Raw genomic sequence first — 1,153,433 nt, 5'->3', positions numbered from 1 at the left:
GCCTCACCACTCCAGTTACTTCTTTACCGTGAGCTGCAAAGAGGCACTTCCTGTTGTTTGGCAGGTGCCTACACTTTGTCCCACAGGACATGTTTGGCCAGGCTGGTTACAGGAAGGAAGAAAGAAGAAATTGATCTGTCCAGTTTTCTCCTGCCTCCTTTTGGCCGTGAATCAGCTTCCTGGCATGCCAAACAGTGACATATATGTCCTTTGGCAGCCTCTTGGGAAGTTAGGTATTCTTTCTAGGGTGGCATTTCCCCAAATCTAGAAGAGATAGAAGAAGCCAGAGACTGCAGGCATCAAGTGGTTGCTTTTAGTAGATGGGCTACCTGAGTCTGCATGCATACATGGGCTGCATCGGAGACAAATTGGGTAAACAGTGGAAGTTTCCAGAATGGGTATGGCTGAGAGACTCAGAAGAAGCCCCTAAGTCTTAGGCAGGTGACTTTCCATCTTGCCATCCAATTCACTTCTCATCTTACACAGCTTTCATCATGAATTCCTCTGCTTTCCCAAATTATGGTGTATCTGGTCCAAATGTCTTCTATACGGGCGATATGCTTACCACTCAAGCATAGCACAACATGTCTAAAACCAAATCCATGTAATACTTTTCTGTGAAAACAGTTCCCTTTCCAGCTCTTCTCCGTTTCTTTTCATGGGCAACACCAATACTTATAGTGATTCAGGTTGAGACTTTAGAGTTATCTCCAATTCCATCCTTCCTTCTTCGTATAGGCAGGGTCTATAATATAAACATATCAGCAACTCCCCAGAACTGACATGGATACTCTCTAGCACGAATGGCACACTCAGTGAGGCATGAATCAAATGACTGGGGATATCTTTGCTTTTTTAGTTCACGGCTGTATTTGTGTAAGAAAAGCTACTTACTGGTGAGGAAGGAGGACAGGAAATAGGAAATAAACCAGGTACAGTTTTGCAACAAAGCAGTCCCATCCAATACAGTTAGAAACTTTTGCTAGGAGGTTGGGACTTTCGGATCCCGTGGGTCTCCATTGCTTCTTGCTGCTGTCATGACGTCACCAGCCACTGTGGTTGGAACTATAGGCATATAGGGACATGAAGCAGGTGGTCTTCAAAGGAGAGTTTTTAACACAAGACACTAGGTATATTAATTTGTCATAATTAGCTGCTTTTGAGGGAAGAATCTTAGAGGTACTTGCGTTGATGACCTCTGACCTTCATTTTAGCGCTGAGGTCTTAAATCTTGCTAAGTTCTTGCTAGGTAATTTCTGTCTTCTCTGACAAAGCAGGAAACAAGTTCTAGGAGGAAGCCAAGCATGTTTTTCCCAAGGCTCACCTTCTGTTTCGCCTTTCATGTAGAGGATTAATGGCATTTTAGAAGATTATGGGAGTAAGAGATGTAGGCATTTGGAATTTTATGAGAAAGATCATATTGGATTTGGGAGTTTGGAAGTTTTAGGTATGTGGAAAATGGTGAGAAAATCTGTCACCTTCAAGGTGGGGCTCTCCATTCAAACCGTCACAACCTACTACTAGGGAACCCAGTCTGAGGGAGTTCCTTTATATCACTACTGAATCTCCCCTATACAAAAAAAAATTGCCTTTAGTGAAAAAACAAAATTAGACTCCAGAAGTGATATTTTGCCAACAACATCTCTAATGGCCTTTTCATCTCCCTGATGAACTCACTCTAGCCATGGAAATTCTAATTTTCTCTCTTGGGTCAGCTTCAGAAATGTGTTTACTTGCATGCTTCAAATGGACTTATCAACTAATGACCCAAGAAATGATTTTTGTGGGGAGGCTGTCTTTAAATATGTCTTGCTCTGATTTTAATGATCAGGGCATTTTAGGGTTAGGTTTACACCACAGTTTTTCTATGTAATATATTCGCTTCCCATTAAAATCTAATTTTCTCTACCAGGAAGGTGTTAGGCTTCTGATCTCTCATGGAAATTGTACTTTGCATGAGCATTACCTCATCCAAATGTATGTTCCCAGTGAACCTGTCATCAAGTGGACTCGATGTCTTAATTTTTTCCTTTTGTAGCAAGATGCTTAACTGGTTACTTATGTGGGACTTGTTAGTGAAATCAGGGGAGTTAAGAGAATAAAAAATGTATGATAATTATAAGCATGAGAACTGAGCACACATGTTACTGTAGCATCAGATGTTGAGATTTGAGGGCAAGCCAAGTTGTTTCTTCAGAATCAAAATGAGGGTAGTTGTATTCAATTCATTTGTTCACTCTGTGGACCAAATCCATGAACTCTTAAGTTAAAAGATAACTGTGTTAATGGGTTTTGTTCTCAAGGATGCTACGACATAGCTATGGTTTGTCTATTCATTCAGCAAACAGTTTCTGAGGATGTTTTGTCTACTGAGGTAGTCACTGGAGATACAGTGGTACATGGTACAAATCCCTTAAAGTACTGAATATGGAATCTAGTATAAAGTAACAAGGTGTGAATGAGGAGCAGATAGTGTATAGTGGGTATTCCCAGGATATGGTATCTGTGTGAACATGAATGGGAACTAGGACTTCATGAATGAGGTAGTATTTTCTCTGGGTCTTGAAGGATGGCCAGGATTAGAAATGTAGGGATGCTAAGGATTATTGTCCTCCAGAGAGGACACATCATAACTGAGGATCCCTCCAGCGTTAATGTTTTCTATTTATTCCAAGCTCAGGTGACTCAGAATGGATCCTCAGAATTGTGACAAATGAAGTCAGTGGTATAGTTTCTCTAATAAGGAGTCAGAAGGACCTTAGAAAAGATCCACCCCCAGGAGAGTCTATGGAATCATATAGGTGTGTCGTAGTAGGCTGTGTTTTCTTAAAATTTCCACCCACTCACTAGCTAAATACTCATGGACTTATATTCACAGGCTTGAGAAAAACTCTGGAAGCCTTTCACGCAGAACTGGGTAAAATAAAAGCTACCTTCTACTGCATCTATGTTCTTTAGGAAGCAAGTTAGTCTCCATTATCAGATAGTTCTGAGAGAGAATCTGAAATGTGACATCTTGCTCAGCAGAAGATAATGATATTTTTGCTTACATTTTCCATGTGCCTTCAATTCTGTTTCAGTTGTCTTAATTTACTGTCTGGGTACTTTAACCAACTAGGTTTCAAAGTGACATGTAACTGCCCTAAATTAGATGCACCACTTATGTAGCGTTAAATTTGCATTAACATTTCCTCTGCAACTCTTTGAGGTCAAATGATTTCATATCTATCTATCTATCATCTATCTATCTATCTATCATCTATCTATCTATCTATCTATCTATCTATCTATCTATCTATCTTTTTTTACTTAGTAGAATTGTAGTGTCCCTATGTAGATAGGGAACCACAAATATTGGCTGGTATTGAACAAGAATAGTAGGGATCTGAAGGTTCTCCTCTAAGGGCTCAAATGTCATGAAGTAGATGCAGAAAATAAATGTTTCTCCCAGGGCTCAGGCAAAAGGGGGGAGATAGATCTATCTATCTATCTATCTATCTATCTATCTATCTATCTATCTATCTATTTTTACCCTTGATGTGAATGTATTATAATCGTAAAAAGTGCTTGTAATATACAAATCAATATATTTGGCTTGCTTCACCTACTACCTTCTCACTTTTCTCTATAGAGTTAATCGTTCTCCATGTTTTGAAGTTCACTAGTTTGACATTATTTTTAAAAATATTTTATTTATTTGAGAGAGAGAGCTGGAGCTTGCACAAGGCCAGTGGTGGGGCAGAAGGAGAAGCAGACTTCCCACCGAGCAGGGAGCCTGACACAGGACTTGATCCCAGGACCCTGAGATCATGACACTTAACCAACTGAACCACTCAAGTGACCCATGGTTTGGCATCTTATATATATTTATATCTATGTACATTAACAAAACTTATTCTATAAAATATAAATGCTTAATATTTGAATGGATATAATTAAACAGAAAAATACATGTCTAAACTATATATATAGGGTATACAAATAACAATACTGTCGAAACTGTGGACCCAACAGCCAGCTTCAGAAGTAGGACATTACTGGTAGTTTAGAAACTACCTTCTTGTCCTCACAACTACATTCTTTTCCCTAGCTCCCGATGGTTATCACGCTCTGAAAATTTTCTATAAATCATTCATAAGCTTTGCTTTATAATTTTAAAACATACATTTCTAGCCCTGAAAGTATCTTAAAATTTTATACGGTTTCAGACATTGTAGTGGTGGAGACATGTTTTCTAAATGTACTAGAAGCTTGCATTTCGTGAAGCAGCCATACTTCCACCAGCAGCAATGGTAGGAGCAGCCAGCATAAGCTCTTCCCACACTCTCTTCAGAATTATGAGGCAGATGCCATTTCTTTTCCTTTGGTAAATGTCTGGCTCCACTGGGAAGTCAAGATCGATGCCACCCAAGTTGGTTTCTACTGCGAGGAATGTGAGGACATTATCCTTCATCTATAGGACATCAAGTATTTCAGACATTGGGAAACTTTCCCTTTCAGTTATGACAGGAACCTGGGACAATGTGGTATGGACCCCTGTCTCGGTAGATTGAAAGGGTCATACTTTTTTGTGTCTTTCCTTTTTTTTTTTCTTCCCCTTCACTTCTGAAGAATCAACTGTTGACCTGGTCAAAGCTTTATATTGTACATATGTTTGTTAATTCGCTAATTTGTGCACATATCTTTATTTTTTTCTTCATTATATTTGGGAGGTGGACTCTGTTTTCTACATCTTAAGCTGAATATCTTGCTGAGTAAGCATGAGAAAAATGGGCAGAAGTAATATAAGTCACTCTCGTCTTGTCCCTTACGATGTCACGAAAGTTCTTCCTTCCCTCTCATTACATTTCAACCATTAAATGCAGAGGACCCTGAGACTCAGTAGGATTCCAGGGGCTGTAAAGATGAAAATGCCACAAAACAGATGCCGTCATAATCCCCAAATCTTTGGTTGGTGACTGTGACGTAAGGAGAAACAGATTTCTGCTATGTTAAGTTACTGAGGCTTTCTGATTTTCCCGATTTGTCACCCTGACCTAGTATGGCCTGAGGCGTAGTGTTGTTTTAGTGTTCTGCGTTCGCAATGACATTGTGTCTGTTTAATCCAGGAATTACTGACAAACTATATTAAAATATTCCACTCTGTGGATTTTGTAAATTTCTGCTTGTATTTCTGTGATTTTTCCTTTTTAGATATTACATTTCTATTGTCTTTTTATATTTTATATTATATATTTTTATATATATTATATATAATATAAAGTTTTATATATTATAATTTATTATGTTATATTATAATAAATAATAATATAATCTTTATTATATTATAAAATATTATATATTATAATAGTTTATATTATTAGGTGTATTAATAGGTATAAATTTAAAATGGTTTTATTTTCACAATAAATTTAATCTTCTATCATTATAGAGTGACTTCTTTTTCTATTAATGGTCTTTGCCTTAGACTCTGTTTTGTTTGATTTAAATATAGTTATTCCCACTTTATTTGGTCATATCTTTTTCTGTATCTTTTCCATATCTTCTCTATATATATTTATCTTTTCCCTATCTTTTTCTATGCTTGAACTTCTATTCACTCCATACTTGATATCTTTTAGGTATGTCTGTTCAGCATGTAGATGCATTTAAAAAATCCGGTCAACTATTTTTGTCTAAATGATTCATTTATTTACATTTACTGTGGTTTCAGATAAATTATTATTTATTTATCATAACTTAAGTTTTCTTTGTGAGTCTTTCTCTTTTCCTGAGTTTTTAAAACCCCCTTAATGTCTTTAAGAATAGATTAAATGTGTCTTCTCACTAAATTTTTGAAATATCTGGGAGTTTGAAAACCATGTTAGTCTTCTTCTACCAATAATACATCCTTCAGAATTTTCTTTAAGGAAGTTCTCTGAGAAGTAAATGCTCTCAGGTTTTAGTTTTTTTTTTTTTTTTTTTTAAAGATTTTAGTTATTTATTTGACAGAGATCACAATTAGGCAGAGAGGCAGGAAGAGAGAGAGAGGAGGAAGCAGGCTCCCCGCTGAACAGAGAGCTCGATGTGGGGCTCTATCCCAGGACCCTGAGATCATGACCTGAGCTGAAGGTAGACAGTTAACCATCTGAGCCACCCAGGCGCCCCATTGTTTTTTATTTGTTTGTTTGTTTTTTTAATAATTCTCTTAATCTTATCAGTGTTTTAAGGTATACTTTTTACTGGGAACACAATTCTACACTGAAGCTTCTGCTTGCAGGAATTTATGGGTTAGATTGTAACAGACCAATTTTCTCTCTAAGAATAACTAAGAAATCTAAGTAAGAATGGAAAAAATAAAACTTGTAAATACCAATGATTCTAAATTGACATTTGTTTTTTGTCAACCCTATGAAGTTATTATTTTATTCTTTTCCAACTTTCACTATTGCTTTTGAGATATCAGTCGTCAACATACTTGTTATTCATTTGAAGATAATCTGTATTCTCCGGCTGGTTTTTTAAAAAAGATTTGTTTATTTATTGTAGAGTGAGAGAAAGAATGAGGGGGAGGGGCAGAGGGAGAGGACGAGGGGGAGAAGGAATCCAAGCAGACTCTGTGCTGAGCCTGGAGCCAAACTTGGAGATCAATCTCACGACCCTGAGATCACGACCTGAGCCAAAAGTCGAGTCAGATACTCAACCGACTGTGCCATCCAGGTGCCCCTTCTCTGGCTGATTTTAAGATTTTATCTTTGACTTTACATAGTTTTGCTCTGGTGTGCTGAGATGTGGCTTTCATTTTATTTTTCTTACTTGAGGTTCATTAGTCTTCCTATAGCTATTCACTAATGATTACTTGTGGTGTAAATATCCTTCCTATCCATTATTCTTTCAAACGCTTCTTCTGTTTAATTTTCTATATCCTTTTCCATTTATATTTAAATGGATGCTGGTTGGATCTTCCTACTTATTCTCCATGTCTCTTAATAATTTTGTTGTATTTTCCTTTTATTTGTAAGTGTTATATTCTAGAAAATTTTAGGTAAACATTTTGGTTAATTCATTTCATTTTTGGCTATGTCTAATACCTCATATATAAAATGAAATATTTTATATAAATTATATTAGTTTTTTTCTAAAGAAGTATTATGTTATTTTTCAAGATAGGTTCTACCATTTTTAATTATCTCTTGTACTCTATATTAAACCCCACATTTTATTTTTTTAAACATACTAAGCATATTTGTTATGTTTTTAATCAATAATTGTAGTACCTGAGGTCTTTGTGGGTCTCTGTAACCTTGTAGTAGGCTGAATTGTGTCTCTCTCGCCTACCCAACGCCCCTTAAAAATGTGCTTCCTGGAACCTCAGGTCTGATCTTATCTGGAAATAGGGTATTTGAGTATGTAATTACTTAGATGAGGTAAAACTGGAGTAGGGTGGAATCTTCTCTTACCTGAAGGAACATCTTCTCATAATAAAGATCTAGGAATAGTGAGTTGTGCTAGAGGAAAAAAAAAATCATCAATAGTTAGTGTTCTCTTGGTTCTTTTTCATTACTAAGAAAAATCTTGTACGAATCTTTTTCTTTCAGAATTAAAAAAAAAAGTAACGAGAACCCAGAGATTTTCATTGTGGTGCTGCTCACTTAGGACCAGCCTGAAAGCAGCAATCTCATTTCATGTCTGGAGTTTAACCAGTAGTTTAGCTTGGCCAGTTGAGCCAAAACCTTGAAGCAAGGGGTGGAGCACTATGAAAAAAGTTAAATTTAATCTCTGGAGTTCCAACCTCTTCATGTTCCTGTGGATCAGAATTAAAGTGTGCTTTGAAATAAATTCCAACATGAGTAAAGTGAATGAATGAGCATTGGACTGAATGATGTTATTTTTAGAAAGTGGTTTTTTCTTCCTGTTGTCTCCTTGTGGATTTCAGTGGGTAAAGCAATGACAGAAACCTTGTATGTTGTCATGGGACATAATCACTTCTACATGTCCCACCTCTTCAAATCTGTTTTGATACTCTGAGAATAATCCTAGATGTGGTATATGAATAAAGAATAAAGTCCTGGGTTGGATGATAGTATCTTAATTCAAAGATAGATTATTTAACTCTATCCAGACTGATATCAAATTGGGAAAGAAACTGTCTTTTGAGTTATGTGTTCTATATTAAGATGAGATTTTTTCCCCCCTTTCCTTTAAGGGCTCACTTCATGATGTGATCATATAGCATAGTTATGTACAATAGTTCAATTTATATAAAACACCACTTTATGTAATGAGGTTAATCAAGAAAGAAATTATTCAGTTATACTGATCAACTAATATACATGAAGAATATTTTAAAAGATAATGGAATAAAAAAATCAACTTGTAAGACTCTTGGAAATTCATTCATTCATTCAATCAATCTATCATTCATATAATTACTCAAAAATCCTTCGTGCTGAAAATGGACCTGTACTAGATGCAGGAAAAGAGGTTGGAGAAGAGATAATGTACAAATTAATTAAGTAAATAGACTGTCACATAGCATTCATTAATTTGGAGGAAAATAAATATGAGGAGGAAGATGGAAAGTCAAGGAGTATATTGTAATTTTTAAAGGAATTGCCAATGAGAGTGTGAAGGTGCCAACTGAGCTAACATCTAATGAAGGGAAGACATATTCAAGTGAACTTGTTGAGGAGGGATAAAGATTTGTAAATCTGAATTACAGGGGAGAGGCCTGGGCTGGAGAGAACTCACACAAGTATGTTTGGAGAAACTTATTGGAGTATACTTTGTTTTTTTAAGAATTTCATATTTATTTACAGAGGATACTGGAACTCTAGACCAGCAATATAAAATTTTCAGTTTACTCTGAAGCTCTTTCTCTACCAGTCTCTGTTTGCTCTAGACGTGGTTCTAGTAATTTAGCCAAGGGCTTTGATCACAGGCCATTCAGACATATTGGGGTAAGTGTGCCCTCAGGTATTAAGTGTACGACTGTGTTGTGGCTTGAGGTATAGTCTACATTTTGCAATCTTGGAAACAATGTGTTGTGCTCTGGTCCACCTCCAATGTCAGGAACCTGAAGGAGGGCACTATATTAACCTGCTACTTCTGAATGTCCATATACAAAATAAAAGGATTAGACTAAATGGCTTTTCAAAAGACTTTTTATTCTCACATTCCATGATTCTATGGTATTTACCTTGATGTGGAATGTTTGCCCAATTCAGCAGTTGTTAAATCTGGAATATATTGCCTAATTCAGTAGATTTTCCATATAGAATTTTCTTTGCTCCTGTTCGAAATTGTTCTTCTTTGTGTGCTTTACTCACAGGTCTGCTCTCATTGAGAAAAGTTATTTACAAATTTGACTCTGGACTGAGGGAAAAAAGAATGCTATATGAGATAACCTTAGAATATTTTAATAAGGTGCTTATGAGATTTTTTCCGTTTTTTTCCCCCCATACTTAAAGCAGAATTAATACAAATCTAACCTATTTTTGGATCCTGGACAATCACTTAATTCAGAGAGATTTTAGGCTTTTGATATCTTAAAAAGAAATGTTATCTTCTGGCTTATTGTAGTTTTCTTTACCATCATCGAGTCATGTTAGGTCATGTTAAGTCCTTACAAGACCATTATCCTTTGCTTTGTTCTATTTCTCCAATACCTGATCACTTTCCAAGTTGACTTGTCTGTCATTCAAAAAGTGATATGTACACTTGCTTGGCTTCAGAAGTGTCATTTGTTTAATTCGTTTCTGGTTATTGCTTTTCTTTAAAGTGGTGTAATTAATAAATCCACTGAATAATAAGATTCTTCCCTCTTTAAAGTGTAGTACCCGTCACCGATTGAATCTGGAAAAGCAAAGTTTAGGAAAACATAACAGACTCAATTAGTATTATGGTGGCCAGCCACATGATTTAAAGCCACTCAGGAAGTTTATATTCCAGGAAGGGTTGAGAACAAAAGCAAAATGTCTCTTAAAACATTAATGAAAGTAGGAAGCTTATTTAATAGGTTGGCACATAGTGAGCACTCGGTAAGTACTAGTTGATTGAAATAAATAACACTTTATATACATTTAAAAAAAAATCCACTCTGATAAAAAGTGCCAGGGAAAACTTTTAAGAAATTATATATGTAGCTTGTGACTGTATTTTGGTAGAAGGGTGTGATTACAATTTATTTAAAACTGTGTGTTCCCATAGCATTTGTGGTGGTGGCTCCCGGAACCCATTTCCTCCAGAATAAACTGAGACGTGGAACAAACCAGGTGAACTCTCAAAACCTGGCACACTGAGACAGGAAGATGGAGATACGTCAGCTTTAAGACTGTAAATCAATCTCTTTGGATTTTGCAACCCAAACAGACCTGAAACCAGAAGAATAAGGACATGAGCGAGGACGTTGCAGAATCACTGTGTTATGACCTGAAATAGGAGCAAACTGTAAGGAGCGAGTACTCTGAGATATGAAGGCACCATAAGATGAAGGTCATGATGACAAAAATGAGAACTAGTATTTGCTAATTACATATTACATACTAATAAGAACTAGTATTTGCTAACTACTTATTATATACCAAGCACTCAGTTAAACGTTTCCCATAGATTATATCGTTTAATTCTCACAACGAATTTATTTGGAAGTTACCATCATTATGATAACGTTTTCTTTCTTTTTTTCCTTTTTCTTTCTTTTATTTGTTGTGAAGGGATTTGTATGAGGTGGTGACAGCTGCTACAATAATCTAGTGAAAGCAGAGAATCAGGGAGTGGGAGAAGAGAAGGAAGGACAAACCTAGATATAGGTCTGTTTCCCTCTTTTCAATAAAGTTGAAAATATAAGCAGAGAAGTGGTAGAGTTGGGAGAAGAATACATGTAATATGATTCCAGAATCCACATGTACATCCAATACAGGGAAGTTGGCGACATAAGGAAGAGCTCTGAAAAACTAAAAAGAAAAAAAAAAAAGCAAGAGGGGAATTCATTTTTATGAATTAACACTTGCATTAGAGGCCATAAAGAAGGAATTGATGATGTTAAACATTTGAATCCGTGATTGGAGGGCTCTTTGAAACCGTTACCACAAAGCAAACAGATATAACACGAAGGGGACTTGAGGCTAGATGCAGAGGGAAGATGGTGGACATCCACCTGAGAGTTTGAGGTAGTTCTGAGGAACAAATCACAAATGTGGCAGGATATAATGAAAGATATACTTGAAGCAGACTTTTATGTTTAAGTGTAAAAACACCTAGAGATGCAAATCAAAAGGACTACTGAATTCCAGGAAAAACAGTCACTGAAGGCAGACCTCTTCCTGCTTTTGCAACATTGTGCGGCAACATGGATTTAAAAATAAATAGATAAATAAAAATCTCTTACAAGCACCTTGGTATAAAACTCAGGCTGACAACTAAATTTACCGCTTCCAACAGGGACTACCAGAGAGCCATGGGAACAATCGCTACAGTCAGTCATGTGGGAATGAAACAGAGAAACGCTGTCTAATACTCATAGGCTCAAAAAATATAATAGCTGGACCCTCTTGAAAAATTACTTGAAGACATACTTCAGGACACAAGACATCTGTAGATTGTCCCCAGTGAATGCAGTACTGAAATGTGGTCAATCACCCTGTAGCATATAAGTAGTATGGATGGAGGTTCCATGTGCCACAGGTCACATGCCTGACGGATGTCTGGAGCCAAGTTAGCTTTGGCTATTAAGCTTGGAAGAAAATATTCTTCTTTTGAAATATTTGCTACTCCCTCTTTTGTGTTTCATATTTTTTTTCTTCTTCATCTAACTGAATTGGAACTTTCACTGGAGTTTCCTTCAACCTTGCAATTTTTTCAAACCATTTGGATGTTAACATCTCAAATAACAGTGAGATTCCCAATAGTTAACTTCCTAGTAACCTTCTCAAAGGTAATTTCTCCAAAGTCATTGGAATTGCTCCACTTTCAGCAGAAATCTTTCCTTTCAGTGATATTTACATAATATAAAAATTTGCTGTTTTATGCAGAAATATTTTTCAAGTGGACCAATTTTTATTCCTTTCTCTAAAATACTTACATAAAGAATTTATCATTTTAACGAAGTGTGCCAGTGTATCTGCCTTTCCCAGAAATGCTGAAAAGGATTTGTTAAAAACGATGCACTCTCATTTCAATCCTACTTTATATCCCCAAAGTTTGTAAAACATAATGACTGGGTGGAGGGCAGCGGCAGAAAAGGCCAAACATTTCTGAGATCTTTATGTAGATCTGGAGTGCCTTGAAGCTCTGGAGGATTAAACATAGCAAATTCTGGAATAAAAAGCAACCACATTTTCTGCATATTTTTCAATAATATCTCAGTTTCTATTATTTCCGTGAACTCTTTCTCTATATTTCTTTCCTTATACTATCTTTGCCATAAATAGCTTTTTCCTCCTTCTTATGTGTCTTAAAGGAAGTGTCTGGTTTTATACTTCACTGGTAAATGTTAAATTTCTCCTCTGTGGTATTTCTCTTGACCTCACATCTATTTTCCTTCTCTCCTCAAGTATGATCCCAAGTAGAAGCAGCTAACAGAAACACTACAACAGTTATTTGATGCTTTTAACAAGGCCACCCTCAAATAATCCCAAGGCAATTAATTTATGATGTTATGCAGTTTGTTTACACATATGCCAAAAGGCAAAACTGAAGTAACATATGAAGGTCTTTCTGAGAAACTGGAAGTGTTTATTTTTAAATACTTGCTCAATTGTCCATGAAAGTAATAAATTGATGCCAGTTGTTTTGATGTTGTTGTTGTTTTTTAAAGACCAGAACCTAAATATTATTACTGGTTGTAGGAATCCTAAGATTTGAACAGCCCTGGGACTTGAAATTGATACTGAAGTTTTTTGCTTTCAAGAGGAAGAATAAGATAGGACCTAAATTCATAGACTTGGGAGCCAAACTGCCTGGGTTTGAGTCAATCTTTTCTTCTTTCTAGCTGTGTAGGCATTAATTTACTATCTTGTTCCTTTTCTCAATTATAAAATGAAGATAATAATAGCATCTATTTCATGGTTAATTGAGTAACATATTTAGAAGCATTCTTGGCACATGTTATATGTGTTCAATATTGTTAATTTCTAAGTTATTGTTTTTAAAATTTGGATTTCCCTAGGTGGCCCCTTATCTTACATAGAGATGTATGGAATAGTATTCATACTGGATGTTTCTTTCATAAGAATGAGGTAAAAAATTAAATTTTCTACTCAGAACATGTATCTATTTAATAACTTCTGTACTAAAGTTTCTTTTTCCTTTTATGATCACACTATGCTTTGGTTAGAAGTATCTGGAAACTTAGCAAATGTGTGTCTTCTTACTAAAACTTTTTTTTAAAGTTAAGGTAATGACAATTATTTACGTAAGGATAGAGACTACTTTCACCTACAAAATCTAGCAAAAGTGGAAAAGAAAAAGAGAGGAAACAGAAATTTGGGAAAAAATGGAGGTAGGTCTTAAAGAAAATAGAGCTGAAAATTTCTCCATCAGTGGTCCCTCCTTTGTTCATTCAACGAACGTTTTTAAAACACTGCTTAGGGAAATGAATTATAAACACTATTTCCAGTGCTTACAATGTCTTTTGCTGAATAACAACTCCTCGTGGTAAATGTTGCTGTGACGTCTAGCACACTCCACCAGTGTAAGTTTTGCTAAGGATAGGAGTCAAGCTGAAATAATGGTTTAATCCAGAGGGTAGTTCTTCAGATCGGGATTTTATGAAATCTCCAGCAGAAGTTGTTGAGAGTGATGAAACCTAAAGTCTACATTAAAAATGACATAAACTTTAATGGCATCATAATAGTTAATACTTTGTCATATTAGCTAAATACTCAGTAATTATTGCTTGTTTACAATAATTGTATGCATTTAGTTCATTTACAGGCATTTAAATAGAAACTCAGAAAGGAGAAGATGCTTTTCTGGGGTCATTTGGCCAGTCAGTGGCCTCAGAGAGGTCTTACCTGACCATCATATCTAAAGCACATCCCAATCAGGCCCAACCCTCCATGACAATTTGCCCTGCTATATACCCTTCAATTATAATCTTCATTTATTTATTCATTTGTTATTTGCTTTTATATCCCTAACTAATAAGCTAAATTTTTTAAAATAAATACATATTTAATAACTACTTTATACAATCCTTTAAATAATCCCACATCACAATAATTATTTTATTTTTTTTTTTTTATTTTTTTATTTTTTATTTTTTTTTTTTATTTTTTTTTTAAAGATTTTTTTTTAAATTTATTTATTTGACAGAGAGAGATCACAAGTAGACGGAGAGGCAGCCAGAGAGAGAGAGAGAGGGAAGCAGGCTCTCCGCTGAGCAGAGAGCCCGATGCGGGACTCGATCCCAGGACTCTGAGATCATGACCTGAGCCGAAGGCAGTGGCTTAACCCACTGAGCCACCCAGGCGCCCACAATAATTATTTTAATATTATTTTCTTTTTACAAATAAAGAAATAGAAACAGGTGGGTGAAAACAGAAGAAGACCCAAAGACCTTATAGGATAAGGATAATCCAAATAAACTTTGGATTCAAAGTTAGTTTTATTTTTATCCAAATAAATAACCTTGGATATAAATAAACTTTGGATTCAAAGGTAGTTTTATTTTTACCCAAAGCCCATGCACTTTCTTATATACACACTAATAGTCTCTCCCCAGAACACCCTTGAAACTAAGCTAGTAAAATACAATACTGGTAAATAAGAAAGATAAAATCATTAGTTTAAGAATTAGTTAAAACAGGGGCTCCTGGGTGGCTCTGTGGGTTGAAGCCTCTGCCTTCAGCTCAGGTCATGATCCCAGGGTCCTGGGATAGAGCCGCATTGGGCTCTCTGCTTAGCAGGGAGCCTGCTTCCTCCTCTTTCCTCTCTGCTTACCTCTCTGCCTACTCGTGATCTCTCCCTGTCAAATAAATAAATAAAATCTTAAAAAAAAAAAAAAAGAATTAGTTAAAACATTGAAAGAGCAGAAAGGAGTGGATACTGTTTAAAAAGTGTCATTTCTGCTTGGCTGTCAGGTCAGTCTTGTGCCTTGGGCTGCATCAAAACCAGTAATTGATGCCATCTTGTGATTTGTGCTCCTTGTTTCAAAATTGAACGTAGGAATAGAAAATTTGAGATATAGTAAGACTAACAGATTAGGAAATTCCTATTGAAAAGATAGTTGTTTGCTCACAGTTTCCAAGAGGCGTGCAATTCTAGCGAGGGCTAACTGGGAAAGTGTTAGGGTTGGTTGCAGGGTCCAGGGTCCAGGGAGCAGGAGACCTATGGAGAAGAATCTTTATTGTGTTTTCTGTGGTAAGAAAGACAAATCAGAGTAAGCAGGTTTAAGACTGGATAATTTGAGTAATTTCAACACACTCTAGAGTACAGGGCCTGTCCCTAGTTGTCTGGTGTGTGACCCTGGTGATTAGAGTGGATGCATAGTGGCCCAGAGTGTGAGAATCCAGTAAACAAGATGGTTTAGGTGGGCGCTCCAGATTGATTTGCTTTTGAAAAGCACACTCAAGGGCAAGTAGTTTACTGTCTCTAGGAATTAGCTAACCCTGGAAGGGATAGTCCCTCTAGGGTCAGCAAGGCCCCAGATGTTAAAGTATCAGAATACAGAGAATAGATACGGTTAATACAATCCTCAGCTGTGCTTCTGAGATATTGGTTATAGAAAAACTGCGGAGATCACATTTCTCATCCATCTGGGTTGTGCCTGTTCTCTTGAATCAAATGACAGATTTATCTTCAATCAATTGTTTCTTATCCATTTCATATAGTTTGCATTATATAGAATAGAGGCAAAAGTATGTGTATATTTTAACTTCCTGATCTTTATCTTCTAGGAGATATGTACCTATCTATGTCTGTCTGTCTATCTATCTATCTATCTAATATAGATATAGACATTTAAACGTAACAAAATGGTTCTCAGTTGGGTATAGTTCTGTTCCCCAGGAGGACAATTGGCAATGGCTGGAGACACTTCTGGTTTTTACAACTGAGGGGAATGCTAGTGGATAGAGACCAAGGATACTGCCAAACCACCTACAATGCACAGAATAACCCTAACAACAAGTATTTCTCTGTCAGTAGTGCTGAGGCTGAGAAACCCTGTTATAATATAGTAATTATGAATTCACGTCCTATTTTCTCACCTTCTCAGCTTGCGAAGACAGAAATTTGGAAGCTGTTTCTGTTATACCAATAAAGAATATAGCATAAATTGAGAAACGAGTCAGGTTTCTGATTTTTCCCTGGATGTCCACATCCTTCCTGCTCCTTGCCTGGTTCTAGAGACAGAAATCAGCCCTGTGTAGATCTAGAACTCGGATTACTATGTGTCAGGTCTGTGTTACAACTGCTAGATTACTTAGAAAGAACCTTCAAATTTGTTTATATACCTGCTGAAAAAGAATGAGAAAAAGCGGTCATTATTTGGAAATACTAACCTATTCCACCTTCAGTGAATGAATCTTTGCTGAGTGAGAACTATGAGTCTGATAAACTCAGAACATTGGGAAGTGCGGATGTTGTTTATTTTATCTGAAGCTTTCTTTTCAGTAACATTCAGGTTGAATTAAAGATGGCATCATTAGTGTTGCTCTCTAGTCTCTTTCCATAGGGCATTCAAATAGAGGTTAAAAAGTAAAACCCAGAGATCAATAAGAACAAGAAAAAGAAATTATATCAATAGAGGGAAAGTGGAATTCGTGAAAGAGAAGGGATGCCAGAGTTTGGAAACTCCAGCAAAACAAAACAACAACTGTATGGGTCTACATCTTCCAGATAACACCTGTGAGCCCAAGAATCATAACGCCCAGCAGTCTAGGGCCCTGAGAGTTTTTCAATCCAGAGCACTGAGGAATTTTTTTCCTTCTGAGAAGCCTGTGTCTCCAAATTCACAAAGCAAGACAATGAGAAAATTATATGCGTGTGTGTTCGTATGTGTGTGTATAATTTTATAATACGATCTGTTTTGAAAAGCTGTATAAACTTATATAAAAAGTATAAATCAGGGAAACCTGGGTGGCTTGGTGAGCTAAGCATTTGTCTTCTGCTTACGTCATGATCCCAGTGTCCTGGGATCAAGTCCTGCATGGGGCTCCTTGCTCAGCAGGGAGTCTGCTTCTCCCTATCCCTCTCCCTCTGCCTCCTGCTCCCACTGCTTGTGCTCTCTCTCTGTTAAATAAATAAAATCTTTTAAAAAGTGTAAATCATTTGAATGTTTCAGTTCTCACATTTATAAAATAATATAAATCTTGACATACTTGAATATTTTTATAAGCGGATTGTATGGATACATTTGTGGATTTCTTCCACATATGGATTGACTGAGATGGAAATAACATGGATCATATTTATAAAAGGAAGCTGTGATTTTTATACCTGTAAAGCTTTTTCAGACACAGATTGCTGGGCCCCACCCCCAAATTTTCTGATTGAGTAGGTCTGGGGTAGGACCTGAGAATTCACATTCCTAACAAGATGTTGCTGGTGCATGACCCCATTTTGCAAACCAGTGGTTGGTAAATTTAATGACTCCCCTCCATGAGGTCATTTTACTGCAAACCTGGCCCATATGGATTATTATTCTCATTTTATACAGTGGACACAGAGGCTCAGAGGATTAAGTAGATTACCCAAGCTCACCTAAATGATGTGACAGGAAAGGGCAACAGGGAATTCTCTTCTGATACCAGGTTTCTGGTATTCCTTCTTTGATAGATGAGGTTATTCTATCATACTATTTGATCATGCTTTATTTTGGAGGGAAGAGTTTTGCTCTATGTATTATTTCCTCCACTGTTTACAGTAGGTGCTATATTTATGTCTGATCTAAGCGGTTTCATTATTTCTTCATTCATGAATGAGACATTGTCTGCAAATTGAATACAAGTCTTAAATATATAATAATACACAGAAGCCAAGTTTCGGAGAGGGCATGGATGACATTTTTATTGCTTATTTTAGACACAGTGGTATTGGCCTGGTGTCACAAGTTCAATAGTATGACACTGTCTTTATTACTAGCTATGGACTTGGATTCCAGAGATTGAAGCAAAAGAAATTTGGAGGTTGGAAGTGAATTGACTTTTATTTAATGTTAATGAAATAAGCAGGACACTTTAAAAAAATATATTATTCATTTATTTATTTCACAGACAGAGATCACAAGTAGGCAGAGAGGGTTGGGCAGGGAGCAAGCTCCCTGCTGAGCAGAAAGCCCGATGTAGGGCTCGATCCCAGGACCCTGAGATCATGACCTGAGCTGAAGGCAGAGTCTTAATCCACTGAGCCACACAGGTGCTCAAGCTGGACACTTACTAAGCTCATTATTTCACTTGTTTTCAATAAGGAGGACAGAGGGAAATTAAGACTACAGCAAGATATGGATGTGTAGGCAAATTAAAGCATCCTTCATGAAAAATAAAGGCCTTAATGAACAAAGATGAATTTTGGGATTTCTAATATGCTAGTATATTATACTTCAGATTCAAATTGGGTAGCAATGGATCCATGCCTTTTGCAATATTATCTTGTGATACAAAATTATGCCAGTTGATAACTCCTGTTTTCAGAGTTTGGGAGCTCTACATCTTTCAAGTCTATAGTTTTAAAGTTTTTAAAAAAATTTATACACACACACACACATATATATATATATATATATATATATATATATATATACATGTACTTATATGCATATATATAATATATATGTGTTCAGATTTATTTCCAGGCACTCTGCCTACTTTTGTTCTGGTCTTTCCATTTTTTTCTTTCTTTTTCCCTCCTTCATTGCCCAAGTCCAACACAAACGGTTCCCTTTCAACACACAGTTCTGCTCATAATTTAAGATGGAAATAAGGCTAGAAAGGCATTTTCTCATGCTATTTCTAGGACACCTCAAATTCAGCTTTGCCTGTGGGGCAATTCCTATGGAAAACCCAACCCAAAGTTTCTGGAAAAACCTAACCAGTGTCTTCAGCAAAAGAAGTTTTAGATTCCACGGCCCGTTTGCCATCTTCTCCAGTGAATAACAAATTGGCTGGACTGTATTGCCATGACAAGACTATCATAGCAGTAAATTTTATGGAATAACTCAACCATAATTACAAAGAAAAACCAACATAGCAATAAAGCAATTTTAAAGAGTATTTCTCATCTAGACCAAATTTTCTATTCTCGGAAAATGGTCATCCTAAACCCAAGAAGGGTCAGCATACAGGAGGCAAACAACTAGACCGCTGATGTGTTCTTTAAAAAGCACCTCTCTTCACATGAGGGCTCGAATTTTAGGCTGTAAAAATGCATCCTCAAATTTTATGAGAACAAAGGGTTTCTAGAGTTGTGACAGCATAGAATGTGTTCTCACAAGAGTATCTTCCTGTTCCATAAATGTATGATTGTTATTTATATGCAAGGTCTCTGCTTGCCTTGCAAAAGTTTGTAGTTTGAGGATAAATGCTGAAAGCACAGGGCTCACCATTAAAGCTGAATGTTAGTTTCCAAACAGCTTAACTTGTCCTCTTTTTGTTCTAATGGGGCAGTAAGTATGCTGGTCTCCCCCACCCCCATCATTGGTATGTCCAAATTTCAGGACTAATTGCTTCAAAAAATAATCTATCACTTTTTAAATGTCTTTAACCACTTTTCCTCTTTATTATTCTGGTAACACTTTATTAAATACCTCTTTTGTGTATAGTTCACTTTGTTTAAAATTTTTCATCATACCACTGAAGCTTTAAGTTGAAATTTCTTTGTCTCCATTAACTTTAAAATAAATTCACAATGTCTTCTTGATGCAATAGTCATTGGTTGTTTTGACTTGGTACATCATTGTATATTAAAAAAATGTTATATCCATTTTAAAAAAAAGTCTGCATTTTCATAAGTTCTACCACAGAGCTCTGATGGAGATGTAGAGGTGAATATTTTGTCCTTGCAGCAAGAAAACCCAAAGTAAACTCGAACCCTATGTGCTCTTCTGGTGCTTTGTTATTACCTGGACTTCTGCAAGGAAAAAGCAAAGGTCTGTCTTGAGTTGGAACCTAAACTCTTTGTCCCAATCTCCAAACTTCTCTGGCATTGAGGGCCCCAGGTTAGAAAAGTAGAACAAGCAATATAGCTTAGTGGTTAAGGGCATGGTTTATAGTGCCAGATAGAAAATTTGGTTCAAATCCATGTTTTTTTGCTCCTTAGCTATGTGACACTTGGGTTCTTATTTGCACTCAGTTGCTTAATTTTTTTCCTCCGAATATTTTTATTTATTATTTTGAGAGAGAGAGAGAGAGAGAGAGAGAGGGAGATTGAGATCAAGAGTGGGTACAGGGGCAGAAGGAGAGGGAGAAAGAGAATTTTAAGTAGACTCAAGACACGGTAGGAGACCGACGTGGGGCTTGATTTCAGGGCTTCGAGATCGTGACCGGAACTGAAACTGAGTCAGATGCCCAGGTGCCCCTTAGTTGCTTTACTTTTAAAAATGGGATTATATTGGGGCACCTGTGTGGCTCAGTCAGTTGGTTGAGCTTCCACCTTTGGCTCAGGTCATGATCTCAGGGTTCTGGGATCGAGCCCAGTATTGGGTTCCCTTCTCAGCGGGTAGCCTGCTTCTTCCTTTCCACAACTCTTTGCTCTCCCTCGCTATCTCTGTCTCTCTGTCTCTCTCTCAAATAAGTAAAAAAATAAAATCTCTTAAAAAATGGGATCATATAATTTCCTAGTCAAAGTATTCTTATGAACATTAACAAGCAAAAATGGGTAAAACATCAGGCCTAATGACTGGCATAGAACAAGAATTTCATATAGAATAGCTCTCGTTGTGTGTAAGTTACCTGATTCAGTGGCAGTATTGTTTTAATTTATATTATTAACATCTGTTGTGGTCAGAACCATTCTAGCATTACCCTACTTCTTCCTTTCCATATTTATTTCTCCAGGCTTCTGATGTATTTCTTCCATGACTCAATTTGACAAGTAACTAATTTGATGATGGCTAGGGAGAAAGGCAGTCTCTAAGTCCTCCCAGAATACATGGCTTTTCTGCAGAATTGGTTCCTACTTTGTTTTCAAGGAACCCTGAAGGGAAAGTTGGGTTTTGACATCCAAGTAGGAAGAGTTTAGGAGACAGATTAGCTTCAGCGCATGCCTATTAGTATGTAAATGACACTGCTGCTCTCACAGCCCAGGCTCCATATACAAAGAAATCGCTGAGCAGTCCTGCCAATTTGTTGACCTAACTATTCTTTGGGCAGAAGCCTGCACTTTGCTCAATTTAGGGGATACATAGTTTGCAGGCCAGAAGAAAATTTCAGGGCACAAAATATTAAAGGAACTTTGCCGTTATCCTGAGTGTGTCCCATAAATTTCTGAACACTGCATGGGGATGAAAAATGGGCAGACTGGTGACGGGGAAAGTGGAGAGATGTGATTCTGGCTCTCCTCAAACCTCTCTGACTCTTAGGCCCCCAATTCTTCTCCTTGCTCCTTCAATGCTGAAATTTCCAGGGTTCCTTCCTCACACTAGCTCTCTTCTCACTACACACACTCTTGACTGATCTCCTCGACTCTTGGAGTCTCCATGACCACTTGCATCTCCCTCTCAGACATTACCCTGACACTCATATTCTTAGTTCTGGCTGCTGGATGGGTGTTTTCTTCTATGAATTTTGTGGGCTGCTCAATTTCTGTGCATGTCAAAATTAATCTTTTGTGGAAACCAACTCAACCAGTTCTTCTCCCTGTCATTGGCAGAATCTCTTACTGTCCACCTTGTACCCAGCTTAGAAATCTGGGAGTCATCTCTGGGTCCTTCCTTCCCTTCAGCACCCATACCCATTAGGATCTGACAGTTTTACTTCTGACTCATTTCTTCAATCTGTCTCTTCCAACCTGTATCCTAACCATTCAATGGATATTGATATTGTTATTACTATTACTAATTAATTTATTTTTACACTCTTGGCAGTAGACTTCTAGCTAGATCTATCTTCCATACAGCTTCCAGAGTGGTGGTTCTGAAATGTAAATCTGACCATGTTTCTCCCAGTCACAAGATAGAGTTCCAAACTTTAAGGTGACATAAAAAGCCTTTCATGATCTGGCAGTGACTGGACACTCACTGTGCAAACTTGATACAGTGAGAGGCATCCCCCTATATGGAGAGGCAGATGGATCCCTGCAGTTGGCGGATGACCTCATTCTCTACCTCCTTTTCTGTTGTTGTTGTTGTTTTGGGTTTTTGTCCTTAGCCTTTTATGCTGTTCCTCACCTTTCTCCCTGCCTAGCTCCTATACATCCTCCAAATATTGGGTGAGAGTATCATTTCTCCCCAAAGGCCTCATTGAACTGATTTCCCATTTAGGTTGGATTTATCACCATGTGGGTTCTCCAGAAGAAGACCCCGAGAGGAGAATTCATGTGGAAATATTAAGAAAACTTCCCAGGAATTACCAACAAGGGTAGTGAGGAAGTGAGACCAGGAAGAGAAAAGAAGAAGACAGATAAAGCTGTGTTATCATCCAAAGTCCCCACTAAGGGTAACTTTGACTCAGGTTCACAGGGGCATTCTGAAAGAGCATATGTAACATCACAGAGTTGTCTTGATTGGCCTGAGGGAGAACTAGTTGCTAAGGGTTCTTCTCCAGAAGAATGTAAATTCTCAGGTATTTTAAGCACTATGTGTAAATCACCAAGCAAGGGTTGCCTGTTATTAGTCAAAGTACATTCCAAGAGAGTGTGCATAAAAATGGAAAAGGGATCAAGGAGTAGAGATGGAGCATCTGCTCTTGGATTCCATTTTGATGGTCCTACAATATCATGCTATCCAAAAAGTGAGGTTTATTTAGCTTCCTGCAGCGAGAGGAATGCACTGCAGAGGAACTTCTGTGCATCTCAGTGATACAGGGTGGGGCGGGGGGAGCCCCACAGGGTCAGGCTTATGCTATAGGATTCTCTGGAGGGATGAGGGAAGTGGCCATCAAATTTCTATTGATGTTGTCAAGGGTTGGAGCAGCCCAGCAGATGGTTGTCTCCGTGGTCTTTGTGCAAGAAGCAAGAAGAGTGAAGTGGTGCTTTGGATGTCATTGGGGGAAGCAACAGTTGACTCAGAAGAAGGTGTTAGTCATTGTGCAGCTACCATGTGTCATTCAAGAAATGTCATTCTAGACATGTCATAGTAGAAATATTGTTCTCGGTTGGCCTTGGCCTTGCTTAATTGGAAATACTATTGAGATTCCATTAGGAAACATCATAGTTCAGTTACTAGCAGGACTGACTTTCACTTTCTCATTAATCATCACCATCATGAGATAGTCCATAAATCCTACCATATAGGCAAGATCAAACAAATAACACATTACTTACTTTCACGGGTTTATACTTTAAAATAATTTCTCCTAAAACAGAGATACAGACAAGCTTACAATATATCACAGTTACTTTGTTGGGTGGGTGTAGATACAATGTTCCCGTTTGTATTTGAAGTATCATCATGAGATTTTGGGCAGAGGGCTGGGGCTGATGATCTTCTTGATGTAACAGCCTGGTACTCACTTAATGCACAGCTGTGCTTTCTTGGAGGTGGGGAGGGTGTAAGGGCATGCAAACCAAATGTTTCTTCTTTTAACATGGGCCAGATTTCCAAAGTGACTCTTACTTGCTCAGTCAAACTCAATGATCAGTTAAAGTCCCTGCACAAAACAGATGGCACGGTAAAACTGAGTAATTTCAAGAGAGTGTAATAAAGGGGTCATTTAAAAAGATGTGGGGAGGGTACAGGAAAATCACATAGGTGATCTAGGACACAGCAGACTGAGTGGAAAGGGCAATATAACAAGAAAGTGACCTTCGTTCAAGGGATTCTGTAAGGTGGGTAGATTCTCCTCTGAAAAACCCAAGAGAAAAATGCCTAGACTTCATTCTCCATATCCTACTGGTGTTCCACTGACTGACATAGTTGGAAGGCAGGGAGCAGGGAGCTTTTTGATAAAGTACATAAAAATCAACCTCCTGGGACGCAGAATAGGGTGGTTTAGAGTGGAAAGTGAATCTGAAGGGGGCAGATGGAAGGAATCTGGCACAGCTCATCAAGAAGTCTCTGAATTTGCTGTCGTGTGAATTGTCACACTTATGTCAACATAGAAGACTATGAACCAAATTAACTCAGGGGAAGGACTGAAGTGAATAGCAATGTTTTCTAGGTGTGCGTGTGTGTGTGTGTTTTAAATATTTTGTTTATTTACTTGACAGACAGAGATCACAAGTAGGCAGAGGCAGGCAGAGAGAGAGAGGGGGAAGCAGGCTTCCCGCTGAGCAGAGAGCCCGATGCGGGGCTCGATCCCAGGACCCTGGGATCATGACCTGAGCTGAAAGCAGAGGCTTTAACCCACTGAGCGACCCAGGCGCCCCTGAATAGCAGTGTTTTGGAACCTGCTGCATTTGACCATAAATTATTCTTCTGAAGATTACTGGAATGGCTTTTACCAGATTGCAATGTCTCCAATTACAGGTAAAATAATAGATGTTGTGAAAAAAGAAACTTGGATTGCAGTCATCTGTGAAGATATCTTCCATCAACTTATCTCTGAAGTATTTGTACTTGGATCATTTTACAGTAGTGTATGAATCTGCTAGAGGATTGTTCTGCAGGTAATTCACGTATAGACTTGTTTAAAAATTTTCTATAAACCCAGTATCTGGGTAGAATTAAGACCCCTATAAAAAGCAAAGAAAGAGACTTGGGCATCATGTATAGAATTTAAAGAATGTAGTTTTGAACTGAAAAACAATCTGTTCTACTTGGATGGAAAAATGATTGAGTAAAAAACACTTAGCAGTTATCTCATGGGCAGGTTTTACTATCAAGGTCTCAGAAGTAGTTGAGAATAGAGAGAGGGTGTTTTTTGGGAGCACGGTGGGAAATACTTCTGAACTGCTTTTCAGGGAAAGATCAGTGGCAAATAAATTAGGTGAAAAAAATCAGAGAGGATGCATCTACCTAAGCAAGGCCGTCTATATTAATATCTACATTATTTCCTTCTTTATAGAGCAAAAGAGTAAAGATTATAATGTTGAAATATGGTGATATGATAAATATAAAATGACTCAGGCATAAGGTCCTTTAGGGGAATGGAAACTCTTCAAAGTTTGAACAGGAAAAGTTGTTGAATTTTTATGAAATGGATAAGATTAAATGCATACATGTGAAACAGCACTTCTAGGGAAAATATTTTTTCCTGATTATAGGTATGAAAGAAAAGATTGGAACGTTTAGTCTAGAGATGCTAAGAATAAAGAGGAAAAATAAATGTGAGAAAAAATAAGGAAACTGGTAAATAAATATCACTACAAATTCAATGGTACATTTAGACATTTAGATCTTCTTTTTAGAAATATGTGGCACATGAAATATATTTAGGAGGCATGACCAAAGCATAGAAAACCTTTCAATAACAGTCACCCACCTCAGCCCCTGAACGTCTGTGTGCCCTAGGGCAAATTTCTGTATCTGCATCTGCCTTATGCCAGTTCCTCATCTGTGAAGGATAGAGTAGAGGTAGTTTACCTTGAAAGGTTTTTCTAATACTAAGTACACACTACACTAAAAATTTTAGCCTTGTATGATATCACAGACCCTAACCCTTATTTGTTTATTTAATGAGGTGTAACGCACAAGTAGTCAGTTTGTATGTGTACATTTCTTACATGCAGAGCTCAGTAACTTTTTATATGCCTCAGTAATCACCACCCAAATCAAGATAGACTATTTCCAGCACCCGAGAAGGTTCCTTTCTGTCCTTTCCCAGTCAATATCCTTTTGCTTAAAGGTAGACACCTAATGTGATATCTACTTCAGTAGATTAAATTTGCCTGTTTTTGAACTTCATATGTACAGAATCATACAGTGTTGATTTACTTTTTATCTTTTTAAGAGATTTATTTATTTGTTTTAGAGAGAGAAAATGAGAGAGAGAGAGAGAGCGAGTGCGCAAATGGGGGAGGGGCAGAGGGAAAGAGATACTCTTTAGCAGACTCCCTGCTGAGCGTAGAACTTGATGTGGGCTTCATCTTCTGACTCTGAGATCATGAACTGAGCCAAAATCAAGAGTCGGACATGACTGAGCCACCCAGGCACCACAAATCTTACAATATTTAAAATATCATTATTTAACTTAGCTATTAGTGTTCTTCAAAATAAATAATCTTAACGTTAATTGATGTTAATCACCTCCGTATGGTGCTATACAACTTTATGTGTTCTCTGTGGTTTATGCAGCTTAGGTGACTCATGTAATTTTACTTAATGTGCCAAAGCTACTTGGGTAATCTTCTTCCAGGTGGCAATATCCTTCCATCTCAACTATCACTGCCCAATTGTCATGCAATTTCAGAATCTAGTGCAAGTCCACCGTCTTTGTGAAGCTTTTTCATAATAACTATTCCAGTCCACATTACTGCTCTGTTTTTTTGATCTCTGTGTAGTTCTTAGACCATAATACTTAGCATAGATATTAATCATACAGTGCTTCATATTATTTAGCTGTTCCACATATTTGTAATGTCTGCTTTCTAAAAAATTGTGTGTGCCAACGAAAAGAGTTTCATTTATTATTATTTTTTTTAAATCCCAGAATAATGTAAATACCATTGAATAAAAATGGTTGAAAGTATGCATATGTGAGTTATTCTCTCTGTTATATAATCACCAGAAAAGAATGTGGGCTCTACAGTCAGACAGCCTGATTTGTACTGAGGCTCCTATTTATAAGCAGTGGGCTCATGGGCAATTTATCTAACTAACTCTTTTAAGCTTTAATTTTACCATCTCTAAAATAGAAGTCATGGCAGAATTTATATATGCGTAGGTGCTCAGAACTTTTTATTTTGCCTCAGATTTTCAATCTTCTATTCTATTGCAAAACCATTCTTTGTATGTGGTTGGATCACATTTCATTAACATTGTTCTTAGAATTGAGCTAGTGAATTGTGTTTGAATGATTGGCCCTCAGAAAAGAATTTCAGAGTAACCCATTGAGATGATCAATTCAAAAAACAACTCTCTTTCCCATTTAGACCCTTATCTGTTGGTTTTAATCCATGTTACTAGATGGAATTGTCTGCATTCTGATGTAGCATTTACCAGGCTCCTAAGAGGTACCAGCGCTATGATAGGGCATTGTGTGTGTTGGGGGGTGGGTGTCATTGCTGTGTTAGGTTTTTAGGAGATGACTTAAGTACTGAGTAACAAGTTAATGGGGATGATATAAAATATCACTATCTGAATAACTAGAGTTGTTTTTTTCTAAAAGTGTTTTGTAGCAAAACCTTTGAAACTAATGAAACTAGAAGTAAAGTATTAGAAAAATGTTAAACTATATATATTTCCAAGTGACTTTCCGCTATGTTTAAACTCCAGGAAATGAGATATTTATTTGTATCCAAAACTTTAGGAATGAGTACATAATTTGGTTGAACAGTTTCTAGAGGAAAATTAGGCCAACATATATTACAAATTACTGAAAGGCTATTCTTTTGAGGATTATGATTGAAATGAATGATATTCTTCATTATATATATCCTACATATATTCTAAAAGTATTAAGATCATCTTATTTTATTTCATTTTTTAAAAGAGATTGTATTTATTTATTTGACACACACACACACACACATAAACACACACAGAGTACAAGCAGAGGAAGCAGCAGAGGCAGAGAGAGAACATTCTCTGCTGAGTAAAGAGCCCGATGTGGGGCTCAATCCCAGGATCCTGGGATCATAACCAGAGCTGAAGGCAGATGCTTAACTGACTGAGCCATCAGGTACCCCAAGCCTTGAAATGCAGGGGTTGGAAAAGATGGAGCACATCACCACACAATAACGTGGTCACAATATGGGGTACAAATCCGTGCTGTGGATCTTTTCCTGACTCAGCCTCATGCTCAAGTGAGCATATCATTAAAAAGAACAATAACAACAAACAAAACAACAAAAACAATAAAAGAACTTTTCATGGACTCCCAGATGAATGTGGCTTTCCTTCCATATTAGAACTAATTGAATTCTGACATAATACTCCCTTCCTCTCCTTTGTTCCAATTCTTTGGTATTTATATAGCAATTTTGGTCATATTTTGGTAATGATGTAGATTTATGGAGGATTATAACAGATGATTCATACAAAATCTTTTTTTTTTTTTCATTTCTGGAATCCTCTTGGCATGACTTCCAAAACTCAGCCACTAATAGAACATAAATATAGAGTGGCTATGTTTCTATTTCTAGAGAAAAGAGTAGTAACTATAAGTACTAAAGACGAGGGGGTGGTTGGATTTTGGTACTTCCAAATCGGCAAAACATACTCATTTGCAACTTTTTAGGGTCATGTTCATTCTGTGTTTATCTTGGTGCTTTGTAATAACATGGCTGGCCTTTGGCAGCTCTGTTTGTATATACATTCTATATTTTTTCTTCATATTTTTGGAGAGATTCATTTGGGTTCCAGGAACATTCTGGGAAGTTTAGGACTGAACAGGTGTAGAGCAAATATGTAAAACTTCTAGATGTTATTTTTGTTAAACCTGATGACAAAATCGTAACACCTCTTTTCCCAAGACATCTAGTGCTTGGTGCCCAGTATATTCACTAGGTAACATGCTATTAAAATTGCAATTGGACTTCATTTTGATATTCTCTCAGTGGAAATAAATCTTTAATTTTTAAGGGAAAGGAGAACCTGTCCCAGTACGTGAAACTGTATAGAAAAAAAAAAAGAGACTACATCAACCCAAATATGTAACTTCAAATTTGTCATTTAAAATTGTTTATTTTTAATCTAAACTTGAAAACAACCAATGCCCAGCTTCCTTCATGCTTGGAAAGGGAAATCAATTCACTTTTTTTTTTTTTTTTTTAAAGTACGATTTATAATCCTTTCAACATTCACCAAATCTTTACTGAGGATCTGCTAGGTACAAGATCTTTGTTGAGGCCCAGGGATTCAGTAGAACAGATACAGATCCTGGTTTGGCCTCCGAGAGCTTATAAAAGACAGTTACATATTTCTTTATCTTGCAATGCAATTTATATTCTCACATATGACCAGCTTTTTCAATATAATATGTGTACATATATATATTCTTAAGTATATGACATAAATGATAACGGATTCATTTGAGTATGTAGTGACTCAATATATTATGCTTAGCTTTTTTTATTGAGGTAAATTGACATATAATGTATTGGCTTCAGGTATACAACATAATGATTTGATATTTGTATATATTACAAAATGATCACCACAATAAGTCTAGTTAACATCCATCACCACCCATAGTTACAAAAAGTTTTTTTCTTGTTATGAGAACTTTTAAGATTTATTATATTAGCAACTTTCAAATAAGCAATACAGTGTTATTAATTATAGTCACATGCTATACATTACATTCCCATGACTTCTTTATTTTATAATTGAAACTTTATTCTTATATTTTTTATTTTTTAAATTGTTCAAAAAATTTTTTTGTATTTGTTTGGGATAGAGACAGAGAGCAAGTAAGACAGAGAACATGAGTTGGGGAGGGGCAGAATGAGAGGGAGAAGTGGGCTCTCTCCACTGAGCAAGGAGCCAGTTTCGGGGATTGATCCCAGGACCCTGGGATCATGACCTGAGCGAAGGGCAGATGCTTAACTGACTGAGCTACCCTGGTGACTGTATAACTGGAACTTTATTCCTTTTGACCACCATCACCCATTTTGCTCCTCCCTTCCCACTTCTGCCAACCACTCTGTTCTCTGTATTTATAAACTTTTTTTTTTTTTTAAATTTGTTTTCACATATAAGTGAGATGGTACAGTATTTGTCTTTCCTTTCTCTGGCTGACTTATGTCACTTAGCATAATACCAAGAGATCCATTCGTGTTTTTGCAAATGGCAAGATTGCCTCCTTTTTATGGCTGAATAATATTCCATTCCATATAGCTCACATATGTATCTCCCCTCACACCAGTCAGAATGGCTAAAATTAAAATTTATCTATTCACCTATGAATAGACATTCATGTTTTTCCATATCTTGGCTATTGTAAATAATGCTGCACCGTACATGGGAATACATATATCTTTTCAAGTTAGCATTTTCATATTCTTCATTTAAATACCCAGAAGTGGAATTGTTAGATCAGATGATGATTCTATTTTTAATTTTTTGAGGGACCTCTAAACCGTTTTCCACAATGGCTGCACCAGTTTATGTTCCCACCAACAGTGCACACAAGTTCCCTTTCCTCTATATCCTTGATAATTCTTGTTATTTCTTGTCTTATTGATGACAACCATTCTAATAGGAATAGGTGATATCTTATTGTGGTTTTGATCTGCATTTCCCTGATGAAAAGTGATATTGAATATCTTTTCATACATTTTTTGGCCATTTGTATATCTACTTTGGAAAAATGTCTATTCAGAACTTCTACCTATTTTTCTTTTTAAAATTTCTTTTAAAGTTTTTTTTTTTTTTTTAATTTATTTGCGAGAGAGAGCGAGAGAGAGAGAGAGAGCGCACAAGCAGGTAGAGCTGCCGGCAGAGAGAGAAGCAGATTCCCTGTTGAGCAAAGAGCCTGATGCTGGACTAGATCCCAGGATTTGGGATCATGACCTGAGCCAAAGCTTAGACACTTAACTGACTGAGCTACCCAGGCATACCCCTCTGCCATTTTTAATTGGATTGTGTTATGCCTTGATTTTACGACATGCTTCTTTATTAACTCCCCAGTTATTGATCATTTACATTTTATCACTATCAAATAAAGGCACAACTAATTATTAAATAATGCTATCTATAAATATTCATAAATGAGACAGAATGTGTATACAAATTGTATTTGAAGCCACATATTATAATCAAAAGTGGCCTCTAAAATGATAATTAATATAGCTGGCATTTGCATTTACGCAGGACATTTATAGAAGTTACATTTATCAAGTTAAGCATATTTATAGCACATGTGGATGCTGGATAATTAAAATAACCTCTGCACAGGAATTTATTTTAGAAACTGACATAGGGAAATATTTTAACTTCCATATGCTTTGAGTAATTGTGTTTAAATATATTTTTCTTCTCAGAAGTAGTTATTTCACTTATTTTTAAGGAGAATTCAATACACTTAAATTTGTCCTTTTTCCAGATGTATTAAGGAACTAGTAGATACTGTGACTCTGAGCTGAGGCTTTATTCCCAGCCCAAAAATGTTTAATCATTTTTGTATAATATTGATTGAGTTGGCTTAGGTTAGATGTTATGTTCTCTCATTTCCGTGCCTCCTTTTGAAAAGATAATGAGTGCTGTATTTTATGTATATATACTGTGGTAGGCTATGTGATGCACCATCCCCCTACTTTGCCTCCCGCAGATCCCTCTTCTGGATTACAGAAATTATTTTCTCAGTGGTAGGAGTGCTGTTAGAAGAAGGTCATCAGGTATCAGCCCTCTTTGGGATCGTATCAGATTCCCTGCCCTGAGTGGCCCACATCCAATGGCTGGTCAGCATATAGTATGAAGGCCTAGTGGTCTCTGAAGGGCTTTCCAGCCCCACAGCTCCCTGTGGGGCTGGCTGAGGCTGCTGGGGGACACTGGGATTTGCAGTGCAGCTCAGCTTCTCTGCTACCTACGCTTTCTTCCACAGGTGTTGATTCCAAGAGCTTTCCCACACAAACCTCCATCTCCAAGGGGTGAAATATGCCCATTGAATACTCAGGAGTCAATGTCTTGCTGACATTGCAAATTGAGAGTGAATTCTAGCAGCTATTACTACACAGAAATGTATCCTGACTACTTAATCGATGTAAATGTTAATGAAGATAGAGTATCTTGATTTTATTAATAGTTTCTGATGCTCTAAAACAATCAGCTTCTTAATCACAGATAGCTAGTAATAAATTAAGAGCAGAGGAACAATATGGCAAATAACTGAACACACCAGAAAAATTAAAAAAAAAAAAGTCCATAGTAGTCACATTTTTCTTTTGTCAAATCTTAGTGCTATTTTGACCTGCAGATTGAGCAGGCTGTGGTCTGATTTTAAACAAAGGAAAAGATGAAACAGACGCTTGTTAATCATACTGGAACTTCTAAAACAGCTGTTGCTATGGGAGATATTGTCCCAGTATTTCTTTTGAATTTTACATGAGGACATTTACTCCCTCTTTGGCATTGCAAATTACAGGAGTGATTTAGGTAGTTCTAAAACGCATAACTTCCTTTCCCTATTTGAATGCACAGCTTTGCTGTTTTGGCATCGGTTGGAAGGTAATGCCTTTTCAGCAAAGCAAGGGAAACTCTCTGAACTATAATTGCTCACTGAAAACGTGTTTTATTATTAGTACAATTTCTCAAGAAAGCTGTAAAGAATAGAAACTGTGCTTAGGGAGTTAATGAAACAATACCGTTGTTTCCTCAGCCAGTTTTTCCAGGTGCGGCATCTGCCCCTCTCAAACAAAATCTCTAGTTTCGGCCTAGACTAACCCCGGCGCATGTATCAGTGGTCAGACCCAGAGAAGTGGGGGCTCATCCAAGAGAAACAAGATTAAAAATTCGGCAAAAGACAGAAATCTGGACGTGCACCAAGCAACTTTTCATCAGCATGTCTGTCCTGGAGGAAACATTTTCCAGTGGCCTCCTTCCTTTTTCTTTAGAAATGAGCTCAACGGCAGTGTTCCCAGGCACTCGAACAAACGGTTGGCTTTAGGCACAGAGAAGCATTAATAAATGACGCTGTTCGTTAAAGGTATCTTCGCTGCCCTGCCCCCTCAAGTCAAAGTCAAACCCAGCTAAAAGCCAATTCGAGCACAAATTTCTCTGCAGTCCACACGGGGACTCCACGTGATTCTCCTAATGGCACGGGATTTGGGTCAGGCGGAGAGGGGAGATGTGGCAGGCAGAAAGAACACTATTAGAGATGCTGACCTCTGCTAGAGAAATGGCAGAGTTTCCGGGACTCATTAACTGCTGCCTCTCGTTCATTTATTTTCCACTTAGGCTCCCTCCAGCTCCAGCTGTGGATGCAGAAGCCCCGAAGGCCACCGGAGCAGGCCTGGTGCCAGCAGAGGGCGCATCCCCAGCCCGAAGCCAAGGAGGCTTCCTTCCACCTGGCCACAGGAAATGCGCGGCTGCGGGTCGGGCTGCAAGGCTTGACCTCCCTCTGATGTTCTACAGCTTTAGCCGGTAAACTGCCCCTATGAGGCAGGTACATGTGGAAGTCAGAGACACTGAAAACACACAGGGTTCAAGTGTTTTGCACCACGAGGTGTTTACAAGAAAAGGAAAGCCTGGTGAGTCATCCCTCTATTTTTAAATGGTAGCTACTAAGAATGTGTATGTGCACGTTGCCACACTATGCATTTAAACCCACCAAACATTAAATGTGAATGTGTTCAGAGGATGACGTGGGAACAGAATGCTACTTACCAAAGAACTGTAACAGAGTGATTTCAAAAAGCTCATGAGGAGGTGGGGAATTCGATATTTTGCTTGAGCTGTTTGGTTTTTATCCACCTGGGTAGCGGTGGGGTGAGGAGGGCAGGCTGTTCAGTATTTAGAAGGAAGCAAGGCACATGAAGGTCACCATCATCCCTAATGCAGAATTACAGCAAACCCTGTCCAAGTGGCAGCTGGTCCATAGGCTGTGTTGCAGGCTGTAGCCTTAAATAAGGGAAAGGAAGCAGGACTTAAGGAGGGCAGAGGATGAGAACAGAAGTGATGCTGGTGGAGAACGCCAGAACAGCCATACTGTTCTAATGCTCTGCCAACTCCCCTTCCAATAGGGGTGCTACACAGATTACTTTAAAGTGGTGTCAAACCACATTTCTGCAGAGTCCTTCAACTTGGTGTCATCAGCAAACCAGATGAGCACACCTTCTGTGCATCCCTTGAAGTGATGTAAATACTGATCAGAAGGGGACCTGTTGGTATGTGTCTGGGAATCTTCCACTAGGGTGACACCGTTTCATTAATCAGTATTCCTCAACATAGTAAACAAAATGTAAGTCCTGCTAATTGCCTTCATTCAACTCGCATTTCTTATGTTGTCTATGGGACCGAGACTTACCAAGTGATTTGCTAAAGACAGACACACCTTGCTATTTTTTTTTTCCTCTGAGACAGAAGAGTATAGTGATTAAGCACAGACTTTCAAGCTAGCCCACCTGGGTTTGAGACTTGGCTCAACTATGTACTATTAGTTGTATGTCTCTGAGCAAGTTCACTTAACTTCTCTGTGCCTGTAAGTTTCCTTATCAGTAAAATGGAATAATAATAATGTGTGGGTTCCTGTGAGGATGAAATGAGTTAGTGACAAGTATGTATGCCCAGAACAGTGCTGAGCCCATACTCACTGCTGACCAAGTGTTGGCCTTGGCTGCCATCATCGGTCATCACCACTGGGCCACCCACCCCAGACAAATGGTGAGCCTGTTGACTGTTGGTATTAACCTGTGTTGATAGCCACCCATCACTGTTCACTCCCCAGTGCACAGAAAATCAAGGTTTAAAAATCAGTTCTAGAATTTTCCTGCAATTTATCCCTGGTGAGGCATCCCTTCTGTATAATACAGTTTATGTGGGCTAGGAAATACTCCATGGGTATAAAATATATAGTGAATATTAGATATCTAAATGATGTGTTCTCCCCAGAATAGCATGTATTCTGCTGAAAGTGGTTTTTTTCTACCAGTAGCTGGAGTTGTCATACTTGGGGAAAAGCGAGTGGCTTTGCCACATTACTGTACGTCCCCAAATAGGTTATTTAACCTCCCTGAGCCCCAGGTTTTCATTTTTTTTTCTTATTATGAAATTGGAATGAGAATACACATTTCATATATTCATTTATTCAGAGGCAGTGTATTGAATAACTGGTATATGTCTTGCATAATCTAGATTTTAAAAGTTGAGCCTAATGTGGATAAAACAAAGTCTTTGCTGTGACAATAAGCAGACAAAAACATCTAATATATTAAGTGATAAAAAATGCTGTAAGAACATAAAACAGAATAAGGAGCTGTCCCTGAGCAAAGGACAGCAGGTGTGATAGCTTTTCTACTGGTGACTATTCCTATATTTGAAAATTTTCCAGTCGGAACTGAGAGGTGAGGAAATCTCGTAAAACTATCTGCAGGCCCATGAGGCTCTTCTCCAGGGGTCTCCTTTTTGGAGCTCCCTTACCATGGCTTTCAATAGGCTGGAGGCCAGGGCAAGGGGGGCTTTCGGAGGACAGTGGCTCGCCCCCATGTGAGAAACACAGATGATAATGTCCTGAGGAGAAGGGCGTTTGCTCATGTTCATGGCTTCAGTATCTCTTCACGAGAAAAGAAGATAATGATATTTGTAATTATTTCAGCAATGAGTTATTTGCTCCAAAATCACTCAAAATACACTTAACACTGGAAGTGGAAGGTTTTCCCATTGTCACCCTGGGACTCCTTAGGGGACGCATCAGCAGTTCATGGTATTACCTTTATTGGTACCCCGGAGAACTTTCTCCAGAGAAATCTGTGTGCCGGTGGGCCTTTCCACCTCCTGTAGCTTAGAAGGAGCGCCGTGCTACCAGTGACTGTGGCCACTGAAAGTTATTTCTGGGCTATTTGAAGTGCCTTATAAAAGCTCCAGGACACTCGGCAATCTCTGCACAGCATATGTGGTCTGACTGTGGAAGCCGTTGTTCATCTGGCAAGACCCTGTGCAGCACAGTTGGACTGGTTCCTCGAGAAGTGTCAGCAAGGCGCCATAAGGATTGGGAGGCTGAGCTCTGGTCAGAACTTGTATGTTTTTAGGATCTCTAGGACTTCAAATTGCCCGTGACTGGTACCGCAGACCCCTAGCTGACCGTTCCTCCCAGTGTCCTTGCGGCATTTCCATCCTTTTGCTGGGCCCTTACTCTTTTCCAGCTGAAGTGCTCTCCATGTGTAAATCAAAAGTGAAAGTTGGACAGGGAGATTGGACCCGAATTAAGGTCTGTTTTCTTTATTTTCCTTCTCAAATGGAGTTGTCTGAATTTCAAATCATGTCAGTTTGCTTACTCTGGCTGAATTTCTTATTTCTTTGGTTGATTAGTTCTTGATATTAGACCATGGTTTGTCCTAATATTGTGTTCAATTATTTCCAAAGAAACCTTTGGAAATAATTTATTAGGTTTTCAGGGAATATTCTGGGTTTCCCCTTCCAATCTCTGAGCCTTGTCAGTATTGTCCAAAACCTGGATGTCCAAACAGGCCTCCCGTGTAGTACGTTCCCCTGGCTTTACCCCATCAATGTGTTCTACGGAACAGATGCTAGGTTTTTAGATTCGAACTAACACTGATACTAAAGCCCACACTGACATCCTATTTCTCATAAACATTCAAATTTCTGGATGAATTATAGAAAATAATTTTTGTGGATTTTATAAATTGTAAAGTTCTCTTGGGTGAAGGAAATGTGTTACAATGCTCTGAATTTCTCCTTAAATTTGAGCAGTATTTTAAGAAGTCATCTCCCCTGCCAGGCTACCTACTCGGGGTTGGTACTGCTTTGTAAGTGCTTTCCATTTGGACTTTCCAAACTGCGAGTGGGTTGAGGAAGAACAAACAGTCATCATTTGTTCTCCTCTAGGATTAGATTACACGATAGTTGCTAAGGTGATGTTCTACACAGAGTATGCACTTTCCTCTGTAAACACAGGTTTTAAAACCTCCACAGATATACCCTGGGTCAGACAGGTCAAAAATTTGTGGTGTTAGTTTCTCATAAAAAGGCACAGGCAAGCTCGTGGGTGATGATAGGAATGTAAACAGTGAAGCAGAACTCCTACCAGTGATAATCAGAAAAAAAAAAAAAAAAGACTTAACCGATGCCTAGCAGCCAAGGTACAAAATGGCAAAGCTAAGTGGAAAATGCCTCAGGAGGCACATTATATGGACCAGTGCGTACTGGGACACTGTTTGCTTCTCTCTAGTGACTTTTCCATTAACACTATGAAATATTTATAACTCACCCCATTTCTTTTCAGAATTGTCAGTTCATTCCAGGCAGTACTTAATCGTTTGGAGCTTAGTACCTGGTTCTTCTGTTTGTGTTCTGAGAGAGAAAGAATGCTCTGATTTTGGTCTCAGCAATGCCTCTCCTGGTAGGCTGTTCTTAACTCAAATATTAGGTGGTGAGAGATGCAAAATGGGCGACAGGGGTGGCAGGTGATTTCCTTTCCTTTTTTTTCTGGAGCGGCTACAGTGAAGATGGGATTAACCAGTAACACTTGTGCAAGGCATTGCTAGCTTCTCTCATGGTGGAAAGGTGCTTCTGAAAGTCGGGGACAGAGAAGAATTGTATGGCCACATCTGCTCCTGGTTAAACTTCCCTTAATTCCAACCTGAGCAGCCTTGGTACTCTCTTCCTTTTTGCACTCAGAAAAATCTTCTTTCTCACAAATGTTTAATCTGCAAACTTCGTAGGTCTTTCAAACACTACAGAGTCCAGCACAAAGGGCCTCACCTCTAGCAGCACCTACCACCCAAAGGCCTCAGGGGCTGCTTGTAGAGGGTTACCTGACAAGATCAAACAAACGGATTGAGAAACAGCTTTTTGAAACCTACCCTGCTCTTAAAAAGATTGTAACAAGATGACAAGTAAAATCCCCAAGAAGCTTTGTTTAAATTACTTGAACCATTTATAATCTCTAAGAAAGTTACTAAAGTGAATTTTCACTCCATTTCTCTCTCTCCCACCTTCTTCTCAAATTCCCTCATTTAATTTCTTCTCATAATTGGAGAAATGAGCAATTTTCCAATTCTGTTAGAATGTGTGTGAGATGATAAAGAGAAAAAAAGTTAATCAAATGGAAGAATTTGTGGAGGGATATTAGGTTCAGAAATAAATTATTTCAACATGTGAGGTTTTTATCGGGCTGCCAAAGAAAATCCATGCAGTAGGTCACAAGAATAGAATCAGTAGCGGGTAGGCTTAAGTTTCTTGGTTTAGAAAAACTTAAGATGGGTATTCGGATATTACATTTTCTAAGAAGTTGGGTGGTTAGGAGTAGGGTATGTACTTATGATTATAAATTCAGAAAATAGATTTTGGCGAACTTGATTAGAAGTGAATATAATATTGGGAGAAGGGGGGTAGGGTTATGGACATTGGGGGGGGGTGTGCTTTGGTGAGTGCTGTGGGGTGTGTGGACCTGGCGATTCACGGACCTGTACCCCTGGGGATAAAAATATATGTTTATAAAAAATATAAAATTTTTTATAAAAAATAAAAAATTAAAAAAAAAAGAAGTGAGGGACGCCTGGGTGGCTCAGTTGGTTAAGCAGCTGCCTTCGGCTCAGGTCATGATCCCAGTGTCCTGGGATCGAGTCCTGAATCAGGATCCTTGCTCAGCAGGGAGTCTGCTTCTCCCTCTGCCTCTGCCTGCCACTCTGTCTGCCTGTGCTCGCTTTCTCCCTCTCTCTCTGATAAATAAATAAAAATCTTTAAAAAAAAAAAGAAGTGAATATAATAACTATTAATGCCCATCACAAATAATGACACACTATATTTGACTATATTTTGTTTCAGAATTTTAAATTGTAAGTTCTGGGCTAGAAGGAAGAAAATTGAGTTGTAGTGCTGGTTTTGTCATTAACAAGTAATGTAATTTTGGTAAAATTCATTTAAATTTTAAGGGCCTCAGTTTACAAAGGTGAACATCCTGTTGCCTAATTAGATAATTTCTAACCTTCCAGCTCAAAGATTCACTCCAAGCAAAACAGAGATATTTTCAGCTTCACTTCAGACATGTCCTCTGCTTTCTAATCGGATTTGGTTAGAAATGGTACTACATATCTAGATGCTTTGTAGTTTTTACAAATCTGTGCTATAGCATAAGTAATCTTTTACTCCTTCAGCAGAAGTTTGAGGGCTTCAGGGACTAAGAGCAAGATGCATGAACTGAAATTTGCATGTTGCAACCTCAGTTGACCTCTCAAGGTTGTCCAGGAAAAAATTACACTAATTTCTTTTATGGCAATAAATGCTTTCTGTGTAACTCTGAGTTAAATGATGTTTTTGTTTTTGTGCTACATTTCTAAACTCGTTCTGAAAATACAACAGGCTTACAGGACCATCAGTAAAACAGAATTAGGAAGCTTCGTTAAGTTGGTCACGATAATGAAGAGCCAAAATCATAGACCTTAGAGAGTCTGAGGAAAGCTTTGGAAACTCTTCTTCTTCTTCTTCTTCTTCTTTTTTTTTTTTTTTTTTTTAAGATTTTATTTATTTATTTGACAGAGAGAGAAGCCACAAGTAGGCAGAGAGGCAGGCAAAGAGAGAGAGGGGGAAGCAGGCTCCCCGCTGAGCAGAAAGCCTGATGCAGGGCTCAATCCTAGGATCCTGAGATCATGACCTGAACCGAAGGCAGAGGCTTTAACCCACTGAGCCACCCAGGTGTCCTGGAAACCCTCTTCTAAGCTCACACACCAACAGGCATGTGCATCACATACATTTATGTACAATCTCAAGAGGTTCAAAAGGCAACGTAATTACTTTCCCTAGAGGGCTTTCAGAGGCCCAGTATACAGTCTCTAAATGTCAGACTTGGCAGTAACTTCTGTCATCTGCACTGCAGCGTTAGAGGCACATAGTGACTAACTCTTAACTTCCATATAAGGGAAGAGTGTAGTGGCATAGATAAAACAAAATTGGTAGATAATTCTCAAATCATTTGTCTTTGATCTCGGAACACTTCTTTTAGCTTCTTTTGTTTTGTGCTAATGTGGAAGCCTGTGCTTCTTGAGAACACACCCGTTGCTGGTTACCCATCCGTATAGTAAATTGCTAGGACAGAGCCAGCTTGAATTTAAAATATGTGGTGGATGGTCGAAAAAGTGTATGCAAGATATATGGATAATTATGAGCTTTCAAAAGGTTTTTATGTATTAAAAAGCATTTACTCCAAGGAGAAATCTGATCCCATTTTAAAAAGTTGCAGTCATTTTCCTGCAGATAGATGTGTTTACCACAGCATGTGAATAGACTTCAGAGGGTGGCTGCAATTTTTCCTGCCAGATTTTTTTCCTCCTTCCAGATTTTTTGAATAATAATAATAATAATAATAATCTACTATATTTAGAGGTATATTCTGCTCTGAAATAGCATGGGAGAGAACAAAAGGAAATGTTTGGCTTCTCTCCCTTCTCTCTCTCCCACCCACCTTTTCCTCCCTCTCCCTTTCTCTGTGGTCACTTTCTCTTCTCAAATTCTGAAGACAATTTTCGTGTGGGCCTTATTCCATGTGTTGTTCGGGAGGATTCTTGGGGACACCCTGAAATAATGCTAAGTCTGATTCTTATGAGAGAGCTGAACAGAGCTTTTAAAGACATGAAACTAACTGTAAGGATTTTGCTAATACTTATTCATTGCACCATGGTAACAATATTCTCCAGTAGATATTATTATTATTAATAATATTATTAAGATTTTATTTATTTATTTGGCAGAGAGACACAGTGAGAAAGAGAACATAAGCAGGGGGAGTGGGAGAGGGAGAAACAGGCTTCCTGTCGGGCCTGGAGCCTGATGCGGGGCTCAATCCCAGGATCCTGAGATTATGACCTGAACCGAAGGCAGGCGCTTAACAACTGAGCCACCCAGGGGCCCCTCCAGTAGGTATTATTAAAAGTGTTTTACGAAGTATAAATCAGGACCTTAAGTGGCTAGGTAAATTGTCCCAGGTGGCTAAGGTTGTAAGTGACAGAGCCAGGTCAAACTAGCTACTCATCTACATTCCCTTTATGTATCTTGAACTTCAACCTCAGGAATTGTTTAGGGCTATAGTAGAAGCTCAATTAATAGTGAAGATTGTTTAAAGAATTTGACTAACTTCTAAACTTCACTGGCTTCTGCATGTGGCGTCCAGCCACACATACGGCCATTTCTCACCCTCTACCCTGGACTGGATGTTGAGCTTTTGTGCTTTTTGAAGCAGAGTGGAGAGCCAGACAACCCCCGGTGGAAACTTCATGTCCTGGAACCTATGAAATTGAATGACTTCCTCTTAAATACACATTCTTTGAAGTTGAAGATACAATGGATTAAGACATTCGCATAAGCCTTTTAGATAACAACATGTATTTTAGTCAAATAATAGAAGATGAATGTAGAAATACACCAAAGAGTAGCTGAGCCATTTTTATCCTGGTGTTACCTAATCCAAAGAATATTTGTTAGAAATATCTTGAAGAATTAGGAAATATTAAATGTTGACATTTTATAAATATACTGACTTTTCTTTCCTCTCACTACTAACAATGTTTTAATCCTGGAAAACATTAAAGTAATTGCAACCAGCTCTTATGTATCAGAGAAAATTCAAAGCCACATTTTTATGTCTGATACTTAGTTAAACTTTATAATAGTATCTTTTGTTAGAAAGTTCTAGAATGACTTTCTGTTATGTTTTTAAGGCAAAAATTTTTCAATAATGCTGTAATTATTTTTTTTTTTTCAGTAAACTTGTTTATCATTGGTCATTTCTTAAGTCTCCTGAATTTTTCAATATTTATATGAATAATAGCATATACTGAGGAGGTTACCTGGCTTGGTGTTCTGAGACACATCAAATCCTTCATCACATTTTTCTTGCCTTGGTTGTTGGCTATTTGTCTGGATTAAACCAAAAACAAACCAAAAACTACAAGTGAGAGATATTTTAATCCTATTGCTGTTTAGCTATATTTCCTTGTTTAGATTCCTGCTCCTTACAGAATTGCCTGAATAATGAAAGAAATAATGATAAAAAATATAATTGAGAACAAAATATCTGTCTATGGACATGTATGCTTATGATTCACAGTAGTGTTCTCTGTATCATCATTTACCTCTTGGGTGGTCATTTTAGGAGGTAGAGTTAGGGAATAGGTATCCTGAATTGAGCTTATTGGTTTCTAGACCAGAAACCAGGGTTAGATCTGCCCTAACTTTGTACCTATATCCAATCATTGACTCTAAGGTTCTGAAAAAAGCTTGAAATGGGGGAATCCATTTACATTTGCTTCAGACTACAGGGCACTTCAGATGTTTATGGTTTCCTTGGCTTGCTTTGGCTCTTTTCTCTCAGTACAACTCCCATGATGGAAAACCTCCTCAGACATTTCAGGCTTTTCTCAAATGCTACTGTGAAGGTTTGTGAAACGGGGAAACAGGAAAGAAGGGGCAGCCCCAGGAGTACCATATGGAAGAAACATGCTCTGTTGCTCTGCTATGTTTTGGGGAAAGAGGGATGAAGCTATGAGGACAGGATGATAGAGTAGACCTTCCCACATATGACACACGGGACTTAGTAAACAAACTGTGTCGTGTCACAGTGTGCTCTGTTGTACTGGGCTTGAGAAGAGCCTGCACAGACACTGTAAGGAAAGGTGGCTCATCTGTTTAAGTTGAGGAGAAGGCTGTCGGAAGAGTGAATGAACTCTGGGGGAAAACAGCAAACGTGAAATTCAGCCTCTCTCTAGGCTCTGCAGGCTGTGCGAGCACCTGCTGACCTCTGGGTCTCCAGTAACCCTCAGTTACTTCAGTTATTTCCTTTTAAGCACTTTCTAGGGCAATTTGGAGAACTTGGTGATTTGATAATGATCCTCAGTAGTATTATTCATTGTCGTTGTGGAATCACCTTTGCTTGAAACTACTTCCCCTGAATAAAGACAGATAAAGGTTTTGTGGAGCCCACTATTTATAATCTTTGGATCCCTCTTTACAAAAAGGATACAAAGTTACAAATACAATATTAGCTACAAGAGTGTTTAGAAAGTCTTAGACTAATTGCTTAGAATGAGAAAACACATTGAATTCAGAAAACTAAAAAAGCGAACAATGATCACAGACATAATAAAATTCAAAAAAATAACACAACATCTATATTAACAAACTCCCTGACACATTTCTGCAGTGCCTTTTTTCCCCTTTACTATTTTTGGCTGCAAAATCTCTGCCTCTTTTTTAAAGCCTTAATTTTTTAAAGAGCAGCTTTAGATTTACAACAAAATTGAGAGAAAAGTCAGAAATTTCTTCTGTACCTCTTGCCTCCATATCTGCGTAGCCTCCATTACCAACATCACTAACATCACTCACCAGAGCGGGACATTTTTTACTGGGGAGGAATCCACATTAGCACCTCATTATCACCCACATTCCATAGTTTACTTTAAGGTTCATTCTTGGTGTTGTACATTTTGTAGGTTTAGACAAAAGGACATATATCCATCATTATAATATCATGCAAATTATTTTCACGGAGCTAAAAATCCTGTATGCTCTGCCTATTCATCTCTTCCTTGCAATCCCTGGCAACCACTGATCTTTTCAGTGTCTCCATAGTTCACCTTTTATAGAAAATCATATAATCGGAAATATAATGTGTATAATATGTAGCCTTCCCAGATCAGCTTTGTTCACATAGTAACATGCACTTTAGGTTCCTCTCTGGTTTTTTGTGGCTTAATAGCTCATTTTTTTTTAGTGTTGAATACTATGCCCTTGTGTGGATGTACCACAGTTTATTTATTCATTCACCCACTGAAGAGCATCTTGGTTGCTTCCAGTATTTGACAACTATGTATAAAGCTGCTGTAAACATTTGTGTGCAGGTTTTTTATGTGTATATAAATTTTAAAATCCTTTGAGAAAATACTGAAGAATATAATTACTGGATCATATGGTGAAAGTATGTTTAGTTTTGAAAGATCTGATTGTCTCTTTACATGACAACAATTTTCTGAGATGGTTTTCTGTGGATAGGGTATACAGATGATTTAATCTTACCTCTACCATGGCTGAATGAAATTGATTTTTTTTTTTAATCACAGAGGGAGTGGGGATGCATAATTTCACATGCAGATGTGCTGTTTTTCTGTTATAGGTTTGTTTGCTACAAACACAGAGTCTGGTGCATTCTCTTTCTCATGGTTGCCATCAAAAAAGGAAAAAAAAAAAGTTCAGTGTGGTCAGAATTGTTTGCTCTGCTTCATCAAATATAACTTCTGCCAGGAAAAATCTTCTAACTGAGGTATACTAAGGTGTCAGTTCATTTGTTTACAGTGTTTCAGGTCTGATGATCAGAAGGGTTTTGTGCAGACGGGCTCTCGGCTCTGTACAGTCCAAGTCTTATTTCTCCTTATATAATCCACATGTTTCCTGGGTTTTGAACTGTGGGTCTGCTTCTATCCTATAGGCCTGCACCTTCGTGTCAGGATAGAGACTGAGATGGCATATTGTCCTGCAGAGTATTTTTGGAAGCCAGTCTTATGCTGTGAAGGAGAGCAGTGACTTAACAATATGTGGAGATGATTGTGAATCACATCAGTATATGCCACTAAAGCCCAACAATTATACCCTCAACTTGATTTCTTCTTAGAGGAACCACTAATACTCATGGCCACTCTGTGGGAGGGAAAGAAGGCCAGTGGGGAAAATGAGTAGAAAGAGACAGAAGCCCTTCTAACTGAGGTTAAAATATCCTACTCTCACAGATTTTGTAAAAAATGATCTGACCATGTGAACATGCTGGTAAGCCCCATCCCAGGAACTTGGCAACGTCTTGTAGAAGCGAGGAGCCCTGAGGCTTAGGTTTCATTAGCATCACGGTAGATTAATTTCCCTCTATTAGATTCTACCCTTTTCTCCAAACGATGTGGTCATAAAGGCCTTCATCATTCAGGCCTGTCTTACCTGTTTTACACTGTCCTGCTTAAAATTATTAAGTATGTGAATACACACACACACACACACACACACACACACGCACACACATTCAGTTATATTCAGGAACTTTGTGTATGTTCCCCTAATACTGATCTCAGAGCTCTTTGAACTGTCAAATGGTTATCTTTGCTTCCTATGTAGTATTAGGCTTTGTGGATAAATCTTTCCACATATATAAATCTATCTGTCATTGTTGGGCAAAGGCAGGGGCATTTTGAAAGATGTTTTTATACATATTTCACAATTATGTTCCAAAAAATTTATCCTTGTGTACTCTCCTACCAAAGATGTATGAAAATCATTGTTTCACCACACTTTTCCAAAAATGATTACCATAGTTCAAGTTCCAAAACAGCCCCATTGTATGCATTCATTTGGGATGGTTTTAATTTTTACTATGTTGAGTTTTGCCATTTGGGATCATGGTATATGTTTTTTTCATTACTCAAGTAATTTGTATGTTTCTAAGCAAAATTTTATAGTTTCCTCTCTATATGTTTTGAACATTAAAATTTTTCTAGCTAGTTCATATTTTGTTACTATTTTGAAGAACATGTTTTTTTTCCTCTTGATTGTTTTTATATTCATAACTGGTACTAGAAAAAGCATTGATTTTTGTGTATTTATTTAGTAGTTATTTATTATTTTGACTTGTTAATTATAATCATTGTTTGGTTGGGATAGATATTCTTTGAGGAAGCATTCTTTTGTTTACTAAGGGCTTTAGATATTAAGGTTAAACCAGAGCTTTTTGAGCTTATATAAAAATAACCGTATAGTTATTCTTTTTTTTTTTGTGGTTAATATCCACTTTTATTAATTTTTTATTTTTTATAAACATATATATTTATCCCCAGGGGTACAGGTCTGTGAATCACCAGGTTTACACACTTCAAAGCACTCACCAAAGCACATACCCTCCCCAATGTCCATAATCCCACCCCCTTCTCCCAAACCCCCTCCCCCCAGCAACCCTCAGTTTGTTTTGTGAGATTAAGAGTCACTTATGGTTTGTCTCCCTCCCAATCCCATCTTGTTTCATTTATTCTTCTCCTACCCACTTAAGCCCCCATGTTGCATCACCACTTCCTCATATCAGGGAGATCATATGATAGTTATTCTTTAAATTTACCTGTATGATAAGTTGATTAACGTATCTCTTTATGTGGTCACAATTATATTTCTGAATAAATCCTTTTTGGTCCTAGTATTTTATTCTTTCACTATTCTGCTGAATTTTCTCATAAAAAATAATGTGGACCGAAATGTAGCTACAAGAATGTTTATTGCAGCAATATATAGGAGAGTAGAGGTTTAGAAACAACCTAACTGTTCAAAACTAGGATATTTTGTACTTATGTAAATTAATGCATATATCCTCAAGTGAGACTAAACAGATATTAAAAATACAAAAATATATTATAGAGCTGTATCTTTTAATGTGTTTATATTATTTGGTGAGAACGGTGCCACCTTTGGTGAGAACGGTGCCACCTTCTCACTGTGTCCTCGCATGGTGGTCCCTATCTGTGTTTGTGTCCTAACCTTCTCTTTATATAAGTACACCAGTTACATGGGACTAGTGCCCACCCTAACAATCCCATTTAAAGTGAATTACATCTTTAAAGGTCCTATCTCCAAATACAGTCAAAGTCTGAGGTACTGGGTGTTAGGATTTCAACATTTGAATATTGGGGTAAGGGAGGGCACACATTTCAGGCCAACAAAAGAGGTTCTTTACTGAAACATATTTTAATTCCTGAATAATCACTGAAAGGTTAAGAAAATGTGTGAAAACATTAGAATATTGGAGTATCTTTCTAAAAATTCTACATTGTGTTTTTAGTATGCTTATACTAATTCCCACCTTTATTCCACCTGTTAGTTATATTTATAATATACATATACTATACATCTTGCTTCTACATTGTCAAGATTTATATTATTTTATCATTAGTTGGTAACTATAATTACTAGAGTCATAGTTTCAGTTTTATATTTAAACTGATTTGCTGCTCGCCACCAGTGTTATCACAGTTTCTATATCTCCTTTATTGCCCGCTTTCTATCATTGAGGAGGGTCCATAGTACTCCTATTTCATGAATTCTTTCATATAGAAAGCCATCAGTTTATTCCTTTCTCCAAGATTAGATTGAGTGGGCACCATTCTTAGATCTTATTCTATTTTGCTTGTAGAGGTGACCAACTGGTTACTTACTGGCTAGTCCAGCCCACTTCGGTGGAGGTCAACAGAAGGACATGACTACAGGTTCACCCTTGAGCTGGTAGTTGTTAATCGGAAACTCCTTCCCTGGCTTTGGAATGTACCTTCTGCCCACTGATCCCACACTAGGAGCTGTTTCAGTGCCATAGCCCTGAGAGAGGAAGGTATTGTTGAGGCTATTTGGTCCGAGTATGTGACTATACCAGGTCAAGGCCTCTTTATCAACTGTTAATATTCTGGCTGGCGAGGGCACAGATCTGCTCAGCTTGCCATGTAGGCACCCAACACAAGTCTCATAAGTAAGTACGCCTGTTTTATAAAACTGCCACCTACCAATCTGAAGAGTGGTCTGCCCCTTTCTTCACTCATCTGCCCTCCATCTATGAACCACCACTAACAGACAAATTTTGTTCTCCTTTTTTGGGAGAATTAAGACAGAAGTTTGGAATTTTGGATTTTCTTGAAATATAGAAGGTCTGGTAATATAACATCCTTTTAACGTATTCCTTTTAGACAAAATTGGCTGTAGCTATATATATATATTTTGGTAATGTGTATGCTCTTCAGTTCACTGAATCCAATCTGTTTTAATCACTTAAACATCCTGCCTCATCCTTGTGGGCATTCGAGTTTGTAACTCTGGCCTTAGAATTTTTTTTGACATCATTCTATTGTTTTATGGCACAGTGTATTGAACTAGTCATTTCACCATGATTTCCCCGTTCATTTCTTGGTGGGCTTAATTTATTTGCAATATTTTTTTCTCAGGAACATCTGTATTATATTTCCTAAGTTCTTTCACATTTTGGCATGTCTGCCTGTTGCCATTATTTCAAAACCAACATGTCAGGTTGGTAATATATTTTGATATAGTATAATTTTTTTCCTTCAAGATATTGTAGCTATTGCTCTACTGTTTTCTGGCTTTGTATGTTGATGTGGAGAAGTCTGCAACCAACCTAATTTTCCTCCTTTTAGCTGACTTGCTTTTTCTGTCTGGACGGCTGGAAACCGATTTCTTTGCCTTGAATAGTAATTAATACCTTAATCAGGATATGCTGTGATATTGATCTTTCTGTATCTTTTTCTTGGTAGAGAAGCTCTGCTCTTTAATTTGAGCTTCCCTCTCATTTCAGAGACTTTTCTTTCTAATATTTCTGAATATTTCTTCTGTTTCATTTGTTTGGGTCACAATTACAAAGGCATAAAGTATTCTTCTGTTATACTGGCTTTGCCTTCTATCAGCTTCTATCTGACTTGCTTTCTGATATTGAGATTATCTTAAGCCTTTTCTCTATTCCATTAATATGACTTTTAGGGCTTCTTACTTGCTCTTTTTAATCTATCAACTAGAGGTATAATTCTTTTAAAAAGTTTTAAAATTTATTTATTTATTTAGAGTACAAGTGGGAGGGGCAGAGGGAGAGGGAGCGAGGATCTCAAGCAGACTCCGAGCTGAGTGGGGAGCCTCTTTCAAGGCTTGATCTCATGACCCTGAGGTCATCACTTGAGCTGAAATCAAGAGTCAGATGCTCAACTGACTGAGCCACCGAGGAGTGGTAGTTCTAATGGAGGTGTTGCAGTCCCGGGGTATCTCTGCAGACTTCTTTTATGCCTGCTTCTGTTGTTTCAGGGGATTTCATTTATTTCCTCCCTTCATATTGCCACTAAGCCCTTGCACGCAATGAATCAATTTAAGAGAATCTCTTTAGCACTTACAATGTTTTCTCTCCAGGTACCATTTTTCTGTCCCTCTTATAGGCCATGTCACTTTTCCTCTCTGTATTTTTGTTGTACTTATGTATAACTGCAGTGCCATTTCTGTTCATCTCTCTTGTGCCTACTGCAGGCAGTGTCCAGAACTTCAGTTGCTCTGGAAGCGTGTCTGTGAATTAGTTCTCCAGGATACCCTCTCTGGGGGTATCTGGAGATCTGGGAGATCTCTCCACCTTATCTTTCTCTCTCAGAGCTATAGGAGAGGCCTGGGTGTTGCTGTCACTTAATTTTTATCTAGCCTCAGTTCATGACATTAGGGAAGATGGAAACTCAGCTCTGCTCTTTCTTTGATTTGGGCAAATTTCCTGTTTCACAGTCCTCTCTGTCTACCTGGGAACGTGTTCTCTTCCCAAGTCCTTCAGATGTCTTTTGGCTTGTGTGTGAAGCCCAGAAGCTTATGATCCCGGTAAAGGGAGATTGTTGAAATTATTCATTTTCCCTGTTTTACTTACACTTTCTTCCAGCAGTCACAAGTCTGTTCACCCTTCCCTCCCCAGGCTGACTAGGAAAACGTAGCATTGCCTGGCGGGGAGAGTCCCATTCACAGTCAGCTGGGGGCCATGGGGAGTTTTGCCTCCCTCCTGTTTTAATTTTTTTCTTACTTATCTGCTCTTTTGTCTTCCTCTCTGTGGTGTATGGCTGAAGATCTGTAGCACCCCCTGTTTTGTTCTCTCCAGCTGGAAGAGGGCAGAATGACTTTTGCAAGTTTTCTCTTCCTCTGTGAGTTCCTTTGGTGGTGATGTTTGCAAAGATGCTCCCTTGACTTTCTCACCAGCAGTGTTCTCCCAGCTTCTCTCTATTTTTAGAAATATTAGTAACATCTTGAGGACTTACTTGACTCATCTACTTTCCATACCATTTCTTTTGAGAGATGCAGATAAGGTTAAAGGACTTCCTGAACCAAATAAGCATCTTTTATTTGTTGGCTTCGCCATCTCTTTTCAAAGTTTATGTCATGTGTTTTTGTTCCTTTCATCAAGCATTAGAATAGGCAGATTCTCTCATTGTCTGCTATCCTCACTGGGAGGTCCAAACTCATTTGCTATTCTTCCTTTCTTTTTTCTCCTTTTTAATAAGGTGGACCAATACATGTGCATTTAAAAAATTTTTCTACCGGACATATATTTCTCTAGCTGTTTTAAAAATTAGAAATATTATGTCAAAGTGGATTTTATACCATTTATTTAAAGTTGTTATAGCTATGTTTGTAACACATCAGACCACAGTTTCTTTTTTGAGCTACTTACATCAGTTTTGCCACCAGAGTTATGCTAGTTTTATATAAGGACACTGGAAATTGAAATACTTTTATGTGTTCTGAAAAAGCATGGGAATTCCCAAGTTTTTGAAGATTTAGTTCAACTTACTCATGTATCTGTCTGGTTCCAGTAACCGTGTCAGGGCTATGTTTTGATAACTGTTTCATTATTTATTTATCGTCGTTATCAATCTGTTTTTGCTCCTTTTTTAAAAAAAGGAAACAGAAGCAGGGGGAGTGGGAGAGGGAGAAGCAGGCTTCCTGCCTAGCCGGGAGCCTGATGTGGGGCCCAGTCTCAGGACCCTAGGATCATGACTTGAGCCGAAGGTAGATGCTCAACAACTGAGCCACTCAGGTACCCCTGTTTTTGCTTCTTGAATTCATTTTTGTAATTTCCTAGAAAATCACATATTTCATCCATATTTGTCACGTTTGGCATTTCAAACATTTGTAATTTTTGATCCGTGCTTATGAAGCGTTTCTCATTTCTTCCTCTATGTTGCATGATTTCATGGGGCCTGCTTTGTGAGAAAGATGACACAAACCGTTAAGGTCTCACAGTGTGTGTCTCATCTTTCCGCCTCCTCCCTCTTCAGGCCAGGGTGTTTATGCTCTTCTTCTGGGGGCAATGACAAGCAGATTATTCATACAGTGATTAGTCAGGCTGGGTTCCCTGATCTCACGTCCCGCCTGCCCCACAACCACCACTTATCACAGAGTCCTGGAGCTCTGCCTTTGTCTTCCCTGCTGCTGCCACAATTAATCTCCCATTCACATCTTCCTCTTGCTTCCCACTCTGTTTCTCCTGTCTCAGGACCATTAATGGCAATGACTAACAGTTTTATTGTTCCTTGCTCCCTACAGAGTGCCTCCTCATACTTTTCTTTCATTTGCCCTTCAAAACCTTCCTGCAGTCTCTTTTCTTAAATCTTAGCACTAAGACCTATGTTTTTGAGGTTAGTGATTAAACAAATCCATGCAGCTCGTGGAGCCGTAACTCAACCCAGACTTCTAAACCCACGTCCTGCAATATTTCTACAACAGGGTGCTGCAGGTGTTAGCCCTTATGCATTGCTCTCAGTAGTAACAGTCCAAGTGATCAAAAGTCCTGGATCAGAGGGACCTGCAAAGGGAGCCTATACGGTGCCCCTAACTTTGAAATAGAGACCCCGGGGCCCAAACAGGTGGAGAGCATCACTGCTACAAAGTAAGAATGGACAATGCATGATTCCCAGATATCCTACTTAAGGACATATGGGCTCCAAAATATTCTTTTCCCTTACCAAAGTGTTCCTCAAACTGGACAGTACAATAACAGGACAAACATTGCGGAGGTTCACAAATAATGAACAGCTGCAATAGCAAATCCTCTCTTCCTCTGGGCTGTTTTATCAGAGCTTGTGTGCTCCTGGCTTAGTGCTAAATGCTTCACCAAGGGAAGCAATCCATGGGTGGAAGCATCCTTGCAGATCAGACGAGTAAGTTTCTTCCCAGTGGATCAGGGTCTCATGGATGACCTCAGATAAAAGAGGAAGCTGTAGGCAGAAAACTGTGACCTCCGGGCGCGGGCTGAAGCAGAAGGGCAAATAGGTGGTAGCAAGGTAACAATAATTTTTCCCAAGAGAAAGTCAGATTAGATTGCCTTTCAGTGAATGTGAGCAGCATAGCCCTCATCAGTTCAGACCAAGTTTTTAGCTTCTGAGTTGGCTTCCTCAGATTATTTCTTGGCTTTTTTTAAATCCCTGAAATCTAGAACACTCCTGATGATTCAAGTTTCTTTGTCATGTCAGCCACCATACAGGCCATCGTCAGACACACTCCTGTTTGCCCAATTTAGCTTTAGTCCACTGCATTCAGCATTTCATCAGGAATTTATGATTTTACTACCATGAACCACCAGTGGTAGGGTGGATGGTTGCTAAGAAGAGGTCTTGTCTTGTGGAAGTATATAACCTTGTAAGGGTGCCACGTATTTGATCCCTGTGCCATCTGCTCTTCTGTACAATGTGTCCTTTGATCATTAGTGTGATTTCTACAGACTAAACACAGTAGAGCTGTGTAATTTTAAAAATAATACTGTACTTGTTTCTCTTATGCATTTATTTATATATTCATTCACTCAGTCATTCAAAAGATAGTCACCGAGGTCACTTACAGTGTGCCAGGCACTGTGCTATCTGCTGGGGTTACAGCAATGAGCACAATAGGCACAAGTTCTGCTTTCTAGAAAACAGGGCCTGTGGGATCCTCAGTGCCTCAGGAATAGCCAAGAGGAAAGAAGAAATAGACATCACATCTTTGTTTTCCACAAACTTGAACCATAATCACAAATAAGAAACCTGAGGTACATTGGCCCATATGTGTGTGTTGTTGGCCTCTACAGTTAAAAAAAAAAAAAGAAAGAAAATGTGTGTGTGTGTGTGTGTGTGTGTGTGTGTATACACACACATATAATACTGATGTCTTCAAGGTTCACTCCAATATACAACACTCTCCATCCCTTTTTATCGTATATACCTGGCCTGTTTCTTTTACTTACTCTAGACTTGAGGCTCCTGAGGGTGTTGGAATCTCAAACATTTAGACTTAAATCCTGAAAACTTAGGAAGTTGCAAAGGAGGTAAAGGAGAGGAAAGGGTTCTTGGGCCCCAGAGAAATGTAGGTGTGGAACTAGGGAGCTCAGGGTTTTGTTGTCAACCATACACTGGAAAGGATCACCCTCTAGACCAAGAGATGAAGAGAAGTGGACTATCTGTGGGTGTCAGGCCAATGGGTCATTTTGCCTTCTGGCAGGGGGTAGCAAGAGTGCAAAGGAGAATTGCTCTGTGGGGCCTTTAGTCAGACTAGTTTGTAGACAGTTACAGGAGATTCTCATGGTGATGGTATTGCAAGGAAGCAGCAGATCCTGGCTAGGGAATAAGGTCTGTGGCATTCCAACTATGGTATCTGGGCATTGATGATCAATATTTGAAGACCACAGAGGACTAAACTCTGCATCATGCCTGGGCCTACCTATGGTCCCTGAACTCTCAGTGTCATAGCCCTGGGATCAGGGGGACACCTCACACATGACTGAGGTCACATTTCCCCAGCTGGCTTAACACCTGGATTTGGCGATGAAGTTGGGTACCGGATAACTGGAAACATGGTATTTTCTGTATGCTGCAGTCAGTGGACTGAGATTCCCGTGTGTTTTGCTTGCTTATAGAGGGAGTTTCCGTCACTTCCCATTAGAGGGGGGAGTGGAAGGAGGGTGATTATTTTCCTGGTGCAGAATTGTTTTTCCTTGTAATCTGTCTTAGGTGCTGTCATTTATGAAGGGCTTGATGTATGAACTCTTTTTCCCATGTAAGATTGTTTTGTGGGTTTTTCTTTTTTCTATTGTCTTCTTCATTCTCATATCCCTTGGTTTCGTTTGACCACATGAAGTATTTCTAAGAAGTAATTCTTCACAGAATGGCTGTCAGGAAGTCCCTTGTTTCTCAGGCCTCACAGGGTCAGCTCCATTCAGTGACTGTGTTTACCTGCTCCTCCACTCTCTACTCCCCCTCCCCCCCATCCTCTGAGATGCTTTAAGCTGCCCTGTTGAAGATGGAGCTCTCTAAAGTGTGGTCATGGGCCAGTAGTGTCAGCTGCCCCTGGAGACTTCTTAAAAATACATGTTCTCAGGCTGGACCCCAGGCCCAGTGAATCAGAAAGCTGTGGGTGAGACTCAGCAGTCTGCCTTTTAACAAGCCCTCAGGGGGGACTGGGGTGCCTGCTTAAGTTCGAGAAGCTCTGCTGGACAGGGAAGCACTTTCCCATTTACATCGATGTGGGTGGAATTGGAGGTCGTGATGCGGAGCAAAATAAGTCAGTCAGAGAAAGACGGTTATCATATAGTTTCGCTCCTATGTGGAATATGAGAAACAGCTCAGAGGATCATAGGGAAACGGAAGGAAAACTGAATGGGATGTCATCAGAAGGAGAAAAACCATGAGAGACTCTTAAGTGTAGGAAACAAACAGGATTGCTGGAGAGGAGACGGGCCATGGGATGGGGTAACTGGGTGATGGGCATTAAGGAGGCCACGTGATGTGATGAGCACTGGGTGTTATACGCAACTGATGAATTACTGAACTCTATGTCTGAAACTAATGACGTACTATATGTTGGCTAGTTGAATTTAATTTAAAAGAAAATCTTCCAAAAAAAAGAGACAAGAGAGAGTGTGGTGTGCTGTATGGCAGGCAGCAAGGTCAAGGGTACCTGGGGGTGAGGGTGCAGCTGGCTTTCATGAAGCAACATACACGTTCAAGCACATGATTGACTCTGCAAGCTCACCTGGAGAAACGAAGCTAATTTCCTCTACATTTAAAAGGAAGTGGAATGTTTTGACCATGTGGGCAACTTTTAGGAGAATCTTAAGGGCTCGAGATTTCACTTTATTTTCAGAACTCCTTGCCACATTCTCTCAGTTAATTGATTTTCCATTGCATCACAGGTATTTTCAGTGATACACGCTGCATGTTATTTGACTATTTGATCGTGTTATTGTTGGCCAAACAAACTGAGAACTATAAAAAGAAAAAAGATTTGACTTCGCAGAAAGTATGTGGAAAGGTAGATGGAAATTCCTGTGTGAAGTGTTGCAAAAATACTATAGATTTTCTTCTGGTAATTATGCATGCTCTTTCAAAAAATTTTTTATTTTATTTTATTTTTTTCAGTGTTCCAAAATTCATTGCTTATGCACCACACCCAGTGCTCCATGCATTATGTGCCCTCCTTAATACCCACCACCAGGCTCATCCCTTCTTACCCCTCCCCTCCAAAACCCTCAGTTTGTTTCTCACAGTCTCTCATGGTTTGTCTCCCCCTCTGATTTCCCCCAACTCACTTCTCCTCTCCATCTCCAAATGTCTTCCGTGTTATTCCTTATGCTCCACAAATAAGCAAAGCCATATGATAATTGGCTCTCTCTGCTTGACTTATTTCTTCATAAAAACAAGTACAGAAGGATGAGATTTTTCAAAACTGAAAACTGGACAAATTTAATATTTCCAGCAAGCGAGTCAGCAATCAGCAGAACTTTTTTTTTTTTTTTTTAGCTTCTGTGTTTCCATAACATGCAAAAATTTGCTACCTACTTGTTTGCATTTTAACTCAGCAGTCTAACACGAATGGAGTGCCTCGCTTTTTCTCAGCCAGTAAAGTATTGATTTTGCATCACAAGGGGAAAATATAAATGTAGGTCTTTCTAAGATGATCTCAACCACAATGTTAGAAAATTGCTAAGTGTTAGACATCTCAAATACAGTATTGGCAGAGAGCAAATGTTCACGATTTGTGATGCATAGTGTAAAATCCCTAGATTGTTTTTAATAATCAAACCCAATCAAAATGGTGGGGCTGTTTAAATCTCTATTGAAAGAACAGAACCATCAAACCTCCTGGGTAATACATTTGAAAGAGTGTCAGTTATCAATGTAGATGAGGAGGCATGAATCTTGAACATTCCCAAAACTTAAAAAAAAAAAAAAAATTCCTCATGGGTCAGTCACTAACTCTGAAAAATATATGCTTCCTGAATTCCCTAAGAATATTGACCCTTACTTAAAAATGAATTTAAGGGTGCCTGGTTGGCTCAGTGGGTTAAGCCTCTGCCTTCGGCTCAGGTCATGATCTCAGGGTCCTGGGATCGAGTCCCGCATCGGACTCTGCTTGGCAGGGAGCTTGCTTCCTCCTCCTCTCTCTCTGCCTGCCTCTCTGCCTACTTGTGATCTCTGTCGAATAAATAAATAAAATCTTTAAAAAAAATGAATTTAAGAAAGGACTACCTCTTTTAGCATGTTATGAAGAAGTTTTCACTCCTATGTTACAGGTTGTTCATTCCTGAGTATGTAGTTTTCCTTTGTGGCAGCAACCCACAGAGGCATTTCCATATTGATGTGAGTTGTAGTTCACTGGTGATGCTGGTATATAGTAGCATTCACTGGCTCTTGTCTTCCTCCACTGCCTTGAGGGAGTATTTCAGCATCAAATTATTGTTTTAAAACAAAGGATGGGGTTGTTGGTCAGGGGAAGTGAGATGACTGACTTTATTATCAGAATTGGTTTGTTTTTGAAGCTGCTTGTTCAAAAGAAAGAAATGTGGAAATGTTCATGTTTCAGTCAGGAAGAAAGTAAACATTGTTTGTGTGTAAGTAAAAATACTAAAGGAGAGGGGCACGTGCTGGCTCAGTGGGTTAAAGCCTCTGCCTTCAGCTCAGGTCATGATCTCAGGGTCCTGGGATCGAGCCCCGCATTGGGCTCTCTGCTTGGCAGGGAGCCTGCTTCCCTTCCTCTCTCTCTGCCTGCCTCTCCGCCTACTTGTGGTCTCTGTCTGCCAGATAAATAAATAAAATCTTTAAAAAAAATACTAAAGGACAAATGAGATGTTTTAGAATGCAGAGCAACTGTGTCTGGGTCTGTCCTCCTGAGAGCTGCCAATATGAATGATGATGTAGTAGATGTTAAGTCAGGTGGGATTTCCAGTTTGACGCCGTCTTCACCCTCCTCTTCCTCGTTCCCCTCCCTGTTCTTCTCCCTTTGCTCCTTTCCCTCCCCGTCATCTCTCACCACCTTGTCATCTGGTGTATTTATTTGGAGGATGGGGCATCATTAAATTAAAAAAATATTTTTTACTTACCTATTCCAGGCAAATAACTGAGCTTGGTGTAGAGATATGAAATGGAAGAAGAGTGGGCCCCTGTGGTTAGCCGGAAGTACAGGGGTCAAAGAGGCAACAATTTAGTGGTGTTGCAGACACGGATGAAGAATTATAGTACAAAGCAGAGCCTGCTATTTAAAGCTATTAAACATAGTTTGGTTTGTAACCAGGGGTTTCACTGCATGATACAAGAGGGAATCCATGCTTGTTTTTGTAGAAGAGGTAGTTTTCAGCTGGACCTCAATAGACAGATAATATTTGAGAGGTGAAGCTGCAAGGAAATGTTATTCCACATGGAGGTAACCGGTGGGAAACATGACTTAGATGGAGATGCATACAGCCTGAATAATGGTTATGGAAGAATCCCTAATATCATTAAAAAAATGAACTATGAAAAGACTTGAATAAAAGGGTGTAAAAAATCCTAAGTGGTTGACCGAAGGCCTCATGTATGGAAGGCAGGGACCTGAGGTGGCCTGGTATATCCTTCCACCCACAGTCTCCTCTACCTCAATGACAATGAGGCTCTTCTAGTTGAGAAATAGATTTATTTTCTTTCTTTCTTTCTTTCTTTCTTTCTTTCTTTCTTTCTTTCTTTCTTTCTTTCTTTCCTCCTTTCTTTCTTCCTTCCTTCCTTCCTTCCTTCCTTCCTTCCTTCCTTCCTTTCTTTTTTTCTTAAGATTTTACTTATCTATTTGAGAGAGAGAGAGAGAGAGAGAAAGATCACAAGCAGGGGGGAGGGGTAAAGGGAGAAGCAGACTCCCTGCTGAGCGGGGAACCCGATTCAGGACTTGATTCCAGGACCCCAGGATCATGATCTGAGCTGAAGACAGATGCTTAATGGATTGAGCCACTGAGGCACCTTTTTTTTTTTTTTTTAAGATTTATTTATTTTAGAGAGAGAGAGAGAAAATGTAAGTGGGGGAAGGGCAGAGGGAGAGAATCTCCAGCAGACTCCCTGCTGAGTGCAGAGCCTTCCTTGGGGCTTGATATCACGACCCCCAAATCAGGACCTGAGTGGAAACCAAGAGTCAGATACTCAACCGACTGAGCCATGCAGGCGCCCCAAGAAATATATTTTGTAACCTAGAAGCTGGGAAGCAGAGATGATAATAGGGTAGTAGGCTCTAGGAGCAGTGAGGTCTATGAATCTGTCTATAAAACACCAAAGTCCCACAAAATTTCAGGCCACATTGAATCAGTCAAATAATTGGTCACTCACTGTATAGGCTCCATATATTATTTGTCCAAATTAGTTCAGTTCAGGTTTAACCTTTTACAAGCAATATGGGTTACTGAGGCAAATTTTAGAATTAAATGTACTGGATATTTTGGAATCATGTAGACCCAGCCTATATAAAAAGAACCCTGGCCAGTGAGTTGGCTGGAATTATTGTTAAACAAAAGCCATAGCACTTTGTCATGGGGTTGAATTTAGTTTTCCTACCACTTTTTTTTTTTTTTTCAAGTGAGTCACTAGAACAACATCCTGACCCCACAATATGTTACCAATGAAAGCAAATCTTTATTTTTCTCTGGTTTCTCTTTGCAGCCAAGCAAGGCTTTGGCTGTATTATATTCATCAGCAAGAAATCCCCAAATACCAAGAAGCATACCAGCATCTGCATGGGCCATGGATTCAGGACAGATTTCAAATCCTGGAAGAGAGAATAAATCTCCTCCTCTTCTTGGGCGTGCTCTAAAGCAAAAAATGATTTCACTGACCCATGTCAGACTTAACACTTTGTTTCTCAGAAACAGAAAGTGATCTCCAGCAGGTCTCATTTGTTGAGGCTGGCTGCATACAGTGCACGAAACAGGAAATTGGCCTTTGCAATGTGTAGAAATGAGTCTTTGGCCATGGTGTAGCCTTGTCTAAGACTCTTATAGCTAGCATGCCTGCTGAGGCTTACCCTGAGTGTTTACATGTCAAGGTCAGATGGAACTTTTTCCTTTCCCAAGCCAGCACTGCTGTTCTAAGAGGTCAGCAAACAGTATTTACCTCTAGCAGGGGACACTGCAATGATCAAAACATTAGGCATGTGATGAAACAGGTGGAGACCCATTTATCATGATCTCACAGTCTGGGTCTCCATATACATAGTCATTGGTGGGGAAGTAGGAATTATCGTTAACTTGGATCTCAGACTGCAGTGACATGGTCTCCACAGTGAGTGCCTCAGTGGCTACTTAGGACAAAGACAAGAGTGACAGGAATGCCAGATGTGTTTGCGCTAGGATAGGGTGTGGCTTTGCATGCATGTCTGCAGTTCTTGGTACAGCCAGAAGGAGTTTGCACAAGAGCAGATGTGGGCTTTTGCTGTAGTTAAAACAATAATTTTGTTCACCTCTGGATATAAATAAGAACTCTGAGGCCTTAGACTGAAGGGAGACATACATTATGATCATGTTCTCCATACTTTAATACCTTCTGAACAGAGACCCTAATGGTCCAAAATAGTTTATGGTGGGAAAATGGTACACTATTGACATAGTATTTAAATATCTTTCATCTGCTGTTTAAGTCAGGCTAGCATTAAAGCTCAACATCTAGAGAAAACACCCAAGAATGTCATAGGCCTTTTTTTTTTTCTTGGCACTGTTATGCTCACTATATCTTTCAAACTTTCCTCACTACATAAAGAGATCAATGATATCTATTTTTTTTGCATTTTTCTACCTCTAGAAAAGAGAGATTCTTGGTCCACATTTCTTTTTTTTCCCTCCTTCTCCTCCTCTTCTTCCTCCTCCTCCTCCTCCTTCTTCTTTTTTTTTTTAATGTGTGGGCTCCACACCCAGCATGGAATCCAATGTAGGTCTTAAGCTCATGGATCAAAACCTGAGCTGAGATAAAGAGTTGGATGCTCAACCAACTGAGCCACCCAGGTGCCCCAGGAGAAAAGAGACACTCTTAACCAATGTTGGCAGTTGAAGCTCTTTGTGAGTCTTTTTGGTTCATCCTCTTCTAAACTGACTAGATCTATATTCTCAAGTTTCACAAAGCTCAAGGTGTCCTTCACGCTTTGCTTCCTGATACTTTAGTATAGAGTTCTGTTGCTCAAGTGGGATGGACTTACATTCAAATTGTGGTTCTATCCTTCACTAATTTTGTGAACATGGACAACTTATTGTCGGGAGATAGTTCTCCATTGTTCTTCCTTGTGTCTTCTTCCCATCTTTCAAGCAAAGGCACTGACTGCCTCTGTTTAAGAATTTGTTTCAAGCATGTTTGTATAGTGAACAACCTTTGAAGATAGAGATAGTGTCTCCTTCCAGAGCAAAGGGCAGGCATGCGTGGTGTCCATTTAAAAAACTCCTGTCACATAAACTATAAAAATTCCTGTAACACATTATAAAATTCCTCTAACTCAACCTATGCATGTGCAGTGTTACCTGACCCTCTTTGTATTGCTCTGTGGGAATCAAAATTCAGGAACTTGGCAAAAGAAAATGGTGATACCTTGGCTACTGCTAGTGCTATGAATAAATCCTTTGTTTCTGACTCAAGAGTTTCATGCCTTCTGCAAGCATTAATGAGACTGAGGCAGGGTAGCTTGTTAGCTTCCAAATATGATAAAATGTCAGACCCCTGACAGTTTTGACACTCACTATATAATAACAGTATTATTCATCAGGATCCTCACTTATAAACCAGACTTTACAGATAGTACTGACGTACTTATAGAGAAGACAATGAGCTCAGTACTAATCATACAGTAGGCCCACAATCAATATTTGCCAATGTTATTATTTAAGTGATAATTTGCCCCCACCTCAAATAAACCAATTCTTATGTGTAGTCTTATTTTTTTTTTTAAGATTTTCATTTATTCATTTGACAGAGAGAGACAGTGAAAGAGGGAACACAAGCAGGGAAAGTGGGAGAGGGAGAAGCAGGCTTCCTGCCAAGCAGGGATCCTGATGTGGGGCTGGATTCCAGGATGTTAGGATTGTGACCTGAGCTGAAGGCAGATGCTTAATGACTGAGCCACCCAGGTGCCCTTGTAGTCTTATTTTGAAGGAAACCTTCTGTTAAAAGATTCTGCTAAGAAGCATACAATTTCAAGATATCCTTCCCTGAATGTATGTCCTTTGAGAGTCATTTTCTTTCATCTATAAGATTCATACTTTCTCTTCTCATTTTCTTTTGCAGTACAATTTTATTTAAAATCTTGAATGAATTTAATGTAGAAACTTCCATTCCAAAAGAAACCAAAGCAAACTAAAACAAAACAACCCACCAAAATTTCCCTTGTTTGAATCCATGGAAAGTACAAGAGGAAAGAAGACTTTATGACAACTTTTTTCGCTTAGTTTGGCTTATGCTTAAAATTTTAATTTCTAAAATAGCTTCTTTTTATTCCTCAAGAGAACTAGGTGGAAAGCACCTAGAAAAAGCACCAGAAAAGCTGGTTTAACTGACTGTGTCAGTGTGACCATGTGAGAGCCCAAGTCTAATGTGCAGGTTATTGCTGCCCTTGATACATGAAGACAGAAGACATATAAGTTGTAGATACAATTATGTTCTGTTTGTTTTAAAAGCCTCCCCTCCTCAAATCCTTTTTACCTATAGTGAAAAGTCATAGTTTTTTGGCCTGGTTTTATAGGCTCTTCCAACCTGTCCAGCTTCACCTAAGTACTTCTGCTTCAATTCTTTAACTTCTTCACAGGTCCTTGAACACCGTAGGCTGTTCCCCTCTCTGTACGTTTTAGACATACCTTTCTGTCTGGTATGTCTTTCCCTTGCTTCCACTTCACACACAATCCCATTCATCTTTTAAGGGTCAGCTCAAGTTTCTCTTTTTCTGGGAGCCTTCCTGGCTTTATCCAAGTAGAATTGGCTTTATTCTTTCTTTTTCTGACTCACACTCTTAGTTAATATCACTATTCTTGCCCTTAAAGAATTGCTCTATATTTATTTAGCTATGGTCTGTTTCACCTAAATGATTGCTAGTGGCTTGAGAGGAGAGATTGTCTTACTCATTTGTAATGTCTTCTTTGACAGGCACAGCCCTGGCAAATGATAGATTCTTTTCTTATCAGTGGGACAGAGAATGAGACAGGTCAGCTTTTCTAAGATTTAAGCCGTGGAATTTTTTCACTGGTACTTGGTTAACCTCACTGGTTCTCAGACTTAGTTGTTCATTGGAATCACACGGAGAGCTTTAAAAAAGTACCGGTTGTGGAAGCCTAGGTACTCTGATGATATCACTGACCCTCCATGGATTAGATTAGTTGGTTTTCACTGGAGTCCCGGGGTTGTTCATAATAATAGTAGGCACATATATAGCTCTCACTGTACAAGGTACTATTTCAGACACTGCTTTAAGCAATTTGTTTACATTAATTTATAAGCACTTTTTTTTTTTGAAAGTCAACATTGAGAACCAGTACAGTCTGGCTAAATGGCAAGAAAATATAATCACTGAGGTTGAAATAAAATAATGATATCTGGTGGTGGGTATTATGGAGGGCACATGTTGCATGGAGTACTGGGTGCGGTACATAAACAATGAATTTTGGAACACTGAAAAAAATAAAATAAAATAAAAGAAAAAATAATGATACCAAATGATAGAACTAAGCTGGATTCTTTTAGCAGAGCCATATTTTTTGTGTATTTGTTTGTGTTTGTTTTAAATTAAATATAGGAGTGAAGAACTAATTCTAATGTGTGTAGTGTGATGAGTTGTGGTTAGACCAAAAAACATTTTCAGTGACTGTAGGAAGAATTCAGACTGCTGAAGAAGTTGAACATTAAGAGTCACTTTTCCACTTTAAGGTCCAGTTCTCATGAGACAACACTTCATTAGCCAATTTGCCATAAAAATTTATCTTTGCTCACTAGAGCTTCTCAGTTTTGAAATGGTGAAGCTAATTTGATTTGACATCTTTGCCATTATTTGAAAGAATTGTAACATCTGGACAAAAAAAAAAAAAGACTGTAATGATTTAAGTAAAGTGATACTATAAGAGGTTTATAAAAAATGGTCCTAGGTTAAAATAGTAAGTTTTAATAAGAACAGTAAGAATAGCAAAAGGGGGATTTTATGTATCCTATTTAATTGTGAAAAGGATGTTTTCAAAAAAAACACATTATAAAACTAGTTTGTTTTGCATTAAAACATATTTTCCTAGCTTTCATAAGAAACATTCCTAATATGGTTCAGGCCACCCTCAGTGGTGCTCAGAGCTTCCTTACTCGTCTTCTTGTTGCTTTGTTCTGTTCTCCCATCCATCCTTCCTGTCTGCCAGTTATCTGTCATCGCAGACTCTGGGTGTACATGGAGGGTTAACCTCAGTGAAGCAAAGTAGACTTGACAATGGACCTGGAATAAACCTTCCCATTTGGGTGGTACAGGGAATGGGAGAAGGCTTTCATAAAACTCAGTGTCTATAGAGGAAGACAACAGGGGGCCATTTGATGGCAGCCATTGAGTATCAAAGACAGTGAATCCAGAGTAACTCAAATGGCCCAGAAGCCCGAAGAACACGACCACATGGAAGCCAGATAAAACACACTGGAAGATGTCCCCAGGCATTAGGAGAGAAGTCATGTCTGCCATTGCAGGCCCCAGCCATTGCAGGTTGGATTTCACTTCTGTGGTGGCTGAGGGTTGTTTCAGGGATAAGTTTTTCTCCAATATGTTCTAAGGTGTCTGTAGGGCTATCAACAAAGGACAAAAGTCAGGGACTAATTACTAGGCTTGAGAATAAGGTGGACAGGGTATTAAAAATAAGACAATCAGTTATTAGCCCTAGAGCACAAACTAAGAAGCAGATAGTTATAAAAGTGAGTTGATCTTAGGCCTCAGAATCTGACACGAGTTCCTTAGGTGACCAGGTCCCACCTGTCGGTGATGATGGTCAAGTAGTTTAGATGTAGGTGGAAGATGGATGCCAAGTTTGAGATACAGGAAAAGCACATTTTCTTAACATTTAACTCTGATCTTTCTGATCCATTTTCTTTGATGGCTCCCTACTGATTATAGAATTAACCAGTCTCATTAATGTGACAGTAAGTTCTTCTGTTAATCTGGTTTCAACATGTTTTATTCTTATTTCTCATTTCTTATCATACAATCTTTCTTCAACTCCAGTACCTACTTGCCTTACATATAGCCTACAGTTACATAATCCAGACTAATTAATATTCTTTGTCTTAATATATCTTTTAATAGCTTGATGCTTTTCTCAAAAATTTCCTTTCATATCTATCCAACACGTAGAAACCATATTTTAGTACCAAATATTGGCAGTGATTTATTTTTCCTCTTTTTTTACACTTTACATCTGACATGCCTTTTCAAGCAAAGGCTCATGTTGGCCTCATTCATGTTGATATCTTCCATCAAGCCCAATATAAGGGGAGGGACAAAAACACAGGTTTTAAAGACCTTACTGACCTAATGTTTTGACATTACATACATTTTTTAAATTACATTAATTTTACACATCTTTTGAATCTTTGTAGACTTTATTAGACTTGATGGAAAAGCCTTGATTTCTTGAGTGAAATCCAAAGACTTACCAGTGATTTAGCAACACACTCAGATTTTTAAGAACTTCAATATTGTACAGTACCTGTTTGTATATATATTGTTTATTGATTCCATTATATAACACACAGAATTTTGTGTATGACTGGGTTTTCATGATACTCACATGAGCAAAGCCATGATAACACAATTTTTATGAACTTAGAAGACAAATAGTTAACTTGGATTAAAAAATTCCATAATAGAACTAGGCATTACCTTGAACCATTCGTATCAATAATAGCAGTTACTGAACGATTGTGTGTAAATGAGAAGGGGTTGATCAGTATTCAAAACTTATTCTCAGTATTATAAGACCAGTAGTTGTCAAACAGGCATGATTTTGACTTGCTGCTCCGGGACATATATTGGAGACATTTTGGGTTTTCACAAATAGAGGGAGAGCTATAGGTGGCTAGAGGCCAGAGTTACTGCTTAATGTCCTACAGTGCATAAGATAGTTCCCCACAACAAAGACTTATCTGGTCTAAAATGTCAGAGTCCTGAGGTTGAAAAACTGGATATAGACCAATGCTAATATTTGGTCTATTGAAATTAACTTTAAAAAATATATATAGTTCCATGAAAGTGTAAGCTATAGGAGTATATTCATTTCAGAAAGTTACCCAAAGTGAATCAAAGTAGAAATGACATAAGGCACAATTAAGATATGAAATAATGACCTTCCGGAGACTGGATTCTTACTACATTGAAATGTACTGTTGTGACTTTCGCTTCGTAGGTAACTCTGATCCTCAGTCTAAGAACTAGTTAAAAAGTGCAGAGGCTTTTGTAGTGGTCATATAGATTGTGATTGCATTTGGTTTGGATTCACCTGTGGCTAAGCTACGTATTTCTATAGTTTCAGTGAATTTCAGGTCTTTCTGTACAGAGTACTATTGGTAAATGGAAAAATTCGAATAAGGGATTAGATGCTGATCAGCTGTACCTTTGAAACTTTTCTTTCTGTTTTAAAGCTTTGCATCACTTGCGCTTTTATACTTTATGTCAAATTACTCATAATCCAAATGATTTAAATAAGAACTCTGCAAGGTGAGGTCAGTGTGCACTTCAAGGCCAGCGCAGAAGACATTGCCATTTGTTTTCACTGTTTTGTTTGGCCTTGCCCATTAAACCAGATGGATAAGCAGAGCACATATGGTGTATGAACTGGCTGGGGCTCCCAGCAGGTCCGGGCTCTGAACTCTGTGGCCTGCTGCTGTGCTTTCATGTTTGAGTTCAAAATTCCCCTCCTCGTTTGTGCAGGGGCAGAGGCCAGGTTCATCTAAGCTCAGTAGGAAGCAACCACTCTGAAATCTAGAATGCTCATCTAGGAGGATCAGGCTTTCACTGATGAAGGCCTTCTCATGTATGGGCTGCTTCTCTCTTCCTTTGTACCCCTGGCTTCCCTCTGTAAGGATGAGAGAGCAATGTGGCTACACAATTCCTGACTCAGACTTGTGGGTCATTTTGAATCCAGTTCTGGTTCTGGATTGAATTTTCTTCTGGCTAGCCATGTGGCCACTTCCCGAGGGAAAACAACTGCTTCACAGGTTTGTAAAGATGAGGAAATCAAAGGCCACCTCTAGTCTTGACAACAGCTCTGGCCTAAATGGAATCTTTAGCCTGGGACCATTGTCCTGTAGTTAGTGTGGTGGAAGTACCGGTCCTTTCTAGGCGCGAACCACCTGAGTGAGATGTGGTGGATCAGGCCACTACTGTAAGCTGTTTACTTTTCCTTCTGTTGTATTGGATGGCCCTGGTATATTTCACATTTTACACAGTGTCCTGTATTTAGGAGGCTGTAGTGGTTTTATGAGCTCATGAGTGGTCACAGGCATGGATTTTGGAATCAGAAAGATTAGGCTTGACTCCCAGTTAGCAAAGAAAACTTGTTATTTAAGCCCATTGAGTCTAAATTTCTCCATTTAAAAATTGATATAATAGTGCCTCTGTAACTAGATCAAATGAAATGTTGTATTGTGTTGGGAGAAGAATGTGTACTCCAGGGCCAGACTGCTTGGGGTTGAAAGCTGGCTCTGCCACTTACCAGCTGGGTGACCTTGAATATAATGCTTCACCTTTCTGTGTTCTGTTGAGAGAATAATAGGATCAATTTAGAGGGTTGTTGTTGGGATTAAGAGACTATATGTGTAGAACACTTAGAACCATGTTGGGCATCTCATAGGGCTTAATAACCATTAGCTAAATTATTTTGGTGAGGGTGAACTTTTCTCAGTAGCAGAGAATCCTTTCACAAGTATGTATTCATTCCCTATGTGAAGAGCATTTATAAATATCCAGGCACACCTCAAAGATATTGTGGGTTTGGTTCCAGACGACGGTAGTAAAGCAGATACCTCAACAAAGTGAGTCAAATGAGAAGTTATTTTTAATGTGGGATTGTAGTTTGTTAATTCTGCAATAACATTATGTCTAAAACAACAATGTACATACCTTAATTAGAAAAATACTTTGTTGCTAAAAATGCTAACCATCATCTGAGTCTTCAGCGAGGCATAATCATTTTGGTGGTGGAGTGATGTTGACAGTATTGATGGCTGCTGACTGATCAGGGTGGTAGTTGCTGAATGTGGGAGTAGTTGTGGCAATTTCTGAAAATAAGACAACAGTGAAGTTTGCCATATCAGTTGGCTCTTCTTTTTGTGAATGACTTCTCTGAAGCATGTGATACTGTTTGATGGCATTTTATCTGCTGTGAAACTTCTTTCAAAATGGGAGTCAGTCTTCCCAAGGCTTAGCACAGCTTTATCATCTCTATGTATGTAACACACTCTGAATCCTTTGTTGTCATTTCAACAGCATTCACAGCATCTTCACCAGCAGTAGATTTTATTTCAAGAAACTACTTTCTTTGCTCATTCATGAGGAACAACTTCTCATCATCTGAAGTTTGAGTGTGAGACTGCAGCAATTTCATTCCATCTTCAGGCTCCACTTCTGGTTCTAGTTCTCCTGCTCTTTCCATTGCATCTGAGTTACTTTCTCCCCTGAAGTCTTGAGCCTTCAGTTCATAAAACCCACCATATCTATGGGGTATGATAAAACAAAGCACAGTAAAGCAAAACATGATAAAATGGGGTATGCCTATACTACATAAAAACCATTTTGAAAGCCCTAAAATATTGTAGTATTTGGGTAATTTCTCAGTGTTCCACTATACTGTGAAGTTATTTCAGATACATAAATGGCCACTAGACCAAGGTATCTGGTATTGTTTTTCAGCTTGAGTAAAGGTTTAAGAAAAGTGTATATAAATACATGTGTCCACACATGCAACAGCTGTAGATGAGAATTGGCTCTAATGAAAGCCAGCAATTTGAATAGAGACTCTCACAACTAGAGTGTTAGAAATTTTTGGCTCTAGGGGTGCCTAGGTGGCTAAGTCGGTTAAGTGTCTGCCTTTGGCTCAGGTCGTGATTCCAGGGTCCTGGGATAGAGCTCCATGTTGGCCTCCCTGCTCAGTGGGGATCCTGCTTCGATGTCTCCCACTCCCCCTGCTTGTTGCTCTCTCTCCGTCAAATAAATAAGTAAATAGATAGATAAACCTTTTTTTTTTTTTTTTTTTTAAAGAATTTTTGGCCCTAGATGCCTCTGGGAATTGCAGGTCTTTTGGCCACAGTGATTCTAAATAATCTGCTATACATTTGGCAAGTTATATTTGTATTTTCTCCTTCATTGCCACTGTACTCCTCTACTCCAGGAGGAGCTGTCATGCATCATCCTTCCCAAACCTCCATCTCCCCTCGAACCAGCTGCTCATTTCTAACTCTTTTCTTCTAACAACTCTGGCTGGGGAAATCAAGCCCAATTATACCATGCATCTTTTTAAAAAAGGAAGACCTATTTGCGCTTATGCTACACTTAATCCTGACAAGTTTGGATTTCCAATGCACGGTAGGAAATTTTTGGTTGATATTCTGATAGATTATATAAAATAAGCAGATTGCTCTCTTCTGTGCATGTATTTTATGAAATTTGTTTGTTTGAAAAGAGGAGAGAAGAAATGCAAAATGGATTATGAAAACCAATATATCTCATATTTAGTTGTGATAACAAAGTTTCATTTTCAGATAGAACATGTTTCATTGTAAGGTTCAGATAAACATGTTGTTTAATTGATTAAAAAATAATTTACTGAGAGAGAATGTATGTATGATGGCTTAATATCTCTTCCTGAGTCTAATGCGGTTTTGGATCTTAAAAAGATGCTAAAACAAACTGTAAAAAAGTTTCTAAAAATCTTTGTGTGAAAACAAGTTTTAGGAACGTGCAACTTGAAATACCTTCATTTAAAGTTTAATTGGTATCTATTGCTTGCAGTAAGCTGAAGAAAGAATGTTGTATAATTTCAAAATAAAATTAATGTGTAAGATGTTTTTACTTTATTCTTATAATTTTAGAATAAACATGATTTAGATTTTAACTTGGTAGAAGCTTGGAAATATTTCAAGTCAGTTGTGGCATCATGATGAAATTCCAGGCCTGGTGAGGAAGGGTCTTCAGAATTTCAAGCCTTCTTTCAAAACAGAAAGGCATTTTTTACATTGTTTGAGTTTTCCATTTCATTTGGCCTGGACAGCTTCCTGCCCATCTTGTCATAACTACCATGTTAAATTTAGTTGTATATTCAGAAAATGGAGAAAAATGTTCACCACTGGCAGGTGAAAACAGGAAATAAAAATATTGACTTGGGATGTTCCCAGGACAATTAAACAGCTAATGAAAGGATTATAGTCCCCAAGGCCACCATGAATAGGAAAGTGGGCATAGGTACCTCATTTGGTACCCAGTTGATTCCAATTCATGATGCCTATAATTTCTGGCTATGTAAGTAACGTGGCAAAATAGCTTCTATTGCAGTAAAATGAAAAAAAAAAAACCCAAAAAACCAAAAAAAAAAAACAGTTCCTCCTAAAGCACTTATATTTTTAGAATTACAGCAGAGTCTTCCCTTCTCCATTTCTCCTTTTTTTTTTTTTTTGGAAACACCTGTGCTTTTTTTGGAAATGCCCAGTCTTTCATTTTGATTCAGGTTCTAAATAGAATGAGTATACATCTAATCACCAATGGCATTGTTTACCAGAAAGGACCAAGCTGTTTTGCATCTAATATAACCCCAAAGTAGAACAGTTAGATATGGTGGTGACACTAGGAAAAATAGATTTATTGTTTGTACAGAACACCATGACAAATTATTTGGAAAAAATTTCTGTAAGAGAAAGCTATTTATCTAGGAATCATTTATGGAGGAGTTACCATGTATGAGACACTGTATGTGAAAAGAAAGAAAAATAGTGTTTATGTTTTTATCTAGGAAAGTTAAATTTGATGGAAGTTTACTAAGAGGTGATGACTTTTCTTTTAGAGAAATATATGTGCAATTATCACTTTTTTTTGTAGTGTAGTTTTTAAGATTGATGGCAAAATGCACCAGGCACTTGCTCTGAATGCATTTTGATTAAGGTATAAATCATTCAGACTGTGTCCATTTTGTTTGCAAGTGTTGTTTGTTGAATCCCTTGCCTACAGATGACATCAAGAAAATAACTTTTATTATATATCACATCTAATGGATTAGATGGGAGCTCTCAGTGCTTGGGGAGGGCGCTGGCAGGAGGAAGTTTCAAAAGAAGCAAGAGAGTAAATCTTGGAAGTTCTTGAAGGCTAGGAATCTCTGAGAGACAATAGAATTCTCTAGTCCCTCTTCCACTCCCACCAAATAAAGAGATGTTTGGGGGTATGAGCCTGGAGGACTTCACTTGCCATTGTCTTTGGACCTGGGAAAAATGATCATGAACACTGCCTGGTGACATTGCCAACCATTGCTATAATCAAGATGGTAGACTATTTGGCCCTTGAAGGGGGACAAGATTTATTTAGAAGCCAGTGGTTCCTGAAGAGTTCTCTTGGTTGTGGTGAGGGGATACCAGCGAGGAAGTGAGTGAGGCTAGGTTGGGCAGAGCAGGTGGCCACAGCAGACCCTCAGAGAATGCTGGGAGGAATAATCATGCAGGAGGCCAGCCACTAACTTAACTCTAAACATCTTCATCCCCTTCCCATGGCTGAATACACTGGTGGAAAAAGACAAAACAATTTGGAATTGACTGAGTTTATCTCTCAATTGACTAAGAAAACCTTTGAAGTGACTGAGGGAGGGAAACTGGGAATTGACTCAGTAAAGTCTCAGTCATCCAGCAATAAGCTTAATTCTAGAGAGATGTGTTATTTTATACATTGTATTTTGTCAGTTAAGAATATTGTGCTTACAGAGACTGCTGTGATTTCAATGAATGTGCCTTATTTCCTGTGTGTATATATATATATATATGGTTTTGGAAGACTTATTTGACACTAGGATCAGCTTCATAGATAGGAACATATACTATTTTATAAAGTGCCCTTAATGTATTAATAAAGAGAAATGACCAGATGTTGATAGTTCAGAGATGTTTATATAACGTATCATTTGATTAGAAATATTTAAAGTAATTAATGTTTTCAGTAAGAGATCACCAAGGTCAAAAATAGCAATCACAAAAATCTTCAGAACTTTGCTTGTTGATTTCTAGAAATGGCTACTTAAGTAGATTTATTCAGTGGATGTATTTACAGTGTTTGGAATTTTATGATATCCTAATTTTCTTCATAGGTGTAAGATCACTGAAGGAAATAATAGCTATATTTTTGAATTAGATGATTTCTTCCCATTTCTTTTTAAAGTAATTAAACTCACAAATCAGTGTCCATATAATTTATAAGACTTTCATTTCTGTGTGCATTTTCCCACATACTTGGTAATCAACCATTTCCCAGAGTGCTTTGGAGACATCAAATTTCTTTTTTTAAAAATTAAATTTAATTTCTTCAGTGTTCCAGGATTCATTGGTTATACACCACACCCAGTGCTCCATGCAATATGTGCCCTCCTTAATATCCACCACCAGACTCACCCATCCCCCCACCGCCCTCCCTTCCAAAACCCTCAGTTTGTTTTTCAGAGTCCACGGTCTTTCATGGTTCTGGAGACATCAAAGTTTTGAATATGTCTAAAACTTGGGTGGTTCTCCCCAAGCACAGAATTACGATGATTATTGTAATGCATATTGTACCTTAGAGGTGTGTGTCTAGAGAAGTTGTCTGCTCTAAGACCTCAGTGATTTAGAGTGTTGGTTTGAATTTATTTATATAACATACAGTAACTAATGATTATGTTGTGAAATTTTGACTAGGACTTTATAATGTGTCCATTCTTTAACTTTCTAAACTTTGCCTCTTTTTTATGGAAGTCAATTTTCAGATTCTTTCTTTCCTGGTAGGTATTATATCATACTTTTTGCTGAAATTCCAAAGATTACTTTCTTTTGCTTTTATATTATTATTAATAAAGTTGCATAGATTATCACAGGAAACTCAGGATGGGTGGTATTGCTAATAGCCTATAACTGGAGCCTGAAAGGATTGGTTATGTAAGTTTTTTTTTTTTTAAAGCTTTATGTATCTTTGGCATATAGTGAACTATGAACATTTCATAAAATCTGATATGTTCTGTAATATGTGTACACCTGTGAAACAATCAGTACAATGAAGATAGTGAACATATTGTTTGTCTTGCCCCAAAGTGTCCTGTGCCTTTTGGTAATACCTCTTTTCTGAAATTCCCTGTCCTATCTCTTCATCTCCAGGGATTACACTGAATCTATAGATCAAGTTGGGAATAACATCTTGGAATCTTTTTCCATTTATTTAGGGATTTAACTTCTTTCATCACAGTTTCATAGTTGTCCACATAGAGGTCTTGTACATATCTTATTAATTTTTTTAAATTCAAATTTAAATTTTTAAAAATTTTTTATAAACATATAATGTATTTTTATATCTTATTAAATTTATACCTACATATTTCTCTTTTTTGGGATGCTAATGTAAATCTGTGTTTAAATGTAAACATTGTGGTTTTTTAAAAAAATTTTTATTTATTTATTTGACAGACAGAGATCACAAGTAGGCAGAGAGACAGGCAGAGAGAGAGGAAGGGAAGCAGGCTCCCGGCCAAGCAGAGAGCCCGATGTGGGGCTCGATCCCAGGACTCTGGGATCATGACCTGAGCTGAAGGCAGAGGCTCTAACCCACTGAGCCAACCAGGCGCCCAACACTGTGTTTTAAATTTAAAATTCCACTTGTTCATTGCCGGTATTTGACCGTGCTTGATATGGTCAGCCTTTTTAATTTTAACCAGTCTGATAGTGGTATCTCATTGTAGTTTTAATTTGCACTTAATGAATGACAACATTGAACATCTTATCCTTTGTTTATTTGTCATATATCTATCTTTTTTGGTGAAGTGTTTATTAAACTCTTTTGCCTATTTAAAGATTTTTGTATATATAACTCAAGGGTCCCAAGATTGTCCACATGTTTGATGATTCACTAGAAATACTCACAGGATTCAGAGTCAGCAGTTCTCAGGATTGTATTTTATTGCTGTGATCAGCAATGAAAAAGGACACATCACACAGGTTGGAGGAATTCCAGTGTAGACTTCCAACATTTTGCCTCCTAAGGTCACACCTAACGTGCTCCTTCCTCCAATAGTAAATGCAGCAGTATGTTTGCAGTGTTTTGGTCCAGGGAAGCTTGCTTGAGACTCAAGAGTCCAGAGTTTCTATCTGGGGCTGGTCTTGTAGGTACTGTGTGCTGACATGGCCAGCCGAAAGGACCAAATTCCCAAAGGAAAGCAGGTGTTCACCATTAATCACATTTTTTGTACAATCAGTCTGGGAAAGCTGGTACAGCAGGTTATAGTAGCCAAGGTATGAAAACAGCCTTATTAACATAGCGAACATCCCAAAAGCCGAGTCCCCAGAGGCCAGCCAAGGCCGAATCCTGCAAGCAGGATTCTAAAGATAGCAACCTCAAAAATAGTATATTAAGTCTTACACACACACACACACACACACACACACACACACACACACACTTTTATTTTCATCAAGCACTCTGATTATTGTGGGATATCCAAGAAAAATTAAGGATATGTAAACCAGAAAAAGTCATTGGATTGAGGAAAGTTACAAATAGAAGATACAGAGCAGTGAAACTTCCGGGAATGTGGCATTTTCCGTAGAGCCATAAACAGTGGGATTTGAATCAGACATAAGTTTATATCATGGTAAGAAATCCAGTTTTACGTAAAAGTAGAACCTGCTTTAACTGATGAGAAAATGAGTCTGGGAAGATGATGGGTTTATGGAAAATTGTCTTTAGGATAATTCTTTAGGATTATCTAAACCCCAAGAGACCAATTGGAGGCTAGGGAAAGAATGAATCCAATAGAAGGGGGTTACCAATAGTAGTAGCATCTCCAGGCAAGACATCAGGGATGGACATTCTTTTTTACCCAAGACGACTCGTGGGGGCTGGCTTTGGGGGCATGACTCCCTCTATATTGAGCAGTGTTGCCATCTTGAATTTACTTTGATTATGGTTTACTGAGCAGCTTGCCTCAGATTCTCTGTGCTGTCCCTCTCTCAATAAAGATTTCTTGTGGTATAATAAAAAATGACTGTTTCAACATTTTAAAAAAATTTAAAAAATATTTTAAAAATTTAAAAAATATTTTAAAAAATAATTTAAAAAATATTTAAATTATTTGAAAATAATTTAAAAAATTTAAAAAATATTAAAAAAAATATTTCTTGTAAAGTTGTTTCTTGACTATCCCCCCATATAAGCCAGTGGGTTAGGAAGGAGGATAGGGAATAGGTACAAATTAATAATTCAATCCGAGTGGGCAATGTACTATTCTGTTCTATCTTAATCCAAGGACAGATTTTAGAGTATCTGGGGGGACTGACTGCTGACATCCTTCAGGCAATATTAATAAATATTGTTTTTCTTGAGTTTTGATAGGCATTGTAAGGCACTGTGTTCAAGATTTGGCTTACTAAAAGGTACCTGGAGAGTTGGTTTCAGAGGCATTCATGTTAATATATAGAGGAACTGGTTTGGATTTATATAATCACGTGAGTATGAAGGCAGTTAAGAAAAATAGATGCCCTAGGGACGCCTGGGTGGCTCAGTAGGTTGGACGACTGCCTTCCGCTTAGGTCATGATCCCGGAGTTATGGGATCGAGTCCCACATCCGGCTCCCAGCTCCACGGGGAGTCTGCTTCTCCCTCTGACCTTCTTTTCGCTCATGCTCTCTCTCACTGTCTCTCTCTCAAATAAAAAATAAAATCTTAAAAAAAAAGAAAAGAAAAACAGATGCCCTAAGTTAAGGACACCTCTCCTTGGCTGAGAGGATATGAGTTTGTCCTCTAAAATTAAGAAGGCAATTTTTGAAAGAATATTGCGAGATACGGACAAAATATACCTAGCCCTGAAATTAGAATTCCTACTTAATTTATAAAGGTAGTTGGCTAAGAATGGAAAAGGGGTTAAGATCAGAAAATGGTCTTTGATGAAGTAATGGGTGATAATATTATGGACCATTATCTATAGTTTGAGCAGCTAAATTTTCCTAGGTCATATTGCCAAATATGTTCTCTCTAATGTGACCTTTATGTGCGAGATGTGTTTTGGTACCTGTATCTTTTGTAGTTGTGTTAAAAAAACAATCAATTAATCACACAAATAATTAATATAAAATATTTTATCTCTAATTCAAATCTTTGGCTGAGATAGCTTTATTTTTGGAATCATAACTTTGTTAAATAAGACAGTTTTTTTGGTGCCATTACTGTTGTGGCACTAATTGTGAGTTATTGATATTAGTTTATTATCCAAGGGTCATACATTTAACAAATTTTCTGGGGTTCTGTGCTTGAAGGTTTAAAACAAGTATATTATACATTATGGTATGAAAGACTATGACAGCACATATAAAGGACATGATCATGAAAAATGGAAGCCCAAATATTAAGATATTTAGAAACTTTTGGATATTCTATAATTCTAAATCATAGTCCTGAAATATCTTAATATTACATTCTAGAAAGGGAGAAAGTCATGCATCTACTCAGCATGCTGCTGTTTAAGATATTACTTTCCTTTTCTTTAATGGAAATAAAGATTATTCATTAAGGTCATTTAATTTCATGAAATAACTCCTGAAATCAATTATGACAGAAGAAGACAAAAGGATGATGTTAGCAGCAACATTAGGACCAAATCTAAGTGTCTACACAGTGAGGTGAGGTTCTGGTAATCATATGATTAATTTTCTTAGAGTAAATGTTGATGAAAATGGTGGTTGTAGTGATAGTGACAGTGACTGTTTATTGTGTGTTTACCAGGTATCAGGCATTGTTCTAAGCATTATTCTTGTATTAATTCATTTGATCCTCAAAGATAATCATTTGAGGTAGTTAGAGAGCTAAGAACATCAGATTTGTTGATTGTGCATACCAATTGGTTCCTTTCATCCTAACCTCCAACATATTTTTTACCATAATACTATTAGAATTCACCAGGATATAATTAAATCACTATTATTTCATTGATTACTTAGAAAAAAATCCATGTAACCGCTTTTAATATCCAATAAGTTCTGGTGGAAAACAGCACTGACTCCTTTAAATGATATCTGGACTTGAATAAAAAATATATGTTTTATAGTATCTGTAATCAGCATACTGACAGATGCTAATTTTGTCAATTTATTGGGCAGATAGGGAGTTATTTTCCAGAAAGCTCTGCTTCTATTTTATAATTTGGCTAACCAAAGGACAAAATAGATTTTCTCTTATTTTTGACTTCTTGAACTTCAGAAAAGGGGATGAACAGAGGATGTCAGACTCATCTCTAACCCTCCATGAAGTTAAACAAACAAACAATTTAACCATCTGACTTTGAGTTTATAATCAGAAAGTATGGGGTATACTGCTGTCCCCCAAACAATATTAGAAAATTGTTTGGAAATTGAAAATTGGCAAAGTAATTGGTTTTTTGGGGGGATAAAAGGGACACTGCCTCCAGCTGCTCTTTTAGAGATAAACTAGACCAGTGATCCTAAAATGCTAGATTTGACCAAGTATTTCCTAACAGATGTTTTCTTGTTTTGAACTAATTTAGACTTGAAGTGAGCAGACTTATTATTTCAGTCCAATTTTATTTTAAAGGTGGGACATATCCTGAAAACTTGAAATTGCTGTTAATTTATACCTTATTATATTTTGGATATCTGATTATTCAGTGAGATTTTGACCTATATTGAGTCTAAATTTTATAATTTTTAAAATTTTTAATTTTAATTTTTAAAAAAGATTTTGTATATTTATTTGACAGACAGAGATCACAAGTAGGTATAGAGGCAGGCAGAGAAAGAGGGGGAAGCAGGCTCCCCACTGCACAGAAAGCTCGATGCTGAGCTCAATTCCAGGACCCTGGGATCATGACCTGAGCTGAAGGCAGAGGCTTTAACCCACTGAGCCACCCAGGTGCCCCTAAGTTTTATAATCTTTATATACTGAGGGAAAGGAAAATTTCCAGGAAGGAGGCATTTTTCTTTTGTTGAGTCTTTTTCTTTTTAAAAATAGTTTTATTGAGATATAATTTACATTGCATATAATTCATTTATCTAAAGTGTACAATTTAATAGCTTTTAGTATATTTACAGAGTTGTCTATCACCACAATTTTAGAATTTTAGAACATTTTCATTACCCAACGAAAGCTCATATCCCCACCCTCTTAGCTAGCACTCCTTGAACCCCTTATCCCCCCTGGCCCTCCAATCTCTTTTCTATCTTCATAGATTCACTTGTTCTGAACATTTCATATAAATGAAATCATACAATATGTGATCCTTTGTCACTGGTCCCTTCCTCTTAGCGTTGGTTCCAAGTTTTATCCATGTTGTTTCATGTATCAGTACTTTTTTGTTACCAAATAATATTGTAATATGTGGCTATACCACATTTTGTTTATTCATTTATCAGTTAATGGACATTTAAGTTGTATCCACTTTTGACTACTATGAATAATGTTGGTATGAACATTCATGTACAAGCTTTTGTGTATGTTTCCATTTCTTTTAGCTTCATTTCTCTTTTATGTATGTTTTAATTTTTTACTTAGGAATGGAATTGCTGGATCATATGTTTAACCATTTGAGAAATTGCCACACTGTGGCAAATGGCTGCACCATTTTATATTTCCACTAGCAATGTATGAGGGTTCCAATTTCTCCATTATCTTGCCAATACTTGTTATTCTCTTTTTTATTATAGTTATCCTAGTGAGTATAAGGTGGTATCACCCAGTAGTTTTCATTTTACATTTTCCTGAAATCTAATGAATATTGGGCTTTTCTCCCCCATGTACATACTGGTTATTTGTCTTCCCTTATTTTGAGAAATGTTTAAAATTTTATTATTTTATCTTTATGTTCCTATAATGTTGGTGTCTGTTTCTATTTTAAAGAATAACTTTGAGCTGATAATATAAGAATTAAGAGAAGAATTCAGATTCAGTCACAAAGGACTGTATACGGCATAATTCCCTTGATATAAAATGTTTAAAATAGGCAAATGCATAGTGACAGAAAGTAAATTACTGGTTACCTGGGACTTGGAGAGAGGAGAAATGGGGGAATTGCTGCTTTGGGTAAGAGGTGTCCTTTTGGGTGAAGAAAATATTTTAAAATTATAGTGGTGGTCTCACAATTCTGTAGATACATGGAAAACTATTGAACTGTGTATTCAAAGGGAAGAATTTCATCATATGTAAATTATAACTCCATATAGCTGTTAATAAGAAAGCCAGAACAAAAAGAAACAAAAAGAGAAGCAAGAATTGAAGCAGATAGCTCTCTTGGGCATCGGTCTATTGAACTGAAAAATCATGCTTTTCTCCTTGCAGTTTGTGTAGTTCCTAAGTCACATTTAATTAGAATAGAGAACAAATAATATGACATGCACATTTACCATTCTCTGGACTCCAAAACCAGGCATCACTTGGTTTGACAGCAGAGTATCTTCTTTTTTCTCACTTACGAGGGAGAATATAGGTAAAGTTAACATTTCCGAGAAAAATTAAGTGTTTTTGTAGTATATTCATTTTTGGTATATTTCATATTTTAAACTAAGAATAGCAGAAACTTAAGAGATAGTAAATTAATGCTTTTCCAGTTTAGTATATTTTCAAATAATATTCATCAAGAATTGCCGTGGATAAGCATTCTGGTAGATATTTTTACATGTTACCTCATTAAGATGCGTTTAAAAAAAAGATTTATTTATTTTTAGAGAGAGGGAGTGCATGCAAATGGGGAAAAGGGCAAAGGGAGAGGGAGAGAAGTCTCAAGGAGACCCTCCACTGAGTGGGGAGCCTGATGCTTGATCTTAGAACCCTGAGATCATACCTGAGCTGAAATCAAGAGTCAGATGCTCAACCAATTGAACCACCCGGGGAACCCCACCTTACTAAGATACTATTAACTCCATGACTGAAGGTGTCTGTATTTCTTTTATTCAATAGCATAATTAGAATAGCATACTTCTGGTTGTGCTATGATATGGAGAGAAATTTCCAATTGATATAATTTTCCCTTGGGATATCCTAAGAATATAGTATTTAATAGACATTCTGGGTCAACAGGGGAGAAGATAGAAGGTAAACAGGAAAAAAAATCACTGGTCCTAAGTAATTTTGAAATTACTAAATGAAGCAAACCTCATTTAGTTTCAAGATCTGGGAATAATCCTCCTTGGCTTGAAGCTCTGACCTCTGGTCTCTCAGGTCTGCCCCAAAAGCCATCCTGCCTTTTCTTTCACACTTAGGATATGTTAGCTGCTGGGTAGTTTTATTAGTTTTATTAGAAGCCACCTGCATTTATTAGCAATTAGTTTTATTGTTGCATATAGAATTTTAGGAATCTAAAAGTCTTCTTTGTTTTGTCCTCTTATGTATCCTTCAATCCTAGCTGGTAGTGCTTCTGTTGGTGTATTATTCTCAAGAACCTTGTGAGTCTCCTGAGTCATGGGGATCACTTCTTTAGATCAGAGGCTCCTCTACAGGTTTTTCCTAAATAATCCAGTCTGTTTTTGCCTTCAGCTGTGGTGACTTGCAGAATCTCTGAGTCACGTGCATAATCCTTCAAAAGATATCTTTATGTTACTGACTACTCTGAATTTTTAATTTTTCCTGAAGTATTATCAAAACATTGGTTAGCCACATCTTTAGTTGTTGTTGTTGTTGGTCTCCCTGACCCCTCCTACGCCCAGCATGGTTTCCTGACATTGAATCTCTTACTTTTGTACCTTTTGCAATCTGGATAGGCTGAACATTTCCCAAATCATCACGACCTGGTTCCATTTTGTTTAACAGTTCTTTCCTCAACCTATCCTCAACCTATCTCTTTCCTCTCACATTTTACGTAAACAGAAAGAAGACTCCAGACTGTACCTGCAACATTTTGCTTGGAAATCTCAACTAAATATCCAAGTTCATTGCAAGTTCTGCTTTTTACATAACAACACACATAATTCTGTTGAGTTTTCTGCCACTATATAGTAAGGATCCCTTTTCTTCCATTTTCCAATAACGCAATCTTCTCATCCTTTTATGTCTAAAGTAGTACAATAATTAATATCCATATTCATTAAAAGTCTATTTAAGACACTCTGGCTTTTAATATTATAAACCTCAAAATTCCTCCAGCCCCTGTTCACTGCCCAATTCCAAAGTCACTTTCATATCCTTGATGTTTGATACAGCAGTATCATACTCCCAGGTACCCCATCTGTATTAGTTCTTTTTGCTGATGAAGTGAATTATTACACTGAAAACAAAAGACAGTTCTAGAGATTAAAAATCTGAAACAGGCTGATGGGGCAAAATTAGGGTGTTGGTAAGTTGGCATTTCTGTCTGGAGGCTCTAGGAAAGAATTTGTTTCCTTTCTTTTTTTTCAGTCTCGAGAAGCCACCTGCATTCTTTGGTCCTATTCCCATTTCTCTGTCTTCAGAGCCAGCAACAATGAGACATCTCTCTGGTGCTTTTTCTTCTGCCTTCTTCCTCAGCTTATAAGGATCCTTGTGATTACATGGGGGCACACATAGATAACAATACAATATGGTCTTTCTATCTCAAAATCATTTAATTAGCAACATTAATTCCATGTGCAACCTTAATTGTCCTTTGCCATGTAACCCAACATGTTCATAGATTCTGGAAGATCAGGATTTGAAAATCTTTGGTGGTTCTTTATTATTCCCACTACTCCTATGGAAGGTGAAAATCTTACTTCTTCAGGAGCTTGTATTCTTTCATAAGTAATGTTGAGATTCTTAAGGTTAAAACAAGCTTTCATTTGGAAAAGATTCTGCCTTCACCTTGTCTAAGTATTTAAAAAATCCATATGGATTCCTAAAGTGTTTGAAATAACAAAAATAAAATTTTGAGGTGGGGAAGAAATTTGAAGTCAATTTTTAGTTTAAAAATTGACCAGAAAATTTTACCTGGGTTTTTTTTTTTTTTTTTTTTTTTTTTTTTGCTAGTAAAAGCAAAAGTAAAAGTAAAAAAGTAAAAGGTAAAATTTTTCTCAATAAAGTAGCTTATTTCAATCCTAATTTGTAATAAGCTAGATTTGTAGACTAGAGTCTTATTCTTTAGACTTACTTGTAAAACAAAGAAATTATGTTTCAAAAATGAAACATTTTTTCATCCAAAAATAAAAACCAAGAGAAATCATCGCCATCAGACCTGCACTAAAAAAGGACAGTTCTTCAGGTAGAAGGAAAAATGATATCAGATAAAATTCATACTTACATTTTGTGTTTCTGTGTTACATTTTGACAATTCTCAGAATGAAACTTTTTCATGCTTATACTTGTTACGATGATCTCTGGTCAGTAATCTTTGATATTACCATTGTCATTGTTTTGGGGCTTCATGAACCACGCTCATATGAGATGGCGAGCTTAATTGATAAATGTGTATGTGTTCTGACTTCTTTACCGGCAGGCTGTTCCCCTGCCTCTCTTCCTTTCCTAGGTAACCCTACAGTTGCATTTAAGTGTTCATGAGGGAGAAAGGTTGACAGGTCTCTCACTTTAAATCAAAAGCTAGAAATGCTTATGCTTAGTGAGAAGGCATGCTGAAACCCGAGATAGGCTGAAAGCTGGGCCTCTTGTGCCAAACAGCCTAGTCATGAAGCCAGAAGTTCTTGAAGGAAATTCAAAGTGCTAATTTAGTGAACACATGAATGATAAGAAAGTGAAACAGCCTTATTTCTGATATGGTAAGAATTCTAATAGTCTGAGGAAGGATCAAACCAGCCTCACAATTCCCTTAGCCAAAGCCTGAACCAGAGCAAGGTCCTAACTCTCTCTAGTTCTGTGAAGGCTGAGAGAGGTGAAGAAACTGCAGAAGAAAAGTCTGAAGCTAGCGGAGTGTTGAGGTTTAAGAAAAGATTGACTGTAATACAGAAGTGCAAGATGAAGCAGCAGGTACTAATGTAGAAACTGCAAAGCTATCCAGAAGATCTAGCTGAGATAATTAATGAAAGCAGCTACACTCAACAACAGATTTTCAATTGTAGATGCAATGGCCTTCTATTGGAAGAAGATGCCGTCTCTGACTTTCATAGCTAGATAGAAGTCAATGTCTGGCCTCAAAACTGACTCTCTTGTAGGGGCTAATGCAGCTGGTGACTATAAGTTGAAGCCAGTGCTCATTTACTACTCTCAAAATCCCAGGATCCTTAAGAATTAGGCTAACTCTACTTTGTCTGTGCCCCATAAATGGAGCAACAAAGCCTGAATGATAGTACATCTGTTTACAGCATGGTTTACTGAGAATTTTAAGGCCACTGTTGAACTCTACTGCCCAGAAAAAGATTTTATTCAAAATAAGGCTGCTTGTTGACAATGCACCTGGTCATTCAGGAGCCCTGATGGAGATGTACAGTGATCTTCGTGCTATTTTCATGCCTGTGGACACATCTTTTCTGCAACCCATCGGTCAAGGAGTATTTTCAACTTTCAAGTTTTCTTATTTAAGAAATATATTTTGTGAGATTATAACTGCCACAGGCAGTGATTCATTCCTCTAGTGGACCTGAGCAAAGTAGATTGAAAACCTTATGGAAAGGATTTGTCATTTTAGATGCCATTTAGACGCCATTTACGATTGATGGGAAGGGGTCAAAGTATCAACTTCAACAAAATTTGGAAGAAGTTGATTCCAAACTTTATGGATGACTTTGAGAGGTTCAGGATTTCACTGGAGGAAGAAACTAAGATGTGGTGGAAATAACATGGGAATTAGAATTAGAAGTGGAGCCTGAAGATGGACTGAATTGCTGCAGTCTCATGATCAGACTTCAGGGGATGAGAAGTTGCTTCTTAAGGCTGAGCAAAGAAAATGGTTTTGTGAGTTGAAATCTACTCCTGGTAAAGATGTCATGAAGACTGTTGAAGTGACGACAAAGGATTTAAAATACAACATAAACTCAGTTGATAAAACAGCAACAGGGTTTGAGACAACTGACTCCAATATTGGAAGAAGTTCTACTGTGGGTAAAACACGACAAACACCATTGCATGCTGTAAGGCAATCATTCATGAAGGAAAGAGTCAGTTGATGTGGCAAACTTCACTGTTCTCTCACTTTAAGAAATTGCCACAGCCACCCACACCTTTATCAGTGACTCCTCTGACCAGTCAGCAGCCATCAACATCAAAGCAAAACCCTCCACTGGTGAAGATTCCAACTTGCTGAAAGCTCAGGTGATGGTTAGCACTTTTTAACAATGAAATATTTTTAAAATTAAGATACATACATTGTTTTTTAGATAGAATGCTACTATGCAGTTAGTAGACTACAGTGTAGTATAAGCAAAACTTTTATAGGCATTAGGAAACCAAAATGTTCATTTGACTCACTTGATTGCAATATTCGTCTTATTGCAGTGGTCTGGAACTAAACTTACAACATCTCTGAAGTATGACAGTAAATTAAAAAAAAAAAAACTGACTCTAGTTTGAGTCTTAATTTAAGTGGATAGTCATCCTCTGAATTAGCAGGAGGTTACAAAGAAAGGGAAAGCTATTGTTGATTAAATTTTTGTCTTAAGAACTACTAAGAGTAACCCCAGTTTAAAAAATTTTAAATCCAGGGGCGCCTGGGTGGCTCAGAGGGTGTAAGCCTCTGCCTTCAGCTCAGGTCATGGTCCTGGGGTCCTGGGATCGAGCCCCACATCGGGCTCTCTGCTCAGTAAGGAGCCTGCTTCTCCTTCTCTCTGCCTGCTACTCTGCCTATTTGTGATCTTTCTCTCTGTCAAATAAATAAATATATTAAAAAAAATTTTAAATCCAGTATAGTTAATATACAGTGTTATATTAGTTTTAGGTATGTAATATAGTGATTCAACAAGTCTGTATATAGTGCTCATCATGATAAGTGTACTCTGGGTCCCCTTCACCTATTTCACCCATTCCTCTATCCACTTCCCCTCTGGTGACCATCAGTTTGTTCTCCATGGTTAAGAGTCTGTTTCTTGGTTTGTTTCTATTTTTATTTGTCCAATTGTTTTGTTTCTTAAGGTCCATATGTGAGTGAAATCATATGGTTATTTGCCGTTCTCTATTTCACTTAACATTATATTCTTTAGATCCCACCATGTTGTTGCAAATGGAAAATTTCATTATTTTTTATGGTTGAGTAATATTCCATTATATATATCTGTATGTCTATATCTTTTTGTTTAGTTGATATAGATTGTTCAACACCATTTGTTGAAGAGACTGTCTTTTCTCATTGCATGTTCTTGCCTCTTTTGTCAAAGATTAATTGACCATATAATCATGGGTTTGTTTCTGGGGTATTTTATCCTGTTCCATTGATTTTTGTGTCTATTTTTGTGCCAGTACCTAAGTGTTTTTTTTTTTTTTTTAAAGATTTTATTTATTTATTTGAGAGAGAAACAGTGAGAGAGAGCATGAGCGAGGAGAAGGTCAGAGAGCGAAGCAGACTCCCCATGGAGCTGGGAGCCTGATGCGGGACTCGATCCCCGGACTCCGGGATCATGACCTGAGCCGAAGGCAGTCGTCCAACCAACTGAACCACCCAGGCATCCCGGAGTGTTTTGATTACTACCACTTTGTAGTGTAACTTGAAATCTGGAATTGTGGTACCTCCAGTCTTGTCTTTTTTTCTCAGGATTGTTTTGGCTATTCAGAGTCTTTTGTGGTTCCATACAGATTTTAGGATTATTCATTATAGTTCTGTGAAGAATAGTGTTGGTATTTTGATAGGGATTGCACTACATTTGTAGATTGTTTTCAGTAATATGGACATTTTAACAATACTTCTTCCAATCCACGAGCATGGAATATCTTTCCATTTGTTTATGTAGTCTTTAATTTCTTTCATCAGAGTTTTACAGTTTTCAGAGTACAGGTCTTTCACCTTGGTTAAGTTTTATTCCTAGGTATTTTATTATTTTTGGTGTAATTATAAATGGGATTTTTCTCTTAATTTTTCTTTCTACTGATTCATTGTTAGTGTATAGAAATGCAATGGATTTCTATACATTGATTTTGTATCCTGCAACCTTACTAAATTCATTTTTCAGTTCTAGTAGTTTTTTGGTAGAGTTGAGTTTTCTGTCATCTGCAAATAGGGAAAGCTTTACTTCTTCCTTAACAATTTGAATGCCTTTTAGTCTCTTTTTCCTGTCTTATTGCTATGGCTAGGACTTCCAATACTATGTTCAGTAAAAGTGAGAGTAGACATCCTTGTCTTATTCCTCATCTTAGGGGAAAAGCTCTCAGTTTTTCACCATTAGGTATGATGCTAGCTGTGGGTTTTTTCACCAATGGTCTTCATTACTTTGAAGTATGTTCCTTCAATACCTACTTTGTTGAGGGTTTTTATCATGAATGTATATTGTACTTCGTTGATTTTTTTTCTGCATCTATTGAAATGACCATGTGGTTTTCATCCTTGTTGATATGATGTATCATGATGATTGATTTATGAATAGTGAACTACCCTTGTACCCTACTTGAATAAATCCCATTTGGTCATGGTAAATTATTTTTTTAATGTATTTTTGGATTTGGTCTTTAATTATTTTGATGAGGATTTTGGGCTCTTTGTTTATCAGAGACATTGGCTTGTAGTCGTCTTTTTTTGTTTTATCTTTATCTAGGTTTTGTTATCAGGGCAATGCTGGCTTCATAAGATGAATTTGGAAGTTTTTTTTCCTCTTCTACTTTTTGTGAATAATTTGAAAAGAATAGGTATTAACTCTTCTTTAAATGTGTGGTAGAATTCACCTGTGAAGCCGTCTCATCCTGACTTTTGTTTGTTGGGAGTTTTTTTTTTAATAGATTCAATTTCATTGCTGGTAATAGGTCTGTTCAAATTTTCTCTTTCATCTTGGTTCAGTTTTGAGAGATTATAAATTTCTAGGAATTTTTCCATTTTTTCTAGGTTGTCCAATCTGTTGACATATAATTTTTCATGATATTCTCTTACAATCCTTGTGTTTATGTGGTGTCACTTGTTATTTCTCCTCTCTCACTTCTGATTTTGTTTATTTGAATCCTCTCTTTGTCCTTCTTTCTGTCTCTCTCTCTCGCTCTCTCTTTTTTTTTTTTTGAAGCGTCAGTTGATAAACTGAAGGTTTATCAATTTTGTTGGTCTTTTCCAAGAACCGGCTCCTGGTTCCTTGATCTGTTCTATTTTATTTTTTTTTAATCTCTGGTTTTTTTTTTTCCTGCTTTAATCTTTATTATTGCCTTCTTTCTACTGTTTCTGTTTTTCATTTTTTTTCTTTTTTTTTTTTTTTTAGTTTTTATAAGTGTAAGCCTAGGTTTATTGGAGGTTTTTTTTTTTTTTTTTTTTTTTTTTCTTCTTCAGGTAAGCCTATATTGTTATAAATTTCCCTCTTCCCTCTTAAAAGAAGAGCTTTTGGAGTGTTTTATTTTTATTTTGGAGTGTTTTATTTTTATTTTCATTTGTATTCATGTATTTTTTAATTTTCTTTTTTATTTCTTGGTTAACTCATTCATTGTTTAGTAGCATGTTGTTTAACCTCCATGTATTTGTGTTCTTCCTATATTTTTCTTGTGGTTGATTTCTAGTTTCTTAGCATTGTGGTTAGAAAAGATGCATGGTATCACTTAAGTCTTTTTTTAATTTGGTGACATTTGTTTTTGGCCTAATATGTGATCTATTCTGGAGAATGTTCCATGTGCACTTGAAAAGAATGCTTATTCTGCTGTTTTAGGATGAAATATTTTGAATATATTTGTTAAGTCCATCTGGTCCAATATCGGTCTAATGCCACTGTTCCTTTCTTCTATCTATTGATGATCTACCCATTGATGTGAGTGGGGTATTAAAATCCCTTATTATTATTGCATTATTATTGATTACTTCCTTAATATTTGTTATTACTTCTTTATGAAATTGGGTGCTCCCATGTTAGGTGCATTAATATTTACAATTGTTGTATGTTCCTTTCCTTTATGATTGATTATATAGTATCCTTCTTTGTTTCCTGTTAGTCTTTCTTTTAAAGTCTATTTTGTCCCATATAAGTATTGCTACCCTGGCTTTCTTGTCACTTTTCCTTGCATGATGAATGTTTTTCTATCCTTTCATTTTCAATCTGCATGTGTCTTTGGACTGAAATGAGTCTCTTATAGGCAGCTTATAGATGGGTCTTGCTTTTTTATCCATACTGTCACCTTATATCTTTTGATTGGAGCATGTAGTCCATTTACATTTTAAGTGATTAATGATAGGTATGTACTTATTGCCATTTTGTTACTTGTTTTATGTTTTTTTTTTCCTTCTCTTTTCCTTTCTTCTCTTGCTATTTTCTCTCATGGTGTGCTGACTTTCTTTAGTGATATACTTGTATTTATTTCTTTTTATTTTTTACATGTCTATCACCAGTTTTTGATCTGTGCTTTTTATTAGGTTTACATATAACATCTTCTGCATATAGCAGTCTATATTAAGTTGATGGTCGCTTAAGTTTTGAACCCTTTCTAAAAGCACTAAATTCCCTGTGCGGGTCCAGTCTGGGGTGTCTAGCTTGGGGAATGCTCCTCTCCCTTCTCTGTACTGACAACATCCCTCCCTCCCATGGTCAGTCCTACTTCTGAGTGTGTCTATGTTTCTCCTTCCCTCTGTTTGACTCCTGACTCTTTGGTTCTTGACTGTGTCTCTGCCTCTCCTTCCCTCTTTTTTGTGGCCTCTTCTCTACCTTTAGTTGTGGAGAGTCTTTTACACAAGTTTTTGGTCACTGTATGGGTTATTTGCAGTGATGTGGGTGTTAACTAGTCATGTGCTTGGGACGAGGTGAGCTTAGCATCCTCCTAGTCTGTCATCTTCCCCAGAAATCCAACCCCATTTATTTTTGTTGGGAACCTCATTCTAAAGGAGCTACGAATACTAACATAGTCTAAAGATGTACGAGAAACCATGGCAAATTTTTAGTAATGCCTACTCTATAATTTCAAAAATCTATATTCAACACTGCTATATTAATATTTGTTGAGTAAATTAATGGATGCATAGTATTTCTGGAGTCAACTGATAATATTATGAGGTTTTCGTGTGATTAATTCACATTTGTAGAAAGCTTGTTGACTAAATTAATAGGATTTGTAGGAACTGTTAATTTGTCTGAAATTGATTATATCTTTCTATTATAATATTTCTATGACCTCATTAATTAACCACATCTGAAGAACTTGTTTTAGTAAAGTAGGTAGAAATGAATCAAAGAAATAAAGGAAGCACATTGGTTGAAAAAAAAAACAAGGTTGAAATAAAAGATGTATCTTTTGATTGCCATAATTTAAAAACCATTTTGAGGATCATCAAAGCATAATACCTATGACAGTCATCTTCATATTCATATCTCAGACATGTTCACTCCCTAAATCTTATGGAGCAGTGTTGGCACAGTCAATGTGTTGCTAAGGAAACATATCAAGCACAAACATAAAGAGTGTAACAGATTCAAAGAGTTCTGGGGAATTATTATAAAGCCATAAAACTTGCCAAATAATTGCAACAATAAAAGTGGAAAATTAATTTCAAGCAAGACTAAACATTTCAACCAACTGCTGAGAGGCTTTTGTAGAATATATACATGCTAGGAAAAAAAGGTGAGGACTTTTAAAGATCCAAGTGGTTAATTAATGGAAACTTAAACCAAAAGCAAGCATTGGGAGCATAGAAGAAAAATTTGGTTTCTGGTTTCACAAACGGGAATTTTACTTAATCAAATTTATTAGTAAGAAAGAGGAGGGTAAAGAGAACAGGTTCCTTGAAGCAGTTGAAAAATGGACCAATATTCTAAGCTTTGAGATTTGATGTCCAAGTAAAATATAACCAGGGTATTATAGGAAGTAGAAACAGAAATAAGAGATCCTTTTTATGAATAGTTTTACAAGTGCACTTAGCTCTAGAGAGACCCCCTAGGATTAGCCAATATGATGGAATTATTTTTAAAAGGTCTGGGAATGTACCAAGTGGCTTTCATACCAGTTGACGTCACTCATAAGAAAAGTGTTAAAAGGTGTTTTGAAGGTCAAATGAAGAAACACTTGGAAGCTTACTTGCTCGATGAAGGAACGCCAACTGATTTTTTAGATGGGAAAGAGATGCTTCATTAACTTGTCAAAATTTCAGAAAGATATTATTTCTGCGGAAAGAAAGAGGTGTTATAACACATCCTTAGCATTTCTATAGTGGGCAATTTATTGAAATGCTTTACTGGGGTTAAAGTGATCCTTTCTCTTAAAAGTGACATAATGGGAAAATTGGTAGATTGAATTGAAACTTGCTAAATTGTAAGAAACAGAAGTCATTTGGCAATTGAACCATTGCTAGTTCAGGAAATCACCATCTTTAGAGGACTTCATTTTGGCAACCATGATCAAAGCTTTCCCCTTTTAGGCAACATCTGTATAAAAACCTCTTCTTAGGCAGTGTGTATACAAATTCATATGTACATGATGTATGACTATAAGATGCAAAACTTGCTTTTTAATAAAATGTGAAAATTAAGGGATCAAAGACATCACCTTAGCAGCCTCCATATTCATTTCAAGGATGCTGCCTTTGGACAAATCATTCTCAGAATTTCTCTTGTGGAATTGCCCTATAAGACCATGGCAAACTCTAAAAATTATATTTAATAGTGAAAAATTTTATACTTTGAGTCAAAATATTATATTTGGGAAAGGTCCAGAGAAATCACAGTCTCATCTGGTAAAGAAAGTGAGTGATTAAACTATTACTAATTAAAAAAAATGAGGTGTTACTATTAAGTAAAGAAAGTGATATTCTTTTGTGACTTACTATCTGGTTTTCAAAATAATTCTCAAAGCATTTTAAACATATTTCAGTCAGTGAGGCATACTTGTAATAAGGCTAAAGATTCTCAAGCTGACTGCTTTGAAGAATAAATTTTTTTAAAGATTTTATTTATTTGATAGAGAGACATCACAAGTAGGCAGAGAGACAGGCAGAGAGAGAAAGAGAGAGGAGGAAGCAGGCTCCCCTCCGGGCAGAGAGCCCAATGCGGGACTTGATCCCAGGAACTTGAGATCATGACCTGAGCCAAAGGCAGAGGCTCTAACCCACTGAACCACCCAGGTGCCCCTTTGAAGAATAATTTTAGAATGAGTTTGGGTATGTTGGCTACAAAGCCAGTCTCATGGTGTTTATTGTTTTAACTTATACAGAGGGAGAAGTAGAGAGATATTAGTGTCTAGTGAAAATCCATTGGTGATTTTAAGATATGTGAGCAACATATATTTACATTGTTATAGAAAAGGGAAGAGTTAAGGTTTTGTTGTGGTGTGCTTTACCAGAAGGCGAAGTTGAGGCTGTGTGAACTTGAATCAGTCACTTTAACATTTTTTAGTATCTGCTTTTTCTCTTAAAGATGAGGCTATGTTTACTTTGGAAGATGTGCCAAAATATTACTGTCCCATGTGAAAAACATGCATGTACACACATCACAGGGTGAATGTGAGGTTCGGATGAAGTACCATATTAAAAAGCACTTGAGAACTCTAAATGTCAACAAATATGTTGTAATTTTAGAGAAAATGTTTCATGAGGAAAAATTAGAAGCATTGAGATAGAATAAAGCATTTAGAAGAATAAAGACACTGGAATTCATTCTTCCCCTTGACTTTCTGTAAACATTAACCTGTTTTTTTTTTTTACATAAAAAAACAAACTATGCCATAAGTTTTCTAAATGTAAATGAAATGGAAATAATACTGCCTTCCATTTATCACATGGAAACACAAATGGAAATAGTAGAAAAGTCCAGAGAGAAAGGCACTGTATAAAGTATAAGTTTACTTTTTTTTTTTTTTAAAGATTTATTTACTTTGGAGAGAGAGGGAAAAAAAGAGAGGGGGAGAGAATACACATTGGAGCAGGCAGAGGGACAAAGGAAGAGGGAGAGAAATCCTGAAGCAGATTCCCCTCTGAGTGGGGAGCCCAAGGCAGGGTCCAATCCCAGGTCCCTGAGATCATGGCTTGAGCCAAAATCAAGAGTTGGCTGCTTAACTAACTGAGCCATCCAGGTGCCCCAAAGCACAATTTAATCTTATGTGAAGTGGCCTAGCAAATTCCAGGCATATAGTCGGTTTACAAATACATTCTATTTATTATTGATGTCCTTAGTATTCACCTACAATGGTTTGTCATTCAATCTGTACTTTCAAATTTATATATTTAGAACTCAGCTTTGAGCATGTTTTTCATAAAAATATTGTTATTTTATTTCCTTAATACATTAATTGCAGCCCAAGAGATTCTAGAGAAGGGAAAAACAACCTGCCTTTATCAATAGAAAATCCACGAAGTAATGGCAAATATGACTTTGATACAAGAGTTACTTTGAACACAAAAGAGTCAGGACAAAAGGCCGTTGCCTTAGTTTTAGATTTCCAAATTACATTTTGAGATTAATGATATAGAAATGGAAACATCATGCAAAATGCCCTGAACTTAAGGGATACTTTGCATTTGGCATGGAAAAATTCTCAGTATCTGAAAGGATGAAAATTTGTCATTACTCTTTCTTCTCTATTATTGGGCCAGGCTGGTGTGTGTTATAAATCAGCTCATTATGCCAAGGGAAGGTTATTGAATAGTCTCTATTCAGTTAGAAAAATGTCAGTAATATATCTTCAAAGACGTCAGACCTCTTGTGGTTCTCTAATATTCCTCAACATGCACCCAGTGATTCTGTGTACTGGTCTTCACCCTGTGAAAATTCAAGCTCCGAGATGCAGTGGGAAGGAGAGTGAGAAGACATTGGGGATATTGGCATACAGCATGATGCCACAGAAAAGCTAAGCTAGTTTCCTTTTATAAAACACAAACTACCTTTATGAAGGCTTCAGTGCACTGAGAAGGTAGACATACTCGTTACAGGCTAGAACGTCACATATTAACAGTTCTTCCTTTGTCACATGGAGTATTTCCAAAATGTCTTGTCCACCTTCTCTGAATCCAGTGGTAGAGGACTGGAACTATATTTTTAGGGGCCGAGAGAAGTATCTCAGACTTTACTTCATAGATATTTCATGAAGTTACCCGCTAGTTATTATGAGACCTGAGGCCTGTGTTTTGGTCCAGGTAGAGATATTCTGAATGGATATATGTAAGAGACATAACCTTACATATCTGTCTATCTATCTATCAATATAGATATACATGAAATTTATTTATTTGAGAGACAGAGTGTGTGTGCATGAGAGAGAGCATGAGCAGAGGGGAGGGGAAGAGGGAGAGGGAGAAACAGACTCACCACTGAGCAGGGAGTCTGATGCGGGACTCGATTCCAGGACCTTGGGGTCATGACCTGAGCTGAAGGCAGATACTTAAGTGACTGAGCTATCTAGGCACCTGCCTTTCTTATAAATTTTAAATATATATATTACATAATTATAAATTTATCATTTATATATTAATTTGAGTAGAGGTACATTCAGCAAAATTTAAGTAGTCTCTGTTAAGTAGAATCCCGTCCATGCAAAGTGAGATAGTAAGCAGTGGTTCTTGAACTTGGGATTAGTTAAGGGATTTATTTAGTATGCTTAAATCTTCAAACTGAATAATAACTACATTAATTTTATTGTAAATGAACTTAAAATATTTTTTCTTATAAATTCTTCTCCATGGGCCAATGGTATTACTGGGGACTGGAGATAATCTTTAGCTACAGGGGTCAAGCAGGAGAGTATTCTAATCAGATAGGACTGTCATTTTCTTTGTGTTGTCCTGTTTCTACTGGCTTTATCTTGAGTCCCATGGAAAGCTACTTTGGGCTTCTTCCTTTTCAGTTTCGGTTTTCTTTATTCTGTTTTTATTTTTTAGTTTTTGGTTATTGTTATAAACTTCATCAAATTATGGTCTTTGTCAGTTGGTTTATATAAACGCTTTGTTTCATGGAAATATACTCTGCAGAAAACCCGAGTGCTTAAACTTATGAATCATTTTTGTGTATTTACTTGACCTGGTACCTCTCTGAACAATTTTTGATTTATGTATCTATGTCAATATACTTTTTGTTGTCTGCTTCCTCTAGGTTGCTATGTGAAGCTAGAGTTTATAATTCATTTTCTTTGGTGGTAAAAGTGATTCATGTCTGAGATGCTAGCTGAAAATGGGTGCCCAGTAAATCAGGGAGTCTGCTTTTGATCACAGGGAACAGAAAGTCAGGGGTGTCTTAAACCATTAGGTTGTTTAATTTGGTGGGTAAGAAGCCCAGGGGTGGACAGTAAGGGGGTGGTTCACTAGCTCGGTGCTACCCGCAAGGACCCAGGCACTTTAGTTTTTGCTCAAGATGCTGGCATTGTCCTTTGCCTCATTTATGTCACAGAGGGTTGCTGTGGCTTCTGACATCAGTCCATATGTGATAGCTTCTCGAGAGAAAGAGAAGAGGGTCAAATGGATTGCTTCATGGGCATGTCTCTGTTTTTGAGACCAAAATATTTCCTGATTCAGATTTCTTTTTTTACATACTAATTTTCAGAATTATGTCTCATGGACACCTTGAGCTCAAGAGTGGCTGGGAACAATTTCTGTCATTTCATAGACTTTCTCACTTGGGAGCAGGGATGGGCTAGGGAACAGATAACTAAGGATTCATACCAATTACAATCATTGTGTTTGAATTTCCTGCATTACACAGAAACATTCACCTTTCAGCCATAGCTGAGAGGCATTTCTAATATCTCTTAATATTACAAGAGCCACATATACCCATGCTTTTATCCTTCACACATTTCTAAAGGGGAATATTAATGGGTCATAAAGAACAATAACATGATTTAATAGCAGGATTATACAGATGAATACAGAAATTTTCATGCACCAGAAATGAGTATTTTGCTGTGTTCTACATATGAATAATGTATGCTCAATAAGTATATATTAAAGAAAATTGTGAGCAGAAATTGATCCAACACTTGCATTTCTCTGAGTCCCACTGGGTAACTCTTCATTGCTGCAATTAAAGCAAACATTAAAACCCACGCTTGATTAATGTGAAAACAAAAATGTTCTGTTAATAAAAGTAACCATTGGAGCCATTGATCACATGGATGTATAGATCACAGAGGGTGATCTCAGGACTGGAAGGGGTGGGTGTTATAAATATGAAGAAGGCTAAAGCTATTTTAAGAATTCCTTTGTCACACACACACACAAACATACACACTTGCCACACTTGCACTGTTGGGTTTTGTGAGCAAGGGACATAAGAATATAAAAGGGAGTTAAGGTGCCTGGGTTGCTCAGTTTGTTAAGCATCTGACTCTTGTTTTCTGAGTAGTCAGGATCAGGGATTTGAGCCCTGCATTGGGCTCTGCCATCAGCAGGAAGTCTGCCTGAAGACTCTCTCCTTCTGCCCTTCTCCCTAATCTCTCCCCCACCTCTAAAATAAATAAATAAATCTTAAAAAAAAAAAAGTGAAATTCCAAGGCCAATGTAGCCCAAGAATGGCTGTATAGAAGAGTTGGAGATGTTAGCCAGGGAAAAGGCAAAACTGTTCTATAGATTAAGGGAATATATATAATAAAGCATGTTCATTGGGCAATTTCTTTACAGACATTTATTTGCATTGTTCAAATGGTTAGGGCTTTATATGGGGTGAAGAAGAGCTTAATGATTTCAAAGACAAAGCCATATATTACTATTCTGTTTAAAATTTGAGGAATTTAGGGGGATTTGTGAGGCTAACTATATGTAATCTTGGCAACTCTTTTTCAGTTAATTAACAGTGCATGCTTTGTACAATTTTTGAAGAAAGAATGAAGGATAAATTTGTGATTTATAAGGGATAAATACCTATTTAATGTTTATAGGTTTAAATTTTTAAGTTAAGGTTTTATTTTTTTATTTTTAAAAGTATTTTACTTATTTATTTGACAGAGAGAGAGATCACAAGTAGGCAGAGAGGCAGTCAGAGAGAGAGGGGGAAGCAGGCTCCCTGCTGAGCAGAGAGCCCAGGACCCTGGGATCATGACCTGAGCTGAAGGCAGAGGCTTAACCCACTCAGCCACCCAGGTGCCCCTAAGTTGAGGTTTTAAATTTTGTCTTGATTCTCTAGAACATTTTTAGAAAAAAGGCAACATAAGAATCATAATGGCAACTTTTAAAAATGATATCTAGGTTTTACTTTTGTCCCTAGAAGACTAGTGAGAGGGGGTGAAAAGAAGAAGTCTTAAAACAGAGAGGGGGATTCAGAGCAACCACGAAGTCTTCCATCATCCACAAGCAATGGCATTTTTCATTCTTCCTTTCCAATTATTTAAATTTTTATTTCCTGCTATCATGTCAATGTTCAGGCCAGGAACCTAGTACAGTGTTGGGGGGCGGGGGGAAGTAGTGATGGCAGCATTCTCTAAATTGTTCCAGTCTTAAGATAATGTCTTTAAGAATTTGTAATTCATAATGGACTGTGATTTAGCTGTAAATTATTTGTAAATGACGTTAACTTCTTCATGTTAAGAAGGTTTCCTTTTATTCCTCATTTGCTAAGACTTTTAATAACTATATACGTATTTTCTCTGTTAATCTTTTAATATGTTGTGGAGGTTTAAGGGGATAGGAGAAGAATAAATTAAACAAGATGGGATTGGGAGGGAGACAAACCATAAGTGACTCTAATTATCACAGAACAAACTGAGGGTTCCTGGGAGAAGGGGGGTTGGGAAAAGGGGGGTGGGGTTATGGACATTGGGGAGGGTTTGTGCTATGGTGAGCGCTGTGCAGTGTGTAAACTTGGCGATTCACAGACCTGTACCCCTGGGGATAAATATATATTATATGTTTATAAAAAAAAATAAACAAATTAAAAAAAAAAAAAAAGAAGATACTTACCTTCAAAGTGCTTATTCAGATATGTATAAGTACTTACTGTGGGTCGGATACTATTCAAGGGGATGAAGCCATAAGAATGTAAAAAACTGACAAGACCTCATAGACCTTATATTCTGAGAGGGGAAACAGATAAACAAATAGCAAGTACATTTGTAGTAGGTCAATGGAGTTGGGTTCTTATAGAGAAGAATAGCAGAGATCGCTGTTCTGGGTGGGTGGTTGCCATTTTATATAAGGGGATCATGAAGACCCCATGGTTAGGCACCTTGCAAATGAGGGTTCTAAGAAAGCTGAGGAGACAAGCTTTATGCAGAGCTGGGAGAAGATATTCCATACATAAGGAAGTGAGGATGAAGAGTTTTTAAAAAAATTGATGCCGTTTATACATTTAATATGATTGTCATTGTAGCAATAATGGACACCTCTATCATGTTATGTAATTAGCATTTCTTCTTAGGGCTTGGAATAATTAAATTCTAATCCCTTGGCAAGTTTGATGAATTTAATACAATATTGCTGTCTATATTCACGATACTGTGCATTAGATCTCTAGAACTTATTTACGTGCTACTCGTTGCGAATTGTATCCTTCAAGAACATCTGTTCTATACCCCACCTCCTATACCCTGGTAACCAGATTTTATACCTTGTTTTAACAAGCTGGCTTTTTTAGATTCCACATATAGGTAATATTATAAAATATTTGTCTTTCTCTGATTTAACTTAACATGATGTCCCTGGCATCCATCCACGTTGTCACTAGAGTATGAAGATTGTAAGTAAAAATAAAACATGGCCTATTTTAATAGCATGCACCAATAATATATAAGTATGCCTGCTCACAGATATGTTGTTAAAGACCGATCCTTTATTCAGGCACTGGTGAAATGGGCTTTCTTAGAGAATTCTATTCTAATTCTGTCTAGGTCTTTTTTTTTTTTTAAATTAATTTTTAATTTTTTATAAACATATATTTTTATCCCCAGGGGTAGAGGTCTGTGAATCACCAGGTTTACACACTTCACAGCACTCACCAAAACACATACCCTCCCCAATGTCCATAATCCCACCCCCTTCTCCCAAACCCCCTCCCCCCAGCAACCCTCAGTTTGTTTTGTGAGATTAAGAGTCTAGGTCTTTTTTTTAATTCATGGAACCAATTCTTTGTTACCCACTGATTTTCTTATTGTAATTGTTACCATTTTGAGTACTTACTCCATGCTGAATCTGGTGTTAAATGATTTATACACATATGTTATTTAATGATTTTCTCAGTCTTTAAGACTAAGATTCATCAAAGTTAAGTTGTCCAATAGCAAAGTGAGTGGCTGAAGCAGAATGAGAACTTTGCTTCTTAAGTAGTTCCATACTCCAAACTAATTCACTAAAGCTCAGACTGAACTTGTGATTTTCTTGTATTTAGTATCATGGACAAATTGAAAAAGGTCTTTACATGTCTATAGTTGTTAAAAATTTAGTCTTTAGATAAACTTTATTAATTTCTGTAGTTACATGTTTCCTAAATTATATTCTTTGGAAAACTATTCCAAAAGATTTTAAGTAATTTTTATATGAAAATGTGATTCCATGGCCAGATAATTTTTTAGAAACACTAGTTTATATAATGATGAACACGCTATTTGAAAGCAAGCCTCCCAGAGTCTTTGAAATGATAATATGCATTGAACATCTCCATGAAGCACATGTCTTCAGACTATTTGATCATGGAAGGGCTGTTTGTGAAATACTTATTACTATCTCAATGACCTAGCTTATACAGAACACAGTTTTCGAGATGATGCTTAAGCTATTTTCAGTTTCAGAATGGACTACCCAGGTCCATTTGATAAAGGTGATTTACTATGTTTCTAGGAGAAAACACTCTGGTTATTGCTTACAGCAATAACCTTTTTTCCTACACTGCTTCAGTTTGAAAGAACTCCTGTAATTTGGATTTAGGTGGCAAAATATAACATCCAGGATGACTGACATCTATAAACTTTCCCTTCAAAATTTAGAAATACCTTAGCATTGACGTGTACTTTATGCTTTCAAATATCCATCTTTTTTACTCTTTCTTACTCATTTTTAGTAGCTGGGAATAAAGAAGGGATAACGATTTGTCCATGTTCTTCTTTATTATTTGTTGTTTCACTATTATTTTGTCTATCTCTGTGCAATTAAGTTCTTCTCAACCTGGTTCGATAGTCCTTGACAAACTTCAGGTCTGGCTATTCTGGTCCCAATGTATCCATCACAGTTTACTCTGAGAACAAACACTGTTATTTTGTTGTCTTGTAAATGAGTCTTCTGTTCTTTGGTGTTATCTGTTGGGGGTTTTGTGTAATTTAAGATGAGGAGAGAAGAAATACAGGAGAAATTTCCAAGATTTACTTAAATCCTTTTCTTGACTTCTACTTTTTAGAGGTCCCAGTTAGCTTGGGAAGTCTTAGTTTCAAAAACATCTTTTCATTCTGCAGTTTCTCCAACCACAGGGTCAGCAAAACATAAGCAAAACACGGTGGCCTTAATCATCATTCCATTTGTTTCACATTCTCTAGAGTTAGGAGTGCCTTAAGACTAATACTATTTGTTAGGGGGAAGTTGGCTCATTATTTCCAGGACAACTTCTACTTTCTTTTCTCTAGACTCTTCTTTGGGAAGTGAGACAGCTTCCACCCTTGGTTTTTCTCTGTGCGACTGTGGCATAGTTGTTTCATGGTCCCACACTGTGAGCCACTTTATAAGATAAACCTGGGTACAACATACTAGGGTCCAAGGGCTTGGGGAGATTCTCACAGATCCATCTATTTACTCTTGTACACATCTTCTGGGTGTAAACCCCACATTGTTTATTGGTAGGAAACCTCTGTTCATTCTACTCAATAAATACATGCAAATCCTGCCACTCTCTTTTCTCACTCGGATTTTAAAGGAGTGATTCATACTAAGATGGCACCTCAGAGCCATAAGGTAACCACAAGCTTACGCCTGTGTCTACAAATGGTAGCTATTGGCAGGACCCCAGTCCTGGTCCAAAGCAGCAGTCCCCTATTGGCCTCCTTTAGTCAGCAAGGATATGATCCTGGACTGTGGCAACTGGTCTTATTAACCAAAGCTCTCTTTGGCAGCAGCTTTCAACAGATCAGCTGACAGCTGAGTGCTCTCAATAGGAGAAGGCTAAAGAGTTAAAGAGCCCACAATTTTTTCAAAACATGTCCTCCAGGTTGTATCAGCAAAGCAGACCCATGCTGAATGCTACACTCTTTATCTTTCTGCTCAGTTCTCTTTCATTTGTAAAGATGTTGAGTTTTTGAGTTGGAGAAAAATGTCTCCAGGCTCAACTGCTTATTTTGTAGAGTGAAATATGGGCTTCAGAGAGTTGTTCTGAATACAGACATTACTTAGGAGATGGGGACACAGTGTATCCCCAGTTTACTGGTGGATAATGTAGGCGGGTTATACTCCGGCACTGGGTTATCTTGCTTTGCGACTTAGCCTGATGATCCTGAAGAAGCTGAAAAATGCTATGACAAAAATGAATAACTCTAACCATCTGTGACTTTCAAAAGCCCAAACTAAGGGGGGCCTGGGTGGCTGAACCAATTAAGCCTCTGCCTTTGCTTGGGTCATGATCCCAGGGTCCTGAGATCCAGTTCGACATTGGGCTCCCTGCTCAGTGGGGAGTCTGTTGCTCCCTCATGCTCTCTCTCTCTCAAATAAATAAAATCTTAAAAAAAAAAAAGAGCAAAAAGTAGGGTAGTTTTTTTGGCCATTGTTAATGAATTGTTAACTGATTACCATTTTTTTTTTTTTTTACTAAAAGTTAAACTCTTATTAAATGTTATATCCATTTAAGATATTTATTTAAGATATTTAAGATATTTAACATCTAAGATAATGTTTTAAGGTTTAATTCTTTGTCTCAAAAAAAAATTCAAAGACAGGGGCTCCTGGGTGGCTCAGTGGGTTAAAGCCTCTGCCTTTGGCTCAGGTCATGATCTCAGGGTTCTGGGATTGAGCTCCACATTGGGCTCTCTGCTCAGCAGGGAGCCTGCTTCCCCTTCTCTCTCTCTCTGCCTGCCTCTCTGCCTACTTGTGATCTCTGTCTGTCAAATAAATAAATAAAATCTTTTAAAAAATTCAAAGGTAATTTAAAATTTAAAGGGAACAAGATACCTGTCTAAAGAAGGGGAACTGGAGTATTCTGCTTAGAAATGACTCGGCTACTCTGAGATGCTCTTTGAAATATATTGCATAGATGGGGCAATAAATATTGACTGACTATTTATTGAAACAAAATTCACATAACAGTCACCATTTTAACTGTATTTAAGTGTACACTTTCATGGCTTTTAATATAATAGTGTGCGACTATCATCACAAATTCTAGAATTTTTCTTCCTTTCTTTGTTTTTTTTTTAAAGATTTATTTCATTTATTTTAGAGAGAGCTCAAGCAGGGTGGAGGGGCTGAGGGAGAGGAAGAGAGAGAGAGAGAGAGAGAGAGACAGAAGCAGACTCTGCTGAGCATGGAGCCTTGACCCAGGGCTTGATCTCATGACCCTGAGATTATGACCTGAGCTGAAATCAAGAGTTGGATTCTTAACCAACTGAGCTACCCAGGCACTCCTCTAGAACATTTCTGTCACTCAAGAAATAAACCCTATACCCAATTCCTCTCTCCCTCATCCTCTGGGAACTACAAATTTAGTTTTGTTTCTATGGATTTGCCTAATTTGGGCGTTCCATAAGTGGAATCATATAATATATAGCATTTTGTGTCTGGCTTCTACTTAACAGTATTATCAAATATCCATGTTGCAGTACGTGTCAGCACTTTATTACAAAGAGCTGAATAATACTCATTTTGTTTATTCATTCACCAATTGATGGACACTTGAGTTGTTTACACTTTTTCTTTTTTCTTTTTTTTACACTTTTTCTATTATGAATAATGTTGGCATGAATATTCAAGTACAAGTTTTTGTGTGAACACATGTTTTTAGCTCTCTTGGGTATGTACCTAGGAGTAGAATTGCTAGGTCGTATGGTAACTAACTTTTTGAAGAACTGTCGAATTCCACAGTGACCAGATACCATTTTTCATTCCCACCAGAATGTATGAGGATTCCAGTTTCTCCACAATCTCCCCAGCATTTGTTCTTCCCCCTTTTCTTTAAATTCTAACCATCCTGGACAGTATCTCATTGTGGTTTGGATTTGTACTTCCATAATAACTGAAACAATGATGAGTATATACTAGTTTTTAAGCTATATCTTTATGTGAAATGAAGCAAAAATGTAATTGACCAGAAAATTCAAACAGTATATATAAATTAACATGATGATGAAACCATCATGTCAACGTACTGCAATTTAAAATCTGTGACATTCACGTGTATATTTCCTTTAGATTTTCAATTACATGCATGTATAGCACATATGAAAATAGTCTCATGGAAAACTGAAGTGGGCCTTATTATCTGGGATTCTCAGCTGACTACAACACACACCTGAACTGTTTCTGAGGAGAAACAGATCTTTCAGGAGTTGTTAGAAGCCATCTGAATATTAAATGGAAGAAGTGTTCCAGGTATAAAAAGTAAACTGGTTGATTGCTTTCACGATCTCCAACCTCCCAATTATGAACCATGTTTTTCTTCTCTAGTGCCCCATTTCTCCACCTTCTCATGAGATATTTAAACATCTAGTGTCCCTGGTTTCTCCAGTTTTTTTCTTTCTGAACTTAGCTTTCTTAAAAGAATCTTACCGCTTTTATCTACATGTTAAAGTGAATGTCATCCGATGTGCTACAATTGCAAGAACAAAGGAGTCAGGATTAGTAAAATCGTCTAGTTTTCTGCTAGACTTAAGTGGACCCCAATACCCATGCTTGTATTCTTAGTGTTCTTTATATTGTTTTTCTCTCTCCTATTCCTGACTGTGGTCAACAGTCACCTGACTTTTCTTTCTGTTCAGAGTGTAACTGTCCACTTTCAAATATGGGCCCTTTAGTCTAAAAACCTGTTGAAAGGGTGTTTAAAATAATAGCCAGTAGTTGTTGAGTGGTTTCCTTTATAAGATTACTTTAGGGCTTTAGAGGATGGATTCTGTGATGACTGTTTTGACTGCTTAGTTATTTCTCCCTTTCTGTTACTAGGTTATTTTTGGATACATGACACCTGGTATTTGATTACAAATATTCCAATGGCCTTGGTTTCTAAAATCATCCCACTCTTGTAGACTTTCAACACTTCATACTCTTATGAAGCAGATATTTTAGATTATAAACCAGCAGAGTTTAATTAGGGAAATTTTCAGACAAAGCTAAGAGGCTCTGATGTCCCAGCAAAACATGCATTGTACTGCTACATGACTGATCTTATGTCTATTTTGAGTTCCAGAGCATAATGTTAATTAACTCTTTTAGCAGATGTTTGCTGACAGTTACTGTACTCTACTACCTCTCCTTTTTCAAAAGCAATTATAGATTCTGCGTTGTGCTCTTAAATTAATAACACACTTGCCAGATCTAATAGAAGAGGTGTTCTTACTTTTTAACACACTCACCCCACAAGATGCATCTGAGTTGTGATAAGTGTTACTTTGGGGCTTAGATTAATACGTTTTCCTATCTTTGTGCTTACTTACTTACAATTGCCATTACAAAATAGAATATGAATGCCTTTTATTTTTCCTTACTCAGATATAAACCAAATATTAATATAAGTACTACTGTTTATCTTGGTTACCTTGTTCTACTGTCTCTTTGCTATGAACAGTCTATGTAGCCAATTTTGGCTAATAATTGATATAGAAAAACTATTTTAAGTATTATTATTTATAGTAAAGCTATTTTGTTTTATCCTGCATAAATACTACCTGGTATTTTGTTCCTGTTCTCCACCCTCTTATTCAAGAAACTACCAGCTTTTACTTGATGGAAAGAAATAATAATGATGATTTGACTCATTAGTTTGTCATCTAATGAATTCAGATAAAAATTATGAGTGGCGTAAATCATGTCTGAACAATTTAGAAGCTGTTATCTCCAAGACAAATAAAGTAAAATCCTTTGATAATAATTTAGGTTGTGTGGAGATGTTGCTATGAGTAACAGATTGGCACATGAAAATTTTATTTTCCCAGGGGTTACACCTCCTTCCATATTTCTACACATGTGTTTCTTTCTTCTCCTAATTCATCTGATTGCACGTGCAGTTTCAAACTGTGTATAGTTACTAATTCATATTTAATGACTGAAAGCTACATAGTACCAAGCACAGAGAGGCAGTGATGAACATCTAAAAGGTGTTCATCATCATCTAAAAGATGGAAGGTCTAAACAAAGAGTACAACTTGGAGGAGGCTTAGGAAACTGTAAAGTAAAAAAAAAAAAAAGTCAAAAAAAAAAAAAGGAAACTGTAAAGTCATGCAAAGAATAATGAACTTGAAGTGAAAAATAGATAAGGAAAGGTATCAGTCTAAAGAAATATTGTTATCAGGCAGAGAGACAGGGAAGTTCGAGGAGGTTGAAATGCCAAGGATGTATCCTGGATAAAGATGTATGTGATGGATGAGGAGAGAAAAAAGATATTCTCTTGCCTATGTTGCATGTCATTGACCTAAGTTGGTCACTGGTATCATTAACAGTGAAAATTACTTCTTAAGGGATTTTTTCCCCCCCAGATGTTTAGACTCGGAAATATATCTATTTTCTGTTTTGTTGTTTTCCTCCTCCGTTTGCATGTGAAATTTTATCTTCTAGGTTCTGTTTTCTTCACAAAGCTCTGACTTATTGGGAGGAAGATTTTCTTTTCTTTTTTTTCTAAAAGATTTTATTTATTTGACAGAGAGAGATCACAAGTAGGCAGAAAGGCAAGTAGAGAGAGAGAGAGAGAGAGAGAGAGGAGGAAGCAGGCTCCCTGCCAAGCAGAGAACCCGATGTGGGACTTAATCCCAGGACCCTGAGATCATGACCTGAGCTGAAGGCAGAGGTTTAACCCACCGAGCCACCCAAGTGCCCCTCACAAGATTTTCTTTTTAAAAAAGTTTTGATATTAAGTGATACTTGGGTGGCTCAGTCAGTTAAGCATCTGCCTTTAGCTCGGGTCATGATCCCAGGATCCTGGAATTGAGTCCTGCATCAGGCTCCTTTCTCAGCAGGGAGCCTGCTTCTCCCTCTGTCTGCCACTCCCCCTGCTTGTGCTCTCTCTCTCTTTCTGATGAATAAATAAATAAAATCTTTTAAAAAGTTTAAATATTAAGAAAAAATAAATAATGAAACAAACTTACTAAATATTAGGATAGTATTTTTTCAAAATACAAAAATGTAATCTAATATTGTGAAGCTGGTATAAATAGATGTATCAGATATCAATTAGGTTCTTCACTTTTGCTGAAATGACATCATCCTCTAAATCTATACCACTGATTGTAACTGGTAGAGCTAAGGATATCTATAAGTGTTCATTAAAGTTTTAGGAACACAGTACATTATAGTGGTGAAAACATATATTTGGCATTAGACAGGCTTCAGTTCAAATTGTGACTTGGTCACTCTTTGTCTTTATAACACTGGGACCATTACTTAATTCCTTTGAGCCTCCATTTCCTACTCTGTAAAATAAATATATTTGTAAAGCATACACAGTTCCCTCTGTACAGTAGCTATTCATCAAAGTGTGTATTATGATGACTGTTATCATCCTGTTTTTCCTCCTCTGTTATTTAAAAATCATTAGTAATTCTTTTAATTTGACACTTTCTTTTCATTCATGTACCATTTATCAGGGTTTTTGATGAACGAGATTCATCAATTCTAGAACCATAGGACAGAAAAAGACCTTAAATGGCCACCACATGCATCCCTGTTTCAAAACAATGGAATATCTCTGGATGATTTAAGACCAAAAAGAATTTGTTTCTTTGAATAATTTAAGAACAGAATAGTTATGATCTTTTGGTAATGCCATGTAAGATATTCTTTATGTGTAGTCTAGGTCTCTTTTAATTCAATCAATCCATTTAAAAGGAAAAGTGTCTACTCCTGTTTATATAAAAATTCCTGCCTAAGTTGTAAATCCTTTATGATTGACTGAGGCCTGGCTGAATGTCCTTTACATTTCTTATAGCTGGTTCTTTTTTTTTTTTTTTTTAAAGATTTTATTTATTTATTTGACAGGCAGAGATTACAAGTAGGCTGAGAGGCAGGCAGAGAGAGAGAAGGAGGAAGCAGGCTCCCTGCCGAGTAGAGAGCCCGATGCGGGGCTCGATCCCAGGACCCTGGGATCATGACCTGAGCAGAAGGCAGAGGCTTTAACCCACTGAGCCACCCAGGCACACCTCTTATAGCTGGTTCTTATAGCTGACCCTCTTATGTAAGGGGTCACAAAAGATCACTGTTCATGCCATAACAACGAGGAGAAAACTAAATTGAGTAAACTAAAAAATAGATTTTCTTTAAAGCCATAAACAAGCAATGAATCCCATTGAATTTTCAATGATTATGAGTGTGATATCGTGGCAGATTGGTATCCCATGGAGAGGCAAACACAGAACTTATCCACCCCACCCTCCAATATTCTTCTACAGGAATTTTGCTGAATAAACAGCGGCATGGAAACTTAGGAGCTAGGCTAGAAAACAGGAAATTTCATGAAGTACTTAGGTCCCAAATCCCTGTAGAAGGGTACACTTAATTCTACCCTTAAGACACTTGAAAATAGAAGTGAACTAAAACCAGTTGAAGTAGAAAATCAGCACCAGCCCCTCTAGATGTCTGCCAAAGAGGAGCTGTTTCTATGGAAAACATCACCTATTTCAGTCTTGACTATTGTTTCTTACACAATGACAGATGAAAAAATAAAAACTAAGAAACATGAAAAGAAGCAGGAAATATGGTTCATAATAAATATAAAAAAATAAGAGATTTTGGAATTAGTACAAAAGGACTTTGAAATAATATATTAAATGTGTTTAAAAAATAGGAAAAAAGGTGGCCAAAATGGATGAAAAGATGAAAGATGTCAACAGAGAAAAGGAAACTTTTAAAAAAGAACCAAATGTAAGTTTTGAACAGAAAACTACAATATTTGAAATGAAAAATATTCAATGGGATTAACAGCAGATTGGACAGAAAAGAACACAGAATTAGTGAGCTAGAAAATATGTCAGGAGAAATTATCCAAACTGAGGTAAAGAAAGAAAATAATAATTTAAAAAACAACAGAAGAGAGTATCAAACCTCCAGGACAAAATCAAATGGTCCTTCATAAAATTAGAGTTCCAGAATGAGAAGGGTGAGTGGGACACGTATTTGAGAAATAATGGCCAAGAATACTCAAATTGATTAAAACTACTACTTCACAGATTCAAAAAGCTCAGTGAGCCACAATCTGGGTAAATGCAAAGAATCCACACAGAGACATAGTGACCTTGCTGAAAACCAAAGATAAAGGGAAAAATTATGAAGTAACCAGAGGGAAAAGGCGCAATACATTCAGATGAACAAGATAAGAATAAAGACAACTTGTAATCAGAAACAAGAGAAGCCAGAAAATAATGGGAGAACATCTTTAAAGTGGTGAAAAAGAGAAAACCTACTATAACTTAGAATTCTATACCCAGCAGAAACAGTCTTCAAAAATGAAGGTTAATTTAAGACTTTTTTCAGACATACAAAAGCTGAGAGAACCTACCACCAGCAGTTTATAGTGTATATAGAGTCGACCCTTGAACAATATGGGGGTTAAGGGCACTGACCTCTTGCATAGTCAAAAATATCTGTCTAGGGTAGCCTGGGTGGCTTAGGGAGTTAAAGCCTCTGCCTTCAGCTCAGGTCATGATCCCAGGGTCCTGGGATTGAGCCCCGCATCAGGCTCTCTGCTCAGCGGGGAGCCTGCTTCCTTCTCTCTCTGCCTGTTTCTCTGCCTACTTGTGATCTCTGTCTGTCAAATGAATAAATAAAATATTAAAAAAAAATCTGTGTAGAACTTTTGATTACCCTAAAATTTTAACTACTAATAGCCTACTGTTGATGGGAGACTTACCAATAACATAAGCATTCAATTAACCTATATTTTGTATGTTATATGTATTATATGCTATATTCTTACAATAAAGTAAGCTAGAGAAAAGAAAATGTTGTTAAGAAATCACAAGGAAAAGTACATTTATAGTACTGCATAAAGTCTGCATATAAGTTGATCTAAGCAGTCCAAACCTGTGTTGTTCAAGGGTCAACTGTAATACTAAGGGAAGTTCTTTATGCCAGAAAAAAAAAAAGTTCCCAGGTAGAAGTCAGATATCTATAATAAGGAATAACATATACAGGAAAAATAAATATATGGTAAGTAAAGATTACCTAAAATATTTCTTTAAAAGACAATTGATTATCTAAAGCAAATATGATTACAAAGAATCATAAGATTTATAATTTATTTAGATGTAAAATGTATGAGAATAATATCACAAAGGATGGAATAAGGCGAATGGAATCATACTGTTGTTACCGTAGGTTGTTACATTATTTATGAAGTGATATAATATCAATTCAAGGTGTTCTGTGATAAATTAAGGATGCATATTGTAATCACTGCAGAAACTACCTAAAGAATAATGCAAAGTCACATCATAGCTAAAAAAATTTAGAAAATATGAAGTGTAATACAAAACAAAAATATTGGAAACATTTCTCTCAAAGGATGTCAGGAAGGGATAACGAAAAATATCTGATAAGGCCAATGAGAAGCAAATAGAAAGATGATAGGTTTAAACCCAGTTATCTTAGTAATTTCGTTAAATATAAATGGACTAAATGATCCAGTTAAGTGGCAAAGAAAGTCAGATTATGGAGATAGTTTATAAAAACAAGTTCCAAATACATGTGATTTACTAGAGACGTATCCTAAATATAAGGACACAGCTAAATTGAAAATAAAGGGATAGAAGAAAATATGATGTTAACATAAATCATAGAAAACTGTTGTGACTGTATTACTACCAAACTATATATATTTCAAAGTAAACAGATGAAGGCGAAGAGAGATCATAGATGAAACTGAATGTTTTATAGTCATGAAACCATCAATTCATCATGAAGACATCACAGTTTTATTTTGAATGTGCACTAATAGCGAACCTTCAAAATTTCACAAACGTCCTTACTGTTCCTTCTTTCATAGGCTCCTTCTAGTAGTTCTGTGATCTTAGAGTGCTAATTTAACCATCACTGTCACCTGGGCTCATGCCTCTGTGGTGTACAATAGTATTATCCAGACAGGAAAAGTCTTATTTGATAGATACCTGTTTATCTTTTGGTTTATTCCCTCATGAAGGCATCTATTGCACTGATACAGAGTCTACCAGGAATTAGAAACCTGGTTTCAAGCTGTGGTACTGCTGGTAACATCAGACCAGTCACTCAAATCACGTTGAGCCTCAGTTTCCTCATGGGGAATGGGGATGGAAATACTTGCTTTGCCTAATGTGTAGACTTATTAGGAAGCTTAAATGAGAAAACACATGTAGTGCTGGATGTATAAGAGACACTGTTGTGAACACAATAGTGGGCTTGCTTTTTAGCACCTGCCTAATCCTGGCTGATGTGCAGCTGCTGGCCCCCAGGTGCCTTTTCCTTATTTAACAGTTTAGTCTATTTTTATTCTGAGTCTTTTACAGACAGAACTGAAGGAGACTGGTAAACCTCTATGAGGAAGCTCAGAAGGTTCTGCCCTTAATTTTGTACCTCTTTGATTTACCCAAGAGGGTAATTTGAAGATTCTAAACAGGATAATTAAACCAGGGGGCAAGTTCTATTCTGAGCTCTGGTTAAAGACTTTACAAAGAGACAATCAAAAATGTTTAATGTAAAGATTAAAAATTTTGACTAAATTAAAAAAAAAATTTAAACCTGAAAGTGGTTTTCCATTTAGTTTTGTTTTTGGAGTGAAACTGATTTCTGTATGTAAAAGGAATAGAACTGTTTTTGTGTGGATTGTCTTTTACGGAAGTATATTTTTTAGTGATAAAATTTTTCTGGAATGAGATGAGGTTACCAGAATAGGTTTCCTTGGCATGTGAGAAAATTATAGGACTATGTGAAATTACAGTTTTAAGATTTGGGAAGTTTGAAATTAATTACTTTATCTGCATTATACATTAAGGGATTGCTAATTAAGGTAGACTTCTTGAAATAATTAACCAAATATAAATGTTATTTTAAAGTTATTTAGTTATCTAAAACTCACACAAACAATATCTCTAAATCATGTCAAATTTTAAAAATAAATCTCTAATAAGAGTAATAGTACTTGAAAAGATCTCTTAGTCTTCAAGAATAGCACTAGTTGTAATACAATTGTTACAATAAGCATGAGAAAATTGTGGGGCACCTATGTGGCTCATTTGGTTAAGCATCAGCCTTGGGCTCAGGTTGTATCCCAGGACCCTGGGATTGAGCCCCACATCCGGCTCTCTGCTCAGCAAGGAGCCTACTTCTTCCTCACTCACCTGCTGTGCTCTCCCTTGCTATCTCTCGCTCTCTCAAATAAAAAAGTAAAATCTTTTAAAAAAGAAAACCATGAGAAAATTGTATCAATCTCCTAGATATTTATTGTATCCCAAACATTAATATTGTGTTTCATGATATTTTGTACATGAACACATATGCTATAAACACAAGAGGTTTCTTCAGTATTTGAAGCAAAAACATTGCTTCCCACATACCTGTATGAATCGCTGTATGCTTTATGTTCTGTTAAAAACAAACATGACTAGGAAGAGGACTTCATTGTTTAAATCTTGATTATGACTCTGCAGTAGCTCATTTGTTTGTTATATTCTTTAATACAGGGTAGGCCAATTTGACGCTTACAAGATAACAGAATAATTTCCTGTTATGAATGCATTTCTTAATAGTAACCTGAAAGAAATATAGGAAACTTTGTAAGAAGGTAATAAAGAAAAATGGTAAAGACATAGAAGAAAATGCTCTTGGCTCCAGGAGGCAGAGAGAGTGACAAGGTCAGCTTATAGTGATAAAGAAGGATCAGAGTTCTATAGGTATGATTTCAGGAAAGTACATCTAACTTGGACCCTTAGTTTCCTCATCTGTAAAGTGGGGATAATAATACCTGCCTGATAGTATTATTATGATGATGATACCAGATTATGTTTGTAAATAATTTAATGCAGTGCTAGGACAGGTACATAGCAAACATACACTAGATTCAATTACTAAAGTGAAAATTAAGCTTTCTACTGAAATGGGGTTTAAGAAGTTCTGTCATTTCCATCTTGATTTACTTAATCTCTCTATCTAAATAATTCAGTCTAGATCAGCAGATTATCTTTGGGAAACCTTTATTGAGAAAGTCATTTCTCTGTCACATCATCCATTAACATAATGTTGCAGCTCTGGCTTATTCAGTGAGGCTTTGTTACATAAAAATGGAGCTATTGATATTATTGACTATTAATGAATACTTATTCCATATTATAACTTACTGTTTCCACAAAATATAATCTATTTTAATAACTGAGATGAACCACGATTTTTTAAAACAAGAAATGAGTTTCTATATTCAATTTCTTAAACTAACTGAGCACTCAGCATATAGCTTTAATTAAGTTATTTGCCTAGAGGCCAATCAATAATTAATTCCCCCATTCAAAGGCTATGACTTGGATGTTTCTCTTAAAGCATGCCAATTAAAAATAGAAAAGCCAAACTATAAAACAGATATATGTTTATTGACAAGTTAGAAGGTGTTGCCAGCCTTTCTTAACAAGCTCTTTGAAAATATTGCTTTATTTGAAAAGAAACCTTAATTCCCCTTGATCATGGCACTTAAGTCTTAGCATTATATTCCTGCTCAGTAATACATACTCAGCTCATGGTGATTAATTCCCTCATAGCTTGTGGTGATTAGGGAGAATCATAATAGACCATAAACTTGGTATGAGCTGACCAAGGTAGAAAGAATAGCTTTGAATTATTCTTATTAAATTAACCCATATGTTTTAGAAAACTAGTGATAAGCTGGTTGCCCTGAAGTGTCTACTACTATAAAATGATAAGTTTTAACACACTTTACTAACAACTTTGAAACGGAGTTTTGAGAGAAAGGAAACTATGAATTTATCTAAAATATAAGGCTAACGATTATAATCCCACTTGCTCACTGTGTTCTAGCACCATGGGCTTCCTGGCTGATCTTACACAAGCCTGAAGCTTTGCATTTGCTGTGGCCTCTGCCTGGCATGCTCTTCCCTTGGATATTTGCCTCACTTCTTCACTTTGCTCAATGTCATTTTCTCAGAGTTGCTTAATCTGATCCCTCCCATGTAAAATTACACACTACAGTGTTCTTAATTTCCTTTTATCTGCTCTGTTTCTCTCTACCATGCTAAACTAGTCATCTTCCAATGTACTATATATCTTAACATTTGTTCATTGTAAACTCCATCAAATGTAGACTCCAGGAAGCCAGCGAGTTTTATTTGCTCTACTCGTGCTGTATTGCCAGTACCTAAAATATTGTCAAATAGCTAGTGAAAACTGGATAAATATTTGTTGAATGAATAGATGAATCAATAAATGTAGAAGTAAATAGAGAGGATTCAACATACTAGCTTAAGCACCTAGATACTCCTATCACTTTCTAGCTTGTGTTCTATATCATTTTTAAGTCCTCACAAAACTCTGGTCTTTTGTTTATAAAATTTTCCCACTCTCTGAAGTCTACAACATGTAATTTGGCTTTTAATTGTAGTCTGCCTTATTCCTAAGTAATTTCATATATGTGTTTTTACCCTCTTTGAGGTCATAATATTTTTAGACGAGGATGTCGTACATTCCCTTTTGTGTTATGCTTGATAACCTCTGGTCTCTTTATCTAATAGAACTGCCATTTCCATGGTATCTCTTTCCACCTAATATTTCACACTCACTTATAATCTAACAAACAAAAAGTCAACAACTCAGTCATAAAAATGAAATAGACAATTCTTGATGCCCAAATTTTGGAAGTCTGATAAAATGAAAATGTATCATCATTTCTGGAAAGAGATCAAAGCACCTATTTTTTAATTTTATGAAACCAACCAGCAGAGGGAGCAAGAGAGATATTTAAGTGTGTTCCTGTTTCTTCTTGCAGACCTTCTACTATGGTTGCTGTCTAGACCTTGGCTGTATTTTTAATATATATTCCCCCTAATCCCCAGGAAGAAATTCTGCTGGATAATCACCACATACCTGTGAAGTCAGTTCTAAGAGATTCTACTTGCACAATTTCTTTCTTCAATCTCGAGTCCCATGAAAACCTCAAAAGCTACCATGTGACAAACCAGGAATACAATTTTAGGCCCTCAAAACTCTATCTAGGTAGAGCAGGAATTAGGGCAAAGACATTTTGAATGAATAAAATAATGAGCTTTCTAGCTATTATGATAAATGGCATTAATGAATTTCTTCTGTGTTCTGGCTTATCTAAAATATTTTGAGAGTTTTTCACCATACTCTAATGGAGATTTTACTACATTCATAGTAAAATTGTATTTTTTATATGATCAGGAAATAACAAAGAGGAGGTTCCTTTGAAAAGAATTCTTTATATTCTTTTATATGTATATGTGTGTGAATAGTGCATATATACTATATATGATATATTTCTACATTCCCATAAAAATATCTCTTAAAACATTATAGATCAAAAGAGTTTCTCATTATCCTGGATATTTTGGTTTAGATAATTCTGTTAAACATAATCATGAAGATGGCCAAAGACTTGTGTGTGGTTTACAGTGTCCACTGCAAAAGCTTTAAGAATGTCATACTTGCATTATTTGAATGAGTTCAATAGATATATATATCTTCATTAAATATATATATATATTATATTTACATATGTATATAAATATGTTATATATATATAAAATATATATTTTTAAAAATTTATTTTAGAGAGAACACACAAGGGGTAGAGGAGAGGGAGAAGGTAGAGAAACTGGGCAGGGGGCCTGAAATGTGAAGTGTAGCTGGATCCACAACCCTGAGGTCATAACCTGAGCCAAAATCAAAAGCCGGACACTGAAGCAACTGAGCCACGCAGGTGCCCCTTTGATGAAGTTATGTTAAAGTACAGCCACAAGAAGGAAGAAGCAAAAAAGAAGAAAAACCTGTGATAATGCAAAGCTAATATGAATTTAATATGAATCATTTTATTCATCTCCTGAAGAATATCAAAAGGGAAAAGAAGTATTATAGGGCATTTCATTTCCTTTTAATTATTTTTATTAACATATAATGTATTATTTGCTCCAAGAGTACAGGTCTGTGAATCATCAGGCTTACACATGTCACAGCATTTTGTTTTTAAGGGAATGTCATTATAACTAATATCATTCATGTAGTTTCTTTTGTGTTGAGGATGTATAAACTCTTACAGCAGTAAAATGTATCACAGACTTTGGGAATTTCCAGATATCATGGCATGGTGGACATCTTTATCACTCCTGTAATTCTTGACTTTAGGTAGAGTTACATCTGACTGAGTTATTTGAGTTGATCTCCAAACACATATGAAGCTCCCCCCCCCCCTTTTTAAAGTTTTTATTTATTCGAGAGAGAGAGAGCACGAGAGGGTAAAGAGCAGAGGTAGAAGCAGACTCCCCACTGAGTAAGGAGCTCGATGCGGGACTCCATCCCAGGACTCCAGCATCATGACCTGAGCGGAAGACAGAGGCTTAACTGACTGGGCCACCCAAGTGCCCTCATGGGGATCTCTTTTGCCGGGAATGCATCAGTATGGGCTACATTTGCACCAAAACCATGAGGAAGGTGGTGCGGGTCATCACGGAGAAGTACTACAGTTGCCTGAGCAATGACTTCCACACCAACAACACTGTGTGTGGGGACATCGCTGTAATTCCCAGCAAGAAACTCTGCAGCAAGATAGCAGGCTGGCTCACGCATCTGATGGGCGGGAATCAGGGAGGTCTGGTGAGAGGTATCTGCATCAAACTGCAGGAGGAGAGAGGAAGAAAAGATAATTATGTCCCTGAAGTCTCAGTCCTGGAGCCGGAGATCATCGCGGTGGATCCTGACGCGAAAGAACCATGGAGGCCTTTCTTTGGCATTCTGTGAAAACTGTAGGTCTCTCAGCCTGCAACTGGGATGAATTTCAAAACACCACGTGGAGTTGTTTGAATCATTCGGCTGTGCTGCAATATCTTCCATAAACCCTGGAAAAAAAATTCATATAGAGATTCCCCTGACTAAGGGTAATGAGATTATTTTTATGAGGAGTAGATTGGATATGTGTATGTGTGTATGTCTGTGTGTATCTGTTTGACTGCTCAACAACAGAAATAACCTTCACATTTGCCTCCTCAAGGGAGGGACAAACATTCTAACTATTGTGAAAGTCTTTTTTTTTCCCTTGTTGTCTATTTCTGTCCTGTAGTGAATTAGTTTTTATTACCATGTGGTCATTCCTTGTGCTGGAGGCATAAACTGGGAGGGCCACTGGACCTCTGAGGGGGACACCTTGTCTGTCTCCTGGCTGGGTAGTTGGGTTGTGCAACTCATGGAAAGAACAGCATTACGGCTTGAGAAGAACACACCACTGAGTGTTTTGTAAGAACATCTAGGAGAGAAACAAACTAGTGTTGGCATTCATTTCATTAAAGACACTAATTAAAGCAAAGGTTGAACTACTCAAAGAAAAACAGCATCTTTTACTTTATCTTTTTTTTATTTTTTATTTATTTATTTTTTAAAAGATTTTATTTATTATTTTTTTTTAATTAATTTTTTATTTTTTTATAAACATGTATTTATTTTAAAGAGAGATCACCAGTAGGCAGAGAGGCAGGCAGAGAGAGGGGGAAGCAGGCTCCCTACTGAACAGAGATCCCAATGCAGGGCTCATCCCAAGACCCTGAGATCATGACGTGAGCTGAAGGCAGAGGTTTAACCCAGTGAGCCATCCAGGCACCCCTCATCTTTTACTGTAAAAGAATTTAAACCCCCAGATTTCTCTGTCTAATGCTTCTTGGTAATGCAGCTTAATGAAGCTCATTGTGTGATTTTTTTTTTTTTTTTTTTTGGTCCAGTGGGTATGGATGACATTTGAGCTTGTTGAATTGACTCAAAGATTGGGAAAATGTGCAGGAGAGGAGGTGGTCTGGTATGGTTCATTACCATACCAGGGAACTGGCTTGGACTTGCAGTCCAGAGATATCAGTTCTCAACCCAGTTTTATCATTCAGTAATTGCTTGTCCTTGGCTAATTCAACAAATTTGTTTTTTTTATCTGGTAAATGTCTTACCTCTTCTTATAGGATAAGGCAATCACATGGAGGAACCTAGCATGCTATAAACATATGAGCTACCTTTATAAAAATTATTTGTTGTTATGAAAAAATAGTCAAGTGGATGATTGTTATGGCTATGATCAAGGTGCATTTTTATTACACTCTAGAATATATAGCTTGGAAATGACAACACCCTACTAGGACTAAGCCAAAGTACTCTATCTTTGGGAGTAAGGTGAAAAAAATGTGGTATTCATTAGGACATTTGTGGTGATTAGGGAGATGACCTTAATAGGTTATCAAATTCACAGCCTCTCACACTGGACCAAACTTAAGCCAATTCAATTAAATGAGATTTTCCATTGTTTACAAAGACTGTTAGAGCCAGCCAGGGCTCTTCCAATAAAGGAGTTTCAATATTATGCAATTGTTTCTTATGTAATTCTTAATTCTCAGGCTTCACCAGCATGGGGATAAAAATAGAATGTTATGATGTTGCAAGTTGGTATTTCTCTAACCCAGCTCCTATTTTACTGTGGTAGACCTCTAGACCACCCTTACATATCTACTAAATAGTTACAACATTCTGTATATCAGTCAGCAAATTGATTCTTTTAAATACCAAGTGGTATTCTATGTTCTATTTTTTATTCTCTTTTACCCTGACTCTAGACAGTCTGTCTACTGCCTTCTGGTATGAAAAATAACAGCTTTGCTGCCGGTGCCACCCTATGGATATGATTCTAGAAGTAACAGTGTGTGGTGCCCAGGCTGCCAATGCCTATTGCTGAGTGAGTTGTTGAATCTTCATGGGATCAGTCATCAAGATCTCCTATTGTTGGGGATAAGACTCGCCCCAGTTCTGCAGCTGGCCTGTGTACTCAGTATCTGCCCTGGGTGTTCTTGCTTTTATACGCTCTTTAGCAGATACTTCCAAGTTCGGGCACTTAGCCGTGGGTCTGTGAGTTCTGAGACGATGTGAATGAGTGACTGACATTGTCTTTCCTCATAGTTATATCTTCCCTTCGATTCTGGCACAGCATCCTTGGAGCAAACATGTGTGCCTCATTCCTTTTTTCCTGTATATTTTACCCAGGAGGGCTTTGGTCTCCTATGTAATACTCCCTAGAAAGCTCACCTTAGGGTCTGGTGTGTAACTCATAAACTCACTATTCTAGAATGCCTGAATAAAATCTCTTTATCATATGGACTTTCAGCCTTTTCCTTCAGTTTAGTACTGAGAGAGGACTCTCTCTCTCTCTCTCTCTCTCTCTTTTAAGATTTTATTTATTTATTTGACAGAGATCACAAGTAGGCAGAGAGGCAGGCAGAGAGAGAGAGGGGGAAGCAGGCTCCCTGCTGAGTGGAAAGCCCAATTCCGGGCTCGATTCCAGGACCGTGAGATCATGACCTGAGCTGAAGGCAGAGCCTTAACCCACTGAGCCACCCAGGCGCCCCAGGACTTTCATTTTTACAGCAGTACTTTATGCTCTTATGGATCATGCTCTCATACTCATACCCTCAACCATCCTTTCTGCAAAAAAAATCAATCTCCATTTCTTTTTAAAGCAAGGGTGTAGTTTTGTCGACTCTTATTCATCTTTGTGGTTGTAGGCTTGAAGTCTTCAACTTATTCACAAAGTAGGACACCTTATTCTAAAATGTAACTTCTCTCTTCCACAAGGTTTCTTTGTTTCTCAAACCTCAGTGACTAGATGAAGCATTATTTATGGGGTCCTAACATAACCCCCGTTCTCAGTATGCCTAGTGTTATTGGAATCACACGAAGCGTACATGCCTTTTAAATGATGCATAAGAATGAAGTGTTATAGCAGGCTCCTGGTTTACCCTGGCTTGTAATTTCCCGAGAGATGCCAGAATTGGCCAAGGAACTTCTTTTTAAAAAGATGGAAAAAATTCCATGGAAGACAAACATAGATCACTTTAAAAATCATTTTTCTCCTATTCCTATTCGGCTCTTCAGTTCCTAAATATCAAAGTCCTCTTTCTAAAGGTACACATAGTGTATTTGTATTGAAATACGATGGCAGGGATTTGAGAATCTTCTAGATATTTGATAAATGTCAATTTGAAACAAGTGACTTTATTCCTAGCTTAATAAAATCCCAAGTAGACATCAACTTTGGATGTGTCTCTTAAAGATCATATGTTAATTCATTAGTGAATATCGGAAAGCAGATTGACATGTTTTATCAATGTATTTTTCCCTTATTTAACTTAATGAGTCTTATAGGGTCTGTCTTTCACATGATATTATGAGATGTTTTGGGAAAGGGGGGTTCCATGGTTAGTGATTTTGGGAAAAGATTCATACCATATTAGAGCTCCTGTAGGAAAAAAAAAAATCTACTTAACTCATTTAACCCATCAAGTTCCAAACTATTTGACCACAATAACCACTTCTCTTCTCTCTTTTTAAAAATAGGGATATTTAACATCTTATAGAATACACTTGGGTAATTATTTCTCTGTTTTAACCTTTCCAACTAACTTTTTTGACTGCATAGGTCATTTATTTCAATTCTCCTTTCCTAAATACTTCCTAAATATTTCAGGTATTTTCTTGGTTTGACTGAGTCAGCTAGGAGTTTAGATATATCCTGTATACCTAGCCTCATTTGACTCACATTTTTACATGTATTTTTTTTTCACATGCTCCTTTGGCCAAATAAGTGAAATAGGTTTTTGTCACAGGATAAGACAATTGCAGAAAGGATCTAAACTTGTGTTCCTTAGGGTGAACCCTCGGGATTTTCTTAGAACTAGAGTGGTGCTGAGGCTGGCTGTCTTTTGCCTGGGAAAATACAAATGTGCAGGACCTTGAATGAATGGACAGGCAGCTCAGAGCAGCAATGAATTCAACAGCTGCAAGAGACTACAGACATCATCCAGTGTTAGGCCCTCATCTTGTGCCAGTAATCAGAGGCCCAGATTACCAAAACGACTGGCTTCAGGTTAGGTCCCAGCTGTAGCTGAGCTGGATTTAGGTTTGGCTCTCTGATTCTCAGTCTCTAAATTTTTTGCTAACGTTGGAGCCTGTTAGACCTCTGGTAGAATAGTTGGATCTGGTCTCAAATTCACCTCTGCTATTTTCACTCCGTAGCTATTGTCCTTGGTTTTCCAAAGCCCATCTGTAGAGATGACAATGTATACCATGTGATGAAAAGTTCTTTCAAATATTAAACTCCACCAAAATACTTTCAGGCAAAAAAGTGTGTGTGTGTTGTGTGTGTGTGTGCAGGGTGGTGGTGGTGGTGGTGATGGTGGCGACAGCCCTGGGGTAGGTAGGGAAGGGGAATGCACATTCTGATCGACTTAACTAGGCTAGAAATATTCTTGTTCTGGTTTCCAGGGACAAAGTAAAATTAAGTAAAACTGTCATCCTATTCAAATAATAGTTGAATATTTGTTCTCTCTCAATTTCTATTCTGGAGAGCTCTTCAATAGGCTGTGAAATGGGTTGGTGGTGAAAGATGAGCTGGTAGCAATTATTTCCCCATATCCTTACTGACTTGGATAACACTCACTTTTCTTTGCTATGTACAACCTAACTGAAAATGCAGATCCAATGACTAATGTCTTGGGTGTGTCAGAATGGCAGTCCGGCGGTGTTTGCAACTCAGCTGTCTGTTTAGCATTTCCCTCTGTTTTTAGATTAATGTTATTTTTCTTATAACCCATCAAGCTAAGACTTTTCGCAGGGGAATACAGATTCTATTGCAATTACCTGGAGGAATCTCCACTCAAGTACTCGTTGGAAGTCCTTTGGGTTGGAGAGAGGTTATGACAGGGAGCTAAGCACTGCAGAATTATGTCCAGCTGTGTACAAATATTTATGGGGATAGTCACAGTGACTGAAACAATTGATGCAAAGGGAAACTTACCAAACAAATATGCCATTGTTTGGATACAGCAGAATATTCCATGACTCCCCCCTTCATTCCTCTCTATTATGGCTATATTTATTGAATCTCAAGGAATCAGGATGATTTCTGAAATTAGAAAGTAGTTACCAAGAACTAGATATGCATAATTACCACTATTTTTAAGAACAAGGACATTTTTTTTTTTTAAACAAGGTCTGTTATTAAAATAAAAAAGAGATAATGATATTCTGGCCCATTTACCAAAACATGACATGATATTTGACAATTAAAAAATGAAAAAAAAAACCACCCCAAAAGTTGCAAGTTATATTTTAGAAATATCTGTGTAAAGAAATTATAATTTGGGGTGCCTGGGTGGCTCAGTGAGTTAAGCCTCTGCCTTCGGCTCAGGTCATGATCTCGGGATCCTGGGATCGAGCCCTGCGTCGGGCTCTCTGCTCGGCAGGGAGCCTGCTTCCTCCTCTCTCTCTCTGCCTGCCTCTCTGCCTACTTGTGATCTCTGTCTGTCAAATAAATAAAATCTTTAAAAAAATTATAATTTATTAATCACTATAGCTTTGACATGAATGAGAAAAATAGTGATAAAGTATATGGAGGGAATAGTACTTATTTTATTTACAGTGGTAGTTTGGAGTTCATATAGCTTTATGTATCTCCAGTTCCCAGGGATTCAGAGTCCAGAGGCTGGGAAAACTGGATTTTAGAATACGGACAATCTTTCATGTAACCTTCATGTAATTTTGTTGGCTTTATCACCTCTTGCTCTTCCAGAAGTCTGTGGAATATCCTTTAGGTGAAAGCTGCTTTAGACTTTTCCTTTCTTAGTTCCCCCTTCCCTGCATTTTACTACCTCACCACTCCGCAGCTTCCCACCACGTGCCAGGAAACCATTGATTCGGTCCCCTCAATGTCTTAACAAATCTGCTTTTGAGACCAGATGAATTACAACACCTCCCTTGCTAGTTCTCTTTCCTCCATTTTGGATTTATTTAATCTGTTCTTAAAATTGTTACCAGAGTAATATGTCTATAATAATAAAATGAATTGAATGGTTACTATGTGCCTGGCATTTAACATCCATCAGACCATTTAATTCTCATAGTAATGTCATTATGTCATTTTGTTAGATAAGGAAATTATGGCCAAGAGAAACCTAGTTCCCTAAGGGTCACACAACAAGAAGAGGCAGAGCCAGGAGTTGAATCCTCAAGGATCTGCAACTTATATTGCCTTTCTAACTATTACACTGCACTACTTCTTTAAGCCAATCAGATCGTGTTGTGAGTTGTGTTAGTTCTGATCTTGCTATCATTCATGAAATCGTCAATTTGGGAAGGCAATAGTTTTCTTAGCATACTCTTGTTCTGCGGACTAGAATGGTAAGAAAAAACTATGTGATGGAATTTTTTTAATGGCTGTTTTAGGTTACTGACTGTTAATTAAGCCCATCCCTAAATGAAAGGTGTCTCAGTGGTGCTGAGAGACAATGAATGGATTCATTTGTAGGTTAGAGGTGTATGAGTGGTAGAGAGGTTTGGGTCTTTAATTAGCTGTGGTTGCTTAAGTCAGTTGATTAAAGCACCATATGAATGAAGTCACGCTTATGGATTGAGTTCCTGTGTGGGCTAGTTTATTTAGTCATCCTTGCACCATTAACCTCAGCCTACCTCCTTGCTAATGCGTACCATTAGCTGAAAAGGACAGTGTGAATGGAAAAGTGCAAATTTCTCCTCATACTTGGAAAAAGTTACCCAACATGCATGTTGTATTGACATTGGCAGAGAAGCAGGGCACATTATTAAATCTTCAATTGTTTTCAGTTCTCCTGAAAAATTCATTGTGACAAAAAGCCATAAATCATATATAAATTTGAATCTCCTTTATAAAATAACTTTAACTGCATTTTAATAACTTGAAAATTGAGCTATAACAATTTAGGCTAAAATAAAAAAGAAACTATGTAGATATCGTCAGTTTTGCAAAGAAAAATACACGTATTTACCGAGATGGGAATGATTGGTAGCTACTTGAGCATTTTCACTTGAGGTGCTTCTGTGTCTTTCTTAAATTCTTTTCATTAGAGGTGAATGATGGTGATCTGTGTTACTAGGTTCACGTTCATTTACTTGAAATAAGGCTGTCATAATTGGAGAAAAATAAAGGAAACTCAGGTTAATATTTTTCAGACCCCATTTCTTCTTCTTCAGCCAAAGTAACAAATAGCCCATATAAACAGACCACCCCCACCTTTCAGGTGTGATAACTTAAATCCTATTTAAGTACTTCTTTCCATACTGTTACTTTTCTATTGTCATTCTGCTCAAATATCATGAAAGAATTATTCTCTTCTTTGTAATGTTCTCTGTAATAGGGGAATGAGCATACTTATTTAATACATTTTTATTGAATTTCTGTAAAATGAATGAATATTTATTGGATGCTAGTACATGGAGATATAATTGTAAGTAAAAAGAAGACATGGTCCTTCCCTCATAGAGGCTTGGAATATAATGGAAATGATAGATATTGACCAAATCACAATTCATTAAATATTTATCGAGTATGTCTATGTGCCAGGCAAATTTGCCAGCACTGAGGATACAGAGATAAAAAGGACCTACAAACCCTCCTTGCCTCAGTGAGCTTATCTTTTTATAAAAGAATCTAGAAACAAATAAAGTAAGTAAAAAAATAAAAGGTATTGTGTAATAATAAGTGCTACCAGGAAAGTCAAAGCAGGAGGGTGATATGGAGAGGGTAGTGTTGGTAAAGAAAGAACAGAAGGACATAAGGGCAAGAGTCATGTTCTAGGGAAAGAGAGAAGGACAAGGGTGAAGTCTTGGGGCAGGAGATTGCCTGGTATGTTCTTGGAACATCAAGAAGGCCAGAGAGGTTGAGGAAGAGCGAGCAAGGCAGCAACTAGCATCAGATGAAGGCATAGATATAATAGGAGCCATGGCAGTTAGGGCCTCAGTGGGACAGGTAGGGAGGGAGACAGGGAGCCACTATATGGTTTTCTGACCTGGTTTAGGTTTTAATAAGATCATTCTAGCTGCTGAGTTGAGGATAGATGGCTGAGGGACAAGAGGAAGAGGGATTCTGATCCAGACAATAGGTGATGGTGAATTGGACCCAGGAGGATAATGGTAGAGTGGTGAGAATTGGTTGGGTTCTCTCTATATTTTGTTGTTCCCAACAACTAGTACAGTATCACTGATTATATTTTGGGGGCAAAAATGTTGAGTTCATATATCATGCCAAAATATTTTCTAGCATATTTTTTAATAATGTTTGAATGTTAGAAAAAAATTATCAGTTATCAACAGATAATTCACATTATATTATCCTTTCACTGAAAACCACCCAAAGGTTTCTCATGAGAAATGAGGGTGGTTTGGGTGGTTTTTAGTGAAAGGATTTATACTAAATGCATTTATACTAAATGTAAACCTTACAATGACTTAGAAGGCCAACTTGATCCAATATGGTAGCTTCTAGCCACATGTTTAATGCTGGTCAATTTGATGAATCTATATCTATATCTATCTTTCTATATATATAAAATCTACAGGATTTAAATCTTAGTGAGGAAATAAGAATGTAAAAATGTTACTGATAATTTTCCAAGAGTGACTGTAGACTAAAAGGATAATGTCTTGGAATTATAGTAGAAATATCATACTAATATTAATTTTACCGGCTTCTTGTTACTTTTTAAAAAATGTGATGACTAGGACATTCAAAATTATAACTGCAGATGAATTTTTTTGGCTCACATTATATTTCTGTTGAACAGTAGTGTTTTACATTTTCTTTTTATGACTTTATATTAAACTATTTTCCTTATTTACTATGTTCCAGGTAACTGGGTTTCTTTGAGATCCTTGAATTTGCCAGGCTCATTCCTGCCTTGGGGTCTTTATATATTTTGTTCCCCTTCCCTGAAATGTTATTCCCTTAAAATTTCCCTTGTTTTTCTTTATTATTCATATCTCAGCTCAAATGTCCCTTCTTAGACAAGCATGGAGCTGTTCATGATCCCAATATTGGTGCTGTCACCAATGGCTACTTACTGCAGCCACTTCTGGATCCTGTTCCCAAGGGAAACTCACATTATGGCATTGGACTTTCAGTTCGTTCAGCACCAGGTATCACAAATAATGCGGACTGTGTCATGACTGTGAGTCACTTGCAACAGAATGAAGTCCCAAGTTTGAGGGTCTGATTTGTTAACTGAGGAGCTGAGAAAAGGACTATCTTTAACCTTTGGTTTCTTTAGTCACTTTGGGATTCCCTCAGACACCAGCATACTGGGCAATCCAGAATGATAAATGTCTATAATAGCATATTTTTCCTGGCATCAATATTTAAAGAATTTAAAAAAGTTTGAATTATTGTCTTTTCCTTATAGTTTATGCCATTTTTTGAAAATAAAATATTTTTGAATCTGTGAATCTATGAATTGAATTTAAATTTTTTGTGTCTAAGTAATATTTGCTGTGATATTTGCCTAGCTATTTTCTCAAAAGTAAATACTTTTTAAAATAAACATTTAAAACTTTATATGAAAAGATTGCTTTCAGTGTTTTGAGACAAAATTCTTTTTAGGTTATGCCATGATCACTTTCTCCCCAAAATTAGGTAGAGATTTAAGCTCACATCGATTTTTCTAAAATGAAGCACTACCAATACATGGTTGTTTAATAATTATATAAGTGACTCAAACCAGCTTTTATTTAAAATAAGAGTAGGTGGCTTATTAAATTTTGGTGTGGCATCTGGATGTTTGAGTATAATAAAGGGCTGTCATAGCTCACAGTATATTATAATATATATTATATATGTAATAATATAATAATAATATCTGATTTTTAAAGAAAACATTTTTTACCATAGCTGACATACATTTCACTCCTTATACCATCAAAAATGGTAGTGAACAAAGAAAATATAATTGACTGTTCAGTCGTTTTATCAGAACATCTTATGTATTGGTTCATTGTAAGAATGTGATTGATATTTAATGTGAAAATATATTTTTAAATCCCAAGTTTTTTTTTTTTTAAAGATTTTATTTATTTGAGAGAAAGAGAGAGTATGAGCTGGGTGAGGAGAAGAGGGAGAAGCAGACTCCCCACTGAGCAGGGAGCCTGATGCAGAGCTCGATTCCGGGACTTTAGGATCATGACTTGAGCTGAAGGCAGACACTTAATTGACTGAGCCACCCAGGCATCTCTAGTCCCAAGTTCTGTTTGTCTATTTGTATTGTAACTATAGTACCACATAGTCATCAAATGGATTTTTAAATGTTTTTATTTACTTTTCTACTATAAATAAAATATATATTTAGTGTAGAAGTTTAGAAAATATAGGAAAACAATGAGACAAATTAAAAAAATCAGTTACGATCCTGTCTTCCATAAATAACCACTGTTGACATTTTGATGAATTGCTTTTCAGTTATTTTTCCTGTGTCTACATCTCTGTATGTGTGTATGGGCATGCATATATCTGTGTGTTTTGTTGTGTACATTACTTAACCTGCTCTTTCCCACAGGATATGTGTAATGATATAGTTGGGAAGAAAGAAAGGGGCTTTGGACCAAGGGTGTATTCAAATGTTACTTTATAAATGCTGACCTTTTAAGTTTTAGAAGCAAATTTTCATTTGGCCTTGTCAGGTGTAAGGATATACAAGTGAAATTCATCACAGAGCCTTCCTGGCAAGACCCATCCCTGCGTCATTCAGAGGCTGTGCTCCTCAGTTACAGATTTTCTGTTTCCTAGAAGTCCTCAGATCCTTCTCTGTGATACTGAAATTTCTACTTCTTGCAATACTACACCTCACATTGCCAACACAATCTCTTGTAACGAACTTGTATTTTTGTGTGTGTGTGTTCTGCAGGATTTTTAATCTCACTTTCTGTTCCTCCTACCTTGAATTAAATACATTTGATTTTGGCTTCAAGTTAATTTTCCATCACTTTATCCCAATGATTTCTGAATATTCAGTGATGAAAGCACTGGATTGTTCATTTCATTCTTGATCACACCATAGAAAGATAAATCATTTAACTCTTCTGCGCTTCAGGTTTTTCATGATTAAAATGAGGATTTGTGTTGTATGTTCCATAAGGTTTTTTCCAGAGCTAACATGGAATGTCTGTGCGTCTGTATAAGCAGTATATAGAAATAGTGGAAAGAGCATGGGCTATACATCAAAGAAAGCTCGGTGCAAATGTTGGAGCTCTGTGACTTTGGCTTTGCTTCTTACTGTTTCCAAACTTGTATTTTCTTTTTAATTTGTTTTTTCTTTTGCTCCTTTGATTGAATGCATTGAATTGCTCTGTCTTAGAGTTTGCTGATCCTTTCTTTCCTTCATCTAGTCTGCTGTTGAATCCTTCTATTGAATTTTTTAAAATGCAGTTATTGTATTCTTCAACTCTGTGTATTCTTATTTGGTATTTTCTTGTATTTTTTGTCTCTGTTGAACTTTCTTTTTTTCAATTTTTTATTTTTAAAATTTTTTTTAAAGATTTTATTTATTTATTTGAGAAAGTGAGATAGTGAGAGAGAGCGCAATCAGTGGTAGGAGGGAAAGGCAGGGAGAAGCAGACTCCCCACTGAGCAGGGAGCCTGACGCGGGACTCAGTCCCAGGACCCTGGGATCATGACCTGAGCCAAAGGCAGAAACTTACCTGGCTGAGCCACCCAGGTGCTCTCTGTTGAAATTCTTGCTTTGATCATGCATTGTTCTCCTGATCTTTGTGTGCATCTTTATGGTCATTATTTTGAACACTTTTTAAGGTAAATTGCTTATCTTCTTTTCATTAAGGTCTGTTTCTGGGGTTTTATGTTGTTCTCTTCTTTGGAACTGTTCCTCTGTTTATTTTCTTTGACTCCCTGTGTTGGTTTCTATGCATTAGATAAAACAGCCACCCTTTTAAACTTGATGGAGTGGTCTTGTGTAGGAGATGAAATTTATCATTTAGCTTGACCTGAGTTCTTGGTTGTTTCTTAAACCTTTGTGATTTCCAAGCTTCCTCTCTTGTTCTTAGTGGCTCTCAGTAGTTGAGAGTGCTCTAAGACCTGTCAGTATCCCAAAGGGGAGGATCTCAGTCATTACCTCTATGTAGGATGATTAGAAGCCAGACCTTTAGGCCACAGAGCTTTAAAAGTATCCAAATAGACTTCTTTTAGGAAAGACTGGGTGCTGGATGTTTCTGCCTGCTCTATCTGTGCTGAGTCCTAGGGAATAGTCATGATAAGTCTTTTGAAGCCTATAAGAACTGTTTCATTTTTTTGTGGGTCTTGTGGATGCAAGTCCCACTGGCTTTCAGAGCTAGGTATTTTGGGTACCTGTCCTTCAGGTGGAAGTCTCAAAAGTTGGAGTGCTAGATGTACCATTCACTCCTCAGGGAGAAGCTGAGCATGTAAATCCCCCCCCCCCCCCCCCCCCCCCCCCGCAATTAGTTGTTGCTGTGCTGGGGGTGAGGTTTATGGCAAGAGTGAGCTTCAGTCTTTCCCTACCCATTTTGATGTGGGTTTTTTCCTTGTTTACTCAGTATCTAAAAAGTCATTCAGCTTACTTCTGGATTTCTTTCAGAAGGAATTGTTCCATGTATAGGTGTAGAGTCATTGTTCCTGCTGGAGGAAATGAGTTTGGGAAGCCTAGACCGCCATCGTGGACCAGAACTCCCCAAGGTTGTATTTTCTTATATGTAAAAAAGGGGTATAGAAATTATTGTGTTGGCTGTATATAAGAGAACTATGACTATAGTGGCTTGAACAAGAAAGGCTTTTGCTTTTCTCATTTATTGAGAAATCTGAAAATAGGTAGCTCGAAGCTATTGTGTCTGTTCATTCATCTTATCATTATCTTCTTCTGCTCGTCTGCTCCCCTATTCTTAGTGTATGGTTTTCTCTATGAGTACACCAGCAACTATAGTATCCCTATTCTAGACAAGAAGAAAGGAAGGGGGGAGTTCAAAGAGACATGACAGATGAAGTTTCATGAGGAAAACAATCTAATCAATTTCCACTTCCACATTATTTGTTAGAGCTGTGACACAAAGTTATGCCCAACTCTGGGGAATCTAGGATCCTGTATTTTTTCTGAATGTGTTGATATGCTGAATACAATTTAAATTTTGCCAATGAGGAAGAAGATGAGAATAAATAATTGGTAGACAACATCAGTGTCCGCAACAGGAAAAACTTCACTTTCTTTAGTTTTTGGGAGGCCATCTAAGATGATACATATGAACATATAGGATATGTATGCTTAAGTAGTGACTACTTCCTATTACTCTTTTATTCTGAAGTGACTATTTGCAACAATCATGAGAAAGGAGCTTTTTTAATTTAATTATTGGTGCACTTTAAAATATATATGTCTAAAGAGTGTAAGAAGTATCTGTTTCCCAGCTGTTTTGCGTAAGTTCTGTTTTACTTTCTTGTGTGGTTTAAACTTCTGATATCTCATTTTCATTGGACCTATTTGATATTAAAAAATAAAAAGAAGAAAGTAAATTTCAAAAATCTGTGTTTAACTCTTATACATATGAAAAATATAAATAAACAGTAAAACCAGATTAACTTGGGGAACTGTTTAATACTTTAGGAATCTTAATATGGGAGAAAACCCTGTCAGAAAAAGTGACCTCTTATGGAGTGTGGTTCAAAAGGAAATTAGACAACAAATTTTCTTTTAAGTGACTCTTTGCCCCAAGTGATTCTTCTTGCCACATGCCTGAAATGCCCATGGTTAGAATCATTATGAGACTATATTCCACAAGTGTCTTTCTAAAATGTGTAATCTGGAAGGAAATTTTGACTGAATCATTAGCAATCTATATACATTTTTAAAATCCTATCCGCCCTTATAGTGAACAGGCAGCTTTGAAAGTTGGTAGAGAAAGAGTCCATTTTGGGGATTGTGGAAAGGAAGATTTGAAGCATAGGTGGGAGTCTGCAGCACAAAGAGATTAAGAGGAATCAAAAGAAGGCAGGTTAGGGTTAGAAAGGTACAAGAAGATATAGGCCTGTCTCTTCTTTTGATGCATCAATGTGCAATACTAACGCCGAAGCACTTCACTGTCAGCATCTGGGGTTAACAGAGGAGAATGGATGCTTGACTTCCATCCAACTCCAGGACTCCCTGATCATTGACAGGAGCTCTGCAGTCCTCCATGCGCTAGCCACAGTGACATTTCAGATGTGACTAGTAATACCTCAGAACTCCTTAGAGCCTGAAACCATGCCCTCCCTCTGCCTTTGCCTTCTCATTAAACACTGCAGAGATGGGAAGGTCCCCTGGTTCCAGGAATGTCTTTGTGATAGTCAGAATGGTACCCTTTAGACTACCTGAATGTTCGCATTTCAGCCATTTCTCCAGGTTGGTTGAAGTAGAAATGAGGAGCTTCTTTTAACGAGACTGTGAAAAGTTTCACTCACAGTCCACTGTGCTGCCTTGGCATTAATTTGCAGGGTCAGGAGAGCAGGAGTGGTATTGTGTGGTCATGTAATTCATCAGCCTGAATTACACTTTTCTTCTATAAATCAGCTGGCTTGAAAGGTTTGGATTCGATATCTCAGACTTTGTTTTTCTCAGACTTTAAAAATTTTGGGGGCGCCTGGGTAGCTCAGTAGGATAAAGCCTCTGCCTTCGACTCAGGTCATGATCCCAGGGTCCTGGGACTGAGCCCCACATCAGGCTCTCTGCTCAGCAGGGAGCCTGCTTCCCCTTCTCTCTCTCTGCCTCTCTGCCTACTTGTGATCTCTGTCAAATAAATAAATAAAATCTTTTAAAAAAATTCTCCCTCGTATTTATTTGGTAAACACCTATTTAGTAAATACTTCTGTGTTATTTATAAAATGCCTTTGTAGCCATTTTATATATTGTCAGATTTAGTCCTTATTATAACCTAGTGAGTTAAGTATTATTATAATCACCACTTGACAGGAGAGCAAACTGGCACAGAGAGGAGGAGTGACGGGCCCAGAGAGATCATATAGATGGGAAGAGAGAGAGTGGACACTCAGATCAGTCAGTCTGGCTTTGGGGCCCAAGCTTTAACCTGCGGTTCTAGGCCTGGAGGGATATGCAGCCGGATAGATTCCAGGCTTTTCTTCTTAGTTGTCTTTTGTCTTAAAATTCTATGCATTCTCGAGTTTTGGCATAGAATATTTTGGTAGTACTTTATTCACAACTCATCTTGTTTTTTAATGCAAATAAACTCATGACTGTGACATTGAATGGACTGTGATTGAATTGATTGGGTGGGAGATTTTATTCATTTAAATAGCAATATTTTCACTTCACTTTCCAAAGTTGAATAAAGACATGGAATTTCTGCATAAACCCTGAATTATATCATCTCCTCTTATAACTTCCATAAAATTAATCATCTCCAAAAGCATTAAACATTTGGATGCAGAAACCATCTAAGAAAGCCGGCACTGGCAGACAGTGAGCTACTGCATATCGTTAGTGTGTTAGTGGTTTTGTATCACAATGCAAGAGCCTTACTGTGCAAATTTTTTTTTAAACCTTCTTAATACCAGAGGAGGCCTCAGTTTTTATATTCAGTGAATTGACCATATCTGGGAACTTTCAAATATTATTCCCAGGGTAACTAGAGGGACTCATTCTAAGAATGAGTCAGGAATGAGATTTTAAACAAATGGAAACTCAAAAAAATGACATAAATATATAAATATGTGGCCTGCAGCCAAAGAGAACCAGACTTTGACTTTTTGGAGAGGAGCCTCTATTTGTGTTTAGAGGGCTGCTGGTGTTGGAGCTGGCACCTACCGCCTCACAAGAGCACTGAATGTGTATATCCATCCACCCCCCACCCTCTTTATTCAGTGACTCATGTTGTAGCTTGAAATTGGCCGTGGTGAGAGTATTTACACCATGGAAATTAGGAAACAGTGGAAATCAGGGCCTTTTCTTTTTCCCCAGAGACAGTTGCCAAACATTTACAAACATACCACTAGGTGCTTGGATACGAAACAAATGCATGGTATTTAAAAACGTCCCTCTAATAATTTTAAAAGAAACAAGTAGAGACATTAGGGATGAATATAACCCCTTTGGCTTAGCTTTACTCGTTTTTTTCTCATACTATTGTTTTGTGACCGAAAGCCTTTCCTAGGAGGAAGATAATTGGTCCCGGGAACACGAAATTTACCAGTGGACCTTGACAGCAGACCTCACAAAACACAATCTCTGTCAGCCTTGGAAAGCTTTGTCAGGAACAGAGCCCTCTTTGGGTTTTCATTTCCATTTTTCTCCAGACATTTACAAAGAAAAATTACTTCCTACGGAGTATCCATTAGCCTCCAGCACTGATGCTAATGAGCAAACTGCCAGTGAGCTGGAGAGCAAATGGGGATGAGTCACCAGACACACTTAGCCAGCACTTCCTGCTCGACCTCCTGCGTCACTGCAGAGACACTTGTTCCTTACCAGCCTGGGGGAAAAGTCGCGGTCTCACAGCTGTGCGTTGCTGGGAGAGCTGCTGAGCAGAAGGAGCTCCCCGAAAGGGACACACTGATTTGTACTGAAATCATCCGTGCTCGTACCTCCCCGGAGCTGGGTTTCGCATCTAGGTTGAAATGTTCTTAAATGAAGAATATTAAGTGAAGAACACAGACCCTTTTAAAATGCGTTGCTTTACCAAGAACAGAAAGCTAAATAAGACTGAGAGCAAGCCTGTTCTTTCTGTACAAACAGGAAGACAGGGCGCAAAGACGCAGGTGACACTGAGAGCCGCACGCAAGGTCGCGGTCAATGCGGCCCTTTAAGAGCCTTGCTGAGTGGTGGGATTTTGTATGTTAGTGTACTTTTGTTTTGTGCCTTCCTCATCGCTTGTGCCGCAGATGGAAGAAAGGAAGAAGTTTGTGGCTCTAGGGCTTTCGTAGGAATAGTTTGCAGCATCGAACAGTCAACAAACAGCAGATGGAAGGAAAAGATTTCTGATTATCCTCTGGGCGGGCAGTGACACACTTTGTGTCCATGGGATGCTGATGGGAACAAATAGTCATTTCAAGTTGGTGTTACTGAGCAAACGATGTTGGTGCCTTGGTGAGGGGCGAAGCATTCACTAAGGGCCATTTTTATTTTTAAGAATGATTTTTGTCATCCAGGAGGAAGGGAGCATAAAGATGCAAAACTCTGTTTCACTGGGACCTCTTGCAATGCTTGAGTCTAATTTATTTGTTTATATTTTGTTGGTTCCGGAAATTACTTAAGCTACCCCGAAAGAATACGTCATACAAACAAGTGAGCAAACTGATCAAAAGAGAAAACAAAGGTGAAAAAGTAGCAGACAACTGGGTGAGGTTAGTTCACAGTTTGCTTGACTGAGGCGTCCTTTGCTAGAGGTGGGCCAGAGATTTGAATTTAAGTTTGTAGGAAATCAAGGTAGAGAAAACAATATGATGAATTATCGATCAAGTGTCTATATGGTGAAGCTGAACCAGGTGCTGAGGAAAAGCACTGCTGTTCTACACTGGATAGTAAGAAAAATCTGACTGGAAAGGTCGGCAAACATTTTCAAGTTGGAAGGGACACTGAGTAATAAGTACTCAGTTCTGATAGACATTACCTTGAATTAATTTATTTTTTAAAAGATTTATTTATTTGAGAGAGAGAGAGAGAGAGAGAGAGAATGAGTGGGATGGAGCAGAGGGATAGAATCTTCAAGCAGACTCCTTGCTGAGTGAAGAACCCAATGTGGGGCTATGACCCATGTGATCACGACCTGAGCCGAAACCAAGAGTCAGATGCTCAACTGAATGAGCCACCCAGGTGCCCACCTTTAATTAATTTCTTGAAGGACACCACACTTAAAATGTAATAATTATCATTTTAGTACTAAAGTACCTAAAAATTCTACTTAACAATGCCTACCACAAAAAACAGCCCAAACAAACCCAACTACCCCCAACCCCCAAATGTGAGGAAATCTAAATGGAAACATTTTAAATGGTTAGCAAAATTAATAGAAAGGATACTTCTACTTTTATGCTTGTAAAATGAGCTATCAGTCTAAACTGAGTATGGTAAAAATGACTCAATGCTGCAAAGATGGGTAGGTCTTCCCAATGGGTCTTCCATTATTACAGGCCCTCCCCGGCAGTTGTAACTGTGGGCACTCAGAAGAATCGAAGCAAGGTGGCCCTGAACTGTACATGTCCTCCCAGAACAATTTCCTTACCCAACTTCACATTGTAAACTGAAAGAGGTTGTCTCTTTGTGAGACAGTCATCTTTATCTCCACCAGTCCTTTTTCTTTTTCTCTTTTGTGTAAGGACCACTACAGACTAAAGCTCATCTGGGACCCAGCTGTGCGTATAAATATGGATATTTAAACATTGGTTTATTTTTTTCTTATTTTATAACACATTCAACTTTTATTTTACCCCTTTCACCCGTAATTTAAAATGAACTGAAAGATGGATTTCACCATACCTTCAGGCCCAGAAAAATATGACCCAGTGGTTCTTTATGTTGACTGATGGTGTGGGCTAGGAGAGGAGAAGGGAGGTATTGATCATGAATGGGTAGGGGTTAAGAATACCTTGGCAAAGAGTGGGATATCTTTTCCTTTACACAGGAGAGGTGGAAAAACTTGTGTGGACTTCGAACAAATAGATGGTGCAACCAGAAGGAAAAAAAAAATCAAGAGATTTTTGGCTAGATGGTTTCAACACACTCATAAAATAGAGAGCCACTCTGTTGGTTTTCAAACATTGTGAGGTCAAGGGTACCTGGGGAGCTTGTTGAAAGTGCTGATTTCTGAACCCTGGGAGTCAGAGATTCTGAATCAGAAAATTAGGGAGACGAGGATAGCGCTGGGTGGCAGGGAGAGGCCTGCAGAAATATAGTTTTGAGAGCTACCTCAGTTGATACAATGCGGGTGATCAAACACTCTCCTTTATTTTCTACCCATTTATCTTTTATTCCATGCCATTGTTCTCATCCTTACACTGTGTGTGACCACAGCAAGTTTTGCTTTTGATTCAAAACTCCATACATTCAAAACCAGCCTATACCATCTGCTCTTTTAAGCACCAATCCGATCTGTCTTCCTCCATCGATCTACTCACATCTGTCTGTATCTCTTTTACTCCCCCAAAAGAATACCTATATAATACATTTTACTATGGGTTTTTTCCTTTTTGCTAACAAATTTGCAGTTCTTTCTACAATAGCATATATAAGATTCTACTCTGTAGACATATTCTCAATATCATCCAGTAGAACCATGTTCATAGTATGGCTTCTTATCATAGGAAAAGAATAATCTCAGTTTATATCACTAAAGCAATGGTTAAATATTTCATGCATCCAGTTATATAATCATATGTAGCTACTGAAAAGAATGGTCCCAATAGGTATATGGTCTCTTTCATCTCCTCTGTAAAATTTTCATTTAATCAATAACCATGTGATAAATGGAGTGTCGTTTTGGAGAAGATGCAAAGAAGAAAATTAAGGTTCAGTTGATGTATATATTATTGGCTTTCAGAAAATAGATGTACTGCTTTAATTAATAAAATATCTTTCCCTAGAAATGTTGTATAAACATCAACAGATATTTTAAAAACATTGACTTGGGAGGTCAATTCATGAAGCTGTAAATTATAAGCCATTTACAGTAATATATAAATACAAAGCAACTAAAAGAAATTAGTTGATATGAGTGGTTGATAGAGGGATAAAGAAAGGAGGTAAAAATTAGGTCTTAGAGGTATTACAACTAAAGCACAGAAGATGTTGCCACAAATAATAGCCCTATATTTTAAGCTGAGCCTAAGTTTCACACTATTTTTTAAGCTTTTAGGAAAATTTCTATATTTAAGATATTTCCAGACTCTAAAGGGAAAAATATATTTTGATTAATCAATGGTTTTTTAACTTTTATGTAAATTTATTTCTGTAAAATAACAACTTATTTCTGTAAAATAACATATTCAAGCATAGCTATTTTTTCCTTTTTTTCTGAGAATCTTTGTTAAGAAAAGATGTAAGAGATGTTTACTTCTGGACGGCACATATTAATTTATGACAGGCTGATGCCCCACCGCAGGTGAATGGAAAAGGCCAGAGAAATTATAAAATCATTTTGTGAAGGCATCACAGAGCTGTGAAAACAAGGACTAGATGATCCAAAATGACTGAGGTGAAAGAACTTTCTGAGGTGAGCTGATGGTGTCCAGTGGTTCTCTCCTAGGACTTGCTGGGGGTAAAGAGAAACTGGCACAACTTTCAGTGCTTGTGCAGGGCTGGTATGACAAACTGGAAACAAGAGAGGCCGAGGAAGCACAGAGGACTTTTCTCACTGGACATGGGCTAAGGGCTAGTACTGTGAGAAGCTAGGCTGAAACTATTACAAGGAAGAGTGAAATCTTTGCAGTCTCACAAAGCTTCTTGGGAAACAGGACTTACTGCAGGTGGCATTCAGAATTAGGACATTGTTAATCTGCTTTTCGAGACACTTACTAGATTTTGAAAGTAGGTGGGGGTTGGCAGGCAGAGTTAAGCTGTGAAATACTGAAGGGGTGATCTGGATCTTCCCAGAATCTCATGGCTGAGGAGGACACGCATTCAAAATCCTGGAAGGGGCCCATCTTAGGAACTGAGAGGGCTAGATACAGACAGAGATTTGCTACGACTAAAACTAAGCCCTGGCGTAGCTCAGTCTCTGATTTGGATTGAGCTCATCAGTTCTTTATCCTGTCTGCCTAAAGGAATAGGGGAATTTTGTCTGACGGTAGATAATATTATCTGGAACCCATAGAGTTCTTTGATTTACACTATATCCACTATGTAATAAATAATTACTAGAGCTGTGATAAAGCAAGAATATGTGACGGACAATAAAGAAACAAGCCACATGATAAAAAAAAGACTCATGAATTATCCAAATATTGAATTTAGAGGGGAATGAACTATTAGGAGTTGTACACTTGGAGTTGACTCAGGAATGTAGAGAGCTAGAGAGAGTTTAGCCTCTACCCTTATAATAATAAAAAACCCAACAAATCAGAAGATTAAAACTTTTTGGAGCCCAGCAGGGAGCTTGAATAGACACTTAATAAAAGAAGATATCCAAATGATCAGAAAATATAATGAAGGGGATTATATTTGTTATGCCCCTAAACATGCTGTGCAATAGCTCTGTTATATACTTAGTAACATAGCAATAAGTGTTTATTGATTTTATGTCTGATATCAGTTACCACTTTGCATATCTTACTTGGGCTCAGTCATGCATCTGAGGGTTTCTGGCTGTCAACTTAGGCTACCAGGGCACTAAACTCTATAGCTGAGTAGCCTGGACCTGTTTTTATAGCAGTGGCAGAGGCATGAATGCAAAACGGAAACACAAGAAACTTAGGAATTAGCTCTCTGTAACAACTTTATTCTATAGACTGTTGATTATTGGGTGCATAGTCAAGCTCAGATTTAAGGGATGGATGGGTAAATAGACTCTGGCCTCTCATGAAAACTGCAAAGTCAAGGTCCTTAGTGCAAGGACAATCATTGTAACCAAAGATATCCAATTAATTTTTATTTAAAATATTCTGTGTTTAAAGAATCCAAAATATTTAGCATCTGTATTCTGAACAGTGTTTGACATTTAGGCATTCAACAAATCTTGTTTGGTGAGTCTCACTTAACAAATATTTATTGAATGATCCTTGTTTGCCAAGCACTGTATTAGATTGCGGGGATAAAGAGTTAAGCTAACAAACTCCTTTTTGTAGCTTCAGATAAATGGTTGAGTATGATGGGTCTTTATAGAGAACCCTAGAAATTCTAAGAAAATTTGATTTGTGAATAATTTGTGTGTTGTGATAGAGCATCCAAAAGCATAATTGGCCTTTTTCCTAGATCACATAATGACTCTAGTATTACTGAAAATGTAGATCCTCCACGCGAGTCTTCTGTCCTACTGTTTACTCATTTCCACAGAGTGGTTAGTTAGGTGGAACAAACTTTGTCATGCTAAAAGCATAGACATCAAATTACTTGAACTGAAATTGCTTTTCTTTTGAATATAAATATAACTTTTTAATTGAGTGTCTACAACTTAGAGGGATTATAAAATACTTTTTTCTCTAATCACTGGTTCCAACTATGTTCCAATAAATTATTTGCTTCTAATCCTTTAATAAAAAAGGGAAGATTTTCTAATTCTTTTAATGCGTACTATAATAAGTATAGTCACCATCTGTCACCCTACAAAATCATTACAATATTATTGACTATATTCCCTATGTTGTACTTTTCATCCCTGTGACTTACTTATTCTGTAACTGCAACTTTGTACCTCTTAAACCTCTTCACCTGTCTCACCTAATTTTTTCACTTATATTTTCACCTATTAATTTTTAAAATTACTTTTGAATCTTAGGAATCTGCTCATTATGATGTAAACACCAATTTCAAATACCATCAAAGATTTTTCTCCTCTTTGCTATTGGCTACATATATGCCTAGAGGCAATCTATTGGAACATTCCACAGAAACAAATTATTTTTTTACACCCCACTCCAAATTTAGTTCAGATACCCTGACCTATGATGCCATACATGCACCAGAAAGCTACTAAAGGTTACTCATGTGAAGGGTCTTTATAGAGAGAGCATGGAAGCTTCCTAGCACATCCAAATAGAATTTAGGAAGTTGAAGAGTAGGGAAAAGGGTTTGAGAGTAGGGGAAGGAGACTGGTTTGGATTTTTCTTGTGGTGAGGGAGTAGAGCTGGGATGAGGGTTCCCTTGAGGATAGGGGCTTAATTGGTTTGAACTTCTTCCTGGAACAAAAGAAGGAAGAATCCAGAACTATCCTATCAGCTCACCAATGGTGGGGCAGAAGGGTGAAGGAGTGATGGGGATTGAAACTGTCAGTCGTCAAATATCAGAAGTGGGATCAGACCCTTTATTACACAGTTTAAGTGAGGCCCTCTTCTCTCTTTTTGTTTCTGGTTCTCCCTTTGAGAAGAAGAACAAATAAAAAGATATTAAATAGAATAATAGAGTCTTTAAAATAATCTGAGTTCACTCTGATGACACAGACACAGTTATTTAGAAACTACAACACAACTCAGTAGCAAAAAACCAAACAATATGATTTGAAAAATGGTCAGAGAACATACAAAGACTTTTCTCCAAAAAATACATATAGATGGCAAGCAGGTACATGAAAAGGTGCTCAACATCACTGATAATCAGGGAAATGCAAATCAAAATCACCGTGAGACATCACCTCATACCTGTTAGACTGGCTAGTATTAAAAAGACAAGAAAAAAGTGATGTCACTGAAGGTGTGGAGAAAAGAGAGCCATTATGCACTCTTGATGGGAATTTAAATTGGTTCGGCCACTATGGAAAATAGTATGGAAGTTAAAAAAAATTAAAAATGGAATTACCATATGATCCAGGAATCCCCCTTGTGGGTATGCATACCTTGGGAATTAAAACAGGTTATTAAAGAGATACCTGCACTCCCATGTTCATTGCAGCACTATTTTACAGTAGCCAAGATATGGAAACATACTCGATACATGAAAGAAGTGGTGGCAGCTGAGGAGAAAACTTCCTTGAGATGAGAAAACAGGAAGCCAAAATATTATCCCAGCTATGCCACTTCCTAGCTCAGCCATTCTTCATCTCTGGCTCTTTTCCTAGTCCATAAAATGATCAGCTTGTATCTTCCATTTTGGTAGAGAAATTTCCATGAGACTTTTTCCTATGGAGTTTTTCCTAACATTTGGTTGGGGTTATCACATCAATCATTCAAACCAAGTGACTTGCATTTCAGGCTGCTATGTATGTTTGTGTTGAATATATTGACTAGTGTATGAACAGTCCAGTCAGACATATGGGTAGATGGCTTATCTGTGGTAGCATGTAGGAAATGTCTGAGATATAGGACATTATTGGTATATCCAGGTTCCTATGGGAGGAGTTATGCAAATTACCTATAGTGCAATAGTCTTGAAGTTCTTCCATCATAGTCAACAAATTTACCTACCTACATCCAATTAATTGTCTCCTTAGGAAATGGGCCTTCTATTGATTCTCTCACTGAGCCTGGTAGCCACTGACCAACCTCTGAGAAGCCTCAACATTTTGAACGCAAAAGAAGCACAGGTAGCTAGATGTCAACATTATTGATAGACCATAAGTACCTATGTCAAGATGCATTTCATCCTTGAAATTGGAATTGCAATTTTAATACTTATAGAAGCCAACATTTTCAAGCAAGCCATCTTTCTTTTAAATAAGACAGTAATAGTTTTCACACCAGAGGTTTATGCTAACAAATAGCGCTAGGATCTCACTTATCAATGTTTATGGGCTTGATGTGTGTTCAGCATTTTATGACTGCTTTGCTGGTTTTTCCTGACTTTATAGAATTCTTTTTTTTTTTTTTTATAGAATTCTTATACTGCACAATAGTGTTAAAATAAGCTAATGTTTATTGAATACTTACTACCATTACATGCCAGATACAGAGCTTGGTGCTTGAAGGGTGCTATCACACTTGGTTTTCTCAAGAGCTCATAAAGGGTCATGCTCTGCTCTCTCACATTAAAATGTGAAGAGGCCAAGACAGGGAGGAGAGGATAAGGAGGTAACCCAAGGGTGCACAACTGGTTACTGATTTGAACTAAAGAGTTTCAAATCTGTCTGATCCCAGAACTCATGTTCTTAACTGAGGTATTTTACTGCTTTTCCCAACACTGCCTTATACTAATAACAGAGGTGATATTAAGTTGGGAGAAAAGAAAAATTTATATCATTCTGTAGATTTCATTCCTGCTTTCTACTGGGCTAGCCATGGCCATTGGCAGAAATTTTCAAATCTCTTTCCAGGTTTTACTTTTTCCTAACCAGAAATACAGAGTAAGGAGAAATGAAAAATAATTCTTTAAAGCTGGCTAAATATTTCAAAATAGGAAAATGGGTTTACTATTGTTTTGGAGTTGTGGCAAAAAGAAAAAAGTTTAATGCAAGGCATTTTTTTTGTTTTCATATCATGAAGGAATGATGGGGCTGAATGTGCTATGATCTTTTATGAAGCTGAAACTAGGCCAGACTGGGCACTGACTAGACTGTTTTCCCAGCATAGAGGATTCCCTTCATCCTACTGTGGGACTCTTGGTAGCCAAAAGCTGAAAGTGAAAAGGCAGTGGGATTGCAATCATGACAAATACAATCACACAAACTTTGTTTCTAAAATTTTATAGCAATAATACCTAAGCAGTAATAGACTGAGCTGCAGTGAAACTTGTCATGAAATTCATACTTTAAAGAGAACAAACACAAATTTCAACTTGTTCCTGTCTTATTCATTACCTTACCTTTTTTTTTGTATTTCTTTTTTGTTGTTGTTTTTTGTTTTTGTTTTTGTTTTTTCCTTTTGGCAGGTGGTATTCTTGGTGAACACAGTTTCTGGGCCATTAGAATAGATTAAGGTTAGATTTTAGCTTCATTAAATTTAGACTCCTCTAATATTTTTTTTTTAGTTTCAGGTTTTTAATTAATTAGTTTCAGGTATAGAATTTAGTGATCATAGTTACATATACATATATGTACTGACATAGAACACCCAGTGCTCATCACAAGGGCCTTCCTCAATACCCATCACCCATTTAACTCATCTTTCAACCCAAATCCTCTCCAGAACCCCTCAGTTTATTCTCTGTAGTTAAGAGTCTGCTTCTTGGTTTGCCTCTCTCATTTTCCCCACCATGTTCATTTGTTTTCTTTCTTAAATTCCACATATGAGTGAAATCATATGGTTTTTGTCTTCCTCTGACCTATTTCACTTAGCGTATACTCTCTAGCTCCATCTGTATCACTGTAAATGGCAAGATTTCATTTTATGGCTGACTAATATTTCATTGTATATATACACCACATCTTATTTATTCATTTGTCAATTATAGACATTCGGGGCCTTTCTATAGTTTTACCGATAATGCTGCTATAAGCATCGAGGTGCATGTATCCCTTTGGGTCAGTATTTTTGTATCGTTTGTGTAAATACTAATAGTGCAATAGCTGGATCATAAGGTCGTTCTATTTTTAATTTTTTGACGAACCTCCATACTGTCTTCCACAGTGACCGCACCAGTTTGCATTCCCACAAACAGTGCAAGAATGTTTCCCTTTCTCCACACCCTCACCAACATCTTTTGTTTCCTGTGTTGCTGATTTTAGCCATTCTGACTGGCATGAGTGATACCTCACTGTAGTTTTCATTTGCATTTCCCTGATGATGAGTGATGTTGAACATCTTTTCATGTGTCTGTTAGCCATCCTGATGTCTTCTTTGGAAAATGTCTATTCATGTCTTCTGCCCATTTTCTAACTGGGTTCTTTATTTTTTTGCATGTAAACATGACTGGAAAGAAAGAGCTATTTAGAAGTCTCCTTTTTTTCCCAAGTGGGAAGAGTAGTGTATTCTTCCCCTCTTACCCCTAACCGTGGCAAGTAGCAGATAGTACAGGAAGGATAGGCAAAACAGTTGCACTCAATATTAGATATGTGTGAATCTTGAATTCCATGATAAATTGAATTCGCTTTTGTCTGCTTTTGTACTTTTGTAAGTTAATTAAGCAACATTGGGAAAACTGAGCTGTAAGTCTGGCTCAGGGGAGTGTGCTGAGATATTCATGGAGAAACAGATTCTGAGTTATGTTTCAGTTTTCACTTTGTCTTGTAGAAATATGAGAAGTTACTGATTTTCAGCCCTTGAAGGAACCTGAGCTGCCTCCATTATCTGAGATATCGGAATGACTGGATTTAAATATAATTTTAGAGAGAAGGGCCTAAGGCCCTAAGGATGAAAGAAATATTAGTGGAGTGCAGGCATGCATTATTAATTTTACTTTCCTTTTTTTCATCCCATCAACCATTTAAAAAGCATTCGGTAGTGCCTCCTATACACCAAGTTGTGTTTTCTCTGCTGAGGAAAAAGTCACAAACAAGAAAGTTTTGCCATCATGGAGCTTCTATTCTAGGAGACAGTAGTGAAATCTTTCATGGTATTTACTCTAGTACTTTCTGGAGGTTCAGCAGGTCAGTGTATTGAACTGAATTGGGCCTAGAGGTACCTACCTGCATGATGTCTCTACTTTGCTTTTATCTTCTTACGGGATTTCTCTGCTTCCCTCACACACTACAATGTAGTAGAAATATTTTGAGGGAGGTGTACTTTGACAAGTATTCATCATTTGAATTTTATCACTGTGAAGCCTACCCATTTTGAAATATAAAACAACATGCAAAGTGAACATCAGTATAAAAGATTTAAAACCATGCCCCATGTTCTACAGCCTTGCTCTGCCAGGTGTGGTCCATGAACCAGCAGCATCAGCTCCACATGAGAACCTGTTAGAAATGTGTAGTTTCAGGTCTGATCCCAGACTTACTGAACTGGGCTCTGCATTTTATCAAGTTCCCCACAATAAGAACTATTCTTTGGAAGCACCTGGGTAGCTCAGTCTGTTAAGTGTCTGCCTTCAGCTCAAGTGATTATCCCATGGTCCTGGATCAAGCCCTGTATAGGGCTCCGTTCTCAGTGGGAAGTCTGCTTCTCCCTCTCTCTTTGCTCCCCCCACCCTCCTTGTGCTCTCTCTCTAATAAATGAATAAATAAATGTTTTTAAAAAAAGCTGTTCTGGGGGTTTCTGGGTGGCTCAGTGGGTTAAGCCTTTCCCTTCAGCTCAGGTCGTGATCTCAGGGTCCTGGGATCAAGCCCCACATCAGGCTCTCTGCTCAGCAGGGAGCCTGCTTCCCTCTCTCTCTCTCTGCCTACCTCTCTGCCTACTTGTGATCTCTCTCTCTCTCTCAAATAAATAAATAAGATCTTTAAAAAAAAGCTGCTCTTTTGTCCTGATAGTAGTTGTACATGGAAAGAATTATCACACATTCAGAAGCACATTTTTGGTTCGGTTTAGGTTTAAGAATAAACCAACTTCTGAATTGGTTCTGAATTCAGAAAAGCAACTGGGTTTTTACATTTTTTCTCTGCCTGCTGCCAAAATTTTGACTAAATTTTTTTCACTTTTCAACTTACTGTTTAATGTCATATAAACATGACCAGTACATAGCAAGGCAGTAATATTTCTTCAGATGAAAATGTCATGTTGTTCAAAGGCTTTTCGTTTTTGGTTTTCACTCTGTTTAGATAGTTAAGACATACTCTTAAACAAAATATATAAAACAAAAGTGTGTGTGTGTATGTGTGTGTGTGTGTGTTGGTTTAAGAGAGAAAGCACTCTCTCTTGATAAAGCAATAAAAGCAAATGGTATTAGATCCATGTCTGATCCTAAAAAGGACATGATACCTTCTCTGGGGTCCAGGTGAGTATTTCCAGAGTTGGTTCTGGTTTAGGAACTATCCAATTCTGGGGGTTTATGTGCTCTGGGGGTTTAGACAACCCTCAAGAAGGCGTGAATTTAAGATTTTCAAGGCTTTATACCCCCGAAATATTGCTCTAGCTCTTTAGTGTCTGTGTGAGTTGAAGAAATAAAACTTCAGTAACAAGCCACATTTTGTTAAGCAAGATAGCATCAAATCCACTAGCTTCCATTTTATTCTTATATGACTTGTTTTCCATCTGCAATGCTTTCTGCATATATCCCATAATTCTCATGCTGCAAAGTTCCATTGTAGTCTCACCCCTTTTAGAAATCATTTCAATTTGCTATCTCATTCTGATCTCTTACTTTTCTAAGTCCTTTTGCACATGGGGCGTGACTCACATGGACATTTTATTGTCTATCGTTTTTCCTCAATTGTTTTATATATCTACCTTCTCCTCCAAACTGTTAAAGTCATTAAGGTAGATTTAAGGTCTTAACAATATTGTATTCCTAGTGCTCCCTACAGGGTCAGAACACATTAACTGCTTAGAAACAAGTTGTTGATTAAATCAATTTACCCTATTGCTTACAGAATGAAACCCAGGAGAGTTAGATTTTTCTTGGGTACGTAGAAGGCATATTAAAACTCTGTAGGGCATTATGGAAAATAGAAGTAAAAGATGATGATGGAAAAGAGTTGAGAGTATTTGCCATCAAGCTTCATAGGCTTCACAGATTTGCCTAAAGCTAACTCTTAGTGCCAACTTCCCTTACCCAATTTGCCAAGGTGAAGGTTTGTGAAGGTTGGGTAAATGAAGTAAATGGAGATCAAACCAGCATCTGGAACCATTATCTTGGCTTACGTTTCTGGCAGGAGCATGCTCCCTGCTGTAGAGGTAATCACAGCACAATTAGAGACCACGGCAGAGCCCTAGTTTTTAGATTAAAGGCTTAATCTCTGTTTGGCCTGCGTATCTCCAAAGGATCCCTAAATTAGTTCACTTCATCTGCTTTTGGATTATGAAGAAGTAAGTCGTTGACAACCAGAGATATCACCACTTTCTAGAACCTCGTTTAAATCCCTGGAATCCTGCTGTGTGGATTCACCACATTCAAATGTGGTACTGGCATTGCACAATGTTGTTTCATCTGTAGGTGGTCTCTGGGCATAGTGTGACCTGGAACACCAAGGGAAATCTGCTGAAATCCTGGTTTGTGAACTCAAGGAGTTCTACTTTTTCATGTCTTTTCTCATGTACTTATATACATATGTTGGGTTCTGGTCCATTAGTATTCACTGGCACTAGGAAGATTTTTTTTTTTTTTTTTTTTGGTTTGTTGTTGTTGCTAGTTATCATAAAGGAGGGATAATTTTTTCCACTTCCCTAATGTCTCAAACTCACCCAGAAAAGCATATAGGCTTTAATTACTTCATTTATTTCCTTTATTAGAGGCCAGAAAAATGGCAAACGTATGTTCTGAAGGATGGTATTTATAGTTCACTGCATATCCTGCTTCATTTGCTATATCCATGCTGACGCACATGTGTTGACAGTTACTCTTGCCCTCTTGCTGTGTCATGTGTAAAAGGGCACAGATGTCTTCTAGCATTTTTAATTACATTCTAACAAAACATGGATTTTTCCATTATAGTTCACATACAAGATGTCACACTAAAATAACAGAAGTTGAGTGATTACTCTGTTTTAAAGATCTTTAATCAGTTTTGAAATCCATGGTGGCTTAAAATACTCCACAAATAGACAAGTATCTTTCAGTTAGAGAGCATTCGCTCAGGCAAGAGACTCTTCCTTTATTGATTCTGTAACTGCCTGAAGCATTTTGATTGCCAGTACTATTAACTGCATCACTTTGCTTGTCATAATCTTGCATTGCCTTCTCTTCCAGACCTCTGTCTTTTTACTTTCCACTTTTGCATCTTAACATGAGTCATCTTGGTCAGGAGAAAAAAACATATTTACTCTTTCCTAAGGTTAAACTAATCATTTGAAATGAATGCCTTCCAATAAAGAGGGTAGGCCAATATGCCATATTTTGTCTGTTAATGGCATTTATTTATTTTCAAACTCAGATATGCAGACTGGGCACTTTCTGAAAGTCTTCTGTGGGGTCAGGTATTATACTAGGGGCTTTACATACAGACCTGGCTTAAACTTCAATCCTAAGTAGGTGGTCTTATCGTCCTTCTACAGATGAAAACAAAATAGGGTTTCAGAGAGAGAGAGAGAGAGAGAGAAAGAGAAGAGGGCCAATGCTTATGTCAATCACGTAATAAGAGCTGAAACTGGGCTTTAAACCTAAATATGTATAACACCTTCTTGCCTCCCTAGAGAGAAACCAAAAAGTAGAAGTCACCTTCCAATGTGACTATGACCCACTAATGTCTTTGGAAAATGTTTGGGCATCCTCGGTCCTTCTTCCATGGCTTTTGGACTCAGGATACCTGTGTGTGTGAAGGAGAGGCTGAAATAGCTCTGCCCTTTCTGCAGTAGAATTTTGACTTATGACCCAATTTAGAGAAGACCAGCTGTTCACTTAGACTATCGTGGTACATGAATATCCACCATTCGACTGTCACCTGGCTTGAGCAAGTTTTTAATGGACCAAGGTGCTAGGAAAATAAGTTTTGTTGGAACTAGAACTCTAATAATAATCTGAGGATCTAATAATAATCTGAGGAGACCACAGCTAAAAGGGTCGATGTGAGGGGCGCCTGGGTGGCTTATTGGGTTAAAGTGCCTTCAGCTCAGGTGATGGTCCCAGGGTCCTGGGATGAGCCCCGTGTCGGGCTCTCTGCTCAGCAGGGAGTATGCTTCCTCCTCTCTCTCTGCCTGCCTCTCTGCCTACTTGTGATCTCTCTCTGTCAAATAAATAAATAAAATCTTTAAAAAAAAAATAAAAGAGTCACTGTGCTCATGATGTCAGTAGACATCCGGAAGGAAAACGTAGGGTGTGGGAGTGGTGATGGTAGTGGTTAAGGCCCTGCTAGAAGTAAGGGGGCCACTAAAGAAGAACTTCATCTGCCATTTTGTGGAACTTATTTATTTTCACTTGCAGAGTATAAAACACTTAATATTTGAGGAAAAAAGTGTTAGCATGGTGGCCAAAGGCACTCAGAAGAGCAGAGACCTTTTAATCTGTAAGACTTATGTGTGAATTAGCCATTAATAACTGCCATTAATAATTTATAAGATCTCTAGAAAGATCTTCAATTCCTTTGAAATTGGGACACCCCATCTGTTAGGGTTGCAGATGTCTATTAATTTTATGAGCATCTGTATAATATGTGTTCAATAAATGTTTGTTCCATTTCTTAACAGCATAGTAATGTTATAAGTCCTTGCTTTGTTCTCTAGAGTAAAATTTTTTACATTGCTTTTGAGTTACCAAGTTTTTATAAAATGTCAATTTCCAAAATTATTTTCTTCCTTTTTTTTTTTTTTTAGGATTTTATTTATTTATTTGACAGAGAGATCACAAGTAGGCAGAAAGGCAGGCAGAGAGAGAGGAGGAAGCAGGCTTCCTGCTGAACAGAGAACCTGATGTGGTGCTAGATCCCAGGATCCTGAGATCATGACCTGAGCTGAAGGTGGAGACTTAACCCACTGAGCCACCCAGTCACCCCTCTTCCCTTGATTTTTTTTTTTATTTTTAAAAATTTTAAAAATTAATTTGTTTATTCCCTTGATTTTTATGTGAAGTTTTCCTGATGTCTTGGTGAGCAAGTTCAAGGGTGATATCTAAGTTCTTTAAGAAAATTTAGCTGTTTTTCTGCTATATGCATTCTTCTCAGGAACTAGGAGTCTTCAGAACAAATTTAGCAGACTTTGCTATAGATACTACAGGCATAGGAAAACAGCTCTCTAATCCATTCAAAAAGTTTGAACAGAATTTTCAAAATCATTCAAAAGTTTGAATAGAATTTTTCAAAATCAAAAAGTTTGGACAGAATTTTTAAAATCAACATTAGTTATGGACATTAGCATATAGTAAAACATTATTACCATATTTAGGAGCTATTGAATTGGCATATTTTATTTTAGTTTGTTTTAACTAGGTATATCTTAAATAGAGATTCACCATTTGAAATTGAAACTGATTCTATGTCAATAAAAATCTCCCTGAGTGGGTCATCTTCTTCCATCAAGGAAAGCTACTATGACATAGTAAAAGCATCAGAGGGCTTTGGAATTAACAAAACAAAACAAAACAAAAAACCAAAAAACAAACCTGGGCTTGAATGGCTTGCTAGGAAATAGTTGAGTGCCTTTAGTTTAGATACCTACCGTACCCTTCTATAAGCCTCAGTTCATCATCTATAAAATTGTGATGATTAAAATCTCAACTGTGAGGCTAAAACAAAAGAATAAAGTGCTTAAATAAAAAGTTCAGTATTAACATTTGTTATCATTATAACCATTCCCAAAACTGAAGGGTCATGAATCTTGATGAATCAAGGAAATGGTGACATCAAGGTAGGCTGAAAGGGAAAAGTGAGACTTAATCCAAAATGGATTAAAAAAAAATAAAAGTCAACCATCATTGTAGGTTATCTAGCTTCATTCCTAGAATGAAGTGTGAGAACTTGTGTGAGAACTAGTGTGAGAACTTGACTGGGTAATAAAGTTGATTAGCACTGATTGACACGGATGGTGACAAGAACCAAGAACCAAGAACAAGAACAAGAACCAAGCCTTGGGGTTGGGCTGATGATGAGGGAGATAGATGAAGACCTCATCTCTCCCTTCTTACATGCTTTTAACAAAAGCATCATCTAGAACAGCTAAGAGCCTTTCAGGCTGCTTACGTGTTGACAAGTAGTACAAACTAGCCCCTACTAATTACTAGGTCATGCTTGCAAGGTGGGTTCTTCCAAGTCCTTACCCTGGCTTATCCACTGATATTCAGAAACTGGTTAGTATGATTAAGTGTTTACTACCTCTTCCAAATGCAAAGCAGATCACAGTTTTTGCAGAGACTTGCTTGGATAAAAGCACAGCTCCAATAACGGATATCACTTTTACATACAACTCATAAAGATCATTGGAAGCCTTGGTTTCCTTTGCCTGCCCACAGAGAATGTGTCCTGGGAGGGTGAGTTTATAACTATAATGACACAAGAACGTGGTGGAAGGGCTGGCATTGAGAGGTTCAACAGACTTCACCTCATTGTCAGTGAAAATTGCTGTACAAGGACAGCTATGAGGAAGAAATTTGTCAAAGGTTTTGAAAGGGCAATCACAAATTGCCGATGAAAGTAGATGAAGCTATGAAAGAGATTTATGAAGACTGATTTAAAATTGAATAGTGTTATGAGACACTTTTGGAATTCCACAGTGTGGCTGGTGCCAGGAGAGAAGGGATGAGAAAGGGTAGAATACTGAATCCTGTTTGCCAGCAGACACATTAGGCCCTGCAGCTCAGATCTCAGCTGTAAAATTCGCTGCACTCTGTGTGTAGTGGTTGTGGGAAATGCCTGTGGTTTTCCCAGCCTGCCTCTCTCAGCAGGCTTTGAGTGCAAGTCATCTCAAAGGCTGTAAGAAACCAAAAGGAGTGGAAGCAGTACAAGCTAATAATTGAAACAAAAATAGAAATAGCAATGAACTGTTAATTGAAAAAAGTTTCTAGCATGTTGTGAATCATCTTACCATGATAATCCTTCAGGGAAGTGATATGATTTTTTTTTTTAATGTAAACATGATTTGTTTATCTCGTCCTCTGAGATAGAATACAAAGTTATCATTAAGTACAAATTTGGCAGGAATCCATCAATGAATATTTATCCTTTTATAAGTCATGAGAAATGCTTTAATGAGATTTAAGAATGAAGTTGCAGGAGGAATTGTAACTGGGATATCAGTCTCACAATGAGACATGACATTGTCCAACTTTTCAGGAATGTGGTATCTAAGCTACGACCTTTCTCTGATTTCCTTCATTAATCCATCTATAAGAATTAGATTCTGAACATCTCATTTTATGCTTCACGAGGTATGTTGTGCAGAATGTTAAATGATCAAAACTAGAAACAGAACAACCTTTAAAACTCATGTTTTCATTGCAACATTTAAAATCTAGGGAAACCGAGTATAACAATGGAAAGGGATTTCGTTGTTGCAGTTTCTTGTTGGTTATAAAAAACAAAAGCACTAAAAAAGCTACAGGAAGGGAAATAATGTTGATGACTTACAGTCATTTTTCTGTTAGAACTTAAGAAACAAAACTGTACATGCCACAGGTTAATATTGTTGCCTCCCATCCACTGTAGCTCATGCCCATTTAGATTTGGTTCTGACCCTTCCCTCTGTACTTTTTATTTATTTATTTGTTTGTTTGTTTGTTTATATCTCTCCGTACTTCTAAGCCTCCACAGATCTTTCCTCAGTTGTCCTCACTGCTGCCACATGTGCTATGCATCTTCATGGAACAGAATAGCTCTTGGTGCCACTTTTGCTCTTTTTACTGCAAAGGAGATCGCGTCTCTGCTCTCCTCACTATTGAACCTACCACTTCATAGTACCTCAGAGTGGAGGTGATATCTGGGACAGACCATTAAAAACTCCTTTCTATTTTTATTCAACTTTTCTATCTTTTGTATTTCCAAGCACAATATGCTCTTCTGGATTAATTAAGCCTCATAAATAATGTAATGAGGAAGCAAATTCTAACCTCATAATGACTATTTTTAAATTTGTAGCTAAATTTTCTAAATTAAATTCATGCCTCAAGTGGATTGTAGTCATTTTAATATAACTGGAGACAATGGTTACCAGAAATTCAGAATTTAAGGAATATTTAAAATTAATTTCTGGGGCACCTGGGTGGCTTAGTCAGTGGAGCTTGTGACTCTTGATCTCAGGGTCATGAGTTCAAGCCCCACGTTGGGCATGGAGCTTACTTAAAAAAAAAATTTGGGAAAATAAAATAGAATTAATGTCCGACCTCAAAAAGCTCTCTTTTGTATTAAAATAAATTTTTTAAAACTATAACTTTTTACTCTTATATTTCTATGACAGGTAAAATGATATCTTCCCCCCAAATTGTTTAAATGATCTACTATTTTGGTGGCTCTTTGATGACAAATACAGTGCTTTAAAATAATGCATACACAAGGAAAAATTCAAAGTGCAAAATGATACTACACAACAAATAGTAAATCTTTATCTCAGACCACCAGTGCCATAGTCTTCCTCCGCAGATGAATCCAATATTACCAGTTTTTATGTATATCTAGAAATATATATATATATATATATTTACATATCTGTGATAGACGGAATAATGCCCCTCCCAAAGATAATCATATCTTAATCCCCAAACCCAATGAATATATTACCTTATGTGGGAAAAGAGACTTTGTGGATGTGATTAATTTAAGGATTATGAGGTGGAATATTATTCTGGATTATCCGGGTCTGCCCAGTATGATCACAAGGGTCCTTATTTTATAAGAGGGAGATAAGGAGCGTCAGAGTCAGAGAAACATTTGAAGAAGATATGCTGCTGGCTTTAAAGATGGTGGAAGGGGCCATGAGCCAAGAAATGCAAAGTGGCTTCTGGAAGCAAAAAGAGTAAGGAAATGAGTTCCCCTTAGCATGTACAAAGGGAATGTACCCCATCAAACGTATTTATTTTATTTTTTTAAAAAGATTTTATTAATTTATTTGACAGAGACATAGTGAGAGAGGGAACACAAGCAGGGGAAGTGGGAGAGGAAGAAGCAGGCTTCTTGCTGAGCAGGGAGTCCAGATGCAGGGCTCCATTCCAGGACCCTGGGATCATGATCTGAGGTGAAGGCAGGTGCTTAACTGACCGAGCCACCCAGGCACCCCCAACATTTTGATTTTAGACTAGCAAAACCCATTCTGGTTTTCTGAACTTCAGAGTAAATTTGTGTTGCTTTAAGTTATTACGTTTGGGGGAATTTATTATAGCAATATTAGAAAACTAGTAAATCTATTTATCTATTGATATAGATATATATTAGCATTCCTACTTTTTCCACAATAAGAACATATAATACTCACTTATGTACCTTCCATTCATTTATAGTCGTATGAACTCAATTGATACACTTTTTCTTTTAAGAGCTGTGTACTATTTTGATACTATAAGGTTGTAATACATTTTTAAAAACCAGTTCTCTGGGGTTGCCTTATGTGGCTTAGTGGGTTAAGCCTCTGCCTTCGGCTCAGGTCATGATCTCAGGGTTCTGGGATTGAGCCCCGCATCGGGTTCCACCCAGCAGGGAGCCTGCTTCCCCCTCTCTCTCTGCCTGCCTCTCTGCCTACTTGTGGTCTCTATGTTTGTCAAATAAATGGATGAAACCTTAAAACAACAACAACAACAACAACAACAAAACCAGTAATCCATTCTATTGTTGGCTACTTAGCTTGTTTACATTTTTTTTCTTCAACAAATAGTGCTGCATATACTATCTGCATAATATGTTTAAAAATTACCATATGGCATTGTAAATTGAGACAGAGTAGTATAACATACTCACATGTACCTATTATCTCACTTCAACATTTATTAACCATTGCTAATCTTGTTTCCTCTGTAAGCCACTCTAACCTTAACCATTATCTCTGGAGTACTTTGAAGAAACTTTCAGGCAGCATATCATTTCATTGGTAAATATTTTAGAATATGTCTTTAGAGCATAAGGAATCTTGTTTATAAGATTTTGTATACTTTTGAGCATATCCGTAGGATATATTTGAGGAATAAAAATGAACTCTGAAAAGAACACTATTTTCAATTTCATAAATTATTTCCACATGGGATCTGCTAAATAATGCTCTACTGTCACCTCCTGCACTGTACCCCGACAGACCAAACTTGTTTTGATAGATTTATCGCACAATTAACATTTGAGTACACAGAAAGTAAGTTTCAAAGTTTCAAAGTAATTTTATGATATATTCACCTTGGTATTTAAATCCATATAAATTTCAGGACAACACGAACTGTTTATTAAATTCATTATTAATTTAAGTTTTGTGAGTGGCAGGCGAGGCAGGAGGTGGTCACTGCATATCTTCTAAATATTTTTTCTTATAAACAGAACTTGGCTTCTTCAAAGATGGTTTCCAGTACTAGCAGGCTCAAATCATTTGAAAATTCAAAAGTAGAAAAGCTTCAGTGTGTTTGATACTTGTCAGAATGTCTTTTCCCCAGATCAGTATTGTGATTTTCAAAGTCTTATTTACCTAAATAGCAAAGGTTGTTAAAGAGCATTCTTCTTAGGGTAAGTATTTTACTATCCATCTGCTGAAATGAGAGTTGAAAGATCAAGTCTGTAAATGATATTAGAGCCTCACTGTATACCTCCCTTTCTCCACATCATTCTTCTCTGTGTCCAGAATTCATGGATTTCAGAAATTGTCTTTATTTTGCATACTGTATAACCACATGTGATTGCTTTCAGATCTGAAACATGCTAGCATAGTTCACTGGTGGGTTCTCCAGAGTCTCATAACATTTTTAAAAATGAGAAAGAATTTAAGAATACATATTTTTATTAATAATGCCTTTAGCCAGAGGATTTCACTATATTTTTGGCTTGGATTCAAGCAGAGGCACTAAAACCATTCAGTGTTCTATAGGGACTGAGTTATTATTTTTGCTTTTGTATTGACCCCACCCACTCGTGAATTTCTGTGACACTTTCTGGAAACGTATCCACGCCACGCACCTAGAAAAATGCCTCTGGAATATGTACAGACATATGTTCACATTTTATTTCTCTCAAAATATGGATCACACTATATTTATTTAACTCATAAGTATACATACATAGATGCCTTTCTGGCATGGCATAAACATTGTTTTGAGTCATCTACATGAACCCAGCCAAAAGTTTGAAGTTTTACTTGTTCTTTAAATCATGCATATGCTCACTGGGTATTTTTTCTTATTTCCACATATGTGTGCATTTGGGAAGAGTAGTGTGGTTAAAAATTGCTTTCTTCTCTGAGTGTGTGTAGACAAAGGCCACAATGACTTACATCAGAAACACTCCTAGTTATTGCTCTCTTTGGTTGCCAGAGTCTTCCGGCTTTCTCCATTATCCTGTTCCACAGGTGGGATCTTTTGTGAAATGCATCTGTGAAAGAGCTGATCAGTTTCCAGAAACTTAGACCATCCATCAAGCTTTGTGGTTATGTAGTTTTAAAAAAATTAATTGTACTTATTTTAATTGCTTGGTTAACTCAATTTCTCAGGAAGGGTGAAGGTAAACTTTAGCCAGAGTGATTTCTGCCATGTGTTGAGTAGTGTTAGAGGGAAGTCCTACATGACATTGAGACTTCTAGGGCACTTAAAAACCCCCTTTTTTCAAGAATGAACATTTTTGTAAACCAAATACAACTTCTGTTAATCCTAAAATAAAATCGTTAGAAACCGGTATGCTTTAGATGTTAAGAGACAACAACATTTGAATGTGTCTCGAATTAATTTAAGGTGATTAAATGAAGTTACAAGTGTCGTATCACATTTACATTTATTGAGAGTAAGTTATTTTCCTATGTAACACATAGGAAATTTATATGATTAATTACTCAGAATCCCCATACCCTTTAGAGATCTGTATACATAAGATTATAATGTCTTCACTTTGGGTCAAATTCTATATATAAATACATTTCTCAAAATGAATGATTTACTTATGGGTATATTGATTCAACTAATATGCATTGAGTGACTGCTAGAGACAGACAGCTTCCCTAGAAATGTAGATATATTATTTCTAACCATTTGTCATTATCTCCATTTTAAAGTTGAGGAATTAAAGCTCAGATAGTTAAAGTGCCGAGTCAGGGGCTCATAGCTAGGCAACAGTAAAGCTGTGTACAACCAGAGGTTTCCTGACTCTGTCCAGTGTTTTATTCACTATTCCATAGAAACTTCTAATAATTCTGCAGAGTGAAATGAGTGCTATACTAGAATTACAGGTCAAGCACTTTAGAAATATGGGGAATTAATCATGTCTAGGGAGTGGGAAAGGCCAGATAGATATTAGGCTAAAAATGTTTGACCCAGTCACTCATATATTTTGCTAAAGAGTTTGCGTTTTGTTCATTAGGCCATGGGGAACCATTAACAGATTTTTAAAGAAGCATAATCATGATTCAAGTGTATGTTAAGAGAATAACTTTAGCAGCAATGAGAATTAAAGACTAGAGCAGTGTTTATTATCCCAGCTTTTTTGATTGCTTGTGAACCCACTATGTATTCATTGTTAATTAATTATGTGATTCAAGTATTCAAGTACTAAAATTATTTATCTTATGAAACTATACAAAATAGAAATGACATAAGATTCCATTCTTAATTCCTTTAAATTTTATTATTAACAGTAAAATAGTTTTGTTTCCTAATATAAAATCAAGATAGTGATAAAATGTTACTACTACATGTAACTTATGTATTTTTTATTGAGAACAATGCGATTGAATATATTTCTTAAAAACACCCCACCAACCCCAGAGTCTATACTTTGTGACAGAGCAATCTAAAGTGCTGGTTGAAGTTCAGTTTGTTTTGATGCTTTAATTCTATTGCTGCCATAGTTGATACAGTATTTATTCAATTTTCATGGTTTTACTCTACTCAACTTTCATAATATTTGTTCACTTTTAAAATCTGTCCTCCAATTATTGAGAGTTTTGTACTAAAATTTGGCTGGGAAATTTATGTTCTCCCTGATATCAGACAGATGTTACAGACTAATTGGAAGTTGTAGGATTTTCAGTTTTTAGTAAATCAACTCTATACCCACTGAAACTGTTTGTAAAAATCCTACATAAGTGCGAAATGTATTCCTGAGCTTTTAAATGTGTGGGTAAGAATTTTTATAGTCGCCAGTATTACCATTGGGAGAAAATTATATAACCACATTAGATTTGATTAGTTCATCATGTTTCTACCTCAGAATGTGGCTGCCTAAATAGATCAGTGGAGCAATTTTCTTCTTCTCTGGGCTTGGGTTTGGATTTTTAGTGCTATTTTCAATTTACTGTTTTATTTCATTTTATTTCTTTTTGATGCAGAAATCTTTCTATCACTAATCAAGTTTGATTAAAACTGAATGTCAGCAAAATCTAACTTTAACAGCTTTTTGAGGCAGTATGCTGAAAGGACCATCACTGCAGAATGCCCTCTTCCTTTGGGATAATTGCCATAGAGGAGGAAACAGCTGGCATACTGTAGCCGCCCATGCCAGCATGGACTTACCTATTAGGAATTAGAGCTAATCTTTATTCACAACTTGTTCCCTCCACTCCCAAGGCCCTGTTCTGCATTAACCAACCTTCATAGCTTTCCTCTAGGAGAAAAGTACTAGCATTGTAAGCGGAAACGGTGAAAAAGAAAAGGACAAATGAGAAATAGTTTTCCTTTTTACTTTAAGATTTTATCTATTTACTTGAGATTGAGAGAGAGAGAAGTGAACAGAAGCAGGGAGGGGGAGCTGCAGAGGAAGCCGGACAAGCAGACTCGCCACTGAGCAGGGAGCCTGATGTGAAGCTCCGTCCCAGGACACTGAGATCATGACCTGAGTCAAAGGCAGAGGCTTAACTGATTCAACTGCCCAGGCGCCCCAAGAAACAGTTTTTTTTGACATAAGAAAAGTCCTTTTAGGTCACTGGCTGTCTTGTGATCTCTGTCTGACTGGCATTACATGCCCAAGACATATTCTTGAATTACCTTTGCAGGCTTTAAATCCCTTTGAGCATTCAAATATCTGGCCAGTTGTGGCCAGAAAATTGGTGATACTGACCCTTGTGGTCCTCGTGACTTTGATGGAATAAGACCTAGATTGTGTCACCTTAAGATGACTTTTGCTCCAGTTCCATGCTGAATTGCCCATTGTACAAGCTCCTTCAAGAATATGTATGCACCCTTTGCTGAAAAGTTCCCCAATGTTTTGTTCTGGGAGACACTGCTTTGGGAATTATCCCCAGTGTTCTCCTCAGATGTTGCAGGTAAAAACCTTCCTCGTCCTATTCTTTGGTTTAGTTGTATCTTTCGGCTTGACACCCACCAATAGGTGAACCCAGTTTCAGGTCATATATATTAGCTTCTTATTTTATATAAAGACGTGTGTTACTATTTTATGTTCATTAATTTTTAAACATAAAATTAAGTATTAAATAGAAGATCTAACATTTCTTCCAATACTCAAGGAGATTGACCTCCCAGCTCCTGATGTGTGTGGGCCTCACTTTGGAGACCCCCTAGACTGGAGATGGGAGAGAAGGAGGTGGATCACAAGGTCATGGCAGTAGCCAAGTGCAAAGCTGTGCTCCTGAATGAGGATGAGAGAAGTGGAGTTATACACAAGTTGAAAGTATAGAATTTACCCCTCTTTGATGTAAGCATCAGCTAATACAGAAGATACTAAGAGTAGCTATAGCACAAAATGCCTATCTCCAATAGCTCCAGAATTGGTGAAATAACTTTCCAATTCACTCCAAGCTGTGTGTTACTCTTTCATTCTTTCCCAGATGAAGCCATTAGATTTTTCACTTCTCAGTTTTTTGTTCAGTTGGTAACTGAGTCAGCACCTCTCTTGGCCACTCCCAGCAGTAGCGGAGATTTTGGTGAAATGATATATGTGATCTTTTGAGGCACAGCAGGATGATGAGGAATGTCAGCTGTTCTGATTGTTGTGTTTCATGTGGGAATCTAGTCACGCACGTGGTCGACGGTATTTGGGCACATCTGGAACCAGCAGATTAGCTGCTTCTCACGTAATATCAGACAAATAATTTTCAAGTGAAAAATTGAGCCACATATCTATTTATGTGAGTGGGTTAAACAGCTGGGTTACTCACTTTAATTTAATAGCCAATTTCTGACTTTCTTAGTTAAATCAAGAGCACAGGAATCTATTCTTTTTCAGTGTTTAATTTATTGGAACAGAACCAGCATATATATAAATATATGTGGATAAGAATAAATATATATGAGTAGTCTTACATATATCTATATATACATAGATGTAGATTTATTATTAGGAGTTGGCTCATGCAACTATGGAAGCTAGGAAATATCACAATCTGGGATCTGCAAGCTTCAGACCCAGGAAAGCTGATAGTCTAGTGGTATGATTCAGTCTTATGGCCGAAAATCTGAAAACCAGGAAAGCCATTGGTGTACATTCCAATCCAAGGGCCAGAAAAAAATGAATGAAATGTCCCAGCTTAGTCAGTGAGGGAGAAAAAAAGAAAAAGATGAATTCTTTTTCCCCCAACTTCCGTTCTATGCAGGCTCTCCATGGATTAGATCATTCCCACTCACATTGGGGAGGGCAATCTACTTCAAAAGATACCACTGATTCAAATGGTAACCTCATCAGCAAACACCATCATATCCAGAGACAATGTTTAAACTGGGCATCTCACAGATTCAAGTTCAAGCTAGTTAAAAAATTAATTATTACAGGTGTCCTCACAATTTCAGTCTCCGAGTTTATTAATATTTCTGCCTAATTCTAAATAGAAAATGTTTTCAATGCAAAATATCTGAAAAAACAGTGTTAAGAATGAAACAAATGAGAGACTATGGACTCTGAAAAACAATCTGAGGGTTTTGAAGGGGCAGGGGGTGGGAGGTTGGGGTACCAGGTGGTGGGTATTATAGAGGGCACAGATTGCATAGAGCACTGGGTGTGGCGCAAAAATAATGAATACTGTTACACTGAAAATAAATAAAAAATAAATTTAAAAAAAGAATGAAACAAATTATTGATAATTTCATCATCCAGGGAATACCACAATTAACATTTGTTATGTGTCTTTTCAGTCATATATCTATCTAATTAAGAAATTGTTTTTGACATGTTCTTTTGTAACCTGCTTTTCTCACTTTAACTTAGCTCTATGCCATTTTTCCATGTCAAAAATATACTTCTACATCAGAATTTTTACTCTATAGTATAGTAATAATATGGCTTATAATAAGAAATGTATATTTGTTTCTTGTCTTTGTTTCTGAGATCCTAAAATTCTTAGAATTTCCTAAGTAATGAAAATCATAAAATTGTCTTCTGTTACATTAAGGAGATGACTTTTGGAGCACTCCAAATGGTGGGGACTGATTGACTGTGAGGCCAGTCATATGTCTAGAGTCTTGTAACTTTCAGGCCTACCCCCTCCGACCTCTGGGAAGGAAAATGGGGCTGGAGGTTGAATCAGTTTCCAATGGCCAATGATTTAAACAGGCTTGCCTGTGTAATGAAGCCTCGAGGAAACCCCAAAAGAAAAAGGTTTAGAGAGCTTCCAGGTTGGTGAACACGTGGCAATTTGGGGAACTTGGTGCACCTGGAGAGAATGCGGAAGCTCCTTGTCCTTTCCCCATACTTTGTCCCATGAGTCTCTTCCATCAATAGCTGTTCCTGAATTATATTCTTTTATACTAAACCAGTAACCTAGTAAGTAAAATATTTCTCTGACTTCTGTGAGATGCTCTAGAAAATTAGTTGAACCTAAGGAGGGGTCTATTGGAATCTCTGATCTACAGCTGAAGCACAGATGATAACCTGGATTTGTGATTGATGTTTGAAGTATAGTTGGGGGGCAGGGTCTTAGGACTGAACCCTTAACATGTGGAATCTGAAACTATCCTCAGGTAAATAGTAGCAGAATTGAGTTGAATTGTAGGACACCCAACTGGTGTCCCAGAGCATTGCCTGGGTGTTCAGATTCCCTTTTAAGTATGAATGGGCATTGATATATCATAACAACCCCATAACAATGAAGTTTGCCTCTTTTCATTTTTAGTTTTGTTTTATAAATGAGTTTTCAAAGGTTTTTTATAAATACCTACCATGTATAAAATTGTCTTTGCCAAATTAAAAAATTTACATCATCCCTGTTTAAATGTGTAGGATTTTGATTATTGATTAAGCAAGTTTTTTTTTTTTTTTTTCCTTACCTGATGGCCATTATTAGTTCCTTTAAAATTACATTTGGTCATTTTTTTTAAGGTGTTTCTATTTTTCTAAACAATTTGTATTTATCAGGAATATCATCCTGCCCACTTTCAGACGTATATTTTATGGAATATTTTGTCCTTAGCTTATCATCTTCCCTTTGATATTTTTATTGTGTTTTTATGCATGAAATTTTAAATTTTTATAAAGTGAACCAACTGACCTTTTAATTTTTATTTTGTATTTTATTTGTATTTTTGTATTTCTCTTTCTAAATCATGTAACTATTTGTATATTTTATTTCTCTTTTGAAACATGGTTTTAATTTTGAAATTAGTTTTTAAATCATTAAATTTTTGGTAAGTGTGAAGTCTATGTTTTTACTCTATGATAACCAGTTATTCTAGCATCATTTGTTGAAGAGTCTTATTGATCCCTAAGAATATGTATCTTTTTGTAAAAAATATTTCTATTTACTTGAGAGAGAGAGAAGAGAGAGAGCATGAGGGGTAGTGGAGGTGGGGAAAAGGGCAGAGGGAGAGGGACAAGCAGACTCTCTGGTGAGCACAGAGCTCAGATACAGGGCTCCAGGATATGTGTCTTTATATTTAATTCTATTTCCAGCATCTCTTTTATTTCATTGTATATTATTAACCATAATAATGATATTTTAATTTCATGCTATGTTTTAAAATCTGAAAGTGCTTGTTAACACTTCCTGCTTATTGACACCCCAACATTTCTTGTCTATTTATTTTTTTAAGAAAATTTAGAATCAATACATATCAGAAAATTCTGTTTTGACTTTTATTGGGATTATTATTGGATACCTATAAAAATCATTATGTAGAGTATCAATACTTTTTACTATATTGTTCTAATATAGTAAATAGTTCTGTAGTAAAAGTTCTAATATATTGTTTTAAATAATGAACATAATTTGGTTCAATACCTATTCAAATATTTTTTACATCCTTCAGTAAAATATAGACTTTTATTTTTTATAGAGTCTTAAAATTCATATTTTTTGTTCCCAGGCATTTTATATTATTGTTTTATATTTTCTTTGTATTTAAATTAGTGTTTTGGGTTTTTTTTTTCTAAATAGTAATTGCTTACATATGGAAAAATTATTTATTTTTGTTTATATCCTGTACCCAGCCACTTAGTGAACTTTCTAAGTCTAGTAACTTTTATGTTGATTGTCAGGAATTTTTTTGATAAATTATTTTATCATGCTAATAATATGTTTCTTTTTTTCTTTGTTTCCTAATTTCTAATAGTTAATACTGATTGTATTTCATTGCAGAAATGTAAAGGTTAAATATTCTTGAGTTATTTTAGCTGTAGAGACTATAGTGTATGCCAAATTCACAATAGAAAATAAGATTAAGTTTTAACGCCTAGAAAGAACTCTGTTTTTACATTTTGTATTACAAATTAATTTCACTTATAAATAAAAGATCACCTTCTTAAGTGTTTCATTTGCACAAAAAGCAAGGACTCAAATCAAATGTCATCATTTTTTAATACTAGGGACAGTCTGGGCTTGTTTATTTTGAAGGTACATCCCCGAGTGCCAACTCCAAGTCCTCTTTACCGTTTCTATCTATGTTGACTTTAAAGATTTTGTTTCAAATTTTGCCCTCTTATGACTCCTTTTTGTGCTGAGTCCCATTAGGAGATATATTGTGAGAATCTTTTTTTTTTTTTTTTCCCTTAAATCACCAGTTTAATGACATAGCTTTAACCCTACCCTAGCTATGTATATCAACCTGTGCTGTTAACCTCCTGGTACATACGATTTTAAAAGTACCTGTTTCATAGTCTGAAGATAGAAGGAGAAGTAGATCTCACTTTCTGGAATATGTGTGAGCTAAAAATGTGGCATTAAACCTATTTCTGCAATATTATTCAGATTTCTCAACTTTTTTTGTAAAGTTAGAAACAAGTTTCAAATGAAAATACACATGCTTTAGAATGCTGTGGAGTTTAAATACATAACTAATGTGATTAAGTACAAACTTATTGGAGCAAATCAGAAATTGGCTAACGGAGCCTTGGGAGGGAGCATTGTTTATTCTGGCCATGATATCTGCTTGTATATAACCCACAGGATTGGTGAGCCTCATGAGAACCCTGTCTATGACACATTTACCTTTGTTTCTCTGAATGATCTAGCCCAGGAATTTAAGCAGGGAAGATTCATTCTAGTGATGACCAGCAAGCATCATGGGAAGGTGATAAAGAGGCCCTTTGGAGAGATGTCAGTCTCAACGATGGCTTTAGAAAGAATTAGGAGGGGAGTATACATTACTTCCCCCTAGGTTTCCGAGGAGTGTTTTGAGGTTGCCTTGTGAACCATAAAAAGCCTTTACATACCTTTGGCCTTCTTTGACTCTGCTGTCCCTATGGACTGGGCTTCTTTGTTCTTTCTTCTCTTCACACTGAGGCTTATTTTGAGATGTCCGTGATGTCACCACTTTATTCATCATCTTGAGCAATTTGCACTTGCTTCCAAAATAGCAATTGTCATATTGTGGTGTAGCTATTTGTCACTGTGGCCGTTTCCTCATGGCCCCAGGTATTGCCAAAAATAATATTGGAGTTCCACTGGAGCTGCATTTAGGAATGAAGAGTTAGACTCAAGTAGGACTATGATGAAAAACCCTAATTTAGGAGGCAATGGCAGGCATGCATTAAAAAGACAGTTTGACAGGAGAAGAGAAGAGTCCCTTAGAAGGATATGTACTGGATGTTGAGGATAAGCCTGGGGGTGATATTATTTACCATGTTACTTTTTATCTCCCAGCATGATTTAAAGGGACACTAATGATACCTGAATTACCAGTTCAGCATAGGTATCTTAGTGAAAGTAAGAAGAATAATTTACTCTGTGCTTTCTCAAATATACCTGATGATCATAATCCTCTAAAATGATTAAAGGTACAGATTATCAAGCCTCTTTCCTTGAAATTCTAGTTAGAAAGCCAGTGTTTGTTGCCCAGAAATTTGTATTTTAAATAAGCGTATTTCTGGGGAGTCTGGTGCATGCCAATGTTGGAGAACTGATGATATAGGCCAGAATACTAAGAAAATAAATGTTTCTTTTCTTCTTTCAGTATCTACTCTTTGTTTGTTTGCTTGTTTGATATCACTAGAACCCTTGAATGAAGACACAGTCATAAAGATTATATATGTAACTAAATAAGGTCAATGTCATATGTATGGGACTGTGGACATGGATGCCTCCCATCACAGAACATGCCTCTGAGCACCATGCTTGAGGTTGGATGATCTTGTGGAGCAAAGCCCTTTCATATGAGATAGAAATACATTTCTGACAAGGTATTTCAGCTCTCTGTTACATAGTATCAAACTTATATCTTAAATAATAGAACATATGATGAAATTGTTTCAAAAATGCAGCCTGGTAAAATAGAAATTAACGTGCAAAGAAAAAATAGTTAAAATTATTTAATTTTAATTGAAATTTGAAGTAGAAACCAGTTATTTACATTAACTGGTTATCCCTGAGACATGCATTTAGTTCCAAGTCTCTAGGAGGCAGAATTTAAATGGTGTATGTGATTAGATATACTTTCTTCAATATCATAAAATTCTGCTTATTCCTTAACTCTAATTTTTCAAGTGTTGCTACATACGAGCAGCACTGAGATATGCAGTAGAAAGAGACCTCTCAGTGACTACTGTGCAATTGCCTTGAAGGTTTCACAGTGCAGTTTCTTGGTGTGCCATTTAATAACAATGATCAGGGTCATTACTATCCTGGAATCAATATGGCATAGTGTAATAACAAAGATTTCTGTTTATGTATAAAATCTAGCATTATTACAGCACTGGTTCTTATGTATTTATCAGAATTTTTCCTTTCTTTTCAAATGAAGCCTTTGGCAGAGTCTCAATTTATAAAACCAAACTCCCTTGAGTTATGTGGGACTAAGACACTCTGAAATCTGCCACCTCAGCCTGCCCTTGTTCTTAAAACCCAACTGTAGAATTCTAGAACACAATATGGAAGTTCTTGGTTTACAGGAATGTGCCTACATATGCTTCTGACCATATGCCATAGACATCATTTCCCTTCAGATGGACTTTGATAAGATTTGGACAGCTGACCATTTGAGATTATATTCCTTGGCAAAATCCCATGCATTTATATAGATTATGAATAAGGGCAACAGCAAATTCCAGAAAAATTATGAAATGTTTAGACAGTCTCTGGTGTATTTTGCTGATTGTTATAGGACTATGAACTCTGGTCGCTTGGTGATTTAATTTAAAGTGATAATTCACTGGCCAGAGTAGATTGGTTTAATCCTCTTCTTCAGAATTAATTTAAGAACTTGAATTTACTCATTAAAAATTTTTAAACACCTGCCAGGCTGGAAAAAACAGAGGCATATATGAAAAGAAGTGCTGGAACAGTGAAAAGGAAAATGGAAAATTAATTCAGAGGATTTGGAATTGTTCTAAAGTAAAACTCATTTTTTAGATGGAAACACTTAATGGAGCTAACAAGATTTTTAGGGAGTGATTTCTTGATTGATCCCAGATTTTGGAGATCTTCATTCCAAATCTCTGTCTGAGGTAGTTTTAAAACCATGGAAATAGAGTTGGTAGCTTAGTAACTAATACTGCTTTGGAGATTAACATTTTCAACCAGGGCACCTTTGTATTCACAAGGAATATAGAATCTACAAAAAAATGTAGCTTAAAATTCAAAGCAGACATTTGGCTTACTATATTGGGTTAATTAAGGATAACAGGGAATGAAGACATCAATAGAATTTTGTCACTTAAGAGCTTGTTTTGTTACGGTGAAGATAATATTGTTTCATATGACCATGATAAAGGCTGCATGAGCAGAATTTATTTGGAAGGTTCCTGAATAATTATTTTGCACACAATCCTCAAAATCTAATCGCTGAAATTTTGAGTCACAGAGAAGCAGAACTTGAAGACCTGTGGCTCACACTCTATTCCAGCATATAGACCTGTGTGTGTGTGTGTGTGTGTGTGTGTGCGTGTGCGTGTACACATGTGTGCATGTGTGTATGTGCATAGAGCGGGCACATGTTTTTAAAAATTTGACTTTGAATCCCTTTTTGCACTACTTATGCTGTCTCTTTCGCTAATCACTGGGCTCTGCCATTTTCTACTCTCTTACCACTTCTGCCTGCACCACAGAAATATTAATTGTCTGGGCTCTGATGCTATTTGTCTTTGCAAATTTATAACCCCTCAGGCTGATCACTACCTCTGGCATCTTAAGGGAAGTTGAGTTGCTTACACTGAGTCTTTTGACTCTTCCTGGACATGAGTAGTTCCTCTATGTGATGGGTCTGAGGGCAGTGGTATGCCATAGCAACTCCTGACAGCCTCTTCTGCACATTTCTTCCCAAGCTGTGATCAGGGACCCCGAGTTTGGTAGGTTGATATCAGTTCTAGCAATATTTACACCATGGAAATCTGCAACTGTTAAAAATGGTTGGGGATGAGGAGGTGAGCTGGTTGATAAATATTTACCAGGAAACCACTGGTCTGAGGGTGTCCTAGTTTGGATGCTACCAAGTCTGCTCTTAAAAATGGTATTTGACTGTTTGCTTTCAGAGTAAAGATTTAGTTGGTGCATTTAGCTTGCCAAATAAAGAAGAATGATTTTCTTCTGACAATAAATAAATAAATTGCAGTATTAGACTGCAATAATTAGGTATAAGAAATGTGAGAAAAGAAAGAGGATGAAGATACTAACTGTAGAAATTAAGATCACAGCCTCTGGAATAAGAAGACCTTCCAGGGGTTGAGCCCCAGCTCTGACATTTTTTAACCATGTATCCATGGGTGAGTTATGCAAACCCAACTGAGCCTTACTTTCTGTGTAAGTAATAGGAGAATTAAAACAGAATGTTTCCAGCTAGTTTCTTTGAACACAGTGTCTGGCCCATAGGAGACCCTCAATAAATATTAATCTTTAAAATTATATTACCTAGCAAATGTTTTGTCTGAATGATGTTATTAACTTCTAAGAGAGCATCATGATGTAGTAGAATAATTATCATATTTCAGATGAGGAAACAAAAGGCTGGGATAGGTTGAATAGCATGTTAATGATTGAGCAGATGTTATGTGACAGAGCTGGACATTATTATTATAATTATTACCACCACCAAGGTCTGCTAGATTCTGTAGCATGAGTCCTCTTCAGAAAGCTTAAAATCTCTCTTGTCAGTTATGGGATAATTCCCAGAGACAACAATATAGGTCCAAGACCGGTTACTGTAACATAGACAAAAAATTACCACCTTTATCAATCAGTTTTTCCTGCAAAACAAACTGCCCCAAAATTCAGTGTTGTGCAGCAGCCAAACATCTATTACCATGTTCACAGGTCAGGCAGAGTGGTTCCAACTAAGCCTGAAGTCTGTGGGTTAGCTGGGGTGGTTCTGCCTCAACTGCTGATATGAAGATGAGTTTCAAATCCAGCTCTATTCATCTGAGAGGGCCTAGAAAAGCTGAATGTTGCTGCTGTTGACAGTGACCTCTATGCTTCCCAACTCCTCTTCCCCCCAAATCTGCATTTTAATTCTTTACTTGGGCTTTGCTTTCAAGCCTGAACTAAGCCCAACAACTGAGTTGATTAACTCCCCTTTGCAATGATTGAAGAGAAGAGATTCTCATAGTTTCTGAATTTAAAACATATGGAGAAATGTGCTTCTTTCAAATAAATATCCATTAGTATCATTTGCATATAGGTTCTCAAACTTTAACACTCATAACACTCCCTGAAGGACCTGTTAAAACAGATTGCTGGGCTACATTTCCAGACTTGTGATTCAGTAGGTCTGGGGTTGGCCTTCCAGGTAATACTTATTCTACTGGTCCAGAGAACCACTCTGAGATCCACTACATTGGTGTTTCATAACCAAGATTTGGGCAATACGTTGAATGACAGTGAATGGTATGTGAGTCCGTTCAGGCTTTTATAACAAATACCACAGACTGGGTGGCTCATAAGTAGCATACTACTATCATTTATGGAAGATTGAAGTCCAAGATCCATATGCAGTTTGGTTGGATAAGGACTCTTTTCTAGGTTGCAGACTTCTCCTTATATCCTTGTATGTATCCTTGCATGGTGCAAAGGGCTAGAGAACTCTGTGGGATCTCTTTTATAAGGGTAGTAACCCTATTCATAAGGGCTCAATCCTCATGACCTAAGCATTTCCCAAAGCCCCGGCCTTCCAACGTCATCCCATTGGATGTTAAGATTTCAGTATGTGCATTTTGGGAGGACACACCATACAGACCATTGTAAATGGGAATGGGATAGAATACATAGGAATATATTGGGACATAGGTCAAAAAGAAACACTTAGAGGAGAATAATCTAAAGAGAAAACTAAAAAGAACCTGGAGTATTGGACACTAAAGTCAGGATAGAGATCCAAAAATAAAAAAATCAGTGTAAGCCCAAACAGGCAGGTCCACGACCAAATAATGGTATCTCTGGAAGCTCACATGGAGCCAGATGGCCTCAAGAAGGTCCAAGTGCAAGGGTCATGTCTTCAAACATAGGAGATCCAAGAGCTCAGAAGCAAGGAGCTGGAAAATTATTGGCAGACAACTGTAGGACAAGACATGCTCTCTGTGTAATAACTGGGACCCTGAAAATTAATGAGAGTGATTTGAGGGACATGGACCAGTGCTATAACATTCAGATGTGGTTGCATTTAAATTATGGCAGGGGCTTCTCTTAGGTTCCTTCCTTACCACCCCCCTTCTTCCTTCCTTCAAGAACACTTTACACACTTCGGGCTACTTGAGCCTCCTGTGGATACTCTTGAGAATTAACTGGCCCTGATCCTCATGTGTGTTCTTCCTCACTTATCCCAATAGTTGGCATTAATCATCTTATTTATCCATTCATGGATATTACTGAGTGCCTCCTATGCAACTGCCCCTACTGAAGGCTAGAAACTCATAGTCCCAGAGTTCAGATGGGACTGAGTCTCTGGGGAAATTGTGTTACCTGCCCAGGTTATAGAGTGTGAAATTGACAAACTCTTCATCATGACAAGTCCTGATTTGTCAGGTATCCCCCAATACCTTTCCCCAATAGTGCTGTCTTATGTCATTTTCTTCAAGTAAAGCTGTATCCCATTGAGCTAGTCACTTGTGCATGATTTCCTTTTCACACTAAGAAGGGAAAAATGAGCCAATTAATGAGTGTTATAGTTAAAGTATAAAATGTCCTGTTTGAGATAATTATGGTTTTGAACCCCAAGCCTGCCATTTATTATGGCAGGGGGATGGGAATGTGCCTCTTGATTTCCTTATCCATTGAAATAAGATGTAGACATCTCCTCACAGCATGTTTTAACTATAAAAAAGAAGTGATGCATATAAAATGGCTAGTACAGCATCTCGCACACAGTGGAGAACATTCAGGTAAATGTCACTTAGGGGTTTTACTTTGTCTCACTTCAGAAGTGTAGCAATGGGCAGCCCAGGCTTCTTCTGGTCTCATTCTTCACCAGGCACATGTATCACCTTTCATTCTTGGCAAGTTTTCTCATGGTTGCAAGGTGACTGTCACCGCTTGAAGATAGGTCCTACTGAAGGACACAAAGGAAGAAGGATGCTGGGTGAGAGAAATGTCCTCCTGGGTCTTGCTCTTTTAATCAGGGAGTAAAAAGAGGTAGGCACTTAGAACCTCCCTGTGGAATCCCCTTTATGTCTCCTCTACTGGCAAGTGAATCTGGTAACTTGAATGGCTGGCATTTCGGATCATCATGAAAGGATGAGGATGACCAGTAGAACAGGGGGAGGGAAATGGCTTGTGCTTGACAACCTTCAGTGTCTGGTGCTTATGCTAATACAAAAACGGATTTTATCTTTCAGACTTTTTGAAGGTTTTTTTTTTTTTAAGTTTTTATTTATTTATTTACAGGAAGCATGAGTGGAGGGTAATGGGTAGAGGGAGAGGGAGAAGCAGACTCCCTGCTGAGAAGGGAGACTGACGAGGGGCTTGATCCCCAGACCCTGAGATCATGACCTGAGCCAAAACAGATGCTTAACCAACTGAGCCACCCAGGCAACCTGAAGGGTAATTTTTATTTAAGCTATTCAAAGTGCTACTTTTTCTCTTTCTCATGTGTTTCAATGCCCTTACACAAACATTGTCTAATCAGTGGAAAATTCAACTGAGTAGGCTTACTGTGCATGTGACACTATAGGAAATTGAGTAAAGGTACCTTGCTTTCTGATAGAGATACTGTTAAAATCAGGTATCCCTCTGAAAGTTTCGTTGTGCTCCTTTGATACTATTTTAGAGTTTCCGTTTCATTAGTGCAAACTTTATAATTCTAGAAGCACTCACTAAGCACTTATGTACCAAGCATGGTAGTGGGCAACTTGCTGGAGATCCAGAGGAAAAAAAAATTCATCATTATGCCCTCAAGAAGCTTCCCATCTGGTGGAAATAAAACAAAGAGGAGTAAAGTAGACAAAGTTGGAGTATCATGGACAAAGATGAGAAGTTTACAAAGGAAGGAAGACAATCAAGTTAACACTCAAGTCTTGGCACAGGCATCTTTTTTTTTTTTTTAATTTTAGTTCATTTCTTTTCAGTGTTCCATAATTCATTGTTTATGCACCATACCCAGTGTTCCACGTAATACATGCCTTCCTTGATACCCACCACCACACCTTCCCAACCGCGCACCTCCCTCCCCTCCAAAGCCTTAGGTTTTTTCTCAGAGTCTTTCATGGGTTGTCTCCTTCTCCAGTTTCTCCCAACTCCCTTTTCCTCTCATTTACCCAGCATCCTCCGTGTTATTCTTTATGCTCCACAAGTAAGTGAAATCGTATGATAATTGACTCTCTCTGCTTGACTTACTTCACTCAGCATAATCTCCTCCAGTCCCGTCCATGTTGATACAAAAGTTGGGTATTCATCCTTTCTGACGAAGGCATAATACTCTATTGTATATATGGACCACATCTTCCTTATCCATTCGTCCATTGAAGGGCATCTTGGTTCTTCCATAGTTTGGTGACTGTGGCCATTGCTGCTATGAACACTGGGGTACCTATGGCTCTTCTGTTTACTACATCTGTATCTTTGGGGTAAATACCCAGTAGTGCAATTGCAGGGTCATAGGGAAGCTCTATTTTTAATTTCTTAAGGAATCTCCACACTGTTTTCCAAAGTGGCTGCACCAACTTGCATTCCCACCAACAGTGTAAGAGGGTTGCCCTTTCTCCATATCCTCTCCAACACTTGTTGCCTACTGTCTTGTTAATTTTGGCCATCCTAACTGGTGTAAGGTGGTATCTCAATGTGGTTTTGATTTGAACCTCCCTGGTGGCTGGTGTTGATAAACATTTTTTCATGTGTCTGTTAGCCACTTGTACGTCTTCTCTGGAGAAATGTCTGCTTATGTCTTCTGCTCATTTTTTGACGTGATTATCTGTTTTGTGTGTGTTGAGTTTGAGGAGTTCTTTATAGATCTTGCATATCAGCCCTTTGTAGTGTCATTTGCAAATATATGCTCCCATTCTGTGGGTTATCTCTTTGTTTTGTTGACTATTTCCTTTGCTGTGCAGAAGCTTTTGATCTTGATGGAGTCCTAAAAATTAATTTTTACTTTTGTTTTCTTTGCCTTTGGAGACATATCTTAAAAGAAGTTGCTGTGGCCAATGTCAAAGAGGTTACTGCCTATGTTCTCCTCTAGGATTTTGATAGATTCCTTTGGCACAGATGTCTTTTTTATTCCTAGTATACCAGGGATAGTTAAAGGCAGATGATAGTGGCAATAGCTTGTATACTTTCCTTGATTTCATTCCTTGCCACTGACCCAGCTCCTGAACAAACTGGGGTAGATAAAAATGCAGTAGAGTGGTCATGCCGTTGAAACAATTTGTGGACTAAAAAAGAGTTATGTATACTTTCAAGATCTTTGCCCATTATGTTGTATATAACTTGAAGGTAGGAAAGGTGTTTAATTTGCCTTCTTGTTTTGTTCTGACACATGATAGGCACTTTTATGTTATATGAGTAGTGAAAGACTGGATTTGATCCATGGTTACTGAATCTGATCTTATTCTAAAATATTATTCATATTATAAATATTACTCATATTATAATGTTATTTTCAGGAGAACCTTGTAACACCTGGGATTGAAAAGAGAAAACATGTGAGAAAAAGAAAGAAAGAAAGGATACGGAGGCTAGTAACTTAGTGGTTAAAAAAAAAAATCCTTGGAGGGGCACCTGGGTGGCTCAGTGGGTTAAAACCTCTGCCTTCGGCTCGGGTCATGATCTCAGGGTCCTGGGTTCGAGCCCCGCATCGGGCTTTCTGTTCAGCAGGGAGCCTGCTTCTTCCTCTCTCTCTGCCTGCCTCTCTGACTACTTGTGATCTCTCTGTCTCTGTCAAGTAAATAAATAAAATCTTAAAAAAAAAAAATCCTTGGAACTGAAAGATGCAAAATCAGAGATATATCTCTTGGTTTTTAAAATCGTCAATCCTCAACTCAGTCTACCAAGATTTCTGCATATTAAATGGTGACTGCTCTGCACAGTGACTCCTTTCACAAACTGTATTGTTTAAAGCTCCGCCAGGTGTTCACTCACAGTTTGCAGCTGAGATGAAGCAGAGTGTAACAGTCAGAGCTTGGGGGCTGCCACGTGTTCCATGAGCAAATAAAACACCACTAACATATTTACAGTTTATTGGGGGGGGTGGAGAGATGGTACAAAATATTCTGTAACCCAACATTTGGTTGAATTTGCTTCAAAAAAAATTAAAATGAAAGTCGAATAATCATTTCATACAAAGTTTTCATGAAAAAGAAATGTCTTTTTTAAAGCTACTTGACATTTGTTTGCATTTATCCATAAAATTATGTACAACCTTTTCCCTACGCTATAATTAAGGGGTAGATCTAAGTCTCCTTTGTGTTTAGAAGCTTGCAGCAATTAGCAGTTATGCATAGCCTCATGTCTTCAGGCTATTTTTAATAAAGTGTGTCCGTGATTTTGAAATCTGGCACTTTTAGGATGATAAGCATAGTTTCAAGGTCTATAGAAAATACTAGATTTTCACCATCATTTTCTTTTGGCAAGACTCTCAGTTTGGTCCTGTGGCATCACCAACACAGTGCCTGGTTCCCACAGTAGTCGAACACCAGTTTGTTTTCCTAAAATCTAGGTTATTTAGTCTTAAGTAAGACCATCTGTGGGACATCAGCTGTCTAGTTCACATGGGGCTACATCAAGTACAGTCCAGTTCCTAATTAATCTTTTCTCAATTGAAAAAGAAATTTCACAGGGGACGAACTCAGCCAGGACTCCCTTGGTACACATGTAAAGTCCCTGGCATGGAGTGGGTGCTCAGGAAATGGCCGATCTGCTAAGGAAATGAGGCCAAAGAGGGATTAGAATCCCAGTCCTTAGGATAAGTCCAGAATTAGTGTTCCTTTTGATGGAAAAAATTCATCTGAAAAATTTAATTGAGTACATTTTCTAGGCATTAACATGCTTTTATAAACAAATCCATCAGTAGGAACCTTCCAAATGAATCAAACCGTTCTCATAAATAATCCTTGAAATTCATATGGGCTTAATAAATAGTGGAAAAATTCACTTTAAGTTTTGCCAAATTCCAATTATTGGCCAAAAAAGTCACACAACTTTTGATCAACACAAAACAATCTAGATATATCCACATATAATAGGCTAAAAACATGATATAAATGTTTAATGACTATATTTAGAAATTATCATAATTATTTGTATGTGGTCTACTCATAGCTTTTGTTTTCATTTCATAGACACTTTTTTGAGAAATATGGTTCATGTATTTTGAATTTCTTTGTCTCTCATGTACAGTAGGCATAAAAATATTTGCTTGTGGTATGTCTCATTGCCTTGTACTTTTTAAAACTGTTTTCAGATGTCAATCTGTGTAATGTGATAACTTACCATAAGGATTTCATGAAATGTTTTTTGTTCTTTCAGAAGACCAATGTAGATTTGTAAAATAAATGTTTGTTGAAAATACTACCCTCGGTGCAGGGCTAAATGGCTGAGGCAAGGGAGGGAAGGAGAGAGAGAGAGAGAGAGAGAGACTGACTTAATATATTGCCTCTCCTGAATGTTGAAATCCAACAAAAGAATATATCCCAGACTTGAAAGTATTTTCAATGTCAATCTGGTCCAACTATTATCTACTGTAGAAATCTCACACCAATGTCTCTTGAAAGCAATTTTCCAGACTTTATATGGGTATTCCCAGAGACAAAAAACAGAGTACTTTATCCTATTTCAGACAACTATAATTTTATAAAGTTCTTTCTTATAGTGTGAGTCAAAAACTGCCTCTCTGACTCTTCTTGACATTGGTCAGTCTTCTGTTCTCTAAATCATGTAGAATAAGGCTTTTGTTCTTATATAATAGTCCTTCAACTGACTTAATAAAGCTATTAAAATTTTAATGAATTTTCTTCTTTAAAATTAATTTTTTTTCTTCTTCCCTCCCTCCCTTCTTTCCTGTCTTCCTTTCCTCTTTCCTTCCATTTCTACCCACTTTTCATGGTGGATATGGGGATGGACATGATCCTCCTCCCCCAAGGAATCATGCTGAGTGCTTTCATAGTTACTTAAATGGACTGCTGTGGAAGTGCCCAAATTGAGAAGTTAGGTCAGGCTTTTCAGAGGGGATGACACAAGTTAGAGAGTGAATGGTAGGAAGCACAGCTACATAAGAGGTGTATTGGGGGATTCGTGTTCTAAGCAGAGAAAACAACATATGCTCAACCTTAGAGGAACCTTTCTATTCCTCAGAAGACTTCATTTATGTTGTCCTACACATCCTGGTGATTTCTTTGTCCTTTTTCCAAGCTGGCTATACTTTCTGACTTTTGATGTATAGATTAAAAAATAAAAAGGGCTCCAGTGAGTACAGAAATAGTTGACCTCATTTCTACACCTCTTTTCTACCCTTATTGAGTGTAATAAAAACATTGAACTAGGGTTGGATTTTAATGGGTGGGTTGTTAGAAAGTGAGTTAGGACATTGGACATTAGGGAGCAAGAAAATGCAGCAAAGGGCAAGCAGATGAAGAAGATACTGAAAAGAAAGGGAGGGAGATAATGGTCATTAAACGGATGAAAGATGTAGAAGGACATGAATAAGGGACCTCTTCTGTGGGTAAACATAGATGGTGTAATAATCATGGCTTTGAGTTTTCAACTATATAGAAAGGTAGAAATTCTGTGGCATTGTTATGAGTTTTGTTACTTAAAAGTTATTCTGAACTACTGCATCTATGTAAATAAAAACCAAATGCATCTTCCCAATGATTTTCTCATATTAAGTCATTCACATTGGTACACTGCACATCTTCACGACCTTTTATCTTTTTCCTCAATCCTCTGTGATTGCCTTACTTAATCTATTTTTCTAGAATACATTCATGTATTCAGTGGAATCTCTGCTTAAAAAAAAACCCAGCAAAAATGACCAATCAACCCTTTTTTTTTGGACAGTTTTTATTTTTATAAAACCCTGAATTGTTGTACTATTGTGAGGCAAAATTCAGAGCAAAAATATATTTTCTGCTACACAAGAATTTTTCCTCCTCTCTTTTGGGATATATTTCTTAAAAGTGTTTCCTCTAGTGATAAAGCACATGAATAGGAACACATTGTGTCTTCTCAGTTATTGAGCATGACTCTAATGTGTCCCAATTTTGAATGAGTGATGTAGTTCTTGGGAATATGGTCATCATCCCATATAATTCCAATCTCCGTAATGCTGATAGCCTCCTCTCCAGATACACATTCCCGCCTTTTCTTCAAGGTCCAGCCTTCTGGATCTGTAAAAACTTCCCTTTTGCTTGCAGCAGTTCCTTGTCTTAGTTCCCTGGTTCTGATGATATCGATCCAGGTTTTGTTGGTTTGTTTTTTACATTTGATTAGGTTCTGTCACATTTAGGATTTCTGCTTGCATACCACTGTGTTTGTGTGACTTAGTAAAAGACACCTCTTCTCAGAAACCAAATTGCAAATAGGCCCCACTCATGAACAGGCAAATTAGACAAGGGGTTCTTTGTCCTGGGGAAAGATTTCAACCCCCACTGGTACTTTGGCCTAGTATCCACATTCATAACTGCACAACTATGTACAACAACCCTCCTAAAATCTAGCACTTATATAAGTAGTAATAAGTGCTTAGGCAATAGTTGCATTTATTTTGATCTTTGTTTGAATCAGCAAGACACTTCTTACTCATTAAGAGAAAAATGCCATTAAGATCTTTCTTCCCACCCCCTCCCCCCACCGACAAAAGTACAAGAACCTCCTGCCAGGATAGTGTCTCTGTTTCTGGCCAAATGAAAGCAGGAAAATGCAGAGGAGAGGAGGCAACAACTGGGTAATTTAGTGAGTAGGGCTGTCACTGAACTTATGGTCACAGTGGAACTGAATGTTAGACTATGTTTTTGGCCCAAGAAGGTTATGGAGTAAGAATTTAATTTTTTTCAAAAGCTGTTCTCATGCTCGCACAAGCTTGTTTTTATACATCTCATTTAATTTCATATTTTTTTTGGCTGCGATGTCAAAGTTGTAACATTTCACATGATGGTGTGGTGCCAAGAGACGATTCTACACATTGGTCATGTGGTGTGTGCTGTTTTGAGCAGCTGTATGATCCTGTCATAGACACTGGAGAAAGACTACATCCTTTGGCTGGATTTCCTAAGCTCCTGGAATTTAAAATTTCAGCCAGTAGCCAGGGGCAAGTCATCCATGCTTATTATGTTACTTTTTAATATCTAGAGTTTTGCAAACACTGCCTCATTTTTTTAAGTTGGGTCAATTCTCTAAATTATGTCTTCTGAAGTTTAGTATCCACAAAATGCATCGCAGGGAATCAGGTGCTGTTGCTTTACCATCTGTCATGTAGTTATTTTTAGTTCCCTCCTTCATTAATCACCATGACTGTGAAGGCAAAGAGACTGCAAGTGTTGCCTGACTGTGTTTATAGTACCCACGACTTTTGAATCAGCTTTTCCTTTCCTCATTTGAGACATCATACTGGATTGTGCCTGGAAACCTATTTCAGTGAAGGAGTTATTTAATGGATTGATGTTAGATGAACTAGTGTATCATGACTCTGGGGAATAAACTGATAAGTTTGAGTATAGCTCAAAGGAATAAGAATAAGTTAATTTACTTGGATTCCCTTCTGTCATTTGCCATTTCTGGGAACATGGCAATTTCCCAGAAATAGTTCTCCTTTTGCTAAAAATCAAGTAGTAAAATAGTATTAGAAAATATATGATACATAGTGACTGTTTTGCATAGATAAAAATTACATAGGTATATCCTGAGGAGAAAACAAATCATCCTCAGAGTTCAAAAGAATAAACTATTTTATTAACCCTTTGTGAGACTAAAAAACTTTTTGGATCTTTTTGTGATATCATGCCATATTTATGGACACTTTTATTGAATAAAGGAAGGGATTGAATTAGGAAGGGAGGTTGTCCGTTTGTACGATCAGATCCGTGATGATCAGATCTTCACAATGTAATAAGTTATGGTCCCATCTAACTTCAATGCCTGCAATTATGCAACTATAGATAATAACCTTACTCATAAGATTTAGCACTTGTAAAACCAGTAATAAGCAACGAAGCAATAGTTGCATTTATTTCAACCTTTGACTTGGCAAGATTTCTTCTTTCAACATAAAGAGGAAAATGTCAATAACCACACTTCCCCCACCACCCCAAAGTATCAGGTCATCCCGAATTCCAATGTAATTGCCTGGTACTCAAAGAATATCCTTTATATAGTTTTAATCCTTTTGATGTTATTGAGATTTGTTTTAGACTATGAGTCCAGTTATAATATTCGTTACAGGACCTGGTATGTAAGCCTTTCTTAATCCTCATGACAATTTTTTTTTGTTTTATGACATATTTTGCCACATATATGACACATTGTTTTATGAAAAAAATTTCATTTTGTTTTTTTGTTTTATGACATATATTCCACCCTGGAGAATGTTTTCTGTGCTCTTAAAAAACATTCATTCTGTTATTCTTGGGGGGAGTGTGATATAAGCATCAATTATGTCAAGATGTTTGGATAATATCATTCAAGTCTTTTATTCCTGCCAAATTCTTTGACTTCATGTTCCTGGAAACGTTGGTGTTGAAGTTTCAAATTATATCTAATATTTCTATTTCTCCTTTCAGTTCTCTCAGTTCTTGCCCAGTGTGCTTTGAAACTGTCTTATTAGTTGCATTCACATTCAGAATTTTTATATCTTCTTAATTAATTGATCTATAATAGTGGTGGGTACAAGCAGGAGGAGAGAAAGAGGAAGAATCCGAGAGATTCTAAGTTCATGACCTCAGCTGAAATCAAGAGTCAGAAGCTTAACTGACTGAGCCACCTGAGGCACCCCAAAATTTGCCTTTTAATTAGAATGTTTAGACAACTTATGTATCTGTTCTCTTTAATACTTTTTCTAAAATGAAAATTTAGTAAATTGATTTTTTTGGTGTACAGCTCTATAAATTTTAACACATTTACAGTATATATAGCCAACATCAAAATCAGGATACAGACAGTTCCTTCAAACTCCCTGAAGCCCCCAAGCAATTCCTTTTGCATTTAACGCAATTCCCTTTGCATTTAATGCTTTGATAAAAACAAAAATAAAAATAAAAAAAACTATTTGTCTAATGATATCATCTAACATTTATTTGATGCTTGGTATGTGCTAAGCAGAGTTTTTGCAAAATATTTTATATGTATTTCCTGGTTTAATTTTACCACAATCTTATGAGATAGAAACTATTATTTTCCCCATGTTACCTATAAGAAAACAGAGTTATGGGGGAAGTTAAGGAACTAGGCCAAGTTTAATATACACCAAGTATCACTTGCCTAGTCTGTAGTTTTAACCGTGTTGGAAGTTTTGTGATAAAATTCAGAGAGTGGGGAGAAGGGGGGTGTTTCAAAATGTGATAGAACACATTAGGAAATGGGAATTGTTCTGGAATTTGAATAATTCATTAGGAAAATAAACAAAACTCCTTTCCGATTTGGTATTTGTGTTTAGGAGCAACCGAAAGCAAGAACTGAAGCAGACAATCTTAAGTGCTTCAGTACTCAAACAGTTCAACAGGGACTTTTCGTTTGAATATCTTATTTTTCTTTTTCACAGTTTTAACCTTGTAAGCTCATTTCAGCAGATTAGCTCTTTGAAAGTTAATAATAGTATATAGTTATTAATATCTTTAGTGAATGCCTTTGTTTATTTAACTGTAGTTTTCTCTGCATGATTACTCAGCCTGCCAAACTATTTTGCTGTTCAGAATTTGTTTTTCAATTATATTTACATGATTATCTTTTGAATATGGACTATCTACTTATTGCCAAATAGTTTCGTTTTGTTTTTTACTACAGTGTCTAATGTCTTAACATGGGTATGCTTGAGAATATTTTGTCTGTTTTAAAACAGAGTTGGTTTTTTGTTTTTGTTTTGTTTTGTTTTGTTTTTTAGTTTTGCTACTCAGAACACTATACTAATAAGTGAGTCCATGATATTTTAAGGCCTGTATGTTTCTTCAGAGTTAGTGTTACTGTAGTCTACTCAATGGTTATTGTCTAGAGAACCAAGTCTATCATGACTGCATACAGAAAAGGGAACATTAATGCTGAAAGAGGAGGAAAATAGGCCTAGGTCAGTGTGTGTGTGTGTGTGTGTGTGTGTGTGTGTGTGTGAGAAAGAGAGAGAGAGAGAAGACTATCTGTATCACCTACTAGTTTTAGCTGAAACCCACCCCACTCAACCCCAGAGGATTCTGCTTTCCACTTGCCTTCTTATTTCGGAAACTTATTTCTTTTCTCTCACATCTCACAGGAAAGTGTCAGGGGCGGTGTTTTTCTGCTTCCTTTCACTGCTGTAAATCATAACTCTGGCTCTTGTGCACCTGCTCTTTTGGAACTAGAATATTTTCTCTCCCTCCTTGGTGATGTCACCCCCTCTACTCCTGTCATTCACCTTCATTCAGTGCAGACTATTGATCCTGGACCTGCACCTCCCTGATAACCTCTATTCTTTTTGCTTCTTTAATATCCTTGGGGATAAAATTCTAACATCCCAAATTACTTATTACTTGACCTTTCATTTACAATTATAATTTTCTCCATATGATTTTTTATCCCTTCCCATGGTCACATGCTAGATTTTGTTTTCAAAGTGTCTTGTGCCTTTTTTCCCCTCAGTTTCTCCATTGTTACTTTATTTTGTGTTTTATAGGTATTTTGTGTTATGTATCTTTAATTTCTTTGTCACATCTTTTACTATAGTTTTTGTTATTCTCTTTGTATTTTTTCTGGAGATTCCAGTTAGCATTTTAATTTATAATAATCTAGTTTAGGATTGATATCAAATTAATTTCAATAGTATATAATATTTTTGTTTCTATATAATTTGTCCTTCAACTTTTATGTTGTTATTGCCACAGATTACATCTTTATACATTGTGTGATTTATATATTGTGTGATTGTATAATCAACTACAATGTAAAATTATTGCTTTATATAGTTCTCTTTTAAATCAGATAAAAACTGAGTTAAGATAAAAGATACATTTAAACTGTATTTTATCTTTACCTATGTAGTTACATTTTCTAGCATTCTTTATTTCTTCATGTGGAATTGAGTTACTGTTTTGTTGTCCTTTCATTTCAGCCTGATAATGCTAGTGATGACTTCTCTCAGTTTTTGTTTACCTGGGAATTCTTCACTACTCTTTCATTATTGAAGGATAGTTTTTCTGGATATAGAATCCATATTTGACCTTTTTATTCTTTTATCCTTTTAGTATGTAACCCCATTGTTTTTTGGCCTCAATGGTTCCTGATGAGAAATCAGATGTTACTCTTATTGGGCATCCCTTGTGTGTGACAAATAATTTTCTTGCTGTTTTCAATATTGTCTTCATCTTGGTTTTTTGACAATTTAATTTTAATGTGCTTTGTGTGGATCTCTTGAGTTTTTCTACTTGGAATTTTTTGAACTTGGATATGTAGAAAAATGTTTTTCATCAAGTTTTGGAAGTTTTTAGTCATTATTTCTTCCAAAGTATTTCTTCTGCCTCTTTCTCTTTCTCCTCTCCTTCTAGGATACCCATGATATATTTATTGTTGCCCTGGATGGTATCCCACAAGTCTTTTAGGTTTTGTTCATTTTATTTTTATTTTTTACTTTTTATTCCTCATACTGGATCATCTCAAATGTCAACCAATTTATTTTAAGTTTATTAATGCTTTCTTCTGTTGGCTCAAATTTGCTATTGAGTTCGTCTAGTGAATTTTTAAGTTTCAGTTGTTATATTTTCAATCCCTTAAATTTTATTTAATTATTTTTATAATTTCTCTATTTAAACTGATGTTCTCTATTTGGTAAGACATTATTCTCATACTTTCTTTAGTTCTTTGGACATGGTGTTCTGCAGCATACTGAACATAATTAGAATAGCTGGTTGAAAGTCTTTGTGTAGTATCTGGGTTTCCCAGGCACTTTCTATTGATGGTTTTATGTATGTGTGTGTGTGTGTGAGTGTGTGTGTCTGTGTGCCATACTTTCTTATGTTTTTGCATACCTTTCAATTTTTTGTTGAAAATAAGACATTTTGAATATTATAATGTGGCAACTGTGGAAATCAGATTCTTAATTCTCCCCAAATTTATTGTTGTTGCTGCTTATTGTAGTTGTTGTTTGGTGACTTTTGTAAACTAATTTTATAAATTCTATGTTCTTTGTTGCATGTGACCCTGAAAGTCTCTTCTAAGGTCTGTGTTCTGTTAGTTAGTTATTTTACAGAGCTTTCCTTAAATTGCTATAGCCAAAAGCAAATAGACAAGCAAAAAATCTCCCTGTCTTTGCAATTTAACTGTGTTGGGAAATTCCTTCTCACCTTCCATGCTTAACCAGACTGTTTGAACTCTGTCTTTGCCTTTATTTCCTACTTCTACAGAGCCTCAAGGTCAGCAGGAAGTGAGAGCTTAAGACCTTATGAGAGTTTTTCTGAGCATACCCATAGGTCTGAGCATGTGTGTGGACTTCTGTATTCCCAAGAGTATGTTGGAGCTTTTCAATGCCCCTGTGTACATTTTATTCCCCAGTTTTTCCCTTCAAGCTCCTTGGTTAGTCCATTATGGTCCTTGACAATCCCAACTGTCACCTACTGCTTTGAGCAGCAGTGTCCAGTATATGGGCCTGCAAATTTTTTTGTTTTGTTTTGTTTTTAAATGTCCCCGGTAGCAATCTTAACACTGGTTCAGTTTCAAATTAGGCAAAATAAAGACATATTTTTTTTTGAGATAGTTCTCCAGGGAGCCACCAGAAAAGCTTAAGCAAATAATTATAATTCTTTGTGAATGAGACCCATTCTATTCCCTCTAGTATTGGGAATGCAGGCTGTTATTTGCATAGCTATCACATAACAGAGGAGAGGGAGATGAGAATGGAGCAAGTTAAAATGCCACAAATTTCACTATTTTTATTGAAAATGATCTGTTTTCTTTGGATAAATGCTATTCATGTTGCTACAGGTCTCAGTGTTCCAAATAAGTTGAGTCTGACAGTGTTTGCCCCACGCCCCTTTTTTAATGGAGTAGTAGAATTTGGAACTTCTTATTCTGCCCGTTTTCACTGTTATCATTCCACATTCTAGATTTTGATGTTATCACTAACTGCCCATCTCTGAAAATTATGCTGTTGGGAAGGAAGCAAGTGAAATTACTGGAAACTCAACATACCAATGAACAACTTAAGGAACTCACAAATTTGCCAACTTGTTCAAAATATTTTTCAAGGAATCATTTTATGAAAGATGATAAGTTACCTCCGGAATATATTTGATGTACTCTTTCTTATCACTTTAAATACTGTTAAATGTTGTTTTGTCTTTTCATTAACATATAGTTTATTAATGTATTCATAGATGTTTATTTTTTAATATTTTCAATGACAGTGTAAACAAAATTAATCCATTCAGGAAATTTTTAGTTTACATTAATTTCTTTTTAATATCTTTTAAAGTCATTTTAGTTTCACTTATTTCAAAATTTGGAGGATTCACATAATGGCTCCAGGTTGAACAATTTGCCAAATTTATAAATTCATAATCACCAAAATTTTCTTTAACTGTTTCAAAACTTTTACACATACTTAACTCAGATAGAGTGGTTTTGACAGCTTTTTAATGTATTAGCAAAACTTTAATCAGTAAGTTTTCATTATGTATTCAAACATCTTTTAAGTATTGTTTAATTTGGTCATATCTGTGTCCTACCTCTCTCTGCTTCTGCACCTACAGGAATATGCAGCATAGACAGGGATTATTTGAAGCAGTAAGTGTTTTAAGAAAGATAAGATAAAAGCGTTAGAAGTCATAGGGGTAAGTTGAATAGAGCAAACAGAGAAGACACTCCAAGGAGACACACGTTAATGGAGGCTTAGAAAATATGAGGAAGAGGTGGTCATGCAAAACGTTTGCAGAACAACCTTCTAGTGAGAAGTAATAGCATATTGTGTTTTCAAAGACCTAAAGCAGTAAAGATCCTGGTGTTTTTTTGTAAACTGAGACCAGTGATTGCTACAGAATGCTTTGCATATGCAAATACTAGATATGTCTATTTATGTGCAACTATGCATGCAATTACAGTTGATTCTTGTTATTTAAGGATCCTGTATTTGTTAATTTTTCTACTCACTGAAATTTATTTTTTAGGTCAAGTAATACTCATGGCACTTTCATGATCATTCACAGACATGCACAAAATAGTGAAAAATTGAATTGCCAAGTGTAAATTTCCTGTTGAAGTCAAAGAAAATGACACCCGTTCTTTTTATTTCATCTCTCCTATGGTAACAAGTGTCCTTTTTGTGATCTATTTAGTGTTACATTTGAGGTGTTTTTTTTTCTCTCACATTTTTATGCCTTTTGTTGAAAGACTTTGCTGTTTAAAATGATTCCCCAAGTGTAGATTTGAAGCGCTGTCTAGTGTTCCTAAAAAGGCTGCTATATATCTTATGAAGAAAATATGTGTGTTAGATAACTTTCATTCAGGCATGAGTTATAGTGCTATTGACCATGAATTCAATTTTAAAAAATCAATACATTGTAAATGTGGTGTCTTTAAACAGAAACACACATAAAACAAGGTTACACACTGATCAATTGATCAAAATGTGACCAGAGACTTATAGGAACCTAATCCTATATTTCCCCTCTGAGCAATGGTTTAGTTTTTGCTAATTTGGTGTTCCTGGCAACTTTATAGAGTATGGCTATAGTAGAAGAGAAGATTCAATTGTACTATATCATATGTTGATTCTTATTATAACTACCTGGAAGGATAGGAGCTTTATTTGTCTATGTGCTCCCAATCTCTAACATTGTACCTGCTCCAGAGGTAGTGTTTGATAAGTATTTCTTTTTTAGTGTACCACAGAATGGACCATCACTGCACATCATATTCAATCATTTGTACTATATTTGCTTTGTACACTGCTAATCCAAATCAGTTGTTATCCTAGAACAATACTTCAGCAACCCTACAACATGGAAACTGATTTAGCTTTGTTGCCTCATTGAAATATGAAAGAATTGATGGATTTTTAAAATCAAGGCTATAACTAAAGTTTTAATGTGTGCTGCACAATCCAACATGCTCTTGATTATTATAAAAGTACCTTCTCTAAATAAAAACAAAGGTTTGAAACTTTACACTGGATACATGTTTTTATGAGCAGAATGGAAAGAGCACTTCTGAAATTGGTAGCATGAAGGAATAAATCATAATCCTGATGTCTTTTAGCCAATATGTGCATGTTGTAAAAAATATATTGTAGAGATACCTGGCTAAAAGTGTAGTAGGAGACTAAATTCATAATGGAAACTCCTGTATAGAAGGTACAGAAATTATTTCACAGTTTTTTCTTTCTAAATAAATTCCTTTGTAAGTATGAACTTTGCAATCAGGCAGATTTCAAATTTAGCTACTTTAGGAATTATTGACTCTATTCCACTTTGTTAAAATATGAGTTTATTATATACTTATAAGGGTGTTTCCAATAACTTGATTTCATTGACTCATATTTTCATGTATTTACAAATCAAAATAGTTATAATCAACATAATTACCATATGTCTTATATAAAATGTATTTATAAGTGTTATGAGATAACTGTGTTTTATGTTTTTATATTCTACTTCATACTGGAAAATTTCATGTTCAAAGTATGTTCTTTCATGCACAGTAGAAAGCAAAATTACTTTTGTTCACCGATAAAACTTCCTCTGGAAAAGCAGTAAAGAAACACATTTTCAGAAACTTTCAAGGCATATATTCATGGTTTGTATTCAACAAATGGAAAATTGTTTATAAATGATAATATTACTTAATACCTTGCAGATGGAATCTTCCAACTTATAGAAGTAAACCATCTGATTTAATACCCATAGTTTTTTAGTTGACAAAAAGCAAGACAAGTTATGATAAAAATATATAATCTTATATCTTTATTGTAATTACCTTACCGTTACAAGTCTCTGTCTTCCAGTGTTTCCTGTTTCATTACTATAATAATTAGCTCCTAAGCAGAATTCAAGTCTCTAAAAACTTCATTTTCTGAAATTCCACTGAGAAGCAAAACATTAACAAACAAGACTTCTGGTAACCATATTAGAGACTCTAAATTCCATACACTCCAATTCCATGTACTTTGTACAGGGGATATTTCAGGCCTGCACGCAGACCTGATGTACATTTTAGCCTCAAGTTCAACAACTCAGTTATTTACTTTCCAAGACAACAACAAATTAGAAATAATCTTGAAAGTGGAAACAAGAATCAGGCACACTGAAAGCCATGATGGTGGATCTGAGAAATAGTATAGGGAAATGCAAATCAAAGCACAAACTGGGGGGTAATCCTCTCACAAACCAGACCAAACAATAGCCACAACAGCAAAAGAAACAATACTGATGAAAAGAACCACAGAGATGTAATTTAGGATCATTTAGTTCAGTGGAAATCTTCTCTCCTTTAATCAGTTTCTGCAAGTATCACACTATAATAACTAATGTTTATAATTATGATACAAGATGTTAAGCATGATTTAAATCAAGTTAAAATGAATTCATGTATTCCAACTGTTTTGCCAATTTATTATTAGAATAATACACCAGGAACTCTGGAATTCTTAATTAGCCAAAACGTATTTCATAAGAACTTCCTATAATCATGAAATCACCTTATAGTGCTCATTAATGTGATACATGAAGGGGGCCAAAAAAGGAAAAGGAATCATCATGTATTGAGTGTTTACTCTGGGCCGATACTCTGCTAGACTTACATATATTACTGTAATCAATAAAAATATTTTCTTCCCAATTTGTCCAGGAAATTTGCAAAAGAAAATTAGAAGGTAAACCGGAGACATGTATCATGAAATATACTCTCAAAGGGTCTTGAAGAGTGATGCATTCCTGCAACTCTGTCCTGGGAGATGTAGTGAGCTGATTAGGTAAAACTCACCAGAATGTTGCATCTGAGCACCATGGCAAGCTTGTGTTGGGTCCAGCCTTGGATAATATTCCAGGAAAGGCTCAATCTCTGAAGGAAGGATGTGGTCTTCAATGAAGCAGAAGTGTGCATTATACAGTTTGTTAACTAGACTGTCACTAAGTGTCTAACTAACTTAGTGTCTCAAGTAAAGGGGATCTTCCAGTGCAGTTCTGTTGAATGTTAAATGCAGTGATAAGAAGTGTAAGGTCTTCCCCCATAACTATAACAGCTATAACTATATATATGTATATGTATGTATGCGTGTATATCTATATCTATATCTTTATATCTATATCTGTATATCTGTATATATACTACTTTTTATTGTGTCTATGATGGAGATGAAAAGGGAATAGAAATCATAACTACTTATGTTTGGCCCTTTCTGTGTATCAAGCACCGTGCTAAGGACTTCAAATTTATGACTTGATTTACCCATAAAGTAAGGGGTAAAATTTTAATCTCCATTTTACAAATAAAGAACCAACAGAATAGAGAGGTTACACAGCTTTTCCAAAGTCATGGAGTCAGATGGAGTAGAATGGATAGTCTGACACTAGAGCCTATGCTCTTTGTTGTTTTGTTTTTGAGATTTTATTTATTTATTTGTTAGAATGAAAGGGATAGATAGCACCAGCAAGGGGAGCAGCAGGTAGAGGGCGAAGTGGCTCCCTGCCAAGTAAGGAGCTGGATGCAGGACTCCATCCTAGGACCCTGGGATCATGACCTGAGCCCAAGGCAGCTGCTTAACTGACTGAGTCACCCAGATGTCCCATCTAGAGCCCAAGCTCTTAAGCACCTCCTAACTTTATTTGGCCAGTGGCATTTTGTTCACATAAAAATCACTAACATTTCTAAGAGTAAGTGTGTGTGGAAAGACATTTAAGAACTGTTGGGCTAGACTGTGGCTTGTGAACAAGTCCAGAAGGAAACTGCCCTGCTCACCTTTCTGTTTCAAGCACCTTCAGTGGTAGTTATCACAAAATAGTTAATTAAAATCTAGCCAGAATCTGGTCACTAGACATACATCTTTTCAACATGCAATATAATGACATTTATTGCAAATACAAGATGATGTTAGCTCTTGACATTGAACTCAATGTGCTGTTGAAGAAGAAAAGGTACAAAAATCTTTTTAAATGAAGAAAAAATTAAAACACTTCAAAATGGTACTAAAGCTAATAAAAACATGTCCAAGATTTCCAGTGGTCACACCTAAGGCATGATTATTTTTAGTATTTTGAAACGGGATTTATAAAAGCCAAGGATAACAAGATTGATAAAATATATTGGCAGTATTCCAGTAGTTACTATCATGTCATTGTTAGGCTAGGCTGGGCATATAAAGCAGGGATAAAGTTTCCCTGAAACTCCAGCGGCTTCAGATCATAAAGATTTTTTCTTGCTCTCATTCCCGACCATTGTTGGCAGTCAATGCTTTGTGTCACATAGCCCCATAGGAATCGAATCTGATAGAGGTTCTACCATGCTCTAGTTGCCTCATCTGGAACATATAACCTCCCAGTCACAACCAGAGAAGAAGATAGGCTGGATACTCGCACATGGTCTTCTCACTGTCTCAGCTTGGAAGTGATGTGCATCAGTGTCACTGTCATTTTATTGGCTAGAAACAGTAACATGCTTCTATATAATCACAGGAAGACTGGGGAGTGTGAGAATAATTGGTGGGCATTTTTGGTTAGTTAGTGTAACACCTTCTGCTATAGGTGTGTGCCCATGTATTGATAAAATTTTCAATTTTATAGTGAGTCATATGCCTGGTTATAATTTAGAACCATATCCAAGTGTTGTTACAGAATATGAAGTAATAGTTTTATGGAGCCAAATACAACCAGAGAGTAGATAACGAACATGTGCCTAACCCAAGTTAACATAGTCGGTCCTCCAGAATTTGAGCAGGAAATAGTCATCCATTTATCAACAAATGGAATTTTGAAAATACTCCGTAGTAAGACATTGTTCTGTTATTCCTGGGTCCACATTATCTAATTATGCAAAAATATCTGATGGAGACACCAAGTGTTTTGTTGCTGTCTCACAGATATGAAGCAGTTATTTCGAGTAATTTTAAATTGGATGTTAGTTAATTTTTTCTAAATTGTTATGTAATTTTTTGGCCTGAGAACCAAAATCCACTAGGTGGATCACAGATGTCAAAATTTTGAGAAATGGTTCTAGAAACATTGTGGATAAACTCCAAAGGGTCCTTAAAATACTTTAATTAATTATATGTGAGATTTTCACATGAGTGGGCATGCTTTCTGGGAAGGGTCATTAATTTCTGAGAGAATTAAAGAATATCACTGACTTTAATCAATATTTATATATTAAATGAATAAATAAATGAATACACATAGGTATTATTTAATTAAGAATCGCATAAAATGTGAGTTACATAAGATTAAACAATATTTTGGAGCTATTCAACTTGCAAAGGACCACTTAGAGTGTCTTAGTACAGCAGTGCACTTGTACAAGAGGGTTTTCTCAGTGAGTTTTGTCCTCTGAAACGAAGAAGAAAAGCAGGATCCCACTGGATTTGAGTACTATGTGAAGAAATGAAGCAGGAGGAATTGACAAGGAGCAAAATGGTTAAGATATTTAAAAGTTTAAAAACACTGTAATGTCTCCAAGTGTGTTATTTGTACCCAGTATATAAGGAGAAAGTCCTAAAAAAACATTTGAAGCCCTGAGCACCAAATCAATGAGAAAGTAAGAAGCCTGCTCTTCTTACTTACATTTAGCATGGAGCAGGTCAGGAAAGGATTTCTTTGGCAGTATTTTAAAGAAATGATCAGAAGGCACTTAATGATGAATAGTTTCAAAGACTTCGGGAAATCATGGATAAAGGCATTAGCTGGAGCTAGGGTGTAGAACACAGCTTTCCCATGGAATCAAGCACCTGGGCTTAAAATTTGCAACTTGAGCTCGAGGTCTAGTCATTTGTCACAAGCTGAAGGAAAAGGGCTGGGCATTCAGGCGACCTTTTATTACCCCCCCCCCCATGAATGTGGGTCTAAGATTCAGGTTATATATTAGTAGGAACAATGGTAATTTCAGAAGAACAGCCAACACATCAGGCCATGTTTACACTAAAAGAACCTTATTTATTCTACTTGTATTATGTGGGCATATTGTCCAGGTGGATGTTGGATATAGTTTAGGTTGATTAGTTCATGAGTATCGAAACACTTTGAAAATGAACTTTCAAGTGCTTGCAGTGTTAGTCAACTATCTTTCTCAGTGTATCCTTTTCTGTTGTTTCCCTCAGTAGAGGTTACTTAAGAACAATCTTGATAAATGCTCAACTTGATAAATATTTATTCAGTATTCAGTGGAAGTGTTTCAAATGCTATGGTAAAGGCATATAGGGGTTTTGGAGAACATGGGGAAGGACGCAAATTCAGAAAAAAAAAGAACAAAAGATTTTATAAAGGAAAGCTATCTGGAGTGTTTTGATACACAACAGGTGGAAGGTAATGACAATGAAAGCAAGGGCATTACAAATGGAATAGCAAAGTGTGGGAGAACAGCACGTGTTCAAGGAGTGGTAGAAATTTCAGTAGGTATGTGTTCAGTGCATATTGGGTGGAGACACTGGAATGAAAACTGAGTTGCATCTACCAATTTCATCTGGCAGAGCCGGATCATAAAGTCAGTGCGCCCTGAACGGCATGAGATAATCATATTGAAGCCCTTGAGCTACTCTGCTGGGCTGGATGGAAAGGGTAGAAGGGATGGGAGAAGAAAGCGGGGAAGGGGAAGGCTAAGGAGACTTTCCAACAGTCCAAGGTTGAAGCTGATAACAGCCTGAGCAGTGAGGTTGGAGAAGAAAGGGGGGATTTAGAGATACTAAGTGGGGAAAGAGGCAGGACTTCGTGATCTGTGTGAAGTGGACACTGAGAGAGAGGCAAGAAAATAGAATGGCTTCCAGACTTCTGTCTTAGGTGACTGGGTTTCATTAACTGAGAAAGAGAATATAATCTGGCAAATAACATGTTTTAGAAGCATCTGACAAATTCTCTTTCATTATGAATACAATATAGCACATGCCAGACTGTAAATTCTACCCAACATATTCTGTAACATGGAAATACTCTTAGGCTTTTTCTGGGTAAAAACATGAAATCTATAACTAAACATCCATGAACAAATTGTTTCAATATGGGAATTTTGACAAACCCACCTTCTCAAAAGGCTCTGGTGTAACAAAGTGCTGCTGTGTATTTCGTAAAAGGAGTGAAGACCTCTGTTTCATTAAGAAACTTACAGGAAACCATTTTGAATTAAAAAATGTCCCTTCATCTCTTGCCCGTTGAAGGGTAGTTTGAAGGGTAGAGTGCAAAGTGTTTTTCTTTTTTTTTTTTTTGGCCTTTCTATTTTTTTATTTTTTATTTTTTTATTATGTTTTGCTAGCCACTGTATAGTATATCATTAATTTTTGATGTAGTGTTCAGTGATTCATTAGTTATGTAAAACACCCTGTGCTCATCACAACACGTGTTCACCTTAATACCTATCGCCCTCTTGCCCCTTCTCTCTGAAACCCAAAATTTGTTTCCCAGGGTTTCACTCATATGTGAAACATACACAATAGCATGGAGGACCATAGGGGAAGAAAGGGAAATCTGAAGGGGGAGAAATCAGAGAGGGAGATAAGCCATGAGATACTATGGTCCCTGAGAAACAAAGTGTTTTTCTGCCTCTCTTATTGCTTAGAATTTTTCTAGCTATTCTCTGTGCCTATGGATCAATAGAAATCATCACTGGTGAATATATTTAGTCCTGTTAAGGTCACACATTTTTCAAGACAATTTCAGTTTGACCTTCTTATTAATTCATTTGTTTCTTTTCATCATTAAAGGTGGGATAACTAAGTTTGCTGTTTCGGCCCTCGAGAGATTTTGGGTGGTCCTTAGATAAAGTGATATTACGATAACGTTATCTCCATTTTAAATTGTTAGCAAGAAAGTGATGCAAGCCTGGCAGTGTTGTGGGGTGACCATAATGATTTGGCAGACAGATGCATCCTTTGCTGAGGAGCTTGCTATGAGTTGATATATCCCTCGGGTCTTCCTCCTTGCTATACTTGGCGTTTTCTAAGACTCTTCCTGATGCCTGCTTCTGATCCTGCCATAATTTCAAGAATTTGGCACTTGAAGTTAAAAAGAGGTAGTGTTGTGAGGTAGGATCACAACGATTAGGCAATCAGGCAGTTAACACTAAACACCCAATTTTTTTTTCCAACTCTGATCATGAGCCACGGGAATAGAAATAAAAATAGGATTTAGGGGAGAAAATCTACAGATGTTTGTCTTGATTCTAGCTACCCCTTCTTAGAGAGCCTCTGCTTTTGTTTTGTGTTTTTGCAGATATAAACAAGCTTTCAAATTAGTAACTTATTCATTATTTGAAATTAGAAGTAGTCTAACATGGCATATATAGGCTTTATTTTTTCAAATGATTCACAAGTCAGATGAGGAACTATGGTGATACATGACAGATGCCAGGATTTCTTTTCCATTGATATAATTTCATCTGTAGAATTTTCTTATTAAAATAAACAATGGAATTATACGACCATGGTTCATGTCTTTCATTTTAATTTGCTAAGTGTGTAGGAATGCAGTTCAATTACATAGTAAATTTTTTATTGTCCCTTAATCTTCTTTACTTAAGTTTGATTATGACTAATCTGTGCAATGGTAAATTGTTCAAATGTAATGTATTTTGGAATTTTTTAGAAAAGTTCCAGAAGATCAATGTAAAGTAATGAAAAGATTAAATCTGATCATATCACAAAGTGCCTTAAAAAAATATATTCATTAGCATTTTTGCACTCTATATCTTAATCTTTATTCTGCGTATTGTAAACTTCACTGGCTCTCGTTTTTGTTTTGTTGTTAACTTACACTGAAATTCCTTTTTTGGAACTAAAAGAGAAGCTATTTCCATGGTGTCTATTGAGGACTCCATGATCAAGGCGTACTAATTAGTGTATGCTGATGGAGATGTGTCCCTCCCCTGGTCATAGTTAGCTTAAAAGGCTTTTGAACTAGGAGTCAGGAGACAAGTTCTACTCTTAGAAATATACTTTGATTCTATGTCACTGAGAAAATCACTTCAGCTCTCATAGATTAGCTGATAGTTAGATCCTATCACCAATATCCATGACTGGTTCTAGTGACTGTGTACATTTCCTTACTGTGCAGGGAGGTCGTTGACTCTCTCCCTCTTCAGGCTGCTCATGATGCTTTCACACCTGATGAGTCTCCCTGCTAAAGAGGGAAGCACAACCTAGTTGGTAGTCATGGGTCCTTGATGGTCATTATTCCCCCTGGGGTGGTTTTGGCAAGCCATAATGATGTCTTTTTTCCCTCTTTCCCTCTCTTTTTTTCTTTGTTTCTATAGCTTCAGAACCTACTGGTCTTTTTTGGCCAGCCTCCCATACCAGAATGCACCATGACTTTCCATCTTCTAGCAAAATCTAATAAATGTCTTGCTTCTAGCCCTTTGGCAGTACTTCAATATGCATCCTTTATTAATAAATCAATGATGGCTACTGGCTTGGTGCTCTACTGGTTCTGGGCAATGTATTTACATGTTGAGTTTTAGGAAATAATAAACTCAAGAGAATGTCAGGCAAAGTTCAAACATTTGTCCCTGACAGATGGGTATTAGTGAGTATACAAACCCCAGCAAAAAATAATATTCACTAAGGATAATTTAGATGAAGAAACACTGTAGGAGCCTTAGGGAGTCTTCCCATTTACCTGACTTTATTCTTAAGCTCCATGCCTGATTGAATCTATAAAGACCATTAGACTGTAACTGTATGTTTTGTCATTAGAGTACCTATGAGAGTAGAAGGTAGTCAATTCAAATTGCTTTCTTTGGTTCACACACAATTTGAAGTTTTAAAATAGCACTTTAAAACATTGTGTTTTCAAGAACCCCTCTGAGTATGCTCTAGGGTTTTACTCACTGATAAGCTTTAAAAATTGATTTTAAATTTTTCTGTTTTTGTATTAGTGTGTTAATTCCAACTTCTAGAACTCAAACTCCCGGAGGCTCCCTTAGAAACAGGACTCCTCTTAGGCCCTACATAGTCATGAATGTCCCTGTTGGAGAAGTAAAGTCCTATAGGCCATAAACCTTGCAGGCATGCCTGGAATTTGGGGCTGGATAGGATTGGACTAACCTATGGCACAGGTATGAACAAACTAAAAATAAGATTTGAGTTCCTTATAAGAGACAGAGGTAGGAGGGATGCCTGGGTGGCTCAGTCAGTTAAGCATCTGCATTGGGCTCAGGTCATGATTGAAGGTCCTGGGATTGAATCCTGCATCAGGCTCCCTGCTCAGTGGAGAGCCTGCTTCTCCCTCTGCTTGCTTCTTCCCCTGCTTGTGCTCTCTCTGTCTCTCTCTGACAAGTAAATAAATAAAATGAAATCTTAAAAAAAGAGAGAGAGGTAGAAGTTTAGCATTAGAAAATCTGTTCAAAGCACTAATTCTGGAGCAAGAATTGGATCCACAGTGGAGGTTGACCATTAATGTAAATGAGAAAAAATGAAGAAGATGAAATGTCAGCCATGGAATACAAAAAGAGAACTTCTGAGGAGAATTTGTAGTGGAATCCTTAGCAAGGAGATGGCTGGTAAAGGCACTGAGCATAGTCATAGACTTTCATGTTTAACAGATACTTATCTTTACTTTGATTTTTCCCATTAAATACAACTCATGTATTACTAAAGAAATAGACAATACAGAAAAATGGAAGGAAATTTAAAAATGTGACATGAGAGTGAAGGAAATGGGTGTGAGCCTCAATATGGAAATGTTTGCAGAGACATGCAAGTTCAGATGTCTGAGCCCAGCCACTGTGCTTCTGGTACAGTTGGAAGTTTCTCTAAAAGGAAGTCAGGAAAGGAAAGGAAAAGTATAGGGTTGGAGAAACTGTGGATATGAGAATGAACAACCACTCTGTGTGCCTTGTGTGTGTTATTTTAAAATGTACTGTTTGGGAATTGAGAACAAGTAGAACTGTCCATTATAGCAGGAGGACTCATTGTCTACAACACTGAGGTTTTCAAAATTTTGAAAGAAACACTGGGTTAATATGACAGACTGTCTTTCCATAAAGAATACAACATGTGCTCTTGCAGTTGTTTTTGGACTGAGGTCCACAGAAGCTAGAAGATTTCCTTCAGGTTACCATGTGCTTTTGAGAGAGAGGTGTAGACCAGATGCCACTTCTGTCAGTTTTGGGTACAGTTTATACTGGGCTTTTTTTTTTTTTTTTTTTAAATTTCCTACACAGAGCTTTGCTTCTTCTCTGAAACTCCACCCTGGTCTTCCTCCAGCCACAGGACTCTGTTGACCCATTCATTTTTTATTCCCACGAAGTTCCAAATTACTCTTCTTCCATGAGCATTGCTGTAGTTTCCAGTGTCCTCAACCTCACCTTTCACACAGACAATTATAGATATTCAGAAATAAATGTTATTTGTGAATGTGAAATATTTAAAACAAAAATGTAGCAAGGAGAACAAGAAGACCAGACAATTATGGCTAGGAGTGTTGAAGTGTCATGACGTTGTCTCTCTCTCCCACTTTCCCACTCTCTCTCTCTCTCTCATATATATATATATATATATATATATATATATATATATATATATATTTCTGTGGGTCTGGTCACCACCTCTAAGGACAAGTGGGGCATCTCAGGTATACCATTGTTGTGTCCAATGCACTGAAGACCTCCCTTAAGCCACACCTTTTGTCCTCTGGTTATCCACCCATTTAACACCACTGCTAAGTTCTAGAATGCAATGACACACACATCAGACACATAGTCACTACCTGTTCTCATAGGATCCTGTGGGAGTGGGTAATAAGATTTCATGAAATCACCACACAAATATAAAATTCAAGCCAGTCATCCATGCTGAATGATACGAGGAAAAAGTACAGTGAGCTATGATGCTTGTGTTGTGTTGATGTTGCAAAAGCAATTCCTCCACACATGACACCTAAGGCAAGAAGTGAATCTGCCCCACTTAACTTGGCTGGATTTGATATTCTGAATCATCAAAAACAAAACCAAAAACCTACAGTAAATAATAAGTGAAGATTAATTCACTTGTGATCCTTATATCTCTAGTCTGCTACCTAACAACTTTATAACTTTCTTTCAGTTTCTATAAAAATCACTCTTTGCAAAAATAGGTGGAATTTTTATTACTAATCATCTGGTATTTACATGGGTTACATATATTCTCAGTTTACTTGCCTTGGGGAAATCTCACACATTACCTGAAAAATATCTTCTGGCATATAAATGAAGACCTTTTACGTTCAAAACCAAGAGACTGAATGTTCAGTCATAACCTCATAATCATGATAGGTACACAGTGTATTTGGTACATAGTAAAAGGAGTCATTGAACATTTCACTTTTGATAAATGTGTTTCTCAGTTCCTATGGTCTGGTCACGCTTGTGGTAGGACAACCCTGCAATGCAAGCCAAACCATGCCCTCAAATTACATACCAAAATTCTCTAAAATTCAACTGTAGCTATTTATATGTTGCCTGATCACTATTACTATAGCAAAATATCTTTTTAGTTAATGGAGTTTTTTATAGGGTTGAGTTTGTCTGCAAAAGTTATTTTACATGTATATATTATATAGTATTTAATATATCACTACATATTATATGAAAAAAATTTATATGAAAAACAAATATTTAAGAAAGCACATTTTGGATTATTAATTCTTATTACTTTATTTATTGGCTGATATCTAGTATATAACTACTAGCTTTTATAGCTATGTAATAGCTAAGTTTTACAGACAGGAAAAAAAAAACAAGAAGCGGCAATTTAAAAGATAAAGAACACACTCAAGTTTGTTTTTAGAGCTAGGCAAAATATGGTATTTTCCTGGGAGCAACTTTTCTTTGTACCTTGTCAATGAACTCCATCTGTATTTCTATATGAGAACATATATTTTTGCTCCTTTGTTATTAGAAAATAATACCCCAAGTTTGGAATCTACTACCAATTTTAGTTTTATTGCCACTTTTGGTTTTCACCTTGGCTATTTCTCTAACTATGCTCTTAGAAGAATCCTATTCTCTCTGAATTTCAAACTTTTCATCTAAAAATGAGAATGATAATGCCTTCATAAAATACTTCAAATGGTTACTCTAAAGAGCAAATAAAATGACATTTGTAAAAAAAACTTTGTGATCTATGAAATTCAATGCAAATATATTATTTAAATAATCTCCTTTCTTCTATTTCCAGTGAAAAAGCTGTCCTATGGTAGAAAACTACTTACAATAAGATGTTGTTCCTAGGATCAGTTATTCTCAGCTTTAGGCTTAGTTTAGATGGTATGAACCAGGGGTGGGAAGAGATTGAGGAAGTGTTCTCAACATGAACTTCGCTAGAAAAAGTTGTTCTAATAAATCTCCAAATATCTATTAAGATACTCTTTCATGTCACGAATAAAAATTTTCCTTCTTTGCAAAATTGGTTCTAATTTTGATCTCTGGACACAACTCTCCATACTTTCTTGTTATTTCCCAAATGACAGCATTTTATTCTGATACATATTGTCTTGCTAGATTTCCTTCTCATTCTATACATCCTAAGAACTCTTTGTATCTTATTTTAGTCAGTTAGTAAAAATGATTGGTAATCTTGATTCTAGGTCATTTTTAAAATTGATAAGCATATGAACTATATATATATATATATATTTAAAGATTTTATTTATTTATTTTACAGAGAGAGAGAGATCACAAGTAGGTAGAGAGGCAGGCAGAGAGAGAAGGGAAAGCAGGTTCCCTGCTGAGCAGAGAGTCCGATGCGGGGCTCGATCCGAGGACCCTGAGATCATGACCTGAGCCAAAGGCAGCGGCTTAACCCTCTGAGCCACCCAGGTGCCCCATGAACTATATTTTTATTGCATTTTCTTTTTGTTTGACAAAATTATTTTATTGCATTTTCTTTTCGTTTGACAAAATTATTTGACAGAGAGAGAGAAAGCAGTAGCTGCAGAGGGAGTGGGAGAAGCAGCCTTTCTCACTGACCAGGGAGCCCAAGGTGGAACTTGATCCCAGGACCCCAGGGCCATGACCAGAGCCGAAGGCAGAGCTTAACTGAGTAGGCCACCCAGGTGCCTTTATTGCATTTTCATAAGATATTACACACATGCTAATATGCTAGGCTTTGTGCTAGGCCTTGGGGAGAATGCAAAGATAAGTCAAAATCATGGCACTTGACCATTTAGATTTCTTACAATCTCCTGGCAAGGGAGAAATTTCAGGGAAAATAGTGATTTTATATGAAACAAGGCCAAAGTTATCCAACTGGCATATAAGCCAACAAAAGCCAAGGGTTTAAAGAAAGCCCTCTAAATGTAAAGGATAGCAGGAAGCTGTACTAAAAATTTTGCTACTACTTTCTTTTACCTGTTTTTGACTAAATTTCTGTTTTATTCTAAGGAAGGTATTTGTATTCTTTAAAAATTAAAATGTTGATATTTTCCGAATATAAAAGTTGGCAAGTGCTGAGCTGCCTAAGAAGTCTCATGGAGGCTGTTTTGTAAGCTTAAAGATGAGTCCTGGGTGTTACATGAAACTGACAAATTGTTGAACATTACATCTGAAACTAAAGATGTACTGTAAGTTGGCCAATTGAACTTAAATTAAAAAAATGAAAAAAAAAAGAATAAACAAAGTGAGAAAATGAGACAAATCAAAGAGGATTGGGGATTTCTATGAAGAAGAGCAAAGATACTGTAAGAACACAGGGACAATATAGAAGGTAAAGAGAAGGTGGAATAAATACAAGATTCTTGGTTCTGTGCTGAACTCACATTCATACTCGACCATTGTGCTAAAACTTTATGTATACTTCATTAATTCTCATGAAAGTTGATAAAAGAACTCTTATAATTATTTATGGATAAGGAACAAGGCACAGGGAAGTTAAATATCTTGCCTCAAATGCCACAGCTGTTGAGTGATGGGGATGAGATTCTGACTCAGCATCTAACTCCCAGGAGTTAACCTTTTCCCTAGAGCTGCTCTGCTGTTGTTTACCTTTCCTGACATTTTTGAAGAGATTGCCTTGGACAAAGCTGACAGAGAGGGTGAGGGAGGGAATGAAAAAGTGAGAAAAACAAACCAGAAGTGAGAGATGGGAACAGACGGCCCTGATCATACTAGGTTAAGTTGTGTCTGAAGACCGAACTGTTTTGGAGTTTTGATTTCCTCTGTGGTTGTTCTTAGAATGACCTTACAGGCTGTAACTGAAGGTTAAGACATGTGACAGAATCTAATCATGAGCAGTTTTTAAATTTTAAAGAGTCATATATCTAGCTAATAAGAAAAACACAAGTTAATGCAAAAGTTCTTCAGACTAAAAGAGTATTGAAGCCTCAGACAATAACATTACTGTCTTTGTAGAGGTCCATCTAGGTTCACAATTTCAGAAGGCCTAGCTCACATTATGGTTATTATGCCTCCTAGAATTGTGCACGTGGAACACGGCATCTGGTCTTAGAGCTACAATAAATGACACACAAATATCTCTAGAAAGCTCAAGAAAACAAAATCAACAAGAATTAAGGAATTTAGGAATTTAGGAATTAAGGAATTTAGTTGAATGGGTATGCATATGTACACACATATATACAGCTATACAAATATGCAGTATATACCCTCGTATATATTATACTGTAATGTATCACATACACAGTTTTGTTCAGTCAGGGATATAATAGTTTCTCTGAAAAACTTAAGTTTCCTGAGATAATGTAGAAGAATTAGGAAATGATAGGATTTAACCCACAATGTAGACTCTGTGGACTTCCAAGCAAGTCCCATGACACACTAATAATAAAAATAAGTTTAGCTTAGATTTTTTTAAAGTCATGACAAAAATAACCCTGGATACCTACAATTCAAGATTTTACACCCAGTCAAAACCATAGTCTTCAAGTCAAACGGTCTTCAAACCATTTCTGCCTCATCAGATAAGGTGGTTGCCTCCTGAGGGTGTTTTTAACTCTAAGAATTATTGAAATCTAGCTTTAAGAATTGAGTATAGAGTGATGAAGCAAAACAAACCTACAGTATTACATTTTTTTTTGTAGTGAAATATAACTTGTGCAGGTTTCAGCCTTTTAAGCTTTTTAAAAACTTATAGAAGATTTTATCCTATTAGAGTAACAAATGAGTAACTGAGAAACAAATTGAATAATTTGCTTAAACTTGCAATTTTTGGTTGAAATCTTATAAGATATATCATGCTCAAATTATATTAGAACATGTAGTAAATCTCAAGGTTTATAAGTATAGCTTTATAAGCATTACATAAGTACACAGGAACACTTCTTTAATCATCTGTGTGTACTTCAAGGGGAAATCAAATATATTCCATTTGTAACTACAGCTTGAAGAATAAATGAAACAAGATGGGATTGGGAGGGAGACAAACCATAAGTGACTCTTAATCTCACAAAACAAACTGAGGGTTGCTGGGGGGAGGGGGGTTGGGAGAAGAGGGGTAAGGTTATGGACATTGGGGAGGGTATGTGCTACGGTGAGTGCTGTGAAGTGTGTAAACCTGGCGATGCACAGACCTGTACCCCTGGGGATAAAAATATATTATATGGTTGTAAAAAATTAAAAAAATAATAAAAAAATATTTAAGGGAATGTACATAATTATATTATAAAACCTCTATTACAAATTAACACTAAAATAGGCTCAATTGGTGAATAGAATAATAAAATGTATATACTGAACTAAAAAAATTAAGGAATAAATCTTTTGAATTGGTAACTTTAAAAATGGAATATTAATATACCACTGAAAGACCCTGGAGCCGCACCCAAGAATCAAACAGCACGCCTCCACTGGATGCAAACTGCAAGAGGTTTATTGGTTACACAGGCGCCTGCGGACGCATCAGCCTTTGTGGGCTGAGCACGCCGGGCTAAGTTGGGGAGCAGATTATATAGGGCAAGGTTGGGGTGGCGGGAAGCGAGTTTACAGAAGCGGTCCTATAGAAACAGATATGCATGGTTACAGGAGTCTAATTGATTAATTTGATTCAGGCATGATTGGGCGTTGGGGTCAGGGCGTTCTGGCGGTTCCTTGGGACAGCACTCTGGAAAGTCCCGGTACATTTCGTTTCTCATTTGTCTTTCCTTTTGACAGACCAGGTGACCACAGACAATGTTTTGCCATCAGGCTATGGGGACAATAGGTTGCTAAAACAAGCCTTTACCAAGGAGGAAGGGGATCTTTCATTCCCCCCTTTTTCTTTATCATGGATAGAATCTTATATCCATTCGCTTTGTTTATGAAGTAAGTCAGTTTGAGAGCCGGTTTGTTTAATTAGTTGGTATTGCTGTGTCAGTACCATTGTCCGGATTACTGACAAGCGATCTTTTATAAACTGTAAGAGTTTATTTAAGATACAAGGGCCGATTGAAAATTGGGTTATTGATAAGGTAACTTCTTTGTTGTAATCTCAAGGACATTTTTAAACCAAGGGAGGCTCCTGTCTTGCAGGATTGTGATCTCAGCAAGTCAACTATTTATCATTTTATGGCAGTCAGGGGTGCCTGAGGAATGCTACTCATATGGAGAGGAACGGGTGAAAGGGGGGTGCAAGGCGCCAGCTTTTGCTTTGTCCTCAGCAGCCTCCTGCTCCTTTATTCCCCCCTGAACAACCTTGACCCTTAAATTTTCAAGGTGGTTGAAGGTGGAAGGTCTCATCTTCTATAACTTCTTCGTGCTGAATAGGGGCGTAGAGCTGTCCCTACCTACTGGGGTCAATATTGATCAGGGTAGGAATGTATAAGGGAGTTTTGAAAGGTGGAGGCAGTTGAATCCAGCGCTGACAGTAAAGAGGTGTCCTTGCGCGCGACAAGGATCGTCTGTCGTGGTGTAGTCATTGTAGCAATGGAGTCTCGGCACCAAGTAGAGAAACATGGAACATAGCAACATATTAAGGTTAATAAGGCGATAAGAATGAGAAGCCCGAAAAGGAGATTCGGCCTTAGTCTTTCTTTAAACCAGGAACTTAACCATTTACTGAGAGAGAGAGAAGGATCTTGTAGGCCTTAATTTGGGTATTTATATCTTTTATTAGTCTTGTGACATTTTTGTGATAGTCTGGGATGTATTTGCACATGTGCTACCCTGGGCTGCTGTCAGGACATCTAAGGCCATCCTATCTTGTAGGACTGCCTTGTGTATCTGTGACACTTCGGTATTAAGCTGGGAGATGCTATTTAGAGAATCATTGAGTGCCTTTGTAGTATATTTATTAAGGATTTTTACATGCCACATGATATCCCCTAGTCCCGCAGATGGAACAAAAATGAATGCTAAGTGATCATACCATTTAAAAACAGATCTTGTTCATCTTTGTTTCAAGTTGGGGAGATTAGCTGGAGTTGTAATGGTTTTAGTAATGCGCCCATGATTCCAGGAAAATCCCCTTTCCTTCCAAATAGCTCCATGGGCATGTGGTACCAGGAAGGCATATTTGGAATCAGTATAAATGTTAATTCTTAGGCTTTGGCAATTGCAAAGTGCTAGTGAGCACTATGGCACACCTAACTTTTTTTCTTTTTTTTATGAAAACTATTTTCATCAGAAAAGCAACTGTCATTCGTAATTTTAACAGGGGCATCTTAAACCTGGCCATATAGAATAAGCTAGATTAATAAACTCTGAACATTTTTGCTCTATAGAGAAAGAAGTGCAGTGGTCAGGTTCAGGCATACAGGTAACTAGGTTTAAAGTTTGACAAATTTTAAGTTTTATTTCTGGCATCTCTGTTAGTGTAGCCCAGTATTTAATAAGTCGGCCTCCATCATCCATCGGTGGCCTTTGGCTACTAAGACAAATCTGGACCTGATGTGACATTATTACAGTTAGGGACTGTCCCATAGTGAGCTTTGAGGCTCTTTTATGAGGGCTGTTTTAGGTTTTGCTAAAGCATCTGTTTGCAATTGCACCTCAATGGAGGTGGCCTCTAGATAAATATGACTAAGGGATGAAACCAATAAGAAGACCTTTGAGTGGTCCAACCTTAACAATATCCCGATTACAGAGGATCATTGTCAAGTGGGAGAAGAGTGCAGTATGCTGGCTTTTAGGCAACTTCATTATTCCAGTTGTTTAATCATGTGCCGTGGGGTCTGCTAATATCCCCACAAAATAATAAGATTGACTAAAGAAGCTATTGTACAACTTCTCTGAAGTTTACCTTAAATTGTTTAGCTTAGGTAAACAAACATTTAAAGACAATCAAATCTAGAATTTAACATCCATAAAGGTGTGTTACTAAAATAGAATTTTTTTTCTCTAAAATAACCCTCATTTACAGAGATAGCCAAATCAGGACTAATTCACTTGTGAAACAAGTTTAGTTTTGACAAACTTGGCCTATTATTTACATAAGCTCAGCAAGAACAATAAGTGTGATCAATAGATCTTTTAGCATCTGCTTTGCTGGAACTTTTAATAAGGAATCTCTAGGTTTAACTTTTAGTAGCCTCTCCGGGCCAGAAGCCAAGCCCTGTACTGGCCATCAGGCATGCCTGCAATACCTGTCGATTTGGGCGAATTCCTCAGTGGGCGAATTCCTCTTCTGAGACCGCACCTACCAAGGAGTGACATTCTTTACTCACCTGGTGAGGCTGCTGGGAACTCTGTAAGCAAGGTATCAGGCCAACAGTCCCAAGGGGCTTTATGGCTCCAGGTTTTATAAAGTCAACCTTAGTTCCTTTAAACTGTCTGGTCATATTTGAGTCTTTTCAAATATGACATTCCAGTCAAAGCCTTGGTAAAATAACCCGTGTTTCCAATTCTTTTCTGTTACAAGGAGAACAGATTCTTATTGGACTTATGCAAATGACTGATTGCCATGGAAGAATGCTTACTTACTGAGACCTTTTGGTTTCAGAGGGTTCAGATAGAGAGAAAAGCTTGAATGCTTTGAGCTCTTTTATAAATGAGCACTTTTACATCTCTATAAGTTACAGATAACTAGGAGGAAGTATCCCTAGTCTGGAAGAGCGAACATCGGAGAGAACCAGCAATGTTTAAAGTAAGACAAAACATTAAGAGATATAACATTATAATTTTTTAGTTCATTTAGTTCATTTGTCAATTATAAATGACAAAAACTCAGAATGGATATGGTTAAAGCTAAAGAGACACGGGAGTTTACAATTTAGCTGCAAGGAAATCAGATTATTTTGTGATACATAACATTTCCATAATTACAGTATCAAGCGATGATCTCTCAAAACATTAAAACTTTAGGAAGTGCGTAGAATCTCTAGAATAATTATAGTATTTTCCCAAATGTAATCTAAGGTTTATCATCGGTTCAGTAGTATTTCATGAGCAACTTTATATATTAAGGAAAAGCCTGAGTCAAAGAGATTTACAATTTAAATCTTGACAACGTTTGCTGAGATCTTAGAAAGTTTTGAAGCACATGCCTAAATATAATAGGGATGTTAAATACCTGATAAAACAAAGCATAGAAACTGGTTTTTCTGGGCAGGCAAAGAGAAAATCATTTACATTCTCGTAACAGGAGATCAATTAATCTAAGAAAACTTTATCCTTTGAACAGAGAATTTCAGAAAGACCCTTTATAAACCTTTTATAACTTTTCTTTGCATTCAGGTCTTGTCCTAAGCCATTTCTTTCCAAGTAACCATCTCATTTAGGATAAAATTACCTTCCTTTACCTTTAACAAAGTGTATTCCCATTCCTTAAATCTTTCTTACTTATTATCTATTTTTCTATAGAGTTTCCCTTATTTCCATCAGTCTTAGTTACACTAAGCAGAATTTGATACTCTTAGAAACCCCTTAATCTCTAGTGAAGACTAAGTATTAACCAATTGTGAACTGTTACAACAGAATTTTTCAGGTGGCAAATTTATGAATCAGTTAAGTGGCAAACAAGTTTACCAACAAATTTAAATACTCTTAGTTTCTTTGCAGTAAGAAGTCAAAAGCACAAACCTACAACCAGTAATTAACGACTTAGCATTTTATCCTGTTTGGTTAAGACCTAGATGTCCATAATTTAATTCCATTTGTCATCCAAGCAAAACTTTAAAACTTTCAGGTTACCAAAGACTTTGAAAGCTACTTCAGCAATTACCCATTAGAACTTTGAGACAGACAATTAACCATCAGTTTAGTTATTTCTTTGCTAACAAATTTTAATAAATAACATGAGCTTATTTGACCTTCAGTAAACTTTGAAGTTTTACATTTACTGCTGATAACTTAAAAGACAGGTCTTATTTTAATTAAACCAACAAACTTAACTTAGTTCCAACATTGATTTATGTTTCACCTGGACCCACTCCACTTTGAATGTTTACCTGAGACATGGTTGGGAAGATCTGGAGTGGGGGGGTGTTAGGTCCAGGGGGTGCTCTTCTTGCTCCTTGACAGTGAAGAGAGAAGGAGCTGTGGTGCATGATCTAGAGGCCAGTCATGCAGGCTGCACACACGTTGGTACAGAAATAAGAGAAGAGGGAAACAGAAGAAACAAAGTGCTGCCAGAGGCAGAGAAAGGATTCCCAGTTTTGGAGCTCCTAAGCCCCAACAGAGGAGCAGATGCCATGCTTTTTCATTAGCCAGGGGGGAGGGGTTAGGCAGTCCAAGTCAGGCCAGAGAACACAGGGAAACCTCCCCGAAACAAAGAATTTCGGCAGCTGCTTGGGAATATTCCCTATAGTCTCTGTCTCGAGTCAGACCAATCCCAGTTGGCTCCAGTTATAGCCATTAACACGGGAAGTGAGTGAGGGAGAAGCCCCCACATCTATTAGGAGAAACAGAGAGAAATAAAGCCAGAGTCCCCTTTGCTAGGGATGGCCCAGCAACCTGGGTTTACTAGAAGAAGGCTTATTTATTTAATTATCATCCAATATGTCAGGAGGAAATTTACTAGCTGACTCATTGAATCTGGTTTTAGTACCTAATACCTATCTTTCATATTCCCTCCCGGTATGTAAGAGGTTGCAGACAAGGGGAGAGGGATCTTTCAGGTGCTGTCCTGCTCGCGTCCCTCGCGGGAACTTAGGAGCGTCTTAGCTAAGGTCTATCCGTATAAACCCCGGACCAGGCTACTCCATGGAGTAGATGACCGTTATGCCATATGACGCTCCCTCCACGAGACTCAGGGTGCAGCCCACTCAGACTCCGTAGCCAAAGGCGGTGGAGCCACACAAACATTCATACAGTCAGGCATTCCTCAGATTCAAATGGATCAGACAATTTTCCCTAAACAGAATGTTACCTTCATAACTGATGCAAAGAACATATAGACACTTAGGACGTCGACAGGACAGCCTGACAAAAATAGAAATTGCTGTGCGGGTTCGGTTCAGAAACCGAGACTACGGGTTACGGTCAGGAGGAACGCGAGATCCTCTCTAACCGACAGGTGGCCCAAGATAATGGCCCTCTTCGGAAACCCCAAGGCGTCCCCTGGAGTAAACTGAAACCCCCGAGGCGTCCCTCGGTTGCAGCAGGGGAGAAGTCTGAGTTCGTCAACTCCTTCTCAGCCTGCCCAAAAATACGGAGCAACAACGTTGTTGTACAGAACAGAAAAACAGACAAACAGAGAGACAGAGACACAGATGACAGAGACACGGATACTGGCCAGCTTACCTCCCGGTGGGGACCGGCTAGAGTCTTGGGTGGGACTTCAAGAGATCTCGGTGGAACCTCCAAATGAAAGACCCTGGAGCCGCACCCAAGAATCAAACAGCACGCCTCCACTGGATGCAAACTGCAAGAGGTTTATTGGTTACACAGGCGCCTGCGGACGCATCAGCCTTTGTGGGCTGAGCACGCCGGGCTAAGTTGGGGAGCAGATTATATAGGGCAAGGTTGGGGTGGCGGGAAGCGAGTTTACAGAAGCGGTCCTATAGAAACAGATATGCATGGTTACAGGAGTCTAATTGATTAATTTGATTCAGGCATGATTGGGCGTTGGGGTCAGGGCGTTCTGGCGGTTCCTTGGGACAGCACTCTGGAAAGTCCCGGTACATTTCGTTTCTCATTTGTCTTTCCTTTTGACAGACCAGGTGACCACAGACAATGTTTTGCCATCAGGCTATGGGGACAATAGGTTGCTAAAACAAGCCTTTACCAAGGAGGAAGGGGATCTTTCACCACAGTTCCCAGTAAATAATTGTTTTGGCTCAAAATTTCACCCCCTAGGGCATCCAAAAACCTCCACTTGACAATATAGTTATGCTTAAAGTCAAAACTAGGCTTGGACTTTTTAGTTACACAGTCCGATATCTTTTCTTTTTCTTTTTCTTTTTTTTAAAGGGTAATTTAGTGTGAGTTGGTTATCTAAGACTAAGAACTGAAAGTATTTTGACCAATATGCTCAGATTTGAGGGGATTTTGGAGTGTGGAGGAAACAGAAATCCTTTGGATGTTTTAAATTATTTGGAAAATCAGGATTTTTAGAGAAGTTTCATGTTTATTTGGATAAAATTCCACACTGAGACCAAGCAATATTAGGAGTCTGCTTTTTGAGAGTTGCAGAGGAAATTTGGAAAATCCTAAAGCATCTAAAGTAATTCAGCCATGATTCCATCACTCAGAAGTAACCAGCCTTAATATTTTGATACCATTTCTTGTAGCCTTTCCCTCTTTGTATGTGTGTATATTTGTGATTGTGTAAATTATATAACAACAGGGGTGCCTGGCTGGCTCAGTTGGTTGGACACCTGACTCTTGGTTTTGACTCAGGTCATGATCTAGGGGTTGTGGGATGCAGCGTTGATATGTTCTGCAGTCAGTATGGAGCCTGCTTGTCCCTCTCCCTTCTTCTGCTCCTCCCTCCATTCACATACATACACTTTCAAACAAATAAATAAAATCTTTAAAAATATAATATCAATACATCTTTTCTCTTTATGTATGTATGATATATATATATTACATTATATAGATACATACAGTTTTGTATTATTCTCTTTCAATGAACTTAATGTTATAAAATATTTTCAAATCTGTATATCAAAACTTTTTTTTTGGTGGGGGTGAGCCTTCCCTGGTTTTAATAATAAAATAATAAATAATATTTTAATAATAATGAATTTTAATAATAATAAATTTCATATAATAATAAATTTTAATAATAATAAATATTTTAATAACATTTTAATATTAAAATAATAAAATTGAATTTCTACCTATTCTTCTTATGCAGATAAAGTGGTCAAGATTCTCTCTAGGCTTTAGAGCCTAGATTCAAACATTTGTCTATAAATAAATCCAGGCAGGTGTGAAAATGATCCCCTTGACTAGTGAAACAGTCCATGTGTTGGAGTTGATAAAGGAGACAATGGTAAGGCACTTTGAATCCTTGACTCAGTTACTACCACCACCTACCCCCCTTTATGCCACCCACAACTAAGATGCTCAGTTTAAGTTGATTTTCAGATAAACAAAAGATTTTTTTTTCAGTATAAGTCTCCCAAACAATATTTGACACATAGCCAAAAATTAGATATTATTTTTGTGAAATTCAAATCTAACTGGGTGCCCCTTTTTTTTTTTTTTCCTATTTTTATTTGCTCAATCCAGCAACCCTATCCACAACTCCACTAAGTGCATCAGGCCGAAGTAGAGATGGGTCTCAGAGTACTGTTAACCTGTTCCTCTCTAGTCCATTTCCAAAACTTCCTTGCAGGTTGTCAGTAATAGTTTAAAAGCCTGTGGTTAAAGTGACAGGCAATGAGCTCCTGACCTAAAGTGGTTGTAGGAGGACTGCAAAAGAAGAAACAGGAAGGAAATATTCTGGATGTAGAATTGAGAGCACAGGTTCAAAGGTGACTCCAGATGGCTATGCCATTAAGAGCGACAGGAAAATTAGGAGTCAAGATCAGTTTAAAATGCCATCAGAATATCAAGTTGGACATGATTAGCAGATAACTTATGCAACACTGATTCCATTTCCAAGCTTTTGCCTTATAACAAATTATTGAGGATTTGATTGGAACCACTTCAAAAAAGAATCATTTCTTTCTTTCGTTCTTTCTTTCTTTCTTTTTTTTTTTTTTTTTTAACACTTGGAAGAACAAAAGACACAAAAGCTGGGTTGATGTATTCTTTCCTGCTTATCCTCCACTCCTCGCTGTCCCCTACATCAACTGAAATAAACAGGGGTTTTATTTATTTATTTATAGTTATTTTTAATGTATTTTAAGATTTTATTTATTTATTTGTCAGAGAGAGAGAGAGCGCACAAGCAGGGGGAGCAGCAGGCAGAGGGAGATGCAGGCTCCCTACTGAGCAAGAAGCCCAATGCGGGACTTGGTCCCAGGACCCTGGGATCATGGCCAGAGCCAAAGGCAAACGTTCAACTGATTGAATCACCCAGGTGCTCCTAAACAGGAGTTTGAAGGATTTATGTATTTATTTGAGAAGGGGGAAGAGCCAAGGGAGATGGAGAGAGAAGATCTCAAGCAGACTCTGTGCCAAGCGGACATGGGGCTCAATTCCACCATCTGGAAGTCATGACCTGAGCCAAAACCAAGAGTCAGACCCTCAAGTGACTACACCACCCAGGTGCCCTTCTAAACAGGGGTTTTAAGTATGAGTGTTTCTAAAATGTATCTGAGTTCCGATAACCAAGATCATTAATTTCAAAGAACATTAAAAATAGTCCTTGGAGCTCAATAAGGAATGTACTCACTATTAAGACAAAATGAGGTATTACAAGATTAGGTCCCAGCTAGTGTGTGTGGCTATAATCAGTTTCACTTAACAGATTTATGTAACCAGAAAGCAACTACTGTGACTCATGGAAAGAACACTGTTCCATACAGCTATCTATTTTTCACCCACTTTCCCTCCCCAACAAAACCTGGCAATTAAATAAAATGTTAATGCCTAATACAGGCATTATACATATAGTTAAGGACAAGGGAGAAGGAATAATTTCACTTATATATATAATCTTTCTAGAGGACATTTTGGCAAAATTAATTAAGCATATTAAAAGTACTTATGCCTACAACCTAGAAATTCCCATATAAAAAATTAAACTAAGAACAAAATCAGAACATGTACAAAGATGTTTATATAAAAGTATTTACAGAATTGGTATTTAGGATAAATACTAGAAATATTTTCAGTGTTCATTAACATCAGATTAAGCACATTATATTTTTTCAAATAATACAATTTTATCTAGCCATTAACATACAGAGTAGTAAATGAGTCAGTAAAATATTCATAATGAATTACTATACTAAATTAAAAAATCATAATATATTATGCTCACTGTATTTTACAATTTTCTTAAAAATAATACATGCATATTTTCCTTCCTTTAATGATGCTTCCAAGGCTGAGTAATGGGAGGGATTATTTAAGGAAGGAGAATTTTGAAAAGAGGGGCCAAGATAGTGCCCTGAGAATTGAGATAAGCACCACAGTGGGCAAGAAATTAATGAAAGAGACTGAGAAAGTGTGGTCAGAACAGGTTAGAGGAAAATGGCAAGGCACTAAATGGAAGGTGTTTCATGAAGAGGCTGGTAACAAATACTTTTAAGTTCTTCATAATTTTGGAAAGACTACAAAAGGGGTAATGAAATACCTCATACAAGATAAGGTGAAATGATGAATAAGTAACATAATTAACAATGTTTTGGGAAAGGACATTTTAAGTAGAGCGGTAGAGAGATACACTGGATAATAAACAAGATATTAGAAAAGATTGAGTATCTCTAAAATCAAAGAACCAAGTGATATTTAAATCTTTCTACTACACTGTTATTTTATAATGGGGAAAACTTCAGAATTTAGGATATTAAGGGATATTTATTAAAATATAAAAAGTTTAAATTAAAAAGTAAATTTATATATTCATAGAAAAACTGGAGGATATGAAATATTATCTATGTGGCAAGATTACAAGTGATTCTTCTTTTTTTCCACCTGCTTATATTTTCCAATTTACTACAAATACCGTGTATTACCTTTAAAATTTAAAAAATGTCCTATTTAACAAAAAAACTATTTAAATAAAATTAGAGATTAGTACTGCATGCCTTTAAATCTCAAGCATGGTGGTGGAGAGAAAATCCTATTAAAACCATTTGCTTATTGACTTAAAAAATACCTGAAGTAGACTAGCAGGAAAGAATTCAGTTCTTCAAATCCAGGAGACCACCTAAAATTCTTGAATTTGGAGAGGTGGTCTAAGTTTGAGTTTATATAATTTTACCAAAAGATGGCCTCCAGCTTGAAGAACAATATTTTAAAAGTTTCTCTAAACTGCTAAGAAGATTTTTTTTTGGACATAAAAATTGCTCTTTAAATAACATTTGATGACTTATATGTAAAGGAACTAGAAACATACTTCTGCCTTTAAGGTGGAATGCTTTGCAAAATAGCTTTTAGGTTATACCTGACCATTTGAAAAAGAACTTTAAAAAGTGAAGCTAATCTAAGATGAAAGTCACTATAACTTGTAACTTGATGCAAACTATCTAAAGCAAAATTAACCATTTTTTACAAGATTGACATAAACCAAGTAGATTCTGCATGAATCTACTCTGTTCCAAATCAAATGAAAATGCTTTTAAACCAAACTATAATGATGCTTAAAATAGAAAGTTTCTTGAGGTTATGGGGAACCACAACCTTCTAGCCACCCAAAGAGCATTCTACAAGTAGGAATAAGAATCTATTTTGGGTGAGATATTTTGAGTTCAATTCTCAGCAATAATGCTGAAGTTATTCCTTTGGGCATTTTTGGGGTGGTGCTAGGAAGAACTAATACTGTGTGTGGTCTGCTTTCCTATAGTAATGACAAATGAATAAAAGGATCTCAGAAGGCAGGAGGATAATTAACTCAAATGCCATTTGCGGCAGTGTTCTCTGAGCAATGAAATCTTCAGTGGATGACACAACAGAATTACTTGGACTTATTTTGTTAGTTTTAGTGGGTATCAATGTGATATCATGCCTCTGAAGTTTTTAGGAAGTACTAGTTATTCATTTTACACAACTGATCATCATTTGGTTTGGAGACGTTCTCAAGATGGCGGCATTGGGAAATCCTAAACATACATCCTTCCACAGACACACCAAATTTATGGATAATACAGATCACTTATCTCTGAAAAAAATTTGAAAACTAGATGCACTACTTCTCCACAACTAAGGAAAAAAAGACTGCATTAAGATGAGATAGAGGAGATAGAGATACAGTTTCACCAAAAATCCCACCCCAGCATAGTGACACACAATAAGGAGGGATCTCATTAGTTTGGTGCTTTTTCCTGAAGAGAAAGGGGTTGGTGCTCCTCATTAGGCACCCAATTCCTAGAATCTGCACATGAGAGATGAGCCTCCAAAATGGCTGGTTTAGAAAACAAACAGGCTGATGTCTAATAGACCCCAATTACTATGAGAAACTGAGATTCACATTTTGAAGAGCTATGTGCAGTCTCACATGCTCAATATTCAATGAGAAAACAGCAATTTGAAAATCACCTAGACTATACCTGAAGGAGATTCATTTGCCTTTTTTTTTTTTAACATTTGCTAATTGAAAAGCATCTGCTGAAGGGGCAGGAGATACCTGACATTCTCTTTGGGGATGGAGACACTGGAAAATGTGACTTTGGCACTTTAGCTACCCTGTTATCATGAGCAGATGAACTCAGACATAGTACCCTCCCATCACCTTACTAAAACAGATGGAGGTGAGTGGTCACTGACTTACTGGAGCTGGAGTGTCTGGGAAGTTGCAGTACTCCATTGCTTCCTGGTTGTGGTGTTGCATTCTCCTGCTCTCTAGTAAAATTGGCAATTGTGGGCAGTTGTGATACTCCTCCACTCACTGACTGGGGATGGAGTGTGAGTAGTTGAGGAGTTTTCCCACTTCCAGCTTGAAGCCAGTGTGTGTGCAAAGGCAAAGCACTTTTCTGCTACCTTTATGAAGCCAGTGAGTGTGCTGTGCCCCCTATACTCTCCAGATGTCTAGCTACAGCCAACAGGTGGAGAGATTCCTCATAGGTATGCTCCCTTATTGCCTGGCCTTGGTGGGCATGGAAGCTGCCATCCCTGAGCTCCATGGGGATGTGACAATTGGAAAGAGATCTTGGCTGACCACCACCATGATAGTACTGCACAGATGGGAGATTGAAATACAACCCCAGTATTCCTGTGAAAAATACCTGATTATGGCCTGGAACTATAGCCTTAAGGACAGAATCCAGGTTTCCCATACATGTAAAGGCTAAGGAGGCACTCTCAGAGAACATAAGTAGGGGGATGCCATCATTCTTGCACATACTTTACCCTTGTCACAGCTCAACCTAACATCCCAGAAAGGATCTTATAGACTTGCATGGAGATTCAGTTTTTGCATCTGTCACCTAGAGGACAGTTCCACATCCAATCTGGAGACCAGGAGGGATTATGACACATTAGATCAGATGGATTTAATAGATAAATACAGAATATCCAATCAAAAGGCAGAATACACATTCTTCTCAAGTGCAATGAACATTCTTCAGGATAGATTACACATTATGCCACACAAAAAAATACCTAAGTTCAAAAACACTGAAAGAAAAATCAAGCATCCTTTTTGACCATAATTTTATGAAAGTAGAATCAGTTCCAAGAGGAAAACTGAAAAAACTATGAATAGCTAAAGATTAAACAGTGAGTTATCAAACAACTCCTGGGCCATATAATGAATAAAGGAGAAATTAAAAAAAAATACCTAGAGGGGTGCTTAGGTGGCTCAGTCAGTTAAGCATCTAACTCTTGATTTCAGCTCAGGTCATGATCTCAGGCTCATTAGATTGAGCTCTGAATTGGGTTTCATGTTCAGTGGAGAGTCTGCTTAAGATTTTCTCCCTCTCCCTTTGCCCCTTCCCTTGCTCATGTGTACTCTTTCTCTTTCAAACGTAAATACATCTTTAAAAAATACCTAGAGACAAATGAAAAATGAAACAAAACATACAAAAATCTCTTGAGATACAGTAAAAGTGGTCTATGCAGGCCTACCTCAAGAAACAAGGAAACTCTCAAATACACAATTTGACTTTACACCTAAAGGAACAAGAAAAAGAAGAATAAGTTAAGCCAAACTTAGTAGAAGAGAGGAAATAATAAAGACAAGAGTGGGTATAAATGGAATGGAGACTAAAGAGACAATAGAAATGCTCAGTGGAACTAAGGGCTGGTTCATTGAAAAGATAAACAAAATTAGCTGGTGGACTCATTAAGAAAAAAAGAGAGAAGGCTGAAATATAAAATTAGAAATGACAGAGCAGTTACAACTGACATCACAGAAACACAAAGGATCATAAAAGAATACTACAAAAAATTATACACCAAAAAAATTTAAAAACTTAAAATGAATGTATAAATTCCTATAAACTTATAATCTTCCAAGACTGAATTATGATGAAACAGAAAATCTGAATAGATGCAGTACTAGAAAAAAGATTGAAACAGTAATCAAAAACTTCTCAACAAACAAAAGTCCAGGACCAGACAACTTTACTGGTAAATTTATCAAATATTCAAAGATGATGTGATCCTTAGCTTTACCAGACTCTTCCAAAAAATTTAAGAGGAGGGAATGTTTCTAACTTCATTTGAGAAGTCCAGAATTACCCTGATACCAATACCAGGTTAGGAACATAGAAAAAAGAAAATTATAGGTCAATATGCCTGATGAACTTTGGTGAAAAAATTTTCAACAAAATATTAGCAAACAGGGGCACCTGGGTGGCTCAGTGGGTTAAAGCCTCTGCCTTCGGCTCAGGTCATGATCCCAGGGTCCTGGGATCGAGCCCCACATCGGGCTCTCTGCTCAGCAGGGAGCCTGCTTCCTCCTCTCTCTCTCTGTCTGCCTCTCTGCCTGCTTGAGATCTCTGTCTGTCAAATAAATAAATTAAAAAAAAATTAGCAAACAAAATTCAACAACATTAAAAGGATTTTACACCATGATCAAGTGGGATTTATTCCTAGGATGCAAGATGGTTTAACCTCTGCAACATCACACTAACAAGATGAAAGAAAAAAATTATGGGATCATCTCAATAGACTCATAAAAAGCATTTGACAAAATTCAACATCCATTTATGATAAATGCTCTTACCAAAGTGGATATAGAGGGAACATACCTCAATATAATGAAGGTCACATATGACAAATGCACAGCTGATACTCAATGGTGAAAAACTTAAAAGATTTTCCTCAAAGATGAAGATGAAGACAAGGATGCCCACTTTTATTCAACATGATCTTAGAAGTCCTAGTCATAGCAATTAGGCAGGAAGAAGAAATACAAACTGGAAAGAAAAAAGAACAACTCTCACTGTTTGCAGATGACATAATACTATGCATAGAAAGCCTAAAGATGCCACTAAAAAACTGCAGAACTAATGAACAAATTCAGTTGCAGGATATAAACTTAATATTAAACAAAAATCTGTTGCACTTCTACTCACTAATAACAAACTGTCAGAAAGACTAAACAGGAAAACAGTCCTATTTACAATCACATCAGGAAGAATAAAATTCTTAGAGATAAATTTAACCAGAGAGGTGAAAGACCTGTACACTGAAAACTAAAAGACATTAATGAAAGAAGCTGAAGAAGACACAAATAAATGGAAAGGTATTCTATGCTCATGGATTAGAAGAATTATTATTGTGAAAATGTCCATAATACCTAAATCAACCTACAGATTCAGTGCAATTGCCATCAAATTTCAGTGGTGTTCATCATAGAACTAGAACAAATTATTCTAGAATTTAGATAGAACCACAAAAAACCTCTAATAGACAAAAAAAATCTTGAGATAGAAGAACAAAGTCAGAGTTATCATGCTTTCTGATTTCAAACTACACAACAAAGAAACAATAATCGAAGCAGTATGGTACTGTCATAAAAAGAGACACATAGATCAATGGAACAGAATAGAGACCCCAGAAATAGACCCATTCATGTGGCCAATTAACAACACAGGAGAAGAGAAAGACAGTCTCTTCCATAAATAGTGTTGGGAAAACTGGACAACTATATGCAAAGGAATGAAACTGGGTAACCATCTAAAGAAAACCAGGAAACTAATGCAATACGATACATAAACCTGTATGTTTATTGCAGCATTATTTACAAAAGCTAAGACAGGGAAACAACCCAAGTGTCTGTGGTAGGTGAATGAATAAAGAAGGTATCTGTGCGTGTGTTTGCATGTGTGCATGCATGCATAATAGAATACTACTCAGCATTTAAAGAAGAATGAAATTTTGCCATTTGTGACAACATGAGGGGACCTTGAGGGTATTATATTAAGTGAAATAAGTCATACAGAAAAAGTAAAATACTGCATATTTTAATTTACACGTGGAATCAGAAAACAAAATAAAACAAACAAAACAACAACAGCAAAAGAGGAAAACCCAGACTCAGATACAGAGAACAGATTGGTGGTTGCCAGAGGGTGGGGATTAGGAGCGTGTGAAATGGGTGAAATGGATAAGTATACATTTCTAGTTTTAAAATAAATGAGTCATGGAGAATATAGTTAACAATATTGTATTAAATTTCTATGGTGACAGTAACTAGACTTATTGTGATTATCATCTTGCAACATATACAAATGTTGAGTCACATTGTGTTGTACACCTGAAACTAATGGAATATATGCCAATTATATCTCAAAAAATTGAAAAAAATTAAAAACAAACTAACAAAAAACGCAACTGCTTTCCCAAGTAGGTTATTCTTTAACTTACTGCATTAATCACTATTTATCATTGCCTAGTGTTATGGTTGCATATGATACTGCTGATTATGTGTTTCTGAGCTAGTCTTGCTGTTAACAGCAGGGCTTATGATTGAGCTGTTCCTAGAGGAGATAACTTGACACATGGTTTCAACTTCCTTTCTCTAGCAGCTTGTGAAGCCAGCCAGTTGGAAGATTCCAGGTCTAGAGTGGAAATATAAGACTGCTATTCTTGTACTGAGCTTGGGTTCTGTTCTTATAGCAGAAATGAGCTTCTCACAACAGGGAATATATTATCTTAGAAGAGAGAAAGAAGGCAGGGGTGGTAGAGGTGGAAGGTTTCATGGAGGAAAATGTAAACTATGAAATATAGAAAAATAATACAAAGATGATACTATCCATTGCATATGGGCAGCTATTGTATAAGAATGGGGAGAACTCACTTATTGACTTGCACATGTAGTGTAGTGTCTCTTCAAAATCTGACATTGTGGGCCCCTGTGTGGCTCAGTCGGTTAAGCATCTGCCTTCAGCTCAGGTCATGATCCCAGAGTCCCGGGATCGAGCCCCATATCCGGCTCCCAGCTCAGTGGAGAACTTACTTTTCCCTCTTCCTCTCTGCTTGCTTGTGTTTCCTCTCGCTCACTCTCCTCTCAAATAACTAAATAAAATCTTAAGAAAAACCAAAACACTGACATTGTTGCAATAGTTGATTCTCTCAAGGTTCAATAATTTTTTTCCAAGATAAAAATAATAAAAAATACATTATTCCATTTCTGTGTTTCTTTGTAGGGATGAACAAATGACTGAACTGGAAAGAGTAAAAAATCTGGAGTTCTAATCTAGTTGTAGTGTCTGTTAGTTATATGATAGTAAGCAATTAGTTTACCCTCATCGAGCTTTAGTTTTTCTTATCTGTATAATAAAACATTTGGAGTAGATTATCTGTATTGACTCTTGACGTTAACAATCTATTGTTTACAATTTTGGCTTCCCATCTAGAACACAGTGGTACTGTTCCCAACCCCATTACCCTAAACGATTGACTGGAAATATTTGATCTTCTTTTAGTTAATTTCCCTTCTTGCAACTCAGGACCCTTCTCAGAGTTTTTGACAGAAGTCTCTTATTTCAAGTATATCTGGTATATATGAGTATAGACTGAGAATAAAAATGATTTTCATATAATTAAAGAACGTTTGGGTGAGAGTTTATGACAGAAAAGTCATAGCTTAAATATTTTTATTAAATAATTGAGTGATCCAGGACAAGGCATTTTACCTCTTAGGAAGCAAATTTCATTTATTGAAAGAACATAACACATTCCCTACTTCCTCACAGAACTTTGTAAATATTGAATGGGAGAGTGTTTAAGATACAAAAGTATTTTGAAAACATTAATTTTTATATATAAGGTGATATTCTGTAATATGTTTATTAAAGTAACAAAATATTTTGATGAATTGTTGAAAACCTGGGGTTAAAACTGTTATATCCTGAAATCAATAAGGTCAGAATTTACTGAAGAAAGAAAATTAGATACTTTGGCATGGTTTGTCTTTAAGTTTAACAAATATTTATTGAGTACCTGTTATATAACAGGCAGTGTTCCCAATGTTTTGAATATGAGTGAAAAAACCAAAATGATCACTGCTCATGGAACTTACATCCTGTTAGTTTTTAATAGCTGCTTAAGGAACACAAGTTATTTAAAAGTTTGAAATAATTGTTTTCAGAACCAATAATTGATGAAGTGTAATTCTTAGCTACTTCTCCATTTTATTATGTCTGAAAAAAATACTATGCCTTTCCCCAACCATCTGTTAACTTGTTAAATCACACATGTTCTCAAATAGCTTATGAATGGGTTGTATTAAATAACACGAAAGATAGTGGTGTTCTCCTCTGGCTGGATTTTAGTGGGTCTCAGTGTCACAGGAAGATTATGTTTGGACAGTTGGAGGGTAGACCTACAAATATTTCTTTTACACCATGACATGTCACAATAAAATAAAAATAAAGCAAATAAAGATACAGGTAAAAAGAAACTTTTTGTGGAATTACTAATTTGGTAATAGTTCCATCTTATTTAGGTAAATCATTTAAACACAGTGTTCAATTTGTCAATCCTTTAGATGGCATCAGACTATTAAGCATTTTCGTGTTATGCTTATTTGATTTGATTAGTTATGATAGTTATGTCATATTAGTAGAGATCAATGGCATATAATTACCTCGGTTTCACAACATTTTAAAAAATACTTTATTAAATGATTTTTTTAGCAGATAGAGAAGTGATAACTCATTTTACTGAATGTTATGGATAGATGTTTTTTTCCTCCTAAAATTCTGACACACGTTCTCATTTATCAATCTTTTTGCCAAGAGCTAAGCAGCTGTACATATTTGGAAAATAAAAAGTAGAGCAACTTCCTTTTAAAAATTTTTTGGAAGTTGAAATTTCCTTCGCAAGCTCTGTGGTTCATATTGAAAATAAAATTTGATGGCTCTTTTTAAACTCTCTTTTGCTTTGTTGGTGCTTTGGCAATGAGTTGTGTTTATGTATTCCATTCTTGTTTTCTCTAGGGATTATATAAAAACTAGGCATCAATATTATTCTTGGTACTAATTACCTCAGAAGTTAATTCACTGATGGGTATTTGTTTATGGATTGATGTTCCAGAGTTAGCCCTGACATTCAAGATCTAGTACTTCATGAAATATTGTGGAAATATTTGTAAAATCTTAGGCATATTTTTTCTGCCTCAAAAAGATTCCATCATACAGTGACAAAAAGGATGGCCAAGGAGGGATACCATTTTTCTAGCCTAAAGTCAAATAGAGATGAGTCTGGCTTAATACATTGATAATAATGCCTCTTAAAATTTCAGTCCCAATTTTTAATGTAGCTTTTATAAGAAAAAAAATGTGGAGTGATAATGGTAGATTATGCCTTTGCTTTTTTGATCAGTTATGAGGGGCGGTGAATGTCCATTCATTATTTTCCCTTTTGTACTAAATTTTGATATAGTTGATAAAGATCCTATAACTTATGATTTTTGTTATTACTGATTTCTCCTTTCATGGCAATCATGGGAAGTCAGTCATGCTTAGCCAAATTCTCTCTCTCCCTCTCTCTCTCTTTTTTTTTTTTTTTTAACCTGGATCATATAATTGGAATATACTACAAGTCTCACTCTAACATTAGGGCTCCATGATATATTTGAACATATGAATTCTATGAACCTAGGAAGATCATTAAGGATCTGTTTTTTAAGATTTCTGTGATAATTTTTCTTCTCTTAAAAATTTTTATGCATTAAGGAACTACCATTTAGAAATTATCTCTGATTATCAGCTCATTTTGTGTTTGTAGTCCAATAATAATTATGACCTCCAGAGAGTATATAACTGATCAGAAAAATATCCAACTGATCAATCATCAACTTATTTTTTTATATTGAATACCTAAATATGTGATTTGACAGATTACTCTACCACTTTGGCCCTTTTGGTGTTATATTAACAAATTTAAACTGCAAGTCCTCTGTTGATATTTATCCTATGGGCCTATGTTTCCAGTTATTCATGATTTCTGTTAACTCTGTCTAAAGGACACACTTAGTTGCAGCTGATGGTAATTTCATGTAAGATGATAAAGGCCAAAATATTCACACACACAAATATTCTGTAATATTCGTGTCATATCTGTGAACCCTGGGCCCAACCTGACCTTGAGTTTACCATTCCAGGCCAGTCAGCTGTTGAATCCCCAGGCAGATAACGGTCAATGTCAGTAAGCTGTAGATAGCCAGGCTGGGCCCGTGTCAGTAGAACAGCTTTTCTTGGAAAGGACTTTTATTTTTGTTCTTCTCTGGTAAATCTTATAGGCTATCTGCAGCTTTGTAACTGTCATACCCCGAATTGGAAGTCTTCTATAAGAAAAAGACCTAGGGGGCAATTGAGTGATCACAGGTCTGGGTTGTAGCAATGGCAGATTCAGAAGTGGCAAGGTTGATCTTTCGAAGAGAAAATCATGAGGTAGAAAAGACTCAGGCAAAGAACAAAGGAAAGTGATGCAGAAAAAATCAAGAAGCAGGAAGTGTGGAGGGAAGGGCAGGCTTTGAGGTTAGCAGACCAGAAAGAGCAGGCACTAGAATTCTTCTACAGATAGGTCTTAGAAGAAGCAGTTTTCACTTGAAATCGAATCAGACGCTTGTCCTGAAATTGCATTTCAAAGCAAGTGCATTCAGTTAGAGCAGTGGTTTTAAACTGGAGCGTGCAGCAAAATCACTTGGAGGGACTCTTAAAACACAGATTGCTTACTGCCACCCCCAATCCCACCATTTCTAATTCAGTAGGTTCCAATGGAGGGCTGAGAATTTGCATTTCTAGCAAGGTCTTCGGTAGAGTTCTCCTGCTGGTCTGAGAACCGCTAATACAGAAAGCATGTTATATGAGGGACTTGGAAAGTTCTGTGGAGATTTTGAGGATACTAAATCCTGCCTGGCAAATGGCCAGATTTCTCCATGCTTTACTTCCCTCATTGACAAAGAGGAAATAATATCTACTTTGACTTTCTGAAGCAAAGATTAGAAATGACATCAGAATGGCTAGAATAACAAAGACAAGAAACAACAAGTGTGGCAGGATGTGAAGTAAAAGAAATCCTTGTGTACTGTTAGTGGGAATGCAAGCTGGTACAGTCACTGTGGAAAACAGTATAGAGTTTCTACCAAAAATTAAAAATAGAATTGTTATATAGTTCAGTTATTCCACTACTGGATATTTACCCAAAGGAAATGAAAACACTAATTTGAAAAGATACAGGCACCCCTATGTTTATTGCAGCATTATTTACATAGCCAGATATGGACACAAACCAAGTGTCCACTGATACATGAATCGATTAAATGTGGGATCTCCTTCTCTCTCCCTCTCTCTCTCTCTCTCTCTCTCTCTCTCACACACACACACACACAATGGAATATCATTCAGTTATAAAAAGAGGGAAATCTTGTCACTTGCAGCAATGTGGATAGATCTAGAGGGTGTAATGCTAAGTGAAATAAGTCAGACAGAGACAACTGCCATGTGATTTCACTTATATGTGGAATTTAAGAAACAAAACAAAGAAATAAAGAAAAAAGGAGATAAACAAAAAAAACCAGACTCTCAAATGTAGAGAACGAACTGGTGGTTGTCAGAAGGGAGGTAGGTGGAGGGGTGAGTGAAATAGATAAAGGGGATTAAGAACATATTTATCATGATGAGCACTAAGTAATGTATAGCATTATTAAGTCATTATATTAAACACCTGAAATAATTATAACACTGTATATTATACTTCAATTAAAAAAAGAAAAAAATTAAAAACGAGATATGCCAAGTACCTAACATGGTACCAGGTTCATATTAGCAATTTAAAATATGGTAGCTACAATGAGAATTCTAAATATGGTAGGTAAAATTAAAAGACGAAAATGAAGGGACCTAATTGCAACATTGAAATTTTCAGTACCTCTGGAATTTCTGAGGCTTCATAAAACTATATCCTGATAGTCTTTTTTGACTTCATTTACTTCTAAGAAGTTTCTGAGAACAAATTTATTTTATTAAAATACATCTTGTATGGACTATTTCTTATGATACGTAAATCTTGCCACCCCATATCCAGTTATTTGAAAGCAGAATCTAAAGGGAAGAAAATGAATAGCTATTTTTCCTTTGAAAATAGTACGGGGTGGGGGGCAGAATTTTTTTCAGGTAAAGTCAAGTTTAAGTAGGAAAAGACTAGATTTTTAATCACAGTTGTTTTCTTTGTTTTACTGTGAACTCATCTTTTATTAAGTCTATCACTTATGGTCCTAATATTGTGATTGCTACATAACATTCTATTCCAAAATATAAGCACGAAAGGATGATTGCTTTTAATCCAAACACATGTTTTACTTTTTCAAAAAAATAAACTATTTACAAAGAATGATTTCTTCTGCCTCCACACCCCTCCAAGTCTCAAACTTTGTTTTCAGATTTCGAGCTTGTTATCAACAACTCGGTTCAAAGAGATTCTTTTCATTGTTCAGAATGACAACTGAAACAATTTGGAGGTTTTTGTGATTAAAGTACATGCACTCTTCAGCAACAGTGCTTACCAAATTAGTCTATTTTACTTTAGAAAGTGATTTCAAAGCCAGGGTTTTTGACTAACATTTTCTGAAATCACAGACCATGGTTGTATGAAGTTCCAGATGTTTTTTGGTTTTGTTATAATTGGGAAGAAAAATAAACAAGAACACCTGAAAGACACTGGGCTTTGAATGAGAAGCTATGACTGTCTGCACAAAACTAGAACTTTAAGTTCTAACATGTTCAGATTTGTTCTTTAGATATTGAGATATAAGTCTCAGTCTATCATGGATGTCTTAAGGTACCAAAGCAGCAAGACAAATAAGTTAATGTGGGTACTCTGCCCATTCATTCAACACTTATTATTAAACACTTTCAAGGGTATAGACACTGTTCTAAGATTGGATTTATACGTTTTGTGGGTATAAACATATTAATCAAAATTTTCATTATATTCATTCATTTATTCCACACTTATGGACAATTTATCTTATACCAAGCACTCTTATAGTTTCTGGATTACAAAGATAAATAAAACATGACACTTGCTTTCCAGGAGTTTATGGTGTAATAAGGAGAGACACCTGAGCAATTAGTTAATTAAACAAATATTTGAGGAGCATTCATTATGGGTCAGACAGTGAGCTGGGACTGAAGGATATCCTATAGCAGCACCCAGTCAAGCAAGAGTCTTCCCTCACGAAGCCCTCATGTTCTAGGGAAGAGGACAGAGAATGAGCAAGTAAACAAATCAACACATAGTATGTCCTATATATGGCAGAATGAGATAATGTGATCTAGAGTAATCAAGGAGGGACTACTCTATGTAAGGATCGCGGACAATTCTATAGGTTATATTAAGCAGAGACCTGAGGAAGGACAATGAGAATGCCACATGGGAGCTAGGAGAAGTTATAGAGGAAGAATAAGGGCAATTTGGAGTGTCTGAGGAGTATAAGGATTCCAGCATTGTTGGAGAATGATGAGGTATTGGGGTTTGGGGGTAGTGATCTGAGATGAGGCTGGACAGGCAGGACAAGCCAGATCCTACAGAGCCTTGCAGGTCACAGACGACTTTTAGGTTGGATTTCTAAAACAACAGGAACATATTAAAGGACTTAAAGTGGGTTATTGATCTAATCTGATAGCATTTTTAAAAAGATCACTACCTCAAGTATGGCTTGGACAGGAAGAAGGGAAATAAGTTAGGAGAGTGTTGTAACCGACAGCTCCAGAAATGATGTTGGCATGGATTGAGATGAGTGGTTGTAAAAAAGATGAAAAGAAGTGGGTGATTTAAAGTAACTTTTAGAAGTAGAACTAATGCTGTCTGCTGATGGATGGAATGCAAATTGGTATATCCACTCAAGTGTTTATCTGTGTTATGCCAAACAGCCCAAATGATAGAATGGCAAATCTTTCTCAGAGTGTGTGGAGCACCAGAAAAGTCTTGAAACAAGATGGTAACACTTGAGCTGAGTCTTTAGGGTGAGTTTGTGACCATAGGCAGTGAGGGGATGTGCAGAGAAGGGTAATTGGCATGAGTGAAGGGAGAAAAAGGACGGGAGGGCAGTGAGTGCGAGTGGACATGGAAGGGCAGAGTCAGCTGCTGCAGGTCACACTGAAGAGGTTACGTGTCATCTGGAAAGGATACAGGGACACTCACTACCTGGAAGAAGATGACATAATGGTAACAAGGGAAAAGAGTAGTAAATTTTCCTATCAGTAGGGAATCTTTTGAACTTAGTATTAAGCTCAGTTGTTGATGAGTTTTGAATACTATTAGTTTAAATATTGTATTCTTAGATTTTTACAGTATGTAAATTTTAAGTTCCCTTAGTTGCTAATGTTCTCCTAGCATACTGCCCTTTACCAATGAGTAATATTTACTCTGGCAAGAAAATCAACTTCGTTATTTGTGGCAAGTAAATATAGTACAAGGATAGCATAGATCCTTTATATAAATTAAAATACCTTTCTTTTACAACTTACTCTCGAATTTCATTATACCAAGCCAGATGATAATTGCACATTAACATTGATGAGCTCAGAATGTATTTTGTATTTTCTTCCCTTGCTCTGTAGGTGTAGTTTGGATCATAGAAATGACCACAGTAGTTTGAAATCTTCCAATTTTATAGCTAACTAATTTCTGATATCCTTAAGACTTTTTTTTTTTGATAAGAGGTGTTTTTCCCATTTCTAAAATATAAAAGTAAACTTAAGTCTGTTATGTTCTATGAAAGTTTCTCAATGGACAATTTTGAAAGGAATTGTATATGAAAATGGGATTATATCATAAATTGCCGTGAGACTATAATGAGGTAAAAGTGTTTTGTACCACAAAAGCTACAATCATATTCATTTCAGCATGACCAGCATGTCAAGCACTTTCAAGGTAATGAATGCATTCCAGAAGATTGTATTTTTCCACACTTTAAATAGCATGAAGATGGTTGAAACAATTTGCTGTGGCATCAAAGGCATTGTGATGGGCGTTTCCCTCACAATTCTGAGGCAGAATTTAGCTTTGGCAAAGAGTGGGTATTTTAATGAATACTAGCTTACATTTTTCTTGGCATTAGGTTTATATAGGGCCATATTTCTCCCCCTTTGGAAAAAGATACAAAAATGCAAAAAATGACTATAATGGTTAACCAAAATGAATGTCCATGGCTGTTAGGTATTTTAAAGAACATCAGGTAGCATTTTGTGAAAGATTTAGTGACTGGTTACTACCATGTGGGTGTTGTTTAAGTGAGAGAAACAATTTTGAAAATGCTGGTAATTTTTTTGAAGAACTTTACTACATACAATATGGAAAATTTCTGAAGAGTATTATATCTACAAAAGTTATGGAAGTAGTGAGAAATTTTGACTTGCTGGTATTCTGATCTGCTACATTTGGGCACAAAAAGAGCTACCGTTCTTTCAAGTGGTAAATACCTGAGTTTCCCCAAATTAACCTAGGCAGCCTTGTTGACTCCATAATCCCACCTGGGACTACCTTTATATGATATTTAGGCCTTTTAAGGAAACAGGCTTAATGTCAACCCAAGTAAAGATTTTATTATAAATTTAAGACTTTAGGTTGTCTCTAATTCTAGTCTTATGAAAAAAATGGAAGAATATATTCTTATTTTTTCAGAGAAGCAAACACATGCCGTATGGGTATGAGGGACAAAATTCTTTCCAAGATGATGCACTTATTGTACAAAAATCATTTCAGGGAATTCTTATGGCCTTTTTGTGAAGTATCCTACGTCATAGTCTTTATATATTCAGTCCTATTGTATCCTGACATTTGGTATTACTTTTCAAATTAGTTGAAGCTGTAATTTATTTATTTATTTATTTACTTTTGAGAGAAAGAGAGAATGCGTGATTGGGGCAAGGGGGTAGGGAAAGACAGAGGGAGAGGGGGAGAAGGAGAATCAAGCCAGATTCACAACCAGCATGGAATTCTATTGATCATGGAAGCTCAGTCTTGCAACCCTGAGATCATGATGTGAACTGAAATCAAGAGTCAGAGCCTTAACCGAGTGAGCCACCCTGGCACCCCAGTTTAATCTGTGATTTTAATTATGGTCTTAATTGTTTATAACAATTTTACTTGAGAAATTTTGTGAACCCAATGGTATTTTAGTTTATATAGAGACCATGTGAAGGTTAGAAGTATAATTTGAAGCATAAGCATTCACATTTTGTCAGTTTGTAATGAGGTACACGGTGTAGCATTATTATGATGTAACACCTTCCTCAGGTAGGATAAACAAACAAGCAAATCAAATAAACAAGTGCTCTTGCAGCATCTTCCATGTGTTGAGACTGTACTCAGTGCTACTGGAGAAGGAATTAGCACCAAGTTGCCTTTCCCTCTGTCAAGGAGCTTCTAAGGTACTAGGTCATATTTTCTTATATTAACTGAATATAATAAGGTGGGTATGGTAAGTGGCATCAGGATAATAAAATGTCAAGGGGTTTTAGAAGTGAAAGGCATCACAGTGGTTGAAGGGGAGTGACGAGGGGTAGCATTTTAAATGGGACTTGAAGGATTGAAAAGATTGCTACTATATCAGGAAGAATACATTTCAGATGGATAAGCAAAGGTGGAAATGTCCAGGGCATAGTATAAAAGAATAAGTTGGTGGGTTTTGCTGAAACAGGTTCTGTAGAGGGTAGGATGAGGCTGGAGTGGAGGGTTGGGTTTCCTGTGGAAGGCTTTGACTAGGACACAGATGGATCCTTAATTCCCTAATTAGGATCCACAGGTTGGGTTTCCTGTGGAAGGCTTTGACTAGGACACAGATGGATCCTTAATTCCCTAATCAGTAGGGACACATGGTTTTTCAGTTGGTAGTGACATGATCAGTTTTTTAGACAGATTAAAATCTCCAGTAGTATTCAGGAAAAACAATTTTGTCAAGGAAAACACTGGAAGCATTAAGACTGCATAGGAGATTTTTGCAGTAATCTTGGTGAGTAGCAAGGATCAGATGGCATGAGGAAGATGGGAAACTGGATATTGATCCAAGCAGTCCTAAGAATTTGGCTATGGGAAGTTCGGATTCACAAATGCTATGACCTCTTTTCCTTTTATTCAGAATTTGCTTTTACTTTAATAAACCCACTTCTATAAAAATTTCATGTCCAAGTAGAAATAAATTCCTTGTAAAACAAACTAAACCCTCCAGTTTGTGCACAAAACTTAAAGGGGAAAATAGTGAAAAGATGTTATAACTTATCAATTTAATCTGTTCTTTGGTGGGTACTGAGCAAAAAATGATAAAAGTAGCAGTAATGTGGATAATTAATCAAATCAATGCATTTTTGTACTATTATGCCTATTGGTTTAAATGTAAATGATTAAAACAAATTTGGCTTTAAAAAAAAAAGATTATATTTATTTGACACACAGAGAGAGAGAGAGAGAGATTGTGAGCAGAGGAGAAGGGTAAAGAGAGAAGCAGATTCTTTGCTGAGCAGGAAGCATTTCTTGGAACTTGATCCCAGGACCCAGGGATCATGACCTGAGCCAAAGGCAGACACTTAACTGACTGAGCCACCCAGGCACCCAACAAATTTTTCTGTTTTTATAATAATTCTTCAACAATTACAATTTTTCTCCTCACTGGGAAAATTTCGACTCATATGCTCTCAATAAAGATTTCAAGTATGGATAAGGATGAGTAGCATATTTCAATATGTACTGAACACTTGAAAAATTATTTAAAAAAGTAAATAAAATAAAACCTTATCTTTGTATTATAGGAGCTTTCCCAACAAAGAAAAAAAAAACAAACATTGACAAGGAAGTTCAGTTTTCTTTAACTTTTATGAATCAATAAGATGTAAATGTCATCCATATTAAATCCAAAGTACACATTGTATTTCCTTATAATTTTTTCTGTGAACTCTGTTTATGTCTTTTGGCTCACAAGTTATATATACATATTTGTATTTGTACTTAGTATTTGCTGTCTAAAATGGAAAGCCTTGTTTGTTAGCATAACAACATCATTTCTCAAATTATACCTTGACATTTAGCCCCTTGGTCAATCTATTTCATAATAAAACCTTAGCCAAAAATTTATTTTCGCTTTTGTTTCCTTTGCCTTTGGAGACATATCTTGAAAGAAGTTGTTGTGGCTGATATCGAAGAGGTTACTGCCTATGTTCTCCTCTAGGGTTCTGATGGATTCCTGTCTCACGTTGAGGTCTTTTATCCATTTTGAGTTTATCTTTGTGTATGGTGTAAGAGAATGGTCGAGTTTCATTCTTCTACATATAGCTGTCCAGTTTTCCCAGCACCATTTATTGAAGAGACTGTCTTTTTTCCACTGTATATTTTTTCCTGTTTTGTCGAAGATTAATTGACCATAGAGTTGTGGGTCCATATCTGGGCTCTCTACTCTGTTGCACTGGTCTATGTGTCTGTTTTTATGCCAGTACCATGCTGTCTTGGTGATCACAGCTTTGTAGTAAAGCTTGAAATCAGGTAACGTGATGCCCCCAGTTTTATTTTTGTTTTTCAACATTTCCTTAGCGATTCAGGGTCTCTTCTGATTCCATACAAATTTTTGGATTATTTGCTCCAGCTCTTTGAAGAATACCGGTGGAATTTAGATCGGAATAGCATTAAAAGTATAGATTGCTCTAGGCAGTATAGACATTTTAACAATGTTTATTCTTCCAATCCAAGAGCATGGAATGGTCTTCCATCTTTTTGTGTCTTCTTCAATTTCTTTCATGAGTGTTCTGTAGTTCCTTGAGTACAGATCCTTTACCTCTTTGGTTAGGTTTATTCCCAGGTATCTTATGGTTCTTGGTGCTATAGTAAATGGAATCGATTCTCTAATTACCCTTTCTGTATTTTCATTGTTAGTGTATAAGAAAGCCACTGATTTCTGCACATTGACTTTGAACTTTTGGGACCTCACCAAAATCAAAAGCTTCTGCACAGCAAAGGAAACAGTAAAAAAAAACAAAGAGGCAACCCACGGAATGGGAGAAGATATTTGCAAATGACAGTACGGACAAAAGGTTGATATCTAGGATCTATAATGAACTCCTCAAACTCAACACACACAAAACAGACAAGCATATCAAAAAATGGGCAGAAGATATGAACAGACACTTCTCCAATCAAGACATACAAATGGCTATCAGGCACATGAAAAAATGTTCATCATCACTAGCCATGAGGGAGATTCAAATTAAAACCACATTGAGATTTCACCTTACACCAGTTAGGATGGCCAAAATTAACAAGACAGGAAACAACATGTGTTGGAGGGGATGTGGAGAAAGGGGAACCCTCTTCCACTGTTGGTGGGAATGTAAGTTGGTACAGCCTCTTTGGAGAACAGTGTGGAAATTCCTCAAGAAATTAAAAATAGAACTTCCCTATGACCCTGCAATTGCACTCCTGGGTATTTACCCCAAAGATACAGATGTCGTGAAAAGAAGGGCCATCTGTACCCCAATGTTTATAGCAACAATGGCCATGGTCGCCAAACTATGGAAAGAACCCAGATGCCCTTCAACGGGTGAATGGATAAGGAAGATGTGGTCCATATACACTATGGAGTATTATGCCTCCATCAGAAAGGACGAATACCCAACTTTTGTAGCAACATGGACAGGACTGGAAGAGATTATGCTGAGTGAAATAAGTCAAGCAGAGAGAGTCAATTATCATATGGTTTCACTTACTTATGGAGCATAACAAATAGCATGGAGGACATGGGGAGTTAGAGAGGAAAAGGGAGTTGGGGTAAATTGGAAGGGGAGGTGAATCACGAGAGACTGTGGACTCTGAAAAACAATCTGAGGGGTTTGAAGTGGCGGCGGGGTGGGAGGTTGGGCTACCAGGTGGTGGGTATTATAGAGGGCACAGATTGCATGGACACTGGGTGTGGTGAAAAAATAATGAATACTATTATGCTGAAAATAAATTAATTAATTTTAAAAAGGCCTTAGCCAAGGTAGCACAAATTGTAAAGTTTTTAAAAAGTGCATTGCAATAAAAAGGTACAAATTTGTTTTTTTTAAATTTTTTAATTTTTTCAGCATAACAGTATTCATTATTTTTGCACCACACCCAGTGCTCCATGTAATCCATGCCCTCTCCAATACCCACCACCTGGATCCCCCAACCTCCCACCGCTGCCCCATCAAAACCCTCAGATTGTTTTTCAGAGTCCATAGTCTTTCATGGTTCACCACCCCCTTCCAATTTCCCTCAAATCCCTTCTCCTCTCCATCTCCCCTTGTCCTCCATGCTATTTGTTATGCCTAGAATTCTCAAATTTCAGGTAGATAATAAACTGTGTACATCAGAATAATATATATTTCTTTAATTTGATGAAAGCATAGTAAACACTTGAATGAATATGTAGAACGCACCTATAAAGGTACATGGTTCAGCAGGGAAGTCCATTTCTCTCTTTCCCTCTGCGCCCTACCCCCATGTGTGTGCATGTACTCTCTCTCTCTCATTCTCAAATAAAAAAGAACATATTAGCTATGTGGTATATTTTCCTTTGCACCAGTTTGCTCTCACTTTAATTTTGTAAATTGCTTCAGTGCAGGGGCATATTAACAAGATGTTTGTCCACGGGACCTGTGTTGTAGCCTTCTTGCCCTGCCCCTGTGCGAATTAGGGGCAGAGTTTCCTTTCAGCACTAGGATGAGTTTCATAGTATACACAATACCTCTGAAACTAAGGCTTCTTGTACCACCTGAGTTTCAGTTGCCTTTCTACATCTACAGGATCTACTGCTGCCTTTCTTAGCTCATTTCCCTGAGCTTGCTACCTTATGTACTCAGTGACAGTTGAAAGGTCATCCATGTTTATCTGGACTCTAATTCTTCTGTTCTTGACAAGCTCTGTCTGTTTGCTCACATGTCCTAGATGTAGCTGAGGAATGCTGTAGACTGAAGTGCCATTTCCAGATGGTCTGTTTTCACTAAATCAGTCAAAATAATAAGAAATTTCCTAGTCTCCAAGATACTTTTGATTATAAAATATATCTTCAGTGGGAGGTGGGGGATAGGGAGAGGGTGGTTGTGTTATGGACATCAGAGAGAGTATGTGCTATGGTGAGTGCTGTGAAATGTATAAGCCTGATGAGTCACAGACCTGTACCCCTGGGGCTAATAATACAGTATATGTTAATAAAAAATATATATATATCTTCAATGTAGGAACTTTATGTTAAATATAGTCAACAATGTTATTATAACTATACATTTATTTATTTATTATTTCTTATTATTTACTTTTTTTCAGAAGGCCTCTTTGCTAGTGCCGTAGTTGATGCCTTCTTTCATAATCCATGCCAGATACATGATTTCTGAGGATTAACAAATTATTTGGGAGATATAAAAGTATACTCTTAGCTTAATGTAAGAAGAATTGACTTGTGGCAGACTAGTACTTTGAGACATTTTAGAATATGTAAGGTGTTTTTGCAACAATCATTCCCTCAATTCAGAGTAGAGACGTGAATTTTTCCTTTGATGGGAGAGTCATCTGGAATCTAAATCTGCCAGACTGTTGAAATCTGAGATTAAATATGGTGATGGAAGCTTTCAAAGTAATATTAAAATGAGGCAATCTGGGGCATCTGGGTAGCTCAGTTGGTTAAGCGCCTGCCTTTGGCTCAGGTCACGATCTCAGGGTCCTGGGATCGAGCCCCGCATTGGGCTTCCTGCTCAGCAAGGAGTCTGCTTCTCCCTCTGCCTCTGTGATCCTTCTCTCTCTGTGATAGCTTATGTTCTGTATCAAATAAATAAATAAAATCTTAAAAAAATATATGAGGCAGTCTGATAGGTTAGCTTGATCCCCTCTCTAGTGTAGTCAAACACTCCAATTTACCGGGGACTAAGCTTTCAGTGCTGAAATTGACAAAGTCCCAAACAAGTGGGAGAGTTGGTTATGCAACCTATCCCTATACTGCTTTTTGTCTTTAGACGGAGGCTAAGGGGTCAGGGAAGGGTGAAAAAGCTGAGGTAATGACAATGAGGGTTTTTGCTACCAAAGTAATTTAGAGAAGAACAGGTAGAAATATAATTGGGTTCCACCCCCCCTTTTTTTGCAGGGGAATTAGAGAGTATAGATGTAAATCACACTCTATTTTGCCAAAATTTCTAATATATGAAAGTCCAGCAGTTGAGCGTCACTCCATGAGGTCTTGGGGAGATATCAAGAATGACCCATTGAAAGGGCAGTGGAAGAGAAAGAAAACAAGCATCCTGCCTTGTATATAGATTAGAAATGTTGGAATGTTTTGTTCTTACAGGCTGATGTGGTAGAACACCAAGTATCTTAGGGGTATATTAGCCAGGGTTCTCCAGAGACACAGAACCAATAGGAGATTACATGCTTGGAGAGATTTACTTTAAGGAAGTAGCTCATGTGGCTGTGGGGGCTGATAAGTCTAAAATCTATAATGCAGTTCAGTAGGCTCATAATTCAGGTAAGGATTGATATTGTAGGCTTAGCCCAAAACCAGCAGGCTCAAAACCCAGGCAAAGTATCCACATTGTAGTCTGAAGGCAGAATTGCTGCTGCTTCTGGAAACCTTGGTCTTTGCTTTTAGGGCCTTCTTGGGATTGGATAAGGCCCACCCACATTATCAAAGATAACATGCTTTACTGAAATTCTGATTTAAATGTTAACCCATTTAAAAAATACTTTCACAGCAACATCTCCCCGACTGGCGTTTGACTAAACAACTCTGCACTTTAGCCTAGTCTAGTTGAGATGTAAAATTAGTCATCACAGGGAGAAATTCATCGACTCAGTGAAGGGAAAATTCACCCTTTGTGAGGGCTGAGCTATGCACTCTCAGCTAGTTCTCCCTAATGGAGAGTACACTTGGGCTTCAGGAAATTACTCATTCCAAAAAGCAATTCAGAGGCCTAATGGACACCCACACAGTCCCTAGTGTGCCCCTGATTGAGCCAGCATTAGCTATTACTCCCACTGAGAAAACAGATGACAGAAGTTTCAGGAGCTAGACTTGTAGTAGATCTGAGCAAGGAGAACCACAATAACCTGTGATCTCCTTACAATGAACACATGCTCAATTTTTGAAGAGGTTCTTCCTCATCCCTCCCTCTCCTTGAGAATGAGCAGCAGGGCCAGGAATGGAGGAGGGAGAGAAAGATTACAAGGCGGTTGAGATAATAACCCTCAGCCAGCTTTTCAAACCATTGGCTGGAAGTGAATTTACTTGAAAGAATCTAGGTATTATTGATTATTTATTATAACATTTTTGCTACCAACAAAAATGGGGTCCCGAGAGTTAATTTCAGATACAGAGAATCTTAAAAGCAACAAATCTCTATATTTCTGAGTTTATCTGATTTTCAATCATTATAACTGAAATAATCACACTTGGTACACTGAACACTTATTGCTGGACGTTAAACAGTTTATCTTGAAATTCATCCAGAAGTCTTCTTACCAACCTCTTCTGACTTTGGAAAGTATTCTGCCAACTGCTTTTCAAACCTGGATGCATATCAGAATCACCAGGGGGTATTTTTTTAAAAACTTCAAATGCTCTCCCACCTCCCAGCCTCTTCCACAAATCTCCCATCCAAGTACTAACCAGGCCCGACCCTGCTTAGCTTCCGAGATCAGACGAGATCGGGCGCGTTCAGGGTGGTATGGCCGTAGACCACAAATCTGATTTAATTGATCAAAGGCAGAATCTGGAGCGCTGGTACTTAAAAAAATAAGGCCAAGTGATTCTAGTAGGTGGGAAAGCTTAAGACCACTGATAAAAATGTGGGAAGGGGAGGTGAACCATGAGAGACTATGGACTCTGAAAAACAATCTGAGGGTTTTGAAGGGACGGGGGGTGGGAGGTTGGGGTATCAGGTGGTGGGTATTATAGAGGGCACGGATTGCATGGAGCACGGGGTGTGGTGCAAAAATAATGAATACTGTTATGCTGGAAATAAAAAAAAAATGTGGTGATTTCTACAGCTTTTCATTGCATTGGCTAGTAAGTGGCAGACATCTTGTTATTTCAGTTAAAGGCTGAATATCTGTTATACTACAGTTAGGGGATCTGAATTTAAATTAAAATTCAACAATGTAAGGTACAATTAATATAAGTAACTCAAGTGTGATGTAAGTTGAACATATAACTTTAAAAAATATATTTGTGTCTCCTTTGGAGAAGTGTCTGTTCACATCTTCTGTCCATTTTTTGACATATTATCTGTTTTTTGAGTGTTCAGTTCGATCTTTATCAATCTTGGATGTCAGCCCTTTCTCTGTAGTGTCATTTGCAAATATCTTCTACCATTCCATGGGTTGCCTCTTTGTTTTGTTGACCATTACCTTTGCTGTGCAGAAGCTGTTGAGCTTGATGAAGTCCCAAAAGTTCATTTTTGCTTTTGTTTCCCTTGCCTTTGGAGACATGTCTTGAGAGAAGTTGCTGTGGCTGATGTCGAAGAGGTTATTGCCTATGTTCTCCCCTAGGATTTTGATAGATTCCTGCTTCATGATTTTCCCAACACCATTTATTGAAGAGACTGTCTTTTTTCCACTGGATTTTTTTTCCTGCTTTGTCCAAGATTATTTGACCATAGAGTTTCGATTCCATATCTGGACTCTCTACCCTTGCTTGTCCTAACAGTGGCTTATTGCTGCCATGGGAAAATATTTTATCCTTTGGAGGGATAAAATATATCAGAAACTCTTTCAGAGGCCTTCACTGAACTGAATTCCACTGGTCTATGTGTCTGTTTTTGTGCCAGCACCATGCTGTCCTGGTGGCCACAGCTTTGTAGTAAAGCTTGAAATCAGGCAATGTGATGCCCCAGCTTTGTTTTTCTTTGTCAACATTTCCTTAGCAATTCAGGGTCTTTTCTGGCTCCATAGAAATTTTAGGATTGTTTGTTCCAGCACTTTGAAAAATGTTAGTGGAATTTTGATGGAGATGGCATTGAAAATATAGATTGCTCCGGGTAGTACAGACATTTTAACAATGTTTATTCTTCTGATCCATGAGCATGGAATAGTTTCCCATCTTTTTGTGTCTTCTCTCCACCTCCATTTCTCCCAATTCACTTTTCCTTTCCTTCTCCTAATGCTCTCAATGGTATTCCTTATGCTCCACAAGTAAGTGAAACCATATGATAATTTATTTTCTCTGCTTGACTTATTTCACTCAGCATAATCTCCTCTAGGCCCATTCATGTTGATGCAAAAGCTGGTATTCATCCTTTCTGATAGAGGCGTAATATTCCTTTATATATATGGACCATATCTTCTTTATCTATTTGTCTGTTGAAGGGCATCTTGCCTCTTCCATAGTTTGGTGATTGTGACCATTGCTGCTATGAACACTGGGGTACATATGGCCCTTAAAATATTTATTTATTTATTTGAGAGAGAGTGAGCATAAGAAGGGGGAGAGTCAGAGGGAGAAGCAGACTCCTTGCCAAACAGGGAGACCGATGCAGAGTTCTATCCCGGAACTCTGGGATCATGACCCGAGCTGAAGGCAGATGCTTAACTGACTGAGCTACCCAGGTGCCTCTGAAAAGATAACCTTTAATGTTCTTGTTTTAAAATCATATCTCAAACTTTCTTATTGACACATTTGTAGAATGCTTTATCTTCTGACTTATAAATATGTAATATTTATAATGTATAGGTATTGTCTCTGAAATATAAGCAAAAGAAGAAAAATTCCATAATGTGTTAAGAAACTTCAAAATCCAGTTGCAAACTCAGAACTGACTCCTAACTTGTTTCCTTCCTTTTTTTCTCTTTCCTTTTCTTTTCAATATGATATTATAAATGACCCATTATATGAACTGCTACTCATACAAATACTTCAGGTTATAGAATTCTTCAGTTCAGAAATAAGTTATGAATTGGGGCATATCTTAACTTAAATCTATTTTGAATGTTTTCTATTACAATACTCATATTAAATGCAGAAATAAAAGTCAGTCCTAGAGTGTATTTTCTAGGTATGGTTGGGCCAAGCATCCTGATACAGGAAGAGTGAAAAATACATTATCTTCGAGACAGGAGCCAATTCTTGATCTGAGTCACTTTTGATGTGGTTGACAGTATATAAAGTGTTCATAGTTTTATTTTTAAGTATTTACCTCTGACCTTTGAGGATTTGATGGGATCAGAAGCAGAAATACAGATGTCTCAGATGAAAGTCATTTGGAAAGATATTCTGCCTAGCTCTTCAAATTCAAGATGTTTGGACTTTATATAAGCTAAAGAGAAGCATTTTAATGGAATCAATTCAACTCTAAATGCCATGGCATAGATGTCTCATCCAACTGAAAAAAGAGTATATCTATTTTTTTAATTTGAAGTGCAAAATACAAAGAGAAAATCCAGAAATCATGAGGCTACAGCTTGGTGAATTATCAGAAAATGAAAATGTATGCATTATTAGCACAGAAATTAAGAAATAAAACATATCTGTACCCCATTGTATCCCTCCTAGTCCTAATTCCCCAAGGAGAACCACTGTTAAAACGTCTAGCCCCATAGACTAGTTTTACTTGTTTTTCTGAATGCTTATTAAAGGAATTGTATATAACATATTCTTTTGTGCTTGGCTTTAAAAATTAGTGTCAATGTTTTCATATCGATTCTTTGCTTTTAAATATATACTATGTAAGGTAGTATAGTGAACAAAAGTGTTTAAATTGGACAAGCTGGAACACAGATCTGGAGTTCTGTCATTTGCTAACTAACAGATATTTAACCTGTTCAAGCCTCAGTTTCTTCACCTGTACAATGGAAGTGGTAATGCTACCCTAAATGACAGCTGAGAGGATTAAATGAGATGCTATGTGTAAAGTACCTGGAAAATCATAGAAACTTAATAATTGCTAGTCACCTCAGTCCACATTCCTTCACCCTCCCACCTTTTCTCTTGAAATGTACTGGTGGGGATATTCCAGTTACAAGCTAAAAAGATTTTGTCATGGAGGATCCAAAGAACACAAATTTTTTTGCTAGAGTTTTTAAGGAACAACAGTTTTTTTTTTTTTTCCTTCCTTTAAATTCTGGCAAATTAAATACATTGCAGTTCTATGATGTAACGCTGGAAAGACTTCATGTTTTAGCAAATGCCAAAGAAAACGTCAGGTGACCTTATGAGCCATGCTAATTGTAGGAAGTTATAAAGTAAGGAGACTGAATATAAAGCTCCACCTCCCAGAGGTGATTTCGTTCCTCTTTCCTTCTCAACGGACTAATGAGGGATTCTCAAACATTATTTTAGTCTTAAATTTAGTGAAATAAGTGTTTCTCTTTGAGACACCAGTGTTTTCAAAATAGTGTATAATTATATGTAATGTGAACAGCTATATTTATTATTGTAGTCACACTAAAAATTAGTGCTTGAAAATGATCAAATGAGATAAACTTATCTAATTCAAAATATCAATGAATTTATATTTTGAAAAATATTTCTTTTTTAAAAAAACTTTAGAGAAAATGTTTTTTTAAAAAACATTGAGTTTAGTTATAGCTTAATTATAAGTAATTTTCAAAAAAAGTCTAAAAGTTGCTTCCTTTTAGAAATGAAAATGATAAATATAATGTAATTTAGTTGCTAGTAATATTATTTAATTATCCCCTTACAAGGAGGGCATCTTAGTATTTTTGCTGTTTTAATTTAAGATAAGTATACTTAGAGGTACTTTTGTTTTCCTCACAAAGTAGGAGGTATATCAGTTGGTGTTCTTCCTTACTTCTTATTGTTATTGCAAGTCTCAAAAGATAATGTATGTTAAAGCTCTTTCCTATACAACATAAGATGAAAATATTTAGAAATATTTAGATTTTTCTTTATATGTGGGCATAATTTCCTAGTATTTTAGATATATTTATATATCTAGATATATTTATATAATAGATATATATTAGTATATTAGATATATTTAGAATATCTGCCCATGCCAATCAATATCCCCAAGTTTTATCCTTTATTCATAAAATGTTAGTATGGTGTAAGTCTTTTCAATGACTTGTCCTATCTGTCCAGTCTAACTCTTCATATCTCTAATCTAAACCACTGGCTTAGAAAATCGAAGTTAAACAAAAGAAAAGGGACCCTGTAGAAGCCTGATGGCTCAGAATCTGAGCAGGAGACTGTGGCTGTTTCCCTTCTCTATCCCCGAAACAACCAGTCATTTCATTGAAAAACATGTCTCAGAAGAACATATGTTATTCCTCTCACACATAGATGGCGCTACTGACTCACCATCACAGAGACCTTCACTCAGTTTCACTCTTAGCTTTGGATGAACGTCAATCCATCTATGTCTGGTCCCCAGATAGTTTCTATTTCTGGAGAGTTAACTGGGGCTGGGGGGTGATGGTGGTGCTGAGGTCCTTAACAAGGAGCTGTTATATTGTGTGTAACCAACCGTGTTAATATTTAGAAACAGCAATGTATTAGTTAACTGAACTTTTCATGTTTTGAACACAAAGAAGCCTGATTTGGACCCTTTTGCTTTAGTGAATTGTTTGTGAGATGCTGAGTACTTTACTGCATCTTCTTTGCATCTGTTTTGCAATGGGAGGGAAGGAACCCACATATATCCATCATTTAGTACATACCAGTCACTGGGACTATCTATAAATATTTATTTAATCCCCTTATCCCAATTGGGAGTGGTTTATTATCTCTATTATCCTGATTTCACACATAAAGATGAAGGTCAGGGATACTGTATGGCCTGAGATCTCCTAACAAATGAGTAACCATGATATTGTGGTTCAAGCCCAATTACATGACTTAAGATCTGACTTCAAATGTTCTTTCTATTTAAACCTATTCTGGGAATAATAATACTAATCTTATAAAATAAGCTTAATACAGACCTTGTCCTAACATTGGATTATTGCTGCCATGGGGAAAGGTAAATAATAGCCCTTTGGAAGAATAAAATATATCAGAAGCTCTTTTAAAGGCCTTCACTGAACTGAGTCATCAGATTAGCCAATGTTTTATTTTCTTCTTTATAAAATATACTTACTGACTTGCATGAGTGAAGATTTAGAAATATATAAAATATAACCCCCATTGCTTTGTATCTAGTGCAAACTTACCACCTAGAAATGTGATTTTTAAAATTTATGAATAGACATTCACAACTTTATTAAGGATTCTGAGAAGTTGGACATTTCTAAGTTCATGAGAATCACACACACACACACATATATATAGACACTTATATGAAGATATATGTAATACACATATATAACTTTCATTTTGGGTTGAGAGAAGGAGTGTATTAAAATTAGCTACTGTTAATGATTCATTAAGATATTTTATTTAAAATTTATGATGACTGCTTCTAAAGATTATCAGGACCACTGTCTTTAGAGATAAAAGGGATAAAAGATTTGCTGCCCATTATTTTGAAATTTGCCTAACTAGGTTCTCTCTCATATACCCTCTAACATGATTATATCGGATATACTTATTTCTCATTTCTAAGACCAGTTTAGTGGGATTTCATGAAACATAATGCTTTTCCTTCTATTTTTTTTTTAATAAGAAAGGTGCATTTGATTGTATTCTGTAATTGATTATACTGTTCCTAAGTCTCTATCATTTTGGTTAGATTATAAGGTCACCTCTTTGCATTTAAACTACTTGTTATAACCATTTAATAAAGAAATCCCAGGACAGAATCTATAGTGATCCTTAGGGCAAGTTGTCCAACAGAATCACCAACACGGCCAGTGATTCTAGGCACAGAGACATGAAAAATTCAGGGCTAAGGAAAATTTAAAAGGGAGATATCCTTTTAAAGAGGTAAACAACAGACAGGGAATGATCACCATGAGTCAAAAGTTCAAAGTGACTCAAAGAACTTTGATGTTCATTTAAGCAGGTATAAGGTTGGTATTTGGTAGAAGGCTGTGGACCAAGACTTTGCGATCTTGACAACTAGAAATGTAAAGATAGATAAAACGTAAGGTATCATAGAGAGAGAGGGTGATGCAGGAATGGAATGCCCAACTGTTTGGGGTAACAGGATCTTAGGAAACTTGATAATTGGGTAGAATATTGAAAAATAAACTCAGAGCTTAGATAACATAGTAGGGCTTTTGTTTGTTTGCTTGTTTGTTTGTTTAACCTGGAAAAGAAAATTTCCACATACAATCTATTTTATATTATCCTTCTCTGCTGGAGATCCCCTTCTACTGATATACTGGCTCTTACTAATTTTACTTTTACAAGCACTTTTCATCTATATTTATTTTTCTCTTTCGTCTATTTTAGCACTTTCTCCCTCTTTCTTGGAATATTCTTAACAGCATTCTGAGATTCAAATATATCCAAGATCTTTCTGTATAACCAAAAAAGCTCAAAATTTTCTTCATCACAATCTGTTTACAGATTCTACCACATTTCAATGTTTGCCTCAGTAGGATAAACAAGCAGCAGAAACAACAAAAAACCAACTTCTCAAGAGTCCTTTATATTTCTAGTCATCAGTTCTCAACTTGTCATTCACTCCCCAGTGGTCTGATTTCCACCTCCATTCCTCTCTAAAATTGTTATTTCATGGATACCAATGATTCCGATGTTATCAAATCCAAAGGATACTTCTCTGTCTTCATTTTCCTGTACTCAGCAGTGTTCAACATGGATGACCATGCACTCTGTACCGAAACTAATTTTTTCATTGGCTTCCAGCCTACCATATTCCCTTGACTATCCATGCAGGGAATAATTTGACTTTGGAATAGTGGAAGAGATTTCTGGATATTCTTTTAAGACCATTCTGGAACTTCTGGGAATTGACTCGTTTCTATGGGACCTGTGACCCTTGCCTTTGAGCAATTTTATAACTGGGAATTACAGATAGCTGAAAGCAATGGAAATAATTCTTTTCTATAGACATGAAAACCCTAACCCTAACCCTAACCCTAACCCAGCGTATCAGTAGAAGGGCATCTCTGGCAGAGAAGGATAATATAAAATAGATTGTACGTGGAAATTTTCTTTCCCAGGTTAAACAAACAAACAAGTTTGTGTTTCTTGCTGCTTCTATTCTTGCTCTTCTATATTCTAGTTACTACTACCGGAGCAAGCAGACTGATTATTTTATTTTATAGTATGTATGTATGTATGTATGTATGTATGTATCTTTCTATCTGAGAGAGAGAGAGAGAGACAGAATGCAAGTGGGGAGGGGCAGAGAGAGAGAGAGAGTCTGACATGGGACTCCATCTCATGACCCTGAGATCATGATCCGAATCTTCAAAACCCGGAGTCAGATGCTTGACTGACTAAGCCACCCAGGCACCCTAGACTGGTCTTTTTAAACACAGATCAGATTACTTCACTTTAATACCTAGGACCTTTGATACCTCCCAGTTTCATTTGGAATAAAATTCAAATTCCTTATATGAGGAATCCTACCTTGATCTCTCTGCTATAGAAGATAAAATTAGCTTATAATATAATTTTTAGTCATTATTATACTCCAATGATGGGTATCATACCTGGCCCACAGTAGGTGCTCAGTAAATATTTTTAAATAAATTAATGAATTAAGTAATATTCTTTTTACATAAGGGACTTACATAGTCCTTTGTCTATTTCCCCAAATCATTTCTCTTCTTAATCTCTACCTTGTTTACTATGTTACAGCTATAGTAATATATAGCTATTATTTTTCTTGAATAGTCACAAATGTTCCTGTTTTTAGAACTTTACTCTTACTGTTTCCTGTATCTAGAGTGTATTCTCTCTGGCTTTTCATAATTTGGCTCTTCCCCCTTTGAATCTGAAAAGAGCATCTTCAGATTTCAAATCACTTTCCTCAAAGAGACTTCTCTTTACCCTACCTAAAGTAGCCTCAGCTCTTCTTTTCCATAGTAGTCTCAGTCTTTTCCCTTCACATTTACCACAAACCACAATATCTTTGAATTTTTAAATTTGATTTTATTTGATTATGCCCGACTCTGCCTTCTGTCCCTCCCCCTCCCTCTGTTGAAAGCAGAAATCTTAACCTGCCCTTTTCCTCCTCCTAGTCTCAGAATCCAGGTTACACTGTGGATCATAAGGCACACCTAAAATTCTTTTTAAAAATGAATACATGGGGGCACCTGGGTGGCTCAGTCGTTAGGTGTCTGCCTTCAGCTCAAGTCATGATCCCGGGGTCCTGGGATTGAGCCCCACATTGGGCTCCCTGCTCTGCGAGAAGCCTGGTTCTCCCTCTCCAATTTCCCCTGCTTGTGTTCCCTCTCTCTCTGTCTCTCTGTCAAATAAATGAATAAAATCTTAAAAAAAAAAAAAAGAATACATAAAGGGTTAAGCTTATACTTTTAGTGTAATAATTTGTCAATATCTACCTTGATCTCTGTGTTACAGATGATGAAAAGTGTCTTGTAATTTTTAGTCATTATTATATCCCAATGCCTGGTCCCAAAGTGCTCAATAAATATTTTTAAAATAAGTGAATGAATGAATAAAGTGGTATAATCTCAAAGCCAGAACAGATTCTTTGCTGCTACTTTACTACCATAGGCCAGTGTATAGTTCTAGTCTTTGAGGCCAACTGATTGCCGATTCTGGGCAGGACTGAATCCAGAGATGAGGGATAGATTAGATGTGGGCCCTTGGTTAGAGGAGTAGGCAGAAAACAGGCAGACCATTGTACTACTTTTAGCCCATAGGTAATTTTTCTTTTTTTAATCACTAGTGTTTGACTCAAACAGAATCTCAAATTCTATTTACCTATGAAGTTAGAGTTCTTTTATATTCTTCTCAATTAATAAATAAATTCATCCATTTAATAATGGTATACATTCTATTTTATACATACTTTCTCTCGAACCAGAGATTTTCCCGAATAGAGGAATAATTTTGTTGGTTATCAGATAACCACACTCATGAATTTTATTTGAGTTTTTTTAGTAGTTATAAGAGTTGAATTACACTGTCTAAATCATGATAACTTTTTCTTAACTCCAAACACTAAAAAATATCCTGTTAAAAATTCATTACAATCTTACATTTCTGGGAAACCTTAAGAGAAACTATCTTAAATGTAGCAGAGATTTCAGATATATTTTAAATATTTTTTGGAAGTTATGTATAAAAATATGAATTATTGGTAGGAAAACCAGACAATGCTCATTTTTTATTGTATTTATGTTTCTTAAAAATCACAAAAACTGAAATACCCGAAACAAACTCTAAATGGAGTAGAACTGAGAAGATGTAGCAGAGAATGTCTTTTGTTTAAAACAGAAATCTTGAATGGGGAGCTTTTTTAAGGCAAGTTGATAATTAATTATTTTTAATGGAACATATAGGGCATAGACTTATACAAATCTATCATATATATGATGTCTTATCTTGACTCTGATTGTTATATTTTAGAACCAGTCTGGCTGGGTAGGAAAATTTGAATTTGGATAATTTTAAAATATAAGTACTGATATTTTAAAAAAGAGCTTATTTTACTTTAGAGCAAAAGAAAATTCAGCATTGTTGGTGATGGTTCATTAATGCAAGAGTAGAAGAATTAATATAAATTCAGAGAAGACATAATTTCTTAAACCTATCCATAATTTAGTAATAATCCCTTAGTAGAAATTAACCTACCCATAAATATATAAAGTAAAAAGATACAAATTAAGAATTTAATAAACTCAATGACTACCAGGTCCAACTAAGATAGCTTTTAGGGATATCCCATTTGGGATAATGCAATGGATCTTAGACTAAGAGTGAGAATTCTGTATTCTAATTTTAGGACTCACCTTAATTTATTTTATTTTAGGACAGGTAAATTTATTCACACGAACTAGAAGTCTTTACCTACAAAATAAGGGGATAAGACGTCTTAACTTTGTATGTTTATACTTAAAACTCAGTCCATTATTGGACAATAGGATATGAGTCATGAACAAGCCTTAATGTCTCCACTACTGTACTTGAAGCTTATATTCATAGAGAGAAAAAAATCAAAGAAGCGAGTTGAAGGGTCTTTTTATACATCGTTATTTCTTGAGAATTCTCTAAATGATTACTTTTGGTTTTTTTCCCCACTTTTGATTTCCTCATCCAAGTGGATCTGATGGCTACGATCAGTTCTTTAATTCTATATTAAGGATAATAATGTCAAAGGAAAGAATTGTCTTGATTCTAGAAATTTCTTCCACTTACTGTCCTTCTTGAAATTTTTTATTTAATATATTACTTCATCCACTCTGCTACTTACCTAGATTTCTTTATGAAATTTTTAAATTAATTATGTTTTTTCTTATATATAAACTCTTTAAAGATGATTGGTACATATGTGACTATGAATATAGAAAATATAACTAAATACAGCATATAGTTATTGGACATTAGAAAAAATTATAACCTCATGGTAATATTCTTTTTTTGGACAAAAAAATTATTATAGCTGATTCAATAATCTTGTGAAGCATGTAAGAAATGTCTTCTATTGCCTGCATACATATGAAAATAAAATAATAAAATGTAAATAAATTATCTAAGATACTTAAGTGAGTCAATGGAAAACAAGGAAATAAAATTCATAGGTGGAGTTAATATAAAAATACTAAGACAGTGTATTATATTAGAGCTAAGTTAGTTTTAAATCATTGGAAGCTTGAACTCATTATGCATTGCACAGTATATAAAGTGATTTATATAGATAGATCAAGCAAATATATGTCTTATTATTTTAAATGAATCCAAACCATTACAGTTGGTTAATAATGAATGTTGGAAAAGAGAAGGATAAATATTACAGTTTAGAGCAGACACATCTTACTGCTAAGTTATTTTGTGAAGGAGAATGAACTTGAAACATCATGATCCTGTGTGCCTATATCAAATTTATAATTTTAACAAAGGCATGTAGTTTTTCTGAATTTCTTTCAAAGAAACCATGCTCACTACCCTGGGAATTTTTCTTTTTTTTCCAATCTCATGTTCTATGAATGATGAATTTTATGGATTATAATGGGTTTCTTCAAAATTTATATTTAAAAAATTCCTAATCCCCTGTGTAACGCTTTATTTATTAGATGGTGAGTACTTCCGGAGGTAATGAGGTCATGTTGATGGAACCCTCATGAAGGGAATTAGTACTTTTTTTTTCTACGATTTTATTTATTTGACAGACAGAGAGATCACAAGTACACAGAGGGGCAGACAGAGAGGCAGGCAGAGAGAGAGGGGGAAGCAGGCTCCCCGCTGAGCAGAGAGCCTGACGCGGGGCTCGATCCCAGGACCCTGAGATCATGACCTGAGCTGAAGGCAGAAGCTTTAACCCACTGAGCCATCCAGGCGCCCCAGGAATTAGTACTCTTATAAGAAGGGACAGGAGAGAGGTTTCTCTTTCCTCCTCTCTCTCACTCTTTTTGCCATGTGAGAAGCCAGTCATCTGCAAACTAGGAAAAGTATTCTTACCAAACACTTGACCTACCACCTTGATCTTGGACTTTCCAGTTTTCAGAGCTGTGACAAACAAATGTTTGTTGGGATGCCTGGGTGGCACAGTTAAGCATCCCACTCTTGGTTTCAGCTTAGGTCATGATCTCAGGGTAGTGAGACTGAGCCCTGCTTGGGGCTTTGCTCTCAGCAGGGAATCTACTTGAGATTCTATTCCTCTCTTTTGCCCTCTCCCTTCTGCTCTTCCCCTCTACTCTTGTGTGCATGTGCCCTCCCTCTCTCAAATAAATAAATAAAATCTTTAAAAAATGTAAATGTTTATTGTTTAAGACCCCCAGTCTTTGGTATTCTTGCATAGCAACCTGAACTGACTAGGACAACAACTTATTAAAGTTATTTCATAATGACTTTTATCACATCACAATAAACAGATTTACTTACCTTCTACATTGTGTTGGTTAGGTTAAGTAGACCAGGATGCAGTAGAGACCTCAGACCAACAGGAGCCAATGCACCCACAGTATAAGGAGATCTCAATAACTGAGTAACCACCAAACTGCAAAAAATGATTTTTCTGTGATAATAGTCTAGTTGAACTGTCTAAGCTTGACTTTATTTGTAATAGAATCACTTGAAAGGTAATTGTCGTTCCAGGTATTTGATAGATAGTTTAGGCATTTAGCCATTTTGGATTTTTGTATTAAAATTTTATAGTTTTTATGAGTTATGTAACTATCTTAATTTATTTTCCAATTGGATTGTTAAGGTGAATAATTTCATTTTGAATTTAACATGCCCAGAAAGCATATTTTTGGTGTGAAATGTCAAAGTATGTTTTTCTTCCCTATAAGAAAATAGCTTGCAGATTTGGTTGACATTTGATATGAAGTGATTTCTATAGTTTGAGGCACAAGTGAACTTCAATTCTAACCTTGTAACGATTATACATGTTTATGGAAAATGAGTTGAAATGTAGAACTGCAATCATTGTCTGCATTTTTCAGGTTTTGCCAGGCCTAAATGCCTTTTTATTTAGAGAATTTTCCATGCCTTTGGGTTGCTAAAAATCAAAATAATGTAAACTGGTACATTTTTATTTGGTTGAATCTCTAGCCAAATAGGCAGTGACCATGAGCTTTATTCATAATATCATATTTTGCATGGGCTTTGCCTATGGCTCTTGGAATGCACTGGTGGCTTATCAGGAAAAAGGGAATAATCCATTCTGGAGGAATGGCCTGGCTTAGGGCTGACGCATAAGGAGGGAGGTTATATAAGGAGACACATAAGGAGTGAAGTTATAGTATCTAAGAGCATAATACAATCTCAGACTATTTGTGGTGGTGCTTGTAGTTAAAAGGCAAGTCAATACATGGATATTTGTTCATATTTAAAACACTGTCTTGCTTTCAAAAAGATCAACTTCAATCTTTTTTAAAAATTATATTTTAGGGGGTGCCTGAGTGGCCCAGTCAGTTAAGCATCCGCCTTAGGCTTAGGTCATGATCCTGGAGTCCTGGGATCCAGCCCCACATCGGGCTCCCTGCTCAGCAGGGAGTCTGCTTTTCCCTCTGCCTCTGCCTGCTGCTCCCCATGTTTGTGCTCTCTCTCTCTCACTCTCATTCCATATCAAATAAATAAAATTTTAAAAAATTATATTTCAGAACAAACTTCTTTTTAAGACAGTTTTAGATTTACAGAAAAATTGATAGGATAGTACAGAGTTCTCACCTTCATGTAGTTTCTCCTATTATTAGTACCTTACAAGTGTGGTATGCTTGTCACAATTAACAAACCAATACTGATACGTTATTATTAATTAAAGTCTATAGTTTAATCAGATTTCCACAGATTTTAACTAAGGTCCTTTTTCTGTCCCATGATCTCATCCATCACACCACATTGTATTTAGTCATCATGTCTTCTTAGGTTCCTCTTGGCTATGACAGTTTCTCAGATTTTCCTTGACTTTATGACTTAGAGTTTTGAGGAGTACTGGTTGGGTACTTCGTAGAATGCCCTTTCATTGGGATTTTCTGATGTTTCCCTCTTTTTTTAATTAAAAAAGTTTTAATTGTGGTAAAGAACAATTAAACATAACAATATGACAATAACAATAACAACATAAAAATATGTTGACCTTTTTTTTCCTCAATGTGAACATATCCCTTACATCCTATAGTTACTTTTTTTTTTCTTTTTTTTTGGTGAGACCATTTAAGATATAGTCTCATAGCAAATTTTAAGTATACAGTGCAGTATTATGAGCTATAATCACCATGATGTGATTATATCGTCAAAACTTATTTATTTCATACTGACAGTTTGTACCTATTTGACTGACATTCCTACTTTTCCCATCTTCTGATGCTTGGAAACCACTGTTCTACTCTCTGGTTCTATGAGTTTAACTTTTTTTAGATTCTATATATAAGTGAGATCATATATTTGTCTTTCTGTGTCTACCTTGTCATAAATATCCTCTAGTTTCATCTATGTTGTCACAAGGGGCAAGATTTCCTTCTTTTTTAGAGCTGATTAATATTCTATTCTATATACATATTTTATGTAAATCCATATTTACATATGGATATATATTCCACTGTGCATATATCACATTATCTTTTTTTAAAAAGATTTATTTATTTATTTGAGAGAGAGGGAGAGTGTGAGAAGGGGGAGGGGCAGAGTGAAAGGGAGAGACAGAATCTCCAGCAGACTCCAAGCTGAGCACAGAGCCCAATGTGGGGCTCGATTTCAAGACCCTGGGATCATGACCTGAGCCAAAACTAGGAGTCAGAGGATGAACTGACTGAGCCACCCAGGTGCCCCTATATCTCATTTTCTTTAACTAGTCACCCATCAACAGACACTTAGTTTATTTCCATATCTTGGCTATTATGAATAATGTTACATTGAACATGGGAGTGCAAATATCTTGAGATAGTGATTTCTTTCTTTATTTTCTTTTTTGAGGGAAATATCAAAAGTGGAGTTGCTGGATTGTATGGTAGTTCTATTTTTATGTTTTGGAAGAGGCTCCACCTCCATACTCTTTCCCATAGTGGCTTCATCAGTTTATGTTTTACCATCAGTACACAAGAGTTCCTTTTTCCCCATACTTTTACCAAAACGTGTTGTCTCTTGTCTTTTTTAATACCAATCATCCTAACAGGTGAAAAACGATATCTCACTGTGGTTTCAGTTTGCATTTCTCTCTTTGGTAGAGATATTGAGCATCTTTTCGTATACCTGTTAGCCATTTCTATGTCTTCTCTCAAAAAAAATGTCTGTTTAGGTTTTTTGCCCATTTTATAATTGGGTTATGTGAGCACTTTGTATATTTTGGGTATTAACCACTTATCAGATAGATTTATTTTTTCCATTTTGTAAGTTGCCTTTTGATTTCATTGATTGTTTTCTCTGCCGTACAGAAGCTTTTTAGTTTTATGTACTCCCACTTGTTTACTTCTGCTTTTGTTACCTGTGCTTTGGGTGTCAGATTTAAAAAAAAATAATTGCTAAGACCAATATTAAAGAGATTTTACCCTATATTTTCTTCTGAGAGTTTTATGACTTCAAGTCTTACATTTAACTCTTTAATCTATTTTGGGCCACCTGAGTGACTCAGTCAGTTGAGCATCTGCCTTCAGCTCAGATCATGATCCCAGGCTCCTGGGATCGGACATCGGTTTCCCTGCTTTGTAGGGAGCCTGTTTCTCCCTCTCTCTCTGCCTGCTCATGCTTGTGCTCATGCTTGCTCTGTCAAATAAATAAATAAATAAATAAATAAATAATAAATAATCTTTTTACAAAAGTCTTTAATCTATTTTGAGTAAATTTTTGTGTATGGCATAAGTGTCCAGTGTCATTCTTTTGCATAGTGTTTTTCCAAGACCACTTATTGAAGGAACAATCCTTTTCTTACTGTGTATTCTTGGTATTCTAGTCAGAGGATAAAAATATTAAAAATTAGCCATTTATGTGTGGGGTTATTTCTGGGCTCTCTCTTGAGTTCCGTTGGTCTAAATATCTGTTTTTATGTCAGTGTAATACTGTTTTGATTACTATAGCTTTGTAATATAGTTTGAAATCAGGAACGGTGATACCTCCAGCTTTGTTCTTTATCAAGATTGTTTTGGCTATTTAGAACCTCTGTGATTCCATACAGATTTTAGGATTTTTTTTAATTCTGTGAAAAATGCCATCAGTATTTTGATAGTTTGCACTAAATCTGAGATTGCTTTGGGTAGTATGAATATTTCACAGTGTTAATTTTTCAAATTCATGAACATAGGATATCTTCCCATTTATTTGTGTCTTCCTTGATGTCTTTCATCAATGTTTTGTACTTTTTAGTATCAGATCTTTTACCTCCTTGGTTAAATTTATTCCTATGTATTTTATTTTTCTGGTAACATTATAAATGGGAGTTTTTCCCAATTTCACTTTTTGGATAATATGTTATTAATATATAGAAATGGAACTACTTTTATATCTTGATTTTGTATCCTGAAACTTTACTGAATTTTTTATTAGTTCTAAGAGCATTTTGGTGGAGTTTTTAGTGTTTTATATACATAGGAGTATGCCATCTGCAACACAGAAACTGTTCTTCCTTTCCTGCCTGGATATCTCTTATTTCTGTTTCTTGCCTGATTGCTTTCGTCAGGACTTCTATTACTCTGTTGAATAGAAGTGGTTAGACTGAGCACGCTTATTTTGTTCCTGATCTTGGAGGAAAAATTTTCAGCTATTCACTGTTTAATATGATATTAGCTATGGTCTTGTCATATATGGCATTCATTATGTTGAGGTACATTCATTCTATACTTAATTTGTTGAGAATTTTTTTCATGAAAGAGATACTCAATTTTGCCAAGTGCTTTTCCTGCTTTTATTGATATGATCTTATGGTTGTTAATCTCTCATTCTGGTGTATGTGGTATATCACATGGATTGATTTGCATATTTTGAACCATTCTTGCACCCAGGGATAAATCTAACTTGATCATGGTGTATGTTCTTTTAATGTGCTCTTACATTTTGTTTGCTCATATTTTATTTTGAGGATTTTTGTATGTGTGTTCAGCAAATATATTGGTTTATAGTTTTTTGGTAGTGTCCTTGTCAAGCTTTGGTATGAGGGTAATCCTGGCCTTATAAATGGATTTGGTAGTGTTTCCTCCTCTTCAGTTTTATGGAAGAGTTTGAGAAGAATTAACATTAATTATTCTTCAAATATTTGGTAGAATTTACTCATGAAGCCATCTTGTCCTGGGCTTTCCTTTGTTGGGAGTTTTGTTTTTTGGTTTTCCATTACTGCTTAAATCTCCTCACTTGCTTTTGGTCTGTTCATTTTTCTATTTCTTTGTTATTTAGTCTTGGTAGGTTGAATGTTTCTAGAAACTCATCCATGTCTTCTAGGTTATCGAAGTTGTCAGCATTTAGTTGTTGATAGTGGTCTCTTATTAGCCTTTTGTATTTCTGTGGTGTCAGTTATAAATTTCCTCATTCATATATAACTTTATTTATTTGAGTCTTTTTGTTTCTTGGTTAGTCTATTTAAAGCTTTGCCAAATTTGTTTATCTTTAAAAAAATAACTCACTTTTGTTGATCTTTTTTGTTGTTTGTCTAGCTTATATTTTATTCATTTTTACTCAAGTCCTTACCATCTCCTTCTGCTTACTTTGGTCTTAGTTCTTCTTTTGCCAATTCTATGAAGTATAGTTAGTTTATGTGAAACTTTTTTTTTCTTAAGGTAGGTACTTACCACTACAAAAATTCTTAATAGAACTGTTTTTCCTGTGTTCCATAAGTTTTGGTATGTTGTTTTTTCATATTTGCCTATTTCAAGGTATTTTTTAAATTTTATTTTTGGTTCTTTCTTTGATACATTGGTTATTCAGTATGTGTTAGTATCTTTATATTTGTGAATTTTCCAATTTTACTTCTGTTACTGATCTCTAGTTTCATGCCATTGTGGTCATAAAAATGTACTCAATATGATTTCAGTCTTCTTAAATTGTTAGGACTAGTGTTGTGACCAATGATCTATATGCTCTATCCTGGCTAATTTCCATGTGCACCTAAGCAAAATATATATTATGCTGCTATTTGATGGAATTTTCTATATATGTCTATTGGGTTCATTTAGTGTTATGAAAGTCTGCTTTTACTGTATTGATTTTCTCTCTGAATAAACAGTCCATTGTTGAAAGTAGGGTTTTAAAATCCCCTATTATGGCACTGCATTTTTTTCTCCCCTCAGTTCTGTGAATATTTGCTTTAAATATGTAGGTCCTCCAATGTTAGGTGCATATATATTTATAACAGTTATTTTCTCTTGATGAATTAATCTTTTTGTTTTTATATAATGACCTTTGTCTTTTGTGACCAATTTTGACTAAAAATCTATTTTGTCTGTCGTAAGTATAAACACCTCTGCTCTCTTTTGTTTACTATTTGCATGGAATATCTTGTTCTATCTTTTTACTTTCAGCCTATTTGTGTCTTTAAATATAAAGTGTGCCCCTTGTAGACACATATAGTTAGATCTTGTTTTTTTACCCACTTATTATGCCATGTCTTCTGATTGGGGAATTTAGTACATTTTCATTTAAAGTGATTATTCATAGTGAAGGACTTACTATTACCATTTTTCTTGTTTTCTGTCTGTTTTGTAGTTCTTTCCCACCTTTCTTTTGTTTTCTTTCTTTGTGATTTCTTGATTTTTTCACCATATATATATATAGTAGAATGAAGCTGTACTTACTATCCTCATTTTTCAGATTTGGTAACTTTGGCTTTGTTGAGTAACCTGCAAAAGTGTACATAACAATTAAAGAGGCAGATATTGATCCCAAACTGGACTTATAGAAATGCAAATGAGTAGAGTGATTACAATCTTTGAGGAAATGAAGAGAGAATCTGATAATTTAATTCTTATTTTATTACTTCAGTGAAATATATAGAAGTTGTACTTTAAGCATTCAGCATTTTGGAGCTGGAAAGCCCTCTGCTTCAGGGTCTGCTGCTCTCTGGACCATTTCACATTCCATTCTCATGACTGACTGATGTGCATGACTATGACAAACGCTTGGCAGCCTCACTGGGCGGGGCCTGTGAGTGTGAGGACTCAGACTGTCATTAAACTAGGGCCTGGTGCCAAGGACTGAGTGCATGCTGAAGACACTGCTCCAAGCTCCACCACCCTATTGGCCAAAGCACAAGTGCAGACTGTGCTTGTGAAATTATTGTAAATTATTTTTTTAATGGAACATTTTAAATCAGACAAAGAAAATGCTTTCCCTCTGGAATGGAATCCCACCCTATTGCAATCTGAGTTCGACTTGATAAATAATGGGACAGGCTACTGAGGGAGATTACAAATTGTATCTCTCAAAGGGATTTAAAAAGAGAATAACCATCTGTCCATGACGAGTCCAAGGTAAAGTTGTGTCTGTGAATCTGAAAAACCCATGGTATTGTAAAATGAGTATTTTACTAATAAGAAAAAAAAAACCCTCAAATTTAGTACTGATCTTTCCAGTAACTCTTCTTGTGACCTTAAGCAAGTAGCTTGAATTCTGTCACCATATGGTGACATCTCCAGAGAGCAGGTCCTCTGATTTATATGCTTTTGACACTTGAATATCAAGAAACAGGGAGAAAGTGAGTAGAATAAAATTAAGCTTTTTTTTTTTTTAATGCTAAGACTTCTCAGAGCCTTTCATGTGCTAAAGGGTAATGTGATTTTCCAAGAATTAACTGGCATTAAGTGTTTCCCAAACATACTTGACATGAAACCCGTTTTGTTCAACATATCATAGATTTCATGTTCTGTGACTAATTTTTTGATAATCACAGATTTCCAACTCAATACTGTAACTTCCAGCTTTGAAAATTCAGTATGTCCATATTTTCTAAATATCCCTGCTTATTTTAGTACCCATCAGAAGTATAAAAATTTATTCATCAGTAATTTATCCAATAAGGATTTATTAGCACCCATTACATGTTAGGGTAGGGCCAAGTATTGAAAATATGTCACTAAATAAACAACAATAAAATTTCTGCCCTCATGAAGCCTATATTTCAGTGAGTGAGACAGATAATAAATAAAGTAATAATATATAAATGTGCTATGGAGAAAAATAGGGAGAATTCTGGGTTAACCTTAGTAACTTACAATAAGTTAACTTAATAATAAAATTAAGTAGAAGTGAAACTGTGGAATTTCTGAAGGTAAGTCAGAAAAGGCCATGCTGCTTTATTTGATTCTCTTGGAATGGCCATTTTTCAAATGCTTTTTCATAGGTGGTTGTTTCTGGGAACACATGGCCTGGAAATCCCAAGCCATGGGAGAAATCCTATTCAGGTGCTCTGGTCAACATTCCCAATAGCCCCTATTCTTGGAATCATTTTGACCCAAGTGTCCAACATCTCAGTGAAGATGCCTCCATGTAACTTCAGTCGTCAGGTATGGGAGTTACTCCCAGCCACTTGAGCCTTCCCAGCTGCTTTTGTAGAAAAACAAGATATCTCTCTGTGACCTCTCAATTCCTGACCTATAGAAGCCTTGACATAACATATTTGTTGTTTTATGCCATGAAGAATGGTTTGTGATTTAGCGCAGTAGACTTTGTAACAAGGGTCATACCTCTTTTCTTTCACATTCTCTCACATCTGAGAGAATGGCTGTGACTTGCTTCAACAGGCTCTTTTTTGTCACTTCTTGTTTCAGAATCTAGGTAGCAATTATGAGTTGGATAACATCTGAGAAAAGCCTGGGTATCCTATGCCTTGGTGAGGGTAACTCAAAAACTGTGCCTTGATTTTATGTCAACTATCAATGGCTCGGAAAACCTCAAGTTTGATTAATTCAGTACCATGAATCTGTCTTTAAGGGGCTCATCATAATGAACATCATAAAAGACTGATATATTAAGCAGGTTTCCTACTTAGTAACTCATAGTGATGTACATACTATGAACTAAGGTACTCATGATGCTGCTCTATCATCTCTGTTCAGAAATCTCTTTATTGAGGAAGTCAGATTGTTTAGACACCATGAAATTGAAAGAAGAATCATTTGATTGATTTAAATTGCTAATAAAATTTAGCTGTGATAAAATAATAATCCATTCTCATAAGAGGCATGAACCTCTCACAGTACAAGAAATTGAACTTAATTGACAGCTTCCCTTCTCTACACAGTACTAAGTAACCACTGTAAATTTTGTTTCATGATATATGTTTTTTGTTCTATGCTGATCCCCAAATTTTGAGATATGCAGGAATTCTTTATAATATCTTGATACCATTAATTGTATTATCATAACATCTTTCTTTAAACCTAAAAGCCATTTAATCTATATAAGATGATTTTAAATATATCTCATTTCCTAGTTCATATAATTGATTCAACTTTCAAATTCTCAATACTCTAAAAGCCAATTAATTTTGCCTTTTTTATTGAGAAGGATGGAATATCTCTAATTACATGGGATTTTAAGATGGCACATTTTTGAAGTGCCCCATGAAACCAACAAGTAAGATAAAGTTTTTCAAAGAAATCTATGAAGTAACATATTTATTTTTATATTTATTTTCTTTGAAATAGGCATAAAAGCAGAGGCAATTCACAGAACATAAATGTGATCTATGATAACATTAGTCTTTATGACTGATTTTTTATTTGAATGAACACTTTGCAAATACTTAATGGCTTTGATGACAGGGATAGCAACCACACTTCTCTTCCTAATGATCCCTACCAGCATCCAATCAGCTTGTAAAAACTTAAGAACTTAAATTCATTTTCTAGGAGTGGAAATTTCCATGCCACTAAAATGCAAATCAACATAGCTATGCATTATTTTATGTATAAGGAAAATTCGTTAGCCTCTCAGTTCTAGTCCTGTGTCGTCACTGTCATTAGTAAGAAAGTAGATGGTTTCTGCAAGACTTCAGAATCAATTAGCCTGCAATTATGACTGTGTATACATTTATTTGCAGGTAGTCTTCATCTTTGATTATCATAAATGAGCTATTGTCTCTTTTTCCTAATGTTCTTCCAATAAGGAAAATATAAGTGGTATGACAATGAAAGAGAAAAATCAAACATTTATGCAGCCTATAGAATCTCACACAATCATAGAACTGTAAGGACACAAACCTGGTAGAAGTACATCCTGCTCATCATTCTAAAAGTATTGCATTATTCTATATTCAGTGTACTTAATTGTACGATAGTTCTTTCTTACTACTTCATTGGGGGATTAATTCCACAGAATAAGAAACATTTTGATTAGGAAAAAATACAGTTTTTCAGCGTGAATTTTATTATAAAATACCACATATTAAAGTGTGGATTTTAAATACAATGAGACTGATCATAACTGTACAAAGTCAAGGAAGCTTTTAAGAAGTACATAAAACCAGACTTGAAAAATTCCTTTCCACCAAACGTTTTTGGTGCTTTGGTATTTGGTGAGGTTAGAATGATTATGGGTCAACCTACCTGTCTACTATACTTCTAATAGGCACACGTTTTTCAGAGTTTCATTGATGTTACATTGAATGAGAGTCAGATAGTTAACTTTTATCTGAGTCCACAGTGTTGAGACCTTTTCCAAGCAACACTGGTTACTTCATGTGTGTATTCAGGTTGGCTCAAAAAGGAATAGCAGGACAAAAAAGAAAATATAGTCATAAAAACAAAGAGATTTTGGAGCTCAGGAACCATGATGGGGCTCCATTGTATACCGTCAGGAGGCATAATCTACTGGAAGATGATTATTGAGGTCAGAATACAGGATAATCTAGGGGCAGATTTGGATCCCAAATTCAAAATAGTTTATATCAGAAAGTTAGGATGGAGACTATAAACATTAGGAGGTCACAAGTGGCTTGTTTTAATGCTATGATGCCTATGGTGGTGGGGTAAAGTCTGTAAACTTAGAGGATCTTATAGGGTCCTTAAGGTAAAGCTGGAAAATAACTTGGTTCCAAAGCATTTTCTTGTGAAAATTAGCTCAGGTATTTATAATATTTTATTATTTCATACTTTAAGAAAGCCCCAAAAGAATTTCTAATAGGTGGAAACAAATACAGGCCTTTTTTTTTTTTTTTTTGGTTTTTTTGTTTGTTTGTTTGTTTGTTATTCCTTGGCTCCATTTTTTTCCTAAGCTGGGATACTTTGCACATTTGCCCCTCTTTCAAATAGTCTTGGGGATGCAACCTGTTCTCTCTCCTTCATGGTTACTCTATTACTTCTTTCCTTTATTTATTAATTTTCAGCACATGTGCATTGAGAACCTGTTTTGGAGCAAGTACTGGGAAAGTAATGGATAAAGGCAGACATATCTTCTGTCCCTGTGGGTATAAAATTCTAGTAGAAGAGATAAGCATTAAATCTAGGGCCAATGTAACAAAATGTAACATTTGGCAGTTCTGGGAGTAGATATGTGGGTACTCATTGTATTATATTTTTAATGTATGAGTAATATTTACAAAGTACCTATTTTATATGCCAGGCATTGTGTTAAATTCTTTACATGTGTTAACCAATTTAATCCTTATAGCCCCTTATGATCCCATGAGGTAGGCGGTGTTATTACATCCATTTCCAGGTGAAAAAATGAAGATATAGGGAAATTAAATAGCTTTCCCAGGTATGCATAACTTGAAACTGTCCAAGTCTAGACTTGAACTTACAGTAGGTAGAAAAACATTTTTCTGTTCTCATTAGCTTTTTTAAAATTTATTTTATGTATTTTATTTTTTTAATAATTCCTGCACTCAACATGGGGCTTAAACTCACAATCCCAAGATCAAGAGTCACAGGCTCTTCCCACTGAGTCAGCCCGGCACTCCTCTCTCCTTTGTATCTTCCCTGCTTCTCAAGAACAAACTAATCAAAATTAGAACTAAGTTTAAACTATGGTTGGTTAGTACCTTGGATAGCTCCCAGGGCACAGTTCCCAGATGAAGTTCAAGACCTCATTGGGTCTTTTATTCTCAGAGCATCTTAGCTATTGGAGTTTGTCTTTCCTATTTCCCCATCTCAGTGGGTCTCTGGACATTAAAGAGGCTCAGCCAGCTTCATTTAATAACTCAGTCATCAACACTTTTTAAATATTATCTGGAAAATGCTATAATGGAAAGTTGGAAGGAGGATATATGGAGGCAAATATGCCAGTATATAGAGTCTGTGATGAGTGTTTTCTCATTCTCCAATACTTCTCCTTCCCCAACCCACACATCATCCATTAGAAGAGAAAGAGAGCTTTTTAGCTAGTAAGGTATTCTACAGAAATTTAATGACCCCAGGATCTCTGACAGACTTGTAATAACACATTTTGAACCGTTAATCGTGAGTTTAACCAACAAGGATTAAAAAGTAGAAAATTAAAGTAATTTCACAACATGGGGTATAATTGGTTTCTTTTGTGTTTTGCTCTGTTCAGCCAAAGATATCATGCAATCACACATTTTCTCTAAAATAAATTTTGCTTTTCCTGACAGAAGTGCAGTGAATAATCTAGCTACATATATTTTATAATACATCTATTTATTTACTTATTTATTTATACATATATATTTTTATGTTTATACCTGCCTCTAACCTTCTGATTATTTACGGGGAAAAAGAAGACCCTTCTCTCATTGTTTTACTCATGATCAGGAATAATGAGGAAAAATATGCCTGGCCTATCTTCCTCCACCCCAGCCCCCCACCCCCAGGTGAAAAAATGTCACCAATTTTACTTTTTTTATGTACACATAGTAGTTATTCTGCCTCAAAATTTCCTCTTAATTGTTTAGATTTCTTTGCTCTGTCCTTTGCAGACCCAGAAACAAGGAGAATTATTAAAGAATATAAAAGTTAATAATGTATGGGCTTCAGAAGCTCTCTGCTTTAAGGCCATTGCTAAGCCAGATGTTTAGGATCCATTGGAGGCTTTGGACAGTTCTATAATCTCATTGGCAAAATTTTGTATCTGTTTCCTATCATATCCTGGAAGGAATTCCATGAAATAACTTTGAAATGGGAAAGAAGAATAAACAGATAGAAGAATAAACAAGAATCTAATAAGACTACATTTTAAGGAAAAAAAAGTGCAAATCCCACATATTTTGAATAAGTCTAAAATATCTTTATTTTAGTTTGGGACTTTTACTGTAATTGGGTAATAGTTCTAATAAAATCAATATGCTTTACTTCATTTGATCCTTGCAATAGAGAGAATTATTGACCTAATTTATAGATGCATTAACTATGCTCACAGAATATTAAATGTTTTATTCAAAGCAGGTAAAATGTTCTTTCCAAATTATCTCTACTTCACTAATATGTTCATGCATAATAAAACTAAATTATCTTTTTTAAGCATGAAGTAGAATATTATGAGTCAAATTATGAGGCAAAACTAACAACTAAACCAAAATTCAGTGCTAAGTATTTGAGTGTCTATGGTTGATTGAATTACATGACCATTAAACACGCTCAGAGTCAAAAATAATGTGCCACCTACTATAACACTTTTGAATTTATGTTGGTATGTAAAGAGTATCTTGCTGAATTATAGAAAGAAATGATATATTACATTTATATCAATGTGAGCAAAGTTAAAAACGTACTATTGATTAAAAGATGCTTTTCTATAATAAATACTATGGATAATTTATAGTCAATTGTTATTAAATGTATGCACATCTCTAACATTCCTGAGGGCCAGATGTTATTTTAAATAAGTTGAGTGTTTTATGCCATGAGTTTGTTTTAGCATACATACCCATGTAAATAGTGCAAAAGTATTTATATCTATGACCAAATTATAAAGAAAGCCTAAATTAATTTATAAAAACCAATGAAATACACCTCCATGTTATTATAGTTTAAGGTTATTGCTGAAAATATTCATTACTACTAGTCAATGATCAATATGGTAGCAGTAGCCCTATCTATTTCAAAACTAGCACTATAGCGGTTTTCTCACTCAATTGGTTGGAGCAGGAGCAATGGTTTTTGTCAGGCTAACTGATGTAGGAGTTTTCTTTGCTACAAAATAGAGGTTTTAAAATTTTGTCTCCTGTCTAATTTTCCATTAAATATTAAGTAATATTATGTCCTGTGCCAATAACTTTGTCAAACCTCAAAAGCAAACACTTCAGAATAATCATTTTAAAAAACTGATAGTTGCATTTTGAAAGATTTGAACTATTCATCAAAGTCCAAAAAGGCAAAATACACTCAGAATTTCATTCCAATTTTAGTATATGTGCTGCCGAAGCGAGCACTACACTCAGAATTTCATTACCCAGATACAATATATAATTAATAGTACATCATACTACATATTTATGTGTGTAAACTTATAGTTTTACATGGATGCATAGTGTATCAATTAAGATTGCTTTCAACTGCAAATTGCTGAAAACTAAATCAATAGTGGTTTAGGTAAATAAAGATTATTTTTCCTCATATAACAAGAAGTCAGAGATGATATAGAAATTTAGTGATGGGAAAAAAATCTGTATCTTTTAATCATTATTATTAATATGTCCCCTCACCTTCTTTTTATTTATTTATTTATTTATTGCCTCATGGTGGTAAAATAGCTACTTTATAGCAAGGCATCTATATTCAAGACATGAACAAAAAGGAAGTACTGGCCAGAGATTTGCTTCTCCTTTATTGCCAGGAAATAAAACAAAATTTCTAGGCAGGTCTTACCGGAAGTAGATTTCTGTTTATAGCTCATAGGCTAAAACCATATTAGAATTTTACTCCTCACTGGAAATGGATCTGAAAAAGTGAGAAATTAGTTTTTGCAACCTTTATAAAAGGTGGTAAAGTAGGAATGTATTTTTTATTAAAAATGCATAAAATGCAGTCATATTTAATTTTGATATTTTAAAATATTTCACATTTAAGTTCACAGAAGAAAAAAGCTAAAGTAAAATTCAAGGAAATATTGAATTTCTCATAAATATTTTTCCACTAAAATATATTAGTGCTTTAAAGATATTTGTAAGATTAGAAAAAGTCAATGAAAACTTTTAACAATTTTAAATCATGTTTTTAAAAACACGTTTATATTTTTTACTGAACTAATTAACTTGTGATATAAAAGAAGATTAGTATGTTTATGTAATTTGTAGCTTGATTTTTAAATTCATACTGACAGTTGAGCATTGGTGAGATACCAAATATTTACAATCCCCTGTGACTGTAATTCCCATAATTGTTCATATGTATCTTCAAACTGATCAATGATTTATGTAGTCACTGTAGGACAGCTCTTCCCTCACATTTATTTGTCTTTGACTCTGAATTAAATTGATTATTTGATTGACATTTTTTCTTTTTCTTTTTTCCAAATGAGAGAGAGACAGGGATAGCTGGAGAAGAGAGCACGAGTGGGATGGAGAGGGAGAAGCAGGTTCCCAGTGAGCAGGGAACCCAATGCAGGACTCGATTCCAGGACCCTGGGATCATGACCGAAGCTGAAGGCAGATTTTTAGCCAACTGAGCCACCCAGGTGCCCCTGGTAGACATTTTTTAAAAGATATGTTCTTACATGATGAGTTCTCTGATTTACTTAGTCTTTGAAAATATCTATTTATTGCTTTTATGACAAATGGCCATAATGACCAGTTATATCTTGAGTCATAATTTCTTTCACTCATAGCCATTCCTACTTGCCTTTTGGCATTATATGTTGCTATGGAGAATCTTAGGCTAGCCTGTTATTATATTTTTCCCTATTTGATGAATAAGTTTTTTTGCTTGGGTTTCTGGAACAAAGTAACTATTTTTGAATTATTAACAGAATACAAGATCCAAATTATAGCTTACTTAAATGGTATTTATCTTCAAATTGCTTTCATTTTAGTTAATCCCCATAAGTCTGAAGTCTACTAGTGTGGACACTTACCTTACCTTTCTAATGTGGTCCTTCTTAGTCTCTGTTATCTAGTGGGTGCTTCAGCATCACTCCAAGGTTCTGGGATTTTCACCTGGTATTTTGTCTATGGATAGTTGCTAATTCATCCTCAACTGGGGTAACTGAAGTCAGGAGCAACCTATACCACCATCTTGATGTTGTCACTCCTATGTTGCCTATTTTTAAAAGAAACAATTGTAGTTAATGAGAAATGAAAAAAGTCTTTCAATTAGAATGGATGGTGTTAAAATGTGAATAATAATTTTCAAATTAATAAAAATAATTTTATGCACATTTCTAGAGAAACTATCCTTATATTTGTATATAAAAATTAGTATAGGGTTAGTAACATCTTTTTAATATAAGGAAATAACTTCAAAGGACTCTTCATAGAGGGTAAGGTAGCAGGCGAAAAGTATGTTCTTATAACTGCAACTATCCAGGTAGTTTTATAGTTTTTTTTTAATATTTTATTTATTCATTGGACATACAGAGATCACAAGTAGGCAGAGAATCAGGCAGAGAGAGGAGGAAGCAGGCTCTCTGCTTAGCAGAGAGCCTGACGCAGGGCTCCATCCCAGGACCCTGGGATCATGACCCGAGCTGAAGGCAGAGGCTTAACCCACTGAGCCACCCAGGTGGCCCAGGTAGTTTTATAGTTTTTAATGATAACTATTTTCATCAACTAAGTTACATGTCTTAATAGATAGTTTATTAGGTTTTCAATTATTGCTAAATTCCATTCTGGGAATTCCTGTATTACTCAAAAGGTAATGCATCTTTTTGCAAGGCTAATATGTTGTCTGTACATTAACTTGTCAAAATATAAAATGCAGGAACTCAGAAAAAAAAAGTAAATTATCTTTTAGAAATAGAGGCTATATTATTTTTCACTTACCTCATTATTTACTTGTTCTTTGGTACTGAGGGAAATCTGTGCTTCACTCTCATGGAACTTTCCTTATATGGTAAGGTAGAGTTTTAATTTTTATTTTTATTAGAAGCTATTAAGGAGGGAGAGAGAAAGCAATTCAAATAATTTACAGAATAATCCAAAGTGTTGTGTATTTTGAATTTTTCTCATGCTTTTTCTGAAATAACCTCTCAGAGAAAATTGGAACTGGAAGGGAACTGAAAGATCACTTAATAAGCCTCCCCACTTCCTTATTTAAGAAGCAAAGTTTAGTTACTGCATGGTTAAGAAAATGATTTCGATCTCATTTTTATTCAAATATCAGTTAGGACTGAGACACTATGGGCTGATGGGAGAAGGAACAGTTACTACAGCCGGTCCAGGCTACAATAAACATCCAGAAGTGCTTGGAAGGTTGCAAAGCCTGTATTCCTGCAAGAAAAGTAAACCAGAAAACAGGATGGATGAGAAAGACAGATGCAAGGTGGTGAAAAACTTTATGCCAACTCATTCTCCGTCACCATACCCTTTCAACTCATTCAAATAGATGGTGGCTACAGATAGTGGTGTAACTTTTGAGTCTAACTTTTATTGCCTTTAGTGTTGCCCTGATTAAATGTAGATCTTACCATTTTAGGTCAGAAAAAAATCTGGTGACTTTAGGTGTGGTATTTTAGTACAATATTTTTATTGTATTGGTTTGCCTTTACCTAGAAAGTCCTACTCATCTTCCAGACTATGTCATATACTGGGTTAGGAGTAAAGACTTGTACATTACTAGAATGTAATTTTATAATATGATTTTAAAGATTAATATGAGTCTAGATACTTAGATTTTATTGAAAAATCACACTTGTAGATAGGTATTTAACATAGAGAAATGATGGATACTCTTCATAATATTTTTAAAATTGAGCTGTGATTGAAATAACCTTTAACATTATATTAGCTTAACTAATGTACAGCATTATGATTCAATGTATGTATATATTGCAAAATGTTCACAATAAGTCTAGTTAATATACAATACAGTATTATTAACTTTAGTCACCATGTTTTACATTACATCCTCAAGACTTATTTATTTTATAACTAGAAGTTTATACCTTTTGACCACCTTCACTTATTTTGCCACTGCCAACCCGTGCCTCAGTCCCTGATGACCATCAATCTGTTACCTGTATCTGTGAGTTTGTTTTTGTGTTGTTTAGATTCCACATATCAGTGAGATAATACAGGATTTGTCATTCTTTGACTTACTTTACTCAGCATAATGCCCTCAAATTCCATTCATGTTGTTGCAAATATAACATTTTTATAAAGGTTTCATTTATTTATTTGAGAGAGAGAGAACGCATAACCAAGGGGAGGGGCAGAAGGAGAAGCAGACTCTCCACTGAGCAGGGAACCCTGTGCTGCATGGGGCTCCATCCTAGGACCCTGGGATCATGACCTGAGCCCAAGGCAGACATTTAACCAAAATGGAGCCACCCAGGCTATAAAATAATATTTGAAGGATATACTATTATATGTATATATACTATTATAAGTTAGTATAAATTCACAAAAGATTAAAATATAAAATAACTAACATTTATTTTAGCGATAATTATAATGTAAATATGTGTTATAACATTTCTGTCAAGCCTCACAGCTTTTCTTTCATGAAGCATCTCTTGAAGCTAAGATATGGAAGAAGAAGATGAGACAGAATAAACAGAACTGGACCTCAGACAGACAAGCATGTGGTATGGAAGCCCAGTGCATTTGGATTCACTGCTTTAAATTGATAGATACTTGATAAACACAGATAGAGAAGGTTGATTTTACACATTATCAGTTCTTCTGTTATACCTTTAATAGATAATATTAGCTTATTTAATTTTGCAGCACGAGATAAAAATTACTATGACTTCCACCTCCACCCAATAAAGTAGGTCATATTCTCCCTTGGTGCCTAGTTGTTGTTGTTTCTGATTTATTAGACCTGATAATTTAAGGCCCTAACTAAGGAATTGATCGATTTGGCGTTACTTTAGTCGCTCCCTGCTTTCCAGTTATTTGCTATCATTTTGTAGTTATGGGATCAAAAGTTGGCCAAGCAATCTGCCTCTTAACCTAGTCACTTTTGTTCCTGGGCTGAATCCAGTCCCACACATGGATGAAAACGAATCTCATTTGAATTCTCAACCAAGGGGAAATGCCTTTTTGGTGTGATCCAGAAGAGATCTAAATAGCAAAACTGTGTTATGAGTAAGGTTTGCTAATATCCAAAGAGTTTGGCAGAATTTTACCCCTCAGGACCCCAGGAGGGTGCTTGTGAGTGTAAAGTAGGATCTTATGCAAGAGTCGAAAGTTTATTAGTCATATTTACATACCTTACAAACCAAAAGTTGTATCTCTCAATTGCTTTGGAGACAGCTGCAACTAACATATCTATCCCTCTGGGTACTCTCAGACTTGGGTTATATTTTCTCAATTCTTTGGAACAGTTGGGACCCTGGCTTACCACAGTGCTATACTGCAGCGAACAGATTATTCCAAGCATAGTACTATTATGATTCACTATGGAGAGGGAGCTTTGGATTTAGAAAATTTCCAATGTTGTATGGATTGGAAAACCTTGGAACGCTGACATAAACATCTTGGATTTTACTGGGAAGACAATTGTTTAGAATGGAGAGTTAAACTTAAGATACAGATTATTATTATTATTATTTTTATTTAAATTCAATTAATTATCATAGACTGTATTGTTAGTTTCAGAGATAGAATTTGGTGATTTTTCAGTAGCATATAACACGAGTGCTCTTTATATCATGTGCCCTCCTTAATGTCCATCACCCAGTTACACCATCTCCCTGCAGCCCCCTCCTTCAGCAACCCTCAGTTTGTGTCCTATGATTAAGAGTCTATCATGGTTTGTCTGCCTCTTTGATTTTGTCTTGTTTTATTTCCCTTCCCTTCCCCTCTGCTTCTCTGTTTTGTTTCTTAAATTTCACATGTGAGTGAAAGCATATGATAATTGTTTTCTCTGATTGACTTATTTAACTTAGCATAATATCCTCTAGTTCTATCCAGGTCATTTTTGACTCAAAAAGTTGATTCTTTCATAAGAACAGTGTGGATGGGATCTGCGATTATAAAAAAGAGGACCCAACCTGCATCTGGATTTAGAGACTCTCTAGTTTCCTTGTACCCCAGGACTCAAATATTGCTTTGATAGTTCATACATGTGTCAGGGATGTCCAATATTTATAGTATAATAATAACAAATTGTAAAGTAATATATCACTTCATTTTTTATGTCATTGTAGTATTTATTTATTTTTTTTTTAAAGATTGAATTTGTTAGTTTAGACCAGGGGTCATCAAACACTTTTTGTAAAGAACCAGATAGTAAATATTTTAGGCTTCTGGGGACACACAACCTCTGTTGCAACTATTCAACTTTGCTATGATAGCTTGAAAGCAACCAAAGACAGTTTGTAAGATGAATCTTTCTATCTTATTTTCCCAAATCCTCAAAACACATGGATTAGGATGAATTATCTAAACATAAGGGTTGTTTGAAGAAGACTTAATATTTCAAGGTTAATTCAGCCAACAATCACTAAAACCATTTAAACACAATCTGTTGAATTTCCTCCTAGTAAATGTAAGAATATAGTATTACCTATGTTTATATTTATTTAAATACTACATATTATTTATGACATGAAGGATCACCTTTTTCTCCAGTGCTTATCTTCTTTTCTTCCTTTTTTTTCCCTTCTATTAACACAGTAGAGATGTTATGGTACACAGATAACTTGAATTCTATAATAGAAATCATAGTCTGTGGGTTGTTGATTAAATATTATACAAATTTAGTGAGCAAATTCTACCAAAAGAATATGTTCTCCATAACTTAAGGTTAAACTCTGACTTTATTACTGATTTATAGTTGTTTTTAGTACTGGAAAACATATGTTACACGAAGTTTTGTTCATTATTATACAAAACTTTTGCTCTTCCATACCCCAAAAATAGCTTCACAACTTACTAACTTCTTCCTCTCCCTCTTTCTCTCTCTTTCTTTCTTTCCCTTCTTTCTTCCTCCTTCCCTCCCTCTTCCTTCCTTCCTTCCTTCCTTCCTTCCTTCCTTCCCTCCCTCCTTCCTTCCTTTCTTTCTTTCTTTCTTTCTTTCTTTCTTTCTTTCTTTCTTTCTTTCTTTCTTTTTCTTCTTTCCCTTTCTTCCTCTTCTTCCCCCCTTTTCTCTGTTTCTTTTTCTTTTCTTCTTTCCTTCTGCCTCCCTGCTTTCCCTGTCCTCCTTCCTTTTCCTAAGGAGTCCATAACTATAGTCATGTGGACATAACATAATATTGAGTGACAGTTGCAAGAACTAGCATTAATGTGCCAGTAACCTTTTATGAATTTCTGATGAGATTGTAAAAGTTGCTGGGCTGGTTTTCTGAGTTTAACTTGTATATCCTATGTAAGCAGATGAGAAGACATCACTAAGAATAGACAAAGATAGGGTGCCTGGGTGGCTTAGCCAGTTAAGTATCTGCCTTCAGTCAGGTCATGATCCCAGGGTCCTGGGATGGAGCCCCATGCTGGGCTCCCTACTCAGCAAGGAGCCCGTTTATCCCTCTCCCTCTGCTTGTGCTCTCTTGATCTCTGTCAAACAAATAAATAAAATCTTAAAAAAAAAAAAAAAGAATACACAAAGTTCCAGGCATTCTTCCTCCATTTCTGATCTCTGAAAAATCGTAGCATGTCTTCAGCCTCTTATAAGACTTATCTGTTGGTTATCTGACTTTCGCTGTAAAGATCACTGCTCTCCCAGATTCTTGATCTTGTTCTTTGATTTCCATAAGGATCAGGCTAAATTCTGACCTCTAAATTCAGAGTACAGTTTAGTAACCTACTTCTTATTCCTGACTGCATACTTTAATGATTTGAAATTTTTTACTATAAACCAGATATTCCAAATGGGTTTTCTGTTTTGATGCTCATTAAGGAAGTTATTTTCATATGTAACACAAACCCATGGATATATCTAGATTTTTGAAATAATGCCCCAATTTCCTCAAATCTTATGAGTAGTAAAACAATTAGTACCATTGATTCTTTTTCTAGCATTGCAACTATAATGCACTTAAGGAGAACATGAGTAATGAAACTATGGCACAAGAGGTTATATAGGGATAAATTTGAATTCTTGCTAACTTATTTTAAAATAAGATATTGCAAATTTTGCTTTCTTAACTTTTATTCACAACACATCTATTGTAAACTGATTTTGGCACACCAGTTTATTGAGATTCAGTGGGTGTTAGCCAAAGACCAATATTCTAAGAGAGCTCTATATTTTCATAGTAAGTGAAATGAGGCAAGATATGCTTGGACTTCTCCCTGTGTAAGGTGAAATACTTAAAGCTGTGGGCAAGCCAGATCCTTTAAAGGAAAAAGTGAGAGTTGAGCTAATTATTTATGTTTCACCTGGTTATCATCAGAAGAAAGCACCTTACCCAAAGCAAATGGGGTAGGCATGTTCCATATAGTCACCTGAGGAGAGGGGTCAATTTCTAGCATTAATCAACTTTGAAACACAGACTAGATGAGACGATGCTAACTAGAAAGCCAGGACAAAAATGCAAAGCATTTTGGAAAGGGGTGTTAAAAAGGAGAAACTTAGGAAAGGTGTTCATAGTCCTTACCTGAAAGCAAAATTTAAAACCAAAATGTTAATACTTGTAACAATTTTTAGAATTTTAAGAAATCAAGAAACATGCTTGAGTTGAGTCCATGTTGCTCTCTTGACACTAATTGTACAAAGACCAGTCTTGGGAAAATTAGTTGAAGGACATACATTTTTAAGAACAAAATTGTCATTTATTTGAGCTACAGGTTATACAAATTTGGAATTAAGTTTATGGCCTAAATGATGTGCTTATATGAGTATATCAGGAAGTATTGAGGATTTTTCCACTACATATCCTTCAGTGGAAGAAACAATGCTCTGAATTACAAAAAGGTTCTTTCCCCAAAATATACTGTGGAAGTAGGATAACTGGAAGATAATTCTAAACTGTTTCATAGGTATGTTTAACTTGAAATTTCTTCCCTCTTCCAGTGGATGAAAAGAACATAGAATGTTACCTTTTGAGTTATAGTTTTTAATCCTCTTTGTGATTTCTTTTTTATGAGCAGATTTGGCATTTCCATTAAATGCTTGCTATGATTATTAAGATTATAATATATTGAATATATATATTCTCTATATATAATATATTGAATATATACTGAATATAATATATTGAATATATAATATCCTGAATATATATAATATATATAATATACTGAACTGGAGTTCAGTGAAGTAAACTGGATCAAAAGATGCTCAAGGCCTTGATTTTATCATTAAGTGATGAACAATAACTTTTAGAATTATCGATGAACTATCTTCACCATTAGAGTCATAGTTGTCCTAAACTTAGTGTTACATCTGGAATGAAATCAACACTCCACTATGAAAAGAGTTTAGAGGTTTTAAATTTTTCCTATGTGAATAAATTTCAGAAGCCAACCCATTTTTAGAATTTCTGTATTTTGAATGTAAATTATAACTATATACATGGTTTCAGAGCAACAGATAGTTGCTACTTCTGGCAACCTTATCCTATAAACTGTATCATACACTTCTGTTTATTTAGTTCTATTTTTTTTATGACAACTTGGACAATGAATTTAATGTGAATTTATTTCCCAATATGTATTTAGTCCCAGAAGGCGTACAAACAAATATGAGGGAAACTGTCCAAAGTTTTCATCTTTGCACCTTCATGGGTGACAGATTAAACTCATTATTTTTTTTTATCTCTTTTGTTTTGCTTTTTTATCTGTCTCTTACTAACACAAGTATTCTAAACAAGCACCTGAACAAAACAAAACAAAACAAAACAACAAAACAAATTATTTTAGTCTGAGTTTGTTTTTATGAATACTTACAGAATCCTGGTCATTTCTTCATGTTAAAAAATTTTTTTTGAGTAGTTTTAGCTTTACAGAATAATTGAGCTCAAAAGCAGAGTTCCCATATATCCCCTCACTCTCATCCCCCAATTTCCTCTAATATTAATACCACAATAGTGTGATATATTTGTTACAATTGGTGAACTGATTGGCACATTATTATTAACTAAATTCTATAGTTTATATCAGGATTCATTCTTTGTGTTGTATATTCTATGGGATTTGATACATATCTAATACAATGTATCCACCATTGCAGTGTCATACAAAATAATTTTACTGCCCTACAAAATCCTCTGTGCTTTGCTTACTCTTCCCTTCCTTCCTCGTTCTGCTCGTATCCCTAGGGACCACTAATCTTTTTAACTGTCTCCATAGTTTTGCCTTTTCCAGAATATGATATAATTTGGTATCATACAGCACATAGCCTTTTTAGATTGGCTTTTTTTCGTGGTGCCTGGGTGGCTCAGAGGGTTAAAGCCTCTGCCTTTAGCTCAGGTCATGATCCCAGAGTCCTGGGATCAAGCCCCGCATCAGGCTCTCTCCTTGGTGGGGAGTCTGCTTCCTCCTCTCTCTCTGCCTGCCTCTCTGCCTACTTGTGATCTCTCTCTCTCTGTCAAATAAATCAATAAAATCTTAAAAAAAATAGATTGGCTTTCTTTCTTTCTTTCTTTTTTTTTTTTTTTGAATATTTATTTATTTATTTGACAGAGAGAGACATAGCAAGAGAGGGAACACAAGCAGGTGGAGTGGGAGAGGGAGAAGCAGGTTCTCCACTGAGCAGGGAACCCAATGCAGAACTTGATCCCAGGACCCAGGGATCATGACCTGAGCCAAAAGTAGACACACACTTAGGTGCCCCATGCTTTTTTTCACTTAAATATGCATTTAGGTTTTCACCATATTTTTTCATGGTTTGACAAATTATTTTTATACTGAATAATGTTCTAGTGTCTAGATGTACCACAGTTTGTTCATTCATTCACCTACCGAAGGGCATCTTGGTTTCTTTGAAGTTATGGCAATTATGAACAAAGCTGCTCTAAAAATTTGTGTGCAGATGTTTGAGTGGCAGTTTTCAATACCAAAGAGCACAACTGATAGGGTGTATGGTAAGAATATGTTTAGTTCTGAAAGAAACTGCCAATTTCCTCTAATATTAATTAATTAAATCCAAAGTCACTGTACCATATGCATTTCTACCAACAGTGATGACAGTTCCTATTTTTCCACAACCTCATCAGCATTTGATGTTGTCGCTATTTTGGAATTTGGACATTCTAATAGGCATATAGTAGTATTATGTTATTTTAATTTGCAATTCTCTAATGATATAGGATGTTGAACATCTTTTCATATGTTTCTTTGCTATGTGTATACCTTCTTTAGTGAGTTACCTGTTCAGCTCTTTCATCTATTTTTAATTTTTTTTAAATTATTGAACCTTAAGAATTCTTTGTGTGGTTTGCATACTAGTCATTCATCAGATATGTTTTGCAAAGATTTCTCTCAGTCTGAGACCTGCCTTTTCATTATCTCTTCACTGTCTTTCACATAGAGTTTTTAACTTTAATGAAGTCCAACTTATTCTTATCTTGGCATTTCACTTTTTGAATGCTCACTATCTTTGATAACTTATTTTAACCATTGACCAAGCATTTCAGGTGGTACTGATTTCTTTGTGTCTTTTCTGTTGTATGCTTCTGAAATTTCATTGTTTCTAAGTATTCCTATTAATTTAAAGGAAGGCAGAGAATTATTCCATTTTATTACCTATTACTAAATTGATAAATATAAGGGAAGAAAGTTGAAATTGGAGAAGTTTAATATTTTTGAGTGTCATTTTTGTCTTAACACTCAGCCCTCAATAAAGTAGATACTAATGGGTTGATTGGATTATATATATATACACATATATATACATATATATATATATATGTGTATATATATCCTATGTGATACAATCTGATTCTTGATTCTAGTAATATCCTAGGTCATTGTTTCTTAATGTGTGTCCTTAATTCTTATCATGTAGCCATGAAAGGTGTTGTCAGCCACACTGCTGTTGACTCTGGCAAACTAAGAACACATGGCTCCTGGTTGGGCTTCAGTCCTGATGTTTCTTATCTGCATCCCAGCTGCTCAGGTTCCATCCCTGTGTGAGCCTGCCATAGCTTTCTGTGGAGCACATGAGTCACTTACTTAAGTATGATAAGGTTGTGAGGCAGTGTTATAGATGTTGTACTTAGAAACTTTTAAAATAGAATAATGGATTGGCAAGCAAATGGGCTAAAGTTCAGAAAAATTTCTTCAAATTCTTTTTAGATAAAGGAGTTTTGAGTGAAACAGAATGCTAGTTACTTAACCATTGGAAAGGTTGACTCTGGTCTGGAAGAAAAAAGTTCACTGAGGATGAACTTTTCTGAACTGGCCTGGGGATAACCCAGAGAACCTGGAATCTTTCTATCTTATCTCCTCAAATATTGCTTAACTATTATTTGAGAGGAGAGATTTGCTTACTATATGAATTTTTTAATACTTTAATGAGTGATTGTTAGTTTTAAAGAAATTAAATAATTCTTTAAACAATATGAATTTAATGAGAAATGTCTGAGTTCAGCTACTGAGTGAATTCTTAGAGACCCCCAGAACAATTATAGAAACTGGGAAGCTTGCCTCTATAATTTTATTTCTGGGTTAAATTACCCATGGTAAGCAAAGATCTGTTTTTAATAAACTGTATTTAAATATGTGGCTTGATAATAATGAAATGAATAAGAGGATCAGTCTAGGACAGTGTTTTGCAAACAGTTGGCATTCTTTAAGTTGTGTTAAGTTTTCACAAACATAATTGATGCAAAAATGTAAGTTCATTAAATATTATTTAACAGTGGGAAGATAGCCTATTGATTTTTTTCAATCCAACATATGGATTTCTTATTCTGTTCCAGAGGTTTTAGTGATAGCAGGATGGTGACTACTATAATAAAGTTAACATTTTTGATGCTTTGAGAAGACTCCGAAGTCAAATAAAATTTCCTGATGTTTTCCTTAGAGTTATTTAGAAAAAGTGTATATTTTAATGGTGTTTTGCAAAAACTATATTATACCCTTTCTATCACTTTGTTTTTGGGGTTCATGATCTTATATGGAGACGTGAAGAAAATATCACATAGGAAACATTTCAACATGGGGTTTAACAAAAATATTTTAATCCACAGCATGAAATTTTCAGTGCTTAAAATGCACATTTTAAAAAAAATGCACAGTTAATTATAAACACTATTTTGGGACTTACCTTCTAGTATAACTTCTCTTTTATGGGTCCAGTGAAGGAGGCTCAGAGAGACCAGGTGATTTGCTCCAGGTCAGCCCTCTGAGCAACAGCCTGATCTCAGTTTCTTTATTCACATCTCAGCATCCTTTAAACAAAGCCGCATGAGTCACGTCTTTAATATGCCACCCAGACTTGTTGATTTGGAGCAGGAACATGGGCATTTCCTCTTCTTAGCTCAGTATTTATACATAAACACTGAGTACTGTTGGAAGAGAATATAAATTAGTAAACATTCTTTGTAAACTCTTAGTGATTGATTACAATGTTTGGGTACAAAGTGTTACAAATAGCAAAAATGTATGATGGATGTTCTTTTGCTGTTACTTCCATTCTCTTTTAAACCTTTTCTCCTAAGGTTCAGTTGCCATTTTGTAGCAGTGAAGAAACTGCAGTCTAGAGTCAAATGGCCTGTGTTTAAATTTTGACTTTTCTGTTCTTTGTGTTGACCTTGGGAAAATGAATGAATGAATGATTTATTTTTTAAAAATTATTTATTTAATTTTTAAAGATAGAAGATGTTCTTTTAAAAAATATTTTCACCACAATGAATACTGTTATGCTGAAAATAAATAAAAAATAAATTAAAAAAATATTTTCTTTATTTATTTGTCAGAAAGAGAGAGTGCATGAGCACAAGCAGGGGGAGTGGCAGGTAGAGGGAGGAGGTGAAGCAGGCTCCCTGTAGAGCAAGGAGCCCGATGTGGGACTCGGTCCCAGGACCCAGGGATCATGACTGGAGCCAAAGGCAGAGACTTAACCAACTGAGCCACCCAGGTGTCCCAAACTTGGGAAAATTATTTAACTGCTATGTAGATTACGATAGTATCTCCTTCATAGGGTAGTTCGTTGGAATAATCCATAAATAATACCTATACACTTGACTCATGCTGCTGCTGATGTTGTTGATGCAGATAACAATGACGTATCCTCTTCTGGTTTCCCACTCATCCCACTGATCTCTTGTTTTCATTTCCTTTGGCTGATACCTAATCAGCTGGACCACTTAACCTGGTTGTTTCTTAGAGATCACATTCTCTACTTGCATTCCCTTCTCTGGTGAACTCATTAATCCCATGGCTTTTAATACTGTATTATCCAGGGTTTTCCAGAAAAACAGAACCAATATATATGAGTAGATCACATATTATATGAAGAGCTTTGTTATATGAATTGGCTCTTGGGATTTTGGAGGCTGAGAAGTCACATGATCTGATGTCTGCAAACTAGAGAACCCAGAAAGCTGATGGCATAGTTCAGTTCAAGTCCAAAGGCCAGAGAACTAAGAGAGCTGATGGTGGAATACCCACTCCAAGACTGAAGGGCTGAGAAGTAGAGTGGGGTGCTGGTATAAATGTTGGAATGATTTTTTTCTCCTAGTTTTCTTTTAATCCCCATATCTAATCCATCAGCAAAACCTGTCAGAATTTACTCAAAATGTGTTCAGAAAGTGACGTCTCACCTCTCTACTACTCCCACCATTTGCCCCTAGATCATTGAGGCAGTCTCCTCAAGGGCTTTCATTAATGTTTCCTTTCAATCTTTTCTTGGCATATCAGCCAGAATGATCCTTTAGAAGTTTAACACATGGGCCAGGTCATGTAATGCTCCTGCTCAGATCTCTTGCACATTTCCCTGATTCAACCAAAGTAAGCCCAGACTTTTCTCCAGGTACCTTTCAGCTCTGACATTTGCTCCCTCCACCTATACTGATTCTGCTGTAACAACATTCCTTGCCTTAGGGTCTTTCAAACACTCAAGGCAAACTCCAGCCTCACGGTTCTTGCTGTGGTTGTTTCTCTGCTTGGACCCATCTCACCTGAGGAGACTCACCATCTCACTTCTCTGAGGAGTCACTTTTTCAGTGAGGTTCTCTTTAACAAATGGGGAATGAATGAATGATGTTCACTTTTATAAGTTACATCTACTATAAGAGTAAAAAATAATGTTTTCTTGTAATAGGCGGTCATAAAGTTTCAGAGAAATTGATGTCTCATCAAGCTCTTAAAAATATCAATAGTAGTGTTGGATTGTTCTGCATTCGGAGTGCCACCCCATACTTCGTTTCTATCAGAAGTACCATGACTTGAGAAATTAAAATGAAAGAAGAAGATACTCAACTGTCAACTGTCAAAAATCAAGAAAATTATGTTTTCCATTTTTCAGCTGCTGTAAAGTGTTTGATTCTATGTAATCACTAGCATTTATTTTATGTTTCAGTTTGGAAACAAAGCGTAGGAAGACCTCTATTATTTTAACTCCCTATGTCATGACTAGTTTATCATGTGTTAAAGTTAATATTTTTGGTAAAGTACAGCATCAAATAAAGCATGAGTCACCTAGTTGTATTTATGGGTCAATGTTCCAGGAGAATACATGCTCCAAAATGTAGTTGACAAATGACAGTTCTTCATATGTAAAATAAGTGGTCTCCATGTGTTGTTTTACTGTATATAGGATAAAAAATTATGTTTTTCACTTGGGAGCATAGAAGATCTTCAGGATGTTTTACTAAATACAACAGTGATGAACAATTTTGGTTTTATGTAAAAGCATATTTTGCATGCTTTCAAGATAAATATATTCATTAAGCATTTCACTCTGAATAACAATGTTGGATAAGTCTTTAAATGGTATCATAAAACAGATTTAAAGGAAAACTGTTGTAGAAATATTTAGCGGTTTTATTACATATTAATTGACAATTCAAATGCTACTTTTATTTATATACTTAAAATTTTGATCTTTTTGACCTTTACAACTCAGCTATGTGATTTCAGGAAAATTACAAAGGGAAGAATTATTTTGGCAAAACAGAGTATTTGAGGAGGATCATCCATATGGTTAAAGAAAATACCTTTTCTTCATAATCGAACTACTTGTTTTATTTTGGGAATAAAAAACCTTGGAGATGCATCCTAATTCTAGGAGACGAGGGTAGGGTGATCTACAAGAATAAAGAATGAGGCAGAAATTTAGTTATCCAATAGGGCGTGAAGAGATTAGTCCTCAATATAGAGTAGAAGCCCAATTATTCCATCAAGGTGACAAACGGCAGGATCTTATGGTTTGGGGCTGGGTCTGTTCGAGTAACACCAGGAGCTTTCTAAATTGATCTTAGAAAAATGGACTGGGGCTGACGCGGGAGTCTGGTGAGGATGAGAAGAGTCTGGAGAATCAGAACCATCTGCCTCACAAAACAACTTAGAATCTGGAATTAAGAGCTCTTGAAAGATATGAAACCTCGAATTCAGTAATGAACAATTTGTACTCTTATCCATAAAATTTATGTATGATTAGCAAGTTATTGTAATTTTTAATAGCCTTAATTATATGAGAATACTTTTTTATTGTCAAAAAATTAACAAATGAAGAGAAAGAAAATAGAACGTTCCCTTGTTTATCATTGTTACAGTTTCATTGCCTGTAATTTCAGTTCTTTTCTCTGCATGTGTATTTATATACCCAACCTTTTAACAGTGGAGTCCAGGTTTTAATCTTTGGATCTCTTTTATTTTCTATCTGCAGTTGCTTCCTTGATCACCTTATTCGATCGCAAAAGCTTTATATACCTTCCATATGTAAACAATTTTCAAACGTATATGTTTACCTAGGTCTTTACAATAAACTCTAGGTATCTATGTGTACCTATGCAACCCACATTTATCTATATATGCACACACATGTGTGTTTGTAAGTATGTATTTACTGCCTTTTGTATATCTCCACTGAGCTTCTGTTCTGCAGTCTTACCCATCACTCTTTTTTTTTTTTTAAAGAGTTTATTTATTTATTTGAGAGAGAGAGACAGTGAGAGAGAGCATGAGCAAGGAGAAGGTCAGAGGGAGAAGCAGACTCCCCATGGAGCTGGGAGCCCGATGCGGGACTCGATCCCGGGACTCCGGGATCATGACCTGAGCCGAAGGCAGTCGTCCAACCAACTGAGCCACCCAGGCGTCCTTTACCCATCACTCTTAATGACAATTGTTGTTCTTCAAGTTGCTCTTTCCCTGAAGTTAAGAGTTATCCTTCGCTCCTCTTGTTCTCTCATGCTCTTCATCTAGCCCATCAGCACAATTTCCTGGCTCAGCTTTCAAAAAGTATTTATCATCAGTTAATTTCTCATCTCCTTCACTGGTATCCTCTTCAGTCAACCACAATTATGTCTCCCCTAGTTTATTAGAATTGCCTCCTGACTCTGCTGTCTGCTTTCAACTAGTTTCTTTTTCAAAGTGCACCTGTATCACATCTCTCCCTGTCATCTTTTTTACTGTCTATTGAATTTGTCTAATTTAGAGAATCTGTCTCTATTTCTAGACGGTAAGGATCCTGAGGGCAGGAACTCATGTCTAACTCAGTTGTGTCTCTCTAGAGCTGGCATATAGTTGGTGCTCCAGAAGTGCAATGGAAAAAAAAAAGTTCAAGTGGAATTAAAAATAGACAAGTAATGAAAAAGATTGAATATGAAGTGTGGGCTTGGACTTAGAATGATAAGGGAAGAAACAAAGATAGACCTTATTTGATAAACGTCTAACACATAGGCATGAAACTAAATATTTGTATCTCATTAAATCCTCCAACAACTCTTAAGGTAGGTATGGTTGAGAAAAATGAGGCTCATGCCTTGCCCAGTGTCCATGGATAATAAAATTTATTATCCTAATGAACTTTATGAAAAGTTCTGTTTATCTGAATTGAAAACTTAGGTCGTTTCCACTCTGTGTTACTGTGCCCCCAGGGAAGAACTGAAGAAGGTGATAAAATATTATATCAAATAGGAGGTAGAGTTCAGGTAAGATTTGCTTGAAAGATTGAGCACTTAAGTAAAAAGAACTAATTCTGCTGCACAAACAGAGAACTTTTAATTCAAACAACTTTGAAAATATATTTGACTCTCCTAACAGACTAGCTCAGAAACCAGCTAGCTTAGGGATGTCTTTCTTCAAGGCTTAAATTATGTGAGCAGAAAGTGGTTTCTCTTGCTATTTCCTGGCTCTGATTCCTCCTCCATTCCACTCTCAAGGATGCTGTCCTGTTTTCACCACAAGATGGTAACTAACAGTTCTTGAGGTTGTGGTCGTTTTTCTGTGATCATGTGTATCAACATAGAATGACTCTGTTTAATAGTTTCTGCAAAAGAAAAGGCCGTCCCCTCCCCCTCAAAATGCTGCAAATTCTTCACCAGCTCTATTAGATCACACGCAGACCCCCAAAGCAGTTCCTCTGATTAGAGGTAGAATACACATGGTTTTAACTCTTTCCTTGAAGGGGCAGTGGATCATGTCACACAAAATCCACATGGCTGAAAATGTAGGAAGGGTTAATTCTCTGTTGGCATGAGGAAAGTTGCTGAATAAATGATGGAGAGTCAACCAGAAATGAATACTTCATCTGGAGTAAATAATTCCTGCATCAATTTACTCATGCAGCAAAAATTTATTGACCATCAAATGTGTTAGACACTGTGTTAGAGGTTAATTATATAGCTCAAATAGCACTTATCCGCAACTAGAGTGCAGTACAATCCCCTGGGAGCAACAAACTCTAGGAGTGATCAGAGTGAAGAGCAGGCAAGGAAAGGTTTGTGGGAAAGATGATTCTGAGCTGAGGGTTTAAGGCTCAGTGGAAATTAACCAGGTGAATAGGTGTTGCAGTTAAAAAGAGCAGCATGTACAAAGTCACAATAGGTAAAAGGCAAGCGCATGAGCTAACTTCAAGTAACAAGTTTATGAAGAATCTCCTCAAGAGATTTTAGGCTTTTGTAAAATGTTCTTAGGAATGTGAGAGTAAAATTAGATGAGTCAGTAGCTGGTTGTTCAAGTAGTGAATTGTGGTTGGCAATGAATTACATTTTGAGTAGTAATTTTCTACCCGTTACAGCTTGTGAGTGTGTTGCTGTTTTCTTAGGCATAGAGCCTAGTTACTTTGCAGGGAAAGTCGGATGAGGAAAAAAGGACAGAATGGGATGGGACCGCTTTTTCCTAATTTCACTCCAGTTATTGTGGAAGTAAAAATTCCAAATATACTTTTATGGAGAACAATCATGTTCAGATCCAAACAGGTCATGCTTAGGAAAACATATCCACTATTGATTCTCCTTTCCTCGGTGTCCCCTAATAAACTCATTTACTTTTCAACAAGTGAGGGAAACAAGTAGGTATAAGGTCACATAAGAGCTCTTCAAAAGACTTGAGGCACCCATTCAACTCCAAACAATATTTTATTTTTGATCAAAAATAACCAATGGACTCTGAAAAACAATCTGAGGGTTTTGAAGGGACGGGGGGTGGGAGGTTGGGGTACCAGGTGGTGGGTATTATAGAGGGCACGGATTGCATGGAGCACGGGGTGTGGTGCAAAAATAATGAATACTGTTATGCTGGAAATAAAAAAAAAAATAAAAAATAAATTAAATATTAAAAAAAAAAAAAAAATAACCAAGTCGGTAGGTTTTTTCACTGACAGGACCATATTTGGGCCTAAACATGAACAGGGATAAAAATAAAACTTTAGAAATCTTAAAATTAAAAAAGTAATTTGATAATTCACAGTAGAGAATATCTGTGTTCAAAAATAATTGCTTTCCTTCCTGGGGTTGACATGGGGACTATTAGTTTAAGAAATCCTCTGGGATAATAGGCCTTGCCAAACGATTTCATGGACAAACAGTTTCCTGCTTAAGAAAATAAAGAAAAAAGCAAGGCAAATAGTATTTGCTGGGATGATCTCATCCTCACAGACCCTCTGTTAGGAACTTCTGGGAGGAAAGAGTCCACTTTGTATATAAGATGCCACTTTGATGTGACCATCCGTCTAGCCATTGTCTGGCCTGATTCTGAGAATCACAGCTGGAGACATTTTGAAATGTCTCGGAGAAACCTGTTGAATTTTGCACCGGCAAATCCCTAAGAGTTCTGATAATAATGACAATTGGGGTTTTTCCTAAATATTATTTTTATCACTAAGAAAAACTTTCAGTTTATTTTTCTTTAAATGGAATTGAATAAGTGAGGAGGGCAAACTACTATGTGGAATTCAGAGAGAGAAAGAAGTCAGGATTTTATGCAGTAAAATCATCAAGAATTATTGTAAGTTGAGTTGAATGCGATTTTTATAATTGGTACTCCTTGAAATTTTTTCTTCATTTTGAATCCAATGTCAATAGTTTGAGGGAAACTGAATCATTCTTGAAGGTGGGGAAATTTAGGTACAAAGCAGCAAATTTCCTAATCCCACACTAAATTCAAACTTTCATAAAAACAAAATGGTATTTTAAGAGAATGTTTGCAGTCAGACAGACCTCATGTCATTGCTCCCTGAGTTTTTAACTCCCGTGATATTAGGTAGGATTCTTAAACTTTAAGCTGTATTTTTCTTATCTATAAAAGGAAACAATAATGTCCACCTCCCAGAATGGTTAAGGAAATTTAAAAAAAATTGTAAACATCAGTGTATAGTCAATGCTAACTTGGAATTGTAGTATTTTTTTTCTTAAAAATCAGATAGATATAATAAAAGAGACTAGATGCAGATATATCTATTTGTTTATTATATTTACTGAAATGTAACATTAATTCAACACATCTGTCTCAGAGGATGAGACCACTAGCAAGCAACATGGACTTTATATTCTAGCGGAGAAACTAAAAATAAAAATAAGGAAAATGTAGATTTTAAGTAGTGATAGATGTTACAGAGATCAGATCATCCAGGGATATGGTCATTAGTCCAAATCTAATGGGACTTTCTTGAAAAGTTGAAAATATGTCATTTTCCTCTAGGACTTAAATGAGAGTTACAAGACATAACCAATTCCCCCAAATAACTTGAAAAATTTTTATAAGCTCTAACCTTCTTAGATACCTTGAATCTCAAGACACCTGATGTAAAGCTTCATGATGGTGAAATAAATTGCATGCATTGTACTGACACTTCCAGTTAAAAATACTCATATAAGAAAATTCACTAGAATTGGAGACTACAAATAGAATAAAATAAGGACAAAAATAAGAACAGTCTCACTAGATGAAAGTATGCATAGGAACTATACAACACAAAGTTAGGGTGCCATGATAAAGAATCTAGTGGAAATTCAAAATATGGATGGTTGAGATAAATAACTCAAACAATGAAATAAGAGGATAGGTCAACTGAGGAACAAATCATCCATGTACAAATCAGGTTGAGATATCAAAAAATAGAGAAAAAGAAAAAGAAAACAACCTGGAAAAGAATAAGGTGATAGAATGTAGAATTGTGAGTAGATGTGAAAAAGTGAAAGTATTAAAAATCCATATAAAAGCAGTTTCAAATGGAGATAAAAAATAAACTGAGACTGCACATGCAGGTAAGATCATATAGTATTTGTCTTTCTGTGTTTGGCTTATTTCATTTAGTATAATGTCTTTCAAGTCCATTTATGTTGTTGCAAAGGCAGGATTTCTTCCTTCATTCAGCTGAATAATACTCCACTATATGTAGTTGCCAGGGTATTGGAGGGAAAGGGAAATGGGGAGGTGATGGTCAAAGGGTACAAATTTCAGTTAGACAAGCTAAGTATGTTCTAGAGATCTATTACATAGCAGAGTGTCTACAGCTAACAGCTTGTATTATATTCTTAAAATTTGCTAAGAGGGTAGATTTCATGTTACAGATACACACATACACCCCCACACTTACACAAAACAATGATAAATTGGTGGGAAGAAGTTATGGAATGTGATGGATATGTTTATGATCTGGATAGTGGTAATGGTTTCACAGATAAATACTTACCCTCAAACTCACTGGGTTATATAAATTAACTATGTATAGGTTTTTACATGTTAGTTATATCCCAGTAAAGTCGTTTAAAAAATAAACTAAAGAAATAGTTAAAAAAATAATAATTGAGAATTCCTATGAATTAAAGAAATACAGAAAACTTTGGATTACAGTTCTTTGGTAAAGTCAAATTTATCAGTTAGCCTTTGCTATGTAACAAACCACCCCAAAACAGTGGTTTGAAGAAGAAAGATCATTTATTAGTTCAGAATTCTGAGAGCTGGCAATTTGAGTTCATCTGGGTGGTTTTATTGCTGATCTCTCCTGGGCTTGGACATGGGTCTGGTCAGATGGAATTGGTTTGTCTTGGATGCCTTCACTCTCATAACTGACAGGTTATGAACTGAGACCTCTTAGTTATCTTCCATGAGGTCTCTCTCATAAGCTATCTCAGCTTCATTCACATTTTCACACAATGGTCTCAGAATTCTAAGAGCTACAAAAGAGGGCAAGACCTAATGTGCGAGTAGGGTCAAGTCTTTGCTTACATCATACTGGCTAAATAGTCTATTAAAAAAATTAGTCATATGGCCACGCCTAGAATTAGGGATGGAAACATAGACTGTTCCTCTTGCAAAGAGGAACATTAGAGTCACATTGCAAAAGCAGCAGACAAATGTGAAAGGAGAAATCATTGGGGTAATCTTTATAAACAACCTAAGAATAAAGAATACACCTGGATGGACTACAGTTAATTTCAAGACCAATGAAGACAAAGAGAAAAGTATAAAAGCTTTTAGAGGGAAAGAGCAAATGACTCACAAAGATTAAGAATTGACTGCGTATCACATTTTTCAATGGCGAGAAAAGAGAGCTGGAACATTGAAATAAACGTGTGTGCAATAAGGATATTCTGATGTCCTACAAGGGTTGGGAAGTTCAACACACAAAGACCTCTTGAAAAATGCTTTTGAATAATGTCTTTCAATGAGAAGAAAATAAAAATCAATGCACATGGGGAATAAGACTACAAATAATTAAATAAAAATATTTGTGGCTTTAAAAAGTAGATATTCCTATTATCTTCAAAAGGACCTGTGTTATCAACAATACCAAGATCTGACTAGAAGGAATGAGTCAAATAATTTCCCATTTTTAATGTAACATTGCTTTCTTTAACTAAATCAAAAGGTAAAATATTATATGAACTTCAATACGTGTGTGTGTGTGTGTGTGTGTGTGTACTTCTAAAAATGAAATAGGGTTCCAGTCTCACCAAGAGCCACTTCTTTAGTATTTCCCTAGGTTCATTCAGCTAACTTGGATGGGTATCATTAAAGCATCTCTATAGTTTATCTTGTAGATTTAGCTACTATATGAGATTTACAACCGAGGCAGCTCAGGACCAGAAAATGTTTCAGATAATAAGAGTTTGCTATCTTTGCCCAGTGAAAGCCATCAACCCAAGAGTTAGAATCCTGACATTAACTGTATCCTGTGATAGCTCTTGATCCGGCTCCCACTAAGAAAACAAGGTATAATAGCTGCTGTTTTATTAAACTGGTCTCATAAATATTGAGTCTTATCGAGTGTCATAAGTACTCCCCATTCTTATTAATATGTGCTTATGTTAATTTTTATATGTATAACCAGTTCATTGCCAGGAAAAATTTTTTTTTTAATTTTTTTAAAGATTTTATTTATTTATTTGACAGAAAGAGATCACAAGTAGACAGAGAAGCAGGCAGAGAGAGAGAGGGAAGCAGGCTCCCCGCTGAGCAGAGAGCCCCATGTGGAAGTCGATCCCAGGACCTTGAGATCATGACCTGAGCCGAAGGCAGCGGCTTAACCCACTGAGCCACCCAGGCGCCCGCCAGGAAAAAATTTTTTATGTAAGTAAATATAATCATTTATGTTTGATATCAGTGTATTTTTTTGCTTCATCATTAACTTTTCTCACAGCTGTTTGCTGACTGATATTGCCCCCTGGGAAGAGTTGCTGTAGCTACTACTCTCAAAGAGTTCCAAAAGGATCCTAAATTCTATAGACTATGCAAACAATTTTAAATATACAGAGTACTTCATTCTAAATGAAAGTTAAATAAACTGAATTTATTTTAGCAATAAATATGGAGCTACAAAAAATTTAAAAATGCTATGTATGAAGGGAATGGTCTTTAGTTTTGTGTGTTAATTTTACACCAAATTATTGAATGTATTCATTTAATATTCAATATTGATTGAATATTCAATACTAATTTAATAAATATTAAACCATAGAATGTATTTCACTTTTATTTTTTGATCTAAAAAGAGAAAATTAAATTTCTTGTTTTTAATTTAGGTAACTGTTAACACCATCATTGAATGTCACTGCAGAGGGATATTGGTTAAACTTGACCATTGTAAATATAATTGTCTTAAGCAGTGAAAAAATTATTTTGTAAAACTTCATGCCACTTTTTACAATATCCTGTAGAAAAACTTAAACCATTTGTTGTAAAAATTTAGCATAAACAAAAGATAATCTTTCTAATTGATAGGAATAGATTATAGACACCATGATGAATAGTATTGTGTGCAAGCTTGTAGCATAATTATCATAGGTCTGGAGAAGTTAACCTTGATTAGGAGCCAAACTGTAGTGTTAAAGAGAAAGTGGTGACTAGGTAGTGGGTAGATAGCATTAGCTCTCTCACCCGCTGTGATACGTAATAAATGTTTGAAACCCCAAAACAGAAAGATTTCCTGTTTTAGTTTCCTCTGTTTTCCTCTGATAAAACAAAACAAAACAAAACAAAACAAAACAAAACAAAACAAAACAAAATTGTACCCAAGAAGGATTTAGTAGTGAGCTTGTAATAGCAGTGCTAATAAAATCAGGTTCTCTGCTGGAATTTATAATGCCTAGGGAATTCGTCCATAGTTTAACCATCAGTCAGGTTACCTCCAGAGATAACAGAGTTCTGTATGTGACCTCTCTTACACAGGTAACTATTTGTTGTGCTGAATTGAAATCAATTAGCAATCATTTATTAGGAGCCTACTTTGTATCCGGATGTATGTCTGATACCATGAGACTCCCATCTATTTACATAAATCAAGGTCATATACTTTTATTCAAAATCTTTTTATATTACATTTTAGATTTACAGAAAAATTATAAATGTAATAGAGTTTTAATATACTCTGCATCCAGTTTTCTCTATTATTAACATTGAAATCAGTATAATACATTTGTCACAATTAATGAACAAATATCAATATATTATTATTAATAAAATCCTTAGTTTATTCAGATTTCCTTAGTCTTACCTTATGTTCTTTCTCTATTCCTAGATCCCATTCAGGATACACACATTTCATCATCTGATCTCCTTAGGTCCCTCTCACTTGTGACAGTTTCTCACATTTCCCTTGCTTTGATGATGCTGGCAATTTTAAGGAGTAATGGTTATGTAATTTGCAGAATTTCTTTCTATTGGAATTTGTCTGGTATTTTCCCCATGATTAGCCTGGGGTTATGAAATATTGGGAAGAAGAGGTAAAGTGTCATTTTCATCATATCACCTCAAGGGTATGTGTTGTCAACAAGAGTTATTGATGTTGGCCTTGATTACCTGAGGTCGTGTTTGTCAGATTCCTCTACTTTAAAAAGGTTATTTTTCTCCTTAATCATACTATATTTATATATCATACTTCTTTGAAGGATGTCACTATATGCAGCCCCTGGGGATTTAAGATGCAGGAAACAAAGCTCCACCTCTTTGAGATGAATTATATACATAGATTCTTTGTATATATGTCATATACCTTTTAGCAGTGTCTTCCAGTTTCTCTCTCATCTGTAAAGAAAAAAAATGAATGAAGAAAATATGGATTCCATATTTTTACTTGAAAAATTTTGAAAGTAGAAATTGCAGTAGTCCTTTAAAAAAGAAAACTAATGTTTAATTGTAGAGGGAAAAAAATGATAAGCTAGAAATAGCATCCAAAAAATGAGGTTATGCAGGAAACCTGGGTGGCTCAGTTGGTTAAGTGTCTGATTCCTGATTTCAGCTTAGATCATGACCTCAGGGTTGAGAGATTGAGCCCTGTGTCGAGCTCTGTGCTGGGTATGGAGACTGCTTAGGATTCTTTCCCTCTCCCTCTCCCTCTCCCCCACCTCTCTTCTTCTCTGGGAAAAAAAAAAAATACATGCCTAAATAAAATATGACCTTTAAAACCAGCTGAATGCTAACTACTAGATATGTGACTCAAGCTGAATGAAATAGGAAATGTGAGACCATAATAAAAATAAGTAAACAATAAAGTAAAGGAAAAAACAAAATTTGATGTTTAAAAATGAGAAGAAATCATTTATGGAAATTTTGCTTTAAAATGGGTGTTGCCAAGTAACCCCTGATGGTGGTTCTTAAGCTCTTAGTAAAATACTTATAAAGAATCAAAACTGTAGATAGATATTTTTGATAGTTAGACATTTTAATAGCAAAAAAACAATAGTTATTTCCAGAACCTACATGTTAATCCTCCTACACAGAGATGTATATGATAGAGCTGGCTTCAGAAAACTTTACTGGAGCATTGCTTCATACAACAGACTATGCCTGAGAAAACTCTTTAAACCTTTCAGATATTGTTTAGACTCAGAAACATAAAGTGCGAGCAGCTTTCCTTCTACCCTGATCTTTCCCAGTTTCAAGGCAGCTTGAACTTGGTCCCTCACATCACTTCCTCTTCCTCATGTAACGCTTCACAGATAGTAATATCCAGAAAACAACTGAGTACCAAACTTTCAAAGAAGTAATAACACCTATTCTCCTGAAGCTGTTTCAAAAAATTGAAGCAGAAGGAAAACTTCCAGACTTTTTCTATGAAGCCAGCACTACCCTGATCCCCAAACCAGGCAAAGACCCTACCAAAAAGGAGAATTTCAGACCAATATCACTGATGCATATGGATGCTAAGATTCTCAACAATATCCTAGCCAACAGGATCCAACAGCACATTAAAAAGATTATCCACCATGACCAGGTGGGATTCATCCCTGGGCTACAAGGATGGTTCAACATTCGCAAATCAATCAATGTGATAGAACAAATTAATAAGAGAAGAGAGAAGAACCACATGGTCCTCTCAACTGATGCAGAAAAAGCATTTGACAAAATCCAGCATCCGTTCCTGATTAAAACGCTTCAAAGTATAGGGATAGAGGGAACATTCCTGAACTTCATAAAATCTATCTATGAAAGACCCACAGCAAATATCATCCTCAATGGGAAAATGCTTGCAGCCTTCCCATTGAGATCAGGAACACGACAAGGATGCCCATCTCACCACTCTTGTTCACCATGCTTTTAGAAGTCCTAGCAACAGCAATCAGACAACAAAGAGAAATACAAGGTATCCAAATTGGCAATGAAGAAGTCAAACTCTCTCTCTCTTTGCAGATGACATGATTCTTTATATGGAAAGCCAAAAGACTCCACCCCCAAACTACTAGAACTCATATAACAATTCAGCAATGTGGCAGGATACAAAGTCAATGTACAGAAATCAGTGGCTTTCTTTTACACTAACAATGAAAATACAGAAAGGGAAATTAGAGAATCGATTCCATTTACTATAGCACCAAGAACCATAAGATACCTGGGAATTGGAAGAGGAGGTGAACCATGAGATACTATGGACTCTGAAAAACAATCTGAGGCGTTTGAAGTGGTGGGGGATGGGAGGTTGGGGGAACAAGGTGGTGGGTATTAGAGAGGGCAGGGATTGCATGGAGCACTGGGTGTGGTGCAAAAGCAATGGATACTGTTATGCTGAAAATAAATAAATGAAAAAAAAAAAGAACCCTTAAAATTATAAGAATCAGAACAGCCCAATAAAAATGGACAAAAGATTTGAATAGACACTTCACAAAAGAATATATGAGAATGGCCAATAAACACATGAAAAGCTGCTTAATGTAACTAATTACCAGGAAATTCCAATTAAATGATAACGAGACACCATTATATATTTACTAGAAAGACTGAAGTATAAAAGTGTTACATAACACAAACTATTGTGTTGAATGAATGGAACAAATAGAACACTTGCATGCTGCTGGCAGCAGTGTAATATGGTATAGCCCTTTTTCAAAACCCTTTGCAAGTTTCTCGTAAAGTCAAACATTCAGTTGCCATATAACCCAGTACTTGCACTTTAATGTATTTACCCCAAATAAATGAAACCATACATCAATACAAAGTCTTGCACGTGAATGTTTAATGGTTTTATTTATAATCACTTCAAAATGGAAAGAATGCTTCTTTTCAGGTGAACTGTTAAACAAATTGTGGTATATTCATATAACAGGATGTTACTCAGCTAAAAAGAGGAGCAAACTTCTAATGTAGACAACTAAATGGATTTCAGAGACATGCTGAATGAAAGGAGCTAGGAAGAAAGGTGTTCCTACTACTGTGTTATTCCATTTCTGTGAAATTCTGGAAGCGGTCAAAATAACTTGTAGTGACCCAAAGCGGAGGAGTGTTTGACTGGGACCAAAGGAGGGGCAAGGTTGACTGCAGACCTTTTGGAGTAATATCCTGATTGTGATGATGGCAGTGTTTTGATCATTGTCAAAACTCATCTATTTAAGATGAAGGCTATTATTTTATGTAAATGTTACCTCAGTAAAAAAGGTTGGAAATGTTTTTAAAATGTCACTTGTGTACAGCCTGGGTATAAAGTTAAATATTTCATAAGGAGTTTCTCTAATATGCCAGGACTTAACAAAAATACAGCACACACTTTATTTTCCTTAAAATAAAAAGTTATCTGAAGAAAAACTCTTATTACTGAAAACGAAAGGAAAATTGAAATTTTGCGGTCTCCTGAATGTATCCTGCAGTCTCTAGGTCTGGGCAAAGAGGCATTTGATGAGGGAGCTCAGAAGTGACTGGAGGCTGTGGGAGTTAGCAACCCACACATAAGCAATCATTAAGCTCGCTTGTCATGATCATAATGAGTAAGTGGGTCCTGGGGGTGGTATTTCTGATTTGGAGCACCCTGACACTAAAAAAAAAAAAAAAAAAAAAAGAGAGATCTCGGAGTGTCAAGAGCTGGACTCTTGGCTTGAGATACTCTATGGCCAGATGCATTGCACTTGATATCTGTTAGATACAGGTTAGTTACTTCCCTGTAAAATACCTGCTCTACAAGGTGGTTGAGAGACTAAAATAAAATGAAAAATAGATAAAATGTAGCTTATACATGATTTTGATCACTGATATCAATCACCTATGCAAAAGTACATACAAATGTCAAAAATGAGAATGGCATATTAGGTAAAACCAATAATTCAATAAGAATTTAAAATTAAGCCACACTACATTTATGAAAGAAAACCAAAAAGGGGATGAGGGATGAATGTATGGGTGGAAATTTTGTGTAGAGTACAAGTGGCTTAAATTTTCATCTTAAGTAGAAAGGACATTAATTTATCAGATCATGACTTTGACATGGTCTAAAAATCTTTATGCTCTTTAAAATATAACTGGTTGTTAGTTTTTTAAAAATTTATTTATTTATTTATTTGACAGGCAGAGATCACAAGGAGGCAGAGAGGCAGGCAGAGAGAGAGAGAGGTAGAAGCTGGCTCCCTGCTGTGCAGAGAGACAGAGGTGGGGCTCGATCCCAGAACCCTGGGATCATGACCTGAGCCAAAGGCAGAGGCTTTAACCCACTGAGCCACCCAGGCACCCCTGGTTGTTAGGTTTTAAATCTGAAATCTAGTAGAACTAGAAATGGGACATATATATAATCCAAAACGCTGTAGAAAAAATAAAAGCAAAAGCTAACATAATCCATACAGAAAAAGGCCAGTAAATGGAAAATACAGAGGCACAAATAACAGAAAGAGCAAAATAAGATGAAAATTTTAAAAACTAATATATTAGATGAAGCAGCCGAAGTTCAATTCCCCAATCAATACCCATGTAAATATGTGCAATATACCCAGAGAAGTGCTTTGAAATGAGAAATAACTAATTTGCTTATTCTTTACTATTCCATCTTAGAAAATGCAGATTAATAAAATAGATATATCCTGAAGATAAAAGTAAATGGGAAAGAGAAGGAGAGAAGAGAGAAGAAGGTATGCAGTGTATCTATAAACTCTGTAAGGATATCTGTGGTGGGTTGGGTCTAACTTCCTTGAGGCATATCCCCCAGTAGCCTTTCCTTCCACAAGAGGAAAGATTCAGGCAGAGTGAGTCATGCCTCGTCAACCACCTCCTTGTCCTCCTGTTCATACCCGGAAGTGTGGATTTCAGTGTGTACCTTTTTATGATGGGGCATTTTTGTCTACCTGGGGAGAAGAAGGTATTGCTTGGGGCACCTGGGTGGCTCAGTTGGTTAAGCAACCGCCTTTAGCACAGGTCATGATCCTGGAGTCCCAGGATTGGGTCGCATGATGGGCTCCCAGCTCCATGGGGAGTCTGCTTCTCCCTCTGACCTTCTTCCCTCTGGTGCTCTCTCTCTCTCTCTCTCAAGTAAATAAATGAAATACTTTTAAAAAAAAAATTCAAAAGAAAAAAAAAAGCAGAGGGTATAAAATTAAAAAAAAAAAAAAGCAGAGGGTACAGCTTGCAAAAACCAAAAAAGGGCCATCACTGATCCTGCAGCAGATAATGCAGTTTCTAACTGTAGAAATATACCACAGACCTCCTACTGTTCATTGAGGAAAGTAATAAGGAACTATGGGGTTTCATTCTGCCCTCTAACAGAATACAAACTTTGTGGATGAGATAGTATTATCTACAGATTTAAAACAAGCAAGAGATTAGGGAAAAGCATAAAATAATAAAATATATAATAATAATACATGTTTAGAAAGGGAGTAATCAGTATAGACACCCTCCTTAAGGATGTTCATAGAAACAGAACACTCTGAAAGTGGTTATGGAGGATAAATGGACTCTGGGGAGTGGGTCAGTGAGGAGAGGCCAGGAAGCTGTGAGGGCGAATGTGATGTGGACAAGTCTGGAAGGAAGACTGTGTTGCAAACCCAGGTGAACCTTAGCTTGCATGGCTTCACCGCAGCCCCACAAGGCTCATGTGGTATGGGGGAGATGGTGTGTGTGAACATATGTAAAATGTGAATCTTGAAATTAGTAGTTTATGAACAAGTTGTATCCACTGGCTATCACTATCTCTGTGACTATGGCTCTTACCTAAGAATAGAAAGGTTAAATTTGATATACAAATGTGGAGCTTTGAGTGATTCTCATGGTTGTTTCACCAATACTAGCCAGTTTGCATTGCGCAGAAAGAATGGAGTTTTTTGGACATAAGAGACTCCAAATGAAATGTCCATGCTGTAAGCTGATGTTCTAGGAATGATGGAAACATTTTTATGAATTTAATAAATCATAAGTAGAGAGCTACATACAGGTTTGGCGTGGATCACTCAGAGGTAGAATTTTTTTTAATTTATTTTTTTATTTTTTATTTTATTTATTTTTTTTAATTTGCAACAAGTATCCCTTAGATCTCGATTCTTCTTGCATGAGTTCTGAAGTCTCCCAGAGGCTCTTCACAATTGGAGGCCCCATAAAAAGAAATGGGTGGATGCTCTGTCAGACCACAGGAATTCTGCCTTGAAATAAAATGCCATTCTTTCAGCACATGTCTGAGGAACAAGTGAACCTGGCCACATTCTTAATGTTCCAATCATCTTAAATTAATTTTCTACTGTGCCAGGCTAAGGAAAACCTGATACGTAGTTCATATAACTTTGCATATTTTAAGGAAATTTTCGCCCATGTGCTTTTAATTCATTTGCATTCGTATCATCAAATATTAGTTTTGTGAGCTTTTTGAACTACCACCAACTTTAGCTGCCTTCTCAATAACGTATGTTTCAGTACTTTTTCCTTTGAAAGGCAGGAAGACTTGTTTTGCCAAAGACAAATGAACTCAAATATACAAAGATTTAAATTTGATCTATAACTGAAAGTTCATAATTTACAAATCTAGAATTATCTCCTCCTTTCCTAGTATCCACTTAACTGAAATAACTAGAGTCTCAAGATATTCCTACCAAAGGGCTTTGGCCATGACCATGGAATAAAACCTCTAGAAATAAAATGTGGAACTCTTCAAAATTACTGACAAAATCTTGACTGAAAATGGAGTTTCCCTCCAGTGTTTACTATGTCTCAGCATGATGATGCCTAGGCAAATTATAGAAACTAACCTCATCTTGTCTGAACTGTTAAAGAACTTTCATTAAGGATAAACATCAGCCAATTCTAGATTTCCTCAAAATGGGATCTTCCTGGGAAATGTCTGGTCTGTATACTAATTTAGGACCATCATGCTCCATTTTTTTTGAAGTAGCATATTTATTCCATTTATTGCTGTTGAATAGAGTGATTTATTTTTTGAATCTAAAAAATTCATTCGATAGAATTCAAGAGAAATTTTCCAAATCTTCTGATGTCTCCTGGGATTGGAACAACAAATCTAAGTTTATCTTCATAAAGTTTGTGGTTTCATTCACTTTAATCTTAACCCTGTATTGGCTTGGTCCGTTTCTGTATAGTGAACAAATTCAGGAGTAATTGAGCATGTGAACATATGGAAAGAAAGAGAAACAACTGGATGCTATTTCAGTTTTGAAAAAAAAAAGAGATTTTGAATAAGTTTCTTTGCCAAAGTTTTATGGCCAAATGTTATTTAAAGTCATGTATTAAGGGACTGGGGGAAATCTTTAGTGATGACTGGAGGAAACATCTTAGTGATAAAAAAAAATGTAGAGGTGAAATGTAGCTTTCCTGATGGCAAACTACATGAAGTAATATCTCTGTGGAAAGAATGTATTGAGCTCCTTTTTTCTAATTGGGAACAGCAAGATCTCATGTTTGAAAAGACATGCCTCTCTTCTGTGTGAACAAGCTCAGAGCAGAAGTTTATGTAGCATTGGTAAGGGTAAGACTCAGAATTTAGGAAGAAATCATTGTATATTAGTCATCCAGCACATAATGACGTAGGAATCTAGTCTATTTTCTGAAGGTGCAGGCTGTGTACTAAGGGAGCAGTGGATAACCAAAAAACATCAGAAACCAGAGAGAAAACATTAACCCTTTGCTCCCTCCCTTTCTGCCTTACCCTCTACATCTGCAAATTAGTAATAGCAAATACATGTTAAATGCTTACTATGTGCTAGTCTGTTAACATTTTATGGGTGTTGTTGCAAATTTTTGAGGAAACATACTATCATTCCTGTTTTGCAAGGAAACCAAGACACAGAGGGGTTAATTAACTTGTTCATGGTAACACAGCAAGTAAGTGATAAAGGCAGGATCTGAACTGGGATGGTCAGACTCCAGAACATGACTTTTAGACATTTGTCAGTACTGCCCCAGAATGGTCCATGCCCATAACAGGGGTTAATAGGAGACATTTTCCCTCCAAATCACAGAGACATTAACCAAGCTAGGTGTGTTCTTGAGAAGAAACATCTAAGAGATAAAACATTTCAAATAGGAATAAGTAGGTTCATCCAAGAAGAATTCCAGAGAACAGAACAGAATAAAGTACAGAAACTAGAGAGGCCAGACTCTTTATAAACTCAGTAGCTCCACTGGAATGTTATCTCTCTTTCTCTCTTTCCTCATTTCCTCTTTCTTTCTTTCCCTTTCTTTGTCTCTCTCTCTTTCTTTTCTTTCCTTCCTTCCTTCCTTCCTTCTTTCTCTTACGTTATGTTAGTCACCATACAGTACATCATTAGTTTTTGATGTAGTGTTCCATGATTCATTGTTGGTGTATAACAGCCAGTCTCCATGCAATCCATCCCGTCCATATTACCCACCACCAGGTTCATCCATCTCCTCACCCCGCCCCCCTTCTAAAACCCTCAGTTTGTTTCCCTGATTCCATAGTCTTACAAGACTGACATATAGTGCGTTAAGTCAGGCTGGGCCCAGACCAAATCCCACCTGTTTTTTCTATGGAATAGCTGCTAATATATAGGAAATGAGACATTTATGTGAATATTTATTAAGGATGTTCACCGCTATTTTACCAACTATAACAAGCAGTTTAAAGGATATAAAAAAAAGATAATCTAACCATATTTTTTTAGTTAGCTCAGTAGTTAAATGAGTAATAAAGTACTATTGTTTTGCATTCTACATATTGTGAAGAAGATTCATTTGGGGATATAAATTTCCCTCTGAAGTTAAATCAATCCACTGTTGTTTTTCGTGTTAATATTCACCTATAGCAACTTGGGCCATTGATGCAAGGTCACTTTGAGGCAAAAGTTTCAGGGGAAAATGTGTCTTTTATTACGGCTAGCATGGTGTTTTTGATTGTCATTCAGGAGTTTTTCCTCTGCCTTTCCCCTTCTCCTTATAAATCTTTAGTAAACCCCAAAAGCAAAATGTATTTGAGCCCTCACTTATTTTATTATGCACGAAAGTGCAATAGTTCCACACACATGAAACTCCTACTCTATATGTTTTGTCCCATCTTTTTCCTTCTTCTGAGAGTCTACGTTGTATTTTTCCAAGTAAATAAAATTATCATAGGAAAATTTATATATTGAAAATCTCAATTACATTCTAGTGCTTTGGTAATTTAGAGTTAAGTACCATTTCAATAACTATTATTCACGTTCTTGTTGATATAAGATAATCCTATTCTATGTTGAACAACTGTGTTAAACTCTTAGGTATGAACATAGTACTTATGACACTATGGTACTACTGCTTCACATTACTAACGTACACAGACTAGTTCACATTGCACGTGGTTTTGTTATGTATCAGTGGCCTATGGCAGTGTGCATTGCTTTGCCCCCAATCCTCCCAGTCAACTTCCAGTTGCCTTAATTACCTTTTTGGCACTTAGCTATATTTACACCCAGGCACATACATCTTCAGAGTCCTTGACAACTCTGCCCTCCACTCCCCTCCTAATCTGACTGTTTTAATCAAAGAGAAAATCTTAATACTACACACACACACACACACACACACACACACACACACTGGTCATTTTGGTACATTGTTCAAAATGGTATAAATTGTTGTTGTTTTTTTTAGATTTTTATCTTATTTCAGAGACAGAGACAGACAGAGACAATGAGAGAGAGCACAAGCAGCAGGGAGAGAGAGAAGCAGGCTTCCTACTGGGCATAGAACCCTGGGACTTGATGTGAGATTCGATCCCAGGACCCTGTGATCATGACCTGAGCCAAGTCAGATGCTTAACCAACTGAGCCACCTAGGCGCCTATTTTTTTTTTTTTTTGCTTGTATATAGCAATTATATTGTCAGTAGTAGCCAAATTAAACTTCCATGCTGAAAAGAAGGCTGAACAATTTACTCTGTGTGTGAGATTGAACGGATACTGAGGCTCAAAGGACCAGCTTATTTCTTCCTGTTTGCACTTTAGGACGCTGTAAGCAGAGGAGAGAAAGGCACTCTCACCTCCATCTTAAACCAAGCCCCACCTCTTAGAGAAAAATAAAGTCAAGAAACAGGATCAGGGCCAGGTAATCTTTCTGTTCTTGTCTTGAGCTCGAGTCAGTTTCGGTTTAAAACACTGGGTGCTTCTGTTTCACTCTAGCTAAAAGCAGACATGTAATTTGGTTCTAACCAAAAACATATATGACCCCTAAAGAAGGAAACTAATATTTAACTGGGACACACCACATGGCAGGTACTGTACTTAGGCAATTTCACCACCCAAGAAGGTAGCTCATGCTCAAGTCAGAGGGGATGGTAGCTTTTTTCAGAGTCTTCATAGCTAGCAATGATCAAAAGTTAATTCCTCTAGTTTGGGTGTAGTCTTAGAGATCTTAAGTTTCGCCAAGTACTTAAGAGATGTACTATGGGTGTAGTCTTAGAGATCTTAAGTTTCGCCAAGTACTTAAGAGATGTACTATGACAAGACAAAGGGGAGAATGTATTAAGAGAACTCAGGCAAGGATCTAGGTGCCGTCAACTATATTAGATAGATACCATGAATTTACTGAGAGTCTCGAAAGCATAACAAAATTGTTTATCATGGACTTAAAAGAGAGTTTTATGGTCAGATCATTGTCAAGCATAATTTTATGGGTAAGGAAAGGTAGTCTAGAGAAGTTAAACAACTTTCTAAACACTTTCATCATGGAAGACACAGGAATTGTGTCAAACTCCAGTCTACTGGCTCTCATTTCAGTGTTTTCTCTCTTTATCCTCTTACAATGTGCTAGTTAACCACAATCGAAATATTCTTTTCTTCATCCATAGCTTGCCTCAGCCATCCACTTGATCAGCTCATTTGGGTTATGTGTCACAAGGCTACTTATCCTTCTCTCCTGATTGAATTTTCAGGTTGAAGCTGAATGATAAAAGCACTGAATTATTGGCTTTCTAAAACACTGATTCAGGATTCAGTTTAAAAAAAAAGAAAAGAAAAGGAAATTGTAAAAGAAACTTAATAGTCTGGTTGAAAGTTATTAGGAAAAGTAGGTGAACTCTTTTTACCTTAACTTTGGACCTGCATCCTGAAGATGAAGAAGAACATAATGGAGCTGCCTATTTGAGTTTAGAATGTCTTTCTCAAACAGGAGTCGCAAGATTGATAGGCATGCATGGTGGAAGGAGTGTTTGAAGTCAGCAAGAATATATAATTTGCAAATCAGTTTTTTATTTTTCTAGAAAAAATTCAGCATTTGTTTATAGATAAAAAAGGTATTTAGAGGGGAACCTGGGTGGCTCAGTCAGTTATGTGCCTGCCCTCAGCTCAGGTCATGATCCTGGACTCCTGGGATCCAACCCCTTGTTGGGCTCCCTGCTCAGTTAGAAATATGTCCAATAATAAACAACACATCATTCAGACTGTGCTGTACTCAGCAGACTAGGGGCTATGTCCTCTACTTACTTCATCTTTTTCTTTCCCACTGCCTTCATGGTTTTGTTCAGGATATTTCTCTCTTCCTGTATGTAAAATTTCAGCTGTTCTGAGGATAATTATAATTATATAATTACAATCTACTCATCTTGTCATTAAATTCTATAAACTTCCTGATTATTCTCCTAATTTTCAAAGTCTTTGGCACCTATTCCTAACTCGTTTACATTCCAAGTGCTAACATTGCCTCTCCAGCCACCTTCTCTGCTCCTTCATTTGTTATCATCCACATAACCACATCCTTAAACTTACCTTTGACTTTATAATTCAGAGAACCATCTGAGTCCCCCTGAGCTGTGGACTCAATGATAAGCCACACATGTGTGCTGTCACCACTTTGGGAGGCAAGAATTCTAGCACTGAACCACCAGTGACTTGCTCTTCCACTATTTTGGAACTTTTGTTTATTCTACTTCTGTTTACTTCATTTCTCCCAACTGAGATTGGACTATTCTAGACTATTCTTTCCTGTTCATATTCTAAACTTTGTGCATTCATGGAGGAATCCTAATAACAGCTTTTTCCTTGCTTGGAGAAAACTCCACAAGTGGATATATTGACCTTTTTATACAATCATGGTAATCAAATAAAGGAGATCTTAATGCTACTTGACTATGCCATTATGGTCTCTTACTTTCTTTTTAAGTGAAGTCTCATCAGTAATGGTAACTATTTCGAAAATCTGTAATTTCTAAGTTTTGGCCCTCACATTCTCTCTTTATCTCCCTCTTTTTGGCAAGATACTTTCCCTTTTTCTGGAGGACACTCCCTTCTTAACAGAGACTCTGTCTTTTAGGATGCCAGAAATAGAACACCTTTGAAAGAAATTAATGAGTTCTGAATCAAAATCACACATCTGTTTGTGTCTTAACTGATCGTGTTTCTCTTTTGACAAAAGCCAGTTTTACCACCTCTGTTTTGAGTTCCATTCTTTTCTATCTTAGAAGGTTAGTGTTTCAATTATCCTTTCATTTTTCTTAATTTTCAATATTTCTTTCATTTTATTCCATCAGTATTTAAAAGTTCTTTAATCTTTATGATCTTGAAAAGATCTTGTTCCCAATTTGATATTCTCATTCATCTACCTCTTACCTTTTTCTTTCCATTTACTTATGAGCCTCCAAACCATAGTTACTCCTCTTCATTCTTGGTTGCAACGGTCCCCCATTGCCAAAACCAGTGGATATTGTCCCTGTCCTTACCTCGCTCGTTCTCTTGTTAGCGTTGCACATGATTGACCATTGAGTCATACGTTTTTGAAGAACAAGGATTCAGATTTGAATCATCAGTACCCATCTGACACAAAGGAATGTCCAAGACCAGATGGTTTCCAGGGAGAGTTTTGCCAAGCATTTAAAGAATTAAAGCCAATCTTTCTCAAACTCTTCTAAAATGTAGAAGAGGAGAGAACAGTTCCAGACTAATTTTACAAAGCCGGTATTACCTCAATACCAAAAACCAGAAGAAGACAGTGCAAGAAAAGAAGGCTACAGGCCAATATCTTTGGTGGATATAGATTCAAAAATCCTCAGTAAAATATTAGCAAACTGAATTCAATGGTTCGTTAAAAGGATCATACAGTTTATCAATTTTTTAATTTTATGAATCATGCTTTTGATGTTGTATATAAGAAATCTTTGTCTAAATAAGTGTCTCAAAAGCCTTCTCCTATGTGTTCTTTGAGAAGTTATATAATTGTAAGTTTTATCTTTAGATCTTTGATCATCCTTAAAGGATCCTTAAAGGATCATCCTGTGGATCATCCTTAAAGGACTCATAGTCGCATGAATGTCCTAAGTTTTTGTTTATGGTGTAAGGTATGGGCTGGAGTTTTGTTGTTATTGTTCACATATGGATGAAACAACTTTATAAAAAGAGAACCAGCTTGTAAAATTATACTAATTGACTAAAAAGTACAATAAATAAGACTGTGGTATTGGCATAAAGATAGAAAAGTAGATCAAATGAACAGGATATAGAACCCAGAAATCTATCAAAAATTTACTAATTTCAGAATTATAAATGATATTAAGGAGTATTTCAGGGTAGCAAAAAACCAGAATGCTTTGAATTTAAATTATCGAAGGGTGGGGCCACAAAAAAGAAATGTCCTTTAATATGGATGATTTCTATTTATCTATCTATTATCTGTTTTTTTGATGATTTGGCAGGTTTATACATTATGCTGTGTTCACCACATGTGTGGCTACCATCTGTCCAGTTACATCTCTATTACAGTATCATTGACTATATTCCTTGTGCTGCGACTTTTATTCCTGTGACTTACTCATTCCATAACTGGAGGCCTATATCTCTCACTGTCCTTCACCTGTTTTGCCCAACCTTCCATTCTCCTTCCCTTTGGCAACTATCAGTTTTTTCCGCTTTTTGTTTATTATTTCGTTTTAGATTTCATTTATGGGTGGAATCATATGGTATATGTCTTTCTCAGTCTGACTTATTTCACTTAGCATAATGCCCTCTAGGTCCATTCATGTTGCTGCAAATGGCACTATCTCATCCTTTTTTTTTTTTAACGTACAATTTAAATATTTTTATTAACATATAATGTATTATTTGCTTTGGGAATACAGGTCTATGAATCATCAGTCTTATACAATTCCTAGCACTCACCATAGCACATAGCCTTTCCAATGTCCATAACCCAGCCACCCTATCCCTCTCCCCACACCCCCCAGTAACCCTCAATTTGTATCCTGAGATTAATAAGAGTCTCTTATGCTTTGTCTCCTTCCTTAGTCCCATCTTGTTTAATTTTTTCCCTCCCTACTCTTCGACCCCCTTCCCTGCCTCTCCAAATACCTCATATCAGAAAGATCATAGGATAATTGTCTTTTTCTGACTGACTTATTTCACTTAGCATAATACCCTGTGGTTCCATGTCTCATTGCAAATGGCAAGATTTCATATTTTATGGCTGCATAGTAATCCATTGTATATATGGACCACATCTTCTTTATCCATTCATCTGTTGGTGGACACCTAGTTCTTTCCATAGTTTGACTATTGTGGACATCACTGCTATAAATATTCAGGTGCACATGCCCCTTCAGATCACTACATTTGTATTTTATGGCTGGGAAACATTCCTTTATATAGAGATTGTACGTGTGCACACACATTTTCCTTATTCATTCATTTATCGATGGACACTGAAGTTGCTTCCATGTCTTGGTTATTGCTGCAAAAAAAAAGATTTAAAAATATCTTTCTAAATTAATATTTTTTTCCTTAGTATAAATACCCAATAGAATTATTGGATCATATGGTATTTCTATCTTCAAGTTTTTTGAGGAACTTCCGTATTCTTTCCTACAGTGGCTTTACCAACTTAAATTCCTTCCCACGGTGCATAATAGCTCCTTTTTTCCACATTCTTACCAACACTCATTGTTTCTTGTTTGTTTTTAACCATTCTGACAGGTATAATGTGATATCTCATAGCGATATTCATTTGGATTTCCCTGATGACAGGTGATGTTGAGCGTATTTTCATGTGTCTGTTGGCCATTTATATGTCTTCTTTGGAAAAAAGTATATTCAAGTCTTCTTCCCATTTTTTAATCAGGTTGTTTTTTGGTGATGAGTTGTATAAATTCTTTATAATATTTTGGATATTATTCCCTTATCAGATATATTGTTTGAAAATATCTTCTCCTCCTCAGTAGGTTGTCTTTTTGTTTTGTTGATGATTTCCTTTGATGTGCAGAAGCTTTTTATTTTGGTAGTCTCAATAGTTTATTTTTGCTTTTGTTTCCCTTGCCTTAGGAAACCTACCCAGAAAAATGTTGCTATGGGCAATGTAAGAGAAATTACTGCTTGTACGCTCTTCTAGGATTTCTGTGGCCTCAGGTTTCACATTAGTTCTTTAATCCATTTTGAGTTTATTTTTATGTATGGTGGTAGAAAGTATTTCAGTTTCATTCTGTTACATGTAGCTATCCTGTTTTCCCAGCAACATTTATTGAAAAGGCTCCTTTCTCCATTGTATAGTCTTGCTTCCTTTGCTATAGATTAATCGACATATAATCATGTGTTTTTTTTTTTCTCCCCTTGGAGTCTCTATTTTGTACCATTGATCTATGTGTCTGTTTTTGTGTAAGCATCATGTTGTTTTGATTATTATAGCTTTTTAGTATATTTTGAAATCTGGTATTGTGGTACTTCCAGCTTTGTTCTTCTTTCTCAGGAAGACTTCAGTTATTCAGGGTCTTCTGTGGTTTCATACAAATTTTAGGAATATTTGTTCTAGTTTTGTGAAAAATGCTGTTGGTATTTTGATAGGGATTGCAGTGAATCTGTGGGTTACTTTGGGTATATGGGCATTATAAGAATATTAATTCTTTTAATCCATGATGGGAATTTTTTTCCATTTATTTGAGTCATCTTCAATTTTTTACCAGTGCTTTATAGTTTACAAAGTACAGATCTTTTATCTTTTTGGCTAAGTTTATTCCTAGATATTTTATGCTTCTTGGTGTAATTGTAAATGGTGTTGTTTTTTACATTTCTTTCTGTGACTTTGTTATTAGTGTATAGAAATGCTACCAATTTCTGGGTATTAATTTTGTATCTCATCACTTTATTGAATTTGTTTATTACTTCTAGTAATGTTTTGGTGTGGAAGACTTCTTAAAGTTAACATCAAATAAACTAGGAAAATTATTTTTATATTAGGCCAGAAAACAGTAGGAAATGTTACACAAGTTACTTAATAGCTGTACACACATTTATCATGGTACACACATATTATCACTCTATTTATAAAAACTATATCATTAAAAATGAAAGTTATTATATATTGTTTACAAAGTGCTCATCTCTGTGTTAAAGGTCTATAATGTATTATATCAGTTAACTCTCAGAAAATCTATGTAAAATAGGCATTATTTTCCTGATATTGTAGTTGAAGAAACTGAACCTTAACAAGACTTAGTTATTTGCCTTAAATTACATAGGTTATAGTTGATAGAGCAGGATTCCAACCAAATCATCTGACTCCAGGGTTATTTCTTAGGCTTCTCTCCATCCAACCTGTTCTAAAGGGTAGAACTTGCAAATAAGATCTAAACTCTATGTAGTATAACCTAAAAATTTGGGGGAATGAATGAGTAAATGTTTGACATTCTCATCCTTAAAGGGCTCACAGTTGCATGAATGTCCTAAGAAAGTAAACCAAAAAGAGCTAATAATTTTTATCACTGAAGCACAGGGTGTTAAGTGTAATTATTTGGTTTAGAATCATAAAAAAAAATGTCACTCAATACTGGCAGAGGTACTCTTAAAGGAATATTAGGGGTGGCTTCAGAGAGGTGGTAATTTTTATGTATTGATTCAAAGAAGAGTATGAGATACAAATATCAGAGGCTAAGCCTATGCAAAGGAAGAAAACAGGATGCACACAGGAGAGTCTAAAAAGATCTTTATAGCTGGACAATGAGAAGGGAGAAATAATGAGAAGTGAGCAAGTCAAGTATCTCAAAATGATATGCCTCTTAGTGTATGGTGAGAAGTTTGAATTTTGACTTTGAGAGTGACAAAAGGTCACTTAAGGATATGAGGTTTAAAGGTGATACAGGTGTCCCTTGCTTTTTGAATGTCTGCATGATGCCACTTTACTTTTATTAAGGAGTTACGTTAGTACTTGTTTTTGTTAACCAGAAGGAATCTGGAGAGGATTTTTGCTTTTAGGGAAAAAGATGAAAAACAAAAATAGCATTCAGTGTTTGTTTTGCAGCAAGCTTATATGGGAGCCCAGGGGGCCCAGAGCAGTGAGAATGGCCCTGCCAAGCTTGTTCCCAGGAACTACACTCAGCAGCTCAGCATCAAGCCGCCACAGCTTCGAACTGTGTCTGTGAGTATCTGTGCTTTATCTTGATTTATTTTGTGCATCTGTGACCACAAAAAGATGTGTCCTAAGGTATCAAAAGCCTAAAAAGTGTTATTTTATGAGGTCTGGGGACACTTAGAGATTTTTCTGTATAAATGAATGATGATTGCTTCTTCATTTACACCATTTCAGCTTATAAAAGTTTTCATAGAAAGACTCCACTTTCGAATAATGGGGGAAACTATTGTCGTATTGTGTCTTATAATCATTCTACAGGTAGTATAGAAAACAAATTGGAAAAAAACAAAATGGAGGTTAGGAAGATGATTAAAGATACTGGAATAATCAGACAGGAACTCAGGGCCTGAGGCAATAGCAATGGGTAATAGCAAGGAGGGTACATTTGAGTAATAAGTAAGATACATAATTGGGAGGACATATGATTCAGATGGGTTAGGATAAAGAAATTTTAAACAGAAACTTGCAGGTTTCTGATGTAGGTGAATAATTTTTTAAGGCAGGGAATAGAGTTGAGATATGGATATGAGATATTAGATATGGATTATGAAATATTAGATTCCAGGTGTCAGGAAACTTTACAAAATGGAGATTTGTAATAGGCAGCTAATTATTACAGGGGGAAGTTATATAAGATTATCAGGTTAGAAATCAATAACGTGGAAAGTTGTCAAGCAATGGGACTAATAAAGATCATCCAAAGAATGTTACAAAGAAGGAAAAAAATGGAACAAGAGTATCTGTTTATGGGACTGAGAAAGGAATGGTCAAAAACAGAAGGAAAATGAAGAAAGATTGACTTCAGACAAAAAAGTAAGGAGTTCTGAAAAGAAAGGAGTGGTCAACGCATCAGAGATGATTAGTCAAATAAAGAATGAGTTGTATTTATTGCATTGGTCAAGTAGACCATCACTGGTGACATTATAGGAAAAATTTGTGAAGTGGTGAACATGGAAGCCAAATTCTAGCCAGTAGAGACATTAAATTCTAGATAAAAATCCAAAATAAGAGGCGTACCTGGGTGACTCAACTGTTTAAGTGGCCAATTATTGATTTTGGCTCAGGTCATGATCTCAGGGACATGAAATTGAATCCATGTCACCTCTCCCACCATGAGCAGGGAGTCTGCTGAGATTTGCTCCCCCTCTCTCTTTGCACCTCCCCCCAAATAAATACATAGAATCTTAAAAAAATCTATGGTAAAATAATTTGACCTCATAAGCACACAAAAATGTTCACAAGGCACAATAAATAAGGTGAAATAAAGTACATAGGGCAAAACCATTAATATATTAAAAAATTAGCCAATGGATAAGAAATTAAATGCATTAATGACAAAATATACAAAGGCTATGAACAGACAGTTCTTTGTGGAGACAATGCAAATTACCAGTAAATGTATGAAAAGTTTCTCAAGCTAACGAGAGGTGAGGGAAATATAAATTAAATACTGACAAAGAGTCTTTTTCAAGAAAACCAATAGATAAAAACAACTAAAAAGAAGAGTGTTGCCTAGAGTTTAGAGAGCATCAGAGTCCTCTGACATACTCCTGGCAGAAGGATCATTTCAATGGAATTTTGAGAACATCAAACCCACAATATCTCTTGACATTTAAAATGTATGTACTTTTTCTTGACCCAGCAGTCCCATTTTGGGATTCTATCCAATAGAAATCAAACAATATATGGCATTATGATCAAGAATGTATATTTAGCATTGTTCATTTGAAGCAGTACAGGATACAATCTGCTAATTAATCGGTGGTTGAATGAATTATTGTGTTCATATAATAGATTAGCTCAGATCAATAGAAATTTTTTTTTTTTAGAGATTTTATTTGTTTATTGGTCAGAGAGAGATCACAAGCAAGCAGAGAGGCAGGCAGAGAGAGAGAGGGGAGAAGCAGACTCCCTGCTGAGCAGAGAGCCCGATGCAGGGCTTGATCTCAGGACCCTGAGATTATGACCTGAGCCAAAGGCAGAGGCTTAACCAACTGAGCCACTCAGGCTCCCCAATAGAACTTTTTTCAGTGATGGAAATGTTCTATATGTGAACCATCCAATATGATATATACTAGATATTTTGGGATATTCTGAGCAATTCAAATGTGGCTAGTATGACTAAGGGGCTCCGTTTTAAGTTTTGTTTAATTTTAATTAATAAAAATTTAAATATAAATAGCTGTTTGCAGCTTGTAGCATTTGGGATGGCACAACTATAGTATATTACTTGGTTTCAAAAAGTAAGTTACATCTACATAATTTTACTTAGAGATTTATCTAGTTTAAAAATATAGTTCCTAAAAATGTGGTAATTTGATCTCATTTTGTTGTTTTTGTAAAAGTCAAGTGAAAATTCCCAACTGATATTTGTGTATATTTATGAGATCTAGAAAAAATGTAAAAAGATGAATTCAAACTTCTAACAACTTTGGCCTGTGAGTTTTGAGCGAAGGTGTTAAATGTTACCTAGAGGCCACTGCATTTAATTACTAGTCTGAAACTTGCCAAACTCCTTCCACTGTGTGTCAATTCATGAGTTTCCAGATACTGACGTCTCCATCATTCTGGAACCCGAAGTGAGAAAATATATGAGAAGTTGTGATGTGGGTGAGACATAAAGCTTGTTATCTTTCAGCCATTTGGACTGTACATTTGTTTGTTATGGCAGTTACTAAAACGGATACATGTTATAGAGGCTATATATGCTCAAAATTGGTAAAAAGACATAGCAGTTTAAAATTGTTATAATATATAAAAAGTGGCCAATAGAAGATTAGAATAACAGGACTTAAACAGGAAGATGGGTAAGAATATCATAAGCAAAAGTCCTCATTTTTTAGAGTGAAAAAGACATGTATTCCAGCCTTGTAAATCAACAAATCAAGACAAAACTGAATTATTGGAATTTGGATACAGTGACGTAAGCTCAGAGGTGACTGAAAGAGGTTACCTATTAGAAGTGGGGCAGGGTAGGGCAATCCAGTCCCGATCCCTGTCTTACTATTAATGGGGCAAAGAACACACGACCCACTTCAACCTATGAGGGACTGGCCCGAGGTTAAAGCCATACCTCTGAACTTGCTCCCCAGGTCATCCTGCTTTAGTGACACCTGTTACTTGAGTAACTTGGGGACAATTCCAGGCTGCCTGGGTCGTCTGTAGATACCAATATGTTCTTCCTGAATAACAAGTGAGGTTCTAATCGGTAGGACCAGGGATCAGTATTTTTTCTCCAGTTTTGCTAGTAGCCCTTACCGAACATATAGTTCTCCTGTCTTTAGCCTCAGGATCTCTGCTATTCCGCCTTCATATGGCTTCTCTTCCTCCACTGACTTGAATCCCTCTCCCAACTCCCAATCTCTACAACTTCATAGAGATTCATGGAGGGCAGTCTTCCCAACTGACTCCTAGGTGTTGACTGACACCTTGAATTTCCACCGTAGCACTCTTCTTCCTGATGAATGTTGTCTCAACCTGAGGCTGAGTAAATCCAGAATGAAGATGAAGCTGGCAACATCCTTGGACACTGTACCAAGGTCCCTGGCTGGCTCCTATGGTTTTGTCAACTTTTTGTATTCCTTATGCATGGGTCTCTGTTGGTTCCAAGTTGCTGTGACTGGCATGTATATATTATTACTAAGAACTGAGTTATATATGTTATTATAATGTATAAATCTTTTTGCATGTTTTTGTGTAAATTTTTAATAGAATTCTTTTTTTTTAAAGATTTTTATTTATTTATTTATTTGTCAGAGAGAGAGAGGGAGAGGAGTGAGCACAGACAGACAGAATGGCAGGCAGAGGCAGAGGGAGAAGCAGGCTCCCTGCAGAGCAAGGATCCCGATGTGAGACTTGATCCCAGGATGCTGGGATCATGACCTGAGCCGAAGGCAGCTGCTTAACCAACTGAGCCACTCAGGTGTCCCTTTGTGTCAATTTTTAATAAGACAAGTACTATAAGAGAATGTTTTCTTAAAATAGAATGAAGCAAAAAGGAAGAACAAAGTTAACACACTGCATACAAGTCCCAGGTCTGCTTTGATTAAATCTCTTCTGTCTCTGTCTTACCTCTTAAAGTCCAGTACGGTAATGAGTTTAAAGTGTATGCCTCTAAATGGTTTGTCTAGAAATCATTATAGTATAACTAAGAGTGCGTATATGAGTTTATGATGTGTTGATTTCTGTCTCCTCAGGAGCATTAATCATTCAATTTTTAATATTTGACTTCCTGAATAGATGAATAGGAATATCTTATTCTCATGTTGTTTTTTCTATCTTTGAAAGTGAGAATGAATTTTATTTACTTAATAACCAGTTTCCCACTCTTACCACTCTTGTTCAACATAGTATTAGAAGTCCTAGCAACAGCAATCAGGCAGCAAAGAGAAATAAAATGTATTCAAATTGACAATGAAGAAGTCAAACTCCCTCTCTTCGCAGATGACATGATACTTTATATGGAAAACCCAAAAGACTCCACCCCCCAAACTACTAGAACTCATACAGCAATTCAGTAATGTGGCAGTATACAAAATCAATATACAGAAATCAGTTTCTTTCTTACACACTAACAATGAAAAAATAGAATCGATTCCATTTACTATAGCACCAAGAATCAGAAGATACCTGGGAATAAACCCAACCAAAGAGGTAAAAGATCTGTACTTGAGGAACTACAGAACTCTCATGAAAGAAACTGAAGAAGACAAAAAGATGGAAGACCATTCTATGCTCATGGATCAGAAAAATAAACATTATTAAAATGTCTGTATTACCTAGAGCAATCTATACTTTCAATGACATTCAGATCAAAATTTTACTGGCATTTTTCAAAGAGCTGGAACAAACAATCCTAAAATTTGTATGGAATTAGAAGAGACCCCGAATTGCTAAGGAAATGTTGAAAAAGAGAAAGAAAACTGGGGGCATCACATTGCCTGATTTCAAGCTTTACTACAAAGCTGTGATCACCAAGGCTTCATGGTACTGGCACAAAAACAGACACATAGACCAGTGGAACAGAGTAGAGAGCCCAGATATGTACCCTCAACTCTATGGTCAAATAATCTTCGACAAAGCTGGAAAAAATATACAGTGGAAGAAAGACAGTCTCTTCCATAAATGGTGCTGGGAAAATTGGACAGCTATATGTAGAAGAATGAAACTTAACCATTCTCTTACATTCTCATGTCAAAAAATGGGCAGAAGACATGAACAGACACTTTTCTAAAGAAGACATACAAATAGCTAACAGAACATGAAACAAGGTTCATCAGCATTAGCCATCAGGGAGATTCAAATCAAAACCACATTGAGATTCCACCTTACACCAGTTAGAATGGCCAAAATCAACAAGGCAGTAAGCAACAAGTGTTGGAGAGGATGTGGCAAAAGGGGAACCCTCTTACACTGTGGGTGGGAATGCAAGTTGGTGCAGCCACTTTAGAAAACACTGTTTTCTAAACATTAGAAAATATTAAATTAATATTTAATTTATAATTTATTAGACAAATAAATAAAATCTATTAATTGAATTGATATTCTATGAAAAATAGAGCTTCCCTATGGCCCTGCAATTGCACTACTGGGTATTTACCCCAAAGATACAGATGTAGTGAATGGAAGGGCCATTTGTACCCCAATGTTCATAGCAGCAATGGCCACAGTCGCCAAACTGTGGAAAGAACCAAGGTTCCCTTCACCAGATGAATGGATAAGGAAGATGTGGTCCATGTACACTATGGAGTATTATGCCTCCATCAGAAAGGATGAATATCCAACTTTTGTATCAACATGAATGGGACTGAAAGAGATTATGCTGAGTGAAGTAAGTCCGGCAGAGAGAGTCAATTACCACATGGTTTCACTTATTTGTGGAGCATAAGGAATAACACGGTGGACATGGAGAGGAGAGGGAGTTGGGGGAAATTGGAGGGGGAGATGAACCATGAGAGACTGTGGACTCTAAGAAATAAACTGAGGATTTGGAGGGGAGGGGTGGTCGGAGGTCGGGTGAGCCTGGTGGTGGGTATTAAGGAGGGCACATATTGCATTGGAGCACTGGGTGTGGTGCATAAACAACGAATTCTGGAATGCTGAAAAGAAATTTTAAAAAAATTAAAAAAAATGAACACGATAAGTTATAAAATAACCAGTTTATATCTTTGTCATTTTTCTAGTGGTATGTTTGTGTTTTTATTCAATTTTAAAAGCTCTTTATTTTAAAATTTTGATTAACTTTTGCTTGTCATATAGAGGCAGATAGTTTTTCCAGGGTAAACTTCAACTTCTACTTTTATATATTTTGAAAATTCAAAATGCATCCCTGTCAATCACCCTCTCTTTAAGAATTTTCCTTTCAAGGTTGAAAAGGCTTTTCTTAGTTTCAAGAGTAGATACGGTACAATATTATAGGCAAGTTTATCACACTGTATTATAAAATAAAATAGGCACGTGTTAAAGTGGAATTAAAATAAAATCCTCAAGTTCTCTGAAGTGGGATGGTGAAAAGAAAAGAAAATTAAAATTCTCTCATGCATTAAATTTTAATAATATATATAGCTCAACTTCTCTTTCATGCTCAAACGTACATTTTGTAAGGCAAAAAAAGAAATAAATAAATAAAAATAAAAAAGTCTCAGAAGAGTAGGAATAAACATTTGCCTCTTCAATGAGAGATCCAGACAGCAGACTCTATAGAAGACTGAAGAAAGATTATAGTTCCATGTTTCCAATTACTTTTTGGCCGGATGTAGACCTTTCCATTTCACATTAAAGGAATCAGTGATCTTATTACTCTCTCCTTCCTTGAGCTATTGGCTTGTAAAATCCTTGTCCTGTAGGATTGCCCCAGCAGAAGGGCAGGGCAGGAGCCCAGAGACAGAGGCGAGCCCCGTGGCCACAGGTGGGAGCCAGTCATCAGGGAAGAAAATTCTCCTTTCTTGCTGGGGATTGCCCGCAGTGGATTCTTCCTGAGGAAGTGCGTTTTGAGGCAAGAGAGGGGTAAAAGCAGTCTCAATAAGGGAAGAGTGTGGGAGGTGTTGCTTGAATTGATTGCTCTGACCTCTAATAAGGGACTCAGGCCCGAGGGAATCTGATGAAATGCATTTGTTTACAAATTTCGAACAGCTCTCCAGCAGCTTTTTTTCCACCCTGATAAATACGATTTCAAGAAATAGTCTCCTGAAGTCTCAAGTTTGAAAACACTTCCTTTGGGAATGCGAACAAGAGAAAGGTATTGCCTCTACACTACACTGTGTTACTTCTTTTCTACCTGCCTTCTCTCACCTCTTCCCCTCTTCTGTGCAGTGTAGTGTTAGGGAGTCTCGCATGCTAAAATCTTTTCTGTATCCACAATTCAGAGGAAAATGATTATGAAATAAAATCACTCCCTGTTAGTTTCACAACAATCATCCACCTTTGCGGGCTTATCCCAAGTCACCTTTCAGTTTCTGGGGTTAAATATTTACCAGGTGTTGTTAGGTGTGGCTTTTTAGCTGCCTGTTTTTGCAGATTTGGACGGGGCAATTTCTTGAGCTCACTTGACCTTGATAAGAGATGGAGGGGATTACCTTCAAGGGCCAAGCGCGAATTCTTCTTTTTTTTTTTTTTTTTTTTTTTCTTTTACACTTAGTTCTTTCTACCCACATTACCAGTTTTAGGAGATTAGTTACCTTGTTAACTACTGCTAGTATTAGATTAGGAAAGGTTGTTTTGTTTTTGTTTTGTTTTGTTTTTTAGCGAGTTTATTTTGCAAGACACAATTCAATATGTCTCTTATAACTGTTTTTCAGATTAAATTCTCTCTCTGTTTCGAAGGACCATATTTTTATCTGGCATATTCTTGGCCTAATAATAGAAGAAATAAGTTTATTGCTTACATAACCATGTGAATCAGAAATGGGAAATACATATTAAATTATCTAATTCATCCTTCTGCCAGTTCTGTATTATTCCCTAAAGTCCATTGGTCTATTTTTTAGACTTGTTACATGATTCATTAATGTAATTTAACCAGCATTTCTTATTTTCTTTAGTTATGTGTGAATTGACACACATACCATTTTCCAGTAAGTTCAGCCTTCATTAATATTTGCTGATTATAAAAAGAAAACATTAATATTGCCTTTCACTTTTCTAGTTATTCTCCATGTATATACATAATTTTTAAAAATCTGTACTGTCAGCCACATAGTGTTATATCTATTACGAGATGAGAAGATTCGGTTCAGATAACTTACATCTTCACAATGATATAGCTAGTAACTTATCCGGTGTGGAATAAGGCCTATGATTTTAAAATTCAAAGTGACAACTGCCTGATGAAAAAAAAATGTAAATTGAGAAAACAATTAAAAAATAAAAGATACTAAACCGAACTTTGATTTGCAATCCATCAAGCATACTGAAAGTTTGGAAGAATTAAAACTCATATCATTTTTTCTTTGTTTATTTATCATTTTTGCTCTTTTTGAGTTTTGGTAAACACATAGAATTATGTAACCACAACTACCATCAAAACATAGAACAGTTCCATCATTCCTCATATTTTCCTCATGCTATGTCTTACCCCATTCCTAACTGCTAGAAACCACTGACCCTGTCCCATGAGGCTATACTTCTGTATAATATAATGTCACATAAATGGAGCCATGCATATGTAGCTTTTTGAGTCTGGCTTCTTTCACTGGGCATAATGCATTTGAAATTCATGCTTCTGTGGAATGTCCTTTTTATTGTTTTGTTTGTTCCTCTTTATTGCTAAGTAGAATTCCACTGTGTGTGTGTGTGTGTGTGTGTGTGTGTGTGTGTGCGTGTGTATGTGTGGTCATGCATTTCCCAGTTGAGGGACCTTTAAGTTGGTCTCCGTTTTTGGTGATTACAAGTCAGATTGGTATAATGTTCATGTACGTGTTCTTGTATGAATCTAGGTTTTTATTTCAAGCATGTAAGTACCTAAGGGTGGGATTGCTGGGTTGGATGGTCAGTATATGTTTAGCTTCATAAGAAACTGCCAAACTAATTTCCAAACTGACTTTATTATTTTGCATTCCTAGCAGTAATATGTGAAATTTCAAGCTGTTCTGAATCCTTCAGTTCATCTTTCTTCCTTCCTTCCTTCCTTTTTCTTTCTTTCTTTCTTTCTTTCTTTCTTTCTTTCTTTCTTTCTTTCTTTCTTTCTTTCTTTCTTTCTTTCCCTTCCTTCCTTCCTTCCTTCCTTCCATCCTTCCTTCCTTCCTTCCTTCCTTCCCTCCTTTCTTTTTGCTTGCTTGCTTGCTTTCTTGCTTTTGATCTATCTTTCTGGCATTTTAGTAGATATATAGTGGTATCAAACTATGGTTTTAACTTGTATTTCTTCAATGGATAATGTTAAGCATCTCTCATGTGATTATTTGCATCAGTATAATTTCTTTGGTCAAGTGTCTTCTGAATCTTTTGTACATTTCATTGATTGACTTATCATAGTTTATTTTCTTACTACTGAATTTGAGAGTTCTTTATGAGGTCTAGATACAAAACCAAAAACTTAGTCAGAAGTCTGATTTGCAAATGTTTTCTCCAAGCTTGTGACTTTTTTTCCCCATTCTCTTAAGTATGCATTGCAGAACAAGAGTTTTCACTTTTATGAAGTTAAATTTAGCACTTTTCAAAATTTTACTGATCATGATTTTGGTGTCCTGTACAAGAACTCCACCTAGGAGGCCACAAAAGCTTTTCTCTTTCCTTCCTATAGTTTTAAAGCTGTATGCTTACATGTAGGCCCAAGATCCATTTTGAGTATATTTTTCTATGAGGCGTAAAGTATGAACCATTTGTTGAAGGTTTTATCTTTTGTTTTTGTTTTTGTTTTTTTACATATGGATATCCAACATTTTCAGCATAATTTCTTGAAAAGACTATCTTTTTTTCACTTAATTGCCTTTGCACTTTTCTTTCTTTCTTTCTTTCTTTTTTTAAGATTTTATTTATTTATTTGTCAGAGAGTGAGCACAGGCAGACAGAGTGGCAGGCAGAGGCAGAGGGAAAAGCAGGCTCCCTGCTGAGCAAGGAACCCGATGTGGGACTCGATCCTGGGACGCTGAGATCATGACCTGAACTGCCTAACCAACTGAACCCACACAGGCGTCCCTGCCTTTGCACATTTCTTAAGAAGGAATTGGTGATGTATTGTGAGGTTTTGGCACAGGCATGTGACAAAATTATAGCCAACATAAGAGGAGAGGTTACTGTGTGCTTTCAACGAAAGCTATTTTTCATTGATAGAAAGAATCAAATAAATTGGAACATTGTTACTATACTGAATGCTGTTTTCTTCACCTGGAATATCTGGAAACACACCAGTCAGAATTTATGAATACATGGCAAGCTAGACAACTTCTGTCAGTTCTGAAAATTTATATAATTTGCTGAAGATCAAGATTCTTGTTTAGATTTGTCTACTTGAAGCCCTTAAACATTATGCTAAATTGGAAATGAGGAGATTGTTTTCTTTTATTTCTATGACTCACATTGTGTTGGAACAAAATCTTTGTTTATTTTTTTCTTACTTGTTATGTTTCTTGAAGTGGCAAAGCAAAAATGTTTCAGGAATGGATACAAGTTGCCATTTTTCTAAATAAATTGTAGCAAATTTATGCTGGGATTATAAGGTTTGGGTTTCCTCATAACATTACCAAATATTATTATTAATACATACTAAATGGTATATAGTTATTACATATAGCATAATTACAATATTTTAAAATGCACTCTCTGATTTGAGCTTGAATTTTTATATGCATTCATTAGTTTTTCCTTTTTAGAAAAAAAATCACCTTTTCATTTGTAGTAAACATTTTAAATAGGTTTTAATTATTTATTTGTCTGATATTTACATTTATTAAAAACATGACTTTTGTTTATAGCAGCAATGTCCACAATAGTCAAACTATGGAAAGAATCTAGATGTCCATCAACAGATGAATGGATAAAGAAGATGTGATATATATATATAAAATGGAATACTATGCAGCCATCAAAAGAAATGAAATCTTGCCATTTGCGATGACGTGGATGGAACTAGAGGGTATTATGCTTAGTGAAATAAGTCAATCGGAGAAAGACAACTACCATATGATCTCCCTGATATGAGGAAGTGTAGTTGCAACATGGGGGGTTTGGGGGGAAGGAACAGAATAAATGAAACAAGATGGGATTGGGAGGGAGACAAACCATAAGAGATTCTTAATCTCACAAAACAAACTGAGGGTTGCTGGGGGGAAGGGGGTCAGGAGAGGGGGGTGGGGTTATATACATTGGGGAGAGTATGTGCTATGGTGAGTACTGTGAAGTGTGTAAACCTGGTGATTCACAGACCTGTACCCCTGGGGCTAAAAAAAATTTTATGTTTATAAAAACATTTAAAAAATTAAAAATTAAAAAAAATGACTATTTGATCTCTCATATATCTATAAACACTTTTCTTAGTTTTTCACTTTTCATTTCTCTTTCTGCCATCTCATGCTCTTCAGAGGATTGCAGAATTAATGTTCATTCTTTAGCTTCTCTGTGGCTTATCTAGGACTTCATTTTTGATAGCTAATTTAATATTCCACTTATTATTGGAAGGCATGAAGAATCTCAGTTAGTTTTATAACTGATCAAGGGTTTACAAGTTATTAGTAAAGATTCAATAAATTTATGCATAGTTTTTGTTTATCATTTATATGATAGACTAGCTAGATATTTTTATGGCAACATATAAACTAGAATTGACCAACTTTGTGTTTCTTCTTCTTGATGCATTGATAAAATGTATTTCTTTATTGCCTTTTACCAAACTATAAACTCCATGAAGTCAGGGCTTGCATCTTTACTGTTTTCTGATATCAAACATAGGTTTTGAATCAGAGTGGTACTCAAGGTAAATATGTTTGAAGTTATGGGTATGTATATGTATGTGTGTGTGAATACACACCTATATGTGTATATATCCCTCTAGGCATCTAGAAGTATGTAGATATCCATAAGTACACATACAAACATGCAAACACATATGTGTGTATGTACACACACATACTCATATTCTTTAGACTGGCTGATAAAAGGAGATAAAGTAAAAAATGTGCAAAGTGTTCTTAAAGGATCTCTATGCAACATCATTCTGAGAATTACAGTTTGAGTCCATAATAAAAAAAGGAAAATGAATGAAAATACACTTCATGGGTTTTGCTATCTATCCTTTTCTTCCATCCCTCCCAAATGGAAAAATCTATTCTCCTTTCTCCCCCATGTCCCTGCATGGCACATTGCACCTTCGGTAACATCATCTATACAGTTAGGAAGTGAGGATAATGACCTAAGCACTTGTTTTCTGTACATCAGAGATAGAATCAGACATTCCCAGTATATAGAGCCTCCAAGTATCAGCGTTTGTTTAGCTGACCACACTGATCTTTGGCTCTTTGAGGACATTTAGAATCCATTTTAGTGTAGGTTGTTACAGCAGAGTTCCCTTAATTTCTGAGATTCCCTGTTGAATCATTTTGAAAGACAGCTGCCACCTTGTCATCCTCTCAGCCCATTACAGTTTCTTAGATCTTTGCATTTGTGTGAGATAATTCTTAAAATGCCCATGCTTTTGCAATGGTGTTCATTCATTTTGATTTCAGTTGTATTATTCCCGCTTTGAAAGAGGATTTGGGAATTCATATCATTGAAGTTACCCACTGAGCATCAGCACAGACTTCATAAAGAGCTTTCCTGATGTTAATTACTTTTAGAGAGATGTGGGAAAAATGGACAGGCAACACCAGAGAGGCAGCAGATGGAAAGATCAAGATTTGTGGGGCTAACACTTGCCATTAATTGAATCTGTGGGCTTAGGGAAGTCATTTGGTTTCCCTACGTGACAAAATTTTTTCAAACTCCAATAGTAATAATGTCTTTAAATAAAATTTTCATCTGGTCACCAGCATGTAATCAGTTTAGTTATCACAAAACTAAAGATTTGCATAACATTAATAGTTAACAAGGAGAGAGCAGTTTAAAATGTGGGCATCCATTTAATTGGTGCTGCTAGCTCTCAAGTTTCAAATGAAAGTAGTGAGTTAGGAAACTTTAAAATCATGGAGATGTGTATCCTGTTAGGGGGTACATCTATCATCTCCCATCACTGTCTTCCACCGCTTGACAAATAATATGGTTTCTATATAACCCAATTATAGACACTCTCTTCACTTCATTCCATGTGGATATTTATTCTGTGGAAGGGAAGGTAGAGAAAGTTGTCCTTAGAGTTTCAACAGTCAGGAAGTCATAAACTGGTACATCATCTTACCAAGTAGACCGAGATGACAATGGGGACCAGGCTCATTAGAAGACAATGAAACAGGATTTCTCTCTCCCTCCCAAACTTCCTTTCCTGTTTTACTTAATTGAACCCACCCACAATATGAACGGAATATGAATTTGCCATGCCCCTCTAACTTCCTTTTAGTCACATTTTTTTTTTTTTTTTTTGTGGATGGGAAAAAATATGGACTGAGAGGAAGAATGAGAATTTTAAATCCACTCATGTCTTTAATATACCTGAAAAGATAGGTAGTCTACCCACGTGGAGAGAATCTAAAAAGCTTTATCCAGATTTCTGTCTGGAAGGACAATGTGGGTGCATATGGAAGGATGCTGGAGAAGAAAATCTGGGAAACCTGAGAAAACTCTAAAACCTAGAAACATTGATTCATCAAACAATGGTCTTTTTATTTTTTCTTAAGATTTTATTAATTTATTTGACAGAGATCACAAGAAGGCAAAGAAGTAGGCAGGCAATGGGGGTGGGAGGGAGCAGGCTCCCCGCTGAGCAGAGAGTCCAATACAGGGCTCAATCCCAGGACCCTGAGATCATGACCTGAGCCTTAGACAGAGGCTTAACCCACTGAGCCACCCAGGCACCCCAAACAATGATCTTTAAATAAATCACTGAGATCACTGAGATGCCATATAGTCCCAGGGGGGTTGTCAACATATTTTTATCCCTTCAAAGAAATTGAAGTTATCATAAATTGATGTCAAAGTCACTTATAAAGATGCATATACATTGATACAGTATAGGAACATTGTAAATATTATCAGTTTAAATACTGTCACTGGTCAACAAAGCAGTGCCAGTGCTCTGTAAAGCCATGTGTATAGGACAGAGGTCCTTGTTAAAGGAAGAGTAGCCAGCACACCTTGAGACACATGCACCAGGGCTATCAATTCATGACTTGTTGATCACAGCCATGTCCGAAGCCAGAAGCCAGACAGCAGTGGTCCAGAAAGCCTATCTTGGATTCTAGTGGTATAATGATTTCCTCCATCTATACAATTTTGAAATTTACAAAACTTGCCTTCTTGTCTTTCTTCTTTCCTCCTGCCCTGCCTAACTCCAGTGCTAGGCTCTGATGGGCCAAAGCCCCACTCTTGCTAATGCCCTATTATCTGTGCTCTGCCAAAGTTTTCCATGCCTCATTCCTCCTACCGTAAAATTCTTATTATCAAATATTTGAGGCCATTTGGTATTTATAGTATCAAGCCAATATAGTGTGTAGTCTTTAGGTACTAGGCAATAACCTAAAAGCTTAAACTTCTTATCCCATTTGATCCTCACAGCAACCCTGCAAGTGGGCCTGGCTTTCTCTCTGTAAATGGGGGAAAGGGAGTGTTAGAGAGACTGAGTACTTTGCCCAAGACAACAAAGGTAGAGGTACACTGGTTGAATTCAAACTCAGGTCTGTATGAGTTCAAAGCTAATACTGTTAACCATTTCCTTTAAATATTATATTGATTGTTATTAGACAGTTGTAAATTATTAGACATCTGAATGAGTGAACATGAGAAGATATCTTAAAACAATTACAGACAGTATGTTGAGAAATATCCGTGTCTGCTTATAATCATGGGGGAGACGTAGAACATAAACAGTAGGCACAAATTCTCTGAAATCAGACTTCGGGTCTCAGTCTTCTCTACACTATTCTCTGGCTTAGAAAAATTAACCCTTAGAAAAATTAACTTCTTTGCTCTCTCATTTCTCTGAAACATGGGAATCTACCTATGTATCTATCCAATCTCACAAAGGTATTCTGAAGATTATTTAATGTCAATTTATTTAATGTAAATAAATTTTCAAATTACCTAATGTAAATGAAGCACTGATAGTTTTTGGTCTAAACATATGTTATGTGTTTTCTCAAAAGCAAATCAAAATAAAAGGTACATTAGTGTAGAATTCAGAATCAAGAATATAAGTCTTTAAGAATGTAAGTAAGAGGGACGCCTGGGTGGCTCAGTTGGTTGGATGACTGCCTTTGGCTCAGGTCATGATCCCGGAGTCCTGGGATCGAGTCCCGCATAGGGCTCCCAGCTCCATGGGGAGTCTGCTTCTCTCTCTGACCTTCTCCTCGCTCATGTTCTCTCTCACTGTCTCTCTCTCAAATAAATAAATAAAATCTTATATATATAAAAAAAAGAATGTAAGTAAGACTGAAAGCGGTAAGTTTTTGTGTCTCTTGATATCTGGCTTCTCTGAATTTAGAGCCAGCCACAAAGTAGTCCTGAGAAAACATTGTTAATTAAAATAGTGAATGATTTTACACTGAATGTGCAAAAAAAGGAAAAAAAAATATAGAACACAATGCTAAAAAATGTAAAAAAAAAAAATCCAAAGTAGTGCCAGTGTAAGTTATATAGTTTTAAAATGCAATTTAGCAAAATATTTGCAAAAGTTACAAAAATTTTGTATTTTTCACACAATATTAAATTAATGAGATTTTTTGTAAAGGAAAGAAATTTTAAAAAAGGAAAAACTGAAGAAACAATGTGTTCATTTATGTGTTATAATTATAATAGAAACAAATTTAAAAAAATGAAGTCAGGATTTCTGAAAAAAACTGAATCATAGTATAACTTTCTAGATTATTGCTTGACCACTAGGCATAGTATAAAACTGCAATTACTTAACAATGAGTATGGAAGGACATATTTTTACAAATGTTGAGTCTACTGAGACATAAGTATAGCTCAACTTGAAATATTTGATTTAATTTGGGTCTGCTAAAGTGTACATATTGAGATGCTGCATTTTTATGCATTTATATCCTAATTTCCCTGTGGTCAAATCTTACTTTAAGCAGAATGTTAGATTCCATATTAAATGTTATTTTCCCCAAATTAACAATGTTTTTCAACCAATGTCAAGGTCAAGAATAAAGGGAAAGAGGAGACGAAGAATCTCCTGCAGATTTCAAACTTTTTGACCCATTTTATATCAATTTTAGAGATCCATTTAGTTTATGAAATATTATACTTTTTTCCATTCTTAGTTATATCATTTCTAAGAAATATTAACTGTCCAGAAGAATAAAATCTTCCCTTAAAGTTTAGATGGAGTATTGATCGTCTTACTTTTTAAATCATGTTCCTTGGTATGAGGTCAGAAATGCTCTTGTTTAGCCAAAGCCTTTAAAAAAACAAGGGCTAGTGGAGACAAACCATAAGTGACTCTTAATCTCACAAAACAAACTGAGGGTTGCTGGGGGGAGGGGGTTTGGGAGAAGGGGGTGGGATTATGGACATTGGGGAGGGTATGTGCTTTGGTGAGTGCTGTGAAGTGTGTAAACCTGGTGATTCACAGACCTGTACCCCTGGGGATAAAAATATATGTTTATAAAAAATAAAAAATTAAAAAAAAAAAAAAACAAGGGCTAATAAATCACTGAAAAAGTCTGGGGTGAAATTGGATTCCATTTCCAATGGTTCATTTACATTTCTTTGATTCTGCATTCAGCATGCAGAATGTGTTTACAACCAGAATTCACTTTTCAAATTGTGTGAGGGCATAATGGGGCAAATGCAGAAAGATCGTTCAACTGTAGATACACTCTTGTTGTAGAGGACTCTTACTTATCATGACTTTGGTAGACCATACGATGTCTCAGAATTTAAAAACACTGGCAAAAAACATCTGACGGCTGCCAAGTTCCTAAACCACCTTGTCATCATAATTTTAGTTTCTGATCATCAGCTCAAAGAATTTTAATGGAAAGAAATAAGAAATGGAAGCAGTGAGGTTTTCTCTTCTCCACTTGTTCTGACTGTGTCATTGGAATATGTGCAAATATTTCTGTCTAATGAAGTGTTAGTGATTGAAGTGGGCATTACACACTGTTTCCTATTATTCTAAGATTACATACAGGGTCATTAAAACATGATCTAGGGATCAAATGGAAGCCAGAGTGACTCCTGACATACTTCTCACAAGAATAGTTCTTATAATGAGATCAATAAAAATCATTACAATAAAAGCTTGTAAAAATGTTAAAAAATGTGATATTTTAATTGGTGCTAAAAGAGGGATGATCTAACAAATTAATAACTTTGGCTGGTTACAAGTTTAGAGAGCAATTTCAGATTTTGAACTAAAAATGTATAAAATAAATTATATTAAATAATACCGATAATTATTATGAATGTAAACTAATAACCATTTTTCCTATAAATGTGAACATTTCCCTCATTATCAATTTCTCAAATTGCTTAATTTTTTCAAGTATTTTTATCAAGTTCAGGGGTCAGCAAACTATGGATTATGGGCCATATCTGACCTACCAGTTACTTTTGTAAGAAAAGTTTTACTAGAATGCAAATAAAATTCTAAAATGTGAATTCTTGTATACATCATCAGTAGTTGTTTTCATGCTACAACATCAGAGTTGAGTACTTGTAAGACCATATGCTTTTAAAGTTTCAAATATTTATTTTTTATTTTTTTTGTATGCCTTGACATTCTTTTCATTTTTCAAATATTTATTTATTAAATTTAAAAAATTATTATGTTATGTTAGTCACCATACAGTACATCATTAGTTTTTGATGTAGTGCTCCAAGATTCATTGTTTATGTATAACCCTCTGTGCTCCATGCAATATGTGCCCTCCTTAATACCCACCTCCATACTCATCCATCCCCCCACCTCCCTCCCCTCTAAAACCCACAGTTTGTTTCCTGGAGTCCACATTCTCCAATGGTTCATCTCCCCCTCCAATTTCCTCCCCTTTACTTTCCCCTTCCTTCTTCTAATATCTTCCATGCTATTCCTTATGTTCCACAAGTAAGTGAAACTGTATGATAATTGACTTTCTCTGCTTGATTTATTTCACTCAGCATAATCTCCTCCAGTCCTATCCATGTTGATGAAAAGTTGGGTATTCATTCTTTCTGATGGCTGAGGTAATATTCCATTGTATATATGGACCAATCTTCAAGTATTTGTTATCTGTCCCTTTACATAAAAAGTTTCTATTCCCTGATCTGGTTGTTAAAAATGCAACAAGTTTCACACCCACATTTCTGTCTTGTCTGAAATAGCAGATTGTAATACTTGACTATACTAACTAAGAAAAAGATAAATTTATTCTTTTTGTTTTCACCTAAAATGAGGAAAAAAAATATGGTGGAAAATAATACCAGGGAAATTAGATAAACGCATTCTCTGGGTGAAATAAAAATATGTGTCCAAAATGTCTTTCCTTGGGAAAGATAATATTTATTCTTTTCCAGAATGAATGTTCTTCTGCTTTCTTTTTTTCTTTACTCTTCTTTTTATTTTATTTTATTTATTTTATTTAAAGTAACTAGAATAGCTCTTCTTGGGCTAGAACATTATAAGGGAGACTTTAGCTTATGAATCGAAGAGAAGGAATCCATTCTCATGCCTGAAAATTTCCTGGGGATTCTCTGAAGAATCTGTAAACTTGTAAGCAGAAGAAAAGGCCTCCCCAGACCCCTGACAACCACGAGTGTAATTTCTGTTTCTATGGACTTCCCTTTTCTGGACATTTCCTATAAGTGGAATTACACAATGTAACTTTTTGTGTCTATCTTATTTCACATAGCAAAATGTTTATGAAATTTATCCTTAATATAACATGTGTCAATACTTTATTCTTCTTAATTGTTAAATCATATTCCATTGCATGATACATATAAACATGTATATGATATCTATATACACTACATTGTGTTACTCCATTCATCATTTGGTGGGCATCAGCATTTGGCTGATATACATAACGCTGCTACAAATATTCATGTTAAAGTTTTTGTGTGGGCATGTATTGCCAGTTTTCTTGGGTACATACCTAGTAGTGAAACTTCTGGGTCATATGTTAACTCTGTGCTTAATTTATTGAGGAACTGATGGAATATTTTCAAATTGGCTACACTATTTTGCATTCCTACCAGCAATATAACCCATGACAAAGCCGCTCAGCTGTTTCTCCCTGAATGAAGTCATGTTTAAGGCATGTATGTGAGTGTATGCATCTCTGTGTGTATGTGTGTGTGTGTGTGTGTGTGTGTGTGTGTGTGTGTGTCTGAGAGACCAAGAGAGAGAAAGAGCAAGAGACAGAGATAAACAGAAACAGTCTAAGAAAAGGAAACTTGGTGTTGGTTGGAGGGAGATCTTCTAAAGATAACGTATGAGGAATATTATATCGTAATGAGTTTTTACTATTCCTTTATCATCCAAAATTACTCTATCATTCTAGTGTTCAAATTCTTCTAAATTTTATTTTATTTTTTTTCTGTAAGCTGTCCTTTATTTTTTTTTTAATTAAATTTATTTATTTTCAGCATAACAGTATTCATTATTTTTTCACCACACCCAGTGCTCCATGCAATCCGGGCCCTCTATAATACCCACCACCTGGTACCCCAACCTTCCACCCCCCCGCCACTTCAAACCCCTCAGCTTGTTTTTCAGAGTCCATAGTCTCTCATGATTCACCTCCCCTTCCAATTTCCCCCAACTCCCTTCTCCTAACTCCCCATGTCCTCCATGCTTTTTGTTATGCTCCACAAATAAGTGAAACCATATGATTTTAAATCTTAGTTGCCAATAATTTTAACTTTTGTTTTTTGAAAAAAGTTGATTTTTTAATTAAAGGTAGTATATGCACACAATCTTTTAAAAACAGGTTAAACAATCCATAAAAGTTAAATATCTCTTGGAGAAAGATGTTTTCACCATCTTCCCTCCTTAAAAGTCACTTCAAGAGAAGATGGGCAATGAGAATAGGAATATGATTATATTTTACTGAAATAAAGATGTATCTGTAACTTCCAAACATTTATATGAAGAAAAAAAGGGGATGGAAGAGTGATAACTGACTTAAAATTTATTGGGAGGATAGAAAAGTAACATCTCCAGACATTAAAACTAAGAAATAAAAAAAATGTATGTAAATGGAAAGAAATATATTTTATATCACTGTTAAAATGTCACTGATTTTTTTTAAAGATTTTATTTATTTGACAGACAGAGATCATAAGTAGGCAGAGAGGCAGGCAGAGAGAGAGGAAGAAACAGGCCCCGCTGAGAAGAGAGCCCGATGCAGGGCTCGATTCCAGGACCCCAGGATCATGACCTGAGCTGAAGGCAGAGGCTTCAACCCACTGAGCCACCCAGGCACTCCTATCATTGATATTTTATGTCATTGTTTATATATTTTATATAAATAAACTTAATTATTTACCAATAGAGTATGGGTAGTTGGGCACTGACAAATCTCAAAACCTGGATTGAACACTGACACCCTCATTTCCTAGGGCACATTGAGTTTCCCACAATTCTTGATTTTTTATCACAGCAACCTTGCAAAACATGGGCTTACAAAAATGTGTCAATGAAGGAATGTAGATAGGACATCATCAGAAAAAATATGGCTCCATTTCATATAGACACTGTGATCTAACTTGAGCTAATATTTTGCTCAGTGGCTGGAAGATGTTGATTATTGCTGGTTTCCTCAAGAGTGTAAATATCTTGCAGCACCCTTGTGTTTCAGGTACTGCATCCAGATGCTTTGGCACAGTCTGCTGGATGTGGTGTTTGATATAATAATTTGTGGCCATAGGTGTTTATGTAAACAAACAAATAATGAGATAAACCTAGCAAATAAAAAAGGCAATTATTAATTCTAGGAAAAATGAAACAAAACCATAACAAAAAATACTGAGTATCATCTAACATCTATTTATTCTTCATTTTAAAACATGAAAAATGTAGAACCCACACTAGCCCTCAATTTCCCCATGCACTCCCCCAGCTATTATTAAAGATATAATTGCTTCATATATTTTCAGTGGTTGCCTTTTTAACTTTAAATAATTTAATGCTTTTATTTACTCACCCTTCTGTTCCTCCTTTTATTTGGGATACTCTCTTCTATTCTATGGTTGTCTAGTGAGCTATATATTTGCGTTTCTATTTCCTACCCAAACCTGGTTTACCTCTTAATTAGTTCCATTGTTTCTTGGACTACATTTTTACTAACTTCAATTGATTTTTACTTTTTATTGTGCAGCTCAAATTTACTGAACAATTTTGAGGAGGATCATGTTTATTGATATACACACACAAACACACAATCTGAATAAGGACACAAAATATGTAATATATAATAGCTCACATTTGTTGCACTGATTCTGCTGTGTGTTTTAGTAAATTATACATCACCTTGGTATATGCTAAAGTTTTACACGTTATGATGCTGTTTTGATCTCCATTCAATCTTGCTTAAATAAGGGTATCTGGTTTGCTTAGTGGGAAGAGCATGTGATCCCGGGATCTTGAGTTCAAGCCCCACATCCGGTATAGAGATTACCTTAAAAAAACAATTCCTTAAATGATTAAAATTGTTATGCTTATGAGAGGTTGTCGTATTGTGAGTTGCTTCTTAAATAGATCTATCAAAAAAAAAAAAAAACAAACCTCTCCTATCTCTGAGAATGATATCAATAGGCATACCTTATAATAACTATTAGCTTATGGCAAAATAGAATAATTATATTCATGCATCCCATTGGAAAGAGTTAAAACAGCTATTGTGGGAAGATGTTATGAGGTGAGAAGTTTAGAGCTAAGTTTAGGAAGTGTGACTGTCACTGTCAGAACTGAGTGTTACGATAGTCTTGCTTACCCTTTTCCAGGTAAGCAAAATCTAGCTAACTCTGAGGAAAAAAGAATGGACTTTTACAGGATCTAAGAGCCTAGCCTTGTTGTAAAGACTTGCCTAATTGTGCTCTTCTAAGAAAATGCCTCTTCTGTGCTGTAATGATAAACTTTCCCAAAGGACTCTCTTTTCTGTTTGTTATTTATGGAGTCTCTTACCAGTAGCAATCCAAATGTGCATTTCCCTAAACTGATCTCTAGGACTAGTTCCTCAAGTAAAGCCAAGGGACATTTATTGCTTCTTGAGAATTCATTTCTGTCTAATTTAACAGTGAATACTAACTAGGGAAAATAAACTGTAGGAGGCAAATGGATCACTTCTGTTAGACTGAAAAAATTGTAAGAGCCTTTATTGCCAGAGATAAATGTTAAGTGCCTATGCTTTCTTTTCTAAACATTTCCTTTTATCCCTCTTCTGGTCTTTACACCCACTTTAATGAAGAAGTCCCCAAACTCTGATCTGAATGTGCTTTGCTCCAATGTTCAAAAGTTGGCAGGAAGATATTAAGAAATGGCATTTCAGTGTGTTCTTTCCTGGTTACCACTGCCAAGTGGAATAGGTGGTCTCATGAACTGAGCTGGAAATGCCATATGCTCAGTCCTGTGCCAAAAAAACTGAGAACATGAGTATTCAAAAGAAGCATAAGAGGCTGTCTAGCTGAGGTAGAAAATGATCTATTTAGAGTGGAGGTTAGAGTAATAGTACATTGAGGGAGAAGCCAGGATATTCAGAGCCTACAAGAAGTTTAGCTGGTCCCACCTCCATTTGTTAATGGAACTAGATTTATTCAATGACCAAAGTTGTGCATTGACCGTGTTAAATGTCAGCCATATCTATGTGAGAAAATCATACTTTTTTATACTGGAATTATAACCTACATATAGTTAACATCAGATGATAATAGAATATTTGTATTGACATTATAATATGTATATGAAAATCTAGACATCTCTCTTGAATTATATTGACTCTTCCCATTTTAAAAATGGGCAGTTTGAGAAGAATGATTCTCTAAACTAACATCAGCACTCCAAGAAATTGAACTGTTTTCTTCAGTAAACTGTTCACAAATAAAGAAGCAACCCTAAATTAGTAAGTACAAGTGAGTTATGTATGGCTAGAGTAGTGATGGCTGTAGATAACAGAATGACAAGGAAGAGGAGATAGACATTTCAAACCCATTCTTTTCTACTTTCTGTTTCTGCTCTTTAAAATTTACCATCAACAAACTCTATTAATACAATTAAAGAACCCCCTGAATGTTTCCCATATCCCTCAAGAGAGTTAGCACAGCAGGAAAAAGGAGCATAAAGTTTCCATTGGAAATGTTTTAGAGCTTTTATTTAGGAAAATGAGCCACTGACTCATAATTAACTATTAAGTATTATACAATCTTTAGTCTTGTTGTAGATAAGAGAGTTAGCTTACAGTCAATTTCTTCATGTGCAATTTGAAAACAAGTAATATTGAGGCTCACCAGGAGTATGATGTTTAGAAGGTATTATTCATATATGGTGTAGTTGAGTTCAACTTTACAAACATTAAAGTCTTTCCATGAGCTGGAATGTATTATTTTTAATAATAAAAATGACTAATAGAATATTACTCCACTTAAAAGCCAAATGTGTGTGAATAATATGCAGGGCCAAAAAAATGTTTTTATTATTAACAAAGTCCAAATTAACAAGCATTTATTGATTCTCTTAACAATTATCTTGAGGACCTACTAATCATAAAAGTGTATGTAAAAGAATATAAACACATAGGTTGAACTAAGATCTTTATGTTTTAGTTATGTAAGGATATAGCTTATTAAGCAAAACAGAAAACATGATTACCCTGAAATCATAATAGTAGCTCAAGGAATAAGGGCAAACACTATTGGTGTTTTGGCATCTGTATGGCCAGGCATGGCTTAAAATTCAGCCATAATATGACCTTCTGTGGACCTTTGCTGTTTGAGCAATTTCTTCCAGCATGACAGCTTTTCTCAAATTGGTCACTGCTATTTGAATACATGCATACCAGCTTTATGTGCCATTGTATAGACATTTATAGCAATATTGTAAAGAAATTACTTGTAGTGGTGCCTGGGTGGCTCAGTTGGTTGCGTGTCTGCCTTCTGCGCAGGTCATGATCCCAGAGTCCTAAGTTGAGCCCAGCTTTGGCTCTCTGGTCGGAGGGAGTCTGGTTCTCCCTCTGCCTCTCACCCAACCCTCGTGTTCTCTCTCACTCTCTCTCGAATAAATAAAATCTTAAGAAGAAAAGAAATGACTTGTAAATACACACATTTACCATAAATACACAAAATTACAAAAGCTTTAGAGAATGGGTTGTGGAATCATTTTTCTTTTAGCTATGTGAACTTGGGAAGATTAAATAATATTATTTATTGAACTTATTGTAATTTAACCTATAGCTAATATAAAGTAGTTGGCTTCAAGACATGTCCCCAAAGGCAAAGGAAACAAAAGCAAAAATGAACTTTTGGGACTTCATCAAGATCAAAAGCTTCTGCACAGCAAAGGAAATAAGCAACAAAATGAAGAGGCAACCCATGGAATGGGAGAAGATATTCACAAATGACACTACAGACAAGGGACTGATTGATACCCAAGATTATAAAGAACTCCTCAAACTCAACACCCAAAAAACAGATAATCACATCAAAAAATAGACAGAAGACATGAACAGACAGTTCTCCAAAGAAGACATACAAATGGCTAACAGACACATGAAAAAATATTCATCAGCATTAGCCATCAGGGAGATTCAAATCAAAACCACATTGAGATTCCACCTTACACCAGTTAGAATGGCCAAAATCAACAAGACAGTAAGCAACAATTGTTGGAGAAGATGCGGAGAAAGGGGAGCCCTCTTACACTGAGGGTGGGAATGCAAGTTGGTGCAGCCGCTTTGGAAAACAGTGTGGTGATTCCTTAAGAAATTAAAAACAGAGCTTCCCTAAGACCCTGCAATTGCACTCTTGGGTATTTACCCCAAAGATACAGAAGTAGTGAACAGAAGGGCCATCTGTACCTCAATGTTCATAGGAATGGCCACAGTTGCCAAACTGGAAAGAACCAAGATGCCCTTCAATGGACGAATGGATAAAGAAGATATGGTCCATAAATACAATGGAATATTATACCTCCATCAGAAAGATGAATACTCAGCTTTTGTATCAACCTGAATGGGACTGGAGGAGATTATGCTGAGTGAAAAAAGTCAAGCAGAGAGCGTCAATTACCACATGGTTTCGCTTATTTGTGGAACATAAGGAATAACACAGAGGACATGGGGGGCTAGAGAGGAGAAGGAGTTGGGGGGAATCGGAAGGGGAGACAAACCATGAGAGACTGTGGACTCTGAGAAACAAACTGAAGGTTTTGGAGGGGAGGAGGTGTTAGGTGAGCTTGGTGGTGGGTATTATGGAGGGCACGTATTGCATGGAGTGTGTGCTCCATGGTGTGGTGCATAAATAATGAATTCTGGAACACTGAAAAAAAATTTTAAAAAGTAGTTAGCATGATTAAGCTTATTATATTTTAGAATTATCTCTTCTGATCTATTAAACTAATTATATCTAGTCATTCTCTCCATTTATTTGATTCTTCTATATAATTTATATTTGTATATATTTTAAGGTATGTAATAAAATTTTTAGCAGAAGCATTGGCTTCACAAGGAGAGTATTGAGAAACCTATTAAGTAGTATTATGTTTTTTTTTAAATCTAGAAATTTTATTTAATATCAGATTCATATTATGGTTTATTCAAAAGTGCACTTAAAATAAGTTATTCCTTTTAGGTGTTATTTCAAAACATTTTTATAAATGCAATATTAAAAATAAAACACTTTCAAATTCATTGTCAGAATGTGGCTGCTAAAAATACTCCATTTTTAAACTTTTCTCCCTTGAGTTAAATTGCAATTTATGTTCTATCATCAGGTACAGAGTGTACATGAACACACCAAATATTTTATACATACTAGTTAACCTCTTTTGTGTGAATACATTTAATCAATAATTTAATGTATAAATATAATTGTATAAACTCAGGACTTTTTTCAGCTCTTTTTTAGCAGTATTTGCCTCCTGGTTACTAGATGGCTTTATGTCATACTATATTGTATTGTATATGGTTGTAATTTTAACTAAATAATTGGCCAAAGTATAGTTCTGCTTATTTTTTTTTTTAAAGATTTTATTTATTTATTTGACAGAGAGAAACCACAAGTAGATGGAGAGGCAGGCAGAGAGAGAGAGAGGGAAGCAGGCTCCCCGCTGAGCAGAGAGCCCGATGTGGGACTCGATCCCAGGACCCTGAGATCATGACCTGAGCCGAAGGCAGCGGCTTAACCCACTGTGCCATCCAGGCGCCCTAGTTCTGCTTATTTTAGTCTGTTAACAACTGCTCTCATTAGCTTCCTCAGGGAATCATCTTCTTCATCCCCCCATTGTATTATTCATGGAAGCACTATGTTTCTAAAAGCATAACCTTGAAGATTTATAGTTATGTTTTGAGCCCTCCTACTTGTTTTCTCATTCAGTGAATTTGCATGTCCTCAATTGTTCTTCTGCAATGCCATTTGAATCAGTTGTTCTTCTACCTTCCAGTGGTCATTACTTGTAATTAGAAAAACTCCAAAGTTTCTCTTGTTACCAGACTCTCAGTTTTGATTCAGTTTATACACTGCTGCTAGAGTAATTTTCCTACCAGTGGACTGAAACAAGGCAAAACAAAACAAAACAAAACAAAACAACAACAACAACAACAACAAAACCAACAAAGATTTCAATTTAAAAGTCTTCCAATTGGCAATCAAATTAAAAATCAGCTTCTTAGATCGACGGTCAGTATTTTCATTCTCTAGTTCAAATCTTTCCAGTTTTAGGTCATATGATTTCCATATATGCCACACACCAGAAATACATACAATGGCATAGATTGTTGGTTACCTACTAAATAGATCTTGCTCCTTGCTGAAAGAACCCCAATTTTCTTCAGGAATCACCATGCACAGTTCCAAGGAATGAATCATGGTGGATTCCTTTTGCTTCTGCCAGAGGTTAGTCTCTGGTGGTTATGTGACTTAGCTCTGGCCAATTAAATATAGAGGAATTCTGCTGTGGAGCATTTTGGGAAGATATTTCTCCCTGTAAAAGAGAGACATATAAACAAAAATTCCCCCTCTCCCATTTTGCTTTTTTTTGTGGAATGAGAAACTGATAGTTGAAGTTATACCAGCCATCTTGTGACCATGAGACAACAAACAAAGCAAAGTCGATAAGCTGAAGAAAGTAAAATAAGAAGGATGGGAAAAATTGGATACTGAAAGATACTAGCTTTGCTAAATCAACCCTGAAATATTTTCCCTGCAGACTTTTTAATATCTGGACAGATAAAACTGTTTCCTTAATCTGCACAACACTTTCTATTTTTATTCAATAATTCAATGCCTGCAATGCACCATGGCTTTACGTATATGGGTTCGTTTACTTAGCAGTTTGACTTTTCCCCCTCACACTCACCAAATCTAGCCATCCTTCAATTTCAACTTACATGTTTTCTCCTGTATGAAATCTAATCTAATTTCTTCATTTAAATGCTGACTCTATCTTCTTCAGAGCAAAATAACGTTCTATTTCTTTCTTTCAATTTACTCTGTGTTACTGAATCTCAATAACTAAATGTAGAACTTATTTCCTGCTGCATAGTATCCTCAGAGAATAATTTCCAGGTAATAGATACTCACTAAATACATTTTATTCTGAGTCATAAAATAATATTCCATGAAGTCCCATTAGTATGTAAACAATATGATCTTTGATCAACTTCAGTTCTCAATCTGGCTACTAGGTAGACATGTGGCAAGAGAAGGATTTAATATTTCATTTGGTACAAAGCTTTTAATTTTTCAAAGATAAATCCTTTAATTCTTAGTACAAAGTAATAAATTCTTTTAAAATAGCATTGTTACCTTTCCTTAGAATAAAAGAATAAAAATTCATAAGATAGGTGAATAATTTTAATTTTCAGTTCTTAATAATTTCTTGAGATAGGTGAACCTTACTATAAGATGTTTACAGATGTATTATACATTCACCCTTCCATGGATATATGTGAGAGTTAGTGCATGTGTATGTTTTATGCGCCTATCTTAAAGTGATTTGCCTGGGATATAGTTGCACTAATTGAAGTCATTTTCTTGCAAAAGAAGATCCATAGCAGCACAATCACAACTGAAACTTAATATGTCCTCCTTATACTTATGAGCATAGATATGAAAAGATACATGTGTTACTTAGAAAGACATTTGTTTATCTAAATGGATTACCTTTCTTCCAAAAAACAAAACAACACCACCCAACTATGAGCAGTCCTAGAATGAATCAAAACAAATATTTGTAATAACAGGTATTATTGGCAAGTATTTTTAATAAACTATTGCATCATTATATTAATAAAAAATAAGCATACTGAGGAATTTGAGTCTTAGAAAATACTTGGGCTAAGTGCGCAGCTAGAAGGGTAGTCAGCTAAGATATGCATCTGACCACAATCTTAAAATATTTTAAAAATACTTTGTTCAGTAAAAACTATATCCTAAAGAGTGTAGAGGAGATTCATGCTCAGAAATACTGGGTTAAGTGATTGAATTTCCTGAAAGTGTGTGTTAGAACAACCCAATGGCTAACTAGTTCCACATGACTGCTGGGGCTGCATGCCATGTCTGAGTGCATCTGCTGTACCTGCCTGGGTATTAATGGCTCAAGTTATATGATTAACCACCAATGGGCATGGGCTGTCCAATGAAACCATTCCATCTGCAAGGATTCATTATGTAGTTTATAATTCCATTCTCAAAAGAAAAAAAAAAAAGAAAAGAAAGGAAGGAAGGAAGGAAGGAAAAAAAAAAAGCACCTTGGGGAGGAGTCAAGATGGCGGAGAAGTAGCAGGCTGAGACTACTTCAGCTAGCCTGAGATCAGCTAGATAGCTTATCTAAAGATTGCAAACACCTGAAAATCCATCAGCAGATCGAAGAGAAGAAGAACAGCAATTCTGGAAACAGAAAAACAACCACTTTCTGAAAGGTAGGACCGGCGGAGAAGTGAATCCAAAGCAACGGGAAGATAGACCCCGGGGGGAGGGGCCGGCTCCCAGCAAGCGGCGGAGCAACGGCACACAAAATCAGGACTTTTAAAAGTCTGTTCCGCTGAGGGACATCGCTCCAGAGGCTAAACCGGGGCGAAGCCCACGCGGGGTCAGCGTGGCCTCAGGTCCCGCAGGGTCACAGAAGGATCGGGAGTGTCTGAGTGTCGCAGAGCTTGCGGGTATTGGAACGGGAAAGCCAGCTACAGAGACAGAGCCGACAGTAAGCTCGCAGCTCGGTGTTACCTTGAACCGGTCGCAGGCTCGGTGAGCTTGGAGCGCGGCCGGAGGTCAGGCAGATGGGAGTAACTGGGCGCTGTTCTCTGAGGGCGCACTAAGGAGTGGGGCCCCCGGCTCGCGGCTCCTCCGGGCCGGAGACCAGGAGGCCGCCATTTGTATTCCCGTCCTCTGGAACTCTACGGAAAGCGCTCAGGGAACAAAAGCTCCTGAAAGCAAACCCGAGCGGATTACTCACCCCGGCCCCGGGTAAGGGCGGTGCAATTCCGCCTGGGGCAAAGACACTTGAGAATCACTACACCAGGCCCCTCCCCCAGAAGATCAACAAGAAATCCAGCCAAGACCAAGTTCACCTACCAAGGAGTGCGGTTTCAATACCAAGGAGAGCAGCAGAATTCCAGAGGAGGAGAAAGCAAAGCACGGAACTCATGGCTTTTTCCCTGTGATTTTTTTTAGTCTTGCAGTTAATTTAAATTTTTTTCTTTTTCATTTTTTGCTTTTTTTTTTTTTTTTCTCGCCTTCTGGTTAAATTTTTTTTTTAACTTTTACCTTTTTCTTTTTTAACGTTTTTTAACTAGTTTATCTAATATATATATATATATTTTCTTTTTTATATTTTTCTTATTTGTTTTCTTTTTTCTTTTTTTTTTTTTATTTATTCCTTTTTGAACCTCTTTTTATCCCCTTTCTCCCCCCTCACGATTTGGGATCTCTTCTAATTTAGTTAAAGCATATATTCCTGGGGTTGTTGCCACCCTTTTAGTATTTTACTTGCTCCTCCATATACTCTTATCTGGACAAAATGACAAGACGGAAAAATTCAAAACACAAAAAAGAACAAGAGGCAGTACCGAAGGCTAGGGACCTAATCAATACAGACATTGGTAATATGTCAGATCTAGAGTTCAGAATGACAATTCTCAAGGTTCTAGCCGGGCTCGAAAAAGGCATGGAAGATATTAGAGAAACCCTCTCGAGAGATATAAAAGCCCTTTCTGGAGAAATAAAAGAACTAAAATCTAACCAAGTTGAAATAAAAAAAGCTATTAATGAGGTACAATCAAATATGGAGGCTCTCACTGCTAGGATAAATGAGGCAGAAGAAAGAATTAGTGATATGGAAGACCAAATGACAGAGAATAAAGAAGCTGAGCAAAAGAGGGACAAACAGCTACTGGACCATGAGGGAAGAATTCGAGAGATAAGTGACACCATAAGACGAAACAACATTAGAATAATTGGGATTCCAGAAGAAGAAGAAAGAGAGAGGGGAGCAGAAGGTATACTGGAGAGAATTATTGGGGATAATGTCCCCAATATGGCAAAGGGAACGAGCATCAAAATTCAGGAGGTTCAGAGAATGCCCCTCAAAATCAATAAGAATAGGCCCACACCCCGTCACCTAATAGTAAAATTTACAAGTCTTAGTGACAAAGAGAAAATCCTGAAAGCAGCCCGGGAAAAGAAGTCTGTAACATACAATGGTAAAAATATTAGATTGGCAGCTGACTTATCCACAGAGACCTGGCAGGCCAGAAAGAGCTGGCATGATATTTTCAGAGCACTAAACGAGAAAAACATGCAGCCAAGAATACTATATCCAGCTAGGCTATCATTGAAAATAGAAGGAGAGATTAAAAGATTCCAGGACAGACAAAAACTGAAAGAATTTGCAAACACCAACCAGCTCTACAGGAAATATTGAAAGGGGTCCTCTAAGCAAAGAGAGAGCCTACAAGTGGTAGATCAGAAAGGAACAGAGACCATATACAGTAACAGTCACCTTACAGGCAATACAATGGCACTAAATTCATATCTCTCAATAGTTACCCTGAATGTTAATGGGCTAAATGCCCCTGTCAAAAGACACAGGGTATCAGAATGAATAAAAAAACAAAACCCATCTATATGTTGCCTCCAAGAAACTCATTTTAAGCCCGAAGACACCTCCAGATTTAAAGTGAGGGGGTGGAAAAGAATTTACCATGCTAATGGACATCAGAAGAAAGCAGGAGTGGCAATCCTTATATCAGATCAATTAGATTTTAAGCCAAAGACTATAATAAGAGATGAGGAAGGACACTATATCATACTCAAAGGGTCTGTCCAACAAGAAGATCTAACAATTTTAAATATCTATGCCCCCAACGTGGGAGCAGCCAACTATATAAACCAATTAATAACAAAATCAAAGAAACACATCAACAACAATACAATAATAGTAGGGGACTTTAACACTCCCCTCATTGAAATGGACAGATCATCCAAGCAAAAGATCAGCAAGGAAATAAAGGCCTTAAACGACACACTGGACCAGATGGACATCACAAATATATTCAGAACATTTCATCCCAAAGCAACAGAATACACATTCTTCTCTAGTGCACATGGAACATTCTCCAGAATAGATCACATCCTCAGTCCTAAATCAGGACTCCACGGGTATCAAAAGATTGGGATCATTCCCTGCATATTTTCAGACCACAATGCTCTAAAGCTAGAACTCAACCACAAAAGGAAGTTTAGAAAGAACCCAAATACATGGAGACTAAACAGCATCCTTCTAAAGAATGAATGGGTCAACCGGGAAATTAAAGAAGAATTGAAAAAAATCATGGAAACAAATGATAATGAAAATACAACGGTTCAAAATCTGTGGGACACAACAAAGGCAGTCCTGAGAGGAAAATATATAGCGGTACAAGCCTTTCTCAAGAAACAAGAAAGGTCTCAGGTATACAACCTAACCCTACACCTAAAGGAGCTGGAGAATGAACAAGAAAGAAACCCTAAACCGAGCAGGAGAAGAGAAATCATAAAGATCAGAGCAGAAATCAATGAAATAGAAACCAAAAAAACAATAGAACAAATCAACGAAACTAGGAGCTGGTTCTTTGAAAGAATTAATAAAATTGATAAACCCCTGGCCCGACTTATCAAAAAGAAAAGAGAAAGGACCCAAATAAATAAAATCATGAATGAAAGAGGAGAGATCACAACTAACACCAAAGAAATACAAACTATTATAAGAACATACTATGAGCAACTCTACGCCAATAAATTTGACAATCTGGAAGAGATGGATGAGATGGATGCATTCCTAGAAACATATAAACTACCACAACTGAACCAGGAAGAAATAGAAAGCCTGAACAGACCCATAACCAGTAAGGAGATTGAAACAGTCATTAAAAATCTCCAAACAAACAAAAGCCCAGGGCCAGACGGCTTCCCGGGGGAATTCTACCAAACATTTAAAGAAGAACTAATTCCTATTCTCCTGAAACTGTTCCAAAAAATAGAAATGGAAGGAAAACTTCCAAACTCATTTTATGAGGCCAGCATCACCTTGATCCCCAAACCAGACAAGGATCCCATCAAAAAAGTGAGCTATAGACCAATATCCTTGATGAACACAGATGCGAAAATACTCAACAATATACTAGCCAATAGGATTCAACAGTACATTAAAAGGATTATTCACCACGACCAAGTGGGATTTATTCCAGGGCTGCAAGGTTGGTTCAACATCCACAAATCTGTCAATGTGATACAACACATCAATAAAAGAAAGAACAAGAACCATATGATACTCTCAACAGATGCTGAAAAAGCATTTGACAAAGTACAGCATCCCTTCCTGATCAAAACTCTTCAAAGTGTAGGGATAGAGGGCACATACCTCAATATCCTCAAAGCCATCTATGAAAAACCCACCGCAAATATCATTCTCAATGGAGAAAACTGAAAGCTTTTCCGCTAAGGTCAGGAACACGGCCGGGATGTCCATTATCACCACTGCTATTCAACATAGTACTAGAGGTCCTAGCCTCAGCAATCAGACAACAAAAGGAAATTAAAGGCATCCAAATCGGCAAAGAAGAAGTCAAATTATCACTCTTCGCAGATGATATGATACTATATGTGGAAAACCCAAAAGACTCCACTCCAAAACTGCTAGAACTTACACAGGAATTCAGTAAGGTGTCAGGATATAAAATCAATGCACAGAAATCAGTTGCATTTCTCTACACCAACAGCAAGACAGAAGAAAGAGAAATTAAGGAGTCAATCCCATTTACAATTGCACCCAAAACCATAAGATACCTAGGAATAAACCTAACCAAAGAGGCACAGAATCTATACTCAGAAAACTATAAAGTACTCATGAAAGAAATTGAGGAAGACACAAAGAAATGGAAAAATGTTCCATGCTCCTGGATTGGAAGAATAAATATTGTGAAAATGTCTATGCTACCTAAAGCAATCTACACATTTAATGCAATTCCTATCAAAGTACCATCCATCTTTTTCAAAGAAATGGAACAAATAATTCTAAAATTTATATGGAACCAGAAAAGACCTCGAATAGCCAAAGGGATATTGAAAAAGAAAGCCAACGTTGGTGGCATCACAATTCTGGACTTCAAGCTCTATTACAAAGCTGTCATCATCAAGACAGCATGGTACTGGCACAAAAACAGACACATAGATCAATGGAACAGAATAGAGAGCCCGGAAATAGACCCTCAACTCTATGGTCAACTAATCTACAAAGCAGGAATGAATGTCCAATGGAAAAAAGACAGCCTCTTCAATAAATGGTGTTGGGAAAATTGGACAGCCACATGCAGAAAAATGAAATTGGGCCATTTTCTTACACCACACACAAAAATAGACTCAAAATGGATGAAGGACCTCAATGTGTGAAAGGAATCCATCAAAATCCTTGAAGAGAACACAGGCAGCAACCTCTTCGACCTCATCCGCAGCAACAACTTCCTAGGAACGTCGCCAAGGCAAGGAAAGCAAGGGCAAAATGAACTATTAGGATTTCATCAAGATCAAAAGCTTTTGCACAGCAAAGGAAAAAGTTAACAAAACCAAAAAACAACTGACAGAATGGGAGAAGATATTTGCAAACGACATATCAGATAAAGGGCTAGTGTCCAAAATCTATAAAGAAATTAGCAAACTCAACACCCAAAGAACAAATAATCCAATTAAGAAATGGGCAGAGGACATGAACAGACATTTCTGCAAAGAAGACATCCAGATGGCCAACAGACACATGAAAAAGTGCTCCATATCACTCGGCATCAGGGAAATACAAATCAAAACCACAATGAGATATCACCTCACACCAGTCAGAATGGCTAAAATCAACAAGTCAGGAAATGACAGATGCTGACGAGGATGCGGAGAAAGGGGAACCCTCCTACACTGTTGGTGGGAATGCAAGCTGGTGCAACCACTCTGGAAAACAGCATGGAGGTTCCTCAAAATATTGAAAATAGAACTGCCCTATGACCCAGCAATTGCACTATTGGGTATTTACCTTAAAGATACAAACGTGGTGATCCAAAGGGGCACGTGCACCCGAATGTTTATAGCAGCAATGTCCACAATAGCCAAACTATGGAAAGAACCTAGATGTCCATCAACAGATGGATAAAAAAAAAAAAAAAAAAAAAAAGAAGATGTGGTATATATACACAATGGAATACTATGCAGCCATCAAAAGAAATGAAATCTTGCCATTTGCGACAACCTGGATGGAACTAGAGCGTATCATGCTTAGCGAAATAAGTCAAGCAGAGAAAGACAACTATCATATGATCTCCCTGATATGAGGAAGTGGTGATGCAACATGGGGGCTTAAGTGGGTAGGAGAAGAATCAATGAAACAAGATGGGATTGGGAGGGAGACAAACCATAAGTGACTCTTAATCTCACAAAACAAACTGAGGGTTGCTGGGGGGACGGGAGTTGGGAGAAGGGGGTAGGATTATGGACATTGAGGAGGTATGTGCTATGGTGAGTGCTGTTAAGTGTGTAAACCTGGCGATTCACAGACCTGTACCCCTGGGGATAAAAATATATGTTTCAAAAATAAATAAATAAATAAATAAAGTGGGGGAAAAGAAAAGAACCCTCAGAGATTTGGGGACAAAATAAATTGACTTTTCAAAAAAAAAAAAAAGATTACAGCAAGGATCTAGTCTTATTGGGAAACAGATGAAGCAAGCAACAGAAACAGCTTTAAAATGATTTAAAGTATAGGGATAGAGGGAACATTTCTTAGCTTCATAAAATCTATCTATGAAAAACCCACAGTGCATATCATTCTCAATGGGGAAAAGCTGACAGCCTTCCCTTTGAGATCAGGAACACAACAATGATGTCTGCTCTCACCACTGTTGTTCAACATAGCACTCTAAGTCCTAGTAACAGCAATCAGACAATAAAAAGAAATAAAATCTATTCAAATTGGCAAGAGGAAGTCAAACTCTCTCTCTTCACAGATGATGACATGATACTTTATATGGAAAAATCAAAAGACTACACCCCCAAACTACTAGAACTCTTAAAGCAATTCAGGAATGTGACAGGATACAAAATCAATGTATAGAAATTGGTTGCTTTCTTATACACTAACAATGAAAATATAGAAAGGGAAATTAGATAATTGATTCCACTTACTATAGCACCAAGAACCATAAGATACCTGGGAATAAACCTAATCAAAGAGGTAAAGGATCTGTATGCAAAGAATTACAGAATACTCATGAAAAAAATTGAAGAAGACATAAAAAGATGGAAGAGCATGCCATGCTCATGGATTGGAAGAATAAACATTGTTAAAATGTCTATACAGCCTAGAGCCATCTATACTTTCAAAGGCATCATGATCAAATTTCAACCAGCATTTTTCAAAGAGCTGGAACAAGCAATCCTAAAATTTGTATTGAACCAGAAAAGACCCAGAATTGCTAAGGAAATGTAGAAAAAGTAAAACAAAACTAGGGACATCATGTTGCCTGATTTCAAATTTCACTACAAAGCTTTAATCACCAAGACAGCATGGTACTGGCACAAAACAGACATATAGGCCAGTGGAACAGAGTAGAGGGCCCAGATAAAGACCCTTACCTCTATGGTTAAATAATCTTCAACAAAACAGGAAAAAAATATACAGTGGAAAAAAGAGAGTCTCTTCCATAAATGGTGCTGGGAAAATTGGACAGCTATGTGTAGAAGAATGAAATTCGACCATTCTCTTACACTATATACAAAGATAAACTTGAAATGGATAAAAGATCTCAATGTAAGGCAGGAATCTATGAAAATTCTAGAAGAGAACATAGGCAGTAACCTCTTTGACATCAGCCACAGGAACTTCTTTCATGATATATGTTCAAAGGCAAAGGAAACAACAGTAAAAATGAACTTTTGGGACTTCATCAAGATCAAAAACTTCTGCACAGCAAAGGAAATAGTCAATAAAACAGAGAGGCAACCCATGGGATGGGAGAAGATAATTCGCAAATGACACTACAGACAAAGGGCTGATACCCAAGATCTATAAAGAACTCCTCAAACTCAACACACACAAAACTGGGAATCATGTCAAAAAGTGGGCAGAAGACATGAACAGACACTTCTCCAAAGAAGACATAAAAATAGCTAACAGACACATGAAAAAATGCTCATCATCACTAGCTATCAGGGAGATTCAAATCAAAACCACATTGAGATCCCACCTTACACCAGTTAGAATGGCCAAAATCAACAAAACAGTGAACAACAAGTGTTGGAGAGGATGTGGAGAAAGGGGAACCCTCTTACACTATGGGTGGGAATACAAATTGGTGCAGTCACTTTGGAAAACAGTGTGGTGATTCCTTAAGAAATTAAAAACAGAGCTTCCCTAAGACCCTGCAATTGCACTCCTGGGTATTTACCCCAAAGATACAGAAGTAGTGAACAAAAGGGCCATCTGTACCCCAATGTTCATAGCAATGGCCACAGTTGCCAAACTGGAAAGAACCAAGATGCCCTTCAATGGACAAATGGATAAAGAAGATACGGTTCATAAATACAATGGAGTATTATGCCTCCATCAGAAAGACGAATACCCAACTTTTGTATCAACATAAATGGGACTGGAAGAGATTGTGCTGAGTGAAGTAAGTCAAGCAGAGAGAGTCAATTATCATATGGTTTCACTTACTTGTGGAGCATAAAGAATAACATGGAGGACATTGGGTAAAGGAGAGGAGAAGTGAGTTGGGGGGAATCAGAGGGGGAGACAAACCATGAGAGACTGTGGACTCTGAGAAACAAACTGAGGGTTTTGGCGGTGGGGGGGGGGTTGGGTGAGCTTGGTGGTGGGTATTATGGAGGGCATGTATTGCATGGAGCGCTGGGTGTAGTGCATAAACAATGAATTTTGGAACACTGAAAAAAAATAAATTAAATTAAATTAATAAAAAGAAACAACTTTAAAATAAAATGAGTTTATATATTTGAAGCAGTACCAGAAACTTTTTGCAATTTCAATTTTAATTTCAATTGGTAATGATGTAACCTCTCATGTTTAGACAGTAAGTTGTTGGTGATGAATTGATGAGTTTATATGGAGAGTTTATACTTATTCCTTTTATCCATTTTTAATATAAGAGTTTAAGGCATAGTGGGAATTCAGTGCTGAAGACTTGAGCGAATATTTCAGATGAAAAGTATTATCTTTGAAGGTAAAATGAATTAACCAACATCATTTGAGTGTTTTAATGTTTTCAACATTCACTAGTTAGTTCTTGGAAAAAAGACCACTGAATTTATATTTCTCAAGAGGATGTTTATGTATCTGTTGATTTAAAATGTGTATAAATAAGATTCCATGAATATACATAAATATTATCATTACTTTATAAAATATACAAAGATAGACATAATGTTTCTCCCATTTCCTGCAGTTTCAGTACCACAGCTTTATGATGAGTTGACCGTCAAGTTGACCTGTATATAATCACCTGTTACATAGGTTTTAAAAGGTATTCTTTTGTGAAAGAAATCACTACAGAATTATTGTTTTTCTTTTAGTTCAGAAATTTGTGGGAGAATATTTAGATTTTATATTTAAACATATGATCTATATTACATTTACTCAAAGTAAATAGAAAAGTGAAATATGGAAGAATATCTAAGATTTAGAGGAGGTGAAAATTCAAAACAACATAAAATGATTAATACTTAGAGAGTTGATTGCATTTATTAACATGTACTTTCTAAAAATAATGACATTTTGTAGTACTTTTAGGTTAGTATTACTAAAATTTTTTGTTTACATAATTCAGTGAATAGCCTCTAATATCAAAATGTGTGAATCTGTCATGATGATTTCTTTTGTTTTATTTTTAGATTCTCTTAATATCCAACTTTGAATCACTCTCTTCTTTCTTCATCCACCCTGTTGAATGTGTTGATTGAAATATCTCTCTAATATATATTTTGAAGAGGTGGTTGGGTATATGAGTATGAAATTTGTAATAAAAGTCTCAATTAGAACTATAGCTATTTCAGAGTCATCCAAAAAAGATTATTTTGAAGCCATAAGACTCTATGAAATCAGTAAGGAACTGAGTCATAATAGAAGGCCAAGCCCTGGGCCCTGCAGCATTATGAAATCAGAGATCTGGGATAAGAGAAAGAGCATGCAGAAGAGACTGAGAAGTGAACAGTTAAAAAGGACATGGTGTTCTGGAAGTTCAGATGTAAAGAACAATCAACTTTGTCAAAAGCTACTGACAGATCAGCAATGTGCTGTAGACTAAGAATTAATCATTTTGTGTCATAGAATTCATTTGTAATCTTCACAAAAAACATATTTGGTGAATAGTTGGAGCAAAATCAAGAATGGAGTAGGACTGAGGTAGAATTGGGGATGAATGGAAAAGGAAATATAAACAATGCTTTTGAAGAGTTTTGCTGCAAAATGGATGAAGGAAATGGAACAATAATTATTGGGGAACTGGTGGGTCATGAAAAGGTATTGTAAAATGATAGAGCTATCATACAATTTCATATTGGTGAAGTTAAAAAGAGAGAGGAAGAGAAAGGAAAGGGAAAAGAGGAGAAGCAATGGGGGGAAAAGAGAAAGAGAGAGAGTGGATTATGTATAATATAGAAAAGTAAATAAAAACAAAAACAAAAACAAAAAATCCCCATACTGATATGCTTAGGAAAGTAAGTAGGGGGACTATCTAGAATGAGGAATGGGATTTGGGAAGGTGAATGGGTAGTTTATATCTACAGTGCCAGTTGGGGAAGGTAAGGTGATATGTGGGTGTAGGTGGTGTTAGACATCAATGGAGGTTCTCTTCTGATGCTTAAATTTTTTCAAAGAAGTGTGAAAGAGTGTCATTGGCTCAGAATGAATTGTGAGGTAAGACTCTTGGAGATTTGAGGACAGAAAAAAAAAGTGTGATAGAGTCATTGGGGGAGAGGAAGATAAAATAGACTAGTGAAGTATAAAGTGATCACTTCATTTTTATTTATTCATTTATTTTTAATATTTTAATTATTTATATGAGAGAGAGTGATCAGTTGATTAAGGACATATTGTGAATGTGTAGTGGTAAATGTGCACTTGATATTCAGTCATGAAATTAAAATGAGAACAATCAGCACAATTGAGAGATTTTCTCTTACGCATGGATGGAGGGCCAGAAGAGGTATAGAATTGGATTCAGCAAGGGTTGTGCTTTTGCCAAGAAAGTACAATAAAGTGTAACAAGGGGAGGAAGTCAAGGGTCTAAGAAAGGTGATGATTATGTTAAACCATGTAATTCCAGCTAAATAAAAAGGAGAGAGAAAATATCAAGATAAGGGATGGTGAAAAGTAACAAAATCAATGGGTTGGAGATCCAAGTATGTTCTCAGCATTTTAGAGTCAGTATATTATCATAAGAGATGAGATAGAATAATAGAAATTGGTGGTCAGTGAATGGGAGTTGTAAAATTGACATGACAAAGAAATTGCAGTTATTGGCATCGACAAAAATGACACATGGGGTATGATCATGTTAGGTGATAATGTGGAAGTGTAGAGTACTGGATCACTGCAGGAGAGGAATGGATGGAAATAAGAGACTAAGTGGAGAGGGAGCAGCAACATAAATCTTGAACTCACAAGAATATACATAGGACAAGTGTTGGAGATGGATAATAAGCTGCAAACTAAGTTACGGAAAAATATAAGGGAGATACTGGGAAAAATATGAGGGAATCATGTGCAGCCAAAATGACAGTTTGTGGGGATATAAATGGATAATATGAGAGAAGGCTTATTTTTTATGGAGAAGGAAGGAAGAATGGCCTAAGAGCAGCAATGAACATCAAAGATGTCTACTTCACTTCCAGGCCCCACTGGACATGCACAGTGGTAGTAACAACAGACACCACTGGTGAAAGTTGTTGGGGAGCTAGGACCTCAAGAAAGAGTTAGGTTTTTTAGAGACAGATTGAGAAGAGAATATTCTGGAAAGTTGTGGAAGATAAAGGGGATTTTTCTAATGCTGGACCATGTGTTCTAGAGGACACAGGAGAAAGCATTTAAGAGAGCCAAGGGATGGGAAAAGTGGGTAAAGAAGCTAGCATACAGAGACTGAGAGTTGTCCCCTGCCCCAGGGGCTTCTAGAGGTGACTGAATTAGAAAAAAAAGCCTAAAATTTATTAATATTTAGAATATTAATAATAGAATAATAATAGAATATTAGAATTCTAATAATAGAATAATAGAATAATAATAGAATATTGATCTTCCTGGCTGGACTGTAATTTGAGTGCAGTTGGGCAAGGAGGGATAAGTTATGTCCTTGTCCTGGTGATGGAGTTGAGGAGTTTGGAGAAAATGGGTTTGGAGTCCCAGTGGGGGTAGACCTTCTCCTGACATAGGTTAACAGTCATGAATATGCAGATGTTATAAGTGGGATGTTTACGGAGGATTTCCTGGTTTTCCTTTTGGCCTCCATTGAGCAGGCAACATGTTTACTGACAGTGTCCTAACTCCCACTCAAACCCGGAGGTACAGCTATGAAACTCTGGGAAAATCAGTTGTTATTCTGAGTATGTGAGCCTGGAAAAATAAGTACTGAAAGCCAAAGGGGCTTAATCTTAGACCCAACATGCATGTTTCTTCTTGGCCCATAACTGTTGAATAATTAAACTATGGAATGGCTTTTAAAAAATTCATTAATTTTCTTGGTAGCCACAATTAAAGAAAAACAAACAAACAAACACCCAAAACTACTACTATATTCAGGATGCATGGAGAGAGCTCCTTTTGGGAGGACACAATGAGCCCTTGTCCCCTGGTGCTAGGGCTATGTGGAGATGCTCAACAGAGTTCATGGATAAAGTAAGCAACATGTTCATGAACTTTCTTCTGAAATGAAGGCAGGAGAGGTGACATGTACATATTTTCCTGGGTACTGAAAGAGTATTTTCCTACTAAAAAGATTGGTAGTGTAGTAGAAATGTGATTTCCTGGCTTCTTTCTCTATTTTAACAGTACCCTGCCTAGCCAAAGAAAAAAATCATGGAAAATTACATTTGCTACTGCACTGCATTCCCAGCTCTATTCCATTTTTTAAAAACGACTTTTCCAAATAACATATAGTTAGTTTCAACTGTATGCATATTCTCAACATCATCCTGTAACTCTCTGAAATGCTGAACTATACGGAGAGATGTTCTTAATTGTTTTTGTTTCTTATAGTATATTCAGTAAAGACTTTTTTGTGAACAGATTTCACTACATCCAATTATAATCCATGAAAAACATTTCAGCTGTTAGATTATAAAGTATTGAGCTCCTTCCCTTTTTTAAGTAATCTCTCCACCTAATGATCCACCCATGATCAATAGTCTGTGCTCTACTGACTAGGCCAGCCAGGTGCCCTCTAACATCCTTTTTATATTTCAACTTTAAGTGTTTCTCAAAACATATAGTAATTTCCCATAATATTTCTAAATACTGATGTCTTGAGTATTGGCTTCATATATTATCAAATGCTGGATCTTCATTATCTTTGGAATAACTACAGCACAATGATAAACATTTTTGTATATAGATTTAGTATGTTCTAAATAACAATTATGTATATACAACATCCCTTTTAGACTTTTGGAAATAGAAATGTTGTGATATGTGTCTGTTGGACGTCCAACAGACACATATCACAACATTTCTATTTCCAAAAGTCTAAAAGGGATGTTGTATATTTAGAACATACTAAATCTATATACAAAAATGTTTATTTTATCATTGTGCTGTAGTTATTCCAAAGATAATGAAGAAAAAAAAGAAATGTTGTGATAAAAGGATATTTTGTGTTTTTTCACATTTATTTCTCACATTCCTCTAAGTTGGGCTATATATATATTTTTTAAAGCTTTTATTTATTTATTTGCCAGAGAAAGAGAGATCACAAGCAGGCAGAGAGGCAGGCAGAGAGAGAGAGAGGAAGGAAGCCGACTCCCTGATGAGCAGAGAGCCCGATGTGAGGCTCGATCCCAGGACCCTGAAATCATGACCTGAGCCGAAGTCAGAGGCTTAACCCACTGAGCCACCCAGGCGCCCCTGGGCTATATTTTTTAATCTCAGTTTACAGAGGGAGAAACTAAAGAATTGGGCAACTAAATAATTCCTCTAAGTTGACTCAATTATTCATCCAATGTAGAAGAAGTTGTAAAAGAGATTTGAGCTCAATAGACAAACCCAAAAGTCTCAGCTATTCATGAATGCAGAATACTTGCCTGTGTTCAAACTGAAGATTTACAAGTAGTTTGTTATTTATATTTTCATTTAATTCTGTTCATGTAATATTAATTAAATATATTGTGTAATGTTAATTAAAAGGTGTGTACATTTTATGTGTCAGTCCCTGTGGTAGATGGATTATCATATATAAGACTCCTATAAGACTCATTGCACTATAATGTGGGAATAATCCCCAATTTATAAGGAACCAAACAATTTATTTGTCTAAAGTCACATTCCTGTTAAGTGGAATAGCTGGAACTCAAACATAGTCAGACTCCAGACTCCGCAATATTAGTTGAGAGTTCAAATACTTCAGTGACTATCCAGGTTGTAACAGATATATTTTTTCCAGGTCTAATATCTGAAATTTTATAGTCTCTATTGACACAATAGCTTTAGATCAATGAAATTGGTCAACTGTTAGTTTCTTGAATTCAAAAAGACTTTTTTTGGTGGTTTTGTGCAAAATTCTAAAGTTAAAATAAAATGCCCAATTTTCCCAAAGACACCAGAACATTCCCTGTTTTCTCCATTAGTTTTTATCCCAGTGAACATTGTACTATTCCTAACAATTTGATGAAGGCGATGAAGTGAATTAGTCCTCCAGATTGTGAAGGCTTGTGGAATTATGCCCTTTTGAAAGCATTATTTGTTCCAGGAATGTCAAAACTGGCAACTTCTTGATGGCAGTTTGTTTCTCCATCTGCCCCATACATTTAGAGCAGTTATGAAGTGAAGAATGGATTTCATACCATGCAAGTAGGCCTTTCTTTTCTTGTGTTGCCAACCTGATTTCTTGAGGGAGAAGTCACCTGTGTGCTGGGCTTCTTTGACCGGCCAGGTGAAACTGTTACATTTTTTGACAAATCTTAAGGAAGTTTAAAAGTGACAGACAGACAAATGAAATCTAAATACTGGTGTTTCTGTTATTAGTTGTAGATTAAGCTATGCTCTGGTGACAAATACACTTAGTGACTTGATAGACAAAGTGTGTTGCAGGTGCCACAGTGAGGCAACTTCCTTACAGACTGAACCTTGGGGATCCAGAATGACAGAACACCAAACTGCCAGGGCTTGTGAGTACAAAGGGTTAGGCAGAAGCTTTTCATGTCTTAGTCCAGAAGTGATATAGGCCACTTTTCCTCACAGTCCCCTGTGAGGTCACAAGGTCCTGTCTAATATATGAAAACAGGAAATAGGGAATAAAAGATGGTAACATCCCTCTTTTCTCAAAAAATGTATCTTTCAGTATTCTAGCCTTTTTCATGATGCAGATTATACAATCTGATATATCACCCAGATGAGTCATGTAGCTTTGGGTTGTTTACTAATTTACTTTGAAAGAGAAATCAAATCTACCACTTTTTGGGAATTAATTTACCCCAACTTTTGGCTTTAATGTTTGGAAAGATTGTTTATATAATATTGTGATCTCAAAAATTAATGTTGCATAATTTCCTCAATCAAAAGATAACTAGAAGAAGATGTAAACATTCCTATTTTTCTCTAAAACATTGTCTTCTCTAACATCTGAAGCATTTCAGGAGTTTTAAGGACCTCTGAAAAACTTATGTGTCTCTGGCCGAGTGACTTAGCCTCCCGAAGACATATGTCCTTAAATGGATACAAGGAAAGTGGCAACATCCTTCACAGAGTTGTATTAATTGAGAAAATCAATGTAAATACCTACACGTGAAACAGGAAATCATCTAAGTCCTAGAGGAGAACACAGGCAGCAACCTCTTTGACCACAGCCTCAGCAACTTTTTGCCAGGCACATCTCCAGAGGCAAGGGAAATAAAAGCAAAAATCAACTACGGGGATTTCATTAAAATAAAAAGCTTCTGCACAATAAAGGAAACAATCAACAAAACTAAAAGGCACCCTTTAGAATGGGAGAAGATACCTGCAAATGATGTCTCTGATAAAGGATTAGTATCCAAAATCTATAAAGAACTTATCAAACTCAACACCCCCCAAAACAAATAATCCAATTAAGAAATGGGCAGAAGACATGAATAGACATTTTTCCAAAGAAGACATACAGATGGCTAACAAACACATGGAAATATGTTCAACATCACTCCTCATTGGGTAAATACAAATCAAAACTACAATGAGATATCATCTCACACCTGTCAGAATGGCTAAAGTTAACAACACAGGAAACAACAAATGTTGGCAAGGATGCAGAGAAAGGGGAACCCTCTTACACTGTTGGTGGGAATGCAACTGGTATAGCCACTCTGGAGAACAATATGGAGGTTCTTCAAAAAGTTAGAAATCTATCTTATAATTCAGTAATGACACTAATAAGTATTTTTCCTAAGGATACAAAAATATTGATTTAAAGAAAAACATGCACCCCAGTGTTCATAGCAGCATTATCAACAACAGAAAAATTATGGGAAGAGCCCAAATATCTATGGCACTAATGAATGGATAAAGAAGTATTTATATTTAATGGAATATTAGCCATCAAAAAGAACGAAGTCTTGCCATTTGCAATGGTGTGGATGTAGCTAGATAGTATTATGGTAAGCAAAATAAGTCAGAGAAAGACAAATACCATATGATTTCACTCATATGCAGAACTTAAGAAACAAAACAGATGGGTATGGGGGAAAAAGTGAAAGGCAAACCATTAAAACAGACTCTTAACTATAGAGAATAAACCAAGGATTGTGGGAGAGGTAGTGGTGGGGGATGTGTTAAGTGGGTGACGACCATTAAGAAGAACAGTTATTATGATGATCACTAGGTGCCATATGTAAGTGATGAACCACTAAATTCTATTTCTGAAACTATTATTACCCTACATGTTAATTAACTGGAATTTAAATAAAAACTTGAAATTACAAATAAGATAAATAAATAAATAAAAATAAAATGGGATTGGGGCACCTGGGTGGTTCATTTGGTTGAACATCTACCTTCAGCTCAGGTCATGATCCCAGGGTTCTGGGATGGAGCCCCACATTAGACTCCCTGCAGAGCAGGGAGCCTGCTTCTCCCTCTCCCTCTGCCTGCCAGTCACCTTCCTTGTGCACTCATGCTCCCTCACGAATGCTCTCTCTCACTCTCTGTCAAATAAGTAAATAAAATCTTTGAAATAAATAAATAAAATAAAATGGGATAATGCTAAAAAAGAAAAGTCTAATAGTTCTTGGAGTTACTGAACTTCAGTGAAGTTAACTAGTGCTATACAGAGCTGAAAAAGTGATAATTATATATATGTCAGGTTTGAGCCAAACCCAGGTATATATATCCACTTGTTATTTATAGATTTCCCAAATGTTAAAATGCTATTAAAGTCTTTCCATAAATAATTGTTCACAACCTTTGAAAGTCATTAAATGAAAACATTCTAACACATCTTATCCTGATAGTTTGTTTTTAATGCCTTTGATGATTTTTTTCTGCACCTGTTCGGTGATTTTTAACATTAAAACTCTTTCTGGGGTGCTTGGGTGGCTCATTGGGTTAAAGCCTCTGCCTTCAGCTCAGGTCGTGATCCCAGGGTTCTGCGATCGAGCCCCGTGTCGGGCTCTCTGCTTGGAGGGGAGCCTGTTCTACCTCTCTCCCTGCCTGCCTCTCTGCCTACTTATGATCTCTGTCTGTCGAATAAAATAAAATCTTTAAAAAAAAAATCTCTTTATGTGGACTTAATTTCCACAAACAACAGATAAATCCCAGAACATATAATTTAAGCGTAATTGTTGTAGACATGTAAAAATTATAGAATAAGAAATGTTATATAATTTTCAATTTTCAGTACTCTTTTAACTTCATGTTTAGGGTTGTATTATTACAGGTTGCATTGTGTCCTTTTCAAAGCTTACATACTGGAGTCTTAATCCCCAATACCTCAGAATGTGATCTTATTTGGAAGTAGAGACGCTGCAGATGTAATTAGTTAAGAAGAGATCATACTGGAATAGGGTGGGCTCCTAGTCCAGTATGAATTGGTGTCCTTACAAAAAAGGAAATTTTGACACAGGGACAACATACAGAGTGAAGATGATGTGAAGACACAGGGGAATACTATCTACAGGCCAAGGGATGTCTGAGGTCACCACTCTCAGAAAGAATCAATCCTGCCAACAGCTCAGTCTTAGACTTCTAGGCTCCAGAATTGTGAAACAATAAATTTCTGTCATTTAAGCCATCCAGTTTGTGGTATTTTGTCATTATAGCCTTAGAAAACATATGCAGGTTGTCATGCATTTCAATCTTATATGTATCTTAAACTCCACTAGAAATGACTAATATTAAAAAAATTATGAATATTGATTTACATTTCTAGCACTTTATGAGGAAGTCTTGCAAGACAGGCATAATCTGAGATCCCTTACCTCAGCTACATAACTTGCCCAGATATTAAATTGTAAAACTCTTAAGCAACCATGTGACGAGATTAGTAAAAATGTATTTTTTTTTTAAATAGAGGGAGTTTCTTATCTCCAACTGTCTAGGGCATTATGTTTTGCAAACTAATCTGTGTAACTCTGCTCCTGAAATTTATATTCAGCAAAGGGGTGCACGTCTTTGCACTCCATCACATGGGTGGTCAGCAAAGATTAATTGCTCATCCTCAAACTAGCTGGAGATATAAATGCCTTTTGTTGGCAGTGGGAGGTTTTGTCATGTCAATGGATCTTTCCTTGGATCAAGTTTATATAAACTAAATTTATCTCTAGGCTTTGGACATCAGAAGGCAGAAGACAGAAGAACTTGTGGTACCATGATTAGATATCTCTTTTGGGCTATATAGTAATATCTTAGCTGTTTGGAATTTAGTGTCTATGTGCACTTTATATAGCAACACTCTCTTGGATCTTTATTACAGTGATTCCTGATTTTTTCAAATGATTTTTTTTGTTTGTATATAGATAGTTGAAGCTCACAATAGATCATTTGTAAAGTCCTTTAGCCATACTTCTAATAAAAGCACCAAAGATTTGTTTTCAGAGCTACAACTGTTTATACTGTGGCTCTAAACCTGAGCTTTAAATACAAATAAAATTTCTCTTTTCAGTTTGCTCCTTCCTCTTCTCTTCCACTTTTCTCCCATTTATATTGTGGTAATGAACACTTGATGTCATAAAATATCCCCTTAGGAGCAATTGAATGTGTGTCTAACTGGGAAGAGGATGTGTAGACTCTAAATCAAGTTTATTTTACCCAGGAGGTGCTACTGTAATGTTTGTGAGGCCAGAGTACGCAAGACAGAGATCAAACTTGGGAGCTAACCTCTCATCATTACCTTTGTGATTGCCAATTTGAATCTTTCTTTCTTTCTTTTTTTTTTTTAATGGGAGACTTTTATTTTCCCATTTTTGTGTCCTCAAGTAGAATCCTACAAACATAAAATTTCTTTTTTATAAAATTGACAGTTGTAAAAAGAAAATCCTAAGGATATTCATTGTCCCTGATGTGTAGAATTTGATTCTGTTCTTCAACCCTAGCTTAATGTCTCCAGTGCTATGTTGTCAAATTGCTATATATTCATTTTTACCTTATGAATATCAACTGTGTCTTATTTATCTAGATATTGGTTTTATCTCCCAGAATGGAAATTATTCTTTCATGTCACTTGAATGTACTTTAGCTTTGATGACAAAACCTCCAGGGTATGTGTTGAATAACATCGTGTATCTTCTCTAAGTTCAAAGACTTGTGAGAAACATTTATACGTGAAGATTATGACTTAATTTTGGGCCACCTGCTGTTCTGGTCTATGTGACATGATTTACCTGTGGTTGTTTTTAAGCTTTAAGATATAATTCATTTCTGTATTCCATTCTGTAAAGTTATTTAATGTCATGATCATAAAAATTAACATATTATAGACACTTTGTATCATAGGTTCCTTATTTTTTATAAGAATAGACTGAATCTCAGGGAACTGTTCATGGCAGTCTATTATCAGTAGTAATGAGTGATCTTGAACTCTGATCTACCTTTCCATACACATTTCACACACATCACCATATCACTCTGCTTCAAAACTCTACTAGTGAGGTGTGATGGCTCTGCTGCTTCAATTCACTGTTTTCAGTTCACCTAACAACTTGGAAGAAATATTGTTGACTGTAGCAGTTGGGTTTTGAAAATTTTTCAACTGTAATGAAAAATAGGCTCTTCTAACTTGAGCCAATTTTCCCATTAGTATCTCTTCTGAGTCATTTATAAGATGGTTCTGTTGCCCCTGGGATTATTCTTGGAAGAAATGTTCTCTAATTAATATTCAGTTCTCTAGTTCTGTCACACAAGGTCCAGCACATATGTATATATCAGCACATAATAGGCTCTCAATAAATATTATTTCCTTCTCTGCTTTCTCTTCAGTAACTTAAAACATTCTTATTTATATTTTTTGCCTCTTTTTTTCCCTTTGGTTTAAAATTCTGATTCCTAACATTGTGAAGACAAAGAATACAATTCCTATCCTCCTCCCCATTTTCATTTTGAAAGTCTATCTTCCTAGACCTTCATATATATATATATATATATATATATATATATATATATATACACATACATATATGTATGTTATAGATATATTTCTATAACATACATACATATATGCTTATATGAAAATCATACATATATGATTATATATATATAATGCAATGGCTATTTCTCTGGCCTTTGCTTCTCGGTATTCTTCCTATTTCTCTCATGTGGAAAATATGTTAGGGTTTAATCTAAGCCTCTTATCTTTTTTCTCATTTTTTATTCTTTGAAAATACTTCTTTTGGTAAATCTACAAACCTGATTCTGGGTTTCAGTTTTATATTCTTCCAACTCTTTGCTAATTCTTATTATCTTGAAATCACGTTAAATTCTCTATGCTTAAACACTTCCTTCATAACTGTCTTTACTTTCGAGTAACTGTCCTACTTCTATTTTTGATATATCTGTTCTTTATCTGATTCAACATTTCCTTTGCAGAATCAGCCCCCACCGACTAGACTTGACTATGATTTGTTGAGGTCTTTTATTCATTTTTTTTTTCTTTCTCACTGCTGCCATTATTTCAATCGCCAAACTTAAATAGCCACTTGGACTGCTCTTGCCTTAAGTCTCCCTCCCTATTTGAATTCTCCTGACTTACTGCTGATATTTCTAACCCCAAACATCAAGCGTGTACCTTCTTTAGTCAGATATACTTAATGGTTTTTCATTGTCATACTGTAAAATACAAAATCTTTAGATTTTCAGTGAAGGTTCTTGCAGTGTATCCTTAAAAACCATTTGTACCTCATCTTCTACTATTTCACTTTGCAGATTCCTCAAGCTGAGCAAAATCCCATAATCTGAACTTTGAAAATCTGATTCTATGTGTGTTAGGAGAGTTAAAATATATATGTATCATATGTCTACTTATAAGACTCTCTTTTATAGATTCATTGAGATTTGATGTTGAGAAAATTCAAATTGCTATGGAGCTAGTGTAAGTGTTAAATGACAATAAATTTGATTTTATTATATTTTTTCCTGATAAAGCTGAACTTATTTACTAATGTACTAAGTGTCTGAAAACTTGTTCTATGCTTTTCTGTGATCTTTGTGATCAAACTGAAATCTCCCTTGGGTAATTTTGGCAATGTTAAAAATTTATAATTATTTTTAGGTTCCAACTTTAATTCAACAAGATGTTTGCTTTAATTGCTAAAAATTTTGTTTCGAAGATACCTGAAAACACTTGTTAACTAATATGGACTATAAAGTCATAATCATGGTGATAAGGAAGCAGCCTTATACAGAACACACAAATTCCTAATGTAACTTACAGGACTGAATTGCATTTTTCCCTTGTTAAAAAAAAAACCACTAGGATAAAGAAGACAGTTGAGAAAACTGAGTTTAAGTAAACTGTTTGAAATCATGTAAGTATTTTTTGATAAGTAGTGTTCAAGTCAAGATGTGATTCTCAGAACTAGGTGCTTAAGCAATCTTAACCCCAGGCATAACAACGCTTGAAAGCATTCCACAGCAGGAACATATGGACTCTGGCAACAGACAATTGAGTTCAAAGCCCACACATGATATTTACAAGTTATATGTCTTTGGGCAAATTAGCTAATATCTTTAAGCCTCAGCTTTCTCATCTACAAATGAGAATATAATAATGACTCTGTAGCATTGATTTTTTTGTGTGGATGAGTGGAATAACAAAAATTAAGTATCTAGTACCATGTCTAACTCATAGTAGGTACTTAGTAAATAACCTATCATTAGGAAGATTGGTAATAATAGTCATCAATAAAGACATTTTTGTTTGTCCTCTTTCCTTAGTTAGAGAAAATTTTTTACAAGTCAGGTGAAAAAGCAGGGAGGATAATTTATAACAAACTCGAAGGTTCTAGTGGCCACCTTTTTTTAATTCTTTAAGCTTTCAGATAGAGATGTAAAAGAAAAACACAGGTGTATGTATCAAAAAGTTCAGGTTAGAAGGTTATTATGGAATTTGGTGTACTGGACAGCTCACTGTGATGGTAAATAGGTTAAAAAATTCCCTATATTAAAAAAAAAAAAATGAACCAGAATTGTGGGAATGAGTTGAAAATAAAAGTTGTCCTATGAAGTAGTGATGGTTGTTCTCTTGCAGTCTTTTTTTTTTTTTTCTTTCTTGGTTTGTTTTCTGGGGGAGGGGCCTGCCACGTGGGTTTTCAGTCAATGATGTTCCCTGAGTTAAGTCCCTCGCCAAACCAGTTGGCTCTGAGGAAACTGGTTTTTTTTCAGGCTTTTGTTCTCTGGCGGTTTTTATGTTTGTTTACTTTTTTTTTTCTCTCACCTTGACCGCTTTTGATGGTTTTTGTAGTTTTAGAGGAAAACAGACTGCACCCTGATCTCCCTCTCAGAGAGAAGCCTCAGTCTGGCTGCAGAGCCCAGATGAGTTCCCCCTTTGCCACTGGCAGAGCAGGTTCAGATTCGCGGTCCCTGGGGAAACAGGATCTTTTGCTTGTACCCAAAACCATGGTAGTGGCAGCAGTCTGGGAGCTCCAGACAAGCAGAGAGGTTCCAAGCAGCGATCGCACACTGATATTTTCCCGCTGGCCTGGCCACACTAATCCGAAAGAAAAGAGAGAAAGCCCAAATTCATAAAATTTTGAATGAAAAGGGAGAGATCACAACTAACACCAAGGAAGTAGAAACAATCATCAGAAGTTATTATCAACAGTTATATGCCAATAAGCTAAGCAACCTAGATGAAATGGATGCATTCCTGGAAAACTATAAACTCCCAAAATTGAACCAGGAAGAAATGGACAACTTGAATAGACCAATATCTAGTAATGAGATTGAAGTGGTGATCAAAAACCTCCCAAAAACCAAGAGCCCAGGACCTGACGGATTCCCTGGGGAATTCTACCAAACTTTCAAAGAAGAAATAACACCTATTCTCCTGAAGCTGTTTCAAAAAATTGAAGCAGAAGGAAAACTTCCAGACTCTTTCTATGAAGCCAGCATTACCCTAATCCCCAAACCAGGCAAAGACCATACCAAAAAGGAGAATTTCAGACCAATATCACTGATGAATATGGATGCTAAGATTCTCAATAAGATCCTAGCAAACAGGATCCAAGAGCACATTAAAAAGATTATCCACCATGACCAGGTGGGATTCATCCCTGGGCTACAAGGATGGTTCAACATTTGCAAATCAATCAATGTGATAGAACAAATTAATAAGAGAAGAGAGAAGAACCACATGGTCCTCTCAATTGATGCAGAAAAAGCATTTGACAAAATTCAGCATCCATTCCTGATTAAAACGCTTCAAAGTATAGGGATAGAGGGAACATTCCTGAACCTCATAAAATCTATCTATGAAAGACCCACAGCAAATATCATCCTCAATGGGAAAAAGCTTGCAGCCTTCCCATTGAGATCAGGAACATGACAAGGATGCCCACTCTCACCACTCTTGTCCAACATAGTATTAGAAGTTCTAGCAACAGCAATCAGACAACAAAGAGAAATAAAAGGTATCCAAATTGGCAATGAAGAAGTCAAACTCTCTCTCTTCGTAGATGACATGATTCTTTATATGGAAAACCCAAAAGACTCCACCCCCAAACTACTAGAACTCATACAGCAATTCAGCAATGTGGCAGGATACAAGGTCAATGTACAGAAATCAGTGGCTTTCTTATACACTAACAATGAAAATACAGAAAGGGAAATTATAGAATCGATTCCATTTACTATAGCACCAAGAACCATAAGATACCTGGGAATAAATCTAACCAAAGAGGTAAAGGATCTGTATTTGAGGAACTACAGAACACTCATGAAATAAATTGAAGAAGACAAAAGATGGAAGACCATTCCATGCTCTTGGATCGGAAGAATAAACATTGTTAAAATGTCGATACTGCCTAGAGCAATCTATACTTTAATGCCATTCCGATCAAAATGCACGTGCACCCGAATGTTTATAGCAGCAATGTCCACAATAGCCAAACTATGGAAAGAACCTAGATGTCCATCAACAGATGAATGGATCAAGAAGATGTGGTATATATACACAATGGAATACTATGCAGCCATCAAAAGAAATGAAATCTTGCCATTTGCGACAACATGGATGGAACTAGAGCGTATCATGCTTAGCGAAATAAGTCAAGCAGAGAAAGACAACTATCATATGATCTCCCTGATATGAGGAAGTGGTGATGCAACATGGGGGCTTAAGTGGGTAGGAGAAGAATAAACGAAACAAGATGGGATTGGGAGGGAGACAAAGCATAAGTGACTCTTAATCTCACAAAACAAACTGGGGGTTGCTGGGGGGAGGGGGTTTGGGAGAAGGGGGTGGGATTATGGACATTGGGGAGGGTATGTGCTTTGGTGAGTGCTGTGAAGTGTGTAAACCTGGTGATTCACAGACCTGTACCCCTGGGGATAAAAATATATTTTTATAAAAAATAAAAAAAATTAATTAAAAACTCAAAAAAAAAAAAAAAAACCAGACACATAGACCAGTGGAACAGAGTAGAGAGCCCAGATATGGACCCTCAACTCTATAGGCAAATAATCTTTGACAAAGCAGGAAAAAATATACAGTGGAAAAAAGACAGTCTCTTCAATAAATGGTGCTGGGAAAACTGGGCAGCTATATGTAGAAGAATGAAACTCGACCATTCTCTTATGCTGTACACAAAAATAAACTCAAAATGGATAAAAGACCTCAACATGAGACAGGAATCCATCAGAATCCTAGAGGAGAACATAGGCAGTAATCTCTTTGATAGCAGCCACAGCAACTTCTTTCAAGATATGTCTTGAAAGAAGGCAAAGGAAACAAAAGCGAAAATAAACTTTTGGGACTTCATCAAAATCAAAAGCTTCTGCAAAGCAAAGGAAACAGTCAAAAAAAACAAAGAGGCAACACACAGAATGGGAGAAGATATTTGCAAATGATAGTACAGACAAAAGGTTGATATCCAGGATCTATAATGAACTCCTCAAACTCAACACACACAAAACAGACAAGCATATCAAAAAATGGGCAGAAGATATGAACAGAGATTTCTCCAATGAAGACATACAAATGGCTATCAGACACATGAAAAAATGTTCATCATCACTAGCCCTCAGGGAGATTCAAATTAAAACCACATTGAGATATCACCTTACACCAGTTAGAATGGCCAAAATTAACAAGACAGGAAACAACATGTGTTGGAGGGGATGTGGAGAAAGGGGAACCCTCTTCCACTGTTGGTGGGAATGCAAGTTGGTGCAGCCTCTTTGGAGAACAGTGTGGAGATTCCTCAAAAAATTAAAAATAGAACTTCCCTATGACCCTGACATTGCACTCCTGGGTATTTACCCCAAAGATACAGATGTAGTGAAAAGAAGGGCCATCTGTACCCCAATGTTTATAGCAGCAATGGCCATGGTCGCCAAACTGTGGAAAGAACCAAGATGCCCTTCAATGGACTAATGGATAAGGAAGATGTGGTCCATATACACTATGGAGTATTATGCCTCCATCAGAAAGGATGAATACCCAACTTTTGTAGCAACATGGATGGGACTGGAAGAGATTATGCTGAGTGAAATAAGTCAAGCAGAGAGAGTCAATTATATGGTTTCACTTATTTGTGGAGCATAACAAATAGCATGGAGGACATGGGGAGTTAGAGAAGAGAAGGGAGTTGGGGGAAGTTGGAAGGGGAGGTGAACCATGAGAGACTATTGACTCTAAAAAACAATCTGAGGGGTTTGAATTAACAGGTGGGTGGGAGGTTGGGGTACCAGGTGGTGGGTATTATAGAGGGCATGGATTGCATGGAGCACTGGGTGTGGTACAAAAATAATGAATACTGTTATGCAGAAAATAAATAAATAAATAAAAATCCTTCAGATATTTGGAGTGGCAAAGAGAGAGTTTGGTCTGATATTCTCATGCATATAATCATCATGATACTATGAATATCTACAATCTTGTCTCAAAGGGGTACATTTTGGGAAAAAAAAACTTATATACGCCTCCAAAATCTCTTCTTCAGCAACTTTTTACTTATTGTCAGTTGACCTCCCTCCCATCAATATAACAACTCACAGTTCAAGTATATGTGGTGGTGTCATCCAAGATGGATCCAATTTCCCCTCAGGAGGTTCACAGGATTTGTGAGGCCTCTGACACCAATGACACACAAAACATCTATAGCCTTTGGACAGTTTTAGATGGACCCAGGATATACACAACGACTGGATAACAGTAACAACAAGAATATGTGTGAACTCTATTCAGATCCTGTGCTAAGTCATTACACTTCTTTTAATCTATATAACAGTCTTATTAGGTAGGTGTATAATTATAATCCATATTTTATAAAAGAAGAAACTGAAATACAGAGACATGAAATAACTTGCCCAAAGTCACACACCTGAAGTAGTAGTCAAATTGGACATGTCAGACTATAAAGCTTTTTTTTTTTTTTTAAGTCTGCTATTATTCTGCTAAGTAGGGTACAGCTTTGGTTTTAGCATGGGTTCTCCAATATGTTTGGCTTTACTCAATCTGAGAAAAGTATTAGACGTGCATAAATCTTACATGAAGACTTGGAGAGAGATGAAGCTAAACTATCCTAAACAACAAAGGTGTACAGTTTATTGTCAGGTGGCTCTAAATAACAGAAAAAATACATATATATGAGCTATTACTGGGTGAGCATTGTTAGCAGTTTATGATCTGGGATAACAAAAGGAAATATGTATTAACAAAGTTTAGTTGGTCCTGGATCTCTGCTGAGGAAGGTAAATGAAATGGTACAGGATTTCCCTCCCTTCATTGTGGTTGAGGAATCCACTCAAGGAGTTCTTGGAGTCTTAGAGTATTAGGAAATTCATACCAGAATTATGAAATTAGACCAACCACCTAATTAGCCTGAATTTGAAAAAAAAAAAATAAAACCAGATTCTGCTCACTCTGTGAGCACATCTTGGGAAATACATGCTGTAGGAAGGGTTTGACATATATTCATGAATTATGTCACATATTCATGAAGAAATGATGAAACCTCCTCAGTTTAAACTCCACATCTATTGTTAGTACACCTTCCAAACAATACAGCAAGCAGTCAAAATAATTTTTCTAATAACTGATTCAACCACATTTAACCTGAGCTCTCTGTTGGTTCTCCAATGCATGTAAACAATTTAGCCTGGCATTCAAGGTTCTGCCTGTATCTTAGTAATCCAGTTCTTCACAGCTTTCCTCTTACCTAAGTAAGCAACAGTCAGCACATTAAAAAAAAAAAAATTATATATATTCTCATCTTAGCATCCTCATTCATGTGTTTATTTCCTTAGGGACTTAACTGCTGTCTGTATATCTAAACCTTAGTATTTACTCAAGGACCAGTCCACAAATCCCATCTTTTTAAAATTTCTTTTGTGCTCAATGCAAATTTTTCTCTTCCCCTCAGAATTAATGAACTTTATTTTTTCTATTGCTTAGTATTTTTCCGTCTAATGCTATTGTATATCTTAAAATATATTCAATTCTTCTATGTTTATACTACCATTTCAAGACAATGGTGACTATGTATGGTTAATTATAATTACTTTAAAAACAATAGATGATAGAATAATTTATTTTCAGTCTCTAAACAAGGCTTTTTGAGGAGTTTTTAATTTTTTTTAAATTAAATTTCTTTATTTTCAGCATAACAGTATTCATTATTTTTTCAGGAGTTTTTAATTTTGATGCAATCTGAGTAATTTTTTTAAACAAATCATAGTTTTGATGTCTTAGCTAAGAAATTTGTACTTCACCAAAGCCGCAAAATTTCCTCTGATGTTTTCTTCAAGAAGTTTGGATTTTACTTTTATGTGTTATGATCTGTTTTAAGGTAATTTTTGTATTAAGATTGAAACTCATTTTTTGCATGTGAATATCTAGTTGTTCCAATGTGATTTTTTGGTTAGAGTTTCCTTTCTTCACTGAATTGCTTTACATTTTTCAAAATCAGAGTCCCATAAAACTGTGAATGTATTTTTGTATTCTATATTCTGTTTCATTAATCTGTTTGTCTATCTTGTTGAACACTACACTACCTAAAGAGCAGTAGCTTAAATAACTATAGCAATCAGCTTGTTTTAGTCCTTCAACTTTGTTCATTTTTCCAAGGTTGTTTTGACTTTATCCTTTGTATTTCCATATGGATTTTGGAAGGCTTGGCAATTTATATTTAAAAAATGGATTTTGATTGAGATTTTATTAATTCTATAGTTCAATTTGGGGAGAATTGACATCATGAAAATATTGTATGTGAGCCTAGTGTATTGCTCTATTTATTTATTATATGATTAATTTCTGTTGGCAATGTTTTGTAATTTTCACTGCATAAATATTTCATGACTTTTGTCAAAAATCACCCCTACTTTCGTATTTTTGATGCTATTGTAAGTGGTATTAGTGACTATTTTTTAATTCGTGATTGTTAATTGCTAGTATATAAATACAATTGATTTTTACCTATTGATCTTGTGCCTCATTTAATAAACCTTGATAAACTCACTATTTCTGGTAACACTTTTCTTAATTGCTTTGTATATTCTGCATACACATTCCTGTCATGTATGAAAAGTGACAGTTGTACTTCTTCCTTTCCAATTTGGGTGAATTTTATTTCTTTTCTTGCTTTCTTTCACTTGCTAGTCCCTTTGGTACAACATTAAGTAGGTGAGAATTGATATCCCTGTCTTGTTCCTGAACTTAGGGGGAAAGCATTCAGTTTGTCATCATTAAGTATAATGTTAAGTATAAAGTTTCCTCATAGGTGTCCCTTTTAGGTTAAAAAGTTTCTTCCTATTCCTACTTTGCTGTGAGTTTTTATCTGGAATAGGTATTGGATTTTCTTAAATACTTTACCTGTACTTACTTAGATGATTATATCTTGGATTTGTTTTTGTTTGTTAATATAGTAAATTACATTGATTGATCTTCAAATCTTTTTTTTTTTTTTAAGATTTTATTTATTTATTTGTCAGAGAGAGTGCGACCACAAGTAGGGAGAGAGGCAGGCAGAGAGAAAGGGGGAAGTAGGCTCCCTGTGGAGCAGAGAGCCTGATGCAGGGTTCAATCCCAGGACCCTGAGATTATGACCTGAGCTGAAGGCAGAGACTTAACCCCCTGAGCCACCCAGGAGCCCCAGATTCATTTCCAAATCTTAAATCAATTTTGCATTCCTAGGATAAATCCCATCTGGTCATTAAATATTTTTTGTTTTGTTTTGTTTTATAAACATATAATGTATTATTGAAGTATTAGTTTTTTTAAATTGTATTTGATTAACTAAGATTTTATTTAGAAATTTTCTTCTATATTCTTAAGAAATATTGGTCTGTGGTTTTCTGATTTGGGTATCAGGGTAATCCTGGCCTCAAAGAATCAGTTAGGAAGTACTACTTCCTCTTCAATTTTCTGGAAGAGTTTTTGTAGAATTGATAATAGTTTTTTCTTAGTTAGTTTTTTGTTTGTTTGTTTGTTTGTTTGTTTTAATAGAATGTACCGGGCAAAACATGTACTCCTGGGGTTTCTTTGTGCAAAGTTTTTTGTTGTTAAACTCAGTTTCAGTTGCTCTAAGGGATGGAATTCAGATTATCTATTTCTTCTTGAGTTAGCCTGAGTGAGCAAGGTAAAGTAGCTTGTATCTTTCAAGGAATATGTCTATTTTAGTTACGCTATTGTAGTTATTAGCATAAAGTTGTTCATAATCTCTTATTGTCTTTTAATATTTGTTGTACCTGTATTGATGTCACCTTTCTTAGTCCTGATATTGCTCATTTGTGTCTTCTCTCTTTTTTCCTGATATCTCAGTCTAGAAGTTTATTAATTTCATTGCATTTCTCAAAGAACTAGATTTCAGCTTTTATTTAGTTTCTCTATTGTTTTAATTTTTAATAAAAAAATCCATTGATTTGACTCTGGTTCTGGATGGCAATTTTTGTCTCTCACTATTTAAAAGAAATTTTTGTTTTGCTGTCTTCTCATTTCTATTGTCTACAATAGGATGTACACTTTCATCCTTATATTCATTCTTCTGTATATAATATGTCTCTATTCTCTCACTGCATTTAAGATTTTCTGCTTCTCACTGGTTTTGAGAATTTAATTGTGATGGCTGTGGTATAGTTTTCTGCATGTTTCTTGTACTTTGGGATTCTTGGATTTGTGTACTTACAGATTATTTTTCAAATTAAAAAAATGTCCATTAGTTTTCTTTTCTTTTTTTTTTATTTTAGCCTCCCTCCTTCTTTCATGGTACAAATTATACACATACCAATGCATTTGAATTTTTCCCACATTTCATTAATGCTATTCTCATGTCTGAATTTCATCTTGGATAGTTCTATCACTATATCATCAAGCTCATTTATCTTTTCTTCTGTAATGTCTAATGTCTACTCTGGCATTAATTCCATTAGTGTATTTTTTATAAAATCTCAGTTGTAATTTTCATTTGTAGAAGTTTATTTTTTTATATCTCTCATATCTGTATTTAACATATGCAATACGTTTATAACTCATGCTTTATATTCTTACCTGTTATTTACATTTGTGTCAGTTCTGGCTTGGTTTTGATTGATTGACCCTCATTCTGGGTCATATTTTACTGCTTTGTTGCTACCTAGTAATTCTTATTAGGTGCTAAATGAGAATTTTATTCTGTTTGGTACTGAATATTTTTGTATTACCACAAGTGTTGTTGAGCTTTGTTTTAGGATGAAGGGAAATTACATGAAAAAAAAGTTGTTTTTTTTTTTTTTTTTGCTTTTAATATTTGTTAGGCAAGACTAGGACAGTTATTCTTCTATAGCTAATTATTCCCCACTCTTGAGGCAAAACCATCTTGTGCATTTTACCTGGTGACCCATGAATATTGAGGTTTTTCTGTCTGGTTAGTGAGAACAGGTATGATTCCTTTTCCTGTATGAATGCTGAGAAATGTTATCTCTACCTTTTTTGGTAATTTTTTCCCCCTGGCTTGGGTAGTTTCCTCACACAGATTTGTGATCACATCTCAACTGGATACTCAAGATGGATCCTCTTCAAAACCAGATCTCTCTCTGTGACTCTCCTCTTTCCTCTCTGATACCTTTTCGTGGGAACTCTAGATGCCTTGTTCTCCCCAGAGTTTCAGCTCTGTTTTCTCACCTAAAAGAGTTTCCAGTCTCTATCTGTATTCCTTCCTGCACTGTGACCTAAAAAGTCTCCCAAATTAACATATGGGGCAATTGTAGGTCTCGTTTGTTTGTTTCCCCTTTTGCAGAGATCAGTGGTTTTCCTTGGGTGATGCGTGTAGTATCTCATAAACCCTTTCTCATATGCTTTGTCCATTTTTGGTTGTTTCAGGCAACAAGATAAATTTAGATTCTTTTACTATTTGGTCAGAATTGGGAATCCAAAATAGTTTTTAGACTAAGTATCCTGTAAGAAAATGAAATACACGTTATCATTTTGTCTGAAATTTACTCATATGTAAAAAATACCATGGTTCTTGCTTGTTATAAGAATGATGGTAAACAATTTTTTCTTAAGAAACCTTGAAAATAATTGCAGTCTCATACACATAGCCTAAAAGACATCAGAGTGGAGCAAATGAGAATCAGGCAACAGGCTAATGATGAAAATCTTAAAATATTTAGTCTGTTTCTTTTTTTTTTTTTTTGTCTGGTTTTCATGCTAATCTGAGTTTGTGCAAGATTCTAAATCTAGTTGGGATAGAGAGATTCTTCTGTTCCTTTTAACTCTTCATATGGATAAGATCTAAGGTAGGGAAATGTAGTATAGATGAACTGAAATGATAAATGACATAGGTCAAATAGATTATTTGAGGTCATGATCCATTTTTGAGAATTATTTGTGATCTTACATTAAAATAATTTTATACTACAGGATGTTTCAATTACTAATGAAATCAACATAGTCCCACATTCTAGAAACGTCAGTTCTTTTACTGTCTTGGTAGAAGTGTAGGTGATGTGGCTGACATTTGAAGGCAGAAGTTCATGGAAAGGCCAGTAATGGTGCCACAGATAAGAAACACCATAGATATGAGGAAGGAACCAAAATGGTAACACACTCTGAACCTAAATCCATCTCTTTCTCAGCTAAGAGCCCTTGTGCTGTGGCCATAAGATAAATGTGATTGAAGCTTTGATGGAGTATTGATATCAGTATCTTATTTTGTAGAGTATGTTTTGCCATATAGTTTCCATTCTGATAATCTATTCTTATTCTCCTCTGAGAAACTATCATTGTGGATAAATATTTAAATTTTTCCTTCATCCAGTTCATTACTTAGGTCTGAACGGTCCTGATTACATTTGCCTATTTAAGTTAAAAGGGTTGAATTTGGGGTATGAAAATTTCAGCCTCAGAGTTTTTCAGAACCATAGAAAAGTGTCACCCTTTCAGAGATGAGGGGAAGGAAGAAAAATGAATGTGCTGAAATGTCAACCCAGGCTTTGGACTGTGTAAGGGTAGCCTGCCATATGTGCTGCTTTCCAAGTTTGTCCCTCCTACTGAATCTGTGTTTTGAATTATTTTCCCCACGATGTGTTAGTTCTTTTTTCCAAGTTGAACCTTATTTTATTTTCCTTGCTAGGGCCCATTTTATTATTCCAACATTTCCCATTTTAGTATCATCTGCAGAATTCATTTAGACCCTGTTTACTTCCTTGCTGAAGTCTCTGAGACAGAGTGGGACCAGCCCTGGGTCAGGCTATGCATTCCCTCTCTTCCATGCAGCCCTCATCATCCACACTGGCCCACATAAAGGAGAATTTAATATGCTACAAGTTTTCCCTCTGGAAGGTGATTTCTTAGGCTTTCCTATAACATAAAACTGAAGTGGAAAATGGGAAGAATAATAACAACAGTATGTTTGCCTTTGCAGCTTGGGAATAGAACAATCAATAAACATTTATTAATCTTCACTCAACACATGTCCAGACCTTGGCTAAGTAGTATGGGTGATATAAAAGGGGGAAAACCTTGTCCCCTTCTTTGAAAAAAAATGTAATCTAATTTAGCAAAAAAAACATAAACACATACAAATATATAAATGCGGTTCTGGAGCAATGAGAAGATACTGTGCATGGATACACTGATGAGAGATGCAAAATGGAATTGCCCAAAGAGTGAAAAATACGCACATGGATCATAAAGCTCTGGAAATATTTTGCAGGGGTGGAAGAGCTTATAGGCCAAGTATTTATCCATAAATTCATACTGTTCTATTCCAGGTATTTATTGAGCATCTACTGTATGACTGGAATTCTTCCCCAGGAGAGAGAGTAACAGGCACAACCTATGCCATCACTAAGCTTTCAGCTGACAAAAAGCAATCATAATACAGTGTGATAGGAGCTACCAACACTTTTTATTCTGGGATGCTTTCCCTGATACGAATAGCCAGGAAGGCAAGATATGATAATGCTTGGGTTGTTGAATTCGTAACTTCTTGACTCATTTATTCACTTACTCACCTTGAGTGTTTACTCTGTGTAAAAAATTAGACTAGACATTATTCAAACATGAAGAAGAATTGGACTTGGACCCTTACATCAAGATTTTGATATAATATAGACAAAAATGCTGAAAATATGTAATGCAAAGTAGAAAATGATTGTTTTGTTTTTACTTGGCTTACATCTCAGTAGGCAACATAAACCTACGATAATTCAAAAACATTTGTGTTATATGGGAAGGAGGTTTTAGTCAGGAGGAGGAGCCATAGAGAGTGTTTGGTGAAAATCTTGCCTCACCCTGTGAGCTACCAACCATGCCATCTCTCCATCTGACTATTTAAATAGCATGGTTAATAATCTGAAAAGTATGAGAGCAGCAGCAGTAGCTGGAGTAACTGGATATATTCAGGCGCCTTAGTTAATAATTGTAAATTGCAGAATCTCATTTAATCTTTCTCACAATCCCATGAGATAGCAGATATTATTTTCCATAATTCACATGAAGAAATCTGAGCCTTAGAAACTAACGAGGCCCCTCCCAGCTAGTAGGGGCTGAGCACAAACTCAAACTTAAGCATGTCTAAGTCTATGGTCAAAACTCAAGAAGTAATCATTGTCATGAGACCAAAAAGTTCTGGCTTTGTACAGTGGCCAAAGGCAATTGTTCTGAACCTCAGGCGCACATTAGAAACACCCAGGAAGCTTAAAAATACCATTGTTTAAATCCAAATAATCAGAATCTCTAGGGGTAGATTTCAAGCATCAGAATTTCTTAAAGCTCCCCTGGTGATCCAAATAGCAGCCAGCCTTGAGAATAAATGTCTTTAGATCTTCCCCAGAGCAAAGGAGTAAAGTAAGAATCTGAAAAACAATAAAAAATATATTAACTGTATTATATATAATTTCTGTGGTTATGCTCCGAATTCATATGTACATTCATAAGTAAATTCTGTAGAGCTAAAACCTACCCCAGGAAAAATCAAATTCCCTGTTGCTGTGAATTGTCCTGCTGTAGGCAAAATCCACACCCTTTAGAGAGATTATGACTTTCCACCAAGTGCTCCAAGAAATCAAAATGTTTGTGTCTTCCTTGCCCCAGTGGGTCTAACATATTTTTGTATATCAGCACTCCATGGTGTATCTACAAATTATTGAAAATACTTTTCTCTAAGTAGAAAAAATGACCACTTCTTTCAGAATATGGAAGGTCTAGAAGACCCAACATCAGAGGAAGTTCCTTCAAATAAATATTGAGCTCCCTGTTAGAGCCATCCTATGGTTTCCCCTTGCCTTTCCTTGGCACACACCTCTGATATACATATGATATAAGCTCAAGAAAAAAATTCAAACACATATATAAGAGGTTGTGTATGAAAAATAATCTGTCCTGAATGTTACCGATGATCCATAGACAAATAGTATTTTCCTATATCCAATGGCTGTCTTAGCTTAGAATTTTAAAACACATCCTGATTTATTCATTTGACAGGTAAAGTGAAAGAGTTAAGCTCTATATATTCAGGGATATACTGGAAATGAGAAAGCAGGTGGGAACATCTCTATATTGGGGTTATCAAATATTAAGTTTTCAACAATTCCCTTCATGAAAACTTTGCTTGGTAGATCAAAAATTAAAACTTATTCCTTGATGAAGTTAAGAGATCAGGGATAATTGCTGGTAAATATATCAAATTTATCAAATTATATAAAATATAAAATTTCTTTTAAAAGTTAATGTCAGGGACACCTGGGTGGCTTAGTTGGTTAAATGTCCAACTCTTGATTTTGGCTCAAGTCATGATCTCACGGTGGTGAGATCCATCCCCATGTCAGACTCCTTGCTGAGCATGGAGTCTGCTTGGGATTCTCTCTCTCTTCCTTCCACCCTCCCCCATCGTGTGTGTGTGTGTGTGTGGTCTCTTGTAAATAAATAAATCTTTAAAAAAATTTTTTAAACATTAAATTCAATGTCAGGCTTAAAATAATACCTTTCTCTTTAAACATCCCTATATTCACATTTTGTACATTTTCCTAAATGTTACAAATAAATTTTATGTTTTAAAGATGTCAATTAATTCATCCAGTGAATTACAGGTTTTTAGATCTTGAGCCAATGCTTTTACTTGACAATCGAAATTTGTTCCTGGAGTATTATTATTTTAGGCCAACTAAAGCTAATGACCTTTCTGCTCTCCAAGTTTCAAGCCACAGATTTCAGGAACAGAGACCAATGAAATGTGTATCCTATGTTCCAGCAGGCAAAAGTAGCAAAGAGTTTTTCCTGTGGCTAGTAAAGAGCATGTTTCTTAATAAGAAAATGACTGAGCACTGTAAGACATCAAGTCATTTCCTGGCCTGTGTTTTACATGTGGCTTTCTATTATTATCTGATACCCTGACTTCGCACCCTTGATATGTCTGGACTCCATCATCTACTGCATTCTAAATCTGCACTTCTACCTTTTTCCTCTACCTGTGAATTCATCTCCTTGCTTCCCATTTCTGACAAATATTGAAAGGGAATGGAGGATGTAGGAAATGGGAGCACTAATCCAAAAGGAAATTTCTTCAAAGGAAACTGAAATACATTGTTATTACCTTAGTTTTTAAGCAGGGTTCTGGTATCAGTCTCTGTGCTACCAAGTTGTCAACTGGCATTGCTTTTTGTTTATAGTCCCACAGTGAGCCCACTCCTTCCTTTCCTGCCATCAGTCGTTTATAGTTTGGCCCACTACTTCTCTATATAATCTCCAGCAGTGTTTTTCTTTTTTCTTTTTTTTTTTAATATTGTTTTCCTGTGGTTTTTTTTTTTAAGATTTTATTTATTTATTTGACAGACAGAGATCACAAGTAGGCAGAGAGGCAGACAGAGAGAGAGGAGGAAGCAGGCTCCCTGCTGAGCAGAGAGCCCTTTGCGAGCAGGTCGATCCCAGGACCCCGGGATCATGACCTGAGCTGAAGGCAGAGGTTTTAACCCGCTGAGTCACCCAGGCACTCCCTCCAGCAGTGCTTTTCTGTGAAATAAAGGAACTCAGAAACTGAATAAAAGAGAGGGGAATGGATGAAGCAGAGACGGTACATGCATATATACCTTCTTTCCCCCCTCCTTTCTTAACTAGCTCCATTTTTTATATTTGACTTCTTGTTCTTAAACATTTGGCTTTATTCTTCCTAAAAGATCGCTGGTTTTTAATTTATTTCCAATTTATAAAATGGGTCCATGGCAGTAAAGATAGATAGCAAGGGCCATTTATAACTAATAGAAATGATGAGTGACATTGAAATGGATGAGTACAAATTATTCTTCATATATCCTTTAATTAATCATCAATTTACTGGGAGCTATGGTAGTGGCCATGAGGTGTAAATAGAAATAAAATCGTCTTACACCAAGATCTTATAGTTTTCTGGAGTTTGTAATACATTCCCATTCAAATATCAAAAAGAAGTAGTATAATGTAGTGGAGAGAATACTGGAGTAAGTGACAGAGAAAGTCAGAGCTACCCCAACATCACAGTTTCCCAGTAAAAACCTGTTATAAACAGAACTATGCCCCTCACAAATTCATATGTGGAAACTCTAATCCCCAAAGTAACTGTAGTTGAAAGCAGGGTCTTTTTTTTTTTAATTTTTTATTTTTTATAAACATATATTTTTATCCCCAGGGGTACAGGTCTGTGAATTGCCAGGTTTACACACTTCACAGCACTCACCAAAGCACATACCCTCCCCAATGTCCATAACCCAACCCCCCTTCTCCCATTCCCGCCCCCCCCCCCCCCGCAGCAACCCTCAGTTTGTTTTGTGAGATTAAGAGTCACTTATGGTTTGTCTCCCTCCCAATCCCATCTTGTTTCATTGATTCTTCTCCTACCCACTTAAGCCCCCATGTTGCATCACCATTTCCTCATATCAGGGAGATCATATGATAGTTGTCTTTCTCGAAAGCAGGGTCTTTTAAGAGCTAATAAAGGGTAAATGAAGTTTTAAGGATGGGACCTTAATCCGAAATGATTTATATCCTTCTAAGAAGAAGAAGAGACACCAGGGATACGCAGAAGAAAGACCATGTAAAGACAGCAAGGAGGCAGCCACATGCAAGCCAAGGAGAGAGGTTTCAGGAGAAAAAAACCCGCTTCCTGAAATACTGTCTTTGTTTTCTCTGACAGTTCTTGGTTGTTTATTCTTGACCTCTTTCCCAAGCAATGTTGTTGGAGCATATTGGAATCTGCTTCAGGTCTTCTCCCAATTTTCTGAGAGTTCTGGATCACCTTGCACACTCCTATGACATCAGTAACCACTGATTTATAGCTGGTGGATCACTATACCCAGATTTCTGGTGCAGATCTTTCTTTTTTTCTTTTTTCTTTAATTCCAGCTTTATGGATGAATAATTGACATAGAAAATTGTAAAGTATTTACAGTGTATATCATGGTAATTTGATATATGTATACACTGTGAAAGAATTCTTCCCACCTAGTTAATTAACACATTACCTCACATATTTATCTCTCTTCTTTTGATAAATACTCTTAAGTATTTAGGGAGTAAAGAACTTAAGAGAGTACTTAGCAAATTTCAATTATACAGTGCAGTGTTATCAACTACAGTCATCATCTTATACATGGATCCTAAGACATTGTTCATCTTATACCTAGCAGTTTGTATCCTTTTACCAACCTATTTTCCCCCAGCCCTTCATCCGCCACAACCACTTTCTATCCTGTTTCTGAGTTTGACTTTTTTTTAGACTCAACAGATAAGTGATACCATGCAATATTTATCTTTCTCTATCTGTCTCATTTCACTTAGCATAATGCTTCAAGATCCATCCATGTTATCACAAATGACAGAATTTCTTACTTTCTCATGATTGAATATTTCATGGTAAATATACACCACAACTTCTTTATCCATTCTTCTGTCAAGGGACACTTAACTTTGTTTCCATACTGTGACTATTGAGAATAATGCCGTAATGAACTGGGAATATAGATATCTATTTGGTATCCTATTTTCATTTCCCTTGGGTGTATACCTAAAAGTGGTATTGCTGGATCATATGGTAGTCCTACTTTTAATTTTTTGAGGAACCTTCATACTGTCTTCCATAGTGGCTGTACCAATTTACATTCCCACCAGTAGTGCACAAGGGTTCCTCTTTTTCCATGTCCTCACAACACTTATTTCTTGTCTTTTTGATAATAGCCATTATAACAGGTGTGAGGTTAGAGTTCACTCTAGTTTTGCATTTTCCTGATGATTAGTGAAGTTGGATATCTTTCATATACCTATTGGCCATTTTATGTCTTCTTTGGAAAGATGTCTGTTCAGTTCCTCTGCCTGCATTTAAATTGGATTGTTTTTTGATTTTTTTTTTTTTTTTTTTTTTTTTTTTTGCTATTGAGTGGATGAGTTCTTTAAATTTTTGGAAAATAACTTCTTCTCAGATAAAAGATTTGCAGATATTTCTCTGTAGGTTGAGCCTTAGTTGTGTAGTTTCTTCCTTGATATCTCTACTGTTTTTCAGTTGCCTAAAATTGAAAATATTCAGAAACAAACTAAACTTATGTTTATTTGTTTAATGTCTCCTATTTCCTTGGAACTTCCATCTACTCATATTCTTTAAGAAGACCCCCTGGGTATTATCTCTGGTTCCCTTTTCTCCCTCAAGCAACCAGTAACAAAGTTTTATGGATTCATCTTTAAAATACATGAGAGACTATGGACTCTGAAAAACAATCTGAGGGGTTTGAAGCAGCGGGGGGGTGGGAGGTTGGGGGAACCAGGTGGTGGGTATTAGAGAGGGGACGGATTGCATGGAGCACTGGGTGTGGTGCAAAAACAGGGAATACTGTTATGCTGAAAATAAAACAAACAAACAAAATATGTCTTGAGACTATATTTATCTTTTTCCCTAGGATCATCATACTCGTATGTATGGGCAGATATGCATTATCTGTTTTATGTATATTGTATGATATTCAGAGTGATATTAAATATGAACATTTTAAATGTATTAGTGATTTGGAAATTTCGACCCATAAATCTACAGTTACATTGGGAAAGAACTAAAATTGGAATTTTACTTTCTTTTCAAATCATTTTTATTTTTCAAGCCTCCAGTGTTTTTCTTGCAAAATTCATTTAGTATCTATTGATTCTTACATTCCTGAAAAATCTTTCCATGGTCATGATTTCCAGATTCTACTCTAATGTCACCCTCTGCAAATTTTACTAGATCTTTTTATATTTGAATATTTCTGTATTCCTGACCTTTTCTCCACATAGACTTGCCTGATTTAATACAAAAATGAATTATATTTGGAAAAGGTTGTGTGGGTTATCTTACAACAATCCTATCTCCAGTTACATGGTTTTCTAGCCTTAACTTGAGCACTTTCAGGAACTTGGCACTCTTTATTGCTAAAAGAATTCTTCTTAGAGTTTAAAAGGTTTTACTCTTATTACTCTTTGTTACTAACATCTATCTGCTTGTCCTAGATATTTTCTCATATGGCAAAACTGGTTGTCCATAAGGCAGTACTTCTAATTTTTTAAATTAATTCAAACAGTTGAAAATGGACTTGAAATATTTGCTGCTTACATTTTTTCTAATTTATGACTTATTCTCTAAATATTCAATTAATAAACATATTAGATAAATAGTTTTAATAATTAGAATTTTGTATTTCTTAATCTATGTTTCCCCCCACACACATGCCCTTTTAATGTCAATGTAATGTTGCTTTATGTAGATGATATTCCCTACCCAGTGCTCTGTATTTTAGACTAAAAGTTTTTAGTTCTCAAATGGGTCCCACTACTAAGGTTTTGGATTCTGCTATGTTCTGGCTGTTCTCAGGACACTCTTTTGTTTGCCAATGTCTCTCCCAAAGTAAACCTTCTAGAAGTAGATACAACGTTGTAAAGCTGGAATCATAATAACAGAGAACAGTTCTGAAATTCCGCTGAATTTGATATCATGCATAGAATGAGAAAGTCACATGCTTAGGCAATTGTCTGGATTCCTCCACATCTCTCAGCTATTGAGCTATAATGCTGGTACTGAAACATATTGCATACTGATTTAGCTCAAAGTCTAACTTTCATGACAAATATTGGGTTTTAATTTCAAAGATAGGTTCAAATTAAACTGCTATTAATTCAGGGTTACCCAATTTGTAAGTAGCATTCTGAATGCAAGTGAGAACTTAACAATTGCACTTAATATTCATTCTAGTTTGGTTGACCTAGCTGAGGACATTTTGAATCATAATTCTGTTGTTCAGAAGAGTACTTTATACCTTTCAACCAAGTCTGATTAAAATGTAACACAGGTTTATGGACATTGGGGAGGGTATGTGCTATGGTGAGTGCTGTGAAATGTGTAAACCTGATGATTCACAGACCTGAACCTCTGGGGCAAATATACATTATATGTTAATAAAAGTTTTTTTTTTTTAAATGTAAAACAGGATCAAATCTTATGGCAGGCCAGTGATGAACATTCTCCTGATCTACAGGACACTCTTAATCATTAATGCAATGCAGTTATCTCTGACATACAGTCACCCAATAACTTTTAAAAAATCCCACAGAGGTATTATATTTAACTGTCAAAATGCTTTGTCTAAATAAACTCCATAATATATGATTTATTACCCTAACCAAATAGTGAAAGAATTTGTTTATTTTAGTGCAGAATAAAGCCACATTATTTTCCTTATTAAAAGACCTGTACCCCTGGGGATAAAAATATATTATATGTTTATAAAAAATAAAAAATTTAAAGTTGAAAAAAAAAAGACTCTCAGTCTTCCCCTTCATTGCTCACCTTCTTGTTTAAGGAATATCTACAAATCTGTTTATAGTGTTCCTATTATTCTTCACAGTCTCTGTTTTTTCTGAGCTTTATTCTCACAGGCACTATTTTTAGAGGTGGATGCCACTCTTGTATGTTTATTTCTCTTTTGGTGGTTTTTCCATCCATCTGTGGTACATATCTTTGAAAGGATTACCTTTGATAAACTGATACATTTTTAATACTATCTTATTTATACTATCTTGAAAGCAAAGATCAGGGCTCTGGATTAGGGACAGCGTATTATCTCTTGTAGCAATTATGTCAATTCACTGTGTCCTAATCTTTCTCCTTTGGGGTGACACAGTCAGGGCCAGATGGACCATATATGTGCAAAGGAATCTTTTGCCCTATGGGATAGGAAGCCCAAAATTATGAATGTGGGAATTTACATAGGCTACAGAGTTGTTCTCTCTTCCTGAAAAAAGGAGAGAAATCTTTGCTCCCTAATGGTTTAGAATTCTTTGAGATGTAAAAAATATCTCTGGGTTCCATCCTTTGAAGTGTAAACAAGTATCAAGGAGGTAAATCCTTTAAATCTTCCTGAGATCTTTCATTATCTATTCACTCATCTTTTAACTAACTAGTCTTTTCCTTGATTCCAGCTTCCAGTTTTCTTTTCTCTGAAAGTTCCTAACCATGAAGAAAGATGAAAATATTCATTTCTCTACACTGTCCATGAGATCACTAATCCTTGTGTAGGGACATTCCAATTAAGAAAAATATACGTATACTTTTTATCATAAGATGTTTAAATAATTAGCAAGCAGATTTTTAATGTGAAGAAATAAAGGACAATCAAAGGGAAGAAATACATTGGGTACACATGGAAAGGGAAAAATAACACAAATTACATGCTTTGTCCAAATGAGATCCTTGCCTTCAAGTTTTCCATTTAAGTTGATAAGCATCTTGTGTTTTTAGACAGTAGTTTCTTGCATCTCACAAAGATAGAACAATCCAGTGATCCATGTTAGGCCTAATTAATGGCCTGATGATACATATGAGATGGAATCCTTCTCCATTTCTCCTCTGCCCATTCTTTAGTATCTTATCAGGATTATTATGATTGTCTCTTCCTTTTAACCATTATATCTACCACCATTCTCTATACAGCAAACAGAATTTTTAAAAAATCCCAGTATAGCCTTTAAAATATTTAACAGTTTCTCAATATGCTTTAGCCACAGTGGTCTTCTCTGAGATATTTATAACAACAATAAGACAGGATATTTCCACTTCAAGGTTTCTTGTATCATTTTTGCTGACTGAAGTGTCGAATGATAGCCAGCCCCACCAAACTACCCCCAAGTATTTTCCAGTTCTTCTCCTCTATCAGGTCAATAAGTTGTAGCAGATTTAGCTCATTGACCATCAACAACAACAACAAAAAATGTGTTACCTTTTCTGAAACATACAATTGTCAATGGGAATTAGTGCATTTCCCATCTTTCTTGCAGGTAGGTAGAGCTATATAACTAGTTCTGGCCAGGGGGATATGAACGGACATGTCATGTTACACTTCAAGGTTTAGCTGCTAAAGTCCTCCCCCATGCTTCCTCGTTCGTTCTGCACTTTCTGTAGGGTTAGAATTCAGGTACCCTTGAAATCAACATGTTGAAAATGTCAGTGGCTCCATCAGAATGAGTTCTTGAATATTTGTGTGAACAAGGATGATCCCACTAAACTGTGTAACTATCCAGTGCTTCTATATGAATAGAAATAACCTACTGTACTTAAAACAGTATATATTTTAGGTTCTGCTTTTTATGGCAATTAGTCTAACCTTACTATTAAAAAGAAGCATTGCCTTCAACTACTCAGAAGGCAGAATAAATACCTACAAAGTTCGTAACTCTGAAGGGTTTGGACAACAGAATGTGAGTAACATGGGTCATTTGTTATTTACTGCAATTAAGAAGATATTCTACACAAACAATGAGCTTAAACAAGACTTGACTCATGAACAGAAATAAGAGTAAGGAGTCTAGAAGATTAAATATTAGGAAACAAGATTTTAAAAGGACATAAGTAATAAAGGTTCATCCAGGGTTCTCATTAACAGAGGAACTCAGCTCTGAAAGATTTGAATTAAAAATTCTTCCTTTCCACTCAAGTGTGTTTCTTCATGTGACCTGAAGGAAGCTGCCATGGAGATAGACATAGGGGCATGGAAGCAAGGAAATAAATCAGCCTTGAGAATTATATCTAGGAGAAATTATAAATTGTGGTTACTGGCACCTGGTACTGACTGGAGACAAGTAAATTAGAACCCTACTGTTTTTGAAAGACTTGTGTTTCCAAAGAAATATGACCCTGCACCAAAGAAATCTTTGACTATCCAAACCTTATAGCAACTCCTTAGCTATCAAATTTGTATGTGTAACAAGTAGCAAGTTGTGAAATTTGTGCAGTCCTCAAGAAGGACATACTCTTCAACAAGCTCCTTTAGATGTGGCTCTGAAGGACAATAGATGAATAACAGAGTTCCTTCCAGATAACAGTATTAAGGTAAATGAAGGACTTTCCATTACTGCTATGGTAGAGACCTCCACAATAACTTCCAACTAGGATGCCCTGTAGCTATGAATGAGTGATTGATGTATATCGTATATTCTTCAACATTTAGAATGGTAATTCTTCTTGCTATCTTTGCTCCGCCTTATAAAATAGGTATGTGGGTTTGGAAGATGAAAATAATTGACATTTTAGTGATCAGTTCAGGTATTAAATTATGAGAATTCATATCTGGAAATGATGAAAAAAAAGTGAATCTTTTATACAGAGTAGGACTATAGTGAACACAGCAAATAGAATGGATTTTGAATTGCCTCTTTGGGGATGGGGTACAAAGTAATATTTTGTGGGGAAAGAGATAATTTAAGAAATGGCTGTCTGCTAAAAGACATGTTTCTTCTTCCATATTATGGAGTTTTCATGGGAAGCAACAGACAACATTTCCCACACCCTCTTGCATCTAGCTGACCAGTTCTATTCACAAGGTGAGTGAATAACCCTTGGGTTGCTTCCAACCCTAGACCATTAAATGTCCCTGGATTTCTCCAACACCCTTCATCTCCATCACCCTTCATCATTTTTCTCCATTTCAGCAAGCTAGAATGGAGACAATTTCCAGGGTGATCTTAGAAGCCATATATTAAAATGGTGGGGCTTCATTCAATTTAGTTCTGAAAGATGACATGGAAGAGGGTTGTTCTGCTGACAAACGCACCTAACCCAGGTGTTATAAGAACAAGAACTAGGTTTCTGTTGTGTTGGAGTGCTTATACATCCCTGAGGCTATTTGTTAAATGTTACTTCCTCAGACAACATTCCTAGCTGTATATTACCCATCTTAACCTGGGCACATAGAAGGTGGACATTAACTATTTTTTGAATGAAAATATATATATAAAAACCTCCTCATTTGAGTTTTTACTTTCAACACATTTTCTTTCCTAAAATTTTACCCATTAAAGATGATTTACAATTTAGATGTATTCTTACTCATCTAAACATTTTCTATTTGTTATGCATACTCAGTGAAGTTTCTGTTATTCTCTCAACTCCCAGATAATAAATGTTATGACCTTTTTCTAATTTTATTGCCTCTGGACAGTTTCTCAAAACTGTTACACACAAACACACCCCACAGAGAAGTAGAATTCCTGGAGTTAGTGGGGGAAAAAAGAACCCTAGAATTACCAGTTCATTCTTTTATCTTCTGAAGAAAGTTAATGTAGTCTTAAGCCATGATGATGTGATAGTCTTTCTTTTAATATGATAAACATTGAAGGTTGTTGACATTTGACTATGAGAATTTATTTGGTTCTTTACAAAAATATCTAGGCTCTTTTTCTTTCACTCTTTTGGCTCAAGTTAACAATGAATTGGCCACAGGTATTGGAAAAGGGTTTTCCTTTTTGTCCCTAGTTCTGTGTTGGTTCAGTGCATTTCTAGAGTATAACTCTTTCACCATATGGGCTCAGAACTCTCCTAAGAACTAAAAATTTGGGAAATGAACAATACAGTATTATTACATAAAGTACTTACTCATTTTAACTTGGAAACTTGTGAGATTTATTTTTCATTGCAGCAGAAAGACTCCTTTCAACAGATCTTCTGTTTAAAGCCACATAGAGATTATCATGTCCTTATCACCAGAGTTTAGGTGATCAAAGTTGACCATAAGGCCACATTCTTGTAATTCACTTTTTCAAAAGAAGCAATCTCAAGTCTTAAGATTTTCTTAGTATCTGAAATAATGGTGAGGTTTGAGATGAGGAAATGGAATGTGTAACAATAAACTAGAGCCTTTTATGGGATGTGGAGGATTTTTATTGTACAACAGAAACATCATGGAACACAGATTCATTCATTAAATACTTTGTGTATGTGTGATTTGTTTAAAGGTTTTTACTGAATAAGAAAACTTTATTTTAGTAAAACCAACAAAAGCTCAAAAAATAAAGTGTTTCTAAAAATGAATTCATGGAAACAAAAATCATTCTTTTATTTTAAAGTAGATATCTTCCAAGAAAAAAAAGTTATTTTCTCAGTAGGCCTACAAAGCTCATGAAGTCAAAGATTTACATGAAAATTTACTTAATGTGAATATCCCAAATTTTAGCTATAGAGAATTTTCAGCGAAGTTCTGCACAACACATAACATCCAGTAGATGACCAATTTTCCCAGTTTGTTTGGGACTGATCATAATGTTCTTAACATTCTCCTCAGTTTGATCAAACTGCAGACAGGTTTTTTACTGACTCTAGGCCAAGGCCTGCTTTTTTTAAAGCATTAACTTTAGGAAACTTTCCATTGTAAATTTTCTCTGCCTCTTTGAGATAATAAATCTTCTCACAGCCACTTGACAGTTTCACATCCCAGCAATATCTTTCTGAGGGACCCAAGAGTCATCTCTGACAAGTAACCATCAGGAAAGCATGTCATCTCTTAGTTTTTGTGTGGAGGTAGCCTAATTTCAATAAACAACAACTAGCAAACACAGATAGACTAATTCCATTGACCAATTTCCCACCTGATGTCCTCCAATACTTTCCCACTAGCTTACTTCAGCACTTAAAAACCTTTCACCTTTGTTTCAGTACAGATGAATTCATTTTCTCTCCCCTATTGCAGTAGTCTTGAATAATGTCTTCCTTGCTTTAGCTCCATTTGATGCTCTTTTCCTTTGACAGATTTCTCAGAGTTAAGATTAAAAATGCAAGTCCCAGGAACCTTTTCACTCTCTGGAACAGTTAGGTTTGTTTCTTAGCATAACCCTTTAGTTCATTTATTGATAGTTCTAAAGTCTGTTGTTCTCTCAGAAGAGCAGGAGTTGTCAAAGACCATGCTGCTTGTGTTATAGTCTGCACATCATTATTCTGCTGGATATTATTTTTAGGTGTTCAATCAATATTTGTAAAGTAGATATTGTTCAACAAGAATATAGACATGCTAAAGTCATTGCATCATTTTCCTTCATTGTTAGATCCATGTAGAATACAGGATGACCCTGTTCACTTATTTATTCATTCATTAACTTATTCATCTGTACATTCAACAAATAGTTCTTGAGAACCTCACATTTGTCAGCCTAATAGACTTTGTCCCTGATCTTAAATATTTTATAAACTAGAAGAAGAAATAGTAATGATTCAAAAAACAACAAAAGAACAATCCTTTCTCTCTCTAGATCTCTGTCTCTGTTTCTCTCTCTCTCTTTCTCTCAGACACACACACACCCAGACACACACACACACTGCAGAAAGTCCTCTGGATAAATTTAGAAAGTGATATGAGAGAATGCAAAGTAAGTAAGTTTCGGCCATAATTTCCTACTTTAACCCTTTATATTCTGTTAAAAGTTCTAAAACTCATTAGAAGACTTGAGATTTGCTTTTTAACATAATTATTCAAATATTGTCCTGGATGCAATGAGGTGGTCCAATATATTTTTGTGAATATACCAAATTGTTAAGAAGGAAAAAAAAAGTATACTGAGGTTTTTACATTAGCTACGATTAAAATAATTTGGCATGTGTTAGAAACTATTTTGGTAATCTGATTTTCTAAGATTTATTTATAATATTAAATAATGAATTTTAAATTCATGTTTTAGAATATGAATATGAGTCCTTTGAGAGAGGTTATCTTGTGGGCTAAAAGACCTCACATGGCCAAACAGATGGAATTTTGCTATGGACATCATTTTTTCCTATCATTCTGGGAAAGAAAAAATGATTACTATTCCAAGTAATACAGGAGAAAGAATGATATGGCCATGACTGACTAAGATTTGTGGTTGGAAATACAGGCCACTTCTATGCCTTTCTTTTGACTCAGTAGAATGATGTGTTCATTATATGTGTATTCATAGTTCAGTGTGTGTGTGTGTGTGTATTTGACCTATTGAGTGTTATCTTTAGATATAGACCTATTATATGCTTGCTATGACTGTAAGATTAGAATTTAGGATTCTGACAAATGACTGAAAAAAATGTTTTTCAGTTCTTTATCCCAGTGTTGGTTAATCAAGCATGCTTTATTCAACCTCGCAGAGATTCTTGTAGGGTCATCAGATAGGCTTTGATTAAAAATTTGTGGCATACTTTAGCAAAGGAATCAGCTAACAGGATATATGGTTCACAGTCAGCAAAATTACTATATGCCTGAACATTTGTTAGTCAAGTGAAAGCCTAGGAGATGGATGTATCCTAATGGATATGAAATTACTATTTGTATTTGTTAGAATATTTTAATTGCAAATAACAGAAAACTCAACAGAAATGAATTTATTGACTTTAACTCAGCAGTCCAGATCAATGCTTCTGTGACTTGGCACAGTGAGTAAGTCATCTCGTTCTCTCTCTCTCTGCTCCATCTTCCAAGGCACTAGTGTTCTTTCTTCAGTTCTACATGGTGGTTTGTTGATCTTCTTTTATGATGATTGCAGTCCTGCACCTCATATTATCTGTTCAATTCATGTAGTAGAAGAAAAATTCTACTTCCACATGGTCTTCCTGGCTTGAACAGGGTTAGGGTTCTTTCTTAAAAAGCAACCAATTGTGAGGAGATGATTTGACTGGATTAAGTCTGCCAGGCCCATCTCAACAGCATTGCTACTACATTGTGGGGAAAGTAAACTCCCTTTCCAAGGAAAATCACTACTTTTGATAGAAGAAGGAGGAAATCAACCCTTTGTATACTAATGTTTAGAGGCAACCACTAACGGTCCCTATGTAATTTATACAAAGACTGATTAGCTGTCAAATAGACTCTTTCAACATGGCTTACGGACACCAAACTAATATACTTTTAATGTTCTTTCTTTGGGCCATTCACTGGGTGCTTTCCAGAAAGGACTCTAGGATTATTCTGTAGATTTGCTGTCTCCTTCTCTGTAATCTGTTACTTCTCTTATCACCCAAAGCTCTCCAATCTCCCTGCCTCTACCCATTGATGCACATTGAACCTGCATTCTTTTATTTACTCACACAATAGCATTTGGTGGTCTATCAGGTAAAATCTCAGTGACCCATTATAAATGGACTATACATCATTACTTAAAAATTACTTTTCATTTTCTTGAAGATATATTTTCATAAACTATAACTATCTAATTTTTCCTCTTGGAAGGGAGGAAATTTATTTTTACCTAGTCTTAGTAAAATAGTCCCTTTTTATAAAAAATGTATAGAATTATTCTTTAAAATGCTAGAAGAGAAATGTAAAATTAATTTGAGTTTAACTTTCTACCTTATTAAAATATTACTATTATTAAAATATTACTAAGCTATATCTTCGGTAAGAAGAGATACAAAGAGAACAGAAGGCTGTGAGTTACAAATTTATACTAACTCTACTCTGTTTTCCTATTTTCAGAGATGTGAGTTAAAACTCAAGATGATAGTGGTTAATAGCAAACACACATATTACATCTATTATGTGTCAAGCAATGTTCAAACATGTAATTATTTAATTCTCACAATAGCTCTATAAGGTAGATAATATTATTATCCATATTTTAAATAGAACTCTATCACAGAGTAGCCAAGCAACTTGCTCAAGGAACGTAAATAACAAGTGGCAGAACTGAGGTGGGGACCTGGAAAGTTTGAATTCAGAATCTATGTTTTCACTCTGAACACTATATTACTATAAAAGATTACATATTTTGAGTTGGTAGTGAGCCAAAAAAGTAACTTAGATGAAATGATAGAATATATGGGCAGAAAGATGTTTTTATTTATTTTATTCTTTTTATAATAGATTAAGACCCAGGATGAGCCTAATCAGGGAGAATATGAAGTTTTCTTGACTTTTATAATAATTCTAGAGAACACCAACTACCTTTGTGTCCTACCTGATAATGAGTTTGAGGATGTGATTGACTTTAAGATCTTTTAGTCTAATCTCTTATCATTTTTATATCATTTCCATGAATCATCCCAGAGGTTCTCTTTATTTTGTTGTGATAAAAATCTAAGTCTTGGTTAAGAATCTCAGGAAACATGTAGAAAATAAACAGAATTGGTCTTCTAATAATTCTTAGAACTTAACTGATATGAAGTCCATGGAAAAAGTAGAAATTAATTAGCCTACATTATATGCTATATAGGTTGGTCCATTCTCCCTAAATGTGTGTATATATATAATTTTCTGCTACTAAACTTTTTTTTTTCATTTCTATCACCTTTTATGAATTCCATACATTTTTAAATTTTTTTTTAATAAACATATATTTTTATCCCCAGGGGTACAGGTCTGTGAATCGCCAGGTTTACACACTTCACAGCACTCACCAAAGCACATACCCTCCCCAATGTCCATAACCCCACCCTCCTTCTCCCAACCCCCCTCCCCCCAGCAACCCTCAGTTTGTTTTGTGAGATTAAGAATTCTGCTACTAAACTTTTAAATAAACTTAAATAAATGTATTTGAGTTTAGAAAGAATAAATGTACATAAGAAAGCATCAAGCTTCATGATTTTTATAAAAAACAGCCATTTCTGTTAGACATAGGAAATACTTGAGGGATACATAAAATTTGCTGTTTGTATTTTTCAATAACTCAGAAACTAGTTTTCAGCATATGACAAAATAAGGTATGTGTTTTTAAGTGTAATTGTTTAAATGATGATTTCTGTCTTCCAGTTATAAATGCCTACTTTATCTAACAGGCATACTTCCTAAAGTTTTGAAGTTTCATGTTTATGTCTGGAAATAAATCTTTAAGTTGCATGTTGATAATGAAAAACTTGAATTGCATCACTAATGTTGCCAGATGGTTGGATTTACTCCAGACTTAATAACTTCTAAAACCCATGAAGTTAAAAGTTCCTGTCATATTTTATGTTAATTTTAAATTTGTGTGAGTTTTAGAAATACCCATGGGACCAAATCAACTGAAATTTCTCCTCGTTTATATAATTCAAAGAATATATGTAATCTAATTTATTGATGGGATTACTATATTCACACAATAAAATAAACTACTTCGTCCCTTGAGCTCACCTGCCACTCCTTAGAAATGTTTCTCTGCTCTACAACTATTGTGCTATCAGTCAATAAACACTTCTTTATCTGAGGACTGAAAGTGATCTTCGAGATTTGTTTATATGTTGGCCTCTTACTAGTGCTATAATTAAATCAGCCCTTCACAGAGCTGACCCAAGTCAAAATTGTGATGTAAATGAAGTTGGTCTTTGGTCCTCCGCCTTTATTTTTATTTGGGGCTTGAATGTTTTAGTGCCTAATTACCATACCCAAGGTTTTGATGTTACCAAAGTTCTCTCTTCATCAACTCAGCTGGAACTACTCACCACCCTAGAAGCAGTCCTACCTCTTTTGTCTTCACCTTGCATCCAGCAGACCCACTGGTATTTCTCCCTGGTCTTGGCTGAGATTTTTTGGCCAGGTAAATCTCCTGAATCTCTTCACTTAAAATTATTGTCAGATTGGGTCTACCCCATGTCATCCTTACACAACTGGTTTTTTTTGCTCCCAGATCAAGACCTTACCCTTTTCTTCATTCAGTTGTTTGAACCCATCGTTAGTCAGAGTACTCCTGAATCTCAGTCTTGTCCTTCGGTATTTTAGATATTTCCTTTACCTTTATGCCTTATGCTGTTTTAATCTTCATGGCTTCTGTGATCTCATACAAAATTGTTTATGGGAAATAATGAAGAACAAAGCCCTATATGGAATACTCAGAAACACTATGTTCTAGGTTGACTTCTGTCCATTTTTAATATCATTTTTGGATTTGGAATATCAGCCTGTTGAATATAGGTTCAGCAAATCCATATTACTTAAGCTTCTACAAAGTAATATCACAACTTACAGAATTTAAGTCTTGCTGTATGGACAGTATTTTCTGAATTGCCAGTCTGTATAATGTTACAATCCCTGCTAGAGGCAGAAACAAGGCTTTACATTTAATAACTGCTCAGAGAATGTTTACTGAATGAATGAAAATAGGTATTAGTTTGAATGTCATGAGTTATTCTTAATGATGCTTTGTTAAAGCTTCACAAAACACCTCTATTTGCCAGTTTCCAGAATTCTAGGGTCCTCTGCAAGTCTTCATAATTTTTGAAAATTACCATTTACAGTTACATTCCCAATATTTTTTAGTGAGGATGCAATGAATTTAGGCCTAAACAACTGGACTTCTTAAAATGGCTGTTGCTTTTTCTCATTTCAAATTCCTCTTCATTCTTTTAGCCTATCTCTTCTTGTCAAGGATGACGGAAGCTAAATAGAAATTAAAGACAGCTTTCCCATGTGAAGACTACAAAGAGCTCTTCAGATACTGATGCTGGTTCTTGTTTGCTTTTTCTTTGCTATTTTTTTTTAATGAGTTTTATGAGGCTTTATGAACATCCTAATTTGTTTATGAAATACAGCTTATCCTAAGCCTAACTTTTCCAAAACTCTTCCTAAGTAAGTGTGTGTGTGGGTGTGTGTCTGTATAATTCTTTTTTTTTTTTTTTTAAGATTTTTATTTATTCATTTGACAGAGTTCACAAGTAGGCAGAGAGACAGGTGCGGGGAGGAAGCAGGCTCCCCGCTGAGCAGAGAGCCTGATGAGGGACTCGATCCCAGGACCATGAGATCACAACCCAAGCCGAAGGCAGAGGCGCAACCCACTGAGTCACCCAGGCATCCCTGTGTGTATCATTCTTGAAGAGGGCAATTTTACCTCTCTTATTCTAAAATGTGCCCATCTGCAGGGCCGATGTGAAACTGTTGCCTGATGCTCAGCTGCACTATTTGGTTCCTGCTTCTGTCCCAATCGATAAGTATGTATGCCATGCTGATTATTTAATATATATATATTTTTTAATTTTATTTATTTATTTGACACAAGTAGGCAGAGAGGCAGGCAGAGAGAGAGAGAGAGGAGGAAGCAGGTTCCCTGCTAAGCAGAGAGCCCAATGACCTGAGCCAAAGGCAGAGTCTTTAACCCACTGAGCCACCCAGGTGCCCTTATTTAATATTTTGAATATCATCTCATCTCCTTATTTTTAAAAAATTTTTTATTATGTTATGTTAGTCACCATACAGTGCATCAATAGTTTTTGATGTAGTGTTCCATGATTTGTTGTTTGCGTATAATACCCAGTGCTTCATGCAATCCGTGTCCTTCTTAATACCCATCACTGGGCCAACCCATCCTCCCCACCCCTTTCCCCTCTAAAACCCTCAGTTTGTTTCCCGGAGTCCACCGTGTCTTGTGGTTCATCTCCCTCTGTGATTTCCCCCACTTCACTTTTCCCTTCCTTCTCCTAATGTCCTCAATGCTATGCCAGACTCATAAAACACATTCCTCAACAGCCATGTTATTTTTTATAGTTGGTGCATCTCCTTATGGCTTCCACTTTGGTAGCCAGAATTTTGTTTCTTAAAAGCTCACATTTCTCTAAGGCCACATGACGTAATATTAGAAACTTCTTATATACAAATTTATTGTGTTAGAAATTACGGAAGAATCATAAGAACACTTTTTTTTTCCTTATAGTCCCTGTGGTTTAGGTCATATTTCTAGTTACATCTCAATTTTCAAAATTTAAAATGTAAATATAAATTTACATTTGTATTTTTAGAATTTAGACTTTATGTTTGATATGTCAACTTTTTATTCAGTATGATGAAAGGTACATAACAGGATTTTTTTTTTGTATATTTAGTTTTGGTCCTCTTCACTAAGTTTTATGTTAGTTATGTATAAAGTAGCAAACTATAACCTTTCCTTCTACAAACTTCTGAGACACTTCTTTTATTATAGCCAAATGTTTTCTACTATAACTAATTTATTCACCAAGTACTGACAGAATATCTATACCAAATATCAGACATAATACTAAGATAATTAGTTTAAAAAATAAACAGGAGAACAACCTTATCTTTGTAATTCCACCATTTATTATTTATTCTGTGTTTTTTCCAATGAGATAAACATAATTTTCTCTTCCTTCCTCTTTTACTTATGTGTTCTTTTTGAACTAAGAAAGCACCATTTGTAAATCCCCTATTACAAAGTATGATAGAATATTAAAAATATTTACCACCTGTAATTAAGATTGTATGATCATTTTGTTTGTTGGGGTTCTCAACTGCTGAATACCCATCAAAATCTTTTGAGGTTTGTTTCTTTGCTTGACTGTTTTTAAATTATAGACTCAAGTGGCACCTGGGTGGCTCAGTCAGTTAAATGTCTGCCTTTGGCTCAGGTCATGATTCCAGGGTTCTGGGATCAAGTCCTGCATCAGGCTCCCTGCTTAAGGGAAAGCCTGCTTCTCCCTCTGCCTCTGCCTGCCACTTCTACTTCTTGTGCTCTCTCTCTCTTTCCTGCTCTCTTTCTCTCTGTCTAATTAAAAAGCAAATAAATAAATAAATAAATAAATAAATAGTTTTTTAAAAAGTTAAAAAATAAAATAAAATAAATTATAGACTCAAGAGTTCTACTTCAAATCCACTCTCTGAGTTGGAGTATCAGTGAGTTTGATGTGCAGCAATAGATGCTCTTTTTAAAGGTCTGCAATTAAGTCTTATAAGGACGTTGGGTTGAGAACCATTGTATGTACTCATTATGAAGAATTTCAAACTTTATGCATTAATAGACTTTCTTCTCAGTTATTTTCTTCTAGGAATGACTTCATACATTATTAACACTATTTCCTAGCTGTTGTTTTTTAGAATATCTGGTTTTAGAGTTTTCTGACATGTTTCCTTTCTATTCTTAAAATTTCTGACTCTGCATTAAAGGCTTTTTTGTTACTTTTAAATATTTTAATAATCTAATGTTACTTTTACTCTCTTTAGGATGGTTTCTATAGATAATGCTTGTCTTCATGAATATTTAACCAAAGAAAAATAATAAACTGAGGTGATTGGCCTAGTTTAATATCTATTTTGTATGGTGATTCATATGGGATCTTTTTTGGTAAATATTATGTCTATTAAAATAAAATAAAACTTTAAAACATCTGTTAAACTCTTTCAAAAAGGCCAGAATTCTCTTAAAAATAAGATATATGCTTTTATTGTGATTATAAATAACATACCTGTTTAGAATGTAAATTACAAATTTCAAATGCTTCATTGTGTCGCTAGTAGAGTATTTTGGACCACACAGAAGATATTGATGATAATAAATGGTTTCTTTGTCTTAAATTCAGTATCATATTCATTATTAGACTTGAAATCTAAGATTTTAGAATAATGCCTTAACCTCAGTGGAGGAAATGTTGACCTGAAGAATGAAATTTTAAACTTGGTTCTGTTAATTCATTACATGAACTGAACACTCAAAACTTTGTCTTTAAGAATAGTAAGGCAATAATAATAATAATAATAATAATAATTTCAATCTCACTGTTCTTTTTAGGAGTTTCAATGGGACAACATAAGTTAAATTATCATGTTGTTGCTTGGCAAATGGCAGAGAACTTTTAAAAAATCTACTTCGCTATTTACTATGGTACCATTATTGCTATTAGTTTGAATGAGAAAGTTCTCATAACCTTATTAGGAGACTAAGGTAGGTAAATGGTCTATGAATTTTATGAGTAAGGAGAAAGCTCATAAAATATGTTTTGTTAATATTTCAATATGGGTGATTTGCAATCATCAAGCATTACACTCTTGGACAGAATGACCTTCACAGGTCATTTCATAAATAGTACTTGAAGTATGCTTTGGTTGCAAGGAGTAAAATGGGCCACATTAGTCTGGCACGACATATCCTGTGGAATCAGAGTGTAACTTTTATTTTCTCATTTAGCTTTCATTGAGTGAAGAATGCAATTTCAATTGAGCACTGAATTGGAGATTCAGAGAACGGGGGTTTTATTACCAGCTCCATCACTGACATACAGTGGGCCATTAGGAAAAAATTACTTTTCTGGTCTGAACATCAGAATTCCCTTCTTTAAAATAGAAATAAATTTAGTGGCTTGGAAAATAATGTTGGATTTGGCAAATATAGATACACTCAATATTCTGGAGTGTTTGATTTAATGAAATTCATGCTGTGTTCATAATGCAAAGAAATAACAAGTAAGCATATATATGATGATGATGCAAGTAAGCACTTACCTAAATGATAATGATGGTGATAAATAAATAAATAAACTACATAGGAAATTACACCAGTCAATGTAGCCATAGTTTTGAAATGTGCTGTATGGTGTTATGAATATGGAAGAACAAATTATCTGTCCCCTTCAAAAACATGGCCATCCACTCAGATTAACCCTTTGCAGTGTGATTAAAACTGGCCTGAGTACCAAAGAAGTTGACTTGAACGCTCATGTTTGATCTTGGTGCTTGTAGGCAGTGGTATCATTCAGGTATCATTCAGCATTTGTATGAATGAATCTGCACTGGTGTATGTTAGTATATTTGTAGATCTCCAAACTGGGGACTGAGGGGGTATATATAAAACAAGGCAAGGGCAGGAACAATTTCCATCAACAATGAAGCGATTCTAAACCAGTCTTTAAACCCTTCAGGAGATTTGGGTAAAACTAGGGCAAGGAAGACATCCAGAAGGTTAGCCTGACACAACAGGGAGTAGATTAATTGTTCCCTGACACTTCCGTGGACATGCTGGGGGAGAAAGCTATGCATGTAAAGACAAGTATAATTGCAAACTGGGAGGAAACTTTTTCCAAGTCTTTAACCAAAGGGGGAGGAGATTTTGATCAGGTTCAAGCTGACTCAGGACAAATCAGGGTGAGGCTGGAACTTAGTCTCCTGAGCAGAAAGGAACAAGAAGACATGGGCCACCAGAGAAAGTCAGTGAATAACCAGTATAGTTACATTTCTGGTTGTTAATGTCTTTAAGTTTCTTATGCAACATGGATTTACACGTTTCACATTTTACATTTTAACCCACCAGATAGAGCTATATTTAAAAATGCATATTTATTATTAAATAAGTCTGGAAGACTAAATAGACAAAAATATTAAGGTTCAATCCAAAGAGAAGAAGCAGTGATATATCACTAATTCAATGCAATAAATCACAACTCAGAAAAGAGGATTAAAAAGCAGAAAAAGTGTTAAAAGATCTCTGTTTTCCAAACAAAGGAAATTCTATTTGTTTGTTTTTCAAGTAATAGCAGACATATTTGGGTAGATTTTTTGTTGTTGTGGTTGTTAATAAGGATAATTCTTTTGAAGCACAGCTCACAAAAAATATAAGAATTCAGACAAGTTAAGTTGAACATAAAAATCATTCGTTTTACATTTATTTTTTGAGTACCTACTACATACCTGTCAAGGAGGCATAAAAGTGAAATCTCTCAAGCCTCCCCCAACTGTTCCAGGGAAGAAAACAGGTACCAAACTTCATTATCCTTGGTGCTCAGGGAGATCCAAGCAACCAGATATTCCTAAGTAAACTGGCTGTTTTTTGCTTTGTTTTGCTTTAACTGGCAAGTGCCAATTGATGAAGAATATAATAACCAGTCATACATTTGGGTACCACTACCTTAATTTATGGTAAAGCGCCACCAGTTTTACCCATCACTGTTTTGTCCCATCATTGAAAAAGTAAACAAAGTTCTTCCAGGAGGTTCAAAAAAATTATGAAATTCAAAAACATTACTCAATAATTTGAATATTTTTTTAACACTTTGAATATTTCAGTGCCACTTGTGCTTGATGCCAAACATTCATATAAAACAAAATCTTCCTGGCTGCTTAGTTGGTGCCCATACCCGATAAATACAAACAAATAAGCAAGTCCAACCATATTCATATATCTCCTCTCTATGCTTGCAAGTAAAATTTTAATTTGACAAGGTGTGGTTACATTGAAAATTGGTACCGATGTGAATGCTTTCAGTGATTTTCATCAGGAGGCATTGAACAATGCCAATAGTCCCAAACTTTAACCAACTGAACCACCCAGGGGTCCCAATAGTCCCAACTTTTATTAAGCCCCAGCTATTGTGCACTCTCTTCCAGCCAGTGCAATATGATAATATAATCTGTAATATATTTCAGAGGCTTTGAAACTCTAGTTTGATAAGCTATTATAAATAGTTGTAGCCATTAAAAACTTCAACCCAATATGTTTTAAATTTTTAAGTATTTTTTCTTCTAAATGTTTGGTCTCAAAATGACATTGAAACTTAATTGTCACTATAAAATCATTTGGAAATATTCTGTTTCAAAAGACACAATAAAGAAAATTATTAACATATATAACAATGAGGTTGAAATAGCATTTTGTCATAGTTTTATTTCTTATTTATAGGTTCACCTACATTTTTTGCAATGGATTTTTCTCTTCCATGAGTCAAAATTTAATACAAAAGTTTTGTTTTTATAGTTCTCATCATCTTCAGCTATAAATGGTGTATCTGTAGGTTGAGAAAATGAATCTTCCTATTTCTTTTTAGTCAATAATCATTTATAATTATAAGAAAAGTGTATTTCCTTGATTTCAAAATAGACTATTATTACATTTTAAGATAATAAGCTTTAGATAATACTTAGAGGTTTAATACATTTTTCAAAACATTAAAAATATACAAATCCAGGCAACTTCAGTTCTTTTTTTATTTCCATGTAAGTACAAGGAGAATTTCAGGATTTCAGCATAAGATTTACTGAATGATAATGACTTTACAAAGACCACAAGAAGCATTAACAGCGATAGTAATAATTAAAAATTACATGCTAATTGAAAATTAGGTTCATATGTGAAAACGTACATATTTATATGGTAATATTAAGAATATCACCATATAAACAAGAATATGCAAGCACATATTCCATTAGCAAAAAACAAAGGATGTCCTACATGGCTTGTGATTTCTGAAAAAGCTGACTGTGTATTTATACAAGAATAAAAGTAAAAAAGGCAAATAATGTCTTTATATTATTATGAAGATAGTTTTGGCCTTGAAGAACCCCTAAAATGGTCTTGGGAGCTTCCAGGGCTTCCTCAGCCATATTCTGAGAACTATTATCCTGCTAGAAAAAAAAAAGGAGTAGTCTGTGAGTATAATAAGTTGAATAACTAAAAATTGTAATTTTCACATTTTCTCTTTTGCTAAAACTTTTAAATTCAAACTACATTCATATTGATAAATTCAAAGGAATATTTTCCAAAGAAAACATTGTCCCACATATCTACATTTGTAAATACATGTGTGTATCTGTGTGTGTTTGATTTATAAGGAGAAAGTTATGCTGTTTAATAAAACAACTGACTTTATAATAAGAATATATATTTAGTTAAAATTTTTTGCAAAGAAGAGTAAATAATAACTTTATGAAAGTGGTTTCTCATATGAAATCTATGTCTGCTATTGACAGGGATTCTAAAATATTTTCTTAGGCAGCATCAAAAAAACTGCAAGCACTATACGCCAAGAATACTAATCTCAAAATTGTCCAAATCATTTCTTCAACACATAAGCCCAATTGTGTCATCAAGATGATAGTGTCAGAATGAAAGAATGACACTTTTAGAAGAAATATAATAGTCACTGAGTTGTCAAATCATAGATGCTCTGGTCTGGAAGGATACTTCACAACTATCTAGTTCAGTGACCCATCAATGCCTCAATATATTTCACAGCTTCCCTAACAAATTCAGTCTCTGCTTAAATGCCTCTAAATTAATGGAGAATGTACAATTCTCTAGTGTGTCATTTTGATATGGCAATTTTGCTAAAAGTCCTTCCTTCTATGTTACTGATACCGGCCTTTTTATTCCCATGTATGCCCTTCCATAATAGTTTGATCCTTGAGACAGAGTAGGACAGTTACTAGTTATGCAAGCCTTGAAAGTCACCAAAGTGATCTAACTCCACTCTCTTATGATAAATGCTTGGATTTAATTATCCTTAAGTTTTCTTTAGGTTGTTCCTGCTCTAAAAACTTATGGTTTCCTCTCTGTACACATGCACATCGGGGTGCATATGCATGCACACACACACACACAAATGCATATACCATATACACCTGGTGTGTGATCTTATGTTATCATGTAATCTTTAGGATCCTAATTTCCTTTTCTTGAAACTATTAAAAATTATATCTACTTTATTTTTTCCACAGTGTTATTTTGAAACAGTAAACATGGTACAAGTGAAAATACTTGACAAGTTGTGAGAACTCTACATAATAGCAATGAAAACAACTGGTTTAAAATAAAAATTAACATTGTGGAGAAATGAGTAAATGGAAGTAATAAGTAGCATATGCAACAGTTTAGTTAGTCAAAAATATACACAAATGTATCGATATATAAAGTAGCAGAGTTTGGGAGATTTCTGCCTTTACTATGATAGAATAAGATTATAATAGATAGACTCTTCAGCAAATAACAACTATATGCATTGAAGAAAACACACACACACACACACACACACACACACACACACACACAATTCTACTTGATAGTCCTGGAGAGTGAATAAAAGCAGATGCGTATTGGAGGTGAGTTGGAATTTGGAAGAAAAGATTGTCATGGGTTGAACTTCCTGTTTTTGTTATCCTCAATCACAGGTGCAAGATGGTAAAGATCAACTAAGGAGCCAGAAGACAGAGTTCAGAGTGTCCATGACCTATACAGTGTGGGAAGAAGTCCCAAAGAGGAAAAAGGCCAAAAAAAAAAAAAAAAGAACCCTAAGTTGTAGATTCTACCCTAATTTCTGATTGACCCTGAGACCATGTTTACAAAGCAAAATCAAAACAACTTCCCCTAAAGATAGAAGGACAGAACTGGGAGATCAGCAACACAACCTACTAATCAATTTAACTATCTTCTAAAATAAACATATCAAGGATAATGGTCAAAAACATACCAAATTGGTGACTTAATTTTACAACATCAAGAAGTTTGGTGAGTCATTAGTAGACTAAATATAAACATAATGCCTAGCCACAGCAAAACAAATTCACCTGAAAGCCAAAGAAAGAGAGAGAATCTTGAAAGCAGTGAGGGAAAAAAAAAATGATTTCAAAGATTTGTAGCAGAAGACTAGGGATCAAATATTTGAAACACAGAAAGAAAAAAGAATCTGTTAAGCCAGAATTCTAGTCCAGCAAAATATATGCATCAAGAAAGAAGGTGAAATAAAGATATTTCACGTTAACTAAAAAACAAAGACAAAAAACAATAACAAGAGAAATCACCAGCAGGTCTGTACTTCAAGTAGGGCCATTCTTTAAGCTGAAAGAAAATATGATACCAGAGGGAAACACAAAGCTTGAGAAATGAATAAAGAGTATCAGAAATGGCAAATATTTAGGTATGTATGAAACATGTTTTAATTCCCTTAAAAATAAACATAATGGTTTAAAGCAAAAATTACAACATTGTCTTATGAAGTATAGAATGCATAACATTGGAATGCACTTGGCAATTATAAAATAAAGATTGGCAGTGGTGGTAAATGGACTTTTGATTGATTGGAATGACAAATATATAGAGGCATAGCTAGACAGAGTAATAAATACAAATTTCTTTATGTTACTATACATAAAAGTATCTCCTGGTTTTGTCCACTGAGAAGGGATAGATTCAGTGATATCCCACTCACTCACATTTAATTAGCATATATAATACCCAGATTGTGGTTCTAAATGTCATTTTCAATAAATGGAACCAAGGAGATGTAGTTGATTCCAGGTCAGGAACAGAAAAAATACAAGATGAGCAAAAAACACATTTTAATGCCAGAAAATAAGAAAGTGCTCTGAAAAGGATGGGACCATGTTAAAAGTCCACAGGAAGCAACCTGAAAGAGCTCCCAATGGCCAAATCCAAAATAATCTGATAACAAAATAAATAATGATAGCATTATTATATAATCCACACAACAAAAATATTCAATGAATAGACATGAATATAAATAAGTAATACCAAGGGAGAAGGAAAAGCTCTTTCTTACAGAAGAATTCCAATTAATAAATGTGTAAGAAATGGAAGAAATAGACAATCTTTATTAGAACTTTTGCGGGAAAGATCAGGGATGTAAGCTGAAATGGTGGATGAAAGTTTGAGGAGAAACTGGGTATCTAGACAGCAGAGTCACAAAATATCTGCCCCAAGGTACTTACTAGCTACAAAAGGAAAGATAATAACTTTACAATGGAGAAATCCAACAGACATCACCATAACCAAATGATTGTAGTTACCACAAATAATGAGACAGGTTGACATTATGTGGCCCTTGGTAAACTGCACTGAGAAGGGTAATTTCTTCAGTGTTATTTTTGCCAAGAGTACATAACTTCAATCTAATCATGAAATAATATTAGGCAAACACAAATAACCAAGGAGCCATCTTCAAAATGGCCAAGGTTACAAAACATAAGGAAGACTGGGAAACCATCACTCCTTGGAAAAGACAAAAGTGAGAGACTGAATATACAAATGGACAAAGGCCAGATCATGTATAAAGTAGAAATCAGAACTCTGACCCACAATTCGCAGCAGCCAGTGTGAGAAGTAGACTACACAAAATGGATAGTAACCAGTCTAGGAAATCAAACTACTGTCAGTAACAATCTGTCCAGAAAGCCAAACAGTACCCTTGTAGCAAGGCAACTGCCCCACCCCAACCAGCATTTGTTTAATATCTGACAGCATCTGTAGTTTTTTCCCCAGCTTCTAAATGAGGACCAACCTGGAAAAGCCAAATATTAACCCTTAAGGAATCACATATGATGCCCAACTGCAGCTTCCCTATGCCAATATCTTCTAATAAGGGCATACTTACAGTCTATTTTTTCTCCCTCCTTAAGCTTTCTCATTCCTCTGCCCACCTTTGAGTCTCTGACAAATGCATGGGATGGTGGCTGACTGCCTTGCTATAGCAAGAACCATAGCTTTTCCTTGTTCTTGTTTGGGTGGTCTTCATTTTTTCCACAAAGGATACCTGACAACTGAATGCAATATGGGATAGATGGAACATTAGTGTAAATGACATTATAGGTTAGTTAATAGTTATTTTAGCAATCTTATCATCTTAGTTTTGATAATTGTAATGTGATTACAAAAGATGATAAAATTAAGGAAACTCTGTGAGGGATCCTTGGGAATTCTCAGTACCGGGGAAATTTTCTGTGTGCCTTCTATTCTCCTAAAATAAAAAGCTAAATTATAAACCTCCAGGAAAAGGAAAAAAAAAGTGAGAGAGGGAGGGAGAGAGATTCTTTGTAATTTTGGGAAGCGAAAAACAGAAGCCATAAAGAATATATATTCGAGGGCGCCTGGGTGGTTCAGTGGGTTAAGCCTCTGCCTTCGGCTCAGGTCATGATCTCAGAGTCCTGGGATCGAGTCCCGCATCGGGCTCTCTGCTCAGCAGGGAGCCTGCTTCCTCCTCTCTCTCTCTCTCTCTCTCTCTCTCTGCCTGCCTCTCTCCTACTTGTGATGTCTCTCTGTCAAATAAATAAATTTAAAAAAAATCTTTAAAAAAAAAAGAATATATATTCGATATATTCGGTCTTATCATCAAATTTTGTTTCTCATTTCCAAAGGCATGATTAAGAAAACAAAAACATGGGGTGCCTTGGTGGCTCAGTTGTTAAGGGTCTGCCTTTGGCTCAGGTCATGATCCTAGGACCCTGGGATCGAGCCCTGCCTCGGGCTCCCTGGTCTGTGGGAAGCCTGCCTCTCCTTCTTCCACCCTCTGTGCTTGTGTTTCTTCTCTCGCTGTCTCTCTCTCTGTCAAATAAATAAATAATCTTTAAAACAAACAAACAAAAACATGCCAAAGATCAAGAATGACTATCCGCAATATGTGTATTTGCCAAAAGACTTCTAACCAAAAGATACAACTAACTTTTATGAAAATAAAAACAACCTTATGAAAATGATAAAAAATACCTTTACTGCTACTTCACAAAATAATATAAAGTAATGCCTGTAAGAGCATGAGAAGATGTTTACTTAATACCTTTAGTCACAGGAAAATGCAGATAGAAATGAGATAGAGCTACCCACACATTAGAATGAATGGAATTGAAAAAAACTAATAATACCAAAGATTGGTGAAGATTATGTAAGAACTCTTATATACTGATGGTGGGAATGTAAAATTCGATGACTACCTCGGAAAACAATTTTGCACTCTCTTAAAATTTTAAATGTACAATTAACATATGATCTAGTCATCCCACTCTTAAGTATTTTCCCAGGAGAAACACACAAGACTGTGTCTTGTCTGTGCATGTCTAATGCAGCTTTATTCAGAATAGCTCTGAACTAGAAATAACCCAAATGTCCATCAGCAGATGCATGGTTAGAAAAGCAAACAAAACAAAACAATTAGAATAAAGAAATTACTAATGCATGCAATCACATGGATGAATCTCAGAAATAATTTTGCTGAGTGAATGAAGCCAGACATAAAAGAGTACATACTATATAATTTCATTTACATAAATACAAAATCTTTATAGTGACAGAAAACAGAACAGTGTTTGGCTGGATTGGAGATACAGGAATGGGTTATCTACAAATGGGCACCAGAAATTTTTGGGGGGCCATGGAAATATTCTGCCTTTTGAATGTGTTGGTGGTTTCATGGGTGTGTACATCTGTCAAAATCCATTTCATTACACACTTGAAATGCATGCAATTTGTTCTACCTAAAACATATTTCAATCAAGTTGATAAAAATAAAATGAAATAACAATGTAATTTAGAATTTGGAGAAGCTTCAGAAATCATTTAGTGACCTTCTTTGAGGAAGGGAGCTTTGGTTAGAATTCAGATCTTTTGCTTCCAAGTTGGTGATGTACAGCATAAATGCATGTATGTCTGCATATGTGCATGACAATTCAGAAGAGTATAGGATAATCTATAAGACTTTATCACCTCTTGTTTAAATTCTGAAAGCAACTAATCCTCAGGTATTTACTGCCTGGACTATCTACTGTGTCTTTCTTGCTAGGAAGGAAGAGGGAAGGCTCTGGGTTCTCAGAACATATTGGTTTGTCTGGATTTTCCAGAAATGATAGGAATTCCTATTAGGATATATTTCCAAGAGCTGGAAATGTTTTCAATAAGTCATGAGAAGTTTTGGCCCAACCCTCTGTTCAGTTCATGCCTTTTGGGCTTCATAGAACATTGAATCTACAACATGTGCTAGAAACCTGGATAAGGCTATGATTGAAAACTTCTGCTGCCTATCAGCAGCCACTTTGCTTTTTTCTTCATTCAGTGGTCCACTTCCACCTGCTTGGGAAAAGTAAACCTCAGAGCAGCAGCAGAGATGTAAGGCAGAGGTTAACCCTTCCCTGGTGTTGGAGCTGGCCCTCACAGCCTCTCCTGAACACAGGATATCTGAGCTACTTTCCAAAACTTCATCTTGTCATCTACAACACTGCTCAAAAGGAGAAGTGTTTGAACATCATTTTACATTCACACCCCAGCATTTATTTGGAACAAAAAAATTCAGTTCACCTCAACATGTGACGAGAGCTGTGGAACATCCAGAGGGTTACAAAGCACTGAAGGCACTCTGAGCCTTGTAAGGAGGCAGATGCAGTAGCCTCTATGCACTTTCAGCGCATGCGTGGAGACACGTGTTGGCTATTCATGCTGGATGCTCTTTCCCCCTGTCAGCCTTAACAGTACACAGAAGAAGGCATTTTGTCAAAGAAAGGTCTAAGCTTTATCTTGAAAAGTCAGAAAAGGACAAAGTACAAAGATGAACTTTTTTGGTTGTGAGTTTCCTTAGTTGGGAGGTGAATGTTTGAACAGCCGAATAACCAGTTCTACTGTTCTGTCCTTTGATGATGATAGCAGTCTGTCCTGTTCAATAGGATAAGGGGATGGGTCACCTCTATCACCCAACTCTTAGAAAAGACTCTGTGTTCCCAAAGTCTTAGATACTGCCAGCTTTCTTGCAGGTCTCTGGGACTCTAACTAGGAGAGTTGGTTTCCCTAATGATTCTCCCTTCCTGCATGTGGCTGTATCTGTTCTCCAACTTTTGGCTCATCCTGCTAGGTCTTTACAAAGATGCAGATGTTTCTTAAAAGTGGCAAAAAGATCAAAGAGACTTTTTTGTGCCTGATGTGCTGGAATGGGTCTGAGTTCTGTTAAATCTAATTTGGACATATTAAATAAAACCAGAAACTAGTGGCTTGCAAAGGTTGCTGGTGAAATATGCAGTTTCGAAGGTCAAAATTGCAAAATTCACAAGTTGAAAATGCCAGATTTAACTACATTCTTCTTCTTAATTGTATCTAGAGAAAAAAAAAAAATGGGTGCTGCCACACATTATGGCTGATGTATTTTATAATATTAGTGCTTCTGTGATTAATTAGCCCGTCCATGGACTATTGCTTGTTCCTCTTTTATTCTAAATGTGACCAAAGAGTGTATTTACCAAATGTAATGATGGCTCAAAGCAAAACTTAATATACAAATATAAAATGAACATTTGTTTCATGCAAAGCACTGAATAGGAACTGAGGAAACAAATAGAAGCATTACCCAGTTCCTACCCACACGGAGGACACATGCTAAAGGGGATAATAAAATACTTGTGTAACTGCAATACACATAAGTCCCATAAAGTTGTACAAAAGGTTTATTGAGTCTGAAGAGAAGGGGTTCAGATCCAATTGATTTAGACAGATTTTATCTTTGATATACTTAAACTAATTCTAATTCTGTTTTCTCTTTCCCGCTTTGAGCCTCAGGCTTGATGTCAAGGAATAAGGTTTTAAGTGATAATTAAGGTGTTGGCAGATATGACCTGTCTCAAGTGTGTCTGTATTTTGAAGCTATAAAAACCCATAGGAATGAAGCCATTGGTATAACAGGTATAAGAGCTGACGTCCTTGACTGTCATCCTACAATCCTTCAATTTAATCATTACATTTGTTTTATTTTTTTAAAGATTTTATTTATTTATTTGACTGACAGAGATCACAAGTAGGCAGAGAGGCAGGCAGAGAGAGAGGAGGAAGCAGGCTCTCCGAGGAGCAGAGAAGCTGATGTAGGGCTCGATCTCAGGACCCTGGGATCATGACCTGAGCCGAAGGCAGAGGCTTTAACCCACTGAGCCACCCAGGCGCCCCAATCATTATATTTAAAGATAACAATAGTGTATCTTTGAATTAAGTGAGATCTCTGGATGTGTCCTATCATTCTCTATTTTATTTTATTATTTTTTTCAAGTTACTTTTTTATTTTATTAACACGTAATGTATTATTTGTTTCAGGGGTATAGGTCTGTGATTCCCTAGTCTTACACAATTCATAGTGCTCACCATAGTACGTACCCTCCCCAATGTCCATCACCCCCTATTTTATTTTATTTTTTTTAAAAGATTATTTATTTATTTATTTATTTGACAGAGAGAGATCACAAGTAGGCAGAGAGGCAGGCAGAGAGAAAGAGGAGGAAGCAGGCTCCCTGCCGAGCAGAGAGCCCGATGCGGGACTCGATCCCAGGACCCTGAGATCATGACCTGAGCTGAAGGCAGCGGCTTAACCCACTGAGCCACCCAGGTGCCCAATCACCCCCTATTTTAAAAGCTCTAGAATGTTAGTTGCTAACTGTGATTTGAACATTTCTCTTTGAAATTTGCATTGTTCTGTTGTGACTGAGTCATAATTTTACATAATTGAGATACACTAAATTTTTAATTTAAGTGGAAGGGAAGGAATAGAAAAGGGCCTGATAAAGAGATGACACTTAACACATGGAGTTTTGACCAGGCTAGTACAAGGCATCTGGTAAGCAGACTGTACAGAATTATTCCAATATGAGTGGAAAGGAAACTTTGGATTTTAAAATATCAGAAAAAAACTGCACATAACTAAGGAAAAAGCAACAAATTGAAAACTGGATTCAGATTCTCTTGATGTGTACTTTTCTCCTATAATCTAAAATTATCCTGGGCATCAAGAAAGAAACCTTATGAGCTTCTTTCACTTCTCAAATTCTATGATCTATGATCTCACTTTCTACCTGGGTAAAATTTACATGCTTTATCACTATATTAAATAAAGCTCTGTATTGGAAGGCAAAAGACACTATTGTTCACTAAATTTAGTAAATATTAACTGAGCAACTCTGCTTCAGACTTTGTCCTCTAAGCTTAAGGCATAGAAGAGCAGATGGTCAGGCTCTTAGTTGGATTACTCTCTAGTGAGGGTCTAAATTGTCATTAAATAGTTAAACCTACCAAAAAACCCCAAAACATTTGTAGGTTGTAGATAGAGAGGTAAGCATTCCACTTTCATTTTAAATATTTGTCTTCATTTTTTTCTCATTGTTTTCACTAATTTTCATCATCTGGAGTGAACATGTTTATCATGTAAGAAATTGATCCTTTTAAGAGAAATAAACATTTTATTTTATTTTATTTTATTTTATTTTATTTTATTTTATTTTTACTTGTCATAGAGAGAGAGAGAGAGATCACAAGTAGGCAGAGAGGCAGGCAGAGAGAGGGGGGAAGCAAGCTCCCTGCTAAGCCGAGAGCCTGATATGGGGCTTGATCCCAAGACCCTGGGATTGTGACCTGAGCTGAAGACAGAGGCTTAACTCACTGAGCCACCCAGGTGCCCCAAGAAATAAACTTTTTAAAAATTGTGAGAGGGGCACCTGGGTGGCTCAGTGGGTTAAGCCTCTGCCTTCGGCCCAGGTCATGATCCCAGGGTCCTGGGATCGAGCCCCGCGTCAGGCTCTCTGCTCAGCAGGGAGCCTGCTTCCCTTCCTCTCTCTCTGCCTGCCTCTCTGCCTACTTGTGATCTGTCTATCAAATAAATAAATAAAATCTTTAAAAAAAAAAAAAAGAATCTGTTAAAAAATTGTGAGAAACTGGGGTGTCAGTCAGTTAAGCATCTGCCTTCAGCTCAGGGCATGGTCCTGGGGTCCTGGGATTGAGCCCCACATCAGGCTCCTTGCTAAGTGAGGAAACTGCTTCTCTCTCTGCTCCCTGCTCTTGCTTTGTATCTCAAATAAATAAATAAAGTCTTAAAAGAAAAACTGTTAGAAATTACTCAGGTATTACCACAATATTTCTAAAAAAGTATGTTATCTGTAAATCTTGGGCAAGAATGAGATGCAATGAATGTTTTCAGCATAGTTAAGCAGGCAGCATGTGGTAAAGCAGCCAAGGGAGTTGACTTCCTGGGGTAACAAAAAAACATCACTTCACTGTAAAATAAAGACTGATACAGATTCTGGAAATGAATTAATCAACCATAATAGAAAAAGCACAAGAATAGGAATAACTTTACATTTTATAAGAGACAGTAGAAAGGCCAGCTAGCTGAGAGAAATGTTTGCATTGGAGGATACTTAAGAGAAAGTTCTAGCTCTGCAAGACTCCTGTCATTAACAACCTACTCATCCTTTTTAAGAAGTTTTCCTTTTTACTAAAAGATGATGCCCATCCTGTGATTGGTGCCCTCACCCTATTGTACCTATTTTGACTCCCCAAATTCCCTTGACCAGTGAAAGTTATTCCAGCTGCTAAGCAGGTGGCCTCCAGGCATAGCCCAGTTTGCTGAGCCATGGCCCAGATGGTGTTGTTAAGTCTCATTCATGACATGGTGACATGAATGACTTGGAAACGTGGATGTTCTTAATTTTTTGTTTCACCTTGTCTTAAAACAATAAGAAACCTATTATGCATCTGAATTTGAATTTAAAAACTTGCACCTGCACCTTATCTTATATCTGTGTATTACTGAATTTTATAAGAACTATCTGGAGTAAGGACAGAATGTCTGAATCAAATCCTGGTTTTGATGCTCACCAGCTATATGTCCTTGAGCAACTTAACCACCTTATATGCATAAGATAGGAGTAAGCACTGTACCTAACTCTTGTGGTGATTCTTATTTTAAGTGAGGAAAAAAACAACCCTTAAGATACCATACTTTTAATACACTCTCATAGATGTAAGCCATTATTGTGCCTAAAATTTCCCACTTCCCAGTGCCCAAAATCTGTCTTTGATCAAAGGAAGACAGGCCCAAATACTTCTTCACCTCTTTCATCTTTTCCTAATTCCCTATCATAACTAGTACAATGTTTTGACATTGGAGCAAACTCATCATATTCTATTTGTTGGCATAAGTTACATAGCAGCATTTGCAATATCATAAAGTTCTCCAGAAAATTCTGTAAATTTTAACAAATGGGTGAGCAAGTAAAACAACAATATTTAAAGATAATGGAGGACCTGGGTAGTTCAGTTGGTTGAGCATCTGCCTGTGGCTTAGGTCTTGATCCCAGTGTCCTGAGATTGAGCCCAGAATCAGGCTCCCTTCTTGGCAGGGAGTCTGCTTCTCCCTCTCCTTTTGCCTGCCACTCCCCCTGGTTGTGCTTTTTCTCTCTATCTCTCTCTCTCTCTGTCAAACAAATAAAACCTTTAAAAAAAAATTTAGAGATAAGAAATTTTGGTACCGTCCTTTGACATTTGAATCAAACTTAACCTTGTTCTTTTTCATTGTTTAAATCACATAAGCAGCACTTGTATTTCACAGATATTTTCCAGGACACTATATTGCTCGTACATTTAAATTTTAGTCAATATGTTAACAGAAACAGTCACATTTTGAGCATATCAGAATCAATATGAATAATATATATATATTTTTTTATGTGTGATGATAAAGGATTTTAGTGAAAAAGCAAGTTTTGTTTGGCTGAGTAACTTCTGGAAGAAGTTATGTTTCAATATTGGATTAGAAAGTTTTATAGCCAGAAGCAAACTCAGACCTGAAGATAATAAACATCTTTCCCTGCCTCAGGAATGAAAACAGAACAACAAAAACATCCCAAAGGTCGTACTGAGGCCCGTGTCCCAGGAGAAAGCAGAAATGTTTCTTTGGAACCTGTACGTTTCAGACAATTTAATTTAGGTAAGAACCAAATTGACAATTGACAATTGACAATTGACAAATTTCAATATGAAAATGGTAGTTATTTTTGTAATGAGAAGAGATATAGCTTATTTTTTACTTCCTATAACAGTAAGAAAGTTAAATACGTTTTATGGGACTATCTGACTTTATACTTGTTAAATGTTTATGAAACAAATATTAATGATAATATACTGGAAACAACTAACAAAGCTTTTCTAAGAAAAATGAAGCTGTTGGATTCTTAAATGATTGTTACTGTCTCAATTTACTTGTTAACAATTGAGCAATTTATTCCTGTCCATCAAGAGAGGTGAGGTATATGAATATTATTATATAGTAATCCTGTGTTGATATTTATAATATCAAAGAATGCTAAAACAGAAAGTAGTTTATAACACTTCTAAGTCTGGCCACCTTTCTGAATTTAGATTTTATAGATTGGATCTCAAAATTGGAATGGGGTACAGAGATAAGATACAAGAACAAACCTTTTAATTTTGCTATTTTTTTTCATGATACATTAGTGATGTCTTATAGAAATCTGAGATTTCCCAGAAAGTGGTACCAAACCTTGGAATATTAGAAAATTATGATACTGTGATTTATTTCTTCACTCTTAATTAAAGAACTCAATTAACCAGTGTAGTTGTCAGGGAGAGAGAGAGAGATAGAAAGAAAGAGAGAGAATGATCTATTTTAGGGAATTGGTTCCCGTGATTCTGATAGAATCTGGCAAGTACAAACTCTGTGGGGTAGGCCAGTAGGCTGGACACACAGGGAAGAGATGATGTTGCACCTAGAATCTGAAGGTGGTCTGGAGAAGAAATTTTCTTTCTCAGGAAACCTCAGCTTTTTTCCAGTTAAGGCCTTCAACTGATGGGAGGTGATCTGCTTTATTCAGAATCTATTGATTTAAATGTTAATTTCATCTAAAAAAATACCTTCACAGTAACAAGTATTTGACCAATTTCTGGATCGTGTGGTCTAGCCAAATTGACACATAAAATTAACCATCATGGGTACCAACGGTGAAACCAAATGGCCTATACAGAAAAACCAAATGAAGAGTACCTGATAAAGGATGAGTATGTGTGCTAAAAGAAAAAAAAAAGTGTAAAATTCATGTGTGTGTGTATGCATTGTGTTTATTCACACACATTAAAAATATGCCTGACATTAGAACAATGAACTGCAAAGTTGAGATAACTACTTAATCAATATCTGGCCATTTTGCTGTTACACATAAAGAAAACTATTTCAAAACAGTAAGACGTCAAATTGCATTTCTATTTCTTTCTTACCTGTTCCCTGAGTAGTGTACTATTTAGGGTACTGTGGGTAATTGATTGTAATTACTAATGTTTCTAATAATTCCTGATTACTCATAGGATGCTTGATCACATATTAATTGGCTACTCCTTTCTCAGACGTCCTTTGAGTTTCAATAACTGGGCACTGACAGTGTGAGCTGATATTCATGTTAGTAGCCTAGAGTTGACATTTTGTAGTCATTATCACAGATGGCAGGTATTGGAATTCTCTCTAAGAAAGTTAGGACATATTAAGGGAAGAATATAAACTTAAAGATCCTATTCTTTTTGTTGTTGTTGTTGTCTGTCATCAAGTTTAAATTATAGGGAAATGTACCTAAATATTTTTAGTCTAAAATGGGGAATTTAAAAGGATCACTGTTGAGTGGGAGTTTCTACATGAAGATTCCAGAGAAGAAGCATTTACTTAGGGTGTGGAAAATGTAGCGCTCCTGTGTGTCTCCCATGCTACTACCACACTCACAGCACTTCTGACGCCAGATGTAGAGTTTTTCCCACCATCAAGCAACTCTCTGACACCAGGGGTGTGTCCTACAATTTAACTCAATTCTGACATTATCTACCTGGAGATACATTGGATCCTGCAGGAGGACTTTGGCTACCTCCATTTTGACCTCAGTTTGTACTTTTTGAATTGTTACATTCTTTTCAGCTCATCTCTTTGTAAGGGCCCATTTAGCCAGAGCAGCTCCACCTTGATTGAACAGCCATTTTGTTGTTTATGCAGTAAAACTTAAGCTGACCCTGCCCCTCCCCACCCAGGGGAACTTACTTAAAAGCAAGTCCAGGAAACCAGTCCCAGGTAACAAAGCCCAAATACAAGGGTGGATCAGGTCAGGTGGAGATAACAGCACGAATGCAGGGATAAGTCAGGACAGGTGGAGACATCTAATCAGTGGGGCGTGGATACTGTCTCCCTAGCTACCAAGGAGTGTGAGCCTCAACTTTTGGGCACCAATTCTGACCAAGGTGATAGGCTAGTTCAAATAGCTACTATGAGGTGAACTGTAATTCAATTGGCCACCCATGTGTGACCTAGCATGACTGTGCAGCTTTCTCTGTGTGTTGCAGTCTCATTGGCCACATGTGTGTGGCCAGGCCCAACCACATGGCCTTTGCTCTATAAAAGTTAGTGTGTAAGGCAAGGAAGGGTCGCCCTCTCTGTAAGAGGTGATCCCGACCAGTCAGTTTCATTCTCGATGCTTGGTGCGAAATAAAGCTTTGCTTGACCTTCCCCTTGTATCAGTCTCACTCCTTTGATTACAGACCTAACACTCCTTCCCTCCCTCTCTTTCTCTCTCTCTTTCTTTCTTTTCTTTCTCTTTCTTTGATTTTTTTAGATGATTTTTTAAAAAGATTTTATTTATTTATTTCAGAGAGAGAGAGATCACAAGTAGGCAGAGAGATAGGCAGAGAGAGAAGGAAGCAGGCTCCCCGCTGAGCAGAGAGCCCAATGTGGGGCTCGATCCCAGGACCCTGGGATCATGACCTGAGCTGAAGGCAGAGGCTTTAACCCACTGAGCCACCCAGGCACCCTAAGAATGCCTTTTTCTTTTAAATCACTAAGACATTTATAAACTGAAGGACTCATGCCCTGTAGTACTACCATCTCTATTAGTTAACCATTTGTTTTTCCCTTCCTTTAGCTTTAGGGCAGCCGGAAGTGCCTGAGATGATACACAGGTCCAAACTGGAAGTATAGGGGGAGGGTTGCTTGTTGTCAGCATGCGCCTTGTCCTTAGCTTGCTTTCTGCTCCTTCATCACTCCTGCCTACTGATTATAAGAATCCTTGTGATTACACTAGACCCACTTGGAAAACCCAGGATAATCTCCCCATCCCAAGACCCTTAACTTAATCACATTGGCAACATTCATTTTAACATGTAAAGTAACATACTCACAGGTTTTTTGGATCTAAGACACAGTCATCTTCAGGGGTAATTATTCAGTTTATCACAGGGATTAAGAGGGCATGAATCATTATCCAATTTAACAGAGAAAGAAACTGAAATAACAGGGGGTTACAGAGTTTTATGAAGTTCCACTCCAAGTTATTGGAAGAGAAGGGACTAGCATCTGGAATTCTGGATTCTTAGATCATGGGAGTTCTTTTTGATCCATGTGGATGGAGTTCCTTGGACATGACCCAAGCTGGCACTTTCACTCTGATTACATTTCTGTGCAGGATAATCCAAGAAGTTAGTGACAAAGCTTAAAGTGCACTATTTTGTATTTAGTTGCTCCTCAGAGTCGTGAAGTTTGGACAGGGCACTGTTATCATTGAGACAAGTATAATACTGCCAATAAATTGCATGTCTAGGATCAGAATTGTGAGGGTCACTAAAGGGCATGAGAATATCTCACTTCTGACTTACCACCTTAATAAATATTTGAGTAACCAAGTAATTTTTGTTTTTGTGAGGTTACATGTAGACATTTCCTTAGACCAATCATGGACAAAAAATTGGGTTGACAATTACCAAGAACAACACAAAGATAATACAAGGGTCCACATAATCTAAATGTTTATTGACTATGTCCTACAACTTAGTAAAGTTATAATTAGTAAAGTAAATGGTATTATAATAGGAACAGATTTATAAATGAATTGACCATTTATAAAGTTAATTATCCAATGGAGAACTAAGTACTATTCTGCCCTATGTATTAACTTACTGATTTTTGGATATTATAAATACTAAACAATACAATGCAAATACAGTGAAAATCAGTTACAAATGACAATGCTAATTTTGCAATCTGTATTGGAGAGCTGATTAAATGATATGCAAGATCATTGACAAATTAGAATTGGAATAGTGAGACTGCTTAATATTGGTGAAGAGAAAAGTATAAGGATAATGACAAGATACAGGCTTCTACAGAGAAAGATTTGATTATTAAATAACTAATGGAGGTCCTTGGGGAAATTGATGACTATCTCAAATATTTTTGTACTTTTTATGATCCTGTTACAAAGACCAAATACAAAAATGAAGTATGTTGTTATTCAAAAAGTTCATAGATGATGCAATTGAATTCTTTTTAAATTTTATCCAACCTAAGAATTAGGTAGAATTTCAGTTATATTTTGAATGTTACTGAATATAAAAATACATACCATCTTAATTTAGTTTCATTTTAAGGTAACATTTATTATTTTTTAATTAATTATTTTCATCTTTATCTTAAACAATTTATTTTACATAGTATTTTCCCTACAAATGACCCTAAGATAATAATGACTTTCTGTCTTTCAGAGTCTGTAGCCCACTTTTGTTGGGCAGGAAAGCATTTGAAGATTTCTAATTTTCATCAGTGTATGGTTACAATGCACAGCTTAAGGCTGTCAGTTTTGGGCAGTGTGTAGAAAGTTTTAAATAGGTAAGTGGGACAGTGATATTTAGTTGAGCTTCCCGGGAAGACAGTTTTCTAACATACCTTCTTGGGTATTATTAGAAAAAAGTCCTTCCTTCAGAGAATAGACAAATAGACCCCCTAGAGTATTTACAGGAGCCAGAGAAAACCCTTAGAGATCTCTGAAGTGAGATAAAATGTGTGGCCACTTCTGACTGTCAGCCATAATGCCAGCATCATCAACATGAGGTTACTGCCTATGTTCTCCTCTAGGATTCTGATGGATTCCTGTCTCACCTTGAGGTCTTTTATACATTTTTGAGTTTATCTTTGTGTATGGTGTAAGAGAATGGTCAGGTTTCATTCTTCTACATATAGCTGTCCAATTTCCCAGCACCATTTATTGATGAGACTGTCTTTTTTCCACTGTATATTTTTTCCTGTTTTGTTGAAGATTATTTGACCATAGAGTTGAGGATCCATATCTGGGCTCTCTACTCTGTTCCACTGGTCTATGTGTCTGTTCTTATGCAAGTACCATGCTGTCTTGGTGATCACAGCTTTGTAGTAAAGCTTGAAATCAGGTAACGTGATGCCGCCAGTTTTGTTTTTGTTTTTCAACATTTCCTTAGCGATTCGGGGTCTCTTCTGATTCCATAAAAATTTTAGGATTATTTACTCCAGCTCTTTGAAAAATACCAGTGGAATTTTGACTGGAATGGCATTAAAAGTATATCAAAAGCTTCTGCACAGTAAAGGAAACAGTCAACAAAACAAAGAGGCAACCCACGAAATGGGAGAAAATATTTGCAAATGACAGTAGAGACAAAAGGTTGATATTCAGGATCTATAAAGGACTTCTCAAACTTAACACACACAAAACAGATTATCATATCAAAAAAATGGGCAGAAGATCTGAGCAGACACTTCTCCAATCAAGACATACAAATGGCTATCAGACACATGAAAAAATGTTCATCATCACTAGCCATCAGGGAGATTCAAATTAAAACCACATTGAGATACCACCTTCCACCAGTTAGAGTGGCCAAAATTAGCAAAACAGGAAACAACGTGTGTTGGAGAGGATGTGGAGAAAGTGGAACCCTCTTACACTGTTGGTGGGAATGCAAGTTGGTGCAGCCTCTTTGGAGAACAGTGTGGAGATTCCTCAAGAAATTAAAAATAGAGCTTACCTATGACCCTGCAATTGCACTACTGGGTATTTACCCCATAGATACAGATGTCATGAAAAGAAGGGCCATCTGTACCCCAATGTTTATAGCAGCAATGGCCATGGTTGCCAAGCTGTGGAAAGAACCAAGATGCCCTTCAACAGATGAATGGATAAGGTGAATGTGGTCCACGGAGTATTATACTTCCATCAGAAAGGATGAATATCCAACTTTTGTAGCAATATGGATTAGACTGGAAGAGATTATGCTGAGTGAAATAAGTCAAGCAGAGAGAGTCAATTATCGTATGGTTTCACTTATTTGTGGAGCATAACAAATAACATGGAGGACATAGGGAGATGGAGAGGAGAAGGGAGTTGAGGGAAATTTGAAGGGGAGGTGAACCATGAGAGACTCTGGACTCTGAAAAATAATCTGAGAGTTTTGAAGGGGTGGGGGGTGGGAGGTTGGGGGAGCCAGGTGGTGGGTATTAAGGAGGGCACGGATTGCATGGAGCACTGGGTGTGGTGCAAAACCAATGAATTCTGTTACGCTGAAAAGAAATTAAAAAATAATCTTATAAAAAGAGTAATTTTAGGTTCATAAAACAGAAACAGTTGAATTGGGTGAACACTTGATTATTTGGAACTTTCTATAGTAATGTTCTAGCAAGAAAAACTTTTATTTATTTTAATTTTTTTAAAGATTTTATTTATTTATTTGAGAGAGAGAGAGAGAGCACGATCGGGGTGGGAGAGGATCAGAGGGAGAGAGAAGCGGACTCTCTGCTGAGCAGGGAACCCAGCTCCAGGTTCTATCCCAGGATACCCGGACCATGACCTGAGCTGCAGGAGGATGCTTAACCAACTGAAATGAATCTGTGAATTTGAATAATTTAGTGTCAGGGTTTCACAGGTGACTTACTTTTTCTTTCTCAGTATCTGGACACATTCACCTTCTTTCAAATTATAAAGCACAACTTGTACATAGGAACCTAAATCTAATTCCAATAATTTAGCAATGTTTACCTCCTGAAGAGAAGGAAATAAAATCAGATGGTGTCCTATTATTATTTCCAGATTAACAAGTTATTCTGATTGATTATATGTAGATTATATTAAAGGAAGACCATATAACAGTTGAGAGCCTAGGGACCCATGCTGCAATAAAATTCTGAGTGAAAAAGCTGCTATAATTTACTACAATTTCCCGAGTATCTATGGTGTATTAGGTTTTTGCTAGATATTTTACATGTAATCTTTATACCAAATATGTGAGACTTTTTTTCCTTTTTACTAAAGAGTAAATTAAGCTTAGTAATTTTCCCTCTATCACAGAAAGAAAAACCCATAAATGGCAGAAACTCAGAAGTTAAACTCATGTTTAACTCAGAGAGACTCTAAAGTAATCTGATATGTCCTGGGGCTTTCATAGTTCTGCAAAAAATACACTCAGCTTGGGATTTGGAAGAGTGAGTCAAAAGGGACCATTCTTTGACTGGTAAAACCTGTGTTGGCATTTGTACATAGAGTCCTCTTTCAACAGACTCATCTGTAGACATGGTGGACCACAAAATCTTACTGACTCAGCTGTAGTGATGTAGTAGGTTTGCACTTTCATAAAGTACAGAATGTCTCTAGACAGATGACTGAATTATCCCTCCCCCTCAATTAGGCCTTTTACATGTGGTGCTCTGTCAGCCTGTCTGCCTCTCTGTTCAAAGTAGAGAGGAGGTTACCCATGTACTATGTTTAGCTTGGATCTGGCAGAGTAAAAAAAGCCAAATAATCCTGGAAAATACACAGACCACTATGTTTGCATTAGATCCAACTGTTGTTTGAGCCTATATAAACAGACTTTTCTTTGTTGGATATAATTTGAGTTCATATGCTATAGTGTTCTGTTCTTACCTGTACCTCATGTAACTGCTGCTGTGGATCCTTTGGAGAACAATGGTATCTGTTTCTGAGTGGTGTGGACTTGATACTGATGGCGACTGTCTCCCTAATTTTGTTAATAAATGCTGTGAGGAGCAATTCAAGGGACCATTAAATCATACCTACCTCATGTACACAGTGTGTGGATGGAAGCTAAGTATCGTTTTTAAATCTAACACCTAGGAGTCAGCACCCTGGCATTGTATGTACTGGGACTTTCTCCATTGGTATCACCCTTCCAGACACTGCTTCTGTCGCCATCTTCACAGGCCCCTTGACAAATCCAGAAGCAGACTGAAGCAGGCTACAAGCAAGGAACATACAGATCAATAAAAGCACTCAATTGGCAAGGCTGGAGACTCATATTCCCATTACAGAATTAGCAATAATTAGTTATGTGAACTTGAATGAGTTGCCTAATTTCACTGAACCTTAGTGTCTTCATCTAAAAATGAGAGACTCAGCTAATTAACACAGAAGGCTCCTTCCAGCTCTGACATCCACTAGTTCTACTGACAAATGGCTAGGAAACATCAATGATTTCTCAATAAAACTTAGATACTTAAGAGATATTTTAGGCTTTCCTTTGGTAAAGCAGAGAGGGCAAACTACCAAAACAGGAACATCCTGAGACTGGGCTCTAAAGAATGGGGTGAACAGGTACTTCTTCATGCCCCATACCTGTCTTGTAGTCTCTGCCATTACTATGGTTTTTCTTTCCTTGCCTGCACAGAGCATCCAGCCTGCTACTCAGTATTGCTTTACTAGCCCTCTTCCTTCCCAATGCCTCTACTGTTTTCTTAATCACTCCCCCAGACTATGGCAGTAACCATCCAACTAGGCTCTAACTTTTAGGCTCTTAAAATTCCAGTGAATTTTAGAACTTTCTTCCAGGTTAGATTTTTTTTTTTTTTTTTGACATTGAGAGAAAGTGTGTGAGTGCCCATGAGTGTGGGTAGAGGGGAGGGCAGAGGGAGAGGGAGAGAGAATCTTAGGCAAGCTTCACTCCCAGTGTGGAGCCTGATGCAGGGGTCAGTCCCATGACCTGAACTGAGATCAAGAGTCAGATGCTTAACTGACTGAGCCACCCAGGTTAAGATTCTTGAAGCAAAATCTGTTCATGTCCCTGTCCTATAACAAAATTGAACTAAATAAAATCACCAAAAGTTAATTCACACTGACAACAGAATTGAAGCAAACTGTATTTACCTTCATAATTTGGCTCAAGTATTATTTTCCAAAAATAATTTTCATTACTCTTCACACAATATATGTTCCAGCAAACTGCCTTCATGGAGTTTCCTACTGATGTAACTTGATGTAGTGGATGCTTCTGTTATTTCTGAGAAAGTTTCTAGAACTTTTCAATTATGTCTTTCCAAATCTCTGGACACCAAGTCATATCCATCCTTCAAGATTTGGGTCAAATATCACCGCATCCTGAAAGTTCTTCATAATACTCCATTTGGAAATACTATCTTCATTTAATGTTCCATAGTATACTTATCATATTAATATATCTCTATTTCTCTTTTATATTCATATGGCCTTGAAGTTATAATTGTTCAATAAACATTTAATAGGTTCATAGTCTACACTTAAGTAGTCACGGACAAGTCATTATCCACTTCAGTATCATATTAAGATTCTAAATGGGAAGGAGTAGAACAGAGAAACAGAAACCAGAAGGAGTATATTAGAATACTTGGAAAAGGGGATTTTAAATGTATACTTGTTTTGATTTTCTTTGTGGACATAATATACAACTAATTTTGAAATTACAACTAACTATAAAATACTTGATACTTGATACTCAGTTCACCACCTGAACTGAGAACAAGAGTCAGATGCTTAACTGACTGAGCCACCCAAGTGCCCCAATATTTTGATTTTTATTAAAATAACTTATAACTTCAAAAATTAAGGATTGTTATGTTTATTTATTATTAATGTATTTTGCTGTTAATACTGGATTTAAAATTTCACAGGTTTCAAGTTAACTTTTTGTATAGTAATATCAACAGGGCTTATGCTGACCACAAATGCCACTTTCAGTAAGAAGCCTCTCCTGACCCCAAGCAAGGTATGTTTATACTATGCCTTGGAATCCTTTGTCTTTCTTTAATTATACTAGCCACAATCAGCTACAGACAGGAAGAGGTTATGTTCTCGTCTTCCCCATTATATTTTGTCCTTATTCACCTTTTCTTATTTTCCAGCCACGAACTAAAATTATTCTTTGCACGGAAAAAGAAACAACAACAATAATCATAATAATAAGTGGTACATTGAACTGTAGTTCTTAAAAGGAAGCTTGTTTTTCTGTTTTTATAAAACTTTAAGGTCCTAAATAGTTGCTAAAATCTGAGAACTTCTCTTTGTTGCTCATCGGATCATTTTATTGTTTGTTTCATTTCTTAGCTGAATGATCATTTTCCTTCATCTTCAAAAAGCTTCTCTGTTTCATAGCACATGGAATATGTATTAAGTTGCCTACTTTTGTTTCTGTTTGTCTTGGCACATTGATTTTCTAATTCATTTAGCTAATATATGTTATCCCATCCAGGTTCATCCAATACATGTGTGGTCTATTCTGATGTTGCTTTGGAAGTAAACAATACATTTGCACTATTTCTGGTAAGAGTTTCAAAAAAAAAAAAAAAGAAAGAAAGAAAATATACATATTTTAATATTGTTAACTTGTGTTTTCAAAATTTATGATTATATTTTTTGGTGGGAAAGATTGTGTTTATGTAGATTGAGACAAAGGGAATATATATCAGAGGGAGTTTGTTTGAGCACACCAGTAACTACATTTCCTTAAAGGGTGATTCATTTTTTCCTGAGACAATTTATTTTGCTTCTCTGCAATTAAAATTTTCTTTTCATGAGAACAATGGAAATGTGTACCAGGAAAAAAATTAAAACTACTAGCAGTATAAGTACTGTTTGGGGATTAAACTTGGAATTTAAAGTTTTATTACACAATCTTAATTGAGTAAAACCTTTGAGCACTACATGCTTTTATCATAAGAAAGATCTTTTTCTTCAAATTGAGGAATTGGGGTGATTTTTTTTTCTTGTTTTTTCCTCTGAGATGAAAGAAATGAGTCATAAATGAAAATGAGATTGAAAAATTACCAATAAGATGTTAATTGCTTTTTTTACAGATTTTATTTATTTATTTATTTGAGAGAGAGAGTGTGTGTGCATGGTAAGGGGCGGGGGGTAGGAAAGAGGGAAAGGGAGAGAGAGAGAATATCAAACAGACTCCGTGCTGAGCATGGAGTCTAACATGGGACTTGATCTCACAACCCTGAGATCATGACCTAAGTCAAAATCAAGAGTTGGACTCTTAACTGATTGAGCCACCCAGGCACCCCAAGATATTAGTTTCTTTAATGTTGCTTGTCAGAAAAGAAGAATATATAATCTCCTGGGTAATAATACAAAATGGGCTCAAACCATACGCCTAAAGTAGTATATTTCTGCATCCACAGCCTCCGTAGCAGAGAGGTAACATTCTTACTTCATTCCACAGCTAAATGGTAGAGTTCCTAAGGGCTCTTCACACTACAGTTTCTAAACTGTAGTCACTATGCAGTATCTAACCTCTTTGGGTCCTAGGGACTGGAGAAGGCCAACTATAAATCAATTAAGAAGTAAATCTGCCTGCTGTCATTGTTGATGATGTTTATCATGAGAACAACAATGTCCCAGCCAAAGTTGCATTCTCCATATTTGTTTTCAAAACCTTAGACCTTTTGGACTGTAGACCAGGAAGGAAGAATGTCCTCACTTATTGCCTGGTCTGTAAAGCAGTTATCGATTTATACCCAGATATTCATAAAATCTGCAGTGTAGTTGTATCTTTTTCTGTCTCTCAACCCTCTTGCAGAATTCCAAAGTCTCTTGTGGAAACATTTCTTTCAACGTGTATGTTTGTCAATATTTACTCTGTACCTTTTGTGCATGGGTGTGTGCCTACAGGTATTTTGCTGTGGTGGTGGTAGATTATGCTTCAAACACCCTTCTACTCATGACCTTTAGGATGTGACTTATCCTTATTGACTTTAGCATCAATAATGTGTTAGTTACTATGGAGCAGACGAGTCATACTATGCTTAGTGAGGGGGCTCTGCTTCTTGCTGCAGATTTATGGGTTTAACTGGGTCAAGGGCTTTGTCTCCTGTTTCTATTATCATTTTTTGGACCAGTGCACTCACCTAGGTATATTTTTCTAATGACAATGATAAAAATACAAGAGTCAGGCAAGATTTCTTCTCCATTCCATTGCTGAAGTAAATCACATGCCAAGTCCATAGTCAAATGATGGAAATATATGCTTTGTCAATTGGATTTCATCTTTTGCAAAACAGCTATTCAAATTTTCCCCCTCCTTTCTAGTGGAGTGTCTGTTTCCTTTTCTGCCTGAATTTTAGGAATATTTTGTATTTTTGCTCAGAATCTATTCTTACACTTTTACCAAGGTTTAACTCCCAGACAATTTTATGTTTCTAACTATACAAAAGCTATCTTTTGTTTACATTAAGGTGCTCTTATCCATCCCTTAAAACAAAATACTCAAAGTCACCATTATCACTAGTTTTCTGTCTCCAAGTGACATCATTTTCCTCATTTTTTTTCACACTGCTGGATTTATTTTGCTGTGAAATGAGGAACTCCTTGATCAAATCAGTGATGTTTGGATTATAGTGATGATGCAAAAGGCATTCCATGAGTCCATGAATGATTAATTTAGCACAGTCTAATCCATATGAAAGACAAATACATATCCAATATAAGTGTGAGTACTGGCAAAGACAAACTACTGCCCTCTCTTTAATGGAAATGAGTCCATGTAAACAACTTATCCCCAGGTTGTTGGCTGATTCTCACAGTGACTGAACCCATACTAGGTGTTCACATTGACCTCTTTGTTAATCTGGTTGGTCATTAATCAGTGAGAATACCTAGATTAGCCTGGTGAGAGGATATCCATTATTTCAGACTGTTCATCATCTCCATCCCAACTACCATGACTAATTTGTACCTGGACCTATTAAATAAGTATGGTAAGTGAAGGTAAAAAGAAAAGACTTAGGGCCATAGGACAAGCCATATTTTCCACCTGGTATTTTTTTTTATACAGTTTGGTAGACTTTCACATTGGGCTTTAAATTCTATATTCATCCTGAGAGGTCCATTCACAGAGAGAAAACATTATCTTCAAATTCTATTTCTACTCTGAGAGGTCTGTTTAAAGATCTCTTTATCACTAGTCTTCCTATTTTGTTCTTTCCACATCCCAGACGAATCTGACAACCTATTAGCATTGGCTGTGAATTGGTGCAGGACTTTAAATTCTGTTATCTATTTTTCTGGTAAGAATGGGCAGTCCCATGTATTGCCCAAAATTTGCCTGCTGCAAGGATTTTCCCTCACCACTCTTTGTCAAGTCAACTGAATAGGCTGTAATGCAACAGTATTTCATTAGTTCTTGTGCTACTATATTATGGAGAACTGCCTGTAGAGCAAGTTTGATTTTTTTCTTCCTTTGTCACCTGATTGTAAGTAATCACATGAAGCTGTAAGTCGGGTCTGAGAAAGGGTTAGAAACGCAATAGGAAGGAGCATGATGAGAATCTGATCTATCTGCTCAAAAAACATACTTGTATCTTCTGATCTGTTAAAACAATATCATATAGGTCCTTCTGTTTAATGATACTGATGCTGTGTTCACTTATCTCATGGTTCATTGTTCATTTATCTCATGGCTACTTTATTATAAACATCTAGTTCATTCTAAGAAGACAAATATAGAATCGTGATTTTGATTTCATGCCAGATTTTTACTTCTTTGATCTTTAGTCTCTACTGAGTTTGCTATCAATCAAGTAACTGCTTCTCCAAAGGGAATTGTTATCCACATGAGAAGTAGTTTTCCCCCAAACCTTTGAGGTATATACTGATTCTTCTATTCAGGTCAACTACTGCTACCAAGAAAGCATCTTGATTTGATACAAATACTTTGATTATCATTGGTTCTACTGGGTTACAGGACTTATGTGGAAAAACTAATCATATCACAGCTTGAATCTATGGGAAAGCAGTCTCTTGCTCTGGGATTTGCTCACAACTAACTGATTTATGTGTTAAGTTATATGTGAAAATGCCACAGACTAGTGTGGTTTATGTTGCTTTCTAAATCTAAACAAGTCTACTCTATGTTGTACTTTCAATAACTCGTAGATATTAATGGGTACAGCTGCTGGCTTTTTTCTTAGAGCAGATATCCACAGATATCACAGACCACTCTCAAGAAATTTCACTGATATACCAGTGGCTTAATTTTCAGGGAGTTTATCTTCTAATTTTTGACATTCTTGACATAAGGCATCTTGACATCTAGGGTATCTGGTACTTCCCATTCACAGGTGCAATCATAATGTCATCAGTGTCATGGATCAACATGATCTTCTTTGGAACATTATAGAGTTGATGTCTCTGTGGACTACATTATGACAAAAACAGGAGAACTAATTTAGCCCTCAGGGAAGACAATAAGGGTGTCCCTACTAGGTAAAAATCAAATTACTTCAGACATACCTTGCTAACGGAGAAAAGTTTATTTGCCGGCGCCATGCCACAAGCTATGGTGATTTGCTGCAGTAAAGATACACATCTGGAAGAAAGCTGCAGCAAGATTCAGTCTTCTGATTACATTAATAATAACCTACAGCTTTTGCATCCAACTTTTGCATTGGCCATACTGGCCAATTTAAACAAGAATGAGCTATAGATCATCACCTCTGCATCTTTCAAATCATTGATAATTAAAGTAATCTCTGCAATTCATTCCGAAATGAAGTACTGGATTTGATTTCCTAGGGAAGAATAAATTTAGGAACTTCCTCATGGTATTTCAACAATATTAGCCCTTAGTCCATGATGAGTCAGGAAGCCAGTTTGTGGATTTTTTCCCCCCATTTGCTGAGTCCAGCTATTTCGACTATAAATATAGGAATTGACATGTGGGAATGCTACAGGATGTGTTCATTGATTAACTGGGCCCCATGTAAGAGACTCAGGCTAAAGTTCCTTTTATCAATGGCCTAACTTTCATATGGACTACAAGTACTATTTTGTTTCCCCAAATTCACATTAATTCAGAGCCAGAGTCCCTAAAGTCTGGTTGTTACTCTTTTCCAAGTTCACAGTCAGCATATGTAAATAGCTTCAGAGAACTTTGAAAACATCTTGGAGAAATATTTATATATATATATATATATATATATATATATATATATATATATATATATATATTAGTTTGCTCTTGTTAAGGTAACCAATTACCACAAACTTAGTGGCTTAAACCAACACGTACATATTATCTTATATTTCTGTAGGTGAGAAGGCTGATACAGGTCTCACTAGGCAGAAATCAAGGTAGGGCTATGTTCCTTTCTAACAGCTTTAGGGGAAAAATCTTTCCTTGCCTTTTGCAACTCTAGAGGCTGTCCACATTCTTGGCTTCTGAGTCCCTTCCTCCATCTTCAAAGCCAGCAGCATTACAACTATCTGGCCATTCTTCCTAGCTACATCTCCCTCTAACTCTTGACTGTCTGTCTGCCTCCTCACTCTGCCTCCTTCTTCCACTTCAAGACTGTTGTAACTACATTGGATTCATCTGGATAAAGCAGAAAAATCTCCCTGTTTTAAGGTCAGCTGATTAACAGTCTTAACTCCATTTTGTCATGTAATCTAACAGGTTTCATGGATCTTTGGGGGAATCATTATTCTGGCTACCACAATACTATGACCTTATTGCAGAGGACATTACTCTCCTTCTAAAAAGATCAGACTCTCCTTCTAAAAAGGACTGCTAACGGGGTGAGAAAGCCATGCCTTTCTATGTAAGCCATGACTTTCTATGTTGATAGTTCAAATTAAGTGCCTTCTCACTGTGCCTAGGGACTTTTTGGTTATACAGATGAAGTAATACTTTAGTAAACTATGTTATTCCTTGGCCATAAATAATAAATCACTCTGATAAATTCCTTTATGTCAAAATACTCTGATTTCCATTCTATCCATGATGTCTATAGCAATGTCAGGGCCCACATTAACTCTGATGATTAGTCAGTATTACCTGGACTACTCTGCTTCGGAATTCTATCATCTCTATTAAATTCAGGTACCAGTTTTAGTGGTAGAAACCCTCATCATAATGCCTAGCCTATAAAGGAGAGCCATCATGGGGATTTCATGGAATCTATTTCTCTTATTATTTAAATTCTTAATGTCTTAGGTAATTGAGTGTTTGCTGGGTCCTCTGGTCAATGAGAGGGTATTCTACTGATACAAAATACCTTCAATCCACAATTCCCATCACTCTTAACCTTGATTGCTTCTTACCGATTATGCCAGGGAAATTCTGTCATATAAAAATTTCACTGAATGAAAGCCACTGTTAAAACCAGGATTCTGGCAACCAAACTAATAATCCGTTGAAGTCACTTCCAGCTGCCTACAGTGACACATTAAATCAAGAATCTTGATTAAAGACACATACATTAATAGATTTATTCCTCTTCTCTGATGTAACATTCTTCGAATCCCATCCCAGACAGGTTCCCTAGGTTCCAGCAGAAAGGAATTAACAAAACATTATAATCCTTCAGTTTGTAAGCTATCTCTTTATAGAGAAGATTCTATAATGGTCCTCCTGGGGCATACCGTTATTTAACTACTTATAGATTTGAGATTAATGAGCTTTATGAGCAGTGTTTGGTGGATTATGAAGAGAATAGGATACCCTTTGTGAAGTAATCCCATCAGATGAAGTCATCACAGGAGTTTTAAGAATGGAAGGGCTAATCTATTTAGATAGGAAAAGAGGGGATACTTCTGCTGATAAAGGGAGTTTAGGAATATCAGAGCCTACCTAAAACACCCATCACAAATATCAGAATTTTACTCTGAGTAATGTACTAAATTAAACAACAAATGACTTTTTGAAGCTGTGTTTTCAACTTGAGTTTTGAGATTTAATTTTTTGATCATGTATTCTCCGAGGCTGCTAAAACAGGGATCTGAAAACTGAAAACAATATTTCCCATGGCCCATGCAGAGAATGACTTAGACAATTTTTAAAGGGTCATAGGAAGAAAAAGGAAACATAGACTGTATGCAGCCCCATGAATTCTGAAGCCTTTACTATCTGACCCTTTACAGAATAAAACAAAAACAAAAACGTGCTGAACCTCAAACTAGGAAAAAAAAAAAGGAATTATTTTAAGGCTATAGAGAAAGTCTAGGCTTTCCGCTGACAGTGTCTTAATCTAAGAGTTGAAAATTCAATGCTTTTTCGACAAACTGTAGGACAGTCATTAGTGGTCATCTCATCTCCCAGCCTTTGTACTCATTATTATATCCCTACTATTGAGCGAACAGCTACTTACCGTCCTAAAGCCTTACAATCAACCAACACTTCAACCCAAGCGTTTATAAATCAGCTATATATTATTAATATACCATTTTTACCAGAAAAATTATCATCAAAGTATTTTAACCTTGGGGTGCCTGGGTGGCTCAGTCGGTTATGTGTCTGCCCTCCGCACAGGTCATGCATGATTCTGGAGTCCTGGGATTGAGCCCCGCATCAGGATCCCCACCCAGTCGAGAGTTTGTTTCTCCCACTGCCCCTCACCCTACTTGTCCTCTCTCTCTCTCTCTCTCTCTCTCACCATCTCTATCTCAAATAAATAAACAAAATCTTTAAAAATATATATTTTAAGCTTAAAGAATGAGATACTTCAATATATACTCGCATATTCGAGAGTCTTGGTACCAAGGACTCTGTCAGTGAGAATCTGGTCAGAAAACGGAATCCACAACTTGCATTTCAAACAAAGGTAATTTAAGAAATTGATTACATGGATAATGAAGGAATGGAGAAGCAAGCCAGAAATTAGCAACCCCAAAATAAACAATAGCAGGGATTCCCTAGCCCCTCTAGGACTTTACATAAAGGCAAAGGGAAGAGAAAGTGTTATTAGAGCCTAGGAGCAGATCCATCACAAAAAAGCTGCAGTTTCAGTGGGCCTGTCTACCAAGAATGGGGACTGTGGAACACCAGGGGTGGACCAATGGGGGTGAGTTGGGCAGGGATACAACCCCTTTTGCTAGTGTTGCTTAAAGCAGGTGAGTGGGGATAACCACCCTGTGTTTTCCCTTTCTTCTGTCAGGCAGTCTTCTGCTCTGCCTGTGTAGACTATAGCTATTTGGAAAAAGGAACCAAGGCAACCTGGGATATGCAGTCCTTTTCCAGAGCAAGGCAGAGAAGAAACATTAGAGATTGAAGGCGCAACCCAAATAACTGTCGTGTTTGTATTTAGCAATATGCTAAAAATCTCTTAGTAATTCTATTAATTTATCTGTGTATTCTGCTTCATGATGTATGTGAAGTATATATTCATGATTGATAATTATTTCCAACTCATACACAATTACTTTTTTATTGACTTACTGCACTCACTAGGATTTCCAATAAAATATGCAAAAGTACAAGCAGTGTGCATTCTTATGTTTTCACTATTGCAAAGTTTTCAACATTTCACCATTAAGCATGATGTATGCTATGGGTTATAGGGTCTCTGTATTTCTTTTATTTCAATTTTATTAAAGCATAATTTATACACAAAACCAGAACATATCTGATACAATTTGATGTGTTAGGACACATACATATATACCTGTGATATCATTACCACAATCAACATAATAAATATATCAATCACCTCAGAAAGTTTCCTTTTGTCCCTTTGCTCTGTGTGTGTGTTAAGGGCAAAAACACTTACCAAGAGTTCTATCCTCTTTACGAATTCTAAAGTACACAAAACTGTATTGTTAACTATAGGTACTGTATTTTGCAGCAGGTATCTAAAAATCATCTTGTATAACTATAACTTTATACATACTGAACAACTCCCTCATCTCCCCCTCCTCCCAGTCCCCAGGAACCACTATTCTATTTTCTTGTAAGTTTGTTTGCTTTAGATTCCTCTCATAAGTGGAATCATGCAGTGATGGTCCTTCTGTGATTGACTTATTTCACAAAGCATGTCTTCTAGGTCCATCTGTGGTGCTGCAAATGGTACATTTTCCTCCTTTTTAAAGGCTGAATGATATCCTGTTGTATGTACATACCACATTTTCTTTATCCATTCATTTTTTATAGATATTTGTGGCTTTCCATATTTTGGCTGTCATGAATAATGCTACCATGAATATCGGAAACCAGGACCTCTTTGAAATTCATATTTTAATAGTTTTAATACTTTCAGATATATACCCAGGAGTGAGAATGCGGGATCATATGATGGTTCCATTTTTAATTTTTGAGGAGCCTCCATACTGTTATCCACATAGGCTGCACCATTTTACATTCCCATGAACAGTGCACAGCTGCTCCAATTGTTCCACTTTGTTGCCAACACTTGTTATCTTTTGTTTATGTTTTGTTTTTGATAATTACCATCATAACGGGTATGAGATGATGTCTTGTTGTGGTTTTGATTTGTGTTTTCCTAATGATTAGTGATGTTCTAAATCTTTTCATATACTTGTTGGTCATTTGTGTGTCTTCTTTGAAGAGACGTGGGAAAACTGGCTATTCACATATAAAAGGATAAAACTCGACTCCTCTCTCACACCAATATACAGTGAATGAAAGACTTAAACATAAGACCCGAAACTATAAAAATTCCAGAAGAAAACAACTTTTATGCACTGTTTTTTTCATCTCAAGAATTACTTCATATACGTCTTTGATAATCATTGCTATTTCAGTTGGTCTTTTTAAAATAATTATTTTTAGCCTTTCCATTCCCTGTTCTCTAAATTATTACATCCCACATTATTACATTTATAAGTGCCATACAAAATGTGAATTTCTCTTTTGTATTTCTTATCATATTTGTTATATTTAAGCTTTCAGATAAAGTTTGAAAATTGGTGTATCATTTGATTTTTTTTAGTCTTCTTTTTTCACCATTTCTTATTCATCTCATTTTATTGCCTTTTTATTTCATCTTATTTTTCCCTTTCTCAAACTTGATTTCTTTGTGTATAAGCCATGTCATGCTTTTTCCCACTGAGCATGCAAAATAATTTTCTTAACTATTTGTGTTCTATAGTGAAATACTTAAAATATGTTATTTTTCTCTGAGTCTTCCAGAAGTGTTTTATTTTAAAGAATTTTTTCATAGCTACTACTCTGGGGTTTTAATATTTATAAATTATTGATCAAAGGAAGGTATAACCAAATACTTTGCCAATGACTTGAATATATATAAACCCTAGTCCAAATTCTTTGTCAATCTCAGTGCAGGTGGAATCCTCTAATCATTTTAGAATTGCTGGGTACATTGTTGTGGACAGTTTATTCCTCTATCCTCAGTATCTGACAGGGTTTATTTAACACAATGCTGCTATAATAACTCACACTTCCAGTATCTGACTCTTTGAAAAGCTTAGCATATCAAGTAATTTAAAATCTGTGTATATAAACATATATTTATATTATGATATAAATATAATTTATGTTATATTTTTTTCTCAACATCCATGGCATATTTCATATGAGAAACACATCCTTAGTAACACCAGCAATAGTATCCAACTCTTTAATAATATGTAAGGGGGAAATTGAGAAAAACCAAAAAATGCTTGTTTAAATAGTATCCAACTCTTTAATAATATGTAAGGGGGAAATTGAGAAAAACCAAACAATTATACAGTAAATCGGTTTTTTGTATTAATTTAAAATATACACATACTCACAAATGTACATTACAAACTATTTCAATAAAAAAACGTAGTGAAAATGTTCCCCAAAGATAGTTATCCATTTTTATTTCCAGAACTTTCCCTCAATCCTGCTAATACACCATCCTGTTCAATTATTATGGGAGAGGATATAAAAAAATATGTAGCACCAATACAAATATTATTTAACTTATAGAGACCTATCCAACTTCACTCTACAAATTTACAATTTTAGTGCTGAATTTTACCCTCATTTTAGTCATGAGTTCCTTGGAGAATGTTACAAACTAAAGACTTCTCCACACCATCTGGTGTAGATTACTGCAGACATTGCTTGTAGAGAGACAAAGTTCTGTGGTACTGATCCTCTGTAGATCATCTAATCCTGTACTGCAGAATCCAAACTGTATCTGTGCTCTGTATAAAACACAAGAATGCTGAAAGTCAGCCAGAGCAGAACAAAGCTTTAATCAATTCACTGTTTCTTGTTGAGGATGGTTTTGCTTCAGTGGGCAGAAATCTGATTATCCATAAAAGGCTAATAGTAAAGTTGTCTATACCCTCTGATAATGGTTTACTGACTACAGTGTTTTTCTTATTTCAGTTTCCTCACTGAAATATGACCTCCTCCCCTATTCTACTGAATTTTAAAAAGGGCGGGGTTCATTTAACTGGAATGAGTATCAGGATGAAATGAGAAGAAAAGATAGAATATTCATTCCTTTAGCAAAAACTATGATTGCATATGATGTGTCAGACACTGTAATAAGTATTGAAGTATCCAAGGATGTGTACATACCTCCTTAACCTCAAGATATTCCCAGTCCAATAGGGAAGGAAAACCAAGATAAGATAATCATTAACACTGTTGCAGGGATATAAACCACATTTCTTCTCTTTTCTTATCAGTGAGATGATAAAAATGAAAGTACTAGAAAAATGACTTAAAATCACAACATGGGTTTCCATGTTTGAAATTATACATATGTATATATGTGAATCTATATGTATGCACACACATACATGCTCCCTTTCCCTGTTATTTTCCTCTCCCCTTTCCTTTTTCTCTATTTTATTAAACTTTCAACTAGGAAACAAAAGGAAAACTGATTAATTGATTATACTTTGTACACCTTGATAAAGCAACTGTGTCACATAATATAAGGCATTGAATAATCATTGAAACTCTTTGAGGTTCTATCACACTTCATAAAGTAAAAAGAGGAATTACACTTTAAACTGCAGTGACTTTTTTTTTTTTTATTTCCAGCATTACAGTATTCATTATTTTTGCACCACACCCCGTGCTCCATGCAATCCGTGCCCTCTATAATACCCACCACCTGGTACCCCAACCTCCCACCCCCTGTCCCTTCAAAATCCTTGAGGAGAACACAGGCAGCAACCTCTTTGACCTCAACCGCAGCAACATCTTCCTAGGAACAACGCAAAAGGCAAGGGAAGCAAGGACTTTTTTTTAAATTAGGGATCAGATGTTACCAGAGGACAATAAAATATTGGAAACATCAAACAGAAAAAAAAGAAAATTGTATTTAATCTAAATCATACTAGTAAAATAAAATAAATTAGGAAATGTGAGGTGTTTCATGTTTCTTTTCCCTAATCTTTCTTGCCTGTTTTAAAGTGGATTTCCAGTATTCTTCAAAGTATGATGAATTTCTTCAAGAATATTTTAAAATCATGGAACAGAAAGATGTGTTTTATCCAGTGAACCATGAAATGAGTCTTGGAAGAATAAACTTCCTCTGAACATTTTGGACTTCTACTAGAACCTTTTCAGAATCACATCTGTTTCAGTTCAATATAAATTTATCCCATTTAAGAAAAGTCATAGAAGATTTTGAATATACAAGCACTGATTTTAAAGATTCACATATATTGATATGCTTTCATTACATAAGGCTTTTTTATAATAAGAATTTTTTTTTTGAAAAGTTTTATTTATTTATTTCTTAGAGAATGAGGGAAAGAGAGCACAAGCACGGGGTGGCAGGCAGAGGAGAAGCAAACTCCTCACTGAACAGGGAGCCAGACACAGAACTTGATTCGAGGGCCCTGGGACCATGACTGGAGCCAAAGGCAGAGGATTAATGGACTGAGCCACCCAGGCATTTAAATTTAGATAAATCATATGCTTTTGAATTTGAACTTACCAACTGTAGTGTCTTCTCTAAAATATTTTAGTGAATGATTTTGCAGTTAAGTTAAACACAAAATACTTCTAATGAAAATACGCATCACAGGGTCTTCCAGTAACGGCTGTATAAAGAAATCAGTGATTCCACCCATAGATGAAAATTTTGCATTTTTAAAAACTAGAACAAAATATTTTAAAACAACTGTTTGTAGGCATTTGAAAAAGTCAGAAATGTATAGTGTTTACTCCTGAGCAACTGCTACATTGGCAAGCACTCAAATGTGTGACTCTCTTGTGTGAGGAGCTCTTTAACCCTGATGCGCCCGGTTCAGGCAGCGGCAATTGGCAGTATCTCTGGCTCAAGGTGCACAGAAGAGTCCCGAAGGGCAGACAAACTGCATAACACTGCAAACACATGGGAGACCCAAGAAAGTCTGGTGCAGAAGGGTACAGAAATCAGAGACTACCTAATCTGAAGAGAGAGAACTGTTCCTGGTGAGATTTGCATGTTTGCTCTTCTGGTAGTGTGTTGCTAAACCCATGTACAGTTTGGGAGGCTTCTGAGGAGAACTGAGTCTCATGGTAAGATTGGAAGCAAACCCCAGAAGCAAAGAAACATCCAAGAGAGTAAGTTTCAAAATCTAAATATAAATTCTGCCTGATCTTTGAATCAATACTAAGCTATACAAGCTCATGGGAGACTCCCAGGGGACCAAGCTGAGAAAGTAACATCTGGCAGAAGGAAAAACAGTAAGTTTAAGATTTCTCAGTCTGAGTCTTGGCAAGTTTAATGCCTACTATAACAAAATAAGGGCAACAATTTTCAGTAGGAAAAAAAAAAAAGAAGTCTGGATCCCAAAGTCTTCAAAACATATTATTCACAATGACTGATGGAGCATGAACATGGGAACCACAATCAGGAAAGAAAGCAGTCATTAGAAATTGACTCTGAATGGACCCAATTGTGGGATGTAGCAGATAAAGACTTCAGGGCAACTATTCAAATTTGTTCAAAGGACTAGAGTAAGGTATGAATTAAGATTTAAAGGTAAATTAAGTATTAATGACAAAAAGATAGGAAATCACAATACAGAACTGGAAATTACACAAATGAAATTAATATTTTCCAGTTAAACAACAGAGAGAAGAAAAAATATAAAAACAAAACAGAACAAAAGATGAATAAGGTAACGGAGACCTGTGGGACCATATTAAATGGACACTATAACTAGTGGAGTCTGGGAGGAAAAAGAGAAGAGAGAAAACGAAAAAAAAATTGTTTTTGAGGAAACAATGGCTAAAAAACTTCTGAAATTCAGTGAAAAATATTAACTGATTAATACAAAGCAATGTAAATCCAAAGAAAATTTCACATAGCCACATTGTAGTTAAACCAATAAAAGCCAAACATAAAAAGAAAATACTGCAAGCAACAAGAAAAAATGGCATAATATATATAGGAAACACTAACAATTAATTACTGACTTCTCATCAGAAATAATATAACCCAGAAGACATTGAAATGGTACATTCAAAGTACAGAAAAGAGACTATTCATAGAGAGTTCTGTAACTTACCAGACTAATCCTCAAACCTGAATGCCAAATAAATATTGAAACCAGAGAGGATTTTTTGTGAGCAGAACTCCACTTTAGGAAATACTAAAATAAATTGTAGTGACGGGAAATGGTACCCGTGGGTAAACTGAATTATGCAAAAAGAAAAAAAGAAGGATACCAGAAATTATAAATATATGGGTCAATATAAAATACTACACAGATACATATGTATAAGTTTATACATACATGTATAAATACATATGCACAATTTTTCTGTAAATTTCTTTGAGACCTATTATTGAGACAAAAATGTCTCATACTTTCAGATTAAGAGGAATTACTAGAGACACAGTGAGATGTTATGGTGATAAGATCAATGCAGCAAAAAATATATAACAATTATAAATGTATGGTAAATTTTTTTCATGCATTCAATGAATAAATACTTCTAATACTAAATCAGAGAATTATCTGAAGTTAAGATTTCTAAGCACAAATATATTCTATGAATATAGGTTCAATTATCTTAAAAAAAACTTTAGAAAATCATGTTCAGCAACATATAAAAAGAATGATTATTTAGTAGGCAGCTAACAGTGCTATTATCTTTTTTTCTAAATCAACACATCCTTTCCAGTTGTTTTTATCACACTCTGTACTTCCCCGCCCCCCACTCTTCTGAGGCTCTAAGAAAGGTCTGCTTTATGCCCCTGGCAGCAGCCTTCCACTACACCCTCCTTTCCATCCTGCATGCAGCTGGTGACCTTATCTTCCTTTTACTGATTATGCAGCATATCACTCTTCTCTTCAAAAACTTTAACCCCCTGTTGTCTACTTAATAAAATCTGTGCTGCTTAGTCTTTCAACAATTTTATATTAGCCTTATTTTTCATATTTCAATGAAGGGATTGTATTTATTGACTTGATAATTCCGAGTTCCACCTTCCATTTTTTTTCTCAATGAGTAAACTTTGGTTGATGCTGTTCCCTTTATCCAGTAATACTCTCCTTGACTTTAAGCCATTACATTTTATGTATTATGATTGAGGTAACAGGCACGTGGCTAGCTCAGCTGGTAGAGCATGAGACTCTTCATGTTGGGGTCATTAAGTTTGAGCCCCAAGTTTGGGGTAGAATTTACTTAAAAAAAAAGATTAAAATTCAGCTACATCAGTGAATTTTCTTCTGTGACTCTCAGATCATAATGAACACTCTTTCCTTTGAAACTTTATAGCTCTTATCCATTGGACCTTTGAAAGGAGCAAGGTAAGGTAAAAAAGCATAGAAATTTAAATCTGAGATTAATTTTCTGAGTTTTTTAAAGACCTAGCTATGAAATCATGGGGAAATCATTTGATGCTTTTTAGAATCAAATTTAGAATATATGTGGTAATCCACAGAGCATTGTGTAATTATTAATTATAGTTATTACTAGTAGAAGACTTTTTATATTCTCTCATGTAGTATAGTTTTTTGATATTGAAATTCTAATGTTGAATCAAGATGTCTCAGGAATTAAGATGCCATCATTTATCACCATGCTGCAGCTAGAATACAACCAACATCATTCAACAAATATGCATTCAATCATTCAACAAATATGCATTCAATAAGCACTTTGAAAACCATTTATAGTAAGGATGGTTGGTATAAATACAGTGTACATGTAGACACGCACACACACACATAAGACATGTAGATGTATATTATATACATAAGTTAGAAATGGAAGAATAATGATAATACTTTTCATTATAAAATTAATGTGCAATATGTAGGTGAAAAATTCTTTTCAACTCACCTTAGACTAGAAATTCCATTGATTCTAATAATAATATTTTCCAAAATGTGACTATTAGATTTTCTTTTGTGGCTTCCATAAGCCCTTTTAAAGAATTTGTGAATAGTATTTGGTTTATTTCAAAAATGTTAACTTTGAAATTTCAGTTATGGTTTTTATCTGCTGCTGAGTTAAGGATAGAAGTTGGAAATCACTGGGGACTGCCACACGACTCTTGCTATATTCAATGTCTTCCATGTTCTCTTTAGTGTAGTATAGTCATGGAATCACATTCCCTTTTGCACCTGATAGCCATGTTTGTCATCACTGATTAAAAAATGCACTCCCATACAAATCCACTTAAGAACAACAACAACAGCATAATAATAATAAAAATAATATCCTTTAGTAATGTGCTAGGTATTATTGCATGCATTTTACAAGTGTGATTTATTTTAATCCTCACATTCATTTTATGAAATAACTATTATTTCCATTTATAAGTGAGAAAGTTATGGTACAGAGAACTTAAATAAACATAAAAAAAACACATAGTATATGGAGGAGCCAATTTTTGAGGCCAAGCAGTTTGAATCTAGACCCCAAAGTCTGTGATTAAAATCTTGAGGAAAACCAACTCATTTTGTAGAATTTAATTGGTCACATATGTGTGGCAAATATTAAACCAAAGAATCTTATTTTGGCCAGCTCTATGACAAAGAGAGAGTGGCAATTCAGAAATAATCAGTATGGGGTTCGTGGGTGGTGCAGTCAGTTAAGCTTCCAACTCTTGTTTGTTTTTTTTTTTAATTAATTTTTTATTTTTTATAAACATATATTTTTATCCCCAGGGGTACAGGTCTGTGAACCACCAGGTTTCCAACTCTTGGTTTTGACTTAGGTCCTGATCTCAGGATTGTGAGTTCAAACCCCATGTTGGGCTCCTCACTCAGCGTGGAGGCTGCATGAGATTCTCTTTCCTTCTCCCTTTGCCCCTCACACTTGTGCTATTTACTCTCTCTCTCTCTCTCTCTCTCTCAAAATAATAAACAGGGGTGCTGGGTTGTCCTGTTTGGTTAAGCAGCTGCCTTTGGCTCAGGTCATGTTCTCAGGGTTCTGGGATGGAATCCTGTGTCAGGCTCCCTACAGGGAATATGCTTGTCCCTCTTCCTTCTCTACCCTACCACTTGTGCTCTCTCTCTCTCTCCAATAAATAAAATCTTTAAAAAAGTCTTAAAAAAAAGAAATAATATGACTAGGAGGATAAGATGCTGTAATAGGCTGAAAAATTGTTCCCCCAAATACCCAGGTACTAATCCCTAGAATCTAGAAATGTTTAAAGAGATGTTGGATGTGGTCAGGTTAAGGATCTTGATATTGGAGGGTTATTCTAGATCATCTAGGTGAACACTTTAATAAAGTTATCAAAAGTATATCTGCAAAAGGGAGATGGAGGAAGATTTCACACAGAAGAGGAGAGGGTCCTGTAACTATAGAGGCAGATGTTGGTGTAACACAGCCACAAAACAGGGAATGCTGACAACTGCCAGATTAGATTGAAAGGTCAAGGAATGGACTCTCTGCTAGAGCTTCTGGAGGGAATGCAGCCACGCTGACATCTTTAGTTGGTCTTAGTGAATCTGACTTTGGATTTCTGACCTCCATAACTGTAAGAGAATAAATGATGTAACCCACCAACTTGGCAGTAATTATTATAACAGACATAGAAAACTAATATACTACCAAGTGAAGCTGCAAACAACTAAGATGTAGTCTCTACTCCCTGCTCAGATGCTGCACAATGTGTAAAATAGTGTGTTCCATACTCCTCTTTCCTTTTTTTTTTTTTTAAAGACTTATTTATTTATTTTAGAGAGAGGGAGTCTGGGGAGAGGAAGAAGAATCTGGAGCAGACCCTGTGCTGAGGACGGAGCACAATGTGGGGCTTGATCTCAGGACAATAAGATAACGACCTGAGCCAAAACCAAGAGTCAAACACTTTACCAATTGAGACCCCTGGTGCCCCCAGACTCCTCTTTCTTGAGTACTGAAAGTTAAAGAAGGATATATTCCCCAGGAGGCAGAGAAGAATAATATCAGCTAATTTATATTCAACTTGTATGTTGTATACCTGTTTCTGTGCTAAACACTACACAGTTTGTCTTATTTAATACCCACACCAACTCTATGGGGATTCTCAAAAAACGACACAACCAAGGCACTCAGAGAGATTAATAAATTCCTCAGGTTTACCCATCTGAGACTGGAACTTACTTCTGTCTTTAAACTATGTTTGGTTTAATCATTACATTCTAATGACTCTTAATCAGACATTGTTTCCTAACAACCCAACCATGGGGAAAAAATTGTTCTAGGAAAAATCTGGGTATAATCAGAAAAACAATGATGAAATATTGTTTAAAAGTCCCTGACTCTTCACCTTGTTTGTACTTTGACATTTGAATAAAGTTTCTAATGAGGGATATAGGAAAAGAGAAGATGGAATAGTCTTACTATCTCTTCCCTCCTAACTAACACTTAAAAGGAAATACAGATATGAGTCTGAAATTCCTCAGCCAGTAAATCCATAAAAGATAAGGCTTTCAGGAATTTAGATAGATAAAAATATAGGTGATAGTTGGTAGAAATAGAAAGCTAGTTTACTAGCTAGATTCCTTAATTAGAAAAGTAGGTATGATTCCTTATTATTTACATTCCATATTTTTTATTAACTTTCAATAAAAACATACTTCACTTTCTTTGAGGAGATGAATTTAATATATTGGGGGATTTTGATTTTCAGTCCAAAATTCTTTAGACTATGTTCAAAAAAGTATATTTTTAAACTCCACTGATGTGCTCTTTCTTCCATAGGATTTGACCTAGCACAATGATATCACACATAAAATGGTTGTGAATTATACCACAAATCTGAGCAAGAATGATATATTAAACTGTGAGATTTTTAGTATTCTAACTTGCAAGCAAGAGCAAAAGAAAAATGTTATACTCTCTTATGAAAGGAACACGAGGGGGATAGTTCTGTTTTCTTTAATCTATGTGGGTTAGTCTGAAGACTAAGAATGTTCTAATAAATTGGTAGAAATAAAAAAACAATTTTTGATATGTCTTAATGTAAATGTACACATATGCTATATGTTATAGCATTTTAATTAAAAAGTATTGCTTCTGACTTACTTCTGAATTAAAAAGAAGTAACTCAATTGTTTAATAAAAGTAAAAATCTCATACTGGGTAGGTTACTGTTATATTTGTGTCTCAGTAATTTACTAGCATATTAAGTAATGTTTGATAATTAAAGAATGGGGGCTGAGACAATTTAATGAATTAGTTTTAACTTTAATTGATATATAAAATATAAGATATGTAAAGTGTACATCATGATGATTTTTCTTTTTTTTTTTTTTATTATTTATTCCAAGGAGAGAGACAGTGAGAAAGAGAACACAGCAAGGAGAGTGGGGGAGGGAGAAGCAGACTTCCCTCAGAGTGGGGAGCTGGATGTGGGACTTGATTCCAGGAACCTGGGATCATGACCTGAGACGAAGGCAGATGCTTAATGACTGAACAGGCACCCTCATGATGATTTATGTATGTATCCTTATGAAACAGTTCTTACCATCTAGTTAATTAACACATCATCACCTCACATATTTATCTATTTTGCATGAAAATGTTAGGTTCTACTCTATTACCCATCACCAGGCTCATCCAACCTCCCACCACCCTCCCCTCCAAAGCCCTCAGTTTGTTTCTCAGAGTCTTCAGTCTCTCATGGTTTGTCTCCCCCTCTGATTTCTCCCAACTCACTTCTCCTCTCTATCTCCCAATGTCCTCCGGGTTATTCCTTGTGCTCCACAAGTAAGTGAAACCATATGATAATTGACTCTCTCTGCTTGACTTATTTCACTCAGGATAATCTCTTCCAGTCCAGTTAATGTTGATACAAAAGTTGGGTATTCATCCTTTCTGATGGAGGCATAATGCTCTATTGTATATATGGACCATATCTTCTTTATCCATTCGTCCATTGAAGGGCATCTTGTTTCTTTCCACAGTTTGGCGACTGTGGCCATTGCTGTTATGAACATTGGGGTACAGGTGGCTCTTCTTTTAACTACATCTGTATCTTTGGGGTAAATACCCAGCAGTGCAATTGCAGGGTCATAGTGTAGCTCTATTTTTAATTTCTTAAGGAATCTTCACACTGTTTTCCAAATTGGCTGCACCAATTTGCATTCCCACCAACAATAAAAGAGGGTTGTCCTTTCTCTATATTCTCTCCAGCACTTGATGTTTACTGTCTTATTAATTTTGGCCATTCTAACTGGTGTAAGGTGGTATCTCAATGTAGTTTGGATTTGAATCTCCCTGATTGCTAATGATGATGAAATTTTTTTCATGTTTCTGTTAGCCACTTGTATGTCTTCCTTGGAGAAGTGTCTGTTATTGTCTTCTGCCCATTTTCGACGTGATTATCTGTTTTGTTTGTATTGAGTTTGAGGAGTTCTTTATAGATCCTGGATAGCAACCCTTTGTCGTGTCATTTGAGAATATCTTCTCCCATTCTGTGGGTTGCCTCTTTGTTTTGTTGACTGTTTCCTTTGCTGTGCAGAAGCTTTTGATCTTGATGAAGTCCCAAAAGTTCATTTTTGCTGTTGTTTCCCTTGCCTTTGGAGACATATCTTGAAAGAAGTTACTGTGGCCGATGTCGAAGAGGTTACTGCAATAGAAAAAATCATCAGAAATTATTATCAACAGTTATATGCTAATAAGTTAAGCAACCTAGATGAAATGGATGCACTCCTGGAAACCTATAAGCTTCCAAAACTGAATCAGGAAGAAGTTGACAACCTCAATAGATCAATATCTAGTAACAAGATTGAAGCAGTAAAAAAAAAAAAAAAAAAAAAAAAACCCTCCCAAAAAATAAGAGCCCAGAAACTGAGAGATTCCCTGGAGAATTCTACCAAACATTCAAAGAAGAAATAATACCAATTCTCCTGAAGCTGTTTCAAAAAATGGAAACAGAAGGAAAACTTCCAAACTTTTTATGAAGCCAACATTACACTGATCCCCAAACCAGGCGAAGACCCCACCAAAAAGGAGAATTTTAGACCAATATCCCTGATGAATATGGATGCCAAGATTCTCCACAAGATCCTAACTAATAGCATCCAAGAGTACATTAAAAAGATTATCTACCATGACCAGGTGGGATTTATCCCTGGGATGCAAGGGTGGATCAACATTCACAAATCAATCAATGTGATAGAACAAATCAATAAGAGAAGAAATAAGAACCACATGGCCCTCTCAGTCAATGCAGTAAAAACATTTGACAAGATACAGCATCCATTGCTGATGAAAAGAATTCAAAGTACAGGGATAGAGGGAACATTCTTCAGCTTCATAAAATCTGTCTATGAAAAACCCACAGCAGATATCATCCTCAATGGCGAAAAAGCTGACAGCCTTCCCTCTGAAATCAGGAATATGACTCTCACCATACTTTTCAACATAGTACTAGAAGTCCTAACAACAGCAATTAAACAACAATAAGAAATAAAAGATATTCAAATTGGCAAAGAAGTCAAACTCTTTCTCTTCATAGATGATATGATACTTTCTATGGAAAACCCAAAAGACTCCACCCCCAAACTACTAGAACTCATACAGCAATTCAGTAATGTGGCAGAATATACAAAATCAATGTACAGAAATCAGTTGCTTTCTTATGCACTAACAATGAAAATACAGAAATTAGAGAATTGATTCCATTTATTATAGCACCAAGAACCATAAGATATCTGGGAATAAACCTAACTGAAGAGGTAAAGGATCTATACTTGAGGAACTACAGAACACTGATGAAAGAAATTGAAGAAGACACAAAATGATGGAAGAGCATGCTATGCTCATGGATTGGAAGAGTAAACATTGTTAAAATGTCTATACTGCCTAGAGCAATCTATACTTTCAACGCCATTCTGATCAAAATTACACCGGTATTTTTCAAAGAGCTGGAACAAACAATCCTAAAATTTGTATGGAACTAGGAGAGACCCCAAATTGCTAAGGAAATGTTGAAAAAGAAAAACAAAACAGGGGCATCACGTTGCCTGATTTCAAGCTTTATTACAAAGCTGTGATCACCAAGACAGCATGGTACTGGCACAAAACAGACACATAGACCAGTGGAACAGAGTAGAGGGCCCAGATATGGAACCTCAACTCTATGGTCAAGTAATCTTCAATAAAGCAGGAAAAAATATACATTGGAAAAAGACAGTTTCTTCAATAAATGGTGCTGGGAAAATTGGACAGCTATGTGTAGAAGAACGAAACTCAACCATTCTCTTATACCATACACAAAGATAAACTCAAAATGGATAAAAGACCTCAATGTGAGGCAGGAATCTATCAAAATGCAGTGTTATTGACTATAGCCACCATGCTGTACATTAGGTCCTTACAACTTACTCATCTTATAACTGAATGTTTATACCCTTTTACCATCCTCTCCTATTCCTATCCCTTCTTTAGCCCCTGGCAACTACTTTTCTGTTGTTACTATGAGATTGACTTTTTTTTTTTTTCCATGAGCTCATTATCAGGAGGATTTCTTTGCTACATATTTATGGTCTTGTTATTAAAGGTGTGTACCTTAAAAATCTTATCTACTGTGTACCCCTAGGGATAAAAATATATGTTTATAAAAAATAAAAAAATTAAAAAAAAATCTTATCTACTTCCTCTTCATTTTTTTCATTTTAACTATTATGTTGTATATTCAGAAAGGTATAAAAATTAACATAAGCATCCATTTAAAAGTAATCATACAAGCAAAATAAAGTAATTATGCTTCTTTCCTAAGACTATTTGTCTCACTCAATAATATCACACTAGAGGCAATAATTATCAGCATTTAGTTGCATAATTACTGTGTACTTTTTATTCTTTTCCTATAAATGTACATTTTTATTAATGTACAAACTTTTTTATCCCTTAAAACATTTTTATTACACCTGATTATGTATATCTTTTTCTTATTTGTGTTTTCTCTTAGTAGAATACCTTCTAGTCTTCTCTTCAATTTATTGAGATATAAATGACATTTAACGCTTAATGTGTACCATATAATCATTTGAACCATGTATAAATATTACATAATGATTACCACAGTAAGTTTAGTTAATATCTATCTCTTTTTGTAGCTACAACTTTTTTTTCTTGTGATCAGAAGTTTTAAGATCTATCCTCTTAGCAACTTTCAAGTATATGATAAAATACTATTAACTGTAGTCACATGCTGTACATTGTATCTCTAGAACTCAATTGTCTTATAACTGGAAGTTTGTACTTTTGACAATCTTCACCCATTTCCCTCATCCCCAGCTCCTTCTTCTAGCAACTGCTAATTCATTCTCTGTATTTATGAGTTCAGTTTTTTCCCATATTAGTGAGATCATATGGTATTTGTCTTTCTCTAACTTATCTTACTTAGCAAATGCCTTCAAGTTTCATCCATGTTTAGTCTTCCTGGTTACTGAGACTGTAGCATTAGTTTATCCTTTCTAACTGATGAATAGTAAGCCATTGTGTAAATGTATCACAGTTGATTTTTTCCTTCTGTTAGGCAAATTAATGTGTTTTCAGATTTTCTATTACAATCAGTGCTGCTATGAACATCATTGTTCATTTTTCCAGGAACACATGCACAGAATTTTCTTTAGTGTTTATAGTTTGTAATGAAAGGTTATAGTCAACTTTATTAGACAGTATTAAATTATTGTACTTTCCAAAAGGGTCATATGAATTTATAAGCTCTCAGCAATGTAGAAGAATTCTCGTTGCTCTCCTCTATCATGCCATTGTAAGATATTTTCCCCAGCTATGGCTAGAGGGGTTACCTTTACTTCTATTGTCTCTGGCTTTTCTTTGTTTTTGTCATCCTAATGATGCAATACTTGTTAATTATTGTTTGCTTTCTGGCCTAAGATTCTCTGTCTCCCTCTCTCTCTCTGTCACACCCACCCCCCCAAAAATAAAAATAAATTAAAAGTATAATTTAAGAAAGATAAAATATTTTAACAAAACAGAACAGGATAGAAAGGTAGAGAAAAAACAGCCTTTAAAATTAGATTGTCTGGAGGGTGCCTGGGTGGCTCAGTGCATTGAGTGCCAACTCTTAATTTCAGCTCAGGTCATGATCTCAGAGTCATGAGAACCGGTCCCTGCCCCCCGCCACCCCATGTTAGGCTCGATGCTCAGTAAGGAGTCCTGCTTGAAGGTTCTCTCCCTCTGCCCCTGTCCCCACTCTCTCTCTACTCTCTCAAATAAATAAATAAATCTTTAAAAAATTAAATTATCTGTGTTTAAGTTCTAAGTACTAGATAAAATTTATCTCTAAGCACTTACTAGGTTGGTAACCCGTAACGAGTTGCCTAACCTCTTTGTACTTCATTAATATTTGTATAAGGGGGAAATTATAGATCATATCTCACATGACTGCTGTGATTATTCACTGAGATATGTGTAAGTATGTAGTAAAGCTACTGACACATAACTGACACAGAATGTTAACAACTATGCTGTGCTTATTTCAAAAGTGTTTATTTTAAATATTCTCAAAAAAATACCAATTTTTTTTAAATACCAAACTGTTAAAAAAAAATAGTTCACTTAGGAGATGGGTTGGCGAATAATTTTAATTATATTGTTTTTAATACATCCAATTTTTCTACAATAAGCACCTATTTTTACTTCTAGCAACTCTAAAGACATTTATTAATTGTTAATCATTTAATTCACTAGCAAGTAGGCACAAACCAGTTCATTCAACCTATGGATTAAGTTCTGTGGAGTCCTAGCTGAGTCTCTTTAGGTGTCCCCAAATCAGTATACTTTGCATTTGACAACCAATGATTGGACAGAGGACACTAAGGGATCAATTAGTGAGTATAAGCTAAAGGCCTCTCTAGATTCTTAAACTATATTCAGGCAAAAGTGGAGATTGTCATCCAGTGAGGTTTTTTTGTTTGTTTGGTTTTTGTTTTTTGTTTTTTTGAGTAAAAATTAACAGCTGGCTCTCCAGAAATAAAAAGTTCTAATTTTTATCATTTGTTTATTTCTGTGGTATACCTACTATTTCTGACCTCAAGCTATTCACATCATGTCACTGAATAGATTTGGGGAAGAATGTGGAGAGATACATGATTGTGTAGAATTTCTATCAAATAGTCATAATAGATGTAAATAATCTCAAAAGTGCAAGTAATAATAAAGTGTAGAAAAATAACCAAGAAGTGATGGAGTTTGGGTAGGTGTTACATTTGTTTTTAATATAATTTATTTAATTGACAATTTATATAATTTAGTTTTTAATTTTGGCTCTGATTAACAAAATTCCCCAAAATTTAACAATCCATTTTGTAAGCTGATATGTCAACCCTAGGATACCACTAAGAATATCTCTAAAATATATTAGCCCATGCATATACTTGGAATATTTTTATTTTTAGCAATGAAAGATTATTAATAAAAATGCATTCTCCTAGTTAAGAAACTATTTTCACACAAATAAGACTCACTGTGCTACTTAACAAAATGAGATTTGCTGGTTGACCTACAGATTGAAGTACTTGTCATTTCCTCTGAATTAATTATTGTTCTTTTGGATAAAATGCTAACTAACCATTCTGAAATTGTGCATTTTTAAGAGTTTGACTCATAATACTTCAGAATTCATCTCAAGACGTTTATGACTATTTTTAATAAAAACTTGTATTTCTAGATAATTCTAGATTTATACATTAGTGTGGGGAAAAAAAAGAATACAGAGAAATCAGATAGTCTTTACCCACTTTGCACCTAGGATATCATCTTACAATATTGTAGAACAATACCACGACTAGGATATCGACATTTATACATTCAAGAGACATATTTCTATTACCACAAGATTCTCTTCTATTCCCCTTTATAGTCACAAACATCCATGTTACCCTGATTCCCCAACCCCTAGCAACTACTGACCTGTTCTCTATTTCTATAGTTTTGTCCTTTAACAATGTTATATAATGGAAAAATATAATGTGTAACTTTTTATGTTGCTTTTCTTTTTCATGCAGTATAATTCTCTGGAGGTCCCTCTAATTTTCTGCATTCGTCAATAGGTTCATTCTTTCTTACAACTGAGTAGTAGTCTATGGTGTGGATGTACCGAGTTTGTTTTCACATTCATCCTTTAAAGAATGCCTGGATTGTTACCAATTCTTGGCTATTATGAATAAAAGTGCTATGAATATTCATGTGCAGGGTTTTTCATGAACATAAATTTTTCATTTTTCTGGGAAAAAAGCCCAGGGGTGAGATTACTGAGTCATATGGCTGTGCATGCATTGTTTTTAAAGAAATTGCCAAACTGTTTTCCAGAGTGACTATACTATTTTACATTCTCACCAGTAATGATGAGTGATCCAGTTTCTTCACACCCTTGTCAGAGTTTGATGTTCTCACTACGGTTTATTTTAGACACTGTGATTTTAATTTGTATTTTCCTAAAGGCTAATGATGTTGAAGCTTTTATTTTTTTTAAAGATTTTTTATTATTTATTTGACAGAGAGAGATCACAAGTAGGCAGAGAGGCAGGCAGAGAGAGAGAGAGGAGGAAGCAGGCTCCCCGCTGAGTAGAGAGCCCGATGCGGGACTCGATCGCAGGACCCTGAGATCATGATCTGAGCTGAAGGCAGCGGCTTAACCCACTGAGCCACCCAGGTGCCCTGAAGCTCTTTTATATGCTCATTTGCTATCTGTGTAATCTTCTCTGGTGAAATATATTTTCATGTCTTGTGTCCTAATTTTAACTGGAATTGTTTGATTGTTTTACTATCTGTATTTTGAGAATACTTTTTCATATTGAGGGATACTAATGGCTTGAAAATATTTTATTCCAGTGTGTAGCTTTTTATTTTTAATAGGGATTTTCACAGAGCAAATATTTTAAAATTTTGATCAAGTCCAATTTATCAGTTTTTCCTATTATGAGTTGTACTTTTGGAAGAAAGTGAGATTTGTTTCTATAACTCTAGATCAGAGGATTTTCTCTTATGTTCTCTAAGAGTTTTATACTTTTCAATTTTGCATTAAGTCCAAGATCCATTTTGAGTTAAACTTTGTAAAAGGTCAATACATACCTCCTTGGTTAAATTTATTCCTAAGTATTTTATTCTTTTCAATGCTCCTGTAAGTTAGATTTTTTTTGTTATTCATTTTATTTATTTACTTATTTATTTTAGTTTTAAGTTTTTATTTATATTCGAGTTAGCTAACATACAATGTAATATTAGTTTCAGGTATAAAATTTAGTGATTCATCACCTACATACAATACACAGTGCTCATACTCATCACCTATTTAATCAATCCCCCCCCCCCCACCTCCCCTCTAGCAACCTTCTATACTTAAGGGTCTGTTTTTTGGTTTGCCTTTATCTTTTCCCCCCTCTATGTTCATTTGTTTTAAAACATTACCAGAATTCCACATATGAATGAAATCATATGGTATTTGTCTTTCTCTGACTTATTTCACTTAGCATAATAATTTCTAGCTCCATCTGCATCATTGTAAATGGCAAGATTTCATTCATTTTTATGGCTGATTGATATTCCATTTTACACACACACACATACACACATACCACATTTTCTTTATCCATTCATCAGTTGATGGACGTTTAGGCTCTTTACATAATTTGGTTATTGTTGATAATGCTGCTATAAACATTGGGTTACATGTGTCCCTTCAGATCAGTATTTTTGTATCCTTTGGGTAAATACTTAGTAGTGCAATTGCTGGGTTGTGGGGTGGTTTCATTTTTAACTTTTCAAGGATCCTCCATCCTATTCTCCAGAGTGGCTGTACCAGTTTGCATTCTCACCAACAGTGCAAAAGGGTTCCCCTTTCTCCACATTCTCACCAACATCTGTTGTTTTCTGTGTTGTTAATTTAGCCATTCTGACAGGTGTGTAATGGTATCCCAATGTGGTTTTGATTTGTAAATTCCTTTTTAAATAGTTAATTGTTAGTGTATAAAAACAATTGATTTTTTGTATTTTCATTTTGTAATCTACAATTTAACTGAATTTGTTTGTCATTTCTAACTTTTTTTGTGTGTTGGATATTTAGAGTTTGCTATATGTAAGATTCATTTACTCCAAGCAGAGATAATTTTAACCTCTTGCCTTCTGATTTCAATGTCTTTTATTATCTTTCTTGCCTCCTTGCTTTGACAGGATGTCCAGTCCTGTGTTCAGTAGAAGTGGTGACATCCTTGTCTTGTTCCTCATCTTAGAAGATAAGCTTTCAGATTTTTACCATGGAGCATGAAGTTAATTAACTGGGGGCTTGTCATATATGACCTTGATTATCTTGAGGTGCATTCCTTCTATACCTAATTTGTCGAGAAGTTTTATTATGAAGGCTGTTGAATTTTGTTAAATGCTCTGTCTGCATATATTTTTTAAATGTTCATTTTATTATTTACTTTGAGAGCGAGAGAGACATAGAGAGTGAGGGTGGGTAGGGGGCAGAGGGAGAGAGAATCTCAAGCAGGCTCCATCTGAGCTCAGAGGTCAACATGGAGCAATCAATCCCAGGACCATGAGATCACAACCTGAGCTGAAATCTAGAGTTGAATGCTTTACCAACTGAGGTCCACCCAGGCATCCCACCATCTGGATCTACTGAAATAATCATATAATTTTCTCATTCATTCTGTTAAGATAGTGTATCATGTTGATAGATTTGTGGAGGTCGAGTTATCTTTGCATCCTAGCGATAAATTCCATTTGGTCATGATCTTTTAAATATGCCACTGAATTCAATTTGACAGTATTTTGTTGAGGTTTTTTGCATCTATGTTCATAAGAGGTGTTGGACTTTAACTTTCTTTTTTAGTAGTGCCCTTGTCTGGCTTTGGTATTTGGCATTATAAGGTAATGCTTATAAAAAGAGTTTGGGAGTTTTTCTTTGTCTTCAGTTTTTTGGAAGAGTTTGAGAAGGATTGATGTTAATTCTCCTTTAAATATTTGGTGAAATTCATTAGTGAAGTTATCAGGTTGTGGGTTTGCCTTTCTTGGGAGGTTTGGATTACTGACTCAATCGACTTTCTTGTTATTGGTCTGTTCAACTTTTCTATTTCTTCATTATTCAGTCTTGGTAGAGTGTGTTTCTAGGGATTTCTACATTTCTTGTAGATTATCCTATTGATGGGTATATAATTATTCATAATGGTATCATAACTTATTAAAATTTCTATGGCATCAGTTATAATGTTTCCCCTTTCATTTCTGGTCTTATTTATTTGAGTCTTCTCTCTTTTTATCTCAGTATGACTAAGGGTTTGTCAATTTTGGTTATCTTTCCAGAAATCCAACTCTTGGTTTCATTGGTTTACTTTCTTGTTATTTCTTCTTTTCTTTTCTTTTCTATTTCCTTCCTTCCTTCTCTTTCCCTGTATTTTGTTTATTTCTACTCTAATACTTATTATTCTTTTTTCTGCAAAATTTTGTCTTAATTTGTTCTTCCCTTTTCTTGACATGTATTATTAGGTTGTTTATTTGAGATCTTTTTCTTCTTTGATATAAGCATTTATCATTTTCCTCTTAATATTGCTTTTGTTGCATCCCATAAGTTGTTATACTTTGTTTTTATTTCATTTATCTCAAGATATTTTCTGATTTTTCTTTAGATTTCTTCTTTGACCCATTGGTTGTTCAGGAGTGTGTCATTTAATCCTCACATATTTTTGATTTTCTAATTTTCCTTTTATTGTCAATTTCTAGTTCCAGACCATTGTAGTTAGGAAAGATACTTGATTTGAATCTCCTTAAATTTACTATAACTTTTTTTGTGGTCTAACATGTGATCTGTCTTAGAAAATGTTTCATACACACTTGAGGAGAATCTGTATTGTGCTGCCATTGTATGGAAAGTTCTATGCATGTCTATTAGATCTTTCTGATCTATAGTCTGCTATTTCTTTATTGAATTTCCCTCTGAATGTTCTATCCATGTTGAAAGTGTCATATGAATTCCCCTATGATTGCATTGCTATTTATTTCTCCCTTCAGTTCTACTAATACTTGCTTTATATATTTAGATATAAATATGGGGTACATATATATTCATAATTTTTATATTTCCTGATGAGTTGACCTTTTTATCATTATATAATGTACTTCTTTGTCTCTTGTGACCAATTTTTATTTAAAGTTTGTTTTGTCTGATGTAAGTATCATCCCTCCTGATCTCTTTTTGCTTACTCTTTCCATGGAATACATTTTTCCATTCTTCACTTTCATTCTGTGTCGTTAGTCTAAAATAAACCCCTTGTAGACAGTATATGGTTGGGTCTTAAGTTTTTGTTCATTCAACCATTCTGTACCTTGATTGGGGAGTTTTAATCCCTTCTGTTTAAAATAGTTATGGATAAGGAAAGCATGCTATGGTCATTTTTTAAATTATTTTGTCAATTTTTGTTTTAATCTTTTCCTGTTTTCGCTATTTACCTTTGTGTTTTATTAATATTTGTGGTGATATTCTAAGATTCTTTTCTCAATTTCTCATGTGTAGCAAATATATGAACTATATCAAACACACGTATATATATATCAAATATCACATATATCATACATATATATGCATATATTTGTGGTTATAATGAGGCTTTAAAAAGTCCTTAAACTCTTTGCATTTTTTTCTTAAAAGCACTTTGAATATATCATCTTCTTTTCTTCTGGACTGCAAATTTTATGTTGAGAAATTTGCTAATAGTTTTATAGTGGCTCCATGATGTATGATGACCCTTTTTTCTCTTGTTATTTTCAAAGTGTTTTGTCTTTAAGTTTGACAATTTTATTATGTGTCTTGGTGTAAACTGCTTCAGATTTCTCATATTTGTAGTTTCTTGGGCTTTCTGAACCAGATACTATTCCTTCTACAGATTTGGGAAGTTTGGGGCCACTATTTCTTTAAATAAGCTTCTGCCCCTTTATCTCTTTCTTCTTCTGAGATTCCTATAATGCCTAGATTGTATTAGGTCCCTTGGTGGTTTCCAATAAGTCATTTAGGTTTTTGCATTCTTTCTATTTTTTCCTATTTGTTCTCTGACTGGATCATTTCAGATTTCTACCTTCAAGTTCATGGATTCCTTTGCTTTATCAAGTCTTGTTGTTAGTTCAGTTATTGTATTCTCAGTTATTGTACTCTTCACCTTCATAATTTCTGTTTTGTTCTTCTGTATGGTTTCTACCTTTTTGTTGATATTCACATTTTGTATGTAATATACTCTTCTCCTTATTTCATTAATTTTCTTTGTATTCTTGTAGCTCAGTAAGCTTCTTTAAGACAGTTATTTTGAATTCTTTGCCACATACTTCATAGATCTCCACTTCTTTTTGTTTGTTACTGAGGCTTCATTTGTTAATATTAATTCTCTGTTTTTCTTATCATTTCATGTTCATGTTTTCACATTTGAAGAAGCAGCCACCTCTTCCAGTTTTCCAGTTTCCACCTCTTCCACCTTTTCCAGCGAGGAACAATCTTAACCAATCAGCCTGGCTAGATTCTGGGAGTTTTATAAGACGTTTTATGGGATGTGAATATTCTGTTTCTCTCCTTTCTGGGAGAGAAGTCTCAGGATTGTACATCTTCTCCTAGTCAAGCTGAGCCTTGCTGGATACTGAGAGCCATCTTTCTATTTTCCTGGGGCAGTACACTGAGATGCTTGAACATTGGGCACAAGTTCCACTTCTGTCCCGGTTGCCTGAAGAAATCTCTTGGTTATGCTCCTCATTCCAGTTTGACAGATCTGATCCAGCTGCTGGGAACTGCACTGTCTTCTGAGATACATGCTTTCTGTTGAGAAATGCGTCATCTGCTGAGATTTACAGAGGCTGCTGAGATCTGCACTCTCTGCTGATTTCCTTGCCAGTTGCTAGGGGTTGCACTGACTGCTGGGTGGCTGAGCTCGCTGCTGGGGGTCACACCAGCTGCTGAGAGCCACCCATGCCTCTTCTTTGTTTTTAGCTGTTCTGAGACATTCCATGCCAAATTCCTCAGCACTCTGGGTGAAGCAAGACAGGAGAAAAAATTTCTCAGTCAACATTCCAAAAGGCTGGGTATGGTTGGGTACACCCTTCATTCTCTCTTTTGCCTGCAAGAGTAATCATTGGCAAATGGGATCTTTCTTGATGCTTACCTCTGCCAACGTGGAGGAGAGGGAAACACAGGTAAAGGTAAATTGCTCTTCTTACTTATTTCAATGCAGTTATTCTCAGTCCTGTGCTTTTATGGGGTACTGCGACTTCTTAACTAGTTCTTAGGGTTTTTGTAAAGGTATTCTGGTATACACATGACTGTTAAATATTTGTTTCTTTGTGCAAGGGCTAGGACTTCCTTTTCTACCATCTTGTTGATGTCAGTGCCCTTCTTCAAAACTTCTTGAGATATGTTTTTGTCAGGGCCCCTCTCCCACTTGTATCTGAAATTTCATTCCTCTTTACTCCGGAATTCCCAGTCGAATAAATGTAAGTTCTGTTCCCAGCAGTATGTTCTCACAGTACTCTTTACTGTTACTTAGTATTTTGGGGGCCCTCTGGGCCCAGGATATCCGGCACACTCTGATTCTCTCACAATCTCCTTTGCATTTGCCTACAAGTTGGAGCCTTTGGAGTCTCTCTGGAATTTATCAGTGGACTCTTTTACTCAGAGTGGGGAAGCCTTTCTTGCAGAAATGAGGGCTTGTTGGGAATTTCTGTTTCTTAGATCTTAGATCTATTAGAATCCCCCTTTGTCTTCCCTCTGCATTTCCCCCAAAGCTTCTCTTCCTATGTAGCTTTTTATACTACATCTGGATTGACCCTTGCGTGTTTCATTCTCTGAGGCCATAGGAAATATCTTGTCAGCAACTTTTGTGATAGATGTTATTTTTTGTTCCTAGTTGTCCTATCTCTTTTTAAGAAATGATTGGGAAGGTTTACAGTCAGTGCTACTGCTACGATCATTCCTGTCTTCCATATATTGCTTTTAGAAATAACAATATTAAATATTTAAAAGTAGCATAAAACATATACAACACAATTAAATAGTGCAATACAAAAGTGTAATTTGTTCCATTAAATACTTCTCTGGAAAAGAGCTGCACAGATCAAACTAGAAGTTGTGAAATTATATACAAAAAAAGCAAAGTGATATCGTGATTTGGAAGATGGATGATGTCAAAGACCACAAATTTATTAATTTCAAAGGAAAGACTGTGAGATGCTACCTAACACAGAAGATTTATAATTGAACTGTGTGTCAGAAGCAATAGGGCAGTAATCTGATATGAGTTCGATGAATTAAGAACAGCCAGAAATAATGTGGGCACAATAGTCAGAGCCCTAAAATAGTGGATCCTTGTAGATTAAAATTCAGGACACTGAAAATAATCTATTAAGTGTGAAAATGTACTGCCCAAATGATCTTGCCTAAGCAAGTCACCAAAGTGTTAATTCTCCTTAGTCTTAAATATTTGCCACATTGTTCAGGTTATTGGACTACTTCATTGAAGTGTTCGCATTGGCTGGCTGCCTCCCTATTTCATAGCCTTTTAAATCCAGTGATATTACATTGAAATTATTTAGTCCAAAAGACAAACAAAAAACAAAAAAACAAAACAAAACAAAAAACCAAACTACTTCATTTTTCAAGAAAGTAAAATAGGTAGTAATCAAATATTAGGATGTGTCAACACAAAAATATGGAAGAAAAATAATATATCATAATGTGAGGAAGTTAAAAGCAATGCTTCACATAAAAACTTGTCAATCACCAGTTGTTAATGGACAATTTGTTTAATTGTTTTAGTGGGGAGGGAAATGAGCAATTCATTATGCAACAACATTTGAGCAAAGTAACACGTAATCCATGTTTAAAAACCATAACATTTAAAACCACAGGGATAAATTTGGAGAAATGTTTTAAATAAAAATTAGGATTTTTAAGGTAGATAGACAATATGGGAAGATAACATTAAGAAGGCAATATTCCAGTGTGTAGTTGTTCTATCCTGTCTCCTACATTTATTCTTTCCAAAATAGCAGAGCAATTAGAAAGTCATTTCTGGTATTAAAGTTTAATACCATTGTAAGCATTGTGATTTTGGAGTTTCAAATCAGTTTGGACCTGGCTTTATTTCAGTTTTAAGGTGTTATATAAATGATTCCTATTTCTTTTACTTAGCAAAATTCTAGATAAAATTTTCACTCTGATAATGTCTCTCAATATTAAGATACCTCCATATGAATGTAAAAATTGGTTCCCTAACATTATCATTATATATGTCTATAATATAAGCACCCACAGGGACTCAGCATTACAACTTATTATAACAAAATTTTGATTCATTGTGCCAAATGATGTATTGATTCTTTATTCTTCATTGTGCCCTTATTCCCCAGTAGTTTATATCAAAATTGGAAAAGCCCATGAGATTATTTATGTCAATTGTGTATATATGGTGGAAATACTATATACTGCATCTTTTCCCGACTGTTTTCAGTGACATCATATTGGTAAACTGAAGTCAGTCATAGAGGTAGTATTTACACCACAAAAATCAGCAACTGCCTCAGACAGGGGTTACTTCCTTCTGTCCCTCCCTTTCTTCCTTTCCTTTCCTTTCTCCCTTCCTTCCTTCCTCCTTCTTCTTTCTTCCTTCCTTCCTTCCTTCCTTCCTTCCTTCCTTCCTTCCTTCTTTCCTTCCTTCCTTCCTTCCTTCCTTCCTTCTTGTGCTGGCAATCTAGTTGGTAAGTATTTACCAACAAACCACTAGTGGGGACCAAGGGTATTAAAAATGACAGCAATTAATTGCCAAAAATAAGGTTGACATATTTGTCAAAAAGGAGAAAAGGGATATATCAATAATAAGAATTTCTTGATTTTCAGGGATTTTTGACAGTAACTAATTGATCGTGGTGTCCCTAGAAACAAAATAAATGGTTATTTAACTAGAGCATTGCATGGCCTGTTATAGTAGGAAAAAAAACAACCGAACAACAACTCTATATCAAGTATTCAAGAACCTGACTTGAACTTAACAATGGAAACTCATAGCCATATAAATTTTTAGACCCGTCTTCTTATTTTAGACACGTCCTTCTTTTTTTTTTTTTTTCTTTTTTTTTTTTTATTTCCAGCATAACAGTATTCATTATTTTTGCACCAAACCCCGTGCTCCATGCAATCCGTGCCCTCTATAATACCCACCACCTGGTACCCCAACCTCCCACCCCCCCGCCCGTCAAAAACCTCACATTGGTTTTCAGAGTCCATAGTCTCTCATGGTTCACCTCCCCATCCCAATTACCCCCAACTCCTTCTCCACTCTAAGTCCCCATGTCCTCCATGCTATTTGGTTATGCTCCACCAATAGTGAAACCATATGATAATTGACTCTCTCTGCTTGACTTATTTCACTCAGCATAATCTCTTCCAGTCCCGTCCATGTTGCTACAAAAGTTGGGTATTCATCCTTTCTGATGGAGGCATAATACTCTATCCCCAGGGGTACAGGTCTGTGAATCACCAGGTTTACACACTTCACAGCACTCACCAAAGCACATACCCTCCCCAATGTCCATAATCCCACCCCCTTCTCCAAACCCCCTCCCCCCAGCAACCCTCAGTTTGTTTTGTGAGATTAAAAGTCACTTATGGTTTGTCTCCCTCCCAATCCCATCTTGTTTCCTTTATTCTTCTCCTACCCACTTAAGCCCCCATGTTGCATCACCACTTCCTCATATCAAGGAGATCATATGATAGTTGTCTTTCACACAATGGAATGCTATGCAGCCATCAAAAGAAATGAAATCTTGCCATTTGCAACAACATGGATGGAACTAGAGCGTATCATGCTTAGCGAAATAAGTCAAGCAGAGTTAGACACGTCTTCTTATTGAAGGGGAAATTGAGTTCCTTTGAGGAAAGATCCAGCACCACTGCTGCCAGTACATATAGTAAATATTCCAGGCCTTCTCCAAAGGGACCTGAGGCCACAACAGAGTGACTGTGAACTAAGAAAAAAGGAAATACCCAGATCTTTTAGGTATTACTACATACTGGTTCTGACTCAGAGGCCACAACATTTTACACTGGTTCTTTTCTTGAACTGCATTATGCTGGTTCGATCCTATCAATAGGAAGTGCAAATACTTTAGTGGTCTTAATAAAATATATTCAAATTGGGCAGTGAAAGATAAACCCCACAAAAGTTGCCTCTCCAACTTAATAACATTTCTAGTTTTGTAAATGTCTGGAATATGTTGATATATCCCTCAAATTGATGTACTTCACACAATCTACCTTGAAAAGAGAGGTATGGTGCTTGAAATTCTTTTCTGGATTTCCAGGAAACCTACCACATTAAACAGTACTACTTTAATAAATCAAGAGTTATCCATAGACTACCATTTCCACAAGGAGTAGAATAAAAGAAAGCTTTACAGGAAGTTAAGCCTTCAGTAAAAATTTCTCTGATACTTGGATTTTTAATCCAGCAAAAACAAGGATACTCAGAATGTTCACAGCAATAGATACGCTGAATGAAATCTCTGTTGTCACCAAAAAAGAGAATCATAGCACAAAACCACTAGGAATTTTGGAGCAACTCAGTGCCTCTCCCTGCAGATAACAAACCTCATTTGGGGGATCAGTTTCTGGTTTGCTATTGGAACTTGGAGAAGACTCAGGTCACCATGGGTTTTGAGATTACCATTACTAACTCAGTGCACTCTGCCCCACTTAGCATAGTTTGGGTGTATGCAGCAGTAATCCATCATCAAATGGAAGTGATATATTAAAGACTAAGCTCAGGAAGGTCCAAGAAGTAAAAGTAAGTTGTATCAGTGGGAAACTCAGATTCTTTTGACCCTGATTCATCTTATATCATCACCTCCTCTACCTCAGACTGTACCTATGATCTGTTGCTGTGTTCCTTATGACTGGTTAACAGAAGAAAAAAAAGCCCCCAAACTTGAGTCCAGTGAACAATTGAGTCTGTGCAATATACTATTATCTAAAAGGGGACAGCCATAGCAATACTGCCCCACTCAAAGGTGACCCTAAAGTACAGTGGTGAAGGAAAATCCTACCAGTGGAAATAACTTAAAGCAGAAAATTTGGTTGTCTTCCAGAGTGGCTGCACCAGCTTGCATTCCCACCAACAGTGTAGGAGTGTTCCCCTTTCTCCACATCCTACGGGTTGCTGGGGGGAGGGGGTTTGGGAGAAGGGGGTGGGATTATGGACACTGGGGAGGGTATGTGCTTTGGTGAGTGCTGTGAAGTGTGTAAACCTGGTGATTCACAGACCTGTACCCCTGGGGATAAAAACATATGTTTATAAAAAATAAAAAATTAATAAAAAAATAATAGAAAAAAACAAAAAAAAAAAAAAAAAAAAAAAAAAAAGAAAATTTGGTTGTCCACTTTATCTGGAGTGAGAGACCGTCAGAAATACAGAACTACAGAGATCAATAACCAGTTGTTAATGACTTGACTGGATGATTGGTGACTCAGAAGAACAAGGCTGGAAGACTGGTTATAAGGAATTCTGGGTAAGAAGTATGTGAATGGACTTTTCAGAATGAGTACAGATTATAAATACATTTGTGTCTAATGTGAAAGTCAAAAAGATCGACAACAGAGGAGAATCTTTATTATGAAGTGGACAAACTGAGACTCTGTGGATGTGTCATTTTCTCTTCAGTTCTTGGCTAAAGAGTCCACGGAGGGAAAAATAATAGCCATGGAGATAGGAGTGAAGGCTATGCATGAGTTTGGCAACATGGGATTCTCCTTACCAAGCCTGACCTGGTTAACATTGTTGCTCAGTGCCCAACCTATTAATAGCAGGGACCAACATGGAGCCTCTCTTATGGCAACATTCCTCAGAGTGATCACCCTGTTGCTTAGTTAATTACATAATGGGTATGGATTTACCATCCTTGCCTCTAATACTTCTGTAGACCCAGCCATCCCTACACCCACAGAATACCCTAATCACTCTTGTGGAAGTCTCTCTAGCACTGTTCCTGATCAACAAACATTGCACAACAAAAAAAAGTCCATCAGTGGGTTCACAGCTATGAAACTAAGTGGTCTTATCACATACCTCATTATCCAGTAGTTGCTGGAGTAACTGAAAAGTGGACTAGCTTACTGTCCTTGCTGACGTAGTCAGGATCCCTTTAACTCTTAACGGTTTTTAAATTTCCCTGAATAATGGATAGCAAGTAGAATTGAATTTTGTTATGTCACTTGGAGTCAGGTAATCATTACATCCGTATAAGTTTTGTATCCTCTTCCTCAACATATTTTAAGTTCCATTTGTAAACTCCTGTCCTCTTTTGCTCCCAAACACTCAGAACTGGTTTTAATCTTTTTGCATGTGTTTTAGCTTCATTCTTTTGGCTATCTCTCCTGAAATCTGTAGCAATACAATAGTGCCACAGATCAGTTGACAGCTTTATGTAGAAATTTCATGTTTGGCAGGCTTTAATCTAGAAAAGCCTAGAGGACATTTGTCATCTGCCAAGTGAGGTCCTCAAAGCTTCTTTTCTCCCACGTTCAGAAATGACACACTGTGACCTTACACACTCCTACACTCTATGATTTCAATAAGATGCTCACCCTACTTCCCCAAGGGTTGTTGCTAATCTTAAAACTGTATTAATTTTATTAATTATTTCACATTTAATTTTTTCTGTCTGTTACTCAAGTTATTTTTAAATATTTGTTTATACCCTGTATCCACATCTCTAAGGACTTGCATGGGAACATCTGTGATTCATGTATTTGAATGGATTTTGGGGAAAACTGAGCCAAGCAAAGGGAATCATATTTATCTGTCATGTTAAGAATGAAGGTACTTATGTATTATTATTTTTACTAATTTTTGTATTTTTAAAGTGGAGCTTATTGATTATCACATATTAAAACAAAACAACACTAATTACGTTATTGAAGAATGATGGATTAGTTTGCAAAAGGCTTATGATCTTTTGATGTAAAAATTTTTAAGTCAATACTTTTCTTTTTCATTTAAATGTATTAACATATTCTTCCTAACATCAAAATCTAGTGGCCTAGTATTTCTTTCATATGAAAATAAAATGCAGCCATGATAACTTTTTATTATAAAGGCAATATGCTTCCTATATTTAATATTCTAAACATTCATTTTCTTTTTGTTAATCTTTTAAAGGGCATGTTTAGCTTATGGGAGAGGCATAAATAATGTCACAGATTTATTGCTGTGCTAATTTTATTTATCTTTTACATGTAAATTAAATCTGTACTCTGGATTTGTATCTAGTTTCAAATGATAAATGCTGTAGGAAATATTAGTGTTATATTGGCCTGCATTGCCAGATCTTGGTGACTGGTTAAATATATTTATTATTCAAACCGGAACACTTTTTTAGAGTAAAGGGAAGTATTGACCTGAGAAGGACAGAATAACAAGTCTAGGAAAAGCCCAGACAAGCTGGGACATAGGTTTACTATAGAAGTGAGGGATAAGTTACCCATAAATGTTAAGGATGGAGTCTGGAATTATTAATGCTAGTAGACCTATACATTTATCCCAATACTCTGATTTTTTGGGTAGAGATAGAATACTTTTCTTTCAGCAACCCAGTTGAGTTTTCATAATGTTCCTGTCATTTCACTGATACATAGTAAAAAAAGTGCAGCAACAAATTCACAACCAGGGGTTATTTGAACTATTTTCCATAGTGCCTCAATAGGGTAATTTAGAGCCTTTGGCAAGAAAAGCACTTCTCTAAGAGAACATGTATGCACCATGATTGGTTCAGACCTTCTACTCTAGAAGCTTTGCTGCTTCATCTATGACTTATCTTTTTAAAATGGTGTGGAACAAGTCAGGAAGAGTAATTTCATGGTAAATCCTCACTTCCCTTGCCTCTTCCTTCTTGACATATGTGGTGAGTAAATGCATGATCAACTGAATCAGTCTTTCCACCTGTTCTCCACCTAAAAAGTGAAGAGGACTATAGAAAATGACACAAACCAAGCTGCATTTTAATTCATGGCCACAAACCTCAAAGTTGTTCAGAGAATTAACTGCCCAGAAATCATTATTGTCCTAGTCTATTCATTCTCCAATTCTTTTCAATATCATACACCTTCCTCATTAAAATTCCAGTGTGTTCTCCCTCTTATGCAGTGCTTGCTAATGATCTTGCTTCTAAACCACTGCACCATCAGAAGCAATCAGAAAAGGACTCCCACAAACTTCTGCCATCACATGTACCCATCTAACATATTCTGTACCCCCCAATTTTGCCTTCCTTCCTCAAAGTGTAGAGAAAGTGTCTATGTCCTCCCCTTGGATCCCCTCTCTTACTACATATTCAAGATATTATTGTTGAAAACCGACCTCTATGCTCCAGAACTTATATATGTAACTTGAAGACAGAGTCTGGGTATAAAGAAGGAAGATGCCAGGTGAAGGAGACTGGCTGCAGGTTAAGGCCTCAAAAAACTGTGAGCCCCTCGGAAGGGGCTGGAGGGTTTTGGAGGGCAATACAGGATCTAGTCAGTTTTGTCAAGAATTGTGTACATGTTACCAACTTCCCTCTTCAAGTCTTAAGGGTGGTACTCGGTTTCTGAAACAAAAGGGAGAAGGGGAGTTTAGCAAGAAAGAAGAAAAAGGCTACTTAAAATTGAGCTTCGCTAAAACATTAGGGCAGACATTTTTATTTTTGTTCATCTTTTGCTTTTAAGCTGTTTCAATACCTCTCTAGCAATTCTTATCAACATTATCCATTGTTCTCTCTACAAGGAGGTATTCCTCCAACTGTGCTTCCATCTCAAAAACCTTCTCTTGACTTCATTTACCCCTCCAGTGACTGTCTAATTTCTATGTAATCTATATAGAATTTTATTGTAGTATATATAATTAACATATACTTAGACAAAATCTGGAAAATTATCTGACCACACTTTCAAAGGAGCCATCTAAGAGTAATTGGATTATCAGATCATTCATTTTTTAGTCATACATGTCTATAAATTTTAATGCCTTTCATGTATGTTTTCATGTGTGTGTACACATGATAGTTATGTAACCATGAGATTGAAAATGTATATGCCATAAAGCCTTGAAATATAAACTTAAGAAATGTAATTTACAAATGCTGAGATGAGACTTCTTTCAATTCAAGAGTTTCATAAATTTATACCTCTTCAGGTTATTGTATCTAAAATAACATAGGCAAGAAGGGTCAATTTTATGTAACTAAGATGACCAAAAGTAATAGGGTGTCAGTACCTCCAAGAATGAGAGCTATCTTGAAGGGCCACAGAATTTTTTTTTAAAGATTTTTTTTTATTTATTTGATAGACCACAAGTAGTTGGGGGGGGGAAGCAGGCTCCCTGCTGAGCAGAAAGCCTGATGCGGGGCTTGATCCCAGGACCCCGGGATCATGACCTGAGCCGAAGCCAGAGGCTTAACCCACTGAGCGACCCAGGCACCCAGGGCAACAGAATTTATCATCCCATAATATGCCTCTTGACATAAGAATTATTTTAGGCTAATTATTTTTAAGAAACTGCAGACACAGAAGTTCTGAAAACTAGGCAGAAGTTAGCTTTTTGTAAGAGACATTTACATTTGTAAGGAAAATCTCTATTTGTAAAGGTGTCTTCCTCCCATTCCCAGAAGGGAATGACTATATCTCCAGACAATGTGGTCATTGGAGAAGGCAGAAACTTAAATCCATATAATAGCCATACCCAGGTTTACACTGAATTGCCTGAAAAATGTCCCAGAATTGGTTCTTCCATCCCCCAATGTCCTTTTTTGGCTTTAGTTGAAGATAGTATTTAAGGTGGTAGCTTGGGCCATTCTGGAGGGTTCCTCAGCTTTTCTGGGTATCTCCCACATATACAGGAGTGAAGGGATGCAGGAGGAGACATCCCAAAAGTGCCTTTGGAAGAAAGATTATTTTGATTTAAAACTAATAAAAACCCAGCAGCTGCAAGAAAAGTGGCCTGCATCCCTCATCACTGCCTAAATTTACATTGGAAAGGAGAGTCTGCAAGAGGAAGAGAAGTATTAGCAGAGACCCCCAAGGAACTCATCTGTGTAATGGAACAATCTTCTTTTTTTATTTTTTTCTGAAAGACTCCTTTTAAACTTCTTGCTGTTGAATTTTCTCCTCTTAGTGTCCTCAAGCCCCTCCTCCTCTCCTTGAATCATATAAACTTCATGTTACCTCATTTTCTTCAGAATTTCATGTCTGTGTGGATTCCCCTTACATATGCCTATAAAATTTTATTTTCTCCTATTAACTTGCCTCGTGTCAGTTTGAGTCTATGTCCAGCTAGAAGAACATACTGCCTCCCCAACAGGAAGTATACATGTTACTAAATTTCTGTTTGTTTTTCTCCTATTAATCCATCTTTTATTACATGGAGATTTCAGCCAAACACCTAGAAAGCTAGAGGAATAATCATTTTTCTTTCCCCATAATTATGTGGAAGAATAACACAGCTTGTCTTTTGAAGGGTTAACATGGAAATTTTGTCTTTATTATTACAATATTATCATCAAAAGGAAATGGCTCCTTTGTTTTGTGATAAAGGCCAATTATTTGTGATACACTGCAAAACTATTTAACTTAAACTAGGCTTATGTTACAAAAAAGTAACTTCCAGGTTTTACCAGCACCCATCCCCATTTAAACATTTGTTAATACTATTTATTTTTAAATGCTGAAAAAGGTTAAGGATTAAGTTGTCTTCCTAAATTTCATAGCCTTATTTATTTTTGAATGTTTGTACCAATTCTTAATTATCACTACAAGTTCAAATAATGGATGAAGGCCAAATAGGCTTTATTAAACACACATTTGAGATTTTCCTTTTCTAAGCACACTAGGAACACTTATATTATGACTTTGAATAGTAATGTTGGATTTATGTTACCTTAACACTTTTCAGTGTTTATTTGATTTTTTATTTCTTATAGATTAGAGCCAGATGACAGCTGTCTACACATAATTTAAGTAACCAAAACACAAAAATAATTAGCTTTGTTCAGAGCAAAAGAGAATCTTTATAGAGTCCTGTCTTGAGAAAAATGTGATGACTGAAATCTACACAAGCAGTGATGTAAGAAACAAAGGCAAATTAAAAAAATTAAATTTCATTATTTTTACAGCCCACTGACAAGTCCTTGAAACTGGCAAAGTGACCTTCCTCTAGGAACTTAGCTGCTTCAATGTTAATACTTTTCTAAGGGCAGAAGGCAATCTTAGGTTAACATTATCCTGAACTTCAGGATCTAAGTCTACTAGAACATAAAAAATTCATTTGGAAACTTCCTTTATTTCTATTGCCCAAATATACATTAGCAATTATCCTCAAAGTATATGACCCACTAATATACATCTGAAGGGTCTCATGACTGAAGTTTTACCAAACAGTAATAAATGACGTTTTCCTAAAAATAGCTAGACCCCTCAAGATCCTGGAAACCTTGCTTCCAAACTCCTTTAGGGACCTAGGCTATCCCTAACCCCCTCCTAACTTGAACGTATATATATATATATATAACGTATATATATATAATATATATATATATAATCAGCAATTCCTCATCACCTCAGTGCAGTTCTTCTGCCCAAGTGTCCTTCCTGTCTTTATGCTTCAATGAAACCACCTTTTTGTACTGAAGATATCTCAAGAATTCTTTCTTGGCATCAGCTCTGAACCCCAACATTTCCTACATCACTGTGACCTGCATATTTTGAGCAGTGAAAACTCGGGTGAGAATGGGGAAAATAAGTTTTCATACTATCATGTTCTCAAGACTGCATGTAAATTCAATATATTTTAATTAACTGAAAAATAAACTAAAATATATTAAGAAGATATATGATCTTGTACTATTGGAGACTATTTGGAATATTATTTCACAAAAGAAATGAAAACATATATTTTGACCATTTTTATGCTCCAAATATTATCTACTAATATCTACATGCTAGAAATATTACTACTAAATAATTGCTAAATTGCATAATCTTAAGAAATCTCATTTTAAAAATGTTTAGTGAAGAGATTGTATTCCTGTGTGACCTGTTTATTTCTTCTGAGTAATCCCATGCTAGTAAGAAGGATTATTATAAATGCAAACATAATTAGCATGTTGAACATGTGTGTTTCAATTAACCAATGATAACGGATCTGAACATTTGATTTCACTAGAAGCAAGTGGAAAATTAATTTTTATAGTAAACCGCTAAGTGCTGTAGTAAGGTTTTTATTAATTCCAAGCTATATTTTTGTCATCATTTTTTGCTGTTTTTTTTAAAATTAATTGCTTTCATAATGTAAATAGAGCATTCCAAAGCAAGCAACACTGGAAGTCAGTTCACTAGGAAACAATTTTAATGTGTTCTCTTGAGGAGGATTCTTATATCCTTTATTGCACTAGCCAATGATAATTAAAATTTAGAACTAAATGCTTAGAACTAGACATAAGTGTAAACAGGAAAGAAATAGAAAAGGAATCACTCAATCCTCTGTGGAAGAATATGCTTGCTTTACCTAATGTTAGTGGAATCTATTCTCCTCTGATAGTACCCAATTCAGATATGTGGTAGAGCAAACATGAATGAAGTGAAAAACCCATTCAATCTTCAGTAAGTATGTTCCTTTCAGCTCTAATCCCAAACAGCCTACATCCTAGAGCAGTCTTCAATCTTGGCAGTGCATCTGAATCATTTACAAAATGTTGCCAAGATCGACTGTCCTAAGTCAGTCTTGAAGCTTCTAATGTGGGCACCTGGAGAATATCTTTATTTAGAAAATAACTTTTGTCTCTATTCTACTTTATCCATGTGTGATGGTTGTGGGGAAAAATATTCCAACATTTTTACCAAGTTGGAAGCAGAGGGCCTAGTGTTTGTTTCCACTTTGGGTAGTATTAAAGGAAAAAGTGATCCCAGTAAATCCTCATTCATCACTCTTAAATAGTATTTGTGTAATGACCACGAGAGTAAGCTATCACATCAGGAAATTATTATGTAATCAAATTAATCCACCTAGATGAACAACTTTCTGAGTTCTGTTGCGTATTTTGCACCATTTCAGAAGACATTAAGAAGAATAACTTAGGAACACATTTTAAAGGAGATAATTCTTTAATGTGTCTTGATACCTTTCAATCTAATGAGAACAGTTTCAGTGTCAGCTTTCACCTTTTGGCAATCATCATATAAGTAAAAGAATATTTAAACCAACTCTGCTGTTGTGTAGTATCTATGAAGTCATATTTTGAGCTTTAATTTGATCATATTTACTTTGGAAATCAGCAGGAGAAGACATTTTTACTTTTGCAGAAAGATTCACTAAAGAATGTATTATGTGGGGAGACAAGCACTGAGTGTTATTGATATATCAGAACACGCAATCAAAATAGATTTCAAGCAGACTTAAATATGTTTTACTTGCGTTTCCAAACTCTAGGCTACTGGTCCACCTCTCCCCTTCTGACATTTAAAGAACCCAATTTGGGAATACCATTGCATTGGGGGGAAAAAAAATACCTTGGAAGGTATTGAACAAAGTCCAGAGCATTCAAACTTTGTAAGGCATAGGCTATATCTGCCCATTTGGGTAAATTCTTTACCACTGTTTACCACTCCATTATTTTCTTCTGGTTCTGCAGGGAGGCTTAACAATATCCTACCCTGTATTACAGGGTAGGATATGTATATGCCGGTGATTCATAATTGTGCTTCCGTAACAACAAAGTAAATTAAATAAAAAAAATAAAATAAAAGTAAACATGCCAATGTATTTTTTGAGGAAATATTCCATACTATGAGTTTGTGAAAAATAGATCACACTTTTTTGATGGATGAGGGCAAAACATTTAGAATGATAACTTTTTCAAGATTATTATCCAAATTTATTGTGTGGGAATCTGTGTTGTTTGCAAACTTATATGTTTTCTCCTATGCAATAGAAATCATTTCTTTACCTATTTTTCAGTTATGTTCAAAGGAATGAGAGTATATAGATACTAATCCTACCATATTTAAAAGAACATAAAATACAAGCATCTGGGTGGCTCTGTGGATTAAGCATCAGACTCTTGGTTTTGGCTCAAGTCTTGATCTCAGGGTCCTGAGATCAGCCATGCATCATCAGCTCCATGTTCCAAGCTTAGACAGGAGTCTGCTGGAGATCCCCTCTGTCCTTCTTCCACTGTCCCTCCTCCAACCCCCAACTAATGAGGGTGTGCATGCACGCTCTCTCTCTCAAATAAATAAATCTTAAAAAGAAATGAAGCATCATTTAGGTTTTGTTATAGAAGGAGGTGTTCATTTAGGTGAATAATATTCTAAATGAGCTTCCTTCTATTTTAATAGAAATATTTAAATTGCATTGCATGCTTTCTGCAACAAATGGATTGTAGAACACTTTTTGTTCATGTTGAAGTATCAAGGTCATCATTAAAAATATGTTTTTATTATTTGTATTTCAGTGGAACTATGTCTAAAGGGATTGTTGGACTTCTAGGACATTTTGCCACATTTATGCAATGAACAATCTTTTTTTAAAGCTACATGTGCATGTGCACTTAGTACCAACTTCTAAATTTTCTATTTAGCATATTTATAATATGCTGCTTCAAATCTACTATGAGCCTGAAAAAGAACTATTTTTGCTAACTATGTGGCCACATAAGAGGGATCATATGTTAAAAACAAAAGTTGTCTTATGGAATAAGAAGGTGAGATTTAGAAATTCATATGCATGCGATTTTTCTTGACCACTCTGATGTCTCATTTTCTAGTTTATATTTCTTAACAGAATTTCCTATAGTTGAACATATTCTATATATTTAATTCAGTTTTATTAAACAATCTCTGAGGTAACATTCTTTTTAGGAAACATTAAGCCCTCTGAATGACAGAAATATGACAAAAGAATCACAAATGGTTTATAATAAGGAGTTTTCTTAATAGTAGAATAGTTATTGAGCTATTATTCTGTATAATACCTTCCTTCAGGAGGTCACAGACTATAGACAGAAATGTCTCTTAACCACAGTAGAGTACTATTATAATAGACATATAAAATTCTAGGCTGAGGAGGAGAGATAAGAGGGAAGATAAGTAGAATTTTAAATTCAAAATGAAAAGGGAGAATATTTTAGTCTTAGGGATTAATTCAGAAATTCACAGAAACAACCTACTCAACATACAATTGAGTGATTTCTTTTTCTAGATATGCATGTCCCATCTGCAAAGATTAGAATTTGGTCCCTTTCTTCTAAAAACTCTAGATATTTTGAAGTATTTGTTTTTAATTAGGGAAATGAACTCATTCATCATTATAATTTTCCCATCAATATCCTCTATAACAAATTTCTTATTATTTATTCTTTAAAAATATGTTTGAACAAGTTTCTTTTTATTATTCATGTCCTCACTAATTTAAAATTTCCATCAACTACCTTTATTTGTCTATTTATCCTTTTATCATTTTATTAAAAATATTCAATATATATTTTCCTACTGTTAAATTTAAAGAACGCCCTTCTATATAAGGTTGATTTACTTACTTTCTTCTCTTTTCACCATTGAGATGAAACTTTGTTTGGCTTTAATTCTCCCTATGATGTTTAATTACAAAAACTAGAAGTTTTAGTCTAAGGTACTGTTTCTTCCCTTACTTTAGTGTGTGTGTGTGTGTGTGTGTGTGTGTGTGTGTGAGAGAGAGAGAGACACGATCTTTAACATATTTTTCCAATTCTCAGTTGTACAATCATCATTATATTTGTATAGATTAATCTATCATTTTTACATATTTACTGATCAACACCATTTATTATAATCTTTGTCTTTCCCTATCTTTAATTGAATTATAATAGTTTCCTAGGGAATTTCCTCATATAAGGTACAGAGATAGCATACATTCTGAGTCCTTCTATGTGGAAGGAGTACAGGGCTCCCTGCTCAGTGGGGAGTCTGCTTCTCTCTGTGCTCCCCCACAGCTTGTGTGCACTCTCTCTCTCAAAAAATTAAAAAAAAGAAATAAATTCTAGCATTGTAGACAATAAATTAAAACACCAGTTTAACTGCCCTATGACCCAGCAATTGCACTACTGGGTATTTACCCTAAAGATACAAACGTAGTGATCCAAAGGGGCACGTGCACCCGAATGTTTATAGCAGCAATGTCCACAATAGCCAAACTATGGAAAGAACCTAGATGTCCATCAACAGATGAATGGATCAAGAAGATGTGGTATATATACACAATGGAATACTATGCAGCCATCAAAAGAAATGAAATCTTGCCATTTGCGACAATATGGATGGAACTAGAGCGTATCATGCTCAATGAAATAAGTCAAGCAGAGAAAGACAACTATCATATGATCTCCCTGATATGAGGAAGTGGTGATGCAACATGGGGGCTTAAGTGGGTAAGAGAAGAATCAATGAAACAAGATGGGATTGGGAGGGAGACAAACCGTAAGTGACTCTTAATCTTACAAAACAAACTGAGGGTTGCTGGGGGGAGAGGGGTTGGGAGAAGAGGGGGTGGGGTTATGGACGTTGGGGAAGGTATGTGCTTTGGTGAGTGCTGTGAAGTGTGTAAACCTGGCGATTCACAGACCTGTACCCCTGGGGATAAAAATACATGTTTATAAAAAAATAAAAAATTAAAAAAATAATTTTCCTAAATAAAATGTTCTTTCTGCCCATAAGCAACATGCATTATTTACAATTAGACTCAGCTTCAAGGAACATAATACAGGAAAAAGAATAGCTTAAAAAAATACAAGTTCATTTTTCTCCCATGTAAGAAATTGAGAAATGATAAGTTCAGTGACCTCTCCTTCTAGATGTGTCTGTCTTATACAGATATACATGACTCATGTATAACTATAATGGATACATATCATTTCAGAGAGGTCTTTCATGTGCCACTCATTTCCCCTAGGAAACAGATCTTGTCCTCTTGGACCAGAATGGCTATGAGATCCAGTTATCAGATTTTCATTCCAAGAAACAAATTGAAAAAAAAAAATGAGAATAAAATGGCACCCCTTTTCTTTTATGAAATCAACATTATTAAGTTATAAATTTCATAAAATAAAATGCACCTATTTTAAGTGTTCAGCTCAGTGAATTTTGGCATATGTATATGGTTGTGTAAGCACCACCACAATCAATATTTTAAATATTTCCATCGTTCCAAAGAGTTCTCTCATGCCTCATCAGTTAGCTACTTCAACTACATTTCAAAGCAAATACTGATCTGATTATAGGATAGTATCACCTCTTCTAGAATTTCATACGAATGGAACCATTCGGTATGTATTATTTTGTGTCTGACTTCTTTTTTATTTAACAGTTTTGAGATTTATCAATTCTTCTTGTGTATTGGGAATCTGTTCCTTTTTATTGCTGAAGAGCATTTTATTTCTAAGTTGTTCCATTTACAATCCCCAGTAATTGTTGTTTGCCTGGTCTTATGGTGTATCACCCTATGAAATTTCAACCAATGACTCAAAAAAAACTCCGTGTAGATTTCTAGAGTTATTTCTTCATGTATCTCACTCCTCTCTAGAATTATGCTGTACAAATTTCAAATGCCCAACAATCTCTATTTTCTCAAATACGTGAGATAGCTGATCTGTGTTTTACTTTTGCTTTCCCCACTAATATCTAGATATAACTCCCAGGTAGAAAGCTGAGACAATTGTTGGATCTACCTCACTTGGTTTCATTCTTTCTGGGATTATAATTCTATGATGCTTCTTATCTAATGTCTGCAGACAAATGCTTAGTTATTTCATTCAGTTTTCTAGTTGTCAGTATTGGGAGAGCTAGTCTGTTACCAGTTAGTCCATATAGACTAGAAACTAAGAGAAAATCCCTTGCCATTTAAGTAGACATTCTTAAAGTTGCATTTAACATGTCACATATATTTCATTGGTTAGAACTTAACTCATGGCTACACTGAACTTACAAAAGGAGACTTAGACATATAGTAATATATGTAGGCAATGATATATTCAGCTGAAATAACTGCTTTATTTTATTAAAGAAATAGGGGACAGTAAGAATTGGAAGGAAATTAGAAGGCACAATTACAGGAAGACTATATGGTTTTCTGTTTATTTTAGGTTAAATATACAGGAATACTGTCAGGAAAATATTCATGTATATACATATATATATACGTATATACATATATAATATATATACAAATATATATATATTATATTATATTATATATATAATATATTATAATAATATAATATAATATAATATATATACATAAATATATATATGTATATATATATTTTGGGCAAATGAAGAAACAAATAAGAGGCAATAAAAACTATGATTCACAGGGGTGCTTGGGTGGCTCAGTGGGTTAAAGCCTCTGCCTTCTGCTCAGGTCATGATCCCAGGGTCCTGGGATCGAACCCCGCATCGGGCTCTCTGCTCAAGCAGGGAGCCTGCTTCCTTCTCTCTCTCTGCCTGCCTCTCTGCCTACTTGTGATCTCTGTCTGTCAAATAAACAAATAAAATCTTAAAAAAAAACCTATGATACACAAAGAAAGCTCAACTATATAGTAACCAAAGGAATGAAAATTAAAACCACAGCCATATAGGGGCAAACATTGAAAGTCTGGCAATAAAATGACAGAAAGGATATGAAATAGTGTAAACCCTCATAAACTGCTGGCTGAAGCTAAAATTTTTGCCATCATTTTGAAATGCAATTTAGAAATATATATATATATATAGAGAGAGAGAGAGAGAGAGATAAAAATATGCATAATATATATTCTAGCCATTCTATTTCTAGGAATTTTGCTGAGAGAAACTCTCTCCCAGGAACACAAGAAGACCTATATGAGGACATCAAGAGTAGCGTTCTTTGTGATAGCAAAAAAAAAAGCAAACTAAATGCACAAAACATAGATAAATATTGTATACAATTGTATTTTTTGAAAGATTTTATTAATTTATTTATTTGACAGACAGAGATCACAAGTAGGCTGAGAGGCAGGCAGAGAGAGAGAGAGAAAGGAGGAAGCAGGCTCCCTGCTGAGCAGAGAGCTGGATGTGGGGCTTGATCCCAGGATTCTGAGATCATGACCTGAGCCGAAAGCAGAGGCTTTAACCCATTGAGCCAGCCAGACGCCCCTATACAATTGTATTTTAATCAATGAAATACTTCATAGTGGGAAAAATGAACTAAGAGCTTCCATGGAACATAAATTTCCCTGCCAACTTGTGTTAGCATGCATGGAACCTCTTAACATGTAGGTAAAGATGTTGGTATCTCTTGGCTAGCAATGGATTCATAAATGGTAGAAACCTGGATGAGAACTTTTTCTCCAGAGGCTCAAGTTCATTAGTTTAGATAGTTGTGTTGAGGTTACTCTACTCTCAGGTGCAAGTATGTAGGCTGTTCTCAGCCAACTATTATAATTCTTCTCTAATGTTTCCATTTCTATTCAGAGCTAGTCTCCACAAAGCCACAGGAGTAGCACCCCATTCATGTTCCAAATACACTGTCACACAGATCACTCCCTTCTTCCCACCTAACACTGACGTAATGGTTCCAGTCATATACTTTGCCTCAGATTCCACTGGCAGTACAAGACATTTTAAGCATTGAGGACTTTTCTATGTGTTATCTACCAAGGTGTACTTTAAAGGTCTCAGCTATATGCAATGTATCATATATGCTATTTCTTTAGGCTCTAACAATCAGCCATGATTGGATGAACAGTGGGGAATTGTGAGGGACAGGGTACTGGGCTCTTGTTGAGGTCATGATCTTCCTACAGTTTATAAATTTACAACTCTTCCTCTATTTTCTCATCTATGGACCATGCCAAAAATAATTTATTACAGTTTCCTAAGGCAGCAGGGATAGAATTTATATTCTTACCAAATATTAAGAGAAGTTGTTATTTTGGAAGTATCAATGGTATTGAAGATCCTAACCCTCCTAGGTATCTATTTTACTGATGATGTGCCTGCACTGTTTTGTTATTCTCTGCCATGCCCACTACTAGGTGTATATTCTTTGCCCAAGCAATTTTATAGGCAATCTTCAATGATCATTTAATGATTGTAGCATTCTCAATTTCATCCACCCTGCTTAATTACTGGAAAGATTTAATTTTAATGTCAATATGAGAGATCTAGTTTCACCAAGAGCAGTGTAGTTCACACAAATCATTAATTTTTTTTTGAATGCCCAATACAGATTCTCCTAAACAAAATAAATCAAAACAAGATCAAACCTCCAAAAAGTGCAAATAACCTTCTAGAGCAATTCCAAAAATATATAGCAAGTCCTTATGTTATCTACCTATTAGAAATCACCAACAGAGAGAACAAATGAAAAAAATGTTTTATCCATTACTGAATAGTATTGGAGTTGTTTAAAAAAAAAAAAATCCAGCACATTTTTTAAGAAGGAACATCCATTGGCATTAGCTAATCTGAATCTATCCTTGAAATTTCAAATCAAGCAAGTGAAAATAATAATCCAGATGAATTGGCAATAAAAATTAGGCAGTATGTCTGTTTTTAACATTAACAGCTCCCAATATTTCCAATTTTCTGAATAATTTACAGCATAAATGTGTTAAAAAGGTAAAGCACACACACACCACAACACCATATATATTGAAAAAATAGAAGAAATGTTATTTGGTGCACCATATCTGGAACAATACTTGAGTCTAATAAACCTGGAATACTCCATTCTGAATATTTTCTATTTTTGTTTCTTTTTAGAGATCTCTGAATAGTAATGTTTTCTACTTTCACATTTTTAATACTCAGTTATTATAAAATAGCAAAACACATTAATACAGAAGAAGCTTTCTTTCATTGCAGTTGTTTCCAGACTTTGTTTCATATTAGTATTAGCTGGGAAGCTTTTAAAAATCCAATGCCCATGCTGAACCTCAAACTAATTAAATCAGAATGTGGGGGAGGCAATGCAGATATAGACAGTTTCTAAAGATTCCCCAAGTGATTCCAATATGCAGGAACATTTGGGAATGACTCCTTTAACGTCTTGGTCATGTAATAGTTCAAATAAATGTCATTTTTATTTTAGATATATGATGTGGAAATGTTGAGGTTCAGAACAAATGTTCAAGACAGAATTCTTGAGACATCGTTGGTGCAAAAATATGGTTTCATTAAAGCATAGTGACAGAGCCCTTGGGCAGAAAGAGCTGCACTGGAGTTGTATAGAGTGACTGATTATATTCTTTCAAGTTGGGAGGGGTTTAGGGATAGCATAAGTCCCTAAGGAATTTTGTAAGCTTGGTTTCCAGGACTTTGTGAGGTCTAGCTATTATTAGGTAAAGGTCATTTGTTGCTGTCTAATAAAACCTCAGACATGAAACCCTTCAGATTATATCAAGGAGTCATATACTTGGAGGATGATTGCTAACACGTATCTTGAGGGGTAAAGATAAAGGAAGTTTCTAAAGGAATTCTTATATGTTCAAGTAGATTTACAGGATCATGAAGGTGGGGATAATGTTAAGCTAAGATTGCCTTTTGCCCTTAGCAAAGTATTAACATTGAGGCAGCTGATTCCCAGAGGAAGGCCACTCTGCCAGTTTCAAGGACGTGTCATTGGGTGTAGATAGTAAGGAAATTTAATTTTTTCTCTTGCCTTTGTTTCCCACTTCAGTATACATTGTTACCCTAAGTTAATGTTTTAAGAAATTCTGAATGAAGTGTTACAAGGTAGATCCCAGTTATCAGTATTTTTTCAAAGTTCTCCAAATTAGTCTAGTTTTCAAAAATTGGGTTTGAGAATTCCACCCCAAAGTGCTCAAAAACACCTTTCTTTCTTTCTTTCTTTCTTTTTTTCTTTCTTTCTTTCTTTCTTTTTTTTTTTTTTTAAGATTTTATTTATTTGACAGACAGAGATCACAAGTAGGCAGAGAGGCAGGCAGAGAGAAAGTGACAGAGGAGAAAGCAGGCTGCTCACTGAGCAGAAAGCCTGATGTGGGGCTTGATCCCATGACCCTGAGATCATGGCCTGAGTTGAAGGCAGAGGCTTTATCTCACTGAACCACCCAGACGCCCCGTCCATAATACCTTTCAAGTTGCACAAATGACCAGATGCAGCCAAATTATCAGCTAATAATTAGGAAATTTGTAGTATCATTTTCAAGTAACCATTTTACTAAATTATTTTCAAATACTTGTTTCCTCAGGAATGCTCTTGGAAAATTATTAATATTATGTAAATACTTTATTTTCAGTGATAAGGCAAAGGCAAACTTCAAATCAGCAAAAGATAAATGATCAAATTAAAAATTGTTCTATGGAGAGAAATTAAGAGAAATGTTCTGTAACTTCTCAGTGTGTCTTGGATTATTCCACTGCCTCTTACTATCTGGTAGAACTGAAAAGTTAATAGTGAAACAGAAGACCAATAATCTCCAGTGAGCACAGAATTTTATGAATATGAACTTCAAGTTAGTTGAAGTCCTGAAATCTCAGCCCATGACTAAAATAGCTTTACAAAAGAATGCTCCTTTTTTCATAATGAAATGAAGTTTGTATATCACAGCTAGAAATATCTGCCTTTATTTCAAACATATTTTCAATCAAAGAATAAAAAGTCATTTGAGTGTTTACAGACAGGTAATGTGAAATCCTAGGTTTTGCAAGAAGAGAAACAGAAGTCCAAAAGGTATGAGAATGTATCATTTGTTAGTAGCAAACCTGCGTCTGGGACCCTGATTTTCTGACTCTTCACATAACAATACCTTCAGAGACCAGAAAATGGAAGGCTATAAGTAGGATACAAACTGATGGAAAGTGATGTCTTCCAAATTACACATGTTTTCTTTATAATGCAGTTAAACCTGAAAACCATTTGAATAGAGCCAAAATTAATCAGTGAATGAGAAGTAGACAACATCACCAAATAATTCCTTTATATTTTGATTCCCTTCCCCCAGAAAAGGAATTTTGTATTTATAGAGGGATATTAGGAGACTTACTCTATCATCATTGTGTTTCTCAGCACCCAAATCATGAAGTAGATAGAGCTTTCCCTTCAGAACAAGGATGATAAGCAACCAGAACACACTTGGTCAAGTACATTGGCTTTTTATGGCAGTGAATATGCTGATTAGCTGTAGCATCCTGGGGAGTAGTTAAGCAATCCAGGGTGCCTGGTTAAAGCTCTTGCCTTATTGATTATTAAATATTTTGTATATTATTCCTGGAGGCCCCTGGGTGGCTCAGTTGGTTAAGCGTCCGCCTTTAGCTCAAGTCATGATCTCAGGGTCCTGGGACTGAGCTCCCATGCTCAGTGGGGAGTCTGGTTTTCCTTCTCCTTTTCCCTCTGTCCCTTCCCCCTCCTCCCCTGCTCATACGCCTCTCTCTTTAAAATAAATAAAAAATTTTAAAAAGAAAAACATAAATATTTTGTATATCACTCCTGCTGACAAAGTTATTAAAAAGCACACAATTGCAAAAATGCTCTATAAAACTTATTACATTAAATAGGACAACAACAACAAAAAAACAATAAAGACAAAAGGTTGACACAACTGAAACTTTAATCATTAAATTTCAAGAATATGCTAGGCCTGTTGAAACAAGTATATGCTAGTAGTTAAGAATTAAAGAGGTAGGCTTTGAAAAGAGTGAAATATTTTAAGCAGAAATGGAAAAGGAAATTATAAACCACATGCAGTATTTTTACCATGGGATTAAATAGTAATCACATTTAAATATGCATAATGCTTGAATGCATCCAAAGCTTTTGCATGTCAACGCATACCATTAATAGTTTCTGAAGATTTGTAAAGCATAATAAACTGCTTTGATTCTAGTAAATGACACTTGCAAATGTCCTGCATAAATAGAACATTCATGTGCTTAGAATGCATTTTGTTTTGTTACAAAGCTAGCTCACTCCGTACATCGTTAAGAAATTTACTTAGACTTTACAGCACTAAATACCTGATTTAATATTCTACAGAATGAATAGTGAGAGACCATTCAATAAGGTCAATAGAATTTAAAACAATAATTTGATATTACTAAACCAAGTCCAAAGCTAACCAAGAATAAATGAGAATCCTCTAACTTGACTTCATTTTATAATACTGAACTATCCTATGTTACAATATAATAATATTATAATATAATTATGTGGCCATTAGTGTGGCACTTGGAACAGTGTAAGACACCAACTGGTACTGATAAACATTTGCAAGTGTTGAAGCATCCTTGTGACACAATTGATGAGAAATTTTGAACTGCTGTAGTGCTACATGTTTCACACTTAAACTTTCACCATGTATCCTTTTATTTTTAGATCAATCAATCAGTGTCTTATAAGCACTAAGTAAAACCAGACAAAATTTGTTTCTTTCAATACTCAATGGGCTTTACTGTAACATGTGGTAAATATGTGCCCCATGAAATGCTTTTTGATTCCAATACTCTGGTGACTTAAGGGCCTCCAGGCATCTGGTCTTCTATTCAGTTTATTAGATGGCTCATTTTAAATGCAGACTTTATTTGTAAAGTTCAATTTGTTGAATTAAACTAAAATGAAAATGAAATGGTATCCGTGGTAAAAATGCTGTTCATAAATATGAAGCCGATGATGATGAGTGGTAAGATTAAAGAAGGATTGTCTCCAGGTTCCGATGGGAATTGTAAATACTTGCTGAAACTACTCACAGTACTAGATTTTCCAGAAGCAAAAGTGGAATGTTTCAACAAATTTGTGATTTCACCTGCTAATCAATCTGGCAAAATGTTGAAGATGGGATGATGTGATAGTGATAAATTATGCTTAAATAAAACAATGTTTTTACATTGGATTTTTTTTCTATTGAACCATTCTTTTAGATGAAAATGTGTTATTTTTAAAATAAGAAAATTGAGTCTAAACTATCTTGTTGGCAAGTTAGAAAATGCACCCTTGTTGCCAACCAGCAACACAAGAAGTCAAAAACTCAGAATTTATCCAAGTGACATATTTCCCAAATTCTCAAACTTCAACACACACTTCAAGATCCATGGTAGGATTCCAAGGAAGGTCAAGGTAGGATATTGACTGGAAGAGAAGAGGGAGGGAATTCCATCCCTCATAGAAGGAATGACACAAACAAAGACTCAAAGATAGCAGAGTGGAAAGTACGTTCGGAAAATGCAGTGTAATTCAGTGTGCCCAAAGGGTAAGGCTCTTGTGGTTGGAAATAAAAATGGGAAAGCAATTTTTGTACTGATATCAAAACCTCACATGTGAGGCTAAGGAATTTTGAGTTTGTTTTGTGAGAGATGTGAATCACTGAAGGGTTTTGAATATAGTGAGGAAACAACTCTGAACAAAGTCAGGCTCTCTAGAGAGAACACATTGGCTTAACATACATTAAAGATCAAGGGAGAAATCTTGTATTTTAATCTTATCAATTTTGGGGTAAAGGTTTGAATTACCAAATCAAGATGTAACAAAAGCATTCTCCCTATGGTAGTATATTGCCCATCTTTTTTTGTTTGTTTGTTTAAGATTTTTATTTATTTATTTGACAGACAAAGATCACAAGTAGGCAGAGAGGCAGGCAGAGAGAGGAGAGGGGAAGCAGGCTCCCTGATGAGCAGGAAGTTAGATGCGGGGCATGATCCCAGGACCCTGAGATCATGACCTGAACCGAAGGCAGAGGCTTTAACCCACTGAGCCACCCAGGGGCCCCAGATATTGCCCATATTGACTCAATCTTTCACATTTAGAATCACAAGGTATAAAGGGGTTTTGGAAAAGAGGGATGAAATAGAAAAGCTTTATGATATTAGAGGACATTTTTGGTTTCCAGCTTGGTATCCATGCAAGATTAATCCTAACACTGAACACAACTGTGTCTTTTCAGAGTTGTGATTCTAATAGCAGAATGTAATAAATGAGTTCCCAAGGCAAATTGAATACAAAACCAAGGGTATACAGAGATATGTTCTCTTCTTTTGCTCATATAGGAAAGTGGCATTTCTGGCATGGACAGAAGAAAGAAAAAAATACCAAATATTTTTGACTTTTGAAAGTTGGGAATGAAAGGTTCACATTTAAAAACAAAACGAAGAAATAAACTTTAATACAGTTTTGCATCCAAATACATTTTTTAGTCAAAGAACCTAATTTTTTTCCAAAGAAGAATGAAAATATTAATGATGTATAATAGGTATGCTCTAAAGATTTATGAAGGTAATATTCTTGTGTCTTCTGGTTAACTGATGAACTGAGAAGAAACTCAAAAAGGAAAATATGAGAACTCTGTAGCATGCAAATATAGTGATTTGGGTTTTATTTCAAATAAAAAATCATGTCATCTGCAAAGAGAGAGAGTTTGACTTCTTAATTGCCAATTTGGATACCTTTTATTTCTCTTTGTTGTCTGATTGCCGTTGCTAGGACTTCTAATACTATGTTGAACAAGGGTGGTGAGAGTGGCCATCCTTGTTGTGTTCCTGATCTCAATGGGAAGGCTGCAAGCTTTTTCCCATTGAGGATGATATTTGCTGTGGGTCTTTCATAGATAGATTTTATGAAGTTCAGGAATGTTCCCTCTATTCCTATACTTTGAAGTGTTTTAATCAGGAATGAATGCTGGATTTTGTTAAATGCTTTTTCTGCATCAATTGAGAGGACCATGTGGTTCTTCTCTCTTCTCATATTAATTTGTTCTATCACATTGATTGATTTGTGAATGTTGAACCATCCTTGTAGCCCAGGGATGAATCCCACCTGGTCATGGTGGATAATCTTTTTAATGTGCTTTTGGATCCTGTTTGCTAAGATCTTGTTGAGAATCTTAGCATCCATATTCATCAGTGATATTGGTCTGAAATTCTCCTTTTTGGTAGGGTCTTTGCCTGGTTTGGGGATCAGGGTAGTGCTGGCTTCATAGAAAGAGTCTGGAAGTTTTCCTTCTGCTTCAATTTTTTGAAACAGTTTCAGGAGTATAGGTGTTATTTCTTCTTTGAAAGTTTGGTAGAATTCCCCAGGGAATCCATCAGGTCCTGGGCTCTTGTTTTTTGGGAGGTTTTTGATCACTGCTTCAATCTCCTTACTAGAAACTGATCACTCAGCAGAAGTCAAGCATCTGCAGATAATGGTCCCTGTGAAGAATTAGTATGATTTGGAGACCTAATATTTGAAATCAGTTTCACCACATTCATTAACAAAAGCTTCTTTCTTGGTCAAAAGACCATGTTCTATCTTCCCAACAATATGTTAAAAGGGTCAAATATTTTATTGTATGAAAGTGATATTTCAACTGTTATATTCTTGAGTGAAAGTTAATATTCAATAAGAATATTTTTAAAAGAAACAAGTTATTACTAATATTAATAATAGACTACAATATGTGTATACATAAAAGCTGTTATGTATTGAGTTCCTGTCTTGTGTATTTTATATATATACATATAAGAGTATACATATATAATTTTTTCTGATCCTCTAAGTAATATTATCAGTTATGTCTTATTATCCCCTGCTGTTCTACAGATAAAGACCAAAAGCTTCACAGAGTACAAGTAGAAATATGTTCCTCAGTCGGAAGGCCTGACTTCAGTTCCACATCATTGCTTCCTTCTGCTGGGTGTATCAGAGGTCTCTTCTGATATGTGGCCTGCAAAGAAGACATAATGCCATTGTTTTTACTTTGAACTTAAAAGAAAGATGAGGAAACAATTACGTATATTTTTAAGACAGTAGCTCACCAAATACATGACTGCTTCCAATATGAGAAAAAGAGTCCTAGCGTCAGGGTTAGATTCCAGCTAGGTTGTCGTGATGGATTTCCCTAAGAAGGTGAAACTTATCAGGACTGTGTTGCTCTCCTAATCTAGGTCTTGTAGCAACCACACAAATAAGGGATTAGGGAAACAACATTACAAACGTGCTAACAGTAAATTCAATATAGGTGAATCATGTATCACACCAACCAAAATCTGGATTACTCCTCTCCTCAAAAATCTGGCTCTCCCATCTGGCTCTCATTGATGTATACTTTTCACCATGACACTCAGGGCATGTTTCACAATTTGATTCAATTGTCTTTGGAGTCTCATTTTCTATCTCTCACCAACCATTCTAAATTAACATCATCATTCCTCCAATTCTGGAACAAATTATATCTTTTCACGCTATTTTCTTTTCCTTTTGCTAGTCCCAGAAGATATATTTTTCTCTTACTTTACCTTAAAATTTTTCTCATTTTTCAGATGTAGCTTAACTCAAAAGTTAGCTTCTATCTGTTCTATGAAAGACAATGTCCAAAGAAGACAAGCCACAGACTGCAAAAAAAATATTTGCAAAAGACACATCTAATAAAAAAGACTGTTACTTGGGGGCCTGCTTGGGTGGCTCAGTCAGTTAAGCATCTGACTCTTGATTTCAGTTTAGGTCATGATCTGTGAGATCAAGCTGCATGTCCAGGCTCTGTGTTGGGCTGGAGCCTGCTTAAGATTCTCTCTTTCCCTCTTTCCTTTCTTCCCAACCCCCTCTCTTCCTCTCTAAAAGAAAAAAGGGGGGGGGAAAGAAAGGACTGGTGTGTGTGTGTGTGTGTGTACACACACGTATACATACCTCAGGAAAACAACCAGACTGACTACTGATTAATGGGCCATAGACCTGAACAGACACACCTTACTAGTGAAAACTTACAGATGCAAAAAAGAGTATGAAAAGATGTTCCACATTATATGTCACCAGGGAAATGCAATGAAAATAAAAATGAGCTAGCACTACACAACCAATAAGAATGGCCAAAATCAAAAACACTGATAACACCAAATGCTGGTGAGGGTGTGGAGCAGAATGAGAAACAGAATTTCTCATTCAATCCTGGTGGGAATGCATGGGTTAGCAATTACTTACAAAATTAAACCTACTCTTACTGTACAATTGTCCTCTTTAGTATTTCCCCAAAGGAGTTAAAAACCGAAGTCCACACAAAAACCTGCACATAGATGTTTATAAGAGCTTTATTCATAATTCCAAGACTTAGATGCTACCAAGATATCCTTCAGAAGGTGAAGGGATAAACGGAAACATCCAAACAATGGGATATCATTTAGTACCAAAGAGAATCAGCTATCAAGCCATGACAAGACATGGAGGGAATTCAAATGCATATTCACAAGGGAAAGAAGCCAATCTGAAAAGGTTACATACTGTATGTCACATTCTGAAAAAGACAAAACAAACCGGACAGTAAAACTATCAGTGGTTGCCAGGAATAGGGAGGGGTAGAGAGGAATAGGCAGAGCACAGAGGATTTTTAGGATCCTGAAAACACTGTTCAGGGTGGATATGTCACAATACATTTGTCTAAACCCAAAGATACAGACTTTGGGTGATTATGATGTGTCAGCATAGGTTCATCTGTTGTAACAAAGGTGCTACTTTGATAGGGTATGTTGATAGCAAAAGAGACTATGCATGTGGGGGGGGCAGCAAGTATATGGGAAATCTCTGTACATTCCACTCAATTTTACTATGAACATAAAACTTCTCTAAAAAATAAAGTCTTTTTAAAAATATTTTATTTATTTATTTGACAGAGTGAGAGAGGGAACACAAATAGGGGGAAAGAGATAGGGAAAAGCAGGCTTCCCGCTGAGCAGGGAGCCCGATGTGGGGCTCCATCCCAGAACCCTAGGATCATGACACGAGCTGAATGCAGACACTTAATGACTGAGCCACACAGGTGCCCCTAAAAAATAAAGTATTAAAGAAGAAAAAGGAAATGAGCTCTGTCCTATATAATTAGTTCATATTATTTGTGCCTCTCTATCTGTTGTGTCACTCTAGTTTTTAGAAATAATTAGTAATCTTCAGACTGTATTTCTAGTCCTTTAATGCCTAACATAGTAAAAATGCCATAGCAGCTACAATATTTGTTGAAGTAGCCAAATTTTTTTCAGAACAAAATGATGATCCTGTTCTTGTCAGATCAGATCCTACCTGTAATTTGGGATAGCAGATTTTAATACAAAAGTTGATAGGACACTCTTTTCTAGAAGCCGATACCTGGAAGATTGAGGGACTCAAAAAAGTACCACATGAAATATGTTGAAAGAAACTGAAAATTGTTAGGCTGGGAGAAAATGTAGAAACAGAATGATTTAGCTTGTTCCATTTAATTTGCTGTGTGCTGACAAGTAGACAATGAATCACAATTACAGGGATGCAAAGATAAAGAATGAAGTTCTAAATTAGATATGTCCATGTGCAGGAGGCTGATGCAGCAGAGAGTTCTATAGCCACAGGGGGTTTCAGCACACATGAAAATGTTGTAGAGGAAATGTCACTATTTATTTGTTCATTTATTTATTTATTTAGAAGATTTATTTATTTATTTATTTGACAGAGAGAAAGAGATCACAAGTAGGCAGAGAGGCAGGCCAAGAGATAGGGGGAAGCAGGCTCCCTGCTGAGCAGAGGCTCCCTGCCAGTCTCCATTGCAGGACCCTGAGATCAGGACCTGAGCTGAAGGCAAAGGCTTAAATCACTGAACCACCCAGGCACCCCAGAAATGTCAGTATTTAGCAGACATTTTGGGGAAAGAGAACAAGAAGTGAATAACGTAGAATTTTCAGACTTTTTAGGAATAGGTTGCATTACAGCCTACCACTGCAATCTTTTAAAGTCATTCTGTCCTTGAATGCTCAAGTTTGTCCTTTATGATTTTAACCATTATCAAGATCAATATCTGAGTGATTAAGATCTTGGTGTCAGAAATTCCACCTTCACAGTCTTGAAGTTCACTTTTAAAACTTTTGGTGATTTATTGAATATATCATAAATTGCCATGTTATCTATCTATTTCCAACATATTGTACTTGTGAATACTAGTACATTTTAATTCCTGCATACATTTACATTAATTATTATACTGAAGTTTTTACAACTCTTATCTAACCTTTTTTTAAAAGATCTATTTATTCGGCAAAATGCTATTATATGTGATCTCTATTTGATTTCTAGACATGTTTAAAGAGATTTAGTAAGAGATTAATTAAAAGTTTATAAAATTGAGTTTGAGAAATATCTTCTTTTATTTGGGCAGGGGAGGGTTGTACTTACCACAGGTAATTTCAATTTAAGCTTTGAAAAGTGTCAGTCGCTGATGTTCTCTTGGGCCTAAACACCATCTCAGTACAGAGAAGAGTACACATAGTAAGTTCTTAAAAATGATAGCTGTACATTTGATTAGCAACCACTAAATGAAAATAAGAATATTTATAAATATACTTAACATAGTATATTGTGCATCTTAAAAATTTTTATTAAAATAACTTTTGGCAGCATATTTTAAATAATTCACACAGTTAGGTGTTATAAAATATTTAACACCATTAGATGAATTGCTTTGATGTAGAATGTAAAGATACTAATTTATTTTATATACAAATTATTATAGATTAGATGACAAAATCATTTAATGACATGAAGCTTAGTTTATTTTAGAACGGGTTGATGGTGCACCTGGTCTGCTCAGTGGGTTGTGACTGACTCATGGTTTCAGCTCATGTCCTGATCTTGAGATCCAGCGTCACCCCCCACTGTGTGTGTGTGTGTGTGTGTGTGTGTGTGTGTGTGTGAATGCATGCATGAACATGTATGTGCACACACACACACACACGCACACTCTCTCAAATAAATAAAATCCTTAAAATGGGTTAAAACACATCATATGCGGAATTTGGGGTAAAATAACTTAAGACCTTATCCACATTTGCTCTGCAAAAAGTAATAAACGGCTAAAATCAACAAGTCAGGAAATGACAGATGCTGGCGAGGATGCAGAGAAAGGGGAACTCTCCTACACTGTTGGTGGGAATGCAAGCTGGTGCAGCCACTCTGGAAAACAGCATGGAGGTTCCTCAAAATGTTGAAAATAGAACTGCCCTATGACCCAGCAATTGCACTATTGGGTATTTACCCTAAAGATACAAACGTAGCGATCCAAAGGGGCACGTGCACCCGAATGTTTATAGCAGCAATGTCCACAATAGCCAAACTATGGAAAGAACCTAGATGTCCATCAACAGATGAATGGATCAAGAAGATGTGGTATATATACACAATGGAATACTATGCAGCCATCAAAAGAAATGAAATCTTGCCATTTGCGACAACATGGATGGAACTAGAGTGTATCACGCTTAGCGAAATAAGTCAAGCAGAGAAAGACAACTATCATATGATCTCCCTGATATGAGGAAGTGGTGATGCAACATGGGGGCTTAAGTGGGTAGGAGAAGAATCAATGAAACAAGATGGGATTGGGAAGGAGACAAACCATAAGTGACTCTTAATCTCACAAAACAAACTGAGGGTTGCTGGGGGGAGGGGGTTTGGGAGAAGGGGGTGGGATTATGGACATTGGGGAGGGTATGTGCTTTGGTGAGTGCTGTGAAGTGTGTAAACCTGGTGATTCACAGACCTGTACCCCTGGGGATAAAACATATGTTTATAAAAAATAAAAAATTAAAAAAAAAGTAATAAACTAAAGGATTAACATGTGTTTTGAGAATTTTGAAATAGACATTAGTCTATTGAGTTTTTAATGTTATATCAAACCCACACATGGGTCAGTTTATAACTGATATTTAAACAAAATTCAGTTATTCTAAAAAGTAATCTGGCTATAACTGCGGATGGAAGGGAACACAACACTCATCATTCTTTTGACTCATTCATGGAAATTCTTGCCATTCTATCTCCCTTCCTTCGTTTCTGAATCTTTGGAGAAATAAATCTGAGGTATAAGTGGTATGAAGGAAATGAGCTTAGTTGTGGTGATAGGAGTGAAAGCCTTCAAATATTAAGGAGAATAGGCTGCTTAATCTTGAACTTTTCCTTCTATAAATTTCCTCTAATAGTTCAGAATAGAAAAATTGTAGAACTTTATCAATTTTCTTTTCTCCTCCTTATCACAACTTTGTGATCAAATACTCTTTTTGTTATTTTATTTATAATTCAGAGATAGAGAAATACTTTGGATAAGAATCTCAGATAAGATGTCATGCTTACTGAGATTTAGATGAAAACCACATCTCAAATACCTTATTAATCATCGGAAATTAGAAAATTTGGGACAAGTGATAATCACAGTTCTTATAACCCCAAATCCATGTGTGTGCACACACATAATCTGTTAAATCAGAAGCAGAAGTATCTGACTGTGTTTTGTAATTATTCACAAGATAGACAAAAGAAATACTTTACTGAGGAGATTTATAATATAAAGAAAAGTAATGTCTATTTAAGCTGTCACTGTGTCCATTCAGATCAGTAGTGGTTAGTGGTCATTTTAAGCCTAATGCAACAAGTATTTAAAACTAATCTCCTCTGCTCACTCATACCCTGAGAAGCCACAGTGGAATTAGGAATTTATGTAATTTCTGTACTGCCACATTAAGTTATGTGCATGCAAAATCAGGTTGTATTAGAGCTCATGTACCAAGAGTCTTTGGGGACTGAAAGTAATTGCTCTATTTAGAAGTTGGAATGCAGTTTTAGGTCTTCTATTCCTACTGCATTAGGACCAGGGTTGTACCAACCTGCTATAATTTAAAGCCATTATTGAAATCCTCATAGTGTGAGATAATTCCTTTCACATCTTTGAAAGCATTGATATAGAGCAGCTTATGTCCCAGGATTTTTCTCACAATGACATAGTAGTTCACATAATGTGTAGTCCAGAAAATATGTTCTTTTGTTATCGAATGCTGATTGAATAGCTAAAATGGCCAATTTTTGGTATATATTCAATATGAAGACAGCTGAGTAGGACTATCAAACTTGGTGAAAAGACATAAAATTAACTTAATCCTGTGGGAGTTTGCATCATAACAGCTTCTCTCTTTAATGAAAGAGAACTTGATTATATCACACAAAGGATTTTGTCAAATTTCATAATAACAGTTTAAAAAAATTTCTTGAAAAACCTCTTTTCATAATAACTAATTGAAACCCTATCTGAAGCCACCAAATTAATATTTTCCATTTTATTGCACGTGCTATGAATAATCAATTTTATCATGAAGAAAGACCACTCGAAATAATGTTATGGACTTAGGTAGAACAGACAGGCCACCGAATAGTTCAGTTAATACAATTTCATCTGAATCACATATCAGTCAGGGCTCCAATCAGAAATAGACAATCTACTCAAAGAGATCATTTGAGGAGCACTCACATAGGATTCATTTATGAATATGAGAAGTTTGTAGAACAAAAGAAGTAAAGCAACCCACTGCAGAAGCATCCAAGTTTTTACCACTCCTAGGACACAGGAACAAGGGAAGGGTAGCGTTCCTGGGACTCTGAAGCAGATACTTATATAAACTCACCAGTGACCTTCAGTGTAAGGACACAGTCAGCTCAATGCAAATACTTAGTGGGGAAAGCCCAGAGTAAAATACGCCCTGACTTCCTCCTTCTCTCTTCCTTCAATTCAATCTCATGTGGGCCCTTCTAGACGTCACCTGGAGCTGTGATGAAGTTTTAACATCATCCACAAGGCTGAGTCTTCTAGGGCAGAGAATAAGATGGGGGAAAGTAGAGAAAGGACATGGAAGAACACACACAACAAGGAGAGTATTAAAACAAAACTTTTTTTTTTCTTTTTTTCAGGACAAAATGAAACACATTGCCTGTATAAAATCTGGGAAATAAATAAAGTACATATTGGTATAGACTATTCCTTCCTGGCAATTATGACTCTTCCTATTGAAAGCAGAAAACAATAGCAAAATACAATAATAAGAGCAAAAACAAAAAGTAAACAAAACTCCTCAAACACACTTCAAAAAATGTAGGTATTAGGACAGCCTATGGGGTTGGTTTGATCTTGTCACTCAAATGATGACACTAAAGACACAATTTCTCTTTGTTTCTCTGTCTGCTGTAGTGTTAGTGTTAACCTAAAGTTGACACTTCATGGAGGCAAAATGGCTGCAACACTTCCAAGCTTCACACCTGTGTCCCACAACAGGAACAAAAATGCAAAGAGAAATCTGCTCCCTGCAATTTTTTTTTTTCCCACACACAGCTTCCAGAAAAATTCCACTTGTATCATCTATGTGTCCTGAATTGAATCACTTGAACCAGTCTCTGTGGTCGAAGGGAAACCATGTACGGATTAGTTTGGAATGAGATCATTGAAAGCAATAACTGACAGAGAAATAGGATTAGCATTCTCAAACTGAAGGCTGAGTCAGCATCACTTTCAAGTACATATGATGGCTACACCTAAGAACAGGCAGAATTAATATTGTGGAGAAAATCTCAATATCTAGTATTGTCCCCTTATTCCGTACAATCCCTTTAACAGATGAGAAAATAGGTTTAAACAGGTAAGAAACATTTCCTGATGGCATTTAGTTACTAAATAATGGGGCTCAAATCACATTTTCAATTTTGTAGCTTAAAAGCCTATATTTTCCAGCCATAAAAATTGCTGTTAAGAGTACTTATGTGGTGTATAAAATGTTTCATAGTCTTCTGACAAAGGGCTTTTAAAATATAAAGTACAGGAATCAAAAGTGTAGATAGAATGGATAATTCAAGTAAACCCACTTTAAAGAAGCACTTTTTAAAATATGAGCCCTAATTAATCAATTTTGTAATAGATTAAGGACTAAGGTTCACTAACATATCTTTGGAAACAAAATTTGGAACAGAGTAACTCAGAACAAGAACTGCTATTATTCAGTGAGCAAAACATATATAAATATTTGGAAATTCTAAACATAAAATCAGAAATATGTATGAATTAAAAAATAATCAGATAGTATAAATTATAGAAAGGAAGAAAAGAAGTAGTCTATTGAGCAACTTGTTTCTATGAGTGAAATACTAAGTTTTTAATATATATTTAAATATGCAGGTATATTTTTTATCTCCTCAACTATATTGACTAATTTGCCATTTTTTTTTATGCTTTTGCTTGTGCCTTTGAATTTTTTACATGGTAGATAGTAGTTTCATATTTAATAAAATCTACAAAATACTTAATTCTGACGATGTTTAAATGTATTTTTTCTATATATATCCTGATATTCTTAGACCAGATCATGAAACTAAGTACTCCTGCTTGCCATCTCCTCTACCTTCAGAACTAGGTAATTATCAAGTACTAAGCAAAAACAGCAACAACAAAACACACACACACACACACACACACACACACACAGAACCCAACTCTCATTCCTTTAGAACAGTGTCACTTCTAAGAAAAGCAAAGAGATCAAAGACAAAGTTAGAAGGGAAATGCCAGATCTTATAGGCTCAGAGAGATTCTCTCATATCAAGAAAAATTTAATTCTTTGTTGTGTGCTGTGTGCTACTAAGCACAGTAACAAAAAGAAAAAAAAAAAAATCATCGACCTAAAATGTTTGATTTGATATCATGTTCCTTGGGAGTTAATAAGGGTTTACAACCTACTTCTAAGCCCCAGATATAGGACATAATATTGGGCTTACTGATGAAATATAAATGAATATTTGGGAAAGAGGAGGTGCAATTTATCCATATAATGTTAGAGCTCATTGTAGGTATCAATTAGACTTTTTCATTGTTTTTAATTGTATTTTTTTAATGGTCAAAAATTTTATAATATAGCAGAACAATTCCTGCCCTTTCTAGGAGCTGACAAAAAGAAATTGGTATTTAGATTTGAAAGTTGAGATATTGTGGGATAAAATATAGGGAAGGAGCATGTTGTGATGTTCCCCTCAAATGCTGGGGGGAAATTTATGGCCAAATTGTGGTGACAAAGCACTTCTTTTATTACTATTTCACTTCTAGGAGATTCCTTATAACTATCAGGGAAGTATTTTAGCTGTCTGTTGGTACACTGACATTAAATTTGGTATCTATAGCTGGATGCTACCAAGGAATCCACAAAATCATGCCATATGTGGAAAATACAATTTAAACTTCAGATTAATCATGTGTTCATATTTACTAAACATGGAATATATATTACCTCTTTGATAATTCTTTTATGAGTTGGCAAAATATAGCATAAATGGTAAATTATGTGAGACTACACAGGCTGGATTTATCCCCTGTTAGGAAGAAAGTTTTATTGGGCTATTATGATGGTTCATAGCTCCTTCCTCCTCATCTGTTCTTTATCTGGGCCAACAGTGAAGAATCTGTGGAGAATCAATGCACTCAGTGAGATAGGGAAGTATTGGTAGATTCAATATCAGGGTTAAGTTTCTCTTAAAGCCTTTGATTTGGTTGAAAGGAATCCACTGTGTAGTTGATCTTTGTGTTGTCTTCAGAGCCTACTAAAGTTGACTTTCTTCATAAAGGCCACATTCCTGCCAACAAACAGAAAGGTTCTCAAAGCTTTGCTGTACAGACAGCTATGGGGAAAACACAAAGACATTAATTAAGAATGTAAGTATGGTCTGGCTCAGAGTTTTAGTAATAGGTGGAAATAATTCCCTGGGATCCTAAAGTGCCAGAAACATTTTGTCCTCAGGTTCACCTTAAGGCTCCCAGTGCCTTCTCAGAAACCTAGTGTCCTTTATTTCAGTCAGCTTATCTTTTAGCAACATGCTCTTTTTATTAAAACAAGGAATCAGGATTCCCTGACTTAAACTTTCAAGCATAATTAGTTTGTTGAAATTTCTGTACTTATTTGCATAACTAAACTGAAGTTAGAGAGGAGTAAATAAATTAACATTTGTTGAGCAACTGTTGTCCCATGTTGACAAAATGTTAAATATTTGACTTGTGGAAGAAGTTCTTGAGGAAAAGATCAGAAAATAAATGATAACTCACTCCATATTTATCCTAAGGATATAGAAGAGAAAAATAATTGACAGAGGAAATATGATATATGATATATATATATATGATATATATATGATATAATAAAAATTATGTAAAACAATATATTATTTCTTTATATTAAAATATTTATGATTTAAACAATAATTGTCTTGAGAGGCACATAGTAAGTTAAGGTTGTGGACTTCTCATTTGCCACTGCACATGTCTATTTTACCAAAACCCCTCAATATATATTATATGTCTTCATTTCCATTTGCTTTCAGAACAGATTAAAATACACAAGTTTACAGGTGTTTCACTGATTGTAATTTAGTTTGACTCCATCTTCAGGCTATATTCTCACCAAATAAGCTATCTCTCAATGATTTTCAGGATGAATTATTGCTAGTATTGATTATTAGAGACAATTAAATCCATTTCAGGCTTACATATAGGTGTTAAAGTATATCTCAGAGGGTCAAATTTTTTTAAAGATTTTATTTATTTATTTGACAGAGAAAGAGAGAGAGTGAGCACAAGCAGGGGGAGTGGTGGGCAAAGGGAGAGGGGGAGGCAGGCTTCTCACTGAACAAGGAGCCCGATGTGTGGCTCCATCCCAGGACTTGGAATCATGACCTAAGCCAAAGGCAGAGGTTTAATGGACTGAGCCATGCAGGTGCCCCTTAGAGGGTCAATTTTTTAAGCTTCTTTTCCAAAACTAAACATCTTAAATTCCTTCTTGCTTTAAATCTCAGGTTTTGTTTTATTTTTGCCCTTATAAACTAAGTTTCTGCCAATTGATTCTAATTATTATTTAATAATTTAGTTTAATTAAGAAATAACTGTAAAAGGATAAATATTCTAAACATAAGATAAACCTCCCACTTTTAACATCATTTTATACATTTAACAACTCTGTTTAGCAACTTAATATTAGTAAAACCATAGCAAATATATTTAACATAAATCTGAGAAAAACTGCTCTTCATGGCAAATTGTTTTGCTTAAAAATAACATCATTTGGAATACATTTTTTTAATGATTTTTTTTAGGAGCTTGAAACAAAAGTCAAGTCATGAATTGTTTATATAACACTTTGGACAGTTTTTTTCAGCATATACAGAAAGATTTTCTAAGAGTGGAAATGTACTTGACTACCATGCTCATTCACTATTTTTGTCCTTTTGATAGCTCATTTTAATAATGTTCACTATTTCTCAGGAAGTGTTACCATTTGTTATGAATTGGAGTTCTTAATACCTAACCACATTTTTAAACACTGCAGAATTATCAGGGCTGCCCTGGTCTCATTTCTCATTCTAGTCCCCAGGATATCTCAAATTCCCTCATATCTTCAATTTTCAAATATACATGGATGACTCATATAGTCCTATTTTCTGCTCAGCTTTCTCTCTTAAGTTCTAGACTGCACCTTCCTAGTGGAAATATTCACATGAATGTATTCCAGATACATTACACTTGACTGTCCAAAACTAAACCCCTGCCATCCCCCTTCTTCTGAATTCCTCACTTTAGTGAATGGTATTATGTTTCTCATAGTTCTAAGACCAGGAACCTGAGGGCAATTTTTACTTTTCTTTCTACCTTATCCCCCTATACATATCTCCCACTACTTCCCCTAAGTAAATGTATAAATGGGTCAAAAACTGGCAGGATGGAGAGGCCCTGCTTCAGGATAAAATCCATTACATTTTGGTTTTGGGAAAAATTAAAAAAGCATGTGGGTAAAGAATAAAGGTTATTAAGATTGTAAAAAACAAACAAACAAACAAACAAACAAAAAAACCTTTCAGGGTGCCTGGGTGGCTCAAATAGTTAAGTGTCTGCCTTTGGCTTGGGTCATGATCTCAGGGTCTTGGAATCAAGTCCTACATTGGGCTCCCTGCTGAGCAGGAAGCCTGCTTCTCCCTCTCCCTCTGCCTGCCACTTCCCCTACTTGTGCTCTCTTGTTCCCTGTCAAATAAATTAAAAAAAAAAAAAGAAAGAAAAAAAAGAAAGTAAAAGAAAAAAGAAAAAAAAAGGACAATTTCAATTCCTAGTTTACTAACAGATTTAAAAAAAAAATTGTCTTACCAAATCCCCTGGTTACCATTTTCTCTTTCTCTAATTCACTGAATGGTGCCAGCATGATCTTCCTGAAATTAAAATACAGCCATGACACTTTCCTTTCTCAAATCCCACAGGCTGCCTAAGATTGCATGTATACTCACAGAATTTGTGAGAGTTTTATGTACTTGACCAGTGGTTTTCTCTTCACACTGTTCTCTGGGCATCACTCTTCCTTCTGCCAAACTATAGCCATAGAGAACTCATTCAGCTCGTCAGCTGTGTCAGCTCTGTCTCACTGCTGTGTCTTCCAATAGGCAATCCCTTTTTATGCCCAGAATATTTTTTGCCCTCCGTCTCCCTTCTTCCCATTCATGGGCCTAACTCTATATTAAACATCTGTCTCTCTGTATGTCAATTCTTCTAGAGTACTTGTTTTGGCTTCTTCTAAAACCTCCTCTTTGGGTTCATGCAGAGGTCCCTTCTCAAAGAGCTCTTACTGCACACTGCATTCTTCTCAATACCCATCTTTTTTTTTTTTTTTTAAAGATTTTATTTATTTATTTGGCAGAGAGAGAGATCACAAGTAGGCCAAGAGGCAGGCAGAGGGAGAGAGGGAAGCAGGCTCCCTGCTGAGCAGAGAGCCTGATGCGGGGCTCCATCCCAGGACCCTGAAACCATGACCTGACAGAAAGGCAGAGGCTTAACCCACTGAGCCACCCAGGTGCCCCAATACCCATCATATTTTACTGAAACTATTTCTTTAGTTATTTACAAAATTAATTGTTAAAGGTCAATCCCACTAGATTATAATCTCCATTCAAAACTTTGTCAATCTTTGGTGCGCCTGGGTGGCTCAGTGGATTAAAGCCTTTGCCTTCAGCTCAGGTCATGATCCCAGGGTCCTGGGATTGAGCCCCGCATTGGGCTCTCTGCTCAGCGGGGAGCCTGCTTCCTCATCTCTCTCTGCCTGCCTCTCTGCTTACTTGTGATTTCTCTCTGTCAAATAAATAAACAAAATCTTTAAAAAAAAAACAAAACAAAACTTTGCCACCCTTTTTTTTTTTAAGTTTTTATTTATTATTTGAGAGAACACAAGAAGGAGAGGGCACATGCAGGGGGAGGGGCAGATGGGAAAGGAGAAGCAGACTCCCTGCTGAGCAGGGAGCATGATCCCCAGAACCCTGGGATCATGACCTGAGATGAAGGCAGACGCTTTGCTGACTGAGCCATCCAGGTACCCCTGTCAATCTTTTCTTAGTACTATGTGTCCTTTGCCTAAAACAAGGATCATATAGAAGTGCTTAGTGCATATTTATTGAGTATATGAATGATTGGATATTGGAATAGTGAATTTGGCTGATTATAATTGATGAGTAGTTTTACTAGAAACTGTTTATATATCCTGATGCTTGCTTCTTTCTCAATTCTAAAGAAAGTCTAAAAAATTAAAATCAATTCAGAAATATTACATTTAAATATAGCATGATTTTGATATTATGATTAAAAATATACTTAGGATCTAGCTGAAAACTTCTTACACAAATGCTAAATTGGCCAAATAACATTATTTAAGTTCATTCATGGTTGAAAATTTGTTCAGTATCATGACATATTCTTTTCTTTTTTTAAAATTTAGGGCAAACAAACATGATCTTTCTTTTCATATCCAGTTTTATTTGGGTGGGACAGTATTACCATTTACAGCATCATAAGCAAAGAATGAAATTAGCCAATTGGCTATTTTTTTACAAATCTTCAATTTTTGAAGATTACCATTTTTCTTTTTTTTTTTTAAAACATTTTCTCTCTGATGAATTTGCTCAGAGTAACAATTTTATATGGGATGATACAAACATATATCACTTACAGTACTTATTTTCCTTTTATAAATAAAAGAAATTATTTATAAATAAATATATTTTCCTTTTATAAATAAAATAAAAACCTTTATTTTGGGGAGACATCCAACTCTATCTTAGAAAGGGACTAATCTATGTTCATAAAATAAGTTCCAAGAAAGCAAAGAAATGACAGATTGAAAAATTGCTGCATGAATTGTCCAAATGGAATTTGGTTTTGGGAGTGTTGGCATGTGTGTGTTAGAAAATGTTAGACAAGTTCTCATAATTTAAATTTCACACAAATATAAGGATATTTTCACCAAAGAGCTTTTTCATCTTCCCTGAGGAACGAGTGCATTAATTATCAAGACCCTTCTAGACTGGAACCATAAACAACCAGTGTAAAAATTAACTGCTGATATGATGCTATTTATTTTTGTCATGACATGAATAAGAAAGAATATACAAAGGAAAATGCAGGATACTGTGATAATCTTGGTGCATTATGATGTGCCAAACCCTAATTTCAACCTCATTTACTCTGTTACTTTTATTTGTTTAAGTCCTCATTTTTCTCAGAATTCTTCCTGAACATAGCCATTGGTAAACCACTGTCACTAATTTTCTAAACAACTAATTGTCTTATTTATATCTATTGCATGAGTCATTTATGTTTATGTTAATTTTTTTAACTATTAAAAATATATATTTGGCCAAGTTAACAAAACATAATCAACATTTATATAAAAATAAGGAATTTTCCTTTACACTAAAAATAAACTATTTAGTATTCAGAGTTTAGGAATTAGCAAGTAGTGCCACTAATCTACTGGGAAGTACTTCAAAATTATGTTAATGAATATAATAAAAAGTTTAAATATATGAGAAACTTGATCAAGTTCATGATAATGGTCATGAATGTAAAGACGTTAACTGCCTTTTGAGGAAAACATGAAATAAAAAAAGGATATACATATTTTACATATATTATGATTATTACAAAGCCATAGTTACTAAAAGTATAACACTGATACCGGAATACTCTAATAGACAATTAGAATAGTGGGCCTATATTTAGTATACAGAAGTAAACTCACAAATTTATATTAAAAAAGTACTTTATTCAGATGATTGCATTGAGAATGTTGATTCACCATATGGGAAAAATTTCAGAATTCATACATCACATATGCATATATTAAAATAAAAATTCCTGGAGTTCCTGGGTGGCTCAGTGGCTTAAGCCTCTGTCTTCGGCTCAGGTCATGATCTTAGGATCCTGGGATCAAGCCCCACAACAGGCTCTTTGCTCAGTGAGGAGCCTGCTTCCCCACCCCCTGCCTGCCTCTCTGCGTACTTGTGAGCTCTCTCTGTCAAATAAATAAATAAATAAAATCTTAAAAAACAAAAATTCCAGGTTGTTTAATACCTAACTATAAAATGCTACAAACAATAAATCTAATAGAAGAAAATATAAGGGGAGGTCACCCTAATTTTTAAACACCCCAAAAGGCCCATCTGTAAATGCAAAAAGAAAGTAAATTGTTAAGTTGGCAAAGGATATTTACATCAACAACTGCAAAAGCTCAACAGCTAACAAAGAAGAAAACCTTCTGCTAATCTGTTAAAAATTAAAAAATCAAATTGAGATAAACATTAGCAAAGAATATGAACATCAGTTCACAAGAAGGGAAACCTAAATGGCAAATATGTACATGGGAAAGATATATGTCTTTTATTTTTTTTGAAAGATATACATCTTAACCAGTAATCACAAGAGCACAAGTTAATTCAGTGAAATATCACTTTACATCTTTAATGTTGAGCAAATTAGAAAGTCAGATATCATTAAGAGTTATAAGGATATGGGAATATATACACATGTGAAATATATATGTATATATAGTATGTATGGTATATATGAAATGTATATAATACATGTACAGTGTATATAAAATATGAGATATATGAATATGAAATATATAATATGTTTCCATACAGATATATTTTAGTGTATGTTAGTACATATTCTGATATATATTTAGTATATATTATAGTATAATATAATATGTGTATGATTCAGCAATTATATTCTGGTTATATAGCCCAGAGAAATGTTCACATTGGTCTCCAAAGAGACATGAATGAGATTATTCTAAACTGAGAAGTTTTTGAAAGCAAAGAATTATAGACAGCCTATGTGTCACAAAGGACAACTATATTTAATGTATTATAAATTTATGATATGAACTAATAAAAAAGAGTCAAAAGAGTTGTATAAACAAGAGCCACATGACTAAATAAAAAAAAATGCTGAGGTAAAACATGAAGGAGAATGTTATTTGTGATGCTACACCAGTTATGAAAATTCCATAGACACAAAACATGTATTATTTATTCTGGAATAATAAATATGAAAATAAGTGACAGACAGATAAATTGCAAGATGTGCATTAAATTCACTAAAGTTGGTGCCTCAGGATACCTGGGTGGCTCAGTCAGTTGAGCATCTGCCTTCTGCTTAGGGTCCTGGGATCACTCAATCGTGGGATCCAGTCCCACATCCAGCTCCATGCTTGGATGAGAGCCTGCTTCTTCTCCCTCTACCTGCCGCACCCCCCACCCCAACTTGTACTTGGGCACTTTCTCTCTCTCACAAATAAATAAATAAAATCTTTTAAAAAAAACAAAAAATGAAGTTGGTGTCTCTTGGGAGAAAGAGAAGAAAATGGAATCAAGAGATAAAAGCAAACACATAGATTTATGTAAGACTCAATGATAAGAACATAGCATGGGCTGAGGAACATGATCAGTATGGTCCTCTGTACTTAGGAACTTAATTAAATGAATAATAAATAGAAAACCCATTTTTTTTTTTTTTAGTTTTAGGCTATATACTGGAAAGTTATTTTCATTCTTCTTATTTACTAAATGTTTCTAGTAGGAAATAAAACAAATGGCTACATTTAGGGAAAATTAAATATAAAGATTTAATGCAATTAAAGAATTATACCTAGTCAAACACTAGTGCTTCCATGTAACAATGTTTAGTTATCATTGGCTGAGTAGTATATCTCTGATGAAAACACTGTCTTTTATTAAACAACTTCTAATGCTAATTACAATCATTATTAGAACAGAAAGTTTCAATTTATAGAAATAGAACTAGAATGCACTAAATAATAAAGCTTCAAAATGTAAAAAAGCTAAAGTTTACATAAATTCTTGGGAGAAACTTGGAAATATCCATTGAAGTGGGAGACATTAACATACATCTTACAATTTTTGATAGTTCAGTTAAAATTAGCAATGTTTTTAAAAGATTTGAAATATGTACAAAGCTAGATTTCTTGGAGATTATATTTTTTTAAAAGATTTTATTTATTTGACACAGAAAGAGAGATCACAAGTAGGCAGAGAGGCAGGCAGAGAGAGAGGGAAAAACAGGTTCCCCGCAGAGCAGAGAGCCCAATGCGGGGCTCTATCCCAGGGCCCTGAGAATATGACCTGAGCTGAAGGCAGAGGCTTAACCCACTGAGCCACCCAGGTGCCCCTGGAGATATATTCTTATAGAAATATCACTTGCCAAAACTAATTTAAAAAGAAGTAACATGACACCTAGGCATAAACACAATTCAACATGTATGTATAAAAAAGTATAAGATTTTATTATAAGACATTCTAATATCTTCATAAATGAGAAAATTCTGTATCATAAAGATGGCATTCTCTTCAATGATCAGTAGATTTAGTGTAATTCAAATGGGATTTTTGAGGATTAATAATATAGATACTCCTGAAAAATAAAAATAAGAATATGTTATAAAGCTCATTGAGGCCCTGTGACATTGGAACAGGAATAGACAAGTACTGATGGAATGAAAAAGCTGTATCAGAAATGGACTCCAGTTGTACATACAAGACTGGTGACTTTGAAGAGCACTTGGGAATAAATGTACTTGTAAATAAATGGAGCTTATTTATTGTATATACTATACATCAAAATTATTTCTTCATGGATGAAAATCTTTAATGCTTATATTAAAGTGGAAAATATTTAAAAAGGGAGAAAATTATATGAAACAATATTCCATGGAAGAGGCAATAGAAATGATCCAGACACATACAAAAGATACTAAACTTCATTAGGAATCAGTGAAATAGTAAATATCACATTATACATTAGTTAGCACAGACTAGTTGGGCAAAATTTAAGAAGCCTGATAATTTCCAGTATAGGATCAATGGAGACTCTTATGCAATTCTGATGGGAGTTTAATTTGGCATAGAAATTGATAACATCTTGAAAATATCGATCTTCCTATTATCATTACAGCAATTTCACTATGAACTGTGTACAAGAGATTTTAGAGCATGCATTGAAGAACATATGCACAAATGCCCATTGCATTATTGTACACAATAGCAAAATCTGAAAATAGCCCCAAATTTCCTTAGTAGGAGATGGATAAATAAAATTGCTTCTTTTGGGGAGTGCCTGGGTGGCTCAGTGGGCTAAGTCTCTGCCTTCGGCTCAGGTCATGATCTCAGGGTCCTGGGATCATGCCTCACATTGGGATCTCTGCTCAGCGGGGAACCTGCTTTCCCTCCCTCTCTCTTCCTGTCTCTCTGCCTACTTGTGATCTCTGTCTGTCAAATAAATAAATACATTTTAAAAATATTGTCTTTTTGAAGAATAAAATAATATAAAACAGCGAAAGTAGGTATATGTACCCATGTTAAAACTCTTAAAAAAAAAAAGGAGAAGAAAAACAATAAGGATCAGGAGAAAAGAAAGGGAATTTAAAAGACAAGTTCAAATAATAGTTACTTCTTGAGAGAAAAAAGAGGGAATGGAATTGGGAATGAATCTGTAGATTTTGGTAATTTTGATGGTCTTTGGTTCTTGGATTGGACAGTAGATTAAGAGGTTTTCCTTTTATTGTGAACTTTATAGTTAGACATGTATGCTGCACACTTTGTATAAACTGTATAAATTGAGCATTATTATGCAATGTGAACAATCTAAGAATAATGCAAAATGTAATTCACCTTCACATTTCCAACTCATAAACAGTATCAGCACATAACAGGTCCTTCATACATATTTGATAAACCAAAGCATGAACCATTAAAAACACATTTTAAATATTTACAGTGGAAGGAGAAAGACTTCAAAATATATATGAAAAAAAGAGGGCAAAAGAGTAGAGAACAATAAAGCATTTTGATAGAGAATAAAGCCCAAGTTGAGACATAAAAGAAGTCTATGACTGAGAGGTATTTCTTAATACATTGAATCTGCTTAACCAGATGTCATTTCACTTACAATAAAAAGAGCTGTGGAGCTCTTTGTATTTATAATCTTAAAATCTTCTTCCTAGGGCCAGAAGACTAAGGCCAAACAGAGATAAATATCATCAAAATCTAAGATGCAGAATTTATTTGTAAAACACGTTACAGGAAATTTAATTCATAAAACAACCTTTTCAGGGAGAGGTCATCAGAATTTTAAGATTCTTGACAATTACTAAAGTACTAAACTTGCCTTTAGGTAGAATGAAATTCTCAGTACCAAGATATCAATTACTCCACTTTTATTTTAGATGGACAAAGGGAAGTTAAAACTAATTTCTGTGTTTGTGTGACTTGTACAATTTGTTGAAGGTTTGTAAACGAGTAACGTTCAACTGATAATTCAGAGAAGTCTTTATCAAATAGATATATTTCTTTGGGGTGGTTTAGCAAATACGTGATTGCTTTACATAAAATTTTGGCTACGCCACGGAAAGAGCTGTATTACAGTCTAAAAATAAACTTCTAACACCAATCACATACTATGGTAAGTCTTTCTCATCATCACCCAGCAAGCCTTTGATACATAATTTAGTGGTTAGAAGCCCTTCTTCAGAGCCAGGCTACTGTGGCCCAAACCTTGGCTCCAGAAGAGCTAACAATCTGAATTGCTTTAGGCAAATTTCTTAATTTTTTGTGCATTGCTATCCTCACCTGAAAACGAGAAATTATAATAACACTCAATTCATAGGTACTAATGAGTATAGATGTCCAACATATGGTAAAAAAAATCAATAAATAAGTTGTTCCTTAAATAATTTCATGATGTTATAATAAGTGCTAATTTGTCAAATAACAACATAGATTATCTTTGAATCTTCATTCATATTGCCAGACACAATGCTTGGTATATTGTGGACACTTAGTAAAGAATTGCAGAATAAATATCTCGGGAGATGCTTTTCATCAATTTTTCAATGAAAGTCTTCCTCAACAAGGGACTAGCATTGATTATAACAAAAAAATAACAGCACTGAGAAATGGCTGATCCTGGGAGCAGGGCAGAAGTCTAAGTTGAGGTGTATAGAAGAAGTGTTGTAAATATTGTCCCCTTTCTATCTTTCTTCTATATTTCTATATTCTCATCTCTACATTTCACACTGTTGAAATCTAACAGGCTTTTGAAAAATTCACTCAAAACTTAATTCATTCAAATAACACTTATCAAGAAGGTTCTAAACAACAGTCATTATACCTTGGTCAGTAAACAAAATGTTCCACTTCTGGTGGAGCTGTTACAGACACAGGTGGGAAAATATGCAATCACAAGAGTATCAATTTTTAATAATTTTTCTGAAAAATCAAAAAATTTTCATCCACTGAAAGCAGGAAAGAAGCTGTTTATTTTTCTTCTATTATATGATATTTGGGCATTGAAGGAAATTACCTTATCTCAAAATTTATTTGTGATATAGAGGTATGTGGTGGTGAGTCCAGTGGAAAATCCTTTCCTGGTCGAACTGTCACTGCCAACATTTTGGATCTTCCTGGTAAAATATATAATTCCTTTTTATCCATTCTCCTTTTTCTAATTAGAAGTTATTCTCAGTTATTAGGACAAGGGACACTAGTTTATAGAGTCTTAGAGTGTTTCTAGAAAAATGGCATCTTTTATGCCGTCAAAGATTAATTTATTGGGGCATTTGGGTGGCTCACTTGGTTAAGTGTTGAACTCTCCATTTCGCTGAGATCAAGCTTTGCATGGGGCTTTTCGTGGAGCCTGTTTGGGATTCTCTCTCTCCCTCTACCCCTCCCTCCACTTTCTCTGTCTCAAATAAATAAATAAATCTTTGAGGGAAAAAAGTTAATTTATTGAAGGAAACTTGGTGAGAATTCGAAGTCACATAAACTTACTTTCTCTTCCACTTACCAAGCCCATACTACACAGAATGTGTATAGAATTAGACATATGTGGTATTCAAAATTAGTATGTGTACACATGTCCACACTATATGGCTATTCGTGGTATTGACTTCAATGGTGCACTTGGCTGGATTAAATTTTAGTACAAAGTGAATTTAATAGCTCCGATTGCGTATGCTATTTCCTGAGGTTAAGCTAGTTTCTTTTGAAGGGGTCTGGCCATTGTAGATATTGAATTCAATGTTTGTTCACTTAATCAAGGTTTTATTACTCAGTCATTAAAAAGCTATTCCACATGAAAATATCATTCCGTTCTCCCTTCCTTCTCAGCAGCCTTCAACCCAGGAAAAGAGGGATTTAAAGCTGTTTCCAGAAAACACACAAAATATTATGATACAGCATGCTCTGGCTTTCACATCTTAAAAGCTGAAACGTGCCTTTGCTAACTTGCAGTAGGCCATGAAATAATTACGTTGTGTGCTAAATGGCACTTTTCACTTTTCATTTGTGCTTCAACACTCAGTTTTCAGTAGATCATTTAGAGAGGATCAGCATTCTTTGGAAACTAAAAACACACCACAGGTCAGAGCTGCACGGCCTGATGGGAAAAGAATGCGGTCCACAAAGGTGGTCTTTGTGAGACATGACGAAACGCTGGTATCTATTACAAAATTGGCAGGCTCACCACTTCCCCTAGTGTCTGCTTCGGAAACACTAAACTCATCTGGGTTGCAAGGCACGACTCAAGGAAACAAGTAGGCTTTTAAGGCACCCAACCCGTTGCTCCAGAGCAAGGATTAATTTCACACATTTAGGTGAAATCCTTCAGCAAAGGCGCTTGATGTTGTGCAGTGGATTTTGGTAAAGGACCATTCAGTTTGTTGATTTTTTGTTTGTTTGTTTTGTTTTGTTAATGGTACTCAGCTCCTAAGGTTCAAAGTGACCGTTGGAATAATAGGAACATTGACAATTTCTAGAAATGTATTGAGTGCCCTTACTGACTTATCCTTTTCAGAGTCTTTACCTGTTTCATCAACAGAGATAGCAACACTTACTAACATTTGATGTTGGATGTTTATTTCTTCAGGACTTTTTTTTAAAAAATGAGGCACTTGGATGTTTTATAAGTTACATTAAAAATGAATTTATTAGTCTGAGAAAATATTTTCTGTTTGAGAAAAAAATCTTCAATATCTATGTACCAAATTGAATTCCCGTTTCCACTTCTAGCTCATGGAATCGTCATTCGCCAATGTTAACATTGAAGCTGAGTGATCTAAACTGTCATATCTGATTTTGAAAGCCCAATTCCAATGGCTAGATAACCTGGCTTTCTATTTATTTTCCTTTTTAATTCGATGAGTGTATCATTTGATTCTTTTTGTCATTTTTAAAATATGTTTTTCCCTCAATTTATATTTACCACATTTTCAACCATGGTGGAATCTCTAGGAATTTTCTCTGCTAGATTTATGAGGAGGCCAATATCTTCAGCACCTTATTTCTGAGACAAGTCAAAGTATTTAAAAGCACTGACTTATTATGCCAGTACTATGAGAAAGTATCATTTTTATTGACAAAGAATGAATTAAAGTTTTCTATAATTACATTATTAGTTGGAGAAAATGCACATCACTTTGCTCTATAAGTCCAAAGAAACTGGCATTTTCTGAAATAATAATCCTGGTTATTTTCCCTTTTCCTCTACCTTTCATCACTACATGTAGTTTTTGTTCTGTTTTAGTTTTTATTTAAATGCATGCTAATACTATTATATCTATCTCACACTATATGCAATTGTTAAAATCTTTCTGAAATAATGATGTACTCTACAGTCAACATGTGTATAGGACTTCGTACTTTACAGTGCTTTTGAGTGTATTATCACATTTGCTCCTCATTATGTCTGGGTAGTGAAGGACTTACCCAAGGTCACACCACTTCATGGCGGAATGGAGACTAGAATCAGGACTGTTTATTTTATTTTATTTTATTTTTAAAATATTTTCTTTATTTATTTGTCAGAGAGAGAGAGAGCAAGTACAGGCAGGCAGAGAGGCAGGCAGAGGCAGAGGGAGAAGCAGGATCCATGCTGAGCAAGGAGCCTGATGTGGGACTTGATCACAGGACACTGGGATCATGACCTGACCCAAAGGCAGCCACTTAACTGACTGAGCCACCCAGGTGTCCCAGGACTGTTGATTTTAAAGTAGCTTCCCTTTCCTCTTTCCATGACTTCCTTTTGTATGGAAAAACAAAGTCTTACTTTTCATATATATATTTTTCCATCTTTGAAAATATTGTACATATTACTATGTTATGTCATTTGGAAGGATATCCAGAATGTCCTTCCCAGAGGCATGTTTGCCCAAAGGACAAATTTTTCTGCTCTTCTTTGTCATGAAGCCATTGATTATCAAAATTGATTGTAAATAGATGTATATCAACCCTTGTAAAGGAAGTATATATATTTTCAGGTAAAATGAGTTCAGCAGAAATCCCCAAAGTGAGAAAAAGCAATAAGAATCCCCACTAATATAACTGATAGTATAAAAACTTTAAAGTAGTTAAAATAAAAAGATAGTACCTTTTAACTGACTGGAAGTTGTTCTCCAAACTAACATCATATGACTTTATATGGGTAGATTATATTCTACTTTTTTCTGTGGTTTTCTTGTTTTCCTAATACCTAATGTAATAAAATTATAGAAAATTATAATGGAATATTATGTCACCTTTAATTATACTGTGCTAATACTATTTCTCTTTTTCTAAACTATATTCCATAGTTTTATTTGTGTTTACATTTTTGAAAACATTATGTATATTCTATTTGCCATCCTACCATTATTATATAGAGAAGATCATTCTGGTAGCTGCAAATGGTTATATTTAATTTATTAATTTAATTTATTGATTTCATGTTGTTATTGTTTTCATACATTTTTTATACATTTCTTGCTCACTGTATGAGTAGATTAAGAGCAAAAAACCCTTTTTTCTTTTCTTTTCTTTTTTTTTTTAGTTAGCAGCCTACTGTTGTTTTTGCAAAGAACTACTGTCTATGGCTACATTCCTTTTTTATTTTATTTGGTTTGAGGATGAAATGGATGCTATCATCTCTGGAAAACCATAAGTTTCAGATGGTAGGACCATATAATTTATCTTCCATGTAGGAATATTTTTGGTATGAAAGAAAACACCAGAAGTAAATCACTCTGGACAATATTTTTTTAAAAGAAATATTTATTTGAGAGAGAGAGAGAGAAAATGGGAGGGACAGAGAGAGAGGGAGAGAGTCCCAAGCAGACTTCACTCTGATCCTGATATGGTACTTGAGGCAGGACTTGGTGCAGGGCTCAATGTGGGGCTCGATCCCACAAATGTGAGATCACAACCAGAGCTGAATCCAAGAGTCGGATGTTTTCATGACTGTGCCACCCAGGTGCCCCTCCATTCTGGACAATAAATTAAACTGTTATTTCCTTGGGAAAACTGAGATATGTGGTTCCTGTAGTTGTAAGTCCACAATATTCTGTTCTTTTACAAACCATTTTCTTAGTCAAATAAAAGCACTAGAAATCTCCTTGTTTATGACTTTATGCTGCATAGTGTCACCCTGTCAGCACCATTAGAGAAGAGACACTACTTGGTGAGAAGTATGCCAAGCTTGGCTTTATTAAGCAGATATCAACTTAAAGAAATGCAAACTACAAACTCCTATGTAAGACTTTCCAATTCTTTATTTTTATTTTTTAATGGACATCCCTGCCGTGTTCCTGACCTTAGCGGAAAAGCTTTCAGTTTTTCTCCATTGAGAATGATATTTGCGGTGGGTTTTTCATAGATGGCTTTGATGATATTGAGGTATGTGCCCTCTATCCCTACACTTTGAAGAGTTTTGATCAGGAAGGGATGCTGTACTTTGTCAAATGCTTTTTCAGCATCTATTGAGAGTATCATATGGTTCTTGTTCTTTCTTTTATTGATGTGTTGTATCACATTGACTGATTTGCGGATGTTGAACCAACCTTGCAGCCCTGGAATAAATCCCACTTGGTCGTGGTGAATAATCTTTTTAATGTACTGTTGAATCCTATTGGCTAGTATTTTGTTGAGTATTTTTGCATCTGTGTTCATCAAGGATATCGGTCTATAGCTCTCTTTTTTGATGGGATCCTTGTCTGGTTTTGGGATCAAGGTTATGCTGGCCTCATAAAATGAGTTTGGAAGTTTTCCTTCCATTTCTATTTTTTGGAACAGTTTCAGGAGAATAGGAATTAGTTCTTCTTTAAATGTTTGGTAGAATTCCCCCGGGAAGCCGTCTGGCCCTGGGCTTTTGTTTGTTTGGAGATTTTTAATGACTGTTTCAATCTCCTTACTGGTTATGGGTCTGTTCAGGCTTTCTATTTCTTCCTGGTTCAGTTGTGGTAGTTTATATGTTTCTAGGAATGCATCCATTTCTTCCAGATTGTCAAATTTATTGGCGTAGAGTTGCTCATAGTATGTTCTTATAATAGTTTGTATTTCTTTGGTGTTAGTTGTGATCTCTCCTCTTTCATTCATGATTTTATTTATTTGGGTCCTTTCTCTTTTCTTTTTGATAAGTCGGGCCAGGGGTTTATCAATTTTATTAATTCTTTCAAAGAACCAGCTCCTAGTTTCATTGATTTGTTCTATTGTTTTTTTGGTTTCTATTTCATTGATTTCTGCTCTGATCTTTATGATTTCTCTTCTCCTGCTGGGTTTTGGGTTTCTTTCTTGTTCTTTCTCCAGCTCCTTTAGCTGTAGGGTTAGGTTGTGTACCTGAGACCTTTCTTGTTTCTTGAGAAAGGCTTGAACCGCTATATATTTTCCTCTCAGGACTGCCTTTGTTGTGTCCCACAGATTTTGAACCGTTGTATTTTCATTATCATTTGTTTCCATGATTTTTTTCAATTCTTCTTTAATTTCCCGGTTGACCCATTCATTCTTTAGAAGGATGCTGTTTAGTCTCCATGTATTTGGGTTCTTTCCAAACTTCCTAATGTGGTTGAGTTCTAGCTTTAGAGCATTGTGGTCTGAAAATATGCAGGGAATGATCCCAATCTTTTGATACCGGTTGAGTCCTGATTTAGGACCGAGGATGTGATCTGTTCTGGAGAATGTTCCATGTGCACTAGGGAAGAATGTATATTCTGTTGCTTTGGGATGAAATGTTCTGAATATATCTGTGATGTCCATCTGGTCCAGTGTGTCGTTTAAGGCCTTTATTTCCTTGCTGATCTTTTGCTTGGATGATCTGTCCATTTCAGTGAGGGGAGTGTTAAAGTCCCCTACTATTATTGTATTATTGTTGATGTGTTTCTTTGATTTTGTTATTAATTGTTTTATATAGTTGGCTGCTCCCACGTTGGGGGCATAGATATTTAAAATTGTTAGATCTTCTTGTTGGACAGACCCTTTGAGTATGATATAGTGTCCTTCCTCATCTCTTATTATAGTCTTTGGCTTAAAATCTAATTGATCTGATATAAGGATTGCCACTCCTGCTTTCTTCTGATGTCCATTAGCATGGTAAATTCTTTTCCACCCCCTCACTTTATATCTGGAGGTGTCTTCGGGCTTAAAATGAGTTTCTTGGAGGCAACATATAGATGGGTTTTGTTTTTTTATCCATTCTGATACCCTGTGTCTTTTGACAGGGGCATTTAGCCCATTAACATTCAGGGTAACTATTGAGAGATATGAATTTAGTGCCATTGTATTGCCTGTAAGGTGACTGTTACTGTATATGGTCTCTGTTCCTTTCTGATCTACCACTTGTAGGCTCTCTCTTTGCTTAGAGGACCCCTTTCAATATTTCCTGTAGAGCTGGTTTGGTATTTGCAAATTCTTTCAGTTTTTGTTTGTTCTGGAAGCTTTTAATCTCTCCTTCTATTTTCAATGATAGCCTAGCTGGATATAGTATTCTTGGCTGCATGTTTTTCTCGTTTAGTGCTCTGAAAATATCATGCCAGCTCTTTCTGGCCTGCCACTTCTCTGTGGATAAGTCAGCTGCCAATCTAATATTTTTACCATTGTATGTTACAGACTTCTTTTCCCGGGCTGCTTTCAGGATTTTCTCTTTGTCACTAAGACTTGTAAATTTTACTATTAGGTGACGGGGTGTGGGCCTATTCTTATTGATTTTGAGGGGCGTTCTCTGAACCTCCTGAATTTTGATGCTCGTTCCCTTTGCCATATTGGGGACATTCTCCCCAATAATTCTCTCCAGTATACCTTCTGCTCCCCTCTCTCTTTCTTCTTCTTCTGGAATCCCAATTATTCTAATGTTGTTTCATCTTATGGTGTCACTTATCTCTTGAATTCTCCCCTCGTGGTCCAGTAGCTGTTTGTCCCTCTTTTGCTCAGCTTCTTTATTCTCTGTCATTTGGTCTTCTATATCACTAATTCTTTCTTCTGCCTCATTTATCCTAGCAGTGAGAGCCTCCATTTTTGATTGCACCTCATTAATAGCTTTTTTGATTTCAACTTGGTTAGATTTTAGTTCTTTTATTTCTCCAGAAAGGGCTTTTATATCTCTCGAGAGGGTTTCTCTAATATCTTCCATGCCTTTTTCGAGCCCGGCTAGAACCTTGAGAATTGTCATTCTGAACTCTAGATCTGACATATTACCAATGTCTGTATTGATTAGGTCCCTAGCCTTCGGTACTGCCTCTTGTTCTTTTTTTTGTGTTGAATTTTTCCGTCTTGTCATTTTGTCCAGATAAGAGTATATGAAGGGGCAAGTAAAATACTAAAAGGGTGGCAACAACCCCAGGAAAATATGCTTTAACCAAATTAGAAGAGATCCCAAATCGTGAGGGGGGAGAAAGGGGATAAAAAGAGGTTCAAAAAGGAATAAAGAAAGAAAAAAAAAGGAAGAAAAAAAAATAAAAGAATTTAAAAAAGAGAAAACACCTAAGACAAATGTAAAAAAGAAAAAATATATATATTAGGTAAACTAGTAAAAAATCGTTAAAAAAGAAAAAGGTAACAGTTAAAAAAAAAAAAAAATTTACCCAAAGGCGAGAAAAAAAAAAAAACAAAAAATGAAAAAGAAAAAAATTAAATTAACTGCAAGACTAAAAAAAATCACAGGGAAAAAGCCATGAGTTCCATGCTTGGCTTTCTCCTCCTCTGGAATTCTGCTGCTTTCCTTGGTATTGAAACCGCACTCCTTGGTAGGTGAACTTGGTCTCGGCTGGATTTCTTGTTGATCTTCTGGGGGAGGGGCCTGTTGTAGAGATTCTCCAGTGTCTTTGCCCCAGGCGGAATTACACCGCCCTTACCCGGGGCCGGGGTGAGTAATCCGCTCAGGTTTGCTTTCAGGAGCTTTTGTTCCCTGAGCGCTTTCCGTAGAGTTCCAGAGGACGGGAATACAAATGGCGGCCTCCTGGTCTCTGGCCCGGAGGAGCCGAGAGCCCAGGGCCCCACTCCTCAGTGCGCCCTCAGAGAACAGCGCCCAGTTACTCCCGTCTGCCCGACCTCCGGCCGCGCTCCGAGCTCACTGAGCCTGTGACCGGTTCAAGGTCACCCCGAGCTGCGAGCTTACTGTTGGCTTTGTCTCTGTAGCCAGCTTTCCCGTTCCAATACCCGCAAGCTCTGCGACACTCAGACACCCCCGATCCTTCTGTGACCCTGCGGGACCCGAGGCCACGCTGACCCCGTGTGGGCTTTGCCCCGGGTAGCCTCTGGAGCGATGTCCCTCAGCGGAACAGACTTTTAAAAGTCCTGATTTTGTGTGCGGTTGCTCCGCCGCTTGCCGGGAGCCGGCCCCTCCCCCCGGGGTCTATCTTCCCGTCGCTTTGTATTCACTTCTCCGCCAGTCCTACCTTTCAGAAAGTGGCTGTTTTTCTGTTTCCAGCATTGCTGTTCTTCTTCTCTTCAATCTGCTGATGGATTTTCAGGTGTTTGCAATCTTTAGATAAGCTATCTAGCTGATCTCCGGCTAGCTGAAGTAGTCTCAGCCTGCTACTTCTCCGCCATCTTGACTCCTCCCCCTCTTTATTTTTATTTTTTAAATATTTTATTTATTTATTTATTTTTGACAAAGAGAAAGAGAGACGGAGGGAGTAAATGAGTCAGGGATGGACAGAGAGAGAGGGAGAAGCAGACACCCAGCTGAATAGGGAGCCAGACCTGAGGCTCAGTTCCAGGACCCTGGGGTAACGACCTGAGCTGAAGACAGACACTTTACCAACTGAGCCACCTAGACACCCCTCATTCTCTTTTAAGGTAAAACTTAAAGCAGTTATATAATAGGCATAACATTTCATCCATTCTTTGGTCTTCATAAACCCAAGATGTTATATCACTTTATATGTAAATATTTCAGCATGTAACTTCAAAAATATGAGAACTAGCATTATCACATCTGAAAACATTAACTATTAATATCCTCTGATATCTTGTAAATGTTCATATTAGCCAAAATAGCTTTTTTTTTAGTTGTGTATGTTGATTCATTTTTGATAGTAGACTTCCTCTTCATTTGTTTAAAATTTTCTGATTGTATCTCCATGAGATGAAGATATTGCTTTGCATCTTTCTATGGATTGTATTGTGCATTCCCCAAAATCATAGTTTGAAGCTCTAACCCCCAATGTGACCATATTTGGGGATAGGACCTATAAAGAAATAATAAAGATTAAATAAGACCATTAAGGTAGGGACCTTAATCTGGTAGGACTGTTTGTCTTTATAAGAGGAAGAGACCCCTTAGATATCTCTTAAGTTAACTAAAACATCCCCCTTGTACTTCTCTGTGTAGGGAGTTAGAGTTAGAAGTTTACCAGTTATCAATCTATTTCTTTCCATTTCCAAATCCACCTCTCATTACCTTGCTTATGATACTGGAACATGAACATATTTTTTCTTACACGTGGGCATGATGTTTAGTTTTATCAGTCGAGGTTGCCAAAGGACTCTAGAAAAGGAAAGGAATTATGCCTCCTGGCTCTGGCATGCTCCTTTGGCTGTCATCTGCAGTGCAAGGTGGCCAGCAGCACAAAAGACCTCCTGAGGATGACTTTCCTGGCATCCTTTGGGCATTTTTGCAGTAAGTTCCAAGATACTGCACCTTGGGAGGAATTTCTCAACCACCTCACAAAGTGGTTTTCCAATGAGTTCTTCTAGTGTGGAGTTTCCTCTTGGACAACTTCTCCTGGGACTTCAGGGGGAAGATTATCAGTAAATCCCTCCATGCGGCATCTCTGTGAATCTGCTATTCAGTGTATCTTGACCAAACCCTCTTCTATGAGATCTAGATTTCATCCCTAATTGGTGGTCTCTGTCTGATTTCAAGATTCCTTTCTTGAGTGTTTTGTTTCCGCTCTTGGACCAGTGACTACACTCTTTATCTGCCTCTCTTATACTATTAGAATTTTCTTTACTCCATACTTTCCAATCTCTTATTATACCAATCCTGAAGTACAGTTAATTGTTCTTTATATTAAACTTTTCGTGTTCAAATTACTATATGGTTTCTGTCTCTTGGTTAGACCTAGACTGATATAAAAGACTTGATCAGATCCAAATTCAGCTTTTGTTTTTGTTAAACTTTTGCAAGGCTACTTGATAGGCATTTATCTATTTTTTTTTCTTTTCTTTTTTTTTTTTTTTTTATTTCCAGCATAACAGTATTCATTATTTTTGCACCACACCCCGTGCTCCAGGTGTAAACCTGGCATTTATCTATTCATCAGTAGATACATGATGCCTGGATTTCTGTTTCTGATATTAGCAGTCATTGATGATTATCCATTTCATTAATTCATTATGGTTTACAAAGGTTTGAAAAATTAGTATTTTCCCTATCTTTATTGAGATATAATTGACAAATAAAATGTAAGATATTTGAAGTGCACAACGTAATGATTTGATATATATATTCTGAAAGGATTCCCACCATTGGATTAACTAACACATCCATCACCTCACGTTTTTACCTTTTTTGTGTCATTGTGTAAGAACATTTAAATTCTTACTCTCTATGCTCAGCAAATTTCTGTTACATGATACAGTGTTATCAAGATATTCTAATTTTATTTTTCCTTTTTCAAATGAGTAACTGGAAAACTTCTATAAAACAGAAGCATCCCTTCATCATCTATTTGGTTACTCTGAGCTACCAGTGGTAAGGAAAAATACAATAAATGAACAGTTATGTCTGATGTTTTCTGTCCCCTTGATTAACTTTACAAATCATGGTTCATTTCATTTTCAAAATAATAATTTTCACTTACTAATATCTATCAAAGTGTCTTTTGGAGGTCATTGCTGTGAACTCATGGAAGTAAATATATTTGATATGTTCACTGTGTTGCAGTTAGTATTCTAATTGTGCCAATTTTGGCTAATTGGGTCTTTTCTAGCTGGTTTCTGAGTCCTTATTTTTTACTATGACAAGATAGTCCATGTTTATCTTTAAGTCTAGAATACATCATTTCTCTAATGACCATTTTTATCTTTGTTAGGGAATGATACTGAAATCCCCAAATATAGGTTCTTAGGGTGCTTATTGCTTTAAGATTAGTCTAGATATGTTCAGTATTCAGAAATAAGAAATTGGTATTTTTTTAGAGAAAACATATCAAATTTATACTGATATTTCCAATTCAAAATTATGATTAGAATTTTTACATTTTTAGTGTTATATGTATGTCTCTCTTACACTAAAGTCTTAAATCCTAAAGGCATGCAAGCTTATTCTACTTTCTATACATTCTATCTATTCATCTCTCATTTTCTGATGGTTGTACTTTATCTACCTTTCCAGGACATCTAACAATTTCTATTTTCCAGAGGTTTTTTGTTTTGTTTTGTTTTTTTAGGAATGGGTGTTGAATTTGGGCCAAGTTATTTTTCAGCATCCATGGCATATATATATATATATATATAAAATTTGTCTTTGTAGATTTTTTATTATTATTATTGTGTATTATATTAATGTATTTCCTAATACTGAACCAATTGTGCATCCTTGGAATATCTGATTTATTGCTTTGTTAGTGTGCTATTGGATTCCATTCATTATTTCACTTAGTACTTTTTCATTGATATTCATAAGTTGTATTAGTTTTTAATTTTTATACTTTTAAATTAAAACAATTAATTTTAATTTTATATCAGAATTATATATCAATGTTACACTTGCTCTGTAAAAAGAATTAGAAGGTTTTCCTTCCTTTCTTATGCCTTGGAAAATTTTATTTAACATTGGGACCTTTGATATTTTTTTAGAATTCTACTGTGAAACCATCTGGACCTAGCTCTTTTTGGAGAGTCAGTTACACTGGTGTGCTCAAGCTTGCTTAAACCAGCTTTCAAGAGCAGATTGTTACATTTTCAGGAATTTTATAAGCTCACCATTGAATACAGCCACTATTAAATAATGTAGAATCAAACAATGTTTCCATCTCTACAACTATTCAAAATACAAAGGAATGGTTAGCAAGAATGTAGTGATTCACAGACCTGTACCCCTGGGGATAAAAAATATATGTTTACAAAAAATAAAAAAATTAAGAAAAAAAAAAAAGAATGTAGTGAGTAGTGAATATACCCATTAAAACTCTGTGTCTCTTTGTTACCCCTCCCTCTTACCCTTCCTATCCCCTATCTCTGTATCTAGACAACCATGGCAGTATAATATTTTTAGTATAATTATTTTGAGATTCATCTATGTTGTTGCATGTACCAATTGTTCATTTCTATTTATTGTTATATACTATCCATTCTGTGGATATGCCCCAGTGTGTTTATCCACTTATCTTTCAATAGGCATCAGGATCATTTCTAGGTTTTGGCTATTGCTGAATATCTTTTCATGAGCTTATTTGGAGTATCTATTCAAATCCTTGGCCATTTTTGATTGGGTTGTTTTTCACTGCAGAGTTTGACAGTTCTTTATATACTCTGGATGCATATTCTTTATCAGACATTCGCTTCACAAAATTGTTCTTATATTGTTCTTTTCATTTTTCTAATTGTGTCATTTAAATAAGAACATTTTTAAATATGTTGATGAAGTTTAATTTATCAAATTATTTTATGGACTGCATCTTACTGCAAAATTTCAGAAATTTTGCCCAACCCGGGATCATAAAGATGTTATCTCCTGTTTTTTCTAAAAGTTTTATATTTTTAGTTCTTTTTAGTTTTATATTTAGATCTATGATTTTTTTGATTAAGTGCAAAGTTCATTTTTCTGCATCTGGATTTCCAATTTTCCCAGCATCATTTGTTGAAAATGTTATCCTTTCTCCACTGAATTGCCTTTGCACCATTGTCAAAAGTCAGTTGTCCCTTATATTGTGATATATTTCTGTACTCTTTATTCTGTTGATTTATGCCAATGTCATATTGTCTTTATTACTCTTAGCCTTCCGGTTTTGTTCCTTTTCAAAGTTACTTTACCTATTCTAGGCCTGTGCATTTCCAAATGAATTTTAGATGTAGTGTTTAATATCTATAAGAAAACCTTCTTAAATATTTATCTCAATTGTGTTGAATCTATGGACTAATTTGTGGAAAATTTGATGTTTTAACAATATTGAACTTTCCATCTCATAAACAGGAATGTCTATCTCCATTTATTTAACTCTTTACATTTTCTCAGTGCCTTATAGTTTTCAATGCAAATGTCCTATACTTTTGCCAGACTTTTCTTAAGAAGCTCATATATTGATACAAATGAAAATGACACTGTTTCATTTATTTCATTTTCTGGTTGTTTTGTTATATAGAAACACACTTGACATTTGTGTGTGTGTGTGTGTGTGTGTGTGTGCCCGTGCACACATATGTACATATCCTACAATCTGGATAAACTTTCTTGGTGGTTCTAGTGTTTGTTTGTTTGTTTGTTTGTTTTTTTGTAGATTACAACAGATGTCCTACATAGGTGAGCATGTCATCTGTAAATATAAGCAATTAACCTCTTTTTTAATATGGACACTTTTATTTCTCTCTCTTTTTAAATTCTTGGACCATGTTGTATATAAACGGCCAGAATAGACATCCTTGCCTTTCTTGATCTTAGGAGGAAAGAGTGTTCATTTTATTATTAAATATGATGGTAGCACTAGGTGTTTCACAGATACCCTCTATCAGGTTTACCAGGTTGAAGACATTCCCTTTTATTCATAGTTTGCTGAGAATTTTCTCAGGAATGTATGTTAGGTTTATCAAAGTCTTCTTCTACAACTACTGAAATTTCTGTATGGTTCTCTTTCTTAATTTGTTAATATGGTGAGTTACATTGATTCATTTTCAAGTGTTAAAATACATTGCATGCCTGGAAAAAAAAACCTTCATTTTTTGTATTGTTGAATTCAATTTGGCTAAAGTTTTGTTTAGAATTTTTGTGTCTTTCTTCATGAGGAATGTTGAGTTGTAGTTTTCAAAAATTTCTTAGCATGTCTTTGTATGGTTTTGGTTTCATAGTAATCCTGACCTCAGTGAATATGTTGAAAAGTATGCTCTCCTCTTAAAACTTCTGGAAGATTTCCTATTGAATTGGTAATATTTATTCCTTAAATGTTTGCTACAATTCAACAAGTTTTTGTTGTGAGAAAGTGTTTAATAAAAGTTGAATGTCTTTAATAGAAAGCCATCTGCATTATCTATTTCTCCTTGAGTTTGTTTTTATAATTGACCTATCAAGGAATTTGTCCATTTCAGGACTTTTTCTTTTTAAAGATTTAATTTATTTATTTGATAGAGAGAGAAATCACAGGTAGGCAGAGAGGCAGGCAGAGGGAGAGGGGAAAGCAGGCTCCCTGCTGAGCAGAGAGCCTGATGCTGACCTTGATCTCAGGACCCAGAGATCATGACCTGAGCCAAGGGAGAAGCCTAACCCACTGAACCACACAGGCTCCCTCAGGTCATTTTTTTAAAAATATAAATTTTCATATTCATTCTGACATATTTTCTCTTTGGGGATTGCTATTTTGTGAAAATATTTTTAAATTGAACACACTCTCCTTTTTTTAGGATATTATTCATGGTATGTATTTACTTGTATATGTCCTCTAGTTTGGTTTTCATTTCTGACAGAATATTTTCCTTTTTTAAAAATATTTTGTCCCGGGGCACCTCGGTGGCTCAGTTTGTTAAGTGTCTGCCTTTGGCTCCGGTCATGATCCTGGGGTCCTGATATTGAATCCTGCATTGGACTCCCTACTCATCAGGGAGTCTGCTTCTCCCCCTTCCTCTGCCCCTCCACCCTGCTAATGCCTTCTCTCTCTCTCTCTCTTTCGGATAAATAAAATCTCAAAAATCAAAACAAAACAAATAAGAAAAATTTATCCTGATATCTGTGAGCTCCTTTTTCACATTTACTTTTATTTTAATTGTCTCATTCCTAAATTTTTCTGCCTCTGATCTGTGCTTTTCTTTCATATCTTATACAACTGTTTTAATTTCCACTAGCCCCTCTTAATTATCTTTTAGCTCTTTTTAAAATACAAGATTATAGGGTTTTGTCTCTTTTGTGGGCATATCTTTCTGACTAATCTTCCTTTTCCGTAGAAACAGTTTTTAAAATTATAATAGCATTTTTTGTTATAATAGCTTCATATATGATATAAATTATAATCTTGTGCTGCTTATATTTAAGATGTGTTTTCCAGGGCTCTTTAAAAAGATACTAGACTAGAATATCTTTTTAGTTATAGGTTGCTATGGTTGTTTTTCAGTTGTTAGACGTGCCTCTTTGACCTTATCTTTAGAATTCCCCCTCTTACAACAATTACATGTGGAACTTCTCTTTCTCTTGTCTCTAGACAAGAGTCTTCTGACTCAATTTAGATTTTATTCCCAGGAGTTTCTCTTCAATGAAACTTCATTCTGAAGAGGATTGCATTTCTCAGGATTCTCCAGAAAAATAAGACTAATAGGAGATTTATGTGTCTGTCATCTACCATCTAGCTAAAGAGAGATATTGTAAGGAATTGGCTTGAATTATTGTGGAGGCTGAAAAATTCCAAGATGTACAGGGTGCACTGGCAAGCTGAAAACCCCAAAGAAATGATGGTGTGGTTCTAGTCTGCAGCTGATACACTGGAAATCCAGGAAGAGCCATTGTTCCAGTTCAAGTCAAGAAAAAAGTCAATGTCCCAGTTTGAAGGCAGTTAGGCAGGAGGAACATTCTCTTTTAATGGAAGGTCAGTCTTTTTGTTCTATTGAGGCCTTCAAGTATTTGAAAGAGGCCCAGTCACATTAGGGAGAGCAGTGTATTTTATTCAGTCTCCTGATTTAAATGTTGATATCATCCAAAAACACCTTCATATATTTGACCAAATGATCTCGGCACTTCATGGCCCTGTCACATTGACATGTAGAATTAATTGTCATACATTCTTTGATTATTTTCTAGTGTTCTTTTAGGTCAAATAATCTAGCTTTCCTTATGTCTCCTTGTACCCTTATATTGGAGCTTGTGGTGTGCCTCCCAGTGTTGGCTTCTTTTCTCATATTGGCTCACCAGGCTTTGCACACAGTGTAAATAAGGAAGGAAAATGTATCTTTTGGCAGTTTCTGGGTTCTCTGGTTTTCAGGACTACAGACATCCCCTTGTCTTCTCTTGGTTTCTTTCAACAGTTGGTGATACCAGACAGGTCTGGGCCAGCATTTGGCCACTCATTCTGAAGGTGGTAGGGGAGCACTTTTTTTTTTTTAATTTTCAGTTAACCACTGTGTAGTACAGAATTTGTTTTTGATGCAGTATTCAATGATATATTAGTTAAGTATAAGACCCAGTGCTCATCAGAACATGTGCCCTTCTCAATACCTATCACTCTGTTACCTCTTCCCCCACCCTCCCACCCTCTGAAACCCCCAGATTTTTTTCTCTCAGTTTATAGTCTCTCATGGTTCATCTCCCTTTCTGATTTGGGTTTTCCCCTCCCTTCTGCTATGGTTCTCCATGCTGTTGCTTATGTTCCACATATGATTTCTCTGATTAACTTACTTCACTTAACACAATCCCCTCCACTTCCATCCATGTCAGTCAAAATGGTGTGTTTTCATCATATCTGATGGCTGAATAATATTCTATTGTGTATATGTACCACATCTTCTTTACCCATTCATCTGTTGAAAGGCATCTTGGCTCCTTTCACAGTTCAGCTATTGTAGACATTGCTTCTATAAACATTAGGGTGTATGTGCCCCTTCTTTTCACTATGTCTGTATCTTTGGGGTAAACACCTAGTAGTACAATTGCTGGGTCAGAGGGTAGCTCTATTCTTAACATCTTGAGGAATTTCCATAATGTTTTCCAGAGTGGCTATACCAACTGGCATTCCCACCAACAGTGTAGGAGGGCTCCCCGTTCTTTACATCCTTGCCAGCATCTGTCATTTCCTGACTTGTTAATTTTAGTCATTCTGACTGGTGTGATGTGGTATCTCACTATGGTTTTGATTTGTATTTCCCTGATGGCTAGTGGGAGCAATTTTTTACCTACAAGTGCTGTATATACTGTGTGTGGACTTATGTTTTGTTCTCTCATCTTGATGTCCTGTTTTTTTGGATCAAAACAGGGAAAAATCAAATGTTATCCCTTTGGTTCTGGCATATTTCCTCCTCCTGCCTATAAATATATTGGGTACCAGCTTTCTGCTGTTCTTAGTGTTGGAGCAGCAGTGAAAAAGACAAAGTGTCCTTATAAGCCATATATCCTAGTGGGAAGAGAGGATAATTTGGTAGAAAATTAAATAAATAATAGCATTTCTGTTACCACTCAGTGCTTTAAAAGTAAAGTGAATAAGAACAGAGAATCTGGAGAGAGGTTGTATTGGCTAGGGTAGTCAGATAGGGCTTCTCTGAGACAGTGATATTTCAGCTGAGACCAAACCAAACAGAGATTTGATGATTGAGCATTTCAGACATGGGGAGAATCTAGTTTAAAAGCTGTGAGATAGGATTATATTTGGCAGGACAAAATCTAGAGTGCCTAGAGCATAGAGAAGGAGACTAAATATAACTCCTAAGTCTCTTATGAATTGGATTCACATGAACCCGTCCAAGGGAGACTGATTATCTCAGAAAAGACTTACTGAATTGAGTTTCTAAATGTCTTAAGTGGAGGACTAGACCTTAGTTAGTATTATCCAATTAAAGTATTACCCCTAGAAGACCCTGACTAAGCAGCCAGCCAAACAACAGTAAACACATTCTTTCCTTGAGTCAATTTCAGGGACCCTGCCTAAAATCAACAGTAATATTTTCATGGATTTTAAACTGCACATATAGGCATGTTACAAAACATTAAGCCTGTTGTATCCTAGAAGTCCCTTGGAAGGAATTATTGGCTTTCTTTAGTGAAGAAAACCTGGAGCCAAAACTAAGAAAGAATATTTTCTATATAGATTATAACTTAGCTTTAATTTCTTGCGATAAGATGCTTGATTTTCAGAGTGAAAGATGATTAGAAATCTTGAACCTACTATACCCCCCCCCCAGAATCAGTGCTAATTCAAAACAAGTTTAAATCTATTTTTCAAATTCAGAATGGGATAAAAAATTCCTTTTATGTACTTGGATAAAATTCCATTTGAAAGATAATTTGTCTATATTGTCTACTTTTTTTCTTGATAACACACACTAACTTCCTTTCACACATATCTTTGTGTTGTTCCATATGGTCTTTCTCAGAGAAAGATAATATCAGTTTTCAAAAAAATAATCATACAAGCATACAATTCCTTCCCTAGTTCATCTATGAAAGAAGAAAAATACATTGTCAAAATTGGCAAATCTCTTTGGCTTATCATTCATGAACTTTTTCCCTTGAAATATGCTGACAGAGAATTAAAAACATTGATTCAATGGAAATCTCACTTTGCATGCCAATTTAACATTGCCCACAAGAATAACCAAGGCAGTTTTATATAGAGAGTTCAATTTACTATACTGTTTCAATGTAATTCATTATATTATATATGTTTTTGAAAATGTAATTCTTGGATTAAGGATTTAAAAAATATCCAGAAAATAACTTACATTAATTCTGCCAAGACAACTACGTTTTATCAGTCTATAAAGGCCAAAGAGATTAAAATGGGAATAGAAAGTAATTTAAGAACCTGAGAAGTGAAAGAATTTTGATTGTCTGACATAAAAATTGAGATAATCTTTCCTTGCCAAAAGAAGGATAATAAATAAACCCAAATTACAGAATTTTGAGTCTACTATGGTGATTGGGAACTTTGGCTATATATATATATATATTATTCTTTCTTTCTTCATGACCTTCTCCCCTCTCTGACTATAGATTGTAACATGCAACCCACAGAGGGCTTAGAGAATGGAAGGAGTTCAGAGCTACTTGTTTCAAGAACACTGCTAAAGGAATTTACATTTTAATTAACTTATTTATAAATTCAATCACTACTTTGGTAAAAGTGAGTCAGAATGAACACAAAACACCTTTATTTCCATCCTTTTATAATTTAACACTTGATCCTGGAACAGAAGTCAGTTTGGAAAATTGAGTAAGAGAAAGCTGCCAATGACAGAAAATTCAATTGATCTGTGGGGCAATTCAAGGCAATAAATATCTTCACACATAGGTGGGCTTGTTGATATTCTGCTCAGAATATTTTAGATGTACATCAGAATCATGTCTGTGGCCCTTAGATGTAGGAAGATTGCACAAGGCCAGTCCCATTCCTCTCTCTATTTTCCATTACCCTCCCCCTGTCTATTTGTACTTTTAAAGGAACTTCTTGTTCCCATCAAATGAGTCAGACCAGATGGGAACACTAATTTATTTTTAATGAATGTGTGTCAATCCAAAACTAAAGGGGTTCTGCCATTCTGGAGAGCATATATCCTAACAGGCTTAGCATTTTGGCAGGAAGACCTGTCTTCAGACACTTCTACTACCTAGTTTCTGATTTATTAAACTATTTTATTAAGAAACAATGTCTTTTCAATCCACCATTGGAAATAGCTAAAATCCAAATCTCCCTGGAACTATCAACATTCTAAGTTTAAGTACTAAATATAAGTAACCAAAATAACCAAAACTGATGCTTTCCTTCAACTTAGATTTCAAAAGAGTAATATAAAGGCACTCAAATTTTTTTTTTAATTTTTAATTTTTTATAAACATATATTTTTATCCCCAGGGGTACAGGTCTGTGAATCGCCAGGTTTACACACTTCACAGCACTCACCATAGCACATACCTCCTCAATGTCCATAACCCTACCCGCTTCTCCCAACTCCCCTCCCCCAGCAACCCTCAGTTTGTTTTGTGAGATTAAGAGTCACTTATGGTTTGTCTCCCTCCCAATCCCATCTTGTTTCATTGATTCTTCTCCTACCCACTTAAGCCCCCATGTTGCATCACCACTTCCTCATATCAGGGAGATCATATGATAGTTGTCTTTCTCTGCTTGACTTATTTCGCTAAGTGTGATACACTCTAGTTCCATCCATGTTGTCGCAAATGGCAAGATTTCATTTCTTTTGATGGCTGCATAGTATTCCATTGTGTATATATACTACTTCTTCTCTATCCATTCATCTGTTGATGGACATCTAGGTTCTTTCCATAGTTTGGCTATTGTGGACATTGCTGCTATAAACATTCAGGTGCACATGCCCCTTTGGATCACTACATTTGTATTTACTGAGTAAATACCCAGTAGTGCAATTGCTGGGTCATAGGGAAGTTCTATTTTCAACATTTTGAGGAACCTCCATGCTGTTTTCCAGAGTGGTTGCACCAGTTTGCATTCCCATGAACAGTGTAGGAGGGTTCCCCTTTCTCCGCATCCTCGCCAGCATCTGTCATTTCCTGACTTGTTGATTTTAGCCATTCTGACTGGTGTGAGGTGATATCTCATTGTGGTTTTGATTTGTATTTTCCTGATGCCGAGTGATATGGAGCACTTTTTCATGTGTCTGTTGGCCATCTGGATGTCTTCTTTGCAGAAATGTCTGTTCATGTCCTCTGCCCATTTCTTGATTGGATTATTTGTTCTTTGGGTGTTGAGTTTGCTAAGTTCTTTATAGATTTTGGACACTTGAGTCCTTTATCTGATATGTCGTTTGCAAATATCTTCTCCCATTCTGTCAGTTGTCTTTTGATTTTGTTAACTGTTTCCTTTGCTGTGCAAAAGCTTTTGATCTTGATGAAATCCCAATAGTTCTTTTTTGCCCTTGCTTCCCTTGCCTTTGGTGATGTTCCTAGGAAGATGTTGCTGCGGCTGAGGTCGAAGAGGTAGGGCACTCAAAATTTAACAGACACCTTCAGGATGCTAAACAAACCCAACACTTCCCTCTTAAAGGTGATTTGAGATTTGTTCAAACCTAGCTGTTTGGGCAAGAAAGAAGTAGATTTTCATCTCCTGTATGCCATAAACAAAGGCAATCCATAGGGTCCTATCCAAGGTTCATATTGATGAAGTTCGAAGGAAAAAAATTAGACAAAGAGCCAGAAATTCTGTATTCTAGACTCAGTGTCTACCTCTCCTTACCTTAATACCTTTGATAGTTGCTTAAGATTTTGATGTTCCTCGTCTATAGAATGAGTCTCAATTATAAACTTCAGGCATGCAAGCAGTGAAACAAAACAAGGTCAACCTGGAGTTAATATTTGAAATAATTGCATATAGCTTGCTGTCTTTTAAGTCTAGGGGACAATCCTTGTGAACTAGTTTACAGATATAACATGCCACATAGATCAGATGCCCCATCTCCAGGTATGAAGCAGAAGCGGGATGGGATCTACTAACTCTTTGGTTAGAATCAAATAAGAAATTACCAAGATTTTGCACCATAACTGAATAAAAATAAACCATAATTGTGAAAATAATTCTTTCTTCTCTTTTTCCCAAATTGCCTTTGAATGATTCTTATATAAAATAAATTCTAATTGACTTTTCCTTTAATTTGGCATAAGCATGAGTTGAATCCATGCAGAATTCTGTTTCTGTATGTGCTATGTGAATGTCCACTAGATATAGATATGAAGCTAGAAGGAAGTTTGGATGAAGCAACTATTTTTTTTTAAATACAATTATTTAGACATTATAAATGCACAAGAGTGGTTGGAAAAAATTTCTCTTGGAAAGATTCTGTAACATTGAGAGGTTACACTTGGATTCATCTTGAAAAACTGAATCCAAACTGTGCTGAGTACAGGATATAAAAAAGTCCATCTGGCCACATTGAGGAAAAAAAACAAAACAAAACAAAACAAAAAACCAGTCTGGAAGGGAGTGAAGGAGAAGCCGGACTTCAGGCTCCATCATATTTTGGAAAGACGGCTGTGACCTGACCTTGCGGCCTTTAGCCTGCCAAGCAGTAACAAGGAGGGAAGAGAGCCAGACCTACTTAGACATGGTTCAGTTGGAGACAGCTTGACCTATTGTTTGTGTTAAAGCAAAGAAAACCTGAGGGCCATTCTAAACTGTTTCGGTCTGGATAAAGTTCTCAAAGATTATTTAAATATATATTATTGATCTTAAATATATGAGGACTGATTGGGATAGAATTTAAATGTAGAGAAACCCCATTTTAGGAAGAAGAAAATGAAAATGAAATGTATAGTCATCTCTAAAATATATTACAGTTGTGAAAGGATGAACCATAATTAAGTCTGTGGCCCAGCAGTTTGTCAGGGGTTCTTTATTTCATGTGTCTTTAGTGGGGTCATTTGAATATGTGCCCCACTGAGTCATAGAGAAGGGGGAAAAAAAGAATCAAAGTAATATAACTGCCTCTGGAGAAATGTGGTTTGAGTCTTTGAGAAATGAGTATATATTTTTATCCAACTATGAAAAGAGCTTAAAAAAAAAAAAAGAGTAACTGTATTGACCATCTCCAATGCCTATTACCTTCAATGTTCCCCCTCATACTTACTTATGGTTCATTGGAAATCAGATTTTATATCCATAAATAGATATGGCACCAGCCCCAGAGGCAGTTCACCTATAGTCGGCTAGAATATGGAATGGCCTGGTATGAGAACTCTACCTAAAGAGTGTGCTCTGCTCTAAGTATTGATCAGTTAAGTTAAGCCAATCAAATCTCCTATTGTGAGATAGGTCATTAATTAACAAATAGAGACAAATGTTTTAGTGTCCCATGAGTTACAAGACACAGAGAAATCAATAAGCAGAAGCTAAAATGAAGAGAAGTTGGAAGACAATAGGAATAATGAGTAAGGAGACATCATGAAGCAGAGAGGAGACAGAAGAAAGCTCCCAGCAGTAGCAGTAGTATTCTTCTGAAATATGTGACATACCTGCTTTTATGGGTGTAATACAGTAAAGTATCAATAATTTTATATGATTTAATCTTAAACTACTTTTAATTAGAAAATAGTTGGATCAATGTAGTGGTTGAAAGTACTGGCAAGATTGCTTCTAGGATTGCTAACTTACCACCAGAACTCCCAAAACTGGGTTGTACCTGGTATTTTTATCCAAGGTGGAGTAAAAGATGATATTCTCTCCATTTGAGTGTCTTTGTCTAACATAGTCATCTGGAGTAAATACGAAATCTATCAATATTATCATGCCCCCATCACAATCAACAGAAAATAGTCACCTAAAGCAAAGAACATATCACTCTTGGAAGGTATACAATTGCCCCCTAATATCTTGAATGTGGCATAGGTAGTATCGTAGACATAACAAGATTTCAAAACTCCAAGAAGAATTGGAAGAGAGTCCTGATAATTTAGTATATATCTTTCAGCAATGAAAGAAATAAATTGTATGAGGTGGTTCACAGTTTTCACAGGCAAAATTCATTTGCCTGGAAGAAACCCAAATTCTGCAGCTAGGGATCACATGAGGACAGCATAGTTTAACCAAAGGAATCAACACAGTAATAACCTATAAAGCCACTGGGAGTAGTGTTCCTGGAAGGAAAAGGCTCTGGGAGTGGAAATGTGAGTCAAGGCATACAGCAGAACACCAGGAACTGAGAGAAAAAGGTGTAGAGAATTTTTTTTTTCAAATCTTTAAAATCTGGTTAGTTAACATATAGTGTAATATTGGTTTCAGGAGTAGAATTTAGTGATTCATCACTTACATATAACACCCCATGGTCAACACAACAAGTGCCCTCCTTAATGCCCATCATCTGATTTAGCCCATGCCCCATCTACCTTCCCTCCCCTGAAATGCTCAGTCTGTTCTCTATAGTTAAGAGTCTCTATGGTTAAATGTATAAAGAATACCTTGTTAATGGTATCTTGAGAAAGAAGGATGCTCGCCTGCAAGGGTCCTTTAATTTTAAATATCAATTAGGAACAAAAGTACATTTTTTGACTTGAGTTATAGATGATTGCATCTAAGGAAGTACCACACTTTGAAGTGGCTATAAGAAATATATTTCCTATCATTTGCCGATGTTGAAACTGTAATTCAATGGCATATTCTTTTTTTTAAAAATTTTATTTACTTATTTGAAAGAGAGAGTGATCACAAGTAGGCAGAGAGGCAGGCAGAGAGAGAAGGGAAAGAAGGCTCCCCGCCGAGCAGAGATCCCGATGTGGGGCTCGATCCCAGGACTCATGACCTGAGCTGAAGGCAGAGACTCAACCCACTGAGCCACCCAGGTGCCCCTCAATGACATATTCTTATTCTTCTCTATAGCACTTGATACTTGTTCAATCATATTTGAAATGTTCTTATACCTTTAGTTATATAAAGCAGTGCTCCCTTGGATCTGCATCTATTGCTTGGCCTTTTTTTCCCCCTTGCTTTCAATACAAGGTATGCACAATGCCCTTTCCTTAAACCAAGACATTATTAATTAGTGGGTGGAAAATCATAGACTTGATATCTTCAAGTTTCCTAGGATAACTCAATTTTATGGGTCCTTTCTGTATAATAAATAACTCATAGGATTACCAGCTTTTATAGAGTACACAACAGCTTCAATCTCACCTGTTGACCTATTGTCAAGGCCACTTTGCTCTGTCAAAGGCACGTGGGGGCATAGCTTACTAGCTTAGGTTTGGCTTGTAAGCTGCTGTTCTGAATGCATTGCTGCTGTTCTGGTGTCTCTGTTCCACTAGATATGTTACACCTAGATGCTCTGCCTAGTTCACAATGGCGTGTTTTTTCCTGAATGCACTCATAGACTTTCTTTTGGTTTATAACCTCCCCGGGAGCTTCCCAAGTGTAGTCTGAAACTGACCCTCATATGCAAAGGGCAGGGAGAGACAAAAGAAAGAGACAGGCCATTCCAGATTGGTAGGTAGCAGTTTTAATTAAAAAAGGAAACTTACATATGAAGCTTGTCTTGGGCAGCAGTAAGATGAATGGATACCTGTACCCGCCCACTGTATCTTTAAGATTAAAAGGAGGCATTAACTGGGTTCAGTTACATATACTGTACAGGTGTTCTCAATACCACATCAGTATCTCAAGGCTATGTCTTTGGAACAGTCTTTGAGTAAGAAAGGCAAGTGGAATCCATGTTCCAAGGACAGGTGAGGTCGTAAGGAGCCTCTGAGTGCCTGGGTCCAGCTCACAGATCAATAGATGTTCCTATATTTTCGATGACATTCCCCAGCACTCTTTCTGCCATACAGAACAGTAATAGGAAGCTTGAGTGTGAGGTTCAAAAGAAATCATACTGGAGAGGTAAGTCATACCAGATAATGGAGACTTTTATTTATTCCATTTGAAGAATTTCAAAGAAGGTTCATACTTGATGGTCTTAATTTTCTGAGTGATGCAAAAAGTAAATCACCTAGTGAGTAGGGAGCAAGTTCCTTGAGGACAATGCTGAATTCTTGAATGGCAACTATAGGAGTGACATCAAGATTCATACTGGGAAAAGGTGGAGGATACTGGGGATTGCAGCACATGGATGGCTCAGTTTCCATCTCCCTTGTTTAGTAACTTTCCAGGGGGGACCTGCAGCCTTTCTCTGAATAAAGAGGATCCTGGGAACTGGGACCATCCCCATGGTTTCAATTAATATCTTCTTACAGATTTGTCTTCAGTGTTTTGGGTTATATTTTCTTCCACAGTTAATATTTTTATGACTTTTTTCCTCTCATCAACTTTATTGAAGGCTAATAAACTGCATCTATATAAAGCTTATAATTCAAAATTTTGAGTCATATTCACCCATAAGACCAACGCAAAAATCATAATACAAATCATAATATTCCCGTCCTCCTCAAAATATTGTATTTGCCCCATTTACAATCCTTTTCTCCTTTCATTCTGACTCAATAGAGCTGATCTACTTTTTATTGATATAAATTCATTATCATTTTTAAAAATGAAATTGTACAGAATGTGCTCTTTAGTGTCTGCCTTCTCTTAGCACATTTTTAAATAGATTTATCTATGTTATTGGATGTATTAATACTTCATTTATTTTTTTATTTTTTTTATTTTCAGCATAACAGTATTCATTGTTTTTGTACCACACCCAGTGCTCCATGCAATCCGTGCCCTCTCCAATACCCACCACCTGGTACCCCGACCTCCCACCCCCGCCCCTTAAAAACCCTCAGATTGTTTTTCAGAGTCCATGGTCTCTCATAGTTCACCTCCCCTTCCAATTTCCCCCAACTCCCTTCTCCTCTCTATTTCCCCATGTCCTCCATGTTATTTGTTATGCTCCACAAATAAGTGAAACCATATGATAATTGACTTCATTTATTTTTTATTGCCAAATAGGATTCCTTTTTATGGATATAGCAAATTGTGTTTAAACATTCATCTAATGATAGATGTTTGGGTTGTCTCCAAGCTTAGCTTATAATAAATAAGGATATTATGTATGTTTTTGCAAGCCTTGTATATAGATACAAGATTTCATTTTGCTTGTGTAAATACCTAGAAGTGGAATGGATGGGTCAAATTGTTATATATTTAACTTTTCTAAGGAACTGAAACTTGATAACCAGTCAGTAGCATTTAAAAAAAAAAATGTAGTTACTCCACAACCTCATGAACACTTGTTTTGTCAGTCTTTCTAAGTTTAGTTATACTTTCTCATGGGGATTATCCAATGATGTTGAATAATTTAAAAGTGTGCTTACTGTCTATTCGTATGTCTTCTTTGTGAGGTGTCTTTGAGATCTTTTTGCCTGTTTTTGATATGGTGATTTGTCTTAATATTGATTTATAAGTTTTCTTATGTATTTTGCATACAAATCCTTTGTCAGATATAATTTACAAATGTTTTCTCTCATTCTATGAAATACTTTATTGTTTCCTTACTGGTGCCTGTAAGAAAAAAAAAAAAAAAACCTTGAAATTTTTATAAGTTTCAACTTTATCTTTTTTTTTTCTTTTGTGGTTCTTTTTCTATGAGGTCTCACATGTATCAACATCATTTCTCCCATTTTCTTCCTTAAGATTTTAATTTTTTTAAGGTTTACATATAGATTTTTGACCTATGTCAAGTATCAGGTTTGGTATGTAGTATGATAAAAGGTTCATTTTTTTCCTCGGTGGATATACAGGTATGCCAGCAATTTTTGAAGACTTTCCTCTTGCCACTGAAGCACCTGGGCCCCTTTGTGAAAAGTCCATTGGGCCATATGGGTCAGCACCTATTTCTACACTCTATCCTATCCCATTGATCTATCATTCCACCTATATCACTGTATTGATTACCAAAGCTTCATAGGAAGACTTTAGTTCAAGTAGTGTAAGAATTTTATTGTATTAAAATTGTTTTATTTATTCTAGACCATTTGCCTTTCCATATAAATTTTAGAATCAGTTTGTCAATTTACATCAAATGCTAGAAATTTTATTGGAATTGATTTGATTTTAAAATATATTTGGAAAAAAATAAAATTCTAAAAATATTGTTTCCCTCTCCAAGAAAAGAGAGAGAAAGAGAGAGAGAAAGGCAAACCAAGAAACAGACTCCTAACTATAATAGAGAACAAAGTGAAGGTTATCTGAAGGGAGGTGGGCAGGGGGATGGGTTAAATAGATGAAGGGGATTGTCATGAGTACTGGGTGATATATGGGAGTGTTGAATCACTATATTCTATACCTCAAGCTAATATTACACTCTATGTTAACTAACTGGAATTTAAATAAAAACAAAAAATATTGTTTTCTGGTCTATAACATATTTCTCCATATATTTCCACCTTTAGTTTTTTCCAGTAATGTTTTCAGTATGAAGGTTTTGCATGTATTTTTAAGCATTTGTTAAATTTATTCTTAAGTATTTTGTTTGTAGCTTTGTTATAAATGGGACTTCTAAACATTTAATTTTATAAATATTTACTGCTAATAAATATAAATTTAATTGCTTTTTTGAAATTTTAAGCTTATTTCTAATGACCTAAGTTCAGTTTTACCACTTCTTTCCTGATCAGTAGGTCAGTTACATTTTTTCTAGTCTTATTATAAATGTCTAGAACTGCCAGGACAATGTGTAAAAGAAGTGACTGTGTAGACACCCTTGCCTTCTTCCCAAGCTTAGGAGGGAAGTGTATAATATTTCACATTTATGTATGCTATTAGCCATAGTTGTTTTCCATAAAGGTCTATTTTTAGGTTGAAAAAAATTTGCTTCTACAATTTTAATCTCATGATACTGAGATCATTACCTGAGCTGAAACCAAGAGCAGGATGTTTAACCAGCTGAGCCCTTCAGGTGCCCCTAATACTTTATTTTTAAGTAATCTCTACATCGAATGTGGGACTTGAACTCATAATCTGGAAATCAAGAATCACATACTCCACTGACTGGACCAGCCAGATGCTACTACTTCTCTTGTTTTCTAGAAGAGTTTGTATATAATAAATATTACCATATCTTCCTTAAATATTTGGTAGAGTTCACTAGTAGTCATTTTAACACAGAGTTTTATTTGCAGGAGAATTCTTAATTTATAAAATATGATGTCTTATTTCTTATTTTTTATGAGAAAAATATTTACTGAGTACATGATACTTATATAATAAACTCCAAAAGAGAATGGTCGCTTGGATCATAAGACTTCATCAGAAAGTCCAGGTTGGTAACTGTATCTGGTCTCGACCAGTTGCCAGAAATGTTCATCTTTATGAAGAATGCTTTGCTTCCTACAAAGTATAGAAAAACTTCACGTACTGCGGAGTGGAACAATGTGTAAGCTTGGATTAGACAGCTCTCCCTACTGCCCCCAATACCAGCTATATTTGACTTTGCAAGTTTGTAGTTCTTTGAGCCTCAATATCCTCTCTACAAATGGAAATAATGAAATACCTACCTTACTGTTTTTTGTTTTTTGTTTTTAAGATTTATTTATTTGAGAAAAAGAGAAAGTATTGGGGAGGGGGGCAAAGGGAGAGGGAGAGAGAATCTCAAGCAAACTGCACATAGAGCATAGAACCCAACTTGGGGCTTGATCTTATAAGCCTGAGATCACAACCTGAGGTACAATCAAGATCTAAACTCTTAACAACAGTGCCACCCAGGCACCCCTTACTGGGTTTTTATAAAGAATAAACTATAAAGGATATTCCTAGTGCAATTCCTGGGGATAAAAACTTAAAAAAACAGTCATTTCTCTTACAATTTAAGTCATTTTGTTATATGGGCAGGGGATAGTACTGAACTCTTAATGTATCTTCGATACTAAAATGTAAAACTAAGACAGATGACCCTGTTTTATGTGAGACTTATTGAGCATCAGTTGTCTTAGGACCACTACAATACACAATAATCTGCAGTCCTACTTTTTGCTCCTTTCTCCCTTGGAAAATAGAAAATTCCCTACCAGGTGAAACATTGTCTTCTACATTTTCATGCCCTCACTGACAGTGCTGGGCACCCAACATTAGGGAATCAACTGAGGACCTGTCAAGTTACTCTCAAGAGGAGGAGAGCTTAGATGAGAGCTCTCAGAGGAGAGCTCAGCTTAGAACCTGACTTAACTTTCCCACACTGTACCAAATTGCCTAATCTGGTTGCTTTCAACTCCCCAAACGGGCCTTTGGGGCTCCTGTCTCTCTGAACCCTTGAGAGCTTCATATAGACCCTTAATAGGGTCAGAGCTTTGTACTCTCACTACAGGACTTTATGTCACTGAGTAATTGAAACTGGTTGATTCAGCATATACTTCTTCTTCTCAAGGCTACTTTAAAATCACATGTAACTTCAGGAATTTTTTCACTTATTTTATGCTGTTGAATTTGTTGGCATATGTTGCTAATAACATTTGTCTTTTAATCTCTGTATAATCTGTAGTGATAGACTCTTATTTGTGATATTTGTGTTTTATGTCCTCCCTTCTTTGTCTCGGCCCACCTAGAGAGAGATTTATTGAATTTGTTGATCTTTCCAAAGAACTAGATTTTGGTATATTTTCTCTATTATCTGTCTGTGTTCTGTTTTGTTGAATTGGGCTCTTGACTTAATTTTTCTTCTACTTGTCTTTGATTTGTTCTTCTCCTTTTCTAGCTATTTGTAGGGTACTCATGATCATTGTTGGAGATTTCTGTTCTTTTTTAGTAAAAACACTTAAAGCTATCAGTTTTCCTTAGGGGAAGCAGTTGTTATGTTGTGCTGTCATTTACATTCACTAACAATATTTTCTAATTTCCTTGCCCTACATATGCATTATTTAGGTGTCTGTGTGTTTACTTTTTATTTGCAAATCTGTAGCTCTAAATATCTTACTGTTATTTTAAATCAATTCTAATTTCTAATTTTTTGGTTATTGAACAGCTTTGCATGATTTTAGTCCTTTAAAGTTAACCAAGACTTTTAATTGCCCAGTCTATGGCTGATCATGTTAAATATACTGTGTGCATTTTAAAGGATGTGTATTTTTCACTTGCTGGGACTGTGTTTTATAAATATCTCACTTAAGTTTAGTGGAAAATGATATTCAAATCTTCTGTGTCTTATTGCTTTGGTTCTAGTTTTATAAATTAATTAATGAAAAATATTAACATCTACTACTGTGAATATGGAAGTGTCTTTTCTGTTATAATTATTTCAAATATTGTTTTATACATTTCAATACTATATAATCAGATGTGTACTTATTTATGAGTGTTAAGTCCTCCTAATAAAGTTTTCCCTTTATCATTATGAAATGTTTCATTATCTTTGATAATACTCCTTGTATTGAAATCTTATGTGGTTCATATAGTATCTCTGACTTTCATGTTTTTTGTTTGAATGGAATGTACTTTCTCCCATTCTTTACTTTTATCTAGCTGCATCTTTATATTTAAAATATTTCTCTTGTAGGTGAAATATAGTTGTGTTTTATGTATTTTATCTATTCTGATTATCTCTGACTTTTAATTAGAGTACACTGTCTTAATATTGAATCTAAGTTGTTATCTTCCAGTTCTGTAGTTAAAAGTCCTTCGTGGATCTCATTGGCAGGGTTGTGTTTCTTTTGGGAGTCTATAAGGGAGAATCTATTTAACTTGCCTTTTCTTGTTGCTAGAGGTAATCTAGATTTCTTAATTCTTAACACTCTTCCATTTTCAAAACCAGCAACTTAGCAACTCTCTGACCCAGCTTCCATAGTCACATATCATTCTCTGATTCTCTTCTTCTTCCCTTTTTCATTTTGAAGGAACCTGGTAAATTACATTGCATCTACTCTAATAATCCAGGATCATCTCCTCATCGTAAAGTCAGCTAGTTAGCAACTTTAATCTCAATTGCAATTTCATTTCCTCTTTCCCATGCAGCCTATTATATCCACAAATTCTAGAGATTTGGATTTGGACATCTTAGGAAGGGGGCCACTGAATAATTACGTATTGCAGATCCTAAAGGGCAAAGCATGCTGAGCCCTTAGGTCAGTTGGGATTAATGATCCCATAATCTACCCTTCCTTTTTACTATTAGTAAAAGTCTAGTAATAGAGCTAATTGCATCACAACATAATTATATCTTATCACAGTGGAGAGAAACGACTACAGATTATTCCACTAATTCAAAGAGAATGTCTTCACAACTAAGAAAAACAATGAGCTATGTCATTCACATTCCCAAATTTATTGGACTTTTCTCTGGCATCCATCTCTACATCACTCATATCTAACAGAGGGAACAACTAGGTAACACTAGCACCTTGTACCTATATTCATGGGTTCATAGAGAATTTACTGGTTTTTCTCCCCAGAAAATTTTGTTTTTTTGTATTTTGTTCTACTATGTCTCTCAAGAAAAAAAAAAAAACACAATGGGAAAAAAGACTATAGTATGGAAAAATTTCTTCTAGATACTAATACAAAATATAATTATCTTTGGATTGGCATGTATGTATTAGGAAACTTTTTTAAGGATTTAAACTTTCACTTTTCACCTGAATACTCATTGGTTGGTTTAGAATTTTGAGAAATTTGAGTTAGAAACTGTATAAAACTAAGCTGAGAAAAACTGTATAAAACCAAAAACAACTAGATCTTTTCTTCTGTTTAATTATTATTATTAACCATTGTTTCATTTAGCTTATTTTGTTATTATTGACTTGAGATTTCAAGTATAGAGCTTTTCATCTTTATTCTACCTTCTGAGATTGAAAAAATTATATGCATGTGTGTGTATGTATGTATGCATCCACAGATGTATATATTAAATAGAATACAAATACAGAAATTTTCCTCTTAGAATCAATAATTTTAATATATTTAATAGATAGGATTTTTCATTTGTGCTCTTGAAAATTTGGTATATTGATTTTATATGGATATATTTTAATTTAATTTTAATTTAGGTTATGTTTTATATCTCAGTCTGCATTTTTTTTATCACTCAACATTACATTTTGTATAGGTTTTGTTTATTTGACAGAAAGAGAGAGAGCACAAGAAGGGGGAGTGGCAGGTGAAGGGAAAAGCAGGCTCCTGGGAACCTGATGTGGGCCTTGATCCCTGTGCATCATGGCTCCTATAGTCTACACTTCTGTCAGCAAGTCATTATTCTAGGAAATTCCTAAACAAAAGGGAACTATTTAAACACACTGAGAGTATATATATCAGAAATATAGATTGCACTTACTTCAGTTCACAAATTTTTTTTTTTATTTAAAGCAATAAATACTTGAAAACACCTTATAAAAGATAAGCTCAGTAACTGCAAGTTAACTTATGAATTTGTATCAGTTCAAAATATATATTCTAGATATTGGGGGGCAGATACAATCATTTATGTTTGAATGTTTGGTGTAGAGGAATGGGGAAATGTAAACAAGGTGACACAGAGAAGATCCTAGAGTTCTAGTACAGCAGTAAGAAGTATTATGACTGTAATGATTATTCAAAGTTATATATATATATATATATATATTTATTGTGTTATGTTAGTCCCCATAAAATAAATCATTAGTTCTTGATGCAGTGTTCCAAGGTTCATTTTTTATGTACAATACCCGGTGGTCCATGCAATACATGCCCTCCTTAATAGCCACCACCAGGCTCAAAGTTATATTGTTAAAATGCATCACATACTGTGAACAAAGTTGTCTTATCTTTGTCTTTAAAAAATGTTGTTTTATAGCATAAAATGTTTTATTTATTATGACATTTGATAATTGTTTTCTTTGCTTGTCCTCTTAGACAAGTTTAGGTTTATATCACTCTATTATTTTTTCTTGGAAACTACCTAATAAGAGCTGAAATATTTTCAACATCACTCAGGTTTAAGGAAGTACAAATCATGAACCATAATGAGATAGAACCTCACAGTGGTCAGATTGGCTAAAATTAATGAGACAAGAAACAACAAATTTTGGTCAGGGTGAAGAGATAGGGGAACTCTCCTACAAAGTTGATAGGAATGGTTCATGATTTGTAGTTCCCTAAACCTGAGTGATGTTGAACATTTTCTCATGTGTCTATTGGCCATTTGTTTATACACAATGAAATATTACTCTGCCACTAAAAAGAATGACATCTTGGCATTTGCAACCATATGGATGCAACTAGAGGGTGTTATGGTAGGTGAAATAAGTCAATCATGGAAAGTCAAATACCATATGATCTCACTCATATGTGTAGTTTAATAAATAAAACAGATGAAAATAGTGAGAGGGAAGGAAAAATAAAACAAGAGAAAATCAGAGAGGAAGGCAAACCAAAAGACACTTAACTGTAGGGAACAAACTGAGGGTGGCTGGAGGGGAGGTTACTGGGGAATGGAGTAACTGGGTGATGGGCATTAAGGAGGGAATTTGATATAATTAACATTGGGTGTTATATGCAAATGTTGAATCACTGAATTCTACCTCTGAAACTAATAATACAATATACGTTAATTAAATTAGATTTAAATAAATAAAATATTTTAAAAACTCAAAAAACAGAGCTGAAAGATTTTTAAAAAATTGTGATGATAATTTAATATATGTTTTGAAAAAGATTAGAAAAATATTTAGTATGTTAAGTGGTTTTGAGGCAAACTGCACATTAGTGGATTGACTGAAAACATTGAATTATAAAACAAGTAGACTTTGGCTTAATAACACTGGTTTCACTTTATTAACTGCGGTTCTAAGAAAAATCATCTCAGAAAAACTGACTATTAGGTAAAAAGATTTTGACTTTTCTTTTCTTTTTGTTTAATTAAAAGTTTCTTGGGTTAGTGTTAAATGGGGAAATCAGACATTATGACCACAATCGACTAAATCAGAAGTGAAGATATGCTGTTCTTTTAAATTATTAAATGTCCTGAGAAGCACATCAATATAAAATATATGTGAATGATGAAGAAAACAAAATGCCATCAATATTTCATTGAATGTTTTGGCTTTTAAGGAAATGGCTTACTGTGGAATGTAGAGCTGCAACTGGAGACACTGCTCTAGCTCCTTGTTGTCAGGTACTTGAGGATTAAAGGCACAGGAAGGTGGTGTCTGTTCTGTACAAGAGCTCAAGGAATGGAAATACCTCAAGATTATTATGTTTTATTTTCTCTAACCATTCCCTCACAGGATATTACTCCATAGACTTGCCAACACTAATAAGCCTTCTCTTCTGACCAGCACAATTATCCCCACTGAGTCTGTTCTTTGAAAGGACTTAAGAAATGGTTGCTGGATAGTGACCAAAGAAGGCTGTCTTTGATTGGGAGGGAAGCGATTCTACCAATTAGTGTTTAATGATAGCAAAGGGGCTTAGCATCTCTGCAGTTTACATAGCTTCATGTTTTCAGCAAGGCCAAACCAATATTTGTTTCATGAACAAACTTCTGAAGTTGTATATAATATTTTTGAACCAACTTTTTCTCCATTGAAGGACTCTATAATGTTCATTTTTAATAGTTCTCACCAGTAGGAAAAAAAAAAGCAAAACTACAGGAAAACATTTAAAGTACTCACTATAAATTCTCAGAATCCTGCCTCTCCCACACACACACTCACATGTATGTAATTATCCTCCAAGATGCTTCAACAATTGAGATCATTTTATCACATTCTTACATTTTTTGAAATCTTCATAAAAATGTTTCTTAATTATTTTAGACTTTAATAACATAGTATTCTAAAGTATTATGCATCCCAGTGCTGTGTATAATAGCAATACAACTTTAAAAAGATAATTTAATATATAATTAAGGAAATGTTTAATAAAATTGTGACATTTCCTTATAAGGAATGATATATAGTCAATAAGTATTTTTAAATGCTTAAATTGCCATTCCTTATCTATCATTTTTAACATGGAATTTCACAGTATGCTAAAAGTTATAAACAGTATAAACATATATGGTTATTTACTATGATTGTACATAAATATATTTCTATGCATAGATAAGCCTTGCAAAATATGTAGCAAAAGTATTAACAGTGGTTATTTCTGGACTGACTACAAGATAATTATTTTCTTTTCCCTTTAGACTTTCCAGTATATCTGAATTTCATGCAATAGTATTACTTTTATAATATGAAGAAAATTATTTTTAAAATGTTAAAATAAAAATTTTAATTGAAATCAAATTTAACGTATAACTCCAAAATGAGACCTGAGTAAACAAAATATTGGACGAAATATATTCCAGCTCTTAGGACACTGAAAACCTTATTGTCTTCTTACATTGAAGCATATCATATGTGAAAAGCATTTATTGTGCTTTATTGTGAAAAGTGGTGACTATACACTGTAAATAAGACTGATTAGTCCCTCTTTTTTATTGTATGTTTTCTAAAGAAATTGGTAATAACATGGTGGACAGGGGAAGTTATGTCAATGTTCATATTGTTGAATTTGATAACTATTACCTTTAAAGTATATCTAAAAAATAATTGTGTGCATAACCATTATGTTTTGTTTTGTTTCTTGCACTATATAATTTGAAGGGTCCGCGATTGTCTATCATTGTTTTTGTTGAATCTAACACTGTTCTATTCAAATAGTGTTTTCTTTTTCTTTCTTTCTTTTTTTTTTTTTTCTTGACAGACAGATCACAAGGAAGTGGAGAGGCAGGCAGAGAGAGGGAGAGGAGGAAGCAGGCTCCCCGCTGAGCAGAGAGCCTGATGTGGGGCTCGATCCCAGCATCCTGGCAGAGGCTTAACCCACTGAGCCACCCAGGCACTCCCAAATAGTGTTTTCTTAATACAACGGTTTGCTGAATAAAAAATATTTAGCAAATTGTCTCTTACGCATCTCCTATGTGTTTCATAACTTCAGAATGTCTGGAACCATTTCACTTCTAATGTATACTACTCCTTGTCAAAGTTTCCAAAATTGGGGTAAAATGCACTGAAACACACAGTTCTCAAAAGTATAATTGAAGTTTTGATAAATACATAAAATCATGTAACCACTATCTCAAACAAAATATAGAGCATTTGCATCGTACCAGAAAGTTTCCTTGTGTTCCCTTCCAGTCATTCACATAGGGAATCTCTCTTCTGATTTCTATTATATATATATATATATATATTAATTGGAATCAATTTGTGTTCTTTTGTGTTTTGATCTTTGCATATGACATAATACTTTTGAAAGTATGTTTATGAATGTATGTTAAGACTTGCTGAACTACTGTTCATTCTTTTTTTTTTAAATTAACTTATAATGTATTATTTGCTTCAGGGGTACAGGTCTGTGATTCATCAGTCTTACACAATTCACAGCACTCACCATAGCACATACCCTCCCCAGTGTCCATCATCTTGCCACCTCACCCCTCACACCCGCCACCTCCACTCCAGCAACCCTCAATTTGTTTCCTGAGATTAAGAGTCCCTTATGGTTTGTTTCCTTCTTTGGTTTCATTTTGTTTCATTTTCCCCTCCCTTCCCCTATGATCCTCTGTCTTGTTTATCAAATTCCTCATATCAGTGAGATCATATGATAATTGTCTTTTTCTGGTTGACTTATTTTGCTTAGCATAATACCCTCTAGTTCCATCCACATCATTGCAAATAGCAAGATTTTGAATTTTTTGATGGCTGCATAATATTCCATTGTGTGTATATATACCACATCTTCTCTATCCATTTATCTTTTGATGGACATCTAGGTTTTTCTATAGTTTAGCTATTGTGGACATTTCCACTATGAACATTGGGGTGCATGTGACCCTTCAGATCACTACATTTGTATCTTTGGGGTAAATATCCATTAATGCAATTGCTGGCTCATAAGGTAGTTTTATTTTCAACTTTTTGAGGACTCTCCATACTGTTTTCCAGAGTGGCTACACCAGCTTGCATTCCCACTAACAGTGTAGGAGGGTTCCCCTTTCTCCACATTCTCACCAACACCTGTCATTTCTTGACTTGTTAATTTTAGACATTCTGACTGGTGTGATGGGGTATCTCATTGTGGTTTGGATTTGTATTATCTTGATGCTGAGTAAGTTGTTTGTTGAGCACTTTTTCATATGTGTGTTGGCCATTTGGATGTCTTCTTTGCAGAAATGTCTGTTCATGTCTTCTGCCCATTTCTTGATTGGATTATTCTTTGTGTGTTGAGTTTGGTAAGTTCTTTATAGATTTGTCTGTTATGTCATTTGCAAATATCTTCTCCCATTCTGTCAGTTGTCTTTTGGTTTTGTTGACTATTGCCTTTGCTGTGCAAAAGCTTTTGATCTTGAGGAAGTCCCAGTAGTTCATTTTTGCCCTTGTTTCCCTTGCTTTTGGCAATATTTCTAGAAGGAAGTGGCTCTGGTTGAGGTCAAAGAGATTGCTGCCTGTGTTCTCCTCAAAGATTTTGATGGATTCCTTTCTCACATTGAGGTCTTCCATCCATTTTGAGTCTATTTTTGTGTACGGTTTAAGGAAACAGTCCTGTTCATTCTTTTTATTGCTGAATAGGATTTTATTATATGACCATACTTGACTCTGATTATTGATTTTTTCATTGATGAACATTTTAGTTGTTTTAAGTAGTAGGAACTTAAAGCTTCTGTCAGCACTGATGCACAAGTTTTCTTTTTAATGTGTGTTTTCATTTTTCTTGGCTAACTATATAGTCAAGGATTTTCTGAGGAGATGCATGTTTAACATCTTAAGAAAATGCCAAACTGTTTTTAAAAGTGGTTGTACATTTTTACTCTTGTATCTGCAGTGTGTGAGAGTTCCAGTTTCTCTGCATTCTTGACAATACTTGGTAATATCAGTCTTTAATTTTAGTCATTTTGAAGGTATGAAATATCACATGTGTGTTAATTTCCCTGATGAATAAAGGTGAACTTTGGCTTATTGATTATTAGCATCTTTATTTTATTAAATGTCTTTTCAAACTCTTTTCCCAATTAAAAAACTGTGGTTATACTAATTCAAAAAGGTATAGGCTTCCCTAAAATTGCCTCACTATTTGTAATAGCCAAGATATAGAAGCTACCCAAATATCCATCACAAGATGAATGGATAAAGAAGATGTGGCACATATATAAAGAGAATATTACTCAGTCATAAAAAAGAATGGTATTTTGCCATTTACAGTGATGTGGATGGTTCTAGAGGATTTAATGTTAAGTGAAGTCAATCAGAGAAAGATAAATATGACATGATTTCACTTACATGGAGTTTAAAAACAAAACAAAACAAATGAGTAATCAAAGAAGAGATATAAAAAAAGACTTTTCAATATAGGGAACAAACTGGTGGTTGCCAGAGGGGGGGTGAGTGAAGGGGATGGGTGAAATAGATGGAGGATATTAAGAGTATAGCTACCATGATGAGCACTGAGTTGTGTATAGAATTGTTGCATCATTGTATTATACACCCAAAGTTGAAGGTAAAAAATAAAACAATGAAAATAAATTTTTAAAAAGTAGGTTTTTTTTTAAGTATTGATTTGTTGGAGTTTTCTCTATATTCCAGATCAAAGTTTTTGTTAGATATATGTATTGTAAATATTTTCTCCTAGACTGTGACTTGCTTTTACATCTTCTTAATGGTGACTTCTGATTAATAAAAGTTAAACATCTTTTTATTCATCTACATTTACTTTTAACTGTTGCTCTAACAAATTGCCTAAAGCTTAGCAGTTTCAGCAGCACAAATTTATAATCTTAAAGTTCTGTAAGTTTCACATGGGTTTCAAAGAGCTGAAACCAGGAGGTCAGCACACCACATTCCTTGCTGGGGGTTCCAAGGGAAAGATCTGATCCTTATCCATTAACATAGTTGGCAGAATTCAGTTCCTTGTAATTGTAAGGACTGAGATCCTATTCTCTTGTTGGCTGCCCACCAAAGGTTGTTCCCAGATTCCAGAGGTTTCCTGCATTCTTTGGCTCATGACTCCTTCCTCCATCTTCAGAGCCAGAAATGATGGACTGAGTTCCTCTAACACTTTGAATCTGTCTTTCCTTCATCTTCTGTTTTCACTCCTTTCTCATCCAGTTGCTTTTAAGGACTCATGTGGTTAGATTGGAACTACCAGATAATCTTCCTACTCAAGTTCCACACTCTTTATCACATCTGCAAAGTACCTTTTCACGTGTAAGGTAACACATTCACAGATTCTGGAGATTAAGGCATGGACCATTATTATATCTACAAATCTACAAATGAATGTCTACAAATTGTTCTTTCATGATTAGTGCCTTTGCTTTCTTTATTAGCACAAAGGTTTTTTTTATGATGTCTTCAATAAGTTTTATAGTTTTAACTTTATGTTTAAGTCTATGATCCATCTCAAATTAACTTTGATGTGTGGTGAGAGATTTGAAGTTGAGATTCATTTTTCATTTATTTATCCACTTGTAACAGTGCCATTTGTCAAGTTTGGAGTCATTGATTCTCAATTTACAGTTAATTCTGATTTCTAGGAGCTTTTTTTCTCTACTTATGCCTAAAATGTCGACTCTGTCCTGCATTGTTAACGTATGTCTTAAAAACCAAGTTTAAACTTCTTCATATTAATTTGCCTTTTTTTTTGAATATTTGAGGTTTTCTCCCCTGAATATAAAATATGTATATGCAGATGATCATAGTGCTTATCATAGGCTTAATGTTAAATGTATTAAATTATTTTAAAAAGCTGTGTTTGTGTGTGTTGTGAATATCTATATATCTATATATATCTATATATATCTATATCTTTATCTACATATCTATATATCTATATCTTTATCTACATATCTATATCTATCTATCTATAGATAGATAGATATAAAAAACTTTATATCTTTATCTACATATCTATATCTATCTATCTATAGATAGATAGATATAAAAAACTTCCAATTGGAAAAAAAAAAAAGATATTTTCCCCAACTTCCTAAAAGGAAAGCAGATTAGACTTCATATTCCTGAGTTGTGGGCCTACATTTGCTTAGATGTAGTAACAGCATTTCTTTTTTAGATGTGTTCTGGACAAGTAGGGAAAGATTGTCCTAGAGACAACCTCTTGCATACACACAGACCCAGAGCATGGCTTTGTTCTCAAAACTTCTTGTCCACTAAAGGATTTGATCAGATTTCCAGGAAGAGTAGGTGATTTGTTGATATTGTTTCAAGAGGACAGAGGAATTGACCTCTTGGCTGGAGAATAACTTCCCCGGAATTGGGAGAGACAGACTAGACTTTCTGATTTCTTAGAAAGGTAGAGACTTGGCCCATTCACACAGAGTAGCATGGGTAGGGCTACTGTATTGTATCATTCCAGGGGTTTCTATTGACATAGCAAAGAAAAGTGGAAATGCCCCTGTAGTTTTGTATCTCAATGTTTGGCACATGAAGCTGTCAAGACCTTGTAAGAAGGTGGTTACAGAAATGCCTGTATGAATTTGCTGCTAAGACTATGGCCTTATCAGAAATGCAGAGGGTTGAAAGGCTAATCTGTATTCAGATGAATGAAGATCATCTATACAGCCTGTCTAGACAACATTATCAGATACAGTAATTGACAGTATCATTATTTAGCAAAAATACTGATAATGGTCAGTACGTTTTGATTGTAAGAGACTCACCTTACAATCAAGGTAGTTTGGCCTTGGATTATGAACCAAGAAAGGGGGAAGGAGCCATGCAAAGCAGGTTATCTAAAACTTGCTGCTTTCATAGGAAATGAGAACTAAAATTAGATTGATTTAATTAATAAAAAGCTATTGATGTCAAAATATGTATTTACATCATATGTTTCATATTTAGGTGGTTTTTAATTTTGCTTTTGTCCTTAATTCTATATCATTAGTTTTTTTTCTATTCATTAAATTTACTTAAAACCGTGATCTGAAATTCTAAAGCATATTCCATAATATGGATGTACCATATTTATTTTATCATTTCTGATTTAATTTTTAATAGTTGTCTAATTCTTTCTGAGAAGTAATTTATCAAATTATTCTCCCATTCATCATCAGTGTTTGGTTGTAGTGCCTATATTACATGTTTCAGAGCTGAGTTCATCTTGTTTCTGCTTAATAGGTAAAAATGTCAGTGATTTTAAGAAAACTTTTAAAAAACTTTTTTCCTTTTCTGAGGGTTTTGAAGGGACGGGGGGTGGGAGGTTGGGGTACCAGGTGGTGGGTATTATAGAGGGCACGGATTGCATGGAGCACGGGGTGTGGTGCAAAAATAATGAATACTTTTTTGCTGGAAATAAAAATAAATAAAAAAAATAATAAAAAAAAAAAAAAAAAAAAAAAAAAGAATTCAAAGATGCTAATTAGTCTCTGCATTCCACTGAATTAAGGGCATTTTTGACCATGCGCCTGTGGCAATACAGAGAACACATCTGGAGAAAAAGGGAAAAAAATGAAGCAGTATGAAAAAAAAAAAAAAAAAAAAAAAAAAAAAAAAAAAAAAAAAAAAAAAAAAAAAAAAAAAAAAAAATAAAAAACTTTTTTCCTCGAAAACTGTTTTTATTTGTTCAAATCATTGGGATCATCATGCATAATTTTTCCAAATATTTATTAAAAATCTCAATTCAAATGATAACTTATTAAGATATTTATAGAATATCAACTGTTATGCTTTCTTTATTAGCAGCAACCCACTTACAAATATTCTATAGATATTGTTTTGGCTTAAGTCCCCAAGAATCCAGCAGGCTTTTTTCTCATTTTAGATTATTTTGTTAATTTATATTCTATGGGTAATTTAGAATTCAGTTATTTCAATCCATTAAATACAAATAGATTTGCCCAAAGTTCATTTTTATATCACCCTGTTTATCTTTCTGGAGTAATCTGTCCTAGGTTTTGAAGTAATCACATGGTGACAATAGGCCTAGTTCCTAGGTCTTCCAAGTATCATGGCTGCATCGTTATCCTGGACTGAAGTTTCCTGAATATTCTTCTTGTTCTATAAACTTGTATGAAAGATAACCCATAAAAGTTTGGGTTTGCTTCATGTAATGTTGAGCCCACGTTCAGTATAAGTTACATTGAATGCAATTCACGAAAAATTACAATAATCAAATTATAAATCAATTATGAATGCAATTATGATAATCAAAATTAACTGGAAAGAAATGTAAAATTTACTTAGTCTTTTAAATAATGTTTAAAAAGTGTTCCATTCAAAACACACTTCAAATCTTTTTGCAGTCACTTTCTTTTGCCTATTCTCTTTCTAATGATAGCTAGCTCCAAAATCTTTCTCCATCTCTGGTCTTCCTTTTAAATTATCTTAAATTATCTTAAATGTAGATGCTGAAGCTATGTATCAGTTATCTATTGTTATGACAATGTTACCAAGCAATACACAGCAAACCCCAGGCATAAACAAATATTTTTTAACTGACAAAACTAAAGGGTTCATTTGATTTGTGCTGGGCTCATACATGCATCTATCATCAGCTACAGTCCAGCTAGGCAGCTCTGCTGATCTTGGCCAGGGTCATTCGCATACTAAAATTAGCTGCTTATTGATTAATCTAGAATAATTTGGATTACAGTGGTTGAGAGCATTTGGGTTTGTCCCCTGTGTCTCATTCTTTAGCGGTTTCACAGACATGTTATGTTTTTGTTTGCTTGTTTTAAAGATTTTATTTATTTATTTGACAGAGAGATCACAAGTAGGCAGAGAGTTAGAGAGAGGGGGAGGAAGCAGGCTCCCCACTGAGCAGATAGCCAGATGTGGGGCTCCATCCCAGGACCCTGAGATAATGACCTGAGCCGAAAGCAGAAGCTTAACCCAATAGCCACCCCGTTGCCCCTCAGACATGTCCTTTGAATGGTGATGTCGGAAGGCAAAAAGCGTCAAACCAATTAAACAAATACTTTTCAAGTCTCTGCTTTCACTACATACGCTAACATCTTATTGGCCAGGACATGTCACATGGCAGAACAAAATCCAAAGTGGAAATTAAGAGTTAAGTGTAATGAGCTTCAGTGCAATGTAGGTAGTAGAGAAGAATCAGGGCCATTAATATGAGGCAATTTTTGTTTTTCTCATTGTGTGTGTGTGTGTGTGTGTGTGTGTGTGTTTCTCTACCCTTTTCCAATACAACTGTAGATAGCCCTTTAGGCTACTTCAATTTGGCCCTCCAAATTTGCTTTAGTTTGTATAATTAAAATGAAGGAGTAGTTAAGGTAGAAGAACTAACATCAGTGTGGGTATGTGAATTAAACATAAGTGGAGGGGAAATAAATAAAATGTGTAATGTTTGGGAAAAGGGAAAGAGGCTGTGAATTTTTCATATGTTAGTGTTTTTATCTTCTTACCAAAAAGAGTAATGTTTGAAAAGTGTATGTCCTAAGAGCGTGTTCTTCCACTGCAGAAGCTGCCCCCAGAGAAAAGCTTAGGCTTTGCTCTAGCTATTAGGGAATCATTGCTCTTTGGCCTGCTCATCTGAATGCAATATTATTCAAAATCAGAGATCCCACCGGAGCAATACTATGGCCCAGATGGTCAAATTATAACATCTACTATTCCATTTTTTCCGGCTCAAATAATTTCTCTCAAGATTAATGGTGAATAACTGTGGAGTGAAAACTAGTATTTTATCAAGTGCTTGAATAGATCCAAATTTTCCTCAGAGGTACTTCAGCAGTCCATGACATTTGTAAAACTGGCAGATGAGGAATAAGACAAGTCAGACCCTCAATTTTTATAATAAAATACAATTTTCCCTTAGGACTGTCTGATGTTCAAAATATGAATCATGAAGTATGGGTTATAAAAACAGAGAAAAATGGTTTTGTTTTCTGTCTCCACTTCTTATTAATTTTATATTCTTCAGAGTTTTAATTAAGAGCATTATGTTTCAATTTCCTCCTCAGTATAATGGGGGCAGTAAGATATTTTTAAAAATAAATGTACTAAAATGAAAACATTTAAAGCGATGTCTTGTGACATTGTACAAGAGCATCAGTACCTGACTCTTTGGTTCCTATCAAAAGTCCAACTAATGTATACTCTGGAGAAAATGATTAAAAGTGTGTAAACCTGGTGATTCACAGACCTGTACCCCTGGGGATAAAAATATATGTTTATAAAAAATAAAAAATTTTTAAAAAAAAGATTAAAAGGAATGATATCCGTTTTTTCCACTATGACAATGATTCTCAACCTTGGCTGCATATTAAAATTACCTGGGGAGTTCATGAAAAGCTATACCATGAGATCAACTATAGACTAATTAAGTCAGTATCTGTAGAGGGGTGAAGTTTAGGTATTCATTTTTTTTTTTTTTGCAAAATTCCCTAGGTTATTGTGATGAAGAGTCAGTGTTCAGAAATATTGCTTTCAACAAATTCTCAGGTCCTTCCCCAGATCTGCTTAATCAGAAATGATGGGGGTGGAGAACAACAGGGTTGTGTCTTAATAAACTCTTCAGGTGATTCTGACACACTATACAGTTTGAGAACCACGAATGTAATCAGTAGTGATCAAATTTAATGGATAAAAACTCATCTAAAGTACTTGCTCAACATCTGGATTTTGTTTGTCAATACTCTAAGAAATTTGCACCAAAAAACAGTTAAAATTTTACTGTTGTTTGCTACAATTTAATCTGAAAAATGACCGCAAAATGTCAATTTAAGTTCCATACTTAGAGATTCTGAATAATGGGTTGGGGTTGGAGTTTAGCAAACTACATTTTTAAAGCATCCAGAAGATCCTGTTCCAGAGGACCAACCTCTTATTTGGGTAGTATGCTCTATAGTCCTCTATCACTGTAGAACACAGAATATGTGTATGTGAATATGTTTATGTAAATGTCAGTACTTTTAAGCAATAACCCTTACAGAAATGCCTTCATGAAAATATATTTTCAGGCTACTTTTGGCATAATATTCATAAAGGTTAAAAAAAGAAATGGCAGGGTGCCTGGGTGGTCAGACATTAAGCTTCTGCCTTTGGCTTTGGTCATGATATCAGGGTCCTGGGATCGAGAGGCTCCCTTCAGGCTCCCTGCTCAGCAGGGAGTCTGCTTCTCCCTCTTTCACTCCTCCTGCTTGTGTTCCTTCTCTCACTGTGTCTCTCTCTGTCAAATAAATAAATAAAATCTTAAAAAAAAAGAAAAGAAATAGCTTCATGCCAAAATGTTCTATATTTTCTCTATAAATGTTTTCATTTATGTTCAGTACTTCTCTTTATAAAAACAGGAAAATGTATTATAATAATATACTATACTTTATATGTATAAATGTATATTTATACATTTATTACATATAGTTATATATAAAACTATATAAGGATAAAATTAATTTCCAAGTAAATTATCATCTATACTGATTACTGAAACAAATTTTCTTATTCAAACAATTAAAGTAATATTTATATTTCATTTTTGCTATAACTGCCAGATAATTTATAGCCACATTTAGTATCAATTATAATTATACTGACTTACATGTTTGATATTTTCTCCCTTGTAGTATTTTTTGTATTGACAATTTTCTTGAATGTATCCTTTATTATGTCCCCTTAAACTCTTAATGAATGTAGTAACAAGATGAGAAATACTGTAATAAATATTAACCTTCAAGGTAATTTAAACCCTATTTAGGATTTCAATCATCCTGAATTAGGACATTCAATGAACACAATCCACTGGTTTAAGAAATTCTAAGAAGAGTAATATCAAGTACTGGGCAGTTTTTTTAAAAGACAGCTGGAAATAATTTTTAATACTTATTTAATTTAATACAAATTTTCAGTTAAAACTCATAACACATCTGTCAATTGTCTTAATATGTTAGACAATATAGACAACAAGACTGTTCTGAGACTCAATTTCTGGGTTTCAGTGAGGAAAATAAAATGTATTCTGTAGATTATGTAAATCTATATTGAGAACTACATGACCTGTTCACCTGAATGTTCCTGAGTAGGAACCTATGGTTCTGATAAACTCAATGTGTGGCTCACACTCACAGATTCTGCAAGTCTGGTTGTTTCTCTGTCTTTGAGTGGATTTGTTCTCAATACATCCTTGTAGCCTAACAGATTTTAATATCCATTTGGAATTTGCAATATAAATATCAGAATACCCGCATTTTGTTTTCAATAGCCCTCTTAATATGTGAATTAGGCTCACAGCCATGGTGTGACTAAAAAAAGAAGAAAAAAAGGAGAAGAAAAGAAAAACAAAAAGAAAAGAAAAAGAAGAGAAGAAAAAAGAAAAAGAAGAGAAGGGAAGGGAAGGGAAGGCGAAGGGAGGGGAGGGAAAGGAAGAAAAAAAGAAAAGAGAAGAAAAGAAAAGAAAAAACAGTTAACTTGGGAATATATCAAGCTATAGACATAGAATTTCATTTTGTTTTTAAAGGCAGTCAAGTTTATGAATACTTCCTTAGAACTTCTCTAAGAGATAGTAAATCAACATATTTTACATATTTTCCACACTTCACTAAGCTTTTATTAAACCAAGGATTCCAATAGTGCATGTAAAAATTCATATTTCTTTATCCATAGAAGTCCATGGACTAGTCTCTTCATGTATTATGATGAAAAAAAAAGAAAACCACTGAAAAGACAGATGTTTATGATTATCTTTTTCTAGAGAACATGTGCCTCTGAGTATGCCACGTGCAAGAGAGAGTCTCAGCATACAAAGTGGCTTGATTTCTATGTCTATGCAAGGAATTTTATTTTCAAAATATTAGAAATATTTTTAAATTTAAACACACTACAAATTTTGTTTTTTTAAGAAAGAATTAACCATGTCTTATCAGGCAAAGAGTTTTTGCAATGCTAACCACCAAAAAGTTGCTGAATTTTCAGCCCAACTCACCCATTTTTAAGCACATAAAACACATTTTACTTTTAAATCTTCAGGTGTAACACATAAATTCAAACATGGGACTTTAAACATATAGCTTAATGAATAAGCTATATTGCCATTTATAAATTTTTAAAAATTTTTTTAAAAGATTTTATTTATTTATTTGATGGAGAGAGATCACAAGTAGGCAGAGAGGCAGGCAGAGAGAGAGAAAGAGAGAGAGGGAGAAACAGGCACCCCGCTGAGCAGAGAACCTAACGCGGGACTCGATCCGAGGATGCTGGGATCACCTGAACTAAAGGCAGAGGCTTAACCCACTGAGCCACCCAGGCGCCCCTTGCCATTTTTTTAAAATACAAAGCATGATGTGAATAAATCATTAGGTAGCTAAAGGGCCTGAGGGTTCAGCAACTCTCTACGAATAAATTTCAACCACCTCAGGAACAACAGTCTAGAAGGTGGCTGGTATGGCACTGATGAAGCAAAGTCCCTGGTCTATAGGTTTGTAATAAAGAATCTGACTCCATTTTGATTTTCGGCTGCTGACAGCTTTCAAGGGCCACTCCCCATCCCCATTGCCTCCTGTCTGAGAAAGCCAAGAAAGTCCAAGTCCTCCCTCCTTTGGCAAATGTGGGAACTTCAAACTCCACAATTCTGGTCCACATGGGAGTTCTCATTCTGACCTCTCCCATTAACTACCATAAAACCCCAAACAAGTTTTTCCTTTTTGCCCTCTCATTCATTTTCAAGAGTGATTGGAAGACAAGCACACTCTCCCCAGAGATTGCCATTTTGTGAGTAATAAACCTTTTAGTACTCTCTTGGCTCATGTGTGGCTTCATCAGTCTGAAAAGCTGAACCAGGTTTGTGAACGAAGGTCCATTCTTCCTCTGTGGGGGGATTACAACAATGCTGAATTACACATTATATCTATGATTTGGAAACTAAATTTTACAGCTTAAATGAATTTCCTCTTTGTTATGAGAGTCAATCAATGTTCATGCATCTTGACTAACAGCACACACTCGATTTACAGGACTTGGATGAAATCTAGCTTCCACCATGGTGACATTTTTCTAACTCACATCCTTTATGTAAACAGAATGTAAAAATGTTAATGCTATAGAAGGAGTATTAACTTTTTATAAAAGAAATTTAGTTTACATGCACATTTTAATATCACTGTCCTCACCTTTAAGTAGCTTCTATTCCTTTTGTGAACCTCAAACTTCCGTCATGCTGTAGATCAGTTTATTAAAATTTGTTGGCTACATTCTCAGGTAGTTCATCCTCCTCCCTTTAAATTGTTATATTTATAGTTACTATTATAGCTTTTCCTGCAATTTTCTCTTTCCTACTTAAGATAGTAAATCTATATTAATTCAGTAGTCATCATACTAATAGTTCTCTGAAGACACAGAAATTCTGTCTTCTTTGATCATTGTTATCTCCAACGCCAAGAAAAATAAAAGGGATCATCATGTATAGTATTCAATAAAGGTTTTTGAATGTATGGATGAATGCATCAATAAAAACTTCTCTGAAAAAGTGTAATACAGCCTTCACAAATTGGAAAACTTCTCACATTTTGCAGTAGCAACTTAAAAAAAGTCATTCAGGTCAAATTATTTGCTGCTTTTATCAATGACACCAATTGCTTGTTAAGCACATATCTTTCCCAGCATTGGACTAATTTCTTTGACTGTGTTATTTAACTTTCTTTCCTCAAGAATCAGTAAAGTAGGTTTTATTTCCATTTTACAGCTACAATATATCTCTTTTAGAGGATAATTAACATGCCAAATATTTCTCTCATTTCTTCCTTTTAGCATAGCTTGGTAAACAAGACTTTGGACTTTGCCCCTTCCTGAGTGGTGGAACAATAATGACAGTAAAGTCGGAGCATTTCTGGTAATCCCAGATTTTAGTTGAGCCTGGGGAAGAACTAGAACATACCAGTTGACCCAGAATCTAAGTTCTGTTCAAAATTGTCTTGAAGAAGTTATGCATTTTCATCCATCGTACTTCCCTGCATGATTTAGTTGTATATATTGTTTCATTAATGTGTTATTCACACACAGTTGCTGGGTGCCTACTCTATGCCAGCTACCATATTTTTCAGTGGTAACCAGTCACAGTCCCTCTGTGTGTGGAACTTCATCCTAGTGGGGAAGAGGGAAGAAACAGATAAGAATCAGGTTAAAAAGAGTAAAATATTTTATTCTTAATGAAAAAGAGTTTATATTATATGAACAAAATCTATTCTATGAACCCCTCCCCCACACACACATACATACACAAGGAATTGTCATAAAGAAAAAGTGATGCTGTGGCGGCTACCTGATAAGAAAAGTTGACCAGACTAAACCCTTTCCCAGAACATCCTGCCTCAGAGGACTGTACTGAGCTGAGATCCTTCAAAGGAAAGATGCCCTAAGGTCATGGGAGCATCCATGAACCATGCAGCTGAAGTACAGGTCAGCTTGGTCAACTGCTAATTGTAGTACTCAATGCCCTATATGCTAGGACCTCCTTCAGTTCCAGGCAAAAATCATTAGTTAGATTATTAGTGTTCTTCATTGTTACAAAGTTTACTAAATTGTAGATATAAGTAGAGTTCTCCAAAACCAGCTTTTATCTTTAATGAAGCTAATATCATGGCTCCTCATCTGTTTGTGTTGGCTTTCAATTGGCTTTGAAGTCAGGAATAGAAGAACGGTGATATTGATTGGATTTCCCTAGATTTCTAATCATCACATTCACCATCAAAGTTTTAAACCCAGTTGGTCCGTTTTTCATCCTAGGCATTTCTTTTTTTATTCTCCTTCTCACTCTTTTAAACCTATAATATTCTTCTCTCATAGCACATAACCCTCATAGACAAAACTCTTTTTTTTGTGACCTTGAGTTTTTGGATCATACAATCTGCATCAAATTATGGCAGGGAACCTAGCTATTTCATTTACCATGGTATTCCTAGGAATTAGAACTTTACCTAGACAGTTACTAAGCAATAAAAATATTTCTTGACTATTAAATTCTCTTCTCTTGAGCCATACACTTTTTAAAGAGGCCTCATAGTTATCCTGTCAATTCATTTTATAATTATTTGTCTGGTTCCTTAGATTTGCGCATAAACAGGATTATGTCATAGATAGGTATGAATTCAACTCAAATCCAAGGAAACAGTATGACAGAGGTCTGATTGTATACACTCCTGTTTACTTTCTACTCAAACTGCACCCATCACAAGGATGTTCATGTATTTTTCTTTGTGACATTTTAATCTCATATAAACAATGGATCTAACTATTATTTATGTCTAAATATGTGAATCATTCTTACTCTCACAGTGATATCTTCACTGGTCCATTTGCAAGACAATGAGAATTCTAACATAGTGCTGCTTACGCTATTATCATTTGCTTTTTTATATGTCTATAGAGTAAGATTAAAAATTTATTTTACTTTATTTTATTTTATTGTAATGTATTGTATTGTAATTTTGAGAGAGAGAGCACAAGTTGGGGGAGAGGGAAGGAGAGAATCTCAAGCAGGCTCTATGCCTAGTATGGAGCCTGACATGGGGCTTGATCTCACAACCCTGAGATTATGACCTGAGCTGAAATCAAGAGTTGGACACGTAACTAACTGAGCCACCCAGTCACTCCATGTAAGAGTAACAATATAAAAACTACTGTGAGTCTTACAGACTGTTATTCTTGTGTGCCCACCACTGAAAATATCTCTCTTGGACTAATTCCTAGAAATAGAGTGCAAGTATAACTTTATGTTACCTAACTTAAAAAAGGTTTTATTTCATATAATTGGCATATATTCCACTGAATAGAGATCTTGCCTTATTACTTTTAACAATATGAAATACGGGTCTTTTGTATATTAGATATATATTATCATAAAGAAATTTCAACTTTTGTGTTATATGAATCATAAACTTAGTATTTATTAAGTTCTTCTTATGTACCAGAAATTATACAGGCCCTTTAGATGTTTACACAATGCAGAGTTTCTGGTCTCCAAGTACATGTGCATATGTTGTCTAGCAGTGAAGACCAACATATAAATAAATATTTTTACAATGGAGGTATACATGGAGGAAAGAGAAATATCTAATATTTATTTATAGATATGTCTCATAGGAAGTTTTATTAAATAATCATTTCATTAGATCAGAACCAATTTTTCTTTTAACGGATAGGGAGACTAAGTATCAGAGAGGTCATCCAACTTGTCCAAGGTCATGGTGATTTGAGAACACATATTCAGGCTGGTTCAACTCTTGCTAGTATATTTTCATCTTTAATTTAGCTTCTTAGAAGGAATATCTATAAAAACAAGTTACAAGAACACGATACAAGTTGTATTGTAATAGTGTAATAGTGTAGCTTTTGGATAAGGCTACCTAAATCCAGATGTGTCCTCTGCTACCAGGACACTTGGCCCGTTGAGACCACCTGAATCCCCTCTCCCTCTCCCATCACCTGTCTGTCCATTGAAATGCAAGGCTCTCCCTACCAAAAAAAACAAAAAACAAACAAACAAACAAAAAAAAACCAAAAGGCTGGAAGCAGTAAATACAAGACTCCAAAGAAAGACGAAGAGAGCTTCTTGTGTACGGCATTCCACTACTGCTAAACCTCAGGATGATAAACACTGCTTTCAACGTTTGGGCATGTACAATCTCTAATGAATTCATGATCTTTGTTTGTATTAGCTGATTACTGACCTCTCTTCTCTCACATAATCATCATTACAGAATTCATACAGAAGCTGACAATAATTAGAAATGGTTTTCATATGGTTAAGTTTTGCCCCTTCTTGTGCATTTCAATATTTCAATCTACTCCTGTTTTTTATTTTCTCTTTCTTGCTAGAAACTTCACATTCACCTCCAGAATACTATAAAGTTTAGTGACATCAGCTTCACATTTTAATCGTAATATGATTAAGAAATTGGTCCATAATATCTCAGTGTACAAATGAACTGAGCTTAGAATAATTTCTGTTTTGTTCAAATTTGTATATGGTGTCTGATAAAGGCAACACCAAAAATTTTAACCAGTTTGTCTTAAGTAAAATAAATGGGAAGAGTTGAATATATCTTATAAAAATATTCTGTCAAAGTCAAATTTTTATGATTCAGAAGTGACTGAATAACTACTTCTGATGTTTTTGCTACTGTGAAGTTTTTCCCTAACATACATGAAATATCACAAAATAATTTATAACATTTTACATAGAAGAAAAAACATAAATCACTACTACATCGATGTAAAGTTGAAGAAACTACCTTTCATAGAAGCCCTTGAAATATAGAAGGACTCCTCTGGATATATTTGTTAGAAAGTGCCAGAGCTTTCATATGGCAGGTCTGGTGAGAACATCAGTGGAATGCTGCTTGGAAGAAATCCAGGAAACACCCCAAACAGTGACTGCCATAATGGTATCGGCACCTTGATCCCATCTCTTCATAAACTTTTGGGATGATTCATTATTGAGTTCCTAAAATATGATGAGAATGGCAAAACCAGCCAGTGGTAAGTTAATTAAGCAAGGGAAAGTTGTCTGTATTCTTCCAGTTCATTTTGGATATCGAAGTGAATTTGCATGCTCTCAATTTCTCACTACATGGTTTTAAAGACCAATGCCTCTGTAGATCATTCTGTTGATGTCTTTCTCATGACAGTCATCTGATATCAGAAATGTGGAAAGTGGTCTAAGTCTGGCATCAAAAGGTTTTGATTTGGGTTCTATTTTTCTTAGAATATTCATAGTCAATCCACATCACCTCAGAGTTTGAACTAAGACCTTGGAGATAAGAACAACAGGCAACAAGTATCCACACCTTCTGAACAGAGATGAATGATTGCTCATGCATCACTTCTTAAGAGAAAAGAACAGTTCTGCTGCACTTAGTCCATTACCCAGATTCTGACCGAATAAGTAAGTCCAGAAATTGATGGATATGAGAGTGAGAATCAATCTTTGTTGGATTTTCAGTCAAAAAGAGAGAGCTAAATGTATCTAGTTGCCTCCTCATTGGAGCAGAAATAGCAGGATACTTTCTACAACTTCAAGGCATCTTCTGTATATGAATGGGTTCAAGTTAATCAGGGACCTAGACATAGTGTCTCCTGGAATTTGAGCAACACAAAGATTGATGCTTGACTCTACTGGAAGGTTCTATGGGATAGTATGGATACAACTGCCACTGACAAAGTGTTGAGAGTGTTTCTTTGGAAGTGTTTGCATTTAAATTTTCCTTGGAATTAGATGGGTACCACAGAAGGCAGAAAACTCTACAAATAGAACTTCTGCTAGAGTTTTTCTTAGGATTAATTTCACCTTTCACTAAGAGAAAACTCAAAACTACATTAGCTTAAACAATGTAGTTTATGTCTCTGTTTGGCAAATAAGTAGCCTGGGGGGCAGGGGCAGGGTGTGGTAATAGCACTCTATAGTATCGTATAGCCAGGCTCCACCTTTGTGTTCCATCATGCATTGTCTCAAAGAAACTTGTCCAAGATGGTTGCTTTTAAACTTTATAGGTCTATACAGAGGCAATAGGGGTCAGACTGCAGAAGGAGCAAAACAGAAAAAAAAGATTTTTTAAGAGACACTTGTCAGGCAAAATCTCAGGGTAGCTGGATCATTATTTTGGGAGGAATATTATGTCAATTATAAATGAAGGAATCAGCCTGAATCTGATATTTCACACATGAAGCTGCAGCTTAATTACGAAATGACTAAAACTATATTGTGTCTCATATACAAGTTAGATTTAATTTCACTTAATATTGACTATTTGCTATTGTCTTTTTATTACTATAGAGGAAGTATTTTCTACTCCGTCTGTAGGCCACCAGGCCTCATTTCCATGTTTCTGTATTCTGAACATCTGGATGAAGCACGACTTTTATTTTGTCTCAGGGGAAAAACATACTGTGGGGAAAATACCATGGTCAGGAACAGACTAACTTACTGGACCACATGCTGCTTCCACAGAGTTGAACTTAGATTAAGGCATCTGGCCTTGTTTTATTTATTTATTTTTTTCCTCTAAGTATGTAAGATTCTCTCCTAAATTAAAATTTTCAGGTTGCCAAAACAAAACCTTTGGAAACTGATCTCAAAGTAACTGTTTGGTTCTAAGTCCCCACTGTGTTTTTGTGTGATAAATGGAATCTGTCCAGTCCACGGTTAGACTCTTTCCAAAGTACCTTTCCCTTCCCTACTTAAGGTCTATTACCAGAAGTTCCAAGCTGGACCTGGTTGACATAGAATCTGGATCTGGTAATGTAATACATCTTAAATTCTTGTGAGACAGACCTTTTTCTCAGACTTGGCAATGACTATAAGATCAATGAAATCGCAAGCTATTCACTGTTTAGTCAATTAATTTATTTATAGGATTTATATTCAGAATATTTCCAAAGGACTTTGAGGTAGTCCAGTATTCAGAACTCTATTCTACCTCTGCCAAGAGTGGGATTTCTGCTGGGTCACAAGGACAATTTCACATTTCAAAAAGCCTTTGTTTTGGCTACACTGGAGATATTACTCTAGTGATGTGACCTCCCTCTATATCAAAGTAAAAACATCACCCCATTATTACAACATATGGGCTCTCCCCAACACGAACATGACAAGTCAAGTAATTACGACCCATCAGCAGAGAGCTCTCTAATAGTGAAGAACATTCAGATTCTTTATGCAGAAATGCTCCATGCAAGGGATAGTAAATAAGTCCCACGGTGTCATTTTTATAGTGACTAGCTGTTTTTATTTCTCTTTAATTCCTTAAGGATGGGATATCTATGTTAATCATTTTGATATCTTGCCAGATGTGCTAACACATCCAGTCATCTGTCATATTTTTTCATAACCATAGAAACTATGTGTACTTCCTCTTCCCTGATCCAAATTTCTGTCTCTCACAAATCATCATACACATCCAATGAGATACTTGTTCTATGATAAACACACATCTTATCCTCATCATCTACACCAAACACTCCATCTTTGCTTTACCCCAAAGTTGGCTCCCTCAGGGATTCCACTACTCTTTGACATCCTGCTTTTTTTTTTTTCTATCACACCCAACTTACCTAAAAATTCAGTCTGAAGCCCAGCAATGCCATTTATAGGCTACCATGCCCTTGTCTTCCTTCAACAACCCTTGTGCTTTCACCTACAGTGTACTGTACCCTTTCTTTTTGCTATAGAATTCTGACGTCCCAGTCACAATTGTGCCACACCACTCTCAGCCTCAAGCCATGCCACCATGTTGAGTGACCCAAATACCCAAATAGCCTTCCCCTAGCCCCTCAGTCCTTGACCTTATTCTCAGTTAACTTCCATTCCTATGCGATCTTATCCACCCACTCCTGATGGTCCAGAAATGCTCCATCTATTACTTAATTCCAAAACACCATTGATAGAACTCCAATCATTACTAATTGATTATTTCTCTTCCATATTTTGAGTAGATTTCCAAATCATGTATGGTTACCTCTCCACATTCTCCCTGACTCCATTCCCCTTTCAATTCCTTTTAGCCTTCCTTGTATCTCCCATCTAGTATCTCACTGACCCTCATTTTGCAAATCTGAGTAATCCTTTAATCCTTACTTTTCATCACCTCCCACATCCATGCACACAGTGCATCTACTGGCTCAGCAACAAATTTTATCTTGAATCTATTCATTACTCTTCATTTCTACCATTACTACCCATAGTCCCTGTTGCCATCCTCTCCTTCCTGAATTACTGTAGTTACCTTCTGATAGAACTTCTTTCTTTTATTTTCATCTCACCTTCCCATCCAGCAGTCTGAATTCTTTTTAGCTTAATTTTTAAATTAAATCTTTTATTTTAAGATAATCATGCATTCACGTACAGGTGGAAAAACTACTACAGAAAGGTGTTGTGTGCACTTTACCCAGTTTGTGTACACTTTACCCAGTTTTCCTCACTGATGACATGTCAAAAATTTATAGTACAATATCACAATCAGGGTATTGACATTGATATGGTGAAGGCACAGAACATTCCAATCACCACTAGGATTCCTCTTGTTCTCCTTCACCACACATACATTCCCCTGCAACCAAAGATCTGGTATCCATTTCTGTAATTTTGTCATTGAAAGAACAATATGTACATGGAAAAATAAATTTGGGTTTGGCTTTTTCACCCAGAACAATTATCTGGAGATTCATCCAGGTTGTACATATATCAGTAATTCATTCTGCTTTTAAGAAAAATTTTATTGCTGACTGGTATTCAATCGTATGGATGAACTACATTTTGTTTAATCACTCACTGTTTGAAAAACATGTGATTATAAGTTTTGGCTATTACAAATAAAACTTCTATAAACATTTGTGTACTGATTTTTATGCAAACATAACACTTCATTCCTCTGGTATAAATACCCCACGGCACAATTTCTGGGTTTAAGGTCAGGCATGTTTAGTTTTATAAGAAATTGCCAAGTGGTTTACCAGAGTGCCTGTAACATTTTACATTCCCATTAGCAAAGTATGGATGATCCATTTTCTGTGCATCTTTGCCAGCATATAGTGTTTTTATTATTTTTATTTTAGCTATTCTAATACATATCTAGTGATATCTCATTGTGGTTTACCTTGTATTTTCCCAATGGCTAATGATATTAAACATAATTTAATGTGTTTAATTGCCATCTGTGTATCTTCTTTGGTAAAATGTCTGGTCATGTATTTGTCCATTTTCTACTTTTATTGTTTGTTTTAGTTACTACTGAGTCTTGAGAGTTCTTTCACTTACATTTGTCTTATTATATTTTTTACTATAGTGAGTCTTCTAATTCATGTACATGGTAGATCTCTTCATTTATTTAAATATTTTATTTTTTTCATCAGCATTATGTTGTTTTCAGCATATAAGTTTTGTTTATGTTTTATTACATCTACACTTAAGTATTTCTTTTTATTTTGGGGCAATTATAAATAATATTGTGGTTTTGATTTTAGTATTTGTGCGCTCTATTGATACTTTATAGCAAGACAACTTTTTATGTTTATCGCATATCCTGTGACTTTGATGTATTCATTTATTAATTCTAGGACTTTTTCTTAATAGATTTTGCATTTATTTTCATAGATGATCATGGAATCTGCATATAGGGACAGTTTTATTTCTTTCTTTCAGATATATGTCTTCAATTTCCCTTTATTATGTTATTGCACTAACTAGAACTTCTATAACTATGTTGTTTGAGGGTAGTGACAACAGATATTCCTTGTCTTGCTCCTACCTCAGAGAATAGGTAGCCTTTCACTATTTTTTTAAAGATTTTATTTATTTATTTGAGAGGGAGAGACAGAATGTGAGAGAGAGAGCATGAGAAGGGAGAGGTCAGAGGGAGCATCAGACTCCCCGCCGAACAGGGAACCCAATGTGGGACTCAATCCCAGGACTCCAGAATCATGACCTGAGCCAAAGGCAGTTGCTTAACCAACTAAGCCACACAGGCACCCCTCTTTCACGATTAAGTATAATGTAAGGTGTGTGTGTGTGTGTGTGTGTGTGTGTGTGTGTGTGTGTGTTTGTAGTGCTCTTTATTAAGCTGACGAAATCTTTCTGTTTCTATTTTTCTAAAAGTTTTGTCATACATAATTAAGTTTTGAGGATTCCTAGTTTCAGTTCTGACATGTAAAGAGCTTAGAAGTCATTACTCCCATATTACAATAAGAAAAAATGCTGAACAAACAGAAAGTCAATTATTTTTTTAAACCATTAGAGAATTGAGTTCTTAGAGCAAACCACCATTTCAAATCTTAAATATATAAAAACATAGTCGAAATCAGCTTATCAGGAAAAGAGGCTGCTGGAGCCAGAAACTGTTAGATTAATTTATGTGATTATTTTAAATTGCTGGAAGCAGAATGTATACTAGTGTAAGACTAGGAAACTCCTGGGGTTTTCAGTCTTAAAATGTCCCAAGACTTTCATGAATTGTGCCTCTGGAAACCTCATCAAGTTTTCATGTAAAGAAACAAGAAAAATTCTTGTATTTTTGTAAGGGGGGAGGAGAAAACTGACCTTTTTGAAATATGCCCAAAGAATTCACTATAAGAAAAGCCAATATTCTAAGAGAAATACATTTACAATAGCCTTATTTATTATGGGGTGAAGGAATTTAGCCATCTCTAGCTCCCTCCAGACTTCCTGTCTCACCTAAGGGGGTAACAGAAGATGAGAAACAATTGTGATGATCACAGCCCAGGGCCATAGGCTCAATAAAGACTGAGACTTAATTATAGAAATATAGAATACTCCTCTCCCCACACAGCTTCCCACCACATCAGTAGGGCTTAAGTGTGATAATACTGGATTACAGCTGAAAGAATTGCAAGGACCAGTCTTTACTTAAGGAGGAATTAATAGGAAGACCCAAAGACAGCAAGGAAAATGAAGTCAAGAATAGTGGAGGCATTTGAACCTCTGGCAACTACAACTACAGGAAACATTAAACACAGATGAATTCCTAGTCAGATTCACATAAAACAACACACCAAATCCTATTTAACTCATGCCCTTTACTCAATATATTGTGTATGGTTGTGTGTGTGTGTGTGTGTGTGTGTGTGTGTGTCTTTTAATAAAAGATTACAATCCATAATAAAGGACAAGAAAAACACAGGCTGAAAAGACAAAACAAGTATTACAATCAGATTCAAATACAGCAGAAATGTGGGAATTATCAGACTAGAAATTTAAAATAACTATGATTAATATATTAAGGGAAAAGGAATCTCTAAGAAAGGATAAAAAAGAATGCTAGGAATTGAAGCACTGTAACAGAAATTTAAAAATGCTTTTGTTGGATTCATCCATAGACTGGACACTGCTGAAGAAAGAATGAGTGAGCTTGAAGATATGTCAGTATAAGCTTCCAAAACTGAAATGCAAAGAGAAAAAAAGAATGAAAACATACATAAGAACCAGAATATCCAAGAACTATGGGATAATTTCAAAACATGTAACATATGCATTATTAGAATAAGAGAGGAAGAAGAAAGATATAAGGGAGAAAAATGAATATTTGAAGTAATAATGACCAAAAATTTCCCAAAATTTGGTTTATCAATTATTGGAGAGAAGATGTTGAAGTTTTTAACTATAATTGTGGATTTGTCAATTACTTCAATTATATCATTTTCTGTGTCACATAATTTGCAGTTCCTGATTCTACCATCTTGCTGACATTGTTCTCCTCTCACAGTGTTTAGGATTGCCATGTCTCATTTGTGGAGTGTGACTTTTATCAAAATATAATCTTTTTTTCTGTCTCTGATAATTTTCTTTGTTTTATAATATATATTATGTGATGTTAATGTTGGTATTCCTACTTTTCTTCAATTGATATTTGCATTATATATCTTTTTCCATCCTTTTACTTACAGTTTACCTATATCATTATATTTGAAATGAATTTCTTTTTAATTTTTATTAACATACAATGTATTATTAGTTTCAGGGGTACAGATTTGTGATTCATCAGTCTTACACAATTCACAGCACTCACCAAGCACATACCCTCCCTGATGTCTATTACTCAGCTACCCTATCCCTCTCACCTCCCTCCCCTCCATCAACTTTCAGTTTATTTCCTGAGATTAAGAGTTTCTTATGGTTTGTCTCCCTCTCCAGTTTTTTGTTTCACTTTTCCCTCCCTTCCCCTATATCCTTTGTCTTGTTTCTCAAATTCCTCATATCAATGAAATTATATGATAATTGTCTTTCTCTGATTGACTTATTTCCCTTAGCATAATACCCTCTAGTTCCATCCACATCATTGCAAATAGCAAGATTTCATTTTTGATGGCTGCATAATATTCCATTTGGTCTGTGTCTTTCACCATTAAGTATAATGGAAATTGTAGTTCTTCTTTATCCATTGATCTGTTGATGGACATCTAGGCTCTTTCCATAATTTGGCTATTGAAATGAGTTTCTTATAGACAGCACATAGTTGGGTCATATTTTTTAAATCACTGTGTTAATCTGCCTTTTAATTGGTGTATTTAGACCTATTCCATAGAACAAAGTGATGGGTGATCAATAACTGCATTTTGGATTAAATGTGCATCTTTATTTAAAGTTTTCTTTAAATACAGATTTTTGCTATGTGATGTTTAACCAATAAGGACTGACTAAAAATATCTCAAAATATCATTTCACCTTTGTGGTAGGGATTTCCTGCTTTCTTCCAATTTCACCCCCTCTATCTTCTGTATTATATGGTTTTATAGTGTTACTAATTAATCACTTAGAATTTATTGTGTGTAATCAGGGTATCCACAGGAAGGAGTAGTAAAGACTGAAAAATCTGGAGTTTAATTTTACCCTTAAGATTCAAAGATTTAATTTGATTGAATTTGATAAAGTTCAGTTTGGGTGGAGACTACTTTTACTAATGTGCTTTTGTTTCTGTTTTGATATTTTTAGCTTTATGTCTTTAAAATGACAATGGTATTTCTGCACATTAAAATTTGTGAAGCAATTTAGTATGGCTGATACAATATTTCCACTCCAAGATTTCTTAATGTTTGATAATTTAATTATATGAAGAGAAAAGATACTAAACTGAACATATAACAATAAATAGAGAAATGTTACTGAAATTCCTTTCCACAAAATAATTAAGTACAAAGCTTACAAAATTTATATATAACATCTAAATAAAATATAAAAATTTATATATAACCTCCAAACAAAATATAAATACATATTAGCAGGAAAAATTAAAATGAATTACTAAGTTTTTGCCAAAACTCATTTTTATTTTTGTAGTAGTATCAAGGAATACTAAATACTAAAATAGTATCAAGAAATCATTTGATAACATCAATAGAGAAGATAAGAAAGTATAGCAATCAATCATTTTGACATATGGAAAAGGTTAAAAAGCATGTATTTTTAAACTTGGATTGACCTTTTTTGTCTTAAAAAAAGATTACTGGACATACTAAGTCTTATTTATTCTCATTTTTTTCAAATTAACAATGATGATTGGCAAACTATTAAACTGTTTGCAAAGCCTTTTGAATACTGAATGAATGAATGAGCTATGAAAGAGAACAGGGTAGGCGAGAGCTAAGGAGGTCCCCTTTGTATGTGACTATTTTATTCATCATACTATTGTAAATTTGGTGGTAACCATCCAGAGACTTGAATGAATACAAAATTTAACTCATCTGAAGCTTAAAACAATGGAAGATAGGTATTGTTTCTTCTAGGTTTTCCATTCAGGATTCCCTGGTTCCAGTTTTGACATTCTAGTAAATGTATATGTGAGTATTAAATGTCTAGAATAGAACAAAAACTTTTTTATTTAAAAAAAATCCTTTTTTAAAACTGTTTTTTCTTTCCTTGAATTATTTGGGGGGGGGGGAGCTTAAATTGACTGTAAAGTGATAAGCTATAAACTTCATAAACTATAAAACCCTGGTCAAACATATGGCATACTATAAACCACATGCATTTCCTCATGCTTAATCTTTATTTGCCAAACTCTTCTATGATGAAAAAATTACATACCTTTGTGAAAAAAGGAAAACATCCAAGGACATTCACCTACCATTTTCCCCAGAATTTAAACAATAATAATACTGAAAGCAAAATAGATATAATTATAGACTAATCTTTAAATAAAATTAATTTGAAGTATACATAAATATTTGTGCATGCTAAGACATGATAATAATAATGACAGTACTTCAGTACTCTGTTTAAGAAGTAGAACATTAAAATAAGAAAAAGCAGAGCATTACCAGTATTAGAGAAGTTCTCAGGGTACCTTTCCCAATCACATTTCCTCATCCTTACAGAGCTAAATGGTATTATGCATTTTGTCCTAATCTTTTTCTTTCTTGCTTTAATAATTTTTACACCCTAAATAATACTCTGTATATTATTTGTATTTGGGGGTATATTCAATATACAACAGAATGTACAGATCTTGCATGTATAATCTGATGAGTTCTAAAAATGGGATACACATATGTAAACCTGACCTAAAAAAAGTATAAAGAATTTCCATCCACCTAGATAGTTCCTACATATCAGCCTCATTTCATATTTCCACCACCAACCCAGAGGTAAACATTCTTCTGCTTTCTTTCACCATCTATTACTTTTGCAAGTTCATATGAATTGAATCATACGGTTTGTATTATTTCACGATTGACTTATTTCATTTAGCACCAAGTTTATCAGAAATATGTTCAAAACTTAGAGTGAGAAGTGGTCATAATGAGTGCATAGATGGAAAATTCCTAACAGAGAACTGGAAACTCCAAAGTTTCTAACTTAATGGGAATCTAAAATTTAAAAGCACAATATGAAAGGTTCACTGCATGGGTATGAATACATATTGGGTATGAATACATGGGTATGAATACATATTGGAAAAGAAAAAAGCTGGTAGGTTTAAAGAGAGATCAATAGAAATTGTCCAATCTGAAGAAAAGACAAAAATTATAGGAAACAATGAGAATAAAATACCATGAACAAGGTTATTGTACATTGTGTGGCAGTAGTCAGTGCTGCATCATCCATGTAATCAAAGAAAGAGAGGTTAAAGTATTAAAAATATTTGAATAAATAGTGGATAAAAGTTTACCAAATTTATCAGCTTTCAAATCAAGATCAGTGTCCTAAGTTAGGTAGATGCAAGGGGAACCATAGCAAGGGGCATCAAAGTCCAATGGCTAATGTTCAAAAATCAACTGAAAATGGATCAATCACCCTAAATATTATGGTAAAAATCACAAAATTATTAGAAGAAGACATAGAGGTAAATCTTTATGATCTTGAAGTTATGAGAGCAAAAGCATGAAAAACAAAATAAGAAAATAGGTAAATTCAGCCTGGTTAAAATTGTAAACTTTCGTTCATCAGAGAATATTATCAAGAAAATGAAAAGGCAACCTACATAACAGGAGCAAATATTTGGAAATCACATATCTAATAAGGGCATAGTAAACAGAATATCTGAACTCTCACAGTTCACCAACAAAAAGACAACCCAAATTATAGATGGGCAAAAATTTGAGTAGACATTTCTCCAATGAAAACATACAAATGGCCAACAAGCACATAAATGCTAATGTCACTAGTTAACAGAAAAAATGCAAATCAATACCATAATAGGGTACCACTTCATACATTCTATTATCCCTATAAGAAGTAAATAGTAGGTGTTGGAGAGAATGTGGAGCAATCGAACCCATGTATATTTGTGGTGAGAATATAAAATAGTTCAGTCACTGTGGGAAATAATTTGCCAGTTCCTCAAAAAGTTATATAGTTCCCATATGACCCAGTAATTCCACTCCTAGGTTTATACCTCCCACCAACGTAAACCAGGTACTCAAACAAATACATGAATAAATGTGTTTACAGCAGCAGAATTCACAGTAGCGAAAAGTAGGAACAGCTTACATGTCCATCACTAGATGAATGGCTATATAATGGATGCAGCTACAAAAGGGAATGAAGTGCTGTTACTTGCTACAGTGTACATACACATTTTGCTAAGTGAAAGAAGCTAGGTCACATATGGTATGATTTCATTTTTTGAAATGTCCAGAAATAGGTAAATCCATACAGAAAAAGTGTAGATTGGTGATTGTTAGGGAGGGAGGAATGAGGGAATAACTGCTTAATTGGTATGGCGTCTTCTTTTGGGGTGATGAAAGTTTTGGAACTAGGTGAAGATGGTGGTTGCACAGAATGTAGTAACTGCTTCTGAACTGTTCACTTTAAAATGTGTAATTTTTTATTATGAGAATTTTACCTGAATAAAAGAAAAAGTACTATAAAAGAAAAGCCAATGGGTAAAAACCAAACATTGAAACAAAACTTGAACAGAAACTAGGGATAAAAAACTATGTTACTATGTAGGGAACAAAAATATTAATTATGGTAAGTTTTCATAAGAAACAGTGGAGAGCAAATGGAAATATAAATGTATTTTTAAGTGCTGAAAACAAATAAATAGCCAAACAAACCTGTCAACCAGAATTCCATATCCTGCAAGCAAGATCGTCCAAAATCAAGAGTGAAATAAAGCTATATTTAGAAAAATAAAAGATAAGAGAATTACTTGCCAGCACACCTGCACCATAAGTAATGCTAAAGCAAGTTCTTTGGGTTGAAGGGAACTGTCGCTAGATGACAATTTAAATCAGTGGCAATAAATGAATAACCAGCTAGTGGCAAATATATTAGTAAATATAAAATATTATCTTTTTTCTTATCTTAATTTCTATTAAGTAAGTAGAATTGTCAGGGCTCCTGGGTGGCTCAGTTTGGTATGTGTCTGACTCTTGACTTTGGCTCAGGGTATGGTCTCAAGGTCGTGAGATATCCAGCCCAATATTCGGCTTCACACTCAGGGAGAGTCTGCTTGAGATTCTCTTGCTCTCTCCCTCTGCTCACCACCACCCCCATACCCCCACATGCTCTTTCTCAAATAAATAAATAAATCTAAACAACAATAAATAGAATTGTCTCACTAAGGAAAAGACTAAAAAATAAAATTGTATTGGGGTGCCTGGGTGGCTCATTTAGCTGTTTGAGCGTCTGACTCTTGGTTTTGGCTCAGGTCATGATCTGAGGGTCCACGAAATCAAGCCCCATGTGGGGCTTCTCACTCAGTGGGGAGTCTGGTGGAGGTTCTCTCTCCCTCTTCCTCTGCACTGTCCCCACCACTCTCTCTCTAATAAATAAGTAAATCTTATTTATTATAAAAAATTAAGTAAAAATGTATCTTGTAGATTGTAATATGTGTTGATGTACAAAATATGTAAATATAATTCAACTGATGGAGAGACAGGCCAACTGAATTATACTGTTATATGTCTACTTATATAACTTGAAATAATAATAAATATAAGTAGGCATATCAAAAGAGTCAATAGAAAAATTAAAATGGGAAACTCAGAATTCATCTACTAAACAAATAAAAAGCATGAAAGTAAAAATAACAATAAACTTTTTTAGCATCAAGACTGTAAACTTAAATTCAGTAATACTATTATTTGTATAAAATATAGATGGTTTAAAGTTAGTGAGTAGAAATTTTAAGACTAGATTAAAATGATACATGCCCATTTGTCATTTATAAGAAATACTCTATACATATCAAAATATAATGGGCTAGAAAATAAGAGAGTAGAAAAAGATATACCATCCAAACACTAAATATAAGAAAATTCTTTATATTGATATCAGGAAAAGCAAACTTTAAAACAAGAATTATATTACATAAAGAAGACATTTAAAAATGAAAAAAATACTCAATTAATTATGAAGATAGTATATTCACTTAGTATAATATAGTATAAATGTATATTCACTTAATAACCTAATGATAGTATAAATGTATAAATATATATTCACTTAATAACAGAGCATTAAAGTAAAATTTGACCAAACTAAAGGAATAAATAGATAAACACACTGTAAAAGACAATATAATATCCTTCTCTCAGTTTGTGAAATAGCAACTAGGCACACTCTTCTCAAGGGCACAAGGAATGTTTAACAACATGGATCATACAATGGTTCATTAAAAATGTGCCAATAAATTCCAAGAGATTGAAGCTTATAAAATATGTTCTTTAGGAAAACAGAGTTAAATTAAAATGTAACACTAATAATATATTTAAGAATTGTCAATAATTTGGAGATTAAACAACACATTCATAAATGACCCATTGGTGGAATAAAAAATTGCTAAAACAATTAAAAAGTATTTTAAACCAAATGATTAATGAAATATGAATGTGCTTATAATAATGGTTAGAGAAGAATTTATAGCTTTCAATGTGTATATTGGGAAAGAAAGTTAAAATCAATCACTTAATTTCCAATTTAAGAAACTAGGACAATTCTAGCAGATTAAACCTAAATAGAGTAGGAAAAGAATATAATAAATATGGGAGAAAAAGTCTCTGAAATGGAAAGCAAAAATAGAGAGAATTTAAAAAGGCAAAAGTTGCTTCTTTCAAGAAACTAATAGTTTTGTTTTGTTTTGTTTTGTTTTTTTAAACTGGCAAGGCTAATTAGGAAAACAAACACAGAAAACTAAATTATCAGTATAGGAATTTAGAAGGAGACATCACAACTTTAATAACTAATAAAAGGACAAGAAGGAATATTATGTACAACTTTATGAAAATATATGGAATCTATAGGCAAAATAGAAAACATTCTGAAAAACTTAAGCTAACAAAATGAACACGAAAAATAATAGTAAACTTGAATAGCACTTTATTTACTTAAAAAATTGAGTTTGAGTTCATGAACTGTTAAAAGTGGTACTAAATATTATGCAATGTATAAGGTTTAAACATGTAGAGAGTATTTAGGGTATTCTCTTTGAAAGTGAGAATGAAAATATTAAGATATATTCAGGGAGCAGTAAAAGAAAACAGACTCCAGGTGCCTCTCCAAGATAAGCCATTACATCTAAATACAAGAATGACTACAGTTTCCTTCCCTCCCCCCATATTTATAGATTGATCTTTCCAGATCACTGCCTCAAAGGATCACAAAAATTAAAATTAAACCTGAAAGCTTGAAGAACTGACATCTAGAGTTGAAATTCTAAATTTTTAGTTAATCTTGGAGGAAGAGGGAGGATAGTTAATTTGTGAATAAAGTACTTTTCCTTTAAATGGTTTTCTTTAAATGAATTATAAGGAGGTTAGGAGAAAACCTGCGTAAATGACTGATGGGTGAATGCATGAAAAGTGGCTAAACATTGTTACTTGAGGAGCTCCTGGGTGGCTCAGTTGGCCGAGGGGCTGTCTCTGGCCCAGATCGTGATCCCTGAAATCGAGACCGGCATTGGTCTCCTGGCTCAGCAGAAGCCTGCTTCTCCCTCTCTCTCTGCCTTCCCCTCCCCCTGCTTGTTCTCGCTTTCTCTGTCAAATAAATAAATAAAATCTTAAAACAAAACAAAACAAAATATTGTCATTGACAGATTTAAGAAGATATATGACATTGGCTATCATTGAGAATTAAAACATAAAAGTTGGACTTGGAAAAGGATGAATAAGAAGTTATAGTGTGCAGAAAACTATGATCTAGCAAAGGATGGATGGGAGAGTTGGAGAAAGAGCAAATGACGTGGATTCAGAGGGCGTAAATTTACTTGCAAATGAGATCTCGACAAGCCATTTTCTTCTCTCTTCTTTGCCTTCTTCACCTCTTAGACCTCTATGGCTTTTTCACAGTCTGTGTGGTGAATCAACTTAATAATGAATGCAAAATTCGGAAATGGTTTTTAGTTGGATTTAGGTAGGACTCAGATCACAGAGATTAAGATGAAATAACTCATGAATGATATGAATATGATTGTGGGGACGCCTGTGTGGCTCAGTCAGTTGGGGGTCTGCCTTTGGCTCAGGTCATGGTCCTAGGGTCCTGGGATTGGTCTGGCATTGAGCTCCCTGCTCAGTGAGGAGTCTGCTTCTGCACCCCCTGCGCTTGTGATGTCTCTCTCTAATAAATTTTTTTAAAAAATCTTTCTTAAAAAGATGATTGTGGAATTTTGCTGAAGAATTTTAATTTGGGAGGAGAGCAAAGCACAGGATTTGGTGGAGAAAATAGGATCAAGTGAAATATTTTAGGATTTTTAAATTTTTGGTTGGTTTTTAATGTTTGTCTCCTATAAACTAGAGCACAGTATCACATCAGAAGATTTGTGACTGGTAGTTTTGTGAGAGAAACAAGGCTTAGAAGAGTGATTCAGAGAGGACATTTTCTGAATTGATGATTGTAATCATTGTCAATTAACAGTAAAATTTGTTTCATTATGGATTTTAACAAAAGTATGTAAACATAAGTAATATACAGTTTCATGTATATATATGTACTTTGAGAATCTGATAAAGATATCAAAGGTCTTTACTAGATATTATATGTGTATAATGGATATACACATACATATATAAAATTATATAATTTCAGATATTTACAAATACTCCAAAGTGCATTTAATGAGGGGGTACTGTACCCCTGGTTAAGAGTCCCTGCTCTGTAGTGACTGGTGCTTGTTGTATGTTTCTGTGAATACAAAAGTAATTATTACATTATTCCAGTGTAACCAAAGTATAAATACTTACATCAGTATTTTTGAATTGAAGATGAATCACACACAAATTTCTCGCCAGGATAATAAAAAAAAAAGTCATGTCGAATATGCTTAAAAAGCTGTTTTATTTTAGACTACAGAAGATTAGAAAGACACTTCAGTATTTTTGAAACTAAATGATTAGGGAGCAGAGTGAGACAGATGTGGAGAGCTCACCTTAGAACTTTAGAGCTACTCTATGGCTTGTATAAGTGGCACAAGTGAGGACTGAAGGCACACGAGAGTGAATGAGTGAAAGAAATACAAAGGTTTTCAAAGCCAGCCAAGAAAAATGGCAACAACACAATGACATGGAGTTGGTGAGAGGGTTACTGATTTTTTATTTTATTTTTTTACGTCCAGGCAGCTCTAAGTCCAGAGACAAGCAGTGACTTTAGAGTAATCCATCTTTTAGCCTCTGATATAAACTGAAAATATTTGTGCCCTTATGGCTTTTTCAGCTGAAGACTTTTTCTTTTTTTCTTTCTTTCTCATCCTCCTCCGCCTCCTCCTCCTCCTCCCCCTCCTCTTCCTCCTCCTCCTCCTCCTTCTTCTTCTTCTTCTTTTTTTTTTTTTTTAAATAAAACGTACCTTCTCCTCAACAAACAAACTCCTACACCCCATATGCCACCTTCTCCCAGTATTACCTTCCTAATCAGACTCAACCACTGAAGGATTTAAAACTTGGCCAGTTGTAAGGGGAAAAAGTCTCTCTTCTATGAAACTGTCTGCAAAGACTGGCTTTTGCCCAAGCCACAAGAACTTTAAACAGTCTGCTAGCTCAGTTGACACAGACAGGTTCAAGCACAGAGTGGGATAAAAAGCTGCTACCAGGCTATTAATCTTGCAGGTTTTAGAGACCCTTGATGTTTTATGTCTTCTCCTCTTGAAGATGCTTTATAAGTATATGACGGCAAGGTAAAAAAAATGTTAAGTCTATTGCTATGTATATCAGAAAAGGAGAAAGTAGAACAAAAACTAGATAAGTTATTATGAATGTCTTTATTCAGATTCAGATGGCTATTCAGATGATCGGACTGCTTAATAGTCAAAATTCTGATTTTTCATTTAATTCATCCCCCAATGGGGCACCTGGAGGGCTCAGTGAGTTAAAGCCTCTGCCTTTGGCTCAGGTCATGATCCCAGGGTCCTGGGATCCAGCCCTGCATCAGGCTCTCCACTCAGGGAGCCTGCTTCCTCCTCTCTCTCTCTCTGCCTGCCTCTCTGTCTACTTGTGATCTCTATCTGTCAAATAAATAAATAAATAAAATCTTTAAAAAAATAACAATTCATCCCCCCAATTTTTCAAAAACCCCTTCTTATTCCTTTTATAACGTAGAAGAATGAGACTAGTTCTCGCCCTGGCTTTGACAGTGCCTATGTGATTTCTGAGCCCCTTAATATCTCTGACCATCCATATCTTCATCTATAAAATAGGATACTAGTTGATATATCCGTTGAATGTGTGAATGAAGCACCAGGGACACACAGAGAAGCTGTTCAGTAATTAGTCCTCTTTCTTACTCTTAATAGTTATGCCATTTGAGTTGGCTTTTTACACCTACTGACAACTGGATACCTTACCTATTAAAATACTTAATTGGATATGTAAAATATAATATGGCTCAATGAGAACTCATACTTGATATACAATTTTGGAAAGTACTGATCTACATTTGTCACATTGGTGAGATTTATAGCTCAAACATTAAATTAAATTCACTAACTACATCTAAAACATTCTGATCATTTTTAAGGTTGGTCTTTACAGAGAACAGGTGTCAAGTGTCTGAATGTTGCATTTTCGGAGGGAGCAAAGATTTTCCTTTCTCTAGAAGCTTAAAATAAGATGCAGAAAAGAAATACAATGTGGCATTTGGGATCCTGATTCTTTCTGATAACAAAGTGCATCATCCTACAAGATGCCTTCTTCATACATTGTTTCAAAACATTCACTTTTTGAGATTAGACTATTTCATTTCTCTTACATATATCCTACCTACCCATTGTCTTTCTCTGGACTCATCTCATCCCATTACTGAGACAAAAATAGAAATCAAACCCACCTCCAAAATTTACTGGTGTTCATTATCATCTCGATACTCATTTAGCCCTCTCCACTAGCAGGCTGAACTTGACAGGTCATGTGAAGGACTCACCCATTTATTTATTTATTTTTAAGTCTAAAAAATAGAATGAAAAAAATCTCGGAAGTTATATTTACATATAGATGAACCAAATAGTCAACAGGCAAGTGAAAAAATGTTCCACATCACTGGACATCAGGGAAATACAAATCAAAACTACAATGAGATACCACCCCACACCAGTCAGAATGGATGAAATTAACAAGACAGAAAACAACAAATGTTAGAGAGGATGCAGAGAAAGGGGAACCCTCTTACACCGTTGGTGGGAATACAAGCTGGTACAGCCACTCTGGAAAGAGCCGAGATGTCCATTGACAGATGAATGGATAAAGAAGATGTCTCTCTCTCACTCTTTCTCTCTCAACACACACAGGAATATTACTGAGCCATCAGAAAGGATGAATACTTACCATTTACATCGACATGGATAGTACTGGAGAGTAATATGCTGAGCAAAATAAGCCAATCAGAGAAAGACAACTATCATACAGTTTCACTCATATGTGGAATAAAAGAAACAGCACAGAGGATCATAAGGGAAGGGAAGGAAAACTGAGTAGGAAGTCATAGAGAGGGAGAAAAACCAAGAGAGATTCTTAACTATATAGGAAACAAATTGAAGGTTTCTGGAGGGGAGGGAGTGGGGGATGGGGTAATTGGGTGATGGGCATTAAGGAGGACACATGATGTGATGAGCACGGGGTAGTATATACAATTGATGAATTAATGAACACTACATCTGAAACTAATGATGTACTATATGTTGGCTAACTGAATCTAAATTTTAAAAAGTAATAATACTTTTGGGAAAAAAAGTAAAGTCTTCTTTGGGATGATACTATAACAAATCATCTCCTAAGAGTTTTTAAAATAAATGATTAGGTGACATTGTTTGTATGTAACATTTGAACATAAATAGACTGAATTGTTTCAAATATATGTCTGGGAAAAACTTATCAGAAAGAAGTATATAAAAATAGAAGTAGGTAAAAAAGAGTTTAGAAGGTGATTTGGTAAATTGTTCTCTGAGAGGATAAAAAGGTCTTTAATTTGGAGACATTCATAACAGTATAATTATGTTATAATCTGTGTGTCCATTTTTCTTTATGTGCTCAGTTCCTGTACCTTTCTTTCTAGCTCACTATCTTTAAAGACTGCATTCACATTTCATTTTTGTGGGTTAGGTCTGAATATATTGATCACAAAGTAAAATGACATTTATTTCCATAGGTTGCTCCCAGCAGTGGTGGGGGTAGTTAAAAACTGTACTGAAATACTGGTAAGTCTGAACAAGGTCTGTGAATATCTTATGCAAATATTCTTTACAGATACAGAGATCTGTGAATTTGGGTTATAAACTTTGAACTCCTCAAACTGAGTCACATTAAGTTCATTTGTCAGAGGTTGGAAAAGATGATCTTTTTTAAAACAAGAATCCAACCAGCAGGTATTTACATTAATGGCAAAGAGCTTTGCTTTCTTCTCATTGAGTTACATTTAATTCACCTGTTCATGGGACAGCTGACAAGATGTGACAGGAACTGGACACAGTCTGTCCCTCCAAAAGTCCAACTTTGTTTCATTTTATAATGGCTCATCTCATTTTCCCCTGCGACATCCTAGTAACAGTAACAAATCATGTAAACTTCTTGGGAACAACCATTGCCATCTTACCAGCTTCTCACATCCATCCCTCTCACACAGCTGTCCCTTTTCCTCTTTGTGGGCTGCGCTTTTTTTGATTGTGTTTTCCCCTGCAGTCTTGCAGCGATTTGTAGCAAGAATGACTGAAGCCTTCAGAAGTGGTGATGAAGACTTGGGAACCACAGTGTTTACCAAAAGGAAAAGAGAAAGTTGGCCAGCATACACACTTATCCAATTGTTTTTATGATGTCGTTAGAACAGGGAAAATGATGCTCACGGCCACATTTCTGTGTGTGTGTGTGTGTGTGTGTGTGTGTGTGTGTGTGTGTGTGTGTGAAAACTTAGAAGGGAAGAAGGCAGGCAGGGTGCTCCAGTGACCTGGATAAAGTTACTCGATTACAGCACTTCATTTTTCTCTAACTCAATTACAAGTGAAAAAAGTAATCCAAAATCAGGACAGGGGAATGGAAAAGCTTCATAGTTTCAAACTCTAGGAGATAGTGTGAAGCAAATTCATAATGAAATGGAGTTATCATTAGCTCTAAAAGGGTCATTAACAACATTTTTAATTTTGTTTGAAATATAAGAGAAAAGAACAAGTGGGATCCGAAACACGTCTTATGTGAATACTCTTTAACCGTTCTCGTGGCACACACCTTCTTGAGTTGCACACAATGACTGTTCTGAAATTTGAAGCTATAAAGAAATATTCAACACCCAGAGATGAGATGAATCACTTTCTGCACACACAGCAAATGCCGACATCCAGCATAAAGGTAGTAAGTAGCTCACAGTAATATTCTAAGATTAACCGTAGGGGAGGAAAAAAAAAAACCCTAAAATAATATTTTTGTTTTTCAAAATGTGGATTTTCTTTCCTTCTCAGAGTCTGCCTTCTCTTCACTGAACAGGAGGGGAAAACATCAGTGTCTACAAGAATACCACAAGATTAATTAATGAATTTTATAAAGGGTTTGTGTAAACACTTACAGGTTTTTTTTAATAAGGGAAATAATATTGACTTGTGTTGTATTCTATGCCCAATAATGTGAAATGACTTCTCCTTGGTTATGGTGTTAAAGAAATTGGAAAATCCAAAACTTTCATTGAAAATAAGGCTGTTTTCTGAGGCAAAGTTTGGTTTTGTTTTACACCATGCTTCCTTTGGTGGATGAGCTAATGCAATGATAGTAAGACAAGGAAGTTAAAAAAGTAGTAAAAAGTTCAAATTCAGAAACTGTGACACAGGCTTTAGGCATTCATTAATTTACAATATGCTGGATAGCCTGCTTTTTTTGTAGGAAAGGGTAGCTACATACAGCATAAAACCTGGATTAGAGGTCGAATGTCAGTGTATTTAATAAGCTGAATAACAATTCCTTTAAATAACTCAATATTTAAAATTTATCCATAGCAATGAAAAAAGATAACCTTAACTCCTTGTTTCTTAAGATCTCAAAGTAGTTAACATATAAATTACCTCATATATTGTGAACATATTCCTGTGAAGTAGAATAGTACTTATGATATTAGCTTGACTTTTAAAAACTGAAGGATCACAAATTAATGCAAAAGATCCCTGAAATTAAAACAGGTATTTGAAAGAAGTTAACTGGGTAGGATCTTCTTTTGGCACTGAGGCATACAAAGAAGACAGTTTAATTTTTTCTTTTTCCAAAATGTTTTTCCTGATTTAACCTTTGCTTTCCTTCCTAATTATTAGGCTTTTATCTACAGGGTTAAAGTTAAAAGAACAGTAATTAATTTGTCCCTTTCATTCACTAGTGTCATAAAATAACCTGAAAAGTACTCTGCGCTCATACTGCTATTTGATTCAGTTAAAACAGCACCAGTTCTTAGATGTTTTTATAGCCAGTTCCAAGTCCTTCCAAACCAAGTGAATAAATCCTCAATAAATTGTCTGACATTTTCAAGTGCTAAAATAGTTCAAATAGTTTCCTATATCCTGTGCCCCTCCTCATTTTATTTCACATCTGTGTTTGCCACTAATTAATACCATCTCTTTTTTTATTATTCTTCAAATATAGAGGTTTTAGAAAATATTTCCCTCTAAGAAATATCTGTTGTACAGTTATTTTCTTTTATTGCTATGCAGGTTAATTTGGCTGCCCTGTACTGTTTTTAGTTTTGTTTTGTTTTGTTTTGTTTGTTTTTCCTCCTGAGCAAGAAAATTTTGAGTTCCTCCTTTCAGAAACTAGCATGGAGTGAAGTGGTGTTTACATTTAGGGGAAAGTAACAGACAATTGTCTAATTTACTTAGATATAAATATGATTTTTTTAAAAATTTTGATTATGCCTCCTTTTGAATTTTGTATACGTTCTACCCAAAATGTTAAATCAAAAATCAAGCAATAAAGTTTAATTTAAAAATTATTTCGTTTTTGACTTTTTATGAGCTTATAATACCACCACCAAACCTTTTCCCCCCACTTTCTTTTCCAATAAAGTACTACAGTAGGTGCCGCAAAGAAACAGTTGTTCAGGTTACCGACCTCTCTTTTATTGAGGGTGTGTGTGTATCTGTGTTAAAGGATTTCACACTTATTTTCAGAAATGCTAAAAAAGGATTATATGTGAATATGTGTGATGCCATTTATTCTGCTTTTCTTCCTGTTCAACTTATTTTCCATGCCTAAGAAATTTTGTTTCTAGCAGGAGCTCCTATAAAGAATCCCTCATCACCCTTATGAAATACATCCCACATATATATCAAACACACAGACAATATACATCTTAAAAAAACCCAGTGTCACTAATAACTGTAGGATCCTAAACACTGGCAGTGGGTGCTACATAGAGGTACTGAAGATAGAGATCCACACTAAGAGATTCAAGATTATGAATCAAAGCTCCCAAAATATAAAAGAAAACAAAGATGGAGGCAAAAAAAAAAAAAAAAAGTGAAAGGACAAGCAAATCTGAATAGTTTCCCCTTATATTTATATAGTGTCTGCTTTTCAAATGCTTAGGGGACAAAATAGGGCCCACAAGCTGTATCTCTTCCTGCAGTTTCCTTTCTGCCCTCAAACATTTTGCAAGCCCAACTGAGCCAACAATCGGACATGAAAGTCATGCAAGAATTGTAATAGTAATAGGAAAAAAGAGTATGTATTTTTGCAAAACATCGCTTTTCATTCCAGCGGGAGAAAATATGCATGGCTGTTTATCTTGGTTTTGCTGCTTCTTTGCACTGTCCAATATGGGCTGGCTGGCTGTCTGCAGGGCTTTCCACAGCCGCTTACAAGAGCTTCACTATTCGTTAGGGCAATAAGGAGATGCTTTTGAGTCTGTTGAGTTAAAAGCTCCATTTAGTCTTTCACTCAATCTGCTTATGTAACTTAAATATTTTTAGTGCCCAGGAGTTCAAAGCGACTAATGTGTTGTGTTTCAGAATGACAAATAGAACACACTAAAAACAGCATTAGAATGTTTTCCTAAGCAAGTTTCAGGGAAATGTGCGGTGCTCTGAATGGAACTCCACATCGCATTTTGGCCATAGAGCATTTCCTTCCTTGTGCTCAGGCCTGAATGAGTCATTGTGCCCGGCCTTCCCTGCTCTCCAATAGGCCTGGGCCTGACCACGAACAAGCAGTGAGCACAAGCCGAATTCATCTGTAGCTCCCAAGTGACAGAAAGGAAATATTCCTTCTGGTAATTTATTGATGAGCTCAGTCCAGATGTAGATGCCTGTTTCACCGAGCACGGCGTCTTCGCAGCTTGGCTCTCTTTTTGAATGGCAGCCAAGGAATTCCTACCAGGAGTTACCAAGAAAACACCCTCTTTCTTACTGAGGGTTGAGATATGAATAGTCTTGTAGAATTAATCCAATCTGGGGAACATATTAGGAGGAAACTTCTGCTATAGACTGGCTGTTACCAGAAAGCTCTTTGAGATATTATAATATCTCAATACCGTTCTAGCCTTATTCCGTTTCCAGAGGCGTTTGAGTCAAGAAAATCTTATTAGTGGGAAATATCACAGTCTTTACTCACTTGCTGATGTGATCAGTTGTGACACAAGAGGTCCTCTGTGGAGAAAAAGACATTTTTATTAGTTCACTGATTTCGGCAGATGCTGCCTTAAAAGGAAGGATTATTTTTTTAATATTGTATTTTATTCAGGATATTGTAGTGTCTTTGTGAGAAAAAAAAGGGTCCCAAAACACAATTTGCAAAGTTGCTTTTTATCACCAGAAATGCAAAGAATACCTGTAGTTAGGTCGATCGTTCCATAAATTTCAGACCACATGGAAAGTCTGCTGAGGAAGACTGTCCATGAGAGAACACTGAAAGACCTTGGTGTTCATGCTTTAGGCCATTTTCCTTGTAAAAGTACCCTAAGATATAGTCGTATGCGGAGATTATTTTCCAAAACTTGACTAATTCTCTATGGATTTTAATGCTTAAAGTTCCAGACCCTAACCATGAGTCTAGTTTGATTTAGTCAAACAACTGATACATATTGAGAATATGTAGATTTATCCCACAAGAATATATGTAACCATAAAATTGCTAACCAAATGTTTAGGACCTGTTTTGAAAGCATATTCCTCTTCTCAAAAAAATGTATGTTCTGTATGTTTTAATTATTTAATACATTTACCTTTAGTTTTCTTACTCTTTTATTCTGTCTTCCCCCGTCTTCTGCTCCTGTGACTTCCTGCTGCAGACTCCTCTGCACACCAACAACTCATTTTTCACTTTGCATATTTTCCTCCAAATTCATATATAAATTAGCCAAGATAGGGGAGATTTGGTTATTAATTACAAAATGGGATTATTTAATAATCACCTTTTTTTTATCACCTATTTTTCTTCATTTTCTCTTCCCCTAGGAATGCACTGTGAAAATCCTTTCAAGTTAGTTTGTATGTTCTGGTTTAGTTTTTTAATAAATGCAAAATGTTTTATGGAGTAGCTGTGCCTTCAATTGTTATTCCTTTCTGTACCAAATTAGATTCACCTTTTTTTTTCTAATTTATCTTCATCTACTACAAGGTAAGCATACTTGTCTGAAGGGTTTTGCTGTTTTTTAAAAATTATTAATTAATTAATTATTTACTTATTGGTGCTTTTGTTTCCATGTGATTGAATTCCTAGGAATGGATTTTTTGTGTCAAAACCTTAAGGTTTTTTTTTTTTTTAAGATTTTATTTATTTATTTGACAGACAGAGATCACAAGTAGGCAGAGAGGCAGGCAGAGAGGGAGGAAGGGAAGCAGGTTCCTTGATCCCAGGATCCTGAAATCATGACCTGAGCGAAGGCAGAGGCTTTAACCCACTGAGCCACTCAGGCGTCCCTTAAGTTATTTTTAATATTAAGAGGTATTGTCATACTGCTTTCCAAAGAAGATCACCACACCTTATATTTCCACCAGCCATATGTGAAACTACCTTTTGCCCATAAGCTCCCCACCCCCAATCATCATAGATATTATAGCTCTTCCTAAATTCTACCAATTTGATGACTATGAAAGAATAGAGTACAATTTAATTTAATTTTTATCAATTAGCAAAATGAAAACTAAATTAGCTATTATGGTTTTTTTTCTACTTGGATTTAGTTTTTTAGCTTTTGGACTTATTCTTCCATAAATTAACTATACCTATATATTTGCTGCCAGTTTTTATTTGCATTGGCTGTTTAAACATTAAATACCGAAGAACTTTTTGCATATTCTAGATATAAAATTTTTATTTCATTTGGGCTTGCAAGTTTTTTTTTTCCCCAGAGGTACTCCATTCTGTTGAAATTATTTATAATATCTTATCATAAAACACCTTACTTTGTAATTAATTATTACATTCTTTTCATTGTTTTTTAAGCCTTTGGGTTTCCAACCTTGGTTAAGAATTTGTCCATGTCCTTGATTTTTTGTAACAATTTCCTGTTTAATGTTGCTATGTAAACTCTTCATCCATCTGAAATAGATTTTTGATTAAGGTGTCCAAGTGATAGGCTTACTCCATAAGATGGTGCAGGGTTTATACTATACAACATTAGGGGATACTATTCACAAAATAGGTGTATTAACTGTTATATATTTATCTTGACAATTCCAGTAGATGGCAACAAGTTTCGTTGAGACAATTAACAGCTAATAATAGTTTATTATTTTAATAAATTACTTTAAAGATTTGGATTCCATGATCATAAATGAAGTTCCTTTATTTATATTACTTTGAGTTTTAAGATGAAAGTTATTGTGGCATTATACAATAAACCAGAGACTTTTCATTATTTTACATGGTGGGAAATTCTTTCAATAGTATTGGATTCTTTTAAATGTTAAAGTGCAGCTGTGACCTTCATCTAATCTGTGCCATTTTAGATTACAGAATTTTAATCAGTTTTATAATCTCTTCTGTAATTATTGAACTAGTCAAGTCTCCATTTAACGTTGGAAATTTTTAGTAATTATATATCATAGGACATTCCTCTCTATTTCCCAAAGGTTTTCAAATGTGTAACTATGGACTAGTAGTTAATAATCATCTCAAAAATTCTGTAAGGTTTCTTATGGCTATAGATGTTTATCTTTCCTTTATACTAATTTTATATAGTTTTTCTTAGTTTTGTATTCTCCATTTTCCATAATCAAGCTTATGAGGTGTTAATTTTATTGGTCTTCTCAAACTAGCTTTTGGACTTATTTATCTTATTAAATTTGTGTGTTTGTTTGTGTGTGTGTGTGTGTATAGTTACCAGTTCATTAATTTTAGATTATAACCCTAATTAATCTCTGGTCTATTGTTTTTCTTATTTTTAATTTTTTAGTTACTACTTTGTACCTTTAAAATTTTTCCCTTCTATAATAATTAAGGATTTAAAGTTGTACTTTTTTTTTTTTTTCTGAATCCTGAGCTGTCTATAGCCACTAGGTTTTAAAGTGAATTATTCCTATGTTGTGCATGATTTTCTGTCTTGATTTCCTAATTGACTTAAGGGTCATTTAGTGAAGTGTTTCTTAATTTGTATATATGATATACTTTGATCAACACTATTTATTTCTAGTTGTATTGGCTCATAACCAGAAAACGTATGCTATAAGACTATTGTTAATGTTTTTGTTGTAACCAAGTAGCTAATTAAGTGTTTGTAAATATTCCAGGGTGTAAGAATATATATACTTTCTTTTTCGAAGAGGCAAAGTCTTACACACACACACATAAACATATATATATATATATAGAGAGAGAGAGAGAGAATGATTATTCACTTTCTTATATTCCCACTCATATCTTAACTGCTAGGTTATCTAATTAGTTGAAGTCTTTCTATATAACTGTATGTTTTGCTTGCTCTTTGTGCATTTATATACCACTTTGTGCATTTATATAAACACAAAGTGTTTACTTTGTGTCTTTAGCTGTATATTATGTTACAGAGTTTTGCTGTGATACCTTCCACATAGAATCATATCAGTACATAATGATACCCTGTTTCAATTCTCCATTGTATGGTGTTAATGAGATTGCTGCTGCTACTTCCACATTCCTTGTTTCTCTTTGCTCATACTTTTGTTTTCATCTATTTAGTACATTACCTTTAGTGTTTCTGTAAATAGCACAAATAATTGGTTTTCAATCCAATCTTGCCATCTCTATTAATGATAAAGTCTACTTGCTTTTAGGATGAGGAATATTTGTTAGATTTTTGTTGTTTTATTTTTCTTTTATCATGTTTATATATTACTTGTTTGATCATTCTACTTTTTCCATTGTAAATTTAGAACTTTATTTACTCTCCTTTCCTCGGAATTTATATTGAAACATATATTACCCTATTTTATATCAAAATAAGATGCCAACTTTTTGTTTTATCTAATACTAATTCCTCTTGCTGCTTTCCCTCACATCTGAATAAGAAGAAACTGTTCAGGTAACCTCCATTTCACACCTTCCTACCCTCTTCTTACTTGTTAGATAGAATTTAAGAACATATTTATTAATATTTTATCAAACTCTAAGACATAAGTTCTTCTGATATTTTGTCTATTCTATAGTAGCGATTTTTCACATTACCCATCATGGTAGCAGAAAATCTAATATTCTCCATTTATAGGCAATTACATGCTATATAGACTAAACGAGATATGCTGTACATAATCATCTATTCAACTATCAAATAATTATGGGATGTTCATTGTACGTAACTGCCCTAGACAATGGGCTACAGCCATGAACAAGACAAGGCAAATACCCGTGCCTTCATGGAGTTCTAATGACCTTTCTATCATTTCTTTCTACTCCATGCTCTTCTCCATCTTGAATTCTCTGTTCTGGCTGATTAATATTACATTACAGAATTTTCTCAAATATTTTCTTTTGATGAAATAAATAGAAAATAATTTTCTTGAATTCTTTCAATCAGTTTGCTAAATGATATCTCAGGGCACAGTTTTTTGTTTTGTTTTGTTTTTTGATGAGAAATCTGTTGGTGTTATTTGAGTATATCCTACCTTCCGATGTTACATGTGAAAAATCAGAGGCCAATCTTGCCTTTATCACTTGTAGATAACTTTAAGACCTATAGAGGTTAAAGGACTTGGCAATTAATAGGATAAGAATGTAAAAGACATGAAATAATGACACCCCTATATTGGGACATATATGGCTGAGGCAAATGAGGTTAGCTTCTGGCATAAGTGAATGAGGCAGAAACCACAGCTGGGGCTGCAAGATTTGGTAGTAATTATGTATTGAAATCAGAATTGGAATAACTAAACTACTCACAATGTATTATTAAACATAACATCTAGAAAGAAAGCGAATATTGCACGGGCAGAGCACAAAGTAGTGATTCATTATTAAATTTCCATGTATGCATCGCAGGTCCATTAGTTTCCTTGGTGGGTAGGTGAGATTTCTGATGGTACTGACCCTCTAGCAGCCACCGCTCCTCCATTTCTGCCAGAGCTTTCCAGACACATCCTTCTCAATTACTTAAATATATTTTAAATACAGTATCGTTGGATTTTTCTTCATGAATGCACCTCTGAGCACACCATACAAAACCCTTCAACAGCTATTTGTTCTTTATAACTTAAAGTTTAAATTCCTTAGTGAGGATTTCAGTACCCTAAATACTGCCCTCTCATTATTTTCTCTACTGGCAATTTAATGTCTATTATGTTTTTTACAAATTGAAATATAGGTATACCTTTCACTTCCAAGACATTACATTTATTCCTTTGCTCATGCCATTTCCTTTACTGGGAGTTTTCTTTCCTACCTATTCACAACTTGTACTAAGGTAATGAATGCTGCAAGCTTCAGAGTCAGTGACACCTTCTCCATCAAACATGACTTGATTGAGTGAGTTTTCCTTATGTTCCATGGAGGACATTAGGAGAAGGAAAGGAAAAGTGAAGGCGGGGAAATCGGAGGGGGAGATGAACCATGACAGACTGTGGACTCTCAGAAACAAACTGAGGGTTTTTAGAGGGAAGGGCAGTGAGGGGGTGGATTAACCCAGTGATGGGTATTTAAGGAGAGCATGTATTGCATGGAGCATTGGGTGTTATATGTAAACAATGAATCTTGGAACACTACATCAAAAACTAATGATGTATTGTATGGTGACTAACATAACACAATAAAAATAAATAAATAAAATACAGAACTGGAAAAAAAAAAGTGAGTTTTCCCCTGGGTAGTGATGATTTTAACAATGAAGATTCAGATTTGGTTGATTTGCATTCCATTGAAATCCTGAATCTGGCATTCAAATTACTGTCTGCCCAAATGATTTTCATTACATTACTTCTAACTTTTCAGATATGTCCAACTACCAAGCTATAAGACACCTTTAATGCAGGATCTATACCTGACTTCAATCCTTCACGTCATATAGGATTTTCAAAAATGTTTGAGTCATGGTGTGTGTGGGTAGCTCAGTTGGTTGAACATCTGCCTTCGGCTCAGGTTCTGATCCCAGGGTCCTGGGATGGAGCCCCAAGTTGGGCTCCCTGCTCAGCCGGATGCCTGTTCCTCCCTCTCTACCTGCTCCTGCTATCTTTCATTCTCTCTTTCTCACAAATAAGCAAATACAAATCTTAAAAAAAAATATTTGAGCTACTGGTGCTGTCAGGGATCTTTGGCTGAGCTTAGAAAGAGTGATAATAGCTTCCAAGTAACTGTGACCCAAACCTGATGGTAACATAACGTTCTGTAGAAGAACAGGCAGATGCTGTTTTATCATTCCATCAATGTTAGTTAAGAAGAAAAATAGGCAGAAAGACAGTCTTTCGTTTGTGCTCAGAATAACACTTAGCTTTGTAGTCTGTTAGGGGAGGACAATCTAACTAACTCCCATTAAGCAATTTCGAATGGATTTCAGGTAAAGTCTTCAAAAGCCACATCATCTTATTTCTCTATAATACCTTTCCAATTACAAAAGTTAAAAATGTTTTCTTTCATTTTGTATGTCTATTTGCTTTATAGTACTTAGGCATTTATTTATATATTAAAATATTTTATAATTAATTATAATTAGCAGATAAAACATATTACCCAGACCCTTCTATGAAACATGTCAGCAGTATCTGGAACTATGGTAGAACACACTATCTTTTCAAGTTTATCAAGTGAAATTACAGTCATGATGGTGCTGGTTATATATGGCCTTTCCTGATGTCATTTCTTCTCCATTCTTTCCCCCACAGTTGATAAGATGAAGAAGAATAGATAGAAACCTGTGCAAGGAAAATGAGAAGATGCCAAATATATCCTTTTGCCAATTCAGTTACCTATAAAAGTGAGAGAAAAAAAGAGTTATTTAAGGGAATTTTCAAGATATGACTGTTAAAGAAACGGAGGATCAGAATTTTTTGAACCAATACTACCTTATACTTAAGGACACTCTGTGGCCTAAAGGACAGAAAAGACCCCATGGACTCTGTCCAGGTTTTCATTCAGGGGCTAAACTAGTGTCATAGATTAAATTAAAATTAAAAAATTTTAAATTTAAATTATAGCTGATTTCTGTTACACCAATGAATTCTTCTGGTACATTATTATAATTTCAAAGGCACATTAGGAGAAAATAATTTGTAAATGCTTTCTACAAACAAAGAAATTGTCTGAGCTTAACAACAGATTCTTAACCAGTATGTGAGGGCTTTTTTACAATGGTAATGTCCCTTTTACATTGTAATTATTGAAAGACTCACTACTTGCATTCATTTTGGAATATTTTTGGAAATATAATAACATACTTTTTTTTTTTTTTAAACCATCAGGTTGATATAAGCTTCCTTTCTAATGAATGCTGACAAGGTAAAACGTAATGTGCCAGAAACAATAGACCATAGTTTCAATTCTGAAACCCATTTGCAATTCATTTTGCTCCATATTAACACTAAACGTCACTTTGGTCATATTGAAATTATGCTCCCTAACAAATAGGACTATTTTGGGTTGACAAATAGGATTATTTTTGGTTAATTTTAGGGTAATCATCATTTTCCCAGCATAAATGAACTTAAAAAGAGAGAGCTTGATTTCAAATTGTCAATTTCTTTTGTTAACAAAATCCAACTTCTACTTTCAAGATTTTTTTTTAAAGATTTTCTTTATTTATTTGACAGACAGTGATCACAAGTAGGCAGAGAGGCAGGCAGAGAGAAAGAAGGGGGGGCAGGCTCCCTGCTGAGCAGAGAGCGGAACGCGGATGCGGAGCTTGGAGCTCAACCCCAAGACCCTGGGATCATGACCTGAGCTGAAGGCAGAGGCTTTAACCCACTGAGCTACCCAGGTGCCCCTACTTTCAAGATTTTTTAAAATTATTTTTGCAGTATAGTAAAGGCAAGGGTGCAAGTATATCTTGCTGAGATATGTAATGTGCACATCGCATAGTTCTGTCGAATTTAATATGCTTTGGTAATACACTGCCTTTTTTTTTTTTTTTTTTTTTTTTGGTAATACACAGTATACCTTATGTAGCACCATGGATCAGGAGCGGGCATAAAAATGATATTTCCTTGGTTATCACCTAAGGAAATTTAGTTACTAGAGGACCAAAGGTCCTTGATAATAAGACCTCTAAGGCAAACAACCTGGACTCTGAGTATAGGGATATTAGCAGTCTTTACTATGAGTATACAATGGTTTCTCAGTTTCTCCTTTACTTCTGAAACATTGACCTATGGACCCAATTTAAAGTTAGTAACTGACCCTCCTCTACTCAATATTTCTTTTTTCCAAAATACCTGTTCTTAATGTATTTTTTCTATTGTATTTGGAAAATTCTATTGAAGATAGTAATATTCTATATTTACTTAATGATAATGGATATAATGTCATATTTCAAAAAATATTTTTAATTTTTCTGTACTTGGTTGCTTTTCAGCTTTTATTATATAGCTAAATGAATTATGACAAATTATGATAGTTGACAAACAGCTGTGGAACTTTTAGGGTTGAGAGAACCCTTTTCGCCATTGTCTGAGTGTTTCTTCATGCTTTCATTGTTGTTACAAGCTCTGATTTACAGATATTTTTGCAGTAATATTTTTCAAGCACTTGCCATTTTTGTTATGCTTATTTAATAATAATGTGTTAAAATGCACTGATATGATCAAATGAGAAACAGCAATTGAGTGGACACTTCCAAGTTGCCAAACTCCCATCAAGGTATCTTTTTGTATACATATAAACAAAGTTTAAGTGGATCAAATAACCTATCATGCAAACTGTGCCTTTTTTTTAAGGGAAAGGGAACAGGAGCAAACCATGTTCACTCTGAGCAAACTGAGAGGAACTGTAATTCAACGTATGTGACTGTGATGTTTGAAATACATTGGGAAGTGTAATTTTTTGTTGCCTGTGATAAAAGTAAATGGAAGTGGAAATTCTACTATGTATTCCTGCAGTGCAATGACTAGTCTTGCATATTCTCCAGGTTTTGGGGTTTTTTTGTTTTGTTTATTTGTTTGTTTGTTTGTTTTTTTAACCCTAGTTGGGAGACAACAGATACAGATGACTTCTTGAATAAGTTTTGCTGTAGTTGAAGGAAATAGCTTAAAGAAGGAAAGAGATGTTAAACATTTGTTAAAATGCATGGATGAGTGGGAGGATTTTATTTCAGCATAGCAATGGAGTGATGTGAAGACAGAGGGACTTGAAGACATGGATTCCATCCTCAGATCAGCCAGTAACTCACAGGAAGATGTTCATGAGTTCAATTAATCCTGATGATCTGTTTGCTTCTCTGTAAAATAAGAGTTCAACTGGTGATCTTCAGATTTACTTCATTGATTTTTGCATATAGTAATTACTTTTAATACTGCAACTTTTTAAAAGTTCCAACAACTTAGAAATATAATAATCCTTACTTGCTATTTGGCAAAGTCAGTACTTGCTAAAACTTGACAAAACTTAAGCTGTATCAAAAATATTAAAGACAGTATAAAGGGAAACTTGTAAAAGTTTTTCATACTCTTCCATCATCCTTCTGAGAATTTATATATTATTTAGTGTTTTCTCCATTACTATTCTTTTATATTCCTCCTTGTGTATATGTTTTTGCTCACAAATTCCTGTCTATTATGGGTGAAAATGTCTCTGACTTCTACATCACTGAGCATTATTTTTATTTTTGTGTTCCTTTTTGTTATACAAACTATTATAAATTAGTTCTCTAGATGGGAAATGATCCAAATTCAGAATTATTTTAAATACTCAAGTTTTTATCACATCTTAAAAGTCTCACAACTTTTTATTTGGTAGAATCCTCACAACAAAATCATATGTTATAGACACAGAAAATTACAATAGCTTAATTAATCAGATTAATTATATCACATTTTGAGGACCAGATAACTTTTAACTGAATTTTTCATTTTTATAGTGTATTTTTGTGGCATTACATAGAAACATCATGGGAACAATCATAGGATTTATTTATTGGACATTTTAATAGAACTTAACAACAGAAGAACATGTCTTTGAAAATGCAAGCTATTGTAATTTTCTGTGTCTATAACATATGATTTTGTTGTGAGGATTCTACCAAATAAAAAGTTGTGAGACTTTTAAGAAACTTAATCATTTTTTTGACATTTATTTGACTGAGAGATCAAGAGAGCACAAGCAGGGGGAATAGCAGAGGGAGAGGGAGAAGCAATCTCCCTGCTGAGCAGAGAGCCTTGATGCAAGGCTTGATCCCAGAACCCTGGGATCATGATCTAAGCCAAAGGCAGATGCTTAACCATCTGAGCCACCCAGGCTTAGTTTCTTTAACAAATTGAATTCATTTATTTTTTGTGTTGATATCATGTAGAAAAACTAAGCATAAATTCTGGACATGTTTCCTTGCAGAGAAAGATATGCAAGTAATGATTTCACATCATTCATTTTGTAAAAGTGACACTCACTTTCACTCAGAAATTAAATAGTAAAAACAGGTTGCAGTGATTCATAGCAATAAAGAAAGGTTTACACCAACTTCATTGTATGTTCCGGGAGACTAATTTGGACATCCATATTCAGGAGAGATGGGGTGAAAAAGAGCAAAGTGGAGAATCTCTACATTCTATGTTATTTGAAACTTTCCCCCAAAAATACAGCTTTCAGGAGATGTGATTTTAAAAGCAGGTATAATTATGATAAACATTTAAATTTGCTATATTATTCACAAAGCATGTGTGCAAATCAGATTTCTATATATATAATTCTCTAATGCAAACCATGACTAATATATACACCATTAATTAAAATTTTGCTTTTAGTTATGGAAGTAAATACTAACACTATTATACTTACATGTATTATGCACTCATTTGTGAAATATACACTATTGTTCCTTTTATGCCATTTTCTCATAAAATCATCACAATAACCTGAGGAAAGTGTTATTAAAATTATGCTAAGTGAAATAAGTCCAACAAAGAAAGATAAATACCATATGACTGACTTCATGTATATGTAAAATCTAAAAAATAAAACAAAGGAACAAACAGATGCAGAAACAGACTCATAAATACAGATGATAAACTGATAGTTGCCAGAAGGGTAGAGGTGCGGGAATGGGCAAAATAGGTGATGAGTAGTGGGAAGTACAGTCTCCCAGTTATGGAATGAATAAATCACGGGATGAAAGGTACAGCATAGGAAATACAGTCAACGGTATTATAATAGCGTTGTACAGTAACAGATGGTAGCCACACTCACGGTGAACATAATGTAATGGATAGAGTTGTAAAATCAGTAAGTTATACACCTGAAGCTAATGTAACATTGTGTGTCAAATATACTTCATTAAAAAAACTAAAAAAAAAAAAAAAGCAACTATTTTACATTTAAGGAAACTGAGGCTTTGAGAAGTTAAATAACTTGCCAAAATTGATAGCCAGACAATAGCAGAACCAAAACTCAATTCCAGATCAGTCTGTATGCAAACTACATGCATTTATCACCATCCTCTATTCTGAGATCAATCACATTTTATAGTATTAGAGATTCTAATTAAATATCACTCTTTACTTTGAAATGGAGAATGAAGAAATAATACTATTAAGGCATTGATTGTAACTGTTTATGATTATGGAGATCTTTCCACATGTGAGAAAGGGTGTCATACACTATGTGATTCAATCTTTGCCAAACCCTGTATGAAATAAATTATTATTATCTTTATTTTTAAAAAGAGGAAACCAAATTTTAGGGTGATTAAAGGTCTTGCGCCAGCCAGTAAGAAGTGGAGCCAAGACAGGAGCACAGATGTGCTTTTAAATAATATTTCATAGTGAGCACTCAGGAAATTATTTAATTTGAAGTGTTTGTTTTGATCACTAAAAGAAATACTGCTTATACTATTTCAATAAATAAGTAAATACAATAGATGTGTTTTATTTCACAAATACAATGTAATAATTTAATTCAGTGATGATATATTGACAATACAATATCCAGACAAGAAACAGAGCTGAAGGTAAATCCTACTGAAAAATAATCAGAACTCATCGAGGGACTCAGAAGAAATAAGGACAAAAATATCTCTGAGGAAAACAACTGTTCTATAACCCAGTGTTTAATTTAATTACATTATAGACACAAACCCATAGTGCTAGAGTAAAAAACTTCAATTGTTAGTAAAATAAATGCCTTAACTTACAAATTTATTACTTGATTTTGTTTAGTTGGTAAATTCTAGTAGACAGGGATTTATAAAGGAGCCTAACTGGGTGAAAATAAGAATTATAGCTCTAACAGTAGACAGCCAGGCATGAAAAAAAAATATCAATGTAATGGTTATCTGTGAATATATTTCTAACAAACTTTCTTACACATCTGAACTGCACCTGAAATGTTACACTTGCTACTGAGCAAATCAACTAGTTTTTGATAAAGACTATTAGCAACAGCTGAAAGAATATTTAGTATACATGATCTGTTTTAGATTGTAAATGAGCACCTCATTTAGGAAGAGTACCACCCAAAATTAATGATCCAATTTTCAGTAAGTTGAAAATAACCTTTGGTTTTCTAAAATTATTCATTTTTCAAAATAGCTTATTGGTTGGTCTTACCAGATTAATTATTGCCATCACACATGTTAGAAAGTATATTGTTTAGGGGCACTTGGGTGGCTCAGTCAGTAAAGCATCAGACTTGATTTCAACTCAGATCATGATCTCAGGGTCACAATCTTGGGGTGGAGAAATAGAGCCCCACATGGGGCTCTACCCTCAGCCAGGAGTCTGCTTGAGATTCTCTCTTTCTCTCTGTCCCTCCCCTCACTCCTGCACTCACTCTCTCTCTCAAATAAATAAATAAATAAACCTTTAAAAACCATAAATATATTGTTTATATGTCAAAGTCCAGTCTGGAGCTTATTTATTTGTTTAAATAAAGATAAAAGGAAGAGCAGAAAAATACCTACCAAATTAACAGAAGATATGAAAAAAAAATTGAACATCTTGTAACAGTTATGTTAATAAAGTACATTTAAAAGTAGCTGAATAAACTTACAGTTAAATGTGGCAGGCTGAAGGCATACATTCATGTCTTCTCCATTATTAAGGCCATTTAAATGAGAAAATGTTATAATTGTACAAGGACAAAGAGGAAAAGGGGACAGATAATAAAGGAAAAAAGACATCACTAATTTGGGAGCAGTGAAAAGCTGGTGAGGTTTTGAACCCAACTGAGAAAACAGAATTCCGACTGTGGAAAGGGATACTAACAAGCAACAAGCCTATTTATGCTGCAGAACCACACAGATTTAAAAATTGGAGAGGCTTATTTCCTCAGAAAAGTGTAGTATATGAGATGAAAAGAGATTAATGGAAATCCCATGGAAGAAAGAATTATCAAATCACACCATTACGAAATAGCCAGAGAGTCAGAAAAAATGGGTGAACAGATCTTATACAGAAATCAGGCACTAAAATGGCATTATGCTTCTTAACACCAAATGCCCTCAGAATTTAGAGTAAATCTGGTTTCCAACCTAGATTCTCTTACCAGCCAAACAATTTATCAAGCATAAAAGGGCTATTTTCATATGAAGACAGTCTACAAAAGCTTTTCTCTTCTGCGCCTTTTTCTGATAACATGTTCCACCAAAATAACAGAACAAAACAAGAAAGAGAAAAATATAGGATATCCAACATACAGGAACTGGAAACAAAAAAGATGAATAATTCTTAGGATAATAGTGAAAGAAATTTTCAGGATCTCATAGCTATGAAGCAAATCAAATCTGAGCAAAAGGGTAGAGAACTCTCTGAAATGAAACTGATCAATTATCTGAGAAATTCCACAATCCTAATTTTATCAGAGGTTACCAAAGTAAATAGTATGGTTCTAATTAAAAACACAGCTAAGCAAATTAAAATAAGTAGGTATCAGATCCATGAAGAATACACAAAAATGCAAAAAGATAAAACCTCACAAGACTGTGCATGGTCAATAGAAAACAGTATTTACATAATGAAAAAATTGATAGATAATGTTTAAATTTATGGGTCAAAAATATCATTGTACACATTTTATGAGTAGAAATTCTAGAATAAACAGCTACAAGATTTAAAACTGTTTACTTCAAAGGAACTTGTTTTAGGAATAAAGAAAGTGACATTGAACAGCTGTTTTTCATTATGAATCTGAAGTACTCTTTCACTTTTAAATTACATGTTCTACTTTCATAATTTTTCAAGTATTGAAAAAATAATTAAATCAAAGAAAAACTTTTATAGATGCAAAAAGTTGAGTTTTTAGCTTATATAAAAACTGGTTTTTATATAATATTACATTATTATATATATTCTATATATCTGTAATTAATATATATATCTGTAATTAAGTGTGGATTTGATCAAATAGTGAAAAATTTAAATATATATATGACACCCTCTATTTTAAGCTAAAACATGATTTCATACTGATGTTTCTAACTTTTACTCCATAACCATATGGATCATTCTAGCCTTCTCTCTTTGCTTGTCTAAAATCTCCCAACATCACTGAGAAAACTTAGCTCCCATCATCCCTCATTCAATTACTTAAATGTTCAATTCCAATATACATATACAGTGGTTTCAGAAATGGTTACTATGTTTCCCCACAGGGAGGTACTTTATCAACTAGAGTGAAATGTTTATGTAGAGATCTTTCTGTCTCTATTCATAGTCTCTACTCATTGCCAATGTTACTTAGGTCAATACTACCCCCCCATATCCTTTAATAAGGTTATTTTGTTTATTGACCTCCTACTTGCTTATTTTTTTAAATTTTGCGTATGTTTTGGTCCGCTTCATTCCATAAAGTTCTATAGGTTTTGACACATGCCTAGTGTTGTGAACTAGTACAGTATCATTCAGAATAATTTCACAGTTTAAAAAAAAGAGGCATTCTGCTTTACTTACTCAACACTACTGCTATTGAACCCCTTAGCAACCACTGATCTATTTGTCATCTACAGTTTTACCCAAAATGTCATGCAAATTGAATCATATTCATATGTAGCCTTTCCTAACTGGCTTCTTTCATTTGGCAACATGCATTAAGATTCATCCATATTGTTGCTTGGTTTGATAACTCATTCTTTTTATTATTGAATAGTATTTCATTGCATTAATGTATCATGGGTTATTTCTGTATTCACTTACTGAAGGGCAACTTCACTCTCCAGTTTGGGGCGATTTTGAATAGAGATGCTATAAACTTTTGTGCAAGATTTGTGGTGAAGAAAAATTTCCATGTAAGTTAAGTAAATACCTAGAAGCATGATTACCAGATCATAAGATAAGATTATGCTTAGTTTTTTATAAAAAACTTCCAATTGTCTTCCTAGGTGGCTATACCATTTCACACTTCACTGGCATTAATTGAGAGGTGCTGCCCCTTAACAAGGTCAACAGTCAGTATTATCAGGTTTTTGATTTTAGACATTGGAATGGGTGTGGAGTCATATCTTGTTGCTTTAATTTCCATTCTCTACTGACAAATAATGAGAAATGTGTCATATGATTATTTATCACCTGTATATTTTTTCTAGATGAAGTTTCTGTTCATATCCCTTACCTATGTTCTTTATTTTTTTGTCTTATTTTACAAAATTCTTGTGTTTTGAATGTAAGTCCTTTCAGATACATATTTTGCAGATGTTTTTTCCCTCTCTGTGGCTTGACTATTCATTCTCCAATTAATATCTTTCACAAAGCAGAAGTTTTTAATTTTTTTAAGTCCAACATGTGTCTTTTTTCTTTTATGGATTATGTCTCTTGTGTAGTATCTAAAAAACTCCTCACTAAAAACCTAGGTAATATAGATTTTTATCCATGTTTTCTTCTAGAGGTCTTATAGTTTTGTATTTTGCACTTAGATCTACAATTTTGGGTTAAATTTTGTGTAGGATATATAGTCTACATTTAGATTCAATTTTCACATACAAATTTCCAACATGCTAGAACCGTTTGTTGCAAACATGATCCTCTCTCCATTGACTTGTCTCCGTGTTTTTGTTAAAAAAAAATAAAAGTCAACAATATTTGCATGAATATATTACTGAGCTCCCAATTCTGTTCACAGATCTGTATGTCTATTTTTTTCCCTCAATATCACACCATCTTGCTTACTGTAGATATTCCAGTTGCCTATTTATCATGGTGAGAGTTTTAATAGCTGTGTTTGTCAAAGAATTAGTTTATTTTTATCTCATTTATCAAATTTGTAAGTATTATGTTATTGATAATATTCCTTTATTATCTTTTTAATGTTCATAGACTCAACAGAAATGGTCCCTCTATCATTTCTTTTTTTTTAAATTTTTTATTTTTTATAAACATACATTTTTATCCCCAGGGATACAGGTCTGTGAATCACCAGGTTTACACACTTCACAGCACTCACCAAAGCACATACCCTCCCCAATGTCCATAATCCCACCCCCTTCTCCTAACCCCCTCTATCATTTCTGATACAGGTAATTTGTGTCCTCCCTCTCCCTTTTTCTTTCCTGGATTAGTGTGGTTAAAGACTTATCAATATGATTAATCTTTTCAGAGAACTAACCTATAGTTTTGTTTATTTTTATTTATTGAATCTTGGTTTTGGTTTACCTGTCTTCTGCTTTAATTTTTATTATTTCTTTTTCTCTCCCTTTAGGCTTAATTTTCTCTTTCTCCTTTGTCTTCTAAGATAGAAACTTCAGTTTTTGATTTTACAGCTTTATTATTTTCTAAATATATGCATCAATACTATAAATTTCCTTCTAAGAACTGATTTCACAGCATCCCAACATTTCATTTTTTTAAATTGATAATATTTCTCAAATTTCTCTTATATTTTTTCTTTCTGATCTAAGCATTATTTGGAAATTTTTTAAATGCCCAAATATTTGGAGATTTTCCAGCTATCCTCTCATTGTAGATTTTTAGTTTGATTCTCTTGAGATCTTTGAACATATTTTTATTTCTAATTTTTTAAAAAAGTTTTTAAGGTGTATTTTACGTCCAAGAATGTGGTCTTTCTTAGTGAATATTTCATGACAACTTGAAAATGATTTGTATTCCACTGTTGTTGGATGGAGTATTATAGAAATGTCAACTAGATCAGGTTATTTGATGGTTCTGGTCACTGGTGTCTTTATTGATTTTCACTGTACTGTACCTGTCAATTACTAACAGACAAGTTTTGGAAGCTCCAACTATAAGTGGATTTGTCTATTTCTCCTTGCAATTCTATCAGATTTTGCCTAACATGGGTTAATCATGTAAAATACTTAAAAATCATCAAAATATTAAAAAAGAAAAACTGTGGTCTATTAGCATCTCATAAAGAGATTCTACATTCTCTGCTACTATGATTGGAAATTGCATTTTTTTAAATTTTTTTAAAAGATTTTATTTATTTATTTGACAGACAGAGACCACAATTAGGCAGAGAGACAGGCAGAGAGAGAGGAAGGGAATCCTGGTCAGCAGAGAGCCCGATGCGAGGCTCGATCCTAGGATCCTGGGATCATGCCCTGAGCTGAAGGCAGAGGCTTTAACCAACTGAGCCACTCAGGTGCCCCTGGAAATTGCATTTTTAATTCACATTTTTGTTACTTTAAAAGCCATAATGGGAAGATATAATTTCTTAAAGTTATCTTATTGATAAGAAAATCTGAAATATAGTTTATATGTTTTCTTTATTATAAAATCTTCACATCCTTAAATATATTCAAAATTCAAAATTTTCTGCTAGAAATGGTTATTCCAAATCAAATAAAAAAACAAATGAAAAAACATGATAGTATACCTTTGGAGTGGGAGTTCTGTGATGCCACAAAGATATTTACAGACAAATTGCTTTCAGAAGGAAAATGAGTCCATATAGACATTGTGGAAGAACAGATTCATACCTTTTATATTCAGATATAATTATGGGAAATGTAAAATGACATACTTAGGAGAAGAAAAGGATAATTAAAGTATTCAAAATTAAGAGGCAAATACCAATCTGACATTTTCTTTTCCATTCTTTTCCCTTTCTTAGGTTTGTAAAGATGTTTTTATCAAACTTCTCTCTTTTTGTCATCTGCATAGGCAAGAGTTCCCCAGTCCAAATGCAAATTTATTCCATGATCTCCTCCATGGCCTGAAACTGTAACCTTCAAATATCACTAATCTTCTAAAGAACAAGAAAATAGAAAAATAGAATATCACCAGAAAGGATATTTTGAGAAAAATATCATTTACAAATGAGCATTTTCAAATGAAATGTCATTAGTACCAAAATGAGCCCCAACTTTTGAGGATGAGTGATTTATAGACAAAAAGAAGAAGAAGAAGGAGAAGAAGAAGAAGAAGAAAGAGGAGGAGGAGGAGGAGGAGAAAAAGAAGAGGAGGAGGAGGAAGGGGGAGGGAGTGGGGAGGGGCAGGGGGAGGGGGAGAAATCTCCTAGTAAATTGTTTGTTTGGACATTTGCAAAATAAAATGTAAGTCTGAGCTGTCTGATAAAATTATCAAAAACATGTTTTCTCTCTTTTGACTGAAATGAATAGATTACAACCAGAATGCAATTTGTTATGTTAGTCTTCTCCAATGTTGGTTCCGTTTTGCATCTTAATCCCTTATACCTAAGGAAGTAGGATTACATTTTTATGAAGCAGAATTAATAACAAAACAGTCTTAAAGATATCTCACATGAAAAATTCTTTTAATATTGTTCACATTGTAAATGTATAATTATAATAGCACTAAGTCAAATCTATGCTGAGAGTTACAATTCTGGAAAGCTCCCACTGAATAAAAATATAATCACGTATCTAAGAGTAATTTTCTAAACTAAACTAAGAGTTGATTCTAATTTTTTTCTTATGTTTTCAAGATTGTATTTAAGTTCCAGTTAGTTAACATACAGTGTAATACTAGTTCCAGGAGTAGAATTTCATGATTCTTCACTTACATATAATACCCAGCACTCATCACAAGACGTGCCTTCATTATACCTATCATCCATTTATCTCCCACCCCCCTCCCCTCCAGCAATGCTCAGTTTGTTCTCTATAGTTAAAAGTCTTGCAAATTTTTGTTTGTTTGTTTCTTTGTTTTGATGGCCTAGACATTCTATAGTAGGTTTGTTTTAAGGCTGAATTATTCCAGAAGATAATTTACTATCATGTTCATGCTGTAGGGTTAGGAGAAAGAAGAAAGCTCTTTAATGAATAGACTTTCTCATTGCCTCTTTTTAATGCGGAGTTTCTGAAAAAATCATTGATGGAAAACATGCATGGAGTTGTCCAAACCTGCTTCTAGATATTGCAAAATGAAAAGAAGATCCTCATTTCATGAACTTTCCTATTAGATCAATTGTAAAAAACAAGCAAACAAACAAACAAACAAAACCCCACCTTAAATTGGAGGAGGAGGTAGAGGAAAAAACCCTGGAAGTCAATTTGAGAATCTGGAAGGCCAGATGAAAGTTGACCTGAGTCAAAGGTCATACAGTCAGTGATCTCTGGCAGATGTTCTATTTTCAAAAGCGACCTGTGATTTTGAGTTATGTTCTAACAACTATCTTTCCTGTAATGTCATCCATCAATCCATCTTGAATGTTTTTAATTCTGTCATTCATGGATTTTTCTATAAACTCTCTTAAAAACCTGGGTACAGAGGAAACATTCCCCCACATGTTATGGTCATGTACGGCAAGCATGAGGCTAATATCACAGTCAATGGTAAAAAGGTTTAAGTTTTTCCTCTAAGATCAGGAACAAGACAAGAATACCCATGCTCACTATTCCTATTCAATATAGTACTAGAAGTCCTAGCCAGAAAAGAAATAAAAAGTATCCAAATGGGAAAGGAAGAAGTAAAGTTGTCTCTGCCTTCAAAAGACATGATCTTTTATATAGGAAACATTATATATAGAGATTCCCAAAATCTATTAGATTAATAAATACAAAATTCAGTAAAGTTGCAGAATATAAAATCAACATACAAAAATCAGTTGCATTTCTTTATACTAACAACAAACTATCCAAAAAACAATTAGAAGACAATATCACTTAAAATAACACCAAAAACAGTAAAATACATAGGAATAAATTTAACCAGTGGGTAAAAGATCCATGCACTGAAAAATGTAAGATATTGATGGAAGAAAACACATAGAAAGATCCATGTTTGTGAACTGAAAGAATTAATATTTTTATAATGTCCATACTACCCCAAACAATCTATTGATTCAGTGCAATCCCCATCAAAATTACAATGGCATTTTTCATAGAAGTAGAATAAACAATCCTAAAATTCATATGGAATGACAAAAGACACTGAATAGCCAAAGCAATCTGGAGAAAGAAGAGCAAAGCTGGAGACATTATACTTCTGATGTCAAACTATATTATAAAGCTCTAGTAATCAAAACAATATGGTACTGACATTGAAACAGGCAGGTGGACCAATGGAAGAGAATAGAGAATAGAGACCCCAGAAATAAACTCATGCTTATATAGTCAACTAATATTTGACAAAAGAGCCAACAATACTGAAAGGAGAAATTATAATATTTTAAATCATATTGAGAAAACTTGATACTTACATTCAAAAGAAAAAAAACTGGACCCCATCTTTATTATATTTAGCAAAAATTAACTCAAAATTGATTAAATACTTAAATGTAAATTTTGAAATTGGTCTTTGCAAAAATTTTTTTAAATATGACAACAAAGGCACAAGTAACAAAAATAAAATAAACAAATGGAATAGCACCAAATTAGAGGCTTCCAGCAGCAAAAGAAACAATCAACAGAGTAAATAAGCAGCCTATAAAATGGGAGAACATATTTGCAAATCATATATAAGATAAGGAGTTAATGTCCAAAATACATAAGGAACTCATACAACTCAATAACCAAACCAAACCAACCAAAAAAAAAAAAAAAAAAAAAACCCCAAACTCCAAATAATCCAATTGAAAATGAGCAGAGGAGCTGAATAGACATTTTTCCAATAAGAACATACAATGGTCAATAGGTACATGAAATGATGCTCATCAGTAACCACAGGGAAATGCAAATCAAAACCACAATGAGGTACCATCTCACATCTGTTGGAATGGCTATTATGAGGAAGACAAGAGAGAACACTCTCTATATCCTCACCAGAACTTGTTATCTCTTATATCTAAATGAAGTAAAATCACAATATCAAAGAGAAATCTATAACACCACATAAATTGCATACAGTATTTACAATAGCCAAGAAGTGGAAATAAACTAAATGTCTAAGTATCCATTTGTAGGTAAAAAAATAAAATGTGATATATATGTACAATAAATATATATCTAATATCATATATAGATATGAGAACTTATTCAGCTATAAAAAAGAATTCCTGTCATCTTGAACTACATGGATGGACCTTGAGGATCTTATGCCAAGTGACATAAATCAGACAGACAAATACCATAGGATCTCACTTATATTTGGAATCTAAAAAGAAGCCAGAATCATAGAAACAGTAGAATGGTGGTTGCTAGAGGCTGTGGTGATCGAAGAGGGAGGAAATGGGGAGATTCTGATCAAAGGGTACAAACTTTCTGTTATAAGGTAAGTTCCTTCTGGGTATTTAATATTCAATATGGTGACTATAGTTAACAATACTGTATTATGTACTTGAAAGTTGCTAAGACAATATATCTTAAATGTCTCACCATTCTCACACAAAAAAAGTGATTATGTGACTGATGTCTGTGTTAACTAACTTTATTGTGGTAGTCATTTTATTATATATATATGTATTGAATCCTTATGTTGTACTCTTTAAAATTTTACAATGTTATATTAATTCTATCTCAATAAAGCAAGAAAAAAATCTATTTAACTTTGAGGTACAGAGTTGGATCTGTTTAATTTTTAACTGCTTTCCCCTGGACTTGCTTACCCCGATGACTATAAGGCTGACCTTCCAAGAACAACTCTCTAGGCCATTACATTTTCTTTTAACATGATTGGTCATTTTAACTTTGCTACATTTTATTTCAATTAGTGTAGTAAATTCTATAGGAAAATTTTTTTTTTAATTTCTGTATAGTTTTTTGGTAGTTGAGTAAAATATCTGCTCAAAACCAAAAATTCACTAAACCACCAAGTGATTGGTGTTCATAATATCATCTCTCTTTGAAAACTGCAGGGATCATAAATAAGAATCATGATTTTTCAGAGTGCACAGCGGGAACCTTGTACAGCCTCTCCAGTAGAAATCAAAGCAAAGCTTCAGGGTAGTCCACAGCCCCTTCATTACATAGAAGTAAAAACCTGACTTGATTTAAATAGATGCCTTGGCCAGGTCAAAACACATGACATCATGGTAAACTCCTTTAGTATTCCACTTAGAGTTCAGATTGCACTTGCTAACCAAGACAGCTCACCAGAGAAGCAGGTCGAAGGTGGAGAAGACATATGTTAAATTTGGGTAGGATCCTGTTATTGCCCAATGACCTGTCAACTCTTACAGTATTCATTTCTTTAAAAAAAAAAAAAGATTTATTTTTTTGAGAGAGAGAGAGAGAGAGAGAGCATGAGGGAGCCTAACGGGGTGGGGCAAAGGGAGAGGGATAGCATCTTAAGCAGATTCTATGCTGAACATGGAGCCCACATGGGGCTTAATCCCACAACCCTGAAATCACAGCCTAAGCTGAAATCCAGGAGTCAGGTGCTTAACTGACTGTGCCACCCGGGTGCCTCTCTAGTTTTCATTTTTTAATAAGCATAATTTAGATATAAAATATGCCCTTAAGTGTTTATGAAATTTCAAGTTTTAGAAAAAGTATAGTCTTGTAATCAACACAAAAAGAAATAAATTATTATTAGCCCTGAAATTCTCCCATTGTCCATAGTAATCAACCCCTCCCCTAAACCCCAACCTAAGACAAACACTAATCTGTTTTCTGTACTTACACAGTTTGCCTTTCTAAAATGTCATATAAAGGGAATCAAATAGTGTATAGGATAAAGTACTGTGTACTTTATCAGATACATAGTTTGAAAACATTCACCCACTTTGTAGCTTGTCTTCAGCCTCTTAATGTCTTTTGAAAAGAATTCTTCATTTCAATGAATATTGTTGCATCATTTTTTTTCTTTATGAATCATTCTTTGGGGTTGTATCTAAGAAATATTTGTTTAACTCAGATCATAATGCTTTCTCTTCAGTTTTATAGTTTAAGATTTTATATTTAGCTCCATGATCAATTTTGAGTTAATTTTCACATATGATGCAAAGTATAGTCAAGGCTTACTTCTCCCAGATGGATAACCAGTTGTTCCAACACCATTTTTGGAAAAAATTATCTTTCACCAATGACTTGCTTTTAGAAACTTTGTCAAAAATCAAATCACCCCACATATATTGGTCTATTTCTGGACTTTTACCTTTGTTCCTTTGATTTTTATGTCTCTCCTTTCACCAATACCACACAATCTTGATTACTGTAGCTTTACAGTAAGTCTTAAAAATCAGGGTTGTAAGCCTTCAAGTTCATTCTACTTTTCCAGAATGCATTGGTAATTTTAGCTCCTTTTTCTTCCCCTATAAATATCAGAATCACCTTTTCCAGGTTTTACTTAAAAACTTTCAGATTTTCATTGAGTTTGCATTTTATCTATAGTTCAGTTAAGGGATAAATGGCATCTTAACATTAGTGATTCTTCCAATCCTTGACCATGAGATCTATCTCCTTTCAATTAGCTCTTCTTCATCTTTTATCAGTTTTTGCAGTTTTCAGCATATAGATCTCAAACATATATTGTTACATTTATCTAAGTGTTTTATGTTCTCTGGTGTTTTATAAATTGCACTGTTTTTATTTTAACTTCCAATTATTTATTGACATGTGAATACATACTGTTGACTTTTGTATACTAGTCTTGCATCCTGTGACCCCAATAAGGAAATATGGAATTCTGAGACTTGAGACAAAAAAGCTTCACTAGAGAATCCTGCCCATCTTCCACCCACAGACTCCCAGGATTTTCTTAACCAAGAAAAGCAGCTTTTATTCCTTTCTAGAGAAGTTCTGGACTGCCTGAATACCCTGCAAAGCACTTAAAGAATAATGCTTGGCCTCTTCAAGATCATCTTTGCAACCCCCGTTACCTCCAGGTCAGGTCATATCTCAGCACAGCCCAAGTGTTAGAAATACAGTTCTGTTTCCATGAAGACATAGATTACATATTTAAGGTCTTTCATAACTAACATGCTCAGTTCCTAGTGAGTCCAGTGAGTCAGCAAATCTATCCTATATTCATTTTCCTCATCCCAAGTGCATATATTTGTAACTGGTAGAAAACTAATATTTGTTCTTTTACCTGTATTCTGAGATCCTCTTCCCAATCTTCAGTTTAGACAACATAAAATTGTGGGCGGAATTAATAAAATCTTAAAGAATGCAGAGAGGATGATCCTTAACATTTCTCACTTAAATTCACCAACATGTCTTCTGCAAAAGCTCGCTGATCAAGATGATTGATGGTAGACTATCCCAAGCCTATATTATGCTAGCCCTAATTGCAGTCGCCATACTAATAAGGTGTCTTTCCTGGGATGATCCGCACAACGTTGACAATTTGTTTGCAATTATTGATTTGAAAAATGGGTCCCAGAATATATCAATAAAGAAAATGAAAAACAGTTCAGTTTCACATGGGAACGACAGAAACATACCTTCATCACCTTAACACAAGACCATGTAAAAACTTCTGTTTGTCAAAATAAAGTCTATAGGAATCTTAAAATGTTTTGACATTCTGCAGAATGTTGTAATGGTCCACTACATTGATGACACTGTGTGTATATATGATGGTAGAGTGATAAATGGTGAAATAGGTATACGACAACAATGTGTTTCAAAATAAATTCAGACATTTAAATGCAACCTAAAGAATGATACACATTCAGCCTAGCTGGAGTCTAGACATTTCTCAAATCTTTAGAAATCCTTTATATTTCTCTTAACTTGGAAATCAAATACATTAGAAGTTTTAAAGGGAAATCCTTCTTCAAACGTAATGGCTTCATGACTAAAGAGTACATTTAACTTTCACACACTCAAACCAAATTTCTTTTTTTTTTCTTTTTTACTGGAAAGTGACTAAATACACCAAGAGTAACATAAAATATTCCTTTTGTCAAAATCCCTAGGATTTGTATTTTCAAGTTCACTATATTTAAAAAATTGAAGAAGATGTATTAATCTATGTTTTTGCATGAATATATGTTTATCACTGATTGTAATGATCCTCCCATTTGTGAACTTTGAATATCATGTAAATTGTAAGGCTTGCGTCACAAATTTGACCTTTCTGTCATCTGGCAGGAGAAGCCTGATTATTTTTAGCAGTTTCAAATATCAAGACCTTCATGGTTTTCTTCTTCAAATCTAAGTAACAATAATATACCATTAAAAGGAAAAAAAAAAACAACTAACTCATATGTATATGACTAATTGCAATTAAGATGCTCCACTGTATCTTTCAGTGTATTAAAGCTTTTTAAAAAATCTATCTTAAACAAAGACAAACAAGTTACTGGAATTTTTGTTTGACATTCTGCCAGGCAGAACAGGTGGTCTATTTTAAGTTCCTTCCTTCAATTTCATGCCAACTCAGTGAAAATTCCTTCTCTTACATCACTGAAAGGTCTGAAATCAAAGGGCTTTTAAGGACATGTTTAAGGTAATGAGCTTTATTGGTGGCTTCTTGCCCTTCGCCTACTTTCTCCAGTAGTACTTGTCCCTTTCTGGAATCCCTGGAAATCACTATTTGCCATTGGATAGCAAGGGAGAGAAGCACAAGATCAAGGTTTCGCAGATCTCAACCTACTAGCCAGATTTCTCACAATTAATATCTGAATGAGAATGACAATTTGCTATGTGTTTTACAGATTGTTTTTAACTTAAAAAAAAAAAATGAATTCCAAGGTATTGGGAATAGCCAGCAATCCCAGTACTGATGGATGAAAGATTACTCCAAATTTAGCTGCCAAAGACAGGAGAAGGCAAGAGGGTCAGCTCTCAGAGATTAAGACCCTTTACTCTACTTTGCTCTTGCCTTTATTGGTCCTTCAAGACAATCACAGATCCTTATCACTGTTTCTCAAGCACATGATGTGTGACAAGGGGTCTTGCAGGAACTAGGAGGATCTGTTTATGGGAAAGATGCAATAGCTAACCTGCGAGTTCTAGGAGTTCTGCTAAACATAGCCGAGGGGACAATGCATACATCCCTTAGATCACAGGATGGCAGTTTGGGCTAAGAAAGCTCCAGGGAAGGCAACTCCTGTGGCATTCCTACAGCAGAGAGGTCATGCAGGCCTTGGAATTCCATAGGCATATGCCCTTTTCTGAAAACTTCCCTGACTCCTGCCCACGGAGTTGCCTCCATTTTAGCAAGCCAGGTATTACGGATGATTTCATGCTCTACATTAACCCCAAACACCATAGAAAATGGATCTGCTGTATTTCAACTAATTAAGATGCCATCTTTTTTTAGATGATCATTATTTTATGTAACACCAAGACCACCAAATAAATGACACGATATTAAGACATCATGTATTGTTTGGCTCATTTTGAATTAAAAGATGTTAAAATGAGGAAAAAAATAGATCTCTCTGTGATGATTTGTCATTGTCAGGAAGATTAGCTGGAGTAATACATCTATTAAAGAACAATTGTATTTAAAATTTTCTTTTTAGATTTTTGCGAAGTTCAAATATATGATTTAAGCCTTGATTTTAAAAGCCTCTAAAAGCAGTAAGCTCCAGTAATTTGTTGACTCAATTAATCAACTAATAAATAAACAATATACATTGGACAGACACCAGTTTGACACCATTAATCTCTGAACGAATCGTGTTTCTCAGGCAACTTTATATCAATGTTGCTTTAAGAATCAAGCCATTTCACATCAAAAGCCCCCTTTAAAAAAAAATTTTTTTTTTTTTGCCAATAACTTTTCATCATGCCAATGAGAAGTCTTTTCACAACTTCACCCAGTTGAGTAAAGCTTTAGCTGACCTTTTGAGCACTGCTTGACTTTGTTTAATCTTTGCTCAAAGGCTGTCAATACTCAAAAGCTAAGGTAAAGTTTGGGGCAATTTATTTTTGCCTAATCTTTTCTATGTTTCTTTTGCTTAAAAAATTATAGAGCCTTGTGTTCTAATATCCCACTTTTGTAACACAGAACATAACAACAAAAGCTCAAATACTGAAAGATGCTAAAATTTGCCTTGTGAATGATTTACCAGTTAATAACAGACCTACAACTGGAACACAAATCCCCGAAGTCTGACCATAATAATGTTTCTTCTGGGATATATATATATATATATATATATATATATATATATATATATATATATATATATATATAACAAAATCTCAGGCAGATCTCAGTTCTCTATCTTCTCCTGAAATATTGACCTTGTGTCTATAGATTATGATCTTTTATCAACATGGACAGCATCAAAAGGAGGCTTACACATGGCTTAGCTATCGTCTTCACCTTTATCCACTTGTTTATATGAACAGCTGGAGTTTCATCAATCTTACATAAAATATGAAGGATAATATCTTAAGTTAATGGCTACTTTTTATCCACCAACTCTACCTCCCTCTTGGGCCTCTGCACTCATGCACCAATATCCATTTTGTCATATTTTGGGGACCCTTCATTCCAGTGATGCAGTGTTCTGATAACAGTTGCCAATCCCCTCATAAAGAGGAAATTAAATTATAGGGCTAAGCTCCCAGATCTGACTATGGAAGTCTCATAATAAATCTTTCACCTGGGAACTAATCTTACTTCAACAGATGATAAAATTTGTATTAACCATTGTCATTCCTTCTTACATTTGGAAAATTTCCTAATTTGCTGCTTATATACTCCTTCAGTACTATATCTATAAGAGGTCAAGAAGCAGTTGAAACTTAAACTTATTAATACAGGTCTGTTATTGTCACTGATGTAAGTGTATTTAAAATATAATATAGATAGTAGCTCTAATAAAGGCAATGATACAGATGATACTAATAATGGTCATAAACATGAAAAACTATATAATCATCAATGGCTCACAGCTAGATAGCACCAAAACCAGGCAGAAACTAAGTGAATAAGACCCATAAAAGAAGGAAACACAGTGAGTGAGAGCCACATGAAAGCACCTTTACCTAAAAACAATGGTCTTCTGTACTGCATAGAGAATAAATCTCGAGCAGAAATCAGTAGTCTTGTTTGGCTGAGGAGTTAAAGGTCAGAGTTACAAATTGCCTACCAAAGCAGCTGAAGATGGAACAGAATTGAGGAAAAGAGAGAGTAAGAAAGAGAGCTCCAAATTTTGCTTAAAAGATCCTATCAAATCCTATATTGATTTCTCAATTCATGTAAGTGGAAAAATTCCCCAAGGGATCCAACTGAAAGTAACAGGTAGATGCTAAAAGAACTAATCATATTTTGCCACCTGCCTAGAGCTGGATATAGAGTTTGGAATTCAGTTCCAAGTTATAGGGTCTTGGTAAATACCTCAAACTTTCTATTGAAATTCAAGTGTCATATTTGGAACCCCTGTAGGAAATGAGAGAAAGAATGATGCACAAACAGTATCTGAAAGAATACTAGACAAGAAATTTTTTAACATTCTTATATTAATACTTTAGTCTCAATTACTGTAATTTTAAAATCAAGGAGTACAAAGTATTCTGGCATTGTTCTTTGTTTTCAGGTTTTAATTTTTTGGCAGCTTTATCTTTCCATGTGAATTTCAGAATTAGTCTGTAAGTTTCTAAAAAAAAAAAAAATAAAAGCTTACCAGATTTTTTTTTTTTGTTTTTATTTAAATACCAGTTAGTTACATATGGTGTAATACCAGTTTCAGGTGTACAATATAGCGATTCAACACTTCCATATGATGCCCAGTGCTCACTACAGGTGCACTGCTTAATCCCCACCACCTATTTAACCCATCCCCATCCCACGTCCCCTCTGGAAACCACCAGTTTGTTCTCTAATAGTTAAGAGTCTGTCTTTTGGTTTCCTTCTCTCTTTCTCTCTCTCTTTTTTCCTTTGCTCATTTGTTTTAAGTTCCACATATGACTAAAATCATATGGTATTTGTCTTTCTCTTCCTTACTTATTTCATAGAGCTTAATATTTTCTAGCTCTATCCAGGTCATTGCAAATGGCAAGATTTCATTCTTTTTTATGGATATATTCCATTAAATTTATATATTTAATATATATATTTTCCATGAAAAATATATATATATGCCACATCTTATTGGTGGATGGATATTTGGGCTCTTTCCATAATTTGACTATTGTTGATAATGCTGCTATAAACATCAGGGTGCATGTATCCCTTTGAAATATTAGTATTTTTTTGTATTCTTTGGGTAAATATGTAGTAGTGCAATTGCTGGATTATAGGGTGGTTCTATTTTTAACTTTTTGAGGAAACTCCATACTGTTTTCCAGAGTGGTGTAACATTCTGCATTCCCACCAACAAATGCCAGAAGGCTCCCCTTTCTCCACATCCTCACCAACACTCACTGTTTCTTGTGTTGTTGGTTTTAGCCATTCCAATAAAAATGAGGTGTTATCTCTTTGTAGTTTCGATTTGTATTTCCCTGGTGATTTTGCACATCTTTTCATGTGTGTGCTGGCCATCTGTATGTCTTCTTTGCAAAAATGTCTATTCACATCTTCTACCCATTTTTTAATTTGATTATTTGGTTTTTGGGTGTTGAGTTGTATAAATTCTTTTTTTTTTCTTTTAAATTTTTTATTTTTTATAAACATATATTTTTATCCCCAGGGGTACAGGTCTGTGAATCACCAGGTTTACGAGTCGTATAAATTCTTTATATATTTCGACATTAACCCTTTATCTGATATGCTATTTGCAAGGATCTTCTCCCATTCTGTGGAAAGCCTTTTTGTTTTGTTGATGGTTTCCTTCACTGTGCAGAAGCTTATTATCTTGATGAAGTCCCAATAATTCAATTTTGCTTTTGTTTCCCTTGCTTAGGAAGTGTATCTAGAAATAAGTTGCTATGGCTGATATCAAAGAGGTAACTGCCTGTGTTCTCCTCTAGGATTCTTACAGTTTTGCCCCAAAATTTTTATTTCTAAACTTTTTTTCTAGTATACAGACTATGATTGATTTTCATATACTGACTCTATACTTCGTAACTTTGTTAAATTCACTAAAGCCAGTAATTTTTTCACAAATACCTTGAAATTTTCTTTATACATGATTACACAGTCCATGAATAAATAAGTACTGTTGAATAACATATTGATGAATAAAAGTGATTAGAGTGGATAGACTTGCCTTGTTTCCATTGTTAGAGGGAAAGCAGTCTGTCTCTCATTATTACATATGATGCTATCTATAGGTTTTTCATAGCTACTGCTATTTAGTTTGAGAAAATAAATTTGTCTTTTTACCTGGGTAAGAGTTTTCTGTTTGTTTTTTTTTTCCCTTGTTTTGCTCAGATAATTCTTACTTGGTCAGGTATGATGTGAGATACATACCTGTGTGTGTACATTTATATTTACATGTTATATTTACATAAACACATATTTATAGACACATAACCTATTGGATTTTTTTCATGATGTAGTTTTATTTTCTTATAATATCTTTTTTGGTTTTGGTGTTTGTGTAATCCTGATCTTATAAATATTTATAGCAAGAATTTATTCCAAGAATGTTATGTGTTTTTTGTCCTTTTCTTTTAATCATACTTCTAATGTATTGGTTCTAAGCTGTTTTGATAACTAAAGCTTTATGCTATGTTTTCATATATTGTAAAATAAGCTCTTAAGAACATATACAATATAGATCTGAGAACTGGAAATTATTTTTTCTGGCTATGTATTTTATACCTTACAATTATTAAATGTTATTTCATCCCTAATATAGACAACTGACTTTTGTGAAGTATGTGAAGGTCTCCAAATGTTTCAATCTTCAAGTTCAGCCTATCTAAATTCTACAAAATGCACATAGAATTATGATGCACTTTGATGATTAATGACACAGCTTCTCTTTGTAAATGTCATTGTTATAATCACCTTGTAAAATTGAAGAAAATAGACAAGGTGAGTTACCTGAGTTATGAGTTACCATCTATCAGTTAATCAACCTGCTGAATACCTACCACCAAGCTTAAATGTTATAAATGCCAAGGTCTTCTTCCCCATAATTTTGGGGAAAACAAAGATAGATAAAATATCCGGCACTATTAAAATATGATCAGATTGAAAACACTCTACATACTTTCTTTCTGGTTGATGGGAAGAATGAACAAATTCCGACAAAGCAACAATCTGCCTAAACAGCATTTCTGAGAATGACATTTTATTTTATTTTATTTTAAAGACTTATTTTATGTATTCAATGGAGAGATGGAGAGTGAGAGGAGGGGAAGGGGCAGAGGGAAATGATCCCAAGCAGACTCCACAATGAGCACAGAACTTGTATCGGGGCTGGATCCCAGGACCTTGAGATCATGAGCTATCCTCAATCAAGAGTCAGATGCTTAACTGACTGAGCCATCCAGGCACTCCTGAGAATGACATTTTAAGAATCAAGTGTTTTGGGCGCCTGGGTGGCTCAGTGGGTTAAGCCGCTGTCTTCGGCTCGGGTCATGATCTCAGGGTCCTGGGATCAAGTCCCACGTCGGGCTCTCTGCTCAGCAGGGAGCCTGCTTCCCTCTCTCTCTCTCTCTCTCTCTCTGCCTGCCTCTCCATCTACTTGTGATTTCTCTCTGTCAAATAAATACATAAAATCTTAAAAAAAAAAAGAATCAAATGTTTTCATTTTCTGAGTAAACTCTGTTATGAAAATCTGTGATGTCAAGTGCCAAAGTCAAGTAAATAAAGTTTTAGGCAAATTCAAATATTCTATATCAAGCAATGTCTTCCAACAATTTGTTGCTAATTTCTTTACACTTCAGCAATGGAAAAGCTGGATTAAAAGTAAATGAAACAATGGTGATTCAAATATGTAAAAAAACACCCCATTTTATTGGCAGCAAATATCCCAAATTCAGTTCTAACCTTTTGAAAATCTACTTTATATTTTTCTCTTGCAAAAACCAGAAAATAAGGCAATATTTGGTCCAATCTTGCATTGAGTGACAAAAAGCATGGACAATATAAGGCAGCAAATCTCAAAAGTGTGGTCTGGACACCCCTGATGGTTTACAAAATCCTCTAAGGATTCAAGAGCTCTTCATCATAATAATAATGTAGTATTTATCATTTTCATTCTCATTCCTCACACAAGGATAGTTTTTTCAAGGTTTCATGGTATGCAATATGTCAGTGAGTCAAATGCAGAACAGGTTTGAGAACCCAGCTTTCTTAGATTAAACTAGACATGAAATAAATATGCAACAATGTAAAACAAGGAGGCTAGAATGAGCCATGTAATAATGGATTAGTTGGAGTCATCAGTATGAAGACATTTTAAGCTTAATGTATCAATATGGATGGCTACATATAGAAACATTTATGGATACGTGTATATATACATGGGTTAGTATACACACATATAATTCTTTGCTATGTAAGCTGAGAAGGCCTGGAAGCAATCAAGGCAACAAGCATATTAGTTTCTAATACCATTCTCCAACAGAAGGAACCAAGGCTTATTGTGGAACTGGAAGGTTCTAGAACTGGGGCAAAAAACACATAGAATGATCACAGAACACCCTGGTTCCAAAAAATGATAAAGTGCTAAAAAAAGAAAAAAAGGGGGTTTTGTCAAAGTGATACAGGATCCAACGGAAAGAATCCCCAATAGCTAAACCTGAAACATGCGCAATATTAAAAAATAAATAGTAATGAATTATAACCAATGCACAAATAAATATTCATGAGTCTATATTGATATATTATTAAATAATAAATAAGTGGGAGAGAAGACACAAATGTTGCATGTAAAAAATATTCAAATAATTTTTGTAGATATTCTACCCTTATGTAGGTTGAGCATAATTTCCCACTCCTTAAGTTCTTACTCCTGCAGTGTGGAAGGCAGCAAAGAGAATTATATTACAGTGGAGAAACCTGATGAACACTACCTCAGCCAGGTGATGAAGATTATTATGAATTATGATGGCATGTTTATAGAATGTACCCTGATATGCTATGATGAAATGGCACGCTGCCTCTGTGGTCTTTCTTCCCAAAATGCGTAGCTCTAATAATGAGAAAAGCATCCAAAATATTCAAATTAAGGAATAAAATACCTAACCAGTATTCCTCAAAACTGTCAAGGTCATCAAAACAAAGGAGGTCTGACAAATTGTCACAAGAGTCTAAAGGAACCTAAAAAGACATGACAACTAGATGTAATGTGGTATCCTGGATGATCCTGAGACAGGAAAAGGATATTAAGTAAAAACTAAGAAAATCTGAACAAAATGTGGACTTGGGTTAGTAACCATGTATTGATGTTGGTGCATTAATTATAAAAAAAAGTACCATACAAATGTAGGCCAATTGAATGCAAAGCATATTGACACTCTCTGTATTATGTTTTCAGTTTTTCTGTATATTTAAAACTGTGTTAAAATAAAGGATTTTTTTTTAATTTATATAAAAAACAACCCACTCCTATATCCTGAATATTTGGGTCCACCTCAAATCCCCATTGTGATGGTATTTGGAGATGGGGTCCTTAGGATATGAGTATGAAGGTGGAACCATCATGAATGGGATGAAAGTCCTTACGAAAGAGACTCCAGAGAGACCCACCCACCCTTTTTCCAGGTGAAGTCAGAGTGAGAAGACAACCATCTAGAAATAGGAAGCAGGCCTTCATCAGACACTGAGTCTGCCAGAGTCTTGATTTTGTACTTCTTAACCTCTGAAACTGCCAGAAATAAGTGTTTGTCATTTGAGCTACCCAATTCAAGGTTGGTTGGTTGGTTGGTTGGTTGGTTGGTTTTAAGAGCAGCCAGAACGAACTGAAAGGAAAATTGGTACTAAGAAGTGGTTTGCAGTGGTAGCAAATGTTAAAGATGTGTTAGCAGCTATGGACATGGGTAACGGAACTGGAAGCCAAAGGCGCTTTGAGGTGTGTGCAGGAAAAGTTTGGATTGCCATGAAGGGAATCTTAAACGTGATTCTATTTAGGGCTCAGAATAAAAAGAGGAGAACTGTAGAGAAGAAAGAGAAGAGGGGAAAACTGGAGGAGAGGCAATCCTTAGAAAGTAGCAGAGCTTGGTTGAACTTATTTATGTTTCAGTATTTGGTAGAAGGTAGAACTTAAAAGAGATGACATTGAATCTTTAGCTACAGCTATTTCTTTTTTTTTTTTTTTTCAAATTGAGTATTTCAAAGTTTATTTCCTACTGCTTTGATTAGCTGTATTCTTTTTTTTTTTTATTTCCAGCATAACAGTATTCATTATTTTTGCACCACACCCTGTGCTCCATGCAATCCGTGCCCTCTATAATACCCACCACCTGGTACCCCAACCTCCCACCCCCCGTCCCTTCAAAACCCTCAGATTGTTTTTCAGAGTCCATAGTCTCTCATGGTTATGCTGAGTGAAATAAGTCAAGCAGAGAGAGTCAATTATCATATAGCTACAGCTATTTCTAATCAAAATATTGAAGTATGGCTTGGCTCCTCTGGACTGCCTATAATAAAATGCAAAAAGAGGAAAATGATTTAAAGATGGAGTTGTTAAGTAAACAGGAATTGGAACTTAAAGATTCAGAAAATTCTTAGTCTATCTCTATGACCCCCAAAATTAGAATACTAACTGTATGGCCAAGTGACTACTTGATAAGGAGACTATTACGGCTCAGCCATCTCAGTAGAAGCCAGGAGCTCTTCTCTCTGCAGTGCCATCTCCGCAGGCTTGCAGAATGCAAGGACTCAGGGCACAGAGCAATCTCAAAGTGTGATGTTACCTCTTCAGGTCAGATAGGCCAGGATGTTCCTTTCCAGTTCCTCGAGGATGAGGCTGCCTCAGAGAGCTTCCATGTGGGCTGTGCCCAGTGGAACCACCTGTGGGACAAGACTCGGGCCCAGGGTCACTACACGGACATCCCTGTGAACTTGTGAGGTGACGTTGCTACCCCAGTGAGCTAGAAGACAGAACATGGAGCCAATGAGGATTATTCTCAAGGCTTAAGGTCTAAGGGAATTTACCCTGCTAAGTTTTAGTCTTAGTTGGGACCTGTCACTCCTTTCTTCTCTCCAATTTTTCCCTTGTAGAATGGAAATGTCTAAGCCATGCTTGTCCTACTAGTGTACTTTGAAAGTGTGTAACTTGTTTGGTTTTATAGGCTCGCAGCTGGAGAGGACTTTGCCTCAGGATGAATCATCCCAAGTCTCACCTGTATCTAATTTAGATGATAATTAAAGGAAACTTTGGACTTAGACTTTTGAGTTGATGCTGGAATATGTTAAGATATTGGTGACTGTTGTGATGGAATGAATGTCTTTGCATGTAAGAGAACATGAGTTTGGGGGCCAGGGCTTGAATGTTTGTATCTCTCCAAAATTCTTATGTTGTAACCTGATCCCCCCAGTGTGATAGTATTTGGAGGTGAGTCTTTGTGAGCTAATTACGTCATGAAGACAGAGCCCTCGTAAATGGGATTAGAACCCCTATTAAAGGGACCCTAGAGAGCTTTCTCCTTCTCACTGCCTGGTGTGGGCACAGTAAGAAGATGGCAGTCTATGAATCAGAAGATAGACCCTCATCAGACACTGAGTCTGCCAGCACCTTAATCATGACTTCCATCATCCAGAACTGTGAGAAATAAATGTTTGTTTCTCATGAGATACCCAATCTATGGTATTCTGTTACAACAACCAGAATAGACTAAGATAGTCATTGTTTCCCCTATTTTTTTTAGAAAAACAGTTATTTTTCATAAACTGTATTATTTATATTAACATGTAATTAGCTTATTACTGTTACTTTTAGTAAGTTGATATGTAATTTTTTTATAATATTCTAAATTTTTTATTTTTTATAAACATATATTTTTATCCCCAGGGGTACAGGTCTGTGAATTGCCAGGTTTACACACTTAAGTTGATATGTAAATTTTAACAAACTTTTAAAAAATGTATTGCATGCTTTGCCCTCCTGGGTCAGCATATTATGATTCATGTCTAATACATTTGTTTTATTTACCTATTTATCTCCAGCAATTAAAACAAAATGCTATTGTGGACGGATTGCATGGAGCACGGGGTGTTGTGCAAAAATAATGAATACTGTTATGCTGGAAATTAAAAAAAATAAAAAAATAAAAAAAAATGCTTAACATTCAGTAAAACCTCAAGATACACATTTTGTTAGAGTTATTGAAAGCACAGTACTCCTGAGAAGTCTGATTTAGCTTGGTATTATATAGAAAAACTTACTTTTAAAAAGCAATGACGTTTTAGGCAGTGATTATAAGGTAGGGGAAAAAATCAGTTCAATCTGCAACACTGGTATTTCGCCAAGAAAGAGTTGATGCTTGGTCTAGAGAAGAATAGCCTGATTTGAAAATCTTAAACTTGAATACCATTTTAGTCTACATGAAGATTGATAAGTTATGGAAATAAACCTTAAAAAAATTTGATACGAACAAATGAAAGCATCAGGATACAAAAGAAAAAAGGAAACTTTATAGTCTTGACTTTAAGATCCAGAGATTTGTGGAAGCTGGGAGGACTTTGAACAGAGATGTTTTAAAAAGCCTACAAGTCGTTTAGGTGGGTGTCAGTGGAGGCCTAGAGAAACTGGAGGAGGCTAAGGGTGAGACAAGAAAGGAAAGCAATAGAAATATTGTCAGTACAGCAGGGAAGGAAGCCTTATTCTTGTAGGTAGGTAGTTCAGCAACACTCTCTGCAGTGAAGTGCAAAGAAGGAAACTAACTAACTCAATAATCTAGCTAAGGAGAATTCCCAGCAGAAGACTGAAAGCAACATCAGGCTTCATTTTGCTACTTATGTTTAAAGTGCAAGAGAGATGAACTAAATAATCAACTGTCAATATAAAGAGACTAGAAGCTTTTGAGTTCAAAAGCAAAACTGTTTCTAATTCTCAGCCACTGTATATGACAATCATCCTCAAATTAAGACATATTTTCAGAGAAAGAGAAAAATCCAGAGACTATGAAATTCTCTGTTAAGATATCAGAAATTGCTAAGGCAATACCTAACAGGCTTCCAGACATTTAAAAGCCCCTCTAAGAAGCCTCGATATGTCTTACTGAGATTTTTAAGAATCCTAAGCCATGTCGTTAAGACAGCAATTTCACAGGGAGAATAAGATACCAAAGAGATTTGTGGATGTTTTTCTAATGGAGAGACTTTAAGTTGATACAAAAGAAACAAATTTTAAAATAAGTATTCCAATTTGGACGGGGTGGTATAGAGAAAATACAAAGTTCCCATTGAAATGAAACATTGTGAAAAACTCAGAGAAAACTTTGCGTGGAGGAGGAAGGATGACTCAAGGTGACAACAAGAACCAAGTGCAGAGCTGAAGACCACGGAGAACAATCCTTAGGAAGTAGGACTGAGCCGTTTTCAAGAAGGTGGCAACATATTATGAGATGGATTTCGGAATTGCTATGCCCAATGTCTGCTGTGAACATATCATTTTTTTTTTTTCTGTTTTTGGAATGGACATGACTGAAGCAGTCATTTGTGATTTTTGCATCATTGTAAAAAGGGTGTTTGAAAGGTAAATAAATTGTCTCATTGGATTATAGATTTTTTAGATTAAGAAGAACACAATCCAAGGAGCTATACCTGAGAATTATCACCTATAATGAATTCTGATTTATATAATGACACATTCAACTTTTAGTTGATGCAATAATGAGACAAGACTTTGAGATTCTTTTTTTTTTTTTTTAATTTATTTGGCAGAGAGAAATCACAAGTAGATGGAGAGGCAGGCAGAGAGAGAGGGGGAAGCAGGCTCCCTGCTGAGCAGAAAGCCCGATGCGGGACTCGATCCCAGGACCCTGAGATCATGACCTGAGCCGAAGGCAGCGGCTTAACCCACTGAGCCACCCAGGCGCCCCAGACTTTGAGATTCTTGAGAGAGAGATAACTGTTGTTTTGTTTGTTTGTTTGCATATGGGGGTTGTGAAATGTGTGGACAAAGAGCAGACTGTGTATTTTCCAAAGGTAGACAAAATTTTCCATCCCATGTGTTCTTACAATTTAACATTGACACTGCTCCCATCAAATGATGGGATTCACGCTACCACATAGGTGGAACTAACCAGGAAATACTTTTGGTATGCTTGTGTATTTTATGACATCTTTTTAAAAAATATCCAGGAATTATTGCAGTCAGAGAATTACCAAAATCTCCATTTTGTGGAGCTAATGAATTCTTCAAGGTATAACTAGAAAAGCAATTTCATTGATTTTACATTGTTAAGTTATAGTGGGTTAGTTGATCGACATGACTTTAGGAGAAGTAGACTTCTCTGGTCCTTGTAGGAAGGGCTTTTGTCAAATCCTTGAGGTCATATGTAGAATGAGTATAAATATAATGATGGAATAATTGGGAAGGAGCAGCTGGGGAACATGAATTTTGGAGTTAGAATTAGCTAGAATCATTGGAATCCATTCTACTTGTCTGGATCATACAAATATATAGCACTTCTAGAATTATTTACAGCTGTTGAGAGGTTTAAAGATAAATACATCATCTTTGGCAATAAATTATGCATCTTCTTTCTATAGGCAAAAATGAAAAAAATGGTACAATTATCTGAGTCTAGTCATTCAGACTATTATTTGGGTTTGTTCTAATAAGTAGAAAATCACGCATTTGAAGTAACATACAACTTGTAGTAGTTTGACATTTGTTTTCTTCAAAGTAAATAAAAAGACACTGGAGGAAATAAAATACCTTCTTCATTAAAGAATCACAGTTCTGAAAAGTTATCATTTTCCCATTTCAGGTAAATCTAGATCTCTTAATCATATTAATTCAGGGTCCCAATTGTTTTTGAAAAGTTTATTTTTTTAAATTCAATACTATACCTTTACAACACAGGAAATGGCAAAATTAAAGAGAGCTTTAAAGAAAATGACACTTTCATCATTCCACAAACAATATAAGAAACACTCTGCTTACTAAGTTAATCAAACAAACATAGCCCCTATCCTAATTATTTCTTAGGGTATAAGTTAGATGTTAAAAAAATAACCACAAGAAACAAAGATAAAGTTTAAATATAGTAACAGCTTAGGGGAAAAGGTACATTGCAACTCTTGGCAGGGTCGGTGGGTGGGGGGCACTCAAGGAAGATCTTGCTGAGGAAAAGAAACAACCTAACATACACAAGATGACTGCTCATTTGTAGTCATCTTGTATTAGAGGAATGCAAGATGTTGCAGACAGGGTCAACAGAGATGGTTCAAAAACAACCTGGAGAGCACTGCCTGGCAAAGTCCGGTGGCAAAAGGTATTCTAGGACTTGAAAGAAACCCAGTGGTGTTGGTGTGCAAGCAGCAAGAGGAGAATATTGCAGGCATGGAAGGGTTCAGGCCAAGGGATTATTGACTATGATAAAAAAAAATTCGGTCTCAATGCAAAGGGCAAGGAATGTCATGGAAAGGTGTAGGTATGATTAGATTTCAGCTTCTTCAGCTCATGTTGGCTACCTACTATAGAAATGATGGGATAGGGCAGGAAAGGATACAAAAACAATAAGGATAATGTGCGTATTTGTAAAAGGTCATAAGAAAAGTTGCTAAGAAATGTCGTGGAGATGGAGAAAATAATATTTGGGGAAAATTTAGCAAACATAAGATCCTAGTAATATGAAGGGCATGTGCAGAGTAGGTGGTAAGACAGAGCTCTGGTTATCTAGCTGGGATATTTGAGTGATTCCTGAGATAGGGATTCATGGAGAAAGAACTAAATTTGCATGAGTATATCTTCAACAACATAGCAAGAGACCCACTGGCACAGAAAATGATGATGGCTTTAATTGGAAGGAATATTCACTTGGGTACTAATTTCATATTTGCCCACTCATAATCAAATATGTTCATGAAATAATAAGTTGTGTTTCCCAGTCTTAGAACTGCATGATTGCATGGACTCAGACAACTCATATCCATATCCAACCCTGTGAATACTATTCTATATGATTATTTATCATGCATAGGTCCTGTTTTTCCAATTATATTGAAAACTTTTGGTTGCTAAAGTAAAGATCATGCCAAACATAATTTTATAAATTGTAGCAACTACTATAGTGCCTTCCGATGGTATACTGAACATGCACACGGTTTTCTTTTTTTCTGTCTCATCCTTAAGTCTCTTCTGTCTGTATTCTCCATCCTAAAGTCTTCCCCTCCTCCAGTGCTCTTTATCCTTTAACTGCTTTTATTGTCTTCAAAGGACTTTTAACTGGGGAGCCTGGGTGACTCAGCCAGTTAAACATCTGCCTTTGGCTCAGGTCATGATCTCAGGGTCATGGGATGGAGCCCAGCATTGAGTTCCCTGCTCAGCAGGGAGCCTGCTTCTCTCTCTCCCTCTGACTGCTCTCTCTCTTTCAAATAAATAAAATCTTTTAAAAAATGACTTTTGGGACACCTGGGTAGCTCAGTTGGTTAAGCCGCTGCCTTCGGCTCAGATCATGATCCCAGGGTCCTGGGATCAAGTCCCACATCAGGCTCCTTGCCCCACAGGGAGCCTGCTTCTCTCTCTGCCTCTGCCTGCCACTCTGCCTACTTATGTGTGCTCTCTCTCTCTGAGAAAAATAAAAATCTTTAAAAAATGACTTTCAACTATCTCAAATTATATTTACTGATTGCATTTACTTATTGGTTATTATGCATATAGGATTATAAATGCCAGCCTCCACCACAAGACAGAAATTTCCATGAGATCAGGAATTTTGTCTTGTTTATCAGTGTTCCTGAAATCCTCATTGAATATTTGCTGAATGAATAAATGAGTGAATATAGTTTTCTCAATTATTACTTCACAAATGAATAATAATGCATATTTATAGCTTTATGTGTGTTTGTGTAAATTGAAACTAAACTTTTTGTTTTTAAATCCACCAAGTGAAGGAGCACCTGGGTGGCTCAGTCAGTTAAGCATCTGACTCTTGGTTTCGGCTCTGGTCATAATCTTGGGGTCCTGGGATTGAGTTCTCCATCAGGCTCTGCAATCAGTGGGGAGTCCACTCAAGATGCTCTCTATCCCTCTCTCTCCATTCCTCCCCCCACTACTGCATGCTCACTCTCTCAAAAATAAATCTTAAAAAAAATTATCTTAAATTTATCTTAAAATAATCTTTAAAAAATCTGAACTAAATAAATAAATCTTTAAAAAAATAAAAAAATAAGCTCCACCAAGTAAAAATATTCCAATATATTCCCAAAAAAGTTCCCCCTTCACCTCTTTTTTAATTTTATTATTTTTTTTAATTTCTTTTCAGCATAACAGTATTCATTGTTTTTGCACCACACCCAGTGCTCCATGCAATACGAGCCCTCCTTAATACCCACCACCTGGCTCCCCCAACCTCCCACCCCTGCCCCTTCAAAACCCTCAGCTTATTTTTCAGAGTCCATAGTCTCTCATGGTTCACCTCCCCTCCCAATTTCCCTCAACTCCCTTCTCCTCTCCATCTCCCCATGTCCTCCATGTTATTTGTTATGCTCCACAAATAAGTGAAACCATATCATAATTGACTCCCTCTGCTTGACTTATTTCACTCAGCATAATCTCTTCCAGTCCTGTCCATGTTGCTACAAAAGTTGGGTATTCATCCTTTCTGATGGAAGCATAGTACTCCATAGTGTATATGGACCACATCTACCTTATCCATTCATCCATTGAAGGGCATCTTAGTTCTTTCCACAGTTTGGCGACCGTGGCCATTGCTGCTATAAACATTGGGGTACAGATGGCCCTTCTGTTCACTACATCTGTATCTTTAGGGTAAATACCCAATAGTGCAATTGTAGGGTCATATGGAAGGTCTATTTTTAATTTCTTTTTTTTTTTAAAGATTTTTTTTTTATTATTTATTTGACAGACAGAGATCACAAGTAGGCAGAGAGGCAGGCAGAGAGAGAGAGAGAGAGAGAGGAGGAAGCAGGCTCCCTGCTGAGCAGAGAGCCCGATGCGGGACTCGATCCCAGGACCCTGAGATCATGACCTGAGCCGAAGGCAGCGGCTTAACCCACTGAGCCACCCAGGCGCCCCTATTTTTAATTTCTTGAGGAATCTTCACACTGTTCTCCAAAGTGGCTGCACCAACTTGCATTCCCACCAACAGTGTAAGAGGGTTCCGCTTTCTCCATATCCTCTCCAACACATGTTATTTCCTGTCTTGCTAATTTTGGCCATTCTAACTGGTGTAAGGTGGTATCTCAATGTGGTTTTGATTTGAATCTCCCTGATGGCTGATGATGATGAACATTTTTTCATGTGTCTGATAGCCATTAGTATGTCTTCATTGGAGAAGTGTCTGTTCATATCTTCTGCCCATTTTTTGATATGATTATCTGTTTTGTGTGTGTTGAGTTTGAGAAGTTCTTTACAGATCCTGGATATCAACCTTTTGTCTGTACTGTCATTTGCAAATATTTTCTCCCATTCTGTGGGCTGCCTTTTTGTTTTGTTGACTATTTTCTTTGCTGTGCAGAAGCTTTTGACCTTGATGAAATCCCAAAAATTCATTTTTGCTTTTGTTTCCTTTGCCTTTGGAGACATATCTTGAAAGAAGTTGCTGTGGCTGATATTGGAGAGGTTACTGCCTATGTTCTTCTCTAGGATTCTGATGGATTCCTGTCTCATGTTGAGGTCTTTTATCCATTTCAAGTTTATCTTTGTGTATGGTGTAAGAGAATGGTTGAGTTTCATTCTTCTACATATAGCTGTCCAGTTTTCCCAGCACCATTTATGGAAGAGACTATCTTTTTTCCACTGTATATTTTTTCCTGCTTTGTTGAAGATTGACCATAGAGTTGAAGGTCCATGTCTGGGCTCTCTACTCTGTTCCACTGGTCTATGTGTCTGTTTTTGTGCCAGTACCATGCTGCCTTGGTGATCATAGCTTTGTAGTAAAGCTTGAAATCAGGCAATGTGATGCCCCCAGTTTTGTGTCTCATTTTCAACATTTCCTTAGCAATTTGGGGTCTCTTCTGGTTCCATACAAATTTTAGGATTGTTTGTTCCAGCTCTTTGAAAAATGTCAGAGGAATTTTGATCAAAATGGCATTAAAAGTATAGATTGCTCTAGGCAGTTTAGACATTTTAACAATGTATATTCTTCTGATCCAAGAGCTCAGAATGGTCTTCTATCTTTTTGTGTCTTCTTCAGTTTCTTTCATGAGTGTTCTGTAGTTCCTCAAGTACAGATCCTTTACATCTTTGATTCAGTTTATTCCCAGGTATCTTATGGTTCTTGGTACTATAGTAAACTAACACCAAGGAAGTAGAAACAATCATCAGAAGTTATTATCAACAGTTATATGCCAATAAGTTAAGCAACTTAGATGAAATGGATGCATTCCTGGAAAACTATAAACTCCCAAAATTGAACAAGGAAGAAATTGACAACCTGAATAGACTGATATCTAGTAACAAGATTGAAGCAATGATCAAAAACCTCCCAAAAAACAAGTGCTCAGGAACTGACAGATTCCCTGGGGAATTCTACCAAACTTTCAAAGAAGAAATAACACCTATTCTCCTGAAGCTGTTTCAAAAAATTGAAGCAGAAGGAAAACTTCCAAATTCTTTCTATGAAGCCAGCATTACCCTGATCCCCAAACCAGGCAAAGATCCCACCAAAAAGGAGAATTTCAGATGAATATTACTGATGAATATGGATGCTAAGATTCTCAATAAGATCCTATCAAACAGGATCCAACAGCACATTAAAAAGATTATTCACCATGACCAGGTGGGATTCATCCCTGGGTTCCAAGGATGGTTCAACAATCACAAATCAATCAATGTGATAGAACAATTCAATAAGAGAAGAGAGAAGAGCCACATGGTCCTCTCAATTGATGCAGAAAAAGCATTTGACAAAATCCAGCATACGTTCCTGATTAAAATGGTTCAAAGTATAGGGATAGAGGGAACATTCCTGAACTTCATAAAATCTATCTATGAAAGACCCACAACAAATATCATCTTCAATGGGAAAAAGCTTGCAGCCTTCCCATTGAGATCAGGAACACGACAAGGATGGCCACTCTCACCACTCTTGTTCAACATAGTATTAGAAGTCCTAGCAACGGCAATCAGACAACAAAGAGAAATAAAATGTATCCAAATTGGCAATGAGTCAAACTCTCTCTCTTCTCAGATGACATATTTCTTTATATGGAAAACCCAAAATACTCCACCCCCAAACTGCTAGAACTCATACAGCAATTCAGGAACGTGGCAGGATACAAAGTCAATGTACAGAAATCAATGGCTTTCTTATACACTAACAATGAAAATACAGAAAGGGAAATTAGAGAATCAATTCCCCCTTCACCTCTAATCACCAATGATAATTCTTTAAGAACAGAAGTTAGAGGAAGAGAAATAGGAGCAGTGAGACTGTCAAAGAGGACTTGGATGCTCCAAAGATGCTCACAGCTCTGCCTTTACTTTGGTGGGCAATTCCTTCAGATTGAATATAAAAAGAAGGCTTATAACAGTAAAAATTACCATGGACAGCATATTGTGATATTCTTCATCTATGAGAGCATTCCTCAATCCTTCTACCTAGAGGTATGTTTCGTTCTCATTTGAACTGAAATTGCCTGTATTTCTCCAAGTGCCCTTTTGGCCCAAATTTCTATATTTTAGGATTATATCTCTTTATGATCATGCGACAAATTCTTACTCAATTATAAATAAATCAATGGTGAATTGATTTTTCCCAGTAAACAAGGCCTTCACTTGTTTGTAAGAGATTTTCTTTTAAAGAAAGGAATTTGGTAAAGAATGACTCATTAGAGTGGGTTTTGTTTTAAAATCAGTCTTTTCTCCAATGGTTTTATTCTTTCCTGTATATTTTCAAATTTGTTTGCTTTCATAGATAATAACTACCAGAAGACTAAAAATGTGAAAATAATTTATGGTTTTCTAAAATTTCTTGGTGTTCACACTAACATTATACTTTGCAGAAGAGTTAATATCTCTCAACAAACAGCAGATCAACGGATTTTGCGCTTAGCAATACATCTGTCCTCAAGCAGCTCCACAATCTTAGTGCTTTTTGGTGTGTGAAAATGAAAAAAAAAAAAAGTCATCCTAGGGAATTATTTTTACAGTTTGAACAAATGCAATTTTGATGTGTAATAAGTCTAATAAGTCTAACTCATACAGACTGTTGACAGATTTGTCTGCTCAGTATTCTTGCTTCTCATGGCAATAGCATCTCCTTCTGTTTGGAAATTATTTTTCCCTGTCTGTTCCAGCCCTAGTTTTCTGACCTAATGTTTGGCTATTATGAGCCAACTTGGGCTTATCAGTGTCCTTTCTTGGGATATTTCTAAATAAAGCTGAGAGGTAGTTTTTTCCTACCATGGACCATGTCTCAGTCATATGGAGGTGCCAGACTGAAGGACAAAGCTGAAACGCAAGGGCAAATAAAAATGACAGACCAAGAAAGAGCCTGATGGCATTCAAACTTCTCGTTTCTACTTCCCCAAGACTGGAACTCTTTGTTCTTGTAATGGTTTGGTGAACTGAACCAAATTACTTTATTATTTGTATCACTTTAAATTGTATTTTTATTGTTTCAATCAAGTGACAGTTAAATCAGATGTGACAGGATATTCATCTTGGTCATTCTTGGCTCTAGCAATAGTAAATATAACCAAAGCTATGAATAGACCATTGGCTGAATGTTCCTATTGAGAATGCTTTTCCCCAGCCAAGTATGAGTAGCCACTATACATGACTGCAAAGTGAGAATGTGGGCATTTTCTCTTTTATGTCCACCTGGCATTAAAAAAAAAAAAAAAAATCATACAAGCTGAGAGGAGGTATATTTGCCCCATCATGTGGGACAAAAATGGATTAAAAGAAGAAGTTAATATAACAAGGAAAAAAATTAATACTTTTCTGGAAATATTAAATAGGCATATTTTAATCATGGAATCTAAAAAATAATGGTGTAAGTTAGGAGTGTTAGCTTGTCCTCATAAATTGTCTACATGAATTTCTCACTTGGTTTAAATGTCATGGTGTTTTAGATGACTTCCTCCTGTGGTATTTTGAGTGCGGAAGATAGCAAAGGTCATGACCATTTGTGGTCAATAAACAGTTTTGTTCCACCCTCTCCCAGAGCAAGAATATTTAGGCTGGTTATTAATTCAGGTGGCCTGGCTAAAATCCATCTTCAGTAATTACGTTTCTATCTACGTAAAACTGATAATGCAGTTTCAGCAAGAGAACTTATTCATGGTTGTCATCAGTTTAAAAAAAAAAAAAAAAAGAACAGAAACGCAATATCAACAAACACTGTATTATGCTCTAAAAAGAACAAAGGCTTCATTTTGCTCCGATGTGAATGTTCTTGAAGACTAAAATAACTAAGCAGATAACATTTACTATATGTCACCAGCTAGTGCACTTTAAGCAACAAGAAATCTCTCAGACCTTTAAACATTCTGTTAAGTAATTTATATGAAAATGTCTTAGAAAGTGTACTCAAATCTCACTCTTATCCATTTACCTTTCTGCTCCCAATCCCTGCTCAACTTTCACTGTTCTCTGAAGCCTTTGGTACCCCACCTCCCATCTGCTAAGTCAGATTAGGCCCCCTTTTTTTCTGTCTTGGAAGACTTCAATTATAGTGCATGTTGTGCTATATCTGTTTTTTGATGAACTCTTAGGTCATGGTATTAGGAACCTATGTATTACCTTTTCCTTGTATTCCCTAATTCAGCATCATGCTTTAGGTATACTCTCTTCAAGTATGCAATAACAGTTTGTTGAACACATGAATATAAAATTAACATTTTCTGCACATTTAAATGGAAACTAAAATAATCCTCTTGAAAAACAAATCTAGTACTACACAATAATATGTAAAGGGATTGAGACATTCCATCCAGGAAGAAAAGATGAAAACAGAGTATTTGGAGAGTTATGGTGCCCAGGGTCCTAAAAAGTCACCATAGTGCTGTTTGTCAAGTGCTGAGCCTGGGGTGTGTTGCAGGTGGAACCACCACTTGGAGTTGCTGTGCATGCTTTCGTCACATCCATAGAGAAGGCTTGAACTTAGGAGAGTTTGTATCTTCTGCAAGAAAGGAATGGACAGAATATCAAATGGACTGGTCAAATGGACTGGGGTTACAGATGGGGCTCTTGTCCCATGAGGGACAGGAAATGAGGTGACTAATGAGGAGACAGCAGAATGAGGTCACATCAGTACGTAGCCTTGGTGTCCTAAATAACACCAGGAATAGAGATTCTAAGGGTTACCTTCATAGCAGTTCATCCAAACCACTCTCATACTGACAGACATTTAGGCTGCCTCCAGTACTTTATTGTTGCAATAAGAAACTGATGTATAAATGTTTATTTTTGCTATAAATTCCCGGAGAATTTCTGGATCAAAGTGCTAATGAATTTGTAATTTTGATAGTTATTGCCAGGTTATTGTCCATATGATTTGTGCTTACTCATATTCTCACCAATATAGGAGTGCCTTTCTCACACACCTTTATCAATCCACTTTATTATTCCTTTCCGATCTTTGCCAATCTGTTAGGTGAGAAATTTTTTTGATACAGTTTAAATCTGCATTTCCCTAAGAGTGATGTTTGTATCATTTTGTATTTAAGAACTGTGTCTTTTTTATGTACTATTTATACCTATTACTAATTTTCTATTGAATGTGTGGTATTTTTCTTATTGCCTTATAAATACTCTATATATTAGGGAAATAAAACTTCATTGTGAACTACAAACATCTGTTCACAATTTATTGTTTTCTTTAAACTTTACTTTGTTTTTTATTATACAAACTTTTTTTTAGTCTTATGTAAACAAATGTACAGTCCTCTCTTTTCTAGCATTGTTTTTTTTTTTTTAAAGAGTATTTATTTATTTATTTATTTATTTATTTGAGAGACAGAGATCACAAGTAGGCAGACAGGCAGGCAGAGAGAGAGAGGGGAAAGCAGGCTCCCCGCTGCACAGAGAGCCCGATGCAGGGCTCGACCCCAGGACCTTGGAATCATGACCTGAGCCAAAGGCAGAGGCTTTAACCCACTGAGTCACCCAGGTGCCCCTAGCATTAAGTTTTTATGTACCACTTAGAAAATTCTCAGTCAAAAATTACAAAATCTTGTTTGTGTTCCTAGTTTTCCTCTAATTGCCTGGATAAATCATTTAATTGATCTGGGCATATTCTTTTCTCTCTGAGATGGAATAACGATACCACCTAATTCATAAGGTTGCTGTGAGGACTACATAAGATAATAGTTATAATGTAAAACCTAACATAATGTTTGGCTTATAGTAACAAGATAACAACAAGAGTAATAATAATAAATAGTTGTTTTGTTGTCGTTAAATGAACTGAGTGCTGAACAAATTACCTTTGCCCCCCACCCCAAAGAACCCATTTTTTTCCCCATTTTTTACATTGGTAAATGGAGACAATATTGAGCCAGTCCTCTTACGTGGAAAATTAACTTCATCAATCCTCTCTAAAATCGTTATTGAACATGAACAAAGTCAAATCTAAAACGAAGCTCTAGGAGTTGGCATAAGAACTGAATGTTACTGAACAACTTACTCTGTTACTGTAAACAAGCTTGCCTAGAACCAAACTGATGGACGCTGAAACTCTCCAGATTTTGTTGAACATATCTGTTTGCATGGGCAGCTGCTGTGTTGATTTCAGAGTAGTTAGATTTATTTATGATTGCCATAGAAACGACATGAAGATGCATTTTCCAACAAACACACCTAGCAACTCTGTGGATGTCTGTATATTCAATTTATCCATGGTTACCCTGGGGATTGCTCAGAATATGAATGTCCCTACCATTTCTTTAAGCGAACAATTGTAAACTAACATCTTGGTGAATTTGTTTCCCTGCCAACAAGAGAAGGTGCTTCCCATGGTCACATCGCACTAATACTGGAATAGACTCAGAAACAAATTTCTATCTAAAATAAGTGTAATAATTCAGAAGCCCTCGTATTGTTATATTGTAGGTGGAGAAATAGTTTGTTCCAAATTAAGTTCTAATATTTACTGAAGATTTCAACACTTCAAATATGTTGATATAAAAACTTTAGTATTCCATTTTTCTGTTTTTAAATTTGTTTTTGTTTTTAAATATATTAATTAAGTTGTTCTCCAAATACCACACAATCACATGAGCTCATTACAATGAATAAGCCAGTGCAAATCATCCTCACCATCATTGCAACGATTGAATTGTAGTAAAAAAAAGTTTGTCAAATTAATCTCTGGTTAAAGTATAATAGATTCATTTTGCTGCAACATTTGTTTCATGAATAATCCCTCCTCCTCCACTGGTGCTCTACAAAGAGAAAATGCTAAATTGTAAAGTAGGGTAGGTTGTATTGCGGAGAGCTGAAATAATAAAATTCTAGACTCTGGAACTTTGGAATACTTTTATTTATTAATTTATTTATTTTTTAATATGAAATGTAGGAAGACTTTAAAAATGAATAGATCTCCTTTTCATTTGAAAGTTAAGTTGACTAGGATCACCGTATTAGCAGGTACAGAGTTGGTCTAAATTCAAGGACACAAAACTGATAGCCACTCAACAGATTTTTAACAGCAAGTATAGACTTGACAAGTCTTGGGTACCGAGAGTATAAAGATATATAAACAGCTTTTGTTCTCAAAAAATTCACAATATTGTAAAGTAAAAGTCAGATTTTTAGATTTTCTAGTCCCTTTCCTCATCTTTAGGTCAATCCGGGTACTTTATTTTTTAATTATCTAAATCAGGGGTAGAATTTGGTTTAGGTTTATCAGCAAATACAACTTGGATATAGGTAAAGTAACAAAAACACGCAAAGCAACTGGAAGGGTCAGAATGAATTTATGAATATAGTTGAGAAAGAAAGGTCCCAGAAAAGAGGAAAGTAGATATATTCGATTACACAGATTTTGACATGAGAAGCTATATATCTTTTCTTTGTGGTGCAAGGAAAGAAAAACTGACAATATATCTGGCAGGGTATGAACTGGCTAAAGAAAAATGTTATGACCCTAACCTGAAATGAAGAAACAGAAAGTGGAAGAAAGAGCAGTGTAAATTATTTCAATCAGAGTTGGACTAGAAAAAGAACTCTCAATAAGCACCCATTCAATAATCATTTATTTGATACCTAATCTGTGCATCTAAATTTGGGAATATGGTGTTGTAGAAAGAACCAGAGAGGTCAGATTCCATTTTACAAGTGCATATGGAATGGCCAGCTATGTGACAAACACTCTGGTAGGTGCTAGAGATATAGAGTTAAACAAGGTTTGCCCAGCTTCTGTCCCAGGAACTTTATCAGAGCATACAGGCAAAAACCAAAAAAAAAAACAAAAAAACAAAAAACAAAACAAACAAAAAAAAAAACCCAGGTAATTCAGAGAGGATTTTGAGAGGAGGTCAGTTTTCTGTGGGTCACTGAGGAAAACTTACTCCTCACAGAAAAAGTTTATAAAGCTTCAGAGGTAAAGAGATAAATTACATACCTTAGAAATGAAAAATTTAAAAAGTTGATTATAGACTACACAGAGAAGGTAATGTGAGAGGAAGCTGCCTGAACCACATCATTCAGGACTTTGTAAACTCTGAAAAAGTCTTGGGATTATATCAGAGGTCAGTGGGGAAACACTTAAAGGTTTCAGCTGGGGGAGTGCTGGGAGTAGATGTGCTTTTTGGAAACACTCTGGGTTCAGTGTGAATATCTGAAGAAGGACAACACTAGATGCGTAAAAACCAGCCAAGGGCTTTATTTATAATTCTGGCAGGAAATTATAATGACTTGTACTAGAGAATGGTTATAGAGATGAAGAGCAATTTCTCACCTGGATAATTGGTTAGAATGTGATACAATTCCCTGAGGGCAAAGAATGGAAATCAACTTTGCTCGAGCAAATATTAAGTTTTGGAGACACTGAACTGAAGTTTTCTTGGTCTCTCAGATAGAGAGATCTAGAAATAAAATACACAGGTTTTATGTAGGTTGAGAATTTGGGAATAGTCTCTATTTAAATACTTATTAAAGCCCCAAAAGAAGAGATCACTTAAGCAAAGAACACGGAGTGGAGAGAAAGAATGGAACCAGGATAGCATTTCAAGAATGTTTATGTTTAGGTTACTCAGAGAGGAAGAAAAGACTGAGTAGAATACCAAAGAATGATGATAAAGGTGAGGTTTGGGGAATAAGAGAAGGTAGAAATGTGGCTCTTGGTGGAGGAGAACGTTGACATTAGCTGGAGGAGGAATGTGAGAGTAAAAAATAAGAGATATTTTTAAAAGATGATTATCCTTACACACTCAAGTGAGGGATCCATTACAACAAAGACCCTGGAGATATAAGAAGGAGGAGTGGTGTTGGTAGAGTTGGTGATTGATGGTATTAACTTACCCAAACAGGTGGAGAAGTTGGGAGCCAGAGCACAGGGAAGTTCAATTTGTGCAAAAGAAATCATGCTACCTTCCTTGCAAAATTCCCAAAAGGAAGTAAAAAAACGTAGATGGGTAGAGGTAACTTGTGGTTGTAACTGCAAGAAGTTGAGAGAATTCTAATCTTATGTCTTCTACAGTCTCTTTCTATTAAGGGGCAAGGGGCTATGAGTAAAGTGGAAGTGGTAGGCTCAGAGGTTGGGAAAACTTGGGAGATCTGAAATTGTCACTAGGGAAAACTGAGAAAGACTTGACTAAGAAAATATAAATTATTGCTGACCAGCACTAAGGGCCCAGTCAAAGTTAGAGGCCAACTATTTTCAGGGGTTCAGATATGCTTAGCAGAGTGAATTCCTCAGCAGCATTCAGAATCACAGGATAATCAGATGGACGTAGGTTTGTAATTTTGCCAGGCAAATATCACAGATGTACTATGAGGTAAGTTAGTGAAGCAAATATCTTGACCTTAGTGTGTTTAAAGTGATGAACTATTAAATCTAAGTTCTTTACAGATGGGAATTAATCAAAGAAGACATTCAAAACTTTAGGGAGAAAAGCAGGAGCTAGATAGAGACCCTGTGAGGAGAAAAAACAGGTACAGAGAAAGAGATGGGGGGTGCCTGGGTGGCTCAGTCAGTTAAGGGTCTGACTCTAAACACAAGTCATGACCTTGGGATCCTGGGATCAAACTGTACACTTGGCTCCACACACAATGGGGAATCTACTTGAGATTCTTTTTTCCTCTCCCTCTGCCCCTTCCCTCACTTGTGTGCATGCTCTCTCTCGCTCACTCTCTCTCTGTCTCTCAAAGAAATAAATCTTTAAAAAAAAAAAAAAAGAAAGAAAGAAAGAGATGTAGTGAACAGGCAGAAAGGCTATGAGATCTGTTGATTTAAAAAACAAACAAACAAACAAAAACAAAAACAAACAAGCAAATAAAAAACTCTATGTAAATGGTAGCATATTACACAGTTAAGAATATTTCACTTTATATCCACAGATGTTATAGAGATTGTCATGAGAGATACAAATAGATCAGAAATATAAATAAATGTACTTATATAGAACTATTTACTTAATAATGGTTTTCTTTCTAATTTTCTTTAAAAGTTCAGAGGATCATAGGGGAAGAGAAGAAAACATAAAAGAAGATGAAACCAGAGAGGGAGACAAACCATAAGAGACTCTTAATCATAGGAAAGAAACTGAGGGTTGCTTGGTGGGTTGGAGGGGTGGAATGGAGTAACTGTGTGATGGACATTAAGGAGGGCATGTGATGTAATGAGCCCTGGGTATTATATAAGACTGATGATTCACAGAACTGTACTTCTAAAACCAATAATACATTTTATGTTAATTAATTGAATTTAAATTCAAAAACAAAACAACAACAAAAAGTTTGAGGTTTCCTGCTGAAAAATTGCTTTGCAAGCTCTCCATAATCCTTTGAAAAATTTCCCAAGTTTTAAAATCATCTTTATATTTTACTTAAAGGTCATCATACTTACAAAAAGGTGTTATGGCAGGGGGTAGAAGGAAAATCTTCTGCTTATCTGAGCAAGAAGACTTCATTGAGTCATTTCTCAACATGTGGATCCTTTCATGAATGCAAAAAGAGAATCAGAACACTAACAAGAATTTTGGCACCTTACAAGCACTTGAAAAGTGTGGTAACACCTAACCAATTGCTTTTACTTTTTTTATATATATTGCACAAAATCCAACTTGTTTGTAATGAGTTTCTGTATAATAGAAGGTTGCTATTGCTACCGACATCCATCAGTATCTGCTCATTTGACACTAATAGAAAAAGGATCAGGACATTAAATATAGGATAATTTATTTATCTATTTTTACCACTGGTGGCATTCAGTGTGTTTCAGGTGGGGAGCTGTTAAACTACAGTGTGGCTATGGTCATTATTTTATATGTCTTCATTATGCATACAAGCAAGATTTTTCCCTGGGGTAAATGTTTAAGAGGGATGATACTCCATTTTAGAATATAAACATGATCAGCTTTCTAGTTAATGTCAGTTTTCCCAAATAGTTGCATGAGTTGCATTTCAACAATGAAGGCTCCTATCGCTCCTTACTCATGGGAACCCAGGGTTTTAATTCAAGACATGGATCTGAACTTCCATCCTGCTAGAGCTGAAGGTGTTGCATCCTGTCACTTATTTGTAGTTGACAATTCAAAACACAGCTTTTTGTCTCTAGGGTTGGCTTGTGTCTCAAACAAAAACAGATTATATGGTCTACTACTTTGCTGTCATGCTTTCTTATATTTTTTTGGCCTTCCCCTTGATTCTATTACCTTACTGACAGCCCAGGTAGGCTTTATAAAAGTTTTTAGTGTTGCTTGCTTGTTTTTAATACAGAGTTTTAGATGTTCTGGATGAGCAAATAAATAATGGTCAACATAAGTACAAAAGATCATGAGAGACTATTACGAATAACTGTATGCCTATAGACTGGACAACCTAGAAGAAATGAATATATTCCTAAAAAAATACAACTCACCAAAACTGAATCATGAAGCAATAGAAAATTTAAACATACCAAAGTGAGTAAGGAGATTGAATCAGTAATCAAAAACCTCCCAACAAGGAAAAGCCCAGGACCAGATGGTTTCACGGATGAATCTTATTAAACATTTGAAGGAGAATTCATGCCAATTCTCAAACTCTTGCCAAACAATCAAAGAGGAAGGAACACTCCCATAGTCCTTTTACAAAACCAGGATTTTTGTGATGCCAAAGGCAGATAAGGACACTACAAGAAACAAATAACACACGTGCGTACACACACACACACACACACACACCACAAATAACTATGGGCCAATATCTATGATTGCTATAGATCCAAAAATTCTCAACCAAATACTTGCAAGCCAAATTCAACAGCATATTAAAAGGATCACCAAGATCAAGTGGGATTCATCATGGGAATGCAAAGATGGTTCAACATATCTAAATCAATAGATGGGATTCATAACATTAATAGAATAAAAAATAGAAATTATATAATCATCTCAATACATGCAGAAAAGGCATTTGATAAAATTTTATATCCAGGGGCACCTGGGTGGCTCAGTGGGTTAAGCCGCTGCCTTCGGCTTGGGTCATGATCCCAGGGTCCTGGGATCGAGCCCCGCATCGGGCTCTCTGCTCAACGGGGAGCCTGCTTCCTCCCCTCTCTCTGCCTGCTTGTCATCTCTCTCTGTCAAATTAAAAAAAAAAATTTTATATCCATTCATGATAAAACCTCTCAACAAACTGAGTATAGAAGGAACATACCACTACATAATAAAGACTGTAAATATCAAGCTCTTACATCTAACACCATACTCAAAGGTGAAATGTTGAAAGCTTTTCTTCTAAGATCAAGAACAAAACAATGGTGCCCACAATCACCACCCCTATATAACATAATATTTGAAGCCCTAGTCAAAGCAATCAAGCAAGAAAAAGAAATAAAGTCACCTGAATTGTGAGGGAAGAAGTAAAACTATCCTGTTTGTAGATAAAATGATTTTATACAGAGAAAATCCTAGACTCCACCAAAACAATGTTAGATCAAATCAACATATTCTGTGAAGTTCTAAGATACAAAACCAATATACAAAAATCAATAGAGTTTCTATATACTAATGAATTACCTGGAAAAGACATTTTATTAAAAATGTTTATTTATTTTGGAGAAAGAGAGAACAGGAGTGGGAGGGGAACAGGGAGAGGAAGAGAGAATCCCAAGCAGATTCTCCACTGAGCACGGAGCCCTTGAAGTGCTTGATCTCACGACCATGAGATCACAACTTGAGCCTAAACCAAGAGTGGGATGCAACTGTGCCACCAGGGTGCCCTGAAAAAGAAATTTAAAAAATAATTTATCATAGCAACAAAAACAAAATCTTAATAAATTTAACCAAGGAGATGAAAGATCTGTACACTGAAAACTATAAAATATTCATGAAAGAAATTGAAGAAGATGCAAATAAATGGAAAGATATCCTGTGTTCATGGAACAGAATTAATATTGTAAAATGTCTCTGCCACCCAAAGTCATCTGTACATTCAGTGCAATTGCTATCAAAATTCCAATGTCGTTTTTTACAGAAATTGAGAAAAACAATCCAAAAGTTCATTTGGATCTTCAAAAGACCCTGCATAAACAAAACAATTCTGAGAATGAACAAGTCTAAAGGTATAACTCTTGCTGATTTCAAACTATATTACAAAGCTATAGTAATCAAAACAGTATGATATTGGCATAAAAGTAAGTCAGACAGAAAAAGACAAAATACTGAATGATCTCTCTTCCTGTGGCATATAAATAAAACAAATTCTTAGAACAGATGGGTGGATGCCAGGGGCAGGCATAGGAGGTAGGGAAAATGGGTGAAGGTGGTCAAAAGGTTTATACCCAGTTGTAAGATAAACTGGGAATTTGACATAGAGCATGACTACTTTAATTAACAATAATGCATTATATATTTGAAAGTTGCTAAGAGAGCAGATCTTAAAAGTTCTCATCACAAGGAAAAAACTATAATTATGTAACATGATAGATATTAATTCAAATTTTTCTCATAATAATTTTATAATATATATCCTTAAAGTCGTTATGTCATATACCTTAAACTTATACAATGTTATATGTCAATTATATTTCAATAAACTGTAACAAAATAAAAACCTTCCAGGTAACTTTCATTTCAGTCTAGATTGAGAACCATATTCAATGTCTGTGACTACTTTGTCCAACTTCATTGTTCTCCAATTCATCTGGCATTATCCTTTATTTACCTCTATCTAAAATATTTTATGTTTATTCATTAGTGCATTTATTTTCTATTTCTGTTCCTTGTAATGCGTGGTATATGAGAGAGAGTTCTTAACTTATTATTCATTTATTTTATCCCTAGAGCCTGGAGCAATAAACAGCATAGTAGGTACTCAGTGAATATTTGTTGAATGAAGGAATGAGGAAATATACGTTAATCAATATTTCATGCATAAATAAGTGAATAAGTGAATTTCCTTTTTGTCACTGAACAACTAACTCATACTATTTCCTCTGTAAGCCTTCTGGATCTTGCTATTTAAAATTAATCTCTTTCCATACTACTATTCTTCAGCACTATTTTTTTATTATTATACCTCAAGAGGTGATTCAATTAGTACTATGTCTTTCAAAATATCTATCCATTGTGTGTCAACTTTACACACAATATTTTACACACAACTTTACACAACTTTACACTTGTACTACTTTACAAAGCAGTCAACATGTTGTTTTGAATTTAATTGAATGTTACATTCAACTTAACTGGTACCTCACAAAATGAATTTGGAAGTTCAAATTAAATATTAATGTAGTTCTAAAACTTACAGATAATGCTAAAGATAACACAGGGTCAAAAATATTCTCATGTTAAATGTGACTAGACTACAATACAAGAACCAGGGAAATCTAACATATTTAAGATACCTTAAGAAAAAGACATTGAAGAAGAGAAGATTTCCATTGTTATATAATGTGGATTCATGAACTTCTTGAACTTCATGGATTTATGATACTTCTCTAGGAACTGTAGGACTCTGGAAAATATTAGAGTTGGATGATAATAGCAGATGTGACTTTTACAAACTGAATGACCATGAGAAAAATCAATCTTTACTTAACCCAGTCTCCTAAGTGGTTTGTCTTATGAGATTTTTGAAGAATGACATAAATTAATGTATGTGCGTGAAAACACTTGTAACTGCTAAGATATTGAGTTTAAAGTATTAATGAAACTGTGAGATAAAAAACGAAGATGTATTTTATATCTTCAAATATATGTTGATGATTCTTTTAGATTGGGCCTTATTTAAAGGATATATTCAAGAATATGTATAGAATTTATTATAATGTCTCTGTATAAAAGTAATGCATGCTACACATGATACCAAACAGGATTAGATAATATACAAGTTTATTCACTCAATCTTGTGATGTAGTTAACATTATACTTATAACATTATAAATTATAATTATGCATCACATTTTATAGAAGACACTGAAATTTAGAAAACTGCAATGACTTAACTAAAGACATTCAGTTAGGATTGGATTCTGGATCTGCCTGGTAAATCTGCAGTGCCACAGGCAAAACCCAAAGGAGGGCTCAGTAGTGAAATTTTAAAACAGAGCTCACTAGTATTTGATGGTACTGTTTCAAGAAGAGCACTTTCAACTGATATATGATTTACAGAGATACTTGAACAATGACGAATAAGAACTCATTATAAATATTGATATAATCAACTTACACAAATTATATTCTCCTATACAGGACTATCATGGCAGAAACCAAACTTGGACAGTTATGATTCACTAAGGGTGCCCTGGTTTGTTACAAATTTCTCTTTGGATCCTTTTAATATCATTCTTTTAGGGCAAACCGGAAAGAGAAGCAATGGTAGAGTTGAATGATCGTGCTGCCCTACAAGTAAGACCATTGTTCTCTATCGCTATGCTTTACAGTTACCTAATCTGGTTTGTCAGAGAGATTGTTGAGCCAAAGATGTGTTAGAGATGGGCCAGTATACTGCTTCTTCCAGCCTGGGTGCACCTGTTTGGAAGCTGCAACTCCTGGAGGAGTTCCAGCCTGGTCTCCACATGTGCCACATTAACAAGATAACTTTCTGTGGGAGCTATGACGTGACAAAAGGTTGTGCGCGTTGAGCTAGACCTTATGTCATTCTTAACTTACTTAGAAGGCTGAGCAAATTTCACAAATTAAACACAGGTTCCTGGGGATATTGATTCAGTAGGTCTGAGGTTGGATAACACGTATTTTAAAAGAGCTCCCCAGATGATTCTGATTATCTTTCGAGTTTAGAAACATTAGACTAAATAACCCTTCCAAATTATGAAATTGAATTATCCTAAGCCTGTTTCAATTCTTTTATGGGTTTACATCACATGGGAACATCACGTTTTAGAAATAGTTCATTTGAAGCTGACAAGGTTGTTAAGAAGATGTGATCCGGGTGATTCTTCCTTAGTTAGCACCTGCAGAAGAGTATTCCTGGTAGCCATGTGGGAATGTGACTATTGGGGGTGGCATTGTATTTGGCATTGTATGCATTTCAAGAAGGATGAAACAGTGAGGGGCTTCCCCCATATAGTCTAATTTAATGCCTTTCCTTCAAAGAGGTATATTAGCAAGAAGGATGATGGAAGATGCAAAAGATAAATACAAATAAAAAATAAGAGTTGCTGGCTATTTTACTTGGAAACCTCAGAAAAAAGCATTCCCGTTGTGGTATTTTTTTTTTCATGTCAAAACATGAAGACAGAATTTATCATATTTTACTAACAAATGAGTCCTTCTTAGAATTCCAGTCTTTACTAGAAGAGAAAAATATAACTCTGAAAAAATATCGTTTCTTATACTATTTGGAAACTTAGATTGATTTTTGAGATCAAGAAAATTTGTGTCAGTGTTGAAGAGGTAGATTCAGTCTGACACATGAAATGTACAATGGCAAGCAGCCTGAATGAAAGATAGCCATCTTGGCAAAAGAATTAGTGTTGCAAGATTAAACACCAAAGCTCTTAGGGATGCCTTCTTCTTCTTCTCCTTCTCCTTCTCCTTCTCCTTCTCCTTCTCATTCTCATTCTCATTCTCATTCTCATTCTTATTCTTATTCTTATTCTTATTCTTATTCTTATCCTTATTCTTATTCTTTTTTTTGGGGGGGGGGAATAATTGCTTTTTGTCCAAATGGGTACTCCTAATGAAACATTGCCAAGCAAGGTTATCTAAGGCAACATAGTATTGGAATGAGGTTGCAAGTAATCTTAAAGGGCTATCTTTTATCAAAACTTCAGGTTATCAGATTCAAGTGAACCTAATTCAGTTAGACTAAGTACAAGTCAAAATATAGCACCAATGAGAGATAATTAATTCCCTAGGGCAAGTACTTCAGAAGATGTCAAAGTGTTTGTATTTGAACTCTATAAAAAGAAGGCAATAATTCTTGGTGTTTTCAATGCCTATGTTAATTATTAATCAAAACCTCACAGTTTAACATAATGTTACTAATTAATTACTCAATGTTTAATGCAACATTAACAAAAACAACTTACTTCATTGTGCATATTCTGCCTATTGTATTTATGAAAATATATTATTAATGAGCTGAGAATCCTATATGTCATAACTGCAGCAATGGTCAAGATATTAGACCTTTAGCAATGTTTGATTTTATTGGATTAGTAGACATAATAATGCAAATAAATAACCTTGATGATCATGTTTTCCACAATAACAGCAAGTAAAAGCATATTTAAAAATGCTGAAAAATATCTTGTTAGGAAGCAAAAACACAAACATAATGAATCCCAAATTTCAGATTATATTAAGCCTTGGTATGAAGAAAGGAGGTGGGGATTCAAAAAATTAGTCTTGAAGTACAATGTATGACACTAAAATGAGATATCTCACTATGTAACCAATATTTTTAATTTTTACTATTTAAAGAATACAAAAACTGAAATGTGTAGACAATCTGGTAAGTGCTGTGTAACAAACTTAGAATCTATATAATATTTAACTCCTTAGCAAATGCACTTTTGTCAATTAGACATCACCTTAACTAGGTAATCGATTTAATATCGCATCACCAATGATGGGTTAGATTGACATCATGTGCTTCCTGAATTAATGCACTGAGAAAGATGGCAACACCACTTTGGTAGGTCCCTGCCCAAAAGATTTAACCTGATGGTAATCAGGAGGAAAAACTCAGACAAATCCAAACAGCAAAACAATCTAGAATCATGAAGGTCATGAAGGTCTTAAAAAAAAAAATAAAAAAGGTGAATTCAACTAGAATTGAGTTGAAAAAGAGAAATGATAACTAAAGCAATTTTGATCCTTGATTGGATCCTGAATTGGAAGGAAAAGGAGATAGATATAAGATACAACTAGAATAAAAGTGATATTTTAATATAGATGGTGAATGGATAGTAATATTGTATTAATTTTTATTGTACAAGTATAATAACTATATTATGGTAATATAGGAGAATTTGGGAAGGGGGCAGGAGAATACACAATAAAGTATTTAAAGGTGCATTTTCATGATGTCTAAAACTTTTTCTCAATGTCAGAAAATATATATGTATATATACTTTTGAATATATATGTGTGTGCATATGTACACATATATGCATATATCTCATATATGTTTATATATATGTATGTAGAAAGGGAGATGGAAAGGGAGGACAAAAAGAAGGGAGGAAGAGAAGAAGGAAGGAAGAAAATGCAATGAAATATTAAGAATTGATGACCCTATGTAAAATGTGTGTGTATGTTTATTGCATACCTCTTAAATTTTTACTGTAAGTTAAAATTTTTCAAAAAAATTTTGGGGCAAAGTAAACTATTTTCTAGTTTACTTAATTCATACATTCAAAAACAAACTTTTTATTTTTTTATTTTTTATTTTTTTAAAGATTTTTATTTATTTATTTGAGAGAGAGACAGTGAGAGAGAGCATGAGAAGCGAGAAGGTCAGAGGGAGAAGCAGACTCCCCATGGAGGTGGGATCCTGATGCGGGACTCGATCCCGGGACTCCGGGACTGTGACCTGAGCCGAAGGCAGTTGCTTAACCAACTGAGCCACCCAGGCGCCCCTAAAAACAAACTTTTTAAAATTAAAATATGTTTCATTAAAAATAACCAACATACAATACTGTATTATTTCAGTTTCATTTGTACAATACAATGATTTGATATATATATACATTATGAAGTGGTCACCATAATAAGTTGCCATCTGTCACTACACAAATTTGTTACTATATTATTGATGATATTCCCTATGCTGTATACATCCTGTGTTTTGTTTATTTTATGATTGGAAGATGGTACTTCTTAATTCCTGCCACCTATTTTGCCCATCCTCCCCATCCTTTCCCTCTGGCTACCTTCAATTTGTTCTCTCTATCTATGAGTCTCTGTTTTGTTTGGTTTGTCTGTTTATTCTGGTTTTTTTTTAGATTCCACATTGTAAGTGAAGTCAGATGGTGTTTGTCTTTCTCTGTCTGACTTATTTTACTTAGCGTAATACCCTCTAAGTCCACCCATGTTCTCTCAAATGGCTGGAGATATATATATATATATATATATATATATATATATATATATATATATATATATTTCACATACAAGCCAGCAATTGCACTTCTAGGTATTTAACTGAAGAAAAGATAAACACTAATTTGAGAAGACACATGCACCCCTATGTTCATCAGCATTATTTACATTAACCAAGATATGGAAGCAACGATAGACCTTTATATCATAAAAGATTTGATAGTGAGAACAGGACCTGAGCTGCAAGAAGGGCAGGGGGTTTGAAGAGAATTGTAACATAGTATAACTTGAGAGTCCAAGTTCAAGTTACAGGTGAGCATTGGCCAGCTGGGAGGTTATGGCTACTAATTTTATCTTTCTGACCATCTGCTTGCTCATGTCTAACATGGTAGAATTGGACCAAGATCAGTTTAGAAATCACATATAATTCAGATTTAGTGATTCTCAGGCAGACTGACAGGAAAAAGACAATTCTATAAATGACTTGAAAGTAATCAACAAGCTATTTAAGATACTAGAAAATTCTGTAACTCAGGAAATGGGCAGGACAGTCTGGTGCTTAATCAGCTGGGAAACTGTGACGTTTCTAATCTCTATTATGATTCCTCAAAGAAAAGCAAAAACTGGAGTTGGAACATCACTAGTCTCATTAAGTTATCACTATTAGCATCTGGTAGAGTACCTGGTGCTGCTGGGATTTCTACAGAAATCTGAAAACAGAAAAACTAACAAATTACATAATAATTGACATATTCAACCATCCACATATGGCTTAGGAAAGCACATCAGTTGGACATTTGCACAAACTGATATTTGAAAGCCCTTAAGGCAGTTGTTTTTTGTTTTTGTTTTTTTTTTAATTCTTTTTGGGAAAGATTTTTTAACATAGAATGAACTACATTCATCAGATTACATATATGAATCACTAGCCGAGGATTCTGAATTGAAAAGTATGACAATTTTCTTTATGTCCATTTCTTTCTGTTTATCAAATCCACTTCTGGAAACTTTGAAAAAACTAATTGTTTTAAGACATTCCGAAATGCTGTAATTACAATAAGTAAATGTGGATATGAGATCTAGAAAAAGGGGAGATACTGAGTGACTTGAAATCTACCAAAAAGGATAACTTTAATACTGTTTTTTGTTGGGGCACCTGGGTGGCTCAGTGGGTTAAAGCTTCTGCCTTTGGCTCAGTTCATGATCCCGGGGTCCTGGGATCGGGCCCCACATCAGGGGACTCTGCTTAGCAGGGAGCCTGCTTCCCCCTCTCTCTTTGCCTACCTCTCTGCCTACTTGTGATGTTTCTCTCTGTCAAATAAATAAAATCTTTTTTAAAAAAATACTGTTTTTTTTTTTTCCCCCATATGAAAGGAGTCTTAATGTACATAGTAAAATCCAAGCTTCCTTTGGTACTTGAGTCTCTGAAAGTCTAGCCTTATTTTTTATACTGCATGTTAAGCATATACATTATTTGTCTTGCCCAAAGTCATTCACGTGACACTTTGAGCTTATTATACTGTTAGCATTTCCTAATCAAACACTGTTACCTCATACTCATGACTTTGGAAAACTCCCTTATCCTCATCTTTATATGAGGTTATAATTATACCATATCCATGAAACTTTCCCCTAGGAGGCAGTATAGTGCAGTGTTTAAGAAGACCTTTTAAAGTCAGAAAAATCTGAGTGTGTGAGCTTTCCAGTTGGAAAAGTGTTACTTAACCTCACTGAGCCTCATTTTAAAAGGTTTTTCATTTTAAAGAATTATGTAACAATAGTGCTTATAGCACTATTATTTTATTATTTTATATTATTTAGTTAATAAAATTAAATGAAAATTAAATGAAATAATGTGTATAAAATGTTTAACTCAGAGACTGCCCCAAAACAAAAGAATTCTCGGTTCTCTCTCCACAATTTCTCTCCTACCATTATTTTTACTACTGTCTGTGATTCCAAACATTTTATTTGCCATCTTATGGGACTTACCACATTCTGCCTATCACTCAATAAGCTAAACATTCTGTCCCCATCATTAGATTGGGAACACAAATGGTATGTTTCCCATCTCTGTTTACCTATAGGAAAAAAAAATAAAACAGTGGTTTATACAACACAGATGCTTAACAAATACTCACTTAAATGGACTGAATTATTGAATTTTTTTAACATGAACACTTCATCTTTTCTCTTGCTATTAACATTCAATCTACTAAATCTAGTATATTAACACTGAATATTTAAAAGAGAATATCCAAGTTACCGTACATTGACATAAAAGCAAATTAACTTTTGAGATTCTTTAAAAATATGCCTTCAATATTGCATGTCTTATTTCAAGTCACAGGAAATTACAGTTTTGTTAACTCTGTGTCCCAATAACTAGAGCCTGAAGAGCTGTCTTCAAATTTCCTTTGAGATTTCCAGTCTTTCCTGCACTCCCCTCACATTCTGTCAAAATATTAAGGGAGGAAAGCTTAGGAAAGCCCTACCTGCCTCTCATTTACTAATTTAATGATTTATTTTAAATTCTGATGAGTCGGATTAATTTTGAGAAGCATCTTGTATAATCATTGAAAATAAAACTCCAGCATTCCAGAATGAACCCAGTTAAAAATGGCAATGACAAAAGACATCAAAAGGTGTCTGCTTAAATTTTTTCCAACAAGATCACTCTTAAATATTAGAGTTTTCACAAATAGAAAGTTTTAAAATGGTAAATATGATGAAGGAGTTACCCCTTTCCTTCTATGAACTCCATTTTGGGTTTTTTGTTTGTTTGTTTGTCAAAAAGTTTGTGAAATGCACAATCCAGCCTTTGTACACATTTTCAGTTACATACTGTAATATCTTGCTTTCCTTCCCTCAATTGGCCCTCTACAGTCAGCCAAGATCACCTACTCATTTTATTTTCTCTAACCATATTCCTTCTCTCTCTTTTTGTTCAAGCTAAACTCCCTCATCTGAAAATTATTTCCTTTATTCCAGGCTTTTTTTCCCACCAATATATGTCCTTCAAGACCTAACTAAGGTCCAAATGATCTCTCAGTATTCCCAGTTTCTACTGCACTTCTTTCTACATTTTGCACCTTGTATATTATTTGGTATTAAAATTTACTTGTTCATTTCAATTTGCTGTTTCTGCTGTAAGTGTAATTATGTGCAGATCAATACTTTTTTTTTCTTCACAACTCCTAACTGAGGACTGTGAGCATAGTCAGTATGAAATATATTTCTAGTATAAGCATATAGAAAAGTGTGTGAACATGGGGCTAGAGGAGCACTCTGTGGATTCTGGTCTAGTTTAGAATAGAATTATAGATACAGGTTAAGAGTCTTGTAGAAACAGAACAATGTAGGAAACTAAGGATGCACTTGTTGACTTTACCTTCTGTTCATATGTTTCTGATGATGATTATTGTTTTTTAAAGGTAAGAGTCTGAGATGATAAGGCACAATATAAATATTATCAAAATCATGACTTGTAGCTTTATGTGTAAATGAAAGAATACTTTCATTTACAAAACAAGGGAACTAAGTTTGAGATCAAAGGTAATGTTAGGTGGCAAAAAAGTTCTGCATTTATTGGATGAATCTTCCTCCAGAGTTTGGATATTTTTTAACAAAAATAATATTTGACATGGTTAAATATTTAATAATCAAACTAAAATGGAAATACATTCAAAGCTCATTTTGTACAATTATTTGATTCTACCTAATAATTTATGTTATGTCTTTTGAATTTTTTAGAATTCTGTTTTAGTTGCCATAATTTATTTAATAATTTGTTTTCTATAAAAAAAGATATATTCTTAAAAATCCCCACCCAAAATGCTTAACGAAGGAGATATAAAACCTTGCAGTATTTTACATTATAATTTCACTTTTTATAATTAGTTATAAGATATGTACTTTGTAACTAGAACTTGTTTTGCTAATAAATGAGGGCAATGGATACATAATACAACTTATTTATTTGGAGTTACTATATTTGGATTATACTAATTTGAATATTTTTACATTATTGTCATGATAAAATACTTCCTGCAGTGGCCAGAAACTTGAAAGTTTTATGCTTTTGAAAGAAGAGAACTGTCCTGTGTCAATTCTACATTTACAGAACTTTTCTCTTGAGTACTGTCCACAGTCCATGTACTACAGTTTGGCTTGAACTCAAAAAGAGAGCCATGGCTTTCTGGCTCAGTCTGTCAGAGAATTAATTTTAGAGCTTTCAATAAAACCTGAAATAGAGGGGGAATAACCAGGAAAGAAGATAGCCATAGAGTGAGAGACCTCAACATTGCAACTTAACTCCCACAAATGCCTTGACAGAAATGAAAGTGTGGTTACATGTATGGAGGGAACTTTGAGGAACCTAGTGAATAGCAAAAGTTAAAGGGTCACAAGGCAGAATAAAATTAGAGTTTAGAGTTTGAGGCCTGCATTGTTAGCCTTGATAAATAACTGTGACTTCCTATTTGAGCCCCAGGTTGACTTAGTTCCAAACAAGTTGGAACTAAGGGATTCAGCCTAAAAGTAAGAAGAAGACCAACAGATCTATCCTTCACAAGTTTAGTGTAATCAGGCAGCAATTTCTGTTTCTAGAACAAAAATCTACACTCTTTATAAGAAGAAAATCAAAGATGGAGACATCATAATTCAAGACTTCAAGGTATATTACAAAGCTGTAATCATCAAGATAGTAAGGTTTTAGCACAAAATTTACACATAGACCAGTGGAACAGGATAGAAAACCTAGAAATAGACCCAGAACTACATGGTCAACAAATCTTCAACAAAGCAGGAAAGAATATTCAATGGTAAAAAGGCAGTCTCTTCAACAAATGGTATTAAGAAAACTGGAGAGTAACATGCAAAAGAATGAAACTGGATCACTTTCTTACACCACACATAAAAATAAATTCAAAATGGATCAAAGACCTAAATCTGAGATAGGAAACCATTAAAATCCTAGAGGAGAACACAGGCAGCAACCTCTTTGACCTTGGCCATAACTGCTTCTTACTACACACATCTCCAGAGGCAAGGGAAACAAAAGCAAAAGTGAGCTATTGAGACTTCATCAGGATAAGAATCTTCTGAACATGGAAGGAAACAATTAGCAAAACTAAAGACAACCTTCAGAATGGGAGAAGATACTTGCAAATAACCTATCGGAAAAAGGGCTAGTATCCAAAAATCTATTTAAAAACTTAGTAAACTTATCCCCAAAATAAATAATCCAGTTAATAGTCAGAAGATATGAACAGACATTTCTCCAAAGAAGACATAAATGGTCAACAGACATACAAAAAAATGTACAACAATCACTCATCATCAGGGAAATACAAATCAAAACTACAATGAGACACTACCTCACACCTGTCAAAATGGCCAAAATTAACAACTCAGGAAAAAAACAGATGTTGCTGTGGATGCAAAGAAAAGGGAACCCTCTTACACTCTTGGTGGGAATGAAACTGGAGTAGCCACTCTGGAGAGCAATATAGAGGTTCCTCAAAAAGTTAAAAATAGACCTAGCAATTACACTACTAGGCATTTATCCATAGGATACAAAAATACTGATTTGAAAGGACAAATACATTCTGATGTGGATAGCAGCATTATCAACAATAGCCAAATTATGAAAGAACCCAAATGATAAAATGGATAAAGATGTGAGATAAATATATGCGTGTGTGTGTGTGTGTGTGTATATATATATATATATATATATATATATCAGCCACCAAAAAGAATGAAATCTTACTATCTATGATGACATGGATGGAGCTAGAATGTATTATGCTAAGCCAAATAAATTAGTCAAAAACAAGTACCAAGCAGCTGGGTTTGCTCAGTTGGTTAAGTGTCAGACTCTTGATTTCTACTGAGATCGTGAGCCTTGAATCAAGCTCCACATTGGGCTCCATGGTCAGTGGAGGTCTGCTTGAGATCCTCTCTTTACATCTCTCTCTGCCCCTACCCTCTACTCTCTCTCTCTCTCTCTCTCTCTCAAATAAAAAAATCTTTGAAAGAAAAAAGACAAATAACATGTGATTTCACTCATATGTGGAATTTGAGAAACAAAACAGATGCATGGAGGGGAAATTAAAACAAACAAACAAACAAACAAAAACAGAGAGGGAAGCAACCCATAAGAGAGACTCTTAACTGTAGAGAACAAACTGAGGGTTGATGGAGGGCGGTGGGTGGGGAAGGGTTTAAATAGGTGATGAATATTAAGAAGGGCACTTGTGATGAGCACTGGGGGTTATATGTAAGTGATGAATCACTGAATTCTACTCCTGAAACTAATTACACTATATGTTAACTAAAATTTGAATAAAGACTTGAAATATAAAGAAACTATAATGTATCATATCATGACTAGTGGAATTTAGCTACCCTAATTGGAAGGTTTTTAAAATATGAGCAATTTAGCATATAACAAAATAAAGGAGAGTATTATATGATCATCTAAATAGATATACAGAGAGCATTTGATAAAATTAAACTTTAATTTATATGCAAGCTAGGGTTAGAAAGAAATGTTCTCAATATGAAATCACCCATGAAAAACTGCAGCCAACATGAAATTAAATAAAGAAATATAAGAACAAAGCAAACATTTCTTTTCTACACACTTCCACTTAAAATTTACTAGTAAATCAAATAAAATAAGAAAAGAGAATGATGTAAATATTGCAATTAAATAAATAAATTGTATTTAAACTGAATGTATGAAAAATAAACTCTAGAATCAACCAATTTGGCAGGTACTAGATAAAGGTAAATGTACAAAAACAATTATATTTGTAGATGGCAGCAACAAACAATTGGAAAATCAAAATGAAAATTCATTTAAAATTTTCATTTACAATAGCATCAGACACCTAAAATGTTTAGGGATAAATTTAACAGAAGATGTGCAAGTTGGGGCGCCTGAGTGGCTCAGTAGGTTAAAGCCTCTGCCTTTCGTTCAGGTTGTGATCTTAGGGTCCTGGGATCGAGCCCCACATTGGGCTCTGTGCTCGGCAGGGGGCCTGCTTTCCTTCCTCTCTCGGCCTGCCTCTCTGCCTATTTGTGATCTCTGTCTCTGTCAAATAAATAAATAAATTTTTTTTAAAAAAAAAAAGAAGAAGAAGAAGAAGATGTGCAAGTTCTCTATTCTAAAAATTTAAGAAAAAGAGAAAAATTAAGGAAGGCTTAAATAAATTGGAAAATATGTCATGTTAATGACTTAGAAGAAGCCTTCTGATTCTGGTATCAGTTCTTTCCAAATTGATCTTAAGGCCAATCAATCCAATTTAAATCCCAAACATTTTTTTTTTTAACAAATTGACAAAGTGATTCCAAAATGTATGTGGAAATGCAAAAGATCTATAATAGTTAAAGCGATACTGAAAAAGGAGTACAGAGAATTCAGGTTACCTTATTTAAAGATTTATTATGCTATAGTAACTATGACATTTTTATAAATATAGACAAACATCTCTGTGACTAATTTATCCCATAACTGGAAGCCTTACTCTTACTCCCCATCATCCATTTTGCCCAACCTTTTCCTCTGGCAGCTATCAGTTTTTTCTCTGTATTTTTAAGTCTGGTTCTGATTTTCATTTGTTTATTCATTTGCTTTGTTTTTTAGATTGCATGTATGAGTGAAATCATATATCACATATTGGTCACATATCAGTGTGATTTATTTCACTTGGTTTTATACACTCTAGGTCCAGCTATGTTTTCACAAATGGTAAGATCTCAGCAAAGGGAATCTAGTCAATGACATTGTAATAGAACTGTATGGTTACAGATGTTAGCTATATTAGTGGTGAGCACAGCACAACATACAGAGAAGTTGGTACATCCGGAACTAATGAAACATTGTGTGCCAACTATACTCAAAAAGATTTAAAGAAATGTATAGACAAATAGATGAAGAAAACCAATTAAACTGTTCAAGTAATTCAAAACATCTATGAGTAGTTAATGTTTGACAAAGGCCCCAAGGCTATTCAAGGAGGAAAATAAGTCTTTTCAATGAATTGTGCTGGAACAACATGAAAAAATTTGAAAAAAAATATGAACCTTGATAATCAAAAAACTATTTTGGAGCATGTGATAGGCTTAAATGTAAAAGCCAGAAACAAAGTTTTTAGAATAAGATGTAGGGTAACACCTTCACAGCTTCAATGTAAAGAAGGAATTCTTGAACAAAATGCAACAGCATAAACCACAAAAGACAAAATGATGATTGACAATCATAATGATTAAATTTTTTGTTCACCATAGGACACTGATGAGAAAATAAAAATTAATCCACAAACTGGAAGAAAATATTCACCCTATGCATATCAAATAAGAACTTATGTCCTATATAAATAAATAAAATCTTAAAAGAATTTATGTCCAGAATATATAATGAATGTCTACTAAAAAGAACTACATTTAATTAATGATCAAAATAACAGATTTTCAGAAGTGCATAAAAACCTTGATATATAATTCATATGTATACAAAAAGATACAGAAATGACTATTTAGTCCTCATCATTATTACTCCTCATGTAAAAATCTTCATCATTATTAATCATAGGAAAATATAATTACAACTTCCTGGAAGACTCCTTAAAATGGCTAAATTTAAATGACCTGAAAACATCAAACATTGGCAAGGATTTACAGCATCTGAAACATTCATACATGGCTGATGTGAGTACAAGATAGTTACCAGAACTTTGGAAAACAGGGAGTTTCTTTTAAAATTAAATGTGTGCCCATCGTATGACCAACAATTTTGCTCCAAATTTGTTCCTAAGAGAAATAAAAGACCTGTATGTAAATATTATAGCAGCTTTATTAGTAAATAGTCAAAAGCTTAAAACAAATACATAAGTGTTGAATTACTAAATATTATATCTGAAACTAATATTACTTATATGCCAACTAACTGGAATTTAAATAGAAACATAAAAAAAAGAATAAAGACAGTCTTACTTTACTCAAAAAAATAAAACAAGTCACATATCCATCATTCAGGAAATGGCTTAACAAGTTGCAATATAATCATACAATACAATTCTAATCAATAATTAAAAAGAATAAACATTTAATAGCACCAAACATATAAAAGAATATCAGAGTTTTACGTTAAGCAAAAGAAGCCAGAATCTAAAAGTATCCACTATATAATCTCCTTTACAGGGTTCAAAATAGGTGAAACTAATCTACAGTAATTTCATTTTAACTATGGTTGCCCAATGAGACAAAGTTACAATTTACTGGAAAGGGTCATAAGAGAACTTTCCGGCGTGATGGAAATGTTCTGTCTTGATTGCACTGGTGCTTATATGACATATTCACTTTTAAAAACTCATCAACTTATGTACTTAAAACACTTATGATCTATATAATTTGAAAAGTTTATCAACCACATAAAGTTGCTATCATAAAAGGACACATGTTTAATATACTAATTCAACAAGTTTTTAAGTGATAGAATTTTAAATTGGCTTTGCGGACATAACTTTTCAGATTCCATCCCTCACATTTATAAGGTTTATGACTTAATAGACACACAAAAAGTGCCAAACCTAGCAGAAGAAAAAAATATGAAAATAATTTCAATTTATAATGTACTTACTATAATAGTCAAGTTTTGGCACAAAGGAAGGGATAATCAACTTTCATGACTGAATCAATGAAGGCTTTCCTAAAGTAAAGGATTCCTAAACTGGGACCTGAAGTTTATTTAACAGGATTTTGTTAGTTTTATTTTTATAAGTAAAAAATAAAGTGGAATGTACACACACATACATCCTTCCTCTGTCAGTTGAAAGAGCCTGGAAGCAAGGACATCCCAGTAGCAATAGGCATGCTAAGTTCCCAGATCTTGGTTTCTAAACTCGTTCTCCAATAAAAGGAATCAGGGCTTCTGGGAGAATGTCTGATTCTAGTATTGGGAGCAGGAAATAGACAAGATAAACCTGGAACATCTTGTGAGAAGTGCCAAAATAAACAAACAAATAACCAATAATAACAAAATACAATGATGGGGAAATGCCCAAAAGACAGAAGGACCAGCTGACAGCTCAGGTAATGAAAATGATAGTTTACTTTACTTCTCTAGACTTCTTTCCAAAGCTATATAATTCCAGCCTCATAATGAAAATACACCAGAAAAATCCCAGTGGAGCAACATTTTACAAAATACCCTTACCAGTACTCCTCAAAACTGTCAAGGCCATTGAAAACAAGGAAATTTTGAGAAACTCTAACTGTGATAAGTAGTGTGATATCTTGGATGAGATCCTAGAGTAAAAAGAGAACACTAATAAAAACTAAGGAAATCTGAATAAAAGACAGATTTCAGTTAATAATGTATCTAAATCAGTTTGTTAGTTTTAACAAAGGTGTCATACTTATGTTAGATATTAATAATAGGAGAAATTAGATTTGAAGTGTATGGAAACCCTATTATTTACTCATTTTTTTCTGTAAATCTCAATCTGTTCTCAAAATAATTTCTTAAAAAATGAATGCATAAAGGCATAGATATATGAAATTTTAAGTAGCTCCATATGTCTGGAAGGCGTATTATGTCAAAGAGAGTGACAGGAAATGAAGTTAGAAGAATAACCATGGTGTTATTCCATCTCTTGTTGCTTCTATATCCCATGCTAAGGAATCTGGACTTGATTCTCTATAAGAATTTAATTGGACAATAACATCACAGAAACAGAAATAAGGAAGTTTGTAATATTTAACCTCAACTTGACCTTCCTTATAAATCTGTGCCCTGATGCTGCCTTTCTACTAAATAATAATTGTGTAAAATTGTTTAGTTCAACTGGAAGAGTATAAAGGCTGGTGAATTAGGCCCCAGCTAAAAATGAAAGAATGAGGATGCATTCAGTATTCAACACACAGTGGTTATTGTTTGTTTTTCTTTCATGTCTTATTTTGTTGCCGATGACATTCCAGGCAAACTGTTAAGCTTTTAAGATATAACAACCAATTTAGAGCTCATGTGCTGTTATTACTTCTTAGTAAAAGTAAAAGTTAAAGATTATGAGTTGAACTCATAATCCTTATCTAATAATTATCAAAAGTATCATAATCCTTATCTAATAATTATCAAAAGTATCAAAAGTATTAGTTAAATATCTATTATGTGCTAGACCTTTGTACCTATTTTTTTTTTTACTTATTTTGACAATCTCCTGAAATTATTTCTATTTTTTAAGACAATGAGACTCAGACTCAAAGTGGTTGAGTTGTTCAAAATCAAAATGTGAGTCAGAAGGGCTCTGAAAAGAGAATCAAGAAATCAGTAAAGGGAATTTCTCTGCAGGCACACCCTGATGTGTTCCAAAGTCAACTGAGTAGATAAGTGATGTCCTTGTTCTTCCCCCTACTCGGTGCCCATTCTGCACAAAGACTGAACCAAAGAATGGCTGTGAATTTTTTGTAGGTTTTAGCATGATACCAGAAAGCTACAGGCAAAGTTTTAGTTTGGAAATTCCCACTTGGGAGAGCCCTTGATTTTAATATCTTCTTTTAAAATAATGTCTCCTTAACCTGAGAGTGAGAACATTATCTGGACTCCCATTGATCAGAATGATGGCCGGACCAACATTAAAAGCCGGGTAGGTCATCTTAACTGGAAGATACAGTCATATTGACTTTATTGGTGTGGATTTGGAGGCAGACGCTCTGTACAATGCAAGTGAGAAAAACCAGTCCGGTGAGCTCAGCGTGGGAGAACTATTTTTGGATAAGGTAAAATAAATTTCACTGCCATTGGCCACACCACCAAGAGAACGTTTCTGAGAACTGACAGAACTTTGGGGTTGTTGACATACTTTGCTGGGAGGTATACAATTTTAAGGTCATCCCCTGCCTCCCATGTGAAATCTTCAGTAACCTGTACATCATATGGAATTGATGGTGTGAGACTGGATTCTTAGAGTAAACTTGGAAGGTGTTTTGAGCTCTTATGTATTTACACAGAAATAGAACAAGGAGACAAGAGCAGTTGGGCAGCTGGAATTCCTGATTAAAATAAAAAATGATCTTATGCTGAGATTTATCCCAGGCAGCAATTGAAACATCATGGAACAGTTCACAGAACTGGTACTTCTGATATAAAATATTCTGTAACATAAGTCAGTTCGCTTTCATGGCTTCCCAGAATAATATTTTCTCCATGCACACCGAAAATGGACCTTTACAGCAATATTTCCAGATTTCACATTTAATTTTTAAATTTGGATCTTGTGAAGCACTTGCATCTTAATTTCCTGTGATATTTTTCTTGACACTTGAAACTGAAAGTATTTTAGACTTATTTTAAATATATTTTTCTGAATATGAAATCAACTTTAAGAATAAATTAGACACATATATGAGTTGGACCACACTAAATTTTTATAACACTTAAGTAGTCTTCTTCTGTATATGCTCTAGAATGTTACAATTCTGGGTGAATTTATTTTGAAGCATCGTTGTTTTTTTTTTTTAAGATTTTATTTATTTATTTGACAGACAGATTACAAGTAGGTAGAGGGGCAGGCAGAGAGAGAGGAGGAAGCAGGCTCCCCACTGAGCAGAGAGCCCTAGGCAGAACTCGATCCCAGGACCCTGGGATCATGACCTGAGCCGAAGGCAGAGGCTTTAACCCACTGAGCCACCCAGGCACCACTTGAAGCATCTTTTGTTGTGATTTATGGAATCTTTTCCTTAATTCTTTGGTTCAATAAGGTATGCTTATAGATCTAATACCAAGTCACCCTTGAACTACTGAAATGAGCACTATTTAAAATATTAACTTGCTATACTATATAATAATATTTTATTTGAAAATTTTCTTTTTATTTATAATGGGGCTGGTATATTATTTTATTTTATTTATTTTTTAAAAGATTTTATTTATTTATTTGACAAAGATCACAGTAGGCAAGGAGAGAGAAGGAAGCAGGCTCCCTGCTGAGCAGAGAGTCCGATGTGGGGCTCGATCCCAGGACCCTGAAATCATGACCTGAGCTGAAGGCAGAAGCTTTAACCCACTGAGCCGCCCAGGTGCCCCTATAATTTTATTTTTGTACATGTGGTAGATACAAAACTTTTCTATTCAAATTTTACAAGCTTCATAAAGTAAATGCAGAGTGTGTAAGTCAGTATAGATGAGTTGATATTCTGCAGAAACAAAGAAAAGTTTGGTGGATCAAAGTAACAAATCTCAATCTAAAAATAGTGGCCCAATATTTTACTACATTTTAGTATTACCTATGCTTTTGAAGAGGTGTGTGTGTGTGTGTGTCTCAAATTCTTAATTTGTTTTGGGAACTTTCTGTGTCATGGCCTCTTGGATAGTTTGCCTCATTTTATAGAGAAATATATATATATATTTTTCTAAGATACAACCTCAAGTCTCTCTCTGTATAGGAAGCTTGGATTGCCTATCTAAGCAAAAATGAAGCCACTATGTGAAATTTTCTGTCAGAAAATGTCAATTTTGCTTCTTACACACCTGAGACCTTCAGCCCATGGATCTCCTTTCAGTTGGCAAAGGGAATGTGTCTGCGTGATGGAGGCAGCTCGTGATGGAGGCAGCTCGTGACGGAAGCAGCTCGTGACAAGGTCTAGCAGATGATCCTGATGCCAGACTGGCTGGCAGCAATTCAGGCACCATCACCTACTTACTATGAGACTTTCAGCAAGTTTTAATGAGAGGGGACTTAATTCAATCAATAATTTAGGAGAAGAGTAAAAATTTCCCACTTTGTCTTAGGTTTCACAAGCCAGAAACATATCTTTTCATAAAATCTTTAAATCTGTAGTAAAATTCATGCTTCTCTGTGTTTTAAGCTCTAACTCCAGCAAAGAACTGTCTTCTAATAATGTTAAAGAAGTTACAGCTTGGGTTTACACAAAAGGTATCAGAAAAAAAAAAAATCACGTTAGCTATAGTTTTCTTATGAATTTATTGATTCAAAGAATATGTATTTGGAGCCTATATATATACTGGATTTTAATCCAATGCCCCTAAAAGCTTACAACATTAAAAACATTTAATTTAATATCTATTTCATAATGGCCCATAAATGCATCACTCTGTATTCAGGTGCAAGAAAAATAAGTGTCTCTCCGGATAAAAAGCACAGTATAATTAATTGAGTTCCATTTTTATTTTGTTTCTAGAAAATTTGGAACTAAATCAGTACATACAAGAATTAACCTGTTCACATTGCAAAGTGATATCCAAACTTTGCTTCTAATAATCAACTTTATTTTAGTTGTATTTTTAATTTTCTCATTTTATATTTTCTTAAATTTTGTATTCTAGAATAAAGGGGCTCAGTAAGATAAATCAATCACAGAATTCAGCTAAAAGGTGTAGTGGTATCAAAGTGAATATATAAGAATGACATTGTACAACTGATAAAAATGCTGAGAGATGTTCAATGTCTTCTCTTTTCCTTACCTGTCTGTGTTCCAGGTTTTTAAAATAAAGTCATTTTATAGTCTCCTCAATAGTGGTGTGGTGGCAAATGCACAAGGACCAGCTTTAGAGGGACTATAGAGCCCTGCTTTGTGGCATTTACTTGTTTCAAGCTATGAACATGAAGTCACTGAATACAGTCTTGGAAAGAAAAGCTCAATAGCATATAACAGTTCATAGTATTTCCACCAATAGATACAAATAGTCTCAAGAGCACTGATAATAACAAAACGTAGTAAAATAATTAGGAAATGATGAATTTTTAGAATGTATTGTCTTGTTTTAATGTAACTATTTGCTAGTTCATATAATTTAATATTTAATCATTGGTGTCTCAACTAGCGTGCAAAATTTCTGAAAATTCAAGTCTTCACTGTGCCTGTCCTAATGCATAAAAGCCCATAAATACCAACCTAAGTGTTTTCAAGACCTTCTGAATAACTATGTTTACACTTTTGCAAGTGTTGTTCCACATTTCCAAAATCGCCTTTCAGTTCGTTTGCAGAGTGACTACATCAGTTGTTAATCATAATGAAACCTAATGATTTATCACTCTCTACGTATGAACCCCAAAGATCTTCTCTGCTCTCTCAAGTAATTTAGAGAAGGTAAATGAGCTATGGATGATTATCAGCTTGTCATCTTGTATCCTTTATGAACAAACTGCAGTTAATGGAGTCTTTGCTTTGCACGCAGGCCAGGGAAAACACAGTGCTAACAATAAAAGAAAATTCACCTTTAAAGGATGATAAATATAATAATACATTCCCATTGACTTCTTTCAGGGACCACTGCAGTTGGAAAAAAGGAAGAGGGCAAGATATTTTCAGTATGAGGGCGATGCTTCACTGTCAGCGACTGAACTTGGAGAAGGAGAGAGAAGCGGGAGTTCACTCTTGGCAATGTTCCGCCACTTTGCCTCTTTTCCTTCAGGTTGGCTCCATACAATTCAAATCCTCAGAATAAGGAAGAGGGAGTCTGTTGGAGAGGAGTGCCAGGCAGGGAAGCTGGTGGAATCATGTTCAGGAAAGAAAGCTTCTTGTTCAACATGATTAGAGACCTCCTTTGAAGCGTGACTAGATTAATAGCTTTTTAAGGACGTGGTGACAAGTGTTATCACGTGAAACTTTCAAAACCAGACTTGCAGTGTTAGAAAATATGCTGTAGGGAACTGTTCAGATTTAGCAGGGGAAATACAAGGTGACCTAATAGGCCATTTCCTCCTCTGGATTCGATGGTGCTATAATTTATGTATTTGGCTCAATTAGAGGAGAAGGTCACATAAGGTTTTTAAATCCTGTATTTTTTTTTTCCTAGGTTCCCATAATGTCTGCTTCTAAACACTAAATATTCTCAGTACTAAAATTTTCAGCACTATGGAATGTCTACTATTTGCTTAGGGTTTGAGGCCCCCTTACAGCTTACCATTATTTTTATTGACACTTTAAATGAGGGGAGGACAGCTATAAGATTTACAGTTTCTAATGACAGTGCTTTAAAACTGTTGTTAAATTGTACAGGAAAAGTGTCCCTTTTTTGTTTGAATGTTTTATTCTTAAAACAAACTGCTTTTTATAAGAACGGTTTATACAAATGTCAGGTCCACAAAAGCAAAGTAAAATGTGGAAGTGCGGCACTAATAACATCGTTCGAAAATACAATTTTCTCTTATTTATATGGCTTAAACATATAACTATAGAAAAGCATATACTTTTGTATTTCCACCTTAATTTATCTGAGTAATAACCTCAATCTTATTCTTTATTTAGAATGGATAGCATGAGAAGGAGTTTCCAAATCTTGGGAGGAGAGAAGGAAAGAAGGAAGGAAGGAAGAAAAGAAGGAAGGTCACTCTGTGTCTGTTCTGGTTTTTTTGTTTGGTTGTTTGTTTTTTAAAGATTTATGCATTTATGTATTTATTTGACAGACAGAGATCACAGGGGTGGGGGGGCAGGCTCCCTGCTGAGCAGAGATTTCCCCTCGAGGGCCTTGATCCCAGGACCCCAAGACCAGGACCTGAGCCAAAGGCAGAAGCTTAAATCACTGAGCCACCCAGGCGCCCCTGTTCTGGTTTTTCCCCCTCTCCTTTCTACCAGGAACATGGAAAAGTTATATAAACTTCTTTTTCTTTCCTTTTTTTAAAAATAAACCCACAACTAAATCATTTTTCAGTTTACTACAATCTTTCTGTCTCTGCCATTCACTAAAACTGCTTCTGCTAAGATCACCCATCACTTTCTGCTTCCCAAATCCAGTGGACACTTCTAAGCTTGATTTCTTTGCGGTATTGATGGTCCTGTCTCTCCTTATTGAAACCCATTTCTTCCCCTGACTTCTTTTTCATCTTTGTATTCCTAAAATCTACCCATATTAGCAAAGAACGCACTCTATGTGACTTCTCTCTAAATAAAGGAAGTGCTCAGATTCCCTTTTCTTCCCCCTAATTTAGTTTTGGTCACATCATCAAAGATATGCTTTTCCTAAGCCTTACGTTAATATTCCACGATTATATCCATAAGCTAAAGAGTAAGAAGGTACCTAAGTGACCTTTCTGGTTTTGCTTTTTATAACTAGGGATTTGGATATTTTTTTCCTACCGGCTCGGGCTCCACCTTGGCTTCCTCTCTCTCCAGACTGCCCCAGACCTGGCATTGAGTGTGGCTGCTCAGCTTTCATCATCTGTCCTGGCCAGCGGAATGTTCCTCTGATGCTCCTCCCTTGGCTGGCTGTAGCTCCCTACTTTCATTTTCACTAGGGGCACAGCCATTCACCAGCTTCTACTGGAAACACTTTTCCAGACATTCCTTCAGGGTAAGTGCCATTTCCATAACTGGCCACTGGATTCTGTCATTATTTTTTTATACTTCGCTATTCTCAAATTTGTCTTTTTCAGCTTCACAATCACAATAAAATAGGTTCCATTTTCATTGCTTTGTTTTTCCCTTTGTATGAAGCAATGCTTTGTATTTTATTTACTTTTATGAAGGAAAACATGCACAATTTTTTTTCAATTACCTGCTCCTTCTCCTATTTTCCTTCTCTTTATATTTCTCCTCCTTGTGATTCTTCATAGAGATGTGTCTTGATTAACAAGTCTTAATCATGGACTTTCAATTAAAAAAAATGAATTTACTTAGTTTGCCACCATAATAATAGAATCTTCTTTCTTTTCCAGTTGAGATATTTAATTAAAAAAAAAATTAGCTCTAAAGATTGTTGTGAAATTTCTTTAGTATTGAAGACTGATCATCTTTTATAGCAATCTGAGCTCAGTGTTGTCCTTTGATAACCTTCTTACCTTTTCCCACATTTTTATGCCCACCTAGAATAAAACTAGCTGGGGAATAAAGTTGGAGTCACCCCTTGGCCCTATCTCATTTGAAGGGTCTGTAATTCCCTCTCTCTGACTTAGAAAAAAACCCATATTTCGTTGAATAAATTGTCTACTGAAGAATCATTCAGTAAACCAAAGGAGTTAACTTTCATAAACCAAAAAGAATTGTAGAAAGGATTAGAAGGTAGTAAGATATCCTTTGATTTAGGTGTCTAGGGTTCTTGATGCAATTAACAGTGTAGCTCCAACTGAATTTCTCTTGCTGTTTCTCCCGCAGAAACAGCAAAGAGCTTGAGACTCTCTCGTAAGGTATTCATAGGAACATAGAGTTTCTGTTAAATATTTAATTTCCCTGGTGATATTCTGAAAGAAGTTTTCAATAACATGACATTTTAAAATCAGCCATTTTGGTTTATAAAAAGGATGCTCAGTTATGAGAATGTGACATGTCTTAAACTTCACAGAGAAAGCAATTGCGTATTCAAATCAGGGTGTTGTAGAATCACACTTTTGAGTTTCACTGTCATCTATTCCTATAAAGAATACTGCTGCAGAAAGTCTGCATATTTTCTGAATGTAAAAATTCCTTCTTGTTCTGTTTCCATAATGTTGGTCGGAGTAGTGCTTTATTTATGGATATTGGATTATGTTCTGACTAAAATCTGTTCTTTCATTTACTCTGCCCTACTAAAGTAAATTTCAACCTTAAAACTCAGTCCACTTCAATAATGTAGTTGTTTTTTTGTGTCTTTCTTCAAAATGGTAATGTCTCAAACAACTTCTATGAAGAATTTAAATAGTCCTATGAAAATGAGGTCAAATAATTTGCTGAAAATTCCATTTTGCTGCCCTTTTTTTTTTTTTTTTTTTTCTAAAAAGGTGTTACTTTATAGAGTTCTTTCTTGGCATCAGTAGAAGACCGTGACTCATAATGAGTAGACGTCTGTGTGTCATAGGGCTGTGAGAGGTCATGCTCTGTCAAAGTAGGTAGGCAGAAAGAAAGGGAGCTGTCCTCTTGTGGAGAAAGTAAAATAAAGATCATATATATTTTTAAGAGCCAACTCACTCTATATAAAGCTTCGCTATACCTGTGGTCTTCTGTTAGACTAAACTCTTTATACAGATCTTCCTTCACTTATGGTGGGGTTGCCTCCTGATAAACCCATGGCAATATAGTTAAATTGAAAATGCATTTAATATATCCATTCCACCAAATATCATAGCTTAGCCTGCACTACTTTACATGTGCCCAGAGAACTTACATTGGTCTATAGTTGGGCAAAATGATGTAACACAAAACTTATTTTATAATAAATAAATTGATCAAATACTCAAAAAATGATAGACTACTGGACTAAAAGTGAAAAATAGGTACAGGATGGTTGAGGTATGTCACTTGTTTACCCTTGTGATTGAGGGGCTGACAGGGAGCCACTGCTATCCAGTAGCACAAGAGAGTGTCAGGAAAAGACGAAAACTCAAAATTCCAGAATGGTACAGTTTATACTGAATGTGAATCACTTCTGTTTCATCATAAAGTTGGAAAATTGTAAGTTGAACCATCATTAGCTGGGGGCCACCTGTGTTCAAAATTTTTAGATAGAAGTTTGGTTAACCCACCACATTTTTATATTTGTGTATGTGAGAACTGCTGCAGCCATTAGCTAAGTGGTATAGGACAGTGGCAAAACTGGTAGGCAAAGCAAGACTGAAAATGAATAATGAGCCTCAATCTTCGAAAGGTTTAGTATCCCAGAGCTCAGGCAAGTTGGGGTTTCTAGACGTGGCTATGAGTCCAGGACCTAAATGTAGGCTGAAGTTTTTGCAAAATCCACAACCAGAAGTGAAAGGTAAGTGGTGATTCAGAGATCAGCAGACCTAAACTTGAGGCAATGCTGCCCCACCTCTGGGCAATTGGGAGTAGATCAGTTAAACAATATGATTCGAAATTCGGGTAGATTCTGAGAAAAAAAAGAGCTAACAGTTTGTATTGTTTGTAGCATAAAATGCGCGGAACTTGCCATTCCTTGGAAAATAATGGCTATCTCACCATACCAAAAGCTGTCAAATTTTGTGGAGGTGAAGAGTGAGACTGAAATTGGTATCGTATGCATTTGTATGAAGTCAGCACATTCTTCATGTTCATATATGAGAACTTTACAAAATAATAACTAATGTCAACATTATTTTGTAAAGCTATCAGACTACTATTTTACTATGACTTCCACAAGTGTATTATTATTTTCCACATTTATGAATTTGTAAAACAAGGCCAAGCATGATAAAAGAACTTGTCCAAGATCCCACAGTCAAGAAGTGGCAACATTTTTAAGGAAATCAAGATTTTCTGGTTCAAGGCTTCTGTTTTTTCCACCATCCATACTGCCTTTGGGATAGGCACGCTGGATGACTTTCACAATGCTAAGGGTGCCTCAGATGTCTCTTCTTACTTTAATTAAAATAAAAGACATACATAGTATATGTTTTCCTTCCTTGGAAATAGCTGAAGTAATTTTGTTTTTCCTCCCTCACTAGCTCTGAAGAGAGTTTGCCCATGGTCTGACCACACAAGTAACAGTTCAAGAAAAACAAGCATTTTTAAAGAAGCTGAAGTAACTGAAAACAGGGATAAGAATGGAAACTCTTTTTAGAAATAAGTGTATTACCCTTTGGTCAGCTAGACTATGGGTACCCATATCCACCGCATTTGATGGCTTTCTGGCTTAATAGAAGCGTTAAGCAAAGCTGAGATTGTAAAGCAAAGCTGAGGTCGAAAAGCAAGTCGGTGCACACAAGTTATGATAATGTGTAAGTTCTACTTTAATTTTTTCATTGTCTTATTTCCCTATAAAATGTTGGCCCCATAATTGAACTTATAAAATAATGGAAAGTGCCATTCATTGTGTCTTGTGGCTTCCTGAGAGAACTGTGCAGCTCTTTTATAAATCACTGTTGATTGAAAGAGCATGTTCTACGCAAGCACCTACTACAGGAAGACAGGAGCTGCAAAGCGAAAAGAAATATAAAGCGTATGATATAGAGTGCACATATTTTCAAACACTTTCTCATAGTTCTTATCCCCTCTTTGTAAATGAGTAAAACACTTTTGTTGAGTCATTCCTTGGTCATAGATATTTACTGAGACCCGATTATGTGCCAGGGACTATTTATAGCCACCAAAGGCCCAGTTAGGAATGATGTAGATAAGGTCTTCGCATTCTTAAAGTTCACATAGTAGAGGAAAAAAAGGCTTGGTGAAGCAAGGCTCACTATACGTATAGTAACCACAACTGAAGCTCTTTTGACTGACTTCCTGGATTATCCACACTCCTCATCCTCTCTGTAAAAATTCAGTGGTATCTGCCCGTGGTGTCCAGAACATGGTAGGAACATGTTCCTCAATGTACTCACCCGCCTCTGCTTCGAGGTCTGGGCTGCTTACCAACAATCGGTTTCGTTTCTTTGCCAAGCTACTTACTGTAGTCACATGTCTCTATAAACATGTTTTTAACATATATAAATATGCTTAAATATTCTAATTAAATTCTATGAAAATGAATAAAATGGAAGTGCAAAAAGAGTGTTGTTCATATTAAAAGCTCACTAGAAGGCTTTGGAATGATTGCTTCCAACTTTTTAGTCAAACTATGTGTGAGCAAAATAAGTATAAAAGATTGGCAGAAAGAAAATATTTAGAATGATTTGTCAAATTGCCTCCCAAGTTTCCCCGGTTTTTCCCATTATTTTACAAAACACAAAGCTACCGGTTGAAAGTAATGCATTATGGTTTTTTTCTTATATTTCTTTTTATTGTGGTAGAATACATATCACATTAAATTGACAATTTTAACCATTCTAAAACATACAATGCATCGGCATTAAGCATGTTCACAGTGTTTGCAATCCTCATTAATATCTAGTTTCAGAGGTTTTTCATCACCCCCCAATGGATAATTCATACTATTAAGAGGTCACTCCCCATTATCTTCCCCCCTCAGAACCCAGCAAACATTAATCTATTTTTTGTCACTGTGGATTTGCCTATTCTGGATATTCCATACAAATAGAATTGTACAGTATGTGGTCTATTATATGTTGGTTTCCTTCACGTCGCATGATGTGTTCAACATTCTTTCATGTGTCGCATGTATCAGTACTTCATTCTTTTTTATAGCTGAATAATATTTTACGGTATGGATATATACCACATTTGTTTATACATTCATTTTTTGATGGATATTTGGTTATTTTCGCCTTTTGACTATTGTGAATAGTGCTGCTATGAACATTTCTGTACAAATTATTTGTTTGAGTACCTGTTTCCAAGCCTTTTGGATGTATTTCTAGAAGAGAAATTACCAGGTCTTATAGTAATTATATGTTTAATATATTGAAAAATGATCGCTTGTGTTTTGATGTTATAGCTAAGGAACAGCTGTCAATCTAAGTTCATGAACATTTGCTCCTTGGGATCAGAATAATACTGGCTATATGGATATATTAAGAAATGTCTCTTTCACCTCTATTTTTTGAAAAAGCTTCAGAATGATTTGTATTAATTCTTCTCTAAATATTTCATAGAATTCAATATAGGTATTTTCAGATCTTTTTAAATTTCTTCTTGAGTCAGTTATGATAGTCTTTGTGTTTCTAGGAATTTGTCCATTTCATCTAGGTTATGAATTGTTGATGGTATTATCTCATAATTCCTTTTATTTCTGTAAGGTTTGTAGTAATGTTCCTACTTTCATTTTTAATTAGTTACCAGTGCCTTCATTCCTTTTCTCTTAGTTGGTCTAGCTAAATATTTGTCAATTTTGTCAGTCTTTCAAGGAATCAAATTTTGTTTTCCTTCATGTTCTCTTGTCATTTTCCTATTCTCTATTTTATATATCTCCTCACTAATCTTTCTTATTTCCTTTCTGCTGCTAGTTTTGCGTTTAATTTTCTCCTCTTTTGCTCGTTCCTTAGAGTGTAAATAAAGTTACTTTATTGATTTGAGATCTTTTATTCTTTTTTCTATAGGCATTTACAACTATAAATTTCCTTCCAAACAGTGGTTTTACTGAATCCCCTTAAGTCTGGGTATGTTGCATTGTGCTTTCATTCCTCTCAAGGTATTTTTTTACTTTCTTTGTGATTTCTTCTTTGATGCCTTGGTCATGTTGTAAGGACCTATTTAGCAAGAGGCTTTCATTAAAGTTAAACTGTCCCTGCTTCCCTTCCCCCAGGGGATTCACTTAAAAACAAGTACTGGAAACCAGCTTCAGGTAACAAAAGCCCAGACATAAGGGTGGGTCAGGCCAGGTGGAGACATCCAATCAGTAGGGGGTTGCATACTATCTCCCTAGTTACCAAGGAGTAGGGGGCCCCCACCCTTTGGGAACCCTTTTTGGCGCCAATCCTAATCAAGGTGTAATAGCCTGGGTCAAATGTCTACTAGGGTAAATTGTAACTCAATTGGCCACCTAGCATCACTATGGAGTTTCCTGTGTGCGTGGCCAGGCCTGACCGCATGGTCTTTGCCCTTAAAAGCTAGACTGTGAAACAGAGAAGGGTCACCCTCTCTTGTAAGAGGTGCATCCCCGAACGTTCCGTTAGATTCTTGATGCTTGCGCGAAATAAAGCTTTGCTTGACCTTCGCTTTGTATCAATCTTGCTCCTTTAATCACAGACCCATTATTTGGGCATAACAATGTAAGAATGTATTTTATTTCCACATATTTCTGAATTTTTCAGTTTCCTTCTGCTATTGATTTCTAATTTAAGTCTATATAGTAAAAGAAGATGCTTTGTATAATTTAATCTTTTAAAATTTACTGAATTTTATGTTCCATGTGCACATGAAGAGAGAGTGTATTTTACTGTTGTTGGGTGAAAGGTTTTATATATACATTGTTCAAATCCTCTTATTTTTTTCTTTCCTTTTTTTTTTTTAAAGGATTTTATTTATTTGAGAGAAAGAGAGAGAGCACGAGTGGTTTGAGGGGGGAGAAGGAGAGGGAGAAAGAGAAGCAGACTCCCCACTGAGCAAGGAGACAGATGCAGGACTCGATCTCAGGACCCCAGAATCATGACTTGAACCAAAAGGAGACATGTAACTGACTGAGCTAATCAGGTACCCTATTCACTTTTTATCATACTTTCTTTCTGCTCCTCAAGCTGGATAATTTCATTTGCACTGCCATCAACTTTGCTAATTCTTTCATCTCATTGCTCAAATCTGCTGTTGGACCCCTTTAGTGTATTTTTCATTTCAACTATTGTAGTCTTCTGCTCCATAATTTCTACTGCATTCTTTTTCATAATTTCTCTTTATTGAGTATTTTTTTTTGCTGAGCCATTGTTTTCCCATCCCTTTAATTATATGTGCATTGTTTCCCTTAGATACTTGAGCATATTTAAGAGAGTTGATGTAAGTAAAGTCTTTGTCTACTACATCCAATATCTGTTCTTACTCAAGACAGTTTTTGTTCAACTTTTTTTCCCCTATGTTCGGCCCATCTTTGCTTCTTTGCATGTTTCACAATTTTTTGTCAAAAAGTGGACATTTATGATGTGCAAACAAAAGAGAAAAAAATAAATAAATAATTACCACCCAAGTCTTTTCCTATTTGCTCTGTGTTGTAGCATTCCTTAAATACTTCTCCAGGTCATTTACAACTTTCTTAGTCTATACGTCTGGCTTGTAATGATCCTCAAGGTCAGCTACGGTTGAAAGTTTATAATCTTTTCTGAGGATGTGTCTTAATTCTGCGCATGTTGTACATTTGTATGTCCCTTCGTATGCATGGAAATTTTTCAAATGTCCTTTTCTCCCCAAAACACCTCACTGTTCAGCTTTTCCTCCCAGGCTTTTGGCATGTCTGTTGTTTATCCCTATGTTCTTTTTCATACTAGGCAGCAGGGGCTTGTTCATTTGGCTTTTATCGTTTTTGAGGGCTGTGTTACTGTTCAGCCTTGTAGAGTTCCGAGTTAGGCAAAACAAAGGGAAACTCCCTGTCAGGTAAAACCAGATAAGCACAATTCCTTGGGAACAAAGCCTCCTCTGTTGCCTCTGGAGCCAGGTGCCTACGGTAGGGACAGGTTGTCATCTTCAAGATCACTGGTGCACCAGGGCAGAGGGTGGATTGAGGTTAGTTAAACTATCTGATCTTGGTTCAGTGACCTTTCTCCTGGTTAAGCATCCTCTCAGTTGCTGTAAACCATTGACTATCTTCCTGCATTCCAGTGAGGTTAGTTTTGACAGTTTTTGACAAGTGTTTAGGTGTTTCTGGGGAGCAATGGTCCCCAGATGTCCCTACTCCCACATTTTCACTGACTTCACCCTGTGGGTATTTTCTACACCACAAAGACAGTCTGGATGCCAAAGTGGACCCTTAGCCAAAGGAAAAGCCCTGAGCTGAAATTAAAGACTGAAAAATAAATACAGATTTGAATTTACATTAAATAAAATGTTGATATATAATTTTTAATTCCTCCCTGGATCTAGCTTTTTCTATTTCCCAAATGTGAGTCTTTAGGCATGAGGTAAGAGAATTTTTTTTATTATATTATCAGTTAATCCTCACAAGGGTTATATGAAATTGGCAGAAGAGATAGAATTATGGCCACTTTAAAAATAAAGCATTACGGACTCTAAATCCTTAAGTAATATGCCTAAGGATATATATCAGGAAGCAGCAGAATGTAGAGAAGTAAGAATAAAGAATTCTGAGCCCCTATTTTACCTCAGGCTCTTTGCATACATTAACTCATTTAATTCTCACAACAATTTGAAAGTTAATTTGTATCAAGTACAATGGTGGTGATCAAGTGTGGGGATGGAGGGTTGCAGAAAAGGGATTTGAACCCAGCCTTCCCTGACTCTGAAGTTCAAGTTCTACCTATGTGTGAGGCTGTTGCTCAAGGAGGAATATAGGAATGGGGGGGGTGGGGCGTGGTGGTGAACAAGAAGGGGGAGTCTCAGATCAAGATATGGCATTTGTGAGTTACACAAATTTTAACAAGTCACTTTGTCCCTGGGTCATCTCCAATTAATTAATCTAAGGAGTCCTTTAAATTGGTAACATTGATTAACATGGTCTTTTTCCTAATAAATATGCAGCACCCACTAAAACTACTGTTTGATGTTATTTACTAAGATTATACCTATATCTACCTATGACGAAGAAATTCCACTCCAAGTGGTATTCTACAAAGGACCTGTCCAGGAATATATATAGCAGTTCTTTTTTAATTTTCATATTTATATGAATGAATTTCATGAACATAGTGACAAAGCCAGACACAAATAAAAGTCAATATGGGATACTGCATGGTTTCATTTATATTGAAGTTCAAGAACAAACAAAATTAATCCCTGATGAAAAAAATCATAATGATGGTTATCATTATCTTGGTGGTGTTGTAGGTGGGTATCTATTAGGAATGGGCCCTAAGGAAGTTTGTATGGTGCTGGAAATATTCTATACGTCGATCTCATTGGTGGTTCTCTGTTGTATCCATATTTAAAAACTGAGTATGCTGTATGTTTAAGCTTTGAGCATCATGCTCTATGTATGCTATATCTCAAATTAAAAATTTTTGAAAAAAATAAATAATGTCTTCCTTAGATTATGATAGGAAAAATCTAATGTCTTTTACTATCTCGTCTGATAATCTGGGTAGTATATCTAATTGTATTTTTAAATATTATTCTTGTTTGGATATTTATTACTAATGTATAAAATAGCAGACTATCAAAAGAATAACATTTGTGACTTCTTGAACTGACAGTTGATTCCTTTCTACCTCTTCTGCTCCAATAGAATTCAATTCACAATCATAATAATTTATGCTAGTTTAGATAAAATTATGCTGTTGCCTACCATATATGAAAGAAACAAGCTTGATTAACATAACCTGCAATTAGATTAATAGCTAAATGCTTTTAATATTTTCAAGTTGAGAAGACCAATCAATACTCTGTAGAAACCACTAATTAATGGGATTTCTTATCTAAAGCCTTTAGTTGATTTTCCTTTATTAAGGAACACATATCATTTCTATGGCAACTGAGTATTTTTCCTGTCTGTAAATGGATTCCATTCCTATTATTAAAAAGACATGACATGAAAAGAAACTCACAATTATTTGTTCAGTCTATAGTCCTATGTAATATATTCTGCATTAAGTCATCTTTAACCAATATTGGAAGCTTCTGTGTCAGTATGTCAGGCAGTATTTGGCACGGATGCTGTAGCAAGAACCCAATATATCTATGTCAGAAAATAAGAGAATGTAAAGTTCACTAATGTTCTGGATGATTTCACCACGTATTGGCTACAGAGACAGTGGAAAATAAAGTATCTTCTTTCTGCCTCACTTCTATTTCCTTATGGCAGCATGTTTCCATAAATGAGTAACAGATATGTTAAAATGAAGCTCTGTCATCTAATAAGACTAGGGAACTCTGTCTTGAACAAAATATAGAAGGATTTTATATTTCTTTAATCAGTCTTTAATCAGTTAATGTACACTTTAAATCTGAAGGAGATTTATAGTGCTTTCTAAGTGTATTTGACCATGAAAACATCTTATGGAATAAAATTTTCAGAAAAAAATATTTTAAAAGTCTCATTCTTCATTTATATTCAAATGATTCTTTACCGTCTCCCTTTTTCTGTTCTACCTTCACAAAATTTGTGTCCATCACATATCAGCCTTGTATGTTAATTAAGAAAGATAATTGTAAACTAAATTTAAAATATAAAGAAAATTGTGGTTTGTAAGTGATTTTTAGTGGGTAATTGTTTTCCCCAAAAGAATTATAAGTGAAGTCCCAAAATAAAAGGACAAAGTGGGGCTGCCTTTTTTGATGTGAGGATTGAACCCACTATTCAACCTGCCACTTCTCCCATATACCACCATTCACCATTCTGACACTCTTATGTGGAAACCTACACTTCTAAACACAAAGCCAAGAAAGCAATGACTTCATCAAAACTGTTCAGTTTCAGTTAAATGAGCTGATGTGCTGAGAGTGACCTGCAACCTGAAGGTCGCTGAAGAGGTTGATGGTAGTATCGGGAGGGAGGAGAACCCGAGAGCGTCATTGCACTTTTCATCATGTCTTCCTGGTACATCATTTTATATAAAGCACCATATAGGTAAAACTAAATGCAAAACATATTCTTCTTAGAAAAAGAGTGAATTATTTATTTTAATATGTAATTTTACATTCTTAAAGCATTTCAATAGAAGTAATTCTTCTTAAGACAACATTGCTTCAGTCCTTGTGATTGCTGGAAGTTATTTTCTACTTCTTAAAGTCTGTGTATTTCAGGGAGGGCTACATTTAAACACTAAGTGAAGATAACTTTTCCAATCAATTCAATGGTTTCAGTATTAATAATTAGAATATTTTATAACCATATCAAAATTACTTAAATAATGGCTGAAAGTTCTCATAACTATTTTCTCTACCCAAAAGGGACTACAAATAATTTTTTTTAATCACTGTGGAATTAATAAGACATGTTAGATAATTTTTTCTTCCCATCCTGGTGCCTTGGAAGTCCTGTCCTGTGCAATGCTAAAATAATAGAACTGAATCTATACTGTAGTGGAGAAAAGCAAGGAAGACTCAATTAGCATAATTAAATAACAAGGAAGCATGTTTTAGCTTTGGAAATATTTCACTCTGATGTTGGAGGATCTGAAATATCACCAGCTCCATCCCTTCCACATTCTCCTCATGGACCTCCAGTGCCAAATGGAAATAATTGACTCCGAGAATCAAGACCTGAGGGAAAGGAGAAAACCATCTATTCATAAAAATACTAAAATTCTAAGAGTATCTTGCTGTATGTGGCTGAAAGTTTTCAGTTTGACACAAACAGATATTGCTGTCTCTAAGAACTCATTATTTTGATACTATATTTGCTCTTTCTCTCTGACAATTTGACTTTTTATAACCTTGTTCTTCTGTGGTATTTCTCTTGTTAGTTGAATTGTGCACTTTATTCCTCACCAGAAACAAACTCTCTATCACTTGGGATGTCATTTAGCTACCATCTCTAAGTATGTTAAAAAACTAATGGTCTTGTGTTTTCCAAGCACTCAACTTCATTGAAATAACTGCATAATACTGGTTTCTCACCAATAGTGTTATACAAGTTTATGGTGTCTAAAGCAAATTATCTTTAAAGGAAGAGACATAGGGACATGATTTATATACTATCTGGGACAATGAAACACATTTCCACTTTGTTAATGAGATCTAAATGCATATGGACTGGACTAATTTGTTTTGCTAATGAAAGATGAGGGAATTAAAATCTCTGTGGGGGTAACATAAGGGACTATAAGTTCAAGTATTAAAAAAATAGTCAATATTCTAAAGAAACCAATATAAGTCTGGAACTAGAGAGATCAAATCCTTTAAGTTAAAATGTAACGCTAAAATTTAAACCCATTAACTATAATAAATTGTCAAAACTTATACAGCTGATTTGATTTTGTGTCACATTAAATTTCTCAGTATAACAAAATAGCAGTGATTAACCTGACACTATTCTGATCACCCAAAATAATTAATGGAATTGAATTATTATTCTTTAGTTGTATAAAAAAACAATTCATAAGGAAAATAAGATTCATTAAAAGGCCATGGGCAAAAAGTTCTTCCAGAGATTGAATTCCATTATAAATGTATCATTAATGTATTTTCAAATTTACTAATGTAAGATAGTGTTTCATAAAATTTACCCTATAAGTTTACTTTGGATTGAGAGATTTTCATGACATTAAAACATGATCAGATGAAATATGATGTGTTCATTTATTATAGCACCCCAAATACTGACCTTTAGGTTATTTGGGGGGAAAAAACCACAATTCTTACACAGAACCTTCTCAATTCTATGAAAGATTTTCTTTCACACACTGAGACACATTCTTAGAAATGAAGAACAGACTATATTTGAGCCTTAGTCTAGAATCAAGACTCTAGATCTAGACTCTTGATGGACATTTTCCTGCATTCAATGGCATTAGCTATTATCTTGTCTTCATTTTGAGCTAAACCTAAAAGAAGATTTTTCATTCTTTCATTTACTCAGAAACATTCATTGAGTATGTATTAGGTTCAACATACTGAAAGAAACCTAAAGTTAAATAAAGCAGCTTTCTTGACTCGATAGTAAAAGACCTGAGTCATGAACATAATAATTCTGAGAGTAGAAGATGATCTTTGCTGTAGGAGGGATGCAAAAACAGAACACTCTGGTTGTGGGGATTGCTTCTGGCTGAGAGTTTCAAAGATGACTGCAGCGGAGGAGGTGTGTTTGAGGAGAACGTTAATGGAGATAGACACGGGCATCTTAACTGGATGAAATGTCTTGAGAACAGTCACATGGGCAAACGATCTGGGAATGTTTAGGAAAAAACCAAATATTTAAATAGTTTTCTTTTTTTTTTTTTTTTGTTTTTTTTTTCTTTTATTTATTTATTTATTTATTTATTTCCAGCATAACAGTATTCATTATTTTTGCACCACACCCCGTGCTCCATGCAATCCGTGCCCTCTATAATACCCACCACCTGGTACCCCAACCTCCCACCCCCCGTCCCTTCAAAACCCTCAGATTGTTTTTCAGAGTCCATAGTCTCTCATGGTTCACCTCCCCTTCCAATTTCCCCAAACTCCCTTCTCCACTCTAAGTCCCCATGTCCTCCATGCTATTTGTAGACTGTTGATAGCAGATGATAGATTAGAGATAGGTTGTGGAAGTCCCTGAGAGTTAGCCTGGAACGAATGAACATTTATTCATTTATTTTTAAGTAGTTGGGGATTACTAAATGTTGGAGAAGAGGGGAGAAGATCAGAGCTTTGTTTTAGGAACCTGCCTCTGGCTGCTGATGTCACACATAAATAAAATCCTGTCAATCCTCTGATTTGAACGCTTCAGTGGCCTCCCTTCTCCTACCACTCTCTTTACTCATAAATTTGACCCATACTGGAATCCATACCCATCCATCAAAATACCTGTCACATGTCCAGCTTCATGTCTTTTGCTCTGGCCACTTCCTCAACCTTGAATGTTCTTCTCTCATATAGCCACATGGCTCACTCCATCCAATCAAAACTTTCTGCCCCATCACTTTCCCAATGAGCTAATTTGACCACTTCATTAACATTGTAACGTTCTTTCTCACAAGGATCCCTATCTTGGAATCATTACTATAGAAGGCCTCACATACCATAAACACACTCAAAATCGATTTTTTGAGATGCCCATGGGTTCTCTGTCACTCAAGACCCAGCACTAGTGCTCATACACTATGACCCACAACCCTAAATGTCTAGTCTTATGACAAGCACCATTTAGACTAGTACCTGTGTCTGAATGAGCTTAAAATATATCTGTTGATTTGCTTGTCATCCCTCATCTCCCTCCCTTACATTTCCATGAATAAAAGATTTGACTGAAAAAAAATAATATATATATATATATATATCTGTTGAGTCACTGAAAATATCAGGTATAGATGTTGTTTCAGAATAGAAGATGAGCAGAACACTCAAATAAGAGAAAAGACAAATTGATTAACTGTACAAATATTTTCTTTTAAATACAATGAATGTTGTTTCTGGTATAAAGAAATGTATTTGTCTAGTGGTGGCCAGCATCCTTTTTTTTTTTTTTTAACTTAAATCCAATTTTCCAACATATAGTACATCATTATTTTCAGATGTAGAGCTCAATAACTCATCAGTTGCTTATAAGACCCAGTGCTCATCACATCAAGTACCCTCCTTAATGCCCATCACTCAATTACCTCATCCCCAACTCACCTCCCCTCCAGCAGCCCTCAGTTTTTTCCCTATAGTTAAGTCTCTCATGGTTTGTCTTCCTCTCTGATGTCTTCCCATTCAGTTTTCCCTCCCTTTCCCTGTGGAATATAAAAACAATGCAGAAGCATCCATTTTCTTGCTCTGTTTTCTAATTTGTTGTTCCAGAGATACTCGCAAATTGGCAAATTTTACAAATGGCCGTTGAGAAAGTCTGCAATATTAAATAATTCATAATACTCTAAAATTTTATGTATTTGTATATGTCTCTATATATTTATGTATATATATATATTGTATATATATATAATCCTGACAACATTTGTGAAGTGTAGTATGGATGGATGGAGAGATTGCTTTAAGAATTTATGAAAGTTAAAATACAGAAAGTTATATGATAAAATCAAAATATCTCATAATATTTTTGCTTACCAACAATTTATCTTATATGCCCAATTATTGTGTTTGAAATGATACCTAAAATGTTTTTGTTCATTTCAGATTTAAGTGTGGCTTTAATTTGGCTTTTGACAAATCTTTTTGCTCCTGTCTGAACAAAGTAGTTTCTCCAAACTTAAGATCATTAAACAAAATTATCTAAAAATTTAAATGGCTTTGTAATGTTTGCCTAATTAGGCATTACAATCAGTAGAACACAAATTATATAAAAATCTTTATTTTTACCTAGACAATTAGTGATTTTGTTAAAATGACGGTAATGGCAATGAAAGTAAATTTTATGGAACAAATGTGTAATAAGTTATGATTATGTTTGTCTTTTTGAAGTTACTCATCTCAATATCAGTGCCTCTTCAACAAAACATCCAGACATATGCAATAAAAATTAAGTATTTTTATTAGTTTTAATAAAGTCAAAATCATTGCTTAATACATTGACAATTTTTTTATTATGAAGATATTCTGTCAAGAAGAGAAGATAGAGCATAATTCGTAAAATAGTTTGTTGGCTGTCTCTTTTTTTAAAATTTTTTGTTTGTTTCTGAATTTTAAGTATTTAGGTATAAGGTATGAGAGCTTCCATTTGTACCCTTGCACTGGTCTTTCAGAAAAGAGAGATTAGTCTATGTACTTCCTAAAGAACTTCACTTCTTTCCTAAGAATCTTGAGGGATATGGGTGTATGTATATGAGGCCTTGGGAAACAGTCTTTTGGAAGCAAAACAACAGAGACAGTCTATTATCTGTTTCTGTGTTTCCTCTGATAGAAAGACAAGTCACAAGACTCCAGTAGGGCCTGAGCTTTAAAATAAGCAAGTGTCATCACCACAGATAAGCAAATCAAAAAATAAGCATTTACTGTAGAGAAGGGAAGTAATATTTACTGACTGCACCAAGCCTAATTCTACTCTGAATTATAATGTGATAGGAACAATTCTAGGTACAATATACATGTGCTCTAATTAACAGTAAGGAAACACTAGGAGTGATTGTTCCCATTTTAAAGAAGAGAAAACACAGTTTTAAAAATGGCAAGTAATCTTCTAGAAGCACTGCCTGCTTATCTCACATGAGCCTCGTTATTTCTTAGTTCTCTTCCTTCATTTTCCTTCTGTTCCATCAGTCTTAGAGAGTTATCCCCTTCTCTTCTCTCTCTAGATGTCTCGATCCCAAAAGATCCTTCTCCTACAAGTTTGACTGTATTGCAATGGCATGAAACAATGCTTCTGATCCCCTTTGTTCTTTCTGATCCCTTAAGAGACCACTTTCTTTTCAGATTTTAAGGGCTTAAATGCGAATCATGAAGGAGAGATTAAAAAAAAAACTGATAACAAAATGGATAAAAGGGGACAGTCCACAAAATTTCTAAAATTTTTGCTGTCTTCTTGCCAAAGCGGCTGGTGTATAGTTGTTTTCTATAAGGCACAGCATGTTAAGCTTCTGTTCTTTTTTTTCCTCTCTCTTAATGAGCTTCAATATTCTTGCCTTTCTTGACACTGTTCCCTTAACCTTCAATCATTGTCTTTAGGAAAAGGCCACTAAGTAACCTTTCTCCTTTCGGTGGATCTTCTACCTAGGGTGAAAAATTGCATCAGAGAAAACTACATACAAATCAATACTGGCAATATAATCAGTGTTTCTGTTGTCTCAGGTGGGCTGTTTGCATCTTGGTAAGATTTTAAGCCAAGTGATTTCAAGTTCATCAAGCCTTCATCTTGTCTGAGAATGAGCCTTTTGAGCATTTCCTCAGTCACACAAAGAATCTGGGCAGCTCTGAGGTGAAAGTTGAATCTGTCAAATCCCAAGGCCATTCTCTTTCAACTACAGCACAAGCTCTCTTGTGTTGATCCTCTTCAGTCCCTCAGTCAGCATGACTGTCTGTGGCCCAGGTGACTGACCACTGCTGACAGTCTGTATTTACTTTGGTTCTCAGGTCTACAGCAGGATACGCTGGAGCACACAGAAGGTCTCATAGAGGTCCTCCCATTAGTCAAGGTATACTGAAGGATAGCCACCTATGAATGCTCTTAGGTTCACACGTAGGAAGCCACCTCCTAAGCATACAGAAAGCATGAGGGAAAGATGGATAGACAGCAAGGGGGCAATAACATGTCTTTTTGAGTATCTTATATTTCTAGCATATACCTGAGTGCCATTGCATGGTGAAATTGAAGGTTAGGGAATTTTACCTATGCTGACACGGCAGGGATGGTTATTGCTTGAGTGTGTGGGCAGGAGCCAGCCCACTAAGTTACGACAATCCTGTCTTGGGCTCAGTCATGGAATTTGTAAATGTTCAAGTAGCATTTCCCGAGAGTCTGTTTTAATTTTTGAGCTTTCTCAGAAACTACGGTTTGAGCATGTAACTTGAAAATCCAATGTTTTAAATTTATTAAAAAAACTTGAAGGGGGCTGCCTGGGTGGCTCAGTGGGTTAAAGTCTCTGCCTTCAGCTCAGGTTGTGATCCCAGGGTCCTGGGATCAAGTCCCGCATCCCGCATCCGGCTCTCTGCTCAGCAGGGAGCCTGCTTCCCTTCCTCTTCTGCCTGCCTCTCTGCCTACTTGTGATCTCTGTCTGTCAAATAAATAAATAAAATTTTAAAAAAAAAACCTTGAAGGAGACTTTGAACTGTTAATTAGTTTTTCTTCTTTTTAAGAGATAAGGTCATAAGGTATTCATGTGGGTAGCCTTTTTCATAATAAAATTAAACTGTAATATAGTTAAAATAAGAAATCATGGCCTAGAGAGGCCTGGGTTCAAATTCTGGCTCTGTTTTTATTATGTGACATTGTGTAACTTAACACTCTAAAGATGATTTCTTTTTTTGCTTGTTTGTTTTGTTTTTGTTTTTTAAGTTATTTTTATTAACATATAATGTATTATTAGCCCCAGGGGTACAGGTCTGTGAATAATCAGGCTTACACATTTCACAGCACTCACCATACCCTCCCCAATGTCCAAAACCAACCATCCTACCCCTACCCCTCCACCCCTCAGCACCCCTCAGTTTGTTTTGTAAGATTAAGAGTCTCTTATGGATGAAACAAGATGGGATTGGGAGGGAGACAAACCATAAGTGACTTTTAATCTCACAAAACAAACTGAGGGTTGCTGGGGGGAGGGGGTCTGGAAGAAGGGGGTGGGATTATGGACATTGGGGAGGGTATGTGCTTTGGTGAGTGCTGTGAAGTGTGTAAACCTGGTGATTCACAGACCTGTACCCCTGGGGATAGAGTATTATGCCTCCATCAGAAAGGATGAATACCCAACTTTTGTAGCAACATGGACGGGACTGGAAGAGATTATGCTGAGTGAAATAAGTCAAGCAGAGAGAGTCAATTATCATATGGTTTCACTTATTTGTGGAGCATAACAAATAGCATGGAGGACATGGGGACTTAGAGTGGAGAAGGGAGTTGGGGGAAATTGGAAGGGGAGGTGAACCATGAGAGACTATGGACTCTGAAAAACCATCTGAGGGTTTTGAAGGGACGGGGGGTGGGAGGTTGGGGTACCAGGTGGTGGGTATTATAGAGGGCACGGATTGCATGGAGCACGGGGTGTGGTGCAAAAATAATGAATACTGTTATGCTGGAAATAAAAAAAAAAAAAAAAAAAAAAAAAAAAAAGAGTCTCTTATGGTTTGTCTATCCCTCCTGATCCCATCTCGTTCAGTTTTTTTCCTTTCCTACCTCCTCAACCCCCTGCCCTACCTCTCAAATTCCTTATATCAGACAGATCATATGATAGCTGTCTTTCTCTGATTGACTTTCTTTGCTCTTTGACTACTACCCTGTAGTTCCATCCATGTAAAGATGCTGTCTCTTTAGCTATAAAATAACAATCATTATATAACTTCTAAGAATTTTGTGAAAATAACACATCCAAGTGTTTAGTACAGTGTGTCTAGTAAACAGCATCTGGCAAATACTAGTCCAATCTGAATCTGACTCTATTCTGGAGATGAATCAAAATAAAATATTTATAAATAACCCACAATGAGCTAGATATTAAGGTTCTAAAGATGAAAATATGATGTTTAATAACTTGAAGTTCATCTTCAAGCTTAATAACTTGAAGTTTACAATGGAAAGCCTGTAACTGAGAATAACAATTTAACCCATGGTTACGTGATATTAAGAATTACCTCACTGCAAGTAGTCAGCAGTTAGAACACCAGTTCCCTTCCCCTCCCTTCGTCTTGCAATCTTTAATAGAAATATGCATCACATAGTGAGTGAAAGAAATATGTTTTACTAAATATAGGACCCTAAGGAGTTTGACTGAACTTCATGGAGAATTACTTTTGTCTGGAAAGACAAGTCTAGACTGCTTCTTTTCCCTGTGCAAAGACCATCCCTAATCTCAAACTTAAATCTTGGATTTTTTTCCCCCATGTGTTTAAGAAAACACAATCCTGTATGCACTAACTAATGTGAAGCAAGAGAGGGTTTTCCACATGCTTGAGGCTGTTCTGGCTGATATCACAAAACTGAAAGTCATGAAGGTAAGAGTTTGAAGTGGACAGGCAGACAAGTCAGTCTTGAGAATCTGAACAATACTTAATATTGTTAAGATGACAAAGTTAGCAATTTGCAGATTCAGTTTATCTGGTTCCTACATATTTTATGGTCAAAGGTCTGTTAACATGAAGTTTTCAAGGATGAATCAACATCATTAAGGATCCAACTGTGGTGGACTTGACCAAGAAAGAGTGGGGGAGAAGGTAAATTAGTAATTGAGCATGCACTGCAAACATGCAAGGCACCTTTGACTTCTTCCTTTACTTCACTGCAACAAATCAGCTCCTCTTTCTTATTACGTTTATCTGAGTAATGCTAAGCCCTATTTTCAGAGAGCAGATAATTGCTTTTGGCCCTATAGCTGAGGAATGATCCTTTATCAGATCCAAAAGAGACAGAGGCAGCAGCTGACCTTCCTCGGGATCTAAACCTTTGCCCACACTGTATGGACTCCTCTCTCAGCCAGCTTAAGCTAAGTTATGCTTGATAATAAACAAGCTTAACAATGCTTGATAATAAACAGCCAGCTTAAGCTAAGTTATGCTTGATAATAATAAACAAGTTACTGCCTTACAGAAACAATGCTTTTTTCCTCACTTGTGTCCTTTTGGGTCAACTTCAGCTCTAGTCCATATATTTTTCACTCTGGGATCCAGGGTACATTCGATCTGTACACTCCGGTCTTGAAACAGAGGGAAAATAGAGCTGACTCTTCAAATTTCTGCTCTGAAATAGCACAAACAATTTCTTTTTTAAAAAAATTAAATTAAATTTTTGTGTGTGTGTTCCAAAATTCATTGTTTATGCACCACACCCATTCTATTAAGTTTCATTGGCCAAAGCTGGTCACATGACCAAGACTGCCATCAAAAGGTAGGAAATATGATCCTCCCACTGGGACAAGCCCAATATGGAGTGGTGGTAAATATTTTTCAATATTCATATACTGAAAATACTGTGATCAAGCCCTGCTTGGATATTTCTGGATATTCTAAAGTGGGTCTGGTTTACCAGGCATCTGTTTTCCTGAGAAATTGTAAGAGAAGAGAGATCTCTGCAGAGAAACTTGGTTCAGTAATGGGTTACCTGGAAAAAAGCAGCATAATTGTTCAAACACAGACACTCCTAATTTGGATGGCTAGTTGTAAATCATATTTCTATTACTTCCATATTAGGTGACCATTGGCAAGTTCTTCAAATTTTACAGACTTCTTGTCTGTAAAATGGGATTTTTTTTTTTTTTTTTTTTTTTTTTTTTTTAAGAAGGAACCTCTTCACATAAAAGTTTAAAGATATACAGGACTAGTGTCCATAAAACAGTCTCTCAGCATTATCAGAACAAAAGCATGTGACAAAGTAGTGTCGTAAGCTCAGTGGTAGCAGAGGTTGGGGGTGTGGCATTCTGGCCCCGTGTAGCTCCAAAAACCAGCCATGCTGCCTTCTCCTCTGCCAACACTTTCTAGGTTTTAGCAGAGCTGCGCACTTTGACAGAGCAGTATTGTGGTTGCTCTGGTCATCACGTGAGTGGAGGCTGTGCCTGCAGAGCAATGTGTTAACAATGGCATGCCTGACACAGACAGGGGACTTGCTGTGGAGCCTATATTCCCGGTACTGCACAAAGAGTGGTGAGCAGGCACATTTTGGTAGAGAGGTCACTCATGGAAACTTCAGTGAGAAAATCGTTCATGTTCCTGAAAATTTAAAATATTTGATGTTACTGAAACATTGTACTCTATGGAAGTGTTTATCTGAAACACTGTTTAAACTCGTTTTATCTTCTGTTTGAGAAAAATGGTACCTGCCATCTTTATAATAAGGGCACAATTGAGCTGATAATTAGTTGGAAGTAAATGAAGTAAATGAGGCCCTGATGCTAGAAACAGCTCAGTCTCCACAATCAGTAAAGCAACCATCAATCATCCCCCACGAAGGCAGGACAGACGATTTTTAAACTGCATTCTTCACTCATAAGCTGCCAGCTTCCCAGGGGTTGGGCCTCGCTTTCCTGGCCAGGTCCCTTAGGGTCAGGCTACCCTGAAAACAGGAAAGACAGGTTCTGAGAGCCTTGCCTTCAGAGCCCTAATCTGTCCATCTTATTTATCAGCCCTTGTAGGAACCTCAGTTCTGAGTTTGAAGGTCACACCCCTTGATGATATTCCCTCTACCTGTCCTGACATTAAAGTCATCCTGGTTTAACTTTCCTCCCTTCCACACAGTTTTTGGACATTCTCTGATAGGTATCTACTCTGGTCTCCTTCCCATTACTAATTGGCCAGCTGTTTCTTGGGTCCCATAACAGAAATCCTGCTTGGAAAGCCCTAAGCTCCCCTCTTCTGAATTGTGTCTGCTCAAGTATCTAGGCCAGCTCATTCTGATATTAACCCTTTTGAGGGGCAGCAGTTCCTGGAATGTGCCTACAGAAACTGTAGAAGATCCTGTTGGTTATCTATTACAATTTCTAATATTATCCACTTTCACATGCATACATATCTACATATATATATACACACACACACGCATATATATGTATATTTTGTTATTTATATAATATATAATGTATTATATATTATAATACATATATTATTTAATATTTATCTGCAATGAATATAAATATACATGATAACAATTCTAAAGAGATGGATTTTCCGCAGAAATACAATGATATTTAGGGTCAATACAGTGAACATGAAAGGTAATTTAATTTTACTGTTAACACATCTCAGGTGCCAATCTGTGATGCTACTCAGTCCACATGAATACATAGAATATGTAGAGATTAGTGATTAAAATGATTCTATTCAGTGGAGTGGCCTGAATCAATTGGGTGTTTAAAGTTTAAAGGCCTCAGGCTCTAGTAAATGCATAAACACTAAGAGGCAATTATGTGTAAGGTAGTTATTAGTATTTTATGAGCTAGTAAAGAGTTACAGTAGGCTTCACTTCATGACCAGCTTTCAATTTCAATATGATGATTATATACATACATACACACACACACACACACACACACACACACACACACACATCCTTTATGATATGGAATGTATCATTATATTTATTTATGTTTATTTAAGATTTTTTGTTTGTTTTTTTAAGATTTTTTTATTTATTTATTTGAGAGAAAGCGAGAGCACAAGCAGGGGAAAGGCAGAGGGAGAAGAGAAGAAGGTTCCCCTGTAAGCAGAAAGCCCAATGTGGGGCTGGATCCCAGGATCCCAAGATCATGACTTGAGCCAAAGACAGATGCCTGATGGGACTGAGCTACCCAGGCACCCCTAAAATTGTTTAAATTTAATGGTGAAGCTTGCTTTGATTAAAATACATAAACTATTTTTTGAAACTTCAGCTGATATTATTAATTCCTTTTGCAATGCGACTAAAGCTTAATTTATTTGGTTAGAATCCTAAGACATTAAATCCCTAAACCTAAGTGACCATTTTTGCTCCATTAATGAAGTTCTTTATTAATAGGAAACTGCTAAGGCTTAAGTTAGTGAAATAAGTCACTTGGAGAAAACTCCCCAAAAGTAAAAGACTAATGAAAGGCCAACATAATCATATTTGGGGTTCATTATAAGTGTAATACTTATAGTTAATGATCTGAAATTTCATTTAGAATTAAACATTGGATTGCTGACATGTCCTATTCTTCTAAGTCTTGAAAATGACCTTTTTCTTGAAAAAGCACAGCCAAATTACTATTTCCATGTTTGTCTTTGCTCATTGTGCTGCAGTAAAGTAAAAGTTAATAGTACTCCTTATTGAGGAACTCTATAATCTAGCAACTTAAACTACATTCAGTGCAATAATGCTTTTAGCATCCCGTGAAATCAAATAGGACCGTGATCATCAATGTTGAAAACAACCTATTTGATACTCTCAGGAAAATACATTTAGAACAGTCTTATTTATAGACATTTTATAGAAGTATCTATTCTGATAAAACAAATGAGAACAGAAAAGGTATCCCCTACATAAAACTTAAAAACATGTTATAGTTAAAGACAATTTTAAAATGTAGTGATTTATTTAGAAAATATGTTATAAGTACCTACTACCTGTGTTGTGCTATATTAAGGAATAAAAGTAATCACAAGCTAGTTGAAGAGATAGAAAATAACAAAGAAAAGAGTCTGAGCTGGAGCTACTCTCAAAAATCACACTTGTCTATGAATAAAAGTGTTTTCCTTTGGCCATGATCAATAGGAGTCTATCAATAGGAGTCTAATAGGATCAATATATGAGTCTATCATATATGCTAATGACACCATGGTTTTCTTATTAATCAGAAATACTCCTAATGGTATAAATGTGTAGCTACTAACAAAAGGAAGAAATGAATAAAACTCAGATATGAAAAAGGAAGTAAGAAATGGACACTCTACAGCATATTTTCTCATACTCATTCTTGTTTCCTACATACAAATATTTTCAAATTTCATCTCCATATGTGTATGAGTTTACCAGGACTGTTCTTGTTTGTAAATATCTAGAAGTTGTTTATTTCTAAATATCATGGAAAAATGAACTTTTAATAATTTACCCTGTGAAATTTGCTTCTGCATTTTTTTAAATGTTGATGAGATTGTCTTTTAAATCACTCCATATGCCCCATAGAAAGTCACATGTTTAAATTTTAGTACTTAGAAAATGGTTCTTCAAAACTATGAAAGTTCAGTTTTGCTGGTAATCTCTTTCTCTTTCTGCCTTAAATTCAAGGAAGCTGAATCAATGTAAAGCTGGGTCACAGAAACTCTCACCTAGGCTTAGCATCTTTTCTTCTTGTCCCCATTCTAACTGGTCCCCTCCATTCCTCTGTTACTAACCTGAGGTATGCTTTCCATTGAATATGTCCCTTCAGAAACTTTTTTTGAAGTAAATAATACACATAAACTAAAGAAGAATAGATTTTTAAGTGGATAATAAAGTAGAGCTCAGCAAGTGTATGCGGTGGGTCACTTTCATATTTAATTTAATGATAGAAAGAAGGGAAGAGGAGAAGAAAGAAAAAGTGAAATAGCCAAGCTATTTTCCAAGAGACTGAAAAAACCATGAAAACTATAATATATAGTGGTCAATGAAATGCTCTTTTAGGTTCTTGCTTTCAGGGTAACAGGGGGATCTGCTAATATTCAGATCAGATAAATTCTTTGAAATGTCACTTACCATGAGGACTTTTTTTTAAACATCCCATAAGACATGGGATATGAAAATGTTTGATTTTATATCATGGTTTCTCATGTATTATTCAAAATCAAAATCATATTGGAAGATGATGAAATCTCCAAGTTATCTTGTTAGAAATTCAGAGTAAAGCATTGCACAAAGCAAATTCTAACAGCAGAAATTAGCATCAAAAAGAACCAAGTGTCAAAGAAATTTCTCTTTCTCAAAGACAGAGCAATAAGGCTTATATGCGCCAAATCAAATCATTCCCCTGCTCTAAGCCTCCATGACTCTCCATCATGGATATTAGGGAAAAAAGCACTAAATTCCTTTGCTTGATATTTAACAAGGTCTATAATCTGGCCTAGTTTGCATTCTAGTTTTTTCTGCTTTCCTGTCACCCCTTTCAACCCTTTCTGTGGATCTTATGCTCTAGAAACACCACAGGACAGGCATTTCTCTGACCACACCGCTTTATCTGGATGCTTTCTCTAATGCCTTTTGTTCTTCAGGGAATGCTCTTCCACACTCCCTCCACCTTTGGTTAACTGTGGCCACTCTTTAGAGCATAGGACTTCTGAAAGCCCTAGGAATCTTCACAAGGGGCTAGTCTCTGCCTTTTTAATCTGTGGATACCGATGCAAAAAAGTAGAGCTAGAAGGAATTTTCTCTGGTGGCAGAGGTAGCTGTAGCAAGAGGAATTCCCAAGGCTGCAGTGACAGTAGTGTACTGTGGCATGAATAGGAGCTCATTCTCCAAGCATGATTGGGGGTCTTCCATTGAGCTGTATTGCCTTGCAGCATGATTCTCTAGCCTTCATAGAGATCACTAGGCTCCTCAATATCCTTCTAGCAAGTTCCTCTTTTGATCAAATAAGTGTCTGAAGCTAAAGATCCTGGTTTATAGGAAGTCCATCAAAATCCTTTCCAAAATTATTTAGCGCCTCGGTCAAATTTCACCATTAACTGTGAAATCGTTGTTTTATACTTCTAAATGGAAAGAATGGTCTCTATTCTATAAAAATCCTATAATATTTAATGTGTATATTTCTTTTTTTTTTAAATTAATTTTTTATTTTTTATAAACATATATTTTTATCCCCAGGGGTACAGGTCTGATTACCTTCTGCCCAGTATATATTTATTTAGGTTTTATATTTAGAACTATAGTGTAGACTCCTCAAAGGCAGAAACTATGCCACATTCATTGTATAACCCACTCACAAAACTCACATAGTAACTCTTAGATAGCGAACTTGTTACTGATTGAAGTGATTGAGAGAATAACTCAATACAGGATAAAAGTATTTATGAAACAGTTTTGACTGGACTTATTAAGAGAAGGTTATCCACGTAAGTCATAGGTATCACACATAGTAAACACTAAATAATACCATTTTATTAAGATGTTGCATATATATGCATCTATATAGAGATACATAAACATTATATGTATATATATTAATAAGAATTGACTTCCATACTTGACCTACATAGAATAGATATATTATATACATATATAATATATGCATATATTCATATACTAATGATACATTACACATTAATAATTAATATAGAATATATTAATATATGTTAATAAGAGTTGATTTCCATACTTGACCTACAGAGAAATTGGCACAAAGAAAATTTTCTCTCATCCCGTGTGAGGAAAACATACTTTAAGTTTTCCTGTTGAGAACAAAGGAGGAATAATTGCCTTCTTAAGAAACTGCAGAGGTGTAGGTCAGCATATTTCTGGTGACCCTAGAGAGATGAGGGAGTGAAGAAAATGTGAAAGTGGTGTTTGTAACGATGCCAAGAGGCGTTAGGGTGTGGTGGTTAAGAGCATGAATTTTGGCCTTAGGCGGTCATGAATTGAATGACAGTCCTACCATTTTAGAGATATGCCATCTTGGGTAGGTTATTTAACTACTGCATGCCTCAGTTTCCTCGCCTGGAAAATAGGCACACTGATGGCATCTACTTCATAGGAATTTTATAACAATTGAATATCTTAGTGTATATTAAACACACAGAGTCACCGTAAGTAGTACCTAAAAGAGTAAGTATTTGGTAACTGTTAGCTCCATTATTATGTCGAATGCTTTACCTAATGTGGTTTCTGTTCCTTCATCTTTGCCACTTATGACCCCAACAACAACCTCCCAATGCATCCCTTCATCTTGTATTTCTGCTTTTGGGACAGCTGCTATAGCTTCGGAAGTTTATAGTCCTAGTATATAACACTGGTTCCATAGATGTTGGTGAGCTAACCTGGAAAATTAATGGCTATTATCTTCGTGAAAAAGAAACTCATGTTCCAAAGTATTGCTATAAAACTTCACTTTTTAAATGCATTTCATTACAAATAAAGTGATGTGTAGTGGGGTAAAGGAGAGGGGCGTGTAACTACAGACATCAAGTATGGTATGGTTGAGAGATTAACGTGTTTCTCTCCAAAAATGAATAGGAATTTAAGCAAAAAAAAAAAAAAAAAAGGGAAAAAAGTTCTTAAAAAACAATATTCAAAACATTCTAAAATGTTTCCACAAACCTCATTTCCTCTATTAAATAACTTTTTAGGTAATTTGAATTTCACAAGAAATTATTGTGGAAGTTGTAAGAAGTAAGGTAAGCTGATTTTACTCTAAGTAGGAATGACTTAAGAGCATTATTTCAAAAAAGAAAATAATTCTGTTTTCTTTTCCTTTTTTTTAAAAGACAAAAGTGAAAAAAGCTCTTAATTCTACCACACTATGTATAAAAGAATCTGTTACACAAAATGAAAGTCATTACTGACTTTTTGACAGATTTATGGATATAAAATTCATTTTCATCTTATGCAAAATAATTCTGTAACACTCTGAGTTCCAGTTACTATAATGGTAGGACATCGTAATTATAAAAGAGCAAATAGTAATTTTATCGTTTGGGACTTCATGTGCTCCTCCTTATTTTCCATCAAGCCTTGGTTAAAGATATTCAATGACTTCCAAACAAGTTTGTCCCATTTCTAATTTTAAATCTTGGTGTTCTGACAATGTTGCAATCTGGTTGCACTTATTGGATTATCTGAGATGTGATGGATATATTATTCAGCAAAAACACGAAAAAATCATATTTTCTTGGTACCACAAACTGTTTTAATACAACCATAATAAAGGATTTGAATTTATTTCAGTTAAAAAAATTTAAGTCTGACCTCAAATAATTGCAGTTTAAGCCGCTATTTTCTGAACTATTTTAAAGTAAGTCAGTGTATTGAAATGAAAAATCAAATGTCTTTTGGTAAAAAATACACAAACAGATTCATTTCACTATTTATTTTCATTAATACTTTCATTATGGCATTTTCTTATTTCTATGAGTTTTAAGTAATTTTCCATCATTATCAACAGGAAATATCAAGCAGAAGTAAGTAAGTAAATAAATAAATAAATAGAGTTTCTTTCTATGTAAATATCCATACTGAGATAATACAGTTGGGAATTTTTACCTAAGAGTCCATAACTTCATGTGCTGTTTGAAAGTGTTGAGCATTAACTTTTGAACCAGAAATATTTGTTTCATGTAGATTTTTATATTGTGAAATGAAATGTATACCCTCTAAACTAAAGATTAAATCTTTAGTAAATAGTCAATATAACTGTTTACTGAAAACATCAGAGCATCAGAGGAAGGCAAGACACATTTACCAAGTACCTAGTGATTTTAGAAATTTTATATATGCCAGTTAATGAAATCTTCATCAAATCCTGAGACATAGAGATCATACCTGTTTCAAAGAGAAAAGAGAGAGAGAAGGGAAAAAGCTGTGACCATTAATAGGGATAAGAACTATTCATTCTCACCAGACAGCTGGCAGAGTTAGGAGTGCACATGATACTGCCTTGATGTGGAACCAAAACTCATACTCTTTCATTTCATTTTTAAGTTTTGTTTACAGCACAATGATGTATTCCCACGTATGAATTGCCCTTGATCTCACTCAACACAGTATAAGAAAGACTTTTAAAGATGAGAGTAGTAATACCAACCACATTAAAGATACCTAGGGGAAGAATTCCATAAATTTAACATAAAAGCAGATACTTTATTGGAGAAAATACTTTGTTTTTGGCTTCTATCATTAGCCTTTAAATCAGTTATAAGGCTAAAAGTCAATAGCCTTATCTATCCACAGATTCTTTTCCTGTTCACCCTATTCCTTATCTCATTATATGCAGTGCCCTTCATTCTTCCTATTTGAATTCCAAATATGAGGCGAAATGAGTTCAAGATGATAGAGAACCAAGATAAGGAAAAACTCACTATTGAAAAATATGGTAGTGATGGAAATTTAATTGTAATGTTTCTGTGTGATTTGGAATTGAGAGCTAGGCATCAGTGTTGAAATTTTGACATAAACTACATAAACTAGTTGGTAAACTACCTCCATGCCTCTGTAGGTTTCCACGCAAAGTTGGGTCTTTGATCTGACAGGTGAATGTTGTCTATATTACAAACTAACCATTTAAGATGAGTTATTTAACAATCAAAGAGGTGAGTAAAGAAGAGCATATTGGGGATGCCTGTTTGACTCAGTCTGTTAAGCCCTGCCTTTGGCTCAGGTCATGATCCTAGGGTCCTGGGATCAAGTCCTGCATCAGCCTTCTTGCTCTGTAGGGGAGCCTGCTTCTCTCTCTGCCTCTGCCTGACACTCTGCCTGCTTGTGCTCGTTCACTCTCTCTTTCTCTCTGACAAATAAATAAATAAAATCTTAAAAAAAAAAAAAGAAGAGCATATCAACGCTTGTTTCAAATGAGAAATAAATGAGAATAAAATCATGATAATATTTAAACAAGCTATCATTTTAGGTTTGGAGATTAGGGGATTGCCCTCTGGGGTATTTGGATTTTTGGATTGGGGAAGAAGAGGAAAGAGGAAGGCAAAAAACTGTGTTAGTGCTTTCTGATGGCTTTCACAAGCAAGTGGAAAAGAGGCCGAAAGAGTGTGAGATCAGCGCCTCCTCATCACACTCCAATGAAGAAGCACACACCTGCTTCCCTGAGTCTGACCTCTGCTGACCTCTGTCATTATAGGCTGAATTCACACTACTGAAAAAGTTTTGGTTTTGACTCCAAGAAATCTGTTAGTTGCAGTTAATCCAAGTACTTTTCAACAAGAACAGTGCATTCTTCTTCTTCACAAAATTACCCAGAAGTGCTGGGGTTTTTCATAAATCTTTCAACAGAAGTTTTGAATGCCAGTTTTCACCATAAGATGCATTTGGACAGTATTTATAGGCAAAAGATACTTTAGAATTGATAATATTATAGTGGAAGAATATGAATAAAGGAGATAATAATCTTAGAGTTTAAAAACTATTGGGCATGTGTATGTCAGTTTTCATATCAAACAATTGTCTTCAAGAAGCAGTAAAGTTTTCTTTTTAATATAATGAATCAAGGTTAAGCATACTTTCTTTGCTTTAATATAGAATCACATATTTCACTAAGATTATATCAAATACATGTAAAAGATTGATATTTAAATTTTTATTCTACTGAGAAGCCTTCAAAAGAATATATGAAACCCTCCTTTATATGATGTTTATGTACTTTGAAAAATGAAAAATTTTATTTTAAAATTATTGAAAGTAGGCTTAATTTTTACTCTAGATAAATTTTTAGAATAAATTATTAATGGCTTACTATCTCTGAAAAATTAAATCACTGATTGGGTTTGAGAACCATACAAAAGCTGATAGATCAAAAGAATGCTATGAAATGTAGGATTAGTTTTGGTCTATTTATTACATGGCAGGTATTTTCTTTAGTACTTTAGATATATTTATTGATTCAATCCTTAAAATAACTCTTTTCTTCTTCTTCTTCTTCTTCTTCATCATCATCATCATCATCATCCATCATCATCATCATTTCTACTTTAGAGATGAAGAAAGTTAATCCAGAAGAGGTAAGTAACAAAGGCAAACCCAAATAGCTGGTAAGAGCCAGAGGCCAGGTTTAAACCCTGGTACTCTGAGTCCTGAGCCTGGTACTCTTAACCTCCATGCTGTCTATACCACCTTTGACTCTGCTGCTTGATATTGCAACCATTTGATGAAGTTCCTTGCAAGCTAGTAACTTAGATTTGAATGATCATACTCAGGTATGTATGTTAATCAGTAACTAGAGAAGGATCTTCCATAATCTGCCACAAGACTTTTAGGGACACATAGAATTTCATAGTTTTTCCTCATTTTTTCATGTCTAACTTTCTATCCATGAATTTTGTGAAAAGAAAGAGGCCTTATTTATCAAACTTGCAGAGCTCGAAGCATATGCATGGATAGCTAACATATAAGAAAATGTTAAATTAAGATCCAAAATGGACTTGACAGAATCAAAATTTTGCCTTTTTAACAAGATCAACACTCAATTTCTGCTTGGAGATTAAAAACAACAATAACAATAAAAATAATGAACACACAAGAACAGAATGAAAAAGACTGTCTTGGCAGCAGCTGAATTGAAAATGATCAGAGTGCTTTTAGTTGACTGCAGATTGCAGCAACCAAACCAAAGATGATGTCACCTAACAACAGCTACCTCCACCAAACCCTTTCTCCAACATGCCAATTACATGTTTTTATGCTGCATTAACAGAAAAAAATTGTTCAAATTAATTAAGATTTCTTCACCAATGTATTCAGCACTAGTCAAACAACATCTAGAATATAGTTCTAGATATGGTATGGGATACAGTAGAGAGGATTTAGAATAATTTAGGTGGGATAACTTAGAATCTTATCTATCAGGGCATTAAAGAGTGGTTGGAAGAACCACTCTTCTTCCAACAGAATTGGAAATTGAGAATAGAATAGGATTTTTAAGTAATAGGAAGTATGTCATGCACAGGAAGGAATAGACTTATTTTCTCTAATATTTCAAAAGGAAAATATAAGATCAATGGGTAGGAGATGCAAGAAGACATAACATTTAAATTCAATAATGTAAATGCTTGTCTTGTGAAGAAATGAGCTCTCCATCCTAGAAGGTCAGCAATCAGAGGATGAATAAATGTCAGCATATTTTTGGGAGCTCTCTGATTTGAAAAAGAATTTAAATGACCACTGAGGTCCCTTCCAATGTTAAGATACTATTAATTAATCTCTTTCCACATTACATCCCTACTTTATTCCGTACCTGAATTTTTACTAAATGTTACTTCAAATTAATTAAGGAAACTAAATATCTTTTATGAATTTAGTACTTTAATCAATAGTAACATCAAGTGCTAATATAGTATTAGAGAAAAATTAAGTGAAATAATCAGTATTCAAATAAACTTTTGTCTAAAAGTAAAATCTTCTGATAATCTCTAGATTTATTTTCTAAATCATAAAACAGTGGAAATTTAATTTTAAGATACAAATTTAAGAATTGTTTAAAAAGAAAAGATAATTAATTGGATTTTAGTGTGCTTTTGTACCTCTGAAGGTTTGTCACCGTCCAGAAAAATCTCTGTAATTAAAACAATTTTCTACTTTATGCTCCTTTAATTTTGTGTTTGACCAGGGTTAAACATTCTTTACAACACATCTTTGAAAATAGATACTTTTAAGAATCTTCATCTCTCAATGTAGTAGGATAATTACAGCTTCAAACAGAAGAATCGGGCTGTAGCCTAACATTGCTGTTTTTAAAGTGTACTTTTTAATGTTCATTGGCATCTCATCTTTTTGAAATTCTTGCTTAATTTTGTAAGTGAAAGATTTTGCTGAAATGAAACTGCCCACTTGATCTTTGCTAAAGGGACTAAAGTCTGTGGAAACAAATGCCAGCTAAGCCAATTATTTTAAATGCAAATGTTTGGCTTACTCTACATTGCTCAGGACTGCAAAAAGATGCAGAGCTTTTCTCCAAATGCAAAAGGTGACTGCTTCATAATGTATTTCTGATTTGGCTTAGTTTCTGCAGTTTGATTCTCCTATATTTTAAATGAGATGGGGAAAAGTTGTGCTTATTTTTTCCTGAAACCAACACAGAGCATTATGAAGCTTAAAAATTCTAAATCTGATTTTAAGAATGCCCTAACAATCTAAAAAATACAACCACCATAAATAATGCCACATGGTGACATTTCCACATATATTCAAACCAAAGAAGAGTACGTGTTTTCTACGGCCCCGAGAAGCATTTAGGGTGCTCAAGTTATATCTTATTTATTAAATTTAAAAATTGCTGAATGGTTCGGAGATGTACATAGAATTATTTCTTTAATGAAGAAAATATAGCCCAGGAATTTTAAACTTATCAAGTCACTGAAATGTTTTTGTTTTGTTTTGTTTTTAGTATATCTCTAAATTGAGGCCAAGTTTAACTCAGGATGACGTGTCAAATTACAAAGGTCATCACAGTATGCAATTGGAAAAGTCCTTCATCAACTCCTCCTTCTGCCCCTTCCTCTTCCCCAAGCCCTGCTCTCCTCCTCCCTTTTCTGTTGGTCCTCCCCCTTCCTCCTCTTTTTCCTCTTCTACTTCCTCTAGTTCTTTCTCTTTTCCTTTCTTTGTCTAGTCTTTTTTTTCTTCCTCTCTTCCTCCTCTTTTTTTAGTTAAAAAATGCCTGTGGTAAAAAGTTTGAATACCAAAATATTTTCCTTTATAGATGTTTTTTGTCACTACCCTCATAAAATATTCTTGTGAAGATGTAATGTTAAAGACAGACTCAGATCAAAATTTGTATCTTATGATCCTAGATCATTGCAGGTGATGTATTTTTGTGTTTATCATTTCAATCTTTTAAATATGAACAACATGGTATAATATATAAATGTGAAAATGATTTTAAAGGATTAATTTTAAGTGATTTCTAATTTCAACTTTCTTAATTTTGAAGCTTAATCTGGTATCGAACGTTGCAACCATATTTTTTTTCTTTCATGAAAAATATTCTGTTACAAATTCTTGTTCTTCTGCTCATTCTTTGCTGTTTGCATGTATGTGTGTGTCTACGTGTGTGTGTGTGTGTGTGCACTTCTGCACATATATTGAACACTTAGTGATTAAAATTTCAGCCCGACAGTTGGAGTTCTAAGCTTATTTGACGATATTTTAATTAAGTCTCCAATGTATTGACCACAGACGTGAGTTGGGAAAATGGATGAACCCTAAGTAATTATCACATGGCATCATTCACTAGACTGTGACAAAGTAAAGTAAAAAATTGAGAAACAAAGAAACAAAGGAGGGAGAAGTGAGCCCCATCCAGTTGAAAAACTTCACTCAGGACTTATCCAAGTGGGATCTTTCTCAGTTTTCCTTTGGGGTTGTTCCATGGCAGGAAGAGGCGTTGTGGGGGAGAAGCAAAATTCTGTCATTGCAGAGTTAATGTGTGAGAAAGGCATATCCTGCCAAAAGGTCACAACACAAATGCCGCCTTGATTCTCGTTTTAATGGCCTAGCCAGTTATTCTTTAAGAACATTTTAGTGATTGGTGGAGAAGAATGAGGAGAAGAAACCCAGAGCGTATGCTGAAAGAGTTTGCCTTTTTTGTTGTTTTGTTTTGTTTTCTTTTTAACTAATGATTTGATGCTAAAATTTTCTCAGCCAGGAAAATTTTCAGGCTTTCTTATAACTACCCAGGTTTTCCTTCCATTTTTTGGTAAAGCATACAAAAAAGCTGCAAAACCAGCTTGAGACTTCCCCTACTGCTGGAGGGAATAATGGGACGCTGGCCATCATTGTGTCTGCTTTCTTCAGGACAAGGTGCACCCTTTCTGAAGCCAACCATCCTAACAGGTCTAACTAAGCCTTTCGTCCGTAGATTGACTGACAGGTGGAAATCTATAGAGTTGAACAATCTCAAAGGTCTGTGTAGAGATTAAGGGGAGTTAAAAAAAAAAAAAAAAAAAAAGGAAAGAAAAAAGAATTTAAAACCTGACACATATGGGTTTCCAAATAAGGGTTTAACCTTTCCAAATAAAAATATTACTCTGGCCTTCTCTCCAGCCACTGAATGCCTCGGCAGGAAAGCATGAAATATGTCTTTCGCATTCACATGTCATTTTTATTGATAGCTACATATCTAGAAAACAGATCCTGCGTAAGAATATATGCAGTATTTGAGAAGAAATTATTGTGGGGCTTGCAATTAAACAAAAATAAATAAAATTTTAAAATATATATATATCTCCTTCATCTGGCCTCTATGCCAATTATCTTCCACCTTGATTTTTTTTTATTAAATTGATTTATTTATTTTCAGAAAAACAGTATTCATTATTTTTTTCACCACACCCAGTGCTCCATGCGATCCGTGCCCTCTATAATACCCACCACCTGGTATCCCAACCTCCCACCCCCCCGCCACTTCAAACCTCTCAGATTGTTTTTCAGAGTCCATAGTCTCTCCACCTTGATGTTTTAACACCAAATGCTGAAATTTTCTCAAAAGGCATTGTGAAATTTTTCTAAAATATTCAGAACAAAATTCTCTTCCGTTTTCTTCTAGACTCTTTGGGAACTGGTGGCCATGGAAAGGGCATGGTAGAGCATCAGAGGAATTGTGTGTGACACCTGGACCTAAGTCTGGTCGTCCATGCTCCAGAAGGAGCATAAGACATGTGGGCCTGATGGTTCTTCAGATTATTCCTATCTGAAAATTGAGGGAAAAAACAAGTCCTAAAAGCCCAAAGAAATCACTTTATTGATACAATCATTCTTTTTAAAGTGTAAAAGCAACATTTAACATAAACACAAAATAAAATAGTGATGTTTGCTTGTAATTACAGGTCACTTCTGTTTTCCTAAAAGACATAAAACACACAGGGCTAGACTGTGGGTACATAAGGGAAATTGTGTGGAGCTCTTTGTGGGTGGTATCACAACTAAGCTTGAGTTAAATAACAGGGTCTTCTACAGTTGTTGATCTTCTTTTTTAAAAAGGTATATATACTTGGAGGAACAGCCATGCATGATGGCAGCAAAAGTGGCTGCTTATGCGGTAATATTTGAAAAACCTTTACTAACTTATCCAAAAATATTTCTGCCACCAGCCTGTGGTGTTTCCAGAAAATTTCACACCATTCCTTTGGGACATTGTCTCCAAAACGTCCCTTAGAATGCAAGTGGATTACCTCATAGCTCATTCATTATGTTGCACTATCATATTAATGAGAATGTATTTGCTCTGCAAGACTGTTTAGATGAGAGTGAGAAAACTAGGGTTCAGCAACAAAGAAAACTAGGAGGAGCAAGACACTTAGCAAAAGATTCGGGGGGGGGGGGGTGGGGCGTGGGTGCAGTGAATACCTTGCTCAGGGAATGCCAAGAGGGAGGAGAGCTAGGGAGCAGGACAGGGAAATACAGTAGAAGACCTCATTGTCCCTGCAGACTCCTATTTCCAGCTCTATGTTCCTAAACTACACAATGATTTCTTCCTCTTTACAATATCCAAAGAACTTTGTATTTTACCATCCACACGAGGGGCATCCTATACTTCCTTGTCTTGATGGTTACGTGTCTGTTTGTCCTCCACCCACTTTTAATTCTCCAGACTCTTTCCCTCAGATCTCAGTAATTCCCATTGCTCTTAACTGAGGCCTTGTACTCTGTAAGTGCTATACCGATACTTATTAAATAAACAAATAAAACCAGTACACTGGAGATGATTGCACTGCGACTCTAGCAAATGCAGGATCAGATTTTTTCATTTCACACAATCCAGGCTATTTGTAAAAATTGGTGATCCAATTGCTTAGCTGCCTAGTTATCACAGTTATCACGGCACCTTCTATGCACTCCCAGGATACCATTACTTTGTCTACTTACAGGCTTCTTGTTTTGTTTTACATCTGTCTCTCTGATTAAACTTTGTATTATGGGATGAATAAGGCCAAAACGTCTTCATTGTATTAGTATCTTTATACCATTTTTACCTTTCTCAGCATCTCACCAGATACTCCCCCCACCACCTCACCCTCTCTGATCACACTTGACACGTAATATCAAAGAAGCCTGAGAAGGAATAAAAAGAGACAAAAGGGAAGGAAGGAAGGGAGGAAAGGAATGAGGGAAGCAATAAGAAATGGACTTAAGGGAGCGCCTGGGTGGCTCAGTGGGTTAAAGCCTCTGCCTTCAGCTCAGGTCATGATCCCAGGGTCCTGGGATCGAGCCCCGCATCAGGCTCTCTGCTCAACAGGGAGCCTGCTTCCCCCCACCCCCAGCCCCCTCTGCCTGCCCCTCTGCCTGCCTCTCTGCCTACCTCTCTGCCTGCCTCTCTGCTGACTTGTGATCTCTGTCTGTCAAGTAAATAAATAAACTCTTTAAAAAAAAAAGAAAGAAATGGACTTAAAACCATGTTATTCTTTCTTCTAAGGGTAGCTGTGACAGAATTATCTGCACATGCTGACAGCGTTTCGGTTGTTTGGCCATATCTGAGGAAGGGTTTGCCTACTTGAGTCTTTGTGCTGAGTTTGACAGGTTGGAGGTAGGGAGAAGTAGGGGCTGAGGGACAGTTTCAGGGTCATGCCCACAGTTTTATGTCTCTTTCCTCTCATTACTACTCTTCCAGAATGGAATTCTGTGTATGATTGTATCATGCCAACTAGTTCTCCTGTTTTGTAGGTTGAACAGGGTAGGATGTGAATATACCCTTCTGGCGTGTTCTACAAAAGATTACTGAGAAACTGGAGCTACATTTTGCAAAGGTCTTAATTCATACCTCTCAGATAACGTTATACCACTTCAGATTCTGCTTTTAGCTACAGAAGTTGAACAAGTCTGTCTAGTCTTTCGGAGATACTGTTGAGAACCTGTTTACTTTGTCAAGGTCCATGATTGCATGGGTCATTAACCATGCATGCAGCTACTGAACAAAAACTGCCCAGACAGCAGCTTTCTAAAACGGGTCTCTGGGACAGCCCCATTGTCCTCTGGTCTTTCATGGCAATGTTGTTTCTCTTGCTTTTTAATGCATGAAAACCCATGTTTTGACTATGAAGCCCACCAAGCTTCTGTATGCAGGGCCACTTTTGTCAAAATTATTTTTGCTCAGCCTACAAAAGCACACAATGATCTAGGTATTAGGTAAAGTCTTTGTGGTATTCATTTTTCTATTCTTGAGTATGTGGATCTAAACATGATCGGCATTCATAAATGTTGAATGAGGATACTTGTAACTCTAAGTAAACCCAAGCCTATAGACTTTTTTCCCCAGCAGTGTCAGAGCAGAAATTTGCAAGCATGGACTTTCCAGTTACATTTGGAAAAGATTCCCAAGAGGGAACTGATAGTTCACATATGAGTACCAATAATTTCTCAGTATAAGATGTGTTAAGAGGGAATTCAGAGCCCAGAACAGTTTTAAAATCATGAGGTGAACTGCTGGTGTTTTTTTATTGTAATAAAAGGTGTGCTACAGTTTTGGGGGGCTCATGGGAGTCCTTCAGAGCCTTTAAATAATTGAGAGCTATCACATGGAGGTAGGAATAAATACAGGACACATTTTCCACCATGGTCCTTGGCTCTAGATGGTTTTGGAGAAGTACAGTGTTCTCATTTACAAAACCTGTGTTGTATAATCCTCATGTCCCAAGAAAACTAAGAAAAATGAAGTTATAACTGCAAAATAAACAAACAAAAATTAAGTTCCTCAGGAAAAAAATTTAATTCTGGTACACTTTTTCAAATATGCTTCTAAAAATCTGCAAGATTTATTCAACTGCAGAAAAAATGCTCTCCTCTTGGCAACTAGGATTCATGTGATGACTCAGCAGTTTTCAGTTCCAGTAAAGCCAACACTTCATAGACCTCAGTAATGCTTGTGTTTATAATATATAAGAAAGAAGAAAAATAAATATAGTATGATACAACTATATAGGATTGAAAAGACTTTCTATCGTTCCCAGGAGGATGAAAACTCTGGATTTGGATGCAGTAGAATTCTTTGGTAAGAATAAGGCTTCTCAGAAACTCTAGTGACATTTCAGTTCTTAGTAAGGAATTGAATGAAGTTGTTTTCCTTTTTCCAACCTGCAAAACTTTGGTCACTCCTCCTTCTCAGTTAATTGTCCAACAAATGAAGTAAAGGTTTATTAAAAACATAATTGATGAAGGCAATTTGATTTTGTATTTAGTCACAAAGGACAATGGTTATGATAAGAGCAAAGTTCCCTGAAGTTTCATATGGCCTCCTTTGGACAAAAAAAGGATTGTGAGTTACACAGAAGAGCCACAAATCAGCAATCCTCCAGCCCTAGAAAGGAAGATTATAGGAAGTCTCCTTAGTAGCAAATTTGGTAAAGAGCCCATTAAAGGAGTAAGTCAAGATTCTTAGAGAGTTCTCACAACATACTTGGAAAAAAAATAGATTGTTGATTTTGCATAAGACTTTGCAATATGTATTGCTGCTTCTGAAGATATTTACAGGAAAGCAGTCTCATTTTCTTTCATGGAAGTCATTCATTCTCAACCTACAGAAACCAATTTTTTGACATGTGATTCAAACCCTCAAGTTAATTTCATAACATGAACACACAATGCACACACAACTCCAGAGAGACACACAAAAGGAAAAAAGGAAAGAAGGATTATACAAACAAGATACTATTAAATAAGCTTCTTGTAAACAAAATTATTAATACGTGCCAATATAAAAGTATGACAAGAAAACCTGAGAGAAAAAAATGAAAATATTCAACCTATTGAAAAAGTTAAGTCAGGTGATAAAATTAGAAGAAAAACATCTTGTATATCAGCAATATCTAGGTAAATATGTAATAGGTTATCATTTATGCAGAAGCAACAAAAATATCAAACACTTAACACTGGGATGCACAGTTAGTTGAGTTACCACTCTTGGTTTTGTCTTAGGTCATGATCTCAGTGTCTGGCAATCAAGGCACATGTCTGGCTCCCCATTCAGTGCAAAGTCTGCTTGAGATATTCTCTCCCTCTCCCTCCATCCCTCCTGCCTGTGCTTTCTCTTTCTCTCTTTCTAAAATTAATAAATAAATCTTAAAAACAACAACAACAACAACATTTAAGATTACTATTGACTCAGGATGCCTGGGTGGGGCAGATGGTTGAGCTTCTGATTCTTGGTTTCAGCTCAGGTCTTGATCTCAGCCTGGTGAGACTGAACACACATTGAGCTTTGTGGTCAGTGCAGAGTCTACCTGGGATACTCTCTCTTTCTCCCTCTGTCCCTCCCATTTATGTGCTCTCTCTCAGTTTCTCTCTAAAATAAATAAATAAATATTTAAGAAAAGAAAAAAGACGATTACTCTTGACCCAATTAAAATACATAAAGAAAAGTATTGCCTTTTGCTGATAAGCTCATAAAGGTATTATTATCTATTGACAGGAAGACTAGTCAATATAAACATGTCAATTTTTTGCAAGATAATTTATTGATTTCATGAAATTTCAATTTAAATTCAGGAAGGGGAGGAAAGATATGGAACAACTAAGAACTTTTTTTAAAACAAAAGTAATTACTGTGCCCTGTTCTTAGCAGATATCAAAGTATCATATAACCCATGAAAACCCATGAAAATTTTTGGCAGAAGAACTAATGGCCAAATAAAATGAACAGAATAAATACAATAGGAAATCACCTATCATAGAGATTAATATATAATAAAGGTGAAATTGGTGGGAGAAAAAAGAATTATTTATGAAGTGGTGCTAGGAAAGTGATTCTTATATGGAAGAAAAACAGAGCCTTACTTTATAATTTATATTTTAAAATTTGTATGGACTGAAATGTATAATACAAAGCTATTAAAATCATCAGACTGTGGTTTAGACTAACACTTTTTAAACAAAATAAATGAAAACGATTTACCAAAAACCTTCTGGTTACCGAGAAACATGATTAAATAAAAATAAAAGAAAAAAAAATTTCAGAAAAATTTCCAATAAATATAACAAAAACTTAACCAATAGGAAATACATAAATAAAAGTTCAGATCAGGATGGGGAATAGATAGCTTGAGAAATTGATTTGAAGTTACCTTAGCTTTGTCTAAGACATATCACAGAACAGCTGTCGAAGAAGTAGACATAAAACAAACTCTGCCTACTTGGCCAAAGGAATTCATAGAGAAGGCTGATTATATGCCTTTGTCAATGGTGAGTGAAGGTCTGGAGTTTCAGAGTATACAAATTTCCCCTAAACTTATATGGTAGAGCAATTTATTGATATATTTTGCCATGTACTTGATACTATGAGAGACTCCAGGGAATGAAAGTATAATATCATCTTTCCACATCCTCCTGGAAAAGCAACCTTTATGTTCTAGGAATCTGCCTTCCTATTTTGTTCAAAAGCCTAGGGTTAGAATGGTGAAAGAGAAGGCTTTCCAAGAGATGAGTGCTCCCACATGAGAACAAAAGGGGGATCATCTGTGCTTCACAAAAAGTGAGAAATGTGTCCTGTTCATATCAGCTTCTAGGAGTAGGAAGATTTTTTTTTTTTTTCCTGGTGTGCATAGAGCAGCCAGAAGAACATTTGTATGATGTTCTGCCACTTGCTGAAACATCTTTTATCCTAACTGCTAACTTTGTAAGACTCCTATTCACCCAATTTAATTTTCCCAGAATCAGAAACTGGGATGCTATTAAATTTGCATTAAAGAAAATGTCAGAAAAAAAGGAAATAAGGAGGAGGGGGTTTGCTAAAGCTGACACTCCACTGTGAGTCTGAGGAAAGAAATAATTTGGGTGGAAGCACCCTGGTTGCCTAGCAGTCTAAGAAAGATTCAGTAAAGTCTTCTGGGGGTCCTTGAGGCAAAGTTGGCCTTCCTTTCCCTGCTGCACCCAGTCAGGTCATTTGCACCACAGGAGCCTGGCCTCTGAAAATGGGGTGAGTGATGAATTTCAAAACTCAGCAGCTGGGGCACAGGTCAGTTGCCTTCTTGTGCTGGAAGGGGGACAGGCCCATTCTCATGCTGCTACCCTTTCCAAGCCAACACACAATTACCATCTTCCTTAAGCTTCCATAGGACCCCATAGATAGAACTAATTCTTCCTTTGAAGCATACAAATCCTCTGGTAGTACATTTCTTCTCCCAGGTAGAAATATTTTTTTAAGAGTTTCTTTTTCTCCCATCAGACTGTGAGATACTTGAGGAAAAGGTCTATGTGTTTTCATTATCATAGCCTGAGGCCATGCACAGTGACTGGCACAGAATGGAGACTGAATGTCACTCAGTCACTAATTTGGTGAAATGATCTTACATTGTCTTGTTACCAATTCAATGTACACATTCTTCATGTTGATAGGGAATGGAATCGCAACTTGACTAGGCATTCCTTGAAGACAGCAAAAAACAGTTTATGCATTAACTTTTTGATTTTGAAATAATTTCAAAATTATAGACATTCAACTAGGACAAGGAACTCCAGTGTACCTTTTACCCTCATGGATTGCTAGCATTTTGTCACACTTGCTATGTCATTCTTTTTTGTTTCCATCTCTCATATCTATATATATTTGTGTGTGTAAATACAAATTTACAGAAAAAGGTCATTTTTATATATAGACAGAGATAATCATATACAGAGAGAGAGAATAATCATCCTCATCATCATTGTTATTTGAGCCATTTAAGAAAAGGTTGAAAATTTCCTGTCCCTTTTCCCCAACTGTATTCACTTTAGTAACCATAGTAGAGTTCCAAAATCAGGAAATTAAACACTGATACACTATTTGTATATTAATTATCATTCAAATTTCACCTGTTGTCTCAGTAATGATTCTTATAGCAATCATTTTTTCTGCTTCTGGATCCAGTCCAGGATCATATGTTTAGTTTCCGTTTTCTGATCTCCTTTAACATGAAAGGATTCTTCATTCTTTAGAATCAGGTTATTATGGGGCGCCTGAGGGGCTCAGTGGGTTAAAGCCTCTGCCTTCAGCTCAGGTCATGATCCCAGGTTCCTGGGATGGAGCCCCGTATTGGGCTCTCTGCTCAGCAGGGAGCCTGCTTCCTCCCTCTCTCTGCCTGCCTCTGCCTACTTGTGATCTCTGTCTGTCAAATAAATAAATAAAATCTTAAAAAAAAAAAAAAGAAAAAGAATCAGGTTATTATAATTCTTCCAATATTTCACTTCACTGTATACAGTGTTATAGCAGGGGCACAATAAACATTAAATATATGTGTTCATGTATGCAGCTATGAGGCATAGAGACATATATGGGGTGTGCCAAAATTATTTTCTTTATTGGCAGTAAAATAAAAAATTCAATGGTTTCACCAATTTTAAACCCAATAGTCCTATATGACTTCTTCGAAATATGACTGTGGTAATTCAAGTGCATTGCATTCTCATTCTACAGAGAACTTCTTTATGAAACTCAAATGATTTTAAAAGATGATGTTATTAGCCTGTTCTAACCTCCTCAATTGGCTAAAAATCAATATTCATGCACTTAGAGACTTTCACCTGAGGGAAATTTAATAGAAAATACACAAACTGAATGATATAAGAATGTTTGTGGAACATTCATTCAGAACTGACATAGTGATAACCTTCTTTTTCATATTATATAACTTTCATTTAGTAAATTGTATTTTCTATTATCCAAGAAAATAAGCTCATCCTAAGGTATAAAATTAAGCGCTTAACCAAGATGCACAGGAAATAAGACATTTAGTGAAACACCATGAGGTGGGTTTCTGATATTAAGTGGACTTAGGTAAAGCAGTTATCATTGTACTGGAGGTTCTAACCAGTATTCAAGAAAAAGAAGTAAAAGCCATCTAGGTGGGAAAGAAAGAAATAAGCTATCTCTATTTGCAGATGACATGGTTTTATATATAGAAAATCTTGATAAGGAACTTGTATCCAGAATATATATCCAGTATTGATAAAAATACAATTAAAAAATAGGAAAAGGAGGGGCGCCTGGGTGGCTCAGTGGGCTAAAGCCTCTGCCTTCGGCTCAGGGTCCAGCGATCAAGCCCTGCATCGGGCTCTCTGCTTGGCAGGGAGCCTGCTTCCTCCTCTCTCCCTGCCTGCCTCTCTGCCTACTTGTGATCTTTGTCTGTCAAATAAATAAATAAAATCTTTAAAAAAAATTGTTAAAAAAATAAGAAAATGATCTGAATAGACATTTATTCAAGAAATATATACAAATGGTCAATAAGCACATGAATAGATGCCCAACATCATTAATCATTAGAGAAATGCAATTTAAAACCACTTCATATGCAGCAGGATGGCGATAATCAAAAAGAAAAAAAAATCAGATAAAGAAAGGTTGTGGACAAATTGTAACTCTTACTACAGTGATAGCGAGAATATAAATTCGTGTACCCCTTGGAAAAATAATATGGCATTTTCACAAATGACTGAACACAGAGTAACCATTAATCCAACAAGCTGCTTCCAAAGAAATGAAAAATGTATGTTCACACAAAAGCTTGTACACAAATACTTGTAGCAATATTATTCATAATAACCAAATTAGAAACCTCAATGTCCATCAAATGATAAATGGATAAATGAAATATGATATATCAATACAATGGAATATTATTTGGCAATTAAAAATAAGTACTGCTAAAAATATGGATAAACCTTGAAGACATGCTAAGTGAAAGATGTCAGTCACCAAGGACCACATATTGTGATCTGTTTATATGAAATTTCCAGCATAAGCACAGAAAGCCCAGAAGTAGACTAGTAGTTGGCTTGGGCTGGTGAGTCATTGGAAGGGATTGGTGGGAAAAGGCCAAGAGGTTTAAAGTTCCTATTTGGAATAATGGAAATGTTCTAAAATTGGTTGTTGTAATAAATGCAGCAACTCTGTAAATACACTAAAAGATACTGAATTATACATTTTAAGTAGATTGATTGTATGATATATGAATTATATCTAAATAAAGCTGAATGAAATAGAGGCACCAAAGGAGAACTCTGCAAGGTGGTAAAGAGGTGTTTTATAAATGAGCTGAAAATGGTGCCTAGGTTGTCTGTTTCTTCACTGCAGGGTAAGACCTATTAGCTCAAAAGTTGACTAGTGCCAAACTCAAGTTTTTACACATGCAATTATTTTAAAAGTAGGTCAAGTGAACAATTTTTAGCCATTTAGTCCCTGCTTACTTTGCATGCCCCACAAATCCTAACCCAATAGCAGTAACCTAATGGCAAGATAGGGCCTTACAGTTGTAAGGCTCCAAGTCACTGCTGTTCTTTCAAGACCCCCATTGTACTGCTGAGTGACATAGCCCAGATATATAAGTTCCTTCTTCAATGATCCTGCTATCCTGGAAGTTCCCTTGCCCTTCTCCCCTACTAAATGGTGACCTGCTCACCATAGTCTGATAGGGACTTCCTCTCTCTGGCAGTACTACCCAAGCACCACCAAATAACGCTTGTTGTGTGTTATGACCCTCTTCTCATACCTTTTCCCTGGACCCCTTGAATCCCTTGAATCCCCTACAGAAGGTAAGCTGGTCTGAGATCCTAGGACTAGGAGAACAGCATGGTGACAATCTGCCCTACAGAAGATGGCGGCCTAGACCCTGTATTTCCAAACACTTAACCTTTCAAAAGTAGACAGCCTTTTTTCTGCCAGGTCAAGCACAAATCTTTTTGACAACATTGGGTGAGCTTGACATGCCCAGCAAAAGGGGATGGATTGAAGCCCTGTCAGTATTAAGCAGACTGTAGCAGCATTTGTCTTCTTTGTCATTCCTGAAACTTCCCCATTCTGTCAAGAAATATTGTGAGCTGAGCAAGCAAAATTGTTAAAGTGCCCACAATTTACTTGAAGTGGTAAAATGTTGATACCAGGGGTGCCTGCATGGCTCAGTTAGTTCAGAATCTGCCTTCAGCTCAGGTCATGATCCAGGGTCCTGAGATGGAGCCCTACATCTGCATCAGGCACTCTGCTCAGCGGGGAACCTGCTTCTCCTTCTGACCCTCCTCCTGCTCATGCATGCATTCTCTTTCTCTCTCTTCATGGCTCCTTCTCAAATAAATAAATAAAATCTTTAAAAATATGTTGATACCAGTAAATGTTCTAAGTCACATGCATCTTTTGTCATACCCAGAACAATTACTGCAAAAACCATACAAAGAGATATACTCAAAAACATGTATAAGCCTGGGTGGCTCAGTGGGTTAAGCCTCTGCCTTCGACTTAGGTCATGATCTCAAGGTCCTGGGATTGGGTCCCACATCAGGCTCTCTGCACAGCAGGGAACCTACTTCTCCCTCTTTCTCTGCTTGCCTGTCCGCTTACTTGTGATTTCTCTCTCTGTGTGTCAAATAAATAAAAATCTTTAAAAAAACAAACAAACAAACAAAATTATATGTAAATCAAGATGGATTCTTTGGGTTGAAGTAATATATGAGAACACATGAAAAGAGAAATGGAAAAATGAAAACCTAAAGAAAATGCAAAACAAATAATAGAAGACTTCAGCCCTAACATAAGAGTGATTACATTAACTGTACATATGCCAAATATACCAATCAAAGGACTGAGATCAGTGGAATGGTACATGATATGAGCCATCTATATATAGGCTGTACAAATTCAATGACATAACTATGTTGAAATTAAAAGGATGAAAAACATTGAGGGAAATATTGATTAAATAAAAGCATGTATGGCTATATTAATATCTAATAAAGTAGATTTCAGAACAAAGAAAATTACTAAAGGCAATGAGGGACATTGCATAACAATAAAAGGATAAACCCATTAGAAAGATATAGTGATGCTAAATGTGTATATTCACAAAACAATGGCCTCTCAAAATACATGAGGGAAAACTGATAGAGTTGAAAGAGGAAATAGAGGAACCCACAGTTATAGTTGGGAACTTCAATGTCCCCTCTCAGCAAGTGATAGAACTAATAGAAAACAAGGATATAAAAGTTCTGTACAGAATACTCATCTAATAGGATACTTAATAGCAGAAAACACTCAGTGCCCATGGGTCATTCATCAAGACAGACCATATCCTAAGCCACAAAACAAGGCTCAAGACATTTAAAATAATTGAAATAATACAGAATATGTTCTCTGGCCATCATAGAACCAAATTAGTAATCAATAACAGAAAGACAATAGAAAAATCTCTAAACATATGAAACACCCCTACCAATTCATCAGTCAGAAGCTTAAAAATATGCAGAATGAAAATGAAGACATGGCACATCAGCATATGTTGTCCACCACTAAAGCTGGGCTGAGGGAAATTTATAGCAATAAGTGCTTATATTAGAAAATGAGGAGAGATTTCAAATAAATAATCTAAATTGCTATCTTAAGAAATTAGAAAAAGAAGAGCAAAATATACCCAAAGGAATCAGAGAAAGGAAATAATAAAGATAAGAGAATATATCAGTGAAATTGAAATAGGGAGTTAGAGAGAAGTTCAATTTAAAAAAAAAAAAAAAAAAGCTGTTTCAAGAAAAACCAAAATTGATAAACTAGCAAGACTGGCAAAAAGTAAAGAGAGAAGACATAAATCATTAAGATAAGAAATTAAATATAGAATACCATTATAGCTTCAGCAGCCATTAAGAAGATCATAAGGAAATACTCTGAACAACTTTACACTCAAATATTCAATAACTTAGAAGAAATTGACCAATTCTTTGAAGATCACAAACTACCAAAACTCAACTAAGATGAACTAGGTGATCTAAATAGGACTATAATCAATAAAGAAATTGGATTTGTAATTTTAAATCTCAAAAGGAAAAAAGCCCTCCTAGAATGAATATTTGACCTTGTTGATTTGCACATATTAGTTCCAGGATATTTGGTTTGTTTTGTAAATTCTTTGGGATTTTCCACAATCTGTATGGATTTTATTTCTTTTACTTGCCATATAACAGTGGCTAGAATTTCCAGTGCAATGTTGAATAGAAGTGTGAACAGATAACCTTGCTTTGTTCTTGACCTTTGGAGGAAAGCTTTCATACTTTTACCATTAATGATTTAAATATCATTATTGGCTGCAGTGTTTTTTTTTTTTTTTTAAGATTTTGTTTATTTATTTGACAGACAGAAGTCACAAGTAGGCAGAGAGGCAGGCAGAGAGGGAGGGGCGAAGCAGGCTCCCTGCTGAGCAGAGAGCCTGATGTGGGGCTCGATCCCAGTACCCTGGGATCATGACCTGAGCCGAAGGCAGAGGCTTAACCCACTGAGCCACCCAGGTACCCCAGCTGCAGTGTTTTGTAGATCCTTTTAATCATGTTGACACAACCCTCCTCTATTAATTTTTTTGTAAATGTTTGGTAAAATTCTCCAACAAAACTATCTGAGTTGGGAGAAATCTCTGTACTAGTTTTGGAAGTTTAAATTTAAAGGAGCATTTAAATCTTTAAAAGAGTAAAAGGAAAATTTTATGGTTAAATTGAAAAAAGAAAATATGAAAATATTATTAAAAAATAATTAAAGACAAAGAAGCAACTGTCCTAAGATTAAAGGAGCAGATTATAAATCAAAGTAGAAATGAGAAAATAACAGCAACGAGCATACCTCAGAGCAAAAGGCAAAACAACAACAACAACAACAACAAAAACAACCCCAAACATGCCAAGGTATTTATTGATAGCATAAGGTGCCTCTGTAATAAAATAAAGGGGAAGATAGCAGCAGGGGGGAAGGCAAGATAATAGAGATACTGAGTGATATTACATTTGGAAATGTACCAACACTGGAGAGAGTTTGAAACAAATTTTAAGAGTCCCCCCAACCTTTTTCACATCATTTTGGGGGTAATTCCTGTATGAACAAGATCCTGTTTAACAAGATTAGGACTTATTGTCATAAGTAAACCCAGGGGAAAATAGACAGGCCTCATGTTTCCTACATCCATACCTCCACTCTTGATCTCTAGCCTGAATTCCAGACCAATACACTCATTTTTCTAATCAACACTTGTACCTTTATACTGCAACCATTCTAAAATCTGATATGTCCACCAACAACCCATCTCTTCCAGTGCCTTCAAACCTGGCATGTGAGGATCCTTTTCTATCAGTCTTTTAAGTTAGAAGCCTGGATGTCATCCTGGATCCTTCTCTTTCCATTAATCTTCACTTTCAAAAAACTTACCAAATCTGAAAAATTCTACTTCTTTCTCTCCCCTCAGCCCCTTCTTTGGTTTAGGTCACCATTATTTGTGGCTTACAAAAGCCCCTTAACTGCACTAATGAGGCTTTTCCCTCATACTTCAGTTTACTCTTTGCACTGAAATCTATAAAGGATTCTTGAAAAATATATACGCAAAACACATCACCATTTAAAAATATCCCCGGATTCCTTCCTGCAACATAGTGTGGTCATACACTGTATGCTCAAATCAGGACACTAGAAAGTGACAGGAAAAACTAGGATGAGATACATATAAACTGGGCTTGTTCTGGGGAACCTGTGATGTGTGATCACCTTAATTTGTCTAATGGTATATTCATAGTCTTTTGCAATCTCTTCATGATTGCCACCTCCACTTAGGAATGGCTACATAATTTTCAGGTCTCATTGCATAATAAAAATGTCATTAAAATTAAGAATTTCAGCTCAAATTCAACACACACAAAACAGACAATCATATAAAAAAAAATGCGCAGAAGACATGTACAGACACTTCTCCAATGAAGACATACAAATGGCTATCAGACACATGAAAAAATGTTCATCATCACTAGCCATCAGGGAGATTCAAATTAAAACCACATTGAGATATCACCTTACACCAGTTAAAATGGCCAAAATTAGCAAGACAGGAAACAACATGTGTTGGAGGAGATGTGGAGAAAGGGGAACCCTCTTACACTGTTGGTGGGAATGCAAGTTGGTGCAGCCACTTTGGAGAACAGTGTGGAGATTCCTCAAGAAATTAAAAATAGAGTTCCCTATGACCCTGCAATTGCACTACTGGGTATTTACCCCAAAGATACAGATGTAGTGAAAAGAAGGGCCATCTGTACCCCAATGCTTATAGCAGCAATGGCCACCATCACCAAACTGTGGAAAGAACTAAGATGCCCTTCAGTGGATGATGGATAAGGAAGATGTGGTCCATATACACTATGAAGTATTATGTCTCCATCAGAAAGGATGAATACCCCACTTTTGTAGCAACATAGACAGGACTGGAAGAGATTATGCTGAGTGAAATAAGTCAAGCAGAGAGAGTCAATTATCATATGGTTTCACTTATTTGTGGAGCATAACAAATAACATGGAGAACAAGGGGAGTTAGAGAGGAGAAGGAAGTTGAGGGAAATTTGAAAGGGAGGTGAACCATGAGAGACTACGGACTCTGAAAAACAATCTGAGGGTTTTGAAGGGGCAGGGATGGGAGGTTGGGAGAACAAGGTGATGGGTTCTAGAGAGGGCACGTATTGCATGGAGCACTGGGTGTGGTGCCAAAACAATGAATACTGTTACGCTGAAAAGAAATTTAAAAAAAGAACCCTATGCCCTACCAAAAAAAAAAAAAAAAAAAAGAAAAGAAAGAAAAAAGAATTTCAGCTTGTCCATCACAAAGTATTAAACCAAGTAAAGGTTCTTTGGGGGCATAAGGCTCTGTGTGAATGCACAGGTTACACACTCCTGATTTTGCATCTGCCCCACCCCTAGAATTTGGCTGTTCCTATGAGTTGGAAATGCTCACTGCTTTACAGCTACACCATACTATCTCATTACCACTTGTCTCCATACTCTCTATTCCATCTTTTTGAAGTGCTTTTCTCCATTTCTTCTGTTTCTCAGTACAGTATATGAGTGCAATGATACTTCTTAAATCATATCTTGCCTTTGTTTCGCTACCAGTTCAATTATTCATATGTGTTGTGATATCACTTATATCTATTATAATACTTACCATCTTCAAGTATAATAGGTTGACTTTTATGATGTCTTTATCAAAATATCTTGTAGCAAATTTGTCCTAGCTATTTTAGAGTCCCTGTCTGATCTGGGCCATTTCTGTGTCTATTTCTATTGACTTTTTCCTTTATTGATCATAGGTCCCTTATCTTGCTTCTTAATATCTCATCATTTTTTATTGTATGCAAGACCTTTTGTGTAAAATAGAAGAGCCTGAAGTAATATTAAGGTTATAAAAGATAAAAATAAGAGGTTGGACTGGGCTGACTTTCATCACTAGCTTCACGTTGTTTTAAGGAAGGATCTAGACTTGCCTTTGAGCATATCTTCAGATTTGAGCACTTGTTAAATTCAGTTTTCTTTGCTGTTTGGAACTAAGCCACTGTCTCTCTGTCCCATAAACAGTATACCTCTGCTTTGTAGCTTAGCTGCCAACTTTTTGATTAACTGGGCAGAACACTGACATTCAGGGTCATCACTGGTTTCAACTCTGGAGACCTCTTTCAACCCTACTTCCCATTTACCAGCCTTACAAGGGCAGCTAGCTACCTACATGCTCTGAAAAAAATAGAATGTCACAAAGATTTTCCTGCTCTCCTGTCTCAGACTGTTTTCTGAGAGACTGGCATATCTCAGCTCTCTTAGCCACTGTCCCCCTCCCCTCCAGTGGGTGCTATGTTATACTTAGGGGAAGCTCTGTGTCTCACAGAATCTCTCTCTCTCAGCTCTCCTGACTTGTCCCAGATTTTTCTGGCATAGTACTCAAGCACAAGGTGAAGACTTGTGGGAAATATTTGGTGGGTGGTTGCAGATTTGCTCTGTGGTTTAGGCTCCTTGGAAATCTAATCTCTTATGCCAGCCTACGCACAGCCATTAAAAGTTCATTAAAAGTTTAGCTGGTTTCTCCTTCCTCACTTCTGTAGCAGGTACCTCCTCCTCTGCTACTTTGCCTGAAATGCAAACAGCTGTGGAACTCTTCTCTCTCATGAAGGACTTGTCATTTTTCTGGAAATTAGTTTATTTAGGTTTTATTGTATCCTCAGCTCTCTGAAGGATTAGAAGAAAAGAACTCTGTGGTTTTGAAGGCTATCCAGCTTCTTTTGGTTGTTAGGATGAAAGCGATCATTTCCTGTGACTTTCTATATCATAACCAGAAGTAGAAGTCCCATATAATCTTTTTATAATTCCTTACTAATATATTTAAAATTCTGTGATGTAAAATAATTGCCACATAATAGAGTTCTCTTCCATATTAAATGCTTTCTTGTACAATCAACTTCTTAGATAGCAAAGTGATTTTGTTGTTGTTGTTGTTTAAATGATTATTGATGATAGAGTATGATTAGGTGAAGTGAATTTCTAAATTTTCCTTAGAAAATTTCCAAATTTTCTATTTATGTGACCCATATTTGGCCCTTAAACAGATATCCACATCATCTTAGTTTCTCAGAACGTAAGATGATCTGTTCAAGATCATCTTACGTTGACCAATTTAAGATTTTTATTTTTTTAAAGAAAGTTGTGAATCTAATTAGCTAGATGCTTCCATATACTTTATCCCGTTGGGGCTTGACAGCCACCCTCTAAGGTACACAATATTAATATAGGAAAGTAATATTATTCTCTTTTTATAGACAAAAAATTAAGGCTCCAAGACTTGTCAGAAGTTACAAATTGTTGCAGGGCTGTTAGCTTCAAGCCCATACTTATTCTACTGCCTCTCTCATTGCATTGTTTCAGAAACTGTGGGTATTTGGCCACATTTTTCAAGGTGTACTGGTTTTTAGAAGGGGGAAATTCAGTCTTAATAAGGAGAACTAAATGGAGAAAGAAACAGGCTTGGAAAATGTCTTTTCTTCTCCAAAGATACATACTTCATACTATTTCTGGTGAGTGTAATCTCCCTATATACCTCTTGCAGTCATCTTATCTTCATGGTACCCAGGCACTATGAAGAAGAGGAATTTACTCAAGTGTAATGAGTGAAATGGTTGGCAGATTCTTTTCTGAGTTCAATGGGAAGAGCATAAACATGCAGATCTAAGGTTGTCCTATGGGCTTCTTGATAGCTGGCTCCTATAGTTTCCACACTATTTCCAGTAGATCCCTGTTACATAATGCCCAAAGCTCCAACTATTCAGCCTCTCACTGAAGGATCTCCACAATTTTATACTGCCTGCCTTTCTAACCTTATCATCTCCATGTCCCTTGTATTTTGGTCATATAAATCTACCCACTGCTCATTAAACATGGAGATGAGCTTTGGATGTGATAGAAAAAATGCTAGACTTAAAGGTAGAAAACAAGGAGTTGAGTTAATAGTTTCTAAATCTGCTTAGATCTCATCAGTTATACCCTTGTCTGTATTATGAATAGGTTATAATAAAGACAATCAAAGTTGTCTTCAATTTTTTTTAAGATTTTATTTTATTTTATTTTATTTTTTTGACATATAGAGAGATCACAAGTAGGCAGAGAGGCAGGCATAGAGAGAGAGAGGGGAAGCAGTCTCCCCACTGAGCAGAGACCCTGATGTGGGGCTGATCCTGGGACCCTGAGATCATGACCTGAGCCAAAGGCAGAGGCTTAACTCACTGAGCCACCCAGGTATCCCAATTCTCTTCAAATCCTAACACTGTTTAGTTAAATGAATTTTTTTTCTTTTCCAACTCTTAGTTTATTTGATTTTGATATTGACATAGTCCAAATAAAAGAAAAGGTTACTGGTGCACCTAGTGTTTCAGTCAGTTGGGCATCCAACTGTTGATTCTGGCTCAAGTCATGATTTTAGGGTCATGAGATCAGCCCTGTGTCAAGTTCCATGCTTAGCAGGGAGTTAATTTTCCCTCTTCCTCTGTTCTTCCCCCTCCTCGTACATGTTCACTCTCCTTCACTTTATCAAATACATACATACATACATAAACTCTTAAAAAAAAATGAATGGGCATTGTTAGTTCTCTTTTAGTGTTATCTTGGAAAAGAATTGTCTCAGCCTTAGATAATATTATTTGATAAACGTATCTTGAAATAATCATTCAAACTCATTGTTTAAATTTATTTTAATAAGAATGTCATGTGAAATTTGTTTCTTATTGGTTTTGTTATTTATAAATGGCAGCAAAAGCATTTTTAGAATTTAGGTTCTCAAGCTTAGCTATGCTTTTAAAGAAAAGAATGAAGAGGAGCATTGACTTTGTTATAATAATATTTGGTGCATGATTGCATGATTCCACCTGGATTGGAGGAGTTTTCAACATATTTCCATATTTAGGTACTGAATAAAAAGTATGTTTCCAGAAGTTTCTCATCCTCCAGTCTCACTGGGAAAGCAGCTAGACCATTTGTCAACAAAGGAGAGTGTTTTCTGCTGAGGTAATTTACTAACCAGATGCTGAGATGGCCATCTCATGCCAGGGTACATTCTGCAGCCAGAGACTACACCTTCTATTTCAGGTTTTATGACAAATCTTCTATGTTTTTAGAGCAGCTCCAGACACTGACAGTGGTGAGACACTGTTTTTAAACAGATAATATATCTGGATTTGTTCCCCTCAAAATAGGTCCAGGAGACACTCTGACTACCTCCTCTAGACACTAAATCTAATACAGGTTTGCTTTTGGGGGTCTTTCTTTGCTTTCAGAATCACCTATCCCCACCAATGACAATGGTATGTCTTCAGTTAAGTCCCATAAGCCAATTCAAAAGAACTATAATTGGCAATTTAACTGAATATAGAGCAGTTTGTTCTGAAGATATTCTTTCCTAGGGCCAAGAATCTATGGGTTTTGGTCTGATAAGAAATTAAGCCATGTGTGGCAATAATTTAGTTGTTTCAATGTGGAGTAGATCTTTGCCTTTCACAGAACGAGTCTTGGACATCTGTCTCATTTGTGAGCGACCCTGCAGTCATCTGGAGTTTGGCTGAAGCACAAATTTCAAGGGTTGAAAGGCATCTTAGGAGAAGTCAGTTAGCTAGTAAGAAAGCCTGCTTTAAAATATGGACCCTGGAGAGGAGTCAAGATGGCAAAGGAGTAGCAGACTGAGATGACATTAGGTCTCAGGAGTTCAGTTAGATAGTTATCAAACCATTCTGAACACCTACAAACCCAACAGGAGATTGAAGAGAAGAAGAGCATCAATTCTAGAAACAGAAAATAGACCACTTTCTGAAAGCTGGGTGTGCAGAGAAGTGAATCTGAAGCCATGGGAAGATAGACTGGTGTGGGAAAGGGCCAGCTTCTGGCAAGTGGTGGAGCAACAGAGCACAAAATTTGAACTTTTAAAAGTCTGCTCCACCGAGGGACATCACTCCAGAGGCTAAGTGGGGGTGGAGCCCTCACAGGGACTGTGTGGTCTCAGGTCCTGCAGGGTCACAGAAGGATTGGGGCTGTCTGTAGCAGAGCTTGCAGGAATTAGAGCAGCGAAGCTGGCTACAGAGATGGAACCAAGGAGTGAGCTCTTAGCTCAAGATTACCTTAAACTGTGATCCGTGGCATGATCAGTCCACTGCTCTTTGAGCAGGGACCACACAAGTGGCAGATCCAGGGAGAGCCACTGGAAGAGCAAAGAGACAGGAATCTGTTGGGTTTGGAGATGCCAAATGGGGTTGTGTGCCAGGGACAGAAATACTCAATCACAGGCCAGGTGAGCTGGGAGTACGGCTAGAGACCAGGTAGATGGGAGTGATTGAGCCCTTTTCTCTGAGGGCCCACTGAAGAGTGGGACTCTAAGTTCTTGGCTCTTTTGGGCCAGAGCTTGGGAGGTCACCATTTTCATTCCCATTCTCCAGAGCTCTACAAAAAGCATTCAGGGAACAAAAATTCCTGAGAGTGAACTTGAGCAGATTAGCCCAGGCCCCTGGCAAGGGCAGGGCAATTTCGCCTCTGGCAAAGACATTTGAGAATCACTAAAACAAGCCCCTCCCCCAGAAGATCAGTAAGAACCTCCAGCCAAGACCAAGTTCACTGATCAAGAACAGTGGAACTACAGAGGAGGGGAAAGCAAAGCATGAAATTCATGGCTTTCTCCTCATGATTCTTTAATCTTGCAAAGTTAATTAAATTTAGAAAAATTTTTTTCTTATTCTAATTTTTTTAAATTTCCTCTTTCTTCTTTTAATTTTTTTAACTAGTTTACCTTAACAATCTTTCTAAAACAACAACAAAAAAATCTTTTTAAACCTTCATTATTATAGTCATTTTATCCTTCACTGTATCTAATTTATTTTTTGCATACATATAGGGCTTTTTCTTCTAAAAAATTTTGGGATAAAATTTCTTCTATTAGATCAAAATATACCCTAAATCTAGCACAGGGCTTTGTTCTAATCTCCAGCCTGAGCAAATTCTCTCCCACTTGCTTTTTCTTTCTTTTTCCAACCAATTTACCAATTCCTTTTCTAGAATTTTTTAAAAATTTTTGATCTTTACAGTCATATTCCATCCCTTCATCATGTTTATGCTTATTTTGTATATATATGTTTTTCTTTCTTTAAAATTTTGAGAGGTAGTTTCTTCTAAGAGACCAAAATACACCCAAAATTAAGTGGATAGCTCTGCTCTATTCACCAGTCTAATATATACATATATATATACATATATATATACATATATATATATATGTATATATATATGTATATATATATAAATTTAAAAGCTTCTTTTTATTCCATTTCTTCTCCCCCAGATTTGGGGTCTATTCTGATTTGTTTAGCATACATTTTTCTGGGGTCTTTGCCACCCTTTTAGTACTTCATTCTCTCGTTCATATATTCTTATCTGAATAAAACGACAAGACAGAAAAAACAAAAACAAACAAACAAACAAACAGGAGGCAGTACCAAAGACTAGGGACCCAATCAATACAGACATTGATAATACAGATTTAGAGTTCAGAATGATGATTCTCAAGGTGCTAGCTAGGCTCAAAAAAGGTATGGAAGATATTAGAGAAACTCTATCTAGAGAAATAAAAGCCCTTTCTGAAGAAATAAAAGAACTAAAATCTAACCAAGCTGAAATTTTAAAAAAGCTATTAATGAGATGCTATCAAAAATAGAGGCTCTTACTGCTAGGATAAATGAGACAGAAGAGAGACTTAGTCATATAGAAGACCAAATGATGGAGAATAAAGAAGCTGAGCAAAAGAGACAAGCAACTACTGGACCACTTGGGAGAATTTGAGAGATAAGTAATACCATAGGACAAAACAATATTAGAATAATTGGGATTCCAGAAGAAGAAGAGAGAGAGAGGGTGACAGAAGGTATATTGGAGCAAATAATTGTAGAGAATTTACTTAATATGGCAAAGGAAACAAGCATCAAAATCCAGTATGCACAGAGAACCTCCCTTCAAAATCAATAAGAATAGGTCCAATCCTGTCATCTAATAGTAAAATTTATAAGTCTTAGTGACAAAGAGAAAATCCAAAGCAGCCCAGGACAAGAAGTCTGTAACATACAATAGTAAAAATATTAGATTGGCAGCAAACTTATCCACAGAGACCTGGCAGGCCAGAAAAACTGGCATGATATATTCAGAGCACTAAATGAGAAAAACATGCAGCCTAGAATACTATATCCAGCTAGGCTATCATTGAAAATGGAAGGAGAAATAAAAAGCTTCCAGGACAAACAAAAACTAAAAGAATTTGGAAACACCAAACCAGCCCTACAGGAAATATTGGAAGGGGTCCTCTAAGCAAAGAGAGAGCCTAAAACTAATAGACTAGAAAGGAGCAGAGACAATATACAGTAACAGTCATCTTACAGGCAATATAATGGCACTAAATTCATATCTCTCAATAGTTACCTTGAATGTAAATGGGCTAAATGCCCCAGTCAAAAGATACAAGGTATCAGAATGGATAAAAAAACAAAACCCATCAATATGCTGTCTACAAGAAACTCATTTTAGACCCAAAGACACCTCCAGATTTAAAGTGATGGGGTAGAAAGCAATTTACCATGCTAATGGACATCAAAAGAAAGTTGGGGTAGCAATCCTTATATCAGATAAGTTAGATTTCAAGCCAAAGACTATATAATATATGAGAAAGGACACTTTATCATCCTCAAAGGGTCTGTCCAAAAAGAAGATCTAACAACTTTAAATATCTATGCCCCTAACATGGGAGCACCCAACTATATAAACCAATTAATAACAAAATCGAAGAAACACATCGATATAATACAATAAGAGTAGGGGTCTTTAACACCCCCCTCACTGAAATGGACAGATTTTCCAAGCAAAAGATCAACAAGGAAATAAAGGTCTTAAATGACACACTGGACCAGATGGATATCACAGATATATTTAGAACATTCCATCCCAAAGAAACAGAATACACATTCTTCTCTAGTGCACATGGAACATTCTCCAGAACAGATCACATCCTGGGTCACAAATCAAGAGATTGGGATCATTCCCTGCATATTTTCAGACCACAATGCTCTGAAGCTAAAACTCAATCACAAGAGGAAATTTGGAAAGAACCCAAACACAAGGAGGATAAAGAGCAACCTACTAAAGAATCAATAGGTCAACCAGGAAATTTAAAAAGAATTGAAAAAATTTATGGAAACAAATGATAATGAAAACACAACTGTTCAAAATCTGTGGGACACAGCAAAGGCAGTCCTGAGAGGAAAATATGTAGTTATACAAGCCTTTCTTCAGAAACAAGAAAGGTCTCAAATACACAATCTAATCCTACACCTAAAGGATCTAGAGAAAGAACTAAGAAAGCAAAGAAAGCCTAAATCTAGCAGGAGAAGAAAAATATAAAGATCAGAACAGAAATCAATGAAATAGAAATTAAAAAAACAATTAAAAAAATCAATGAAACTAGGAGCTGGTTCCTTGAAAGAATTAATAAGATCGATAAACCCCTGGCCAGACTTAACCAAAAGAAAAGAGAAAGGACCCAAATAAATAAAATCATGAATGAAAGAGGAGAGATCACAACCAACACCAAAGAAATACAAACAAATATTATAAGCAACTATATACCAGCAAATTTGATAATCTGGAAGAAATAGATGCATTCCTAGAGACATATAAACTACCAAAACTGAACCAGGAAGGAATAGAAAACCTTAGCAGACCCATGACCAGTGAGGAGATTGAAGCAGTCATCAAAAATCTCCCAAAAATCAAGAGCCAGTGTCAGATGGCTTCCCAGGGGAATTCTACCGAATATTTAAAAAAATAATACCCATTCTCCTGAAACTGTTCCAAAAAATAGAAATAGAAGGAAAACTTCCAAACTCATCTTATGAGGCCAGCATTACCTTGATCCCCAAACCAGACAAAGACCCCATCAAAAAATAGCATTACAGGCCAATATCCTTGATGAACACAGATGTTAAAATTGTCACCAAAATACTAGCCAATAGGATTCAACAGTGATTAAAAAGATTATTCCCACAACCAAGTGGGATTTATTCCAGGGCTGCAAGCTTGGTTCAACATCTGCCACTCAATCAGTGTGATACAATACATTAATAAAAGAAAGAACAAGAACCATATGATCCTCTCAATAGATGTGGAAGAAGCATTTGACAAACACAGCATCCTTTCTTGATCAAAACTCTTCAAAGTGTAGAGATAGAGGGTACATATTTCAATATCATCAAAGCCATTTATGAAGAACCCACAGTGAATATCATTCTCAATGGGGACAAACTGAGAAACTGAGAGTTTTTCTGCTATGATCAGGAACACAGCAGAGATGTCCATTATCACCACTGCTATTCATCATAGTACTAGAGTCCCAGTGTCAGTAGACAACTAAAAGAAATTAAAGGCATCCAGATCGGCAAAGAAGAGGTCAAACTGTCACTCCTTACAGATTATATGCTACTATATGTGGAAAACCCAAAAGACTCCACTCCAAATCAGCTAGAACTTGTACAGGAATTCAGTAAAGTGTCAGGATATACAATCAATGCACAGAGATCAGTTGCATTTCTATACAGCAACAAGACAAAATAAAGAGAAATTAAGGAGCCAGTCCCATTGACAACTGCGCCCAAAACCATAAGATACCTAGGAATGAACCTAACCAAAGAAAAGAATCTGTACTCAGAAAACTGTAAGCACTCAGGAAAAAAATTGAGGAGGACACTAAGAAATGGAAAAATGTTCCATGCTCATGGATTGGAAGAACAAATATTGTGAAAATGTCTATGCTACCTAAAACAATCTACATATTTAATGCAATCCATATCAAAATACCATCAAGTTTTTTTAAGGAAATAGAACAAATAATTCTAAAACTTATATGGAACCAGAAAGACCTCAATAGCCAGAGGAATGTTGAAAAAGAAAGCCAAAGTTGGTGGCATCACAAATCCAGACTTCAAGCTCTATTACAAAGCTGTCATCATCAAGACAGTATGGTACTGGCATAAACACAGACACATAGATCACTGGAACAGAATAGAGAACCCAGAAATGGACCCTCAACTCTATGGCCAACTAATCTTAAACAAAGCAGGAAAAAATATCCAATGGAAAAAAAGACATTATCTTCAACAAATGGTGTTGGGAAAATTGGACAGCCACATGCAGAAGAAAAACTGGACTATTTGCTTACACCATGCACAAAAATAGACTCAAAATGGATGGAAGACCTCAATGTGAGACAGGAATCCATCAAAATCCTTGAGGAGAACACAGGCAGCAACCTCTTAAACCTCAGCTGCAGCAACTTCTTCCTAGAAACATCACCAAAGGCAAGGGAAGCAAGGGCAAAAATGAACTATTGGGACTTCGCTAAGATCGAGAGCTTTTACATAGCAAAGGAAACAGACAACAAAACCAAAGAACAACTGATAGAATGGGAGAAAATATCTGCAAACGACATATCAGATAAAGGGCTAATATCCAAAATCTATAAAGAATTAACAAACTCAACACCCAAAGAACAAATAATCCAATCAAGAAATGGGCAGAGGACATGAACAGACATTTCTGCAAAGAAGACATCCAGATAGCCAACAGACACATGAAAAAGTGCTCCACATAACTTGGCATCAGGGAAATACAAATCAAAACCACAGTGAGATATCATCTCACACCAATCAGAATGGCTAAAATTAACAAGTCAGGAAATGACAGATGCTGGCAAGGATGCAGAGAAAGGGGAACCCTCCTACACTATTGGTGGGAATGCAAGCTGATGTAGTCACTCTGGAAAACAGCATGGAAATTCCTCAAAAAGTTGAAAATAGAGATATCTATGACCCAGCAATTGCACTACTGGGTATTTACCCTAAAAATACAAATGTAGTGATCTGAAGGGGCACGTGCATTTGAATGTTTATAGCAGCAATGTCCATGATAGCCAAACTATGGAAAGAACCTAGATTTCCATCAACAGATGAATGGATAAAGAAGAAGTGGGAGATATATATATATATATATATATATATATATATATATATATATATATATATATAACTCAGCCATCAAAAGAAATGAAATCTTGCCATATGCAACGATGTGGATGGAACTAGAGGGTATTAGGTTAAGTGAAATAAGTCAATCAAAGAAAGACAACTATCATATGATCTCCCTGATATGAGGAATTTGAGAAGCAATGTGGGGGGTTTGGAGGGTAGGGAAGGGAAAAATGAAACAAGATGGGATCGGGAGGGAGACAAACCGTAAGAGACTCTTAATCTCTCAAAACAAACTGAGGGTTGCCGTGGGGAAGGAGGTATGGAGAGGATGGTTGGGTTATGGACATTGGGGAGGGTATGTGCTATGGTGAGTGAGGTGAAGTGTGTAAGTCTGACGATTCACAGACCTGTACCCCTGGGGCTAATAATACAGTATATGTTAATAAAAAATAAATTAAAAATAAAGAAAAAAAAAGAAATTAAGCACTTGATCTGAAATTTTGCTTGTATGGGATTCTTTTGGTGCTATGTCTGTACTAACAGTTTCAGGTCACTGAATATCTATTCCATTGAAGCAGTCATTGACTGATGACACAAAATAGTCAAATCATATTTCTTAAACCTATGTTCTTTATTAACATAACCTAAGTCACTTAAAAGTATAGAAATCTACCAGCTCTTAGATAAAAATGATTTTGGCATGTTCACTGGAAGGGGAAACATGAAATGGAATTCCTGTTTTTAAATAAGGACCTACAATATATAATACACACTCTGGATGTTCTCTAGTTAGATTTAATCTCATGAAAGCATGTGAAATAGGACTACTCGCCTTTTATAAAAAATAGGAATGAGGTACAGAAACACCCAGGTCACTCAGCTTGGCTGTCTGACTCTAAAACCCCGTGCTTTATTTATTTATTTTTTCAGGATACCTCATTGACTTCTGCCTAAATCATTTTTAAGATTTTACTTATTTATTTGACAGAGAGAAAGAGATTGAGCACAAGCAGGGAGTGGCAGAGGCAGTGGGAGAAGCAGGCTCTCTGGCAAGCAGGGAGCCTGATGCAGGGCTCTATCCTAGGACCCTAGGATCATGACCTGAGCCGAAGGCAGACACTTAACTTACTGAACCACCCTGGCTCTCCCACCTAAATCATTTTTATATTTTAAAAACATTTCCTTTTATTACAACACACACACACACACACACACACACACACACACACACACACATCCCAATTCCTCAATTATCCGAGAGATGGGAGAAGGGGTTGAGATGACTCAAAAGCATCATGAGAGACTATGGACTCTGAAAAACAATCTGAGGGGTTTGAAGTGGCAGAGGGGTGGGAGGTCGGGGTACCAGGTGGTGGGTATTATAGAGGGCACGGATTGCATGGAGCACTGGGTGTGGTGAAAAAATAATGAATACTGTTTGCTGAAAATAAATAAATTAATAAAAAAATTAAAAAAAAAAGCATCAGTAGAGAAAAAATCCTTTTCTTCCAAGACCTCAAATATCTCTTCTTCAAATTGGTTAACTTTAAACACAATTTCAATCAAAAAAATATTTGGGGCTTAAAAAAAAGAAAGGGGAAGGGAAAAAAGTAAAATAAAACAACAAAGATACAAGAAAGTCACAGAACTGGGGGATTTTTCACACTTTTTTTCAGTCTACCTTCGTTTAAAAACACTTTTTTTTTTTTTTTAAGAAAAATAAGACAAAGGTTAAATATGCACATCTAAGAAAACTGGCAGGGTAAGCAAACATAATTTGAACTATTTCAACTCTCTAATTTATGGCATTAAGGCAAAAATAAATGGAGTTCATCCTGTATTGAGCTATGTACAAATAAACCTTGAAGAATATGCATTTATAGCTATCTCTATTAAATTCACTCTTAGATAGGTCCTAATGAAATTAAAAGCTTGACAGAGGAGATAAAGAGTTTCATTTGTTAAGAATTAGGCAAATTCATGACATATGGACTTCTTTATCTTATGAGAGTTCTGGACAGACATGGAAGTGGGAAAAACAAGAAGCATTTAATTTTGTTTACCTGAAGGAACTGAAAACTCATCTTCTGAAAGCGAGAACCAAAATGACCTAAAGACCATATCCTGAGAGGAGTGTAGTAAAAAGAATTTACAGAACTTCTTAAACATGCCAGACTTCTTTGTCCCAGGAAGGAATGTAGTAGTATAGTATTTCAGTTCTTTTTACAACCTGGATGTACGCTTGTTTCAGGTTGTGCTGTCCAATGGGAAGTTCCCCAGAAGCTGTGGGTACATAGTTTCAGTGGGCAGTGAAGGAGGCCTGATGATGGATCATTATTCCCCCAGTTGCCACTAATATTAACATCACTCTGTCATTATTCATTTGGTAATGAGTAAGATGTGTCACCTTTTCACCAACTCATCCCATACAGTCTGGCTTTGGGAACAGTTCATTTTCAACAAGGAAGCGAAGGCCCAGGTGTTCCTAAAAATACAGACCGTATAACTGTGGAAATAAATCCAATTGTCTCTGCAAGTCTCTTCAATGACTTGACATGAAAAAGAAACAAAAATGTCATTCTTCAAACCATAGCTAATATAAACTGTAGGTGAAACATACAATATCCTTTAAGTTAGGCACTGCTGATTTTATTTTCTTTATAGAAATGTTACATATATGTTCCATATATACTATTTCTATATATATATAAACATAAATACATATATATGTAACATACACATATGCAATAATGTGTATGTGTGTCTGGTACACCACCCATTCTGTGTAAAAATATAGAAATTGAAGTATTTTTTTCTAAGATTTTATTTATTTATTTATTTGACAGAGGGAGACACAGCAAGAGAGGGAACACAAGCAGGGGGAGTGGGAGAGGGAGAACAGGATTCCCACGGAGCAGGAAACCTGATGCTGAGCTCGATCCCAGGACCCTGGGATCATAACCTAAGCCAAAGGTAGATGGCCTAATGACAGAGCCACCCAGGTGCCCCTAAAATGAATTTTATGTTCTATATTTGCTCTACATGTACAATAAATTGTAACTAACTGCTTAATTTCCTAGAGAGGCAAATTTAAATCACGACACACACCAATGGGGTTATTTTATGTTATTTAGGATGTCATTACTGTCGATTTTTCGCTGTTCTGTTAGGGAGGAATAAGTGGCAGATAAAAAATTCTATCTAAATTTATTTCATGTCCAATCTGAAAACTTAATTTCTCTCTCTTAAGCTGACTCTTAATTTTCTCTCTCAAGTTGACTCTAGTTTTGATGATAAATTAATCCATAGGACTTTGATTCACAGAGAAGCAGAAACCTTCCAAAAGATTAAGTTTTATAGAAGAAAATAATGAATTTGCCGATTTGTATGTCAGCTTTTCTCCTTTTTCACACTTAAAATTTAATAGCTAAGGAATAAAAAAGTTGCATTTTACACATGATATAGCTGTAAACTCACTAAAATCATTTTTAAAAGTATGGAGTAATCTATCGTTTACATCAGAAAAAATTTAGCTGTTTTGCATTCTTAAAAAGGACTACATATATGCCTTTCTTTTTTTGTATATTTTATTTATTTATTTGACAGAGATAGCAGAAGTAGGCTGAGCTGGCAGGCAGAGGGAGAAAGAGAAGCAGGCTTTCCACCCAGCAGGGAGCCCAATGTGGGGCTCAATCCCAGGACCCTGGGATCATGACCCAAGCCGAAGGCAGAGGCTTAACCCACTGAGTCACCCAGGTGCCCCCATATATGCCTTTCTTGATTTCCGTTGAGGTTATGTAAAATACTGTCTCAACTTCACTAGTCACGGTAAGAGCAAGGTGATGTGTGACAACCATTGAGACCTGACCAGTTGGCCTAAAATACAACCGTTTTGAAACTGTGGTCTCTGATCTGGTTCTTCATTCCCATTTCTCTGGGACTTTTAAAAATACCCATGCTCAAGCTGCACCCCAGTTCATTGAATCAGAATTCCTGACTCCGTATATGTGGCACCAGAATTTTCTATAATGTCCCAGTGTCCTACTTTAAAGTCAGAGGTGAAAAGAAACATTGTCTTTCAACAGAATAAAAGAACGAAGCTGTCAAAAAGTAAAATACAAAGGAAGAACAACAACAACCCCACTGACATGGACAGTGGATTGACTTTCAGTAATCTTTCTGATGAATGAGGGACTTTGTGATCACTAGCCAATAATAATAGTTGGCCATTTTTTCACCTAGGTTAAGTTATTTAGATAATTCTATTTAGATAGAAGTAATCCAGCAAATATGCTGCTGCATGTTTAAGTAGCTTCTCCTACATTGTATTTAAGGATTGGCAAATGCATTAATTTATTAAGCAAAAACTTTTGTGGATTTAGTGATTATGTGCCAGGAATCAGTCTCAGATGGAATCATGGAATTGAGTCAAACATGATCTCTCCGTTCAAGTACTTTATAGCATGAATGTGTGTATTTATTTAACATATATAATTGAGTCGTATTTATACCAGAAATAGTTTTAAGCTCTAGGGATAACTCAGAAAGCAAAACAGAAAAAAAAAAAAAAGAAAAAAAGAAAGAAAAATCCCTGCTCTGTGGAGTTTCCTTTTCAGGGAAAGCAACAAGAAATAAAATAGAAAATATTTAATGTGAAGAAAATGGAAGCAATGAAGGGGGATAGGGAATGAGAGTAGGAAAAGACTGAAGTACAGTGTCAAAGAGGGTAGTTGAGAAAAGTCTCAATGACTGTGATATTTAAGTAAACACTTGAAGGGGAAGAGGTGTAAGTCCCGTGATTATTTGGAGAAGAAAGTTTCAGGTAGAGAAAAAGACAAGTACAAATGCCCAGAGCCAGGAGCTTATCTGAGGAGTCCAGGGAAGAACAAGGCAGCCAGCTGGTGAGGCTGGGGCAGGGGGAGTGGGAGAGTAGTATGAGGTGAGGTCAGAGAAGGGACACAGGCAAGATGATGCGGGGCCTCATCAGCATTGAATGGGATGAGGACCTAGTGAAGGGTTTTGAGCTGAAGACTAACCAGAGCCAACATTCCTTTTCAAAGAATCACTACAGTCACTGTGCTGAGGATTAACGGAAGAAAACAAGTATGGAAGAAGGAGACCTCGTAGGCTGCTAACAAGATTCCAAGTGTGATATGGCTCTGTGCTGATCTTCTGGAAGTAGAAAGACAAAACTCAGACGGGCTCACCAAAGAAAGCAGGGAAGGATTTGTAGAGATTTTGTGTGTTTTGTGAGCCTTCAAATAATGAGTAAGAATAGATCATCTGGAGAGGAAGAAAGAACAGTCCTTTTAAAAAAAGGAAAAATAAAGAGATGTATGAACTGTCATGGTACATTGAGGACAACTTGCTGTGTATGAGAGTGTAGGATGCACAGCATGGGTGATGGAATTGGGGCCAGGAATGGAGAGTGGAGAGCCCAGGGTACCAGGCCCACTAGCTGGACTTTATGATATCAACAATGAAGGAATATTGAAGGTTTCGGGATAATCTGGAAACAATGAGGAAGGAAGGTTAAAATGAGGAGCCACTGAAGACAGACACCAGTTAGAAGGTTCTTGCCACTATCACTCTGTAGTAGAAAACATTAAAAAGTATTTGCAATTGTGACAAGAGCTATAAACATGTGTGCAAAATGCAATGGGGTGAGGAGAAGAGAAAAAAATTATCTAAAAAGATACATCAAGAAAGGCTTTATCAAGGAATCCTTAAACTGGATCTTGAGGGCGCCTGGGTGGCTCAGTGGGTTAAGCTGCTGCCTTCGGCTCAGGTCATGATCTCAGGGTCCTGGGATCGAGTCCCGCATCGGGCTCTCTGCTCAGCGGGGAGCCTGCTTCCCTCTCTCTCTCTCTGCCTGCCTCTCCATCTACTTGTGATTTCTCTCTGTCAAATAAATAAATAAATAAATAATCTTAAAAACAAAACAAAACAAAACAAAAAAAACTGGATCTTGAGATGGGAGTAGATTGCTTTCATGATGAAAAGCATAATGAAAAGAAATTCTAAGCAGGGGGAGCATCAAGGGCGCAGGGACCTACAAGGGCATGGTAAGCTGGCAGATGGAGAGGGGACTGGATCTTAGGGCATAAACAGAAAGGGATATAACAGCAAGAAACAAGGGCAATGGTGCTGTGAAATTTGGACATAGCTCTTCTTTTATAGGTAACAAAGATCCAGTGCAGGACACGAAGTGGGGTGATACCGTGCTCAGATCTGCGCTTCAGAAAGCTGATCTGTGTCAGTGCTCAGGGAACAATGGAGTTTATGAGAAAGGCAGCAAGGCTGACTAGACTATTAAAATCGTCCGGGACAGAAATAAAGGACTCCATTAGTCCAGGAGTCTTGTGAAGTAGGAGATGAATTCAAGAAGCTTTTCAGAGACACCAGTTGATTTGGTGATAAATTATGTGTAGGAAAGTGAAGAGAGAAAGTAAAGAGAGGAAGGAATTCCAATGACACATAGGTCCTGTCTTGGGTCTCTAGGTTTATGGCTGTACATTAATATAGGAAGTAGAGGAAAAGAAGCAGGTCAGGTGATGGGTGTGGGAAAGAATCAGTTTGGTTCTGGACTTACGACATTCTAGATGGACCTCTTAGATTCAATGTCTCATAAACAATGTGAAATATATATAAGAGCTCAGTACCGGTCATAAAGCAGGCATTTAATAAATGTTTTCTCAATTGTCAGAGGCAACATTTTAAGTGAAATGAAACTAGGCCAACTTAACTTGTCCCACTTGCAATATGTTTCAACTCTTAAAAAAAAAAAAATCCTCTCACAATTATATCACACATTATTCATGCATTGGATAATACATTTGGTCTCTGAGCCCAGCTGCCAGTGTTAAATTCTATGCTACATAACGTATCTGTGGCCCAGACTAAAATAAACAGTATGATGAGAGAGAAAATGGCTCTGAATTGTCCCCCTGACAGAATCCCTACTGGTCTGCCACTTTCCTCTGGCACAATTTAAAAAGGCTTACTTTCACTTCATTTTGATAAATGTTTAACTATCATCCTCTAATTAGAAAATCTTTAATTCAGATGTAATCATGAAAAACACCATACATAAAAAAGAGAGATGTGGTGATGAAAAATTCATCCAGCCATGGGCCTAGGAAAGAGAGAGGCATGATTTACGCATTCTTAGAGCTAATGCTTTGTTATGATTCTAATGTTGTTGCTTGCATAGCTATTTTGTAAGATGAATGGGAAAAGTACTTTTACATAGATTTTCATTAGGACAAAATATAATTCTGTTTAGTTCACTTAATAATCATTGTTTGATTAAATAATCCATACAAATTACTTACTGTGATTTATGAAGTCATATTAAAGAAACTCCATGAAAATATGTGGTATGTGGATGCCTGGGTGACTTAGTCATTGTCTGCCTTCAGCTCAGGTCATGATCCCAGACTCCTAGGATCAAGCCCTGCATCAGGCTCCCTGCTCAGCAGGAACCCTACTTCTCCCTCTCTCACTCCCCCTGCTTGTGTTCTCTCTCTCGCTGTGTCTCTGTTAAATAAATAAATAAAATCTTAAAAAAAAAAAAAGAAAATTTGTGGTATTAAAGAAAGCATTTTGTAGTCAGTTCCCTACTTTTTGAGCTAACGGGAAGGTACTGGTATTACTTGTTCATTATAAAAAGGCTCATACCACTCATGAATTTTGAAAATCTTTTGTAACTGATGAAAATTAGTGAAAGCACTTCATGAATTCTGTATGAGTTTACATTATAAGTTAATAGAATATAAAGTATGCTTTTCTTCCCATTTACATATTGATTTACTGCTTTTATATCAAATAAATATTAAATAATATAAACATAGTTAAAAAACAAATTGTTAAATGTTTGAGTATGAGTTCCCTGACAAAGCAAGGAAATCATGTGTATTTGAGAATGGTCAATTCTTATGTGTACAATTGTGCATCTTTCTTGGTGTGTTTATCTAGAAAGAAATATTACATGTTAAGCTAAATTATGTCTAAGATTCTTAGTCTGAAAAAAAAAGATTCTTAATCTGTATCCTATTCTTAACACTAATAACCATGAAAAACTTTAGAAAGGAAAACCTCATTATTAATAACAACAGAATTCATTAATGTAAGATTTAAGATAGGCCATTTATTTCATTAACCCTGAAAATCTCATACAGTAGTAATATATTACTTTTTAAAAAATATTTTATTTATTTTAGAATGAGAGAGAAAGAGAGAATGTGGACTTGAGCCAGGGACAGGGGTAAGGGACAAGGGGGAAAATCTCAAGAATCTCAGGCTGAGTCTGCAGTGAGTGTGGAGACACACACAGGGCTTGATCTTATGACCCTGAGATAATGTCTTGAGCCAAGAACAAGAGTCTGATGCTTAACTGACAGAGCCACCCAGGCGCCCCAGTAGTAATATTATTAACCCAATTTTACAGTCAAGAAAAATGAGAATTAGAAAAAATAAATACTTTGCCCTAACATCACATATCTATAATTGGCAGAGTAATTGCCTTGTCCTCAAGTATATATATTAATTTAGAGGTTAAACCTTAATATCTCCTCTCTATCCCAACATGTGCGGAGAAAAAATTGGATGCTGATGCAGGATGATCATGCTTCTGACCTTCCATCAGCAGGATGTGTTCTTTGTGTTATGCCACATGAATGAGAATGACCTTTAGTGACCCATGAACAGTCTTAAGCTGATTCCTGTTAGCCACTAGCCATCTAAGGGTCAGATCTGGAGGTGGTGTCTGCAACATTGGAGCAGCATTGTTTGTGACTTAGCGGAAATGACAGTGAGTAAGAAATCAGAGTCTCCAAGTTCTATTACTGATTCTATCATATGACTTTGGTTCATGTTTGGACCAGTTAGAACAGCAGGCCACTCTGGATCTCGCTTTCCTGGACTGACAAAAGGTTGGACAGATTTTCTCTAATGTCTCTGATGCTCTTGTTTATAGAGATCTAATTGGCCAGACTAAGGTTTAATGGGTGTCTTTGGCCTCGCTCTTGGAACGAAAGGAGAACTTCTACATGTTAAGCAGTTTGCATGGTAAAAGAAGACAATGGTATGTTCCAAAGTTTATAATAGATGTTAAATGATTAAAAGAAAAATGGTTTTGTTTTAAAACTTAGACCCTGGGTCAGGATTTAGACAGTGAACAATTACAAACAAATGTATTTTATCCATAATACTATTTTAGAAATAAGTCTCCATAGATAGCCTCCTATCAGTTTTAAGATCAATGGGCTGAGTGTTATGCCCATCATCAAAAGCACGGCTCAAAATGTTGTAACACAGTAAGGCAAGACTTAAAGTAATATGTGGTTGTGTTGCTGGTGAAACCTGGAAACAAATATTTAATTAATAGTAGACTATGTCCTGCTAGAGAATCTAAGTGGAATATTGAGGAAGAGGCCCATTTCTGAAAAGTATGGGTCACTTAGCTCAAAATCAAAACCCCAGAGCATTTAATTCCATCAGTGATTTTGACTTTAACTGTGCCTATGTGCCTATCTTTTCTTTATTAGAATACAGACATGTTGTTCATGTGCTATCATGAGAAAACTTTCTTATAGAGTATGAATAATATTAATATAGGAAATTGTCGATAACTGCAAAATACTTAGTATCAATTATTCAGTTTTATTTGTGACTGCTTATTTGAAACTTTACAGAAGAAAAAGGACTTTCACAGTTTCATTCAGGTGTATGTACCAAGGCAACTATGGACAGACAGAGTTTCTTAAATATAAAAAAACAGAAATTAATCTTTTCAAGGGAATGTAAGGAATAATATTCAAGAACCTATCCAGGGTGGCCTGGGATAAACACAGTTTATCACATCTCAGTTAAACACATCTGAGTCTTGGTTTCTGCTAGGTCATGATCTCAGGTTCATGGGATCAAGCCCCTTGTCAAGCCAACCCTTCAACCCCACCTTGAACCCCACATCAGCCTCCATGCTCAGGGGGGAGTCTCCTTCTCTCCCTCTGCCCATGCCCCTGCTCACACAGTCTCTCTCTCTCCAAAATACACAAATAAATCTTTTAAAAACATGCAGTTTTAAGAGGACTTGCTCTATACTGTATGAGCTATTCTTAACAAATATGTAGGTAACACTTTCCTTATGCTCTCTGAGCTCTATTTCTTTTTCTTTTATTTTTCTTTCTTTCTTTTTTTTTTTTTAAGCTCTGTTTCTGATGGAATATACATACTCACCATGTAGATGGCTTCAAGGGTTCTGATCCTAACATTATGATTTTCCAGTTCAGCAGAAAAATTACCAATTTTTTTGTTTGAAAATCCTGAGAGTCAAAAGAAAAACATTAGTCTCATATATAGCTGAACAAAGAAGGCATATTTAGAAATGCTATTATTGATTTGGGGGAAAAAAAAAAACCTTTGAAAACTGATGAAGTTTTGAGGACCCTCTCAAGAGGACTCTAACCTGTTCATGAAATAGTAGATGCTAAAGCAATAAAGCCATTGGTTAATGCTTGGTTTTGGGGACCTATAGGGAAGGCATCATTCTGTGCTTCTTCCAAATAAATAAAAACTGATTCTCATTGAGCATTTTCACTGTCACTAGTGTCAATTCTGCATCTCCAGACTGAAACAGTGATCAGTATTTAATTATCAAAGTAGTCAAAATTTGTCATCTAAAACCTTCATACAACTTAATTACTTTTTCTATTATCCTTCTTGCTATAAAGAGGATCACAGTAATGATTCAAACCAAGACTTCAATCTCTCATTTCCTAGCAGCCGAGATTTTCAAGCCCTTACTTTCTTTTCCATTTCATCAATCCATGCAGGATTTCTCACAAGAGTGCTGTGGACCCCTTATACAGGAGCACCCCACGGTGTTTAAATGCCAGTCACAGCCCCACGAGCACAACTACAATTGACCCCACATGCTGCTCAACACTGGTTGAGACCCTCTGCAGTAGTTCTTAGAACCCCCCCAAGGCAGATCCAAAGTTACCTTCTCTTCTGTAGCTCTTTCTTCCTTCCTTGTTCCTCTGTTAATTCCAGTGGAATTAACTGTCATCTTCCTTGCCACACTGCAGGTATGTTAATTCATTCCTTCTCTCTCTCTCCCACTTTTCTCCCTTTCCCTCTCTCTCTCTTTATGTCTTCTTCCCTCCTTCTCACTCACTTATCTCTCCCTCACTAAACTATCTCTAGTCTCTGAGCCAATGGAGGACAAGAATGGTGTGGAGTTCACCTTTGTTTCTGCAGCACACACCAAAGTGTCTGACACAGAGTAGACATTCAAAAATGTTGCTGAATTGAATCAAATTGCTCTGCTTTATAAAGGCCTGAAAGCTTTTCCAATCCAGAAGTATTTTAATCATGCCAATTGGCATCCATCTAATTGCAACTCTGAAGCCAGACCTGGCAGGCACCAGAATAACTTGCAGAACTTTAAAAAATACTGCTTCAAGGGCCCCACTCCATATCTACTGAATCAGATATGCTGTAGAGGAGACTGAGGAATAGTATTTTGAAAAAGTTCCACAAAAGAAACGATATTTGGAAAAATGCCAATCTTCTCCTACTCCATGGCCTTTGGTAGAACCTTTTTAATTTCTTTGCACTAGTAGGAAAATGAGGAACTCCTCTTTAGGAAGAGCTTAGGGCCTCTTCTATTTCACAGACCACTGTGCAGGAAATAGGGTGACTTAAAAAGCATTTACAAAACAAATGCATTGAGCTATCATATATTTTGACTGCTTCAAATAATAAAAGTATACTAAAAACCTGCTATGGAGAAACCAACTTAAATTATTCAAGTATATTGTGAAAATGCCTGGTAAAGCTAAAAATTCTAAAATATATTTTCTCCTTTTCCATGAATATGTTTGGAGGTAAGCACACTTTTAATAATTCAGATGCTTGGCAGCCATTTCCAGTTACATTTATGTTTGAAATATTCCTTTTGCATAGCCACTTACACATTTTTTTTTTTTTTTTTTTTACTGTGTCAAATAGAACTTTCGATGCCAATGTGGGCCATAGAATTTGCATTTGAGCACGGACTAGTAGAAACCTGAGTCACCCTTTCCTTTCTTCCATGTTGGAAGATATCACTATTCCTTCAGTCAAGATACCTCTAGAGTAAAAATCTTTAAAAATGGGGGGAGTACCTGGGTGGCTCAATCAGTCAAGTGTCTGTCTTTGGCTCAGGTCATGATCCCAGGATCATGGGATTGAGTCCAGTTTCCTGCTCAGTGGGAATCCTGCTTCTCTCTCTCCCTCTGCTCTTCCTCCCCTATATGACCCTTCTCTCTCTCTCTTTTTCTCTCTCTCAAATAAATACATAAAATCTAAAAAAAAAAAAAAAAAAAAGAAGATACCTCTAAGGTAATCATGTTTTTAACTAGTTATTGAGGCTTCTCTCTTTGTTTTGAACCAAAACCCAAATATGACCATTTTACCACCTTTGAGCCCAGACATATGAGAGAATAATAAAGAGTGAAATTGATGGGCATTTTAATGAGAAATAACTTTGCTTTCCCCTGGGTGTGTTAGACAGAGGGGGAAATACATTTACTGGAGATGGTCTAGACTTCTTTGCAACATAAGTGAAGGGAGAAGATAAAGCACCCTCCTCCCCCCACAAAAAGTAAATAGTCATTATCTTTCCAGTTCAGGAGAAGATATTACCACAGAAAGGAGAATGAGGCAGGGTGTCTGTGAACCTCAATGACACCAGTAAACCAGCCTTTCTTCGGGAGTAGGAGGTGAAAAACTGAATGAAGACCTCTTCTGAGGTGAGGAGAGAAGCTTCTAGCGCCACTCTCCTCTAGAGTCCTAAGGCTACTCACAAAATGACAGGCCCCCTTCATATGCTGCATATATAGGAATAAAGGCCTATCAAATGAGGAAAGGCAGAGACTATTCAGAGCTCGTGACAGCAAGAGAGTCAATCAACACGACTGAAGAGACTTGAAGGCAGGAAGAAGGATGGGAAAGCTTTATAGTGGAGAATAGGGGCGGCTTCAGGTATGGTCTGATTGGAGCCTCTAAGTATAAGGACCCTTTAGGCAGGCTAATTAGAAGGGGAGCATTTTCTGTGATTGGTTAGAGATAGATATTTGGCTCTCTCTTCTAGGACCTAAACTGGAAGCAGGAGCAATTACTAGAAAAGCTGTCAGTTATTAGTCAAGTCCTAATCCTTTTGGTCTGATTACTACAGAAGTTACAGTTTGACTTCTCGAGTTCTTACTAGAGAAAGCAGTCTGATTTCCTGTAGAATTGACTTGGCTTCTAGGACTGGCTATTGAAAATAAGAGGTTGGGAAGACTGAGGCAGTTTGGGGTCAGACTTCTATTTTGATACATGATTGGCCATTATCTGTTCGTATATTCAGTCTGCACTTATAATCTTGCTACCACTCAAAGAGTGTTGTGGATCAACTGTGAGTTTGTTTGTTAAAAATGCAGAATATCAAGCTCCTCCCCAGATCTTCAGAATCAGATTCTATCAAGTGATTCTTATGCAAAGTAACACTTGAGAAACAACTGCACCGTAATTTACCCTCATTGTACCAGAGGCAGGTACTATCTCCATTTTAAAGACAAGGAATTGAAGGAGTTAGAGGGCTTTAGTGACTGACCCAAGAAAGTGTCTAGTAGGTGGCAGAGCTAGGATATTGTCAGCCTCTGCCATTTGTACGCAACCTGAATGTAATCATTAACTATTCTCAACTGATGAAGAACTAATAAATACCATGAGGTGACATAGTACTGTATTCCAGGTGGGAACCTAGATAAATTCTTCCTAACAGGAAGCACGGGACAATGAAATGAAGTGTTCCTGCAAACTTTTTGGTGAAGTCTCATTCAGAAACATCAAGGTTAGTGAGCATTAGGTCCTCAAGGCAAGGACATTCCTGTTGTTAGAGAAAATTCTCAGAGGGCCCTCACTAGAGCAGACTATTGAACTTTGACACAGGACACTTCTTTCTTTTTATAGGAAATAAATGGAATTTTAATCTATCATCATTATTGTTAAACAAGACATATCCCTTCCCAGAAAATACAATTATATAGATTGCAACAATGGTAGAATTGTACATTGTACACAAGATTCTTGAACTCCTTCTTTGTCCAGAAATAATGTTTTTAGCTTTTTTACTCTATATTTTAAGGCATAAAGAAGGACTTGCCAGAGATGTCCCAAAGAGTTAGAAAGTTATGATTATATCTCACCATTGAAACTTCCTCAAATACAATTAGAAAGTTATAAAGGTGTGTCATCAAAAAACCAATAGTTTGTGCATCTAGTGAGGTTATAATAGGTATGGAAACATATTCTTGCCTCTGAAAGAGTGACTTGGTCATGTCCAAAAAGCTTGACTGTGGGTTGTGGGCCAACCTCTCTAGTTTCCATGGCCAGGTGAGTTAAAGCAGCTCCTACAATCACCACAGGTAATTGTTAATGGTTAATTAGCTAAGATTAATTTCATTTGAAGTTTAAAATGGAAGTCTGGGTCATTGTAGGTAGGTTTCATTCTTGCTTCTGTTTCTTTTTTCATTTTCTACCTATAGTTAGGCTAGAAATGCCATCAATAAGTACTTTTTTTCTTTTAAATAAACTACTAACATCTTTTTAGAAAAAAATGTGTGATGAGAAAAGACTTTTTCTCTAGATTTTTGTGTAACCACATTTAGGAATGCATTTATAACCAAAGCACGACACTTCACCTGATGGCAACCCTCAAAACAGTAGGTATAAAGACTACAGAAATAAGTAATGTAAAAAAGAGTGATCACAAAATCCATTAGATGATAGCAAATGCCAACTTTGTTATTCTTTACTACAAAATATACTCAAAGATACTTTAAACAATTTAGTTTTTATTTAATCCCAGTAGGCAAAAAACAAAATTTGATTTTGGATAAAGATCCAGATGAACTTAGGTGAATGGTCTATTTGATAAAGAAACAGCACAGTCTATTAAGTAAACTTTTATAACAAAATTGGAATGCAGTTTGTTATACCCATTTTAAGTCACAATCCACAATAAGAGTTAAAGAAGGAAAATAAGACTGTTCTAATATATAAATATAAATATTTTTTTTTCCTGAATACAGTTTTAGGTTTCATTCTTTTTCCAAAGGATGTGCAGTCTCATTCTTATGGACAAGACATTAAGAACAAGAAAGCCATTTTACTTCCTTTTGAAATTCAAAACCTTACCTAGGACATTGTGTTGTTGTTCATGTTTTATTTGTATAGAAGGCTCAGCACAGTAAGGTTGTATCAACTTTGCGGGCTGTTTTTCATGCATCAAAACAATAAACTATAGAGATAACAGACCTAAGGGTCGACAAAGTAGAAAAAATTCTCTCAGTCATGTCTTTCCAAAATCTATGAGAGATGTTCATGGAATCCCAGGCTTATGTGGAACTTGGTTTGAAAGTGACAAATCCATGTGACAGCTGAAATCATTGAGCCCCTTTAATTTATAAGTCTTTTTGTCACATGCAAAAATACCTGCATGTATTCTTTAAAAAATTACATACCTCCAAAACATTATAATCCAATTATTTGATATATTTTTGTATTTTAATGTCTTTTTAAAAGTTAAATACACACAAACACACACACACACACACACACACACACACACACAAATATACAAACAAGACTATTGATAATATACTTTTCCAAAGCAGACAGAACAGTATTGAAATTATAACACAAGACACACAGAGAGCTGGAGAGAAAAGCCTTAGATCCTGGAATCTCAAATCCTGGCACCAAACGAAAGTTATGGCCACGCTCATTCCCTATTGTAGATGTTTATTATTAAAGGGGAAGAAAGTGCATATAAATATAGCACAGACATCGTTTAAGTTCCTCAAAATGACAGAGAGTATTTTAATTACAAACTCAGTATCCATCGCTTGCATTCATTAAAGAAGCCAAACTGCAATGTTATTTTTTTCTTTATGAAATTTTCCTTTCGGTATTCAAACCCAGAGAAGGCATCATATTTCCACTTTGACTGCAAATTCAGTAGTGCTGAGGGATACTTAATAGGTGCTTGTGGTGGTTTCAGGGTAAATTCAAAGAAAGTTAAGTCTTGGATGAATCACAAAGCCAACATCTTTGAGTACAATGGAAAATGCTGTACATATGGTATCCATTTTTCCTATTGAGAGGATAGATATCCTAAAGTTCAGGAGCAGAGGAAGTAAATGGATATGCTGTTAGTTTGTTTGTGTCTATACAGCAATAATTCATTTGTACATCACTTAAAATAATGTCTGGTCTTCTAAGCAACAGGTGTATAGTAAATGGGGCTAAAAAGTTGTAAGAATCTAGGTCTGATTTGGAGAATATATGCTTTGCAATAGTTGTATTCCTTTCTATTTCTCATAATAAAGTGATAAAGATGTTTTTGGAAGGTTTTAAGCCAGAACTTCTCATTGCTGCATTTAAAATTTAACGAGATCCACAGATGGTATTGATTCTTGATGGAATAAACTAAATACAGATTATGAAAAATCAAGTGCAATTGCTTCAGGTTATACAATTCTCTTTTTTAAACCTATTTCTTAAGAACACTACTGTTAAACTAAGAGACAAGACAAAGATGGAGAAATACTGAACAGAGTCGGGTATCTCAGGTCCTTGTTCCTAAGAATTTATGTATTTCAGGCACGTACCTCACTTCACCTTACAACCTCGGGAAATTATAATGTTAGTGTTTAGCTCCAAAATCTCTTCCAGTGCTAATGTTTTATAACCATATTATTTTTTGGATGTTTAATCTTTACCATAATAACAAAATTAACAGCAACAATATCAGTAATAGCAACAATAATAAAATGAGAGAGGCACTGGGGAATACTTGGAAGAACACTATGGGAGTCAGGCAACCTACATTCTGATTGTTTCTCTCTCAGTAAATTGTAAAATGACTTAGAATGAGATGCTTCTCTGGGTCTTAGTTTCTTTTTCTTTTTTCTCTGCTAGGACAAGTAAAATGTGTTCCCAACCAACTTCTACATAACTCCAGGATTTCACGCATGTTCTGCATGCAAAACCACACACACACACACACACACACACACACACACACACCTTTATATATGTAATAGTTGAAAAGAAAAACAAAGCAATATATTTGCTTACATATGTATTTTTTCCTAATCAATACCAGAGCCTATCAACTCATTGATTAGTACTGCCTACATTATCTTGTTTCATATTGTCTCCAAAAGAAAGCATGCCACTTCTACTTAGTCAAAGAACATCCTGAAATTTTCAGCAATTTGGCTCTAAGTATATGTTCCTACGAATACTTTTATAATGAGCCATGTGGAAAGGAATTGTGCAATTTCAAATATTCATTTTGTCACAAGTGTCTCTTTGTTTTTACTGACTTGACAGAAATTGAAGATAATTAAAGTGATACTAATAATATTGCTTTTTATTTTATGTATTAAAATTTTCTGGAAAATGTTATGTGACTAAAAGATTAATATTTTTAAGCTTGAGTGTCTTGAACAATTGATTCTATAAGTTCTCTTTTACTTCCAATCTTGAACAATTTTAAACAATTGGCCAGAGAAAAGATCTAAAAGTTATCTTAAATTAGACACAGAAAAGGCAATGTTTATATTCCCTGTCAAAGGTAGTTGCCTGCTGAGTTTCTTGTAAAGCAGCTCTCAATCTAGAGAAATGTCTTTCTAATCTTGGAAAAGTCCTGAAAAGAATCCAAAGTCTTTATTGATAAAGGATCCTTTTCAATCCATAATGAAAATTCTGTTCATTCCAAAGTGAGCAAGTGGTCTCTTCTAGTGGAGAGACGAGAAGTCAGCCTTTATGTGGGGAAGAAACATCCTCATCATGCCAAGGATATCAGTGGGACCAATTCCTTTAGAATAGCAGAAAGTGGCAAATGCTTTCCTATGCTATGGGAGAGAAATGGAGTGGGGAGAAATGGAATGGGGAGAAATGGAGTGGGGAGAAATGGAATGATCTTTGTTTTTTCAAGCTCAATGAAATATTCGTGTATCATTGATCTAAGGTTTTGTGCACACTGTACTTTGGCAAATTATATTAATGATTTTGGACTTCCTTGTCTATTGACTGGGCAAATTCCCATGAAGTGAGAGATAAGAGTTAGAGCAGAATGGAAATGGAAGTGAGGGGAAAGATAATAAGTTCTCTTATTTTTAGAGAAATTGGGGAATAAAGTACGAGCAATGTAAATGACAAGCTTCTAGGTTAATACTTAATTCTCCTTTAGATTGGTTCAATCCTAGAAATTTGTGAATGAAGACACTTGTTTGTTTTACCCTTATTAAACAATTCATTTTCTTCTTTTCATATTTCATTATTTCTAAGAGTATCTCTTATTATGCCATTATGCATCTATCCATCTATGACTTTTGGAATACTACCTCCTTTTTCGAAGCTCAACTCAAATGACACCCCCTTGTTGATAGGTTGTTTTAATTCCTCTACAGATCTAATTTTTCTCTCTTTTATAAAACCAGTCAATACTCTAGTAGTGATATTAATATGTCTTTAATGCTTTATAACTATCATTTCAGGACAAAATAGAAGTGCCTTCTAAAGCTAATAATTTTAAAAAGATAAAAAATAAAAGCTAATAATTTATTTTCTTGGAAAAGGTAAGAAACTATAACATAGGTAGTGAAAACAAAAAAGAGTGAAAAATACATTTATATATCCAAAGATTGGAATATTGAAGAGAGAATGAAAGAGTGAATGAAGACAAAGAATAATTGGATAAACTAAATAAAAAATTTCAGTTCCAAAAAATTTGTAAAACTGCCATATTTCTGAAAGAGTACATGGTTAAGAGTACATCAGAAGGTCTCCCACAAGGAGCAGGGAGTTGTGTGCTTTTGTAGCAAGGTAATGACTGCAGCTGGCAAGGAACACCTACCCCTGTGACTCTAGCTTCCCTCACACCCACTGCAGGGAGCTGTGCTTGTTTCTCCCCTAAGTAGACCTAGGCACCTCCCCCTCCCCCCAACACCCACCCCGCCCTGCCTGGGAACAATTAACACCATAGGAGTCCTATACAATAAAGGAAAAGGAAGTGAATGAATAAGACATGACAAAAATGCTCCTTATTCCTAGTATTTTACTTTAGAAAGAGTTCATGAAGTTTTCTAATGTTCATTTTGAACCATCTAATGAAATACTTCATTGTTTAAAGTTGTTACTCCGTGTCTGATCTAAAACATACCTTCACATCTGCTACCCTGTAAGTAGCTTTAAAAGAAGTTGTTTTTCTGGTTTCTCTGAGATTAAGTTTCTGAGGATGATTTCTGTCTCCAATCCATTCCTATAAATATGAAACTGCAGTCAGGCATTGCACATTTATGTCTGAGAGCAGGTGGAGGCAAAGTAAACCTGATGAGCTTCAGGGCCCTTTTATTCAGTCTGTTTTGTTTGCTTCTTGGTATCCAGATTACCCTGAGTGACAAGATTCAAGCTGAAGTTTTCACTGAAGTTCTCATATGATTTTCTTCTCAGACGTGAAAGCAAAAGCATAGCAACATGAAGAAAATAGTAGGTACTGACCATGATTCTATCAACACCCTTCTCGTTTACACGTAAATGGGGGTAAAAAAAAGAGGCAAATCACCCTTCTGATCTTGCCTTATTGAACGTAGCTATTCCAGGAAAGGTTGGGAGGAGGTGAATAAACACTTCATCAAAATCTACAGAGGCAATCAGTGCAGAAAAGCTGCACCAAACATTATGTGGTTATTTTCCTCTTAATATCTTCTGCTTCCCAAGCTCGCTGCTGGCAATAGAGTGGCATATGGCTTGAATACCAATGTGCCCCTTGTCCTGGTAAGGCTGGCAGTGTAATAGCTAGGATAATGGTTTGCCATTCCAGCTTATAGATGTTGTTAACCCCAAAGCAAATTGCACAGTCCATCTTGCTATGAATTATTACAGAGAAGTTTGACACTCAACCCCAAAGCAAACTGTAGCTCTGTCCTATGCTTGACTTGTTTTTTGCTGTTGTTGAAGTTTGGAAATCAACACTATTCTATTTTTTTCCCTCCTTTCTCTATTTCCCAGTATCTAATAATTTGTGTTATCTACAGTAGTCCACAAAGCATACTTCAAATGCTTCATGCACATGCCCCCCCGCAAAACCCACATTGACATTTGCCCTACTAACTGGTTCTGAGTCCAAGAGATACCTGAGAAATGTAAAAACCAAAGTTTCATTTTTGCCTAAACCAGTTGTTGTTTTCAGTGTCAAGTCTGTGAACTAAGTGCGTGGGCTTCACCTAGATTTCCCAAATTCAGTCCTGGACTTACTAAATTGAAATCCTGGGGGCGCCTGGGTGGCTCAGTAGGTTAAAGCCTCTGCCTTAGGCTCAGGTCATGATCTCAGAATCCTGGGATCAAGCCCAGCATTGGGCTCTCTGCTCAGCAGGGAGCCTGCTTCCCCTCTCTCTTTGCCTGCCTCTCTGCCTACTTGTGATCTCTGTTTGTCAAATAAATAAATAATTTTAAAAAAAATTTTTAAAAAATTAAAAAAAAAAGAAAGAAAGAAATCCTGAAGGGGGTGCTGTGAAATCTGCTGTTTTTAGTAAATCAATTTCATTATGTGATTCTTCCATGAACTACATTATCAGAGACATTGGAAGATGGAAACATAAAATCTTCATTCTCTGTTTGCTTTCATGCTTCCTTATGAAACTAACCAAGGTCACATGGACAGCATCAACTCTCACAATCTCCTATTGCCTGAAGTCCAGTCAACAGATGACTCCACCAGCCCTCACAATCCCACCCCCACCCCCCATCTTGTTGCTAACTGCTGAAAATATACTCTTACCTGACTTTGGCCAGGAGCTATTGTGACTGAAAACTGTTCAGTCCTGTAGTAAAGATAAGTGATGTCCCCTACTCCCTCCCTAGTCCCTGGAAGAATGGATCACAGGTGACTCACAAGCTATTTGACCATTTTCCTTTCTATTGGCCCAGTTCAGACATCAAATTGCAGCTTGCCTGACTCCTATAAAGTGAGGCAGAGGTTGGAGTTTGAGAAGTCCTGGTAAACAATGGAAAATGTCCCTCAGGTTAACATGTTACCCTTTTTGTTAAAAGTCACAATTCCCCTCTTGTTTAAATTATAGGTCATTGAGATTATTGCTCATGCTTTCAATAAACCCAGTAAAAGGAAACATTAACTCACAAGCTCTAGTGGGTGGGAGAAAATTACTAAAATAATAAGATGAAATGAGCAGAGGTTAAGGGAGGAAGCTTGTGAATTTTAATAGAAACCATTTATGGCTTAAAGGATCCATTATGTTAGCTGCTTTTTTTTTTTTTTTTTTTTTTTTCAGTTTTAGAACAGTATACCTGAAAGAGTTTCTTAGATAATTAAATGAGTTTCTTCTGTGACTTCTACGCTCTCTTTAAAGATCTCAGAATTCATGAAGCTCATATTAAAAAGCATCTTTACCATTTCAATATTTTGATTATTTTGCTAAAATGTTCTTTCTTAGTTTGAGTCAAATTATTTCTAGGTTTCATAGCTGGTTCTGGATACAGTTTAAGGTTCATTATTCTCGATGCTGGTCCTGGACCTACTGGATAAATCCTTCATGTAGTTGAACACAATGTTCATGCCCATATCCTTAGATACAGCAAACATTCCTTCCTGGTGACGTTTTTCAAGTTCCCTGGAATCCTCGCTGTGTTTGTCTCTGGAAAAATTCATGTTTACCCCCGTCTCCTAGAATGTGATCTTCTGAATTGAACATAATGCACTAGGCATGACTGGACATGTCCTGGACACTATGTTTTTATAGCACAACCTAAAATTTCATTAGTTAGCTAGTTAGTTAGTTATTGCAATAATCACAATAATATTCATATAGAACTTAAAAGTCAGCTAAAACATTTAGGTCTTTCTTCACCACATACCACCTCCACACTGGTATTTAGCCAAATCTCCCATATCTGTACTGGTTCTTTTAATTTTTTTAAACGAAATGTGTAACTAAATGCATTTACTGATAGAATTTAATCTGTCTTGAATAATTCAGTTCACAGAATGATGGATTCTTTTTTCCAGTATTTAAACTTTCCTTCCAGGCATCACACCTCAAAGGTAATAGACATATTAGTTGGGGGGAAAATATTATGGGAAGTAAATGCTATTGACACATTTTCAGATTTTAAAAATATTCACAAGATCTATTTATTACAAGTGATAAACCAAGGTATTATTTACCAAATCACTTCTACTTATTTAAATATATATGGAAATATATATATTAGAGATATATATCATATATATTATATATATGGAAATATATATTTGTTTATATAAAATTTTTATATATTTATAAATATATGTTTATACGTAAAATAATTTATAAATCATAGATATTCTGTGATCTTATTCCTTTCCTTGAAAAAAAAAATATATATATATGACAGATATATATATCACACATGAATCTATTTCAGTTTAGCTTTCTTATAGGGCCAGTGGCGCAATGGATAACGTGTCTGACTACAGATCAGAAGATTCCAGTTTAGCTTTCTATCTTATGTCAGAGAGTATTTATATAATCCCATTTAAGTCCATCACAATTCAATAGTTACTGAATGCTTAAAACTAATGTATTTAACAAATATTTATTCAACTGCTAACATAGTTACAAGTATAGGTGCTAAGTATATACTGGTGAATAAAATAGTCATGGTATCTGGTCTCATGCACATAAGTTTCAGTTTAGTGCTGAAGACAAAAAACCAACATGTATGCAAAGAAATACATACACAATTACAATGTGTGATAAGCCTGACAATGGAGAAAAAAACCAACAACAGAAAAACAGGTTGGAGAACCTACTTTAGTAAGGTGGTCTATATAGTTTTTTTAAACCAACCCTATACAAAGTATTCATTACCAATAAAAAAAACAATTCTGTCATAGTTTATAATGGCTATTTGAATCTATGCATCTGTTCAAAGTTTTTTGTGGCTATTTGGGTAAGCCTTAAAACACCATTATTATATAGTTTTGAGACAATGTATTTGATCTGAGATATGGAAAAAATGATGGTTGAAATAATGCTACTGCCTTAAATAGGGTTCTAAGTTTTCAGTTTTTCTGTGGGATCCTTAGGAACAAACCCCGTAATTTATAATTATAACCTTTCTGGTTTGTCATACATTTATAGGTATTGCCAAATGATATCAATTTAGGAAACACACTACAAAGTCTTGAAAACAGAGCTATGCAATTATGTGATCATAGTTACATTCCTTGATGGTATTAGGTTTGCTAGGAATTTCTAGGCTGTGAGTAGTAGCAGTTTTCTGGTATTTCTTAAAGCCATCATTTGACTGCCTCTTGCAGAGTTTTTCCCCAATAAAATAAGATTAAAGAAATAGTATTAATTAACCTCCTCTATTTTTATTAATGAAAAGAAATGTACTGTATCTGATGAGTCTGCTACCATGAAGGAAGAAGTGCTTATTCTGAATTTATTTTACCTAATCAATAGCAGACTTTAGGAAAAACAATGACTTAGATGATATCCAGAAATTGGTGACCTGGTGGAAGAGAAACTAACCAGAGTCCAGGGACGTAAGCAAACAGTCAAAGCTCAGGACTGCAACAATAATGCCACATCAGAGAGCTTGTCTGAACAATGATATAGAAGATTCAGACTATAATGGGGATGAGGAATTTGTCTAATTCTTGGAATAATGTAAGGGGTAAGTCTTTAGAAATGAATGGAAAGATACAGGGGTTGTTGGATACATAGCAAGTTCCAAGTCATTCCAAGAGTCCCTTAAAAACATGAAGGTTGGGGCACCTGGGTGGCTCAGTGGGTTAAGCCTCTGTCTTCGGTTCAGGTCATAATTCCGGGGTTCTGGGATTGAGCCCCACATCAGGCTTTCTGCTTGGCAGGGAGCCTGCTTCTCTCTCTCTCTGCCTGCCTCTCTGCCTACTGGTGATCTCTGTCTGTCAAATAAATAAATAAAACCTAAAAAACCAAAAAAAACAAAAAACATGAAGGTTAAGAAGTGAATCAGGCCCAACCTACAGAAAATGAGCCTAGTGATAAAATAGGTCCTGAGCTGGTAAGCAGAATTTAAGACTAGTCTCCTCTACTTTCTCAATAACTTCTTGTGCCTTGGCACAGGAAGAGAAATTTCTGGTAAGGAAGACCCACCCAGAAGTTAGCCAGGTAAACTGCCTAACCAAGCTCTTTTCCTCTTTAAATGTCCAGTAAACTGTTGGTATGGACTACACAGCTGCAGACCATGTTCAAGCCTATGGGAAAGTTGCATTCATGACAGAAACAGAAGAACTCCTAGGTTTTAGGGAAATGGGTTGAGCAGTGAAGCTCGGGGGAAAGACCAAAAGTCTGACAAGTTTGAACAAAGGTATAGCAGAATCAGTCCATGAGCTGGCTTTAGGGACAAGTGGAGGGAAAAGGGACAGGTAGGGGCCAAAGTGGCAGAAGAGATATGATCTGGGCTAGTGAAGGAATAGATAATTCCAGAAATACAGGAGAAAATTAATTAAGGGCTGAATTTTAAGTTTCCTTTCTTGAGGACTCCTTTCTGGGTAGGAAACACAATTATCAGGATTGACTGGACCCCAGTTCTTGGTGATTAAATGTTGAGGAATTAAATGGGAGGGAGCTAGGGCTACAGATGGAGGCAGGGCATCATTTAAGTCAGAAGGAAGAAGCTCCATTAAGTTGGCACCCAGAGTGGCCTGGCCATCCACAGTAGTATTTAAAAAGGCTTCCCCACTGGGAAAGTTTGTGGAGACAAACTGCCTTCATAGTGCAGACATAACCAAATGCAAAAGCTTTCTCGTGTGGAGTTGAGAGAGATCAAGAACTAATAGTTCAGAGGGTCATGGGGTAGTAACAAGCAGACTCAATCTTAACCTACGGTGCTGGGAGGGCTTTTGAGTTGCTGAACTATGACTTCATCATTGGCTCACAGAGAGGGGCAAGTAGCCCCAGTTAGCTCATTTATTAATGGCACACTCTAGAACAAGCTGGCTAGGAGCAAAGGCTGACAGTGACGATAAGCCATGAGTTATGATGTGGCTGAATTTTCAGGAACTTGACATTTGTGCAGAACTAACATCTGCATCATTTCCCACTCTTTCTTAATGTGCTGGACATATGCACCTTGATAACTTAGTGGCAGTGGGAAATGCCAAAACACAAGTGAAGCAGAGGTTGTAATTGCCATCTTGATAAAAATAGGCAGATCAATGAATCACAGGGATTATGACAGGAATCACAATTACTCCCATACTTTGGGCTGAAGAATCCTGTTCTAATCAATGAGGATATCCTCTTCCAATGATACAGGTACATGGTAAGGTAAGGGAGGAATGGGCAACAGAAAGATCGGCTGGTTCAATCCAAACACTCAAGGAAGACATTCATAGAGAAATTGCAATTGGATCACCATCACATCCAGGAAGATAAAAACAAGCTTATAATAACAAAACCATGATGGGGTACCTGGATGGCTCAGTTGGTTAAGCATCTGCCTTTGGCTCAGGTCATTATCTCTGGGTTCTGGGATCAAGCCCTGTGTTGGGCTCACTCCTCAGCAGGGAATCTGCTTCTTTCTCCCTCTCCCTCTGCCCCTCCTCCCTGCTCATTCTCTCTCTCTCTTCCTCGTATAAATAAATAAAACCTTAAAAAAATAACAAAATCATGGCTTTTCTACAAATTCTTCCATATCCATGTCCATATAACCAAGTGAAGAATTTAGAAAATTCTGGATTTTCAGAATTGTGTATCAAACTACAGCTAGTAGAACTATAGAGCTCAGAAGTCCACCTAAATTGTGTGCTGGCTGGGTTAGTGTTGCAGAACAAATGTTTATTAAGTGTTTCCATCAATAATATCCCTTCATACCCATTTATCTTTCATGAGATGCCATGGCTGACTTAGAGTTCTACTGATTTTATACCTTAAAAGAGCGTACTCAGCACATGGATTCTTCTAGACATAAAGCAACTTTGTAAATAATAAAATTCTATACATTTCAGATTTAAATCCTTATGGCATTGATTTGGAAGAACTGTTAAGTTCAGACTGATAGCATGGCACCCTCCACTCTAGAAAACAGTATGGAGATTCCTCAATAAGTTAAAAATAGAGCTACCCTATGACCCAGCAATTGCACTACTAGATATTTATCCCAAAGATACAAATGTAGTGAGCCAAAGGAGCACCTGCACCCGAATGTTTATAACAGCAATGTCCACAATAGCCAAACTATGCAAAAAGCCCAGATGTCCATCAACAGATAAAGAAAATGTGATATATATAGGTATAGACATAGATATATATGGATAAAGAAGATGTGAGATATATATATATGAATATGACTATTACTCAGCCACCAAAAAAAAAAAAGAAAGAAATCTTACCATTTACAGTGTTGTAGATGGAACTGGAGAGTATTATGCTGAAGGAAATAAGTCAATCAGAAAAAGAAAGTTATCAAATGGTTTCACTCCTTTGAGGAATATAAGAAACAGAGAAGAGAATTATAGGGAAGGAAGGGGAAATGGAATGGGAAGAAATCAGAAAGAGAGAAACAAGCCATGAGAGACTTTTAACTATGGGAAAGAAACTGAGGGTTGCTGGAAGGGTCAGGGGTGGGGAATGAGATAACTGGATGATGGACATTAAGGAGGGCATGTGATGTAATGAGCACTGGGTGTTATACATAATTCATAAATGATTGAACTCTACTTCTGAAACTAATGATGTACTATATGTTGGCTGATTGGATTTAAATTTAAAAAAAGAAAAGAAAAGGGCAAGTCAATTACTTTTATCCAAAGAACAGAAAACAATAAACCAGTTCTTTTTATTTCCCTCCATTGATACTAGTTTTCATTCTATTAAAATAATTTTTAAAAAAATTTGTTACACTGGTTTTTGTGTCTGTTTTTATGCCAGTACCATGCTGTCTTGGTGATCACAGCTTTGTAATAAAGCTTGAAATCAGGTAACATGATGCCCCCAGCTTTATTTTCGTTTTTCAACATTTCCTTAGCGATTCGGAGTCTCTTCTGATTCCATACAAATTTTTGGATTATTTACTCCAGCTCTTTGAAGAATACCGGTGGAATTTTGATCGGAATGGCATTAAAAGTATAGATTGCTCTAGGCAGTATAGACATTTTAACAATGTTTATTCTTCCGATCCAAGAGCATGGAATGGTCTTCCATCTTTTTGTGTCTTCTTCAATTTCTTTCATGAGTGTTCTGTAGTTCCTCAAGTACAGATCCTTTACCTCTTTTGTTAGGTTTATTCCCAGGTCTTATGGTTCTTGGTGCTATAGAAAATGGAATCGATTCTCTAATTTCCCTTTCTGTGCTTTCATTGTTAGTGTATAAGAAAGCCACTGATTTCTGCACATTGACTTTGTATCCTGCCACGTTGCTGAATTGCTATATGAGTTCTAGTAGTTTGGGGGTGGAGTCTTTTGAGTTTTCCATATAAAGAATCATGTCATCTGCAAAGAGAGAGAGTTTGACTTCTTCATTGCCAATTTGGATACCTTGTATTTCTCTTTGTTGTCTGATTGCTGTTGCTAGGACTTCTAATACTATGTTGAACAAGAGTGGTGAGAGTGGGCATCCTTGTTCCTGATCTCAATGCGAAGGCTGCAAGCTTTTTCCCATTGAGGATGATATTTGCTGTGGGTCTTTCATAGATAGATTTTATGAGGTTCAGGAATGTTCCCTCCATCCCTATACTTTGAAGCGTCTAACCCAGTGGAACAGAGTAGAGAGCCCAGATATGGACCCTCAACTCTATGGTCAATTAATCTTCGACAGAACAGGAAAAAATATACAGTGGAAAAAGACAGTCTCTTCAATAAATGGTGCTGGGAAAACTGGACAGCTATATGTAGAAGAATGAAACTCGACCACTCTCTTACACCGTACACAAAGATAAACTCAAAATGGATAAAAGACCTCAACGTGAGACAGGAATCCATCAGAATCCTAGAGGAGAACATAGGCAGTAATCTCTTCGATATCATCCACAGCAACTTCTTTCAAGATATGTCTCCAAAGGCAAAGGAAACAAAAGTGAAAATAAACTTTTGGGGCTTCATCAAGATCAAAAGCTTCTGCACAGCAAAGGAAACAGTAAAAAAAACAAAGAGGCAACCCACGGAATGGGAGAAGATATTTGCAAATGACAGTGCAGACAAAGGTTGATATCCAGGATCTATAATGAACTCCTCAAATTCAACACACACAAAACAGGCAAACACATCAAAAAATGGGCAGAAGATATGAACAGACACTTCTCCAATGAAGACATACAAATGGTTATCAGACACATGAGAAAATGTTCATCATCACTAGCCCTCAGGGAGATTCAAATTAAAACCACATTGAGATATCACCTTATACCAGTTAGAATGGCCAAAATTAACAAAACAGGAAACAACATGTGTTGGAGGAGATGTGGAGAAAGGGGAACCCTCTTACACTGTTGGTGGGAATGCAAGTTGGTGTAGCCACTTTGGAGAACATTGTGGAGATTCCTCAAGAAATTAAAAATAGAACTTCCCTATGACCCTGCAATTGCACTCCTGGGTATTTACCCCAAAGATACAGATGTAGTGAAAAGAAGGGCCATCTGTACCCCAATGTTTATAGCAGCAATGGCCATGGTCGCCAAACTATGGAAAGAACCAAGATGCCCTTCAACGGACGAATGGGTAAGGAAGATGTGGTCCATATACACTATGGAGTATTATGTCTCCATCAGAAAGGATGAATACCCAACTTTTGTAGCAACATGGACGGGACTGGAAGAGATTATGCTGAGTGAAATAAGTCAAGCAGAGGGAGTCAATTATCATATGGTTTCACTTATTTGTGGAGCATAACAAATATCATGGAGGACAAGGGGTGTTAGAGAGGAGAAGGGAGTTGGGGTAAATTGGAAGGGGAGGTGAATCATGATAGACTATGGACTCTGAAAAACAATCTGAGGGGTCTGAAGTGGTGGGGGGGTGGGAGGTTGGGGTACCAGGTGGTGGGTATTATAGAGGGCATGGATTGCATGGAGCACTGGGTGTGGTGAAAAAATAATGAATACTGTTTTTCTGAAAATAAATAAATTAATTTGATTAAAAAAATATTTGGGTGAAGGAAAGAGACTATCTAATAACCTTATTGTTGTTATATCTGATCTTATTGTTGTTCATTTTCTTCACAAGCTAACTGAGGGAATAGCCAGAAGAACTATTAGTTCTGAAGAACTTCTAGTTCCTTAATAAAAACATGCTTTTTTCTTAGAGAATTCAAAAATTCAGCCAACCTAAGTCATAAATCGCAGCTCAAATGATTCCTATGTAGTTGGCTAGTTATCCAGCTGTGATTTAAAGGTGCCCATCAGAGCTTGTTCATTTTTTGCCAAGTTAACCCACACATCCACCATGAACCAGGGGTCACTCCATAACAATGAACCATAAAATCATGTCTATATGTTAGTCTTTTTTATTCTTCTTCAACATCTAAACCAGACTCTGGTTTCAATCTGTTATTCATTCTCCAGAAATAATTAGTTTAATTTCCAATGGAATCTGTTATTGATTTTTCAATGCATTACTATAATTCTTCTAATTTGAAATTTTTACAAAATAATGTATTTTCATTTAAATCTAATTTAATACAAAAACAACTAAAACTAGGAAATGTCATGTTAAGTGGTAAATGTACCATAACTGAAAATTAATCCATCTCCAGCTAAGAAACTGAAGTACATTTATGCTTCATTGGTTTTATATATGGTTTTAATAGTAACCTTATGTTCTCCAGACTTCCTAAAATGTGTTCAAGATAATGGCATAAGTCCACTTTTTTCCTTTGTGTAAGCTTCTCCTTTATTTAAAATCAGGAACAACCAGAAAATCTTTAGATCTCTTCAGTTGAATTGCATAAAGATCAAGGCTGTTAATATGAGAGTTTAATAACTGACATCTATAGCAATCCATTTTCTAATTAAAATATTGGAGTATGTTATTTGTAGATTTTTAAGTACAGGTTTTCCTCACTATCCAAAAGTAGAACATTCCTGTGAAAATTTCAAAGGCAGAAATGGCATAAAGCAAAGAAGCAATTACTATTAATTTATATTGAAAATATTTTCAACATCCCCAGACTCAAAAAAATGACCTCTCATAGGCTTTTCTGATACCTTAGGGTGCATGTTGCTAATGGATATACAAAATAAATCAAGATAAAGCACAGATGCTCATAGACACAGTTCAAACCTATGGCAGTTTGATGCTGAGCTTCTGACTGTAGTTCCAGGGAAGGAGCTTGGGGGTGCCACTCTCACTGCTTGGGTGCACACTGCTTCTATAAATGCTTGCTGCTATTTTTGCACGTTTTTTTTTTTTTTCTCGTAAAAGTGAAAATCTTTGGATTTCTTTCAGTTAGCAAAAACTGGTACTAACATAGGTCTTTCATAAAGTGAACTGGCATACTACAAACTTTCAAAACGTGGGGGATACTTATACTTGAAGAATGTGGACAAGAATTCCTGGTGGTTTGGGACTGCCCTTAGGAAAATGGAATCTATCCCTAACAGCTGGTTATTGGGATATCTTACAATTCAATCACTTTTGGCAAGAAGAAATCTCACATTTTCATTACAGTTCATAGAATTTATTTAATGCACCCAAAGAAGGCAAGTCATGCCAAAATATTTTCTTTCCTTACCCAGGGGAATAAATTTCAAAACACATAATCAAGGTGTCATAAGAACTTATTTTCTTCTTCATTTTTTCTTTTCAATACTCATTTTATTCTTCAGAATTATAACTTTAATATGGCCCTATGCCATGCTGCTAGTCATTAGAAATACAAAAGAAAAACAAATATATCTGAATCCAAACTAAGCACTGTATCTGTCTTTGTCTTATCTACCTCCAGCCTCTGTCTTTTCACCTACTATCAGCTGGCTCTTTTTTTCTTCTCTCCAGCTGTATAATATTTGTGGGGTAGTTAAACTTCAGTGTTAAGGCAAAAGTTTCAACAAAAAGGATAGAATCACTCAACAACAGTTACCACAGTGTGTGGGGAACAATTTTCCTAGGCTTCTAATATTTCATTTCATGTGAAGGGAGTTTAGTAAAAAGGGAGGAGGAATTGAACCTGAAGCCATAACTTAGAGCATGTGGAGCCTTTCTGAACTGTTTCCAGGGAGTCAAGCTGCCAATACAGAGCTCTACTCCTCTGAGTTATATGGCATCCATACCATACATATATGGAAGCTCATGTTGGTCAGCACTGTTTGACCCAGCAGATGATATTAGGTGCATGATTGAGGATAAGAACCTAATGCCATCAGGAGCTAAGTCACATTCCCCAATATCAACTTTATTAGTATAAAATTAACTTTTGGTCTCATTTATCAATTGGTAGACAACTTGAAAGGGTAAAACAGTGGAATTCATTGAGCCTCCTCAAATTCAATACTTTTCTTCCCCATGCATTACTCACTGATTTTCAACCTCTCCCTACCCAACCCCTATTCATTTAGAACTAGGAGTCTGGAAACTCTCCTCATTTGTGTTTTGGGAATACCCAATTAATGATTAAATCCTTCAAAGTGAGATTATACTACCCTTCAGTAACAAATTCTCACCCATTGTCCTTCCCTCCCAAAACTCATAAATATCTCAATCATGGTTTTTTTAGGTATAAAATCAGTGGAACTCTAAGTCAGCCATGGCATCTCATAAAAGAAAAGTAGGGTATGAAGGAATACTACTGATGGAAACACTTAATAAACATTTATTCTGCAGCACTAACCTAGCCAGCACACATTTAGGTGAACTTCTGAGCTCTATAGTTCTACCAGCTGTAGTTTGGTATTAAAATAGCAAGAAACACATGCAGGCAAGTTAAACTTTATTCTTTTTTGGATGTCTCTTTTCTCTTTCTTATTCTACTGAAATATGCTCTACTGCAGAAATAGTACCCAGAATCTATTAGCACAACTATTAGATCAAATAGACCACACCAAAATTGAGACGGTGGGGAAGAATCATCAACACTTCTATGATGGGCTTTATAGACATAAACCCATGAAAATTGGAAGAAACTAGAGAGGAATGTTGTTGGTATAATATGTCTGCCTATTGGTCAGTCAAGATCTGTTTCTCCTGAGTGCCATTAAGGCTTAACCATGACCCTTTAGTCAAGAGGGTAGAACTATAATATAAGTGACAAGAGAGGTAAGAGAAAATTTCAGCCTTCTGGCTTAGGGAGAATATGGGTGGAGAAGCTGAAAGGAAAAAGAGGGTCAGGGATGAGGCATTACATTAATTACTTAATGATTGCTTAATCAGCCCTCAGACTTCAGTCGGACTAAGTGGGGATTATTAGCTATGTTGAGAGAAACAGTAGGGGAAGCCAACAGAGGTAGGAGACTTTGGGTTTGCTTCAAATGTGTGACACGGTGGGGAGATGACCCCATGAGTTGCCTCTGCACCAATCTGAAGATAGGTAGGAGGAGGAGTAATAAAGCAAAGTCAAAGATATAGCTAATTAGGGTCTGAATTAATTTTTCTAGACTCTCTTCAATTCCCTTGTGGCATACATGTGAAACTAGAATTCTTTTTGTTTCCTGCATAAATGCCCAGAGCCACAAGCTGTATTTTGTATTTATTTGCTACTTATCTATTATCTCTATCTTTGATTTTTACTAGTATTTTAGCTCAGTGTCCACATTTTGAACAATTGTCACAAATTTCTCCCAGAACAGGCAAATCTGGACTTGGTAGTAGTTCAACATCTCCCTTCCCATCTCCTCTTCATGTTTTACCAGCAGGCATTTGTCTTGGATATTTATGGCAGTACTAAAAAGGAAGGCTCATCTAACCCAGAGTCCTCCTGGATCACTCTCTGGTGATTTAGCCACTAACTAACTCTTGTGAGCATGAGTATTTTTGTAGTCTCTACAGAAGATGGGCCCTAGTATGTCTTAAGATTGTTAAACAGTCAGAGGCTAACTAGAAATTTTGGCATTCAAAGCTATTATTCCCTTGAAATCAGCAGGATTAATACAAGTGCCCATAATTTATATGCTACTATTTGAAATCTGATGACTCAGTGAAGGTCCCTGAGATTCCAGAAGTCACCCCACTTTACATCTCAATATTAGTAACCAACTGAGAATCACTTATTAGCAACATCCCTGAGGGTAACATACAAACTAAAGACTGCTAAGAAGAGAACAAGGGATCCTGCAACTTCCTATAAGCAAAGGTTATGCTTCCAAGGGCTCAAAAATTTTACATCTTCTCTTTGTCATATTATTTTTTCACAAGGATCTTTAATGTACATATATAAATGTCACACTCCTTGCAGCACTTGGTTAGCAAATGCCTTGAAAATTCATTGTGAAATCTCACCATCAGATAATATTCAGTAAATTCCCTATTCTGACTAAAATATATGGGAACTAAAAACATGAAAAACAAGGAATTTCAATTTTTAAGAAATTATTAAGAAGGGACTTGGATAATTTAAAATTCCCATTTCCATATGATTAGTGTTTCACTGGGGGAAGGTGAAAATTCTTACAATATCTTGACTATTACAATAGCTTCCTGGCTAGTACTTCCACACTTGTCTTCCTCCTGATTGCTTCCAATATGGTGGTCAAAATGTAATTTTAAAAAATAATGAGTCAGATTCAGTTAATATTCTACTCAAAATACCCTCATAGTTTCCCATCATAGTTAAAATGCCAAATTCTTGCTAGACCTCATACAGGAATTTAGCAAAGTGCCAGGATATAAAATCAGAAATAAGTTGTATTTATATTCACTAAAAATGAGACAGAAGAAAGGGAAATTAAGGTGTCACCCTCATTTGCAATTGTACCAAAAACAGTAAGATACCTAAGAATAAACCTAACCAAAGAGGCAAAGGATCTACACTCAGAAAACTATAGAACACTCATGAAAGAAATTGAAAAAGACACAAGGAAATGGAAAAAAATGTTCCCTGTTCATGGACTGGAAGAATAAACTTAAAATGTGTATGCTACCTATAGTGATCTATACGTTCAAGACAATCCCTATCAAAATACCATCAACTTTTTTCACAAAGCTGGAACAAATAATCTTAATATTTGTATGAAATGAGAAAAGACCCCAAATAGCCAAAGGGATGTTGAAAAAGAAAACCAAAGCAGATGGCATCACAATTCTGGAATTCCAGCTCTATTTAAAAGCTATAATCAAGACAGTATGGTACTGACACAAAAACAGACACATCGATCTATAGAAAAGAGAGAACCCAGAAATAGACCCTCAACTCTATGGCCAACTAATCTTAAACAAAGCAAGAAAGAATATCCAATGAAAAAAAGACAGTATCTTCAACAAATGGTGTTGGGAAAATCGGACAGCCACATGCAGAAGAATGAAACTGGACCATTTCCTTACACACCACACAAACATAGATTCAAAATGAATGAAAGACCTCAATGTGAGACAGAAATCCATCAAATTCCTAGAGAACACAGGCAGCAGCTTCTGTGACCTCAGCCATAGTGACTTCTTGCTAGATACATCTAAAAAAGCAAGGGAAGCAAAGGCAAAATGAATTATTGGAACTTCATCAAGATAAAAAGTTTTTGCACAGCAAAGGAAACAGTCAACAAAACCAAAAGACAACTGACAGAATGGGAGAAGGTATTTGCAAATGTCTTATCAGATAAAGGGCTAGTATCCAAAATCTATAAAGAACTTATCAAACTCAACACCCAAAGAACAAATGATCCAATCAAGAAATGGGCAGAGGACATGAACAGACATTTCTGCAAAGAAGGCATCCAAATGGCCAACAGATACATGAAAAAATGCTCAACATCACTCATCATCAGGGAAATACAAATCAAAACCGCAATGAGATACCACTTCACACCAGTTAGAATGGCTAAAATCAACAAATCAGGAAATGCCAGATGCTGATGAGGATATAGAGAAAGGAGAACCCTCTTACATTGTTGATGGGAATGTAAACTGGCACAACCACTCTGGAAAACAGTATGGAAGTTCCTCAAAAAGTTGAAAATAGACCTATCCTATGACCCAGCAATTGTGTTACCAGGAGTTTACTCTAAAAATACAAATGTAGTGATCTGAAGGGGTACCTTCATCCTGATGTTCATAGCAGCAATGTCCATGATAGCCTAAGTATGGAAGGAGCCCAGATATCCACCAGCAGATGAATAGATAAAAAAGATGTGGGGTGTGTGTGTGTGTGTGTGTGTGTGTGTGATGGAATACTATTCAACCATCAAAAAATGAAATCTTGCCATTTGCAGCAGCATAGATGGGACTAGAGGTATTTTGCTAAGCAAAGAAAGTCAAACAGCGAAAGACAATTATATGATCTCACTCATATGTGGAATATAAGAAACAAAACAAGATCATAGGGGAAGAGTGGGAAAAAATAAAACAAGATGAAATCAGAAAGGTAGCCAAACCATAAGAGACTTTTTTTTTTTTTTAACATTTTTTATTTATTTACTTGGCAGAGAGAGAGAGATCACAAGTAGGCAGAGAGGCAGGCAGAGGGAGAGGGGGAAGCAGGCTCTCTGCTGAGCAGAGAACCCAAAGTATGGCTTGATCGCAGGACCCTGAGACCATGACCTGACCCGAAGGCAGAAGCTTAACCCACTGAGCCACCCAGGTGCCCTGAGACTCTAAATCATAGGAAACAAACTGAGGGTTCCTGGAGGGGAGGTGGGTGGAGGGATAAGGTAACTAGATGATGGACATTTAGGGGGGCACATGATGAGAGCACTGGGTGTTAGTCAAATTCTTACCACAGACTACATACTACAAACGTAGCTCCCTTGCAAATTTATCTCCTACAACATTCCTTCTTGCTCACTCTTTTCCAGCCGCATTGTCTTTTTGTTGTGCCTTTAACACACCAGGCACAACCAATCCTCAGGGCTTTTATACCTATTAGTCTCTCTGTTTAGCATTATTATCTTCCTCCAGTTATGGACACACTCATTCCTTTACTTTTTTAGGGTCATTTTCCAAAATCAACTTCTCTGGGAAGAAACTCAGATCAGTAGCCTGAAAACAACAGTTCCAGTTACTCTGTCCTCTTACATTGGTTTATTTATCTCACATCACTACCATTATCTGATATTATGTTATATATTTATTTGCTGTCTCCCTAAAAGAGATTATATGTTCTGCAAGATAAAGTAATGTATTTGGTTTCCAGTATATAGAATCAAGCAATAGTAACTACTCAGTAAATATTTATTGAATAAATGAATTTTATTTTAGACATTGTTACAAATAAATTCAGTGTATTTATGTGATGTGATCTGGTTTGTTACTTGATTTTTAAATTCGTGAACATAAGAGTCAAACATCTGCACCTCATCAAATTAATTTTGTTGTCTCACAAGTGGCAAGCCCATTTTCTGACTGTTTTCCAGAATTCAAACCATGCTAGTTTTGTGATGAACTCAATAAAGAATTGAAGAAGTTGATTTACACATAGATTTTCCAAGGAGAGAATCTAATTATGTCATTTGTTATAAAAATCATAATGCAGAGGCTGAGTTCAATACTAGTAGAAGCCAAACCAGAGTGTACATAGAAAAAACTGTTACTCTCTGACTTTAACATTATTTGCTATCTCTAGGTAGAAGATTTCCTTATTATTTACATTTTCCCTCAATTAATATTAATTTTTTTTTCTCAACAGCACAACAGGGTATATAGAGCAAAGTTTTTGGAGATAGACTGATACTGTATTAAGGTACCCATTCCATCGTGTATGCACTGTTTCCATTTTCAACTTCATTCCCAGTTTTCTCATTTGTTAAGGGGTCTAAATATCTACATTGCTGTGTGTGTGTGTGTGTGTGTGTGTGTGTGTGTGTGTGTGTGTGTGTGTGAGGGGCAGCTATTGAAGTAATATTCTATAAAGGACCTAGTCTAGAACCTGGCATATGGCAGGGGCTAAACAATTTCCTTACCCTTTCTTACCCTTGCCCCTCTCCTTTATCTCTGCCTAAACTAAAACCTCCTTGTGAAAGTAAAGCCAGAATCACCCAGATTTTTTCAGAGAATCTAGAAAAGGTACTGCATTTGTTTGAATGATATGAAAGCCATATCTTAATCATTCATTTTTTGTTCTAATATTTATGTTTCTGTAGAGTTAGGAAATTGACAAGTTGAGTCTTTTTTCTCCCATCTCCAACTTTGCAAACACAGCATTTTCTGTGGCTGAGGCATCATCAGCTGATGTTACAGTAAGAGTTGTTATACTGAAAACATTTGGTGACCTCAGCCAGCCAAATATAATTCTGATGAATATATCCTGGCTAGTCCTTTCCTTTCTGTTCACTGTTAGAACTCTAAATCCAAGTACATACCATTCCACTGTATCCTTCTAAGAGATCCAAGGGATTGTATTTAATTACAGAGAACATAAATTATCAGGATTGTTGTTGTTGCTTGTAATCTGTTAAAATTTTGTCAGATATTCTGGGTCAATCGCTTTGCCTATGGATTTTAATGTATCCAAACTCAGTCTAAGTTAGTACAAATGAAGTCTGTTCAGTATTAATCAGTTATCTTCCTTGTTCTACAAGGACAGTATCTGCTTACAGAGCTTTAAAATTGAACTAGGATAGTTTGATATGTATCAGGAAAACATGTTACAACATTTCTCCTAGCCTGTGTCAATTGGATTACACTTAATCAGAAATACAGAAAATTGAGCTTGATAGATACTTTCAATGAGAAAGGAAATTCCTATTAAAATTTAAAACACAGTTTTAAAATTGTTCTAAGATCAAATCTAATAATTAACTGATTTTTACTACAGGTTCTTGAAAGGCCATAAGATGGCTCAACACCAAATGGTCTTCACAATAATATTGGTTTAATGACACTTGATATGGGATTTGATTTTCCTAAATTATTTCATAATAGAAGTTCAAATACATTGCTACTTTCAAATTGGATGTAATTTGAAACATCTTAAGCTACATCATGAATTTAGAAAAATATATTTTTAATAGCTGGTCAACATTTTCTAGTGACATGTCTAAAAAGGAACAATTCTTCCAATTATAAAGCCATAAAATCACAAAAGAGTATTATACTATTAAATTTGTCTCTGAGGAAAATTATATTGATTTTATTGCTAAAAATAATTAATGACTCTCTCAGCTTCTCATGAAGCTTTTATGATCTTTTATATGAAGCTTTTATATGATCTTTTAAATTATACTAGCTCCAACCTTTAAAAAATTTTAAAATTTAATTATTCATTCATTCATTCATTCATTCACTCATTCATTTCTGTAGTAAGAAGGACAAAAGCAAGAAACCTAAGAAACCTAACCTAAGTAGGCAACAAGGATCCCTTACAGCTTGAGAAATGATAATAGCTAGATGAGGCTAAAACTTACTCAAATATATGTACAATGACAGTATGCAAATTTAAGAGAATTTTTTTTTTTAAGTAAAGATATAAGTTTGGAGAAGTACTATAAGGAACTCAAGACATTGGAAATGTAGATTTTCAAGTTATATAAAGTTGGAAGAAAAGGGAAGAGAAAGCAGAAATTAGGTAAGTCATCCCAGATGTTAAAATAAGTAGAGCAAACAGGTAGCAAAATTGGTGGATTATACTAATAAAGAAAATGATGACTTATTAATAGCCTTTTCATTTAAAGTACTTTGAAACATCATATACATCTGCAGTTTGATATACCTCTGAGGTGAGACATGGAGAAAGAGTAAAGAGATTATTATGGTTATTATGCCTGTCATAAAAATGAGAAAGTTGAAGTCAATAAATTTAAATAACTTACCCAAGGTTATATGTCTCTAAATGTACAGAGACAGGATCCTCAACTGGTATTCTTTCTATAATGTGTTATATATCTAAACTCAGAAGTGGTAAAAGGTGCAAGGGTGATATAGAAAAGCACAGGAGTATCAGGGAACCCTCCTGAAGAATGGGAGTAAAGAGGGACGTCATAAAAAGGAAGCTATCTCTATCTACAGTCATCAGCCCTGGTCATACTAGTGATTGACCTTCAGCTCTGATTTATACCACTGGGGGTTTGATGGTTCTTCAGCTTTCTCTGAATCTATAAATCATTCCATATTCTATCTTTTCAACTACTTTTCCTTAAATTAGCCAAAATCCTATGACATTAGTAACCTTAAAACACTATAAGGAGAAAGACAAAAAGAACTATATATAGACACTGCACTCTGGTTGGTAAATTTTTCTTCTCACATGGATAAAGATAAACGAATCTGAAACTATATTTGTACTAGGATTGAACAAATCAGTAAATACATTGCTTTTAAGGGGAGCCAGGTTTCCTATAAACAAAAAATTTACGAACAAGGAGAAAAAGCTAGCATAAATTAGAGACAGAGATATCTATCAATAAGAAGTTATGTTTATTTAAACATATATACAAAAAGGTAGCTAAAAATAAATATATCTGTGAGACACCTGGGAGGCTCAGTTGGTTAAGTGGCTGCCTTCGGCTGAGGTCATGATCCAAGGGTCCTGGGATTGAGTGATTGAGTCCTGCATCGGACTCCTTGCTTGGTGGGGAGTCTGCTTCACTCTCTCCCTCTGCCTGCCACTCTGCCTGCTTGTGCTCTCTCTTTCTATCTATCAAATAAATAAATAAGATAATATATATATACACACACACATATACTTGTGTATACATAGTTCACACATAGTTCACAGAATATATGTTCTATATAGGGCCTAGAACCAGTGAACACATCTGCACCCAGACCTTGGTTTCTAAATACTGTTCTCCAATAAAAAGAAACAGAGTTCCTTAGAGAATGGTGGTTCTAGGATTGAGGTAGTGAAAATATATGCTCTTGAAGCATCTTACAGAATCAGAAATTAGTGAAGTACTCATAAAACAAGGAGAGGGGTGCATGGGGTCATGTCAAAAAGACATAGAAGCCAACCTGAAAAGTGGTTCTAATGGCCAAAGCTGGGACAATTTGAGTAGCAAAATTAATAATCATGGTATTAAAATACTATAAACCAAAGAGTAAAATAAAACTCCATGAGTCTACATTGACATATATAAATAGCAGGGAAAGAACAAATCTTCCTTACAGAGGAACCCCAAGTAGCACACTCTCCCTTCCAGGAAGTGGAGCTTATTCTCACCCTATTGAATGTGGGCTGGACCTTACAGTGAAGAAACCTAGCAGACACTACTTTAGCTAAGTGATCAAGGTTAACATCACTAGTGATAAGTCATGTTGATTTCATATATCCTCTGATAGGAAGCAATAAGAGCATTTCACCTCTGCATTATACTTCTCCCAAATGCATAATTTCAGTCTAATTATGAAATTGATCAAACTCAAATTGAGGGAAATTTACAAAATATGTCATCATTGTTCATCAAAACTGTCAAGATCTTAAAACCATCACAGATCATAGGAGCCCAAGAAGATATAGAGGACTTCAGTGAAGGTTAAAAAAAAAAAGTAAAATCTGAATATGTCTGTAATTTCATCAATTCATCAATAGCATTATACTAATGTTATATTCTTATTTTTGACAAAAACAATGTGGTTATGTAAAATGTTAACATTAGGGGAAGCTGGATGAGGAGTATATGGAAATTTTCTGTACTATATTTATAATTTTGCAATAAATAAAACATTATTTCAAAATAAAAAGTTAAATAAAATTATCCAGTTATTTTCTTGCTTATTTCTGCCTAAGTGGTGCATGGTACTAATGAACAGATTATCCACAATCCCATTCAACAGTGGAACCAGACTGTGCTCTTATACTGGAGAATTTTAGTACCTGCTTTACTAAAGATAAAATTTCAAATACTTTGAGTGCTTAGCCTAATGTTGGTTTATGGGGAAAAATATAAGACAAAGGGCATTCCCTGAAGGCTATGTGGCGTTAGAGTCTTTGCAAATCCAAACATAGGAATTTGAAACTCCCTTAAGGCATCCAAACAGCATACATTGTTGAATGGGACCTCGCAATAGTATATAAGATAAAAGGAAGACATGATGTATATGCTTGACTTTCTTATACAACTAGTATTTATTAACCACTTATTTTGTTCCAACTACTCTGCTAGGCAGTAGGAATAAAGTGATGAATGGAAAAGATATTGTCTCACTTTTAATAAATTTATTATTTGATGAAGATACTTTGAAGACATTCTTGTTCCTTTAGATTCTGAAGCCAAGAAATATTTTGGCGACTTTTACACTCTCACTTTTTTTCATCAAGAGCACAAAATCTATTTGCAGTTAATCTCTTTCAAACCAGAAATGGAAGCATGAGGGACCTGCTTTTTCATTAAGTCTACTCATAAGTCAATTTTTTCTTCATTCCCTTTTCCAAAATATTGCTGATAAATGTGTTTATTTATGCCCATCTAGCTCATTTCAATAGAAAGCTACTTTTGTGTATGCTGCCTCAAAAAGCATAGGGAACCAAGTGAAAGAGATAGAAAAATATCTGAGTGTGAAAGCCAGCTTTTACTTGCAAGAAGAAAGATCAATAAGAGTAAAATTTTATGCCAAGTACAGTATCTTTTTACATGAACACTATTTCATTACAGTATACAAGGTTTCATTTCAACTACATAATTTTTTTTCTAAGGGAAGAATTCAGTAGTTACTAAACATATATAATTCTAAAGGTTTTAGACTGTGCTGCCATGCTATTGTTTATATATCCTTGTATGTTCCCTTTATAATTTTCTGGGAGAAAATCAATAAAAGCAGAGTTGACTAAGTTTCCCAATCTCTTCTTAAAGACCAAGATTGAGTTATAATATTTCAGTATAACAAATCAAAAATGTAATATTTTATAACAAATATCAAAGAGTTTATTCTGGAACTGATTATTAGGAGCAAAAATTTGCACTCATAAAAGCATTTCACTCTTTTTCCATGAATTATGTATTAGCTTGGGCTCTCATCTGTCAGTACAAAAGCATAGGTCACACATCTTATATTTAAGCCCTGGTTTAAAAAAAACACACACACACACACAAAAAACAGAGGAAAAGGAGGAGGAGAGAAATTCATCATAATAATATTTGAGTGTCTCATACAATCAAAGGACAGTATCTGGCTGGCCCTTGGCATATCTGTTCCTTTCTGAATAGTTCCATTTTTTTTTTTCTCTCTAAAGATGGCCACCAGTGACATCAAGCTTGGGTTTGAACCTGGTGTTTACTAACTTTTTTTTTGCCCTTAGAAAAATTATTTAATCTCTGTCTCAACTTAATATATGAAATGAGTTTGAAAGTAATAGCACCTACTTCACTCAGTCACCGCAAAGTGTGAATGAGTTGCTACATATAAGATGTTAGAACAGTGCCTGGCATAGCAGACATTCTATAAGTGTTAGTTATTATTTGCAGTGTAAGGTTACCACCAAAGCTTTTTCCATAGTCATTAATTTCACAAATAATGTAAATGGAGAAGTTTTGTCCAAGGTAGTTCATTAAATAATGAAGACACTGGGCACCTGGGTGGCTCAGTCAGTTAAGCATCTGCTTTCATTTCAGGCCATAATCTCAGGATTCTGGGATTGAGCCCTGCATCAGGTACCCTGCTCAATGGGAAGTCTGGTTCTCTCTCTGTCCCTCCCCTCTGCTCATGATCTTTCTCTCGCTCTCAAATAAATTAATATAATAAATTATTAAAATAAAAAAAATAAAGACACTAAGACCACAATAACATTTACTGTCTAATTTAATTGGAAAAATTAAAGATTTTGTAAAAAAAAAAAAAAAAATTCTGTGACTGCCCTGGGCTCTAGAACATTTTTCAGAGTCATTTCATTTTGTTTGGCCAATGTTTTTCAGATACACAATGTCTTTTTTAGACCTTTCTGGATTACAACAGCCTTAAGACATCCTTGAGAGCCTGTGGAAGAATGGGTGCTAAGGTATCTACTGGAAGTTAACTGAAAGCACCAGAAGAGAGGAGAATAAGAAAATAGGGTGTAAAATGGATGCCTTGTTTTCTCTTACCCCTGGCCAAACATTATGAAGCTGAAATCAGCTTTTGTTTTTCAAAAACATATTGAGAAACAAAAGCTGACTTCTATTCTGTTTTTCTCCTGTATTCCTTCCCAGTGTTCTCTCTGACTGGTTTTAATCTTTAATTTTTCCCTTTTAAATATCCCTGGAGAATAGGCAAATAGGCCCTTTTAGGTTATCTCATTTCCAATCTTCTGCACACTGTCGAACCTTGGGTTTTACTGTATTTCTTGACCTTTAATTTTGAAACTAAGAGTATTTTAAGTATAACAGAAAGCATGATCAAATGAAAGAAAGGGGTAAACAAGTGAAATAAAGAATTTCAACACTAGGTACTCTTAGGTAATGGCAGAGTGAAGAGAGTAATTCTAGATAAAAAAAGGATGAAAACAGCATAGTTGTTGTAGGTCAACTAATTACTTCAAATGTTTTATAAGATTTGGCATGCCTAGGTTTTGAAGAGAAAGTTATAACATGAGCCACACTTATCAGTATTTCCAACGTCAAGGTGTTGTTCCACCGGTTTCATATGTGCTAATTTATTTCAGTCTCCTAGTAACCTTATGCACTGTACTTTTTCCCCATTAAATATAAGAACATTGAGCCCAGAAAGGTTAAGTAAGTCTTCTAAAATCACACAGCTAGGGGTGCCTGGGTGGCTCAGTTGGTTGAGCAACTGCCTTTGGTTCAGGTCATGACCCTGGAGTTCCCAGATCAAGTCCCACATCAGGCTTCCTGCTCATCAGGGCGTCTGCTTCTCCTGCTGACCTCTCTCCTCATTTTCTCTCTCTCTCATTAATAAATAAATTCTTTAAAAATGAAATAAAATAAAATCACACAGCTAGTAAAAGGCAGAGCCAGGACTTGAAAATCAGATAACCTGGAGAGCACAAGACCTTTAATCCTGCTCCTTACCATTCTTCTTTGAAAAATAACTTATACTATAAAGCAAAACCCAAGAATTAAAATAACATGTTAAAGTAAATGTCATCAAGATTTCTAACAAAATCCTATATAAGAATGAGAACATATGATTATATTTGCCAACTCAAGAAGGGAAAAAATTAAGTATCATTATTGTACTTTATTGCAAGTTCTTGAAATTTAAAAAAGTGTGCTTATGAAAAGAATAATTAGAGAATCCTTATTTCAGGAAATAGCACAGTATATTTTAGCCTTTGAGAATGAATGCATTCAACTAAACCAAAAAGTCAGATGAAAGTGAATGAATGAAAACAAAGTATTTTTATAATTCAATTCAAGGTTGAACTTTGAAGAAAAGGAATAAAGACTTGAGAAAAATGTCACTTGACCACTACTAAGTATGATTTATTTCAAGTATGACAGTCATAATAGCTACCACAAATTATTTGTTAAGATCTAAGATACATAACTAACAGCATAAATTCTTTAAAAATTAGGAATCAAAATATATTTTAATGTTAATAATCTATATTTAAAACTAATAATCAGCATCATTCCTAACAATGAAAATATCATGATTGTGATGAAATGCTTGAGATTATATTAAAATCAGGAACTAAATAAAGATGTACATTTTGAATGAAACAAAAACTAGTCACATATAACTTTGAAAACTGTAGCCGTATAAATGTACTAAAACTCCACCATCGCCCACCACATCAATTAAAATCTTTTAGAATAAAAGAATTCAGTAAATCAGTTGATTATAAAACATAGAGTATCAAGAGCTATTGTCTATTTCAGCAACAACCATTAAGATCCATTTCACAATAGCTACCATAGTCCTAAAATATCTAAGATTAACTTTCTTCAGAGGTCTATGGGAAAAAAAACCTATAAAACTCTAGTTTAAGACATAGAACATTTTAATTTTTTAAAGATTTTATTTATTTGAGAGAGAGAGAGAAAGAACGGGCAGGGAGGAGGGGCCGATGGAGGCAGAGAGAGAAGGAGACTTACAGTTGAATAGGGAGCCTGACCTGCGGCCAGATCCCAGGACCTGGAGATCATGACCTGAGCTGAAGGCAGATGCTTCACTGACTAAGCCACCCAGGCAGGCCAAGATGGAACACTTCAATAATTGGAAGAATATGGCCAGTTCCTAGAAAGTACGGTTATGTATTTTGAAAATATCATCTAACCAAACTATGATTTTAATAAAAATTCCAGTGAAAGTGTTTTTGGACTTTGATGAAATGATTCTAAAGTTCATATGCCATGATAATGGACTAGATGTTCTAAAACATTTTAAAAAGATGAGTGAGGAGGGGAAATTTGCCTATCAAAATGAAAAGGCATTGGACAGTCCTAGTGCCTTTTGTGGCTCCTCTGATTCTGATATTTGACAGTAATTCACATATTTTATAGTTTTGTTTTGTTAATAGAAATCTATGAAGCTTTGTCTAAATTATTGAAGTATGTTAAAACAGGGTGACCAAAGATGCAATGTATAGAAAATGAGTATTTCTGGTATCATGAACTCATGCAGGTTACAAATACAGGGCACTCAGGGATAGTATATTGGGATGGATCAGGGTTGTTTTTGTTGTTGCCACAGCTCAGGTGCTCATCATGTCTCCCCTGACTATTCCAACAGTTTTCTAACTGGTCTCCTCACTTTCTCCAATACACTGTGCCCATGGCTGAGAAAGTCATCTGCCCAAAGATAAACTGAATCATGTTCTTCCAGGATTAACCATCACTGGTTCTCTACTCGCTACTGAGCCAACATTTATCACCCTGGCCCACCCTGAAGCCCTAATCTCATTTCCTACCCTCCAGCTACACAGAGCACTTCATCCACATTTCCCTGTTTACATCACAATCATTAATAGCACTGCTCTTTGCATATGGTTTTCCTTCTGCCTAGAATGTTATTTCAATATCCTATTGAAACACAACCCAGTACTTCACATCTTCATTTAAAGCTTAATTTTTTTGATATTTCATGGAAGATCCATGAAGGCATTATCCTTACGACTGCTGTATATGCCTGCTACCTACACCTGTATCTGCCACATGGTAGGAGCTCAATAACTATCTGTTACATGAATGAATAAATGAACATCTACTATAGTTGTGTCACATTATATCATAATTATTTGCTTATCTTCTTTGATCTTATTTGAGAGCAGGGATGTGTTTTAAAGGTGTTAATTGTTTGTTTCTTTCATTTAAGTTTGCCTTCAATGCCTAGACCCATGGTCAGGGTTCAAAAATTATTAGTTAAATGAGTGACTAAATAATGTAATGTTACAACCAAAGGACATAAGCACTACTTCACCAACACAACACTGTATACAGTAATTACTTGCCAAAAGAGTCAATGAAAGAAACATTTATATATTGTTTTAGAATTAATTGATATTTATTTCTACAGTAGGTAATTATGTTTAGATATTTCTTTCACACTCAGCATTCTTTTCACATATTACCTTATATCAAAGTGCCAATTTTCATTCGCTAGCAGTCATTTCATACTGGAATGCAGATGGGCTAAGCACTGGTACCAAATGATCTTTTGTTTCATTTCTTGGGTTATCCCTTTGTATTAATAGCAACCTTTTGGAGAGCAGCATTTCTTAAGTCCCTTTACTGGACAGAATCTTGGGTTTTAGCACCATTTTTGGTTTTGTAATAATTTGTCAGGCCTTAGCATTATTTGTATATCCCCCCCCCAAAAAAATGTGTTCTGATAAACAAAAACTGTAAAGGGGAAATTGGGGAAAAACCTAGAAGCATAATTTTGTGAAAATTCTTAATTATTTAGTGTGTCTAGAAACAGCAGTCTAGTTATATGTCTTTTTAACAATTTTTCCAAGATCTCCCTATACAGAGACATATATATGTTCACTTCTTCTGTGTTTAATTACCTGAAAGCAATATGATTAGGTGTTTTTCAAAGAATTCTACAATTAAAATTTGTCCTGAATTCAAATTATTGATACTGACCTAAATTACTGACATTTACTGGATTTATAGGACTTATATAGCTAATCACTCTCTGATACAGATTGCTTTTTCATGTAGTAAACCGTTCTTTAAATGAGCTGCTTCATAAATTCAGATCTCTTATTCTTTTAAAAATTATTTAAAGAAAGACAAAGAAAAAAAGAGAGACAAAATCACAATATGAGTTTAAACTTGGGATAAGTTTTTCTCACACTTAAGAGAAAGCAAATAAACTTAGAAAATTTTACATGAGCAGACAAGAGTGTCTGCTTTCCTTTATCTTAGGTTAATATGCATTCTCACCTGCCACTTCCCTGATGGTAAAGTTAATCAGTAAAATGTCCCCAAATCATTACCATCAATATACACCACTTTCTCACCTAAAGCCTAAGAAGCTGATGACCAGTAAAAACAAGAGTTAAAAAAAAAAAAAAAAAAAGACCTCCTAAAAGTAGCTCATGTTCTAGAAAAGATATAATGGAATATAGTACACCATCCAGCAAACCTTTTGAGAGTACAAATATGGTCTTTGAGTTTATTTATTTATCTACCTATTTTTTTTTGCTTTAGTTTTATTAATAAGGTTTTTGTTTGTTTGTTGTTGTTGTTGTTTTGTAAATATTTCTTTCCTATGCATGAGCCTTAAACAGTTGGAGAATTTGGACTTACCTAAGTCCATTCCAGTAAGTCAAATCCATTATTTCCCCTTTTTCTAGTCCTACAATTGAATTTAGCATGAACACACATACTTAGGACACACAGACACCACTAGCTACAAAAAATGCTTATATAAAGCAAAATCTCACTCAAGGAGTCTATTTGCTTTTTAAAAGTACATAATGTCAGAAAAATTATAAACCCTTTCAAATGTTGCTAAAGGCAAACAATGCTTTAATTACTATTCTCTTTCTAAAAATGAGAAATGCTGGGGCACCTGAATGACTCAGTCGTTAAGCATCTGCCTTCATTCAGGTCATGATCCCAGGGTCCTGGGATTGAGTCCTGCATCTGACTTCCTACTCAGCGAGGAGCCTGCTTCTCCCTCTCTCTCTGCTGTTCCCCTTGCTTGTAAGCACTCTTGCTCTCTCTCTGTCAAATAAATGAATAAAATCTTTAAAGAAAAAAGAGAAATGCCAGACCTCTTTCTTTCTGAAATTATGAAATACGATTCCAAACCTTTTGTTATCAGTGCTTCACCTCTATTTTTACAGGCATGAGAGATGGCTACCCCTCAAGCACTGAGTCAGCGAAGCTAAGAATTTATTTGAACTGAGTTTATTTACATTGGCTTTTTCATATCAGCATAGGGGAAAAGCAAAAATGACCTGTAGCTTTCCCAACTTGTCACCAGAAGCCTCAATGACAAGTCAGGGAAAAAAAAAAATCTATTAATGATCAAAGAGGAACTTCTACCAATATACAAAAAAAAAGGTCCTCTAAGTATAAGGATTTCTTTTTGCTTTATGTCCCTACTTATCTGTATATGGTAGCCAAATAGCCTAATTAGGTTATCTGTCCAAAATGAGTTAGGGCCTGAGGTGTTCATATTTGCCCAGGCTCAGCTTCTCTGGTTGGTTGCTCAGTTTTCTATCAATTAAGAGTCAAACTGGTGAGCGTAAGGAAAAGGTAATGCAATACTTGTTGCCTTGATGAATTGTACTGATTTCGAAGGGGCCAGAAAAAGCATTCAGCTCAAGCTGATAGGGTGGGTGAACACGCAGCTGGGATGCGATTACATATTCAGGACTGGGCTGTGGTGGGACCAGGGGTTCTACCTCACTTCTGTTACAAAAGAGACAAAATGAAGAACTTGAGATTGTGTTCCGATGGAGCCTACACAACCCAGTGCAGTGGCTGCATGTTCCTACCAGCAGGTTTTAGAACTAGGTGAAGGACCAAGTCATTGCCACCAGCTGATTCAACAGACTGACATCTGAACTGAACTGATGTAAATATCAGATTTAACTTTGTGAAGGAGCTTTTAGGACGGAATAATGGCATTTTCTTCTAAGGGCTAGGAAAAAATAAAAAATGCTGGGACACAGCTTTTGAAGTAGGCAATGAGCATCAATGTTCCTAATAGTCAAATCCCAGCAACTTGAACTTGGCAGATAACTTTGTTACCAAAGCAAGCGCTGCTGAAAAAGGGTTTGGCTGTTGAATGAATTTCTTTTTTCCCTTTGTACTTGATACGCTTTGAAAGAAGATGTAGAAAACCCTTGGTTGAACCAAATAAACCCTGTGTATATCAGATTATTAGTCTCATGTGTGACTTCCGGGTACATTTTTGAGGGTGGTATCCATCTGAAGGCATTTTAAAATTAGGGCTTTTGCCTGAATGTGGTAAAAATGGAATTTATAACAAGGTCACTAATGGAATTCATTTGCATGACTCATTTATCCTTTTATAAGCTATGCATGGCCAGACACAGGGTGTTATCTACAATGTTTCTAAAATTACCTCTCTGGGACTTTCATCTAGCTTTAAGGAACTTCAAAGAAGGAAACACATTTCTCCTGGGTGACTTTAAAAACAGGTAAATGATTTTTAAATGAAAGAAAAATAACCTTTTGGGGATTGTGTGTAGAAATCTGCACTTTGACAAGTATTTGAGACAGCAATAACAGAAAAAAATGGGGAAAATCAAATTTATAGGAAGACTTTAAACTTAGTCTCCAAAATGATGGTCTGTGTATTAGGAAAATATAAGAAAATGGTTCCGTATATATTTTATGTTCTGATGGCAACTATTCTTAGGAAAATAGAGCAAAACCAAAACAAACTAAAACCTGGTTTCCATTTTAAGAAGAAAGTTGAGCTGGTAGGGTAGGGCATTTTTCCTTATATGAAGTACACCCACCCCCCCACCCAGTTAGTGAGTGACAAGGAAAACCTTGAGCTAAATACCTAAACTTTCTGTAGCAACTTGAATATTTTGTATGTTTTAAAGAATTTATCATTTAAAATATATAATGAACAAAAGATAGCCTGTTGGTGCTTTAAGTCTTTAGGTGTAATACCCTTTTCCCTTTGCATTTTGGTTTTTCATTTGCAGCCAGACACTCAGTCCTCACCAACAATGGCCCCACCCAGTACCACTCACATAGAGAGAATTCATTCACTGGAACAAATGACAGGAGAACCCAGGAAAACTGATTATTTTCTTTATCAAATTCAGGATGATATTTGATTTCCTTCTTAGTATGAAAATTCTGTTACTTTCTGATTACGTAAAGTTTGAGATAGGAGGACACATAGAAAATACAAAGAAACAAAGTGAGTGGTCAATTTCTAATTCAGCTGTACTTCAAAATGAACTGGGGTTATGCCTCAGGCTCTCAGGTATCTGAGAAACCTGCAATAAGGGATACCAGTCCTTCCAGATGCTTGGATCTCCTGGGGGCAACTCTCAGTTTTGAACAACCTTGACAGATGAAAGTCATGGGGAGAGAAGGAGCTGTATTTCAGCTCACCTCCACAGCCTGGCAGAACATCAGAACCCCTGGGGCACATTTCTTTTCAAAAATAACTGACCACAGGAAAATGAGGATGGGGTAGTTAGAGGTACAAAATGGAGAGCTACAAAAGGCAAGCTGGGCCTTATCTGCGGGTCTTCCGTCTATGTAGACCTAAAGACGATATTCAAATGTTCATGATGTCAACTTTGCCATCTGTATCCCAGGGACTTGAGACTGGCAGTGTCTTCTTTTATCCAAAACAAAGAATTCTGGCCCTGGGCAGAGGGTCCAAACATAGTCTGCTAGCCAGTCTTTGTCTAAAACGTGGTTAAAACACTTGGTATTTCAAAGAGTTGGTTTAAAGCATAGTTAAATATCCATTTCTCCAGCTCTACCTCTGCTTTAAGGTATATCTTAAGAGAACAATATTCCTAGATTTTCTTAGCTTCTTACAGAAACATCTTCTAAAGGTTAAGATTTAATATTGGGCCCTCAGTTTTTATAGAGGTGAAATTAAAACCTTGGACATAAAACTGCCTATTCATTGTCCCTTTTGTAAGAATCGCCATGATAAATTCCCCCTAGGATTCAGTGAGGAAAAGCATTTTCTTCAGATAGATTTTAATAGTACTTACATTAGGCAGAGGGAAATTAAGTAAATTAATCTCTTTCTCTTTTGAAATTGGCTTCCACATTCACCTTGCAGCTGTGGTAACAGAGCCATTTTAATTTTCTGTTATAATGGACTAGCACCGTCTTCCTTTCTAATCTGTGTTACTCACACTTGAGACCTATAGATTACCTGTTTCAGAATCACCAATAAGGCCTCTGAAAACTACAGGTCCCTGAGCCACTCCCCAGAGATTCTGATATACTAGTTTTTGAAAGGACCTAGTAATAGGCACTTTATTCAAGCCTCATTGTTATTATGCATCCTGAGTTTAAAACTATTCTAAGTGGTTTTGATTAGTCCTTTAGTAATATTAGGGGATTCAGATCTTTATTTTTTTCTAATTGAAAAATATGGCTCACTTGAGACACTCAAATATACATGCAGTCTCTCCCTTCCAAACCTCCAAAAGAGGTAAGATAATGGAGATAACAGATCACCAGATTGAAGAAATAAACACACAAGATGACCTCTGGAAATGAATAAAACTCACTCAGAAGTGAGTTGTTTATCATTTAGGACACATGAAGAAAAATACATACATAAAGAAACCAAGGAATTCTGCAAAAAAACCTTGCAAGTCTTTTGCAGAAAGGAATAAAACTTCAGACTTCTAGCCTCCAGATACTTAAGGACAAGATCCCAAACTATTTGTAGGGTTTTTTTTTTTTCCTTTAAGGCTTTTTTATGCAAAAGGTTTTGTTTGGGTTGCAAACTAATGGCAGAGGTTTGATTACTAGATAGTTTTTAGCTTGCCTCTGCAAATGGTTTTTACAAACATGGAAACCAGGGTATAGCTGATTTTAGTGTACTCCATTGGTAGAAATCTGAGAAACCTTTATGACAGCATATTTTCTAACACAACTATTGATTCTGATTCTTCCTAGGGTGAATAAAATCTAAAAGTATAGAAAATTAGCATATAACTCACTTGGCCAAACAAATTTTAAAAATTTATTAGTTTTCAAACAAATATTTTAAATCATACAAAATATTGTTTTAAAGAAACTATAGATTCTTTATAGCATACTCAGAAGTATAAAATAGGTAATACAGACTAAATTTATTTTTAAATATATGTAAAGACAATCTGATATATTCTTTATCAATCTAATATTTCATTTTTGTAGAATTCACATAGCAAAATATCTTACGTTTTTATAAAGAATTACATAATAACAAAAAGCACTGATTTGTGGTCACAGCTTGCCAAATGAGTTTGAAAATTCATACAAAATGAAAAGATGGAAGTTAATTGTTTTTTAAGTCTCTTTTTAGACTTCTAGAAAATATGACAGATAAGCATAAATATTCAACCCCCTTTGGTTATAACTAACAGAAATAACCAAAATGATAAAAACAGAGTAATACTTATGATGAAAGAAACCCTAAAGGTACTGAAAACTAGAGAAAGTACCACCAATAGGCCAAAAAATTCAAGAAATTTCTATTATATATAGTGCAAGTGGAACTAGGTAGAATGAAGATATTTCGAAGTAACTCACAACTCACTTTCCTAAGAAAGCAATGTAGTCTCCAGGCAAACAGCAGACAGACTAGGAGAGGCTGGATTAATTTTCCTATTTTCTAGAAGCAAAGGTCAGCAAGCCCTAGGTGGGGGAGGTGTTCCTATCATTGCTATAAATCAGAATCAGCTGAGTGAGGAAATGTCTAAGCAAGCCCAACTATGCCTAAAGGAAAGCAGGCTCCTTGCTGGCTTGGTCAATGGATTTTATGGTTGCATGAAGCCATTTCCTAAAACAGAAAGAGCTAAAACATGTAATCAGAGAAAATTCAGAAAATAACAATAATGAAAAATGTTCCACATAAAAATGTTGAGATGCAGCCAAAATTACTCTCGGAAAGAAAAAAGCAAAAAAAAAAAAAAAAAAAAAAAAAAAAAACTAACTCTCACTACTTGCATGATTAAAAAGGAAGGAACAAAAATAAATTAACTAAATACCCAATTCATTAAACTAAGACTAGAACAAAAAAGTAAACCCAGCATAGGGAGGCAGAATAAATAGCAGATGATATTGGTGTCAATTCTTCTAGTTTCTTGGGGTGTAGGATTTAATTTAATTTTCTCTACCACCCATTGAAATAAATATCACTAATAACATTATTTTAAAGATGTATGATCTTTGTATGATTTTAAATCATACAAAATATTGTTTTAAAGAAACTACAGATTCTTTATAGCATACTCAGATGCAGGGAATTGAATTTTAAAACTGCAAAAGTGAAATAATTGACAAATAAAAATACTTAGGTGTTAGCAAAAATAAACACAAAAACAGAAATTATACATCAATTCTTATATATTCCAAATTTCTATTAGATCCCTTACAAATAGCCTCATTTCTTACTTCTACCCACTCCTGTTCCTTTCAAATAAAAAAAGAAAAAAAGAAAGAAAGAAAGTTCTAGGCTATAATTGTTCCATTTCCAAGCCAAGACATGGGGTTGATATATTTACATGTTCACTTGCTTTTTATCCAGTTACTATATTAACTAATAATAAAAGAACGGAGAACATATAGACCTAAAACTCCACACTAAATAATAGAAAAGCTGAAAGCTGATGATGGTTTTCAACATATTTCTGGAAGAACGCGTGTTTCCCATGGGTTAAAGCTCAGTACAACTGGCCTGAGACCGATGGCAGAAGGGAAGAAGCGAACTGGCCTGGAGGGTGCCACCCCATGATTAACAGAAGCAACAGAAAGCAGCAGGCACAGGTGGGGCTCCATATATGTATCTGTTTTTATATATATGTAGGGGCAGGAAAGCACGAGAGCACAACTCTTTGGAGAAGAAATAGGGAGGGGAGGATAGATATTCTTGCTCTAAAACCTTCTTTGTGCTATCACTTGGGGATTACCCGGTTTAGCAGAGCCAACCCCACCTGCACATGCTAAGGCAACAGCCATCAGCTGACAACCAGATACACTAGGCCTCTCTGTTGCTTCATTCCTAAAATAACCAAATGTACCTATCAGAGAAAGAGAGTAAATAGTAAAGAAACAAAGGTAATGGTAACAATAGATGAATCTGGATAGAGGTTATAAGAATTTCCTTTATACTACAGTTCTTAAAACTTTTCTGTAACTTTAGATTTTAATTCGTTACTAATAAGTTAACAGTTTAAAATATTGTTTTCCACCCAGGTTTCTTGGGAAGGTATTGGATTAAGTGCCTCTCCAAAATAAGAAGGTAGACTAAAAGAAAATAAAGGCACAAGCTACAGGAAACTGGAGCTATGTACCAGGCAAGATGCAGGGGAAATGCCCAATGAGAGGGAAAAGAGTAAAGATTGGAGGTCAGAAGTTTCTGGAAAAGATCTCCTTCAAGAAGTTGAAAACCATAAAATGCTTTATAGATCTTAATCTATTGAAAGGGAACTTAAAGAAAATGTAGATAACTTTCTTTTTAACTAGTAATTATATAGAAAACTTAGTGAACCAAAAACTAGGTATCATTAGTAATTACAGTGAAAAAAAGTGTTTTGGAATGGAGAAGTAATCTTAATTTTCAACATGGTTCTGGTAGGAAAAGTGTTTACATAGCAAAATAGAATAAATGGCTATTATTTTTGCCATATTGGAAAAAAGACACAATACATGAGTGAAATCAGGGGGATAAAAAGGAGCTCAATTCCCTTTATTCTTTGTGGAAAGTCAAAATGGAAAAATCTCGAAGCATCAAGACAAGGAAATTACTTCGAGGTTTTAATAAGAAAATAATTAGTCAAAAGGGGCAAATGCAAGGACTTCCAAAAAGGGATATTAGGAAGGAAGTAATAGTGAATTGTTAGTTTGCATAAAAAAACATTGTAACGTTAATTGATTCTAACTTTTCCACATGTGTAACTTGAACAAAAATAAATAAAATTAAACAAGACAGAGACTCATTTGTAGAGAATATGGGGAAAGGAAACGCAGCATGAGTGTGCTGATATCCTCCGAATCAGAGTGGAGGCCTTGAGATGCTGGCTGCTGGAATAAGAAACAGAAGTTCCTGGTTTAAAAATGCGTATATGCTCTAGAGCAAAACAATTACACTGGCTGTGGGGGTTGGGGGGCGTGCTGGGAGATGGAAGGTCAGTATGTGCAAAGTCATCAACAAGTCAAAAGATAATATCTAAGCTAATAAATGAAGAAATATGGAAGAAATACAGAAATTCAGAAACAGAAGAAACTTTAAGAAACCTGTAATGAATGGAAACAAAATTTATGGAGAGGAGGAAAGGGAAAGTAGATGGTGTGAGTGTTATTAAAAAGCCTTTCCTTACCATTTACATTTGGGTCTGAGCACTTGTATTACTTTGATAAAAATGCAATTTAAAAAAAACTATTTAAGAAACATTAAATAAGGTAGGAAGTGTTGCAGTACATTTTTGAAGCTAGAATAACTCTGATTTTGATAAAGACAGAATAATATTTAAATTACCAACTAATACACTTATGAATATAGATGAAAAAAATCCTAAATAAAATACAGTATTGCTAAATCGGACTCAAAATAGTATTTTAAAAATCATTATTGTGTGACAAGCATGGTTTCTTCTTGAAATGCATGGCTGATTTAATATTTGAGAATATATTAGCACAGTGTATCATATAAAGGGATCAAAGAAGAAAAACAGAAGGAGCATGTCATTGCAAAAGATGACAAAACAGTATTTGATAACACTAAATAACCAACTTATTAAACAAAAAGACCTCTTAAGATAATTAGCAGCTGTAAGATTCCCTAGCTCAGGTTAATCTTGCGCCCCTACATTTGCTTAATTTTAAATACAATGGAGTGTAGTACCATCCTGTAGTGGTGATTTAGCAGTGAGAAAAACAAAAACAAAAACAGACTAAGTCCTTGAACTTGTGAAACTTACCTTCTAGTGAAGACGTAATATGATTTCTGGTCATGCTGTATTTAAAGTAAATAAAAGAGAGTGAGATAGAAAATGAGATTTCTGGGTTGGAGGAATTGGCAAGGATCTGATTTGCCAAGGCAGTGACTTTTTTATTGATGTGTAGACGACACACACACGTTACGTTAGTTTCAGGCGTACAACATAAGGATTGGACAACTCTAGAGATGATGCCATGCTCACCAACCCTGAAGCAGTGACTTTTTTTTTTTTTTTAAGATTTTATTTATTTACTTGACAGGCAGAGATCACAAGTAGGCAGAGAGGCAGGCAGAGAGAGAGGAGGAAGCAGGCTCCTTACCGAGCAAAGAGCCCGAGGTGGGGCTCGATCTCAAGATCCTGGGATCATAACCTGAGCTAAAGGCAGTGGCTTTATCCCACTGAGCCACCCAGGCGCCCCTAAAGCAGTGACTTTTGAGGAGGGAATGCACAATGCAGTTACCCAACACAGAAAAATTTCATAGAGCGGGCTCTTGTAGAATGAATAATGGAAGTGTAAAGAGAATTTGGGAGAAAGCCAGGTGGCAGATCACAAGTGGTCTCACTAGCCACACTGAGGGCTCGCTGGATCGACTGTCCCACTTCCCTGATGGCAGCATGGCAGTCCGTGCTCCTCTCTTGGGTTTCCTGGTCTCCAAGAAGGGTTTGTCTTAAAAGACAAATTGAACACTTTTGTCCACACTTCTGCCTTCTTTCTGCTCTAGATTTCTCTCTCACTTGTCCTTCCCAAACTGTGCCTAGTGTCACCTTTCCACTGCTTCAAAGCCAACTGTGCTGTCGGACTTGGCCCAGTCTGCACACAGCTGCACTAGCCCCCCACGTTGCCTAGGGTCCATCACTGTTCAGCTCCGCGTGGGCATTGCTTCATCATCACTTACAGGAGCCCTGATCCCGAGATGCTGCATAAAGGCTGGTGCTGCCCCCTCATTAGCTTCCCTAACTTATAATATTTTAAGATAATATTCCTGCTACATGGAAAACCTAAGAAAATCAAGCAAATCTTTATTGGAATTCTTTAGAAAGTTCAGCGATGTGGATGATTTAAAAACTTACTATTTATAATCAATAAGCTTTTTTATGCTAGTAAGAAACTATTAAAAAGCCCATTCCATAGCCTTAAACATTACAGAAAGACTTAGAAATAAATTCAATAATAAATAGGCAGGAATATGCATAGATAGTCTGTGGAGCACTTTAATGAGATGAAATCGAAGACTGGAATGAGTGAAAAAGACACAAATTCTTGGACAGAGGAAGCAAAACCTTAAGGTGTTTCTGAATTCAACTGAGTCTAAACTTTATTTGGAATAAAAATGGGATATATAGAAAAATATTCATTATATAAATACACATATACATATACATCTATATAGCATATATATTTATATATTACATTAATTGAGTTAGTTAATTAGTTATTTAGACTATGAAACTCTCAAAAGAACACAGCAATAGATCAGTGCCATGGAATGGAAAACCAAGAAGGAGACCTGATCCCTGACTTAGTTATTTATAACTAAGGTGTGGAAACAGTTAATTGGGAAATGAGAGGATTGGCTGGAGTCTCTGGGAAGCAGGCATTGACCTGGATTTAGAAGCTCAAAAATTTCTTAGGGATTAACACTTGGGAAAGAAAAGAGGAGGAAGTGGGATTGGGGCAGGAAGCTGCCAGACCATGAAGCAGACCTAACTGAAGTGAAGTGTCTGAAGGTCCAGAAGGGAGAGCGAGAGGGACGGAGGGTAGACCTTTCACTGGAGGAGTCCCTCACTGAGTGGAAAAAGCCAGCCTTTGTACACTGCTTTGCCTGGTCACTGGCCAGGGGCCAGTGCAAGAAGAATGTGACTGACCTTGGCCTGAAAGTTGAGGTGGCCTCTGGAGAAGCTCACAGCTGGAGGCTGGCAGTTAACCACGCCCCTCACAGCCAAGCAGTCTCCTTTCTTGAGGGACAGGAACAGCACATCTCGGTGTGTGTGGCAACCAGTGAAAAGAATAAGTTATGCATCTATGTCACTCTATAGGCTCAAATCAGTTCTGAAAGGGTTAAAGCACTAATGTGAAGAAAAGAAATAACTGTTTTCTAGAGTTGTATACTCTTCAGCTGGGAAAAGGTATAACATAAAAGACAAAAGGAAAAAGAAATAAATTACATAAATCCCACATCCCCATATATCTTAAAACAACATAAAATTTAAAGGCAAATGTAAGTTTCAACAAAATAATTGAAACAACGTTTAAAGATAATGATCATTTATTTTGTGTAAGTGTTGTTATAACTCAGCGAAAAAATCCAAACACTCCAATACAAATGGTTAAGGGCATGAATATGTTGTCGTGGAAGTAGAAAAGCAGAGGTAATACATGTGGAATGACTATAGATGATATCATAATAAAAGATTAAGAAGACACCTTTTCCCTACCAGACTGTCATAATAATACCCCAAATTCGCAAAGATGGCAAAAATGAAAACTTGCATACATATCTTTTAAAAATTTTTTCACAAACTATTTTTTAAGGGCAAAGGCCATGCGGCATTTTTTTGGTGATAATGTACGGAAACTTAAAGTCCATTTTTTCCCCTAACAAAATCAACTGTGAAGACAGAGTTGTGCTACTAGTTGTCTGAGTAAGCACTAAGGACATATCACTGACCAAAATAATAAATAAGGTTTAGTTTGAAAAACAAACCTGAAATGTAGATTATGCTTTCACACACTGAGGGAAACACTAGTGAACTGAGAGAACTGATCCTAACAGTCTCTGAAAAGGCAGTAGACAGAAAACACTGATTTCACTTGCAACCTCAAAAGTACTAAAGAGGGCGCCTGGGTGGCTCAGTGGGTTAAGCCGCTGCCTTCGGCTCAGGTCATTATCTCAGGGTCCTGGGATCAAGTCCCGCATTGGGCTCTCTGCTCAGCAGGGAGCCTGCTTCCCTTTCGCTCTCTCTGCCTGCCTCTCCATCTACTTGCGATTTCTCTCTGTCAAATAAATAAATAAAATCCTTAAAAAAAAAAAAGTACTAAAGAAAAATTAGCTGAGAGAAAAAATATATCTATATTTATATGTATTATTAAATATGCATTTTAAAACTTAATATTTAAACTTAATTTTAAATATGCATTTAAAACTTAATTTTATTTTTAGCATGTACATAGTCCATATATATAAATGCTATGTATATGAACATATTATAGATAATTCTTCATTAAGGAATAACAGGTGTTGACATAAAAGGAAAAATAAAAAAGAGGCAGTGAAGAGAAAGGACACTGTGGTGAGAGTCTGGCCCCCATTCTAGGATCAGAAATTTTCGTGGGGTAAATCTCGGGAGCTGGTTAGTCCCCTCAGCTATCCATGCTTAAGTCCCCTTGGCCAGTTGTCCCTGCTTCTGTCACTGTCTTCTCACTAAACATCCTTCATATTGCTGATACAAAGTTCTCTCTGATTTCTCCAAAGAAGCTTCCTCAGAATCTGGCTTCTTTGGATCTTTCTTGCATCATCTTCTTGCCCTAGAGAGCTAGCTCTAGTTTTGTTAATGTACCAGAAAAGCCCACTCTTCCATGATTTTGCTCATGCTATTTACTCCCTGGAATTTCCATATTAGCCATTTATTAGATTCCTACTCATCTTTCAAAAGGCAGGTCAAGCATCAGCTGTGCGTTAGAATCTTCCTAGACATTCCCATTATGAGTTTTCACTGGAGACTGCAACATACACTTTTTAAACTTGCCCTACATTTGGTTATATGCAAGCAATTCAGAGCCAGAGCCCGGGGCCGGGGTGGGGGTGGGGATGGGGGTCAGAATTTAAACAGAGCAAGTAAATGAACCACCAGCCATTCTAGTGTGCAAGTGTAAGCCCCACAATGACAAAAGCATGGTAGACATGACTCTGCTCCCCTTTGGTAGGTCTTTGATCTTATGTGTCCCTCATAGGGTGGGCATCCTGCAAAACTTACAAGACTTTCAAAATGAGCATATTTCAATTACTTCCATCTGATAGCCAGCTGAAAAATCAACAATCTTTTCTAAATGCTTGAAGAAAAGTAGGTTGGTTTAGACTCATTGAGAAATAGTAGGTAAGTTTCTCACCCAAAGACGTTTTAGGAATTTTTAAAGGATACTTTAGACTACATAAAAATTTTTGCTTAAGTGTTGACTTCATGTTCTAACCTCACATAAAATGTGACTTTTCTTTACTGATCTTAGAGTTTTGTTTCCTTATTCTGCAAGTTTTTATTTATGTGGTTATAAGCTAATTGAGGAATCTGTTCAGAATATACCAGATGTTAAATAAATATTTGTAAAATAAACAAATTATGTGGCTGATAATCTCAAGAATCAGTCTGCTGCTTGAAAACAGCTATCAAATCTGACATGTGTATACGTCAAGATGTGAAATACTGCCAACCAGCAGTCTTTTAGAAACTCAGGGATAACAGAAGCTTTCAAAAGATGTGCTCTTAAAATTGACTTGATGTCAAGTTTTTAGGTCATGGTAAAAATATTTAGAATATGTGATAGTTTGGGCCTTCTTTAACTTAACCAGTCCAAATATTCACTTACCCATTCCTGATCTTAAACCAAGATTTATAGAAAATATGCTTGCTTGGTTTGGTTAAGCAGCTTATGGATGTTAACAATAATCTTTAGAGCATTTAACCTACCATTTAATGAAAAGTTTATTTGTGACTGTACTGACAGCAATGTATATAAGGCAGTAAGGGTGGTTTGGAGATTTTCAAGCGAAGAGCTGGAAATGTCACTTATTTAATACCTGTTTTATATATGTAACAGCTGGGATTTATGACTATGTAAATGTATCATGAAGCACCTTTAAAATATACATATGCAGAAGGATTGTTTTTTTTTTTTTTTTTTGATGCTAGAAAAAGAAAAGATGAAATTAGGTTGAAAAAGAATAATCCATTTCAGAAGGAATGTGTGATGAACCTTGCTTCTGGAGAACAGTTATTTCATAGGATTATTGTGAGGGTTTAGTTAGCTAATATTTGTGTATGCTATTACATTAAGTAGCATATATAAATGATCAAATATATTGAATATTAACATTATTAGCATTTTAAAAAACAATGCTCTACAAATATGGAAAGAAGTTGAGGTTTGAGACTTTTTTTTTCACTCAAGTCAACAAAATAGGCATTTTTTTTTCTGTCTGACAAGATTTAAAGGTGCTCACACAACATTTGAGATCAAATTACATGTTAGTCCTTATGATGTTTCTTTTAATATAGCAGAAAGAGGTGTGTATCCCAAAAGTCCTATTTATCTGTACTATGTAAATTTCATTAAAACACTCATGTCTCATTATGCCATACTGTTTATTCAAAATTGTTGCAGGAGATATCATGAACACTAGGTTGGGGTTAAAGCTAGAAATTCGTGCACCTTTTCTAGAATATCAAATGTGTGTTGTAAGCAGCAAGGAGAAAAGCACTACAGACAATGTTGAACTGTGGGACACTCACATTTCAGAGCAAAGAAAACTGAACAAAAGTGAGGCCTGAGGGTCACTCCTGTTGAGGCGAGACTCCAGTCCATATTGAGGGGTTCACATGTGTAGGCCCACAAGAGTGACCTCTGTACCCAGAACTGAAATCCTGACATTCCCTGCATCCACCCAGGCCTATTCCGTCCCTCTACACACTCACCCAGGTCATTAAGTCTCTGGGTGATTTCAGGTGTTCTAATGATTACTTAAAAATTCTTTTAAAGTGATTCCTTCTTAGAACAGTTTAAATGTGTCTAGTTGCCTGTTCTTGTATAAGTAAGGAACATCACTTCTGTGAAGCTTCTGGCACAAGACATAGCCTTTTCTGTCCCTGAGGCAGCTGCTAATTTCTCTTACTGAAGATAAGAAAATCCCTAATTGAATTTCTGGAGGGTATGCCTTACTACGTTTGTATGGCCTTAGTTCTACTCAGAGCTTATCTGGAGATGTGAGGCACACATGGCCATGAGAACCAGAAGGACGGTATAAGGGAAGGGGTGGAGGAAGTGAGAGGACGATCCACTTAAAGTGGATGGCAGGGGCTGGTGCCCACAGCCAGGAGAAAGCACACTCACAGCCTCTGTACCTTAAAAGCTTCACCTTTGGGGAGAAAAATAATATTTCTACTCAATCACCAAACAAATTGAGCCAAAAATTATACTGATCACAGAGATACTTGAATGTGTCATCATACTCCTTAGGTTGCATGAAGTACTGTATGCCTCCTCAAACATGAGACAATGTTACAACAGAACCGGGACAGAGTGTGATGTGTGTCTGTGTGTATGTGGAAGGAGCATTATAGTGAAGAGCAAGGGAACTGACCAACTTCCCAGTACCCCTTACACTATAAATCTAGTGACAAGTCTATTTCTTTCCTTTGGATCCTGGCTCAGTAAACAAGCTATTAATTAAAGGAAGAAAATTTCCAGTTTATTCTCTAAATTCTCTGGTCCTAAATTCTCCTGACTCTAAAAAAATGATTCCTGTTTCTTCTTTTGCTCACACAAATTAATAAAAATAATTCTCCAGTCACTGGTTTATTTATCTTTGTTCCAATCCACTCTTAGTGTCACACTGTTATTTGTACAAAAGCTAGACAAATTTTAAAACAACTATTTAAAGGCAATAAAAAGCATCCCAAAGCAGGCAGAATCAGAAGAACTTACTCTTAAGAAACTGTTACTGTGACAGGTGAGGATTGTATTTGTAGCCTTTTTTCCCAATGGTGTTCCCGAGGAGAACTGCAACCTTACTAGCTCAAGATGGCAGGAGACAAAGTCCAAGCAAATACTTCATAGATAGGACAAAGAAAGAGTGAACCATAAAAAAATATATTTCATAAATTAGAATTTATTAACATATGAAAAGATGCATATTTATCAGAAAAATACAAATTAAAACTCAATGAGAGCCCATTACATACTCATTAGAATGACTAAATTAAAAAAAGTCTTGCAATACCAACTGTTGCCAGAGATTTAGGGCAACTGAAACTCTCACACACTTTTGTTGGGAATGCAAAATGCTATAGCTACTTTGGAAAACAATTTGAGAGTTTCTCATACAGTTACATATAAATTTACGGTATAACCCAGTAAGTCCACTCCCAGTAACTGACCTGAGATAAATGTATATGTATAATGTATACTGAATATTCATAGTAGTTTTCTTCATAATATCCGAAAACTTGGAAAAAAGTGTCTAGCTGCAGGTCAATGATTAAGTTATAGGAATCTAAATAATTGGATGCTTTTCTGCAATACAAAAGAACAAATTCCTGATAAATGTAGCATGAATGAATTTCAAAACCAGGCTGAGTAAAAGATATCACACAGAGAAGAATATAGATTGTATGGTTCCATTTATATAAAATTCTAAATAATGTAGACTAATCTATAGAGACAAAGTAGATCATTGAGAATGGGGCAGAGGGTATTGACTACCAAAGTCCCCAAGGGAATTTTTGCAGTGACAGAAATTTCTATCTTGTCTGTGGTGGTAATTACACAGTTACTTTGTCAAAAATCATTGAGTGTATTTTATTTTATATAAGTTATTCCTAAATGGAGTTTTGTCCTTGTTTTTAGATAAAGGAAATGGGAAACATAAAAAGCAGGGTGATTCCAAATATACAGAACCTATTTTTCAAAAATCAGATCAGCAGAGGTCCTCAAACCTCCCTATGAATACTTACCACAGTCCCATGAGTTGGGACTTAGGGCCCCAGGGCATAACTCCAGGGCCATGTCCATAAACTCATCTCTGCCTAGCATGCTGGTTAGTGCATGGTTGGTAGAAGCCAGGGGACAATTCTGCCTGCTACTGGCCAGGTGAGTGTGCACATTAGTCCCTCCCCTCAGCTGTGGAAGATTTATACTGAGGGTTAGCTGTAGTAGTCCTGATTTGGGCCTCAAATCTAAGCTAATTTCCCCAGCCTGGGTTGAGCAGTTTAAAAACAAATAAATAACATTGATGCCTAAGTGAAACTCAAGTCCATTTAAACTATTTAAAAGTCATGGATGTGATGGCTAATTTTGTATGTCAACTTGACTGGACCACGAGGTGTCAGATATTTGGTTAAACTTTACTCTGGGGTATCTGTGAGTGTGTTTCTGAATGACATTAACATTTGAATCCACGGAATGAGTAAAGCAGATTGCCCTCCAGAATGTGGCAGGGCATCACCCAGTCTGCCAATGTCTTGAATAGAACAGAAGACTGAGTAAGAGAGAATTCCTTCTCTTTCTGCCTGACTGCCTTTGAGAGAGCACTTCAATCATCTCCTACCTTTGAATTTGGATTTGAACTAGAAATACACCATTGCCCCTTCTGGATCTCTAGCTTGCTGACTGCAGAACTTGGATTTCTCAGTCTCCATAACTACTTGAGCTAATACTTTATAATAAATCTCTTTATATACATATGTGTATGGATTAAACATATGCATTATCTTTTTTTTTAAGATTTTTAAAAAATTTATTTGACAGACAGAGATCACAAGCCTGCAGAGAGGCAGGGAGAGAGAGGGGGAAGCAGGTTCCCTGTCAAGCAGAGAGCCTGATGCGGGGCTCAATCCCAGGACCCTGGGATCATGACCTGAGCCAAAGGCAGAGGTTTTAACCCACTGAGCCACCCAGGCTCCCCAACATATGCATTATCTTTATATCTTTATAAATATGTATATACTTAAATATATGTGCAAATATAAATACATGTATACATAAATTGTTCATATACTAACATATAATTGTGTGTATAGAGCATGTAAAGATTGTTTATGTAAATATGTAAATATATATCTATAGCTTCTGTTTCTCTGGAAAATGCCAACTAACACATGGAGCAGGGGAGTATTACCAGCTCCTGCAGGGAGGACTGGAAAGCCTCTTGGCATATCACACATCACAAAAATTAAAACTTGGTGACTAAAGTGCTCTGAGATCTCCATCCACAAGAATATTTCATATTCTGCATTTGATATTCTTTGGTACAAAGAGAGAAAATAGAACCTGAATGATATGAGCAGGAAGAAATTTGGAGTCCTCAAAACAAAAGAGAAAGTGACCTTCATTTATTTGCATGTAGACTTCTATTACTTAAGAATAAGGCATATAATTGGGATAATTTCTAATTCAGGAATGTAAGCATTTTGGACAGGGCAGGTTTGCCCTTATTAGAGTGCCATAAAGGGAGATTCAGAGTCACAATTTTAGGCCCTATGAAATGCTGAGATAAACTGGCTTATTCCTGTACCCCATCCCCAACCACCTATCTCACACAGACTCTGTGGGGGAAAATTCCCAGTCTCAAATGATTTTACATATCATTCCCTTTCTTCCTTTATGGATGACTGTAGCCTGTAATAGGCTCCAGAAGAAAAGTAAACGTTTTACAAAATACATCATAAAAGAATACATTAGCCCAGCGCCCTAAAATAAACATGAGTTGCAAGACATATGTATATTTGGTACAAAATGTGTAAAATAAATGAGGAAGTATTTATATTGGTCTAATCTCTTCTAAAAGTACATTATTATACATAAAAAGTTACATAACTTTAAATTAGATATATATTTTACATTTTTCAAAATTCCTGGATAATACATTCATTTACAGTATTTAAGTCAAGAATGAATTTTACTAAGAATTACAAGCAATTTCTCTATTATTCAATATGTCATTCTACGTGGCATTAGGAGTAATAGTCTTTCTGATGACTGACAGTCAGTTGCAAAGGGACCACGTGTGTTAAGATGTAGGACCTCTGGAGGACCCTCTAAGGCTTTAAGTCTCATCTGTTAATATTCATGGAACTGCATAATAGCTCCTTCTAAAGGCCCTTCCTGGTGGCCAAGGGGACTGTTTTTATTGGTAAATTCAGAAATAGTAATAAAATAAAAGATTTGAAAATCCTCAAACCAAACTAGAGTGAACAGTCTGCCCGATTCAACCACTGTTTGCAAATATTTATTTTTTCATCTCTAAACCTCAGAGTGTGTTTGATTTGAAGCACTAAAACAGCAATTGCTGTGACCCACAGACAGTTTTTATGCTGAATAAACCACCTCATAAGCTGAAACTTAAACATGTAGGGTGGGTGTCTTGACAGAGTATTCCCTTGTGAAGCATCTGGAATTCTGGTTTCCAATGGAGTTAATTTTCATGTCACTCCAGAAAACTTCCTAGGACCTTAAGGAATGAAGACCTTACATTTTAAGGTGCCATTCCTTACTAAACAAAGAGTGTCACTTGTATTTCCTTAGGGTGAAACATGAAGTGGTTTGCTCTTCTCTGATCTAATTTTATAAGAAGATGTAGAATGCTGATATTTGCTGGATATGCCATGTCTCTCAGATAAAGACATAATAAAAAAGCTGGACTAGTCTCTCTATCTCAACTTATTTCCTAAAATTATAGTTTTCATTTTTTGAGAAAGCCTATTTTACTCTCGTCATCATATTCTCCTCTACAAATTAAGTAATCAGATATTTTCAAGTGTACATTATAATCAATTGAACCTACACACTAGCTTTATTTTTTAAAAAAAGATTTTGATTTATTTATTTGAGAGAGGGACAGTGAGAGAGAGCATGAGAGGGGGGAAGCTCAGAGGGAGAAGCAGACTACCCGTGGAGCTGGGAGCCTGATGCGGGACTCGATCCCGAAATCCCGGGGTCATGGCCTGAGCCAAAGGCAGTTCCTTAACCAACTGAGCCACCCAGGTGCCCTACACACTAGCTTTAATGTATCAAAAAATGCAGCTTTCATGTGTCAGCATTCATAGCATACAGCTGACCAAAAGAGCTGTGATGACTTTGGAACATTTCTTCTCTCAACTTTAAACTTTATGGCTTGTTCTCCCACCATCTCCTGTTGATGTTTCGTGTTCATATTTCACATGAGTGGACTGAAACTAGGTCAGGTGGTTAAAACATCATTCACACGGTCAGCCACTCATCAGCCATCTGGCTGGCTATCAGTGACATGTATGGAGGATCAGGTCTACAGAATCAAATAGTTATCGCTAGGCGTAACAGGACAAATGGATTCAAGGGCAGATGTTCAAATTGCTTTATATAACAAGTCCAGAGGTTGTTTTCATTGTCTGGAATGCTGTTTCTCATGTTGATCTCATGGCTCTTGCCTTCTCATGCTCCAGTCCTCACCTTAACCATTACTTTCCCTGAAACACCTTCTTTAACTGCCTTGGCTAAATTGGTCTTGCCTCAACTGTTAATCTCAATCATGGCACCCTTCCTTCTTTATTTGTTTCATATCAGTATCACAATTTATAATAGTAAATGAATCTTTGTTTACTTTTTGTTCATCTGTGAACCCAACTAGACTGCAAACTCTATTAAGAGAGAAACACTTTCATTCAATAGAGTAGACTTTATTCAGCATGCTAGAATCTGGTTCATAATATGCATGCAGTGGACATTTGATAAGTGACTAAACCAATAATGAAGGTGTACATATTCTTAAAACAAACAAACAAACAAACAAACCCTAAAAGGATATACAACAATCTCTAGTTGTTGTGGAGTTTTAATTGATTTTTAACTTTTATCTTTATCAATTTCTGTATTTATTTTCCATATGAAGATCTATTTATCATAGCAGGATTTTCAGACTTTAGATAGTAATAGAAAAAAACAAATGAATAAACATATTTTCATAAAATATAATTTATCTCCCCAAAGGGAAAAAAATAAATCACAGTATGTTGAAAGTAATTTTTACATAGCAGGCAGTGTAAAAATATGTATTTGTTGACTAAACATTCTTTTTTTAAAAGATTTTATTTATTTATTTGACAGAGATCATAAGTAGGCAGAGAGGCAGGCAGAGAGAGGGGAGGAAGTAGGCTCCCTGCTGAGCAGAGAGCCAGATGCAGGTCTGACCTCCAAGACCCTGGGATCATGACCTGAGCCGAAGGCAGAGGCTTTAACCCACTGAGCCACCCAGGCGCCCCTTGACTAAGCATTCTAAGTGAAACTTTTTATTTATTGCCCTTTTGACTTTTAAAAATAAGAGAATTATTCCATATTTATAGAAACAGACAATTGTCTTAAGATAAAATGAGGGGATATTTAAGCAGGGGCAGTGAAAACATGAAACTGAGATCACATTTTCAACTTCCTATCATTGGCAGAATGCATTAGATACATTAAAAATGAAGTGTTTGGGGCACCTGGGTGGCTCAGTGGGTTAAAACCTCTGCCTTGGGCTTGGGTCATGATCTCAGGGTCCTGGGAACAAGCCCTCTCTGCTCAGCAAGGGGCCTGCTTCTTCTTCTCTCTCTGCCTGCCTCTCTACCTACTTGTGATCTCTGTCAAAAAAATAAATAAAATATTTAAAAAAAAAAAGAAATGAAGTGATTAAAAGTCAGACTTTCATTACACTAACATTGTTACACTTAGGAAAAAATACAGGTAATTAAGTTGTCTCACAAGCAGTAAAAACCAACTGACAATAAAAACTAGATGTTAACAGACTTAATTTTATTTTCTACATTTAAGAATATAGATAGTGATTAGAAAGGGGTGTGGAAAAATGAGCAATTAAAGCTTATTAAAGGAACAAAAATAGGTATAGGGACTAAAAAACAAAAACAAAAGTTCTGTTTCTTTGAGAAATCTATTGGTTATCATTCATAGTTTCATAGCCATTGTTTGGAACAGGAAGGATTGTTTTGAGAAAAACATTGATCAATTGATCTTTTACTTTATCAAAACTTAGGTAAGATGAAGTGAGTATGAGTTGCAGAGAATTTGGTCAGATATAAGAAAAAGATCTTTTCCCCTTTATTTTCCATTCTTGACATTTAATTTTTAAATAAAATTTTTTAGGAAGAATTCTCTGATATAGGATGAGTCAACACTGAAAAGAGATGTGCACAGTCATGGTACTATAGTCCTTGAAAATCACTGAAAACTTAAAAGTTTATTACTAAAGTAGAAAAGCAAATATCCTGCTGACCTTGTATCAAGAAAATCAACACAATGAATACATCCAGCTCTGATATTCTATTATATCTTGCCAATATGGGATACAGCTAAGGACTTAGAAGAATCTAGGACAAATTACATCTAAATCCCCACCCAACCACTTTCCTCCACTTATCTCCCATATACTCTGCCCCAGGACCACTTGTCATTTTTCTTCAAATCATTTATTTATTGCAATGAAGTTTTGATTATTTGAACACTCATACACATGAAAGATCAAGCAAATGTGTTTTCAATATTTATTTGGGAAAACACATGCCAAGAAAAGTAGATATGGTTGTTCCAAAAATTAATCACAGATTGTTGGGTGATAAGCAATACAATGCCACACTGCTTTAGTTGAGCCAGACAGCACAAACGTTTGCTATTTTAGCTATTGTGATACAGAGCCCAGAGATATATGCAAGAAATATTACCCAGTTGGTGGTCCTTGTTTCACTTACTATTACTGTCAGAGCAAACACTGATAATTTATTTTGGGTTGAATTTTACTCACTCAGTAAAAGACTATAAATTTCATGTTAAGAAAATATACACTGCCCTGAGCAAATTATTTTCAAGTTCGTGAGATCAGTAAGTGTGCTATAACTCTAATATGTTTGAATTATCCATATTGCTGTTCATATCTCTTTCTGTTATTGATTGATTACATACCATATATTGTACTTCAAACTAGGAATGTTTAAACATTCTAGGATAGGTGTTTTCCCATAAGACTTGCATCAAAAAATTATAGGCACTGAAACCAAAAGAACCAAATCTATCTGTGAAATATCTATGTATCTGATATAATTTACGGCAAAGATTGAGTATTTTCTCAGTAGGTCATTGTGGTTTTGATTGTCAAGTTTCTCACATTCTAAGCCAACTCTTGCGGGATACTGCATATTTCCAAAGTAACTATAGGCCTGCTATTCATACCATAGAGGTCTTTCTTTCCTACAAAATGTACCAATGGTAATTCATCAGTCTTTCATGATGAAAGCAGCACTGAGATCCTGTATTTACAACTTGCTTTCAACCAGAAAGAAGAGAAAAGATAAGCCATAGAAAGCTATCGAAGTTCTATAAACCAATTCTTCTTATATGATGAGGTCTACTCAGCAGCAGTTGAGAAACTCATATTAAAGTCTACCAAAAAGAAAGAAAGAAAGAAAGAAAGAAAGAAAGAAAGAAAGAAGAAAGAAAGAAAGAAAGAAAGAAAGAAAGAAAGAAAGAAAGAAAGAAAGAAAGAAAATAAAAACAAATCAAAACAAATCAGGATTCTTCTAGGCTTGGAAATTCTCTACCAGAAGGAAAACAAACTCGGGAATTCCCAAGTTGTTACAATGACTTAACTCTACACTGGATTTCAATCCTCCCTTAGAAAGATGTGTGCTAAATAACTTCACAGATTCAGTCAAATTTATTCCCATTTGGTCTGCAGTAGCCAAATCTTGTCACTCAAACTTCTAAAATAGGGACTTACAAGTACTTTTCAACTTTCCTAACTGCAGGATTTCATTTTCAATGCCAGAGTGTTCCCATTTAGGATTTCCAATCACTCTGTCTTTACAGATACTAGTTCAAACTTATTATTGCTCTAAAGTCTCTGACTGAAGAAGAAATGTCAATAAATGAGTATTTGCATTTGATGCCACCAAATGATCAGAGACCAACCCTTGTAATTTTAGATAAAATGTACTTACCTTTCACTTAAATATTAATACAAGCAAAATATATCAAGATGTAGTTGATCAGGAGATTGATAAATACTACTGGGAGAAAAACAGGATAAATACTCTGAGTAAAATATTGGCTAAAATCTATTTTGGAATAGGCCCAGGTTTGGGAGGAAATTAATGTACCAAAGAGATTTTGTGCTTACTTAGGTACAGATTTTCGTAGGGAGAAATTTGAGAAATTCTAAGAGCTTTGTCTTCTATCAAGACTTACATATTTTGGTATCAGTTCTCATGAGCCCTCTTCAATATACACAGAAAAACAGTTCTGGGAACTATGTATCACTTAGTAGTTACCCAGTGAGGTTAGAGCCTATTGTTCTCTATTCAAAGACTCCATGAAAACCAAAGAGGAGATTAAACTCTTTCATAGATAAAGAACTGGAATGACAGAAAATCTCTATGTATGACCAATGTCACACACTCTTGGAACATTTTACCGCAGTTAAGTTTTAATGACAGTCCCCCTCAAAAAAAAAAAAAAAGTGTTAAGTTTCTTACTTGTTTGTTCTGCTTTGTTTAATGTTAAATTCCCACCATTCAGTACAGAATGCTGTAGTTACAACACTTTTTTCCTAATTCTAAACTGCTGTTTGTTCCTATTACAATTCTATATATATTTATGGACTGACCTCTATCTACATTGTGATTATTCTTTACTCCTCCACAAACTACTTCTCTACTTCAGCCATATTTCCTTCTTCCTGCTAATATGAGAAGGTTCTGCCAGCAAGCCCCTAGGCCAGTGTCTCAGTTTCTGGATGGACTCTGAGAACGCTGAGCATTATCGGAGGCACAGTTCTGACATGGTTCCAAGTCTCTGAAAAAAGTGGTTAGACATTCCAGATATAGAGAACTCCTTCATCAAAAGCCTTGGGAAAAAACAAGGCATATGAGACAAAAGAAAGTGATGCCTTCTGGAAAGCAATGGAAAAGTATCATTAGGAGGTTAGAAATATTGTAAAATAGCAGGCAAGATTTCAAACACAACCTATCTCTGTTAAACCATTCTTCTCAATTTTGCCTACATATGTTTTCTCTTTCCACACATAAAGACACTTGGCCATCAAATTTATGCTCTAAACTCCACTCCCAGCCTTGAGGTATAGTTCTTAAACTGAGCTGGAGGAGCTGAAAGGACTTGATCCAAAACATTGGGACAAACATCAGGTTATAGTTGCTGTTAATGCTTAGACACTTGCCATTTGTAAAACAAGAAAAATGTGTATCTTAATTTGGGAATTCTTATTTGGTCTCTGCTGAGTGAGTCTCAGTTATGGTAACATGGACTTGTCTTGTTTCCTAGCCAGTCATTTTTTGGATTATCTGCCTATTATAATCTGACTAGCATTCCAGACCATGTTGGAATGGAGTCATGTTTCCCCCTTTGTCCATCCCAGTGGTTTAGATCCTTCCATGTGACCCAAGTTATTTCAGTACCAACTGTCTTTTTGTACTTAAAGATGTCTGAATATCACCAACCCCTTAGTTTCCCATAGCTTTCCTTTGTTGCCTTGTTGAACCCCAACTTGTTCCACTTGTATGGTCCTTATGACTATTGTTTGGCTCTGAGGGTATGACTCTCTTTCTATTGATCTGGTCTTTTCTCATGGTGATCATAGTTAATTGGCTCCAGATCCTACCACCCTAACCTACTGCAATTAATAGGGTCCTTCCCAGCTGTGAATAGACAGATGATATATTTCTTCCTCCTTCATTCTAACTTTCTGTATTTTATAAAATATAGCCAACACATTGTACTTTTCTTCAAGGCTTCATCATGAACTACTAAACTCTTGCCATTTGTGGTATAGGCACTAAAATTACTCTTACCTTCAAAGAAAAAAAGTGGTTGAGACATACAAGCTGATGGATATGATTCCTCAGGAAAAAATCAGAAGCTTAGTTGTTCAGATCATTGCCATTGGATGGTATATTTGCTTCTATCAATGACCAAACAGTTACTGCATTTGTGGTTCTGGGGCCAGTCCTTACTTAAAGTGCAGAGATGGGTGATAATTGATTGCATGGGTTACAAGTACGTGATCATACAGCAGGGGGTGAGGGTGGATCAGTTGCTCAACCAAACTCCTGAACCTGCACTATCTGGAGAACTGAGAGAAGGAATTAAGGATATAGCAATGCAAATAAAATATACTAGCCTACTTCCACGAACATCCAAGAGTCATAGCTGACAACCCTGGCTAAGATCAGGATCAGCTGGGAAACTTTTAAAAGCAACAGATGCCAAAGCTCTATACCCTAGAATCTTGGGGGTGGAGAAAGGATTCTGAGGAGAAACCAGGGTGGGAATTCACTACTCTGTGGTCAAACTGGGGAGTAGGCAAAGATTTATGTAATCAGCATCCAAAGACAGGTTAATATGCACAGCAGCCAGTAATGTTTGCTTTTACAAAGACAAACCATGTGGGGACTTAAGAAATTCTATTATGTTACACTTTGCCATTTGTCTATTTCCTCTCCCTCATGTCATTTCAGAAATTATCCAAACATTGTAAAAATCAATGAATCCTGAACAACTCTGATGATAAAAAACACCTGGGGTTCTCTTTAAAAACACAAAACCATAATGTCACTGAAACAGACTTTCCAGGACAAGCTTCAAAAGCCGGATTTTAGCAAGTATCCTAGGTGATTCTTATCGTTGAGGAAGTTTGGAAAACACTGATCTGGATACCGAAGATGGGTGGACTTTGAACCTGTTTGTGATCTGGGGCCTGTGAACACATGACAAGCACATTATGAGAGACACACACAAGTGTGAATCTCTCGCACCGCCTAGACTCCAATCACCCAGACATCGCACAGTTCTTTGTCTATTTCATGCCTGTTCTCACATTGGGGGCTTTGCATCTGCTATTTACCAGTCTGGAAACTTTTCCCCCCAACTCTGCAACAGATGGAATCCTATTTATCCTTTGCCACTTTTTCAGAAAAGCCCTCCCAGCTCTGACCAGCTATATCCAGCGACCTGTTAAAATCTCTTTGCACTCTTTGTTTAACTTCATAACAATCATGACAGTTTCTGGTTATCTATCTCTAGTGGTAATGTTTTAGTATCTGTCTCCTATGGTGGATGGTAAAGCGCTGTGGGGTAGAGACTGGCTTATGTGTTCACAGCCTTATCTGCAGTATTTCCCAATAGCAACGTAGGCATAAATGAATGAATATGTGAATGAATGAAAGTGTTCAGAGGTAGCACGTAAAGATGGAGCAAGGTGGTGGGGAGAGATTTGCAGGAGTGACTGAGATAAACATGTGTAAAGCCAGAAAGGCTTTCAGATGGAGGCAAGGATTGTGCTGGGCTCTGCAAGGGGACTGGCATAGCACAGAGGAGCGGAAACATGCCAGGTGGGCGGAAGGCTCTGCAAATGCCCTGGAGAAGACACAGTGTGTTTGCGTTCTGAGCAAGGAGCCAGGCTGCTTGAATTAAGCAGAGAACAATCAGGCTATGATGAAAGTGGAGGACAGTTAGATAAAGAGTGACTCATGATCAGTTCTGATTTGACGTAAGCAGAAACTCAGAGATCCTGCAGGGTTCAGAGAAGGAGAGAGATGATCAAAACAGAGCTCGCAGGGGATGACTCACACCCTTTGTGTAGGACTGAATGAAGGGACAGGGCTAAAGATATGTGAAACCAGCTAGGAGGCTGCGGCAATCAAAATGCAGTGCAATTAGGAAGCAAAATGGGTGCTCTGTTTTACTTGGGTATGTCCGACCTAGTGCCACAAAAAGTTTGACGCACCTGGGCAGAAATATGATAACAGCTATAGAATAGGGGAAGGGAAGGGGTCCTAAGAGAAAATCAGTGAGTTTTGAACTGACTTTCATTGAAGGAGAGGGAAGAGAATCAGTGAAGATACTAACAAAGCCTGCATGAAGGCAGAGAAGTCTAAGAGCAGAAGAAAATAATGAGCTCCCTTCTTAGGATGGAGTTATAGTGTGATATTTCAGGAAATCTATCCTCCCCCCTCCGCCCAAGGTTTTTTATTTATATTTTGAGAGAGAGAGAGAGAGAGCACGTGCGAGCCCGAGCATGGGTGCAGGGGCCCGGGGCAGCGGGAGAAGAGAATCTTACCAGACTGTGCTGATCGCAGAGCTTGAGACTGGGCTTGGCCTCATGACCCAGAGATCATGACCCTGAGATCATGACCTGAGTCGAGACCAAGAGTCCATCCTTTAATCAACTGTGCCACCCAGGCGCTCCTCGGGAAGCCTAGCCTTCATTCAAGGGGAATTAGAGGACATGAAAAAGGGCCCAAGAACAGGAAGACCTGTTACTTCACAACCATGAACTCTGAAGCTTGAAGACACACCCAGGGTTATCTGAATGCTGGAGGGACTAGTAATGAATCTCAAATGACATTTTCTAAGTTTATATCTTTCTACAGTGTTTCAGGTATATTTGATGCTCTTGACAACTCCTTTCTTTGTTTCATTATATGTTTGGTAATTGTGAAAATCCTCCCCTCCCTGTTTACTATTACTATTACCATATTCTCTCTCCTCTCCAGAATTCTAGCTTTAGAATTTTTTTTTTTTAATAGCTCTATTGAATATCTCCAGCTTGCTGAAAATACATTTGAATGATTCCCTAAAATACTCCCTGCCCCTGTTGAGTATTTCTTCACCCAGGTCATCCTGATTTTCTTTCCTGGGTTATTGAAAACAGCCCCTCTACTGTCAGTCTCCTTGCTTCTAGTCTCTTACTGTAGCATTTCATATTTATCCACCAAAGAGCTCTTCTATAATTTAGATATAATCATACCTCTCCCTTGCTTAAAATCTTTAAACATCTGTCCAATGAAAGCCTTCAGGATGAAGGGCAGATACATTTGCTAGGGCAAAATTTCCTTTCTTTGTCTTTCTTCCTTTCCATGGGTAGTTTGTACTTTTCATTCCAGTGATCTGTTCATTTCCCTGAATGACATGCACTCTCTCTTCCCACCCTACCTTGGTAAGTGGTGTTACCTATCTTCATTATCCTTATCATCCTTTTTTTGCCTGACAACTTTTATTCATTTTTCAAAACTTCAATCATCAGCCCTTCCAGGATGCTTTCCCTTGATTCCCTCTGTAGCTCCCATGTGCTCACATAGATGGTAGCTTATCTCAAGCAGAGAACTATAATTTGTACGTTGGATTTTTTTCTTTAATTCTAACTAAAATATGGTCTCCCTTAAGGCAAGGATGGTGTCTCTCATGCCTCTATTTTTTTTTTATGTCTGGCACAGTGACTGATACACTTTGAAGGAAAAAAGTAAGCACAGAATTAGGGGGAAAGGAAAGAAGGAGCAAAGGAAGGAAGGGACAGTTTTCCCCTCACCAAAAGACAGGAAAACAGAGAGTGAAAGCCAGGTCGACTGGTACAACCCAAACTGAAGAATACGGAGTCAAACTCATAATAGCCATTAAACAGCATGAATAAGTTTTGATAATTTCTCAACATTTTAATAATTCCTTGTGGAACACTGTGGTGGTGAAGTTAGGTGGTATAAAAATGAGTACATTCTGGTCTCTACCCCAAGACCCTCACAGTTCATTTGGGGAGACATTCAGACATATGTTGCATTGAGCCTGACCAAGGCACATTCAGTACGGAAGAGGAAACAGCCAAACATACTGGATAGTAGTGTGGTTTGTGGAGGTTTCAAAAGGCCAGTGACTCAAAAGGAGGGAGTAGAAATGTGCCAGGGTCAGAAAGGGAGGGAAAGCCTTCCAGAGAAAGGACGAAGACTTCTCAGAGAATGGCAGAGTTTGGAATGGCTGCATTTGGCCAAATACTCTTCCTTTGTTATTTTTAGGAGCTTGGAAGTAGAGACATAATAAAATATAGTTGCATCTTCTTTCTCAATATCCTCAACCATGTTAGTTCTTTTCCTCTTTTCCTCTTTTCTCATATCACCTGCTATCCTCCTCCTCTGTTGTTTCCCCACATCATGTTTTTCTGATGGGCTGAACCATTCTTCTCTCCTTATTCTTCTGTGATACCCCTCACTGCAGTATCTAGAACACTTAATCAACCCCCTACCTCCAGAAGACAATCCATGACCATCTACTCCCATTAAAACATGTCAAGGGGTAGATGAGTGGTCTCACTATTCATTAAACCCTCTTAGTATACTCTCTCTGATAGACATGTCATTAAATAAGATTTCCTATTACCATGTTGCATGATTCATTAGAATTCATCATGTCATTAAAGGACTATTCTGATCATTCTGAAAAGAAAAATGCATGCCAATGGAAGGGACACGTTGGCTAGGTGATATCAATAGTTTATATAGCCATCTAAGTGGAGTGTTTGGAGAGGGAGACAATACAGCCATAGCACATCCCCAGCACCACTACCACACATGTCTCTCTGGGACACGGAATGAGAAAAATGAGTTACACAGATGAGAAAAATCAAAGCTTTTAATAGAAAAAAGTAATTTGCCTGAAATCACAAAACTAGCCAAGGAATGATGCCTGTATTTGAACCTGGGAAATCTGTCTTCAAGCTTTTTAAGCAGCACATTATAGTGTCTCTCTCCATTCACCACATACAGGCCCTCCGTTGATTACTGGGACACCTACAATCTAGCAGACAGCATGGCCACAAACAACAAATGAGACTGCTACCAGGACAGCATTAGTTACAAAGTCATCCAGAATCACCTGAAGTCTCCACCCCAGCAATAAGGCCTCCCTATATCACCCATTCACTGGATATCATGCTCTCCAGCAGCCAAAGCATAGACGAGTCAGCCTCATGAGTCCCTTTTGATTCTTTGGCAACCAAAGCCTCTTCCAGGTCCAAAAAATGCAGAATATACTCGCATCTCCTCCATTCTTGGATTTGATGTCTTCTAATAGCTGTAGCTCACTGTGCCCTCTGGACTGGCTCTGTCCATGCTTGGGTTTCAAGGGGCTTTTTCCTATCTTGGATCAGACCTGCTGCAGGTTTTTTTCCAGGACTTAACTCTGGGATTCTGCTTTGTCTTTGTGTTTTATATTAGGTCTAAAAATTTCCTCATAGCAGCCAATCCAGCAGGGATCATTCTGAGTAACACCCACATATCAAATCTATAGCTCATAAGTTTTATTACATTTCTACATGTCTGTAAGAGAAGAAAAAATAACCTATGCTTCTGTGATTAGATTTTGATACCATAGTAGAAGTGTTTTTATCATCTTATACTAATGATATTTTATCCTTAATAATCTTTGAATATTAGAGTTAAAATTAACATTTTAATACTAAAATGTCATACAGTGATGAGACCAGGCACATAGATATTACCATGCTTAGACTGTAGTAATGCATCTTGTAATGAGAATACAATGGATTACTATAGGGACAGTAAGCAACAAGACTGTTTATTATTTATACATCATATTAGCTAGCTAACTTAGAACTATTACAGTTTTATAGGTTTTTGGACCATTATGTCCATCTTGCTTTCATCACTAAAACTTTCCCATCCCACTATCTGGACAACAAATAAAAAGTTTAATAGTTATTTAAATCACTATGGAAAAACCCATCAAGCTTAAGCAGCTCAAAATTCCTAACACATTTCATTTCTTAGATTGCTTTATTGTGACATGGGCTCCATGAAAGAAGTGATACCATGTTTCATAATGGGGGATGTCGGATGACTTTCCATATAGGTTACCTCTCTGAGAATTCACTGTAGGGTGTGGCCTGGGCCATTCCTTACTGATTCAGGAATCTACAGACAGAATAGACTCTATAACAACCAACCTTAATAATCTCTAACATATTAACTATCAGCACCATCAGTGTTAAGAACTGAAAAAAAAAAAAAAAATGTTTACAGGATTGGACCAAAAAGTGGTTAAGGAAGAAAAAAGTGTACTTTAAGAAGTAGGGGCAGCTCAAAGATCAGTTCAACCTACTTCATGAATTTACCTGGGGCTCCCCCATTTGGAGAATTCCAATTCATCTGTGGCATGGATGACATGAGTTGCCAACCACCTGACTTGATATCCGAGGTAGAGAATGGCATCAGACTTGTGCCATCTGGAATTACTGTTCCTTTTTTGAGAGCTAAAAGTAAAATTAAAACATAAGGAGGAAAACAATGAAGATTGTAGCTCGGGGAAATGAAAAACACATTTTGATGTTTATTTCACTGGTCTCACAAGGCTAACTTTGTAACAAACAAAGGGATGCGTTAGATTAAAAACTAGCATTAAAATAAAGAAATACAGAAATGAATCAAATATTTAGACATGGAAATATACAGATCTTCGACTTAATTTGTACAGCTGTTTGTTTTTAAAGCATAGAACTAACTGTTCATCTAAAAGTTAAAAACCAAAATCGTCTTAGAGACCCATGAAATTTTTCTTCTAAAATGGTTCCATTTACTTGGTTAAGACTCAAATTATTCTGATCACATTAGTTTGTCTTGGATAATATTGGTTCAGCTGGATTATCTAATCATTATTGCCATCTCACTCAGAGAATTTATTTTGTCATTTTCCCACAATCTGAAACACTTAAAAAAAAAAGACTTTAATGCCCACAGTATTGTTTATAAAAATAAAGGTCAAGATCATTTTTATAATTGCTTAATCCAGAGATTTTTCTAGTTTTGGAAAGAGCGGTAGGTTCTAATCCTGGCAAATCTACAGAAAATTCAGAGGATCCTGTTAGCCCTTTCCTATTTTCCTAGAATATTGTAATTTTTTTAAAAAAAGGAATATTATTTTAACTTAGAGAAGGGTAAATAACACATTCATAATAATAAAATATGAACAAGTCAATATTCAATTAAGTCGCATGGGGTTATTTGGAGAATCTGATACAATTTGCAAGAGAGGCCTACAAGAAGCTAGAGAAGATGTTTCTCTGCATGTTTCTAAAGAAAAAAAATATTAATAATAAAGAAGGAGAATACTTTCTCAACAATTTGGAGAAAACAAAAAAATAAAAATAAAAATATAAAAACCACCCGTGAGACTAGGGTAGTTAAAGTCTTATATGGGGGCAAGAGAAATCCAGTGTCAAGGGAGTTAATTTCACTCCCTGCTGATTTTAAAAGAGAATCAGGATGGTTCATGAAGATCCTTCAGAAAGTGAAAGTAAAACTCTTCATTTGATTGAACCCTGGTTAATTTCAAGTGCAACCTGTCTCACTATTGGCCAAAATCACTAAATTAATTGGAAAACGGGCATTTTTTAAATAAATGGAAAATATTGTGGGTTTTATTTTGTTTTGTTTTGTTTTGTTTTGTTTTAATTATTGACCATAGACTTTAAGAATATTTTTGGCTGAAAAGGAGTAAATTCCTTTTAAAATTAAAATCTTATTAGTGATTTCTGAGGTTAATCCCCAGGAAAGAGAATGTGCACATCCAGTCTGTATTGGGGTCCTTTCATTAACAACAATTTCTGAATTTCCTCACAAGCTTTTAAAAGGCTAGATGTGTTATATACAGACTAAAAGCAACATTTTCATGGATCTAGAACTTAAAATAAGAGGATGGCACAGACTGGATGTTTGTGACTCCTCAATGTCAAATGTTGATTCGATGGTAGGAGGTGGAGACTTTGGGAGGCAAGTAGTTTCTGAGAATAGTGGTTAGGTCATTAGTGCTCTCGTAAAAAGGGCCTCAGAGCTTCTTCACCCCTTCTACCATGTGGAGACACGGAGAAATGACAAGAGTCTACCAGGAAACTATCTCTGACCACATACAGAATCTGCCATCACCTTGATCTCAGATTTCCCAGGCTCCAGAATTGTGAGAAATAAATTTCTGTTGTTTGTAGGCTACAGTCTCTGGCATTTGTTATAGAAGCCTGAGAGGACTAAGGGGAAGGGAGAGAGGGGGCAAAGAGCTCGTTTCCGTGACAATCCAAGAAAAGAAGATGTACCATTTAAACACAGTTTGTTAATAAGGTTATCCGAAATTTATGAAATTTTTTAAGAAAGAGAAAATTATAAGTCAGATGTATATTTTGTTCTTGTTTTTGTTCTTTAAAAAATAATGTGTCAAACCAAAGGATAGGGAAAGATGATATAAGTGATGATATTGTGAGTTTCAGATGGCAATTAGATAATAAAATAATAAAATATTATTACTTGGGTGTGTATTTGTGTATGTGTATGTATGTGTTTAGTTTTACTGACAACTACTTCTTTTTTTTATAAGTATGAGGTACAGACTAAAAATTTTTAAAAATGGTTGAATAGAATTAAAGGATATCATTAATATCAGTATCAAAACTGACATTTTAAATTCGCCTTAATCTTGCTATAGCTAAAGTCAAACAGACTTTCCCATTAGAAACAGCACAACACTTCAGACATCTCACAAAGCCTTAGTGTGAAAAGAGGCCAAAGCAAATATAAACTGAGGCAATAGCCAACACCAAAGTTTGAAACCCTATTAAAAAGAATGCAGTGGTGTTGAAAATTCCATGGCTTGAGATACAATGATGCATCCAGTTGTTTCATTTCATGATTTGTAATTAGATTGGAATTATCAAGATATATTTTGGCCTTCCAAATAATCTGATAAATATTAAAAGACCTTGAAATGTTAATCATTGCAAATAAAATTAGTTATGTAGAGATTATTCCGAGAAAAAAAATCATTTGATTGTTTTACTTACACTCAAACCTTCTTGGAAGACAACAGTCCCCTCATTTTCACTTACAAAACAAAGTACACATGCAGTCATTTGATTGTTTGGGCTTTTAAATTTGGCTCTGAGTCCTTTGGAGTATAATCCCTTTACTGGAAATTCAGTTAAAGTAACTCCTTCAATCTCTGAACACTAACCAGATAAACCACAGTTCCTCCCTTCGCTCCCTTTCTCCACCTCTCAGCAGACTTAGTATGATTGGCGATGAAGATTATAGCTTTGGAAGCATGGCAGGTTGATGAAAACAATCATCTCCTATCATTTGGCATCTATTTTCCTCCCCTCACTTTGTTCATCTAAAACTATTGTCAACTCCAGCTGCCCATTAGACACCTGGAGGGCTTTTGAAAACCACCCCCTTTCCTAAGACATTTTTACTTAATAGGTCTGCGATGGAGTCCAAATAATAACATTTTTTAAAAGAAACTTTTAAGGTAATTCTACTGTGTAAACAGAATTGAGAAGGCCGGGTTTACATGGAGTTAGGAAGGAAAACTCAAGCAGGGGAGGAGACAGGGCTAAGAGTAGCCTCCTGATAACCAGTTCAGGATGCTCGGAGCCTCCCTTCAGTGAACCAGTCAGGATAATTTGAACTTTCAGTGCACCAGTTGTCTAGTCTCTGTGGGATAGACTCTTAAAACAGTGCTCTCTCAACTTGAAAGTACGCAGGCACTGCCTGGCCATCTTGTTAAGATCAGTTTCTGATTTAGTGGGTCTCAATGGGATCTGAGAGTCTGCATTTCTAACCTGCTTCCAGGGGATGCTGAGCTGCCATCTCACAGACCACATTTTGAGTAACAAGTACTTAGAAAAAATATGGTCCCATAGTGAAAATGTGGTCATTTCGCTCAAAAGAATGTAATACTGATACAAAAGGGTATAACACAGTTATAATGAAAGTTTAGAAACAACCTAAATGTTTATTAACAGCCAATATGAAGGGATAATATTCAATCTGTGTGTTTTCAAAAAGTTGTTAGTAGCACAGAAAAAAACAGGTAAAATAAAAAAACAAAAAATGTAATATAAAATTTTATGTAACTAGGGGTGCCTGGATGGCTCAGTTTGTTCCGCAACTACTCTTGGTTTCAGCTGAAGTCATTTTCGCAGGGTCCTGAACAAAGCCGTGCTTGGGCTCTGCCCCCAGTGCAGAGTCTGCCTGGGATTCTCTCCCTCTACTCCTCCCTGTGCTCGCACTCTTGCTCCCTCTCTCAGATGAATGAATGAGTTATATAAAGTTATATGTAAACTACATGGGAATATCCCATTTTCATTCAAATGGGTGGAAATAGATGGACAGAAAATGATCCAACATTGATTACGGTGATTACAATAGGTTTTATGGTTATAAGCAACTTTATTTTCTTTCTAGTTTTCTGTATTTTCCATTTTATCCAGTTAACATGTTTTGTCATTGTAAGATTAAAACATATTAAGCAAAATACCATATTATATCAGATAATACATTTCTTTTTGACTGTTTTACTAAAGGACACCTACAAGATTTAATTCCTATTAGTTTAACCTTCACAGACTTTATCAAAATTTCTTTTATATCTATTGATATGCATCTTTTCACAACTCATGATGAAGTTCACATTTTCATTACTCACTGTGCATATGCAGAGTAATACCTTAGATTTGTCAAAAAAGTAATAGAAAAAAAATCTATGCTGAGCTTCAGACAATTGAATATTGACAATTATGAAGTTATAGAAGTTATAGTTGATAACTCTAATTCCCTCTCTTTTCAGGAAATTATAGAGAAACCACACTCATGAAAAACAGACTATACATATAATATATATTATGCATATTATATATATAGCTGCTGTGTTGTTTATGGATTTTGCATCTATTTTTCATGAATGTGTTCATACGTGATTTATTATCATACATCATAACCGTCCATTGTGATCAAGCTACATTTATTTCAGAGATGCAGGTTCATTTAATACTTTTAAAAATTAATAATAAAATGATGTGGTTCACCATAAAATTGAGTCTAACAAGGCAAAGTCCTCATACCATGGCAAATTATTTGTAATATTTAAGTAAAAGCCTCCACTGCTCTATTCATGAGGGTCTTTGCCTTTGTCCAGTAAGATTTCATCTAATAAAATAAAACACTTGTTCTCTGGCAAATCAAACTTACAGAGAAGCCATCAACACCATCTTTTAAGTCTTAAATCCACCTGAAAGACATCCACAAAAATATGTGTGTGGATGAGGACTCAGCAGGCTCTTTGATTACAAAATGGGTCTTTCTAATAAGCACATTTAGATGGGACACAAGGACTCAGCCTCTTAGAAATGGGCAGTTATAGTCAGAATTGACCAAGATATAATTTCAAGCAAGATAAAGCTTTTCTTGAGCAGAAAATCCCCACTGATCTCCCTATGGCTGATGATACTGCAACCAAACCTGTTTTGTGTGTATGTTTGCCTGAAGTACTCCTTAGCCCAATCCTACTCAGTCCTTTGATGACACTGAACAGCTTTATTTTATCTTGCTGCTCACATGTACACCAACCCAACATTCACAACAAATGGATGCTTAACTCTAGCTTCGTATAAAATTTACCTGGTGAACTTTTTTTAAAGCGTACAGTGTAAGGCTCTACCCAGAAAAACTGAATCAGTCTCTGATGATGGAGCCAGGACATCATTTTTTGTTGTTTTATTTTTTAAAACTCCCCAGGTAACTCCAATGTGCAGGAAGGGTTGAGATCCCCAGTGATAATCCACTAACTTGGCTTACCACTGTCTTGAACAAAATAGAGCACCTTGGGGTATAACATTTTAATATTGATCAAAACTTTAAGCCAAGGTAATGGAATTTCAGGTATCAATTAAGACCTAAAGAGAAAAAAGTGAACAAAACCGACAAACAACAACCCTCCCACACACAATTTTGACTATCGCGAAGCCCTGGGGGGGTCCTTTGAACTCAAGCAAAATAAGTGGTTCCCTCTTAACTATTTATAAATGGTAATTATCTTATAGATTATAGTGTTCTGGGATTTTTTGTTTTAAAGATTTTGTTTATTTATCTGACAGAGAGAGATCACAAGTACGCAGAGAGGCAGGCAGAGAGAGAGGAGGAAGCAGGCTCTCTGAGGAGCAGAGAGCCAGATGCGGAGCTCTATTCTAGGACCCTGGGATCATGACCTGAGCCAAAGGCAGAGGCTTTAACCCACTGAGCCACCCAGGTGCCCCAGTGTTCTGGGATTTTTTAATCCAATTTATTCAACCTCAAGTATATGATTTTCTGTTCTGAGATTTTTCTGGACTGGCAGGAAATCTGGGCTATGCTAAACAGACAGAAGCCTGGAATTAGTGGGGGTATATTTTTATAATACTTATACATTGCCCCAATTCCCACTAATAATGATAGATTGTCAATATGAGCATCTTATCTCTGTCTGGTATTGGCCTTTGTTCTATCTGTCAAACAGACAGACATTCATCTTTCTAACCCAAACCAATCTGATCTTTTCTTTTTTAAAATATTTTATGTACTTATTTAACAGAGAGATCACAAGTAGGCAGAGAGGCAGGCAGAGAGACAGGGAAGCAGGCTCCCCGCTAAGCAGAGAGCCTGATGTGGGGCTTGATCCCAGTACGCTGAGATCATGATCTGAGCTGAAGACAGAGGTTTAACCCACTGAGCCACCCAGGTGCCCCCAATCTGATCTTTTAAGTTACCCTCATTCGGATGCTTCCCCTTCCCCGAAGTGATTTATATATTTTTCTTTATCCAACTTTATATTTCACCATATTAGGGTTACCAGGCAAAATACAGGACTGACAGTTAAATTTGATTTCAGATTAAGAAAAGTACTTTGGGACATATTTATAGTGAAAAATTATTCATTGTTTATATGATATACAAATTTAACCAGGCATCCTATTTTTTGCTTTTATTTTTGTTTTGTTTTTGCTAAATCTGCAATCATATACCAAATGGTATATGGTATATGCAAGCATATACTAAAAATACTCTGAAATGCAACAAAGCATTTGGAAAATTTGTTTGGCATTGGAATTAGTGAAGAAACGCCCTTCCCCTCCTCAGAAAAACTAATGTTATTCCTCACCTTAAATTTGCAATCAAACCAAGAAAAGGAGAATCCCAGTTTCTAACTCTTTCATTAAAGATTTAAGGGAAAATGGATAATAAAGCAATCTTAGTAGAAATCAGTCTGAGTCAACACTGAAAAGATCAATTAAAGAGAAAAAATTCCATTTGAAAACATTATTATCAACATGACATTTCTTTGTAAAGGTTCTCATAAATTGCTTTTCCATTCAGTAAAAATTTTCTGGGATTAAATACAAAAGTCATCTGTAATCAGCAAGGTTTACTCTTAAAGTTAAACCAAAATGAAAATAAGACTGAAAATAATTCATTCTACCTCAGCTTGTTTTGTACATGAACACAGTGGCAGGATTTTGATATTTAATCATTTCAAGTTCATAGGCTTTTTATTATTTTATTAAATAATTTTTCTAACAACTAGATTCTTAGGCCTTAAGCCCTTTTCCATTTTACATTGCTTTCTATAGTTTCAGTGTGCCTTTTAGGGGGAGAGAGAGAGGAATTCCCAGTAAGATCATAAATTACATGATGGACTAGAGAAACTTCATTATCTTCATCTTTCCTTATCTTCAGCCCAGGGTGCTTCAAGCCCCCTGTCCACTTACTAAGTACCAAGGGTGTATCACATTATAGATGTGTACTTTTCATAAATGTTTTAAAGAGAAGCTTTAAGATTTCCTTATATAAGAAGGGAGAGATATTATGCTATGATTATAGTCAACCCTCCAAAGGGCATAATTGTCATTTAAAAAACAAAGCCCCTGGAAGACGTATAGAGGTGCAGCAAGAGATTTGTACAAGGATATTTTAGAGCAGCACTATTTGTAATAGGGCTACAAGCTAAACTAATCTAAAAATGCTAATAGTCATTAATAGTCAAATGTATAGACAGTCACCATGTATTCATATATTGATATACTATTAAGAGTTGAATTTCATATACACACAATAACATGGTCATAATGTCAACCAAAGAAAAGCAGACATGTAGCATAATTCCACATACATAAATCTCAAAAGTATGCAAAAGAAATAAATATACTGTTTAAGTTTACAAATAATTTAGTAAAAATATAAGACAAGGGAATGAAAAATACAAAATCCAGAAAATAGTTACCTCTGAGGGAAAGGAAAAAACTGAGACCAGCAAGGAAATACAGTGAGTTTCAAGGTAGTTATAATGATCTCTTTGTTAATGTAGGTGGTAGTCGTCACTCCAATGTGATTCTTTATACCATCCATATATTTTATAATTTTATTATCACAATGACATTCATTATACAAACTAATAATAATAAGTAAATTTTCTCTCCCCAGGACATTTTATTTGTTTTTTTGTCTCTTTGTTTATTGGAGATATATATATACATATATATATGGTATATATGGTGTTTATATATATATATGTGGTATATATGGTGTTTATAGATATATAAACACCAACTTACTGAGGATATTTTATATACATAAAATATATATATTATATTTATATAATATATAAATTATATAAAATATATAGTATATAAAAATATCCTCAGTAAGTATATAATATGTATATGTATTTATATATACATATATAAATATATATTTTTATATATTATATATATAATATATATAAAATATCCTCAGTAAGTTGGTGTTTTGGGGGCTTATTTTAGTAAATTCATCCAAATTCACATAAGATGGTAGCTAGAGGAATCATAGGAGTTGAGGGAGGAATTCTATAAGAGAAACTTGACTATATTCCTCATCTGAGCATAAGCAATAAAATGAAAGGGGTTGGGTTGAAGGAAAAATGACTGATGAAGACTTAGGGAGTGGACAAGTTAGTCTTAAACAAAATGATAAAAGAAGGGGAGGGTAGAAATAGATTTATACAAAGTGAGACAGAGAGTTGAGAGTGAGACTCACAACCAGGGTAGGGTGGCAACTGGGAATAAAGGTTGAGAGCTATAAGTTTTAGTAGAATTGATGAAACAAATGAGATCTGCCAAATAAATATAGGATTGAGAAGTGTTTTTGATGGTCCAACTTAAGTTCTTATAATCAATTATAATGATACTAATCTAAAAACTGTGAGATTTTTCTCAGCAGTTTAGGAATGGTGAGGAAGACTTTTAGTAATAGTCCATGTTTATTTGTATTGATGGTATCTGTGACAGAGGGTATCTGTAGATCAGATAATAAATCATAACATATATGTAGTATTCAGGACAATCATAACATATATGTAGTATTCAGGAAAAAATTATCATTAAGAAAGGAAAAAAAAAGGTCTCATTGAATGAGAAAATTTAAAGGGTATGGAGGAAGACCATGTATAGTGGAGTAAGTTAATGAGAGATCTAGAAGGAATGGCATCAGGCACCATGTTCAGTGAACAAAACACTTATGTTTTTAGTGATGGAGCAATTTGAGCTTATGATAAGGTTCATGATGTGGCATGGAAAGTGGGTAGTTGAAGTCAATTAGTGTGCATTGTCATTAAAGAGGGTAAAGGATCATGAAGCTAAAATCACCAGCTTTCAGAGTAATGTCATTCAGATAATGGTGTGACTAAGAGTGGGGAAGTGAGCCTGCCAAGATCTTCAAAGTAGATGCTTTGCCAGAAATTAAGTAGAAAACAGACAGGTGGTGGCATCGTCAGCTAAAGAAGCCTCCATTTATAGGAAAATGGAGGAACTAAAATCTACAAGTGCTGAGATTTTTAAACAGCATAACTATTTTAGTAAATACACCCAAATTCACTTTAGATAGTAGCTAGAGGAATCAGGAGCTCAGGGAGGAATTCTAATAACTAATTTTAGTTATTAGTAATAATAACTAATTTTAGAGAATTCTCAAATTTTAAAGAATTGCCTGCAATTCTTTCAAGTTCATACTAACTGAATACCAATCTTTCATTTACCTGGCTTATAAATTCTAAGTCTTCTACAAAATATATTAAACAAATCAAAATGCAGTGTTAATGTGCTATGGTTTTGTTGGGGATTAGAGGAAAGGAACTATAAATAGATGCATAATGTATATATGTAACATCAAAGAAGTTAACCATCTAATGAAAGTGAGGATGGCAGCAGGGGCCACAGCCTAAAAATTACTGGGAAAATAGTAAAGGTTAAGTCTAAGAGTATGGGGAATATTGAATGTTGTTAGAAACGGAAAGAGCTAGTCAGGAGTCCAAATTAGAACATTCTTCGAATGGTGATGAATAACTCACAATCTACAAGACTGACTTAGGACAGTTTCCCCAAAGCACAGATTCTGAGGCAGAGAATGCTCTTGGGAACAATACTGGTAAGGAAAGCGGGATTGGACATAGGGAGAAATTGAACTGCCAGGCAGTTGCAACAGAGGCCTTAGTCAATCCTACAGGGAGCTCCAGAACTGGAATGTCCTTTTAGCATTTTCCCAAATCTCCAGGAAGGCAGGTCATTACCCCCTACAACGACAAGTTACTAGAGGCGGGCCAATTCCCTAGAGGGAACATAATCTTGTGAAAGTCACTACTTCAGCCCAAGGAAACTCATCTGAGAGCAATCAGCAACTAGCACTCCCACAGCTGAGCCGAGGAGTGTGAACTGTGGCATATCAGTGCATCTGTCCAGCCCACACCCATGGTGCTCAGATTCATTTGCTTCATCTACTAACTACACCACACCTTTTCCAAGTTTCTGGTTGGCTTCCTTTTCTGAGGAAATTTATAAGAGGATAGTTATTAGAATAAACTATAAACTCTGCCACTGCAGCTAGACTCAAGACCATAGCTGATACTCATTTTGTTCTTCCTCCTCTACCCACTACTACTCCACTTCCTCCACTTGGCTATCTCCTCTGCAATTTAGGTGGCCTATCTGGGAGAGTGACTCAAATCCTCATCCTTAAAGGATGCTAAATCCCCTGCTCACCATGCTCTTCTCAGGTTGCTATGCTATTCATATATCATGGAAATTGTGCAGGGAAGATAAACACTAGTAAATCACTTGGATGCCAAATCTACTACCGAGGATTAGAGCCGATCACCCCTGCCCAAGTGGTGACTTCTCTTCTTGCCTGATTGTCTCTCCAAATCTGAAATGCTAAGGCAGCAACTTCAGCTTTAAATTTAATGGAACTCTTACTGTGTCCTCTGGTGGAAACATTCCTCTATGGAAACTGAGACATCTAGACTCACAGAAATGCAAATTCCCCAAAGGAATCTCTGGAAATGATGAGATATGGACTTTGGTTCTTGATTCTTAGATCCATGTATTTTATCAGCTGGGGATGCAAAACTGTATGTAATCAGGGTTGAGGCTATAGACTGCTTCCTGGAGAATGGTACCTCATCTTCCCAGAGGATTACCTACAAGCTGTTGCTTCAGCTCCACCTTTACAAATCAATCAATCAATCCATATTTCTAACATGTCAGTAGCTTCTGGGAAGCTTGGTATGTGATAAGACCAGAAAATCCAATGGTTATGCACCCATTCTCACACTTCCTTTGCTGTAAAGCATGTCTCTTGGTCTGGGTGATATATATATATATATATATATTTTTTGTTGGTATACTATATCTTGTTGGTAGTTCAAACACTGTGTAAGTTCTTTGATAACAGTGCTGACTGAGGCAGAAAAGGAAAGTTATACTTGGAATATGTGTTGATTCTAGATAAACCAAATCCCTCTTCCTTCCAAAGTGGTTTCATTGACTGATAGTAGCATACTAAGGACTTAGCATTAGTCTGTATTGCTAGTGGAAATGCTCTGTTGCATGGTAGCTAGATCAGTCTTGGTGAGTGGAAGTCCATGCTGTTGGACATATGCACAGCCTCCATACTTTCTGCTGTGGTTAATGAGCTTGTGGAATCAACATTGAGTTGGTCAAAGATAGTACTAAGTATCAACTAACAGTTCACTCACTTTATCTACTTGGTTGTTTCTTGCCTCTTTTTTGGTGGATGCTTTCTTGTGGTCATGTGATATCAAAATCTGCATACTTTATGCCAATCCCATAGGTCCATCCTTTTTCAAGTATAGATTTTATTATTACTCAGTTATAGAAACAGATCAGGAGACAACTGCCATTAAAAAGATTATTATACTCACAGATCTCAAGAGCAGGGGAGAGGCCATACCATAGAGAGTCACACAGGAAAGCACCATAGTCAGGAGGCAGAGGGAGAGGGGGAAAGTTGTAACAAGTGAAATTGCAGGTGAGTTGATATCTATCTCTAGGAATTAGCTAAACTTGAGATGGACAGTCTCTTTAGGGTTAGCCCCAGGATGTCATCAAAAATACAAAATAATAGGGGTGTCTGGGTGGCTCATTCATTAAGCCACCAACTCTTGGTTTCAGCTCAGGTCATGATCTCATAGTCATGGGATCAAGCTCCATGTTGGGCTCTGAGCTCAGTGTGGAATCTGCTTCAGATTCTTTCCCCATCTACCTCTGCCCCTCCCTGCTTATGCATGCTCTCTCTCTCTCAAATAAATAATAAAAAAAATGCAGAATAATAAAACACAACTAATGCAAATCTATTGCTTCTTTCTCATACCTGATGGTCCCTGATTTTTTAGGTTTTATCCTTCCAGAACGCTAAAAAAACAAACAAACAAAAAAAACAAGCTATTCACCACTGCCAATGAGTCTGTATATATTCTTACCTCAAACTACTTCTCTTCACAGAAAGTAAATGGTGAGGTTCACTAGTAAAAATAGCCTGAATTCTCACAAGGTTTGTCTTCTGCCGTCTGGATCAGATACGTCTTACCAAATTCCTAGACCTGCCACTATTTGCTTATCTGATTAACTCAGTACCATCAATATAATGGACCATCTACAGAATGTCCATATGGTCCAGGCTTTCTCAGACTAGATTATGACAGAGAATAGAAAAGTTAACATAGCCCTGGAGCAAAAGATTAAATGCATACTGCTGGTTGTCCCACATTAATTTAAATTCCCTTTGTTGTTTCTTCTTGCTATGGGAAGAAACAAAACAAAACAGGGTTTTTTTGGGGGGTCACTCAGTGGGTTAAGCTTCTGCTTTCGGCTCAGGTCATGATCTCAGAGTCCTGGATCGAAGCCTGCATCAGGCTCTCTGCTCGGCAGGGCGTCTGCTTCCCCTTCTCTCTCTCTGCCTGCCTCTCTGCCTATTTGTGACCTCTCTCTCTCTCTGTCAATAAGTAAATAAAATCTTAAAAAACCAACAAACCAACAAACCAAAAAAAAAAAAAAACCAAAAACAAAAAACCAGACTCACCAGACTAACAAACTTAAGACCACATTGATCTACTTTACAAGTGACAACACATCTAATACATCAGCTGCTATTGGGATTACTATTTGCCTAAGTTTGTGATAAGCTGTTATCATCTGCCAAGTTCTACCTATTTTTTAAAGATCAGACTGGTGAATTGAATAGGTATAATAGGGACCATCATTTCTGAATCCTTTGGATTTTTAAAAGTGTTTTCTGATGTTTCTTCTGTGATGAAGTTTTGTTTTGTTTTGTTTAATTTATTATCTTGGCCAGGGGTGGAGGCGGGGATGGGAGGGAAGTGCATTTCTGAGCTTTCATTTGGTCTTTTCTTCTATATTAGCTCTTGCACCTCAAGACAAGGAACTAATGCAGGCATTCTGCCAACTACCAAGTATATCCATTCTAATTGCATATTTGGGAACTGGAAAAATTAGCTATGAATGTGTGGGTGAACCCAAAGATCTAGGTCAAAGATCTGGATCTAGGCCAGGACTCCAACTTTTAATATAATCCACAAATGCCTGTCTGTAAGAGGGAGAGTCTTGGTGATACTTTGGATTCAAGACTATTAGTCTCAACCTAAGCCCTTTGTTCAATAGTCCTCAAAATACGTGAGTATTCCCCTTACTTATATAAATGGCCATAGGTTGCTGTAGGGGGGTTGTTGCATACATCTATAGTATTAGAAGATGCTTCCTTATCAAGGATCCAGCCTTTCCTTCAGTCGTTGATTCAGGATCTAAAAATAGGATGAGGTTCAAATATTGGACAGAGATCATGATGTTTTATTGTAGTGCCTATCCAATAAATCTTGGATTTCTTTTGGTTGTATAAATTTTATAAACTGAGCAACACTTTTTTTTTTTTTTAAGATTTTGTTTATTTACTTGATAGAGAGAGAGAGCACAAGCAGGGGGAGGAGTAGACAGAGAGAGAAGCAGACTCTCGGTGAGCAGGGAGCCTGATGTGGGGCTAGACCCCTGGACACTGGGATTATGACCTGAGCCAAAAGCAGACACTTAACTTACTGAACTACCCAAGTGCCCCAACTGAGCAACACTCTTATTGGCTGTCCATCTAGCTTGTACCTAGGAACATCATGTTCTATATCTTCATAGCTCCAAGAAGGCCAGTTCCCACTGGTTATCCTTCACACCTTGTTATCGATTGTGATGATTGTACCTACATTGCTTTTAAAGTCTTAGTTTTGTGTCCTGCTCTCCATTATTCTGAACCCATCACTCCCATTGCTATCAGGGAGCAAAAATCTATAATAGCATCTCCAAAGTCATAAATAAAATCTTAAAAAAAAAGAGAGGAATTTTGTGGTCAAATAGTACATTTATCTTAAAAGCTTTTGGTATATATTGTCAAACATATTCCAGAAATGTTAGACTAGTATAAACTTTCAGTAGCAGTGAATGAGAGACCTGTCCCCAAAACCATTCCAACTTTTCTAATATCATTTGTAATTCTTGCTAATATGTCAAAATAACAAGGCTTTTCCTTTTTCATTTTAAATATTTTGAAATTTAAATATGTTAATAGCTATGTATATTTTTCTTTTGTTAAGTCACCTATCTCAATTCTTCAGAAAGGTCAACAACCAATGCTTAGAACAATGAAGGTCACCTGGTGTGGTGTTTACAAACTGTTCTCTGAATATTCATATACTCTGATACTGAGAAACTCAAGGGTTGGAGGGAGCAAGCCTGTCATGGGGAAAGAGAAACCATGCTGTTGAGGAGGGAAGGGAAGCAGACAGCACTCTGGCACACACCCCTAACTCCCCCCGACCCACATACACATACAAAGTGACCCCGACTCACTTTGTTTCAAAAACTATCAACATTTTATTTTTGTTTAATTTATTTGGCATCTTCTTAAGATTTTTCTTTTAAGTAAAAGGTCAAGCAAAGCCACTTTGAAAACCATACTTCTTGCCCAAACTTCCAGTGTTTTAGATGAGGAGGAAACTGAATCTCAGAAAAGCTGATGGCCTCTCACAACCAAGATCAGCACATAGGAACAGTTTCATTAGAACAGGTGATCGATCAACCTCTACTCTACTACTTCAAGATGGTTTCTTTTTCTAATTACCCAGCCAGGAAACAGTACAAGGTGGATTCAAGTGTACGAAGTGTCAAAGTGTCAAAAATGTCTCCTTAAACCTTCTCCAGTTACTGCCCTTCGGGAAGGTGTGTGACTCTTTTAATAAGACCTTCACCACCAGTCATCTCCAACAGCTGGTCCTCAGGTTCTGTGGCTCTCAAACACAAGGCAGCCTCATCATGTGGATTTCTATAAACACATTATTTTAAGTGAAAGATCAAAGATTAAATAAAGTGTTTCAGTTTTCTTATTGATTGTGCACTGGGACACAATCTTTTCTAAGTATTTGAGTGATAATGTTTTCTAAATAGTGGTTAGTTTACAATTCACCGAATCATAATTTACTGACTCACTTTGGATTTAAGAAACATCATCTTAGTTATTCAGTCCTTGGACATTATCAAAGCTGAAGACACACTTCTGTTTCAGGTTTTACATATTTTAGCAATTGTTTTCAGTTCATGTACTTTTTTGCCCTAACGCAGTTTCAAGAGAGTACAATTTTAAACATCAAAAAGGGAATAATGATACTTCACTTGAACTTTGAACTTTAAGGGCTACCAAAAAATTTTGCATTCTAAAAATTACCCTAATTATTTCCAGTTTTTCTACTTTTTCTATTATAACTCTTTATCTTATTTAATATTTCATATCCTATGATCTATAATTACCACTTACAGTAGTACTTTCTATGTGCTTATAATATACCTGCATTACCTCATTTAGTCCTCAAAGTAATATATATTTAGGTGAGTTAGGGACCATTATTATGTCCATTTCATAGATGTAGAAATGGAGTATTAAAGATGTTTAGTGTCAAATAAGGCTTTAAATCATGGTTCATTTCTAGAATTCAAGTTTTCATACAGTACATTTGATGCCTCCCATGTTACAGAAAGAAATTCCACAATTATTCCTTTGATTGAACCTTAATTTCTGTGATTCCTCCAAGCATTCCAAGTCATATTTCAAATTACAGAAATTTTACTAGGACTATAGTAAAATATAGTTTATACTCACAGCTGATTTTCTTAAGACCCAACGTGCTGAAGACATCTTGTAATAAATGCAAACATTAGGGGTGCCTGGGTGGCTCAGTGGGTTAAAGCCTCTGCCTTCAGCTCAGGTCATGATCCCAGGATCCTGGGATGGAGCCGCACATTGGGCTTTCTGCTCGGCGGGGAGCCTGCTTCCCCCCTCTCTCTCTGCCTCCTCCCTCTCTGCCTACTAGTGATCTCTGTCTAATAAATAAATGAAATCTTTGGAAAAAATAATAAATGCAAACATTAAGTTGTCTCAGACCCTTCATCATCCAGTACTTCCCTTGTGCATTGAAATAAAAGCACAGTAACATAACATAACTTAACATAACATAAAACCATGTTTTTATGTTATGTCTTAACATAACATAAAAACCATGGTTTGGTTTTTATAATCTTAAACGTCTTGAAGGCAGGGCTTCATGTAGCCAAACATATATACACATATATTTCTAAAATATGAGTCTAGAACTCTAAATTCAGAAAGATCAGGGACAAGTTTGCTAGATTGTCTCCTTTCAGAAATCACATCCCTTGACTTTCTAATTCGCTCATGGATAGATCTTCAGTTCTTGGATGTGAAATGTTAAAAATTACAAGAACTATACTCCAGAGTTAATATAAAGATAACCTAGAAAATATTTATTAGCATACATATTATATCTTTTCTACAGATTATTTTGAAAAATCATTAAGTGATGAGGATTCATTTTGGCCCAATAACTATGTTCTTACAATATTTACGACCTAAAAAGGGAGAGTAGAGGGAGAGATGTTGACAAGGTTGTTACCATCACTTATGGAAAATGAAAATAACCTAGAATTCAGTTTCACATTTTATATCTGACAACACTGGGACTTGAAACTATGAGGTATTCTAATCATCTTACATTTTTATATGATTAGCAAAGAGGAATTCCTCCTCAAATGTATCTTTCTGATAAAATTTTTGTGAGACAACAAATAGGTTTCTTTGTTGATCAGTTTGGAAAATAAATCCTAAGGGCCTAGACAAAGTAGCTGGAGGTCAATGCAGAACACAGATCAGATTACAAAGAGTAGTTGGAGATTATACTTTTGTGTACCATTGCAATGCATTAGTCTCATTGTTATGTTAGTTGCCATCTTCAATACTGGCTCTGCACCTGCTAAGTTTTATCCAGCTACTGATTAGCGTGGTTTCTCCTGCATATCAGTGTCTTAATTCAAATTTTTAAGAGACAGATCTAATTGACCCAGCTCACCTTCTGATGCCAGGGCATAGGTCTCCTCTGACAAAGGTGATATGTGTTGACATCATAGCGTGTGACCAGCAGGATTACTGACAGGTTCAACAGAAGAGTACAGGCTCATGAACTCCTCTTACGGTCACCTGAGCAGCCCTGGGTCCAGATATCTTAAGGTCTCTGCCTGCTTAATTCTAGAATTTTTTGAGATTTCACTGGAAACTTACAGTAAAGCTCAAATTTTATTTGAGTTGGTTTGAGTAAGTTTCTATGCCTTATAAAGAAAGAACCTATTCCAGAACAGATTCTAACAACCTTGTTAAAATTTTTCACTTACACTTTTTACGTCTTAAAATATATAGGGTTACTAATATACATTATTCTATCTTTGAAATTTTGTCTTTTTTAGGAGAAAGTTTAAAATGAAAATAAAATATACTCCACTTTAATGAAAATAGGCAGCAACTCCAATATATAGGAAATGAGTGGATGAGGGCACTTAGGAGAATCAGGAAGTAGAAAAAAGTGAGGAAGGGAAGGAAGAAGAAGTGCTTCCCTTTGCTTTGCTTTCCTAGAGATTTGGGTGTTACATGGGTATGTTGCTCTAAATTGAAATACAGTATAGCCGTTAAGTGGACATCCCTGAAGCTAGACTGCTTAGGTTCAAATTTAGTTTTGCCAGATTTAGCGGATGACCTGTGAAACTAATCTCCCTATACCTCAGTCTCTTGTTCTTAAATTTGGTAGAATAACTTTCAGTTTTTAAGCTATATATTTTAGTTTCTATAAAATAGACTAAAACTTTTTTAATGTCTTTATAGTAACTAAACAAATATGTAGCTCCTGTGGCCATTTATTATATCCTACTAATTGGACAAAGATAGGACAAATAACCCTAGATAACTTTGTGACTGGGCTAGGGAGTCAGAGGGTAAGAAGACTGAAGCTTGTTTCTCAGTGGCTCAAGACAGTGTAGTTTAGGGCACTGTAGTAGGCCTAGATCATAACATAGGTGTCCTTTTTCTACCAGACAATTTTATAATCTCAAATCTTTTACTACCTTTCCCCTGAGGGACAGCCACTTATAAGTCCAATATGCTCTGGTATTGAATAGTACCTGGGCAGAAAGTGTGTGCAACGATTCATGACAGGTAACATTTTTACTTTTGTCCCAAGATCTCCTTTAGGTAGCTGTTAGAAATCTATAATCTAGAATTAGATAGATTCCTAACCCTGGCTTGCAAACCTTGTCAGCCTGTAGGGTTCTGGACTTAAAATCTTTGACTGGGAACCTTACCACCTTTATTGGTAAACATACAATTCTTGGTTATTTCTTGTATACATAGGTTCAATCCCATTACTTTGATGGCCTAAGGGTGGTTCTTGGTGTACTCCAATTCAAGACTAGTTCTGAAGTTTACTGTCTGGATTTTAGCTATTACCCTATCAGATGTGTTTCTTTGCCTAACCCTTTGGCTGGGTTTACTTGGTTCTCAGCTTTTGATTCCTACCATCCACAGTCCTGGTATTACCATGAATATCCAACTCTTGCCTCTTTGGGAAGAGCAGACTAGATGGGTATCAGGACAGGGGGTAGAAATGAGGTTTACAGAGTGACCACTAAACTTAGGAGGTATAGTAGACACTACAAATGTGTGTATGTGTGTGTTTTCAGTCCTTATAAAAAACTATGATTTAAAGATTATTAATTCCATTTTACAATCCCATTATTAATCTCATTTTACATATGAGAAAACTGAGGCTCAGCAATCATATATAACTTGTTAGAAAAAGCATACAGTTGTTGAACAGTGGAATTTCTGGCTCTTCATCACCACTGAACATAATTGCATTTATGACACACCATTAGTAGCTGGATGTCTGCCTTCCTCCTTGGCTGGCTTTCCTTCACTTCTTTGTGGAGAGAGCTGCCCATGTGGTTATTTATTTATTTTTTTCCTAAATAAATCTTGACTATTAAAATGATTCAGAGTTTCCTGGAACCAACCACTCATTGGGACCCGTATTATACAGATTCTTCCTGAACGTCTTGACTTTCAGTTGAGCCAGAAAGGGAAACAGCATAATGGCTAATACACAGGCTTTGGGGCTAGACAGATACCGAGTCAAGTCCTGGCATCAGCACTAACTAGTGTGTAACTTGGGTTTAATTACTTAACATCTCTTTGTGAGACTGTGCACATAAAGCTCTTAACAGGACCTGAGAAGTGATGAAGAGTAAGTGTTCAGTAAATACTATGTATCCTTGTGGTGCTATTTCATAATTATCCATTATTATTATGTTCTTGCAATGCACTCTCCTAATCCTGTGTTCTGAACTGAGGTCAAGCAAAGCATAAAGCAAGTAAAAGTTAAGTAAGTGGCATAAAAACCCAAGACTTGGAAAATAGTTCTCTCTTTTCTTCAACCTCTTGTTCTCAACTGCCTGGCCAGGAAAAAAAAAAAAAACAAAAAACACAGGAATGAAAGGTTAAAGCTCTTAGAAGGGAGGCAAAAATGGTCACACTCCAGTTCTTTACTGAAAATTCAATAGATCTGTTATAGTATTTGCTTTGAAACTGGGAAAAGAATTAATGGAGTTTTGATACAGAGGTTGTATGGAACCAGATTAATAAATGTAAAGTGAGCCAGAGTTTACAAATGAAATGCAAAATTTTTCCCTCTAGATCATTGATCCAGACCTGGCTGGGTTGTCATAATATTTCATAGCATAATAGCTTTAACCACAGTGCTGGGGGCACTTTGCACTCCATGATTTTCAGGCAGACACTAGTCCAAAAATACTTGTAAAAAATTGAGTGTGTATATTCACTTAATGGCTAACTGAGTAACTCGGAATAAGCCTTTTGAAGGATATTGTTCTATAAAACTGGTCCCTTTCTTATATTGACTGCTAGTGAATGGTGAGCAAGGAACTGATAAACAATTTTTAAAAAAAAATATTTTTTTTATTTATTTGACAGAAATAGACATAGTGAGAGAGGGAACATAAGCAGGAGGGGTGTGAGAGGGAGAAGCAGGCTTCCCACTAAGAAGGGAGCCCCATGTGGGGCTTGATCCCAGAACTCTGGGATCATGACCTGAGCTGAAGGCAGGAGCCTAACAACTGAGTCACCCAGGCACCCCCTGACAAACAATTTTAAAGGCAAGTCACTTGACTTGCATTGTGGTCATCCCAGGGTTATATGACCTGAAGCAGATCATTTGGCATTTCTACCCTCTGCTTTCTTTTCCATAAAACGAGCATCTTAATGGTATAATTTGTATGGTTTTGCCTTTATCAATTGGCTTGGCCATGCACTAACTCAGTTCATATTAAACAGCCCCCTCCTGGCCTACCTTCTTAGGTTGCTGGGGATATAAAACAAGTTAATAGGTATGAAAAGCTTCTGAAATGCTAAAGAGTCTGGTCAACCTCATGTAGTCACAATGGTTTCACAGTATAATTAGAAAACACTACATAGAGGAACCATGTTTCCATTGCTTAAATAGACAGTGTTCTTAAATCATTAACATAGACCTCCACTGGATTTTTTTAGTGAGTGAGCATTTAATTTGTGTTGCTGAGTTCATAAAACAGCAAGCCTCTGTAACACACAAGGCAGGGCCACCAGTGGAGGAGAGCCTCATCAGCTCCCCGCCAAGTGCAGTCTCTGATTGGCTCATTCCAAACAAGGACAGTTTGTAGCTGCTATTCCAAGAAACCCACACAATGCAGAACTGCTTTTCCTTTTACACTTCCCACTGGTGTAGTAAATAGTAACCTTCTGCCAGCCATTCATAAACCACTATGCCACACACATCTGAAGTACCTATTTTGAGATATTCTAAGAAATATGCAATCTTTAAAACATCTCGTTTTTCAATTCTCACTTTTCTCTGTAAGCACATGATTTAAAAGCATTTACATAATGAAAAATATATTTGAAAAGCACATAATTGTGAACAGTTTTTGAAAAAACTGGCATAAAATGCAGTTTGAAAATTCATAGACTCAGGAAAGCAGCAAGCTATTTTTGCTTTAATTTAAAAACTTGTAGATCTAAAAAAATGTTTTAAACACATAGTGGAGGGACGCCTGGGTGGCTCAGTTGGTTAAGCAGCTGCCTTCGGCTCAGGTCATGATCCCAGCGTCCTGGGATCGAGTCCCACATCGGGCTCCTTGCCCTCCGCAGGGAGCCTGCTTCTCCCTCTGACTCTGCCTTCCACTCTGTCTGCCTATGCTCGCTCTCGCTCACTCTCTCTCTGACAAATAAATAAATAAAATCTTTAAAAAAAATAAAAATAAAAAAAAATAAAAAAAAAAATAAAAAAAATAAACACATAGTGGAGCAGTGTTAACTAGTCAATGGCAATTTTGGCATGCATTAAATAAGTTACTGCCACATTTCCTATTTATTGTCATTTTAAATACATTTTAAAATTAATAAATGGAAATGGTTATAGTGAAGAAATCTATAGATAAGATTATTTAAATTAGGCAATTGCTAAGCTCCATTTAAAAAATGAAAGACTATACTTTAAAAATTTAACAATAATATATATTACATGTAATATAATAATTTTAGAAATATAATTCAGCACTTCATAGACACTAGAACACCACTCTGAAAATTTAAAAACTGTATTTTCAATTTCCAAGGTACTTTAGGGAACCTACTCAGTTGGTGAACAGGAACTTGTCAAAGACATTTTTAAATGTTAAACACCCTGTTACTTTTAATGTATATGAAATATAGATATCTAACTGAGAGAATATGTGAAAAAAAATGCTCTGAAGCTTAAAGCAGGTAAATGATTGACCACTCCTCTCTCTTAACCTCTTCACTACATAGGGCCAAACCACACAGAATAGCTTCTCTGCAAGCTGACAGATGAATGTTGGTAGGCACCTTCACGTTTAAAGTTACAAGATCTGTTCCATACCTCTAAGTAAAACTTATTTATTTATTCATTTATTTACTTATTTATTTATTTAAATAGATACATTTAAATCTAAGGATTATGCTAAACTTTATAAAATGGGTGAGTTCTTACAACTCTTTAACAGAATTAAGCATTACAAAACTCTTCATTTATTTGTAACCTGAGAAGTTTCCTTCTTAATTTTCAACAGATAAAATAAAATGCTTTAAAAATTAAACAACACAGGGGCGCCTGGGTGGCTCAGTGGGTTAAGCCGCTGCCTTCGGCTCAGGTCATGATCTCAGGGTCCTGGGATCGAGTCCCACATTGGGCTCTCTGCTCAGCAGGGAGCCTGCTTCCTCCTCTGTCTCTCTGCCTGCCTCTATGCCTACTTGTGATCTCTCTCTCTCTCTGTCAAATAAATAAATAAATAAATAAAATCTTAAAAAAAAAATTAAACAACACAGATGAATGCAAAAGATCCACTTCTTATATAAGAAATAGAATAGAATGTATTTGGAGATAATACTAAGATTATATCTTAGAAATTAATAAAAGTCTATTTTAACTGCTGAGTTGATATTTTCTAAAATGACCAAGAGGCATTCATGTAAATTCATACAAATTCATGATTTGTTAAGAAAATTCAAGCATTCTCCTCTTATTTTATATATTTTATCTGAGTAATTTAACCATTTGTAAGTTCAATTAATATCTTATATTCAACTCAAGCTATTTTACTCATTTCAAGACTCACTTATCACACTCTTCCTGTTAGAGGTCCTATGTTATCTGTTATCCATCAAAATTCATCATTTATCAATCAAAATCCTCATCTTTGAGGGCACCTGGGTGGTGCAGTTGGTTAACCCTCTAACTCTTGATTTGGGCTCAGGTTGTGATCTCAAGGTTATAAGATGGAGCCTCATGACTGGCTCCATGCTCAGCATGGAGTCTGCTTGAGATTCTCTCTCCCTCTCCCTCTGCCCCTTCCATTCATGCACTCTCTCTCTAAAATAAATAAATCTTAAAACAAACAAACAAAAAACCTTAGCTTTATACATGTAATCTCCTTCTACCCAAACCAGAAATCTTGGAGTTAATATATATGCCTCTCTTTACTTTTCTTTTCTTTTCTTTTTTTTTTTTTTTTTTTGGTCATATCCAATAGACATTCATATTTTTATCTCTCAAATGGAACTTTCATTAAGGCTTTCAGTTTCCCTTGCCTGAAATACCAAAATAGGCTTGCAAACTGTTAGAGGAAGGTCCTAAGAATGGCTAGCAGACATTCAGATGGAAGAATGTTGAAGAAATAGTCTCTTGTTAGAACACCTGCAAGGTTCTCTCTAAGCTAGGAAAGACAATATTTCATTAAAGAACTGATAATAGCTCTGCATGAGTGAAACAAGGAGATTGAGAATAACATTGTATGGTAACAGTTGGTGACCACACTTGTGCTTAGTAGTATGTGATGTATAGAATTATTGAATCACTCTTATGTACCTGAAACTAATATAACATACTATACATCAACTATACTTCAATAATAAAAATTTTTAAAATAAATAAAAAGTAAAAAAAAAATAGAAAAGATTTAAAAAGAGAGAGAGAGAGAATCAACAGAGATGAGTAGGTAAATCCCAAAAGATTGGAAACATTATTTTTTCACTACTGAATCCCCAGTGCCTAGAATAGTACTCAACACAGCAGGCATTCACTACACATTTGTCATTTTAATGGAGAAGAAAATGAAGCTCAAGAGCCAAAAGTGTTTAAAGGACCTTGTAGACTTCCTAAATATTTGGATATTTTTCAAAGGGCAATGGGAAGCCATGTAAAAGTTTGAAGCTGCAGCATGACATAATCAGATCTGAGATTTAGAAATATCACTCTGGCTACTATGTGGAGAAAAGATGGAGGAAGGAGACCAAGAATTTTCTACTGGTCAAAGGAACAGAAAGATGTTAGAAGCTTGAACTAGGAAGCTGAAATAAGGATGACTGTAAGTAGATATTTAAGGGATGTAGAGGTTATTGATCCCTAGGATTTAGAGATTAATGAAGTAATAGAAGGTGGGTGGTAGAAGAGAGGAAGGAAGCAAGAATGATGATTTATAGCATTGGCAACTAGGTGAAAGTTTAACTGGAACATAGAACATGGGAGAAGAAAGACTTTTTTTTTAAATGTTTCTTTTCACCAAAATGTTTATTACTGTGTTAGATGGAGAAATGCTGACTATGCTATATTAAAAGGACATACCCAGAAAACACATGGATATATGGGTCTGGCACTCAGGAAAGCAAAATCAGATATAGGAATCCATTAGAATCCTAGAGGAGAACATAGGCAGTAATCTCTTCGATACCAGCCACAGCAACTACTTTCAAGATATGTCTCTAAAGGCAAAGGAAACAAAAGTGAAAATAAACTTCTGGGACTTCATCAAAATCAAAAGCTTCTGCACGGCAAAGGAGACAGTCAAAAAAACAAAGAGGCAACCCACGGAATGGGAGAAGATATTTGCAAATGACAGTACAGACAAAAGATTGATATCCAGGATCTATAATGAACTTCTCAAACTCAACACACACAAAACAAGCAATCATATCAAAAAATGGGCAGAAGATATAAACAGACACTTCTCCAATCAAGACATACAAATGGCTATCAGACACATGAAAAAATGTTCATCATCACTAGCCCTCAGGGAGATTCAAATTAAAACCACATTGAGATATCACCTTATACCAGTTAGAATGGCCAAAATTAACAAGACAGGAAACAACATGTGTTGGAGGAGATGTGGAGAAAGGGGAACCCTCTTACACTGTTGGTGGGAATGCAAGTTGGTGTAGCCTCTTTGGAGAACATTGTGGAGATTCCTCAAGAAATTAAAAATAGAAATTCCCTATGACCCTGCAATTGCACTTATTTACCTCAAAGATACAGATGTAGTGAAAAGAAGGGCCATCTGTACCCCAATGTTTATAGCATCAATGGCCACGGTCACCAAACTGTGGAAAGAACCAAGATGCCCTTCAACAGACGAACGGATAAGGAAAATGTGGTCCATATACACAATGGAGTATTATGTCTCCATCAGAAAGGATGAATACCCAACTTTTGTAGCAACATGGACGGGACTGGAAGAGATTATGCTGAGTGAAATAATTTCAAGCAGAGAGAGTCAATTATCATATGGTTTCACTTATTTGTGGAGCATAACAAATAGTATGGAGGACATGGGGAGTTAGAGAGGAGAAGGGAGTTGGGGTAATTTGGAAGGGGAGGTGAATCATGAGAGACTATGGACTCTGAAAAACAATCTGAGGGGTTTGAAGTGGTGGGGGGGTGGGAGGTCGGGATACAGGTGGTGGGTATTATAGAGGGCATGGATTGCATGGAGCACTGGGTGTGGTGAAAAAATAATGAATACTGTTATGCTGAAAATAAATAAATTAATTTAAAAAAATCAGATATAAATATAGATTCAGGAGTTACTCTCAAAGATGAGATCAAGGGAGTGAAAGAGATTCCAGACAGTGATAGGGTGAAAAGAATGTAAGATGCTGCCTTAGATATGAATAGCAGGATAAAAGAGATGAATTGAAGAAGAGTCCATAAAATAAAAAAGAAGGAACATCCAAAAAAAGAAAAAAAAAAAAAGAAGAAGGAGAGCTATGAAAATAGTAACAGAAAATATTACAATAAGGAGCAGGATTAGTAAAGAATATCAAGAAAAATGCCTATCTTTAATTTTGCAACAAGTAGATCATCTATAACCTTGGTGAGAGTAATTTCAATAGATTTTTTTCATGTGTAAGTCAGGTAATGGTAAGCTGAATAGCTAGTGGAAGATGAGGAAGTGAGAAAATGAAGGTGAACAACTCTTTCAAAAAGTTTGCATATAAAAGGGAAGAGAGAGAGAGAGCAGGTAGAGCTAGAAAAGTCTAAGATTTGGGGCTTTCTTTAGATTTTTTGTCCTAAAGATAATAAAGTCTTAGGGTGCCTGTATAGCACAGTCGGTTGAGCATCTTGGTTTCAGCTTAGATCATGATCTCAGGGTCATGGGTTCAAGCCCCGCATAAGGCTCTGCACTGAGTGCGACGCCTGCTTGAGACTCTTCTCTCCCTCTGTCCCTTCTGCTTGTGCTTTCTGTCTAGTTCTCTCAAATAAATAAATGGATCTTTAAAAAAAGATAATAAAGACTTAAATATGTTTAAATAATGGTGACAAGAAATCAGTTGATAGTCACTGGTTACAGATTTAAGAGTGAAAAGAGGGAATAGATAAAGATCTCTGATTAACTAAGATAGATCAGGATCCAAAATCCAGAAGAAAGCTTAGTTTTAGACAGAAAGTGGGGGTATCTTTATAATAATAGGAGAGAAAGAAGAAAAGCAGAACGTGGGTGCAGAACACAGTAGATGACTTCTCTATTCCTTATAAAATCTTATATTCAAGTTGGAATTTGAGATAAGGGAGGAGAAAGGTTGAACAAAGTACAAAAAGTTTGAAATTGTTCTTGTGGGAATGGGAGAAGATCTTGAAAGATGAGAGATGGTGTTTTGGCACTGAAATCCCACTGAGATTGAGACCATGCATTTTATGGGGCAGATTCAAGATGTTGTGTAATTTTTATTCCAGTAGTATTTATCAATCTGGTTATAGATAAGGGAAGATACACAGCTAGTTTTATTTATTTTTTTTTTTACACAGCTAGTTTTATCTAAGGTTTTGATTTTTTCAGGGAGGTGGACAGAAAGGAAGGGAGGCAGGGAATGCTGAAGTTGATGATAATAGAGATATAGCTTCAGTTTCCAATCTAAGATATCAGGATTTATTATTATTATTATTATTATTATTATTATTGGACAAATGAGAAGTGGTGCAAAGGAGGCTTTGGCAGCTTACACACTGGTCGCTGTACTAGGCTTCAACATATATTATTTTACTTGTGAGCTACAACAAACCTATTTTATGGACCCAATATGACCTCCATTTTACACATTAAAAAAGTTGAAAATCTCAAAGAGGAGGAGTTATATATCCATAGCCATACACCCAGGACCCAGTGTTACTAGGTCTCAACCAAAATCAAAGCTAAGGTCTAGCTGACCCCAAGGCCCTGGTACTAAACATAAGCCACAATGAAAAGTAGTAGTAAAGAATTCTTCCCTTGTAAAATTCTATCTTCAGAAAATGTACAAATAATTTGAGAATGTGAAGATGAATTAGAGTAGCAAGATGCATAGGTCAGGATTGAGGACATTATTAATTCCAAATGGGATACGGTAGTACTCCTTTATCTATGGTTTCACTTTTCACGGTTTCAGTCACCTATGGTCAACTGTGATTAAGAAACAGATAATCCATCTTCTAATGTTAAATCAGAATCAACCAATATTGGTCTAACACTACATCACAATGCCTATTTCATTCATCTCCCTTCATCTCATCACATAGGCATTCTGTCACTTTATATTACCACAAGAAGAAGTACGAGTATGGTACAGTAACATATTTTGAGAGAAAAATTAAGTTCACATAACTTTTATTATAGCATATTGTTGTAACTGTTCCATTTTATTATTAGTTATTGTTGGCAAACTCCTACTGTATCTAATTTCTCAATTACTTTATCACAGGTGTGTATGTATAGGAAAAAACCCATTTTATATATAGGGTTCAATACTATTGACAGTTTCAGACATCCACTAGGGGGGCTTAGAAAGTATACCCATTGTTAAAAAGAGACTACTGTATTTTTAAACAATAGTATTTGACTGCTGTGTGAAAGCTTAGAGGATCCAAGGAACTTTCATAAATTTTATCTCAACAATCAAAACAATTGTATGAAGTATTTAATCATTTCAATTTTATGTTTCAAGAAGCTAAGGAATTTTTTTTTAAGATTTTATTTATTTATTTGACAGAGAGCTAGAGAGCACAACTAGGCAGAATGGCAGGCAGAGGGAGAGGGAGAAGCAGGCTCTCCACCCAGCAGGGAACGCAATGCGAGACTCCATCCCAGGCCACAGGGATCATGACCTGAGTCAAAGGCAGCTGCTTAACCAACTGAGTCACCCAGGTGTCCAGAGCTGAAGAATTTGTATGGCTTACTTACCAGTGGATTATGCCTTTTCATGAATGCTTGTTAGAACCCCTGAAGAACTCAAAATTATTATAGGTATGTTATTAGCAAAATTATACTCATGTATGAGCTTGATACAGTGAAAAGGTAGAATAAATCTCAATCTTTTTTTATTATTTCAATTTTGAGACTATCAAGAAAAAGTATTAAGGGTTGGATTCATTTTTTTGAGATTTTGGTAAAAAAAATTTGTTTACTTCATATAAGTCAGATGGGTTTGACACTGGAAAATTCCAACATCTCTCTCATTGGAGATTTGGCTGCTTTTCATTCTCTTTCTGTGTAGAGATCACAATTTAGATTCTTGCAGATTGTTTTCATTCTGAAAGAATTTGACATAAGCTTGCCCACTCCCCTCTGTCTCAGGACACTTCGATTACCTTTTTACTGAGCAAATAGAGAAATATAGAAGAAAATGAATAGAGGAAAATAAATATACAAGTATAGGTCTCTGGAAAAGTACAGAGTGTAAAATATAAACCAGGAAAGGAGCTAGATGGAAAATTGAGAGAGCTGCCTAAGTGAGCAACATGTTACTTCTACCAAATAGTTTAGCTAAATCCATGTATGTTTTCTTTGATTTCTTTTTTTTCCTTTCCTGGAGGTGGTCTTCTCACCTACTCCCTCCTCTTAGGAGAACATTTCTGGCTTCACTAAACCAATAGGTCTAGGCAGATTACTATAATCCTCTGTACTATTCCTTAGAGCTGAGGCATTTTTGACATATCCTATTCCTTCAATGTCACTGAAATGGTTTAAAAGGTATTAAAATGAAGTCAGGTTTTTATGAATTAAATTTAAAGAACCAATATGATCTAAGAGAATCCCAGTATTAGTATGTTGTCTGGAGATAGATTTGTTATTGATCTTTGGAAAGAAGCAAAGAAAGAACATCTACAGAAAATATTTTGTTTTTATTAAAGATTTTGTTTATTTATTTGAGAGAGAAGAGCACAGGCAGGAGGAATAGGAGATCCCAGGTCCTGGCTGGATCCCAGGAACAGGAGATGATCACCTGAGCTGAAAGCAGATGCTTAACCGACTGAGCCACCCAGGCACCCCTAAAGAAAATTTTTTAATAAATAACTCAAGTCTTGGGTTTAGTAGCCAAATGAGAAACAGAAATTTTTGCCAAATGAGAAGGACAGGAACTTGACAAATGATTAAACCAGAAATCTATAACTTTAAAAATCTCATATCATGCCAATTCCTTGATTCCATCTACATAATTTTGGGATAATCTTGATTTAAATAAGAAAGGCTGTTGGCATACATATTCTAATATTATATCTACTGGTAATTGATTAAAGAGAAGGGGAAAGAAGAAGAAGAAGAAAGTATGAGAAGAAGAGGGAGAAGATGAAAGGGAAGAGGAAGAAGTGGGGAAGAAGAGGTTAAAAGGGGAGAGAAGGAAAAAAGCAAACAGATGAAGAAAGCTTTAAATGATTTCCATTTTTCTTAGTGAAGTTAGTTAGTTAATTGGCTTGTTTGATAGTCATGGTTCCCACAGAGAGGAAAAGGCAGTCTGACTTGGACATGGTTGAAAAAAAGCTTAAATGAAACCACTACAATGTATATCTGTTAGTCAGAAATTGAGGCCAGTTCCAGAGTTAAACGTGATTGCTCAGTGTTTAGAGAACCACATGTGGCCTATCTCTGTCATGGAGGTTCTCAGTGGTTTTGATAATACAAACAGGCAGTGTTTTTTGTTAAAGCCAAGTATGTTTTCTTTTACAGACTAATGCTAAAATATGGATCAGTGAAGTTTAACTCTAATACCATAAAGATATTTCCATAACAGAACTATTTCTACCTTACTCTAGGAAATCTACTCTGGTCATTTTTTTATGGAAAGTTCTCTATAAAGGATAAATCAATACAATCAATACCAACATACTTTGTTTTACTGTGTTTTGATTTTTTGCGCTTCACAGACATGAAGTTTTTAACATATTGGAAGTCTGTGGAAGTCTTGTGTTGCATCATTTTTCTAACAGCATTTGCCTACTTCAAACCTCCATGATATATTTTGATAATTTTCACAACATTTCAAACCTTTTCGTTATTATTATATTTGCTATAGAGATCTGTGATCAGTGATTTTTATGTTACGATTGCAGACTCAAAATGTGGCTGAACTGCTGCAATTTCATGACAAACTTTAACAGATGAGCCATTGCTTCTTACAGATAAGGCAAGAAAGTGGTTTATTGAATAGAATTTCCTCCTGGTGAAGATGCCATGAAGACTGTGGAAATGACAACAAGGAATTTAGAATATCACATAAAATTAGTTGATAAAGCAGAAGCAAGGTTTGAGAGGATTGACTTCAATTCTGAAAGTAGGTAGCTGTTAATCAGCCTCATATTACAGATAATTCATTCCTGAAAGGAAGAATCAATTGATACAGCAAAGTTCATTCTGTCTTATTTTAAGAAATTACCAGAGCCACACCCACTTTTGGCAGCCACCACCCTGATGGGTCAGCAGCCTTCAATATTGAGGTAAGACATTTTACTAGCAAAATTATTCAGAAAGCTGGGATGATGATTAGTGTTTTTTTTTTTAAGAGATCAAGTATTCTTAGTTAAAATATGTACATTTTTAGACATAATGCTATTTTACACTTAATAGACTATAGTATAATGTAATCATAACTTTTATATGCACTGGGAAATAAAAAAGTCATTGACTCACTTTATTTATTTGCTTATTTGCTTAACTGCAGTGCTCTGGAACTTGAGATATCTTGAAGGTATTTATTGTCTCAATCAGGCATTTCATTACTGTTACTGAATTACTGACTTTGTATTGATGCTAATTTAAGGAATAGGTGAAGAATGAATGTCTAGTGTTTCATAGTTTAGAAGTGAATTTTCAAAGTCCTTTGCATTTAAACTATCCCAATCAACTCTGACAAAAATCTTACTGATATTTCCATTCACTCATCAAACTGCATGTTTTTTTTTTTTAAGATTTTATTTATTTATTTGACAGACAGAGATCACAAGTAGGCAGAGAGGCAGGCAGAGAGAGAGAGGAGGAAGCAGGCTCCCTGTAGAGCAGAGAGCCCGATGCGGGACTCGATCCCAGGACTCTGGGATCATGGCCTGAGCTGAAGGCAGAGGTTTAACCCACTGAGCCACCCAGGCGCCCTCAAACTGCATGTTTATTTAACAACCCAAAGATCCTGGAAATTTCAAAGAAGGAAGGGTCAGACAAAGGGTATTGATGTGACATAGCTTGTATTCTTTTACTTTGTTAAAATGAAAGCTTACTGCCTTCTAGGTCACCTGAAGTTTATTTAATCAATAATTATATGTTGTATCATTCAATGCTAGATAAACAAAACAAAATTTTGTACTCAAGGAACAGTTTTGGTGGAACATGAGCAGATTTATAGGTGTAACAGGGAAGTAAGTACTAATCAAAAAATGGAACAGTGCAAAGAAAAGAATAGCATACATACGGGAAGGATATAGCCTTTGAAATGAATCTTAAATTCTAGGTCTTTACTGAGGGATAAGAGAGGAGAAAGAAAGATGCCTGGGTGGTTCAGTCGGTTAAGCATCTGCCTTCAGCTTGGGACATGATCCCAGGGTGCTGGGATGGAGTCCTACATCAGGCTCCCTGCTCAGCAGGGTGCTCCTTCTCCTCCTACCTGCCTTTCCTCCTGCTTGTGCTCTCTCTCCCTGACAAATAAATCAATAAAATATTATAAAAAATAAAAAAAGAAAGAGGAGAAAGTCTTTCACATCAGAGAGAAAAGAGCATAAAAAATATTTTAGGGAAGATTTTCAGAATTTCAGCAATCTTATTGGACCAGAGTACAAGCTGCTAAAAGGGTACTGTAGAAGATGACCCTGGAAAGGAAAAGTAAGAATCCCATAGGAAAGACTTTCTATCAGATGTCAAAGACTTTGGACTCCAACTGTGGCAATGGAGGTGAATTAATTAATTAATTAATTAATTTTTGAGGTGCCTTTGGATTGGCCTTTAAGATCCTTTAGCAAGCATGTAGAAGACAGACCAAAGATAAACAAGGATGTAACTGAAAAAAAAAAAAAAAAAAACCAACCAGGAAATTTCAGAAGGTAACTAAGGATGGAGGCCTAAAAGATGGCAGTGGCAGTGTATTTGGAGAGTAAAGAGCAAATATAAGACATATTAAGGGTAGCAGAAATACTGGAACTTTGTTATTGATCAGATTAGGGACAGGAGGGCAAGATTACAAAATCTAGAATGCCTTCAAGGTTTCTGACCTAGGTCACATGTTAGAAGATGATATTAATCACTGAGAAAGGGAAATGCAAATAATGAATGAGTTTGGAAAGAAGGTTGAAAGTTATGTAGGTAAGGCTTAGGATATTTTGACTTTGAGGTCATAATGGGATCAAAGAATAAGTGCAATAAGCATGCAGATATGAGCTGCAATTAAGAAGAGGGATTTGGGCTAGAATGAGATTAGAGAGTTATATACAAGTGGTGGGTTATTGAACCTAACATCATTTACGAAGTACAATAAGATTGTGAGGAAAAGAGAGCTACTGCTGGAAACAGAAAAAAAGAAAGTAGTTTTGTCAATAAGAAAAAAACAACCTACTAGAAAACAACAACAACACAAATAAAAATCTAGGTCAACACAAAGAAAAACCCCAGAAGGGAGGGTTTTGGTTCTAGATGGAATCTTGACTTTGGTCAAGATTGGTTCTAGATGTTCCTTAACTGGAACAAGATATCCTTCTTAACCTGAGACATAAGAAAAAGATGGACTCAGATGTTTATAGCCATGGTGATGTCAAGTTGAGAAAGATAGGGTAGACTGTTTCATGTATGGTAAGAGGTAGAATTTTTTCTGCAATTTATGAAATATGAATTGAATGGTTATGCTGTTAATATAGTAAAGGTTTAGAATACTATGAGAAGAGACTGAGGAAGGTCATCAGTGAAGGGACTTTGTGAAGGGAAAGTTTCTGGTTGCTTTAAAGAAGAAAATGGTACTAAAAAATAGCCAGGAAATTAGGGGTTTTATTAAGAAAACTTTGAAGTATGATATTGATTCAGAGTCTAAGCTGGTTTGCAAAAGATATGTAAAGCCATAATTTAGTAAAACTAAAGGAAGGTATCAAGGTACTTGATGTCTTGCTGAGGCCACAGAGCAAGCATTAAAGAAGGAAATAAGATGCTAGGTTAAAACAATGTGTTTTGAAATGTTTTAGAATTGTTCAAAAGTTAAGTAATACAACTCCTGTAGAGTTAAAAGATCTGTGAATTTTCAGCTGACTTACATACTTCTTTCAATTCCAGTTTCCTCCATGTTCTTAGATAAGTTTATTATTCATATGACAACCAGCTATAACCCTATCATCTGAGTTTCTGGTTTTCCCATCTTTAGTAACATTAATTTCTTCCAATAACCTTAATCTCATAAGAAATTAAGAATATGTAATTGAAACTATAAATAAAAGTCAGTGGAGATAAATCTTGTGGAATGTTCACACGTGGGATGGGACACTCTCCGCTGCCATGTTATGAGAATCTCAAACTACATGAAGGGCTCATGTGTACATTCACCATATGGCAGTTAGGATCACATGCCAGCCATGTAAGGGAGCCATCTTGTATGCCAGCCCAGTCGAGACTCCAGAAGATATGTCAGCTCCAGTCGACATCTGACCGCAACTCCCTGACAGACTCAAACAATACTCCTCTGGGCCATCATCCCACACAACCAAGAGAGAAAATAAGTTGTTACTTAAAGCCAATAAATTTTGTGGTGGTTCACTATACAAGAATAAATAACTAGAACACTCTACTTCATGTTCAATTCCTCTTACCAAATAAAGTTTTAGTAATTACTTAACATCAATATTCTAGTATGATGAGTAGTTTTGTGTCCCCTATGTAATTATTTATAGGAAGACTTAAACTTCAAACAATAGTTTTCTAAATTAGACACCACAACTAACTTACTTTCTTTCTTTCTTTCTTTCTTTCTTTCTTTCTTTCTTTCTTTCTCCTTCCTTCCTTCCTTCCTTCCTTCCTTCCTTCCCTCCTTCCTTTCTTCCTTCTTTATTTTATTTGGGTAGGCTCCATGCCCAGTGTGGAGTCCAGTGTGGGACTTGAACACACAACCCTGAGATCAAGACCTGAGCTGAGATCAAGGGTCAGATGCTTAACTGACTGAGTCACTAAGACACCCCTACCAACTCTTGTTTCTTAAAATGAACGTGAAACTAGTCAGCAGAACAATGTGAAGAAAAATGCTAGTTATTTAGAAACACTGCTAAAGAAAACAAATTTTTAAATTTGGCATATAATTGGATTAGAATAAACAAGAAAGGATCCTTTAATATTTGCTTGGCATGACATATTGTCCCTTTGGGAAAAGAGTGTTTAATTAGTGTGGATCTCACTGTATTATTGTGCTAGATTTAAGAGGTAACCACACTGAAAAGGAATGTTCCTATTTAAACTGACTTGTCAGCACCAGAATCATGAGAGTTTCAGAAGTTAGATTTCAAAGAGAGTACTTAAGCTTCCATTCCATTTAATTTTTTTTCTCACTCATATTAAGGATATTTCAAATACACACATACATACAAATTGATTTACAATGGGTATGTTTTCATTATCAGAAGATAACTATTAATAAAAGTATACTTTTCATTTAAAGGAAAAAAGCATATAGTCTAGAATGCAATATACTAATGTTGAGTTGTCCTGTAAAGGTTATGCTTCTGCACAAATTAAGAAAAAAATTTGTTTTTAATTAATATTGATATTGAAATCATTGCCACTTATGTGGCAAATGACACTTGAAACTATTGATAGCTTATTAGTGACTAGAGACTTGGAAAAAGCTCAAAATTCACACAAATAAGACCAAATATCCAGAAGATTCATTTAAGAAATATTTCTGAGAAACAGAATTAATAGGCCTCTTAACCTTGTTACAGCAAATACCCTCAGTTTAGTACCATATTCTGTTGGCATTATCAAGGTGATATAGAGAGAATGAGACTAACAAACGACATTCCCACTTTCTCGATTCAAGAGAAATATATTTTATCATTGTTGTTTGAATATCAATGAACTGAATACTTAAGAGAATTTTTTTTGCTTTAGTGGCAGTTTTCTTTTTTATGAATATTTCCTATAATGACTATTGCACATTTGTAAAGAAATAGCTAAAGTAGAAGCACATGCAATTACTCACAAAATGTGAATTGCAGAAATGCAGCTATTATTAACCCAAATGAAGTATATTCAAAATAACACTTCAACAGCATACAAATTACATAAAGTAATAAAAAGTGTTGATGTGGTAGTTCTTTTTCATTCTTCATTTCATTTGACTTTTTAAAATGTTTTCTTTTTTCATTTCTTCCTCAAACTCTTTACCCTGCTGAACTGATAAATTCCTTCTGCCTCAAAGGGAAAATCATTTTGACCTAATTCAATGTTATATGAAAATTTCAGTACATTATTAATCCATATGTGTAGCAGATAAATAGACTAACACCTCATGCACACACACACACATACACGCACAAGCACTAGAGGTTAGATTTAATTTTGTGTCTTTGCAAGTTGCTTCCTGTCATGCTATAAGTTGCTGAGCAATTTTTCTGGTGATTTCTAAAAGAAAAGGTTGGTTTAATATATTCTCTTGCTTAATTTTTATGCAAATACTACAAAATATGGGATATAGAGTCCTAAAAAACCATTTCTATTTCTCTAGTTACTCTGTATTCTGACACTAGGATACAAAAATTTTCATGCTTTCTCCAATGGTAGATTATTATGGTCATGCCATGCATGCCTGCATTTCAGATAACTCTAGCCTTATTTGAAGACTTCAGAATAACACTGAAGCTGAGAGACCCAGCCATAAATCTGGAAAAGCTCCACAGGCACACTTCACCCCTTATACAGAAAACTGTTCTTAAAATTACAGAAAAACTAATTTATTTAAGACATAAGCAACTGGAAGAAAAAATCAAGAAGTTTTACACAAAGATATTGTGTAGAGAAAAAAAAGATTTAAAGATAAAAAATACTACATCAACAGATAATGGAAACACAGCAGAGAAATATGTCCATGGTCAGATTGAAATATTATTCCAGACTACAAAACAAGTAATTAATTAAAAAGTACACACAAAGAAGTATCAACATAAATTAGAAAGCCAGGAATAATATGACAAAACCAAACAAACAAAAAAACAAAGAAGGAAAGAAAGGAAATAAGACTTTTGTACTGTTTTTTCTAGTTTGATTTGGAACTATATAAACATTTTATAATTTGAAATCTTACTTCAAAAAGAAAAAAGTTAAATACCTACAATTTTAAAACCTTCTGAAACAACTTTTGTTAACTTCCAGTGAATTTCAGTTTGTGTATCAGCTAACAGACAGTGAGCCATTTATTCAGGTTTTTTGCATCCTCAGTTGTGATCATGTGTAAATTTTGCATGTGTACCTACAGAACTTTCCTTCATGTATTAAAAACTGAAGGCTTAAAAAACCCATATTCATGTAAACAATTTCCCTGCCCCTCCATCTCTCTTCCTTCAGGGTGAGATTCGTCTTGCTCAAACACTAATTTAATCATGTTACTCAAGACCCAAAAGATGCCTTCAGTTTGTTTTACAGAATAAAAAACTGCACAGATTGTGTTTTGTGGGTCTCCTCTAACTTCTCTGTATCTTCCCAGCTTCACCTCCCTGTCATTTTCCTCACTTGTTTCCACTCCTGTTCATCACCACCCCTCACACACAGTGCACTTTGCATCCACACCAACAACTTTCCAGTTTGCATTCCCATTTCTTTTTTTTTTTTAAGATTTTATTTTTGTATTTATTTGACAGAGAGAGAGAGAGAGAGATCACAAGTAGGCAGAGAGGAGGCAGAGGTGGGAGAGAAGCAGGCTCCCTGCTGAGCAGAGAGCGTGAATGCGAATACTGGGCTTGATCCCAGGACCCTGAGATCATGACCTGAGCTGAAGGCAGAGGCTTAACCCATTGAGCCACCCAGGCGCCCTTGCCTTTCCATTTCTATCTTATTATAGGTCCATGGTCTGTCAAGCCCTCCTGACCTCTTCCCCCTTTGAATCTTTTCCTTTAATAAAAGAGTCTTAATCAAATACAATCTCTTCATCAAATGCTGTAATTTCCTCCTGTTACCACTGAAATGGATTCATTACTCAACATTTCTTAGCCCCCTCCATTTTTCATTCAATTAGTACTAATTCTAATCTCTATTTATATCAATATGTGCTACTTCTTTCACAGTAGACAACTATTTCATCAGTGCAGAGAACTATTCCTGGTGTGATCATCAATAGCATCAAGTCTACTGTGGGCTGAAAACTTATCTCAGGGGCCCAGATGTTCTGCTCAGATGAGATAAGAGCCACATCAAGGCATTAATTACCCAAGGGAATTTGGCTAACTCTATTATCTGGCTGTTCTGGGAACAACTGCAAAATATTCATGAATTCATCTGTACACCAAAATGCTATTAAAGCAAATTATATAATTAATAAGAAATTTATTTGCATGTGACTAGGAACACAATGACCCAGAAAATGAGAATGGCATGAATATTTTAAAGAAGAAGGTCACTTAGCCCATGCCAAACCGATGTGATTTGAATCCAATGGTGATGTAAGCTAAAGGCAGCATGTCAGCCTGAACACACAATTTCCTGGCTAGGGTAAGTTTGCATCACACTTTCAGCAGACGCTTCTAATAATATGCACTCAGAAATAGGCATGCCACTTTCTGAATGTCTCCCCAGACACAAACGCTTTGACACTCTGGATCAAACACACTATTTGATGGCTTTTTCTAAGAAAAAATGTCATCTGTATAGGGACGCTTAAATGTAACATGCTATTATTAATCATTTCTATAGCTTCTTGCATAATACATTCTGTATAATAGGTAGAATCTATCAGAGAGAAACAAGATTTTTCCCAAAAGACTTCTTTCAACTAAAGACAGAATTGAGGAGAGCACAAAATTAAATAGTTCATAGAACGAGATGATTTCTTTCTTATGGCGTAAAGACATTCTCAGTCATTGAAGGGAAGAATATTAAGTGAAGAATTTGAAAAGAAAAAAAATCAAAAGAAAAATGATGAGAGGCATATTTTGAAGTTCGATTTCTTTATCTTTAAAAGTTCAAGTAAACCATGTTGATATCTAGAGGATTTTTATTTGTTTTGTTTTTTTTTTTCGGGTTTTTTTGTTTGTTTGTTTGTTTTGGACAGAGAGAGATCACAAGTAGGCAGAAAGGCAGGCAGAGGGGAGAAGCAGGCTCCCTACTGAGCAGAGAGCCCGATGTTGGGCTCAATCCCAGGACCCTGAGATAATGACCTGAGCCAAAGGCAGAGGCTTAACCCACTGAGCCACCCAGGCACCTCAATATCTAGAGTTTTATTTAAAAGCAGTTAGTGGATTAAAAGTAAATTTAACAATCCTGACTTCAACTGTAACATTCCCCCATCCCTCCCCAACACACACACACTTTAATCCACTAGAAACTGAACTAGCAAGGGTAGGGTGGAGGTGAATAGATAGAATGGATGGGCTCACAGAGAAGGGAGGGGGGAAACAGGGTGTAGGAGAAAGATGATAAGAAGATCTTTAAATCAAATTTGACTTTGGTATTTTTAACTGAACAGAATTCAAATAAGAACATTTTAATTTAGGGCGCCTGGGTGGCTCAGTTGGTTGAGCAACTGCCTTCAGCTCAGGTCACGGTCCTGGAGTCCCGGAATCCAGTCCCGCATTGGGCTCCCAGCTCCATGGGGAGTCTGCTTCTCCCTCTGACCTTCTCGCCTCTCATGTGCTTTCTCACTGTCTCTCTCTCAAATAAATAAATAAAATCTTTAAAAAAAAAAAAGAACATTTTAATTTAAAAAAGACTATAAAATTATAAAATCTAATCAAGATATCATTGTCTGCCTAACTAAGAAAGAGGGTTTAGCATATAGATACTTTTGGAGCCCAAATATTAAAAAATAAATAAAACTTATTCATGTGTATATCATGGCATATTATACATAGTGTTGGATTTACACATTTCAAATCAAGTTCAGATTTGGAAATCAGCATTTTCTCTTTCTCTGAAAAAAATTTAACTCAAGGCATATAAGATAACTTATCTTAAAAGCAAAAAATGAATTATTTCTCTGAAAGTGTCACCTTCAAATTTTATATTTAGAAAGTTTCATGCAAAAGTTTTAAAGGGACTTCCTTCTCTTCCAGTTGTTAGGAATATTGAGGACTCCATTCTTTTTTTCCATATAAAAATTAAATATGTTCCCCTGATAAATTTAGCTTATAAATTATAATTTAGACAGAATTAGTCATTATTAATGATCAACAGTATATTCAACTGCCATCAGTTAGAATCTTTTGGAACATCAAGAGGTCTTTGAACAATAATGACAAAAATGAATTTCAGGAGAAAAGAATATACACAAGTACAGTATCGTTTTTATAAGGTTCAATAAACATGTTCTAAGAATGTTGAATGAAAACAGAACCCATCAGTTCAGTAAACATAGCATCAAGCTGAAGAGTTTTCAGCACAGACATCTGTCTGCTAGTTGTTGATGGACCTTAAACATATGTGCACATGTATATAAGCAAATATACACACAGTCCACTTTATTTCCCTCATGAATTGTTCCAAAAGGAAATTTTAAGTTTTATGTCTTACTCATATGTACTACCATTTCTCTCAATAAACATTTAATAGTTTGTTCTTGAAAAATGACTCATGTCAATTCTATTCTAAGTAAAGAAATAGTTGTTCTTAAAGAGTATGTAAATTTTTTTAAAAAGATTTTATTTATTTATTTGACAGAGATCACAAGTAGCCAGAGAGGCAGGCAGAGAGAGAGGAGGAACTAGGCCTCCCACTGAGCAGAGAGCCCGATGCAGGGCTTGATCCCAGGACCCTGGGATCATGACTTCAGCCAAAGGCAGAGGCTTTAACCCACTGAGCCACCCAGGCGCCCCAAGAGCATGTAAATTGAAGGGCATTTGAAATAACACTTTAAATTCTACAAATATATGAAACCTATTAAATAAAGAATATTAAATTAGAATGCAAAAAACATCATCTCCTTAAGGAGAAATATAAAAATTTACCATATGTACCTATGTTTTAACTCGTAAGATCCTCTCAGGATATAAAATCACCACTTAGAGAGCAGTATCCATTCTGTTAGACTAGGGTTCTCTGAACCCTCTATCAAGGAGAAGTGGGGTGAGGGACCTATATGAAATTATCTTTGATATTCTGTCAAAATACATGCCTTCTTTAAGACAGGATCTCAGATATGAGAAGGGAAAGGAGATACTTACTTTTAGAAAGCTCTCCAATTTATCCTGATGTATCTACTTCAGCCCATGTCACTGCATTTCAAATCCAGTGCTGAAATTTCTCAATTGTTAAAAGACAATATGTATTTAATTCAGTTTGACATATGTATGGGTATTTATGAGGTCTGTGATTCTCCTTAAGTTCTCAGCTCAAGGAAGCCTTCAGTGACTCTCACCCATCTCCATATACCTTGCCTTTCCCCTGTCTAATTAGGTGCAATTTTCTGCTCAACAAGTCCCCAGAGCACCCTTTGAAGAGAGCAGTTGCTGTATCTCTTAGCTTGTAAATGGTTTTTGTGTGTGTGTTTTAGGGGGTGGGGAAGATATTCCTTACATATTTAGGATCTAAAATAATGTCTAGTATAAAGAAAATAGATGCATAGTGTTTGATAAATGAAGGATTCACAAATTCAATAAATGCTTGCTATGTGTCTCAGGCACTGTTTTAAGTGATGGAAAATACTGTCTTACACACACACAACAACAACAACAACAAGTTAATGAATGAGGAAAGAGGAAAGGATGAAGAAAGGGGAGATTAAATAAGATTGAACAGAAATAATCTCTCTTCTCAAGGAACATGCAGTGTAAGAGAGAAAACAAACTGTCGGTTATTTCTTCAGTTAGCAATCAGCCAACAAATTTTTTCTAAACTGCACTTTGTCAGGCACAGCAGGACACACTCATGGCAGTTAGTACTTGCTGAAGCTACAGGTGTCTACCTCAGTGATCCTGTAAATAGACAATGAACAAGTGGACATAATATTTGGTAGGTCCAGAAGAGCTAGGGAGCAAAGCATAGAAGCTAATGGAACAGGTGAGACAGGGACTGCTTTCTACAAGACGCACACGAAAGGTCTTCGTAATATTACCTCTAAGAGACTCTGAGAGAACAGTGCAATTTATATGCTTTGGCATCCTTTATTAAATCTGTTATACATACAAAATCTGGTGACAGAACTTCTTACAAAGAGAACTTATAACAGACATCCTCTATCTTTCTCTATAAAATCACATTGTAGTACCTATAAATTTTCCTACAGAACCCAAGTTCAGTCAATTTGACTGCCAAAACAATGCCTCAAATTCCACTATAAAGCCACCAAATCAAACAGAAGACATGTAAGATTAAACATTTCTCTTTAGTAATGACTTTTATACTCACCCCACCCTACCCCCATCTGCTTTCCAGCTGTTCATCCCCTCCCAATTCCCATGGTTAGAACCCATTAGTTAGGGTTTGTTTTTTTTTTTTTAAAGAGAACTAAATTTCCCTATTATTTAATATACAAGTAATTTTTTACCTAAAAATATCCCATAGCCTCAACTATAATCTATTATATTCAATAAGTTACACATATTATAATTGTTTCTAACATACTTCTTTTAAAATAACTGCTGTCTTCTACCCTGAGTTTGTTTCCAGGATCCACATTTGCAATCAATACTCCTGGTACTAATACATACTTGCCAAACTCTCTGGTCCTTGTCATAGGCTCCACCCATTCATACTATCAATTCTCCCTGTCAGACAATCAATCTCTCATATGATGTCAATTTTTAGGATTGTAAAAGAAAAGAAAGAAATATAATGAAACATTGACTTTTTGTTTATTACTCATTTTATTCTTACTCTCTCCAGCTGTGAAATTTCCTCATCATGTTAAGCTTTCCATGGCTTTATCTATTACCTTTATATTAAGGTTCCCAAATTTATGAACTCCAGCCCCATCCTTCTTGCCATATTGTCAATTCCCTGACAGATTCTGACACCAGAAACTCCACAGGTTCAGAATGAATCTTACCATTCTGAGTCACTGCAATGAGTTCTTCTGACTTCCCTATCTCTATTCCACCAAGCTTCCAGTATCTTAAGTTTAAGACTCTGGAGTAACTTTACTTTTCCCTCTCCCCTACTTGCCAGTCCTGAAAACTTTTCATTCTGCAGTATGTCACTCAAACTTCTCAACCACTTCATTCCCACTGTTAAGCCTATGGCTCAGATCTGACTTTTGCTATAAGAAGCCTAGCTGGTTTTCTTATTCTACCATCCATGTTCCCTTAGTTTTTGTAACCAGTACTCACCACAGTAGGTACCCTAAAACAATAAAACCAAATACAGTGTATCCTTTCCCTGATCCTAGAGAAAGAAATACATTAGAAGTCTTCAGTGGGGGTTTAAGGTCTTTCATGCCAAATATCAAATCTACATTTCCAGTCCTGAGTAGTGACACTGTTACTTGTCAAATTGCCCACTCTTCCCAACACATATTGGTCTCTCCCTCCTTCTTGACTTTGCCATGATGTTCTCTCAACCTGAAAATGTCTTTCCCTACTCAGCTCTTTGTCGACTTGGCAAAATTTAATAATTCATAAAATGATGTAAATTAGTTTCTTCGATAAGTTTTTTCTCCATGTTTCAATTTCTCTACCAGGGGATTGCATTGCTGTTTCCATACACTCAAAAACATTTTTTTTTTCTTAATTCTTTATGTCAGTTTGGGCTTATCTCAACTCCCAAAATGCCACTTCCTTTTTCATTAGAAACATTGTCTTCTCCCACCTTAGACATTTTTAAAAATTACATACTTCTTAAATACAGTGTTTTGCTTTATGTCATAATTATTACTGTTATCTATTCCCCTTGCCCCCCAAATTAAGATCCCAAAATTAAATTTATCCATTAGGATAGGCTATGTGTCTTTATTTATGTATGTATTAACTTTTTAGTTTGTACACTCACTCACTTCCTCATTTAGTTTTGTACACCTCAACCTATAAAGGATTTAACATTGCTCACAGAGTTTTTTAAAGTATAATGATTAAAATAATATAAAAATATATAATAAAATAGGATCAAAATGGGAAAAAAGAGTAAGAGTAGTAGGAATCAGGGGTGGAAGAAGTAAAGAAAACACATGATATTAAATATCACACTATTTCTCAGCTGCTTTCCATAAATAAATGATCTGGAATGTCTCGCATGAGTTATCACAATGCCTTATATCTAGAAAGAGATTAATGAATGTTTATTTTTTTTTAAGATTTTATTTATTTATTTGACAGAGATCACAAGTAGGCATAGAGGCATAGAGGCATAGAGGCAGGCAGAGAGAGAGGAGGAAGCAGGCTCCCCGCCAAGCAGAGAGCCTGATGCGGGACTCGATCCCAGGACCCTGAGATCATGACCTGAGCCGAAGGCAGCGGCTTAACCCACTGAGCCACCCAGGCGCCCCTAATGAATGTTTATTAATTGTTAACTCAATTATTCATGGCACTTTTTTTGAGGAAAAGGTCAAAATTCTTCAGGATTATTTTTTGTTTTTAGCAAATCAACTATATTATTCCTAAGTATTAATATGAATGGTGTCATAAAATGGCATTATTAAACATACTATTCTAGTACAAAATTTAAAAAAATAAAGAAAACGATAGAATGGATAAGCTCAAGAGTAACCTGATACATATAAGAATGTATATATTTCTGTAGATAAGGTACACATTTTAATTGCTTATTCAAAAAACATTCATTTGGTATCCACTCTGGAAGGTACACACTACCTGTTTCTTTGGAAACACAAGGAAGAGCATCTTTCTTTAAAAAAAAAAAAAAAGGATCATTCAAGAAAAAAAGAAATAAAAAATTAAGTAAACTGTTATTTCCTTAGGTCAAAGTTTCCAGAAGCCCTCATCTACACCTCTCTGTTTATCAAGAATTTAATTCTTTCACTATCTCTTCTGTCTGTGGTGTCATCAGGCTTTCCTTTTTTAATGGAATGTTCCACCAGTACAAAGCAATTTCGTTTGTTTTAAATTTATTTCATTTTATTTTTTAGAGAGAGCAAGAGGGGGATGAGGGGATGAGGCAGATGGAGAGAGAGAATCTTAAGCAGACTCCACTCCCAGAGTGAGGCCTGATGGAGGACTCCATCTCACAACCTTGAGATAATGACCTGAGTCAAAATCAATGCTTTGGTACTGCCACAAAAACAGACATATAGATCAGTGGAACACAGTAGCGAGCCCAGATAGGGACCCTCAACTCTATGGTCAAATAATCTTCAACAAAGCAGGAAAAAATATCCAATGGAAGAAAGACGATCTCTTCAATAAATGGTGCTGGGAAAATTGGACAGCTATATACAGAAGAATGAAACTTGACCATTCTCTTACACTATACACAAAGATAAACTCAAAATGGATAAAAGACCTCAAGGTGAAGCAGGAATCTATCAAAATCCTAGAGGATAACATAGGCAGTAACCTCTTCAATATCAGCCTCAGCAATTTCTTTCAAGACATGTCTCCAAAGGCAAAGGAAACAAAAGTGAAAATAAACTTTTGGGACCTCATTAAGATCAAATCTTCTGCACAGCAAAGGAAAGAGCCAACAAAACAAAGAGGCAACCCATGGAATGGGAGAAGATATTCTCAAATGACACTAGAGACAAAGGGTTGATATCCAAGATCTATAAAGAATTCTTCAAACTCAACACACACAAAACAGATAATAACGTCAAAAAATGGGCAGAAGACATGAACAGACCCTTCTCCAAAGAAGACATACAAATGAATAACAGACACATGAAAAAATGTTCATCATCATCAGCCATCAGGGAGATTCAAATCAAAACCACATTGAGATACCACCTTACACCAGTTAGAATGGCCAAAATTAGCAAGACAGGAAACAACATGTGTTGGAGAGGATGTGGAGAAAGCGGAACTCTCTTACACTGTTGGTGGGAATGCAAGTTGGTGCAGCCACTTTGGAGAACAGTGTGGAGATTCCTCAAGAAATTAAAAATAGAAATTCCCTATGACCCTACAATTGCACTACTGGGTATTTACCCCAAAGATACAGACGTAGTGAAAAGAAGGGCCATCTGTACCCCAATGTTCATAGCAGCAATGGCCACAGTCACCAACTGTGGAAAGAAACAAGATGCCTTTCAACGGACAAATGGATATAGAAGATATGGTCCATAAATAGAATGGATTATTATGCCTCCATCAGAAAGGATGAATACCCAAGTTTTGCATCAACATGGACAGGACTGGAAGAGATTATGCTAAGTGAAATAAGCAGAGAGAGTGAATTATCATATGGTTTCACTTACTTGTGGAGCATAAGGAATAACACGGAGGACATCGTGAGTTGGAGAGAAGTGAGTTGGGGGAAATTGGAGGGGAAGACAAACAATGAGAGACTGTGCACTCTGAGAAACCAACTGAGGGTTTTGGAGGGGAGTAGGGTGGGGGGTTGGGGAGTTGGGAGGGCCTGGTGGTGGGTATTAAGGAGGGCATGTATTGCATGGAGCACTGGGTGTGGTGCATAAACAATGAATCTTGGAACACTGAAAAAATAAAATTAAATTTAAAAAAAAGAGTTGAATGATTAACTAACTGAGCCTCCCTGGAGCCTCTACAAAGCAATTTCTTAACTCATATTTAAAATAGAACAAAACATTTCACTCATATGTGGAATTTAAAAAAACAAAATAAGTGAGCAAAGAAGATAGAGAGAGATTGAGACAAACCAAGAAACAGACCCTTAACTATAGAGAACAAAGTGATGGTTACCAGAGGAGAGGTTGTGGGAGGATGGGCTAAATGGGTATTAGGGAGGGCACTTATGAACACTGGGTTTTGTATGAAAGTGCTGAATCACTATATTGTACACTTGACACTAATAAAATGCTGTATGTTTACTCTACTACAATTAAAATAGAAAAACAATACAAAGAATCAGTGGGTGAAAAAATAAATTAAAAAAATAAAGAAATACAACAAAATAAGTTTGCTTGTCCCCACAAACCTTTCTATTGTTCTCATTTGTAGGAACAATTCTTTATATTATTTTCTGTCTCCACTTCTTACTTCCTGCTCTCCAACAGGATCTTGCTTCTGTCCCAATTAGGCCACTAAAACTGCCCTTATCGGGATCACTAAAGTCCTTGTTTCTAAGTCCAACAGGTTTTTGTTTGTTTGTTTGTTTGTTTTTAGTAGAGTGATGAACAGCATTCCACATTATAAGTCATTCCCTTTTTCTTTAAACATCACTATCTCTTTGTCCACTCCTAAGTCTTTTTTTTTTTTTTTTCCTAGTTTCTACTCCTCGACAGCCTTAAAATGCAGGAGTCTTCAGAGCTTAACCCTTGGTCTTCTGTTTTTCATGCTCTATATTCTTCTCTAGGTAATATTCTATATGTTCTACTACATCTATCTCTAGGTAATAGTCAGTTCTGTGGCTTATAGATGAAACATTAACTATCCAGACATATTTTCAATCTAGACTTCACTGAGCTCCTGACTGGTATAAAAAAGTGCCCACTGATTTCTCTTGGATGTCTGAAATGCATCTTAAACTTAACACGTCCCAAAGTGGACTTGTATCTTCACCCCAAAATGTGTTCCATCCAGGTGGAACTAGTACACTACACTACCATCCACCCAACGTTTCAACCCATGTTCCTAGTAGACATATTATATGCCTTTCTTTCTTCTTCATTCTCAAGCCTCACATTCAATCATCAAATTCTACTAGTTCTACTTCCAAGATATACCTCATATCTGCTCTTATTTATTGCTCTATTACATTGTTCTTGTCCAAGTCATTATCATCTTCTATGTGGATTCTCTTTTCAGACTCCTAAATGTGTTCTTTGCTATTTATTTTTCTTCCTGCCTCCTCCAGTTCATTTCTCTCACAGCAGTTACAAAGATAAAGGGAAAGTACATACGATCTCTCTCTGATTTAATATTATTGACTGTTTCCAAACTCCACATCTTGTCCCACAATGCTTGATATCATCTCACCTTGTAGCCCACCTATTCTCTGTACTCCAATCACACTGACTTCCTTTCAGTTCCTGAAATACTCCAAGCTCTTCTGTCCTTAAATTATTTTCCTTATGCTATCTTTCTGCCCAAAATGCTCTTTACCTACTTCTTTGCATAGGTGAATCTCTCTTCCTGTATATTCCTATAGGTGCCAGTTTGAGTGTTACTTCAGAGAGATATTCACTGATACTGTCAACAATTTTTTCAAAGAATGTAACATATTTGTTATTGGTTTATTTATTTAGTTCTTCTGTCTATCTCACTAATCTAAAAGTTCCATGCAGGAAGACACACTCTTTTTCTCCCTCACTTCTGTCTGAATCCCTAGCACAATGTCTGGACTGTAGTTAGCAAAATAAATGTTTTCCGAGTAAAATATTTTAAAATAATGAACAAATTATAACCTACAATACAGTAAAGAATTTATATACTAAAGAATTTAAATTGATTTTCTAAGTTTTGGGTGAGTTGTCTACTAAACTCTGATGAAGCAGAGATTGAGTAGATTTGTAGATTTAGCATTTAAAGTCAATAAAAACAGAGAAGCCAACCATTAAATATTTGTTTTATCTGATGCATCAGCCTATGAGATTGCTTGTTTTTAGTTATGTGGCTTCCTTATCTCTCAACTTAAAATTCAGAAGTAAATATAAAATTTTATGGGAGTTTTCTTTTCCAGTATCCTCAGGATATCATTTGGCATATTTCTTTTTTTTTTTCTTTTCTTTTACATTTTTTAGTTTGTGAGTATCTGAGAAGATTTATGTTCTCATAGGATTATGGTCTATGAATCTCTCCATTTATAACAGCATGCTTCTGGGCACCTGGGTGGCTCAGTTGGTTAAGCGACTGCCTTCAGCTCAGGTCATGATCCCGGAGTCCCGGGATCGAGTTCCGCCTGGGGTTCCCAGCTCCAGAGGGAGTCTGCTCCCCCTGACCTTCTCCCCTCTCATGTTCTTTCACTGCCTCTCTCTCAAATGAATAAATTTTAAAAATAAAAATAAAATAAAGATCCTAACAGCATGCTTCAATGGGTCAAATGATAAAGATGTCTAATAGCAGAATTCATATTTTTGGCTTTTATATTTTGTAGTCTAGCTGGAAGTTCTCTCAACCAAAATTATGAATCATTTATTGCAACCTAGAAAAAGGCCAAATGAAGCTCAACATGGGCTGGTGTCATGCTTCAGTCTAACTTGTAATGGTATCATTGTTTAGCATGAAGTAGGAAACCTAAAAGACAACACAATAGAAAAGAATAAAGACAAAGAATCTTTTCCTCTCCCTTAGAAAACAATAGAAAAGTTTAGATTTACTTTTCATAGTTTTTACATATTCCTGTTCTAATCAAACATTAGTGTAAATATGTATACAAATACTTATCAACTAAATCAAAATTAAATATTTCTTAAATATTTCTTTATCTATTTATTTTAAGAGAGAGAAAGAGAGAGAGCATGAGTGGGGGAGAGGGATGAAGGGAGAGAATCTCAAGCAGACTCCCACTGTGGAGTCCTGCACAGGGCTTGTTATCAAGACATGAGATCATGAACTGAGCCAAAACCAAGAGTCCAATGCTCACGGAGCCACCCAGGTGCCCTAGAAAATTAAATAATTTTTTAAAAATATTTTATTTATTCATTTGACAGAGAGAGAGAGAGATCACAAGTAGGCAGAGCAGCAGGCAGAGAGAGTGGGGAGGGAAGCAGGCTTTCTGCTGAACAGAGAGCCCAATGCGGGTCTTGATCCCAGGACCTTGAGATCATGACCTGAGCAAAAGGCAGAAGCTTAACCCACTGAGCCACCCAGGCGCACCAAAATTTAAATAAGTTTTGAACTATTTGTAGCAGTAGCCTCTATGATTAGCATGAAGAATCAAATACTGATTTTACCATGATATTTCAAGAAATATTAATAAAGAGTGTTATAAAAGAAGTCCAAAATTAAAGACCAGATGTATTTGCTAGAGGTAACTTTGAATGATAAATATTAATATCTGCCAAACATTTGTTAAGCATCAGTCTAATTACCTCATATTTTGCTCAGGAAGAATATGCAAAACTTCACCAGAACTTAAAAAATTTAGATCCTAATGTTCACATGGACTTGTAAGTGTTCACAATGTAATTTTCCCAGGAAGTAACATCATATAGTGGAAAGAAACTTCTGAGTAATCTACATTTAAGTCTGAAAATTGAAATTTTCCTGGTTATATAACCTTAAATCTTCCTTATGAGTCAGTTGACTTTTCCTTATCTTTAAAATTAGATAACATCTTCCTTACTGACATATTGGGATGATTATTATAAATGAGATAATATGTATGTAAAGCAGTGGGCACTTGGAGGTGCTCAACAAATATTGCTTCATATGATCCCAGAGAAAAGAAAAAGATTAAATCTTATCAAATGTTTGTTAATGTTTCACAAATATTCTTATATATAGCAAGCAGAGCTTATATCTGCTCTAGAGTTGATAATATTTAATCATTACTATGAATTTGGTACTCAGAGAGGTAAATAACTTGCACAGCTAGCACACTGAGGACTCCAACAATTTGAACTTGGATCTTTAAAGTTTTCAAAGTCATTTTTTTTTCTCCTTTTGCTTGACCCATAAAGGAAAGTTTTCTGTAATGTTTGGAGCTGTCTGAACTACTATTCCAGGAAGAGCACACATTGGTTTGACCCATGTGGTGAAACCCAAGAAATGGGACAGAAGACTGCTTAAAAGATAGTACAGGTACACCAACAGAACAGTTAAGTAAAGTGATCTACTAAGAGCCCCATAGTTTAAATGTGTCTGCACATCCTCCTTTCCTACTCCAGGACTAGGTTAGCAACCCCTGCAACAAGTAGACTTTGCAGAGAAGCTCAACCAAATAGGACATATTTCCAAAAGATAGGGGGAGAAGGGAAACTTTCGAATTTACCACTATTGCTTCTAATAGGTTGCTTACTCTTCTCTGTTTTTGATTCTAACAGATTAGAGTAGTAGTGGTGAAAGCTGATGAAAGTTATGAATAGACTGAAATAAACTAGGTCAGTATTCCCTCTAACCAATCTTCAAATCCAATCTTACCTTAATTGAGCATCAGAGGATAAAACCAAGGTAGTACCAATTGCTGCCTGTTAAAAATGGAGCTCACTGAAACACCCAGATGCAACACCTGGAAGCAAGTTTGTATAATCAACTGTAAAATGTTTTGCTTTGTTTCCTACCCATAGCTTAAGAACTATAGTTGGATAAGAGCTTGTCTAGCCCTCTGCTCCCAAAGGGGTTCCAACAATAGTCATGGTGGCCAAAACTAATTGATTTGACTAGGAGAACAAAATTTGAAAACATGGAAATCTCTTTATAAAGCTGGTATTTCTCAAAAACATTATGCCACATTCCAGAAGATATCTGTTCTAAACATTAAATGCAACTATCTGTTCTTAGAATTAAAATTTAGGTAATGGGTATCTTAAAACATTTTCAAGTAGTTTATTTAATTTTGCCCTTCAAAAAACTTTTTCTCCAATCAATATTTGGCTAGCTTTCGGAATCTGGCAATCATGTATTATTTGGTAATGATGATGACTGTCCTACTCACTTCCCCACTGCCTTTGAAACCAAATCTGGAGAAAATTTCCATTCAAAGCTTTTTTTCTCCTTCTTAAAACATCTGGCTACTTCATTTTTACCTCCCTTTTCTATTAGAGCCAAAACTGGTATAACCTATAATTATTTGGTAACCATATTCATGGACTAAACTAACACATTTTTTTTAATTTTTAATTTTTATTTTTTAAAAGATTTTATTTATTCATTTGACAGGGAGAGAGAGAGAGATCACAAGTAGGCAGAGAGGCAGGCGGAGCGGGGGTGGGGGGAAGCAGGCTCCCTGCTGAGCAGAGAGCCTGATGCAGGCTCAATCCCAGAACCCTGGGACCATGACCTGACCTGAAGGCAGAGGCTTAACCCACTGAGCCACTCAGGCACCCCACTAATGCATTTTTTAAAATGCAAGATACCTAGTAGGGCAGTAGAATAAAATAGTTGAAATTACACTGGGTCAGAGAGTCTAGGACATGTGGCTAATATGCACAGTGACTGTGACAATTCTTTGTTTTTCTCTGCCTTCATTACTGTTTGCTGTTTGAATAAAGTACTCAAAAGGATAATAATAGGTTTCTTTTACAAATGTTTCCTCATAGCTAAGATGTTCATAAGCTAAGTCTGATAGATGACAAAAGTCCTGCCTATGGTAACAAAACAGAAAATATAAGATATTGGACATTAAAGCAATGAAAACTGGGACATTTTCATGAGAGATGGTGCTCATAAGAGCATAGAAATTATACAACAGATTAGAAAATAAATCTAAAACTTCTCCTTTAGACATCTGGACATCCTTCAATGTCCTAGGTGTCTAGGAAAGAACACAAGGAAAAGAAAGAACTCTAGCATAGAGGGCGGCACAGTACAAGGACACAGAGGAGAACCCAGGTTGACAGAAGGAAAAGGAACATTGTGATAATGTAACACTAAGCCTGGGCCTTAGACAATTTTCAGATTGAGTAAATAATTCAGTAATGGAGGAAGCAAGGTGTATTAGCAGAAACCTCATAGATGTCAACATGGAGAGAAACACACACACACACACACACACACACACACACACACACACACGCTGGGAACTGGGAATTGTGAGAGAGGTTGGGAAGCACAACTATATCACATGAGGTAGTGGCATGGTGGAATATTCCTTTATCTTAAATATTGTTTGTTGCTATTTTTTAAAAACTTTATTTTTTAGAGCAGTTTCATGTTCACGGCAAAACTGAGAGGAAGACACAGAGATTTCCTGCCCCCATACATTCACAGCCTTTCCCATTATCAACATCTCCCACCAGAGTTGTACATTTCTTAGTATTAATGAATCTAAACTGATACATCATTATCATCCATAGTCCATAGTTTACCTTAGGATTCACTCTTGGGTGTTGCACATTCTATGGGTTTGGAAATTTGTCACTATTTTTTTTAGTTGTAACCACAATTTCTTCTAATGATGGCCTGCTTGTAAGTGGGAACAGACAGTTTGTTTCTGTGAGTAAATACAGCAGTTATCTTGATAGGGCTTTGAGGCAACACAACAGTGTGAGAAGAAAAACAAAACAGAAAGCATCTTAGAGCAGAATTTCTACGGGGATCCCAGGAGAAAGGTTACATCAAATTAGATCATTATAGAGGTAGAACTTAGAATTTATCCATTCATCTAGACTGTCATTTATGTGCTATGTACTGAGCATCTTCGACACAAATGTCCTGGAACCAGGGACAGATCATCTACCCTGAATGAACACACCATGTTGAACTCTTAAGATGCTTATAGATAAACATAAAAAGAGGTAATTCCATTGAGGTGGATGAGAGTAGAAGATGCTACAATGACACACAATTGCCAAGTGACTGAAGTTGTTCCAGAAGATGCTACAATGACACACAATTGCCAGGTGTTCAGAAAGTTTGGAAGTTGTTCAGAAAGGGGGCCATAGAAAGAAGGATAACAGAAGACTCTTCATAGATGTCATGTCCCCTGAGGTAAGACTTGAAGTAACTGATGAGTACAATGAAATACACTCATCTGAATCAGCTTTCAAATTAGGTGATGGTTATCTTATTTGTTAAAGGCTTCATTAATACAACTTTAATTGTATTTGCCAAACACAATATTGATAGATGGTAAAGCAACAATGAAGGGGAGAAGGAATCATACAACTGAGAAATTAACTAGACCTGACCCTCTGACATTTCTTTATGTAATTTTTAGCCCAACAGACATGGTATCCACCTCTGAGCACAGTGCTAACTCACGGAAGTTTTAGTCTAATTCAAATACTGCAGTGACAACTCCTCAAAATAGTTGTACACTGAGGCTGGAATTTGACATTCTTTGCTTTCATGGACTTGTAAACAGACATTCTTAATTTAAGGCCCTCTGTAACCCTGTATAATTGTTTTTCTATAAGAAGGTAAACAGAACTCAGAGAAATCCTGTGTGTCAAGACTTCTCTTTCTTCTGTCTGTTCAGTCACTGTTCTACCCTCAGAAATTTTCAGGCTATTTAGAAAAATAGCAAATGACCTAAATCCAGAATATAATAGGTACAAGATTTATGCTGCCTCCTTTACTTTGGCTTATTTGAATGAAACATCAAGATGCTATAAAATCTAAGAAAATGGAAAATTTGATTTAAAATGTGTCCCCTCTTTCCCCATTCTCCATTTTTGTTTTCTTCCACCACTTTCTCATGACCACATTCATATACATTTTATGTGTCTCTGAACTTGAAAACTCTACCATCAATCTACACACACACACACACACACACACACACACACACACACACAGAGTCATCTTTTTTTCTTCAACATATTTCAATGGATTGGGTACTGGTATTGAACAAATAAGACATGGCCCTTGCTTCCCCAGAAGTTCTAGTATAAACCAGAAAATAGGAACACAAGTAAACATACAAGCATTTAGACAGCTGTGCAACACTGACTAATGAGTAATGTATGTTCATTTTAAAAATGTTAGTAAATATGGGTTATGTAGGGAAAAAAATGAAAAGTGAACTGAAAAACCTTTTGACCTTTAGAGCTGAAAAAGGCATTTAAGACCATCACAGTTGGCAGCCTCATTGTACAAAGGGAAAACGGCAAGCAGAGTTTCAAGAGGTGGATGTAGGGGAAGAAAATCATAACATCACCTCCCATTGGTGGAGTGAGGCTCTTTGCAGGTCAGATTTCTACATGCTTTGAGAAGGGATTAAGCTCTCTGCCCAAATGATTAGATAAATTACCAACCTGAAAACAACAAAGATTTTTCAAATGATAACAATTTTCTCTTGCCAAGCAATGAAACCAAAAAGCCTAAATTCCAACTTGGGTTCCAAATCTTTCTCTTAAACACTTAAGTGATCCTTTTTCTCCTATTCATATGCCTTATGTAAATCTTATATTGCCATCTCAAACATCTTCCTGCTTTTTGCCAAAGACAGCCTCTGGATGGATTTCAAGGTTTCCTTATGGTCAGGCTAATGCTGTTAGGTTTCAAAACAAATATTCCTGATTCTGGGCTAAGGGATGGAGCTAAGCAGCATCTTTGCCCTCACACACTAGCTTTTCTCTCTTTTTTGAAAGGTTATAAAATATCAAAGTGAAAGACCATGAAAGTCAATTTTAAAAAGGCCAACTCAATGCAGGTGGGTGCAGAGGATCCCTACCTATTTTGTTCTAAATGTTATGTGCACATAACATTACCAAACAAATGGTAATATAAAATTACAACTGTAGGTATTGTTTTCTGACATGAAGGAAAATTGCATTATTAAAATATAAACCCTAATTTCCAAATATTATGATAAGGAAATTTGAAAACACATGTAACATGAAAATGTTGAAACAGCTTTTGCTTTATTTGGGTGACTCTGAGTGTTGCCAATTTATTCTCAAAGGTGTCATCAGCACTGATATTGACAATGCCTTTCCTAAAATAGCCAGTGTGGAGTCCTGCATTCACAGTGTACTCAATAAAATGTGCTCATCAACTTCCTGACTCACTAATAATCTGTCATTGTTTTGTGTCATCAAATTAAAATGTCTTTTCTGAAAATAATTTATGGAAATCCATGGTCTTTGAAAATAACTGTATTGTTTTCAGGTCTCATCATCCTGTTTTCCCTTTTCTCATAGACATTCAAATGAAAAGGAAGGCTACCAGAATATTGTCACAGCTACCAGGCAGTCTCACAACTGTCACATGAGATGTTCCTTCTTCATCTTTATTCCTCACTCTTGTTTTGGCATAAATAGAAAACCCGATAATTTTAATGTTTAATCTAGAGAAGATTTCATTCCTTGTTGAAAAGTCATGGTTGACCAATTCCTCCAGTAATAATATCATCTCATTTAAGTAACTAAATCCTTAACATGATGTACTAAAGCCTCTGGCATGAGAGTGAGAACTCCTTCCTGATAAAGTTAAGAATAATGTGTAACTATTTTTAGTTATTTCCCTGGAAAATATAAAACTTTCAACTTACCTGCTTCTTATATTTAAGACACAAAATGTTTTTATTCATTTAAAGTATAATGGCCTGTTTACTACAAGAGGTTTGAAGAAACCTACGGTAACATAGCATAAATATGGCAATACAAATGAAATGGAAAAGAGAATGTGGAAATAGAAGCAAAGGAAATGAAGATTCCTAGTCATTTAAAGTAAGCAGATTAGTGATTTCCTGACGTTTAAGGCAAATTCCTACTTGTATGTCAAAACCCAGATCCGAAGGCACCCTCTCTGTGAAGCTGTTTCTGAGTCTCTAAGGGCTAACAGTTCTCTTCTCCTCCAGAACTCTAGGAGTCTTTTAAACTTATACTTCTTTTGCAAAACTTTTACATAAATCCCTGTTTGTTCAAAAGGTCAACTCATAACCCCTCAAACGCAGGAGCAACTCCCTTTCTTTGGTTCCTGTTCTTAAATCACTATTTAGTAGCCTTCAGCCACCTGTGTTTCCTCTTTTCTGAAAACTTTCACAGTGTTCTCATTATCCTTTGAATTCTGAAAGATCCTGTACAGGCAGTACAGTCTGAAGACTTGTACAATCTTTCTTTGATTAGGACAAATTTCTTTCCTAATACTACATCATTTCTGTATCTCAGTTTTTCCCAGTCTTTTTTTTTTAAACTCCTGGAGAGCAGAGCTCCTGAATTGATTTCTAATGACTCATCACTATTATACTCATATTTTTCATTTCTTTGTTCTATGTTTTGTGAGTTCATCAACTTTATCTTTCATAATAGATTGTTAATTTAATGTGTTTGATTTCTTCTATAAATTTTCAGAAAATATGTTTTTAATTCCACAATATTTTGCTTGTTTTTAATAATAGCCTGGTTTCCTGTCTTTCTTTTTAAATGTATTTAATATCCAAATAAATCTTTCTGAGAATGTGCTCTGAATATTTTTGTGGCCTTCCTATGTTCATTGAACTATTTTTTTTTTCCTCTGTAGTCATTTATTCTGTCTCTTTAGCTTGTTGCTCTGCATTTGGGTTGTTGGTTTTCTTAAACTCTGATGATCTTTAGTTGGTGATTAGTATTTATGAATAGAGGACTTGATTGATGAATTAGGGTAACTGTCACACCCACTCTGTGTAGGTCTGGATCTATTTCCCCAGAAGGCCTTTCCCTGGAATGAGCAGACTGCTTTCCTGTCTGTGTAAATAGGTAAGCATGACTTTAGAATGTGTGGCTGGCTAGGGGATAAGCAGGCAGGTTGCCCCTATGCCAAAATAACAAAAATATTACTCTGGGAATGGAGTACTTCAGCATGTTTTTCTCCTAGTCTGAGAGGTGTTTCCTTTTACATTCCCTCGGTGTAGTTTTAGAGCTCTGATGTAACTGGAAGCCAGCTCTGCCTCTGTTTCAAGTAACAAGTGTCACCCGGGATTGCTAGCCCATCCTACGCTATCCATTCAGTTTCTTTAGGAAGAAGTTCTCTCACTTAAACTCAAGAAAAAAATGCTGCTGCTGTAAGTCACTGTGTAGGGAGGCCGTAAAAGGCCACATTGCCCTGTTAGCCTAAAGACAGATTTTTAAATAATTATCTTGATTCTTATTTCACAGTTCTCCCCAAGCCCCATAACTACACACCGAACTTGGAGATTTTCCCAACATATCCAGGATGTCTCACCTTTGACTGTCTTGGACTCCCTATGCTTTCTCATAGTCTGGCTTATTTGTCTATAAGATCCTATTCTCCAGAAATCATTCACAATTGCAATTGTGCAGTTAGTATCACTTCCTATTTGCAATGCAGCATTGGATCTGTTTTTCAATTTTGTTGTTTCAGTGGAACAGGGAACAGAAAAATGGTAAACCCTCTACTTATGTTCACTATCTTTAACTAGAGGTTCTGTGAGTTTGGATTCTCAATAGGAATTTAAACTTGGGTCTTCATTTGGACTGTTGACTTTCAAAGGTAAGCATTTGTGATCTTCTGTACTTTTAAGTGTTTACTTAAGTGATTTGCCATTCTTTTAGATTGCTTTATATGTTTAATTATTAATTTTTAGAAAGGTTCTAGTCTTATTTAGATTACAAAGCCAGACTTGTAGAAATTATCTTTTAGCCTGCAATAACCTTTAGAATCATGAAGGTCAGTTAAACTCAGACTCAGGGTTGAATCTGATACTTTAGTCACAAGTATCAATATAGCTATAAATATTAAAGGGATAAGAATGCCCTTGATACATATCTTTTAATAACTTCAAAAAGTAGACTTCTTAAATTTTTTTTAAAGTTTTCCTATTAGTTTTAGAAAGTGTATCTAAAACCCAAGTAAAATCTAAATAATTGAGATCATATGTGTAATATATGATATAATATATTACATAATTATGTATTACATACAATTATATTTTGTGTGTGTATATTATGTTTATATGCCAGTTTTCCTAAAGGAAAAGCAAAACTAGTTCTCAATTTTGTTCTTGATTCTTTCATTACTATTTTTTAAGATTTATTTATTTAGTTTAATTATTTTAACATTTTTAAAAAATTTATATTTATTTTTTAAATTTCTTTTCAGTGTTCCAGAATTCATTGTTTATGCACCACACCCAGTGCTCCATGCAATACGTGCCCTCCTTAATACCCACCACCAAGCTCACCCAACCACACATCCGTCTCCCCTCCAAAATCCTCTGTTTCGGAGTCCACAGTCTCTCATGGTTCGTCTCCCCCTCCAATTTCCCCCAATCCCTTCTCCTCTCCATCCTCCCCATTTCCTCCGTATTATTCCTTATGCTTCATTACTATTGATAAAAATTACTTTTTTAAAAATTCTAACTCTCTTCCTTTAAAATCACTGGCCATATGTTCATTTAATCTCATAATTAAATACAGTCTTATATTACTCTGTAGTCAGTGAAAATGAGAGGCACTGACCTTCTCAGATTGCTCTGAAATCACACGAAGGACACTTTGAAAAGACAGTAGCTCTAGCTTCTCTCTCTCATCAATTATTTAGTTTCAATATTTTTTAGTAATTCCAAAGGTACACTATAGTTTCTATTTCCTTTGTGTTTCTCCACCTTGAGTCAAAATAGAATACGGGCATTTTCTCTGTTTCCTAGTAAAATTTACTACATTAGAGTTTTTTTCTTTAAATAGGACAAAAAGCTATAATATTCAAATTTCCCCAGATTTTTCTCTCTCCCTGCTGCTAATACCCATTAAATATCCTTTCACACATCTCAAAAATAATTTAAAACTTATTTAAGTACTAGTTCATTGTGATTTCCTACAATTAGTAAAAAAAAAAAAAAATCATTGCTTCATTAATCATTTTAAATTTTTCTCATGAAAAAGGAAATATATACTATATCAGATAATATAAAAACATATTTCACAAGTAATCTACTTCACTGAATAAATTAAGTCAAAATGCAAGTGTATGCAATGAATAATACTACATACAAAAGTGTTTGCATGGGAAATATGGATGTAAGGGCTTAGGTGGATTAATGTGGACTGAAATACACTCAGCATCAACACTGAAGTGGGGGCACTTTTTCCTCAACAGGCAGTTTGCAGTGTTGTGTATTTGGGAACTTGATTTTATTTTTTCATCTAGAATAATCAAACTAAACATGGTTAGTTGACATTAATCAAATCTATAGGTTTGTGAGTAAATATATTGCATGTCAACATATTATTTATTCTGAAAATATATCATTGCTGGGTAGACCACAGTTCTCCTAAGTGGTTAGCATATTCTCCTCCCAAAGGGGAAATGGAAAGTCACAAGTCTGCCACATGTATATAGATTCAAATTAAAAGAGAACTGTGATATTGATAGTACCTTGAAAGAATATAGTAGGTACTGAACAAACAGTTGTTGATATAATAAATTCAGCAAAACGTTAAACAATGACACTATCATATTACAATAGCTTGATGCATTCATGTCAATTACAGGACTGTCCCCCTCCTAAGGGACTTAGCTCTAACATTGTATAATTTAATTTATTTATTTACATGATTTCTTCTCCTATTAATCAGTGGGATCCCTGAAAACAGGGAACATGTCTTATTTACTTCTATGTCACTATGGCCACCAAAGTACCTGGCATTATTAGATGCTCAGTAATTTCCCTAATTGAATTGAAATGAAATATTTATGTTAACTAGACAAAATAGCCTCTTTCACTTAAAAAGTTTAGAAAAATTCTTAGCTCAATGGTCATAGGCTTTTAAATATGGCATTTACTGGGAAAACCAATTTAGATATGCTAACTTCAAAAAGCTTCCCATGCTCAGAAAATGACACCTGTTAGAACACAAGCCAACATCTCAGTCTTATGCATGCATATTATTACTGGGTAAGTCTAATAAAGTTCTCTATAGTTGTGCAAGTTACATTTTTCTTCTCTAAAATTCTCACTCAGTTCCTTACTTGTCTTTGCCTTGCAAGAAATGCAAATGTGACATTTATTCATATGAAGACCATAATCCAGCTACTAGAAACAACTGGAACCAGTAGCAACTGGGTCCTCTCTCTCTCAGCTCCACTGTTTCAACTCTGTCTATCTCAACTCCACTCACTTCCCAGAATTTCCATGTAACCCAGGGCCCTACACTAATTGTATGTGTTCAGCTAGCACCTTTGACACTCAGTCTCCTTCAGTGGCTCAATGAGTTGTCCAGCAGCTCTCTGCTATCCTGATTTATCACATTTTCATAGGCCTTGCTGGTAATATTACTGATAAAAATAGCCAACATTTACTGAGCACTTGTACCTCTACTACAACATGTACAGAAATTTACTCTTTCCTGTCTTTTTATATGCTTATCCCTCTAATAAAACTATGAATCATTTATTAAAGCAATGAGTAAATTGATCAAATAATAAACAAACCAATGAATTAAGCAAATTGTATGGTCTTTACTGTGCCTCTCACTCAGGCAATATTGACTTCTATCTCATATTTCCCCAGCACTGGGGAAATCAAGTTCTTTTTTTTTTTAAGATTTTATTTATTTTTTTGACAGAGATCACAAGTAGCCAGAGAGGCAGGCAGAGAGAGAGAGAGAGGGAAGTAGGCTCCCTGCTGAGCAGAAAGCCCATGCAGGGCTCCATCCCAGGACCCTGGGATCATGACCTGAGCTGAAGGCAGAGGCTTTAACCCACTGAGTCACCCAGGTGCCCTGGGAAATCAAATTCTTGCCTTGTCTTTTTCTAGCTTTCAGAGCGACTGCCTCCCTTCTATTCTGACACAGTTAATACATTGATGGACTTTCTTATAGTAGCCATCCTAGTGACAGGGGGAAAGCACGTATTCTCACTGGCAACTTTTGTAACTATATTTTGGGGATTTCTTCTGATTTTCATATTAACATCATAATGATATAAGCTATTACATTACCCACTGTTGTTTTTAATCCACTAGAGAACTGAAGAGACAAAGAACCTTAGTTGAATCCAAAAATGACAAGCCTTTCGTAGGAGAGAAGAGACACATGCCTGTTCTCATTTTTGGTGGAATGCAAGGAGGTGAACTAAGGAGGAAGAAATCAGCTGAAATTTTAATGAACTTCTAATGACTGTGGGCAGATATAATTTCAAGAAGACCCAGCCAGAGAGCAAATCTGCACTCACCAAAGGCTCTTTCTCATAGGTCTCCATATGGAATACACTACAGGCTAACAGCAGAGCTAAGAGAGATCCTCCTGAGGCATGTGGGCAATCCTGAAACAAAGGCAGGTACCTTCAGAGAAGGATGGAGGTAAGAGGAGCTGAGAGAAATCCCTCAAAGGCATTTCAGTCTTGACAGTTTGCAGATACCCTCCCAAAGCTAAACGCTGAGTAGGCGAGCACAGAAAGATTATCTATAATGCAAAAAGAGCAGACAGCTGAACTATAAACGAGAGACAAAATCCCCATGGTTCAAAAAGCTGGTGACTTTGTTATAAAAGATATCTCTGCAGTCATGCCAGTATGCAGATGTTAGAATTATCAGGAAGAGATTACAAAATAATTACAATATAAAAAAAAAAAACCCTAAAGGATCTAGTGGAAAAGATGGACCACATGTGTGAAGAGATAAGGAATTTTAGTGAAGAAATGGAAATGCTGAAAAAAAAAAAAAAAAAACAATAGTGAATGATAAAAATGCAAAATGTTATCAGAAATGAAGAACTCATTAGAGAAGCTTAACAACTGGGTCACAAAAGATCAGTTCACTCAAAGCCAGAACAAAAGAAAATATCCAAACTGAAACATTAAAGAGGAAAAAAAAAAAGGCAGATCTGTTAATATTTGTAGAACAATAGCAAGCAGTCAATATTCAAGCAAAAGTAGTTTCATGAGGAAAGAAAAGAGAGGAAATGGAAGAAATATTTGATGAAACACTGGATGATAGTTTTCCAAAATTTAAGAAAATCATCCATACAAATATAAGGAGCTCGACAAAACCAAAGCAGAACAAATGCAAAGAAAAATCAGATTTAGGCACATCTTAAACAAAAGTCTAAAAACCAAAGATAAAAAAAGACCTTAAAAGTAGCCTGAGGAAAAAAGATACATTACATTGACAAGAATGACAATATTGTTGATGTCTACCTTCTCATCAGAAAACAGGCTAGAGAAAAAGGGGTAATATACATTTAAAGTGCTGGGGGAAAAAAAAAAAACATAGAATTTTATATTCAGCACAATATATCTTTTTTAAAAGATTTATTTATTTATTTATTTATTTCAGAGAAAGTGAGTGCCTGGGGTGTGGGGAGGGCAGTGAGAAGGAAGAGAGGAAGAAAAGCAGACTGCAGTAAGTGCAGAGCCTGAAGCCAGGCTCCATCTCATAACCCTGAGATCATGACCTGAGCCCAAATCAAGAGTCTGATGCTTAACCAACTGAGCCACCCGGGTGCCCCTCAACAAAATTTATCTTTCATAATAAAAGAGGAATACATCTTCCAACTGATAAAAATCTGATATGATTTGTTTCTAGCAGACCTATCCTATAAGAAATGTTAAAAAGAGACAGGAAGGAGTTAATAGATGAAACCCTGGATTCACAGGAAGGACTGGATGAGCATCAGAACATCAAATATTTGGGTAAAATATAAAATAGCTTTCTTAAACTATCTATATATCTATTTATCTTTAAAAACTTCTCACTTTTTAAAACAAAAATAATATTTGGTGTTTATAACATATGTAAAGTAAAATAATGCAATTAGAGCACAAAAACTGGGATAATATTGTCAGAATCATGAAAAAGTATACAATTATTTGAAGGTATATTGTGACAAGTTAGAGATACATATCATTCTGTGTTATAGAGTGTGTTCACACACCCATACACACATGAAGAGATAGACATAAAAAGCCAAGAAAGGAGTAAAATTAAACATGGGAAATGCCTGATTCACCCAAAACAAGGCACAATACGAAGAACAAATTAAAACATTGGATAAACAGAAAATAAATAACTTACATATTTGTCTTACGATATCAATTGTTAGACTGATAAAAAAGCATGACCCAACAGGTGTTATTTATAAGAAACAAATAATAGGGCACCTGGGTGGCTCAGTGGGTTAAGCCGCTGCCTTCAGCGTCATGATCTCAGGGTCCTGGGATCCAGTCCTGTATCAGGCTCTCTGCTCAGCAGGGAGCCTGCTTCCTCCTCTCTCTCTGCCTGCCTCTGCCTACTTGTGATCCCTCTCTGTCAAATAAATAAATAAAACCTTAAAAAAAAAAACACACATAATAAATATAACGGCACAGCAAAGAGCTGAAACTAAAGGTACAGAAAAAGATATACATGCAAACACTAAGCATAATAAATCTGGTATGGCTTTATTATTATCAAAAAAGACTTTAAGACAAAAGAGAATATAAACAAAGATAAAGAGGTATATTCCAAAATGTTAAGAAAATCGACCATTCAAGAAGACATAATCTCAAAGGCTCATGAGCTTAACAGAAGATTTGAGCAATACTAACCACCAATTTGAACGAATGCACATTATTTTCAATAGCACATGGAACATTGATAATAGGTTATATGCTGTGCTATCAAATAAATCTCAAATATAAAATGGTTGAAATTATATACAGTATATTCTTTAGTCACACAAGCATTAAGTTAGAAATAAATAATATAAGCTATTTTGATTTGGAAAAAATCTTCAAATTAATTTTAAATTAAGGCATAAAATTCAAATAAACTATACATCAAAGAAACACAAGAAAATTAGAAAACACTTTGAACTTAAAGAACTAAACCTTAAGCTAAAAGAATGAAAACACCACAAGTCAAAATGTGTGAAATTCAGTTAGAGTAGTGCTTAGAGGGCAATTGATAGCTTGTCAAATAATCATTAAATAAAAGAAAAATGTGAGGAGTCAATGAATAAGTTTTCTTTAAGAATTTAGAAAAAGGAGAGCAAATTAAATCCGAAATAAGTAGAAGAAAGGAAATTTTAAAAAAATAAGAGAAGAAATTAGTGAAATAGGAAACATACAAATGACAAAGAAAGATAACAAAACCAAAGGTTACTTTATTATTGATAATTATTGATAATTTTAGTAAAATTGTCTAATCTTCAGAATGATTAAAAAAAAAGTATGTACAACACAAACTGTTGATCTCAGGAAAGGAAGAAGGATTATTACTACAGATTCTTGTAAATACACTTAACATGTTACATAAAATATACAAATTCCTTTAAAGACACAAATTGTCAGACCAAATAGGAAAGGAAACAATTTAAAACCTAAAGAAAACTATATTTCCTAAGAAATTAAAATTGTAGATAATAACTTTTCCACAATGAACACTTTAGGGTCATAAGTTTTCACTGATAAATTTTATTAGACATTTAAAATGTCCTATATAATCTCTTTTAAAAAAAGAAGAGGAAGGGATACTTCCTAACTTGTTTTAAAACATTAGCAATACCTGATGTCAAAAGCCATCAAAGGAAGAATAACTATACACTAAAATTCCTCACAAGAAGATGCAAAATTCTTAACAAAATATTAGCACTTCAAATTCAGCAACAAATACAAAGAACAATACTCCATGATCAAGAAAGTATATCCCAAGAATGCAAGATTGGCCTAATATTCAAAATTCAATCAGTATAAACTACTACTTTATACAGAATAAAGGAGAAATTACCTAAATAGATAATAGATAGATAATACAATTATCTATATGGGTGCAGAGAAAATATATGACAAAATTTAATCCTTTTCTATGATAAAAACTTTTTTTTTCTATAAAACTGTTTTTTGTGTTTGTTCATGTATTTACCTTTCCTGGAGTGTGTGTGTGTGTGTGTGTGTATGTATTATATATACACACATATATATATGTGTGTGTGTATATATATATATATATATGTTTTTTTTTCATTTCTTTTCAGTGGATAAAAACTTTTAATAAACTAGAAAGAGAAAGGACCTTTTTCAATCTGCTATAGGTTTTCTTTGAAAAGCCTACAGCTAACATCTTACTCAATGGTGACATACTAAATCCTCTTCCTCTAAAACAGGGACAGGGCAAAGATTTTGCACTCTTGTTCATGTATGAGATAAAGAAAGAAAAGATGGAACTATGAGAAAGGAAGAACTTAAACTCCCATTATTCACTGATGACATGATTATACATGTACGAAAATCTGTGTAACTATTAAAAAAACTACTAAGTGAACGTTACTTTTATATGTTAACAACAAATAGTTGGAAAATGAAAATTTAAAAAAAATGAAACTTATAATATCAAAACCTTCAAATATCTGAGAATAAATCTAATGAAATATGTGCAATACTTCTACATTAAAAACTATAAATAACACTGAAATTAAAGAATACCTATATAAAGAGATAACTGGTCAATGGAACAGAATTACAATTATAAAATTAGATCCACATATGTATGCTCAATTAATTTTTTTTTTTAATTTTTTCTTTTAACCAAAGTATCAACTAAACTCAGTGGGAAACGACATACCTCTTTTTCCAGATTTATTAAACAATAATTGACAAATGAAATCATAAGATATTCAAAATATACAATGTGATGATTATATATAATCATCACATTGTGATGATCATCACAATATATAGTATATATTACATATAATATTATATATAATATTACATATAATATTATATATAATCATCACATTTTATACTTTGAATATCTTATGAATAAATACATACATATATATGTATGTATTATATAGAAACAGAAAGAGAGAGATTGTGGATGGATTCCATCCATTGAGTTAATTAACACATCCATTGCCTCTCATATTTACCTTTTTTTTTAAGTTCCGCTCTCAGCAGATTTCAATTACACAATAGTGTTAACTACTATAGTCACCATGTTATACATTTGGTTCTCAAACTTTATGTATCTTGTAACTGAAAGATTTATACCCTTTACCAACCTCTCTCTATTCCCTCACACCCCAGTCCCTGAAAACCACTTTTCTACTTTCTATTTTTTTGAGTTCAACTTTTAAATTTTTTATTAGTTTCCATATTCAAGTGAAACCGTGCAGTATATTGCTTCCTAACAAATGGTACTAGAACAACTGAAAAATAAAATGAACCTCCATCCCTATGTCATTCCAAACACAAAAATTCAAAATGGATCAAATGGGGAGCTGACTTAGAACTGGTGCCAACCAGGGGAATTCAACTGTTTAATTAAAACAAAACAAAAAAAATTTCCACTTCTGAACAACATGATGAAGGACAAAATTTAACCTCTTTTCTGAATCAGCTGAAACAACAAATAAAATATATGAAGCAATAGTTTTGAAGGCATTGAACATTAGACTCTAAAGAACAGTGATCCCTGAGAGAAGGGATTTGAACCAGATGAGCCGTAAGTTTGTCCTAGCTTAAGGTCCTCGGAGTTTTCAAGGTGCAGCATAGAATGGGGGAACTCCTTCAGAATCCCACAGACTTTCTGAGTTGAGGAGACCAAGGAGGATGAAGTTTATAGGATGTAGTACAGAAATGAAGAAACTATAGGGTTCAATATGCTGAATGTTACCAAATATCTACCTTGATTTCATTTTTCTCTCATTCAACAAACCTTCTTCATTTTCTTTCCTTCAAAAGGGTTTGATGACTCAACCCTGGGTTATTTATTCTTCTGCTTTGCAATGTTAATAAAGCTCACAATTTGTCAGTTGAAAATGGTTAGGGTGAGATTTAGTGTAAATCGTTTTTCTTTAGGATAGCAAATGATTAAACGTGCACTGGCTACCACAAATACTCATGATAGTTAATCTTCAAGTATTTGGCCTTTCCTACATCATAGTATGGGCCCTTCATGATGTTCTGTCCTCAACCACTGTGTAAGCAAAGTTATATGGCATTAACAACTGCTTTGTTTCACCCTCAAACTGGCTGAAATTTAGCAATGGATGAAATAAGTTTTACTGACAAAATTTAGAAAGTTTACACATCCTTTTACTACTTGGGCTGGAAACATCAGAAAGAATATGATAAACACCTACCCACTCTTTCCAGGCTACTTGTAGATTAAACAATGTCACATCTGTTTGTGAGTTAAAAGACTTACTCTATGTTATTGCATTTTATCTTCATGTTTCTTACTCCTATAAATAATGTACATGTGACTACAGGTAAATTGTACTTTAATCAAGATTATTGTATTCATGTTATTTTATCTCTTTATAAAACAAACACTGTATTGTTTACATGTGTCTCTTCAGATCATATGGGAAAAACGTTCACTATATGTGATAAGAGAAATTACTACTTTTTACAAAATATTAATGACTTGTATAAATCATGACTTTGACTATACAAAGTGTACTTTTATCCAGTGGAATTTTTTATGATCCAGTGGAGAAGAGAGAACATTGTGTTCATCCCCCTTAACCTTATTCTATTAGTTTCAAATGTGTTATTAAGAGATTTGTGACTAAAGAAATTAGGAAACAAACCAAAACTAGAAGACAAGGTGAAATGCAAATGCAACAGATAACGGGAAGAATTTATCAAGTGCAGGTCAGAGCTTAGCCACAAGGATATGGGAACCAGCAAAAAGAGAGGCTCTGAGTGCCAAAACTGGGACAGTACTCCTGAAAAGAAACCACTGGGTCATGCTGGGGCCTGAGATATGTGTCTGTTGATACTCTAAAGATTTGTCCTGAGTGCTCTAAACTATGAGTATTTCTCTGACAATTGTAATTAACCTCCAATCACAGAGGAGGCCTTCCAAAACCTTTTTGTATTTAAGCCCACAATGTCTGAGAGGGATTTTGGCTCACAGACTGCATTTGCGTCTCCATGAAATGAGTGTGTATTTATTTGAGTCCTTTGAAGCTTTGAAACCAGACACACTTAGCTCCTTCCTCATATGTCATATTTAGCCATAGTTTTTCTCAAAATAAGCTACTTCATCCATATGAATGTCTGTTGATGCAGGTAATGTCTCTCTTGATGAGGATCACAGCGAGTCCCTCAGTAGCCAGCATGTACCACCACACAATTTGATGATGTACAGAAAGGACAACTGGCCTAGAACCTGTGAATCATCCTAGTTTTCCAGAGAAAAAATGTCGTCATCAGCTCTTTCATCTCAAAGTCTTATCCTTGCTTGAGATAGCACTAAGTCAATAGGCATTCCACATTGCTGATCTTCCTAGCCGCAGTAAATATATTTTTTTTAATGAATACTTTTTTTTAATTTCATCTCTAGCTACTCCTTACCTTTTACTGAGTATCACTGACTACATATTTAATATTTATCACATGTTGAGTGATTTGTTCTTTGTCCTGAGTTTTTTGTACAAATAACTTCATTTCCAGTGACTTCACTTTTTGTTTCAATTATAATCAATGCTCTGACTTAAAACGCTCTTTTTTTTTTTTTAAGATTTTATTTATTTATTTGACAGATAGAGATCACAAGTAGGCAGAGAGGCAGGCAGAGAGAGAGAGGAGGAAACAGGTCTCCCGCTGAGCAGACAGCCCGATGTAGGACTCAATCCCAGGACCCCGGGATCATGACCTGAGCCGAAGGCAGAGGCTTTAACCCACTGAGCCACCCAGGCACCCCTTAAAACGCTCTTTGTATCTGTTGATGAACATCTCAAAATGAAAGGCAAACTTAACAAAAAGTTATAGTAACTGCTATGGCCTAAATGTTTGTGCTCTTCCCAAACCCCCAAATTACATGTTGGGATCCTAATGTCCAATGTGATGATATTAGGAGATGGGAGGTGATTAGGTCATGAGGACAAAGCCTTCATAAATGGATTAGAACCTTTATAAAAAGGGCTCCAAAGAGATCCTGTGCCTCTTCCACTATGTGAAGACAGAACGAGAAGTCAGCAGTCTACAATCAGGAAGCATGTCTTCACCAGAACCGGACAATGCTGGCATCTTGATCTTGGACTTTCAGACTCCAGAACTATACAAAATGAATTTCTGTTGTGTATAAACTACGAAGTGTGTGATATTTTTTTATAGCAGCCAGAATGAACTAAGACAATAATCTAGCCACAGTATGATGACAGGGACTAAAACATTCATAAGTCACTGCTCATGTCAACTGTCAGAGTAGCAAAATTGAGTCAATATTCTTTTTGTTTGCTTATTTTGTTTTGTCTGTTTTTAGAAGCTATTGAATAAATTTGATGTGCAACATTGTGTAAGTTTAAGGTATAGAGTGTATTACTCTGATACATTTATATATTATAATATGATTGCTCATGTAGTGATAGTTATCATATTACATAATTATAATACAATATTATTATCTATATTCACTAAACCGTATATTAGATCTCTATGGCTTATTTACTACCTGTTACAAGTTTGTACCCTTAAATACCAGCACTCTTATCACCTCTACCACCCAACCCTTGGTAACCTCCACTTTACACTATTTATTTTTAAATTTTATTTATTTATTTTTTCAGAGAGAGATCACAAGTAGGCAGAGAGGCAGAGAGAAGGGGAAGCAGGCTCCCCACTGAGCAGAGAGTCTGATGTGGGGCCTGATCCCAGGACCCTGAGACTATGACCTGAACTGAAAGCAGAGGTTTCAATCCACTGAGCCACCCAGATGCCCCTACACTATTTCTTTTTACAGCTACACTTTTTCAGATTTCATATATAAGTAATATCATACATTACTTGTCTTTCTTTATCTGATTTATCTCAGTATAATGTACCCAAGGTCCATCAATGTTGTTGCAAATGGGAGAGTATCTATTTTTCTCATGTCTGAATAATATTCCACTGTGTATATGCACCACATCTTTTTTATCTATTCACCTGTTGATTGGCATTTGGATTATTTCCATATCTTGGCTATTATGAATAATGCTTCAATGAACAGGAGAGTACATGTATCTTCCTGAAAAACTGTTTTCATTCTCTTTGGTATATATCCCAGAAGTTGGATTGTATGGTAGACCCATAATTTTCTGAGGAAACCATTTTTTTTCCCATAGTGGTTGGACCAATTTACATTCCAACAAACAATGTTTAAGGGTTCCCTTTTCATCACAACCTCTCAAACATCTATTGTTTCTTGTCTTCTTAGACATGAAACAACAAACATTGGAGAGGCTGTGGAGAAAGAGGAACACTTACACTTTTGGTGGGAATGCAAGTTGGTACAACCACTTTGAAAAACAGTGCAGAGGTTCCTCAAAAAGTTAAAAGTAGAGCCACCCTCTGACCCAGGAATTGCACTACTGGGCATTTACCCCAAAAGTACAGATGAAGTGAAAAGAAGGGGCATGTGCACCTCAATGTTCATAGCAGCAATATTCACAATAGCCAAACTGTGGAAGGAGCTGAGATGCCCTTCAACAGACAAATGTATAAAAGAGATGTGGTCCATATATACAATGGAATATTACTAAGCCATCAGAAAGGATGAATTCTGCATTTTGCATCAACATGGATGGGACTGGAGGAGATTATGCTAATTGAAATAAGTTAAGCAGAGAAAGTCAATTATCATATGGTTTCACTTATTTGTGGAATATAAGGAATAGCATGGAGCATATTAGGAGAAAGAAGAGAAAAATGAAGGGAAATATATCAGAGGAGGAGATGAACCATGAGAGACTAGGGACTCTAAGAAACAAACTGAGCGTTTTAGAAGGAAGGGGGTTGGGGGGGGTTAGCCTGGTGATGGGTATTAAGGAGGCACATACTGTATGGAGCACTGGGTGTTATATGCAAACAATGAATCAAGGAACACTACATCAAAAACGAATGATGGACTGTATGGTGTTGTTCTTGACAATCATTCTAGCAGGTGTGAGGTGATAACTTATTGTGATTTTGATTGGATTTCCCTGATGATAAGTGATGTCGAGCATCTGGCCATCTCATATCCTCTTTGGAGAAATGTCTACTTAGTTCTTTTGTCCATTTTATAATCAGATAGTTTGGGTTGTTTTTTGTTTGTTTATTTGTTTTTTTATTATTGAGTTGACTGAAGTTTTTTTAAAAATATATTTTAGATATATCTGATATGTGGTTTGCAAAAATTGTTTTCTCACTCTGTAGGTTGTCTTTTTACTATGTTAATCATTTCTTTTGCTATACAGAAGCTTTTGAGTTCAATGTAGTCCCATTTGCTGATTTTTTTTTCTTTTCCTGTTTGTGCATTTGGGGTCATACCTCAAAAAATATTGATAAAACTAATATTGTTGAACTTCCTCCCTATATTTTCTTCTAGGAGTTTTATAGTATCAGGTCTTATGTTTAAGTCGATGATCCATTTCGAGTTAATTTTTGTGAGTGGTGTGAGATATCTGTCCAATTTCATCATTCTGCATGTGTTTCTGCAGTTTTCCCACTACCATTTGTGGAAGAGACTTTCCATTCCCCATTGGGTGTTCTTAACTCTCTTGTCAAATATTAGCTGACTGTATATGACAGGATTTAATTCTGGGCTCTCTGTTCCATTCCATTGGTCAATATATCTATTTTTATACCACTAACATACTGTTTTTACTACGATGGTTGGGGTAGTATAGTTTTAAATCCAGAAGCATGATACCACTAGCTTTGTTCTTTTTCACAGAATTGGTTTGACTATTTTGGGTCTTTTGTGGTTCCACATATTTTTATAGGATTTTTTCTTCTATTTTATGAAGAATGCCTTTGGTATTTGATGGGGACTGTGTTGAATCTGTAGATGGCTCTTTTTAATAATATTAATTCTGATCTGTGGACACAGGGTATCTTTTCATTTGCTTGTGTCTTTGATTTCTTTCAGCAAACTTTTATGATTTTCATTTTACACATCTTTCATTTCCTTGGTTAAATTTATTTATTTTATTGTTTTTAATACTATTGTGAATGAGATGGTGTTCTTTATTTCTTTTTTCAGATGCTTCATCATTAGTGTAAAGGAATGCAGTTGATTTCTTTATGTTGATTTTAGAGTCACTATTCTTTTGAACATAAGTTTAAAGATGATATACATAAAGCACAGAATTGTAGGCGGTTGCTTTCTCTCTGTCCCTTCTACCAGATTTTGAGTCATGTGAGGACAAAATCCATGTTTAATGTTCAGTATGTCCCATCATAACTGTTCCATAATAATAATCCCTAGGATATATTTTTTGAACTTACAGATCCATAGAAATGTTTGATTTCAAAGAGGAAAAACAGAAAAATTCTTTAGAGTCATATTTATCTACTTGAGATTTAACAGCAAAATTATCTGGGAAAAAATGCTCAAGTTTATATTCCATCCTCTTCATAATGAATATATATTATTTGAGAAAGGTCAGAAGATTCTGATATAAATCCAGCTTATGTTTTTTGTGGTTACTTTAATTGAACTATAATAACAAAGGCAATAAAGAAATAAAGATTCATCTATGCCTGTACTTATATATGTATGTACATAAAATTACAGATAGACATAGGACATATAAATAGTACTAAGACTTAGGATCTGGCCTTAAATCCAAACAAAATGTAAAATAGCCAATAAAAATAATATAAAATGTTTTTGAATGTGTATAAAAATGATTTAATTAGAAAGGAACAAAAAGAAAGAACAGGCACTTTTCAAAGTATCACATAGGCTGCTGTGCCAGTTAAGGCACTAGGCTGGTGTTCTTATAAACAGAGACACTACTATGTCATAACCTTCAATATATTTAAATTAAAGTATGGCAGGTGGTTTATAATAGTTTTCAGTAAATACATGTTTTCATCTCATTAGAACATTTTAACAATCAAAAAATAAAACTAAAGTTCAACCTCTATTTTGTTTTAATTCTTTTGGTCCCAAAGATGGCCTTAAGTACAAAAAAAAAAACCGAAATGAGAGAATAAGTATTTCCATAATTATTTTTTAAATTATCAAGAAAATTATAAACTATGCCTCTCAAACAGACAAAATTTGAATAAGCGAATGTTACTTTATTCTTAGTCTTCATAAAAAAGATAATAGAAAATTGTAGTAATACACTCAACATTAAGTAAATATATGTATCTGGTTAAAATCCATCCCTTCCCCCTTATCAACTGCATCAGTTCTCCACTGCTACATAGCATATTACTCAAAATGTAGTGGCTTAAAAATAACCAGCAATTCTTATCTCACAGTTCCAGCAAGATCAGAAATGCAGGCATAGCTTAGCTAGATGGGTCTAGCCCAAGCTTTCTTATGTCCTGCAGTCACAACTGAGTTGGGCAGGGAGGTTTTAGGGAGCATTCAATTTCAAGTTCACTCACGTGGTTGTTGCAGCCCTTAGTCCTCTCCCATTTGGTCTGCCCACAGCTCTGCCTCATGACTCACAGCTGGCTTCCCTGAAGCCGAAAATGCTTCAGGAGAAATTGAAAGCTCTTCCACCAAGCACTCCTCTAAGGTGGAAGCCACAATCTTTTATAAGCCAATTGTGGAAGTGACATCCCCTCATTTCTGCTGTATTAGATTCACTAAAAGGCAACTCACTAAATCAGGTCTACGCTAATTGCCTGTAAATTACACAAAGCAATTATGTGAGGATGTCATCTCAGAGACTATTTTAACAACCTTAAAAGGAATACAGCAAGCAACCTTGTTATTATCTTTAATTCATAATTCTAATGATCCCAGCAATTGAACCAGGTAGAGTTGTAAAGAGGATAACCAAATCCCCATAAAGGATGCAGCAAATTAATCTATAAGTCATGATAGAAAAATTATGGTCTCTGCCCATTTACTAGCTTATTGGGATAGAAATTCCACTGCAAAAGATGACTTCACTGGGTATCTCACATGCCCCATGGAACTGCAGGAGCAGTCTAGTAGATTTCAAGGTATGACTGGAATAACTATATCCTGGAATTCAGAAGAACTGCACTCTGGCTCCAAGTCTAGCAATAAATTGAGCCTGGGTGGCTCAATCAGTTGTGTCTGCCGTTGGCTGAGGTCATGATCTTAGGGTACTTGGAGTCCCAACTGGGGCCTCCCTGCTCAGCGGGGAGTCATCTTCTCCCTCTCCCTTTACCTCTCCCTTTCCACCTCTCCCCACTTGTGTTCACAGGTACTCTCTCAAATAAATAAATAAATTTTAAAAAATGTTTCTCTGAGTACCAGCTTACCTACGTATAAATTTAATGCTTTAAAAAGTTTCCTGAGTCCTACCAGTGTTCAATAAATAATAATTTAAAGAAAAACTGAGTAACATTGATTTCACAAAGCACTCACCATTGTTTCTCTGCATGCATAATGTAAATCTAAAAGTCTCACTTGGGCTGCTTAAATTTCTAATACAACTAAAATCTCAAAGTTACTTTAATACTAAGCTTAGATTTTAAATATCAAGAAACTAGTAAAATGATTTTGTCTGTCCATGAGAAGAAGGGTCCTATTGGTGTATGTACTTAGGCAAACTTATTTAAAAAAAAAAAAAAACTGTAATTAAGTCCTGGTTGGGGGGCGGTGTATATGCATGTGTGCTTAATATTTTGGGGGGGGGATAACTTTGGATTTACAGAAAGTTTGCAAAGATAATTTAGAGTTTCCATATACCCATTATCTAGTTTTCCTTAAGTAACACCTTGCATAACCATGGCACATTTGTCAAAACTAAAAGTAACATTGGTACAGTACTATTAACTAAACTATAGATGTGGGTCCAATCCAGAATACCACATTACATTTAGTCATCTAATCTCCTAGTCTCTAACCTGTGAGAGTTTCTCAGTCTTTACTTGTTTTTGATGACCTTAGCAATTTTGAGTAGAGGTTGGTTATTTTGTAGACCATCCCTCAACATAGGCTGTTTGATGTTTTTCTCATGATAAGGCTTAGGATATGGTTTGAAGGAAACACATCATAAGATGAGGTAACCTCATCATATCACATCAAGGGGTACATGATATCTGCATAAATTATTACTGATGATGTTAATAGTTGTTTGTTCAATGGACAATAATTCAAAATGACATATCTGTCCATACCTCTTATTATTATTAGAAGTTTGGGTATGATTCTTTAAGTAATGATTTCTTTGTTACAGAATTTTGACAGTGGTGGGGAAATCTCTCTAAAAAGAAGTACTACAGCTGTGAAATATTCTCACAGCTTTGTGTCTTTGAAACTGACACAGTTTCAAACTGGGGGCATTTAGAGTATGAAGTAAGAGGCTTCACTTTTATTGGCTATGTGTGGGTTGTTTGGTTTCTTGGAAGGCATGTTTTTTCATGTTGAATATTTCCCATGAATACTTTCTTGTTGTTCAGTGTTAGGGGGCTTCTGGTTTTAGTAGGTAACCAATAAATTAAGCAAAACAAATTAAATATCCCTTTATTTCATGCTTTGGTTATACACTTTTAAGAGGAAAGTGTTTGGGGCCTAAATTTTTACTTAATTGAATAAATTCTAGATTTTTGTTTTGCTTGTTTTAAACTCTTAACAAGTTTGTAATTTCCTTTGAGGGTAGGGATTATCTTGTGTTTATTTATTTCTGTAGAGCTCTATACAGTGTTCAGCATAAAACAACTTCAAAGTAGAAAGGAAAAAAAAAAAAAAAACACAACTCTTTACTTCAGATTGTACTCATTCCTAAAAGTCTTATAAAGTGTTTGCTAACAAATTAATACTATTAACATGAAACAGGAGGGGCGCCTGGGTGGTTCAGTGGGTTAAGCCGCTGCCTTCGGCTCAGGTCATGATCTCGGGGTCCTGGGATCGAGTCCCGCATCGGGCTCTCTGCTCAGCAGGGAGCCTGCTTCCCTCTCTCACTCTCTGCCTGCCTCTCTGCCTACTTGTGATCTCTGTCTGTCAAATAAATAAATAAAATCTTTAAAAAAAAAACATGAAACAGGAGACCGTTTCGTGACCAAAAGATGCTCCAATTTTTTAGTGATATTATACAACTCTTATGTTAAATGCAAGTGGTTTTCATTTAATTGTATAGTACTCTTCTTCATATTTAATTTTCACTTCTCTTCTAAATCCTCATACTGACATTTAAGAAAAATCTAAGACTCTTTGTTCCTTCTGTCCCTTCAGTTGTCCACTGTGAGTGTTATGCCAAAAAACCATGCTGATAAGATGAATCATAGCAGCTCAGATATATTTATATATAATCTTAGCTACACAAAGTACCTCCTTGCACCTCTTTTCTTATTCTATTACCCAGGCTCTGATCTTCATCACCATCGCATCAACCATGTACTGTAGCCATTTCTCCTTTTCTTCATTTGTCAATCATTACTATGTTCTCCTTCATAAATCATATCTGAATCTTGTCTCTATCTTATGGAAATAAATCCAATTATTTTGTGTGTCTCATAAAATAAAGTCCAGAAAATATGGATCCAAACAAATATTTCAAGAAAAATACAATTTACTGGGAGTCAAGAGCATGGGAAAAATGTATATGATGAAAGTATAAAGATTAGATAGCTAGATAGATAAGTAAACAGAATTTATGTGAAGGTATATTTCTCTATAATTTAAGTGACTTTTTCCCTTGTTTGGCAATGAGGAGTAATACGATTTTTACCCAGAAGTGATATATTAAGATTTGTATTTTAAAGATAGTTTTCAGACTACAGTGCACATAGAAGGGAGAAAAGGACAGATGGAAAAGTTGGACAGAAGCCTATCTCAGTTAAGTCCAAGTAGGAGATGATAAGAGGATAGAGAGAAAAAGAGATAACCAGAAGCAGAATTGAAGGTCCTTAATGACTGATTAAAGAAGTAGGTGGAGGGGGCGCCTGGGTGGCTCAGTGGATTAGGCCGCTGCCTTCGGCTGAGGTCATGATCTCAGTGTCCTGGGATCGAGCCCCGCATCGGGCTCTCTGCTCAGCGGGGAGCCTGCTTCCACTTCTCTTTCTGCCTGACTCTCTGCCACCTTGTGATCTCTCTTTGTCAAATGAATAAATAAAATCTTCAAAAAAAAAAAAAAGTAGGTAGAGAAAGTGACAGAGCAGAGAATGACTTTGCAGTTTCTGGTTAGTATGAAAGAGTGGATGAGTTTTACTAATAAGCAAAATAGGAGATATTAGTGGAAGAATAGATTTAGTTAAATGTGGGAGGAATGTATGATTAGTGATGGAGTACAGTATGAAGAACATGCTGAGTTTAGTTTTGTATTTGTTATGGTTGAGGATCTAGTCAAACACTCAGAGAAGTTATTTAATACATAAGTTTTCAGACAAGATCTTGTGTAAGAGTTCTCTTTCTTTCTTTTTTTTCCCCCTATAGTATCTGGTACATTGTTATTTTAATAATTCTCTACTTTTGGTCACTGTGTCAGCAAGCTAAGGGTGTGACCAACTAGTGTAGTGTTACTCTTGGGTACCACTGTTGACATAGTCATTGGGATGGATAGCCATGTAGTGGCTATTTCTAACAGTCGCCATCACCATTACAAGCATGTGTTGTTGGATCATTGAGTTCTGCAGATTGTCTAATCCTGGTGGATATCATTTGATATATAAGTGGTTGCTGAAAGGCATTTAATAACCTTGAGAGGATAAAATGCACTAGGGAGGTTATTAATATAATAACTGAGGATAATAATAGCCAAGGATTAAAAAATTCCCCAGAACAAAGATTCTCAGGAGACAAGATTTAAGAATATCTAATGTGTTACAATCAGATTTGGATCTTGCATTTCTAAGTCAACCTACATTTTTGAGGTAATGTATAATTGGGTTTCAATTTTTTCCAGAGTTATTTATATAACATGACATAATATATTGGCAATCACATATATATATTGGCTCATGACATATATTGGCTCACGATTACTTAGGACAGAATGAACATGAAGATATTTCAGGAAGTGGTATTTCAAGTGATCTTCCACTTAAACTAGGCCTCTCTATCATGTAAGTGATCAGGTATTTAATAAGAGAAGTTTTTATGAAAACAAAAGGGAAAAAAAGATTAATAGCTGGAGTAAAATATAAACTTAGTATCTGGGTATGAAAAGCAGCCAGTTGAGAAAATGTCTAGATTTGAGTTCAAAGCATCTTTATATGGTGGAATAAGAATGGCAGCTTTGATCTGATGTAATTTCCTGATTTGCAGTTTGACTGTCTTTGACGATGTCACTGGATGTTCTGGTAAACTCCCAAGTGGCCCCTACAGCAACAAGCATGAGGGTTGTCCACACTGTTGTGATTTCTCTGAAGTTAACAGTCAAATAACAAAACTTCAAAGAAAATGAACAGAACTAGAATTGAAAAAGGATTTACTACAGTATTCTATTGAAACAATTTTAAGTCATTCCATTTTTGTCAAAGATAATTATAATGAGACTAGTTTGTAAATATGTACAGTGTCATTAAATGTGGTCTGATTATTACTTAAATGTAGCAAGAATAGTGATTCTATGCATATTCTCAACATGATATTCTAGTCCAAGCTTTGGATATTACCAATAAAGTAGCTCTGTAAAGCTAATCTTTGGTCTTTAAAATTATCAGGTGATAATGAATCTCAGATCAGACCTTTAAAAGTCTTTTTAGGCTAAGGAGCCAAGCTAAGAACTTGCCCAAACGTGTCCTGTTACAAAGTAAACAGATTATATTTGAACTCCTATAAATACCTATACTATCATAAAATAATATTTAATAAGAGTTTCTGAACTCTAGAGGGATCAGATAGGGAGAAAAAAATGTTTCAACCATTGTTTTGCAAAGGTGGACTATGCCTAATTGCTATAAGTTATAGAAGACTTTAAAAAAAAGGAAAAAAGGGAATTCTTTAAATTTGGAGAACAAAACATTAAAGTATAAGTAATCTTTTAAACAAAGTCATAAAAATTATAATCCTCTTCATCAGTTCATTTAGTCCCATGTAAAATCCCATGTAATTAATTCTCGTTTTTCTTGATACTGAACTAGTGGTTATATGAATCAATCAATTTTTCCATTAGAGTTCTAGAAATTCTTACTCAGTTCAGTGTTGTGATCTTCAAGGTATTAGAAACTTGTATTCCAGGGCAATTTTTAGGGTATTTTTCATAAATCTTTTTGAAGGTGCAGCATTTTTGCCTATAGCTGTTTGTCAGTGCCTTCAGAGAAGAATAAAGGTGAAACAACAACTTTCCATGAGTGACAAGTCTTAAAAAAAAAACACGAGACACTTGGTACTTTGAGAAACAAACTGAGAATTTTGGAGGGGAGGGAGAGTGGGGGGTTGGGTGAGCCTGGTGGTTAGTATTATGGAGGGCATGTATTGCAAGGAGCACTGGGTGTGGTGCATAAATAATGAATTTTGGAACACTGAAAAGAAATAAAATTGAATAAAATGAAAAAAAAAGAAACAAACAAATAAGTCACAGGGAAAAAAAAGATTAAAAAATAGCCATGGTTAAAGATGTGGTGAGAATTCACTAAAAATATGATGCAATTGACAAGTCCATATGATTGTTTTTATAATATATAATATTTAAAAATAATAACTGGAATTATTACTGGTAGTATAATACCAAGACATACCAGATTTCTAGGAGTTCCATATACTTTTTGGAACACTTATATTGATAATATATGCTCATATAAATTTGATGATGTTTTCCACCCAATTTAATATGTCAAATAAGCTTATATAAATTAATATTTCTCTTTTTTATAAGGAGACAGAGCAAATCTTTGAGCTCTTGCAGGGAGCCTTCAGAATATACCAAAGTTAATTTAGGTAAAAAAGATTTCATTTAGAATTTGCTTCCGGGGAGTTGGTGAAAAATGACAAAAGATGCTTTTGTTTTCCTTGCCTTAGGAGACATCTCTAGAAAAATGCTGCTAGGGCCAATGTCAATTTGTTCTCTGTATTTATAGGTATAATTCCTCTTTTAATTTGTTTATTCATTTGTTTTTTTGTTTTGTTTTAGACTCCACATATGAGTGAAATCACATGGTATTTGTTTTTTTCAGTCTGATTTATTTTACTTAGAATGATACCTTCTAGGTCTATCCATTTTGTCACAAATCGCATAATTTCATCCTTTTTATGAGTGTATAATATTCCAATATATAACAGAACTTCCCTTTTATTGGTCTATTGACAGACACTTAGGCTGTTTCCATATCTTGATTGCTATAAATAATACTCTAATAAACATATGGGTGCATATATATTTTCAAGTTAGGTTTTCTTTTTCTTTGCGTAAATACCCAGTAGAGGAATTGTTGGATCATAACGATATTTCTATTTTTTAATTTTTTGAGGAACATCCATATTATGATCCACAGTAGATGTATCAATTCATATTCCCACCAACAGTGTATGAGAATGGTTGCCAGAGGGGAAGGGATGGAGGGCATGGGCAAAATGGGTGAAGAGGAGTGGGAAATACAGGCTTCCAGTTATGGAAAAAATAAGCCATGAGAACAAAAGACACAGCATAAGGAATATAGTCAATGATATTGTAATAGCATTGCATGGTGTCAAATGGTAGCTACACTTGTGGTAAGCATAGCATAATGAATAAACATGTGAAATACTTGTACACTTGAAACTATGTAACATTGCATGTCAACTATACTAAAAAAAAAAAGTCAAAAGATGTAAAATACTTGATCAAAAAAGATCACAAATCACTGTAAAACAACACTTAATTATCCATTTAGCCAAACTGAACAAAGATCTCAAAGGCAACAAAAATTCTATTGGCCTAAAAAAAGAAAGTTTTTTAAATACTATAAATTCTAAGTTTTTCTAGATAATCAAAGACCTAATAAAGACAATTTGAAAAAGAGAAAATATTTTGATGAGATGTATAATCTTGTTTCCTGGAAGTTTACATTATACATAAAGACAAATCTTTGAAAGTTTTTTAATAATGGCAGACCAATAATCTAAGAAATTCTGTGACTTTTACAGAAAGAAAATTAAACTCCAGTTTTATATCAGTACATTATCGATCTCATTTTAAAGACCTTTATAAATAAGTCATTTAATTTTAGCCACCTTTGGCCTTCTAACATAAAATTTCCACAACACTTCTGCAATTTTCTATCCATTTAAGTTTTATCTTACTACTTTTATCTTTCTTTTCTGAAACAGCCAATTATTATTTCATTTTAGGACAGAATTACTCTCTTTTTTCCTTAACTAAAACATACCCTACATATTCTTCATATAAAAATAACATCCCATTTTCTTCCCATACTTTGTATACAAAGTTTTTTTCTCCTCACTTTTATTGTCTCTTAGGAGTTTTACTTCTACATATGATTATAAATTTGAACAATTGGTAATCTTTATTTTCCAGTGAAAATTAGAAAGCAGACAATTGTGAATTGTTTCATATATTAGCGTCCTATAATAGGTTAGAAAATTATCACAAATACATAATTATAAAATTAAAATATTTAGATATATATATATTTTTTTTTTGAGAGAGAGAGAGAGAGTGTGTATGTGCACAGGGTGAGGTGGGAAGGGGCACACAGAAAGGGGAGAGATTCTTAAGACATGGGGCTCAATATCATGACCCTGAGATCATGACCTGAGTTGAAATCAAGAGTTAGACACTTAATCACTGGAGCCTCCCAGGCACCCCTTTTCATACTTTTCATAGTATAGTTTTTAATGTGGCAAAAACACATTTATTAAAAGACCCAAATATCCTTTGTCTCTCAATAAAAAAATTACAAAGTCAAAAGTAGATAAATAGGTTTAGCAATTAATGTTCCAGTATATTATCTTATCTGAAAATAATCTAAAGATTAAATGAATATCCATTATTTAGATTAACAGCATAAACTTCTATTACATTTATATCTATTTAAGTTAGTTTAAAAAAATAGCTCATGTTACATATTAAGCAGTTAACTATCATTTGAAGTTCTTTCTTATTGACAAATTCTGTAGCATAGAGATAACATGAGATTATTTGACTAGTAATAAGTAGAAATAGTTATATTTTGCATTATATTTAATGTTGAAAACACTGAAGACATACCTGTTTTTATAAATTCAAAAAAACTTAAGCTAGTTTTAATTTATAAAAATTTATCTCCATATTATGTGAATTTGAAAAAAAAAAGGCTGGTTTCTATATTTCTGAGCTTTAGGAATACTTAATTTGCATAAGAGTTTATTTTTTTAAGCCAAGTAAATAGAACACTTAAAATATGACATATGCATAATATTCATATATACATATATACATACATACACACACATATACATAAACATATGAACAGATACAGAGATGTTATAGCTTGCATTTTTAAATTTTAGCCATGTCTCACATACTTATAAAATCTGGAAAGAACAGTTTGATCCAAATTGTGTTTCTGGAAGACGGACTAAGTTAAGGTTATTTGCTCAGATGGTCAAAATTTTTTTACTGAAGATTTTATTTTTTAAGATTTTATTTATTTATTTGACAGAGAGAGACACAGCAAGAGAAGGAACACAAGCAGGGGGGATGGGAGGAGGAGAAACAGACCTCCCGCAGAGCAGGGAGCCTGATTGGGGCGGCGGGGGGCTCAATCCCAGGATCCTGGGATCAGGACCTGAGCCAAAGGCAGATGTTTGCCCCAGATCAAGCCCCACATAAGGCTCCCTGCTCAGCGGGGAGTCTGCTTCGCCCTCTCCCTCTTCCACTCCTTTTGTGCTCTCTCTCACTCTCTCTCTCTCAAATAAATAAATAAATCTAAAAAATAAAAGAAAGAAACTTATGCATACCAATCAAAGAATGCATTCTATGGTCTCCAAGAGGTCTGGAATCCTCTTTTCAAGAGTGCCCCTTAATGTGGGGTATCTTATCTAGGTTAAAGTTATCCCAGAATGGCCACTACAAATTATCCAAAAGTTCATCCATTTTGCAACTAAGGCTCAAGATCCTGGTCTATAGTGTTTATATAAGAAGTAGGAATTTCTGAGGGAGATGAGAACATTTTAGAACAGGTGGAACTATCTTTGCCTTTAGGTTCCTTAAAATGACAAATAAATGGGGAGTACAGTGATTTAACTCTTATCCCAAAACCCAGAGGATCCTGAGTTATCTGTCCTTATGGACTGAAGTGTGACTTACCAACAGCTTCAAAAAACATAATGTTGATATAAACCAAGTCAGGGAATTCTAACTCGGACCTAAGAGAACCTGACCCTCTAGCCGAAATTAGTGAGAAAGCAGTGAGTACGACTTCCATGGGTACAAGCACATGGTTGCTCATCAACCTCAGAGTCATTGAAGGGGTCATCTTTGTATCCTACTTTTGACCCCAGAAACTGTCAAACATCTAAAAACACTAACCATTAAAACCATATCAGTAAAGTAGTATTTACTAAGAGTTTATTGTGCACAAATGTTTAAAAACTAGGAGCCTTCAAACTAATCTGTAAACATCTCAGAGGTCTGACACTGCAGGATGGCTTATAGAGTGAAAATGACAAAGTGTTTTAACCTTTACAATGATCGGTTATGGTTTATATAAGTCAGAGGATTGGTAAAAAAAAGTGATCATTTTACACCATTTTGGAAAAATGGCATAAGATTCTTTTATGGTTACCAGAGCAATACATTTATAAGAAATAAATTTTGCTTGTGTTCATGAAATGAATTAGATTTAGTTTTGTTTACATGATTTAAATGTTTTTGCCTAGTTAGGGGATTTTCAAGCCAAATATCCATTTATTTTATTTTAAAACAACTATAAAATCTCAGTGTTTAGTTAAATTTCAAAATATTTCAATAGAGATGACTTTATCTTTTGGTGATGACTTGGAATTATGGTCTTTAAAAAGTTTTCAAAGAACAGTATAATACTTCATATTCAGACTCAAGTCTGAAAGAAGGAACAATGTATTAAAGATTTCTGATAGGCTCAATGTTCTAACAATTAGCATTAGATGAAAGCACTGTCTTTGATATCCATTTGCAAAATGAGTATTATTTCTAAAGCAGTTTCCACATTATAAAATTGACAAATATTTGAAGAACGTAGAAAAAAAGGAATCAGTTGGCACATAACTCTTACAAAGTAAATATTTGTTGAATTAACAGATTTTTCCTCAGAGTACAAAGGGGCATGATTGCCCTGATTATATTATCACAAATTCTGTTAAGCAGATTCAGAATAAGTAGGATATTTTCTTGAGATGTTATAGCAAGGTGGAAAAGAACACAGATTTTGGAGAAAAGAAGTCTATGAATCAAGCCAGTCCTCCAGTTCCTCTTAACTGCATGATGATAAGTTCTTTAATCTCTAAACCTCATGTTTTACTTCTGGAAAAAAATGGAGATTGTAGCGAGTTTCTTTTTGGTTGAAGTCAAATACAGCCATTAATTAAAGCATTTAACACAGTAGTGGCCATGTAGTACATGATAAATACGGTTATTCCTCCACAGTTTTTAATGGGTTTTCAAAGAAAAAAAATTAATAATGTAAATATATCATAACATTGAACTACTACTGAACAATAATAGAGGAGATTCACTTTGTTTTGACAGAGAATAAATGATGCCGCATGAAGGTTGCCTTTCTATTGCTAAGACATCAAATGTGGCTTGCTTTACACATATTGAATTCCAGGGCCCCTTCTAGGGTCCTGGGGTCAGCATCACATGCCTGAGTTACTCAGGAGAGTTAAGTTAGATAAGAAGATCCTTGTTCAGAGGCAGCATAGGTCTAGTGATTTCAAGAACCTAGACTAAAGAAAGTGCCAGGTAGAATTAATTTTATGTATGCTGTTGGTGAGCATGGACAGAAAGTCCGCGAAGAGGGGTAGGCAACATGAATCGTTATTCTCAGCAAATGACCTTTCTTGCCAAAGGTAGACAGTAGGTGTGGTACTCATGCAAATGATGGAAAAGGATGACGTATTGCATTTTAATTTATATTTTACTGCATAGGAGTGTTTCAATTCAACAAAAAGACAAGAGCCTTATTATTTCCTTGGCAGTTTTTTGTTTGTTTTTAACCCTGCTTACCTCCCAAATTAGATAAAATAACAGAAAAAGAGGTGAGGTTCTTAGACAGGCTTAGGTAAGGGAAAAGCCTGTAAAAATTCTATGTGAAGTAGAATGGAAGAGCTGTCCTAACTGGAAAGAGTGTGATTCATGCTGTCAGAAACTGGACCAAAGATAAAGGTTATATAATGGCTATTTTCTTTTTATTTAATAAAAGCATGAATACATATACTTTTTTTTTCTTTTTCAGATTAAAGACTAGTAACGTAGGAATTTTTCAAAATATTTAAGATTGTTCTATCATCTAGAAAATCTAAGACTTTCAGGCAAATAGGACTGAAGCCATTATCTTTTTCCCTTTCAATAATGTTACTTTACTTTTGTTAAAGGATTTTTTTTTTAATATAGAACTCTATGAATTTGCGTGTCATCCTTGTGCAGGTGCCATGCTAATCTCCACATTGTTCCAGTTTTAGTATATGTGCTGCTACAGTGAGCACTTGTTAATGAATTTTTAAGACTATATTAGTTAAAAATGGGGAAGAATTCAAATGGAGGTAAATAATGGTGAGTAATGGTGCAACAGAGTGATATACAAAACACGTACTATTCACGTGAGAATGAAAACTGTACTGTACCACTGTATGACAGTACATGCACAGAGCAGCCTAACATCAGTAGTGAAGCTTCATCAGGTCAGTCTCTCCTTGACCACAAATATTTAATGCTCTTTAATCAGCTCACAAAATTGAGTCTTACCACTCCTTGGGAATCCATGACAAAAAAGAGCTCTTTCCCAGTTTTTATAACTGAACATTTTAGGAGAAAGATGGAAACATGTTAGTCTTTTCGCCAAGGAATCAAGTGTTGTCTTTTTAAATGAATGAATGAATACATACATACATGCATACATATATAAAATGAAGGCTGGCTTAGGAAGGCTGACTGTTTAGTTCTTCCAGATATACATTCTCTTTCAGCAGCCTGGTAGTCAGCTGCAAGTAAAACAATCTGAAATTGTTCTCTTTGTCATCGTTTGACCCTTGTTTCTGAATTCAGTCCAGCATTTTTTGTATCAATGCTGAAGCACCATAAATTATACTTGCAGGAGCCCTTCAATGACCTGTTTGAAGAAACTGGTTATGGGGAGGGAGTCTAGTGTGGATTTTTGGCACCAGAATTTGGTACGCTGTGACTCAGTATACAGGAAATACAAAAGACTGCTTCTCTCCCTATGGTTTTAGAAAGGGGTCAAAACCCATGTTAGGAAAAATGAAAGAGATCCCCAAAATACAGAGAAAAACACATAGACTTACAAATAAATCTGGTCTCAAATTTCAAGGATATAGTTTTATTCTTATTGTTTGAGTAACTATTGCAGGGCAGTTTCCCTTAAACTACACAGCACATAAATGTGTTTCTAAAAATTCTCTGAGAACAGAATCCAACTGAGGAAATTCATCCCAAAGCAAAGCTACCAACCCATGTTTTTTCCAATTTCTATGCTATATTCACCAAATAGCCACCGCTAAGACAGCAACTCATTCTTACCCTCCAGGACACTAAGGGAAACAAATAGATGAATAGAAATAAACAACAGTAAATCACATGCTGGATTCTTATAAATTAAATGAGTTTAGTTTGTGAACATTACTAAACAACTTTTGAAATTAATAACTGTATTTTAAGAATTCTAAATATGGTAAACTCTACTAACTGTCTTGGTAAATTTTTGTGTCAGCTCTTAAGTCCCAGGTGAAAGAGGATGTTGGATGGAATGAAACCTACACTACTCAGTCCAGGAACAAGTCAGCCATACAGAGGAAATGAAGACTATAAATAGATATAAAAACTCAATCTGTCTTTTGTCTTTCAACATTTACTGACTACTTTAACTCTTCACAAATGAAGAGTTGTATTAATGTGTATCATCCAAGCCTGAAATAAATGTTCAATCAATGTCTAAAGATGCCAGCCAATGAATCAAAATAAGTAATTCTCAGAGCAAAGTTCCAGGAAGGGGACAACATAAAAGGATTCCTATAGGATTCCTATAGGTATATCATAAGAGCTCCCAGAGGACTTCTGGGGAGAAAAAGAAACAAAATTGGTAGCCTGGAGTATTTTAGGATGGCTAGATGGGAAATTGTGTCAACATGAAAATCGCAATGATTTACCAAAGATCCATAAACACATTCTCTTGGAATCTTTAATTAGTGGTGTGACTACTTAGGAGGACTATTTAGGACTAAGTAGTCCTAAGGACTACTTAGGGATTATTGAGCAATCTTATTTTGTAATTACTTGAAAACTACCATCTGTAGTTAAGAGTTCCCATGGCTCTTTTCATGTCTGTTTTGTAAAAATTGCACTCTACTGTGTTTCAGTTATGTTTTTACTTCTCTAAGGAGGACTATCATTCAAGTAGAAATGGACCCAGTCATAAATGTTCAAAGTTAAAAATTAAAATGTGTGTTATGTTTTCCTCTGTAAGCATTTCTGTATTTTACAGATTTCTTATTATTTTATCTAGGAATAATTCACATAAGATCAGAAGATTAGAGATACATTGTTTGAAGAATTAATGCTATGTTTAAAAATGGTCTTTTTTTCCTGAATATTTTCAATAGGAAATTAAATGTTCTTCATCCAGCATGTTTGTTTGTTCAAGTTTTTGTTTGTTTTTCATTCTGCAAACATATTACTAAAAGAATTTAAACAAATTGCCAAATTCAGAGTGAAAATGACAATAAGCCATTTTCCTATCAATATATGGAGGAATTAGTAACAGTTAAACCTAATAAAGCTTTTGTTGTTGTTTTTTAATGAGCTTTAAATTTTCAGATAATTGTAGAATTAGTTGTTCCAGATGTAAGTTGTAAGAATTCAGAGAGAACATTTCTATCTTTTACCCAATTTTCCCCAGTGGTAACAGCTTACACATCTGTAATATAATATCATAACCAGAATATTGACACTGATGCAATACACTAATCTTATCCAGATATCTCCAGTTTTACTTGCACTCATTTGTGTGTGTGTGCATTTGTATATACCTGTGTGTGCATTCCGTTCTATGCAGTTTGTCACATGTGTAAGTTTGTGTATCCACTACCATAGAATGGCTCTAACAACACAAGAGTTCCTGGTAATTTCCTTTTATTACCCCCACCTTCCAGCCCTTTATCACTCTCTATACTCCCTAACTCCTGGCAAAAATTAATTTGTTCTCTATCTCTATAAGTTTGTCATTTCAAGAATGTTATATAAATGTGAACATACAGTATGTGTGGGAATGACATCTTTTACTCCATATGATTCCTTTGAGACTCACCCAAGTTGTTGTGTATACCAGTAAAATTTTTAAATATTAACACTGCTAAGTAATATAAGACAAACATAATCATAACTTATGATGATTATAAGAATCTTTGAATGGTCTATTTGGTGCTTCTCAATCGTCTGGGAGCTTGTTAAACTAAAACCCAGCTAGTGGGCTCTACCCCTAGATCTCCTGATGCAATGGTCTGGAGAGGACCTGAGAATGCACATATCTGAAAGCACCTCCTCAGTGAGACTGATGCTGACAACCTCAATTTAAATAACATTGCTTAAAATGTATAATTAAGAGCTCATTGTAACTCTAATTTGAAATATTGTTCTAAAATAATTCATTGCCATTTTTCTACACCCAAAGTTGTGGGTCTAAGAGAGAAAGTAATATTCTCAGTCTTCTCAAGAGACTCTCCATTATTTCTAGGAGGTAACCAGACTTTCTAAATCAGACAACAAATAAACAAAAAGAAAATAGGCAGTTTACAAAAAAGGTAATACAAAGACTCTATAAAGTAAATAAACAAAAGTGTTTCTCAGTGGTAATCAAGGAAATACAAATTAAAGCAATGAGCTCATAAAATCTTTTTGGCAAATATTTCAGAATTTGATAACATGACACATTGGTAAGGCAATAGAAAAACACATAGCCATAATAGCTAATGGACACAACTACTTTAATGACCAACTTTTTATAATTTACAATACCAGATATCTATATTATAAGAGAACCAAATTCATGTTCAGGGTAGCATATTTTAAGGAGCTTTTTGCAGTTTTCTGAAAAGTTAAAGATTCCTAAATGCCCATAAATAAATGAAAAACTAACAGCATTTACCAGTTTTAAGAAAATGTAATCACTCTCTATGCACAAAGGTGAAAATATTTGAAACAATGTGTATTGAAAAAGAAAGATAATATATATAGTCTTTTATAGCATTCATATGCTACAAATAATAGCAAATAATTATTAAGCACTTACTACATGTTTGGTACTATAATAAGTAAATTACATGCATTAACTAATTACTTTATTCCTCAAAACAGTTGTGTAAGTAGAGTACCATTAATAATATCTAACATTCGATTTGTGGATCCAGTCCTAGATGGCAACATAGGAGGCTAGAAGTCCCTTCCTTCTACAGACAAACCAAATGTATGGCTATACATTGAGCAATTTTCTCTGAAAGAATTCTAGAAACTGAGGGACTCCTATATATCAGATAAGCAAAAAGCACCCACAAAGAAATGGGTAGAGAAGGCCAAGACACACTCACTATAAACTCCACCCCGGCACAGAAACCATATAATCAGGAGGGAATTCCTAACTCCCAGTTTCTCCCTGAGAGAAAATGGCTTAGAACCCATATCCAACACCTTAACTTTTAAGACTCCTTTCTGAGAGAGGGACCCCAAAACTTCTAGCTCTGAAAACCGATGGGGCTTACATCCACAAGGTCCACATGACTATTGGATCCTATAGGAGAAAAAGGAACAGTTCTTAATGGGCTCTACTCTAAAGGACTCACCATAGCTATCTCCACAGAGCTCTGGATAGGATCGGGGCGGGGGGGGGGGGGGAATGCCATGATTCAATCTTCCCAGTCTTCTCCTGAAAAAGGTTTATTTGCATACATTAAAAGTTACTTACTGAAGATAGAGATTCTAATTTGGCACACATCTAGGAGCTAATTGCCATGCTCCCTGGAGACCAGGGGAGCCAGTGAACATTTCTGCCTTTTCCCTCTAGTCACACCAAATCACCAGCATCTCCCTAAAAGGAGCTTGTGCACACATCTGTACCCCAGCTTCAGTGGCTGCCATCTGAAGATTGGGATTTGGATTGCCTGGTCCGGATAGCCACTGGAACTTGCATTCAGAAGTTCAACAGGACTGTAGCAAATAAAGAATCAGTTCTTAATTGGCTGTCCTCCCAGAGCTCAGAGCAGAAAGAATAAACAGAAACACCCGTCTTTCAGTCTTTCTCTGAAAGAAGTCTATTTGTATACTTTCAAAGCTGTTGCCCATGGATCAAGTTTCTAATTTAGCACACACATCTTAGGGCTGAATGACATCATCCCTAGAGACCAGGGAAGCCTTTGGACATCTCTGTCCTTTCCCTCTAACCCACATCAAGTAGGCGGTATCTCACTAGAAAAAAGCTTGTTCACACATCTGGTACCCCAGGTTTTCTAACTGCTGCCCAGGGCACAGGCCCCTGGATCACTTGGCTCTGAGAGCCAGTATGCATTCATATATACCACAGGACTACAGAAAACAAAAAGAGCAGTTTTTAATGAATACAGGAGCACCCTGTACCCCTCCCATGGCTTTACAACTGGGTCAGGGACAGGGAGAGCAGAAAAATGCTTAACTCCCAGTTTCTCTGAGGAAGGAACCTACCTACATACTTTTCTGCAGCTGTCTGAGGGTTCAACTTCTGATCAACTGGTGTTGAGGTAATAATTGTGATCCTCCCTTTTAGGACACTGATGAGTCTGGGCACACCCTCAAATATGGGGAGGCACCTAGAACAATGAAGGCAACTTGGGCATTCACAAGAGTTTAAGACAAAATGAAAAACTCAGGTCAGACTGATTGATGATACTGCTTCTACCCAAGACACTCTATCAAGACTGGAAGAGTTGGCTACTTTATCTAATGAGCAGAAACCAACACAGCGTCAAGAAAAATAAAGAAATATGGGACCATATTTCAAACAAAAGAACTCCAGAAACAGGTGTTAATAAAAGGGAGAGAACTGCTTTTCTCTAATAGAGAATGCAAATAACAACCATAATGTTCACAGAGGTCAGGAGAACAATACATCAACGAGGTGAAAATTTCAAAGAAGAGATAGAAAATATGAAAAATGAAAAACTACTAAAAACACAGAGCTGAAGAATACAAAACTGTACTAAAAATTTGTACTGAAAAATTCATTAGAGGGATTCAGTTTCAATAGCAGATTAGATGAAACAGAAGAAAAAAATCAGTGAACCTGAAATCAAAGCACTGAAATTCATCTAATCTGAAAAGTGAAAATTAAAAAAAAAAAAATTTAAAACAGTGAAGATCGTTTAAGGGACTTTTAAACCCATCCAGAGGACCAATATACATATTATAGAGGTCCCAGAAGGAGAACAAAGAAAGAAAGTGTCAGAAAGCTTATTCAAAGAAATAATGGCTGAAAACTTCTCTAAAAGTGGAGAAAGTAATAGAGATCCAGACCAAAGAAGCTTCGAAAGTTAAAAAAAAAAAAAAATCCAAAGAAACACACAATGAGACACATCATAATTAAAGTGTCAAAAATTAAAGACTAAAAGAAAATCTTAAAGCAACAAGTGGAAAACAACTTGTTACATAAGACTATCAGTAGGGTTTTTAGTAGAAACTTTGTAGGCCAGAAGGGAGTAAGTGATATAGTCAAAGAGCTGAAAGGAAAAAAAGAACCCCCAACTAAGAATACTCTACCTGGCAAAACTGCCCTTCAAAATTTAAGGAGAGGTAAAGCATTTTCTGGATAGGGACACCTGGGTGGCTCAGTTGGTTAAGTGTCTGTCTTTGGCTCAGGTCGTGATCTCAGTGTCCTTGGATCAAGTCCCACATTGGGGTCCTTGCTCAGCAGAGAGCCCACTTCTCTCTCTGCCTGCCATTCTCTCTCTCTCCCTGGCAAATAATAAAATATTTTTTTAAAAATTCCAGGCAAGAAAACCCGAGGAGTTCATCTACTAGACTAGTCTTACAAATAATGTTAAAGTGAGTGCTTCAAGCTGAAATAAAAGATGCTAACTGGTAACAGGAAAACACATATAAAATGTGGGTGAGTGTGTAGCACTTTTATATACATCTGAAGTTAAATTTTTGTCAGCTTAAAATAGACTGTTACAGATATAAGATATTTTATGTAATCTCCATGATAACCACAAAAAAAGAAAAAAAAAGCCTACAGTACATACACAAAAAAAGAGAAAGTAATGAAGGCATATCACTTCAGAAAATTACCAAATCAAAAAGGAAGAGAATAAAGAAGAAAAGAACAAAGGAATTAGAAAACAATCAGAAAACAATTAACAAAAAAGAAATAGTAAGCTCATAGCTATTAATAATTACTTTAATGTAAACAGACTAAATTCTCCAATAGAAATACAATGGCTAGGTTAATTTGAAAAAATAAGACCCACCTGTGTGCTATCTATAAGAGACTTCACACACAGACTGAAACTGATAGGATAGAAAAATAAAATTGCATGCAAATGGAAGGCAAAAGAAAGCAGGAGAAGATATACTTATAAAAGACAATAGGGGAAACAAGAGAAAAAGGAAGTCATTATATAATAATAAAAGGATTAATTTATCAAGAAGATATAATGTTTGTAAACATTTATGCACCCAACATAAGTATCTAAATATTAATGGAACTGAAGGGAGGCATAAGCAGCAATACCATAATAATAGCAGATTTCACTATCTAATTTTCAACAACGGATAGATCATCTAGACAGAAAATCAAGAAAGGAACATTAGACTTAAACTACACATTAGACCAGATGGACTTAACAGTCATTTATAGAACATTCTATCCAATAGCAAGAGCGGACACATTCTTTTCAAGTGCATATGCAATATTCTCCATGACAGATCATATATTAGTCTTAATAAATTTAAGAAGATTAAAATCATATCAAAAATCTTATCTGACCACAATAGTATGAAACTGGAAGTCAATTAAGAGAAAACTGGAAAACTTACAAAAATATGATAAACAACATTCTCCTAACAGGCCAATGGGTCAAAGAAGAAATCAAAATAGAAATCAATAACTATCTTGAGACAAATGAAAGTGGAAACACATATACTAATGTTTATAGGATATAGCAAAAATAGCTCTACAATGAAAATTTATAGTGTTATATGCCTAATTTAAGACAAAATAAAGATCTCAAATTAAATACCTTAACACCACAAGCAACTAGAAAAAGAAGAGATATCTCCTCATACCTGTTAGAATGAGTATCATCAAAAAGATAAGAAATAACATGTTGGTGAGGATGTGGAGAAAAAGGAACCCTTTTTGCACTGTTGACAGATATGTAAACTGGTACAGTCACTATGGGAAACAGAATGGAGGTTCCTCAGGAAATTATAAATAGATCATATGATCTATCGTTTGATCTAGCAATCCCATTTCTGGGTATTTATCTAAATGAGATGAAAACAGGATCCCAAACAGATATCTGCACTCCTACATTTAGTAAGGTTTTATTAACAGCAGCCAAGATATGAAAACAATCTAAGTGTCTTTCAACAGATGAATGAAGAACATGTGAGATATATATATATATATATATACACACACACACACACACACACATACACAATGGAATATTATTCAGCCATGAGAAAATGTCATCTGCTATTTGTAACAACATGGGTGTAATCTGAGGGCATTTTGCTAAGTGAAACGTTACCAAGAAAGAGAAATACTTTACAGTTTCACATATATGTGGCCTCTAAAAACGTTGAACTTGTAGAAATGGAAATTAGAATGGTGGTTACTAGGGGTGGGGGTTAGGAAGGAGCAGAGAGGATGGTAAGAGAAAAGGGGAAATGTTAGCTAGAGAGTGCAGACTTCTAGCTACAAGATGAATAACTTCTGCGTATCTAATGTTAATAAGCATAGTGACTATAGTTAACAATATTTTATTATAAGCTTGAAAGTAGCTAAGAGAGAAGATCTTAAATATTCTCAACACAAAAAAGAAACTCTAATCATTTGCCATGATGCAGGTGTTAGCTAATGCTACACTGGTAATTGTCTTGCCATATATAAGTGTGTCAATCACCATGTTATACATCTTAAACTTACAGGGTTTATGTCTATTATATTTCAATAAAGCTGGAAAAAAATCACTTAAAAACTCACTATATATGCCAGGCATTATTCGAAGTAATTTAATAATAGCAACAGCTAATACTTACTGAATGCTTATTGAGTCCCAGGTGCTATTGTAAGCACACTATGCAACCCTATGAGGTACATATTATTTGTTTTTTATCTACTTACCTTACAGAATACTAGGGAGTACCTAATCCTAGGAAGGACCTAGGAATCAAAGGAATCAATAGTAAAGCTGGGCATGTTAACAACAACAATTCAAGATGTTTCTCTCTAGGTCATAATCATTAATTGATTCCACTTTAATGACATGGAAAGCTTGTCTCCCTAGCAAAGATCAGATTTTCAGAGAAGAGTCTTGGTTAGTTCAGTTTGGGGTAGATGTCTACCCTAGGATCAATCAGCTGTGTCCAGAGTGGCAAAATCAACAGCTCATACATAGTCAACAGAGACCCACCTGCATGTTTTTGACTGATCTCTGGGATAGGTGAAGTTAGGAATAGGGCACAAGAACAAGGTTAAAAGCCCAGAGCTCATTGCAGCTCTGGTCTCTCTTACTCTGTGCAGTTGCTGGTAGAGGCAAATAATGACTGAGAGCTATTGATTCAACTAACATTTTGAAAAGTTCCCTGATCAGCTAAGCTGTATCTGGCATTTTAATAATTTGCCTTTGTATAATGTGCTATGGTTTACAAAGATCTTTTGCACAGACATTTATTTTCTTTTTTCCTTTATCCTCAAAACAACCACAGAAATAGAGGTAGTACAGATAGTATTCTCCCCAGTTTTTATAGAGGAAGAAACTCAAGCTGACAAAAAGCTTGGCCAAAAGTCATTTGTTTGGAAAGGGGAAGTAGAACTGGGACTCAGACCTCTGAGTTTTTAATCCCCATCCAGTCATCTTCCCATTAATACTGGATGTGAATATTTAGTACTGGCTTGGGGAAGAGGTACTGAGCTGCTTATTTCATTGAGAAGGAAAAAGTTAATGTCCAAGGAGGTGAATAATAGGGTCCAGATGAAAGATTAAACTAGCGATAAAGTGAAAATGATAGCAGAGAGAGAATTTATTCAGAAACAAACAGCAAATTTATTCATGGGATTTAGCTAACAAATGCTAGTGAGGAATAAAATATACTGTTATTCTAATTTAGGAAACACTCACTCTGTGAGGAATAAATAAAACGATTTTCTCTGATGATATGAAAATACTCCACACTCATATCAAGATGATGAACAATGTTGTCAGAATAGCATTAGCCTGCAGAAGGAAATCAGTGGTGAAAAAAGCAGGTTTAATTGTAACAGTCTTGCAGAAGATGCCCCTATAGGATTATGAAAAAGTGAATTCATTGCAGATCTCTTCTTTGCATTATCTGTGTCATGCAAGGTTTCAACTGGAATTACACAGCAAATGAAATTGTCAGGTCAGCGTCACACTTCCCTCCTCAGCCAAGTTAATTTTTCATTAGGAAATATCCCCAGGCTTTCCGCAAGAGGGTAAGGCACTTAAATAACGAGAATAAGAAATTGGCTAAGTATCTTTTGCAACATAGAAAATAATTATTTCACCTCGTTTCCTGAATTTTCTTCTCAGGCAATTACATTAATGTTACCTCTACATATGTCTGATAGAGTAAAAAGGTAATTTTAGTAAAACAGAATACTGTCACTCTTGCAGTCTCTTGTTGCTGTGAAACGAAGGACAGTATTTTGTCTCAGCAGTTATCAAACCTAAAGACTGAGACTTCAAAATTCAACATGCTTTTCACCAGTGATCCTGCAAATGGGTTCCAAAGATTTTATGTCAGTTAGCTGAATGATCAGTGGTGCAATTATTACTGTCATTCTCTGTGATAAATGTTGGATTGATTTAATTATATTAGCTCACTCTCATTTTGAAAGAAAAAATTTTTTGTTTATATGGTGCTAAAGGTTCTTTCATACCTCCAAGATATGGAAAAGGAAAAAAGCAAGTCACAGAACAATGTTTCACATTCACTGGTGTGCACTCAGTGTCTAGCACAGAGCACAAGATGGAGGAACAACAAACAGTTGAGAATTGTTGCATCTAGGCAAAGAAGGGGAAGGCGGGAGGGGTGGCAGATCAGAGAAGGGGGACATTCTTTTTTTTTTTTTTCTAAATATTTCTGTGTGGTTTGAATCTTTTACAACAATAACATATTCATGAATGATTTCTATGATTTTAAAAGGACAATAAAATAACAGATTCATTCAGTCAATGAGAAATGGGTCTTTTTACTCACAATGTTGCTTAAAGGTTAATTTTTGTGAAATCAATTAATGGTTGTAGTTTCTAAAGGCTAATTTCTGTTTGGTTCTGTTACCCAGTAGCTCACTTCTCTAGGAGATTTTAATCATTTTTAAATGTAACTTTAAAAAGGTTTCAAATATTAAAATATGTCTAATATACTTTAAGTTTTCACTTTTGGCAACATTAAACAGAATCTGTCCAGAAATGAGACCCTGGTACCACAAATTTAAAAATACTCTTACAACTTGTCATCTAATACTTTTTTCAGAGTGAAGAGGTTTAAAAAATTGTTTTAAAATTTGGACTTATGGAGCGCCTGGGTGGCTCAGTGGATTAAGCCTCTGCCTTTGGCTCTGGTCATGATCTCAGGGTCCTGGGATGGAACCCCGCATCTGGGCTCTCTGCTCAGTGGGAAACCTGCTTCCCCCACTCTCTCTGCCTGCCTCTCTGCCTACTTGTGATCTCTCTCTCTCTGTCAAATAAATAAAAATCTTTAAAAAAATATTTTGGAGTTACTATGAGATAACATCCCTTTCCACAGTTATTTACCAAACTCTACAAGTAGTTTAAATCCTCAGTTTGGGTCCCTAAAGCACTTCTTTGGGTGATGTTGTGTTTTTGTTTTCTTTTGCAGTTTAGTAATTACTATTGGAAAAGTTGTGTAACTACCTATTTGTTGAGAGGCACAAAGAGGGAAGAGAAAGAAGACTCTCAGGTTGTCCTTCTTGGTCACTTTGACAAACTCAGTGTCTTCAGTTTACATTAGCTCCAAATGTTGCAGTTCCTAGATGCTTCTTCATGGTCTTCCGTTCTTAAACTCTGTGGGCAATCTGGTTTTTACCCAAGTCTCAATTGTCACAGGTACACTTAATATTCTGAAATCCCATCCGAGATCTTTACAGTGAGTCTCAGGTTCCTCCCTCCAACTGCAGTGCAGGGTATCCAATTATATGCCACACAGACATGATGAAAGTAAAAGTATAAAAGTGGACTCATCTCTCTCTACCCCAAACCTACTCTATCTACTATGAACCCAGCAGTTTCCAACCAGTAGTGATTTTGTGCCCCCAGGGATACTTGGTAATATCTAGAGACAACTGAAGTAGAGGAGTACTGCTGGCATATGATGGGTAGATCCAGAGATGCCACTAAACATTTTAAATTTTATAGAACATGTCCTCCCAAACACACAGCAAAGAATTTTCTGGTTCCAAATAGAAATTGGTTAATAGGGCCAAGTTTTAAAGATTCATTTCCAAAATGGTTGAGAAATTGTTAATTTAATGGTTAATTAACAGTTAATGAGTTAACATCTCAGAGAACAAGAACACCATTATCCATCTTTGAAGTCATCCTTACATTCTACCTTTCTTCCTTTCCACATCTAGATATTTATCAGTCCCACAGATTCGAGATACAATCGATCTCCATGTTGCCATCATCATAGCCAAGACTTCATTCATACTATTGCCTACACTACATAATTCCTTTCATTAATCTCCCCTCTCCCCATTTCGCCGTCCATCAATTTCTTTGCTGCTGTTTGAGGGACCATTCCAAAACACAGATCTATTGATGTCACTCTCATGGAAAAACTGTCATATGGCTCTTATTGCCAGTGCATGAAGTTGAAGTTGCTGATCCTGTTCTTGTCTCATCCTTTTAGACCTCTAGTTTCTTGTTTCAAAATCTCCCATTTCTGCCACCAGCTCTCCAAATCCTCTACACAAATTAAATACTTGAAGATCCAAAAGATTTATTGCTATTTTTCAGCCTCTGTGCCTTTGTATTTCAGGATGGAAAGCCAACACTGTACTCTATTTTTTTTCTCGCTCATTCACACTTATTATTCAGGATGCAGCTCATATGTAACTTCAAGAATACTTTATTCCCTAACCAACACAAGTCTACAAAGAATGCTCATACTTATCAAGGTTTATGGTTGAAATAAGACAATGAGTTTCTGGATGACTTAGATAGAAAAGGAATTTATTAAAAGTATGTTAGCATCTACACTGGGTTGAATAGTGTTTTCCAGAACTTTATGTCCATCCTGAGCCTGTAATATTACCTTATGTAGAAATAAGTTCTTCTCAAATGTAATCAAGTTGAGATGAGATTACACTTGGATACAGTGAGCTCTAAATCCTATATGACTGGTGTCCTTTTAAGAAAAAGGAAATTTGTACACAAAGACACATACCCACAGGGGAGAATACCATGTGCAAGTTAAGACAGAAGGAGAAACTGAAGTGATACATCTCTTAAGGAATAAGCCAAGGAATTCCAAGGATTCCTGACAACTGCCAGAAGCCAAAGAGAGAGGCATGTAACAAATTCTCCTTCAGAGCCTCCAGAAGAAACCAACTCTGTGACACCTTGATTTCAGACTTTTAGCCTCCAGAACTGGGAGAATATACTTTTGTGGTTAAGCCATCTAGTTTGTGGTTATTCACTACAATAGCCCTAGAAGACTACTACAGTAGCCCAGACAATCAATAGGAAGGATAAAAATATATGCTATTGTTAATCAAGGCATCATTGAAATCATGCCATGATTTTCTTAGAAAGTTTTCTCTTGATACCCATCATTATCACCAGCATTGCCAGCACTCTGTGTAAATTTTGTACTATTGGTACACTGTTGCACCCTGAATCCTCAGTGCATCTCCACTCCCCATGTGACTTTGTTCCACTCCCTCAAGTTGAGTGAAAAGTGATCTTACCATGATCAGCTATCTAATTTGTGGGGTCCAGTGTAAAATAAAAATGGGGGGTCCCTTATCCAAAAATTATTAGAAATTTCAAGACAGTGACATCAGAGCATTAAACCAAGTGCTGGACTCTTCTGAGCACAGGTCATACACCCATGGTGCTAGCCCTGGCTTTTGTCACACTTGGGTGGCATATACACACTCTTCACTGAGAAGATTCAGAGAGTATTATGCACATCTTTTCAGCCTTTATAAGAATGAATCATCCCTCCCACTTATCCTGGCATTCTTCTAAAATAGGAAGGCAATCTGATGTTTGGCAACAAAAAGACAAATGTTCCAAGGTAGAGCTTATATATATATATTTCATAGCACTGCATTGCAGTTGACTATTTTCCTATCTATCTCCTTTGTTAAACTGTTAGAAGGCAAATGGTTAATTGGACAAGTACACTCTTCATTTTCTGTGGCCAATACTTCAAAAGAGAGATGACTCACATAAATGATATATGAAATTTTCATTTCTTTGATGTTTTTCTCCTTGTGCAGATAATTTTATTCTAATATGAAATATGTGTAGGAAATTTTGATCCTGTGTGCTTATTTCCTATCTAATAAATTGGCTTTTTTTTTTTTAGGTATTAGTTACACTGAAGCAGCATAAAATGTATTAAAATGTGAACTATCGTTCAGGCTCAGTCTTTTAAAATACAACCATTTTTAGACAAATCAATTTTCATGTGTCCTATTTCTTTTCTACCAAGTAGTAAAGGACTATTTTTTTTTTTTTTCTGACAGCCCCCAAATGACTTCATGTACTCATCCAGTTTCTGTTCCAACTTTACTAGGCAGTCCAACTTCCGGAAAGATTGGATCTCAAGACTGAATGAACTCTCCACAATCTCCTTTGAAAGATAAACATGCACTCTATAAACTTCATTGGCCTAAACAACAGTAACATCTGTTTAGACTCATGTGCAGCTTTTTGGCTGAGTGCAGCAACAGAGAGGCTTAGGAAGTGTGTTCATCATCTGCATTCTGCAGCACCCAAACATCATTGCTGGTCAAAATGATGCACTATAGAGATTACCAAGCATGGGAATAACTAAACTGGATAGCTATTCATAAACAATCTTTGGTTATGCTATTTCACTGTCCTCCCATCCCAGAGTTCTTTCTTCCATGATAATAATTTTAGGACATAAATAAGCGTGAAATGTGAAAGAGTCCTGAACTAGAAAGGATTCTTAACTCACTAAATGTACATAAATATAGAATTATGGAAAAAAGCCTATTAGAGCCTCCCCGAAGTTACTTACTCTACCCACCAATGCCCGTAGTCAATCATTCTCACCAGATTAAAAAGTATAAAATAATCTTCTCTACTGGTTACAAGTACCATCAGAAATGTTATCCTTAGAACTCTAGTCTTTTGAATTCAGTGACTCCATAGTGAGTGCAAGGATATTTAGCAAGCACCTATTATTGAACAGGCTTTGTGTGAAAAATCACAAGAATTACCATTGGTCATAGTAGTCCTACAAGGTACGTTAGGTTCATTATCTTCATTTGATGGAGAAAATGAAAGCTTAAAGAATTTAGTGATTTATTCAAAGTCAGAAAGTTAACAAATGAAAAGATCAAACTGTAAATTTCTTGAATCTATACCCCTTCAGTATTGATACTGTTCCTTTCTACTGTGCCCTATAAATTCCTTTTTAAAATTCTAACTGTGAGGCATTCTATATTTGAGCTTTCTAATTAAGTTACCAGATAATTTTTAACACTGCAGTTAGTAAAAAGTAGGTTTTGAGGCAGTAGCTACAGAACGTGCTAGGAGTAGATAATGAAGAGCAATTAACGGTTGAAGAAAATCTATCCCTTTTACATTTTTACCAGGTTTAGTCTTGTTTTTTGCATCTTTGTTGGGAAAAAAAATGATATGAATAAATGATAAAGTGAAAGAATATGTACTCAACTTTGCACAAACATTTATGAAGGTATTTTATGCCTCTACTTGATGTCACTGAATTATGTTTTTATTATGTTTTTAAGAAATACATATACATTTCATATTATCTATATAACATGTATATTCCATCTATGAGCCATACTGTTTCTCTTAGTAATAATTTTTAAAATAGTTTATATTTTAAGAACGTGTGTATGTGTGTAGTAGTAGTAGTAGTTTTGTTTCATAAATCTTCTGAGAATTTCTGTTTAGCTTTTATTTCCCTTTAAAATCTGGCAACAAAAACAAGCATTTAAAGATGTGAATCCGGTATTTTTCTATAGGAACCATGGCTATGTCATTCAGGTTTAAAATAAAACACAGTTAACTGAGTATGAAGGTTGAAATGGAATCACCAGGTGCTTTGACCCCAAGCAAAAAATTTAAAAAATACAGACTGCCTAAATAAATGGTTTTCATACTATATTTTCCAGAAATGTTACTCTTATATTGAATGAAAAAGGGGGAGCCCTGGAAAGCTAAAAATCACAGGACCACTCCTTAATTGAGAAAGGAAAAAACCCAATTCTGAAATTAGGGGTCTTCCTGTATTGCTTTGAGCCAAGACTATCATCAAAGATTATTTATAAAACAGCACAATTAACCTTTCAAGATATCATGATCAAAAAGTTAATGAGAGGTGCCTGGATGGCTCAGTGGGTTAGGCCTCTGCCTTCGGCTCAGGTCATGATCCCAGGGTCCTAGGATCTAGCCTGGCATCTGGCTCTCTGCTCATCAGGGAGTCTGCTACCCCCGCCTCTCTCTCTGCCTGCCTCTCTGCCTACTTTTGATCTCTGTCTGTCAAATAAATAAATAAAATCTTTTTTTTTTTAAAGTTAATAATTTTTTTAAGATTTTATTTTTTTTAAATAATTTATACACCCAACATGAGGCTAAAACTCACGACCCTGAGATTAAGAGTTGCATGTTCTACTGACTGAGCCAGCTAGATGCCCATAGTTAATGCACGTTTTATTTATTTATTTATTATTATTTTTTCATAAACATAATGTTTTTATCCCCAGGGGTACAGGTCTGTGAATCACAAGGTTTACACTTTTCACAGCACTCACCATAGCACATACCCTCCCCAATGTCCATAACCCCACCACCCTCTCCAGACTCCCCTCCCCCCAGAAACCCTCAGTTCATTTTGTGAGGTTCAGTCTCTTATGGTTTGTCTCCCTCCCGATCCTATTTTGTTTCATTTATTCTTTTCTTACCCCCAAGCCCCCCACATTGCCTCTCAACTTCCTCACATCAGGGAGATCATATATGATGATTGTCTTTCTCTGATTGGCTTATTTAGAAAATTAAAAATACAGAAAACCATACATTACCTATATCCCCAGTATTCATAACTATCCTTAATGTGTATGAGTATCCATCCATCTAGTCATTTAGATAGACTGACAGAACAAAATTGACATCCTGGTAATATAGTATGGTGCCTTCTTAAATTTAATTATTTTAATTAATTAAAAACTTGGTGAATACAAAATTTTTTTTAATTACCCATACCCAAGATCCTTATAAAAGTATTATTTTATATTAGTGGACTTTTGCATCTTATTGCTGTGCATGTTGCTGATGATAGTGCAGGTACTGATTTTCAGGCAAATGTTCAGAGATACAGAAGAGAAGATTAATATAAAGAGAGATGACAGGTAATATCTAGTATGGTTGGTTTATTAATCTTTTCCAATTTAAAAAATAGTCTACAAAGACCCAGGTCTTTCAATGAAAGCTTTAAAGATGCAGAAAAACATGACTGAAATTCCTTGGCATTAAAAATGACTTCTTTCTGTGCGGTTCTGTTTTTGTGGATAGAAGCAAAAACACTGCATCCAATTGCCCAATTTTGTAAATAATTTAGACATTGTTAGCAAGGCAAGCAGAGAAATATAGCTATTGTAGTTTGAAGTGACCTCCATCTATATCGTGAGATAAACAGGCAAAGACTGTTTCTACTATTATCAGAGAAGCACAGGCAGAAATAAAATAGTTGAAGGAAACACACAGTCTAAACTCTACCTTGAGCTACAGAATTCACCTGACTACATATGATCCAAGTGGATCCTTGAGATTGGGATTTCTATTAGTAACAGGTAAATTGTAAATAATCTTTAAATCCTTTTATACCAAAACTTTTCCTTTATTGAAATTTTCATTTCAATTCATCTTTCATTTGACCAGACTTAGTCTTTAAGTAATTTTTTTTTAAAAATGTGACCTTTTTAAAAAATCCTTGCATATTTAAGAATATCTTATACAAAAGAAAGAAAATGAACTAAGTATAATTTTTGGGTTACTATCTTTTCAATCTGAAATTCTATGAGGGACTTCCCCTTGTTCACTAGCATTTTGTTTTGCAAAACCCAACCTGATTTTTATTGTTTTGCTGTTGATCCCTTCAGCCTACTGTGGTGACATGGTAAGTAGATACCCAAAGCCTACTACAACCTTCTTTTAGTGCACCTTCCTCTACAGCAAATGCTAATAATTAACAAACTATATTTTCCCAACTCCTTTGCAGGATCTGGATTTGAATTACATGTTACCAATTTCATGAACTTGCATGATATTTAGATGGTGGAAGTAAAGGAAAAGCCATCTTCCTTTGGTTTTGGGTCCTGCCATGGCCAAGCATGTTTATAGATAGTCTAGGTTTCCCTCCAGCAACATTCCAGGACCCAGCTGCTGGCTGTATGAGTATTTAGCAGCAGTTGCGTAATCTTTCTGATCCCTGCATGCAGTTATATCTATTCTTGCTTAAAGTCTACAAGACTTCAAGTGGTGACCCACTGGTTCTTCCTAGTTCTTAATTGTGATATCAGTACTTGCTCCTTCTTCAACACCTACTCTTCAAGACCTTCTAATAATAATTCCTCTCTTAAACCTTTTTTTGCTTAACATAGCTTCTATGATTTCTGTTTCCTACAACTGGATCCTGACTGATATACTTTCCCAGATGCTTCTGAGAGTTTGCTTTGTTATTGGTGTTATTCTTTTAACTTTGTTACTTGAGAATAGTAGATTTATAAGCTTATAGTTATGAATGTGGTCCCAATAACATTAACACTGATATCTCAACTGTACTGAGCTCAAAATACTTGACTTTATAATTGTTACAATTTTTCATAAGATTCTCATCTCCCAAGTAGTTCCAGAATTCTTTAGTATGCTTATGTGTATTCATGAACCATCTCTTGTGTTTATCACTGCATGAGCTGAGCCAAAAATTCTCAACTCTGGACTCATATGTACCACAGAGATGTCACTCTGAGCTGGAACTCCATTCATTGGTGCTCAAGCCATCCAGTTGCTATTGCCTAGGTTCTGGGGAAAATTAAAGACAACAGTAATATCATAAACATCTTTTTGCTTTGGTGCCTTTGAGCTAAAACTCTGTCACTTGAAGGTTCTGGAAATTCACTGCAACTTGATGCCTTGAATTTGGAATTGTACTATGTCATAACAGAAGAGCTGGAACTCAACATGGCCTTGATAACAGAAATCCATGTCTTGATTCTTACAAAGTAGATTATGCTATAGAAGAGAGAGTGGTGTGCTTCAGCAGAAGTGTTAAGACTTTTCATGATACGGCTTTTAGAATGTTTTGCTGGACGTACATACAACTTCTAGTTGACTAACTCATTCCAAACTAGTCAACTAGTGACTTTCCCACTGCTAGAAGTGGGAAACATTCTCCAGTGTTATAAAGAGTGTGTTTAGTCATGGAAGATTTCTACTGACTTCTGCTATACCTGCTTTTATCCATTGACATCTAAGCCTGTTTATAGAAAATATCACTGTATTCCCTTATCTTCACAAACCCCTAGAAGGGCCTAACCATGCAAATAAATGTTCAAAAAAAAAAAAAAAAAGACACAACTAGGAAAGCATGTAGCTTATCTTTACCCCCTGGGAAGTCTCGCCCTCTACTGTATGTCCAATTGGAACATATTGTTCTAATTCTGGCTTAAAAAAAAAAAAATGTTGCTAGTTTTTTCTAGCACTAGTTGTTTTACAGTGATTTTACCTGGAACACAGATCAAAAGTTTTTATATCTGATTTTGTATCTGTTCTATTTTCGTTTCTATCTCAAGAATGAAAGTTATTAAAAAGTTAGATAATTATTATCTATTGTCCATATTCATTAGCCTCCCCTTACTATTTTATTTTCCTCATTTCTCTTTCCTTTTACTTCCAAGAACACTTTAAAAATATGTCCTCCATCTCAGTCATTTCTTTTTTTGCAGTTTTCTTCTTTAATCTTTTGGGGTGACTTTTAATTCTACCATTACAATTTTCATTTTTTAGCACTGGTTATTTCATTTTTAAAAAAGATTTAATTTATTTATTTGACAGAGAGTTAGAGAGCACAAGTAGGTAGAGTGGCAGGCAGAGGGAGAGGGAAAAGCAGGCCCTCTGCTGAGCAGGGAGCGAGACATGAGGCTCTATCCCAGGGCCCTGGGATCATGACCTGAGCCTAAGTCAGATACTTAACTAACTGAGCCACACAGGTACCTCTATCTCAAAAATCTACTCTTCTTTTTATCCAGTTATCTTTTTGGTTTAGTTTTTCCCCCTTTTCTCTAAGCACTCTGCTTCTCTTTGGTAGGAGCTAGAACTTTTTAAAAATAATTCTTCATGACTCTAACATGATTGTCTGCATAAGCATACCTACCTACACCAGCTTTCTTTTGATGAGTATGTGCATAGTTCTTTTTCCATTCTTTTACTTTCTGTCACTCTGCGTTCTCATATTTCTTTTGTTTATCTTTTAAATGCCATATAATTATTATTTTAGTCTTCTACGTGGAGTCCTCAGTTCATTTTTCTTTAACGTTATTGTTGAATTTTTTAGCACTGTAATATTACTATTTGTTTTTTAATGTCCCCCTAATCCATGCTATCTTTTATCTCCTTTTCTGTATTCTTTTGGATTAACCAAATATCTTTTATTATGCCATATTTTGTTCCCTATTATCTTATTATTTATAATATTGCCTTTTATAGGTATATGTGTATTATACATGGATATGTACATATTTATATATATAAATATGTTATATATATATGTATGATGTATATGTTCTAGTTTGTCAACAATAGGATAGTAGGGAATAAACAGTTTTTCCTCTTCTTTTTAAAGTGTCATGCTCCTCCTCATTGACAGAAACTTTTCTCATGCTCCTTAAAATATTCTTCTGGATCATGAAAGGGGATTACACTGCCATCCTAGTACTTTGTTCTACCTTCAGAATAAATAATAAATGTTGTAAGGTCATTAGGTTTTTCAGGAAATGATAAGAATATTAATGTATAGTAGACCCTTTTTTCATTAGCTATACTAAAGATTATAGTATGCCACACTGAATTATTAAAGAAAGCCAATTATACTTATAAAACTGTCCATGGAACAAAAAGATATAATTCTAAATATATATGCATCTTTAAAAAAAATTATTTATTTATTTGAGAGAGAGAGAGAGCATGAGCATGCCTGTGTGATGGGGGGAGGGACAGAGGAAAAAAATCCTCAAGCAGATGCAGTCCCACATGGGGCTCCATCCTACAATACATGTGATCATGACCTGAGCCAAAACCAAGAGTCTGATGGTTAATGAACTAATCCACCTCATGTGCCCCTAAATATATAAGCTTAATAGCTTATCATATAATCTTTTATTCTTAGTAAATTGCCAACCCAAGGAGTATGGTCTAACAAATCAATGTACCAAAGAGAACTGCAATGCCACCAAAGATAAGATAGTATTCTGGGGGAGCCTGCAATCTCACAGTCTCTGCCTTCGTCAGTAAGAATGCTGTGAGTCATCCCCCAGAGAAACTCTGCAAAGCACAGAACACCAAAGATTGCCAACAAAACACTAGAAGCTAGTGAAAGACAAGGAAGGGTTCTCCCTCACAGGTTTGAAGGGAGCATGAACCTCCACATAATTGCCATGTTAAGTTCTGAATAACTGAGTCTCTTGACAACCAACAAAATGTATGGTCTCTAATCTACATACATTTCTTCCACTGGCAAAATCTACCTTTTTTTTTTTTTTCTTGAAAAGTAACTATGTGAGAAGCCATATCTAGGGAGGGAATACCCAGAGTCTAACCCCTTCACAGACTTACTTATCTAAACCAGTATTTCCCCAACCATAGTACATTTACCACTATTGATATAACATTTGCCATGATTCATGATTAATGGTAAGTAATACATGACAGTTATGCATTTATTTTATTGTACATTATAAAAATATAACTAGTATATCAAATCTATGGTTTACTTGCTATTATTGCTTGGGAACAGTATAAAAGAGTACTTTCAAAGGAAAATAGTATAGGTGGTACATGGCTAAAGCAAAATTATAGAGTTGCAAAACTAAATGATAAAGTTTGGGAAATAACTTTCTACAAATAAAAAAGGCATGATAAATTTTCTTAATAAATCACTGTAATGATTGGCTCAGGCTTTCTTAAAAAATAAATCTAACTTAAAAAATTAATCTAACCAAGGGAAATGAAGGTAGAGGAGAAGATAAATAACATTGGGATTATGTCCAGTAAATTTTTAAGACTACATCAGTCTTTTTAATTAAACTTTCCTTCAAAATCAGGTTAGAGTTAGAAGTTTATAGTTCTTTGTAAGGCCTCCATTTTTATACTTTCGCCTTCCAAATAGTATTACAAATCTATCTAGAAGTCTCATGGCATTTCCTATTTAACATTGCCAAGACAAACTTAAGTATTGACTCTCAAATTTACTTTTTTGTATTTTTTTCCCCAGTAATATAAGTATGTCTAGCCAGCCAATCAAAACTCTTTCATATTCAAATAGCCACCATGGCCTATTACTTCTACCTCTAACACCTTCCAAATAAAGTCACTTCTATTCACTGGTATTACAGTTTCCTAGGCTATTATTATCTAGGTATACTCTGGCTATAGCTTCCATGAGGATCCAATTTCTTTCTTTCTTTCTTTCTTTCTTTCTTTCTTTCTTTCGAGAGGGCAAAAGAGTAGGGAGGGGCAGAGGGAGAGGGAGAGAAAGACTCTTAAGCAGGCACTATGCTCAGTTTGGAGCCTGACACAGGGCTGGATCTCACAACTCTGAGACCATGATCTGAGCCGAGATCATGACCTGCACTGAAATCAAGAGTCAGGCAACCAAATGAGCCACCCAGGTGCCCTTGAGGATCCAATTTCCACAACACTTTCTCCAAGGAATGTTCTCTTACACTCAGATGCAGACTCAGTACCTTCAAATATTTCCTTAAAGCACATATTTCTCATCACATGTAATTCATTTTTTGTCAGTTTGTCCTATTGCCTTTATTAAACAAAATATATGCTAAGTCTAGTAACTTGTCAGCCTTAATCATTGTTTTATTCCCACCAATCAGTGTATAAGACACTTAATAAATATTTTCTTAAAAAAATAAATAAAATAATCAGCCAATGGATTATTTCAATAACCTCCTTACTGGTTTACCTCCATACCTGAAAACCTTTCCATCTATTCTCTGCTCTACAGCCCATAGTTCTTGTTATAAAAGGCAACCTAATAACATCCTTGTGTTATTTTAGACTTTTTGATTGAAGCTTATATAAAATAAACTTTAGCTGGCTGAAAAAAAAGAAAAAAGAAAAAGATGACTTTAAGGATTCTAACCGATAGTGTTAGAATGCTAGGCCCATACCTCCTTGGATCAGTAACTACTCTCGACCACATGGCTCCGAGTATGTGTCCACTTTTGACAGCCAATAATGGAATCCATGTTCAAAAGCTTCTCTCATCTATAGGCACAGAAAACTGGAATCCTCTTAGAATTTGGGGTTTTTTTGGGGGGGCGGGGGACAGTTCTTAATTACTGACTGACAGGTCGCAAGACACCCTGGCTCCCTGCCACTCTGATTGCAAAAACTCCAGAGGTATGACCAACACTGCCTCTAAAATTCCCCTGAGATACTGAACCAGAGTTACCCCCCATTGGGTTTATATTCATATTATGCTTTTTTCCTTCCCAATCCTATTTTTTCCACTCCATTATTTTCAGGGAACACTTCTTAAATAAATATTTTTCTCATGAACCTATGTCTTAAGGTGTGCATCTGGGAAACCAAACTAATACGAGAATGTATGGTGTCTACAGTACCCAAGTCTAGGAAAGCATTCAGGTCTTCATAAGAGCTAAGACTGAAATAAGACAAGAATAATTATAGGAAAGTAATCTCACTTTGTCATTAAGCCTCTGCTTTCCCATTAATAATTACTCCATATTGGCTTATCTGCTTCTTTACCTTTTTGACACAATATGTAATTCCACAGCTCCCAAGTTAACATTCCCAACTTTACATTTTGGTCATCCTCAGATCAAACTTAAAAGAGACAGCATCTGGTAGAGTTAATCTGATTAGGACATCTATCTGAAGCTCAGCCAACCATCCGTGACCAGAAAGACAGTGTCCTACAGTACACACAAAACAGGTGGGTGAAACAGAAACTCTCCAGAGCAAGACAGAACATTAATTAGCTGGCCAGGCTATATATAAAAGTTTCAAGTAACACAATGATTCCCCACTTAAAATCTAAGCTTAGGTGGTTACAAATAATTCTTAGAATAAAGCCCCAAAACTTTACTGAGGCATGTAGTGTCTTTATCATTAGGCTCAGGTCTTGTCTCCACCTACCTCAGAACACAAGTGAAATTTTTATAACACATGTGCTCTCACTTATCTCTGATGCTTACAGTTTGCTGCTCCCTCTCACTGAAGTAGCTTCACCTTTTCTACACACACCCTTTATTTGACCAACTCCCATTAGTACTTGTTCAAGCATTATTCTCTTTGCAAAACCTCTGTCAATACCTGAGTCTTTCCTAGGGATCCCTCTCCTATGAATCTCTATACCACACTGTAAGTGTTATGTCTGCTCAAGGGCCTTCTAGTTAGAATAGAGATTCTTACAGGGGAAGCAAGCCATATTCTTTATCATCTCAATACCCAACAAAGTGCTTGATATCTTATAGATATGCAATAGATTTTTATTGTTGTTTTTCAAAAAAAGAAGAGAGAAATGGAAAAAGAAAGAAGCTTGGAAGAACTACCATTTCTGAGACCAGAAGTTGTTTCTCTTGAGTTTTTTTTTTAACCTCAATCTAAAATAGAACAGTGCACAGCCATCATTGGTGCTGAGGGTTTTCAAAACAAAGTGATTAAAAAAAAAAAATAGTGCTTAGACCTTAGTTTAGACTCTTCTTGGGAAGGTAAACCTGGAATTTTATTTGATAAGGTTTGGATAACACATTTACTTGTTATTCTTTTTCCTTATTTTTCCATCTTGTGTTCACAGATTTAAATTTTTCTGACCCCCCATAATCTACTTAGACAAGATTTTTGACCAATAATAAGACCTGCCCTGTCCAGCAGGCAGTATTTTGTTTGCAAACACTATCTATGCTTACATACTGTCACTACAAGTTGATCTTGATTCTCAAATAGATAGGCTTCACTCTTGGAAATTGGCTGCTGTTTAATTATCCCTTCTGTTCACATGGATTGAATTAGAAAACCCATAAATACCTCCTTTTACAAAGCACTTGTATATCTGAGCTCGGGTAAGATAATACTGATGGAACAGATTAGAAACTATAGAATTCCTAAATCCAAGTCCTAAAATAGGCATAGATGCATTATTTTTCTTTGATCCTCTAGGAAGTTATTTGGGACTAAAAGATGTTTTTTTGTTTGTTTGCTTGTTTGCTTTTAATGTGGCAGGCAGGGAATAAAAAACAAAACCCTTGATATTTTAAGTTTCCTTTAGAGTTCCTGTTAATGAAGACATGGATTTTAGAAAATAAATTCTCCACGTATAGATCCCTTCTAACAAAGTAATCATAGGTCCATTCATTCACTCAATACATTTTTTGAAGTGTAAATGTGTACAAGAAATTGTGACAGGCAATGGAGATAAAGCAGTGAGCTAAACTGTCTTCCTGAGTTTATAGTCTAGTGAGAGAAACTGACAGTAAGACAGACAAAAAGTATGTAATTATAAATCACATTACATACTTAGAAGAAAAAATGCAGTGCCATGGAAATCCATAATTTAAGGGACTGACTTTGTCTTGGGGATTAGGAAAAGTTTTCCTGAAGAATAATGATAATAGTGATGATGGCAATAATAACATTTACTGTTCATAGGTATCAACACTGTGAGGAGAATTTTGCATATATCATCTTCCTTAATCCCAGCAAGCACTCTATTAAGCACTTCCTTAATCCAAGCAAGCACTCTATCCCATAGAAGATGCTATTATCCCTGGTTTACTGATGAGGATGCTGAAGCTTAAAATATTTAAATGACTTGACCAAAGGTACAAAGCTCAGCAGAAAATTGTTTGCTGAGATCTGAAAGTAAGTAAAGCAGGCAGTGGAGACTATAGGGAAATGCTTCCCAATGTAGAGCACAGTGGGTTCAGTGCCTGAGCCTGCCGTGAGATGAACACGATGTGGAAGAACTGACAGCAGACCAGTGTGGCTCCCGTTGAGAGTCTCCCTAGCATGAAGGTTAGGGCACAGAGGCAGGAACTAGCCAGACCCCAGGGGACTTTGGACAGTGGTAAGGATTTGATGATTTCTCCTAAGTACAGTGGCATAATGAAAATTTAAAGTAGATGAGAGACATGATCAGATTTGTATTTTTAAAAGACTATTCTGAAGCATTGAAGAGAATGAATTGGAGAAAGCAATGTCATTTTTAAAACTTTGTTTAACATTGGAGGGCTTAGCTCTTGGAAGAGAAAGTTACATACTCCTCCCTCTCTTAATCCAGTTTTCTGATAAGACCCACCTGGCATATGTCTAAGGGGTGACATAACAGAAATCCACCCCTTGTGTGTCTTGTAAAAATATACTCCAAGATACCATCTACCAGATAATACAATGCTCCTTGTAAAGTATCCACGTAACACATTTCTCCCAAAATCTGGGGTAAGGAGGTCTCCAGTCATACACTATAGGTGTGCATCAATACCCAGAATCTGATCCTGTATAATAGATAAGCTGGAATGTTTCTAGAATATTGACTTTGTCTCAGTTAGTAGCAGGAACCATGCCTTTTAATTTTCTTATATCCATAATAATGTCTAACAGGATGTTAAAGCACATGTAATCCATGATACATATATTTGTAAACTGAAGAACAAATAACCAGATGATCTGAAAGCAAATCTAGAATTCTAAAATAAATCAAATCAGCTATTTGAACAGAGATGAAAAACAAATAGTCATGCTAGAAAAGGAGGATTACTTCAAATTCTTCATGCTACTAATCCTGGTCCCTGGGGACTAAAAACTCATCTTTTGGAAGCACAAATAAGTTGAAAAAATTATAACGAGCAGACCCACATATCTCATTAATTAATTACAGTTGCATAAGCTCTTGCTGGTCCCTCCACCTCTTGTTTGATTTTCTAGCAGAATTTTGCAGTACAAAAAGTGATGCTTTACCTCAAAATGGGTTTCTTTGAAGTAATTACTATTGTTCTCATTTTACAAATAAAAAGTAGGCTTAGAGCTACCACATGTCCTCCTCAAAATCCCACAGTTAGTTGCATAGTAGAGAGGAATGTGATCCCGGGCTTAGCTAGATCCCAAGCCTGTGCTCTTCCCATTATACTTTCCTGTCTTTCTAAAATGAGATTTAAAATAAGGGGTGGGAATTTAGGGAAAACTGACCCATGCTATCAGTATAATTCATTGAACACAAAGACTTCACTAAAAAATAAGGGTTACATGAAGCCTAAAGAGAAGAAAACAATACCTCAGTTGCTACAGCTTTCTGAAGATTTTAAAGTATTCACATGAAAGTATTTGTAATATTTTGTAGCTCCCCAACAACCTTGAGAAGAAGTCAGAAGCAGACATTTTTATTACCCTATCCTGAACCTCTTTTATAGAAGTCAAGCTAGGCAGAGAAGTGCCTAGTGTGAGCTCAGGCCTGTAGCACAGGAAGTTCACAAATCAGGAAGAGGGGACCCTAAACAAGGGAAGGTCCAAAGCATCAAGTTTAAGGGAGCAAATGGAGGACAACTATCAGATTAAAGCCAAAGGGCCTCTGGACCTCAATTTCTTTACTTATAGAATGGGATAAGAGATTCCATAATTGAAGGGAAGGATATATGTAAACTACTTGATATAATGCCCTGATCAATAATTTTTATTATACTGACCATAGAACAAGCAAAATTGAAGAAATAGGATCCAGAAGTTGAGGCTGGAAAGTTTCTCAGAAGCAGGATTTGCATAATGACAAGAGCCTGAAGTGACAGAAGTCAGTTTAAGAAAATAGAGGGAAAAAAAGAAAATGAAAAAGAGAGTATTATTTCACAAAGTCAGCACAAAGATGAGAACAGTCTCCCCTCTGCCATTCTGACTTCTCCTCTCCTTAAGCATATTAGAATAAGTATCAGAAGGTAACATGCACTTCTTGAAAAGTTGTCCAGTGCTCGTCAGTGGTATTAACAGAAAGAAAAATTGTGGTAAAATCTTACTAATAATAGCTAACACTGAGTGATCAGTTCCAATCAGAAATTTTAAGAGCCAGCTCATGATTCACCATGTTCCTGTCCTCCTCTGTGTTAACCATGGAAACACATGTGGTAATGGGACCTCCAGGAGCCTGGCCCTTGAGTGGACAGTGTTCAGCATACCCACCCTGCAGCATATATGAGAAATAAACTTCTGCTGTTATAAGCCACTGAAATTTGGAACTGTTTGTTACTACGGTGTATTCTACCCCAGTATATTCTGTTCTCAGTGTGTGTTCCTGGACCGGCACCATCAGCATCATTAGGAAACTTGTTAGAAATGCCAATTTTTGGGTTGCCTGGGTGGCTCAGTCAGTTAAGCATCCAACTCTTGGTTTCGGCTCGGGTCATGATCTCAGGGTCATAGGATGGAATACCATATTGGGCTTTACACTCAGTGCAGAATATGCTTCTCCTTCTCCCTTCCCCTCTGTTCTTCCTTCCCCCATCCTCCTCTCTCTCTCAAATAAATAAGTAAAATCTTAAAAAAAAAAAAGGGGGGGGGGTTGTTCCTGGGTGGCTCAGTTGGTTAAGCCTCTGTCTTAGCTCAGTTCATGATCCTGGGGTCCTGGGATAGAGCTCTATGTCAGGCTCCCTGCTCAGCAGAGAGTCTGTTTCTCCCTCTCCCTCCACCCCAACTTGTGTTCTCTCTATCTCAAATAAATGAACAAAATCTTAAAAAAAGAAAAAGAAAGAAAGGCCAATTCTTGGGTTTTATCCCATACCTACTAAACCAGAAACTCTGGGGATAGGGCCCAGACATTTTTTAACCTCCAGGTGAATCTCACACGTGTTAAGGTTTAGGAATACTGACCTTATCGGTTTCACTAGGAAGAATTACCTACTAGGAAAAGAAATGTCAATTATTATTCCAGGTGTACATATGAGAAAATTGTAGTCCAAAGAGGTAACTTGATCAAAATCACACAGTGAGTAAGTGCAGAACAAAATTTGGAATATAGTAATTTAGATTCAAATGTTAGGCTCTTAACCATTTTGCTGTCTCCATTGCCTATGGTATAGTAATTTGACTTCATTAGAAATTCTAACAGGAAAAGCATAAAGACTTCATCACAGAAAAGTTTTGGCAAGTTTGCATTTTGTTACTACTTTCAAATATTCAGATTCACTATGTCTAAAAAATAATGGCATCTATAGAAAAATGAAAAAAAATACTTTGAGATCAGCTTTAAGATACAAAATAATTATGGTTTATAAAAGCAGTGAGTTGAGGTTTTCAGGCTAATAAATTCCCAAAAGGATTACAAATATTTTACTCAGGTTAGATATTGATCTGGCAGTTTTACTTGCCTTAACATTTTGAAATTAAAACTGTGCTACCTTGGGATTATTGCTCTAGGGTCATCTATGGGCAGGCTAAACACATAGCCACTGGGTAAATTAGAATCAGTCCATGGCAAAGAGGTCAGTATGACTAGACAGGTGGGAATGAGGGGAAGAGAGATGTAGGAAACAGGGTTGGAGATACAACAGAAGTCAGATTGTGTAGTAGGGGATCTTACAGTCTTTTACATTTTTAATTTTTTTTTTTTTTAACTCTGGTAGAGTAAGAGTCTATGATGAGAAAACAATAGATTAAGTAAGGTTTAATCAGTTTCTTTACTCTATACCTTTTCATAAACTTTACTTTGCTAATGAGCCACATGCTTGTCCAAGAAGTTGAAAAAGTATGTGCTTGTGCCATTGAGAAGATAGTGGCTCTATATTAACCATAGTTATGGAGAACATAGAAGGCAGATTTGGTATGACTTGATGGGAAATAAAAAATTGGGCTGAAATGTAAAATTTGAAATGCCTATGGGGAAAATCCAGGTGGAGCTTCTAAAAGAGAATTGAGAAATACGAGTTCAAGCTCATGTAAGACATCAGAGATAAATTTGTAGCTTTGAAAATCAAATCTAAATAATATTTATGAAGACTATGGATATGCTACTCACTGAAGAAAAAGAAGTGAAGGATCATCCACTCCATCTACAGAAAGAGGACTAGAGTCTAAAATTCCTATTTGAGTTACTTGCATTGTGTATGTGCATTGCATTCACTTTTTCCTGTAAATATGTAACTTGATCTTGACATCTACTTCTCAACCTACTTTCTTTTATATTATACAGTATTTTTTTATTTGTACTTATTGAACTTTGCCAACAAACACAAGAAAAAAAGAGTAGGCTGGTGGGAAGAGGGGAATGAAGAAAGAGAAGAGGAAGGGAGAGAAGAAGGAAAATAAAATTCAGAGAAAAAGAAAGAGAGAAAGAAACACAAAAAGGCAGAAACAAAGAAAGAAAGAGAAGAATCTGTTCACTCAATTTTCTTCTTTGATGATTGCTGTGCTTCTGTTTTGTGTAATCATTTTTTTTTTCTAAAACTAATGATGTAACAAAAGCAAAATATCCAAGAGATGACTCACCTTTCCAAAATATTGAGAGATAATTTGACTCATATCTCAAGAATCACCTTCATTTTTCCTTTGCTTTTTTTTTTTCTGGAAATAAAAAACTGGATATTTTGGTAGTTGACTAACTTAGATCTTAGCTTAGTTTAATGGCAAATTTGAGCTAATGTACCAAATTAGCAAAATGAATCATAGCAAACATTCTTTGGCCAGGCTTACTAAATTTCTACTATATAGTCACTCATAGTCTTTTTCATGAGGAATGTGTCCACCTTCCAAAGGTTATATGCCATACTCTTAATAGTACCACAGTTCTAACGAGGAATGATTTATCCATTGAACTTGATTGTCAGAGTAAACTATATCTAATTCTAGGGCACTGATTGTAAATGTGAATACTTGAACTTGACTCAGAACTATCAAGTATGCTTAGAACTTCAATCAGTTAATCCTGCTGGAATTTTAGTCTCTAAAGACCAAAGTCACGGAAGTATATTTTGGCTTTAACACACAGACATTTTTCCATTGCCATAGTCTTTTGTTTTAAAATAATTTCCCTCAGAACTGTTAAAAAGTCTTAGAGACTTTTTATCTCCTTAACTAATGCTTCATTTCAATTATTGTTATAAAACCATGAGGTAGCTACTTTAGGTAAAGAAGAGGGAATACCAGGTTATATCTTGTTATTCCACACAAAATGATATTTTCATGTTTAAATATAACATCAAACCAATTCTGAATGATGACCAATGTTTATTTAGTGATATAACCACAATCCTCTTTGAGCATAACAAACATTTGTCAGCAGTTCCAAGGAAGATTTTCTTTCAAGCTAACAAGCTAATTTTTAGGATGCATTTAATTTATTTTCCTGGTTAAAGAAAACTCTGTGTTACCCTATAAAACCTAAATGAATTGGTCTGCTTGGAAGCTGAATAACAGTAATGACAGTTGTAGACATAATTATGATAGCTATCATTTACTGAGTGCTTACCTATGTGCTCAACATTCTCACAATAATCCAAAAAGCAGGTACTTCTTAAATCTTCATTTTTGTTCCCAACTACCAGTAAGAAAATTAAAGCACATCAAGATGAATTAAGTTGTCGATGGTTGCAAATGGTAGAATCGAGATATGAACCAAGGCAGCCAGAATCCATCATATGTACTTTAAATCCCTACTCTTCACTCCAATCTCAAACAGAAGGAAATCAAAAACAAAAAAGAAGAGAAGTTGGTCCATACTGAATGAGCTAAGCAGAATGTATTTATAGTAACAGGCAAAAGAACAAGGGACATAAAGTCAGAATATGTATGTAAGAGATGGGATACCACAGTTTCGGACTTTTAAGTGTAATTAATACATAAAATTGTAAGGTATTTAAAGTATACAATGTAATGATTTGATAAATGTATACATTATGAAAGGATTCCCTCCTTTGAGCTAACTAACGTGTCCATAACCTCACATATTTATCTTTCTTTGTGTGGTGTGAGAACATTTGAATTCTTTTGTCTTAACAAATTTCAATTATATAATACAGTGTTATGAACTGTAGTCTAGTAAGGCACCCTAAAATTATAGGATAGAACACTGGCTTTCTCAGATGAAATATAAATTTATTAACAATGTTCTATGGCAAAAGAAGAAGAAGAAGAAGAAGAAGAAGAAGAAGAAGAAGAAGAAGAAGAAGAAGAAGAAGAAGAAGAAGAAGAAGAAGAAGAAGAAGGAGAGGAATCATCATCTGTGAGATTCTTTTGGGTTAAAGTATTTTTGTTTTGTTTTGGTACCAGTCATAATGGTAAGAAAAAAAAGTACAGAAAAAGTTAAAATAATATAAGGATAGCGTTGTACCTATTATCTGGAAAGAGTTTTTTGCCAAAGTGACAAAGAATCCTGTTTTGCCAGGAAGAATCCTGCTAACCTTCACTTCTGATTACTCCTTTCATTTTCAATGTATCCCTGTTGGATAATAAATTTTGTGATCACCTAGATACAACCATACTCTTAATTCCTCCAAAAGGGTGAAATATATGCTACCACAGGCAATCTCCAGTTTCTAAGATTACTCTTCATTGAAAGCTGATGGTTCTCATGAAATAGTGTGATATTCAGTGTTGTCATAAAATATCCAATATTGAAAGCACTATTGCTCAATAAGTATAACTCTTTTAAGAATTATATTGTAGCTTTACAAAAGGCCTATACAATAAGCACTGAGGAGTTAAGCTAAAATCTCCAATATATTCTGTCTCAAGTTGAAAAGAATTCGTATTTTCAAGGACAGTAGCTGTAAGAGCAAGAAGACAGCCAGACATATTGAAACTCTTGTTGTTAGTGAAATGAGTTTGAATCAACAATAATTTTAGATTCTTTATAAAACAAAACTATTTTGAGAAACAATAAGCTTTCAACATGCATTTGTGGGATGGTGTGCTCACCCCAATTTTGTTTTACTTTGTAGAGGTTGATAAACACGTGACAGATTATTTAACTTGGTATTTTTCTTGTGATCTAATTTCTAATTTACTACATGACCTATGTTACTTTCCAGACTGTTCTATTTCTATTTACAATATTTTAAATTCAAGTCAGGGCCATGGGAATAGCTCAGAGAATGGTTTAGAGATTGTGCATTAGGGACACTTAAGTGGTGCAGTGGGTTAAGCAGCCAACTCTTGGTTTCAGCTCAGGTAATGGTCTCAGGGTCCTGGGATGAGTCCTGTGTTGGGGTCCACGTTTAGCATAAAATCTGCTTCTTTCTCTCTCTCTAAAACAAATAAATCTTTAAATGAATGAATGAATGAATAAGTGAAGTGAATTAATTATTCATTGCTGTGTAACAAATACCACAAATTTTAAACATCATCTCACAGTTTAATGGGTCAGGAGTCCAGGCACAGCTTAATTGTGCTCAGGTGTGTGCCAGGCTCTGTTCCCTTCTGGGACTTGAGGATCTCTTCTCAGTTCATGTAGTTGTTGGCAGAATTCAGTACTGATGACTGTAGGACTGAGGTTGTTGTCAATCACAGGTTACTCACGGCTTTTGGGGAATAGTCCATATTTCCTTGGCTCATGGCCTTCTCAAAGGCCTTCTCACAACATGACAACTTCTTTGAAGGTATTGAGGAGAGTCTCACAAAGAGGTGAAGTCCATCTTTTAAGGACTTTCATTTGATTAAATCAGTGCTACCCAAGATGATCTTCCCTGTGATTAACACAAAATCAACTGTACCTATATCTGCAAAACCCCTTCATGTTTGCCATACATGTAAATCTAGTCAAGCAAAAGTAGTCCTGTCACCTTCACTATATTCCATTGGCTGGAAGCAAGTCACTAGTTCTGTTTGCAATAAAGGGGAGGAGTTTATACAAGGACATGATTCGCTGGAGGTATGTCCACCTCAGGGTGTGTCCACCACAGATAGAGACGGTACCTTTTATTTTCTTTGAAACTCCCTAGAGTGCTGACAAACTGAAAATGGTAATAAATATTTGTTCATTGAAAACTTATAAAGGAAAGTGACCATGTCAATTATTTCAAAAGGCAATCTCAAATACAAGAGTGTTGGTTTTGAGAAGTGATATAGCATCAGGAAGTGTGGATCTGAAGTCATAAAATTTCAGGATTAATTTAGAGATTTGATAAAGCTCTAGTTTTTCCATCAGAAAAAAAAAAAAAAAAACAACCCTTCCAAACCATCTTCCATATAAAGTCCTCTCTGTCCTCTACCTATCTGTTCTGAAGATAAGTGCATTGCACAGGGTGCATGACTTTCTGGAAATGGGGGTGTAGATACTCAGGGAGACCATCTGGAATACCATGACTTCTAAGCAGTCATCAGAAGACATGAAATGCCTCATTTATTATAGATGGACATTTCAGCAGAGCATGCTTAAGACGTATTTTTTTCCCCCTCTAACCAGCAGTTATTTTATAAAACTATTATTTTGGGTTATCTAAAGAGAGAGTAGAAGGATTTGTTTAATATAGCCATATAACTTCATCGTGTTTTTGTAATTTAGATGATTGGATCTACTAAGTAACATGTAAAAATAATAAATGCATTTTAAAAATCTTTAAACATAAAACAGATGTTTGAATGTACCATGGAAGGAATAAATTATGGGCAAAGGAAAAGACAACCACGAGATCACAATTCCACCTGTTCATGTGCTTTACATGTGTAACTCACTGGCAACGAATACGGCTGTAAGCTTTGGGGCATAAACCAAAACCATGTAAGTCTGTTTTCACTGATGTTACCAAAAACTCATGATCTGCCAACACAGTTCCAATGTCATAAGCTCAGCTGAGGAAAACTGTTACTCAGCAGGAAATGGAATCTTATTTCATCTGGGTCTTTATTTGTTCCTTCTCTAATGATAATTTTGTGAAATAAACACCTTCAACTCAGTATTCTAAACCTATGGATTCTTTCAATGATATAAAAGAAATAAATTCCCTTTTAAGACTGTGGCTAATTTTCCTTGTGAATAACAATAAACAATAGAGTATAGATAATACATAAAAATTAGATTGCTTTCTGTGTCTTTGAAATTTTCTGAAAATATCTGAAACATCACAAAACACTCTATCAAGTGAATCACTGCAGGACTCTTTGGGAAGATTACTCTATTTAAAGAGAAAAACTTTTCATATCTGAGTTCCTGTCAAATCTTATTAAATTCATGGGAAAGTAAACCCAGAGAGATAATGATGAAGTCTATAACTCTAGCGAATCTCAAGAAATTTTAGGCCAGGATATAAAGACACAGATTGTTGGAGAGTTAAAAAAAAGAACTGAAGACACTGTCTTTATAAGTTAAAAGAAGACATGATGGATCACATTCACTATCAGTTGAGTTCCCTGCCACACTGAATTTAAATGCACGTTTACTGAGAAACTTATTTCCTGTTTTATCTAAAGGGTGAACGTTGAAAGCAAGACTCTATAACCTAACCTGTAATTTCTCTTTCATAAAATTTGAAGATAAATTAAAAGCATTAGCTATTTCTATTATTTGCAAGCAGTTTCTTTATCATTTTGGTCGTATTAGCTGCTATAATTTAGCCTGTCAGCTGAATTTGTTGCTTACTACCATAAAGAAGAATGTGTCATAGTATCTCAGAGAAGGAAGACAAAGTTGGGGTATTTGTTGAGATTTTGAAATCTGATTTACAGTGTACCTTTCAATAAGGGGGCTTGGTTATAAAATAGTTGATGACCTGTTTAATGGGTTTTTTTTTTTAAATGAATTTATTATTTTTATACGTTACTAAAGAGAATAAGTCATCTATAAATACAAATACACTATGAAATAAAATGACTACACAAATCCTTCTCGTATCTTTTTAAACAATCCAAAATAATAGTTTATTTTCATAACAGAACTGCTGGTTAGAGGAAAAAAAAAAAAAAGAAGAAGAGTACTTCACTTTCTTAAGAACCTAAATGTCCTTCTGTAATAAATAGGGCATTTCATGTCTTCCAGTGCCTGGCTAGACTAAGTAATGCTCTGACAGCTGGTCACCTCCATTCTCCAAAAGCTATGCACTTTTCTTCAAAACAGATAGATAAAGGAAAAGGTTGATCTTATCTTTTTTTTTTTTTTTTTTTTTTTTTTGTTCTGCTGCTGGTAAGTTTGGGATTGAGACCCATACTGAATCTCTGAAATACCCCTGAAGTCTGGAGAGGATTTCAGGTCAATTGATGCCACACCACTTCTCAAGATGAAAACTATTCTATTTGAGAAAGTCTTTGGGAAACATCCATGTGGCAACTTTTCTTTTTAAGTTCATATCAACAAGTATTTAGTATCTTTTGTGTGCCAAGAACTGTTGGGGGATATCTGGAAGACACAAATGATGTGGTCATTGCTTTTGGACCATTCTCTGGCCATCTCCTTACCCTAACTTTGGTTTAAAATAATGTAAGTAAGTAGAGAGAGCAACACAGAACACAGTTCATTAGTAACGAATTAGAACATAGATCACAAGAGAAATACTGAGTTAAATCATGAGACATGTGTTTATCAACCTCTGCAAAGAAAAGAATTTGGGGCAAAAAAATCATCATGAATGTAAAAAGCTGATTGTTTCTTGAAATAGTGTTTATGAAGAACTCAAAATGATTGTTGTCTCAAATTCATTTTATTGACGTCCAGAGTTTTGGTTTATCAGGCTATCTTCCTGATCTTACAGCAACTATTTTAGAAAATGTTCTTTAAAATAGAGGAAGACTTAATTAAGAAAAAACATGTGGCAAATAATCTCTGCTGACATTTAAATATATACTTATGATTAAAACAACAGAAAATATGCTCACCCTTAAAATAACCCTTGTTAACCACTTTTGTGTATCTTTCCAGAAAATAAATTCAAACAATACAAAAATGTATATGGGATAATCCATTCTTTTATTTCAAAATGACTATTTTTTTTTAAAGATTTTATTTATTCATCTGACAGAGATCACAAGTAGGCAGAGAGGCAGGCAGAGAGAGAGGGGGAAGCAGGCTCCCTGGTGAGCAGAGAGCCCAATGCGGGGCTTGATCCCAGGACCCTGAGATCATGACCTGAGCTGAAGGCAGAGGCTTTAACCCACTGAGCCACCCAGGCGCCCCTAAAACGATTATTTTTTTGAATAGGTGATAATTTATATGGTTCAAAACTTAAAAGATACCAACAAATAGCAAAAATTCTTCCCTCGCTTTGTCCTTTAGCAACCCATATCCCTATCTTTGAGGAAATTAGTATACTTGTTATTGTGTACAATTTCAAAATATTTTATGAATGTACAAGCAAATACATCTATGTCTGGTTCAATCTCATAAATATATGAATGCGACATTTTTCAGTCTTCTTTCGATGACAAGCAGGGTTTCTTATAACTTTTTACCTGCTCTAGACTAGCTTCTAAGATTTTAGTGTTAAAGCTCTTCATTACCACTTTGTTCCTTCACTTTCCTTCATACACCCAACAGGAAAAGAAAAATGAAAACAAAACAAAACAAAAAACTTGCATACATTTTCTTTATAATATATTAGTATTATACAATTTGAACAGCTATGCAAAATGCAATGTATGAATGGGGGAAAGTGGACTTGAAAGCATTTTCATAGACACGCACACACACACACACACACACACGAAATATATAAAATCTGAACATTTTAATTGACCCCAAATTGCACAAGTCCAGGAAACTTATGTGTGCTAAAAGATCTAATGTTCCCTACAGTTGCGTTAATAGTAGCATATATTTAGATAAAATTAGATTAGATTTGGAATTTTGTGTCTAGTTCTGGGCACTGTCATTTCAAAGGTATATTGGAAAAGCATACATCTGGAAGAGGCTTATCTAAATTAAGACCTCCTGGAAAACCTGATTATTTGATTATTTTATATAATCCCATATTATTATATGGGATTAAAGGGCTTGGTTCTGGAGTAGATGAGCAGGGAGAAGAATATGTAAATGAGCTTTAACTATGTAAAGGGCTCCCACACTGAGGAGTTATTGGATGGATTCTGAGTTAGTTCAGGACTGTCTGACAGGGAGAAGCTACCCCAGAAAGTGACGGTCCTCAGAAGCTGAAATTGTTAACCAATTTTTGTCTCTAGAAACAAACAAGAAATAGCCAGCTCTTTCTTAGGCAGGGAAATGAGAACATTCAGGTGATGTGAGTGGAAAAGAGTTAAAAAGAGGGCACCTGGGTGGCTCAGTGGGTTAAGCCGCTGCCTTCGGCTCAAGTCATGATCTCAGGGTCCTGGGATCGAGTCCCGCATTGGGCTCTCTGCTCAGCAGAGAGCCTGCTTCCCTCTCTCTCTCTCTCTCTGGCTGCCTCTCTGTCTACTTGTGATTTCTCTCTGTCAAATTAATAAATAAAATCTTTAAAAAAAAAAAAATACGGCCGTTCTCCCTCCTGGTCAAGTCTTTAAAAAAAATAAAAAAAAAAAAGAGTTAAAAAGAAAAGTAGGACCAGAGAATGAGGACCTAATAGGTTACCCTTCTAACAACGCCACCAAGTCTCTTTCTCATGATCAGGCTTAAGCTTTCATCTTCTTTACACTAAAGTTCCGTATCCATCTCTGAGAATATGCCTGACTTCTCATTACCTCTATTGTTCTCCTAATTGGAACACTCAGTTAATAGTGGGATTATTGATGGTGTCAATGGGAGGTGTGAATGTCATAATTTCCCACTACATTTTGCACTTGGAAGGCATCCAGGTTGATAGCTCATGTCATCTAGACTTCCCAGTGCTGCAAAATGATTTTTACTTCATTGTGGGATGGCGATGGATTTATCATTGTACAAGCAAAAGCAAAAGTGTGATAACTGTCCTTAATGTGCTAGGAAAATGTTTATGGCACTTTTAAAACTGGAAAGTCTGCATTTAAAAGTACTCAAGCATGAGAGGAAATGAAAGGATGTGCTAAGATTATGTAAAGCTGGTCCTTATCTCTGAGGGAAAGGCTTTATGAGCAAAGTCTGCTCACCACAGCTGGATGGGCTTGGAAAGCATTGAAAGATGGGAAGAGTGGAAAGTCAACAATCCTGGAATGAGGTTACGGATCTCCAGGGTAGAATTAGGAGCTACAACAGGAAGCATTTATGTACAAAAGGAAGTTTTGTAAATGGTTTTGACATTGATCATGGTATTTCAATAATTTTAACTTTATTGGATCATAAATTGTTCACAAGTGGAAAGATTCATAAATTTGGTGGCTCTGCAGCAACTATAAGATTTAAATGTTAAATCTGCAAATTAAGTCATGTAGGTAAAAAACTTCAACTTTGGAAGATCTTTATTTTTGTTATTTATAGGTTTCAACAATGTATAGCTTCACAGGTCAGAATATAGCTCTTTTATAGTGCATTAAGAGACTTGGATGTTCTTTTTAAGTTTCTGCAATCGCCTCATTATTTAAGACATCCTATCTTAAATTACTGGATCATGTGTAACTTAGTAGATCTTGTTGGAAAATTATCTTACATCTATTTCAAATCAAAGGTATGGCATAACTTCAAATATGAAAACAATATACGACATTAGCATCTGCTTAGGGTTCTGCCACATGTGTCAGAAAAGCATAGTTCAGTAGATGCACCTCATGGCTTTTCAGCCAGTGACCCAGATGTATTTGGCCTACATGACATCAAACATCCAATTTGTCTAAATAATTGAGGCCTTACCAAAATGATGGTGTTCTCCAATTCAGACGTGTTCTGATAATTTAATTTTGGTGTCCCTGTATCTATATGGATAAAATTAGCAATTTTTTGCATAAAAATTAGTTGGGAGGCTTTAAATTAGTTGGCTATTTTAGTGCATACATGGAACTCCATATTTTACTTTATTCTGTAGATCGGTCTCTATTCCCTCTTACTATGTGCAACAGAGAGGATGTTTACCAAGCACTGAAGAGTTATGGTGTGCTTATTACTATAAAATTAACTTCTTCTTACATAAAATATCAGGTTAAAAATTAGCATCTCTAATTCTCTTTTCATTGTGTCCTTTCCTCTGGCTTTGACGACCTCCATTAAATACTTAAGCAAGTTGCTTCATGTTCATCAACAGTCAGCCAATGTCAAATTCATTAGCGGTGTTCTTAAATAATTATTAGAAAATGTCACTAGGCTTAAACTTCACTGAACCCAAGTTTTGCTCTTTGTCCTCATCCCCAATCTAATTTGCCTTTTGCTTTAATGAGTTCCTTTCCTCTTGGGCACAAACCCGCATTCATTTCCTTTTTGCCGGCCTCTCTATCAATATGTTACTCTTAGGTATAATGTAACCAGTGCAGTTAGTTGGTACTTCATCAGGGAAAGAAGTTGTTTATTCATTTTATAAAAATGATTTATGGATGAGAACTTTAAGTACACAGAGAGCAAGGCAAAAATAAGAGAATAACAGTTCTGACCATGAATGCAGGTGCTGTTTAAAACTCTCCAGTGTTTTGTACATAAAGAAAACTTTTACATGTTGTAAGAGATTTCACATGTTTTGCTAAGTGGGTTCAGATTATGCCTTAAAGAATACTGTTCCTCAGGCCCGAATTCCCAATAAACATCTATATTCATTTGGAGAATAAAGGGAAAAGGGGGCTCTTAATTACATAGCACAAGTGGTGCTTCAAGCATCTGTGGTTGTCAACTCAAAATTCAAACAAGAAATCTGTTTGCATGTGACAAGCTTAAATCAACTCCAAATGATGTCCAAATTGGCCAGAGTTTGGATTTTGTCACCATAGTCCCAACATTTCAGTTTAGATTAAGAACAGACTCATTTTCTACTGTGTCTCTGGAAGAGATCATTCCTTTCTCCAGCTGCTAAGAAAGAAATCCTGACTTACATTAATTACAGTTACACAAGGCCACAACAACAGATAACTACCCTAAGCATGGAATAAATTTTCCTAATTCTTAAAAAAATAAGTAATATAACTTTTTATTTTTTAAATCCACCTTAATATGTATAAGTTAAACAATATAATATTTACACTTTTCACATTAACAAACTTTTTATATTGTACTGAATTGGACTTAGAAGATATTTGAAGAAATTCTCATTTAGAATAAATGTTTTCTTCTATATAGGAAAATATTATTTCTGTTACTTACATTTTATATATTAATTCATATCTTAAATTATCAGTGTATCTGCCAGCAAATTTTATTGTTGGTTAATATTACTTTGGATCAAACACACACACACACACACACACCACATACACTAAAAGAGAAGAGTAAATATGATCATAGTTCAAGAAAAAAAATTATATTTAACCCATTCTAAAATTACTTTTAAAAGACAGCCAACACTTAAAGCACAAGAGAAGCTGTTTCTATTAAAAGAAAAAGAGGGTTGCCTGCATGGCTCAGTCAGTTAAGTGTCTACCTTCCCAGGATCCTGGGATTAAGTCTCCCATTGGGATCCCCACTCTGCAGGAAGTCTGCTTCTCCCTCTGCCTCTTCCTCTCTCTGTCTCTCATGAATAAACAAGTAAAGTCTTTAAAAAGGGAAAAAGAAATGAATGATCTGAAACCTGAGGCCATAACCTAAAATGACCTCAAAGTTTCTATACTCTTTACTTAGGAATGCTAGAATGCAAAGAATTCACCAACCTTCCTCTCCTTATATGGAGGCAAGTACAAGCAACCTGACTTCCATGTGTCTCCTCCCCTCCACACTCACATTTGGAAAAGAAAAATAAGTTGTCATCATTTGTAACACCCAGGAATAGTGGAAATTGTAGATTTTTTATGTGCCCGGTGTCAATTATTCACTTCAAGAGGTTGTAAGGATCTGTAATAGCATATAAGATTCTAGAAAATACTAAGGACTTGAGAAATGCTTATTTAACTTCCTCCAGATCCCCCTTCTCCATTTATTCAACAATTCACTCATTCCTTAATGATTAGATAAATGAGTAATTCAGAAGAATAACAATGTATTAGTCAGGATGTGATACTATAATAAAAAATAGGCCCTAACATTTCAGTAACTCAACAAAATAGACTTTCATTTCTTGGTTAAGATACAATCCTATTTATTCAAATGAGTGAGGCAACTCTAGTTTTTCAGGATCCCTGGCTGTCAAAATGGGGCTCTTAAGATCACCCTGAGAGTTGTTCTCCCAGTTGACTGGGAAGGGAAAAGTGAACAGAGAAGCACACGGGCTTCCAGCTCTGAACCCAGCTCTGGATTTCATTCATTAGAAGCTAGTCACATGGCCACAGCTAATACAAGGGAGGCTTGGGAATATAGTTGCTTGTGTGTCCAGGAACTATAGGAGGAGAAGTCAAATTTGGGTATATAGTGATCTTTGCCACATGAAAGTTAGGAAAACTAACAAAACTATACATCTCTTTGAACTAAAATACAAAATTTTGAGTAACTTTTTAATAAGAAGATAATTTTTGCTGTAATAATGCAGACTTTTTTTATTATTACTATGATTGGCAAACATTAATACCCAGGTACTACTAAATGCTTGTGAGGATGTGCTTAAGAGAGTCTGTAAGAGACAGTGAAGCACAACAGTTAGAAATGCAGACTCCATCAGTGTCTGGACTCTGCTATTTCTCATCTGTGACCTTCGCTGAATTGCCTAACCTTTCCTAGTCTTGTGTATTCATATGTAAAACAAGAATAATAACATAACCTACTTTATTAGGATGCACTGTGGACTAAATGAGTTACACATGAAGCAATTAGAACAAGGCTTAGTACATAGTAAGTATTGGACAAGTTCATGTTATAATAAACACAGTGACGGTTTTTGATTATTAAGCTTCTATTTTAATTCTTTGCTACAACCATTTTCACTTCCTTTAAGCCCAGGAAATTGTAAATGCAATGTGAAATGATTTCAATTCCCACTCAATTAGCCACGGGTTCAGTGATTTATTCAAGTCCCTCTTCACTTATAAGGTGGAATAAGAACCTCTAGGGTGAATGAAGACCACTATAGGCAGTACCATATTCAATCCAGCCACTCATAAAACCTACTTCTTGCCTTAGCTCCACCCTCCTTACTAGGAAGGAAATGATGGATTGAAAGTGGAGTTGAAGAAGGAAATTGTATGCGTAAGTAGGGATTTTATTGCACTCCTCCAATTCTAGTGAAATAATTGTTAGGATGTGGTCAGGGGATGAGCGAGCTGGGGAAAGAGGTGTAAAAGTGGCCAAGTGTGTTGGTGATGGGTGAAAGCCTAGGATCACCACTCACAGGATATAAAGTAAGTCCAAGTATAGAGGCTCCTATACAGCAGACACAGGGATGAATTTTATGGCAGTACTAGAGCTGCTTATATTAGTAGTCAGTTCTATCTGTTTCAGTCACTGGCCATCAGATAAATGCACTCTTGACCTCTATTTCTCTATTTGTCATTGTTGTTCCTTTTAACAGCCTCATTGAGATCTACTTCACATACCATTAAATTCACCAATGCTTTTATTGTTTATAATTCAGAGATTTTACTATATTCACAGAATTGTACAATCACAATTCCAGAAAGTTCATCACCTGGAAAGAAATTCTGTACCTGTTAGCAGTCACTCTCCATTCCTATCCCCCCACAGCCCTGGCAACCATTAATCCCCTGTCTCTGTTGACTTGCCTATTCTGGACTTTTCATATAAATGAAATCATGTAGATGGCCTTTTATGATTGGCTTCATTCCCTTAATGTAATATTATCAAGGTTCACCTATGTTGCAGCATGTATCAGTACATCATTCTTTTATGGCTGAATAATAATCTATGGTATGGATATACCACATTTTATTTATCTGTTCATTATTGGTGGATATTTGGGTTTTTTCCCCACTTACTGGCTGTTATGCATAATGCTGGTATAAAGATGTGCAAGCTTTTGTGTGGACATGTGTTTTTATTTCTCTTGGGTATATATCTAGAATTGGGATTCTTGGTTATACAATTCAATTTTGAAGCTTCGCCAAACTGTTTTCCAAAGGAAGTCTCATATTACCTCCCCACCATCAATATGTGAGAATTCCAATTTTTCCACATCTTTGCCAACACTTACTGTTGTCTTTCTATTTTATTATACCCATCCTGCTGGGTTTAATGTGATCTTCTATTGTGGTTTTGATGTGCATTTCTCTAGAGACAATGATGCTGAGCATCTTTTCATGTGTTTTTTAGCAGCTGTATATCTTTTTTGGATTATCATCTATTCACATCCTTTACCCATTTTTCACTTGGGTGATTTGTCTTTTGGTCATTAAACTGTTAGTTCTTTATGTAATCTAGAGATGTCCATTATCAGACATATAATCTATGGGTATTTTAACCCATTCTGAAGGTATTCTTTTTTACTTTCTTGATGGTTTTGAAGCATGAAATTATTTACTTTTGATGACATTTAATTTATCCATTTTTTTCACTGCTTATGCTTTTGGTTTTATATCCAAGAAATCATTGCCTAATATGAGGTCATGAAGATTTACTCCTGTTTTCCTCAAAGACTTTTATAGTTTTAACTTACATTTATGTCTCTGATCCATTTTGAGTTAGTTTTTATATATATTGTGAGGTAGATATCCAACTTCATTCTTTTGCATATGGATATCCAGTTGTTATTGCACCATTTGTTTAAAAGACTGTTTGTTCTTTCCCTCATGAATTGTCTTGGCACTGTTGTTGAAAAGCAACTTACCAGAAATGTAAGGGTTTACTTCTGGACTCTAGCCCTCTATCCTGCCTCAAATGTCACTGATAAGCCCAAAAAACTGCTAAAAGAGAAATAAATCTCGGCAAAGGGAATTCTCCATTTGAGTATAGTACAACTGGCCAGTTTTGCCTTCCCTGCTTCCCAGTCCCTATAGTAGGTAGACTTTCCATTGGCAGACACCAACTAATAGAAAAATGAGTATAATCAATGGCTTCCTACAGGCCAAATTAAAATGCCTTGCTTTTAGTGATGTCCCCCCAATTTTCAACATTACTATCCATCTCTCCTTCAAATTTGTTTTTTGTGTGTGTGTGTGTGTTTTTCCTCCTACCTCTCTGGCTATTCTTCTTCAGTCTCTTTCACTGACTAATTTTTTTTTTTCCTCCACTTATCCACACATTAAAAGTTGATGTTCTGTATGGATTCGCCCTCAGCCCTCTATTTAAAGACTTGTGATTGCCATCCAGTATCCATTCATATCCTTTTTACCAATAAGAGAGCCTCAGTTGCAGCCGGATGCATTGTTTCAAAGCTAAATGATTATATTTCTTAACTTCCCTTGCAATTGGTCATGGCGATATGACTAAATCCAGGCCAGTAATATGTAAGCAAAAGTGTGGTGTGAATCTGGAAAATTTTTTAAAAGCATCCCGATTTTGCTTTTATTCTTTCTCATAACCTGGAATGCAGTTGGGATGGCTGGAGTCCCATTATGACCTTAACTGTAAGGATGAGGGCCATACTTTACTAATGGTAGAGCTCTAGACATAACACTTAGTAGTCCTGGTCCTAATTACAGATGACTTCTCCTTCTCCTTATCTTTCCTTTTCTCCTTTTCCTCCTCCTTCTCCCCTTCTTTCCCCTTTCTCTATTCCCCTCCACCTCCCTCTTCTTCTTCTTTTAGTAAGAGAAGAAAAAATAAGGATTTTTACATTTTTAAGTAATAATAATTTTACTTATTTTTTAAAGGATTTATTTATTTTAGAGAGAGAATGTGCATGTGAACAGGGGGAGGGGAAGAAGGAGAGAGAGAATCCCAAGCAGACTCCATGCTGAGTGCAGAGCTGACTTCTGGCTCAATCTCACAACCCTGAGATCATGACCTGAGCCAAAACCAATTAACTGACTGAGCCACCCAGATGCCTGAAGTCACAATCATTTTAAATTTTAAAAATTCTTTTAAAATAACACCACCAATACTATACTGTGTGTTACATCCCCAGGGCTTATTTATCTCATAACTGGAAGTCTGTAACTTTCATCTCTGGCAACCACTGGTCTATTCTCTTTATCAATGATTTCATTTTTTAAATTTTATAATCCACTTGTAAGTGATATTGTACAGTATTTAACTTTGACTGACTGGTTTCATTAGGATAATGTCTTCAAGATCTATTTATGTTGTAACAAATTATAGGTTTTCCTTTTCCTTTTCTGATTAATATTCAATTACACACATCACTCACACCACATCTTTATCCATTCATCTGTCAGTGGACATACCACTTGTTTCCATGTCTTGGCTATTATAATAATGCTGCAATGAACTGAGAGAATAGATAATCTCTTTGAGATAGTGAATTTATTTCCTTTTTTAAATCCAAATGACATGGTAACCCTAATTTTTTTTTTCAATTTTCTTCTGTTTTGTTTTGTTTTGTTTTTTGAGGAGACTCCATATTGTTTTCCATAGGGACTGCACCAAGTTACATTCGCATCAACAGTGCACAAGAGTTCCCCTTTCTCCACGTCCTTGGTAACACTTGCTATTTCTTGTCTTTTTGATAGGTCTTTCTAACAAGTAATGAGGTGCTATCTCATATGTGTGATATATAACACATATAATCATATAAGACTTCAAGTGATAATTTCTATATTGATAATAATATAGAAGATGTGCAGTTTGGCAGAGCAATATAGGTGGCAGAGAAATTGATTCCATCAAGAAAAATTTTCATAGAAAAGGCAATGTTTGTTGAGACTTCAGAGTTTGTGAATAAAAGAGGAAAAGTCATCCTAGAGGATGCGGTCCAAATGTGCAAGTTTGTGTTTAGTTAAGAAAAAAAAAAAAGAGAGTGAGAGATTTATTAAGCATGGTAGAGAATAGACTGGTGTGTGTATGTGCGTGAGAAGGAGAAAAAGAGAGAAGGAGGGAAGGAAGTCATATTCTGGGAAGCAGCAAAGGAGAAGGAAATCAGGGGAAGAAAAGCAATAGAAGATTTGCAGGGAAATAGAGTTTGGGGTCTTACATGTCAAATCAAGAATCTGTGTTTTAGCTTACCAATCAGAAAGAGAAAATATGTTCCAATCCTATCAATTCTACTTTGGCTACTTAAACTAGTATGTTGAGAAGAATCCTGATTTTGCACCAAAGATCATCAGAAAACAGTGACATAATTTATAATAATACATGTATGATTATTAATTTTATGTATCAGGTTGGCTGGGCTGCAGTGCCCAGATGTGTGGTCAAACATTCTTCCAGATATTTCTGTGAAGGTGTTTGGATGAGATGAACATTTTAAAGAAATTTTTTTTATAATTTCTCACATGCTAATTCTCTATCCTCCTGTATAGGGCTTCTCCAGAGAAACAGAACCAAGAGGATCTCTCTCTCTCTCTCTCTCTCTCTCTCTCTCTCATTCTCTTTCTCTCTCTCTTTATTTTTTTAGGGAATTGACTTGTGATTGCAAAAGCTGAATGTCTGAAATCTGCTGGGTGGGCCAGCAGGCTGGAGACCCAGGGATGAGTTGATGTTTCAGTTCAAGTTTGATTATCTGTAGAATGCCCCCTTGCTCAGGGGAGGTCAATCTTTTATTCTATTCAGGCTTTCAACTGATTGGATGAAGACCACCCACATTATGGAAGGAAATCTGCTTTACTCTAAGTCCACCAATTTAAAGTCTCACATAGGGGCACGTGGGTGGCTCACTGGGTTAAGCATCTGCCCTAGGTTCAGGTCATGATCTCAAGGTCCTGGGATCCAGCCCCACATCAGGCTCCCTGCTGAGCAGGGAGTCTGCTTCTCCCTTTCCCTCTGCCCCTCCCCTCCTCATGCTCTCTCATTCTCTCTCTCAAACAATAAGTAAAATGTTTTTTAAAAAGAGTTTTAAAAAAAAATGAAGTCTCGTGTAAAATGCCACTGCCTCAAGTCTTCTGAAAAAAAGGTGGGTTTGAGTGGGAGGATGATTTCTAAGAAATACTGTTGGCCCCACCTTCCAACAATATTTAGCCTCCAATCAGTTTTCAGCCCCTTCGCTGTTATATGCTGACACAGCCTCCTTCATCTCTCTCCCAGATACTTCACTATCCCCCTACTAGTCCCTCTTCTTTCTCCCTTGTACCTCTAATGGATACTCTCAAAACTACTACAAGAGGCACTTCTGAAACATAAATAGGATCAGTTTACTCCTCTCTTCAAACTCTTCAAAGGCTCCCACCCTGAGGAAAAGCCAACATTGTCACAGTGGTCTATGAGACCATGTAAAGTCTGTCCCTACCTCATTAATTCTGACTTTAGATACTCATTCCAGCCATACTGAACTCTGCCATTCCTACAGACACATCTGGCACAAATCAGGGCCTTTCACACTGGCTACTCCCTTTGTGTGAAATAATGTTTGCCCAGAGGGCTAAAGGGCTCTCTCCCTTAATTCTTGCAAGTCTTGGGGTAAATGTCACCTTCTCAATGAGGACTACTCCACAAACCCTATTTAAATAGGCATCCTTTCATTTCCCTATTAACTTGTTGTTTCTTTTCTTCTTTCTCTTCTCAATGTGCTTAAGAATATACAGGCACTTACTAATTATTCACTGAGTGAGTACAGATTACTCCTTTAATTTGACCATTTTGTAAAGGCTTGATTCCATTGCCTGATCAAGGACCTTAAAGGGACACATCTTAACATCTGCTAAGGCTATAGTTTTTATACTGGAACACCTGTAAGGGTGCATATTATAGGACTCTCACTCAAGGCAGTTTTGGGCCACAGGTAGAGAATTCTTTCAGCAAAGGAGAAAATCTTCTGCCTTTCTAAAACTATCGAAACCCTGCTCCAATGTCTCTATCTTAAGAATTCTCTAGAAGTATCTAGAAGTATCATGTAGCATATAATGCTCTCAGTTTCTGAATTTGTTGTGCCTTTCCCTTCATGTCTTGGCTTCAGTCCATAGGTGGTAGGCCTTCTAAGAGGATAGCTTGTCTGTGCTTTACTATCACATTACATTGGTCATTGGCTGTCTAGACTATAGTATCTGCACCACCCATTACCCCACTGTCTCCACTATATTGCTGCCATATTTTAGTCTTTATTATTGCTGCATTCAACTTCCAGTAGCAAATCCTATCATACAGCTTGGACTGTCTGGCTGCACTTAATAGAAAAAATAGATACTGACTTAAGCAAAATAGAAGTTTATTCAACTCTCATACAACCAAAGGCATAGAGACCCAGGATCCTTCCAGTGCTCAGCTCATACAAAATGAAAGTGTGGCTTTCATTCTTATGATCCAAGCAATATGCTAGAGCTCCCGCCATATGCTTCTTCCTCTAGGTAGTGAAGTAAGAAAAGGGGCGTGAAAAAAACAACTCTGCCATTAATGAGTCTTTTAGGAATTCATAGGCAACATTTATGCTTTTATCTCCCGAAGTATGTCATGTGACCACATCCAGATTCAAGGAAGGCTGAAAGATGGAATCTTTATAATGGAGGTAATATGTCTGGCTAAAAATCAGGATTCTAGTTTCTAACAAAGAAGGAAAGAATAGTTATTGGGACTATTAGCAAACTCTACCTATGAAAATCAACCCATTAACCTTTTAATAAAGGAGGATAGACAATAAGATGATATTCTAATAATGTGAATCTGGAAGACTCACCAGGCATTGGGGCATATCATTCTATAACTTTGAGAATTATCTATGCTAGAGTATGCATTTAGCCTCATAACATGTTGCTAAAAGACCAATAACCAAATGAGACATGACATCCAGCTGGGCCTTTCCCATCCATCACAGAATGTAGTGTGGTTCATGTAAAACAAAATGTTCAGATAGATTAGCAAAGCTGTTACTCAATTGAACTGAAATGCGGAGAACATGACATACAGTGTTAAAGCACTGCTCTTGACACAGTTCTCCACTCTCTGTTCCAACTTGGGAAAAAATGCCAAGCATTATGTACTTTGCCTTTGGTTAAATATCATATTTTTCCTGAAATATTGAAAGGAATGAGTATAAATGGAACTTTAAACCAAAAATAAAATTAAAATCTCTAAAGTGATTATAATTTCAAAATATAGACAAAACACATTAATTGTACAACTATGCTGTGGGATTAAGGAGTGTTGGCAGAAAATGTTTAATTAGCTCTACTGTTACATTCCATAAAGCTAAACCCAACTTGCACTTAAGAATCAAAGAAATTCCAAAAGTCAACTAATTCGTTTTCAGAGAATCATCATTCAGAATGGATCACTTTTCTCGCAGGTGACACATGCAAACTAATGATGCTGGGTTGAAGTCTTTGTGCCTTTAGTTGGCTTCCTTAGGCTAAGCAGGTGTCGCATGAAGTTGAGGATCCCTTGACAGTGTTCATGTTCTGGCTGAACATTCATTACAGTTTGAGGACAACCCACTTAGAGAAAATGGGATGGGCTGCACAAATGCTGGCAGGCCTTGTAAAGATAAATGAGTTCATGCTCTAGCTTTCACTTGCTCTTTCAGCTTGGAAAGACAAACAAATCTACAGATTTTTGGTCAGGAGAATTTCTAAATTGCCAAGGAGAAAACAAGTACCATAAGCTCAATGAAAAAGCAGTACTATCCAAGGAATTTTTTTAAAAAGAAGGAAAAAAATCAAGAAAAGACTGCCTATTTGAATCCTGATACTGGGTCAGATCTGAAAATTTATTTTTATTTTTTTATTTTTTAAATTTTTTATTTTTTATAAACATATATTTTTATCCCCAGGGGTACAGGTCTGTGAATCACCAGGTTTACACACTTCACAGCACTCACCAAAGCACATACCCTCCCCAATGTCCATAATCCCACCCAGATCTGAAAATTTTAAGAGATTAATTTGGGGTTAAAAGAATTCAGCTGCCATTGGGAAAAACAGAAACTTCAACTGTGGAAAACAAAGACTTCTAATGAGCATACTATATACTAGAAAAGGGATGGATATTTTTCATAGTCAAAAATATATTTTTGAGCACAGAGGACTGATTCCTTTAAGGTAGCAAAGTCTGTGGAAAAAATTATATGGATTTGCTACAGTATTTATAACCTACAATGCCTTGACAAGCCACCAAGAAAAGCAACAGACCAGCATCATTGAAAATTCTTTCCTCAGGCCCCGGGGTGGCTCAGTCAGTTAAAGCCTCTGCCATCAACTCAGGTCATGATCTCAGGGTCCTGCTCAGCTGGGAGCCTGCTTCTCCCTTTCCCTCTGACCCTACTCCCAGCTTGTACATTCTCTCTCTCCCTCTCTCAAATAAATAAATTTTTAAAAAGAAAAAAAGAAAATTACTTTCTCAAGAGTACAGAGAAAATTTAATCCCTTAATATAGATTTAAATTCTATTTTCCCTACCTTGTGTGAGGTAAAATCCCATTAATCTCTCCTCAGCTCTTACCCCAATCAAAGTAGAACTGGTAAACTACATCTCCACTGTGGACTTAGTTCTCTGTAAAAAAAAGTACATAGTCCTAAACAACCAAGACAGTGACACTTATGAAATCTTGTGGTATTGTCAGCTGTTGATTCCATCTTTTTAAATGATTATTCATTTTGGTTTTCTATTTATTTGTAAGTCAATTTTGACACATTTTAGAAAATGATTTATCTTAACGTAGTTTAAAATTTTTTCAACGTTAAAGTTCTTAATGCATATTGTGTAACATCTCCAGTATAGATTTTCCCTATTTTTATTCCATGTATTATTAGTTGTGTCTGCCCTCACACTGCCAGAGTTCTGTTTAATTTGTGTAGTTTTTAATAAACTCATTTTTGCTTTGTTGATCCTTCTTAGTCTTCTCATCTAGTTTATAAATGCCTGATTTCATTATTATTTCCTTCCATTCACTTTGTGTATTTACAATACTTAAAAAATATTTTTCTGTATATTAGGTTTTGACACCTAAAAAAAAAAAAACCTTTCTGGTTGAAGCGAGAATACCCTTTCCCTGGGCAAGCCATTTCTTAAAGATAGCAAAGGACCCAGCAAGGAGCATGATGTGCAAACTATCCTTGATGTGCAAACTATCCAATTTCAGAGCCAAACTGCTTCTATCAGGCTCTTACACCCCAGAGCTACTTACTATCCTCCCCCCCACCCCTGTAATTGATCTGGGGCTTGATACTGGGCAACAGAGGGAGCACTGCTACAAACCAAAGCCTTCCAAAATTATTCAACCTAGCCAATCCTAAACTGTTCACCTTGGCTTGCCTTGTCTCTTTCCCTCAGAAACCCCAATAAAGGTAGTGACTGAAAACTCCCTCGAACTCCGCTTCTGCCTCCTGTCTTTGGCCTGTGGTCCTGCAGGGGCAGTGCCTGCTGCTTCCAGGACCTGTGAGTATAATAAATGTTGTCTCCTGATCCTCTCCTCTTCTCTTCTTATAGATACACCTGACTATCTCATAAAAGACTACACAATAATTTGGGGTTGTTTCCATTTTATTTTTTTCAAATTCTTAAGACACATTCTTAGTGTTTCAATATTTATATTTTAAAATTTTGTAATGTAACTGTCTAAGGCTGTACCCTTCCTCCTAACTACCAGTTCAACTGCAATCCACAGTTTTGATGTGCAGCACGTTCTTTATAACTTACTTACTATTCTCTGGTTTTTATTACAACATTTGCTGTGATTCACTAATTATTTAGAATTGCTGTTTTTTGTTTGTTTCAAATACATAAGATTGCATGACTTTAAAACTGTACGATACTGATTCATTCATATTTGTTCTTTGAGAAAGACTTACTTTGTAGCCTAATCTGTGGTTAATTTTCATAACTGTTACGTGTGTATATAAGAAGAAATTATGTTCTGATGGTGCAGAGTTCTATAAATGCTCTTTAAAGTCTTCAAATTTTCTGTATCCTTCCTAATTTTTGGTCTTCCTGATCTACCATACTTAGAGAGATGGGTTAAAGTTTCTCATTATTATAGTGGGTTTGTCCTACTCTTTCTAGCTTTCTTGCTTCCTGGTAAATTCAAACATTTTGTAACTTTTGTACCCCAATCATGTTTTTGCTTTCATGACTATTTTGTTTAATATTAAAGGGTCTATATTAGCTTCTCTGTTAGTATTTGGTATTTGGCTGCTTTATAGTATTTATTCCATCCTTAACAGTATTTCTATAGGCCATGTTTTATTTGCGACCCTTGTAAATAATGAATAGCAAAAGTAAATATTTATTTTATTTGAAAAATCTCAACATTTAACTGATAAATTTATTTACATTTTTGAGATTGTTCATACTCTTAAATTAGACTGAATTTTAGAACTATAGTAACATTTTAGATTTGCCCATTTCATTTATGCTTCTTTCTTTCTTCTTTTCTACCTTCCTCTGACATTTCCTCTAATGAGTAGAAAGAGATACACTCTATTTCTATTTCTTTAGTACTTGATATTTAAGATACATACAAAATAAATTGTGTGTTTAGTTACATTCCTATCATCTTAAAAAAGTATATGGGCTTTGGAATGTATAAGTTTTACCATTACCTTCCCAATTTATGTTATTATTACTCAGCATTTCAATTATATTTCTTTAATTACCCATATAAGATATTTTTGTTGTTTAATATATGCATGTGTGGGCATATATATGTAAATGCACAATGTTTAATACATTAGTTTAGATCTACACATTTCTTTAGATTTGTCCATTTGTCTCCTGCTTCTTCTTGAGTCTCACACCTGCCTTTGAGTTAACTTCCTACCTTCCTTTGTAAAGTCAATCCTTTTGAGCTGTGATTGAGCTTGATGTGCAAATCAGGTTTGACATCCCTTTCCTCCCCACACTCCTACAACACCATTTTCATGATTTCTGTCTCTATTGATGTTGTTGAGAAGTTGGATATGATACCAATCAGCTTTCCTTTAAAGTTAATTGATCTTTTATTTTCTTCTTACTTTTTAAAGATCTTTTTGTCTTTATTGTTTGGTAGTTTCCCTGCAATTGTTTCAGCTCTTTGAATCTGATCAGACATGTCTTGTCAATTCTGAAAAACTGGTTTTCCCCATCCTCACTCTTCTTTCTTTCTGAAGTCACAATTTAATTTATAATGTATTTTCTTAGATTACCCTCCACGTCTGTTAGCTTGCTTCTTTATTTTTCCATATCTTGGTCTTTCTGGGTTGGAATCTGGATAATTTCTTCAGATTCTTTATTTACTTTCCGGTTCACTTATTATGTCTTCATCTGTTCTATTTTTCCTGTTCATCCATCCTTTTAATTTTTAGTCCCAAAGATTAAAGAACTTCTAGAAGTTCTGGTTTTTTTTTTTATTCAGCTCTTACTAACCACTTTTGTAAATCTTGTTCTTCATTCATATTTTAAGTTCCCTTTTCTATTTCCTTAAGCATTTTTAAACAAATTTATTTTATATTCTTTACCCAAAAATGTCAATATCTGGAGTTCTAGTGGGCTAATTTCTGCTGTTTATTTTGTTTTTCTTTTCCCCTTTTTCCCTCTCCTGACTCTAGCTTTCACAATTTGTTTCCTCAGATAATTTGTGATTTTCAGTCATGAGTTCATGTTCAGCTGTGCTCTTTCCATGGAAATTATGCAAGGTGTGATGTGTATATCCATCAAGAGAGGGTTTGCTTTTGTTTCTGTTAAGATATCCAGGATATACTAGAAACCCAGAGGATAGTTTTAGGTTAGTTTCTAAGACTTGAGTTTCCTAAACCATGCAGCGGTATAAATTCAATCACTGAAACTGAATCAGGGCAGATCACTGATTACCATTCCAAAAGGGAGACTTTTTCACCAGTGCTCAGACTTAGATTATTAATTTCTTTTTCTAAAAGGGATTTTCCCCCATCCTTCTAACCTGTTACTGAGCAGGAGTCTCATTTCCCTAGCCTACCTTTCATATAGGACTCAGTCCTTGTTCCCTGCCCAAAAGTGGCTAATAAGCACAAGTTTCTAAAAGTTTCTAAAATTCATATTGGGTCCCATATATATCTAAAGGGTACATAATCCACACTTGGCCACTGAGAATTCTTATATGGTTTGGTCTGGTTTTGTCCTCTTTTCACATGGAACTAAAAACAAAATCTGTTTGCACCAGTGGTAGGAGGAGTAAACCAAGAAACTTTGAAGCTATTAGTCACCATGTTCTGTTTCATGTAGATTAGTCTGATCTTTTGAAGGAGAGAATAAGACTGAGGCACAGAATGATGCACAGATGAGAGGTGATAACAGAGTGCCCTGGCAATGTAAAGTTCTTTCTTCTGCTTCCTGACTCTTAGATGACCTACTTGTGTCTCTGCTTATTGCAACATTCACTGATTCTCTTCCTTTAACTGCTGAAGAATCAAGTATACTTCTAACAAAATTCCCTTAGCATAAACTAGTTTCCGTTATGTTTCTGACACTTGCAACCAAAGCGATCATGACTAATACAGAATTACTTTGTTTTACATATCTTTTTCTTTTTAATATCCCACAAAGCCTACCTATTGCATGGCAATAGACATTATTGAATTAAATTGACTTGAATAAGAGAGGCACACTAGTTCTGTTTGGACTGAACATTAACTTTTGGTTTGATCCCAGATTGTTTTCAATTGATGCCACTAATATGTTCCAACTTTCAAGATCAGAAGAAATAAAGCAGCCCAAGAACTGACTTAAGACAATTTCAGCCTCCAATATGAACAAAAAATTATGTTCACTTCCACCACAAAACTCATCTACTTCCCTAAGGAACCGTGAGAATCAACCTAGATATGATAGAAATGTTTAAACTCTAACCTGAACTTTCTGAGTAATCAAAACTTTTTTTCCTGAAGTTTCTGGAGAGGAAATATCTCTATTAGAAAATAGACCAAAAAAATAAAAGCGCATAGTTAAACTGATGACTTAGTGTACACAAGCAAAGAGGAGTGAAGTCTGAGGCAATTGACCAGATAATTTATGCCAGAATTTTCTACTGTATAAAAATACATTTGGGTCTCAAAGTGGCCATGTAATCTATTACTAATGATCAAATTTTGGCACTGCTTTTTACCTCTTGGGCATAGAATTAATGCAGAGAGCCATTGGTGGGAGCAGAGTTTGGAGTATAGAAATTAAATCTTGGGGCGCCTGGGTGGCTTAGTGGGTTAAGACACTGCCTTCGGCTCAGGTCATGATCTCAGGGGTCCTGGGATTGAGTCCCGCATCGGGCTCTCTGCTCAGCGGGGAGGCTGCTTCCTCCTCTCTCTCTCTCTGCCTGCCTCTATGCCTACTTGTGATCTCTCTCTGTCAAATAAATAAATAAAATCTTAAAAAAAAAAAAGAAATTAAATCTTTATGCTATCTTGGAAGTTGACTCTCACATAATGAATGCATAATAACGGAGTCCTTGTTCTCATCACTTCTCTCCATGCTTAAACTTTAATTTATAAAATGCTTCCTTGTCTTGTGATCCTATATAGATTTATCCTCACTCCAGATACTAAGGCTAAGCTTTATATTCTGTATGAATATTTTATTCAACTAAACTTTGAAAAGCAAAGAAAAAGAAGGAAGCAATATAAAAGCCAAAATGCTTCATTTCAAAATATCTTTTTAAGCTTTTCTGCATATTATTTTTATTTAAATCACAGATTATATATTTCGATATAGTTTCCCCAGTCCTAACCCAGTATCCTCCCACCTTTTCTGTTAAACTTGAGAATTTATCTATTTGTTCTTTTGGAAAAATACAAATCTTCTGGGAGATCCACACACTGGCTGTTTTAGTCCTTTGTCTTTGAGAAATGGGCTCCTTCCCAGTGGAAGCCTCTAAAGGGATTTTTCCAAAGGAACCACACCACAACGAAGTGACTGCTCGGGCAATTATTCTAGGAAAACTCTCTCTGTGAGTTGGCCAGACAGGATGAAATTGGATAATTTTCTTGAAACCCTAAAGAGAAGAATAAGACACTTGGGATTAAAAGGGGTGAGGTGCCAAGAAGAATTTCCCCACACAGGGGAAGGAGTGGTAGAGGACCAAAGCAGAAGACAAAAAATGATGTCTCTGCTTGCCCTTTTTTATAATGCCTGCTCTGGCCCAGGACCTTTGTTTGGTTCTATGATTCTCCTTGGAGTTACAGCCTTATTTTTCAGGATAAGGATGAAAATAACTTAAATACATACATACATACCTTTCCTAGAGAATTCGTGTGTCTATAAGTCAAGGCATTAAAAGTCCTGCACATGTGGTATGCTTGGTCCACTGAAAATAATACACTACTGGAACCAGTGAAGTCTACTTTTATAATAAGCAAAATTTCTTGGCTTAGTCTTTCAATGCTTTATCAGCGTCCTCAGAAGTATTTCCTTTAAGTTAAATCATTGTCATGAAGAGTTTTTAAAATTTGGAAAATAACTAATTCCCATGAGGAATTATCATTGAAATTATAAATATTATTAGCACTGAGAGACTGCAAAATCCCTTCTCATTTTACAAGTAAGAAAACAAAGACCTAGGAACGTGTTCAAATCTACTCAGCTGGTTAGTAGCAGGGTCACAGCCAGATCGTAAGTGTCCGTGATTTATAGTTCACTGTTCTGACCACCTAATCACCAACCAGTATTCTGCTAAGTGGGATATAAATTTAGTAATAATTCATGCAGATACAATTTTTAAAGTATTTCTGTAAGGATACTAGGTATAAATTCATGAATTATAAATTTTGTCATACTTCCTCAGTGGAAAGTGTTGGTAGATTTGGTTTATCTTAAACAGATTTTACCAATTTGGTGCCTTTACTACATTTTATTTTTTCTATTCAAATTTTAAAGTCGAAATCTCTGACCATAATAAACATAAAGAAATTAACTCCACTTCTACATTGTCAGCCAACCCAACTACTAGGAAATGCAAATAGTAAACCAATTCTCAAGGTTAATCAATAAAATTTGTTGACAATGAAATAAATCACAGAGCATAAAATTATATGTTATAACCCTATAATATATATTCCTAAATAAACACCTGACCTGTGAAATAGATTTTTATTGCTACTTTTTTTTTTTTTTCCTAAATTAACATCACTTCTAAGATCTAAATGGGAAAAATTTTGTTAGGGTCCATAGAAAATAGGAGTCTGAATTCTGTAGCTGAAAAAAGGGAAGTGATATACTGATGTTAACCTAAGTGACATAAAATAACAAGAAAATCAGAATTGACTGGAAATATCATATCTGGGTGTTTTTCACAGTTACTAATGAAAAACATACTGTATTTGTGTAAACAGTATGCTCAGAAAAGTGGCCTTAAACTTGAGACATGTAGCAAATGAGAAATTTCCCTGGAAATGATAAACATTTGAATAACAGCTCAAAAGCTGCTGAGTATGGAACTTGAAACTGAAAACAAAGCAGGCAATGAGGAACTCTGAGGGCTGGGCACAAGGGACACCAAAATCGAAACCACAGCCTTTGCACTCAAGTTGCCTCATGTCTCGTTGGCAGGCAGAAAGGACAATGTAACCCACATGTTGGCAGGGCTTACTCTCTCCTTTGAGAGTCCCTGTAAAATGGGACTAATTCCATGGGGTTTGCCTTCTGAGGCTAATTTCTCATTCTGATATCTTGTCCTTGATACATGTGTTATGTCACGGTCGTCTTTCTGCCTGCACTGTCTAGATTTTCAAGAGTCACTCATCTTTGATTTGAACTGAAACACAGGTCATACAGGACATTTGTAAGTGGCGGGCTTTACTGAAGGTTTGTGGCAATGAAGGAGTGTTACATCACAAAATCAAATAGCAAAAGACTGGATCATGGAATTGAAGAGATCCCTGGGCTCAAAACCCCTTTGGCCACTTTTCTTTGGTAAATTTTTCCCAGTTTCCCACTATTTTATGCTATTCTGCCTTCTCTTCCCTCTCTTCTCCCTCCTCCTTACCCTTCAATCCTCAATTCTCCTTAACCTCTTTAAGTAGTTTTTCCTTTTTTTTTTTTTTTTTTTTTAATTTACTTCACTGGCTTCTTCCAAAGTATGTCTTCATATCCCCATCACTTCCCCCAAGGTAATCTGTTAGAATGATTTCCTAAATAGAGACAGCTGTCTTCCTAAGAGGAACTCCCAGATCTCGATGTTTAAGTAACAAAGGTCTCCCCGGCAACATGCATGATACGGTATGAGAGCTCCTATAGAACTCAGGCAGCACAAACAATGGCACCTGCAGAGGACAAAGGCAATGGAGGCTCCAGTTTTATTATCTTATTGATAAAAGTTTTCAGTTTATCTATTTTCTTACGCAGCTATTGTGAGGATTAACTGGTTATGCATGTGAACTCTGAGTTATGTTCTTTTTTTTTAATTTTTTTATTTTTTATAAACATATATTTTTATCCCCAGGGGTACAGGTCTGTGAATCACCAGGTTTACACACTTCACAGCACTCTGAGTTATGTTCTAATGAAACATCTACTCTTGGTTTCCTAGCCTTGTCTGGTCCTTAGCAATCCTTCAACTAATTTGGGAGGCAATCTTTTAGAAATATCACAGAGCAGGGAGGGTTTGAAAATACTTTAGAAACAACAACAAAAAGCATAAGAGATGATCCTCTTTTAAAACATTTAGTTTTAAACTAGGCCACCATGGGGGTTTTTTAGGAAGAGGGAACAAAATGACAAAGATATATAGGAAAGGTAACACACGATGGATTTACACTAGGGAGTAGTAGTGGATAAATTAATATAAGTAGGCTGGGCAAGGGTTGAAGGCAGAATAATGATTTTAGGTTTATGAATTGAAAAAATCACTGCTGTCATGTGTGATGTGACAGACAAATAAAGGCCCTTGGTGGCATAATCTCATCAGAGCATCCAGAACATGAGATATAAGAGTCTGTGCTCTCTGCTCTACTCAAGCAATACTTCTAGAGTTATCTCCTGGGGACCCTACACCTGGGGAACACTGATAAATGCCAACTTATTTGAAAGAGAGGAGTAGCAAGGAAGCCTGGAACGGTGACACATGAGGAGTGACAAAAGGAAAGGGGGTGCTACCCTAGAAAGTGCAAGGGGCCAATGTATTAGACTGTGACATTCTTGAAAACATGATTTGGTATTTTTGACCTTTGAGTTCTCAGTGCCTGCATATGGTTTCTGGCTCAACAAAGGTCTGTTGAATGAATGAATGAATAATTGAATGGCCAGCTGTCATACAGAACAGAATTTAAATTTGTTCTTTGTGTCCACAAAGGGCAGAGGGTGATGGAAGATGTAGAGATAGAGATATAGATGGCAGCCTGACATAAAGAAGACTTTCAACATAGGCAAACCCTTAACAGTGAATAGAGCTGCTGCTAGAACTAGTCAAGTTTCCGTTCAGTTGCTGGGATGAGCAAGCTCATGATTGAAAGGAGACAACTTAAGCACCAGCACTCTGTGACTCTTCAACTTGGTCAAAATTTTTGAATTATTAGCATGATAAAGCTCTCTTATAATGAACTGTGAGCACTTTGTTAATATTACTTATGTGGCAGTAACAAACTCCCCTGCAATGTTTTTTCTTCTTAAACTTATTTTTCATATTGCAGTTTGTTCTATTTCATGAGTCACAAATTAGTAAGAGGAAACATATATATGGACACACACAGGCAACTTCTACCGTCACCATATACACGCGTGAGATGAAGTTTCCAATTATTCAAGCTGAAGTTGTCTTTGCTTTTGAACTCACCAGCAAAGGAAGATACAGCATATCTGAACACACTTTCTTTTGCTCCTAACAGAGGCATGCAATTGTTATTTAGATTTTCTTTCCTTTTTTTTTTTTTTAAAGAATTTATTTATTTATTTGACAGACAGAGATCACAAGCAGGCAGAGAGGCAGGCAGAGAGAGAGAGGAGGAAGCAGGCTCCCTGCTGAGCAGAGAGCCCGATGTGGGGCTCGATCCCAGGACTCTGGGATCATGACCCAAGCTGAAGGCAGAGGCTTTAACCCACTGAGCCCCCCAGGTGCCCTAGATTTTCTAGCAAGATAGTGACTCAACTATCCCTTTTAAATTTGTATTTATACCTCCATCTTAGAAGAACTTTGGCATTAACGGTGATATTATTTTGTTTATGGCAACTACCCCCTACCCCGCCAGTCTTCAACTAAATTTAGCAACAAAAAGGTATAACCTCACCTTGGCAAGAAAGCAAAGACACTATCAAGTGTGGCTGAGTAATGCCTCTGTCTAGGCTTACCACAATTCCCAAAAACCAGTTAATTTCCACAGTTATAAAAGTAACTCAACTCACATGTTTTTCCAAGGAACTAAATTATCTTCTTTGAACATATTGTCTAGTAATGTCTTAATTCAGTCATTCTCTTTGATTCAGTCATTCTCTTTTTTGGGGAAGTATAGACTAAAGAAATCTTAGCATCCTATGTCATTATGAGACTAAATAAAGAAACTCTAAGAAGGAAGGAACTAGGTAAAGGACCCTAAGAAGAAACATGAAAGAAATACAGAAGAGTTCTGTCTTTGATAACAAAAACAAAAAAGTATTGCTATGGACTACATATTTGCAACCCTCCCTCTCCCATTCTTATGTTGAAGCCTAATTCAAAATGAGATGGTACAGGAAGGAGAGGATTTGGTCATAACTGTGGTGTCCTCATGTATGGGATTAGTGTGTTTATAAAAGGGACCTTAAAGAAGTTTCCCACTCCCTTTCTACCATGTGAGGTTGTGGTAAAAAATAACTTTCTGGGAACCAGGAAGCTGAACTCACTAGACACTGAATCTGCTCATGCCCTTGATCTTAGACTTCACAGCTTCTGGAACTGTAAGTAACCAATGTTTGTTGTTTAAGACACCCACTCTATAGTATTTTTGTCATAGCAACTCAAACAGACTAAGTAAGACAAGTATTTTGTAATACCTTGGTATCTGTGCAAATGCAATAGTAATTTAAATATGCCTAAGCACAGGTATTCTTCCAAAAATTGCCATAACAAAATTTTGACCTTTAAAAAAAAAGTAAAAAGCACAATAATTTAAACGCCTACTTTTGGACATTCTTAATAATAGCAACTGGATTTAGAAGAACCCAAACCAGTTCTAAAAAAGATAAGAAACTGGGGCAGTAGAGACTTATTAAGGAGATTTAGGCAGTACATTTACATATTAGCTGTGGTTTCAGGACTTATGACCCTATATTTATGGCATGGAAGTTCATTTATTTATTGAATATTTATTGAATACCTACTCTATGTCAGACATTGTCATCACTTTTCTTTATTCATATAAAAATAGAACAAAATCCCTGTCCTAAGGAGCTCCTAAAAATTACACTATTTTGTCATTACCTTTCTTTTTTTTAAAGATTTATTTATTTACTTGACACAGAGAGAGAGATAACAAGTAGGCACAGAGGAAAGTAGTGAGAGAGGGGGAAGCAGGCTCCCCACTGCGCAGAGAGCCTAATGTGGTGCTCAATCCCAGGACCCTGAGATCATGACCTGAGCCAAAGGCAGAGGCTTAACCAACTGAGCCACCCAGGCACCCTTTGTTATACCTTTCATGTTAACCCTAGAAATTCCTGCCTTAAGATATAATCAGATTATATATAAAATTAAACAAATTTAAATTCTTTAAAAATTATATCAGAAGGAAAAATAAGTTCTAAACAGAATATTAATATTCTATAAATAGTTGTTATTTTCACACTTAAGCTAAATAGCTTAAAATTCTAACAAAAAATAAATCTATTTAATTTAATGTAATAGTTTAAACATTTTTTCCCAAAGTTTTCTACACAGGCAATTTCTCTTTCTTTCTCTCAGACATTCTTTTTTTTTCTTTTCTCCCCTACACTGTGTAGAAATGCTGACTTTTATAATGAGCAGCGGAATGATCTTTGATGAGGCAAGGAGGAAATAAATTTCACAGCAGAGTAAATCTAACCCATCAGAGGTATAAATGAATAGAGAATATAACAATGAATAATACCCAACAGTGAAGCAGTAAAGAAGATAATGTTGTCTGGAAAGCAAAAATTTACCAAACTTCCATTTAATCAGAAGCAACATTAGCAGAAGTCTAGTGTGCAAGGTCAAAATATGCATCCTAAAGAAAATTAGGAGCTGCGGAATAAGCACAGTTATTCTGTGCAGTTGTAAGCACAAATATCAGACAAACAAAAACACTAGTCATGGAGGAATGATTTTCATAGTGGTATGTAGATTATTAAAACATTGTTTAATACAAGACTTCCCAAGATCTTTGATTTTCTAATTAAAGTTACATATTATAACCCCAATTGGAGCATACAATTTCTGACCTTTATGAAACGTGCTTAACCACGGAAACATTTTCCTCAAGAAACACCTTGCCAAAGTTTCCAGGAAACACAGGTTTTCAGATTTTGGATTCAGGTATTGGGAGCCTAAAGGAAATAATGTATGCAAAGCACCCATTACAGTGCCTGGTCCAGAGCACGTGCTCACCAAAAGGTGGAGGTGTTGTCAATGATTTTATGATGGTTGGTTCACACTTGAAACACCTATAAAGTGTTTCTGAAACAGAAGGGGAGAGAAGAGGGATAACTAGCAGGTTTTGAGTACCATGATATGCTAAGAAGGAAGCAAATTATCACTTAATTATTATAACCATACTATGAGGTAGGTTTATTAGGTCATATAGATGAAGAAAGTGAGGCTCAGAGCTTGCTAAAAGTTCCATAGTGAGTAAATTATAGGCCTATCTGAATTAAGAATTGATTCTTCTTTGTCAAATGACACTAATTATAATTTCTTAAATATGTTCTTGATTTTATATATTACAGAGGTGGGTTTTTAAACTTTATTTAAATTCGATTTAATTAACATATACTAAATTATTAGTATCAGGGATAGAATTTAGTGATTCATCAGTTAGTTGCACACAACACCCAGGCCTCATTACATCACATAGCCTCCTTAATGTCCAATACCAAGTTACCCCATCCCAAAGCCCCCTCCCCTTCAGCAACCCTCATTTTATTTCCTATAGTTAAGAGTCTCTTATGATTTGCCTCTCTCTCTGTTTTTGGCTTATTTTATTTTTCTTTCCCTTCCCCTATATTCATCTGTTTTGTTTCTTAAATTCCACATATGAGTGAAATCATATAGTATTTGTCTTTCTCTGACTGACTTACATCACTTAGCATAATACCCTCTAGTTCTATTGATATCATTGCAAATGGCAAGATTCCATCCTTTTTGATGGCTGAGTAATATTCCATTTTATTATACATGCATCACATCTTCTTTATCCATTCATCTATTGATGGACGTCTGGGTTTTTCCATATTTTGGCTATTGTGGACATTGCTGCTATAAACATTGGGGTGCATGTGCCCCTTTGAATCAATCACTATGTGTTCTTTGGATAAATACCTAATAATACAATTGCTGGGTCATAGGATAGGTCTATTTTTAACTTTTTGAGGGACCTCCATACTGTTTTTCAGAGTGGCTGTACCAGTTTGCATTCCAGAGGTAAGGTTTTTTAATTTGTTTGTTTGTTTTTCATATATTATGCCAAATGGAGTAGTACAAGAGGCTAGCACTAGAGAATAAAGCAGAGCTGAGCTATTTCTGCTATTTACTTACTCCATTACCTTGGGCCTTAGTTCCTCATCATAAAATGGAAATCTCTCCCTCTTGCTCCCTCTCTCCTTCCCTTCCATCTTCCCTCCATCCCCATTCCATTCCTTCCTTCCTTCCTTCCACATAATATCAGTGATATCTGAGCCAACCAAGTGAAGAGAAGAGGGAAAAGACAGGTTGAGGGGCAAAGAAGTATAATGGAAGGCATTCTAGGCCATGGGAAAAGAGTTGAATTTTATGTCCAATATAAGATGAGCCACTGCAAGATTTTTAAAGCAAGGGAAGAGTGTTACCAGATTATCATTGAGAAAATCTCCTTTACTGTTACTTGAAGAATTGTAGGGGGCAGCCATGGGGGAACAGGATGAGGGACAAGAGTGAAAGTAGAGAAACTAGTTAGAAGCTAATGTGTTCACTGAGGCAAGAGATCTGAAGGTCTCTACTAAGAGGGTGGCAGTGGACATGAAGTAAAGAAAGGAGTTTTAAATAAACTTTCAAGGTAGAATCAATAAGGTTACTAAAATGTGTGATATCTAGTTTGTCAGAAAAGAAGGGTTCCTAGATTTTTTTTTTTAGTAACTTGGTAAAGCACTATGCTTCTTACATGAAAGAAGAACAGGGGTTTGAGAAGATGGACATAGAAGGGGGAAAAAATCAGGAAATTTCATTTCGGATTTGTTAAGATGGAGAATGTGGTGCACACCCAAGGGGAGATATCAGGAGACATCTGGACACAGGAGTGAGGAGCTCAGGGGAGAGATGTGAATGCTGATGGAAATGTGGAAATCATTAGCACCAAAAAGCTCATATCCTCTGGAGCTGATAAGATCACTTGGGACAAAGGTTAGAGATGAAAAAGATGACAGTCTGAGACCAACTCCTGAGTTACTTCAAATGAGGTGGCTGAAGAAGGACCCATCAAGGAAAACAAACAAATAATAGGATGAAGTGAGAAAGAAAGGGAAGCAGGAGAGAATGTTTCAAAACTAAGAGAGTGAAGCTCTACTAAGTGATGGGGACAGGGGATAAAAAATAGTGACTCCTTGAAGGTGTTAGACAGAAGATAGTTTGGAGAGTTAACTCTCTTCCGCTAGTTGGGAAACAGAATGCAGGTGATAGTGTGGCCCAGGGGAGGAGGGACACTTCCTCCATGGTCCACAGATGCAAGTATGGGTGGGTTTGGAGATAGAAAATGAGAGCGTTTATGTTTGATGGTGACAGTTTTTCCAATGAAGTATGAAGTTCTTGAACTACATCACATCTTAGATACATAGAGTCACACAAAACAAGGGCAAAATTTCATTATGTGCAAGTCCCTTCAAAGTGAGAACTATGTGTATAAATATACAAATGGGCATAGTGGCAACAAAGACCTTAAATTGCAAAATCCATTGTAATAGAAGAACAATGGCCTTCCTGTCAAAGCTGAGGCTAGTAAATACTTGAACAAAATGGACTGTTAGTTGCTTTGAGGGCAACGTTTCTAAAAGGGGTCAATGGCCCAGAGGAAAAAGGGAGTGTTGACAGGGAATACATGAGAGCTTTCCTTCCTCATTCCTCTTTCTTTCCACCATAACTTTTATTTTGCTGGAGGTCATTATCACACAGTGAAAGGACAGCCACAGGACTCTGAACCTCAGGCTAATTAGCAGAGATGGAGAGGAAGAGGGACTCATTGTTTGATTTTATAGACTGACTTTGACCTTAGAGTCTTAATCTGATTACACATCATGACTGGATGATGTAGCAAGAGTTCAGCTGAGATTACCTGTAGATAAAATCTACCTCCAAAATGTCAGAGATTCTGGTGAGCAAAGGACCACTGATGATGAAACTGAAGAACTGTGAAGAGCTGATGTGTCCTCTGTAAATGCCAATTCTAAACTGATACTGACCTCAGGTTTCACAAACTAAACAAAGTCAGGCATAACTTTACTAAACTGAAGAGTTAGTGCATTTATAGTGTGTTCATAGTTTCTTCTAGGTGTCCCATAACTTGGAACTAACCTTCCTTTAAGTCCCTTGGGTTCTAAAGTGAGTTGTAGGAAAGTCTCACCAAGTCCAGGGTCACCTTCTAGACTGAGATTGCCACTGCTCTTCCTCCAACATTACAGCCAACTCCCCTTTGTCTAGTCACAGTTACATCTGGTGGCCTGCAACCCTGTGCTCCTCTCCCAAAGTAAAGAGGGATCTCTCAAAACTGATTGGGGAAAAAAAAAAAAAAAAAAGAGAGAGATACAATCACATACCTACTAGAATGGAGAAAATCCAACACACTGACAGTACCAAAAGCTGGTATGAATGTAGAGCAAGAGGAACTCCCATTCATCATTAGTGGGAATACAAAACAGTAAAACCACTTTGGAAGACAGTTCTGCAGTTTTTACAAATTCAGTATACTCATTACATGAGCCAGTAACCAAGCTCTTTGGCATTTACCCAAATGAATTGAATATTTTTGTTCACACAAAAACCTTCAGATGAATGTTTACAGCAGGTTTATTCCTAACTGCCAAAACTTAGAGGCAACTAAGATGTCCTTAGTAGGTTAACAGATAAATCAGTGGGTACATCCAGACAATGTAATTCTGAGCTAAAAAGAAATGAGCTATGCAACCATGAATATAAGTGGGGGAATATTAAATGCATTATTATTAAGTAAGAGAAGCTAATCTGAAAAGACTATGTACCATATGATTCCAATTATACGATATTCAGGAAAAGGCAAAAGTAACGGAGATAGTAAAAAAGATCAGTGGTTGCCAGAGTTTGGGGAGGAAAGGGAGAGATGACTAGGAGGAGTTCAGAGGATTTTTAGAGCAATGAAAATATTCTGTGTAATACTACAACGTTGGGTACTTTGTCAAAACCCATAGACTGTACACCAAGAGTGAATCCTAATGTAAATTATAGACTTTAGGTGATTATGATGTCTCCCTGTAGATTTACTGATTGCAATAAATGCACCACTGTGATGGGAGATGTTGACGGTAGAGGAGTCTGTGCATGTGTGGGGGATAGAAGTATGAGAATTCTGTAATTTCTGTTCAGGTTTTCCGTGACCCTAAAACTGCTCTAAAAAAATTATATTAAAAATTGGACGGAAACCTACCCTTTCAGTAAGTATTTATTAGATTAGCTGAAAACTTGTATTTCTCTCATATGAAGTTTGTCATGGCCATTCTAAAATATCTCATTTAGCTGAGCAATAGAAAGAACCTTTAAACTTTATTCTTTGGTTGTTTTTAATTCTTCTACAGGCTCTATGCCTCCCCCTGCCCCACATAGCCCCAGCTCAAATGTGTTAAAGCACATTCTTATGTACTTCTAGAATAATCCATGTTCTGGATAGCACAGTGTTTTTAAGTCATTGGTTTTACATTTTTGTAATCTCTACATCTAAAAAATCACAGGTGAAGAGACAAATGTTATAAAGCCCTAGTTTAGAATGATTTTTAGAAGTTTTTGAAGTCTGTCTTTATTTTGAGAAAGTGACTTCAACAGGTCATGGTGGGTCTGAATTCAGACAGAACAGGCCCAAGTTCCATCCCTCACTGCCATGCTAAACAGGAAGGAACACATAAAACTGTCAGGCTATTTCACTGAAAGGTCTGTATTGGAGTTGAAAAAAAAAAAATGAACATTTCCAGTAGTTGGCTGGAAGGTTTTATTTCATTTGTTTGCCTTATAAAGTCGTGCTTGGTCATCTTATTAAAAGACAACCTTGCTATAGAAAACACAAACCTGCTCCGTGAAATTATGCATTAACAAATATTGATTTGCACCAGATTGGATCCTGGTTGCAGGAAGGCAAAGCTGTGGCCCAAAGAGTCCCATTGATTCAGGATAGAAGAACTGTGTCTTCTGTCTGTTTTGACTCTCCAGGATTTCCCTAACTTTTCCCTCATCAAAAATATATCAGTCTGAGGACTGAGGTGTTAAATGAATGTGCCAGTAGGTGTGAAGCGCTGGGCAGGAGGGGAGAGCTCTTTGCACTTCCCTGTAAAGTCCTGCCTGTCACTGGCAACCTCCCCTTGCCTTTCCTCTCCAGCCACGGTCTCTCGCTTTGTGCTCATTTCTTTACTTAGCTTTCACTCCAAGGCCATTTTATCCAGTACCAGGATAAAATAAACCCACCCTCTTATCCTCCCAAAGATGGGAGAGTCAAGATATATGTGGCACGGTTTGGGAATATAGGAGAAGATGTGTTGAACCTATTATTGCCTCTATAGAGCAAAACTAGATGAAACACATTGACTCCTAGTTCATGCTTTTTGTCTCTCTTGCCTTGAGGAAAGCGAACAGGTGGTTACGTTGCAGGGAGAAAGGGCTATGACCAAGGAATGCCTCCCCAGAAACTCAGTTAGAAAGATGAAGTGACTTTCTCAGGATCAACTAGCAAAACTGGGATTCAGAGTGCCCCCAGATGGGACGAAAAGATCTAGGTTCAAATCTTATTACAAGTTACATCATTTCCATCTGCCTTAATTCCCTCATTTGTAAAGTGGTGATAAATTGGATGCTTGCTGCAATGACTGTAAAATAATTATCAATCAATTCATCAATAGTATTAAGACTATCATCCTTATCTATTTCACTACATTATGAGTGCTGATTGTGCAGGCAGGAAGTCCATCTTGCTCTCTGATACATTCTAGAGCTTTACCCCATACCTGGCATATAACAAGTGATTCTTACATGTGAAGAAATTGCTGAGAGAATGAAATGAAAAAATATATATGAAGTTCAGGGTCAGGAGTTTCACAGAAAATGTTACGTCTCTTTACCTATCACCAGTTCAGTAGGACAATCCCTTTTAATTATATAATTTTATTTGGAAAATATTTGAATACCTTTGAGTACCATTTGGTATTGTCATCCAGGTTCAATGCCACACTTAGTGGCTAATAATTGTCCAATTGACACTGTTTGGTAACATGTTGGACATGATCCACTGCTAGAGGCAGGAGCACCATCTCCAATAAAGATAAATAAAAAGAAGGCCTGGTGTATCCAAGACAAAATATAGCCCTACCTAGGCCCATGATCTCAGAGTTGTCCTCAGGAGAAAAGAGCTACAAACAAATGCTACTAGTCACTTGGAAGTCCTAAAATCTTAAGATGATTTTATTTTCCTGTAACAAATAAGCACTCTCTGACTTTCTGTTAATATACTGACTTTTTCATAAGCCCAGATTTCCACTTTTAAATGACCAGCTGCACTGGGAACAGAGGAGACTTAGAAGGCTTTCGACTCTTCTGGGCTCGAGTTGCTTGAGCAGCATCATCCAAGAGACCATGTGCAGTGAAGGGCAGAATGGTTGCATTTCTCACCAAGTACACATTGAGATAGCCACAGCCATCGTATCAGAAAGCAATTCTGGTCATTTATACAGAGATGAAGTGGTTGAGACTTTGGTGTTTGCTAAATATCCCCTCCAACGTTTGCTATTGATCCCCATGCCAGCAACTGGTGGCTCAGCCCGAACCTGAGTGACAACGCACCCAGTGGCTTCAAGAAGAAAGCCACAGAAATAAAAAGTAAATCAAGTATCATCTTAGGTCATCTTTATTTTCATAATGAGAAAAATGTGTTGGGGACCTTAAAGGAGATACAGCAAACACATTAATTTATGCTGATAAAATTTCTGAGAATAATTATCATTTTCATCCTAGGGGACCCACATTATCTGATTCCAACACAGATTACCTCATGTTGCATTCCATGACAATAGATTTGAATGATGAAAACTCTATTCTACTGTTAATTCTACTCTGTGTCCACCCCCCCCACCACACACACACACACACACACACACACACACACACACCATTTAATTCTCAGAGGCCAAAGTCCACCAAAAGTTGGAAGTGCTAATACACATATAAAATCCCTGGTAACATTTATTTTCAAAGAGTGTGCTCATAGAAAAAAGAAAGAAAGAAAGAAAGAGGGGGTGAGGAAAGGAGGGAGGGAGGAAGGGGAGGGAAAAAAGTTCGAGAACTCCAGGCTTCTGAAGCAGGGCTGCCTATGCGGAAGCTCCCCTGGCCCTTGGTTTCTAGGGATGCAGCGCTAATGCCGTCACAGGTTAATAGCTTCAAGCCTGGGGCTTCCCATGAAATTTAGCAATCTGTTGTTTGGTTTCCCTGTAGGTTCCCCCTACAGTTCAGTAGCACATTCAAACAGATTATAATTGTAAAATGGAAATGTGTCCTGAATACAGGAAAATGTATACTGAATAGGAAGCAGATAACTAGAGGGTTCAGTTAGACAGAATACATTGTATTTAAAAGGTTGGTTTGAAGGATTTTTTTTTTTTTTTTCATTTTTACTCTTGCGGATAAGGTGATTTAAACAAGTCTATCATAGGAGGTTGGGAAGTTTGTCAATTCATGCATGTTGCTCACAGACTATCTACATACTGTCCTAAGTACCTGAATGAGCAATAAGAGACACTACGCTTTATATTAACAGCTAGGTATCAGATCTGCTTAAAACAGAGATGACTTCACCTAAATGAAAGTCTGACAAACACCTCTTTCTCCTAACCAAAACCTAACCCTCTGCTTATACTAGAGATCGCATTCCCTCTTGTCTGTTAAGGAGTTGGCTCCTGTAGGTGTCCCCTTTCTTTCCTAAAATATTAACTTCTTTCTCTCTCCTGGATCATCACCATCAGCACTCAGATTCCTATAGGAGCTACAAGATGCCACATACTGAAAAGCCCCCTTTCGATCCATACTCCATCTCCAACTCATGCCTCTGCTCCTCCTCACAGCAAAACCCTCTGAGGAGTTGTGTGACTCTCTCTTTCTACTGTTTCCCACCATTCTTTTCTGAACCTACTCACAAGCAGGCTTTTCATCGCACATCCTGGCCCCAGTGAAAGCAGTTTGGTTACATGTAGTGATAGCATGCATCATATACCTGATAATGTTCCACTCCTCGTCCTCTCCTAACCACGTTTACACAATTGATCCTTGCAACGCTGTCTTGCTCACTTCTTACAGTACTACCCTATCTGATGTTCTTCCCTCCTTACAGGCTGATCTTGATGATCTCCCTCACCCCTTTACCTTCCTTCCCTTCACCAGAACTCAGTTCCTTGGTTTTAAATACCATTTATATGCTGATGGCATCCAAATGCTTATATAGTTCTAACATTTGCTTATATAGTTCTAACATTTGCTGAGTTCCTGACCCATGTAGTAGAAACTTGACCTCTGCTTGGATGGCCAGTTGAAACTCTGTTCAGTGCTCTTCATCTCAGTAAAGGCACCACCACACAGCACCCTCTGCCCTACACCCAGGAGTCTCTGCGACCACCTCTCATCTCCCCTCCATATACATCTATTCTAGCAGGAATTTCTGCCTGTTCTCTTTGGGATTCAATCATTTTCACTACTCCATCGCTGCAGCTCTGGTGCAGGCTGCCCACTTCTGTACCTGGATTTGAGCTAGAGATCACTAGATGGTTTCTCTTCTTTACCCAGAAGCCAAAGAGATCTTTAAAAACACAAATTGTGTTAATTCCCTTCCCAACAATTTCCAATGGCTTTCTGTCCATTACACTTGAAATAACGTCCAAACTCCCTTTTGTTAACACACAAGGTCATAAAAGACCGGGCTCCATTTATCTCTCTAGCCTTCTCACACCAGCCACTCTGTTCCTGTCCCCTCCACTCTGGCCACTCGGGCAGCAATGGCATTCCTTGAGCAAAGCACATTCAGTCCCTCTCTTGGTCCATGCCTCTGCCTCTCTGCCTGGAAAGTACTTCCTTCCTATTCTCCCATGATCTCCACTGGCTCTCTCACCTCAGATACTACCTCCTCCAAAAGAATCCGTCCAGCCATCCTTTAAAAAAAAAAAATGCTCACCCTCACTCATTGTCTAGCCCTCTACTCTGCTTTATTTTCTTCACGGCACATATCACTATCTTAAATGATAGTATACGTGTATTTATTAAAATATTTGTTCTAATCCTTCCTAATTGGATGTAATTCTACAGGGCAGGAACATAATTGTCTTTTTCAAGTTTGGATCCCTAGTGACCATAACAGTGGCTGATACATAACAGAATAGACTTTCAATAAATAATATTTTAAATGAAATAATAAACAATAATTTGGGCCAGGATAATTAGTAATTAAATGCTTTTCTTATCATACTCTTAAGCCATTATCAAATCAATTTTAAAATAAATTGGATAAGAAGAGGAAATACTGTATAGATACCAATGTCCAAAATCATTTTAAGAATTAACTAAAGTTCAGTTAAAATCTGAAAAGATTTTGAATGAAGGCAGAACTTGAAGACAGCATAGTTTGAAATATATTTATTTGGGTGATCAAATAAGAATATCAAATAAATTTGAAAAAGAATAATGAGGGGCTGTATAGAAATGTACAAAGAGGGGGGAAATGCTCTGAAGAGATTTGTCTTAAAAATGCTAACTATAGGGGCGCCTGGGTGGCTCAGTGGGTTGAACCTCTGTCTTCGGCTCAGGTCATGATCTCAGTCAGGGTCCTGGGGTCAAGTCCCGCATCAGGCTCTCTGCTTGGCGGGGAGCCTGCTTCCTCCTCTCTCTCTCTGCCCGCCTCTCTGCCTGCTTGTGATCTCTCTCTGTCAAATAAATATATTTTAAAAATCTAAAAAAAAAGTGCTAAATATAATTTAAAGTTAGAGTAATTAATAATGTGGTACCACTAACATGACATCAGAGATAAACAAAACAACTGCACTATCTATGAAGGAAAACCTTGGCATGTAAAAAACGTAACACACTATGAAGTAAATAATGTAAGTCATTAAATAGAGGACAGATACATTTTTAAATGGTTTGGGGCAAACCAAGAAAACTCCAATTAGGACTTAACCCAAGAGGTGCCTAGGTGACTCAGCTGTTAAGCTTCTGCCTTCGACTCAGGTTATGATCCCAGGATCCTGGAATCGAGCCCTACATCAGGCTCCCTGCTCAGTGGGAAGACCACTTCTCCCTCTCCCACTCTCCCTGCTTGTGTTCCCTCTCTCACTGTCTCTCTCTCTCTCTCTCTCTCTCTCTATCAAATAAATAAATAAAATCTAAAGGAAAAAAAAAAAAAAAAGGACTTAACCCAGCATAGTACAACAATAATGGCAACAAAATTCTGAAGCAATGAAAAAGATAAATACTGGAAGCAAATTATAAAAATAGGATTAAATATTTCATGTATCTTGGAGATAAGAAAGGCCTTCTAAAGCATATTTACCAATGGCCACATTAAACGAGAGAACAAAAACAAAGGATATTGTTGAATGGTAAGCATATGAGCAAACAAAAAGGCAATTCTCAAACTAGAAATAATCTAAAAAATATTTCTCACAGACTAACAAAGTTAATGTTTTTAGAAAATACATAAATCACTCCTAAAAATCAGTTATCTTATGAATAAAATAAAGCAAATAGTATTTGTTTTGCAGGCGATGGTGCCTGAAAAAGAGTTGGCAAACATTCCATTAGTCATAACTATTATTAATAGTTAATATTTTAGATTAAATATTTTAAATTAAAAATTTAATATTTTAAATTAAAAACACTAATCTTTTAACAGGAAAGGGAAAATGACAAAAATAAGATGTAATCAAGTCATATTAAACAAACAAATGCACATTAAAACTAGGGCTTACCATTTTTACTGGCAACTAAAAAAATATTTAAAAATCTGTTTTCAAATTATTGGTAACAGTGTAAATCAGTACAACTTTTCCAAAGCCCTTTTATCCATACTACTTAAAGCAGTCTAGATTCAGCACAGTTCCTATCAAAATTCCAACGGCATTTTTCACAGAAGAAACAATCCTGAAATTCATATGGGGCCACAAAAGATCTAGAATAGCTAAAGAAGAAAAACGAGAAGAACAAAACTGGAGGCATCACATTTCATGATGTCAAATTATATTACAAAACTATAGTAATCAGTACAAGCATAGATCAATGCAACACAGAGAGCCCAGATATTACCCCACCCATATATAATCAACTAAATCTTTGACAAGAACCCACCAAGGAAAAAGGATAGTCTTTAAAAAATGGTGTTAGCAAAACTGGATATTCACATGCAAAAGAGTGAAACTGGAGCTTAATCTTATACCATACAGAAAAATCAACTCAAAATGAATTAAAGATTTAAACGTAAGACCTGATGGGTACCTGGGTGGCTCAGTCAGTTAAGTGGTTAAGTGTCTGCCTTCAGCTCAGGCAATGATCCTGGGGACCTGGTATGGAGTCCTGCATCTGGCTCCTTGCTCAGCAGGGAGACTGCTTTTCTCTCTGCCTGTCCCTTTCTTTGCTTGTGCTCTTTCTCAATCTCAATCTCTCTCTGACAAATAAATAAATAAACAATTAAATAAAATCTTTTTTAAAAAATGAAAGTCCTGAAATTATAAAATTCCTAGATGAAAACATAGGGAAATAACTCCTTTACATTACTCTTGGCAACAATTTTTTTTAATTTTATTTACATATAATATATATTTGCTTCAGGGGTACAGGTCTATGAATCATCAGTCTTACACAATTCACAATACTCACCATAGCACAATATTTTTAGATATTTATAACACGAAAGCACAGGCAACAAAAGCAAAAATAAACAAATGGGGCTGCATCAAATTAAAAAGCTCTGCTCAGCAAAGAAAACAATCAACAAAATGAAAAGGCAACATAGGAAATGGGAGAAAATACTTGCAAACCATACACCCATTAATGAGTTAATGTATGAAAAATAAAAGAAACTCCTAGAAATCAATAGTAAAAACAAAACAATAAGCAAGCAAACAAACAAGAAATCTGATTTAAAAATGGGCAAAGAAACTAAATAGACATTTCTCCAAGGAAGACATATGAATGGCCAATGTACCTATACTCCCATGTTCACTGAAGTATTATTCATAATAGTCAACATAGGAAATAACCAAAATGTCCAATGACAGATGAACGAATAAAGAAAATGTGGTAAGTATGTATCATGTAGTATTATTCAGTTTTAGAAGAGAAGGAAATCCTTCCATTTGCAATAACATAAATGGACCTGAAAGATTTTAGACCATGTGGAATAAACTAGACACAGAAAATAAATACTATAGGGTCTCATTATATGTGGAATCCCAAATAGTCTTCATACAAGCAGAGAAGAAAATGGTGGTTGCCAGGGACTGGGTGGAAGGGAATTGGGAAGGTGATTGTGAAAGAATACAAAGATTCAGTTATGCAAGATAAATAAGTTCTGCAAATGCTTTATACAGAATAGTCCTTTAACCTACAGTACTGTATTAATACTTAAAATTTGCTAAAAGTTTAGAGCTTATATTAAGCATTCTTACACCCAACCACATATACATGCACAAATAATAAATAATAATAATAATAATATAATAATAATAATAATAATAACAAAAACAACCAGAAGGGGGAGGAGGAAAAGGGGAAGAGGAGGAAGAAGAATTTTAAAGACAGAGTAGGAGAAAGCTTTGGGAAGTGACAGATATGTTTTGTTGACTGATGATGATGATGGTTTCAAAGGTGTATTCTTATCCCCACATTGAATGAGTTGTCTGTAATAAACATGTATAGCTTTTTGCATTTCTTTTTTTTTTTTTTTAAGATTTTATTTATTTGTTTGAGAGAGAGAGTGAGAGATAACACGAGCGAGGAGAAGGTCAGAGGGAGACGCAGACTCCCCATGGAGCTGGGAGCCTGATGCGGGACTCGAGCCTGGGACTCCAGGATCATGACCTGAGCTGAAGGCAGTCGCTTAACCAACTGAGCCACCCAGGCGCTCAGCTTTTTGCATTTCGATCATACCTCAATCATGTGGGTTTTTTTAAAGCAATATACTGTATGTCATCTAATCTGATTGTAAAGTACAGCACAATTTTAAGTACCACTAAAACAAACACACCAAAACAAAAAACAAGCTAGCAACATGATATGCCATCACTTGTAAAATGCACTTGAATTGCCAAGATGGCAGAAAGAAAAGTTGGGCAACCTAAAATCGATGAAATATGTTACAGCAAAAATCTTAATATAAAAAAATGCATTCATCCAGTTATTTCCAATAATTGTTCACTGTAGTAGCAATCCTCTAAAAAATAGGTCCACATCCTAACCCCCAGAACCTATGAATGTGACTTTTTTTTTCTTTTTTTTTTTTTTTTTTCTTGAAAAAGGACTTTTGCTGATGTTATTAAGCTAAAGATCTCTGGATGAGATCATCCTGGATTATCTAGTTCACCCTGAATGCAATGACAAGTGACCTTATCAGAGACACACAGAGGAGAGGCACAGGGAGAAGAGAAGGCCCTGCAAAGATGTAGGCAGAGCCTGCCACAAGATGAGAAATGCTTCCCCCAGGAAGTGCAGTTCTGCCAGCACCTTGATTTTGTACTTCTGGCTGCCAGAACTGTGGGAGAATAAATTTCTGTTGTTTTAAGCCACCAAGTTTGCAGTAAGTTGTTACTGCAGCCCTAAGAAACTGATACAAGGGAATAGTCATAAAAAAAAAAAAAAGTGATTAAAAAAAATCAATACAAAAAAAATGAAAATGTGAAAAAGGAGATTGAAAGAAAATATATCAAAATGGTGATACTGATTATATTTGGGTGAAATGATCACAGGATATTTCTATATATTATTTCTGGAATGTTCCTTTCCATATTTTCCCAATTTTCAACAAGCACAAATAATAATCAGGAAAAAATAATAAATGGTAAAAAACATAACACTGAGGTAATTTTTTAAAATATTTATTTATTTATTTGAGGGACACCTGGGTGGCTCAGTTGGTTAAGCGTCTGCCTCCAGCTCAGGTCCTGTCCCCAGGGTCCCAGAATCGAGTCCCATAACAGGCTCCTTGCTCAGTACGGAGCCTGCTTCTCTCCTCCTGCTGCTCCCCTTGCTTGTGTGCTCTCACTCTCTCTCTCTCTGACAAATATAAATATAATCTTTTAAAAAAATAAAAGTTATGAATAAAAGATGGATTTATTTATTTGAGAGAGAAAGGAGCACATGCAAGAGGGGGTTGGGGCAGAGGGAAAGGGAGAACAGAATCTCCAGCAGACTCCTGCTAAGCATGGAGCCAGGCACAGGGTTCAATCTCAGAACCCTCAGAACCTCAGACCATGACCTGAGCCAGACGCTTAACTTACTAAACCACCCAGGTGCCCCAACAGTGAGGTAAGTTTATAAAAAAAAATTGTCCTATAATCCTATTACTAATATTTCACTATGCTTTTTCTTCATGTCCCCTTCTAAACTTTTTTTTTATAATTAAATAAGATATTAATTGTCAGTCCAATGCAAAGAAACATTCCTTAAAATTTCTCTAACATAAAACTTTGGAAAGATTTACTTCTGCATGTTTTCTTTCTTTAAAATGTGTTTCTTGGGGCGCCTGGGTGGCTCAGTGGGTTAAGCCTTGGCCTTCGGCTCAGGTCATGGTCTCAGGGTCCTGGGATCGAGCCCTGCATCTGGCTCTCTGCTCAGTGAGGAGCCTGCCTCCCCCTCTCTCTGTACCTGCCTCTCTGCCTACTTGTGATCTTTCTCTCTCTCTGTGTCGAATAAATAATTAAATCTTTAAAAAGATAAAAATAAAACTAAATAAAATGTGTGTGCTTTTTTTTTTTTTTTTAAGATTTTCACTTATTTATTTGAGAGAGAGAGAGTGCAAGTGAGAGCACAAGCAAGGTGAGCAGCAGAGGAGAGGGAAAAGCAGGCTTATGGCTAAGTAGGGAGCCCAGTGGGTGGCTCAATTCCAGGACCCTGGGATTAGGACCTGAGCCAAGAGCAGATGCTTAACTGACTGAGCCACCCAGAGGCCACTAAAATGTATTTCTTTATTCATTCCTATAATTCTTCTTGAACCTCCTTTTGTCCATCTCCTCTCAAGGTATTCCTTATAAATACACTGTTAAAATCATTTTAGTAAGATTTGGACATATTCTATCAAAATCAAGGGTTTATTGCTAAAGAGTGTATGCAGCTTATCTTGATCCATACATTTAAATAGCTCAGCTTCTTCATAGTTTTTTATTTTATAATAAAGATTTTCATATTTTAAATTAATATAATATTTTAAATTAATCTATTTTAGAGCAGTTTTAGATTTATAGAAAAATTATCAGAGAGTACAGAAAGTTCCTATATGTCCCCTCACGCTCAAACCAGTTCTCCTTATATTAACATCTTACATTATTGTGGTATGTTTGTTACAACTGATGAGCCAGTATCTACATTGATAAATTATTGTTAATGATATAATTTACATTAGGGTTCACTCTTGGTATTGTACAGTCTATGGATTTTGAGAAATATGACATATATCTGCCATGACAATATCACATAGATATTTTTTACCTCCTTAAAAGTCCTTTAGAGTCCTCATATTCATCCCTCCCTATGTGCAAAAATACCTAGCAACTGTTCTCAGTTTTGCCTTCTCCAGAGTGTCATATAGTTGGTACCATACAATATGCAGCCTTTTCAGATTGGCTTCTGTCACATAGTAATATGCTTTTAAGGTGCCTTCACATCTTCATGGCTTGATAGCTCATTTTCTTTTAGTGCTGAATAATACTCCATTGTACTTTGTAGCTTCTTAAGTAGATTTGCAGAACCCTTGTAATCAGCTCTGTTGCTACATATGATATACTTCCTGACCTCTACATATTTACCTAGTAGTTTCTATTTCATTAGGCAACAGACACTCTGCCCAAGAAGGCAAACTCACTATAGCCTTAAGGGAGAAATGTGCCTGTGGTACTAATGTCTAAGTAAATTAGTCTCACCTAGATTGTAAAATCATCTCTGCTCTTTGAGAGACCAGTTTGCTCTTTATTCATTCAATAGGGGGAAAAAATAAAGACCTAAAAGAATCCTTCTGAGGAACTCCCTGCTAAAGTGGGAAATAAAGAGAGTGGGCTTTTAAAAATGTAAAGGATTTGTTGAAATCTACCCTTGCCTTTTTATTATCATTGTCCTATAAAATTCTCTGGGCTTTGCTTTTAGTGTCTTGTTTAATTTAAATGTTTTTTAATGACATGGTTCTATATAATGCAGTTTCCTCATTTATTCTTTAGTAATTCTTTCTTTCTCCTCCACCTTTCTTCCATGATGTTTCTATAATGTTGGTTACTTAAACCTGACAAGTATCTAATGAATCATGCAGTAAAATTTTATGGGTGTTGAACAAAGACTAGCACAAATGCAGGTAGACCAGAGAAGCATTTCACACATATAGTCTTTTTAAAACCATTCTTACTTCCCAATTGAGTTTTAACTTTTAGATGCTTCTCCACTGAACATCATAATAGCAGTTTTTAAAACTTCTATATCACTTAAACTGCATCCCTTCACAAGTGTTGGAATGTAAAAGTCCTAACAATGCTGCCTCATGGAGAATCTCAAAAAAATAAGGAGACCATTCAGAAGACAGGTGATTTCAGCAATTTGACCAAATCGGGCTTATTGATTTGGACATAATAAATGATTGAACTTCATTCTGTAATCATTGATAACTGAGGTTTCAGAATTTAGGCTTTTATACGAATAACGTTCTTATTTAAAGTCAAAGTGCTACATTATTTGAGCCTGTGAATCTTTTCGTTCACAGATTATGCAACATATAGAAATTTGCATAAGAAAACCTCTACTTCCACTCTTGTGCTTTCTACAAATCCCAGTTATGTGACACTCTTGTCAAGTGTTTAAGGCAACGAAGCAACAACTATTAAGGTACAGGCACTCCAGCAGTTATTCAAGATACTAAATTACATGGGAACTCCAGTTATCAGGGCCTGATCTGTTTGGATCTCTAATTCATGGGGGTTGTATAAAAGAGAGATATATGATTTGGTGATGAGATCGGAAACGGCTGCAAGTATGAAGCCCCAAGTAAAGGACAGAGAAGTGAAATCAGGGGAAGGGACAAGGTGAGAAGCAAAATAAGTTAAATCTTCAGAAGCAAAGACATCTGGCAGTAGGGGGATAAAAAGGAAGAATAAAAAACATAAAACTAAAGCTGCAGGAGAAATGAACTGGATAAATAGAAAGGTGAACATTTCAAGTGAGGCATGTTTTTGCAGGAAGTGAGTGGATGGAGATATTCATGGTGCTACTTCTATGATGAGGTGTGAATCCAGTTGGCTGTGTACTCCAAACAACCCAATCTAGCCTATGATATATCTGAAATATTCAAAACCCCAAGTTATCTAGATTCTTTTAGCAGTGGTGGTTCCAGATCTTATCTATAGGAAAGGATTGGGGGAGTAGTTTGGTTGGAAGAGAAAACCAAAGGATTTATCATGAAAATATGTTTTTATATAAATGATGTTATTTTCCGTTAAATGTAAGATATATAAAAATAAATATAACAAACTTTACTAAGGAGACTTTATTCATTTTGTATATTTAAAAATACAGGTCATATTAAAATATTCTGTTATGAAATTGCAGCACTTGAAGATGCTTTTAACTGCAAGTTACAGAACATTTTGCTTAAATGTTACAGAGTAAAAACTTTTTCTTAAAAAAATAAGAAATCAGGAGACAAGCAATTCTAAATTTGGTACAATAGCTCAACAGGATCATCTGCTCTATTATCCTCAGAGTATTGTATTTTTGTCCTTGGGTATGCTATCCCATGCTCTCAAGATGTCTCCTGAAGCTCAAGCATCACATCCTCATATAACAATATCCAAGCCAGGAAAGAAAGGAATTTTTAAGGCTCTGTTTTGTTTTTATTTTTGTTTTTTCTTAACTTTTAAGAAAATCTGTTCTAGGAGCCCCTGGCCAACTTTCTTTTTGTATCCCATTGACCAAATCTGGGTTATCTCTACCCAGAGATCGATCAACCAGAAGCAAAGTGGAATAGAATTGCCAAGACTGACTTGAACTAATGGTGAATCATGCCATGGGGTGGCTGAAGGGCTTACTTTACCTAGAACCAGGATTGCCATCTATTACCTAAACATAGTTGTGATGCCATCAACAGACAAGAAACATGGAAACCAACGCTCCTTACCAGCACATTCCTGGATGCCATCACTCTCTGCATTATCCATGGCAGATCCTTGTTGCAGCCATAGGTCTGTGCATTTCTAGTCAACCTAGAAGAATGAAAAAAAATTAAAAAAAAATTAGTCTTGTCTCGAGGCATTCAAAGGTGGCAATGTATTTTAGATGCTTTCAGATCATAGCTGAAGAAAGTACTATTAATAAAAGGTTGATAAGTAATTACAAGCTACACTTGGCCAAAGACATAGGTGTATAGTCATGACCAGGAAGAACTCTTTAGACTTTTTACTTATGAAAGTGATTATTCCATGGTATGATTTCAGAAACAACAGTATGTGTGGACTTCCTAGTATCTGGAGTTGTACCTTTAGAAGTTTGTTTCTTAGACCAAGACTGTCACTCATGTTAAAATATAAGTGTTGGGTGATGGGTAATTATTTAAATTCTATATTATTATACAGCAGTGTGAAATAATTTTGAGCTTTCTCCTCAGAACAATTTTGGTAAATGGAAGTGAGAGGTTATATGATGAAGGTCAGGAGACGACAAGTTGGAAGGGAATTGGTAGAGGCAGGAGATGCATATTAGAAGCATCAAATGCCTACACCACAAGAACGAAAACCAGCTTCATATTATCAGTCTTTGAGTCTTTGTGTATTTGTGTTAGCAAATGAGAACTGTAGTATCCATCCATTCTAGCCTAGAAAAAGAAAATTACTTTTGTTCTTTCGGGCTCTTCTGTTTTCTCTTGATTCTGATAAGAATAAAAGTTTTTGAAGACCATCCCCCTTCTTTTTTGTTTTGTTTTGTTTTGTTTCGTTTTGCATGAGTTCTCTTAAAACTACTCTAGTATTTAGGTATGGCTCCAAACTGTCAAATATTATACTCTAGCTAAAAATTACACAATAATAATATAATATGATGAGGTAAGGCATTGAGGTGCCATTTTCAGCATGCAGAATGATTTCAAAGGAGTCCAATGATAAAATCTGAAAATTATTTTCTGGTTAGATCTTAGATTACTCAAACCTACAATTTTCTCCTTAATTTTGATAAGAGTCTAATAATCTCTAACTCTAAATGTTAACTTATACCTACCCTGATGTAAGCTTCAGAATAACATAAAACCTAGCAATCTAAGTTGAAAATAAAATGTACAGTCACTTCATTTAGGAGCAACTATGTTAAGCTTGTTATTTGAAATTTTGATAAATTTATCAGAAGATAAATTTGTGGAACTGATTTTAACACAGGTCCTTAACGTGTCTAGGTTTTTCAGGGACTTTCCAAGTTTTAACACCGATGATCTTACATCCCAGGAAATCAGGACAGTTGGTCACACTACCTCTATGGCATACATCAGTACTAGGAAACCAAAAGAATGCTGTAACTTCATTAATTAGATACTAATCCATCTAAGTAAGATCTATGTCAGCATGTTGGATAATAGTAATACAGGGCATATTTCAATTCATATTTCTCATATTAGAACTCAACAAGTTCTTATTAAACCATTGAATCAACATCATCATGTTTTTCTATTCTGTTACATATAAGAAAATTATGATGATTCACAGAATACCATGTGCATAGATTTCTTAGAGTACCTGGAGCTAAGGTGCTCTGTGTTTAATGCCCAAGACAGGAAAACTATTGTTGCCATTTGAATTTTCTAAGAATGCTAAAAGAAACTTACGCCCAGATTTGTGAAGCCAAGAGGAAAAATGTAATTGTGTAATGGTCTAGTGAATCTGGATAACCATGGGCAGCCATACTGGTAAAGCAAGCAGAGCTTACTTTGTGGTAGCTAAGTGATTTTCATTGCCCATACAAACTGCTTGGAATTCAAAACATAATCTTCATAACAGTTCTGCAAGTCATGCATTATTATCCCCTGAGACCCAGTGAAATTAAGTAATTTGGCTAAATTCATACAGGTAATACATAGTACAATTAGGCTTGCACACAGATCTGTCTGTCCTGACAGTCCATAGCACAGAAGTGTCTTCTGAAGAAAAACATCATTTAACATATATAATATAAATCTATAATACATGTACAAACACTATGGCAAGCAGCTCCTTCCACATAAAAACTCACGAGCTGAACAGTGATGGCATGGCATAAGGATGAATCTACTTTTAGTATGACTGTGTTACTGCTGTGATAGTTCTTGTTCTTATTGGTTAGTTGTGTACAACAGGAGTTTCTCTGTGGAAATAGCTCAGTGAAGAAAAAAGAGCATTCTGGAAAGTTAACTGCTAGAGCAACAGCAGCAGACCCACACATTTTGCTCTTGAATTTGTTCTCTGCACTCTCAGGTTACTTCTCGTACTTTCCTGGAAAAGGAAGGACATGCTCTGCTATCTGGCATGGAACACAGAAAAATCACCCCAGTCTCAGAAACTACTGTAGTGGCTACTTGCCCATTTTGTACAGACACAAAGATTTCCTCTTTTTTTCCCTAATTTGGGAAAATGATGGATCTACTGAAGGAGTTCAGGTGGCTCCCAGCAAAGCACAGTGATTAAGGTAGTGGTTCCTGGACTCAGATGACCAGAGTACAAATCCCAGCTGGACCACTTGGTCAAGTTATTTCATCTCTGAGCCTTCGTTTCCTCAGCTATAAGACAGCAATAATCAAATCCCACGAGCTGTTGTACAATTAATTGCCTGAATTAATATGGATAAACTCTAGCATATAATAAATGCTCCTTTAGTTTTAGCTACTATTGTTCTCCAGTCATGGGCCTATAGCACTCACAAAAAGCCACTTACTGAGCCCCACAATCCACAATGCTTGGTATTAGGCACCAGAGATTCAACAGGTTCGAGACAGGATCCTAACATTTAAGACAATTATAAAACAATTAAGAAGACAAGAAAGGTAAGTTAAAAAAAAAAAAAAGATAAACAATAAAAGTAGGGCCAGCTACTGTGCTAAGTGGCTTGATTGCATACAAATAATACTAGATATTATTATTCACAAATGAAAAGCCCGAGGCCCGAAGAGTTCTCCTTGCTCTTAAACACTAAGTATCCCACCTGATTACAAAGGACTGTGAAGTCAGTTTCTTCAGTCCCAGCATCCCCTGAAGAGCAAGTATGAAAGAGCAAGTATGAAAATCTTAGAAATCTTATTGAGAACAGGAAGTGTCTGAGCAAATAGGAAGAGCCTGGGGAAGCTGACTCAAGGACATCATACACCAGGATCACACAGGCCTTTCCATTTTGTTAGTGCTAGCTTGCCTCAAGCTCAGGTTCATGCTCCATAGTCACCCTCTCGTATTCATAGTCCAAACGTGAGGGACCCTCTGTGCCCTCCTTTTAATGCTACCATCACTCACTCAATTCTTTGAGAACTGTCTCCATTTCCCTTAAATTGCTGAGGAGTGGGATGGGGCCTCCCTACCATTACCTCCTCAATGTCCCTCAGCCCTCACAGCTCGTGGGGGCCAGCTAATAGTTCCTATGTCTTTCAGTTGTTGAATGCCACTCAGTTTAGGATTATAGGGAATCACAAAGAATGAACAAGAGTAAGCAAACAAATCTGAGAATCTTAGGATCCCTGTAAATCATGGTCCCTGATTGATATTTGTGACTTCTTTTTGTGAAGTTAATGAGGAGGTCTTAAGTATTTGATTCCCTTCTTCAGACCTACAGAAGGGAGTTGATCAAACCTCTGCTCCCTCATTTTGCTAGACATATCCTCTCTCTTTTTTTTTTTAAATAATATATAATGTATTATTTTTTTCAGGGGTACAGGTCTGTGATTCATCAGTCTTGCACAATTCACAGCACTCACCATAGCACATACCCTCCGCAATGTCCATCACCCAGCCACCCCATCCGTCCCGCCCTTCTCTTCTCCAGCAATCCTCAGTTTGTTTCCTGAGATTAAGAGTCTCTTAAGACTCTTTGTCTCCCTCTCTGATTTCAGCTTGTTTCATTTTTTCCTCCCTTCCCCTATGATATTCTGTCTTTGTTTCTCAAATTCTTCATATTAGTGAGATCATATGATAATTGTCTTTCTCCGATCAATTTATTTCACTTAGCGTAATATACTCTACTAGTTCCATCCATATCATTGCAAATGGCAAGATTTCATTTTTTGATGGCTGCATAATATTCCACTGTGTGTGTGTGTGTGTGTGTGTGTGTGTGTGTGTGTATCACAGCTTCTTTAGCCGTTCATCCATCTATAGACATCTAGGCTTTTTCAGTAGTTTGGCTATTGTGGACATTGCTGCTATAAACATTAGGGGACTCATACAGAAGGCTTTGACTGAGTCTCAGAAAAGTTATGCTCCTTCACAAATACCCTCCATGGACAAATAGAGACAATAACTACTCATAACAAAATAGATACGTTACAAAAAAAAAAAAAAGCAGGCCACAGAACCCTGAAAGAGCTGAATGTTAGGAAGCTGCATATATCAAACATGGTCTTCAAATCTGAAGCAGAAAGCACTAATATTAATCTTGATAATCCATAAGGTCACCAAAACTACTGAAAAAAGTGAAAATTCAGTCTGGATCTGTACAGATGAATGTCTCTACAGGCTGAATTTTGTGAATAGCTTGTTTCCTATTCAGTTTGAATATATTATTTTTTTAATTTTTAATTTTTTATAAACATATATTTTTATCCCCAGGGGTACAGGTCTGTGAATCACCAGGTTTACACACTTCACAGCACTCACCAAAGCACATACCCTCCCCAATGTCCATAATCCCACCCCCTTCTCCCAGCCCCCATCCCCCCAGCAACCCTCAGTTTGTTTTGTGAGATCTATGTGGTTTGAGCTTCCTTAATCCTATTGGAAACATAAATGAGTATAAAAAAGTAATATATTCATTGATTTGTCATGAATATATTACTTTTTTATACTCATTTATGTTTCCAATAGGATTAAGGAAGCTCAAACCACATAGATGGATGGAGACCAAAAGCTAAATCAGATAATGATTGTTATTCTGTCAAGCTTAGGAGGCAGAGGGAGAGAAGAATGGCTTCTTAGACCCGAAACAATCATATTTCTGAGAATGATCACTCTAAACACTTAGAAAGATGTGTTTTTGTGGGAAATAGATTAATAAATAGTTTCATTTTCATTCAAAGTAAAACCATTTCTACTTAAAAAAAACTGTACATAAAATGACATGCACTTTATTTTACTAAAGTACAGAACATTAAGCAAAGGTTTGGTTGCCTTGGTGACAAATTGTTGTTACCGATGATGCACATCTTAGAAAAAGGAAATATAAAATGCTTTCAATATACGATGTGCATTATAGGAAAATGGAGAAATTAAAAATAAACTGCACCAAACATCTATATCTGTACTGTTTAAAGATACACCCTATCTTCAGCAAAGGATCCCTTATGCTACTTTATATTTCTTGAGTTTCTCAAGGTCTTTGTTAAGTGTCTCACAATTTACTGTCAACCACAAAGATTTTAGGAAAGTTTTAGAATTTCGGTGACTGCCCATGTGTGTTTTTTTCTTAATTAAATGGCCCATAGTTGTATTCCTATTTGCCCAAATGACTTACTTATAAGGAACTAGCTAAATATTATCAACATATCTATTATTGCCACTCCATATATATGATAAAAACACTAATCTAGAATTCGATGAAAGTAAATGTTTTTCCTTTCATATATTTTTTAAAAGAATTTTATTTATTTATTTGAGAGAGAGAGAGATAGAGATAGTAAGAGAGAGCATAAGCAGGACAAAGTGGGGAGAGAGAGGCTCCCCACTGGGCCAGGAACCCATATGCAGGACTCAATCCCAAGACCCTAGGATCACAACCTGTGCGGAAGGCAAATACCTAGCCAACTGAGCCATACAGGCACTCCTTTCTTTCACATTTTATCAGAGTCCTTTTAATCAAAAAGGTGGTTTCAAGGCCAATCTTCTAAAATGTACTCTTTTTTAACATATTGATAAACATCTTACTGTTAAGGTTAGGGTTAGGGCTAGGTTACTAAAGAAGAAATTTAAACTTTGAAAATCCTATATGAGAAAGAAGAAACTGGTTCATCATTCACGTATTATCACAGACTAGGAAAAGGCCATTGAATGAAAAGAAATTTCATTGAGTAGGACAGTCAAGGAAAAGATTAATTGCAAATGTGCAGAAGACAGTCTTATCTTAACCTCAAACTATGTATTTTGATTATTAATTATTTAGGTAAACTAATATAAATAATAAATATCTGTCCAATTTTTTTAAAGATTTTATTTATTTATTTGACAGAGTTCACAAGTAGACAGCGAGGCAGGCAGAGAGAGAGAGAGGAGGAAGCAGGCTCCCCGCCGAGCAGAGAGCCCGATGCGGGATTCGATTCCAGAACCCTGGGATCATGACCCAAGCCGAAGGCAGAGGCCCTAACTCACTGAGCCAGCCAGGTGGCCCATCTGTCCAATTTTTAAGTGTCACCTGAAGGAAACTACCATCAACATTCTGGTGTATTTCCTTCTTAATTCATGTCTGTGAATTTTTTATATACTTAGTAAGTGTTTCCTGATAGTACAGTACACTCAAGGCATGTTCAACATGTTGAAGTGACAACAATTTACTTTTCTGTTCCTGTACTTCAGAACATTTATGTGTTTAACAAATGTTGTTAATACACATGAACCTTCTATCAACGTCTTTGCAATGTAAATGGAGGAGAAAAGATTCAGAGAAAAGAGCAACTCTTAAAAAGAACAAATACTATGCTAAAAATAATCCCAGCATGTAATGTATGATATATATATATTAAGATCTCATTTATATATTGTAACATATAATAGAATGTTTATATATAAATGTTTTCATTACAATCTATTCTATAAATAAGGGGAAAAATAGAGTTAAATTTACATATGCTGACTTGTAAGGGTATCAGGGCTCTACATCTGGGAGATTATTGATTTTTATATAATTAAAATAAGCAAGTTTAATTTTTAAATTTTGAATAGGGTCAAGTAAAAAACTTTGTAACAACATTTGTAAATATGTACATAAAAAGATCAACCAGAAAAAATGGGATATACACAGGTTGAATAAAATTATATATTAAAAATTCTTACAAGTTTTAAAAAACCAAATAGAAGAATATCAAAATCTGAATAATGATTATCTTTCAATGTCTGAGATATGGGTAATACTTCCTCACGTTCTTCTTTTTAACTTTTTTTTATATTTTATAATCCTCATGAATTAGTTTTGTAATGGAGAAAAACATATTCTTTACTTTAATAAAATAAAGAAGTATGCATGGCTTTGATTCCTGTCTGTTTGACCTTTGGCTGTGAACTGGAAAAATCATTTGATCTCCTTAATCCTCATTTGTATCATTTGTAAAGACAATTAATGTCTGGTTTGCTTACCTGATGCATTTTTGTAAGAATTAAATAAAAATGCCTGTTGAGGTTCTAAATAAATCTCACTATTCTCTACAAATATATGATATCATTTGATCAATGATGGCTTTAACAAGATGGCTAAGGAGATTGGAGGAAAGATAACTAGTTCCATTCATTCCTTAGCAACTACCCAGTATAATTTAGCAAGTTACACTTAAAGGATGTTGAGAAGGAGGGACAAAACAAAGAGGGTTGAAGTAGGAAGGAGGAACTACAGAAATTAAAGAAAAAACTACTTACAGACCTTTAATAATTATCACTGAAATCAAAAGTAAAATTCCCTCACTGCTGTGTCATACACACCAGGGCCATTATGATCAGATGCTAAGAGCATCCCAGACTGCCAGATGTTCCTCTTACCTGATTATATGATGAAAAAAGACAATTGTTAAGTAATCTACTAATTTAGCCTTATCCTTATTCCCTGTACTGCCTTATTATACTATAGCAAAGTTCGTACTTCATCAAAATCAGTTACATGTTGGCAATGTTATAATCTATTCTACCTCAAAATATATAGACATTTTTAAGTTATTTGACTCTCATGACAGAATACCTACTCTAGAAATAAAAACAAAACTTATAACAATTGATGTTGTACAAATACAGCCTGGAAACATGAATTACTTTTTTCTTTTTGAATTAAGTAATCTCAAGTAGATTACATACACAGTTAAATGTGTTGAGGTATATTGATAACTCATAAATCAGATTTTATACCGGACACCAAAATCCCACTAGTTTAGCCAGTGATTTAAAATACATTCCTTTGTCTGGGCTCTCTACTCTGTTCCACTGGTCTATGTGTCTGTTTTTGCGCCAGTACCACACTGTCTTGGTGATCACAGCTTTGTAGTAAAGCTTGATATCAGGCAACGTGATGGCTCCAGTTTTGTTTTTCTTTTCAACATTTCCTTAGCAATTCAGGGTCTCTTCTGGTTCCATACAAATTTCAGGATTGTTAATTCTAGCTCCGTGAAAATGTCACTGGAATTTTGATCAGGATGACATTGAAAGTATAGATGGCTCTAGGCAGTATAGACATTATAACAATGTTTATTCTTCTGATCCATGAGCATGGACCCTCAACTCTATGGTCAAATAATCTTTGACAAAGCAGGAAAAAATAGCCAGTGGAAAAAAGACAGTCTTTTCAATAAATGGTGCTGGGAAAATTGGACAACTATATACAGAAGAATGAAATGACCATTCTCTTACACCATACACAAATATAAACTAGAAATGGATAAAAGACCTCAATGTGAAGCAGAAATCTATCAAAATCCTAGAGGAGAACATAGGCAGTAACCTCTTTGATATCGGCCACAGCAACTTCTTGCTAGACATGTCTCCAAAGGCAAAGGAAACAAAAATGAAAATGAACTTTTGGGACTTCATCAAGATCAAAGCTTCTGCACAGCAAGAGAAACAGTCGACATCTCATTAACAAAGAGGCAACCCATGGAATGGGAGAGATATTCTCAAATGACAGTACAGACAGAGGGCTAATATCCAAGATCTATAAATAACTCCTCAAACTCAACACACACAGAACAGAGAAGCATGTCAAAAAATGGGCAGAAGACATAAACGGACACTTCTCCCAAGAAGACATACAAATAGCTAACAGACGCATGAAAAAATCTCATCATCATTACCCATCAGGGAGATTCAAATCAAAACCACATTGAAATACCACCTTACACCAGTTAGAATGGCTAAAATTAACAAGACAATAAACAACAAGTGTTGGAGAGGATATGGAGAAAGGGGAACCCTCTTATATTGTTGGTGGGAATGCAAGCTGGTGCAGCCACTTTGGAAAACAATGTGGAGATTCCTTAAGAAATTAAAAATAGAGCTACCCTATGACCTTGGTATCTCACTACTGGGTATTTACCCCACAGATACAGATGTAGTGAAAAGAAGGGCCACCTGTACCCCAATGTTCATAGCAGCAATGGCCACAGTGACCAACTATGGAAAGAACCAAGATGCCCTTCAACGGACAAATGGATAAAGAACATATGGTCCATATACACAACGGAGTATTATGCCTCCATCAGAAAGGATGAATACACAACTTTTGTATAAACATGGATGGAACTGGAAGAGATTATGCTGAGTGAAATAAGTCAAGCAGAGAGAGTGAATTATCATATGGTTTGACTTACTTTTGGAGCAAAAGGAATAACATGGAAGACATTGGAAGATGGAGAGGAGAAGTGAGTGGGGGGAAATTGGAGGGGAAGACAAACCGTGAGAGACTGTGGACTCTGAGAAACAAGATGAGGGTTTTGAAGTGGGGAATGGGGAGTTGGGTGAGCCTGGTGGTGGGTATTATAAAGGGAATGTATTGCATGGAGCCCTGGATGTGGCGCATAAACAATGAATTTCAGAACACTGAAAAAAATAAAATAAAACTTAAAAAAATACTTACCTTTATTAAGAAGTTGGGTCACATCTCATTATCAAGAGCTGTCATTTATTTTTAATTATAACTTGAAGGCCCATTTTAATTTGGCTTCTTTAGTGCATTTGTTTTGTAGGAAAGACACCACCTTGATATTATAGACTATAACCTTATATTACCAAAGGTTCTGTGGCCTCCTCATCTGCAGATAGAAATATCTGAATAGATCAGTTTTCCCACAGTGTATTCTGGAACCCATGGCTCCCACAAGATGCTCCACAAAGGATGGGTGAGGGTGGAATAGGATGAGAGGAGTGTTTATACGGTGAACTTGAGAATTGCTGTATCCTGTACTTGCTGGTAGAGAGCCACATTGTGAATTGGCCAAGTAGGTATTTAAAAGAAACCTTTGTGGGGCACCTGGGTGGCTTAGTCATTAAGTGTCTGCCTTCAGCTTGGGTCATGATCCCAGGGTCCTGGGATTGAGCTCCACATTGGGCTCTCTGCTTGGAGGGAAACCTGCTTCTCCCTCTTTCACTACCTCTGCTTGTGCTCTCTCTCTATGTCTCTCTCTCTGTCAAATAAATAAAAAAAATCTTACAATTAAATTTTTTTTTAAAAAAAGAAACCTTTGTAAATCATCCTAAATCACTGTTTCCATAGTTGATTTAAGCAAGTAAACACTTTGTTGTTTTAGGGGTTAGATGGAGAAGGTAAGAAATTCAAAGTGCTGGAACACACTTTGAGAAACCAGGTTTCATAATTTTTCTCATTCTTTCTAGCACTAGAATTTTCTAAGGCTATGCTGATCAATGAAAAATTAATAAGATATACCCTAATTATGAGACCATTATATTAGAAAATTTCACAAAGTGGGCGCCTGGGTGGCTCAGTGGGTTAAGCCGCTGCCTTCGGCTCAGGTCATGATCTCAGGGTCCTGGGATCGAGTCCCGCATCGGGCTCTCTGCTCAGCAGGGAGCCTGCTTCCCTCTCTCTCTCTCTGCCTGCCTCTCCGTCTACTTGTGATTTCTCTCTCTCTGTCAAATAAATGAATAAAATCTTTAAAAAGAAAAAAAAAAGAAAATTTCACAAAGTGAGTTATGTTCAAAAATTTACAATATGGTGAAAAACAAAAGACTGACAAAAGTCCTTATTGAAAATGACTAATGCCAAATACCCATTTTCCTTATATGTTACACCAAAAAGTATTGTCCAATGGCAACATAAAGGAAAGTGAAAAATGGAATAGATATAATATTATTAAGGACTGAAGATTGCTTTCATATCCAAAATAAGGAATCTTTATACAATGACATCTTTTTTTTTCCCTGTGCATAGAACATCTCTATCATTTGTATAATACATAAAAGGAAGAGCCAGAAAAAAAATCTTTAAATAAATGCTTCTAATTTTTAGACAACTGTGGTTGTAAGGTTGATGTATATTTAGTATTTGGGTGGACAGTGCAGAGTAAATTACAGAGAAAATAGAACAAATCAAAAGGAACCCAAAGCACATCCATTCACCAGCACTTAGAGAAACTGGAATGAGAAATGTTGTGGAGGCACCTTGGAGACTAGGGTCAAAGGAAATCATAGTAAAATTACTTTTCAGTTACATTCCAATTAGCCTTTATCCCATCTTGATGTCACTGAGGACACTCACTTGGACTGAGGGCTGGCTTGCTAACCGAGCAGGAGGAAAAGAAAATGCAGTGCCAAGATCCTGGGTTTCATTGTGTTCTCTATTTCTTTTTTTTTTTCTAAAATTAACCTTAAAATTTGCCTTCAGCTAGACATATCTGAGTTCCATTCTGGTTCTCGTCACTTTATAGCTTTATTAGTCTGGGAAAATTCTTTGATGTCTCTGAGGCTATTTCACTTATATGTAAAATTAAGATGATAGTAATGCAACCCAAATATAATGTAAAGACTAGAAATAGTAAGTTCAAGCACCTGACACAGTTAAGAGGTTGAGATGATCATTAGACTTACACTCAATAAGCAGGTATGAACTAGGCACAATGGGCAATGGTGGAGTCTGTGGTCAGCTCTGCTCCCACACTATTCTACATAAAAATATCTCCACATGCAGGTATCTAGCATTCTCATGACCACCAGCCCTGCCCCCTCTTCTGCCAGTATGGTAGGTTATGGTGAAATAGTTGAAAGTCATTGAGCACTAACCATGCAGTAGGTACTATGCTCAGTCTATCACATGTGTTAGCTCGCTGACCTCCCACAACCACCTTCTAGGTTGAAACTGTAACAAATGATAAACCTGGGAAATGAAGATGGTAACACACTGTCCAAGCTCATCTTGACATCAGAGCTGGCACAAACCCAAAGCCTTTCTGACTCTCAGAGTCATATAGTTCTTCATCACACAGTACTAGTACTTACATCCAGATCCATCCTGATGGAGTGGTTCTCTTCTGGTCTAGACAAGCAGTTCCCAGACCTTCCCTGAATATCTTCTCCTTAAAGATAAAAACTATGTAGGCCTCTATTATACCCCTTTCCAGTGAAACTTGTGCTATTAATTTCCTTTGGGACAATGCATGAGGGTAAATGACTGCAGATACACTTTCGTATAAATATGCATGTTATCAGGCATGGCAGTATTCTAACATACATTAGAAAAATGGATTGACTATAATGTGAGAGAAAAACTATTAACCTAAATCTCTCACAGCCTTTTCTTAGTCCTGCTCAAACTAACATTTGACCTATAAGCTTTTCTTTTGGATATGTGGGTTAATCTATATTTTATATTAGCATACATTTATCAGAGCTGTAACACCTTCATTCTTGCAAAAACACAAAATTTAGATATTCTTTCATTTATGCTACATATAGTCTTATATAAATTCATAATGCATATACTTACTATATGTCAGGTACTGCAATACAATAATGAGCACAATTTTAATGTCCACCCTCATAGACTTTGTAGTCTGTAGAGCCATATGGATAAAGAAGCCCACCATGAATTAAAATAAATCTTAGAAAAGTCTGAAAGGCAGACTTAAGAGGCCCTTAAGAGACCAGAAGAAGGTATCTAATTCAAAGTACCAAGAAAAGCCTCCAGGATGGAGTGATGTCTAAGTTATGGCAAGAAGAATGGTAGGAGGGGCACCTGGGTGGCTCAGTGGGTTCAGCTTCTGCCTTCAGCTCAGGTCATGATCTCAGGGTCCTGGGATCAAGCCCTTCATCGGGCCAAGAGCCCACTTCCCCTTCTCTCTGCCTGCTTCTCTGCCTACTCGTGATCTCTCTCACTGTCAAATAAATAAATAAAATCTTAAAAAAAAAAAAAAGAATGGTAGGAGACAGTCAAATGGAAGGTACCAATGAGAAATGCATAGGATACGGATGAGAGAAGGAATGGTGGTGGATTAGGGAACTGAAGAAGCTTAATGTATGGTAAAGGTAGAATGTGAGGGATAGTGTCCTAAAATGAGGCTGGAGTCTTGAAACCCAAGCCTCCATGGACCCTGTTAAGGGATCCAGATATGTGGCCTGACTGGCATGGGAGAGAAATATTATACCTCTTCAAATTTCCCTATAAAGATGCAAATCTCATGTGTCTTGTGCAGAGCCAGCCCTGCACTAGCTCTTATAAATCCAAATCCTACTGCTGCATAATACCTGATTATCTTTACCAATCTGATGCGTTCACTCATCTCCGCTCATGCTATGAGTGTTGGTGGCTGACAGTTCACAAACGCTCCCCTCCAGCAAACTTCCCTGAGCTGGTGGAAGACAGTTCACCCAGGAAGGATGTGTGCCACCTAATAAATTTTCTCTCCTTTGACCAAGATTTTATCAGACTCCTCTGAATCCTCTGTTCCATTAGACTGGACCTTGGTCTTCCCTCTGTTCTTTTAGTATCCAGTTTGAACAAGAATTCTGCTCAGTCAGTCTGGTGAAAATCCCCCATACTTGGTATCTGATCACCCTCTACCTAACAAATTCTCATTCCTTACCCTCAACATTTTGCTGTCATGGCCTGCCATCATCACAAATTCTGCTGAGTCAGTCCATCAAGAATCCTCCTTATCCCTTAGTAATTTTCCACTCATGGACCATCTCCCTGCTCCTTGGTTATAAATTCCCAATTGTCCTTGTTGGAGTTGAGTTCTATTTCCCGTCCCTACCACAAAACCCCATTGTAGCAGCTTCCCTTTAATAAAGTCTGCCTTATCATCTTTATTTTTTTTTAAGATTTTATTTATTTATCAGAGAGAGAGAGGGAGAGCAAGCACAGGCAGACAGAATGGCAGGCAGAAGCAGAAGCAGGCTCCCTGCTGAGCAAGGAGCCCGATGTGGGACTCGATCCCAGGACGCTGGGATCATGACCTGAGCCGAAGGCAGCTGCCTAACCAACTGAGCCACCCAGGCGTCCCTGCCTTATCATCTTTAAAGAGTATCATAGATAACCTGTTTATTTAACAACTCTAAGACTGAAGCGTCAACTCTTCAATGCAGGTAAAGGACCAAAGCCTCCCCCGGGCATCAGACCAAGCCTAGACTTGACCTCAAACCATACCTTCCCTTGTCTCTTTCTCTTTTCTTTCTCTGCTTGACTTCCTCCTGTAAAGGTTTTCCTGAGAAACACTCTTCCCATAAATTGAGTACAACTGAATCCCTGTTTAGGTTCTTTCTAAGCCTCAGGCATGCCACAAAAATGAAAGAAAAACTTTATGAGGTGAAATGCATATAAGTGATATTAAACCAAGTAAAGTTATCTTTGGATAGATGACTCAGCAAGCAGCTATTCATGTAATGCAACCTCTTGGAATAGCACCATTAGTCAGGTAAACCAGCCCAAAAGACAAAAGAACTATTTTTTAAAAAGATTTTATTTATTTAACAGAGAGAGAGATCACAAGTAGGCAGAGAGGCAAGCAGAGAGAGAGAGAGAGAGAGAGAGAGGAGGAAGCAGGCTCCCTGCCTAGCAGAGAGCCCAATGCGGGACTTGATCCCAGGACCCTGGGATCATGTCCTGAGCTGAAGGCAGAGGCTTAACCAACTGGGCCACCCAGGCAGCCCAAAAAGAACTATTTTTAAATTACTCAAGTCAATAATGTGAAATCTTCTGAATATCGAACAGTAACTCTGTAGACCACAGAAACCCTTCAGAAAATCTTCCTCCCATCCATCTACTCTCCTGATACCAAAATTGCTTTCCAATATCTCTCTTTAAAGATTCCCTAGTTCCTTCTACTTCAATTCTATCACCAGTGTCTTTTCTTGTTCTCCTCATATCTTCTTGATTGTATATAACTGAAGCATAAAAATTCCCCTACCACACACCTTCAGAGGTTAAGTAGAACCAGGTAGTGGGTGAAAGCAGAATAAAATGCTGGAAATAGGCATATATTAATAACTTATGTTCCATTGTTATCAAAGTGCTCCACACATTTTCTGACTATTTATTAAATCCTCAGTGTCTTTCTCTAACATTCTTTCCATTTTGTTTCCTAGTAGTGTGCTCTATCAATAAAGCAGAAGCACAGATTCTGACAATGGTGGTTGGGGGTGGCACCTCATAAAATGAGCTAAAACTAAGATGACTAATATATGCTTGTCCTCTCTATCTCCACACATATCCTGAAGCAAAATGCTTACTATTAATAGTGGAGTGTTCTTGAGTACCAAGAGAGAATTCCTTAAAGAGGATGAAGTAGGGCAGCAAAAATATAAGAAGATCAAGAATTTTCTTCCTAAAAGAAAATGATTAAAAATATCCACCTCCAACCAATGTGGCACTTTTGAGATTGGGAACATGCTTTGCACTCATCCCTGGAAGACCCACTACAGTACTCAGATGTCCACGGATGATCCTTCCAGATGTGCAGCCAGGTCTTATCTGTACTTTGCTAAAGTGAACCACCAGAACTAAGAAAAGTCATTAAAATCTTAGCCTTGGAAATGTATCTTTGAAATTCTTCTTTGAGTTGGTAGTGGCAGCAGCAGCAGAGCCCATTTACTGCAACGTGTCAACATAGTCCTGTTACTCTGAATGTACAGCACTGTGTACAGCAGAGCTTGGCTTGCCAAGCCTTCAGGAAGCCCATTTTCTGTCATGTGGGTTGCTTTTCCATTTTATTAGATGCAAACTAAGGAAAAACCCTCTTTTATGGTTTCAAGAATTCTGTGTTCATACTTCAGGTGTCTGATTTATATGTTTTTCTAACCAACTCCAAAAAGAAAATATGATCGTAGGTATTTTTCTTTAAGGGTTGCAATGCCAGATTTTATTCCAAGGAGTTGAAGCAATGGATGGTTAAATCTGCCTCACCTTTCAGTCTATTTAGTCAGAATGAGATCAATTCTCCCATGTTGCTGTGAGTTCCTTGAACAAAGTCTCTGTCTTATTCAATGTTGTATTCCAAGCATTTACCATATAATCAATCAGTGCTTAATGATTTTGAGCTGAATTTCTTTCACACACATAGTAATAGTGTAAAAAGCTTCTCTTGCATGTCTGGGAAATACTCTAATAAGCTGATGCTTAATAGCATATATTTACACTTATATCCTTTCATTAAATATCAGATGATATTTAATTCTCAGTTGTATAAGGAAATTATATTCTCAGTTGTATAAGGAAATAACTACATATTCTGTTTCCTCCATATTTCCTCTCAATGCCAATACTTTGCACAAAAATTATATTTCTACCAGATAAACTCAAGCTATTGATAACCAGAGCTAACTACAGTTCAGTATCAACATTATATATTATTTGTATTCTATTGTATACCCTTTGATTTCAGGGTGGCTCAGTGGGTTAAGCCTCTGCCTTCGGCTCAGGTCTTGATCTCAGGGTCCTGGGATCGAGCCCCACATCGGGCTCTCTGCTCAGCAGGGAGCCTGCTTCCTCCTCTCTCTGACTGCCTCTCTGCTTACCTGTAATCTCTGCCTGTCAAATAAATAAATAAAATCTTTAAAAAAAAAAACAGTTTGAAAAAATCACTAAAAACCTAATTGGTATATCTTCAAGATATTTCATGATAGGAACTCTCCTAGAACACACACATTTAATAAATTTATGATATTACTAAAAAGGAATAGTTTACTGGTATCACTGGACATTTTAGAGACTTCAATGGCTTAAAATAAAAGTCTGGTGAAAGGATCAGTGAGCAAGATGGTGGAAGAGTAGGAGGGCTAAATATTGTTGGGCCCCAAGACTTCAGCTAGATAGTTATCAAACCATTCTGAACACCTACAAACTCAACAGGAGATTGAGGAGAAGAACAGCAAATCTAAGAAGACAAAAGTGACCACTTACTGGAAGGTAGGATGTACAGAGAAGTGAAACCGAGGCAATACATGGGAAGATAGACCACGGGGGGAGGGGCCGACTCCAAGCAAGTGGTAAAACAGCAGAGCACAAATCAGAACTTTTAATGTCTGCTCCACTAAGGGACTTTGCTCCAGAGGCTAAGAGATGGGTGGAGCCTTCATGGGGACAGTGTGGTCTCAGGACACGCAGGGTCACAAAAGACCGGGTCTGAATGAGGCAGAGCTCTTGGGTATCAGAGCTGGGAAGCTGGCTGCAGAGAGGAGCTGAGGAGAGTGCTTTCAGCTCAGGGTGACCTTAAACCATGATCCAAGGCACAGTTGGACCACTGCTCTTCAAGCAGAGACCTCACAAGTGGCAGAACAGGGAGACTCCCTCCTTCCTCTTCCAGTAGAAGCAGTGCAGGAGCATGGAACAGGAATTTGCTGTGTTTGGAGACTCCAAACAGGGCCATGCACCAGACTTAGAAATGCTCTATCACAGGCCAGGTGAGCATGGAGCATGGCTGGAGATGAGGGAGATAGGAGGGATTGATTGCTCTTCTCTGAGGGCACACTGAGGAGTGGGGCCCTGAGCTTTTGGCTCCCTACAGGACTGGAGATTGGGAGGCTGCCATCTTCATTTTTGTTCTCCAAAGCTCTACAGAAAGCATTCAGGGAACAAAAGCTATGGAGAGCAACCCAAGCAGATTGCTTACCCTGGCCCCTGGCAAGGGCAGGGCAATTCTGCCTCGGGCAAAGACATTTGAGAATCTCGGCAACAGGTCACACTCTCCCAGAAGATCAGCAAGAACATCCAGCCAAGACCACATAATTTACTGATCAATGAGAAATGCAGAACTCCAGAGCTAGGGGAATGCAGCACATAGAATTCATGGTTCTTTTCTCATGAATCTTAATCTGTCAAAGTTAAATTTTTTTAATTTTATTTTTTCTTATTCTATTTATTTATTTTTCCTCTTTCTTATTTTAACCTTTTTAACTATTTTATCATACCAATGCTTTTTTTAAAAAATTAAATTTTCATTGTTATAGTCATATTCTATCCCTTCGTTGTATTTAAACTTATTTTTTGTATACATATAGATTTTTCTTTCTTTTAAATTTTGGGATACAGTTTCTTCTAACAGATCAAAATATACCCTAAATCTAGTGCATGGGTCTGTTCCAGTCTCCAGCCTGATCACATTCTTTCTTCCTTTTTTTTTCCTTTTTCAACAAACTTCTTCTTATCACTTTCTTTTTTAGAATCTTTTAAAATTTTCATCTTTATAGTCATATTACATCCCTTCATCATTTTTACCCTTTTTTTATATATATACATATATAATAAGTTATTCTTTCTTTCTTTTGGGAGGTAGTTTCTTCTAACAGTCCAAAATACACCCAAAATCAAGCATGTGGCTCTTTTCTACTGACCAGTAAAATGTGTGTGTGTGTGTGTGTGTGTGTGTGTGTGTATATATATATATATACTTTTTAACCCTCGTTTCTTCTCCTCTTGGGTTTCTTCCAATTTGGATAGTGTATATTTTTCTGGAGTCATTGCTACACTTTTAGTATTTTGTTCTCACATCCATCTATTCTTATCTGGATATAATGACAAAGCAGAAAAAAAAACCTCACCTCAAAAAAAAGAACTAAAGTCAATACTAACGGCTAAGGACCCAGTCAATATGGATATTAGTATGATGTCAGAACTAGAGTTCAGAATGATGATTATCAAGGCACTAGCTGGGCATGAAAAAAGAATGGAAGATACTAGAGAATCCCTTTCTGGAGAAATAAAAGAACTAAAATCTAACTAAGTTGAAATTTAAAAGGCTATTAATGAGGTATAATAAAAAATGGAGGCTCTCATTGCTGGGATAAATGAAGCAGAAGAAAGAAGTAGTGATATAGAAGACCAAACGATGGAGAATGAAAAAGCTGAGGAAAAAAAGAGAGAAAAACAAATACTGGACCATGAGGGGAGAATTCAAGAGATAAGTGATACCATAAGATGAAACAATATAGAATAATTAGGATCCCTGGAGAAAAAGAAACAGAGAGGGGGAGAAGTTATATTGGAGAAAATTACAGTAGAGAATTTACCTAATTTGGGGGAGGGAACAAGCATCAAAATTCAGGAGGCACAGAGAACCCCCTTCACAATCAGTAAAAATAGGTCAATACCCCATCACCTAATAGTAAAACTTACAAGTCTCAGTGACAAAGAGAAAATCCTGAAAGCAGCTCAGGACAAGAGGTCTGTAACATACAACAGTAGAAATATTAGATTGGCAGCAGATCTATCCACAAAGACCTGGCAGGCCAGAAAGGAGTAGTATGATATATTCAGAGAACTAAACAAGAAAATATGCAGCCACAATACTATGTCCAGTTAGGTTGTCATTGAAAATAGAAAGAGAGGTAAAAGCTTCCAGGACAAACAAAAAGAAAAGAATTTGCAAACAACAAACCAGCCCTATAGGAAATATTCAAAGGGGTCCTCTAAGCAAAGAGAGAGCCTAAAAGTAATAGACCAGAAAGGAACACAGACAATATACAGAAACAGTCACCTTATAGGCTATACAATGGCACTAAATTCATATCTTTCAATAGTTAATCTTTATGTAAATGGGCTAAATGCCTCAATCAAAAGACATAAGGTATCAGAATGGATTAAAAAAAAAAAGACCCATCAATATGCTGTTTGCAAGAAACTCATTTTACACTCAAAAACACCTCCAGATTTAACGTGAGGAGGTAGAAAGCTATTTACTATGCTGAAGGACATCAAAAGAAAGCTGAAGTAGCAATCCTTATATCAAATAAGTTATATTTTAAGCCAAACACTATAATAAGAAATGAGAAAGGACACTATCTCATACGTAAAGGGTCTGTCCACAAGAAGATCTAACAATTTTAAATATCTATGCCCCCAAAATGGGAGCATCCAATTATATAAACCAATTAATAACAAAATCAAAGAAACACATTGACAATAATACAATAATAGTAGGGGACTTTAACACTACCCCTCAATGTATTGGACAGATCATATAAGCAAAAGACCAACAAGGAAATAAAGAATTTAAATGACACAATAGACCTGATGGACATCACTGATATATTCAGAACATTCCATCTCAAACCAACAGAATACACATTCTTCTCTGGTGCACATGGAACATTCTCCAAAATAGATCACATCCTGAGTCACACATCAGGTCTCAACTGGTAGCAAAAGACTGGGATCACTCCCTGCATATTTTCAGACCACAATGCTTTGAAACTAGAACTCAACTACAAGAGGCAAGTTGGAAAGGATTTATATATGGAGGCTAAACAGCATCCACTAAAGAATGAATGGGTCAACAAGGAAATTAAAGAAGAATTAAGGACATTCATGGAAACAAGTGAAAATAAAAACACAACTGCTCAAAATCTTTGGGCCAGAGCAAAGGTGGTCAAGAGAAAAGCATGTAACAATACAAGCCTTTCTCAAGAAATAGGAAAGGTCTCAAATATGCAACCTAACCCTACACCTAAAGGAGCTAGAGAAAGAACAGCAGAGAAAGCCAAACCCAGCAGGAGAAGAGAAATAATCTAAATCAGAGGAGAAATCAAAGGATGGTAGAACAAATAAATGAAACTAGGATCTGGTTTTTCAAAGGAATTCATAAGATTGATAAACCCTGGCCAGACTTATCAAAAAGAAAAGAGAAAGGACCCAAATTAATAAAATCACAAATGAAATAAAATCACAACCTCGCCAAAGAAATCCAATTATAAAACATATTATGAGAAACTATACTTTAGCAAATTTGACAATCTGGAAGAAATGAATGCATTCCTAGAGATGTGTAAACTACCAAAACTGAATCACAAAGAAATAGAAAACCTGAACAGACTCATAACCAGTAGGAGATTGAAGCAATAATCAAAAATCTCCCAAAAAACAAGAGCCCAGGGCCAGATGGCTTCCCAGGGGAATTCTACCAAACATTTAAAAAAGAATTAATACCTATTCTCCTGAAACTGTTCCAAAAAAAAAAAGAAAGAAAGAAAAAGAAAAAAGAAATGAAAGGAAAACGTCCAAACTCTTTTTGTGAGGCCAGCATTACCTTGATCCCAAAACCAGACAAAGACCCCACCAAAAAGGAGGATTACAGACCAATATCCTTGATGAACATGGATGCAAAAATTCTCACCAAAATACTAGCCAATAGGATACAACAGTACATTAAAAGGATTATTCACCCCGACCAAGCAGGATTTATTCCTGGGCTACAAGGTTGGTTCAATATCCGCATATCAACCAATGTGATGCAAGACATTAATAAAAGAAAGAACAAGAATTATATGATACTCTCAATAGATGCTGAAAAAGCATTTGAAAGGGTACAGCATCCTTTCTTGATCAGAACTCTTCACAGTGTAGGGATAGAGGGTACATACCTCATATCACCAAAGTCATCTATGAAAAACCCACAGCGAATATCATTCTCAATAGGGAAAAACTGAGAGCTTTTCACCTAACATCAGGAACATGTCAGGGATGTCCACTATCACCACTGCTATTCAACATAGTACTAGAAGTCCTAGCTTCAGCAATCAACAACAAAAAGTTTAATATAATATAATATAATATAATACAATATAAGGCATCCAAATCATCAAAGAAGAATTCAAACTCTCACTTTTCACATATGATATGATACTTTATGTGGAAAACCCAAAAGACTCCACTCCAAAACTGCTAGCACTGCTAGAACTGCTAGAAAGTGTCAGGATATAAAATCAATGCACAGAAATCAGTTGCATTTCTATACACCAACAACGAGACAGAAGAAAGAGAAATTAAGGAGTCAATCCCATTTACAATTATACCCCAAACCATAAGTAGGAATAAACCTAACCAAAGAGACAAAGAATCTATACTCAGAAAACTATAGAGTAATCGTGAAAGAAACTGAGGAAGACACAAAGAAATGGAAAAATGTTCTATACTCATGGATTGGAAGAACAAATATTGTGACAATGTCTATACTACCTAGATCAATCTACACATTTAATGCAATCCTTATCAAAATACCACCAACTTTTATCAAAGAAATAGAACAAATAATCATAAAATTTATATGGAACCAGAAAAGAGCCTGAATATCCAGAGGAATGTTGAAAAGGAAAGCCAAAGATGGCGGCATCACAGTTCCAGTTTCAAGCTCTATTACAAAGCTGTAATCATCAAGACAGTATGGTACTGGCACAAAAACAGACACATAGATCAATGGAACAGAATAGAGAGCCCAGAAATGGACCCTCAACTCTATGGTTAACTAATCTTCGACAAAGCAGGAAAGAATGTCCAATGGAAAAAAAAAAAAAAAAAAAGACAGTCTCTTCAACAAATGGTGTTGGGAAAATTGGACAACAACATACAGGAGAATGAACTGGACTATTTCCTTACACCACACACAAAAGTAGACTCCAAATGGATGAACGAACTCAATGTGAAATAGGAATCCATCAAAATCCTTGAGGAAAACACAAGCAGCAACCTCTTCGACCTCAGCCACAGCAACTTCTTCCTAGAAACATCACCAAAGGCAAGGGAAGCAGGGGCAAAAATGAACTATTGGACTTCATCAAGATAAAAAGCCTTTTCACAGCAAGGAAAACAGTCAACAAAACCAAAAGACAGATGACAGAATGGGAGAAGATATTTGCAAATGACATATCAGGTAAAGAGCTAGTATCCAAAATGTATAAAGAACTTATCCAACTCAATATCCAAATATCAAATAATCCAGTCAAGAAATGGGTAGAAGACATGAATAGACATTTCTGCAAAGAAGATATCCAAATGGCCAACACACATATGAAAAAGTGCTCAACACTCAACACACTCAGCATCAGGGAAATACAAATCAAAACCACAGTGAGATACCACCTTACACCAGTCAAAATGGCTAAAATTAGCAAGTCAGGAAAGGACAGATGTTTGCAAGAATGCAGAGAAAGGAGAACCCTCATACACTGTTGGTGGGAATGCAAGCTGGTGCAGCTACTCTGGAAAACAGTATGGAGGTTCCTGAAAAAGTTGAAAATAGAACTACACTATGATGTGGTAATTGCACTACTGGGTATTTACCCTAAAGACACAAATGTAGTGATTTAAAGGAGCACATGCCCCTGAATGTTTATAGCAGAAATGCCCACAATAGCCAAACTATGGAAAAAACCTAGATGTCCTAGATGTCCATTAACAAATGAATAGATAAAGAAGAAATTATATATTATATAATTATATATATATGTATATAATTTCTTATATATATACACATATATATGATATATATATTTCTATATATATACACATATATATATATATCCACGTCATTTGCAATATATATATATATGAAATACTACTCTGCCATCAAAAAGAAAAAAACCCTGAAATCTTGCCATTTGCAATGACGTGGATGGAACTAGAGCATATTATTTTAAGAGAAATAAGTCAATCAGAGAAAGACAATTATCATATGATCTCTCTGATATGAGGAATTTGAGAGGCCGGGCAGGGCTCGTCGGGGGAAGGGAGGGAAAAGTGAAACAAGATGGGACCACGGAGGTAGACAAACCATAAGAGACTCTTAATCTGAGCTCCTGGGTGGCTCAGTGGGTTAAGCCTCTGCCTTTGGCTCAGGTCACGGTCTCAGGGTCCTGGGATCAAGCCCTGCATTGGGCTCTCTGCTCAGCAGGGAGCCTGCCTCTCTACCTGCCTCTCTGCCTACTTGTGATCTCTGTCTGTAAAATAAATAAATAAAATAATAATAAAAAAAAGAGACTCTTAATCTCAGGAAACAAACTGAGGGTTGCTGGGGGGTAGGGGGGAAGGGAGAGGGTGGCGGGGTTATGGACATTTGGGAGGGTATGTGCTATGGGAGTTCTGTGAATTGTATAGGACTGATGAATCACAGACCTGTACACCTGAAACAAGTAATACATTATATGTTAATATAAATAAATAATAAATATAAATAAAATGCCAACAAGAAAGTCCGAAGAGGGCGATGAATACACACAACTTTGGAAATCTCTTGGGCAATATAATGTATGATTCTATGTAGAATTCTCAGTGAAATCTTTCAAAGGAATTCTTTACTGAATGAAGGTAATCTTGATTGAAGTCGCCTTTTAACATTTCACTGACGAAAGCTATCTAGTCACCAGAACTGTATTGTCAACTGTTCCATGGGAGTTAAAGGCAAACTCTACCAGAAAGGCTGCCAAAATATGCAAAAGAAATCTCTGGCGATAGAGGTCAACAGAATACTAGTGAAGCAGGTTCAAATCTGACAAAACAAGCCCTGCATAGGCTGAGCTGCAGTAAATCACTGGACATGGAGTTCGCTGTTTCTAAAAGGTAGTGCTGGGGTGCCCAGGTGGCCATATTGAGCAACTGACTTGATTTTGTCTTGGGTCATGATCTTAGAGTTGTGAGATCAAGCCCTGCATTAGGCTCTGCACAGGGAGTCTGCCTGAGATTCCCTCTCTCCCTCTCCCTCTCCCTCTGTCCCTTCCTCCTCTGCTTGCTTACAAGCAGACTGATTGATTTCTCAACCAATCAATCAATCAATCTTTAAAAGGAAGTGCTTCCTTGAAAGCATGTACCATTTAAAATACTTTCTTTTAAAGACCAAAAACTACTGCAGTACCACTTGGTAACAAATAACTTTGATTCTTCACATAAAGCAGCTAAGATATATCAGAAGGGCCAAGATAAATTGCTTTAATATTCTCCAACATCCACATAAGTGACCATGGGTATGAAAAAAAGCCAAAGACATGTTTAATAAAAATTTCAAAATTTAAAATAAAATAAGATCTTTTACTATAGTCGTTGGACCACAATAGCTGATAAAGGCTAAAGTCTGTATAGCGAATATATCATAGGGACTCTTCATGGAGAAGATTTCAAGTTAAATGCTACAAAAGTCTATTGAATAAGACAAGCTTTGTATTAATGAATCAAGTCCATAAAATAGCTGAACAATAGACATTATTTTTAGATTTCCTAAATTATTTGAGGACCTAGTCTGTAATATATAAAGCATTGGTAAATACTAGTTTAGTTGAATTGAAGTCTCTTAGAGGCCAGTATCAATCCAGCTATTAGATTTATGCAACCAAATCTAGTCAGTTACCTTTGCATTGAGGGAAAAACCTGAAAAGTCATTAACGTGTTTAATCACTAGAGGAATAAATTTACAAATGTGATAGACTTTTTCTCCCCAAACCATTTTGAAGTTCTAGTTCCAGTACTTTTTTTCCCTAACAACAGGTCTAGATTTATTTCCTTCAGGTTGGAATCAGGCCACATATGTCTCCTGCCATCATCACGCCTCACCAGCCCTAGGAAAATGCTCACACTGAAAGACTAAAGTAGAATATTCTGGGTACGTCCAGGAGGACAGAATTTGCCAGGTTTATCATTTCCTAAAATGGTATTCCATGTTCACTGTTGGGAGTCACTCCTGCTGATGAACTAGGGAGGCAATATATCTAGGATTGCATCTCCAATTGTAATTACATGGCAAACAAAAATAGATTCTAGTTGCTGGTCAGTCTGTTTTAATCCCCATTTGATTTTGCCAAGAGATTTTCCTCTCTAGTATATGAAGTCAGTTCTCTTGTACTCTCAACTTCTTCCAGAGAAGCCCACTTACAGGCAGTATTACTGAGCAATTTAAAGTTTGCTAAAGATATCAGAGTAGAAATGACAGAGGGGATTTATACACAGCACATTTCATGGCAAATAACTCTTAAGTCTCCCTCTTCTCCAAACTCTCCGTTGCTTTAACAGCACTCAACTTGTCTGTCTACCCTCTCTTCAGTTTTGCCATACAATTCAACTCTGCCCCCCCCGTCCTCATATTCCACGCACCTCTACACTGGGAAGGAAGGAAGGAAGGTAGGAAGGAAGGAAGGAAGGAAGGAAGAGAGGAAAGAAGGGAGGGAGGAAGGAATGGGGAAAGAACTATAATTTCTGCATAAAGGCAACAAAATCCAGCAGAAGGTAGCAGAGAAACATAGCTCTGTCAAAACTCCTAGGAAAGCAACAGCACTAGTTTCATTCAGGCATCCCCATGGTATGGTACCACTCACTCCATTTAGCATATCAAAACAGCTACTCCAAACTTAGAAGAATTTCTCCAAGAAGTACTATTTTGCAGAAATCCAGATTCTCTTTGTATTGTTTCTGTAAAAACTAGGCACCTGGACCAGTATGATTTCCTACCACAGTAATTGAGATCTAGAGCCTGTGCCTTTAAGTTACAGGGAGCAGATGGGCAGTGTAGTCAAATGTGAGGTTACCTTTCCTATGCAGATGAAGGAATAGACCCACTGGATTATACTTTCTCCAAGTCATCTGGCTCTAGATCTCATGAGTTCCAATGGTAAGGTAGACATCTTCCCTCTCTGACAAATAACTACTAACTCGATCACAACTGATAGCAAACAAATGCTTAAGAGTTTTCATCTAAGGTTGGCTAATAGTGAGGGGGTAGATTTAGGAGAATTACAAATAATTATATTTGTCAGGAGTGATTTACTTTTGTTTATTTTGTGTTCTTAACAGCGATTTGTTCTTTTGAAGTTTCACAGTTGCATTTCTAATATGATTAGCTCAAAATAATAATTGCTTCAGTGAAGGATTTATGTTGAAACCCTATTTATGTCTTGCTCATTTATTGCTAAGCCAGTACGGAAAGATATAATGTTTACTAGCTAATGGGACAGTTGTCTTCTGAAAAAAAATCTTCTTTTTAGGAAGTCTAGTTGGTCTTAATTACTAGAATATAGACCACAAAAAAAAAACAAGTATATTTGACATCAGCCAGAAGAGGCACAGTTCTGCATATGCAGGAATTGTGAGATACAACTGGACATGATTTTATGCAAGCACATTTTAGAGATATTTCAAGTTCCATAAAAAAATTAAAAAATGATATTATAATGTGAAGTTTCTTTAAAAAAAAGTTCTGGCCTTTTACCAGCTCCCATACATATAAATTCAAAATCAAAATATTCTCTTCCATAAGTCTAATACAGTTGTGACGGTAAGAAAAGACCATGGTGAGATTGTTAATTAGTTAAGAATCATTGGAATGACGTATGTACTATAAAAGTAGAAAAGCAACTTGCCTTTTAGCACTATGACTCATTTTGATTGTAATTGCTTCTGCAGGACTTATACCCTTTCCCCAACCTTTATTTTATTAGCACAAAGACAACAAAATTCAGCAGGAGATAGCAGGAAAAAGTAGCTCTGTTAGCATTAGCCTCTCAGGGAGATTCTGCCTTAGAATATAAGTGGCTGTAGATGGCAGAGTATCAGAAAATGTAGAACTGATACGCCCCACTCTGCCCCACTTACAAACCCAGGATCCTACATGAATTCATTCCAGTTTAAAACAGTAATGCCATGTAATAATCTTTCCTCCTAGAAAACAGAAAGCAAAGCAACAGCAAAATGCTTGCTATTAGTTACCATTTTATAATTAATCTTAAACTGGCAAAGCCAACTAATCTTTAAATAAATCAGGCTATACAGCTAAAGGAATAATATGAAGAGAGGGTGAAAATTTCATTCTATCCAATGTGTGAGAACTTTTCATAATGTTATTAATGAAGGAAAGAATGAACATATACTTTTGTATTAGTCCTTAGTCATATGTTATGTTTCGAGAGACATATATCAACATGGGGAATATCCCAGTATCTCTAAGACCAGATCATGTCCTTGGATTTAACTGTGTTCTCAGCATAAACCTAATGCCTGGAATTGAATTAATGGGCTAACCATGAAATGTAATATTTAAACATAATTGGCATATTCTAGCTAAAATTAGCTATATTTTGAGTTTAATGATACCATATGTATTTTGTTTTCTGAATTTTCATAGGTAGAATCTTTCCTTTCTGTCATTATTTTTTTTTTAAGTTTCACGTGGGCTTTTCATCTATTATCCTGATCCATGGACAAGTGAAAAGTCAATCTCATTGCCCTACATTTTTTTTTCCTTTTGTACCAAGCTAATTCAAGTCCATTAGTACATATTAAGCAGTCAATGTGTCAGGAAATTAATATCAGAGAGATGGGCAATTAGAAAGGAGTATAACTTGGGATCCACTGGTAATATTTACATTTAGGTTCACAAGGTCACAGATTATGTTATTCCTATATCACATTGCTTTGCTGAATGCTCTAGTCAAAGATAACAACGACAGAAACAAGAAAATAAACCCTTTCCTCCTAGAAGACATATGAGAAGCTTTTTAAGAAATCACCATTTACTTCAGTTATTTCATTTAATCATAATTTTGTTTTGAACTCTTGGCTTCATAGTAAAATCCCATCATCAACTTTGCAAGATGCAGAAGAGACTGCTCTCACATGCCCATCCCACCTAACTAGGCTCAGTCCCTGCACCGCTGGTGCATTTCCTGGCTATAGCTCCTAGGACATGAGTCTCATTGTGAATGAGCTGAAATGCAGACTAAATACAAATTAGATTCTTCCTGTAAATGTGTGTATTGTACAGGAATCACTTCTGGTAGCATTTTCCGTGCAGGATTTAATTGCTGGAGAGCTTTTCTCTTCTATTTGCTAAATCTTTTTTCTCTTATGCTCTTTAAATAATAAGGCTCATAAGCCTTCTAACACATAAACAATACTAAACTGGATTTTGAAAGACAGTCTATATGAAACATAATTCTTATGTCTGATTTATTATGCATTCATCTGATTCTTCACCTAATAAATCAACAGGATTATAGAGAAACTTCAGGCTTCACAATTTTACTTGACAATGTGGAAAATACAGAATGAATCTAAAATATCATCCTCATCTGCAAGAAGATCACAATCTCTATGAAAGAAAGAATAACACAATAAGCAGCACAAACTGTTAAAGATACTGTATTAGTAAAGCTAACTTGTGAGTACTGTCTTTAATATGGGATACCTAAGGGGTATCTCAAACCTAACAAGACCAAAGCTGAAATCTTGTTCTTAGTCCCCAAAACCTACTCTCCTGTAGTCTTCCCCTTCTAAGTTAGTGGCAAATCCATCTTTCCATTTGGAGTTATTCTTGATTGCTCTTCTTTTTTCACACATCATATCCAGCTCCAATACACATCTTCCTAGATGTACTGATAGAATATATCCAGGATTTAGCCACTTTTGACCACCGTGGACAAAGCCATGACCATTTCTCATCCAGATTATAGGTATAATCTCCTAACCAGCATCTCCTCTTCCTTCTTGTCCACGCTAAATTTAATCTCAACTCAGCAGTCGGAGTGTTTGTGTTAAAATGAATAATAGATGATGCCACATACTAAAAACCCTCCAATGCCTACTTTTCTGACTCATCAAAGTAAAACCTAATGTTGTATAATGGTTTACAAGTTTAGTCAGGATCTGAATTTCCTCGTTCATCTGACCTCACGTCCTATCACTCCTCCCTTCTTCGCTCCATTTCAGCCTCAGTGTCCTTCTACTGTTCTTCTACTTGGTGTGGCATACTCCCACCTCAGGGCCCTTGCCTTTGCCCATCTGTCTGGAGTGCTCCCTCTCCTGGGGCTTGCTCCCTCCCCTCTTTTAAGTCTTTGCTCACAAATTTCCTCCTTAGTGAATATTTCCCTTAATACCCTATCTAAAAGTCCAAGATTCGACTAGTCCTCCCAGTCCCTTCTTTAATTTATTTTTTTCCTCTTACCATCTCTTAAAATATAAATACTATAACTGTTTATTTATTTTGTTTATTGTTTTTCCTTCTCCATTAGAATATAATTAGTCTCCTATCTCTTGCTGACACTGATGTATTCCCAGTACTCAGAAAAGTGCTTGTCATATAGTGCATATCAAATAAATGTCGGTTGAATGAGGCCACTTAAAAAAAACTTAGAAAGCTGAATTAGCCTTTTTTTTTAAACAGTCCTTTATTCATACTTAAATACCAATTATGTAATTTCCATCTACCTTTCCATCTAACAAAACTGAACCAACATATCACACTTTAAATTTTAAAATTTCTCAAGTGAAATATCTGACTAGATATCTAGAAATCCGGTTTATTTCTCTAAATAATGTCCTATTTTCTTAAAGTATCTTTTTCTATCTTCATATTTATTTTCTATCCAGGCCAAAAAAAAATTGGGGCCAAGGAGTTATTACTCTTTGGGCACTGAATCAGTGAGGAATAATAACATTGGCTGCTGAAACAATCAACCCCCGATCTCTGTGCCTTAACACAGTAATGATGAATTTCTTACCTAAAGTATGGTCTAATAGCTCTCCTTCTAAATGATGACTCAGGATCTAGGCTTCTTCCATTTTGTGACATTGCCATCTTAAACATGTGGCTAGGCAAGATTGCCAAGGAAAGGGAAAGTGAGTGTGGGATAATTATGCAGGGCAGTTTATAGCAATGCCTACAAGTGGCATATTTCACTTTCCCTATATCCCATTGGCCAAAATATCATTAACAGAAATACTCAAGCTTTACTCGAGAAAATCAAATAGGACTTCAATGTCCAAGTGGAAGAATATTCCAGAAAAAAATCAATCCACTCATCCATCCATTGTGACAAGAAATTTTGGGTCATCAACTCTAAAACTCTAGAATAAAGATTCTGAGGGTTAAAGCAAAGGCTAAAAGCAGAAGAGTCAGATATAGAAGGGAAGCATGGGAATTGTTCCACAAGAGAAGTTATGTTTCTCACATTTAGCATCAGCTTTGGCTAAAGAATCTCTAGGGAGGCAATTTTTTTTTTTAGTTCAAATTGTGTTGAGAAACCTCTTTATACCAGTTAAAGAAAGTATACCATTGGACAGTCACAATTTTGTTTCTTTTTCGTTTAAGCTGCCTCTCAAATGAACAGTTCATCTATATCAAAAGTTCCCCAGAGTGAGCACTGTAATTCTAAACTGTCTTTGGTAAAATTGTGAGAGAAAAGCATGTATAAGAGTTAGCATTACAGTGAGAATCATAATGAAATCAGGTATTTGGCCTGGGAAAAGCACAGTTTCAGATTGAAAAGATCTCATGAAAACAGCAAAGAGTTGGTGAGAATTGTACTTATGTGAACTTTAGTCACTAGAAATTGGTCAAAGACCAATTGTCACACATCAGGGACCATAAAACCCTCTGATTCAGAGCAAATTAAACTAAAACAAAAACAATTCTCAGGAACACAAAAATAAGACTGAAGAAAAAGTCCTTACAAGGTTTTGAAATGGTGACCTGGGACCAGATTTGTCCAAAGGATACTGAAGAAAAATCTTCTGAACTGTCAGCCTCTAGGCTGGCTTGAGAAGAGAGTTACAGTCCTTCCTAATCCTATAGACTTTTACTCTTATAGACAACATTCAAGACAGACAGGCAGACAAAGCAATGCATTGGACAAGCAGGTATGGATGATAAAAAATAGCTTCACTAAAGAGCAATGCTAATCTGGTAAGAAAATCAAAAATCCCAAAGAAGGATTTATTCCTAGGAACACAAAATGAACTCGGTGTGAAGGGACATTAAGAAAATAAATTGGAAAACAAACAAATAAATAAATAAATAATTGAAGCTTAATTTGAACTATAAATTATTATTATTATTTTATAAAATATGACTGTTCTCTCCTCCAAATAGGAAACAAAACAAACCAACAATAATAGCAATAACAATGCTGAAGGGTTTGAATGAAACGTCAGTTCTGCACAAACTTACCTCCTAACCAAGAACTGGTTGGCTCTTTCAGCAAGAAGAGATAGAAAGGATCTCAAATTGAACAAATCAAGATAGAATAATAGAGCAACCACTGATATTCTGAAATTTCCTGACACTCACATGTAGGCCATGTTATTTTCCTATTGGACATAAACAAACTCCAAGGATACCAACCTCAGCAAAGTTTATTCTAAAGCCATAGTAAAATGAGAAAAGGTAAGGCTATTTCATAAATTTATCTAAGCAAAAACAAAAACAAGTTAATCATGGCACCTACAAAATACGAAATACCTCTTCTTTTGGCCAAAATGAATGACTATTATTTTACAAATTTCAGTTTTATCTTTGTTTTAATTTTCCTTTTCTATAGGAGTACTCAATCATATAATTAGCCCTGTTTTCTGATATTCCTATCCTCCCTAAATATCCAGTACAGAATATCATCCCTAAGCATCTAATCTATGCTTGCTTCTTTAGTCCCTTTCCAAAATCCCAAATCCTATAATAGTTTTTTTTTCCCAACACTATTTCACTGAATGTATTAGTGTTCTGTGGCTGCCATTACAAACTACCACAAACCAAGTGGCACGAAGCAACAGATATTTATTTGCTTACATTCTAGAGGCCAGAAATCTGAAATCAAGCAGTAAGTAGGGTTGTACTCCCTCTGGAGGTTCTAGGGGAGATTCCCTTCCTTATCTCTTCCACTTTCTAACAGCTATTGGCATTCCTTAGTTTGTAGCCTTGGGGTGCCATAATTCCCATCTTTGCCTCCATGGTCACATCATTCACTCCTCTGTTTTTCTCATATAAGAACATCTGTCATGGGATTTAGTGCCTACCCAGATAATCCAGGATCTCTTCATCTCAGGAGCTTTAAATTAATTCCATCTGCAAAGACTCTTTCCAAGTAAAATTAACATTTACAGGTTCAGGGAATTAGGACATGAATGTATCATTATGGGGGCCACTGTTCCATCCACTGAGAGACCTCATGGTTCCCCATATTCTTTCTCACTGCAATGAATAATAAACCCTACTTATTCAACTACAAGTGTCTTCCTGGTGGTCTTTGACTAGAGGGCATCGACAAAAGACAAAATGAAACAGGATTCAGTGAACTCAAAGACATAGGTATTAAGAAATTCAAGATCCAAATGAAAAAATATTTCAGAAGACTTGGATCCTTTATCCAACTGCTCTGACATGAAATTTTTTGTCATGATCTCTAAAAATCTAGGTTGATAATAAAAGAGTCTTTTCATGATTTAGAGAATGATAAGGAATTGTCAAGAGAAAATGAAAACAATAGGAGAAAGATTCAGCAATCTTTCTTCAGCAATCTGAAGCAAATGATTCAGCCTAGGAAATAAAATCAAGACTAAGAGCAAGTAAGGTGAAATATTCTTAATCATGAGAATAACACTCCATTTACCTCTCTCCCTTCCTTCCTTCCTCAGATGATCTACGCTGGCCTTTTCCTCTAGTTCCTCATTAAATTGTAGATTTAATACAATCAAAGCCAAGATAATGTCTTCTTTTTCTTATGTATCTCCTGCCTCAGTTGATGTATGCTACATAGAATTCAATTAACTGTGAATAAACTTCCAATGTTTTTTTCCCACTTTGATCTTATTGGTGGTATTTTCTTAATTGGAAAATTCTTTTTAAAGAAGAAAACATAAAGTCAATCATTGATTATAAGTTTGACCATATCTTATTAATAGTTCAGATAAGTCATTGTTCTTCTCAAAAATGTTTGAAAATAGACATCTCAAAGTCTTGTGAAATGAAGAACAGCTCTAAACCATTATTTCTAATCTTTACCTGAGCACTTTTAAAAATTCTGCTACTAGGACTCTACACCAAATAAATTAAATCAGAATGTCTTGAGTGGGAGCCCAAGAATTCTTATGTTTTACAGTCTCTCTGGAGGATTTTTTTGTATGCTTCCAGAATTAAGAAGTATTGTTCTAAATGGGATATAGGTTACATTACAAGTCAGTTGCCTCATGTACTATTACTTATTTTTGTACAGAATATGCTAGAAACAGAAACATACAAGAATTCTGATAAAAAACAAATTTAACAGCCATCATTTCTAGCTAAGGAACCTCACACTTAACACTGTAGAGAGCACTGATGTAATAAATTCCAGCAAGATTATGGTGAAAAATTAACATAGTTGCCATCATGGTTTGTGAAGATGTGATAGGTATTTTTAAAGTTTCAGAATTTACTATAAAATTATTTTTAACACAATGTAAAGAAAACTATCCCTTTTTAATGTCTGCAAGAACATAGAGTCAAACATTAAAATGAATTTATCTTTTGCCATGGTACCTCTCCTAGCACTTGGAACAGTAAAGAACTCTTAAGACTTGCTATTATTACAAATGATATTCTCTTATACCAGTTGGATCTACATGCCATTAGTATGTGTGTCTGTATATATATATATATATATTTATATACAGACACCTGGGTTCCTTAGTCAGTTAAATGTCTGCCTTCAGCTTAAGTCATGATCCCAGGGTCGTGGGATGGAGTTCCGCATTGGGCTCTCTACTCAGTGGGAAGTCTGCTTCTCCTTCTACCCCTCACCCCTGTTCATGCTCTCTCTCTCAAATAAAACTTTATATATATATATATATATATATATATACATGTACATGTATATGTGTGTGTGTGTGTGTGTGTGTGTGTGTGTGTGTGTATGCCACAAAAATAAATATATTTATATTTTTTAAAATTTTCAGTAAAGTGGTCAAATCAGTAAACTCAAAGTCTGGCTTAAGGATCTAGTTAAACCACTAACTAGGGTTTTTTGTTTTTTCTTTTTTGTTGTTGTTTCCCCAAAGAAGTTTTTTTGATTGATCAAACTATTTCTTCCACTGATATTACCCAAATGAACTCAGATGAAGCTGAATGACAAATATGGCTCTGGTAGAAGGAAAATGATGGGCTCCCTTCAATTTTCTGCTCTAGCCACATCTTCAAATAAGGAGAAAGAGTCACTAACCCCAATCCATCTTATGTCTCCTCATATCAATGCACTGATCCAAAAATCCTTTAGATCATACCAACTGAAATCTGAAAGCACACATCACCTGTTAAATATTAAGGTCCAGAAGAGATGAGCAAACAGGGAAAAATAGCTTAATGCTAATATCCTTTTCCATTTTAAGTGTAAGCAAAATTTTATATTCAGAATAACAAAGTAAGAACGTTAGTTGATCTCTTTCTCATGCCAAGTAATAGAGGCAGTAGAGCTTAACCGATGGTTAAGAGCCTATATTTGAATACCGTGTTTGTCTACTGCAAGTTGTTTAGCCTCTCTGCATCTCAACTTCATGAGATTGTGATCTCAACTGTGAGATCTTAACTGTGTAATGAAGATGATATAATAATATTATCTTCCTCAGAAGGCTAAGGAAATTGATGAGGATAAATGTCGAGTAAATATAAATGAATACAGTGCCTGGTACATAGTAGGTAATGGGTGCAGGGGTACACGTCCACATAGTTAATTGATCTTGCAGCACACTAGCCAACCTCACCAACAGCAGATCTCCTCTGCTTTCCCCACAAGGAAAGTCTCATCTCCCAAAGTCACACGGACAAGCTGATCATTTTTGGCAAACCTTTCTTTTTCTCACCTATGCCCATTCATGTTGTCTATCTGAGCAAGTGTGGTGCAGGAAAACAAATTGGTTGACTGATCACAATGTTTACTGTTTTTCTAATGTTTTATCATCAAAAAGGGACACAGCCTAAGGGTGAGTAGCTAAGCTAATTACTTTCAGAATCACACAATAGTAGACCAGGAGGCTCAGCTTAATATGTGAAAATCATTGTAGCTACTTAGAAAAACCACTGCCCAATTTATGGTAAGATGGATGAATGCTGTTAATTAAAGAAATGGAACTAAAATATCCTATAAAAAGTAAAGTATCCTTGATTTTCAAGAAAAACAATTATTTCTTTTATTTACATTGCATATAAACCAAAATTAGAACTGCTGTATTTAAATATCAACTTTGCCTATGTGCTAATTGTTTTGATTTAAATTCTGTTTTTTATATGCATATTGTCAAGATATGACTTACATACTTTTCTTCTGTCAGCAAATAGGGTACATTGGAAAGTATGAGATTTGTAATTTGTTGCTGATTTAAGCAATTATTGACTTGGAATGAATATTTCTTTTCTTATTTCTTCCTAAAATGACGGGGATTATTTTTTAGTTATTATTCCATCTAAAAGTTTTCATATGAAGTGTTCTTTTTTTATATATTCTACGGCAGTTTCCCCGATATAAGTTGCATGAAATAGATTTTAATTTTAGGTATTTTATTTATGGTATTTGTCTATATCCTTTAAAGCATTACTTTCTTAGACTTAGCATACAATTTCTCTATCATTCCTGTGTATACATATTCAGGTCTCAATTATTTTTACCTATCTGTTTCTTTAAATCTCTACACTTCTCTCTTATTTATTTCTAGAATTCAGTTGCCCCAAGCTGACTGTTGCACTGCTGAAACTGTAAACCATCTCCACCCTGGTCCATGAGGATCCCTTCTTAACAGGCCAATGTTACATCAGTCTTAATTTATTGACACCACACATGGCAAAATCATTTGCTCTCTGGTTTCATCTATGTCTCTTTGGCAATTCAGTAGTCTAGGTTTCTTCTGCCCATAAAATACTTGAGTTTTGGATTATTATTTTTCAAATTATTAATAGACTTCATTTTTTCCTATTAAAATGCATTTTGATTCGCAATTGCCCAAACTACTAATCTATGCCTTCACTTCTTTTTTCCAACAATTAAGTATTTTCAAAAACAACACAAAAACATTCATAATGCCTTTTAAATTTCAGAGCATGTTTCTCTTGCAATTTTATAGAATATAAAGCTGTTATTTAAGTACATATAAGGAAAAGTCAATTTTTAAATGAAATAAAAATAACAGAGGTAGTAAAACAAATGAAAATTTTACATATCTAAACGTAGAATTCATGTAAAAAAATAATGAAATTAAAGGAGCTATTAAAATCATACTTTACTTTAAATCTTCCAAAAAGTACTAAGGAACCTAGATCTATCTGTAAATATCAGAAGGATTATAGAATCTTAGATTTGAAAGGAATATTAAATAAACATTATTATTAAATAAAAAATATTAAATATAAATAAAATTAAATAATAAATATTAAATAAAATTTCAAAGGAAAAACCCTGCTTCCTTGTTAACTTATCCTTGTTGGTCTTTCCTTTGCCATAAACTGAATCTCCTAACAAGTCTGTACTTGCTTCCTCAGATTTTTATAGATTGTTATGTTAACTTCCATTTCCATCCCTTCCTTCCTTTAATGAACTTTTAAAATGTCTTAACATTTTAATGGCTACCATGAACACACACTCTTTTTTCATTTGCATTTTAAAATGTGATGCTTGAAATTAAACACTTGATTCTAGGGGCATCTGGGTGGCTCAGTGGTTTAAAGCCTCTGCTTTTGGCTCAGGTCATGATCCCAGGGTCCTGGGATGGAGCCCCACATCAGGTTCTCTGCTCAGCAGGGAGCCTGCTTCCTCCTCTCTCTCTGCCTGCCTCTCTGCCTACTTGTGATCTCTCTCTGTCAAATAAATAAATAAAATCTTTAAAAAAAAATAAATAAAAATAAAATAAACACTTGATTCTAGACAATCTTTAATTGGTACTGTAAGCAATGTAGTTAGTTGACAGTGCCAGACCACCATTTGCATGATGAACAATGCTCCTTAGAAGTTATGTAACACAATGGCCCAGATTAGCACGTTATATTCCCACCCTCTTGAAGTATGTTGTCTAGTACTCCAATGACTGGAAATCTTGAACTTCTACTTTCCTGACATTTTTGCAGCTAGGATTTTGGTCTACCAGCCAGAAACAATCATGAGATATTTGGAATGCACAAATGAGATGAAGGTCATCTTATCCTTATTCTACTTTTTGGCTGTTTTCTGCTGCCAGGAATATTTATAAATATTCTGGCATCCAATCACCACACTCATGGATGCTGAGATATTTGTCACAGAGACAGGTATGTTCCACATACAGTGTTAAGCAGTTGTAGCAACTGGTCCTTCCTGATCCTAAGATTGCAGCTCTAGGGGCATGTTCTTGAACTCATTCTTTTCAATGGTGACCTCTGGTTCCCCATCTTTTTCCCAGCAGGTGAATCTTGTGGTATTCTGTGAGTCATTCTTGGGACACCAGCCTAGCATTTTCTTACTAGCCCTTCAAATAATTATCATTGTAAGTCACTGTATTTAAATCATTTTTGCTTAAAATGCATTATATTTTTTTGTTTCCTGAACTAAAGCTTGTTTGTCATAAATTCTAAATAAAATGACACGATTATGCACCAGAACACAGACTCTTCACCACTATTACACAGAATATATCACATCAACTTACTTAAACATGTTTGAGTTATATAATGATTGTGTTCTATTACACCCCCCAACCTTCTGACTCTGCTTAGGTGCAAGAAGCCTCCAAGATCAGCCTTTGAAGATCACAGTACAAGCAGTTAGCAACAACACACAGAAAAGCTGGGAGACAGAGCTGGCAAAAGGGACCCAAGAGGGCACTAAAGTATCTATTATATAACTTCTGAGTCATGTGAGAATTGATAAAAGAATTCAGTGTATACTTTAATCAAAGCCTCGATAAATGGTGTCTAGGACTGGGTCCATCCTAGAGAATTCTATGAAATAACACTAATATTATGAAGGGAAAATCATATCAAAATGCTTTTCTTTCACTTTATGGTAGTCACAAAATAGGTAGCCAAGAATGAGTACTAATGAGAAATGGTAAGTGTTATTCTAAGAAACAAAGTTTTATCTCTGCCATAAAGACATTTTCATCTCCAACTAGAGTGGGATAATCTTGACCATTCTAATCTCTGTACAGCCAGTATTTAGCTTTGAGATCATATCTAAGAAAGAGTTAAATATTATATACAATCTCCTAAAGGCTCATAAGAGTCATCCCTTAGGCTGACCTTTCTCAATATATCTATTTGATAACCCAGAGAATGAAAGGGGAGTATGCTCACAAATTTCAGCTGTTGCTAAACTAGGTCATACTGTTAATTCTAGAATTACAATTCAACATGACCTCAATAAGAAAATACATTTACATGTAGAACATGTTAGAATTTGGATAATGTGTATGCATGTGTGAACACAAGAACAATTCAAGTATATGGCAATACCAAACAATATTCTTAAAAGATGGATATTTTTTTTAAAGAATGTCCAGATGGAAGTCAGAGAGAACAATAGAGGTTGTTCTGCGAATAACTTAACCTCAAGCTACAAAAAATAAGACTAGGAGAAATCTTTATCATCTTCAAATTCATAAAGGGTTATTTTTATGAATTAAACCATGAGAATAAGTACAAATAAGCCAGTTTAAGTAAAGAACAAGAAGAAAAGAAAATTTTCTTAGTCTTTAAGGTAGAAAATGGATCTCTGAGGGTAGGAAGCAGAATCTTTTAGTTTGCTCTGTTCATTGGCTACTGGTCTGGCCCAGATGTCTTTAAATCCCTCCTCAAAGTCCATTCTCCAACCTCCACCTGCTCACTCCCTTGGATATGGATCTGCAGTGAATGATGTCAATGTCCTTTTTCTCCCTATTCTCCTACCACTTCCCTAACCCCCACAGTGCCCTCTGGATTCCAGTTAGATTTCAGTTTACCCAAGATAGAGCCTCATATAAGATCAGAGGAGAGAATAAAGCAAGATCAGGGTATTTATTTCCTGGGCCCCCACTCTGCAAGGTCTCGAGCTATATATGTTATTTAAGAATTCATTATCTTTGAAAAACAGGTGTTTTTTGTGTTTTTGTTTTGTTTTGTTAAGATTCCTTCTATCCACTCGACAGACAGAGATCACAAGTAGGCAGAGAGACAGGAAGAGAGAGGGTGGGGAGGCAGGCTCCCCGCCGAGCAGAGAGCCTGATGCGGGGCGATCCCAGGACCCCGGGACCATGACCCCAAGCCGAAGGCAGAGGCCCAACCCACTGAGCCACCCAGAAGCCCCTGAAAAACAGTTTTTTAAAAGTAAACCCTATTAAATGACCTTTTTGCATATACCTCATTTATGGAAGATTTTCTATGGTAATCTTAAGCTTTCTTAGCACAATGGCTATTTTTATCTTGGACATCTGCATAAAAAATGCAAAATATTTATCTTTTAAACTGTTGGTTTAATCTAAACTGGTGTAAAATGTTTTATGGCTTAACTTCTTAGTCTTTTAACTTTCTTTCCAAAATAAATATGTCCTGTGGCTCTTTGGTCTCACTTTTACAATCATCAGCTTTCGTTATTGGCTTTTTCCCATGTGGAAAGGAATTGGATTTAATTCGTTACAAAACGAAATTTTGAAAAATGTATTTGCCAGTGATCAACCTTAGCCAAAATGGATGATTCTAGATTTGGCTTCATTATTCTGGTTCTGGGTCAAAATGGATTTGTCCGGAATCTATTTGGAAAAGGATTAATATGTGATTGGAATATTTTGAAAGGCAAGGCTAGTGACAGTCCTGGCCTTATTCCCTCCAACATCTTGAATCATCATTGCCGAGAGAAGAGTCCATTGCCTCAGAAACAAAGAGGGGCACTAATGAATGTGTTCATTGTACTGAGGGTTTTAGAAAAATAGGGAATAAATTTGGGAATAAGTAGGGAGTGAAATTAGGATATTCTATCCTTATGTGGCAATTGTGCACTGAACCTTTCATATTGGTGATATATTTAAGTATCCTAGTAGAGTATTAGGTATTAAAAGGGATTAACTATGAAAGAAATACATATTATCATCTTATCCTTATAAGAATATAAAAATTATTTTACCTAATAGAGGAAAAATTTCAATTTGTCTTTTATAGCCATGATATGGATTGATCCTAGAATGGCTGTTAATATTTTTTGATACATCTGACAAAATTTTGTGGTTCTCTAGTTTAAAGGTAAAATGTATGTATCTGGGGAAATTAAGATATAAGGATTTTTTCCATAAATAAACAAAATTCTGAAAATACCAGTTACCTTTCCCTTCATGACAATAGGTGAGCAAGTCTTTCATGAAACACACAAAATGTTGTATTGGATGACAGTAAGGAATATAAAAGAAATCTTGCTTGCCAGAAATCTATAACCCAAACATACTTTTTTATTACAAATCTCATGAGCTACCTTGCACTGTTAAAGAAAATACTCTCCATACCTCAAACATACCAGGTCCTATGAACCAACCTTCCCTACTAGAACTAAATTGCTAGGGAAAACCAGCCCTCCTACCCAGGTTATTTAATGGGGATGGCAGATGTCGTGTCTCAGGGACTTCTCTGTCCAGGTAGGTCCTTCTTACTCATCTTTAGCATGCTAGAGCAAACTCTTGTCAGTATAAATGTCACATGGTTTCGAATGGGGTCACCACAGCATCTACTTCAGTCCAAAAGAAATCATGATTAGATTTAGTTTATACTGTCCACAGAGAAGATTTATACATATTGCACAATAGCGAGGATTTCTAGAAAATTTCCAGAAAATCATTGTCATTGTGCAAGTCTTTGTGTCTATCTCTAGGAACTACTTCCTGTTATTCACTCCCAGTGAGTTAATTCAGGCATCATTATCTTTCTTTTACACTTTTTATTGAACTCTAACAAAAATGTAGAAAGATGCAAAAAATGTACAGCTCAGTGCATATTTGCATTTTTGCAGATATCCAGCACCAAGATCAAGAAGCAGAATCTTACCAGTACTCTGGAAGTCCCCTAGTGCTCTCTCCCAGTCACTAACCCCACAGCAGTAATCACTATCCTGATGGCTAATAGCCTAGGATTATTTTCTGCTGTATTAATACTTTTAGACCTCTAAACTGAACCTCCTTTCTCCAGATTCTCTACACATGACCACTAGAACTTCTTTCTAAGACACACATCTGCCCATGGTATTCCCCCGTCCCAAGCCTCCACTGATTCTCCACAGGTCACAGAATGAAATCTAACCTCTTAGTATTGCATTCATTGATTTCCTCATACCACATTTAATTCTCAGACCCTCCAGCTTTATTACTTTTGTCTCCTCACATATCCTTTGAAAGGCTTAAGCACTGGTTAGTCTAAAAGGAAGATCATTCAAAGGCTTGAATATCAATCACTGATAGTAAGGATTTTAGTCCACATAATACCTATAGTTGATATTTGGGAAAGGGCAAGTAGTATTGGTGAAAAAAAGATGTATTTCAGTCATGTTTCCTCCTTGACATAGTCATAGGATAGGTCTCTATAAACAAGACAAAATGTTGGCAAGTAGGTAAAAAAAGGGCAAAGGAAACGATTTTGTTCATTTCTTCATTCATCCATACAGCAGTCATTTAGAGGCATGTTCACAGGGTAAGGCGAACATGCAGATACTGCCTCAATCCCACAATATACCTGTTTTCACTTACACAGAGGTCTGCATTCTCCTCTACCAGTGGTTTGGCACCTATGGAAATGTTAATTTCATTTTAAAATAAGCAACTTCTTGAAAGACCCATATTCATTTGCAAACCTGTCTCTTGCCAGATATTCAAAAGCAGGTGCAATGGGGTCAGCTACCTCTGAGATATAAACAAAAGGTTTCGTGTATGAGTCAGTATGACCTTTACCGGCAAAAAACAGGAGAACCAGAGCTGAAAGCAGCAGCTTATGTACTTAGTTAATCCAGTGGCATGAATAAGCAGAGTGTAAAAGGTACAAGTGTTTCTGGTGAATGTAGATTAAATGTGGGCTTCGTTGGTCTCCTCAGTATTCAGATGAAATGTGTTCTCCAGGCTTAAATTTCTTCTCATGGACCCCTACCTCTTGGACAGATGCATTCAAAGAATTATCACATTTCTCTCTCCAAAAGTTGGGAGCTTCTCAACCAACAAATTCATCACCTATATAAGTAGATTTTAATGAGTCAAGTCCTTCAAACAACAACAAAGTAATCTTTCTTTTGGCAAAGTAATAAGAAGTACTCTGTTCCTATATTTGGAATTATTTCAAATACTTGCCTCATAACATTTTAGTGATTCTTTTTAAACACTTCTGCAACTTACTGTTTCAAAAGAAAATTCTCCTTTAAAAATTTCCTTTCTAATATCTTTTAGGAAGATTTCTTATTATAAATGCCCTCCAGCTAATTTCAGAGAATATTAGCAGTGTTTGTTTTCTCCTGTGTATATTAATACTTAGAAATGTCCTAGAAGGTAATGAACTTAACTTGTCTTGGCATAAAGTATACAAACTGTGAGGAGTGTAGTCTGGGAGCTCTAGTCTGGTTTTCTGGACTTAATTGAGCATACAATTTTTCACTTGCAGATTTTTGGCACCAGAGAAGAAGAATATTGGAAGCACGACATTTATCCCAAGAGAATTCAAAATAGAGTTAATTTCCAGCAGCAGCATTAAGTTCCATTTTGCTTTCACTATAAACGACTTGTACAATGTAGACTCCCCATTAATCATCTTTTGAATAAGTTAGCAAACCAAATGTATGCATGTATGTACATGTGTAAGTGTAAAATGGTCAGGGACAGGTAGCTTGAGATTTCACTGGAAAGGCATCCATGGTGATCTGAGTACATTTTGTACCACCACACTGAGTTTTCTGAACTGACACTGATATATCATGAGTAAGCAGATGCACCAATGCTTTCTCAGGACATAATTCTGACAACCTTCAGAGGTTATTGAAGTCCATATGTGATAACAGAAAACATTACTTTAATAAGTCAGGCTCTTCTTTCTCCTGCTGCTCATGCTGTTGATTTCATTGACGTCAGAGTGCCTTGTCTAAGGCATTACTTTCCATGATCCTCTGGTAGGGCTCAGGAAACAAAAGCCCTACAGAGGGGTCCTGGATATATAATCCATTAGGCTTTCCTTAATTGTCTTCTAAAGCCCCAGGAAGCTTTTTTACCTATAGATTTATGTGAAATGTTCTCATTTTCTACAGATCTTTTCACAGGAGAAAAGTGAATATTAATAATTAGGCTTTCTGCCTGGATATACTTAGTGGCACAGGAACTTTATGAAAGGCCTTGGTCCAAATGCATAACTTCTCTGTAACAAATTCATAAATTGATGACCTGTTATTCATTTTTTAACATGAATATTTTATTAAATTGAATTGAATGTATGGAAACATTATACACACACAAAAATGTGCACATTGTAAGTATATACAAAGTGAGCACACCATGTAACCAAACTCCCCTCTTAATCACTAACCCTCCAATAGTAACCACCATCTTGATTTTGCTAATAGATGAGTTTACATGACTTCCGAGTTTATATAAGTGGACTCATCAATTATGCATCTTAATGTGTCTTGTTTCTTTTAGTTAATATTATATTTATGAAACATATTCTACTGTTGCATATCTGTAGTTCTTTCATACTCATCATTATACAGTATTCTTCTGCAGAAATAGATTAGGATAAATCCATTTTACTCTTTGATGAGCACTTGGGTTGTTTCCAGTTGGGTATGCTTATGAATATTGGTGGGTATGCTGCTATGAACATTCTCATGCATGCCTTTTGGTGCTTTCCCTTGGCCACGCATGTGTACGTAGTTCTGTTGGGTATAAACCTAGAAGTGGAACTGCTACTGATAGGCTCTGCATGTGATCAGTTTTAACACCAGTTTTCCAACAGGTTTGATCAAAATTAGACTCCAGCCTGTAGGGTTCGACTGTTGGTATTTTCAGTGTTTCTCATCATTGCCATTTTGATGGATATACTGTAAGATCATATAGTTTTAATCTGCATTTCCTGGTGATTAATATAGCTGAAAAAGAATTTTGCATATAAGCAACATATATTGGATACCTTCCCCTTTTTGAAGTTCAAGTTTATAACTTTTGCCCATTTTTCTATTGGGGTTTTTGCCTTTTTCTTATTAACGTGCAGGACTTATATATTTTGGTTATAAACCCTTTGTCTATGGTACATATTACAAGTACATTTGTCATTCTGTGTCTTGACTTCGCACTCTTTTCCTGATACCTTGATGAACGAAATATTTAATTTCAATTTAATATGATTTACCATTTTTCCCTTTATAGTTAGAAATTTTGGCCTACCCCAATTCACAAAGATATTCTTATGTTTTCTTCTAAAATGTTTGTATTTTCTTTCACAATTATATTGATTATTTTTCTGTGAGGTAATATTCAAAATCTATTATAACCTGTTATTCTTAACTGAATTAGGTTGACATTCTTTGTTTAAAATATCTTCTATCTACCTTCTGAAATTAAAAAGGGGTCATCCAGGTAAAGTCTCAATAGATCATTATTTGATAGTATCTCAAATAGAAAAGTGTCTCTCTGTAATATACAAACTATGATTAGGAAACACCTAATTCAAAAAAAAAGGGAAAAATACCATTATTCAAGTAGAGAATTTTATTTTCCTTTCTAGTTCTGCAATATTGTTTGAAGAAACGAAGCAGAGAAAAATTACAACTTTAAGATGGCAGACAAAAATCCACTGGACCAAAAACTTAGAGGTCTACTTGAAATTGTGCTGTCTCTGTGAGTTGTATGTTATCTGTACATACACAATTCTGTCCCTGGGCCCAGCTTACAAATGTCATCAAATTTCCTTTTGAGATTGCTTTACTAGTCTATTTAAAAGTTGTCTTCATTTTTACTATGAACCCACATATGCCACATTAAACAACTGTAATTTCATGCTTTAAATTGACATTCATTTTAATTTATTATTCACTATTTTATTTGCTTACTATGTTATTTACTCTTTGTTATTTGAGAAGTCAAGCAAGATATAGGATTCTAATTAGAAAGGGGATACTTTATAAAAATACCTAGTGTTGCTCAGCACTGTCCAACAGAGCTCTCTGCCATGATGAAAATATCCTATCACCCCAGAACTGCACTGTCTGGTACAGTAGTCAGTGACCATTTATGGCTATTGATAGCACTTGAAATGGGTCTAGTGGGACTAAGCAACATGATTTTCAACTTTATTTAATTTTAATTCATTTAAATTTAAATATAAATAGACTGGTGGCTACTATATTGGAATATATCGGACAGCATAGCATAGGTCTCACTAGTCTCAAAAGTGTGAAGTTTTCAATGAATTATCCCCATAGTAAAATGAAGAATAAATAATGAGGGAAAAGGCTCTATTAACCTTCTAAATGGTTAATCACATTAGGACTTTTGCAACTAAGCAACTGTCTCTAACCTGGTAATGGGATGAATAAGGATTATATTCACACACACACACACACACACACACACACACACACACACACACACATATCCACACACACATGTACTAAAATATTTTGTTCAGGATGTAAAAATTCAGTGGCTGATTAGAAGGCAGTATATCTTCTTGCCACCGATTACTGTCTTCTTTCTGTATCCTATAGCTAAGTTTGCAATAAGCTTGGCAGGTTTCCTGCCACACATTCCACAAGCTAAGAACCACGTACCACTTTTATCCAAGTTCCATGAATGAGAACAACCTTATTTTTTTAGGAATATTAATCAAAACTCACCTGAAGAAGCCAACTACCTGCAATTCCAAAAGAATTCCTAAAGAAACTATATCCTGTATCACAAGTTGATGAACTATTAAAACATTCTATTCAAGTTTTGTAACTATAGTTTGATACAGTATATTTAAAATTTTTGTATGATTTAATTTTATATATTGATATTTATATATCATCTACCTCCTTTTAGCATTATCATTTAATATTATCTTAAAATTTACTCTTGAAATTATAATCCATTTTCATCAATATGACTAATTTTATACTGCTTATAGTGCCTTATACATGACAGATTTTGAGAGAATTTTAAGTATTAATGTTTAGTTTCAAAATTACTTTTCTGGTTATAAAACAGGTATTCTAAAACAGCAATGAGCCCAGATTTACGACACAGATATCACTTAGTATGAAGAAACTATTATTATGTACATGAATATATTCTGTTTAGGGACAGTAATTAGACGGGGGAGTATTTGTTTCACTTTGTATTGCTTTCTTTGGCAAACAAAAGAGTGAAAGTGCTATTTTCTCTTTTCTAAAGAGTAGACTACATCCAAAAGAAATTTTTAAAACCTCAAAATCAATAGTTTCAATATTGCAACTCCTGTTGAAATAATCATGTTTATTCAGCAGCTGGAAGGAAAAAGACAAGTATAATGAGTGAACTTACCTGATTGGTTCCTTTAGATGTTTGATATGTAAGTTATAGTCACCCAATTCAATCCCCTCTGCCAGTCCCGCTTGCCCCTTTGGGCATTATGAAGCTTCCTTCCTCTAAGCTGACACCTGACTTCCAGAAAGAGGATTTACTGGGAGCAAGGGAAGAAGGCCCCAGCTAGCAAGTAGATTCAGTTTTGCCACTCGTTTTTCCCTTTTAATAAAGAAAATCAGTTATGTTTGCAGATTATGTTATTCATCAGTCAGGTGGCCAGCCAAGCATTATCAGGGTTAGGTATTATCTCATTAGAGTTTGGTTATTCAATTAAATAGAAAACTGTCATTTCACTTACACCTTTATTGACCAAATAAGATTTGGAGTACTTAATTTGGAATAAATCTTCACATTTCATGCACTTCTGGGTATTGGTGGGGAAAGCAAGGAGAGAATATGAACAACAGAACTGTTCTTTATCATAAATATATGACTGAACACTCCTTCAGTTGTAAAAAATACACTAAGAAACTTTTGGATTTGAAGAAAAACTGGAGTACAAATAAGCAATGTCTTTGATTTGGTTCAATTAAAATATGAATGTTTTTTGCCTTCCTTAATTTGACACTATGTATTGTAAAGATTCATTTAAAAATTTACAGCAATTGATTTCATCTTTATGAATCTCTCCCAAGGAAATAATCTAAAAGATAAACCAACTTGTCTTATAAAGTTGTATATTACAAAGTTATTTAAAATAGTGATGATTCACAAACAACTTTATATTCAAAAATAGAATAACAAGTCGGTACATTTGGAAGATCTTTCATGTTTATATAAAATATTTTTAACTAATGGTTATAAAGACCATGCACAGCAAATATACTTATTAACACTATCTTCAGACCAAACTATATCAGGACTAAAGCAATTAAAAGGTCATTAATTAAGAACTGAGAGGTGAACCTCAGGTAAATAAGTTTCTAAAGAGCTGGAAAGCTAAATTCAGAGATTAGTGATAGAATAGAAAAAAACACTGATAATTAAATAAATAGACGATAAATCATAGAGGCATAGATGCATGTAAATATGAATACTATCATAAGTACTGTGCATAGAAATTTCAAAAGGAAGACAATATCATTTATATGTTATAGTTATAATTGTATAAAGTGAAAACAGCATAGTGGGAAAATATACTAAAGAATAATAATGGTTGTAATAGGGCAGAAGGATTATTTTTACGCCATCAAAGTAATTTTTTACAAAAAGGAAGAACTCCTTTCTCCTATTTACTCTGTCAGTTCAAGTCTTTCAGTTGCAAACTTTTTCCCATTGGCTATCAATCCCAGTAGAATTATAGGATAGACAGACTTTCTTTTGGAAAGATAATGTTAGTTATCTCCACTGAGTAATTAGAATCATGATTCTGATTTTTAAAATGAGAAAACAGGTCCAGAGAAATTAAGTGTTTGTCACCTTACTCCCATATTTCTCCCATTTGCACCAAAATATTAGTGAACAATGACAAATTTACTAAAAATTTTATAGAGTAAACTCAGTAAATTCTGGAAAATCATTTCAAAAATTACTCTCTGTTAACCCTACAGTTCTCTCTAGTTTTGTTCTCCCCTTGACACCAATCATGGGTCTCCTCATTACCTCACAAATGCTCCCAACCCATTCCCCTGTTTAGCACAGCAATTTCTCTCTGCCCTTACATCTGTATCCATAACTCTTTTTGATGAACAATAATCTACACTCTTTAAAAGTAGTTTAGTGACCAGGTATTGTACACAAATCTGCTCCTGCCAGCTAAGTAGCTTAATCAAAGTGCCTTTTGTGTGTGTGTGTGTGTAGTCCCCTTCCTAAATAGAATGATGATATAATTCATGTGATTTAAACAAGGCTTAATGACAGCCACCCCTATCCCCAAAAGAGGACATAGCTGAATCAAAATGAGACTGTTCCAAAAGCCCGATTCACCTGAAGTTCCCTATCCTGCTCTATACCACCAAGAATCACCACCATGGTAGTCCCTTTAACTATTAAGAATATACTGTAGCTGAATTAAGGCTAAGAAAGAGTTGAGAACAGCTGACTACATTTCAGTCACATTGCAGTCATCAGAAATGTATCATTCTGGTGCTTTTCTAGACACTTGTTCTGGCTTCTTTTGCAGCCCCCTAACTGTGGATGTTCCATCCTCCCCCGCAAAAGTACATTCAAGAATCCACTTTGTGCTAACGTAATTTCTTTGAAAGATGAGCCCTTTTGTAGCCTCCTCCTCGCTGGGGACATTCTTAATCTAGTAGCCTCCCAACACCCATCCCCAGCTATTACCTTCAGCCCAAACCCACACTTCTAGCTCTTCCTGGGTTCACTCTTCTTTATAAAATTCTCTTACAAGTCAATTGTAATGACAGTTGAATTCATCATTTTCTTGACAACAGTGTTGAAACAACTTGATTTAAAGAATGTTAGATATAAGATAAAAATCAGATAAAAGTAAAGTGTATTTCTTCCTCATATCAAAAGAGAATATTATTTGCATTCTAGAAAAAAGATTTTTTTTTTTTGAAAACCAGTGGGCTTTCTTCATCCCAGAATTTATGTCTCTATCAGCCTGAGATGTGGGTCTGATGTGAGTTATAGCTAAAAACTTATTTAAAAAAAAAGAAAAATGCTTAGGTAATGAAATGCTGATCTGTTGTGTAAGTATCTTGTGATGATCAGAAAATCTTGCGTGATTCTGGACCCCACAGGCCCTCAAGGTGTCATTTGAAAATGTTTTTCCTGGGACAGCATTGAAGAAAGCCCAGGTAAACATGCTTTTTTAGAACTACTAACTTCAAGACATTGCATGGAGATTAAATTATTATGCTTATTTTTACATTTAAGTCCCTGATATTACCGTTCAGTTCTGTCTTCATTCAAGTATTAAAGAAAAAAAAGAAGAAGAAGAAGAAGAAGGAGCAATAGAAGAAAGGCAGGAAGGAAGGGAGAGAAGGAGGAGGAAAAGGAAGAAGGAAACAGTAGGGAGGAAAATGGGGGAAAGAAGAAAAAAAAGAGGGTGAGAGGAAGCATGAAAATAAAAGAGAGAGAAAGTTAACTTAAGGTTATGTTTATTTGAATTCTGGCATAATTAAGGATTTTACTACATTGAAGAAAGCCCCGGCCTCTGATCCTTTTGCATATGATAACGTCAGATTAACAATTTAATTATATCTTAAAAAGTAATTTAATTATAAACTAATAGGATTTGTGGCCTGGGGCTTCCTTTGGTGGTAGAGAAACTTCCAGAATAGTATTACTTCTTCTTTACCTCAAATAATTCAAGTATAACTCATAAGCTCATGAGGAATAAATACCATATTAAGTTTTACATTCTATTTGTATATCTCATCATTGTTAAGCTTCCACTTGCCTATGAGGAAAGACTGACATCAGCCCTCATCACTGGGAGCTATGGCAAGGAGGTAATTGGATGAGTCAACTACAGATTTCCTGAGATTTATCTAACCTTCAAGAATGTTGAGAACCCTAATGAAAATTGTGTTCCAACTCAAATATCTGCCTGAATCATCTTATATAATTGCATGAAAAACACTCTCATGAGGTAGCAGAGCCAGATGTTTAGAGAAAACCTTTAGTGTTATTTTATTTTACATTGTTAGAATGGTTTTCATCAAATTAGTTTTCAGGAATATATGTTTCTGAAGATGAAGTGGCTGAGCTGGGGAGAACAAGGAAGCTCACTTTTAAAGTCAGTTTTTAGCAATATTTCTCAGTGGAAGACACATTTTCAATATTTTTTTAGGAACTAGTTCAAATGAAGAACATCTTATAAATTTCAGAAAGAAACTGTATAATCTTACATATTATGATTCAGATTCAATATTTGTCTCATTCAAACAGGTGGGTGAGGTAGGTATTAACCATTACAGAAAGTACTACAGAACAGATTTAAACATTTTTAAAGAAAATAGACCTGATTTTGCAGAGACATGCAGGAGGAGTTTTAGTAAGTTAGCACCCCCATTGCTATCCTATCTGCCCAGAATCTAATTATAGGCTCTGACTGTGCCAGTCAGTGACTCCCTCAATCAGTTCATTTACTATAGCAGTTTAAATTTTGGGTGACTTTTGCTGGTGCCTGCTTCTTACTTCCACCCAAGTCAACCCATTTATTTCTATAAGACAGCAGTGTCCAGATTGATAGAAACAGATTCAGCTAAGGAGATTTGTGTGTTGCTTTACCACAGAGTACTGGATCTGGGGCAGGAATGGTGGCAGTTAGTAAGAAGCAGACCAGCTATTTAGATTCTGTGCCTCTTGTTCCCTGAATATCACTGGTTGTAATTTAAGACATTTATGCTACTGTGGGCAAATAAACAAAACAAGGAGCGTCACATCCCCATTCTGCAAATTCGATGATCTTATTAGTATCATGCGTGTAGTGTGGAGAATAGGAAGGTTCAGCCCTTAGCAACCAGCTATGTGACTTTGAGGAAGTTAACCTCTTTGTAAAATTCCAGCACCATCCTTCACAGTATTGAAGGTTTCTTTATCCATTAACACATATTATTTATTCTTTTTTACCATTTAAAAAATACATAGTTTTAAAAGTTAGAACTCCAGAATAATTTTATTTCCTTTTCATACCCAGAACATTTTACAAAACAAATTAATTCTGATTTAATATTAAACTCAAAGGTAAAAATAGAATTCTATTTATAGAAAGTTGTTTTGCAATGGACTTGATAGAAATTACTCCCACCTCTGAAGTGAAATATGCACAAAATAGAATAAGTTAAATTTCACTAAGTATTAGAAATTGCTCTCTTAAATACAAATATTTAGTATAGACCAAATAAATGTAGTTTTTATTATATAATCAGCAGATGTTTCATTATAGAAAATACAAATAAGCAGTAAATGTATTCATACTAAATCTCACTTTTCTCATTTGTAAACTCAGGATAATGATATATATATTACCAGATTCTTCAGATTAAATAAAATAGATAGGTAGGTAGATAGGTTATAGATAGATAGAGAGAGAGTTAGAGAGAGAGATAGACAAATGTAGAAAGCCCAGAATCCCACCACTGCTAACCTGGTTAAAGTCAGGAACACGATAAATCAGTAATAATTTCTTGAATTTTACTAATACTTTTTCTTTTGTTTCAACTGCTTATCCAAGTTTATTTAAACAACGAAAAAAATGAAGCACCAAGCTTGTGATTAAATAAAAAATAAAGGATTGATACTTAATTACTATTAATTGGAGGATTCTCTTCAATAAAAAAGACATTTCTGAAATTCTTCTCTATATATCAAGTGAAAGTTACTTTAGAGCTTAATTAAATTCAGGATTAAGGATGAGTGTGATTAATTAAAACAAAGCACCTCAATTTAAGGAGAGATCTCAAAGGCCCTTCTTTTGTAGCCTTTCCCCATTATATTACTTCCTCATCTACCTGTTCTGCCTTACCTCTCTCTGTCTGCTTGTCAAAAATCAGAGGCAACAAGTTGTTCAGGCCCTCAAAGGTTACACACTCCTCTCCAGGAGGACTGGGAATAACTTTTGATGTTAGTTCACACTGTACAGTCCTCTTTTCTCTCTTCCAGAAAGGGGGTAGATTGCCACTTACAATGGTAGAAAGAAGGAGAAGAGATGGAAGACTTAAGTTTCCAAACTTAATAACTATGAGAGTTGGGGCAACTCACTGATGATCCTAAGAAAGGATTTCTTTATTGATAAAATAAGAAAAATTAAATATACATATCTGGCGTGTGGAGATTAAATGAAAGCGTCTGTGTAACTTTCAAGATTCCAGACACACATTACTTTTCATTAATCCAAAAAATTAGTTTGGAGGTTAAAGTTTAGTCAACTGCTCATAAGCCTTTTTTGGTAATAAATTTTATTGAGATATAATTTACATATAATAAAATATTTATTTTATACAGATAGACTGATGATTTTTGATAAATGTATCTATCTGTGTAGCAAATATTAACCATAATCAAAATACAGAATATTTCTACCACATGCTAAAAGCTTCCTGGTGCCTCATTACAGACGGTTGGTTTTTACCAGTCCAAGCTTTAGGCCACCATAGTTCTGCTTCTCTCTCTCTAGTTTACATTTGTTTCTTCTAGATTTTCACATAAACTGAATATGTGCTTCTCTGTGTTTAGTTTCTTTTGCTTAGCATAATGCCTTTGAGATTCGACCATGATGTGTCAACTGGTAGTTTTTTCCTTTTTATCGATGAATAATCTTCCATTGTAGTATATACTGCAATGTATCCTTTCATGTTTATGAGACACACACACACACACACACACACACATTTTTCCCCCAGTATGGGTATTATAAATAAGGGTGCTATTAACATTTATTTGAAGTTTTGTGTGAACGTATGATTTCAATTTCCTATGGTATTGTTGAGTTGTATGCTATATATATGTTTAATCTTATTAAAAATATGCCAACCATTTTCTAAAATGGTTGCTCTATTTTGTATTTCTACCAACAATGTATGAAACTTTTACTTGGTTCACAACCTTACCAACACTTGGTGGTGTCAATCTTTTTAATTTTAGTCTTTTTAACTCTCGTGGGTATGTAATGGTATCACAGAGTGACTTTAATTTGCATTTTATGAATGACTTTTCCAGTGTTAGTTGACAATTCCTATATTTTCTTTACTGAAGTGCCTGTTCAAGTATTTTGCCACTTTTGGTAAGTTCATTGATTTTCTTATTACTGAGTTATAATAATTCTTTATATATACTGGATATAAGTTTTTGTCAAATATATTTATTGTGAATATTTTCATCTAGTCTGTGACTTGGCCTTCTTATTTTCTTTGTAAGAACAGAATTTAATAATTTTGATGAAATCCAGTTTATCAGTTATTTTTATGGTTCATCCTTTTAAATGTTCAATGCAGTTTTATGAGGATTTTCCCTTATGATTTTTTCTAGAAGTGTTATACCTTAGGGTCTATGATTCCCCTTTGGATTGATTTATGTATATGATAAATACATATTTATATCAAATACATGTGTTTTCATTTGGCTATTCAATTATTTGACCATTTGTAAAAAGATAGTATTTTCCCTATTCTATTACCTTGGCACCTTGTCAAAAATCAATTACTCCTTTTGTGTAGGTTTATTTCTAGATTCTCCGTTCTTTTCTATTGCTTTATATGTCTATCCTTTTGCCAATACTTATAATAATGTAGCTTAGTACAAGTCTTGAAATGAAGTATTTTAAGTCCTCAGTCTTTGTTCTTATTCAAAATTGTGTTGGCTATTCTAGATTGTTGGCATTCTCATATAAATTTTAGAATCAGCTTGCCAGATTTCTATCACAGAAAAAGAAAGCTATTGAAATTTAAGTTGGAGTATTGAATTTGTACTTCATTTTGGGAAGGAATGAGTCTTTTACTTCTTTATTAATTTTCTATCTTCTTTTTTATAAAAAAAAAAAACCAACAAGAATGTTGTAACCCCAACTGTGATTGTGTTTTATTTTTCCTTTCAAGCTTTGCTCTGAATATTATCAAGTTCTGTTATTTGGTGTATAGACATATATGAACTATATGTCTTGAATTTGCTCCTTTATTATTATGAAATTTCTCCTTTATTCCTGGCAATATCTTTGTTCTAAGGTCCATTTGTTTGATATTAATATAGCTATTTCAGCCTTCTTAGGAGTAGTGCTTGTGTACTATATCTTTTTCAATCTTTTTACTTTAAACCTATATGTCTTTATATTTAAGTATATGCCCTAAGTATATATCTTTTATATTTAAGTATATTATAGAGAAAGTATAGACTTTTGGTTTCAGATCTAACATGTAAAGTGCTTAGAAATCATCACTTATGTCCTTAAAATAAGAAAAAGCTAAATTGAAAATCTACAACTTTTCTTGGACCCAACAGAGGTTGCATGACAACGAACTACCAATACAAAATCTCAAGAATCACGTGAGTTTAGAGATTCACAACTAATATCTGCTTACCTAGAGCAGCTCTGTATACTTGCCATAAACTAGGATAAATGCTTAACTTATAATTTTGAAGAAATGCTGGAAGCTGACTGTGGGTTAAATAACTTGACAGAGAGAATCTTGGAGATTGTAGGTTTAGGGGAGGCTTCCAGAATTTTGTGAGTTTTACCTCCAGGAATCCCACCAGATCTCCTAGTGAAGACCTGAGAAGGAGTGTGGCCGAGAAGGGGGAGAGTAATCATTGCAAAATAATTCAGGGGCATTCTTGCCAGAAAGACCTTTTCTCCAAGGGAAAGTACTTTACCAGAGACTCCTCCAACATGGAGGAAGAGAAAAATTCCCCCCATTCCAGCCCTGTCAAGTCTTGTATCACTGGAGTGTGTGGGGAATGGGGGAAGAGTGAGGGTCACAGCCCAGGGATATGAGTTCACTAAAAGACTTTAAATTTAATCATTGGATTATAGAATGAGTTCCTCCCATGCACCACTGCCTCAACAGGGTTCCAGGATAACTGGATTACAGCTAAAAGAGTTGGAAGATGCAGACTCTCTGAGTAGTAGATAGAGAATTTAAATAAAAGTCAACAGAGGAAAGAAACACTACAGGAATTTGAAGCCTCTGGCACCAAAAGATAAAGTAAACATTAAATACCACTCAACCCCTAGCCAGGTTAAAATAAAATCTCACAATGAAAGTCTATTTATGTCAATTGCTATTTCTGATACATCATATATTATTTCAACAAAAAAAATTATGTCATACTCAGGGTAGGATAAAACACAGCATGAGAGATGAAACAAGAAGCAGAATCAGATTTAGATCAAACACAAACATTAGAGAAATCAGATAATTTAAAGTAACTATAATTAAAATGCTGAAGAACAAATATAGTGTTTTTTTTGTTTTTACCAATCTAATAATCTCTTTATTTTAATCAGACCAGTTAAGCCAATTATATCTAATGTAATTATTTTAATGGTTGAATTTAAATCCACTATCTTGGGGCACCTGGGTGGCTCAGTTAGTTAAGCAGCTGCCTTCTACTCTGGTCCCGAGATAGAGTCCTTCATTGAGCTCCCTGCTTCTCCCTCTCCCTCTGCCCCTCCCCTACTTTGTGTGCGTGCTCTCTCTCTCTCTCCCAAATAAATAAGTAAAGTGTTAAAAAAAAAAAACAAAAACAAAATACTATCTTGCTATTTGTTTCTTTGTTGTTGTTGTTGTTATTTTTTTCTCAGGATTTCTTTTCCTTTAGTGCCCATGGTTCCTAGTAATGCGACTTTGAAGAATGAAGAGGTAGACTGGAAGAGTGGTGGGTAGCAAAGCAAAGTTTACTGAGTGATGGTACAAAGCTCCTGATGAGGAAAGGGACCTGAAAGTGTTACCAGTAGAGTGTTTAAATCTAGGGGTTTTATTAGACTGTTGGTGGGCTGTTTTAATCTGATTAACCCTCCATGCTCCTGTCACCTGATCAGGTTTTTGTCAATGAGCTCATCTACATATCAGATACATGTTTACCTGGGAAAGGGTGAAGGGCTCCTTTCAGGGTGGTGTAGAATAAGAAGGTGAGGTCTTGTCCTTTTAAGGGTAGTTTGCTCTTAGAAGGAGAGAGGGCCTTGTTCCTGTCTACCTTTCTTTCAACTATCTTCCTTATTTTTCCTCTTTTTTTCTTTCTTTAGATTTAATTTATTAAATATTCCATGTTATCTTCCCTATCATCTTACACTTTTTTATTTTTTAATTGCTTTATAGTTTACAATATGTAACTTTAACTTATAACAGTCTATTTTCAGTGATATCACATTGCACATAAATGTAAAATCCATATAACATAGAACAGTATATGTCCATTTTCTTACTTTCTATCTTTTAAGCTATTGTTACAATACGTTTAACTCCTACCTGTATTCAAATTCTCTCAGTACATTGCTATAAACTTTATTAGACATCCAATTATGACCCAAAGAAGTGCTTTAAATTGGAAAAAAAAATACCTTTTCTATTTAGTCACATATTTAACATTTCTGGCACTCCTTGTTCCTTTATGTAGATGCAAGTTTCCATGTGGGGTCCTTTCTTTCCATCTGAAGAACTTCCTAAAACATTTCTTGCACTTACATGTACTAGCAATAAACTTATCAGTTTCAGTGCTTTGGAAAAACTCCTTCATCTCCATGCTTTTGTTTTGTTTTATTTTGTTTTTCTTTTTCTTTTTCCTCAATACATGCCTTCCTTAATACACACCACCAGGCTCACAATCTCCCCAACTCCTCTCCCTTCCAAAATCCTCAGTTTGTTTTTCAGAGTCTACAATCTCTCATACTTTGTCTCCCCCTCTGATTCCCTGCAAAACACTTTTCCTTTCCTTCACCTAATGTCTTCCATCTATTCCTTATGCTCGACAAGTAAGTGAAACCATATGATAATTGACTTTCTCTGCTTGACTTATTTCACTCAGCATAATCTCCTCCAGTCCTGTCCATGTTGATACAAAAGTTACTCATTCTTTCTGATGAAGGTGTAATATTCCATTGTATATATGGACCATATCTTCTTTAACCATTCATCCTTTGAAGGACATCTCAGCTCTTTCCACAGTTTGGAGACTGTGGCCATTGTTGCTATGAACATTGGGGTACTGATGGCCCTTCTATTCACTACATCTATATCTTTGGGGTAAATACTCAGTAGTGCAATGGCAGGGTCATAGGGTAGCTCTATTTTTAATTACTTAAGGGATCTCCAAACTGTTTTCCAAAGTGGCTACACCAATTTGCATTCCCACCAACAGTGTAAGAGCTCCCCTTTATCCACATCCTCTCCAACATTTGTTGTTTACTGTCTTATTAATTCTGACCATTCTACATGGTGTAAGGTGGTATCTCAATGTGGTTTTGATTTGATTTTTTTTAGCCATCTCCCTGATGGTTAAAGATGATGAATATTTTCTCATGTGTCTGTTAGCCATTTGTATGTCTTCTTTGGAGAAGTGTCTGTTTATGTCTTCTGCCCTTTTCTTGACCTGATTATCTGTTTTGTGTGTGTTGAGTATGAGGAGTGCCTTATAGATCTTGGATATCAGCCCTTTGTCTATAGTGTCATTTATGAATATTTTCTCCCATTATGTGGATTGCCTCTTTGTTTTGTTGACTGTTTCCTTGGCTGTGCTGAAGCTTTTGATCTTGATGACGTCCCAAAAGTTCATCTTCACTTTTGTTTCCTTTGCCTTTGGAGACATGTCTTGAAAGAAGTTACTGTGGCCGATGTTGAAGAGGTTACTGCTTATGTTCTCCTCTAGGATTTTGATAGATCCCTGTCTCACATTGAGGTCTTTTATCCATTTCGAGTTTATCTTTGTGTACGGTGTAAGAGAATGGTCGAGTTTCATTCTTCTACACATAGCTGTCCAATTTTCCCAGCACCATTTATTGAACAGACTGTCTTTTTTCCACTGTATATCTTTTCCTGCTTTGTCAAAGATTATTTGACCATAGAGTAGCATGTGCATATCTGGGCTCTCTATTCTGTTCCACTGGTCTATGTGTTTGTTTTTGTGCCAATACCATGCTGTCTTGGTGATCACAGCTTTGTAGTGAAGCTTGAAATCAAGCAACATGATGCCCCCAGTTTTGTTTTTCCTTTTCAATGTTACCTTAGCAATTTGGGGTCTTTTCTGTTTCCATAAAGATTTTATGAATTTTTGTTCCAGCACTTTGAAAAATGCCAGTGGAATTTTGATCGGGATAGCAATGAAAGTATAGATTGCTTTGGTCAGTATAGACATTTTAACAATGTTTATTCTTCCAATCCATGAGCAGGGATTGCTTTTCCATCTTTATGTGTCTTCTTCAATTTCTTTCATGAGTGTTCTGTAGTTCCTCAAGTACAGAGCCTTTACCTCTTTTGTTAGGTATCTAACATAGATACCAAGGTATCTATGGTTCTTGGTGTTATAGTAAACGGGATGGATTCTCTAATTTACTTTTCTGAATTTTCATTGTTAGTGTTTAAGAAAGCAATTGATTTCTGTGCACTGATTTTGTATCCTGCCACATTACTGAATTGCTGTATGAGTTCTGGTGGTTTGGGGGTGGAGTCTTTTGGGTTTTCCATAAAAGTATTAGGTCATCTGCAAAGAGAGAGAGTTTGACTTTTCCTTTGCCAATTTGAATACCTTTTATTTCTTTATGTTGTCTGATTGCTGTTGCTAGGACTTCTAGTACTATGCTGAACAACAATGGCAAGAGTGGGCATCCCTATCATGTTCCTGATCTCAAAGGGAAGGCTGTCAACTTTTCCACATTGAGAATGATATTTACTGTGGGATTTTCATAGATAGATTTTATGAAGCTGAGGAATGTTCCGTTCCCTCTATCCCTATACTTTGAAGAGGTTTTTTTGTTTGTTTGTTTTGTTTTTTTTTTAAGATTTTATTTATTTATTTGACAGAGAGAGATCACAAGTAGAGAGGCAGGCAGAGAGAGAGAGGGAAGCAGGCTCCCTGCCGAGCAGAGAGCCCGATGTGGGACTCGATCCCAGGACCCTGAGATCATGACCTGAGCTGAAGGCAGTGGCTTAACCCACTGAGCCACCCAGGCGCCCTGAAGAGTTTTTTGGTTTTTCTTTTTGTTTGTTTTGTTTTATTTAACAGACAGAGATCACAAGTAGGCAGAGGGGCAGGCAGAGAGAGAGGGGGAAGCAGGCTACCCACCCAGGAGAGAGCCTGACATGGGGCTCGATCCCAGGACCCTGGGATCATGACCCGAGCCGAAGGCAGAGGCTCAACCCACTGAGCCACCCAGGCGCCCCATATTTTGAAGAGTTTTGATCAGGAATGGATGCTGGATTTTGTCAAATGCTTTCTCTGCATCAATTAGGAGGACCATGTGGTTCTCTGTCTTCTCTTATTGATTTGTTCTATCACATTGATTGACTTGTGAATGTTGAACCACCTTTGCATACCAGGGATAAATCCCACCTGGTCATGCTGGATAATCTTTTTAATGTACTCTTGGATCCTATTAGCTAGGATCATGTTGAGAATCTTGGCATCCATATCCATCAGATGATCTGAAATCATCTTTTTTGATGGGGTCTTTGCCTGGTTTGGGGATCAAGGTCATGGAGACCTCATAGAGGCTGGAAGCTTTCCTTCTCTTTCTATGTTTTGAAACAGCTTTGGGAGAATGAAATAGGTATTATTTCTTCTTTAATTCCCCAGAGAATCTGTCAGTCCTGGGTTCTTGATTTTTGGAGCGGTTTTTGATCACTGCTTCAATCTCATTACTAGATATTGGTCTATTCACGTTGTCAATTTCTTCCTGTTTCAGTCTTGGAAGTTTATAGGTTTCCAGGGATGCATCTATTTCTTCTATGTTGCTTAACTTAATTGGCATATAACTGTTGACAATAATTTCTGATGATTGTTTCTATTATTTCCTTGGTATTAGTCGTGATCTCTCCCCTTTCATTCATAATTTTATTAATTTGAGTACTCTCTTTTCTTTTGGATTAGTTTAGCCAGTGGTTTATCTATCTTATTGATTCTTTCAAAGAACCAGCTTCTAGTTTCATTGATGTGTTCTACTGTATCTCTAGTTTCTAACCTATGAATCTCTGCTCTAGTCTTGATTATTTCCTTTCTTGTGCATGGGGTTGGTTTAATTTGTTGTTGATTTTCCAGTTCTTTAAGGTATAAAGAGAGTTGGTGTATTCTGGATTTTCCATTTTGCTTTTTCTGTTTGTTTTGTTTTGTTTTTGGTGTTTTGTTGTTTGTTTGTTTGTTTGTTTGTTTTAGTGAGACTTGGATGGCTATGTATTTCCCACCTTTGCTGTATCCCATAGGTTTTGGACTGATGTGTCTTCATTCTTACTGGTTTTTATGAATTGTTAAAGATCTTCTTTGATTTCCTGGTTGATCCAAACATTCTTGAGCAGGATGTTCTTTAGCTTCCAAGTGTTTGAATTCCTTCCAAACTTTTTCTTGTGGTTGTGTTCCAGTTTCAAAGCACTGTGGTCTGAGAATATGCAGGGAGTAATCTCAGTCTTTTGGTATTGGTTGAGCCCTGATTTGTGACCCAGTATGTGGTCTATTGTGGAGAAAGTTCCATGTGTGTTCGAGAAGAATGAGTATTCTGCTGTTTTAGGGTGGAATTTTCTGTATGTATCTGTGAGATTCATCTGGTCCAATGTGTCATTCAAAGCTCTTGGTTTTTTATTGATTTTCTGCTTGGATGATCTATTACTGAGAGTGGCATGTGAAGATACCCTACAATTTTTAAAAAATATTTTATTTATTTACTTGACAGAGAGATGGAGATCATAAGTAGGCAGAGAGGCAGGCAGAGAGAGAGGGGGAAGCAGGCTCCCTGCTGAGCAGAGAGTTGATTTGGGGCTTGATTCCAGTACCCTGAGATCATGACCTGAGCTGTAGGTAGAGGCTTAACCCACTGAGCCACTCAGGAGACCCAAAATCACCTAACATTAATGTATTCATATCAATATGACTCATTATTTTGATTAACAATTGGCTTATGTAGTTGGCTGCTCCCATAATGGGGGCATAAATATTTACAATTGTTAGATCTTCTTGGTGGATGGACCCTTTAATAATGATTTAGTGTCTTTCTGTATCTCTGACTGCAGTCTTTAACTTAAAATCTAATTTATCTTACATGATAATTGCTACCCCAGCTTTCTTTGGAAGTCTGTTGGCATGAAAGATGGTTCTCCATCCCTTCACTTTCAGTCTTTAGGTTCCAAATGGGTCTCTTGTAGACAGCATATGGACTGGTTCTTTAATGTTATCCAATCTACAGCTCTGTGCCATTTTATGGGAACATTTAGGCCATTCACGTTGAAAGTGATAATTAAAAGATAAGTTTTGATTGACTCATGTTGCCTGTGAAGTCTTGTTTCTATAGATTGTCTCTGTAAATTTCTGCTCTATGTCACTCTCGGGCTCTTTCTTCTTTTATAGAACCTCCCTTAATATTTCTTGTAATGTTGGCTTGGTTGTCACATACTTTTAAACATTGCCGGTCTTGGAAGCTCTTTATCTCTCCATCTATTTTGAATATCAGCCTTGCTGGACAAAGTATTCTTGGCTGCATGTTCTTCTTATTTAGTGCCCTGAATATGTCTTGCCAGACCTTTCTGGCTTGCCAGGTTTCGGTGGACAGGTCTGACGTTATTCTGATGGTCCTTCTTCTGTATGTAAGGGATCTCTTCCCCCTAGCTGCCCTTAAGACCTCTTGTCTGAAATTATGATTCATGAATTTCACAATTTAGTGTCTGGATGTCCCTATAGACTTGTTGATCTTGGGGGGCAGGGTGGTATCCTTTCTGCCTCTAGGTTATGAACACTTGTTCCACTCCCCAGATTAGAGAAATTTTCATCTAGAATTTTTTCAACTGTATCTTCTAGTCTCCCTTTTTCCACCCCCTCAGGATTCCCAATAATTCTGATGTTGGAACATTTTATGGTGTTATTTATTTTCCTAATTCTGTTTTCATGGCTTCTAAGCTGTTTGTTCCAGTCCTCCTCCTGATTCTTCTTTTCTCTCAGTTTGCCTTCTAGATCCCTAATTTCATCTTCTGCCTCAGTTACCCTAGCTATTAGAATATCTAGATTAGAATGGATCTCATTGATAGCATTTTTAACTTCTTCCAGATTAGCTCTCACTTCCATCCTTAGAGATTCTTTGTTGTCATTAATGGTCTTCTCCAACATAGTTATTGCCTAGATAATCATTACCCGAATTCCCTTTCTGACATACTGTTTATGTCCATATCCAATAGTTCTGTGGCAGAAAGCACAGTCTCTGAATTTTTCATCTGTTGGGTGTCTCTCCTCCTACTTATTTTGGTGAGAGGTAGTTGAGGGGATATATAGCTGAATATATCAAACACAATCCAGAAAAGGTGCACCCTGGGATTGCTGCTAATAATCCTTCCTTGCATATCCTCTTTGCTGATGTGCCCTCCCCCAGGGAATGATTATTGCCAGCATTCCATCACAGGAACTGCTCTGATAGTTTCTTTATTTTCCAGACACTGTTATCATTACACCCTTAGGTAAAATCTTGCAGACATGCACTGAGTCACTGATTAAGGCTAAGGTCTTTCCTCATCTCCATGTTTATTTATTTTTTAACAATTTTATTTAAAAAATTTTTTTAAAGATTTTATTAATTTATTTGGACAGAGAGAGAGAACACAAGCAGGGGAAGTGGGAGAGGGAGAAACAGACTTCCCACTGAGCAGGGAGCCCGATGTGGGGCTCAATCCCAAAACACTGGGATTATGAGCTGAAGGCAGATGCTTAATGACTGAGCCACCCAGGTGTCCCTTAACAATTTAATTTTAAGTAATCTCTACACCCATTGTGGGGCTCAAATTTACAACCCTGAGATCAAGAGTCCCATACTCTACTGACTGAGCTGACCACATACGCCTCCATGTTTAAAAGATATATTTATCAGATATTTCTTCTTTCAACATGGTAGAGATTTTTTTCTATTATCTTCTGAAAACAAAGTCTGAGATCATCTTTAATTATTTTTCTCCTGTGTTTTTTGTTTGATGGCTTTTAAAGTCTTCTCTTCATCACTAGTTTTCAGTAGTTTGATTATGATATGTTTGGCATGGTTTTCCTGATGTCTATCTGGCTTCAGATTCTTCCCACTTTTTTCCAGACCCCACATCCTGGCATCTAAATATTCTTTATTACTTTTTTCAGTCTTTTTCCTTCTGTGCCCTTCATTTTGGATTATATGGTCTCTATTTCTTTGGGCTCAACAGCACTATATCCTGTAGTATCTAATGTTCTATGAATCTTAGTCAGTGAGTCTCACTTCTACGTTATATATTTTTCACATGTATTTCATGCAATTTTTATCTTTTTTTATATTTTCTATTTCTCTTCTCATTATTGTTTGCTTTACATTCTTGAACTATTTACAAGATATATTTAAAAGTCTTTGGTTGTTAATTCCATTATCTCTGTATTTTTTTTTTTCTTTTTCGTAGTTACAGATCACCCTATTTTAGTTCTTGTCACATATGGTAGTTTTTGTTTGGATGATGGACATTGTGAGTAATGGCAATGCATATCTAGATTTTGTCATTTTTTTTTTAAGAAGACTGAGATTTGCTCTAGCAAGCAATTTAGTTATTTGTGGATTATTTGATCCTTTAAGACTTGTTTTATTCTTTGATAGGGTGAGTCAAGAGCAGTCCTTATTCTAGATGTATTTTAACCTTACTATTAAAGGCATGACCTTTCTACCTTGCCTATGATTTCCCAGAGATCAACAAACACAGTTATGAGTGACCAGAACTCAAAAATCCCTTGTTGGTGATCAGATAATAGTTTTCTGGTTGTTCTTTTTTTTCAACTTGTGGAATTTCACTTTATGTGCACATTTTAGGATTCAGCAAAGATTCAAGCAAATTCATATGCAGATTTAACACTTTTTTTTTTTTTCTTGGCTTACTCCTTTTCAGACTCTGCTTAACAACTTCAAGGTAATGCAGCCTCACTGAATTCTGATATTGTTCTCCTTAACTCAGTAAGACTAATCTGTTCTGCTTGAGATACCTGTCCCTATACCACATTCCAAAACGTGCCTCCAGGCAGAAAGCCAGGGTAAATGTAGGGTGCGATTTATTTCATTTGTTTCTTTTCTCTCAGGAATCACATTTTTATACTGTCTGTGGTTCAATGTTTAATAACAGCTATTTCATACATTCTACCCTGTTTTAGTTGTTAGACTGTTTTCTCTTAGCCTACTCAGAAACAGAATCTAACAAATAATTTTGACTGATTTTTTTCACTGACTTAGCATAATGGTATAATAGTAATAGTATTTAGTAATAATATAAATACAATGTGTCAGGTATAATAAGGGCTTTTAAAAAATACCTCATTGGGTCATCATAAAAATACTACAAAGGAAACATCATCAACACAATTTTATGAATGTGGAAAATGGACCTGAAGAAAAGAAACACCTAGACTTGGGGTACCTGGGTGGCTAAGTCGGTTAAGCATTAGACTCTTGATTTCAGCTCAGGTCATGATCTCAGAGTCCTAAGACTGAGCCCTGTGGCAGACTCCCCATTCAGTAGGAAGTTTCCTCTTCCTCTCTCTTCCTCTGCCTCTGCCCTCCCCTCTCCCTGCTCTCTCTCTCTCTAAAATAATTTTTTTTTTAAAGAATACTTCAGCCAACATCACATAACAAAGTGACAAGTTTACAACTCAAATGAATCCTCATTTCCTTATTCCAGTCTCAACTGTTACAGACATCACCATCCTATACTTCAACTGACTTGGCCTGTCATCTATATAGGCTTTTCTTACTATTTCATATCAACATGGAGATCACATGGTTTGGTTCAATTTATAATTAATAGATTTCATGATTAACTTCCTGAAAAAAGAACTGCTTAGCATAGCAGGGGAGTGGGTTGGAGGGAGAGGAACAAGGAATATCAATCACTCTTAGATCAAAGTCCTGGGGGAAGATGGGTCTTAAATTTGGACTGGGAAGAGCTATACTTGCAATCATAAACTGCTTATGTGGTTTTTATAAAAATAAGTGTCTAAGGAAAGAATCATGCAGCCTAAAAAGACTATTTAAACATCTGGAAACAAAGCTCTTTTTCTCTGTCTCAAGATAAGCTCTATCCCAAGACAACATTTCAATCTAAAATTTGTGGGGACTCTGGGATTTGAAATAAAATAGAATATCAGCAATTCTATGTCATATTTTTGAGTGAACTGTCTGCTATATGGAGATAGTTAGTCATAGGAGGTCAGCTGATGCTAAAGCAATCAATGCAATTGTCATTATCAATGGATGACTAGAGTCTGACGACAGTAATATGACATCCTAGGAGCATAAAAATCCATTCACTAAGGAAGTAAGAGTCAACGCATATACACAAAGAGTGCTGGTTTTTAGATTATTCTACTATTCTCCCAACTGTATAAACATAATCACCTGAAATTGCAGACTCTAAACTTTTTGTCCTTGATGATAATGTTTGAAGCAGAAATGATACAAGCACATTTGCAGAGGGTGCATTAGCATGGAGATGTAAAGCCAATGACAGCATAAAGGGAAGGTTTGAACTCTCCAAATAATGAGCAGTAATGTAATGCATACTTACCATGGAACTGAGTTTTAAAACTGTTATTTTGGTTTTGGACTGGATATCCCACAAGATGATTTTTTTTTTAAAGCCTCATTATTAGCATATGATAAGCTTAAAATCATATGCCACCCTTAACTGAAGTTGGAAGGTGGAGCAATTTTTTTGGTCTTTTTCAAAACTCTATAGAATGATTTAATAACTTATTATTTTTCTATCCAATCTTTCCAAATCACCTGAGGAAGAATAGATGATTTTATAAGCAACAACAAAGCAAAGACAAAATTAAAATAGTAAGTACCTTTTCCTTTACAGTCATCTTCATAGCTTTTGATATACTAATATATTCAAAATAAACTATTCTTGAAAGTGTGCTAGAGTATAATTCAAATACTATTTCTAATTATCATAATAGAGAATCTAGTTCATTAATTTGTGTAGTATCTCAGATATGTAGCTAGAGGCACCAAATGATCAGTCTTATACAACCATATATAAATAAAGCATGTGACTTTCTCTTATGACTATTCTTAATGAATTCATATTACTTCATGTTTATATTTTATGTTTAAAATATATTTTGTGGCATATAGAGGAGCACAAAGATTACCTCCATGCAATGGGCTACTTGCTTAGGACCTAGTGAACTGAGGACTGATATGTCTCAGTATTTACCACTTAGCCACCCAGGTGCCCCGATATGTCTCAGTATTTAAATATTTTCCACGTTTCTCTCTTATAACCTCAGGTATCTCCATTAAGAAAAATAGAATTTTACAGGAATCATAGGACAGTGAGCAAAATTTCATCATCATGAAAGTGGTCCATGTACTAAAATATATGGATAAGAGAAAAGTTCACTGTTGCCATGACCCACAAAGAAAGAAGTAAGGGCATTTGATGTCTCCTGCAGAATACAGGAGAACTTTTTCTTTAGAAACAGTGACATCTTTAACTCCCAGAAATGATTGCTGAGAGGCTTTCCTATCTGTACCATTGGCTCACTGTGTCCCTTCAGAAGAGTTATCATGGCTCTTCATTTCTCAGATTTAAATGAAAGCACAGTGGATAGTGACCCATTCTAGGCTACTACTAACTGTTCTATTTGTTAAACAGAAATTGGATGGCCTGTGTAACTTGATTGAAAACTGCTTATAAAACAATCCAACCACCTTATTTTGAAACTTAAAATAAGCAGACATAGTTGGGGAAAAGAACAATATTTATACTAAAGTGGAGAGACAATATAATTTCATTTGCAGTTAGCTTATCATCACTTTGTAGAGATGCTCAATGTAACTCTGTTTGGTGACCAATTAAATTGCTACTGCCATATACCCATGGAGGCCATTGTTTTCTAGGATCTTAGGTGAGAACATCCATCCTTAACTCCTGCAACCTACTTTACAATCTAATAGCTGCCTTCAAATTTACTCAGTAAATTCCATCATAGAAAATATCATTCAGAATGGGGCTGATTTAAAAGTCTGACTCCCTGGATAGATAATTCATAGAGAAAGGTAGAGAAAATAAGGTCATTTTCAACCCTAGATAGAAAGGACTTCATGATCCTTTTATCCTGCCTCACATTTTACAGGTGAAGAACCTGAACTGAGGTGCCTGAGTGAGTCCCCCAGTTTTAGCAGCTGGGTTGACCCATACAAAAATCCTGAATCCCACTTACACATGCTCCTCCACCTCTGCTAATGTTCTTGGAAGCCATGAAAGAGTCCTCAACAACAATAAGAAGGTGTTGTTCAAAAAACAGTATTTCACTTCTCCAAAAAAAGACATACAAATTGCTAACAGACACATGAAAAATGCTCAACATCACAAGCCATCAGGGGAATACAAATCAAAGCCACAATGAGATACCACCTTACACCAGTTAGAATGTCAAAAGTTAACAAGACAGGAAACAACAAATGTTGGTGAGGATGCGGAGAAAGGGGAACCCTCTTACACTCTTGGTGGGAATGCAAGCTGGTGCAGCCACTCTGGAAAACAGTATGGAGTTTCCTCATGATGTTAAGAATAGAGCTACCCAATGACCCAGCAATTGCACTACTGGATATTTACACCAAAGGTACGGATGTAGTGAAAAGATAGGGCACATGCACCCAATGTTCACAGCAACAATGTCCACAATAGACAAACTGTTGAAGGAGCTGAGATGCCCTTCAACAGATGAATGGATAAAGAAGATGTGATACATATACACAATGGAATATTATTCAGCCATCAGAAACTGAATACCCACGATTTGCATCGACATGGATGGAACTGGAGGGAATTATGTTATGTGAAGTAAGACAAGCAAAGAAAGACAATTATCATATGGTTTCACTCATATGTGGAACATAAGCAATGGCATGGAGGACCATCAGGGAAAGGAGGGAAATCCAAAGGGGGAAGAAATTAGAAAGGGAGATGAACCATGAGAGACTCTGGACCCCAAGAAGCAATCTGGGGGTTTCAGAGGGGAGGACGTTGAAGGGAGGAAGCTACAGGGTGATGGGTATTGAGGAGGGCACATGCTGTGATGAGGACTGGATGTTATACTTAACTAATGAATCACTGAACACTACATCAAAAATTAATTATGTACTATACAATGGCTAACTGAACATGAAAGAAAAAGAAAGAAAGAGAGAAAGAATGAGAGAGAGAGAAAGAAAGAAAGAAAAAGAGAGACAGAGAGAAAGAAAAAGAAATCATACAGAACCAACTTAAAGGGACATGCCTCATCAGATTCCAGGCCACAGGCTGGCAGTTTGAGCAAGTTATGGGCAAGGCACATGGTACTGAGATGCAGCTGTTTTGAAGGAGCCATTTTTTTGTCTTCTGCCTTAATGCAATGATTTTGATGCCTGGAAGAAACCATTAAACTACATAATGGTTAAACTACATAATGGTTAATAAAACCATTAAGCTACATAAACAAACAAGCAAACAAACAGTCCTTTGTAATGACTCCAAAGTTTCAAAATTCCATGTGAGCATTACAACATTTCATTTAGTCCCACATTTCTGTTTGAGCTAGTCTATTAAATGTCTAATAGGTAAACAATGGAACTGAGTGGAAACAAAGATAAAGACTTCCTACTATAATGGATTACCAACATGAATTTTCTGGACACATGAACATTTGCATTCTAGGAGTCTCACTTGCAATCAAAAACTGGTATCAGATCAAATAGTTACACTTTAACAATATTAACCAAGAGATTTTTCCATTTATCTTAATCATCTATTTAGGGACATATCTTTCACATACACACATACATACAATGGTAATTACATTTATGAAAATGGGCCTCACATAAAAATACATAATTTAATGTTTCACTGACCCAGAAGTATCAAAGCAAATAACTAAAGACAAGATTTAAAAAAATTCTAAATCAAGCATAAAGAAATCATGCCACTTGAGTAGCTGAAGTCAGCTTTAACTGCTAAGATTTAGTATTAGGAAACTTTTCATAAGAAAAGTGATATCTCAACTGGTAATTTCCAATTGCAATTATAATACTACAGCTGGAAAAATATACATATTGAATTCATAAAATTCCCAGGAAAACAAGAAAGGAAGTCTTCTTGCTTGAAGTAAATGTGGAAAAGACATTAGGTAGTGTCATAATCTAAACTGAAGCCTGATATCTTTGCCGTATTATTAATGTGGAAATAATGACTTAACAGGTAAAAACTATTGCACAAGAGCACACTCCAGCTTGTAAAAGCTTTGTAAAAAATACTAGAAACTAGGCATCCAAAAGAAGTTTTAAAAAGTAAAAATAAATAGTATTAATACTACTAAATAGGCGACATTTGTGTGTGTGTGTGTGTGTGTGTGTGTACATATTTATCTATTTATATATTCATTCCAATAGGAAAGTGGAAGTAACAGTTTATTTTTTTAAGTTTTTATTTAAATTCCAATTAGTTAACATACAGTGTAATATTAGTTTCAGGTGTACATTATAGTGATTCAACATGGAAATCACAATTTAAAGCAAGCATCAAAAGAAAGTAAATGAATTGAGGGTTGTGCGGGGTGGGGGGGTGGTAGGGAGAGGGTGGTTGGGTTATGGACATTGGGGAGGGTGTGTGCTATGGTGAGTGCTGTGAAGTGTGCAAACCTGGCAATTCACAGACCTGTAACCCTGGGGCTAGTAATACATTATATGTTAATAAAAAAAAACTTTTTAAATTTTTTAAAAATTAAAAAAAAAGAAAGTAAATGTCTCTGAACAACTTGTTGATACATAAGATAGAGTGATCAGGCCAATGACTGTGTAAACATAAAATATGTGGAATACATTTTTGGTTAATATATTATGGAAGCTTGGAAGCTTGGATGACAAATTTATTAATTTTTTTTCTTAACTCCTATTTTTGATTATATATATCCCAGGAATCTCAAGAAAAGTAATTTTTTAACCCTTATAAAAATATTTTGAATTCTCTGAAATGGGGGAACATCACAAAGGAAAGATTAGTAGTTTATGAATATGTGAATACTACCCAATAAACCTAGATCCCAAATGAGGAAAAAAAAATAGGAAAAGAAAACCACAGATCTTGGATGACCTCTTTACCAAACCTCCAAGAGACAATGGAAGGAAAAAAGATTTGGGGAAAAAAGAAAAATTTGCAAAACCTGAGTCATGAAGCTGACTTTTAGTTGTAGGGATCTTTTCCCTTTCCTCTAGTAAAAACAATTTGTTTGTATTTTCCACAAATGATTTATTTATAAATAAGATTACCTAATTCAATTTTTTACATAGTCTTCTCATATTCTACTGCTAACCTCCAGACACCAAGCTATGGATTGGCTATAATAACTTTCAGTTTTACAGTTAATTTTGCTGACATACAGTGAATTTTGCTGACATACAGTGAATTTTTGCTGACAACATGAAACTATATCTCACTGTGTTGATAGCAGAACTGTTCAACAGAAGTATCCCTGAATTTTGGGGTGGGATTGGAAGGGGTATTCATTTAGTAGTGTCTAGTGTAGGAGACTATAAATATCAGTCTCCTACACTAGGCTGGGAATTCTAGATGGAAATTCATTTAACTTCTTTGTATTCTTTAGCTGGTGGTATTCAAGAAATATCTGTTGAGTACTTATATCTTTATTTTCCTACCTAATAGGACTCTGATTACGTGACTATTAAAAAAAAAAGAAAGAAAGAAAGAAAGAAAAGAAAAGTAAAGAAATCCGTGTTACAAAGCACTTATCAGTTGCCTAATTTTTCCCAACCATCCTTTTCTATCACAGACCATTTGTGAAGACTTGGTAGCTGACATACCTGTTTGATTGTCAAGACTTACCTATACTCCACCAAACTGTTCAACCAAAAATTTTGGCACATATTATTTTTATTCCAAGGGGTACCTTACAAGACTTCTCTATCTACAAAGAAGCTAGTAGAAATACTGTTTGTAGGATTCTTTCTGAGGAAGCAGAATTAGCATTTCTCTAAGAAGCTGAGAGTTTCAGGGCACCAAACACAATCAAGAAATTCCTGTGTTTTAACAGTTTGCAGATTGGTATGGAAAAACCATACCAATTAACCATACCAAAAAAACATACCTGTTATCCCAATAGGAAGAAGCCCAGAGACCCGGGCCTGAAATGTCTAAGAGGAGACCTGAGCACAAACAAAAGTAAATTCAGGTTTTGTTGGTCCCAGAAGCCCCTTATCAGCAGCTGTCTGTTACAGATTCTGTCCCATGGGTATTCAAATGCCTGTGCTGAATGAGACCCTTTTGCTAACCCCACCTTAAGGATAAACTTACAGGACTCCTTTTGTGTCCCAGAAAATGGCCTATTTCTAGATGTATCCAGTAAAGGTGGGGTAACTTTATGTGGCATTCTAAATAAAATTGCACCTTTTTTACTGAATAATTGGGATGGTCATTTTTATAGCAAAATATATTTAACTTTAAAATGAATGTCTTCAGTAAAAGGAACATGGAGTGTTTAATAAGCATATATAATTAAAGAGAGATCTGCTATATAGGTGATGAGATCACATAGGCAAATAAATATGGGCCAGAATCTATGTTTCCAGGGTTGAATCATAACATGGACCAATCATGAATTTCCTACCTTGGAGAAATTTGTGAAATTGATGCTTTGGGGTCTGATAGATCTGAATCTGAACTGATTCAGCTTCTTAACTACCTCCAAGATCTTGAAGAAGTTAATCAGTATGAACTCACTTTATTCGTCTGGAAAAAGAAAATAATACCTATCTGAGAGGATTGTTATAAAAAAATAAAGGAGGAAGAGGGTTTAAAAAAAAGCCATTTGCCAAAAATATATATAGTATATTTATGTATATAAATATATATGGTATGATTCCCCCCTTCTTTTCTTCCTCCCTCCCTTCCTTCCTTTCCCCTTTGTCGAAAACAGCAAAAATCTATGAGACTAGATATAATGAGGATTATGATGGCTTTAGGGAGTCATAAGTGGTCTGATTTGTCTAAGTACTTGGGCCTTTGCTTTCTTGACTGGGATACAGAAACAGAGACTGGAGAAGAGTATGAATGTTTGGGTGTACACTGAGTGGAAGGAGGACAAGTTCAGTACTTTTGAGAACCTCTCTCCTGTGTCATTAATTTTCTTGCCCCTGGATAACTCCCCTCAGTTTACAAACACTCTGTTGTTTTTCCCATCTTAAAACAAACAAACAAACAAACCAAAAAAACCCAACTCTTCCTTCCCACTCTAGCTATTGCCTATTTCTAAGTTCCCCTTTATGGAGAAACTCTTTCCCCAGAGATTTGTCATACACTCTGTTTCTAATACCTTTACTCTCATTCTCTTTTGAATTTATGCTAATTCAGCTATTGTGCTACGACTCCACTAAACTGTTCTCACGGGAGTCACCAAAGATTGTTACTTTGCAAAATACAGTGGTAAATTCACAAACTCATCTTGGTCTTGGTAACATTTGACACAGTTGATCTCGCCTTTCATTTGACTTCCAGGAAACACTCTCGTTTTTTTCCCATGTCACCAGCCACTCTCTCAGTCTTCGGATTTGGTTTCTCCTCATCTCTACAACCTCTTACAGTTTACAAGTCCCAGGATTCTTTCTTTGAATCCCATACCTTCCATCAGTGACATCACTTATTTTTGGCATCAAATGTCATATATAGGCTTATAACTCCAAATTTATGTCTTTGACCCAAATCCTTCTCATAAGATCCAGATATTTTAAATCCAAGCCCCACTTGGATGGCTAATAGGTATCTCTGACTTAAAAAGTCTAAAACCGAACCCCTGGTGTACTCCTAAAATCTTGCTCCTCGTAGTTTATGTCACCTCAGGGAATGGCAATTCCAACATGTCAGTTGGTTAAGTTGAATCCTCCTTGACTCCCCTCTTGCTTTCATTCCTTTCATCTAATCCATAAGCAAATCTTGTGGGTTCCACCTTCCAAATATATCCAAAATCTGACCACTCCTCACTGCCTTCATTGCCACCACCTTGGCCCATGTTATCATCTCTCTCTTTGATAACCTCCTTTCTGGTTCCCTGACTCCCTGGAAGGTATTGTCCAGAAGCCAGAGGGATCCTTCTTAAATGTGGTTTTCTCAAAACCCATTAGAAACTTCCTATAGCACTTAAAGTCAAAGTCTTTTCCAAGGCCCTACATCATATGGCCTCACTTTGTGTACACACACACACACACACACACACACACACACATACACACTCCATCTTCCCAATACTCCTCCTTGCTTTTATTTCTCCTTATGTTATATAATTTTCATATTTATTCTGTTTAATGTCTATCTCCCCTCTCCAAAAATACAAAAGAATATAAAATCTATGGGGGCTGGAATGCTGATCTGTTCTATTCACCAACATACACTTTCTGTTTTTCTGCTTAAAATGGTGCCGGGCACAAAGCAGGTGGTCAACAATATGTATTAAATTAATGGATAAATAAATCAATTTGATGTTATGAGGATTCTACATATTTGTATATCTGATAGACCTGGCCATACAAAACAATAATACCCTCTTATCAGCACATTCCAGATGAAACTTTACAAAATGAAAATATTATTGACCAATTAAATTATATCATGTCTTAGTGCTTCCAAAAATGTTTCTTATCGAAGCAAATTAGCCAAGCACCTAATTCTTTCCCAGAGCGGAAAAAACAAAGCAAATACTAGGGGCATGGATATAAACAGAATTGGATCCCCTAGATTGCCCTGGGAACTCATTCCCAGTCCATTCTCTCCATTGCCTCTAAGCTACAATGCCTCAGCTCTCATCAAACCTGTCAGAGCTTCTTTCCCTTTACCTGCTTTTTCCTTAAAAATTACTTGTATCATTTATATGCATTATATCTTCCAATTGGATGGATGCGCAGCATCAGAGCTCACTGGGTAAAATAACAGTAATGATGGTAGTAGTAGAGGCAACTTGATGCATATTCAGCATTTGTGTCAAGCACCAAGATCTATATTTTGCACACATTATGTCATTTGGTGTTCACAGTATCACCGAAAGGGAAGGAATATCATCACTCTCATTTTGCAGAAGAGGAAACTGATGCTTAGATTAGGTGAAATAACTCTTTATCTCAACACAGTAAATGACAGACTTGGAAATCTGTAAGTTCTTATAAACCAATGAATACAAATTACCTTCAGACTTATTAAAAATATCAATTTCCAGGGAATATACCTGGAGGCTGCCATTGATCAGGATCTGCAGAGCTGGAAATCTGTGTTTTTAACAAGCACTCTGGGCAATTCTTTTTATAAGTCTGGGCAAGACTACATTAATTACTCTGCTTCTCAGTCAGGAAGTTTAATAATTATGAATTGAAAATGACAAACAGAACTGCTGATTTATAGAGTGTTCCCTATTGCATTCTCCCCTGCTAATCAAGATGGAAGCTCTTGTCAACTGATACAACTGGTTGCCACAGATGCGTGCTTGTTGTCGTATTTAAATTTCATTTATTTTATATATGAGCAATAGTTAACAACTTTTTCTAGCACATTTCACTCCCTCCTATTAGGCCTTTACTAATGTGATACTCAAAACTGTAACTGAAAAGAAAGAAAGGAATTCTAAATTAAGTTTTTATAAGAAATTGTTTGCACAATGGGTGCCTTTTCTTACCTTCTTTGTGTACGCACCTTGTCCTCCTCATCTGTGTAGGGTCAGGCAGTGACATGCATGTAGGGCTATAGTTCCCAGGTGCAAGCTACAGATGATGAAGCATCCAAAGAAAGGCTGATGAAAGGTAAGGGGCCTTTACACTGACTCAGTTCCTTTTCTTACTGTGGAGACAAATAAAGAAATTGGCAAAATACACAACTAACTGAATGAACACATGGTACTAATTGTATATAAATACAATCAAAATAATGGTCAAAGAAGAAAGCAAGTTGCCCCACATCGGGCTCTCTGCTCAGCAGGACCCTGCTTCCTCCTCTCTCTCTGCCTGCCTCTCTGCCTACTTGTGATCTCTGTCTGTCAAATAAATAAATAAAATCTTTTAAAAAGAAGAAGAAGAAAAAAAAAAACAGAATTTTAAGCTGGTGAAATTCAAGAACAAATCCCACTACTTATTTAATAAAAACTCAGAATCTTCAGTGACAAGAAACATCATGGTAATAATATAATTCATGGAAAAAATTCTGAGACTAATTGTTGGATTAGACAGAGTCTAAGGTTAAAATGGGGTTTATGAAAAAGGGAGAATTCAGTTAAGCAGCTTCTCACTTGGGGCTTTTCTCATATGTTCTGAAGACTTCTTTTCTAATCTCTAAAAAAAAAAAAAATCAATTTAGCCTCATTTTGCTCTTTGTCTTCTAAGAGTTAAGATGTCTCCAGATAGCAATTATATATGTTAATGAGATGAATCCTGAAATGTTTGTCCTATTAATAATCATGCTTATCCACTGTCAATTCTACAAACTAACCACATACCAACCTTTGAGTATGTTCTAATCAAAAATCGTCACACACTCACAGTTCATGATTAAGAGAGCTAGTATTTGTTTTCCACATTATTCTTTCCTTACAAACTACATTACTTAGTCTCTTGAACAATGGACTATAAAATGAGGTTCCTTCAGTTCTTATCTTGGCTACCCAATCCCTTGGCCTTGATTTTGTATTTGACAAGCTTCCTACCTAGTCTATATCTCAATTCCCATTGGTAAAGTGAGAAAACCATCACAAACAACTCACCAGGTAACTGAGAAGAGTTTCCAATAAAGAGCTTCAAGGAGTTTGCAATGCTCATATTTGCATGGCTTCTTATTAATGCATAGCACTAGGTTGAGCCCAAGGATTCAATTTCAAAAGTGCAACAGAGCAATAGTAGGGGTGGGCAACAAACTTCGTCTTTGTAAAGGTCTAGATGAGTTGCAAGTTTCCTTGGTTTCAAAAGCCTTAATACAAGCACTAGAAACACTATGTGTCTAGATTAAGAAAGCCATAATATCAAATTTCAAAGAAAATTAGAAAGAAAAGAAATGAAAATAATAAGAATTGAAAATTAATGAAGAATTTCTTTAAAATCTGGATATAGAATTATGGTATCACATGCAAACATGGTATGTATGTAAAGTGTAACAGGCATAATGAGAAAAGGAAATGACACTGAATAAACAAAAATGCAGAAAATTATTTTGATAAATGGAGTATAATATTATAATCTAGTAGATGAATCAATGATTAAAAATATTTGCTAATAATCCTTAACATTTTGGCTTCCTTCATTCCTCCACTTAACTCATACTTACTGAATACCTCCCATATGCTAACTGTAGGGAAACAACTGTAATGCGGAGTTGATGTCCCTACCTTAGTGGAATGTACTTGCTAGTAAAAGAAAGAGCTCATTTCAGAATTTCAAAAGATGTTTTACAATTTGCTAAAAAATGTATTAAATAAAACTATAAATAGTTCCTACCCTTAGTTATAGGTATTCTAAATAATACATTAACATGCAATACTTTGCTAAAACATACTTTAAAAAGACTTCATGATTTTTCTCTCTGGCATAAAAGACCGGGAGAAAATACTAAAGAGGAAAGAAGAGTTATTTATTCCAGACTTCTGGTTGGGGAGTTTGGGGAGGAAGGATGGGGTGGAATGGATGGTGCCATGGAAGTCAGAGGTCTTTCATGTGAAAGAAGGCAGTAAGCATGATTTCCCATGATCCAGAACATGTGCAGCAGTGACATCTAGGAAACATACACATTAAATAAATATGGAGCACATGGGTTAAGAACATGGATTCTAGAGTCAGACTCCTGAATGCTGACTCAGACACTTAGAATCTATACAACCTTGTGTCATATAAATATATCTCAGTTCTCTCACCTGTCAAATGGAAAGAGCTGTGCCCACCTGTGTCTACCTGGAAAAAAGGATACAGTCCTTTATGCCTCCCTATATCTATACCTGTTATGGCTCCTATTAAAAATAAAAGTCTAGTTCCTTTCTTACTTGACTAGACTGGTCTTATGGCAACTTTGGTCAACAGAATTCATAAGTTCCAAGCCTCAGACCTCATGCAGTACTCTCTTCCAAGCCCCTGCATTGTCCTTGTAAATACAATGTGACCATCATGTAAACATACTCCTGGACAGCGTGAAATCACATGGGCCAGAAAGAGTGAGTCAGCCCAGTAGTCCCAGCTGAGACTGCAGAGATAGAGCAGAGCTCAACAAAAATTATCAAAGCTCCCCTACCTGACCCACAGCTGACAGAAGACACACTAATCCAGCCTAGATCAGCAGAATTGCCCAACTAACCTACAAAATAGTGAATAATATTAAATGATTATGGCTGGAAACTACTGGTTTTAGAGTAGTTTCAAACACTTCAAAAGTTAACTGAAACACCTCAGGGCACCTGGGTGACTCAGCCTCTGCTTCTCTCTCTCTCTCTCTCTCACTCTCTGTATCAAATAAATAAATAAAATCTTAAAAAATAAAAAAGAAACATTTCAGGTGGGTTCAATGTGAGGATGTGAGTATTAAATAAATTCAGATAGTGCCTGGTATATAAAAGCACTATGTATGTATTTGTTTATGTTATTAAAAGAGATGAATTTCAAAATTGAGACAATTTGCCGAAGGACCTCTAAATTAAAGTCAGCTGGACCTCTTCTCGGCTTTGCGTGCTGGTGATGGATGTGGCACAATGGCTGTGAACATGACATCTAGCAGTCAGGCTAAGATCTCTGGGATCTCCTAACTTTCTGTACAAGTGATTTAATCAGAGAATGATGCTTATCTAAACAGCTTCAAATTCACTCACTAATGGCTAGGAGAAAGGAAATTAAAATTGTATAAAGGAAAGGATCAGGAAAGCTAACTATTTTATCATCACTTTTAGTCTTCCCAATAGTTTGGTTATAATCTTTATTCTTATTAATCATACATAAGCAACTTCTCAGAGTGAAAAATTCAGAAGTAAACCTGGGATAAATAATTTTATGGATATGTTTATAATATTAGGTAGTCTCAGATTCCTGGTATTCTCAGACCAGCAGCATAAAGACAGTAAATGTTTTTGGCCAGGAGTCCCTGGTACTCTGTAGTGTTTCATTAAAAATATTGTTTTTAACAGGTCCTTTAGCTATTTCACAATTAGTTTGTGTTGTCTTAAACCTTAATACTAACTTACATGTCCTTTTCAACCCATTATGATACAGGGAAACTGTCTTATACATGTGCATGAGATAAACTGTGAATATCTTGCCAGATCAATTTTGTGAATCTCAATATGACATTCTTATCTTTCTTTTATTAAAATTAGTTCTTGGGCATTTCAAAGCCTTTTACAGATGATTCAAATGCCCTTTGGTGGATGCCATGCATATTGTCCTTTATGATGTTGGTACTTTTGGTTAATGTTTTCTTTTGTAGGTATAAAAATTGATTTCAGAGAACATTAGTTCTCTCTCCATATTTCTCTCTCTCTCAGAAAATGTAAGTCAGTTTGAGGTGTTGTTTCTATTTCTCTACCCAACTTAATGTACTTTTAAAAATAGAAATTTCACATTCAAATGAGGAAGATTTGGTCTAATTATAATTTTTAAAGGCAAAATTATCATATTCTTTTTAAAAAATTGGTGTCATCAGCAGTTATCTGATTGTACAGAACGACAGGTGTTTCACTTCATACTAGATTCTAACCTTCCAAAAGTTTGGTGTACTGAAGGTCCATCACACACATAAAATATTTTCTGCCCAAATAACAATGCATTGTGGAATTTATAGAGTTAGCTTATAAAAATAAATTTATAAAACTAGCACTGCAAATAATTTTAGCTTTAGAATATAATTTCTCTATTTTAAACAATTTTGAAGAATTTTTAAGTCTTTTGTGATTTGTTAACTAGCATGTTCTTCATTTTGGAATTCCATGTGATTATACCATATTAAGACAAATTTTTCACTTTTAGTAGGGAAGTCAGTTCATGTAAACATTCAGAGGGAAGCCTTAAGTGGCTTGGTGAAGAACTAGAAGAACATGGGAGAGAATCTTCCTATAGCTGCATAAGTTTCTTTGCACTTGGTTTCTCACTTGTGCTGAAGTAAAAAGAAAAAAAAAAAGAAAAAGAAAGATAGACCCACACATCAGGGTCTTTTCTACATACCATCATCATTTCTTTAGTACTTCTGAAACATTATGACTTCCCTTAAGTTATCTTAAGAAAGCCATGGGAAAGCAAAGGTTCAACTGGCCGCACTGACCCCATGTTTATGGAGAACTAATTCCTATGGCCTGCCAAACAGCTGGTCCCAGTAGTGGGCCAAGAAGAGACTAAATAAGATTTTGTTCTTCCTGGAATAATAGTAAGCAAATTAGGAGAGAAACCATCAAACATCACAGGATCTTGGACCTAGACTGTAAGAGAATTTAGAAGACAAAGACTGACCCTGGATTTACATTCTCCAGCCAAAATACAAGTTTAAAACCTAAGTTATACAAAATCCTCCAAGATTCATTTTCTTACTCAGAACATGGCCTATAAGGCCCTGCACTAGCTGTCCTCCCACCTCCATCTTTGGCCTCATCCTTTGTTATTTTCTCACATTGACTTGCCTCCAGAACATGGGCCTCCTTGCCAAGACAGATTTCTAATGTAAGGTGTTTGCATCTGCAGTTCTCTCTACCTGGAATTCCCTGCCCCCACCCATTTCCAAATGGTACACGCTCTTATCTTTATAGATCTTTCTTCAAAAGTTACCAGTGAGGATTTCCCCAACAACCCCAGTTAAAACCAAAAAACAAAAATCCACCTTTTTATTTTCTATCCCCTTTGTGTTTTATTTTTTGCAAACCACTAACCACCTTCTAACATAATCTATTATATATTTATTTGTATATTTATTTTATTTGATGTGACAATAGTACGTTAAAAGACTTACTGAGATAATACAGGTGCCACTCTGAAACATAAGCCCCATAATATTTACAAAGACCTTTTTTAATCAAAAAGCAAACTTACAATAGTTCTCTTTTAATTTTCCTGACCACCCTATCAGGTGTAAATTAATATCATTATTTTACAGATTATAAACTTGATGCTCAAAGTGATTAAAAGAAAGATAGGTTAAAATGGAAAGAGACTATTAAACATGGTCTCCTTCCCTCTAAATCACTACTTTATTTTGCAAAAAGATGCACTGCAGATTTCCATTCAGTGACAGTTCTCCTAGCACCAATTTTTTTTTTTCAGTTCTTTTAAAATTAACATATAATGTATTATTTGTTTCAGCGGTACAGGTCTGTGATTCACCAGTCTTACATAATTCACAGCACTGATGATAGCACGTACCCTCCTGAAAGTCCATCACCCCACCACCCCATCCCACCCCCTCTCCCCTCCAAAACCCTTAGTTTGTTACCTGAAACTAAGAGTCTCTTGAGTTTTGTCTCCCTCTCTGGTTTTGTCTTGCTTCATTTTTCCCTCCCTTTCCCTATGACCCTCTGTCTTGTTTCTCAAATTCCTCAAATCAATGAGATCATATGATAATTGTCCTTCTCTGATTGGTTTATTTTGCTCAGCATAATGCCCTCTAGTTCCATCCATGTTGGTGTAAATGGCAATATTTTGTGCTTTTGTTGGCTGCATAATATTCCAGTGTGTGTGTGCAGATATAGAGATAGAAATAGAGATAGAGAGAGATAGAGATAGATAGGTATAGATATAGATAGATATAGATATCACATCTTCTTTATCCATTCATCTGTTGATGGAAATCCAGGCTCTTTCCATAGGATTGTTATTGTGGACATTGCTGCTATGAACATTGGGATGCACATGCCCTTCAAATCACTACATTTGTATCACTGGAGTAAATACACAGTAGTGCAATTGCTGTGTCATAGGATAGCTCTATTTTCAACTTTTTGAGGAACTTCCATACTGTTTTCCAGAGTGGCTGCACAAGCTTGCATTCCTACCAACAGTGTAGGAAGGTTCCCCTTTCTGCACATCCTCACCAACACCTGTCATTTCCTGACTTATTAATTTTAGCCATTCTGATTGGTGTGAGGTGGTATCTCACTGTGGTTTTGATTTGTATTTCCCTGATGCAAGTGAGGATGAGAACTCTTTCATTTGTCTATTGGCCATTTGGATGTCTACTTTGCAGAAACATCAGTTCATGTCTTTTGTACATTTCATGCTTGGATTATTTGTTCTTTGGGTGTTGAGTTTGATAAATTCTTTCTAGATTTTGGGTACGAGCCCTTTATCTGATGTGTCATTTGCAATTATCTTCTCTCATTCTGTCAGCTGTCTTTTGATTTTGTTGACTGTTTCCTTTGCTGTGCAAAAGTCTATTTATCTTGTTAAATTCCCAATAGTTCATTTTTGCCCTTGCTTCTCTTGTCTTTGGCGATGTTTCTAGGAGGAAATTTCTGAGGCTGAGGCTGAAGAGGTTGCTGCCTGTGCCTGTGTTCTCCTCAAGAATCTTGATGAATTCCTGTTTCATATTTAGGTCTTTCAACTATTCTGAGCCTCTTCTTGTGCATGGTGTAAGGAAATGGTCCAGTTTCATTTTTCTGCATGTGGCTGTCCAATTTTCCCAACACCATTTGTTGAAGAGACTGTCTTTTTTCCATTGGATATTTTTTCTTGCTTTATTGAAGATTAGTTGGCCATGGAGTAGAGGATCCATTTCTGGGCTCTCTATTCTTTTCCTTTGATCTACATGTCTGTTTTTGTGCCAGTACCATACTGTTTTGATGATTACAGCTTTGTAGTAGAGCTTGAAGCTGGAATTGTGAGGCCGCCAACTTTGGTTTTCTTTTTCAACATTCTTCTGGATATTCGGGGTCTTTTCTAGTTCCATATAAATTTTAGGATTATTTGTTCCATTTCTTTAAAAAACATGGATAGTATTTTGATAGGTATTGCATTAAATGTGTAGATTGCTCTAGGTAGCATAGACATTTTCACATTATTTGTTCTTCCAATCCATGAATATAGAACATTTTTCCATTCCTTTGTGTCTTCCTCAATTTCTTTCATGAGTACTCTATAGTTTTCTGAGTACAGATTCTTTGCCTCTTTGGTTAGGTTTATTCCTAGGTATCTTATAGTTTGGGGTATAATAGTAAATAGGATTGACTCCTTAATTTCTCTTTCTTCTGTCTCATTGTTGGTGTATAGAAATGCAACTGATTTCTGTGCATTGATTTTATATCCTGACACTTTATTGAATTTCTGTATGAGTTTTAGCAATTTTTGGGTGGAGTCTTTTGGGTTTTCCACATAAAGTATCATATCATCTGCAAAAAGTGAGAGTTTGACTTTTTCTTTGAAGATTCAGATGCCTTTTATTTCTTTTTGTTGTCTGATTGCCGAGGCTAGGACTTCTAGTCCTATGTTGAATAGCAGTGGTGATAGTGGACATCCTTGCCATGTTCCTGATATTAGGGGAAAAGCTCTCAGTTTTTCCCCATTGAGAATGATATTCGCTGTGTTTTTTTCATAGATGGCTTTGATGATATTGAGGTATGTACCCTCTATTCCTATACTGTGAAGAGTTTTGATCAAGAAAGGATGCTGTACCTTTTCAAATGCTTTTTCAGCATCTATTGAGAATATCATATCATTCTTCTTCTTTCTTTTATTAATGTCTTGCATCACATTGGTTGATATGTGGATATTGAACCAACCTTGCAGCCCAGGAATAAATCCTGCCTAGTCAGGGTGAGTAATCCTTTTAATGTACTGTTGGATCCTATTGGCTAGCATTTTGGTGAGAATTTTTGCATCCATGTTCATCAAGGATATTGGTCTGTAATCCTCCTTTTTGGTGGGGTCTTTGTCTGGTTTTGGGATCAAGGTAATGCTGGCCTCACAAAAAGAGTTTGGACATTTTCCTTTCATTTCTATTTTTTGGAACAGTTCAGGAGAATAGATATTAATTCTTCTCTAAATGTTTGGTAGAATTACCCTAGGAAGCCACCCAGCCCTGGGCTCTGTTTGTTGGGAGATTTTTGATTACTACTTCAATTTCCTTAGTGGTTATGAATCTGTTTGGGTTTACTATTTCTTCCTGATTCAGCTTTGGCAGTTTATAGGTCTCTAGGAATGCATCCCTTTCTTCCAGATTGTCTAATTTGCTGGCATATAGTTGCTCATAATATGTTCTTATAATTGTTTGTATTTCTTTGGTGTTGGTTGTGATCTGTCCTCTTTCATTCATGATTTTATTAATTTGGGTCCTTTTTCTTTTCTTTTTGATAAGTCTGGCCAGGGTTTATCAATCTTATGAATTCTTTTGAAGAACCAGATCCTAGTTTCATTGATTTGTTATACTGTTCTTTGGTTTCTATTTCAGTAATTTATGCTCTGATCTTGATTATTTCTCCTCTCCTGCTGAGTTTGGGTTTTATTTGCTATTCTTTCTCTAGCTCCTTTAGGTGTAGGGTTAGGTTGTGTATTTGAGACATTTCCTATTTCTTGAGAAAGGCTTGTATTGCTATATACTTTCCTCTCAGGACTGTCTTTGCTGCATCCCAAAGATTTTTAATAGTTGTGTTTTCATTTTCATTTGTTTCCATGAATTAAAAAAAATTTTTTTTTAATTTCCTGTTTGACCCATTTATTCTTTAGTAGGATAATCTCTAGTTTCCATGTACTTGAATTCTTTCCAACTTTCCTCTGGTGTTGATTTCTAGTTTCAAAGCATTGTGGTCTGAAAATATACAGGGAATGATCTCAATCTTTTGGTACCAGTTGAGAACCTAATGTGTGACTCAGGATATGATCTGTTCTGGAGAATGTTCCATGTTCAGTAGAGAAGAATGTGTATTCTGTTTCTTTGGGATGGAAAGTTCTGAATATATCAGTGATGTCCATCTGGTCTATTGTGTCATTTAAAGCCTGTATTTCCTTGTTGATCTTTTGCATAGATAATCTGTTCATTTCAGTGAAGGGGGTGTCAACATCCCCTAGTATTATTGTATTTTGTTGATGAGTTTCTTTGACTTTTGTTATTTATTGGTTGGCTGCTCCCATGTTAGGGCATAGATATGTATAAAATTGTTAGATCTTCTTGTTGAACAAACCCTTTAAGTATGAGATAGTGTCCTATCTCATCTCTTATTATAGTCTTTGGCTTAAAATCTAATTTAACTGATATAAGGATTGCCATCCCAGCTTTGTTTTGATGTCCATTAGCAAGTAAATGTTTTTCTACTCCCTCACTTTAAATCTGGAGGTGCCTTTGAGTCTAAAATAAGTCTCTTGCAGACAGCATATCAATTTTTAATCCATTCTGATACTTTGTATCTTTTGATTGGGGCTTTTAGCCCATTTACATACAGGGTAACTATTGAAAGATATGAATTTGAATTTAGTGCCATTGTATTGCTTATAAGGTCATTGTTTCTGTATATTGTCTGTGTTCCTTCCTGGTCTATGTTACTTTTAGGCTCTCTCCTTGCCTAGAGGATCCCTTTGAATATTTCCTGTAGGTCTGGCTTGATGTTTGAAAATTCTTTTAGTTTTTGTTTGTCTGAGAGCTTTTTATCTCTCTTTCTATTTTCATTGACAGCCTAGCTGGATATAGTATTCTTGGCTGCATATTTTTCACATTTAGTGCTCTGAATATATCATGACAGTTTTTTCTGGCCTGCCAGGTCTCTGTGGATAGTCTGCTGCCAATCAAGTATTTCTACTCTTGGAGGTTACAGACCTTTTGTCCCAAGCTGCTTTCAGGATTTTCTCTTTGTCTCTGAGACTTGCAACTTTTACTATTAGATGATGGGGTGTGGACCTATACTAATTGATTTTGAGGGGAGTTCTCTGTGCCTCCTGGATTTTGATGCTTATTCCCTTTGCCATATTAGGGAAATTCTACAATAATTCACTCCAATATACCTTCTGCCCCCTCTCTCTTTCTTCTTTTTCTGGGATCCCAATTACTCTAATATTTTTTCATCTTATGGTATCACTTATCTCTCAAATTCTCCCCTTGTGGTGCATTAGTTTCTCAGCTCCTTTTCTCAGCATCTTCATTCTCCATCATTGGTCTTCTATATCACTAATTCTCTCTTCTGCCTCATTTATCCTAGTAGTAAGAGTCTCCTTTTTTATTGCACCTCATTAATAGCTTTTTTAAAATTTCAGCTTGGTTAGATTTTAATTCTTTTATTTCTCCAGAAGGGGATTCTCTAGTACCTTCTATGCTTTTTTCCAAGCCCAGCTATTATCTTTATAATAGTCATTCTAAACTATAGTTCCAATGTCCATATTGATTAGGTCCCTAGCAGTCAGTACTGCCTCTTATTTTTTTTTCTTTTTTTGAGGTTTTTTCTGTTTTGTCATTTCTTCTATAGAAGAAGAGATGTATGAGAGAACAAAATGCTAAAAGGGTAACAATGACCCCAGGAAAATATACACTAAGCATATCAGAAGAGACCCACAACTGGGGGAAAAGAAAGGAGGAACAAAAAAAAGCATACGATCAGGTTGGTGAATAGAACAGAGTCACACACTAGATTTGGGGTGTATTTTAGTCTTTTAGAAGAAACTGTATCCTAAAATTTTAAAGAAAGAAAAACTTATGTACATACAAAAAATAAGGTTAAATACGATGAAAGGATAGAATATGACCATAATAATGAAAATTTAAAAGGATTTTTTTTAAAAAAAGTATTGATAAGATGTTAGTTAAAATAGGAAAGAGGAAAATGTAAAAAAAGAAAAAAATAAGGAAAATGTAAAATTTTATCTTTGAAAGACTGAAGAATCCTGGGGAGAAAAAAGCCATAAATTCTATATGCTGTATTCCCTTAACACTGGAGTTTTGCAATTCTCATTAATCAGTAAACTTGGTCTTGGATGGATGTTCTTGCTGATCTTCTGGGGGAGGGGCCTGTTGCAGTGATTCTCAAGTGTTTTTGCCTCAGGTGGAATTGCACTGCTTTTGCCAGAGGCCAGGCTTTTGGTAGCTTTTGTTCCCTGAAAGCATTCTCAAGAACAATAATGGAGGACAAGAGGACAAGAATGAAATGGCAGCTTCCCAATTTCTGTCCCATAAGACCCAAGAGCTCAGGGCCCCACTCCTCAGTGCACCCTAAGAGAAAAACAGTCGATCCCTCCCATCTCCCTGGTCTCCAGCTGCACTCTGTGCTCACCTAGCCTGTGACCAAGCATTTCTATCTCTGGTGCAAGGCCCATTTTGGAGTCTTGCAGATTCCTACAGTGTCCTCCCATGCCACTCCTCCTGGAGGAAGGAGGAACTGCACCTTATAGAGTCCCTGCTCAAAGAGCAGTGGTCTGACTGTGCCTCAGATCACAGTTTATGGCAACCCAGAGTTGAGAGCCCCCTCCTTGGCTCTGTCTCTGCAGCTGGCTTTCCTGCTCTGCTACCCAGGAGCTCTGCCACAGTCAGTCCCCTCGGTCTTTCTGTAACCCTGAGGGTCCTGAGAGCACTATCCCCACCAGGGCTCCCCCCTCCCCAATCCCCCTGCCCCTGACTTAGCCACTGAAGCAACATCCCTCAGTGGAGCAAACTTCTAAAATTTCTGATTTTGTGCTCTGCTGCTCTATTGCTTGCTGGGAGCAAGCTCCTTCCCCCAAGGTCTGTCTTCCTGGGTATCACCTCAAATTCACTTCTCTTCACAATCTACCTTTCAGAAAGTGGTATCTTTTCTGTTCATAGAATTGATGCTATTCTTTTTCTCAATCTCCTGTTGAGTTTGTAGATGTGCAGAATGGTTTGATAACTATCTAGCTGAATTCCTGGAACCAGACGAAATTTAGGTCTCCTACTCCTCCACCATCTTGCTCCTCTCCCCACAGTACCAAAATTTAAATGCAGTCCAATGTGCCCATAACATTTCAGATATGTTCTTAATGCATAAAGCAAGTGTTCCATTAGTATCAGTTCATCTGGACTTCATCCCTCATTTTCCCATAAGGTATTATAAACATAATTCTAAGGTCCGAAAATATTGTATAACAGAATAGCTTGCTTTTCTTTCTACATATTTTGATTTTGTGTGTGTGTGTGTGTGTGTGAGAGAGAGAGAGAGAGAGAAATTTGGTTTGTTTGTTTATTTGTTTGTTTTCAGTTTGAGAGGATCTACCAATCTTGAAAAGGGTCTGGACCTATTTTTGAACACTTTCAATCACCCAAAAAGGTCAGTATAATATTTAAAAAACAAAAACCACTCAGGGAAAATAAAAAGAAAGAGGAAGGAAAAAGAGCAGATAATTTAAAACATAATTAGCTCAGGAAAATGCAAAAGTTATCCCATTACATTCTAATAATTTTTAATGAATTATCTGCCTTCAGGCTGCAGGCAGACTGGTCTTATAAGCAACCAGTGCTGTCAATTTTCTGCCCTAGGAGAGAAAACCTTAGGTAACCTCTCATCTTACAAGTCTGCAGTCGAAAGTGTCAGGTGGAGAATTTCATTGAGTTCATTACACAGGTCCCAGTAGAAGCAGAACCTGAAATGGAGTGATAAGCTTTGTTGAATCATAGAAATGACCCATGCCAGTTGCAGGTGTTATGACTTTACCCTTCCTGGTAGTTGAGTATCTTCTAATTACAGCTTTCTCTTCACAAATCTGAGGAGTGGAGGAAAGAAGGACCCTACAAAGCCTTGGATGGAGCACCGCCAAAGGACTTTCCCATTGTTTTAACTGATTGTCACAGTTCTTTTACTTGACACCTTTAGATTTTTATCAAGCTAGTGCACAAGATGATGGCCTGGAGGTCGACTACCATGTGAACACTAAATACTATAGGAAAAGAGGAAAATTGTCTTTAATAAATTCAACCCAAATAATTTTAAGAATAAGGAATTGGAAAAAGAAACAAGTTATGATGGTGAACTAAACAAACAACAATTCCTAGAGTATTATCAAAGAGAAATATCTCTTTATTCAACATTCCAGGAATGAGATTTGTATTCATGGTTTATGATATCTCCACATTTTTTCCAATGTCTAATAAGCCATTAATGTGCCTGGGTTTTAGATACTGGCATTTTCCCTTTAAAATGCACCCCAATGAAGCAGATACAAACATCCAACATTTTTGCTGAGTATAATTCTATGTCTACTTGTGGGACATTCTTGAGCCTGTGAAGATATGAAATTTATCAGACTTGACAATTCTAATAATTAGAAAATCTGGGCCTACAAGATACACTCAAGATACCGTAAGTAAATGCCTTTACACCACAGCTAGATGGAATACTTTGAAATCCAACCAAATAAAAATTTCTCCAATTACCAATTATAACTGACCTTTGAACAACACAAGTTTGAACTGCATGGGTCGACTTCTATATATGATTTTTACATTATGGTAAATGATTTTCTCTTCCATATGATTTTCTTAGTAACACTCTTCTCTAGCTTACTTTACTGTAAGAATACAATATGTAATACATATAGCATACAAAATATGTTTATGCTATTGGTAAGGCTTCTGGTTAACAGTAGGCTATTAGTAGTTAACTTTTAGGGGAGTCAAAAGTTGTACATTGATTTTTCAACTGTGTGGAGAGTCAGTGCACCATGCTGTTCAAGGGTCAAGTCTACAATAAGATCACAACTAGAAACTCACAAATGTAAACTGATTTATAAGAAGAAAGTATAGGATCTAAGGTCTTTTCTATGTATAAAGCATTTATCACAAGGTATTTGGTTTTAAGAAAATTTTACTGGGATAATAATGTATATTATACAACACAGGTTAAGTAGCTATATGACAACTATCTTTATCAAAATAGTAAGCTGATAAATCATAGGAGAAAGTCCCAAAAAGAATGCTCCCCAATGTAGCAATTAGGAAATTGGGTATGCAACAAATTCTCTGCAAACATAACAGTACTAAATGTGTCTTTTATGGATTTAAACTATGTATATGTACATTGTAGTATAGTTACAGGCAATCTAGAAATTTGGAAATAAGCATTTTTTAACTTTAAATATTGAAAAGTCTTTAACATAAATGGAAAAGAAAAACTAAAAACAAAAAACAAAAAAACACTAAATCCATAGGATCTTAGACTCGAAAGAAATATGTACATCACTTCTATCTTTAGTGTATGAAGATATTATGATACTTAAGTCATTCTAGGGAAGGAAAAAAATCATTTGGCCTATCACAACAAAAAGTTATTTAACAACCAGCCTTGAAATTCTACTGTAATTATTAACTATACATTTGATTTTTATACCTTGTTATTTCCTTTACTAAAACTAGCCAAAAATTAAGGTCTTGACTCAGCTGGATGAAGAAGAATAATAGCAAGATGCCTTCATATGTAAGAGTTATGAATGAAAACCTTTTTCTGGCTTGGTCTGAGAATAAGTTTTCCATAGATTACCCATTTTCAAAGTATTAGAAGGCACTAAAATTACATTTAGTGAAATTTAAACTTGGTGGCAAGAGACAGAGATGGAATCAAAAGCATTATAGAAATTTTCATTACTCCCAGAATCCCAGTCATGGACATCTCTTGGCATAGTGCTTGTAGCCTCATAGTGTATGGTGGAGCATAGGGGAGAGTTCTGGTCAACAGAAATAGAAATGAATCATCTCTTTGAACTCTCTCCTCTTGAAATTAAATAATCTCAGCAAGTTACACTTTCTTGGGTCTTATTTCTCTACCTTTTAAGGCTCTCCCTTTTATTTCTCAACTTTAAGGCTCTCCTCTGAGCAACTTTCAAATGTTCATCACTCTTCTCTGGCTTTTTAGCTTTAAGTTACTTGATCAAATGTCAAAGGAGCCTGTTATTAGTCTTTAGACTAGAATTTAGCATAATTCCAGGGGTAGATATACTCTTAGAAATTATGACTTATCTGAAAGCTACATAAATGAAAGCATTTAGCTGTACCACCTCAATGGAATATGTTACCAGAGGGAATTATTTTATTAGGGTTTTATCAGTTATAGGAAAGAGTTTTTACTCAAATGCATATCATAAATTTACTTTGGGTGCACCTGGGTGGCTCAGTGGGTTAAAGCGTCTGCCTTCGGTTAAGGTCATGATCCCAGGGTCCTGAGATCGAGCCCCACATCGGGCTCTCTGCTCAGCAGGGGGCCTGCTTACTCCTCTCTCTGCCTGCCTCTCTGCCTATTTGTGATCTCTGTCTGTCAAATAAATAAATAAAATCTTTAAAAAAAATTTACTTTGTTTATCTGAAATGTTGGGGAGGAACAGAGGATAAAGTGATTTTAAATATCCACTGGCTACAGTCTTATTGTAGGAAAATCAATAAACTTATGAGTAGGAAAATATTTATAGCAAAAGTGCATATTTTTATGAGGCACACATCAACAGGGATATGGCATTTTGGTGGGAGGTATACATATGTTTTTACTAGCACGTATACCTTTACTGATGTGACCTTTTGATGGGAGGTGCACATATATATATATATATATATATATTTATTAACACATGTACCTATGGTGATTTGACATATATATTTTGGTAATAGTATCCTTAACCCCTTTCTCTCAGGCCTATCAGAACAGAAAAAAGAATCCAGCTGCCCCTACCCACACACTTAGTGGGATGTCACCTAGTCCATTTTTTTACAATAGATTTTTGGGGTTTTTTCCCCATTTCCACCTCCAAATGCCCTTTTAAATACTCATGAGCCAGGCTAGAAGACTGAAGGAGTTTCCCATTGCCTATGAAGATGCTGGGGGCAAGAAGTAGAATCAGGAATAGAAGAAAGACAGATGGGTTTAATCCACTGGAGATCTATGCAGACCAGCTCAATTTCTCCTGTTCACATCCAGCCTACAGTTTAATTCTCAGATTTAGTTAGATGGCCTTGCATTGTCCCCAATCAGGACACTTGTGGAGCTATTAATATATGTTTGCAAATTCTTTTACACTCCTCCCATCAAAAAGTGGTCTTATTCCCAAAGAGATTTACTTCTAAAAATTAAGATGTGACAAAAATAACCCTATTCAACTTTGGAAGCTAGATTAGAAAAGGTTATTGGCCTTCCACCTGGATCCCTCCCTTGAAACATGCACCTTGAGAGCCCCGACCTACTCTGTAATAAGTTTGGCTAAGCTGAAGTTGCCATGCTGGGGCGAACACGTGGAAAGACCACAGAGAGAAAGAAAGAGGTGCCAAAGAGTCCCAGCTATTTTTGCCTCCAAGTATTTGAGTCTTCCCAGATAACAGCCAGCATCAACTGCCAGACCTGTAAGTGAACAGCATTCAGATGGCTCCAGCCCAGCTTTCAACCACTCTGATAGAGCAGAGACAAAGAGTTCCTGCTGAATCCTGCCCAAAAGCTTCGTTACAAAATTAAATATTGATACTCTTTTAAACCATCAGTTTTAGGGGTGGCTTGTTACATTGAAATACATAAGTGGAACACAGACCTTACTTCTACTCATAGAGAAAATCAACTTCAGGTACAAAAATGGCTAAATTGGTAGTCTCCAAACTTTTTCGATTGCGCACAATAAATGTTGGCTTACTTATTTATTAATTTAACACATGTATGAAAACACTAATATATTTTATACAAACATAAACCAACGAAATGGGGGATCAGCTAAAATCAGAAATTCTAATATTTTTTTTCCCTGCTCCAAAAGGATTATCATGCTCACTCAACTTTGAAAACTTCTGGAGTCAGTATGTGAATTGTTTAGATAATATCTCTGAAGTTCTGGGTGATTAGACAACCCACTAGTCAGAAACAGATTAAAAGTGTTAAGGTTTGAGGAAGCATGTTATTTATATAATCTTTTTTTTTTTTCTTTTAATCACTTTAGCAAACAATGGAGACTTTTAGAATAGGAGGCCTTGGAAATTTTAGGTAAAATTTCTCCACTCTAGTATGTTATGAAATTTATTTGTTATAAGTATCAATTAAAATATAGCAATTCATGAGGCAGTCTCTTTTTAATAAAGTCAGCTGGGTCCCAGAAAGTATTCATAGTAAGATCTACCCAGTTGCTCATTTTCAGTGGCGATTCCTGGAAGCAAACAGCACTATGCAATGGTCACAATCACTACCTTGCAAAGACAGCGTAGCTTGGTGGTTCAATGCTCTGGAGTAGGCCCACTGCTTCCCACTTAAAGATTGTGTATTCTTGGGAAACTACATAATTTCTTTTTGCAGTTTCTGCTTCTGAAAATGGGGATAATAATGACATCTAACCTGCAGAGCTGTCATGAGGATTCAGTGAAGGATGTAAAGCTCTAAGCACCATGGCTAAACTAGAATGAATGCTCAATAAATGTTAACCACAGATTTTTGAGGCATTGGTTGAAAATATATGTCCTGCATATAAATATTACTATTTAAGTCAAGATCAAGACAGAAAACTAGCCCAGTTTTTGTTTGTTTGTTTGTTTTATGGATTTATTTATTTATTTAGAGAGAGAGAGCACAAGCGCAAGGTGAGGACAGGCAGAAGGAGAGGAACAGAATCTCCAGCATACTCCACTAAGCGCTAAGTGCAGATCCTGACATGGGGCCTGATCTCACAACCTTGAGACCATGATCTAGAGCCAAAACTGAGTATCAGATGTTCAACTGACTAAGCTACCCAGTTGCCTCCAAACTAGCCCAATCTTATGCTCACACATTTCCTCACACTCTTCCACCTCAGCCTACCCTCAAACTATTTATAAATGAGGCAGCTGAGGTAGAGAGCAGAAAAATGTCTTTTCTCAAATACTAAAGCTAATTATTGACAAAGGGTGTGCTAAAGCTACAGAACTAAATGTATAGCAGAAATACCAGTGTGTTTTGGAGTGTGAAGATATAATTCACCAGGAGTTATAATACACGTGATACTCTTGTGTAGAGTGAAGTAAAAATATATGTAATCCATTGTTTCTTAAACAAAGGTAAGGTAGAAACACTATTAAAATCTATAGTTCTTAAAAAATTAAGACATATTGTCCTCAAACTATATCAAAAAATAGAAAAGGAAGGAAAATTCCAAGTTTATTCTATGAGGCTAGCATTACCCTGACACCAAAACCACACAAAGACACTATAGAAAAAGAAAGCTACATGCCAATATGACTAACAAACATTAACGTAAAAATCCTCAACAAAATATTAGCAAGCCAAATTCAACAACACATTACAAGAATCTTCACCACAATGAAGTGTAATTTATTCCAAGGATACAAGGATGGTTCAAAATCTGTAAGTTAATCAACATGAAACATTAACAAAATGAAGGATTAAAACCATATGATCATCTCAACAGTTGCAAAAATGCATTTGGCAAAATTCAATATCTGTACATGATAAAAACTCTCAACAAAGTGGATATATAGGAGACAACCTCAACATAATAAAGGCCATATATGAAAAACCCACAGCTAACATTATACGAAATGGGGAAAAGCTGAAAGTCTTTCTTCTGAGTTATGGAACAAGACAAAGATGTCCACTCTTGCCACTTGCCACTTTTATGCTACATAGTACTAAAAGTCCTAGATACAGCAATAAGACAAGAAAAAGAAATAAAAACATCCAAACTGGTAAAAAAGAAGCAAAACTGTCACTATTTGCAGATGACATAATACAATATAGAAAACCCTAGAGATTCCACCAACAATTTGTTAGAAGCAATAAATGAGTTCAGTAATATTGGAGGATAGAAAACTAATATAAAAAAATCCATTGCATTTCTATACTAATAAGGTAGTAACAGTAAGAAAAGTAAGAAAACAATCCCAATTACAATTGTACCAAAAGATTAAAATACCTAAGAATAGTTATAATCCAAGAGGTGAAAAAACTTGTACTTTGGAAACCACAAGACATTTTTGAAAGAAATTGAAGATGGCACAAACAAATAGAAAGCTATGCCATGTTCATGGATTGGAAGAATTAATATTGCCAAAATATCCATACTACCCAAAGTAATCTACAAATTCAATGCAATCCCTATCAAAAGATCAGTAGTATACTGAAATAAGTAATCCTAAAATTTGTATGGAGCCAAAAAAGATCTTGAATAGGCATAGCAATCTTTTTTTTTTTTTTTAAAGATTTTATTTATTTATTTGACAGAGAGAGATCACAAGTAGGCAGAGAGGCAGGCAGAGAGAGAGAGATTGGAGGAAGCAGGCTCCCTGCTGAGCAGAGAGCCCGACGTGGGACTCGATCCCAGGACCCTGAGATCATGACCTGAGCCGAAGGCAGCGGCTTAACCCACTGAGCCACCCAGGTGCCCCTAGGCATAGCAATCTTGAAAAGGAAGAATAAAGCTGGGGGTATCACAATCCCAGATTTCACAATATACTACGAAGCTACAGTACTCAAAGTAGTATGGTATAGGCATAAAAATAGGCACAAATATCATGGATCAGGAACAGGATAGAGAGGCCAGAAATAAACCCATGCTTATATGGTCAATTAATCTATGACAAAGGAGGAAAAAATATATAATGAGGAAAAGATAGTCTCTTCAATAAATGGTGCTCAGAAAACTGGACAGCTGCATGCAAAAGAATAAAACTGGACCATTTTTTTACACTATGCACAGAAATAAACTCAAAATAGATTAAAGATCTAAACATGAGACCTGAAACCATGAAATTCCTAAAGAAAACATAGGCAGTGACCTCTTGGACATTGGCCTTAGCAAATTTTTCAAACCGAAATAAACTACTAAAACTATGCCATGATAAAAAGCTTTTGCACAATAAAGAAAACCATCAACAAAACAAAATCCAACCTGCTGAATGGGAGAAGACATTTGCAAATGATATGTCTGATAAGGGGTTAATATCTGAACTATTTGAAGAACTCATACAACTTAACACCAAAAAATAATCCAATTAAAAATGGTTAGGGGGTCCACATAGATATTTTTCCAAGGAAGGTAACAAATGTCCAACAGACACATAAAAATATGCTCAACATCACTGTTCATCAGGGAAATGCAAATCAAAACCACAATGAGATATTACCTGATACCTGTCAGAATGCCTAATATCAAAAAGACAAGAATTCAAAAGTATTGGTGAGAATGTGGAGAAAAGGAAACTTTTATACACTACTGATGGGAATGTAAATTGGTGCAACCACTGTGGAAAATAGATAGTATGAAAGTTCCTCAAAAAATTAAAAATAGAAATACCATATGATCCAGTAATTCTACTATTGGGTATTAACACAAAGAAAGTGAAAATACTAATTCAGAAAGATATAGTGTCCCTGTGTTTATTGCAGTATTATTTACAGTAGACAAGATATGGAAACAGCCTAAGTGCCCATCAACAGATGGATAACAAAGCTGTTATTTATACACACACACACACACACACACACACACACACACATTTATACACACAATGGATATTACTTGGCCGTGAAAAATGAGGTCTTGCCATTTGCAACAACATGGATGGACCTAGACAGTATTAGGCTAAATGAAACAAGTCAGACAGACAGAAAAATACCATATGATTTCAATTATACATAGAATCTAAAAAAACAAATGAACAAACAACACAAACAGAATCATGACTATAGAGAATAAACTGGTTGTGGCCAGACGGTAGGGGTTGGGAAGAAGGGCAAAATAAGTGAAAGGGTTTAAGAGGTACAAACTTCCATTTATAAAACAAATAAGTCATGAGGAGAAAAAGTATAGCATGGAGGATATAGTCAATAATATGTAATAACATTATATGGTGACAAATGTTAACTACACTTACAGTGAGCATAGCTTAATGTATAGAATTGTTGAATCACTATGCTGTATATCTCTGGAACTAATAAAATGTTGTATATCAAACATATTTCTAAAAAGAAGCCATAGTTCTTAATTCTAGTTGTAATGTGTTTTATGCCAATATTTTTCAAAATATAGGTGGTTACACACATGATTTACGGGATCCATTTGGTGGATCATAACCAGAATTTTACAAAAATTAAATACAACAGAATCAAATAGAACAGGAAATAAGATTTCCAGTAAGTTTCAAAACAGTTTTGTGAAAGTATCATAGAACAACACATTTGTGATAATGTTAAAATGTTTTCTCACTAGACAAAACATTTAAAACCACCATATTGGGGCACCTGGGTGGCTCAGTGGGTTGGGCCTCTGCCTTCAGCTCAGGTCATGATCTCAAGTCCTGGGATCGAGCCCCACATTGGGCTCTCTGCTCAGCGGGGAGCATGCTTCCCCCTCTGCCTCTTTGCCTACTCATGATCTCTGTCTGTCAAATAAATAAATAAAATCTTTGAAAAAGAAAATAAATAAATAAATAAAACCATCATATTAGTGGTTCCCAAACTTCTTCAGGCCTCAAAATCATCCACAGAACTTGGTAGAAATAGAGACTTTCAAGGAAAGCAGGTTCTGTAAGAAGGTCCATGGGTGATTATGATATATGGAAAATTGAGACTTTCTGCACACTACCACTTTATGAGACAGACAAGTGAGAAAGAGCTTATATTTACACATTCTTCACTTGTTTCTAACAACTGGATTTTCACTGCATCAATAAGATTTGGTAAAAAACAAGCAAACAAATGAACAAAAACCCTTCTATATTTTGAGGAGTGCTTCAAACATCATTTGAAAGAAATGCACTTAAAATTCCCAAATACCTGAGATGCCTGGGTGGCTCAGTGGGTTAAAGCGTCTGCCTTCGGCTCAGGTCATGATCCCAGGGTCTTGGGGGTCGAGCCCTGCATCTGGCTCTCTGCTCAGCAGGGAGCCTGCTTCCTCCTCTCTCTCTGCCTATCTCTGTCTTTGAAATAAATAAATAAAATCTTAAAAAAAAAAAATCCCAAATACCTTATTAGATCACCAACCAAAAGAGGGCAGGAGTTGATCAATGAGTTCCTTAAATGCTTTGTACCAACCTTAAAGTGTGCAGTGTTGGTAAGTCATGAGTGAGACCAAATACTGCTCTCTTATTACTTTCCCACCTGCAAATTATAGTCTGGATATAAGCTGTCAGGTATCTGTCATTCACTCATTCCATAAACACTTACCAAGCATCTGCTGTATGTCAAGTTCTGTATTAGGAACTGGGGATATAATGGTGAGCAAACTGCTCTTACATCTGTGACTGAGTAGGCTTATTACAGTCCCAGGGACAACACACAACCTGCACTACTTGAAGTACTGATACTTTATAGTTTTCCAGTTTAAAACATAGTGTAGCTGTCAAAAAGAACTTTTATACCCATTGTCTCATTAAGTCTGTGTAACAAAGAATCTAAATTATTATGTTATTGAGCATTAGTCCATTTTTACATTGAGAAAACAAAAATCCAGAGGGTTTAAATACCATGTGTAAGGTTAAATAAGTTGTGAGCGGTGGGACCAGAATTCAAACCCAAAAGCTTGACCACGTGGTCTGTGCTATTTCAACCAGTCTTGCTGCTGCTGACCTTTCCCCTTCCTGGATTGAGGACAGACAGAGATAAGGAGCAGCACATGAGGCTCAGTGCAGCAGGCTTCCACAGAGCCTGCTTTGCTCTTGGTGCTTCTAACTGCATTACAGGGAATGGAAACTGCTTCAGATATTTCCATCATAAAGGCTTTAAATGCTTACAAAATCTTTGGAAGGGCTGAAGAAGTCAGAGGACCCTACTGGACGCTGACTCTTGAAATCACGCAACCATACCTGCAATCTAGAACTCAAAAACACTAGTGCTGCAACCAGTATACACATCTAGAGGAACTTTCTTGGGGGCACCATAGTGACTTAAGAAAGGCCTCTCTACCATGTCTCATGCAAGTGTCTCCTACTGGCAAAACCTGTAATGCACTCAGACCCCTACCTGCAAGAGAGCCTAGTAAATGGAGGGTTTGTTTTATTTTGTTTTGTTTTGCTTTCCAGTTCCTAGGATACAGAGGGAAATGCAGAAAGAGGGGGAGAGATGTCAAGTGCCAGTCAACAATAGTTGACACTAATTTCCCTTTTCTTGGTATCTTCTGTGTGGCTGCCATCCTCCCAATCTTTCACTCCCTCTTTAAATCTGACTCTGTCTTCTTGGCATGCTGAAATAACCCCTTAACAGTCTCTTCCGCACTCCAGGGACAACACTGCTGTTGCTGTGCGTTGTAGGACGCAGACCTTGACCACCTTCTTCCTGTCTTTCTGAGTCATCACCCCACTTATTGCCAGATCCACGCCAGCTCTGGAATTGAATGAAGCAACACCCTGGAGGACATGAGAGAGACCTGTCCTCCTGCACATCCACTTAGGGCCAAATAAGGCAACTGGAAATGTCAAAGAGGTAGTTCCCCAAGGAACGAACCTTGACTAATAGAAAAATGGAGACAAAGAAACCAGGCAGATAAATTTCTCTTCCGTTCTCTATCCTGTGTACTACTCCAAAGTACAGAGCTTTCTTGCAAACCTTCTGGAGAAATCTCTCCTGTTTGTTGAACATGCCTACAGATTCACCTTTCATGTTGCTTTGTGGCACTTCGTGATGCCATAGTCAACATGGTGACACATTGCGTTCAATGAATTACACTTGTTCATTACGTCAACATCCTGTGATCATTATCTGGAAAATAAACCATTAGGATCATAATCACCACATCAGATTCTGCTTTCTAGAGGGCCTAGGATAAATGACATAGATTAGGCACTATTAGCATCTGCAAAGCAGGGGTTCTGAGCAGAGCTGTATATTATAATTCTTTATAAGAATTATATAACATCCTTGCCTCCCTTGAGGCCGTCTAAATAAAAATTGTTAAGAATGGGACTTAGGTATGCATGTGTTTCCTTAAATACCATTTTAGAAGTCCATCAATTAGTACTAGCTCAGAACTAGGATCAGCTCCACAGATCTAATCTTATACTCCCCCACAATGACTCTGAAGTATTTTTTACCAAGTGACAAAGAGTCTTGACGACATTATATATTGAGAAAGGCTTATGACATCACAGAGCAGAAGTCCCAAACTAGGAGAAAAACATTAAGGAATATGCTTGGGGTGGCATAACTGAACAGGTGTGATTAGCCCACACCACAAGAAGACTAATGAACATTTCAGGAGTTAACAGAAATTTGATATTCAGAGTTTTGTAAGAGGTTAGCATGTCTCATTACACTTTGCCTTTCCTTTCAGACATCTTAAAAAAAAAAAGATTCAAAAGCAACCAGCTGGTAGCATGCGTTGTCAGTAAAAAGTGACGTAGGCCAGGCTAACTGATCACTTTTTAAAGATTAAGTGGCCTATTCTCTGTAATAGGATATACATAAAACAGCTTTGACAGCATTGAAGTAGTTTACTGAGTTCTGACTGCCAACTGAAAATTTAAATCATGCTTATTTTTCATAAGGTAATCCACTCACAATAGGCAATTTACATGATCTTATCCTAGAAGAAAAGCTCTGATGCTCTTCTTGAACCTTCTACCTGCTGTGTTGCTATGATGCACCTGCATTTTGGATAGATGGTTGAAAGGAAAGAGTTGTAGAAGGGCCTGAAGACCAATTTGCCTTGTATGTCTCCAGCAGAAATAGACTCTCTGTGTAATCTCTGAATGAGTTCGAAAGGCCTTTATGGCTTACATGCAAGCTCCATCTCTCTAGCTCTCATTTTCTTAGCTGAAATAGGAGATGATCATGATACACTTTTTAACAAATTGTGATGATTAAATGGAAAATATAGTTTATCAAATTGAACGTGTATTACTGACTTTACACATCATAAGGAAGGCCTGCTATAGGGAACAATTCACATCCTGTAATCACTCTTTCTCTTAGGGGTCACAGGGTCTTAGCTGGACTGCCACAGCTCATCCTTCCTCCTGCTCTTAAGTATAGAGGATTGAGAGAAACAGCAGCACTGACAATCCACAGCTAAGGGTGACAAATGGAGAGTTTGGGAAGATTAGAAGAAGAAAACAAAACATTCAACATTCAAGATTTGATTTGGAAACCTCTCTCCCTCTTCTCCTTTCCAGTTGGTTAGCTAGTACCTTATTCCTCCTAGAGTCCATTTCCTACTTGGTAAAGCGGGGAAAATAACAGTGACCCATTATGGTGTTTGGTGATTAAGGAGGATGAGGTATGTAAAGTGCTAAGCATCCCGACCCAGAGTAAAAACTCAGCAAATATCATGTCCCTTCTTCTAGGTTGCCTGAATAGACTGCACTGTGGGTTGGGGGAGGGATGAGGATTTCTCCTTATATGCACACACTCTGGTCCATTTTCCAGAAGTAAAGAAAACATATTTGTTTCTATGCTCCTCTTTTATAGATTTCTTCAAGAGGCCTTAAAACCTTAAGTTGTATCAGAACCTCCCAAATTACCTTTTTAATAGAGTTTTTTTTAATGAACTGTTTAGTACTTTTTATGAAATGTATCATACTGTTTCATTTTTCTTGATTAACCTCCCTAACTAACCTCCTTCTTCATGTGAATCACCATGGATTAAGTGGATTGAGGCTTAGGAAATGATTCAGAGAATCCAAGTCAGTTTTAATGTATACAAGTGGCAATAATTAAAGTTTGAAATTAACTTGTAAATGATTTTTTAAAGTCTGAGATCCTTGTATCACGAGACATCTAAATTGTTCAGTATTTATAAAATGATAGCTATGATCAGAAGGCTTATTGTGACCATATGCAACAACAGGGCAGCACTCTGAAATTGGGACAATCCTGAAAAATCAACAACAAATGATCACAGCAGGTATAATGCCCCAGGGCAAAACTGTTCTGTGACGCTTGACCAGCTAAGGACGCCAGTGGAAATGCTGATTGTCTGTTTTTAGAAAAGGCTGATGAACAGACTGGCTTTTACAATTTTGCCTTCTTCAGATAGCAAATTTCCCTCCTAATGGCCCCTGACCCTCACTTAAAATATGAGACAGACCTCAGTCTTGGTGCCCATGGTCCTGAAAATTTCTCTCAGGGATTCCCAAGTTCTGAAATGTAGCACATGATGAAAAAGGGTGCAGTCATTACCCAGGACAATTGTAGTTCTCAATTTACAACACTGCTAGGTTTGATTTGGACAAAGAGAACAGACCCTTGGTGCTAGAAGATTACCATCCTGTTATTGTCCTTAAGGGCCAGTGCCACAGAAATGCTGTGGGCACCAGTGGCCCACTGTTCTCAACAGTCTCAAACTCAGCAGCCAAGGAGAGTGAATACTCCTGCCCTGAGAATGCCCGTGAAACCATCTCTCCTATTGTTTCATGCTTCTAACTTGCTTCAAGATGGGAATTTCTCCACCTGGGTTCTCATCTGCGCCCTTTCAAAGAACAAGCAGTCTCCGAGATCCTATTCTTATTTTCATAGCACTCCTGGATAGTCTTCACTCTTTCTACAAGTTCTTAACATCTTCCCCATTAGATATTTCATGTAACTGTTCACCTGGAACCAAATGGGACTCATTCATTCATTCACTCACCAAAATTTAACAAGTACTTCCCATGTAGCTGGCACTATTTTAGACACAAAGAACACAGTAGTAATTAGACAAACTCTTAGCCTTTGTGGAATTTTTTTCTATAGTGACAAATAAACTATAAATAAATTAATTAGTTTATAATACAGTTTCAGGTAGTGACAAGTGTAATGGTAATATACATCTAAAATTAGTATAAAGACTCTAGAGAATAACTTGGTAAAAACATTGGAGGGGAAATTCTATTTTCAAGTAGAAGATCAGGGAAAATCTGAGGTAGTAACATTTCAACAACAGAAATAACAAGAACAACAACAACAACAACAATATTAATAATAATAACAAAGTGAGGAAGTAAGAGATGCAAAAGTCTGGAGGACGAGATTCCCAAGGAGATGGAACAATCAGCAGATACTCCAAAGTGGAAATGAGTTTGGCCACCCATACTTTCGCTAATTTCTTAATTTCACTGCTGCTCTGTGTTTTGTTTGTTTGTTCATATCCCTGTGTCACTTTTCAATTAAATGTGCCAGTGAAAAGAAGCCAGTTTTGTATAACTCCTTGTAAATCTTCAGTGAGTATCAAGCCAAACGCATAAGAAACTATTTATTAAATGTTTTGATGATGGCGAAAGCTACAGATTTTCCCAACCCATGAGGTCCAGGAGAGTGCATAAACAATCAGTGACAGTTATAAATGTTCTTTAAATAAGAGCTCTATTCTGACTGAATAAGTACTCTGAATGAAAGTGCAACTGGTTTTACACAAATGTGGAGGGGCTGAGATCTAGGGTGCGAGGTGGTTTTGGTGCATTTCAAGCATCAGAGAAAGGGACTGTCACCGCTCTGGAAAAAGCAGGAAAAAATAAATTATAACACTTCAAGATGACAGTTAACCAAAAGTGGTTACGTAAGAAACATGCAAGGGAATTTTAAGGTGCTGCAGCAAACAGGATGATAGGGCAATAAAATTTCAAGGTGCCTTCTAGTTAGGTCCTAAAGATTTTTGCAGTAGCTTTGAAAAGAGAATGCAAGTGCCCAGAACTACGGGGAGAATTTGTACTTCCCTCAGCAGAAATTGCAAAAATCTATGCTTATCCTTTGCTGCAAAGCAAATAAATAGCCAGTGCCTGTCTATACTGGGGCTACCTGTGGGAAATTCAGCCCTCTGACCTCCCGAAAAGGCACATTTCAAGGACTATTACCTTCATCTTGACTCTCCATTAGTCCACAGTGCCCCATGCAGAGCTAAGCCTTGTGAGTAATTAACCCCAGGGTAGCTGAAAAATTAATTTTCAGCAAGTAAGCTCTACTTGCAGGTATAATCTAGCCTTCTAAAGGGCAATAGACCAGGTCTTTCACTTCTTTTGGGGTCTCAGGATCCAGCACAAGGCTAAACACACAAAAGGTATTCTGCAAATACTTAATGGATGAACCATGTCTCAAAGGGTTTGCTGCTATGGCTGCTCTAAGGATGCAGTATTTAATGGTCCATAAAGTTAGATATTAAGATGTAAAATGTCCTTGACTCAAACTGTAGTAGAAAATTTTTCAGATTTTTGTAATCCTATATAGACTGTAAGAGTTGCCTGATAAAATATGAGACTCCCACGTAAATTTGAATTTCAGATAAATGCAGGTAAGTTTAGTATATGTCCAAAATATTGCATGGAACACAACTAAAATATTTTTCATTGCTTCTCTGAATTTATGTGTCCTGTATTTTTACTTACAAAATGTGGCAACTGTATTTTCAGCCATTAGGCCTTGAACCTGATTGAATTTCTCTTTTCTCTGATAACTGAACTCTAAAATACAGGCATTTTAATAGTTCTTAATTATTCCCTTTTAAAATGAAAAGGATATGAACTATGTTCATCTTCACTTTACTTAAAAAGATATGGAAGAAGAAACTCCAGAGCATATGCAATTTGGGATTAATGCATAGAATGACACTGCCCATAGTGCCTAGTACAATTTGTTATGTTGAATTTTGCTGAAAGAAGAAAAAATAAATAAAAGAATAAGGTTTCAGCGTTTTCTAATGACATGCCCAGATGATGCCACAAAATCTTGGCATTACTGATAAGTACACACTGTGCTGGAAAATCAATAGTTTCAGAAGGGGATCCTGAAGGGAAGTTTCCATTATGGAGGTTAGAAATAACTTAGCCCCATACTCATAAATTCCTATTCAGGGTGATCCATGTCCCTAAGCAAGAAAGCACAGGCCTTGTCCTAACTAAGTTGGAATTAACATTTTTAATTACTAAAGGTGTCTATTTTTTAAAACTGTATTTTTAACCATTTCTAATAACAGTGATTGAATTGAGAAAGTAAATTAAAAAACAGGTGTCCCAGTACATTTAAGAAAATTTGAGAGGCTGAAAGAAAAGCTTAGGTAAGCAGATACATTTTGAAAGTGGTTATATTAAATAATAATTCATATAAACACTCCCCTAAATATTCACCTCCCCTGGCATTTAATAAAAATTATCAATTTACTCCCTTGCAAAGAGTTGCTAACCAACTTTCCAGGGTCTTCCATATATTTGAGCTGTGAAAGTTTAGCCCCTTGCTCATTTTAGATCTCCATGTTTATAAATATCTACACAGTCATTTGTAGCTGTATTTAGTATTGGTCTTCCTTAAAACTAGAGGGGAATAGGAATTCCTCCTACTATTCTACAAGAAAACACAGCCTATAAAAAATCTCTCTTGAACTTCTTCCTTTTCTCTAAAACTTGTAGATAAAGCTTCTCTAAAACTTTGAAGCAAAACATGTTGGGCCACCTGAGTGGCTCAGTGGGTTCTCTGTCTTCGGCTCAGGTCACGATCTCAGGGTCCTGGGATCGAGCCCCGCATTGGGCTCTCTGCTCAGCAGAGCTTGCTTCCTCCTCTCTCTCTGCCTGCCTCTCTGCCTACTTGTGATCTCTGTCAAATACATAAATAAAATCTTTAAAAATTAAAAAAAAAAAGTCACTTTACTTTCACTCCTTCACATGCTCTCCTAACACTCTTAAGTGCAGAAGACATTAAAATAGTAAAATTCACTATTCACAATTATTTTTCCAAATGGAGTCACTTCTCAAGAAATAGCAAGGAAGGGTCTACTCCATCTTCATTTTTCAATAAACTTTTGAAAATAGTTTTAGGTTTACAGATTTGTGAGGATAGTACAGAATTCCCCACATCCAACACCCACTTTCCCCATTGCTAATGTCTTGTGATACATTTGTCAGACCTAATAAACTGATATTGAAACATTATTATTTCAATAATGCTTTATTCAAATTTCCTTAGGTTTTACCTAATGTCCTTTTCTGTCCCAGGATCCCCTCCAGAATACCACATTACATTTAGTTGCCATGTCTCAGTCTTCTCCTGGCTTTGGGAGTTTTCAGATTTTCCTTGTTTTGATGATTTAAAGAGTACTAGTCTGATATATTATGGAATACTTATATTTCTCTGATATTTCTTATATTTCTTTGATGCTTTTCTCATAATTAGACAGAAGTTATGGGTTTTTGGAGAGGAAGACCAGAGATGAAGTGCCATTTTTATTACATAGCAAAGCACAGTATCTTCATCTTTTTCCAAACTGTACACTTTGCAGGAAAATCACTATGTACAGCCTCACTTAAGAGGAGGGCTTTAAGTTCCATCTCCTTGAGGGGGCAGTATCTACACAGATTATTTGGAATTCTGCACAGGATACTTGTCTTTTTGCCCCATTTATCCATTCAATCATCTACTTGTCTGTGTGAACGCATGGATATTTTATACTTTGGGTTATAATCCAATATTACTTATTTATTTTGTTCGTCAAATTGTTCCAGTTTTGGCCACTAAAACTCTTCAGTTGGCTCTTGTGCTGTTTTGACATGCTCTGCATCATTGTGGTTTTTAATTTTTTTTTTTTTAAGCACATCATTGCTTTCTGGAACTGCAAGATGGATTCTCCAGCTTCCTTTGGTATCTTCCCTGCCCCAGCCCTAGATTTGTCCAAGGAGACTCAGTTCTTTTTTGGAGCACAGCATTAGAAGGCAAAAACTGGGCCTTGATAGGTGAAAGCCACTGTCATTTTAAAATCATTTTCTCTTCTTCACCTCCTAACTGAATGTAATTGGCATTAGACTAAAGAACATTTGTATCGTTTATTCCAAACTTGGTTCAAAAAGGAAATTAGTTAAATTTCTGAAGTATTTGATGATTTTAACAGTTCTTATTTTACTTCATATGTATAAAGGGCTTATTTTAATTTCCTTGTTTTTTTTGCTTTTTTGGGTATTAATTTTTGTTTTTCTTCTGAAAGAAACAAAATGGTTGGAGAATGAGCTTCCTAAGGAAAAAAAGGGTGGGTTACTTCTACCCAGGCTTAGCTAGGTGCAGCCTGGTAATTCAACTAGAAATAGCAGGGTGTATCTAAGTCTAGGAAAAGCTTAATATGCACTGTCCTTATTCAACCCTTGCTTAGAAAGAATTATATGATGACCACAGACATGTGAGAGACGAGTTACAGAAGGATGAAGAGGTTGAAACAAAGAGAATGACACATTATCAAATCAAATAACTGCCTTGTATTTTTAATGAAATATATGTGAGGGAAACTGCATTTTAATAACAGGAGTGGCTCGTTCATAGATGCAGTGCAAGCATGCATTTATCCAACATCAGGACTTTAAATGGCTTTAAAAATCACAAGTATGTCCTATAATAGCCCAGGCTTACCAAATTCTCATGCTACTAATGGAGAAAATCTCCAAAATTACATGAAGAAAAAAAAAATTAATAAATAAACATATGTCCCTGGTGATCCAAACTAGTGAGAGTATGTTGAGTATCAGTCAAAGGGGCGGTTTTTTGGCACCCAACACTCACATGCACTCAAACTATAACTTATTAGATCCTATGATTGCTCTTCCTTCCACTTCCCCTTCCAATTACCAGCTTCCAATTCTTATTCCCCTTCTCTCAATTCAGAATGTAAACACTTCTGGACAATATTATAGAGCCTAAAACCATAAACAACCACTGATGACTTTATCACAGCACTTGAGCTACTCATGAAAACCAAGGCCCATTTAAGGTTACTGGAGCCCTGTAATCCAGAGCCGTGAGTCTCTACTGATGGTGGAAAACTCGTCTGACTTCCGGGTTAGTTAACACTAAGTTCAGACCCAGTTAAAAAAATTTGGCACTCATTAGCTAGACTGTTTTGGAGCTAATTGAGCTAGTGAGAGATAGGCTGGCTGAAAGCTGAACATTTTAATGTTACTGTAATTAAAAATTTGCGAAGGCTATTTTTTCCCCAAATATTACCTTGTCTTTTCTCATGGACTCAAGCTGGGATTCAGAGGACACAGTCTTTAGCCAGAACAGACGCCAAAGATAAAAGACACAACTCAATAGAAAAAAATAACTTCTTTTTATTTACAAGAAAAAAAAATCCAAATATTGGATGCTGTAAACAAAATTCACAATCTGTTCCCTCCAGCACTGATTCAAACATGTCAGTTTTTAAAAAGTTCATTCTCCATCAACTCCTTTTCTGCCTGTGACACAGTCTAAAGTCAGAAGATTCCAAAAGAGTGACCCAAGGTGCAGCTTGCTGCAATAGGACATCTCAGAGCAGGCAACGGTTGTAGAGAGGTTGAAGAGTGAGAGAGAGCCAGTGGGCAGAGCCTTCTCCATTCTGCAAGTCTTTGCAGCAAATTTTGCCAAGTTACCTTGACATCTTCCAACTTTGTATTTTTTCCATGTATTTTGTTAGCAAGCCATTATTACAACAAAATATTACATAGAGATGCTTTCTTGGCACTGAAAAGGCTATGCTATGAGAAATCTTAAAGAAAGATTATATTTAAATAGGTGCTATATACGATTTTTTTTTTTCAGTTTTTGGTTTCATGTAATACACTGTCTTTAAACAACAGAAAAAGCTTATTTTTGAACTGCTGACAACTTTCAACATATTACATTTCATTTACAAAATAGTTCACAATATTTATTTGACAAGCACTGCATTGAAAACAACTTTATGCACAGTAAAGCAACCAACGATAAGCTAACAGAAAGGGGTGGCAAAAATAGGATGTTCACTTTTTTTTTTTTTTTTTTTTTAAGTTTCTTCCATGGCTTGGCTTACAGATATTCTTCCATCCTAGGCTCATTTGGAGCCACATTAAAATAGTCCACCCACTACCGAAGGGAGCAGCTACTTGATCACACTTCAAGAAGGAAAAAGTCCATCTCAATGTAGGACTCCTTGAGGCAACCAGATTTACTGCATATCAACTTTTTTAAAGGGCACTGTCACAGGTCAAACGTTCTCTGACATGCCAAACTAGACAGGTGAGACGCGCGCCTCCAGAAGATAAAACTTCTTCCTGCTTTAAAGTTAACAGCACGCTAGGCCAGATAAACACAAAAGCAAGCAAATCACAGGCACTAATCAGGAGTTGAGAGCTGTTCTTTTCTCTGACTTATACACACGGCTCTCTCTCACCAGACATTCAAACTTTTAGGTTACACATCCACAAAGAGAGACATATATTCCACTGTTTGTTCAACTACATATGCACAAGACTATAGTACGTACAAAAGAGAAATAAATTATGTAAGTTTTAAAGTACTGCTGAAGGTTGTCTTGAGCACAGCCTGTTCTATCTGAATGCCAGGTGTTGGCACTTCCAACTATGCTACCAACCCTGGAATAAGCAGGAAAAGAACATAAATACTTCAGAAAATGGAAAGTATATTTTCAAATAAGGCCCTAAACAAAAATCCGTGTCATAAATTAACAGCAGATTGTTGCTATGGCAGAGCCAGAGATCTCCAGATTCTTGTTAATATAGTGGACAACTCACTTGTCAAAGAGAATGAGAAGGAAGAAAGCAGATCTCCATCTGCTCCTATGTTCCCAAGTGTTCCCTTAGTTTTCTTTTAGGAAACTCCAAACAGGTAAACAGGTGGAGCTGTGGCTTCTGATAGTTAAGAATGAGGCTTAATCTGCAAATGGAATCATTTCCGGGGAATTCACAATTAATCTTCAAACCCAGGGCTGGAGTGAGGGAGAATGAGCCAACATGGGAGAAAAGAGTTCCCTAGGAAACAGTGACTGGCAGTGCAGTAGCTGTTACAGCTCAGACAGAATTCACAGGGAAGCTGCCACAGCAAACCCATCAAGTTCATGTTAAGGCTTCAAAGAAAGATGTGCAAAAGGTAGTTTCCGATAGATCAACCCTACAATTGAGCATCTGGGTGATGCCTAGATAACAAACAAACGACACTGCCAATAGGATGATGCTATTTTCTTTCTCAGTCCCTCTTGAATTTGATGACAAAAATCTGGTAGGTTCTTCAGAGGAATTATCATACTAAGCAGTCATCCACTAGAGTTGGTAGGAATTATGTGGCTATTTCACAATACAAAGAAAGTTTTGCATGTGTTAGTTTTGTTTTTAACAAACGCATTTTCAGAGACCAGTGTCCAAAGGAATTCAGATCTGGGAAAAGGAACGGTTTTAGAATTAGCCGTCACTGAACTGAAATGGTAATGCCAGTTCATTTCACAAAGATTTAACTGGTCTCTTGGGAAAGAGATAATAGAGTTGGATCTGATTCAATGCAAAGTGACTGAATTTAAAGTACAGTACTAAGTATTTAAATGCAGTGTGACAACCAGATCTAATGTGTTTCATATTGGCATGAATTTATAAAATTGTATATGTAATATATATCTCATATATAAATTTTAAGCAATTGTGCAAATACTCTTTAAAAAGGGTCATTTCACATTTACTAAATTCTAGTGGTCCTGGAATGCAGAATGCATTCATTAAAAAATTCATTTAAATATTAATAAGTAGTGTTCAAATCACCAGAAATTTTATTAGCAGTCAGGGATTTAAATGGACTGTTCCATGATCCACTGGATTATACACCATGGAGGCATGCAAGTACTACACAAAATAAAAGGGTTTCTACTGTCAAAATGGCAGTTCAGTACAAAAAGAGTGCTCTGCCAAACAAATATTCTCCCATTTGTAGAATTCTATGGCTCACAAAAAAAAAGAAAAAAAAACTCACTAAAAATGTATAATCTCTGCTCTTCCTATCATATATATTAATTGTTTTCCTCCTTCATTTGTTTTAATTTTTTAGATGTGGGTTTTAACTCATCACTGCAATATGCCCACGTCTCATGTCATCCTGCTGAAAACATAAAAGCACACAGTATTTAAACATTTTCTATTTGCTACATTATTCTAGACCATAGTCAATGTATTATGTGTATATAGATATACATGTCCCAAATATGTATATCTATATGCACATCATGTACACACACATACACATGTACCTATAATAATATTACACCAACAATGTTAACTTTATACAAGTATTTGCCAAGAAAAAATAGGGCATTTCCTCCACCATTCACAAGCTTATATGTTGTTTTATTTTCCTCGAGTCCCTGATAAAATAAAATAATCATTAAACCATAAAATTTTTCCACTTCAAATTTTCAGAAGGCAACAGGCACTTTGATGTTTATTGGTGTGTAACAAATATAGTTAACTCTTTATATATTCTATTATATCTCTTCTACTTGGGTATTTTTATCTGTTAAATCTTTGGTCCTTGAGCATACTTTCTTTGCTATAGCTGTTTTTGCTTGCATTTTCCTATTTTAAAAATGCAGGCTATGTACACAGCTGGAAATAATGGATTGTGTCATTAAGTTCTGCTGTTTGCTATGAGAACTGCACCAACCTACTACTGTTCATTTGGAGCAAGCTGTTTCTGTTAGCGTAATAGGACAGTTTGACAGACAGCACTTGCTGCAAGTCTCAGATAGTAATCCCAACTTTGGAGTCCCTTTCTTTCCATTATTGTTACTATCTGAACTTCTGAATTGATAATTAGGTTGGGGTAAGATCTTTTTTCTGTATTTTCCCTTTTGTAAATTCCATCTTATAAGAAACTCTTTTTTTTTTTTTTTTCCTATGGCAAAGCTATGGGAGCAGGTACTGCAAACCCATATTGTCATCAAGCATTTTTTTTTCCCTTGTTATTTTAGGAGAACCTGGTTGTTTTGAATGACAGGTCTCTTTTGTTTCAGGATAGAATCCAACTAGGTTGGAGGAACAGATGAGAGGGTTGGTGGGTAAGGAGGGATGTTTTGAGATCATGTTCCCATACCTATGAAAAGATCCACAAGCTTTGCCAAGCTTAAAACCAGGAGCAGATCTTCATTGCACAAAGCATATCTTTAATTGGGGCTGGGTCACTCAGCCTTTGTTATTTACTTATTTACCCTATCCTGTTTGAAATGGCTTCCCCTCAGGACATTTTTAAATGATTCTTAATTGCAGGGTAGCCAAGTGGAGTATGTCTGTTGCTGGCATGTGAATACTGGCTGGACCTGTGCAATGTAGTAATTGCTGAAGTTGGCATCTGCTACATAGGGGGCCGGCTGGTAATAGCAAGTGACATTAGCCACATTAGGGATGACATTTTGGTCAGCTAGCACCCGAATAGCCAACATTGTGATAAGGTTTAAAGTCTGTCTTCTTTCATGTCCCATCAGGCACACTGTACTCTCATTCACCACTCCATGAAGGGTCATGAGATAGTCATACTTGCGGTCTTCCAATCCCACGAAGTGGTTCTGCAAATAGGACTCCAGTTTTCTCTGTTGCTCTCCAATGTCTGAGAAGTCGATGAAAAACCTGGAACACATATACCTCTGAAGGGTCTTGATCTCATCAGAGGCGGGCCTAAAGCCCCTCACTAATAGGTTGCAGTACTTAAGTAGGCCGCCCCCTCTGATTTCCTCCGGGTTCCTGGTGGCAATGATCTTGTTACAAAGGTGATCAAAGGCTTCGTGGAAATCACCATAGACGCTCTCACCAATTATTGTGGGGTGAAATGTTTCAGTCATTGGGTTCTCTGAACATTCATAAAAGAGGAGAAGAGAGTCTAATTTGATTTGAAAAGAATCTACACTAAATTCAAACTGCCTCCGGAGAGAATCCACAAATTTCAGTTCCACATTTTTGCCACTGTTGTTTGACAAGGATATAAGACTCCATCGGTCAGAGTCATTGCACACTTTAACCATTTTCTGCACATAAGCTTCCTACAATTTAAAAGATAAAACAAGAAGATGAGCAAACCTAGAAAAAATAATAAATAAATAAACAAATACATCTTCTTCACAGTTGAGAATTATTTTCCTTCCCTTTTGTTTTGTCAAGTTTCAGCAAAACACTACCTACAGTCTCAAACAGTCCTCTGAAAACAGAAAAAAAATGCATTTAACGAGTGGTTTTAGGTCTGGGAAAGAGACTAGAAGTAACAGTTTGAGGCTTTTGGCAGACATAGCACACTACTAAGACTTTCTGTTGTCATGTCTGACTTTTGAAATGTTATTTTTTTTAAATGGTCTTATAGGTAGAATATTCACACGATATCCACACAATACTCAGAAGACAGAAAGGCACACAGTGGAAAGTTGGTCCGCTTCTCACCCTTGTCCCTCCTCACCCAGTTCCACCTCCCCTGAGGCAACTGATGAGATTAGAATCTTGTCCCCTCCAGGAGTACTCTGCAATTACAATCCAGTATGAACTAAATAAATTAGGATATTCTGGGAGACAGATTCCTTAGACAATTTTAATTGTATAAAACACGCTTTGAGCCAAGTGTGTGTGTTGGGGCGGGGGGAGTACCCACAATATCCTTCACACGTGAGTCAACCAGGAGAAGCACCACATATATCCTTCACACATGGAGTCAGTGCCATGCAGCTGAGAAACCTAATCACACTATTCAATACGGTAATAAGCCCATTGACTGGATCCTGATTCAGGCTGCTCTTTCTCCAAAAAGCTAGACCATAAAATGACTCAAAAAACGATACACATCATTTCATTCTTCCACTTAATCAGAATCCACTCTGGACAAGACGCAAGCAAGAAAAGCCAGAGTTAAAAAACAAAACAAAACAAACAAAAAAACCCGAAAGAGAAGGGAGAACAGAGGAGAAAGCAGAAGAGTAGTGGCGCTGAAGAACCAAGTGAACTTAAAACACTCAACACCGTCCACGCACCTTCGTTGACTCATTAAAAAATTTTTTAAAAACAAAAAACAAACAAACAAATATAGAAGCATGCCCAAACCCAAAGCACGGCCGCAGGTCTACGGCATCAAACCGACGCCCCTCGGCCCGCCGCACCCCAGCCTTGCCCCGCGAGCGGACCCGAGCCCATTTCGGGGGGCTTTACCTTCAGCGTGAGTGGCGTAATCTTCTCTTTGTTCACCCCTTCGGGTAAGAAGTCCAACAGGCAGTCCAGCACGACGTCCTTCACAGTCTGAAACTCCTCTTCTCCACGCAGGTCGGCGCAGAAGATGAGGTCCAGGTCCTTGTAACCCAGGCCGCTGTCCTGGTGCAGAACGTGGCTGGCCGCGGAGCCGTTGAGGCGCACGTCGCGGACGCCGATACGCTTCTCGGCCAGGCGCCGCCGCACCACCTTCACGATCAGGCTCGGCTGCAGCTCGAGCGTGGGGAAGTTGCCGCGCCCGTGGATCGGGATGGTCTCGCTCAGGATGCCGTCCAGCCGCTGCACTTGCTCCCAGGTCAGCACATTGCAGTGCGCCGTGGGGCTTTCGCAATAGTCCAAGCAGTGCCCGCCGAAGTCGCCGCCGCCGCCGCCGCCGAAGTCGCCGCCCAAGGGGATGTAAGCGCCGCCGGCTAGCTCGTCCTCGGCCATGGCAAAGTACCCTTCGCCTTCCGCCATGAAGTGCCCTCCGAACGCCACCTGGCCCTGGTCAGTCCTAAAAGCCAAAGGGAGGTAAGGAGCGCGGTGAGGACGCGCCGCGGCGGACAGGGGCCCGTAAAGAGCGCGCCCCCTCCCCGGTTCGTCCGCAAGCTCGAGGGCTCCTCGGAGACTCTCCCTCCCCAGACCCCCACAGTTCCCAGCCGCGCCCCGCGTCCCGCAGAGAAGCCCCGCACCAAAAGTATCTCTGATGCATCTGGAAAGCGTAAGCGGGAGTCCCGTCTGTGTCACCTGGAGGCGGCCGCCCCTTCGAGGAGCGCAGCGAGCGAGGAACCGCGAGGCGGCAACACTTCTAGGAGAGCGAGTGCGCTCTCGGCAGCAGCGAGCGACTTAGTCCTTCCTAGACCCCGCCGCCTGCGCTGGCCACCCCCGCCCCTCGCCCCCGCCCGCGCCGCTGTCGCCTCAGCTGCGGTGGTCCCGGAGGTGGCGCCTCCAGCTGCCGCCGCAGCACACGTTACGGTCTCTGGAGCTTTAGCAGTTGTGCGGGGGAAATGTCTTCAGTACTTTTTTTATACCGGGCCTTTCCGCGCTTCCGGGGCCCGGGCGCAGCTCGCTCGCCACACCCTCTTCATCTGCATAGGGCACCGCCCCCCCGCCCCGCGGGCCAACGGGCTGTGCTGCGCGGCTAGCCCCGCGGTCCGTAGAGTGCGAGACGAGTAGGTGTTTGTGCGTGTGCGCGTGTGTTTGCACATATATTTAATTTAGAGACGGTCTTCCGCTTCCAAGCCTCTTTTTTCCTTTTCATCCAACAAAAAGACACTTAAAATACCTCAAGAGTTATAAGTGGCCCTAAAAACTGAGCCACGGGTGAAATCGCTCAACTGCAGAAAGTCGCCAAACATAAAATCCTCTCCAGATTAAAGGTGTCGTTTTAGCTTAATGATGGGGCTCAAGGGATTCCTCAGGACCTCCCGTTTAAACAGCGTATCGGTATAAAGCTAGACCGTTTTCCTAAGCCACAAAACCGGTTCTGGTGTGAACTCAAGAGTCCACTTGTCCATGCATATTAATCTCCGCGAGTGAGGGGAAGAGCTTGCTGTGTTTCGATTCTCGAAACCTCTGGAAGTGGGAAGTGCCCGGGAGCTCCAGGCGAACCCGAGGAGACGCGGGGGCGGGGCCGCGAGCGTGCGTCCAACTCGTGCGCACGAGCAGCTCCGGGCGTCCGGGAGCGCGACGTCGGCCAGCGCGCGTCACCGAGCGGACGCCCCGGCGTTTCGGGCGGCTGGGCAGGCGAGCGGCCAGAGGCCAAGAGCGACTCAGGCCCGAGGTAGGGCGCGGGGAGCGCGCGGCCTCTGTGTCGCGCTAAGCACTGCGGCGCGGGCCCGGACGTACCGGGGCGCGTTCTGTCTCCGACAGAAGAAGCGAAGTGCGTTCGTCCCACGCCAAGGTTTGCCTTTCTCAAGTAAATAGAGATGTCCGTGTGAAATTATCTAGTTTTCCACGAAACGTGAAAGGGCGAGTCTAAAAGTTAAGAGTTCCTCTATCCAAGTTCAGTCACTTAGGCAGTGCGAAAGGATGGTTACCCCCTCACGCGCTCCCGCTCGCACCACCCTGTTTGCTAGAAAGCTCCCCCCCGCCCCGCCTTTCTTCCGGCCATTTATTCCCGCCGCAGGCTGCTTTTTCCAAACTGAGTAACTCCCCTGACGTGGGGCAAAGGGGAGCACACCCTCCGGAGAAGCTGAAGACGCTCTCCCAGGGCCCTGCAAAACCCCAGCCGCCCAGCCTGGGAGGAAGAACAGTCCGTCCCGCGGGAATTGAGGGAGCCCCATCCTAGTTACCAAAGCTGCGCACCCCTGGGAGAGCGGGTGGGGCGGGGGCGCGCAAGTAGGGGGGCGGGGAAGGACGGTTACCCGCCGAGTATCCAGCTGCGTGGCAACGCCGCCCCCTGCCGGTGCCCAGCGGAGCCGTGTCCCAAAGCGGAGAAAACAGGCTGGATCTTAGACGGAAGCCATTATCCCTCAGTGCCGGGCCTGGCAGTGGTGAGATGGGGGTGACGCTAGGACGACCGCACAATACTCACAGGCCCATAACCCCCAAAAGCGCGTGCATTCCTGTCCGATCCGAATTCGCCGTTCTGTCCAGGCATTCAGAGAAATTACATATGTGTATGTTTATGGTTTGATCACCCATTATGTGCCAGGCACCAAGCTTAGTGCTCAGGATATAAGAATGACTATATTTCCCACAATCTAAGTGGGCATGACTGGCAAGTACATAATTATGGTTCAGCCCTACCTCTATTATGAGACAAGATGTCCTGACATGAATGATGGACCACCCGATAAGGGAACTGGGAGAGAAGCCCAGAAGAGAGGTGTCATTTCGATTGGATCTTTAAAAAGTGGACTTTACCTCCATGGTTGAGTAAGGAGGAGACAGGCATTATCAACAAAGGGAAGAGAGAATTAGAATGTTTGAGAAAGGATGTATAGACTATCATGGTAAGGAATGAGATTGGTAGTTCATTTGCATAAGGTTCATGGGCGTTCCAGGAACTTGTTGAGCACCTGTGGGCTATCCTCAGGGCTTTACACCTAAAACTTCATTTAATATTCAATTTAAAAGAAGGTATTCTGTGTCAGAAATTTGGAAACAGAGAAACTGTGGGGTAAAGAAACCTGCCCAAATTTCATGGCTAATAAGAGATGGAGCAAGACCTTGAACGCAACCCATTTGACTGCATTTAGCCATCATTTTCAGGAACGGGATTATCTGTAGTTTACAAGTATCTTCTCATTGGAAGGCAAGAAAAGTACAAATGGCAAAAATAATTAGAAGATAAAAAGACCTGTTGAAAATGTTTCTTTCAAAGACCAATGTGAATTCTGCCCTTTCTAAAAATGAGGCCATAGGGGTAGATCACGAATTAGGTACTCTGCATCAAAAAAAGCAAGTGTTTAGCTCCACTGCTATTTTTGTGTACTTTATTTTAACCCTTCCTCTAAAAAGTGAAGGGAAAAAAAGTTTCAGAGCTGTGAGCACCTAGACTTCAGGCATGTCCAGGATTTTGTTCTGTGGGTCTAAGGGAATCTGCATTTAACCAAGTTCCCCGATTCTATTACAAGGCCCAGCACACTTTGCACTGCATTGACAACATTCACTGCAACCCAGTTCTCTAGGTGCTCTCCCAAGCAGCCTGCTCTTCTCTGCCCAGTTGTTCCCTTCAGCCTGGCTGCTCCTACGGCCTCTCCCAAAAGTAGAGGTCATGGCTGGAAGGCAGTAGAGCTTGAGACCAGACATGGAAGGCCTATGCATGAGACCCTGCGCTGGAGAAAAGATGAATTCTAGGATCAATGGGCAGGAGTCCTCCTCTTAAAAATCCCAGGGCTTTGTGGTTGACACTTCCTTAAATCTTTATCAAAGCATTTCCTGCTCCCGACCTGGGTTCCCCATCACAGCAACCTTCTGTATCTCCATAATCGAGACCCTGCTACCTCCTGCACTAGGACATCTGGGATATCTTGCTTTTGGCAGTATCTTGGTGATGCTTTGACTGGATTAATATGTGCCTGATTCATAGTGGCCACTTGATATGTACTGTTGAAAGAAAACCTCTGTTGTCCTTTGTTCCTCTTCTCCCTGTCTTCGAACTGAGATAATATTTACATTTCGGGGGGAGGGGGGAGAATGTTCATCCTTCCATGAAATTGCAAATTTTGCAGTTGCGAGCATTTTTTTTTCTAGATAACCAAAATAATTATCAAATGAGAAAAAAAATCTGTATTTTTCCTAACATATTCACAGCCTAGGTATCTTTCAACACAGTTACCCTTAGTTTAAATTTAGGTTTGGAGCTGTTTTTTTTTTTTTTTTCTCTCCAGTCTTCAGCTTCTGAACTTATTTGGTATATAATTTACTTTTCTCCATTTAAAAGGAAAAAGAGAGGATACCTGGGTGGCTCAGTCAGTTAAGTGGCTGACTCTTGATTTCACCTCAGGTCATGATCTCAGGGTCCCGAATGGAGCCCTGTGTTGTGCTCTGTGCTGTGGGAACTCTGCTTGAGATTCTCTTCCTCTACCCCTTTCCTCTCTCTCTAAAACAAATAAATACATCTTTAAAAAAAAATGAAAGGAAAACATATCTATGGTAATATGATTCTGAGTCTCTAAGCTGAAATTATTATTTTTTTAATATTTTATTTATTATTTATTTGAGAGACAGATCACAAGTAGACAGAGAGGCAGGCAGAGAGAGAGAGGAGGAAGCAGGCTCCCTGCTGAGCAGAGAGCCCTATGTGGGGCTTGATTCCAGGATCCTGGGATCATGACCTGAGCCGATGGTAGAGGCTTTAACCCACTGAGCCATGAGGCACCCCTAACCTGAAATTCTTAAAAGGAAGTTTTACATATATTTTTGAGAAGAAAAACCCTTATAATTAGTTGATCTTGATTTAAAGGTTACAATAATGATCAATCTACTGAAAATAAGAAATAAAAGAAAAAATTCAGTTTGGATCTTAATAATTGTTATCATTATTTAGTTTGTTAATATGTGCCAAGTAGTGTGCTCAGTATTTTATATACATTATTTCTTTTAAACTTCCTGCAAATCTCAAAGCTGTTACATATTGCATACCTGTTTTCCAGATAGGGAAAATAAAGTAGAAGGTTAAATAACTGGGAGAAGTTGCAGAGCCTTGCTTCAGACCCACATGTGTACTTCCTCTCCTAGTCCCTTTCATTCTGTGAGTCTGCTTTCTACCTGTCTACTCATTTACCTTTTAGACTTAAAACTGAACTGGAATTGTACTCTCCTCCTTCTTTCTTTCAAAGTACTGGACATTCAGATTGGACACAACGTTGAAGACCAAGATGTTTTATCCTGAAACAACTGTTGAAGGCCAGAATGCACAGGGGCCTAACCGGACTAATGAGAGTGTCTTCCCCAAACAAAAGTGATCTTTCTGCCTCTATGGCAGTGGAGACCAAGCAAGCTGGCAGTCTTATAGCGCTTATAAGTAACAGTATACACACTGAAAAACAGTGTGAGTTGTGGAAGTCTGCCCCAGGTGCGTAGCAGTGATAATACCTTTCCCATTTTGCCTAATCGGCTTCCTATCTTCTCTTCTCAAAAATGGTTTTCGAAGATAGGAAGCAAACAAATATGAAATGATTCTTCCAAGCTCATACCCAGAATGAGAGGAGAGTCCAGAAAACTACTGTTTTCTACTAAAACTACTGCTCCCACTCTTGCCCCTCTCCTGGTCATCAAATCCCATTACATAACATATGTTGTTTAAAATTATATACCCCCTTTCTCTAGCATACTTTTTGGAATTCTGTTTCTTTTTTCCTTCTTTTATTTGGATGCTCACTACCTCTCTGTTCTGCAGCAGTCTAGCTGTGTCTCCCCATATACTTCTCTTGTTCTTGGTATTTTCATACCAGCTCTCTCTGCTTTCTCTGTTGGCTTTTCTACTTTCCATTGCTTCTACTCTTTGATCCCTCCCACCAAAAGTGGCATAACCCTGTGGAAGCACCTTGCAATCCAGGAGAAAATTGGCAATGTGAAGAATTTGGACCGCCACCCCACCCTCTTGTGTTACACTGCCTTAGGGCAGAGCCTAGTGATTCCTGAAGCCACTGAGGGATAGGCAGACATCCTTTTCCAAACATGCACATGCAGCTTTCTCCATTGTAGGGTAAACTGGAGATATCCCTGCTGTCCAGTTAGTGTTAGAGCAGCAGCTAATCAAAGTGCTTCATATAAAAATTAAAACTCACTTGGGAACCATTTTTCACAGAGAAATGGTTCTGTGAATGACTTTCCCCATGCTTTCTCAGGGAAATATATGTTTTTTGGGAAATATATGGTTTTTTTTGTTTGTTTTGTTTTGTTTTTTTGTTTTTTAATTCAGGGCCTATCAAAGGCCAGAAATATCCTAAGCCATACAGCTTGTACATTAGTTTAGGAATAATAGTCCAACTTTTTATTATTTATATACTTATTAGCAAGCAACAGGTTAACTTTTGTAGTTTTAAACTTTTCAACCCTTTTTATTCTATAACATTTAATTTTATCTTCAAAATTATTCTGATCACTGTACAGTCCTAATTTTGGAGAAAGGCCAGATGATTTTCTCCAAGTTTAGGTAGCTAGTTATGGAAAAGTTAAAGTTAGACTTAGTTACTCCTAACCATAGGCCAGCACCTCTTTCTCTTGGCCATACTGTTTAATCTTTTAATCCATTTGTGTGAATGGATTTAAATGATTGGTAACAAATAGTTAAGTTTGAAGGCATCCTCCAGCTACACAGAGGGTCAATTGTATAGACTACATTCACACTTTTGAATGTCTTGAAAAAGTATCACTACTCTACTGTTAAGCATTTTATAAATATAATTTACTAAGGTGTAATTTTTAAGAGTCTTTGAAGCCTATGACTTCATAAAAATTTTATTCACTGTCATAGATCAGTGAGCTTAGGAAATTCAGTATGCAAGCAACAAATATGACAGATGTACAGCATTACTCCTAAAATCACAATTGGTATCGATTGTCCTTTAATAGTTCTTCATCAGAAAGATTAGCCAGTATTTTCTTGTTCGACTATCAGTGCTGATTATGCCATAAGTTCTTCCTGTTTTGACATCTTGATGAAATGCTTGCCGTTTCATTCAATGTTGTAAGTCTATGGACCAGACATTTTCCTTACTCCAAACAAAAGAGACATTCAGAAGTTGCATTCATTTGGCAAAATGTAAATTGGAAATACATATATATTTTCAACAGCTACCAAATATGAATAAATAAACCCATCATCCCTAAAATAATATTTATATTATGAGTTTTTCCTTCTGTACATTTGTACTAGAAGAATGTTTTAATTTCTCTGAAGAAAATGTACCACAAGTAATACCTTCTAAAGCTTTGAGAAGGGCTTAAGGGGGGAATATAATAAATTCTCTCTCTTTTCTAAAAGGAATTTGGTCAAAAATATTCGTGTACCTTGTGATGAAAAAGAAAAAAAAAAAAAGAGACTATCTTTGTTGGTATAGCCAGCTCATTCTGATATTTTTTAGCCAGTTCTTAACTTGTACCTATTTTGATACATCCGACAGTTGACTGATAGTTTCTTTCCTTCCACTGATAGCTGATTTCTTTTAAAGGAGCTTTGAAATTTTGGAGATATTTCAGAATAGAGTATACCCATTTTGCTAGCACAATTTTAATATGCCAAAATCAGAAATTTTATAAGTACCATTTGAATTTATAGCAGCTTTAGAAGGTATATTTTACTCATATTCATAAACCATATATTGATTCAATAATATCTGCTTTTTTGAGAAAACTTTTTTTATACATTTCTGTCATCACTATATTTCTAAAGTCTTTTTGTACTAATGGCATCCCTTACCTCAAAATTTTCTGCTGCCAAAGAAGGAAATTACAACTTAAATAATATAATTAACCTTATCTTGATGTTCGAGAGAAATTACTAACCAAAAAACATTGTTGTTGAAAGTATGAGAAACTAAACACAATAAATAATACTTAAACAAAAATGTTTTCTTTTATTTAATATCTTATTTATTTGAGAGAGAGAGAGAGAGAATGAGCAGGGAGAGGGGTAGAAGGAGAGAGAGAGAGAACAAGGCTCCCAGCTGAGGAGGGACCCTGATGCTGGGCTAAATCTCAGGATCCTGGGAGCATAGCCTGAGCAGAAGGCAGATGAACCAAATGAACCACCCAGGTACCCTCAAAAATATTTTGTTAAAGCTACGAGAATGAAGAACATTTTTTAAAAGACAGTTTTTTTAAAAATGGTACAAACTGGACTCTGAAATAGAACACTTACTTGAAAATCCTGGGTTCCTGAAGTAAAATACGAGTGAGGAAACTAGCCACAGAGTTTCTGTAGGAGGTGGGGAGACACCTTATTCTAGCATGTGGGATAAAAGAGATTCAAGTTTAATTTCCTAATGAAAAGAAAAGCTTCAGGATGCTGTGAACTGAGCCTTGTTTGAGAAAGTATAGGGGGAAAAAAGAGCTATCAAACTTATTGATATTTGAAACCTGGAAGCTTCTGACTCAAGAAGATTGGTTTCTAGTAAGCCACAACTACAGCAGGGGTGCTGGAAATTAAAACGGAATTTGAACTAACACATGATTAAGTAGCCACAGTTGAGATAAGTAAGGTATCTCTAAAGGGCAATAGAAAAACTGCCCTCCAGGTTTTGAAATATACAATTACTCAATGCAGTGAATGTTTAGCATAAAGCAAGTGACATTCTTAATTTTTCTTAGCAGAAAGCCAGGATAGAATATTAAGAGAGAAAAAAATACTGTATTGTGGCTGAGAGTATTTGCCCTCATACCATCCCCGGTTTCCATTAAAATTCTGAAAATATTTATTTTTTTCTTCACGGTATTAATTTAGCCACCACTTCCCACGCCCATCTACTTAACATGAATTCTATATAAATAGTAGTTAGCTTCCTCATACTGATCAAGAATGCATGGCTTTGCTGTGTGTTAAAAAATAAATGCTTTATGCAAGTACCTGTGACTTGTCTGGTTGTCCACTCTTCTCCTTACATGCCTTTGAACATCATCAATGTCCTTCTGTTTGTTACAGGACTCATTGAGCAAGTCACAATACTCGGAAGTGACACAGGCACATTATACACTGCTGAGCACTGGAAATACCTGCAAGGTGAGTCCATTTCATACTTCGAGTAGTATATCCATATTTTAAATTTATTATTTGAAAAATAAAATCAATAATCAGAAGATAACATTAAGAATAACTTCTGTTTTACTTTAAAATTTGTTAAAATATTAGGTTTATGTATTACATGCACTGTATTGTTTTGTACGTTACAACTCTAGACCACACGGACAGATGACTTGAAAATATTTCTGACTCCAAAGTAATTACCCTTTGCATATTGGGTAGGTCATTACTTTGAATCACATTTTTTTCATAAATCAAAGAAATTGAGTTATCATCACTAATTCTTAATATGCTCTCTGTCTAAATATAGCAAACATTTGGACTAAAAAATTGAAAAACAAACTAATTATTTAATTGATCTATCTATGTGATATTAAACAGCCAGATGTCTGGTTAAAGTTTTTGTTTTTAAATAGGGCAAAATGGAAATCTCAGTTGTCTTCTAAACTTAATTAAAGACCAATTTGATCAAAACATTTACTCTGAAACTTGCATTATCGCTTTTGAATGCCTGTGTTGATCAAATTAACCAGAGGCTTTACACACTGTACTTTATGCTGCATTCAAACTTGGGTAGTCCAAGCCTCTAGCAACCCTCAGCCCTGATGTAGTGCACTGTCCCTATTTCTCTGAGTTAAAAGGGTCAGGGAGTGGGGCAGGAGGTGGTGTTTGAACCTAGCTGTGCTGGGAGGTGAAGGTATGTGTGGACATATGTATATATCTTTCACCTAAATTTTTTCCCAGATATTTATTCATTTACTCATCTTTTCTCATTTCTCATTCATTAACACAGATGCATGGCTATTGAATCAGACTAGTGCTATCAGCCACAATTAAGCTACTTTTTGTAAATCCTTAGTTTGATCACTGGCACCTGAAAATCAACTGGCAAATAATCTAAATTAAGTAGCTTAATATGTTCTGTGTGTCTGTAGTAAAAAAACCTCTATTTAGGAGGATGTTTTCAGTTGAAATATGGTCAGCTTTAAAGTTCGAATAAATCCTCAGTGTTATTATGAAACTAAGTTTCTGATTTTATATTCATTTAATGACTCTTTTTCCTGAAGCCCCATTTACAGATGATTAATGGGATTTTATCTGGGATTTACTTATTTCTCTCTTTTGTTTTTCAGCACTTCTGGGAATACTTTAGAAGCTTCCACCACTGTTCTGTTTTTTTAATCAGGTGGGATATGAAGACTAATCAGTTTTAGGTTTCAAATTGTGCCTTCATACATGTGATATGAAATTATAAATATGCCATTTACTTTTATGAGGATGTTATGTTACAACTTAAGTTCTTCTCTCTCTCTCCCTCTCTCTTTTTTTTTTTTTTTTAAGTAGACTCCACACGCAATGTGGGGCTTCAATTCATGAACCTGAGATTAAGAGTCACATGCTGTATTGACTGAGCCAGCCAAATACCTCCTTAAATTCTACACTACTGAATAAGTTTTGATTAAATGAGTGTTTTGATTAAAACTTATGTTCTTATTCTTAGAACATTTAAGTATTATGACTATATGTCCTAAATCAAAAATACTAGTATGCTAATAAATACTAATACTAATAATACTAATATGAGGACAAAATGACTATATTTTATATCTGCTTAGTTCTGCAGAAATCTAAGATGTATGGTGGTCATACATCTACTGTGGAGGATTTGGATTCCTCCTTTAGTTTGTTTTTCTCTGACAGTGATGTTTCATATTGGTCATTGTTAAGTTATAATAGAAACGAAATACAGGGGATTTAATCCCAAATCACAAACCCACAGAGATCTCACCATACTCTGTCATTTAAAATTAAAGGCTTTTGCACACTTAGTGGAAAGCATTGACTATAAATAACCAGTTTCATAAAATTGCAATGTAGGTTAATCTCCTAAGATCTGTGGACAAATGTGATGTCTCACTGAAGAACATTGTAGTCTTAAATAGTTTTAAGTCTCTTGCCTTGACTTCTTACCTATCTGTAGAGTGTCTTTGATTTTTGGCTTTAGTCCAGCTTGCTTTCATTTGGGGCTGATTCTACTTTATTTTTTGTGTCTTTCTTTTTTAATTAATTTTGGCTAATAAATGCCTACAATATATTTTACTATATTTAATTGCACTAGGAAATTGGATTTTGATTACAACTAAGTAGAGCATTTCAAATATAATATCATTATAGCATAAATTGGGTTTGCATCTGTGTTAGATTACATTATCCAAACACATGAAGGAGTCAGATTTCTGACTTGGTCATTCCCTGCAGGCAGGGATCTGCTGTTTCTTGCCAGTTGAAGTCTGTTTTCTTGTTATTGCTCTCACTGTCAGTGGATCATCCTTACAATTCCATAAAAGCTGTTGAACACCCAGAGGTTTTATATAGTTCTTATCTATTACATTGTTCAAGAATATTACTTTAAACAACAACAACAAAAAAAGAAGAAAGTAAACAAGAATAGGCCATTCTTACAGAACTTCACAAACTATTTTCTTTTTTCTTTCCTTACTATTTTCAATCAGGATTTAGGTAGTTAACTCCTAGCCCCAAAATAGCTAGTTCATTTTGTGTTCAATAAATTATAATTCAAAGAAACCTTACCCAGAAAGAAACTGAGTTTGTTCCAAAGGTCCAGAAGCTCTGGAGATCAGTTGTCATGTTCCTTTAACCTTATGGCAAGGTCACCTTAGTTAATGCCACATCTCTCTTATTCATTTCTTGGGAAAATCAAAGGCTAACATGCAAACAACTGAGTACATTATTCTAAGATAAAGTTATTAAATCATGTGGTTGAGGGTTGGATGCAGGAACCCTGGGGATGGATATTTTTTCCTTAGTTCTTGACACGGAATCTTTCTGTGAGAACTTACAATTAGTCTCTTTAAAAGCAGCCATAGTAAATACATTTTCTTCAACGTTGAGCCTAGGAGGCTTTGTGGGGATGAGTAAAATATTATCACAAATCTTTGTTGAGGAATTATAGGGGATTAGAAAGACATGTTTCATAACACAGAACATGTACATTCATGTCATAGCTTTGGAGAGATGGTCCTCTGATGCTGAGGTGAAAAGGAATAGACACAAGATTGTTATACATGGCCAGGCTGGGAGAGCAGTAGGCTGGGCAATATTAAATGAGAAAATATATATAAATATATCCTAGAGCATGCTTGATGCTTTGTAACTGTTCTGCAAGATCTGGAGTGGAGCCTAATGCTTAGAAATGGAAGCTGGTGGTAGCAGAGGGAAGGTCCAGAAACTAGGTGGCGCTTCTCCTAAGCATCAGGCCCATGAGGGTTCAAATGATACTCCTAGTATTAGGCTTCAGGGAATCCTCTTTCAGGGTATCACTTTGAGGCTCAGTCAAATTTAGCTGATTCCAAGTACCACCTAAACTCAAAAGCAGGTGTATCCTGCATCCCCATCCTCCCAAACAGCTGCTGGTGAAGGATAACACCATTTACAAATATCTGCTTATAGATCTGGAACTGTTGGAATAGACAATAGGGGCTTTTAGTCCCTAGGACAGAGTCCCTTCAAACGGACTACCCTGGCAAGCTGGCAAGTTAATAGAGTACAAAATTGGCAAGTTATTCATGATCTCCATAACAGGAAGAATCTTCAAAGTTCAAAAATTTAAGGTTCACGGATGGATATATCTTCCTTATTAAAACATTAAATTCTTTAAGAAGAGATTTTGTTTTTTTAAGATTTATTTAAAGAGAGTGCATGGTGGTGAGGGGCAGAAGAAGAGAGAAAGAGGTTTTTTTTTTTTTTTAAGGTTTTGTTTATTTATTATATCAGAGAGAGAGAGAGTAAAGGCAGGGAAAACAGCAGGTAGAGGGAGAAACAGGCTCCTGCGGAGCAAGGAGCTCAATGTAGGACTCCATCCCAGGACCCTGCCAGGACTCTGGGATCATGACCTGAGCCAAAGGCAAATGCTTAACCAACTGAGCCACCCCGGCTTCCCAAGAAGAGATCTTAAAGAGAACCCTCACCTGACAGGAGCTGACCCTATGGGCAGCCTCTGACCCTTGCACCTAAGCATTGCCTTTTGGTAGGGTCTATTGCTTTGCCTCTGTCACCAGATAACCCCTCTTAAAATTTGCTGGGCTACATGTAATCATGGCCTTCTTTTTCTTCATTCTTCTTAATGAAATAGTGACATGTAGCATTTTAAAAATCAATGTGATTCAATAATAAAAAATTGAAGGGCAGCAATTACAGGCAAGGTGCTTCACAAAGCCATGCTTCCAAAGTCTAAGATCTTGATTTTAAGATAGATACAACCTAGTCCCTAAAACCATGCAATTTCCTGCTCTGGGTCTTCCACTTCCCCATCCTGCCTCTTACTTGGTCAAAGTTTTCTAGCTGCCATATTTTTTCCATATTTCTCCAGAGGTGGTAAATATTCAAACAATAGGCTGAAATAGATAGCAATAGGGAAAGACTTACTTCAACTAGGTTGTCAAGAAAGGCTTCTCTGTAGAGAAAATAAAGCAAAAAACTGAAGCATAAGCAATAACTAGGCATGAGAAGTTGGCAAAAGAAGGTTCCTGGCAGAGGAAAGAGGTTGTATCCAGCAGGCAAGAATCTCGTGTCCTAGTGGGATCGTAACAAGCTCTATGGAGCCAGGGCATATCGAAGAAGGGAGACAGGACATAAGATTAGTCTGTAGAGGAAGTAAAGGGCTAGATCATGAAGGTCATGGTGAGGTGTTTGGCTTTTATTATTAAGTGCAAGAAGTCACTGAAGGTTTTGAGCAGGATAGTACCAGGATTTGATTTATTTTTTGATGTATTTTGATTTGTTTGATTGTTATTTTGATTTATTTGATTTGATTTATTTCTTGCTCTGTTTGGAATAGGGAATCAAAGAGAAAAAAATGGAAAAAAGAGAAACCACTTAATAAGCAACTGCATATATCTGGGCATTTGATGAAGCTGGCTTAGACTACTGTTTTCAGTCTTGTTTGTCACAACCCATTAGGGTCACACAATGATTTTAGTGAAATAGAATGATATACAATAGAGAATATTAGAGGCCATCATATCATTTCATGATTTTCTTCACGCTTGTTATGCATATCCACCAGATATGCTTGTATAGAATTATAATGTAATAGAATTACAATACAGTTACAGTTACAATACAATATAATACAATACGATTACAATACAATTATAGTACAAATAATAGAATTATAATATATAATATATATATTTTATATATATAATATATATAGAATTATAATGCAAAGTGGACTTACCACTCTGGGTACTGGTCAGAGAAGCCAGGGTGATAACAGTGGAGACAGAAAGAAGAGGGGATTCATTAACATAAAGATGTCTTCAGATAGGTGGAGATGAAGAGGTTGCCTTAGAAAGCACATAAAGATAGAAGAGACAAAGTTCTGTGATATATTTCATTTCATTTTAAATATTACATTCCTATCTTTGTACCCTATTCTTTAAAAAATTATTTACAACCTAGGCAGAGTAAACATATAAAAAGATTGTACCATTAATATAGGAAAATTGCAGATAAGGAGCAATTTTTTGAAGTATACCTATAAGAAGAATCAGAATGTAACCTGACGGTCACCAGTAGTTCTTTCTCTCACCTTTTGTCTGTTTCCTTTGGGGTCATTGATATATCTATAGCAGAGATTACAAGCAAATTAACAATATTTATTTAAAAAAAAAGTATGCAGGGGAGGGAATAGTAAACTCTATACAGTCTTCATTCCTTCTAAGAGGGAATGTTCCTTGGTCTTCTGAAGTAACAATTCTAGCTTTGCTGAACTTTTTCTCAATACAGTTTGATCTCTGTTTGGTTTAATGTACTCAAGTCAGCACCATACACCTAACCTTTCAAAACTTACATTATCACCAGTGAGTAATAAAAATGTGTGGTGTCTTGGGTAAAGTGTCATGTTTATATTTTATTTTGTCTAAAATAGGATATAATGACCTCTCTTCCAGAAGGTCATCTTAATGAATATCACTGTCCGCATCTACTTGAGCATCTCAGATTTAAACTGCTATATGGGATAAGTTTTTAACCTGATGAAAAATAGATTTATAAAAAAAAAAAAAAGAAAAAAAGAAAAATAGATTTATATTAAATAATTGAAACTCAGAAACTTGCCTTGAAAAGAAAGGGTGCATGTCATGGGCAATTAGCAAATCATACCCTTATGTGGGGAACTTCATACTGTGCTGACAAAAGGCTGAATCAAATAATGCTTTTTATTTTACAAACACGTATGTACACACCCCCAATGTATGAGCATTTTAAAACCCATACATATAAACAACTCATTTACAAATTGCTAAATGAGACCAGCATTTACTTCCTACTCCCTCTCTGCCGTTTGAAGAAAGCCAGTTTACTATTTCATTACCTTTCTTCCTTTGCCTCAGTTATAAAAGTACATCTTTCTCCCCTCCTTTTGTCAGATGTCTTTCTTGCTTTGTGGTAGATGACAACCAAAGACCGTAATTGTATTTTAATAGTAAATTCTTAAAGATCTAGAGAGTCATAGGAATGAGTCTCTGATTGTAAAAAATTAACTTTAATGGGAGCTATTCTAGTTGAAGTACTTGAGATGCCTTCCCCATTGCTTCTCAAACCAGACCATCCAGGTACCTTATCTGTATATGCTGAATGTCCATACATTTTAATAAAGCCATCCAGAGAGCCACTCCTGACCCAACTAGTTGTGCTGCTGACTCTACTGTAAAGTCATCCCTGTGCCAGATGTACCACAGAATTTCAGCAAGTAAGGAGCTGAAGACAGGGTAGCATCATGATTTTCAATCCGTTTCTTCATTCTCAAACTTTACAAGCTTGAACCTTTCTGCAGAATTTCAGTTTGGTTTTTATTATTCACTAAGGAAGTCTGGTACATATAAAAGCTTCCTCATAACACAGATAAGATTAACAGGCTAACAGTTCTTTGGGTAAGTAAGATTAATTATCAGGAAGCTGTTGATAGTTCATTGTTGACCTGTAAAAACCCAGTAAGAATGAGGTCAACTAAAATAATAGGTCCATTTAAAGTTTGGGTCATATAAGACGTCATTAAGAATCACATTATTTCAGCAAAGAAAATATTGCAGAGAGCTCTCCTTTTAAAAGAAAATAGTTTTTCTGCTGGAGAGCTTCCAAACCACACCATTTCAAAACTAAACACTTCAAACCATTGAAAGCTAATGTTTAACTGTCTGGTTCTCGTCTTGAAAACCTTTTCCCACCTTAGTAATTGGTTTTTGTTGAAATCTAGGTGTCATCCAGTTTTTAATCCCAATTATGTTACTTTTGCTGGGCTAAATACTTTTGTCAGGGTTACTTTTTTATACCCTACACAGTATAGAGTGAATTCTACCCTTTTCTGTGTGATTAGAAGTAGTAATCAGCATTTTACTAGAGTTTAGGAAAACAGTAAAGAGCAGGGCTAGCCCAAGGCAGCATGTGAGAAACACATGCAATTGTTAAAGCCCTAAACTCCTAATTGTCATTTAACTTTTTGTCCCCTAATCTCTGTGAAGTCTTGTTCAGCCAAGAGCTATATGATCCCTCTGTGCATCAGTTTCTTCCTCTTTTGGAGGATGGACTGGGACCGTGTGTGGTATAGTACATGACATATGGCCTGATACATAGTAGATGTTCAGAAACTATTAGGTCATCATCCTCATCTCCACTAGTATCTCTTAAGGCTCAGGAGTAAGGGATATTTAATACTGATTTATGTTGAAATTATTTATAAGACTGTTTGCTTTTAATAATTGCATTCTTGAGGATTGGAATGCTCTCCAAACCTGGAAGAATGTATCTCTAACTCTGACATTATAGGGCCCGTAGGAGGAGGAGGAGGAGGAGGAGATGTGTGAACTTGGGAGAAGCTTCACTTCTCTACAGTGATAATAGCTGGTTTTTCACTAGACTGCATTAAACTGGCCTTGCTGGGGGAAGGAAAAAAAAAAAAAAAAAGTTGTGTAAGTTGGGCATGGAGGCCAGCATGTGGGACCTGAATGCTCATACCAGAGCCAGAGAACCCATGTGCCAATTCAGTTCCAAAACCATTCCCCTAGCAGCCCACAGGTCTGGATTCTTCCACCTCCTTCCCACCATCATCCATTAACTGAAGGGTCTACTTAGTGCATTTTTTTTTTAAAGATTTTATTTATTTATTTGACATACAGAGATCACAAGTAGACAGAAAGGCAGGCCAGGGTAGGGAGGGAGAAGCAGGCTTCCTGCTGAGCAGAGAGCCCAATGTGGGGCTCAATCCCAGGACCCCACTGGGATCATGACCTGAGCTGAAGGCAGAGGCTTTAACCCACTGAGCCACCCGGGTGCCCCAGTGCATTTTTTTTCTTTTTTAAGATTTTATTTATTTATTTGACATACAGAGATCACAAGTAGGCAGAGAGGCAGGCAGAAAGAGAGAAAGAGGAGCAAGCAGGCTCCCTGGTGAGCTGAGAGCCCAGTGCAGAGCTCAGTCTCAGGTCCCTGAGAGCATGACCTGAGCCAAAGGCAGAGGCCTAACCCACTCAGGTGCCCCAACTTAGTGCAATTTTAAATGCTATAGTGGTTGAAGCGGATACCAAATTTGAAAGGTAGAAGCTTATACATTATTGGGCCCCTCTTTAATAAAAGGATGCAAAGAAATAATAGATACAAGGTGAATATTTAGTTAGAATAAAAGAAATCGCCACAAAGTAGACTTAAAAGTGTATCTAAAAAGATGATAAATACCACAAAATGTCACAAAATCCATAAAAATATTCGTTAATTACCTTCCTGACACCCTGTAGTGTCTCCCCCACCCTTTTTTAGGTTGCTTACTCTGATTGTTTCATTACATATTTCCTGATAGGAGAGAACTTGTGAGTTAGCATGGCATCTAAGAAAACCAAAACATTTGTTTACAGTTTTATATGTAGGATTGTTTGAAAACTTTCCACAAATGAGCTTCTGGCTCTGAACATCTCAAACCTTTTTTCTTCTCCGTCATCCACAGATTTCTAGTATTACAGCATAGGCTCATCTTGCTTTACAACTTCTAACCCTGCGTCTTCATTCCATGACTTCAAATGAGTGGGTAGTGGGAGTATTTATGAAAGTATTGCTGCATAAGGACACGTAGCAATAACTTAGCTACACCTGAAGTGAATGCAAACCACATAAGTACATTTCACTAAACTCAAACTCAAATGATCTTCAATTCAATTTCCCATTAGCCAGATACCCAAAATGTCCACAGCCAGCCTGTGGACAACACTCAGGTTGAGATGACAGGGAGAGAAATCTGATATGGAAAGAAATAGCAGTCTAACTGATTGTGGTTGAAATGTTTTACTTTTTCAAATTTTACAAAAGCCTATCCCTGTGCAAATAAGAGTCCCTTGAAAATTTAGTTTTTTTAGCTTCACAGAAAATCCATTTCTGCAAAGAGGCATTAGCCCAACATAGAATTCTGAGGATGAAGAAGAGGTCCTCCCCTTTCACTCTTATGGAAAGAGCTCTTTTGTGCTTGGTAACTTATACTTATACAGATGTAATAAAAATAATACCAGTATTATTACTGAAGTCCACTGTGCCCAAGCATGAAGCAATCTCAGAGGCAGAAATCACAATATTTCACTGCTTGAGGTATGGAGAAGGAATTTGAGTTGGCTTCCTCCCAAACCATGAAGAACCACTTTTTCTCCCTTCTGCTCCTTCAGCTGAAACAACCTGAAGAAGCAACTTAAATTGTTAAGAATTTTTTTTATCTTGTTCAACATTTTTAGTTGCGTGATTATTTAAATCCTAACTTGACTTTGCCCCTAACAAGTTACGTGAGCTTGGACAAATTAGTGTGCCTCTAAGTCTCTAAGCCTCAGTTTTCACATCTATAAAATGGCAATAACAATAATTTCCTTAAAGGACTGTAGAAAGTTTAAATGGATAGCATATACTGCTTGGCTCCTAGTAGATGACTAAGATAGTGCAGCTATTAATTCCAATGATAATAATAAGGGAAGAATCAGGGGAATGGTACACAGCCAGGAGTCCAGGGACTCCAGATGTGCTAAACACGGTATGAAAAGACAAACTCTATAAAAGTTGAAAGGGATGCTTTCAGTTTCAGCTCTTCCAGTTTTCCCAGGGGAACACAGTAGCAACACAGTAAAAGTGACCATGGCAACATGATGACCATAGTACTCAGTGAATAGAATTTGTCAATAATCATGAGGCTGTTAGGAAGCAATAGGAATTCATATCTGGCTCAGGTTTTCCTTCTAATGTATGCTTTAATTCTGAAATTGCCTGAGATTTGGAAGTGATCCAGCCTCAGAGAGTTTGATAATTGAGCAAGAACAGCAAATGGCCTGTAGTGATGTCTGCAAAGGATCAACATACCTGAATACCTAGCAAGTAGTTGGGGCCCTGTAAAGATTCTTTGAATTCAACTAAAGTAATTTATCCTCAGAGGGCCTGGGCACTGCTGCTTGGGTTAGACATGACTAGGCTTTGAATAGCCTGAGACATTAGGTAATTTGAAGAAGCAAAGTACTATTATTAATGATTGGCTCTGAAGGTAGATCACACTAGGCCCCAAATCCCAGCTCTAGCATTTAACATTCTTTTAATTTAATTTGAATTCAGTTAACACATGGTGTATTATAAGTTTCAAAGGTAGAGTTCAGTGATTCATCAGTTGTATATAATACCCAGTGCTTATTAGATCACATGCCCCCCTCAATGCCCATCACCCAGTTACCGCAGCCCCTATCCCCTCCAGCAACCCTCAGTTTGTTTCCAGTAGTTAAGAGTTTCTTATGGTTTGTCTGCCTCTCTGATTTTGTCTTATTTTATTTTTTCCAACCTTCCCCTAAGATCCTCTGTTTTGTTTCTTAAATTCCACTTAAATATACGTGAAACATATAATTGTCTTTCTCTGATTGACTTATTTCACTTAGCATAATACCCTTCAATTCCACCTATGTCATTGCAAATGGTAAGACTTCCTTTTTTTTTTTTTTTTTTTGGTGGCTGAGTTATATTACATTGTATATATACCACATCTTCCTTATCCATTCATCTGTCAATGGACATCTGGGCTCTTTCCATAGTTTGGCTATTGTGGATATTGCTACTATAAAAAATTGGGGTTCAGGTGTCCCTTTGGATCATTACATTTGTATCTTTTGGGTAGATACCTAGTAAGCACTTCACATCTTTTTAACCTAGAGCAAGCTACTTGAATTCTAATGTCTCAGCTCACTCATTCTGAAGTGAAGATATTAAGTACTACATAGGATTGTAGTGAGTACTAAAGTGAATATTAAATGAGATAATATTTATAAAGCAAGTACTCAGTAACAGCTAGTTCTCATGTTAAATGGGAAGTCTGGTGCAATGTCCAGTAGGTATTTGGCTTTGTGTGTCTGGCACTGAGAAAAGAGATAATAATTAAAGATAAATTTTAGATTTCGTAGTTGTGTTAGTTCCTTGTGGCTGCTGTGTAAATTGTTTTTTTTTTAAATTTTTTTATTTTTTATTAACATATAATGTATTATTAGCCCCAGGGGTACCGGTCTGTGAATCACCAGGTTTACACACTTCACAGCACTCAACATAGCACATACCTTCCCTATGTCCATAACCCAACCACCTTCTCCCTCCCCCCCTCCCCCTGGCAACCCTGTTTGTTTTGCAAGATTAAGAGTCTCTTATGTTTTGTCTCCCTGCCAATCCCATCTTGTTTCATTTTTCCTTCCCTACCCCCTAAGCTCCCTACTTTGCCTCTCAACTTCCTCATATCAAGATCATCATATGATAATTGTCTTTCTATGATTCACTTATTTTGCTCAGCATAATATCCTCTAGTTCCATCCATGTTGTTGCAAATGGCAAGATTTCATTTCTTTTGATGGCTGCATAGTATTCCAGTGTGTGTGTGTGTGTGTGTGTACCACCTCTTCTTTATCCATTCATCTGTTCATGGACATCTAGGTTCTTTTGATAGTTTGACTATTATTGACATTGCTGCTATATGCATTGGGGTGCACATGCCTCTTTGGATCACTACATTTATATCTTTAGGGTAAATACCCAGTAGGGTATTTAGGTAGGTAGCTGGGTCGTAGGGTAGCTCTATTTTCAACTTTTTGAGGAACCTCCATGCTGTTTTCCAGAATGGCTGCACGAGCTTGCATTCCCACCAACAGTGTAGGAGGATTCCCCTTTCTCTGCATCCTTGCCAGCATCTGTCATTTCCTGACTTAATTTTAGCCATTCTGACTGGTGTGAGGTGGTATCTCATTGTGGTTTTGACTTGTGTTTCCCTGATGCCAGGCGATGTGGAGCACTTTTTCATGTGTCTGTTGGCCATCTGGATGTCTTTTTTGCAGAAATGTCTGTTCATGTCCTCTGCCCATTTCTTGACTGGATTATTTGTTCTTTGGGTGTTGAGTTTGCTAAGTTCTTTATAGATTTTGGACACTAGTCCTTTATCTGACATGTCGTTTGCAAATATCTTCTCCCATTCTGTCAGTTGTCTTTTGGTTTTGTTAACTGTTTCCTTTGCTGTGCAAAAGCTTTTGATCTTGATCTAGTCCCAATTGTTCATTTTTGCCCTTGCTTCCCTTGCCTTTGGTGATATTTCTAGGAAGAAGTTGCTGTGGCTGAGGTTGAAGAGGTTGCTGCCTGTGTTCTCCTCAAGGATTTTGATGGATTCCTTTCTCACATTGAGGTCTTTCATCGATTTTGAGTCTATTTTTGTGTGTGGTGTAAGCAAATGGTCCAGTTTCATTTTTCTGCAAGTGGCTGTCCAATTTTCTCAATACCATTTGTTGAAGAGGCTGTCTTTTTTCCATTGGACATTCTTTCCTGCTTTGTCAAAGACTCATGGATCGAGTTGAGGGTCTATTTCTGGGCTTTCTATTCTGTTCCAGTGATCAGTATATCTGTTTTTGTGCTGGTACCATACTGTCTTGATGATGACAGCTTTGTAATAGAGCTTGAAGTCGGGAATTGTGATGCCACCAACTTTGGCTTTCTTTTTCAACATTTCTCTGGCTATTTGAGGTTTTTTCTGGTTCTATATAAATTTTATGATTATTTGTTCCATTTCTTTGAAAAAAGATTGGTGGGATTTTGATAGGGATTGCATTAAATGTGTACATTGCTTCAGGTAGCATGGACGTTTTCACAATATTTATTTTTCCAATTCATGAGCATGGAACATTTTTCCATTTCTTTGTGTCTTCCTCAGTTTCTTTCATGAGTACTTTATAGTTTTCTGAGTATAGATTCTTTGCCTCTTTGGTTAGGTTTATTCCTAGGTATCTTATAGTTTTGTGTGCAGTTGTAAATGGGATTGACTCCTTAATTTCTCTTTCTTTTGTCTTGTTATTGGTGTATAGAAATGCAACTGATTTCTGTCCATTGATTTTATATCCTGATACTTTACTAAATTTCTGTATGAGTTCTAGCTGATTTGGAGTGGAATCTTTTGGGTTTTCCACATAAAGTATCATATCATCTGCAAGAGTGATAGTTTGACTTCTTTGCTGATTTGGATGCCTTTAATTTCTTTTTGTTGTCTGATTGCTGAGGCTAGGACTTCTAGTACTATGTTGAACAGCACTCGTGAAAGTGGACATCTCTGCCGTGTTCCTGATCTTAGCGGAAAAGCTTGTAGATTTTCTCCATTGAGAATGATATTCGTGGTGGGTTTTTCATAGATGGCTTTGATGATATTGACCCTCTATGTACTCTCTATGTACCACACTTTGAAGAGTTTTGATCAAGAAAGGATGCTGTACCTTGTCAAGTGGTTTTTCAGTATCTATTGAGAGGATCATATGGTTCTTGTTCTTTCTTTTATTAGTGTATTGTATCACATTGATTGGTTTGCAGATGTTGAACCAACCTTGCAGGCCTGGAGTAAATCCAGGTCATGGTGAATAATCCTTTTAATGTGGTGTTGGATCCTATGGACTTGAATTTTGGTGAGAATTTTCACATCTGTGTTCATCAAGGATATTGGTATGTAATTCTCTTTTTTGATGGGGTCTTTGTTTGGTTTGGGGATCAGTGTAATGCTGGCCTCATAAAATGAGTTTGAAAGTTTTTCTTCCATTTCTATTTTTGGAAACAGTTTCAGGAGAATAGGAATTAATTCTTCTCTAAATGCTTGGTAGAATTCCTCTGGGAAGCCATCTGGCCCTGGGCTCTTGTTTCTTGGGAGATTTTTGATGAGTGCTTCAATCTCCTTACTGGTTATGTGTCTGTCAGGTTTCTTATTTCATCCTGGTTCGGTTTTGGTAGTTTATATGTCTCTAGGAATGCATCCATTTCTTCCAGATTGTCAAATTTGCTGACGTATAGTTGCTCATAATATGTTATTATAATTGTTTGTATTTCTTTCGTGTTGGTTGTGATCCCTCCTCTTTCATTCATGATTTTACTTATTTGGGTCCTTTCTCTTTTCTTCTTAAATTGGGTTTTAAAGCAATGGAAATTAATTCTCTCACAGTTCTGGAGGCTACAAGTCTAAAATCAGTACCAATGAGCCAAAGTCATGGTGTCAGCAGGCCATGCTCCTTCCAGAGACTCTAGGAGAGAATCTATCCCTTGCCTCCTCCAGCTTCTAATGGCTGCAATATGTATTGTGACCTCATCATTCCAGTGTCTAGCTCATGTTATCTTTTCCTCTGCTATTTTTAAGAAATCTCCATCTTCCTCTTTCTAACAAAGACACAGTGATGGCATTTAGGACCCACCTGGATAATCCAGCATAATCTAGGATAATTTCCTCATTTCAACACCATTATCTTAATCATACCCACAGAGATCCTTTTTCCAAGTAAGGTGACATCTACAAGTTCCAGAAATTAGGATCTGATGGTTTTGGAGGTCATTATTCAGCTTATTACTCTTGTTAATATATGATACTGTAAGACATATGAGGGAAATGAAATTATGAGAAGGAGATCTAAATACAGACTCTAAGAACCATAATCATGTACAGGGAAACAAAGAAAGAGGATTCACTACCAGAAAGTGAGTAAAGAAAGAACAGCAGTTAGAAAAGGAGACATTTGGGGTAGCGGTAGGGGGTTGTTTCAGATTCCAAGGACATAGTACATTTCAGAAAGGACAGCATGCCAGAAAGGATCCAGAGAATCAAGGAAAGGGCTAGAAGGAATCATTGGGTATGACCATTAGGAAAAAAAAAATCTGTAAATTTGGCCAAAGTGGATTTATTGGCATGGGGGAGAGAAAGCGAAGTCGTGGTAGATTAAGGATGGAATCACTTATCCCTGTGATAATACTTTATGTGTAGTTATAGATAGAGGGGGAAGTGGTGCAAATATTACATCTTGACAAGCTACTCCTCCCCCTCTCTCTAAGTGGTATTTTCTTTGGATTCCTAACAACAAAACCTCATCAAAGGCCCTGAACTTGCCAAGGTGGACATGGCCCATGATTAGAAAAGGGAGGCACTGCCTCCTTCCCATGTAAATATGTTCGCTTTCCAGCTCGAGAGGTTGATGACAGAGGCTTATTCATCCTTATAATTGTTCAGCTTACTTGCTCTCTAAAGTGTAAATTACTAAAGTAGTCAAGCAGTGATTTTTTTTAAATCATATACTCTTTTGCAATATATTCAGGGAACTCTAAATATTAGTTTGAATTTTTTCAAATATATAAACATTATTTAATCATCCAGCAATCATTATAGATCACAATGTACAAAGAAATGTATTGGGGATAATGTAAGACATGTTAGGCATAATATAAGATTAGTGTAATATTAATGGGTAACATTCCAGTACCATGTATGTGACAGGAACTGATTTAATACTTTATGTATCAACATATTTCAAAATCTGATGACAAAGTACACATGAGTATGATATTAGTAGTATTGCCCTATTTTAAAGAAAAAGGAACTGAGAGTCCCATGGCTAGGAAGTATGAAATAGGAGGCAAGGCCTATTTTCTGAACCACTATGACATTTTTTTTTCCAGCATCTGCAAGAAAACATCTCTAACACACTTATTTGGGACAGAAGCATAAAAATAAGCATTGTTTCAAAGTGATATAACAAAAATAAACTTTTGACTTTAAGAAAGCCTCATAATACTGAAAACCTACATCTATTACTCATTTTCACATTTACTGATATCTACTATGTACTAGGTGCTGTTGTAGAAACCAAATTTTCAAAAGTGGACAAAAAACAAAAAACAAAACCCAACAGAACAAAACCCTTGTTCTCATGTTCAAGTGAACTGGCTCCACCTTTCAATTTCATGCAATAATCAATGCTATCACCCTAGTCCCAGAACTGAGTGAGATGAAGCCAACTTTCCCCTAACTGCATGTAAGAGAACAGCATTGACTCATTGGAAGAAGAATTATAATGTATGGTAGAAACTACCAATACTCACTGCTGAAATCATCCTTCTGGAAGAAACTGTACTATACTGAACCATGGGTAAAAATTAACAGAAAAAATAAAAAGAAAAGAAAGGAAAGGAACAGAAAGGAAAAAAAGAAGGAAAGAAGAAAGGGAGGGAGGAAGGCAGGACGGAAGGAAGGAAGGAAAAAAGGTAGGTAGGTAGGTCACACACAGAGAATGTTTTCTTGCAGTTCACTGACCTTTCAAGCATCTAAACCTATTGGTTTAGATAAGTACTAAGGTTTAGATAAGTACTGTCTTCATAATACTGAGCAACTCATTCAAAACTATTCTGGACATGTTTCCTAAGGACTGTATTACCTGACATTTAAGATCACTTTCAGTCTACTTCTTGTGACCCTGAGTAACAAATATTAGGAGTTAAGAGGACTCCGTAAAGTTCTTCGTGTTCCACTTCCCACCCACTCACAGGAAGGAATCTAGAGAAATTTCAAAACCTCAAATACTCAGAATAAGACAGCCTACTCTCAGCCTCTACAGCAGTGAAAATGGGGCCCCAGAGCTCTGGGACCTTCTCTCTTTCACACCCTGTGATACCTCCGTATCACTGAAACTTATTTGCTCTTTATCCAAAAAGAAAACTCATCCCTTGTCTCCAGGCATGGTTACCACATAAAATGCAGGATGTTTATTGGAATTTAAGTGGCTGTCCTCCATTTTTATTTGCTGGGTTTGGCAATATACCCACGGTCTCTCACTGCCTTAGGAAAAAAGGCACCATATCCAGGAAGACTTCTCCCATCCCCCAGCCTATGTCAAACTGCAGTTTCTCCTCCCTCAATAGTCCCTAACTTACTCATGTGTTAATTTTCTCCATAGTATTTGTCATCATCTGAAAAGTGATTGCATTTTTTTTTATTCTCTGTTCTCCCCTCCTCCCACCAGGATGAAAATCCTACAAAACTATAGATATTTATCTATTTTGTTTATGCTATCCAGTGCCTGCAGTAATGCCTAGCACAGAAAATATGTCAATAAATTCGTAAACTGTCCATTCATTTGATGTCAGAAATGATATTGCCATTATAATAAACATCATAGGTAAATTGAGTAATAATTTCTAATCATACAAATAGCTGGTATTTACTGAGCATATAGCATCTACCAGGCAGAATACTAAGTAACTCACTTTATGTTCACAAAAATCTGATGAGGTAGGAACAATTATTCCTTTGTTACAGCTGAGCAAACTGTTGTAAGAAAAAAAAAGTAACTTGCCCCAGGTCACATAGGGTAGCATTGACATTCAAACTTAGTAGCTTGACTCTAGCTAGAATCTGAGTTCTTTACCAGAGTCCTTTCCTTGAAAAGAATGATTTTACATAAGGACATTAAAAATAAGAAAAAGGGGTTGAATTCTCACAATAACTAATAAAGGCTTTTAAATGAATGAATTACTATCCCAGGCCAAAGAATTTTATTTAGTGAATTCCTATATGTGAGAGACAGACTTAAGTCATGTTAATAGAGCATTTGATTGGAGAAGAAGATGTGGGAGTATGATCATAGCTGCTCATCCTTTTTTCCTAACTTTGAAACTCAGAATCTTGACTCCACTGGGCCCCAACATGTAATGGGCCAAGATACCACATACATATATTTAGGATGTTTCTTAGAACTATATAAAGATGGTGAAGGAAATTGTAGGTCAGAACTGAAGCCACTGTATATTCTAGAGTAAAAACTATTTCCATTTTACTGACAATTAATTTGAACACAGATATATACAATTCTGGGTACAATCTGATTTAAATTTTTAGTCACTCCTTGTTATGGAACAGGCTATACTCGTTACCAGTGACACAAAGGGAATCCCCTCTATCTTACCCATTCAGAAAGCCCTTTTCCTCCTCCTCCTGTGCTGTTTTTAACTCACACTGCTCTGTGCTGGGTTCCTTTTATATTAGGGTACTTATTCTCATTTTCACATTATTCTCAATCACTATTAAGATTTTCCAAGTTTATGTTAAGGAAATCCTATTATTTGGTTTGAACACTAGTATACTGTATCAGTATCAAGACCTAATAACAATTCATGGAAAACAGTAACCAAGGGCTGTTAACTGGTTAACTATTTTTTGCTCTTTTATGGGCATGCTCTGCTTGGTCTTCTTCAATGAATCTAACCCAAAGATTGGCAATCTATAGCCAGCAGAAATAAATCTAGCCAACAGCCTGTTTATGTATGGTTCTAATACCTAGAAATGATTTTTACTAAAAGGCATTTGTAATTAATTGGATGATAGGGAACTCTAGAATTGAACTTCAGTTAAGTAAAATGTACTGGAAAAAAAAATCCATTCACGAATAGACTTGTATTATAAAAAATTGTACTCAATTAATATTATAGTTTAAATTTCATCAATGAAAACTGGAAATTTGTTTTCTATTTGCTATGTAAGTACTTAGTTATTATACTCAATTTGTCCTTTTAGCCTGCAAGCCTCAAATATTCACTGTCTCTTCTTCTACAGAAAAAGTTTGCTGATCCCTGATCTAATCTAATGCTTAGGCACTATGATCAAAAGGCCAACTGGTTATTATTTTATAAAAGGAGTAATACTGTTTCATCAATTGTTACTTTATTTGTATTTAAATATGCTATTTTATGACATCATTTTTAAAATTCATATTTATTTGCCACACACACGTTTTTTGGGGGGATTATTGCTACTGTTTATCATGTTCAAAGGATGTTCACAATTCTAGCCTGTCTGTTAAGTTTGTATTGTCACACTTGACTAGTTTTTATTAAAGCATTCCTTTTGGCCTTGTTTTTGGTGGGTGCCAAATTATGTGCAGGGTAGTATTAAAAAGTAATTTGGATCATCTGAATATATACCCCAATAAATTGGGATCATTTCTTCCTACCTACATTAATAAAAATATTAATGATTTTTTCTTAATTGATTATCATCTAGTTCAGAAAAAATACATATTTTTTTAATTTAATTTACTTGAAATAGAGAGAGCACAAGCAGAGGGGAGGAAGAGAGGACGAGGGAGAAACAGGCTCCCCCCACTGAGCAAAGAGCCTGATGTGGGGCATGATCCCAGGACCTTGGGATCATGACCTGTGCAGAAGACAGATGTTTAACTGACTGAGCCACCCAGGCACCTGAGAAAAAGAATATTTTGAACAAAGAGAACTTGCTGAAGAAAACTTGTAAACATATCTGTTTAACACTAAGGAATCCCTTTAGTTGATCCCAAGGAAAGTATGCAGCATCCTTAATGGAAATAAGACATAGTTGTGATTTTTTCCATATTAAACATTTTTTAAGCTGTCCCCTCCCCCCTCCCCTTTTTTTGGTCGACCTTGAATCGACAAGTGGGAAAGGAACAATAGGAGTAGCTGCATCCCCAAATTTCTGTCTAAAGGCTGTCTTTGGATTTAGTCAGCTTAGCTTTATGGAGCAAGTAAGTTCAGCATGGACTTCGTCACTTACTAATCCACTGAACAACACCTTTACTGAGAGCTCATTGTGAGCACCAAGACAACAGTTTCTGTTTCAGTGGAAATTGTAGTTTAATCCTGTTCTGCCACAGTTAACTGTAGGAGAAACTATAGTTCAAGCAAATATAATTAGGTGTCTCTCTTTGTTTACCTACATTGCCTTCACCTTTTTTTTTTAAGTTTTTTTTTTTTTAAAGATTTTATTTATTTATTTGACATACAGAGATCACAAGTAGGCAGAGAGAGAGGCAGGCAGAGAGAGAGGGGGAAGCAGGCTCCCTGCTGAGCAGAGAGCCTGACGATCCCAGGACCCTGGGAGGCGAAAGCAGAGGCTTTAACCCACTGAGCCACCCAGGCACCCTGCCTTCACCTTTTAAAGTCACCAATATCATTGCTTCTTAGATACCAAAGATTTATAGTACAGCCCTGCCATTCCTGCCTTAGCTTCTGGAAGTCAGAACCTACTCCTCCAGACACCATTACAGCCTTTCCCATGGCTCACATCTCCAGGACATTCCTCACAGCATCCAAAAACCAAAACTCCCCTTTTATTGCTGTTTTACCTTTTTTCCATTTCATTCTTTCAGGATCAGATTGAGTATAAGAATGTCCAACTACCACTTTAGAAAGGGTACTAACTTCTCAGACTTCTAAATGAGCGTATTAGCTAACAGTGATCAGTTCTGGCGCTTACTTGTTCTGTTCTATACACTTAACCTAATTAACTCATTTCCCTATGACTGTAACCTCATACGGTGAGCAGTATTTTTCTATCTTTTGAAGATGAGGAAACAGGCACAAAGAATTTAAATAACTCGCCCATAGCTGTCTGCTGAGAATGGAAGAGCCAGGATACAAAGCCAGCTGGACTGGCCTATAGCATCTGCTCTCTCCATTGCCTCTAACAAGTAGATCATGCATAGATTTCAAGAGTTGATCAGCCAGAAGCAGTCTTCTAAATTTGTCTTCACCCCAAACAGGAGCAACTTGGAGGAGGGATTTTGAATTAAGCGTGAGGGGACAGGTAGCCTTCCTTATGGGGAAAGACACTTTTAGTAAAAAGATATCAACACTGGTCAGTGTTGAATCTGGAAGCCCATTCATAAAGGAGTTCCATTCATAAAAGAGGCCCATTTCTTGAAAAGTTAGAAATGAACAACCTTTTAGGCTTTGATGCCTTGGCTTGGCTCACTTTGTTCCTGTGCATGACCCACTGGGGCTCTCACCTCAGGTGGTTTTTCACAAAAGCAAGCGGATAATCCAAGACTAGGCTGTGGCCAGATTGAAGTTACCAAGTTCAGCTAGGACTTGTGACTCTCCCGCTCTAGTCAGAGGCCAAGTCCTTCAGAGAAATCCATTCCTGTCACATAAAGAGAAGAAGGCTGAAGCCAGTTGGCCAGTTATCCAGGGTTTTCTGAGCTAAAAAGCCCTTCAAATGTGGGATGTCATGTCAGACTAGGCTACTGAGAATTAATACATGAATAAAACTGCCAGAATGAATTTTTGGTTTTGACTTTTGTACATATGTCTGTGCCTGTCCTCCAGAAGCTGCGTTGAATGTGTCAAAAGAAGCCTTTAATTGTGAACTCCTAATAAATTACTATAAATGAGTTGCAAGAATAGCGTCCATGGCATTTCTAAGCTTTCTGGCATCCCCTTTCCATTCCCTCCCATGCATGGGCTCTGAGACTGACTGGCTTAGATTCTGAAAGAATAGAGATAATGTGAACCCTCCAAAGGGGTGACAAAGGGAGTAGTATCTTCATGTGCCCAAAATGACAAAAATCTATACTCCACAGGAATGTAACAGTGATGGAGATAGGGTGAATTCAGTTATTATCACCAGATGCCAATCATTCTTGCCTATTTAGGAAGGAGAGTTTTAACTTCAGGGATGGCTTTTCAGATTTTGACCTGTTACACATAATTCTTCACTATTTACCCTTTTATTTTTAATTGATATTTGATGTTTAACTTGAATAAGCTAGGTAACAGGATACTAAAGTGCACAGAGAGGTTTGCCTGTTTGTATGCTTTGTCTTTCTGTTTGCAAATACCAGTCTCCATTCTCCATATATAAAGCAATTTAGGAGATTATTTGAAATAGATTTTCCAGGACATCAGAGATGGCAAGAACTTTTCAGAAATTCCAGATATCCTATGAAAATGTACTTTAGGTTACAATGTACAGAATAGAATCCACCAGCTGCCCAAAGACTTACCTCCTACACTCCCCTGTAGGATACAGCTTGACTTCTCTAATGACTGAATAAGGGCAGATAGGAAGACTGTTGCAGGGGTGATGAATGCTGCATCAGTCTTATAAGAATTCAAGGAGAGTAGAGGGGGCATGATTTCAGAGCTCCTTGGAAGTCCTTGTTTCCTTCCTTTTTTCCTATTTTTAACTCCTTCCTTCCTTCCACTCTTACTAGTTATTATTGTGGAAAAAGTAAAGCATTTGAAATTTGGGTTAAAAATCCTGGCTTTGTAAAAGAAAGAAAGAGAGAGAAGGGAAGAAAGAAAAGGAGAGAAAGAAAGAACAACAGACAGACAAAAGTCAGTCCTGGGTTTGCCATTTCTATTTGCTAGGGTCTTTCTCATATGTAAAATAGGAATGATATTCACCTCTCAAGTTTCTTGTGAGGATTACATGGAACATTTGGGAAGCTGAGAATAGCCTGATGCTTATTCTCAATGACTTAAGCCACTAAAGCTGGAAACCTCTTTAATTTTGAAGGAAAAGCCTTTTGATTAGAGATAAAAAGTGCTAAAGTGATAAAATGATGTACTAAATGGTGACTAACATAACAATAATAAATAAATAAATAGATAAAATAAACTAGTAATCAGGCTAGGGTTTTTTCCTTTCTTTTGCTATCTACATTTTTTTTTAAGATTTTTATTTATTTATTTGACAGATCACAAGTAGGCAGAGAGGCAGGCAGAGAGGAGGAAGCAGGCTCCCCACTGAGCAGAGAGCCTGAAGCAGGGCGAGATCCCAGGAAAGCAGAGGCTTTAACCCACTGAACCACCCAGGTGCCCCTGCTATCTACATTTTAAAGAGATTGTAAAGATAACATATTAATGTAGTATTTTGAAGTATATTATATTTTCAAAGATTTATGTTATTAAATAGCGAATAAATCACTGGGAAAGGAACAGAAGGCATATAAAGTAAAGGCAATAAAAACTACCAGTATTTATTGAGCTCTTATCCTTGCCAAATACTGTTCTAAGTGTTTTTCATGTGTGAATCCATTCCATCTCACAACTTGATGATGTTAGATATTATTATTTCCATTATACAGGCAAGGAAATTGACTAGCCCAAGGTCATAAAGCTAAGAAATAATAGGTCTGGATTCAAGCCCAGGAATTCTGGATCCAGAGCAATACACCCTTATCAGGACATACATGCTTAGTCTTCAGTTCCAAGATAGTGACTAATCAAACAGATGGAATAGTTATACGGGGAGTATTTTATTCAACTTGAAAGTCATCCTTTGGTGACCAACTAATCCTAGATTTAGGTCTATACTGCATATTTTGAAAAGGGGAATTTGTGATTGTCTTGTTTATTCATAATCACATAATTTTAGAGCTCAAAAATATAGGTACCATCTAGCCAACTTCCTAATTTTACTGGTAGAGAAATTAAGAGTCTTGACTGTAGTTACAGAATTAATTAGTAGCAGATCCATACAAAAATTTGGGCTTCCTAACATATTTTCCAGTTCAGGACTCTTCTTTATTGTACTGTATTATTGTCTTTTATTTTTGTATCCTTTCTCCAACCCTACCCTCCAACAACTGGCAACCATTTTTCTGTTCTCTTTTAATAGGAGTTTGATTTTTTTTTTTTTTTTAGATTCCATTCATAAGTGATACCATGCAATATTTCTATTGTCTTTCTCAGTCTGACTTACTTCTCTTAGCATAATGCCCTCAAGGTCCATCCATGTTGTTGCAGATGGCAGAACTTCCTTCTTTCTCATGACTGAATAATATTCCATTGTGTGTGTGTGTGTGTGTGTGTGTGTGTGTGTGTGTGTGTGTACCCCACATCTTCTTTATCAATTTATTTATTGGACACTTAGGTTGTTTGTATATATTAGCTATTATGAATAATGCTGCAATAAACATGGGAATACAGGTATCTTTTCAAGATAGTATTTCATTTCCTTTGGATATATACCCAGAAATGGGACTGTGGGACCATACAGTGGCTGTATTTTTAATTTTTTAAAGACCCTCCATACTGTTTTCCATATGAGTATACCAATTATATTCCTATCAAGAGTGCACAAGGATTCCCTTTTCTCCACATCTTCACTAAAGCTTGTTATCTCTTGTCTTTTTGATGATAGCCATTCTAAAAGGTGTAAGGTGTGATGTCTTATTATGGTTTTGGTTTGTATTTCCCTGATGGTTAGTGATATTGAACACCTTTCCGTGTACTTCTTGAACATTTGTATGTCTTCTTAGAGAAATGTCTGTTCAGATTTTCTGCCCATTTTTTAGTCAAATTATTGGGTTGTTGTTTGCAATCAAGTCATATGAGTTTCTTATGTATTTTGGACATTAACCTATTATATGATGATTTGCAAATATTTTCTCCCATTCTTTAAGTTGCCTTTTCATTTTGTTGATGGTTTCATTTGCTGTGAAGAAGCTTTTTAATTTGATGTAGCTGCATTTACTGATTTTTGCTTTTGGTATCAAATCCAAAAATCGTTGCCAAGGCCAATGTCAAGTAACTTGCCTTCTATGTTTTCTTCTAGGAGTTGTATGGTTTCAGGTCTTAAGTTCAAGCCTTTGTCTGTTTTGAGTTTGTTTTTGTGTACGGTGTAAGACAGAGGTCCAATTTCATCCTTTTGCATGTGTCTGTCCAGTTTTCCCAGTACCATCTATTAAAGAGACTGACTGTCCTTTCTTGGTTCCCTTGCTATAAGTTAATTGACCATATATTCATAGGTTTTTTTTTCTGGGATCTCTATTCTGTTCCATTGATTTTTATGTCTGATTTTTAATACCAACATCATACTGTTTTGACTACTATAATTTTGTAATATAGTTTGAAATCAAGAGGTGTTATGCCTCAAGATTTGTTTCTCTTTCTCAAGATTGCTTTGGCTATTTGGGGTCTTTTGTGACTCTACACAAATTTTAGAGGACTGCCTTTTCTTTCTGGAAAATGCCATTGGAATTTTGATAGGGATTACACTGAATCTGTAAATTGCTTCAGGTACCATGGACATTTTAGCAATATTTATTCTTCCAATCCATGAACACAGAATATTTTCCATTTGTTTGTATCTTCTTCAATTTCTTTCATCAATATTGTATAGTTTTCACTGAACAAACTTTCCACCTTCTTAAACTTACCCTATTTTATTCTTTTTTGATGTAATTATAAATGGGATTGTTTTCTTAATTTTTCTTTTGATGGTTCCTTATTTATGTATAGAAATGCAACAGATTTTTGTATGTTGGTCTTGTATCCTGAAACATTAAATTTATTTACTAGTTCTAATAGTTTTTAGTATAGCCTTTGAGGTTTTCTGCATATCTTATCTGCAAATAGGGACAGTTTTGCCTCTTCCTTTCTGATTTGGATGGCTTTAATATATTTTTCATTATGATTTGCTCTGGCTAGAGTTTCCAGTACTGTGTTGAATAAATGTGGTGAGAATGGGCACCCTTGTATTGTTCTGATCTTAGAGGAAAAGTTTTTAACTTTTCAGCATTTAGTAGGATGGTGTGTGTGCATCTGTCATATATTGACTTTTTTGTGTTAATGTACATTCCCTCTATACCCGGTTGTAGATACTCTACTATATTCTAATAATAATGATAGTGAAGCCTCACTGTGTTGTGTTAAGCCATTGATTTATGTTTTCCTGTGTAATCTTTCCCAAGATCTTATTGAATATTTTAATATTTGTTTTATAAGTGAGGAACTTATATGGCCTATGGGTATATGTGTATGTATATGATCCAAGGTTCACACTATAAACTGTACTTTAATAGAATCATATTTTATAGATCAGATTTATTATTTAATTTAAATAAATGAAGACCTAAAAGACTCCTGTCTAGTTTTGTTTCAGGTTATTTGAAGTAGCTCTCTGTTAAATTCACTAAGTAGTACTTCATCTCTCTGTAAGACTAAATTGAGAACATTAGTAATCTATGCTACCTGTTGGTGTTCCTTGTTTACATAAGAAAAGAGAATGAAGCAGAAGGTTCCCCAAGCTAAAAAACTTTTCTTCTAAGTACTAGAACCTATTTTTAGTTTCAAGATTCACTTCAAGAGCCTTTGTTATTTAGAAAGCAAATGTTAGGAGCAGAGCTGAATGTCGTAGTGTATGCAATAAAGTCTAGTGTCGTAGTGTATGCAATAAAGCTGGTATCTGTGTGCTTTTCAGACACATGAATCTGACCACCATTTTGCAGGAGGTGGGAAGTTTTTCATTGTATTCTGGTTTCTCCATAAAGAGGGTAAAATGGCAGCTGTAATTAAAGCAGTGCAGAATCCTGTGATAATTTTTGCAAATAATACAGGCTTATCTGTTTTGGCCTTTGCTTTTGTATATTATTAGTCTTACTGTTTTGTATTTTCTCCACTCTAACCATCCACTTCAATTAACTGATTATCAAATGATCTGTTAATGTGGCATTCAAAAGATGCTTTCCACCAATAATCCAGGGGAACACACTGGATTTATATACAGATACTTTGAAAATATTTAACATTACATGCAAATTAAAATTAAATAATTGTTATTTATTGATTATTAAATAAAACAAGTATAAATGAAAATAATAGTTTGTATTAATAAATTAATATCAAAGTGCAAAGCATCTGGACAACTGAAACTCCAAAGATGAAGTAAAAAGCAATGCAGACTGAACATTTAAACTAACTACATTGACAATTCCTATTCATGTTTAAGAAAAAAGCACATTATAGAATCTTAGAGACCTTGAGAAAAGCTTATAATGAACATTTATTTCAACCTATTACCCAGTGCCAAAACCATGATTACATCATCCACATCAGAAGGTCTGTTCATCTTTCCTTGATTATTTACACGTTATACCTCACAAAATGTGCTGAATTTTTGAGGACCTTTTATTGTTTTTGAAAATTTTCTTTATATTGAATAAAAGTTACTTTGTTAATTTTTATCAAATAAACTTTAGTAATTAATTTCTCTTCAGCAGTTCTGTTCTGGCTTCTGAGGCTGCATATCTAATCTTTCTGATGTAATGGCTGCTCAGAGCTTTTAATATACAATGAATGTAGTTTCTCTATAACTCCATCCTCTGTGACCACTACCACCACCAATTTTCCAGGTTGAGCACCCCAAATTCCTTCAGTTGCTCCTTGAAAGTCATGGTTTTCAAAAATTTAGCCACTATAACAAATTATTGGCAATTGTTGACTTTATGACTTTTCATAAATCCCAAACCTTACAATATATTAACTCAAAATAGAATATATGCTTCAGATATGATGTGACCAATACACAGTGCAATAAGACTTGTTTAGTCTTATTCTACATGATATATTTTTGTGAAAGCAAAATAAAATTGTTATTCTTGAGCAATATTTTAGGAAGACAAATTTCCCTCCATCTGAACTCACTTAATCCCTTAACTGCATGCTGTACCTTAATATATTTTAGGAGTAGCCCAGGACTTAAAATCAGAAGACCTGACCTTGAGTCCAGCCAGCAACTTCTTAGATGTGTGACTTTGAGCAATTTGTTTATCTTGTTTCACAGGTTATTTATTAAAAAGTGAATATGTAACAATATGGCATTTTTTGCTAGGTATTGAATAGAATATATATGTGTAAATGATAGTGTTTCATTTAGCTTTCTCATCAGCCCTATGAGGTTAGGCTATTATTAGTCACATCTCATAGACAGGCAAAGCTGTGTCTTGAGAAGGTCAGTGAATTGCCCAAGATAATCAGGCATATAGGTAAACGCTGGAGGTCAGACTCAGTTCTAATTCCAAGTTAAGTTCTCTTTCAACTGAACCATTACAGGGAGTAGTAATGGGCCCATCCTCGGTTGATCGCCTATGGAACAGTCTTTTTAACAGAAGAATTGTCTGTTTAGGTGGTAGAGCCATTCCCTAGCCACTCCAAAAAGTTAAGCATTAGACCAGAGCCTTCTTTGAAGGACACTTTTTAATCTCTCAGATTGCTTCCATGGGTAAGTTTGCCATAAACATTACACATCAATGGATCATATGATTGCAAAGTTTTTGTATATAGGCATTTGGAATTTCTCTGATTCTGTAAGTGGATTGAAATGGAAACTTGGAGCATTGATAGGCATTTTAACCCCTACATTTTTTGTGAAAGATGAGTTATGTAGGCAACAAAATGTTGGTATTTACTTTTTAATTAGCTTTTCTGGAATAAGCTCACCTTTTCATTTAATCTTCAAAAATTTTTTGGTTGCCGATAGTTATATGGTTTTACATTTTCTGAACCAGAGACATTATTAAAATATCCACTGATGCTTTGTGCCTTAGTGTTTTAGTTTCTTTTTCACTTTTAGTAAATTGGTAATATTTTTAGGTTTATTAGAGCTATTTTGTCTACAATGTCAATGCAGTTTTGTTCTTGTTTTTATTTTATGTGAGGTTTTTTTTGCTTTGTCTACTCACACACACATCCTTGCTTATTTTTCGTGCTTCCCAGTCCATTGTTTTTTCTTGTCCAGTGGCTATTAGCATTTTGCCTTTTTCAAAAATCACTGTCCATTTTAAATAGATTTTTAAAAAAGAAATTCTTATATTTGTTTTTCCTAATACTTTACTAAATGAAGAGTGTTCTGTCACATATCTAGCAACTCATTTACCAAGATTGCTTTCTCATCATCTCCCCAAAGCAGGTTTTCCTCAGGATTTCATATTACCTCAAAGAATCAGAAATGACTGGACAGAAAACTTATCAGAAAAAGAAAATGGTCATTATGTAACTCCTTTTAGATTGCATTATTGGCAGTGTAAGAAAAAAAATCTGTTGATGATGACATTATAACAAACTGGGAATATTGCCATTTTGATTGATAAGACTACTAGATAGTCATAAGTAGTATCAGTCCTGGAAACTGTGATTCTCAGGTTGAATCTGGAAATAAAAATCTAAAATTTCTATTATTTTTTATTTTCCTAATTCTCAGGCTGATATTTTAAAAAAATTGTAAAACAAATTTGGCTATTTGACAGTAGTAGCACCATAGTTCTAGATCATATAGTTCCACTTAAATATGATGCTTTGAGGACAAAATTTTGACACAGAGCTTAGCTATTTAAGGTGTATGATATCCTACATTTGGAGAGCATATTTTAATTTACAGATATTGCTTTGATAGTGGCAGCAACCTTAAGAGCTTTGCAAAGAGCACACCCTATTAATCCCAATTTAATGCTGAAGAAAGTGGAGGTCAGAGGGTCTGAACAACTCACCAAAGGACAGTTAATTAGAGGAAGATCCAGGTCTCTGGATTCCTAGTCCATGTTACTTCTATTTGAATTGAACCATTGTTAAATTGCTGATCCTAGAACATTTTTGAGCCAATCAAAAGTATAAATTTGTATGATTTCTTAAATGAGCTTCCTACAATAAATGTTAGTTTTTGTTGGTTTTTTATTGGGGGAGGGGATGAAGTAGGAGGAAATAGTTGTGAATTTTATAAAAGTTGCTAATTAGTTTGAAAATATTAGGCAAACGTGTAACTTAATTTCATGTACTCTTTCCTCCTACAAAGAAGAGTTCAGTTAATTGTGATAATTATTAAAACCAAAAAATAACAAATGGTGTTGGAAAAAAACTAGACAGTTACATGCAAAAGAAACACCACTTTCGTACACCATACACAAAAATAAATTCAAAATGCATTAAAGACCTAAATGTGAAACCTGAACCCATAAAAATCCTAGAGGAGAACACAGGCAGTAACCTCTTTGACATCAGTGATAGCAACTTCTTTCTAGATATGTCTCCTAAGGCAAGGGAGTTATGTAGTTATGAGTTAAAAATTAAGAAATTTTTATTTAATTAAGAAAATTAAGGCAAGGGAAATAAATGTAGGAATAAATTGTTGACTCTACATCAAATGAAAAATCTTCTGCACAGCGAAGTAAATAATCAACAAAACTAAAAGGCAACCTATGGAATTGGAGGAGATATTTGCAAATGACATATCTGATAAAGGGTTATATCCAAAATCTATAAAGAACTTCTTTTTTTTTTTTTTTAAGGTTTTATTTATTTATTTATTTATTTGACAGGCAGAGAGAGGAGGAAGCAGGCTCCCTGCTGAGCAGAGAGCCCATGCAGGGCTTGATCCCAGGACCCTGGGATCATGACCCAAGCCGAAGGCAGAGGCTTTAACCCACTGAGCCACCCAGGCACCCCTATAAAGAACTTCTAAAACTCAACACCCAAATAATGAATAATCCAATTAAAATGGGCAGAGCACACAGACTTTTTTTTTTTTTCCAAAAAATACATATAGATGGCCACCAGACACATGAAAAAATGCTCAACATCACTCATCATCAGGGAAATACTGATCAAAACTACAATGAGATATCACCTCACACCTGTTAGAATGGCTAAAATCAACAATATAAGAAACAACAGGTGTTGGTGAGGATGCGGAGAAAGGGGAACCCTCATTTACTGTTGGTGAGAATGCAGACTGGTGGAGCCACTCTGGAAGACAGCATGGAGGTTCCTCAAAAAGTTAAAAATAGACCTACTCTATAATCCAGAAATTGTACTACTAGGTATTTACCCAAAGAATACAAAAATACTGATTTGAAGGCATACCTGTACCTGTACCCTGATATTTATGTTTATAGCAGCATTATTTGTAATAGCCAAATTATAGAAACAGCTCAAGTGTCCATCAACTGCTGAATGGATAAGAAGATATATCTATATCTTGGTATAGATATATCCACAGTGGAATATTGTTCAGCCATAAAAGAATGAAATTTTGCCATTTCCAATGACATGGATGAAGCTAGAGTGTTATGCTAAATGAAGTAAGTCAGTCAGAGAAAGACAAATATCATATGAATTTACCTATATGTGGAATTTAAGAAACAAATGAACAAAGGGGAAAAAAAGAAAGAGAGAAAGACAAACCAAGAATAAGACTCTTAACTATAGGAAACAGACTGATGGTTATCAGAGGGGAAGTGGGTGGGGGGATGGGTTAAATAGGTGATGGGGATTAAGGAGTGCACTTGCTGTGATGAGCACAGAGTGTTGTATGCAGGTGTTGAATCACTGTATTGTATACCTGAAATTAATATTACACTGTTTATTAACTAACTGGAATTTAAATTAAAACTTAAAAAAAAAAACAACAACTGAGAAGTAACAATTTCCATAAGTAAGGTCTGGATGTGTTTAGCTCTACAGTAATGCAGATTAAAGTATTTTAATGAAGATTCAACCCCAAGCAGATTTGACAACACCTTTCTGAACCACATATCCCTAACTATGTCCAGCTAGCAATCTTTCGGAGTGTCAACAGGTCTGTACTTCTGCAGAAAAAATCAGAGAAACAAATCTACTCATCATTTCTAGATTAGTCCATTTGAAATGGGTCTATGAAGTAAAAGTATCAATTTTGTGGTCAGACTTCATTATCAAAGCAGTCCATGCTGTGCTAAGAAATTTCAAAACTTACAAACCTTTGGACTTAGCAAATGGGTATGAGGAAGATACATCATCAACCTATGTTGCCAATGAAATATTTAATCCAGATACCCACTTGCACTCTGATATTCCTGAAGCCAGTTTATTTCTTTTTATATCTGAAATTCTGCCGCCTTCTGGACTCTATCTCTGATTGATTGCTTTTAAATTTTAGTAGTAATCAGAATGGAAAGTCAATAAACTTAATGGAATTGAGAAGGAGATTGTGGGGAGAGTTCTAATCTAGGAAATTGTCCCCATTCAGTCAGGAAATGGAGATTCTTGATCTAAAGGGAATGCGTTCTCCCAATCAGGTGACAGAGATTTTGTTGCTCTGTTGCTTGAGACTCTCCCTGTGCAGTGCCTTCCCTGTAATCCATCTGCCGACTCTGTCTTCAGAGAGCAATTTTAACAAAACACTCTGACCTGCATAGAGCAGTAGAGAAGCCATTCCTCTTTAATCAGTTATTCAAGTGTGTCTTGCTCCTTGACCAGTAGGGTCACACATTCTCCATTCTTAATGCCAGAAAGATGTCTTTATTTGTAAACAGCATGTTCCAGGAAGCTTCATACACCTGCCGTCAATAAAGCACCACTCAGTACCTTGGAAGCTGGTGATTCAGTGGTGTTTGTTCTCTTTCTTTTATTGCTGTTTATGGAGGACTAATGTACAAAGAAAATTAAAGCCTTAAAAAGCAAAACAGTTCTGCCAATACCGCATTGATAAAAACTGTGCTACTGATCTCTGTTTGCCTCAAGGTTCACCCAGGATTCTTCTTACCTAGTTAGTCTCGGTGGAAACTCATTGATTTGGTGTTTTAAGGACAAATTGTGCCTTATAGCCAGAGCAGGCAGAATATTATTAATGGTTAAGAGTGAGGGCTTTGAAGTAGACCACCTGCATTTGAATGCTAACAGCACAACTTACTAGCTGTATGGCCCTGGGCAAGTTCCCTAACATCTGTGCCTCAAATTCCCCATCTACAAATGGATATAATAATAGTATCTACTTAATAGGAATTGTATGAGGATTCTATAGATTAGTAAATGCCAAGCTCTTAAATAGTGAATAGCACATGGACCTGTCACTGTCATCATTTCAGGTGCCCAACTATCCTGGTGTTAATATATTAGAGAGGTAACACCTCTGCGTAAGCATGCTCATGGTGGCCTCTCATGGATGATGGCCACAGAGGTTATAAATCAAAGATCACCTCGGCTCTTCATTTAGTGTAAGCAGCACAATGTACTGAAAGAGCTCTATTCTGGAGGTGGGAAAAAAAAAAAACAAAAACAGATTTTAGTCCATGTTTGCTATTAACTCAGGGAGGTTACTTTATCTTTCGTCCCAGCTTTTTGAACTATAAAAGTAAGGAAATTTTTCCGAGTCCTATATTGACTTACTAAACTACAATTACTTGACCTTTGAGGGGGAAAGAGAAAACCTACATAAACTGGAAATAATTTATTCAATGAACATTTGCATACAGTTGTGGCTTTGGAGAATGATGCCCTCCTGGAGTTACATTTTAGAAAAGGGAATTCATCACTCAATAATAGACTAACAGATAACAAGAAAATTCCAGGCTGTGCTATCAGGAAATTAACACATGGTGAAGGGACATGGAGGGAAGATTACATTAGTTTGGGTGGGAAGGAAAGTTGTCTTTGAGGTGTCTTAATTTGAGAGCTAAAGGGCAAGAATCAGCCATATAAAGACTAGTGGAAGAGCATCCCAAGCAGAGGGAACAATGGTTCAAGGCCTAAGACAGGAACTCATGTAGAATATTTGGGAACAAGGGGAAAACAAAGAACATAGGAGAGAGTGGAAAGCAGGGCAGAATCCTGTAATCTTCATAGTCATGGTAAGGAATTAAGGTTTTATCCATAATATGATGGAAGCCACTGGGCTGTTTTAAACAGGGGGGATTGATGACTCATTCTGATTTATAATATAGTATATATTTTAAATGGAGACTGGTTCTAGAAACCTCACTGAAAGAGGAAGTTATAATTTCCTGACTAGAGGAATGAATTCATTACTTATTAATTCATTGGTTATGAGTTCTTATCTCAATTTAGGTCTTCAATGAGAACATTTGGGAAGGTCCTATGATTCACAATTGACTCCTTTAATATTGGAAAAATAAGAATCAAAATATTTTCTCACCGTGAGTTTGGAGGTATGACAGATTACAGCTGTGAAAACCTTTTGGGTTTCTTTAAGGATAATGTATCCCACACATTTCTGATTCAATGTTATGAAGTGTTCCAGATTCCTGGGGGAATTGGGGGGGAAAGTCAAGGAATTGATATCTGCATTATCTGCAGTATCTTCACATCTGCCTTAGCAAGTCATTAAAAATATAGACTCAGGAGTCAAACTATCAAGTCAGTATTTCTGCAATGCTGAAAACATTACATAACCCTATTTGTAAAATGGTAAAATGGTAATGATAATAGTACCTAACTCATAAAGTTACTATTAAATAAAGCCCATATAAAGTGCTAAGAACAGTAACTTGTACTTATTAGGTGCCCAGTTAATAACCACTAGTCCTTTTGGGATCTCCAACTTGCCAACCCCATTCCTATTTTGGGGGACTCCAATAGTGCTGTGTTTGTGGATGTCCCACCATCCACTGTGGAAGCTTGGGACATGGTTTTCTCTCTCTCCCACCTCTGGCAACCAAATATATGTGACCTAATCTAGATCAGAATTAATATGGTACAAAGATGATGGCATTACTTGATTTTATTCACATTTAGGTTGTTGTTGCTACTTTTTTTAAATTATGATATATTAGTCACCATACACCAATGTTATAGTACATCATTAGCTTTATGTAGTGTTCCATGTTTCATAGTTTGCATGTAACACATGCAATCTGTTCCCTCCTTAATACCCATCACCAGGTTCACCCATTCCCCCACCCTCCCAACCTTCTAAACCCTCAGTTTGTTTCCTGGAGTTCATAGTTTCTCATGGTTCTTCTCCCACTCCAATCCCACCCCCCAACTTCATTTTTCCCTTCCTTCTCCTAATGTCCTCCATGCTATTTCTTATTTTCCACAAATAAGTGAAGCCATGTGATAATTGACTTTCTCTGGTTGACTTATTTCACTTAGCATAATTTCCTCTAGTCCCATCCATGTTGATGCCAAAGTTGAGTATTCATCCTTTCTGATGGCTGGGTAATATTCCATTGCATATATAGACTGCATCTTCTTTATCCATTTGTCTGTTTAAGGGCATGTTGGCTCTTTCCACAGTTTGGCTATTGTGGACATTGCTGCTGTGAACATTGGGGTACAGGTGGCCCTTCTTTTTACTACATCTGTATCTTTGGGGTAAATACCCAGCAGTGCAATTGCTCGGTCATAGGGTAGCTCTATTTTTAATGTCTTGAGGAATCTTCACACTGTTTTCCAAAGTGGCTGCACCAACTTGCATTCTCATTAACAGTATAAGAGGGTTCTCCTTTCTCCACAACTTCTCCCAACACATGTTTCTTATCTTGTCAGTTTTTGCCATTTTAACCGGAATGAGGTGGTATCTCAATGTGGTTTTGATTTTGAATCTTCCTGATGGCTAATGATGATGAACGTTTTCTCCTCTGTCTGTTAGCCATTTGTATGTCTTCTTTAGAGAAGTGTCTGTTCATGACTTCTGCCCAGTTTTTTACTTGATTATTTGTTTTTTGGCTGTTGGGTTTGAGAAGTTCTTTATAGATCTTGGGTATCAGCCAAATGAAAGTCTGTAGTGTCATTTGCAAATATATTTTCCCATTCCCTGGGTTATCTCTTTGTTTTGTTGATTGTCTCCTTATCTTGATGAAGTCTCAAAAGTTCATTTTAGCTTTTGTTTTCCTTGCCTTTGGAGATGTGTTTTGAAAGAAGTTGCTGTGGCTGATGTCTAAGAGGTTACTGCCTATGTTCTCCTCTAGGATTTTGATGGATTCCTGTCTCACATTGAGGTCTTTCATCCATTTTGAGTTTATCTTTGTGTATTGTGTAAGAGAATGATCGAGTTTCATTCTTCTTTATATAGCTGTCCAATTTTCCCAGCACCATTTATTTAAGAGACTTTTTTCCATTGGATATTTTTTCCTGCTTTGTCGAAGATTAATTGACCACAGAGTTGTGAGTCTGTATCTGGGCTCTCTATTCTGTTCCATTGATCTATGTGTCTGTTTTTGTGCCAATACCATGCTGTTGGTGATCACAGCTTTGTAATACAGCTTGAAATTAGGCAACGTGATGCCCCAGCTTTGTTTTTCTTTTTCAGCATTTCCCTGGTGATTCAGTGTCTTTTCTTGGTTCTATATAAATTTTATGATTGTATGTTCCAGTACTTTGAAAAATGCCGTTGGTATTTTGATCAGGATGGTGTTGACAGTATAGATTGGTCTGGGCAGCATAGACATTTTATCAATGTTTATTCTTCTGATCCATGAGCATGGAATGATTTTCCATCTTTTTCATGTCTTCTTCAATTTGTTTCATGAGTGTTCTGTAGTTCCTCAAGTATAGATTCTTAACTTCTTTGGTTAGGTTAATCCCAAGGTATCTTATGGGTTTTGGTGCTATTATACGTGGAATCAACTCTCTAATTTCTCTTTTTATGGTTACATTGTTAGTATATAAGAAAGCAACTGATTTCTGTGTATTGACTTTGTATCCTGCCACATTACTGAATTGCTGTATGAGTCTAATAATTTGGGGATGGAGTCTTTTGGGTTTTCCATATGAAGTATCATGTCATCCGCAAAGAAACCTGAATATACAAACTTTACCCCTTAAAGATCTGAAAAATCAACAGCAAATTAAACCTAAACCATGCATGAGAAGGGAAATAATTAAGATTAGAGCAGAGATCAATAGATTAGAAACCAGAAATACAGTAGAGCAGATCAACCAAAATAGAAGCTAGTTCTATGAAAGAATTAATAAGATTGATAAACATCTGGCCAGACTTATCTAAAAGAAAAGAGAAAGGGCCCAAATTAATAAAATTATGAATGAAAGGAGAGAGATCACAACTAACACCAAGGAGATAAATAACAATTATCAGAAATTATTATCAGCAGTTATATGACAATAAATTAAGCAACATGGAAGAAATGGGTACATTCCTGGAAACCTAGAAACTACCAAGACTGAAACAGGAAGAAATTGACAACCTGAATAGACCATTAACCAGTAACGAGATTGAAGCAGTGATCAAAAGTCTCCCAAAAACCAAGAGACCAGGGCCTGATGGATTCCCAGGGGAATTCTACCAAACATTCAAAGAAGAAATAATACCTATTCTCCTAAAGCTGTTTCAAAGAATAGAAACAGAAGGAAACTTCCAGACTCTATGAGGCCTGCATGACCTTGATCCCAAAACCAGGCAAAGACTCCATCCAAAAGGAGAATTTCAGACCAATGTCCCTGGTGAATATGGATGCCAAAATTCTCAAGATCCTAGCTAATAGGATCCAACAGTACTTTAATAGGATTATCCACCAGGACCAGATGGGTTTTATCCCTGGGATGCAACGGTGGCTCAGCATTCACAAATCAGTATGATAGAACACGTAAGTAAAAGAAGAGACAAGAACCACATGGTCCTATCAATTGATGCAGAAAAAGCATTTGAGAAAATAAAGCATCCTTTCCTGAATAAAATTCTTCAGATTATAGGAATAGAGGGAACATTCCTCAATTTCATAAAATCCTTCTGTGAAGAACCACAATGAATATAATTCTCAATGATAAGGCTCTCAGCCTTTCCCTTAAGATCAGGAACACGACAAAGATGCCTACTCTTGCCACTATTGTTATTGCTAAATGAAAGGTTTTGTGCTCTCCTCCATCACCAGCATCACTCTTACTGTCTCAAGACGCTTGCTACCTACCTATATTTTCCAAGTTCAGTCTTCCAGCCTCCACTGATACCGTGAGCTCCATGAATATCCAACCAATTCATTCCTCTTGGTTTTAGTAGCTAGGGTCAGTTTTAATTGCAAATAAACCACTCCTAATTAATACAGGCTAGAATCTTGCCTCTGGTTCTCCTTCTAGCATCTTCCTCTCACCCCCTGGATTTTAATATGGTTGAACTGGTAGATAACAACTAGTGATACTACCAGAGCTGCCCAGTCTTCCCAGCTAATGATAAACCCAAAGCCCAGATTGCTGTACAGTAGAAAGTTTTGTTTGTTTGTTTGTTTGTTTTTCATTAAGGACACTTTCACTAAACCCTTCCTCCTCCAAGTAATGGAAGGACAGATCCCTTCCACTTTCATATTCCTACCACACATAGTTTGGATATAACGATAGCACTGACCACAATGTGTTTTGTATTAGAGTTATTTGAGTATGTTCTGTTTCTCCTCTGGATTGATAGCACTAGACAGCAGTAATCACTCATTATTTTTAAATTAATATCTAATGTACATTTCACTAATCATCTTTAAGAATAAAAATGCTGTAGATAATTCCTAAGGCTCTCTTTGACAATTAGTTTTAATCCTGGTCTCCTTCACTCCCCTGGGCTAACCAGTCATCAGGTTGATGTAGGGCCATCAGTGATGGCTGCCAGACTGTCACTGAATAACTTGCCTCCAGTAGGAATAACACTCTTGCCACTGTGCAGTAGGGAGACCTACTTTGAAGGGTATTCTTCCAGGGTTGTTTCCTATCTAATGCTTATGGAGAAAATACGTAGTGTTGTGTGTGTTTACATAGAGTACTATACTGAATGTGTCACTTTGTATAGTTTTCCTCTAACATCAAAGGTCTTCGACACTTTTCCACATACAAACCTACCTCACTCTTTATAAAAAATGGATGATTTTCCATTGTATGGATATTTCATAGTTCATTTTGCCAGTCTCTTATTGATAGACATCAGGTCATTATTATAGATAGTACTTCAGTGAACATATTGGTACATGTCCCCTTTGGTTCAAATGTACGTTATAAGCTAGATAAGAATCACTGGTTTTCCCATTCATATTGTGTCCCCATCACATTGTCCAGCACAAAATCTGACTTGCAGTGAACCCTTCGTAGATACTTCTTTTTAGACTGATTTGAATGATCCCAGCACACAACCTCTTCTAGGTTTTTTTCCCCAAATGGAAATCCAGTGCAGAGACAAAGTGAGATGAGACCCATAATGCCTATGCTAAGAACAAAGGAATCTTCTTAATTTTGGAGAAATCTGGGAAGTCTTTTTACTACAGGGCATAATCAAGTCCAGTATTAATCATTGTTTTCAAAGGACCCTATTGAAACAGAAAACAAAATTTAAATGAGCCTCAAAAAGATACTTCATAAAAGCAAGCAGAGTCATTTCTTTTTATAGCAACCAAACTTATCAACATGTCCTTTTTTGTTGCCCAAATACTTACTATTTGCAGATGAAAAAATTGTTGTCTCCCTCATGAACAGTTAATGATATTTATATAATGCCCGTCTGCTTCACAACTTCCATACACTTCATGTGACTTCATTTATTCACAACAGAGGTATGTTAATAGCAAATGCTGAATGATGAATTATTTCTCACGGGAAAGATAGTTAATTTCACTGATCCTCCCCCACCCCATGTGTCATGATTCAGTGCATCACCCTGTATGAGGAAGCAGACCTATGGAGAGGAACCACAAAAAAGCCAAATCAATTCAAAGCTCTGTGATCCAAAGCTAAGGTCATTTTTAATGGAATAAAAGGGCACTCCAGGGCTTTAGTTATTATAGCACAGTCACATGCCACTGTGCCCTCAACTGTAATTAGAGCATGATAATACCATCCTAGGAATTTTTTTTTAAGTGGCATTGAAAGCTGAGAGGGATGAAAAAGATCTACGTTTCAAGTAAGTACCAAGATTTAAAAATAATAATAATAAATGCAACACTGATGGAAACAATACATTGTGTTTCTTCTATGGCAGTGTCTTTTACTTTGCTCCTTCTTCTAGTCACCAGATGCAAAGTATCCTTCCTTTAAATAATGTTGATTTTAATGAGTTTATTATTGCAGAGTTTCAGTTAGCAATCATGAAGTCATTCCTTATTTTAATGGTTATATAGTTTGACTGTGAACTTTCTGCTAGTATCATACCATGCATTTCTTCAGAGCAGCAGCAGAAATGTTGATGGGAACTGGATCCCTCAGTATCAGATTCAGTATCAGTATCAGATTTTGTAGCATTTTTTTTAACCTTTTATTTTACAGTAACTCTAGACTCACAAAAAGTGCAAAAATAGTAGAGTTCTCATGTACTTTTCAGGCAGCTTTCCCCAATGTTGACACCTTACTGATTATTATCAAAACTAGGAAACTGACATTTGTTTTGCTATTAACTAAACAGCAGACCTTATTAGGATTTCACCAGTTTTTATAGAAACTCATTTATGTGCATTACATGTGTGTATTTGTGTGCAGTTCTGTCCAATTTTATCACATGCATAGATTTGTGTAACCATTACCCCAGTCAGAACATAGACCTATTCCAGTACCACAAAGAAAATTCTTCATGTCCTTTAAGAGTAACACTCTTACCTCTAATTCTGACTTTTAGAAATCACTGATCCATTCTCCAAATCTCTAATTTGGCACTTAAAGAATGTTAAATAAATAGAATCAAACAATGTGCCATTTTTTGTGATTGGTGTTTTTCATTTAGCACAACACCCATAAGATCCATCTAAGTTGTTGCATGTATTAATATATCGTTCATCTTAGTTGCTGAATAGTATTCCACTGAATGAATGTGCCATACTTTATTCATTTCTCTGAAAGGAATGCCAGCTGAAAGGAATTTGGAGTTGTTTCTACTTCTTAGTTACTACAAATAAATCTGCTATAAATATATACAGGTTTTTGTGTGAGAATGTAAATTTTTATTTCCGTAGGACAAACACACCCAGGAATGTGATTACTGGATCATTTGATGATATTTTAATACATTTATAGTTCTCAATGACTATAAACATTCTTGTATAAGCTTTATTTATGAATTTTTTCAATTATTTATTTGAGATAAAAATTAGAATTGCTGGGGCACCAGGGTGGATCAATCATTAAGTGTCTGACTTTGACTCAGGTCATGATCCCAGGGTCCTAGGATTGAGCCTCATGTGGGGCTCCCCATTCAGCTGGGAGTCTGCTTCTTCCTCTCCCTCTGCCTCTGCCCCTCCCCCCATTCATGCATGCATGTGTATGCTCACTCTCTCTCAAATAAATAAATAAACTCTTTAAAAAATTAGAATTGGTATGTCAAGGGGATATACAATTTTTAAATGCTTTTAATAAATATTTTGTTATCAGGAAAAGTTATGCTAATTTCTAATCATTCCCACTAGAATTATGTGAGCAGATTCATTCTCCAATTTCACAAATATATGAGTATTATCCTTTTTAACAGCTGCCAGCCTGAAAGTCCAAAGTTGATGTCTTGTTTTAATTTGCATTTTGATCACTTATAAGAAAAGCATTTCTATTGAACACTTGCATTTCTTTGTGAATTTCTTATGTATGTCTTTTGCCTGCTATTATATAAGGTTTTATTTTTTCTTACTGATTCCAAATATTTATGTGAGTGTATTTATACATATAAAGGGATGTCATATTGCCATTTGTGCTACAAATATTTTCAGATATTTCAGTATGATCTTTTTTGAAGCTTTCCATTGTATACTGCCGTAGAGTTTTTTTGGAGGAAGTCAAGGAAGTAAAATTTCCAAATGCGTCCCAAACCTGAGAGTCTATTGAAATGAATGTGAAGGTTTCTTGCTGCTGCCTTCTCACATCCTTAGTTAAGAAATTAACCCTTATACTTCACTATTTTGTTGGATCAGAGAGACAAGAACATTCTCTTATTTATAGTTAAAATTTTAAAAAAAAATTTTTCTCTCATAAGGAAAAAGAGGCAATTTTATATGGTATTTTTCTGTCAGAAGGCATTTTGGCAGAAATTATATAAATTCATATATGTCATGTTATATGACTATAAAATAATGTAAGTTCAAAAATAAGTAATTTGGAGAGAAAAAGAAGAAAGAAAGAAAGAAAGCAAGCAAGCAAGCAAGCTAGCTAAACATTTCTAAAATCCAGCAATTAAACAAATCCTGAATAGTTCAGTTTATTTCCTTCCAATCTTTTAAAATTTTGTTTATGCACACAGATACCCCATACACTTTACCTGTTCAAAATTTAGGTCATAACTCTTACCATCATTTTATATCCATCTTTTTCCCATTCTGAGCATTTTCTTATGACATTAAGTATTATTTGTAGAAATGGTGTTTAATGATTACACATTATTTTATAGTCAATTTATAAAACAAGTTCTTATGTACATAAATATGTGTCTGTTTATATATGTATATTTTTTTCTTCATTTGCTACTAGAATTGTAGGCATTAGGAAGGGCATACATACCATTTTCTTTAAGAGAAATTTTACCTAAGGCAATGATTTTTATTGTCTTATAGTGTTATATGATTTCTAAGCACAAAATTATCAAGGGATGCTGGATGGAAAAGGTAATTTATATTAAGTAAATTTATATTAAGTGAAAATTTTACAGAAGAAAAAAATTATATAGAATTCTATAAAATTGAAATATTCCAAGACTTTAAATAGAAGCCAATCCTTGTCAAGATAGAATAATAATTATTAAAGTAATAGAAATAATTCCTACTATTTCTATAGTATCTTTTATTTTTAAGCCCCTTGCACATACAGCAGTTCATTTTCTTTTCTTAGTACCCCAGGGAGAGCTTTGTGTCCACCATCCACTCCCCTGTAAAATTTTAGCACCATGCAGACTGAAGTACAGACATTTAAAACTCTAAAATATACTGCATATTCAGTTTCAGGGTTGACTCAGTGTGATTAATAAATTTACAGTCTATGGGACGCCTGGGTGGCTCAGTTGGTTAAGCGGCTGCCTTCGGCTCTGGTCATGATCCCAGCGTCCTGGGATCGAGTCCCCCATTGGGCTCCTTGCTCAGCAGGAAGCCTGCTTCTCCCTCTGCCTCTGACTGCCACTCTGTCTGCCTGTGCTCACTCTCTCTGACCAAAAAATAAAAAAATTTAAAAAATACAGTCTATGGTTAACCCAATATCCTTCAGAAAAAAACTTTGAATACATAAAGAGGAGCATTGTGAGAGCAATTTCTGACTGTTTTATCGTCTAATCATTTTTTGTAAGAAAGGAGATATTTTTTAAAGATTTTTATTATTTATTTGAAGGGGAGAGGGGCAGAGGGAGAGAGAGAAGCTAAAACAAACCTCCTGCTAAGCCCAGAACCAGCCAGCATGAGGCTAGATCCCAGGATCATGACCAGAACCCAAATCAAGAGTCAGCCATGCAGGTGCCCCAGGAAGGGAGATTTTATTCATTGTTACACATTAAAAGAGTTAGTTAGCAAATAATTAGGAATAAGTAGCAATGAGAAGAGCATTCAGAAAATGAGCCAATAAAAAAGATAAAGTTAGAACTAGTTATCATGACCTAATTAATATGATGCTGATTCCTGGGATTTAATGATTGTTTGATCAGTGATATAAATGCTAACAAATAGAATAGATTTTTCCCCCAGAATTTTTTTGTTTTGTTTTGTTTCAATTTTTATTCTAAAGTTTTATATCAGGGTACGTTCATTATAAGGTCTAATGAAATAACATACTCTGCCATAGGCAGCTAATAAAAGCAGTTTAGAAACAGGATACCTAACATTTTACAGTTAGTAATGTCATGCATTTGTATTTGCCACCTACTCCTCTGCCAAATCTACTCCTCTGCTGTAATCACTACTAAAAAATAGTTTGGGAAAAAAAAAAAAAGTTGGATGTGTATTGCACCACGATTTTACATAAGCGTCTGTGTGTATGTGTGTTCCTCTGTTCCTTTTCACAAAAATCAATCATACTATTCACATTGTTCTATAATCTAAGTTTTTAAAATATGTAACAATATATGATAGACATTTTTACTTACCAGAGCATATTAGTCTACTTCATTTTCCCTTCCCACCATATTTATCTCATTTTAAATTGTGCAAATATACATAAATATACTTTTTTTTTTTAATAAAATCTGTTACAGTTTTCACTACTACCTATCCAGGACATCCATGAGGAAAGATAATGTCATTAGAGACTCCACATTATGAACCAATTTTTTCCTCCTTCCTCTACTTCTCTACCTATGCTTTCTCGGTATATTGTATATTACACTCTAGCACAGGTGGCAAATACAAATGCATGACATTACTAACTGTAAAAACGATGGATTTCCAGGAAAAAACAATGCACTGTTGAGGCTAAATCTCAACCAGAATTGCACATTATTTTGTTTCATTGGTACCAATATGAAGCATTCTGGGGGTGGTCCCACTTCCTACCATGTTTTCCCTCATACATACGTATCTTTCTCCTCACAGCTGTCTCTTACCAAAATTACATCCAGAGCTAGAGCAAACTCTGTAAGTAGAAACCCTAATAAGAAAATATTATGGAACTCTGCATTTCTCCTTTATACAACTAAAAATAAACCAAAAATAAACCTCTAAATAAATATTATATGTATTTCTGGATTTTGTAGAGTTTGTTGTACTTTTCTCCTTCTTTATAATGTTTATGATTTATTGTCTTAAAATTTTAAAGCAATTTCCTTTTTATATCTAATTTTATGTATTTATACCTAATGCATTTTTATATCTAATTTTGTATTCATGATTTTGTCTTCTTTAAAGAAGGCCTCACAAACTCCATAGAACTTAAATATATCTCTATTATTTTTCTTGTACCTATACATATTTTATAGATATTTCCAGATATATTGAATATTTATTTATAAATATAATTTTAAAAAGAAAAGTGAAGGCTTTTGCCTTAGAACTGCTGATCTTTCTCTGCTGTTCTATTCTATTTCAGTTTTAGGTTTGTTTCTGTCCTCATGCCTGTTTTTATCCTATACTTAGTTATCTGTTTCTTATTTTTCCTTCTTACTCACCTATCATCCCATCATACCTCTCAATGCACAATCTTCCTTCTTCTTATTCCTTTAAGTCCCAATTTTCTATTCCTCTGGAAAATCATCTTTAGTGAAAAAAATATCTGCCTGTCTCTGAAATCTTGGCCGCCACTTGACTTCCCTGAAACTTTGGAACCTTCTGTTGCCTTCTTGCAGTCAATACACCCCTCACCTTTCAGATCTGAGACAGATACTTCCCCCAGGATGTCTTTGACAGCAACTCTCTACCATATTGCCTACTGCTGAGCACTCCCCTGCTGAGCACTCCCCTTCCTACTAGTCTCACCGCACTTCAGTCTCCATGGCTTTTATGGGAGTTTGCCCATTTCTCATCTGGTCTTAAGGAGAATACCAGTCCCTCCCTTCTCAGAGGAAGTAAGTATAATGGAAAGATTGATTAATCGCCTCTCTCCTATCTGCCTTATTTTCCATGAATACTACCTATACCATCTGCTTTTGTAGGCTCTAAACTTGAGTCCACTTTGATGTCACCTTCTCTGTTGCCTCCTATATCCAGACTAGTCTTGCCAATATTTTGTTTTTCCTTCCATTTAATTTCATCTACACTTCCATCACTTGTTTTCAAACATTTATTCACAACAATTTAATAATGATGATTATTTTTATTATATCTTTCTCTGGTCCAGACACTGTGCTAAGTGTTTTGTCTTTATATTTTACTTAACTGTCACAAAAACATGATGAGAAAGATACTATGTTAACTCTTCTTTTTGTTTTGTTTTGTTTTGTTTTGGTATGAGAAATGCAGGTTTAAAGATATGAGTAACTAGCCAAAGGTCAAACATCAAATTCAGGATATTTGCCAGGAGTATCCTAACTATAATTCTGTCAGTCACGCCACTACTTTTTTTATTTGCCTAAACTATTACTTCCATATTTCTATATATTAACTTTTCAATAGCTTTTCAGGGTCTGCATAATAGAATTCAAACTTAATTACATTAACCCTATAGTTAAACTCTCTCTGTGTACTTTGTGTACCCATGCTTTTCTCTAATTATCTTAGAGATATCTAATTATCTCTCTTAATTATCTAACCTTAATTTAATAATTCTCATCCATCTTTCAAAGCATTTCTCAGTTCTCACCTTCTTTATGAAGCCATTCTCAAGCCTCCAACCCATAACCATCTCTTTAATTCTTTAACAGTTCTCATAGGCTATTTTTATTTATTTATTCATTTATTACTTCTTCATGGGATAATGTTTTTCTCCCCAGTTACTCTGCAACATCTCTAAAAGTAGGTTTTAAAGGTCTTACATGTCTTTTTATTTTTTATAACACTTATCAAGATATCTATTGTATAGTAGGAGCTCAATAATTATATGTTGAATGATTTCCTAAATTTTCTACAGCAAACTGTCGAGTCTTATTTTAGTAATTCACAACAGAGATATGTAAATTAATTTGAAGAGTTTTTAATTGTGGTGTTGTGGCACATTTCTTTGTACCAGACAACCCTTCAGTGATATCTCTCACTTGTAGCTGGTCATGCCCCCTGAGGCCACTCAAAAATAGTTTAACACTAGGGACTGAGTTATAGTGTCAGATGTTCTAAAGTTCCCAGAATGTCTTTGTCACTATTTCTTAGAAAGAAAATTGAAACTATTGTTGAAAAGGAGCATAAGACTTAAAAGAAGATAAAAAGTGCAGTGAACCTGAAAACAACCCAAAGGACCATTTTTATGGATGCTAGAGCAAACACATCATTGTGCTTTGAGTAGCTTTCAGTCTCACAAAAGACTTTGAGAAGACTTGGTCACTAAAAATCAGGACTATGCAAAGGGAAAGGGAATAGCTAAAGGGGCCAGGAGATTGTGTCGTTAACTCCCATTTCTTAATTCTTTTCACAGACTTACAATCACTGCAAAGGCAGTCATACTTTTGTTTCAGTGAGACCATAGGGTTGATAGGGATGGGTAGTTGGCCCTTGGGAATTTCCATCAGTGATCCTGTAGCTACACCAATATAGTAATCTATAGGAAGTTGATGCTTTCTTTTTTTGCTTACCTAAGCAGTGTGAATACAAGCATTTTTAGAAAACTTGTTAATTTTATTAACCCAAAACATATGTGAAGTAACAATACTAGCAAATTCAACTTCCAAATGAGTCCACAATTTACCTTACAGGTCATAGTATTGCCATTGAACCCTTTCTAGATAGACTTTGGGAGCTGTGTTCAGTGAATGGGCAAATCTGTTGTCATCCATATCACTTGCCTTGCAATACCTCTTGAAGAGGAAACATATTCTGTTCCACATTCACTTTATAAAAATTGTATCTTTTTGGAGTCACCAACTTCCTTCCAGACCACTGTTCCACTGTCATTGAAAATCCCCTTTGTTTGTAAGCTCATGCCATCTGGATTCCCATATTTCTTCATTTTTCTCTGTCACCTCTTCCCGGTCACCTTACCATAGTCCTAGGACACCTGACTCTCACCATTTTACTCATTTTACTCTCTTTTTACTCTGTTCCTTAACCGTTTAATCTGAGAAATGGCCCAACCAACAACCTACTCTCAATTTCCTCAATTTCAATGACATTTCTGTTTAAAAAAAAAAATATGGCCACCTGGAACTCCTTTACTTTTTAATTCTCACCTCAGAAGTTCCCTTTTGTGCCCATAGCTTTCCATGCTGGCTCCCTCTCCACTATTCTATATTGTCTTAGAATTCTCTAGAGAAACAACATACAGTATGTGGTTGGATGTATGGATGTATGGATAGATAAGTATGTAGGTCTGTCTATTTTAAGGAATTAATTCATGCAGTTGTGGAGGCTGATTAAGTCCAAACTATGGAGGGTAGGTGTCTTAGTCCATCAAGGTTGCTATAACAAAATAGCTTATAAACAACAGAAATTTATTGCTTAGAGTTCTGGAGGCTAGGAAGTCCAAGATCAAGGTGCCAGCATTCTTAGGATGGTCCTCTTCCTGGTTCTTAGCCAGTGCCGCCTTGCTGTGTTCTCACACAGTAGAAGGGGCTAGGAATCTCTGTGGGGTCTCCTTTATAAAGCACTAATCCCATCATGAAGACTGTACCCATATGATCTAAGCATCACCTAAACACCTCTCTTCTTAAAACCATCATCTTTGTAATTAGGATTTCAACTAATAAATTAGGGAGTGGACAGCACAAACAGATGACACCAGTAGGACAGCAGGCTGTAAATACAGGGAATAGTCACAGTTTAAGTCTAAGACAGCTTGCTGTCAGAATTCCCTCTGCCTTGGGGAGGCATCTTTTTATTAAGGCCTTTGACTGATTGGATGAAACCAACCCACATTATGGAGGGCAATCTGCTTTACTCAAAGTTCACTAATCTAAATTTTAATGCCATCCCCCAAAAATGCCTTCACAGAAACGTGTACAATAGTGTTTGATTAAAAATAGGGTACCATGGCCTAGACAAGTTAACACATAAAAGGTACCATAACACACATAACCGAAGTCTGCCCTTTGAACTCACCAAGGCTTCTGTTAGCCCACAAGCTCCTATTAATCAGTTCCAGTTTGGCTTTGCTTCTTTCCCTTTCTTGGCTGCACATGTGTACTTTGTGATCATTCTCAAAACCCTTACCTCAAGCTTTTGGCCTTATCTGCTCCACATTAACTCTCCATCTTCACTGCCATCACTTGCTCATACTCGGCCTCTACTCCAGTGATACCAAACAACTCAACTTTCAGCCTTCTAAGCATGCATCTTGAACTCAACACAACTTTTTCCCTGTAATGCCTTCTTACTCATTCAACTGATATGTCTCAGCAAAAACTTAAGCAAAATCCCATTCTCCTTCCCTAGGCACTATTTATGCCTCCTCTCATAAATGGCCTTGAATCTTTATTCACACTGCTGTTAGAGCTGTTGTTCGCATTACCAAATTATGAGCCTCATTAGGATATTGATTCCATCTTTATAGGCACAATAAATTTTTGATAAAACATATCCATCCTTGTGGGAGGCCAGTGTAGTTTTTATGAACTTAGATAAGCTAAGTTACTCTGTTGCTTCTGTTTCTTCATTTGTAAAATAAAGATACAAATAACAATACCTACCTCACTGAGCTACTGTGAGTAATAAAGGAGATTATGAATCTAAGTAACTAGAACAATACCTGGGATCTAGAGAGCACTAGATGTATTGGAGCTATTATTAGTATAACTAGATAATAATAATCCATTATGCTAATTTTTATTTTATATATATGGCTGTTACTAGTATAAGTATTATCATTATAACTATATTAACAGCTGTTTCCAGCATAATTCAGCAAGGTGTACCAGAGCCAGCTCATTTGATTATTAATATTTTGGGGGAATTTTGTGAGCCAATTATTAAACATGCCTAAAAATTAAATTTTATAAATTTATAATTCAATAAATTATATTAAAAATAAAGGTCATAAGTACTCAAAGCCCATTGCATTCCAGTTATTTTACTCTATTAATATTATCTATGCTCTTGAGGTTCACACTATTATATCAGCATGGTAGAAATGCCATTTGATGATGTGCTACTGAGCATCTCTTCCTAACTCCATTTTAGTGATACTGTGTTGGTAGCTTGAAAATAGTCACAATGGCAATGTTTCACTACAGAAAGCACCTAACACTACAAATCAAGGCCTGATTTATTGTCTTATTGATTGCTTAGACTAAAGAAAGTAATGGAGAAAATGCTAATTACACCGAGTGTGTTGTGTCTAATGCTGAAGATTAAAGATTTCAATTTAATGACTATAACTTTTATGTAAGAGTTACAACTAGCTCAGCGATAAATCATATATTAAAGAGAAAAATTAATTGGGAAATGAGGTAGCAGGTTGGGATGTGACTTTGTCAAATCATGGTTGAATGACATAAAAAATTCTGTAAAAACTAACAAAAGCATTCTGTGAGAATCAATTAGATATCTAGAATTTACAAAAGAGCATTGCATATTTTATTATTTATAAGTTGTGTTACACATTCTCTATAAATATAAAATCTGTAATAAATTTAAATACACACACACACACATTTTTTTTCCTAAGAGCTTTGTTGTGAAATATTTACCAGCACACCACTGCCTTTAGATTTTCTTACCAACCAGAGGATAAAAAAAAGAGAAAAAAATAGTTTTACTGCGGCTGGGATTCATAGTGAAAGGAGACGATGAAAAGGAAAACTTCGTATCACATCAGGTAAACCATGGAATCATTCAAATGAGAATATTTGTAGTTAGTTACTATTAAATAAGAAACTACCCCAAACTCAAACTTCAAATGAAACTTTTTTTTTTTTTAAATTGGTCGTGAGTATACACTTCAGCTGTGTAGTTGTGCTCATCTGGTCCAGGATTGACTGGGCTTACTCATGCATCTGCAATCATCTGGGGTGTCACTGGCACCTACCTCGTCTAGATTGGCTTTGCTCACATGTCTGGCTGTTGTCTGTAAGAAGGCCATGTGACTCTGTCTATTAGGATAGTCTCAACTTATATTCATAGCAGCTGGGTAGTATTAACAGGAGGCCTCTTGAAGCCTAGACAAACTGGGAGAAATTCACTTCTTCCTCATTCTGTTAGCTAATGCAAGTCACAAATCCAGCTCAAGTTCAGTCAGTGGGGAAATAAAATTCTCTTCCTAATGGGAGTTTGTGAAGTACATTGTGAAGGGTGTGGATATTAGAGAGGCATGAACAATTAGGGTCATCAATCCAGCAGTGTTTTCTATATCTACATGTATTTATCCCAGGATAGAGCTGAAATATTGTTTACCTTGGTTAAACAAACTGCCTGTGAATGGAATCAGGCTAGTTATAAACAAACAAACGAAAAGCCTTTATCTCTGAATTGTGGTCCTACTGTCCTTCACCATTTTCTGAATACCAGTGATTTACTAGACCTATTCTAGAAAAGGGTAAAATAGCTAGAATTTATAAGGAAACAGAATCAAGTTATAAAAGAAAAATTTGAAAGAGATTTAGTAGAATTAAGGAAGCTGAATAAAATTTAACATCCCAAATGCCAAGAAAAATATACTCAAAATGCTGCGAATTTACAAAGGGGGAGAGATAGACACCCAAATCAAATATGCAAAGGGGAAAAAAAAAGAAGTGGCGGCGGTGGGGGGGGCGGTGAATTGCTTTGCTTTCAGATACAAAGCCTAAGATTAGAACGAAACTATATTGTCATAAAATCCCTTTCTCTTTCTTGAATTGGATGGCTGTTTGTTGGCTTCTGTATTTTTGGCATCTAACGCAATATCTGGCCCTGTAAATACTTAGATATTGAATTAATGCCTGAAAGGAAGACAAAATAATGTTCACAGAAAAATCAAAATCACGTATGCATTTGAGTAACATTTTCCTTTTAGAATCACTTCCTCATAGACCTCCATAATCTTCAAAAATAAGACAGTAGAAAGGAAGGGCCTCTTTTAAATATTGGAAAGTACTTGAAGATGATATGGTTCCATCCTTTCAGAGGCTGCAGAGGAATTCCAGTATCATACCAACCTTCACATTTATTCAAACTAATCAGCCCTGTTCTGTCAGTATTTCAGTGTAATCTGCACAAATAATACTCGTGCATCTGTTTATAATGCTTCTATGTGCAGATCACATTCACCCCTTTGGTTTTCAATCACAGTAGTGACCATCTCTCAGGTTGTTTAATCAATCATATAAAATAATCCTGCCCGTTGATTCAGAATAGAATTAAGGAAGAAAGGAGAAAAGATATTTAATATTCAGTGGGTGAATAAGTACCAGGACTTATACTAGAGACTGTAAATACATCATCTCATTTGATTATCTAAAACAATCTTCAAGATATGTATGAAAATTGCCATTTTACAGGTGAGAAATCTGAGGGTCAGAGAGGTCAAGCATTTCAGCCATGTTTATGATTTATAAATAGGAGATGTGGGATATGAACTCTAGTATTTCTGTCTGACTTTATAGCTTTTATTCTCTCTACCCTGTAACTGTATTACCTCATCTGCTCTGTCCTCAGTCAAGATGAGTCAGTTTTCCTTATTTGAATTTTGACTGAGAATAAATTTTGTATTTTATTAGTAGAAGTATAATAGTAAAGAAAAAAATAATTCCAAAGTATCTCCTTCTACTAACAGTGCTTCTGGAAAGCACCATAGGCCAAGTATGCCATGTTTCAGCCCTCAGAGATATATATTCGCACCAGTTACAGTTCATGCTGAAGAAGAATTCTGCATTACCCATGACTAAAATATGCGCCTCTTTCTGCTAATGAAGATCCCTAGTACCGCTTTACTCCAGTATCATTCATCCATTTCTGGCACTGGTCCATGGCTACACTCCCAGAATCCGTACATTCCCAAGCCAAACCATTCTTCTATTTCATATTATGTCTGCTTTTATGGAGGGAGTCTCAGAGAAAAGGAAACAGATATAGGCTGTGTAAATAGAGCATATTGTAGGGTTGGGAGTGAAGTAATTTTAGAGGAAGTTTGAAATTTTGCTAAGTAGTACCAATTATAAAGTTTAAGCACAATTACATGTAACCACCATACATAATATGAAAGAGAATGATACCATAAACAAGTGGTAAGTAAAGACAGAGGCAGACATCAGTGCACACACAGGGATAAGAAAAGAGCCTCTGGAGGATTAATATAATTTCTTTCAGAGGCAAGCACAAGGTATTTTGATTCCATTCACTCATGTATTTGACTAACATAATTTTATGACATATGCTATTTCTTGCCAACTATTCTCTAAATTCTCTAATCCAGTACTTCTCAAACTTTGATGTGTATGAAAATCACCAAGAGAGCTTGTTAAAATGCAAATTTTGTTCCAGTAGCTGTGTGTGTGTGGGGGGGGAGTTCTGAAATTCCTTATTTCTGTCAAGCTCTCAGGTGATGTCCATGCTACTGATTCAAAACCTCAGTTTGAGCAGCAAGGCTTTTATCTGTAAGACACTCTACTGGGGAGTGTGGGTGAAGACAGCAGTAAGAAGATCAAATACATTAGCAAGTAAAGTAAAAAAGAACATTTACACACTTCACATTTTTAAAACTTTTTCACTTTGGACCATAAGCTTTGACATTCCATGTAAGACTGATTTCAGAAATCTATTTTGTTTATCTTTTAAAAATAAACAATATTTACTTATTTTGCTGACTTCTGGGATTTGAGACTAGTTACTTCCTCAAATGTTAAAGCTGTGTTTATGTAACTGAAAATGAAACTAGGCTTTTACTTTCAAGAACCCAATAAGATTATTTTTTCTTATACAGATGAATTTGTGAAGCCACAAAAATAAGCATCAATTTCATTCATTTTGTATGGATGTATATACATCATCTAAATCAAAATGATCACCCTTAAGATAAAAATACATACAACACAATTTGGGGCTTTCTTTTTGAAAAGCAGTAATAAGTTTCAGTCTAGCCAGGGATAACCTAATCTAAGAAAAGGCTCCAGGGGCGCCTGGGTGGCTCAGTGGATTAAAGCCTCTGCCTTTGGCTCAGGTCGTGATCCCAGGGTCTTGGGATCTAAGCCCCTCATTGGGCTCTCTGCTCATCAGGGAGCCTGCTTCCCCCTCTCTCTCTGCCTGCCTCTCTGTCAAATAAATAAAATCTAAAAAAAAAAAAAAAAAAAGAAAAGAAAAAGAAAAAAGAAAAGGTGGATAAATGTACGAGGGACACAAATTTGCTCACTGTCTTACAGAAGCTTCAGACTACAAAAAAGAATCCTGAAATAAGAGTTTTATTTGCAAAATGAAGCAATATCTTTATGAGTGATGCAGTCACTTCTGAGGATTCCTACTTCCCAGTTTGGAAAAGCAAGGCACAGGGAGGTTAGGCAACTTTCTCAAGATGGCACAGCCATAAACTCCAGAGGAGGCAGAAGGATGAAATTCAGCCCACCAACAGAGATGGTGAGTTCCCTGCCTCAAACCTCAGTGCAGGTGCACTTAGAGTCTGTCCAACTTGGCTTTTCAGTCCCCTCAACTTCTTGATCTAATAACATGCCATTGGCCACTTGGAGTCTTTTATCATTGATATGCTGGAGTTTTTCCAGGCAGTTTTTAACTCAGTTTGTCAATGAAATGTTAAGATCTGGATCTCAAGAAGAGTGACTATCTTACTTCTCATGAATATTTTTGCCCTGATCCATAGTAGAGTTCACTGGCTGCTTCTACAACTCCTGTTATCTACAATTAGGGTTTGAAAATCTCTAATCTTCCTCCCCCACTCCAACTTTCTCCCACTCTTTTCCCATGGCTCTTCCTATCCCAACTAATGGAAGCAGACGATTCTGCCACTCCCCAGTTCAGTTATTCAGAGTCAAGAATGAGAAAAAAAAGTGAATTGTCTTATTTTGTAGAAACTTTCCCCCTCACAACACAAACATTTGCTCTGACTCTCACAGCTAGGATGATAAGGTAACTTATCATCTAAACCAAGACATTTTTGCAAATGGAAGGGATGAGATTAAAATGAGGTCCACATTATAAGCATAAATTGGAACTGTCCTAGGCACACAGCATATGGCTTGCATGGGTCCCATACACAGACATCTCTTAGATACCACTAGAAAAGGTCTTGAATGCCAGGATGTTTGGTGAACCTGAGCAGTTCTCAATGAGTGAAATGTGGTTGTACCTCTTGGAGTTTCCAGTACATTATAACCTTCAGATACCAACTGGTTTAATAACTTTCAAGAATTTATAATGAACACATGCAGAGATATGCACAAAGCAATGGATTAAAGGAATAGCTAAGACTTATTTTAATCTTAATGTTTTTGTTCTTGCTTCCAGCTGATTCAAAACCTCTTACTGTTGGATGTAAAACATTGTTGTATTTTCTGAACACTTACATCAGACACCAGTGTTGGTCAAGAGAGGAAAACCAGAAAAGTTTATATTTAATTACCTTGGCTTCCCATTCTGATTCCTTGTTTAAAAGCCAAGTTTGTGTTTAATTTAAAAAGGAAGTAGGGTTCAGACTTATTAAATTGGGTATTATAATGCTTTTATTTTATAACACAGTTTAAAATACAAAGGTTCTCCCTGTGGAGTGACATTTAGTCACCTAGTGGACAAATGCAACAAGAGGAATGGAGAGTTGTATCATTTTAAGCTGCTTTATGGATTCCACTTCTAAAATATTTTCCCATCTATTACTTAACTCTAATCTTTGTCGCTGTTAATCTCCTAACTCTGACTCCTCTTCAGTTCATCTGCAGACCCTGTTATGTTTTCAAAATGCTAGTCTGAACCTGTAACTCTGTAGTGTAGATCCTTCCAAGGGTACCCCATAAAGGAATTCCAAGATCTTTAATCTGGTTTACAATTCCCTGTATCATCTCCACCAATAGCCTTATCACTAAAAAAAGAAATTTGCTCTCACTTGTTGAATGTTTATAATGAAGATGAAAAAAAGACATGCCAAGCCCTTTAGTAGCCTTAGTAGCCTTTAGGTAATTAGCCTACTGGCACTGAGATGGATGGAGACTCCCCAAAAGTTTGTTTGTGCATAGTTTTTATTTTTGTTTTCCTGAACGTGGTGATAATTGGGGAAGCAAATAAGAGGAACTGAGAGGGGACTGAAGTGTTTTGGTCTAGAAAGCAGGTCAGGGAACTAGGTCCTAAACTGTGAAGAGCTGAAAATTAGATAAGGGAGAGGAAAGACTAAGAATGGAGAAGAACTTCTTGAACTACTCTTAAATCTTTTTCAGGTTGTAAGAGCTCACTCAAACAAGTTTAAATGTCATGTGCCATAGATGTAGACCATCTGGCTCACTGATTCCCAGTCTTGGCTGTACATTAAAATCACAAGAGGCTCTTTAAAATGCTAACTCCTAGGACTCCTCTCCAGATGTTCTGATATCGCTGGTCTCAGGTAGGGATAAAAAATGTAGTGTCTAAAAGCCCCTAGGTGATTCTTGTGAGGATTAAATGAAATTACACGTGTGAATGCACTTTGCACAGAGCTCTCTAAAGGTTAGCTTGTATCGATGGGATTACTAAATCAATAGCTACTGAATTTCAAAGCAAAGGGGGAGAAATAGCACAGTTATGGATTCTGCCATGGCACAAACTCAATTCAGAGTAAGTTTTGTACTGAAGCCCAAGTTAGGTGAAGAAGAGAGTCTTTAGCCCAAGAGAAGAAAGCATATACAAAGGAAGAAAGGTGAGAAATAACATATTCTGTGCAGGATAAAAATTTCATTTTCTGATTGATTCAGCGACCATTTATTGCATATTTAATTCATGTTTTCCCTTGTCCTGTTCCCCGGAGACATAAAGGGAACTCACAGACCAAGGCTGTCTTCCCCGCTAGGGTGCTTAAAAGGATAGGTTGATCAAATTGAATTTTAAAAAACGCTTTTAGGAATAAGCAGGGGATAGGAAAGGCTTCCTACAGTGATATTCTCATTCATCAGCTAATCCTGAGTCAAAGAGATGGATGTTAGGAAGAATGAACTGAAAAGTTCCAGTGTAATTAGACCTCACAGAACTAAAATGAGTGATTGAGTCTTACATACATCCCCTTTTTGGCACACTGAAGTACTTTTCAAATCTAAAACAACATTATTATTATTATTATTATTATTATTATTATTATTATTATTAACTCTTCAAAATGAATGTTAATAAATTATTGAAGGAAAAGCTTTTTTAAAATGCCTAGTAAATAACCTACAGAATGCATCTAATATTTAATACATTAAAATGGAAACATTTATTCAGATCTTTAGACGTGAAGTAACCCAGTTCTCTCAAATTTTAGTAGTTGCTGCAAATTGTTTGTGGAAAGATACATAAATTCACAAACATATATACAGACTTACTGAGATTGCAACTATTCATAGATGCTCCTCCACCAGAATTTCTTTCCTAAGGAAATAAATGTGTGAATCAAGGTCAGCTGATTTGGTCAGCCCAGGGAAGTGGGGATCAAAGACCAGGGAACCCCTGGGCACTGAAGCTGTTCTGTAAAACAATCTGGAGACTCAAGGAAGACCAACTGCACTACATAAATTAGTGCATTGGTTTGCAAATATGGTCCTAGGACAAGCTGCGTTAGTATTATCTAGAAATTTGATAGAAATGCAGTTTCTGGGACCCCACTCAGGGATACTGAATCAGAAATGTTAAGGTTTAGATTCAGTAACCTGTGTTTTAACAAGCTCTCTAGGTGATTTGATGTATGTTAAAACTTCAGGACCAGATTAGTGGTTCTTACTCCCAACTACTTATTGAATCTATTTAAGGACTATATTAGTTTTTCTAGGACTACCTTAAAAATATGACAGACTGAGTGGCTTAAATAACAAAAGTTATTTTCTCACAGTTCTGGAGGTTCAAAGTCTGAGATCAAGAAGCAAGCAGTTTGTTTCTTCTGAAGTCTTTCTCTTTGGTTTGTAGATGGCTTTTTTTCTCCCTGTGTCTTCACATGTCTTCACACATTCTGTGCATGTCTGTGTCCCAATTTCCTCCTCTTATAAGGATGCCAGTCATATTAGATTCCAACTCACCCTAATGACCTGATTTTAATTTAGTTACCTATTTAAAGACCCTATCTCCAAATGCAGTCACATTTGAGGTACTGACTGGGGGTTAGGCCTTCAACATATGAATTAAGGGGAGTGTATAATTTAGTCCATAACAAAGGTCTTTAAAAAAATTATCAATGTCCCACATAAGACCAACTAAATCCAAGATTTTAGGGGTGAGAACCAGACATAAATATTTCCTAAAAGTTCACTTGTTTTTCAAATATGCAGCCAGGTCTGAAATGCAGGTGGCTGTAATAGGTGAAAAGCCAAACAGGTAGTCACATATCAGGGGATCTGGTTATCAGTGGTCACATGCTGCATAGTCAGGCAGGGGACCCTAGCAAGGATAAAGAGTGTTACAAGATAGTAGGAACTCAGACATGGAAGTCTGGTTTAGGGCAGCATATCTAGCCAAGTCCTGAGGAAAGAGTAGACAGGTTAAGAATTCAGATGAAGTCCAGTTCATAAGAAAGTCATATCAGAGTGGGTGCAAAAGATGGGAACTTCGCTGTGACCAACATAGCTGATATAACAAGTTTCTGACCAGAGCTTCTGGCCAGGAAGTTGTTTCCAGGTCTGGAGGATGTAGGTGTAAGAGCCCGAAAGATGGCAGTGAAGGAAGTCAGATGGAGTCTGAAGCTTCCATAGGATATCCTGACTCTCATTATCTCCAGTGCATCCCTTTAGAGGGTTTATAGAAAGAGAAAACAAGACAAATGGCAACAACAACCAAACCACTGACCTGAAGCTATAATATTTGCATGGACTTCTGATAATGTGTGAAAAGCTATACAATTCTAGTGAGTTCCTGGACTTTATTTCATGTGGATGATGGGGTGTCTTAGAGAGTGGATATTGGGGTGTCTCACAGAGTGGCTGATTAAGCTTCTAATCACTTTTGTCAAAGCCAATAATCTCTGCTTTGTTCTCCCGCACAGAGAGGAAGCCAGTCTTGTTCAACTTGTCATTATTAGCTCCATTTCTAACACCACAAGATTAAAGGATCATTGCAAAGACACAAATGGGATCCAGGAAGAACATACAATCTCTTTGAAAGAGCTCACCTCCTCACCTTCTTCCACCCACCTGGCCCAGAAATGGAAGAATTACAGGGAATCCAGCTGAGTAATAGTGTTATTGATTCCCTGCTAATCGGATTTTTCTCAAGTCCGGCAGCAGTCAAGTGTTTGTAAGACTTCTCTTTTCAAAACAACTCAAAAGTCATTCCCAACATAGAACCTAGAAACCATAAAATCAATAATACAGGAATTGCTACTAAGGATTTTCATCTACCCAGTGAGGAGGATATTTATTTATAGAAAAACTGGCCACTCCAGTTTAGTGTGGTAATAACATGGTGCAGCTAGTTCAAAGAGTGGCATGGTTGAACACAGCCTTGTATTATGCCCACTGTAAATGGTCTCTATGAGGAAAAGCCTATAATTTAGAGAGATTTGCCATGAATGGTAAAGCTCAGGTCATTGTAACAGATACTTTTTACCAGCTCTATTTGTGGATAGAACATGTAAAAAGGAAGGAAAAAGGTTAGCTTCAGGAAACTTGAAAGGGAAGAGTTAGTATCATTTGGTTTTACCTGTGTGAGAGCTATATGACAACCAACCTGAACCCTTGATGGTTGAAGACAAAGACATAGAATTTATAAAAAATGGAATACGTATGTTTCATACCCTAAAGAACCTTTTTCCCACTGTCCTACTTTATCTCTCTTCACATGCTTCTGGATCTCTGAGGAAAACTATGTACTCTTTTCAATTGCATTTTTATAATAAGGTTTATCATTGGATAGAAGTCAGGAAACACTGACTCAGAATGTCAAGCTATTTTCCAGGGAACTCCTTGGAGTATGGTCTGTTGACCTTCTGCAATGCATCCCATCAGTCTTCATAGTTGCTGCTGGAAAACCAAGAGTGCAAATTGTAGGCGCAGATTCTCAAAAGCCAGTTTTAGAGGATCCATGCAACAATCTCATAGACTTATTTTAAAGAATAATCATCAAAGAAATATTCTGTTAAGAATTAGGGAATAGTGAATCTGAACTTTAATCTTTACATGCCTTTCATTGTCATTTCCAGTTTCTTTCAGCTGTGATGAATTCCCAAGGATGACATTTGCACAGTGGTATGCTAACAAAAATTTTAAACTGGAATTCCATAGAAAATAGCCCTGATTTGTATTGTTTGACAATTTCCATGGTATAAATATTTGCATGTGGCCCATTTAAAGCTACTGATGTGAAGTCATAGAAAGCTGAGTGATGATGAGAATATATAACTATGTAGTATTTCTAGAATACAGATACAGTTGAAGTTTAAAAAACCCTCAGAAGTACACATAATAATAAAATGTAGTAAAATAATTAGGAACTAATGAGTTCTGATTACTGGTGAACTTATTTTTAATATAATTTACCTAAGTTTATGTAATTTAATTATAATAATGATTGTGTTTATTTTTTTAAAAGATTTTATTTATTTATTTGAGAGAGAAAGCACAGAGGGAAAGTGAGAGGAAGAAGCAGACTCCCTGCTGAATGGACAGCCCAAATACAGGGCTCTGTCCCAGGACCCTGAGATCATGACCTGAGCCAAAGGAAGATGCTTAACCAGTTGAGCCACTTAGGCACCAATGACTGTGATTATTATCTAGTTTACAAAATTCTGGCAAATATAAAATTGGTTCTCATGAGGCAGTAGAAATTAGTACCAGCACACCTCTGGTCCTGCAGAAGATAAAGCCTGGATTTATGAATTAAAGAAAAATTCAGCCCCACAACATCAAGCAATTGGTACTATGCAAAATCTGTGCTTGTGAGCAGAGATGAGGCTAACCAAATAAAATGATGGGGTTGGGGAACAAACCAAGAACCAAATTTTTAGATTCTTGCTCTAAGGCAGAGGTTACCAACTAGTTATATCTAGAATTATATTTTTCTGATGCCAATTGGCCAGCTGGTCCATTTTTCATGGAAGAAATGAGCTAGATCTGAGAGGTGGCTACCAGCTTTGGGCAAGACTGGTAAACTCCCATTTACCACTGTTCAAACCATTCTTTGTTGTCTCTTCCCCCTGGCTTATTTCACTCCTGTACATGCCTCTGAAAATTGAAGCACTTCAAAATCAACACTTATACACCAACTGTCAAGGCTTTTCCTTCACAGCCTTAAGTAACATCTGCATGCTAATAACTCCCATGTTTATATCTCCAGATTGGACTTCTTTCCTGAACTAGACCTTCATATCTCACTGCCCACTCACCATATCTGCTTGGATATTAATGGGCATCCCAAACCCAACATGTTCAAAACTGAACTGCTCCTGCCACCATCTTCACCGGCTCAGAAAATGGCTACTCCATTCTTTCAGCACCTTGGCCAAAACTCATAACTCATCTTGACTCTTTCATTTCTCTCTGTCCCACATCCTATTCATCAGTAAATCTTGTCCGCTCTACTTTCCAAATCCACCAGTAACTCCCTTTTTCTTTTTAATTACATCCAACATAGCTTCCATAATCTCTCCCCAAGTTATTGCAATAGTCTTCTACTTCTGTCCTTTCCCACAGCCTATTCCCACAGCAGCCAGTGTGAGAATTTTACAATATGATTTGAGTCATGTATTTTCTCTGCTGAGGAACTTCAGTGTCTTCCATTATACTTTGAGTAATGTAGGTCTTCAAGCCTTTGCTTCTGCTTCTGCTTTTCTCTATCTGGATGTTCCTTCCCAGATGTTTCCTATAGCTCTTTTTTCCTATCCTGTAGGCTTCCCATGTGATCTCCTGACCTCTCTATTGGAAACTGAAACCTCCATCAAAAATTCCCATTTTAACTTTTCTCTCCATGGCACATAACATCTGCTAAAAGATGATAATTCTTTTTCTTGTTTTCTCCCTGCTAAAATTTAACCTCCTTGAAGACAGAAGCTTTTCTCTCTTTTGCTCACTGTCAAATCCCCAGCACCTAGAAACAATGCCTATTATATTAGGGACTCAGTAAGAAACAGGGGAATGGATATCCTGCTTGTATGCATAGAGATATTTCAACACAATTAAGGAGGACTGGTAGGATGGGACTGAAGAAAAGGTAAAGAAAAAAGGAGTTAAGGGAATAGTAGGACAATAGGTCATTCCATTAGACATCTAAACCTAACCTCTTCAGGTTTCCTGCTGAGAGTCCAGGAAGGTCATGTAGAAAACTCTCTCTTGGTGCGGAATAAGGGAGTATATAAAGACAGGCTACATGCTACCCTAGAAAGATTGTTACTTTTGAAGTCAAGTAAATGCTGTTGCTGCTGTTAACTGTTTTTTTCTTGGTTATGTGACTTAATCCCTCTGAGCCTTTCCTAGTTCTCTTCTTTGAATTTTCCTCTGCCTTTTAAGCAGCTGGCTTCTCTGGCATCTTTTGACCTCCTGGTCTCATAAACGCTATCTCCTTTACCCTCTTCTCTAGCCTGATCAGACCACTTTCCATCTCCATGATTTTGCTCATGCTATTTCCTCGGCCTGATAAAAACAGACAATACAAACTCAGGCCCACTCCCATTTCACATTAAATTGGCTTTGTGTTTCTTTCTTCATCTTTCTTTCATCCCTTTCTTACCCATATCTCTCATGACTTGAAGATGTCATTGGAAAGTATGAGACATAGAGCTGAGTCCATCATGGGATTATTATTTCATAGCCATGTTGACTTGAATCAATTCCTTAGACTTTCTAAGCTTCAGTTTTCTCATGTAGATAATAGTAGGCATTAGAGATGGGCAGATAGAAAGACCTAGTGGTTCTCGTGACAGATTCTTAGGGTTGTATTGAAACCCTACTACTTTAGCTGGGTAAAGGAGCAAATGAATATCTCCAAACCTCAGTGTCTTCTTCAACGGAAGTGTGAATAATAGTACCCATCTCATAGTGTTATAATGATTTATTAAGGTTTACAGCACTGACACACTGTCTGATACATGGTAAACACTCAGTCCAGGGTAATTATTGCTATTATTATTATGTGGCTGTTGTAAAGACTCATGAACCATGTTATTTGTGCTAGACATCTATTTGCCTCTCTAGATCTAGCCCTCCCCATCCCCAACTTTCTGCATCCTAGTTTATGCCGGCTCTAGGCTGAGCTCAAAGGCCTGTATTAGAGAGATCTTTGTCCTCTGACTCCAGTCAGGCCTCTGACTCCAGCAGGAGATGGGCTTCTTCCCTGGGAAGGTTCCACTGGTCTTCTCTTTCCTGAAGGCCACAGCTCCTGTCAGATGGCTCTCTCCACAGAACTCTCTATTCTCTTTCTGAGAACTCTAACCACTCTCTCCTTTTGATAATGACTTCCTGCTATTATGAACTATGGGGTACTACACTATCTTGGTTCTCCTTCACACTGTCTGCTTCCTTGTTTGTAAATAGTCCCTTTGTTAAACTCTGCACAATTTGATCATGTGAACTGCTTCCTGCCTGAAATCCAGTTGATACAGTATACATCAGAGTAATTTGTAAAGTTACAACATACATGCCTTTAGCCTTCATGCTTATTTTTCTCTGCATCCTGAGCCACTAGCAGTGGTAAGCACTTGCAAGAATAATTTTTTAAAAATCCATTGTTCCAGATTAAAAAAAAAATCTCTACAAAACGTTTCCTAGATATCACGTAGGAACCTCCAATTCAACAGATCTACTATTGACTCATCATCTGACACCTCATCAACCTTCTCCTCCCTTTGTATTCCTAAACACTGTCAAGATATCACCACCTTTCTGGGGTGCCTGAGTGACTCAGTTGGCTGGGCATCTGCCTTTGGCTCAGGTCATGATCCCAGGGTCCTGGAATAGAGTCCTGCATGGGCTCCCTGCTCCGAGAGGAGCCTGCCTTTCCCTCTGCCTCTCTCTTTGTCTCTCTCTCTCTGTCTCTCTCTCTCTCTGTCTCTCATGAATGAATAAATTAAATCTTAAAAAACAAAAGATATAACCACTGTGCTGACTACCCATTTGAAAACCTCAAGTCATGTCATCCTCTCCCTAGGACCTCATATGCAATATATATGAGGGGAAGGCAAATATCAAGAAAACTGGTTAGACAAAGTAGCATTCCACTTACTTCTTCTTCGTAGCTACTTCCTGTGTTACACTTTCCAACACCCTCTGTAGCTCTGGTCACAAATTATCATCTGGTAAATATCATACAACTCTATTTTAACCCACAGACAATAAAAGGTAAAAATATCCCCCACTACAGGGTAAGGATTTTTGAGGAAATAAGTATGTCTTATTCATTGGTTATTCTGAGCACAATTCTGAGCTCCTGGCACATAGTAGATATTCAACAAATGAATAAATAAAAGAGATGTAGAAAGAATTAACTTCCAAAAAAAAAATGACACTTCATCTTCTTATTAGGTGTTCTTGGCTGAACCTTTTGTAAGAAGTTTAACATTTCTCATCAGCACCAATGGATGAAAACCATTACCAAGTGCTAAATGAACACCTTAAAACTACTGGAGAACTGGGGATGCCAAAGTTGTTCCATAAGACTTTTCCCCTGTGACTTCCCTCTAACACCCTCATTCACTGGCCTCTTTCTCCAAGCTTCCAGGTTAAAGTCCTTTTGCTATTGTCACTTGTTTGCTTGAACCATAGTTGTTTCCAGCTGTTAGCTGTAGTGCAGTAACCATTTAAAGGCCTATCACACTTCCTCCTAGAGATAATTGATACTAATGAGGCATGAAAGAATCCATTGGAGTAACTGGTAGACAAGTTTCAGTTTCTTTTCCTGGAAAATAAAACCTTCAAACTTGATCATATGTGAAAGTAAGCCATTTCAGTGAAAGTAACTGATTTTTAAAAATCTTCTATTGTCATTAAACTATCTGAACAGAGAGGGTGGTTGGGCCAAGGCAACATAATTGAGATTCATGTTTATTATTCCTTTGGTCTTGCCCTAATGGGTTCATGAGTAATGACTATAATGAACAAACAATGGTTCTGATGAATGAGTTTATTGGTTAATTCATAAAACATATGGCAGGCTTCCTCTGCCAGAAGTATTTGGGCAAAGGAAAAACAAATGAAAATCAAGAATAAATAGATGATATGACATAAAAACAATGTTTTGAAGCAGACCAGAAAGGTCAACTAATTAGGGTTTTATTGATCTGGAAAAAAGGAAATCCCAGTTCGATTCTAAGCACATTTGTGTAAAGCTCAGCTTAAATTGGGTATAAAGACTTTCATTAAAACCCAATGGATGATGCTCCAATTCTCACATTCTTCTCTATGTTATCACAGCTTTGCTCTATAAAATTCATGCTACAAAATTGATGAATGCTATACACAAGGAGCAGTTACTATCCTCATATTAGTCTGCATAGGTATGCCTATGCTGTTCTGTTTTTAAAAAAACAAACTCAAAAGCACAGTGGTTTAACAACAAAAAATTATTTGTTTCATATAAAAGGAACTGCTAGTCTAGGTAATTCTTTGATTTTGTTTTACTTCCATTTTAATGTGTATTTTCAAGATGATTGATCACATTACCAGAGAAAAGGGTGCTAACGGGCCTTCTACCAAAAATTAAATACTCTGGCCGGAATATGTCACATAACACCTGTTGTCCAAGGCTCAGAACCATTACCATAATACAGAAGTCCCATAGAACTGCAATGAGGCAATGAGTACTGCCTCAGTTCCCTCCAGGTGCAGACCATAGTCAAGACCCCTCTAGGCTTGTGTCTTTTTCTGCCTTAGAGGATGCTGCCTCTTTACCAGAAGATTATAGTATGAAGGGCCTCAATTTAACTTCATATTGCACCATTTCCAAGATGAGTAAGCCTGGACAAATTATTGAACTTCTCTAAGTCTCATTTTTCTCATTTGTTAGATGGGAATTATAGTGTCTATTGTATAGGATTGTGGGAGTAAAAAGAATGATAAATGAAAAGTGGTTAGCACTGAATAAGAACTGAATTAATGCTAGGTATTTACCCCAAAGATATAAAAGTAGTGATTTGAAGGGGCATCTTCACCCCAATGTTTATAGCAGCAATTTCCACAATAACCAAACTAAGGAAAGAGCCCAGATGTCTATCAACAGATGAATGGATAAAGAAGATGTGGTATATATATACAATGAAATACTACTCAGCCATCAAAAAAATAAAATCTTGCCATTTGCAACAACATGGATAGAACTAGAGGGTGTTAGGCTAAGTGAAATAGTCAAGGAAAGAATTATCATATGATCTCACTCATATGTGGAATTTAAGAAACAAAACAGAGGATCGTAGGAGAAGAGAAGAAAAAATAAAACAAGACAAAATTAGAGAGGGAAACAAAGCATAAGATACTCTTAATCATAGGAAACAAACAGGATTGCTGGTGGGGAGGGAAGTGAGGGGATGGGATAACTAGGTGATGGACTCAAGGAGGGCACATGAAGTGATGAGCACTGGGTATTATATAAGACTGATGAATCACTGAACTCTACCTTTGAACCTAATAATACATTATATATTAATTAATTGAGTTTAAGTTAAAAAATAATATGGTTAAAAAACAAAAAGAACTGAATAAATGCTTGACCACCCCAGAAAGTACAGTCAGACCCAAATACACACTTTCTACCCATGTTTTCATACCTTTCCCATCTACTGAGTAATGACTCTGAGAGAAAGAAATTAAGTAGCACTGGCCAGAGAAGACTGAACTAGGGGACCTGCAAATGTTTGGATCTAAAATCTCAGTATAGACTATGAAGTGTCTGTGTTATTAGAATGAGAGTTATCCCTGATCTCTGTAAAAGCTATACTATAAATGAACTTCAGTGAGAGCTTTGCAAGTTCTTTGAAAATGATGGTGATAGAAAATAGGCAACCTAATTCTCTGGAACCAATGCAAAGCTGATTTAAGTTTACTTTGAAATATAAACCAGACCATAAATATATGTTGTATTAGCCTTGTAGATAAAGCTTACACAAGACTTTACTCAAAAGTACACTTTGCTTTTAAAACTTTCTTTCAGAAAGAGGTATAGATATAACTCTACTTAAACAAAGCCTATTAAATGAAAAATTTAATATATGTAAAATAATTGCAAGTATAATTACTTTACAAGATTCAGGATAGACTCTAAATATCAATATTTGCCTGCACTTTAAAGCATTTTGATTTGCCAACTAAATTTTCAGAATACAACTCTTAACTGTATAGACATCTGTGAAGGCTGTGGATCATGACTAGAGACATCATTTCCCTTCTCCCCTTCTACAGATTTCCAAAAGAATCATGTCAATATGCAAGTAAGCATAATCATAGGAATTTAAGTTATGATTTCCAACCCCCAGAGAAAAAGATTATTTCTGGAATTACTGTATTATATTATTGAAAATGTCTGGTTTTCAACAACAACAACAAAAAATGTGAGGCATGCAAAGAAATGAATACAGCCCATATTTAGGGGGGAAAAAAAGAATCTCTAGTTGTTGTTCCTGAGGAAGCCCTGATGTCAGATTTACTGGACACAGACTTAAAATCAGTTAGTTTAGATACATTGAAAGTGCTAAAGGAAACCATGTCTGAAGAACTAAAGGAAAGTTTGAGAACAGAATCACTAAATATGTCAATTAATGCATGGAAAGTATAAAAAGATGCTCAGAAAGTCTGGAGTTGAAAAATACAGTAAGTGAGTAATTCTGTAGAAATGCTCAACAGCAGATTTGAGCTGACAAAATAGAGAAGCAGTGAATTTGAAAATAGGTCAACTAGGTTTACTCAGTCAATGGAATAGAAAAGAGAAACATGAAAGTAAACATAAAAGAGGCTCAGAGAATTGGTGGAACACCATCAACTCTACCAACATAGGTATAATGGTAATTTCAGAAGGAGAGAAAAGAATCAAGGAAGCAGAATATTTGGAGAAATGATGGCTGAAAACTTCCCAAATTTGATTTAAAAAATTAATTTTCACATCCAAGAGACTAAATGAATTATAAACAGGATAAACCAGCAAGATCCACACCAAGATAAATCATAATAGAACTAATGAAAGGCAAAGACAAAGGAAAAATCTTGAAAGCAATGACAAGAAATTTGTTACATACATATAAGGGACCCCCCCCCCCAGTAGGTTAACAGTTGATTTCTCATCAGAAACTATGGGTGCCAGAAGATAGCAGAATAACATATTTAAAGTGCCAAAAGAAAAAGATTATCCACCAAAAAAAAAAAAAATCCTTCAAAAATGAAGAAATTAAGACACTCCTACATACACAAAACCGCAGAATACTGCTAGCACATCTGCCTTATAAGAAATATCACTATGAATAAGTGTATATGCTATAAAAAATTAGATGATCTAGATAAAATAAATATTCTTAGAAAGACACAAACTTTCAAAATTGAACAAGGAGAAATAGAATATATGAATAGGCCTATAGCAAGTAAAGAGATTGAATTAGCTATCAAAAAATTTCCCATGAAGAAAATTATAAGACTAGATAGCTTCACTGGTGAATTCTACCAAATGTTTAAAGAAGCATCACTCCTCCACAAACTTTTCCCCTAAAATAAGAAAACACTTCAGGATTCATCTTACAAAGTCAGGGTAACACTGATACCAAAACTAGCCAAAATTAGATATCACCAGAAAGGAAAAGTATAGATAAATATCTTTTATGAGTAAGAGACACAAAGTCCTCAAAAAAAACAAACAAACAAACAAACAAAACCTAGCACACTGAATTCAGTAACATATAACAAGGATTATACACCATGATAATATAGAATTTATTTCAGGAATGCAAGTTTGGTTTAGCATACAAAGATTACTCAATGTAATATATAGGAGTCTGGCTCCAGGCTAAAACTCTATGTCTGATCTTTCAGGCCTGACGTGACCAAAAGCAGTTACAAAGCTTTCTCTGACAGGGCTCTTAGGAAAATCTACCCCACCAACACACACATCAAACTTAGAGCATAGCCACTGCACCACAGTTTCTGGTGGGAGTTGCACTAATGGACTCAGGCACTGGGGCCATCCTTGCTTTTCTGAATATGTGCGTTTTTAGCTCAGGAGCTTTCATTCAGAGGCCTCCTTATTGGGGGAACTTCAGCTGAGTCCTCTCAGGTCTCTCAGATGCCTCTGCCAAGCCCACTTTGGTTGGGGCAGAGTTGAAGATACATTTCTCAATTCTGACTCAACAGTAAGTATTTTTACACTCATAGCCCTTCCCTCTCCCTGCCATGGGGGAAGGACCCCTGGGTCCATAAAACACCAAGACCATTTTGTCTGGGGCTTCCTCAGCTGTGAGATTATCTCCCTGCCTGCGTTAATATATCTGACCTCCTGGCACCATTTCATGGGGAAACATAGAACACTGGGGGAGCTAATACTTTCTCTTGTTTAGTTTCATGCTTAGACTAAATGAAATCTTGACTGTTACCTTCATTTTGGTTTGTTGTTTTAATTGACCACCTAAAACCTAGATACATGACAACTCCTCTTTCTCCAGCTGAGCTCTTGATAATACATCATATTAATAAAATAAAGAACAAAAGTACATCACCTCAGTAGATGAAAAAAAGCAATTGACAAAATAAGCAACATTTTATTATAAAAACACACAATAAGAATAGAAGGAAATTTCTCAATCTGATAAAGGACATCTGTGAAAATTCACTGCTAACATTATACTTAATGGTAAAAGACAGAAAGCTTTCCTCTTAATATCAAGAACAAGAAAAAGATCTTTACTCTCATCACTTGTATTCAACATTATACTTCATGTTTTAGTCAGGGAAATTATGCATGATAAAGAAACAAAAGACATTCTGACTAAAAAAAATAGAAGTAAAATGATCTCCATTCCCAGATGGTATGATCTTACATAAAAGAAAATTCAAAGGAAGCCACCAAAAACTATTAAAGCTAATAAATGAATTTAGCAAGCTTATAATATATAAGATTAATATACAAAAATCAACTGTATTTCTGCACACTAGTAGTGAATGGTATGAAAATGAAATTAGAAAAATATTTGCACTTACAATAGTATCAAAAATAATAAAACTAATTAATTTAACAAAAGAATTGTAAAACTTGTACACTGAAAGGTATGAGACAATGTTGAAAGAAATTTAAAAAGATAAGTAAGCAGAAATACATCCCATGTTCATGGATTGGAAGACTTAGTATGACTGAAGTGAAAATATTCTCTAAATTGATACACAAATTTAGTCCCCATCAAAATCCCAGGTTCCTTTTTTGAGAAATTGACAAGCTTATTCCAAAATTCAAATGGAAATTCAAAGGTCTGAGGAAAGCCAAAACTACTGTGGGGAAAAAGAAAAAGAAAAGGAATAAAGTTGAAGAACTCACTCTTTCTAATTTCAAAACTTACTGTACAATCCGTGCCCTCTATAAAAATAAAAATAAAAAAATATATATAAAAAAAAAAAAACTTACTGTAAAACTACACAGTAAGCAACACGGCATGATACTGATCTAGGGTGGATATGTAGATCAATGGAATAGAATTGAGAGTCTAAAAAGAAACATTTTTGTAGTTAATTAGTTTTTCACAAGGATGCAAAGACAATTGAATAGAGGAAAGAATAATCTTTCAACAGATTGTGCTGAGACAATATCCACGTACAAAATAATGGAGTTGGATCCCTACTTCACACTAAATAAAAATTAATTTAAAACTTTATATGTAAAACCCAAAACTATGAAACTCTTACAAGAAATCATAGGCATAAATCTTTGTGATCTTAGATTAGGGAATGGTTTCTTAGATATAATTCCAAAAACAAAAGCCAAACAATAAAAAAATTGATAAATTGATTTTATAAAAACTAAAAACCGTAAGAGACTCTTAATCTCAGGAAACAAACTGAGGGTTGCTGGGAGATGGAGGAGGAGGGATATGATAGGGTGGCTGGGTTATGGGCATTGGGGAGGGTATGTGTTATGGTTAGTGCTGTGAATTGTGTAGAGTGATGATTCACAGACCCGTATCCCTGAAGCAAATAATACATTATAGGTTAATCAAAAATTTAAAAAGACTGTACTTAAAAGGACACCTTTTTTTTTTTTTTTTTTTCAGGGTTTTATTTATTTATTTTTTTAATTTCTTTTTTTTTTTTTTATTTCCAGCATAACAGTATTCATTATTTTTGCACCACACCCCGTGCTCCATGCAATCCGTGCCCTCTATAATACCCACCACCTGGTACCCCAACCACCCACCCCCCGTCCCTTCAAAACCCTCAGATTGTTTTTCAGAGTCCATAGTCTCTCATGGCTCACCTCCGCTTCCAATTTCCCCCAACTCCCTTCTCCACTCTAAGTCCCCATGTCCTCCATGCTATTTGTTATGCTCCACAAATAAGTGAAACCATATGATAATTGACTCTCTCTGCTTGACTTATTTCACTCAGCATAATCTCTTCCAGTCCCGTCCATGTTGCTACAAAAGTTGGGTATTCATCCTTTCTGATGGAGGCATAGTACTCTATCCCCAGGGGTACAGGTCTGTGAATCACCAGGTTTACACACTTCACAGCACTCACCAAAGCACATACCCTCCCCAATGTCCATAATCCCACCCCCTTCTCCCAAAACCCCTCCCCCCAGCAACCCTCAGTTTGTTTTGTGAGATTAAAAGTCACTTATGGTTTGTCTCCCTCCCAATCCCATCTTGTTTCATTTATTATAGAGGGCACGGATTGCATGGAGCACGGGGTGTGGTGCAAAAATAATGAATACTGTTATGCTGGAAATAAAAAAAAAAAAAAGAAATTAAAAAAATAAATAAATAAAACCCTGAAAAAAAAAAAAAAAAAAAGTGGTGATGCAACATGGGGGCTTAAGTGGGTAGGAGAAGAATAAATAAATAAAAGGACACCTTTAAGTAGAAAGACAATCCACAGAATGAAAGGAAACATTTGCAAATCTCATATCTGATAAAGGACTTATATTTAGAATATATAAATAATTCTTACAGCTCAAAAACAAAACAAAAAATTTTTCAAATGAGAAAAGAATCTGAATAGAAATTTCTCAAAATAGATGCACCTGGGTAGCTCAGTTGGTTAAGCATCTACCTTCAGTTCAGGTCATGAATTCCAGGTCCTGGGATTGAGCCCTGCATTAGACCCCTGCTCAGTGGGGAGCCTGCTTCTCCCTCTGCCTCTGCTACTCCCCCTGCTTATGCTCTCTTGATCTCTCTCTGTCAAATAAATAAATAAAATCCTTAAGAAAAAATTTCTCAAAATAATACATACAAATGGCCAATAAGCACATGAAAAATGCTTAATATCGTTAGAGACTTAGAGAAATCCAAATCAAAACCACAATGTATACATATACAAAAGGATAGGTAGAATTAAAAAGACAGGCAAATACAAACACTGGCAAAGATATAGAGAAATTGGAACCCTCAAATATTGCTGATACAAATGTAAAATGATGTAGCCATTACAGTTTAGTAGTTGCTATAAAAATTAAACATAGGGTTATCATATGATCTAGCAATCCCATTCCTCAGTGATTGCTCAAGAGAATTGGGAGCATATACCCATACACAAACTTATACATGAATGTCATATCAGCATTATTTCTTTTTAATTTTTATTGATTTGAGAGAGAGGGAGAGAAAGCATGAGCAAGGAGAAGAGGAAGAGGAAGAGGGAGAAGTAGACTCCCAGCTGAGGAGGAAGTCTGAGTCCTGGATCCATCCTAAGACCCTGGGATCATGACTGAGTTGAAGGCAGTCACTTAACAATTGAGCCACCCAGATGCCCTCTAACAGCATTATTTGTAATAGCCAATAAATAGAAACAACCCAAATTCCCATAAATTGATGAGTGGAAACACAAAATGTGGTATAGTCATATAATGGAATATTATTCAGCCATATAACAGAAAGGAAGTATTGATGCATGATACAATATAGATGAAGCTTGAAAACATTATGCTAAATCAAAGAAAAGAGACAAAAAATACAAGGTATTATATGATTCCACTTATGTGAAATTTCCAGAAGGCAATTCCATAGAGACAGAAAATTGCTTAGTGGTTGCCAGGGGCTAGGAGCAGGAAGAATGAGTCTAATGGGTACTCCATGTTTTGGAGATAGGTGATGATTGCATAACCTTGTAAATATACTAAAATATACTGAATTTTACACTTTATGAATTTTATGGAATGGTATGTGAGTTTTTTAAAAACCTGTGGGGAGATCTAAAGGGAAAATTAAAACTATGAGATAACTTTATGATCTGGAAACAAGTACCACTTCACTAACATTCTTGAAAATTTCATTTTAGTCTCTTTCTTGTACACATATTTTAATTAAGTTTGTATGTATGTGTGTGTGTGAGTGTGTGTGTGTGTGTGTATTTATATATTTATGTATATAAATTTTCCCCCATGGTATTGTGAAGTTTTTTTTTTTTTTAAGGACAAAATATTAAGACATATTCTAAGGAATTCTTTTTCTGAAAAAGTTGGCTATTCGGTGCCAGTATTCAGTTTAAGCTCATTTGCTGCTTGGGTATAAAATGCTTTTAGGGGAAGGTCTTCACCTGGAAAATGATTTTGAAGAGTGATTAAATTGAGTGTTGAGATTTACTAAGTACCAAGATATAGCAGGAACATTGTTCAACATGGATTTTTACAAAACTTTTTCTTTCTCCCTCCGTGTTTCTTCCTTTTATAAATATCCCTGTTTTTGAGCGCAGGTCTATAGTCAAAGGCCATATGCTAGCTAATGATTAACTCACTACCCTGATTATTTGCCAAGCTAATGTTGTACAGGAATACTGCATGTTGAATGATAAAAACCTTGGTTACCACACATTAACTCTGGTACAATATGTATTCTAAATGTTCTCCATTTGAGCAGGAAAGTTCAGGACATTTTAAGTGCATTGTTTTTTCTATTTGCGTTTCACTTGGATACTAAAACAGCATACCAAGCTTTTTTTGCCCTTTTACTAAGTGTCCTAATTTAGTAATAAAAATTAGGAATAGATTAAGACACCAATTTAAAATACAGAATTATTGTAAACCTTCCTGGGCACTTACATGATATAAAAGATTTTGAAGCAAAGAACAGGTTCTTGTGAAATAGATCCTATCTATAATATTGTAGAAATATTTCAGAAGATGGTCTGGTTAAATATATGATCTAGATGATAGCCATTAAAAAGCATTCATATAATGCTTTGTTTTCTAGGCCCCTGAAAGTATTAAATTAGTTATCAGTTACAGCATGATAATGGCCCCTTTTTTAGAAAAGGCAATTGAAATGTTGATGGTTAAATTTTTTCAAACCCACCCAGTGACTCAATGGCAGCTTGAAAGTCTTGGTTCTTTAATTCTAAGTCCTGGTTCTAATGCAGCTGGTTGCAAGGCCTTTATAATAGAACTCATAAAAACATATTTTATGTGAGGCAACTAGTTATAAAAAATATGACCTTTCAAATTATATCACCATTTTCCACATAAAAGCCTCAGCCAGCCTCTTAATTCATGCAACCTTTGGAAGCCATAAAATCACTCTCTGGGGAGAGTTGATGTAGATTTGATTGGGTAACTGTTCCTTTAGACTCGGAGTGGGTAGGAGTCAGCCACCCACGACACATCCCGGGAAATATTGAAATCCACTCAACACAGGGAGAAATTTGCAGCCTGAGGAAGACTTGTTTGAGCCCTGCAATGGACTTCCTAAAGACACAGTTATTTATGCTGGCTAAATGTTCAATCTTTATCTCTTGCTTACAAACCAAAGAAAAACTTCAGACTTGCCAAATGCCTAGAGAGGAATGTTTCATAAATGTTAATAAATATGAGACCCTGTAAGTGGAAATGCTGAGTATTTATGCATAAAAATTAAAGACATCATAAAAGGAAATGCTCCCTTTTGGAAAATTGGTATATTTAATGGAATTTCTATTTTTTAAGCAATATTATTCTCATTTTTTTATTATTTTTTTCATCATGATAGGTATACTCTTTAATCCCCACCACCTATTTCAGCATCCCCCACCCACCCTCTCTGATAACCATCAATTTGCTCTCTATAGTGAAGAGTCTGTTTCTTGGTTTGTCTTTCTTTTTTATTTCCTTTACTACTTTGTTTTGTTTCTTAAATTCTACATATGAGTGAGATCATATGAGATTTGTCTTTCTCTGATTGATTTATTTTGCCTAGTATTATATTTGCTAGCTCTACCTGTATTGTAAATGGTAAGATTTCACTCTTTTTTTTATGACTAGATAATATTGCATATATATACTACCTCTTCTTTTATCTACATTCATCTATCAGTGGACACTTGAGCTGCTTCCATAGTTTGGCTATTGTAAATAATGTTGAAATCAACATAGGGGTCATGTATCCCTTTGAATTAGTGTTTTTGTATTTTGGGGGTAAATACCGGTAGTCCAATTACTAGATCTTAGGACATTTCTATTTTTAATTTTTTGAGGAACCTCCATACTGTTTTCCACATTGACTGCACGAGTTTGCATTCCTACCAGTAGTGCAAAAGGGTTCCTTTTTCACCACATCCTTGCCATACCAAAACTAAGGCTGGAATTTCTATCTTTTAATAGTGTGGTTTTACTATAGAACTTGGTGAATGGCTGGTTAAACAAAGGAAAAAGCAGGCAGCTTGGAAATTTTCTATTTTTATACCTTATAAAGTTTTTCTGTTTTTAATATAAAGTCTTCTTTATACTGTAGCTACCTCATTGGAAATACTAAAAAGTAGAATGAATGGGAAAAAAATACAACTAAAATTTTTTGAATTTATGTTTAGTACATTTTTCAACATACAGATTTATGTATATAGGTGAGATATTATTTTGTATATATCCTTAAATCTACTTTTGTTCATAGAACCTAAAAATACAGTGTTGTTGGCAAGGATGCGGAGAAAGGGGAACCCTCCTACACTGTTGGTGGGAATGCTAGCTGGTGCAACCATTCTGTAAAGCAGTGTGGAGTTTCCTAAAAAAGTTGAAAATAGAGCTACCCTACAACCCAGCAATTGCACTACTGGATATTTACTCCAAAGATACAAACATAGTGATCTGAAGGGGCACCTGTACCCCCAATGTTTATAGCAGCAATGTCCACCATAGCCAAACTGTGGGAAGAGCCTAGATGTTCACTGACAGGTGAATGGATAAAGAAGACATGAGATAGCTAGATCAATCGATCTAGCTATCTCATATCTTCTTTTTTTTTTTTTTTAAGATTTTTTAATTTATTTATTTGAGGGAGAATGAGTGAGAGAGAGCATGAGAGAGAAGGTCAGAGAAAGAAGCAGACTCCCAAGTTGCTGGGAGCCCGATGCGGGATTCGATCCTGGAAGTCCGGGATCATGACCTGAGCCAAAGGCAGTCGTTCAACCAACTGAGCCACCCAGGCGCCCCACATATCTTCTTTATATGTATCTATATCTATCTATATCTATATCCTTATCTATATCTATATCTATCTATATATATATATCATACATGCATGCACACACATATACATACAATGGAATATTCTGTGGCCATAAAAAATGAAATCTTGCCACTTGCAATGATGTGGATAAAACTAGAGAGTGCTATGCTGAGTGAAATAAGTCAATCAGAGAAAGACAATTATCATGTAACCTCACTGGTATGTGGATTTTAATAAACAAGGCAAAGGAGCATAGGGGAAGAGAGGAAAAAAATGAAACAAGATGAAATCAGACAGGGAGACAAACCATAAGAGACTCTTAATCTCAGGAAACAAATGATATTCCATAGATTCCTTGTAGGATAATTCCTCTGCCATGAATAACACCACAAATCCATTTAAGCTATAAAAATGAACTTTGAACAAAAGATAACTAGAAAAATTATCTAAGAAAGAGGCAGAATAAGTGATACTCTTGGCTCTGGTGATTCTCAAGCAGCTTTGAAAATAATTTTATCTTATTGGCATAAAGCTTAAATTCTAGTAGGGCCTAAAGGGACAGTTTTTCAAATACAAGTTTTCTTGTATAACCTACCCCTAGAAATGCTTAGAGTTCTGTAAACTACATTTGAAAACTCACTGGTTTGGGACATGTACCATAGCACATGGATTTTCATAACTGGATGAACAAACAGTTCTTTTCTGTTTCAAAGAACTTTTTAAATGCAAAGTAAGGCTTGCCATCCTCAGAGGCAATATTGGCATCCTGAGACAATTTTGGCCATCAGATTCCTGAGCTGTGGCCAAAATGGATAGTTGTGCCTAGTTAAATTTAGTTCTTCTCACATCACACATCATAGAGGAAAGCAGCACCACACATTTTTCTTCAAAGAGGATGGAGAATTCGTATAGATGATTCAGAATCAAGGAATGAAAATGACAACAGACATTCAGATGCAACACTGAAACCAAAAATCTCTCCAACTTAGTTGGCTAAAGAGGTGCTAGAAAGTTCCCGAGTAGAACCAAGAGATGTAACTCCTGTGGTTCGTGGCAAGGAGTCATTTGCAGCACCATCATAAAGTAAAGGGGAAGCAACAGAGCAAGGCCCTGTTATATCTTTTAAGCTCTGTAGGCCTCACCAGCTATCATATAGTCTTTTTATGGAAACCGGATAAACAACATGCGTCACTGTGGCTATTTCACTCTATCAGTGAAGTAGGAGGGAGAGTTCTGTGAATGGTAGATATCTGCAGTATATAGGTCTCTCCAAACAATTATAATACAAAAAAAAAAAGAAAGAAATTCATTCTGCCAAAGACTGTAATTTTTAAAAAACCAAATCAAACAGTAAAATACTTCTAAATATACAGATGCCTACCAGCTGATCCCAGAGGCATCCATGTGGGTGTAACACCCTCCAATCACCCCCCCCATGTTTGAAGTTTCCAGGCCAACTTTCTATCTCCAACTCAGAAAAACTTCCAGGAACTC

The 1,153,433-nt window shown here is 35.9% G+C and overlaps 2 protein-coding genes, 1 non-coding gene and 1 pseudogene across 4 annotated transcripts; 1 reads left to right on the top strand and 3 right to left on the bottom strand.

Annotated features, from left to right (window-relative positions):
- Positions 1-113,507: 113,507 nt before the first annotated feature.
- LOC116588297 (40S ribosomal protein S17-like) lies at positions 113,508-113,846 on the top strand. Its single transcript, XM_032339190.1, has one exon. The coding sequence runs from the start codon at positions 113,508-113,510 to the stop codon at positions 113,844-113,846; it is 339 nt and encodes a 112-aa protein (XP_032195081.1).
- Positions 113,847-231,071: 117,225 nt separating this feature from the next.
- LOC116589641 lies at positions 231,072-231,191 on the bottom strand (annotated as a pseudogene).
- A 640,229-nt stretch (positions 231,192-871,420) lies between these two features.
- On the bottom strand, positions 871,421-871,522 carry LOC116589580. Its single transcript, XR_004285350.1, has one exon. It is a non-coding gene; the product is annotated as a U6 spliceosomal RNA (small nuclear RNA).
- A 188,419-nt stretch (positions 871,523-1,059,941) lies between these two features.
- Positions 1,059,942-1,068,060, bottom strand: TENT5A (terminal nucleotidyltransferase 5A). Of its 2 annotated transcripts, none has more exons than XM_032339188.1 (3): positions 1,067,695-1,068,060; positions 1,066,967-1,067,516; positions 1,059,942-1,065,819 (listed from the first exon to the last, which is right to left on the bottom strand). In XM_032339188.1, the coding sequence occupies exons 1-3, from the start codon at positions 1,067,712-1,067,714 to the stop codon at positions 1,065,043-1,065,045; spliced, it is 1,347 nt and encodes a 448-aa protein (XP_032195079.1). In that variant the 5' UTR covers positions 1,067,715-1,068,060; the 3' UTR covers positions 1,059,942-1,065,042. The 2 variants fall into 2 exon arrangements, with proteins under 2 accessions (XP_032195079.1, XP_032195080.1); XM_032339189.1 differs by having other exon boundaries at positions 1,067,750-1,068,059.
- Positions 1,068,061-1,153,433: the final 85,373 nt, after the last annotated feature.

The sequence above is a fragment of the Mustela erminea genome, chromosome 4, assembly GCF_009829155.1.
Source record: "Mustela erminea isolate mMusErm1 chromosome 4, mMusErm1.Pri, whole genome shotgun sequence".
In the NCBI taxonomy this organism is placed as follows: domain Eukaryota; kingdom Metazoa; phylum Chordata; class Mammalia; order Carnivora; family Mustelidae; genus Mustela; species Mustela erminea.
The sequence above is the reverse complement of the archived record's forward strand: the minus strand, read 5'-3'. Positions and strand labels throughout refer to the sequence as shown.

Bases quoted from the DNA above. Each gene is read 5' to 3' on its own strand.
- LOC116588297 (XM_032339190.1), top strand. From the start codon at position 113,508: ATGGGCTACATTTGCACCAAAACCATGAGGAAGGTGGTGCGGGTCATC.
- TENT5A (XM_032339188.1), bottom strand. From the start codon at position 1,067,714: ATGCATCAGAGATACTTTTG. The intron at 1,067,517-1,067,694 runs GTGCGGGGCTTC...TTTGGCTTTTAG, and splicing joins ATGCATCAGAGATACTTTTG to GACTGACCAGGGCCAGGTGG. The intron at 1,065,820-1,066,966 runs GTAAAGCCCCCC...TTTAAATTGTAG, and splicing joins TTACGCCACTCACGCTGAAG to GAAGCTTATGTGCAGAAAAT.